This window comes from Equus przewalskii, chromosome 1 (assembly GCF_037783145.1).
Source record: "Equus przewalskii isolate Varuska chromosome 1, EquPr2, whole genome shotgun sequence".
Lineage (NCBI taxonomy): Eukaryota > Metazoa > Chordata > Mammalia > Perissodactyla > Equidae > Equus > Equus przewalskii.
Genome location: NC_091831.1, coordinates 172,272,498 through 173,239,215, shown reverse-complemented (window position 1 = coordinate 173,239,215; position 966,718 = coordinate 172,272,498). Strand labels below are relative to the sequence as shown.

The 966,718-nt window shown below is 39.3% G+C and overlaps 5 protein-coding genes and 5 long non-coding RNA genes across 49 annotated transcripts; 7 read left to right on the top strand and 3 right to left on the bottom strand.

Annotated features, from left to right (window-relative positions):
- Positions 1–14,503: 14,503 nt before the first annotated feature.
- On the bottom strand, positions 14,504–316,886 carry MIPOL1 (mirror-image polydactyly 1). Of its 27 annotated transcripts, none has more exons than XM_070629129.1 (17): positions 316,402–316,840; positions 314,012–314,113; positions 270,114–270,427; positions 262,896–263,022; positions 261,083–261,220; positions 260,403–260,496; positions 241,918–242,149; positions 240,363–240,498; positions 238,982–239,087; positions 222,861–222,990; positions 211,336–211,369; positions 210,906–211,076; positions 168,814–168,921; positions 112,766–112,860; positions 56,126–56,356; positions 45,317–45,438; positions 15,037–15,264 (listed from the first exon to the last, which is right to left on the bottom strand). In XM_070629129.1, exons 6-16 carry the CDS (start codon positions 260,434–260,436, stop codon positions 45,366–45,368), a joined length of 1,350 nt encoding a protein of 449 aa, XP_070485230.1. In that variant the 5' UTR covers positions 260,437–260,496; positions 261,083–261,220; positions 262,896–263,022; positions 270,114–270,427; positions 314,012–314,113; positions 316,402–316,840; the 3' UTR covers positions 15,037–15,264; positions 45,317–45,365. The 27 variants fall into 27 exon arrangements, with proteins under 27 accessions (XP_070485278.1, XP_070485270.1, XP_070485312.1 ...); XM_070629063.1 differs by having other exon boundaries at positions 316,589–316,824; XM_070629076.1 differs by having other exon boundaries at positions 270,114–270,423; positions 316,589–316,822.
- A 16,759-nt stretch (positions 316,887–333,645) lies between these two features.
- SLC25A21 (solute carrier family 25 member 21) lies at positions 333,646–772,492 on the top strand. Its single transcript, XM_070629002.1, has 12 exons — positions 333,646–334,156; positions 383,128–383,191; positions 393,981–394,065; positions 594,065–594,113; positions 650,228–650,311; positions 723,002–723,068; positions 730,103–730,162; positions 733,430–733,537; positions 746,235–746,399; positions 767,845–768,026; positions 769,173–769,225; positions 772,252–772,492. Exons 4-12 carry the CDS (start codon positions 594,085–594,087, stop codon positions 772,311–772,313), a joined length of 810 nt encoding a protein of 269 aa, XP_070485103.1. The 5' UTR covers positions 333,646–334,156; positions 383,128–383,191; positions 393,981–394,065; positions 594,065–594,084; the 3' UTR covers positions 772,314–772,492.
- On the bottom strand, positions 536,907–567,677 carry LOC139084743 (uncharacterized). 3 transcript variants are annotated; one of them, XR_011542426.1, is made up of 6 exons: positions 567,537–567,677; positions 561,625–561,731; positions 545,680–545,865; positions 543,311–543,414; positions 542,281–542,391; positions 536,907–537,727 (listed from the first exon to the last, which is right to left on the bottom strand). It is a non-coding gene; the product is annotated as an uncharacterized lncRNA (long non-coding RNA). The 3 variants fall into 3 exon arrangements; XR_011542428.1 differs by lacking the exon at positions 542,281–542,391; XR_011542427.1 differs by lacking the exons at positions 542,281–542,391; positions 543,311–543,414.
- Positions 537,683–559,465, top strand: LOC139084744 (uncharacterized). Its single transcript, XR_011542431.1, has 3 exons — positions 537,683–537,786; positions 537,872–537,936; positions 556,941–559,465. It is a non-coding gene; the product is annotated as an uncharacterized lncRNA (long non-coding RNA).
- Positions 772,493–773,544: 1,052 nt separating the features above from the next.
- Positions 773,545–794,732, bottom strand: PAX9 (paired box 9). 5 transcript variants are annotated; one of them, XM_070628966.1, is made up of 6 exons: positions 794,336–794,589; positions 790,128–790,520; positions 788,759–789,385; positions 785,704–785,846; positions 776,536–776,758; positions 773,545–775,743 (listed from the first exon to the last, which is right to left on the bottom strand). In XM_070628966.1, exons 2-6 carry the CDS (start codon positions 790,129–790,131, stop codon positions 775,652–775,654), a joined length of 1,089 nt encoding a protein of 362 aa, XP_070485067.1. In that variant the 5' UTR covers positions 790,132–790,520; positions 794,336–794,589; the 3' UTR covers positions 773,545–775,651. The 5 variants fall into 5 exon arrangements, with proteins under 5 accessions (XP_070485067.1, XP_070485090.1, XP_070485078.1 ...); XM_070628977.1 differs by lacking the exon at positions 773,545–775,743 and adding an exon at positions 792,171–792,800 and having other exon boundaries at positions 775,910–776,758; positions 794,336–794,732; XM_070628989.1 differs by lacking the exon at positions 776,536–776,758 and having other exon boundaries at positions 794,336–794,518.
- Positions 794,733–858,162: 63,430 nt separating this feature from the next.
- On the top strand, positions 858,163–860,184 carry NKX2-8 (NK2 homeobox 8). The gene is made up of 2 exons (XM_008522744.2): positions 858,163–858,675; positions 859,350–860,184. The coding sequence occupies exons 1-2, from the start codon at positions 858,525–858,527 to the stop codon at positions 859,904–859,906; spliced, it is 708 nt and encodes a 235-aa protein (XP_008520966.2). The 5' UTR covers positions 858,163–858,524; the 3' UTR covers positions 859,907–860,184.
- A 229-nt stretch (positions 860,185–860,413) lies between these two features.
- On the top strand, positions 860,414–883,074 carry LOC139084735 (uncharacterized). The gene is made up of 4 exons (XR_011542412.1): positions 860,414–865,177; positions 869,957–870,110; positions 873,429–873,532; positions 882,941–883,074. It is a non-coding gene; the product is annotated as an uncharacterized lncRNA (long non-coding RNA).
- Positions 883,075–911,660: 28,586 nt separating this feature from the next.
- NKX2-1 (NK2 homeobox 1) lies at positions 911,661–916,489 on the top strand. 8 transcript variants are annotated; one of them, XM_070588426.1, is made up of 5 exons: positions 912,010–912,316; positions 912,695–912,834; positions 913,520–913,905; positions 914,466–914,606; positions 914,846–916,489. In XM_070588426.1, exons 1-5 carry the CDS (start codon positions 912,293–912,295, stop codon positions 915,583–915,585), a joined length of 1,431 nt encoding a protein of 476 aa, XP_070444527.1. In that variant the 5' UTR covers positions 912,010–912,292; the 3' UTR covers positions 915,586–916,489. The 8 variants fall into 8 exon arrangements, with proteins under 8 accessions (XP_070444522.1, XP_070444532.1, XP_070444537.1 ...); XM_070588431.1 differs by lacking the exon at positions 912,695–912,834 and having other exon boundaries at positions 911,793–912,316; XM_070588436.1 differs by lacking the exon at positions 914,466–914,606 and having other exon boundaries at positions 911,955–912,316.
- A 2,790-nt stretch (positions 916,490–919,279) lies between these two features.
- LOC139078097 (uncharacterized) lies at positions 919,280–949,806 on the top strand. The gene is made up of 4 exons (XR_011530853.1): positions 919,280–919,693; positions 934,594–934,623; positions 938,214–938,330; positions 949,677–949,806. It is a non-coding gene; the product is annotated as an uncharacterized lncRNA (long non-coding RNA).
- A 3,988-nt stretch (positions 949,807–953,794) lies between these two features.
- Positions 953,795–960,407, top strand: LOC139078083 (uncharacterized). The gene is made up of 3 exons (XR_011530842.1): positions 953,795–954,032; positions 956,011–956,290; positions 960,151–960,407. It is a non-coding gene; the product is annotated as an uncharacterized lncRNA (long non-coding RNA).
- The last annotated feature ends 6,311 nt before the right edge of the window (positions 960,408–966,718 follow it).

Below are 966,718 nucleotides of genomic sequence, written 5' to 3'. Positions count from 1 at the left end.
AGATCTTCAGATGTTCAAGACAAAAGCTAAGAAACTATAGCATTTTCATTTCTTGTCTGATGACTTTCAAGAAAAATTGTCTTAACATAGGTAGTGTCTTAACCTTTTTGCTGCTTTAAGACAAAGATGATTCATTTTGGCCATGTGCCAGCATTTGAGCACTATTCGTTAAGGTGATTTTAATCTTTTAATATGGCAAACAATGTTGGTAGTTTTGATTTACTGTTGCTTGATGAGTAAAGAAGCTATATTTCCTAGGAAATTACAAACAAAATACTATTATCGAGAGTGAATCACTCTTCTGGCAATCAGTTATAACCAAGATACTAGAAACAATTTCAGAGAAGGACATACTATCTTAAAAAACAAAATTTGATTAGACACAGGCAGGACAGATCCATGAGAAGAAACTCTTTACGGAACTGAAAAGTTTTCAATGTGTTAATGTCATGGTCATACAAGTAAAATACAGTGAATATTCTATGTCTGAGTGTTTCAAAAAGGCTTCAATATAATTGACCTATTTATTGGAAGAATCATATGCATTTTTTAAGCTTTAGGATCTTCATTCAACAAGTTACATGATGAAAATTGGTGGAGACTAAAATAGAGATAAAATTAGTACCTAAATATTAATTTTTGAAGCTGTAGCTTGGTGGGTAATGCTCACGCACAATTTGTTTTTGCATTTGAATACATTAAAATATGGCTCAGGCATTGTAAGAATAATAAATAACCAGAAAGTAAAACCTCGTGAAAGTTTATGAAAATAATCAGAATTCAGAACACTTCAGTTACTTTTAGGAAATGAGGAATCACTAAATTTGAAATTGTGATTCCAAGTAGATCACGGCAATGTCAGAAGGCATCCGGACAGACCACATGGGCTCATTCATTGCTTGCCTTCTCGCTCTTTGCCTGAATTTTGACACACTTGGTTCCAGAAAGCAATTTAGTTCTTACTGTTGTTCAATAAAGATTTAAATAGTCTATTTTGTGGTCTGGAGATTTTGTATAAACTTTCCAAGACGACGAAACCGTGTCTTCACTTTATCATAGAATGAAATTTCAAACTTTGGACTGTCTGGGACCAAAATTTAACAGCTACACGAGAAATTCTGAGTAACAAACCAAATCTAACCATCAACTCCCGCCCCCCCAAAAACACCAAAAATCCCAAACTCTTCACTTTAAATGGATTATGGTTATAAGTCACAGTCCTCAGGTAAGCAGAATATTTCATCTGGTAATGTGCCAGGTGCTAGATTATTTGACATAATAGTATACATGTTTTAATACTGCTATTTTAAGAAAGGATACTCAAATATTAATCTTTTACTGTCATACGTTTTTTAGAAAGACAGGTCACACAAATGTTTATAAAACAAAAATATAGTTTGAAAACTTAGGTTTCATCATTGGCAAGAATGACTACTCATCAAGTATTTACCTGTGCAAAGAAATATGAACAAGACTGAGTCTCTGATCTCCAGAAGCCGCTTTCTAATGGGAGACAGTACAGGAATACTGGAACACGAGAAACTTAATAACCGCCCTAATAGAGATGAAGTAAGAGCGATAAGGCATACAGAAGAGAGATTAACTACGACTTGGCAGTGGGATGGGGGTGGGGAGCTGGGGAAGCCCCCTGTAGGGGTGGCATAGAAGTGTTCTTGAAGGATGAATTGGCTTTAAACACGTGAAGGTGGATTGGACTGAGTGGGGGGTTAAAAATGGCAAACGAATTAAACAATGAGAGTACAAGGTCGGAACTGGAATGGAGAGTCCAATTGGAGCACAGGGTCTAAGGTATTAGTGTGAATGAAAGTGACTTTTATTAATTTTCTTGCCATCCACATGAAAACAAAATAACGTGCCAGAAATTAGATGTATGATTTGGGCAAGTGGTTCTTTAGAGAAATCCAATAGGGGCCCAGAAAACTTTCGTAAAATCTAAAAAAAAAAGTACACACACACACATTTTATTCTTTGATTCTAGAAATGATAAAGCCACGGTTTGTCTTACCCCAACTTAACAGCAATAACACCTACTATGTGTAAACTTGCAGTCCACAGTGTGGCTATATTGCCTGCAAAGGCTGCAATTGTTGTAAAAGCAGAAATAAAGTGATTATTTTGAGATGGTTGAGGTTTTAATCAAAAGGCCATTTCTGATTTCAAAAGTTTTTCCTCACTTCTAGAGGACAAACAAGGTTATAATTCACATTCCTCTATGTCACCTAAATAAAAGTATACAACTGCTCTTTATAATGTGACCATAGCTTAAGAAAATAAGATGCAAAAGCAGATCTAATTTTGCCAAGGGATAAGACTATGATTTAAGACATTAGTAATCAGTGTACACGTTCAAGTAAGGAGTAATTCTTCAAAGCAATAACGCTGAGGAATTTTATGTCAAGTTATTCTATCAATGTTCAAACTATATTTGATTTTTCTCCTCCAGAATTATCTCGAGAACTGGTTGATGAGTTGGAAAAGAAATTCAATCTCCTCTCTTTTAGTCACCTGGTTTTTGTTTCAAAACAGTATGTTTAGAAGCAAAATGAAGCTTAGAGATTTAAAATCAAAATTTGTCTTTAGCAAGCCAATGTGTACATAATCTATATGGGTCCGAGAAGCATTCCTTGTGATGTTATCAGAAGGAGATCCCTAAGAAACAAAGGCCGATGGAATGGAAGAAAAGGGCCGTGAGACAAATTACACTTGACTGGCGCATGTGGCAGCTCTCACCTTTCCAAATATTACGTAATTTTGGTTTGTCTATTTTGGGCAAAGTTCCTAAGTTTGAAAACAGGTATGCATTTTGAAGTTTCTGCCACAGTAGCTGTGATTGTGAAATAAAAGTCACTCAGTTTAAGCTTTCTTAGGGGCGCCTTGGTATATTTTCTTATTTTCCATATGTATTATGAATGCTAATTTTCGGGGCGCAGTTGCGCTAGACAGGCAAGAGCATCTTACTTGCCTAAAGACACACAAATCATACGGTTTGGATTATAAAACCAGAAAGGTTGATTGCTGTTTTCTAAGGCTTGCTTTACGTGGAGCCAGCGTTAAAAGTTCGTTAGCTAGAGCTTAACGACACAATGACTGAAGGAATGGGGTTACCACACAAGTGTTTAAATTCCATGCTGGATCCCTAGCTACAACGGAGAAGAAAGTTCAAACAACAAAAACAGAGTTGCAAGGTCTGACCTTGTGAGTCATGGACGCCTCTCACTCATTGCCAGGCGGCTCTGACTCGGGGCAACCAGGCCCTCCCAAGCAACGTGGCTAATTGAAGGAGGATTCTGAAGCTCTTGGCTGCAGATAAACCAAAGTGGCACATGGCTCATAACTCAAACATTTCATTTTAGGCAGCTGTTAGTTTTCTCGCACGGGCTAATTTGGATTATTCAATCATTTTCTTTTCTTTAATGAAAAACTGCTTGTAGTTTCTGGTGGGGGCAAAGAGCTGCGATTATGGATCTTGGAAGGTAAATTTATTATCTACTCATTCTAATTATGTATACAAGTGATGCTAAATTCAGAGCATTTTATTAGCAGCACAATTATATAGCTCTGTGTGTATGAATTTAATAACATTCAGCCCTGACTACTGTTTCTATGAGGGACCTGGAACCTCTCTCAGTGAGTAACGAAAAATACTGGATAGAAAATGACAAACATCTTAGATGCAGCAATATGTTGGCAAGTTGGTAAGGAGTATTCAGAGGCCAAAACCTCCGTAAAACTGGGAACCCTGAATGGTAAGGGAAGCACAGAAGGCAGTTTTTACCTTGAAAGCATTGTCTTAGGATAGGGGTGAAGTTGAGCTTTCACGGTCTTTTAGTGGAGCAGGGAACAGAGGACAAAGTCCAGGCCCCACCCAAGGAGAGAAATCTTGAACTCAGGCTATGAATGGAGGATAAAAGAAATACCTCCTGTAGGATTTTTTTTTTTTCCTTTTAGATTTCACATATGAGTGCGAACATATGGGATTTGTCTCTTTCTGTCTGACTTATTTCACTTAGCATAATGCCTTCAAGGTCCATCCATGTTGTCACAAATGGCAGGATTTCCTCATTTATTTAATTTATTTATTTGAGGAAGATTAGCCCTGAGCTAACTGCCACCAATCCTCCTCTTTTTGCTGAGGAAGGCTGGCCCTGAGCTAACATCCGTGCCCATCTTCCTCTACTTTATATGTGGGGCCCCTACCACAGCATGGCGTGCCAAGCGGTGCCATGTCCGCACCTGGGATCCAAACCGGTGAACCCCTGTCACCGAAGTGGAACGCGGGCACTTAACCGCTGCACCACCAGGCCGGACCCTCCTCATTTTTTTATGGCTAACAATATTCCATTGTATGTGTGTATATATATATATGTGTAGGTGTATACACAGCTTCTTTATCCATTAATCCATCAATGGACGCTTGGTTGTTTCCACACCTTGGCTATTGTAAATAATGTTGCTATGAACATGGGGGTGTAGATATCTTCTGGAGTTAGTGCTTTCATTTCCTTTGGATATATTCCTGGAAGTGGAAATGCTGGGTCATGTAGCAATTCTATTTTTAATTTTTTTGAGGATCCTTTATACTGTTTTCCACAGTGGCTGTACCAGTTTACAATCCCAGCAACAATGTACAAGGGTTCCCTTTTCTCCACATCCACACAAGCATTTGTTATCTCTTGTCCTTTTGATGATGGCCATCCTAACAGGTGAGAGGTGATATCTCATTGTGTTTTTTTTTTTTTTTTTGTGGTTGTTCCTTTTTTTTTTTATTGAGTTATTGATAGGTTACAATCTTGTGAAATTTCAATTGTACATTAATGTTTCTCAGTCATGTTGTAGGTGCACCACTTCACCCTTTGTGCCCACCCCCCACCCCACCTTTCCCCTGGTATCCACTAAACTGTTCTTGGTCCATAGTTTTAAATTCCTCATATGAGTGGAGTCATACACAGATTATCTTTCTCTCGCTGGCTTATTTCACTTAACATAATTCTCTCAAGGTCCATCCATGTTATTGCAAATGGAATGATTTTGTTCTGTTTTGCAGCTGAGTAGTATTCCATTGTATATATGTACCACATCTTCTTTATCCATTCGTCTGTTGATGGGTACTTAGGTTGCTTCCACATCTTGGCTATTGTAAACAGTGCTGCAATAAACATTGGGGTGCACAGGACTTTTGGGATTGCTGACTTCAGGCTCTTTGGATAAATACCCAGTAGTGGGATGGCTGGATCGTATAGTAGTTCTATTTTTAGTTTTTTGAGGAATCTCCATACTGTTTTCCATAGTGGCTGCACCAGTTTGCATTCCCACCAGCAGTGTATGAGGGTTCCTTTTTCTCCGCAACATTTGTTGCTATTAGTTTTAGATATTTTTGTCATCCTAACGGGTGTAAGGTGATATCTTAGTGTAGTTTTGATTTGCATTTCCCTGATGACTAGTGATGTTGAGCATCTTTTCATGTACCTGTTGGCCTTTTATACATCTTCTTTGGAAAAATGCCTATTCAGATCTTTTGCTCATTTTTTTTTTTTTTTTTTTTTTTGAGGAAGATTAGCCCTGAGCTAACTACTGCCAGTCCTCCTCTTTTTGCTGAGGAAGCCTGGCTCTGAGCTAACATCCGTGCCCATCTTCCTCTAGTTTATACCTGGCACGCCTACCACAGCATGGCTGCCAAGCAGTGCCATGTCCGCACCCGGGATCCGAACCAGCGAACCCCGGGCCGCCGAGAAGCGGAACGTGGGAACTTAACCGCTGCGCCACCGGGCCGGCCCCTCTTTTGCCCATTTTTAAATTAGATTCTTTTTTGTTATTGAGTTGTATGAGTTGTTTATATATTTTGGATATTAACCCCTTACCAGATTTATGGTTTGCAAGTATTTTTTCTCATTCCCAAGGTAGGGTTCACTTTATTGACGATTTCTTTTGCTGTGCAGAGCTTTTGTTTGATATAGTCCCACTTTATTGTTTATTTTTGATTTTGCTGCCTGTAGTTCAGGTGTCATATACACAAAATCATTGCCAAGACCCACGTCAAGGAGCTTTTTTCTTGTTTTTCCTAGGAGTTTCATGGTTTCAGGTCTTATGTTTAAGTCTTTAATCCATTTCAAGTTAATTTTTGTGAGTGGTGCAAGATAGGGGTCTAGTTTCATTCTTCTACATGTGAATATCCAATTTTCCTGCACCACTTATTGAGACTGTCTTTTCTCCATTGGATATTCTTGGCTCCCTTGCCAAATATCAGTTGACTGTATATTCTTGGGTTTATTTCTTGGCTTTTGATTTAGCTCCATTGACCTATTTGTCTGTTTTCATGCCAGTGCCACACTATTTTGATTCCTATGGCTTTATAGTATAGCTTGAAATCAGGAAATGTGATGCCTCCTGCTTTGCTCTTCTTTCTCAGGATTGCTTTGGCTATTGAGTCTTTGTGGTTCCATATAAATTTTAGGATTGTTCTTTCTACTTCTGTTAAAAATGCTTTTGATAGGGATTGCGCTGAATTTATAGATGGCTTTTGGTAGTACGGACATTTTAACAATATTAGTTCTTCCAATTCATAAAAACAGGATCTGCTATGAATTTTATAACCATAGACTAGCTCTCATGTGGGTTTTAAGCCCAAACTATCATTATTTCAGTGGTGCAATAAAATTCAGATTTAGATTTTAAAGTGTTCTAAGGCCTGCCCATGTTCCCAGGTGGCTGGCAGAAGCAAATGCAAAGCCTCTACTGAGAAGCCTGCCTGAAACCCAGCCCCTGACCAGTGACACGGACGTTAATTCTAAGAAATATAAGCTCAGAGTCATGAGTCACCAAACATCTAAAGAAATAAGGCAACACAAATACACCTAGCAGGATAATAGAGAGTAAAATTGGAGCAGTAGATACTTGAGATGTTAAAATCATCAGAAATTAAATATAGAATAAGCATGTTTAAAATGTCTAAGAATATAACAAAGGATTGAAAATATGAGACAGGAACAAGAGACCATAAAAACGACCAAATGGGTTTTGGAATGAACAGAATATAATCTCCAGACATGAAAAACAGAGTAAGAGAAATTAAAAGCTCACTGGAATTCTGCTTCTAGACAGAACTGAGTAGTTTGTGGCAGATCAATGCTCCTGCCAAGAACAACTAGGAAAGCTGAAGAGAACAAAGTATTTGCTTAAAGGTGTCAGAGAGGGACTGAAACAAAGACAACTAGAGGGACTAAGATTCCGAGAAAGGAGAACAGAGAGGTAAACTGAGGATGTGCAGTGGCTCTTCCCATGGAGGCCTTTGCTGGTTCTGGGGGAAGGAGAGAGAATGATAATCTGGGCTCTGTCCCAGCAGAAGACTGTGCTGGGGACAGAGAAACCAATCTTGCAGGGCTGGCATGACAGACTTGGAGAGCCAAAGGGCCTGAAACACACTCCTAGTCGCCCCTTCAAAATACTTGGCAAAGCTGAGCTGTCCTAAGTGGGAGGTTAAAAAATCTCAGATGAGAACATCTAAAAGGGCCCCAGTGAAGATATCACTTAAGTTCTAGTGAGGTATGCTGTAGGAAGAGAAGCAAACCAGAGAAAATGGAGCCCTGCTCAAACTGCAGCCCAGCTTCCACTCAGCACAGCATCTGAATGGATTAAGGTAATTAGCTCCATCAATCTTCCCAGTAGAGGAAAAGCTCAGCCCTGTCTGAGGGAAGACAAAATCATCTGCAGGCTCAGGATGTCTTACATTAGTCAACAACTAACAGGCATGCAAGAGACAGGACCACGCATCTAGAAACCAAGAAACAAAACAGACAATAAAGACCCACAGGTGATTCAGATATTGGAGTTTGTAGACATGGATTTTTAAGTAACCATGACTACTATGTTCAAGAAAATAGAGGCAGAGAGGGAGATAATATACTCAGAAAGATGAGTATTTTTCACTAGAGAATTGGAATGTACCAAAAAAATCAAGAGGAAACTGTATAATTGAAAAATACAGAATCTGAAATTAAGAACTGAATAGAGGCTCTAGCAGCAGAAGACAGTATTCGTGAAATGAAAGACAGGTGATTCTGAAAATTCAAAACTAAGGTACATAGAGGAGAAAAGGAGAAAAATACACAAGAAGGTGGAAGAGATGTGGGAACACAGTGAAAAAAATTAAAATGTATATAATCAGAGCCTCAGAACAAGGGGAAAAACATATTGACCAAAAATTTCCTAAAATTGACAAAAGATATCAAGGTAGAAATTTAAAAAGGTCTATGAACTCAAGCAAGAAATATACAAAGAAGACTCCATCTAGGCACAAAATAAAGCTGCCAAAAAACAAAGAAAAAAATGTAAAAAGCAATCAGAAAAAGCAGAGACTTTACTTTTAGGAGAACATTGAGACTGACAGGTGATTCCTCAGCAGAGAAGAGGGAAGCTAGACATCAAGAGGATGACATTTGAAAAGAGTTATAGGAAGTCTTATGCTCTAGGCCACAATACAGACCACACTTACCCTCCCACCTTAAAACAGCCAGAAAACAAAAAACCACCCACCAAAACAAAAAAATAATAACAACAGAAAACAACAGTGAAAATACGTGGATCAATGTTTTCAGACTTTGGACAGCAGGCAGCACAGGGCAGTGATCCCTGAGTGCCCAGCTTATTGTCTGGAGAGTTTACAGAGCACAGTGCAACAGTGCAGGGACGGGGAACAAAAAGAGAGCCTGGCAGCCTCCCTGAGCTGAGAACACAGAGTTGAGAACTGGGGGAGGTCAAGACGGTCAGAGTACTGGAGAGGAGAGATTTGCATGGAGTGGAGAATGCCGCAGAGAAAGAGAGAGGGAGAGAGTGAGCAGGCTCTGGAGAGCTACAGAGCATGCCTTGAGTCTTCCTCTGAGTGTCAACCAGCTTATGTGTGTGAGTAAAGTACCGAAGCCAGGCTAAGAATTGCCAGCAACGAGGCAGAACAACCACCAAAGCTCACACATGGTTGTGACCAGTCAGAGTAGAGAAACCTCCTAGGACCCAGGGCATTAGTTACTGGATTCAGAAGGGGATTGCCTAAATTGTGGGGAAAAATCAGCCCTGGATTAAAGGTGCTCTGTTCCTGCCTACTGAAGCTGAAAATAGCCTTATAAGGATCAAACTGTTTCCAAGTAATGTAACTGCATCCCTGAACAAAGCTCAAAAAATTTTAATGAAAAACAAAAATATCCAATACCTAACAAGATAAAATTCACAATGATGGCATCCAAGAAAAGTTACCAAGCATGCAAACCAGGAAAATACAACTTATGATAAGGGAAAAAAAATCAATAGGAAGAGACCTGGAAATAGAACAGATGATAGAATTAACAGACAAGGACATTAAAACAGTTCTTATAACTGTATTTTTTTATATTTAATCTTCAGAGATGAAAAACATGTCACAAAGAAAAAGGCCCCAGATGGGATTAAGAGCTCATGAGACACTGCCAAAGAAAAGATTAGCAAATTTGAAGACAAAGCAACAGAACTATCCAAAATGAAACACACAGAAGAAAGAGACTGAAAAATGAACAAATGAATGAGCCGTAGGACAACTTCAAGTAGCCTGATATACATCAAATAGTACTTTCGAGGAAGAGGAAAAAAGAGTTATGGGACAAAAAATATTGGAAAAAATAATGGCTGCAACTTAAAAAACTTGATAAACTATAAACCCACAATTGAAGAAGTTCAACAAACCACAAGCACAGAAGCATGCAGAAGTCTACATCATAATCAAATTGGTTAAAACAAGCAACAAAGGGAAAAATATTCAAAGCAGTCAGAGGATATATTACAGAGGAAAAAAAAAAGAATGACAGCAGGAGCAAAGCAAGCCAGAGACGACAGATCAACATCCTGAAAATACTGAAAACAAAAAAGTTAATATCCAGTGACAAACTTCTTTTCACAAAATGAAGGTCCCCTCACCCAAAAAAGGGAGACATTTTCAGATACACAAAAGCTGAAAGAATTCATCACCCATGGCCCTGAATTAGTATAAATGATAAATACCTCAGGAAGAAGGAAAACGGTAACAGGTGGAAATTGGGATTCACACAAAGAACATTGGAAATGGTAAATATAATGTTCTTATTTTTCAAATCTCCTAAGAAAACTGTTGATCGTTTAAAGCAAAAGTAATAACAATCTTATGATTTTGTACATGTGTAGGAGCAAAATGTAAGACAACAGTATCACAAAGGCATACAAATGCTGAGACAATTCTTTTACACAGTAATAGGACAGTTTAGAAATTACCAGTTTAAAGAGTCTTTGTCCCAAACGTTCCTACTGCCCACCTAACCTTGGTCCTCTTTTAGCCATGTAGCTTAAGATTTAAATTCTAAGTTTGCTACAGGTGACAGTGTGTTACATAGTCTGTTTATATTTACCTTGTGTTGATCGAATAATCAAACACAACAGAGGCAGTGTTTTTACATTTCAGCTTTTGGTTACAGCAAAATTCCACATACAAATCCCAAAATTAGGAGAGGTGCTTTGTAGCAGATTTCAATCAGTCTGATATTTTCTAATTAAGAGACTTTGATCTCCCTTCTTAGGTTCTTTCTAACCATATTTACCTGAAATAATGTTTCTCTTTAATATTTTATCCATATTTTATTACTGTAATTTTATTTTATACCTAAATAGTTTTGAAAGGTCCCTAAACAATTTGTTCATATCAACTTTTATCTTTATTAACCTTAAGGAAGTCACACAGTTTGACAGTGAACCTAATCTGTTCCCTTACTGCAAGATATTTTATAGGCATACCCAGCACAGTGTCTTCAGGACGGTACACTTATAAATTTGATTAAGATCAATGTCTAAGAATCACATTGGAATGTGTAGGATTTGCAATAGGTAATTTTATGTGAACAAAAAGAAAATATATTTTAGATACTTGAGTTTGTGCATTAAATGCACACCTTTGCTAATAATCAGCTAGTCAAGAAACTGGCAGTTTCCCAATTACTATCATATTCCAAAACCATATTTAGAAAACAATAAAGTAAAGATAAACATATTAAGATTTCTGCAAAGAAGTATCAAGGGTATACAATATTTTAACGATTCTCAAAAATACACATTTATCATTGTCCAATTCTATTTATGAAATCCTACTTAAAAAATAATAACTTCAGCCTTTAAAAACTTAAAGTACATAATAACAAGGAAAAGAAAACCTTTTCAAAAAAGGTTATTCTAGTAAAAGGATTACAAAAAGTTCGGTAACCTGAGATGCTATCCTGGAACGTATGCTACTAGTTCAAGTGTGCAAGCTCCAACTTAGCAAATGTTTAAAATATTTGAGTTTTTAAAACAGTGCCAAAATAAACCACATCTTTTCTAGAGATGACATATTTAGCTAAGCATGAGCAACATAAATCTTTCAACCATTCCACATATTTGTTTAAAAGCCTCAGAAACCATGTGCATTTCTAATAAAACATGAACAAAATGCTGAAATCACTGGAGCGGAACAGTTGGCTTCTAAGTCAATTTTTTAAAAAAGGCGAACATATCTGTGTGTGTCTGCGTGTGTTTGTGTGTGTCTGCGTGTATATATCTATATATAGAACAGACAGATTAGTTGTAAATAGTAGTTATCAATAACACACTAATGTCTTGCGAAAAATTTTGGCTCCATACAAATCATATGTGAGAAGAAAAAATGTTGAGCCAACGGCTATTTCATCATTATAATGCCTCATTAATCAGGAGTATTTGAAAATAGAAATTTTAAAAATAATTATGATCTTTAAAAATGCCACATATAAAAATGCCCTCCTATGCAACTATATCCACTATCAAAACTACACATTTTTAATATTCTAACTTTTTATGAACTGAACTAATTCTACCAGTAAGTGACCCGATAAGAAGATTCTTCAGTTTATTTGAATAAGGAAATATACAAAGGATCAACTTTCTCATTGAAAAAAAGGGAAATATTTTATTAGGCAAAATATTTTAAATAATTTTAGCATAATGGCTTATTTATAAAAGTAGAATTATAAAAGTAAAGCTTCTCATATATTAGTAACAAACTAATCATTTGGCTATAACTGCTTATACCTTGCCTATTCCCAATAGCCTTGCTTATAACTGGTTTTATCCGCAGCAGTTGCTCTGGGAGGTAGAGCGAGCCTTGAAGTGCAGACTACCATTTGATAACATTGTCAGGCTTTAGCATCAGGCCAAATTACAAACAGTACAAGGCAACTCAAGGTTGTCTGTTATTAACAACGAATTGTCACAGTATTCCTAATGAGTGAAGCTAAGGCAAAGATGCTCCTAGCCTGACGCTAGAGAGGCAGTAATAACGCTGTGCCATTTATGCACGTAGTTCACGTTGTTGTACTTCATCGAAAGACATGCACGCAATCTCCACTGTTAGACGATCCATATGAGTGTGTATGAAAGTGATGGCACAATAATAACAGAAATTGCAAGAGTTAAAATATTTAATTTTTAATTTTTTTCTTATATAAAGATTTGGAGACCCACTGTTGTGTGGAGTTTAGGCATAAGACCTTAGCTGTAAGTTCTAATGAGTCCTTGACAAATTCCTAGCCTCTCTGAGGCTGTTTCCTTATTTGTAAAACATAATAATAATAATAACAATAACACTAAAATTATCATTATGTGATTGACATATACGTATATAATTTATTATTATTATATAGTGTGGATAAGATCAAATAAAAAATGCAGGCGTGAAAAGACTGAAAATCATCAAGAGCTACCCATGTTTGTATGATCTTTTCTGCTTTTCCTCTGAACTACTTATTTTTACAAGGAGAAGTGAATTTTCATATTACTGTAGGAATTAGACAACGTTTAAAGCCAACTCAAGCAATCTCTCTGGGCAGCATGAACGTGTAGAGAACTGATCTTCGGTGACGAGGTTATTCTTTCCTATGAAAAGAATAAAGACTATTTAAAACATTGTTGGTGGACATTTTTAAGTGCAAGAAATCAATTAATGATAATATTGGTTAAAATATTTGACATTTGTAATTTTGTAGACAACTCATTTTCAAAGTGATGTGACATTTTGGGGAGATTACCAACATTGAACAGTAGCAGATGTTAGAATTATTTTGTAAATTTAAGTTTAGAATATCAAATTCTATAAAAGTTCTGGATATTGATTACAGGAACTGGTTGCTCTAATCTGATCGTTTAGGTATAGAAAGAGATGTCTGGAAACTGTAAAACGTCTTTATGCTACACTTTGTGTTTTATAAAACCTCAAGCAAAATAATTCAAAAAAAGTTTGTCTGATCTTCAGGACTAAACTGAAAATTCAAGTTACTTGTGATTTATCAGAAGAGGAGTCAGGAATGGACTATTTTGTGACAAGAACTGTTTCTTTCTACTTACCTGCATGACTAGAAAGGCGCCGTTCCCTCCCACAGGGCGCTGTTCCCTGTTTCCCTTAGAGCCGAGAGAAGACTCCATGCCTGACCAGACGACTTCAGATTTCAGTATTTCTATAGTCACCGGCCTACGAGAGGCTATCATTCTCTTTAGGACCATAGAGTAAATCCAGTTAGTTTATTTTTGACCCCTGTTGTTCCTTATTTTTAATTCTCATAGTTTCAAAACGTAATTATAAGCAGGAAACTTGAGTAAATTCTAATTTGAACTCAATGGGATTATTATAACTGCCAGTTAATCTAACGGATTTAATAAGGAAGAAATTGAGCGTGTTAGCATTATGATTCTTTTGTCACCCTATGATTAAGCACCTTATATTTTCCTGCAGAGTTAAAAAAATTCAAACGGATAATCTTCCATGGTGTATGAAAGAATGGTGCAAGAAATTATTCTGTACTTGTCCTGAAAATAGGCAATGGTAGATGATTTAGCTCAATCTTAAAGCTAAATTAAAAAAATTGTATGGACTTAGAAAAATTTTCACTTGCTTACAAAATTTTCACTAATTCAGTCTCTACTTGTCTATTTCATCCTGTCCCAGTCACAGTGGTTTTCTATTGGTCTCTCATCTATTCCATCTAAAAATAATGAAGAGATTTTTCCTATAGCCAAATACTTAGTTTTATTCGTAATTTCATACGATTACAAGTGACTGCTATGCTGTGACCATTTTAAGTTCTCTCTTAAATAAAAGAAAGAGTAGGTAACCTGAACCAAATGGTAGATTCACCTTTTTTCCAAGTCTTTAGATTTTTACATTATAACTTTACTGTGTATTATATATTGGATTCCCTTCCTCTATAACAAAAATTCAAATGATAATCTAAATAAAGATAATTGAAAAGAACACTGAAGATGTTTGATGGCCTCTCGTCTTTGAGAGTCATGCTGGCCCAGCTAATTTTCAAGCTGAACGTCTCCCAGCCTATTAGACACACTTGGCAATTTCTACAGCTTAAATAGAGTTTAGATGATTATTCATTAAAAACATTAATTAAAGACCAACGTTAAAAATATTGACAATGAGTTTATAAGTACACATTAACGACATTCTCTTTTTATTGAAAATACCCTGCATTATTTGTAGTGAAACAAAAATCATACCTTGATTAACGTAATTTTAATGTACCAAACTCTTACAAAAGCAAATTATACATTTAATTCTTGGTATGTATACTTAATATTCTTTAATTCTAACAAAGATTACACGCATTCATTGAAGGAAGACTACATATTCTTATATCTGAGCTTCTCTCATCAGTTAAGAAATAAGATCTATATTGAAAAATGCATGTATTTGAAGTTTTGACCTAACACAGTGGATTAAGGTTTAGACAATATTTACTTTGCTGCATTTGGGTTCAGAAAGGACCAAACGTGAAGATATGATCCTGACCAACTTTACTATGCTTCCATAACGGTCTCTCAGTAAAAAGCCTTACATTGAACACACTGAGATATAAAATAGCTAAAAAATAAGCTGCAACTTTATAGCCACCCATTGGTAAAAGTCTGTAGTTAATACATTCGGATAAATAACTCAGGTCAGCAGCAAAGTGGTTAAACATTTGTGATTTGATTTTATCTCGGCTTGGAATGTGGCTGGAGTGTCCCACTTCTAACAACTGTTTGCTAAGTTAAGGCTTCAGTGTTTACACAGCATTGAATGAAGCAGCCTGGTCACCAGATGTGACTGCTTCCCCAGACTGTCGTTCCCTCAGTCAGATCACTGTCCTCATGGTCCCTGTTCCAACCTTCTTCCTCAGGACGTCCACCAGCCTTTCCAACCTAAGTTGGGGGCAAGGGAGTGGGAAGGGAAAAAAAATATATAAAAAGTGCAATTATTGTCAGGAATGTTTTGGCTGAAAAACGACAGTATTTGCCTACGACCAAGCAGTCCTGGCAGTCATGTTAAGGAACAAAGCATTTCTGTAAGTGAGAGACTGCTGCAGAGTGCCAAGTATCTGAGGTTAAAAAAACAGCAACACACAAACTTTAACCCAGATCTTCAGATTATGTCAGCTTTAGATGCTACATGAAAAATACAAGATGCTCATTTCAAGACATTTACCCACTTGCATCAGGTTGTGAATGAATCATTTACTATGCAATGACAAGATGGCATATTAAATGGAGAGCAGTTTCAAATTGATTTTTACCTAAGAAGTACATATTTCAACACAGAAACGCTATCAATCTTACACCTGTTAACTTAGCTAAGTAAGAGACACATTGGTATACTGTACTGTTCTTATGCATTAAATTTCTTTCTTCTTCACAGAGTCAGCTGATGAAAATAAAGCCAGGAATTAGGTGGCTAGGTGGGAAAAACTTCATGTCTCAGTGCCATGAAAATAATTTAAATATATACAAACGATCTGATGCTAATAAAACCACTTTCTGTACTACACTTAAAAAGAAGTTTCTATTCCTGAGTAATATAAACGGGCTAGCAATGACTCTATATGCTTTTTAGTCAAAGTTAAGCGATTTTTTAACTTGATTAAAAACTCACCGATTATACTGAAAAAAGAGTCAAAAGCTCACAAGTTCATTCTGCAGTGTTCCTAGGCTACTCCCTGGGAGGGAGATCACAGTCATGGGGATCAGTGAGAGTTTTACTTGACAAAAGACGTTGAAATCAGACCATTAATTGTTTTTTTCCCTTTTCTTTCCTGAAAGCATAAAACCTCAACCCAAAATCTTGCTTGACGCTACACACACAGAAATCTTCCTTATAAGTGAAAATCACACCCAGCAGTTTTCATATACACAATCTCCCCTCAAAGACTGGGGAGCAACACAGTCTAGTCTGCTCCAGCTTGCCTCATTTACATGGATCCATGCATGAGGGTCCTCTGCAAATAAACACAGCACGGGGCTAGACACTAAAGGAATGAGGGTATTCTGAGTGTCCTACACACTGGTTTAAATGGACTGATCAGCTGCATGCAACACTGAAAACTAGCTCCAGTTTACTGGATGATTCTGCAAATATCCACAGTTCTGTTAATGGAAAACAGGAATATGAAACAAAAAAAATTCAGTGCATCAAAAATCTTTGCTTTGAGATATGTAGTAACGATCTTAGAGCAAAAAGGCAAATCTTGCTTAAGTTTGTTAATACAAATTTCTCAAAAGTAAATTATACATAAGTATTATACACCCACTAAAACAGCTTCAAACTAGCAACACAAATACCTGAACTAAGAGATTCACTGGCCAATTCACTGTATTCCCAGAGCACTCTGTATTAGCTGGACCTTCCCTAGTGGTAAAAACCAGTGAATAAACTACTCTGAATATTACGATTAATAGGATTACAAAAATCCTTTAAGACAAAGTTCCACTAACTTGAATTTTGGAGGAGGGAGAAGAAAAATGTAAGTATGAAACTCTAAATGTATTGTTAAAATACAATAATAACTTGAATTAACTGTTAACAAATGGCTCCCAGTGGAAATCTTGGCAAGCCATTAATAGCATTTCTCGGCATATAGTGTAAAAAGTCAGAAAATATTACTTTCAAGTTGGTTAGGTATACCCCTCTCCCACAATATCATTTACATTACTATTAAAAAAAAACTTCCTCATGATGTAAGAACAAGCTCTACTCCGCACAGTTACTCTTATCACTACGAACTCAGAATCAACGGAATCCCGCATTTCTGAGCTGAATCTGTGTTGTGCTTCTTTCAGCTTCTCTTTTACATTCAGGCTCATCTCACTGCAGTTTCCCTTCTCATACATTAGAATGTCTTTCCATTTAGGAGTCTTCTATCTTGCTAAGGTAAGAGTTTAGGAGGAAATACATAAATATCATGTTTTGCAATGTCTTTACCATATTTCAACAATTGCCAGATCAACCGCATTCTCAGTTTATCCAGGTTGAATGGTTTATGAAAATTTGATCTCAGAAATGAGAAAAAATGTCAATTCCTTAGTTTTGTGAAAGCTTATTGACTTCTGAAACACAATGAAGCACCTATTCCTTCCTGTAAGGAATGGACACCACCTGCCAAACAAGGGCTGTGCCAACAGGGAGGCAGGCATGCACGTCTGTGGAAGCACCTTGCAGGATCTGCCTGCAGGCTGCTCTTTGCTGTCCAAATCAATCATATCCTTTAAAAAATGATGTCGCTTACTGAAACAGTCTCCAACTGCTTTACATGTTACTCAATGATAGCTTCCCAAGGGCTTCAAGAAATAGGAAAAGGGTTAGAGCCAGGATTAGGATTTCTCCATTTTAAATAAGAAGACACTGAAGCGCAGACAAGTAAACCCTTCTACAAGGTCCTGAGGTAACAACTGGCAAATCTGGGCCTGGCTTCCTTGTTCTTAGTTCAAATCTACTTCCACTAGGGTTTCAGTTACTAGAGAGCTGCAGATTTCAGACTACAGGTTGATGGATTATTTGTCTTAATAACTTCATTAAACATTTTCATCAAGTTCTTAGTTTAGTCAAATTGGGAAAGTATTTGCTGGTGTATTTCATCTGCTATTTAGTAACACATTATAAGAAAGTAAATTGATAACATTGCACATAATTAGGAAATAACAGTTACAATCTATTATCGGCTATAATACAATTTCTATGCAGACTTGAAAAATATATTTACAGCTATATTTTAGACAGAAATCCTATTTTTTCAATTAACATTATTTTTTTATTTTCTGTGTATTGATAGTACATATGTATTACAATGGAATACACAGTTTTCCATCAAGTGGAGAACCATAAGCTATTTACCAATTTTCCTAATTGGTTTACTTCTATTTTTCACTCTAATGAATACTGTGATATATTTTAAAAGGCAAATAATACTTTATGAATACTGACTGTGTTGGGAACCATGAGAAGTAATTTATGCACATATTTAGTTTCCATTATAACTCCATGGAGTAGATGTCATCCGCAGATGACAAAACCAAAGCATATGGAGGCTAGTTTCACCAGAGCCACCCTGCTAGTGAGTTTGGGGCTGGGACATGATGCTAGGTCTAATTACCACATTTCTGATGTCTCTTACATGCTACACTGCTTCCAAAATTACTGTGACTTTCCAGGCTTATTTCTGAGTTTCTGTGGGTTGAGTTACTCTTACTAATTTTTTTTTTTTTTGCAAAATGAGAGAAAAGAGTGAAAATAGAACAAATTCCTCAACATCAGCTGAATTGTACCGAAGTAAAAATCTCACTATAAATGCCATTTTTGAGTCATTTTTGTATCTGTCAATGTGAGAGCAGAATTCTTATTGGCTTGACAATTTTCTCCCCCAAAAAGTATTCCTACTCTTTAGGCAATGAAGTTACGCCATCAAACATATTTGGCTTTTTATTGTTCCTTTTTTCCAAGGAGAAAGAACCAGGGAACCCAACAGAGATGGACAACAATCATCCTTCCAGCAGAGGAGACAGAAAAGCCCGTAGAAATGCTGCACTGAAGGTGTGCCTTAGTATCAAAGACCTTGCCCTCTCTCAACCATGGCAGCAGGCAGAGAAGACTTTAGATGCAGTTTTTTTCTTTTACTATTATGGCTGTTCTTCCTCTGCTGGTCTTTTTAATGTTGATTTATTTTATCATCTTTTCTTTATACTTTTTATTTATTTATTTATTTTTATTTATTTTTTATTTTTTATTTTTTTATTTTTTAAAGATTTTATTTTTTCCTTTTTCTCCCCAAAGCCCCCGGTACATAGTTGTATATTCTTCGTTGTGGGTTCTTCTAGTTGTGGTATGTGGGACGCTGCCTCAGCATGGTTTGATGAGCAGTGCCATGTCCGCGCCCAGGATTCGAACCAACGAAACACTGGGCCGCCTGCAGCGGAGGGCGCGAACTTAACCACTCGGCCACGGGGCCAGCCCCTCCTTATACTTTTTATACTTTCTGCAAAAGATGTTATTTGCTCCCTTGATTCACTAAATCCTATGACTTCCAAATACAGACCCCTATCCCAAAACCCTCTTCTGAGATTCAGACTCACGTATCTGACTGCCTGCAAGACATCACCTCTTGCTTATCCCACACGCATATGATACACAGCATATCTAAAACAAAACTTATTTCACCTCCCAAGCTTGTTTCAGTATTTCTTATCTTGATTAATGTTGCCATTCACTAATTCACTCAACCTTTAAGTTGAAAAGATTTAGGAAAAGATTAGGCAAGATAGGGTGGGCAAGAAGGATGACTCCCAGTGTCTGGTGTTGGTGACTAGATCAATGATGATACACGAACCAAGACAGCGGGAGGAAGAACTGCAGGTTTTTGTTGGGGAGTACGTATGTGTGCGACAGGATGAGTTTAGTTTAGTCCATACAAATTTGAGGTGTTTGCGGGACATATAAGTGGGGACGTTAAAGTAGACAGTTGGATATAAGAGTCTGTGTTAAAGAGAGAATTCTAGGTTTGTGATATAGATTTCAGTTCAGTCGATAAGCATTTGTTCGCTAATTCCTATGTACTAGATATTGTTCTAGGCACTGATTATTCAAAGAACAGGATGTGATCCCTGCTCATAAGAAGCAAGAAAGTGGGAAAGTAGGTCTTTATACGGATAATTCCAATAAGTTGTTGGTAAAATGCTGTAATAAAAGGATAAGCACAGGTATTAAACAGAATGTGGCTTGGGCAGGCAAGGAGAGGAAGGGCCTGGAAAGGCTTCCTGGTGATGCCTGAGTTACGTACTGAAGGATAAGAAGGAAACGGTCACTTCAAGAGGGTGGGAATGGAGAGGGGAAGAAGGGCATTCGAGGCGGAAGAAACAGTATATGTGAGGGCACAGAGGTATGGAAGGCATGACGGGCATCAAGTCTCAGCAGTAGTGTGGTTTCTCAGGACCATGAAGTAGGAGGTGCAGAACATCAGGAAATGAGGCTGGAGAGGTGGGCCATGAGGAGGTCTTGCTCTAGGTTGCAATTGAAGGCATGTGGGTGGATGGAAATGCTTAGAGAGGGAAATAAAAAAAGGAGAAGAGGAGTGGAAAGAGGATAGAACCAAGATGAAAACAAATATTTAAAGTAAAGGGATTGGAGAAAAAAAAAAGAAGATTGGCAGGGGCCAGCCCCATGGCCAAGTGGTTAAGTTCGCGCGCTCTGCTTTGGCGGCCCAGAGTTTTGCAGGTTTGGATCCTGGATGCAGACATGGCACCGCTCATTAGGCCATGCTGAGGAGGCGTCCTACATGCCACAACTAGAAGGACCCACAACTGAAATATATAACTACGTACTGGGGGACTTTGGGGAGAAGAAGAAGAAGAAAAAAAGAAGAAGATTGGCAACAGATGTTAGCTCAGGTGCTAATCTTTAAAAAAAAATGTGCCGAAACAAAATAAAGGGATTGGTAAAAGAATTTGAGAAAATAGTCAGGGAAGTAAAAAATGGATCAAGGGTAGGTGCTGTCACAGAATCCAGAGAAGAGAATTTCAAGGAGTGATCTACAAGGTTAAGAATTTAACAAGATCAAAGTGAAAAGTGTCCATTTGACTTGGCAATTAGGAAATGACAATCGTTTCAGTTCAGTTTTAAAGGCATGATGGAAGTAGGATGAAGCCCGAATGGAACGTGAAGAAGTGAAGACTAAGTACAGGCTGTTTTATAAGAGCTTGGCTAGAAGGAAAAGAGAATTGAAGTTATGGGGGCTGTATGGCTGAGGAAGTTTTTAAAGACGTGGATGGCAGGTGAACATGTTTATGGACTATGAGAGAGAAGACTATAGGAAGACACCAAAGTATAAGGGAGGAAAAGATATCTTTATAAGCAGAGTCTCAGAGGATGGAATCATAAGCGCGACTTGAAGTATTATTAAAAATACAACTGGACAACTTTCCCTTGGAGATTAAAGGGAAAGAGGTGGGAGAACACAGTTGCGGATAATTTTGTAGGTGTGGAGGATGTTAACTGACAGAACTCATGCCTGCTAGATTCAATTTTCCCCACAGAGTAGGAGGCAAAGTTCTCTGCTGAAAGCACAAGGTAAAGAGAAAGGCTAGAGAAGGGTGAAGGTTTTATAGGACAAGAAAGGGAGGTGACCTGGGACACGTAAAAAGAATGTTAGGTGGGACAGATGACCCAGCTATAGCTAGAGACTACAAATTTGCAGGAGACATTGACCATCACGGCATTACGACCTTTTTTTTCCCTCCTCATCAGCTCTATACTTTGGGAGTAGGTATGCGGAGGGCAAACGATAGTAGTAATTGAGAGTTTATGATTTATAGAGAAAGACAAGGGTATAAGGAGATTGTGTCTTCGGGAGAAAGTGATTAAACGAAGAATTCAGACTGGGTAGAAAAAAAAGCAAGTTTATGCTGTTAGTTCAAGGAAAAAGGGAGGGAGAAAGGGACAGCATGTCTTGATTTGTGTTGAGGCTAAAAAGCAAGAGTAGCTGGAATAAGCCTATTGCTATTGTCAGGGAGGCAACTTTGATCTTGGATTTCAGATTTAGAAAAGTTCTGAGTGACGACAACATCCATTGTAGCTGAAGTGAATAAGAGGTAAAACTCATCAGCATTCAGGAGACAAAAGAATAGGACAGATTTTTGACGCTGATATTGAAGTTTCTTAGCATGAATGCAGAAGGTGGGGTCGAGAGGAAGACACTGAACCAGGTGCCTGAAACTCACATTAAGGAATGGCACTGATCAGGAGACCGGCAGACAGCACCGAAGAGGAGAGACAGAGAGTGATAAAGCTGGATGGCGTAAACCTCAAAGGAGGAGGGGTTTTTACAGGGATGCAAAAAGTATGAAAGTAGCAAAGAGGAACCAGAAGAACTCTCCTTCCTAGTATATAGGGTATACAAAACAGACTAGTGTCCAGGGGGCTGCTAGGAAAAAGTGTCCTTGATAAATTCAAGCTTCAGGTAGAACGTATGCGTGAAACATTCAGTACAGACGTTGTGGATAGATGCAAGGTAGTAACAATGGAAAGAAGGTTCCACAAGGCAGACTGAAAAGAGCTGAGATGAGAGGAATAATGTGAAGGAGGGAAAGATGGGGAAGAAGAACAGAGGTATAAGGAAGAGGATAGATAACTGACGGAGTGTACCCACTCTCCCATGCATAAACTGTAACTAATGAGTTCTTGCTCAGTTTTAGCCACAGTATGTAAATGAAAGATGCAGACTAAGATACGTACAGATGCATATAAAAATGTACATATACACACATATTTATGACTATATAGAGACATGGCCATATAAATATGAACTCACACAGATATTCTCACAAAAGTGCATGTAATAAATATGTGAATATCAAATGAGAAAAAAATGAAGCTGAGAACAGAAAAGAAGAAAGACTTTATATTTGAAACAGAATGGAGAGTTTGTACGTGAAAAGGTGAAGGTAGATACAGATGGGAGAGTGGGTTGAAAAGTCTAGAAGGCGGTAAGAATGGGGAAATGAATAATAATTGCATGGTCAAAAATTATGCCTTATTTTAACAGGAAATCTGCCTCCTTGGATCTTCCACTCATCTGCCTAGACTACCCTTTAAATCACTACCCTACTTGCTTTCCTACATGAGGTGTTGTCAAAATGTTAAGAAAGCTGTCATATCTTTACTGTTTTACTTTTTCCTAGGCTAACACTTCCAACCTTCAAATGGCTTTACACATTAAAGATAACAGATTGCTCACCAATACTCGTTGCTCTCCAGCAAGTCTAGTGTCTTTAAAAATATTGAACGTTGTATAGTAATGCAGTCTAGTCATTATAAAGGAAAGCGGGACTGGAATCTCCCTTGATGTGGACAGTTACTTGTTTCAATGCTGCCATGTTTCCCCCCTGGCTTCCACTGAGCTTTGGGGCAAATGAGTCTACCCACTAATACTCTATAGCCTGCTTTGCCACCAAGCTAATCTAAGTCTCCTATTTTTGACATATACAATTAATATTGCTGTATCACTTATTTATCCCTGCATAATAAACCACCCAACGCTTAGTGGCTGGAAACTACCTACTATATTTAATCACATCAATTTTGGGTGTGGCGCAGCTGGGCAGCTCTTCTGCTGGCCTTGCCTGCAATCACTCATGCAGCTGCAGTCAGCTGGGGTTGGGTGGTCATACACCTGCCAGTTGGTGCTGACTTATGGCTAGGATCCTCTCTTTGAGCTTCTCATTCTCAAGTAGGCCAGTGCAGACTTATGCACACGGTGAACACAAGTTAGCAGGAGGGTAACACTGGCAATACTCTTGAGGCCTTGTCCAGAAGTTGAACAACATTACTTGGTTTACCTTACTGGTCAAAGGGGGTCACAGGCCAGCCTGGATTCAAAGGGTGGGAAGACAGATTCTACCTTTTGACAGGAGGCTGCAAAAAATTTGTGGCCATTTTTTATTCCACAACATTGATTCTAAATGCAAGATTTTATCTTTATCTATGTCAGATTTCATCTTAGTAAATTTAGTCCATTTTTCCAGCAATTAGTATCTTGTGGCATTCCTGCATTTGTCTATCATTTCATGTACTTATGATAAGCCTACCTTTTGTTTTTAACTTAGTTACTTAAAGATGTTGAACAGAAAGAACCAAGGCTAAACTACTGAGACAAACTCTCAGAGACAATCCTACAAGGTCATAACATGTATTCCTATTCAATTAGCTCTGAATTCTCGGAACTGTGCAATCATTTCTTGATCTTGTCCACAAAGACATTTTGAGATAGTCTGTCAAATGACTGTTGAAATCAAGATATATTAGAGTCCTTCCTCCTTCCTTACCAGTTACAAAGGTTAATTCCTGAGATGCAGCTAGACCTGCAAGGCCCCAAATACGGTAACTAGTATCAGCCTGGCTGCCAGAGCATACTTAGTCCTTAGTGGGTAGATCAGTGAGTGACTGGGATGTGAACTAAGGTAACTGAACTGACCGTGGGCGCCATCTAAAAGCACCGTTGACTGTCTCAATTAGAGTACCCAAAGGGCTTAATCTGGGCGTTTACAGATCTACAAAGGTCCAATCTGAAGATCTGTGGCATGGAAACAAGAATTTCTAGGCTGTGATGATACTTGGCAAATACGGTGCATTGCTGGCTGAAGTTGATATCATGCCTAGTATGGGTCACAGAACACAGCACTTACTCTATTTTTAAATTTAATTTTAATGGTTCGTCTGTGTTTCAACATTCAAGATTTATTTAATGAAAAGCTTCACCAAGAAGTCGATGAGTTACTCTTTATCAAAATAAAACAATAAATTCCAAAATATTTTCAACCTAACAATACTATGATGGCATCATACATTTTGTTTTACCAAAAAAGACGTCTTTTTTCTTGTTGGACAGGCTCACTATTGAATGGATAGGGACTTACAAATAGATCTTGTTTTTATAAAATTTTAAGCCTAAAACATTTCTGTAATTCTTGTTAGCAAGTTCAGTATTAATAATAAATTGTGGTTGATTCGGACATGGGCATACTTTATTTATCTAGAATTGGACATTATAACAATACTAGTTAAAATAAGATTTCAATTGGATTTTATACAAGAGAAAATGAGGAAAAAATTGATATGAGCAGGAATGTAGGAAGCCAAAGCAATTATGATGAGGCGAATTCACTGAAGGAAAAAGGGGATATATGAGTTTTTACTATATAAATTTATATATTTTGAAAAGGACACTGCAAATATTTCATTATAAGTAGATAATAAATAGGAACTACAGATGAACACCAACTTTAAGATTTTTACTATAGAACAGATTTTAAAGATATTTGTCTATTTCTTAGAAAATATTATCAATGCAAATGGCTAGGGAAATTTTTAAAAATGTTTTCCTTGACAAAAGATTATGTTAAAAATCTTAACCTAGTTAATATGTCATTGACAGCTTACGTGGATAAACTATAACAATTAGAATCAAGCATTCATCTCCCTGTTAGTCCTCATATCAAGATCTTTGAGATTAAGCAGAACCCAAAGAATACATGTAAAAGGCTCTCTTACTACCTACTTGATCCACTGTGTTCAGTTCTCGCCAATATTTTATGACTGTTATGAGAATTTCCATCAGTACTGAAATGTTGGTGCTTACAGCCCACGTAAGCTGAAGCACACTACATGCCTACGTTTCACTTAAATACATTCAGTAAAAAGCCTACCTTCAGGAAAAGTGTTGCTTGTGTTTTTGACCTAAAAATAATAGCTTTCAAATAAATACCGTAAATTAAGTATACCAAGTTCTCACAACTCCCACCATCCCAAACACTAGATGATACTCAGGAAATAAAACTTACAAAAATCTTGAAATGATTTCAGACCACATCTCCCCTACACCTCATATGACATGGTCCCAGTAACATATGTTTTGTTTGGGGCAGTCACGGGGCAGAACTGTGAAAGTGGAAAAGTTTGTATTTTTCAAAGAACTATGCCTAAAATAGTTTGGTAATGATAATTACTAAAAAGGAATTCCAACAGTGATAGAGATATCTAGAGAGAGAGGAAAAAACAAAAAATAAAAACTAACGCTGAGCAGAAATGTATCCAATGGCACTTCTCTCACTTCCCGTCAAGAATCTAGTCCCCTCATATTCTCCTCCCACTGACTCTTAACACTAGCCTTAAAAAATAGTAATAATGCTTTTTGATAATAATGTTATGTGAATGAAAAAAAAAGCTACCAAGTAAATCTGCAATTCATTATAAAACAAAGCTTTAACCCAAATCTGTGACTCTCTGATGGAGGAATTTCAGTAGCAACTGATAGGTATCAAAAGGATATATTTTGGGAAATGCATTCTCTCTTAAATGACACCAGGGCTGTGACTATCATCTCTGTCCACAAATAAGGTTGTCTCTATTAATTGTCAGCTGGTATTTTTGGCTGGATCTACATTTATTCAAAAAAAGAAGAAAACAAAAAATTGGGTACATGCAGTCAACAATATTTAGTTTTAAAGCATCATTACTATTCATTTACTAATTAGTTTGTTGATTTCTACTATAACTTTCAAGTTAATCAAATCTAATTCAATCCTTTCCCCAAAATCATTTTGCTGTACAAAAAGATATTTTAAGTTACTAGAATAAGGGATACAAAGAAATAATATAGATAGATTAGCTCCTCAAATATGTCATTATATAAAGTATTATCGTTCATTCATTCAGAAATTAAGCAATAAAGTTGACTTTAGCTTTGAGATTAGATAGAACATAGAACAAATTTAATACATGTATATTCAATTGTGCCTAGATTAGATATATGACATCCCTTATTCCAGGTCACTAATACTTACGGTAGACAAGGCACTGAAAAGTTGTTTATATTTTTTAGCTAACATTTAGATAACCTAAAAAATGTTAGACAGACTAACATTTGCTAAAAATGAGGCTCATCAGTCAATCACAATATCACAAGTATCAATTTAGATGACTAATAAAAATAAAAGTTAGATACATAAAAATCAAAATATGTAAAACTTTGCATTCTTTTGTTTCATTCCATTTACAAATTAGAGCATGGGGAAGGAGTAAAGCTCTGCTCCCTTCTTCATAGTATCTCTAAGGTAATTTTATTTCAAGTTTTGAATTTTAAAGTAATGACCTTGGTATAATTTTACTCAGGCTTTAATTAAGACTTTGTTAGTAAATTAGACATCCAGACAGCCTGCTGGATCCAGTTAGTCTACACAGCACTAGTGCAGTGGATGATGCTATTAGGAAAGTAGTTACCGAAGGTAATGGAGTTATTTTGCTTAAGCCCCTAATTTAACATCAGAAAGTGACTGAGATACTAAGATGAATTAAGATCAAGTGACAATTTTATTGGGCTCTTTCACTTCGCCTACCAGAGGATATTCACAAATCATATGTAAGATTCCCAAAAAAACTCACCAGCAAGAAGCCCATGAGACTCCATGAGGGCAGGGACATGTGGATTTGGTTCATCACCATATACTTGATAACTAGCAGAACTGGCTCTCACAAATCAATAGGATATTGTTTGTTTGTTTATGAATAAATATCACACATACACACACTTGGAATAAGGAGTAATTTCATGTACATTCTCAATTCTACAGTAATGGACTGAATTTTTTCTTAAAGATTGGCACCTGAGCTAACATCTGTTGCCAATCTTTCTTTTATTTTCTTCTCTTATAAGCACCCCCAGTACATAGTTGTATATTCTAGTTGTAGGTCCTTCTAGTTCTGCTAAGTTGCACGGCGCCTCCGCGTGGCTTGATGAGTGGCGTTAGGTCTGCACTCAGCATCTGAACTGGTGAAACCCTGGGCTGCCGAAGTGGAGTGTGTGCACTTAACCACTCGGCCATGGGGCCGGCCCCTGGATTGAAATTTTGATGATGACCTGACGACTCCTAAAAGTAGGTTTCAAGAATAAAGAAAGAAAATTACTCCATGTGAAAATTTTTAGTCAATATTTTATTTGGTCAAGGGCCTTTGCAGAAGCGCGTTAATTAATAAAGCAGTTATCTGAAAAGAATAGGCTTTTTTCCCACTTAAATGGAGGGAATTTGAGGTCTTGGTGGGAAAGATGCTAAATGAAATTTCATCCTAAGTGAGAACTAAGCTAGGGTTGTCCATTCTGTATCAGGAGGAATTTAGTTAATGTGATAACAATGAATTACTGATTCTGAAAACCAGCATCTTCAGTTCTTCTTTTAAGTTCATAATTTATCAAGAGAAATAAATGAAGCTTACAAAGGAATGAAATTGCCATGAATGTGAATTACTTATGCATCTTCTACGGGAGAAGCATCAGAGTCAAAAATAAGCAGACACAAGACACAAAGTTGGAAAAAACAAATTGATAACAAGGTCAACCATTTTAACTATTCTATTCAAAACCTTTTGATTTCTTAAGAACTGAAATAGGTATTTTAACAAAGGATGTGGTTTAGTGGGAAAGTTCCTCTTCTTTTTCTTCTTCTGGTTTTTGTGTGTTGCCCTGCTCCCCAGCTTGTAGGACAAGCCATGTGAACATTTGCTTAAGCGACATCTGAAGGTACATAGAAGACCTCTATTTCTTTCAGATTGAAATTGGTTTTATCATTGTCCTATTTAAAATAACACAGTTTCACTACTTTTAGAGTGTCTTTTGTTAAAAATTAAGAGTGATGAGTATTTCCTTCTTAAATGTTGTTTTGAAAACTGCTCAATTAGATTTTCCTAAAAGTTTTTTCCTGTGGAGAATTGATCCTTGGCTTTAAGATAAGGATACAGTAAATAGAAGTTTGAAGTTTAATCTCATTCATGATATTATCGGACGGTTAGGTAGTCACTGCTTCGTTCTGGCAGTTTAAAACTGTATGTTACTGGACTACTATTTTATACAGAGTCCTAAATTTTTTATATGAATAAGAGAAACTACCCTTTCTAAAATAATCAAAATATAGCTAAGTAATATAAGCACGAAAAGGCAGATTTCTCTGAAAACTTTATGACCCATACTAGTCATAGAACATATATTATTTAATCAGAATTATAAAGGTCTATACCACATATGTAAAAGAAAGAAACAGGTTTATATTTTCATCTATCTCAAAAATAGTATGTTTTCCAAACGTACACATTGCTTGTGTTTTACAGATGGGGAAATCTGGATTCACAGATAGACGAGCATTTCTGATTTCCATTTCTTTTTGATTTCTGATTTTTACAGGCCGCTTGTAAATGTAATTTTCATTCTTTAACATCCGTTCACTCCACAGTTAATACTTCTCTAGCACCACAGAAGACTTGAAATTAAACCACACGTCTTTCTCTGATGTGTTAAAGTGTTGGCATTAAGGATTAAAGGGCTTTATTCTCAGTATCTAGATTACTCATTGGTGCTAAGTTAGTGACATGGGGATATATTAACTCTTGGGAGCTGACAGGACACTATTTAGTAAATTGCATCGGGGCTGAGCTGCAATGATCTTAAATGCGAATTATACTTAGGTTCAAATTTATTTACAGTGAGTAATTTATTCACGGAGACAGATTTTTCATATGATTGCCTTTAGAGTTACAGTATTTGCACTGTTAACAATACATATAGATTTTTATATTCTAGAAAGTACCTTAAATTTGGCTGCAAAGATAATAAGGCCTCAAATATTTATAATGATTCTGATTTACAGAGTACTAGAGAGCAACTTGTAAGGCCAATGAAAATTATTCTTTTATCTTCATTGGTAGAGCAATTCCCACCTCGGTGTGAAGAGCAGAACCCCAAACCTGCCTCCTAGTAAAACTGATAAAATCTTAAAGGTTTTTCAAATATTCTATATAGCATGATACATGAAAACTGTAATTTATTATAATCTTTCCTTAGATTAGTTTAGGTTTGGGCAACATGGTAGCGTTTGCATCTTCTGGTGTGTGTTTTGTTTCTACCAAATTTCTCCCTAAATTTGGTAGAAATATTTCTTTTGAGTAAATAACCTAGATGATATTAATGAATAATTACTGTAAACCTTTGCTAATAGCCTGTCCTCATCAGATGCCTTTTAGAACAAAATAATTCTAGAAATCCTTTCTACATGCTGCTCTCAGCTGCTTATATCTGGACTTTTAAATATTCACCCACCAGCCTGGTTCAGAACATTGTTCTGCTGTTTGCAGGATGAGGAGACGAGTCCCACATTGCCTTTTGCGGACTGATATTTCAGACCACAGCCTTGACATCTGGCCTGTCTTTGAATGGCTTGAGATACAGCTCTTAAGAATAATCTTTATCATTCAGAATAACTCTGGACATTCTGACTTTTAGCACTAACCTCCACAGAAAGAGTTTACTTACGTGGAAATAGGGTTATATAATCTAAATTAACATCATTCCAAAGACACTCCCCTAGGCATTTCTATTATTCCCAGAGAAGAGGCCTTAGAAGCCCTTCCCTTCTTTTGCTCTTCAGTTTCTGGAAGCCAATTTTGATGAGTTTTGTATCTGCCATCTGACAGTACTGTTCTCAAACTCAACTTAATATTTTTTCTCATAAGTTTATAAGTTAGAGTTACACAAAAAGAAAATGAAATTAGTTCTTAGCACTGAACTAAAGACATTCTATTAATGGCACTGTGTTGTTTCTAACTCTTAAGTAGAAAATCTTAAAATATCAGCTATTTCTTTACCATTCACACCTCTTTAGTCACTAAATCATAGTTTTTTTCTATAGTGTTTCTGATATGAATTCCTTCCTCCCATTCTCACTGCCATCAGCCCACACCAGCACGCCAGTAATCTACTATTACTATACTATATAATTCTGATTGCTTCTTAGCTGGTACCCTTACCTCCAACACCAACCTGCTTCAATTAATCTTCTATGATGCTGAGTGAGTCTGATAATCCTAAAATTCTATTTCTATCAAGTAACCTCCACTGCTTTCAAAACTCCACAATGGCTTCTTATTCTCTATCACATGAACTCTACATGCCTTCGCACACTCTTAAAAGCTCTCAGTAATTCAGCCTAGCCTCGGTTATCTGATGTCATCCCACAGGAACCTCTGCTCCTGCAGGCTGACCTCTGTACCGTATCCCCACATATATTATTATATTCACTCTTTCACCTCTGCTTCATTTATGTGTTTCTCTCCTCTTCTACCCTCTCTTCTTTCCTCTCCGCTTATTAGTATCCCACTATTCTCCAGGGCCAAGTTCAATTTCCTTGAGGCCTTCCTTTCTCCTGTATTACCTGCTCTGAACAATTAACAGGTTATTCAGTAGCTTTCTATTCTACAAGATAATAAAAACCAGGCAAAATATATATTAATCTATGCCTAGCATTATATGCAAATACAAGATGCCCGATACTCTTTAACTCAACAATTCCCCTTCCAGGAATTTGCGCCCTCTTTAAACATTTAGCTACAAGTATGTCCACGGCAGGGGTATTTGGAAACAACTAAATGCCAACGCTCTAAACTTCTTGTGGGCAAGAGCCATACAGCATAGTTTGTATTTACACCACTATGTTTAATGGCGTGCTAAGTATATGACACATATCTTTGTGTGAGTTATCTTTCTCTATATCTCGTAATAATAGTAAGAGAGCTAAAAATAAAATCCAAATTTTCTGCTTTTCCCCCCTACTCTGATCCATATTTCTCATTAAAACCCTTTATTTTTCCAAGAAGAGAGAAAATATTTTTAATTCCATATAGCACGTAGTCAGACTAACAAGAAACTTTTTGGGTTACTGCTTACAGTGAAACGGCTGGGACAAAAGGTATTGCCGGCTGTAAAGGAACAAGTTGAAAGAGTTCATCTTACTCATAATTACTACCTTTTTGCCAAAAGTTTCCATAGGCAGTGTGCTTCTAATGCTATGTACATACACTCAAAGTCTTAAGTCATTCATATTAACCTGCCAAAAGTGCTGGTTCACTATTGTGACATGCTTACTGAGAGCAGCGATGACTTACCATCCTCAAAGCTAGCTACTGACTCCTCCTAAACCTTCTCGCTCCATCCGAACGACTGCAGGGCAGCTCCTCGATGGGACGCACGCTCTGCTTGCTCAGCTTCATATCACTCTGCTCTATTATGTGCCAGTGTCTTTGAAGGCCATAAAAAAGCCGTACTAACAATGTATAGAAATTCTGAATAGTAAGTTTCTCAGTTCTTGTACCATACAAAGTATATCCAAGTTAAATTCTAGCTATCACTATATGACCTTATATATACAGCTTTTACAGTTTAGGTCATTCTTATCATAAGAACTATTGATGATAATATATTTTATAATGAAAGGGCAAGATGAGATATTATCTATCCACTATATGAAACCCAGCATTCTATCTCTCTCTTTTCCATAGACCTGAAGACATTTAAAATCTGCAATTCTTCACTGGTCTCTCTAGAAAAAGCCTAATTGTTTTTCTAATTAATAAAAACCTTTCCCAACAATTCTAAATACTTTTTAACTCAACAATTACACTTCCAGGAATTTGAGTCCCCTGCAATAATGCAAATATGTGCAAATATTTACCTGCAAGTATGTTCATTGCAGCAGAATTATAAAATAACTCAACAGTAACAATAAAGAATTAGGTAAATGAATTATGGTACAACCATACAATAGATTTAAAGCCATTTAAATTATTTAATAAAAGATTCTGTATAAGGACATAGGAAGTTATTCATAATATATAAGTGAATCAGGTTATAAAATTGTATGTACTTTATGAAAACACAGTAAAAATGCAAAGTGGCTTAGTGATCTTTTAAAAGTTTTCTAAAATTAATGTATATCACTTTTGTAATTTGCAAAAATATATGCTGTCGTTAAAAAGTAATTTAAAAATGTCTGGCCTATCTAAACAATATTATTTAATATATCTCTTGATAAAGATAAACACACGGACGTAACTACTAGAATCACCACAGGGCATTAAAAGAGAAAAATGCAACCTCTTTCTTTCTCTCCCATTCTCACTTATTTTTTGCTGAACTTTCCACAGGTTTGGGGATCCCACGAGGCTGACAGCTTAAAAGTTACATGTGGCTATAAAGTATTTATATTCAGTGTGTATATTATGTGGGTTTTATAATTTTACTTTTTTTTTTTTAAAGATTGGCACCTAGGCTAACAACTGTTGCCAATCTTTTTATTTTATTTATTTATTTATTTCAGGGATTGGCACCTGGGCTAACAACTGTTGCCAATCTCTTTTTTTTTTTCTCTGCTTTATCTCCCCAACCCCCCCCCACCCCCCCGCCCCGTACACAGTTGTATATCTTAGTTGCAGGTCCTTCTAGTTGTGGGATGTGGGATGCTGCCTCAACGTGGCCTGACGAGTGGTGCCATGTCCGTGCCCAGGATCCGAACCCTGGGCTGCCAATTATATAATTTTACTTCTTAATAGCTAGAAATTTCCCAGAAAAATAAATTAAGGGGACATATGGTTCACTATTTACTTCATTGTTTTTTAACATCATAAATCAAGGCCGTACAATTTTGCTAATTAAGTATTTACAATTTTATAAAAACCATTTGAATTGAAAGAGAGACTTCCTTACAGAGCCAAGGTGATCCCAGGTACCGCATTTTCCTTTCATCTCCACACCCAGATGCAGCCAATCCAGCAGCAAGAGTTCAAACCTCTCACTGTGTTTTCATCCTGTTTGTTCTATCTTTGCAGGATATTTGCTTTGGAAGAGAAGATTTATGGCTGAAGAACTATGACTAAATAGCTTATTTGCTAAGATAAACCAAACTGAATTAGCATTAAGGTATTAAAAACTATTACCTACTGGACTACTAATTAATAAAAACAACCTTTTGTTTAAAAGAAAAAAAGTACACAAAGATCAAGTTTATAAACACTTCTACTGCTTTTTCTAGGCACATAATCACAAACTAGAATAATAATAAAAAACCTCAAGCAATTCAAGAGAAGGCAAGTTGCCTTAGTTATCACAAAACACCACAATTTAACATATAAACCTGACACTGTAGAAGAAAAAAAACTTCTCTGTCAAAAAAAAAAAAAAAAAAAAACATAAGCAAAATTTTAAACAGGGAAAAACGTTCACAGTAAATATAATAAAAAGCTAATTTATTCACTACTTAAAGAGTTCTTACAAATCAGTGAAAATGGATTACCAGTTCAATACAAAAATGGGAAAAGGTCATGAACAGGTAGCTCACATAAAATGAAAATTATATTGCAAATAAAAATATAAAAAATTGCTTAACTTTATTTCTATTAAAGTAAGGCATATTAAAGTGAGATAGAATTTTTCATCTTTCAGATTGGAAGGTTAAAAACTTTGATAATACTAAATAGTGGTGAAGCTTGGGAAAACAAGCATCCTCACAGATTTTAGTTGTTGATATAAATTTTTATTTATTTCTTCTTCTGTTTTTTCTGAGTAAGATTTGTCCCGAGCTAACATCCGTTGCCAATCCTCCTCTTTTTTTGTTTGAGAAAGATCAGCTTTGAGCTAACATCTGTGCCGATCTTCCTCTATTTTGTATGTGGGTTGCCACCACAGCATGGCTGATGAGTGGTGTGGGTCCACACCCAGGATCTGAATCTGCGAACCCGGGCCACCGAAGTGGAGCATGCCAATCTAACCACTACACCATGGGGCTGGCCCCATTATAAAGAACAATTTGGAAATACTTAGAATTCAAAAGGCACACATTTGCTGAACCTTAAATTTTGTGTTTCTAAGCTTGCGTCCTATAGACCTATTAAAAGAACTAGACAAAAATGTCTTTAAGGAAGGCTGCTTACTTGTAGCATTGTTTGTAAGAGCAAATAAAAAAAAAACCCAGAAAAGCAAATCCAAATTCTTTTTTCACAGAACATGCACTCTTGTCTACAAAAGATATATGTATAAAGCAATTTTTCAAGATTCAAATGATAATTTTACAATGTTTTGTATTGGCTAGAAATTAACAATCAGCTAATTTTTTTAGCACTATCAAGAAACACTCATTTGCTTTACCCTTCGTGGGGACATCAGTATAAATTCTTATTCATGAGTAGGCAAAATGCTTCGCTTGAAACAGGAATCATATTCACAGAACTGCGAGGGAAGAGGTTTTAAGAAGAAGGCCAAAACAGCTCACATTTGGGCTCCGATGAGAACTTGATGCTCTAAAGTAATTTTAATTGTTTCTATAGTTTGTCCTCTCCGTTAGTGGCCCATCCCTCAACAGCTAGCTGAAGCCTGTAATAAAGGGGCATCTTATCCAGAGAAAACCACAAATCCCTCTTTAAAAAAATCTTTAATGTGTGGCTTTGACTTTTTCTTTTTACTTAACCCAACTAATAGGTGGTTATGCATCTCACTAAACGTAAAACTTAACTGACTTATGAGATTCCAGAAAAAAACTTTAACAACAATGGAATAAAGTTTGGGGAAAAATGATGAAAGATAAAAAGCTCCCACTTGTGACAAATACCTCATAATAAATTCAGCCTAGGCCATTAAGTTACCACATCACCTGGTATTATAAAGCAGCATATACACAGCTACTCTGACCACAGGCTTGACAGAAATATTAGCTTGGAGAGGCTAAGATTTAACAAAGTTATGAGAAATTCTATTTAAAAATATTCATCACTCTTTTGTGATTCTTCTGTCCCTAAAACGTAAACAACTTTCGATATGTCATAATCTTTCAGAGATACTATGGTAAAGAAGCCATTAGGAACATTCTCTACTATTTTCCCACTGATCCTGTCCATCAATGAGGGATAGTCAACACACCATCACAGAGGAAAGAGTGAGATCTTTCCCCTAAGTCTCAACAACGGATACAATAGGCACAAAAATAATGTCAAGTCTTCATTGGGTATCCCTCTGTTAATTTATCAGGTCCAATTACCTTCTTATGGCAAAGGAGGCTATTTTCATAAGCCTCTAACGTACAGCTTCAAAATTTAGAAAGCTCTGAAAAACCAAAAGTATTTTTATAAGTTTGCTGCAAACTCATCTAGCAGCAAAACCTGATCTAGGGTGATCAGATTTTCATATATTTGTGCTTCTCTAGAGTAAATGAAGTTGTTATGTAATAAAGAGAATACACATCGTATTACCTTTACAAAATTTGAAAAATTCTAAATTCTGAAACACATATAGCCCAAGGGCTTTAAATAGAGGATATGGATCTGATTAGGTTCTGTGCTATTTCCTTAACAGGCGAATATTGTACATATGCTATAGAGTATTCAACATTTTAAAATCTTACGGGGGGCTTGAATCTGCAACTTTAGATCATTTTTCTCCAGCATACCCTAACAGGCAATCAAAACTCTGAGCAACATAACCCACAGAGTTAATGGAACACACATGCTTTTCACAACTATGAAACCTCCGTTGACTGACCCAAGTCTGCGAGAGGCACCCTTCCTGAGAGCTCCCACAGTAGCACACACTTCTCCTATTATGGCTGCTGTTTACTTGTCAATACCCCTTGTTGATTGTAAGTTCAGCGACGGCAGGTGCTGCTGTCTTTAATTTTATCTACCAGTGATTCCCAGTGGCTAATTCAATGCTTGGTGAATAGGACATACTTGATTAAAATAATCATTGAATTGGAGAGCAGAAGAAACAAGTTTCAGCGAATTTTCTAAGTACCTTAAAATAATTCAAGGTACTTAGATATGGGCAGGCACTACTCTCATTCGACTTTCATCTTTTCATTATTTAAAGCTCTTTTTAGTTTTATTTTACCAAAATATTTTAACAGCTGTCCATTCACTGACATTTCTCTTGTGGCAATAATCACGTTTATTATTATTTCAACATATGTTTTTTAATGTTTCAGATTAATTATTACAATTCTTTGTCCTTTTAAAATAAGATTCAGTGTTTAAATACTTAGATTTGATAACATATTTTTTCTTAATTTTCATTGCTACTGAATGTTTTTTAAAAAATTATGCTTATCATCATTAACAGTATCAATACAAACAACCAGCAGAATTGAAGTACCAATAAAATTGTTATACTTTAGCATAATTCAAGTAATATTGATTACCTTTCTAATTCACCACAGCCGAGCACTTTTCTCTCTCGTTATTTTATTTTTCTCATTTTTACTAGTAGGGCTGGCTTAAATCTTGACTCAGATTCTCTGTATTCATCTTGATTTGAAAGAGGTAAAAACAGAAGCCCTCCTTCCTTGTTTCTTAAACTAGCTAGTGGCACTTTGATTTTTAAAATTCAAATTTCTAAGTAGGAAGCTGGCCAAACTGAGAGCAACACAGCCAGAGCCTGCTAACTGCCCTGTCCACGATCTATTAGTTTCTGAATATGCATGATTCTTGCTACTTAATTTTGGCTCAGGCTTTGATTTCTTTAGAAGTTTTGACCCTGTCATGACCTTTGGTTTCTTTAGACAGGATCTTGTAGATTTTCAGAGGATTGTGATGGTATCCTAAAGGTCAGATTGTGGTGGTGCATTTTCCCACAAGTGTCACTGCTCATGAAGCAATATGATTAACTGAAGGTCTTACAGACCACCAATTTTCAGCTACCTAAGGCCCAATAAAAGTAACAACTTTTAAAAAACTTTGTGAGAGGCAGTTTCTGACATGGCTCCCAGTGATTCCTGCCTCCTGGTACTCAGACCATTGTGTAGTCCACCCTCCAGTGGTGTGGACTGGACCTAGTGACTTGCTTCTAATGAAGAGAATATGGCAAAAGTGATGGGACGTCACCTCTGTGATTAGGTGACAAAAGACTGTGACTTCCATTCTGCTAACTTACTTTCTTGCCCTCTTGCTTGTTCATTCCAATGAAGTTACCTGCCATGTTGTGAGATGCTGTATGGAGAGGCCCACAAAGCAAAGAACCAAAGAAGGCCATGAGGCCTTGAGTGTGAGAGGAACTGAGGCCTTAGTCCAACAGCTCGGTAGAACTGAATCCTGACAACCATCATGGAGTCATCTGGAAAGTACCTTCTTAGTCAGATCTTGAGAGAGACCCAGAACCAGAGGTCCCAGCTAAGGTGCACTGAGATTTCCTGACCGCAGAAACTGTGAAATTATTATTATTGTTTTAAGTCACTAAATTTGGGGGTAATTTGTTACACAGCAATAGATAACTAAACTAATATAAACCTCAGAAGCAAACATTTTTTTGTCTTGGAATAAAATATAACATAAAATTATGGTTTCAAATTATAGACTTGTCAAGTTAATATGCATCCATTATATCTTTTAATATGATACAAGTTCATTACTAGCAGGAAATAGATATAGCACAGAAGAGTTCTGGCACAAAATATTGACACATATGTGTGAACGACTGAGTTTTAAAACCTAAACTGATTGTTGGCAAGATGGTTCAATGAAAACTTTTAGGAAAAATGATCTAATCTATCAGAAGGAAAAATATACTAACTAAATAGTGTTCTTAGGTCATGCCTGGTACTGTAGTCATCAAACACTTCATAGGATGTTATCTGGCCTCCTCATATAGCCTAACGGTAAGGTTATTATGCAAGAGAACCGTAGGTTATCTTCTTTTCATTAGAATTTTTTTACAATAAGTATAAGTAATACAAATCCCATATATTTCCTTAAAAGGATCTATGAACAATTTGAAGGATTACCTACTATAAGTGTAAGTCCTTCTTTGAGAAACTAAGATATTAATAAGGATATCTACTTGGATGTCTTGTATAGTACTCAAATTAAACTTGTTAAAAATGTCTTTCCATTTCAGCTCTGTTCTTCTTCTAGTCTTCCCAATCTCAATAAATGGTATTTCCATCTATCAGGTTGCTCAAGACAAAAATTTGGGAGTTCTCCTTGATAGCCCTTATCCCACCCAGGAAGTCTGCTGCCTGGATGCCACGTAGATCTCAAGTCCCACTATTCTTCTCCATCTCCAAAGACTCTCCCCTGGTCCACGTCACAATTTCTCACCAGTGCTCCTCCTTCCTGAAGAGTCTCTTCACTTCTAGTTTTGTCTCATTCCAGTTTATCCTCCACACAGCAGTCAGAGTTAATCTTTTGAAAATGCAAATCAGAACATGTCCCCTGATTAAAATCTATCAACGACTTCCGCAGCTTGTAAGATAAAGTTAAAAAATGGAAACTAACAAACAAAAACCTTAACAAGGCTTCCAAGGTTCTTCAAGATCTGACTCTGTGTACTACTCCACCCTCCTTTTTTGTTCCAAGCTGTCCTCTGGCCGCAGGATCTTCCTTCAGTTTCTCCAGTGTGCCAAGTTCTCTGCTTTGGCTTTCCCATGGGAGGTTTTTTCCCCTGGCTGATTCCTATTTATATTTCTGGTCCCAGACTCTTCCCTTAATGCAAATCTAAATTAGATCTCCCTGTTATTTTCTCTTATAGCTCGTAGGAATTTTTTCTCACTGCATCAAACACAATTTGTGTGAATATTTGATACTTGTCTCTCCTGAAAGAACGTTTGCTTCATGAGGTCAAGGCACAGTTTGATGTTCCCCAGTGCCTGACATAGTGCCTGAATAAAGACATGAATAAAATCGTTTAAGATCCTGCTTGTTGTAATTACAGTTGGGAAAATATTTAAATCATGGCTTTTCATCCACTGGGAATTATCTCTTTCATCTTTTTTATTTAGAATGAAACATATTTGCTTCTGAGATCTGAAAAAAAGTCTCATATTTATATTTGGCATGGCTATTATAACTCATCTATGTACTTCCTCAACCAACCCAACTGTAATGATTTATACTTAGTTTTTCACTTTACAACAACTAATTAGGACATCTACATCAACCAATTATAAATACAACCAACCACTTTCCACCATTCAAAAAGGTTATTTCTGAAAACGATAAAATCTATCAGGAAAACAGTTTTCACAGCTATGTTTTATCATGGAAGTACAGTCTCATTAAAGAATTAGGCAGCCAGACAGGTTAGCTATTTAAGACTTGGTCAAATGGTTTTTTTTTTTTGAGGAAGATTAGCCCTCAGCTAACTGCTGCCAATCCTCCTCTTTTTGCTGAGGAAGACTGGCCCTGAGCTAACATCGTGCCCATCTTCTTCTTCTTTATATGTGGGACGCCTACCACAGCATGGCGTGCCAAGCGGTGCCATGTCTGCACCCGGGATCTGAACCGGCGAACCCTGGGGCTGCCGGGCTGGCCCCAGACTTGGTCAAATCTTAATAAGTAACAAAACTTTACATAAAGCAAGAATCATTTTAAAATGAGCAAGATGCCATGATCGTTAAAGTGAATTCTTTGATGCATTCAGCTTATTCCCTCCTAAACACATTTCCTTAATCAATGTAGAGTTTATTGTGTTTAAATTGTTAATAAATGTTATTTAAAAGTTTTTAATTCATCTTTGCTATCTATTATGATATAGAAAATGTATGAAACCGATATAAAATTCAATTACTAAGGATAAAGATTTTATTTATAGGCCCCAGTTTTATACCCCAAAAAATAATATGATTTATATCTATTAATTTGCTCAAAGATATCACTAATGTGTAACTCTTCAGAATAATTACTTAAAATGTATTCCTAAGATATAAACATTTTTACTGTTTTACTATTCACTGGATTTATTATTCAAAAATTATGAGCAATATTACAACCAATTTATACTACACAATAAATGATGTATTAAACGAAAATCAAATGTTTTCAGAATCAATATAATCATAACATACTTTTTTTGGACTCGTGTATTCACTTACAGTTTGCTTGTAACTGCTTCACAAAGATGGGAGTTTGTACATTACAAAAACATTTTATTGATTTACTTCTTACAGATTATAGCCAGCTATTCAGTAAACTGGTAAAGCTAGCTCTGGGGCTGGTATCACATAACAGCAAGTCGTAGAATACTTCAGAGCAAAATCGGAGTGTTAGCACAGGAAAGATAAATGGTATCAACTGGACTAGCACAGACTAATACTTAGTAAGGCCACCAACACAAACAAATCGAGTCTTCAAGAGGTACACTTTGCTCAGGATGAGAAAAATATTTATTTCGTATTTTAAAGCATACAGTCAGTTATTCTATAATAAACTATCAAATTTCCATTTTTTTGGAAAAATGTTCTCTTATTTGAAGATTTGTAAAGAAACCATTAATATTTATTTAATATGCTGCAACACATACTTTTTCCAGCAAATGATTCTTTTCTTTCAATTACTTATATCCTAATTTAACCAATTCAGGCAATTTATTTGACTTTAATATGTATTTATGGGGGGAGGTTGCTAATAAACAATGAAAGCAGTTTAAAGTGTTTTCGAGGAAATAAATGCTTCCTTAAACAATATAAAAACGTGTTAAAATTGACAAAAGGAGTAAAAAGGGTGCACAAAACTATATAATGAAATTCTCTAAAGTATCTTTTTTTCATTTTGTCTTTTAGAAATTCACAGGAAATTATGTAACCAAAGGTGGTAATGTCTGTTCTGAGTTCTACTTTTGAAGCCGAAGCATAAAAGTATTACTAAATATTTTTGCCTTTAACTTATTTATTTAGCCTTTTAAAGTGGGCTAGTTTGAGAACTTCCGAATGCATATGAATGAGCTACGGGAGGTTAACTGAAGACCAGAACCTCATGTTCAAGACTCAGTCCCTTAGCTGATTTATCATTCAGCTGAACATAGCTGCTCAACACGTTTTTTAGCATAATTATTTTTCTTTCTCAGTTGTAAACTGTTTAATTTCCACCCCTAATGGACCAGTGAATACTTAGAGGAAGCAGAAAGAACACTGATGTTGAAATATAAATTAATGACAGGCATGAAAATAAATCTGTAAATTTACCTCGATTCTCTTCCCCAGATCTCTAAATTGCATTCATTTGATCAAACTACTCACATCGCCTATTTAGTAGCTGTTACTTAAAAAACAAAGTTCAAGAGAGAAAATTTTGGAATAACAGTAATGTTTAATTTAGCTTCACATATATTGAAGTAGGGACCAAAAACCTAATGTGCTACTGGTGGAAATATTCCAGCAAATGGAGGTTTGCTGCATAATAATAAACCTCTATTGTTTCATTTTAAAAGTAAAATGTTAAGCATTCCAAATATCAGCTCACGGGCAGTTATTTAAGGTCATTTGCAGGTTACTAAATTTTAACCTACTTTCTTCTATGTATTTGGTCCCTAAACCACACTTAAAATACCATTATAAAACAATAAATTATGCTTTTTTATTATATAGCTGAAGTAAGTCAAACACCATGTGATGTTACATATTGTTAACATTAAAGGTTGTATTAAAATACAGTTTATAAAACAATCAATGCAAATTAACTTCTTTATCTTATACGAGTGCAAAAAGGATGCTTCAAACTCTCCCTAGAGAGTCTGTTTTACTATTAAAGGGATTCAACAGTCAAGAAAGATTGGGAAATGTTGTTGTAACATTGCTGAGGTTTTTGATCATTTTAAACCCAGAAAAGTTTCAATTAATGATAGAGGAAGTGAGTCACTGATTTTTATATTGCCAAGCGAAATGCAGCAAGCTAGAATAACTGGTTAGTTTTATTAAGGTATCTTATTAAGATGGCTTATTAAGCTACTCACTATTGTTTTCACAGGGCTTTAGGCTGAGACTAAACTTTAAAATGTAGGATTCTTTCCTTCCTAACTTTCATAAAAGTCATATATAATTAGCACTGAATGAAATTTTCTAATGTCAACATTTCAAATTTTGATTAACAGGGAATACAAATCAACCTTATTCAAGTTTAATTCAAAAGACTGACAACATCCTTTGGGAGACTAGTAGAGATAATATATCAATGCACCTTCAAACTTCAGACTAAGCCAGGGGCCTACAAAGTGAAAGTAATATTCAACTTATTATGCTGGCATTGTCACAGTAATTTTCTCTATCTGGTTTATCTCATTCATAAAAACCACACGTTCTCAAATGGAAATCAACATTTAGGGTCTAGAATGCAATCGGAACCATGATGGTTGATCTACACAGATGACTGAAATGAAGACAAAGCAACAGTTTATCAAAAAAGTGGTACAGGTAATGACCATGAAGAAAGACACAGACATTCAGGCAGTGGTAGACTTTCTGGACGAGATAATCAAAAACCTGGATGAGTCCCACAGGGCGGGAAGAGCCACAGGTGCGCAGCTCCATCACACCACTGTCATGCCCCAACGCAAAACACCATTCAGAAGAAACCATACAAGTTAGGGCAACTTATCATTATTATTATTTTTTGAATGAGGATAGAGTAGGGTGTTTTTTTCCTCTAGCGGTGTCCTTTTCATCTTTTATAGAGCATTCAGGGCTAGAACTCAGGTAAGGTAAAGAGGCACAAAATTCAGGTTTAAAGTTTAAGGGGTGTAAAAAAACCTCAGTAACCAAGATAAATAATATTTTAATGCAATAGTTTAAAAAATCAAAATTAACACAAAAATTCCATGATAAACAAAATATCAAAGTTTAACTAAGGAAAGGATTAGTACCTACTCTGATATTGATAAAGTCTCTAAGGTAAAATTTCTTTACATTGTAGTGAGCTTCTTTCAAAGATGAATTTTGATAAAAGGTTGACTGCTTTAGGTCTATCTGCTTCACTTACATAAGCACAGAATATTTGAGTAAGAAAAATTTCCAAAGTAAACTTGAATAATAAATCCCTAAATATTGTTCGAAGGCACCTGACATCCTAAATCCCCATGGCTAAGCCCTCTCTGATTTTTGAGCTCTAAACTCCTTGGTATATGCTAAGTAAGTTTCCCCAAACTAGACTGATGGATTCTACTGCCAAAGTAGCTTTTTTTAACTCGTTGTATGGCTGATGGACGGTCTTTGCTTGAATTAATCACACTAGGGGTCGCAAGGTGGTGATTCTCTCATTCTATCATTCTGTTTTCATCTATTAACTGCCATTCTTCTGTACAAGAGCTTCTTCCTTTTCATCCTCCATCTTTTTTTTAGTATCTTTACAGACAATGAGATGCAAAAATTAAATATTTGATAGTCAAATATAGTTCTTTTTTTTTTCGATGCACAAATGTCCCAATTTGGTCAGTGGGAACCTTTTCAAGCTGGCTTCTGTGTCCTTTTGACATGACCTTATTAGTCTTTGAGTATCTTCTTGCTTTCGGGCACAAAAAGATAGTCTAAACTCACTCTACTTTCCCCACTCCAGACTTGGACTTTGGTACCCTTTAATGGGAAATATATTTTCCATTAAACTAAAATCTGGGTGTCAGGTGTGTCCATTGCTTCTAAGGGCTTTTCAGTGGCTAGAGCTAAGAAAAAAAAATATTTTTAAAATCATGAGTTCATACTGATATTTTCAATTCAAATGTAATACTATAGTTTCTTTTTCCTAATGCCATTTATTTTACAGTGAAAATCCTGACTCCTAACAATATTTATTTACTTATTTGCTCAGTCCAACAATATACATAAAATACTTTCAAAATGTTAATAACCATTAGTACAACTAAGTATGAATATGCTAAGCAAAGTTGAAGATTTTTTGGATTTCTTTTCGTCCTTAGAATAAATGCCGCTAAGTATGTGCAGCCCGAGTACGATGATCAGAAGATATTTGAATTAATTATTTTCTCTCTGTATCTTATCATTTTGATAAGTTAGGTATATTTATTTCTATTTGTATTCACTTTCAGGGTTTGCTTTTTATATTTTTAAATTTGATTTTAATTTCTGAATATGTGAAACATATACTTGGTTCAAAAGTCAAAACTATACAAAAAGGCATAATTGGAAAACCTGCACTCCCATCCTATGCCTGCATCTTTTTCCCATCTACCTCCAATGGCAACCAGTGCCATTAGTTTCTGGTTTATCCTTCCTGTGCTTTTTATTCTTATTTTTCACATAAAAGGTAGCATATTATTAGTACTTGATTTTTTGTTAGCAATATGTCCTGAAATCATCCACTGTCAGTTTATAGCCATCTTCCTTACTCTTTGTCTTTTAATAGTTGCATCGTATTCCACTGTGTCAATGTACTATAGTTTATTCAACTATTCTCCTACTTGGGTCATTTCCGTTTGCTGTTAAAAATACTACTGTAATTCTTGTGTTGTTTAATATTCACAGACGTATAGATTCAGGACGGATTCCTAGAAGTGATTTTCCTTAGTCAGAGTTAATACACACGTAATTTTGTCAGATATCATCAAATTCTCCTCCACAGGGCTTTTTACCATTTTGCATTCTCACCACTAGCGTACTGAGAGTGTAAAGAGTCCTCTTCACTTCCAGTTTCCACGGTCTATGTGAAGAATCTCCTTCTCAAGCTTACATGGCATTTACCTTCTGTCTCTGAGCTAAAATACTATTTTTCTCACTTACTATCTCTGGTTCAAAAAAGGTGGTTATAACTTTTTATTTAAAATGTATATTATAAGTAGAAGACATTCTTCAGTCAATGGCTTACATTTATAGAGTACATCATACTTTTCTAAGTGCTTTTATGCACATGCATCTTATTTGATCCTCACAGCCATGTTTTGAAGTAGACAGGGCAAGTATACCAGCTCCATCTTCCAGATGAGGAAACTGAGAAGAAACACAATTTGATGATTTGTACATAGCCAGTTAGTTCACTGATATTTCTACTAGATACGAAGTTGCCTCCCCTTTATCTTTCAATTGTAGTATTTTAATTTATTATATGTTAGTGTCTCTTACTAGAGAAAAGTATTAGGAATAGACACTTATGATATTTACTTCACAAATAGTAGAAACATGAAAGCTGGTAACAAGCCATTTTGAGTTCATATGTTAAGCTTATTTTGGATAACAGAGGTTAATTTGTTTGGTGTTAGCTCAAGAATTTTACATACTATAAAGTGCTAACCAAATCTAACAATAAAATTTATTCTGGAAAGAGATATCATATTTTAACTTAAAGTAAGAGATATCATATTTTAACTTAAAGTAATATTTAGTTATGTAAACCTAAGTAACAAGTTACATACAGTGAATTACCTTTTAATATATGAACAATTATTATGAATTTCTAAAATCTCAGAAAATCAAATGCAAAGTAGCAAAAATATAATTTCAAGACTGCACTGAAGTTCAAGGGCTTCCTTTGTACTAAAAAACGTATCTTTGCATTCTCTGCAAAGGTAAGAAAAAAAGTTCTATTCCAAGTGTAAAATATTTTGGCCTAAATTTTTAATTAGATTGATTCATCCTTGAGAATCACAACATATATTTATCCTATCAAGTGAGCTTCAAGAAAATATTAAAGAATGACATTAACAAACATTATAAATTAAGAGTCCTCCAACAGAAGCAATGAAATCAATGAGAGCATATATAAACCCTGATTTTGGTCTCTTTTTCATAATGTAAACTGTTTTCCATAAATCAATCTGTACGTTAAAGATGTCATTTATTTTTGAAGTTGAAAAATAACAAAAAGACTTTAGACCCACATATAAAAGGTACTCTTTTTATCCTTTTCTGAGACAGTGACCTGTATACTCATTTAAAAATGAACACCACATCTTTATGTTATTAAATCTTTGTTTTGATCTATTAGTATTCACCAAAGTGCCATTTTATAAACCTCACACTGAACAGACGAGGCCGGAGGTGGCCATCTGCAGCTTTAGCGTCTGCGTTTGAATTGATGAAAAGAGCTTTGTGTTTTCATTGCCAAGTTTGATTCTTCCAGTCATTAGGCATTCCCCTCAGATCGCATCAATGAAGCCGTACTCTCTTACGCCCATGTGTTAAATTCTCTGCTCCTCATGGTTTCCTTTGCCAGCTCTACTCAAGAATGACTATGGGGTCTTAGCCACATTCTTCTCACAGCTGTGTTAAAAAAGAGCATCAGAAAGTCTTCCTAAAACCCATATGTGTATCTGGTCAGTCCTCTGTCAGAGGGTCACCTCACATTGTGGTGCGATTATACAGGGATTCATTCTTGTTCTTGAACTGGGCTACTCTCCCATCATTCTGGGAAGGATTAGGCCCTCCGGTCAGCAGTAGAGAACTTCTTGGAAGGATGATGTGAAATACACATAGCTCAGAAGGCAGATTAGTTTAATTTAAGGAAAATGTTTCAAGATTTTAAATGTTTACATATTATTTTTACCATTATGTAGCTTGCCAAATGGCAAATGGCAACATAAAGAGGAGCAACACGCCCTGAGGATACTGTTGTACGCGGCAAAGGAAAAAGTCAGGTGGTGATGATGTTCCAACAACTATTAGTTTGAATGGCATAATTGCCAATGCAATTAAAAAATTAAAGTTAGTAAGTTAATAAGTTCCAAAATACTGTTTACTGTGCAGTTTTTGGAGTCTGATTTTTCACGTTTAGTTAATCTTTCTACAGATAACACCTAATGAAGTAATCCACAGTAGTGTTAACTATTTTTTTCTTTATATATAGGTTAAGAACTGAAGAAAAAACCTTTCTGTTGAGTTGCTCAAGAGTATATAACAATAAAAGGAAGACAGAGGATGCACTTCAGCTGCTACTATATCCTACATTGTTATAGAATCATCTTTTCTCTTTAAAAGTAAATGATCAAGAATGAAGTTTATGTCTGGACAATGTTTACGATTTCACCATCAAACAAAGTTACACTGAAATAGGCAAAGATTCTTTCATTCTATATTTATCAAGGGCCAAATGTTCACGTGGGCAAATCCCTGAGTTTGTGGGGAGAAATAATCAAACAGGGCATCTTAGAATCCAAGTGAAATTTGTATTTCTATTTGCTCTTGGATTCAATTTAGTTTTTTTCTAATTATATTTTGGGAATAAAACCTATAATTAGTAAGGAATTGTACATCAGATTTTAGATGAGTAAACTGAGGCTCTATTAAAAGAAAACCAGGGGCCGGCTCCGTGGCCAAGCGGTTAAGTTCGCGAGCTCTGCTGCGGCGGCCCAGGTTTCGGATCCTGGGTGCGGACACGGCACTGATCGTCAGGCCACGTTGAGGCAGCGTCCCACATCCTACAACTAAAAGGACCTGCAACTAAGATATACAACTGTGTACAGGGTGGGTTTGGGGAGACAAAGCAGGGGAAAAAAAAAAAAGATTGGCAACAGTTGTTAGCCCAGGTGCCAATCTTAAAAAAAAAAAAAGAAAACCAGACCCTGATTTATATAAAAATGTCAACATTTTCTATGTGAACAGATAGACACATTAGATCCAGTCTCCTGTGTGTTTAAAAATAGAAAAAGCAAAAGAGGAAGTTCTGAGTGAGTTATCAAGTATAATAAGATTGAGCAACATCCAAGCAGGAATGGCAAAAACTTCAAAAATCTAATTTCTACAATAGCTTCCTCTTCCCCTTTACTACAACAAAAGTATTCTAAAGTACGCTGGTGGTTAGTCTTAAGTTACCTCGCCAAGGAAGCTCAAATCACTTTATATGTCTCATTTTTATCAATTCTAAACTATTCTCAGATAAGATGGGTGAGTTCTCCTATCTTCATGGAGGAACCCAGGAGCTATGTAGCGTGTAAGGGGTTAAACAGTAAGAACACTTTCAACTGGAGCCAAGAACAGAACCAAGGAAAAGAAACTTACTAGACGTATGGCCACTCTAAGGAACTTACATCCATATTTATGTGTGAAAATCACATCTGAATGTCGCTGAGGTATAAGAACTCCTGTTGAATTTTTTTTAGCCTCTCAAGTTCTAGTTAAAATGTACATGATTATTGTTAAGTGGATCCTATAATTTCTCTAAAATACTAGGAATTCTATCTCTGACTTCTCCTTACTCTAACACTTGAGTTAAAGAAAAACAACAAAAATTCCTACATTTTATTTAGTCTTAAACCGAAACAGTAGGGGTCTGTGTCATATTTTACTCTTTTTCTCTCCTTTCTCCCCGTTGTGCTCATCTGGAACATGTTTTACCTGTCCTGGTAGGCAGCCCAGCTCTGGGCCACCTACTGGGAGAGAAGTTCTGAAGTGAAGACGCAGATCACGTGCAAGGTGCCGTGCTGCAGTGCGATTTCTCAGTCCCTTCCCTCACGCTCTTAATGAGCTACGCCATAAAGTTAACTCTAAAAGGGAACTTATCCCCGAAAGTGCAGATTCTTAGGGTTAGAGAATTCCTTTTCTTCTTTAGCCTGGATCCTTCACTTTCCACTTCATTGGAATTTCTCAAATTTTGGGCTAGGCTCCAATTTTAATAATCCTATATCAATCTTTCCCCGGTAGAAAGGAATGATCTAGACAATGAAAACTATGTTTCTTTTTCATGTCAAAGTGAGACATTCCCTAAAGATCAAGGTGTAAGCCCAAATTCTTTAGTTTTGATAAAGAAATGAATACAATTATATATCTATCAAACATCTCTAATAAAAGTACCTCTAAAGAAACCTACTTTATGCACTCAATGGATGAGAAAGGTGATGTACCACACAAATATATAATGGATTTAAATTCTTTATAAAATACATACTTGTTTGATAGAGTGCAAGACTTGTATTTCATAAGTTAAATATGTATTTAAAAACATGCGTTATGATTTACAAATCCAGAATATTAAATTCTTAAAAAGCACATCATGTGTTCAAGCATAAAAATTAAGCACGTTTGATGCTGTACATGTTACAATCATTGCTGACTCAACCTGAGTCCATGATCTATATTCAAGTGACAATAAAGCTATATCTAATTAGATCTAGATTTAGAAGGCGCCTTTCAAAGCTGAGTGGGGTGTTCAACCGTACACAAACTATCACAAATAAATTAACTATTTGACTTATTATTTGCTGAGGTGTGTGACATATCTCACAGAGCTTTTAGGTTTCAAACACAAAGAAACATTTTGATGAGCAATTTCCAGAAAAGTTTTAAATCCTCCCATTTATTAATAATACTAATAAATCAAAGTCAACTTTCAACATTATATTAAATATTGATTTAAACCTTGTGTTGAGTTGGGAATTTATGAAACTTCTTCTTTGACTCAATCAACAAGTATTTACAAAGTGTTCACACATGTCTAATATTGCCTTGCAACTTACAGCCCAACCAAGAATTTATAGGGACAAATCACAGGTAAAGCTGGCAAGAAGCAGAATAATTTTAATGAAAAGACAGTGCAATTATAAGAAATTCACTAATGCCTTTCATATTAAACTATGTAAGAATATTTTAGCACAATTATTTTTCATTATGGGTAAAATCAGATTCTGGAGCCAACAACAAAACTAAAAAGTTTATTGAAGTCTTTTGATGAAAATCGCAGGCTTTTTTCTTCTTTTAAATAAGAAAAGCGGGCTTTTTCTTTTTTCTAAGTCAAGAAACTGTGGAAATGCTCTGTTCCCCTTCCCAGCACCCAGAGTCATCTACCCTCTTTCAGAATTCAACCTGCAAACAGATTAAGCAGCTGAGTTTGTGCAAAGTGTGTTTGCTTTACGCTAAGAACCCTTGTGTGACACTATGGCGACTCCCCTGACACCTCGAAGGGAACTACAGTTCTTACTCATCAGCAGGGAAACCAGGCTGAGAATTCACAATTTCTTTGTAACCTCAACTTCTTCATAGAAATCAGTATTTGACCAAGAGGCAGGAAAGGCTTTGCTGGCTTTACATGTTCTTCTTCTATTTTTTTTTTCTGTCAATACCACTCAAAAGACTCAGGATGCCCTATATTTCAAAAGGAAATGTTTTACACTGATCTTTGATATTTTAATTATGCAATTAAAAATTAGTAGGACACATGCAAATTTTAAGTAATTGATTTTTAAGAAAAGCACAGAAAAAGAAAACTCTAAATAGTTGATTTTTTTTTTGTTGAAAATATGTTTAAAAGTCTACAATTTTCTCCTGCATCTTTTTGTCTCATCTATTCATCATATAGTTATAGTTTATGAGGGAATTTGGATCACATCAGTGTAAATCTGGCCCACAGTGAAGATGTGACATAAGTGACTTCGCTGTAAAAGAGAGATCTTCTAACCTTATCAGCCTGCTTGTAGACACTTTCACTTTAAGTAACCATGTGTTGCTTAGGCATGCTAAGCATAGTAAGATATATTTTAAAACTCCTTAGGAGAACTTTTGTTCTAGGCCACAAGAAGCATATCTGTAGATGGAAAGACAGACGAAAAATAAAATAAAGCATAAAGAACCATAGAATTTTAAATCTCTCATGATGATAAAAACATCTTTTAATGGATTGGTGTGTCAGTTTTATCTTTAATAAATGAGAATTAAGGACAGTCCTTGGCAAAATGATTAAGAGACACTTTTTTACAAAGTTCCTGTGCTCTCAGCCTGCTCTTTAGTTCCTTCTGCCTCCACATGACTCTAAAACCCAGTGCACCAGCAAAAGAGCGATTTAAAAGCTAAGTCACAATATGCTCTTCTTGCACAAACCTACACATTTTTCAAGAGAAGTGCAGAAGGAGAGTAATGCTTAACCCAAGGGAATGGATTTCCATTGGTGAAATTCTAGGCTTTATGACACCTGGGCCAAGCAGCTATTTTTGGGCAATGATGTCTGGCACTCATTACAATTTACCCTGTAAGTGATTATCTGCCTATAAATATTGGCAGGCTTACGGATGATAATTCTGGACAGCATTCCTTTCCAGGAATACTCCTATACATTAAAATATTTAAGAAATTAGTTTTGACTCTGAAAGAAATTAAAATATAAATTTAAAATTCAACGGTTATTAGAAATAGTATATGGTCGCTCTACACCATTACTGATTTCAGCTCTCTTAAACATAATTAAACTTGAATATAATTAAACGTAATTAAAGTTGGTGGTTGTTAGAACAAGGCTTAAAGCTGATCACTGGGAAGTAAGAGATCCGAACTCTAAGGAGAGAGAAAGGAGTGGTGGTGCCAGTGAGGGGAGGTGGGCAGGACCAGCCAGAGAGGTCATCCCTTTCTGTGAAACTGGTAAGCTCTGGGTACTGGGTGGGGATAAAAATTTTTCTCTAGGGCCTAAAGCAGATCAGAGCACATCTGAAATCTTCCTGTGTATGCCTGACCCAATCTGCTTATAAACTGTCATTTTATCAAACTATTAAATTGTCCTAGTCCACTTGTTCGTAAGCATTGATGGAGCACCTACGTCACGGCAGGCGGCTGGGCGAGCACTGGCAGGAGATGGGGACACAGAGATGAACAGAACACTGTCCATGGCCTGGGAAAGCTCAGTGATGGGGAATTTTGCAGGAAGTGGAGTAGACAGGAAACAGATCTGCAGAACAATGATAACACCTAGAGGATTAAGGCCTCTAATAAAGGTATGGACTAAGTACTATGGAAACCATAAAGAATGAAAAAATAAAGGGCTATGAAATAAAATAAATCACAGGATCAACATTTAGACTGAACTTCAAGGAGTAATAAAAATTTGGCCAGGTACTAAAAGGGAGGAATATGTTCTAAAAAGAAGAAATAGCATGCGCAGAGATATTGTGGGAGGAAATGACACCAGAAAAATGGGAGAAGGCCAGTGATGGATCTCATATGTCATGCTAAGTTCTTTATACTTTAACTTGTAGGGGATGAAGGCCCCTCAGATTTTAAATAAGGAAGGACTATAACCTGATTTACGTTTGTTTTTTTTTTGGTGAGGAATATTGGCCCTGAGCTAACATCTGTTGCCAATCCTCTTTTTCCGTGAGGATGACTGTCCCTGAGCTAACGTCTGTGTCAATCTTCCTCTAGTTTGTATGTGGGACACTGCCACAGCATGGCTTGATGAGTGGTGTGTAGGTCTGTGCCTGGGATCTGAACCAGTGAGCCCCAGGCCTCTGAAGCAGAGTGCATGAACTTAATCACTATGCCACTGGGCCAGCCCTGATTTATGTTTTAGAAAAATTAACTCTGGCGGTAGGGAGGAAGACACACTTGAGAGACCTAGAGGCAGGTAAGTCAGTTTTCTGGTTATTTCAGTAGTCTAGAGGAGGGATGATGAGGGCCTGAATTAATGTGATTAACAAGTGAGGACGGGGTGGAGGGAATCGGCAGCAGACAAAAGAGGGATCGAGGGGTAAAGCGAATGTGACCAGTAAGGAAGAGTGAGGGAACAGGACAGTGCTGAGATTGCTGAGGACATTAACTGAGACAGGAAACACAGGAGAATGGGAGGGCTTTATTTTCAGGGGAGTAATTTTAACACTATGACAACACACAGAAGAGGGTGATTTAACTTTCCAGGAAGTTGGAGAAGACTTTGTAGAGAAGGGGCAATTGACCTAGTCTTGCTAGTTTGATGAATATGATACTAATAATATAATCTATTCAATGCTTATAATAAAGTGACTGGCAGTGAACTAGGCATTTTACACGCTACCCAGTTTATTCCTTACATCGACCCTGCCTGTGAAGCCAGTATTACTGTCCGAATTTTTTAACTGAGGAACTTTTGCTTCCAGGGGTTAAGCAATTTGCCCCACACCTCATAGGTAATAAGTGGAAATGCAGGGATTCAAACACAGGTCTGTCGGACTGGAGTACAAAGCCTGCCCCATCCTCCACGCTGCACTGAACCTCATGGGATGAATAAGCGCCTCAGGGGAGAAGGGGGCAAAGGCTCCAAGCAGGAGGACCGACATTTAGAAAGGCATTTAGTCTTGAAAAGGTAGAGCCCTTCTGAAGGATGAGACAGCACAGTGGGCAGTGAAATGACAAGAGAAGAAGGGACTATACCACATGCATTGTTCTAAAAGCATTACCTGTATCATCTCACCTAATTCTTAGAACATTATAAGGTAGGAGTATTATTGCCCATAACAGCACAGTACTTTAAAATACAATGTCCAAGTTCACCTACTTATGCATTCTGAATACAGAGTCTGAGATGTAAATCACTATGCTATATTGCTGAGGATATATGAGCATCTTTGCCTTTTTTTTTTTTTTTAAAGATTTTATTTTTATTTATTTATTTATTTATTTATTTTTTTCCTTTTTCTCCCCAAAGCCCCCCGGTACATAGTTGTGCATTCTTCGTTGTGGGTTCATCTAGTTGTGGCATGCGGGACGCAGCCTCAGCGTGGTCTGATGAGCAGTGCCATGTCCGCGCCCAGGATTCGAACCAACGAAACACCGGGCCGCCTGCTGCGGAGCGCGCGAACCCAACCACTCGGCCACGGGGCCAGCCCCGTTTGCCTATGTTTTTTACCATGATCATGTATTAGTTTTATAATAAAAATATAATTAGGAATGGGCCATTGAAGTTAATACTTAGGAAATGGCTGGTAATCTTAAGAAGAGCTAGCCATAGTGTACTGAGTAGCAGAGGAGTAAATGGGAACTGAAAAATTAGAGACAGTGAATATACATCAGTTATTCAATAAATTTGGCTGTGAAAGGAAAAGGGGAAGTTTGTACCATTTTAGCTGAAACTGTAATTATTGCCCAGAATACTGACATATTTACAAAAGCTCTTCAAAAATAATTGCTAATAAAAGTAATTTCAGATTATATGGAGAATACTAATACCATCTAACAAAGTCTTATAAGTTGGTTTCTTAGAAGGTTATCCTCTGAAACCCAATAAGATAGGATGATGTCCAAGTTAACTGCAATGAAGATACACTGCTCAATTGAGGGCAATTAAAAATGAAATATAGTGGATTGAACATGAAGAGGAAAGCCCAACAATATTTCACCTGGGTCTTATTGCTGGAAATCAGAATAAAAGATTTAACATTAAAATTAAAATTTAACATTTAACTTGCAAATGACACACTGTTGCACTCCCATGGATTGGCGCCTTTCCATTAAAAAGTTTTCAGTTGTCTGTGGTTTCATGTGAAGAATAGGGACAATACAGCGAGCTTTTCTAAAGGTTAAACTTATTCAATTTAAAGCATTATCTGAGAGGATATTATTTCTACTTCTTGGTATTCAGACTTATTTCTTTTAGAAAATGATAATGATAGTTGATGAGATCGACAAATAAAAAGTTGACAACATTTCCAAAGATTTTCTTGGAAATCTAATTGGTCTCTGGGAAACATTACGCTTAGGGAATTTTAGTCATGTATAGAAATTAAAGGAGTGCATGTAAAGAAAACTTTGAAATTTTTAATTATTTGTAGACTTGAAGCAAATGGAGCTAAATCAGATCCTGACTGTCAAAAGTCACTGATTTGTTATTTACAACGAATGAAATTTACCCATATATCTTGATATTCTTAGAATGTTAATGTACATTGCGAATAACTGGATACAGTTTCTGACTGAACAAAAACCTAAACTTTACACCTACAAAAAACAAAATACTTACCATAAATCACAAGTTTCAAGGTACACTGATAGTAGAGATTAATATGTATAATTCTTAACCGTTTTAAAGTGATCTTGATTACAGATTTACCTGACCTCAGCCTATTAATCAAAATATAATTTTAGGGATGTTGGGGAAATGGTTGAGATGACTTATTTTCACAAAAAGGAATGAGAAGTAAGAAATCTTCAAGTTAGCCCTACTTCATACTGTGAAACTGAAAAAAAAATTAAGGAAAAAGGTGCGTCTTAGAAATTGAAGGCAATTAGGCATGTGAATGATGTGATGTAATGCTATTAACAATACATGAAGAAGGGCTCAGTTAAAACAAGTTCTATTACATTACAGCCACTGTAGGAAATTCTGCTACAATGTTCCAGTCCCATAAGTTAACAAGTAACTTCTTTGTCTGATGAGTTACTTGTTAACATTTTGCTAGCTATCATAAGGACTGATTATGCAGCTTTATTTAAATTTTAATAAAAATGCAAAGATCACTGAAAACAAAGATAATTATGTATTGTGAAAATGTGCATTGAATACTTCAGAAGAACAACACATGAATAGCAATTTCACTCTCCCAGCGTCTATGTGCCTAGAGGTCTCAGACTGTAAGATCAAGTATGATCTCAGTTCAGGCAGCATTATCAGGAAGCTAAATAAGTGAAGTTGGTAACTTGACTGCCTCTTCCCCTTGTTAATAACTTTACCTATTACTTATGAAGCGATTTTAATAGTATGGCCTCCTTGAACTGAGGAAGATAGTACATAAAAATGGTTTGCCCTAAATAGTAACCATAATTCCCAATTAATGACTTTTTGATCCCAAATGTGGAGATGAGAGGCAAACTAAAAAAGTTCATTTGGTTCAATCTACTTTTGTCTTAAACTATTAATAAATAATAAATAATATATTATCTAGTTGCTAAAAGAAAGTGGTTTTGTTTTGTCTAGTTTCCTGCTTTTGAAATAACCCCGGATCACTTTACTTACTTCTGAGCCCTGTCCCCGGCCGCCCGGGAGGCCTCCGTGGCACGCCGCAGCTCTAACTCCATGCTTGCTCGCTCCGTCAGAGCTCGCTGCAGTTGGGCAGCCAGTTCCTCATTTTGTTGCTGAGTGATGGAAACAACGTTCTCTCTATTTTTTAAAGCTTTTTCGTAGGTGCTAAGGGTATGCTTAAACTGATCCTTCAGATTTTCTTCTTGGGATAAGGATTTGTGCAAACTGAGAAAATACAAAAATAAATAATTTAAACATAAATATGCAGGCGGAGTGACCAATAAGCTATTTCACAAAAATCTCCAGTTGGAAATATCCATTTCTAAAAAGCAATAAAGACATACTTAAATGGGTAAATTAAAATAATTTTTATATTACAACGTTATACTTGATAATTATTCCTTTTCTCTGCTTCTAGGCTCAAAGCTACCCAGACAAATGATTATCTATGCTACCAAAACATGCAAAAAGATGCTGCAAGATGTTAATTTAATTATAGCGGTGTAAATGTCACATCCAATTCTCTTTAAAAGGAACAACAGAAAATTGGAAAATACAGTATCTCTAGGTAAATAAAAGAATATAATGAGCTGACTGCAAAGAAGTGAGAAGTAAGAGAATGGGCAACAGTTTCGTGGATCCAGAGTCTTCGGCTGACCACTTGATGAGAAGGAATGAGGTCTGTACAAAGCCTGATCAACCACACACATGGCATTTCTACTTGTCACAGTTGAGATATAAATGAAGTTCAAACCACTAGTCAGACTGCACAGAAATAATATGTATTCAGATATATTTTCTTTTTGTTAATGAATCTTATGCCAAATATCTCCACTCATTAAGTCATACAGAGAAATAGCATATAAATTAAGACTAAATGAATGCAGAAGAAAATGCAGACAAACAGAATCCTAAAATGGTAAAGGTCAAATCTTTGATATGTCATTACACCTACCACCTGAGGTTATTCTGAAATGGCACCAAGCACCTCACTCAATTAAATAAAGACATTTTGAAAATATAAATATTTAATAAGGGAAATTTAAAATCCACACAGGAGATGTTCTTTTTTTATTAAATAAAATCATTTCAGTATATGCATACAAAAGAAATGTCGATGGGAGACTCGAGGTAAAACAACCTAACTATATAATACAGATTGATAATGTGAAAGAAAGTAATATAATTCTTAAAGCTGCAAAAAGCGAGTCAGTGAACTTTAGCACTGGCCGAATATCTAGTCTGATACTTTATTTGAAACTGTTCAGACTAAAGTAATTATAACTGTCTTCTTTTTGTTTAAGTAACCCATAAGGTTCTCCAGTGTGCTCTCTTTGGAGAAGTGTCACACAGAAACAGCACGCACGTGAATCAAGGACAGTTAGCATATGCATCAGCAGAAGTCATTGCAGGATCCATGTCAGCCCCCGAGAAGACAGACGGCTGCTACACTGCGGTCAGCCGATTACTACATTTGAAACAAGAGTGGTGTACAGCGCCACCCTGTAGAGAGCCAAAAAGGGTCTTTCTTCATGGTTTTCCCCTTGTTATTTATCTAACCCTTAGCTCATTTCTTCTCGGTTCTTTCCACCAATCCACACGCCTAGAGACTCCTGTCTCTGTCCCTCTTCCTACTCTTTCTGTGGCCTCTCACCCTTTCTGCATCCCTCCTGGTCCCAGGTCCAGTTTCCCTCAGTCCACCTTGTCTGTCTGCTTGAAAGATCCAAGAAAAAAAAAAATCAAAAACAAACACAAAACCTTTAAAAACTTAAGACTGTCTATGTTCTTTACATTTTAAACATTGTTACTTGCCTTTTAATTGTTACATTTTAAATTACATAAAGTGCACAAATCTAAAATATCCAGCTTGACAAAACGTAAAGCACAAAATACAAAACAAACCCAGAAGACTCGCCCCTCCCCCCAGTTGCTCCCCTCTCCCAAGGCAGTCACTATGGCCTGATTTTGACATGTTTTTCTGGCTTATTTCGCTTATCATAAGGTTTATGAGATTCACCTGGTTGCTGCATGTGGTTCACTGTTTTTTATCGCTCTGAAGTATTCCGCTACATAAATATGCCACAAGTTACTTAAGCATTCCCCTGGTGGGGTGGTGAATATTCCCACGTGTCTTTGATGGACCTAAATGCTCGTTTCTCTTTTTGTTTGTTTTTGTTTTTTCCAGCTTTATTGAGATATAACTGACATAAGTACTCATTCCGGGAGCAGAATTGCTCCATAGGGTGTATGTATGTTCAGAGTTAGTAGATGCTGCAAATGGTTTCCTCAAGTGGTCACAGCAATTTCCACTCCGCAAGCAACATACGAGATCCCGGTTGTTCCGCACGCTCCTCTAGAGTGGGGCTGCCAGCCCTTTACCTTGAACCACTCTAACAGGGGAGCAGTGATATTTCACTCTCTCAATGTTCTTTTGATGAATGTAAGTTCTTAATTTTAATGACATCCAATTTATCATTTTTTTAACGACAGTGCTTCTTGTGTCCTATTTAAAAAATCTTGCCTACCCCATTCCTTTATATTTTAATCTTGTGTGTATGGTCTCATTTAAAACTCAGTTTGTCTATGATGTCTAAAACACTATTCATTATACACTAACCAACTAAACACTAAGAATCAATGATTTAATTTTTAAAATCTCATCCTTATTAAGATCATGGTATCCCAATTTAATTCCCAAATCGTTCATCACTTCCTAATCTTCTATCATTTAATCTTTGTTTGGTCAAATTTATACCTGACTTTGATTTTTCTCTCAGATGGACATGTGACTGGGACCCTTTACTATCATTCCTAATGTCTTGGAAACCTTTAAATTCCCATCAAATGTTTCTCAAACAGAAGCAATAGCTGGAGTGATCTTTTAAAAAGACAAATTAGATAATGTCACTTAAAATCTTGTAGTAGAATCTCATTGTATTCAGAATAAATCTCTAAAAATAACAACAAATTACACACATTTTTTCTTTTGGTGAGGGAGATTTTTTTGGTGAGGAAGCTGACATCTGTTGCCAATCTTCCTCTTTTTGCTTGAGGAAGATTGTTGCTAAGCTAACATCTGTGCCAGTCTTCCTCTATTTTATATGTGGGACGCTGTCCCAGCATGGCTTGATTAGCAGTGTGTAGGTCCAAGCCCAGGATCTGAACCCACAAACCGGCGGCCACTGAAGTGGAGCATGCAAACTTAACCACTATGCCACTGGGCTGGACCCGACAAACTACATATTTTAACTCACCAAACCTCACAACAACTTATGAGAGAAGTCCTATCAATATTACATTTTTACTGATGAAGAAATTGCAACAAAGAAAAGTAAATCAATTAATCTCAACACCTAGCACAGCCAGAATCTGAACCCTCCCAGTCTTTCTCCCTCGGCTGGTCCACTCCCCCTACTTGCCATGGTACAAAGCTTGCATCAGCTGGTCTCTCTACTTCCTCATCTTTCAGCCAGACACTGGGTTTCTCAAGTACATCCAGCTTCTTCCTGCTGAGGCTTTTGCTCGGAATGCCCTCCTTCCTCTGTCTGACAAAGTCCTACTCGCCCACTGGGCCTCAGCACAAAGGCTGCTTTCTCAGACAAACCTTTTATGACTCTGCAATTGAAATTTTGTTGTTCTGTCTCATGATGCTACTCTTTTCCTTCTCAGAACTTAGAATAATTTATAGGTTTTTTTCAGTTTCATCTTGCGATTTCCTTCCCAATTCCAACATATTAATACTCCATTTACATAGCGCAATTTTCTTCAGTGGGAAGAATGCATTCCTTAAGAAGATCAATAAATCAAAATCTTTGTAATTCTAAGGAGATTGTCTTACAGGAAGAAGGTGAAGCAGAGGGCCGTAATCCCAGCATTTAGGAATCTGTAAGCATTGAAGCACGTTCGGTTTTAGCAGCGTTCTCCCTCAGAATGCTCTTCCCTAACCTGACCACGGGGCCACGTGGTTTAGCTCTCTTCACAGAGTCATAGCACCTTCAACCTCTTTTCAAACTTACTGATATTCAAAGCATTTTCCAGCAGCATCACAATTTATTGGTGCTTAAATGACACTCTATGGGAAAATATTTTGAGTTATAGTAAGAATAAACGATAAAAACAACAGCAGAAGAGGCATTAAATCACTCTCAGAAGTCCCAAAGCATGTACCCAATAGTGTGCCCCACAAGCCAGTGACACAGGGTGGTAACTATTCCTGTTTATCACAGGGTTAATGAGGTGACATCGCAAGCAAAGCTTCAATTCACTCTTCCAGTTTGGAAATTACATAATTCTTAATGAATTAAATTTTTCTAATTTAGTATAAAAAGTATCATTTAAAAATACTTTTACTTAATAATCTTTCATATTATTATAATTGTAATCCATATCAAATGAGACTGCACATTATCTCCTATGCTGCTCCCCACATTGAGTCCAACAGCAAAGAGCCAAGGTAGAAAATGCCCTTCGATGGGCGTTATACCAGCAGGTAGCATGCAGCAGGTTTCCCTTCTCTAGTGGTTTCTCAGTTTCAGTGTCTCCCGGTCTATTCCCTCATGTCTGTGGGTCTGATTAGTTTCCTGGTCCCTGACTCTCTCTACAGCCTCAGTTTAAAATATCTTGGAACTATCGGGTTTATGACTCACTTTTATGCTTTGCTGGGAGATATTTCTGTTCTCCTCACTTGTCTGCTTACCTGCTTGTTGAACTCTCTCTCAGTTGTAACGTCACACGCGGATGCAGCGTACTCTTGCACTTGGTACTTTTCCACTAATATCAAGTTTTGATGCTACTTTTCTTGGCTTCTCCTCTTGCCTCCACAATCGGGTATATTACTTAAGTCCTTCCAGGAGATCACATTGCTCACCATCCCACAATAAGTACTTACTCTTCCGCTTACACTTCATTTATTTTCAGCAACTGCTCAATCACTCGTGTGTTCTATATACACTGTTTATTTTAATTGGATAAATATTTTCCATTAAAAATTTACAGGTGAGTTACCACAGTATAGACCAATGGTTCTTAACTATGAGTAATTTTGTCCCTCAGGAGATATTTTCAGTCTGGAGACAATTTTGGTTGTCACAAGTGGAGGGGGCATGCCAGTGGCATTTAGTGGGCAGAAGCCAGAGATGCTGTTAAACATCCCACATTGCAGGGGACAGAATCCCACAACAAAGAATTATCCAGTCGAACATGTCAAGAATGCCAAACCTGGTACAGATGAAAATAAATGTCAGTTTGGACTTTGAAGAAGCAGATTCAAATTCAGTCCTGTCATTCACTCTGTATGACCCTGGGAAAAATACCCCTTTGAATATTAATTTTCTCAACTCTACAACATTGAGAAAAATTTCATGGAGTTCATATGAGAACAAAATGAGGTGATCTATCTACATGAAAATATCTTGCGCAATACCTGGCAAAGAAGAGGCCTTCATACATGCATAATTTTTAAAAGAATTTATTTCTAATTAACTTTGTCTAAAATCTTAGGCGATACTTTTTTTTGAGGAAGATTATATTAGCCCTGAGCTAACTACTGCCAGTCCTCCTCTTTTTCTCAGGAAGCCTGGCCCTGAGCTAACATCTGTGCCCATCTTCCTCTAATTTATATGTGGGACGCCTACCACAGCATGGCGCGCCAAGCGGTGCCATGTCCGCACCCGGGATCCAAACTGGTGAACCAGGGGCTGCCGAGAAGTGGGAACGTGTGCACTTAACTGCTGCACCACTGGGCCGGCCCCACAATACTCAGACATTTTATAAATACTTTGATGAAAAACAATTGCCTGTTTCTACAGGTTTTTCATGAATTGGGAGAAGTAAACTAGTTTTCCTAATCTTTATCACTTACTGATAACATTCTCAAATCATTCTGGAAAAAAAAAAAGAGGCAGGTTTGGCTTGTTTTACTGAATTAAAATAAATAAAGACAAAGTAAGAATAAAAGGCAGAAGCATGTGCTACTTGTCATAAGTATATATTTTCTGAGAGCAAAGGTTTGTTTTTACTTCCTGATTTACTGCATCAATTAATTCCATCTGAGTTTCTGACCGACATGATTTCCCTTTTCTCTAAAGAACTTCTTTTTAACATTTCCTGCAAGGCAGGTGGACTGGTAACAAACACCCTCAGATTCTGTTTGTGTGAGAAAGTCTTTATTTCTCCTTCACTTTTGGAGGATGATTTCACTGGATACAGAATTCTAGGATGATGTCCCAAGTTCTGACACTCAAGGTGCTCCAAAAGTCTGTTCTTTTCTTTTCAGACTTCTTCCTACCTACTCTACCAAAATCTTTTATGCTAGGCAAATGGAAATACAAGCTGTTCTTTGAAAATGCCCTCACGCTTTTCACTTCAGATTACTGCTCCCACTGTCGCCTCCCCTTGGAACGCTCTTTCCCTGTCCCTCCACGGGCCCTATCACTGCCCTTCAAGATCCAGATGAGTTGCCACAACATGAGGTCACACTCCGTACCCTGCCCAAGGAGATCCTCCTTCCTCTCAGCTCCCACTCCCTCTGCATATCCCTTAGATGATATCCATCCCTTTCTACTACCCTTTATAGCTATTGTGTACTTGTTTTATCATCCCTACTGGAGTCTAATACTCTTGAAAGAGGGGACCATGTCTATTCTTCTTTGTTTCCTCCTAGGGCCTAACATGGTGCCGTCTCTATAGGAGGCACAAAAAATGTATTTATTAAACACTGTTGTTTCAATGCTCCATTTGAACAAGTGGGCTCTAGCTTTATAAAAGAATCATATCAATTTTATTCCCTTTCTTTTCTCCTTATCTTTTTTCTTTTAAAGATTGGCACCTGAGCTAACAACCGTTGCCAATCTTCTTTTTTTTCCTCTGCTTTTTCTCTCCAAATCCCCCAAGTAGATAGTTGCATATTTTAGTTGTGGGTCTTTCTAGTTGCGGCATCTCCTTATCTTAATGTGCAGCCCCATATGCTCCACCGCTTTCCCTCACCCACATTCCACTTCATTACATTTTTTGAATATTCTTAAAATAAACTTTTTGCTTTGAGATTATTGTAGATTCATATGCAGTTGCAACAAGCAATACACTGGTGTCCTTTGATCACTGGTGTCTTTACCCACTTTGCCCCAATGGTAAGGTTTTGTAAAATGATGGTAAATAGCACCAACAAGATATTGACATTGATATAGTCAAGAAACAAAACAGTTACATCCCCACAAGGATTCCTCACGGTTCCCTACCATCCCATCCCCCCATTAAACCCTAACAATCAATAATTTGTTTCCCATTTCTATAATGTCAAATGTTATATAAATGAAAAGGTTACTTTTGGGATTGTCTTTTTTCACTCAGCATAATTCTCTGGGGATCCATCCAGGTTGTTGCATGTACCAATAATTAGGTTTTTCTGAGGAAATGGTCCATAACTTCTGTGTTGCCTTTTCTATGTGTGTAGAGTTGTTCATAATAATCCCTTATCCTTTTTATGTCTGCAAAGGCTACATCCTCTGTTTCCTTCCTGATATTGGTAATGTGTCTTCTCTCTGCCCTTAGGTGCTTCTTTCTGTTCTTATCTTTATTTTTTCTTCCTTATGTTTGCTTTGCATTTATTTTTCTGTTCTCCTTCTAGATTCTTGAGGTAGGAGCTTAGCTTGTTGATTTGATATATTTCTAATTTTCCTACTGTACACATTTGGTGCTATAAATTTCCCCCTCAGCACGGCTTTAGCCATGTTTCACAAATTTTGGTATGTTGTATTTTTATTTTCATTCACTTCCATGTATTTTTTAAAACTTTCCCTTGAGAGTTCTTCTCTGACTCGTGGATTATTTAGAAATGTGTTGTTTAGTTTCCAAGTGTTTGGAGATTTGCCTTTAATTTTCCTGTTACTGATTTCTGTTCTGATTCTATTGTGGTCAGAGAACATAATCTGCATGATTTCAATTATTTTAAATTAACTGAGGTCTGTTTTATGACTCAGAATATGATCTGTGTTGGTATATGTTATGCAGGCGTTTAAAAAGAATATGCTGTTGTTGTATGGAATGTCTAAAAATACTGATTAGATCTGGCTGGTTGATGGTCATGTTGAATTCTTCTGTATCCTTGCATTTTCTTCTGTCAAGTGTGAGAAAGGTGCTGAAATCTCCAATTTATAATTGTGGATTTGTCTATTTCTCTTTTCAATTCTATCAGTTTTCGCTTCATATATTTTCAGTTTTGTTGTTTGGTGCAAATACATTTAAGATTGGTATGTCTTCTTGGTGGATTGACTCTTTTATCATAACCTAACGCCCCTGGTAACCTTCTTTGCTCTAAAGTTTACTTATCTGATACTAGTATAGTCACTCCTGCTTTCCTTCGATTAATGTTTTCACGGTTTATCTTCTACTCTTTTACTTTAATTTGCCTGTATCATTATATTTGCCATGAGTTTCTTATAGATGGCATATATTTGGGGCATGATTTTTAATCCACTCTGTCAATATCTGTCTTTTAACTGTTATATTTAGACCACTGAGATTTAAGTTAGGGTTTATGCCAGCCACTTTATTTTTAATTTTCTGCTTGTTGTTCCTGAGGTTTTGTTGTTGTTGTTTGGTTTCTCTGTTTTCTTTTTCCTGCGTCCCTGTGGGTTATTTGAACATATTTTGGAATTCCATTTTTATATATCTACAGTGTTTTTTTAGTGTGTCTCCTTGTATAGCTTTTAAAATTGTTGCTCTAAGTATAACATTATATATACATAAGTTATTGTAGTCTGTTGATGTCATTAATTTACCAGCTCCAGTGGAATACAGAAACCTTGCCCATCTTTACAATCCTTTGCCTTCCCTTATTTATAACATAATTATTTAAAATATATCTCTACATACGTTTAGAACCAAATCAGAGTGTCATAATTTTTTCTTCAACCATGAAACATGATTTAAAAACTCAGAGGGCCTATTATAATTCTCCATATTTTGCTCAGTGTTCTTTATTCCTTCCTGACATTCCAAGGCTTGTCCTTTTATCGTTTACTTTCTGTCTAGATAAATTCCATTAGCTATTCTTTTAGGATAGATCTCATGAGAAAGTCTCTTAGTTTTCCTTCATCTGAGAATATCTTGACTTCTGCCTTCATTCTTGAAGTACATTTCACTGGGTCTAGGATTCTGAATTTACAGTTCTTTTCTTTCAGCCTTTGAAGAATATTGTGCCACTTGTTTCTGGCCTCTAGTTTCTGATTAGAAACCTGCTGTAATTTCAATTGTTTTCCCACTATAGTTAAAGTGTTGTTCTCTGGGTGCATTCAAGATTTTGTCTTTGTCTTTAGTTTTCAGTTTAACTGTGATGTATCTTGGTGTGTGTTTCTTTGGGTTTCCCTCTTTGGAGTTCTCTCAGCTTCCTGTAGGTTTATGTCTCTTGCCACATTTGAAAAACTTTCAGCCATTATTTTTTTGTGTAATTTTTCAGCTCCATCCTCTTTCTTTTCTCCTTCCATGCCTCCAATGACACAAATGTTAGATATTTTATTATAGTCCTCAGGTCCCTGAGGCTCTGATCATTTTTTTTTTTTCAGTCTATGTCTCTGTTCTTCAGATTGGGTCATTTTTATTGTCCTGTCTTCCAGTTCACTAATTCTCTGTTCTGCCCTCTCAATTCTGTCATGGAGCCCATCCACTGGGCTTTTCATTTCAGTTATTGTGTTTCTCAGTTCCAAAATTTCCATTTGAAAAATAAAAAAATAAAGTTTCCATTTCTTTCTTCAATACATCTTCTATTTCTCAGAAGCAGAATTCTCTCTTCCATTAAACTTGAAGGTACACTTCTTTTCATTTCATTTCTAGCCATGATTGCTATTTCATAGTTTTAGTGATGCTCCTAACATCATATTTATATATTACATGATAAAATTTAAGATAGATCTTTTTGGCCTATGTTCTATATAGTGGTACATAAATACGAATGGTTTTGTGAGCACAGCCCCCTATTACTTTGCTTCCCAGGTCACCAAATTCATGAAGCATATAATCCACTCTTGGATAATCAGGAACTGATCCTACACCAATTTCAAGTGCTATAGTACATTTGATAATTAAATATTTTTTAATGGATCTTTCAAGTTAGTAGTATGATTGTTACATTTCTTTTCTAGTCAATGAATTCAACAAATATTTAGTGACCACCAGATTGTATCATAAAATCCAGTATCCAGGAGCTTTTCAATAAATATTAATACACTTATCACTACATCCACTTTAAAACTCATGAAATTTTAAGTTCAGAATTAATTGATTTACTTTATAATAAGGAAATTATTTTGTCTCTGAAATAACTTTAACAAGTTATTTCATTAAATGAAACCAACTAAGGCAACAGACGTAGCAAATCAGAGGAATCTCTTCACTGTCTGATTTACATTAAATCTCCTCAACCGCATTCTTAACTGTACTGAATGTGTTTCCCTACAGCTGTATGTCATTCAGAATTAAGGCCTATTATACTGAGCATAAGCTGATTTCCTCAAAAACAAGCAGGAGAAGTCAACTATTATTTGCTTGAAAGAGCCTTAGCAAATTACCTGATAGCTGGAAAATCCCAAAATATGTGAGATCAAACAACACACTTCTAAATAACACGAGTCAAAGACAAAGTCTCAAGAGAGAGTGAAAAATACTTAGAACTAAATGAAAATGAAAATACAACTTCTCAAAGTTTGTGGGTTTCAGCAAAAACAGTGCTTAGAGGAAAATGTATAGCACTGAATAGATACATTAGAAAAGACCTAAAACCAATAACACAAGCTTCCACATTAGAAAACTAGACCAGGAAGAGTAATGTAAACCTAGAGAAAGCAGAAGAAAAGAAATGAAATTTAGAGCAGAAATCAATGAAACTTAAAACAGGAAATCAATGGAGAAAATCATCAAAATGAAAAGCTGATTCTTTCAAGAGATAATGTGTGAGTTTCACAGGGCTGCCATAATAAAGTACCACAGATTGGTGGCTCTGAACGCTTCTGGCAGGTTCAGCATTCTTTCCCTGAGGCTGCATGGCTCTAATCTCTTCACAGGGCTTTCTCCTCTATGCATCTCTCTCTCAAAACTCCCTGTGCCCCCTCTTACAGGAAGACGTGATTGCATTGAGCACCTACCCTGGTAACCCAGAATAAGCTCCTCCTCTCTAGTTCCTGAACTTAATCACATCTTTTGCCAGGTAAGGTAACACTCAACGGTTCCAGTGATTTAATACAAACATCTTTTGGGGTGTCATTTTTGGCCTACCATAATCAATAAAATTGATGAACCTCTAGCCAGGCTTCCCAAGAAAAAGCAGAGAGCAGATACAAATTACTAATATCAGAAATGAAGGAGGGATCATCACTACTGATCCCAGGGACATTAAAAGGATAAGAAAGGAATGTTAGGAACAACTCTGTGTCCACAAATTTAATAGCTTACATGAAATGGACCAAATTCCTTGCAAGATACAAACAACCAAAACTCACACACAGAGAAATAGATAATCTGAATAAGTCTTCATCTATTAAAGAAACTGAATCAATAATCAATAACATTCCAAAAAAGAAAGCGCCAGGCCCAGATGGGTTCATCAAACACTTAAGGAAGAAATGAGAGCAACTCTCTACAATCTCTTCCAGACAGTAGAAACAGAGGAAACCCTTCCTAACTCAATCTGTGAGGCCAGCATTACTCTAATGCCAAAACCAGATAAAGACATTACAAGAAAGGAAAACTTACAGACTAATCTCTTTCATAAATATACAGGCAAAAAATCCTTAGCAAAATATTAGCAAGTCAAACCCGACAGAGCAGATAAAGAATCACGCACTATGACCAAGTAGGATTTATTCCTGGGATGCAAGGCTGGTTCCACATTAGAAAATCAATTGATACAACCCAGCACAAAACAGTCTAAAGAAGAAAAACCATTTGATCATATCAATAAATGAAGAAGATGGGTTTGACAAAACCCAATACCCATTCATGACATTAAAAAAGAAAAACCTCTCAGCAAACTAGGAATAGAGAAGAAATATCTCAACCTGACACAGAACATCTACAAAAAACCTGCAGCTAACACTGAGAGATTCGATGCCTGACACACAGCTACTGTTAGAATTAAGTGGGTTCACTGGATTGTTGAATATAGGGCTCAGTCAGTACATGCATGTTGGAAGCATGTGTTTTGTTTTACTTGGAATTGGGTGGCTGCATGGTGACACTTCAGGCCCTGCTTCCCTTCCTCGCATCAACAAATGACAACTGTGTGCTGGGCACTTTGTTAGGGCTAAAGATAGAATCATGACTGAACACACATTTCAAATTATTATAAACACCGTAAAGGAAGGGATGTGCCATTTGAGTTGATTTAAAGATAAGAGTAGGTGTAAAGTAGAGTAAGGGCGGAAGCAGAACTTGTGCAAAGGCCTCATCCTAGGAGGGACAATGGCTGAGGACAGCCAGGTGAAGCCCAGTTCTGCTAGTGTTAGTGGCTGGCCTTTTTGGAACATGAGAAGGATTTCGGTCTTTGTATTTAGGCAAATGAGAAGCTACTGAGGGATTTTAAAGAGAGGGTAACAAGATTTGTCCTTTTGAAAAACTGCTCCAGCTAGCAGGTGTTTGTGTGTCTCTATTATTCAAGAGGACCACCAGCCTCTAACTGCTAAGACTCGCCTTGTTCCTTCTCTGAGTGGGATAGCTCTGGAATTTCAAGAGAACATGGAACTATACCGAGGCTCAAATCTAGGAAATACAATAGAGCTCTAGGACTCACCTTTTAGTTACCTGGGCCAGATATACTACTTCTGAAGATTTCTTGTTCGGTTTGGTTTTCTGCCAGGAATTCTGATTCACTAAGTTCTAAAAGTATTCCAGTCTGGTCTAAAAGATGGGATTTCTCTTGGACCTTGTGTGGGATCATCTCACAGCTGACCAAATTGTCTGTGCTTGCTGTCTTCATCTTCTCAACCTCTAGTCAGGGCTCTGCAATCTGCTCTGTCCACAAGTGCGCCAAGGATCTTGTTGCTAAATAGAAAAGACACTTTGACCCATCTGAAGCCAATCCTTTCTGGAAATACTTGCTTTCACTGCTTTCCATGAAAATACACTTCTGGTTTTCTGCTTGGTCAAAAGTATTTCTTGATGCTCTGCAATCTCCTTTGGGGGCTTCTTTTCTTTTACTGAACTTTTAACTGTTGGTGCCTTCTCTTCTCATTTTACCCACTCTCTCTTGATTTCAACCCACTCCCATGGCTTCACTCAATCATTTATATAGCTAATGACTCCTAACTCTGAAGTATTTCTCTCCAGCTCAGATTTCTATCCTGAGTACCAGATCTGCATAATCACCTAGTAGACATCTCCACTTGGCCACCCTGCAAATATCTACAACTCACTATGTCTAAAACAGAACTCAGATCTCATTTTATACCCCTCTCTAAATCAGCCCTCACTCTTCCTTCCCTCTCAGTGAGCACCTCTCTCTCCTCAGTGTTCAAGACCAAAACCTATGCATCATCCTTGACATCCATCTCTCACCACACAATCTAATCTGTCCTTTTGGTTTAAACTTAAATCTCCCTTGCATCTTTTCTATTTCTTTCCAGCTCCATTACCATTATCTGAATTTAGAGTGCCTGCTTTTATTTTCTTGAGTGGATTACTGCAATAGTCTTTTCACTTGTTCCTGTCCCTGAGTGAGTTTTCTTAAAGCACAAATATGAAGGCATCACTCTTGGATGAAACACTGACCCTATCCTCTTCTACTTAGCTAGCTCCTACTCATCCTTTAGATCTCAGCTTGGAAGCTTGGATAGGAGTTTCTCCAAGAAATCTGACCTGTTGTCCAGTTTGTTGATCCTCTCATGTGATCTCATAGTATTCTGACCTTTCAATTGGATGGATATTAAGCAATTGGGTTTTTTTTTCACCACTTGATCTCTAGCGTCTAGAAAAGGACTTAGTAAATATTTGTGGAATTGATTAATTAATTACTGGTTCCTTACGTCTGCTTCATGTGGTTCTTAATTTTTTATGTTTTAATGGCTGACTAGAATCTTTGTGACTGGTATGTGTCCTGCAGAATATAAGCTGTGGACATTTAGCACTGGTCTGTAGTTAACCAATGTGGCTGACATACTGATTGCTTTGCGAACACTAAGAGTAATAAGAAGCCTACGATTTGAAAGGAAATGAAAGAAAAAAAAGTAAGTGAAAATAACTTTGATGAGTTATTCTCTTCTGGAGGGATTTTAAACGGACTCTCCTGACTATAGCATCATTGTGGCTGTCAGCAGTTTCCTGCAGTACTACTAGAAACACGTGCTCCTGGAGGCCCCCCTGGTGGCCAAGTGAACATTTGCTTGTAGTGAAATAATCCCTGAAGGGGGCCATTCATTCAATAGATCTTTACTGAGCAACTATATGTACAGAGTGCCAGGTGTGTAGTAAATGCTTGGGGGCACAAGAGTGACCACAGCAGATAAAAATGTCTGATCCTACAGAGGTTTTGCTCACCATTTTATCTTTACTGCCTGGAAGAGCTGCTTAATAAATATTTGTGAATTAATTAATTCCTGTTTCTTAAGGCCTGCTTCTAATCTGAATCATTCTGCACTTCCTTACATCTTGACGGCCTTCCATTCTAGACGTGGTGTTGCACGGCAGACCCAGAGATAAGGAAGGAGGAGGGCTGTGATGGGATTCTGCTGAGGGTAACCTCTACATTGCTCCCATTTTTCTTTATTTCTCTATTTTACCATAATTTTGTGTAATTACCAAGAAATGTTAGCTTGTGAAATTTAAAGCAGGTCTCTTTGTAGTGAATAGAGTTACAAGAAATTATCTTTTATCATAATTTTGTCAACGATTTTGGCTATGGTAATCACAGAGAAATATTATTGACATATACCAGGATCATGTCTTAATTTTAGCAAATTACACATGTGCTCTATACACCTTATTTAAAAGGAAATCCATTTGTTTTTATTTTGTTTTACTTTTTTTAGCAGTTTCTCTGTACAAAAAGTGAAAATTGAAGACTTGCATATATCAGCCCAAGGTTCTGTCTGCTGCTTTATCTACCTGTTCTAGGGATTATCAAGATAAAAGTAAGGTTATTGTTTCTTTGAGAGCTAAAGCACTCAGTCAAGCATTCATTCAGGTTTCTTCAAAGGGGAATACTTGGTTTATCAGCAGTCTGATAACACTATAACATGCCTTATATCACATTTATAGGCATCACAATTCTTTAAAAAAATGTAGCTAATAATCAGGATGAATGTCATTTACTTTTGTTTTGGTCTCCGGGGAATGCTGTTTACTTTGCTTTAAAATTTATGTGAGTCATTTTGGTTATATGCCTTTTTTAATTAGCTTGAAGGAAGCAATCACTGGGGAGAGAGCGGAAATCAATTCTGATCCGATATTGATAGCTACTGTGCTGTAAACTGTGTGTCCTTTCTAATTAAATGTAAACACGTTCGGTTCTAAAGTCCAGCAGCAATGACAACAGTCACTAGGAAAGATTGCCCAAGCGCTGCTCAACGGCTCTGCCGGCCTCCCCTCCTTCCACAGTTGTGCTTGCGCAATCATTGTTGGGCGAATGCTGGTTGTAACTGACTTTTTTTAGGTAGTTTTCAGAGAAAAGATTCGACAAGAATGTAGAGTGCTCGGTAATACTTAAAGTTACTTATTAACTATGTCCCTCTGATAGCTAATCAATGGCATTGCAGAGAGTCAAATTTGTTGCCCTAAACTGCCCCCTGCCTACAGCCAAGTCTTGGTAAATATTTAAAGGCAGTAAAGGTGTTTTGCTGGTTATCAAACTGATATGTTAAAGGACTCTTAAAAGCAACTTTATCTTGCCTTCTTTTCTATAAATAATTTGCCCAGCAATATAGTGTGTAGGTGTAAAAGCATTCGGATTTCATTTTATTGAGTATCTTGCTCAGAAAAAGACCACGATGAGAATTAATATTTAAAAATGTTCATTTTAATCAGTACTACCTCACCTAAACATAAAAGGGAAAAACAAACCACCACCGAACTTCTCTCCTTGGTCAAATGCCAGCGCCAAGCATGAAGCAGCCCGGCCCTGTCACCTCGCTAAACACAACAGCAGACTCGTCCAAAACCTGTTGTACAGCTGCTCTCAGAAGGAAATGCTATAAAGTTTCTGTTGCTACAGAGTTGCCAGTGCTCTGTAAAATTCAGAAGACATTTGGATTTTTGCTTTTTATTCCACACAGTAAGGCCGGGTTTTACATCTTTACCTTTTGAATTCTCTCTCGAGTTTGAGGCCCCCTGGTTTTCTCTCCCCTAACTCCTGGCTCACCGAAAAAAAGGAAAGCCTTATTTTTTAAATAAGGAAGGGATCTTCTCAGACTTAAGTTTTATTAGAACAGTTGAGAAATGCTTAGGACCTTTCTAGAAATGAGGCTGATTTCTTTACATTTTACACTTATTTCATGCTTTTAGATTTTAAAGGAAGTCAACACATTCTTTTTTATTCTGGCAAGTATTTCAGTCTAAACATTTAATATTAAATATAATACTAAATACTGACTGACTCATGAGGTATGAATTTTAATAGCCTAACAGTAGAAAGTCACCACTTACTTTCCTAAGTATGAAATCAGCGCTGGTGGCTCACAGCTCTGTATTGTGTCAATGACCCTGCAGGGTGCACCCTACATCAAAAGAGTTAAAAGTGAAAATAAGGAAACACGTGTGGGAGTAAAAAGGTTAAAGTTAAGTTTTCAGAATGGAAAATATTACAAACGTGCCAGATCTGAGGTGGAAATACCGGATTTCGCAATATGGGGATGCTCTGTTTATTTTACTTTGTCGGGGTCTGAAAGGAATGTTTCGATTTTTTTGCCTGACGCGGCTGGTGTGTGGAAGACAAAGAGCCTCCCACTATCGGTGACATATGAAGTTTATTTTTAAGGTATTACTGATGGTCCAACTGCTCTGAAGGCAAAGTTTCTGAACTTTTCCTAAAATCCCGTCTAAGAGTAATTTGCTAAGATGGTGGTGTACCCTTGGACAGAGCAAGGTACCATACTCTAAAAGGAGTTTCATTTTGTAGGTTGCCGACCTTAGTATATCAAAGTTTGGAGAGGTGGCACAGAATATGTATGTTTTTAAGTTTGTACTTCTGGTTTACGTCTCTGAAGACATGTCTATATTGATTTTGATCTCTGAAATGTTATGTGACATAATGATGATATTTCCCTACTTCTCAAATTTGGCCAGGGACCCAGGTCAGACTAGAATTGTAGTACATTGAGGCCGGCAGGTACTTGTCTGGGGTCTCAATTTAAAATGGTCAGAAAAATCTCTTTAGACTCATGTTACACAGGTAACCAATTACTCATGTAAATGGAAAAACGTAAATTGGGTTACTGCTGCTGAAATAGATAGGTACCTCAACTGGAAATTTAAAGCAATTTTTTTTTCTGGCTCTGACACACAATTTCATATTATCAGGTACAATGACAAATCACAGCAACTATACTTTACCAGCCAGCTAACTTCTGAAACCAAATAACATCTAGAGTGATCCCAAGTGATTTAGTTCTAAACCATTTAATACGTTTCTTCAGAACCTGTCTGGTTTGGAAAATTGCAGAAGACAAGCAGAAGAAGCCATGGGAGTGGACAGTAGGCGTGCCAAACCCAGACTGAGTGAAGGATCTGGGGTGAGGGAGTTTCTTGGAAAACATGACGTCTAAGCTGCGTCCTGGAAAACGAGGAGAGTTGCTCAATCAAACAAGGGTAAATAAAGGGGGTTCCAGCGAGAGAAGGTAGTGTATCAGCGTGGTGGCAGGAGAAAAGCTTTGCTGAAAATATTTAACTCACTGTGGGCCTGTAACTACGGCTAGTCCTAAACAGAAACCTTCAGATCTCTGCAAAGTAGGAGAGGGAGAGGAGATTATCTTAAGAGGGCAAGAGAATGTTCTCCTACTTCCAAATATTTTCTGAATAACTGATGCCCTGATGGCTGGGAGGCCAATGTGTGCAAACTCTTGGGTCTGGTTGAGAATATATTCATTTTCACTGTCATCACTCATTCATTTGAAAAATATTTCCAGAACACCTACTTTGTGCCAGACACTATTATAGGCACTAGGGATAGAGCAATGAATGAAAGAGACCGAGACCCCTACTCTTGTGGAACTTTGAGAATGTAGCTTACCCAGCTTTAGCAAAGACCCATTTGGCAGGTCAGATCCGTCTCTGGAGACCACACCTACAGCCCTAGTCCAAGAAGCTCTTACCTCTCACCTATTTTCCACCCTATCTTATACCAGATACCAATTCTCTAATTTTTATAACTAACACTTTATTTTACATTTTATATTTTCATGCTAAGTCTTCTTTTTATACTATACGTATCTCTGGAACATGTATTTCTATAGATGCATGTATTTCTGTCAACAAAATATATACTGCTGTAATATGTCCTTTTTAATAGTAAGGATATATCAGAACATTATGCAAATACCAAAAAAATATTAGGTATAATCTTTAAGAAGTATTCAATTGTAAAAACAACTCCTTTAAGGTAGCCTGTAAAGTGAGTTTTCTTGAGAATATCTAGGCTTATTTTCCAAAAGACTTGATCTTCTTATGAGAAAAAACATTAGGATAAACTGAAATATTTTGATATTAAGAAAAGGTGTGAAATCACAAACACCAGATTTTGTATACTTCAACATCTCTATCTATATTCTGGTATCACTGCCTATAAGAGGCTTACTTTGGGCAGTGACAAATACAATACTAGATATCTTTGAAGCAAGTAAATCACCAAAAGAAACAAGCCAACCAATCCAACAAACTACCAGCTAAATGATAGAGCAGGGACGTTTTTATTGTCCTTATAGTCTAATATTCAGCCAGCTTTGGATTGAAATAGTGGATTAGGGCAAGATGACACTGCTGCTGAACTTACTGTAACAAAGAATGTTAAGCTCCTTCTAAAAAGCAAGATTGTATTTCCTTCATCTGAAAGACTCATAGCTGCAACATGCTTGTTTTTCATTTAATAAGTTCCTATTATGGGCATGTATAGGACTTATCCATAATACAAGTATAAACATGGCCCTAACTAGAATTTGTTCTTCACTCTGGGGTATACTGTGGACAAATATCATTTAGTTATATTTATTTAGGTTGGGGAATACATACCTGATCTTGTTTACCACTCAGGAAAATATCTGCTAATTGAAAGACAGCTTCAACTAGAAAAAAATGTAAACGAAGACTGATTTGGATGGGTAAAGGACTGAAAGTTGGTCTTCAGTTTGTTTATTTTATTGTTTGTTCCTGCTATGCATGTGATGAATCCACAAATAAAAGTCACCAATATCAATATCATGTAGAAGAAACCTACATTTTCATCTACATGACATTAATGAACAGGGCTTCTGCAATAATATTGTCAGCATATACTATTTTTTTTAATTTGTTGAAACACACTGCAAAACAGAATACATAAGAAATGATTATTTTAGTGAGAATATGACATATAAATGGAATAAATCCAACTTGGTAAACATGAATTTACCAAATTTGAGCTATTAAGGAGATCACTGACCTCACGATGAAATAAATTGTAAAGATTAAAAACATGTAGTTTTCACAAATAAGACAATTTCTAAAAGTGCATGCAATTCAAAAATATCTGAGTGTTCATAATGTACCAAACACACTGCCGGCCCTGGTGTTATAAACTGAGAAGAGCATCCCTGCGCTTAAGAAATTCATATGCAGGTGAGAAGAGTGACCATTATAATCTAAACAGAGGGGAGGGCAGTCCACCTAACTTGGCTGCTGAATGGGAGGTGAGGGTGGCGGTAGATTATTTAGAAGAGAACAATTCCTAAAAAGAAGCAGGGGCAGCATAAGCAAAAGCATAGTGGTGAGAGAAAGAAGAGCATCGGGACAACCAGAAGCAGGATGGTGTGGGTGGGCCTCAAGTACATGACAGGGAAAAGGCAAAAGATGAAGCCGAAGGAGCAGTCTTGAGGTAGAGCAGGAAGAGCCATAAAAACTCTGACACTGTCTTGTGGAAATGGAGGACGATGCCTGGAAGGTGTTCGGAAGGGAAACAGCAGTCAGGAGTGGGGAAGGGATCTGAAGACGACACAGCAGCTGTAGCGAAATTATTTAGGAGGCTATTTCAGTAGCTCGGGTAACATATAATGAGCATCTGAATAGGGTCTTGGTCACCACAATAGAAAAGAGAAGAAAGATTCAGGAAATATTTAAGAAGTGAAATAGATGGAACATGTTGACTCAGACATTCAGAGGGAAGAGCGAGTTTTTAAAGGAAGTTGCTGCCTTCAGTTTTAGACATTCTGAGTTGGGGTACCCCTGAAGTATCATGTGGAAATGTCCAGCAGATACTTTTCATCTATAAACTGAAATTAAGGAGAAAGGTCTGGGCTGCATATCTGCATTTGGGAGTTATTAGCACCTAGGCGGGGGTTAAAAATCACAGGAATAAGTGGAGGCAGTCCAGAGAAAAGACTTACAGAATAATTATTATCACAAACAATGAAAAAAATTGCTAAGAGATAGTTACAATAAAATCATAGTAAGACTTTTTCTTTTTTCTAGATGAGACATTGACTTTTTCTGCTATTCTAAAAGAAATAATCAATGAAAAATATTTATCAGCTACCTCCCACGTGCTCAGTATTGAGAGAAATAAGAGAAATGTATGACTTGTCTCCTAGTTAACCCTTTGACAATACTTTATTGCTCACAGGGATTTATATATAGATGCTTCTTCCTGGCAGCTGCCACAGCACAGCACGGCACTTTAACTATATAGCTCCATTCTGTTTTCATCTTAGGACACTTTTGTTATCACTTCTCAGCAACAGGATTACAGGCGGTGATGGAGGGGTGAAAAAAGCATGGGGTTTGTGGTCAAAGGACCTGGGTCCTTCCGTTTACTTTCTGTATGACTTTGGGCAAATTACTTAACTGAATTTTAGATTCCTCAATTGTAAGACAGATAATACTGCTTACTTCACACAGCTGTTCTGAGGATCAACTTAGATTATGATTATGAAAGAACTCTGCCAAAAGTAAAGCTCCATATAAGTATTAGCTAACACTATCGCTACACCTTCTGTGGTGGACTACCTCGACAGCACGGGAAGTGACATTGGCAGATCCACACCAAGGCTGGCAAAGAAAACTGGCCCCAGAGAAGGCCATACTTGGGGAGCACCCTGAAGCCCATAATCCAGTAGAAGCAAGGGATCTGGAGCTATGACCACAGTTCAGGTCAGAGAGCACGTGGAGTCATGAATAGAGCCAGAAGACAGAAGAGAAGGTTCCGTGGATCAGCAGATATGTGTACCGGGCAATTGTGTGACCTTGTACGGAAATGTCTTAAGTTATTTATTCTAGGTCATGGCTAACTAGACCCACTTTGCAGATTCTGATAAGCGGCTGGTGAAAAACCCCTCTTGATTATAACGCAATTTGATAGTGTCTCTTTAAAAATAACAGGATCCTTTGAATCACACATACATGAAAAAAATTTGCAATTTTGGCCTAAATGATAGACAGGTCTTAAATTTTGGGGACAGAAAAAGAAAGTGATGATATTATCGAGTACTGTGAGTTTCCACCAACGAATAATTCTGGCTAAATAGCCTAGACAATTTCAATAATTAAGAGAGAACACTGCACATGCAAAGAACACTGGATGTGGTCAGGACACCCGGGTTCTAATTCCATCCCCCCACTAACAAGCCGTGCTACCTTGGCTGATCCTGTATGACCTCTCTGGGTCTGATCCCAAATCCGTAGGTGGTAATAAAAACAATGTCTATTGTTTTACTGAGTGCTTTCAATGTTTTAGGCACTCACTTGGGCACTTTACATTCATTATATCGAATGTGTACAAGAACCCTAAGGTAGTTATCATTTCCACTTAAAATGAGAAAACGGAGGTTAAAGAGGCGAGGTAATTTATCTAAGCACGTAAATGCATGAGTCAGGACTCCAGTCACGATATGCTTTCTTCCAAAAATTATGTCATTTTTATTTTTTAAAATATGATTTTCTTGGGACTCTCTCAGCCTTAAAATTTTATAAGATCAGTGTTTGATCAAGTACAATGAATACAAGGACACACTCTAAATTCTATTATATAGTATATCAAAGATTGTTATGGGATCCTAAGAAAGCCAGTAAGCCTCTCCCTGTTTCGCAAGAAGTGGGAAATAAAAAGTTTTAGGACCTTGACACGGAAGGCACAAAGAATATTATAATCGCCCATGATATGTTTAAGCAAGCTTTTGAAATTTCTTAAAATTAACAAAAAAATCATAGTTTTAGTGCTCTCTGCATGACTTAATCACAAGGGTTATCAGATGGGAATTGAAGGAAATTTCTTCCCATGGTAAATAAAATACACAACTAATATCATTCATTTTCCAAACCATTACTGCTGCTTCTTAATACGACTGCCTGGTTTCTGAAAGGCAATTCCTTGGAAGGTCGTTTAAGCAAAAGGAATAAAGCTTAAGGAAGAAAGAAAGAACATCCTGCTCCTTGACATTAATCACGTTAACTCAAGAGGACCTAACAGACAGCTATGGCGTTACTCCTAACTGGAAGACAGTGAATTAAAGCACAGGGCTCTCAAGTCAACGGGAGTTACACACTGAAACACTGTATGTCAACTTGAGAATATGCCCCTAAGTTATTGTTCATGGACAGTGCCATTCCTCTGCTTAATCAAGAGTTAAAGCGTGTGCAGTAATTCCCTATTTTCACAATATTCTCTCTGACAATTAAGATAACAAACTATGAGAACAGATTTTACCTGGCTAAACCTGATGTACTGGTTTTGTTAATAAAAAATTCATGACAATTAATGAAATGGATCCACTAAGACAGTCCCCCAAAGTAGCACAGCTGCCCCACCCACAGATGAACTTCTCGTGACCTATATTATTCAGAAAGAACTGTAGTAACTTGCTCTGAAAATTGTTACATACAAAAGGCTCAGACAAAATCAAAGCATTACTCAGAAGCTGGCAAGATACCTCAAGTGAAGAATGTCTGATATGGCCACCTTTAATCAAATTTTCATTTGCTGTTCATATTCAGAAGACTATTTCTGTAATTCATGCTTTTCCACCACATTAAATTTTAATAAATGCAAATCTACATTTAAAAATCATTTTAAGATAATAATAACTAACACTTGGCTGAGTTCCAGATTTTATACTTTGTTATTCCAACTGCACTGAAAAGAAAGACTGTTGAGTAGCCATATCTTTTTCTTTTCATCTCAAGTCCTTAGTGGTCAAGTGCTAGGCAAAGAGAACAGACAAAAGAAGTTTAAGGTTCAGAATGATGTTTGATATGCTTCGACAAATAACTCAGCAGAGCATTTATTTTACACGGTTTCCCCCGTAAAAATAATCCTTTGCTTTAAGCCATGCTTGGATTTTTAAAATCAATTAGATGTCAATTCTTTTTCTACCATAAATGCACATACGTATATATATATATTTTTTCATTAAAGAATCCTATCAAGCGAGATAATTAACTCCACTTCCATAGAAAAAAATCAGAGCCTACACAGGACAGCCTATTCTTCAAGAATGACAGACCTGCACAAAAAGGCAGGTGAATGTGTTGCCAATGATGAGGATACGGAAAACTTATGATATACAATCTTTTCTAACCCAAAGAAATCTCACCATATTTAAATCTATCTTTAATTTAGGGAATAAAAATTATTTTTAAGAAATCTCAAATATACACAAGCAGAAGAAACATTGGCTTCTAAGACACTTGGGCTATCTCAGTAACAATTCACAAATGTTAGGTGAGCACCTACACCGTGTGTAAGACACTGGAGATAAGGTACAGAGATAAATAAGATACCATCAAGGAGTTTAAGTTTAGTAGGTGACACAAATGTGAATAAGGAAGAATAATTGTTTATATGTGTTGTGATAAGAGTGCAGGGCACAATGGCACTGTGTACAAAGTAGCTAATATTACTCCAGAGAAGCAGGGTCAAGAAGAGCTCCATAGAAAACGTCCATCTTGATGACTAATACATGTGATGTAGAGTTTAAAAATAAAATTTTTTAGTGTAGTTTGAGTGGAGGAAACAAATCAGTATTTCTATCTAAAGACTGTAACCCGGAGATGATGTGGAGAAAAGGAAAACTTTGTACACTGCTGGTAGGAACGTAAGCTGGTGTAGCCACTATGAAGAACAGTAGGGAGATTCCTCAAAAAATTAAGAATAGAACCACCATGTGATCCAGCTATCACACTTTGGGGTATTTATCCAAAGAATAGAAAAACACTAATTCGAAAAGATATATGCACCCCTACGTTCATTGAAGCATTATTTCCAGTGTAGTCAAGATATGGAAACATCTGTCCATCGATGGATGAATGGGCAAAGAAGACGTGATATATTCACACATACAATAGAAAACTACTCAGCCATGAAAAAGAATGAAGTCTCACCATTTGTGACAACATGAATGAAGCTTGAGGGTATTATGTTGAGTGAAATAAGTCAGATGGAGAAAGACAAATACTGTATGATTTCACTCGTGTGGAAACTAAAAAAACAAAACAACTGAACAAACAACAAAAACAAAAATAAACTCATAGATACAGAGAACAGATTGGCGGTTGCCAGGGGGGAAGGGGGCTGTGGGGTGGGAGAAATGGGTAGAGGGGGTCAACTGCACAGTGATGGACAGAAATCAGACTTTTGGTGGTGATCACTTTGTAGTGTATACAGATGTCGAACTACATTGTTGTATGCTCAAAACTTATATAATGCTATACACGAACTTTACCTCAAAAAACCTCCTGTAATCTTATCACTGAATTAACCTTACAGACACAGTTGTAAATCCATTTTGTTAAATTTTTAAATGGGTACAGATTTTTTCACATATTAGGGTATAAAGCTTCTTAACAAACTCAGGTATTGAAAAACGTTTACATTCAAATCAAATATATGTAAAATGTATTCAAATGTCTATAGAGTGGAAAAATATATGAATATGTTTTAATTTTTAAATCAGTTGGATTATGGATGATATCTAAGTTTTTTTGTTGTCTTTTTCCATTATTTAAAAAGAAAAAATTTCAGGGGCTGGCCCTGTGGCTGAGTGGTTAGGTTTGCATGTTCTGTTTCGGTGGCCTGGGGTTCATGGGTTCAGATCCCAGGCGTGGACCTATGCACTGCTCATCAAACCATGCTGTGGCAGCATCCCACATAGAAGAACTAGAATGACTTACAACTAGGATATACAACTATATACTGGGGCTTTAGGGGGAGGAAAATAAAAGAGGAAGATTGGCAACAGATGTTAGATCAGGGTCAATCTTCCTCACCAAAAAGAAAAAAAAAAAGCAATAGAGTCCATCTGTACCTGTAGAAATATGTGGCTAATTTAACAGTGTAGAGAATATGAATTACCTCTCCACGTCACTAGTTTATTCCTTGGAACTGAAACATGTATATCAGAACATGTATTTACATCCCATAACTCCTGAGATCACACTGATATAAAAGCATCACAGTCTAAAAAGAAATTAACTCATAAAAGGGAAGAGAAGAGAGGTGGGAATGGAGGTGGTGATTACCCCTAACGAGAAATTTTAATATATTATGGAAGACAGAAAGTTGGTAAGTGTGTCAACAGATGAAACACGCACAGAAAGAAGCATTCTAGAACAACCTCCCAGGAACTCAAGAGAAGGAGGTGCTATGGTTCTGGGCTAACAGGGAACTGGTATGAAGGAGGGCAGGAGTGAGTGATGGGGCCTTAAAACAGGACTGTTAATGGAAAGTCTCTAGAAGGAGACCTTTACTGTGAGCACACAGGGACGGCACCTTGATGTTTACCAACAGGCAAAGAGTCTGTCATTCTGTCTCTAAAGAAGTTCACTGAACTGTTTAGGAAAATGAATTCCCTGCAGGAAGCTAATCTGGATATGCATCCCCAAGTCAAATATTCCTCATTTTCGCACCTGTAGTATTACTTACTCACTAGATTAAAATTAAAATGAATCCCACCAGTTTATGTTCTTTATTCTACTCCATACAGTACTCTCCAGCAGAATTCCCACACGGGAGAAACAGGCCTACTTACAGACTAGCTAATGAAGTCCATACCAGACACTTGGCCTTCTTTTTTAACCCTGAAAAGACAAGATGAGAACTACAGGAAGAAAGGAAAGAACAAGGTAAATAAACAGAAAACCTGGTCCCCCAAAGAAACAGTTTAAAGAACAAAAGTAAGAAAAAATTATAACTTAGACAGAGAGATAAGAGACGACATCATGTTGATTATACAAGATCAGGATGCCATGAAAAAAGAATAAAAAATAAGAAAGCATTTTTAGAGAAAAATACCATTGACTAAATTAAATGTTAATAGAAGGACTTGATTGCACAACAATGTGAATGTACTTAATATGCCACTGAACTCCACACTTAACAATGGTTAAAATGATAAATTTTGTTATATACATTTACCACAATTTTAAAAAATGACTATGGGAACTTTCATGTAACTTGCAAAATGGGAAAGTATTTCCCAGAAAAGCTCCTCTTAGCCAACAGCAGTGGTAAAAATTTTTTATCTATAGACAATCTATTTTTACTCTTGAAGATGGAAAGGTACTTGAAAGCAACAATGAGGAAGCAGATGCCATATTTATATTTATACAAATAAATATTTCAAATCCATTGACCGAAAAAAAGAACTTGAAATAAAGTTGAGGAAACTTCTAAAACCATGTTAAGTTAATCAGAAGGTTAAAGATTTAGAAAATATAAATAAAAATATGAAAGAATCAGTCTAGGAGGTACAACATCTGGCAATTAGGAAACCAGGAAGAGACATCAGAAAGAAAGAAAAAAAGAGGGGAGAAAACTATCAAATAAACGTAAGGAGCATTTGTCAGAGATGAAAGACAAGAATCTTGAAATTGAAAGCATCCAGAAGTACGAAGCACAATAAATGAAAGGAGAGCATTCTTAGACACCTCCTTATGTGATTTCAGAACACCAAGGTGAAAAGTACTTTTAGCATCTTCCATGAGAAAAAGTCTACTAAGGAAAACTGATTTGAATCATTCTGGAATCTGTTACTGGAAGCAAAAAAAAGAGAAGAGTAGTATCTTGAAAGTTTTGAATGGATGTAATTTACAAATTTGAACTACCATTTACCTTTTGTTTGGAAGTTAGTTGAAGAGGGAATAAAGCAAGAAAGAAGACATGGACTCCTAGAAACAGTGAAACCAACCCAGTAGGGCAGTGAAGAGAAATCCTACGACGACAGCTGTGCAGCAGCCTAGAGAGCACCCAACAGGTCCGGATTACAGCAGAGGATGGCGGGCTCTGGTGAGAAAGGGAACCACACAAAACAGAAAGGAAGAGTGACAAGATGGAAAAAGCTGAAATAATAAAGCATGAGATCCAAGAAAAAGAAAGGTAATTAGAAATTTCAGACAGGATGAAACAACTGTACAAGAAAGTCATGACTGAAGAAAGAAAGAAACACAAAATATGGTATGATTTTAAGTACTTGAGGGAGTAAAAAAAATCCTTTTGTCTTGATCCAAAGAACATTCTCCTTTGGCAGAGGGACTGACAAAAATGCAATCCAAAGGAAAGGAACTATAATTCTTGAATACCTCATGGCCAGCATAGTCAATAACGCTGCTTCCTATTTTTCAAATAGGAAAAATTGAAAATCTGAACATCAATCTGTATATGAAGCAATGAAGAATTTCATTGTTAATTCCATGTGGATTAGGACAGGTGGAGAAAAGAAGAGAAAATAAAATACAAATTCTTCACCTTCATTCAACTTGTTGAATACTTCTTAGGACAATTAGGACAATAAGAGTTCTTTACAGATCTATATATTTGCTATTTCAATGTTTTCTAGAAGTCTACATTTTGTCAGTGTTTATACTGATAAATATAATTATCTAAAAAATAATCTGTGTATGTATGCCTTATTTGAGTATTTTGACAATTGTTTTTGGATTATCTTTGCTAAAGATTTCTGCCATTTTTTAGATTGATAATATCAATTGCAGAACCCATAAACAGGGAAATTAAAAGAAAATGGAATAGAGCTGTTGATTCTTAGAAATGACTTTGACATGGCAAAAATTCAGCAACCTGTCCAATCAAGTACCATGTACGGAATGTGAAAACAGTCCTCAGGTGACAGGAGGAAGAATGTGATCTCGCTGCCATTCCCTTCTTTGTCGGCATAAACCAGAAATTATTTTAAGGTGATCTTTCAGAACGTCTGTGGAGTCATATATGAGTTAAAAATTTTTGAAGAGTTATATAAAAATAAATACCTACAGAACTTAAACATGAAGACACAAAGAAACATATCTGTCATGGAATTTGTTAATATTTATGAACAAACACTGATGAATGCAAAAACTACGAGTGATCTTCACACACATGAAAGAGCCAGCAGAATACTGATTGTGAAATTTGAGATCCTGTGGTTCTTGTAGTATAATTAACAGTGTAAAGGAAGACTTTGAGTTCTCTAAGATCCCTTTAGGAAGTTTTTCTCCCCTTGCACGCTCTGGTTTAACTCCACCCCACTGATTTTAAAAGGCAACAGCACAGCAAACAATATTCACTTCCTTGTAAAGATTTTAAGACCATTTAATATGTAAGGAATAAAGCGAGCGACAGAGACTTTGAAAGCTACTAATGATTTTGCCAGTTGTTTTAACAAGTATTTACTGGAAAATCAAACAATCCTTTTAGAAAAAAAGTCAATATGGTTTAGTCAAATAAAAAGAATTTTGCTCTATATTAGAACTTACTTATAGTAACATTAAACCAAAAAATAATTTCCTGCCAGTGACACTGTGTGTTCTTTATAAATAAACTACTATAATACTAGAACTTAGAAAGACCAGTTTCAAACGAAGCAGCATATGCGGGACACCCTGACGCACATTCTCGTTTCAGAATACAGTGCTGCCTTCTGCAAGGATGCTTCCCCAGTCCTCTATCAACCCACGCTGGCTCTCACTGCTATTGCTGTAGTACAGAGACTGTCCCCCTTAAAAGGAAGACGAGCAAGTACTGAAGAGTTATAAAGGAGACTAGAACCTAACTGGGGTTTTCTCTCTGGTGGACTGATTTTGTAATATCACGAAATGCAGCTCTGAAGAGAAGCATTTTGTTTTCTGTTGGTCAGACATTTTTGTTTTGTTTTTAATTTAGGAGCATATCCAGTTTGTAGCATGTGATGAGGGAGGTACGTTTTAACACAGTCTACTTCTTTAAGGACTGCTTTAGAAAATCAGCCATCAGGAGTCCTGAACTTTGCCTCCAATCCTTCTCTTCTGTGTTGATGGTCAAGTCATCTTACCTCTTTAGTTCATCTACCAACATTAATCACTGTCTATCCACCCAGACACTGAAAAGATAGGCACCACTATCCTTTAACTTCTTTGAGCAAAATGAAGTCACATGAAATTTATATTATTAAAAAAAGAGAGCTCACTGGAATTAAACACTAGGATAAATGAATATGTCATGTTGACTCTAGCTGCCAGTGGGAGTCAAATGCAAATCAGTAGCATCAACAAATAGTACTGAATTATCCACAGGCACATATCATCATGCTGCCTCTTGGTACTCTATTTAAGTTTAATAAGCTTTTATTCTTGTAGCTTCTAATATATACAATTTCAGTGACACAAAGAAATATCTGTAAAACTATTAAGCGTTTCAGTGCCAGGTGAGTGTATCTGGAAGCTATGATTGGAAAGCTACCCAGATTGACACGGTGAAATGATGGACTAGAATCTGTCTAATTAGGTTATATCTTATTGAAGCTAAAACATAACGTTTGTATAGCCTCTAAGTGTGATGAGCATCTCTTATTGAGATGAGAGCCAGAAACCAGGAGAACTAGAGTCTAATTACTTATTCATTATACAAACAATTATTTAGCACTTACTGTCAGCCGGACAGTATACTAGGTGTTGGAATAAAAATTCAAATAAGATAAAGTCCTTGCTAAAGATAATTTTTATGAATGATGGGAGGTAAGGGTTAATGCTAATTTTTTACATATATTTATCTAGTTGTTCTATACTATTTGTTGAATAGACTTTCCTTTTCTCCATAAATTGCCTTGTCTTCATTGTTGAAAATAAATAGACCACATATATGTGGGACTCTCTATTCTATTCCAATGATCTACCCCATACTTCTATCCTTTCACCAGTACCAGTGTCTTCATGTCTGTGACTTTATAGAATATATTTTGAAATCAGTAGTATAAATCCTCCAAACGTTTCTTCCATAAAGTTGCTTTGGCAATTCTAAATCAATTGCATTTTCATATAAATTTTGGAAGTAGCTTGTCAATGTCTATAATAAAGAGTGATGTAATTTTATCAGGTGGTGTTAAATCTACAGATCAATTTGGAAAGAATGACTAAGCAATATTTAAGACTTAAAGAAGTCTTCCCATTTATGAACACTTTGTATTTCTCCATTTACTCAGGGCTTCCATAATTACTTTCAGTAATCTTTTGTAGTTTTCAGAGTACATTGTTAAATTCATCCTTAAATTTTTCATAATTTTGGATGTGATTATAAAAGAAACTGAATTTTTAATTTCATTTTCCAATTGTCCATTGCTAGTAGATAAAAATACAGCTGAATTTTGTATATTAACCTGAATTTGAGGATTCCTTATTTTCTCTGTATACAAGGATATTGTCTGTGAATAAAGGCAGCTTTATTTCTTTACAATTTTCAATGATTATAACTTCCTAGACAGTTGAAGTGGTGAGTAGACATCCTTGTCTCGTTCCTGATCTTTCACAGAAAGCATTGAGTCTTTATCACTAAATATGCTAGCTGTAAGTTTCTCCCTAGACGTTATTTATTAGTCAGATTGAGTAAATGAATGGGTTTTGAATTTTATCACATGCTTTTTCTGTAACCATAGAGACAACTGTTTTTTCTCCTTTATGTTGTTAACACGGTGAATTACACTGATTTTTAAATGTTAAACCAAACTTTCATTGCCACCTGGTCATAAAGCAGTTTCCCTTTATACATTGTTGGATTTGATTTCCTAGTTTTTGGAGGATTTTCTGAGTCTATGTTCATGAGGGACAACAGCCTGTAGTTTTGTTTCTTGTGATGCCTTCACCTAGTTCTCATATCAATGTAAAATTAATGTCATCAACTAAGTTGGGAAGTATTCACTCTTCTATATTCTTTTTTTTTCCTGAGGAAGATTAACCCTGAGCTAACATCTGCCACCAATCCTCCTCTTTTTGCTGAGGAAGACTGGCCCTGAGCTAACATCCCTGCCCATCTTCCTCTACTTTATATGTGGGGCACCTGCCACAGCATGGCTTGATAAGCGGTGCATCGGTCTGCACCTGGGATCCAAACTGGTGAACCCCAGGCTGCCCAAGTGGAAGGTGAGAACTTAACTGCTGTGCCAGTGGACAGGCCCTCCTCCTCCTCTATATTCTGAAAGAGTTTGTGTTAGAATTGTCATTGTCTTCCTTAAATGGTTGACAAAATTCACCATGAAGACACCTGGGCCTGGAGTTTCTTTGTGGAATGTTTTAAATTATGAATTCAATTTCTTTATAGATATAGGGCTATTCAGAGCTTCCATTACTTCTTATGTCAGGTATGGCTTTATTTCTAGACTCTGAATTCTATTCCATTTACCTAGATGTCTGTCCTTCTGCTAGTACCACACTGTTTTGACTAGTGTAGCCTTGTAGTAAGTCTTGAAATCAGGAAGTGTGAGTCTGCCTTCTTTCTTCTTTTTCAAGACTATTTTTGCTATTCTGGGTGCCTTGCAACTCCATGTAGAATTTGGAAAGACTACAAAGATATCAGCTGCAATTCTGACAGGAATTATGTTAAATACATAGATCAATTTGGGAAGTCTTGCCTTGTTAACAATATAGTCTTATGATCCATGAACATGGGATGTTTCCCCATTTATTTAGATCTTCTTTAATTTCTTTTAACAATGTCTTGCAGTTTTCAAAGTGTAAGTTTTGCACTTATTTTAAAAAATTTATTCCTAAGTACGTTTCCCTTCTTGATGTTACTGTAAATGTTGTTTATTTGATTTCATGTTTGGATTGCTCGTTGTAAGTGTATAGAAATACAACAGATCTTTGCATATTGATTTTGTATCCTGCAATCTTACCAAATTTACCAGTTCTAACAGGCTTTTACTGAATTCCATAGGATTTCCTATAAACAGTCATGCCTTGCTTAATGACAGGGATACATTCCGAGAAATGTGTTGTTAGGCAATTTCGTCACTGTGCAAACATCACAGAGTGTACTCACACACTAGATGGCATAGCCTACTACACACCTAGGATATATGGTATTGATCTTATGGGACCACCATCATATATATTAGTCCATTGTTGACCAAAACATTGCTATGTGGTACATGACTGTATATGATCATGTCCTCTGTGAATAGAGAGTTTTACTGTTTTCAATCCAGTAGCCTCTTATTTCATCTTCTTGCCTAACTGCCCTTGCTACAACTTCCAGTACAATGTTAAACATAAATTCTGAGAGTGGACATCCTTGTCTTGTTTGTAATCTTAGGAGAAAACTATCCAGCCTTTCATTAAGTATGAGGTTACCTGTGAGTTTTCATAAATGCTCTTCTTCAGCTTGAGAATAGTCCCTTCTATTCCTAGTCCATTAAGGGTTTTTCTTTTTCTTTTCTTTTTTTTTTTTATCATGAAAGGTTGTTGGATATCACCAAATGCTTTTTCTGCATCTACTGAGTTGATCACATGGGTTTTGGTTTCCATTCATTTTCTATAATTTCATTTATATTTAGTTTTATTTTAATATTCATGTATGTGATGGTTCATTGCATGTGTCAGCTTGGCTGGGCCACAATGCTCAGATATTTGGTCAAACATTATACTGGATGTTTCTGTGAGAGTTGTTTTAGGATGAGATTAGCATTTAAGTTGGTGGAGTCTGAGTAAAGCAGATTTCCCTCTATAGTGTGGGTAGACCTCACTCAATCGGTTGAAGGCCTTAAAAGAACAAAGACTGACCTCTCCTAAGCAAGAAGGAATTCTGGCAGCAGACTGCCTTTGGAACCAAATTGCAACCCTGGCTCTTCCCTGGATCTCCAGACTGCTGGTCCACCCTGACAATCTGGACTTGCCAGCCTCCATAATCACGAGCTGATTCCTTAAACTAAATCTCTTTCTCTCTCCTATACACACCCCAATGGTTCTGTTTTTCTGGAGAACTCTAACTAATAGAGATTTTGGTACCAGGAGTGGAGAGCTGCTATAACAAATATCTAAAACTGTGGAACTGGGTAAAGGAGAGAGGCTGGAAGAGTTTTGAGGTGCATGTTAGAAAAAGCCTATATTGCCTTAAAGAGACTGTTGGTCGAAATACAGATGTTAAAGGTGATTCTGGTGAGGTCTCAGATGGAAACCTGGAACACGTCTTTTGGAAACTGGAGGAAAGTGATTCTTGTTTTAAAGAGGCAAACGACGTGGCTGAACTGTTTTCTAGTATTTTGTGGAAAATAGAAATTCTAAGTGATGAACTTGGATATTTAATTGAAGAGATTTCTAATAGGAAAAGTATTGAAGGTGTGGCCTCATTTCTCCTTGCTATTTATAGTAAAATGTGAGAAAAGAAAGATAAATAGAAGGAATTATTAAGCAAAAAGTAACCAGCACTTGAAGACTTGGAAGATTCTCAGCCTATCCATATTGTAAAGCCTGAGAAAAGTGTATTCTTGAGAGAACGTGAAGATGAGACAGCCACTCCATACAGAGATTATGGATGTGACCTATGTATCTAATCAGTCACCTCAGCAGCACCTAGGGACCACCATGGGGTTACACAGGAGAAACAAAGTCAGAATGGACTAAGACAGAGACAAGACAAAATGAAGGAAGGCTGTTGGAATTATGGGATTCTACAGGATGAGACAGTAGGGATATCCATCCTGCTGCACACACGCACCATCCTTTAAGAAAGAGAAGAATGACCCTGAAGGTTGTTCAGAGATCAGCACAGCTGCCACTCTCACCACAGGCCCAGCGGGTGAGGCTGTCTTCTCCTTGGCTTCAGGGTGCCAGGCTGCCATTCCAGCCTTGGGGGTAGGTCTGCTGCCCAGAGATGTGAGGGCAATGCTGACACTCAGGGCCAAGGAGTGACACTACCAACATTGTGGGCCTGGAAGGTGGGGCTTCCCCCTCAATGGGCCAGGAGGACAGAGCATCAAGCCAAAGAGAATTATTCTAGAGCCTTCAAATCTAATGGCTTCTGCCCTGATAGGTTTTGGACTTGATTGGGACCTGTGACCCCTTTCTTCTCTCCAATTTCTTCTTTTTGGAATAGGAATGTCTATCCTATGACTGTCCCACCACTGTATTTGAGAAGCAGATAAACTGTCTGGTTTCACGGTTTCACAGCTTGAGAGGAATGTTGTCTTGGGATGAATCATACCTCAAATTTTCCTATACTTGATTTGGATGACATATATCTATATTAGAAGTTTAAAAAAAGGTAAGTTGAAAAGTTCATTCAATGTTAGCTACCTCATGAGAATGCAATGAGCAAAATTCTCACTGAAAACTACAGATCGAAAACCAGTTTTCAACAAATAAATTGGAAAAAAAAAGCGGAGTGGAAATATATAGATGAACAAATATGTATGGACCAAATGCAATGTGTAGACCTTCTTTAAATCCTGATTAAAACAAATTAATAAGATATTATGACATTAATGAGACAACTGAAAGTCTGAACTCCGACCTGGATACTTAATGATATTAAGAAACTACTGTTGAAGTGACATTATCATCATGGCGGAGTGAGTTGTTTCCTTAGTCTCTCCACCTAAGGTTATAACTAAACGGACATTCATTCATTAACCAACAGAGGATTCCCTACAAAGCACAACAGGAGGTCTGCGAGATCCACACAGCCATACATTTGAAGTTGGGGGTACGAGATCCCCAGGAAGTCGTTGAAGGAGTGAGTGGATCTCTCTCCAACCCTAGTGACAGCAATCTAGGTTATGGGTCCTTAACATAGCAGCCAGAGCATGACTGTAAGAGGCGGCGGCAGGGTGGGTAGGCAGGCCTGTGCACAAATGCTTTCACTTTCAGAGTTGCAGCCTGGCCCATGGGAGTGCCTACTACACCCCAGTGGCTATGCCTGTGGGAACCTGCCACACTGAGTGACATGGTTCAGCTCCCATGAAGAAGCCCCCACCAAGTCCAGCAGCTCAGATGAATGGCCTGTGGGTGCAGAGTGGGTCCACATGCATGAAAGGAAGTGCCCCTCCCCTCCTGCCTAGTTTGCTAGCTCAGCCAGTCCTCGGCCAAGGCAGTGGTCCCGCACCAGAACGCCTGTGCATGTGTGTGTGACTCATTAAACAACTGCGGCTGGCAGGCAAAGGCAGAGAAGCCCTACTGGCACAACTTCCAGCAGATGCAGCAGGTTCAGAAAACACAGTCCTACTCCACTCCCACCCCCAAGAGGTGCAGGTGGAATCTGCAACCTGATACTACTACAAATGCTTTGGCAAAGGATCAGTTCATCAAATACCATGAAAAACTACAGTAACAGTTCAAAGCAGAAAAAAATGACAAGTCTCCAGAAACCAATCCTGAAGTCACAAAAATCTACAATCTAAATGACAGAGAATTCAAAACAGTTGTCATGAAGAAACTCAACGAGTTACAAGACAACTCCGAAATACAGTTCAATGAGCTCAGGAATAAAGTTAATGAGCAGAAGGAATATTTCAAGAAAGAGATTGAAACTATATAAAAAAAAACCAAATAGAAATTCTGGAGACGAAGAACACAATGAATGAGATAAAAAACAATCTAGAATGCTTAAAAAACAGAGCTGATATTATGGAGGAAAGAATTAGTGATTTAGAGGACAGAAATATAGAAACACTTCAGATGGAGGAGGAGAGACAACTAAGTCTTAAAAGAAATGGAGAAATTCTCTGAGAAATGTGAGGCAATTAGGAAATGCAAATAAGGATTATAGGTAATCCAGAGGAAGAAGAGAGGGAGAAAGAAGCAGAGAGTTTGTTCAAAGAAATAATAGCTGAGAACTTCCCACATCTGGGGAAGTAACCAGACATACAAATACACGAAGTCAATAGAACTCCTAATTACATCAATGTAACAAGACTTTCTCCAAGGCATATAGTTGTAAAACTGGCAAAAAATCAACGACAAAGAAAAACTATTAAGGGCAGCCAGGCAGAAGAGAATAATCTACAAAGGAAACCCTATCATGCTTTCAGTGGATTTCTCAACAGACATGTTATAGGGTAGGAGAGAATGGAATGATATATTCAAAATACAGAAAGTCAAAAACTTTCAGCCAAGAATACTCTATCAATGGATAAATAAAAGCTTTCTCAGATAAACAAAAGCTGAGGAGTTCATCGTTATCAGACCTCCCTTACAAGAAATGATCAAGGATGCCCTCATACCTGAAACAAAAATGTTAAATTTACAAAGCCTTGAGCAAGGAGATAGACAGACAAAATAGAAAAATTGCAGCTCTCTATCTGAACAGGTTAGCAAACATTTAATTATAACATAAAAGATAAAGAAAAAGCAAGCGTCAAAAATAACTATAAACACTTCAATTTAGTCACTAATGTACAGCACAAAACAGAATAATTTGTGACAACAATATTATTGGGATAATAACTCAGAAGGGGAAGAGGAAAGGAATGGAACTTTCTCAGGCTAACGGAGATAAGAGGCTCTCAGAAAATGGACTATCTCAATCTATGAGATCTTTTACAAAAACCTCATTGTAACAACTAGAAAAAATCAGAGCAGAGACACAAAGCATAAATCAACAGGAAACTGAGAAAACCATCACAGAAAACCACCAAACTGAAATGGCAGTCAGAAATACAAGGGAAGAGAAAATGGAAGTATAGAACAATGAGAAAACAAGAGATAAAACGGCAGTATTAAGCCCTTATATATCAATAATCACTCTAAATGTAAATAGATTGAATATCCCAATCAAAAGACACAGAGTGGCTGGATGGATTAAGAAACAAGACCCAGGGGCTGGCCCTGTGGCCGAGTGGTTAAATTTGCACACTCTGCTTCAGTGGCAAGGAGTTTTGCCAGCTCAGATCCTGGGCGTGGATATGGCACTGCTCATCAGGCCACACTGAGGTGGTATCCCACATCACACAGCCAGAGGCACTCACGAGCAGAATATACAACTATGTTCTGGGGTGCTCTGGGGAGAATAAAAAGGAAAAAAAACAAAAAAAAGATTGGCAACAGATGTTAGCTCAGGTGCAATCTTAAAAAAAAAAAAAGAAACAAGACTCAACAATATGTTAACTTCAGGAAACACATCTCAGCTCTAACGAGAAACACAAGCTCAGAGTGAGTGGATGGAAGACAATACTCCAAGCAAAAGGCAAGCAAGAGAAAGCAGGTGTTGCCATACTAATATCAGACAAAGTAGACTTCAAGATAAAAAAGGCAATGAGGTACAAAGAGGGGAAGTATATAGTGATAAAAGGCACATACTACAAAGAGGACATAACACTTATGAATATATATGCACCTAAAACAGGAGCACCAAAGTACATAAAACAACTATTAACAGACCTAAAGGGAGAAAAGAGCACCAACACAATAACAGGAGGGGACCTCAACATTCCACTTACATCAATGGATAAATCAATCAGAGAGAAAGTCAACAAGAAATAGTGGACTTAAATGAAACACTAGACCATGTGGACTTAATAGATATATATAGAACATTCCATCCCAAAACAGCAGAATACACATTCTTCTCAAGTGCACATGCAATTTTCTCAGACAGAACACATAGTGGGAAACAAAGCAAGCCTCAATAAATTCAAGGACACTGAAATCACATCAATCATTTTTTTCCGACCACAATGCTATGAAACTAGAAATCGACTACAAGAAAAAGCTGGGAAAGTCACAAATATATGGACACTAAACAATAAGCTACTGAACAACCATTGGGTCAATGAAGAAATCAAAGGAGAAATTGAAAAAAATACCTAGAGACAAATGAAAATAAAAATACAACATACCAATTCTTATCAGATGCAGCAAAAGCAGTCCGAAGAGGGAAATTCACAGAAATACAAGCCCACCTCAACAAACAAGAAAAATCTCAAGTAATCTTAAACTACACCTAATAGAACTAGAAAAGAACAAACAAGGCCCAAAATCAGCAGAAATAGGGAAATAATAAAAATTAGAGCTGAAAATAAATGAAATAGAGACCAAAAAACCCCCAAAAAGCCCAAAAACAAAACAGTAGAAAGGAAAAATGAAACTAAGAGCTGGTTCTTTGAGAAGATAAACAAAACCGACAACCCCTTAGCCAGACTCACTGATAAAAAAAGAAATCATGCTCAAATAAATAAAATTAGAAATGAAAGAGGAGAAATTATAACAGATACCATGGAAATACAAAGGAGTATAAGAGAATAGTATGAAAACCTTTATGTCAACAAATTGGATAACCTAGAAGAAATGGATAAATTCTTAGACTCATACAACCTCCCGAAACTGAACCAAGAATAGAGAATCTGAATAGACCAATGATAAGTAAAGAGATTGCAACAGTAACCAAAAACCTCCCAAAAAACAACAGTCCAGGACCAGATGGCTTCTCTGGAGAATTCTACCAAACATTCAAAGATTTCATACCTATCCTTCTCAAACTATCCCCCCAAAATTGAAGATGACAGAACACTTCACAACTCATTTTATGAGGCCCACATCTCCTTGATACCAAAACCAGCCAAAGACAACACAAACAAGGAAAATTACAGGCTAATATCGCTGATGAATATAGATATAAAAATCCTCAAGAAAATATTGGCAAACCAAACACACCAATACATTAAAAGGATAATACACTATGATCAAGTGGGATTTATACCAGGGATGCATGGATGGTTCAACATCTGCAAGTCAATCAATATGATACACCACATTAACAAAATGAGGTATAAAAATCACATGATCATCTCAAAAGATGCAGAGAAAGCATTTAACAAGATCCAACATCCATTCATGATAAGAACTCTCAACAAAATGGGTATAGAAGGATAGTACCTCAACATAATAAAGCCCATATAAGACAAATCCACAGCCAATATCATACTTAATGGTGAAAAACTAAAACCCATCCCTCTGAGAACAGGAAGAAGACAGTGTGCCCACTCTCGCCACTCTCAACCAAAATAGTACCAGAGGTGATTTTTTTTTGAGGAAAATTAACCCTGAGCTAACATCTGCTGCCAATATTCCTCTTTTTGCTGAGGAAGATTGGCCCTGAGCTAACATCCATGCCCATCTTCCTCTATTTTATATGTGGGATGCCTGCCACGGCATGGCTCAATAAGCAGTGTGTAGGTCCATGCCTGGGATCCAAACTGGCGAACTCTGGGCTGCCGAAGCGGAATGTGTGAACTTAACCGCTAAGCCACCAGGCTGGCTCCCGGAGGCTTTGGCCACAGCAATTAGGCAAGAAAAACAAATAAAAGGTATCCAAATTGGAAAGGAAGAAGTGAAACTCTCGCTGTTTGCAGATGACATGATTCTATACATAGAAAATCCTAAAGAATACACCAAAAAACTATTAGAAATAGTCAACAACTACAGCAAAGTTGCAGGGTAACAAGTCAACTTACAAAAGTCATTTGCATTTCTATACACTAATAACGGACTAGCAGAAAGAGAAGTCAAGAAAACAATCCCATTTACAATCATAACAATAAGAATCAAATATCTAGGAATAAACTTAATCAAGGAAGTGAAAGACATATACACTGAAAACTAGAAGATATTATTGAAAGAAATCGAAGATGACATAAAGAAATGGAAAGATATTCCTGTTCATGGATTGGGAAAACAAACATAATTAAAATGTTGATATTACCGAAAGCAATCTATAGATTTAATGCAATCCCAATCAGAATCCCAATAACATTCTTCATGGAAATAGAACAAAGAATGCTAAAATTCATATGTAACAAGAAAAGACCTCAAATGGCCAAAGCAATCCGGAGAAAAAAGAACAAAGCTGGAGGCATCACAATCCCTGACTTCAAAAAATAGTACAAACCTGTAGTAATCAATACAGCATGGTACTGGTACAAAAAGAGACACACACATTAATGAACAGAATTGAAAGCCCAGAAGTAAAACCACACACCTGTGGACAGCTAATCTTTGACACAGGAGTCAAGAACATACAATGGAGAAAGAAAGTCTCCTCAATAAATGGTGTTGGGAGAAAGAATGAAAGCAGAGCACTATCTTACACCATACACGAAAATTAACTCAAAATGGATTAAAGATTTGAATATAAGACCTGAAACCACAGAAATCCTAGAAGAAAATATAGGCAGTACACTATTTGGTCGTAGCAGCATCTTTTCAAATACCATGTCTACTCAGGCAAGGGAAACAAAAGAAAAAATAAATGGGACTACATAAGACCGAAAAGCCTCTGCAAGGCAAAGGAAACCATGAACAAAACAAAAAGACAACCCACCAACTGAGAGAAAATATTTGCAAATTATGTATCTGACATGGGGTTAATTTCCAAAATATATAAAGATCTTATAACTCAACAACAGAAAGACAAACAAGCTGATCAAAAAAGTAGGCAGAGGATATGAACAGACATTTTTCCAAAGAACATAGACAGATGGCCAAGAGGCACAAGAAAAGATGTTTGACATCACTAATTATTAGGGAGACGCAGATCAAAACTACAATGAGATGTCACTTTACTCCTGTCAGAATGGCTATAATTACCAAGACAAAAAATAACAAATGTTGGAGAGAAGAGCACCCTCGTACACTGCTGGTGAGAATGCAAACTGGTACAGCCACTATGGAAAACAGTATGGAGATTTCTCAAAAAATTAAAAATAGAAATACCATATGATCTAGCTATCCCTCTACTGGGTATTTATCTGAAGAACTTGAAATCAACAATTTGAAGAGATTTATGCACCCCTATGTTCACTGCAGCATTATTCACAATAGCCAAGACATGAAAGCAATCCAAGTACCCATCGAATGATGAATGGATAAAGATGATGTGGTATATACATACAATGGAATACTACTCAGCCATAAAAAAAGACCAAATTGTCCCATTTGCAACAACATGGATGGACTTCGAGGGTATTATGTTAAGTGAAATAAGCCAGACAGGGGAAGAAACACTGCATGATTTCACTCATATGTGGAAGATAACACATGGATAAAGAGAACAGATTGGTGGTTGCCAGAGGGGATGACAATGAGGGAGTAAGAAGGCACATATATAAGGTGATGGACAGAAATTGGACTGTTGGTGGTGAGCATGATGGAGTCTATACAGAAACTGATAAATCTAATTTACACTTGAAATTACACAATGTTATAAACCATTATGACCAGAATAAAATAAATGAAAAAAAAAAAGAAATTCTGTTAAATTCTTTTTAAGTGTGCTAATAGAATTATGGTTATGCTAAAATAGGAGTTCTTATTTTTTAGAGATACATACCAAAACATATATACATAGATGAAATTACATGGCATATGGGATTTACTTTAAAATAATACCAGAGTGTAGGTATCTGATGAGGGAGGTGGATGGAACTGGACTGGTTTTGGGGATAAGTGATGGAAACACGTGGAGTGCATTCTGTCTACTTTTGTATATATTCAAAATTTAAAAATTCACTTAAGCCTTTAAAAGTTTTTAAATTTTATGTGAATTACAGAAAGTATATTTCTTTGACTATAACTTGTATTTTTAATGTTTTTAAGAAAAAGTTCTGGATTCCCAAGGCTCTGTATCCCTAGAGAATATAGAATCAAAACCAAATGCACGTCAGCATTCAAATTCCTGCAGCTTTCTCTCAATTCCATAATGTGACACAACATGCTCACTGAAACTTCTTCACTTCGGCTTATACTGTTCTTCCAGACTAGAATGCTCTTCTACCTTCCCCCCTCTTTCTATCAGAATCCTATTTGTTCCTATTTCAATTGCCAAGCATTCCATAAAACTGTTTACAATAATTTCTCCCTTCTGTGGCTTTCTATGTAGGTGTCAAATTATTTTATTTAACAGCATAGTCTTACATGAATATATTTTTTCTTCCTACTTAATTATAATTTATTTGATGGTAGCAGTTGCATCTTATCTTTTGTTACTCCATTTTCCAGAGGTGACTGCATGGTCCTTAGTATATCGTAGGCTCTCAATAAATTCATACAGATGTGGAAGTGGCTATTTGGTTAACGATTACTTCTAAATCTGGTTAACACTGTGTTACTGATGGTGCTAGAGCACTGAAGGCAACACCATCAACACCACAACATACAAATACAAACAAATGCTCGTGTGGACAAAATTACTTTCAGTCACAGCATTTCCCTTTTGTAGTCTGACATATGATATAATGCTAGAGCTTAAAGTTTCGAAAAAAAATAATTCAGAGGTAGCCTATTTATAAATCTAGACACTGACTGCGGTTCTAATTCATATAGTTTGGTTGAACACAGACAAAGACCAGTAAACTCCAGAGCAGGTCAGATTCTTTTACTGTTTGAACATGTCTTCATTGTGGTCTCAGCGGTGTGCTTTATGTAATAAATATATTGAGCACATCCAAATCAGGAAAATAACGCTAAAGGGCCAGTTTTGCCTCAGCAGTGTTTCTGAGAGAGGCGAGGAGGTGGGGAAAAGCCCATGGATCAGACGGCTTAGGTCATGCTCCTACTTCTGGCACTGGCCCCGCCGTGACTGGGGGCAAGTTCCTTCACAGCTCTGCATCTGTTTCCTCATCTGTACAAAGGGATCAGACCTCACCCGGACGTTGAAGGGATTAAAGAAGATAAACGTGTGTCCCAATGCCAAGATACAAGATAGAAAGAATTAGAAGCACAGCTTTCAAATTGCATCTGTATTATTTTCTGGGGTAGATGTTTTAATAGAAAACTTTGGGAGAGACTGCATATTTTGAAGGTGTAGTCTACAAGAAATATATTTTTAATAAGATAGAAGGGAAAAATGAAAAAATTGTTAAATTTCTAACTCACACTAGACTTCTGAACATTAAAATGTTCCCGTGTGAATAAATAACTCCCCAAAATAAACTGTTAACCAAAAAGGGCCAAATGTTAGTTCAAGCACATCATTCGGACTAAACATTCCTTTAAAGTCTCCTACAACAAGAGAAAAAGAAACCCTCCAATTCCAGTGAAAACTTGCTCCCAAAGAAAAATCAAACGATTCCATATTGCAGTCACAATATTGTATTTTGAGCCAAAAACGATTAGAAAAATAATTGAAATGTATTAGCAGAATCTCAAAGAAAAGCAAAAGACAACTCAATATAGACTCAGCACAGGGATGATAATAAAAATGGTTTAGATGAATTAAATACCCAAGTCCACACACAGGTACTGCATAAACCACTTGACATGCATTATTTCACTTGACTTTTCTCAAAAATAATACGAGGCAGGTATTACTACAATTCCAATTTTAGAGGTCAGGAAATTGAGGCTTAGGGCGGTTAATTCCCTATCAAAGGTCACCTCAGCTAGGAAGTCAGAGTCTATACCACCTGTCTGACTGTGGCGTCAGCTCTGAATTAAAACAGTACATGGTACCAAAAGAATGAAGACAAAATAAAAATTTTACAAATAAAAAGATAAACAAAGACTCAATTAAATCAGCTTTAGAAATAAACGAAATTTTCTTTATATGAATTATAAGTCTATTTATGTCACCTTTTAGTCAGATTACTAATTATAAACCAAAAAGAAATATCTACTAAAAATCAAGTCAAGACACACAAGACCACCACTTGACTCCTTCGTTTCACCTTAGGTTTCCGGTAACAGACCAGAATAACTGGATAAGCGGTTATTTTAATTCTGAACCATATACAACAAAACAAACAAACAAAACCCAAATGGAACCAAACTAAACGATCAGAAAAAGCATACAGTGCAATTATGGGCCAAAAGTGTGTCCACTGTCCTAGAACGAAGTCTCAATTCTCCTATGTTTTCATGTAATTGACGTTTTAGAAATTTTTCATTTTTTACAGTTCAGAACAGCTAACCAAGCTTGACAGGACAACTAAACTTTCCATGGGTTAAAGTAAATTAAAATATTTATCAGATCAATAATATCTAATGAAACGAAACTAAAAAAATCCTTAGGCTTTTGAATTTCTTGATTGTTTCATGTAGTAACTGAATATTGTTTATTTCTAATCTAATCAGAACCAGTTATTTGGGGAATAACTGGAACTATATTAATAGAATACTGATAGTCATAAACTCTTGAAAGCCCAAAGGGAACGAGATATACTATACAGCAACATTTAAAATTTAGCTAGACAGAATAAACCCAACTAGACAGAAATTAAACCCTAATAAACTCGAAGCTTCATAAATATCTCACGTTTGGAATAGTAAGAGGCACAATATATTTTTATAGAGACCTGAGTTTATAAAACAAATTTCTCTTTGGAATTAGGGGAAAAACATTCAATTAAGCCTATTTTGACCTTTGCAAGCTTTTGGAACATCAACTTAAACTTCAGAGACCAACTACTTCATGATTTAAAGAGTGAAAACTCTAGCTACTTCATATATAATTGAGACTGGAATATTTACACATTTAAATGCCTAACTGCAGGTAAACATTTGTCCTTTTGGGAGAGGCCCAGGAGGAAGGGCCCTGTGGCAAAATGACAACGTTAAGTCCCGGATATCTGACTGTACTGCCAGTGCCACCCAGTCTTAAAAATATCCCTAGATCATCATCATCCTCAGTCAATATTTACTAAGCTCTTTATGACAGCAGTGGCATTAGAAAGTTTATAGAAATCAAGAGTAGCTCAAACTTATCGTTTTTTGCAATTAATAAATCAGAATGTTTCTGAACAAAGGTCTTTAATTATTAGCTATTATTTTCATTTGTCAAATATTTTAAACTAGTTTAGATTCAATAAAACTTTAATGCATTTAATTACATATATGTCATATATGGAAAGGAAAGAAAAAACATTTATAATTCAAATATGCTAAACAGATCTAACTGTATAAGTCTCTAGAAATATGAAGGCATTCTCTCCTTTCATTGTCATTTCCGGCCAAACCTAGGTCTTACCATACTGAACTTTTAAAAAGGCTTCCTTTCCTCGCTACCCTGTCATGGAGCCCTGCTTCTACCAAGTGGCAGAAGAATTGTGAATGTTTATACTTCTTTTAAAGTTAGTGAATTGGTCTTAACATTTTATTTTTTAGTAAAGAGCTTGAATTTCTGCAAGGTACAGTGTTTTAAAAACAGTTTAAAATATTCGGGAAACTTAAAACATAAGTGGGGTTATCAATAACAGGTAATCTATTCCACAATGTAGGTGAATCTATTGTGGACTGTCATGCCCTTATCCATCTCGTCTTTTTGTATGGCACAACACTAATAAACTCTGTTAAAGAAAATGAACTTCATTATCACCTCTATCTATCAATACACACAAACATACACACGTATGTAGGCAGTACAGATCTATTTTTCACAGATGCTTATTTATTTCTAGGCATCAAATTTATTTTGTGCAGATTATTATGAATAAACGTGTCTTTAAAAATTACAAACTCATTTTTATATAAAAGTAATGCATGCACAAAAAAATTTCACACACTTTATTAAAGTATGAAAATGCAAGCTAAAAACTTCCTCTCCTCTTACTTACCACACTTACAATAAACCTAACTGCTAGACTCAGCCCCACTTCCCAGATAACCTCCTGTTAAACTTCTGCTGTATCACAATATTTAAGCATATATGCAGAACTTCAGGAAACACTTATTGATGATCACAGATGTGCCAGGCACTGATTTAGGTGTAAGATGAGGGGGTAAACAAAGAAAACCCTGTCCTTGCAGAATTTAATTTCCAGAGGACAAGCCATAAATACAGTAAAGTGTCATGTAGGCATGTCTCTTATGAAGAAAAACAACAGAGGGCAACATAGAATGATGTGGGGTGGGGGGTTAGGCTGTTTTAGATGGTGTGGTCAGGGACATTTAAGTAGAAAGCTGAACAAAGCGAAGGAGCAGACTTACGACATTTGGGGGGTAGATCAGTCCAGGCAGAGAAAAAAAGTCAAGGCCCTGAGATGGAAGCATTCTCAGAATGTCTGAGATAATAAGGGAGCTACCGTGGCTGGAGGAAAGCAAGGGTAGAAACGTGTTAAGAAATGAGGGTAGACAGGTGGTCAGGGACTAGCGCATATGTATATGTGCACAAATACTCCTTTTATAATTAAGTAAGACATACTTTTATAATTATGTGACATACATCTAGGGTCACAAACTTAAATGCCTATATGACTGAGGCAGATAATTTTAAATGCATGAGGTAGACGGGATGGAAAATGTGGTAAAATGGAGAGTGCATGCCCCTTTTAGAGAAAGTGGCTTCTACTTAGGCCCAGCTAACTGTCGAAATACACATGTGTGATGGTTAATTTTATGTGTCCACTTGGCAAGGCTATGGTACCCAGACATCTGGTCAGACACCAGTCCAGACGTTGCTGTAAAGGTAGTTGTTGGATGTGATTAATATTTAGATCAGTGTACGTTGAAGAAAGCCGACCACTCTCCATAACATGGGTGGGCCTCATCTAACCAATTGAAGGCTTTCAGAAAAAGACTGAGATCCTTAGGGAGAAGGGATTCTGCCTCTCAGGACTCATGACTGCACCCTCAACTCTTCCTTGCTTCTCCAGCCACTGGCTTGCCCTGCAGCTGTTAGGCTCGCCAGCCCCCACAACTGCATGAGCTAATTCCTTAAAACAAATCTCTCTCCTTGTATAGATACAGTCTACTGGCTCTGTTCCTCTGGAGAACCACGTCATAATCCTTAAGGGTCCCATGTCGGCAGATCCTGCAGTTTCTGACAATTAATATTTTTAAACAATATGTTGACTAAACAAAATATCCATGGGGAAGATTCTAATTTATTTTTTCACTATGAGAAACAATACTGCAATGAACATGGGATAATGATATTGTTTCCTAAGTTGGTTGGTGGTTTTTTAATTCTAAGTTTCAAGAAAGGTAAAATCCGAACACATGTTTCTGATAATGGTTCTCAAATGTGAACACTGCTGTCCTGGAAAAAAAATAAACTTTGTTGGTAGGTGATATAGTTGCTTTATTCTTTGAAGACCTCACTTCGCCCCACGGCCCTGCAAATGGCTAACTAAGATGCTGGGCCACTCCAGGTTGTCTCCAGTCACTGCCTTCACCATGGAGCTCTTAGATGGACGACCGCTCTGCAGAAGAAACTTTCAAGCTGAGGAAACTTTCTATGTGGTGTTAGATTTTATTGTTTATTTGGCAATTATTTACTGAAGGCCTGCCATATATAAAAAATAGAAGCCCTAGTAGAGGAATTAAGAGAAATATTCATATACAGAGAAGTATGAGGTGTGTAGCGTGAGAGAGCCACTGTGAAGAGCTACAGTAGTTAATTTTAGGTAGAATGACATCACTGCTGGTTGAGAAGATCACAAAAAGATTAACGGGTTAGTATTTAACTTGTGTTCTGAAGGCTCAGTAACAATCTGAGAGGCAGAGATGGAGTATTCCAGGAGGAATATCAGAGTGGGAAATTGTGGAGAGTGCCCAGGCAGCAGTGAACAATTCATTTTGGGAGTGCAGATAATAGTCAATTCACTATAACAAATATTTGTTGAGTGTCTACTATGTGTGAGGCAGTGTGCTGGTACCAGTGACACAAATATGAATGAAACCGGAAGGCAAAAAAGATAACTGGTGAAATATTAAATCAGAAATAGAGGCGGCAGCAATATCAAGGGTTCCTGAACGTTAGGTCAAAGAGTTTGGAATTTATTGTCCAGGTAATGGGGTATCATTAAATACTGCTGATGGCTGAGTAAGAGGTTGAAAATAATGTTTCAGGAATCTCAAGAGGAGTAAGGAATGGAGACAAGCAGGTGAAGAAGTAAGAAAAGCCTGGGCATTGAATTATACACATCTGGTCTAAGGTAGGAACTCTGCAAAATAAGACGGCAAAAGTAACAGCCACTGCAAGGAAAAATCTAGCAAAATTTGGTTACGGATTAAATTTGCAAAAAGGGAAAATCAAGGATTACCCATGTGGGAGGTCATGGGCACCTGTGGAACTCTAATAATGTTCTGAGAGCCATGACCAAGGAGAACACTTTACTTTTTTGTCTAACCAAATATAAAATTAAATTATTCTCAAGCTGATAGAAATATCATTAATAGATGGCAAGCCCCAGGACCTATAACTGGCAAGCCCAGTCTAACTCTGGGCTTTCTGCTAACCATGATGATTAAACTGCAAAGCATTTTGTTAACTGCTCCTAAAAGAGGAGACGGAGTCACTTTATAGAATAACAAGGAGCAGGTGAGAGCCATACATGCTGGATTTTAGTTTTATTCTTATAACTTACTTTAGTCTTATAACTTCAGAATAAGAGAAAATAGTGAAACCTGATAATGCAAAACCTGTCCTTCTGGATACAAAGTCAGAAGATAGAAAAATTTTTTGGTAGAAAAAGACTCTTTACTAACTTAGTTTTTGTCTTGTATCTTAAGAAAGCAAAACTTTCATGGTGATTTTTATCAATAATACTATTAACATATTTCCTTTGCACAATGCTTTACAGTTTTCAGAAAACATCCAAATTTTTTGATTTTCATAGTAAGTAGGCCAGATTTTCTCTCTTCACAGGTAAAGTATCTGACATTCAGAAGTTAAGTAACTTATTAATGTGACACTCCTTAAGTTGAGAAGAGGACAGAAAGAATCTTTAATAAGTACATTGCAATTCATTGGACACACATAAAATGCAAACTTTAAGGTTTTTTCTTTTGTTTTTTAAACCTCATTTTAATTTTCTTTTTGTGTTGCATGCCACAGCCATCGATAAATACATATGATGACTTGAACAGTAAAGGTGAAGTCAGCTGTACATTAAAAAGGCCTTGAAAATGGGTGCCACTTAATAGCATAACAAGACGGTTCTTGATTCTCAATAGGGCTAAACAAAAATTTAATCTATCTCATATGAGAGGGTGACAAATCTCACAAAATGTTGGAACTAGAAAATGCCGTCTTATTTTGCACAGTTCCCTAGTGTCAAAGTTAAAAAAACTGAAACCTAGAAAGCTTGGAGCTTGCCTACGTTAAAAAAAACTCTGATTAATGGCAAAGATGGAAGAATTCTGGTCTTCTTTTGTTCTTTTTATTACTGCTTTATAGTATGGTACCATACTCCACGGACAGCTCATTCCTATAGAAAATATAGATGTGACAAAATTTTTAAGTCATTGGGTAGTTGAACTAGCACAACTGATTAGAACACAGAATGAATGAGGTCAGGTTGGAGTGTTACCCCTCTCAATGAGAGATTTGCATCAAGAAAAATGTAGCTTTACGGCTAGAGTTGGCATGCTATCATCGCTGCTGTCTTATCAATACATAGTTCTGACTGAGAGACCATATGGTTCAATGAAAAATGATCACCACCATAAAAAAAAAAAAAACACATAACAACCAGATCCTAGTGACACTAACATTTTTGATTGCTAAGGACAGCATATATACACATAAAAAGTAAAAGACATACTAAAGTTTATAAAAGGAATGTAAAACAATTAAGAATTTCACTCTCTTTTTGAGTATATTTTACATGGCCTCTATCTTTACGGCTTCTATGACTTTGAAATATATATTAGGAACCCAGTAAGCAGGGTTCACGTGTGTGCAGTTTTCACTACGTCAAACACATAGGCATCCTATTTAATTATTTAAAAAATACTAGCACAGTCATAGGAAACATACAACCTTAAAATATGGAGCATTTTATTCAATATTTTTGGTCTAAAATGTGAAATTTATTGTGTTCTGAAAGACATCCCAACTTCCTATGTGGAATCACACAAAATATAATAAAACTTTAAAACAAACTGCTGCTATTTTAAGTACATTAAACTCTAGTCTAGTGGCACTAAGCAACAGGATCTAATTCTCACCTACACACTTCACTTTATACTTTCTTTAAGCTAAAGGAAATAAAAGGAAGCACTCTAAAATCAGCAAACATTGAATCTGAAGCGTTCTTTCGATTAGAAGAGTTTGTTATTATTATGCCTCCTGAACCCAGGAATGCAGCACTACAGGTTTACAACAACAGGAAAAAAATCATTGCTAAATATAAGTCTAACCCTCAAAGTTTAAGATTCTTTCCTGATGAAACTGTTTAGCTTTAGACTAAGGAAGCTGTTGCAAATGAACTCAGCCTTCAGCACAGCAATAAAGAGGTGCTAATACTTTGCTAATAGCGCTTTTGTAATAAAGGAAATTTATTTTAAATCTTCATATTGTTACTTCTCTCCTGCTCTCCCTTCTGCCTGAATGTGAACGAGCTGTCAGCTCCACGGTAAGTTTCATATCCCACCCACCTCGCTTGCCCTGTCCCTAACTCTGCCAAAGGAAACACAGACCAGGAGTTCCTCTTCTTAGTACTCAAGTCTTGTAAAACTCAAAGGAAACAGACAGAAGAGAGAAACCCAGAAAAACATATTTCCGTATTCCTTATTTACACAGAGGGAAATGGACTGCTTACATAACAATAGCTTTGAGCGTAACCCAGCAAGAGAAAATGATTTTACGAAAAAAAAATGGAAAAGAATAAGGTCAATATCACTCACTGGTAGAATTAAAGGCAAGATAAGTGAAAGTCATCAGCATATTTTAATCTGCCCCTAAAACTAATAACCGATCATACATTCTCCTCTGCTCCAGCTGCTGGGAAGCTGAGAGCCAGATTCAGGGCTCATTCTTTTGGGGTTTCATGGTATACATGCAAGCTGTGTCCTGACTCGCTCCTGCTCTGGCTTACTGTCCTATTCCTATATTGTTCTTAATTATTGGTAGATACCTTTCTTTAATATGACAATATATGTTTGTATATGTAAGTGTAAAACTGATTCAAATAACTGAATACATTTTTTATTAAACTTTGCTAAACAAAATCGATTATCTATAAATTCTTTACACACACACACAACCACACACACACACATGAAAATTACAAAATTAGTCTTAGTTTTCTTCACAGAAAAACGGATTTTTTCCTTGTCCTCTATGACATAGCAAACTTTGAGAAAAAAAATCCTAATATTTCTATGAATTAGTTGTGTTTCATGTATGGATTTATAACCACCATCAATTCAGGTGTGTAACAAATTTTGTTTACTTTCACTTAAATCAGTTTAAGTCAGAATATGAGCTTCCAGGAAATTTAAGCTTTGTTGTTTCTGGTAATTGCCTCTCCGCTTCTAGAGTTTTATATCCCAGGGATCTTACCCCTATTCCATTTAAAATAAATTTCTGTATATCCCCACAGAATGTTCTCTGTACCTTTTTAAAAAAATGTGGTAAAATAACACAAAATGTACCATTTTAACCATTTTTAAGTGTACAAATGAGTGGCATAAAGTACAATCACAATGTTGCTCAGCCATCAGCACTATCCATTTCCAGAACTTTTTCACCACCCCAAATAGAAACTCGGTACCCATTAAACAATGACTCCCCTCTCTCTCCACACCCCAGCCCCTGGCCACTCCCCATTCCTCCCTTTTCCATGTCCCTTGGTAACCTCTACTCTACTTTTTGTCTCTATGAATTTGCCTATTCTAGGTACCTCACAGAAGTAGAATCACAAAATATTTGTCTTTTCCGTTTGGCTTATTTCACTTAGTATAATGTTTTTAAGGTTCATCCATGTTATAGCATGTATCAGAATTTCATTCCTTTTTATGGCTGAATAATATCACATTGTACATATACAGTACATTCTGCTTATCCATTATCTGTTGATGGACACTTGGGTGGTTTCCCCCTTTCGGCTAATGTGAACAATGCTGTCATGGACATTCGTGTACAACTATCTGCTTGAGCCCCTGCTTTCAATTCTTTTGGGGTATATACCTAGATGCGGAATTGCTGGATCATATGGGAATTCTGTTTAACTTTTTGAGGAATCACCAAACTGTTTTTCACAGTAGCTGCATCATTTTACGTTCCCATCAGCAATGCACGAAAGTTCTATGCACCTTTCTGTTTTGGTAGAAACGTGGATGTCCCTGAAGGATGCAACTTCCCTCATGTTTTTCTTGAGTGCACACCACACATTCTTCCACACATCACACATCGAATGGGTTTCTCCTTTTGATACATCCAGCTACATGTCACTTTATTTCAACATGTAGCTTTTATCTGTCCATTTTGGGGTCATTTTCTATTATGGCACTTACAGTGAATATCCCAAAATAGGCCAATATTTTCAGAGACAATATCTAAATTGGCATTCAGTTCTTTAGTTTCCTAAGTTTTGACTTCTTCACATCTAGTGACTCTCATCTCCTCCCAATTTCAACTACCCACTCTCAGGCAAGGCCTTCAACGTTGTCATTGCTCAGAACCGAGGGCTTCACCTCTGAGATCTTAAATAGCAACGTTCTACTTTCTGACTACAGCCTGCAATCCTTTCAGCTCTTGAATTTTCTTATTCTCCCTAGATTCACCCTATGATCTCCTCCAGATTTACGGTTTCTTGATTCCTCCTTTTTCTCTCAGCACGTCCCTTCAATTTTATTTCCTGCCCTGTTTAGCGTAGACTATCAGTCATCATTTAACAACTCTTTTGCTAGTGTGCCCTCAACCACTCTCCTCTCCACCATTTTAGTCCTGCAAATTCGTAATCCTGAATCATTTTGATCCTTTGCCTTCTGTGATGCTATACAAGGGCCGTGGAATGTGTTAAATTACACAACTGTACAAATTAGAGTTCATACAAATTTATGGCATCCACCCCCAGCTGAGACTTCAGGATCGCTAGACTTTGTTCTTCTCGCCCTTATGCAGCTCTCTCTCCCATCCCCTTCAGTAGAAACCCTTGGTTATTCCTTTCAAAGCCTCCTGCCCTCTCACTTCAGAAGCCCATGGCGACCTTTACTTTGCAGGAAAAAACATGGAGCCATTAATTGTGAGCTGAAATTTATTCACATTCACAGCTAATCTTATCCCCCTCACTCTGTCTCTGAGCACAGGGTGACCACTTTCCTGTTCAAGGCAAACTCTTCTGCAGACTGAATTTCACCTCTTCCTACTTTTCTAGGAATCTTTTTCCATAACAATTCTATTTGCTCCTTCCAATTAATCATAAACATGCTCAACTATCTGTCATTTTTCAAAAACAAAAGCAAAATCCTTAACCCACCTTCCCTCCTTCTCAATTATCATTAACATCTTTCTTATTCAAGACCACTGAACAAGGTCTTCAAGGACCACAGTACTGTTCAAACTGCCACGCTTCTTTGCTTCTTAATCACTCTTTAATTCACGGAAAACTGGCTTCTATTTCTAATGCTCTATTAAAGCTTCTCTTGTGGAGGTCACTAATGACTACCTCATTTCAAACAAAAAGAATACTTTTTGTCCTTATCTTAACTATTTAGCAACATTTGACCCTTCTTTTTGGAACTTTCCTTCCCAGTATATCGTTAGTGGTATTACAGTTTTTGATCCTGCTCCTACCTCACGGACTTCTTGCTGTAAAAAGAAATTTATCTTAACATTGGTTGAGCACTAACAACCAGCCAAATACTGTGCTAAGGACTGATATGCTTACAACACCTCTACGAGGTAGGTACTATAATTCTCATCTTACAAAGAGGAAGTGGTCTCGGAGAGGTTCATTTCTATAAGCTCACACACAGCAGGGCTGTCTAAGCCCGGCAGCTTTACTACACTACCAGCAAATTTTATTTAAAAAGTAGCAGTGAGAGGGGTACTTCTGAAGTATAGCTTTGGGCCAATAATTAACTCTTTATTTAGAGGAGATTATTTAATTCTGTAAGATTCATAGATTTAAAAAAGTCTTTGAAAAACAAATATTTTAGTTTTTCAATTTTTAAAAACCTTTCAATAATCTCCTACAATTCAGCAAAGAGAAGGAGGTCAAGAACTGGCATCAAGGTTTGTTTTTCAGGAAGTAATATCAATTCATGCGAGATTATCACACACCTCCAGGAATTCTAGGACAGTCACTTTATCAACAGAGCGCGTGTAGTCCTACCTCACAAAGACGGCAGAAGGTTTCATAAAAACTCTCCCTATCAATGGGGTGAAGCTACTACGTACCACACTGCAACATACAAGGTCTGGGCTCAAATCACACAGTACTCGTAAGTCTTAGTAAACGGTTTCATATGTGCCTCTGTATTCTACCCAGAAGAGACCCTCATTTAATGCAGCTAACTGAAGTGTGCAAGTAAGGCAGTGACTCTCAAACTTGCTGCACATGGGAATTTCTGGGAGCTTTACAACACACTGACAGGTGAGTCCTACCCCAAGAGACGCTGATGTAATGGGCCTGGGATGAGATGGGATGGGATGGGGATCAGGATTCTCAGAGGCTCCTCAGGGGCTTCTAATACACAGCCTCAGGTGAGAACAACTAGCCTAAAATACAGAGGAAAGACTGTCATATTCACTCGATACTGAAAAAAAAAGGGTAGGTGGATGGATGTCTTCATCCACCATCCGGGTTCTGCTTACTTACATGCTGGCACACAGACACTGATTCTAACTGCAAGCAAATGCTTCCCCACAGTCCATCATCAACCAAACATAGTTGGCATCTGACAACTGTATTCGCTTCCTAGGGCTGCTGTAACAAAGCACCACAAACTAGGGGCTTAAGACAACACAAATGTGTTGCCACACAGTTCTGGAGGCTACATGTCCAAAATCAAGGTGTCCCTTTGACGGCTGTAAAGGAGAATCCTCCCACGCCTCTTCCAGCTCTTGGTTTGCTCCGATCCTTGGCTTTCTTTGGCTTGTAGATGCATCACTCCAGGCACAAGGTTGACTTCTCCATGTGTCTTCATAAAGTCTACCCTCTACGCATGTGTCTCTGTGTCCAAATTTCCACTTTTCATAAGCACATTGTCATATTGGGTTAGAGCCCATGCTAATGACCTCATTTTAACTTGGTTACCTCCGTAAAGACCCTATTTCCAAGAAAGTCACATCCTGAAGTACTAGGGGGTTAGGACTTCAACATACCTTTTTTGAGGGACCCAATTCAACCTATGACAATAACCAACTACTGTGTCAGTAGCACTGCTCCAAAACAAGGGTTCTTAACTTGGTGATGGGAAAAAAATTCATCTTCGTTATTCACTAACTCTCATGTAAATACAGCACTTCCTGCAATTATGAACATAGGAACAAACTACAGTGGTATTATTAGTGGCCCTTGAGAGTCTGTGCCCACAGAAACTACTGGCACTTTCATGTCACATCTCACTGTTTGCACTTATCCCCAAAAATACCATTTAAAATCATCTACTTCGACTACTTTGAAGTTACAGTTGTTAGTAGATTGGCTGTTAGATCTAGTTATTTAATGTATTAATAACGACTCATGTATACAGCAATGACGTGATACTTTCATAATTGCATTTCAATAAAACTGATTTTGTTATAATTGCATTTTACGCACTTAACAATATTATCCTGAGAAGAGGGGTCAAATTAAGAAAAAAAATCTTTCAATAACCTACAGCCCTCAGTTAAGTGAATTCTTACATTTCAGACTTCAGTTTTTTTAAATCTTAGTAAGTATCAAAGAATATACAGGGCCTTGTACATCATTTTCCAAACCCCCCCTTTTTCTTCACCATGATCCACTGTGAGAATACATATTTTACACATAGCACAGTACACAATCTTATCTCTCTCACACAACACAAAACTGAAACAAAAGTATCACAAAACAATCTTTACCCTCACTGCAGGAAATGCACACTCACATTTTCTATTCTATTTCGTTCATTAAAAAATACTAGTGTGACCTACTGAATTAATTCCACAACTACTCTTGAAGCATAAATTAAATAAGTCTTAAAAATCTTTAGTGGCATTCCTTTAGAAACATCTCATATTCTACAATAATAGGTGAAAGGCTGTTATCACTGCTATTCAGCTACTATTTTAAAAACACTTTTCATCACTTTAGAGGTGGCACGTAGATGAGCAAATAGTTCAGTGGCTAATCAGGCTCCATTTAGACAACTGGTGATGAGTTACGTAAATTTTGTAATTCTGATGGGAGTCTAAACTTAAACTTCACCAAATGCAGGAAAGAAAAGATGTAGAATAATGAATATTTTATGCCTGAATTATTTTAAAAGGAAAAAAATGTTTTCAGTGCATAATGTTTCATTTCATAGAGGTGTTTCTTCATCTGCCACTGTAAAATCAGGCAGAAACGTTTCCCAAACTGATGGCAATCCTTGAAGCCCGGGCGGAAAGAATCTTACCTGTAGTAAACCCGAAGTGTCTGGATTTCTTCTTCCAGTTGTTTGTACTGTTGAACTGCAGTTTCCCTGGCTTGTTGCATAGCTACCAACTTTGCCTACAAGTAATTAATATTTTAAGAAATTTAATATTAGTTTGGTACATTGAAATAGAGTAGTATGAACAGGAGTTTTAAATTTCTGGTAGTTTAAAACCTATCAGTATTTTTAGCAGTGTTTCGTAATTTCCCACAAAATAATCCAATTATATTAATAATAGAAACGCTCAAGACATGAACATATTAAATTCACCAACTTTGCTCAGTACTGAACTTCAACCTTATTCATCTGTATCATCAGATATACGCCCTTCTGCAATGTTTAACTTTATACACAGAATTCAGAATGTGGAACAGGGGTTCAGAGCACTATCTAGAGTAGAGATAAGCACAATGGGTATTTCACATACAAATTTAATGTGGCTCCAGTGCTGATCACACTAGATTTTCCTTTAACTTTATTAATAGTAAAACTCAGAAAATTCTAAATATGTTGTTAAGCCATCTTTGATATTTAACGTGAAAAAAAATACACGACTACAACCCGATTCTTAGATATGATTTAACCTTTCAATTCCTTTTCTGCAAGAAAAAAAATCTCTAAAAGGAAAAGGGCAGCTATCCTGGATGTTAGAAATATTTTATTCAAGGGATGTTACTGTTCCTCTCTGCCTACAATATTCAAATTTTACAGGGCCTGCAAGTGGCTTTTCAATAGGTTCAAACTAGTAATTTAAAAAGAATTGCCACCATCCAATCATCACTCCCATTGGATTTCAGGCATAGATCAAAAGAGTTTTCAACATAACTTTTAAAAAATATGGTCCTGATAAGTCAGGTTTCAGTTTTGTTTATTTAAAGTATAATTCGCACGAATAGGTTGTCTTCCACTTAAATGGTGTCTGATAGATAATAAAGACTAAATTGCTAGCACACCTCACAAACTACACTAATGGCAATAATTAAAAAGCAATTGAAAGTTTGAAGACAGAAGTTTACTAATTTTGCTGAATTCATGATTTCACTGGAATTATTTTCTTGCATAAGAATGAAGTCACAGATCGTGAAATCTTGATCATAGGAAAATAAGTTAGTGTAATACAAGTGAACACTAGACGGTGCCACTTTTCTATTTTAATAGTGGTAAATTATAAAAACATGCAGCAGTTTGGATCTTTGTATATAAATTTAGGCACTAAATTAATTAATTTGTTCTCTATCTGGGCTAGCAAATTCTAACAAAGAGCTACTTTTTAATTAATTTAAGATGTTTGAGTGCTTGCTTTAACATGCTATATTCTAGAATTATTGTTGAAACATTCTCAAAAATTATTAAAAAGCATTTAAAATAAAAATAGGTGGCTGGCTCTTGATGTCAATAATTAACAGCTTTGCCAGTTTTCAGTATGCTATAAAATGTGGTTGAAATGGTAACTTGGAAGACGCAGATGCACACTGTGACGAATGGCAAGTCAAAAAAAAATCACAAAAATAGGACATACCACTTTCAACTTACAAAACATCGGATATCCTATTGCATGTATTTAAAGAATATCAAATATTGGGCAGGTAATAGAGAATTTGCTAAACAAATATGTGACAATGCTAAATACCTTAGATGAGTATTTTGAAGTTTTTTTCCTGCAAACAAAAAAACAACCAAAACAAAATACCCCAAAACCAAAAACCAAAACCAACAATGTCCTAGCAGGAAAATGCCATAACGAAGATTCCGCCTAAGAAATTTCTGCAGTGAAAATGAGGTCATGAAAACTTCAAATTCCTGCGCTTCAGGTAATATTGTACATTTCACTCTTCCTTCCACAGTCTGGTGGCTGGCACGAAATTTACCAACTCTAATTAATATAACTTAGTCAAACATTTGCTTATGGTTGGCTATGAAGATTTGGTGTTGCTTAACAATCCACTTCATTTATTAATTCCAAATGCCTTATCTTCTGTCGAGGCCCTGCTGACTATGTTCAGAGCCATTATAACCCTTCTGGCTCGACAACCTCCTTCCCCTACTTTATCAGATATATTCTTATCTGTCCAGCAGCTCCTTTTTGGGGAAATAGTCTTACCCTCTGTCACAGTGATCCTGTTCAGTCCTGGTGGCTAGGATGAACTTCCTTCGCCACCGCCTCAGGTATACATGACCCAGGTTGCTCAAACAGAATACTCCATCCCACTAGCCCCAGAGGAAAACCGAATCCTGATGACATCATTTGCACTCCTGGATCTCGGTATGCCAGACACATTCAGATCCATTCTTGGACTTTCTGGGTACATAAATCCTTTTTTTGTTGGCTTAGGCTGGTTTGAGTCGGATTTATGTTACACGTAACGTAATAAAACTAATTTAAACGTGCGGTTTACTTCTACTGCATTTCCTAGTTTCATCATTAATATACAATTCCATCACACTGCAAGTCAAAAATAAATTTCATATCGCAAACATTAAGGAAATTAGCAAACAAGATGTTATTCCTGGTTTTTGGGAATACTAGTTCCATATTCCTGGCAATTAGTTCTATAAAAACTGGACTCATTCATTTATGTGTATGCTCACATAAAAAAATACATGCATTAAAAAATGACGAAATTCAAAGAGTGTAAGAAAACATACAACATAAAGTAAGTCTTGCTCCCACCTCCAACCTCAGTACCACAGATCCCCTCTCCTGAGATCACCAGTTACCTGTTTGTGCATCGTTCCAGAGACAATCTACACATATGGAAGCATGTGTGTACACTTGCAAATAAATACACCTATTTATGAAATTGACGGCATTCTTTACACACTGCAATAAATCTTGTTTTAAACTAAAAAAATAGTTTGCTATTTTGCTTCTTATTAAAACAAGAATCCTCCACCCCAATCTATGTGTCACACTCACTAGTCACATTTCCTTCCTTCCCTCCCACCTCCAAAGGGAAACACTTCCATGAATTTGGGCTTATTTTCAAGAATATTTTATACTTTTACTATATAGATATGTACTTATAAATAATACTCCATGTTATTTATAGGTTATCAAACTCTATATAAATGATATTCTACATATGTCACAGACAATTGTTTTCTTGGTCAGTATTTTACTCTTGGCTCATTCATATTGATGTATGTATGTATTTTGACAATACTTACATCATACATTGTGAAGGTGTGCATTACATTGTGATTTTTTCTTTACTTTTGTTTTTTTCTCTACTTAGAGTAGATTAAATTTTCTATATTCTCCTTTTTACTGTACTGTTTAGAAACTATATATTTATATTCCACCTTGAAATTTTGCTTAAAATACTTAAAAAAAATATTTTTGAGCAAAGCCTACAGTGAGTCAGAATTTCTATATATAATCATAATTTTAGGTAAACATTTTACACAAGTATAATACTTTTTCTACTTATAGTTATGCTTTGAGGTAAAATTAAAACATGTATGACATATCATCTAAGTATATCCATTGATGAAATTTTTAGGGTCAGGCTTATTGAGTTATAATTTACACAAAGTAAAAATTCACCCATTTTGATGCACATTTGTGTAAATTTTGACAACTTTATATAGTCGTGTAATAACCAAGATATAGAATATTTCCATCACCCCAAAATGCTCCCTTGTGTACCACTGCAGTCCATGCCCTCCCTTTTACACCCCGCCCCTGGCAACCACTTACGTGATTCTTATTCCTACAGTTTTGCCTTTTCTAGAATGTCATAAAAATGGAATCATATAGTAGACAGGCTTTTGAATTTGGCTTCTTTCACTTACTCTAACGCTTTTGGGATTCATTCATATTATTACATGTATCAGTGGTTCATTCCTTTATATCACTCAGTAGTATTCCCGTGTATGGATGTGCCAAATGCACAGCCATTCACCAGTTGAACAATTGAGTAGTTTCTAATTTTTGGCCATTATTAATAAAGCAGGTATAAACACTTGCATATAGGTCATTTTGTGGAAATATACCTTCATTTCTCTTAGGTAAATACCAAGGAGGGGTATTTTTGGGTCTTATCATAAGCGTGTATGTGTTTATACATATATATGTGTATATATATATATATATATATATATTACAAAGTTATATATATTATGAGGAAACTGCCAAACTTGCTGCCTAAATTGATAAAACTTTAAAGCATCTGTGCTTAACTACAATAGCAACACCACTTGTGAATTCCTACTATGAGCTGCGTGTTGTACCAAGTGCTTGAAGTAAATTACTATAGTCTATCCTCGCAACCAACCTGTGAGCTAATTCCTATTATTCCTATTTTACAGGTGATAATAGTGACTGATAGGACTCAAATACAAATTCAGGCCTGTTTGGTACAAAACACCTATTTCCCTCTTACACCACACTATACAACATTCTGGGAGATTATATATATACGTTAAATCGATCGATACTCTATCGTCAAGAACATATGCCAGACCACAAAAGTACTTATTCAGGAATTTGAAAAACAATACAAATGTATGGGCTCATAAGCGCTTGGTTAATTTGTAAAGGTCACAGCCGTACTTGCAGGAGAAAGGACAAGCAGAGATGTACCAGATCCTTCTGAGCATGCCGCCTTTTACACATCACTCAAACCTTTCCACATGTAATTGTACTTTTTGTTCTTTAGTCTGACTCCTCAAAAACTTCATTCCAGTCTCCCTCCATACTCCACCCAAACTCAGCCCAAGGTAACAATGCAAGAAACTTGTTGCAGTCTTTCTGATAATTATGTGCATTATTTGTATTCAGTTCGGATCCGGAGAATGCTATTGGCACGAAGGAGCCTTGTAACCGGGAGTCGTCTGTGGATTTAGTCTCAGTAATGGGAACAACTGGGAGTCACGACTGTATTTAACCTTAGCTGCATCTTCTGCTTCTCTAAGGAACGTTCAAACTGTGTTGCTGCCTCACGTCTCCCCAACAGTCGTAGGACTTAAACATTCCGCTGCTTATTCCACCAAAATTTGCCTATAAAAACATTTGTCTTCTTGACTAAGACGTGCTCTTCTAAATCCACTAATTTTACTACTGTAACAAAAAATATTCTAAGTATCTATAGTCACAATTATATTTTCAAAACTCCCTAAACAAATTTTATAAACTTGTCACCAGATTTCATTGATGCTAAGATACTACTGATTTTAAAACACACCATAATTTTATGTAGCAAAATTGTACCAATTATACTTCTAAGACACCACCTATTTTAACAAGCATATAGAAACCTTAAAAATGTGAAATGATTCTCAACCTAATATAGTTCCCTCCAAAACAGTAACACTCCCTTCTGAGAAATACCAAAATATCTTTTCCTGCCTGTAGCATGTGTTTTAAAATTTTTCACATCTCCTCACCCCACTCACACACAAAACCCATACCTTGTCCTTCCCTCTTGACTAGTGTTCTCTGTCAAACGAAGAGAACGGCAGCATTTGTGATGCTTTCTTTTGTTTTCTACGTAGGGAAAACCTTGAAGGATTGATTGCAATTTCCAATGGTGTACTCTCCAGTTTTTTCTCCTTCAGTTATGTGTCCTTTCATACTTACTTCCCAACCTGTAAAAAGTGTTGCTGAAAACAGCTGGAAGGAGCAGCTAAACTAGTCCCAGGTGAAACAATGGAATCAAATAATCATTTGATAACATCTATTGATAATAATAGAAGTTTATAGAATAATCAGTGCGTGTTTTACATCTTCAGTATCCTCTCACCGTACCTTAAAAAAAGTGTTTTCTTCTTGTGCTGTTATCTTTTCTTTTTGTTTCCAGTTTCATTAAGATGGAACTGACATATAACATTGTATCAGTTTTAGGTGTACAACACGATGATATGACGTATGTATATATTGAGAAATGATTACCACAATAATATTAGTCAATATCCATCACCTCACATAGTTACAATTTTTTTCTTGTGATATTAAGCTTTACTCTCCTAGAAACTTTCAAATATAGGATATAGTATTTTAACTTTAGTTACTATGCTGTACATTACATCCCCAGAACTTTATTTACCTTAAGTGAATGAAAAAAAGGTTGGTTAACTAATATGAGGTTAGTCTGATAATTAAATATCTCTTGTTCTTAAACTCTCTCTTGAGCAATGCCATCTAAATAGGACAACTATTTGTACTGCTACTGTCTTAGAGATGAACTACATTGTTTCCTCAGAGTTTTATCTAGTAATTTAGAATGATGGACAATAAAGACTACACTGCTCACATCACCGAGCATTATTTGTTATGGATATTGTGGAGAAACTACTTTTATCTTATTTTAAAATCTTGTTATGTTTGGTTTGAATGTGTTTTTAATAGTAATAGTCTGATATAGTTAAGCCTTCCTTTGGCAACTCCAAGACCATTAATGGAAATCTGTTTTTATCAGAGAACAGAGGCATTTGATCTTATGCATGATATCTGCTAAATAAAGAAACATACAGTACATATTAAATCACAGAACCAAATATGTCAGATATGAAAAGGATCTTAGAGGTAATATAGTCCCCTGTTTTTACAGGTGAGGAAATTATTCCTAATACAACTGTTTAGGGAACCATTTGGAAATTGTCCAAAGTTTCATAGCTGGTTAGAAGGAAAGTTGGAATTTGAATACAAGTATCCAGAAAACATTGCTTATTCTACTATACAGACTGCATTTTAATATGGTATAATTTAGTGTGTGTGTTAATTGTTTTAACAGAATTGTTTTACAGAGCAACCAAAAATATATAGACTGTGTTACACTATTGAACACATCTGGAAGATATTTAATTTGATATTTTCAAACAATAGGTTTAATTAGACAATTGCTCAAAGAATATGACTATAGCCATCCTAGTATTTGACTTTTAAACCTCAGAAGCAGTTTAAGAATCTAGTAAAGTTAACTAAATATCTTGCAAAAAGGTATCCAAAACAATTTAAAGCTATTATTAGGAGGGTTAAAATGACCAGATTTCAATCACACCTCCCCTTCATAGGAAGATATGGATTGCTTACCACAGCATATTGCCACAGTGCACTGTTCTTTAAAGGTGATTCTTTAGAGGGTCTGTTTTGTCCTAAGGTAAAGCCTCTGAGACCAGGGATGATCAGACTCCTGACTCAGAAGCAGAAATATATGCACTGTCTACTGATCTGTGGTCTGACATGAGAGAGGGAAGAAAGCAGTTCATAATAGAAGCAGAAATCAAAGGCAGAAAATGATCCATGCGCAGGGAGCAGACTCCATGAAGCAGAGAAAGGGAGAGTAGACTGAGGTTCACCAGAAAGAGGGCCGCACAGTGATGAAGAGCAAACTTGGGTTTGGCTAGCGGCAATTAGCTCCACAACCCTCAACAGGGTAGGGTGTCTGAACTTCAATTTTATTATTGGTAAATGGGGGTGGTAATACCCATCTCACAGGATTATTATGCAATTATAAAATGAGATAACTAAATATATGATATAGCCACATCAAAGTGAACAAATATGTAAGCTATTTTTAATAGATTCAACTGAGCCTCTGATGTGAAGTTACTGTGGCAATAAGTGATGTCACTAAGAAGAGCACTGTACCAAGTAACACGTGAATAAGGTAGAAGGCATTGGGGTTAAAGTGCAAGTTCAAGCCATGTGGTGGTCTAGAGCAGGGTCATAGTGTCCAGATATGAAATATTTTAGACTTGTGGGCCATACGGTTTCTGTTGCAACTACTCAACTTTTCTTGCAGCATAAAGCAGCCATAGACGATACGTAAATGAACAGGGATGGCTATGTTCCAATAGAACTTTATTTACAAAAACAAGCAGCTGGTCCAGAGGCTATGGTTTGCAGACTATGGACCTGGAGGGTCAGAGACTACAGGTTTGCACAGAGCCCAGAATATCTGCCGGTCTTTATAAGTTTCTGGTTAGTTGTCAGGTACCAGAAAAAGTGAAAAAAGGGAAATGCTAACCACGTTTTCAATACACGTGTTTTGTCTAGAATGAACATGTTTCTGGGGGCAGTGAAACAAAACACCTGAAATTCACACTGTTCCAGAACAGGTTCTTCAGGGCACATTATAATAAAAACGAAAAAAGGAGTTAATGCTTAGTTGTATGGTAACCATGTGCTTGCGTGGTAACATTGCATTGTGACAGGAAATCATCTTGCTGGGGAGGCATGATTTCATCTATTATACACAAAGCAAAACAAACAAATAAAAAAACGTTGTAGTTTTACATTGTTAACTTAGTTTTAGTTAATTTGATCTTAATATAGTTTCAACAGCATTCTCTTTATTAGTGTTTGCACGGCATATCTTTTGTATATCTTTTTAATTTCAATCTTTTTTATATGCCTAGGTTTAGATGTGATTATTATAAATAGCGTATATTATTTTTTATAGTCTAATAATCTTTGTCTTCTAACTGGAACATTTGATCCTCTTACATTTAATGTAATTACCAATAAATTTCAGCTTAAATCTATAACTTACTATGTGCTTTCCATTTGTCCCTCTAGTGCCATTACTTTTTTCTTTTTAAATTACCTTTTCCTGTTATCTTTTAGATTGATTCTTTTCTTATAATACTATTTCCCCCTCTTTAATTTTGAATGTAATATATTCCTTTGTATTCTTTTAATGGTTATCCCAGAAACTACAAGATATAAGATTGACTTATCAAAAATCTAATATTAATACTTCTGGACAAAGAAAGTACCTTAAAACTGTTTAACTCTATTTACTCCTCTCTCAACTTATTTGTTACTCTTTTTTTAAATGCATTCTAATTCACTTTATTTAGGTTTAAACCTCAAAGAACATTATTAATATTATTTTGTTGAATCAATGTACACATATTTGTCACTTTCCTCTTTTGCTTTTTTCCTTCCTGACTCGGAGGCTCCTTATGGAATCATCTTCATTCTGTTTAAACAACAGCTCTTGAAAGTTTCTTTAACACAAAGCTGAAAATGAGTAACTCAATTTTTAGTTGTCTGAAAATGTTTCTATTTCATATTCATTCTCAGAGGATATTCACGCTGGGTATGTAATTCTAAACTGGCAATTATTTTCTTTCAGAACACTGAAAGCATTATTCCAATGTCTCCTGACTTCCATTACTCTGTTGAGCAGACCTTTGTAACTTTAATTGTTGCTCATTTGAAACTAATCTGTCTTTTTCCTTTGGCTGGCTACTTTTATAATTATCTCTTTGATGTCAGAATTCTTCTATTTCATTATGATGTGATTAGGTTATAAGATTCTTATCTTACTATGGATGGATATCTTTCATCAGTTTTAGAAAAATCTCAGTTGTTTTCTGTTCTGATAACGCTTTTCCTGGATTGTCTGTATTCTCTCCTTTTGGGAGTCCAATTAAATGTTTGTTGGGCTATCTTACTCTAAATCTCCTAATTTTTGTTTCCTCTATCAGTGTTGTATCATAGGCAAATTTTCAGATATATTCCAATTCATGTCTTCTGGCACACTAATTCTTTCTTCAGTTGTATATAATCTGATGTTTAAGTTCTCCTAGAGTTTTTTACATCAAAATTTTGTCTTTTACTTTTTTGAACTTGCATGTGATTCTTTTTCAGATTTGCCTGGTGTTTCCCAGAAAATGCTTGTGGTTTATTCATGGATGTGATTCAAACTCTATTTATTTAAATATTGGTTAAAGCATTTCATACTTAGCTACTCTATGTTCTTTAGATGACTTTATTGTATGGGGTGTGTGTGTGTGTGTGTGTGTGTGTGTGTGTGTGTGTTTTGGGCCTGTTATATCTGTTGACTGTCATTCATGATGGTTTTCTTCCTCATGTGTTTGACTGATCTTTGTTTGTAAATTCATATTTTCCTGATAATCATCTATGGAAATCCTGCAGGACTAAATGTGGGATGCCTTCTTCTGAAGATGGTTTGTGTCTGCTTCATCAAGGAGCCAGGGGAGACGATTCCTAGATAAAGTTCAAGAAGCCTGGATTAATGTTGGAGTTTCTGGCTCGGCTCCCTAGCCTTGCTGCTGGTCCAAGGATTGGGATCCCAAATGAAGATCAAGTACTTCTATACATGTTTGCCTTTGGTGCAGCTGTGGACCCTCTGTTTGTTTACTATTGGGGAGGAAGGTGGCTCTGGGTCAACTCCCTCCCAATTTTTTGATGAAGTAGAATCTTTGGAAGATTTCCTCGATTTTTTGTGAGTCTAGCAATGCATGAAAATTACATTTTGTCTGGGACCTGGCAGGGTAGCAGCACAAAGGTCCCCACAGTATCTTCTTGCCACAATGCAGGAAGGAGAAGTCTATATTGAAATTTAACACACATCACACTATCAGAAATAGACCAAACCTTTTCTAATTTAACATTTAGAATTTTTACATTTGGTATATTAATTGGGTTATTCATTTTAATAATTTTCCTGAATTGTTTTTAAATAGAAAAGATCCCCGTGAAGGTTTCAGATTGCCATTTGCAAGCCCTTCTCTGAAAACAATCCACTGTGGGGCTGTCTAGTCTAAAATGCAAATATATGAAAAAGTAAAGTAAAATTTTGGATACAGTCATCCTAATGATATTTTTCTCTTTTAACATTGTTTGATGGAACTACTGGAGATAAAAAGATTGGCTACATAAGAATTTTGATCAGATGGTGAAGAGCATCATGGGATAAATTTCCAGTATCATCACTTTTAAGCCCTGTATTAACTAGTGTGACATTAGTGTTTCTTTTGCTTCCTGTCTTTAAACCACAATCTCTCTCGTTCTACAATAAACAATATAAATTAAGAATTAAAACTATTTAAAACAGTGTCATGGTCAGAATCACTATAGCAGCTGGCACGGTTCAGACGAATGACAAACTGTGTCCTAAGCTTGTCCTGTGTCCAAAATCCAATAACTGCTACCCATTCTCTTTTTTTTTTTTTGCTGAGGAAGACTGGCCCTGAGCTAACATCCATGCCCATCTTCTGCTACTTTATATGTGGGACGCCTACCACAGCATGGCATGTCAAGTGGTGCCATGTCTGCACCTGGGTCTGAACTGGTGAACCCCGGGCCGTCAAAGTGGAACGTGCAAACCACTGCGCCATTGGGCCAGCCCCCGCATATTTTAATTTAACATTAGAAGTTTTCATAGTCTCACTTTTTTATAAAAGGGAAGATATAATAAGTAATTATCTAATTGATACAATATTGAAAAGTAGAAATTGAAACATTACTCACAATTGACTTTAACAATTGTGAATCCTTTAGGAAAAAATTCCATGAGGTGAGAGAACCACTTGTTAGGAAACGATTTAATTAAACCCTCTCAGTTTTTAAGGTTATAAGTAAAAGTTAATGTCAGGAACAGAATCTAAACCCAGAACTCTTGACTACCAGTTTAGCAAATAATCTGAGTCTGTGCATTAACTACTTTGCCAACCTCTTCTCCAACTTTAAACATGTCAATTCATCCTATTGTGATGACTCCAGAGGTGACACTGTTTACTCTTAATTTCTAGCTCTTTTTCCATTCACTGTCATTTACTTTGAAGTCTTCTTTTTACTTTTTAGTTTTATGATATCATAAAATATTTCTATGATATTATTTTTAAGCCATAAGTAATTTAATATATTTGTTTTTGAACCATTTCCTTGTCCGTTAATTCAGACTGTGGAGGCTTTATCTTTCTGTTGAATGAACCCTATCTCAGAAGATACTACCATGATCTTACATTTGTTGCTAGGTAGATCCAGGTGATCTCTGGCCCCTGAGACTTGTGGATTATACCTCTGCAAGTCATTCCTACTGACAGGTACAAAACCACTGACCACCTCATTGGCTTCACTAATAACCTACTCCATCACTTAATGAGATTTGCCTCTTCTAACATCTAGAAAAGTTAATCATGCAGTATTTATAGTCCTTAGAGAATACCTATTAAATTACTGAATTTCTGTCTACAACATCACTTGTTCTCAAGGTCATTTCCTCAGGAAAAAAAAAATTATGTGCAAGAAAACACTTAAATCATCAGCTGGAATGTGAGTTCCCCAAAAAGTCCATTCTCCTTTCTCATGGCATGATACATTCCTTTCCCTAAGCTTGCTTTCTCTGGAACTACCTAAGAACATGAGCACACAGAGAAAATTAAATTCTTACTTAAACTCAAGAAGCAAACATTTCCCAAAATGACAAGATTCCCCTCCTTTCCACTTGAGTCGTAAACATTTCTCTACATGCCAGTGCCCTTCTATTTAGCTAGAATTTTAGTCAGCAGTATTTTGTTTATTTGTTCAGGATCGTGTATGTTTTTTCACTACATCTATGATACTTCATCACCTGAACACCTGCTGAACCAAACTTGTCTTGCCAGCAAAAAATTTTGAAATTATGCAATCTGCAATTCAGTCCATGGCAAGCACTTGGGTAGAATTTCTTCTATACCTTTCAACATACCTAACAACAATTAAAGAACAGCCTGCATAGAAATATCACCAACTGGAAAGTTAGTGAAGCGAGTTTAATCAGGTGAACTTGACTAACATTTTAGCTAAGGGCTTTTCAGAGACTCATAGTAAATAAGTACCATAATCATTTTCTATCAAATTAATCTTAACATTAATAGAAAATTTTATGAATATATTAAAAGGAAAAGAAGTATGATTATGTGATCTCAATTAATAAAAATAACTTTTTCACTTATCACAAAGTTCTCATATATATATACAGGCTATAAAGACAATGTAAAAGACTATTGAAAGGGCTACTGAATAATCAGCCATGATAACTGGAAAAATATATTCTTGAAGAAAGGAAAACAACATCTCAGTAAGTTATGTTTTACATGGAAAATTTTAAAATAGGAAACAAGTATATTTTTAAACATGTAAACACTAATATATAACTAGCAAAAATTTGTAATAAAAAATAAATATAAAGCTTTATAACCAGGCTATCTGAAAGATTTTTACTGAAATAGTTCATAATTAAATATAAGTACTGAAAGAATTCAAGTAAGTGAAATGTTAAAGTATAACACTCTCATTTGTGAAACAGTTTTACTCAGGTTTCTAAGACTAAGCCAGTTAACTTCCTATTCATCATAAAAATCAACAAGAAATAACTGAAGTTATCTGAATTAAAAGCACATCTTTAAAAAGATCAAAACACATTTTAAAGAAAAACAGACCATAAATAAATTAAATAATTTATTCATAAATAAGTTAGAAGTTTTCTCAAATACTTTAAGTTGATATATAGGCATTAAAAACAGCAACTAAAGTTTTTAAGAGATGAGTTTAGCTTTCCAGCCAAGGAAGACGGATTGTTAAACCTGACTTCATTTCTGTTAATCAACATATATAATAACTTAAACAACAATTCTGTGTCTGAATGTGGACATTATGTGAGAGTTGTGTCTAAGGATGTGAAAAGCATAAAAAAAGAGAATTCCCTGTTTCCTTTTGGATGCTGCAGACAACAGCAACACAGCCTAGGGCACACTGCTGCGGATTTTAACTGTTGTATGGAACTACTCAAAATGCTTTTGATCCATTTTATCTTGCAAGTTAGCAAAGAAATGTTGCAATAAGAAACACCAACAAAGATCTGAAAAAGTTAAGCTCTGGATTACCATATTGTGTTCTCCTGCCATTCAATGCTTCATACAAAGGCAGTGGTGTTCAAAGTAAGGGGAAAAAAAGTGAAGGGAGAGAGAAAAAAGAGAAACTGGTCTCAGAAAGCGCAAAGCACAAAGTCAATAATATTCCTCTACATCCCTTCTTTTTCACAGATTGGATGTTAAAAGAGTTGCAGCAATTAGGCTTTTGTTAATTACCAGCTGTTGAAACAGATGTGTGGACTATCCTTATTAGTCAACAGCTGGGTGAGAAGAACAATTGATGCTCCCTAAAACCAACAGCCAGCTGCTCTGCAGTAATTATCTCCAATTAATAATACAGGTGATAAAGGCAAAAAGCTCCTATCCCTCTGTTTCAATAACTTGGGCAGTTTCAATAACAACGGCTTTATCATTACACAGTGATAGAGAATACATTTATGACGGCAAGTAAGGTTGTGTATCAGAGCCGCGTTAAGTCTATGGTAGTTTCCATTATGCAACTCCTGGAGAAGGAATCAGACAAGTGCTAAAAGTAGAAGCAAACATTCTGTGGGCTTTTATTTATCACATTTCAAATGTCACTGCCGACTTCCTTCTCTAGTACTGACAATAACAGCTAAGCACTTAAGTTCCTTGAAAAAGAGAAGCATAACTAAAATCTTCTCTTTTTGATTTCCAGGTGTTTTCGCTGATCACGTTTTATATGCAGTTCACTGCCTAAAGAACAGTGTCTTGTTCCCTAGCTTACATTTCCTAGGTGACGGGTAGAAGCAATTTTACCAAACCAAGCAATTTCATAGCAGTACACATTCTTTCATGTGTAAAGAGACATCAGCAGAACAAACAAGAAAACAAAAAATAAAACCGAATCTCATTTTGTAGACACCATCTTATGATATCACATATTCAAGTTTCTAATTATCATGACGTTAAAAAAGAAATATCACAATGGAGCATACTAATAAAATAGCAATAATTACATGTTTAAAAATTACTTTTGCTATTTTCTATTGTTAAATGTTCATATTACGATTTCACTTAAAAGAAATGTAAAACAAAGATTTAAACATGCCAGGCATCCATCTCTATCCTACAAAAGAGGTGTCCTCAAGAATGTACAACCATATCTATTCACTAATTAGAGAACACTTAAAGACACTGCCTTTCTGAAAACCAGGATTAGAGCTGGATGAATACACCCCTTTCACAAACCTTCCTCACGTCTCTGTTGGGTCATCATAAGCAGCTTGTTCTTCCAGCAGTAAATAGAAAAGCCTACCGATTATCAGTTCTGGACGCCTCCGTCAGGCATCAGGACAATTAATAGGGACAGAAACTTTCAACAACATGCAAATAAATCATTTCATCAAAAGAGATTCTAATGAAAAAATGAAGAAAAACAAACTTCCTAAAGCATTATTACTTATGTTGCCACTTGGGCACTAGGGCTTTCCGATATGAAAAATATTAGCCACAAAAAACTCTCACCACCTTCTATGCAGTTATGGTTCCTAAAATAGGAATTCCAACATTTATATCATTACAAACAAGAGAATTAAGCACATTACCCCCCCCCCAAAAGATTATCCATTTCTATGAAACTAACTTCCTGAGAGAATCTGTAGTATTTCATATTCTATAATTTATAGGAAATCTCTTGATATATGGAAGCCAACAAAATGTGTAGATAGTGGAACAAACTGTTAGCTTTCACATTTGAAAATCTTTATCAGGCCACAGAATTTATTCTGTGATTTCTCAATTCTAAGAAAAGACTTAATTTCTCAGCATGGTAGTAGTGAGAGCAAATATCTTCTGTCCTGACACCGGAGCAGCCCTGTTTTCCCTCTGACTACCCAGGAATATTGGAAAAGTACACAAGAGATACAGCAGCTGATCACGCTTTTCTCTTCTCTGTGGAAATGAACAGGTTGTGATTACCATCTAACAAGCCCATCACGTTTTATTAACCATGCAGGGCAGCCCTGGCTACTTCTGAAGCAAGAGGGCTGTCCTCTCATTGTATCTGAGGTGATCTAAACAGAGAAGGCAGAACTGAAACCTATTTTGAAGCCACGGTTCCTAAGCTCCATGCTGTTTAAAAATAAGCCAAGGAATTTATATCCTCTCCCCTGTGCAGAAAAAGTAATGGCAATATGTAGCGAACATCTGATTGTTGTACACAATTCCTCTAAACGCTGCCTTTTTTGAAGTGTAAAAATAGCCAGGCGTAACCCAGAACAGTACTCAAGGATTCAGAGCTGCTTTCGATAGGGGGCACTGGAGAGATCTCCTTTTCACACCAATTTGGATGCATCTCAATTTAAGAATTTTTTGTATGATTTAGTTACCTGGGATAAACACCTGCATCAACTCATCTATAACGTCTGTTCTCTCCGGTAAGCGTGCCTTCCTAACTGACTCATGGCGGACTCATAAACTTCCTGCCCCTTAAGCCTTTCACAGCTCTCCCCAAAGACAGGTCTTCTTCCTTGGCTTCACTTCAGCCTGTCTATATCTGTGAGAGCGTTCATTTAACTACATCTGCAGTTTTTGGTACATTTATCTCCCCAATAGATGGCAAATTTCTTTTCCTTTTTGTATTCAAAGCATGTAGTATATAAGCTCTCACTTAACATTTTCAGTGAACATAGTACTAAAGAGTAACAAAGATATTTGTCTAGTAATTGTTCAAAAAGTAAATTTTTATAAATATAAATGTCCTATAAAGATACAGTTAAGCTAGGTTGACCTACCATGCACATCCCCATGAATAGGAAAATCTATCCCCTTAACTGAAATAATCAACTAGGCTTTACTGAATCTCAGATTCAAGACACTAATTCCAGTTTTACGTCACCTCATAATGGATATACCTAATAAATAAAGGGAAAACTTCTAAAGCAAAAAGATGATTTTTTAAAACCTCCTCTATCCACACCTAGAGTTTACTCGTAATAGTTTAAAACTATAGTTTCATGCCATATTTTAGATTTCTCTTGTTGAATGTAACATATTTTGAGAATCTTTTCTCAACACATATTCCAATTAAAATTCTTATCATTGCTATAAGTTTACAAATTTTAAGACATACTAGCTTCCACTGATTCTTATACATCATCCTTCCCTCTTTTGAGATGTTTTCTTTTTTCTCTAAAGATTGGCACCTGAGCTAACAACTGTTGCCAACCTTCTTTCTTTTTTTTTTTTTCCTGCTTTCTCTCCTCAAATCACCCCAGGACACAGTTGCATATTTTTTAGTTGTGGGTCCTGCCGGCTGTGACATGTGGGATGCCGCCTCAGCATGGCCGGATGAGCTGTGACATATGCGCACCCAGGATCCAAACTGGCGAAACTCTGGGCCTCCCAAGCGGAGCGTGCAAACCTAACCACTTGGCCACGGGGCTGGTCCCTGTTTTACTTTTCCTTAGCTAAAATACTACTTCAAGTAATTCCCCCAGAAAGGATAAATAGGTACTTTCTGAGCCTTACTTGTTAAAAAATAAGTCTTTGTTTTGGCCTCTTGTATAAATGATATTTTGGCTAGATATAGCATTCTTAAATTGTAGTCTTTTCCTGTAAGATTTATAAGCATAGTTATACCTTCTAGTTTTGCAGGTGAAAAGTTTAATGCCAGTATGATGCTCTTTATCTTGGAAATAATTTTATACTGGAAAGGTGTACCACTTTCTCTTTACCATTAGAGCACAGATATTTTACCCAGATATGTCTATCTACTTAACATATGTATATAAATTTACATATATAAGTATGTAATTGAAGAAAATTATTCTATCCAGTTATGCACTTTCAATTTGATGACTTGAGTTTTCCTTCACTTCAAGAGTTTTCTTCTAATATTTCTTTGGATATGGTTTCTCTTAATCTACTCCTTTCACTTCTACAGTTATCCTCCTGTTTTTCACATATTAGGTTTTATTTGTTGATCATTTCACTCCATTTCTCTGTATTTTTGCTTAGTGTTCCTCCCTTTTTTCTCCCAGATAACTAATTAGACTTTTGTCCCTGATCATTCTCATATTCAAGTCACCTGTTATATCTTCTTTTAAATGTTGGTTTATTTTGATCACTCCTTCAAAATATCTCTTTGACTCTCCGTAACAAGTCATTTCAATTTTTAAAATTTTCTTCTTGCAATAAAATAGCCTCACTCAGAGCCAACTTTGTGGTAGAACACGGTCTATCTCCATGAAACAATCAAATTCCCTGAATTATACATGGACTCACAAACCTATTCATATCAACTAGTATGGGTTCCCTAAACACATTTGAAAACTGGCACATTTGGAATAGTGATGATGAGCAAGTGCGAGTAATAAGTAGTTTCTCCATTACGCAGATTGGCAAGTTTCCATCAGGGCATAATCATTAACTGGACAGAGATGGCTTCTTTCCAAGATATGGGGACCTACTGGAGCTCAGGTAGTCAGGTGAAAAACAACCTTTATTCCATCACTTCTTTCCATATTATTCATTCAAACTTTTTAAAGTCATATTTGTTTTCCTTTTGTATAAGTGGTGAATAGTCCTCCTTCTGGATCATACAGTTGACTCCATACAGAGTTAGTACTGGCTCTGCAAAGTGTTCACCAAACTCTGTCCTATCCTTACCAATGAGCTCCAGTCCTGGTATTTTCAACTACCAACTGCACATCTACCTCAAGCACTTCATTCATGAAACACTCTAATAGCCTCCAGGTCCGTCTCGTCTGCCTTCCTGTGCCTGCCTTAATTAATCCCACTGAAATCTGTGAGATTTCTTTGTCCAACTCTGATATTATCAAATCACACATGTACCACTTCTTCTGGAAAAAAATTTCAGAGCTTGCCTAATTTCTACTTAACTAAGTAAAATCTCCTCTGTTTCAGTTTCAAGAGCCCACTCTACAACTTCTGAGTTGTCCATAGGGTGACCGACTGTTCTCAGAAACCGCTTCATGGGATGTAAAAAGTCCTGGTCTTCAGTAACAGGTGCAGAAGGTTGGAGGGAAAGTACAAACTCATACGGTGGACCAAAAACCAGGGCTAAAAGCAATACTCGTTTTAGTGTCTGATGGATACAGCATAGATTATCCTGCAGTTGTTTTTTCCCCTGGCTACTAATGTGAGCAACCATGATTTGTGGTTCACAATCATGGATCTTCCATTATTGCGTCACTCCTGGTGATGCAACTTTAGTTCAACCTAAGCACTGTGTCAATGTGAGACTTTACAGTTCATCCCTGACTTCTCTGTGCATTAACTGCTGTGCTCTGTATCAAGATAGTGCTAGTTTAATTTTTAACTTTATGAATATTATCACCATCTTTTCTAAGAGTTCAGATAATGAAAATGAGAATGATGACAATACCAATGCCGGTATGACCCAGACATCACCGAAAATGAAGTGCTAAATGGAAGGACAAATAGAACTGGATTAGGGAGATAAGTAACCAAAACAGAATATGCTGCAAAATATACAGAGAAAAATTTGGGGTTGGGCATGCTGGAGGAGGGGACGTAAAGCACAAATGGAAACTGAACCTCACAAGTCTGGGATGAGATAGGCAAGTATTTCTAAATCAATGAAAAATTTTTTTTGTCTCCCCAAATCACACCAATGATAGCAGCTGCTGAATTAGCCTGTGCATACTACGTGGAGTATATTATTATATTGTTTCCTTGGTTGGTCTATGAAACCGAGTAAAATTTCATATAATGGATCAACATCACATAGATCAGTGGTTCCCATAACTGGCTACATATGAGAATCACCTGGAGAACTTTAAAAAAATATAGATTCTCAAACTCCATCACAGACCCACTGACTCAGACCCTCTGAGGGAGGGCTTTGGAATCTGTATTTTAAAAAAACTCTACAGGTGATTTTGAGACACAGCTGATCCACAGACTACCATTTGGAAACGACTGTCATGACAGGAGAATATAGGACTGAGAGCAAGGCAGATGGCAGGGCCCTGAAAAGAAGGAGGGACAGCATCTCCTCTAAGACAGTAGGAAAGCAAACAAGGATGAGGTTGACAGTTCATACTTACTAGACCCATTTTCTCTGTGAAGTAAAAAACGAATCTATCTTTTCAAAGTGACAGAGGGGAGAATACTAGAACAAGAGCTCCAAAAAGAAGAATGGAGGTTAGAAATGGCTAGTGTAGAGATGCTGCTGAAAGAATTGCTAAGAAGCACTGAAGATGAAACTGAGGTTGAAAATAAAGCCAGTCTTAGCAACTGGCTCAACTGGCTAATCATATTTTACAGCAGTTTAGGATTAAGAATAGAGAAGAAAGGGGCAGGTCCCATGGCACAGTGGCTAAGTTTGGCATGCTCCACTTCGGTGGCCTGGGTTCACAGGTTTGGATCCTGGGTGCAGACCTACACCACTTGTCAGCCATGCTGTGGCAGTGACCCATATATAAAGTGGAGGAAGACTGGCACAGATGTTAGCTCAGGGCTAATCTTCCTCAAACAAAAAAAAGAGGAAGATGGCAACAGATGTTAGATAGGGTTAATCTTCCTCAGCCAAAAAAAAAAAAAAGAAAAAACCGAATAGAGAAGAAATTGTACTATATATATGCTGACATCACTTGAACAATATAGCGGTGATAAATCTGTGATGGATCTATAATTCAGACCACATCTGAACCTCCCTTATGCCTCAGTTTCCCAAACTGAGTAATAGGAAACTAGTAACAGGAGATATTAACTTGTGCTAAGGGAATGAAGCGTTCCCTGGTCATCTAAGTGTCCCTGATGTCCTTTAAATCTCTTTTAGAGATGCACAAATAACATTAGAATATTAAAGACTAAGAAATCCCACAAAGAAACTTGTTTAATTTTGTTTAACAAGTATGCAAACATTTTCAGGGAAAGACACCTATTAGCAATCTCTCACTATGGTATTCCCAGTTTTGGAAACGGCAAAGTATCTATTTATCACGTTACTTTTGATCTATTTCATGCAAGACACTTAAGTAAAAATCCCAAGATTCTGAAAGTTTTCAGATAGTCACAAGAGAGTTACTAGGTGTAAAAACATCTATAATTAACTAAACTTATACTTTTACGTAGATTTTTGATGTATTTCTAACAATAGACTAAGCACTAGGACATCCTGCATACCTAAAAAACCATTGCTTCTTAAATTACAATGCCTGGGAACAAAACCAACAGGAAACTCCCTTACGACAAAGAATTATAGTCTCAATGTCCAACTGTTACTGTATATTTTGGCATAAAGCAGGTCCATCTTAATCTACTTCCGGTGAATTTTATTAGATTTTTGTAGATAATAAACAGTTAAAGACAGGAAATGAGTGAAGAAAATGAGATTGTAGATTTTTCTTTCTGGCAACGCATCCTTGGGGGAAATAAAGGTGAATAAGGTCACTAATCTGCCTCTCTATTTTACTGGAGGGATGGGGGTGAGGCCTTAGAACGGTGAGGCCTACAGAGCTGGGAAGAAGGTTTGATATGTCTTAGGTGGTCTGGCATAAGCTTACCACGGGCAGAGCTAAGGATATATGCCTTATGTATTAAAATGAGAGGATAAAAAATAGTCTTCGATATTGTCTCTATTTTCTCACTTCACTCATTTATTCATTCAATAAACTGGGGTTTGCTTCCACCGGACTATGAAAAGTTAGGGTGAGAACACCACTCAAACTAGTTACGTGTATGAATATAAATCCCTCATACACTGTATTTTTAATGTATTTCAGATTTATCTTCCTTTAACATGATTCCCTTAAACTACCACGCCTTTTCTCTACCTCCACAGCAAACTGAACTCCGTTTCTCTCTCTACTTCCTCATGACATATTCTCTCTTCAGCTTACTCAGAGTCTCTATATCCACTCCTCCACTGAAAATGATCCTACTGACGTCACCAGATAAATCTCTGCATAGTCAAATCCAAAGAAAAGTATTTCATTTCATTTCACTAGATGATTATATAGCAATTGAAAGAGTTGGCCACATCCTCTCTCTGACTTGAAACTTTCCTTGACTTCTGAGCTACTCCATTCTCCTGTTTCTTTCTACCTCTCCTTTGCTGGTTCCTCTCCTCTCTTTGACCTCAGTATCTTGGAATTACACAGGGCTTCATCCTGATCCTCTTTTCTATCCATATTCTTCCCTTAAATACTCTAATCTAGACCCATGGCCTATAAACAATATACATAGATGATTCTAAAAATGCATATCCCCTGCCTTAGTCTCATCTCTGAGAACTCCAAATTTGTGTACCTAACTGCCAGCATATGTTCACTTAGGTGTCTAATGTTAAAACTAATGTAGCCAAATGAAAAATTTGAGTTCTACCCTATCCTTCCCATCTTTCCAGTCTCAATTATAATACCACCATTTGCCCAGCCTAAAGCCAAAATATTCATTCTTGATTCTTCTCTTTCCCTTAAGTTACTCCCCCAAGCCTTCAATAAACACTGTCACCATCACTATGATATCCAAACACACAATGCAATCATACAAGGACTTTGAGCTGTTGATGAGAGATCTTGAACCCAGCTGCTTCTCTCTGTACTTTCAGCATCCTAACCTAAGCCACCATCATCTCTTATCTAAACTAATATATAGTCTCCTAATGCTTCTCCTTGTTTCTATCTCTATCCCTTTACACACTCTTTTCTACATAGTAGCCAGAGTGATCTTCTTAAGCCTTAAATTATGTCTCTCATTTGCTATTAAACATCACTGAGTTACACATATCATAGAATCCAAACTCTTTATCAATGCAAAGGGCACTCTAAAACCATAATAAAACTCCAGCTTGTCTTTTTCCTTTTCCCATTTTTTCAAATGATGGCAAAATATACATAATATAAAATTTATCATCTTAACTATTTTTAAGTGTACAGTTCAGTGGTATAAATACATTCATAATGTTGTGCAACCATCACCACCATCCATCAGCATAATTCTTTCATCCTGTAAAACTGAAAGTCTATACCCATTAAATAATAACTGCCTATTCCTCCAGTTTCTGGACCCTGGAAACTACCATTCTATTTTGTCTCTATGATTTTGACCACTCTAAGTATTTCACATAAGTGGAATCATACAGTATTTGTCGTTTTGTGACTGGCTTATTTCACTTAGCATAGTGTCCCCAAGGTTCATCCATGTTGTAGCATGTGTCAGAATTTCCTTCCTTTTCAAGGCTGAACAATATTCAATTGTATGTATATACATTTTACCTATCCATGGACACTCGGGTTGCTTCCACATTTTAGCTATTGTGAATAACGCTGCTAAGAACAAGAGTGTAAAAATATCTCTTCGAGACCCTGCTTTCAATTCTTTGGGGTATACACCCAGAATTGGAATTGGTGGATCATATGGCAATTCTATATTGAATTTTTTGAGGAATGCATTACTATTTTCCATAGCAGCGTGCACCATTTCACATTCCTACTAACAGTGCAACATGGGTTCCAATTTCTCCATGTCATCACCAACACTTATCATTTTCCAGGTTTTTTTGGTAGTAGCCATCCTACTGGGGGTGAGGTGGTATCTCACTGAAGTTTTGACTTGCATTTCCTTAATGATTAATGATGCTGAGTATCCTTTCATATGCTTACTGGTTATTCATATATCTCCTTTAGAGAAATGTCTATTCAAGTCCTTGGCTTATTTTTGAATATAGTTGTTTCATTTTTGCAGCTGAGTTTTAGGAGTTCTCTATATATTCTGGATGTTAATCCATTATTAATTTTAGATATATGATTTGCAAATATTTTCTCCCATTCTGTGGGTTGCCTTTTTACTCTGTTGGTATTGTCTTTTGATGCACAAAATTTTTCCATTTGCATGAAGTCCAACTATCTACTTTTTCTTTGGTTGTCTGCGCTTTTAGCGTCATATCCAAGAAACCATTGCCAAATCCAATGTCATGAAGCTTTTGCCCTATACTTTCTTCTAGGAGTTTTATGGTTTTAGCTGTTATATTTAGGTTTCCTGACCCATTTTGAGTTAATTTTTGTATACAGTGTTAGGTAAGGGTCCAACTTCATTCTTTTGGTGTGAATATCCAGATTTCCTAGTACCGTTTGTTGAAAAGACTGTCCTTTCCCCATTGAACAGTCTTCCCTTGTCAAAAATCATTTGACTACGCATTTCAGGGTTTATTTTTGGGCTCTCTATTCTATTCCATTGGTCTATGTGTCTGTCTTTATGCCAGAAGCACACTGTTTTGATTAGTGTAGCTCTGTAGTAAGTTTCAAAATCAGGAAGTGTGAGTCTTCCAGCTTTGTTCTTTTTCATGAATGTTTTAGCTATTCAGGGTCCCTGGAGGTTATGAATTTTAGGATGGGTTTTTCTTTCTGCAAGAAATGTTATTTGGATTTTGATAGGAATTGCATTGGATCTGTACATTGCTCTGGATAGCACTGACATCTTAACAATATTAAGTCTCAGAATTCTGCTATTTTGCTGAATTCATTTGTTAATTCTAAGTTTTTTTGTGGAATCTTTAGGGTTTTCTACATATAAGATCATATTGTCTGCAGACATCTCAGCTCACCTTTTACATGTAATTTTATACACCTATTCCCCCATCGTTCACTGTGTTCCAGCCATATTGGATTTCTTCCCATTTGCTCAAAATATCACATATATTCATGCCTCAGAGTGCTTATTTTATCTATCCCCTCTCCTTGGAATGCTCTTTCCATGGGTCCTTGTCTGCCAGGTTCATTACTGTCATTCAACTGTTCTTATTCTAGCTTCTTGAGATAGAATCTTAGCAGCAACTTTCACCCTTTTTGCTTTACTAACATACAGTCATGTGCCACATAATGACATTTAGGTCAACGACAGACCACATATATGACAGTGGTCCCATAAGACTAGTACCATATAGCCTAGATGTGTAGTAGGCCACACCACCTAGGTTTGTACAAGTACGTTCTATGAACGTCCACACACTGACAAAATCACCTAACGACACAGTTGTCAGAAAGTATCCCCATCATTAAGCAACACATGACCATATACATTTTAAGTATGTCTTTTTCCTTCTACGGGCTACTTGAGCTGCATTCAACGTGTGTTAAGCCAAACTCAATTATCATTTGGATCAAAGCAGTTTTTTAATTTCCACTGTGATTTCTTCATTGACCCATGGCTTATTCAGAAGTGTACTGTGTATTTTCCAAATAGTTGGGAATTTCTATGTTACTTCTATTGTTATCAGAGAACATATTTTAAATTATTTCAGTTTTTTTTAAGTTTACTCTGGCTTGCTTTATGGCCCAACATGTGATTTATTTTAATAAAATTCCACATGTATTTGAAAAGAATGTTGAATGCAAGGTTCCCCGTCTCTTTGCTTCTCTCTGTGTTTCCCTCTCTCTCTCTCTACGTGTGCGTGAATTAGGCCCTTAACTTACTATTTAGATCTTCTATATCCTTTCTGATCTTGATTTGTTTGTTTTATCAATTACTGAGAAACATTTATTAAAATATACTACATGATTGTAAATTTGTCTATTTCTCCTTTCTGTTCCATCAATTTTTGCTTTATACATTCTGAAGCTACTATTGGGTGCATACAGATTCAGTATTGTTACATCTTCCTGATGTTTATCAGTGTTAGATATCCTTTATTTCTAATAATGCATCTTGACTTAAAGTCTACTTTGTTTGCTATGAGAATAAATATCTCAGCTTTCTTTTAACATCTGCATAGTGTTTCTTTTTCCATCCTTGACTTTCAACCTTTTGTGCCGTAATAATTTAAGTGCACTTCTTGTAAGCAGCATATGGTTGGGTTTTGTATTGTTATGTAGTCTCACAATTTTTGCTTTTTAGATGGAACATTTAGTTCTTCTGATTAAACACGTTAACTTTACCTTTACAATTAGGTTTACTATTTGAATCTTGCTTTCTATCTGACCCACGCTTTTTATGTTCTTTTTTTCTATTACTTTCTTTTGGATTATTTAAGTATCTTCTATTCTAACACTAATCCCTCTTTTAGTTCCTAAGTATACATTGTGTAACATCCTTTTCATGATTACGTTAGAGATTGTGTTTTCCTGACTTATAACTAGTATGAACAGCCACTTTTATCACTTCCATAGCAATGCTAAGAATATTTTGAGTCCATGAATCACTTCCAAGTGTTAGGGTTATTTTTGCTATGCATTTTAATTTTCATATATACATTTACATCTCAGAAGACACTATTACTATTGGTTTGAATATGCTACACTAAGCTAATATTCTACGGTCTGCCAATAGATTTATACTTCTGGTTGCTCTTCAATCCTTCCTACACGTCTGTGTTTATGTTTGGTATCATTTTCCATTTACCTGAAGAACTCCATTTACTATTTTTTTCAATGCACATCTGCAAGCGACTAATTCTCTCAGTTTTTTTGTTTTGTTTTAATTTAAGGAAGATTAGTCCCGAGCTAACATCTGCCACCAATCCTCCTGTTTTTGCTGAGGGAGACTGGCTCTGAGCTAACATCCGTGCCCATCTTGCTTCACTTTATGTGTGGGACACCTGCCACAGCATGGCTTGATGAGTGGTGCATAGGTCCCTGCCCAGGATCCGAACTGGTGAATCCCGGGCCGCGGAAGGGGAGCACATGAGCTTAACCTCTATGCCACCGGGCCAGCCCCTAATTTTCTCAGTTTTGTTTGCCTGTAATATGTTTATATTTCACTGTTTACTTTGAACAATACTAAACCGGGCATAGAATTCTACACTGGCAATTCTTTTCCAGAGCTTTAATGATGTCATTCTACTCTCTTCTGGCCTCCATTATTCTATTGAGAATGCAGCAGTCTTACTGTTGTTCTTGGAACAACCTTTTCTCCTTATCTCTGAAGTTCATTACTTTTACTATGTTGTGTCTACGTGTGGTTTTCCTTTATCCTGCTTGGAGTTCTTAGAACTTCCTGAATTTGTGGTTTGAAAGCCCTATCGATTTTGGAAAAATCTTAGCTGTTATCTCTTTAACTGCTGCTTCTGTCTCATTGTCTTCCTCATCTCCTACAAGGACTCCAATTACACATACATTGGACAATTTAAATTCCACCTGTTTCTTCAGCTGTGCTTTAACCCCACCAAAATTCATTTTTATTTCTGTGCTTCAATTTAAAAACTTACTGGCAACTGGTTATCTAGTTTACTACTTCTGTCTTCTGCAGTTAAACCTATCTCGTGAGTTTGTAATTTCAGATATTGTGTTCTTCAGTTCTAGAATTTCATTTGATTCTTTTATAAAGATTCCAATTTTCTGGTGAAGTGGTTAATCTGTTTATCCATTTTCTCTTTCATTTCCTCTACCTTTTTGAACATTTTAACTATAGCTATTATAAAGTCCTTGTGCATCTAACTCTAATATTTGGATTAACTTTGAGTTGGTTTATAAAATGTACATTTCTCTTGGTTTTAGTTTCGTGGTCTTATCTTTTTGCATGCCTAGTAATTTTCAACTAAATGCCTGCATTGTGTGAAAAATAATGGTAGAGATTCAGATATTATTTATTCTGGAGGATTCAGCCTTACCCAGGCCACGCAGATGGTGTTGGGGCCGATCACTTTAATTTAAACAAGAACTATGCCAGTTGGTAGCCTGTGGTTCTCATAAACAGTTGGAAAGTCCAGTCTGCTTTTCAGAGACTTTTGGTTTATGTTTTTAATCTCCTAACCATGCAGCCCCAGATGTCCTGAAGGCACTACTGGATGTGAGCTTGATGCTCCCTCCCCTCAACATCAGCACCAAAAATCTGCTGGTTTTTCTGTATCCTAGGAGTGACCCTCCATGAAGATAAAGCTGGAATTTTCAGATTTCTGCCTGCAGATAATCAAGAAATGCCTACAGGGTAAAAGTGGCTGCAGAAATCAGGTCCCCTTTCAGGTTTTTTGCTTCCACTGTCGTGGCCACTCTAGTTCTCATTTCCTCAATAGCTCTCCAATGCCTTTGAAAAAACGATTTTTCTTAGTTATTCTTGAAAGGAGTGCTGGAGTGTTCAGATCACTGTATCTCATCCCGAAGCAGAAGCTAAAGCCTTTTATTAAAAATTTTTTGTGTGTGAATAAAGGATTCTCAAGAATGAAAAGCAAATCAAAGCTCAGAAGACAGGACATAGAATATATATACCATAAAAATAGATGAGGGGGAAAAAAAAAAAGACTGGATCACCAGACTACTAAGGAATCCAGTTTGAAAAACACAGATATATTCCATGTAAACAATGTGATTGGCCACAATATGTACATATGTATATATATTTACATAAATACATGAATGTAGACACACATATACATATGCAAAATTTGTTATTATCTTTCTTTCTTTAAGAGTTGCAAAGGTAAGAAATAGAAACTAAATTCAGCTTTACTACAGACCAGCATAAATATTTTTTTCATGTATTATTATAGTGGAAATCTGTTTTTAGTTTCTTTTACCATCCTTCATTCTTCCCTAGTTCTTCTAGTAAAATAAGATTTCAGATTTCTTTTGGAAAACCATTTGTATTAGTCAGGGTCCTCCAAAGAAACAGAACCAATAGGGTCTGACTAAGAAGTCCCATGATCTACCCTCTGTAAGTTGGACAGCCAAGAAACTTGATGATATAGCTCAGTCTGAGTCTAGAGGGCTGAGAACTAGGGGACTCAGTGTTCTAAGTCCTAGCCAGAGTCTGAGGGCCTAAAAACGACGAGAGCTGATAGTGCAAACATCAGTCCAAGTGTAGGAGAAGACCAATGTCCTAGCTCAAACAGCTAGGCAGAGCAGGAACAAATTCTCCCTTCCTCTGTTTTTTGTTCTGTTTAGATCCTCAATGGATGGATGATGCTCAGCCACATTGGGGAGGGCAATGTGCTCTACTGAGTTCACTGATCCATATGTTAATCTCATCTGGAAACAGTGTCACAGACACATCCAGAAATAACGTTTAGCCAAATCTCTTGGTACCCTGTGACTCAAACTGATACATAAAATTAACCATCATACCATCCTTCCTCACTCACAATCTAACTTAACTAGACTGTCCTAAGGCAGTCAGTATATTTCATTCCTCTGGTCACAGCACTTATTTCAGAGATAAGTGAATAAGTACGTGATGCCTAGTAGTCCAATCCAAGTTAACAAGACCCAATTCCGGGATTTCTATTTTTGAGAATTTGTTTTTTCCTTCTAGACTTCAGCGGGGAAGCACACAGGCTGAAGTTTCTACCTCCATATAAACTGAAAATTAAACCAATACATAGAAGAAAACAAACAAAATCCAGAGATAGAACAAAATCTCTTGTGTCCTAAGCAAGACTCTCCTGAAGTTAAAAAAGGAATAAACTACTGATATACAAAACATGGATGAATCTCAAAATTATTAGGCTGAAAGAAGCCAGACACAGAAGCATATGTTACATGATTCCATTAGTACGACATTCCAGAAAACGCAAATAAATTTAGGATGACAAAGAGCAGATCAAGGGTTACCTGTGGCCAGGGGTGGAGAGATGGATAGATTGGAAAGTAGGACTAATGGGCTGACTGAAATGCTCTATATCATTATGGTGCACCATTTACTGTCAAGATGAATTGAACTGTACACCTATGATGGATGCGATTTATCATATGTAAATTATACCTCAATCAAGTTGACTGAAATAAAATTTAACAAATGAACAAAAAGTAATCTCTGGAAGTTAGTCCTATCCTTGGTCTTTCAGTTATGTGAACAATAAGTTTTATTTTTGTTTAAGCAGTTTTGGGTGTGGTTTTCTGACCCTTGAAACAAGCAAACTCTATCTGATACAATTACGTTAGGTTTACAAAATTTACTATGGTAAGCAAATCTATTAAGACATTTTTGAAAGATAGTCAATAACAGTTGAACAAAGAGGTTTACAGGTGCTTAATGACTCAGCTTTCTTTTAAACAAAAACCATGATTCTCCAATAATGCTGATTAACTCAAGTTTTATTTTTAATCCTTTCTAAAAGGAGTCCAACAAAGTTTCTTAAGCTGTTACGTGGTTTAGGAATTATTACTTAATGATTTTCCTGATTATTGATCTAGTATTTTTCTGTTCACATTTACTTCAAATTGGACATGCAATAATAAATAATTCTCTAAGTAATATTACCATACATTTGTATAGTTATAAACCACATCTTTGGCTTTCTCTCTTCTTAGTTCAATTACCTTAATTTTTATCACGTCTTATTTAATTTTTAGAATACCTTTTGGATCTTAAAGTTTTCCAATTTCCCTTTTATAATGACATAGAGAAATACTAGTTTTAGAGAAATATGAATTTTAAAACACCCAATACTTTATAAGAAATATATTCTAAGGCTGATAGTTCAAGAGACAGAAAATCTGTCGTACCTGAATGGAGAACTATGGTCTTATCACTAGGGAAGTTGGAAGTGTGCTTGAGACACGTTAGATCTCTGTTAAGGAATTATAAATCTTATATAACACAATAAACTGACTACACATGAATGACACTGAAACTTAGGTCACAGATAAAAATCTACTCTATCTAATGAGAACTGCCACCAGGACAAAACTGACACACCCAATGGAGATCCTGGATCAGGTTTCACGATTTACGTTAAGAAATCTGATAGTTTCTGGAAACAATTGTACTAACAGCATTAAGAGGATCTTTTCTCCCTTTTACTTCCTCATCAGTAGTCATAGAGAAGAATGAAAATGGAAAACTTAAAAATTTTGTTTTCTCAGTAGTTTCAGCTGACCCAAACAGTTCTTCTGATTCATGTTAAACTATATACGATATAGTATCATTATAAATCCTTGTTAAAATATTTTAGTTGTCATATAACTTATGCCACAAAATGATTTTACTGCTCTTTTCTGTTTAAAACACTTTTATTGTCTTTTCCTGAATGCTTTTATATTTTAAAAACTGAATTATTACAGTTATTTTCCTCAAGTTTTCATTATCTTCCAGGTGATACACACTATTATTACATATAATTCCTTTAGGGTGCTGTCTGCAGCTGAGCATTATCCACCCAGATGAATGCCTACACCAAAACAATTCAGTTTTGGAAGTGGAATATCATTTTTTTTTTGCAGCTTTTATGTAGTAAGACTAGTTGAACTTACTTTTTAATAATATTATGGGTCCATAGAAAAATGAGATAATTATAATTTGTACTTCAAATCCATTGAGGTGCTAGCATTAGGACACTGACACATGTATAGCCATCAGAGGATACAAAGTATACTGTTAAAATACTATTCATATTTAAAGTTGGTAAAATCAATTATTGCTTTATGTTGTTCAATGCCTAACATGGTGATTTGTACTAACTAAGCATTTAATACTCTATGTGGCTCAGTGATTCTCTGCGATATACTAGGTTAACAACTGTCTAAACAACTACCGAAAAAATGAACAACTACCTAAAGAAAATAAGACCTAGAAAAAGGATTCTTAACCGGGGGCATATGGAAGGGCTTGGGAGGGGAATAAACTCCCTGAAACTATACAAATTTCTGTGTATGTGTGTTTTTCTAGAGAGAACGTTCCAAATTTGCACTGCCTTCTCAAAAGGGTTTCAATACACGAAATGTTAAATACCAGTTATATGGAGAAATGAAGAACCAACCTGTTATCTGTAGAATTAATAAACAGAAACTTCATTAAATCGGAGTCGGGAGGCCCAAAGGGGGAGCTCTCACCCTCTAGTCACAGCAGAGCCCAACAGGAAGAAAAGTTCCTCTTTGTGACCAGCCAGCAGCTCAGCCAATAGGAGACTCTCATGACTCAGCCAATGAGAGGCCTCTACACCTGGAACTCTCTGTTACCACAGCCCTCCCAACTTTCTCTTCCTCTCTATAAAAGTTTCGCATCCCTTGCTGTTGGGGGACTTGCATGTGGCTTGCCATGGTTCCAGACCCCAAACTGCAATTCTTTGCTGATCTCAAATAAATCTATTTTTGCTGGAGAAGGAACTGGCTGTCTATTTGTTTAAGGTCAACATCAAAAGATAGAATTATTCCTTTTATGAATCAATCAGGCTTGATATTAACTGTAATCTCACAGAAACGTCTTGCTACTATTATCAAGAACTTGAAGGTAAAAGGAACGCATCACGAGTCTATGACATCTGGCTTCTGTCTACTGTAATAAAGAACTAAGATCTGAAAACAAAAAAATACTGAAACACATACATCAGTATAAACTAAATTTTATTAAACTAAACTGTCATAGTTAAGCATATCTCAATTTTGAGAATAATAAAGTGTATATAATATGTAGGTTTCATATGAATATTATAAAATACGAAATGTGCAAAATAATTATTTAAAAAGCACAAATCTATAAATTGGAAACACTGACCAGCTAGCTAAGCAATGATAGTTAAGTTGAAATATCGACCTATATCCAAACCACTAACGAAGACATAAATTAACCTAACGGGAAAATTACATTTGTAGATTTATAAAAATGTTTTAAAAAATCCATATAAAACAAAAAATATAAAAAGAAGGATTGACAAATTCCTACTAGGGGACAATAAATTAACCAAATAATATAATATGTTAGGCCATATTTATTTCTCTTCAAGAAGGTAACTGAATTTTCATTTTTATTTTTTCACAAACTTCTTTAAATTATGAATGAAAATACATTTGTACAATAAAATGTAACAGTTTTTCATAGTGAACAAAAAGCAAAACATAGCTATAAAAATGAATGGCTTTGTTATATTATAATCTATACATGATATAAATCATGCCTTATCTTATTCACACATGTAGTATATGAAGAGATAAAATGTATAAATAAAAGAGAAGTAAATGCTTGCAACAGAAAACTGACGTATAAAGTTTAGCGCTTTTTCTCTATTATAGAAAACCCAGCCATCATGAAGGTCTGTGCCATTCTTGGGCCATTTTCAGGCAGATTCTGAAAAGCTGGAAAGTAAACACAGGTGTTTTAAAACTAGAGCTGCTGTCACGGACAACCACAAACACCCTTAATTCTGAAGTGGCAACGCCTCTTCCCCGCCCTCTGTTTTTTAAAGCAATGCCCGAAAAGAAAATGTCAAATGTTTCACCTTTCAACACCTCAAAATAAGTAAGAGCTTAAAGTATTGTTCCACAAATCTCTAGCAAATAGAACATCTTTTCACTACTTTTAAATGTAGCCAATTAAATATTAATTGCATAAAAATAGACTTTCTTAAAGAATTACCACCACCCCCAACCTTACACCCACTCTTCCACCATATTTTGTAGCAGCTACTAAGAGAAAAATCTTTTGTTTGACCACATTGGGAAAGTCTATTCTGTCATATAATTTTTACAGAGAGTATCTGATCTGTTCCTATAAAGTTTAACATACAAATCAGAAACAAGAACACTAAAAAAAAAAGTAGTCAAGGACCTTTGGTTACCACGCAAGGAAAGACTTGGACTTAGAAAAATTCAAAACTTGAAAATATGTAATTCTCTTTTAGAAAACTGTGCCCTAATGGATGCCTATAGGGGTAGAAATCATCGTTCACAGAAGAAAACAGAAAGCTAAAGAACTTCCAAATTGCTACAGACATGGAACTCCTATTCATAAATGGAACCAATTCTCTAATACTGAAATATCATTTAGTTCCTATAATTATATACAACAGTCACCAGAAGCAAGGATAAAATTCATTGACAGTTGATAGTTACTACCTAACTAATGACTATAAAAACAGTGAGTGAATTATTTACATTTTACCACAATCATCAAGAAACAGGTGTTGCTAAGAGACTGGCCAAGTCTCTATTGGTTCCCAAGCTAACCTTGGGAACTGATATTTTGGGAGGGTTACAGAATTCCTCAGAATTCCACATACACATTGCATGAAGAACTGGTCTGTGGAATCCTACTTGTGCATTTGATTATTCATAGTGAAACACCAGTAGTTTCTAATTGTTCTAAGTTTTTTATAAAGAGTGTTATCTGCCTTTCAAAATGATAAAACAAAAATTAATCAACAGGATTAAAACTTAAGACTGAATAATATTTTATATCAATATATACATTTTTCCAAAAATTTCCTCAGATATTTTATAATTTTCTTTTGTATTACACCTTTTCTCAAAATGTAGAGACTATGAGAGCTGCATGATATTGGCTACTCAGAGGCAATCAACTGTAAATCAGAGAAAAGCAAATAAACTTTTACCATCTTTTTCAGATCCACCCATGCATTGCTTCATCTCACATGTGAAGGACATTATATAGCATTAAGGGACAAAATAATAATGCTAAGTTGTGACATAAGCCAACAAAGTAAAGAAATTTAGAATCAGGTTTGACAGATCCTAACTGAGTCCTGTTCTTTGGTATTACAACACATACATGATCCCTGCAGGCACAAAGGAGCAAGGAAAGGGCAGTGTGTCAGCCTTAGAAGTTAATTTCCTTGCTTTTGTTGGTTTATATTACCATCTAATATTACGTAAACAATCCGTTTCTAGGCAATTTATTTTTTCCTCTGCCATCATGAGCTGAGTGCATTTGGACGCGAAATATCTTTCAGCATATAAAAATCCAGTTTAACAGCAACAGCAGTAAAAGCCGGAAAGGAATGCCATTTAAAATTCAAATTTACAAAAATATAAGATATGCAACATTTCCTTAACTGGAAAGAATACTATTACTTATATTTTACAACCTCTCAAAAGGTGAAGGTAGTTAACACAACAATTAATTAAAAACAAATGGTTTTACCTCAGAATACTCAGGGCTTATTAGAAATTCTTTCTTGGTCTTTCTAAAAGTAAAGTGATTATCCGAAAACTTAGAGATCTAGATAAAAATCAACATAAGTGACTAAAACAAGTTAGATTCCAGAAACTATTGAGAAAAATAAATTAATTTTTGAAGAGGCACCTTGGAGTTAAAAAGTGATCATCATATAATGGAGCAAAAATATAGTGGACACGTGTACTTTTTGATCACTTTGATCATGACTTAATTTCATTATCCTCCTCTTCTAGTAAAAACAAATAGTCATTCTAGTATTTAAAATGACTAATTTATGTGATAAAATTCCATTTAAAAATTGGCACCTTTAGAAAGAAGGACAGAAATGCTCATATATCTTGGGGGTAGAAGGCACAAAAATGATTCTGGACTTGAAATACCAAGTATCAAAAGGAAGTGAAGATTTAACAGAATAACCATAAAATACATATAATACTGGAAACAAGATATTGGATTATACTGGAAACACTTCCATGGAATATATAAAACTATACTGTAAGGTTTTGTGAAATTATTAAGGAAATAGAAATGTAAGATAATATAAACGTCATTTAGATGCAGTTATGGTTGTGCAAGATTCAAAGTCAACATTTTCTAAAGAAAGGGTTACCAGTTATCAAAAGTCTCAAGGCTGCTATTCATCTGAAAATACTCAGAGTTCTTTTAAGGCTATGAAATATATTCTAAAATATATATTATTATTAATAGAGTAAAAATGTTGGTGATACGCTTTTTGTATTGAACTTTAAATACTAAGCAATAAATTATAGAATCTTTAAAAATGTGCCTATGAGTCACTAGGCAAGAGTGATTTTTTCAAGATGCCTTTTTTGTTTCAGTTAAAATTAAAATCCATGCTGTCTAATCCTTGGAGTCAATTTGTAATTAAGGGGATTTGATGAGAGACCAGGCGCTGAATTAATGATAAAATTTAATATCTGTTTTAATGCATCAACATAACAGAAAAACTAACCAACACAATAAAGTCATTTTGGTATAGACGGCATAACATAGCTACATCATTTGTGAATGTTAGTTTTTTTGATAATAAGTGTACTTGCTAAAGTTCTGTAGATGCACACTAAAAACTGTATGTCTGAAAAAACACTCATCGAAAATGCTACTAGAATAAGGGTTTGCTTGGTACAGAAAACTACATTGTTAAATAGTCACTTTTATTGAGAATTTTATGTAATCTCTAATGAAGGACTTAACTGCATCATCTGTCTCAAATCCGAAATATTTTTACTTAGTAGCCGAAGCAAATGAATTGTACTTGATAATCTAAAATTTGTTTAAGTACATATTTTTAGTTTAGAAAGAACATGCAATTTTTAAAAATCCATCAGATCACATTTCACAGTATTTTACATAACCACCTGAATTTTTTGCACTACACTTTTCACAGTGTTATTATCTGTAACTCACAAGAGAATTTAATACGTCACTTATTCCAATTTACTCTTAGGTACAACCTTATGTAGAATTTGGTTACTGGAAATGCTAAAAATGAAAGAGAAAAATTTTATTTGACCAGAAATCTCTAGGTAGCCTAATCCGGCTTACCCCTAAAATACCAAGAAAGCACTTTAAAAAAGACATAAAACTGATAATGCCAACAAAATACTGCCATCAGCCCAATACGGATATCAAGTAGAAAATTAAACAGAACTAAAGTTAAAAAGCACAATTGGGAGAAAACAAAAGTATTATTTTCAGAAACAAAAAATCCATAGGCCTAAAAGAAGGTTGGGGAAATATTTTGTCCCTATTTTACATCCAAACACAGTCTACGTCAGCAAGCTTCCAAATTCAGTGTAGGATATTCCAATTCAGTATGCTTTGGGTCAGGCCAAGATTTGTTATTCTGAAAACTCTCTCTTGATGATTCTAATACATGCCTCTATTGAGAAACAATAACTTATACTCATTACCTAACAACCAATCCAGAGGACCTTCACTGCTTTTAAAGGTACCCAGGGCATTGTTTCCAACAATGTATCATGCACATCTGCTATTCCACCTCTTCCTGGTCACTGTAAGACCAAGATCAATCCATCAGGAAAAAAAGGGAGGAGACAATGAGGTGAGAGCAGAAGGAAGGGGAAAGTAGCACCAAAGGTGCCGCTGATGTGGGCAGAGGCCAGGAGAGTTTCTGACATTCCGCATTTCTTTCAGATCAGTGCTCACTTTGTTATTAAAACAATTTCTTTCTACCAACCAAATCCCTCTCCAGTTTGCTCACAGACAAGAGGACTGTGGCCAATCTGAAGACAGGATGGGCAAAGGATGTGCGGCGATACGTAATGTAGGGCCTTTCAGTCAGAGGAATACCAGGTCCAAAGACCAGGGGGTACCAAGACTGGAGAAAGCTTCCAGGATCTAGCTAAAGCCGGCACACGTGATGAATCGGCCTGGTGTGCCAAAATTCAGTCTCCTACTGAAAGTTCACGTCTTCATTCAAGTACTTATTTTGGTTAATTTTTTTGCCTATTGCAAACTGTATAAGACAGGGAAGCATGCAATGTAATTTTATATTTTATCACATTTATAAAAATAAAATATCAAGTTCCTAAAACATTATGAAACTCAAAATTACGAAAACACTAGTAATCAATGTTAGGAGCAATTAAATGCAAGTATTCACCAGTACTACCTGTGTGGTTTGCCATTGGTAATCTCCACAGAAGTTTCCCACAGTAATTCAGTATCCTTCCGTGTAAGAGGTTAGAGTTCAAAGTTGTTTCATCCAAACCCCACCACTTTTTATTGTGTCTTGATGGACTAGATGAATTTACCGAGGCTTTAATGATTTCACTATACCTGGTGCTGTAATCCACAGAGCCACTCTTCAGTGTAATTGTTCATTTCAGAGAGCCTACAAGGAGTGCTGTTATAGAAATTCCCCGTTTGGTATGCAAAGACCATAAACCTGGTCTGGCTGAGAGTGCTTCTTGTAAAGAAAGACACTTTCTCAAGAAAAAATTTACTGTGTGGAAGATAAAGCCTGGCATGCGAACAGAATGCCATTAGGAACGAGGGCAGCATCTCTCTCCATCTCCCTTGCTCAGATTTTTGTGTGTGTTTTTTTTTTTTTTTTTAACACATGGGCTCCAACTTTTCCAACTGGCTGCTTCATAACTTGAGACTCTACACGGCCCACAGCAGCCGACCTGGCCCTAAGCCTACCTCAGGATGGCCTGGCTCAGCACCCAAAGCTGACTGGCCCGTTCCCTCTCCGTTTCCCAATTCCAAATTATTAAAGGAGGTCCTGACCCACCAGTCTTTTTGTACCGGGCCACACAGGTTGTCACTAGCCAGCTTTGGCTTACACAGCTACACATCAGATTTCTTATAAAAGGAAGATGGTTGAGAAAATGTTCGCTACACTCTCGTAAATCTTCACAATGCTACCTTCCCATTACACTCTCACCATAAAAGAGCTCCTCCAAAAATAACCTACATTTTTTTCCACTTTTGAACTTTCCATTTAATGTGCAATTTACTACATTCAAGGCTTCCACCATAACCACTGACCTGAAACTGCAATGACAAAGCCACCACTGCCTTCCTAATCGCCAAATCAAAGGGACACTTTTGATCTTGACTTTTCTGTAGGATTTGAGACTGTGAACCACCTGCTTCATGGGATTTTACTTTACTCTGAATTCTGATAACACCATCTTGTGGTCACCCTCTTATCTTTCTGACTGGTCCTTCTCAGTCTCCTTTGTGAACCATTTATTTTTGTGCACCACTCAAATGGTGGAATTCACTATTGTTCCATTTATTGTTCTCTCATTTTCTTCTAAATCTGACCTCTGAATCCTCCTATGCAGTTCAGTGATTTGAACTATAATCATTCTCTCCCTTCTCAAACTAATTTCCTGCCACTATACTTTCCACCGTATGGTCATTTATGCACCAAGGCAAAGATGTACACACAAAAGTACTTATCAAAGTTTTGCTTATGATACGGAAAAGCTGGAACCAGAGTGTTGTAAAATAGGAGAGAGAGAAAATAAAATGTTATGTCTCAAACACTAGGATCTACAGAGCTAATGAATGGATGGAGCAGATCTATATTTATGGATACAGAAAGAGTTTCATGACATACTGGTAAGTTACTCTAATTTTGTTTAAAATATATTCCTAACAATATAGAGAAAAAAGCCTGGAATCATTGGCTTCAAACGGTACATGTGCCTGTTTCTGAAACAACTGCTGTGGCCAAGGGAGTAGGACATTCTGATTTGTCAGGCCTGAGACCACAGTGGTAGCACCTCCAACCAAACCACATCTGAGGATGGAGGAAAGCTGGTTTTTTACAGGACAACCACGGTTACAAAAATCAGGTGAAAGATGAAAAAGCCGAGTGGTAAAATTACTGCTGAGCAGCACTGCTACAATAGGTAAATATAAAAGAAAGGAAAAGAAAAGAAAACAAAGTAATTACTATGGTCTGAATGTTTTTATCACCAGAAATACGTTAAAACTCTGCCTGCAAAGATGATGGCATTAGGGGGTGGGGCCTCTGGGAGGTGCTTAGGTCATGAGGGTGGAGGCTTCATGAGGAGCAGGATTAGTATTATAAAAGAGACCCCACAGAGCTCCCTCACCCCTTCGACCTCGTGAGGGCACAGGGAGAAGGTCCTGGCTATGAATCAGGAAGAGGGCCCTCACCAAAACATTACCATGCTGGTGCCTTAATCTCGAATATCCCGGCCTCCAGAATTGTGAGAAATTTCTGTTGTTTATAAGCTACCCAGTCTACAGTATTTTGTTATAGAGCCTGAACAAACTATGACAGTAATGCTGATATACGTATCAAAAAATGCAGACTTAAAGGTATGAAGCTTCAAACAGTCCAAAGAGGAATATTACATAATGATGGAGTGTGTATGTACAGCCCAAGAAGATAGAATAGTCATAAACATCTACGTAACAAAGAATAGAGCAGACAAATGCATAAAGCCAGAAATTCCTGGAAATATGAGAAAATTATAAAAATGCAACTATACTGGGAAGCTTAGATATAGGGGACTTGAATAATGTGAGAATTGAGTTCAAATGAATATATATTGAACTTCATGGTCTGTGAACAGAGACTGTAATTTGTTTATTTAGTCAACGAAACAAAGTTGATTATTTACTTGTCAAGAAAGAAAATATTAATACATTTTAAAATAAGAATTTAAATTATGTTTTCTAAATTACCCTGAATCAAACAAAAAAATCAAAATAGAAACAAACTAGGAAAAAAAAATTAACATTTGATTCTCCAAAAAACCGAGAGACACAGTTGGAAGTATAGTCAGAGTCAAACGTGTAGCCTTAGATTTTATTACTAAAAAAAACGAAAGACTGGGGTGAGTTAATTAATTTCTAAAAATTAGAATAAGAAGAGAGTATAAAGGTAAACAGAAATGGAAAATTTAACAAGTCGAAAGGATAAATAAAACCAAAAAACGTATTATTAAAAGAAAATATGGGGCTGGTCCCATGGCCTAGTGGTTAAGTTTGGCATGTTCCACTTTGGTGACCCGGGTTCAGCTCCCGGACATGGACCTATAGCACTCATCGATGGCCATGCTGTGTTGGTAACCCACATACAAAATAAAGGAAGACTGGCACAGATGTTAGCTCAGGGTGAATCAGCCCCAGAAAAAAAGAAAAGAAAAGAAAATAGATAAACCCCAGGGAAGACTGAATAAGAAAAAAAAAGAGAGAGAGAGAGAGAAAGCAAATATATGCCATAATACAGATGAGATGATAATATACAGAAGTAGAAGAGATTCAAAAATTAAGAGAATTATATATAACTCTATGACACCAAATCTGGTAAGTTAGAGAAAATGGAGTGCTTTCCTAGCAATATATACAAACCATCAAAATTGACTTAAGAAATGGAAAAACTAGATGGATATATTGAAACAACTGAAAAGATAGTTAAAAATTCACTGTTATAAGAAGGCATCAAGACCATACGGTTTTAAAACGGGATTTTATTTATTACTTAAGGTTAGATCATTCCAATGTAACTTAAGCTTCTCAAGATCACAGTTCAAGGCAGAAATTTAGGTCATTTGTTAAGCTAGTAACATTAACATCAAAACTGATACAGCCAAAGCAATCTTGAAAACGAAGAACAGTTATTGGACTCGTAGGTCTTGATGTCACGCCCTCCACAAAGCCAGAGCAATCTGTATAGTGGGGTACCGACATTAAGGATAGACACATCAGATCAATGGACTAGAACTAAGAATCGAGAATTAAACCATGATACTTATGGTCAACTGACTTTTGAGAAGGGTGTCAAGACAATTCAATGAGGAAATAATACTCTTTTCAACAAGCGGTGCAGACACAACTGTGAAAGAAAGCATTTGGACCCTTACATTACACAATACCCAAAAATTAACTCAAAATCTTTTCATACATCTAAATGTTAAAGCCAAAACTTTAAAACTCCTAGAAGAAAGCATAGATGTAAATCTTTGTGAGTTTGAGTTAGGTAAAGCTTTCTTAAATCAGAACGAAAAGCATAAGCTACAAAAGAAAAAAATAGATAAATTGATGTTAAAATGTAAAACTTTTGTTTGCTAAAGGTGCCATCAAAAAAGCGAAAAGAACCCACAGGATGGGAAAATTATCTGCAAATCATATATCTGACAAGGGACTTGTATCCAGAATATACAAAGTAATCTTCTAACTCAGCAATGAAAAGACAAATAACCCAATTCAAAAACAGGCAAAATGCCTGAATAGAACACCCCAAAAAACATGTACAAATGTCCAATAAGCATATGAAAAGATGGTCAACATGACTAGTCATTAGGGAAACGCAAATCAAAACCACAATGCAATACCACCTCACATCCACTAGGAAGGCTATAATACAAAAGACATAGTGTTGGCAAGGATCTGCCAAATTCGGAACCCTTACACAGGGCTGGGGAGAACGCAAAGGGTGCAGCCACTCTGCAAAACAGTTTGGCAATTCTTCAAACTGCTAAACATAGCTTTATCATACGACCCAGCAATTCCACTCTTTGGTATATAGCTAAGAGAAGTGAACACATATATCCAAACAAAAAAGTATATATGAATGTTCACAGCAGCCTTACTCACTCACAATAGCCAAAAAGTAGAAACAACCTAACTGTTTATCAGCTAATGAACTGATAAACAGAATATAGCAATATCTGTATAATGAATACTATGTATCAGTAAAAAGGAATAAAGTACAGTCAGCCCTCTATATTCGTGGAAGCCATGGATATGGAGGGCTGACTAAGACTTGAGCATCCATGGATTTTGGCATCCGCAGGGGCTCTGGAACCAATCCTCCACGGATACCTCAGGACGACTGTGCTGAGAGATGCTATAGAATGAAGGAAGCTTAAAAATATTATGCTAAGTGAAAGAAGCCAGTCACCAAGGACCACATATTCTATGATTTCCTTCATATGAAATATCCAGATTAGACAAATTAAAAGAGATAGAAAGGAGATTAGTGGTTGCCTGGGACTCGGGGAAGGGTGTTGGGGTGAGTGGGGAATGACAGTCAAAGTGTATGGGATGCTTTTGGTGGGTGCTGAAAATGTGCTAAAGTTAGATTGTGATGAAGGTTGAACAACTCTGAACATACTAAAAAACACTGAAATGTATACTTTAAATAAGCAAATTTAATGGTATATGAAATATATATCAATAAGCTGTAAAATGCAAAAGAAAAAAAATACTGAGGAACAAAGGACCAAGAGAAAGCAAACAAAAACAAACAGAAAAAAATGAGGGAAAAAACATGAACAAATACATATATTTATTTATATTTACACACACACACACATCCCTTGAACATATGAAAAAAAATTCAAACTCATTCTTAAAACTAGGAACAGCTGTGTCACCTATCTCATAGGATCACTTTCAGGTTTAAATACTTTCATATATGCAAAGCACTAGGAAAGTGCCTGGCACTCAGTATATATGAGCTATACGAGGGTAGACTACCACAAATATAATTTTCAACTTTTCAGGAAAACAATGACAAATCAAATCCAACAGTTTATTCAAGGAATTGTTTAACATCAATAACTCAAATTTCTTATATCTACTGATAAAAACTTAAAAAACAATTCTAGAAAGAAACTACTTATGACAAAACAATATCAAAATCCAATAGTAGATGTAATGATTATGCCTAGGATGCAGAAAGCTGGAACAAGTGTCACTCCACGTTAACAATAAGAAAAGCTGTTAAATAAGCAAAAGTCATAACGTTTTTTGAGCTCACTAGAGAGCTAAGCTCACAGGGCAACCAAAGTCTTAATTTCAAGGAGGGACCAGCTGCTAAGGAGAAATGAGATGCACGGATTAGCTCATCTGGGGCAGACCATGGGAGGAACAGTAAGCTACCAGGCAGAACCCTTGGAAATCCCTCACAAAAGGGGGTTTGCACTTCCTGGTAAGTTCTTTCCCACAGATCTTTACTAGGTGCTCATGAGAACTATCAAGGGCAGGGTAGGAGACCAGAGATTGCTTCCCTTGGTGATGCAAGCATGCAAGAGGTACGGGGGAGGGGATCTGCTGCTGCTACAGACAGGAGCAAAATCCCCCAGCCCCACTCCCTACCTCTTGCTCAGACCCTTCTGTGAATAGAGCAAAAGCATTATATAGCTGAGAGAGGGGCAGCAAAACCCTTAGGGTACAGGAAAAACCCACTGCTTGTGAATGGCAGAAGGTAAAACTCCCTCTATCCCTGGGTGAGTGGCAGGAAACAGATCTGAGTCCACGATTCTATACTACCATTAGATGCAGAGTTTGGCTTCCATGGAAAGTGATTCTGAGAAAGCCCCACCTCAAAGCCCAATCACAATGGGACTGCCTAAGATTCAAGGGGAGAACTCTCAGTGCCCCAACACCAGACTATAAAACATTTTACTGCTGGGAGAAGGGTAAGAGTATAGAGTGAGATGCCCTCTGAAGTGCAAGCATACTGGGTCAACTGAAAACCAAGGGTGGAGCATGAACACTGAGGGAAATCCTCCAGCACTGAGCTTCCATCCTGAGCATAAGGAACAGGAATCTGTTACTACAGCAGTTTGTCACCTATGATGCACTGACAGTAACCACAGCAAAGACAAAACCAAATCCAGCTCAACTCTTGAGTAGATCAACTCAGTGCTCATACTACTGGCCTGACAGAAGAACCACTGTTCTACTCACAATGTCTAGCATGCAATAAAAACTTATGAGACATATAAAAAGGAAAAGCAAAGCAAAATAAAACAAAGAGAAAACATCAAGAGACAAAGCAATCACAAAACCAGACTCAGAGATGACCCATATATTAGAACTATGCCACTGAGACTTTAAATTATGAAGGAAAATATAAAATTCCATGGTAAATATCAACCTAATTGGTGCAAATCCATTCATTCCCACTAAAATTAGGTAAAAGACAGGGATAGACACTATTGTAATTCCAAGTCAAGATTAATTTGGCAGGTCTACAAACTGTGACAGGGGAAAGAGGATATTATTGAAGTTTTCTATGCATCTTTGCATTTTTTTCACTGGCTGTGGTGAACATGTATAATTTTATTTTTTTTAGGAAGATTAGCCTTGAGCTAACTACTGTCAATCCTCCTCTTTCTGCTGAGGAAGACTGGCCCTGGGCTAACATACATGCCCATCCTCCTCTACTTTGTGTGTGGGATGCCTACCACAGCACGGCTTTTGCGAAGCGGTGCCATGTCCACACCTGGGATCTGAACCGGCGAACCCCAGGCCACCAAGAAGCGGAATGTGCGCACTTAACCGCTGCGCCACCGGGCTGGCCCCAAACATGTATAATTTTTTAATAACTTCTTTTGAAATCATTCAAGACCTATGAGAACTTGCAAAGAGTACAGAGAGTTCCTGTGTAGCATTCATCTAGCTTCTCCTGATGATATATCAGATATCACAGTACACTGTCAAAACCAGGAAACTGACATTGGTACAAGGCTATTAACTCAGATATAGACCTTATTTGGATTTCACCTGTTTTAACATCCTCCCTCCCTCCCTTCCTTTCTGGTACATAATTCTGTGACATTTTAATACTACAAAGTCGGAATACAGAACTGTTACATCACCACAAAGAAACTCCCTGTTACCCTTTAACTGTCATACTCCGCTCCTCAATCTAACTCCAAGAAACCACTGATCTGCCCTCTGTCGCAATGATTCTGTCACTTTGGGACTGTTATATAAATGGAATCATATGCATATAACCCTTTGAGATTGGCTTTTCTCGTTCAACATACTGCCCTTGGGACCCACCCAAATTGTTGCATGTATCAATAAGTTATTCCTTTTAATTGCTGAGAAACAGTCTATTGTGCAGACGTTTACCCACTGACTCACTGAAGGATATATGGCTTCCTTCTCATTTCGGGCAACTACAAATAAAGCTGCTATGCACATTGTATGCATGATTTTGTGGACATGAATTTTCACTTTCTGGGATAAGACCCAGGAGTGCAATAGCTAGGCTGTATGGTAAGTATATGTTTAACTTTACAAGAAACTGGCAAACTGTTTCCCAGAGTGGCTGTATAATTTGACATTTCCACCAGCAGTATCTGAGAGATTCAGTTTCTCCACATCCTGCTAATACTTGGTATTGTGAGTGTTTTTTTATTTAGCCATTCCATTAGCCGTCACATGGCATCTCAATGTGGTTTTAACGAACATGTAAATTTTTAAAAAGAAATTTAATTTTAAAAAGTTTTTAAAATAATAAAATTAAAGTGCAAGATTTCTGGGTCCTGTTGTCAAATATTTGGTTTCAGTAATCCTGGAGTTGAGTCCAGGAATCTGAATTTAAATGTCTGTACTGTTATTCAAGTGCTCTGCTTCTGGAAATCTATCCTGAAGAAATAATATATAGTCTCGAAACATTTACCTCTCACGTATGTATCCTTTCTCAGGAAACTATTAGAGAATGTGCTCCATCAAAATCAAAGTAGGACAAAGTAATGCAAGTAGGACAAATGGGATCCAGGAAACCAGCGGCCCAACAAAGGAGAAACTAAAGGAATCCACGGAACGGCACTGAAGGCAGGTTCCAGGCCCGGGACGTCCTGTGGACAATCAGTTCAGATCCTCCACAGAAAAGGGTCACGTTTTTAGGTCACCTGATACACCTGAATGTATTCACAAGAGATTTATACGTCTAGTAGAGAGTACACGGATGTATTAGTGATAGATACACAGTATAAAAACAAACTAAAAATCCAGACAATAATTCTGAGGAAGACAAATATTGAAAAACACAGGAAATGTGGTTTTTCAAGAACTGTGAAGGGTCTGAGATTTGTATCCTACTTGCAAACTAACAAATTAGCCTGCCGGTTTCGTGCATGTGGCACAAGACACAAGAATTCTGGGTCACAGACAGAGAAGTCACTTACTTCAAATAAATAAGCAGCACAAACAACACAAGCTTCCTGTCTGCATTGGCTGCCCTTGCCCCCCATCTCCCACAGGGGACCAGGTGGCACACACAGTGGGACTGTGTCACGGCTGAAAAACTCTGAGCTTAGGGAAGCCAAATCTTTTATAATATGCTGCAGGCACACCTGCCGATCTTTGCTTCAGAGAGAGGCAGTGTCTGCCTTATACTGGACAGTGAGCAAATCTGCCCTCTGCTTCAGAGGGAGATGCTCTAACTTTAAGGCTGCTCACTAAACAAGTATCTTTTAAAACATAGCTCAGAAGAAAGGCCATTAGTGCCTCTGCCCAAAAGACCTGCAGAAACACGAAGAACCCATGGGAGATCTGTCTTCCAGCACGGCTAACTTAGAGGGTCACAGCCAGCATGAATCAAACAAATTAAGCAGAAAAGAATTTAAAATGTCTGAGTGCAAATACGTCATTAGAGTATATATTATTTCCTTACATTTTGCTTTAGTTTTATATTCATATGTTTGCATATTAACTGGTCATGATATACAATGTAATTCTTCCTGGATGTCTGAAAAATACTTTATTTTACGGTCTGCTATGAATATTACAATAATGTTAATACTAAACATTGACCTAACAAAAAGATGAGAAAGCTACATCTTCAACTTCACAGTAGGAAGTCAATAATCACTAAAGATGAAAAAAATAAAAAAAATGGTATAAGCTTTTCATTGAGAAATATAGTGCAGATGCAGAAGAAACTGCTAAAAGAGTTGAAAGTGATTTCTTCTGTGGAGCACAAATCAGAAGTAAGATGAAGAAGCCAACCACTATCCTTTATTACAACTCTTAGAGAACCATTCGGCTTTCAAAACTCTGTGCTTTATTAAAAATAAAAATTTGAAAACAATCAAATTTGTTTGCTAAAGGTGGTTAAATATTTACACAAAAATATTTTTCACAGCAGTGTTTGTAAGAGGGCAAAATCGCAAGAAACCTAAATATTCAACATTAAGGGAAGAGTTAAGAAAGTGATGGGCATCTGGGCATTGCCAAGTATTTGGTAATATGAAGGTGATATTTATAGAGCAGGAGTACTGGAGAACGCTTCTCAAGTGCTAAGCAGGGAAAGCAGGACACTAAATTGCATGCGTGACATTAATTCACTCAACAGATATTTATTTGATGGCTTTTATGTGTATTTGTAGGAGATAAAGCCAGAGCTGGTCTTCAGCTGGTATGCACAGGTACAGCCATACAAAATGTTAACAGCTGCCATCTGTTATGATTGGTCAGTATCTCTGACTTACTGTCAAATATTTTTATTATCACCAGTAGGTACAGAAGTATACAAAGTAAACAAAAATCCTGACCTCAGGGAGCATTCACTCCTACCAGGAAAACAGGCAATAAATATAATAAATAAGTAGAATATATAGTTTTTAGATGATGAAGTACTTTGGAGAAAAAGCAGGGAGGGTGACAGAGACAATGCTTGTAAGGGTGTGGGCTGAGATTTATAATAGGTTGGTCAGAGGAGGCCTCACTGAGAAGGTGGCATCTGAATAGACTTGAAGGAGATAAGATTGTGGGCTGTGTGAATATCTCGGGACAGTGTTCCTTGGAAGTAGGAAGAGGAAGTGCAAAGGCGGTGAGATGCAAGCATGCCTGGTGGGTTTGAGGACCAGCAAGAGAGGAGCGTGACTAAAGCGAAGCATGACGCCAAGGAGGAAAGTGAGGGCCAGATCAAGAGGTCTTGCAGGCTTACGCCCTGAGTAAAGTGGCAGGCCACTGAAAGGTTCCTAGCAGAGAGTAATGCCATCCAACTTATATTTTAGTAGGATCATTCTTGAGGCTGTGTTGAGAATAGAGGAGGGCAAGGATAGAAACATTATTTTGCAATAATCCAGGCAAGAGATGATGGAAGCTTGAAAGATAGCAGTAGCAGAGGAAGTGGTGAGAGGTGGCTTATGTGCACTTTGTGTGTGTGTGTGTGTGTGCGCCCGTGTAGTTATATGCAATGTTAGTTCATGTAGATTGATGTAACCACCACCATAGTCAAGATCCAGAACTGTTCCATCACCACAAGGGTCCCTGTGACATCCTTTTATAGCTACGATCCTGTTATTTTGGTATAATTATTGATCATTTACCTTTTGCTCTCAAAAATGTCTTAAAGATAAATTATATGGTCATCCTATAGATGACCATACTAGCTTGAAACTGACTACTCTTCCCTTATTTCAGAATCTATGTGGGCCTGAATTCAGACCATCTCATAAACATATATTGTTTAATAAATGAGTAAAACTCTGATACGACACTGCAAATTCATAAAAATCACATTTTGTAGTTTACATGACTTCGAATATTATTCAACCTCCTCAGTTTGAAGATATAAAATGATTTGACAAAGATCATATAGTTTGTTCACAGCAGAGCAAGGACAAGAAAAGAGGTATATGACACCTACCCTAACGTTCTTTCTACTACCACACCATATGGAATATAGGCATAATGCATCATACTTTATAAAGAGATTGCCCATACATTGTAGCAATTGTAACAGTGTCTCTGCTCTCATTATCTTACAAGTCTGGGAGCCAAACTCAGAGAAGTTAATCTACTTTCCCAATGCTATACAGCTAGTAAGTGGGAGATTCAGGATTTTTAAATTCTAAATTCTAACTAGAGTTATCCACTGGAAAACCATCCAAAGCCATATCCCACTGACTGGAGAAGGGTGGTATGATCTGGGCATATCAAAGACAGTACATTTTAATAGCTGATATAGGAAAATGACTAACAACACTTCTCAATAGACGATTTCATGATAAGAAATTATATTATTATTTACTATCAAGTGCAATGAATAGTACTTGCTTTTAAAAAAGTCTTTTAAAAGAGCTTATTCTGCAGTGAACTCTAAACAGCAAAGGGCAAAATGAACAAACAGAAACTTTTCTATCAATGCTTTTAAGCCAACAGTAAAAAAACTAGAATTCCTGATACTGTATTGTTCAATACATGAATGAAGCAACTTTAGCACAAAATAGAAATCCTTCTAGAGAGTTTTAGTTGGGCACAGTTAGTGATTATGAATCTTACACCAGCATAGTTCCATGTCCTCCATGCCTTGAACTTAGTAAATAATCAATAAACGTGTTGACTTCAACTACAATTGATTAAAACTCATTTTTGATTTAAAAAATTACTGACTGTGTAATATGAGTTCAACAACATGCTAACTTCCAAGAGAAGAGCAAAATGAAAAGACTAAGATCCCTTATGCTCAAGAAGTTTTTGCTTAAGGGAAGACGACACGTAAGCAATCAACTACCATTCAAGACAGAATTAAAATAGAGTCATAACAGAAGTAAAGAGCAGAGGAAATTAAAATACATGACACATTTAGGAAACCCTAAGTAGCGGGGGGATGGTTGGGGTTTACCAAGACTATAGGGAGAAAAATGGTTCCAAAAATTAAAAAGAAAGAAAGAAAGAAGCAGGGCAAAACCACACTGTGGAGTCCTAAATTCCACACTTAGGAGGTTTGGATTATATTCCAGAGACTATTAATAGAAAAGAACTGAAGTTTTTAATTTATCTATTATTTCATTCTTGTTTATAACAGTTATTTCCTCTCTCTATATTTAAGGAATTATTCCCCTTGTTGTCTTAGTTTATTTAAGATATTGTTCCATTATTACTGTTGAGAAGTCACTGAGTCTAACTGCCATTCTTTCAGAAATGTGTCTTTTCTAAAGGTTGTTTTTAATAGCTTTTCTTTAACTTTGGTTTTCTGCAGTTTTTTCTAATTTATCGATACTTGAAATTCATTTGGTATTCCTAGATCTGAGGTTTGTGTCTTTTGACAATTCTGGAAGATTATCAGTCATTATTTCTTTGTACCTTGCCTTTTCCCTGTTACCTATGTCATCTCCTCTAGAAATCCAAATAGATTTATTTTAGGTATTTTCACTCTTTTGTGTCTTTTACTATCTCTTTTATATTTTTCATTTCTCGTCTCTCTGGCTTCCATTTCCATACTTGCTTCGGATTTATCTTCCAGTTCACTAACAGTTTCTTAAACTGTGTGTAATCTGCTATTCAACCTATGTGCTGTTTAATTATTTTTTAAAAATTTCTGTAAATTCAATCTAGCTTTTTCCCAAATCCACTTGATCATTTTTAGTCACTTTCCTTGCTCTTATTTTCCAGCATCTGTTTCAGATATTACTTAAAGATCTATGTTATAGTCTGTAACTGATAATTAGAATTTCTGAACCATTTGTTGAAGTGTATGATTCTGCTGCTTATGTTTTTACTGACTTTCATGAGAAGTGCTTTTTGCTCTTATGTGTGTTTTGATAGTTCAGGGTCTTTGAAATTTTATCTATACGAAATCTAAGAGGCCTAATATGACGGTAACTTGCTTTCGCTGTTGTCCTTGGGCCCCTCTTACTTCAGATTCGATCCTCAGCCTTTAGAACTACACAGATAATAAGAATTCAGGCATCCTGTGTGGCTCTAGACCTGCCTGAACGCTGGCTGTGGAGCATGGATTCTCAAAGATGTTTTTCCCCCTTCATAGCCAAGAAAGTCAAGTTCCTTAGCTGTCTTATTTTGTTCGAAGGGCTTGACTCCTGTTCACCTAAACACTAACGGCGCTGCCATCTAGCATACCAGATTCAGGAGAGGCCCTCCCATTACCTTCTCTGGGTTACATCGGCTCTGGGCTCTCTCTCCCGCATGCCTTGCCCTTGCAGCCATTAAAATGGAAGCTTAAATTCACCAAGGTTTGACAAACGCACTGAGGCTGAAAGGCTTCAGGCACTTATTTCCCATGTTTCTTTTTTCCATTTCCACTTTGTTTCAGGCCTTTTCAGATTCCTTATCTTCCTTCTTTCTCAGAACTGTTGTTGTACAATATTCTTACAATATAAATTGTAGCCATCTTTTTCCATTGTTTTTACCAGGAGGGTTATTTGGGATATCTCTATTTTCTTACACTGCTGAAAATGCAAGACTTAGTGAAGGTTTTTCACTGAAGTGTCACCTGTGTTTTAGAATGACTACTAATGGAAGTGTGACAACTGATGAGAGAGGTGAGAAACTGAGGACAGAAAACTTAGTTAGGAGGGTACTATTATTATCTACGTCATGAATTTGACACAGGGTAGAAGCAGGATAACAAAAATGAGAGAAAAACAGAAAAGAAATCACCATTGCAGAATTGCCAAGACCAGATGCTGAACTGTTTTGAGGTGGGTGAGAGGTTGAAAGGATATGACGATAAGGTCAATTATATTAGCCTACATGTCTAGGAGTATGGTAGTACCGTTAATTGATTAATCTGTAAGTGAATAACAGAAAACTGTTAAGACGACTTAAAACACAGCACACCATTTCAGTCACCGGAAAAAGAAGTCAGGGGAAAGGTATTTAACGTTCTCAAAGCGGCTCGCTGGCTAAGGGGCTCAATGACGTCACAGGCCAGCTTCTCGCGGTGTTTTCTTCCTGGCCATAAAATGGCTGCTGCAGTTCCAGGCAGCAAGTAAGTGCTCAGGGTAGTAAGAGAGGAAGGAATGGTGCCTGCAGCATCTGTCCTATGTCAGGAAAACAAAATCTTCTCAGAGACTCCAGTTTCTCCTCCCACCCCTGCTACAGACTTCCTCTATGTCTCATTGGCAAAAAGAAAGGCTGAGAAAGTGTTTAACTTTTCCAGCTTCTATAGTAAAGGCAAACAAAGGAGAATATAACTGAGAATAAATGGTAAGTTATACAGTCAATGGTGTTTGACTCAGGTCCTGACCTCTTCCCAGAGAGGAGAGAAGGCTGAGGGAGTCAAATTAGGGATTTGGTTTCAGACTTTCAGAGGTCAAGGAGACATTAGATATCCAAGTGGAAGGGCAGAGAAGGCACTCATTAGGACATAAATGATAGGTGATGTCATAGGAATGGATGAAATTAGAAGAGATAAGCCTACAATAAACGAAACACCAAATGCGGGCGAGGACGTGGAGCAACAGAAATGCTAATTACCGGTGGGAATGCAGAATGGTACAGACACTCTGGAAAACAGTTTGGCAGTTTCTTATAAAACTAAACATACTCTTACTACATGATCCACCAATCACAGTCCTTGGTATTTAGCCAAAGAAGTTGAAAAACTTATGTCCACACAAAAACTTGTATATGATGTCTATAGCAGCTTTGTTCATAATTGCCAAAAATTGGGAGCAACCAAGATGTCCTTCAGTAGATGAGTGGATAAATAAACTGTGGTACATCTGGACTACGGAATATCTTCAACACTAAAAATTAATGAGCCATAAAGCCATCAGAAGATATGGAGGAACTTTAAATGCATATTACTAAGTGAAAGAAGCCAATCTGAAAAGGCTACATTCTGTATGACTCCAACTACATGACATTCTGGAAAAGGCAAAACTATGGACACAATATAAAGATTAATGGTTGGCAGGTGCTGGGGGGAGGGAGGGATAAATAGGTGGAACACAGAGGATTTTTAGAGTGAAGCTCTTTTATATGATACTATAATGGTAGACACATGTCATTTACATTTATCAAAACCCATAGAATGTACAACACAAAGAGTGAACCCTAATGTAAACTATGGACTTTGGCTTCTACTTATACCAATGTAGGTTCCTGTACCCTGACAGATGTACCACTCTTGCGCTGGATGCTGGGGGCTTGTGCATGTGTTGGGGCAGAGGGTATGTGGGGACTCGACTTTCTGCTCAATTTTGCTGTGAACCTAAAACTGCTCTAAAAAATAATAGTTTGGATTTTCTTTAGAAAGAATAAGAAACTAATCACATAACCCAGGAGAACATTTATACTTTAGGAATATGTGGAAAAAGAGGTACCAACTAAAGGAGAGCAATGAAAGAAAAGAAAAATGGTGAGGATATAGCATAGCAACAGAGAACCACAGTAAAGTACTTCAAGAGAGTGGGGCCAAGAAGATTGACATGATAGGAATATTGGGTAGGATAAAAGACGGTAAGTTTCACAGGTTTAACCATCAGAGGTCACATAATCTAAGAAAGAATGCCTTTCAATGGAATTATAGTGGAGAAGCCCAACTGTAGGAGGTTAAGATGTGTGATAAGGAATGTAAATAAATAAAATGCAAGAGGGAAGAAAGACAGTATACATGACATTTCTTATAAAGTCTGATGTCTGCATATTTATAGCTAATCTAAATTTATTTTAAAATCATTAAATGTTCAAAATTATGTTCTTCAAAAAACCAATTTCTTAACATAAGTGGATAAAATTTATTTTAAATGAGAAAATACGCTGTCTTTTTTTAAAGTGACTCTCAGGGTATAGATTAGTATCAGCATAAATTCAGCCTATCACCCTATATGTACCACTGTGTTTTACTCATTATTAGAGAAAACTGCAAATGTTATAAAAGTAGGGAAATAGTGTCATGCTAGCAAATTTAGCTAGTATAATTCCATGCTACTTCAAAAATAATGCTTATAGATGATCACCAAAGTCTAATTCTATGCTCTATCATGAAACGTAATTGAGGAAGAATTTTCTGATTATGAGAATAAACAAAAGCATTATTATTTAAATAGCACTAGATTATTAAAAAGTATTTCCTTGTATGATAAGCGTGTATTTGCCATAATCATCACTTTGAAAAGTTCTATGTAATGTATGACCATTAACTTAGATTGTTCCCAAACATATCTCTAGGACTATTTCCTTTAGGAATTTCAGCCTAACACAATGAAATAAAACAAGAGTTTTTCAGCTCTCATTCGATTCAAGTTTACCTTAATTAGCGATATTAATAATAGTACTATTATGATAAAGTACTAGAAATATTATTGGCAGACTGAAAGGTCCTGGAGACAATCAATCTTTTAAAAATTCCTCCTAAAGCTCATCTAAGATACTAACTAAATATTATATCAGTTAACAAAAAAGTGACACTTGTAAATGGATTGTAAAAGATAAGCACACTGCTCACAGCGGAAACAGTTTATTCACCAGATAGCTTGGTAATAAACTGCTTATTATTCACAACTTCCAGGCGACTCGATGATACGGAGTGCAATCAAAGCACCAAACAAAGAACAAAGTCCCTGAAAAGTAAGAATTTTAGAAAAAGGATTCAGAATACAGCATGCGCATTATAAATAACCTAATTTTCACAATAAATTTAAGGTTTCTCATGAAGAATTCTGGAATAAAATAGCTAAAAAATGATTCAAAGTCAGTGTTATGCAGGACAGACATTTTAAAAAGAGCTAAAATGAACACAGGGACTTTAAAAAGACTGAACTGATAAGCGAGTTTTTAAAAATTGATTCTTCCTCCCATCCTTACGCTACAAAAAGCTTAAGTTGGCTTAGTTAATGGATGAAGTTTTGAAGGACTAAAAGACAACAGAACATCTGACACTTTTGCACAAAAAGACGAGCAACTAGAAAAGATTTTAATGTAGTATATTTGTCAGGGGTAATAAGGTAGCTTTGTTTATATACTACTTTCAATTACACAGTCCACACTTTACAGAAATTTCTATTTTATGAGGGTTTGGTTTTTGCTTTGTTTTGTTTTGAACTTCCAGGTCTCTTTGGGTCTACATTTTGCCTTCTAATTTTAATAACCTCTTAGAAATGTGCATCTATTTCTCTCCATAAATACCAGCTGCCATTTAATTCAATTTAACATAAATACACAACCAAAAATGCCAGAATAAAGAGTATGCAATCATTATCTACTTATTAAGTACTAATACCTACGAACCAGAATTTCTAGTTTAGGTTCTGTTTTAATTGGAAATAGCCATCTCACAGAGAACACATGAAATCTGTCCCCTAATGCTGGTAATAAATTAGCACACATAAGGGAAGCTGTCTTTAAAACAACGTTACTTTTGATTTGCAAGGATATATTAAAAAAATTTATTATACTTAATTTTACTCTTTAAATAGTAAATTCCTTGGGGTAATTAAGAAATAACCACAGCAATCTACAATTCCTTTCTTTCCCATTTATTGTTCTGATCTACAAATTCAAGAGAAAAGGAGAGAAAGTGCATTAAACAATAACACAGTATATCCACTACTAACAGAATTTCAAAATGAAACTACATTTTGTAGAAAAATCTGACTTCAAGCAAACCTCACACTTTATGAACAGAGTAAAAATATTTTCCACATCGAAACGTCACCATTTTTCTCAATACTGGTAGATGATTCTGGCTTGGTGAGTTACACTGCTAATGACATGATATTCTTTTGTAATCTGTAGCAAAAAATGAACTTAAGACAACAAAGTATGAAACAGTCCTCTTGAGAGCCTATCTTTTTTTTTTACTGCACAATAGCAAGAATGATGAATCTTTTCTGTTTCCTGTCGATATGTTTTGTTTTTACTTTTAACCATCAATGAGAATGGAAGCACCCTGAGGGCAGGGACCACTATTATGTCGCAGGCACTACGCTAGGAACTGGGGCAAAGACAAAAAGGAGAACGGAAAATATCTTAAGAAAAAAATATAATTAGTAGAATTGAAACAGTGTTCTTTCTCATGATTACTGGATCTATATTACAACACAACAGAACTTTTTGTCATGAAATGTACGTTTCACTTGTTTCAAGTTCTGGTAGAATATATCTTCTTTCTTTTTTTGTTATAAGTAACATTTGAGTAATCTTTCAATTCCCAAACATATTCACATACCCTTGAGGGAGTGTCAGTTCAGTGTGTTACTGATATTATAAGTTATTTAAAACATTGTTGTAATAAATATTGATGCGAAGAAAAGGCTCATGATTTACATCATTTTTCTTTTAGTGTGGTCACTTTTTATTAACTACGAAAGGTAACAATATATTATAAAATCAAAAACAGAATGAACATCAACCGAAAGTTATTAATATACCACCACTCAAAACTCAGAAAATATGTTGTTTTCACGTACACATACACGAAATAAACTAACGCGATAACAGAAGGGTGCTGTCTCCGTGTTTGAAGAAGGGGTTGTTGGCAAACACCACAGCTCACTTCTGCTGAAATGTACACAAGTGAAATGTGCAGCCCAGAAAGCTGGCACCAAGGGCTTACAACCTTAATTTGCCTGCAAGAAGGAGTGGAGATTTACCTTCAGAGCACGTTCTTGATTGTTTTCAGCAGTCAGATGTCTCATGTTGTTTGCTGAAGTCTGGTTCTGCTCTTTCAGATGATGAAGCTCCTGCTCCAGCCGTTTGCACTGCCACAGGGGAAGAATCCCATTAAGTAAAGGAGTTATAGCATTTTTTTTTTCACCAAGCCACATAAATTAATGTAAATAATACCACTGTATTCTCTAAAAGACAAGGTATCTTGTGCAACAAGAATAGTAAGTTAAAAGTAATGTTGAATATGAACAAAAGAATATAGTACTCCTGCAATTCAACTGCAATTTTCAGCATGACTTTCATTAATCTAAATATTACCAGATGAATTAGAAAAATACATATTTTTTATAAAATTAAGACCAAACTAGATTTAAAATTATTTTCTTCATTAACTAAATGCTTTTCATTATACATCTGCTGGCTGAATAAAAACGTGCTTCTAAACACCACAATGAGTTCTAAATAAACTACAATATGATATTCTGTGATAAATTTTTAACAAATAAAAATTACTATAAATATATATATATTAAGAGATTTTTCAAATTTTTAGAAATATCTAAAGAAACAGTTGTGTAGGAAAAAAAGTAACAGCCATAGAGGGGCTAAAGGACTTAGAAACAACTAAGGAAACAAGTGTTTTAAATTTCTATTTTGACTAAACCTTACTTTTTAAATGAAACAAGTGAACACAAACATGTGAAATCACAATTTGACCTACTGGGACTATATGAGGATATAAGTAAAAAAGAACTTATAAATAAAAGCATAAATGGTCTAAAATAAGCATCTATGTTAAAAAAAATCAGCAAAATCTTCATGTCATTTGAATAGAAGATTTTAATATAAATCTATCAAAAATTTTACACAATAATTATACAGGCTATAAGCTGATACACTGCAAATCGGGACCATGTGTAGATACATGAAGGATTTGCAAAGGAATTAAGTACTAAATGTATCTTTCAGGAAAAAGTTACAAATCACTCCTTAATATATCTATTTTTAAATTTGGATATTTAAATAACAACTAATAAATACACATATTGACCCAAGATCTAGACAAAGTTACTTCTAGATTATTTGATAAATGGCTAGTTGTCATAATGAATTAAAAATCATTATTATGACACAATCAAGATGCAGTCATAATCCAAATGGGTGTTTCTTCCTACTCTAACATTGATTTCTTTTGCCTCTGACCATTATAATATTCTGTAGTCTATATCAGCATTTCCTAACCTTGAGTAATATACAAATCCTTTTAAAAGAAAAAGTCTTACCAGACTCCTGATATTGACTTAAATTATATTATACAGTATATTATATACATTATTATATTATATACAAATACAAAATTAGGTACACATGCCTCATGCATATGTAATACAATTAAAGAACCAAAATAGATTTATAAATTAAATTTAAAAAATCACAAAATCAGGTCTTTTAAAGTTAATATTAATTTAGCAGATAAAGTTTTGTTGAAGCTGAGCTCTGCAAAGATGATATAGTCCTGACTGATACGGTGGCAGGTTGGCAGGTCCTTTCACATTGCCATGTCTATTCCAACATGTGCGTGTGACAACTTAATTCACCTATCACATTTTTAAAAAATATGAGTGAAACCTTTGTGACATGATATCATTTGGCCTTTATTTGGAGGGGACACATGATTTACATATTAAACTCTGTATATGGCTCTTTTTAGCCTGAAACAATTAAAATATTTGATCACAAACGCAATCAAAATACAAATCTGTTGAGTGAAGAAATGAACTATGAGGCATGAAAATGAATAAGATACAGAAGTAAGCATCACAATCTAGTAGCAATATTCTCTACTAGAACTATCCTTTACATTTTCAACAATCTTAATATAAAATTCTTACATATTAAGCACTAAAGTGGAATGAGTAAATATGACCTATGAGGTTACAAAGGTGGGGTAGGTAATTTTGGCTATGGGGTGAAAGCACGTTTCATGGAGCAGATGACATCGAGCTGGGTTTGTTTTGAGGACATGATTTTATCAGCTGAAAGAGGAGAAAGAGGAAGAATGTAAGAGAAAAGGAGTGGACGTAGAACCATCAGGGTCTTTCTAGAGAAAGTGAGACAGCACAGTCACAGAGCTGTCTGACCACCTGCATTTGTGTTCTCAAGTAAATTAGAAACGACCCAAGGACAGAGACTTCTTTCCTATCCACATGAGTCACAAAAAGAATTCACTCACTCCTGTTCAAGAAATAACTGGTAAATTTATTTTCCTTTCTTCATGAGGTTTAAATTTAACACTGACCTTGGAATGAAACTGCGGTGAGCCAACACTAACTTTGAACTGAATAAAAACATAGATAAATGCTCTTGTTAAATACACATTTGTGATTTATATTTAACTATATTTAAGACTTCTTTAGATTTATTCAATCCTATATTATTTCTCCATTTGATGTTATACTTGGAGACTCTAACATACTCCCAAAATTGCCTATTCAGGTATAAGTTCTTCTAGTTATTTCCTTTCTTTTCTTTACTAAACTCTAACTTTGAAATTTATTTTGAAGTAAAAAGATTTAACTGTTTTTTCATTACCAAGTGCTACACTATATTAATTATTGTCACTTTATGATTTTGTATAATATTTATAAAGTCAATAAAAATCCTGTTCTGTAATTTACATCTCAAATTTTCTTCACATTGTCACCAATTGAGTCTCTATACATGTTTATTTTTAAGTTTTGAATTGCCAGTTAAAACATATAGAAAGAGACAGGGAACAATATAACAGAAACTGTTGTACCCATCACCAGTATTTACCAAATGAAAACAAATTTGCTATAATTCTTTCAAATTTTTATAAGATAAAGCATTAGAACTTTAACACATTTCTCCATTCCCCAATCTCATTGCCATCCCTTCTCCCCAATGAACCCCTATTTCAAAGTACATTTTCATTAAACCAATACAGTAATACGCCACATAATGACATTTTGGTTAACAACCACAAACCAGAAATATGATGGTGGTCTCATAAGATCAGTACCATATAGCCTAGGTGTGTAATAGGCTATGCCATCCAGGTTTGTATAAGTGCACTCTGTGATGGTCGCACAACAACGAAACCACCTAACGATGCATTTCTCAGAATGTATCCCTATCATAAAGCAACACATGACTGTCTTCACTAAGCACTTATCCTGTGCCAAGCACAGTTACAGATGGTGGGGGTTACAGCATTTGACAAAGTCCATAAAAATCCCTGCCCCCATGAAACTCACATTCTGGTTGGGAAAAGAGACAATAAAATACATAAACGAAATACACAGTATGATAGAAGGTGAAAATGTTATGGAGTAAAACAGATTAGAAATATAGGGAGTACCAAAAGAGTAGATAAGGAAATCGTTTGCAATCTTTATAGGAAAGACACAATTGAGAAAAAGATATTTGAATAAAGACTCTAAGAAGACAAAGCAGTAAATCTTCAGATCTTTGCAGGGAGTGGTTCAAGCAGAGGAACAGCAGGAGCAAAGGCCTGATGTGGAAGCTTGTCTGGCATGTCTGAGTGACCACAGGAAGAACGTGGCAGGAATGAAGGAAGCGAGGGGGAGACACTGGGAGAGTCTGGAGAGCCCTGAAGTCCTTATAGAGACCATGACTTTTAGTCTGAGTGACAGGGAAAGTTGCTGGAGGATTTTGAAGAAAGAAGGACCAGGATTTGTCTTACATTAACATGGGTTCACACTCCTGCTCTGTTAAGAACAGACTCCAGGGAGACGAGGGAAGCAGCAGGAAGTCTGGTTGGGAGGTTATTGCGAGTCCAGGAGAGATGAGGTGGCTCGGGCTAGGATGGCAGCAGCGGAGCTGTAGTCAGACTGAATATATTTTAGAAGATACTGACAAAAAAACTTCCTTTCAGTGGTGGTCATTCTTGTCCTCTTGTTCCTGACCTTACAAGGAATGTTTCCGCCATATAATCATTAACATGCATTTTGGTAGATTCCTTAATCACATTAAGGACATTATTTTTTATTTCCTAGTTTGCTAAAAGGTCCCACTTCCCTTCCATAAAAATTTACAGGATGTGTTTAATTTTACTGAATGCTTTTTCCATATGTGTTGTATTAATATGGTTAGTTTATCTCAATTTTCTAATGCATAATAACTGTTTGATCACTGATGAGCCATAACTGATCATCACATTGGTTACATTCATTTGTAGATGTATACGTGCGTAGGAAAAATAGCTACCTTAATTTGGTGTACAAATGTTTTCCATCAGATTGCTGGTATGTTCCTAAGTGAAACTGACCTGTAATGTTCCTTTCTTGGACTATCGTTTTCAGTTTTGTTATCAAGGTTGGATTAGCCTCATAAAAAGGTTTGTCACTTTATTCTCTGAAACAGTGTATATAAAATTATCTGCTCTTTCAAGAACTGCTAGATAGCCCCCACCAAGCCATGTCAGCTTTGCTTCTGGGTCCAAGTTCCCATTTTCCGACGCACAGCTTTTCCGAGGTCTTTCAGTGATCCATTCTGCCTCACACTCTTTCCTGGATCTCACCGCTATGGTGAAAGCTACTCCCCGGCACTCTGAACATGCTACTCCATCGCAGCCTGGCATCTATTGTTGCTAATGTGAAGTCACTATTAGTCTAGCAATCATTCCTGCGGAGGTTAATCTGTCTCCTCTCCAAGGCTGCTTTAACATCCTCTGCAGCGCCTTTCGAGCTGTACAGTTCTACAGTGACAAGCGGTGGATTTAACCTTGTAGATACTTTTTGTGATTCTCCAATCTGGAATATTCACAGCTATTATCTCTTGGAGTGCTACCTAGCTTTCATTTTGAAACTCATATTAGTCTTATATAGATCTATTCTTTTTTTCTTTCATGTCTTTTAATCTCTATTTCATATTTTAAATTTCTGTCTATGGGGGTAAATCTGAGCATCTATCATTAGTGACTCTCGAGTCTATCTTCAGCTGTGTCTACTCTTCCTCTGTTCATGTGCCTTTTAATTTCAGTGACTAGACGTTTTCTTGTATTCTATTTCAATTCTGTCCATCTTTTTGTTTGTAGTTTTTTTTCTTTTTGAGAAAGATTAGCCATGAGCTAACATCTGCTGCCAATCCTCTTTTTGCTGAGGAAGACTGGCCCTGAGCTAACATCTGTACCCATCTTCCTCTGATTTATACGTGGGATGCCTGCCACAGCATGGCTTGATGGGCAGTGTGTAGGTCTGCACCCGGGATCCGAACCAGCGAACCCTGGGCCACGGAAGCAGAACGTGTGACCTTCACTGCTGTGCCACCTGGCTAGCCCCTGTAGTGCTCTTTTTTATATGTCTATTTAATGATTTCCCTGTTTAAATACACATATTTTATATTCTTTCATGTTTCCCTATTACATCAAATTGCTGATGGCCTAATTTTTTAAATTACCCTTCATGGTGGGCTTTTTTCTCATGTGGTGTGTAGAAAGGTAGAGAATCCTCCTCTGGCAGAAGTTCTGTATTAACCTGTGTGGGGAAGAACTGTTAGACTGCTTTTGCATTTGTTTCTGCTGGGTGACCCAAAGTTTTTACTCATCTAGGACAGGCTTTTATGTTAATGTCTTAGTTTGTGGGTTCTCACCATGATGGTTATGGAATTTGGTGTCCATACTCCCACATGGAGTGGGTCTAGCTGTTCAATTTCGCAGGATAATTTTTTCTCCTTTTGCTCAGTCGTGACCAGAAACAAACTTCCCTGTCACTTTCCTGAGCCAGTGAGTTGTCTATTTTTTCTAGATTCCCTTACACTAAAGAGGTGCTCTTTCTATGGTTCTGGGTATATGTGTAACGGTCTCCACTCAGTTCCCACTTCAGCTGGTCCTATCATCGCTCCTTGGGAGGGCAACACAATCCAACGTCCTTCTGTTGGGATCTTGATCTGCTTTTATAGCCCCAGTTAACTAGCACATTTGCAACCCCTTAGGTTTCCTTTTAATTTTTACTCCTTACAGACTTTCTCTTTCATTCTTTTTGAAAACATGAGGGGAGAAGGGTACTCCCAGGTCAATTTTTATATGAAATAAGAATAGTTTAATAACAATAAAGCTACTTTTGTGCTGAGGGCATTATCTACCTTCTATACTTGGGCTCAGTTTTCATGGCCATGCAGTACAAGAGGCATAGAAGACAAGGCTCAGGGACCACCCAAAGTGGCAAGTGTCCTAAAGGGCTACACTTTCAGGTGTTTAATGATCCTCCCCACTTTAATGAAGGAAAAGAAACAAGAAAATGCTAGAGATGTATGTCCCTAAGTCAAGGAACATATAATTTCTTCTATGATTTTAGACAGCTTCATTTTGAACTGACACAATTAAAAATAACATAGTATCTTCCCTGTTCATATTCTGCCAAATATGAATGTTCTTAAAAATTCTAATGCATGAATTAAGACCTAGTAGTTTCATTATACCTTTTTTAGTTAAAAAAATTTTTAATACTCAAATTGAACTTAAGTAAATGCTATCTGTATATGGCCACAGTGTCCTTGAGAACTAGGATTCTCACCAAAAGAGACAAAAGATACAGATGAAAGATAAAATAAGTAAAAACCCTTTAGGTCAGAATTTGAATTGGAAGTATCAGTATGAAAATATAAAGAGTTTTATCTTTAAAAAATATATTAAAAAATACGTGTGTGTGTTTGTGCATTTCCTAGTTCTGCCCGTTGAAAAAAGCTAGAAACAACAGGAAATCCAGTAGCACTGAGTACTCCTAGCACTTAGTCTGTGGGTTCCAAGTCCCATTTCTTACCAAATAAAGGACTCCATGGATACACAGCTGCATCTCGGTCTGGGACAAGAAATGTACAATACGACCCAGGAACACCTGTTCTTGGCAGAAGTTTTGTGTTAACTCTCAAAACTGAGGAACTAAAAAGGGACTCAAAAAGGACTCAGAAGCCAACTTGAAAAGCTCCCCACTAGCTAAAGACAATTTGAACATCAATAAGGACAGCAACTGCAGAATATGAAAACATAAAATATGTTTAAATTATTGAGCTTATAATGATACTAAAAATTTTTAAAACTAATTGTCATTGTTGGCAAATACTAGTAAGCCAAGAATTAATCCACCCTTTCTTATATAAACTTTAACACTAGGTAATCAAATGATGAAAATATGACTATAGAAATATTCAAGCTAATAAAGAAAAAGGGAATGTAGGAATATCATGATTTTGAAATCATTAATATACTAAGAGACGTAGGCATTGAGATCTGCTAACAACACAGTTCTTTCACAGCCTGACATGTGTTTCCAGATGAAACACAAAAACCACCTGTGAAGCAGTCTTGCTAATAAAAACTCATCTGAATCTCATCAAACACAATTCTTATAGAAGAGAGAAACATTAAATGACACTATAGGGATGCAATGAATAAACCAGGAAACTCTGCAAGAAAATTGACTCAGTTTGTTTAAAAAGTAAATCCCAAGGGGAAAAAGAGATAGAAAGGGAATCTATAAATTTTAAAAAGTGTTAAGAGTCAATTCAATCATTTGCAATGTGTGATTCTTATTTAGACACAGATTCAAAACACAGAGGAAAAGTTATATTTATGAAATCACTGGAATTTGAAAACTAATCAGATGTTTCACAATATTTTCGGTGTGATAATGGTACTGTGGTTACGTTTTAAACAGTAGTCCTTATCTTTTAGAGATAAACAATAAAAGTTGTAGATAAAAAAGGATATTATGTCAGGGATTTCCTTCAAAATAGTATGAGAAGAAGTAATTGAGTGGGGGATATAGATTAAGAAGATGGATGATTGTAGCAGGGTGAAATACCACAGGGGTTCATGATCCTATGCTCTCTAAGCTCACTGATAAGAAGAAAAGGATTAAATGTGCCTCTGTAAACAAACAAAACTAACTCTACAATGTGAGTGAACTAAACATATAAAACACAAAAATCGATGGCAAATTTTTATAAAATTAATTTGGCCCCTATCTACTACAAGATCTGTTTTCACCAGTAATTTCCTTCTACTCATTATCGTGAATTCTGAAGAATTATATCAAGCAGAAATACATTGGTATGATTCTGTTTTACTTCATGTTTACTTTCTGAAAGGTTATCACGCCTTAAGTTTTTAACAAAAAGTTCTCTAAGATCGTCTAAATTTTTAACAGCTGCTGGGTCTCCTCCTGTACAATCTGCCTTCGGTCACAAATCATTCTGATTGCATTACAATCAAACATCTTCCCACTTGGATGCTATACAACCCTTTCCTTTGCAGACAAAAAATAATACCAGACTCTTCCAGTCAAAACAGAGACGGAACTTTGGTGTCAACGTGAATCATGTACTCTGAACTGCAGATGTTTGGAAGCCCTTAGCATTATATAAATAAGTTTTTATTCCTCTTCATTTAGAAGAATTTTTCAAATCACTGTATTTTAGATTTAAAAACAATAACTTGAATGCTTTTCTCACATTACAATAACGTGGAATAAAGAGATTTCAAATTCAAAAAGTTAACTTGTTTCTTCAAAGCCCTGGCAGAATATCAACAACTTGGTTTAAACGAATATTTATACAACACTCACAGGTTTAAAAATACCAAAGATTAAAAAAGAAAAACAATAATTATGTGACCGAGTCTCTGAAACCACATATGCTGCAGCTGATATACGTGTGTGTGTATATACATATGTTTACTGAATAATTTATGTTTTTTTATATTTTATATACTTATTATATATCTCTCTCTACATAATACATATAATATATAAATTATTCAGTAAATATTCATTGAGCATCCATCAGGCAACATGCTAGTCAATGACGTGTTTCTACATATTTAAATATATGTATCCTTCATATAAACATTTCAAAAACACCACACAAAAGTAAATAACTAACATTTTAATAACAAATACAGTAATTTACACTCATTTTAAACTATTAAACTAGTCCAAAGAGATTAAAGAAACATTTAAAATCACAAAGTATAAGGATTAGTAATTATTTAAAAAGGTATCAACATGTATACAGGTATTTATTTAGTATGCTATGCTATTAAAATATTTTTGTAATACTGTTTAACATTAAGTTATCTATACTCATAAAAAGCAGTTCATTTGAAAAACTGTGTTTTGCCTCTCTATTTCAGAATAAAGGGTAACGCATATATTATTAATGACGGCCAATCAACTCTTAGTGAGAAATTAGTATGTGGCAGGCGCTCTTCTAAGCACTTTACGTGTATTAAATCAGTAAATCTTCATGTGGACCCTATGAGTTAGATACTATTATTCCATTTTGCAGAGAAGGATAAATAACTTCAGAGGCAGAGAGTAATAAATAACTTCTTCAAAGCCATGTAACTAAAAAGAAGTAAAATTCAAATTCAGGCAGTATAACTCAGTTTATCAACAAAATTTAGTGTGCCCATATATGTACAATAACAAAAGGAATGGAAAGAACTAGAACTACAGAAAAAGTTGATGATGACATTTTAAAATGTGAACTTTGAACAACTAGAGATACAGATAATTTTTTAAGTAGTACATTGAGCTGATATAAGAAAATACTCAACGTAGATCAGAATGGAATATGGACTAGCTAGTATATAGAATTATCACCTTTTAACTCAGTTCATTCATACTGAACAAAGTCTACACAAAATTAATGAAAACCACCTAGGCAATTATTTCTTACTTTTTAATTGCAAATTCTAAGGATAACATAGTATCTAAAATCATAATGCTCTTTTTAGGAGTATAAAACAAAAAAAAAGCTATTCTTTTACTATCACTGAAAGTGTTTTCTTTCAGACTAAGTTCTTAAAAAAGCCACATATGTGTTTGCGTATTTATATATATTTTACACATATATACACTTATATACCCATATTAGTATATTAACATATATATTTATGCATGCACAAAACACACACACTTTGTATAAAATTGAAATCATCAGATGTTCACATGAGAATGTCAAAAATATCTATTTCTCCTTTGTATAAACTGCAAACTTTAAGAAAGTAGAGTCCAGTGTGTCTATCCACTGCTAAAGAGTCAGCAAGGTCCCTAAAACATGGGTAGTATTAAATATCTATTATGGTTTTACTGTATTCCCTCCTTATAAATGGAATTTATTCAGTCATCCCTGCTAAACTTGAAAATTATCTTAAGCTCGCTCCCATCTTTATCCTAAAATTGGACGAAGTCCTGTTCCTTCAACATGCTTTATTCTCTATCCACACTGTCATACCATTTATTCAGCTTCTGAGTTTCTCACTAACTGGCAAGAGTCATGCCTCCAGTCTCCAGCCTTTCCAAATTATCCTCTATTCTAGTAGTTCCCAAAGCTGGCTGCAAATCAAAATCAACAGGGGAGCTTAAAAAAAGAACGTGTTTATGTATGTGCACGTGTTTTCAGGTTGCATCTCAGAGCTAATAAATATTCCCAAGAGCTATTTCTAAAATACAACTCTGACTGATCACACTAACTCCTACCTGCTCTACCTGGATAGCCTTTATTGGCTCTTGCATTGCTTACAGAATAAAAACCAAGTTTTGGAGAATGACAGTGGCTTTTCATGAACCAGACCTATTTCATATTTTCTCTTTCCTCCCCAACTGCACACTTTGTAGTTCAGACATGCTAAATTATTCACAGTTCTCAAAACATGAACATTCCTTATAACTTTCACGCTTTTGCAGAAGTGTTTACACGTGTCTGATTTATTTACACAGGACCAGACCCCATCTTTTCACTGGGAAGCCCTCCTGAGGAATACGATGGCCTCCTTGCTTCTCTGGATTCACTGCCCTTCCTATATGTGCTCATGGCAACCGTCCACTTGGCCTTCTCCCTCACATCCACCTACGATCCCAGGGCTGAACCTAGGACCTGGCTCACTGAAGCTACCTAACGCACGTTTACTAAATAAACCATGTGAATTTCCTTTAAAGAAATCTTATTTTTTCCATACTAACTTCCTTCTAAAGTTAAAGGCATATGCCACTAAACAATATTTAGGCAATCATATGCCTATAGACATAAATACAGCTAAGAATATAAAATCTGAAAAAAGTATATGAAAACTAATTTTTAAAATATAGAAATACACAAAATAATAGTATTACTTATGTTTCCTGAAAGATCATAAATGTAAACAAGGACTATTTAATGATATGCCTTTCAATTGACTCCCAATTAAGAAGCATAAGTCTAAATCTCTAAAAGCTTGCGATAGAGCAGCAAAACAATAATGCAAGTGGGGCCATAGAAGGAAAAAAAAAAAGTAGTAAGACAAAGATTCTTCCATCAGTGAAACAAGAGAGGGTCTTGTTTCCAACATTCTAGCTTGTCTAGGAGCTGCCCAAGGGACTTGTTTCTGCCTTGTCTGACTTAGAGCACTGACGGGGATGACAGCATGGTTTGGATATCAGGTTGGAGGTTGCTGAAAGCCGTAGTGAACACACAGCAAGCGGGAACTACAGAACCACAGAGCCACAGCTGTCCACAGTCAAGACATTATTAGCAGAGGACTACAACAGATATCCAAGATCCTGCAAAGCAGCAAGTGTGAGACTCTAAGGGAAATGAAGACATTTAAAAACAGCCAAGCATACAGAAAAATTGGGAAAAAAGCACACACAGGCCCAGGGGAGACTTATCTCCAGAAAAGGCCCAAGAAGACCTTGAATCATCTCACCAGGCTGATTACTGAAAGTATTCTCCTGCACAGAGCCAGTCCACAAAACGGGAGGTGTGGCTATTTCTTCAAATGTCTGATTTTCAACAAAAAATCAGAAGGCATACAAAGAAATAGGGAAACATGGTCTATTTGAAAGAACAAAATAAATACCGAGAAACGAACCTTAAAGAAACACAGATCTCCAACTTAATGGACAAAAACTTTAAACTGCTGTCTTAAGTATGCTCAACGAGCTAAAGGAGAACACGAACAGAAGACTAAACGGCATCATAAAATGATATATGAACAAAAATGAGGATATCAATAACATAAGAGAATTATTTTTAAAAAAGAACCAAACAGAAATTCTGGGGCTGAAAAAACACAATACTTGAATTGAAGAATTCACGAGAGGGGTTTCAACAGCAGACTCCAACAGGCAGAAGAAAGAATCAGTGAACGTGAATAAAGGTAGTTAAAGATAGTTTGAAATTATTGTGTCTGAGGAGTAAAAAGAAAAAATAATTAAAAAAAAGTGAACAGAACCTAAGGGATTTAGGGTTCCATCAAGTGGACCAATATATACATTATGGGATTCAAAGAAAAGTAAAGAGAGAGAGAAAGGGGGAGGATGGCTTATTTGAAGAAATAATGTCTGAAAACTTCCCAAATTTCAGGAAACATAGGAAATAAAAATGCAAAAAACTCAACACACTTGGATTTATTGCAAGTAGAATAAATCTAAAGAGACCCATACCAAGATACATTATAATCAGACTGTTCAAAGTCAAAGACAGAATCTTGAAAGCAGCAAGAGAAAAGCAATTCTTCATGTTCAAGGGATCCTCAATATGATTATCAGCGAATTTCTCAGGAGAAACCTGGCAGGCCAGAAAGCAGTGGGATGATATATTTAAACTGCTGAATGGGAAAACAAACAAACAAAAAACAATACCCTGTTGAATGAGAATTCCATATCTGGCAAAAATGTCCTTCAAAAATGAGGGTGGAATTAAGACATTCTCAGATAAACAAAAACTGAATGAGTTCATTAACATTAAACTTGCCCAACAAGAAAGGCTACAGGAAGTCCTTCAAGTTGAAATGAAAGAACACTAGACAGTAACTCAAAGCCATATAAAAATTTAAAGATCTCCAGTAAAGTCAAATATAAAAATCTGTATTACTATAATTTTGTAATTACCTTACATTCTTTTATAGGATTTAAAGACAAAAGCATAAAATAATTATAAAGCTATGTTAGTGAGTACAGAATATATAAACACGTCATTTGTGACAATAACATAAAACGGGGAGGCAGAGCTGTACAGAAGTATAGTTTTTTTTTATGTGATGGAAGTTATCAATTTACAATAGATTGTTATAACTTTTAGGATATTTTATGTACTCTCCATGGCAACCACAAATAAAATATCTACAGAATATACACAAAAAGAAATGAGAAGGGGATCAATGCATATCACTATAAAAAAATCAACTGAAGACAAAGGAAGGCAGTAAGAGAGGAAACGAGGGACAAAGAAGCTATAAGATGTACAGAAAAAATGAACAAAATGGCAATAGAAGGTCCTTCTCTATCAGTAATTACTTTAAATGTTACCGGACTAAATTCCTCAATCAAAAGACATACATTGGCAGAATGGATTAAAAAACAGGATCCAACTATATGCTGTCTATCAGAGAGTCACTTTAGATCTAAGGACATCTGTAAGTTGAAAATGAAAGAACAGAAAAAGATACTCCATGCAAACAAGACAGAGGCCAAAAGAGAGCTGGGCTGGTTATACTAATATCAGGCAAAACAGACCGTAACAAAAGACAAAACTGTTACAAAAGACAAAAAAAGGACATTACATAATGATAAAAGGGTTAATTCACCAAGAAGATACAACAACAGTAAGGAGGTTTTCCACTCTCTGATTTCAAAACTTATCATAAAGCTACAATAATCAAAACATGTCATGCTGGCATAAAGACAGACATGTAGACCAATGGAACAGAATAGAAAGCCCAGAAACAAACCCTTGCATATATGGTCAAATAATTTTTCACTAACGTGCCAAGACCACTCAGTGGAGGCAAGGACAGTCTTTTCAAGAAACAGTGCTGGGAAAACTGGATATTCACATGCAAAATAATGAAATTGGACCCTTAACACTGTAAACAAAAATTAACTCAAAATGGATCAGGAAACCATCTACAAACATTAACTCAAAATGGACTGAAGATAAATAAAAGTAAAAGTTAAAACTATACAGCTCTTAGAAAAAAATATAAGGGAAACACTTCATGACACTTGATTTGGAAATGACTTCTTGGATATGACACCAAAAGCACAGGCAACAAAAGTCAAAATAGATAAACCTGACTACCTCAAAATAAAAAACTTTTGTGTATCAAAGAACACAATCAACAGACTGAAAAGGTATCATGGAATGAATGAAAATATCTGTAAATCATATATGTGTAAGGGGCTAATATCTAGAATATATAAAGAACTCCTGCAACTCAAAACAGTAACAAAAAACCCTGATTAAAAAATGGGCAAAGATCTTGAATAGACATTTCCCCAAAGAAGGAATACAAATGGCCAATAAACATACAAAAGATGTTCACAGTCATCACAGAAATGCAAATCAAAGCCACAATGAGACACCTACCTCACACCCATTAGGATGGCTATTATCAAACAAACAAAAGACAGAAAATAACAAGCGTTGGTGAGGATGTGGAGAAACTGAAAGTCTTGTGCACTGTTGGTGGGAATGTAAAATGTTGCAGATGCTATGGTTAACAGTATGGCAGTTTCTCAAAACTAAAAATAGAATTACCATGATTCAGCAATTCCACTTCTGAGTATTTACACAAAAGAACTGAAAGCAGGGTCTTAAGATATATTTATGCATCCATGTTCACAGTAGCATTATTCACAACAGTCAAAAGGTAGAGGTAACCCGAGTGTGAATGAATGAATAGATAAAACACAATGTGGTAGATACTCACAACGGAATACTATTGAGCCTCAAAAAGGAAGGAAATTCTGACACCATCTACGACATTGAGGACATTATACGTAGTAAAATAAGCCAGTCACAGAAAGACAAATATGGTAGTTCATCAAAATGTTAAAAATAGAGTTACCATATGACCTAGAAATTCCACTCATAGGTATATATCCAAGAGAAATAAAAATATACGTCCACACAAAAACTTGTAAACAAATGTTCATAGCAGCTTTACTCAAACACAAAGTAGAAACAACTCAGATGTCCATCAACTGATGATTGAATAAACAAAATGTGGTATATCCATAAAATTATTATTTGGCAATTTAAAAAGGATGAATTATAAATAAAAGTACTAATACATGCTACCATATGAACTTCAAATACATTATGCAAAGTAAAAGTCATCACAAAAGGCCACATATTATGATTCCACTACATAAAATGTCCAGAATAGGCAAATCTGTAGACAGTAGACTGGTGGTTGCGTAGGGCTGGTGGACGGGTATTTTGAGAGGAATGAATGGGAGTGACTAACAAGGGGAACAGAGTTTCTTTTGGAGATGACAAAAATATTCTAAAATTGTGGGAATGCACAACTCTGGGAATAAAAAATACTGAATTGTACACTCAAATATGTGAAAAGCATGTGAATCACAATAAAGCTACTAAAAATGTAAAAAAAAAATTGACTATACATCAATAGATCTATTTCTAGGCTCTGTACACTGTTCCCCTGATTTGTGTATGCCCAAGGCACAGTCTTGATTTTTATAGTTTTAGAGTAAATCTTGAAATCAGGTAGCATGAGTGCCCCATTTTCACTCTTTCACAAGAATTCTTTGAGTATTCTATGTCGTTTATACTTCCATAACATCTTAAAAATTGGTTTGCCAATTTTTTTTAAGTCTCATAAGCTAGATGAAATGGGTAAGTATTTAAAATACAACCTTTCAAAACTTACACAAGAAATAGAAAATCTAAATAGTTCTGGTAAACTGTTTCTCAACAAATCTGTCCATTTCATCTAACTTATCAAATTCACTGGCATGAGGTTGTCCATATTATTGTTATCATTTAATGAACGTAGGTTTTGTACTCATATCATTTCATTCATTTCTGAATATTGGTAGTTTGTGTTTTCTTTTCTTGTTCAGTTTTATTAGGGATTGTAAATCTAATTAATCTTCATAAAGAACCCACTTTTGGCTTATTATTTTTCTCTATTGTTCCTGTTTTCTATTTCATTTATTTCTGCTCTTTATATTTTGTTGTTCTACTTATTTTGTGTTTAGTTTGCTTATCTTTTCCTTTTCTTAAGAGGGAAGCTTAAATCATTGATGTTTGGTGTTTCTTATTCCTAATATAAACATTTAAAACTATGTATATTTCTCTGGAAGCACCACTTTAGCTATATCTCACAAATTTTGATACGTTTCACCTCATAATCTTAAATTTGTAATATTTTTCTAATTCCCCTTTCTCTACTTACGTTGACCCTTGGATTATTTAAAAGGGTACTGTTTAATTTCCAAATATTTAGGGATATTCTAGATATCTAATTCTTAATTTCTCATTTAGTTCCCTTGTGAACAAAAAATATACTCACAATTTCAATCTTTTCAAATTTACTGTGACATTTCTTCAGTTCTAGCATATAGTCTTTTTTATTGTTCCATGTGAAACTGAGAAGAACGGGTATTCTTCTCCACGTGTTTTACTCAGTTAAGTCAAAGAGAATGGGAAGTCAAGCCTTCCACAATGGTAATGATTTTGTCTAGATCTTCTACCAATTACAGAGAGATCAGGATTATATCTCTACTAGGATTGCTGAATAGTGTATTCCTCACTTCAGTTTTGTCAGTTCCTGTTTCCTGTATTTTGAAGATGCTATTACGTATACAAACATTTAACATTGTTATGTCTTCTTGATGAAATGTCCCTCTTTACCTCTGGTAATAATACGCTTTTAAGCCGACTTTAATGTTAATAAAGCCACAACACCTTTTTTATGCTTACAGCTCACATATTATACCTTTCCAATCCCTTTACTTTCAACTTATCTGTGTCTTATTATTTCAAGAGATTTCTCACAATTTGTATAAAATTGAATTCTGACCTTTTACTGCCTTTAATGTGTCAAAGTATTTACCTTTAATTGGGAGTACTATTTTCTCCTAATGGATTGGGTTATTACTATTTTGTTATTTAATTGTTTCATCTGTTGTTGTCTCCCTCCTTTCCTACCTTCTTTGGGTTAACTGAATATACTTCTAGTATTCCATTTTAATTCTTATATTGCTTTTTCAGCTATGATAGTTTATACTTTCTTGTGATTTTTCCAAAAATTAAAACATATGTCCTCAATTTATTATAATATTCTTAGAATAATGCTTTACCACTTTATTTAAAATGTAAGAACCAACAGAAAAATTCCATTTACCGTGCTCTTTCTTGTCATATATTTTACATCTCTTCTATTTGGAACAATCTGTTGCATATCTAAGAAAGTAAGAGAATATAAAGGAACAGCTTTTATATTTACCAAACTATTTCCCACTTTCGGGGCTCTTCACTCATTCCTGTGGATTAAACTTTCTATTTGGTGTCATTTACCTCGAGTTAAAGAACTCACTTCAGCACTGTGTTTAGGTAATACACATCTACTAGAGTTCAGTTTTCTCAGCTTTCATTTATCTAAAATAGTTTTACTTCATCTTAATTTTTGAAGGACATTTTCATTATATATACAACTTTAGGTTGACAGTTGTTTCTCTTTTTCATTTTACTCCTTCAAAGATTTTGGCCACTGTCTTCTCACTTCCATTGTTTCTGATGAGAAGTCAGCCATCAATCACAGAAATGTTCCAGTATCTATCTGTCTCCATCCCATTGGCTGCTCTCAAGATTTTCTCTGTGTACCTGGTTTTCATTAGTTTGACTCTGATGAGCCTAGGTGGGATTTTCTTTGTCTTTATTCTTCCTGGTGTTCACTGACGTTCTTATCTACAAGCTTGTTTTTACCAAATTTGAAAAGCTTTCAGGCATTATCTTTTCAAATATTTATTCTGCCTCATTTTTTCTATCTTATTCAGGAACTCCAGTCGCACACTTGATAGACTGCCTGATATTGTTCCACAGATCACTGAGGTTGTGTTCTTTTATTTTCATTTTTTTCTTCTCTTCAGGTTAAATAATTCCTATTGATCTGTCTTCAAGTTCATTAATCTTTTATTGTACAGTCTCTACATTGCTAAGTTTGTCCACTGAACTTTCCAATTCATATATCACAATTTCAGTTTTACAGTTAGGTTTTTTCTAGAGTTTTAGTTTTCTTGTTCATATTTTCCCATCAGTTCACTCATTAGGATCATCTTTCCTTGAAGTCTTTGAAGAAACTTAGCATGGCTACTTTAAAGTACATTTCTGCAGTTTCTGACATATTGAATTATGTCAAGATTTGTTTCCATGGACGACACTTTTTCTGGATTGTGGGTCACATTTTCCTGCTTATAGGATCTTCAATTATACACTAGACATTGTGGATGGCTCACTGTAAGGTGCCTAAATATGCTGTCTTTCTTCAGAGTTGGGACTTTTCCTCTAATAGACAGCTAAAGTTATTGCTGGATTCCTTTGGACCTATCAGACTTAGTTTTATAATTTATTTGAGTAGGTGTATTCCAGTTTTAAAGTTAATCCTAGGGCCTGACCCTTACTCTAGAGCTGTTCTTTCTGATATGCTAGCCACAGGAAACATGTGGCTATTAAAATTTAACTGTATATTAACTAAAATTAAAGTTTAAAATACATTATTCTTTTGCCTTAGTCACATTTCAAGTGCTCAAGAACCACATGTGTTCATGGCTACCATACTGAACAATGCAGAAAACATTTCCACTACTGTTGAATGTTCTGTTGAACAGCACTGCATCAGGACCTTGTCCTTATCTTAAGGAAGAATTAACTGAGTGCCCATGGTACTCAGCAAGGTCTCTCCACTCTGGTTAGACCAGAACTCCAGCTTCTCCATTTAACTTTCGGCACTGTGGCCGTGCTTCCAACCCACCTGCATGCAGACCCTGTGCATGAATAGCATAACTCTTGGGAAAGGACTGACGGTAAATTACCACACAGGTATCTGGTGCTCCCCCTCCAGTCCCCCTCAAACATATGCACGTAGTATCCTTATTAAATAACATCTCCTGCAAACTCCAACTGCTTCAAACACCCAGACTTAAATTTCTCCTTCTTAGTGCAGCAAGACCGCTGCTCTGCCCGGGCTCTACCTTCCTGAGGCAGCAAGAGCGTCTCCAGACATAAAGCTGGGGGAATCACTGAGCTCACCTCTGTGCTTTCCTGTGCAGCTTGTTCACACATTTTTTTCCAATTCTACAACTGTTTTTTGAGGGATAAGATAAGTAATAATTAGTCTTCCGTGGCAAGAATCCTCTCTTGTTTTTCCAGGGACCAGAAACAATTTTTCCCTATCAAGAAAAAGGTTCCTGCAGTACAGAAACTGACTGACTGGTGTGACAAATTTTCATTTGTTTTAAACTGACTGAACACCCAATGAAAACTTTTTCCCTTCTAATTTCCTATAACTTTCAAGATGTCTTTTCTTAATATCTGTAAGGCTGGTGATTTTTCTAGAATAGTTAACAGGAAATCAAATTATGTATGTAAATTCCTATATACTTCTTTAGTAGTGAAATTTTTTTCCAGGGTTTGCAACAATATATAAATGACAATAATTACAAAATTATGTGTAAATTAGTACTGGTCTTTATTTACTTAGCATCTAATAGCTAGCAACTGCCAACCTATCAAATGTGGCTACTGAGTTTAAGAAAGTGGAGAGTTACGAAATCATCTTTCCTGGACTTTAAATAGAACACATTTAAAAATGATTCCTAACATTTGAGCTGGTAATAACATAAGAAACTAAAAGAGATTTATAACTTCAATATATCCCAGATGTCTTTATTTAGCCCTTTAAATGCATCTAACATTTCCCTGAACACAAAAGCCAGCCAAAACTAACTTACTCCTTGTCTGTTGAACCCACCTCTATGATCTCTCCTCCCTAGCATCCTAATGCTCCAGTTTTCTATTTTAACTGGCTATGTATTATGGCACCTTATTCAGGAGGCAAAAGAAGGGATGGGTAGGATGATAAATTTGAGGAAGTAATCTAAACAGGTTGCCAAAAAAATGAAGGAGGGCTGAAAATTAAAGCCACATAGTCCCTTGATTTCAGTATTATCTGCTGTTACGGAAGAGGTGCCCCTTCCACCACGCCCACAGCTTTTCAAGATCTCAATCTGCTGGGACAGCCCTCAGGTCTAACAAGAGAATGGCAATCTAAACACTAATGCTATTACATATCATATATAATGTATGATTTGTTAGTTAAATTGCTAATTATTAATTACATGGATTCATAATTATACTTAAATGCATTAAAGTTGAATTAGAAATACGTTTGTATAAAATTTAAGAATATTTGGTCGGTACTTTCTAGAGGTTTAGGATGGTCACCTGAGATCTTAAACAGATTCGCGACTACAATTCTAGTAGTTTAATTAAAAGTTATAATTCATTAACAACACTTCCTCTTCAACTTCAATAATAAAAATTCCAGAACTGTTCTGAATTTTTGTTTTGATATGAGTTATATCAAACTACTGCATTTCTGTAGTTTAATATGAATAACCAGAAAGTAATTAAAATGTGTAACAACATTTTACAACTGAAGTAATTATAATAAAGATAATTATAAAACTACTACACAAAAGAGGTCTGATCTAGATTATTCATTTTCTATAATCTCTTCAGTGCTGCCAAGGCCTTTATTTCTAAGATGACGACTTTACTTCTCTGGCTAATGTCACTACTAGGATGTGGAATTTTGATCCTTTTTGTACAGCTATAACCTTGTAATGCTGAACCCTATAGTTAGCTAATGGTCAGGAAAACAAAATTCAGTAAATAATACCATTGTAATGAGTTGGTTCTTAAGTAAACTTCAATGGATTTTCTAAAATCCATAAACAAACAACAGTATAACCTAAATGTTAAGTTGGCAGTTATTGCACAAAAGGTCAGAGATGCTTCTTAGACTATTGTAAAACACAAAGCAGAGTTCAGGAAATAGTATTAGTACTCACTGGATAATAGCCACAGTTTAATAGTTTATTAAGCTCTTTTTCAGTTATTGTATTCTTGGAATCACAGATGCCCCCTCTCGGATTGCAAACTTTGCTTGCTATTATAAATGCCGTAATCTCAATAGAGCTGTCAATTACTTAAGTGCTCATTCTTAATTTTCTTATTGTATAATGTGTTGCCCAAACATCATTAAATCCTAACAGAAGCCACTCCAAATTCCAAGATTACAACAGGAGAAAAACTAAAAGACTGTATGACAAATCGAAGTATCAACAAGTTGAATCTTATATAAGTCATTCTTTTTGAGAGATAAGACTGATTATCTTTGATTATGTAAATATGGTAAGCAGTGCTTTCCACAGGAAATCAGGAAATACTTGTGGGCTGATTTACTGACCACGGTAACAAAAGCTTTGGAGACTTGGGACATTTCCCAGGACGCTTCCTAGTTTTTCAATGAAGTCAATCACTTAGACATTATTTTTTCCAAATGTTCTTGAAATTGTTTTATTAATTTGTATATGTAAGGCCAGGAATATCATTGAAACCATTCAACAGGGATTAACTTAAGAGCAATCTCAGTGAAAAACAGTCTACATTACATTCAACTCCCTAAAGTCAACTAAAACTCTAATTTTCTCCTTGCTTATCTCTTTCTCTTACCTATCCTCCTTGTACTTCTGTCATCTGTGGCCTTCACAAGTACCTTTTTATGGCCAAGACAATTCGATATGTTCTTAAACTTAATCCTTTTATTTCTTCAGGTCAGTAAAAAACCCACCTTACTCCCAGTGACACTTCTCTCTGAATCCCCTAAACTAGAGCATACTCTTTTCACATACTGTTACTTCAGAGGCAGAAAAAAAGGACTTGAGTTTTCCTGGTTCCCAACTCTCATTTCCAGCCCACTAATCTTTCACTTCTGAAGTTTCTGTCATCCATTTAGAGTCTGTGGTCCAAGGGCTACTACTGGTCCAAAACTGACATGGAATAAAGTTAGTACTAAATTCAAAGGAAATAATTAAACATTTTATAGAAATTTCACATAGAAATTTTATGGCAATTGAGCCCAATAACAACAATAAAAAAAAGTATGCTTGAATTTTTCATGTCTATAGACTTTTTCATTCATTTTCATTTTTATTCTATGTTATAGAAGTAGTGGTCCATAACACATTGGAAAAGTATTTTTGTTTTTTCCAATTTTATTTATTTATTTATTTTTAATTGCAGTAACATTGGGTTATAACATTATATAGCTTTTGGATGTACATCATAATATATTTCGAATTCTGTGTAGATTACATCATGTTTGCCACCCAAATACTAATTATAGTCCATCCCCTCACATGTGAGCCTAATCACCTCTTTTGCCTTTCCCCGCTTCCACCATGGTAACCACCAATCCATTCTCCGTTGCTATGCGTTTGTTTGTTGTTGCTTTTATCTTCTACTTATGAGTGAGATCATACGGTATTTGACTTTCTCCCTCTGACTTGTTTCACTCAGCATAATACCCTCAAGGTCCATCCATGTTGTCACAAATGGCCAGATTTCATCATTTCTTATGGCTGAGTAGTAACTGTGTATAATGCTGCAATGAACATAGGGGTGCAAGTATCTTTATGCCTTTGCATTTCCAAGTTCTCTGGATAAATACCTGGATAAATATCCAGGGATAGCTGGATCATATGGTAGATCTATTCTTAATTTTCTGAGGATACTCCATACGGCTTTCCATAGTGGCTGCACCAGTTTGCACTCCCACCAGCAGTGTACAAGGTTTCCCATCTCTCCACATCCTCTCCAACATTTGTTTCCTGTCTTGTTAATCACAGCCATTGTGACCAGAGTGACGTGATACCTCATGGCAGTTTTGATTTGCATTTCCCTGATAGCTAATGATGTTGAGCATCTTTTCATATGCCTGACAACCATCCATATTTCTTTGGAGAAATCTCTGTTCAGATCTTTTGACCATTTTTTAATTGGGTTGTTGGTTTTCTTGTTATTGAGCTGTATGGGTCCTTTTATAATTTGAATATTAACCCCTTATCTGATATATACTTTGCAAATTATCTTCTCCCAATTGTTAGGTTGTCTTTTCGTTTTGTTGATGGTTTCCTTTGCTGTGCAGAAGATTTTAGTTTGATGTAGTACCATTTGTTCATTTTTTCTTTTGTTTCCCTTGCCCGGTCAGACACGTACTTGAAAATATGCTGCTCAGACTGATATCAAAGAGCAAACTGCCTGTTTTCTTCTAGGAGCTTCACGGTTTTGGGTCTTACATTCAAGTCTTTAATCCACTTTGAGATGATTTTTGGGCATGGTGTAAGGTAATGGTTGATTTTCATTCTTCTGCATGTGGCTGTCCAGTTTACCCAATACCATTTATTGAAGAGACTCTCCTTTCTCCATCGCATGCTCTCGGCTCCCTTGTCAAATATTAGCTGTCCATAAATGTGTGGGTTTATTTCTGGGCTCTCGATTCTGTTCCATTGATCTGTGTGTCTGTTTTTGTGCCAGTACCATGCTGTTTTGGCTACTATGTAACCAAACAGTAGTATATTTTGTAGTATATTTTGAAATCAGGGAGTGTGATACCTCCAGCTTTGTTCTTTCTTCTCAGGAATCCTTTTGCTATTCGGGGTCTTTTGTTGTTCCATATAGATTTTAGGATTCTTTGTTCTATTTCTGTGAAAAATGTTGTTGGAACTTTGAATAGGGATTGCATTGAATCTATAGATTGCTTTAGGAAGTATGGACATTTTAATGATGTTAATTCTTCCAATCCCAGAGCACGGAATATCTTTCCATTTCTTTGTGTCTTCTACGATTTCTTTCAATGTTTCATAGTTTTCGGTGTACAGATCTTTCACCTCTTTGGTTAAGTTTATTCCTAGGTATTTTATTCTTTTTGTTGCAATTGTAAATGGTATTGTATTCTTAATTTCTCTTTCTGTGACTTCATTGTTACTGTATAGAAATGCAACCGATTTTTGTACGTTGATTTTGTATCCCATGACTTGACTGTATTCCTTTATTGTTTCTAAAAGTTTTTTAGTGGATTCTTTACAGTTTTCCAGATATAAAATCATGTCGTCTGCAAAGAGTGACACTTTGAGTTCTTCTTTTCCAATGTGGATACCTTTTATTTCTTTTTCTTGCCTGATTGTTCTGTCCAGGACTTCCAATACTTTGTTAAATAAGAGTGGTGACAGTGGGCACCCTTGTCTGGTTCCCGTTCTTAAAGGGATAGTTTTCAGTTCTTCTCCATTAGGAATGGTATTAGCTGTGGATTTGTCATATATGACCTCTATTATGTGGAGGTACTTTCCTTCTATACCCATTTTACTCAGCAGTTTTATCATAAATGGATGCTGTATCTTGTCAAATGCTTTCTCTGCATCTATTGAGATGATCATGTGGTTTTTATTCTTCATTTTGTTAATGTGGTGTATCACGTTGATAGATTTGCGGATGTTGAACCATCCCTGCACCCCTGGAATGAAACACTTGATCATGATGTATGATCTTTTTAATGTATTGTTGTATTCGATTTGCTTGTATTTTGTTGAGGATTTCTGCATCGATGCTCATCAGTGATATTGGCCTATAATTTTCTTTATTTGCATTGTCCTTGTCTGGTTTTGGTTATCAGGATAATGTTGGCTTTGTAGAATCAGTTAGGAAGCCTCCCCTCCTTTTCAATTTTTTGGAAGAGTTTGAGAAGGATAGGTATTAAGTCTTCTTTGAATGTTTGGTAGAATTCACCAGGAAAGCCATCTGGTCCCGGACTTTTATTTTTTGGGAGGTTTTTGATTGCTGTTTCAATCTCCTTACTGGTGATGGGTCTATTCGAATTTTCTACTTCTTCTTGGTCCAGTTTTGGAAGGGTGATATGTTTCTAAGAATTTATCTATTTCTTTTAGATTACCCAATTTGTTGTCGTATAGCTTTTTATAGTATTCTATTATCTTTTCTATTTCTGAGGTGTCCATTGTAATCTCTCCTCTTTCATTTCTGATTGTATTTATTTGAGTCTTCTCTCTTTTTTCTTGGTGAGTCTAGCTAAGGGTGTGTCAATTTTGTTTATCTTTTCAAAGAACCAGCTCTTGGTTTCATTAATTTTTTGTATGTTTTTTTAGTCTCTGTATTGTTTATTTATGCTCTGAATTTTTTTAATTTCCTTCCTTCTGCTGATTTTGGGCTTTGTTTGTTGTTCTTTTTCCAGTACCGTTAGGTGCACTTTTAGAGTGTCTATTTGGGATTTTTCTTCTTTGTTGAGGTAGGCCTGAATTGCTATGAACTTCCCTCTTAGAACCGCTTTTGCTGTATCCCACAGATTTTGGAATGTCGTATTTTCATGTCTCCAGGAATTTTTTGATTTCTCCTTTGATTTCTTCATTGACCCAATCGTTGTTCAGTAGCATTTTGCTTAATCTCCACATTTTTGTGGCTTTTCTGGTTTTCTTCCTGTAGTTGATTTCTAGTTTCATTCCTTTGTGGTCAGAAAAGACGCATTGTATTATTTCAATCTTCTTAAATTTATTGAGACTTTTTTTGGGGCCTAACATGTGATCAACCCTGGAGAATGTTCCATGTGCATTTGAAAAGAACATGTATTCTGTGGTTTTTGGATAGAATGTTCTGCATATATCTACTAAGTCCATCTAGTCTAATGTATCCTTTAAGGCCAGTGTTTCCTTATTGATCTTCTGTTTGGATGATCTATCCATTGGTATAAGTGGAGTGTTAAAGTCCCCTACTATTATTGTGTTGCTGTCTATTTCTCCTTTTATGTCTGTTAATAATTGCTTTATATATTTGGGTGCTTCTATGTTGGGTGCATAGATATTTACAAGTGTTATATTTTCTTGTTGGATTGTTCCCTTTATCATTATATAGTGCCCATCTTTGTCTCTTGTTACAGTTTTTGTTTTAAAGTCTATTTTGTCTGATATAAGTATTGCTACCCCTGCTTTATTTTCTTTGCCGTTTGCATGGAATATCTTTTTCCACCCTTTCACTTTTAGTTTGTGAGTGTCTTTCAGTCCAAAGTGTGTCTCTAGTATGCAGCACATACATGGGTCTTGTTTTTTTATCCAATTGGCCACCCTATGGCATTTGATTGGAGCATTTAGTCCGTTGACTTTTAAAGCAGCTATTGATAGAAATGTATTTATTGCCATTTTTTTACTTTGTTTTTCTTCTGGTTGTTTTAGTAGTTCTTCTCTGTTCCTGTCTTTTTCTCTTGCTCTCTTCCCTTGTGGTTTGATGGCTATCTTTACTAATATGTTCGATGTCTTCTGTCTTACTTTCTTGCTTGCTTATTATAGGTTTCTGATTTGTGATTACCATGAGGATCCTATTTAATATACTATGCATATAACAGTCTATATTGAGTTGATAGACTCTTTAGCTTGACCTCTTTGTAAAAGCTCTACTTTTCACTCCCCTCCTCCCACATTTTGTTTTCAAATCACATATAGTCTCTTGTTTAGTGTGTGTCCATCCATTACCCTCTTATCATTGAAATAGGTGATTTTACTACATTTGTCTTTTAACTTTCATATTATCTTCACAAGTAGTTGATCTGCTACCTTTACTATATTTTTACCTTTACAAGTGATTTTATTGTGTGGTTTTTTGTTGTTGTTTTGTTTTTTTGATATTTTTTTTAATCTCTATTTGTGGTCATTGCTTTCCCACTTAAATAAGTCCCTTCAGCATGTCTTGTAGAACTGGTTTCTTCGTGATAAACTCCTTTAATTTTTGATTGTCTGGGAAGCTCTTTCTCTCTCTTTCCAATCTGAATGACAGCCTTGATGGATAGAGTATTCTTGGCTGTAGGTTTTTTCCTTTTAGCAATTTAAAAATGTCATGCCATTCTCTTCTCGCCTGTAGGGTCTCGGCTGAGAAGTCCGCTGCTAACCTTATGGGCTTTCCTTTGTATGTCGCTTGTGGCCATTCTCTTGCTACTTTTAGGATTCTCTGTCTTTAATTTTGGACATTTTAATTATAATATGTCTTGGTGTAGGCCTCTTTGGGCTTATCTTGTTTGGAGCTCTCTGTGTCTCCTGAACTTGGATGTCTGTTTCCTTCCTCAGATTAGGAAAATTTTCATCTATTATTCCTTCAAATAAATTTTCTGCCCCTTTGCCTAGGACACCTGTAATCCAAATGTTAGCACGCTTGATATTGTCCCAGAGTTCCCTTAGACAGTTTTCATTCTGTTTCTTTTTTCTGTTCTGCTTGGGTGATTTCCTCCAGTCTTTCATCTAGCTCGCTGATCCGTTCTTCTGCATCCTCTACTCTGCTATTGAGTCCCTCTGGTGAATTTCTCATTTCCAGTCTTGTATTCTTCATTTCTGATTGGTTCTTTTTTACATCTTCCAATTCTTTGCTGATGTGCTCACTGTGTTCATCCATTCTTCTCCCCAGATCTGTGAGCATCCTCATGATATTTTGTTTGAACTCTTTGTCGAGCAGGTCGCTTGTTTCTGTTTCATTTAGTCCTTTTTCTGGGGTTTTGTCCTGTTCCCTTGCTTGGAAAGTATTCCTTTGTCTCCTCATTATGCCTCTTTCTCTGTGCTTATTTCTATCTATTAGGTGAGTTGGCTATGTCTCCTGATCTTAGAGAAGTGGCCTTACGTATGAGATGCCTTATGAGGACCAGCAGTGTGCTTCCCTCTCATCACCAGTCCCGAAGATCCAGGAGTGACCCCTTTGTGGGCTACTTGTGTCCTTCTGCTGTGGCAGGGTTGCTCCCACTGCAGGAACCCAGGGAATCTAGTCTTTCATTCCCTGGCCAGCTGTTTGTAAATCCGGTTTGGGGAGCCTCAGCACCATTGGCTACAAAGTCTATCAGCACACTCCTATTGCAGTTTTCCTCTTCATTGGGTTGGTACCCAGTGTAGCTGGTTGCTAGGCTCAGGGGCTTACAGTTGTGATAGGCCTCAGGCCTACAAGGCTGTTGTCAGTTCTCTGAGGAGTGCAGCTGAGTGGGGCTGGCCCTAGGCATGGGAGCACCCAATTGTTTCAGGCTTTGAAAGGTGGGGCTGATTCTTTTTATAGCTATTTCTGAAGCACAGGTCTTCTGCCCAGATAAGCCCTATCCGCCCCCAGGACCACACATGCTGTCAACACAGTCCTGGTCCCTGCACACTTCTCAACCCTCTGGAGCGTACCCCAATGCCGTACTGCAGAGGCCCCCACCTCTCCACCAATGGCCCCTACAGTTCACCTGGTCCTCGCACAGGGCCTGCCCCTCAGAAGCAGACACCATTGCCTGCCTGTAGAGGATCAAAGCACTCAGTCAATGCAGGCTGAAAAGCAGCCTGAGGGCTAGCTGTTAGGTGGGGCCAGTCCCTGGGGGGGGTTGCCTGCCCTGGTTGAACTGGATTAAACCTGTGCTCTAGTGGGCGTGGCAGACCCCTGGGCTAACAGGCCAAAGGATGAACCTCAATGGCACCCACTGGGGTCTGTGTCAGCACGCCTGGACCCATTCAGAACAACAGCCCCCAACAATGTCTCAGTCTCTGAAGAGGCCCCTCCTCTCACCAAGATGCTCCCAGAACCCACCAGGTGAGTTTCATTTCACCAAAGGACTGTCAGCCTCCTCTCTGCTGATTTTAGGTTGCTGCAATGAGTAAGTTTGTGTGCGCCCTTTAAGACCCAGGTCTTTTCGGCTTTCGGCCGATAGCTTTTCTGGGGTATCCTCACTGCAGTGAACAGCCAGCAAAGCCAGATAGTAAGACCCCGTCTCAGCTGGGCTGAGTCTGAAGGATGCTTATAGCAGTATCAGCCCCTTCTCCGGTCCTCACTCCTCCAGGGAGGGCTGGTACCTTAGGGTGGCTCCCGCCTGGCCAGCTGAGAAGCTCCGCTGCTCACAAAGGTGGCTCTTTTCTTCTCCAGCAGGAATTTCTGGCTCTTCCTCCTTAGTCAGGGCTGTCCCTTGTTGTGGGGGTTCTTTTTATCCAGTTTTCAGTTTTCTCTCCAGGGTAATTTTTCCAAAAATAGTTGTAACCTGGTTGTGTTCGTGGGAGGAGATGAGTTCAGTCTGCTTACGCCGCCATCTTGACGAGATCTTTAGATTCAGTCTCAATACTCTGCAACCTAGGGCAAGTTACTTAACCTCTCTAAGTTGCAGTTTCCTCATCTATAAAATTAGTAATATGAAAAAGTTTTGTTTTTTTTTTTTAAACTGGTCCTTCACCACAGACAGTTTGAGAAGCACTGATTTGGATGACTTGCGTCTCATCTGTGCCACGGTGATCTAACAAGAAAGGTTACTTTCTCACATTTTCAAAGACAATGTCTTGCCAATATTCTAGACAAAAGCAAGAGTTACTCATGCAACACTCTAGCCTCACAATTCTTAACTCGCTTATTCTAATAAAATTTACCTTCAAACAATACCCACAACCAGTATTTTGTTCTTAGTTCTCTGGAATCCTTAACTCTTGACACTCTACTTTTGGATCACAAACTTCTATTCTTCTACCTTCTTTATAAAACTGTTCTGTTCTTACTGGAATAAACACTGCCTCTGGATATGTATTTGCCTTCCCTGAACGCAATGCTTAGGCAAAGATAACCATCCATGGACTTACAGAATGCCTATGTACCACCATGGGGATTCCACACAGCATGTTCTGATTAAAGAACTCACTCCACAGCAAATGAAGTGTACAATGGGCCCATGCTCATGGAACTCACTGATCATACCACGTTCCCCATCATCCTGATGCGGCTGGCTTGATAAAACAGTGGGAATGGAGTTTCGAAGACTTGGCTATAGTGCCAGTTAGGTGGCAATACTTTGTGGGGACAGGGCAAGGTTCTCTATGACAAGGCATATGCTCTAAATCAAAGTTCCATATGTATGTGGTGCTTTTTCATCCATAGCCAGTACTCACGTGTCCAGGAATCAAGTGGTAGAAATGTAGCTTCATTCACTATTATCCCCTTGTGCTCCACTAGCAAAATTTTTGCTTCCCTCCTCTGCAAACTGAGGTTCTGCTAATCTACAGGTGTTCCAAAGGGAGAAAAACTTCCACTTGGAAATAAAACAAAAACTCCATTAAACTGAAAGTTGAAACTGTCACCCGGCTACATAGGCCTCCTCATGCCTCTGCATCAATATGTAAGGAAGGTTACCTTACTGGCGGCAGTAACCGATCCTAAGTGCCAAGGGGAAATTGAGGGTAAGGAGGAATATATCTGGAATACAGGAGATCCCTTAGGGCATCTGTTATATCCATATTATATATATACATCTATTTCTAGTGAATATATCCCTAAAAAGTGATGGTGAAATAAAGACATATTCAGATAAATGAGAGCTGAACTCAACTACAGCAGGTGTGTACTAGAAGAGAAAGAAAGAGAGGGAGGGAGAGAGAGAAAGAGAGGGAACGAGAAAGAAAAGATAGAAAGACAGGAAGAAAGACAAAGCTAAAAGATGATATTGAAATTAAGGAAAATAACAAAGTGAAAATTCATTCCAACATGAAGAAATAAAAAGTACCTAAAGTGATAAATGTACAACCAAACATAAGAGAATATTTTTACTTATCTAACTTCTTTGAAAGACAATTTATTATTTGAATCGAAATAAATATAAAAATACATGTCAATATATCAAAAGGATGAAGGCAAATGGAACTTTACTGTTTTAAGATTTTTACAATTTAAACCATGTGGGGCATTTATTAATACTAAGAAGATTGTGAGAAATACCATAGATATTGAAAAACAAAAACTTGTTAAGCTGTCAAGCCCCCTCCACTCTAATGATTTGTAGATTCAAAAAGATCCAATCATAATCCCACCAGGCTTTATATGGAAAGTAAAAATATGATTTTAATATTTATAGGAAAATGCAAAAACCCTATAATAACTAAAACAACCTTAAAAGGAACAAAGTTGGAAGACTTTCAATGCCTAACATCAAAATTTACAGCAATTAATACAGTGTGGTATTGGCATAGAGACAAAGAGATTATTACAATAGAACATCATGTCCATAACCAGACACATACTTATACGACCAATTAATTTTCAAAAAATGGCACCAAAGCCACTCAAAGGAGAAAAAACCTTTTCAACAAATATTGCTGGAACAAGTGAATATTAACTTGCTAAGAAAATGAACCAGAATCTGTATCTTACAGCATACACAATAGTTAACTCAAAGTACATCACAGATTAAAAGTAAAAACTAAAACAATAAAGCTTGTAGAGGAAAACACAGGACAGTATCTCTGTGATCTTGAGGTGAGGAAAGATTCTTAGACAAGGTACCTTAAAAAGTTGATATATTAGACTTCATCCAAATTTGAAACCTTTGCCCATCAAAATATAGAATTAAGAAAATGAATACGCAAGAAACAGACTGGCAGAAAATATTTTTAATACATGTGTCTGACAACAGACTTTACCTAGAATATATAAAGAACTCATACAAATCAATAATAAAAAGTTCAATCACCATCAGATCAATTTAAAAGATAAGCAAAAGACTTGAACAGATGTTCAAAAAGGAAGAGGTATGAATGGCTAAGAAGCCCATGAAAATGTGTCCAACATCATTAGTCAGACGCAAATGAAAACCATAAGGATATACCACTACACACCTGCTACAACAGCTACAATTAAAAATACTGACAGCACCAATTGTTGGTGAGTGTATGGAGCAATCGGAACTTCCATAAACCTCTGCTGAGAGTGTAAAATCACAGAACAAACAATTCGCTAATTTCTTTTAAAAATAAATATTTACCAACCTTATCACTCAGCAATTCTACTCTTAGGTATTTAACTAAGAGAATAAAAACAAATGTCCACAAAAAACTTGCACAAGAATTCTCATAGTACTAGTCTTAATCAGACACAAAAACTGGACAAATCCAAATGTACATCAAAAGGAGAATGAATAAGAAACGTAATACTATACAACCGAATATCACTTATCAATAAAAGGAACAAACTACTGGTATAAAGAACAACACAAATGAATGTTACAAATATTGTGCTGTTACTGTATGATTCCACTTGTATGAAGTTCTAGAATAAGCAGAATAAATCTGTGGTTAAAAACATCAGAAAAGTTGTTGGGTGGGGCAGGGATGGCTGGGAGGAAAGGGAAATAAATGCGGGGACTTTCTTGGATTATAGAAATGTCCTGTATCTTTACAGGGATGCAGTCACATGGGTGTAGTTATTTGTCAAAATCCATCAAATTGTCAATTTAATATTTATGTATTTCATGTGTGCGTGTAAATTTTATCTGAAATAAAAATTGTGAACAAATAAAAAGCAAACATATTACCAGTGAAAAACTCTCAATTTTCCATGACCACTAAATCAAAATATCCCACTTACAAAAATCTATAATATACTCATGATTTATACATACACTTACTGGGAAGTTTCCAGATAATTTAAAAGCATATTTTATTACATATTTTAACATACTTACAAGATTATTACAGGTTTTTTTTTTTACAACAGGATAAGTAATATTAATGATGAATTAATATCTAACTTTGGAATTTTTTTCAAGGGATTATACTACTGAAACAAGCTACTAGTTACAATAAAAACCACCTTCCCCTGAATCTTTTCAAGGTATCGACATTAAATATTTAAATTAATTCTAGGAGGTGGTTTGGGAATCTGATCTTTTGTGATCCCAGAGCTTAGTATTACGATAGATGAGTCAAGTAGCAATTAATCAAACAAACCTGTATGCAAATGCACAAGCACAGCCACAGAGTCATTTTCAAAAGAAGAATGAAAGCCTTGATATACTATGTGGAGAATTCAAGTTTTATTTTAAAGTGTCCTGACACCTTGGACTAAACACAAATACTTTGCTGTGAATGATATTCAGACATCTTTACATTCCTCCCGCAATATTTGTGTAAGCATGGCAGATAATCTTACTAGCCATTTGGTTGGATGTACTTTTGCTTTTGAAGATAAAATTGAGCATAACTATAACCCAGTAAGATGTTAAACTGAAAGATTTCCTTATGAAATCAGAGGTGTATTGAAGAAACAAAACCATAGCAATTTGAATTTTTGTGCCCAAATGACAGTTTATCAAACCAAGTATCAAGTAGTTTTCTAAGAATGCTACTACAAAATTTAGTTCCCTGTAAAAGGTGATACGTTTAGAATAAAGAGGTTTTCATGCCAAAAAGTATAATAAGTTCCCCAATACTTAGAGACTTCTAATAATTATCAAGTGTGCTCATGAGTTCATGGCTTAAATTCACACTTTTTGCAGTCTTGCTACTGGAAGAACACTGCTCTTTCTGGGAAATCAGGATGGAGTTACTACCACACTAAATAACATATTGACAAAAATGTTTTATGTACTTAATATAGTCTATTATATTTTAAACAGTGTTAGCTGTAATGCTGGTGAAGATTAACTTTTAGGGAAATAATTTCAGTTTTTGAGATCTTAAGACAGCAAAAGCACAGGTAGAGCTCTAGAAGTGATACGCTGATACTCCATCATCATCATTCCAACCAAAGACCTACGGGAATTAGTACAAAAGAAGAATAACAGAAATCCTAGATCCTACTTCAAAAACATTTAAAAAAATTTAAGTAAAAAAAAATCAGTCCTTAAGAGATAGATAAAAGCTTAGAAAGAGACATTGCTTACCTGCACAGGAAGAGAACACAAATAAATGTAATCATCTTAGAGATACTGTGATCTCAAACATGTGACTTTCTGGAAAAAGTAAAACTAATTAATGATTAAAAATATCAGATCAATGATTGCTGCTGGGGAGTGGGAACATGGATTAACCAGAAAGAGCATGAGAGAACTTTCTGGGGTGATTGTACTGTTCGACATCTTGATCATGGTGTTAGTTACGCAGCTGTGTGCATTTGTCAAAACTTAGAGAATGCACACTTAATATTGGTACATTTTGGGATATGTAAGTTTCAAATCACAAGAGAAAAACCATAAAAGTATTGAACTCTAGCTAATGATATACTTTGCTGAAGAATTTAGGTGCCAATGCACTGATGCTTGCATCTACCTGAAATCCATCAACCAGGTGAGAAGAATTAATGGATGGAAGGAAGGATGGATAAGTGCAGAGATAATATAATAAATCAAATTTAGCAATATATTAACAATAGATTCCAGGTGGTGTGTAAATAAATGTTCACTGCAAACTACTTACAACTTTGCCATATGTTGGAAATATTTCATAATAAAATGATGGAGAAAAAAAGTGGGAAATACGGATGGAAAAGAATATGACATTCAGATACTTAAGGAGACTTTAAGGCAAGAAGTATTACAAAAGAGATAAAAATGGGCTTTTCATAATAATAAAATAGTCTACTGAATAGGAAGATAAAATAATTCTAAAGATTTAAATATCTAATAACCTGGTTTCAAAATAAACAAGATAAAAGTTGACAGAATTAAAATGAGAAAAATTCATCATAACTCAGAAAATGATACAACAAGCAACAACTTATGAATAAAGAATTGAAAACATAATTAGCCCACTTGGACTAAATGACATACAGAGAATACCACTATATCCGGTAACTGCAAAATACACGATATTTTAAAGAATACATGGATCATCTAACAAATAGGGCCTGTCTCGGGTCTTAATGTAAGTATCAACAAATTTGTGTTTTCTCACCACCAGGGAATTAAATTCTAACTCAGCAACAGAAAGATACCCTCAAATCTCCTAACGTTTAAATATTAAGCAACACAGTTCTAAATGAGTCACAGGTGAAAGAGGAAATCACAATTAGAAACTAAAAATAGTCTGAGTGACATGATAGTGAGACACATATCGAAAACTTGTGGGATGTACCAAAAGCAGTGTATAAAGGAAAATTAATTGTTTTCATGAAAAGATCAATGATTTGGAAGACTCAACATTGGTAAGATGCCGATCGTCCTTTAATTGATCTTTAGAGGCTGTGAAATTTCCATCAAAATATCAGATTTTTTAAAATGGAAAATGACAAGCTGAACAAATGACCTAGGATAGAAAAAGAAATACTGAAGAACAACAAAGCTGGATCCTTACACTATCACAAACAAAACCAAGACTTACTCTAATGCTACAGGAATTAAGACATAGTATGGTATTAGTACAGGGATAGAAAAGCACACCAACAGAACAAAACAGAGACCAGAAACAAACCCCCACATATATAGCCACCTAATTTACCACAGTTCACTGGGGATGGGAGGGAAGGACATGATTTTTCTAATACAAGACGCTAGGTCTAGTCAAGTGGGTATCCACATGAAGAAAATGACGTACCTTGACTACACAAAAATTAATTTGAAACAGATCAAGACCTAAATGTGAAAGCTAAAATAATCCAGCGTCTACAAGCATCACAGAATGTGTTCATTATTGTGGGAACAACAAGGGTTCCTTAAACAGAACACAAAATGCATTAACTAGAGGGGGAAAAATGATAATTTTGACTTCATTAAAATTAAGAACTTTTGCTATCAAAAGGCACCACTAAGAGAATAAAAATGTAAGCCACAGACTATATAAGTATCTGTATCCAAATTACATAAATCAATAAGTAAAAAATCAGACAACCAAATTGAACACCAGACAAAAGCCTTGAATAGACACTTGACATAGGAGAATATCAAAATGGCCAACAGATACACGAAAAGTTGCTCAATATTACTCGTTACTAGGGAAATACAAATTAAAGCCTCAATACAATATGACTACATATCTATCAAAATAACGGAAATTAAAATGAATAATGATACCAAGTCTGACCTCACAACGGGGCAGCTCTCTTACATCCCTGGTGTAAACTGGTATACTTTGGAAAAATGTCTCGAATTACCTACTAAAGCTAAACCTCGGACAGCTATTCTGTGTATATACCTGTATATGCACCAAAAGAAATGAATGCTTATGCCACCAAAAGATATGTACGAGAACACCCATAGTTCTTTATTCATAATAGGTCAAAACCAGAAAAACCCGTATTTCTATCACCTGTTGAATATGTAAATAAATCATGGAATAGTCATACAATGGGACATAACACTGCAATGAAAAAGATCAACTACTGATAACTGTAACAATACAGATCAACAACATGGGTGAAAAAAACCAGATACGAAAGAGCACATAGCATGATTCTTTTTATACGGAAGTTTAAAAATATGCAAAATGACCGATGATGTTAGAAGTAACAACAGTGATTACCCTTGGTAAGGAATTCTGACTGGGAAAAGACATGAAGGAGCCTTCTGGAGGGCCACAAATGTTCTCTATCTTGAACTGGGTGCTGCCTACGTGGGTACACACATACGTAAAAATTCATCAAATCTTTCCCTTAAGATCTGTGCACTTTACCATAACTTATACTTCCATTAAAAAAATACACAATCTTTGACTTCCACAGCTTTCCCATCTATTCTTCTCTCATTTCTCTCGTTTAGACTTCCATCATCTCCTGCTTAGTTATTATAACAGAGTCTCAGCTGTCTCCTCAGCCTTGGACTTACACTACCAAAGCCACTTTATGCAGTGCTGTCCAGGAATCTTCTTCAAGGACAGTACTTTCTATATTACCAGAAAACTTAAAAACCTTGGAAGCTCCACACTGCCTGAGAGTGAAGTCTAAATTCCTTAACATTTTATTCATTTGAAGCCCTTTTGAGTGAAATCCCAAATAACATTTCTGGGTACAACTTTTCTAAGAAGGCAATTTGAAAATATATACTTATTTTAAAATGTTTATATCCTTTGATTCAGTATTTCTCCTTCTAGGAATTTTCCCTAAGGAAATAAACATGAATGTCCAAAAATTTAGGTATAAAAATGTTCATTCCATCAAAAACATAGAAAAAATATACAAACACCCTCCCAAATGGCAAATGAGTTCAACGCATCTTAATATATCCATGTTATAAAATTATAAGAATATCTTATATAAACTCAAACGGAAAATCAGGCTACCAAGCAATATGTATGATATAACATGCATTGAAGAAAAGACAAAGAACCTGTATATGATTATTTCAAGGAAATAAGTTTATGAGCAAATTTTCCCTTCTTCTTGTTTACCTGTACTTTCCAAAGTTACCTATAATTTCAAAAAGTTATAAAAATTTCATAATAAAAAAGAAAACTTATTAGATTAGATTAAATACCAACACTATATTTTTAGCAAGATGGACTGCGGAAAAAAACACACAGGCAAATAATTGTATGATAGACAAGAAAGCAAATTAACAAACTGACAGGGGAAAAAAATTAATAAAAATTTTACAGTCACTATAATAAAGAATGTTAAACTTGTTTCCTACTTCTAAAAAATGAAACTCTAAATGTTATGATTTATTTTCAAGTATGAGCTTTTTGTCAAGCTTCTAATAACTTATCAAATAATTATTTTGCATCTATTGTATGCTGGGCACCATGTGAGTTACAAGGGACCCAAAGTGAAGGCAACACTAACCCCAGAGAGGCTAAGAAATGAGGTTCTCTCTCCCCCTGCTGACGTGGAAGGTTAACTTTGATGGTGACGTCACTAGCCAGATGTTGGTTTGCTCTTCAAGTGGATTTGTTACCCTGTGTTACACTTCCGATCTCGATCTGTCTTTCACAGTGACTTTACTGTGGCCTACAGGACCTTACAGATTTGTCTGCTTGCCTCTCTCTTCTACCTCATCACTTACCACTATCTTCCTTGTTCCTGCACTTAATCACATTTAAGCTTGGTAATTTTGCATCAGTGCCCTAAATACACCAAGCTTGTTTCCTGTCTCTGGGCGTTGTCGATCTATTCTTTTCTGATGGAATGCTCTTTCCAAAGATCTTTCCATGGCTGGATCCTCCTCCTCTTTCAAGTATTAATTCAACTATTTACCTTGGCAAATGGGCCTGCTGTGATCACCCTATTTAAAGTGACAACCCCACTACTAACTGTAGTCACTCTCTCATGCCTTTTTATTTTCATTATATTGCTACCTAAAAGTACTTTATTCATTCGTTTGTTCACTATCTGTATGTCCAAACTAAAACGTAAGTTCCGTAAGAGTAGGAACCTTTTCTATTTGGATCATTGCTGAGTTCCCAACACAAGGTCAATAATAGGTACTCAATAAAATGTGAATAAATGAATAGTATTTCACTAACTTCTTTTAGTTCAGTCTATCTTGAAATGGATGTAATGTAGTTCAGTTCATTAATTCAACAAACATAGAGTAAGTGCCCATACTGTCCCAAGGACTCTGATCGACACAGCTAAAAAAGAAGAGTGCCTATCTTCAAGCTAGGAGGGAAGACAGGCAGAATCAATTAACTGTAAAGCAGTGTGCAAGTACTGGAAGAGGACCCAAGGTAAGATGGAGGCACGAAGAGGAGATTTAGCAATATCACTTCATGTGAGAGACCTTCACGGAAGATCAGATATTTAAATTAGCCTTGAAGTAGCAGGCTGACAAGTGAACAAGTAGAGAGGAGGTACGTTCAGTGAGAGGCGAAACCTGCTAAAAGGCAGAGTCATCCACCAACAGACCAGCTGTACTTTCTGTACAAGGCCCAGCTGTCTTCCGAGAATTTTCTGCATTATGTTACTGGATTGGATTCGGGTCTTCCTCTTATTTGGTTTACTTTTCATTGTGTTGGAGCTGGAGTTTAGTGCTTGGTATAGCTTGCAGGCTATAGAGAAGGGGGAATCTGACTAGTGACATGTTTAGCTGAATCTCTTTAATTAGCCTGATGAACCTCCTGGTCCTTCCATGCTTTTTGTATTTGTCAACACTGGGCATAAAGGGGCTCAGGAGCTATAGTTTTCACTATAGCACTTGACAAAAATGAAGTGACTAAATTGTCCAAAAAAAAGGTGCTAATTATATTCTGTTTAAAGGAGGCACAGAAATGTTTTAGGAATATTTTCAACAAAAACAAAAACAATAAACAGAAGTGCACAAATTGACAGGGTTGATATTGAATTTAGATATTTGGAATGCCTCATTTCCAGAAAACAGTGGCAAGTTAAGATTCTCTGCGTGGTGTTCAGGTAATAGATTTGCGAGCACGCATTCAGCCTTGATAGACCAAAAGGGGAAACTAACATCCAGAAAACAACAGAGTAAAAGGAAACCCAGGGAGAGGCTGAAGGATGCTGGGATGTTTAACGTGGGAAAGAAAGCAGTGCTGGTTTCTGCTCCTGCCTGCCTGTGCTCTGATTCTAAAAGTGTTTACCTTGCAAGCTCCTTTTCACATTGTTCCTGAACTAATCATGATCAGGCCTGACAATACAATCAAAGCCCTATTCTTATCACTATATGGGAATGACATTAGTTCAAGAACCATAAGCATACTATCCATGATGCCTGGAGTAGATTCCAAAAACACCCATGTACATAAAGAATTGACCATTTTCTTCCTTCGTCTCTGCTGCATTCCAAGTCTTTATAACAAAGCCTTTGCTTTGGTGTTTTGAATATATTGTATTTTACCAATCCCCCTGGCCCATGTGGCTAAAGCCCATATTCCAAGTGATGGAAAGTATCTATTTATAAATAAAGTCATGTTGGTAAATATTACTAAATGTTGATTTTTCTTTTTATACCATAAAGGCAGTGGGCAAAGGAAAGAGAGGAAGAAGGAATGGGTGGCAGTCAATATTTAATTATGCTCCATGTGTTTATTTTTAGTTAACTTAAGAAAATAAATGATAAAAAAATCAAATGTTTAAGTTTATATGATAATTATTTCCAAGTGCATAAAAATAGTTTTGCCTATCTCTTCAACAATGTATCGAATGATCCAAGATTGAAAACACGTGAAAGGACACAAAATAGTACAAACAGTTGCCCAATTTAAAAGTTTATGGGCTTTTTCCCATTCTAATCTGAAGATAAATGTCAGATGTCCACATCCAGATAGGGTGGGATCATTTGTGGCAGAACAATGCTCCAGGCAAGACCAAGAAAAGTCAGATTAAAGCAAGAATCACCTGTTCAAAGGCAGCAGAGGGCTGCTGGTACGACAGGGACTGAGTGGCTACGATTCTGGAGAGGGGTCAACTGCAGAGAGATGATTTGAAGATGTGCAGTCACTTTTTTCCCCGAGTTTTAAAGATTCAAGGCATGGGCGAGGGGGCTAAGAAATCACGCCGTGGCCACACAGAGGGCCCCTTCTGGAGGACAGAGAAATGATCTAAGCTTCTGGCAGTCACGCAAGGCTAACGTGACGAACGCAGGAACTTGAGACTTGTTTCCACCTCATACCATGTGCTAAATCCCAAACCCGTACAAGGCTTGAAGTTAAAAAGCTAAGACCTAAAACCTCAGGAAAGAATAGTGGAGTTTTCCACAGTCTTACAACGCTGAGGAGACAAACACTAGCACACAGGATCCGCCAGGAGTAGGGCCCTCGTGAACACTGCAGCCCTCAGTCTGGGAAGCCTCATCAAAAGGCCAGGGTGAGGCACAAGCAGACCAAGACTCACAGAACATCCACTCAGCCTCTGTGGGAGGGAGCAAAGCACTTTAGACAGTGACAGAAATGAACTAATAGGAAATATTTCATGAAGTAGGAGAGAAAAGTGATAGTTGGTTCAGTGATCACCTTAAGCAGGCGAGAAAAGATGCGAACTAGTGTAGGAATAGAGAGGCTGTCCTTAAACGGAAGCATGCAGCAGAAAAGAAACAAAGTAGAGAGGGCAGAGCATGCGGCTGCAAATGCTGGTAGGCTGGTGGATGACATGGTGGGGACAAACAGAAGTTCTCGTTTCGACCGGGGAGGAGTGGTTGGATATCTGAGGAAAAAGGAGAAGAGATAAAATAGTCTTCTAGAGGGGAGAGTGAATAGATGAACAAAAGGCAAGAAGAGTGACGGGTAAGACCAAGGGCCTACTTGAAGATAGTAGTCATGAATTTAATGTAAGTTCAGTTGGCAAATCTGTTTGATTTTCTCCTGCCATATAAAGCCGTGAAGGTGCAGAACAGGCAGAAAGTTAAGCTGATAAGGCTTAGGTTTTGGTAGGTGAGTAGGACAAAAGGAAGAGAATGCCAGGAGAAGAGAGGTTATACTATTCGCAAGTTGGTGATAATTATGGTGGGTCATGAATATAAGCTGGGTAGAGAGGGAAGTGAGGACATGAAGGGTTTAAGGGATAGGAAAAGAGGAACTGAGGTCAATAGAAATAGGTGCAAATGGAGTGGAAAAATTGCTAGTCAGAGTTCTAGACTAAGTGAGCTGGAAAGACAGTAAGTGGTGGTCAGAAAGTGGGATGCTTGAAACTGACGTTGATAATGACCAAGAATAGGATATGACCATAGTGTGCATGGCAGAAGTAGTGTGGAGCACGTGATGACTGGAGGAGAGAAATTCAAAGAGATGAGAGGCCAAGATATTGAAAGGATCATCCACGCAGATATGTAAATCGAGAATTATGACAGGCACAGGCTGAAGAAAGTGACAGTGAAACAGATCCAAACATCTTTAAGAAATGAGGGAAGTGACATAGGAGTGCGTACGTGCCTGCAGCAGGACTGGGTGGTACAGTCTGAGCCATAAGCTTCAAAGCTGGAGGTGTTTGGAGAGGAAAAAAGGAACAGTGATGTACAAACACTGGTGAGGAACAAGCCTCGGAGTGCAGAGGCGTAACTGCTGTGGAGGGAATACCACCACCCGAGCGGACCGCAACGGAGGGGGGGCCCTCAGGGAGGGAACAGGGTTTCCAGCAGAGCTGGCCGGTGGAAGTCACCTTCAGAAAAGAACACACTAATTATGTGATTCATTTACCAGTGTTTACTAAGAGGCGCTGAATTAGGCATGGGGAATAAAATAGTAATAAAGACACAATCTCAGCCCTCACAAAACTGCAACTCAAGTGAGAAGTCTCGTATAAAAATTATTAATTTAAAGAATATAACTAAATTCTTATAACAAGCTAACGGTTTTATTAATAAATGAGGATGCATGTCTTTGAAGAAGGGTCTAACTACATGATTCTTTTAATATATCTAATCATTGCAGTATTAATTATATGCTAAAAACTAACGTGAATTAAGACTATGTGGGGAGAAGTCCTTTTGTAATGATAAAGAAAGAGGAGGAAAAGGTAAGCGTACGCTTTCACAGATGCACGCAGTTACCTGAGACAAAGCAGCGTCACGCTCCTCCATCACGGCATTCATTTCTTCGGCAGTTATTCTCTTTTTACATTCCTTGGTCTTGTAGATTCTATCCACAATTACAGCTCCATTCTTCTGAATAGCTATCCCTGTGTCTGCATTGTTTATTCTGTTCAGTAATTCCTGTAATGTCTACCAACACCATTATATGTTAGTCAGACATGAAGTTTTAATATACTTTATTTAATATAGGGTTTTAATTAATAGGCACATGTGAATTGTAAATTGACTGAGTGAAGTTATTGAATTTTCATATTGCAGCAAAGATGTACATTATTAGTGTGTCAATTCTTCTTTTTCCCACATCTTAGTTCTTGAAACCCACTCAATTGAACTTAAGCCTCTAAGATATAAGACTGACATCAAGAAATCTCCTCAGAGAATGGCTTACCATGTCATTTTCTTCAGGGTTAATATTTTCTAGCCTAGAAAAAAGGGACACAGAAAGCCTGATCAGTAGCATTTCCTTAGAGCAGCAAAATGAGTTCGCTTTTTAAATCTTTAGAACCTCAAGTAATTTCATTCGACTAGTCTTTAGAGTCAACCATGACACTGAACATATTAAAGTGCCACCTGCTCGACTCCATCTTTCAATAATGCTCCATATCTTCTGCACTGACTTCAGACTGTTAAGTTATTAATGTTTACTGCTATATATGACTACGAGGATCAATTGTTCATATGTGCTTAGATGAAGAAAGTTCCCTAGCGATAGAAGCACTCATTCTCATCATTGTATTTATTCCCGGACTCTCACTTCTTACCAGAAACTGTGTTTCCTCTCTTTTTTTGGACACCATCACAAATAAAAGATGGAAAGTATTTTTATTACAAAGTTTAACTATGTTTCCTCAAAAGCAATGACAAACAATTACCACTAAATTTGACCTGAAAATCTCCTGCTGCAACCTATTTGTTAAAACAAATATACTGTAAAGAAAGGGTGACCAAAATTGGACCATATTTTCAGATGTCTAATGTTATTTTCTCTTTTTCATTACATATATAGAACTATTCAATTTAAAGACAAAGAAAGTAAACTGGTTCCCCTCATAAATGCATTTTGTCTTATGGGAGCCACAGTGCTTACTGAAATGTTTGTTGATGTCGGTGAATTGAAGAAATGCCGTAAAGGTAAAGAAAGAAGTTCTCAACGACATATCTTGGAAAACGCCTATAATATTCTTTAGGAAACCATTAAATTGGATTAAGTTAACTGAAAAGCCACAAAGAGTAACAGTGAAATGATGCAGATTTTAGAAATGGTCTCAATGATGTTAAAATTTTACTAAAAAGTTTAGATATCCAAGTTCCCATTTTCTCAAGCTTCTCCCCCTCTTCTGTGCTCCTGTGATTTACCACTGACCACACACACACAGAAAAAGCGAAAGATACTAGGAAACCACAACAGAAGACACAATAAATCTGTTACAAAATTGTTCCAAACTCCACAGTTCAATGAAATTGCTATATTCATGGAAAGAAAGTATAAATTTTAGAACACTGCATTTTAACAGAAAAAAAAAACGTATATCAAAAAACTAGCTCTACACAACTTAAATAGTACACGTTAACAGGAAGGTGTAGTAATTTTGAATTAAATACACTTAATGTATCTCAAACTATTAATGTCCACTTGGATTCACATTTCAATAAGGGCAAACACTCTCATCTTTTATCTTTTTCTCTTATAATAACAGTTTTCAAATATCCTACTTCATAAAAGCTTGTTCCACAAGAATTGTTAAGATAACCACTTCTTTTTTCCGCAGTTAAAAAATACATGGAAAAGTATACGATGACAAAATTCTTACACTTATTCAGGATCATGTAAAAGTCTCTGAAGAACTATCAGTTAACTATCAGTTACTGGTTGGCTGAACATGATTTTTAAGGAAGCCATATGTGGTGCAGAATATTTACCTTAATGTTATTCTTTTTAGATGAAATCAGACTAAGAGCGGATTATGGCAGTTTCTAAAGAAGATTCAATTTAAATTTTTATAAACTTCACAATTAATTTATTAAACTTGATCATTTAAAATGTGAAAAGAGACATGAAACATTTAGATTGGTGGATTACTGGGAACTTTTGCAAAAAAAATTTAGTTCTCAAGCTATAAATATCTCTTTTTTATTTCAAAGAATTACATATGATCAGGAAGAAAACAACAGTTTAGGTAGGTTCCCTAATTTATATATTCCAAATAATCAACACAACAAAAAGTGTATGGAATTCCTATGTAGTACTTAGGTTTTTCTAGGTACTGCAATATGAAGAGGTATTACTTTAAGGAGCGGCAAATAAAGAGTTTAAATGTTTTAAATTAACGTCTTTCAAGAGAGTATAGTTAAGATAACGGCATTTGGTCTAATATTAAAATTCCCTGAGAACACTAAAATTACTAAAAAATTAAAGTCAAATTTTCTTTCCAAAGGTTATACTAGATCCTTTGCATATGAATTTAGCATTCCAACTATAATTTATGTGATTGCCCTTAAAAGTACATAATATACAATGATTTATCACTTTCCTGAGGAATGAATTTGAATCATGTTTCAGTAAGTGTGCCAGGTCTGACATGCAGGGCATGAGTGAGCCAAGTCAACCACTTGGCATCTGGATCTCAATTTTGCTTTATTATGATCCTAATTGATGTAAGCACATGATAAATGGTCATTAAGACAAAAATAAAACTTTAATAAAAATGAACAAATGGTTAATTTGAGATTTGAAAGTTTACATAGAAACAAGTAACTTTCAATATAAACATGAATCTGGAAAGAGAAAAAGACAATATTTATATTTCTCTATTTGTATTTCTTTAAAAGTCTCAGGAAGCACTAGTCACAGATATCAAAGATCAACTACATCTTAATTTAGTCACAACTAGATTTTATAGAGCAGGGATCAGTAAACTTTTTCTGTAAAAGGTCAAATAGTATTTTAGGCTTTCCTATAAGTTCTCTGTTGCAGTCACTAACCTCTGCCTTTGTAGTGCAAAAATATGCATAGACAATATGTAAACAAATGGTGTGGTTGTGTTCCAATAAAACTTTATTTACAAAAACAGGTGGAAGTCTGGAATTGCACCACAGGTCCTTACTTTGTTGATCCCTGATACAGAGTATTGAAAAATGAGACCAAATCTTTGATGTTAATACACTGTAAGTGCCAATTAAGTATGCTTGGCATATTTTTCTGAGCTGGATCACTCAAAATCTAGTTAAAGATTAATCATCAAAAAAGCGGTTTTCAGAAAATTAAATTCAGTCCTACAATAAGTACATCACTTCCTGTATCATTTAAGAAAACATAAAAATTAGACAAACAACATACCTTTAGAAAAAAGAAAGCAATTTGAAACAGCTATACAAGGCATTCAATTTTCCATATAAAATGACTTTTTAGGTTTAAGGTTTATTAGCAGCATATACAACATATAAAGCTTTACCAGTTTAATAAAGACTTAAAATAATAGTTGCTATATGAAATATAGCAAACTATAAATTATATATCAATATGAGATTTACAATTATGCAAAAGAATCTCAACCTTTCATAAACTCTAAATTATGCCTATAACAGCCTAGCCAGACATAACCATGACAATCAGTAAGAATTTTGCTGAAGTAAATGTCCATGGGCTCAAGTTTCAATTGATTTCCTATACCATGCAAATTCTGACTGACAACCTTGCACTCCAAGTGAAAAGACTCATGCATGAAATGTCACATTTCTTGATTTATCCCTAAATCAGTCAATGTCACCTCTTCCCTTTCTGAACCTATAGTCATTCACCTTGTTCAGTGGGAAGAAGCTAAACTTTAACCTCGAATGATAAAAATCAAATCAAAAGAGATTAGCGATCGGCTAATCAGAAAACTCTGAATTGTTTGTTTTTATTCTCTAAGTCTCATTTTTACACAGTGCCACACCTAGTATGTTAAAAAATACACCAACACTAACAAAGAGACTGAAAAAAGATATCATGATCTCAAAAATTGGAATATACATACACAAACACGTCTATCTTAGTAAGTGTATATGTCATTTTAACATGAATCTTTAAATTTTTTCCTAGTTTTGGATAAAAGTGAAAAAAAAAACCATGAAAGATTCAAGGGGTAAGAGAAGGCAGAGAAGTGGCAGAATAATTAGACAAAACAGATATTATAACAGAAAGATGCAAAGTAGATCAAAGTGGCAAAGAAGATGAGAGAAAAAAAGACAGAAGGAATTTGGAAGATTATACAGGAAGCAAGAAATAGGGGTCAAAACAAAAAGAGATATGAAATAATGTATATAATTTTCAACCTATACTCAATGCCTCCCAATATGCCTTTCAGTGAAGCATAGCTCAGTGATAAAGTGGTTCTACCTTAACAAGAATTTAGCATAAAATGCACTGTTGAGAGTTCAGAACTGTGGACTTCAGCTGAGTGGAAAGGAGCCTCCACAGTGCCGTTTAAAACTATGCAGACATACTATTCCTCTCTGTTGCTGTTCTAGCTTTTTATGTATGGTTGTTCCTGATCCCCCTGCAACCCTAGACTATAATACAGTAGGAACTGACCTCAAACTATTCCTAGGAACAAATAATTCTTCATATCAATTACTATTATTGTAAGTATTTACATAATTATTTACTTAATGTCTATCTTCTTAACTAAACTGGGACCTAGTGCTGTGTTCTGAGCAAATAGCACTGTACCTGACACATAGTACATATTCAATAAATATTTATTGAATGGATTAATTAATTAAAAGCAAAGGCTTGGGATTGAGAGTTTTCTTTTCCTTCCTTCCCCATTTCTCCCTTAATACAAGTGCTACAAAAAACAAAATGAAAAAGGCTCTACACCTCACGCAACCCTAATTTTAACATATTGTAATAAAAACTCTAACAAATATATGTACACATTAAAGTAGACAGACAATGGAGGGTTAAAAGAGTAGGGAAGAAGGACAGGCTCCATTTAATCCTTATCAATTAAAGAGAGAGAGCAGACAAAACTAAGGGACCAATTTAACAGGGTTTCTGAGGAAGAAGTTTGGTTTGGATACATGGGGAGATGGCTGCGCCACTGATCAGGATAAGGGATTAAGGAGGATCAGGTTTTAAGAATGAATTAATAAATCCCATTTTGGATATTCTACATTTGAGCTGCCTGTGTAAGTCTGAGATAGACAAGTCCTACAATGTGTAACTGATGGACTGTGACCCTTTAGACAAGTAGTCAACCACTTAACGTCTTTTCACCTACAAAGCATGAATAGGACCTACCTCAAGGAGCCGTGACATTGCATAAAAAAACGATTTGTTATCTTTTGGGAGTGAATTTGATTTTTGAAAAGCAATAGTATCTACACAGAAGGAAATTTCATGAATAAAATTGGTGATCAATCTAGGTAACAAGACTCATGGTCATAAATTACATGTACATAAAGCACTGTGCAGTAGCTGATAAACTGAATCTAGCTGTACTTGCAAATCCCCAAACAAGAGTTTAAAAGTTATAATGCAAGCATTACCGAAATAAGAAAAACGCTATCTACTTTGAAAAGTATGTTTAAAAACCTTTGGCCCCAGGAAGCATTTTTGTAGATATAAACAAATTGATTCTACAAAGTATATAGAAAGATAATGGTACTAGAAGAGCCAAAATAATTCTATAATAAAGGAACACAGTTGGAGAGTTGACGTTATCTGAATTCAAGACTTACTACAAAGATTCAGTAACCAAGACTGTGTGGTATTGGCAAAGGGATAGACACATTGATCAACGGAACAGAACAGAAAGTCCAGAAATTAACGCACACAAAAATAGTCAACAGGTTTTTGACAAAAGTGCAAAGGAAATTTAATGGAGAAATGATAGCCTTTTCAAGAAAAGGTGTTGTAATAAATGAATGCCCATATGCAAAAACAACCCTCCACAAGTACCACATACCTTACACAAAAATCAGCTCAAAAGAGATCACAGTCCTAAATGCAAAACATGAAATTTATAACTTCTAGAAGAAAACACAGGAGAAAAATCTGTGTGACCTTACATATGGCAACGAGTTTTAGATTCAATACCAAAAGTACAATCTATGAAAGAAAAAATCAATAAATTGGATTTTATCAAAATTTAAAACTTATGTTCTGCTAAACACACTATTAAGAGGACAGACAAACAAACCATGGACTGGAAGAAAATATTTGAAAACCACATACCTGCTAAAGGACTTATATCCAGAATATATAGGGAAATCTTAAAAGTAACAAGAAGAAAACAAACAACCCAATTTGAAAAACTGGTCAAATATCTAAACAGACACTTTATCAAAGAAGATATACAGATGGCCAATAAACATATAAAGAGATGCTTAATATCAGTTGTCATTAGAGATGGCTAACAACTGAAACAAGAAAGACAATTCCAAATGCTGGTTAGGATGGAGAAGAACAGAAACTCTTATTCATTGCTGGTGGGAATACAAAATGGTACAGGCACTTTGGAAGAGAGATTGGCAGTTTCTTCTAAAGTTACCATAGATTTAACATGTCCCAGTAATCATGCTACTAGGTTTAGCCAACTGATTTGAAAACATATGTCCACATAAAAACCTGTACGTGAATGCTTATAGCAACCTTATTCAAATTCGCCAAAAACTAGAGAAAAAGTAAACGCCAGGAGGCCAGAGGATCCTAGGACAGTATGCAGACTATGAAAAGGAGTCTGATTACATTACAAATGCATGGCATAACCTCACTTAAAAAGAGACAATCTAAGTAACTTTGGAAAGTGGTATTTCGATTGAAAACTATAAGACTAAAGGAGCTATAAATCGACAGTGTACTCTAGTTGGTAAAGCTGTTTCTCGTGGCAGTATGGGTTAATGAGTCTGAAAGTGTTATGATGGATACTAGGGTAGAACAAATAAGTAAATGGATGGTGGGGGTTGGGAGCTGGGTTTCCTACTGTTGGAGAGGGAAATCATACATAAGAGAAAGGGGAAAGTTAGAATGAATTACGTGGTACTGGATTAGAATCAGGGACAGCAGTATGAGTTCAGGTTTAGCTTAATAAAGATACAGATGGATAGATATCTAAATAATTACGGATATGTGTGTATACATCAGTTAGTATACACACATATATTTCCTGGCTCTTTCTGTTGATTGCGCCAAGAAGTAGTCACACCCAGCAACATGTTGAGCACATGCTGCAACCAGATCTTGGTTTCTAATACCATTTTCCACTAAAAGGAACCAGGGTTCTTTGAGGAATGGTTGATTCTAGGGGTGGGGCACATCCCTACTTATCCCTATAAAATATGACCCTGGAGCATCTTGTCGTGCCAGAAAGTATTCAAAAATCCAAAGGATAGAGACATGTCGAAGGGAAATAGGAGGCAACCTGAAAGAGCTTCCAATGGCCAAAGCTGGAACACTACAAGCAATAAAATAGTAAACAACACAGTATTTGATTATAACTCAAAGTATTAAATAAATATCAATGAATCCATGCTGACATAAATAAATAACAAAATAAATAAATAGAGGGGGAAGAGACAAATCTCCTGTCCTGAAGAAATACAAATAATTTATGAAGATATTCTCCCCTGTGGGAAGCCGAGCTCAATTAACCTCCCAGCCCACACCCTCACTCCTCATCCTTGAGTATGGGCTGGACTTATGTGATTTGCTTCAAAGAGGAGCTACGAAAGGGGAATGTGGGTAAGTAAATTACAGTAGAGAAACATGGCAAGCACTACCTGGCCAGCTGAATAAGATTAAGATCACTAGTGGTAAGTCATGTTGATAACATATAACTTTGAAATGATGTGATGGGAATGGCACTTTACTCCTGTAGTCTTTGTCCCAAAAAACCAATACCTCAGCCTAATCATGAAAAAAACTTGAGAAAGATTCAAAGTGAGAGACATTCTATAAAATATATGACCAGTACTCCTGAAAACTGTGAAGGTCATCAAAAACAAGGAAAGTCTGAGAAAATGTCACAGACCAGAGTAGGCAAAGGAGACACAGTGACTAAATGTATATGGAATCCTGGATAGGATCTTGGAACATAAAAAGGACACTAGGGAAAAATTGGTAAAATCTGAATAAAGTGTGGAGTTTAGTTACTAGTTATGTAACAATGTTGCTTTCTCCCCCATGACATACGTGCCATAGTAAGGGAAGATATACACAATAAGGGAAACTGAGTGAGGGTTATACGGGAACTCTCTGTACTATCTTCACGACTTTTCTGTAAATCTAAAACTATTCTAAAATAAAAAGTTTATTTGAAAAAAAACAAAGGAAGTCCAAGTACAGATGGTGGAGTGAAACTTGAACACAGAAATCTATTTATTCCATCATATAACCACGTGAACAGAAGATAAAAATTATTTAAACAGTGAAGGAAGTAGGACATCACACAGGAATTTTTAAAAAGAGGGACAGGGTAGAGTGCAGAGACGAAGATTTTGACCAGGTTCATCTAACTTTTCCTTTTACACGTGAAATAGGTATTGAGAAAAGACAGTGAATTCACCAAATCCTAAGAATTTTTTACTAATACCACACAGTTTGGAAATAACACGAGAGATCAATGAGTTGAGTAGATAACCCAGAGAAAAGTAAAGGAAGCCCTGAGTAGAAGCCTGCATTACCCTTACGGAGGAAACACAATTCATCAGGGCTGGCCATTTTCTACGACACTGGTGGAACAAATAAAGCCTAAAAGCAATACTCCAAGAAACCAAAACACACAAGACAACCAAATAGAATGAACCCTCAGTGCAAGACACCAAACAAAATCCCCTAAGTAGAGGACAGAACCTCCAACAGAAGGGGCCTACATGCTCAGGGAGGTCTTCCCAACCTCCATCCCCACACCACTGCCCCTAGGCCTAGGGCTGTACAGGAAGGTGGCCAAAAAGCACCATGGGCAAGAAACTGCAGCTCACAGGTGAAGGCAAATAGGTTTCAAATAATAAGAAATGTTTATCAAGAAAATTCACTTGCATTGTGTCAAAACAAAGAAAAGTTCCTGACAATTTATGCATGAGCAAGACGAAGAGAAATGATGTCAACAAGAATACACCACAAACAGATGACAAAACATCATGCAAAAGGGGTAAAGATCATAATATAAAAGACAACATAAACCAAGGGAAAGAAGAAAACTTTCCTACCAGCATTTTTTTTCTCCCATCAATAGCATTCTACAGTAACATAATAAGAACATGAATTCAATGAAACCAAGTTCAACGAGAAGATGCCAAAACAAAAGAGTGAATGAAAAGGGAAATTGAAAACTTAAGGAAACAAGTTAAGAACCATGAATAAATAAATAAACAAACAAAATGAACTAAAAAGAACATGGACGGGAATAGTGACCACTGGAATTACTAATAGAAAGGAGAGGTTTGAGATTATCAAAGTGTATGCAGAGAAAAAGACAGGGATTAAAATAATTATTGAACAAATAGATAAGTACAAAAGTGCCCCAAAATAAGAATAACTGCAGTCTCTAAAATGGAAAACGTAAAAAGTAGAATAAAAAATTCACAAATCTAAAATTTCTTTTAAATAAAAGAAGAATCAAACAGTTCCTAGAAAGGTGTGCTGTGCCCAAAAATGTTATTACAGAATAATCAACACAAACACCCCGATTAAGTTCTTCTACTTCAAGAATAAAGGAAGAACCCTTCAGGTATCCAGGTGTGAAAAAAGCAAAAGACCTCTAAGCGAGGGAAAAAACACCTCTGACTGACCTTAGACTTCTTTTCAGCCAAACTCAACGTCCAAAGACAAAAGAGTAACATGTTTACAGTGTTTATAACAAAATACTTGATCCAAGAACTTTATTCATAACCAATTTGAATATAAGAATAACACACAGCCAGTCTGGAGCATGTTATATCAGAGAATAAAGTATTTCTGAGCCTTTCCTCAAAAAACTGTTTGAAAATGAAATTAGGTTACCCAGGGATTCCCCACAACTAAGAACTCAAGCATAAAAATGCCACGTACGATGGAAGTTCCAGTAATGATCATTCGATCCTTTTAAATATAAAGATTACAGGGGGACACTTCGACTACAGAATCTAACACAAATTTTACAAATATTTTAAAAGTAGAATTTATAGGGGCTGGCCCCGTGGCCGAGTGGTTAAGTTCGCGCGCTCCGCTGCAGGCGGCCCAGTGTTTCGTTGGTTCGAATCCTGGGCGCGGACATGACACTGCTCATCAAACCACGCTGAGGCAGCGTCCCACATGCCACAACTAGAAGGACCCACAACAAAGAATATACAACTATGTACCGGGGGGCTTTGGGGAGAAAAAGGAAAAAATAAAAAAAATCTTTAAAAAAAAAAAAAAAGAATTTATAAAGAAAAAGAAAAAAGGAGGAGTTTAAAACTGTTTATTTCATAGCTGAGAGTCAAACGATATTCAATGTGTTTTACTAAAACTGCATTAAAAAACTTGATGATTCCAACACTTTAATGTTTTTCATGGTCTCTTTTCTTAAATTTGGAAGGGTCTTCAGGGAATTAACATATCTTATTGAGAGAAAGCATTGCATGAAGTTCAAGTTCTTCAGTTTCACTTCAATTGATTATTACTCTTAAGTTCAAGTAACACTTATATGGCACTTGCTACAAACCAGGTACTTTTCAATACTTATTAAATCCTTAAGCCCTCACAACAACTTATTAAAGCAGGCACTATTTACCCATTTTGTAGACAAGAAACTGGGTCCCAGAGACCCTGAGTAATTTGTTCATGGCTGTCCAGCCAGGAAGTGACAGAGCCAAGACTCAAAGGCAGATGCCTAGGTCTGGAATCTGTGCTCTTGACTACTACACTATAAGGCCTCTCCAATAAAACAGCATGCAGAGAATGATTTGGTTGTCATCAAATTAATTCTGTGCATGCATCCCTTCAAGCACCAACCACCCATCCTTCCAGATAAAGTGCTTAAGTATATAAGCAAAGAAAACACTTGGAATAATGTCTCCCTATTGACAAAGATAGTTATTTGGGAGAAGTCAGTGTGGAATATAGGTACATTTTTTTGCTTATTTTTATTCTTCAATGAGTTTAATGCTTTATAGTGAGTCTCTATAAGTCTTCAAAAAAAAAAAAAGAGAAGCCATTAACCTAAACACAAAACAAATCACATTATCTAATCACAAATTCAATACTGTCATGTAATTATTTGATGTTTTTTCTCTCTAATGAGCCATGTTGTAATTAGTACTTTACTGTGATGCCCCAAAGAGCCCAGCACAACGTGGGGCAGAATAAACACACATTAAGTACACTGATCACCATAAAACATTACAATTACTACATTCTATCTGTCTTACAAGTAGCATATTTCTAGGGCCTTTCCCCCTAAAGCAAACTCCTTAGACTAGCATGACTTGTATCATCTAGGAGCTTGAAAAAAGGGAGAAGTTCAGGTTCTACTCTATTGCAGGTGTCACCCAGGTTTAAGAGCCACAGCTAAAGAAGTAAAAAGTAGTGAAGAACAAGATGAGTATCTTAAGCAGAGAGCAGTGAAAGAACCCAGAGAGCTGAAATAAATCAAGAAAGTGATCACAAGACAGGGAAGAAAAGAGGAGTGACAAAGGAAGGTGGAGTAAGGACATCAACAACAGAACCATGAAGAAGTGAAGAAAGTAACTGTACCGAGAGTGTTGTGCATTTCTTTTCCTTTTTCAGTGACTGTTATCCCTGACATGAAAACTACTAGCATGCCAGATTTTTTAAAAAGACTGTGGAGATGCGGAATTACCAGTGTAACATACAAGAATCGGTAATATATTTGAATATGTAACTACCACATAATGGATGCACTTTATAAATGCTCCCAATATTATATGTAGTTTTAAATATGTACATACACTTTTAGAGACATTTCCAAATGCTTGGCTCGTGCAATTGCTTCATCTCTCTCCTCATTGGCTAATTGCAGTCGAGACATAATAGCTTCATCACGTTCCTTCTGTGCAAAATATACTTCTTCAACCAGAGCTACCAAAATACATAATCCATAATTAATTGGAGAAAATAAAGGAGAAATGCATACTTTTAGCAAAAATTATTTTATTTTATTCAACTGAATTATCAATCACCTGAGAAAACAGTATTTTAAAAAGCTACTGCAAACTTGAGATCACACTTCACACCCAGAAAAGCAAAAATTAAAATGCCAAATAATAACAAATATTGTGAGCTTGCAAAATAAAGGAAACTCTCACATGTACTGCAGATAGGCATGTACGTTTCTAAGACCATCCGAAGAGCAATCTGGCACTGTTTATTACAGTTGAAGACGTGCCTGGCCTATTAAACTGGCCAATCTCCTCCTTAGTGTGCACTTAGAGAAATTCCTGCACATGTGCACAAGGAAACATATATAAAAATGCTTACCGCAGCATTATATAATAGCAAAAATTTAGAAATAATCCAATTGTCCAGTAACAGAAGGAGGAATAAATAACTACACATTCAAAATGGAGTGCTACCCAGCATTTAAGATCAATTAACTATAGACAAAAGGACAAATCTCAAAAATAAAATTGTGGCAAAAATAGCAAGTTGCAAAGTAAAACTTCACTACATTTATGGATATACATAATAAGTAAAAATAATAAACTGAGCATGGAAATGATAAACACCAAATTCAGGATAGCAGTTACCTCAGTAGGATGGTGGAAGGGGAGGAAAGGAAAAGGGATGAGGGGAGTACACAGGCAGCACTGTGCTGGTGTGGGAGCACCATTTAGATAGATTATAATGCAAACAGCATCATCTAGGTTTGCACAGACTGTATAGGCAGCTTTGATGTTATCTGAAATTATCATTTCTCAAGCATGATTTCTACTTGAAATCCCATATAACTTTTAAAATATCACTGCAATGCTAGACGAAAAGGGGCTCAAATACCCAAATAACTGAACCAAATTTTATTTATACTGTCAAACCACAAAGTAAGCTTAGGAAAGACGTTTGAAATGTTCTTTTAGTTCATGAAACATTGGCTTTCTGCTAAGGTTTGTGACAGATTAATACACAGATAATCAGGATAGTTATTTTTGTATTACTTAAATTATAAGGGGTAGAAAAGAAACAAGCTCTGAAAATAAATCAACTATATCGTTCCATAATAAAGCATAAAATGGAAAATGCAATGGCAAAGCAAAGGCCAAAACCACTTTCAAGAAGCTGAGCCTGAGGGAAGAGAAATATATTCACTCATTCATTCGGCAAGCTCCTGTGGCAGCCATTCATCCACCTTTAAGGAATGGGAATACAGTGGTCTAAAGAGTCCCCGCCATCCTGGAGAATACACTCCATAACAGGTGAATAGAAAGTAGAGAGAAAAACAGGCCAAAAATTGGGTAGGCGGATAGACAGATCAACAGACAGACAGACTGACTGACAGACAAAGACAGTAGTAAAAGTTTTGAAGCAAAACAAGGCTGCGTGAGAGAAAAGAGTGATTTATCTGATGGGGAACAGAGCAGACTATTTTAGAAAGGATGGTCAGAAAATGCCTTTTTAAATAAGTGACATTTTAGCACAATCAACTCAAGGAAGAGAAGCCATATATATATTTGACAGCAGACTAAGCAGAAGAAAAAATAGTGCAAAGGTCCCAGAAGACTTAGGGGCGTCGCAGCAAGGGCAATGTGGCTAGGGTGCAGTGATAGAGACTAAGGACCTGGGAGCTCACCCTAGGCCTTGTAAGCCACAGCAAGGATTTCAGACGTCATCTGAGAGTAGCCATCAGAGGCTTCTGAGCAAGGAAATGACAGCATCACGTTGATATTTGAAAAGGAATTCTGGTTTCTGGGTGAGAAATAGTCCAGAGGCGGGCAAGCATGGAAGCAGAGGCCAGTTAGGAGACCAGAGAGGTAGTCTACCCAAGAATTCACATCAATAGCCTAAATAAATGACCCATTCCTTGGAACTTTAAGTTACTGAGAAATATACACACACACACACATATATATATATATATATACACACACACACACATCATCCTGGAGTTTGTATATTATACTAAAGGACTTCTGGGATAGGAACAACTTGATCAGATCTGTGTTTTAGAAGGAAACTCCCTCAGATTGGCATACAGAGTGTGTGTAGAAGAGGCAGGTGTCAGATGAAAGCTACAGGTTGGATTGTACATGCCCCTCAACCGAATATGAGATAGAATACTGTCATAATCCAGGGAAGAAACAACGAAATCCTGAACCAAGGCAAGGGCAACACAAATGAAAAAGAAAATGGATTAAATTCATAACCAAAAGGGTAAAATGAGAGAACCTAAGAGTTATGCATGTACTGAATTTTAAAGAGAAAGATAGGGCAAATGACCTACTAATCACTCCCTTAACCCATCCATAGTGTGACCTTCATAAAACTGAAGATAAACAGGTTACTCCTCTCCTCGCTGTTGCCACACAGATTCCAAAGGAAAAAAAGTCCTAACCTGGCATTCAAGGAAAACTAGAGTCTAGTTGTAGCCTACTTTCCCAGCATCATTTATCACTATATTCCCTCTAGGACAATGTTTCCCAAAATAGAGGTTGTGAAACATATTTTTTAATAGTTACGTATTTTAATGTACATTAGAAAAACCTAATTAGTACAGTTGTCCCCCAGTGTCCACGGGGGATTGTCCTAGATTTGGTATCTAGGATCCCCTTACATAAAATGGCATAGTATTTGCATATAACCTATGCCCATCCTCCCATATACTTTAAATCACCTCCAGATTACTTACAATACCTAATACAATGTAAATACCATGTAAATAGTTGTTATACTGGATTGTTTAGGGAATAATGACAGAAAAAAGGTCTGTACCTGTTCAGTACACACGCAACCATCGCAGGCCTTTCCATCAGGGGTTGGTTGAACCTGTGGTTATGGAGGGCTGACTGTACATTAGATCTAAAATTTCTCCTAGTGGCATTTAATTTAATGTCCAACTAAATTTTAAATTTCTCTAAGTTATCCAGATGTATTGTTGAGCCAGACGCCATAAAAAGATAATTTTTTATGATTTCATTTATTTAAAATTCAAAAACATAAAAAAGAATGACCTAGTTATTAAACTTAGCATAATGGTTACCTTTTGGAGGTAGTACTGGAAGGGAGGATGAGGGACACTTCTGGCATATTGGTGACATTTGGTTTCTGGATCTAGGTGCTGGTTACACAAGCGCCTTCACTTTCTGAGGTTCATGAAACTGCACAGTTATTTGTGTACTTCTTGTGTTTATATGTTAAAACTAAATAAAGAGGATTACATAAAAGTAATATGTTTATCTAGCTAAAAAGGTGAGTTGATGTAAAGAAAAACATTCAGTGAATAGTAGAAAAAAGTTAGCATAAATGTTAAAATTTTTGAAGGTATATGTTGGGATTAGATTTTAAGCAACAGAGACTTGTCCTTCTGGTCAAGATGGACTAACAGGATCTGGATTTATCCTCTCATTTTTAACAATTTTTTAAAAGGGACAAAATACATGGGATGGCAGCTTTCAAGACTATAAGGAAGGAAAGAACAGTGACCTGAGACAGGAAAACAAAGAGCTGAGCACGACGATGGGCTCAGCTTAAAATACTGAGAGTTTCCAGAACAGAGCACAGAAAGTGAAGATGCAGTAGGAGCCCGGCTGATCGCACAATTTGAGGAGACAGAGAGAAGAGGGAAGGGACACCAAAGCAGCTAGATTTCACAAGACAGACCATTAGACAAAAAACAGCTGCAAAGAGAGAAAACTTCAGAGACATGCCGAGGGTCTTCCTCGAGAAGTCAACTGAGTACTGCGCACAAGCAAGTGCATCAACTAAGTCTTGCAGGGGAAAGAACGATCTGAAAGGAGTAGAGGCAACACGTCCTGAGCTCCACAAAACCAGAAATAGTGCAAGTTTCCAGCAGCCAGACTGGAAAACCTAACGATTCATGAAGTACTGGATGGTGTACACAGAAGGGTCCTGCCTCAGCAGTGGGGATTGACTAACCCTAGACTAAACACTGCTCTGGCAACATCTACATATCTTTAAAGCATGATCCAAAAGGAGCAACCTGTGTCCAAGAAACATAAGTACATCTCAGAACAAAGCTCAAGAATATTTTATAAGAATACAAAAATAGCCAGCTCCCAAAATGGTAAAATTCATCATGGCATCCACTTACCAGGGATGCAAACAATCAAAGTTAGAACCCATAATAAGAGAAAAACTAACCAACTGAAACTGACCAACATTTCTGTCAACTAATATATAACCTTGTTTTATGTTTGTTTCTGCTTGAAGACACTTTATTTAATATATACTGTTGATTTGTTAACACTGAATTCACGGCCAAAAGCACTATAACTAATGGCTGAATAAAGCTTATCTAACGCACATCTTTTCTCCATAAGGCACATCACAGCCTTCTTGAGCTTAGGGAACACCAGACTGCATTTCAGCACTATACTTGGGGATGTTTTAAACAGCGAAATCACCGATAAAAGGCACAAAAATGCAATAAATGTGAATTAAATAAGCTGCAAAGAAGCTATTTGTTTAGAATACAAGAGCTGAAATAGGAAAGCAGAGTGGGACTTGAGATGATCATGTTGTTGTTCTTTTCTTGGTTTGTTATCTTGGTAATTTTGATTAATTTTTTAATGGTAAACCAACCTTACATTCCACAAAGGGAATCACAATCCCAAATGCAAAACCTAAAAATATAAATCTTCCAGAAGAAAACCTCTGTGACTTTAGGTAGGTAAAGATTTCTTAACTATAATACCAAAGCATAATTCACTTTAAAAAATTGATAAATTGGACTTCAACTTAATTCAATTAAAAATTTGCATTCTTCAAAAGACACTGATAAGAAAATGAAAAGACAAGCCACAGACTGGAAGGAAATAACTGCAAAGAATATATATGATAAAAAGACTTGCATCCAGACATAATTTTAAAAACTCTTAAAGTTCAATAATAAGGAAACAAAAACCAAATTTAAAAATGGGCAGAAAACTCAAATAGACACTTTATCAAAGAAGATACACTGATGGCAAATAACCACAAGAAAAGGTACTCAATATCTTGAGTCACTAGAAGTGAAAGAAGCTACAAGATTACCACCACACGTCTGTTACAATGGCTAAAATGAAAGACTGATTAAAGATGCTGGCAAGGATGGAGAGCAACTGGAACTCTCATACATTGCTGGCAGGAAGGTAAGACAGTACAATTGCAGTTTGTCAGCTTCTTAAAAAAATTACACATACACCTACTGTAAGATTCAGCTATTCCACTCAGAGGTATTTATCCAAGAGAAATGAAAGCACATGCTCATACAAAGACTTAAAAACAAACATTCATAGCACTTTTATTTATAATAACCCAAAGCTAGAAACAATACAAATTTCTATCAACAGAAGAATGAATAAACAAACTATATGACAAATTGAGCTGGGGCAACTGGAAACTACTTGTATAAAATGAAGTGCTTTTAATCAACAGTTAAGATAAAGTGAAGACATTCTTGCTATCAACACAGCTTTTGGAAGAACCGTACTTTTCAGCACAATTTCCAGTTTTCTTATCAAGGCAGTATCATTGCTGCTATGTGGGTGTCTGTGCCTGTACTATTCTGCTACCATGTATAATGCATCTCGCTGTTTCGAAAGAAACTTCTGCCCATGATGTAGGACACAATAATGAGCTTTATTTTCCCCTCTAATTGTATACAATCTCCTTCCAGGAAGGATAATCGTAACAGCTTAGAGAAAGCAACACGGTGTATTAGGAAGAATACGGGCTTTGATTCAGATCCAAGGTGTTATCATACTCAAGTCAGGTCACTTGTTTTTGCAGATTTTTAAAATTATTTTACTCACAGTTCAGGTGTATAAAATGGATGTACCACAATCATTTGTGGCTGTTAGGAAAAAAGTAGAGATAATATATGAAAGCTCTAAGACAAATAAAGTGGACTCTCAATAAACATTAGTTCTGTGCCACCACTAATGTCTCCACCTTCAATCCAGACTCACAATGTGGCTTTATTTCTACACTATTAAAAATATGATTTTAATTCGGATCATTTATATATATAAAAAAGACTATTCAAAATTCCTCACTTTTTAGCCTTTTTCGTTAGCATGAAAAAATTTATAAACAGGAACTCAAAGAAAAATTATTCAGAACCCATTCTATATTGTACACTGCATACTATAAGGATAATAGTTTGTAAAACATATCATGATATTCTAAGATACTTTTAAATACTTATAAAACACTTCTAACTTGTAGGTCAGATAGGATGGACAAAATGATGCTAAACACTCATCTAAGTACAGATTAACAGGTATATCATACCGCCCTGAAATATTATGGCATATTGAAAGATTAAAATACTAACTACTAAACTTTAAATGCCAACAGGCTTCCTGTCACTTCTGTAGTGTGTGAGATCTTTATAAAGTGACATTTATTGTAAGCTGTGTTCCACTTTACATACACTAACACTGATAAAAGACGTAAGGCTAGCAATATCAAGGGCTTTAATACTAAGTGTAGTTATCTCTATGCTTAAATGTAAATGCCTTACATCAAGGGCTTATTTGGTCTTGTGTGATCAAGAGAAAACATTTTTTCCTCTATAATGCTCTATCAACTCTAAAGACTTAAATAATGTGTGTACTTAAAGGAGACTGCCTTCTGAGTATTCTAAGGTTAAATTTTAAAATGCCATAAAACACACACATAAAATCTGATTATACATTTTATAAGTGCTAAGAAATTCTTCAAAAATAAAGGTATTACTGAATGATAATTATTAACACCTATTAGGTTACATGCGAAATTTGTTGATTATGAAAAATCTGATTCTCTCTAGAATTCAGTACTTTTGAAGGATCAATATGCAACTCTCAAACATTTTTAGTAAAGAAAACTTAATTGTAAACACTGAGCTTTTCCAAGGTAGATGACTATTACAAAGTTCACCAGAAAATCAATATAGCATTTTAGTTGGAATTTGCTCATTAAACACCCACAGCTCTAATGCAAATTATGATGGAATGAATAAAGCAAATACGCATGCTTCTTTCTTTTTATTAAATGTAAAATCTACTGTTAATTGCATCTCGTATGTCATACAAACTTTTCTCCTTAACTATTAAATAGAAGCTTTAACAAAAGTCATTAGAGATTCTCTTTCTTTGACTTGAATAAATTTAAATATTTGTTCAGTAAAGGTTCACAGCAGTTAAATTACATTAACAAATATTATTAGCTACTATGTAAGCCAACCAAGTAAAATACTTATATTGTAGGTAAAACAAATCATTGGGTGTTTACAATAATATTTGGATATCTCCATTTTTAAACATGGTTATCAAACATCCTATAATTCCTAGTCAAATGAGAAAGATTCAGAGAGGATCACGTCCCTCCCCAAATACTCAAATTTGTTTAGTAAGCTAATTGTTTTCTAATATGGGCAAGAGTAAATATGAAGAAGCTGAACCATACTAAGTATGAGTTTATTGAGTCAAGACAGAGTACATATTTTCTTAGTAGAACCCAAGTCTATTGACAAACCCACATTCTACACTTCTCAAACTACTTTTAAAATACAGTAGAAGTGAGACAGTATATTGGAAAACATTCTAGTTTAAACACTGGATCATGAGTCTCTAAATAATATAATTTGGAGGACAGACATTTCCCAGAAAAATAATCCATGTGTTAACATCCTCAAGGTAGTTATGTAAACAGAAAAGGCTGAAGAGAGGGAAGAAGAAATCATTAAGATATGAATTTGAAATATATAATCACTGACTACAATTTACGTTCCAGAATTCTAAGCAACAAGTATAACATAGATAATAGTTTCCTAAGACAAGTCTTTACTATATATGAAAGAATTTCAGATTGTCTGAATATCTACTATTATTGCTTTATTTGATGTTAAAGGGATTCCTTGCAAATATGAAAATGTTTTATGAGACCACCACATATCCATTCCAGAACTATAAACATTATGTCACCTTTTAATTTCCTTAAAAATTTTAATTTCTCTTTCCTTGCATAAATTGGTTATTGAAAATTTAAACATAGGTGGTATGCGCCCTACATCAGTAGAAAATCAACCAACCTACTCCAAGGAGTTTGATGCTTCTATTTTTGGCATCAACTTATTACTTCAGAACTTCTTTTACAGATCAGACTATTATGTTTTTTCTAAAAGCAGATTTGAATATTCAACATTTTATATGATTATTTTGTAAAAAAATTTTTCTGATTAAAAATACAAGCTCAATGCAAAACATGGAGACAGAAACATTTTACATAGTTTTGTAACTTTCTGTGGTATATTTCAAATAAACAGACTATGTTCCTATATTCTTTCGTATTCTTCAAAATTATAAAATAGTGCATGGAATTTTATCATTTGGCTATGCCATATTTGATTGAACTAAGATGCTCCTAATATTAGATTTTACAATTATTCACTATATAAACAACACTGTAATGAACATCTTTGTACGCAGACGTTTACGTATATACATAACTCATTACTTAGGAAAACTCCTGGAAGTATGATTACTGCATTAAACGTCAGTTTTTTAAGCTCTTAATACACGTTTTAAAATTTTCCTCTGTAAAGGTGCTATAAATTCATACTTACCAACAGAATAGAAATTGCTAAAAATTAGAAAATCATATAAAATAGCAAGCTTAAGTAGCAAAACCTTAAAACAAAAACGTTTTTTGCAAAACTCAATTATTCTATACACGTATTTAATACAGATAACTCTGACTATATAAGAACACTTTCTAAAAATATGCTATTTACATTTAATATATCTGATATTAGAGCTACAATTTTTAATGTGAGATACATTTATCCCTGAAGTATTAAAATCAATACCAATTATTTTATGCACTTTTCTTTGTGAGGAAGATTGACCCTGAGCTAACAGCTGTGCCCGTCTTCCTCTATTTTTATATGAGATGCCACCACAGCATCACTTGGTGAGCAATACACAGGTCTGCATCAGGGATTCGAATCTGTAAACCCTGGGCCTTCAAAGCCAAGCATGTGAACCCAACTACCACGCCACTGGGCCAGCCCCTTATTCTATGCAATTTTGAAAACCCATTTTAAGAAGCATTTAACTTATTTTCTGCACAGCTATCGACCTTAAATTTTAATAAATACCAATATGAAAATTTTGTGAAATATAACTGCTACCTAAACTTTTTCCAAGATAATTTCCTTTTTAGAGTTAAACATGTGGAAAAAGTCAATCATTTTCTAAAAAGTTTTCTGTTATTTTTATGTTTTAAATACCCTAATTACATGATATGCTCTCAAATGCCTGATCATGCTAAATTCCACAATAAAATATTTCCAATTGTTGGTTACTACAATGCATAACGGTTTCTCTGTTTACGCAATGTTTATTTTGTTTTTTCCAGAAAAATACAAAGTTTTCTAGGAGAGAGCTTACAAAATTGGCCATAGTCTACCCTCAAGCATTATTTGACCCGGCAGTTGTTATAGTTAATCCTGATCCAAACCCATGGGATTCTGCAGTCAAAGATAATAATATAAGCAACATTCTACCTATCAATATTTCTAACTGCTGTATTTCCCAGAGACGGGGCTTTCTGTTTTTATCTGAAATGACTGGTCATATTCTTAAAATCTCTTTTCCTTCCAAAGTAAAATACATAGATAGATAGGTATATAGATAACGCCCAATTATAATTTAATACTGTTAAGGCATTTAAGTGTTAGATTAAAGGCTATTATATTTTATTAGTGTTCATTATATATACAGAAAGATGGAATTCCAACGTGTATTATTTCTTAAAAGTAAATATTATGTCATTTTCTATTCTTCTGATACATAGAACTCACTCACTCCTGTTCTTAATCATTAGATGGTCGACATCATCTGAGATACGATCTATGGTAACAAATAATATTTTATAAGAGAACATTGTAAATATTTTCCATTACACAACAAGTCTTCTTTTCTCATGTTAATTAGTTTGGATGTCTTAATATATTTGCTCTAATGGTAGATCACATATCTCTACTTTCCACATTTACATATTAACCTGAAGGGAAACAGGTTGTAAGCTTCAGGGATTCTATGTCCAGGTGCTTTGGACAATCACAATCGAACTCCTCTCCCCTCTACCAAAACAAATTAACATTCTCTGTAATAAGAAGAGCTTGACAGTATTTTTTTATTTACAAAATAGTCTAAATTAGAGTGAACAGAAAAGAATCTATGTTTAAAGAGAAAAAGCAGATAAAATGCTCACAGAATCAGTACGGTAAGCTAAGCAAATTACGTAACCACTGAATTATATGTAAACTCAGATAGACAGATAGACAGACAGACAGACAGACAGACAGACAGATTTATAAACACGAGACTTAAGACACTAAGGAGTTCTTTTGGCTACAACCCAATATTGGCCTTATTTCAGTTTAATTGGAAGAGGATCTCAAATTCATCTTCTCCATGAGACATCAGGAACCTGGATTTCTCTTTGTACCAAAGGTTAATAAGAAATGTGTCTGCAAAAGTCAAACAGCATTAAATACCAAAAACTGATTATTATTCTACAGGAGTTGTTCTGTCATTCATAATCTCTCCATGCTCCAACCTTCCACAGCTAATCTTTAATGGATGACATGTAAGAAGGAAAAATAACTAACATAGAAAGCAGAGACTCTAAACTGAGCATTTAAGAAATAGAAAAATAAGGCTTTTAAAGAAATATAAATATTTTAAATATCACAAAAATAACATTAAAAAACTATTTAAATAAAGACTCTTTTCTGCAAAATTTAAACATTATGTGTACACTGCAAATGTAACAGACTAATAAAATAGGAGACTACACTAGACAACGCCCACTGAGACTGTTTAGGAAGAATGAAAGGTTTAACTGAACAAGTTATTTTTAAAAGTTATAACCACATCACTCACCTAAGAGTAAATTAATGGATGTAAATCAGGCTGTACAATACTATTTCTCACTGCCAAATTCAATTTAAGTGAAACAAATCATCAGGCGTTTGTGGTTTAATCATTTTCTTTAGATGAGAAGAGATACTTACCCAGAAGACAAAGAGAGTCAACATTTCTGCTGTCCTTCTCTAAAGTATCCCCTCATATTTGAAGGTCATATGTGCCAATAATTTTCAAATAATATTATACACATGTATAATTTAATGAGTTAAAACACAGTAAAAAGTCCTAAACAGTTACTATGAGATAAATTTTTTCCACTGTTAACACATACGTGATAAGCTGGTCATTTCAGCTTTTCCTAAATAAATAAGACCTAGTTAACATATATTTTTCCTTTCTTTTCTCTTTTGTAGAGACTAAAAAAATAATTTTCATATTTTCAAACTTTCTAAATAAGGTTAAATCTGAAAATCAAGGAAAACTAAGAACTGTGGGGATAAAATGAAATAATAAAAATACAAACTAGTTCTAAAAAAGAAATACATACCAATTCTTTGTGAAACAAAACTATATATAAATAGCTATGGGATAGTTATTTACATTAGGTACACTTTGAATATGCCTACTATTAGATCAAGAAGTCTTGAGAAAACAAGATGGTGGCATCACTCATCTTATCATCATAACTACCACTGACTTAATGTCTTCTATGGGTTAAGCACTTCATAAACATTATCTCACTTACACGTCACAAAAACCTATAAAGTAGGTTTTAAGAAAAGCTTAGTGAGGCTGTCAATTACACATGATAAGTGATAAAAAGATTAGAACAAAGGTCTGAATCCAAAGTCTGAGCATTTAACCACCACCTACTACAATGGTGTCTTATGAATGAGAAGTGACTGCAGATGAAACGTTTCAAATCCCAATTTCTGTCTTATTTGCTGATGTATATTCAGTGTCTAACAGTGTCTAGTACATAATGGCCCTTCAGTAAATATTTCTTGCTTGAGTTTTAAAGATGTTAGCACAGTTCCTATAAAGTGCCTAATAAAAACAGCATCAATGGTGATGATGGTGACAGTGATGTCAAAAAAGGAGGGGAAGGGAAAAGGGTCAACCATTGGAGATTTTATCATGATATAGGACACAGCTGAGTTCCAAATTCATGAGATCACGCCAAAATGACATGCTTTACATTTACATTATGTAAAAACCAACAGAGAAGCAAAGGAAACAGGCTTGAAGCTATTATGACAGTCTACATGACGGTTTATCACACGTATACATTAGATTAAAGCCCAAATCCTTTGTATCCCATTTCTTTTATTTCAGATTCACATTTAAGTAAAAGGTATTAGTGCTAATAAATATATATATGTCAACAGTAATTTTCCTCATCATCCAATACTTTGTTTCCAAACTTTTTCTTTCACTTTCCTGTTTATTTTCCTTTTAAAAATCTATTAACACTGAGCCACTAACTTTAATTAAAAGCTAAACAGAACAAAAATCTTTTCGTGACTTCTGACATTATCAAAGGTTTAAGAATTTCATAAAGATAAAAATAATCAAATATTAATAGCAGCTACAACTTACTGAGTACCAGTTATATACTAGGTGCTTTTATACCTTATCTCTGATCCCTACAATAATCTGGTAAATTAGTTAATATTCACATCTTACATGGGAGAAAGTAAACATGGAGAGGCTAATCAGTAACTTGCCAAAGGCACAGAGTCGTAGGAAGCGTCACAGCTGCAGTCTGAACTGGGGTCAGTCTGATTCCAAGGAGTCTAGTCTTCCCGTTGCTTCAACCAGCCTCAGAGAGAACTGGGCACCTTTTGTTTCATGTGGTTTTCACAAAACCAGACTCTTATTCTTATAAATTACACAATCAGCTGGGAAGACAAGATGGACTAATATATACATAAGTTACATAATCCACATAAGACATAAAAATAAATAAGGTAGAAATCTGAAAGATAAGAACAATAGCATGGGTAAAATGGCAAGATTTGATCACAGCCGGCTCATGAATTTCATAAAACTTCAGTTTATGTGGTTTTTATATGTCAAACCTATCATAGGAAATTATTTTAAGATGAGAGAGCAAGTAACTTTTTTAAAAAAAATCACATTTTTTAAAAGTAACACTTCACTTTTTCTAATACTAAATTTAATCCATGTTCATTGCAAAAAACTTGAAAAGGGAGAAACTTTTCATTGAAACATTAACACATCTATTAATAATACTAACAAAATTTGCCTCTCTTTTTATATAATATACATGTATATATACTGTTTTTTTAACAAAATTATTTCATAAATACAGTTTTCCCCCTATTTCTTTCACTTAACATTGAGTCATGAAGATGTTCTCATTATCAAATATTCTTCAGAAATAGTTTTTAATTATTGCATGTCTCACAGCATAAATGTACCTTAAGTTATTTAACTATTCTCTTATTGCTTGACTGATTGTAATTCTCTCGCTATCATAACTAACACCAATAGGAATATCCTTATATATAAATCCTTATATTTTATATACTCAAACGAAATGGCTCCTATTTCCTTAGTGTATCTCATATTTTAATGAAAATTTTATTTGAAAATCTATAGACATATATTTTTGTATCCTATTTGCAATTTCCAATGTTTAGTTCAGATGTTTTTGCACGTATTTCTTTAACAGTGGAATATTTTGACTTTTTAAACATTTATATTCTGCTTAAGCTCACCATAATACTTAAATATGTGTGCATATTTATAATATACTTTACCAAATACATTTTATTTTGAACATAAAAATGAGCAGTGATAGAAACAAACATCCATGATTATGGGGATTATTTGTACTTTCATATGACAATAAATACAACATTTATCACATGTAATCATAGTCCTATAAGGTTCCTTTTTCTATTAAGGTACAAACACAGTTGTTTAGTTACTGTGTTTTGCTTTTTGACTGCACTTCCGACTGATCAAGCAGAAGATAAGCTCACTTAAGACTGCAGGTACAAGGTGAAAAGACGAGCAAGTTCAAGAGTCTATCAAGGGTCACTGGATGAATTTCTTGCAGTTTTAAGCCAATAGATTTCTTAAGCAATTCAGTTTTTTTATTTTCATGTTACAATAATAATAATTCTAATTTTAAACCATCTTAAATCTTTTTTTAATAAGACAAAACTGAAACATCAAAAAGTAAAGATTCATTTTGAAAATTTATACTTTAAAAAAACCATACAGGATTTTCATTTTGTGTCATTTTTGTAACTAAGTTGATTGGACATATCTCTTTCAACTAGATTGCTCTGTTTCAGAGGAACTACATGGCACTGTTATTTTCATCAATTTAGGAAGCTATAAAACCATACTAAACATCTCAGCACTTACTATTTACTAAAAATGACATTTTGTCATTAATGAGAAATATTTGATTAACAAGAATCATAAAGCAATCAAATTCTTCCCACTTCATGCATTCATGATTCATACTGTTTGGTCAAAGGGAACCCCTAAATATATACCAATAAATAAATATTTGAAGTATATGATTACTAAATTATACAAAAGTTTAAAGGGTAAATAAGATTGCACAATGAGTTTTCTCCTCCAGGAGATAATGAGCTATGTAGACATGTTAATTCATGATTTTCAATAAGTCACAATGACCTAAATCTTATTAAATTACTTCTGTAAGACACATGCAAAGTTAAATTATAATACAAACATCTTTAAACAAATGTACTTTGTGTAATACCATCCTAGCAATCAGTACACATATTTGACTATAAAAAGCCAAGAAACTTCCGAGTTGCTCTAAATTTATATTTGAATTACTCATTTTTAACATACTGTTAATTTTCCTTAAATTATATTACTCTCATATTTCCCCATTAAAAAAGAAACAGAAAAAAATCACAGTAGTTTAACATTAACAGAAAAGCAACCATCTGGTATTCAGCTGGAGCATTTATTTATGGTCATTTTGGTTATATTCCCACAGTGATGTTTAGTTCTACTTTGCACAATAGCATTTTGATGACACGCTATATCTGCTAATCATGTTTCTGACATAAAATACCAGAACTCTGTCAAATATGCAACCAAGTTAAGTGGCTTATAAAGTATGATATCAAACTGCAAACTAATCACAAAATACATTTCTTAAATCCATTCCAATTGATACACAATGTCAAAATAAGTGATCTCTAAAATGCCTCTGAATGCTAATTTCTATTATTCTGTGAAATTTCTCTTTAACACACTAAACACTGTGAGGAAGAGAGTCACAGTGACATATATATATATATACATGTATCACAGACTACTGAGAATCATCTGATCATATCTGTAACATATCACAGATATATTTAAAAATTTTCTTCTTGCAAAGACCTGTGAATAAAGTCTAACGCCAAAACCTATTTAAGGCAGACATTCATAATCTTAAACTTTGGCAATCTTTCTAACTTTAACCTTCTCAGAGAAAACATTATCTCCACCATCATCCACGTCATGAGATGAAAATTTATTAACAGCACCAAACAGATCTTTTAATCAAATGTAGGTTTCCATTGGCAATGAATGTATGACTATCTTCATACAAAGGAGAAGTATTTCCTCTCACGAGCTAAAACAATGAGTGGTATTTGAACTGCTGGTTGAAAGGTAGAGGCACTGGTAATCATTATTTCCCCTTGTTTGTTCAGGCCTTTCCAACAAAACAAACAACCTTTTTGTGATTGGATTGACATGGTGTTAACAATGCATTTAATGCCCAAATCAGTATGAATACAGGTAAAGCTCTCACTAATACCAGTACCAGGATGTTAAAGCCACCTATTTTCTAAGCAGCCAAAAAAAAAAAAAAAAGCCAGAGCTTCCCCTCCTTTGGCAAATAAGCTAATGCGACTATCACCAAGCCACATCATATACTAACTTCGCTATGGTTCCTAATGCCACATAATAACACTCATCTACTATACCTGCTGTCTTTTCGGCAATCTGAGCTTCTGTTGCTTTCTCTTGAAGTTCCAGCTTGAGCTTTAGTTTTCTCTGTTCTTTATCTTCTTTAGTCAGTTTTTCTTGAAGCTAAAACACATTGAAAAAAACAGATTCTTATCTGACAAATTTCTTGCTTTCTAAACCCTTATATAATATTACATTTAATAACTCTAGGGAAAAAAAGAATATTTAAGGTTTGAAGATATTTTACAAAGTAATAATTACCAGTAATAATATAGAAATTATAAAAACATTTTAATTTATGTGTGTACTGGCAAATGAAATTAAAGATGGAATATTATTAATAAAAATAACTACTGCAGAAAACAATCTGATCTATTCTTTTGTCTTAAAGCAAAAGACTTGGAAGGAACTATCATAATAAAATAATGGACAGTACACCTTTATAGCTTCTGTTAGTAATTCCAATATTTTGAAACAAAATTAATTAAGATACTTACCTTAATATCCGATACAAATCTCTGAGAATGCTATTCTATCATGCTGTATTTAAACTGGCACTGGCACCTGGTTCATAATTGGCATGTAATAAATAACTGCTAAATGAAAGTACAGAAAATATCTCATGCTCTCATATGGATCCCTCCAAATGTTTTTTTTTTTTTTTTTTTTTTTTAATTTCTACTTCAGCTTTTGTCATTTGTGTTGTTTTCCATCAGACATGATGAACATTCCTAACATCACACTTCATTTTGATTAGGTCAAACAACAAGAATATTAAAATCAGAAAGTACGTAGAGGTTGAAAAAAAAGAAGGCATAGAAAATAAACATTATTTAGTAACATTATTTAATGTTCAAAGGAATGTAACTAGAAAAAGAGTCAGAAAAGTTAAAACATGACATGACAAACTGGATTAGACAAAATGCAGCAGTACAAGATAACACCAGCTAAATTATGACATTGCCTAGCTATTTTAATGTTTAATTACATATGTTATTGAGGTAAAATACAGGGAACAGATACTAATAAAAAAGAAAAAACGTTAAGAAAGTAACATGAAACCAGTGCATTCTATTTCTCATTCTCCATAATACTGAAGTAAAGTTTTACTATAGTAAAACTTGAATGAATCTCTTTTAGGTACCTAGGCAAGGAACCACAAATTTATGAAAGAGGAAGTGGTATGGCAGGGCAGCAAGGCAGGAAACCAAAGAAATTGCTTTTCATAGTCAATCTTGCAACTCAATCATACCCTGATGGCATGGCATGGCAACAACATAAAGCTACTGTTAAAGGATTAAAGTACACAATAAAACTGAATCATGATGGACGACAAGGCAAACTTAGAAGGTCAACAGCTAAAAGCACTGTACAATTACCAGACTTTCTATATTGTACCTTTTTATTGCTTGCTCTGAGAATGTCCAATTCTTTTAGAAGAAATGCTATTGTCTTCTCTTTGTTTAAGTCTGAAGTAACTTGACAAGGAATCATATGTTCATAATGCAAGTCATTACTTCTATGTTCCATAATGCTGTAATAAAGAAAGCTATTAAACAATATACGCATACGATTTCTACTATACAGGATCTATAAATTCTACAGTTCAAATGGGGGAAACAAATCTAATTTTAACAACAAATATGTAAAGTTACTTAATTTTAAATTTCTCATTATGTACTGTTAAGAAAATACTATGGATGAAAAATTAAACATCAATTTTACAGAGGTGCTAATCTATCAACTGAGAGCTAAATCTATGGAAAGCATTTAGTAACGTCTATAGAGACTCATGGTTCAGTATACTTGAAGAATTCAGGTTTATGGGGCTGTAAATATTAACACAATTTGCACTTTTGGTCAGGATTCTAGATACATTTCTCACTTTTCTGAAAAGAGGAACAATAAACTTTTTTTTTTCAATTTGGTTGACAGATACCATATTTTCATTACTAAATTCAAAACATTAAAAATGAAAACCTATTTCTGTAACATTTAAGGATAAGGAAAAAATGTTTTTGACATTCTGTATGCTATTTGAGAACAGTATCAACTTGTTAGCAAGTAGTATAAAGGAAGAGAAGAGAAAAGAGACGGCTTTAGCCCAATCTCTACTACTGATTTTTCCCATGTGGTTATAAACGTTTATCACCGCTTCACTCATCCCTATTCCCCATCCCCCAAATGTACTCCAATCTGCACTTTCGTAAGAATATAACTGATTGCTAAGAGGTAGGAACATATTCATATACCTAGTGAATAATTTTTAAGTAAATAAAAACAGCTGTTTCTATGCAAAACTCTGTTAAAATAATATTCTATAAAATACGATTTTGTCTAGACAAAATATATTAGTCATTGACATTTTTTTAATTTAGCAGTACTTTCATTGTACATGATTAATTGTCAAAGTACCTTAATCTCACAGGTAAAAGTCACAAGTGTCACAAATTCAAAGCCCTTCAGGGATGGGGAGGGAAGGCGGATGGGACAGGCCGCAGAAGGCAAATGGGAGAGTACAAGGCCCTTCTAAAAGCATTCAAACTCAGTGAAATGAAAAATAGTGCCAACCCAAACCGAAACATATCTTTTGGCTTATTTTGTCCTAGAGCTGCCAGTTTTTGGCTCTGATGTATAATATCCCATTTACATCATCTCAACAGCTATTTCCACATCCCTAACGAAAGGTCACAGAAAATAATATCCAACAAAAAGGAATAAAAAAACCTCATAGCCTTCATTCAAAGCACCTGGTGCTTTTTCACTTAGCATTCTAGATACACTGTATCAACGTAACAGAAACAGTAGAAAACTCTGGTAGATTCTCCAAATTCTAGTAAGTTAATGATATGTCAAATTTAGCCCAACCCAAAAAGAAGGGAGGGAGGACGGATGGAGGGAGGGAGAGTTCTCCCAATTCCTGCTTTCTAAGCCCAAGGCTGCCAGCACTCACTTGCGTTTTTCAGTAGAGCAGTAAGCTGTCTCATCGCCCGGACAAGGGCTGGTGGCCTGAAAATGCCTGGGTCTCTGCTCTGGCAGTTCTGTGTCCTCACGTGTAGCTTCATTAACTAATTCATTGGATTTCTGATCCATGCTTCCCTCAGAATTCACAGTCAGCTGCCCATCTGGCTGTGGACTTTTATTTCTCCCTGTAGCCTCTTGTTCAAGATAACTATGGGCTGTATCTGTATTTAAAACAAACAAAAAAAACCCACATGGTATATGAAACACCATAGCCAAATCCATCAAATTAATGTTTCTGTGTAAATAAGTGTTAGAGCTGTAAACATGCACTTACCAGTCTTACTCCTTTTGTAGTTTGATAAGCATGTGGTTTTGTAATTACTATTTCCATTCCCACAGTCAGCGGGCATTTCGGACAGTGGTTTACAACCTTGGCTGTATGTTCGTTGAGGAGTTCCTAAAAAATCCTCAACGCCAGGCCATACCTTATACAAATTAAAGTGAAATCTCTGGGAGTGAGCAGATGATTCCAGCATACAATCAAGGCTGGGAACCATTGACTTAGAGATATTATTTTCAACATTTCTTGATTCCGACTCCTAGTAACCCTGTGGACAGCAGAGTGGAACCCTACCCGGTCTTTGCGCCATACTCTCACCTTCCAGCATTCTACCACACAATGCTCTGCTGCTATTCACAGGGTTTTCCTGGCCAATTTTTCTGAAGTGGGTGGCCAGGTCCTTCTTCCTAGTCTGTGTTAGTCTAGAAGCTCTGCTGAAACCTGTCCACCATTGATGCCCCTGCTGGTATTTGAAATACCGGCGGCAGAGCTTTCAGCATCACAGCAACACGCAGCCGTCACAGAATGACAACCCATAGATGGGTGGTGTGGGTCCCTGACCTGGAAATGGACCTGGGCCATAGTGATGACACCGCCAAATATTAACCACTAGACCACCAGGATGTTTTCTAGATTTCAAAAAACAGGAAATAGTAAGTTGATCATAGTGAAGTGATAATGTACATACCACTCTGGCATCAAAGTGCCTGAGCTGGAATTCCAGCTTTACCAAGTTCATAACTTTGGGCAAGTTACTTTACCCATGCATGCCTCAGTTTCTTGTTTGTAAAATGGGAACATAATAGCACTGACTTGAATTGTTGCAAGGATTAATTGAATTAATGAATGCAAAGTACACGGCCTTGTGTCTGGCACATCAACAAATGTTAGCTATTATTTTTGTAATCATCATCAATATTAAAATGGATACAATATAAGGAGAATTATTTTTAACTTCTATTTTATCAGATATGTATTATACAACAGAAAGTCTATTTTGTAGTGCTTGGCTATCTCATAAAAGTTATTTTAAGCTGTAACTAGTAAACAATAGTTGTTTCAGGGGTCGGCCCGGGAGCCGAGTAGTTAAGTTCATGCACTCCGCTGCGGCAGCCCAGGGCTTCGCCAGTTCGGATCCTGGGTGCGGACCTGGCACTGCTCATCAGGCTATGTTGAGGCTGTGTCCCACATGCCACACCTAGAAGGACCCACAACTAGGTACTGGGTGGATTTTGGGAGAAAATTCAAAAAAAAAAAAAAGATTGGCAACAGTTGTTACCTCAGGTGCCAATCTTCAAATAGTTATCTCAAAGAAACAGTGTATATTTGATGTTATAAGTAAAAGTTCTGGGAGAAAATGACACACACATATGCACAAAATGAACTCTTTCACTGGTAAATCAGATCAACAGGCACAATACTGATTGTAACTAGTACTTTATTATTTCCAGCAGAAATAATCCTTGCACTTTAAAAAGCAGGTGAATCTCATCTGCTTGTTGACGATGCTTCTCCAACCTGGCAAACTGAAAATCCTTTTAAGTCAGAAGAGAGTAGTTTTAGAATAAAAACAAAATAGGGCACTTATAAATAAGGTACCTCTCACAAAGTATTCATTCTTTAAGGAGAAATTCTTTGCATGTACATATATTGAAATTAGGTATAGCCAGTTAGAAACTCCAAGTTCTGGACATTACCTTATTGGTGGCTGAAAGTTAGATCAGAAACCATTGGTTTTGGTAAATTACTCTGGATTTCACTTTGTTTGAAGGAACAAATTGGGAGAACGTGCTATTATAATTACATACTATGACATATCTACAAAATTCCAACATTACATTCTGTTTTGATTTAAACTGTAACAATTTTAAGTATCTGAAGATTATTTACTGGTTCTTGATATTTCAAAACACTTACTTGGTTTGCATTAGATGCTCATCCTGCTACTTCTCTAGAATAGACTGGTATTAGTAGAACGGAACCCCCCAAATCTGAATGAGGGAATGTTATAAATGGACACTAACGAATACTACACTATAGTTAACAGACCATGCTTTCTAACACTAACAGATCACTTTATATGTAATTCAACTGAAAGAAAATTATAAACACTTACTGAAAACAACATCAAAATAACAAACATTGTCTCCAGGGACATATCAAAAGGGAACTATTAGGGCCTATACTAGTCTCCAGTTTATGAGGCACAAGGATTCTTCAAAAGGTAAAAGGATGAGCCATGAATCGCTGCCCGCTACAGAAAGCCCCAAGTTCCCCATGACAACACCACACCAATTGCTTCAGAATCTTGTCCACTCTTTGACCTGTTTTTGAGACCAAACTTACCAATATCTGCAACTTGTGCCAGGTTTTTACCTCTGTATTTCTGGGTCTAGTTTAGCATCTTTCCCCTTTCCGTTTTTTATCCCTCAACCTCCAAGTGTCTACTTTACCCCATCCCTGATATCTATACTTGCTATGTGCTTACTATATTCATAGCTCTCTTTCTTACTTCGGCTTACCTAATGTCAAATTTCGTGATCCTTGAACTCTTGATAAATCACTGCCTTTTCACCTGGGATTGTGCTATCTTGTCCAAACTCAGAGCAGATGTGGGAGCTCCCCAATAAGAAGACTCTTTCCTGATCCCTCCTGAATCTTAGTAATTATAACCCCTTGTAGTATTATTTAAATAAACTCATCAAGTTCTAACACACTTCTGGATTTTAATTGTAAGTGTTTAATATTTTTGAACAACCTGTACTCTGTAGTTCGGCTCAGATTATTCCCACATCTTTCTAATCTTGCTCTGTAGAAAAAGCTTTTAGACTCCTAACTATAACTATTCATCAGACATTTGGAGCCTGCTCTGCAAATCAGACTATCCATACTCTTCTATGGAGAATTTAATTTTACTTTAGAGTAAACAAGGCTGATTTATCAAATTTTCCTTCCTGTCTGCCTTCTTTTTTTTGACCAACTATTTTAGCAAATATTGCTCAAATCCTCTGAATGCTCTCAATGCTTTTCTACTCTTCCATAATGCATTATCTTATACCAGAATCCAATTATTTGTATAGAAAGTTTGATCCCCCCAATTAATTTTATTCATTAGTTTAATAATAGTTCATGGAAAAGGTACAGTGTGATACGTCCTGTGATAAGTACTGGGAAAACAAAGACAAGTAAGAAAAAGACTCTCCCTTCAAGGATTCTATAGTACAATAGGAAGGAAAACCAATCTCATAATTTGAATACATCGCTGCATAGTGACATTTCAGTCAATGACGAACCGCATATACAATGGTGGTCCCATAAGATTAGTACCGTGTGGCCTAGCTGTGTAGTAGGCTATCCCATCTCTATTTGTGTAAGTGCACTCTATGATGTTTGCACAATGACAAAATCGCCTAACGATGCGTTTCTCAGACTGTATCCCTGTCTTTAAGTGACGCATGACTGTAGAATGTAATTAAGGAGTATGCTAGGGCTATAGAGACCAAATACAAAATACGCTAGACATACTGAAGCTCAAGTGGAAGACTCTGAGATTTCACAAAGACATCCACTGCAAAAAGGGACAAACAGGAATACACAAAGTAATGAACTGCCATAGGGTTTGAGTTAGGTGAAGTAAAGAAAAAACTCACAGACCATAAGAAGAAAACAAGAAGAATAGGAATGGGTTCAGAGGAGAAACAATAGCATTAGGAAAAACACAACGATATTTTTTGTATTGAAATGACAAGATGTTACAGTCAGGGAATGAAAATTTCTAAAATGAGTAACATGTAAAGACAAAGTCCAAGATGTGGTTCATCCGAGAATGGGTTGAAGAAATAGATTAATGGCAAAGGTTCTTGGAGAGGAGGAAATCAAGGAATCAGGTACTGAAAGTGTCAGCTTTGAAGACAATGAAGTCATCCAGAGAACTGCCAAGAAATAAAGAGGAGAAAGGAGAGCCAAATGCAAAAGGCTTCGCTGACCACATACACGTGCTACAGAAGACAAAGACAGGTGAGAAAGCTGACCAGGAGTGATGGCAGATCACAGTCATTTCTTTTTACCTTTTTATTATGAAATAATTCGAGTCTTACAAAAAAGGTGTAAAAATAATACAAAGAATTCCTATATGCCCTTCAGCCAGATTCCCCAAATGCTAACCTCTTCCCATACTTGCTTCATTATTCATTCTATTTCTATCTACTTAGCAATCATTTATCTATCCACATCATTTGAGAATTTCAAGCATGATATACTTTGACTTTTCAAGTCAAATTTTAAGATACTCCTCTATCATACTGCAGTTTGCCAAACTTTCTTTACCTTACTCAAAGCCCAACTTAAATTCAATTTCTGAGTTAGTACTTTCTCCAACTAAGAGAAGATGACAGCACTTAGGGACTCTAACTCAGTCTTCAATTATTTTTTCTAAACTCTCCAGTCCAAGAGAAAGAGCTATATGAAGTGATAATAGCATGAAGCTTTTAAAAGCTTTAGTTGAGCTGTTTATATTGCCCCGTTACTTGAAAAAGAATTGCATATAGAAATATAAACACACAAATCAATAAAATGCAACAAAAATTTATAAGTCTGTATTGCACACTATTCTATTAGAAAGATACATGTTTAAAAGAAAAACATACTTCTGACTCAAACTTTTATCGCTAGGCAGATGAAAGCTTAAAACTAAAACTATTCTGTTGATCCCTCTCTCTCTCATATGGTTTGAAATGGAAACTCTACAACCTTCTTAAGGAATTTGCTTCAGTGTTTAATCACTGTCATTGTCAACAGTTCCATCATCATGAGTAACAGAATTAAGACTATTTTAATTCATTTCTCCATATGGACTTAGAGAATAATTATCAATTTCTTCTTCATAATTTGTAAGTTTATGAAGTCTAACTTTCTTTTCTCAGAGTTAAACAACAGGAATTTTTTTTTTTTTTCCTGCTTTATATCCCCAAATCCCCCCGGTACATAGTTGTATATCTTAGTTGCAGGTCCTTCTAGTTGTGGCACAACAGGAAATTTTTTATGACGACTATCAATCCATTTATTTATTTGCTCTTCTGTGGGCACACTGTATTATATGGACATAAGAATTTGGCCACTTTGAAACCAAATATATTTCCCAATTTTTGCTATTAGTATCTAACACTATCCTGCCATATAAACTTACCCTGTGACCATTTGAAAATGATGTTATGGAAGACAACTACTAGGTATTCCTCAAAGGCCACCTACTGCTATTGCTAAAGACAGTTTATTCACCTGGGCAAAATGGGTAGATTTAGGCAAGATTTTCTTTGGAATCTTAGTACCGAATATATGTGCCTAGGCCAGCTGTATTATATGCTTTGAAGACCCTGTGTCTCCTTAGTGACTTTCACATTGTTTCCAATGAGCCATTTTCATGGTCTAATGAATTCTCTCTTTACTTCTGGAAGTATCAGTATTGCCAATTATCTCAATACTAGCTTTGCTATTAAATTCTCAATTCCGTAGTCTAGAAAATTGACACTATTTTACCATTTCCTATCCTAGGAAAGAGAGCTTCAGGATGCCCTTTGAGTTCAATTCTCCAGATAATTATACATTAGCTAATGTATAATATACTTAGTTAAATTGATGCTACCCAAGAAATCATGACTCATAGCCAAAAATAACTGTTATTTCACAACTACTATACAGAAGTGAGGAGGTGGCTAGAATCAAATCGGGATTCTTAGAGGGTGGGAAATTCTGTTCTGTCTGGCTTTGTAAATAGTTTGTGACAACTGGTATCTGTGTAAACGGATTTGATGGTCCCCTGGGGGGTCAATACTGTTTACAGAGCTGTTTCTTCAGAGTGGCTGAGCTAGAATTGTCTCTAGGGATCCCACTGGGGTTACTCAGAATAGCAACATCCCAGCTACCTGAGAGCTCAGGGGCAGAAAAGAGAAAGGGGAATAGAAGTACTATAGGCAAGTACATTAAAATAAATGGATCTCTTGCTCCTTAAGATGCAGGTGATTCTTAGGGGCATTTGTATCTAAAAGGAACCAGGAAGGAGGCAATTCCTTAATGTGCTCTCTGACACTTGCTAACACAATTGGTCGCGAATTCTTTAAATTCTATCTTTTTTTTTTTTGGAAAGGTTATTACTTCTACCATAGCATCTGATTTTATAAATATAAAAAGAACAAAACCTCATGTTTATTGCTTCTTTCTTTTGTATATTGTCTATCACCACATTATATAAGAATATCAAAATGATGTGACGTATTTTTTGCTATTAAAGTGTAAATTTGATTTCACGATGAAATTACTATAGTAGTCCCACATTTTAAACAAAAGATGTTGTCTTTTTTCAGCGGTTAAGGATTTTTCTAAAAGAACATTAGTTTCAACATAATTAGAACAACAATATCAGTTGGTGGCTTCGAATAACTTCCACTATCTCCTTAAGTAAGTAAAATGTGGGGTATCTATCGGTACATGTGTACAAATACTACTTATTTCCTTTACCAAATATTGACGACTATTTGTTTCCCTTTTTGGTGGGACAAAGGGTTCGTTTCCTACATAGATACATAGACGGGCTTCCCCCTGCCCCAAACACAATAGAAAAGACATCAGAAAGTTCTACCATATATCAGATATCATAGTGGTCCCACCTAATGTAAGTGTTCACAAGAGACAAGTTCAGACAAGTTCAAGCAGAACCACAGTGCATGGGTTCTGAAGACAGACAGCAAGGTTTGAATTCTGGCTTCACCACATAGCTGTACATGACCTTTAGCAAATTACTTAACCTCTCATCAATAAAAAGTACATAATAATAGCATCTACCTCAAAAGGTTGTTATGAGGATTAAATTATTTAAATTATATGATCTCTTGAAAAAGTGTCAAACACAGGATACACACTCAATAAATGCTAGGTATTGTTATCTGCAAAAATCTGCTTTGCTAAAAGCAAAAGATTTTATTAAAATATAATAAGAATAAAAATAAAATGTAAGAAAAATGCGCTTATTAAAATATCAGAAGACATGGAAATGGAAAATAATCCTCATTCAATGAGAAACATAACTAAGCAAAAAATACTTAAGGTTAAAACTTGCAATTAATACATAATGGTTTAATAAAGTTTATATCAGATTATAAAATTAATCAACTAGACAAGTAATAAGGACTTCAAAATTTACAAATCCTGACATTAGAAAAAGATCTTGAAAGAAAATTCAATCCCATACCAAGAAAATTAATAGTTTATTTCTGTAAATTCAATCCCATGGCAGGAAAGTAGATTTAAGTAGCATGTTTCTGTAACACAATTTGAGCGCTCACTTTGTTGGCACATGATATCACAGACAGTCAGGATCATAGCCAGTAGATCACAGGCACTTATCCTTCAGAGATTCTAATTTAAGAGTCACAGAATATCAGGTAACTTTTGGATCCCTGGCTTAACAAATGCAAACTTGTGACTTGGATACTGTATACTCCCTCACGGATTTTTAAAATTTCTTTTTGTGTTTTTTTTTTTGCTTGAACAGCCATAAGAAGAAGAAGGAAAAAAAAAAGAACTATAATTTTCACTTTCATTGGTCTGTACACTCATGGCACGTATTTCAAGTGCTCAAAGTCGCAGGAGGCCAGTGGCTACCATGCTGGAAAGCCTCTGCTTTCTTACAGTCTTATGTAGTTCTAATAAGGTATATTATATCTATCAAGGGGAAGTAAAAGATATATGGGGGGAGGGGCTGGATGTAGCTATAAGATATTGAGGTAAGGGTTTATAAAGTTACAAAATCATGAAACCTGTCAATATCACATAATTTGTTCATTTGGACATGAGGGTTAGAAAATCAAAGTAACTACATCCTTTACATTCCTATACATGGTTGTACATCTAGATAAAAATGTCCAAAAAAAACAGTGAGGTTATCTTTAACTAAGATAATTCAGTGAGTTAGCATATCATGTTTCAAATTATCCATTAGCTAGTCGTGGAAATTACTTCACTGGAAATTTGTTATTTATTATAAAAAAGCTATTTAAAGTTGTGGCACTATACCAAAACTTTTAAAAGCTTTGTTTGTTTCATCAAGTGTGAAACAGTCATGAACACACCAATATTATTGGGGAAAAGGTCACATTTCTGTGTAAGAACTAGGTTATATCATAATGTTTCAGTTTCTAATTTTAACAGCCTTCACCATATGCAGCCCATGGACATGGTAGAATAGTGTAATACCCTTAAGCTTAGGCTGCCTAATTAACTCATGAACATATCACATAAATTAAAGCTTTGTAAAATTTAGTATCACCCTATTTAAACCAATACAAATATTATTTAGGCTGAAACGATTGTGAAAACTATCCTAAAATTTGATTAGCTAAAATAATAGTAATCTTCATTCTTTTTTTCCCCCCAGTGATACAAACTATTTGGCTACTTACTATTTATTTCTAACCTTTTCAGCGTTCCTCAATTTTTCTTGTTATAAGACTAATCTATATAAAGTAATTAAAATTATGAATCAACTAGGTAAGTCTTACATTTCTATAACTGCTAGTAAAATAGATTTCAGAATTAAATATTTTCTAAGTATAAATACACATATCGACTGTCCACGAATTCAACAATTTCATCACTCATTCATGGAAGGTAACTTTTCCAAAAACAAGTGTGAAGAGAAAGAACAGATTTTCTTTACATGTGCCTTTCACTTTATGGAACAGCATTTTTACATTTGAAAAACAAAACAGAAGAATCACCAGTCAGATACTAAGTGGAAATCACTGAAATACAATGTTAGTTCTAATGGACGGATGATTGTGTTTGGTCTTTTGAAACTTTGAAGTATAGGTAAGTCTTGATCACACAAATTAATAAATCCTAAAGCTGGAGTTAACAATAACCATTACACCCAAATTCTGCAGCTTAGCCCAGCCAATTTTTCGAAAGGTCAGGTTGTGAACTGGAGAAGATCAGGGAGGCCCACCGCATGGCTTTGTTGCCAGGCATCTCTCGTCTGGATTGTTGCAGGCATTTATTAGTATTCGTCAGCAGACTCAACAGAGCAAACAAGAAATTCAAGCACGAATAATAAAATGAAATGCTGCTATATAACCCTTTGTCATTCAGCAAATATGGGACTTTTTAGCTACATTGTTCCTAAACCTGGGTTACTACTTTAATTTTTCTCCACAGTGCTGACTGAATGAGTATGCATGTGTGTTAAATGCAGAGCTCCCCTAACAACTGCAGGACTGCCATTTAATCTGTTGGTAGATGGACCATTTCCTGTGGGAACCCTAGCTATGATTTCCAGATCCACCAAATAAATCTCAGATTAAGATTCCAAATGAAACCTGCCTTTGGCAGATAAAAAATGTCAAGATGGATATAAACAGTAAAATTATAAATTATCTAGGTGTTGCATGACAAACCAATGCTCAATTTTTTTTGTTGACATGTGCCCAGATATCAAAACTATATGAGACATTCATCAAATGTCACACTTTCATAATATTGCAGGCATCATTAAAACTGTTTGACTAAGGACCTTAAAGTGTTTAAGCAGTAGCTCAAAAGTATATTTGTGCAAAGTAGAAGAATAAATTTACATATCAGCAGCAGCTCATAAGGGATGGGTAAATATTCTGTTTATCTCTCATTGTAATTCAGGTTACTTTAAATACAAGGTTTTAGGAAATCATTATCCTCTATATGGCATCATTACATAACTTTCTATGCAAATAATGTATATTTTATTTAAATTCACTATTTGTTTCTCCGGGAAAAAAACAGAGGCATAAAAGGAAAAGGTAAGGACTCCCATTTCCTTACTCAACGGTGACTACTATACCAGTGACTTGTTAGTTGCATTGCAGCATCATCAGCTCCTTGCTAAAGTTGGCATTTTTGACTTAAAAAACAAAACAAAAAACATAAAATACCCGAGAGAAAAAAAGCCTGAGAAAAGTAAATTTGTTTCTTTTATAATATGTTCATTTCAAATGACTTGGGGGAGGGGCAGAGAATTTAAAAAAAGAAAAAGGTAATAAAGAACCAATACAGAACATCTTAGAGAGCAAATGGCCTATTAAAAATGCAGAGGAAGTCTCCGTGCTGGTTTCCACTGCGTTCTCAGGAGATCAAGGACTGCTTTTTTAATGAAAATTTTTGTTTTGTCTTTGCTCTTCTTACCTGGACCATTGCAGCCTTGTCCTGGTCTTAAATTCTGCACTGGTTGATTATAAAATATAGGCAATGAAGGTTTCCGAAAGGAAACAATCAGATTTGCTGAACTGAAATCATTACTTTTTTTAACTTTCAACTCTTAAAAGCAATTGAGTAAAAGGCTTCAGTGACTCCAAATTTTGCAACATTTATTTTTTTGATAAAGATTCAAAAACTATCTAATCTACGTAAAATAGAAATCTTTCAAACTATAAATTCTTTACACTTATATTAATCTGTGTAAAGGATACAGAATACTCTATACTCCATATTCCAAATGTTGGAATTTATATACAAGTCTGAATCCTTAAGGACGACATATTTGTTCTGTCTTTCCTATCATCTCTCCTCCAATACACGTTCTTGAGTCAAGAACTAATGCTAAATAAACCATACCTACGTGAATCTGTTAGGGATCTGAATATTAATGTGAAAATTCTGAATAGCAGGGGGAAAATAAGAAAAGAGGATATTAATTAAAGAAGGAAATAAGGGTCCTAGTGCTTAACTTTGATTATATTTCTATGCTAAAAATGCTCAAAAATCAATGAACATTACTATGTTTTAGAGTATATCAAATTATCTTAGGTACAGCCAGTGAAACTGTATTAAAAAGGGGGACTTAATTTTTAACTTAAAAAAATTTAATCAGCAAAAACTAACATATTTAGTGTCTATACAAGAAGTACAATTTTATCAATATGAACTGACACTTTTAACTTTTTACCCACTAGCATACCGATTTTAAGTTACCAAAGAGTTTTGATACGTGACGACTAGAATCACTCAAAAAATAAAAACGAAAGAAAAAATAGTATTTTCTAAAATAATTACTTTTAAGCCTACATCTTGTCAGCACAATTTTACCATTTGGCAAAGGATTATCAATTTTACCCAAAAGCTACAGATTAGAATATTTTTAATTCAATCATTTAGACTATGAAATATCTAAGGCAACCAACTTCAAAATTTTGTGGCCTGATTTGTTCTAAGTTTGCTTTTTCATATTCCTCAAGAAAAAATAAAAACATAAAAGGCAAAACACAAAGAAAAACTTATCTGGAACTTCTCCCTGAAGATAATAAGGTCCTACATGATAGGTTGTTTTGATTAAAGCACACACACTAAAAGTTGGAGTACTTGGTGATTCCCACCCAAATATTTATTCAACTACCAGATTTATTTATAACCAAAAGTAGTGAGTAAATGTAGTAGATGCAGTCACATCAATCCTGCCCTACAAAGAGCCAGTCAATCTGGACCAACTGTGTAAATGGCCATAAATTCAGTCTATAAACCAATGTATATTGATTCTGATCTCCAAAATCAACAAAATGCCAGTGCACGCTCAGGACTTTATAGTAATCATACTAAAGGTAACAAATATAGCCACTATGGAGACCACAACAGTCATCTTAAATGTGATAAAGTAAAATTCTAACTTCTGGGAAATTAAAGATTTACTAATATTATATTAAGATTTGTGTTGTAAATATGTGTTCCAGGATGTGCCCCAGCATGAAAGGGCCATAACCAGAAATGAATGAGCATTTTTATCACAGAGATCAGAATCCTAAGGGTGGAGAATTTAAAACAAAGCAAAAAACTTTTGAAAAATTCAAGTAGCTTTTCTATTTCAAAAAAAGTATAGTCAGATTTTCATGGCCACAAATAAAACTGAAAGATCTTGAATATTCAAAGTAGAGCTGGATTTCCTTAAATCAAAGAAATTGTCACAAGTGGTACAAAGAGAGGATCACACCAATAGTTCAGAAATGGGGGAGAAGGGGTCCTATTAAAAAAAGAAATTTACCTCTTTTCATGTTCTTCTTAGTAATTATCATTTTTATAAAATGAAGGACCAAGGATGTAGTAGGAACTCCAACATGAAGAATAAAGCCTGAACTGACTTAAAACACTCTAAATTTAGTAAAAACAAAAGAAGAAATAAAGACAGCCACCTATTATCTCATAAACTTTTCTCTTATTAAGGATTTATGGGTGGATTCAGGGATTGCAGCAAACGTACCACTGTAGCGCGGGACGCTGATAGTGGGGGAGGCTGCGCATGCGTGGGGTTAGGGAGTAGGAGGTCTGATAGGAACTATGGACTTTCTGTGCAATTTTGCCGTGAACCGAAAAACTGCTCTACAAAATAAAGTTTATTTAAAAAAGTGCTAAAAAATAAAAGTAAAAAAATATATAATTTATATATACATACGTATATATAATTATTCATATCACAAATGATGAATCTCAAAACACAGTTCGTAAGAAATTTTATCACCACTTAGAAAATCATGTTGCCCTGGTAATCAATTTTTTTTCACATTCTGTTTTTCTACTGGAGGCCAAGAGTAGTAAGAGAATCGTTTCTATCAAGTTTAAAAAATAAAGACACCCAGAATCCTTTTTAATAAATTTATTTAAAATAAGAGAAATTTATTTTTTTTCATAAAAGAGTAGAACCTCAATCATTTTTTTAGGAGTAGCCTTAGCATTTCCTCTGGAAAGGAATCAATCCTTGTTGGCGAGCTGCCAGTAGTCCTAAAACCACTCTCTCAAATATTCTAGATGGTCATGTGTAAGAAGCTACCAGAACTCTATTAAGTGAGGTCCTATGGAGATAAACAGTAAATTTAATCAGTCTTTTAAATCCCTCTACAGCAGATAGAAATAAAAAATGCATTCTTAAATTCACACTTGACAACAGGAAAAAGCACACTGTGTGATGCCCCTAGTCTGAAGGTTTTTATTTCAATTGGGTTTTCAATACAGACAGAATTAGATTTTATCCTAAATTAATATTATTGATGCTACATTACATTCTATCAAATATATGCTACAATACTTTGAAAAAAATCAAGTTTCTAATGATATTGGTAACATTATATTTGAAAAGAATAGAGTGCTTACAAAACTAATAATCATTTCAAACACTATTATTTATGTTTCTTAATACTTTTGAAACTTTTTTATAGACCTATGTTTCACAGCTAGATGGAATAACAATGACAACAACGACCACCATTTACTCAGGCCCTGTAAAATATGTCAATCTTTTTTTTGTTTTAGCATCTGTAAAAATCATTACCACCAGCACACTAGTGAAAATCACTACTCTGCTATGTGAAGTACATCATGGGCTCATTTCCTGTTTCAGGACTACAGTAGGACTCTTACAAACACAGTCTCTAATCTTCACAAAAGTCCTAAATGAATTCTCTCCCTATTCCACACAAGAAAATCCAGGCTTAAAAATAATTATGAAATTTGCACGTGAGTCCAGGCAGGTGTAAGTGATAGATTAAAAAATTGAAACCCGGGTCTATCTAGCTCCAAAAACCTGTGTTCTTCCTACCAAAAAATTTTATTGAAATTATTAAATGCACTGGTTCTCCAGTGCAATTTACCTTCTGCTTTAAAAGAAACAAAACACCAAACCGCACTTCTTATTTAGGGAAAATATAACATTACTTACTAGAAAGCCAATTATTAAATACAATTCAAGTCCTGTAATTTAACACAGAATGATTAATTATCTAGCTAGTTTCAAAACCTTGAATTTCCAGAAGTGTCTGATGATAATGCTTAAGGAATCTTTTTTTTTTCTACCAGCCATCTTGCTGGTAGAAATGGATGTCCATTCTATGCAACTTGCCATTTCCTTCCTCTATGCTTTAAACATAAAATAGCTTATGAAAATGATACGATATTCTACAATTATATTTTAGTCATAGTGATCAAAGACATTTTAAAAGCATCATAAATGTTTTTCTATAGTGTTTCTAATAGATGTCTACTCTTACAAAATGCTTGCAAATCATGCAGTAGTTTTACATATAATCCAATTACAGAACAACAGATGGACAAAGGTAAAAAGAATACATACTTTGTAAAAAGAGAGAAAGAGAAATGAACTAATAATGAAAGAGGTTGATGGTGGCAGACAGGTTCCAAATGCCAAGCAATAATAAATAGTATTCTGACTCAATAAGAAACCAACAAACCACCTACAAGTTACCTTTTGCTAGGTTTCAGTCCCAAATAATTGTTTTGTTCGTAGAAAAACCATAAGAATCATGGCTACAAAAAGAGAATTGCTAGTCCAATTCTAAAATAAAGAAGACAGCTGCTTTTTACTTAAATCCAGCATGAAAAGATTTTTTATATATTTGCTAGCCTCCAAGAAATTGCACCACGTAAGGACCCCGTAACATCAGCAGTTCTAGAAGTGCTTTTTCATCTCAAGTTTCAAACCATGCTCACTTTTTACGCTTAAAAGAAAATGGTTTAAAAACGTATGATTCATATCCAAATTGAGATAATACATACAAGAAAATAACTACTCTGTGTATAAAATACATATTAATTACAATCTCCTAAAATAACAAACCTAAAAATAATACTGAAGAAATTCATGAAATTGAAAGTTTTTTGTCTAAAGCCTCTTCAAGCTCTGTAATTCTTAGCATTTCTAACCTTCAATTGGTAAGAAATATTTAAAAGATAGCAGACAATATTTAATTGGGGTAGGCACAGTAACCTTTTTTAACCTTTCTTAGGGAACACTGACCCCTAAAGGTTCTAAATTTAAGTAAGTTTCAGTATCTTCTCTATTTAACTGGCATCCAGACTTCATTTTTCCTTACATTACTGTAGGTATGTCGAGTCACGGGGGACACAGTTATTCATAAGTAATACATAAACTACTTCCAGCCGACTGTTGTGCACTGTAAAACAACTAAACCCTTTCTGCTAATTTAATAAAAATCACCAAAATTTAATATAAGAAATATCCAGAAATTTACCATACTATTCCAAATAATTACTCAGGAGAGATTTCTGACCTCCATGCCTTTTTTTCTTACATAATGAAGCAAATAATAAGCAAATGCTAAAAAGGGCCGAACAACCAATAACACAACAACTCATTCTTTCCAAGGGCTGACTCAACAAATGTCCTTTGATTATGACATTTCACTTTTTTCTTAACAATCAGAAAAAAAAAGAACCTTGAAAAACAGAAAGTTTTCACAAAAGGGCAAAACACCTTTTACTTCTCAAGAAGCAGAGGATGTTATCAATGCCCACTTGGCAACACGCGTTTATTCTCTCACATATTGCTTGCATCAACTTAAACATTTCATTCATTCAGGGTTGTTTTTTAACTACTTAAAGAACCCTGGACACAGTTTGTAAATGTCTTCACCCTTTCCACCTACCAACCTTAGCTTCACATGTTCCAAACTGTCTATAATGACAAAAACAAAGAAAAATGTAAATGGTTGTATCTGTTTCATTATATATGTCATCAACTCTTTGACTTCAAATACTTCAGCAGTCTTTCTACAATAAAGCCAGGAAACAAGAAGCCACATCAGCTTCTTTATGATGGAATGTGTAAGACAATGCAAAAGCCTATCTGTGTAATACAAGTTTTAATTAGCTCAATTTCTTAAATAAGTAAAATAATATTAAATAAAATAATTATTTATTAGAGCAGACTCTGAACACTAGTGCCAGAGAGAGCTTTAAAGCAAAATGTACTCTGATAAATCCCATGAACCAGGACATCCGGCAGACAGCATGTGAGATTTTACTGTTTAAACATATCACTTATCACAAAACCCAAAAGAGACTACATTTACCTGTTTAATTTTATTTCTTAATAATGTTTCATTAACAGGCCTTCTATATAAAAGAATGTCTTAGTCCTATTTCCAATGTCAAAAAAATGCCTGTAAAAATGCAAATTTTCTTAATGATGTTTCAGTCACGTCTATTGTGGTCTGTGCCTCCTGCAAACTATTTATGCATCTATGTCATTAGCCCTGAAACCTTCCTTTCCGTAAGCGTCCTAGAGCTTCAGCAGCTTCCCTTCCTTAACATCTTTCCTGGTTATTTTACATTTTTGAGAAGTATTTCCTCCACAGCCTCTAGCGCTTTGGATACTAAAAATAATTCTTTTGGCTCCTTAAAGATCCTTTTCTCCATAATTTGAATAACATGACTTTCACAGTGAATGTGACCTCTGAATAGGGAACATAAGCAACAGGGGCATCATTATTTACTTCCTCTTGTCTTATTTTGTACATAAATTGAATAAAACTGCTCTGAGCTCTTCAAAAGAATGTTTGTTTGCTTATTTGCATATATGAGTTAAAAAAGCTACAAGTTAGTTCCCAGCTTCAGACCAATACCTACTTACCACAAACTTGAATATAAAGACAGTGGATCAAAGTGTCACAAAGTCCATTCACTAAAACTATTAACTTTGCATTAAAAATCTTTACTTATCTTACTCAGATATTACTTGCTACTACTTTGTACACAATTCAATCAGTTACTTGGATTCTAAACTCTTAACAAGCAGCCTAGAGTCACAAATAAGCAGAGAAAGGTTGCTAACAGTGGACAAAAACTGCAAGAAAATTTGTAACAATATGGAAATCAAAAACAAATACAGAAATCAAAAAAAAGGTATACTCAGAAAGCATAGCATTTTTTTATACCCCAAAAGAATGCATAGCTATTAACTTCTTTAGTACAATGATGATAGAACAGTCCCCCAAAATGGCCTTTAACCTTCTGAAAAATGTAACAGTGTGGTTGACATACGGCAAAAAAGGAGCCCCACTGGGGTAGAGGGAATCAAAACAGGGAGAGATGTGTGCAATGTTTTGGTAATAATCCTATTTTTAAAATTATAAAATTTAGAGGAAATAAAAACAGTGTACAAAAAGTTTAAGCCAACTAAATGCACTACTATACTCAGAATGATTCATTTCCTAAGGATTCCAGATTTGCAACATTTTACTGCAAGAGACCTCCACTTAAAACCTAACATTTTTAAACCTCTTTCCATTTGGCTCCTTCTACTTGCTCTATGGATGGATGCGCTCTATCTAGCTCTCTATCCTCTCTCTCTCAAGGATCTATCCATCCATCCATCCATCCATGTCTCATCTCTCTCTCTCTCTCTCTCCCCCTTTGAGGTGGTCTTAGTCTTTCAAACTGTTCTCTGACTTTCCCCCCCTCCACCTGTGCATATCTGTGTGTATCTTTTTCTCTTTTTCTCTCTCTCCCCCCTTGTCTCTGACTGTCTTCATGGCTCTCTGTCTGTCTGGGAGCATCTTTCTCTGTCTGCATCTGCACATCCCTGCATGTCTGTGCCGCTCTGACTCTCTGGTCCCCTGTGACTCCCTCTCTCTGTGGGTGTGTCTTTTGGTGTGCACGTGTCTCTCCATGTATCTCTGTATCCATATGTCTCCCTCTCAGTGTGTGTGTGTGTCTCTCTCTGTATACGTGTATATCTTTCACTGTGTGTCTCTTTTCTGAGTGTGTCTGGGTGTATGCCTGTGCCTCTCTCTCTCTGTCTCTCTTTTTCCCCTGTCTCTCTCACTGTATGTCTCTCTCTCTTTCTTGCTGTGTTTTTCTTACTCTGGTATTTCTCTGAGTACTGATGTGTGTATCTTTCTGTGTATGTCTATACATGTGTGTCTTTCTCTCTATGTGTGCCTCCATATGTGTGTCTGTGTCTCCCTCTTTGAGTACAGCATCTCCCTTCCTGTGTCTGTAGCTCTCTTTCCGTTTGTTTCTTTCTCTGAGTGGACTGCTCTGTATGTATCTCTCTCTCATTCTCTCTATCTCCTCTCTCTACCACTTTGTGTCTATGTGTGTTTCTTTCTCTCTCCCAGTCTGTTTCCCGCTTCCTCTTTCAAGATCTCTTCCTCTGTGTGTCTTTCTTTGTGTCTCTTTGGCAGTATGGGGGCCTCTCTGTGTGTGCCTCCTTCTGTGTGTGCTTGTCCGCCTCTGTCTACTATGTTGGACAGAACAAACACACTTCATTCAGTGCGTGGAACTAGCACAACACCTGGGTTTGGTATCGATACCTGAAAAGTCCTTGCCGTCTGACCGGTCCTCCATTGGTACTTCTGTTCTTGTTTGCTCTGGCAAAGTCTCTGGTTTTTCCTCCAAGATTTGAAGCTAAAATAAAGCAAACTCTAGATAAATAAACTTAAAACAATGCATCAGAACACACCTAAACCTTACCTTTGTTTAACAGAGAATTTACAGGATAAATGGTTTTCTAAAATGTTTACAATGAGACAATTAACCACGTATTTCAACAGGTAAAATTAAATCTTTTTTTCTCAGAAAAAGCTTTTTTCCTTCACATTTATATTTTAGTAAATACAGTTTAAGTTAAGCTTTCTAGACATTTTTGCTCCTTTGGCTGGAGAACCATTTAATTTATTTAACTTAAGTCTTCTCCAACTATAACTTCAACAATTTAAGAAAAATAAAATTTTTACTCTATTTGTCATAAACTTTATATCAAAAAACTTAAAGTTTATTGATTTGAATTTATAACGTATATTTTCACATAAAACATTTTACACTTGTAAAAGTAATTTAAGAAAGCTATTCTAATTTTTTTAAACATAAAGACTAGCATTAACTTATGGAATTATTGCTATTTCTTTCTTGCATTTGTTTTCACAATAAACATGATAAAAGGTATGCAAGTTTTTTTTTGGCATGCTTTTAAGAAGAATAAAATTAGATTTACCTCACAGCTAGAACTCTGCGTTCTTTAAAAAGTCCTCAAATAAAGCTGTAGTCAGCTTCTCCTTTTCCAATTTTCTCTAAATATGTTGATCTGGAGTTGGCAATCTTTTTCTAAGTTCCTCATTTACTTTTGGATTAGCTGAAAATATAGGAAGTTATTAATATCAAAGAAATATGTTCTAGTCAATGAAGCCATTTCCCTACATATTGCCCAAAAAGGTTAATAATAATTGCAGTCTTTTAATAAGAGATTCATATAGCAAGACATGTAGAAAATACAGTCTTTAATAACCTCTGGAGTATTTTAAAACATGTCTTACAGGTCTTAATGTGCTTAGTAATATAGTATTTAAAACCATAATTTTATCCCTCTGCAATATACAATCACTCTTCCTCATCATTTACCCAGCTAATGAATGCCAGCAATTAGTAAAATGTAATCCCATTGCACAATCATTTTAATGCTTTTAGCACTCAGAAAAGTAAACACCAAATTAATACGGCTCAAGCCATATCAGATCCTAGTTGGAAGCAAGCAATTATAGTTCAGCTCCTCAGGTGTAATTAAATGATTGGAATGATTTAGTTCCATAAATGCAAGTTAATTCATAAGCAAGCAACAAATATACTGGGAGTAATTACAAGAAACACTGACAGTCTAACAGGGCTAATTCTTCCACGAGCCTGACACAGTAAAATGCTGCCCTCTCCCGGGCATGTGAGTGAATATCTCAGAGGAGAAAACAACAAAAAACGCCCCCAAAACCTAACTTTTAAAAAGCCACTAGAAAAAATAACAAGAACCAATCTATCAATTTTATTTTATTCCTTATACAAAAAATTTTAATATATGGCTTACATGTGATAATTTCTACACACCCTGGTAATTAATGCTTTTTCCGATCAATATGAATATGAGTCCCAAAACCCACCATGCAATTCTCATATGGTTTAATGAAACTAAACCATTCATATATGACGCTGACAGACTGTAGGTGAAACTGAGAGTACCCCCTGGAACACCAGGCCAATGCCTATATTCTCGCACAGGTAAACCCTAACTGGACTGTTACAGCAAATAACTAAACTATGCTATTCTAAGTCCTAAAAATTTGCAAGAAAAATAATCTCTGGAAAGCGTAAAACAAAATACTCAGTATTACTGTGACTATACATAATGGTCTGAAAGTAACTGTTTTTAGTGAACTTTAAAAATAAAAACTAGAGCACTGATAGAATGTCATTATAAGCACATTTTAAAACATAAAGAGTAACAGATAGTACAGAAAATAAAATGCAACCTGATTTTACTTAAGCCATTGCTAACTTCTTACTTCCTTAGGCTAAAATTCAGAACAAACTGACCTGTATCCTACTCAGATGGTTCTTAACTAAACCTTCAGAAGCTTATTTATTATACATTTAAATTGTGCTATAATCAGTAAGTCTGTGTTAACACATATGTATTTGAAGCAACTAAACCCAATCAGAATTATCCCTTTGACTTTCTTCAAAATTGAGCACAGTCTCAAATATTACCAAAAGCACAACAAATGTTTAAATCTCCGATAAATGCCAACGATACTTGCAGAGGATAATGTTTAACACTATCAACACTTTGGGGGAGTGAAGGAGCATTATCGCCCTTCTAACATGCTTTCAAATGCATTAAAATAACCATATTCTAAGTCATATCTTCTGCAAACTATAAAAATAAAATAAATCAAAATATTAAAAAGTCCTGCCACTAAGTTTAAAATGTACAGCACATTTGCTTTGCCCTTGATGTCACAGTCTTATTTTTCAATTCATACCTTGTACACTGTAAGTTAATTGCTTCTGGAAAGTACTTATTATTCATGTAAAAATTAATGTGCCAATGTGTTTAAATCCTCTTAAATGACCATTCATGCATCTTTCTTCTTTAAGTACCAATGAAATCTGTCAAAAGACATCAATGCAAAATGGTCTTAAAAAAAGTTCTAATAGAGATTTTTTTTCTGCTAACACAAGATTTTCATATTCACCAACTTTACTTAAATTCCATTAATTTTTTAAGCTACTTTTAATAAATTCACCAAGTAAAATTTTTAGGCCCCATAGTCTGTCATTTGTGTTCCAGCTGACATTATGAATATTAATAACAGTGTTATCCTGATTAAATAGGCTTCATATGAAATCCCTGTGAATCCTATAGCTCAGACATCTCATTTTTCCAACTCTTTATGAATTTGGATTCAGACATTAAACTGGAAAAATCTTAAAAAACAGATTTAATGGCACATTTGCATATTGTCAAGCAAAAATTAGATGTTCTAATGATTCAAATGATTATAACATATATCTACATATTGTAATAAGGATAGGAGATTTCAGTAAACATGCAACACATTTTGCACTTCTATTCATTTTAGGACAAAGGATTAAGACCAATAAAATACTGATTCCTTTCCTTAGACTCACTTTAAAGATTTGATATCAATCAAAATTGTTTCAATCAAAAATTATATATTCAAGTTAAAACTAGTGGGATGATTTTATAGTAGACATCAGATAAAGTAGACTTCTTAATCAAAATGCTAATTTAGTACATCATAGACAAAACATAAGTTAATTGCTTTATCATTACTAATGTATACCAGGTCCAAGTAGCAAAATAAAATTGATTTCCAACTAAAGTTTGTTTATAAGTTGTGCTGGAAAGAATTACCCATGTTAAAAAAGAAAAACAAAATCTTTACTATAATGGACAGAACATACTATATTAGTATCTGTTCAATTAAATTCTTCTCCATCACCGATTCCTAAACTCACTCCTCCCAAGTTGTTTTTAATTCTCAAAGGAAGTGAGTCTTATTATGTAGAAGAAAGGAAAAATACATAATAACTAGGAAAACGTATGCCCCCTTCTCTCTATAGTTACACGGGAATCTAAATAGATCTGCCAAAATTTCCTAACTTCACCTTATCAAAAAACGTAGATGGAAAAAATTTAAACAAACATCTCTATGTTCTCAAACCTCACTTGACTCTCCTTATTTATTCAGCACTAAAACACTTTATGAAAGAAAATTTGTTCTTTGACCAGTCTAAATTTTCTAATCTGCCTAAAAAACTATAAGTAATTCTGACATTCATCCTTTAAAATTAAACAATGGCTTTTTGATAGAGAGACATTAAAAAATGGGATTTCATATGCCAATGCAACAACATCCAAGATTTTTTAAACCTTATTTTAAATAGAAGATGCCCTTCTTACCTTGCACATTATGGCAAAGGTTTTTGGCTGACTTTGGTTAATCGCATTTTTTTCCCTAATCCCTCCTTAGTTAAATCAGAAATTTGTGTAAACTGAATCCAATAGTGTCAAACTAGAAATCATTCATAACACTGCCTCATACCCAAGTATGACTCCAAAAAACTCCAAATTTTGCATTTCCTAGACTGAGAAATGTTGATAATTTCTGCATTCAAATGGTTTCATTAAAAGGCCAAAGGAGAGCAGTATATTTCTGAGAGCCAAATACTTTATCGCATAAGTCAACATATACAATATACGCATACGTTCTACAGCTGGATTTTTATATTATTAGACAAAAGTCTCTCAAACATTCACAGTCCCTGGCACATTCTCTCTCAAAAAGAATTCCTTTCACTCACGTTTCTCACACCACAGCCCACTCCCTACCAGGCTCCAGACAACTCCGGTTCCTCAGAGCCAGGGGAAGCGAGAAGTGGTTTAGGGAGAAAGGATAAGGGATAAGGGTGGCCCCACACCACAGCTATCAAAATTTAAAATGCATATTCCATTTGACTCCTCAGTTCCACCACTAAAAGTATTTAGAAAATTATCTAAAACATGTTTGTATGCACACGGATACTCACTGAAGCAGTACTCCTGTGTAAGAGAAGATACGCTCGAGTCATGGACTTCTTTCTGTTCCTTGGCTTCACCAAGCTTATTCCTGCCTCAGAACTTCTATCCTTACTATTCCCTCTGCCTAGACTCCTCTTCTCTAGCTCTCTAAACCATTTTTCTCATCATTAGGGCTTGCTCAAAAGTCATCTCTTCAAAAACGTTTTGCCTGGCCTTCCTATCTAAGGTAGAAACTCCTCTCTCATCACATCCTTTATATGCTGCTGCCTTCATGAAACTCATTTATTTAGGTCTCATTTCATTGTTTTTGATATATCTCAGCCAATTATGTATATACAAGTTACATGTAAGCAAGGCCCTGGATCTTCTCCTTTATCTGATCCTCAGAAGGGTGTCTGACAAACAGTAAGTACTCAGTATATTTTTGATGGGCAGACAGGTGGATGAATGGATGGATAACTAGTAGAAAAACAGACCTAACACAAACGTTCATCAATAGAAAACTAGTAAATAAAATGCAGTACAACCATAGAGCAAATCTATATGATTTGTCTCTAGAAGGACACACAGGAAACTACTACCCGTGGTTACTCTGAAGAAAGGGCCTAAGAGTTGAGGTGGGGAGAGAGAAGCAAGGGAAAGAAGTATTTTTATTTCATTTTATATCTATCTGTATAATTTGATTTTTTAAACCATGTATATGTGCTATTTTTAACCTAATAACTATTAATTAATAATATTGAAATCGGACAGCAAACTTTGAAGGAAGCCACGTTACGTCTGAGCAATCCAAAATGATTAGAAAGGAACGAACCTTGATGACTGCCTTGAGACTTTGAGAAAACTATTCTTGCCTAATTAACCTTTCATATCTATACTTTGTTATGGTTGTTTGCTTGCTTACTTAATTTAAGTAGAGTGAAAAGTGCAAATTAATATATGATAGAAATCTTTTGGAATAGCAAGGCTTAAAATGAATAAAAGAGTTTCCTGAGAATTAAGCAAATATTTCTTAAAATAATCAGATTTCTTTGTTCAATTAGGGACTATTTACAATAGTCTTAGTGTTCAAGATTCTAAAACTTAAAAAGTTTCTAATAAACATTAAATTGTTCTATATTATGACTACTGTATGTTTGTCACAGATAGTTCCCCTGTGTTATATGCTTTAGTGATCAAGAAATTACTATCAAAAAAGTTGAACTACTTCCCATCACTGAAGGTCACAGAAGGACATTAAATTAAGAGGAAATAAATATATGGTGTTTAAAACATATGACTGTCATGGGGCCGGCCCAGTGGCATAGTGGTTAAGTTCGTGTGCTCCACTTCGGCGGCCCAGGGTTAATGGGTTCGGATCCCAGGCGCCGATTTAGCTCCACCTGGCAAGCCACACTGTGGCAGCATCCCACATAAAATAAAAGAAGATGGCACAGATGTTAGCTCAGTGACAATCTTCTTTAAGCAAAAAGAGGAAGATTGGCAAGAGATGTTAGCTCAAGGCCAATCTTCCTCACACTCACACACACACACACACACACACACACACTTACATGTGTATATATGGCTTTCATGTTTTCAAAACTTGGAGGGCAAAATAATATAGCACTTGGAACACTGCAATAGTTTTCAGTGCCTGTTGCAAATGACACTTTGAGAATGGGTAAGGCATTGCATAGCCTACTGATAAAAATTTTTAAAACCAAAACTTTAAAGCTAGCATTATTTTCAGAGAGTTCATCAGATACAGGATTTTCTAAAATATCCTGAAACGTTTTGCCCTAGGTCAAACTAAACTAAATCACTTAATCTAGCACAGAACAGAATATAAAAACAAAGTCAGCTTATAGAATAGTTTCTCTAGGGAACAAACAGCCTGTTTTCTTAAGATTCACGCAGGTGCCAAGTTCTGATGCAATGACACGCTCCTTCACACAAAGGCTTGAATTTCCACACAACTAATGGAAGTTGTTGGCAAATCAAAGGTAAAAAGTATTAGAGCAAGTTAAATTGATCTATAATGGAAACTAGAATGAGCAGTCACTTGAAATCAAATAAAACTACAGCTATCAGAAAATGTTGTTCTATAATAAAGTAAAAATAATAAGGTCTTAATTAATTCATCATACATCATATTGCTTACTAACAGATTTTATCAAAAAGCCATTTAATAATTCTCTATAGCTTATATAGTTTAACAATAAGTACTAACAGAGATATTAACAAATAGAGGCATATATATGAGAATCAATATACTCTAATAACAACACTTTTGCTTTTTGGACAATTAATAGCAATTCATACACTGTATAATTAATACAATGTTGATTTATGCAATTTGCTAAATTTACAGAACCTGATCATTCCCAATGGACAGTGCTGCGTGCAAACTATGCTTCTGCCTTTTAAAAGATAACTTCTAGGTTGCAAAACACAATTACTAGAAACAAAATCTTTAAAGAGGGTAAAATAAATGGTAGGCTTACAGCTCTAATTTTTTTGTTCAATTTCAAGAAAATAACAGCCATCAGCTTCACTTCCCTGAGGAACTATAAAAAGCTCATGTATTTCTTAAGAGTCATTCTTAATAAACGTTTTCATTAATGAAAAGTATGTAATCAGAATGTAGTCCTAAAATAAATATTCCATAGTTAATGTAAAATAAAAACATAGTAGAAAAAGGAAAAAGATAAGAAGCCAAACTACATGGACATTTCCTTCAATAAACACTTTTATTCTTCTTGCATTTAAAATTATAAGATAGTTTCAACTATAAATTATATATAAGTATTGTACTAGCTCTTTTCTTCATCATACTATAAAGGCTTTCTTAGGATCTAGAATTATATGTTCACTAAAAATATGTTTCAGAAAACACATTTTTTTAAAAAAAATCCTCAAATGGCAAACCCACTGAATTGAAAATATTACTTATAAAATTAATAGTAATACAATTGTACAGTGTTCCAAAGTATTAAATAAATTAAGCAATGTGTGCTGTTAATTTTTTAAGACATTTTCCAAAAAACACTGATGATCTTTCATTTTAAAAGATAAGAATTTTACTTCTTCCAAGAAAATTGCATCTCTTTGATGTGTTGACTTATACAATACAACCACAACTACTGCCAAAAGGCTTTATGAATAACTTGACATTTTATACTAATTGTGTAAGAAAACCTTTTATAAACTGTGAAGAAAATGAAGAGAAACCGAAAACTGAATCTTACGCTGTCATAAATATTAAAACTACTACAAAACAGCAATCACACATTCTAAGCCTCCTAGTGGGAGTACGTAACACTAATTAATATGTCATCCTGGGTGGCAGTGGTGGGTAGAGATGGCAGGGAGAGGGGAGCAGGATTCACAAAGCAGGCAGGACATTGGGGTGTAGATGAAACAAGATTAACACGAGCCATGAAGGATAAATAATTGGTGAAGCTGGGTAATGTGTACACAGGGGTTCATTATGCTGTTTCTCTACTCTTGGACGTTTGCAATTTTCCATAATAAGCAGTTTAAAATACATATTGTAAAATAAAAGAGAATATACAGCATTATTTACTTTCTAGCAAAAGTCATCAGATAATCTTTTACAGAACCAGCAAGAAGTATTCCATTTCATATTAGAATGTTATCAAAACGCAATCAATCTCATGCCTGATATACACACACACGATATATCATGCAACTAATACTGTGCAACATCTTTCACAAATACATAAACACACACACCTCACATGGATTCTACACTGCATGTCATCTAGAAAAAAGCCTACAAATTTTGTCTTAGCATGCAGGAATCAAAAAGGAAATATTATCAGCTGAGGGAAATGTACTTTATTTATTGAAATGCTTTGGAATTACTCCCTGACCTTAAATTTAACAACTTCCGGAAGCTAAGACCTTATGTTACCAATGATCTAGTGCATATGGGAAACAGGGTAGGTACATTCTGTCACCTTTAGCAAACATTTTCCTCACCAAGCTGCTTAGAGGCCACCTGCTGCACCCTGAAGCAACAGCCTAGTTAGTTACTGATCTGACTTGCAACGTAAGTAACCAAGTTTATCATTTGTGGGAATCATAACTACACGAACCTGAAATATTCCCTAATTTTATTTCAAAAAACATTTATATTCATTTCTGGGAACGTTTCCCATTTGTAGAACAGTTATATTTCTTTGTATACGCACAATAATATCCTTTAACAAAAATGGTGACTTATGCAGAAGAATCATAAGCAGAAATAGTGACAACGACTATATCAGCATGTCTCAAATTTTCAACACCTTGAACCATGTACTATGTGTTAATCTACACTTGAACGAACAAATTCAGGTAAAGTTTATATTTGATTATACTGTTTAAAATAAAATTATTTCAATAGATAATAGCTTCATATCAATGAAAGAAATAAGTATGCCTATAATCTTTCACTAACGCAAAATGATAATTTGCCACACGCCAGGTCCTGCATTCAGTTTGATTCTTTTTTGACTATTTTGAGAAACTGCAAACTCAAATCTCATTTTGCCTGAAAGAATTAAGCATTTGCTGAATTGCCTCCTGATACCTACCATTCCAAACTTTGAAATACTGACTGAAATACTTTAAAATATATTTTGTAAAACACAGATAAGCTCAAAAGGGAGGGAAACATTCAGGTGTCAAAATCAAACCGTCACAGTTAGAGAGCGGGACTTGAAGCCAGGCAGTCCATGAGAATGTGGAGACCCAACAGCCTTAAAGGTTAGAGTTCAACTACGCAGACTCTTCCTTCGTTAAACAGCAATGAGATCATCACCAACCACCTGCTCAACTTCTTAGCCAGACATAAGGCACCCAATGAATTAGGTGGAAAAGTTAACTACCCAAGACCAAAACCAAAAGCCTTTGCAACGGTGGGCAAGGAATCCAATTTTGTACTAGAGACAATCACCTAACGTAAAACTGGTTAGCAACCTCAGACCACACAGTCCAGCTAGAAATTTTAAAAGGAAAAAAAAAAGTAGGTCATGACCCACATTCCTTTTCAAGATAATTTCTTCTGAAAATAAGCTCATAGCCATAAAAAACTATAAGACATACGAAAGAATCTGATGTAAGGAAAAATATTACAGACACAAAAAAGAGAGGTAGGGATTCATACCTGAATGAGTTAAAGCAATCTTGAAAATAGGTATAATTTTTAAATTGCCGAATAAAGCAATACAATCAATCAATACAAGCAGGCAGGGGCCGGCCCGGTGGCGCAGCGGTTAAGTTCACACGTTCTGCTTCTTGGTGGCCCAGGGTTCGCTGGTTCGGATCCCGGGTGCAGACATGGCACTGCTTGGCACGCCATGCTGTGGTAGGCGTCCCATGTATAAAGCAGAGGAAGGTGGGCACAGATGTTAGCTCAGGGCCAGGCTTCCTCAGCAAAAAAGAGGAGGACTGGCAGTAGTTAGCTCAGGGCTAATCTTCCTCAAAAAAAAAAAAAAAAAAGAGCAGGCAATTATTAAGTAAGCATAGATATAAAAAATAACCAAGTAGAAACCATAAAAATCAGAAGTACGTTCACTGAAGTTGAAACTCTACAGATGAAGAAAAGACTAGAGAACAACGGAAAAAAGAATTAATGACATAGACGCAGAAGGGAGGAAATTCCTCAGAATGCAGCACAGAGTAACAGGAAAATATGAAAAAGAAGTTAAGAAACACAGGAGATAAATAAAAAGCTCTAACATTTGTCTAATAATGGTTAGAGAAGGGGTGAACAGAAAAAAGAAAGGAAAAGCAAAATAATTTACTCTGGTATAGAAAATGTTTCCCTGGAAAAAAGTAACTGAATTAGAGTTACACAGTAGCGACACCACATAATTCCTATGGAGATGCATTCCCAGCATCATTCTTGTAATGATCTCTCATTTTCTTCAAATTCCCTGAAATTATGGCATATCCACATTGTTTTGTTATCCACAAATCAGAGCGATGCATTTGATACCCTTCATAACGTCAAGAGACGTTTGACAACGCTAAGCCTGCAGGTCTTCAGCCTCTGTTTCCCCAACCTTTACATGAAGGCACAGGGAGTCACCAACATAACAGCATGTTAACATCCAGTATGCACTATTTCTTTATTTCCTATAGTCCATCACTATCACTTGCACATCTCCTGTCACAAACTTAGTCAAAACTGTTTGCCAAAAGTCAAATGGCAGAATGCAAAGCCACACTCACAGGTGGAGAGCATACAGAACAGTCTGCAGTCTTAGTTCTCACTGGCTAGGAGCATATGACAGCACTCAGAGCATAGGAAAAATACATATTAGCAATATTCTATAAAGTATTTCTTTCTTTATACAGAAACAAATATGACAAAAAAAAACTCACCTTCCCCCATCCCTACCTTCTTTCTCAGGAAGCTGGCAGAGAATGCGCTCCACTGAAAGAAGGGAGTAAACCACTAAAGAGAAGACCCTAGTTGGTAAACAGGTCTACCACAGAAGAGGTCCATCTGTGTCTGGCATGTAATAGCTATACACCAGACACAGAGGGAGATCGTTCCAAGTTGACGGCATTAAGGAAACTTCAGGAGTAATTTGTTCAAGAAAGAAGAGTTTGAGAAGAGATTCAAATAAACGACAAAGAATTTGGTGTTGATTCAATAGTAAATAAACAAAAATTTAAGCAACAAAATAAGTAAGATAGCAAAAAGCTGCGCAGGGGAGGGGGAAGGGAAAATAATCAAAACATACTACATGTATTAGTTGTGAACAGCATCTAAAGAACCAGAACAACACAAACAGTATATATTTGTGTAAACAACATTACCATATAACAATACTGGAAGGATGCGAAAACAGAATATGTTCGTGTGTACTGAGAGCAGAGGCGTCAAAGAGACCTATATCCTTGTAGCTACTTTCTCCCACCTTTCACTCTTCTTTCTATTTGGAAGAGGTGAACAGCTAAAAATCACATTTCTCAGTCTCTGGTCTGAATGTAAAAAGGGTTCTACCAAGTACATGTAGTCCAGCAAGATACAGAAGAAGAAAGCAAGGCAGAGGTCATCTGTCTGCTATCAGCATGTAAGGTCAGACAGACACAAGTGTTTCTGGTGACAAGGACTCTGCAGTCTAATGTCTAGCACGAGCCTCCTGGACATGACAGTCACTTGTGGTGGCAGCAATAACAGCTTTCTGACCTCTAGATTGCAACAATATCATGACCCCGAACCATGGTCTAGAAATAGTCCCTGACATCTCTCCCAGCACTTGGAATAATTTTGTAAGCTGTTAATCCCCTATACAAAGGCCCTTTCTACTTGAAATACCTACAGTTGTTGTTTTTCCTTCCTATGACATGACTGATATCCATCTTCTGCATCTTTGACAGCAGAAAGTCAACGAATTATAAAACTGGGGCGGGGGCATCAAGAAGCAGTAATATAAGCATGCTATATAGAAAGATGGAGGGACATTTCAAAAGAATTCAAAGATTTCATAACAAATCTTATAGAAATTTGACTCTTTAAGAAAAAGACAAATAAAACATTCTGGAAATGGATAGTGGTGATGGTTGTACAACAATGTGAATGTACTTAATGCCACTGAACTATACACTCACAAGTGGTTAAAATGGTAAATTTTACGTTATGTATATTTTTCTACAATAAAAAAACTGAAAAATACTTTTTAAGATACAAGAGTTTTATTGCTTCATGCCAATATATGATAAAGTTTTATAACATACAAATACAAATATAAATAGATTATTTTAATTAAAAAACAAATTTCAGATAGTAATCATGATTCTTTACACTGTCACTTTCTTTTCAGCTGCTTGAATAAAGTCACGCAAACAACATAATGTGATCCAACCCATATAATTCCACATTTTGTATTTACACTACTTACAGTTAAAAATTGTAAGTTGCAGTAAACACTAATATGTTCACTAGTACACTTATGATTCAACTAAATCATTTTTTATTTTCTTGACTTTTAAAAACAACGTCAAGATATAATTTACATCATGTAAAAATGCATCCATTTTAAGCGTACATTTGATGAGTTTGTATAACAAAGACTCCGGGTAAAAAGCTGCCTCGAGGCCCTTTGCAATAAGTCTACCCCACTCCCCAATCCCAGGCAACCGCTAAGCTGTGTTCCTTTACTGCATAAACTGGATTCTACTTCTAGAGTTCTCTAGAAATGGGCTCATACAATGTATACTTGAGGAGTTCAGCTCCTGGACAAAAACCTATGTGTAATTTTTCAGACCCAAACATAGGCAATTGCCGAGGCTTTACCTGGCAGGCCTCACAGGAGGGAGCTGCCTCCCTCCCTACACAAGACTTTGTACAACCAACGCACTGCAGTCTCTAGACGGAGCTGCTGTCAAGGACTCAGGCTGCCCTGGCTGGCCATGCTCTTGGGCTTATCTGCAGTCCTAGCCCTTCAGAAGTCTCTTTATCTGGAGCCCCCTCAAGAGACCTCCTTAAAGGGTGGGGGAGGGGGGCCACTTCTCCACTCCGACTCAATGACAGTCCTTTTCCATTCCTAGACATTCACTCTCTCCTCCTCCCTGCACCCCACCCCCCAAACGTGGGTCCATAAAACTGCAAGAGCTTTCAGTTCAGGGCTCCCTAAGCAGTGAGATGACCTCCATGTTTGTGCTGATCCACCCGACCCCCAACCAGGTGCATCATTCCACGGGAAAAAATGGAATAACGGTGTTTTCTCCAGTTTACCCTCTTGCTTACACTATCATAGTAAGCGATTAAAGGCTTGACTGTTAATTTCATTTCTGCTACTCTGACATCTGGCCGATCAGCTCTCTCCAGCTCAGCAGAACCCCTGACAATACTCTTTTGTATCTGAAGTCTTTGATTTAGCACAAAGCTGTTGAGATTCACTCACGTTGCTGTAAAAAACAGTAGTTTGTTTCCTTCTATTGCGCAATAATATTTCATTGTATTTTAAGAACACACTGCAATTTGGTCCTCCATTCATCTGTTAATGGATATTTGTGTTGTTTATAGTTGTTGGCTATTATGAATAAAACAGTAATGAATGCACTGGTACAACGCTTTCTGCAGATATGTTTTCAATTCTGTTGGAGAAATATCCAGAATGGAATTTCTGGATCATATTAACTTTATAAGAAACTGTCAAATTGTTTCCTAAAGTGGTTGCACCATTTCACACATCTGTTAGCCATCTGAGAATTCCAGATGCTCCACAGTCACACTAACACTTGCTATGGACCGTCTTTTTATACATATAAATATATAAATGTATATACATCTTTTACTATTCATTGTAGCTAATATACTACAACCTGGAACAGACAAAACAGAGAATGTATTTTTGCTTTATCAGTTTTTTTATTGAGATATAACTGACATAAAATTACATTAGTTCCAGGTGTACAATATGATTCCATATTTGTACATATTGTGAAATGAGCACCACAATAAGTCTAGTTAAGATCTGATTCATCACCATAGTTATAAAATTGTTTCTCTTGTGATGAGAACTCTTAAGAACTCTTCTCAACTTCCAAATATACAATCCAGTGTTATTAACTATAATCACCATGCTAAACATTACATCCCCATGACATTTCATTCTTTTTAATCATTTTTTTGTATATGCAGTAGTATCTCATGATTTGAATTTGCATAACCTGTTGAATGATGATATGCATCTTGTCAAATGCTTACTGGCCATTCACAGATCTTCTTGTGTGAAGGGCTTGTTCATCTCTTTTGCCCATCTTTTTTATTAAGTTGCTTGTCCGATTACCAAGTGGTAAGAGTTCTTCATATATTCTGAAAACAAGTCCTCTGCCAGATATACGTATTGTAAATATTTTCTTCCAGTCTGGGCTTGTCTATTCATTTAGTTAATGGTATTATTTGATGAAATATTTTTATTTTAATGAAGTCTAATTTATCCTCTTTTTTTCTTTTGAGATTAGTATTCTTTGTGTTCTAAGAAACATTTATCAACCCTAAGGTCACAGTAATTTTCTTTTATGTTTCCTCCTATGTTTTATAGTTTTAGGCTTTACATTAAGGTCAATCATTCATTTCAAATTTTGTATATGATCATGAGGCAAGGGTCAAGGTTCACTTTTTCCCATTCAGATACATAGTTATTCCAGCATAATTTGTTGAAAAGACTACCTTTTCTCAGTTGAGTTACCTTGGCACCTATACTGAAAATCAGTTACTATATACGTGTGGGTCTATGTTTGGACTCTTCTTGTGTTCATGTCTATCCTTTCACTAATACCAAACTGCCTTCAATACCTGAGCTTTGCAGTAAGTCTTGAAATTAGGTAGCGTAAGTCCTACAACTTTGTTATTCTTTTTAAATATTACTTGCTTAGGCCCTGAGCACTTCCATATAAATATTGGGATGGGCTTGTAAATATCTCTTAAAGAGCATGCTGGAATTTTGATGAACATAGATGAATTAAGAAAAAATTAAAACTTTCACCATCCAGTCCATGAACATGGTACACCTCTTAATTTATCTGTCTTCTTTGATTTCTGTCAGCAATGTTTTATAGTTTGGAAGATAAAGGGCTTGCACATATTTTATAAAGCTTACCCCAAGTATTTAATGTTTTTTGATGCTGCTGTAAATGTATTACTTCATTTTTCTAATGTTCTTTGCTATATAGAGAAATACAGTTGATTTTTATATGTGGACTTTCAATCTTAAACCTCACTAAATTTTCTTATAAGTTCTGCTCATTTTGTTATATAGGCTTCAAGATTTCCTCCATATAGGATTATGTTATTTGCTAATAAAGACATTTTTACTTCTTCCTTCCCAGTCCACATGCCTTTATTTCTATGAAGCCAAGTATTTGAGACAATGTGATAGTGGTGTAAAAATACAGAAAGAGACCAATGGGATAAAGAGTCCAGAAACAGACCCTGCCACACACACACACCCCCATGCATATACAAACACACACGTACACACCTGATTTATGGCAGATGATCCACTGCAGTGAGGAAAAGCTGGTCTTTTCAGTAAGTGATGCAGGGTCAACTGGATATCCATACAGAAAAAAATTACGCTCAATTCCTACTTCATATCATACTGAAAAATTAATCTGAGCTAGATCATAGATGAAAAAGCAGAATTAAAGCAATCAAGCTTTCTAAAAGGAAACAAGAGAGAATATCTTACTGACTTTGGGATGGGCAAAGATTTCTTAAAAAGGATACATAAAACACTAATTATATGACATTGACATATTGGATTTCCTTAAAATTAAGATTGTCTGTTTATCAAAAAAGGCCATTATGAGAACGAGAAAGCAAGTAACAGCCTGGAAGAAGATATCGGCAACACATTTAACTGACAAAAGAGTCATATTCAAAATATATTTTTAAAAGCTCCTACAAATCTATACAAGAAAGACACAGCTTCCTTTTGTTGCTGAGGAAGATTCGCCCTGAGCTAACATTTGTGTCGATCTTCCTCTCTGTCATATGTGAGTTGCTGTCACAGTACAGCCACTAATAGATGAGTCGGGCAGGTCCACACCCGGGAACCAAACCTGGGCCACTGAGGCAGAGCATAGTGAACTTAACCGCTAGGCCACCAGGGCTGGCCCCTCAGACACAACTTTTTTTAACGGGCAAATAAACAGAACTTCAATTTGACAAAAGCATTAAAAAAAAAGGCTAATAAACAAGTGACAGAGTTCCCAGAATCACTGGTCACCAGAGGAGTATAAATTAAAGCTACAACGAGGTGTCACACATCACACATCTGCCAGTGTGGCTATAACTAAAAGCTCTGACAAGGCAAACTGGTGGAGAAGATGAGAAACAACAGGAACACTTCTGCTTTCCATCTGACTCACGCCACATAAAAGTTGGCTAATGAAACTAACTAAAACTCAAGGCCTGGTGCAATCTGGGAAACTTTTGGGAATAATGTGTGCCACAAACACCAAGGACACCTTAATCTTTGAAAAATAATCTAGTATTCCTTACGACCTCTCCTCCTAGACAGACAGCCCAGACTAGTGGTACTCTTTGGGTTTTGTGTCTTCCACCTAAGGATGCTGCTAAGCCTATTAATAAAGTCAGGAGAAAGAAATCTGAATCTGATAGTGCCCTAAGCCAAAATAATCAATAAAAGATTTACAAAGGATTGTCTCGCAGGCAGTGTCTTGAGGTCTAAAGTCTAGGACATTATGACCCCAACGCTCAAATTATTTTAAAAGTGTCTTCAATGCTGACACAGGAAGGAAGACAGGAGCCTTGGGCAGAAACCAATTATTACACCTCAGTGGACTCCCAGGAGATCATTAGAGATTGGAACGGTGCCTGACGTAAGTGTTAAAGACTACAGCTAACTTGTGATTGGGTACTGGTAAAAACTGCAACTATCATCAAAGGTCATCAAATAATCCTGAGGTAAGAAAGAACCATCACATTCTAGAGGCTGTCAAAGAATCATTCAATAAAAGGACATTCAGGAGAGCTCATTGATAAGATAGAAATGTCACTTGCAAGAAAGTACTCCAGGGCGAAGTCCAGGAGGAGCTCCCTGCATTGCTCACAGACTAATTCACCACCTTGGAAGCCATTGAAAGAAAAGCTCTCTCAGGCCCTCCCAGTCTGGATTGCTGTATGACACGGACTCTCTGATTCTTAGCCACTTGTTTTACAATGGGAGTTCCCTAACTGTAGTGGAGTGCTAAAGCCAGCCTGCAAGAGCCAAATGTGTCTCTTTCCAACTCCCAGATCAGTGGTGCCATGTTTTTAGCTTGAAATCAGCTATAGTGGCAGTATTTACAGAACAGAAAACAACAAATGGGACCAAAAAGGGCTTGCTTTTTTTTTGGCCAGAAAGTCAATCCTTACCATTTACCAGCATACCGCTGACTACTTGAGAGTTGTGATCTTTCTGAAAACCAGCCATATACAGCCTGCAGACAGTAATACCATGGTAGAAGGTGGTGGAGGTAAATCTGCAAAATGGGCCTTTGGGGAAAGATCCAGATATTCACAAAACCTTAGGTCTTTCTACAGTCTGGCAAAAAGCCCTGGATGACTGGGCAAAAAACCCCACTCCCTTATGGAGGATCTAGCTATGGAAATCCCTGTGAAAATTTATCAAAAATATTAAAGTTCAGGTTTAGAGCAGGGCTGCAATGCTGAGGGCAAATGTCCTCAACCTCTAGAACTAGCCTCCTGAGGTCACGAAATGAATGAGCACTGGGTGACACAATCAACACAAGGATGGACTATATGATGACATATATGCCTTGCACTGAATAAAACTGTATTAAAAATCAATAGGGGGAATGTCAGCATAATGGTAGACTAGAAAGCTCCAAGCTCTCATTACCCTAGAGAAACATCAAAAAAGAAACAAGCAGGGACTGTCTGAACCAAGTTTGTTGGAGCTCTGGAAAACAGTGAAAAGTTAACAGCAACAAGCAAACACTCAATCAAGAAAAAGCCATCTTGAAAATGGTAGCAGAGCTTCCCTCGCTGTCCCCCGACCCCGTCCCTGGTGCAATGGTGCTCTTGTTCTTGAAGCAGCAGCAGACTGGTTCCAAGTTGCCTCCTTCTACCACAGGAAGCAGAGCAGAACTGATATGCAAATTATTGTGCATGTCTGTTCCAACCTGTTCTACACCTGAAGGACTGATGCAAGGTGCCTGCCTCTGTATCATCTCAGAACTCAGGTGGGAAAGGGGCAGGTACTGCTTGTAGAAGCTGCAAGGCAACTTCAGATCCACAAACACCCAGGGCAAGAAAAGCAGAGACATACAATAGACCCTTATCTAAGGTCACCTAAGGAAGAGAGGCTGGGGAAAACTGGGAAATTAAGACATACAAAAGCAGCTAAGTATATGGGTATTTAGAAAGCCACCTCCAAGCTCACAAAAGACCTGACAATATCTAAGGTTTCAACTTGGGCTGATCACTAGGCTCAGAGCAAGCCTGGCTAAGGGGTGAAGGAGTGCCTAAGCACAGGCGCAAGCTGCAAAGACTGGAAGAGCTCTTGGCATTCAAGGACATCTCATGTCAATACATGAGTCAAAATGTGAGCTAAAGGAACAGATACTTCAGTGATCACACTCAAGAAACAGTGTGCAAAATATGGAAAAGTCTCAGAACAAGCAGACCACTACAGTTTTCAGCAGTAAAAATAAAAATAGGAGAAAGGACTTGAATAGATATTTCATCAACGAAGATATACAAAAGGCCAATAAACACGTGAAAGGATGCTCAATATCACTATCCATTAGGAAAATCCAAATCAAAACCACTTCACACCCAACAGGATGGCTATTACCAAAAACTGAAAATACCAAGTGTTGACAAGGATGTGGAGGAATTGGAATCCTTTAGCATTGCTGGGAGGAATGTGAAATGGTGCAGCGGCTGTAGAAAACAGTTTGGCGGTTCCTCAAAAAGTTAAACATAGATAATTTATCTGTGGCCCAGCAATCCCATTGCTAGGTATACACCCAAAAGAACTGACAGCAGGGACTCAAACAGATACTTGTAAATGAATGTTAAAAGCAGCATTATTCACAACAGCCAAAAGGTGGAAACCACCCAAGCGTCTTTCGACAGATGAATGGATAAACAAAATGTGTTATATACAATGGAATGTTGGTTCCGTCGCATAGTGGTTATGATGTTCACTTCACAAAGGATTGTTATTCAACCTTAAAAACAAGGAAATTCTGACACATGCTACATGGATGAATCTGGAAGGCATTATGCTAAAGTGAAATAAGCCAGATACAAAGGGACAAATATTGACACAAAAGTCAACATTAATGGCTTGAAGATGGCCTTAGATATGCTGTTGCCAAATTGTGTGCCAAGGTATCCCCAAACATTAGCTGCAGACACTGAGGGGTGCCACAGATAACTTCAATTTTCAAAGTAAACAGCAATACCTGTGGAATAACAGGTGAACTACCAGTTCACAGAGGTTCATTGATAGAGCATCAGATCTCACTACATTCTTTCCAATGATTTCATATCTTTGCATTACTTGGCTAAAAAGTAAGGACCATGCAGAAATCAATGTGGAACAAGAAAGGAGGGCAGCTTAGAAGCACCATGAAAATACTACTAAGACACTAAGGGCATCATGAGAAACAGTTGGGGAACTTCTGCTTTAAGAACTTAGCAAATGAGGGGCCGGCCCTGTGGCCTAGTGGTTAAGTTCAGCACTCTCTACTTTGGCAGCCTGGGTTCAGTTCCTGGACGCTTGTCGGTGGCCATGCTGTGGCAGTGACTCACATACAAAAAAGAGGAAGACTGGCACAGAAGTTAGCTCAGGGCGAATCTTCCTCAAGCAAAAAGAGGAAGATTGGCAACAGATATTAGCTCAGGGCCAATCTTCCTCAGCAAGAAAAAAGAAAAAAAGAATTCAGCAAGTGAACCATATTTTAACTCCACCAGGACTGCAAGGACCTACAAATGAGTAGTGACTGCAATTGACACCTATCGTGTTGTAGCCTTTGCTTATATTTTAATAAAAGCAGCTGCCAAGAGTTCAATTAAAGGTCTAGAAGAGAGAATCACTTACCACTTTGGACCACCTAGATATGTTCTCTCTTACTGCTACCTATGTACAAAAATGGGCAAAGAAATAAAATATTACACAGACAAAGCACATTATCATCATCCACAAAGCAATGATCTCCTTAAAAACTGGAAGGGGCCATTAAACATTTGTTACTTAAAATGATGGGAGATGGGGGCCTGGCCCCGTGGCCAAGTGGTTAAGTTCGTGCGCTCCGCTGCAGGCAGCCCAGGGTTTCGTTGGTTTGGGTCTTGGGCGCGGACATGGCACTGCTCGTCAAGCCACGCTGAGGCAGCGTCCCACATGCCACAACTAGAAGGACCCACAATGAAGAATATATACAACTATGTACTGGGGAGCTTTGGGGAGAAAAAGGAAAAAAAATAAAATCTTTAAAAACAAAAATAATAATGGGAGATGAGGGCATCAAGGGCTGGCACGCTCAACTGGGCCACTGTGTTCTAAAACTAAATATGAGGGGAAGTAAGAGGGCACCCCGACAGGAAAGCTTCTGGGAACTGGAAATGGCTGTGAGGTGACGTAATTCACCATTTTATATCTTTGCCACCTCAAAGTTTTCTCTCATCTTACCAGACTCAGCAGGGCCACGGTCAGACAGCAGTGCCGGCAGAGGGAGATATTGCTGCATGAGGCACAGTATCCAGAACACACAATTTGACTGTACATATTCCTAAGGGAGCTTGAGAGAAGCTCCTGACTTCACCTCATGTAGCTACGTTGAAATTCACTGTAAGTGCTGCTTCATTACAAGCAAGAGACAGTCCTATCATTCTTTTACCTGTCAAATCATACAAAGTTTCCTGGGAACAAACAAAAGCAGAGGTCCTGGAAGGCTGCTGTGACTGCCTGCCGTACGGCCAAATCAGAGCACTCCACTGGGGACAAAGTACAAGTTAAAATGGGCAATAAACGGAAACAGAAATAAATAAAGTCCAATAGCAAGACAGCAGAGAAACAGGCTACGACACAAGGAAGAAGGCACTTACTCTTTTTCTATGAGAACTGCTCAGAGCAAGAAAGCAAGAACCACTGAGGCTAGGAGAAAGCAGTTGATCCATTATCTCCGGAGTATGAAAACTGAACCAACACTGACTCATGACAACTACCTGTAGTGATCTGGAGAAAAGATATCAAAGAAAATGCCCCTGATGACTCATCTAAATGGCAGTAAATTAGAGCCATGACTTGAGTGGCATTTTTGCTGGTTGTGTTTACACTGGCTCCTTTGTAGTGCGTAACAAAGATTCCAGCTCTGAATCAGGCGGGGTGAACTGTAACAGGCAGCAGACAACTGGTGTGTTCTAGTGCTGTCTATCAGGATTACTCCCTCCTGAGAAAGCTACTTGGGTGCGAGGGCGAAAATACTGCTGCAGCTGACTCGCCGGGTCAAAAGCCTGCTCCTTTGTTCCTTGGCTCATAAGAGGCATGAATGCAAATGCAACACCATCACGACAGCACTCATGGGATTCCGGTGGCCTCTAAAAGAGTGAACCTGATACAACACGGTAGCTACATCTCACTCACAGATTCACCCCTGGAATTCAGAAAAGGGCTACTGTACTAAACCGTGTGGCTAACGCAGACTGAACTTTACCTGAAAGTGAAATACACCTAATGGCTATTTCTTGGGACATAAAATATAATGTACACATTATATTCAAATCACACTCAGACCACAAGTGCCCAAAGCTAACAGGACTTGTGGTGGCTAAGTCAACACTGGCCCCAACAATCAAGGAGCAAGTGGGGAGCCTTAGGGATGGACTTGGCTTATTGAACTAAGCCCAAACGGAGTTTCCAGAAGCACTTTACCACCATGAATTATACTTGTTACCCCATACAGGGACACCAGAGGGTGCCCTCTTCCAGAAGACGGGTCAAGACTGGCAGTCAGTTTAGAAAGATGAAGCTACACATGAGTGGACGGGATGCCTCACTCAACTAGTACAAGTGTACCCCCTGCCACACCCTCACCCAGGAAGGATGACTGAATATGTTAATCACCGTGGAATGCTGCAGTTTTAACCTTTCTGCCGTGGTAGTAAGATGTAACAATGGAATTGTAGGTTCATTAACAGAATTAAACGAAAATCAAATTTATTTGATCTCCAGGATTAAAAACTATTTTGGGAGGCTGATTTAAAGTCCTCAACTGATATGATATTTATGGAAAATGGACAAAAAAAAAGGGAATTTGGCCTTAGAAAAATTATACACGCAAGTAAATGCCTTCACCATCACATAAAAAAGTACAAGTACCTGTTGATGGAGGAAGAAAAAGAACAGTCAAAATGGTAAGAGTATATTAAAAGATTTGTGAAGGGATGTAGCAGCAAATAACATATCTTTTTTTTTTTTATTTTTTTTTTTAAAGATTTTATTTTTTCCTTTTTCTCCCCAAAGCCCCCCGGTACATAGCTGTGTATTCTTCGTTGTGGGTTCTTCTAGTTGTGGCATGTGGGACGCTGCCTCAGCGTGGTCTGATGAGCAGTGCCATGCCCGCGCCCAGGATTCGAACTAACGAAACACTGGGCCGCCTGCAGCGGAGCGTGCGAACTTAACCACTCGGCCACGGGGCCAGCCCCAGCAAATAACATATCTTATGTAGAGGAATTCTCATTTCCCATTGGATGGCCAAATCCTGGGGATATCAAGATATTAGTATGTTTCTCCCTTTATATAAAACATTGCATCCTGTAAGGCAAATTACGAAAAGACGACTGAGAAATAGGTGGCAAGGAGATATTAATAACGGACAGGTGACAGACAGTGAATGAATGCCCTTAACCAGAACGCCTTATAAACCATGACTGATGGGATTTATTGGCTGAAAGATAACTCTTTTTTTCCTTCAACCATTTTATTTTCTAAGTATTATTTGCTCTCATGATGTATCTTTGACTATATCACTATATATTACATAACAGTACACATTAGGTACACTGTACAAGGAACACATAATTATATTTCAAATTATTACATATCCACTACTGAGTTCATTAAGAACTATATAATCAGTTAATGATATTTTAAATGCCATAGTATGACAACAACTATATACAATTATACAGATGGGGAAGAATATTTTACTGCTATTTGGGGAATATCTGGTTAGGGTTAGGGGCTGAGCTTGCAACACATTATTACTTTTCCCACTTAACACAATGGAACACAGGCTCTCCCGCTATCAGAAAATTCACTGTTTAATACATTTTCACGATGGGAATATATCTCCATAATAAAGATTCCTGTGTTTATTATACCATAAGAAAAATCTCCAGGGGCCGGCCCAGTGGCGCAGTGGTTAAGTTCGCACGTTCCACTTCTCGGCGGCCCGGGTTCACCGGTTTGGATCCTGAGTGCAGACACGGCACCGCTTGGCATGCCATGCTGTGGTAGGCGTCCCACATACAAAGGAGAGGAAGATGGGCACGGACGTTAGCTCAGGGCTAGACTTCCTCAGCAAAAAAGAGGAGGACTGGCAGTAGTTAGCTCAGGGCTAACCTTCCTCAAAAAAAAAAAGTCTCTGTATCTCCTCCATTTTCTGGTCTATTTGCAAATTTGTTTTTTTATCTATTCTATATCATATATAGTATATACATATATACAGAGAGAGACACATATAGAGATATATTCTATGTGTTTATATCTATTCCAAATGCCTTTTTAAATCTTATATTACAAAGTTTCTCAGAACTTTATAGAGCTAGAAAGGATCTCAAAAATGATGTATTAATACTCCATCTCGAAGAGGAAGAAACGATGGTCTAGGAAGATAAAGTAATATCCCCCAAAGTCAGAGAAACAAAGTCAAAGGCACATGAGATGTCTTGACTTCAAGGTCAGCCCTCCTAGTACCAGGTCAACTCCTGGCACACATGTAAGATTCATCTACAGCAAACCTTTTCCGTGAAGAGTCGGAGTCAGTGTTTTAGGCTTTGTGGGCCGTACGGTCTCTGCTGCAACTACATAAGAAAGTAGCCATAAATGATACATAAATAAATGGGATGGCTGTGTTACAGTAAAATTTTATTTAGAAAAACAGGCAGAGGCCAGTTTTGGCCCATGGACCATAGTTTGCCAATTCCTGATTAAACACTTGACTCAGGCACTAAAAGATAAGGCTCCTAGTAAAATGGCATAGTAAATTTGGAAATAAGCAAGACTGTCCATACTGTAATCCTCCTAGAAAAGTTTTAAGATCTTTGAGAAAATAAATATGTTGACTCCCAACAATTATATTTATCAAATTATTATTATTATTTCAAAAGGTCCTTCATTTACTAATAATTTACCTAAAAATCATGAGACCTGTGATTTTAAAAAGTTATCCTAAAGGAAATATCCTAAAAGAAAAGATAAAGATTAGATTGGAAAGCTAGAAACTACCTAAAAGTCACTCTGTAAGTAAGTGGCTAAATAAAGTTTGGTACATCCAGACCATATAGTTATAATAATATTAACAGTGCAACCATGGCCAATATTTTCTGAGTGCCTGCTAAATGTGAGGGTAATGTACTAACGTAAATCATATTTAAAAAGCAGTTCACTAAATGAGGTAGGTCAACATGTACTGACACAAAAAGATAACTACAATATGGTAAAAATGAAAGAAACATCAGAAAAATATGTACAGCATGACTGCATTTATATTTTTCAAAAACTAAAAACTATGCATGTATATTGATATTTGAATGTGTGTTTGTATAAATGGATACATAGAAATAGGTCTGGGAAAATACAAAGCTACTTTTAATAGTGGTTAACACAGAAAAGAATAATGAGATTGAAAGTGGGGTAAAAGCGAAAACATTTAAGATCTGACAAATCTGGGTAGCTCAATACAGACATATTATTCTCCATGCTCTTCTGGATACTTGATATATTTCATAACACAAAATAAGATGCTATCAGCAGTGAGACATAAATGTAAATGCATAATCAAAAACCGATAATTAACTGCGAAAGATGAGGTGAAGGTTTCTCAGGTGCTTAAAGTTCTCTGGCCAGAAAAATGTCTGCTGATACCTTCACTTTACCCCCTACCTGACATGAAATCTCAGAGGCCAAGACTGGGTAAAACGGAATTAGGAGCAATATCGCTAAAGAAAGCAAAGGTTTAAAAATTACACATTATAACTGGTGGCATAACTACATGTTAGAGAGACAAGCTCTTGGGTTCTTGGTTGCTTAGCAAGAAAAGGCATAATCTTGAATGAAAATATACACTTTAGAGAACTTGATGACTGACACTTGCTAAATCTGACAGGCTATCAGTTCCTGCAAACAAGAGCTTATTTAGAATGTTGTGATAGTGGGTTTTCCATTACTTTAAACATGCTAAATTTTTTCTAATTCACTATGACAATGATCCAGCTTATACCATTTTCATAGTAAGAGAAAAGAGCTAAAGTAAAATATTGCTGATTCTCTGTTTAATAAATGGATTTCTTTTTTATTGAATAAATTTGACAAATAACACTGTGTAAATTTAAGGAGTACAAAGTGTGACTTTACACATTTATAGATTGTAATACGACTGCTGCTGTAGCGATGCTCATCACATAATTATTCCACAATATTGTTGTCTGTATTCATTACACTGTACATTAGATCTCTATGGCTTATTTACTACTCATTGCAAGTTTGTACCTGAGACAACATCAATCTTACCCCTGCACTCTCCAGACCGTGGTAACCACTATTTTACTCTCTGTTTTTTATGAGTCTGACTTTTTAGATTCCACATATATGTGATATCATACAGTATTTGCCTTTCAGTCTGACTTATCTCACTTAGAATAATGTGCTCAAGGTCCATCCATGTTGTCACAAACGGCAGGATATCCTCACTTCTCATGACTGAATAGTATTCCATTGTGTATATATACCACATCTTTTTTATCCATTCATCTGTTGATGGGCATTTGGGTTGTTTGCATATCTTGGCTATAAAGCTGCAATAAACATGGGAGTATATATATCTTTTCAAAATCCTGTTTCCATTTCCTTTGGAAATACACTTAGAAGTAGAATTGCTGAATCGGATGGTGGATCTATTTTAACTTTTTGAGAAAATTACATATTGTTTTCCACAGTGGTTGGACCAATTTGCATTCCAGTCAACAGTGTATAAGGGTTCTCTTTGCACCACAGCCTCACCAGCACCTGCTGTCTCAGCTTCTTGAAGATAGTCATTCTAACAGGTGTGAGTTGATATCTCATTGTGGGTTTGATTTGCATTTCCCTGATGATTAGTGATGTTGAGCTCATGTGCCTGCTGGCCATTTTGATGTCCTCTTTGGAAAAATGTCTATTTAGTTCTTTTTTAACTGGATTATGTGTTTTTTTGTTATTAAGTTGTATGAGTGCTTTCTATATTTTGGATATTAACCCCTTAACCAATATATGGTTTGCAAAAATGTCCTCCCATTCTGTAGGGTGTCTTCTCATTTTGCTAATTGTTTCTTTGCTGTGCATTTCACTCTGCTGTAGTCCCATTTATTGATTTTTGCTTTTGTTGCTTGCACTTTTGGCATAATGTCCAAAAGATCATTGGCAAGACCAATATCAAGGACTTTCTTCCCTGTGTTTTCTTCTAGAAGTTTTACATTATCAGGTCATATGCTTATGTCTTTGATCCAATTCAGGTTAATTTTTGTGAGTGGTGTGAGAGGGGTCACATTTCACTGTTCTGCATGTGTTTCTCCAGTTTCCCCAGGACCATTTGTTGAAGAGACTGTTCTCCCTTGTGAAATATTAGCTAACTATATATCCTGAGATTTAATTCCAGGCTCTCTATTCTCTTCAGTTGGTCTATGTGTCTATTTTTGTGCCAGTACATACTGTTTTTATTACTATGGCTTTGTAGTTTAAAATCGAAAGTGTGATACCTCTGGCCTTGTTCTTTTTTCTCAGGATTGCTTTGGCTATTTTGGGTCTTTTGTGGTTCCACACAAATTTTAGGATTGTTTCTTCTATTTCCATTTATTTTGATAGGGATTGCATCGAATCTGTAGATGGCTTTGAGTAGTATGGACATTTTATTAATATTAATTCTCCTGATCCATGAACATGGCACATCATTCCATTTGACTGTGTCTTCTTCAATTTCTTTCAGCAAAGTCTTTTAGTTTTTACTGTACAGATCTTTCACTTCTTTGGTTAAATTTATCTGTATTTTATTGTTTTTGATGCTGTGAATGAGACAGTTTTCTTTATTTCTTTTTCAGATGTTGCATCATTAGTGTAAAGGAATGCAACTGATTTCTGCATGTTGATTTTGTGTTGCAACTTACTGAAATTGTTGATTAGTTCCAACAGTTTTTTGATTGACTCTTTGGGATTTTATATGTACAAAATCATATCATCAGTAAATAGCAACAATTTTACTTTTTCTTTTCTGATTTGGATGTCTTTCATTTATTTCTCTTGTCTAATTGCTCTAGCCAGGATTTAGTACTATTTTGAATAGGAGTGATAAAACTGGGCATCCTTGTCTTGTTCTGGATCTTAGACGAAAAGCTTTCAATTTTTCTCCTTTGAGTATAATGTTAGCTGTGGGTCTGTCATAGATGGGCTTTATTATGTTGAGGTGTATTCTTTCTACACCCAATCTGTTAAGAGTTTTTATCATGAAAGGATGTTCTATTTTTTCAAATGCCTTTTCTGCATCTATTGAGATCATGTGATTTTTATCTTTCATTTTACTAATCTGTTACATTTATTGATTTGTGTAAGGTGAACCATCCTTGCATGCCAGAGATAAATCCCACTTGGTTAAGGTGCATAATCCTTTTAATGTGTTCTTGATCTCAGTTTGCAAATATTTTGCTGAGAATTTTTGCATCTATATTCATCAGGGGTATTGGTCTATATTTTCTTTTCTAGCGGTATCCTTATCTGGTTTTGGTATCAAGTAAGGCTGGTGGCTTTGTAGAATGAGTTTGGAAGTTTTCCTTCCTCCTCGATATTTTGAAGACTTTGAGGAGAACTCATGTTAATTCTTCTTTACGTGTTTGGTAGAATTCACAGTGAAGTCATCTGGTCTTAGAGTTTTCTGTTTTGGGAGTTTTAAAATTACCGATTCAATCTCTTTACTCATTATTGGTCTGTTCAGATTTTCTCTCTCTCCCTTTCAGTCTCAGTAGGTTGTTTCTAGAAATGTATCCAATTCTAGGTTATTTAATTTGTTGGCATATAATTGTTCATAAGTCTCTTATGATCATATGTATTTCTACAGTATCAGTTATGTCTCCTGTTTCATTTCTAATTTTATTTATTTGAGTCTTATTTTTGCCTTAGTCAAGCAAAAGCTTTGTCAATTTTGCTTATCCTTGCGGAGAACCAGTTCCTAGTTTCACTGATCCTTTCTATTGTTTTTCTTGTCTCTATTTCATTAAATTCTACTCTGATCTTTAGTATTTCCTTTCTTTCACTACTTGAAGCTTAATTTGTTCTTCTTTTGCTAGTTCCATCAGGTGAAGAGCTAGGTTGTTTACTTGAAATCTTTCTAATTTCTTAATATACACATTTATTGCTATACATTTTCCTCTCAGAACTGCTTTTGCTGCATCCCACGAGATTTGATGCACTGTATTTCCATTTTCATTTGTTTCAAAATAATTTTTTATTTCCCTTTTGATTTCTTCTTTGACCCATTTGTTGTTTAGAAGTGTGTTGTTTAGTTTCCATATATTTGTAGATCTCTCACTTTCCTCTTGTTGATTTCTAGCTTCATACCACTATGGTCAGAAAAGGGAGCTGGTTATGATTTCAATCTTCTTAAATTTGCTAAGATTTGTTTTGTGTCCTGTCATATGATCTATCCTGGAGAACGTTCCATGTGTACTTGAGAGGAATGTGTATTCAGCTGCTGTTGGATGGAATGTCCTGTATGTGTCTGCTAAGTCCATTTGATTTAAAGTATGGCTCGATTCCAACATTTCCTTGTTGATTTTCTGTCTGGATATTCTATCCATTGCTGACAGTAGTGTATTAAATTCACCTACTAATATTGTAGTGCTGTGAATTTCTCCCTTAAGATCTGTTAGTGTTTGCTTAATATATTTCAGTGCTCAGATGTTGGGAGCAAATGTACTTATGATTGTTATGTCCTCTTGACACATTAACTGCTTTATCATTATAGAACGGCCTTCTTTGCTTCTTATTACCATTTTTGACTTGAAGTCTCTTTTGTCTGATACAAGTATGGCTATGCCCACTTTCTTCGGGTTTCTACTTGCTTGGACTATCATCTTCCATCCCTTTAACTTAAGCCTATGTATATCTTTAGAACAGACATGAGTCTCCTGTAGTCAGCATATAGTTAGGTCTTGTTTCTTTTTTTATCCATTCAGCCACTCTGTGCCTTTTGACTGTGAGTTCGATTCATTTACCTTTAGGGTGATTATTGATTTATAAAGACACTAGTGCCATTTCATCTTTTGCCTTCCGGTTATTTTGTCTCTCCACTGTTTCTTTTTCCTTCTGTTTCTATTTACCTTTTTAAGTTGGTGGTTTTCCACGGTGATTTGCTCAGTCTCCCCTTTTTTGCTGTTTTGTGTCTCTGCTCTAGATGTTTGCCTTGTGGTTACCATGAGGTTTACATAAAACATCTCATAGATAAAACAGTTCTTTTTCTGCTGATAGCAATTTATCTTCATTCACCTATAAAGGTTCCATCCTTTTATTGCTCTCCTTTTATGTTTTTGATGTCACAAATGATCTCTTTTTATGCTATGAATTAATTACCAAATTGTAGTAGCTTTATTTTCAATGCTCATTTATTTTCAATTTCAGTAGCAATATTTCAATGTTAAATATTTCCTTTAACTTTTATGCTATAATTGTTTAATATACTATTCTAAAATAGAGTTACAGTTTTCTAATTCTGACTACCTATCATCTCAATCAGTTTTGTGTGTTTTTGTCTTTTCATTCAGCTTGAAGAGCTGCTTTCAACATTTCTTGTAAGGCTTGTCTAGTGGAGGTGAACTCCCTCAGCTTTTTTTTTGTCAGGGAAAGCCTTTATTTCTCCTTCACATCCAAAGGATAACTTTGCTGGATGGAGTATTCTTAGCTGGAAATCTTTAATCTTTCAATACTTTGAATATGTCACTCTACTCTCTCCTGGTCTGTAGAGTTTCTGCTGAGAAACCTGCTGATAGTCTAATGGGGTTCCTCTGGAAGTTACTATCTTGTTCTCCTGGGTTGCCTTTAAAATTCTTTTGTCATTATTGACTTTTGACAGTCTCATTATAACGTGTCTTGGAGAAAATCTTTTTGTATTAAGATAACAATGTATTCTATTAACTTCATGTAATTGTATATCTGGTTCCTTCCCCGGGTTTGGGTAGTTCTCAGCTATTATTTCTTTAAGTAAATTCTCTGTCCCTTTCTATCTATCTTCTCCTTCTGGTTGACCCATTAATCTCATATTGACTTTTCTAATAGAGTCTAACAATTCTTGTAGGATTTCCCCACTTTCTAAAAATCTTAGTTCCCTCTCCTCTTTCACATGAATCATTTCTAAATTCCTATCCTCCAGCTTGCCTCTTCTCTTTTCCATTTGACCTGCTCTATTTCCAATGTTTTCTAACACTTTCTTCATCTCGTTTATTGCGTTCTTCAGCTCAAAAATTTCTATTTGGCTCTTTTTTAGAACTTCAGTCTCTTTGGTAAAGTAATCCTCTTCATTAATTTTATTCTTGAGTTCACTGAATTGCCTTTCTGAGTATTCTTGTAGCTTGTTGAATTTCTTCAAAACAACTATTTTTAATTCTTTATCAGATTGCAATACTCTGTGTCCTTGGGTTTAGTTGCTGGAGTGCTGTCGTTTTCTTTTTGTGATACCACATTACCATGATTTTTCGTAGTGTTAGATAAAATGTGCCTCTGTCACAGCATTTGAAGTAGTGAACACCATTCTTATTTACGGAAGGCTTTGCTTACTTTGATTTTAACAGTTCAACAAGTTAGCAATTATAAGCCTTTCTTTTGTTTTACAGAAGGTGTTGCTGTAGCACAAAGTTTTGGCTTCTCTTATTGGAGCTGACCTGTGGCTAAAGCTGGGAGCACGCACATAAACAACATGCCATGAAAAGACAGAGTCGAGTAGGGGGAAATGCATGCTTAGCACTTGGAGCTTTGGATGTGCCCACAGCCTCGTAGGAGGATCCTTGAGCAATGGAGTCCCAGAGGTGTGTGGGCAGATCTCTTACCGGAATCCTGGGGCAGACAGCAGGAAATGTGTTCCTTCAGTTGTTTTTGTCTGCCGTCCACCCTTTCCTTTCCCTCCCCCTAAGTCATGGAGGTCTCTCCTCAGAAATATAGGTGTTGCTGAAGAGCAAGAGGATTCTCCAGCTGCAGCCCATGCGGCTGGGCAGACTCTCACTCACCCCTCTTGCTTTCCACTTCCTCTGCTGCTCCCAGTGTGCCTCTGCCAGTGCCACTACTGCCAGCATAACTCCCCTGGCTCCAGAGCCTCCTCCAGCGTCCAATCCACCCAATTTCAGGTACACGGATGGACCTCTTGGGTGTCCTGGTGTGCTGTGCATAGGGCACTTTGGTTTGGATATGGATGTCCAACTAGTTGTAAATCAAAGAGGAGAGAAAAAAGGAATGATTCTCGCCACCATGACATTGACATACTTGTTGAGAATTTCTTAATAATTTGTCATTTTACAAAAATTACACTATTGAGTTTCTTCCTAAATTACCATACTATTTCTCTAGATCATTTCACAAGAATCTGAGTGGTCATTAAGAGAAACAAAGAAGAGGGGCTGGCCCGAGGCCGAGTGGTTAAGTTCGCACGCCCCGCTTCGGGCAGGCCAGGGTTTCACTGGTTTGGATCCTGGACGCGGACGTGGCACCACTGATCAAACTGTGCTGAGGTGGCATCTCACATGCCACAACTAGAAGGACCCACAAGTAAAATATACAACTATGTACTGGGGGGGATTTGGAGAGAACAAAGCATAAAAAAAAAGATTGGCAATAGTTGTTAGCTCAGGTATCAATCTTTAAAAAACAAGAGAGAGAAACAAAGAAGAAAAAGTGTAAGTCAAAGAATTAACGGTTGGGGCCGGGACCATGGCCGAGTGGTTAAGTTCACGTGCTCCGCTGTGGGGGCCCAGGGAATATGAGTTATTCCAAATAATATGACAAATCAGGTTTTTTGTACAACCCTTCCAGAAAACAATAACAACAGGAAAAATATTGGATATCAAATAAATAAAAGAGTCTATGACCTGAAAAGATAGTAATAAATTATATGGCTAATAAACAGCTAAAGCAAAACCTAGAGGGGAAGCTACAGTGGATACTGTGGTATACAATGCAGACCTCTTTTAGTACCAAGGATGTAATTCCCACAGCTGCTAGGAGTGTTACTGCTGATGGCTCTCAGCTAAGTGCTCTACCAGGAGCACCCCTCAGACAAACAGAGCCACTGAGGGAGGATCATGCCTTCTCTCTCAGAGCAGCCTGCATTTGACATGGGAGATCTACTTAGGGGTATAAAAGCCAATCCCTTACCTCAAGATGAGATATCTCTAAAGGGCTATATGGAAAGGAAAGTTCAATATTGTCCAGATACCAGTTCTTCCCAACTTGATCTATAAATTCAACGGAATCCCATAAAAACCCAAGCAAGTTTTATTGCAGATCCTGATAAACTGTTTCTAAACTTTACATGGAGAAGCAAAAGACCCAGAATAGGCAACACAACATTGAAGGAAAAGAACAAAGTCAGAAGATTGACATTATCCAACTTCTAGACTTACTATAAACGTACTATAATCAAGACAGTCTGGCTTTACTAAGAAAACAGACAAATAGGTCAATGGAACAGAACAGAAACCCTAGAAATAGATCCATACAAATAGAGTTAAGTAATCTTTGACAAAGGAGCAAAGGCAATTCAATGGCAAAGGACAGTCTTTTCAATAGAAGGTGCTAGAACAACTGGACATCCATATGGAAAAAACAAATCTAGGCACAGACTGTAAACCTTTAATAAAAATTAAAATGGATCACAGACTAAATGTAAAACACAAAGTGACAAAACTCCTAGAATATAACATAAGTAAAAACCCAGATGACCTTGAGTTTGGCAATGGTTCTTTAGATACAACATCAAAAGCACAGTCATGAAAGAAAAAACTGGGAAGTTGGATTTCACGAAAATTAAAAAGTTCTGCTCTGTCAAGGACTTCTGCTGTGCTGAGAAAGAAAAGACAAGCCACAGAATGGGAGAAAATATTTGCAAAACACATCTGACAATGGACTGATACCCAAAATATGCAAAAAACTCTTAAATTTCAACAATAAGAAAGCAAACAATCAATTTAAAAATGGGCAAAAGATATGATGACACACTTCACCAAGAAGACACACAAACGGCAAATAAGTATATGAAAAGATGCTGAACACGATATGTCATTAGGTAACTGCAAACTAACAATGAGATACCACTACACACTATTACAATAGCTAAAATCCAATATCCTGACAACACCAAATGCTGGCAAGGATGTGGAGAAAAAAGAATGCTCATTTACTACTGGTGTGAACATAAAATAGTATAGCCACTTTGAAAGTAAGTGTGGAAGTTTCTTACAAAACTAAACATATTCTTACATACTATCCAGCAATCACACTCCATCATATTTCCCCAGATAAGCTGAAAACATATGTCCACACAAACACCTATAGTCAATTGTTTATAGCAGCTTAATTCATAATTGCCAAAATCTGGGACATCAGCATCATGGCAGAGTTAATTGTTCCCTTAATCTCTCCCCACTAAGCTACAACAAAACAGACATTCATTAATCAACAGAGGAAACCCTACAAAGCACAAAAGGACGTCTGAGAGATCCACACAGCCATACATCTGAAAGTAGGGGGACTGGATCACCAGGAAGCAGTGGAATGAGGTGAGTGGATCCCTTCTCCTTCCCTAGCAGCAGTGATTAAGGTCGTGGGTCCTCACACAGCAGCCAGCATGCAACTGTAAGAGCAGGTGGGAGGAAGGCAGACCTGTGGGCAAATGCTTGCACTTTTGGAGCTGAAGCCTGGCCTGAGGAAACCTCCACACCAAGTGGTGTGGCTCGAACACTGCATGGGCGCCCCACCAAATGCAGCAACCCAGGTGAACTGCCCATGAGTGTGGAGCAAGCACACGCACACGAAAGGAAGTGCTCCTGCCCTCCCGACTAGCACACCAGCTTGGCCAGTGGCCGGCCAAGGCAGCAGTTCCACACCAGAGAAACTAGGCATCCATGTGTGACCTGTCAAGCAGCTGTGGCCAGCAGGCAAACACAGACAGCCTTCCAGCAGACGTGGTGGTGCAGAAAACACAGCTCCCCTCCCAGAGGCAGCAGTTGGAATCTGAGACCTGGTACTACTACAAATGCCTCAGCAAAGTATCAGTTCATCACACACCAGGTAAAACCACAGCAACAATTCACAGCAGAAGGAAAATGACAAATCTCCAGAAACTAACTGTAAAATCACAGAAATTTACAACCAAATCAAACAGAATTCAAAATAGTTGCCACGAAGAAACTCAATGAGTTTCAAGAAAACACAGAAAAACAGTTCAATGAACTTAGGAATAAAATTAATGAGGAGAAGGAATACTTCACCAAAGAGATTGAAACTCTAAAAAAACACAAAACAGAAATTTCTGGAGATGATGAATACACTGAATTAGATAAAAAACAATGCAGAAACCTTAAAAACAGAGCTGATGTTATGGAGGACAGAACTAGTGACTAAGAGGACAGAAATATAGAAATGATTCTGGTGGAGGAGGAGAGAGAACTAAGACTTAAAAAAATGAAGAAATTCTTCAATAAATACCTCACCCAAACAGGAAATGTAACATAAGGATTATAGGTACTCCAGAGGGCGATGAGAGGGAGAAAGGAACGAAGAGCTTGTTCAAAGAAATAATAGGTGAGAACTTCCCAAACCAAGGGAAGAAACTGGACTTACAAATACATGAAGACAATAGAACTCCTAAATACATCAATGCAAAAAGATCTTCCCCAAGGCATATAGTAGTAAAACTGGCAAAAGCCAACGACAAAGAAAACATATTAAGAGCAGAAAGGCAGAAGAGAATAATCAACAAAGGAACCTCTATCAGGCTTTCAGCAAATTTCTCAGCAGAAACCTTACAGGCAAGGAGAGAACGGAACAATATATTCAAAATACAGACAGACAAAAACTTTCAGCAGCCAAGAGAACTCAATCGAGCAAAACTATACTTCAGATACGATGGATAAATAAAAGATTTCCCTGATAAAAAAGGCTGAGGGAGTTCATCACCACTAGAGTTCCCTAACAAGAAGTGATCAAGGATGTACTCACACCTGAAGCAAACAGGCAAAGGTTTACAAAGCCTTGAGCAAGGAGAGAGACAGACAAAATCTGAAAATTGCAGCTATCAAAACAGGTTAGGAAGCAATTATAACATAAAAGATAAGGGAAGGAAAGCATAGAAAATAACTATAAAGACTTCAAATTAGTCAAAAATTCACAAATCAAAACAGAATAATTTGTGACAACAATAACAGAAGAGGAAGAGGAAAGAGATTGAACCTGTTTAGGCTAATGGAGACAAGAGGTTATCAGAAAATGGACTATTTCATCTACAAAATCTTTTATAGAAAATTCATGGTAACCACTAAACGAAAAATCAGAGCAGAGCCACAAATCATAAATAAAGAGAAAACTGAGAAAATCAACATAGAGAAACACCAAACTGAAATGCCAGTCAGAAATACAAGGGAAGAGAAACAATGGAAATAAAGAACAGCCGGAAAACAAGAGATAAAATGGCAGTAGTAACCCTCATATATGAATAATCACTCTATATGCAAATTAAGTTCTCCAATCAAAAGACACAGAGTAGCTGGATGGATTAAAAAACAAGACACAACAATATGCTGCCTCCAGGAAACACATCTCAGCTCTCAAGACAAACACAAGCACAGAGTAAAGGGATGGATGACAATACTCCAAGCAAATGGCTAGCAATAGAAAGCAGGTGTTGCCATACTTATATCAGACACATGAGACTTCAAGATAAAACAGGAAATGAGAGACAAAGAGGGGAAGTATAATGTGATAAAAGGGACATTCCACAAAGAAGACATAACACTTATGTATACATATGCACCTAAAACAGGAGCACCAAAGTATATAAAGCAACTATGAACAGACCTAAAAGGAAAAATGAACAGCAACACAATAGGAGGGGACCTCAACATTCCACTTACATCAATGGATAGATCATCCAGACAAAGTCAACAAGGAAATAGTGGATTTAAATGAAAAACAAGACAAGATGGATTTAATAGGTACACATAGAACACTCCATCCAAAAAGAGTAGAATACACATTCTTCTCAGGTGCACAAAGAACATTCTCAAAGATGAACCACAATTGGGAAATAAGCTAAGCCCTAATAGTTTAAGAAGATTTAAATGATATCAAGCATTTTTTCTAAGCACAATACTATGAAACTAGAAATAAACTACAAGAAAAAAGATGACAAAGTCACAAATATGTGGAGACTAAACAACATGCTACTGAACAACCACTGGATCAATGAAGGAATCAAAGGAAAAATCAAAAAATACCTGGAGACAAATGAAAATGAAAATACATCACACCAACTCTTATGAGATTCAGCAAAGCAGTTCTAAGAGGGAAATTCATAGCAATACAGGCCCAGCCAACAAACAGGAAAAATCTCAAACAAGTAATCTTAAACTACGTCTCAAATAAGTAATCTTAAACTAAACTACAGAACTAGAAAAAGAAGAACAAACAAAGCCCAAAGTGAGCACAAGGAGAAAAATAATAACAATTAGAGAAGAAATAAATGAAATAGAGCCTAAAAAACAATAGAAGGGATCAATGAAATAGCTGGTTCTTTGCCAAGATAAACAAAATTGACAAACCCTTACCCAGACTAAGAAAAAAAGGAGAGAAGTCTCAAATGAACAAAATTAGAAATGAAAGAGGAGAGATTGCAATGGATACCACAGAAATACAAAGGATCATAAGAGAAAACTATGAAAAGCTGTATTCCAACAAATTGGATAACCTAGAAGAAATGGATAAACTCTTAGGCTCATACAACCTCCCCAAACTGAATCAAGAAGAAGTAGAGAATCTGAACAGACCTAGAAGAAATGGATAAACTCTTAGGCTCATACAACCTCCCCAAACTGAATCAAGAAGAAGTAGAGAATCTAAATAGACCAATCACCAGTAAGGAGATTGAAACAGTAATAAAAAACTTGCCAAAAACTAAAAGTCCAGAATCAGACAGCTTCTCTGGTGAATTCTTCCAAATATTCAAAGAAGACTTAATACTTATCCTTCTCAAACTCTTCCAAAAAACTGAAGAGAAGGCAAAGCTCCCCAACTCATTCTATGAAGCCAACATTACCCTGATACCAAACCAGACAAGGAAAACACAGAAAAAGAACATTACAGGCCACTATCACTGATGAACATCGATGCAAAAATCCTCAACAAAATACTGGCAAATCGAATACAACAATACATTAAAAAGATCATACACCATGATCAAGTGGGATTTATTCCAGGGATACAGGGATGGTTCGACATCTGCAAATCAACATGATACACCACATTAAAAAAAAGAATAAAAATCACATGATCATCTCAATAGATGCAGAGAAAGCATTTGACAAGATACAGCATCCATTTATGATAAAACTGCCAAATAAAATGGGAATAGAAGGAAAGTACTTCAACATAATAAATGTCATATATGACAAATCCACAGCTAATACCATTCTCAATGGAGAAAAACTGAAAACTATCCCTCTAAAAACAGGAACCTGACAAAGATGCCCACTTTCACCACTCTTATTTAACATAGTATTAGAAGTCCTAGCCAGAGGAATCAGGCAAGAAAAAGAAATAAAATGGATCCAAATTGGAAAGGAAGAAGTGAAACTGTCACTATTTGCAGATGATATGATTTTATATCTAGAAAACCCTAAAGAATCCACCAGGAAACTTTTAGAAATAATAAATGAATATGGTAAAGTTGCAGTATACAAAGTCAACATACAAAAATCAGTTGCATTTCTATACACTAACAATGAAGCAGCAGAAAGAGAATTTAAGAATACAATCCCATTTCTAACTGAACTTACGAACAAAAAGAATAAAATACCCAGGAACAAATTTAACCAAAGAGGTGAAAGACCTGTACACTGAAAACTATAAAACATTGTTGGAAGAAACTGAGGAAGACACAAAGAAATGGAAAGCTATTCCATGCTCTCAGATTGGAAGAATTAACATCATTAAAATGTCCATACTATAGATTCAATGCAATCTCTATCAAAGTTCCAATGACATTTTTCACAGAAATAGAATAAAGAATCCTAAAATTTATATGGAACAACAAAAAACCACGAATAGCCAAAAGATTCCTGAGAAAAAAGAATGAAGCTGGAGGTATCACACTCCCTGATTTCAAAATATACTACAAAGCCATAGTAACCAAAACAGCATAGTACTGGCACAAAAACAGACACGCAGATCAATGGACCAGAATCCAGGGCCCAGAAATAAAACCACACATGTATGGACAACTAATTTTTGACAAGGGAGATAAGAACATACAACGGAGTAAGGAAAGTCTCTTCAATAAATGGTGCTGGGAAAACTGGACAGCCACCTGCAAAAGAATGAAATAGACAATTATCTTACACCATACACAAAAATTCACTCAAAATGGATTAAAGACTTGAATGTAAGACCTGAAACCATGAACATCTACAAGAAAACATAGGCAGTACACTCTTCGACATCAGTCTCAGCAGCACATTTTCAAGTACCATGTCTGACCTGGGAAGAGAAACAACAGGTAAAATAAACAAATGGGACTACATCAAACTAAAAAGCTTCTGCACAGCAAAAGAAACCATCAACAAGACAAAAAGACAACCCAGCAGCTACGAGAACATATCTGGAAACTATATATCTGATAAGGGGTTAATATCTAAAATATATAAAGAATTCATGCATCTTAACAACAAAAAGACCTAACAACCCAATTAAAAAATGGGCAAAAGATCTAAACACACATTTCTTTAAAGAACAAATACAGATGGGCAACAGACACATGAAAAGATGTCCAACATCACTAATTATCAGAGAAATGCAAATCAAAACTACATGGAGATATCACATCACTCCCATCAGAATGGCTATAATTAACAAGACAGGAAATAACAAGTGTTGGAGAGGATGTGGAGAGAAGGGAACTCTCATAGAGTGCTGGTGAGAGTGCAAACAAGTGCAGCCACTCTGGCAAACAGTACAGAGATTCCTCAAAAAATTAAGAATAGAACTACTATACGATCCAGCTATCCCACTGCTGGGTATTTATCCAAAGAACATGAAAATACAAATGTGTAAAGTTATATGCACCCCTACGTTCAGTGCAGCATTATCCACAATAGTCAAGAATTGTAAGGAACCAAGGTCCCCATCAAGGGATGAATGGATAAAGAAGACGTGGTATATATGCACAATGGAACACTTCTCAGCCATAAAAAAGGATAAAATCTGGCCATTGGTGACAACATGGATAGATCTTGAGGGTATTAAGCTAAGCAAAATAAGTAAGAAGGAGAGAGTCAAATACTGTATGCACTCACTCATAAGTAGAAGATAAAAACAATGACAAACACACACACAGAGACAGACTGGATTGGTGGTTACCACAGGGGAAGGGGGGAGGGAGGAGGATGAAAGGGATAATGAGGTACATGTGCGTGGTGGTGGATTGTGATTAGTCTTTGCATGGTGAACATGATGTAATCTACTCAGAAATTGAAATATGATGTATATCTGAAATTTATATAATTTTATAAACCAATGTTACAATAAAAATAAATAAATAAATAAATCAAAACTTGAGAGCATCTTCTCTAACCACAATGTGAAGTTAAAAACTGATTTAAAAAAAGGAAAATTCTATGCTCAGAAATTAAATTCCCATATTTTGAGAAATTAATAAAGTTCCCATATGTTTAGAAATTAAGAAATAAGTCAATGAAAAAAATCATAATGACACTTAGAAAATACTTTGAACTCTACAATAACAAATTCCACAGAGCAAAACTTGTGAGATGAAGCTAAAACGCTACTGAGGTAAATTTATATCCTTAAATATATATATTAGGAAAGGAGACTGAAAATTACTGAGCTAAGCATCCACCAAAAGAAATCAGAACCAAAGCAAAATAAGCCCAAAGAGATCAGCAGAAAAAAATGAAGAGCATAAACTAATTAAATAGGAAATAAATATACCACTGAGAAGATCAATAAAGCCAAAAGTTGGTTGTTTGAATAGACTAAAAAGCCGACAAACTCTGTAAAACTAAACAAGAAGAGAAGAGAGAATACACAGATAAACAATATCAAGAATAATAAGAGATTATTAACATGTTAATGGCAATATATTTGAAAATTTAGATGCGACAGACAAATTTCAAGAGAAAAATAACTTACCAAGATTGACTTAGTAGATACAGAAAGCTTGAGTAATCCTATAACTTTCAAAGAAATTAATCAGGAATGGAAACTATTCCTGGGAAGTGGCATATCCCAAAAATTATTATTATTTCAAATTTATTTGGAATTATTCCAATCTTACTTAAAAATGTCCAAAGAATAGAAGATAACAGCAAAATCTTTATGAGGATAGGAAAAGTTTGGATACCAAATCCACAGAAGAATAGTATAAGAAACAAAAGAGCTGTATCTCATTAACGAACACAGATATAAAAATCATAAACAAAAATATTACCAAACAGAAATCCGCAATATAGGAAAAGTAATAATGTACTGTGTCTAAGCTGCGCTTATCCCTTTATGGATTTAGTCAATATTTTTAAAATATTAATACTAACGTTAAAGAAAAATCAAAGGATATGCAAAAATCTATAGATAAAGATGAAGTATCTGATAAAATTTAATATGTACGTCTTTAAAAAAAATTTTAAGGGCCAGCCCCATGGCATAGTGGTTACGTCTGGTGGCCAGTTCATGGGTTCAGATCCTGGGCAGGGCCCTACACCACTCATCAAGCCATGCTGTGGTGGCAACCCACACACAAAATAGAGGAAGACTGGCACAGGTGTTACCTCAGGGCTAATCTCTGTGCGGCAAAAAAAAAAGAGGAAGATTGGCAACAGATGTTAGCTAAGATTGAGCCTGCCTCAACCAAATAAAAAAGTAAATAAATAAATAAAAATTCTTAGCATTCTAAAAATACAATAATCTGATAAGCAAAATCCTCTAAGAATGGTGAAACATTAAAAACTGTTCCCTTGATACTGGAACGAATCAAGAATCTTGCCTATTCACACTTCTTTCAACATGTACACTTAAGATCTTTGCCATTACAACACTGTAAAACCCCCTGGGGAGAAAATAATACAACTTTATTAAGAGACATAAAAGAAAACCTAAAGAAATGACGATATTTACCATGGCCACGGACTGGAAAATTCAAAATTATAAAGTGTCAGTTCTGTTTAAACTGAACGCAGGCAAGTCAATCAGGATTCAGGGGCAGAGTGGGTGGGTAAAGGCATCTATGAGGGTCACTGAAACAGCAGTGGAATAAATTAGAAGGACAGGGGCCAGTTAACCAAGGCTTCCATACGTTACTTTCTATTTAATTGGAAATTTTTAAACATTCCTCAAAAATATCTACTACACATGTAGTTGCAGTTAAAATTCAGAAAACAATCCATGGCCCTTTTCTGATGACTTACAGTATTATCTAATTTTGAAACTCATAAATATGCTTCACAAGGAACTCATAAATATAGTTCAGAAGTGAAAAAAAGAACTACAGAAAACTGAAAAATGTTTTGCAAAATCTTTTTCAGAAATGTTTTTTTCCTTCAACTAGTGGAAAGAAAATTAGTCATTTAATGTTTCTGTATAATAATTTTAGGATCATAAAATCAGTGTCTCCCTACCCCCACTAAGAAATGCTTGACCAATGTTTACAGGTTTAGAGGGGCTGCCCGCTGTCTCTATGTGAACACACGGCCATCGGAGCGCTTGTCACAGTGCGTATTAACTATTTACTTATCTGTTCCTGCCAGTTAAGCACTCTGAAGGCCGGTGGCTCATATTTCTCATTGTTGTGCTTGACTGGTAACACTCAAGAAATGTGTTTTGAATTAATAAAAGCTCATTTTATAGATAAGACTCTAAGAGAGGTTAATTTACCAGGTTATAATCTCACAACTACTAAGTAGCAAAGCTATTCATTCATTAATTTATTCAGCAAGTACTTATTGTTCTGGGTTCTAGATTTTAGGACTAAAACCTAGACCTTCTGCCTCCTACTGCAGTGCTGTTTTCATAAAAGTAGAAAAAGAAATCTCACTTTTTTTTTTTTTTTTTTTTTTTTTTTTAAGTAATGAAGTTGCTCTCCTAGGACTACGGTGGGGAAGGAGAAACTCCTGTTAGAGAACTCACTACTGAACCAAAACTGCCTGTCCTGCTAGTTAAACATGAAGAGACCAGAGAACCTAGGGATCAAATTCCAAATCTTTTGGCTAAAAACAATTCAGCAACAAATCAAAAAATCTGGAATAATATAAAAATCAAAATTATTACATTTACTCAAAATCAAGACTAAAAAAGCTCTGTGATTTGCTAAACTGTATATCTGGAGCCTTTGATAAAGTAGAACAGTTTTATTTTCTTCTATGTAAATACCTTTTTTATTTTATTTAGATGTTCTCTAAATAATAATCAGTTAAGCACATAAAGCTATAGCAAGACAGTAACACTAAGAGAGAAACGAATTTTAAAACTACTAAGAACTTAAGTAAATTCTCTAACTTTAAAATGTTTCACCCAGGACATTTACCACTTTCAAGTAAAATTTCTTGGAGAGTTATTTCTCAGTGATAAGAACCAAAATGTGAAACTGGCACATTTGCAATCACACCGTAAAATAAAAACATTTTTTGTACAGAACTTATGGAATTCTAAGCACTTCCTGCTCCATAAAAAAGTGCAAAATCTAGTTATTTTCACAGCTTTCTCACTCACCTAATTTGACAGTAACTTTTTTAGCAATTCACCCTGACTGAGTGATCCAAAAAATTCACCTTAGTTTTCATGGGAAAAACACTTTTTGTAATATTTCCATTAGCTTCTTTAAATTTAATTTAAATTAATTATGATCACTGATACAACTAAAATAAAGAGGTTTTGGGACAAACACAAGTGACGCTTGGTAAGTATATAAATCAACTGAACTAGGAGGTGCAGAAGCATCTACAAGGGATCAATCCACTAGCCTGAGCATTATGCATACCACAGGTATCAGTCATTCTATTTACACCAAAGGGAATGCACAACTTTAGTTATTCTGGCAAATCATTAAGTGGAAGTCATTTAAGATAATCTCAACTATATATAGAAAATCTTTTTACATTTTTGGCCATAGGGTACTGACAAAGTAGAAGGATAGACCAACAGAAACTTAGCAACCCTATGAAAGAAACCAACTATAGACATTCCTCACAGGTGACTGGGACATATTTTTATACATAAGGAATAAAATTAGATTTTACATGTGGTTATATAACCAATAAGCCACTTATTTAACTGTATTAGTATCTGGGTTACTTAATTTAACTTTAGGATTATCTCACCAGACACATGCCCTGGTATGCTACGGAGCAATAACACTGGCATATAGCTCCATCTAGTGGAGAAACAGACGTTGCCAGAGCTTATGCTTCCGCCCTTTTAATTAATTTCACAGTAAACTTAACAAAACTGGTCTACATATAAATACACCTGAAAACGAAATTAACTACATTGAATAAATTCAGAGAACTGAACACATGAAGAGACTATAAAGTGTAAACTGGTCACGTCCTTGGAGAAATTCACCATCAGATTTGAATGGTGGGCACCTTCTGGCAACATTAAAAGGCAAGAAAACAGAGCCTCCCTTAGACTCGACAGAGGAACACAGCCCTACTCACATCTCCACTTTGGTCCAGGGGGACCCATTTCAGATTTCTGACCTGCAGAACTGTAAGATCCTGAACTTGTGTGACGTCACTAAATTTGTAGTGATCAGTTACAGCGATTACAGCAGCAACAGGAGACTAAGACACACGCCTCGTGAGTTTCCAGCTCTCACACCACCTACTATGTTCAGAGACATTTTCAGCTTCTCTTATGGAACAAATTTACAATAGAAGACGGATGACAGTCATGAACCAACTGGAAAGAAACTGAAGTCTCGATGATCAGAAGCCTGACAAGAGGCCTATCTCCACTCCCGCTGGAGGGGTTATTTCTGTTTGTTTTTTTTTTTTTTGAGGAAGATCAGCCCTGAGCTAACATCTGCTGCCAATCCTCCTCTTTTTGCTGAGGAAGACTGGCCCTGAGCTAACAGCCATGACCATCTTCCTCTACTTTAAATGTGGGATGCCTATCACAGCATGGCGTGCCAAGCTGTGCCATGTCCACACCCGGGATTTGAACTGGCAAACCTTGGACCGCCGAAGCGGACTGTGTGCAATTGACCGCTGCGCCACCGGGCCGGCCCCTGGAGGGGTTATTTCTCATACGACCCAGAAGAGAGTCCTAACCCAGCACAGCCATGTGTTAGCTGAAATGTAAAACACCTTCTGAACAGAGCTCCCTCTCACTCAGGTACTCCCTACAACTAGTTCAGGCTGACTACTGTGGAATCATAAAGTGAATATTTGGACAAGGTGCTTCCAGTTATTAACTCTGTAGCCTCTGGCAAATCATATATCAGGGGGATATCAAGGGGTTAATGGTCACTAAAATTTCAGATTAGACAAATAAAATTTCCAAAACAAAAATAGCTGCTAGGTTTTCATTTTATACAGTAAGGACTTAAAAAAATTGAAGCAACTATCTTCTATGATCTTGAAATAAAGAACATTTTAGCAGAGCATACCTTCAAAAAGGACAAGCCTTTAAATTGAATAACTGACTGTGTCAAAAAGCCAGGAGGATTCCAAGAAGACTCTAGTAGAAGTAGCATAATTTTTGAATCTCCCCAAATATCTCCATGCAGATAAAGCGAGTGACCAGGATAGCAAAACCAAACCCATAAACAAAACATCTACCACAAAAGTAGGTACCAAAACACAACACCAACAAGCATGAGATCCACATGACCTCAGAAACTGCGCAAGAAGAAGGAGATGGAAACAACTGGAGCAAAGCGCTTGCTCTCTGAGCGCCAGGAGCATCCCTAAGGCAGCAGGGACGCTCCCAGGAAGCCATGAGAGCGCAGAGGTGTTGGTCAGGTCTCAGGGAAGGCGCTGGAGCATCAAAGCCTTGGAACCTTCAGAACACTTGGACCCTGAGGAGACACTGGAAACAGTCTAAATTCAGTGGGAAAGGCACAACAGGCACAGGGACGGAGTGAAAGGGAAGTCCCCGTGAGAGCTGGGAAAGGGAAGGCCCGGGAGGTGACACAGCCAGGGGATCTCAGAAAGTAACTGACAATTTTTTAAACTTCTGAAAAACAACAAGAAACATTTTTCTAAATACTTACTTTTCAATCTTTTGACAACTCATTTAGAAGATTTCAAAGGGCTTAAAAATCATATTCCTTAGAACAAAAACAATGGTTACACTCTAACTATAATCACTGGGAAAAGTCAGAGGTGACCCAATATTAAGGACAAATGATGCTGAATTCTTGATTTTGTAGAAATCACAGACAACAGACAAAAATATTAGATACAAATTCAAAGCTCTGACCAAATGACCATATCCTATAGAAAATAGTCCGGAATACACTAAAACAAAAGTAGAAAGAAGCAAAAAAGATCACCCCTCACATAACCACCAAAATATAAAATACTCTTAAAATCTTAGTGCGTTCCCTTCATCATTTCTGTTTTCCAGATTTATATGTGTGTAATCAACGTCTACACATATTTGATTTTTTCACAATATTATATCACATGCATTTTTATTCAAATCACTTCAACGGTTGTTTAATATTCCACTGGATGGCAAGATCACATGGTGAACAGCACTAGAGGAAACATGTCTGGCAGCTTTTTAGAATCTCATTAACATCAATGTGGCAGTGTTGAAGAGAAGTCTAAATTTTTATCCACTGATAGGCAAATAATACAATCTTTTGTTTTTCAAAGTAATTAGTAAAATTAAGAATATATTTTAGAAGAAAAACTATTCCAAAAGACTTTGTGAGGATAATCATTTTCTTTAATTTTTCACGTATATTTATATGTAGACCAAACATGAGCTTCCAGAACCAACCAGCTACTAATCATCTAAGGAAATATTTTAAATGAGCTTTTAATTCTAAAATGGTAACAAACAAAAATATAGGCATTTTAAAGATGTGTAGGTAGATTTTAATTTAAACTAAGCTGAAAATTAATCACCTGCATGAAATAAAGGCAATAGGAATTAAGCCGCTGAAATCCTAACCCAAGTTTCTTACCAGTAAAGAATCACAAAGAAACTCAGTGAGTTTTTGTGTACGAACCTCCTAAGTTACAGTTCACTTACCCAAATGAATTAGAATAATCTTGCCCACTGTGCCAGCTCATGCCACTGAATCAAATGTTCTACTTTGGGACAGCATAAGCTACATCACACACTATCTGCAGCTCCCATGCTGGCAATAAGCTGTTTGACATAAATTAAGGAAATGGCTTCAATTCACATTAAATTTAAAAGATAACAAAAGTAATACAGTACTAATTAGTTTCCAGACATGCTGCTTAAAAATGAGGTCTGTCATACTTCAGAAAACACTTTATTAAAAAGAACGAATATAAACGTTTAAATTTTCTTCAGTTTATACGTATATCGTTGAGACTTAACGCAAAATAGCATTTCAACACCCAACTGCAAACAGGATCTATAAGAAATTACCATTCAAATTCCAAAAATTTTTCTAATTACATGATGAATACTTATATCCTTGTACCTTAACATAAAATTACATGATCTGAGGTCATACTTGATAAGACGTTACTTCCTAAAATCAAAACATTACTTACAATAAATAAATACATAAATAACAAAATGCACATTGTAGGGAAGGAAAAACTTCATCCTCTTTGGATCCCTGGCTGGGCCTTCTGGCAGCATCCTTCCATCTTTGGAGATGAGGATGCTCCTTTCAGTAGAAGGAGGGCACCTCTCACATGAAGCTCTTAGGACCCGCTCCAGGGGAGCAGGGGGAGGTCAGAGGGTCCAGCCTGCACCTGCTGTTTCTCAAATTCCTTCAGTTTAAAATATTCATCATGCCAAGGCGCCATACTATGGGGTAGCGTGTTCTGAACCCTGTCAACACAAAATGAAAATATGCTACAAATTACCCTTTCCTAACTCTATTTTATTTTATTTATATATATTATTTACGTATTTATTTATATTGTATTTAGGATTATAGAGCACAGTGAACAAATAATGCAAATACTAATCAAAAGTAAGCAGGACTGGCTATATAATATATATACTTCATTGACTGTTGACCAGCCTTGAGTTTTGGGGTTGAAAACTGGATATGCTTTTCAATACCCTTCAAAACTGAAATCATTGTGACGCTGTGTTCTAATCAGCAGCTAATATGGCTGGTTACGAAGACTGATGCTGATGCTGGCATATTCAATTCTTTTCTCTTTTTAAGAAGCCTATTTCTGTTTTCTCTCTCGAAACCTTTCAGGATATTTCTTCATTCTTAGTGTTGTGAAATTTCACAACCATGTGCCTATGTGTAGGCTTTTTTCCCCTTAATCTTGAGCATTCTTAGGAACAGAAACAGAATGCTGGACACGCAGTTTTTAATGGTTGGGGTTAGAGAATTTAGGATAATGTTTTGCTGTCATCTTTTTATTTATTTATGTTGCCTGAAAGAGTTTATAACGAGCACATATCGTTTTTGTAAAAATTATGCCATTAAAAAATAACAAGAATGCCCCACAATGTGCGTTAAAGTTTTCAATGTGCAAACAGATTCCACAATTCTACTTCTAGAAATCTGTGCTCCAGCAAAGGGTGCAAACATACACAAACAGGAATATCAATTGCAGTGCTGTTTATAGTATTTAAATTAGTAATTAAAAAATTAAACAAACTATGGTACATACACACTTTAAACACTACGCAGACATATATTGACATCAGAAGACGAATAAAATATTAAGGGACTGCCCTGGTGGGCTAGTGATTAAGCATGCCTGCTCTGCTTTGGTGGCCCAAGGTTTGCAGGTTCGGATCCTGGGCACAGACCTACACTCTAGTCATCAAGCCATGCTATGGCAGCATCCCACATACAAAATAGAGGAAGACTGGCACAGACGTTAGCTCAGGGACAATCTTCTTCAAGCAAAAACAGGCAGATTGGCAACGGATGTTAGCTCAGGGCCAATTTTCCTCACCAAAAGGAAAAAAAAAAAATTGAATTAGAAGGGGTAGTTTTAAAATTGTAAAGTATAACTTCTGTTATATTAAGAAAATTAGGGGCCAGCCCCATGGCCGAGTGGTTAAGTTCACACGTTCTGCTTTGGCAGCCCAGGGTTTTGCGGGTTTGGATCCCAGGTGCATGCTGAGGCAGCATCCCACATGGCACAACCAGAAGGACCACAACCACAACATACAACTATGTACTGAAGGGCTTTGAGGAGAAGAAGGAGGAAAAAAAAATTAAAAAGCAAACAAACCAAAAGGATATGTCTGGATACATATACACATGTAAGGAAATGCATAAAGAAAGGTCTGAAAGGATACATTCCAGGACGCATGCAGCCTCTACGGTAACCACTATAAGAATGGTAAAGTAGATGCAATTTCCAAAATAAAAAGTGAAATAATACAAAATAGGAATGGATGAAATGATCCAATTACCAAACACTCCAATTGAAAGACAATGATGTCCCAATTTAAAACTCTAGTTCTATGATGCACACATTAACCAAAAGAAGACTGACACAGCTATACCGAAATCAGAAAGAGGTCACAGATTGCAGAAGACTCAGGAAACTTAACTAAATACAACTTGAGACCTGGACTGGGTCCCAGAACAGAAAATGAACATTAGTGAAAAAACCAGTGATGTCTGATAAAGTGTATAGCTTAGTGAACAGTATTGCAACAACATTAATTTCTTAGTTTTGATAACTGTACTATGATCATGCGTTGTGTTAACATTAGACGTGAAGGTTTTACAGGAACTCCCTGTACTATTTTTCCAACTTTTTGGTAAGTAAAATTATTTCAAAATAGAAAGTTTAAAAAAACAGACTAGACTTTTTTTTTTTTTTTAAAGATTTTATTTTTTCCTTTTTCTCCCCAAAGCCCCCCGGTACATAGTTGTGTATTCTTCGTTGTGGGTTCCTCTAGTTGTGGCATGTGGGACGCTGCCTCAGCGTGGTCTGATGAGCAGTGCCATGTCCGCGCCCAGGATTCGAACCGACGAAACACTGGGCCGCCTGCAGCGGAGCGCGCGAACTTAACCACTCGGCCACGGGGCCAGCCCCAAAACAGACTAGACTTTAAAACAAAAAGCATTACTAAAGATAAAAAGGGACACTTCTTAATGGGCAAAATGGTTCAATTCATAGGAAGACAGACCAACTGTAAAATTATACACTTCTAATAATATGACCTCAAAATAAATCAAAAATTGACTTCTACTAGGGAGAAACAGAATCCAGAATTACGGAGAGAGATTTAACACACAGTAAACTGTCAGTAATGGTCAATCAAGCACACACACACGCGCACACACACACACACACACACACGCAAATCAGTAAGGAAAGAGATTTTAATAACAGCATTAACAAACTTCACCTCATAGACACACACTGTACCCATCAACTGCAGAATTCACATCGCACACACTCACACTCACACATTTTTTTTTAAAAAAAACAACCAAATACAAAGCAAGTACTTACAGGTTTCAAATGATTATTCAATTCAAAATATTTTGATGGTAGTTATATGGGTGTTAATTTTTTATCATCCATTAAACTGTTTACATATATGTTATATACTTTTCTTTACGTGTGTTACATTTCACAATAAAGTTATTAAAAAGTTAACTGATCTATGTCATTTATCTACGTACTTATTTGTTTTTACAGTTTTTCAAAACTTGTTCCACAGCAGCAAAATCCTCAAAATAAAACTATGAAGATGGGAAGGTGGTATGCTTCAACAGAAAATAAAACAAGATTCAGGATTAAGGTTCTAGTAAAATGATCCCTGTTGTATTCTAGTAGCTTCCAAAACCCATAAATCCAAGGATACTAAAGGCAATTCTCAAAATAATATTTATATATAATCAAATCACCCTAATGCAGATCTATGGATAAAAAAGAGTGGACTACCAGGCTATATACATCCCAAACAGAATAAAATCTAATTAAAAATGCCTCCAGGGGGGCTGGCCTTGTGGCCGAGTGGTTGGGTTCATGAGCTCTGCTTCAGCAGCTCAGGTTCACTGTTTCAGATCCTGGGCGCAGACCTATGCACCACTAGTTGGTCTATGCTGTGGCAGCATCCCACATACAAGAACTAGAATGACTTACAACTATGTACTAGGGCTTTGAGGAGGGAAAAAAAAAAAAAAAAAGAGGAAGATTGACAACAGATGTTACCTCAGGGCCAATCTTCCTCACCAAAAAAAGCCTTCAATCCTTCAATACAGACAATACCTGATACCATGCCAAACTCATGCCAACTGCCAAAAGCAGTTCTATGGTAAATTTGTTCCATTGGTCATCCATTTTAATGAAACCCAAACCAAACTCAACATCAAAGTAATCATCTCTTTATGTTGCCAGTTTTGAGAGAAAACAAATACCTAGCGATTAAGTTATAGTCAAAAGAAATACAGAATTTATAGATAAATGGTTATTTTATTTTTCAAAAAGTAAAAGTAACATATTCTCAAATATATTTAAGATGATAAAAACAGAACAAAGTTCTGTTCACAAAAACTACAATGGACTACCTCTTTTCTTAAAAATTTTCTGAAATTAATAAGAGCAGTTTATTAGTCATCTATTGCTGCCCAACAAGTGACCCCAAAACTCAGCAGCTTAAAACAACACGTCTGTTATCTCAGTTTCTGAGGGTTAGGAATCAGGTGATGCTTAGCCAGGCCCTCTGGCTCAGGGGCTCCCCCGAGGTTGTAATCGAGGTGTCAGCCAGGACTACAGTTATCTCCAGGTTACCTGGGACCAGATCTTCCAACTTCACTCAGTGGTTGTTGGCAGGATTCAGATCCTAGCGGGTTAGTGAACTGTGACCTTAGTTCTTTGCAGGCTGTTGGCCAAGGGCCACCCTCAATTCCTTGACAGGTGGGTCTTTCTATAGGTCAGCTCATAACATAGCAGCTGGCTTTATCAAAGGAGCAAGCAAGAGAGGGCAGCAAAAAGGAAGCCGTAGTCTTTGGTGACTTAATCTCAGAAGTGACATCCCACCACTTCTGCCATGTGCTACTAGAAGTCAGCCTCCAGGTTTAGTCTCCCCAAAGGGGAAGGATTACACAAGAGTGTGAATCCCAGGGTTACCTTAGAGGGTTCCTATCACAAAGAGCATAACAGAAAGTCACCGGAATAAAAGTCAGGAGAACTGGATTCTAGTAACTAGCTGACTAAATACAATCTCAAATTCTCAGTTTTCACTGAAAAAACTGAGAGGGTAGCCTAAATGACCTCTAGAGTCATTTAAATTCTAAATTCTGTCCTTCTCTACTGTATCTTTTGGAAAAGATTACCAAAGATTACAGATACTTGGTCAAAATGCCTCATTTTGCAAAACAAAGTCGAGTCCCAGGAAGGTTAACACAAACAGGCAGTGAGCTGCAACCATTCTGCTCTTACGCCCAGCGCTCTTCGCACTATAGCGCACTGCCTTTGCAGTCAATGCCCTAAAACAGCCCTATCCTCTCTTTATAGTAGTCTTAAAGTCCAACAAACTCAAAAGAAAGAGAATAATAATGCAGTGCTAACAACAGCAGCAGGAGTTGATTAATGTTGTGCATTATCTCTTTTTCTCCCATCAACCCTCCAGTTATCTCTGTAGGCGGCAGGTGCTTGTATGAAAGTGAGCTAGCCTCAGCCCATCCCCAGTCCCAGGTATCTGAACATATTAGTGATAAGATCATGTGCTGGAAGTAAAGAACAAAAGCAACAGATCATAGATCATAGCAGAGAAACACAGCCACCTTAAACGAAGCAAATCCGATTAAATATAACCTCAATGAAGTATCTAAAAATACAAACTGCAACAGAAAAGACAATGTTTGTCGCCACTGGAATCCTGCAAAACAGAGTTCCAGACCTCAACAAAAGCAATGCAATGCAGGCACTGTCCAGGGGAGTAGGTACTGTAGGAAGCTAATGACGACAACCGGACTGACAGATAGATCCTTATTAATACAGAAACATCAGTCAGGAGGTGGTACCATTAGACATTTGTACTACCTAGATACCCTATTGGCTACTGTATGAGATCAGGAGCCAAGGCGGGGGGGCGGGGGAGGGGCACCTGTCAGAGAATCCCCTCCACCAGCACATACCCTTTACCAGCCTTAATAATTTGTAATGACTCCAACTTTGATTCAAGAAGAGCAGAGAAAACACTGTATATGAGTACAATTGTTTTGTGTGGGAACTACAAAGTAGGAATGTATTTGTATTACTCAAAATATATGTATATATACACGTATATAAATGCATAACTGTATCTGAAATTTCTATATAGGAAAGACTTGGGGAGAGCAGTGGGTTGGTGGTGGAAGTTGGGCCTAGTGGTTTATCTTGCATAACAATCAAGTAAGACTGAAAAAAAACTCAATTATCCATACCCCAAGCCTCTCATTAGCAATATATATCTAAATATATACCTAAATTCACTTCTATAAACCACCTAAAAATAAGAAAGTTTTAGCTAAAAATGTTAACATAGGCTGAAAAAATATTCAAGGAAAGTTTTTGATGGTACTGAGCAAAAGGCAGAGGGCCCAAAGTAAGAGTAAACGAACCGGAGAGCCCAATGGGGCATACAAGGAAGAGAGGACTGACATCCTGGGCACGGGTGCCACAGTTGAGGTTCATGGCCGAAGCAACAGCCCAAACTTTATTTCCAACATTAGGAGTATACTCTATCAGGTAGATATAAATTTCAATCAAGCCATCCTAAGATGGAACAGCTCAAAAGACAATATCCATTTCAAAGTATTGCAAAAAATATTTTATGCTTCTTTATACTTTTTTACTCAAAGTATCCAGAACTGTCTGGATACTCATCCCTCTTTTCTTTTCTCACTTCTTACCTCTCTCTTGTTCCTCAGCTTTAAAGGGATGGGAGAAAGCAGGAACAAGAAGGACAGTTCCGAGAAGTCTCAAACAGGTCTCCAACTAGTCTTGAGGTAAAACTGATAAAAAGCAAAGAAAGTGGGTTTAGAGATTTGAAATTTAAACCCAAAACACTAGAGCACACTCTACTTAATACCACTACGTATTTATACTTCTCCATATAGCCCATGTCAGTTAATGACTTCACCACCACCAATGGGCAAAAGATTGAATGGTCATTTTTGAACAGTCATTTTTCAAGATAGCAGGGGTTAGCAAACTATGAAAAAAGAACGAACAAAAGAAAGGAAGGAGAGAGGAGGGAAGAAGGAAAGAAGGAAAGGAAGGAAGAAAATACAGTCGGCCCTCTGTTATCTGTGGTTCCCTTTCGGCAGATTCAACCAACACCCAGTGGAAAGGCCTACAACAGTCGCATCTGTACTGAACACGTACAGACTTTTTTTCTCATCATTATTCCCTAAAAAACACAGTATAACAACTATTTACATAATATTTATATTGTATTAGGTATTATAAGTAATCTAGGATGATCTAAAGTATATGGGAGCATGCATGTAGGTTATATGCAATTATTATGCTATTTTACACATGGGACTTGAGCATCCGCAGATTTTGGAATCCGCAGGGGTCCTGGAACCAATGCCTGGACACTGAGGGAGGACTGCACAACAGAGACTGTACACGGCCTGCAAAGCCTAAAACGCAGACACTCTCGCCTTCACACAGCACTGTCAACCGAAAACCTACAACGCAAGGAATGCCTATGTTTACTATCTGGCCCTTTACAGAAAATATGGTGACCCCTGCTATAGAGTCCACCCAAATGGCTAATAAACAGATGAAGAGGTGTTAAATATCCTTAGTTATTCAGGAAATTAGGGGAAAAACTCAATGTGCTATCACCATATACCCACCAGAATGGCTAAAATGAAAAAGACAAGGGTAAGTGTTGCAAGTCTTTGGAGGAGCCAGAATTCTAAAACACTGCTAACAAGAGTGTTAAGTGACACAACTAATTTGAAAAACGTTTTGGTACTGTATACCAGAAATACCAATCTGCATATCCTATAATATAGCCATTTCACTAGCAGATATACATCCAACAGAAATGTGCACACATCTTCACCAAAATACTTACAAAAATGTTCACAGAAGCCCTATTGGTAATAGCCCAAACTAGATCATTACTATGCAGCGTGAGTACAAACTACTGCTACATAAGTCGTATAAACTTCACAAACACAGTATTAAGCAAACATGAGACACACAGAACTATATACTGTCTGATTCCATTTATATAAAATCAATAATAGGTAAATTCAGATCATGTTAGAAATCGAGAAGTGGTTACCTCTGGAAAGGGAGCACAAAATGGGACTTCTGGGATGCAAATAATGCTCTTTCTTGATCTAGGGACCGGATACATGGGTATGCACATTTTGTGAAAATTCACTGAGCTGTACACTTATGATTGACAGGCTTTTCTGTATGTCTACTTTAAAAACTAACATACTAAAAGGATTCCTATAAACACTGCCTTTGAAGGAAAATTGTGTATATCTCCCATTCACTTTTTTAATTTGCCATCATTACCTCTTACCAATGAGCTATCTTAATTCCTATTACCTTATATAGAAAAGTCACCTTTGTTTTAATTTATATTCTTGGTATACACTTGCATAGGATACCCAAATGATCATATAACTATTTTAGGTTAGTTCCACACTCGATCCCAAGGAGAAACTCCGAAAAGCCACTAACTTGTGAGAGTATGTTAAAGTTACCTGGGGAAGAAAAAAAACCCTCCTAGAACTGGAGTTTTGTTTAGGCTTAGCTTTGACTACTACCACTGTGATTTAATCTGCATAAAACGTTCAAAGGAGCTTTTCAAAAAGCCTGTTCTTGTGGAAAGTTGTCTCTTTCCACCATCCTAATAACGCTGCTATCTTGTGTTTATCCAGTTCCTTCCATCCGTGGAGCTTAAAGTACTTCATAAGTACTGTCGGGGGGGGTGGCAACTTCTAGTTAGAAAATCTGCGGCCCAAGACATAGTGAACCAAAAGAATTCTAAGCGTGTTTTTCTACAGCATGGCTCAGCGTGCCGCCGAAACTTACACGTGTGAGAACTGAAATACAAGACGCTAAGTGACCCTCAAGGGCAGGGAGTCAATCACAGGTTGAGCCAGGACCTGAATCCTCTAACTCACCGAGACTTAAGGGAAAAACAAACAAACAAAAACCCACACCCTTGAATAAATGTCCAGCTGCTGAACTCTTGCAGTAGGAAACAGGGGAAGATGCCCAAATCATGGCCAGAAAGAGGACCTGACAACCCCACGACGCTGACCTTCGACCGCGCCCCATCACTCCCGGCCGCGCGGGGCCAGTATTCCCGGGGCGCAGAGTCCGCGCGGCCCTGCTCCAGCTCCTTCTCCTCCTCCCTCTCCTGGGAGGCTGCGGCCGGAAACTCCGGGCCGGGGTAAGCCCACCGCCGCTTTTCCGCGGGCGCCCGAGCCTCCCACCCACCCGTTTACCTGCGATGCGCCGGCCCCGCCCCGGGACCCGACTCTGCGCGCTCGCCCCGAGTTTCTCAGGCCCCACGCGCAGCCACCGCGTCAGCCAATCGCCGCTCGCTCGGGGCCTCCGGGGCCCGGGCTCACCCCGCCAGGTGCGCGCGTCCGCAAACGAGCAGGCGTGCGCGGCGGGGCGGGAGCCAGCCGCACGCGGCGCACGGGGCCCACGGGGAGCGGAGGCGGGGCGGGCGCGGCACGGGGCAGGCGGCGCGCACGGGGCATGCGCCTGCCGCGCCGCTCGGGCCGCGGGGCGGGGTCTGGGGCGAGCGAGCGAGTTGGAAGTCGTCGCAGGAGTTTGGAGAAGAAGGAAGGCGGTCCTTGACTAACGGGGCGGCTCTGGCAGGGCGGAGCGCTCAGCCGAGAGGAAGGGCGCGTGCTCCGAGAGCAAAATACGGTCTGGACGAGACCCAGTCTGCTTAGAGGAGGGAAAACGCGCGGTTAGGAACGCGTCTTGTGGCTCAGGGTTAGCGTCGTCGAGTCCCCGCGGAGCTGGCGGAATGGTGGTTTCCTGTGTTGTGTGGTTTGGGGTGAGAGGCAGAGCGGGGATGCGACCCGGGGGAGAGGACAGCGGGGCGTGTTGCGAAGTGATGGTTGCACGGGAAGGGCTGACGTTGCGCTCCAGCTGGATGAACAGAAAGCAATGCCTAGCTTCTGGCCCAAGAGCGAGAGTTTCAGACTGAAACTTGGAGGCGGTGACCTTTTTGACTTAAGTACTAGGAAGAGATCGGGATCTTTACTATATGGATTCTTTAAGACACAATGTTGAACGTTCCAGAATTAAACAAAAAAAAAAATTAAGTCCTCAATTCGTGGCCTCCGTGTTGAAACAAGAAAGGACTGGCATAGTTAACTGTGATGTCCTTGTTCCACAGATCAGTATTGCTTTTATAAATGTCACGTTAACTCCTTCAGACACCGAATATTTATTGAGCACATGCTATGTGCCAGGTACTGTTCTGGGTGTTGGATAATAAGCAATAATAACGGTTTTTTTGCACGTTCCCAGAGATTAGGCATAATATGAACTGTTGACAGTTCCCCAAGTTGATGGTTAAAGTTAATGAACTTACATTTAGTAAGTGAAAAAAAGGAGAGTGAAAAAAAAAAAGACGTGAAAAAATTGGATGTTAGTTGGAACAAAATAGATTATAATAGTCACAAAATTAGTTATTATACTGTAAACGGGCAGCGCTCTGAAGAGGTTTGTTACAGATTCAGCTTTGAAGTGCATTTTTTCTTCAGTCAAGATCTGAAGCAGATATTTATGGACAGGAGGTACCATAAAAATATATGAGACAAAAAGAAGAGTGGAATAGTTTTGTCAGAGTAGGGGAAGGGCAATCCAATCAGGAAGAATGATTTTGGAAAGGTTTAGAGCCAACTCAAATTCTGTGTAAAAGAAAGGAGGGAAAATTGCTTTTCTTATCGAAGAATAGCAGGACATAAGGGGGGATGGTGACCACTACATTGAGATAATTCAAACCAAATAATAAATTCATAGGTTAAATTTGGAGAAAGTCATTATACTATTTTCCTGTGGATAGACATACATTAACTCTAGTTGTTTAAAGCTCATTATCTGGGTGCTGAGAGTCTCCAGGGTAAAGAGAAAACCTGTGTTTTCTTTCCTTTCAGTAACCTGTTTTTTTTCTTCCACCTTTTTTACTCAACAAGCTCAAACATTAGGCTTTTTCTCCCTGGTCCTTCTTCCACCTTTCCTGAAGTATTTCTTTAATGCCCTTTACCAGAAATTTTCAGACCACAACAGCTGATTTTTTTCCAGCCCCCATCCACCACCACCATCGCTCACATACACATTTCTTCCTTCTCTGTCCTGCTAACAGTTGCTAGTCTACAAGAAGTGAAAGAGACGGGTTAGAGCTTTCTTTCCTCTTAAGCGAATTATCAAAAATGTTGTCTATGCCCTCATCCCTCATATAAGTTGGGCTTTGACAGAAATACGGATAAAGAATGAGAGGGAAAAGAAAATGAACCCCTTTTCATTACAGGGAGCAAAAGAATGTAAGATGGTGAATGCTCTCATGTCTACATATAGTGTTAGCCTCGCACAGTGTGCCTGCCGCTCCAATTAGTTCTAGAAATAAAGTAATGAAGAAAAGTTATGCATATAAGTAGCTGAGAATGCCATGTGTATTAGTTGGGGTTCTCCAGAGAAACAGAAACAACGAGATCTATATATAAACAGAGATTTTTATTCTAAGGGGTGTCTTGTTTTAATTTGCAATTCCCTGGTGACATATGATGTTGAGCATCTTTTCATATGCTTATTTGTCTCTGTATATCTTCATTGATATGACGTCTGTTCAGATCTTTGCCTATTTTTTACTTTTGGTCCATAATTGGGTTGTTTGTGTTCTTATTATTGAGTTTTAAGATTTCTTGGTATTTTGGGGATACATATCCTTTATTGGATATGTGTTTTGCAGTTATTGTCTCCAAGTCTGTGGCTAGTCTTTTCATTTTCTTAATAGTGTCTTTAAAAGAGCAGAAATTTTTAGTATTAATCAAGTCGAACTTCGCAATTGTTTCCTTCATGGATAGTACTTTTGATGCATCTAAAAAGTCATCACCAAATCTAGAGTCACCTAGATTTTCCCCTATGTTATTTTATAGCAGATTAATCTTGCTGCATTTTACGTTTAGGTCTGTGATCCATTTTGAGTTAATTTTTGTGTAAGGTATACAGTAAGTGCCTAGATTTATTTTTTGCACGTGGATGTCCAGTTATTATAGCACCATCTGATGAAAAGACTGTCCTTTCTCCATTGAATTGCCTTTGCTCCTTTGTCAAAGATCACTTGACTATATTTGTGTGGGGTCTGTATCTGGGCTTTTATTCTGTTTAGCTCTCCTTTCACCAGTACCACACTGTCTTGATTATTATAGCTTTATAATAAGTCTTAAAGTTGGGTAGTGTCAGTCCTCTGACTTTGTTCTTCTCCTTCAACATTGTGTTGGCTATTTGGTCTTTTGCCTCTCCGTATAAACTTTAGAATCAGTATATCAATATCATCAAAATAAAACCTTGCTTTGATTTTGATTGGGAGTGCATTGAATCTATAGATCAAGTTGGGAAGAATTGATATCTTGACAATATTGAGGCTTCTTTTCCATATACATGCAATATCTCTCCATTTATTTACATCTTCTTTGATATTTTTCATCAGAGTTTTGTAGTTTTCCTCATATAGCTCTTGTCCATATTTAGTTAGAGTTATACCTAAGTATTTTGGGGGCACGGGTCTAATGTAAATGGTATTGTATTTTTAATTTCAGATTCCAGTGGTTCATTGCTGGTATATAGGGAAGCAGTTGACTTTGTACATTAACCTTGTCTCCTGCAACTTTGCTATAATCACTTATTAATTCCAGGAGGAGGTTTTCTTGTTGATTTTTTTTTTTTGGATTTTCTTTATAAACAATCGTGATCTGTGGACAAATACATTTTATTTCTTCCTTCTCAATCTGTATACTTTCATGATTCATTTTCAGTTATCATATATGTAATTTTCTTAAAAATCAAGCTCATTTCTCTCCTGATCTCAGTGTCCATTCCTCTGTCCTCCACTATTCTCTTTCTTATGCATCTAATAGCAGAACTTCAAAATACGTAAAGCAAAATGTGTTACAATTGCAGAGATAAATCCACAATTAATATAAAAGTATAGTCAGAGATTTCAAACTCAACTCAATGATTGATGGAACAAGCAAACAGAAAATTAGTAGGGATATATAAGAGTTGAACAACAGTATCGACTGAATTACCTAATTGACATTTATAGAACACTCCACCTATCAAGAACAGAATACAAATTCTTTTCATATCTGCATGGAGTACTTACCAAGGCAGACCATAATCTACACAATAAAACAAATATAAATTCATTTAACAGGATTCCAATCCAGAGCGACATCAGCAAGATGGCAGAATAGGCAGCCCTGTACCCTCCTTCTCCCATGGAGACACAAATTTAACAACAATATATGGACCAATTGTTTTTGTGAGAAATCCGGAAACCAGTTAAATAGTTCTTGTACTACTTACTTGCACTTGTACCCAAGCCGAGTGTGAAACCAGCTGCCTCAAAGCCCAGTAGGAAAATTCAAGGCACTCGCTTGCAAGTGACCCACTCCCCAGCATGATGTGATTAGGAGGAAACCCTCAAATCCCAACTTCTCCCTGGGAAGAGAAAGAAGTGGAATATGTGTCCAATGTTCTGACTTTTCAGGGGTTTTCCTGAGGGACTGGTTTCTGTCTTCCCTGAATCTAAGCACTGACGGGAACAGGTGGCCCCTTTGCTGCTGAGAACAAAGGCGATCAATGTGCACCAGAGTCCACACTACCCACAGACAACAAGGTGGGGGTCCAGTACCACTGCAGGATGTCCTGTGGGACCATGACAGGACACTACTTACTACAGGACCACAGCAGCCGCAGCGTTGCCTACAGATGCCAGGGGGAGATCCTGGGTAGAAACTGGCAAGCCTGTTCACTTGTTAGATTACAGGCACAAGCCCAAAGAGGTCACATCTCTAGATAAGGCTTAAGAGGTGTTCAGAATCTTTAGCTGGACTCATTGGAGAAAGTCCTCACTATACAAAACCAGACCACAAAAAGTGGGAGAGGTAGCTGATTTTTCAAATGCTGAAGTCCCAACAGAAGATAAGACATACAAAGAAAGAGGGAAACCTGGCCCATTGAAGAGAACATATTAAGTCCCCTGATACCTACCCTAAAGAAATGGAGATATATGAATTACCAAAGAATTCAAAATAACCATCATATGGATGCTCAATGAATTAAAAGAGAACACAGATAAACAACTAACAAAATCAGGGAAACAATGCGTTAACAAATGGCAACATTAGCAAAGAGATAAAAACTATGAAGAAGACCCAAACAGAAATCCTGAAACTGAAGAATACAATAACTGAATTGAAAAATTCACTAGAGGAACTAAACATCAGACTTGACCAGAGAGAAGAAAGAATCAGTAAACTTGAAGACCGGACTTTCAAAATTACTGAGGCAGAGGAGCAAAAAGAAAAAAGAATGAAAAGAAAAAATGAAGAGGCTAAGGGACATCACATGGAACAACATACAGGTTATGAGAGTCCAAGAAGGAGAAGAAAAAGAGAGAGGGGCAGAGAGCCTATTTCAAGAAATAATGACTGCACACCCACCAAATCCAAGAAGAGAAGTGGACATACAAATTCAAGAGGCTCAAAGAACTCACCTAGAATAAATGTAGAGCCCTACACCAAGATGCATCATAATCAAACTATCAAAGTCAGAAAGAGAGAATCTTGAAAGCAGCAAGACAAAAGCAACTTGTCATGTACAAAGGAGCTCCTATTAGATTATCACCAGATTTCTCAACTGAAACCTTGCAGGCTACAAGGGAGTGGAATGATATTCAAAGTAGTGAAAGAAAAAACTGCTGATTAAGAGCACTATATTCTGTAAAACTGTCCTTCAGTAAGAAAGGAGAAATTAAGACTTTCCCAGGTAAATAAAAAGCTGAAGTATTTCATCACCACTAGACTTGTCCTACAAGAAATGCTAGCAGGAACTCATCAAGTTGAAGAGAAAGTATGATAAACAGGAACATAAAACCCTATGAAAATATAAAGTTCCCTGGTAAAAGTAAATATGTAGACAAATACAGAATCCTGTACTATTGTAATGTAGGTGCGTAAATTAGTTTCAAATGTGGTATAGAATTTAAAAAAACACAAGCATAAACATTAATTACAAATCTATGTTAATGGATATGCAGTACAAGAAGTAATTTGTGTCATCAGTAGCATAAAGGGTGGACAGAGATGTAAAGGAATAGAGTTTTCATATGTGATTGAACTTAAGTTGTTAACAGGTTAAAATAGATTATTATAGCTTTAAGATACTTTATGTAATTGCAATAGTAACCACAAAGAAAATATATAGAGAATACACAATAGGAAATGAGAAGGGAATCAAAACATGTCACTATAAAAATCAGTGAAACACAAAAAATGACAACAACAAAGGAAAGGATGGGGAAAAAAGCTACAAGATATATAGGAAGCAATTAACAAAATGGCAATAGTAAGTCCTTCCCTACCAGTAATTACTTTAAGTGTGAATGCATTAAATTCCCCAATTGGAATACATGGATTGGCTGAATGGATGAGAAAACAAGGTCCAGCTATATGCTACCTACAAAAGACTCACTTTAGATTTAAGGAAACACATAGGTTAAAAGTGAAAGGATGGGAAAAGATATTCTATGCAAACAGGAACCTAAAGAGAGCGGATAGCCATACTTACATCAAATAAAAGAGACTTTAAGACAAACTCTGTCACAAGAGACAAAGAAGGACTTTATATAATGATAAAAGGCTCAATTTACCAGCAAGATATAACAATTATAAATATGATGAACCTAGCATTAAAACTACCAAAGATATATGAAGCAAACATTGACAGAACTAAGGAAGAAATAGATTGTGATACAATAATAGGAGACTTTAATATCCAACTTTCAATTATGGATAGAACAAGAGAGGATCAATAAAGAAACAAAAGAACAACACTATAGATCAATTTGACCTAACAGACATAAAAAGAACGCTAAACCCAATAGTAGCAGAATACACATTCTTCTCAAGCATACATGGAACATTCTCCAAGATATGTTGGGCCTCAAAACAAGGGAGAACAAATTTAAAAAGATTGAAATAAAGTATCTTCTCTGACCACAATGAAATGAAACTAGAAATCAATAGCAGAAGGAAAATAGGAAAATCCACAAATATATGGAAATTAAACAACTCGTTCTTAAACAACCAATAGATCAAAGAACAAATCACAAGTGAATTTAGAACATATCTGGAGACAAATGAAAATAAAAACACAACATATCATAAATATGTGATGCAGCAAAAGGAATACTAAGGGGGGAATTTATGGCAGTAAAACTTATGTTAAAAGGAAGAAAGACTTCAAGTCAATAACCTAACTTTGCATCTCAGGGAACTAGGAAAAGAACAAATTAAACCCACAGTTAGAAGAAGGGAGGAAATAATAAAGATTAGAGCAGAGATAAAAGACATAGAGAAGAGGAAAACAACGGGAAAAAAATCAGTGAAATCAAAAATTGTTTTTTTAAAAGATCAACAAAATTGACAGAGCCTTAGCTAGACTAAGAAAAAAAAGAAGACTCAAATAATTAAAATTGGAAATAAAAGAGGATACATTACCACTGATGTCACAGAATTAAAAAGGATCATAAGAGACTATTATGAGCAATTATGTGCCAACAAATTGGATAACCTGGAAGAAACTGATAAATTCCTAGAAACATACAACCTACCAAGATTGAATCATGAAGAAATAAAAAATCTCTATAGGACAGACCTATAACTAGAAAGGCGATTGAAGCCATAATCAAAAACCTCCCAACAGGGGCTGGCCCCATGGCCTAGTGGTTAAGTTTGGCATGCTCTGCTTTGGTGGCCTGGGTTTGCTTTCTGAGCATAGATCTATACTACGCCTTGGTGGCCATGCTGTGGCAGTTACCCACATACAAAATAGAGGAAGATTGGCACAGATGATAGCTTAGTGTGAATCTTCCTCAAGCAAAAAGAAGAAGATTAGCAACAGATGTTAGCTCAGGGCAAATCTTCCTCAGTAAAAAAATAAACAAACAAACAAAAACTTCCCAACAAAGAGAAGTCCAGGTCCAGATGGCTTCATTGGAAGATTCAACTAGATATTTAAATAACATCAATCCTCCTCAAACTCTTCCAAAGAATTGAAGAGGAAAGACCATTTTCAAACTTATTCAATGAGGCCAGCATACTCTGATCCCAAAACCAGACAAAGACACAAAATGAATGCTACAGACTAATATCCCTGATGAATATTGATGAAAAAAATCCTCAACAGAATACTAGCAAATTGAATTCAACAACATATTAAAATGATTATAAACCATGACCAAGTGGAGTTTTTACCTGGAATGGAAGGATTGTTCAACATATGAAAATCAACTGATATAACACACCACATTAACAAACCAATGGACAAAAACCACATGATCATCTCCACTGATAGAGAGAAAGCATTTGACAAAAACACTCTTTCATGATTGGAAAAAAACAAAAACAAAAACAAAACAAAACCCAACACTCAACAAACTAAGAATAGACGTAAACTATCTTAACATAATAAAACCTCATATGAAAAGCCCACAGTAAACATGATACTCAGTTACAAAAGACTGAAAGCTTTTCTTCTAAGATCAGGAACAAGGCAAGGATGCCCTCTCTCATTTCTGTTTGACATAGTACTGGGAATCCTAGCCAGACCAATCAGACATGAAAAACTAATAAAGGTATCCAAATTGCAAACAAAGTAGAATTATCCCTGTTCACTGATGGCATTATCTTATATGTAGAAAATTCTAAAGATCCCACAATAAAACTATTACAACTAATAAACAACTAAAGCAAAGTTTCAGGAAACAAAGTCAACACAGAAATCAACTGTGTTTGTATACAGTAACAATGACCAAGCCAAAAAGGAAATTAAGAAAACCATCCCATTTATTATAGCATCAAAAAGGATAAAATATTTAGCAACAAACTTAGGAGGTAAAAGACCTGTACACTGAAAACTATAAAACGTCGATAAAAGAAATCAAAGAAGATACAAATAAATGGAAGGACATCTCATGTTTGTGAATTGGAAGACAGTATTGTTACAATGTCCATACTACCCAAAGTAATCTACAGACTCAATGCAACTCCTTTCAAAATCCCAATGGCATTTCTTTCAGAAATAGAAAAAAAAGTACTAAAATTCATATGGAACCACAGAAGACCCCAAATAGCCAAAGCAATCTTGAGAAAGAAGAATAGAGTGGAGGCCTCACACTTCCTGATTTCAAAACATACTACAAGACAACAGTAATCAAGTAGCATTTTCTGTGTCTCTTCACATAGTCTTCCCACTGTGAATGTCTGTCTCTGTGTCCAAATTTTCCCTTTTTTATAAGGATACAATCATGTTGGATTAGGGTCACCCTAATGACCTCATTTTAATTTGATTACTTTGTAAAAGACCCTATTTCAAAATAAGGTCATATTCTGAGATACTGGGGGCTAGGACTCAAACATGTCTTTTTTGGGGGGACACAGCTCAATCCATAACAATACCTTGAGAAAGATGAAAATGAAAGCACAACATACCAAAAGTTATGAGATGCGTCAAGATCAGTGCTAAGAGGGAAATTCGTAGCTGTAGATGACTTTATTAAAAAAGAAATCTCAAATCAGCAACTTAACTTTACATCTTAAGGAACCTGAAAAAGGAGAGCAATCTAAACCAAAAACCAGCAGAAGAAGGAAATAATAAATATTACAGCAGAGATCAATGAAGTGAACAATAGGAAAAAAAATACTATCAACTAAATCAAAAGCTGGTTTTTTTGAATATATTAAAAAATTCCTGGGGCTGGCCCTGACTTGTAGTGGTTAAGTTCATGTGCCCCCCTTCGGTAGCCCAGGGTTTGTCAGTTCAGATCCTGGGTGTGGACCTACACATCGCTCATCGAGCCATGCTGTGGCCTCATCCCACATAGAAGAACTAGAAGGACTTAAACTAGGATATACAACCATGAACTGGGACTTTGGGGAGGAAAAAAAGAGGAAGATTGGCAACAGTTGTTAGCTCAGGGCCAATCTTCCTCACCAAAAAGCATACCTTAAAAAAATTTCCCAAAACTTTAGCGAGATTGACTAAGAAAAAAGAGATGTAAATAAAATCTGAAATGAAAGTGGGGACATTACTACCAACCTTACAGGAATTAAGAGAATTTTAAGAGAATCTTATGAACAGGCATGTGTGAACAAATTAAATAATTTAGATGAAATGGACAAATTCCTAGAAACACACACATTACCAAAAATTACTCTAGAAGAAATAGAAAATCTCAAGAGATCAATAACTAGTAAAGAGATTGACTTGTTATTAAAAACATCCCAATAAAACCAATGACTTCACTGGTGAATTATAACATTTAAAGAAGAATTAACAATAATTCTACTCAAACTTTTTCAAAAAATAGAAAGGGAGGAAATACTTCCTAATACATTCTATGAGACTAGCATTACCCTGATACTAAAGCCAGACAAAGATATCACAAGAAAACTACAGACCAATATCCCTTATGATGCAAAAATCCTCAACAGTATACTAGCAAACGAAATTCAAAAGCACATTAAAAGCATTAAATATCACGAACAAGTGGGATTTATCCCAAGAATACAAGGATGATTCAAAGTAAGAGACTCAATCCAAGTAATACATCATTTATATAACAAAGGAAAAATACCTACATGGTCATCTCAGATGTGGAAAAAGCCTTTGACAAAATTCAACCTCCTTTCATGATTAAAACACTCAGCAAAATAGGAGTAGAAGGGAACTTCCTTAATATGATAAAAAGCATTTGTGAAAAATCCACAGGTAACATCACAGTCAACAATGAGAGACTGAAAGCTTTCCCCCTAAGGTCAGGAGCAAGACAAGGATGCCTGATTTCATCACTGCTGCTCAGCATTGTACTGGAAGTTCTAGAGAGAGCAATTATGCAAAAAGAAATAAAAGACCCCACATTGGAAGGGAAGAAGTAAAACTATCCCTATTTGCAATGACATGATTCTATATGGAGAAAACCCCAAAGAATCCACCAAAAAATTAATACATGAATTCAGCAGGGTTGCAGTTGACAATATTAATATACAAAAATCAATTGTGTTTCTATACACCAGCAATGAATAATCTGAAAAGGAAATTAAGAAAGCAATTCATTTACTAAAACATCCAAAAGAATAAAATATGTAGAAATAAGTTTAACCAAGGAGGTGAAAGATTTATACATTAAAAACTATAAAACAATGCTAAAAGAAATTAAAGACGTAAGTAAATGGAAAGGTGTCCCCTATTCATGGATTAGAAGACTTAATATTGTTAACATGGCACTACTCTCCAAAGTGACCTACAGATTAAGTGCAATCCCTATAAAAATTCCAATGGCCCTTCTTGCATAAATCAACAAGCTGATCCTCAAGTTCATATGGAATTACAAGGGGCCCCAAATAGCCAAGACAATTTTGTAAAAGAAAAACAAAGTTGGAGGATTCATGTGTTCTGATTTCAAAACTTACTACGAAGCTACATTAATCAAAGTAGTGAGGTACAGGCATAAGTGTAGACATAAAGACAATGGAAAAAATAGAGAACACAGAAAGAAACCCAGAGATCCACGGCCAATTGATTTTCGACAAGGGTGCCAAGACCATTCAATGGGGAAAGAATAGTCTCTTCAACAAATGGTGCTGGGACATCTGGATAACCATATGCAAAAGAATGAATTTGTATGCCTACTTCACTCTGTGTAAAAAAATTAACTCAAAATTGATCAATGACCTAAATAAAGAGCTAAAACTATAAAACTATTACAAGAAAATATAGGAGTAAATCTTCATTACATTGGATTTGGCAGTGGATTCTTAGTTTGACACCAAAAGTATGAGCAACAAAAGAACAAATAGATGAATCAGACTTCATCAAAATAAAAAATTTTTGTGCGTCAAAGGATATTATCAAGAAAGTAAAGACATCTCACAGAATGGGAGAAACATTTGCAAATCATATAACTGATAAGAGTTGAATATGCAGAATATAGAAAGGAATCTTACAACTCAATAACAAAAAGTCAAACAGCCCAATTAAAAGATGAGCAAAGGACTTGAATAGATATTTTTCCAAAGAATATATACAAATGGCCAACAAGCACATGAAAAGATGTCCAACTTCATTGGTCATTGAGGAAATGCAAATCAAAGCCACAATGTGATACCACTTCACATCCTCACACCGACTAGGATGGCTTTAATAAAAAAAAATGGAAAATAACACATTTTGGGAGGAATGTGGAGGAGTAGGAAGGCTTGCACATTGCTGTGGAAATGTAAAATGGTACAGCCACTGTGGAAAACAGTTGATAGTTCCTCAAAAAGTTAAACTTAGAATTACTACATGACTTGGTAATTCCACTCCTATGTCTATACCCAAGAGAAATGAAAATATATGTTCACATGGAAACTAGTACATAAATGTTTATAGCAGCATGATTCGTAATAGCCTAAAGGTGGAAACAATCCAAATGTCTATCAGCAAGTGAATGAATAAACAAATTGTGGAACATACAATGGAATATTATTCAGCCATAAAAAGGAATGAAGTACTGATACATCCTACAACTGAAATTAAAGTGAGACCATAAAAACAACATAGCTGGTGATTCAGAAAGAGTCTCCTAAATTATACTTAATTGGGTTCAAATAATACCTCAGTCAAATACTCAATGTGACTTCAGGCAAGTTACTTAACCTCTGTGCCAGTTACCCCATTTGTAAGATGAGGACAAGAATCTCTCTGTAATAGGGATATTGTGAATGAGATAATGGGTTACAAAATGCTTAGCCCGGAGCCTGGCATGAGGTAAGCATTAAATGAATGTTGTAATTATTATAATTTGCTAGGAAGGCTTAATATGGCCTGAAGGTTGCAGATTGCTCTTCACTTTTCTAGAAGCTTCCTGATTTCCCCCTCCCCTATTCTCTTTTAATGCGTTCTTTCCAATCCACTGTGAACCAAGGTGCTAGTTATCCACCCTACCAACCTTTTTAGAAATGGGTCTAAAATTAGTTCAAAGTGAAGGCCTGGGAAGCTCCTAGGAGGAAAGTGTGTGGATTTCTGCATCTTGACTGCTCAGAGGCCTTAATTCCTCGATTCCCAGGTATGTCCCAAATAACAGAACTCTGTCACATAAATGTCTCTAAGTGTTGTTCCTATGATATCACAATAAAATATTGAAAAAGTTTTCTGAGTACAGATCTTCCTCATCTTACAATGGGTTACGTGCTGATAAACCCATCATAAGTTGAAAATATCGCTAAGTCGAAAATGCATTTAATACACCTAGCCTACTGAACATCATAGCTTGGCCTAGCCTACCTTAAATGTGCTCAGGACACTTTCCTTAGCCTACAATTGCACAAAATCATCTAATACAAAGCTTATTTTATAGTAAAGTGCTGAATAGCTCAAGTAATTTATTGAAGACTATACTGAGAGTGAAAAAAAGAATGGTTGGATGGGTACAGAACGGTTGTAAGGGTATGGGTTGTTTGCTCTCTTGACCCCAGGGCTGACTGGCAGCTGCAGCTCTCTTCTGCTGCCCCGCATCACAAGAGAGCATCGTACCACATATCACTAGCTTGGGAAAACGTCAAAATTCAAAATCCAAAGTGCGGTTTCTACTCAATACATATCCCTTTCACACCATTGTAAAATCAGAAACTCATAAGTCAAACGGTTGTAAGTTGAGACCATCTGTAATTATTTTGCTCACGCTGCCCAGTAAAGTCCCTAGGAATTTAGAAATGCTCTATTAGGTGATAGGATAATCTAATGTACCAGAACCAGGATCTGTCCTAAATAATAACATAATGCCTTGGTATTTCTAAGCCACAGAGATATTAGAGCAGTAATACACAGGCCCATAGCTTTTAAAGCACATAAGAGTCCGACACTTGAAAAAGCATTTGTTTAATATGTCTAATACGTCTGCATAAGAATATTATAAGTAATAGGCCTTTTGAATAGTCCAAGAGTTATGATCTCTTCTCTTGGTCAAGATCATAATCTGGTGTCCCTCGACCACTCTTCTCAGCTTCCCACCCTATTCCATGGATGGGCTCCAAATGCTGCATTGGTACGTCTGTGTGTGTGTAGAGAGTGTGTTTTGACATCTAAAGAAAAGAACCTCTGGGCCTACGATGGTTACGTATCTTTCAGTGAATGGTATTTTAAAATGTGGTTCCCGTCATAGTACAGTGGGTACCATGGGATTATACTGCATTTTCTAGTTAGACACAGATGAGGATAAACTGTAGACTTGAGGAAAACAAAATCTTTCAAAATGAGCACATGCTGTCATTTTAAAGCATAGCTCTTCATTCCTAAACTTTTCCCCAAACCATGGCAGACACTGCTAGTTGTTTCCCAATATGTTTTCCCCTTCTTCCATAGAGATTTTTTTTTGGCTGGGCACATTGCCACCCAGCAAAATACTACCTTTCCCAAAGTCCCTTCTACCTAGGTACAGCCCTTGTGGTCAAATTCTGACCAATGAGATTTGTGTCATTTCCAGGGCTTTCTTTACCCTTCTTACCTTTCTCCCTCTCTGCTGGCTAGAGCCTTATTCATGGCTCACAACTGGGTTATTACATGGCAGGGGGGAGAAATATATTTCTATCTTATTTAAGCCACTATTATTTTGGTCTTGAACAGTAGCTGATCCAATGGCCCAATAGAAAAACTTTACTCCAAAAATACATTGAAGAAATTGTGAGATATTTAAGTTCAGTGAACATTTTAAGGTTCCTGAAGGTTTAGTTTCCAGCCACTCTGCAAAGTGATTGATAAATCAATAATTTACTTACGTAGTTCTGAACCAAAATCAGTTAAATAAGTCAATAATTTAAAAATATAAGCTTGATGCTTTAGCAATTTTGCTGTAATATCAGGACATTACAGTATTATATAAAATAATAATAGAAAGAGTAATGTGATGGACTAAGTCTAGGGAATCTGAAATAGTAGGTAATGTGAATTTTACCATTTTTTCCCCCAGTGTTAAACCTCTGAGCATGCCAATACTGGTCACAGCAAATTGGCTGCAGATAAGAGAGATATTCCATAATCAGAGCTCATGGGATAGTGGGTTTTTGACTCTGGGTTGACACTGGCTGACTCTCAAGCTCCAGAATGTTTTTATACCTAGGTCCTATCTCCTCAACTATTCTACAGGCGTAGGACTGGATTAAATGTGATATCAGAACTTGCTTTTTTTACTCGAAGAAATCTGTTCTAGTCCAGAGAAGTTAAAAAGTGTTAGCAATTTTCTAACAGTATTTGGAAGGATGTCTGGGAGAGTCTTCTGACTGAATCTATAGGGGTCTTGAGAGACTGAGGTCTTAGTGAGACCACAAACCTGCACCCACCTCCTCAGGATAAGACAGTTAGAGATTAATGGACCCATGGAAATGATGTTGTCAAAAGGCTGTCTTTGAATCTTGACCTGGGAGTCTTGCTGTATTTCCTGCAATAATCTAGGGAAGGCAAAATTTTACTTACATTGCAAGATGGTAGACTCTCCTCATTAGATGATACACTCCTCTAGGGATTTTAACTATCACATTGACAAGGTCTAAGAAAGCGTGACACTTAGCAAGCTCTCGATGAATGTAGAATTTGGTTCAGTGTGTGCCTTGGGCTTTAATAGTTGTGACAATTTTTTTAACTTAAAAAATTCTCTACTTAAATATGAATAAATGAAATTAATTTTAGGGGGCGTTTAATTATTTTAGCTTTCTGTGTGACAGAATGTAGTTGGGCCTGTGGTTAATATTTAAATCCACATTCCGATTGCTATTAGAAGGTAGAATCCTGGAATCAAATCCCAGCCATACTGTCAACTAGTGGTATGATCTTAGGAAACTCAGTTTCCTCACTGGAAAATTAAGAAAGTGTTTTCTATGAGCTCTGAAATTTTGATTTTAGGGCTTAGTATATAATAGGTTCTGAATATTTGTTAAATGAATAGGGGATTCTGTATTGCACTCAAGACTTCATATTTAATTAGTAAAAGACTGAAACTTTGCTCAAAAGCTCTGGGCTCCAGGAGGGACCTAGGAAGAGAAAAGACTCGCCGATGGAGTTGGGTTGGCTGACGGCCAACTTTACTGAGAAACTTTATTTTTGCATCTCTGATCCCATAAGCAGGAAGTATCCCCAATTCCTTAAACACTTTAAATAATTTTGCCAAATATCACTATTAATAGCTTTTAATACCTCAGCCTAAGAAATAAAGACAAAGTATGAAACCAATTATTGTATTTAGTACATTTAATTGGAAAGCATATATATTAAGTTGAACCATATTACACTGCTTACATTGAACGGTTTTTGGCCTTCAAAAATGGCAGTTTTAGGGCCGCCTGGTAGAGAGTGGTTAAGTTGTTAAGTTCCCCAGCTCCACTTGGGGGTGGAGAGGGGAGCGCCAGGATTTCGCTGGTTCGGATCCTGGGCGTGGACATGGCACTGCTCATCAGGCCACGCTGAGGCGGCGTCCCACATGCCACAACTAGAAGGACCCACAACTAAAATATACAACTATGTATTGGGGGGATTTGGGGAGAAAAAGCAGGAAAAAAAAAGATTGGCAACAGTTAGCTCAGGCACCAATCTTTAAAAAAAACAGTTTTATATGGTTCAAACTGAATATATTTAGTGTGAAACACCGTGTTTAGGAACTAATATGACAATAGGGGTTCTAAGCCTCTCATTCTCCCTTTTACTTCTGTCATCTCCTGCCTGTTAGGGGTGTACCAGGTATTTTTTTTTTTTTAATTTCACAATCTTGTCTCTCTCCTACATATCATTTGAAACTTGTGGTTTAAAGATATTTCCGTTTTGCCGACTATCCTAAAGGGCTAGTATGCATAATGAAAGGTTTTATAGAGAGAATATACTGGTCGTTCCGTAATGTTCCTTGATTATTTGGATCAGTGGTTCCCAAACTTTAACGTTCACAACCATCACTCAGAACTTACTAAGCGCAGGTGTCTGGGCCCTATCCGGAGACCCCGATTCAGGAGGGGACTGGGGCGCTTTCTTACAAACTCCCGCAGACACTGACGCTGCTGGGTTCCAAGATCAGACTTTGGGTACTACTGACCTGGCCTAGCGAAGAGCCTTATTTGTAATAAGGCCTCTTCCCTTTTTTGGGGTCTTTCGGCAAATAAAACTTGCAGTTGATGAGGTAGGAGATGGATTCCCTTCCTTGGGAGAGGACCGCATTAGCTCAGTTGGAAGGTAACCGTCAGTCGGCTTCGCTGTGCCTTCGTGGCACCGGCCCACGTTTTCAGGCCGACTAGCTCCGCGGAATGTGTCCGCCTGACCCTTTGGAACGGCCCCGGGCCCGGGCCTGCGGGAAGGGCAAGGGTCGCGCGGCCCGCCGGTCTCAGCCGGCACTCAGTCCCGCGTTATCGCGCCGCGCGGCCGCCGGGCGAGCGGCAGGAGGCTCCCGATAGGGGAGCGCCGGGCGCCAATCTAGGAGACCAAACCCGCCCGGCCGCCACCCCTCGGCGAGCCGGTCCTCCGCTGGGGGCCCTCCTGGAGCCCCGGGAGCCGCCGCCCCCCGCGCCCTCGCCCGCGGCCCGCCCGGCCCTCTCGCTCGGGAGGGGCTCTGCAGGCCGCCCTCCAGGCCCGGCGCTCGGCCGCCTCGCTCCGCCCGCTCCGCGCCCGCCGGCGGCCGAAGATGTCAGCCAAGCCTGCCGTCGGCTTCGCGAGCGAGGCGTCTCGGCAGATCGTGGCCGGCGGCTCAGCTGGTAAGGCTGCCCCGCCGGGGCCGGGGGCTCCCCCGTCGCGGTCCCCAGCGCGTCCCTGGGGCGGGGCTCCCAGCCCAGCTCCCGTCTCCCTCCCATTCCTCCCGCGCCCGGCCGACAGCCCGGCCCGCCGAGCGCGAGCCCCGGGGTGTCCCAGCGGAAGCGCCGCGCGGGCGCCCGGGTCCGGCCTCCTCGGCTCCTAGGCTGGAAGGCAGGCAGGCAGGCAGGCAGTCCACGGCCGGCGACTTGGAGCCCTTCGTGCCTGACCCGCTATCTTCCTGGACAACGGTGCGGCTTCTGTGAGCCTTAGCTTTGCTATCACTTGTAGCCTCTTCCTCCCCGAGCCCCTCCGAGCTCCCGGAACTCCCGCCTCCCCCGGCCTCCGCGGGCTCCCGGTGCGGGCCGGGCGCGCCTGGGGCCGCGGGCGCCCTACCGAGGCGCGGGGAGAGCGAGCGCAGGTGTAACACGGATGCACACCCGCGGTAGAATGGGCTCACAGTGATTTACGGAGAGTTACGCCGTGGGAAAAAACTTTAGGAAAAAATCTCAAAACTCGTCTTGGAAATAATTACTGTTAAATGTGGCTGGAGAGGTACTAACCCAAGAGATGATGTTATGTGCACGTATTTTAAAACATAAATTACAAGTTGGTTTAAAATTTACCTTTACATACTGTGATGCATTTTTATTGTAAATGGGTAAAATAATTACAGTCGTCCCTCGGTATCTGCGGGGAATGGGTTCCAGGACCCCCGCGGATACCAAAATCCGCGGATACTCGAGTCCCTTGTAGAAAAAGGTGTAATGTAACTTGTGCACAATCCTCCCATATACTTTGGTTCATCTCTAGATTACATATAATACCTAATATAGTGTAAATGCTATGGAAATAGTTGTTATACTGCATTGTTTAGGAAATAATGGCAAGAAAGTCTGTACATGTGCAGTACAGACACAACTATCTGAGGCCTTTACATAGGGTGTTGGTTGAATCCACCGATACCTAGGTCTGACTGTACTATAATTTACTCATAATAAAACATTTTTATAAATGGAGATTTTCTCTTAATAAATATAGTATGGTAACTCTACTAAATCATGTTCAGACAATGACTAGATGTCCAATGTTTAGCTTTGAGTAGTAAAATTTATTTTCACATTTAGACTTTTTATAAGGGACTACTATAAATTATGACTAGTTATCATTATGTCATGAACTACTTACATCTCAGGGGTACCACAAGCAGCCAGATATATCACTTACAATTTGTTAACTTTCTTCAGATGATATGTCATTACTATGGCAATCGAGGCATTCATTTCTTAGGTGCATGATTATGATGTCAGTGGCCCCACTGTCTACTTCTGTAGTTGTTTACCAATAATGATGATGAATTCACACCAATTCACTATTTTGGTCAAATTCTGCAATGTCCAACACTCTGCCAGCTGTCCCTGACTCACTTGATTCAGAGTCCACTACTGTGATCAGAGAAAACTCGCTGGCCTAATAGGGAAGTGAGGCTAGTTGATGAACAGCCCCACCTATGACTAATGACTCATAAGCATCTGTATGTTGGCTTAGATGGTCATTCTCTGCGTTAGAACCAAACACAAGGGATGTTAAAAGATAAATTAAACAGCATAGTTGAGTTATATGTTCAGTACTATGGAATTATTGATAAATGATGAGTAATTTATACTGTCATCATCACAAAAGTTCTGTTTTCTTCCACTTGGCCAATAACATTTTCATAAAACTTTATACTTATCAAACTTTAATAAGGGAAAGCTAATCATATTACACATAGTAGGTCAAGGGCCAAAAAGAAATCAATATACATGAGAGGCAGAATTTTAATAAATACAGAAAATGCATTTGAATCTCTAGCTTTGGAGTTCTGATTGCTGATACTGCTGTCATCAAATGTAACAGCTCTGTGTGTGTGTATTATATGACCTTTTGATGGTAAAGGTTAAAAATACATGCTGACTTTTCTAGGGGGAAAAAAAGAACCTGGGGAGGTTTGTTGGGGAAATTCTAGGATATCTCCTGGAATTCAAGGTCTAGGATGCATTCCTGGAACTGGAATCAAGAGCTGGTGTGCTGTGGAGAACCCAGGAAGTGAACTCTTGCCGTCTCTTACTTGTCTCTTTGTCAAACGGTTAAGCATTCCCCTGGCAGCAGGATGGTGGCTAATAATAGGATCACAACTAATGCTCCTACAGCTGTTAGGATGGCTTGCCATACTTCCACGGTTTTGCCCGGTAAGGAGTAAACGTGCCCAAGTGGATTCAGACAGTCAGTTGGTTACGCAAGACAGCAAAGACAAGTCATTATGGTTTCACTTCACTGTATCCCTGGTTCCACAGACAATACCAAACTCCAGAGGCCAGATGATAGATGGTATGAGTAGTGGGTCACTCTGCTGTGGAGGAGCCACCTCCAAACCACAGCCAAGCAGGCAGTTTTACAGACTTACGCTGAAGTTTGCAGGTTTACCCTAAGTGGGAGTGAGGTGGAAAGTTCTGTGCTCAACTGAAAGTGGGAGATAGCTGAGAAATGGCCTTGTGGCAGTCTTCCACAAGATAAAGGGAGAAACTGCCTCTCCGCAGCTCCTCACCAGGCTGCTTATCTTTCCTTAGGCTAGGAGAAATCACAGGGCGTTTTGCCAAAACTCAGGTCAGACTGTGGTCAAGCCTGCCTCCATGCCCACGTGGAGATGTGCAGGGTTGTCAGGGTCTACACTTGCAAGTTTTAGAAGCACTGTGTTAGAAGACCTTGGAGAAAAGAGATTTCTGAGTGGGAGCCAGATTGCAGAGGGTTGCAAGTTAGATCTTGCTTGATTTTCACGGCTGAGGAGAGAGAGAGAAGAATGAATTCTGCATGCCTTATTCTGTGCTCTCAGTTTAGCTCTCAGGCTTGTTTGCCATTCCTCTCCTCCACATGCCATTCAGTTTCTGCCAAATAGATGTGCTCACCACGCTTGAGTGGGGCCTGGCACTTTCCACCTTGATTCCCAGTGCCTAGAACGTCTTTGCCTTATTTTCTCTACCTATTGAAATCCTATCCATTTTCCAAGGCCCAGCTGGAAAGCTATTTTCTGCATAAATATTTCCCAGATAACCTCTATGGCCCCATCCAGCTTTAATGTTGTCATTAACATGTGAATGGTACAAATAATAAAAATAGCTAACACTTGTGGAGTGAATACTGAATGCCAGGCCCGGTTCTAAGCTTTACATGTATCAACATTTTTAAGCTTCACCACAACTCCAGGATGAAGAGACTGATGCACAGAGGGCCTAATTAACTTGCCTATGGTTGCACAGGCATGCGACCATTTCTATAGGCAGTCAGGCTGGGAGAGGGACCAGGACACTATTCTCCCCATTGACAGACACTTGCAGAAGTTGGAGGGGTCAGGTCAAGTCTACTACCTCTTGTTATCTCTATATTTCTTATTAGTTTACATCCTTTAAAAGAACTCTTTTATCTACAAATACAATCTTTACAGTCTTTCTGCTAAATAGGATCTAACTCTCTCCATATAGTTTCATGTATGTAGGCACAATCTTAGGTTTTATCCAAAAGAAAATTCTCAATCTATCCAGGGCCTCTACATGCAGTTGGGCAGATTGTGGACTGAAAAAGTGTTCTGGCCACTGGAGCAAGTGGGAGCTGGAACCTAGCCCATGCTCCCATTCATGATCTGTGCGTCCTGGAGCTGAGATGTGTCCACCTAGGGGAGAGGAGACATCTTTTTCTGTTTCTCACAAAGACACTGAATAGATTGGCAGCAAACCTGACAGCAGCACCAACAGAATTCCCCAAACTTGCTAGAGCTCCCAAGGTCCCTGGGCGTCAGCATTCCGCAGGTCCCACATCATACACTGTCTGCTCACCAGCAGGGCTCCCTGAGGTTGCCCCTTTATGCACAGCTCTTCCTTGGAGCCAGGAGTATGACTTCACTCCAGACCCTCCCATTCTCCTAATGACCAGTCTGGGCTCTTCTGTGTGTTTCCAACGCTCATGGGGTTGTTCTTATTGCCCACATCATGTAGGAGCCTTTTGGGCCCACTCAGGTGGGTATTCTCCCCAAGCTCACATAGGGCTTTTGCACCCAACTTCAGAATCTCCTAGGGCCCCTGACGAAGCTGGCTTTGGCCTCCGAGAGCACTGCTCTTGCCAGGGCCTGTCAGGCTCCCTTCTGAGGGCATGCCCAGGCCCTGTCCACACTGAATTCCCTTCCACAGTGGCATGCCAAGGACCCTCCTCCTCAAGGACTCATATTCCTCAAAATCTGCAAGTCCCCCTTAGAATGCTAGAGCATTTCCCCTCCATATATCACTCATGATCACCATGCTGGCAGGACACGGATTTATTTTCCAAAATTTCCAGGCTTCTGGTTTCCGCTTTCTAGCCCCTTCCTAGCCCCCTGTATCTTGTAGGCACACACCCCGCTACATCTTCTGCAATCACTGTTTTTATTTTGTGCATTTCCCTGGAGATGTTTTAGTCAAATTGTTTAGTAAAGCTATTCTGGAAATAAGTTTTCTAATTTTGCACTAGGCACAGTCCAAGTACTTTGTGATGCATCTTCATTTTCACAAGATTTCTACCTTTTCTTACCCTAACCCATAATCGTTAAAATACAGTTAAAAGAAATGCCTAAATAGGCAGTATGTACACTAGTGGTCCTCTGGATTTCAATTTGGAGTAGGTAATAAAAGCGCTGATGCACCAGGGGGTAATCAAGGTTAAAATTTTGATCAAGGAAAATTCTTTTTCAGAATAGGTGCAAAGGAGACACACATGTGATTTAGATAAATGGCACCTTTGGAAATTCAGGATTTGGAAAACTGCAATTGTTTGATAATAAATAGCAGGTTGTAGTGAAACAGGTGAGCCTTTATGACACATCAAAGAGAGGCTGGGACCCATTACCCAGGTAATTAGGGAGGGAAAACTCCCCTAATTTCAGCCACGTAAGAGGAAGCAACTCTACGGCTCAAATTAATTATAAAATACCTTTAAGGGATGTGTTTTAATTAAAATGGAGTCTTGTCTTCCTTAAAGAAAATCTAGTTCTCAAAAATATGAATTTAAGAACAAATAAAATATGAATTACATAACCACATTTCAAAGGATTTCTTATTTTACTGTGCCTCACTGAAAAACATTTGGAAAGTGTAAGTATAGTATGTAGGTACATGATTCAATTGACAAAAAACCTAAAACAATGTTTCCATGGCATTTTAGGAACACCTTGTTAAATCAGCCCTTCCCCCGCCCTGCCTACAGCATCTCGGAGCCCTGAGAACCTGGTGGTTCAGTGTCACACAGCAGGTGCTCAGAAATGTTTGTGGACTGTATTAATGAATAGCTATCAGTAGTCCAAGCCACAGAATATTACAAGTCCTACTCAGAAAAGAAAAAGTATTCAGGGGTTCTAGTCCTCGGTCAGCTGATGCTTGCAACAATACTTCCATTATTATTTCCTTTCATTCAGTCATTCAGTATTTTATTTCAATCATTCAGTAAACAAAGTGGAAAAAACCACGTTCGGGTCCAAAATTTCTGCCACCTTTCGAGAGGCCCAGGATACTCTTTTTATTTCCATGTCATCTTTCATTCCAAGACCCCACACTGAAAAGAGATGCACAAATCATTTTCAAACATCCTTATGATTTAAGTAGGTGGTATCTTAAAACGGCAATGAATGACACCAGGCTAAGGAACTTCTACAGGATACTTTACAATTGTTCTAGATTTTAACTGATTTCTGTTATCAATTTCCTTTTGCTTTTAAACTATTATATTTGTGTCAATTATTCCCATACTTTGATGTGATCATGTATTATACACATTGGAAATATTCTATTAGGTCTGTATCTTTTGGTTGTTATTGGTAGCCCTGCTATTTGTTTGCTAGAGCTGTCTGAACAAGGTACCACAAACACGGGGGCTTAAAACAACGGGAATTCATTTTCTCTCAGTTCTGGAGGCTAGAAGTCTGAAATCAAAGTGTGAGCAGGGCTGCTTCCTTCTGGAGGCACTGAGGGAGTCTCTCCATGCCTCCCTCCTAACTTCTGGTAGCTGCCAACAATCCTTGTGTTCTTTGGCTGTCGTTGCATGGCTTTCTCTCCCTGTCTGTCTCTCTGTCTGTCCAAATTCCCCTCTTATAGGACACCGCTGACTAGATTTGGGCCTACCCCAATCCAGTATGACTTCATCTTAACTTGATTACATCTGTAAAGACCCTGCTTCCAAATAAGGTCACATTCTCAGGTAGCAGGGGTTATGACTTGAACATATACTTTTGGGGGGGCGGGCACAATTTAACCCACAACAGGCATTCAGTTGTATTGTTGTATTTTTCTCTTCATATTGTGTTTCTCAAATTCACGTCCCATATCTCAAGCTATGGTCCTATGTTTCTCTTTCTTTCATGGTCAACCTTTGTGAAAAGTTGCTCGCTCAATTTTCAACCTACGATCATTGGCATATCATGTCCATCTTTACCTTTCTGCTGAAACTAACTACTGGTTTTCATTCCCAATTTTACCTAATCTTTGTGGAACTTCACATCTCTGACCAATTTTTCTCTGTCAAGTTGTCTCTGCTGTTGATTTTCTCCCCCATCTTCATATCTGATCACGCTTTCACTGTCTCCTTTGCTGGTTTCTCTTCTTTCCCTTTCCCCAAAAACATGTTCTGCGGGGTTCTGAGTTCCCTGCTCCACACACTCTATTGTCTCTCTGAACAAGCCCATCTTCCCACTGGCTTCTGGATTATCCATTTATAGTACCTCCCCAGTCTATATTTCCAACTTGTCTGTGTCTGGCAGACTCAAATTTCTAACTTATCCAGTGAAAAACAACATGGAATCAAGAGTCATGTGGACGCCAGTGATTGACAAAATGTTTCAGAGGTAAATTTTGAAACTGATATTGGACCCTCAAATACCATTTCTCTTTGTATAGTTGTACTCATCCCCATTTTGAGTTCAGTCTTTCTCATTCATTCTTTTGGTTATGTTAAGAAGTTACAAAGGAACTTCTCTGGGTGTTTGTTTGGGCTAGATGGATCCTAGCTAATTATCTAGTCAATAATTAGGGTAAGACAAACAGGAAACGGTAAGATAAATCTTAAGCGCTGATATTTATGGAATAATTGCTATATGCAAAGCACCTTACTTTGGTAACTTATCAATATTAATATATAATTTCTTGAGGATGAGGAAAGTGAAGCTCAGAGAGATTAAGTAACTTGCTCAAGGTCAGTGACAGATCATAGACTCAAACTCTGTTCTCTTTGCTTTCAAAGCTTGTGCAATCGTCCCTCGGTATCCACGGGAGATTGGTTCCGGGACCTATGGCGGATACCAAAATCTGTGGATGCTCAAGTCTCTTAGTCGCGCCCCCCCTACCCCCCACGCCCCCAACCCCATCCCGTCCGCGGATTCAACCAACTGCGGATCCCGTATATACCATGTTTACAATCTGCATTTGGTTGAATCCGTGAACGCAGAACCCGGTGGGTACTGAGGGCCGACTGTTCTCCTACTCACTACCCCACCTGCCTCGTAGTGTGCAGTGAGAAATCAGGTTAGCAGCCCCATGCAGAATATTGCCTTCATAAGGCCTCTTTTCTTTCTGGTTGGGTTAAATGTCGTAGCTGCTCTGGGAACTTGAGTACTGATGAACAGAGTCTGTCCTTGGTGCAACGAGCCGTTTCTAGTTTATGTCAGTTCATTTAATGCCAGCCATAGCGCCGGTATGATATTCTCCATATTACCCAGCATGGGGCTCTGTCAGCATCAACAGGGCTACCTCTTTTCGGCTGGCCCTTACAGGCCAGTGATGAGAAGGGAGCTGAGCCTCAATCCTCAGGTAATTGTTAATTGAGCCCTTATACAAATACATAAGACAGCAGAATGACGCACTGAAGTGAAAGCAATCCCAGAGCAGACTGGACGAGCCTCTCTGTGAAAAAGGAGGAAATTAAAGTTGCATAAAACAGGTTTGTCTTCAACCTTTTCATTTGCATGAATCTGGTAATTTTAAGTTAGATGCAAAGGTCAATTTAGTTGAATGTCTGTGAAAAGCAGAACGGACTATTGCAGAGTGAAGATACACCTTTGGCGAAAGAATAATGAAACACATGTTTCAATAGAATTGGATGACACCTAAAATAGAATTGTGGCCAAAAAGAGTATTGCATTATGAGAGAGAGAGAGAGCAAGCATTCCAATGTGCTACTATTTCTTGAAAAGGTACCGATATTTATGAATCATCAAGAGTACCAAAATCAGTCATACAGACATGGGAGACGTTGCTTTTATTCTTGTTACTGCGACTGTGGTTGTTTTTATTATCATTATAATTTTGGAGAATGATTGTAGAGATAGACTAAAACACTAGGGAATAAACTGCAGGATCCTCTCCAGAGGTTCAAGAATAGGCAGGGTTATTTTGTGGCTCCCTTGTAAAGCAGTGCATTTGGTTGGCCACTGGGTCACAATGGGCAGCCACATGTGAACCTAAGAACACCATTCCGTACTTGTGCAGGCCTAGAGATGGCGCTCTCTTCCCATAATTTTGACGATTTGCTTAACAAAAAAAAAAAAAAAAAAAAGCTTTCTGCAGACAGAGTTAGATGTAGAAGTGTGTTAACTTTTAACTAGATTCCACCATTGTAAAACGTTTGAAATAGGTGCCTTGCATAGCTCATAGAGGATTTTACACTTGGAAAATGTAGAGGACTATACAATATTTATTTTCTTTGTGGTGGTCCTGCTTTTGGATTTAAAGTAGACTCGTGGATCAAACAAAAATTGTTGATAAACTTAGCATAACTATCATATTAATTGTTTATAAGTCTTGGAGATTAATTTGTAAAAGTGAAACTCCTAGATTCCATAATTTTGCTTCTTTAAATTCTTAGGGTTAGAGTGTGTATTATGCTAATATTAAATTATAAGCTTCTGTGAGCAGGAGCTAGAGTGCCAGATGCATAGTTGTTTTTACTTGTCTATCTCTGGTAGCCACTCACAATACCATTTCTTGTTTTAATCTAGTGGCCTTTAACATGAGAAAGTGAGAGAGACGTGTGAATAAGATATTTTTCTTAAACATAACTTCCAAAGAGGGGATAATTTTTTAGATGAATGTATGCTGTGTTATGGAGTTAGTTAATGAGAAATACCAGACGTCCTTGCTACTGTCAATGAACTTTTAACCACAAGATGGCAGTATAACTTTCCTGTGTCTTTTAAAACATGTTTTTAGTTACATGATTGGTAAATTAAATGAAATATTTCTTCCTCTCTTAATGAGAAATGTATACAGCTATGAAATTTTAGGAAAATTATAAAGAAGATGAATATTGAAAGTACTTTAACATAAGAACCACTAAAGACTCTTTAACAATTTTTTTGGATGGAGTAGTTATTTACATTAAGCAAACATTTACTAAAGTTGAAAGTAGGACTGTCATATCAAAAATGCATGGCATGTCAGCAGCTTTCCTTTACAGAGAAATATAGTCTTGCGTTTACCTGACCAAGCATCCGGAAATGACAAGGCTTTTTGCTGTTTCCTTCATGTTGTCTTGAAGATCTGCGTTAGCCTCTACCTTTTGTTCTTTTGAGCACACACATGCTGAGCAGAGAAGCAAAGGGAGAGAAAAGAGAGAAATGTAGAGACACTGCGACCTCAGTTCAAAAACAAAAAAGCAGTGGTGATGATATGTCCGTGACCCTTGTTGGATTTATACATTTCATAGTTAAGAAATGTCTCATCTGTCCATTCAATGTGGGCATTTAAATTGCCATCACCCAGCATTGTCTGTATCTATAATGCTTTGATTGGTGTGCCTACACGCTATGGACTATCATGTTTCATTCTACGCGGACACTTTTCACAATTATTTTAATTTTATTTCATTATTTGTGATTAAAAGATTATGCTGGATCTATTTCTTGTTTTTTTTAAGTCTGGTGAAGAGTGAGCCCCTTTGATGTAGACACCAAGTCTTATTTGTTTTGTATCTCTAGGCCTAGCACCGTGCTTAGAATATAGTGGCTGCTCGATAAATCTGTTTTTATTCAAATATGTTTGCCACGAAGCAATACAATTCCGTTGAGACCTATTTTGCTTCTGTGCCTCTGCCGAACCACGCTTAGACGTGGCAGAGGTGAAGAAAATACCTTCTGGTTTAGAAATCAAGTCCTTTGAACTCTTTCGTTGCATCTTACTTGGCTGAAAGTAGAGAGGATGTTCCTTGTAGGAGTGCTAGTTTCTCAGAGAAGCACTGAAAATAAAACTTTTGTTGTTTGACGGAAGGTGTATCTGAATGAAAATGGGCCTATGCTAAACAGGAGGATTTGTTTTCGATAATGGTTATTTGACATATAGTCAATATAAGAGGCGCAGTTGCTGCTTGTGTGCAACTATAGCCAGATATATTTTATATTGTAAACTCGAATAGGAAGTTTATTACTTTACATTATTTACGTAAGTTAGAAATGGACGGCAAGTTTTTTGTGGGCAAGTTAAAACAGAAAAAAGACTCACAGTTACCATGGATAGGAAAAACATATACGACAAATGTATAAGAAAAAAATAAGACATGCAGTTACCATGTGTGAGAAAAGGTATTTTTTTCATGTGATGCCCTAAATGTGTAGGTCACGTTCCAAAAATCTGTAGTTTTAGTTTAGTTGTTTGAAATCAGAGTGCATTTCTCCCAGAACAATGTTATGTAATTTGGGGCATTTAGGACTTTTAAACCTAAATGCATGGTCCTGTGCCCCTTCCTGGAAGTTTCAAGGGCTGTAAGCAGCAAGGAGATTGAGATACTCATATGTGGAGATAGCCTGATGGCTTATCCTTGGCAATGAAATAGGAATATGCCAGCAGCCAAGAGGGAAATGGTGCCAGCCGCACCAGGAGGGCCATGTGAATGGGGCCTCGCATTTGCAGAGGGCCTCATAAATTTAAACTTTTGACATTTCTGTCAAACAAAGCTAGACATAAAGTCATTGCCTTTGTCTTGCAATTGTATGCGTTTAAAGTATTCATATGTGAAATGTGAGCATTTAAAATAAACTACATTTTAATAACTCTGTTAGTTGGCATTTCTTTACTTTTTAATATACCTCAAAAAATAGAAGGATCTTAGGTAGGTCTCTTTCAATCTCTGAGAGACTCTGGTCCTAAGGGACAAGGGTAAATGGGTTCCAGAGGTTCTCACTCCAGTGCCTCCTGGCACGTATTTGTGCCATGAATAGATGGATGGATGGATGGTGAGCATTCATTCAGATAGCAGAGGACGATGAAAGGGGAAGTGAGAACCAAAGAACTGTGATAAAGGAGGCATCAAGGTTGGAGAAAATGGGGGTTGCAGCGGTCCTTTATATGTATAGGTTGTTAGCAAATTAACTATTTCTAGATTGGAAAATGTCTGCATTTTTTATGATTTGTGCAGTTTATATGAATTTATGGATTCTTGCATTTGAATAAACATGAGGGAAGTCAAACTTTTAATATATGTTTCATTAACATTGCATACCTGAGAAAATGGCCATGTATTAAATTAAAAGAAAATATCTTTTAATATTTTATATTTTATTGACTTGTAAGTAACACTGACATATTTATTTAAATGTAAGAATGCATAATATTAATTGTTAGGTGAACTTGATGTAGGATAGCAGCAGATTTTAAAGTACCCTCTTCGTATTTCTATCAGTAGACGATAAGCTCCCTGGAGGTAAGGACTTTGGTCTGTTGGTTCTCTGCTGTATCCCCAGTGCCTGAAACAGAACCTGGCACAATATAGGTACTCGGTAAACATTTGTAGAATGAATGAATGTCAAATTTGTTTTGGTTCTCAATTTTGAATGTTCCTTAATTAGAAAAATTCTAAACTTTTCTTCAAGATCCTAGAGGACATACTGCTTCTGAAATGATCTGAAAGAGTCAATGTGGTTCCTCCCATGCCCAGGGCATGTCACTGGTGGTGAGGAGCATCATTGCTGCTCCCCTGCCACCAATTCAGATGTTACCCCAGGAGCCATGCGCTGTCTGAGGTGCTCTATTCCATTTTATTCCTAATAGCTGCAAAGGAAGAGAAAGGAAATCCAGAGGGTCCTAGTTTTCCTGCCCTGATTGCTCTGAGTGAGAGTCAATCTTGGAGGGACTGTAGCCCGAGGTACTGAAAGCCCCACTGATGCTGCAAACCTGGCTGTGTCTCTTCCTGGATCTTGACTGCACATGGATGTAGACCTCTTTCTTCCCAACCCCTGGCTTCCCAGGAATGGTTGTAAGAAGTATAAACTATCTGATTGTTGAGTTGCTGACTATTGAGAGAGAGGTTTCTTTTCTCAACCCCAAAGCTGTTATGTTAATTGTATTTTTTCCCATTCAATCTTTCTTCTTGTCCCACCCTCCCTCAGATATAGCGAAGTCACTCCTACATATGTTGCAGAAACAGAAAGAAGCATGTAGTCACATGACAGGGCACTTCTTCAGTGGGGTCATAGTGACCTAATCTTATTTTTCTCTTCTAGTCTGTTAAATTCTTAGCGTGGTGTCCCAAAGAGTTACTTAGCTCATTCGTGTGTGTGTGTGTCTGTGTGTCTGTGTATGAAACATATATATATATGAAAACATTGATCTACCTCATTTTTATTCTCGGATCTTTTGTTTCAGAATTACATAGTTTCCAAACAGTCACATATATGCAAACGTTTGAGTATGCTGTGGGAAATAGGAACAACTGAGATCGATGGAAAAGAAGAAGATAGGGTACCCCATCAAGAGGCCTCCATGTTTTAAGAGAGTAGAGATGATCTAGGGAGGTGGTGTCCTGTGGGGATTCTGATGCTTTCCTGCCTGAGATTAGGTCCCAAATCTGACACTCGCTAGCTGTGTTAGTTTGGGCAGGTAGTTTAACATTTCTGTGCTTGATCCATATATGGGGATACATTGAAATCTACTTCATAAGGTTGTTGGAAGGATCAGATGGGTTGATACAGCTAAAGTGCTTATAATAGTGCCTAGCACTGAATAAGCACTCAGTAAGTTTTAGTTATTATTAGTGGAGAGGGAAACATAAAAGTATTTAGGCATATTCCCAACACTTCATTCCAAAAATCTTCATAGATGAGTGACACATTCTTTGAATATAGGCTAACTGTAATTCTGTTCTACAATTTATAATGTAAACTATATTTTTCTTTTTACCTTCTAGAAACCTAGTCTTATTTTTGCTTAACTCTACTGATTTAGGGTGGTAAAGTTTTGTTTTTGTTCTCAAATCTGGATGTCATTACCATAATCTTATTTTTCACCAGATGAAGTGATCTTCTTATTCTCCAAATGGAGTCATTAGGTGGCTTCTGGAAATTTCCTTTTCCGTATTCCATTGTGGGCCTATATGGGAGTGATTCTCAATTCACATCCCAGTGGTCACTCTATCAAATACCATGGGTCACTCCCTTCCCCCAAGACCTACTTTTTTAAAAAAGAAGGACATTGATATTTTTGTACGTACTCTATCATATTTATCATTCCTAACTTTGGGGATGTTAAATTTGCATAGTATTATTAGGAGCAAATTTTATTGAGCATTATTAATCAAGAGAAGTAACAAAGAACTGTCTTTAGTGTAGTTCTCTCCATATCCCACCCCTGTGATAAAGAGACCACATGATTGACAGCTACTGATTTATAAATTAACTAGGGTCTGTCAGTGCTTTTCCCAGGATTTGAAGGCTAAATTATTACCTGAGTTTGTAATTCACTGTCTCTCCTTTTCTCACTAGTTTCTGTATTTTTTTTTCAATCCCTCCACCCCAAGGTTCAGTGCTCCCACTCAGGGTGTGTTCAGGGCTTCCCACCCCAGGCATCCCTGACCATCAGCCATAGCTGCCCAGTCTGACTTTTTAAAACCCTAATTTTATTCTAGTAGCCAAACTGGTAAATTTAATTAATAGGACTTTGTTCATTGGGATAGGCTTTGCCCTGGAAAAAGTTGGTTATGGTGGGCCAATCAGGAAAAAGGTTTGGAGCCACCTACAAAAGAACCTGGCCCCATCTGCTTCATTGCCCCGAATGTTGGAGAAAGCATGACGGGTATCTTCCCTGGAACCCCGAGTGTCTGGTCCCTGCTGCTGATGGTTCTGGAATTATCAGTCAAAGGCCTTCTCCTCTTTTCATTGTGGTTTCCCCAAACAAAAAACACACACACACGCACACAGAGAGGCACGCACGCACAAACACACATGCACAAGCAAATAAACATACACATCAAACTCCTTTCTAGATGGGCTTGAAGCACCTGTCCTATTATTTACATGCTGACATTGTTATGTTACTATGTATACAATCTGCTTTTCAAAAACATTTTTTGAATTAGTTCTCCCAAATGTCTGTGAATTCATTCAGAAAACACGTCTCAAGCGTCTTGTATATGCCCGGCCCTGATAACAGGTACATGTGGCTGCTCTGAGTTTAACCAGGAGGAATGTGCTGCATAGAAACGGTGGTAACAGCTGAGCCTGTTTGCCAGAAGGCGTGTGCTTAGTTCACCAGGCTTCACTAAAATTTGATATTTTGCTTTTGCAAGCTGGCTAGAAGCATTGCATTAAAATACTGCCAAACTTTGTCCCTTTTTTGTCCAAACTTTTTTAACTTGAAAAAGGAATTTCAGTGTGTAAAACTTTCCATTATCAGGCCACCTGTAAACCTAAAACAGTCAAACTGTTTTTTCAGCTGCCTGCAGCTCTGTTTCTCAACTGAGCAATGCTGACAGATAAAGATGGCTTTCCCCTGAGGAGAACTGTTGTGCTTGTGCTTATTCTGTCCCTACCAGGAGGGACAGCTCCCCTGATCCCTAGGGAACGCAGAGATGCACTTTACAGACAGAATCATATGCTGACTAGCAACTAAAAAATAATAGTCAAATAGTGATCTCATCGTTCCTTCCTGTGTCCATGACAACGGAGAGGCATGTGGCTAGACCAGGACTCTGCCTGCAAGTGTTCTTTGCCTCAGAGGCTACTCTCGAGAAAGCTTACAATCTACGCTGATAATCAGGCTAAGGAGAAAAATGGTCATCTCCAATATCTTGCTAATTGTAGTGTTTTTGTGTGCCTGACAGTAATTCCTCTGTCACTTATTTTATTTATTAGCACTCTGACTTGCTCCTTTTTAAAACATCTGGCTTGTGACGTCGTTTCTACCATGATGGCAGTCAGTGATGAAGGGGTGCCCCTCTGGAGCTGGACGGGGCTGTGTTTGAGTTTTCTCTCAGCCAATTATCAGTGGTGGGACCTTGGAAGAGTTTCTTAATATTTCTAAGCTTCATGTCCTTATTCATAAAATAGGAATAGTAACAGAATCTTTCCCGATAAGGCTGCTGTGAGTTAAATGACGTAGCGCATGTAACGTGCTTGGCACAAGTCAGCACGCCACAGATTGGCGGTTTGTTGCTGTTATTAGCAATCTACCCTAGAAGACCATAAGCTTCCAGAGCAGTGGCTGTCAGCCTTGATAGCACGTTAGAACTGCTGAGTAACTCTCAAAGATGCTGATGCCAGGGCTACACCGCAGACTGACTAAATCAGACTCTCTAGGGGTTGGACTCAGGACTCAGAATTTTTTAAATTGCTCTAGCTGATTCCAACATGCAGCCAAATTGAGAAATACTGTCCCTGAAGGTGGGGCCTATATCATTTTAAAGCACCCGGACGAACGTATATGAAAAGCTTGCTAAAGTGGATATTTGGAAAAGTCAAAGTCAGTATGATCTAAAAAAAGCAAAAGTGACTCACAGTACCTTGCGTATGTTGTTGCAGATATTTTGAGTAACTGAATAGGGAAAAGCCAAATGAAGTGATTTTTCAAGAGATCACTTACTATCAATATCATAGTAAAGGAAATCTACTAAGAAAGAAATGGAAAATTATGAAATATACGGAACCCAAAGTCTGAATGTGAGAAAGTTGCAGAAATGGAAACTATACTAAAGCAAAATTATTTTTATATTTTAGTGGTTTTTAAAAAAACCTGAGTTGTTTAATTGACAGAAATAATCATAAAGACAAATCTGTTCTATTTTAACACAAAGATCAGTATAAATTCGAACATTTCCCACTTAGGTCATATCTGTGTTTGTTTAAATTATAGGGAAAAATACTGGTGACCCAAGAATACATGCTTTTATATTGCTTAGGCTGAATCAGCACCTTCAGCTGTCTACTATAGTATTAAACCTTTTGGAATAGCAAGGCTAACATCCGAGATTAACTCAATTGTATTAATTATATAAAAAAGCTTGAATTTCTTCCTGGTAATCCAAAAGACATTAATTATTAAGTTTCTAAGATCTTATAAAGTTGAAGAAAAATGAGACCTTAAGACTTAACTTCTCCGAGGGGATTTCTTAGCCCCTAGTTCTTGAACTGTATTTTCAAAAGAGAATTTCTCTGTATTTCAGTGTATCACATTATTTTGCTAAGCAAGTTATTTCAATTTTAAGCTTCTTCAAAAGAATGTTTTTTTAAGTAAACACTCCATCTCGCATTCAGTCTGTGTTTCTCTGCACATACAATGTGTAGCCTGCATGTATTATTGATAATCATCATCATAGGCACCTTGGTTTACTGTTGCTGATTCCAGTTATTTTCATGTATATGTTCTCATTCATTTCTCAGGATACCTCAGTGAGGGGGCAGGTCCAGAATTAGCTTCAGGGGCTGGCCTGTGGCCGAGTGGTTAAGTTTGCGCACTCGGCTTCGGTGGCCCAGGGTTTGGCCAGTTCTGATCCTGGGCCCGGACCTATCACGGCTCATCAGGCCATGCTGAGGCGGCGTCCCACATAGCAGAACTGGAAGGACCTGCAAGTAGAATATACAACTGTGTTCTGAGGGGCTTTGGGGAGAAGAAGAAGAAAAAGTAAGATTGGCAACAGATGTTAGCTCAGGGCCAGTCTGTGAAAAAAAACAAGAGCCTTGTTTTATGGGTGGCAACACTAAGGCAGTCTATTACTAGGCAGTTTCAACAGAACCAGGGCAAAAAGTCTTGGTTTTTAGTCAGATGTTCCTTTCATGAACTCATTTATGCATTTACCAAGCTTTATCAAGCTGCACGTATGTGTGAGATGCAGTTCTGGGCAATGGGCATCCAAGATGAGTAAGAAGTGGTTCTTGCCTTTGAGTTCCATACACAGTGCTGTGATGCATTTTGAAGTTCTTAGTCCGTATCTACAAAGGCAGAATACATGACCAGAAATGGCCATGGCCAAAGCTATCAACTCTTCCGAGACATAGGCAGGAAGAAGCAAGGAATTGAGGTGGTTCAGAAACCCATAACTACCACCTTTTCGGTTATATTTTGTGACAGCCTGCTAGCTGCACGATCAGCATGGACACTGATATTTCTTGCAGCTGGATTTGCTGGTGATTTCTGCAGCATTAGGGAATCCTATGATGTTATTCTAAGAATGTATTATTCAGCGATGCTTTAATTTTTTTTTCCTCCAGGTTTTTGACTGCTAATGTTCATTTTAGTTTCGGCAGAAACTGTTTTGAAGATTAAGCTTTTTGGTTTATTTTTAATACTAATTCATCTCAAGTATTGAGCTGGTTTTTGAAGTAATCCTGTTGCTAAATTAAAATACTGGTACTTACCAGACAAATTTTACAGTAAGGTGTAAAGTTTAAGTTTAATTGAACTCTCTTTAAAATACATCTACATTTTTACTGATTGTATATTTTTGGAGTGAAGTTATTGCCTTGACTGTCTTTTATAATTTGCCATATTCATTTTATTTTAAAGTATAAAGCAGGAGTCAATTTAATGGATAGAACTAGTTTAGTTCTTGTCAAGTTGCCCTAAAGGAAAGAAAGTTCAGAAAAAATATTATTAGTTTTTCAGTTACTGAGTGGAAACATTTTATGTCTGGAAAATTTTCCTTGAATATTTTGTAATTAAAAATATGTAGAGATAAAGGAATAGAGTGTAATGTAGAAAAGTTAAAATATAAGTATCATTAAGCAGGAAATAAATGAAATATATTTCTTACTCTTGTATGAAACAATTTTAACTTAATGTCAATAAAGTTTAAATTAGTTCAGACTTTGCTTATTAGAATAAATGTTTCCTTTTAAAATGCATGATAATCATAATCAAGACAAAATTTGTCCTGTTATTTATTTTCAAAATGATTGTACATGTTTAGCAGACTTTTGATTTAAATCCCCAGTGATATATTGGAGACAGATGTTTAGATGACCTCATGTTTAAAGTAATGTTATATTTGGACACAAGATTAAATTTTCCTTAAAATCTTTCCTTATATGTTAAACTGTATGGTAGTATACAAAAACTAATCAATGATTTGCAGTGGATTAATGCAATTCCTGTATTTTAAATAAAATTTTCTATATTTTATGGAATTCCACATAGTACAAAAGAGCTGATTATGAAACAGCTGTTTACAAGTGAAAATGTTGTTTTTGGCTGGCAAGCTAAATGGGAAACAGATTTGAAAAGTTCCATGAATTTGAATGCAAATTTACCATATCATTTATACCGAACCAAAGAACATTGGTAAAAGACTGCAACATAGTTTACCAAAAAAATTCAGTTGAAGACTGTTTTTGTAGGATAGAGTATAAACATTTAAAATAGTTTTTCCCTTTTCAAAAACTAATTTTTTCTTATGAAAATCAATGTAACTATAACATGTAGTTAGTATATTTGGAAGGTTTCTTAAGGAGCTCATATACAATATTTAACATTTCAATGAAGATTTTAGCAGATGGAACTATTAGAAATGTATAGGCAATTGAGTAGAGTGAAGTAGACAAAGGATAAGAGATATTGCTCAAAGACAATAAATTGATGTATGTGACAAATGTGCTTAAAGCAGAGCTATATAGGTATTAGCATATTGTCATTTTCATCAGCAGGTAGAATGTTATACTGGAAATCACATTGCTATGGAATTTATAATTTTAAAAACATGGTCCGCAATGAAAACCTTCACATTTTCTCTAAAATTTTAAACAGTTATTAAGAATTATCTATTTTGGAAATTATTTTACATCAAAATAAATAAGACTTAAAGCCTTATTTTATGAATTTTGAATATGACTCCATTGAATGCCAAAGTACATAATTGAGGTAGTTTATGCATTAAAACTTCTAGAACTATTGTTTTTTGTTTCTTTTTCTTTTTCTTTGTTTCTTCTATCTTTCTCCTTGTCTGTTTTCTGAAAGTGGGATCATGTTTCATCAGTAGCTTTTTAAAAACCCCCTAAGGAAGAAATGCCTTTTGTGGGTGGGATGTTACATCTGGTTCTGTTGTCACCATAACAGAGGGACTGTTAAGTCTCTAAGTGGTTGGTAATCACTCAAGAGAGAAGCAAGTGGAATATGTGCAAAATATTTTAAGAAACAAATTTTGGGGCAAAAGGAAGACAAAAAAGAATCTAGGAATGCAAGAAACATAAGTAAAAGCACTTTAAAATAGGATACTATTTTATTGCCATGAATGAATGTGTCCTTAATGGATGATCCACCTTTAGCATATTTGAATTGTTTTCTACGTATCTACTGAGTGTCAGCAGTTAATGGATACCTGTAAAACTAATTCTTCGACAGACAGACATGTTAAATGGTAGGAGACTATAAATTTTAAAGAAGGGTTGATCCCTCATGGCTCCTGTAATGAGGTGTGCTTTACTTTTGAGAACAGCAGTGATAATTGCCACTTCCCAGATGAGGCCCACTGCTTAGTCGTGATGGCTTGTGCCACATCATCCCAATCTCCTTAGCTTTACTTGTGATCCTGTAAGTTCCGATGTATAAAAATCAGGCAGCTGGCACAAATGAGGATGAAACTGAGAGTCTCTAAAAGAGGTTTTCTTATTTACTTATATTTCAGCCTAATATAGTCACATACTTGACGTAAACAATAGAAAGTTTTAAAGAAAATCGGCTGATGTGTATGCTTCTAACAAGGAACTAAAATTGGGATTTTTGCATATGGGCACAATTAAATTTTGGAAAGAAATGTAATTGGCACAAATGACTAAATACTAATACTTAAACATGTACATAGCATTTTAATACTAGTATTTAAAAATAAGTGCCACACGGATTTTGCCCAATGGGTAATTTCATGTATCCACCATTACAGAATCATATGGAATAGTTTCACTGCCCTAAAAAATCCCTTGTGCTCCACCTATTCATCTCCCCTCGTCCACCCTTGACAACCATTGATCTTTTTACTGTCTCTATACTCCGTTACCAGAGGTCATATAGTTGGAATCATATAGTATGTAGCCTTTTCAGACTGGCTTCTTTCACTAAGCAATATGCATTTAAGGCTCCCCAGTGCTTTTCAGAGCTTGATAGCTCATTTCTTTTTATTGCTGAATAACATTCCATTGTATGGGATATACCACAATTTGTTTATTGATTTACCTATTGAAGGACATCTTGGTTGTTTTCAAATTTTGGCAATTATGAATGAGGCTGCTATAAACATTTGTGTGCAGATTTTTGTGCGGATGTAAGTTTTCAATTCATTTGGGTAAATACCTAGGAATGTGATTGCTGGATCGTTGAAATATTTTTAAATGAACTTAATTGTAACACTGTTTCTGGTATATAGGAATATTAGTAGTAGGTGAGGCAAAAGTTTGTTTCCTGGATTCATGGAATTGAATTCTGGATAAATAAATGTAACTTTTTGTTTCCTCCTCTGTTCACAGTCATACAAAGGTATAAGGCTTTTCAAACTCATGCTTTTCCACTGTTTATTCTTAATGAGATTTCAAGGTGAGATAAACTCATAATTTGATAAGACCGTTACTATTAATAGTTGAGATGGGCTGTCTTAAAGACAGTGGAGGACATAGCATGCAATAAGACGACTACTAGAGTAGAGTCAGGAGATGGGAGTGTCTCCCTAGGTTACTGAAGTTCTTTTTCCAAGTTAGTTCTAATATAATTTAGTTCTGCCCTAGGTATCATTCAAAACCTTTGCTTAGATGTACATCCTTCTACCCTCCTGAACCACCAATGAATGTACAAGCTAGGACAGATAACGTTAATACAGATATTCAAGATGGACTAGTCCCTGAGCTATCACAACTATATAATGATAATGATGATAATAGTTATTATCATAATGCCTAACATTTATGAGCCCTTACTACGTGCCAGGTTCTGTTCTAAGAATAGAGCAGAACCAGGTTTTGCGGGACCTATTAATAACTTCATTTTACAAATAAGGAAACTGAGGAAGAGAGAAGTTAAGTAACTCTTGCTCATGTTTTAAGTGGCAGCACTGGGATCCAAACCCAGAAAGACTAGCTCCAGAGCCCTCACTCACAATCACAAAACTCTATTTCACCTACTAAGCCAAATGATTAAATTATGTGCAGAAAGAGTTAGGTATCTTTTTGGGTCAATGAAGAGGGTGCTATAGGATCAAACTTAGAGAAGACTTGCAAGCGGGATGGAGGAGATCCAGTAAAAACCACGCGGAGTAAACTCGCCAAGGGACAAAGAGGCAGGAATTGTGGAAAAGACGAATATTAAGCTTGATTATGAATCTCACTTTCAAAGGAATTCATCTTGGTAACTCCCTATCTCTAGATATTTTTTTCAGGAATATTCAGTTTTCAAGTCCAGGACATGAAATCTAATCTAAAGATTCAGCATATGACAGTCAAAAAACTTCTGAATGCCAGCACACTTGGTTTTTAGTAATAGTTCTGCCATTAAGGACCTCACAAAAATTATTTCACCTAAGGGCTCTCTTAATTCCAGAATTACTTGAAATTTTTTTCACGTAGATTAAAGTTGGGTTTGGTATAAAAGGATCTATCGCAGAGTATAATAAAGTTTATTTCATTTTCTTAATTCTCCAACACTACCCGTGAACCATCAACCTTCAAATTTCCCAAGCACCAAAGCATAGGGTTATTCTGATCCTTACTCTGTTCTGTGTGCATCAAAACCGTGACTGATCTCTCTGCCCTACCTCTTTCTATTTTGACCATCAATGTTTTGGTTTCTTGTAGCTTCTTGACTAGATGACCTCAATAACTATTTAGCTTCCTGGCTCAAGTTTCTCAGTCTTTTGTTTAATAAACATTGAGTGTATTGAGTGTCTACTAGGTGCTAGGTGCAGAGCTTGGGCATGAGAAGACAACATGTAGTAAGGTGGGTCCTGGGTCTGGAGGAGCCCACCAGCATTGTAAGACCTAGAAGAGGGAGGCAAGAACAATTGTACTGAGGAAGTAAATAATTGTGTTGGGTATTGAAGGGTGAGGAGTTTTCTGACTGAACAAGGACATTCTAGGTAGAGAGAGTGGCACTTGAGTGACATGGAAGTATGAAAGCTTATGGTTAGCTCATAGAAGGATGAGAGGTTTAGTGTGACTGAAGTTCAGGGACTGGAGGAGGCGGAAGAGAGGCAGGGAGTGGTGAGAGATGAAGTCTAGAGGTGGATTGGGGCAGCTGTTGGTTTATGCTACATGAGGTTTCTGCATTTATCCTTTAGGCAACAAGGAGGTCTGAAGGTATGTACAGACCATTGTTCTAAACTAGTTATGTACAGATTCTACTGAGAAATAAATTGGGGATGATGCAGAGGTCGAATTAGTGTAAGGGGACTAGTTAGAAGATTGTTGCCATTATTCAGAGGAGAGAGGATGAAAACTTAGGGCAGTGGCAGTGGGAAAGAGAAGGAGGACTGGATTTAGAGAAGAATCAGTTGGATTTGGTGGTGGACTGGCCTTGGGAAGTTGAGTGGGAAAGAGCCTCACAGAGAGGCTGCGTGAAGCTGACGTCTGATGCCGTTACGCAAGGTAGGGAATATCAGAAGAGGCGCTGGGGAGTGGTGAGCTACGTTTTATGTATGTGAGGTTTGAATTATTCAGTAGGTGGCTGGGAAATAGGCGGGCTGTCCATGAAGGTTGGAGAGTCATCGGCATATTTATCAGTGATTCTCACATTGTATTTGTGTTGGATGGGTTGTGTGTATCAGGATCCCCTGAGGGGACTTTAAAAAGTACATCCCTGCCTGGGATACTTAAACATTCCCCCCTCCACACCCTCCACAGCCCTGTTAAGAGTCATAGCTATTAGGGAAACCAGAGGGCAGAGGAGGCTGCCAACTGAAGTCCCAACCTGAGCATTGGTTCTCACCCTTGGCTGCACATTAGAATCATCTGGAGAGTTAAAAAAAAAAAAAAAATCCTGTGGCCAGGTCACGCCCCACACTAATTAAGTCAGAATCACTGGAGGTGGAACTCAAGCACCAGTGCTTTTCAAAGCTCCCCAGGTGATTCCACTGAGCAGCCAAGGTTAAGACCATTGCTCTCAACTAGTTACCCATTCCTGGAGATCGTCTTTGGTTAAAGTAATCTAGGTGGTTAGTCATTATCCCTTTAGCACTTACAATCTTAGTGTGAATTGTATTATTTTATACTTGCTGATATGTTACTTATGGAAAAAAAAGAAGTCATTTTTATTTCACTGTGAGCAGACGACCTCTCTCGCCACGCTGGCCAGTGCAGACAGTGCCGTGCTTCTACGAGGTCCTCCACATATGTCTGCTGGCTGACAACTGCACTGGTTAGGACCAAACAGTCAAACGTAAACCATCTTGTTGAGGATGCACCAATGAGCTGGGACTAACACCACACCAGAATGTTCACAAAGGGACCTCATAAGTTGAACACCACAATATGTGTCTGACTCAATGACATGCCCTAGTGTTACACTAAACAAGTTCCTTTTTGTTGCTTCTTTCATAGAAACCCACAAAGATTCTGAGGTTAGTCTGTATGACTCTCACTTGGCGGGGTGGGGGGGGTGGGGCGGGAGGGTGTTTAACTTCTTTACATTTAAAAAAATGTAAGTGTAACATAGACATAAAAATACACAAATTTTAAGTGTAGAGCTTGACAAATTACTGAAAGTGTACAGATTTGTGTGCCACCACCCCAGTCAAGAAGTAGAATATTACCAGCAGCCCAACCCCACCGTGTTCCTCCCTCCCAATCATTACCTTCTTGCTCCCTTCCAAAGGTAGGGCATTTAACTTTGACTTTTTCTTTTTAGCGGCCAGATCCCCTCAGACTTCTTTTACAATGAGATGTATTTTGCTTGCCCATTAGGAGAACCCTTTTACAATCTGGCCAAAACCAACAGCTCCTTTTCTGTGGTTATTTTCCCCATCGGTTTGGAATTCACATCCACATTGTCTTGTTGCCTCGTCTAATCAAGCAAGGGAATGTCTCAAGAGTATGTGCTCCATAAACTACTTAATTTTCTGAACTACTCACTGCCAGGGGCTTAATGAGAAACCATCAAATCTTCTTTGGCTGAAAGTCTTCTTTCAGGGCCTGTGTTTCTCAAAAGAGCCATGCCATGCATACGAGCTGCTGTGAATTTTTAAAAGTAATTTGTTTTAATTTCTGCTTAGGTCAGAGTTTCTACTGTATTTGTAGTTGTAGTAATGCACTTTATTATTTTTTCTTTAGATTTATGCTTTAAGCATCATAACATGTTGCATATGCTTGTTGTAAATAGAAAGATTAAAAATAGTCAGAGGATAGGTCTTGGTTGTGTATTAATGCAGAGCAAACAGTCTGCTGTTATCTGGGGGGTCTATGTCGTGATATCTCTCTGGACTCAAACCAGCCATTGCTTTCTCTAGTGGGGACAATCTGTGACAAAATGCATCCAGGCTGCCTTAATAGCAGGACTCCGCATTATTTTTATTCTTCATCATCCTTATAAGAGACTATGGATACTGAGTCCTTGTTTTAAAAACAGTCTTTTAGAAGTTTTTGATAATGGCAAAGACATTGGTCTTCAGAAAATTGATTAAAATAATTCTCAAGTGTATTTGGAGACTTTAATTCAGGAAGGAAATAAATATAGATTCCTTAATTTTGTTTATGAGAACTTTGAAACCCTACAATATAATTAGAAAGACTCTAGTCCTATTTTGAGAGCTGTAGGCACACTATGGAATGTTGATTGTCTGCCTTCTGGGTGGACTGTTTTAAGCACTCTGATTTAAAATGTATTTAATACAGTGTTTCTATCTCAGTGATAGAATATTGGACCTGGGGAGATGCATAGCTTTCCCCTGTCCAGGATCAATCCTTTTATTATCTTGAGGGCTTATTATGGTTTTTGAAAAGTGCGTGACTGTGAAATGTGCTTCATAGTCACTTAGGAACAATTCTGAAAGGAGCACTGGCTAAGTCTGGTTCCTAGCTGAAAGGAGAGCATCATGTTTTCCATTTTCTCACCCCATCTGTGTTCTAACCCAGACAAATGGGACTGTACAAGATAACTCTTGCCAACAGCAAGGTCAGGACAAATAACATCTCCAAACTAGATGCTGACCTGCCACTGTGCATAAGAAGTGCCAGTTGTTAGGTTTCTTTAGGTTGTAAATCCAAGAAAGTGATGTTTGTGGAACTGTGGCATATAGCTGTCGTTATATGAGTGTTGTGAAGTCAGTGTTGGATGAGAAGCTGGGGATTTCTTTAAATATAAGCAGTGGTTGTAGCAGCGGTTCTCTCCTCTGTATCTCATCCTTCTGGACCATCACTTTCCAGTAGATCTTTCTGCATAGATGGAAATGCTCTGTATCTGTGCTGTCCCATACAGTAGCTACTAGCTATATGTGGCTGTTGAGCGCTTGAAATGGGGCCAATGGGATTGAGGAAATTAATTTTTAATATTATTTAATTATAATGCATTTAAATTTAAATAGCCACATGTGGCTAGTAGCTATTGTGTGGGACAGCACCATTTAGATTATGCATTTGTGCAAACCAAGAAATAATGTTTAAAATGTGAATAATGGTCCATATTGACGTGTATATTTACTTTGGGGTGGAGGGATTCCTTTGTGTTAACACAACAAAATAACATAATTCAATCTAACTTATGCTTCACTTCAAGAGATAGAACTCTTGCTAAACAACATAATTTTGGAGGGCTTAAAACCACAGATATTTATTGTCTCACAGTTCTGGGAGGCTAAAAATCCAAAATCAACGTGTTGGCAGGGTTGGTTCCTTCTGGAGGCGCTGAGGGAGCATCTGGTCCATGCCTCTCTCTCCCAGCTTTTGGTGGTTTCTGGTGATGCTAGGCCTTCCTTGGCTTAAACAACGTAATATTTTTAAATCATTGTAGTGTGGGTATTTCTTAAAGATGAATGCTTATTGACCTGAAAGTAAGCAGATGCAGGACCAGCATCTCTGTTTTTATAGGAATGGCTGTATTTAGCACACAATAGACAGGAAAACTAGCTTCCCACTGTTAAATATAGATGGTAACATAACTCTTCTCTTGGTAAGTTTGCTTGTTGGATTGTTAGGTCCCTTATCTTAGAATTGCACTCCCATTGCTTTTTGTCTGGTAGCAAAACATTTGGTGTCTCCTCATCCTTAAAAATTTTAATAGCCTTTTCTCCTTATGACAACTTGATATGGCCATTTACTGAGTGTCAATCTATCCCATCTTTACGAAAATAATTCCACTGCCATTTAAAACTGGAACAAGAAATTATGTTGGTTTTAGTTCACTTCCAGCCTTCTGACCGGATTTTGGGTCTTGAGTTTTCCACGTGCCTGTGTGTCATTGAGACGAGACGATTGGCTGTGGCGGTCAGCCAGAGAGCCGCTCTTTGTGCTCGTCAAACTTTGCCTTGCGTTTGATCAATGAAGATATTGGATGTGAGGTTTATAGAAGTAAAAACGAACAATTTGAGACCCATTCTGACGCTATGCCAGCAGTTAGTCGTTGCCACACACTCTTTCAAACTTTCTCCAATGAGGGAAAAAAAGGCAAAAAAGCACTAGAAGTCAAAGAAAAGGATCCAGCTACAAAGGAGATAAAAACTGAGAGGGTGCAGGAAATGCATTGTGCAGCATTAAAGTGCAAGTCAAAGAAACTTGTTCTGGCCAAATGGTGGTATCCGTGGAGGTGTATAGTGGTATCTCTCAATAGAGGCAGCTGATGAGCAGGAATTCCTGCTGTTTAGAGTAACACATTCCTGGATTCGAATCCTGGTTCTGCCACTCAGTGCTGTGTGACCTTGGGCAAATTTCCTGAGCCCTTTGAGCCTCAGTTTCTTCATTTGTAGATCGAGGGTAAAAGTTCTCACTTTGCAGGGTTCGTAGGATAATATTTGTAACATGCTTGGGACTTGGTTGACACTCAATAAATGGTAGTTATTATTATTAGTCCTGCCTAACCTAGGGCTGTGTTATAACAGGTGCTGCCTCCGTCAGTCTCTGGTTTTTCTGTTTTGTTTTACCTTAGTGGGTCCCAGTGTTCTCAGAACAGGGGTTGGCAAGCAATATCCCCTTAATCTTAGCATCTTAGAAACTTGTGTTTCAGTAGTTTCCAGTAGACGCTGGCTATTTTCTTTCCAATCAGATCAATTCCATGGTCCTCTTTCCAAACACAGGCCTGTAGCAAAACTGTAATTTGTTAACTTCAATCAAAACCTCCTTCTGGGAACTCCATTAAAGAAAAAAAAGAACTATTAATTTTCTAGGATTTTCTTTATAAGGGAGACTAAAATGTCCTTGTAAGCTCCTTGAGGGTAGGGAGGTGATTAACACATGCTGAATGTCCCTTTGTGCCCTGTACCAAGCAGCCACTTTGTAAATGCTTGTTAAATTGGATCAGACTGACATGTTCATGTAAACTTTCTGCTGTAATTAAACTATACACGGTAAGTTTATGGAAATCAATGTGGTGACAAAGAGCCCCTTATTTTTATGTTGCATTGCCTGTGTAATTTTTTATTTTATTATATTTTTTAAAGATTTTATTTTTTCCTTTTTCTCCCCAAAGCCCCCCGGTACATAGTTGTGTATTCTTCGTTGTGGGTTCTTCTAGTTGTGGCATGTGGGACGCTGCCTCAGCGTGGTCTGATGAGCAGTGCCATGTTCGCGCCCAGGATTCGAACTAATGAAACACTGGGCTGCCTGCAGCGGAGCGCGCGAACTTAACCACTCGGCCACGGGGCCAGCCCCCTGTGTTGTGTAATTTTGCCAAAAATATAAAATTATACACATGTATATTCTTCCTTGCCGTAATTTCTTTTCAGTGACTTAATAACTTGTAATATGAAATGTACAGTTGCCATGGCAATCTGGCATCACAAAGAGAAAGTGAAGGATACTATACGTATAATTAAATAAGTTCTAATGAATTTCCTCCCTTAATTTAGGTATATAATGATAAGGGCATCGATATAGTCAAATTCCATCTCAGTGGCTCCGGTAAAGTAGCAATGCTGTCAAGCCTTGACTGATGGTTTTGTAGTTGTGTCTTGTTGATCCAGTGTTCGTGAACTGCCACTTCTGTGACAGTCAGCACAACTAATGCTCATTCCAGTCCTTATCAATGACGCAGCTATTGAACCCCTGATTGTAGTATACACAGGGCTCGTGTGCAGGGAGGCAAGCCTTCGGCCAGGCCACAGTGAAGCAATGTCCTGACTTATGATTAAAATAAAAATGTAGACACTATTTTTAACTTAAGTTGTGTGTAGGATAAAAAGAGATATGATGAAAGACTTTGGGTCCACATCTTTACATATTCTCCATATTTTCGGAAATTATGATATCATTTGTCAGACTATAGGTCATAAAACATAATTGCTTCTAATTTATATGAGCAAAGAATAGTTCTTTCGAATTGTTAGGTACCTTGAGTTCCGTTGACACTTACTCAATACAATGAGATCTTGCCACAATATTTGGACAGCCTTCAAAGTAACTGAAATGCTATATGTCCCAGTTGACTCCTTCTCATTGTGCTAGACCATAAACATAAGGGATGTTTAATGGGTCCATGGACTTGGAGTCTTTTGAAACAGAAAGGAAAGGGATTTCTGAATGCTAGAATCCTCCACTGAAGACTCCCTGCTCCTAGTCCATCCTCTTTCATATAGAACAACAGTAATCATAACTCATAAAGTAAGTATTTATTAAGTGCTTTCTAGTTGCCAAAAAGTGCTAGATGGTTCCACCTTCTGGAGCTAATTATTATATGTAAAGTAATGGGCAGCATTTGGATAACTGATTTTCTGCCTCTTAACCTAGTCATAATTGTTCTGTTTTGGCTTTTTTAAATAATTGCTATCCTGCCATCAACTGGAATGCAGGGATTACCCTCACTTATTTCTCCACCAAATAACACAATTAAAGAAAATCTAACCCAGGGTAAAAACAAGGAAGTCAGAGAATTTCACGTTTACTTCAATCCTTTTTTACCTTGATTCCCTTTCTCCTCTCTAGACTCATATTTGAATTCCAAATCATAGAATTTAGAGGTAGGATGGAACTCAGAGATCATCTAGTCTACCCACTTTGCTTTATAGTGGCCTAAGGAGATCAAATGATTTTCAGAAAGTCATACAGCCAGCTAGTGGCAGACCAGGGGCTGGTAGATTATAGATTCTGGACCCTTGGAGACTCTTTTCATAGCTGTTTGTATTGCCCTGCGTATCACCCCATTCTATACCTTACTCTCCAATATTTATGCGTTTGCAGCCCTCTTATCTGCGGAGTCCTTCCTTGGACAGATAAATTGTCCAATTCTCCTTTTACACATGTGGAAACTGACTCTATGAATTTGTGACTTGTCCAAGGTCACACAGGCTTTTAGTAGCATGACCAGGACTAGAGCCTTGGTGGCCTGACTTGTAGCTAGTGCACAGCTCTTTCTGTTGCGTGGCCATCCATCCAGGTCCCATTCACTGTTTACTCTACATCTGCACGTAGGTGACATCTGTGGCCAAAAGAGGTCTTACTGATATTTTTGGCCTTGGAAACCAAACCCTCCAGCTTAAGAAAGGAATCATTACAGCACAGTCATATGCACAGGAGTAGATTTTTATCTTTGCTACAGGTAACAAGAATATATTGGGAAAACCTGCTTAGTATTGTATATGCCCCAGAATGTAAACCTAAGTGTTAATCTCAGGTCTCCAGTCTTTAAACTGGATCCTCTATTTATAGGACTATTGACAGATGTCCTTGGGCAAAGGTGATATGAAATAGAAAATGCTGTTAATATTCAGTGTGCTGAATCAGTACCCCCTGAAAGAAAAATAGAATGAAAAGTAACCACCTTAAAGAGGATATTATTTTTTCTTTCTTTTAAAACCAATACAACTTAACTTGAGTAATTTGGAAAATATACAAAAGAATAATGACAAAAATTAAAATCACTAATAATTCCACCCCCCAGTGATAATCATGGTTATTTTGCTATATTTCCTTCTAGTCTTTAGTTTGTGTGTTTATAACTGTGTTTGTAGGATTCTCATAACACATTTTACAAAATTTCATATTTTTAAATTACATTATAGGGATATTTCTGTTGTTTTATATTGTAATATGAGTGTAAACACCACTTTTTAATGAAAATATTCCGTGATTTATTTAATCAATCCCTTGTTGTGGGATATATTGTTCTTTCCAGTTTTTCACTATTTACAACAACATGTCAGTGTGTTAAATGGGAAATTTCAAAAGCCCAGTGAGAGGGAGCATCTTGTGGAGCAGACAGCGTCAGGTGGCATGTTGGTTCACAGCGTTTTTTTGTTTATTTTTTCAATTTTAAAAATTGCTCCATAACAAGGAAAATCACATTCGTTACTTTCTCTAGACCTGAACATTCTTATTTTGTCAGTTATACGTGCTTGTTTTCATTTAGTTGTTGATGATTGAAATTGAGGAATTGGAAGGACAATTAGTCCAAAGCAGGCTCACCAAGCCTGGCTGCATTTCAATGTCACTCCTTTTTACCTCCTTCCCCTGAGCCCCCCAGATCAAATTAGTCTAAGAAATCACTTAGGGTATTTAGCAATAATCTGGAAGTCTTGAAGTCTTTTCTTTGTCCAAATGCTGAAGTTTTTCAGATACTAAAATGCTTCATAAAATAAGCAGTTTACATTTTTAATATTATTCTCACTCATAATATTATATAAGTAAGTTCCCATTATCTGTGAATATAGGCCCTGAGAGTTCATAGTGCACATGCTTTACCACAAAATTATTCTCTAGAGAAGCGAGTGTCTATGTGATATTGGATTTTAAATGCTGAAGACATAGTAGCAAATTGTTGTCAGCTATATGGACCCATGTACATAAGTGTTCAAATTGTTTGGTAAAAAGAGCATTTTTGAGCAATTCTGAGGTTAATGATACTTTCATTTATGGTATTTTAGGAAATAAGTTTTCAGTCATTGGGGGACAAGAAAGCCAAAAAAACATTCGGACCACTTTTAGTGATCAGGGCAAAGAGAAGGAGGGTGCAGCCCTTCCTTGGTGAAATGTTCCCTGATAGACTCAAATGGAATTACATTTCCTTGTGGGAGAACTCTAAATTTTGTTTAGGATTCAAGTGTTGTATTTATACTACTTTCGCACTCATTCTGTTAGAGCACTCATCACCCTATCGCACTGTCATATTATATCTTCACATGTCTCCGTTCAGAGCTTCTACCTGAGGCTCCTCTGACGGTGCACACAGTGTGCAACGTGAGTCACGCCCCTGGAGATGTGCCGTGTGTACCTCTGTCTACTTCCTGTACAAAGCAGTCAGCACCTTGACAGGAGGAATTGGGTTATGGCTGTTTTTGCCCCATACTTAGCACAGAGTCTGCTCGTGGTAGCTGTCGGTTACTTTCTTTTGAATGAATAAACAAAAGAAGGAGCTACCGTGAAGTCACCTTCCTCTCTGCTCCCCAGACTATATTTAGGTGGTTGGTTTCCCCAAGTTAAGAGTTTGGTTATGAAAGTTCACATGCACAAGCACCTTTGGGTAGATTCACCACTGATTAAACAACTGTACTGAAAAAAATTCTAAAGCGTTGTTCTTAATCGAGCGCAGCGTTTTCCAAAATGTGGTCTGTGGAACCCAAGTCCTACAAGAGGCACTTAGAAAAAAGTGTTTCTGGTTAAATAAGTTTGGGAAAACATGGCATGTTACCTCCCTCTGTTGGAGATTAGCAATGTGAATTAGCATTTTAAAGGTTCTGAGAAATCGAGGAGCAGTTACCTGTTTCTTTCTGTAACTTGAGTTTTCCAACTTTATGTGACCACATATACTTTTTAATTTTCTGTCTGTCTACCTACTTACCTACCTACCTGTTTATTTTTTAAGAGTAAGAAATATAGTGTCAGGTTTAAAAGCTTGGGCTTTGGAACCAGATACACCTGGGTGGAGTCCTAGCTCTGCCATTTACTTACTGTGTAACTTCTAGCAAATGATTTTTTTTTTAAAGATTTTATTTTTTCTTTTTTCTCCCCAAAGCCCCCCAGTACATAGTTGTATATTCTTCGTTGTGGGTCCTTCTAGTTGTGGCATGTGGGACGCTGCCTCAGCATGGTTTGATGAGCAGTGCCATGTCCCGTGCCCAGGATTCGAACCAACAAAACACTGGGCTGCCTGCAGAGGAGCACGCGAACTTGACCACTCGGCCATGGGGCCAGCCCCGCAAATGATTTTTTTAAGCTTCAGTTTCCTCACCTGTAAATTGATGTAATGATAATATCTACCTTAAAGGATTATAGTGAGGATTAAATGACCTAATATGTAAAAACTGCATGCACAATGCCTGGTAGTTGCTATATGCTCAATTCACGTTAGCTGTTATTAGTTTCGTTTACTATTTGCTATACACCTTGGAAAGCAGTGACACACAGATAGGTGTTTGAGGGGGTGCAATAAGATTCTCTGACTTTGGTTTAGTCTTATTCAATTATTTCACTGATTATTAATTGATGAGTTCTCAAGCCAGATAATTGTTCCTTCCTCTGTGCTTCTGTGGTATTTTGTTATTTCACATATTTGTTGTTATCCTCATCTTAATTTCTCATATATATCCTTCTTTCCTGTTTCTAATGGGAAGATTTTAAGGATATTGATTAAATGGTAGATATATTTAAATGGATAACAAATATGATGAAGAATCTAGAACCCATTGCTTATGGGGGGTGTTTAGTCTGGAAAATAAAACATAATGAAGGATCATACCATGAAAGTTAGATTGGATTTCTGTGTAACTCTAGAATGCTTAATTTGAATGAGAAAGAGTTATGAAGTGATTTAACATAAGGAAGGGCTTATAAACAATTAGAGGAATTAAACAAGAAAAAAGAATTATTTCTCATCACAAGAGACATTCTCAGAATGTCAGGAAGGAGTTTGAAGACCTGTTAGGGCAAGGCATCATCCTAGTTGTTCTGGAGGTAATCAAGATGGTTAAGCTCCTCAAGAGAGAAAAGTGTTCTCTTAAGAAAAAAAATTGTAGCTATGTGGGATGATGGATGCTAACTAAACTTACTGTGGTAAAAATCATTTCATAATTTATACATACATCAAACTTTTATGTTGTACACCTTAAACTAATACAATGTTACATGTCAACTATATCTCAATAAAACTGGGAAAAAAAGACAGAAAATGTAAGATAGAACATGGTAAGGGGGGTAGAGAAACTATTGTCAGTAGAGATCAGAAGAGTTTACTTCTGTCTCTGGGCGTTAGGGGACACTGATGAAGGATATGTCTTTCTTTTGACCTGGTTCTTGAAAGAGAGAAAGATTGGAGCATGAGATGGGATGGGGTCTAAGGAAGGGAGTCAGTTTCTCCAGCTTGAATCTTCCACTTATGATAGTTAATGAAGTCAGCACTTAGTTAAAACAGATTACATGTTGGTATCTGTATGTTGCTAAGTTGTTATGTGCCTCTGTCACTCTTTTTACATTTCCCTCCTCTCGTTGCATTTACACGCCATTTTATTCCCACCCAATAGGTCAGTGAGATTAAGCTCACAGATTAATTGAGCTCATGTTCACACAACTTACCTCAGGGGAAAAAATCATGTCCCGCCCCACCCCTCCCCCATCATGTCAGCCAAAAGAAAGGACCACAAATGATTGAAGACAAATTATTCCACGAGGGTATCATGAAAATCAGGGCTAATCTTTTTAGTAATTTTTGTGAGCTGTATCATGAGCAAGTGGGGTTGTGAAACTTTTTGCCCAGCACAAGTGGTCCTGAGTTCTGAAAAAGATTGAAAAGTCACTTTTAAAGGGTGCATGGTCACCCTTACTATGCCCTTTGGGTGTTTCCTGAAGTCACAAAGGTTAAAAGGACTTGGCCATGATACTTTTTGCAAAGAAATGTTTATTTGGTCCTTTTATTAGCTTCAGACTGTTCCTGTTCCCATTTAGCAAGTGACCTCAGTTCTGTAACACCCACAGCAGCTCTTTCTATTATTTCCCCTTAGGGGAAATAATAGAAGGATGAGGCTGGCAGTGCTTATACCACTTAGAACATTTTCACTCTTCAAGATGCAGAATATATTTTTTCTACTGACTTATATATGGAGAAACTTCTGCAGTGTTTCTGCATTGCTGGACCTGTCAATGGGAATGCTGCCACTTACTAACACCAGGAAGAGGGCACTGGAGAAAACAGCCCAGCTTTGAATGTTTTCCCCTGACAGTTTTTTTTCCCCACAGTTGAGCCAACATGCCTGGTAATGAAACTTGAGGAGTGGCAGACATATTGTAGTGTGCAGCGTCTTTTTATTCAAGGGACCAAGGTGAAGTCGTCAGATCTGGTGCTCCTTCTGTTGCATCAGCAGCCTCATCCATGTCCTCTGCATCGCAGAGATGGGCAGCTGTGCTTGGTGTCCTTTGTTTCTAACTCTGGGTGAAGCACAGAGAGGGCTGAATTAAACTGGCATTGCTTTCTCAGAGAACTGAAGGCGGTGTCGATGAACAGTCCCCTTTGGTCATTGAAAAACATTTGTCATTTTTACTTTTTGTAGCACATTTTATAATAACTTTTCAAGATATATTCTTTCAAATAACATTAAATGCACATAAAGCATTTTCAAGTAATCTCATTGAAAAGTCTAAAGCCCAAAAGTTTAAAACACAGATTGATTAACCTTGGAGGTGGTGGGCGAGGAGATAATTTGCTCCAGTAACTTTTATATAAAAATTCCTGGTTATTAGAGGAAGGGGAAACTTCTCTTAAGTCTGATTCATTTCATAGTCAGCTTTCTTAAATAAAAACTTTCTTGAAGTTGTGAATTATTGAGTTTAGAAAGTATAAAAGCGTTATATTAATATATTTTTGTGGTTAAATTTTAATATAATTCTCGTAGCTTAAATGAAGTGTGTTCTTCATTTGATAGATTCACAGAAATGTTTCTTATTTTCTATTTCTAAAGTCTGAACACTGAATCGCCCTCTACCACTTATGTTGTTAGAGCATTGGTCCTTTGTGATTACCCCTTTGGTAATAGTGAGCACATCCTCTTATTCCCCCTTGGGTCAATGGCCCTTCTTGAGCTTGAACCCCGCCTTTAACGATGTGGGCTTCTTGTGTATCAGCCAGAGCAACAGAGCTGTTCTGTCAGTGAGTGACCTCTCCAACAGCTAATACAACAGCAACTTTCCTTGTTCCTTCTAGGCGTCTCTCATGGATCTCAGTGTACCAGGGGAGCAAAGGCGCATATGGTGGATCAATGCCTCCCCCAGCCTCTGATTCTCTCAGGCTGATTCTGAACGTATTCCTCTTTGCTTTGGATCTGAGAAATGGCTGCAGTAGTAGTAATTTATTCACTTTGGGAATGAGAGATTGCAAATTAGCAGTTTAGTTTTTTTGGGAAAAGATAAATTGCTCAAGAACTGAGTGATAAAACAAATCTAGTGCTTTAATATATTTATTTTAGCTAAATACATTTTTTTACAATTGTCAGTTTAGATTGTGTTGTGTTTCATACTACGTGGGTTTTGCCCCTTAAGCCCTATAAATGTAATACTAAATAGTCCCCGAGAAGCCCCCATGCCCTCCACCTTCGCGTTCTATTTCTTGCTCTTCCCCTGCTCCCTTTGCTGGTGGCCTACTATTTGCCACAGCAGCTCCTCTCTTATGCTAAATCCTACCCTCGAGATGGACCTAAGACTAGGAGAATAGTATAGTGTATCAAGATTGATAAAGCAGAGTTTTTACGAATTATTCTGGGACAAGAGGCATCATCTGGCACTGTCGAGGAACTTATCGTCACCCTACCAGAGAACAATGCGCGATAACATTACAAATTTACCTCTCAGTGAGCTATTGCATAGCAGAGCTCAAAGCTTTAAGTTTTAAAAAGGCATTCAAATGGTGGATTTTCAGGTATCAACTACTAGGTAAGGTAACTATTAAAGTCAGAGAATGAATAGAAGAGCCCTAAAATAAAGATGGTTCAGTGAATTACTCGGCCTAAGTTTAAGGCTAGCTTTATTGACTCCCTTTGTAGTTGTCTCAATCTTTAAATATTTTTAAAATAAGAAAAATAAATTGGAGTATTAAGAAAAGTAGGATGAATAAGTTAGCTGTATATTTTTCCTTTTCGAGGAGGAAGGACTGTAAAAAAAGATGTTAGTCATTTGTAGTTAAAAATATTTGTTAATTTAATAAAGCGTGTATACTATCTTTAGTGATTGGACCTTCCTTCTAAAATGCCAAACATAAAAATTATGTAGTTGGTGAATTTTATGTGTCCAGTATCTGCTTGTTTTTGCTTTGTTATCCTGTATTTTTGTCCTGACCTTGCTCCTTGTATTTCAGCATTTAAGAAGGAGATGGCAGTATTGAGCCTCGGCTCTGACTTGACACTTTGAAGGAGCTTAAAATTCTTCATAAAGAAGTATCACTTTAGCTAAGTTCAGTTTCATCTCTTGGGATTTCATTTTTCTACCCCCACTAGGCTTTGTAATCCCATATGGAGAATGAAAAAGTGCTCTAATAAATGTTATATTAGATCTGTCATACAGAGATACTATTAAATTACTGATTCTCATTTCTGCACATCTAAGAACGCCGATTTATGGGACACATCGAAACAACCTTCTTCTAAAATAAAATGAGGGCCAGCTCTCCATACAGGAGTGTGTTTACGATGTGCCTGTTTTCCTAAGGCTTTGACAGGAAGAATTAACTTTACATTTGCAGAACACAAAACACTTTACTGAGCCACATCTTATGGTAAATAAACTGCTCTCTGGGAGGAAATTTTTCACCATTTCTTTTTTTAGGGCAATAGGCTACTGCTAAGAAAATGACTTTTTCCAGGGCCGATGCCCTGAAAAAAAGTTTAGATCATGAGAGGAATTATTTACTTAGTCTCCATTCACATCCACTGTTTTGCGTGCATTCCAGGTTTCAAAAGGATGATTCATGTACCTTTTAGCTCTACATTGAAAAATAAAATGAGTAGCAGTGCCCTTTGTCAATATCAAAAGCAATTTAACAGTGCATTTTTTAGGTTATGAACTATGAGAGAGATAGAATGCTACCACGTAAAGTTGTAGTAAGTTGTTTTTAAAAGTATAAGCCAAGATTAGCAAACTAAGCTGCTGTGTCAAAGGATCTGAACCGGCGGTTGGAATGGCACCCAATACTACAAGTTATGTTTTGAAAAGCTGTCCTGCCATGCTTAAAATATGTAAAAGCAATATTTTAACACATGAGATTATGTGGTTTTCTCTGAAATCTGGGCAATTAAATCACATGCAAAAAGACGTGTAATTGTTTAGTTTGATTATCATTGATAGTGGGATTTTCTTTTGTACCTGAATTTTTGTGTTTAAAATTATTGTTGAAATGTTATGTGACGGATAATTTATGGATTTAACTAAGCCAGCAAGCCTATTTGGTTTCCATTATAAGTGAAGGACCCAACAACAACATCTTCGTTTCATATTGTTCCGATAAATTTAATGACATTACTTTTTTTTTTGAACCAAAAGGAAATTTCTTCTCAGCTGGATTCTTTCACTGTAGGTTTTAATCGCAAACTTTGAAAATGAGAACATAGCTATTATTTTTTATTAAAAGGATATGTTCTGGTTAGTTTGGAAAGGTCTGCCTAGCAAGGGCTTCCAATAGCGTGTCTAAGGACTTACAATGTAATGCTGAAGTTAGAGAACGTAACATATGCCTTTAGTACCAGTGTATCTAGTATGTTGTAAGATGCACATGAGGTGAATGTATGGGCGTTGTAAGGCAGTTCTTACTGCTCTCAATCTGCAGTTAAGAGTAGGCTCCTTAAAGATTAGATACCAAGGGTAGGACATAGGTCGACACATTCAGTACTAAGCTTATCCTGCGAGGCAGGTAGAAGTGAGAGGTTATATGCTGTGCACCATGATACTTGAAACACAGTGTCTTACACAGAACTCATGCTCACTTAATGTCTGCTGGCTGATTTAAGTTTTATGATATCCTTGCTCAGTAATTTCCACCTTTTTAAAAATAGCTCATCCTTTAAAAATCTTTTTGAGCTCTTTTATCCTTTGTGTTAGAGTAGGATTTTTCTTCTAGGCAAGTTCTACTTTACGTAAATAAGTCTATAATGTGAATTTCTTTAAAATGTGTTTTTCTTACATGTGTTTTTACCTTTTAATTCTTAATGTACTTTTTAAGTAGAAGAAACATTTGAAATCTTTAAATATTTTAGTTGAAGTGCTGAATAATTACAATTTTAGTAACTGAAGGAGTCATTGGTTTTTAGCTCAATTAGAACGTGCTTAAGACTTGCTAGATATGAAATCTTACACTGCTATAGGATGAAGCAATTCATTAGACTTGATGTTTCCACCATGCTTTAGTGGTTTCACCAGTATTTTAACCTTTTAAATATCTTTGAGGCTGAAGGCTGTCATCAGCAGAATCTCCTTAACTCTTTTCCCAGCAGCTTGAACAGGCAGGATACCAAATCCAGTACACTCTCCTAACCCTAGATGGATTTCGAGGAGGAACAACTAGCGTTGGGAAAATGCTGTGCACTTGAATTGTTAGTGTTTCTACGTAAAGGGAATAAGCCCTGAGGAGAGCCTTTGAGTCCTTTGGAGTTGTACAGTATTGAGACTAAAAAATGAGCATGTTTCTCCCTTTCCTACTGGTTCTTCCTGTGTCTTCCACACAGGGGCAGGCCTTATATACTTTTGCTAGTGATGTGTGACCCTTATGGAAAAAAAATTTGTCTTGATGTTTATTCATTCAAATGTTTGTCCTGTCCTGTTTTCACTACTCTGTAGCATCAGTTCTTGGCAGACATCAGTGGGGCCTTGGCAGTGCTGCCCTCCTGGACCTGTGCTTCATTATGGTGTGTAAAGAGCCACCTCTCTTAGCCAGGCTTGTCAGGATATGGCCCAGGGGAGAAGACGCCGGAGAGTCTAGGATACTTGGTCTTAAAGAAACTCTCCTTGATTGAGTGGTCAGGGTACAGATATTTGCCAAAGACTTGATGATACGCTGGTCTCTGGCCATCCCGCATTTGGAGCAGGATATTATTCTGGATAGAAACGTCATTATTTCAATCTCTTTGGAGCCAGAACAATTGTTATCTTCAGCTGAAGTGCCTATTGTGTCTAGATATGTACCCAAAAGAACTCACGACATAATTTTACCTAAATTTTCTCAGAATGCCATATAAACTTGATTTGAATATGAAAGAGAAAGCATCAAGATTCATCTTTTCTGAAAAACAAAAATGGAAACCAACCATACCCCCCCAATAAAAGGACATTCTGTTTAAGTTGTCCCACACTTCCTCACAGCTACTTCCTTCCATATGCTGCTAATTAGAGTGAAACTCTCTATGATATATTGATAATGTGAAATTAAGCAGATTGTTTACTCACTCTTAAAAATAGCCTGTTTTATTAGAATAACCTCAGAGGACCATTAAAGAAAATGATTTAAGTATTGCGCAGCAACAAATAATAGTGTCTAGTAAAATTGGATTTTTTTTTGCCTCCGAAGTTTCTAATATACTTGCTCTATTTAGAAAACAAATGCATTTAATTGTTTCCATCTCTTAAATATGTCTAGTGAGTTCAGTTTTTAGTTGCTGTACAAATAAATTGGTCCTAGTTGCATTGCTTTCTTTCAAACATCATTTCAAATTAGGGCTTAATGTGGTTTGAACATTTTGCCAGAATAGTCATCCTACTTTTGTCTGAGGGTGGTTGATTACATCTATCTTTTCCAGCTTACAAATTCCAATATATTTAGAAGAATGCAAACCCAACCCTGAGACCATTTGTCATCACACATTGATTGTAATTTTATGTTTTATTATGGTACGTAGGAGGAAAAGCAAACAATTAAAAGTCTGAAGAAAAATGGAAGGTCAGGACATGCTAAACATTTTTATTACATCACCATGTTTAACCTATTTTTCTCTACCACTTTTATTGCTTAATTACTTGGATTATTAAAATATATATAAATACTTTTTTATTTTGGACTCAAAAATAGCTTTCAAGTATCCTAGTAGGAAATATATAAACAGATATAAAATATACTGAATGGAAGAGAGTTTAGTGTTATTATTTCAAGGCGGAAGTTTTAATAATTGTATATGCTATTTTCCAAACAACTGGAAAAAAGGCTCTGAGGAAATAAGGCAATCGCAGTGGTAAAAGAAAATGTAATTGGTTTGTGCCCACATATATACTGTGTACTGTGTCTGTATTTGCCCAGTTTGTGTTCACAACCTTTGTAATCTACTCCATCAGTCTCGATTTTATTGTCATGATGAATGGAATTAAAGAGACTAGAAATATTTCATCAATTCCACCTCAAATCCATCCCTCTAAACAAAATGGCAAAGTAGAGGTGTTTGTGTGATAGGAAAAAGAAGGTGTATTTTTAAGCTCCATGTAATAGGAAACTAGTGGCCATAGCTAACATCTGAGTATGGTGAATGACTTCAGCCTCCTGCTGGAATTGCTTTTGGCCTGTTGAAATCTGACCCACCTGAAGTGTCTATGGAAACCCTCAGAATCACTTTATGAAGCTTTCTTAGTGTGACTCGATACTCTAAGAACTGAGCTAGAGTTAAGAGTCTCTGGGGATTTTAGCCCTCATAACAGTGAGGCAGAGGTACGGATTGGGTGTTGTCTCTGTATATCTAGCTCTATATTTTTGTTTCCATTTTTTAATCATTAATAAGATAGAAGGAACTTATGTTAATTGGAGTCCAGTGTAAGATACTGTAACAAAGAGACCCTAAAATACAGTGACTCAAAAAAAGAATGAAGGCATACAGGAGTGCTCTTGCAATGGTCTAGGAATGTAAATTACTTCCATTTTCCCTGATTTCCCTAGAACGTGATCCCCATCTACATAGTAGAAGCTGGGCGACCACCACTATGTCCACATCCCAGCCTGAATTGGTGGTGGGGTGGTCATAGGTAAGGAGGGAAGCAATTTCTTTAATAAAGATATGATCTGAAATTGCTTACATTACTTCCTTTCACATCCCATTGGCTGGAGCTTAGTCCTATGGCCACACCTGGCTGCAAAGGACTCTAGGAAGTGTAGGTGGGAATCGGCAATTTTGTGTCCAGCTAAAAGTAAGTGGTCATGGCGGGGTGTTCTATTACCAAAAGGAAGGAGAGGAGAGTGAATATTGGAGGACAGTTAGTGATCTCTGCTAGAGCAGTCTCTGACAATTGTGGTCTTCTCTAATTCAAATTTCAGATCTCCTTATTTCCTCTCCCCTTTTCTCTTCTTTGTCCCTCTTCCTTCTTACTCTTATTTGCTTATTGCTTCCTCTCCCTTATTCTAAACTATAGCAATGAGAATGCCAATATTCAACCTAAATAGCTAGTGTTCACCATGGCCTGTGCCGTACAAGAGTCTGTAGTTTTTCTTTGGGCCTGAAAACTATAGGTAAACTTTTTAATTCTGTGGAATATGTTGCTTTCATTACCTTTAATCCTTTCTGGAACAAAGTGAAGTATAGGAAAGGGAGGGAAGGAGAGAAGGAGAAAGAGAGAGAGGAAGGAAGAAAGGAACAAAGACAAAGGAAGGAAATGAAAGGAGAATATAAGCTTTATGAAGGCAGGAGTTTTTGTCTGTTTTGTTTACAGCTGTATCTCCAACATCTGGAATATTTCCCAGCTCATTGTTGGTACTCAGATAATATTTGTTAAATGAGTGAATGAATGAGTCACTGTTTGTCCTTAAGTTTGTTTCAAACTTCCAGCTTATCTAATATACTAGTTTTCCATTAGAAAAAATCTTTCCTAAATGCAAAATAATAGGAATTTGCTATCTGAAAATTCAGCTTAATACTCTCTCAAACTGCCTCATAATAACAGACAATTTTGTTTTAGTTTGAATTTCATCTTTGAATAAGATCATAATTAGTTGTTTCTTTAAGGGATGTTTGACATAGAATTATTATGTACAAGAGAAAATGTACAGGAGGCAAAACATCCTTATATCAACAATTTGTTGTTGTTGTTCAAAAAATGATTAGTTTTCTTTTTTGGGATTATATAGTGAAACATCATGTGGTTCCCCTTTGAGGAGAGTGAACTGGTACAGATAAGAAATATGACGTTCATTACCAAAAAATTATTCTTTCTATTATTTGACTCTATTATTTGACTGCCTTGGCTTTTCAAATGGAAATGAGGGACAGCAGTAGAAAAGGAGTTCTCTAAGACAAGGCCCTCAGTAGCCAGAATCTAGAACCACTGAAGACGGCCATCAATTCCTTCCCTCTTTATCTGTCTCTTAAATTCTCTTCCAGAGCCTCAGACAGCTCACTCTCAGTCTTTAAAAACTAACAACTGCTTTACTTACTCTCCTTGTCACCCACTGTGGAGTCACAGAGGCGACCTTAGAGATTCTAAAGCTTAGTGGTTTCCATTGAATTGGGGGAAAAGACAAGAAGGTGACTGGTGAAGCTTGGGTTTCCTGCTCTCTTTTCAACCAGAGCAGCTTCACTCTTATCATTTTAACAGGTTGGGTTCATTAGCAAATTTTGTTGAAAAAAACGTTCTTATTCTAACAAAGGTTTAGGAAGTTTCCATTGAACCCAATTTCCTTAATTTATAGATGAAAATACTGAGGCGTAGAGAGAAGTAATTTTTCAACGATTTCAAAGGCAGAGCCAGGTCCAGAATTCACATCTCCTCACGTCTGGGCTGGATGTCTTCCCACTACTCTGTGTATGCACGCGCTGGCTCCAAAACATCCTTATATCAACAATTTGTTGTTGTTGTTCAAAAAATGATTAGTTTTCTTTTTTGGGATTATATAGTGAAGTTTGGCATAAAACAGGAAACCACGTTCTTTCAATAGTTTATAGTCTCTTAAAAACCAAGTAACCTGTACAATAAGTGTTGGTTCAAACAGGCTGTTGCTCCATTGTGAATATTATAAATTATTGATAAACAGTTGTTTCAGAGTGAAATATTTTCTTTTCCATGGATTTAACTAACAATGATTGAACACAATATGGTGGGGTCTTTTATATAACTGAATCATGGTGCTGGGGGGATTGCATGGGTGGAGTTGACGCTGACCCAGCACAGGGACTGGCCTGAAGAGAGATGGGTTAGGATTGACCCCATCACCCTTTCTCCTGCACTCTTCAACTCAAGGAGGCCGTGGCTTCCTTGTATCTTTATCATAACTTGTGTCTGTACTTGCTTTGTTTTTGGTTCTGAGAAATAAAAAATGAAGATTCCTTCATGCTTAGAAGAGCCTGTGTATGCCATGTTTCAAGTGGATGTGCTTGATACTCCAGAATCGAATGATGCTCACCTGTTCTCTGTAAGCCTATTAGGTAATTTTGGTAAATGTGAAAGTTACCTTCATCTTGCTCTTTAGTATCTTATTTTGCATTTAATAACGAAGCAAGTTCTCTAGGGACTAGTTTTCTGGCTAACTAATGCCTTTGCAAACCAATATAACCTCTTAACATAAAACATAAGTAATAGAAGTTTAGAGGAAATGAGCTCTTGGATTCCCTAGAGCATGGTTAGAAAGTCTAAAGTAGTGCTCACAAACTATTGTTTTACAGCAATTAGACAATTTTTTTTCACGAGTATGAAAACGTTCTTCATGGAAAGCACAGGTCAACTTAAAGTCAGAAGCTCTGGTTCTTGGAATACTATGATGTTATAAAGAATACTCATAAAATAGTTTAATAATATTGTAATGGTTTGCTTTCATTATACACATTTAAACTGTTTTGGTTTTAGACTTGCAATATTAGTAATTTTCACATCTCTGTGAGAAATCTAATTGGTAAAATATTATTAAATTTCTGTTGTAATTTTCTTTCATAAAGTCCTCAGATTACCCACAGAAAACAATTAGTCAACTCTATGGCAGCTTTGCAATGTGAAAAAGTTGTGAAGGACTGAAGGTATGATCCTTCCCGTTATTTTCTATTCTGAGAGATGCCTCAGGAACAGGGACAAACCCAGGCCTGTAAAAACCAAGTGACTTGCTTGCTCTTGGGCAGTTAATTAGAGGTAGGGCTAAGGCTAGCACGTGGGCCTGCTGACTGCACACCATTTACTTTCACAGCCACTCTTCATGACAGGTGAAGATAAAAAGATTTTTCAAAAAGCCAAACTTGCCTGTATATATCCTGGCCTTGTATTTCCCATTCTAGATCAGAGTTCACTAGAGCAAGAAATTGAGGGAATGCCACAGATCTGACGCTTATGTTTTTATATACCAAAAGGTTTTTTCCCTCCCTCCTATCCCCCCGTCTTCCTTCCTCTTCCTCTCCCTTGGTCCATTCTTTTTCTGTTTGCCAAAGATTTATTGCTTAATTGAAGCAGAGTTAGTTGCTACGGTAATTTTTTGCCCCAAAGTGAGGTAGGATCATTCGCACCATCATAATCTCTATCCTCCTCTCAGTCTGAAGTATTTATTAAGCTCCCCCTGTTTACATGATATATTGTGATCTACAAAGCTGTGAGTTTCATGGGGATTAACTGATGGAAACTTCTCAATTTATAGGTGAGGAAACCGTGACCCAAACTCTGCTTTTGCAAACTCTGCTTTTAAGATAAAATTTAAGAAAACAAATAAACACAATGAATATACTTAGATTTCTTCCCTTATTTTCAATCAAAGATATGAGTACATTTAACGAGATGATAAATTAAACAGGAGTAAATGAAGTGATGGCCTGTGAGGTAATGGCCAATATGTTAGAAATTAAGAGTGTCGGGAAGTGAATGGATGGAAATCAGGAAACAAAAGTTGAAAACTGAGGAAATATATAAAAAGATTAAAGGATATAATACTTTTATCCATTTTAGGTGTTCTTCCTTTTTCTATTTCTGTGAATTTCCATACCAAAAAGCTAAGGGATTCACACACACCCCCCCACAGATACACCTCATGATAGAGCTCACACCTTTTAATTCCCAATATGTAGTCAATTTTCCTGAATTTCAACTCATTGCTGTAGCAGCAAGTTCTCAGTAGACTTTTTCTTTTGTAAAGTGAATCTATAGCATTTCTTTCTGATGAATTACTTTGCAGTACTAGCCTTTTAAACTGTATTTTTAATAACAAAACAGTTTACTCTTTTTATTCTGCTCATTTGTCTTGCTTATGTGGAAATAATGAGTCAACCATAAAGTGGATATTATATAATGAAATTAGCAAAGCTTCCTTTTCAAGTTTCTTGACATAGTTTCTGGTTCAGTAATAATGTTAAGAGTGACTTAATGATTTGTTTGTTTGTACTCTATCCTGACACCAAGATTTCTATCACAAATGTTTGTTTTGTAGGAATAAAAATGGCTTATGTACTCATGGATGATGAGTCCGCTAACAAATGTAAAGCATTCACCTTCATGCGCTGCTCGTGCTTCACGACGGGCGCTCAGCAGCTATAGAAGTTCCCTATACAGCTTTCTGACATTTGTAACACTCAAATATCTTACATTTATATTCTTCTGCATGATGCCACAACAGTATCATCTTGGGAGGCAAAAAGGGAGCAAACATTAGCATTCCCGTTTTCCAGATGAGGAAATTATGGATAACAAAGCTTAAGAGCCTTACCCATGGTAGTCGAATAGGGCCTTTCTAACAGGTCAACACTATAATTTATAGCCAAATTTGGACACTATTGAGAGTGACAAGGGATAATATTAGTAATTACACTGGGACAATAGGTATGAACTTGGACGGTCCCAGGGAAATTGAGACCTATTGTGACTTTTGCTAGAATCCACAACTGATTCGCACGTATTTTCATTTCTTTCTGGTTCTCAGACTTCCCCTGTGTTCTTGCGAAGTATATACAATTACATATAATAGTTATAGGAGAGGGAATGGCTGGGTTTGAATCCTGGAAACTTCACTTCTTTGCAGAGATCTTTGGCAGACGTCAAGCGCTTTAATCTCTCTGTTTCGGTCTCTTTCTCCGTGAAATGGAATGATAATAATAATACATGATAGGCAAGTTATGTGGATGGAATGAGTAAAATTCTTGGAATAATGTCTAGCACTTAGTAGGCACTATATGTGCTTGATAAATAAAAATACAGATATTGACCTTGATTACTTTTTTTTAATTAAAGATTGGTTCCTGAACTAACAGCTGTTGCCAATCTTTTTTTTTTCCTTCTCCCCAATTCCCCCAGTACATGATTATATATTTTAGTTGCCTTCTAGTTGTAGCATATGAGGCACCTCCTCAGCACGGCCTGATGAGCAGTGCCATGTCCATGCCCAGGATTCCAACAGGTGAAATCCCAGGCCCCCAAAAAGGAGCCCACGAACTTAACCACTCAGCCCCCGGGCCGGCCCCCGATAACTACTTTTTTAAGGAAAAGTTAGAAGCTGTTTAGCTAAGAACATTCTTTCTATGTCCAGAGCACGTTTTCTGAATCAATTCTTGGAAATGGTCTATTTTTTGGTGTACTTTGAATATCTATACCTGAAATTACTAATGTCTGGCTGCTATTGAGTGACATGATCTTATCGTTTTAGTGTGCAGCACTATTAACACGTCTGTGGTGAGACAGCATTAGCAGAGCTGACTCAACCTGGAGCATTTTGGATTTGTGATGAAATGAGGCTCATAATAACCTACCATTTTTTGAATCCTGCTAATAGAATTCTATTAATTCTATTCTAATAATAGACCTCCTTGTCTTTCTTTATGATAAGTAACCTGTGTTACCCTTGAGATCACTTGGTTTCTTCTTTTCAATAACTCAGGATATCTCTTTTTCCTTTGGAATAGGTAGCTTTGATTTATCCCCACACTGACTCTCCTTTTTCTTTCTTAAAATTAAAAACAAAAGACAAGCAGCATCTATGATGAGAAACACATAGATGGGTGTTTCCTGCCAGCCCCACTGGGACACCCTGGGCTTCTCTTTTGTGTTCAGGATGGGAGCCCTCATTACCTTTAGCCCTTTAGGCTTGCACCTTTTCAGTGAGGCCACCTCTGACTAAAGTTATCGCTGGTTTCATGTCCAGAACACCGAGATGTTCATTATCTGTTTTACTTGGTGCCTGAGTGATTCCAAATGTAACTCTTTCCTATGCTTCAGAGTTTGGCTTCACTCTCCGTTATTTGGCTAAAATGGTGGCATCTAGTTCGAAGTTTTTATTTGATCCCTTTTCTATCTCTTACCTTAAACTATCACCCTCCTTAATATTTCCTTGGCTCCCTCGTGATAACAATGCCACAGGTGGGGGAGGTAAAGGAGAGGAAATCTAGGGAACTAGGGAAAGTCCCAGAAGGAGCCACACAGGTATTATATATTTTTTACACTTTTTAAACAAACAAAGTAAATGTTCCAATCCTAACTGCTGTAATTCATACATATAATAAAGTTATACTGTTTGCCAATAATTTAATATTTAAACACTACTTTTAAAATTCATCATTTATTTTTATGTCTGTCTCATCTGACATGTTATAATACTTGTGAAACAGATAATCTCATTGTCCTCATTTCACAGATGAGGAAACTGAAATGTGAGGAAATTCACACAAGGCATTTAAATTTAACACAGTCAATAAAAGCCAAAACTGAAACTATTGATGATAAAGAAGAAAATAAGACTCACCCATCGTCCATTTCACTACCCAAATATAACCACTGCTGACATTTTAGTGCAGTGTCTTTCTTTTGCTTTTTCTATACATTTATGGGTGTCTGTGTAAACATATTTAAATGTGTAATTTAATGTAATTAAATACATTTCTGTATTCTGCTTTTTCATCATTATATTGTAATGTCACTTAAAAATCTTTGCAAACCGTCATTTAAAATCCATTGCATGACTATAAAATTTATTAGACCATTCTCCCATTATTGAACATTTACTTTTTTCGAATTTTTGATGATTAAAAACAATATTATGATAAATGACTTTGCATGTGAATAGTTTCCCTTTACCTAGCTATTACATTTTAATAGATAGCCAAGGTTTTTAAAGCATAGGGTGGTATCCTCACCCACTGGCCTCTCTTGTGATAAATGATTTTCATTAGTAACAGTGGCCAAGATTCGGGGTATATTTGCAGCCATCAAACAGGGCATAATCTGACCTGCACAGGGAGCAAGTTTGTGACCTTGGCCTCATCAACATTTGTGTGTTCACACAGGGTCAGACAAGCAGACTTAGAAGAAATAGGAAAGGAGAAAATTAAAAGAAGAATATCGAGTTCAAGTAGTGGAAGTTTTAAAGGTGGAAAAGAAGAGATATCTGTGTTGGGAGAAATTACAGAAGTGAGAGGAAATCTGGTTAATTAAAATGGTGCTCTGTTTAAAATTTTCATACCAGATTGGTCAAGGCATTTTTAGATAGGATTAATATATTACTTTGCAATACACAATAAAAACCTTTCACAAAGATAGTACGTTTGTGAAATAGTCATATTAGATCACTTTATTTAATTTTTTAGTTTATAATGGTGAGTTAAGTTGGCTAGCAGTGAAAGAGGAACAAATGGGCTGAGCAATACAGAGAATTTTAATAGTAGCTAATATTTTATGAACTCTATGTTTCAGGCACTCTTCTAAGTTTCCATGTGATGTCTACAATATAAATCGTGTTCTGCAGCCACCCAATCAGGTAGGGACTTTATTTTCCTCATTCCATTCACGTGGAAACTGAGCTTGAGTCAGTTGCCCAAAGTCAGGCGGGCTGACTCCAGAGTCCATTCTCTTGACTACTGTGTTATGCTGTCTCCAGGGTATAGCTGTACTCTACTGATCTGTGCTCCAAAGAGAACATACAGACACGGTCAACAGCGGGTGGAGAAGTAGGCTCCTGACCCAAGTGGTGGTTGGTGGAGGAGGTGATCTGCTTACTTTGACTTGCCATATCTCCAGTGCCTAGAATGAGTAATGAATCAATGAATGACATTTCCACCTCAATCTTATGTAAGAGATATCCAATTCGACAGACATCCATTAAGCATCTATTCTGGGTTGGGCTCTGGGAACACAAAGATGAATAAGATATAAGCCTGAATTTAAGAAGCTCATAGTCTAAAAGGAAAATGGACATGATAAATATGATTATATTACAGTGTGGTGTGACAAAGAAGGATGTATAAGACAGCAAAGAAGAGTGAAGCCTTCAGAGAGGCAGTGACATTTGCACTGGGATGAGTAAACATTGCCAGCGAGACAAGTGTGAGGGCCCACTGGCAAAGCCTCTGGCTGTGGAAGCTGGGACACCAGCTCTTGTTTATTTTTAATTTAATTTAGAGAGAGCACGTGCTGTATTTGGACTGGTCACACCTAGGTTCTAATCAGCTGTGTGATTTTTAGGCCAATTACCTAATCCCTCAGAGCTTTGGGTTCTGAATCCGGAAAAGGAGAGAAAAAAATTCTGCTCATCTCAAAGTGAAAGTTAAAGAAGATACATATAAGTTCCTAGTACAGAACCTGTCATTGTTGTTGCCTGGCAAGTTGTAATTATTGACACCCTGATTATGTAACTAAAAGAATGTAAAAAGTGTCTTAGAACAAAGACTTTCTTACCTAGGGGGTGGGGGAGGGAAAGCCTGGCAAGTTGTACCATATAAGTGAGGAATAATACAGATAAAGAACTATCCCAGAGTTCAGATTCCATTTATGACTGCTAAACTGAGCCAGCTAAGAATAAAAGGCCTTAAAAAGGCTCAGGAGGATTCTTGGGACAACAAATAACTGTTAAAACTGAATATTTTGATGTGTTAAGTGTAAATTACTCAGAAGCATATGGATTAAATTTCCTTTCAGCAATGCATGGGTTTAAATGTTAAGGGGAGAGACGTGAGAACAGGGCCCTACTGGGTCAGAAACTCTCTGATGTCTGTCCCAGGAGGGTTTTAGGCAGACTCACAGAGAAAAGGCTGAGATGTGCTCCCTGGGAAAGGTAGGGAGGAGTAAGAGCAGGGAAAGGGCATCTTACCCTCAGCCCCAACTCTGGGGATCTCCACATTCTTACGACTCAATGTGGCCTCAACGCCAAAGGTTTAAAAATATTGTGAGCCCTTTTAGAAGACAGGTAATAGTTCATCAGCCCAGAAAATGGTAAATCACTTTTTCTCCATGTGAATGATAAAATTCAAAAGAACTCTTCCTGTTAAAGGCGATAACAGCCTGGAAAACCAAACTTCTTTTGCAGCAAAAATGGGCTTGAGTAGAAATCATGGTTGAGTTCTCTCATTTTATAGTTGAGAGACTTGAGGCCCAGGGAGGTGAAATGACCTGCCTAACAGTCCCCAGTGAGTTTGTGACAGAAGCGCAGGTCGTCTAAGGAATTCTACACTCAAGGAAATTACTTGACTTGGTCAAGACCACATCCTGAGTAAAGCGGGCACTGGCGGGATTTCAGCCAATGTCTGTCTGACTCCAGAGGCCACACACTTTCTACTCCACACTCTTGCTTTAGAGTTAATTAGGCATTCTTGTTACAAAGGTAGCATACGTTCATGTTAAATTTTGACAGTGTAGAAAGATATTAAATGAAACCCAAGAGTCCCTCTCCCTCTCAGTGATCCTATCACCCACCCTCCTCAAAAAGCCCTTTAATCCCATTACCTAGAGGTAAATACTGTGGACATTTTTTTGTATTTACTTCCAGAAATTGTGTGTGTGTGTGTGTGTGTGTGTGTGTGTCTATGTGTGTATTTATCTTTTTAAGAAGTTCTTATTTGGGAAAAAGCTCAAACTTACAAAAAAGTTGCAAGCATTATAGAAAGAAACTTTTACCCAGATTCACTGCTGTTGACGTTTTGCCCCATTTGCTTTATCGTTTGTTCTCTATGGCTGTCTACCTGTCTTTCCATCCATCCACACATCGATTGCTATTATTTTTGTCTGAACCAATTGAAAGTAAATTACAAACATTGTGGCCCTTTAATTTCCGTCTTAGACCATTCAGGCTGCTGTGACAGACTACCACAGACCGGGTGGCTTATAAACAGCAGAAATTTATTTCTCACGATTCTGGAAGCTGGGAAGTCCAAGATCAAGGCACCGGCAGATTCGGTGTCTCGTGAGGGCCTGCTTCCTGGTTCATAAAGGGCCCTCTCTCTTCTCAATGTGTCCTCACACGGTGGAAGGGGTGAAGGAGCTATCCGGATCTCTTCTTAAAAGGGCACTGATCCCATTCATGAGAGCTCCATCCTGAGGACCTAATCATCTCCCAAAGGCCCCACCTCAAAATACCATCACATTGGGCATCGGGATTTAACATAGGAATTTTGGGGAGACATACTCATTGTAGCAACCCCTAAATATTTCAGTGTGTATTTCCTTAGAAAGAGGATACTCATAAGCACCATACAGTCATCAACATCCATAAAACTTCAATAAATTTGTCATTGATACCATACTTTCATAAGATTGATCCAACAGTGTATTTTATAGTATTTTTTTCCCCTTCAGCATGAGGTCTAGTTTAGGATCTGTATTACACTTCATTGTTACATCTCATTAGTCCCTGTTAATCTGGAACAATTCTTAAGGTATTCTTTATTATTGGTAACATTGACATTTTTGAAGAATTTAGTAGAGTATTTCTCACTTTGGGTTTGTCTGATGTCTCTTCATGATTGGCTACTGGCTATATATTCTTGGGTGGAACACTACATAGTGATGTTGTGTTCTTCTCGGCTATCACAACCAGAGGCACACGTTTGTAACACTAATTTTGAACACCTAGTCAAGTTGTTCTTCATAGATATCCTTTTTATTTGTGCCCTATTTGCAATGTACAGCATAGTTATTTCAGTTCAACAATATTTATTGAGTAAATATGTGCCAAACACTGTTCTAGATTCTGGTGGTACAGCAGTGATCAAGACAAGTAAAATTCCTGCTCTCATAGAGCGTATATTCTACCTTGGATGTGTAGTTTATGTTCCCACATGTAGAACTATTTCATTTTTTAAAAAACTGGATACTACTATTCTACTTCGTTGCATTTATGTACCATCCTTTGTTCAACCAGTCACTACTGGTGACTTTTAGCTTGTTTCCACTTTTTTTTTTTGACTGTTACCAAGCATGCTGCAATAAGCACCCTGCAATGTAGTATATTCATCCAGATGTGTGTGTGTGTGTGTATCTATATATATCTGGGGATGTTTGTGTGTGATTGTGTGTATTCATTTGTCTGCGTGAATGTTTGTGTGTGTGTGTGTACAAACTTGTTTATCTGTAGTATAATTCCTTAGAAGAGAAATTTATGGGTCAAACAAATTTGTTTTTTACATTCTGATAGATGCTACCATTTCTCTCTAATTTTTGTTCTCAGCAGTGTATTTTGTTCTCAGTACAGTGCTTATATCTCTGCATTCTCACCAAACTGGACACTGTCAAATGTTTTCATCTTTTCCGTACTAGCAGCCATTGTCTTGCCAGATGGTAATGGAGAGTCCAGATTTTTCCAAGTCTGGTGTGTAATATACCTGTTTGTGTTTGATGCTGCAATGCTACCAATCGTGTCCTCCAAGGGACCTACCTCTGGTGAACAGAGAGACTGATAGGAAAATTGCATAATTCTTTTTTTCCTTCCAGCTTTATTGAGATATAATTGAAAAATAAAAATTGTATGTATTTAAGATGTCCAATATAATGTTTGATAATTACATGTATGCATTGTGAAATGGTTACCACAATCAAGCTAATTAACATATCTATCATCTCACAGTTACCTCTTTTGGTGTGTGAGAACAGTTAAGATCTCTCCTAGCAAATTTCAAGTGTACGATACGATATTGTTAATGATAGTCACCATATTGTACATTAGATCTCCAAAACTTGTTCATTCTGCATATCTGAAGCTTTGCACCTTTTGACTAACATTTCCCCTTCCCCATTTCCCCCATCCCACAGCCCCTGGTAACCACCATTCTACTCTCTGTTTCTAAGAGTTTGACTTTTTAAGATTCCACATGTAAGTGAAAACATGCAGTATTTATCTTTCTGTATCTGGCTTATTTCACTTAGCATGATATTCTCCAGGTTTATCCATGTTTTCGCAAACGACAGGATTCCCTCATTTTTAAGGCTGAATAATATTCTATTGTATTTATATAGACACCACATTTTCTTTATCCATTCATTCATCAACACACACTTAGGTTGTTTCCACATCTTAGCTATTGTGAATAATGCTTCAATGAACATGGGAGTTCACATATTTCTGTGAGATCCTGATTTCATTTCCTTTGGATGCATACCCAGAAATGGGATTGCTGGATTGTATAGTAGTTCTATTTTTAATTTTTTTGAGGAACTTCCATACTGTTTTCCATAGAGGCTGCACCATTTTACATTCTCACCAACAGTGTACAAGGGCTCCAATTTCATTACAACCTCTCTAACACTTATCTTTTGTTTTTTGGATCATGGCCGTCCTAACAAGTGGGAGGTGATATTTCATTGTGGTTTTAATTTGCATTTCCCTGTTAATTAGTGATGTTGAGTACCTTTTCATATACCTGTATATCTTCGTTTGAGAAATGTCCCTTCAGGTCCTTTGCCCATTTTTTATATTGGTTTATTTGTTTTCTTGCTGTTGAGTTATTTGAGTTCCTCATGCATTTTGGGTATTAACTCCTTATCAGATGGTTTGCAAATATTTTCTCCATTCTGTGGGCTGTGTCTTCACTCTGTTGATTGTTTCCTTTGCAATGCAGAAGCTTTTTAGTTTGATGCAGTCCCATTTGTCTATTTTTGTTTTTGTTGCCTGTGCTTTTAGGTTCATATCCAAAAGAATCATTGCCTAGACCAATGTAAAGAAGTTTTTTCCCTACTTTTTTTTATAATAGTTTTACAGTTTCATGTCTTAAATTTAAGTCTTTAATCCGTTTTGAATTGATTTTTGCATATATTGTGAGATAAGGGTTCAATTTCATTCTTCTGCATTCGGATATTCAGTTTTCTCAACACCATTTATTGAAGAGACTGTCCTTTCCCCTGTGTGTGTTCTTGGCACCTTTGTCAAAGATCAGGTGACTGTAAATGTGTAGATTTATTTCTCGAGTCTCTATTCTGTTCCATTGGTGTATGTATCATTTTTTATGCCAGTACCATACTGTTCTGTTGACTATAGCTTTGCAGTATACTTTGAAATCAAGCGGCGTGGTGCCTTCACCATTGTTCTTCTTGCTCAAGATTGCTTTGGCTACAGAGGGTCTTTGTGGTCCCATATGAATTTTAGCACTGATTTTTCTGTTTTTGTAAAAAATGTCATTGGAATTTTGATAGGGATTGCATTGAATCTATAGGTCACTTGGGTAGTATGGATATTTTAATGCCTAATTCTCTATTGAAGTCTGTTATGGAAAGAAATCTTTAAAATCAAAATTCTACACCTGACCACATTGCCGTAATGTAGGAAATTTATCTAGGGCTTATAGACGAGACATTTTAGCAGGACCCTAATGAAATAGTATAATCATAGATAAATAACAAAAAATATACATTTAGACACAACTCTTTAATGCTGTTTGCTATATACTATGAAGAATGGGGTAAAATAGAGTCACCAAAAAGTGCTAAAGGCTCCCTCAAACAATTCTGAAACACGCAATAAACTAAAGAGAAAATATTTGTTCACAGCAGGTGAACTTAGAATTATTTAAAATGTTTAGCTAGATGGCCTGATCTCTCTTTAAGGTTGTTACTGAGGTTTTTTTCTTTGGTGGGGGGCGGTTAGGTAGAATTCCACCACCTTGGAAGGCAAATTCAGATTAAATCGTTTGTTTGTTGAAGAAACCATTAATTTTTCCATTTACCCCTTATGCCTTCATCCCTTCCCCCATTTTTCCTGTGAGTCTTCTCCTCTCCATTCATCCTCCAAAAAGGAGGTGTGGATATTTTGAAAAGGAAGCCTCTTTCTTACACGCAATGAATTTTGCCCACAATGGGCTAATTGCCAAAGCAGTTGGCCACCTGTGGGAATAATTAGTCACTTGTCAGTTGCTCTGAGGTTACTCAGTTGCAGTTGCAATTTATTATATACACAGTTTTGCATCCACAAATAACCATGGCTGTTAAAACCACCCAGAGAGAAAGAAAAGGCTGGGCAGAAACTCTAAAAAGTTGGCATATTGCTTTACATTTCTGAACGAGGGGCTTGGGTAACATTCAGCTCTATTCATTTTATCCCAATCCAGACAAACCAAAGAATAAGTATTCCAAAGTTATCCTACTTAGAGGGATGGGCAGGAGACAAGATGGAGTTATCTTTGTATTTTTACTTCATAAAGTAAAAAACAACTTGATCGCTTATATTAAGATTTTAGTCTTCTATGGGACAGGTGTGTGTAATGTAGACTAAGTCACTCTATATTTAAGGTAATCATAACAAGAACTTTGTTCTCATGAGTGAGCAGCAATGTGCTAAGAGCCATCTTGATTAACCATTCTGTGGTTAAGGCGGTATACTGTTTATGATCACATCCATGGAAGGTATTCTCCAGTCTACTAATTAAATTCAATATATTTATCAGTGGCTGCTATTATCAGTCGTGATGCCAGGAAGTAAAGAGTATATAAGAAGATGAACAAAAGATAATTCAGGGAATTAATGTTTGTTTCAATGTGTGTCTGTGTGTGTGTGTGTGTGTGTGTGTGTGTGTGTGGTAGGAGCAGGAGGCTAAAACTAGCATGTAAACATATCAGAATTCTCTTGAGTACAAGAAAAACAGAACCTCACTCAAATTGCAAACAGTGAAGGCTATTTATTAGTTTTTGAATTGGAAAATAAAAAATAGGGTAGGATAAATGTGAGACTTTTTCCAGTAGCTCAACCAGATCACTAAGGACCCAGTATTTTACATTTTTCTGCTCTGCTTTCCGTAGCATCTGCTTCATCCTGAGGCTGGTTCCCACCATGGCTCTCACAGAGAGGAACCATTTTTCCCAGAAGTGCTCAGCAAATATCTCCTTGTGTGTCATTAGCCCAGATTGAGTCATGTGCTCATCCATAAAGGAATCACTGTGGCTAAGGGGATGGCATGCACTAATTGGCTTAAAGGCCAATAGCCTACTAACCTAGAGACAGCCCTACTTAAACAGCATCGGTGGGAAATCTGAGAGCTAGGTAGGCAGGGGGAGGGAGGAGATGGATGCTAGCAACAACTATCCACTACAGCAAATAATGGTAATTCAAGTGCTGTGATAAAGTAGGGATGCAGTACACAGTACCATGTAGGGTGGGCTGGGTTGGCTTAATGCTATTACTGCAGTAGTTATATGTGCCATCTTATGTTCCTAGAATGCTAAAGAACAAACATATTTGAACGGCTTGTAGCTTATCATGTTACTAGGCAGTCTGTGGCCACTTACATCATCAGTTAGCTCGTGAAGGCTTTGCTTGACTTTCACGCTGACGCTTGCTCCCTGAGAGAAAAAACTCAAAGACCTTCAGTGGGAAATCTGAAGGGAGAAAATATGTATGTGTGTATATACAGTTGATCCTCATTATTTGCAGATTTAGTATTTGTGAATTTGCCTACTTGCTAAAATTTCTTTGTAACCTCAAAATCAATACTCGTGGTGCTTTCACGGTCATTCAAGGACATGTGCAGAGTGGTGAAAAATTTGAGTCGTCTGAAGCGCACATTCCCAGCTGAGGTTGAACAAGATGACGCTCTGCCTCCTGTTTCAGCTCTCATGCTGTAAACAAGTATCCCTTTCATGGACTGTTTAGTTAATGCCACGTTGTTTTCACGTTTTTGTGCTTCTTTGTTGGTGATTTTCCTGTTTAAAATGGCCCCCAAGCATAGTGCTGAGGTGCTACCCAGTGTTTCTAAACACAAGAAGGCTGTGATGTGCCTTCTGAGGAAATACATGGGTTAGATAAGCTTTGCTCAACATGAGTTATAATGCTGTTTGTTATGAGTTCAATGTTAATAAATCAACAATATATATTAAATAACGTGTCTTTAAACAGAAACACACATAAAATAAGGTTGTGTATTGATTGGTTGTTGAAAAGGTTGTGACCAGAGGCTCACAGGAACTTAACCTTGTATTTCCCTTAGGAGCAGTGGGTTCAGCATTCACTAATTCAGCGTTCACGGTGACTTTGTAGAGCATAACTACTGCAAATAATGAAAATCGACTGTGTGTATGTGACTGCATTTAAACAAATGAAGAAAATATTATCTTGGTCCAATATCCAGGTAGAGTTTAACCACAGAGTTCTAGTATGTAAAGGGGTGAACAAGTTTTTTATTCTTGTTAGTTAAAAGGAAAGAGTTCAGAGTTTCTAAGTAGTTCGTTGAAGGGGACATACCCAGTCTATCTGTAAGCTACATTTCTCTCTGCCTGGACCTTCCAACTGTCTCCTCTCTACCTTGTCTGAGATGACAGGCCATGAATTACAGACTTCAACTGAATATTGAAAGCTAAGTAACATCAGCCTCATAGGATGTAATGAAAAATAACACATGATGAAATCCTCCGTCTTGTCAAAGACCCCCTTTGTTACCTGCCTCTCCCTATTGTTCCAGAACCCAACGCAGCAAACCTTTGAGCTCAAACAGATCACGAGAGTTGAGACCCACTAACTACATCGTGGTGGTTAGAGTGAGGTGTCTTCTGCAGCTAGGGCTCTGCTTGCATCATTCCATTTGACTTTAGTTTCGCTCAAGCTTGGGGCTGTGTTGCCAACAGCGAGTATGCTGACTGAAAACTGTCACAACAGCAATCTTTACAATCCAGGAGTTGAGTTTGACTGGAACATATGTCTTCAATTTTAATAGCTCAGCTTCCCAGATGCCCTAAAGGAGAATATTGCCTGAGAAGGAGCTTTTCATGTAAGAATAATTTGTGTTAAGTAGCTCAGTGATCTGTTTGTTAGGTTAGAGCTGACAGTTTGTTTATATTTCTAAAGGGGTATGATGAATGGGGGAGAAGTTGATGCTAATTAGCCTAAATTGTTCCTAAGAATGTAGAGGGCTTTGCCAGTTTCATTGTTTCTGTTTCTTTGCACATTTTAAATAATTGAATGGAGCTCAGACCATTCATCATAATTTCAGGCAAGATGGAAATAAATGAATTTAGCACGGGTCTGCATGTGTGATGGAAGATGTCACTTTAAAGGACAATTAGATAAGACATCAACTTGGGGCTAATGCAGACTATTCTAATCCATTTGCATAAAAATATCAAACATAAACGTTTTCATTTACTCCATTAATTATCTCTGTCATCATAGGAGGATACAGCCCTTCTTTCTGAAAACCCACCTATCTCAATTAAAGAAGTAGTGCTGTAGTGTAAAATTTGGGCCCATGGCTTCTGGACAAAAGGTCTGTAGCCATGTTCTCTAAGAAAGATCCCTCTCCTCCCCAAGGGCCTCTAAAGAACCTGTTAGGATGGGCTCAGCGCCTGGCCAGGTAGATAATGGAAAAGGTAGCAGAGAAACATTTTGGAGGGTTGGGAATGATATGATGGCGTGAATTCTGCAGTAAAAGCTAATGTACCAGTGAGGGCATATTTTAGTTATTTCTCAAGCGTTCTCATATATTTATTTCTCATATATACTGGGTCACATAGTGACATGATGCTAAGCCTTCGCTGTAACTTCCTGAGTCGATCCAGCATTTCCTCTAGGTAATAAGGTTAACATGAATGGATTATTTTATAAGAGTGTAGGAAAATATATATGTTTTGTTAACACACATATTTTGAGAGTTAAAACAAGAAAAACGAAACTAAATTTAGAAAGTCTATGATTTTTTTTCAACCTTTTAATCCTCATTGGAGGCCATTCTTTTTTAATTTATGCACATAAAATACCACAGGAAGAGATGGTATAAATTTGTGGACTGTGGAGAATGAGTGAACATTTTTGAATCAGGATCTTTAAAAGGGGTGAAATTTGAGTATGATTAAGTTAGGAAAAAGCCTCGCTTACGGCGGAAGTCGGAGACTCTGTATACATTATGGGCATGTCATGGCTTTTAAAAAGTTATGTTAGACTTCTATACAAATTGTGAAGGAATTTGTATAACCCCAAACAAAATTCTGTGTGGTTCTGAACTTTTCCAAAGCTGAAAAAAGAGAGAGCGAAATCCTGCTGGTTAGTATTCGGATCAGGAGCAAACCTTCCTGTCGGGTGGGCTGGTTGCCTGCACTGCCTGGGTGTTTTCTTGGTCACTAGCTTTCTTGGGAGGAAATGATCCTATGGCTTATGCTAGCCACGTTTGTGCATATATGCCTATAATTGGCATTTATTAAGGAGACCTTCAGTTTGATGGATGACTGTCAGAGCTGAGCCTGCTGGCTTTGAAGAGAGTTGACTTTGCTCGTTTTGTTACATTAACTCATTAGAACTCTGCACTGCTTCAAACCGCTCTTTGTTTACTTTCTTATAATTAAGATTTTGAACAATCGATTTTCAGAGACTTGGCAGGGGCCCATTCCCGTCCTGGAGACTTTGCCTGACAGAAAAGTATGCAACAGAACAAATATTCACAATAAGAACCTGTGAGTATTAAAACTAAGGTTTCTGTACTCTCTTTAGTTAGCTGCCCAGTTAATTAATTGCTTTCAAACATAAAATGGTTTATTAATTATCTTTACTTTATATCATTAGCTGCCTTATTCCTCAACTTTTTTAAAAAAGTGAATCCTGCAAAAGCAATAACTGTAGAAATATTTTCAGATCAATATATTTAAAATTAGAGCTTGTGTTGTGATATATTAGAAACAACGTAAGCAAATAATTAGGAAAATGAAAGACCATCTGAAACTAAAGATACGTTTTCAAGAGAAAAAAGTGCATTACATATGCATTTCGGTATTTGATTATGAATAACTAGTAAATCCCAATTGTGTTTGTAATTTTATAATATGAAACTCCTCAAAGCTATCGGGACACATTTAAAGTTAAAACTGATATTTCACTTTCTGTTTTGAAACCCCAAAGAAAGTGCACATGAAAATGGGGACAATGAGGATCTTTTCCAATCCACGCTGATGAGACGCACCATATTTTTGTTAGCTTCAGGAACCTCTCACACACTACGCGGAGAGCACAGAATGGTGATGTTGTGTGTTTTGAAATATTTTTGGTTGATATCTACAAAAGCTAAATGCTGGAGGAGAAAGGATGTGCTTTTACTAAAAGCAAACACAGCTGGAGAGTGTCTGCCCTAGGATTACAGACTCTCCTGGTTGTTGCTTTTCTGACTTGTTGTAACTGGTTGATGAGTTGAAGATCTGTGATGTCTATTTACCAAAGATGCTGGCTTGGTGAGCGGATGCGTTCATCACATCGTCCCAATGTCTAGGTGAATGAGAAAGGAGAATAAAGAAGAAGTGAGGAAGGCAACATAAACAGCATTTGTTTATGAAAATGAATACTGTGCTGGGTCATAATTTACAGTCAGTGCTCTAACGAGTTCTTAAAGTGATTTTATGGGGCAGGCTACTGTAGAAACAGTACTAGGTCGCTTGACTAGCCTTTCTTTACAAAGGGAAAGGGAACCTGAAGCTTAGTCGTTTTCAGGTCACAGAGAATTCAGCTTTCCTTACTCTCTAAAAGGAACTTGAGTTAGCAGAACAATATTTAGACTCCTTTGCCATTGAAGGCAACTTTTTTAAGTTTAGTGATGAAGTCGATGCATTCGTATTTCATTCAGATGATAAAATACAACTAATTGGCTCCTTATTTGGTCCTCAATGCTCAGTGAATGTATTCAAAGTTATTACTAGATTAAAAGAATGAATTCACGGGTCAAAACTTCTTTTATTGTGGGGGAAACTGGCAGTCATCAAAAAGGCCATTAAAAAACAGTTTAATGAAGAAATATGTGACTGTTTAAGAACAGCGTCTAGTCTAAGCTTAGCGGGAGGGCCATGGATCCTTATTCTACCAGGCTGCAACAGTATAAGAAAATAATCTCGAATCTTTTAGGCTTCTGCATAAATTTTCACTTCAGAAAGCCATCGCTTTAGCTGCACAAATAAAACATAATCATACATGGAAAGCCTGAAGCTAAAATAAAGTCTCCCTACTAATTTTATATTAAAATGTGTGAGATTGTCTCTTTTGATTTTTAATTGATATACATATTAGTGGTAACTAAGACTTTAATTTTAAATGTCCTTTTCCTTTCAACCTGAAAACAATGGCTACTGAGTATTGATAAAGTGTCCTGTGAAACAAACACAGTTCTAAGTGGTCAACGTGGATTAATGTGTTGAACCATCACAACCCCTTGAGGTGGCCACTGTTATTATCTTCACTTTAAAGCTTATAAAACTGGGGTATAGAGAGGATGAGTAACTTGTTGTAGGTCCTCCAGCTAGTACGTGGTAGATTGGGGATTTGAACATAGGCGTTCTGACTCTATCCAGAGCTCTTAAGCATTCTGCAATGCAGGCTTTAGTTTGGTTAAGTAGCCGAGGATCCATACAAAAACATCTAAATCTACCGAATCTGTTATTCAAAAGACTTTTGAGAACGGTATTCCAAAGAATATTTCCTTATGTTTAGAAGCCTTTTCTAGAAGGAATACCATGTTAACATACCTATACAAACAGTAATATCCTTTTTTCTTAAGTTTCATATCCCAGCACATGACTAACAAAAGGGTTATAAGTTAACAGTATGGTCAACTTTATACTAGGTGTGGTTGGCATATTTTGGGAGGAGCAGAATTTGACCTATGGCCTGCCCAAACAGTTGTAATATTGAACGGTAACAGAGTTCTGCTTTGCTTTAAAAATACAACTATTATTTTTAAAAGGAGATAAAGCAACAACAGGAAAAATATCCAGGCTCCAAGAAGGGAGTTTCTATAAAAATTTGTCAAGTTTTCAGAAGTAAGTGTTTTGAAGTCTGTTTAACAAAGTCCAGCAATATTTAGATTCAATAAAGGAGGCTGGTTTTTCTCACTAGACTGGAGTAATGAATTCTGGGATAATCTAAGCTGATTAACCTTAAAAATTATGTTTTTTTGGTAACTTTAAGAAAGAAACATTGTGGAGTGAATTACCGCTCATAAACCTTGCTGAAGATAATGCAAAGGTATAAAACTCCAGGCACAATTTTTTGGATTTTGAAGTCCTAGATGAAGGGCTTTGGATTGTCCAGATCTCTCTGGAGTCTATCGTAGAAGACAGTGTCCATCCAGGAAATACTCTGCTGAGGAGAAGGGGGAAAATCATTGTTTTCATCTCAACATAAAAAAAACAGAAATTGTGCACAAAGATAAAACTATCTTTTTAAATCTTTTATGTGAAGAAATTTAAGCAGTAGATATAATTTTTAGTGTTTATTTATTCACCAAAAATTAATTGAATATGTGCTATGCATTGGGGATACAGAAGTGAGCAAGACAGACAGCTCTTTAATGCACTAACATTCTAGTAAAGGAGACAGGGATAAACAAATAAATAATATAATATCAGATAATTGTAAGAGTTAGGAAGAAAATAAAGCTGAGTAAAGGGTAGAAAGTCATGTCATTTGGGGAAGTGGAGTGGCGTCTATTTTAAATAGAGTGGTTAGGGAAGGCTCGTCTGAGATGCTGACATTTGAGCAAAAATCTAAATAATAATAATGAGCAATAGTAGCATTTTTAGTATATTTGACACCTAGGATAAATAATTTTTTAACATTGCTCTCCTCTTAAGACAAATTATTTTTAGTAATAATCATGCAATGAAAAGAATGATAATAATGGTCCAAAAACCCCACAATGAAAAAAGTTATCGAACTTCCTATATTAACATACCAGTAACAAAGTTAATTAAAAAATAAAAATAAAATAAGCATGACTGTACAGATAAAATGGAAAAAAGTAATGGATTAGTAAATTGCATCATTGTACTTTTTTAATAAAAAAGGGAAAAATAACACAGCTATGTAGTTTATTGTTTGCACCATGGTTCACTGTTTTAAATCTTTTTCTAGGGGAATAAGCTTTAGTGAGATACGCATACCATATAATACACCTATTTAAATTGTATAATTTGATAATTTTTAGTAGACACATAGAGTTGTGGAATTATCGTCACAATCAATTTTAGAATATTTTCATTACCCCCAAAAGAGAAACTCTGTACTCTTTATCAATCACCCCTTGTTTTCCCATACCACCACCCCTCCCCTCAAGCCCTAGGAAACCACTAATCTACTTTCTAGGGCTATAGATTTGCTTATTTTGGAAGTTTTGTATAAATGGAATCAAATAATATATTGTCATTTGCGACCTGCTTCTCCCACTTAGCATCACGTTTTTAATGTTCCTCTTTGTTGTAGCATGTATCAATACCTCATTGTTTTTTTCGCTGAATAATATTCTATTCTATGGATATGCCATATTTTATTTATCTGTTCATCAGTAGATGAACTTTAGATTGTTTCCACTTTTTTGCTGTTATGAATAATGCTGCTATGAACATTTCTGTACAAGTTTTTGTGTGGACCTGTGTTTTCATTTTGGGGGGTATATACATAGGAGTGGAATTGTGGGGTCATGTGACAACGCTATGTTTAATCTTTTGAGAAACTGCCAGACTGTTTTTCAAAGTGGCTGCACCATGTTACTTCCCTGCCAGCAGTGTATGAGGGTTCTAACTTCTCCATGTCCTTGCCAACACTTGTTACTATCTGACTTTTTGATTCTATCCATCCTAGTGGGTGTGAAGTAGTAGTTTACTGTGATTTTCATTTGCAATTCTTTGACGGTTAATGATATTGAACATCTTTTCATTTCCTCAGTGACCATTTATATACCTTCTTTGTCCATTTTTAATTGCATTATTTGTCTTTTTATTATTGAGCTGTAAAAATTCTTTATATATTCTAGATTCAAGTTCCTTCTCAGATATATGATTTGCAAATATTTCCTCACATTCATTCTATGGATTGTCTTTCCATTTTTTGTGATGATGTCCAATTGCCATTTTTCTTTTGTTGTTTGTGCTATTGGTGTCATATCTAAGAAACTATGACCTAATCCAAGGTCACAAATATTTACACCTATGTTTTTTTCTAAAAGTTTTAAAGTTTTAGCTCTTACATTTAAGTCTTTGGTCCATTTTCAGTTGATGTGAGATAAGGGCCCAACTTCATTCTTTTGCATATGGATATCCAGTTGGCCCAGCACCACGTGTTGAAAACACTTTCCCCTGTTGAATTATTTTGGCACTTTTGTTGAAAACTAATTGATTGTAAATGTGAAGATTTACTTCTGGACTTTGAACTCTATTCCATTGACCTATGTGACTGTCCTTAAGCCAGTACCACACTGTCTTGGTTACTGTAGCTTTGTGATGAGCTTTCAAACTGAGAAGTGTGAATCCTCCAACTTAGTTCTTTTTGAAGACTGTTTTTGACTATTCTGGCTCCCTTGGATTTCCCTGTGTTTTAGATCTTAAATACAAATCAAAATTCCAAGAAGTCAAATAAGATGACAGAATTGAAGTAACTCAAGTTCTATTTCTTCATCTTTTCAATCACGGTGCTACCACAATTTATTTCAAATCTATTGTTTAAACTCAGGAATATGTAATAACAAAGGGGTTGGAGACACAAACTACCCAAAACAAGCTACAACTATTCTGAATCTATTAGGAATTTACTCTTGAGATGAATGCAAGTATCTATCCCTGTGCTGCTGGGGGCCACCTATGTACCTGGGAGTTCTCCAAACCAACTTGCATGTAGAATACGATGTTAAGTAAAGGACAAGTAACAAAATATTTTTTTGAAGGGAGCAGTTTTTTATCATTAACATTATTTAAAATTGCAGGTGCATGTTGATAAATATAATAAAGTTCTCTATTTATAGTACATCTCAAAATTGCCCCTATGCAGGACAGACTGCTCCTACCAGCCAACCTTTGGGATGCCACTGAGGAGGAGCAAATCATTCTGATCTAGAGGAAGAGCCTCCCAGGAAGAGGGAACAGAAGTGTTAAGCCCTTGCATCACAAGTGAGTTTGAGATTTTTAAGGAACCAGAAGAAGGCCATTATTGTAGCTAGATCATAGAAGTAGGGGGTGAGTGGTAGGACACGAGGTTGGAGAGACAGGCAGCCAGGGCAAGTAGTGCCTTATAGCTAGGACCACCATATGATCTATGATCCAAACTCTGGCACTTCTGAGAGTGAAAGAGGCCACCAGGTTTAATGGGACTGTCCCAGAAGAATTAGGATGAATAGTCCCCCTGCTTATGGGATATGGCACAGAGTTGTATTTTAACTACCTGTAGAATCCAACCTAAAAGGACAACTGTGATGAGGGCTAAAAATTCTTAAATGCAAATGAGTAGTAATCTACTCCCACCCCATTAGTAATTTGTGAATTAGGGAGACTGAGTGGTACGTACAGTGCAGTGGTTTGGAGCCATGCTTATCAAACCCTAGCATGCCTAAGAATCACATGGAAGGCTTTTCAGGACATGTGGCTGGGCCCCACTCCCCAAAATTATGATTCTTTAGGTTCTGTATCTCTAACAAATCCCCAGGTGCTGCTGATACTGCCAGTCCATGGAGGGCCAGACTTTGAGTAGCACTGGTTTAGACTTTAGAGAATTGACTCTAGAGTCATACAGACTTGGTTTGAATGTCAGCTTTCTTGGTTACCAACTGGGTAGTCTTGGACAAGTTAACTGTGCTTTCCACAGCTCTTTTCTTTGTCTGGTAAAATGGGGATTATAATAATCCCAATCCCACTTATATAAGTGTTGTGAAGAGTAAATGGGATAAAGTACTTAGCACGTGTTGTTCTTATTGTTATAATTATTGTTAATATAGTTAGGAAGAAGAATAATCATGGTAGATAATACTCATTAGATAAAACTATGAACCTGTTTCAGAGACTGTGTTGTACATCAGCTCTAGAAGCACGTAGATGCAACTACATCCCCCAGAACAGTGTGTCTCAGTGCCTGGCAGGTAGCAGGCTCTTAATACTTGTTGACTAATAAACAAATTTGTGAATTCACTTCATAGTACTGTGTGGATTGAAAGAATTGATTCCCATTCTATTATACCTCCTTTACTCTCAGAGTGTACTTTACCTGCTGATGTTCAAAATAAACTAGAGCATAAGAAAATCTTGCCTCTCAGCTGCAAACAATTTGTTGTGTTAAGCCAGTTAGGATAGATTTAAATGTGAAATTGATGAGACGGTTACATGGAGAGTTTCCTGGTGTTTGGGTATACAATGAACTTATCTACTTTAAAATTAGTTCTATTTAGGTTGCTGTACTGAATTATAGCTGTGTTAAACACAAAGTTAAAAATGCTCCTTACTTATTATTATAGAAGAAATACTTAAAAAAACAACAACCGTAATGTCTCTAGGAAAAATAATGGACCAAACTACTGTGAAGGGGAACCTGCAGAATGGGACCTGCTAATATCAGATCTGAACGGTTTTTGGTTTCCCTTTTGTCCATGGCTGTGTGACTCCCACATGGTAACGTAGGTACTTGAGGTTGGTTGGGGAAAGGGAGAAGGAAGGGAACAATATTTTTTGAATACCTACTGTGGGCTGGGTGCCTCACCTGTGTACTAACTACATAGTGTACTAACTAATTCAGTGCTCACAGCTATCGTGTGAGATAGAGGTCATCACTCCCTTTTCATTTCTGAGGACTAAACCTTTAAGGAGACAGAGGTGGAACCGTTTCTAATCCAGGTGTACCTATAAAGCCCACTCTTACTAGTACCTTTGGAAAGGGCACTTCTATAGAGAGTCACTCTCCGGTTTCCCAGCAATGTGGTAGAGTTGCTGCACTGTCGTAGTTTCCTAGCTTTTATTGAAGACAACTTAGTTATTGAGGAGAAAGTCTACTGTGGTAACTGAATATGACTTTTCTTTCTTTTTTTTTTTGGTGAGGAAGATTGGCTCTGAGCTAACAAGCTAACATCTGTTGCCAATCTTCCTCTTTTTTCCTTGAGGAAGATTGGCCCTGAGCTAACATCTGTTCCAATCTTCCTCTATTTTATATGTGGGATGCTGCCCCAGCATGGCTTGATGAGCAGTGTGTAGGTCCGTGCCTGGGATCTGAAACTGCAAACTCTGGGCTACCGAAGCAGAGTGTGCAAACTTAACCACTACACCACCAGGCCAGCCTGAATATTATTTTCTTGCTGAGACTTTATGTTTATCCAGAGCTGATCTGATTTATTCCATAGTTTTTTCTTCTATGCAGCATCTTACTTTATAATTTCCAGTGCTGAAATTTGAAGCATAAGTAGTTGAAGTGCAGAATTAAAGAAAACACTTAAAATGTTTTAGTTCCTAATTACCGCTATATTTTAGAACCCTAAGCGGTTTAGAGAAACAAAACTGTTAAGCCAATAATAATTTTTGGCTTAAAACTGTAGCTGTATATTAGTAAGTCTAAAGCGTAAATAAGGCAATGAGAAATTCCTGTTTAATGTAACACTCTTGGGAGACAGTGACCAGTGACAATTTGGAGGTGGTCATATTCTGATGGACAGCAGCGAGGAAGAGAACATTATAAGTGGACTGAGTGCTGGTCATTAGGTGAGACCATTTCAGGTGGCATGGCTTTTGTTTGAATCATATCTTGTGACCCAACTTTGACACAGATGAGCCATTTTCCACGGTCAATCACTAACATTGCATCTTTTGTCAGTTACAGCTATCTGAAGAGTTTACGTCTAACACTGGGAGGAAACATACCCAAGGGTCAGAGAGAGTTAAAATAGCTTATTTTATTTTAACCTTCTAACCAACTTAGGTGTCATTGTAATGCCTATATAAACCCATGATTTTTCTCATGTTCTCAAATAAAGTTGTGAAAGTTCACAAAAGCACTTTGCTGGCAATGTGATCAGGGTCTAAGAGTGTCATTGGTAGTAACTAGCCTTAGAATTAGACTCAGGGGATGGGTAAAATATTCCTCCAGCTTAATAGCATCTATAACGACCCCCTACTTTTCTCCAAACGAGATGACAGGATCAAGAAGAATAGATAAAGGTAGTAAATAACCATTTAACAACTTTATTTATTCTACCCATAATTTCGGATTAGCCAAAGGCAAGGATGTCTTTGGCCTGGCCAAGCTTAGTTGACCCTGTTACCATCCTGTTAACTAGGCAGAATTTTGGGAAAATGATGCCTATAAATTGTATGAGATGTTTTGGTTATCGAGCATCCTGAGTTTTACTGTCTACCTTGGATGGCTCACACTTCCTCTGTGCTGAAGGAGCCAGTTGCCAGTAAGTCTAAAGGAGATCACATGGCCTGCTGCGCTGGTAAAGGAAGAAGCATATAAATAAATACATTCATTTGTTCAATCACTGTTTATTAAATACCTTCCAAGTACTAGGTGTGAGTAGTAGTTAATGAAACAAACGTGGTCCCTACCCTCATGGAGCTTGCGGTAAAGTGAAGGAGACAGCACACAATTACAACAGTATGTGATGAGTGATACACTAGATGTTGGGTGTTTTACACGCATAGCTGGGACTTTGATCTAGTTTAGGATAAAGAAAGACATCCCTAAGAAACTGACATTTGGATTGGAAACAGGCAGTGAGAACAGCATGTCCTAACTGAAAGTAGAGTGAGTTCTTGGGACTAAAAGATGCTCAGAGTGACTGGAAGGGAAGTGAAACCTTAGCAGTGCAGAAGTAGGTAGGCATGGACTAAATAATAAGAGTCTTTTAAGTTAGCTAAGGTGTTTAGACTTGATTATAAGGATAATGAGACATTACTGATGGGTTTTAAGCTGGAGTGTCATGATCAGACTTGGGTTTTATGAGGATCACTTGAAGAAGGATTTCTTCAAGGGCTGTGTGGAGGGTAAATGGATTGGAAAGGAGGAAGATTATGGCAAGGCAGCTGTTTCAGAAAAATTTGTCAAAGATAACGATGACTTAGAGTGACAGTGGAGTTGGAGATAAGTGGATATTCAAGTGATATTGAGAAGGCAGATTGACAGGACTTGGTCATCAATTGGATGAGACCAAAGAGTCAAAGAGATCTTTGGATTAATGTTTTGGACTACAGGTAGACTCTGTAAACAATGAACATGGGGAAGAGCTAGGATGGAGGGCGAAATAAGGAAGAAGGACATGAGTTACTTCTGAATGTGATGCCTTGGAGGGCTTATGAGACATCAAGTAGGCTGTTCTCTAGGCAGTTAGAAAAGCAAGTCCGAAGAGCAGCAGATGTGGACTGGAGATGAAAATATGAGGGTGAGCAGTACGTAGATGCTAACTGAAGCTCTGCAAGTCAGTGCAGCTACCTGAAGTGCCTAGAATGAGAAAAACAGAAGGCCTATGACTGAGCCCTCAGAGAAGCTTTGACATTTAAAGGATCTTTCTCAAAGTGATGATTTAAGGATAATATTAGATGAGAACATCTTTAAAATGTTTTTAAGGAAAAGAGGAAGGCTTGTGAGCCTGAGAGTTTCCTTTCTTTTTCAGAAGTGATTTCCCTTTTATTTCCACCTCCAGTGAAGTAATAGAGATTCCACATCAATCTCTTCTGTTGTGGTTAAATTGATTCTTGAACACAAACTGTTTTAAAACATTCTATGAAAAAAGTGGAGAATAAAGGAAAATCAAACATCAAATTATTCATGGCTGAAAGTTTTTGAATTTAGCGGATAATCAAAGCAACCAGTGGTGCCAACATTTAATGGTGGCCAAACAAGGACCTTATATCTTTTCCCTCTTTTACCTCGCCAACTTCCGATATCTTTCCATTTTTAAAATCCTTTAGAGATATGGATCTCTTTGTATTGTTGCTCCTATCTTGATCTCACAGGTGTGTGGCAGGAACCAAGAATAATGACTCCGAACTTGCTCTTTAACTGCTTGTAAAGGACATTTGACTAAATGGCAAAGCCACTCTTCTTTTTTATGTGGACAAACGCATGTCCACAAAACCTTGATTTTTGATATGATTGCAATGAAACTCTTCCTCCTTAAACACATTGGTGGGCCTATTCCTTATCCTGACGTATCATCCAACTGTGTTTCTGTTTTCCCCTCTGGGGAAGATAATGTGGTTTACATTCTTGTAGAAGTCTTGGACACCAAGAATGTTGAGGTCAGCCCAACTGGGGAAGTGAAGGAAAGAATGTCAGCTAACCCAGCAGTGAAACCTCAGGAGTGTGCTCTGTAAAGGCCATTTTTCTCCCTGTTTTTCTTTTTTGCCTTTTGTATATTAACCACAAATAACCCACAGCCTTTAAATCAGCTTCACAAGAAGCCACCAACAAATGTTTAACATCTCAACAAGATTTCCAAGGAAGTTTTGCATAGAGTTGTATTTGTATGATGACCAATGTATCAACTTTCTTTTTTTTTTTTTTTACCTATGCTGTCTCCTGTTTATCCAAGGTTTACTGAAATCTCGAATTTTAAGAAATCAGAAAATGTAGCAGAAGGAATGGTTGTATTTCTCTAAGGTAACTTATTTTAAAGGAAATAAATGAAGGGTTAGTCAGACAGGAAAAGGTCAAGGAATGAGAGACTTCCATGCCCTCCAAAGTAATTGGACATTAGTGTATTTGGGGCAACTCTCACAAAGTATAGAGAAATATTTTTCTTTTAAAAATTTAGAAAACACTTCTAAAATATCTTTGGATTTAAATTCTTTTGATTTGAGAAGAAGGACAGCAAAAGCCCAAGGGAGTACATTAACATTGGGGATGTTGTTCCCAGCAGATTTTAGTGGCTTTTTTTCTTTTTGATCAAAACCTGGGGATTTACTGAACGTTATATTAATACTCTCATTTGGATTTGGGCAAAACACACAAACATACTCACACATACACACAGATGTAAAAGTCCTTTCTTTCTCTTGAGGAAATATTTTTAATACTATCCAGCAAAGATTGTGAATGACATGTGATTAACCAGTGTTGGATGGTCTGAGAAATGATGATTCAGGGTTTTGAGTATTTTTATAGAGGGTCTGCTCCTTACACACCTGGTCTTTCTTTTGAGGCATATTTCCATGTACCATGTCACATGTCCTAAAATTCCTTTGTTATTCATGCCATAGAGATTTCCATGGGTTCATAGATCGTGCCTGGGTGTATAACTTAGTGTGAAGATAGTCAAGTAAAGGAATAGACAAAGGGAAAGCGAAGTAATTCACTTGAAATCCAGAGACCTTTACAATGCTGCAAAGTAAGTAAAAGCAGATGTTGTAAAGTTTAGAAAATCAAGACATTATTTTCCTGTTTCCATTGAATTTTTTCTAAACACATTATAAATAAGCTTTGAAGTAATACAAAGTCCTCTGTTTGTTTTTCTGATAGCATCTTTTGTAAAAAACTTTATCAATGCTTGTTTAAGTTAGAGACTAAATGATATCTCGGTGAAAGAACTGACTGTATCTGCTGGCAAACACAATGCTGCGATGCTGAAATTACTTACAATGGCTGAATCACTTAGATATCTGTTTGGTTAGATCTTTGGAGTTTAATGTTAAACAGCTCAGATATTTTATGGTATAGGAATACAAATGTGGAACCCCAATATTTCATTATTGACACACTTTACATTTAATTTTATATTTTATGGAGACTTTATTTTATTCTGCAATAGAGAGAACCTGCTTTATTAATCTTTGGAATTATTCTGAAGAGGATGGCCTAGGAATTTGAAAATAAGACTGTCTATGCTGCATCCTTCCCTTCTCTTCATATATTTGCTTCTAAAACTTAATACCCAAAAGAGCCCAGGGTAGGGTTCATTGCTGGAGCTAGGTGTTTGCTGGCTCAGGGAAGCTCCAGGACAGGTGCCCATCCTCACGCGCTCCCGCTGGCCCTCATCATTTGGAGTCACTGAATGTCTTCCAGCTGTTAGAGAACGTCCCAGCCTCAAAACGGCATCCCTGCTGAGGTTATTTTCAGAGTCCAAGCCAATTCTGGAAATGACTGGCTGCTAAATACGGAACGAGGGAAATCAGCTCATATCAACGACATAAACCATCATCTGTCTGCTATTACATTCATTCAGCTGGGTCACATATGACTCAATAATCAAATTACCACCCTATATGTCTTAAATCTGTACGTTCATTTGACCACCATGTGGACACAGGAAAACAAAGACAATCTAGGCTGTCTTCTCTTTGTTTTGTTTCTTTTAAATGTCTTTTTCCTGTATGTATAAGTAAAATGCTTGCAGAATTTTGAAAATTATGTAATATAGACGCCTAAAGGCCCCCAGTGGCAGCCTCTCCACCTCCCCATCGCTTGATGTATATTGTTAACAGTTTGGTGTGTATCAATTACTTCTTAATCATTAATGGATTTTTCTCTTGTTAATACTGTAGTAATATAATCATGGCTTTAAAAGATTAACTTAAGTGAAAAATTAGCTAGATCTATAATAAAAACTTTCAAAGGTAGATAAAATTTAAGTGGGGAAAATAAAGTAATCTATTTTTTTGTTATTTATGCTTCTACTTCTTTCAAGGAGCATTTGAAACAGCTTATAATAAAAAGCAATGAAGAGGAAAATATGGCCAAGAACCCATTCATAAAGTGTAAATGAGAGAAAGAAAAGGGGAAAGATTTGGAGAAGAGGGGAACTGTTAAGTCAAGAAGTAATGGAAAGCTACACCATTTGATATAAAACATTGCACAATGTTTCAAAGAAGTCTTTGCAGTTCTTATTGGGGTACAAAAGGAAAGCAGTTCCTTCGAGAAGAATTTGCATAGGAAACCTTCACTTGTAGTCAAAATATGACCTCACAGGGTCCTTGTAATTAACAGTGCTGCTTTCAGGGAGTGACAGTGCCCCACACAACTTTGTATTTCCAAGACCTGGTGCCATGCTGTCCAATAGCAGGCCCTAAACACGTTTGATTGAACAATAAATGAAGGAAGCAGTGAGTGAAGCAGTGAGAGAGTGGCCGATGTCCTCATTAGCACATACCCACCTGTGATTATTTATTATTGCCTCATCACCCATTAAATTCAAGAGCATAATGTTCAGTTCGTTCATTTTTTTTTTAACAAATATTATTTAGCGGCACAGTTTTAGGTGCTATAAATACTAAGGTGTGTAAGACAGTTTGTGCCCTTGTAAGGCTTATAATCTCGTGGAACAGATAGATAAGTGAAAAACCAGTATACCGTGGAAAGACAAATAGACAAGGTTAGGGTGCTGTGAGAGCCCAGAGGAGGAGTAGCTAACACAGACCAGGAAAATGGGAGTTGCAGTCCTTTACAGGCAAAGCAGCTCTCCGCAGTGTGTACAGAAAGACACAGCTGAGGTGTGTAGCTTTCTTGTGGTCTGGCCAAAAGCAAAGATGACACTTGGGCTCTTGAAGAGAGAGTGGTTGACATATGTGATTTTCTTGACTATCAGATGTTTCAGGCAGGATTTGACAATAGCGGAATGGATAAAGTTCTTTTAATTCTTGAAAATTGAGGTTATTAGCAAGTATCTGAGAAAGAGGTATCCTTAGCTTTAGACTAAAGAGAAGATCCTCAGTAAGCATTAGATGGCGGGTATTATTGTCAAATCTGACGTATCCATCAGATCTCAGCAGGAAATGGAACATTGAAAAGGTATAATTGAAGAGAGATTAATGGGAGAAATGTTGACAAGGTTGGGCAGATTTAAGGAACCAACAAGGGAGAGGGCAGCACCCAGGGGCTGGCGACAACGGGGAATGGAACCAGCCCTGCCATAGCTGAATAAGAGGAGAAGGCTGGCTCCTGGGAGCTGTGGCCTTCACGAGAGGAAGACAATTCTGCTGTGCCTCTCTCTCCTCCTTTGAATTCTTGTAGGTCCCTCCCCTTGGTCAAACCCAACTGGAAGCCCCAAGCCAAAAGGGAGTACAGTTGACAAAGGCCTTAGAAATCAGCCTCCCGGGAAGAGAGCCAGGTTGAAAGAAGAGTAGATCTGGAGGGGCAAATGAAGAATATCTAGAATAACTGGGGATCCTGATTTCTAATCCCATCAATGGAGAGCTGTTCCATTTTCTTTCAATAATGGATATAAGTTGTATGCTATGAAATATAGAAAACATCAGTTTCAACCCTAGAAAAGAGTCCCAAGTCATTAGAGACAAGCTTCTTTGTTGTAGGAAGACACAAATTTTCTTGTTACCACATTTAAGATATTTTATTGTTGGCATCACTTCAGAATGGGTTAAAGATTTATCCATTTGTATCAAGTTGTGTGTCTGGAGACAGTTCTTTCTCCCTTACTTATTTTCTAAAGTAAGATGCTACCTGACCAATTTGGACAGAGATGAACATCATTCCTAGGGAGATGAGGCGACTGGTTCCAGAGAAGATTTAAGGGTTGGATTTCTGGGTCTCTTTCTAGAGCTTCTAGGGATTTTGTATCTCAGATGCATGCAGGGATTTTTTTGGTCTTTTTTGCAGGGGAAGATTCACCCTAAGTTAACGTGTTGCCAATCTTCCTCCTTTTTCCTTCCTTCCCACCCCCTCAAAGCCCCAGTACATAGTTGTGTATAGTTTTAAGTTCTTCTGGTTCTTCTGTGTGAGCTGCTGCCACAGCATGGCTACTGACAGACGAGTGGTGTGGTTCTGTGCCCTGGAACTCAACTTGGGCTGCCCAAACAGAGCATGCTGAACTTTAACCCCTAGGCAATCAGGACTGGCTTGATTTTTTTTTTTTTAATGCAGAAGAAAGTCGAGAGGTGATTTGGACATTACAGATGTGTTCCAAGAGTACAGAAGTCTGGAGAAATTATTAAGTTCCATGGTCAACAAGGAGCAATGGGATCCCAGGAGGCCACCCTGGGTTATGCCCAAATAAGACAGGTTAGCATTTTATCTTGAACTGATACCAGAGGGCGTGGTGGCAGAGCATTTAACTTGGATCCTAGGAGAGAGCCTGCTGGCTTCAGGAATGATGCTAGGAGAGAGCCTGTGTAGGAGAGCTAGGTTGTACTGGATGAACCTGGGAACCAAGCTCAAGGGTGACACCTTGTCCCAGGACTAATGTGTTATGTAAGTGTATGTGATTTTTATTATTATCTTTGGTACTTAAAGATGCCGCGTCTGATGGTGGCTATGCCATCTACGCATGCCTTGTGGCTGAAAGGGCTACTTTACAAGCAGTGGTTCTTTTCAGCCTGCTAGACAGTGTCCTGATGTCTTGTTTTAAGTGATAATTCCAGAAACTTCTTCTTATAACTCTTTCTCTTTGGTTTGTAGTCAACCAGAAGCCTTACCTCACATAAAACCCTGCTTGGCCCCTGCTTCTGACTGAGTGTGGGCGGTTTCTGACAGTGAGGCAACTTCCCGAACTTCACTAATTTGAAGCTGCCTTTAGGACAGCCTGAGAACATGTGGAAATCAGACCATGGGTGCCTGGATGAAGAGTGCTATCAAAATTTGGGATCTATCTGAGAAACATAGTGAGAATGAAAATGCTATATTTCACAGATTTCAAGGTACATTTCCCCAAACACTTCAACATCTCTGAAATCAGGCTGTATTTTGCGGTTGCTATAGCCTTACCAATAATTAGCAGAAGTTTTCTTCCCTAGTGGCACGTAAAAACAATGGTGCATGTGCTGGTTGATGGCATCTTAGAGCAGTTAAAAAAAAACTGAACTTTGTAAGGATGTTTGTACATATAAGATACATATCCCTGTATCTGGAGTGACCAGAAGGTATTTCTGGAACTAGAACATAACCCAAGAAAGCTGAAACCTACTTAATTACTATTTAACGTAGTTATAATTTTGTAATGGTTACAAAAAATACTGTGTTAAGAAACATTGTGAAGCTGAATTCTGTCTCAGGGCTTGTTCCATTTATAAGGTATGTAATGGGTAGAGGAATAGAAAAATGGTTGCACACGAGCCAGGAATTTGTCTTCTTTCCTATAAAGTAATTGAAAAGGAATTGTCTACATGGAGTTTATGTAAAAAAGGGAATTGTCAATTGATAACTTGTAACTGTTTATCTAGCATTGCCCAGGTCTCTGAAAAATAGTATCTGATGGACACAAGTTGTCTGGTAATGACACTGATGTATTGTATTCTCCAGTAGGATTTATTTAGCATGTTTTTTCATTTTCATCAATACCATGTAAACATCTTTGCTTTTCTTCTATCTTGCCAAGAAACCTTCTGAATTAGCTTTCCGGGGGATTTATGCCCTTGAAGATCTATTGGATGTTTTATAAATGGGTAATCAGTTTGGAATGTGGCTTAATATGAGCACAAATGGACAGATATCCTAGTGTGTTTCTCCTTTTCCTTTTGTAGGATCACTGTACTTCAGCTTGTCTTGCAAAATTATTTGACAATTTTCCTTTCAGAGAAGCTCTTGATATTTCTGAGACTTGTGTGAAGAGGCCTTCCCCTGGAAAAACTAAAGTGACAGCTTGTCCAGTGAGGAAGGCAGCCGGGGTTAAGTGGAGGGGAAACTGACAAGGGCAGCTTGCTTCTCACCTCTGTGCCCTGTCTTCACTGACAAGCACCATTTCACCCAAAGCCCTTCTTGATTCCAGTGTATGTGGTGATTCCACAAGTATCTTAATCATTTCCAGGCTTGCTTATAAATTGTTTTAGAATAAACAGTCTCTCTTTGTACCTCATTATGCACTGCACCAGGAACATGGTGTGCAGTTCTGGTCAGCAGCCCTCAATGAAGACATGATTAAAGTGAGAGCGTCCAGGGAAGTTAACTAACATGGGTAAAAAAATAGGCTTCTATAGCATTTAATTAGCTTAAATTGGTGAATTTATTCATTATTTTTTTCTTAGTATAGCATAAAAGGAAGAGGGCTCTATTTACAAAGGAAGAAGGCTGAGAAAGGGGATATGATTAAAATCTATAAAATTATGACAATGTTGCTTTCTTATTTATTGAATCCTACTTTACTAGAACTTGGCACTCTCAGAAGCTTAAAAGAGGTCTACAATGAGCAGAAATTTGTGGAATGCATTATCACAGGATGTGGTGCAGATTGAAAATATAAATAGATTTATTAAAAGTTTAGATAAGCTCATGAATAGCAGATTGGGGAAACAATGACACTTTGGGGTATGTCCACAATACTTGAAGGAGATCAGACATACTCTTCCATCAGATGTCCCTTGGTGTGCCCTTCAAAGAAGGAATACCATGATGAATGGGCCATGGGGAGGATGTATATTAGAGTCTGATTAGGCAGGTAAGACAACTGCCAAAATGTGGAAAAAACTGGAAGCATTGAATTATTCAGGTTCCAAAGACATGTAAATAAAATAACTGCATGCCAATCCTAGGGCATTGGTGGTGCAAAGCCTCTGTGAAATGGGACCTTGCACACCGGGAGCATCTGATCTTTGTTATCAGAGGAGCATAAAATAACGTGCCTCTTGGACACAGGCAGAGTTAGGGATCATGTAACCTTCTGTTTCATAAACCACCATGTTGTTTGTGTCAAGCCTTTTTTGTGCAGAGAACCAAAGTTTTGTCTGCAATTAATGTGTAATAAATGAGACCCAGCCATATATATAAAAAAAGAAATAAAAGTTTCCTTTAAGCTATATCCTTTAAAAATGTTCCTGGAAAAGGGCCTCTCTTCTTTTATTTAAAACAAAACTGGAAATGTGGTAGAAATATTTTTGTAGTAATTTTTTTTTACAAATAAATTTTATTGGCATTCTTTGTTGTCTCTCCCAGTATGAATTAGTTCCTTACATGATTTACTTCTGTTTTCAACGAAGAAGGCTGAAACTGATTTAAATTAAAATAGCCTGAAGTTCTATTAGCATGCATGTGGTACCGTTTCTCACCTTCTATCTTCACGGATGATAATAATATATTTTTTTCTTTCACCAATTTGCTGGCATATTTTAAAAGGACATCCCCACATGTGTTCATAAGCACATATTTGTGCACACATGAGGGACAGAGACATATAAAAATTATGAGGGCATAATCTGTTATTGCCATAGATGCTCTATAATATATCACAACCAAGCTGTGCTCTTAGCACTTTTTCTTATGAGATGGTGGATTCAGATGGGTGCTCTTGAAAACTATATCTCTAAATCTGAAAAAGGATCAACTAACAAGATCATACATTTAAGTATCATAAATAGTAATACGAGAAGTACCTAAGTGTTTTTTTTTTTTTTTTAAGAAGACTTGAATTGCTTTATTTAGTGCCTAATGTTTTGGGAATCTCAAGAATTATAAGAAAATATAAGATTGTGCTTACAGATCTTTTTGTGCCATATTGTTTCTTTATGGCCTTCTTACGCCTTTTACATGGGCTGTGTATATTAGGTGTTAATAAGTCAGTGCCTGTACAATGCAGTCTTCAACCGAGGACCACCTTTTTGTAACTGAACAGGCAAATGAATTACACTGGATATTAGCATCTGGAAGCATTTTTCCAGGGAAATGACTAAAATGGGTTTAATTCAATTAACACAATTAAATCACATCTAAAATCTGTGCTAAATGATTTCAATATAGCTATGTGAGATAATTATACAAGATGTATTAATGTCAAACAATGCAACCAAAACTGAGATAGCCAAACATATGTAACTCTTTCTATTATTCATTTAGTGAAAATCTACTTCAAGTCAAATCATCATACCTTAATTTGTTATAGTGCTTTTAGAGTTTAAGAAGCACTTTATTACACATTATTTCATTTGACCCAAGGAAGAACATGGTGTGAATTACCACTCCTGCTTTATAGACAAGGAAACTGGTTTCAGAGAAAGCACTTTAATCAACGTCACAAAAAAATCTAATCGGCCTCCCACTCCTCAGGCTTCTCTCCTCTGCACAGCTGCCAGGGTGACCTTTCTGCTGCTTAAAGTCCTTCATAGACTCCCCATTGCCTATGTGTTCATGTCCACAATGTGGTGACTTACTAGTCCTTTACCCTCTTGTCCCTCCCCATGTTCAAGCCCAGGGGTTGGCAAACTTTTTCTATAAGGCAACAAATAGCAGATATTTTAGACTTCCTGGGCTCTACATCTCTGCCAGGGCTACGCAACTGTTGTTGTAGCATGAAAGCAGTTGTAGATTTGTAAACAAATGAGCATGACTGTTCCAATAAGACTTTATTTGCAAAAACCAGTGGGAGGCTAGATTTGGCCTGCAGGCCAGTTTGCTAACCCTTGGTTGTACAATACAATCCCTTAGAATATGGGAAGAAAATATCAGAAGTTCTATTTTTATTTTGTTTTTAATTTTGTTTTATTTTGTTTTAATCTTCTGAATTTTGATTTTTTGTGTATATTTCACAATATATATAATATATTCATTAAGAATCTGCATGTATTTAGAGCATATGCTTCATTTTATTTTTTGCTCATAAGATTTGTATCTGATAAAGTTGAGAGACTAATTTCTGCTCCACCAACCCAAGCTGCTGACAATTCTCTGGGCTCACCAGCCTATTTTCTGCCTTTATGCCTTTAGTTAGGGTCTGCTAGAAGAAAAATCTCTTTTTTTTTTTGCCTGAAAACATCTTGATAATAAAGATACTTTTGCTGGGTGTAGAACTCTAGGTTGGTGTTTCTCTCTTAGTATGTTGAAGAAGTAATTCCACTGTCTTTTGGCTTTCACTCTTATGTTTGTGAAATCGGCTGTCAAACCACTGCTCTTTTGGATGTATAGTCACACACCACATAACCGTGTTTTGGAAGGTGATGGACCGTATGTACATTGATGGTCCCATAATATTAGTACCGTTTAGCCTAGGTGTGTACTAGACTACACCGTCTGGGTTTGTGCAAGTGCACTCTATGGTATTCATACAATGATGAAATCACCTAATGATGCATTTCTCAGAACACATCCCTGTTACTAAGTGGTGCCTGACTGTAATCTGTCCTTTTTTCTCTGGCTGCTTTCACTTTGTCTTTGGTATAATGCAGTTTTACTCTGACGCTTCTTCATTTTGTTTGCCTGCTCAGGATTCATTGTGATTCATGAATCTGGATTGGTCTCTTTTATCAGTTTAAAAAAATTGTTAATCATTATTCACATTTTATCCTGCTCCTGCCTCATTATTTTTTCTCCTCTCCTTTGGAACTCTAGTTGAACATATGTTAGTGCTCATTCCTTTGCTCACGTATCTTAACCTCTCTTTCAATATTTCCGAATTTTTTCCACTGTGCTGCATTCTGAATAATTTCTTCTGCTGTGTTTTCTAATGTATTAATTTTTCCCTTATCTATGTCTAGATGGCTGTTGAATCCATTCATTGAGGTTCTTTTTTAACCTTTTAATTTTGAAATAACTTCAAACATTTAAAACTTATAAGTTGCAAAAATAAAAACAGTACAAAGAATACATATAAACACTTTTCCCAGATACACCTATTATCAAGATTGTACTCCATTGCTTTATCTTTTGTGTTCTGTCTCTCTAAGTATAATTTTATATTTTATATAAAGTATATGTAGTAATTTATATAGAGATATTCATATATACATATATGTATGTGTGTATATAATAATTTTCTCTGAAGCATTTGTGGGTGAGTTACATATATCATGGCCCTTATCCCTGAGTGTTTTAGTTTATTTCTGAAGAATGAGGATATTTTCATGTAACTACAGTAAAGTTGTCAATGTCAATAAATTTTTACATGGTAAATTTAAATTTAACCATTAAAAAGTATTGGCACAGTCCTTTTATCTAATCTACTGCCATATTCCATTTTTTCAGTTGACTCATTAATGTCCTTTTATGGCAATTTTTTTCCCTCCAGTACAGCGTCCAGTCTGGAGTCACGTATTGCATTCAGTTGTCATTGTCTCTTAAGCCTTTTTAAATCTGGAACATTTCCTTAGCCTTTCTCTGTCTTTGACATTTACATTTTGGGAGACCACAGCCCCCATGCTCACCTTTTAAAAGTAGAATATTCATAATTTGGGGTTTGTCTGAGGTTCCCTCATGATTAGATTCAGGTTATGCATTCTTGGCAAAACTATTACCTCAGCACAATCCCCAGGGCCTAGTGTTGTACTTGGCATATAACCAGTGATACTGTGTCTTTCTCAAGGTATCACACCTGGAGATGGTGATATTAATTTTGATCAATCATTCAATTTCTCCAATTTCTCCAATGTATAATTACTTTTTTCCTCCCTCTCTTACAACTAATAAGCAGTTTCTGTGATAGCACTTTAAGATCATAAAAATATCCTGCTTCTGGGAGGGAGAAATGGGGAGTTGCTGTTCAACGGGTATAAAGTTTCAGTTGTGCAAGACAAATAAGTTCTCGAGTTCTCTGTACAACATTGTGCCTACAGTTAACAATACTGTATTGGACACTTAAAAATCTGGTAAGAGGGTAGATCGCATGTTGTGTTCTTACCATAATTAAAAACAAAATAAAGCCTATGTCAGGAGAAGATAATAAAATCAAGTAAATAAATTAACTGTGCATGCGAAAACAAACAAAAATAGCAAACCCAAATATCCTGTTCCTTATAAAAATCTCACCCTAGATTTACCATCCACTGATGATTCTTGCCTGAGCTGATCTTTACTACAGTTGTTGCAAAAATCATCCAATTTAAATTAATTTTATTTCTCAAGACTAAAAGATCTACTCAATTCATTTTAAATTTCCTAGGGCACATTTTGATATTTTCCTTTTCTTTTCAGATTTTATCCCTCTTTTTCTTTATTTCTTTAAATATAGTAAGAATGAATTTTATAATGTATGTCCAATGATTCAACGCTTGAAGTCTTTGAAGATCTGTTTCTGCATTTTATTGTTTCTGCTGGTTCTTGCTCATAGTACATTTTTTAAGTGCTGTGAATTTGGTCTTTAGATTTACTCAAAGGCCATCATATGGTTACAACTTCTCAAGGACTTTCCATCCAATCTGCTTGGCAATAGACAAATTTCCTTAGTCCCTTGGGGTTGAGGAGGCGATAGGGTGAGTTTACTTCTAGTTCCCTGAGGGTGTAGCCCTTTGGAGAAACAGTTTAATGTGGGCCTCTCCCCACTTTGCAGGACCTGAGCTTTGACTTCTGTTTCCCCTCACCCTGAGAAGTCTACAAATGCAAACTCAAAGTCACCTAGCTGACAAATGTCCTGGAGCAGAAGCAACTGGACAGCCCTGCTCACCTCCCTGAGCTCCTGTTTCACTTAAATTTTAGCCCGGTTGTTCCATAGTTTCTTGTCAGCTTTTTCATGGTTTTAAGAAGATGTTTTTATACATTATCCACTATTGGTGTTTTCAGTGGGAAGGCTAGTTTGAATCTCCTGAGCCGCCATATTCCCCCATGCTATAATCTCTACCTTGAGCATTTTTCTCCATCTGTTCTGCCTCTCAAACATCTCCTTAGCTTTCAGATCTCAGTTCGTGTCATGTCCTCCATAAAGACTTTCCTGAACAAATCCCTCCCCCGACAAGGTACAATAGATTATTCTCTTACTCCAGTTTGCCCCAGCATATATGTTGCTTTATTATGTAGTTTGTTTGTTTTGCCTTCCTATCTGTCTCTTCCAAATAGACCATAAGTTCTTCTAGAGCAGGTACTGAATCTTATACATTTCTGTATCCCTAGGGCCTATATCTAATAGGCCCTTAAAAATGTCAAATGAGGGGCCGGCTGGTGACACAGCAGTTAATTTCACACGTTGCACTTTGGTGGCCTGGGGATCACCGGTTCGGATCCCAGGTGCAGACGTGGCGCTGCTTGTCAGGCCATACTGTGGCAGGCATCCCACATATAAAGTAGAGGAAGATGTACGTGGATGTTAGCTCAGGGCCAGTCTTACTCAGCAAAAAGTGAAGGATTGGCAGCAGATGTTAGCTCAGGGCTAATCTTCCTCAAAAAAAAAAACAAGTCAGATGAGTGAATGAAAGTAGATCCAACTTCCCTGTGGACTGTTCTCTTTCAGAACTGGTGTCTTATTTGTCTTTGTGCCCTTAGTGTTTAGTACAGTGTCTGTCATGTAGTAGGTAGCTAATAACTATTTGTTGACAGAACTTTTTTGTCAATGTGGAGTTGAGATAGGCTAAGGGACAGAATGAATAGTGCAGTATACACGCCAGGGGACATGAGCAGGTTAATTCAGAGAATGGGGTATTGGTAATGGTGGTAGAATTACTGCGAGTCCTGAAGGGACACAATCTGGTTCATCTCGTCAAGCAGAAGCAAATTGGCAATGTCTGGGAATCTGTAATGCACGGTTGTTCAGAGATCCGGGCTAGGGAAGAGGATCCAGATAGAAGGCATGGTTGAACCAACTCCAGAACTAGAAAAAGTACATGGTGACACTCAATGGCACAAGGGAGGTGATCCAGGAACGGTCGTCTTTGGCTTGCATTCTGGTCTTAAGATTTCACTGTTGTGTGGGGCTTTTGTGTGTGTTGACTAACGCATGGGCTGCTCCTTAGGGCCAGGCAAACTTCTTTTGGATTAGCTGTTGCATTGAGGGCTAAATTCCCTGGAGAGAGATTTTACTTCTACTAGGCCTGCTTTTAAGAGTTTAGAACTTGGCTCCTTCTAGCCTGCTCTGCCTGACTTCCCCTTTCCCATAAGCACCAGGCAAGCTGAAGTGTCCACAAATCCATGGTAAGTGTTGCTCCTGTCCCTCCCTCTGCAATGTTTTCCCCAATTTGTACCTTTGCTATAATGTTTTCCCATTCTGCTATGCCTTTGTCTTTGTCTGTGTCTATTCAGGCTTAGGCCCAAATAAATTCTCTCTCTGCTAAGATACTGTCTCTGTTACCCTAATCTATTGACCAAACTTCTATAGCTTATCTGAACCCTCAACATTCTGTATTTAATTATATTCACTTTTGTTCTGCTTCTTAATTATTTCCCAAGAGTCACTCCTCTTTCCCTATCTTGATTGTTGGCTCCTTGAAGACCATTGTATTCACCCTGGCAGACTATTGATCTAGTTGTGTTACTGGTTATGCACACAAGAAATATTTGTCAACCTGTTGAGTACAGACAGAAAGCCTCCCCACACCTCTCAAATCATCCTCTCCCATGTGTGATAAAATCTCAGAGTATTCTAAGAGTTGGATTGAATAGAGGGTCTTTTTTGTTTTGTTTTACAATCTTTGTTTTACAAATGTATGAGAGGAGATCACGTGGTTTGCCCAGCTTCAGGCATTTGGAGATTTAAGTCTGGGAATGACACAGCCAGAGTTACAATCCAAGCATGATGACTGTAGTTTAGGACTTAATCTTCTCATGACTCGTCGGTGAGAACACAGGCACAGCATCGTCTGCCCTATGATAGGTAATGCACCATGGGGATGTGGTGTTGTGTTCCTTCCCTGACTTCCAGCGCCTACAGAATTTGGTTTAAATCAACACATTGGCGAAATTTATACCAACTGGATTTGTTTAATTCATATGCAGTTAAAATTAAAGAATCACCAAAACAAAGTATTTCATTACTTCTGTTCTGTTTACAGGTTCTTTTCAGTGTTGTATTTAGACTGTCACAGCTACTCTGTACATAGCAAAACCTATCAGTGGATTTTTGTACATAGGTTTCTGCAGGGGGGCCATGCTGTTCTCACCATTTTCCCAGGGAGAGCTCTGCCAGCCTTACAGTGCCCTGGTGCTTTAAGTCTCCTTTTGGAGGTGGCCTCCCCTTAGGCGGTCATTCTGAAGAGCCTTTCAAGAACCTGAAATGTTGCCATTGGAGCGTTTCCCAGAAGGAAATTGAACCACAATTTTTTGAAGTGCAGGGAACTCTCTAGCAGGAGTATGTCATGTGTCTAGACATATTCTGATGTGTTTTTCATTACAATAATGCAATAACTTGGGCTGCACCAAATGATAGGGTAAATTCATTAAGACTGTTTTCTTGTCCGTTTCTTTCACAGCACACAGCGGAAAGGACACCATGAACTGTGAACTACCTGTGTGTAGTGTCTGCCTTCTTTGTTTCTTCTCCCTTCTTATCTTTGTACTGAGTTTTTTCTTTCCCTATTTTTTTGTACCTCATTTTCCTCTAAGTCAAGTAGAAAAGTAAAAGTTTGTCGATTCTACTATATTTCTCAGCTGATTGGGGAGAGAAAGAAAGCCTCCTAAGCTGACTAATAGAGAGCCAGGGAATTACAAATAAATCAGCAGTTGCATGAGAGAGGGAATGAGATTTAACTAAGGAAATTGGGATCTCTGCTGCCATGAGGAAAATAAATGAGACAGTGTAGAATCGTTACAAGAAGACTGGGTGGTCTACAAGAGAGAGGGCAGACTGTGCAAACTGACATTTGAGGAATCAGCCTGATTGTTGTTGCTTGGGACCGGTGCTGTTCGTTGGTGTCATAGCAAAATGTGCTTTATTTGTGGAACACTTGAGAGACCCTGGCAGACAAGGGAGGCTCTGAAATATAGGAGGGCTTAACCTCTTTGTCTCTGAGGTGTGCTTCCTACTTAGAATGGAAGGTTCAGCTCTTACCGTAAGGCTCTCCTTGGATTCCCAGCTGGCCTGCCCCTGCTCTAGCCAGGGATCAGAGCACACCTGCAGGGAGAGGACTCTCTCTTCCAACCACCTGCATGCACGTCCTTGCGCATACTGTGGGTCCAGGGATGGCCACTACTCACTGCCGGCTTCAGCTTCCAGGGAGAAGGAATGGCTCTATTGGGCAAAACAGCCCCTGGCTCAGGCTGCTGTCTGTGGTTTGGATTTCTGGTACCATTGTCTTAACCCACTGAACTTCCTGGCTTCTGGGCTGTCTCCTGCTTTTATCTCCAGGATCCCTTTAGTTCTCTTCACCTTGTCTAACTTGCTGAATTCTACTCTCTGTTTTTGTTTCTGACCACAAGTAACCATGTTTGCCTGTGTAGTTGTTTCCTGTGTTCTAAATGTTGGGGAATTTGGAGCCTGTATTCCAAGGTTGTGTGCTGGTGGGCTGTGGGCCAAATCTGACGTGCAGTTATGTTTTGTTCACCACGTCTAGTGTTTATTTGCATTGTGTGTGGGTTTTCATTGAATCAATTGCTAGTATTTTAAAAATTGGAAGATTTTGCATTAAAATCTGAATTCCTGTTGTACCATGAAAAACTGAAAGATTTGGCAGCCAATGCCTGGAATGCTGTGCCAGTTTCTCCCTTTGGTTCACCATAGTTCCCACCAAACCTTATTTTTCTCATTTTGTTAAATATAGTAAAGTTAGGAGAGAGATGAAATATTCCTTTTATTCCATTCCTTGTAAATGTTTTCCTAGAAAGATATCCTTCAATCTTGTTAGCTGCCTGATCGCCTTAAAAGCACTTGAATTTGGGACCACTGCTTAGACCTTGCCAGTGTGGAACTTGCCAGGTGTTGGCCCCGGGTTTGGATGTAGAACTATTGCTTGGTGCTCCTCTAGTTTTGACTATACCCCCTCTGCCAGTGCCCTCACCTGGCCATCCCGGACTAGCTAATGGCCATACCTTGGGGTGGCATTGTTGGAAGATGGCATTTCAGATGACAGATTCCAGGTGCACCGGACCCTGTTTATACTTGTCAACTCTATGAAGACTTCTGTTAAAGAAGATGACGCTTGCAGATGTGTCTTTGTGGCCTTTTCTCCCAGTGGTAAACACCAAAAAATCTATTCCTCATGTTTTACTTTTTGATTATTTGCTTGTTTTCGTTAGCTTCTCCCTAATGCAATTATAGCTATTTTTAAAAATACAATTCTACTTCATATAACTCCATGGATCATCTGGAGGTCCAGCCTATAAACAACATGCCTTGTCTCAGAGGGTGTGAAAGAACAATTTGAGTGATGGTGTATCACAATAAAATATTGGAAGGTGCTATCACATAATAATTAACCACTACATAATAGTGAATGGTGCCAACTCTGGAGCCAGACTCTTTGGGTTCGTATTCTTACTCTGTCACTGTCTAGCTGAGTATAACCGTGGACAAGTTACTTGACCTTCTGACTCAGTCTCTTCATCTGTAAAATGCTGATGATAGTAACAGTATATACTTCATAGAGTTGGTGTAAGGGTCAAAAGCTGATATTTGTTAAGTGCCTGCCACGTAGTAAATACTCTGTAAATCTTGGCTATTACTTGTATTTGAACAAGTGTTGTGGTAGGCTTCTGCATTAGATACAAAGATGAGTAAGACATGATGCTTACCCTGAAAAAGCTCATGGTTTAATATATAAGAAGATACTTAAATAATGATAATATAGTATGAGCATAACCACAGATGCATTCAAGTTAGAATGGTGACTAGGGAAGAAAGGACCCTTATCTGGAGAGGCCATGGAAACCTTTGAGAAGACATTTAACCCTTCTTGAGAGAAAAATTTGTGAGGAAAGAATTTGAGGGCGAGGGGAGGGGTAGCCACCACTGTTCACATTCATCTGATCTTAGAGTGCAAGGCCAAGAAAGGCTCTCAGGAGCAGACCAACAACTGGTGCCAGGTTATACATTCCTCCGAATGAAAAAGGACGGTCTCCCACACCCAATGTCAGCTTCTGCAAAACTTAGCCCACAAATGTGACAGGCCCTCAAAAGACCTTGCTGTGACCTTCAAACCTTAATGTCGCCAAATTCAATCAGTATTTCAGATATCGTTACAATGCGTCTCAGAGCAGCATCTGTCTAGACCAGATAATGCTCCGTCTTACCAGTGACGGGATAGGGTCCATGTACCCTAAATCTAGAAGAGGCCTTAGGCATCCTCTGGTCCAATCTCTTCATCTTACAGCTGAGAACGTTGAAACTTGTGGAGGAAAAGTAACTTTTATACAATGATTGATTACCATATCTGACAGGCCTGGACCCAAAGGAAATACTGAGATTTTTATTAGGATTTGTTATTTCGTGCAAGTGGCGTAAAGCAAAGATCGCCAGTGAGGGTTTGCTTTAACAGTTGCACACCCAGGTCGGTCCAATGAGTTTTGCCTTTACTAACTCCAGTCTCCTAAAAGAGAGAAACACCCCAACCATAGTAGGGATGTGAGGGCTCTGTTAGGTAGTATGGACTGTGGTTTTCATCATTAAATTTCTGGCATTTAATAAATGTTTGCCAAGTTGATTTCAACAGATGTGGGAATTGTATGAATGTTTTAGTGAAAGTGGAAAGTAATTTGCTATTGATATGCTTCATTCATTTTTCAAATTATTTAATAAAATTTTGAAAGTTTTGGATAAATAGACTGTATTTCTACTGTGATTTGAGTCTGGGAAAGTTCTGGCTATGGGATCTCATGAACACATTCCAAATTCCAAATTGCATGGATGTGATCGTTGCTGCTTGGGTAGAAAGCTGTTTATATGCCAAACATAAAAATGCAAACCGCTCCAGGCTCTAGGAGGTTTGGGCTGAAGGTTCATCTGCGCAATCTGTGTGGGTATCTGAGTTTTCAACATTAACTTGTTAAGGTGTTAGTGTTCTAGATCTTAATATGCATATGTTGTTAAAATGGAAAATGCAGTCAAAATACTGAAGGAAGTATCCATGACAAGATACAGCTAAAAATCCAGGAATAAAATATTTTACCAAAGGAAAGATTTTCCTTGTGTGAAAATAAATAAAATGCGACAACAATCTAATTCATCGGTAGAGAGGAAAAAAGGAGAACAAGATTGGGTTTACTTCCAATTCTACCTAAATATTCACTGGAATCAGTCGATGCTGCGAGACTTTTATTTTTAAAGCATTGTTATATTTTATCTTATTGTTGCTAAATGTTTGTTGATTTAACTGGGAGAATTTCACAAGATTTTCAGATCCAGTAACTTTTTGGCTGAGGGTATGAAAAAAGAGCTAGAAAAAATTTTTTAAAAGCACAGCTCACTATGAAAATCCCCCATTTATAACATTTTTGTAGCTGAACTTGCTAAAATTTTCCTAACTTAAATTTGTCATAAAGTTGATTGGCCAAAGGAAAATAATACTGTACAAAGGACAAGGAACCCAGGACCCACCTGGAATACTGCTTTAGGTCCCAACTGTCATTGTATCACAGATGAAAGCAAAACAAAATTGTTTCAAAAAAATGAGCTGGGGTGAGGAATGTCAAGACTGCAAAAGCTAAAAATAGTTACGGAGCCCGTGACTAAAGAGAGGTTACTGTAGCCATGTACACATATTTGAAAGTTTTAAGTCCAAAGGGAAGAAAATGGTACTGCATTACTTTAGATATAATGGTAAAAATTTAGAGGAGGATTTATATTAAATCTCAAATAAAGAAAATAAGAAATTTGTGAAATCTATCTAAAATGGTCTTTGGCTTTCTCTTGAGATGTGGTTTAAAAAAAAAATTGCAACTCCCAGAGTGTGGAAATTTATTTAAATGCTTCCAGGGTGGCGAATGAGAATATTTTTACGTATTTCTAGTCTTTATGAATGCAAGGTTAAAACCAATACCACAGCTAGATAGAGATTTTAGGAAGTTTGTGTGGGAGAAAGAAAAGCCTGATGGTTTGGAAAGGTGTGATGGATATGGATGAATGCTTGCCCCTGTATGTAAAAATAAATTATCCTTCAGTGTGGACTTGGTTACAGACTCCGTGTCTGTAGTTGGAGGTCAGTGCACAGCAGGTGGCCAGAATGTAAGGAGAAAACTGTGGCGGGCCTATTGTGTGTGGACCTGTTGGGAAGGATGTGAATCATTTCACAGACTCGGAGAAGGTGTAAATTATGGAGATGTGCGTGTGTCATTTTAGGGATGTACAGACTGAGTATGTTATTCTGTAGAATTTATAATGCTTGTGAAGTTTCATACTGTCTTCATTTAGGTCGTTACCTAATCTTTTAAAGAACAGAGTGAGATAGGAATCTTTATCTCCAGTCTACAATTCTGGACGGTCATTCACATGTCTGGTGCCTTGATGGGGATGGTGGAAAGTCTAGGCTCATCTAGGACTGTCACCTCGAGAGCCTACCCCTTGCCTCTCCAGCAGAAAGGTCTTAGAGTAGTTGGATCTCCATGTATTGCAAGATCAGATCTACCAGAAAGAATGTTTTGAAAGGGCCAGGTGGAAGCTTCAAGTCTTCTTGAAGTCATAAGAATTCCTAAACTCATAAGAAATCCTAAGATTTCACTCCTGTGGCATTCTTGGGTCAAGCAAGCCAGTAAAGCCAGCCCAGATTCAAGGAGAAGGAAATGAGATTCCACCTTTCAGTGGGAGGAATAGTGAAGAATTTGTGACTACATATAATCTACTTTAGGCTGCCTTCTGTATAGAATATTTACATTCCTACCAAATGTAAAATATAGTTATCTCCTTCCCACTTCCCCCAAGCTCTCATCTCATTATGGCATCTTCTTGAAGTCTAATACTCATTATCTTTTATGGACTGAATGTATGTGTTCCCCCCAAAATTCATATGTTGAAATTCTAACCCCCAGTGTGGTGGTATTAGGAGGTGGGGCCTTTGGGAGGTAATTAGGTCATGAGGGTGGAGCCCTCATGAATGGAATTAGTGACCTTATGAGAAGAGACACTAGAGAGCTTGCTTCCTCATGTGATGACACAGCTAGAAGATGCAATCTGTAAACCGGGAAGTGTGCTCTCACCAGAACTGAATCTGCCAGCATCTTGATCTTGGACTTCCTAGCCTCCAGAACTGTGAGAAATAAATGTTTGTTGTTTAAGCCACCCTGTCTATGGTAATTTGTTGTAACAGCCTGAACTAAGACACCATCTAAATCAAATCCAGGTGCTAATGAAGTTCCTTGGATGTGATTTCTCAGGTGTAGCATTCTCCAGCATAGTTCCTTTTGCTCTGAAGGTCTGTGAATTAGAGACAAGTTTATCTATCCCACCCCACTACGCCATATACCTAACATATGATGGTGACAAAGACATAAAATATCTACAATATACATTTCCATTCACAAAGGGGTAAAACAGGAGGCACATAGCCATGAAGGTCTATAGCAATTCTGAATTCCAGCTGGGCAGATATCACCAATTCCTTGATTAGGTCCCAGTCCTTCTCTCTGGAAATGATTCCCTGTGGCTCTTGGCATTGCCCTCTGGACTTTTGTTTTCACACTCTGAGTCGTTCTTCCTTTTCTTTTCTATGTTTGCGAAGGAATAACCTTCCCAGTCTGATTCCTGCCAAAAGAAGTTTGAGAATCAATTTCCTCTTCCTTTTCGATTGTCTTTGTGCCTTTTAGTCAAAGCTGATGCAATTTCTTTAAAAAATTTGTGGGCTTCCTGTGTATCAAACTATCATACACTTAATTAGACAAAAGCCACATCCACATTTTATTCCAAAAACTTGCCCTTCTCAACCTTAAGCTGAGTGTCTGGGTACTGTGGGACAATGACTTTAAAATTCTTGGAAGTGTATTATCTAGTTGAAAAGGTTTATGGAAGCACACACTTAAGGTTGTTGGAGGCTTGATTTTATAGGAGAGAGGGTCTAAGATGCATACCTGTATGATACTTAGAGACTCCACCAGGCACACCCATAAATGTTTTAGAGATCTCCCCAAAGGGTTTGAGAGCCGCACTTGACATCGTTACTCTGAGGTCATGCTTTATTTGTAGGGCTCTAGATTTGATCTTTGCCCTGAAGTCATTTCTAACTTGAGAATATTTTGCTGGGAGAGATGAAAGATGAGAAACAGTTTTATTTAAACAAAGAAAGTCCTAGATCTTTTTTTTCCCCTCTACATTCTTCTAAAAACTGAACAATTCTTTTTTTTAGTCCATCTCTCTTCTATTTTCTAAATTACTGAAGGCCACAGTCTTGTCAAACTTTCCACCACTATAAGGGTCCCCCTTTCTCCAAACTTCATTAGCATTCTTCTCACTACCCTTCAAGTCATCACCAACAGTCTCCTCAGACCCTTTATCTGTCACTACTAGTCTCCTTGAGGCTCTTCCAGCTTCTGCCCACCACCTAGTCCCAAAACCAGTGTCATGTGTTTTAGGTTTTTGTTACTGCAGAACTCTATTTCCAGGCATAAAAATCTGTTCCAGTTATCTATTGATGTACAACAAGCTATTCCAAAACTTAGTAGCTTAAAACAAGACCCTTATGATTATATCATATGATTTTGTAAGTCAGGAATTTGGGCAGGGCTTGGTTGGGTGATTCTTTTGTTCCATGTGGCATTGACTGAGGTCCTTTGGTGATCTTCAGTTTGCAGACGAGCTAGTTTGAGAGATCCAAGGTGGTGTTACTCATGCGTCTGGTGACTTGGTGAGGATGGCTGGGAGGCTAGCTCAGCTGGGACTGTCAACTAGAACTGTCTTATCATGACAACTCAGGTCTCCCAGAGAGAGTGTTCTAAGAAGACCAGATGGAAGTTGCAAGACTTATTATGATTTAGGCTTTGAAGTCCCAGAATGTTACTTCTACTGCATTCTATTGCTCAGGCAAGTCCCTAAAGCCAGCCTGTATCAAGGGAGGGGAATTAGATTTCACATCTCAATGGGAAGAATTTGTGGTTATTACCACATTTATTATTCTAACATGACCTTCTTTTAAAAAAGGATCATTATAGATTCATGGATTTAAAAATATTTGATGTACTTCAGTCCATTTCAGCTATTATTTTTTATTGATGCTCAGATTGTCTTATCTTTGGCTAATACGAGCCTCTTCGAGTGGACTTCTGAATTCTTTCACCCTGACCTTAATAGTATTTGATAACTTCCTTGTCATCTGGTATGACGAAATGTTTCACGCTTATCTTGCACATCTCTTCCCTAAACCTAGAGCCAGCCATTTATCCAAGAAATCTTGGTATCTCTTAGTGGGAAATAGTATTTTAAGACCACAAATTGGATTTTCTCACTGAAAGGATTGTGAAAACAGTTAAGAAAATTATTTTTGTGTGTGCTTTTCTCATTTTCTTTATTTTTAGAAATAGTTGTACTGCATCTACATTGTCACAGTGTATAGCCATTACACACATTCTAACTTCCCCTTTCGATCCTTATTTGGTCTTAGTTCTAAAAATAACTTTATATTTAATGCCATGGGAGGAGGCGAGTTTAGGAGTCTCTATGTTGCCATCTTGGATCAGAACTCCCAGAAGTCTTTTATTAAATGTTTATGTTTATTAATGATTGTATTGATTTTTAAATGAAATTTGAATAACAAATAGTCTCCAATGAATACTTAATTTAAAACAGCACAAAAACAAGTAAGGAAAAATAAAAACATTTTTAAAAGAACCAAGATACTTAGATTCGAAAGGGAAATTCTAAAACCTTGGTTACAAAATCTGTGTTGTCATCCCTCTGCCCTGTCCCCTGGGGAGTCGGAGCCAGAGGGGTAGAGTGGGTGGATCTGAGAATCTTTAGTTTTAAAACACTCTTCAGGGGATTTTGATGTATGGCCATGTTTAGAACCACTGGCCTAAGGTTCATAGTATCAATTCTTCAATGTTCTCCAACTCCATCTCTGTATCAAGTTATATGATCAAAACCACATTTCTTTACTTCTTCATTTAAATGAAATGCTTTAACAGAACTATAATGCTGTGGATTCAGTTTTTATCACATTAAGGGAAATTTTTTAAGTATATAACTTGCCCTTTTGGTTGTAGTGACAACAATTTTATGTTTAAATAATTCACATGATAGTTTTTAACCTAAGAGTTGAAATACAAAGTGATGTACAACAAGCCTCCCTTTTGCATTTCACAGGGTATGCTGGGTTACCCTTCCGATCCACTCTTCACTGCTTTCCAACTTGGGGGCCAGCCTCGGGACTACTTGGTGGGCTCCCTAGTCCTCTGGCTTCCAGTTGAGTTTAACCAATGGGAGGCCCTGGTGGGAGATCAGGCAGGTAGAAGCAACGAGGTCAGGGTATTTATCCACTGTGTCTCTCCCTACCTGGTCACCATGGTTGGCTGTGTCCCTTGGACAAAGACCAGAGCTCCTGTCAGGCAGCCTTTCCATGCAGCTATCCTCTCAGGATCTGGCCCTCCCTTGCCCTTCTAGGTTCAGTGGTGGGAATGGCTTCGCTTATCCCAAGGTACTGAAGTATCCATTGTTCATTTCCTTAAAACCCTTCCCACATATTTATAAATAGTCTCTTTTTAAACTCTTCAAGTTACCCAGTTTTTATTTGCCATTTGTTTCCTACCTATCCTGACTGAATCACAGGTCTTCATGGCCCAGGAGGTCCGTCTAGGTGAATAAGGAAAAGCCTTTTGTAAATGTTGGGCCATTTCTAGTATTGCTTTCTAGCTGGGAAATGAGTTCTTCCTTCTCCTTCCTCTGAAGCCAGAGCATTCGTCAATCACGTTTTCTATTTGTAGTTCCCAGAACCAGCCATGCTATTCCAAGTCCCCGTGCCATCACACACGGTACTCCTGCTGCCCCATCTTCCTCCAGTGGTCTTTGAAAGTGGACATTTGAGATTAAGAACCGTGGAGTATTTCTTCAAAAAGTTATTTTAAATAATATTTGTGGAGCACCTAGATTTATGGAGTGGGAGTAAAGCAGTGAATGATAAACCAAGTTCCTTTCCTCATGGAGATTATATGCTACTGAAGGTCCCCGATATTAAAGAGGTGAACAAATACATGAAGGTAATTAAGATAGTGCTACATCTAATGAAAGGAGATTGAGTAGGGAAAATTGATAGGTAGTAACTGGGGTGTAGGAGGTAGTTCTTTTAGATGGAGAAACCCGAAGAGTAGATAGTCTGTGCTCTTGTCTGAAATAAGATCAATGTAGTTTGGAAACCAGCCACATAGATGGCAAACCTGACTTTTTGTTAGAAAAACTAAAATTTTGATTTGCCTTGTGCACAGAGAGTGGAACACTCAAACTTTTTACTAATAGAGGCTGCAAGTTATATTTTCATAAGAGGCAACCTTGGATCTAAGAACTACTTGATTTCCACTTCAGTTTTGCATTATTGAGTACAGTCATGCATTGCGTAACGACAGAATAGATTCTGGGAGATGTGTCATTAGGCGATTTCACTGTTGTGCAAACATCATAGAGTGTACTTACACAAACCTAGATTGTGTAGCCTGCGTACACACCTAGGCTATATGGTACTAATCTTATGGGACCAGTGTCATATACGCAGTCTGTCAACCAAAATGTCCTTATGTGGCATGTGACTATATTAGCAAGGAAGAGATGACTTTAGCTTGAAAGATGAGGGGGATGGGTCAAATTTGTCATCCACTTCTACCCAAATGAAAGAATTCTAATAAAGCTACTTCTGCTTCCAAGACTCAGGACAACCACTAGAATATATGGTCCTGTTTGGTTATATTAAGAAAAAGGTTCCCCTCTAGGTTGATGTATTAGAAGAATCCAAGACACCTCTCCCACTTGGTAAGCAGAGAGAGAGAGCTGGCTTTCAGCTACTACTTGCCCTCTTTGTTGGGAATCTTTGTGCAGTGCAAAACTTACTCAACTCTATGTGCTACACCCCCAGATAATTACACAGAGTTACTTAGTATACATGTGAATGTACATGAAAGATGCCTGATTTCCTAGGAGAAGCAATATTTCTAAAGGACATTATTTTTGAATAACTTCATTCAAGGTACACTTTATTTTTCTCCCCTTCTTATTATATATTTTTGCACTCATATTATAAATCATTTTGAATACTCTTTATAGGCAAAGTAATCTTGCCCAGCAGTCCTTGGAACTACTCGTTGACTTTATTATTTCATATGACAGCCAATTCACATTGCTGTCATACATGTATGAAAAATTATGTTAGTGTAATGTTTTTAGGCTTTGTGAAAGGAGTTATGTCACATACTGTGTTTACAGCTCCAGGTCTATGTGTTAGAGTCTAGAGCTGTGCTGTCCCATACAGTAGCCACTGAGCATTGGAAATCTTGCTTGTACAAATTGAGCTATGCTGTAAGTATAAGACAAACATCAGATTTTAAAGACTGTGCCAAAAAAACGTAAAATATGTCTTTAATAATTTTCATGTTGATTACTTGTTGAAATGACAATATTTTTGATTATTGTGTTAAATAAGATGTATTATTAAAATTAATTTCCCCTTTTTTTTTTCAGTGTGGCTACTAGAAAATTAGAAATTACACGTGACTCACAATTGTGGCTCATTGTATATCTATTGTACAACATCAGTCTAAAATGTGTACCTTTTAATTATTATTTTAATAATTCTTGGATCCTTTGTTATCTGTGATGGCTGTCAATCTTTTTTCATTCATAATTTTTTTTTTTTTGGCAAGATTTTACCGACTTGATTTATTCAGTTACTATTGTGGGAACACTGGAATTTCAAGAACATTTGGCAGGTTGTGTTAGTAGTTCCTAACTTTAGTTGCTTTATAACCTGTGTGGAGATTAAAAATAAATAAAGATTACCTTAACCCTACCCCTGCAGTTGCTGATCCAGAAGCTTTCTGGGTGGGTGGGAAGAGTGGGCCAGCATGTGTTTTAAAAAACAAAAATAAAAACAACACCCCTACAAGTGAGTCAGAGTTGAAAATAACCCGTTTATGAGGCCACAACAGGACACACTACCTGAAGTGAAGGGTGCTAGCATAAAACTAGAAGGTTTAGCTGCTCTAGTTATTGGTCTGAGTGGTTAAACCCAGGTTCCCACCAAGATTCAAGCCTGTCAAAGTCAGCGTGCTTACCGTACATGAGCTCCCTCCATCCTCTCAAGAACTCTGAGGCAGACATGCTCACCCACGTGTCACAGACGAGGAAGCCAAGACTCAGAGTTTAGATAAGTATATTCTCATTTGAGTAATACCAGAGTGAAATTTTGAACCTTTCTGCAGCTATTTATAATTAGGTACCTCTCAGCTGTGAGATATCATAGGCAAATAGCCAATGACATCTCTCAGTTATAGACAAGCTTTGCATTTTTGAGTCTGTTGAATAGTGTAAATCTATTTAGGTGGTGCCACCTTCTTGCTGGAGTGCAGAGGTACACTTTTGACTGCAAAACCAAGAAGATGTAGGAATTTAGTAGGGCTTCCTCCCCTCCCCCATCCTGAAGCTTTCCTTGGGTAGTAGCTGATTGAGACACATGACCGAGTTTATGATGACAGTGGTCCCTACCTGTGTGTTATTAGAAAATGGTGGTTAGCGTATGAAAAATGACATGGCCACTGGGAGAAATATGTATTTGTATGGTTTGCCTTAATCTTTCAAAATCTAAATGTGTTACTGTTCTCATGAGTTCTCAGGAGACAACATTTTTCCTGAAGGTTTCCTTGGCTCCCTTTCAGATATTATGTTGAGGGAGGAGTGGAAGTAGTGGTCATTTTTCAAAAGAGCCTACATAGGTACACAAACATTGTAAACGATGGAAGAACTCTGTGAATGGATCTGGAAAGAAATTTCTAAACAATAATTTTCTGTCTGAAATATGAAAAGAGTCTCCATTCTTGGGTAATTGTGGTGAGTCCCACATTAATTTTAAAATTTGCTTTTTTTCCTAAAAATATGGCCAAACCAAAAAAATATATGTGTGTCTGTGTGTGTATGTGTGTGTGTGTGTATTCCTTTTTAGGAATGGTGTGAAGTCCAACACCTACAATTCTGTGCTATTAATATATTCTTATTGTTTTCCCTGATAAGCCTGATAAAGATAACTTGAACCCTGGCAAGGTGTGGGTGATACATTGAAAACCACATCTACTTTGCATGAAATTCAAGAAAGGTTTTGTTTTTTGTCACCACATATGGATATTGATAAAACACTTTTGTTTTCTAAGAGCAAAGCAAATCAAAAGCATGAGATTGCGTTTTGGTTTTTAGTCAATGTGAACTTATTTACTGCCCCTTTTCAGAACTCTGCTGGGACTGATTTAATAGTTCATGTTATGTTACATATTTTCTGTGTTTCTGGAATGATCGTGCTGTTTGATAAATAATTACTCAGCATTCATTCATTTATTTTTGCATTGCCATCTGGGTTTGGTGAGACCCAGAGCCTCCTGCTTTTGCCTCTTAGCAAAGTTCCAGCAATGGACCATGATCTGCTCTTTGCTACATTGCCACTTTAGGTCATGTTTTTCTTATTGCTCTCATACTTCTGACTTTGTTCTGGTTTCACAGCAGTTGATTAGTATCAGTTATCCTTGTGTTAGTGCACAAAATGTACGCTTCAAAACACGTCTTAGTTGCCTGGACGAAGTGGCTTATTTGCATGTTCCAAGGGTCTGGACTTGACACCCAGGCTTCAGTTCCTCTAGCCTTCAGCGTGCTCTTTGTAATCTCACGTGAATTGATTTCCAGATTGGTTTTGGGTTAATACAACCCCACCAGTGTGCATTTCCTTAGCCCCAATGCTTTTCCAAATTCTTTGACTCTCTGTGACTTTGAGAAGTTATTGAAGTCTTGGAAGGAAGACTCTAGTTAAATTATTTCATAGTTCCTGTACGGGAGATTTCTTTGTGATTAGTGCAACTCGGTAGTTGCTTAGAGGCTTTTGAACTGCAATGTCTTAAAACAAACCACAATGAGGCCAAATGCTCCAAATACCATTGTCCCATTTGGCTCCTATTTAAGACAGATACAGAGAATCTTTGGGGAGTGGGAACCAGGGGCACTATGTGGGGCAGAAAGAGTTCAACATTTGCAGCCGCGTTCCACAGCTCAATCCACTGGCAATTGTTTTCTTGTTTCTGCCGAGACCTGGTAATGCCCTCACCTGTGCTATCTGATGATGGAACTTCTGATTAGTGGGCAAGGAAAAGAACAGTAGAGGCAGAGCCCAATCATGAACGTACACAGCCTTTAAGAAATCAGTCCAACATCTGCTTCACAGAAACTTGATCAGAGAAAGCTCTGCAACAGGTTTCACTTTACGGGCTGTTATCTTGTTGGCACTTGGATATTAACTGCAAAGTGTCTCTAACAGAAAGTTCAGGATTTGCCGTTATTATTAAAATGATTGTAAGGAGTCATATTTAACACAATTTTCAAATCCTTTTCTATTCTAAGTACATGTGTATTGACAGAGAGTCCAATTCAGTTTAAAAAGCCATTTTAGAGCTACTTAAGCCTCACCCTCCCCCAACTACCTGCATCCTGCAAAGCAGTAACATCCTTCCTTAGGGGCAAAAATGAATAAGGCCGATGTATGTCATAGACTATGATTGTGTGGGTGCAAACCCAGCTAATCTGATGAGACGGGCAATTAAAAGATCACATATGCTCTAGCCTTCCTGTCCACAGCACCAGATCTGGGAAAACCCGGCGTTTCTGTGGAGCAGTGTACATCATGACGAAGAGGAAGGACTCTGGAGCCAGACTGCCTCACAGGACCTCTGGCTTTGCCACTTACTAGCTGTGTGACTTTATGCAAGTTATGCAACTTCTTTATAATTCTTCTGCCTCATTTGCAAAATGAGGGTTATAATATACCTAGCTAATAGGGTTGTTGTGAGGATTAAGCAAGTTAATTTATGCAAAGCACTTGGAACAGGTCCTGGCACAAAATAATCCCTCACAAAGGTGAAAACTGTTGTTGTTTTTAGGTACTGAAATGAAAAACATTGGTAATAAAGAGTCAGCATGACTATCTTTAACATATTTCCGAGTACTGGGAGACAGCATATCCCTGTGATTCCTCTGTCATCCAGAGGGGAAAGATCATTTCACAGGTACTCTAGAGTGGAGAAACTGTGCCTCTTCAAAAACCCCAGAGTGAGTCAATCACAGAATCAGATGGAGAACCCAGGTTTCCTAATTCCTAGTCAGGTGCTGGACCACGATCAGGAGGAGTGATGTTGAACAATGGCTTTGCTGTTCAGAGCCTGACCTTCCAGGTCCAAATGGAGACTCCAAAACAAACAAACATGAGTTCTTGTTTTTGTTACCCTGGGGTGGAAACTGCTTGGGACTTTGGGGAGTTAAACTCATTACTTTGAGTCTCTCAGTGTCTTGGGGTTTCTTCAGACTGAGTTCCCGTCATTATTTTGTGGTTCTCGATGAAACCCAGTCTTTTCAGTTTCCAATTTTGAAATATTAGTGAGGTTTTTTCCAGCAGTTTGTCTTTTCATTCAACTATACAAGCTCTCACAGACTCCTTTGAATGATGGAAAGTGAGAAAGTAAAAAAATAATTACAGAAACATTATAGAATCCATTAATTTTATGATAATGACTCCCAGAGATCTCTCGTTCATAACTGTAGTAATTTAAAACGCACCTATATTATACCACACGCTTCCATACTCCCTAGAAAGTCCCACTATAGAGATTCGTTATTTAGCCTCTCTTCTCTCGATAACTGCATACACAGAAATGTATGTGAATTTTAGGATCACGTAACTTCAGATTTGAAAGGGGTCTTCGGAGATCTCACAGACAAGTGGCTTTAAAGCAATGCTCCATGGAATTCTTGGCACTTTAGAAGCAGCATGCTGTGGGGAAAGGGAATGGAGAATGAGTGTCTCCCATTTTAATTTCACCCAACAGTTTTTTTTTTAATATTTTATATGTTGGTCGTTTCCATAATATTTATTTCAAAGAAAGAAAAGTTTTTTTCAGTTGGAATAGTATTTGGGAAGCATGAGTCTAGGCCAGTTTTCCAACTTGAACAGAAGGAAACAAATCGCAAGTAAATACCTTAATCTTCAGGTTTGAGGATCTTGCCACAAATTTTGTAACCAAAAATGTCAGAGGTCACTCCTTAATTTAAGTCAAGACAGGGTTAGGAGAACACTCTTCATTGTGTGGTTTCAAAATTTACTTTTCCTTTCTTCACAAGCCTGGAGTATGCCTTGGTTTTTAGTGCTCATGACTGTACCCTACCTTAAGAAAACTCAATACTGTACATAGAAATTCAAGTTTCTGTAACTAGAGAGAATGACTTTACACAAAGCCAGTGTTCCTATACATGATGAAGCAAAAGTTCTAATGGTACATTCAAAATTGATAGTATTTCTAAAATCTGCTTACCTCTGATCTTTCAGGGTCTCCTTTATGTTATATATCAAAGTATACTTGCATTGAAATTTCTGTGAATAGATAAGTGTATCTTTAGTTTAAAGTAATAGTCTACTGTTAGTTTTCATAAGAAGAAACATGCTTAAGTTTGTATTTAAATAAATAAGACAAAGGACATATTTTGTATTTTTGTTATTTTTTTAATACATTGGGAATCTAAAAACATAAGGTTATAAAAAAGGAAAGCCAAACGCATTAAGAGTTAAGAATATCATTAATAACAAAATGGGAAAAATTGCGTTTAATCCTTGGCTTTTGTTTATTTACACACTTCTATTCATTCCTCTAACAGCTGAGTGTCTACTCTGTGCTAGGCTTTGTTTTTGGCACTGGGGGCATAATAGAAAGAAAGGCCATCCCTGCCCTCAGGAAGCTTGTGGTCTAGAGGAGACAGGTAAGTGAAGAGGCAATTACCTTAAGGGGTGATAAGTGCTATAGGCTGGGTAGGGACAGGGAGCTTCTAGAACACGTTGGAAGTGTATTGCCTTCTATAGTCAGCGAAGCTTCCAGCAAAGGTAATATCCTGAAATGAGGCATCAAAGAGAAGTAAGCAAAGCCAATTGGGAAAGAGTTTAAGAGGGCCGCAGATTCATCTTAAGCCAAACAGATGAAGGGACAGTGAGGGGGCATACAGGGGACTGCAGGTACCCTTCTATGGTTGGCTCAGACTGGAATGTGGCGAGGAGTGGAAAGAGGCATCAGTTGAAGAGTCTTTTATGCCATGCTAAGGAGTTAGGCCTTATCTTTGGAAATCCTTTAAGAATTTAGGCAGGAATGATTTACTTAGATTTGCAGTTTTAAAAGATCATTGGCTGTGGTATGGGGAATGGATTAGAAAATGTGCAACTAGATAGCTGGCTGTGCATTTGTACAAGGGGAGTAGAGTCGATCTGAACCAACATGAAAAGTGGACAGGGGAGAGAGTGGATGAATTTAAGTAAAGTTAAGAAGGTGGAAACAACAGGACTTGAGTTGTATCTGTGGTCAAAGATGGGGAGGATTTGAGAAGGTCCCCACGGTCCCGACTTGGGCTGCTGGTTCAGCAGTTTCCTGAGATAAGGCATGGGAAGGGAGTCAGGGTATGGGAGATGGTGTGGTCCTGTCAGTCGTGAATGCATTGGCTTTGGATTTCCATGGGTTAAACAAGTGGAGATGTTTCACAAGGAGTTTAATATATGAGTAGGGAGGGCAGGAAAAATATCTGACCTGGTGGTACAGAGTTGGGAAGCTTTGGCATGTTAAGAAGAACTCAAATATTTAAAGGGAAACAGAAGAGAATGATAGCCTGAGTATCATAGACCCATTGTTGTAAAAAAGTATTCTTCACGCATGTCTTGGTTTACACAATAAATATCTTTCCCCAAAGGCCATGTAAGCAAACCTTTTATAAATTAATTTTTTTTAAGTTCATTGAAGAGATTAGTATATTAATAAATCTTGAAATGTGAAGAATGCTTTTTTAATACAATTAATATCCTCCTAATTTATCTTCTGAAGAAAGATTTTACATATTAAATTTTCTTCAATCACATTATATCTAAACAATTTTTCTGTAAAGAGTTAGGAAATTACCTAGAACTCAAAATACATTGTTGTTTCTGTTTTGGAAAGAAACTTCAAAAAAATGAGAGTCTAAGAAATGTCTCTGAAAATTGTTAGACATCCTTTGGAGACAGTTAAGATTAAGTTTGCTGTTTTTATTTCATTTGTAAGGTTCTCCACCTAGAAGAAATTGGAGGGTATTTTGGAAACAACAGTTTGATGATATCAAGAATAAGAATTTTTCTCCCTCAACATAACTTAATATTTTTGCTGTTCTTGGAAATCAGAATAGACAGTTTGCTATGTCCTGCAGCTTCCAGCTAGCCATGTGGCAGTTGAAACAAAAAATTTCACATTCTGCACTCTATTTGCTCGCCAGCTTTAAAAACATATCAACAAACTGAGAGTATCGAATTCACATGTCTGTTTTTCTATGGCAAGTAAAGGTTACGCCTTAAGGTATTATGGGGGAGAGATCATGGAAGAAAAAAGTGACACGGGAAGCACTTTCCTGAGCAGAAATTGCTTAAATCACAGCTTCTCCACTTGATGTGGTGAGAAAAATGAGGATTGATTCACTGAAGTTTTCCTGACCTCCTTACACTCATTTACCTCAAGTTAATCTAGTTTAAAGATAGAATAATATTTACAATCTTTAGCTTTAATTTGGATTAGGAAGGCTTTCCTAGTTTTGGTGGGGGTGCTGTTGAGAGAATTGGAATTCTTAATCATTTAAGCAAAAATGTATGCAAGTAGTCACCTGTGAAGTTCTGCATGATGTGAAAAAAATGGCAAGACTGATGTCCATGTGCTGTTTGAACTTTTGTTTAGCTTTATATTTAAGCTCACTGCTGGACTTGACTGTCATGGATTCTGATGAAGTTACATTACTGGGTTTGAAACTGAGCACTTTTCCCTTTTATGTATTTAGTTAAATATCAGAAAATTCTGTAACTAGCAGTTGTTACCCCTACTCAACAGTAGATCACATCCATGTTGTGGTGATAACTCACGTCCTAGCCCTCACAACCAATTGTTTCAGCATTTTAGCATGCCACATGGATCGATTTCTCAGAGACAGCTCATTCCAGACCCAGATTGACAGTATTTCCAATTTGCAAATATGTAAATAGTGAATTAGTTTTGAATCCCTTCTCTGTCAGAGGCACTGAGTTACCAAAAAGTTTAATTCAAAGCTCCTTCCTTCAGGAATTTACCAACTAATTAAGAAGCAACAATAAATATATAAGATACATGAGCTAATTTTTCCCTGCAAAGGCAATGTCTCCAAGAACTGCATTTTACGCCGTTTGCTCTTTTTCATTCTCAATCCTCTTCCTCCTTTAAGCCTCTAAATATGAGGAAAAGTACGTCTCCATCTCCAAACCCCTGCACAGTCTAAACCCATATTTGTATCCATCTAAGTTCTGGACTTCTCCCTTTGAATCTTCCCAACCTTGAATGCCAAATGTTAGAATGAATTTATCATCTTCCCCAACCCTACGTTGACTTCTTAATCCATTGTCTATTTACCTACTTGCTCAAGCTTTAAATATGGGAATCTACTTGACTCTTCCCCGCATATTTAATCAATCAACAAATACTTAGAATTCTATTTCCTCTGTCTCTATCACTTTCTTTTTGGTTTGTCTGCTTCCTCCAGCCTCTACATCCCCCGTCCGAGCCTAAGCCTCCATCCCCTCTAGTCTGGGCTACTTTGATAGTCTCTTAATTGGTCTTCCTGTCTTGTCTCTGGTCTTGTCTTCTTTCAATTTGTTCTACACAGTAAAAAGTAAAATTAATTATGGTCCTTCTCACTGGCTTCATCTGCCCCAACCATGCCAGGCATATGACAAGCTACTTGTAGCTCTTTGACCTCTCCCTGTAACAAATTCCTGCGTATCCACCGAAACCCGCCTCAAGCACTAGTTCCTCCAAGAGGCTTTGCTAAACCTCCTTCCTTCTGGCTTACAAGGTCTTTGCTGAGGCTCCAAAAGCCCTGTGTTTACATCCCCTACAGCATAGATCAAACTTCACTATAATCGTCAAGTTACTTATCTGTCACTATATTAGACACCAAATTAGACCCTTGAGGGCTAGGACCTAGCATTTAATGACTGTAGTGGCTAGCATAGTACCTGCCACATAGAAGAGGCTCGATAAATACCTCCCAGATAGGCACATGCCTACAATAGAAGGCTCCTCAGCAATAAAAATAAACACATTAGTGATACATACAACAACATGGATGAATCTCCAAATAATTATGCTGAGTGAAAGAAGCCAGACAAAAAAGAGCACATACTATATGATTCCACTTATGTAAAATTGCAGAAAATACAAATTAAGCTATTGTGACCGAAAACAGATCAGTGGTTGCCCGGGGAGAGGCAAGAATGGGAGGGAGGGATAACAAGGAGGGGGTGAGGACACTTTTGAGGGTGATGAATATGTTCATTAGTATCTTGAATTGTGGTAGTGGTTTCACAGGTGTATATAGATGTCAAAAATTATCAGGTTGTACATTTAAAATATATGTGTCTTATTGCATGGCAATTATACCTCAGTTAAAAATAATGCCAAGAAGACGGAGGAATGAATGTGTCAGTTAATACCTTTAATCTTTATTGGCATATGCTGTCAGGGACTCAGGCAAAGAGGCAAGACCATATCTGCTAGTAACTGTGGTGCTTTGACGGTGGCATCCCCCCGCCTTACTATCGTTGTACCTCACCCAATGGCTGCTTAGCAACTGTTCCCTGCTTCTAAGGCAGTGTCAGATTCAGTTGTTTGGGTGGGGGTGAGGGAGGTGCATGAATAGCAGTGATGCTAGGAGACCCAGGCCAGGTTGGGGGCAGAGGACACCTGGCTTCTGTGAATCTTGGGCCACAGGATCTTTGTGTTAAGGAAAATCGAAATGCCGATACTCTACTAGTCTCTCGCTAAGGAAAGTACCCCAAACAACTAAAGGGAGTTCACTCTACAGTCTGTAAAACCAGAATTAAATGCAGCGTGATCTGAAGGCCAAGAAGACTCTATTCTGCACCCTCCTCCCCCAAAACGTTCTTCTCACTTCCTGAATGTTCTCTAAACTCCTCTCTCGGGAGATACTTTTATTCCATGATAGGAAATGAGGCTTAAAATTGAAAATTCTTAATAGAGTGAATATATTTGTGATAATTAAATTCAGATAAAGTATAAATGATATCATATCTTGCTATTTTTATTTGCAAATGTTAGAAATTAAGAAGCCACATAATACCTGAGTTTGGGAAAGGAGAGAGGACTCACAGATGCGTTTTAGAGGCAAAAAGACAAAGTTTTCAGATGTTATAATTTTGTCATCTAATATCTATTATTCTTTATTTTTGTACTGACAAATAGGATGTCACCTCAGAAATTTTGAGTCCAATGGATGTGGCTAATGTGCCTAGATGATAGCAGAGGACGGTAAACGATCATTGACGATATGCTTAGTTATCACAGACCAAAGAGCATGACAGCCGGAAAAGCAATTTCAGACTTCGCTTCCGTCAGGTAGCCACATTTCTTGATTTTCCTCCAATAATATAGTAAGCACCGAACTGAGAACTCTAGAAACACACACAAGGTATTTGATTCTAAGATCATTTCATACTGACAAGGAGCTTTAAGTTTAAATAGGGACAAGACAATATATGCAAATGAAATAACCAAAGAACGGAAGCACAAGAATCATAGGAAAAATATAAACATGTGCAGAGTACAGAAACATCTTCCTAAGTGATTTCTCCTGTCGGTATGCAGACGGCGTTGTTGGAGTGACTCAGTTGAGCAGAGCCATCTGGGGTTAGTTTAGGAGCTGGCTCCTGGTAGCCTTCTGAGGGAAGAGGGACATGGTTTGACATGGATGATCTGTGAAGGCTTCTGGGCTGGGGGGATGTAGAGATAGGAGCAAGACACTTTAAACTTCTCCTGAAATGTGAAATATGACAAGAATCAGATACTGCTGAAATGTAAGCTAGAAATGTATCTGGAGGATAGGGTCAGAACAGAAGCAAGAACAAAAGGAAGAGATCACCAAAGTCTTCACTGCAGTTTGGTGAAAAAATTGAAGTAATAAGACAAAATAAAAAGATGAATGAAGGAGCATGGGAAAGGGAGAATAAAAAGAGAGAGAACCCTAGGCTTAGTTGATAACGTGTCAAGTAATGGCTTCTTCCATAAGGAAGCAATGCTGGAGATTTTAGGCTCTTTTTGTGTCAAGGATTCGGATAAAACTCAGAATCAAGTTAACTGCTTTTTTAAAAAAGACTGATCATTAGAAGCAAAAGCAAGATCATGGAGATGGTTCAGGGAACTCAGTCCTGGATGCTAAAGGGGATCTTCTGCAAAATTTGTTACAGTGGAAGAATAACCAGAACTTAGAAATCCTGCCAAAGAAGGGGACTAGGAAGGGAGTGTGTGCCAGGCTAAAGAGCAAAATGACTTAGCTCTTGAAAACTTAAAACAATTTTGTTTCACCAAGAACTCTAAAGCAAAGTTCCTCACTGATTCCCCCCACCCCAACACTCAACTCCCCATCCACTCCATCGCCGCCCTGACCCCCACCACCCTCACCTCTGCTTTGAGATTGTCTGGCTTCCAACCTGTCATGATGCATGTACCAGGGCACATTGTAAAATAATTTGATGCTCATTTATGGAGAGAGAAAACATTCCCTAAATCTTCTTTCCAGGCCACCTGTAAACCAGTGACAGGGCTCGCTAAGTAAACAGGAAAGCCAGCATCCTCTGCTACAGAAACCAAACACTCGCACAAGGACCGATTCTCTGGGTAGGTGGGTTGGTCGGGTCTGAACATCTGCTTTTCTCAGCCTTTCGTCTCCTCTCCCCTCCCTTGATGTATAAAGTCCTTAATGTTCTTTATTCTTGTGAAAAAAAAACTTCGCTTTATTAATAAGGGAATGGAAGCAGATTTGGATGGTTTGAGCTTTAAAATATTGGAAAGTAAGGGGAAGAGGTAGAAAAAGAAACCAACAAGATCCATTGATTAAAGAACATGCAAAAGAATACATTTTAAAGAGAGAGGCATTTTGGAATTTTTTTAAACTGAGGAAATCTTTCATCTTGTTGGTAAACGTGGGGTACGTATGATAAAGTTATTAACAGAGCAGGTGTATTTTAAAACTGCCTGTAGGAATCAGAAAGGAAGGAAGAAATCCACATATCGTTGTGTGGGAAGAATCGGCTTGAACCCCTGCGTTTACTCCATATTCCTGATCTGCAGTTACTTTGTGATTATAGCACAGCCTTGGCAGAAGAATCCAACTTGCTAAAAGTGTTCAAAAAAAAAAAAACTCTGGCATTTCCTGTTGGTTGGAAGCTGTTTGGCTTTCTGCATTACTATTTAGTGTTATCATTGGCCAAACACCTTTGCTGGGTAGAAAAATACCGGTGCAAATTTTACTGGCAAAGTGGGAATAGAAGCCATAAAAATTCTCAATTTCCCTTTTAAAAACTTAACTCATTTGTCCAAGAGGAATGAATACAGAAGGACGAGAGATTTTAAACTTCCCGTACATCTGGGTACAGCAGTGTATTTTGACTCCAAGCACAATAAAACAACCTTACTTGCTGGTGGTATATGACATAATGACCCAAATATGTTTTTAAAAAATCATTTATTGCTGTACATAAACAGCGAAGTTAGCGCAAGGGATGATAAAATAACACGGGTAATTCTTCCTTTAGCTGGGAACCATTGGCGGCCCATTAGGATTCCAGATGTAGCTGTGTGTGCTTTTCCATTTGTTTTCCAATGTCTAGTGCTTATGCCCTTGGTACCTTGACGGTGCTTGTCAGGCATGTTGGCTTTTCAGCTTGAGGTCTTCCTTGGAGAAACACACTGATCGGGCTCTGGGCTATAAAGCACACTATTGTCTTGGGCCCAGTTTGTTGAGAATATAAGACCCAGGGCAGCCTCCTGCCAAAGGTCAAATACCAGCTTGACCAAAGTTCCTCAAGTCAACACTGGACCTCCCCAGACAAGAGACACTTCAACTCTTCCTGGAGAAAAAGTGTTCCATATTTTTATCACTCTGTAATAATGGATTTCGTTATAGTACAAACAAGCTGAAATGCATTTTGATAAATGATTTATTATATATAATTTCTCTGCTGAAAGACAGCTCACAGGGCCAGAAGCTTATATAGATAAATAAAAAATAAAATTTATTCCAATGTTTTGGGCATTTAAAAAAGAAACAATCTTCTAGTCCAAAAGGAAGTCTAATAAGCAGTAGTGATGGGCATAGTTGTAAAATGGTACAGATAGAATCATTGTATTTTAGGCAGAGAAAGAAAGCAGCTAAAAATAGAACCATAGCTAATTTAGCAAGTGCCCTGACTGCCAAAAAATGCATGTCTGAAATCAGGTGGGTGTTTCTTTATGAGTCACTGAGCCAAATGTAAAATTTATAGCCCAGTCTTGTACAGATTCTAGCAAAGATTCAGAGCATCACTTTATTACAGGGCTACTATTAAGGATGCTTAAAATTCCCCAGCTTTACACTCCTCACCCCAGGGGCTAGCCTTAGCTAGCTATGATTGGGCCTGGCCCAAATGCTCCTATTAGACAGGGATTTCAGTCTTCAACAATACAGCTAGGCCCTTTCTGTGGAGTTGAATGCTCTTCCTCCTGGGAAGCTCAACTCACCCCTCCTGTGTCCAACAACAGCAACTTCCCTTTGCTTCTTACCGCTTTTCACCTGTGCCCTGGCTTAGCCAATTGAAGGAAATAATGCTTAAAGAAAACAAAATAAATAGCAGATGGTTGAGTATACTCGGGGATGAATAAATTACGGCTGCGAAGGGGAAAAGTGAGTCAGTCGATGCACACTGCTGTATTTGTCGCTGACAAACAGGATGCTCAGCACGCTGACCTCAACGTGTACCAGGCCCACTACCATTAATCACTCCACATAGTCCAAGCCAGAAATTTAATGAGCCCGAGGGATCGGTGACCCCTTGGAGTGGGAGCTGAGAAAGTGAACTAGAGGCAAAATACAGAATACAAAAGTCGCTCCAGGTAAGATGGCAGTGGCTTCTCGGTGCCCAAGAAACTCAGGTGATTTTGGAGGGACTTTATCCCACGTGGAATCAGATGGAGTACAGTCACCTGAAGAGCGACATCCTCTGTGGCAGGTTCCTTCTCTCTAATAAATAGTAAAAGTTATTATCCCCACATGACATCGCAGTGCCATTCGTGAAACTTTTCTAAGTTTCTAAATGGAACACAGTGCTCAGCCTTTTAGAAATCAAATACCTGTGACACCAAGTTTGATGAATTTCGGATTTAAATGGAATTTTTATTAATGAAAAATTTTTTGAATCTGAAAAATTTGGCACTCTTCCAATCTTTATTCATCCATTCATGGTACCATCTTCTCAGTCAAGCTACATCTCTTACAGCTATATCCCTAGACTAAGGGAATAAGAATGTATTTGTATCCGTCAGTATCCTTTGAACAGCTGCATCAAGAAAGGCTACCAAAATAAGAGGGGGTTACAAAAGTAGATAAATAATAAATTTAGTTTCTTGTAGACCCCCTGACTCATTTCCATTAGGCAGGCCCAGTTTATTGCATGCCTTGGAGTGATGAATATCAGGTGGATGGACTTGGTTCCAGTTGTTGCATGTCCATTCTCTCTCCTTGCTGCTTAGTTGAGTTTTTCTCGCAACATCTTTTATTTAAGTTTCCTCAGAAAATATATTAAAATGAAGACTTTGAGGTGGAAGTAACCCAGATGTCCATGAACGGAGGAGCGAACAACAAAAAAATGTAGCATCTACATATAATGGAATGTTATTTAGCCTGAAAAAGGAAGAAAATCCTGTCACATGCTGCAACGTGGATGAACCTTGATGACATCATGTTAAGTGAAATAAGCCCATCACAAAAAGATAAATACTGTTTGATTCCACTTACACGAGATATCTAAAGTCGTCAGATTCATAGAAACAGAAGATAGTGGTTGCCAGGGGCTGAGGAAAGGGAAATGGGAAGTTGTTGTTTAACGGGTATAGAGTTCTAGTTTTGCAGGATGAAAAAGTTCTGAAGATCCATTGCACAACAATGTGAATATAGCTAACCCTATTGAGCTGGTTGCTTAAAAATGGTTAAGATGGTTAATTTCATGGTATGAGGTTTTTTCTTTTACAGAAATAAAAGACAAGATGAAGACTTTGGTTGCATTCTCCTTTACCTTTTTCCTATTCATTATAACAGTCCAGTGGCACACGTTGGACTTGGTAACTGTTTAAGTTCTTCCAAAATGCAGTACGTGGATTGATTTTTAAAACAAATATCATGAACAATTTCAAATATTCACTGAATAGAATAGTATAATAAATCACATAGATCCATTACCATTTATAATTTTATAACAATTATAATTAAATTATAATTTTGCCACTTGTCTTTCATCTCTTTCTCCACCTTTTTTTTTCTGGAGTATTTTAAAACAATGAATGGATTAGTTTTTAATTATAGACTTGGCACTTATTTCAGAAACTCAGAATGCATTGTTTAAAGATATTGTCACATAAAAATAATATTTGTGACTTAGATGTAATATTTTCTGTAGTACCTTAATTTCTTCAAACATAGAGTTTGGATAGCTATATAGGAAAGACTACGGGGAAAGTCTGTGATTAAAGGAATAGGAATGTTGCATGGGAATGATCAAATCCTCATGACTGAATTTGGTATTACTTAGGAAATGCTAAAGAGTAGAGGACTAAAATGTTTAATTTTAAGAATTAGGAATTCTTTAAAGAGAACATGTTTGTCTCTTCCTGACACAGTATGAGGTAAAATCGTTTTTAAAATGTGGTTGTTTTCCTGAAGAAGAAGGAGCTAGTCTGGGCTGATCCATCAACCAGCCATGTGACCTTGGAGGAGTTGCTTCATCTTTCAGGACCTTAATATCCTCAGAGATAAATGATGGCTTCAGAAAGGATAGTTGCTAAGGTCATTGCCAATTCTAGAATCCTATGATTTGAGAATAGGAGTATTTTGCTACAGAAGACCTCAGTAGATTAAATTCCTGGCTAAATTTACTCTAGTAAAGGCCCTAGCTTTTGATATGGTTGCCACCATTCACAGGTTATGAAAGTTGAGACATCATCTCATATATCAGCCAACATCAAGTGAAGAAATAGCTATGATGCAACATAACCTCTAAGTTAGTGTAGAATAGTTGCCAAAACATCTTTGTAAGGTCTTCTATTAAAGTTTTAGAAAAGTTGATAAAATAAAAAATATTTTATATTCTACACCCATTTTATATTCTAAATTTTAAAACAAAATAAAAACAATATACAATGAAATAATTTGAACTAAGGAGTTATTTGGTTACTTTGAACCAAGAACTCTCTTTTTTGGTGAGGAAGATTGGCCCCAAGCTACATCTGTTGCCAATTTTTCTCTTTTTTGCTTGAGGAAGATTGTCACTGAGCTAACATGAATGCCAATCTTCCTCTATTTTGTATGTGGGATGCTGCCACAACATGGCTTGATGAGCAGTGTGTAGATCCGTGCCTGGGGTCCAAACTTGTGAAGCCTGGACCGCCTAAGTGGAACATGGGAACTTAACCACTATGCCATTGGGCCAGCCCTCCCAAGGGCTTTTTTTGTAAAATTTTATTTTTTCCTTTTTTCTCCCCAAAGCCCCCTGGTACATAGTTGTATATTCTTCGTTGTGGGTCCTTCTAGTTGTGGCATGTGGGACGCTGCCTCAGCGTGGCTTGATGAGCAGTGCCATGTCTGCGCCCAGGATTCGAACCAACGAAACACTGGGCCGCCTGCAGCGGAGCGTGTGAACTTAACCACTCGGCCACAGGGCCAGCCCCCCAAGGGCTTTTTTAAGAGAGGAATTTCTTCATTAGAAAATTTAAGAGGAAAAGGGAAAATGTGTGGGAAATACACTTTGAAATGGTTAGCTACCAGGGTGTAAACTGTGATTGTAAGAAACACTGTTCACCTTTCCAGTGCAAATGTTCTTTGGGGTAGTCTGCGTCTTCCTTCTATCTGAGCTCATCTTGTCTCTCTATATAGTGTCATACTTTTCTTTGATAAACATGTGCAGAAAGGCTTCCTGCCTTGAGGGCTCTGGGTTGTTGGAAAGTGGCTCTGTGTTAGAGTCCTAAGGAAAACAGGGAGGAAAGTGAAGGAGAAACTTAAAGAACTCCAATATTTGGAAAATTCATTTCCCTTCAACAGTGTCTTGCTCATCCTCAGGGTAAACATAAGTAATCAAGGGAACAAAGGAAGTAGAAAGGTACTATTTGGAGTGGAGCATGCTTCCCAACAGAGAGCTCCCTGGTTGAATAAATTCTTCGAAACAAAGTGGGATCAGATTCCCAATCTCTAGGTACCCATGCTGAAATGTTGGATGGTTGATGCTGACTACTTTGGGTCACCTGGTGCCAAATTTGACCCCTGGGATTTAGAGACTCTTGACCAAACCTAGAAAATCTGGGACCTTGACATGTATTTAACTTGATCAAGTAGGAATTTCTGTGGCTATAGGAACATTTATCAATAAATATGCACTGAAGTTATGAGGCCCTCAGTCTGTCACATCAGTCACCATGGGTATCCATTTTCTCCCTGCTTGATATGAGTCCTTTCTGAAGTTGAGCACTAGGTCAGAAACATAATATTCTAAACCAACAAATTCATCATTGGTACTAATTTCTTAGATTCTACTAGATTTATGCCTGGAATCCTGCCAAGAAGAGATAGGAAAATAGTAATATCTTAGGAGACTAATCCAGAAAAAATAGAGAAAAAAATATAGGGCAAGACTTTTTCAGTGTGGATTCCGAAAACATTTGTTCCCAAGATGGAACTCATGAAGATGTGACAAACTGAAGGATTATTCAAGGGGTGATATCCCAGATGGAGGAGTATCAGGAGTAACAGAGGGCTAGGGAGAGATCAGGGGCTCAAGAGAAGTATTTGAAAGTAAGATAAGTGATTTTCAGGGAGGGAGATTCTCCTTTCCCCATAGAGATTCTCTCTGGAAGTACTGCTCTGACAATACTTATGGGAGTATGTTTACAGATAACTGAATGGAGTTTGACCTTATATTTTGAGTCAGCAGTTAAAGATGCACCATTTAAGTGGCTCTGACAATGCCCCATTTTCTTTATAAATTTGAGTTAATGACATTTGCCTATTCACTAAGATTTCTGCAGTAACAACAGCAGGCTTTGTGTTTCTTGCAAGGAAAACACTGACTATGCAAAGCAGTGGGACCATTCCTCCATGTTACCCTCCTTGGATCGCAGACAGCTAAGAATGTAGACTGCCTTCTTGTGCCCTATCATTTTTGAAGATCTCAGTGATTAGAATTTACATTAACTGTCTGAAAGGGAAAAATTAACCCTTCCTTTTAAATATTGCTTTTCATTGAGTTCCTCTCTAATCCTTAGGTAAATTGTACACTGTTGATCTAGTTCCACAATACAGTTTCTGAATGGAAACCTCAAACGTGATATATTCTTCTATTTAAGGAATATTGACCCTAAAGAAGGATCGTAATGCAGAAACATTTTGGAGAAATAACACACCTACTTCTCTTGTTTCTGTTATCCTGATGTACTGGCAAGCACTAGTTAGAATAATTGACAAGGACTAGCAAGAAATACTGTTTAGACTTAGGAAAGCTACAAGACTATCCCACTGGAAAGGTAAATATGTCATGTTGTGCGTCCAGCAATAGTAATTGTAACAAGAATATCTGAGACTTTTCTCTAGGTTTTAAACCACCTAAGTAATTTTCTTCAAAATATTAGTTTTCTGATGCAATCTTTTCTCTTTCTCCCTCTCCCTCTTTCCTTCTCTCCCTTGTTTTTGTTGGGAACCAAGCCGAATGCACCTAAGTGAATTAAAATGCTCTACACTTGTCACTTTATTGAAGAAATGTTATCCTGTAATTTAAATAGTTGTTAGTGTTAGAAAATATTTTAATATTATTGTTTATCCATACATTTAAGTGTCCATGCAGTGATTTAATGGAGATTGATTTAAAAATTAACAGTGGGCAAGACTTTCAGTCTTTGTTTTCTTCAAGAACTTAACATCTTGTATTAGATAATATTTAAAAAAAAATTTTTAACCATTTAAAAATAATTACTTGAGCATTATTTTAAAAAATCGCCAACAACCTACCATTAATTTATCCTTTATTATCATAGGCAAGCTGAAGCAGAAATAAAGTGCTTATGTAAGAGAGAAATAGCACTAAAGATGGTGATAGAGGAATGAACAGCAGAAGTCCACAAACAAGAAATGGAATTTGAAGTGACTTGAGTAATTTTACCCTGAGTGGTGTTAAACACAGAAACTTCTTCCTCAAGAATATTCTTTTGGGCGCCGGCCCCGTGGACGAGTGGTTAAGTTCGCGCACTCCACTTTGGTGGCCTGGGGTTTCTCTGGTTCGCAGCCTGGGCGCCGACATGGCACCGCTTGTGAGGCCGTGCTGAGGCGGTGTCCCACATGCCACAACTAGAAGTACCTACAACTAAAATATGCAACTATGTACTGGAGGGTTTTGGGGAGAAAAAGCAGAAAAAAAAAGAAGATTGGCAACAGTTGTTAGCTCAGGTGCCAATCTTTAAGGAAAAAAAGAATATTCTTTTGATGTGATTTTTCACTATAATTCTTTTTCTTCTTAACCACTGTTGGTATGCCAAGGTTAAATTTAAAAACTAAAAGATTTACACTATTTAAATAGACTTTTGGGGGCTCTAGAAGTAGCTATTCATTGGTTACTCTTCATAAGAAAATCTCTGCCCAAGAAATGATCTTTGCAGTTATTTGGGAATTGGGATATAATATATCACTTCAGTAAAACTTGAAAAACTTAGTTTTTTAAAGTTAAAATATTAAAATATTTTCTCAGCATGGATACTAAAGGTTATTACTATAATGTAATTAGGTATTGTGTAATTATGTCTTGGAAGATTTAATCAATTGGTATTTGAAAAGGTTTATAGGTAAAGTTTTTAGAAGATTACGTTTCTGGAATTTTTTATACAGTGGAATTTCTGATGCTACAGTAAATTAAAAAGTTGGATGATTTTCATGTGATATCCTATTTCACTAATACAGAACAACCTTGAACCACACTAGAGCAATAATTACTTAACCTAAATCAGAGACCAAGCCAGGCCAAACAGCTGTTTTCATTTTGTTAGGAGATCCATTTGATTTACTCTTTTAGTCAGCTTTCATTACTGTAGAAGACAAAACTTCACTTGAGTTTTTAACCCTGAATTCTCTGCCTTGTTTGCTGCCTGCTATAAAATTGCATGGTTGAGCTGCCACAGCCGCTGAACACGCTCTGGAGCTACTGTGGTATTGTGGGAGGCTCCGCGTCAGCTCGGGATGAGGGGAGCTTCATGAAAAGAGAGAAAATCTAGGTCCTTCCCACTGCCCTTTAAAAACACAAAACAAAACAAAACTGGTCACCATTATTCTGATTATAAGAAAAGCCTTCTGGAGTGAAAACCCGATTGGAGTTCCTATAGGAGCAGAAACAATCATCTTACGGTTGTCATCAGCTGGGTCCTAGCTCAACCATCTTGGAACCTAGGGAAAGGAATGTCAGAGATGCAGAGATAGGAAATTTGAATTCAAATATGAGTTACTGGTCGCTAGATACAGATGTATTAGGTATTATTGTCATTGCCCCTAAAATCTCTCTTACATGCTGTAGTTTGTCCTCTTAAATTGTGAAACCAGTTTTCCTAGAATTGCTTGAAATGAGGATGCACCAATATTTTGTGGTTTTTATCATGGCTCTTGTATTTCTATAAATGTGTTGTCTCTGCTCTACCCAATAAAAGTAAAGTAGAATGATATTAAGATCTTGTGACTTCATGGAAAAGGTAGCTTAAACCATTTCTTAAGACTGCTGTCACTTGGAAAAGAGTCCTTGGAATTGTTGGTGCTGATTAAATCTGTTTTTCTCTTCCCTCAAAGCAATCTGTATCTACTCCTTAAAGAAATAGAACCTGGCAAGACATAAGGTTCTCTGTGGCTACTTGGATTGGCATGAATAGAATCAGCCACACAAAGACAACTATTAGATGGTAATGATGAACTCTTTGAGATATTTCTGCCATATTACAGACCTGCATTTCTTAACCACATCTCTTCTATATTTTTGTAAAGCTCCCTGAAAAAGAGTTTCATGGTCAAATACATTTTGTAAACACTTTCTTAGAATATCACATGATAGCACATTGTAGCTCTGGGAAATCCAGCAGCAAAGAAATCTAGAAATTAAACGTTGTTTAATTCACTGTTTCCTAAACTTATTTGAATATGAAACACCTTTTTTTTTCACATGACACTATAATATCCCACAGAATAGTTTTACTTTGGACGCTAGTTTGGGTTGGAGCATATGCTGTGTAGATATTATCCGATCTAATTATTTCCTCAAATGCAAAAATATGTAGCATTTAAAGTTGGTGGGGGCAAGGAGCTCCTTTTGGTACCTCTTTTTTTTAACAACAAAATAATTCAGGAGTCTTGCTGCTGCTAGCTAAGAAAGACACTTGGGAAATTACCATTGTGGCCAAGATTCTTCATGAATACCTTTATTACAGGGTAATCATTTTGACAAAACCCAGGAACGACAGTGACGCCTCTACCTTTTCCTAGCCAACTCATAATGGTTCGTGTTGGGGAAGCGTCTTATTGCAAATAATTGAGAACTAATGATATATAGAAGAACAGAGATTATTTCCTGTGTGCAACCAAATCTTTACAAAGAGCCATGCACTGCATCTTGGATGTCAGCAATCCATGAAGAGGGAAAGCTAGTTGAAGATTGCTTCTTTATTTAGGAAGACTAGTCTTCAGGAAGATGGCTGGTATCCTCTGGGTGCTCTCCTGTGACCTCGGACACAGTGGATTATGTCTAGGGCAGCTCTTGACCCCCATGGTGAAGTGTAACTGACCGCATGCCTGATCTAGAGATGCTTGCCTTTGCTGCAGGTTCTGCTCTTGACCACCTGCTTTTGTCCACACCAGTTTGAATTTATGCACTGGTCTCTTTATCTCACCTCTTTTTTCGATTTCTTTCTCTTTTTTATTTTCTTTCTTTCTTTCTTTCTTTCTTTCTTATTTATTTATTTTTTATGAAGCTTGAGCAGGAGTTGCTAAAATTGCACCTGCAACAAGGAAATCGAGGAAGCCTAGGGCTGAAGATCTCTGTCTGAAGTTCACCCTTTTCACACTCAATTGAATAAAATATGATTGAAATTTGCTAGCAAGTGTGTCCTGCCAGAGCGAGGAGGCAGCCAGATGAGACGAGGATTCTTTAGCTAGAACTATGAACTGTGGCCTTTTCTGGCAGAGCTGTATAGTATGTGTGTTTATTATTCTCTATTGAAACTAATACAAGTTGTTTTTCACTTGGTGTTGATGCAAATATTCCAGCCTTGCAGATGGTTGAATTTGAACAAAAATTAACTTGCTGCTATTATAATTGCATTAACCAACAGCAGAGCATTAGCGATGCATCTTCTGGCAAACACAGGCCATCACTGCCGTCACCACCATCAATATCCACATGCCAAAATCATAGTAATACTGTCTTTATCTTGTATAGCTTTTCATAGCTTCAAAATTACTTTCATTTGTGTTATCTCATGTTCTTCTCAAAACAACCTCAAGAATTAGATAATGGTGGAACTATTATTTCTATTTTAGAAATGAGCAAAGTTAAGTTCAGAAAGTTTCTCTGACTTGCCCAGTGTCACAAAGTTCATGACTGGCGAAGGTGAGATTCAAACTAAGATTTTTTATCGTCAGGTTCTTTCTACTTCTCTATACTATCTAAAGTAGTGTCGTTCTGACTGTCTCGTTATACTTTTCATTACATATTGTATCTGCCACTCATTTTTTTAAAAATACTCATCCTGCTTTTAAGCCTTTATGGTGTAAAACAAAATCCTATAAGTTCGACAGTGTTGATTTTGAATATAGTTATGTATTCAGTGTTGGGTTTTTTTTTCAGTTATTTGCAAACTAAATAACTGCTTATAAACTGAAAGATTTACATTTACAAATGCAAAGTGTTTCTAAAAATTACGCTTCCTCATGAAACACAATAAAAACTTTTTTCCCACTTCTAAGCTAGACCTATTACGTAAGGAAATTAATTACAGTCAAAGAATGACTAAAGATTAAAAGTCAACTATTTAAATTTCTAATCTGTTGCTTAGTTGTTTCAGTAACTTTGCTTTTCCTGCTTAGATCAAGTACAAATGAGCCGGAAAAGGAAAGATGCCAACAAATATAGACACTATAAATAACAAAGCTGTTGGTCTGTTTAAAAAGCAACACTATTTTCTTCCTCTAATAATCCTTAAAATCCAGGAAAGAATGATCCTTATCCGAAAGGGTAAATGTATTGAGAGACTCGCCTCGCTTTTTGTCTGCAGGATTACGCAGATTTCATTCGGAGAAACCATGTGCTAAAGGTTGAATTAGTTATGCAACTTGCTGATTTTGGTATATAAAGAAGATACCAGTGACTCACTATGCTAGTGGGGCGTGGTCTTTACAGTGTGGGCCCAGTCATGGGTTTCACAGAACCGTCTACACACTGCCCTCAACTGACCCTGCCTGGAACCAACGGCACTCCCAGGAGACAGTTGACAGGGATTAGGATGCGATTTCTGTCCTGTGCACAAAAGGTGTAGGGTCTGTTCAGCATCAGTGTTAAACGCATGACTCAGTTGTAACACAAAGCGCGGGAGAGAATACGACTGCCCCACATAGGTCAGATTTCTGTGAGTGAAGCTAAGTATTGCAATGAAATGATGGATTAGCCCAGTTAGGCAAAATCTTGCTTACTCACATTGCCCAAATTAGCCCTTTTTTTGTCCTCAGTGATGTGGATAATTACTTCATTTCACTGCTGTCCTCTGTTTGTGGAGGCCTGGCCTAAGCCAGCAACTAACGTGGCCTGAATCACAATTCATCAGTCCAATTCAATTCAGCAAATAGATTTATGGAGCACCTAGTCTATGTTAATTACTATGCTGTGTTTTGAAATTCAAAGGTGAATAAAACGTGGCCGTTGTCTCTTAGGAGCTCACAGACTGAGCGGGCAGGGAGGAAGCAAACTCTTAGCACCTCTGTAACACACTGTTCTGCAGTGTGTGTGACGGGGAGGGATGTGCAGGGAGACTGCTCCATGAGAACACTCAGCAGAGAGCTGTTCATCAGAAGTCAAGGAAGAGCTGTTTGGAGTAAGTGTAAGCAGGAGTAGAGAACATTTGGAAGGGCGTGCTGGAGTTCAGCGTTCGTTATTTACATTTGACATTGTAAATGCCAAATACCCGGAGAGTTAAGGCTCTTGCATACAAAGGCAAAGATCGTTTTAGAAGAAAGTTAAGTTACTGATGAATCAAAAGATGGAGAAAAGGGAATCCATTGGTTTTAAATTTCTTTGCTCTTGCTAAGGTAACTTAGTGCTCCTTCTACCAGAGGAAGGAACTGTGAATTCTTGACCAAAGATGCAGGGAAATCGGATCTTTTTAAACACTGATTTTTTTTTAAGGTCCCTCTTGAACTTTAGAGGCTGAGCACCAATTTAAAACAAACACACCATTCTTGAAGCAGCACATGGGTGCCCAGTTGTGCCCTCAGGCTTTTTCTTCCATTTAAAAGTTCAGTCTGAAGTTTCCTGGCAGCACAGAAAAGTCCCCACATAATAATCCATGCTAAGGAAAAGGTTAACTTTTGGAATAAAGATTGACAGTGAGATCCCTTCCAGAAAACCAACTGCAGCAAAGATTATTACAGAATGTCACTCAGGTTTTCACCAGAGGACCAAGGCCATCCCGGGGGTGCGTTCAGGCTGTTGGTAATCACAGTATCAGAGGCAATGTTTGAGAGTTGGGCTGGTGGCTTGGAGAAGTGATCTGGAAAAGGACCCTATAGGAAATTACCTTAAATTGATAATCTGGCCTGCATCAAGGGTTCCATTACTTTATCCTCGAAAACCTCTTCTGATTTAATAATTATATGCTATTGTTTTTACACTAAGAGGGAAATGTTGACTAACAAAATCATTTGCTTGGAGTATTTTGTCCAGAAGAAGTGATTTGTCCCAATCCATTCATTTTCTCATTCCTCTACAGATGACATTAGTTTTCAGAATATTTGGGCATAGTCAAAGGTTATTCCCTGAGACCATAGAACTAAGTGAACGCAAGTATCTCAGATTCCCGATTTTATTAGCTCATGATTAGAGTAATGTTTTAGGAGGATTAATTGGAAATGTGTGCATAGGCTGAAGGTTTGGGAAATACTCGAAGCAAAAAGTTTAGACAAAATGAAATAGTGGTAATCTAGGGTCGGGGTGATGAGCCTTGGTACTAGGATGACGGTAGTAGAAAAAAAGTAAAAAAAATAAGAAATACGAAAGGAAGGATGGACAAGATTAAGTCACAATTGAAAGTAAGTGAAATCAGGTATAGAGCAGAGTTGGAGTGCTGGTCGCGGAAACAGCCAAGGGGAAAAGTTAAAAAGTGAAAATACTTTGAGGTAAAAAGAGAAGAAAAAGAAGTGTTGGTTTAGGAGCAGTTGGGACAAGATTTGCTAAGAGATTCAGAGAGAGGGAGAGGGGGTGGAGAGACAGAGATCTATCTTAGGTATTGATACTAACAATAAAAGTATGGTCTGTTAAACTCAAGTGATGGGGTCTTACATGGAATTGACCCTCAGGAACAATTTGGTTGGGGAGCTTGAACTGCCTGCTCTGTCCCTATTCTTCTCACTATTCTGTTTCAATAAACATATGGTTCAACTTGAACGTAGTGTTATTTTTTTTATGAGGAACATTTAAAACTACATATGTTGGATTTTTAATAATGGAAATATGCAAGAGTCTATTTCCTAATGTGATCAGTGTTGGCATAATATGTATAAAATATTCTTATTACAAAATAAGTTTTTATATAATTAGCTATGCTTTACATCCTAGTTCTTATCATTATGAACCATTATTTTAAGTGAGACCTGCACTATACAAAAAATAATGGCAATCTCTCAAATTTTCTCTACGTCATCAATGCATTTCTAGAGGATTTTAAATTTTTTGAGTAGTAAAGGCATATGAAGCCCTGTAGGAAAGTAAATTCCCTATGAATCCATCTAATTCTCAGAAGTTTAAGAAATAATCTCCACCACACCTTTATCATACAACTTTACTCTATCTTTTTAAGGTGCTGTAGTCCATTTAGAAACCTTATCACCAAGGAGACTTTAGTCCAGCTTACTTTATGCTTCTCATACACTCTGCTGGGCTCATTAGAATCCCTTGGGAATGTTCTTCTGGGGAGAGAATCTTCTTTGGATGTACTTTTTCGATCCCTGCTATTTCTGGACCTCCTCTGTTCTGTATCAAGACAATAGTTCCTGGAGAAAGTTAACAAAAACACAAATTGTGTTATAAGCTCTTTCCTGGAACTTATTCTGGTACCAAACTCTTCTTCCTTCCCCCCGCTTCCGGCCCCACCAATTTGCGAGTTGTCCCAGCCTAACTCAAGCAAGGATTTAAAATCTGTTAGAGAGCTCAGCCTGTTGATTTACAGAGCTGAAGTCTGCACAGAGGAATCATCTGTAATGGGATTCTTTGCTCCCTGGAGAGACATTACATAGCAGAGCTGTAAATTATTGAAGAAATACAGGAGGAGGAAGAGGAGGGAGGGGGAGTATGCTCAGGAAAAATAGGATATACTATTGATCAGAGCATTGCTTCTTAACTTTTTATTTTCACCATAAAATTAAGTGGTTGCTCTGAGAAAAAGAAGAGTGGATATTTAAGAAATTGAGTGTACTGTGTTCATTGTCTCATTTACTTAGTATAAGATGTTTTGATTTGTCTGGTTTACCAGTTGTCTCATAGTAAATTCTTTTTTTCCGCCAGGGATTTGTTTTTAAGGCATTAGTTTTCTTTAAGTCTATGTGGCAGTGTATTTGGATCTGATTTGCAGCCAGGAGTCATCACAATCCTTTCCTCTCTCTGCATTATCCCTGAATCAAGCTACAATATTGGCTTTATCAGGATAATGTACAAGGTGTAGTAATGTAAAGTTCTAAGTGAAAATGTCCTAAATACATTGCCAGTGCAATGAGACTGGCCAACAGAGAAATAGATGACCTCAGGAAATGTCTGGCTTAACAAATGTATATCTTTAAATTGGAAATCTAATTATTTGCCTTAGATTTGCACTGCTGGGAACCTAATGCAAGACCATGTTAAATAAACTTATTATTTCCGTTTTTCATTTAACCTGTGGGTTGTAGTATGACCAATCTGTTTTATATCCTCAATCAACAGATGATTGTATTTGGTAATAATTTATCAAGAATAAAAATCTGTTTTTGAAACTAATCACCTCATGTTAGGTCTGCCCTTTTTCAAATCCACCATCTGATATTCATTTTGTCTGCAAGACAAACATACTGATGAAAATGCATATACCACAGGATACAGCCAGTGGAATAAAGCATTTCCACTCTTTGTATATATTTAGAACATTTTCTGTTTTCCCAACAGATGGACCAAATTTTAGTATTAAAGAAAAAAATCAATTTTACATAGTATAAACAAATTGAACAAGTACATTGTGTATTTCTAATTACTTTGTAACCAAATGTCCAGTGGAATTTGGGGTCAAATCAGGTCAAAGCCAAACTTTGTGATTTGAAAAAAGTGACTTTTTCCTATTTACTGGGATTTTCTTCCAGATTATTGGATGAATGTCTAAATGGGAAATACTGTTTCATGTATTTTCCAAGTCTTTAAAATTATTTTCTAACTTAATGACTTCCGTTTATGTATAAGTATCTTCAAATGTTTTTGTTTGTTTTTCTATAAGTCCAGCAACCTTACTATGTACGTTTTACCAAACGGATACATAGATTATAATCCTCAAAAGTTTTCTTCTTTTATTATTTGGGACAAATAATTCTGCTACTGTTCCTATTATCTAGCCCCATTGACTGACTTTTATCTAGCACAGTTTTGGCATTAGTTCCTTTGGAAAATTAGCTGACATTTCCAAACTACATTATTAAAAAAAAGTTAACTTTTTCAAATGTATTTGAGTTTATACTAAATACTTACATGTATTTTTCCCTATATATTCAACTTTAAGTAGCGCATATCTTTATTTTATTAATGAGAAGAGTTGGGGCTATAGATTTGTCTTTTAGAAGATGGTCTCTAGTCTTTTCTCCTCTTGCTCAATCTAAATCGTATATCTAGTATTTCATTCTCCTTCTGTGGCTCCCCAGGGTTTATAGGACAAGAAAAGTCTCCTTAGTCCTTCCGCATCTGGTTGCACCTATCTTTCCAACCTCAATGCCTCCCTCCAGCATCCATGACCCCTTTCTCACTTCTCTCCTTAGTCTTCTAGAATTTGACATTCTCTTACATGCTCTTTTTCCAGCTTCACCAACTGACCCCCTGACCTGGAACGACCTTCCTTATTTTCTTTCCTAGCACATTGCCTTAAGTTCGGGACTTAGTGTTATATTCTAAGAGGTCTTCCTGACTCTGTGGGCATGACTCATAGCTCTCACTACCAGTGCCTCTGTTATGGCTGTGTTGCACAGAACTTCCAGAGTATTGGTGAGACGGATGACGATCAAGAAAACAAACAGTGTCAACTTGTGTCCAGTGATATAAAGGAAATGAGAATGATGCAGTGAGAAAGAAAAGTAGGAGTAGGCTACTTACTGGTCAAGGAAGGATGCTAAAAAAGTGACATTTAAGCTGAGACCGAAAATATAAGAAGGAGCCAGCCACATAAAAGATGGAAGGAAAATGTTTCAGGCAGAGAGGCACATACAGAACTCCAAGATTCAGAAGAAACTGGTATATTTGAGCAACTGAGAAAAGGCTACTCAGCTCAGTATAGTAATCAAGGGGACAATGGCATGAGATAAGGTTGGAGAGCTAGATGGGACCAGATCAGGTTGGTCTACACCACTGAAGGCTTTTAAGCAAAGGAATGTCATGAATATATGACCTCTCTTGATGCTGTGTGGTGAAGAGCTTGGAGGGGGATGAGACTCGGGGATATCTATAAGGAGGCTACTGCACAGGCCTGGGCAAGAGATGACTTTCAACCAGTTGATCCTGGGATAAACCCACTGCTATCTTCAGAGTAATTACTAGTAGTTGTATCTCTGAACCAGTTCTTTTGAGACCTAAGTGAAGAAATATTTGACAGTATTATCATTGCTGTTACAATAACAATGCCATTGGCTGGCGAAGTAGTCAGTGTTGAGATAAGGCAGGTGGTGTAGGTCAAGGAAAGGAGAGTAAATTTTTCTCTAAGCACAAAATGATGCCATGGAGGGTTTTAGGCATGGAGTGACATGATTCAAATTATGTTTTTAAAAGGAGTATAAAAAGTGAATTAGAAAATTGCAAGAGTGGAAGACAACAAATAAAATAGGAGGCTATTGTAAAACTCAGGTGAACTATGATGGAGACTGAGAGTAATGGCGATGGAGATAGTGAGGAGTAGACAGATTTGAAATGTGTTTAGGATTGAATTGGATTTGGGGCATATGAAAGAGGACGATGTCCCTGATTTCTTGAATGAGCAAGTGAGTGGATAGAGGTGTCTTTTAGTAAGATAGGGAACAGTGTTGGGGAAAGATCAGTGGTTGAATTTTGGAGACATTAAATTTGAGACATTTGTGCCTAGAGATTTTTTGAGTAGACAGCTAAATAAAGGGATCTGAAAATACATACACATATATGTATTTGTAAATTAAAGAAATGCCATACTGTAAATATTATAATGCTGTTTGCTCTTTTTCATTAAAAACAAATTATGGGAATTATTCCATTCTGTAATACAGATTTACTTCATTATTTTTTAAAGTTGCATGATAGTATAGTTATACCATAGTTTAATCAACAATTTCCATTTGTGGTCATTATAATGTATATCATTATGTAGTTTTACAAGTATTTCTGTAGGACAGATTTCAAAAAGTGGAATTGCTGGATCGAAAGGTATGCAGATTTCGAATTTGTATAGAAACTGCCACCCTCGAGAGGAAATGCGCCATTATGTATTAGAGTGCCAATTTCCTTAACATTGGATTCTATCAGTTTATATTACGTTTTCCAATCTGAAAGGGGAAAATGTTATCTCAGTGTTATTTTACTTTACCTTCCCCTGATCTGTGATGTTGAACATCTTTTCACATGCTTATTTGCTATTCCATTTTTTGATTTTATGTGAAAAAGATGTGAAATGATTCTAGAAATGAAAAAGCAAAATAAAATTCGGATATTTAAGAGAAAGAGAATGAGAAGTTAAAAAGTGAAGGAAGGAAGATAATAGGAAAGAATAAAGGAAAGAAATGGCGGCCTACTTACTATTTTTTTGTTTGTTGTTGGATGACATGAGAATGTTGGAGAGTGCTAAATATTTTACAAAAATCATCAGGTACTCTTTTGCTTGCAGAAATTGTACATTAACAAAATATTAGAGGTAGTTTTTGGAAGGCATTTCAGAAAGCAATGTTTTAATGTTCATTTTTGTTAGCTATATATTAAGGGAACTTTGAAAACAAATCTGCAAATGCGCAAGAAACTTTGATGGTTAAAATAGAGAAAGTTAACAAGGAGCCTGATGAAGTATTTTTTCCCGTAGAGCAGCCCAGTGGACTTCACAGAGCAGCTGGACTTTGCAGGCTGCTCCAACCATCACAGCAAACCCAGTGAGAGGTCGCCCACAGCCATGTGTATCCTGTTCTATTAATAAAGGAAATGTCGACTAGGACACTGGGGATTAGACACAACTAATTTTCTAAAATGCCATTGAGTTGATCTTTATCTGTAAAGCCAACACAGACATATGAATAGTTAAAACAAGCTCCTTCCATCTCAGATTTCAGGGGGATAAAACCTGGTGTTTTATTTCACACCCGTAGAACAGCAGCTCTGAATGGCAAGAAGTTTTTACAAATCATATTTGTTGAAGCTACTATTTTTGAATACTGCTACCATTATTAGGGTTCTTGGCATGTATATTTTTTAATTAAAGAGCAGTTTAACTTTTGTTTTATCTAGGGTCTGAGCTCCACATTCCACCACTGTCCTCCCAAGAAGTCTGGTACTGTGCCCTTGGAGTTCCAAGCTCACAGGGGCTGGACCAAGTTGGCGTGTCCCCAAAGCACACTGGCTTCTTTGGAGACTAGTTATGATCAAATCAGTTTTGTCATTCCGACAGCAGGAATGACAAGTTCAACACAGCCCAGCACTGTGCTGACCCTTCTACTTTCAGAGCTGTTGTTTCACACTGAATGTCCTAAGTGGTCTGTTATAAAAATCGAGTCCTTTAATCCGAATCACTATTATTAAAATTGGGAAATTTAGCTATCACACTTAGGCAGACACTGTTCTCAAAATGTTGTGTGTATTAAATGATGGAGTCATGAAATAATGAGTCAGAATTTGATTAAAATTTATCAAAACTCCCAGAAAATAGTACTTTTTTTTCTTTTGATGCCTTGAAGCTGAGGTTAACTTTTCTGTGATAATTGGGAGTTATTTACTGCTTTCTTCACGTACAGATTATACTATTTGTGGGCATGTTACACTCAGACGTATAATTTAGCTTCTAATTTCCTAATCAGCTCATTTTAAGGGTGGTAGAGACAGAAGTTGCAGTGTTAAATTTTTCTTATAATAGGTTAATTGCAAGTGTGATGAAATATGCAAAATACTTGTAAAAAGTACACCTTTGATGCATTGACATAAAAAATTTTTTTAATTTTAATTTTTTAAATTTTAATTAAAAAAATTTTTCTTTTGAGGAAGATTAGCCCTGGGCTAACACCTGCCACCAATCCTTCACTTTTTGCTGAGGAAGACTGGCCCTGAGCTAACATCTGTGCCCATCTTCCTCTACTTTATATGTGGGACACCTGCCTCAGCATGGCTTGCCAAGCAATGCGTAGGTCCACACCCGGGGTTCCCAACTGGCAAAGCCTGGGCCACCGAAGCAGAATGTGCAAACTTAACCGCTGCGCCACTGGGCCAGCCCGAAAAAAGAAATTTGATAGCAGTGTCTTTTAAGCTTTATTCCTAAATATCACAGCCATGTTCTCATTATGTAGACTATACATCATGCTGTCTTCTAAATTCAGTGATCGTGTGTACAATAACAGAGCTTTGGGTTTAATATCCTTGATTTCACTCTTCATATGTGGTCCCAAAGTCCTGACAGGTACTAATTTGTCATTCTGCTGAAGCATGGGTTTGAATTGCTTGTACTGGACGGGAGCAAATCACTGTAGTCAGAGAGGGCGCCCAGCTGACTACTCGGCAAGAAGTTCTCAGGGCAATGTGCTTGTTCCAATCTGGTCATCACTATATTATAACTCTTGTGAAGAGTAAAAATTTGGTTTATTTGTGAAAAGTAGTCCAGAGAAGAAAGCTGAGAGCTATCTGGTGAGTGTGATATGATGTGAGAATGCAACAGCCTATGAAAGGTGGTGTTTATTTCACCATGATGTAGGTGTCTGAAGGTGATGTAGGTGTATGAACCTATTATATGCTCCACAGAGAAATAAGAAGCAGTTTGTAAATTTGTGCTGGGGATGCTCTAGCCAGTGTAAAAATTGCTTGTCAAGTAAGAAATTTTTAGCAAAATTGAAAAGGTCACTGACTCTTGGTATGAGACCATGTTCTTTATTGGGACTAACTGGGTTCCTGTCTGTTAAGGGCTTGCAGCAGGATTTAGCACGTAAACACTATACAAGTATTAGCTGCTGTGATGATGGTGATGATGGTGATGATGGTGATGATGGTGATGATGATGATGTGATTCTGAATGGAACTGTGGGTTTCTGTCTACCACATATCAATGGTCTGCTGTGTTGTCTCCCAATTAATAACAAGAATGTAAAAGTAGAATATTTGATGTGGTTTTGTCAATTTATTCCCATCAGGGCTTATTCCTATAGAAGTTCTTGTGAATCTCAAAAGACATAACTATCTCTGTTACTTTTATTATCTCAATTAAAATCACTGGGGAAAAACAGGTGCAATTCTGATTGTTGTAATATGGACATATAATCCATATGAATTTTGAATTCAGGCACAGCCAAAAAGAGCATTTGAAACATTTAGAAATATTTTAGAGTTTGGATATCTTTCTTCAGGTTCTGTCTGGAAAACCTCCCCTCTCTGTCTCATGCCTGGCAGATTCCTTCTCGATCCCTAAGCCTGAGTCCAAGTCCTGCTTCTTGCCGCAGCCTCCCAGCTCCTTCCGGCTCATGTTCTCCTCTTCTCCCCCTGCTGCCAGTGTACCAACGGGCTAACTTGTTGTGGCAATTACACCTGGGTTGTAATAATTTGCATTCTCTCTACTGCGAGACTGCGAGCCCCAGGAAGAAAGTAGGTCCTCAATAAACATACGCATGAACCTTAAGTCATTTCACATTTGACAACTGGAGATAAGAGAGACCTAATATTTCAAGCAATGCAGATGTCAGGCAACGGCCAGATCAGAAAGACTATAAGTTTGTTTCTCCTCCAAAAAAGATTTTGTTATGAGTTGATAGCACACAACTGCAGTGGAAGCAAGTTGGGTTTTGTAAAATGTTTTTGTTGAGTATTTACTGCGTTTCAGGTACTATGCTATTAGGTTTCACATGTTTCATCGTGTTTGTTCCTCATGACAATGCTGTCATGTATGTACTTGGATATTCCCAGTTTTCAGATAAGGAAATTAAGGTCGAGAGAGTCAGTATGTCCACGGTCACAGGTAATAAATGGCAGAGTAAAATTTGAACCAGATTTTCTGACTCTAGGTTGAGTTTTCTCCCCACCATTCTATTCAAACCAAATATCTAATTCTTATTCCAGCTAGACTAGACAATTATTTGAGCTCTAGAGACACTTTTAACACTATGTCAAAGTTTCTGAAGTTGTTGAAGCCTACAAAGCTATGATATAGCTCCCAAACCATGTCTCTCCCCTGTCCGTAATGTGGATTTATGGTGGATTTTGCCCGTCCTATCCTGTCTTGTAAACATTAACGCCTGAACTAGTTGGACTGCTGAGAGGATAATGTCAAGACTTCAGTCTACCTGTAACATTCGTTGAGTGTTCTCTGGCTAGGCTGTTGCTTACTGGGGGAGAAAGTTTGCTTAGAGGGCCTCAAATAAGTCAGGATTTCATTATATTTAGACACCACACTAATTCAGAGATGTCACCAATGATGGTAAGATAACATTTAGGGATGAATGGAAGCCTCCTTCTTTTCTTTCTTCTCTTCTCCAGATCTCCCTGAATTAAGATTTTTCTCACAAACCCACACTATCTAGGTTCTTTATTCCTTTATTCTGAGGAAAAGCACTCATCTGGTTGTTGAGGTACATGAATATATTGGCTCTGAGCAGCTGATGGAGTGAGATTGAGAAAGAGGAAAGAGAGAAACAAGAGCAGGGTGCAGGAGGGGAGGAAAGAACTAGGAGAAGGCTGGTGTTTGCCCGCTGAGCCTGTGCCTTCACCTGGGCCCCGGATTCCTCCGCATGTTTTAGCTCCATACACTCCCTTCTCTGAAGGATTACTTTCCTGGACTAAGATTGTCTACTGTTTCAGTTTGTCGTTGGCTGGATTTCTTTCTTCACACAGAACAGACATTGTATTAGAAGCAGTATTTGCAGGCTTTTGATATAAAATTATTTTTTGTTGTAAACATCCTTTATCTAGCTTTAGCACAAAATAATGGAGACATAAAACTTTGAGGAAAAATCTTTAAAGAAGGAAAAAAAATTCACGTTTAATCAAAGCATCTCTCCCTTCTTCTCCAGCATCATCTCCTAGCTGACGATGCGCTGTACTTCTTTGTAAGGCCACATCACACCAGGTGGTTAAAATTATGGGGTGCTGCTTTAGCAGGCGGATTAGGTGGTTGTGGTGAGTCATCATAAGATGTAGTTAAATATCAATGGCAGAGCAGGGGCCTCTATATTGGTGTGGTTCCAGTTGCTGCAGTAGACTATGTGAGCTTCGGGGTGCCACATCCTCCAATGCAATGGCCGATCCCCCACCCCAACCTCATTTGTCAGGTTCTGTAGAGTCAGAACAGCATTAAGACTGTATATCTAACCTGGAGATTTTTCACGCAAATCTGGATAAAGATAGTTGATGCACATATCTAGAATCCTGTTCAGTAATTCAGCACAATCAACTCTTGTTCTGGAGCAAAAAATACATGCAGTGCTATTTGCAACAAAGAGAAGCCTTGCAGATTGGTTTGATAGTCTCTTCCAGCTTTTAGGCAATCTGAAAAACTGTGCAGTCCTTTTAGCCTGATGGTTTACTCGAGGGTGGTGAGTGAGAAATGATGTTGGAAGTTTGAGTAGCAATGATAGAGACAAATTTTTAAAAAGAATCAGAAGTAAATGCAGAATCCTTGAGATGGTAGGGGTTCTAAATGGAATTTGGTATATTTTCAAATGTGCCTATCATGCTTTTGTTGAAAAGATGAATGAATATATAAGTGAATTAACTATTAATAATTTCTTCCCTTAAAGTGTGCTAGTAAAATCAAGATAGATGAACAAGGTTTTTTTCTTACCAAGAGAAGTAGATTTCGTGGGCAAGTTATGCGGAGTGGCCTGAAAATTCTGGCTTTTTAATGCCAAAATAAGTTCCAGGCCATCAGAGGGAACTTTTAGCCAAGGCTTTTGCATGAATAGTTTCTGGAAGTGTTGCATGTCGTCTGGCCGAGCTAATGTAATGGCTGGTTCTTGGAATAACACTGTGTCATCTCATAAGAGAGCCCCTCTACAACAGAATGCGTACTGTCAATTTGGCAACTAACCTCATGATTTTTTCAGTAAGTTTTAGTCTCTATTATTTGTCTTTCTAATCTCTAAATCACTCCCTGATGTCTTCACATTGGTAAGTGATAAGATGACATGGCATTAGTTGCCATTATAGAAAAAAAATCTGTTCAAAAAAATTGATTGGTTCCAGGATTGTGCCATTTCTTTGTTTTAGGAACTTGTAAGGGCTCCACTTTGGGTAGGGTGAATAGTAACCTTAGCAAGTATTGCTGGAAGAAAGGACAAATCAAAAAGAACTTAATTTAGAGTTCCCCTTGATGAGTAACACTGTATTTACTATAGTCTGTGATCCTAAATCTCTATCACTTGTCAGATCTGACAGCAATTTAGTATAGCCCTTTTTTTTTTTAAAGAGGAACTAACATAAAATGTCTGTATTCTTTGTAAAATAATCCCAACTTTAGAAACATTATAATGTGGGGGAAAATAGGAATTAGAGAAATTAAGGAAATTACGTTTGTCTGAGGTTCTGGAGTAGCATTTTAGGAAATTAGCTGTTGGTAAACTTAGACAATATAAATTTTTCTCTTTCCCAGCCAGGACAGCAAAGAGTTGAATGGCTGTGTGAGAGGTTCCCTTCTTAGCAGTCTTGGTTTTGCACAATTTTTATTTTCACAGAGCCCTTTCTTTAGCAAGTTGTTTAATGAATATATAATATGCATGCTGTTCTACGCATATAAACTATTTTAGTATTCGCATAGAATTTGAGGTAAAGAGAAAACAATAGGGCTATTATACTTCAAAATCAAATGCTGAAACTAATATATGAAATTTTCATTGAACATTTGAAAATGCTATAAGAAGGGGAGAAAACGAAGCCAGTGACTGCTCTTTATCATTAATGAGCTAACAATGGAGAAAGCCCACATTTCACAACTGTGGTCCTATCTTTATGTATTCAGATATTTAAATGAACACATGTTTGAACAATTTACATTGTATTTCATGTAATGGTGTTTATTTTTTATTAAATATCTTTGGAATAGTTGCTGGGCTGAAGCCAAGACACAATAAATTTACCATTACCTTGCAAATTCTTTTTAAGAAAACTGCATCATTATTTGCTCAACAAGTGGATAATGGGTTTTCTTTTTTAAGAAGGAAAGAGGAAGAAAATATTCCAGGGGTACAATAAACCTACACTTGGTTTTACACAGGCAAGGTACACGCTCTCTCTGTTTTATGCTATAGTTCTTTTCATTTTGTGTGTAATGTGCTCTAATTCCACATGCACTGATTTTATATGTATAGCTTTGAAAAATCTTAACTTTGAATCACATCATGTGTGTATGTATGTATGTCGGCATGAAAGGTCTGCAATATATTGATTCATAAGGGAATGTAAATTGCAAAATACACATAAAACAAATCTAATCCATAAGTGCAGTATTTAAAAACTAAAATGTATGATAACTAGATAAGTGAACTCAATTCTTAACAGATGCTGTATTATGTTTCATGGTTTGTAACAAACTTCTTTTTTCAACTTTTGTGTATCACTGTACTATCCAATCATGGCTATTTAATAAAGTATAATGGGTGGATATTGACATAGTTTTTAGAGAATAAATAAGAGAAACCAAACAAGATACCACATTGGCTACAGATGGGAGCTAAGAACCAAAAACAAGAGGTTAATTTTGAAGAGCTGTCTGAGCTTCCTGTGGAAGTAAGACAAATGACACTGAACGGAACGGGAAGACTTGCTTCTCTCACCTTTGCTGTCTCCGGAATTCTTTTTGTCCTGGCGTGTGTGCGCATGCGGGACAGATGTGTGAAGGACAGCTACTTAGATGGAATAATTTGGAAGGTAACATTCTGGAGAGCAGTATCCTTAGGGGATTTGGTGATTCCACATACACATGTGTCACCCGGATCCCTGCCTCCCATGGAGTGGCTGCCTGGGACCCAGAGTAGCAATCTGAAGGGATGGGCATGGCTCATAATGAATGCATTGGCGTTTCCCAGGTTCTTATTCCTCTTTTTAGAAAGAGGGCAATAAAGGTGTTTTAAAATTAGGAAGCAGTAGAGTGTAATAGTTAGGAGATTGGGCCTTGGAATGAGCAAACTTCCTTTGAGTCCTGGCTCTGCCTCACACCAGTTTCTCTACAGCAGGTGCCTCTGACTAATGAGCTATTTACTGGGCCCTCAAGAGTGGGAGGGAGAACGTGACCTCCCAGGGGTTCTGCAGCTGGTCCTTCTTCTCGAGGAGCCCTCAGCAGGCTAATGGCTGCTCATGCCAGAGGCAAGAGGTGGTCAGAGAACGGCTGGAACAATTTTGGATTTTGTTTTTCTCAAAGGTGTTCACCTGATCATTAGCCATTTGGTGGCACAGAAAATGTTCAATCCATCCATCTTCCTGTCTAGTGGCTTTTTCAGTTACCCCATGAATTACACATTTTCACTGACTTAAAACGTAACCTTGGCCCAGGTGCCCTCACGTGCAGCGCTAACACGAAATGCATGTGTTGACTCTGCAGCCATTTTTATTTCTGTCTGAGACAGGTTTCAGGTTAGTAGATAAAACACTCTTGACATCTTTAATACCCTTTATAGGGTCTTTTATAAATAACAGTTGTCAGTTGATAGTTTTTTCCCCAAGCATTGATGACATTTCAAAATAGAATTGGGTGGGTGTCTGCAGGTTGTTTCCAGAAAGTAGAGACGAGCTGTTTACTTGCTTTACCATAAAATGCCTCTTTCATTATTTTGCCATTTTAAAAATGTTGTCTTAATGCCCCACAGAACTTGTGGCACCAATGAGCTAATCGTAGTCAAAGAAAATATTGATTCTGAGAGTGGTTTACAGCAATACTCTCCACTGGCATTTTGCTTACAGAAGGAAAGATTATTACAACTTAAATTTGGTGGGTTTTCAGAGTCCTTGTTGTTGGGCGGAGTGACACACAAAGCTAAGAAACATGTGCCCTGGGTGTTGGGACAGTGAAGAGGACTACAACAGTTTGACAGGCAGTGTTTTATTTAAAAATAACATACATTAAGAAGAGTACATATCTTAAGTGTACAGTTTGGTGAATTTTTACCAACTGCACATGCCCACCTGACTAGAGCTTGGAGCAAGAAACAGATCTTACCAGCATCCCAGAAGCCCCCCCTTGTAACTCCTTCTAATTACTGCAACCCCTAAGAAACCACTATCCTAACTCCTAACATCGTAGATTAGTTTTGCTGTTTTTGACCATTATTTAGATAGTCATAAAATGTGTACTCCTTTGTATCTGGCTGCCTTGCTCAACACTGTGCCTGTGAAATTCATCCATGTTATTGCATGCACGTTCATTATAATTGCTGTCTAGTGTCAAGTGAATATACGACAATTTATGTTGATGAGTATTTAGGTTGTTTCCAGTTCTTACCTCTTACGAATAGTGCTGTTATTAATATTCTTATAAAAGTCTGTTGGTGAACGTATGAATGTTTCTGTTGGGTATATAATGAGGGGAGGGAATTACTGAGAACTATAGAAATGTTCAGCTTTAGTAGGTACTGCCAGACAGTTTTTCATCATATCTATTACCTTTTAAAAATGCAGATAATCACTGAAGCTCTGTTGCTACACCATAGTTTTTGAATGGTAGACATAATGGAAAGACTGCAGCAGAATACCATGGACTAACCCTTAGCTCTAATAAGGACACATGGTTGTTGTATATAGTATATACTGTATTCACTATTTACACTATACTCACTAGCGCTATTATGTATAGTTTGTAATAGTTTCACCTGAATGTTATTGCATTTTATCTGATTAACTGCTCTCAGTTTTCTTCTTGCTTTTTTGTCATCTTTGTACCCTCAGCACCTATCAGGATGCTGTAGATACACCTATTAACTCCGTTTTACAGAGGGGGTACAGAGAAGTTAAGTAACTTGCTCAGTTACACAGGTAGGAAGTAGGGAAGAATGTGTACTCCTTCTTTCCATGTAAATCTTTTGTTGTTAGTGCCATCGAGTGGATGCTGACTCCTGGCGACCATGCGGACAGCTGAGTGCAATCCTACTTGGTCTTTTTGCACTGTCCTCTCACCTTCTGGTGCTCTATCGGGCAATGCAGCACTGCTATTCCTAGGGTTTTGGAAGTGGGTGGCCAGGTCTTTCTTCCTAGTCTGCCTTAGTCTAGAAGCTTCACTGAAACCTGTGCACCAAAGGTGACCCTGCTGTTGTTTGAAATACCAATGGCATAGCTTTCAGCATCACAGCAACATGTAGCCGCCACATCATGACAACCGATGGACGTGTGGTGTGAGTCCCTGACCAGGAAACAACGCGAGCTGCAGCCGTGAGAGCGCTGGATCTTAACGACTGGCCAGCAGGGCTGGCTGTGTAAGTCATATAAGATCTTTAAAAGTCTGATCAGGGTATAACCCTGAAGACCAGACCTGTATGCAGAGAAAGCTCATAGGTTTGAGAGAGCTCTTAACAATTCCACAAAAAATAAAGCATTTGGATAGTTTACATCAAAATGTCTGAGAACTTTCTACTTTATAGTATTACCAGTGCTAAATTCACATAGCTCGGTGAGCAGGGTGGAGAAGCATGGCTCAGAGGAAAGCCCTGGTGCTGGGCTCTCTACATTTAAATCTCCATCATCCCACCCAGAGGACCCAATTCTCTGCAGGAAACACATCAGACCCTGTACTTTCCTTATGATGCTTCTCGGGGTCATGCCCTGCAGTAATTTCTTCTGTGTCCCCCAGCCTGACTATGAACACACCGAGGCGTAGTTGCCGTGTGACAGCCATTCTTAATTTCTCACGGGGACTAGAGCTGTGCCTTGATGATAAATATCAATAAGTATTTGTTTAAGGAACAATGAAATACTTAATATTTTATGTCATTTACTTTTTACATCACATCTCCTTTCCAAAGAGCCAGAAACAACTTGCAAGAAAAAAAAAATATGGCGTTTACATGTTTTGGGGCAATTGAGACAAGCAGATTTAGACAATGACTTTGACTAAAATTTCTTACTGTTTAATTCAAGGTGGAAAATAAAAATACATTGAGTAAAATAATTCCCATTTTCTACAAGAGAAAATAAATACCTATCTTGGAATTATTTTTTTCTGGGTCTGCTTTCCCCTCTGTACAGGGCAGCTCTTTATGAGTGGGGAATGTGTCTTGTTTAAATTTGCATCGCCAGCACCAGTCACAGGGCTTAGCATGTGGGCCCAGTTATGTGGGTTCCTGACCAAGGGACAAAAGGAAGAAAGAGGAAGGAAAGTAGGGAGAAGATACACTTCCTGGAACTATCATGAAGACAAGAATATTAGAATGACTGATACGTGTTCTTCAGAGCAATGTAAGTAGAATGTGGAGCACAGAGGTTCAGAGCCAGAGTTGGTCTACTTGGGTTTAAATCCGGATTCCTTTACTTGCTGCACGTGTGCCCTTGAGCAAGTTACTTAACTTCTCAGGGCATGAATTTCTTCAACTGTAAAATGGGTTAATAATACTAACTGCCTCTTAAAGTTCACGTGAAATGATGCACTTAAAGGTCCTGGCATATAATAAGCACTTGATAAATGTTAGCAATTCTCTCATTTAGCACATTTTTTCAGAGGCTACAGAGTGCCAGGCACTGTTCTGTGTGCTGAAGCTACAGCTTAGCAAAACAAAGTCTCCAGTTTTATGGAGCTTGCATTCTAGTGAGGTATAGAGACAGAAAACAAACAAATAGCCGTATAAAAATCAGAGAGGGGGGGCTGGCCCCGTGGCCGAGTGGTTAAGTTCGCGCGCTCTGCTGCAGGTGGCCCAGTGTTTCGTTGGTTCGAATCCTGGGCGCGGACATGGCACTGCTCATCAAGCCATGCTGAGGCAGCGTCCCACATGCCACAACTAGAAGGACCCACAACGAAGAATATACAACTATGTACCGGGGGGCTTTGGGGAGAAAAACGAAAAAAAAAAATAAAATCTTTAAAAAAAAAATCGGAGAGGGGTAGGTGCTATGAAAAAAAGTAAAAGGCTGGAGTGAGTCGTGGTGGTGAGGCTGCTCTTTTCCACAGTGTGGTCAGAGGAGGTCTTGGGCAAGGTGGCATCTGAGCGGAGCCCTGAAGTAAGGAGGGAATAGGCTATGGATCTCTGGGGGAAGAAAGCCCCGGACGGCAAGGAGTCCAGTGAGCCTGGAGTACAGTGAGTGAGAGGGACACAGGGGAGCTGAGGCTGCAACGAGAGCAGGGCAGGGCTAGGTCACGGCCTTGTAAGGACTTCCGGTTTAATTCTGAGTGTGATGGAAAGCCATTGGAGGGTTTTGGACATGGGAGTAATGGAACCTGATTTATAACTGAAAAAGATAATTCTGGCTGCTGTGTGAAGAAGAGAGAGTGGCAGGGTGTGAGAGAGGAAATGGAGAATAATTAGGAGCCTATTGAAATAGGCCAGGTAAGAGCTGGCGGTGGTTTAGATGAGGGTGGCAGCACTGGGGGTGGGAAGAAGAGATCAGAATTGGGATACTTATGAATGTGGGCTTGATTCGGTTTGCCATTTGATTGGAGGAGAGTGTGAGAAAAAGAGGAGTGAAGGTAATCTTCCGAGTTTTCGGGCTGAGGAACGAGGTCAACTGGAGTTGTCATTAACTAAGATGGAAAATGTGGGGAAGATTTGTTCTGGGTGGGTGGGGGTGAGTGGGAGGGAGGAGAGATCAAAGATTCTGACTTGAGTATGTTGGGTTTCTTTCATTCATTCCATGTTTATTGATCTCCTACTCTGTACCAGGTGCTATTCTCGACTCAGGGTAGATCAGTGGGGAAAAAAAAATAACAAAAATCTCTGTCCTTTAGAAGTTTTAACTCAAGTGGGGGAAGACAATGAATAATAACACAAGTATTACAAATAAGATATTCGTGAATTTGCCATTACCTCCTCCCTCCCCTTGTGAACTCTGAAGCCATCTGCTTCGACAGGTGTTAGACCACAACCTTTTCAGTTTTCCCTGATGACACTTTCTTTCCAGTTTGAATATTTCCCCTCAGCCATGTTCAGATGTAATAAATAGGCTCTTCTTTGGCACACAGTTCACACCAAATGCTACCTCTAGACGTTAGTTATATCTGAATTCTCCATAATGAAGTATACATGCCCATCCTTATCCAGACTTAGTGTTGCCTAGATGTTTACAGAGATGCGATGGTATAGTTTAGGCACACCAGCTCTTTTCTGCCTAACGGCAAGGTGTTCTAGGTGAATAATTTATTCCAGAATCATCTTATCATAACTTTTCTACCTCAAAATTCTATTTCTCTGTCCATACTCAAAACCTGTCCAGCTTTTTGCTCACCTCAGTGCACACTGGTGCAACATTTTTCACATATTCCGTATTATTCTAAGTCCAAGAGACAGTCCATGAAAAAAGGGTTCTGTGATCAAATAAGTTTAAGAAAAGCCATATTCCATGTACCCTACTTGGAAATTCACATTGTACTTGATCATTTTTGAGGCTCTGAGAAGTCTCAGTAAGATACTTGTTTCTCTCTGCTCACCCGGCACTTCCAAGACGTATTTTACCATAAAATAGAAACTTACTAACAGTCTACAGAACTAGTGTTCCCGAACTCACACTTTAGGAAAATGCTGAGTGGGCCCACAGCATCGTAGACAAGAATCCAGAGAAATGGGTTCCGGAATTGAAGCCGGCTTTGTTTGTGTAACCGTAGGCAAGGCTGTTAACCTCTCTGTTCCCTAGATTTCTCGTTTGTAAAATGGGGATAAGAGCAGGCTCTCCTAAGGTTGCTTTAGGCTTCAGTCAGTGCCTTGAAGTGTATAAAACATGAATGAAAGCACTTTACGCAAGTTTAAATAGTATAGTTTTAAATCGTACTTTGTGTCTCTTCAATCAAGTGTTTAATTTCCATTTCATGCGTATTTTGAAGTAATATTTATATTTATTTTGCATAGTAATTTTATTGCCAAGTTCGGTTTCACTTACGAACTGTGTAACTTGTCCTTGTTATCCACAGCTAAGTGTAAACTAGCTCTTCCTACCAGAAGTCCTCCTCAGTTTGGCCTCCTCTCCCCACCAACTTTTACTCTTTTGCTCACCGCTTTAGGAAGGCTGCCTCTCCTCTGGTATGTAGCTCTGCAAGGTTACAGACCACGTCTCAGGGCCTGGCACCTCGCAGGGTTCAGTTAATATCAAGCTGAATCCTATATAGTTCCATTTCTACAAATTACATCATCCTGTTTTCAATTTTGGTACCCACAGTATTAGGGGAGGGGAGCTCTCCTTCATCTTGAGCGTGTTTATCATCAGGGTTCCCACAACGTAATCCTTCACTGACTTTGCTTTGGTTCCAGTTCTGAGAACAAATTGTCCTGTGGTTCAGGGTACCGCCCGCTTTCCTACCGAGCTCGGGGCGTCTCTTCCCTCTCATTCCTTCCTTTTGCCTTAGTGAAGTCACACACTCCTCAGTGGAAGTAGAAACAACTCCAAGGCTCCATTCTTTCTCCTTTCTTTTAAGTTAATTGGTCCTCATTTTGAACCTCATTTTTCCTTCATTTCATGTACTCTGTAATATTTGTCATCACATTCCTGTGTGAAGACGCTTTGAGGAGACAGAGCCCCTGGACCTGTCACTTCACCTGTGAGTCTAAGCAAATGCTGACTGCCTGGCTGACTGATTTCTGGGACCACTCTCCCTCTTCATCCCATTGTTTTCTCCTTTATTCCTTTACCTGATTGTTTTGGCTTCACTGCTTATAAGTTCTCTGTGAGGCCATTTCCTCATACAGGCAGCAACTTGTGAGAACTTAATGAGAGAGAGTAACATTCAAACAGTATAAAGGAGAACAAACAGGATTAATCAGTAATTTGCATTTGCTGGTCACAACAATGTGTTTTTATCCCTATTTTGCAGGTGAGGAAACAGAGTCACAAAAAGGTTAAGTAATTTGCCTAAGTTAGAAAGTAGAGAATCTGGGCTTTGAAACCTGGGCATCTGGCTCCAGAGGCTCTTTTTCTCACCACTGTTTTATACTATAACAAATTCAGTAGGACGTCATTAGTATCTGATGCTGAGCGTCTGTGAAGACCTGATCAAGGCAGGCTAACATGACTTCAATGTTAGGATCGAGTGAAGCACAGAGGACCAGGACAATGAAGATTCAGTGGACCAGGAGATGGAAGTTAGCTGAATAGAAAAGGTAGATACAAAGATTTCTGGTGTTAATGAAGACATTAACCAAGAGAATCACAGGAGTGTGATAGAGTGTGAAGGCAGGGAGACTGGAAGCCAGCTATGGTAATGATAGAAACAAAGAGTAGTTGGAGAGGTTGTGTAGTAGAATGGTTAAGAACTTGGAGATGTGGGTTGGAAACCAGGCTCTGCCAGTTTTAGCTGACTTTGTAGGTGGCTCACCTACAATAATGCTCAAAATGCAGCAGGTGACTATTCCAAGATCTGAACAACACGTTGACTATCATACTGCTTTCTTAAAGATTTTCCCGTGTTTAGATTCTCTATGCAATTTTCTGATAAACTGGGCAAGTTTGGGACAAGATCATCAGCTAATAAAGCATCTTTGTTCCTGAGGAGGAGACAAAAGGTTTGGCGTGATTCATAGTAGCTGGCATGGATCCCACATAAAATTAAGTGTCCTATCTTCCTGTTAGTATTCCTGTCCCAGGCAATGCCAAATAGTCTCAAAATATGATATTTTAAGACATATTCTTCCTGTAGACTTCAACTCAATAAATGCAAGTCTTTTAATAATACTATATATATATATATATATATATATATATATATATATATATATGGTTCTAGTTTTCCTTTGGCCTGAGTTTTCTCGCTCAAAGAGACGTATGAGTTCTCTCCATATCTAAACCTCTGAGATAAATTACAGATAAAGAGAAAAACCTGAAACAAATGTTTTAAAATTTCACAGTGCACTTATCATGTGGGAGCCATCATTTCACCCCTACTTGTTGCCTCAAATTATAAAAAGGAAATGGACTTAAAGGAAAACTTGTTGTATAATATCAAGGCTGGATGAAGAGCGGGGCAGTGAGGTAGCTAGCCAGGGCACCAACACATTACACAAAAGGTGACCTGTATGGATGAGTTGCTTAGGGTGGGACCGCCAAAGGTAAAGGACAATAGCAACGGATGATGGCTGCTTCCAAGGACAGTGGGTCCTGTTACCTGAAGGCCTTTGGTGGACAAATGGGGACGTGGTGGCCCTCCTCCCGCCAGTGCTTAGTTCACATGAGTGGTAGGTGAATATTTAAATAACATCAGTTTGAAGGGGCCAAATTATTAGCATGCTTGGGCTGCCTGGGGAATCCAATGTTCTGGTCAGAGCTGTGCACTCTCTAAGGGAATATATTTAACTGAAAAATGTTAATCTATTAAATTGATATTGCAAAAGTGCAAAATCTAACAACATGGCTCTTTGTGATGACAAACTCCGAGAGGCAGCATTGCACAGACAAGGAAATATGATAAACAGTCAAGAGACTCAAGTTCCTGTCAAGAGCCTGTCTTTAACCAACCGGGATTTGGGCTAATCATTTGAACACTCCAGCAACTGCATTTTTCATTTCCATTTTCTTATCTCACTTCTAATGCCTTAATTAGTCCTAAAGACAGGAGTACTAAGCAACTCAGTTTCTTTGGAAAACCCTGAAAAGACACACATTTCCAGGTAGAATATACACTGAGGAAGAATCTATGATAATGTAATAAAAACTCACAGACTCGACTAAAGCAGTTGTTTTTCACGAATTCAAAGCATTTTGTTGCTGAAAGGGATCACAGAGAGTACATAGGCTCCAACTTCTCAGGACACTGAGGCCTAGAGAGGTTGCTAAAGGCCACGTAGTTTTGCCCTGATATTTAAAATTGCCAAACATTTGGAAAACACCTTCCCAAAAAGTAATCGCGCTTGGACTTGCAAAGGGGAGCAGAGGGAGGGCGTTTTAGTCCTTTCCTCTAAGTAGCTCTGTAGCTGTTTCCAGCTCCTTTTCTTTAAATATGAAATGAAGGAATGTGTTTGTGAGTTTTACTGCCTGAATTTTGTCTTGGTGTTTATTTCAAGTAAAATGCAACCACAACTATAATTCTCACTACTTTATTTATTTATTTTTGGTGAGGAAGACTGTCGCTGAGCTAACATCTGTGCCTATCTTCCTCTACTTTGTATGTGGGGCACCCCCACAGCATGGCTTGATGAGTGATGTGTAGGTGCACCCAGGATCTGAACCAGTGAACCCCAAACTGCCAAAGCAGAGTGCACAACCTCAACCACTATGCCACCGGGCCAGCCCCTCGCTACATATTTTCTTTCCAGTGAGCTTGGCTCAAAAACTCATCCTGCTTCTTAAACATTATGTATTGTTTGTTTTAGAAAAGGGAAACCTCAAAATTGAAAAAACTAGCTTGAATCAATAAAAATAATTTAAAAACTCTACCAGAGGCTTGGAAGGGCCGAATGAAACTCGGTGTGGCTTCCACTCACTTGATCACAGTCAGGTGTGATGCCCAGAGGAGCTCATTTTGGAGGAACTGTACTAGAATGTTCTCTTCGTCAGGGTCCTCCAAGCGCACGCCACACTGGGATTAGACATGCAGGATTTTACTGGAACATCCCAGGGCCGGCCTCAGGGGCGAGCTGCCTGTGCAGGCGCACAAGGCCCTGCATTTGGAACGCTTGGTTTAACACTCTGCTATCCCTATCCTGAAATTCCTAGTGATTTTTGGGCAAAGGGTCCATATTTTAATTTTGTACTCAAATTATGTAGCTGATCCTGGAGGAAACTCCTGTGGGAGAAAATGGGGAGGCAACCAGGCGAGGGGGGAGGGTTGTCTGACCCCTGTGCAAATCTGCCCTTGAGGGGAGGTGAGAGGAAGAGAAGGTGGGGTGGAAGGTCCTAGATGGCAGTGCAGTCTCAGGAAGGGTCGGCCCGGCTACCACCAAGTGGAGTCCTCTGGCCCAAGCAGCAGTCAGAGGAGCTCAGGGCTCCCAGGGACCTGCCTGCCTCAGCGATGCCACCGGCTCAGGTGTTAGCTGGGAGAAGCTGTAGCAGGCACGGTCTCTGCACAAACACCCAGATGGAGTTCAGGGCAGCACTGAGGCCCTAGGTCATTCATGCTCCCTGTGGTTGGAGGTCAGCGAGGTGCATCTTATGACTCCACTTAACCTTCCCCAGACCCCTACCTCTGCCTGATGATTCTGGAGATTCAAAATTAACATCAGTATCTGTACTAGTGTCTGATTGCTGCCATAACAAACTGCCACAAACTTGGTGGTTTAAAATGACACAAATTTTTATCTAATAGTTCTGTAGTTCAGAAGTTCAACGTGGGTCTCCCCGGGCCCAGCTGAAGGTGTCAGCAGACCTGTGTTCTTTCAGGTGTGTCCAGGAAAGAACATGTTTCCTTGTCATTTTCCAGCTTCTGGAGACCTCCTGCATTCCTTGGCTCATGGCTTCATTCCTTCATCTTCAAACGCAGCAACGTTGCATCTCTCTGTGCCTTTATTCTGTAGTCGGGACTTCCTCTGACCACAGTTGGGAAATATTCTTATTTTAAGGATCCCTGTGATTACATTGGGCCCACCTGGATAATCCAGGATACTATTCCCATCTCAGGCCCTTAATTTAATCACTTCTGCAAAATTCTTTGTACCACATACAGAAATATATTTACAGGCTCGAGGGCTTAAGATAGGACATCTTTGGGGGCTGTTATTTTGCCTACCGCACTATTTTTCTCTCCAAACTAGCTTTTCTTCCCAAATTTCTCTCTTTTTTCTTTTTTTGCAAGAAGACGTTTTCTTTGTTTTTGGGACCAATTAGGTAATGAAAGACGTGGCATTTTGTGGCCTATACAGTGGACATAAATGATATTGATGTCAAATGAATGAATGACTGGAACACTTTCACCTCAAACTAATGGTAGGGCACTGGAAGGAAAAATTTCAGATCCATTAGTTGTGCATGTGTGTGTTTGTATCCTTTCGTCCTAAAGCAGTGGTCCTCCCCCTTGGACGTACATTAGAATCACCTGGTGAGTGTTTTAAAGGCCTGATACTCAGGCACACCATATACCAGTTAAATCAGAATCTCTTGGGCTGGGACCCATCAGTGTTTTTAAAATGCTTCCAGGTAATTCCAACATGTAGCCAGGGTTATAATGTTTTATGCGCTGTAAACTGTATGACATATTTTTAACCTGGGCAATGACAAGTGAAAAGCTTTTAATATTAGACTTGTCCATGTAGGTGCTCTTTGTTTTGAATAACTTTGATTTGTAAGATCTTAATAGACGGATGAAAAGCAAATAGTTTCATTTATCAGAGGCAGCCCATGACTGATAGTCAGAGACTTAAAGGCACTAATATTTAATTTGCATTTTTAGAATAAAAGAGAAGTTATGATTTTGTACATGTTCTCTCTGCCAAAGCCTTGACTATTATAAAAACCTGAAAAGCATTCTCATTATAGGCAAAATAACAGACCAATCAGATATAAAAATTGCACAAAATAGAAAAGTAATTCACAAATGGAAAATTGAGAATAAACATATTTGGAGAATTCACAATTGTAATTAAGAAACTATGGGATATTTACTTTTTTATAGTGCTAAAAGTCTATGATCCTGAGATTTGCTAGCCAGTATTGCTTTAAATTGGATCAAACAGCACCCCTTCAACACACTTTGGGAAGTATAATGGAACATCATACAAATAATCCCAATAGAAGACTCTGGCCAGACATGCAAGGTTATCGTTTCAGACAAACTTGAGGAGCCATTTGACCCAGCATCAGGCAAACCGGAAAGAGAACTTCAGTCATTTGCTTATTTAACTATTTTTAAAGACATAATTAGTTCTATTGAATTATGCAGTGGAGGAAGGACAGAAATACGAGAACCAGCGCAAAGTAAGAAGGGAAATAAAGGCAATGGTAACTCAACTTGAACATTTCAAGAGCGAAATCGTGTTGGAAACAAGGACCACGTTGGTTTAATGGCTTGTTTCCTTTTGTTTGTTGCTGGCACTAAGCAGGGGGTTGGTGGGCCTGTGTGTGGAGAAGTGTTGTGGATTGAGTGGACCTGCCGCTCGCTGAATCTCGTGCTGCTCAGGGTTGGCTGAGAGCAGGTCTAGATGGATGGGCGAGAGCGCTGGTCTCTGTGTTGTTCTCAGATGATGGTCGGTTCACCCAATACCCCAGGCTCCTGTTCTGCCTACTGTAAAGTGAATTTACTTTAGTTCCTCTCTAGAGTGTCTAAAACTGCTTAGAGAAAGAGCAGCGGGGATGAATCAGAATGTTGAGACTTACGTGTCCTCTTCAGTCAGCAGTCACATGAAGAAACAAAATCCATTTCCAGCTGTTTTATTGAATACACTTCCCGAACTTCCAAGTTCCTGAATAAGGACCAGGAAACGGAAGTGTCTGATTACTTTAGTCTCCTTCTCGCAAAGAAATTGGCTCCTCTCCTTTTCTCTGCCTTTTGTCCTTGCCCTCCTCTCCCGAAGGGAATAAACAGAGCAGAGTGCAGAATTTTGGGGGCCACCTTTAAGATATAATGCATTTTCTTTTTCTAGACATCTTTCCAAAACCGTGAAGCAGATAGCATAACAGGTTTGGGGCACATCTCCCCTACCCCCAATGTCTGGCCACTCGGGCTAATTTTATTAAACAGTCATCACTCAGAGGATACTTGAGAGAAATCAGTTGTTAGGAAGTGCAGTGTCTTCTTTGGAGAGGACTGGCTGTCTCTGAGCTTACTAATACTGTCCGTGGCTCATTCAGCATTACGTGTAAGTGAAGAAAAGCTCTTCTCTTTACCAACATAATGCATAAACTCATCTCCTTCCAGTAAATGGAATGTTTTCCTTATAGACTTATTTTTCTCTTGTTGAGTGTAGTGATTTTCTGGCTTTATCGTAAACTTGGGTGAGAGATCGTCAGGTGGCCACATTTAGGGGATTGATGAAGTGTTCCTTTCTCTCCTTATAAATTCACCCTGAAGTAGGCAAGTTTTCTGGGGATCTTTTTCCACACAGAGAGCTGTATTAGTCCCACGTTAGTTAACATTTATGATGAAAACAACAATGAAATTTATTGTCTGGAAATGAAAATATCAATCTCTCATACCCAATTTGTCCGTTGTGCTTTGGTACAACCTCAATCAAAATTGAGTTAATCAGGAGTGACCTCATAGGGTCACTAACTCTAAAATTAATTCTGGTTTTAATGATATATGTCTCTAATTTATACCTAAAAAGTGTGGACCACCTGTGTTGTTGACTGGTTGTGATCATCTTGAGACCCAAGGGATTTGTATCAACAGAAAATCCAGACATACAGGATACATGTTTCTTTAAAGCGATGCTATAAAAATTATTTTCTCAATTAAATCTGTTATTCACTTTTTATTTCATAAAGCCATAAAGCTCATGGCTTTGAAATGATTGAATATATGTTTGTGATTTGTTTTCACTAGCCTCTTTCCTTATTACCCTTCTCCAATGACACCATTCATGTAGCATGACCACAAGTCTTTTAAAACATATTTCATAGACAGGGTTACCTTTGGCACAGGGCTGTAACTTTTTACAGTGATACAATTTTATAGAAAATAGCAGTATTAATTATATATATGCTGGTGAGCTAGAAGTAAATGTTTATGATTACTGTCTAAAGCCAAACAGGAAAATGTAAAAGCAATAATAAATATGTTCTCTCTCATTCCAATATACCAGCTTAGGCAAATTTTTGGCTGGAAAAGCATAAGTGAGTAATTAGATAATTGCTGCCTTGATTGAGCTTAATAGGAAACATTTCAATTAGGCTAAAACTACACAGAAAGGAAGTGGGTTTTTTACAAAGGGAAACATTCCTTGTCATGCAACTGTCAGCTTGTGCCCACACTAAGAGATGGGATTAAGTGGATCTCTGCAAAGGAAACAAAAAAGCAATGATTGCCGTAATTAGACCTGGACTTAAACATTGTGTCTTCTGATAGAATTTCTTGATGATTCTAGCTTCGATAACGCAGCCCCTATAAATGTCTTGCCTGTAACAAATTACTGCCTTAAATCTGTGGCAAAACAAGTTCCTGGAAAAAAAAGTTATGATTTTCTCATACTACAAAACCTAACATTCTAGAATTGCAGTCCTCTTCTCCAAGCCACCTGCATGCTCGCAAATAATCAGAAAGGCCATTTGGGGCTAGTTTGCATGGTTAATAGTTTCTCCTTAGCGTACCTTGAGTGTATGTATCGAGTTGCTGACTCAGGGCCTGAGCCAGATGTAAAAAGGCTCGTTTCTCAGAATAATGTCCAAGCAACAGTGCTATTCGTACTATCCTGGGGGTCGAGGGAGTGATATGACCTCTCTGACCTGTCAACATAGGGGTTTTATCCACTGGGGGGCACATGGTTCCACCCACAGGTGGTTAAGTTCGTGGAGATGATATAACTACTGATGCCATTTCATGGCCCCAGCAAGCTGTCAAGTGCCCAGCCCAAGGCCTCACACATTTAGACACTCAATAAATCATTAGTGTTGTTTTGATATTGCTTTATATGAAAAAAAGAATAGCTTGAGCCCTTGTGAAATGAGAAATGGAGACCACTGATAGAACACCCAACTACTCCACCACCTCTGCAGAAATGTGGTGTGTCACCCAAATCTCACAAGGATCTTGTCAAGACAATTGTGGGTCCCGTTTAAGGTAGGCTAAGTCCAAGGCACTGACGTTAATGAGAAAACCCCAAAACAGTTGTTTCCTTCTGTGTCTTTTGGGTGGGCATCCTTCTCCCTCGGTGTATCTGCCATACAGGGGGAGCAGCCTGAACAGCCCAGGTTAGGAGAAGAGACCACTGAAGAGCAGCACTGAAGAGACCATTAACTTGCTGTGTCATGTAGTGGTTAAGGGCATGAACTTTGGAATCAGGTGGGCCTGGTTTTAAATTTGGGCTCTGCTACTAGCTGTGTGATTTCTGGCAAGTTACTTAAATTTTTCAAACCTCAGTTTCTTCATCTGTAAAATGAGATTAATAATATTACCTCCCTCCTAGGGTTATTGTGAGGAATTAATGATGTAATGCTGGTAAGGCCTTAGCAAAATTAAGCACTGAAAAGTTCTTGGCTCCTATTATTACTAGAGGGCGGGAGTTCTCATAATAGAACACAGGGCTTAAGAAATGCTTTTTGAAGTCAGTGGTGCCAAGGGTTTGCTTCCACGTGCCTTTCACTAGCCAGCAGCCAATTTCCTAAGTTATGAATGCCGCGTGCCAGGGCCACATCTTGTCTGCTTCAGTCTGGCATAATGTAAAGCTGGTGTGAAGCTTGAGGAGCCAAAACTGAGATGGGCTGCAACCTCGCATCAAGTGGTCCCTGCTAACAGTCCTCCCACTTCTGGCCAGTGTTAGTCAGGAATCTGGCAGATGGGCGTTCTCCATTGTGCTCAAGCTTTGTACAGAAAGCAGCCCACCTTGCTCATACCAGGTAAGGCAGTCAGTGTGTGATGTTCTTTCAGTGCTAATGACTAAAAATGCTCCATTTGACTATTTACATTATTAGGGCTTTAACATAAAACAGGCTTCAGTTGGAGTTAACTTTTTAGAGTCCATTTGAAGGGAAAACCGTAAGCTGTTGAATGGAATGATTTGCACTGATTTGTTTTCCAGCACATGCGGGTAGGAACACGCCTATGACCATAAAGTTAAAGAGCTCGGGACGTGGCTGATTTTAGATTCTTAGAATTAGATTCTATAGTAGGCATGGTAGTGAAAGTTTCTTTGGGGGATAAATTTATAAGCATTTCATGCAACTCATACAGAATTAATTCTATTTCTTTTTTCTTTCTCCTGAAAGCCAACTATGGTAAGTTAAACAAAAAAGAATTTCAGACTCTCATTTAGTGCATAAACCTTAGTTTGAGGTGGACTACTAAATGAGAAAGTGGAAGAAGACCTACAGATCAGTTCCGTGAAGAGAGCTCGGGACAGTTCCATGGAGAGAGCTGGGGACAGTTCCATAGAGTGAGCTTGGGACTGTTCCATGGGGGGAGCTGGGGAGAGTTCCATGGAGAGAGCTGGGATGAGTTCCATGGAGAGAGCTGGGGACAGTTCCATGGAGAGAACTGGGGACAGTTCCATGGAAAGAGCTGAGGACAGTTCCATAGACATAGCTGGGGACAGTTCCATGAAGAGAGTTGGGGACAGTTCCATGGAGAGAGCTGGGAACAGTTCCATGGAGAGAGCTGAGGACAGTTCCATGGAGAGAGTTAGGGACAGTTCCATGGAGAGAGCTGAGGACAGTGCTGTTGGGGGATGTGAGGGCTTGTATGGCTTGACAGGCCTTTGCTTTTCATGAAGAGCTGATGGAGATTTTCACATCCACTGTCCCCACTGGCCCTTAGACTGCTTATGACCAATTTTCCTGTGGGGAAATGTGAGCCTGGAATCTCAGGTGGCAGATCCCGCTTTTGTGGCAAGACTCGGGGTTGTGTGTGCCCTAGAGAACAGAAAATGCTGGTCTTTTCTATTGTCCTCTTTCTTATGTGGTTCTACATTCTGTGCTGTGTCCTTTCTGCAGGAACCGCTTTTACTGATAGTTCTACTTTATGACAGCAACTTGACTTGCTGCCAGAGAAGCTGGAAATTAAGGAAGTTTAAGATAAATATCAATGGTGATTTTTTTTTCTTGGTCATTCTTTCTTGCTCTCTGTCTTTTTTAAAAGGAAAGTCATATACTCATATCCTAACTTGTCCCAATAGAGGGTCAATTACAACCAGTTGGCTGTAAATCCAATCCAAGAAAAACACTGAGAGAAGGAACTTCAGCGCTGCATACCAAGGGTCTCTAGAATCACTGTAAATGTTAAGAACGTGTCAGCTGTGAACTACGGGTCTTTAAGCGATATTTAGGACCCAGCGCTTCCCAACAGGGCCCCAAATGAATAAAAATTAGCCAGGCATTTTTGTATGGTTAGGTATCTTTTTCTGGAAACCTTTAAAAGTTCAAACAAAGTTGTAGTTAAGACTTCATAAATAATGTGATTAAAAGTTCATTAGCAGGCTGTCCATAGTCAAAATTAAACTGTAAAAAATTGGTTTAGTTAAGTCCTTTTCCTAGTCAAGGTCTTTAATACCATCATACCTCTACTTTTGCGTACCTAAACAACTGTCAACATTCACCACCTTTCCCCCAACATCTAAAGAAGAAACAGTATATGTCAAGAAACGGGGTCTTCACAAAGTTCATGGCAAAGATAATAATTCCATTTTGGAAATTAAAAAGAGTTTTGGAGGTGGCAGCCGATGGAGAACCTTCCTGACAACATCTACACCTCGATCACTGCACATTCAAACAGGTTTGAAGACCAAAAAAGTTAAGAGGACTTAATACACTGAGGAGAACAAACAAAGATTCTGTGTTACAGTCACTCACTTCCTGGGGGAGGGCAAATGGCAAAGCTAGCATTTTTGGGCCCTTCATCCAGGTGAGAACTGAGATCCAATTTCTTCATCCTGCGTTTACATACAATATGAAATATGATGATTTAAAAACAAGAGCAGTAAAGACCCGTTGCCAAACGATGGTAATTGCTTTCAAAAATTGATTTTCACGTTCTATGAGATGTTTGTCTTCTATTTAATAAGCTTCTTGAAGACATTCTGGCAATGTGCTAGAATTCTAGGTTTTTGTCCTGTTATTAGCAAACTGTGTGATGTTTAGCAAGTAATTGAATCTCTGTAGGCCTTAGTTCCTAATCTATAAATCAAAGGTGTTTAATTAAAGGTTTAGTTGACCATTTCCAGCTCTTACATTCCAGAATCTATGAACCACGTTATCCATTAAAACCTCAAGCTTGGCAGTGAATTGGAATCAGCTGGGGAGTTTTAAAACTTACAGATACCTGGATCCCACCTCACAGAGGTTCCAAATCAGTAGATCCGGGTAAAACTTTTAGAAACTTTTAAAAAGTAGGTGTACAGCCAGGGGCGATATTGTAATAAACAGTTAATTCCTTGCCAGGCACTTCTGTGTTCCCTAGGTAGAGCAGCCTGATCTAATCAATTGAAATGTCTTATGAGACCTTCCCATTTTGGCTTCTGTATCCTGGATGCCCTCTTCCCCAGGCCAGTCCTTTGAAAGCCCCGTGCTTTTAAGCTGCTACATTACAGACATGTAAACATCCAATGTATCAGCTCACCAGTCAGATAAATGGGAAGAGGGTGTGTATATGAACTGTGGCCTATGGATCCTAACTGTGACCTGTGCAAGAAGTATGTCCTGTTTTATTTCGCTCATGAAATTGTCTTGTGTAGATATTCAAGTTTGATAGGAAAGACTAGTTAGGGGATAAAGAATATCAGACAATTTTACATTTAATCCTTACAACCAGATAGGCATCGATATTCCATTTTACAGATAAGAATAATAAGTCTCAAGGAGGCTTACCTCTGTTACCCCAGATCACACAGGCAATAGGTGGACGGGTATGTCTGATTGCAAAGCCTGCTGTCTCCCCACAAGGCCATGTTGCTGCAGGGAAGGGCAGAAGGGCCATTTTGTATAAATAGGGCTTTTCAGGTGCTCTTATGGTCATCCTTACACAGGTGTATGTAGCTGGAGGACTATCCACAGTGTCCCCAGCCTCCATGCCATCATTTAAGAGCCCTATAACTCAAGACTTTAGGAAAATAATGACAGGGAATGCTTGAGAATGGGCATACCCATACGCAAGAGCCATGCTGAGGACGTGATGTCACCAGCTCTCTTGAACCCACTGGAAGTAGCATAAATGGGTACTCTCTTTCTGGAAAGTAATCTGGCAGTACATCTCCAAAATCTTAATTACATTCGCATCCTTTGACCTAGTTCATCTACTTCTAGGAATCTGTTTTTAGTGAATAATCATTAGTGTGGGCTAACATTGAATAAAAACAATATTCTTTAGAACACTATGTATAATAGGAAAAAAGGGGACAATCTAAATATTTAGCGAAGGTGAATAGTTCACTATACTTAAGTACATCCATATGATGAAATATTATGTAGCATCAAAAATAATGCTTATGAAGAGATTTTAATGAGGTGAGGAAATATTAATGATATTATGTGAAAAAAGATACAAAACTATATGGTATGATCTCAGCTATGAAAATAAAGGATGTAAGCATTAAAAACTCCAAAATGTTAACAGTCATTATCTCCAGGTAGTAGGATTATAAATAAAATTTATTTTCTTCATGCTTTTTTATTCATTTAGAATGTTTTCTAAAATGATCATGTATTGTTTTAATAGGTGGGAAACATTAAAATATACTTATGAAAAAAAGAATCATAGAGTTTGGTTAGAAAAAGAAGATTGGACAGAAATAAATTAGGTATAGTAGACCAGAGCCCTGAGTTCTAAGTAAATGTAAGCAAGCCCACCAAAGTGCCATTTACTTTGGTAGAAATCCTTCCTCTCTGGGTTGTGTTTTCTTTTTTTTTTTTTAGGAAGATTATCCCTGAGCTAACTGCTGCCAATCCTCCTCTTTTTGCTGAGGAAGACTGGCCCTGAGCTAACATCCATGCCCATATTCCTCTACTTTATATGTGGGACGCCTACCACAGCATGGCTTGCCAAGCGGTGCCATGTCCGCACCAGGGATCCGAACTGGAGAACCCCAGGCTGCTGAAGCAGAACATGCACACTTAACCGCTGTGCCACCGGGCTGGCCCCATGGGCTGTGTTTTCCCCATGTATCAAATTAGGGGACTGGATCAAAGGAATGTTAATGACCTTTTTATCTTTAAGATTAAAAAAAGATTTATCATGATCCTGCTGTAAAGAATCTCTGTTTTCTGATAAGAACAAAATAGAAGTGTTACCCAATAATTTCTCTAGTTTCGCTTTTTTTTTTCTGTCTTGAAACAGTAATCAGGCTGTAGCAGAGATTCCCATGGTGTTTGAAGGGCGTTAATAGTTTTGTGACATATGGAAAAATCAATGCAGATAAGCATGTAGACACGTAAAGATAAAGTAGGGCTGATTAGATACTTTCATAAGGGCTCCACTACTTTGCACAACTGAATCTGGATAAATTAGAAGCCTAACTTTCAAAGCATTTCTGAGATTGCAAGAAGCCAAGGAAAGTCTTTAAGAGCATAAACAAAGAAATAAACAAATAACATCCAAACAAAAAATAAATAATACAAAAAAATAAAACAAAAAGCAAAGAACACCCCACCCTCCAAAAAAACCCCTCCTGCAAACACCAAAGAACTGAAATCATAAAGGAGAGGAGTAAATAATGGGATCAGGAGACTCCGACTGAGGCTTGCTGGAATATGAAATTGCTAACCTGAAACTTTTGGAGTAACCAGCATCCTCTGTAGGGAAGTTTATATGATCTCACACTGTTTGTGCCCTAGGCTGCAGGTGGAAGGAAATCCAAATCCTCTCTATAGGAAAGCAACCTCATTCTAGGCCTTTAGGATTCCCACAGATTAAATCCATTTAAATATGAGTTGATAAGGATCAGCCAAGCAGCCAAGTCGGGTGGAGGCCCAGCAGGGTCAGGATGTTGGTTACATACAGGGCGATTGAGCAAATAAGTGAATGGATTGAGGACAATGGAATAAAATTTCTCACATTTGCAGATGGACGTTACTAATATGAAAAGGGAGAATACAGAATGTACTCTGTGGCATTGGAGTGGAATTGCAGATGCTAGTGTGAACTCATGACTTTCAATATAGACAGATATTGAAATAAATATAAATGTAAAAATGTGTGTGTATATGCATATGTGTGTATGCATGTGCACACATGCATTTTGTTGTTCTGTACACTTGAGAGTGCCTGAGAGGTCTCAGTAGCAAAGAATACACCTGACACCTAGATCTTGGTTTCTAAAGACCATTCTCTACTAAAATGAACTAGGGCTCCATGGAGAAATGGCTGATTTCAGGGTTGAGGCAGGGATAGTATCAGATAAGCTTGAAAGGTCTTGTACCAGAAAGTAAGGACATACTCAAAGAAGGATGGGAACATGTGAAAAGGGCATATGAAACTGTTTGAAGGGACTCTCGCTGGCCAAATCTGGGATAATTTGTGCATTAAAATAACGATGTTAATGGATTCTATCACACTGAATAAAATTGGAATCCAGAGTCCTCACTGATATCAATAAATAAGTGAATAAATACATAGAGATAAGAGAAAGTTCTTTTTTATAGTAGAATGCTGACTATTAAATGTAGAAGTAATATATTAGAAAATTATAACAACTATTATAATAATAATAAACTCAGTCAAGAAACATCAATATATGCCAAAATTTGACATCATGTGCCTCCTGATATGTTGCCCTGAGGTAACAACATAATAGAATTTTAGAATCTGAATCTTATCGTGAAGAAACATCATAGAAACACAAATTAAGAAGCATTCTACAAAGTCACTGACCTGTAATCTTAAAAAATAATATCATGAAGGTCCAGGAAGGACTAAAGAACTATTTGAGATGGAAGGAGACTGGAGAGACGTAAGAACTAAGCGCAGTGTGTGATTGAAGGAGACTGGAGAGACGTAAGAACTAAGCGCATTGTGTGATTGAAGGAGACTGGAGAGACGTAAGAACTAAGCGCATTGTGTGATCCTTGATTCTAATCTTTGCTATTGAAAGTATATAATTGGGACACTTGGAGAAACTCTTGGGATTTCTGGGTGAAGAGTGTAAGGAAATTCTTTGTATTTTTATTGTAATTCTTCTTTAGATTTGAATTTATTTCAAAGTAAAACATTTTAAAAAATCATTGCACAATTTTGAAAACATCACCAAATAAGGAATGAGTCAGTAGAAACAAAAAGCAAAAGACTTAAACCTACAAAGATTTTAGATATTTGAATTATAAGATAAAAATATTAAAGTACTTTTATAAAATATTTAAATAAATGTAAGATGAAATTTAAGAAGTGTACAAGGAGCAGGAGACTTCAGAAAACAAGTAGGCAGGTTAGGAAATGAACTAAATTTAACTTATAAAAATGAAAAAAAATTATTGATGTTAAAAATTCAATGTACAGGCTAAGCTGAAGAGCAAAGAGTTGAAAAGAATATTAGTAAACTGGAAGAAAGAGCTAAAGAAATTATCAGAATGTGGCTGAAAGAGACAAAGAAGATCAAAAGTAGAATTGAGAGGTTAAGAGACACTGAGAACGCAATGCAAAAGTCCACTATACATTGAATAGAATGTCCAGATGATATAAGAAGGAGAATAGAGGAGCAGCAATAATAATAATAATAAAAAGCTGATGTTTAAAGCAGAGGAAATATGTTACTCCACAAATAAAGGTAGCACCACCATATACCAATCAGAAGTTTTAAGAAAAGTTTATACATAAACATATCATAATAAAACTGCAGAACTCCGGAGACAAAGAGAAAAACTTGAAAACAGCCAAAGAGAAAAGACAAATCATCTAAGAAAAAATGAAAGTTGGATAACAGCAGATTTCTCAACAGCAACAATGGAAGCCAGGAAACAGTGGAATAACATTGTTGCATTGTTGTTAATCTAGACTTTTGTAACTAACAAAACTGTATTTTAATAATGAGAGAGAAATAAAGGTATTTTCATGTGAAAATAGGGTTTACCTCTAGTAGTGTTATAGACTGACTTGTGCACCCCCAAGACTCATGTGTTGAACCGCTAACCCCAGTACCTTAGAACGTGACTGTATTTGGAGATAGGGCTTTTAAAGAGGTAATTAAGTTAAAATGAGGCCATTAGGGTGGGCCGTACTCCAAACTGTCTGGTGTTTTTATAAGAAGAAGAGATTAAGACATACAAAGAGAAACATAGGGGTGCAAGTGTGTACAGAGAGACAGCCACATGAGGAACAAAACAGCTAATAAGTGGCCATCTGCAAGCCAAGGAAAGAGTCTTCAGGAGAAATCAACTCTGCAAGTACCTTGATCTTGGACTTCCAGCCTCCAGAACTATGAGAAAATAAATTTCTGTGGTTTAAGTCACCCATTCTTGGGCATTTTGTTATGGCAACTCCAACAAACTAATACAAGTAGATCTTTCCATGTACCAGAATAACTTTAAGAAACACATTTTATACTTCAAGAAGGAAAATGACCTCATCAAGAAGGTTTGAGATGAAAGAAAGAATGGTGAGCAAAGAAATTGTAAACATTTAAGTAAACATTGTATAAAAGAACTGTAGGAATGGGTTCTGAACACTTGGGCTGGCAAACCAAGACTTGAAAACCAGATTATCTACTTGTTTTATTCTATTTCCTTGTCTCTCTGGTCTACCTTTGCTGCAATGCAGAGTATTAAGGATGTGTTTCTGAGCCCATCTTTTCTCTGAGTACTAAGGGGACTACAGTACCTCTGTGACCATGTAACGTTGGTAGTGCTATTTAGCAAGTCACTCAAGAGTCAGGACCATTCAGTGGGACAAGAATCAGGTGTCTGGGTCAGTTTCTCCTCCCCAAGGGAAGAGTTTCTCTTCATTGACAGTCTTGGAGACTCTGGGTCTGATTTTCTTGAGTGAATCTACTTTTGCTGTTATATCCTTCTACACTATGTCAACTGTCGACTTGGTCAGCTTTGTCTCAAGTTATAATGACACAAGAGCTGATAAACAAATTAAGTGATAAAAATATTGCCCTTTTTTCGTTTTTTTTTTTTTTTTTTTTTTTTATAGGGAACATCAAGCTATGCCAGGCTTTACTCTTTCTCTCACCATTCTTAAGCTTGACCTATAGGTAAATGGGATCATTTCCACTGGACAGCTCCCAAGTGTGTGCAGGCAAGTGGAGTTTCTGTGAGTATATAAGGACCAATATCCTTGTTTGAACTATAGATTCATCATTTGTCTGTGTAGGTGTTAAAAAGCCTCGACAGCCTCAATAAGAACCAGGAGAGGAAAGGAGATTCTAAAATGTCACAATATCCCCTTTTGGGGGCACATTATTTCATACTTTTTCCCTTAGTCTCTGTCTTGCAAAAAATATCATAAGCAGTTTCACATAATAACAGAGTCATTGTAATTCTTTGTTTACAACATTGTTCCTTAAACAGGCTTGATGGAGCAAATGAAAGGAGAGATGATAGATTATACAGAATCCAATTGATTTTGCCACTAATCTAGAGATACTTGAAATTTGTTGCTCTTAAATACATTGGGTAAGAAAGGCAGAGGTAATATATACTTATGAGGACAGAGTTTTTTGTCTGTTTTGTTTCCTGTGCCAATGTCTGGTATATACTAGGCACCCAGAAAATATATGTGAAATAAATAAATCAGAACGATACCAGTGAGACTACATTTTTTTCTCCCATATCCAATTTTAGATTAAAAGTAAGGGAGAGAAAGATGCAAAGCTATGAAAGTGGACCCAGCAATATATGCTATTCTCCGAAAATGCTCTCAATACCCATATGCTAGCTAGAAGACCTTTTTGCCATGTTCCAGAGTCTTGTATTCAGGACTCTTGAATGTCAAGTGAAGAGCAAAATAACTTTATTTTTAAAAACTATAGGTGTTAAAGTCTAAGGATATTTAATATCAGATGAAAGACCAAATATTTATTTTGGAGCATTTTTCAGTCATACTTTATGCTGGTTATTAGCCATTCCCTTGGTGTATTTTGAAAAATGCTCAAAGGAAATTAGTGTCTTTAATGTAGACTTGGAAAAGGAAGTAGCACAAACAAGTGCATTCCCTTAAATGAGGGGAATATTATTTAGTGAAGTATGTCTGCATTAGCCAATTTAGAAAATCAATCTACAGAAAAATCTACTAAAATCTTTGATGGTTAAAATTTCTATTATTCATACATTCCTGTGCTCCTTTTTTTAGCATTTTTTTCCTTGTTTCATATATGCAAGCCCAACAGGATGAAAATAAGGTTACTGTGTTATGAGTTTTGAGTTTCATTTTACTATTTTTGTACACCGTGAGTTTATTCATTAAGGAGTGTTCACACTAAGAATGATAGTATGAATAATATACAATGAATAATGTTAGTTCTTAAATGAGTCACACTCTCTGTGATGGTATATTTTAAAACAACTTCCTCATGGCATACGTTCTTTAAAAATCAGTTTAAAAGGTTCTAAAATCAGTTATAAAGTTTCGTTTGGTGCTCAACTTTTACTATTGCCTATAAGCACCAAGATCACATAATGTTGAAAGTCATAGACGTTCTCCATGTTTTGTAAGCACTTTCCAGAATATTTGACTATATAGGATTGCTGGAGTCGTACTCTAAAGGGCAGAAAATCATAGGTATGCCCAAGAGAAAACTTAGAGTGTTGCTTGCATGACACCAAACAATAATTCAGTTCAGTAAAACTGCAAGGAGTAAATCCAGTTAATAAATCAGCCTATTGGCTATCACTTGGAGCAAATACTCAGTTCAGTGTTTTTTAAATAGTTGTTTATCATTGTATATCCCCAGCCTGTCTTTAGTAAGCAAATAGACAATAAAGAACAACGTCTTCTGTAATGGTCTCATCCCATAAGCCAGAAAGAGTTGTCAGTGACCATAGGGCTGCCCGATAGGTAACTACTGTTGGTTAAAGCACTGGACTAGGCCTGAGATGCACTCAGAGAATGCACTGTCGCTGTCCTCCAGGGTTTGATACGGGCTATCATTTTAAGGAAATTTCACCGTTTAATTGAGAAAGAATTACCTTCCAGGCAGCAGGTTAGGAATTTTTGTTTTTTCTTACTTTGAGTCTCTACGGCCTTTGAGCTTGCTGGATTACAGGTCTGCACATCCTTTGCCCTACACAGCATTCTCCTCTCTCTGTACAGAAAGTCAAAAATGAAGATGTTAGTACCTATTTGATTTATACACAAAAAAATCTAAGTTGGGTTTTGAGGGCCTGGGTTTTTCTCCGTGACCAGTTATTTATTTAGTTTTAAACAATGTCAGCAAGTTTTAAAAAGTACTACCTCAGCTGGTCGTTTAGATTAGCTCACAGTCTTGTATACTAATTTTTACTGAAATTTTCGGCTGCCTTGTTTTCCGGGACAGTAATATAAGCTTGAGGGGGAAGACTATTCTAGTCTATTTGTTGGAGTACCTCAGAGAACCAAGTCCTCAGCAAATACTTGGGTTTCCCGAGTCCTAGCATCAGGACGTCTAACCTGTTACAGCGTATTGTTGTCTTATGGGAAACCATCTTTTAAAGACTAAGAAGAGCTGCTTGATAGCAGTGACCCCAGTAAGTTAGCCAACAATGCAATGATCGTGGCCCTGTGCCTCATTTACAGTCAATGAATGGCTCACGCACTGACATCGTCTAACTCTCTGGGGAAAGGACGTTTACTTCCAATCTAGTTGAGAGCAACTAAGTCTAAATAGGAGATGCTGTACAATGTGCAAAACTTAGTCTTCCAAGCCAGGTCATTGTAGTATTCTAGAGCATACTAAAAGTATGTGGGTATTATATTTTTTTAATTTTATATTAGAGTAGATCTTATCCTTTACCTTGAGGCACAAATATCACCATGAAAGAAAATTTATTTATTTATTTACACGTATATACAATTATTATTGATATACAGATAAGTGTTATCCCATCAAAATTTCCACCTTAAAATTGTTGCAGCAGTTTTGCTACTGCTCAAAACATTTTTGTTATTCCCTTAGAGCCAGTTTGAGTCACAGAAGAAAACTGCTAATCACTCATATAATACTTAATAATCACATCTTGATTTTAACCAAATGGGATCCAGCTTGATCATGTTATTGCCTGTGGTTGACTCCAAATGACATTTGGATATTTACAAAATTCAAATTAATTCTCAAAAGAAAAGCTTTATGACCACTGAGGGGAGTATGGAAAAAAGAAAATGGAGAAGAATAGAAAACCTCTAAGGGGGCTGGCCCTGTGGCCTAGTGGTTAAGTTGGCCCACTCCACTTCAGCAGCTCAGGGTCTCGCTGGTTCGGATCCTGGGCGCGGACATGGCACCGCTCATCAGGCCATGCTGAGGTGGTGTCCCACATGCCACAACTAAAAGGAGCCACAACTAAAATATGTAACTATGTACTGGGGAGATTTGGGGAGGAAAAGCAGGAAAAAAAAAAACACGATTGGCAACAGTTGTGAGCTCGGGTGTCAATCTTCAAAAAAAAAAAGAAAAAGAAAAAGCTCTAAGGGCAGATCCAAAAGAAGAATTCCTGAAGTGCCATGTGCAGAGAATGCAATGATATGCATTTGTCCTAACAAGACCACGACTCTGAAGGAGACAGAATCTGTTTCAGTTTTGAAAATTTAAGTAATATCTTTATCTTTTAAGTAATATCTTCTCTCTCTTTGGGAATGATGTGTGGTATAAACAATACTGTCGTATATTGTGCTATATAATTGATAGAGTCTCAGAAAACAAACTTTATTAGGAGACCCTATTTGCATCAGAATATACAGAAAATTATAGTGTTGTAATGTTTTCCTCCAAAGGCTGTCTTGCTGTGAGAGAGGAGATGTATCAACAACCAGTCTGTTTCCCCCAAGAGCTTGGGACGAGACGGTGGCAGCTCCCCACTGGTGTTTGTGTTTCATATTTAGGGAGAATCTATATTATTTCTGGTAGTTTTATGAGGTAGCAGACATTTTCAGTAAGACCTCTCCTGAAAGTCTTTTTTTATTTATTAAAACACTTGAGCATTTACGATGTGCCTGTGGGTCTGCAAAGCAAAGAAAATAAGACCATGGCCTCCCTGTTGGATCAGTAAAAAATGCCTCATTCATATCAGGAAAAGGAAGGAAGTGTTCATTTAAAAATGAGCCAAATCTCCTCCCCTCCAAGTTACAAAAACAAAACCAAAACTATTGAGGACAGATTAGGCAATAGATCCCTAGATCAGAAAAAAAAGCTAAAGAAGGAGAATGGACCAAATAATTAAATGAAGTTATTAAAAAAATTAGTGCCTTGAAAGCCAACTCCTAAATAGAAAAGTATAACATGTTTAAGAGGAAATACAGGTCATGTAAACATTTTGTTCTCCATGTGCGCAAAGGGAAAACTCATGATTTTGAAAAATTCTCAGTAACATTTACACCCGAGTACATGTGTTCTGGCTGAGAAAATGACTTAAGAGGCTGGGGTGATGATTAGCTGGTGGGAACTGGGACCTAAGGACTTGCATCCAGCAGGGAGGCAGGAAGAGATGACTAGCGCTTTTCACATGCGACTCTCAAAGCAAGAGGATGAACTCGCATAGGGTGGCAGGTGTGGCAACAAAGCAAAGGGAGCAAATTTTGCCTGAGGTGCAAATCCTAAATGAAACTTGGTTCCTTTCGAGGCCCGCCTGGTGCCTGGCAAGTGAGTCAGCAATTTCCAAGAACCCCAGCTTGCAACGGCCTCGCCCTGGGGGTGAGGTCCTCCTGGAGCCTGGGGTAGCTGGAGAGGTCAGATGCAATCCTCTCACCATGTCCTGACCCACGCTGCACAGGCGCTTTGCATCTGAGTTTGTTTCATCTACAGGCCATGGCTTGTTCTTAAGGAACCGCTAATCATTTAACTTCAGTGATGCCTAAAATATGGGCTAAACAAAATCAAATGATATTATAGGCAACAGAGAAGTCTGAGAAGCGAATGTGTAGCTATGAGCCTTGTGAAGATATTTGCAGTAGGTTAGGGTTTGCCTACTGAAATTACTCAGGTCCGTGGGGGACAGCATTGTGACCACCCCTTGCCCAATACTGATCTCACCTTTCTATGTTCCCATATGACCTGCACACACGAGGGGGCCCCCACTACTTGTTGGGGACCAGCCTACAATCATTTCGTGGGCTCACGGCATGTTCCTTCCCTCTCGTGCTGCGTGATTGGTGGTCTCCTGTACACTGTGCAGATGTTCTCCTGTGCTATTTCATGATTATTTTTCAAGTGGCCTCTTAGTCAAGGGATGGCAGGTCAGCACATGGAAACATCTGCTCTCACCATTTTTCTAAGCAAACAGCAGATGGCATTGCTGCTGTCCTTTTGATCTGGAGCAAAAATTCCCATGGCTGAGGTGTTGGTTTACACTGAGGCTGCCTGGCAAGGGACTGCCTGAGGGTTTGCCTCCCCCAACAGTAGCACCGCTTACACATGTTTTCTCTGCAACTCTCGTTTTTAGTTTGTTTGTTCCTGTGACTCTACTTCTGCAGGGTGCCTTGAACTTTGATTCTTTCTCCTCTGACTGTTGCTTGATTGCCTCACTGAGATCAACCATGGTCCCCAGGTTTCTTCCCATTTGTCACTTGTTGGGGTTCTCCTAGTGTTGCCAAAGAGGAGACAGGAGCACTATCTGTCTGGGTCACCTCAGGATTTGGACACTGGATACGTATGCACCATGGACTAAACAAGATTATCTGGGAAATAGCTGAACCACCCAGCTTTTTCTAGATGTTTCCTCAGCCAAACAAGACTATCTTAAAATTACGTTTTTAACTATTGGATTTGTAAAACTTTAATGTATGTGTTCTTTTAAGTTTGTGTTTATTAGTCAACTGTTATCTTTACAAACAGATATACAAAAGAAATTTCTTCTTCAACTTTGTTTTCTACATGGAATGTTAACGTGTTAGAAGAAAAAGAGTATCTTCTGTACATTTTCCTTGATTTATATTGGATTTTCAATGTGTGTTTCACTGTAAAGTAACCTTTAGTCATCTGCTGTGCTTCCTCGTTCCCCAGCTTCTTTCTTTGGTAGTTGTTTCTTCTCTGATGTCATCAGTCAAGTTCTTTATGGATATCTTTACTTCTTCTGCCTAGTCTTGTATATCCTGTCTAGAGTTCCAGGAAGCTTCAATTTCCTCATCTTTAAAATGGGATAATTAAGGTATTTTCCTTATAGGATTGTTGTGAGGATTAAATGAGATAATGTGTGCCTAGAAAGTGCTTTTAAAATGGCAGTCACCATCGTCATCTTCATCATCATCATCCTTGCATCATTAGCAGGTCAAGGAGTCAGAGGACCCAACTTGATCATTTCCTTTTTGAAATGTCAGGCACTATTATACTTTCTTCTTTCTCACCATAGGTCCAAGTTTGATTGCCTTTTATTATATTACTTGGTTTCTTGTTTTATATAGTCAATTTTTCTGCATTAATTTTTTATATCCTTAGAGAACTATACTCAGATTCCGTTCTTGAACTTTTTTTGTTGTACTTGGTATAAATATTAGAGCTTTTTGGTTCAAAAATCCCCAAGTTCATACTTGTAACTTTAACATGGTATAGTAATTATCACCTTTAAAGATTTATTCTAATCTTTGCCTTTGGTTCTTGACAAATGGGAAAAAAAAAATACAGCCATATTGTTAAACCCTCACAGAGAGACTGAAATACGTTGGAGCATGCTGTGGAGAGTCCCATGCCTTTCCTATATTCCTAATTTGCTCAGTCTCTCCTCAGGGTTCCACCCCCTCTGATCTGCGCAGCCGGTGATGATACAAAATGGCAGGCATGCATGCACACTGGATTGCTTCTTATGTATCAAATGGCCAGGTTACAGTAGCTCTGTTCAGTTTAAGTTTTATGCAACTACTGATGTGTGTTTACTAGATTCTTGCAAAATTAGACTTCGAAATGGTCCAATTTTTTAGGGTAGGTAATTTTTCATAGCAAAGTATTTGGGGGCTCAGGAAATATAAGCTTTCAGAATATTCGGCAGCTGCCTGAAGTGATTAGAAAAAGAGAAATAATACATGTGCCTACTATTTTTTAAGACGAGTTCGCAAATGTAGAAGAGTTGTCAAAATGAAGTCTTGGTACATGCCGCTCTTTCAGAATTATATTAGCAAATAAAAAGGGAGGAGTGGAGGGGATATTTAAGAGAAAGTGTGACTCATGCTTCTAACAAGAAAAGGCAGTCACTGACTTTGTGTGGAAACAATGCAGGAGTGCGTCTGTTAACATCTAAGTCATTCTAGAAGTTGGGATTACCAAGAGTCAGTAAACTTTAAATACTGGTGATTAGTTTACGTAACACTGGAAAAACAAATCTCCTTCTATCTTTCAAACAAATATTTCTGGTGAGCCCATCCCAGTGCCCTTTTATTTCACTTCCACTCGACTCTTTTGGAGTTTGTCAAATCCTCTTATTAAAATGTTGCTCTTTTCCCCCTCCCTAAGTAGCTTTAGGAATAAGGCTGTCCCAGTCTTACCCATTCTTAGCTGACTTCTGTCTTAATTGAGCACCACATTTGACTTTGCCCTTGCAATTTTTCATTTGAAAATCTGATTTGCCACACTTCCTTTTCCTTCAGTCCCAGCTGGGCTCCCAATCTTCATCCTTTAAATGAATTCTACTGTGCTGTTTCCTTTCCTCTGTGAGCTTTCAGTTCATTTCTCCATTTACCTTGTTTCCTTTGATCTTTAAAACTTATTTTATGATCCAATTGGATCCATGTAACTACATGTTAGAATTTATTGTACTTTAACTTAGTGAAAACCTTTCCTGTTATTAGTTATGTAATATTTTTGAATAGTAAATCGATCAGTTTTCAACTCTAGGAGGTTGACTCTAAAATTGGCTCTGGCCTCTCTCCTGAATCCAAATCTGTCTTCCTCATCCCCTGCTGAACATCTCAACATCAGCGTCCCACCAGCACTATAAACTCGTCATGTCCCGATGTTTGGTAATGGAATCACTCAGTCATCCTAGCCTGCAAATTTGGCATTTTCTTTACCTTATGCCTCTTCTTCTTGTTCCACATTCAACTAGTCATCACATCCATTAAGTCAGCCTCTGGTGTGTTTCTCACATCGATTTGCTCAGTTCCATGTTCATGTCACTGCACTCATTGAGCCGTGCTCACCACTTTTCTCCTCCTCCACTGTTACTGACATTTAACTCATCTCCCTGCCATTACCCTCAACCCCACCACATGTACCACCCTCAGCTTCCCTGCCTCCTGCTGCTTCCAATCTATCCTACACATAGCTGCCAGACTTTTCTTCTTAAAATGTGGCTCTAATAGTTGTTTATTTCTGCCTCAAGTCTTTCAGTGTGTCTCTGCAGTATACAAAACAAATCTGACTCCTTCCTTGATGGTTAAGACCGTCTATATTTTATCCCCAACTTATTCTCCAATCCTTCTCCTCTGTGTCCTCTATACCGCATATACTCTGGGCATTTTTGCATTTCTCTGAACTTGCTCTGCCCTTTAGCTTCTCCCTATTGCATTTTTCTCATGTTCCTTTTGCTTTGGACTCTCTAAGCCTCCCTCCGCGATCACTACCTGCCAGGCTATGGTCACTAATCAAGGCCTGCTCAAATACCATCCTCCATCAAGCCGTCCTTGATTCTATGTTGCCTCCCAAGCCTGCTGGCCAGTCTTCACTTTACTTGTTCCTCTTTCCTAGTCTCAACCTTTACCTCCCCTTATAACTTGTGTATTTCTTTCTTTCTTTTTGGCCAGAATTTAAGGTCCATGAAGGTGAGGACCATTGTCTTAGTTATTCTTCTATTTTCCATTTTGCCCAGCAGAATGCCTTATACACACTTGGTACTTGATAAATATGTATATATTGAAACATATATATATATATATATATATATGTATATATATGTAAAATTGAAAACTAATCTCCAATATTCCCATTTGTTTCCTTTTTTTTTTTTTTAACCCAATATTCCCAGCCGGTCTTTCTTTACTTTCGCAATACTCCAAGATGGATGACCTCTCTCTCCTAACCAGGACGGGTACTTTGAAGAAGAAAGTGGGAAAGAGTCCCTCAAAAGCCTGTAGTATTGTCACTTCTGGGTGAAGGGGGAGGTGCTGAAGGAACTGGGAAAGTTCATTTCAGTTGGCCTCGCCCAGGGAGCTGACATATTTACCCGAACTTTAAAAATCTTGAAGAGCTTTATCTGCTTATGTATCTGTCTCCTCTGCTAAGAAGGCTTTGAGTCTCTATGGGCAGGAACTGATTGAATATACTCAGTGTGTGAATGTTGAATGTACGAATGAATATATAAGGGTAGATTGTATAAATGTGAAGAAGCTGGAAATTTTAACGTAATTTCTTTTAAGATCTCTTAAAAGAAATTCTTTTAAGAATCTTAAAAGATTCTTTTAATTTCTTAAGATCTCAGTGAGTGACATATGAGTAATCTGCCTCAACTGTAGTAATTTGTCACTTTTGCTTTTAGTTCAGCACAAGGATCCCTACATGAAAATATCAGGTTGAGCCATGTGAAACTGATGATGTTTGAGCATTTTAACAAAAACAGCAATTTCACAAGGCTCAACCTGTATAGGCATTGAGTGGGATCAGTCTTGAATCTCTCTAACTGGAAGTTAGCACTGAGGATCTGTGTGCATCTGGTCCTTTCTTCACCCTAAACTGGTTTGTTAGTTTCTTTGACTCAGCCTCTGGAGATAGAGCGCTAATTAGTAATGCTGTCCATTAGTCATTACTGGTAATTACTGGCTTAATTCTCTGCTAGATATTGGTTCATGTTAGTTCATAATTAGTTGAGTATATTATACTAGTAATTAAACTATAAAATAAATTGGGTATTTCCTTTACTTTGAAGTTGGCCTAAAGGTACAAACACGCCGTGTTGTGACCCTGACTCAGTAATTTCCTTGTGTGTTGGTGAATTGTGCTCTTAGGCGCATCCATTTACTCATGATTGCATCAGCAAGTGTTCTTGAGCACCTACTCTGGGCACACCGTCTCCGACAACATAGGGGTCCTGACCTCAAGAGGAGAAGGTGTGAAAAGTGCCTGTGAAAAGTGCCTGGCCTGTGATCTTCCCTCGACTGATGGTCCCTGTGATAATCCAATCGTTATTATGATGATGGCCACAATCCGAACTGATCCTTAGCTATATTTTAAGAATTTCTTTTGATAAAAAAAAACCGTTGATACATCATTGTTTTTCCTTCTGAGATTTTTCAATGACTAAGGAGAATGAGAAGAATCCGAAGGAGATGGCTTCGTTAAGTAAATGCTCAATCGTGACAACTTTATAGAAATTTACTTAAACATTTGCCCAAGGTAAGCAGAGACAATGGAGTCTGCAGCCTGGCCCTCTTTCTGCTCTTCCCTGTCCTGAGGCTCCAAAGCACCTGAGAAGCATTTCACCTGGGAGACCATGGCTCAAAGCCATACCACCAAACCTCTCCTGCTTACGTCAGCCTCTGTTGCCTGCTTGAATAATTGAAGCATAAAGTGAGTGTCTAGGGCTTCCTTGGGTCCTAATACCTAGCTCACTTGGCAATAATAAAGACAAGAGTGTGATTTCAGGCCCCCAAGTGTCGAGTAGATTCACTGTGGTCAGCCCCTTGTTTCATGAAGGCCTTCCACAGCCACAGGGGACCCGGCCTGTAAGATAGGATGGCAAGAGGTAAACAGTCCTATTCTCACTCCTGGAGAAGCAGCTCAGCCCACAGCTCTATCCGCAGGGCCTGGAACATTGACCTTGGGCAACTAAGGCCGTATATTTATTGACTTAATTAATTTGTGCCTTTGTATGTAAGAATCATATTTCCCAAAATTTAATTGGAATCTGTATGAAAATTATTCAAAAGAAGAAAAAGCTGAATTTTTGGATTTATTCTCTTAATTTCCACGCTACTTTTTTTTCTGAAACCATTTTGATTTTTATGTCTTTGCAACTTCATAATTAAAAAAAAAACCTCAAGCCTGAATGAATGCTAAAGGCCTTTATTCTTATCAGACTTATTAATTCTGCTTTCTTGAGAAGACTTGACCCCTTGGCTGCACTGTCTTGGGATTGGGCTATGTTTCACTGTATTTTCTTTGATATATGTACAGTAAAATACCAGACCCTAAAATAAAATCCCTCTCTGGGCTTCTTCTCCCTGGGAAAGAATACACTTTATGGCCAGATGGAATGGCATCATGTCTCACTGTTGGGGTAGCGGAGAAAAGATAACATCACTGAACGCTTTCCATTCTCATACGGCGGAGGCGCCTTAGTTTTGTCAGGTGCTGCAACTTGGACCCAACACTGAGCTGCAGCTCAGGAGACAAAACAGTTGGAAAACTTGGGGAAAGGCTCTAAGGGTCAGTGAAATTTACTGTGGGCAGCTGCTGCTTCAAAGCCACTCTCTGTGCAGAAGCCTATTAAGAAGTAGTAGGTTATGTTCCTGCCGTTTCCCCCAGCATGATGGATGATGCTCTGAAAAGAGAAAAGACTTCCTGTTCCATGGCGGTGGCTTTCCTCTCGGCTGCCTCACCGCGTTTCTCAGGCTCTCTCCGTTCCGTTTCAACCATTGAATTCACTGCTCCACTACATCTAATAATAACCTGGGTTTGTCAGGAATGACTGACTGTGACTCACCAGTGACTGCTTGTCAATCAGCAGGACCTCCCACTCTCAGACAGGGCTTAGCTGCACTGTCGGTGCAGGGAGACTGGCTGTCAGGGAAAAGAATCGGGTTGCCTGCGGGTGAACAACAGAAGTGGCTTCAGAGTTTGCTTGACCTTTTTTGCCCTCAGCAACATTTTCACTTTACCTTATGTTAAGAAATTCTTCCTCCATGGCCTTCTCTTAGGCCCAGGTACTTGCCAAGCTCACTCCTACTACAGACCTTTTGGACATGCTGTTCCCTGGGATATGCATGCTCTTCCCTCCTTGCTTTGCCTTCTTAGCTGCTCCTCATCTTTCCATTCTCAGTTTACGGTGAAGACCCCAGCCTTCTTGCTTAGGTCTGAGCTCCCAGCTCCAGGTGCTCATAGAACAATGTCTCTTCCTTGATAGCGCGGTTTGGGTGACCATTCGACGGATGTCTTCCTCACATCTTCGTTATGGAAGACTATGTCACATACGCACACACAGACACACACACCTTTACACAGTGACTGTCCTCGCCGCCCCAACTGCAGGTTCCTCAAGGGCAGGGACAATGGCTGTCAGTCCTCATCATTGTACCCCCAGCGCCTACTACTCAATGTGCATTTGTTGCTGCTGGATACAGTTGACATTTCATTCATACATCTCTAGGAAAGCAGAAACTTGTCGTTATATCCTTTCTACAGGCATAAATAGGTCCACAACATTCATAGTATGAGGTACCTTTTAAGAGCAAGGCCAAGTTGCTTGCTTAGAACAAACGTAGCAACCCCTCCTTTAGTGTGTGGGGAGAGGTTGTTCATGATTAATGGACAAAAAACATCTTCATATTTTCAGGTCAAATGAATATACATACTTTAGACAATGTTCTTTCTTATTGGCCCTATCAAACAGTGGTTCCCAGGTGCTGTTGGGTGTTTAGGATGTTGTGTTGAGATGACTCACAGACAAGATCCCTGCCCTCCTGAAGCTTGTCACCTGACAAGGGCCCATCAGATAAGGGCCAGGGAAAAAGGTGTTCACTTGTGGGAATGTGGGACAATCACAAATACAAAGGAGGGGAAGGTCTGCCTCCCCCTCCCAGAGGGGCAGATCTGTGGGGTCAGGAAGGGTAGAAATGTGACGGGCCTCAGTTACTGGCGATTTATATAGATCTACAACCCATAAATCTTGTGCTTTCATTAAAAATCTAGATTCCTTACAAGTTTTGGGGTGGCAGCAGGTGCATCTTGTAGGGTTTAGATGGAGCTAAGGAGTTAAGTATTTAGGGAAATAAAAATTCACACGGAGGTCTCCTCTTGCTGTCTAATTTAGAGGTTTTTCATTCCCTGTGAAATGTCTGCGGGGACTTCTGAAGGAGATGTCAGGCAAGGAGGAACTCAAGGAATAAAAGTCTGGTCTCCCCATCCTCCAACCAGAAGGGCACCAGGTTGAAACCTTTGTTTTAGAATTTTAGAAACTCATTGGAAGAAAGAGTTCTGCTGCCATGATTTGCTAACTTTCATTTAACTGCAGACTTCAAGAATTCTTGGGGAGGGCAGATGACGGTTGTTAGTCAGTTTGAATGTTGGAGGAGCGGAGCATTAGTAAGCTGGGAGGTATGAGTATAGTGGGCAGACAAGGAGAGAAGCAGTGACATTTCCAGTGAGACAGGCAAGGAATTGATACGATATTGACACTGGTCCCCTGATCAGTTGGAACATGAGCTCAGGTTGTGTGGAATCTACTCCAGGACACATGAAGGTTCTTCTTTGAGGTACCTGAGTAGAAAAAAAGGGTCAAACAGTTCCTTTGATGAACTCAGTAGTTTCCTCTAATGTGCCTCCATGTTGATTGGAGGTCCATTCTTTGTGGTGGACATAGTGGGGAGCTGGAATGTCTGTGAGGTCGTAGATCACTGTGTTGATGGGCAACTCCCCTCCTTTTTTGGACACTTTTTTGAAATGTTTCTTTGGGGTAGCAAATGAGGCGGAAGAGCAGAGGGAGGAGAGAAACCACCTTGAAAATGGAGATTCAGCTGTTACTCATGACTGTGAGGCTTCCGAGCCGTCCGCTTTCTCATGTTCTATGTAGTTCTTATCCCAAATCAGAAGTATGTTTACAAATTGTTGACAGATGATTAGGGTTCTCTTATAGCATGTGATTTATTTTTATTTTAAAAAAATTGTGTGAAAATATTATATTAAATGAAAATGTAATATTTTCATAAGAATATGAAAATTGTTTGTTGTAATTTAACGAGACTGTATCAGAGTGAGAAAGTAGGGGATAAACCAAGAAGGAAAATATTTCTGGTCTAGTGTGCTCTAAGAAATGTTTAACTTGCTCCAGAATATTCTACTTTTACTTCTGATAGGAATAAACAGGAATGCTACAGTTCTTATTTAGAAAGTTCATCTATATATAGTTCGTGTGTATTTATATACCTAAGCAAAAATGAGAATATTCAAACATTGGAATGTTAGAGACTGTAAAATTCTCTGTGAATACCACTATCTCATGGGATCTTTGCTCTTGTTAAAAATTAAGAAATTTAAATGTCTATTGGCAATCCCTAAAATATTAAAAATCTGAATTTTGAACTATCAAAAATCATAACCAAGATTTACTCATCTGACTGAGAGGAAATTTATTTTAAAAAGAATATAGCTTAAGATTTTAAATTTAGTGGACGGACAATAGCTGTGGAATTGTGAATTTATGATGTTTATGTGAAAATTCGTGGTGATTGTGATATGACAAATGATGTCCTTTGATAAAAGTATAACTCTTCCACAGGTCAGGATCAAAAGGGAGTATTTTCAGTTTACCGTCAGTTTGATCAATTCTGGGGATTCCAAAAAGGGAGCAAAGCTAACAAATATTTGCAAAAAGAATCAAATTAGCACATCTGCCAGCCAATTGATCCACATCCTTTGAAAGTAACCACAAACATTTAAAACTGAACGTGGAGTAGATAATTGGAAGACAACGTCAGAGCCCAATCAGAACCATTCCTTTAAGTAAGTTAGACAAGGCTTTTCTCAGTTTCTAGAAACATCCACATGGATAGAAAAAACAAACTAAACTAATAAAGCAAATCAGAACTAAACTGATGAGAGAGATGTAAGAAAATCGTCACCCGCCCCATCACAGGCAAGCTTGTAATTCTGATATAGTAAAGCTGGGTAGGTTTGTCCATGTCGAATAGTTTATCTTCTTGAAATCCATAACTAAATTATAGTTCTGGGTGAGCACACTGAGTGGGATTATGTGATCATACTGCAGGCACCGATTCTACTTATATTTATATTCACTTTTGCTTCGTACCTAAGCATATTGTTTGAGTGTTGACAAGGTACCAATAATAATACTTTGTCCTTTTACTGCACCTCTCATGAGAGGATCTTTAAGAGCTTTACTCACATTAATGTGTTATTCCCAGGATTATCCTTCCTGTTTTATAACTGAGGAAACTGTTTCTCATGGATATAAGTAACTTGTTCAAAGGCTGCAAACTCAGTCTTTAATGTGGCTACAAAGCCACTCCTGATTCCAGGGCTTGACTGTTCCACCCTTGAGATTAACACTTGACGGAGGCATTCTGCGATGGCTGTCACCCAAAGAATGGTCATGTGGACCCCATTAAATAAGAATTTTGTGAACATACGTGAGGCATCCACTTTGTAAAATCCATACAGAAAGAGTTTGCTGAGCAAATGAAGTAATACAAACATAGGGAAAAATGGTTAACTTGCTGCTTAGAAAGGTTGCCGAGCGTCCGTCTGCGTTGGGTTGCCCTCCGTCTGCTGATTATAAGCAGGCTATTGATTCACAAATTAGGATGCATAGACTTACAAACATTTTATTGGTATTTGGTTTGAGTCCATGATAATTAGTATTTTTGAGAAAGTAATAAAACTATATTCATTTAAAAATATATTTACCTATTTTGGTTTTTCAAGGATTTAGACTAGGAAATTATATGTGTGCATAAGAAGTCTTGGAAAATGAAAGCACTAAATAGCTTTTGCAAATATAGCAAAAATGCAATTTCAAGAAAAGGTTTCAAGGAGAGATGGAGGAGAGTACTATGGAACTGTGAATGCAGTGAGCCTGGTAGCCGGGAAAAGCCATTCCTCATCCAGAATTTCGAGTGTTCCTCCACTTCAGCTAGCAACTTTCTTCACCAACAAAAAACAATGACGTTCCACCTATGATTCCTTTGGGTTGTGCCGTGTAGTGAGGGATCACCAGGTGCTCCTGGCTCTCTTCGAGCATGCTTGCGAAGTTGGAGCAAGCCTGGCCTGGCCCGGAATGAGGGGCACTTATCTGCATGAAGCTTTGGCAGCTCATTTTGCAGGCAGGGATAAAGGTCGTAGCAGCCCCATTTTCCACCAGCCAAGAGTCAAAACGTGTCTTCTACATAGAGAGTGCAGAATGCAGGAGGAGTGGCCTACATGGCCATGTACATTGACTCAACTGCCTATTGTGATCACAACCCAGTGCGTGGCCTTATATCTCTTTGTGCTGAAGGCAGATAGAGCTATTATGGTCCCTGCACAATGATCTATTATTTTAAAATATAATTTTCCCATTACTCTGTCAGCCATAAATACCTTCTTTGCTAACATGCTGTTCAGAATCACCATAATCTGGGAAGGGCCATTTTATATCCTCTGTTCACATGATCTAAGCAGCATTTTTGCATGACTTTGGGGAATAAAACAGGAAAAAGGGGGAAATTTTTAAAAATAGAATAAGCTTAATGGCTTTTTCACTTATCGTTTCTTTAACCGATTTAATATACTATGGGGGGATATGTACTAACCTTTGGTGGAAAGGGGGGCCTATTTTGTAACTAAAAGACAGTGGAAAATATTTCTGGAACATTTTGACTTTTTTTCAACCTCTTAAATGACTCCAAAAAGTGGAATAATAAAATAAAAACTCGAAGGCCGCCAACTCAGGTCTCACAATCACTTTTCTGCCAAAAACTAAAATTACTGCTGTTCATATTACCCCACTACCAAAAAGAAAATTTCTGGCTCAGTCAAAACAACATATCTGCTACCTCTGCGTCAAATTCTAGAATCAAGGGAAGCAGTAAAATTATAAATTATTAAAAGTGACCTTCATTCCATTTGGTACATCTAACCCCTAAAAGAAATTGTTATCCTTAGAGGCAAGAAAGGCTGGATGGTTACGTGGCATTCTATTATCTTTAATCAAACTGGGGAATAATTTCTAGATTCCTTTCTGGATAAAAAATACAATACTGCTACCTTTTTCTGGTTATTTTCCAGATATTTCAGCTACTGATTTAAATTTGATGCCTGGAGCCTAGTAGACAGCATGGAGCCTAGTAGACAGAAACAAGGATAATAACACTAATAAACAATTTACATGTGAGAAAAATAACTTTGGTAGCCGACTAGAGAAAGGATAGTGGTAGGAGAGAATGGAGGCAGCAAGCCACCTTGAAAGTTTCTGTGATTGTCCTGACAAAACATGAGGAGATCTCAGATGGGGACTGTGGAGATGGACTTGAAATACTTCCGAGAGGTGGCATCTTTCATAGGCTGGCCTGGGGCTCTAACTCCTCTATCATTATGTATCTGGGAAATTACGTTTTAAGACATACAAGAAGGGGGAATGTGTCTCAGAGATAGCTCTCCCAACTGCCTCGGCATCTGGTGGGTTCAAGGAGTTTAGAGTAGGGGTTCAGGGAGTGCTTCTTATCTCCCCAACTCTAGGGAGGGGAGTGCCTCTCCACTTCAGGTGAGGCATTCCTGTGCAAGAGGCTTTTGTAAGGCACTGTTTCATCACGCTGGAAGGGCTTGTATTTTCCTTGCTCTTCCTCTGTATAGAAGATAGCTTTGGGTCTCAACTGGAGAGCCCAGCTACCATCTACCTCTCTATACCATCAATGGAGCATGGATGGCAGGAAGGGGAAGGCCCCAGAGCCTGTGGGACAACACTGAAAGTGAGGACAGTGAGGGGGTCAGCACCAGGCCTGGGACCAAAGTGACTCCCTTGGGTCCATGCCCTCTTAGATCTTCCAGGCCTTGTATAGTAGAGGCCACTTTCTAAGCAAACACTTAGAGCAGTGTTTTCCAAAGTGTGGCCCTTGGACATCCTTTATCAGAAGAACCTGAAGAAGACGTGCTAAAGCTATAAATTCCCAGGTCTTATCCCAGGCCTTCAGGATCAGACTCTGAGGGTGGGTTTTACAAGCTCACTCAGAAATTCTACACGTGAAAGTTTAAGAACTACAGACTTAAACCTCCCCACCTGGTACCAGATTGTGATTAGTTTAAAAACCAGTGCAGTGACTACTGCGTCTTTGAGTCAGAATTCCATATGAGCAGTGAGGCTGCTGTGTTCTATTGTGTGTGTGAACCTTCCTTTTTCTGATGATTGGCAAAAAGCAAGAGTTACATATAATGGGAGTTGCTCCATGCTTGGGGTGGCTTCCAGAGTGGAGTCACCAGCGCTGTTTAGATAGGTGTTCCCATGGACTTTCTTGCTTGTTTTGGCTGTAACTGTGTTTGGTGCTGCTGAGCAGGGCTGTGCGTGTAACTGCAACCCATAGCTTTACGTTTCTTGCTCTAGAGGGATTTTCTGTAATGGTACAGACCAGAAAAGAAGCTGGAGAATAATAGTGAGGCTGTCTTCAGGGAGAGTAAGGGGTCAGAGAAGGGAGGGAAGGAAAGGACTGAGGAGACAGGTTGGGGCAAGGAGGATAAAGTACAAAAGAGAAGAGATGCTGGAGAATGACGTCAGCACAGAGTCTACTTCATGAGGTAGGAAATTTGTATAAAAAAGACACTCGAGAAATAAGAATAATTATTAGTATTATTACGATTTGAAAACCATCGGAAGTTATCTAGTATTATCTCTACCTATCCTCCTCTTCTCTCTTCACTCCTCATCACTAGCCCCAAACATAGAAATCTCGTTCTGTTTGATGAAAGCAAATTTTCTCAATCCTGGCTTGTTCTCCATTGTTATCCTTGAAATTCCAGATAGCTTTCTCAGCCACAAACACATGTCTGTGTATGGTTAAGTGGTCAAACCACTGAAATGAAAAAGGTATAATTAGATAAGAATAGGATTCACAAGGCTAAAAATAGGAATGACATAAATTGGCCAGTGAAAATAAGTTATGGTTCTATAAACACCTAACCATATTTTGGATTAAATGACTAGCTTGCAATTTTCCCTTCTAAATTAAAAAAACAGAAAAGACACACCCATACACCTCTCGACCTTAGGCTTTTGTGGTTTTCACACTCACCTCATCCAGTTTGATGCTCAGATAGTCCTGCAGAGAAGCAGGGAGTATACTCTTGTCCTCACTGGTCAGATGAGGAACCTAACAGCCAGAGATCTTAAGTGACCTGCTGGACATTTTGTCAGCAGCAAGTGGTAGATAGATTCTACTCCATTTCTTCTGGCTCTGAGTTCAATGATCTTTTCTCCAATGTGCTGCCTTTTCTCTGTCTTAATGTTCCACGGGAAGATAGATGTTCAAACTGCTTCTTGGTCACTGATTATATTAGTATTAAGTAGATACTGGAACATCCATCATGTTTTGGTCTGTTTACTGGAACCTGACAAAGGAATTGTGGTCTAAACTGTGGAATCTACATTCAGGAAATTCAAACAAAGATCTGAAGATGAAATGAGCAAAAAATTGGCTTACCCTTCCTCCCTTTCATTTCTTTCTATAGGTGTCTGAGTCAGTTAGTGGCACATGCCCTATCTTCTCCATCTCTTTGGCATTGTGGAGAGCTTACCCTTTCTAAGGGCCCTGAGGCCCTGGGAAACACTGGCAAAGACTGGGCGTCCCCAGGTTCAGAAACCTTGTTTCTCAGGTTGTAAAACCAGGTGAAGCATCACCTCCTCAATCTGCAGTCAGTGGGGGATTACAGGGGATTACAGTATTTCAGGACATTTATTGGGGTTTGTTTTTAGAAACAGTGGAGAGGAGAATGTCCTGATTTGAGTGAGCAGGATCAGATACAAAGGACTTGGGATCTAGCAGTCAAAGCAGTCAACTCCACTTGCCGTCACTCCATCATAGGATTCCTCGTAGAGAGGAGGAAGGGGGGAGAGTGGGGGTAGTTGGAGGAGGAATCACTGAGCCAGCTGCCCTCAGTCAGTGTACTGTGGAAGACTGGGGCACACTTATTGTGGCAGCAACATCCACTGAAAGCAAAAATGGGCCTTGAATTCATGCCACATACTCTGGACCCCCCGTAAGACATTTTCAACTGATATCCAAAGCAACCACAAGAAACACATGACAGAGTTTTCCTCGCTGCATGTTTGTGTATGGTAGAGTCATTTATTTACTGGGCAGCTAAAAAGATAAGAGTTTGTGGAGTCAATATGCACAGTCTAGCAAGACAGTTGAAACAAACAGGCCTGAAGAAGTATGTTAATCTCCCAAGAAGCTGGTTATGGAAGACAATTTTGGAGCATGGTCTTGTTTCTAGAGGCTTCCTTCAGGTGGTTTGGCTCTTTCCACTCTGTTCTGATTCATCTGTATGGCAGCCTTGTGTATGCTCTTGAAAACCAAGTGGCCTCACTCAGTGTCCTCCTCCTTCTGGCTCCTTTGCACGTGTGTATTTGTGTGTGTGGCGGGGGAGGTCTGCACACACGTGTGTGTGAGCCTGAGGTGTAATGTAGGAGGAGACTGTCAGTCTCCCATATCTGGGTAAGGCCTCAACACCTGGGGACACAGCTAGCTTTCACAAGGCACAGTTAATAGCTCTTAATATCTCTGTGATGTCAGGGAGCTTCTTTCTGAGCTAGTGCTTGGCGTTCATTGCGTAAAGGACCATAATGAAACACACACCTGCAGGAAAACTTCAAAAGAGTTTAATCTGTGAGATTCCTGAAAGCACAATTTCATAAATGATTTCTCAATTATGAAACTCTGTTCAGACTCACTCGACTCTTCTTTATGTGAAATAAATGTGTACACTGAATGCGTAAGGCAAACTATGAAATTGAATGTTGCTGGAGCTGTAGTTGTCTGTTTTTCTGAGTGATATTGTCTGTCTTAGGATGGCCCAGGGAGCTGGGCATGGTTACTTGTTTGTGCCGTATGGCACACAAGCAGTTAGGCAAGGTGAGATGATGGAGGCAGTAGTAGGCATTTTGGCAGTTTGGCTGTCTGGGCAAACACACATGGAAATGGCCTGGTTGAATTCTCCTCAGTAGCTGTTTACTTGTATGTTAAAGGCCTAATGGCTGAGTAAAAAAGCGAGCCTTAAAAAAGTACTTTCTGATTGGTCAGTTCAAGATGGTGGCATAGAAAGATCCTGAACTAACCTCCTCCCACGGACACAACAAATCTACGACTACATATGGAATAATTTTCTCTGAAAACTGGATGAACACAGCCTCCACAACAAAGGATAAGAGGGCAGCATTGAGAAGAGTAGGAGACACAAAGGCACAGTCTCACCAAAAAACCCCACCCCAGGCACAGCAATCCGTCATCAGGAGGGATCTCAAAATACAGAACTTTTCCTGCAGAAGCAAGTGTTTGTGCTCCATATCAGGTACTCCAAGCCTTATATCCTGCAAAGGAGAGCCGAGCCTCCAAAATACCTGGTTTTGAAAACCAGTGGAGACTACGTCCAGGAAAACCAAAGAACTGCAGTAAATAGAGAACCCGCTCTTTAGTGCTCACGCACAGGCTCACTCGCCCTGGGACCCAGTGCAGACACACCACTTTGAAAAGCGCCCAGACCAAGTGTGAAGGAGACCCACTTATTAATCTTGAAGCGTCTGCCAGAGAGGCAGGAAGCTGTTACGATGCTCTCTAGGGATGGAGACGCAGGTGGTCACCATTTTTGTAATCTCACTGTACTTGTTAATGCCTGTGCTGGTGAGTACCATTTTGGAACTCTCTATTTCATATGCTAGAGCCGGTGTGGGTGCCCTGCTGAGAGCCTCACCCACCCCACAACACTGCTGTGGCACCACCACAGCAGGCAGGCACAAGCAGCCCACACAAGGGACACTCCTCCAGCATCTAGCTCTGGTGGCCAGGAGGATTGTCCTTCTGGATCCATGGGATATCTCCTACACAAGGTCACTTCTTCAAGACTGGGAGAGGTAGTTGATTTACCTAATACATAGAAACAAAAACAGAGAGTCAAGTAAAATGAGGAGACAGAAGAATATGTTCCTAATGAAAGAACAAGACAAACTTCAGAAAAAGAACCTAATGAAATGGAGATAAGCACTCTATCTGATAAAGGGTTCAAAGTAATGGTGATAAAGTTGCTCACTGAACTTGGGAGAAGAATGGATGAACACTGTGAGATCTTCAACAAAAGGAAAATACAAGAAAGTTCTGAGCAGAAGTTACAGAGCTGAAGAATACAATAACTGAACTAGAAAATATACAAGAGGGTTTCAGTAGCAGACTGGATAAAACAGAAGAGTGATCAGTGAGCTGGAAGACAAAGCAACAGAACTCACTTGGACAGAGCAGCAAAAAGAAAAAAGAATTTGAAAAAGTGAGGCTAACTTGAGGGACCTTTGGGACAACATCAAGCAGAGCAGCATTCACATTTTAGGGGTCCTGGAAGGAGAGAAGAGAGATAAATGTCTAGAAAACTTATTTGAAGTAATAATGGGTGAAACTTTTCCTAATCTAGGGAAAGGAAACAGACATCCACGTCCAGGAAGCTCAGAGAATTCCAAATAAGATGAACCCAAAGAGCCCCAGTCAGTTTTCTCAGACCATTTGTCAAAGAAACTCTCCTTTCTCCATCGTATGTTCTTGGCTCCTTTGTCATAAATTAAGTGTCCATATATGTGTGAGTTTATTTCTGGGCTCTCAATTCTGTCCAACTGATCTGTGTGTTTGTTTTTATGACAATAGCAGACTGTTTTGATTACTATAGCTTTGTAGTATAGTTTGAAGTCAGGGAGTGTGATGCCCCCAGCTTTGTTCTTCTTTCTCAAGATTGCTTTGGTTATTCAGGATCTTTTGTGGTTCCATCCAGAAAAATGAAGAGGAGGGGAAGCTTCCTAACTTGTTCTATGAGGCCAACATTACCCTGATACCAAAACCAGACAAGGACAGCACAAAAAAAGAAAATTACAGGCCAATATCCTTAATGAACATAGATGCAAAAATCCTCAAGAATATATTAGCAAATCAAATTGAACAATACATTAAAAGGATCATACACCACAATCAAGTCAGGTTTATTCCATGGATGCAAGATGGCTCAACACTCACAAATCAGTGAACGTGTTATGCCATATTAACAAAATGAAAGCTAAAAATCATATGATAGTCTCAATAGATGCAGAAAAAGCATTTAACAAAATTCAACATCCATTTATGATTAAAAAAACTGTCAACATCCATTTATGATAAAAACTCTCAACAAATGATAGAGGGAACATACCTCAAAATAATAAAGGCCATGTATGACAAACCCACAGCAAACATCATACTCAATGGTGAAAAGATGAAAGCTTTTCCTCTAAGATAAGGAACAAGACAAGGATGCCCACTTTTGCCACTTTATTCAACATAGTATTGGAAGTCCTAGCCACAGCAATTAGGCAAGAAAAAGAAATAAAATTCATCCAAATAGGAAAGAAAGTAGTAAAATTCTCACTCTTGCAGATGACATACTATATGTAGAAACTCTAAAAACTCCACCAAAAAACTGTTAGAACTAATAAATGAATTCAGTAAAGTCACAGGATACAAAATTAATATACAGAAGTCTGTGGCATTTGAATGAACTACAAAACTGGACACCGCACACGCAAATTAACTCAAAATGGGTTAAAGACTTGAATGTAAGACCTGAAACCGTAAAATCCCAAGAAGAAAACATAGGTGGTAAGCTCCTTAACATTGATCTTAGTGATGTTTTATGGATCTAAGTCCAAAGTAAAAGCAAACAAAAGCAGAAATAAACAAATAGGAATGCACCATACTAAAAGCTTCTGCACAGCAACAGAAACCATCGTCAAAATGAAAAAGTAACCTACTGACTGGAAGAAGATATTTGCAAATCATATATCTGACAATGGGTTAATATCCAAACTAGATAAAGAACTCGTACAACTTAACAACAACAACAAAAAACCCCAGTCAAAAAATGGGCAGAGGACCCCAATAGACATTTTTCCAAAGAAGGCATACAGATGACCAACAGGCACATGAAAAGATGTTCAGCATCACTAATTATTAGGGAAATGCAAATCAAAACCACAATGAGATATCACCTCACACTTGTTAAAATTACTCTTATCAGAAAGATAAGAAATAACGAGTGTTGGAGAGGATATGGAGAGAAGGGAACCCTCGTATGCTGTTGGTGGGAATGGAAATTAGTGCAGGTACTATGGAAAACAGTATGGAAATTCCTCAAAAAATGAAGAATAGAACTACCATATGATCCTGGCTATTCCACTTCTGGGTATTTATCTGAAGAATAAAAAATACTAATTTGCATGCTATGTTCATTGCAGCATTATTTACAATAGCTAAGATATGGAAACAGCCTAAATGTCTGTCAATAGATGAATGGATAAAGAAGATGATATATATACACACACGCACACAATGGAATACTACTCAGCTGTAAAAAAGAGTGAAATCTTGCTATTTGTGACAACATGGATGTGCCCTGAAGGTATTATGCTAAGTGAAATAAGTCAGACGGGGAAAGACAAATACCTTATGATTTCACTCATATGTGGAAATTTAAAAAGCAAAACAAATGCACAAACAAAACAAAAAAACAAACTAATAAATACAGAGAACAGATTGGTGGTTAGAAGAGGGGAAGGGGGTTGAGAAATGGAGAAAATGGATGAGGGGATTCAATTGTACAGTGATGGATGGTAACTAGACTTCTGGTGGTGACCACTTTGTAGTATATACAGATGTTGAACTATAATGTGGTACATCTGAAACTTATATAATGATATATACCAATTTTACCTCCATTAAAAAAAAGTAATTCTGAAGACATTCTTCCTTTATTCTCTGCTAACGTGTAACCCAGCCATGTCCAACGTTACATATGTTCAAATTAATCAACATTGTATTTTCTCACTTCCAAAGAAAAGATCAGACTTTTGCTCAGAGTTATTGAGGAGAGAAAGATATATATATATATATATAAAACAATAAAATATATGCAAAATTCTGTATAAATGAATATCATTATATGAACAATTTCGATGTAATAAAACTATTTTCATGACCTGGCCAGAGGCCTACACTAACACTAATTGTTAAGGTGGACATAATAAATTGCCTTGAAAAGAAATCATTTAGCAGGCACGTTTTTCTCATCAGAAATATTGCTGTCTCAATGTGATATTTTTACCGGCAGCTGCATTTGAAATCCTAATCAAAGTTAAATTTTGTTCAGGCAACGTGAATGGTTTCTCAAATTTGGGGACTTTATGTCATTTTAGTTGTGGCTGACGACAGATGCTTTCTGACTGTTGGTGCTTGTCTAGGGTGGGGCTTTCAGGTCATAGAGCTGTGCAACAGGAAGAATCTGTAGAGATTACCTGTGGTACCCCCTCAACCAACTTATGTTACAAGTGAGGAAATTAAAATTCAGAGAGGTGGGGTCCCTTATCAGGGTCACATAGCACGTTGTGAGCGAGCCAGAAGGGGAACTCAGGGTTCCAGCTGTGGTCAGCCTGGTTCACCTCTGGTATGAGCTTTGAACATTTCCCAGTGGCATCCTGGTGAACACTGAGGAAGGCACCTGTTTCTCCCTGGGACCTCTGTGAGTAGTGGTGCCCCTTCTTTGAGTTTCTGCATCTTTGCCAGCAGCAGCACCAGGCCCAAGAATGAGGGGGAAGCAGGAAGTAAGAGAAGAAAGGAGGGAGGGTGATGACCATGGAAGAGTGCCATGTGTCTCTAAAGCAGTGAGGTAGACTTTCTCCTGTGACCTACAAAGGTTCTCTGAGGCCATTTCAAAGGCCCAAAAATGCTTTGAGCAGCAGCCGGTATCATTTAGATAGGCATTCAGCCTTTCAGTGTGGGACTTTTGAAAAACAATACAAATTTAGTTGAAAATCTCAGATTGCCTTCCTGTTTGTATGCATACAGAGACGTAAACTTGGGAGTGCTTAAGAATCTTGGCCTTTTTCAGGTATTATCTGTATATGCTGCTTATGTCACCATGGCCAGGCCACATGACAATATATAAATCAAGGTATCTATTTTTGCCACTCTACAAAATAATTGTTACTTGATAAGGCATTCAGCACAAAATTTCCTAAAACCAAGTTCCAGGGTTTTTCCTTTCAGCTTCAATGGATATCCCCGTGATTAGGGAGTTGTTTCTGCTGAGACGCTTTAGGGAACTCAGAATTATTGATAAAAATGGTTTGAGGTTCCATAGATCGAAATATGAACATAATTCCTCTCCAGCTACATAAAGTAGATATGTGATAAATATTTTATTGATTGAAAGAATAACTGAATGAATGAGTGAATGAGGGAATGCTGGGGAGTTAAAAGTGGCTAACTAAATTAACAGAGGTTGGGCTGCTTTAAAAAATAAACATTCAACAACATTAGCCTCATGTTATTGGGAGACACAGTAAGGTACAGTATGCATTACTAACCTCATTAAGTTCCAAATAAAACTCTATACTTTACACCATTTCTACAAGAGGTTTTATTAGATTTTCTTAACTGGTGTCATATTTTTCGGCCAGGGCATTTTTAACCAGCTTCACATAAATAAAGTTCTATTTTGTCACCATGTCATAGTAAAATAAACTGCTTGTACTATACATCCCTGCCAAGGCCAGAGCAGACGGGGAAAGGATATAAATGTGTCAGTATTCGGGGAGAGAAAACACATAAATGCACACGGCGACTCTCTTAACTCTGAGGCTCAGCGTGATACTAATTCATTTGGGTGACATTTAGAAAGCTACTCCCAACATAAATAATATGTATATGGTGGGGGGTATCTCTGACAGACACAAAGTTGAAAAAAATGGCCCCAAAGAATGCACATCAGGTTTTACAGGTGCTCAGAACATTAAGGTATAGTGATGGATGACCTTTTTTCTGAAGGTTGACATAATGTTGAATGGAATGTTTTGTTTATATCTGGTACCGAGTTTATTGACCAGCACCAAAGGGTAGGTCCAAGCTGGGATTTGAACAGTCTCTACTTTTTTCTTTTTGTGGAAGCTGTTTTCTATGTCCCACCATCTCACAGGCAGCAGTTCTTAAGTTATTTCACAGATATCATTCCACAAGATGAATTACTCTCTTAAAAAGAAAAAAATCTTAGGCCTAAGTATTCATTACCAGAGTTGCAATTTTTGATAGGCAAATATGAAAAATTAAGCAGAGAAGGTTTTTACCACATTTGTCATACATCTTTAATCTTGGCCCGTCATCTCTAATGTGTCTACAGTTAAAATGCCCAAGATTAATGGTGAGTTGCTATTGAGAGTGCCTGTAGATAAAATCACAGAATCCAGAAATAAAAGAGACCAACAAGTCAGCCAGGCCATCTGAATGACAGCATAGACTTGTCCCTGTGCTACCCTTTTCCATATGGATGGAAACAGAGTTATAATGAGAAATAGGAAAAACTTTTAGTATCAACCCAAGTGATAATTTCCTTTCATCACTAAGTAGGAAATTATCACTATACAAAAGTAATCCCTTTGGGGGAATTTTCCAAGTACTTAGCATAAATTATTTCTTTCATGATGTCAGCCATTACGCCTAGTTATTATAACCTCTTGAGCAATGCTGTACATTCTTCTTTCTTACATCTTTCAAGTTAATTTTACCGTGTCCATCTTTAGTCACTTTGAGTTTGTTTGCTCATTTGTTCATCCTTTCATTTAGTCCTTCATTCAATAAGTATTTTTTGAATGCCTACATGGTGCCAGGTTTTGAGTAGGATAGAAAGATGCATCAGAGAAAGAACTTTCAAGTGTCTTAAAAAGTAGAATAAATAAAACCGGTATAAAAATGCCCCCAATATAAAGTAGAATGTGATACATGTCCTTAGAAAGTTACAGACAGAGGTGGGAGGTGAAGATGCAGAAATAATCATTGTTCTTGATGGAGGACTCTGGAAAATCTTCCTAGAAGTGGCAATATTGGAAGTGGGCCTTAAAGGATACCGAGAATTTGCACTTTCAGAGAACAGGGTGAAGCGGGGGAAAGACATTGCAGGCACAAGGAAAATGAAGAAAGACACGGAGGAAGGGAAGGAAGGGAGAAGTGAAGGAATCAGAAAATAATGGAAAACACGAGTTGGGGCCAAATCAGCAAGGACCTCGAGAGGCCGAGCTAAAGATTTCAGGCCTCTTCCTTGGTCGGTAGAGAGGAATTGAAGCTCCTTAGCAGAAAAAGACTTTATCAGAACTGTGCTACAGAAGAGCTCTCCAGGATGGGATGGAGGATAAAGAGACCAAAGGTGAGGAGCCCAGTTGGGAGGCCTTGATGGGAGGGAGAGGGTTCCTGTAAAAGAAGAAAGAGGAGCAAGAGCGGGGCAGTGGAGTGAAAACATAAAGCAGAGGTCACATCAGAAGATCAGAGGCATGTTTTACTGGGGACGATGCATCAAGATCGACCTTCAGGTTTCAGCTGAGTGACTGGGAGAGTCAATAAAATTGCAAACAGGTTTAGAAGGGATGGAAAGGCAAGTTGAGTTCTGGAGACCAGTATGATAATCTGGTTCTACAGAATCATGTTGGATACGTCTTTGAATCCCCAATTTCTAACAAAGTGTGGATGCTGAATAAAGTCAGAATGTTATTTAACAACCAAGTTACCCCATGTGAAGATGTCCAGGAGGCAGCTGGAAAATCAAGCAATTCATAATTTATTTTCTCTCTTCACAGTGTCTGATACATGGTATACACGTAAGCACGTATTAAATATCTAATGTTTTATTTCTTAACCATAAGAATGGTTAAAATGCATAAATGGTAAATAAACATTTTTGAGTAAATTCCTCTGTTATTGTGATAATTTCTAAAGTGATAGATTTATACCCCATCTTCTCAGTTAGTACAGAACACAATATTTGAAATATATGGTCTTGTGCTGAGAACATTTTTATACCAGAAAACTTTGTGCCACAATTACTTTCTGCCAGGAAGAAAATACTAACTTTCAGCCATTTGTTTGCAGTATGAAATAAAGTTACCTAAAAGTTTTTGCCTCTCTTAGTTTTGCCATCTTATTGAAGGTCAATTTGAGTAGGCATAGATTCACATTTTTCAGTTTGGAGCTAACCACTTACAAACTTTTATATCCTGTTTTGACTTTTTCTTTGTATTCCACATTCCTGACTTTATATGTGCTTTAAGATTTGTGACTTGATTTTATCAGTTGTTTATGCCATATTCGTGTTATGAACAATGTGAATCTTATGAATTACAAAATAGACATATTAATACAATCTTTGCTATTTAGCGCAGCCTGCCCTTTACACAAAGTAGCCCAAAAATATCCTGCTGCATTTGTATAAAATTCGAAAGTTGGTGATTAAGAAACATCTTAAAGTTCAAGCACATTGCTGATTCGTAATAGCTTTAGTACATCTTATCATTAACCAAATATTTTCTGACATTCAACCCCTGATAACCAAAAGGAGTGCTTAGACATGGACGGTAATACAGGCAGTTGATACGTCAAAACTAAATAGGCAGACGTAGAGATAGAATAGCGAAATGTTAAAAATCAAATTCCACAACACCGCTGAAGGCTTCAGAGAACACTGGGTAGCCACAGCTTGATGATAGATGAGTAACCAGATCTAAACGTTCTGTAAATACCCAGTCATTTCAGAGAAGCCTCCTTGAATATCCTGTTCTTTATACCTGAAACATGACAACTTGAAGACCGAGCCCAAACCATAGGAGGTGTAGTCTTTTTGCTCAAGACCACACTCTTGTGGACTGGAAAAAAAATGGGATTTATTTGTATTGTTATTGTGATATATTGTTATGATGTTAAGGAATCACTGTTTTTTGTTTGGTTTTCACTCTTAATTATTGTAGCACAGAATTTTCAAGAATTGTCAGTTTGAACTCCAAATATCTGAGAAATGGTAGGACTTTTTGAAGTTTAGACTTCTTTGGTCTACAATTTGCTTCTAATCCTGATGTCACTTCTGCTTGCTGAACATGACAATTCCATCATTTATTTAGTAAACATTGGCATGAGATAATACTATAACAAAATTAAGAAAAGAATTCCACCTTTTAATAAACTTATCCACAGTAACAAAAAGAATCTTTAAGAACATCAGATAATAGATGACCCCCCTCCAAGTTGATACTCTGTTTCTTGCTTTAATATCTATACTACTGAGAACTGAAAGGAAGAAGATAATCGTTCATTCCACTGTGATTCCCTTTTATTGGTTCAGGTTTACCTTGCATTCATTGTGCCTGAAGCAAGACTACCTGAAGCATAGGAAAAAGGAAGCCATTGCAGAATTCCCCTACTTAGGATGTATGTAACCAGTGAATCATTTTGTGGGATTCCCAGAATGCAGAGATCTTAGCTGGTGAGATCTCCGGATAACTCAAAGACCTGTAATCAGAAGCTCTGAATTGATTCCATGTTTGTGTATAGAACTGTGCGGTATATCCACAATGGCAGACGGAGATTGATCCCTCAGCCATGTACTCCCTTTGTAGGAAATATCAGGCTGTCTCAGCCATCTGTTGCCACAGTAGGGAAAAACAGGCTAACCCATGGAATTGAGTGAATGTGTTTAGTGTGCCTGGGTTTCATTCATCCATTTGTTTATTCCTTCACTGATTTATTCTCTCTTTCATTCACTCACTCACTCATTCATAAAAAGATATCCAGAATGTATTATGTTAGGCACTGAAGTCAGAAGATTAAGATAATCCTTATCCTTATCTACTGGGACACATACAAATTAACTACTCTATGATACAACATAATTACTTCTATATAGAACTAATATGAACAAAATGTTAAAGGGAATGGAGAGAGAAAATACCCTTAGGGGGTGGGAGTAGCGAAAGGCTTTACGGTGGGCATCAGTGATTCCCAAATGTTGTTCCCTAAACCCATCCCTATGCATAATGAAGTCTCCACTGGTTTGTGTGAAATAAGAATAAAGAATACATCTTTATAAAATTTATTTTAATCCGTTTAAAGAACCTTCATTTTTAAGATTTTATCCTTTCTACTTCTGTGCTATTAACAATTCCCTTTCTTTCGTGAAAGAATGGTGAGAGTAGATAATGGTAATTTGAAAAGTTTTCTTATTTGGCAAAAAAAAAAGTTGGCAACTCTGTGTTATTCTTCAAGATTAAAAAAATTTACTGACCAGTAAAATCTGTTAGTTTGGGAACCGTGTCGATGATATTTGAGATGGGCCTTTGCTTAAGTCTACCTATTTTCCAAATCCTGACAACATCTGGAAACTAGTACATCCAGGCAGCTTACTTTTTCAAAAGGTAAGACAATCTGAAATATAATTAGGTTTAAAGAGGATAAAGTGTCCTCACGGACAGTTCTTAAGAGGCAAAGCCATCAGTGAATAGACTTTTGGCAGATATTCCTTTTCTTGTCCTCTTTACGAATTCATGGTGGTCAACCATGCTTTACCACAGAATTGACCCTAGTTCAGCCTCAGAGACAGAAGAGTTTCTGCATGGACTAATGTCTGCCTCAGTGAGATATATTTCTGTAATAAGTAGATTTGTTTGTGCTTCCATCTAATGGTAGAAAACTCCAAATTCATCTGTCTCATTGATAAAGAACCACTGAACTAGCTGAGGTTTCCTAACACCCACCATACATCTGAAAAGCAAGAATTTTCCTCACTGTGATCTGCACCCATGGCTGAACTCTGGACGTAACCAGATGGTGATGAGTCTCACATCAAGGGACCTGGTGTATGTGGGTAGTGAGTGCCCACACGGAAGGGCCAGACCCCACAGCCCCACTTCCTCTGGGTCCTGGGCATGTTCAGTTAGAACAGGGATTAAGAGCAATAAATATGTCCTGAAGGGAACAATTTTACTCTGGATTGATACCAAAATGCCAGTTCTTACCCAATCACAAGGTAGAGTATTTGCAAACAATGTGAGCATGTACAGTGATGTTTAAAAACATATTTAACTGATTTATACAAGCACACACATAGTTAGTTTATTTGTATGAATCTCAGGCTCATTCTTTTCAAGAGACTGACCTTGTCTCTATTTCTAGACAGAAAATAGTAGCACACAGTTGGCATGATTTTGCTTTTTCTTGCTATTTAAGTAAAAACCACCACTCAACTGGATAGTTTTGCAATGGCTAAAATTTAAGTAGAACTAGCCTATTTTCTTAGTGTGTCATGATTTGCCTAAAATTTAGAATTGCAAAATATAAGAGAGAATGGAGTTTTGAAGATAGCTTTACAGTCAACTTAAGTGTCAAGAAATAATTTTTTATTAATCATGGAATTTTGGGATATTTTAGAAACCAAATAAACTTTCTTATTCACTTTGAGTTTGAGGAAATTGAGGCTCAGAGAAAGTAACAACCTTTTCAAGAAGACATAGACAAATCTATACTGTCTTAATAGCAATTACATTGTTTTAATATTACTATATTTTAATTATTGATGCTTCTTGAAAACAATTCTTTGCAAAAAAAAAATGTTTCTTGCACAAATATTTGGACAAAATAAATGACTCTATTGAACAGACAGGTCCGTAGATAAGGAAAGCCCTATTCTTTTCTTTGCTCCGGTGATGTGGATAGAGTAATTGGTAGGGTCCATGCAGTGGTTAGTGGGGAGTTTGGTGTTTGAGTTGCAGGGAGTTGCAATGATTCAGAGACAGTGTTGTGGAAAAAGTAATTGAGATAATATAACTAATCAGCAGTCCCCAAATTCCCTAAGTTATATTATTTTTGAATGTCGTCACTCTATTTTAAGTTATTATATTGCTTAAACCCTATTTCTGAACACAGTTATTGTTTGCTTAAAAGTAGGCTATTTGTTTTGGTAATAGCTTTTTTTTTTTTTGTAATGGTGAGAGAGAAGTCAAATTATTGCTCTTTTTGTGTAATTTTAATGGAGGGCGAAATAGTTCATGGTGTGGCTTGGTCATCAAAACATTGTCTCCGAGACAGAGAAGGCTGCCTCTGAAGGCTCCAGTAGACGGAGTTGACTTCAGATTGCTCCTTTTTTCCCCTGGAGACTCAAGGAGCAAAGAGTGCTCATAGTGTGGTTTCAGCAACCAGAGCAGAGGAAATCTTGGAGTTGAGATACGGAGTCTTGCCTTTGGGCTCCCGGAAAGCTGTTGTAGAGGGGAGCATGGAGTGTCTGTTCCTCACTGCCTGGTTGGAATATCCTTCCACACTGTATGACAAGGGTGAAGAGATGCAGGCTTTGATTCCTGGGACTCCAGGTTTTCCCAGAAAATGAGAGAAGCAAAAGGTCCAATTGGCCCATTTCTTCAAGTAAGAATTTACAGAACAAATTATTTGATTATCCCCTGCGAAGGGAATGTAAATGGAGGTCAGGCTGTGGGGTAAGTTGTTGCTGACCCTAAGTCAAGTAATTGATTTGTCTAACACCAGAAAGTTACTCAGTGTTTCCCACACTGCCCTTGAACGAGAATGTAGACTCCTGGTGGCCAGGGACTGTGTCTGTTTACCATTTGCAGCCCCTAAAACATGATAAGAGCTCTATATTACTCCACTGGGATGTCAATAACAAAGTACCACAGACTGAGTGGCTTAAACAGTGGAAATTTATTTTCTACAGTTTTAGAGGCCAGAAGCCCAAGATCAAGGTGCCAACAGAATTGCTTTCCGGTGAGACCTCTCTTCCCGGCTTGTACACAGCTGCCTTCTCGCTGTGACCTCACATGGCCTTTGGAGAAAGAGAGAGAAATCTCTGTTGTTTCTTCTTCTTACGGGGGTGTCAGTCCTGTCAGATTAGGGCCTCACCCTATGACCTCATTTAACTTTAATTACCTCCTTCTCCAAAGAAAATCTCATTGGAGTTAGGGCTTCAGCACATGAATCTTAGGGGGACACAGTTCAGTCCATAATAAGCTAACAAAGGTTTATTGGGTAAATGACTGAAGAAAATAAATGGTATTATTCAGCATTCAAAGGTGAAGGGTGACGTGATTTTATAAAGTTATCTTGCAGCAAATTCCATGGTCCAGGGTTTCCCCAGATGTGTTGTAGGGATACTAGTCTCTCAAGATGCTCTGTGAGAACAGGATTTACATGGTTAAATATGTTTGTAGAAGTCTGCATACTCCATCCCTTTCTTGGAGAGTCAGATTATACATGTTAGCATATTAAAGTTTCTGAGAGGTGCGTCACAAAGGGAAGCTGTTTAACTGTACTTAACCCAGAGTTTCCTCCCATGTATTGGTTAGAGAACCTTCCTTCCACCTTTTTTTTTTTTTGGAGAAACCTATTTGCAGTCTATTTGCCCACTTTGGAAGATGCTTCAACTCCTGCTGAAGGGTAACATACTCAGGGTTGGCGGGTTGGGGGGCAGGTGGAGATCTCTCGTTTATCCTGTTTTCCATTTAGCATCTCAGCTCAACTTTAGACTCTCAGAAAATAGGAATCTAGAAATGAGCATTAATATATAAACTTAAATTTGGTATCATGGCAATAAGAACAAAAATAAAAGGTAAAAGTTGTTCTTAAAGAAAAAAAATTTATCCCATAGATTTGGAAATGACTGTAGAAAAGAGAAGCCCTTTGCCTGGAGCCTGGAGGGGTGAGGGGTGGAAGAGGGGAAGGGCAGAGGGGAAAAATTCCTGGGAAAGAAAACTGGAGCTCATGTGAAAGATGACTTAACCTTTATTGTGCTTTAAAGACAAGTTTAAAGCTTATTTTAAATTGGTTTGGTTTACAAACTTGTTCACTTTCTAATTAGTGCATGACAGGAATTAAAAATCTCCATCGAAATACATACAATTTTAGCAGTACATGAAAGTCGTGTCTTGGGGTGAGTTTCCACCACCAGCATCAAGAAGAGAATGAAGACGATTGCGTAGGTGACTGGAAGTCAACAGCAAAAGTTCTTACATTGTGTCTCCAGAGAGGAGAAAGGGCTTTGAAACAGTACTTCTGATTGTGGTGATTGCGAGAAGTTATCATCTCTCCTTCGTGATATGTCATGGAAAGAAAGCTGGATTGATAGACACTGGCCTCTGAAGGACACTGTGTTTTGTGTGTCACATCCACAGCTAATTCTGGGCTTAACCAGAACTCATCGCTTCATCTATTTAAGCCTCAATTTTCGCGTTCATAAAATGGGAGTTGGGGGGCAGGGGTTGGACAAGGTGATTTGTAAGTTCTCAACCAGTTTTAACATTCTGCGACTTTATCCTTTAGATCAAATGTTGTCAAACAGATATAGAATGCAAACCACATATGTCAGTTCAAATTTTTGAGTAGCCACCTTAAAAAAAGTAGAAAGAAACAGGTGAAATTGATCACATTTTTTAATTTAATGCAATTAACTCAAAATATTAACTTAACAGGTAATCAATTAAAAACATTAGTGAGATAGCTTACATTCTGTTCTTAATACTGAGTCTTTGACGTCTGAATATATTTTACACCTATGGTACATCTCACTTCAGACTAGCCATATTTCACGTGTCAGTTGCCACTTAGGGCTAGTGGCTGTCTTATTTAGCTGCACAGCTTTAGCCCCAAGCATGAGAAAGCCAAACTTTTCGTCACTAAATCTATACGTCAGCTAACTTTAAAAATTTATTGTTTTCTGACTTGTATTAGCCAGCTAATTAGGGTAACAAATTTTAAAAATTGGAGCCTTTGGCTTTATAAACATATTCTGCACACTTAGTTATGTCCTACGTAAGGCAGTACCTCTAGCTGTGTATATAGTTGAATGTATGCGTGATATAGATTTGAAGTCATAATTGCACACTTAGAAACTGAGATTTCTAAACTAATGTGTCCTAACTTCCATCACAATTAAAGCTCCTTCTTATTAATACTATATATTTTTCAGTGCTCTTCTAAAATATTCATACTTTGGAGTAATGATGGTCCCTTCTTAGAGGAAAATAAATATCTAGTTACTAATCCAACATTCTCTGAGAAGCTTTCACTATTTATTCCCACATACATATCATTTAAAATAAAGTAATGCTTAAAATGTGTTTTGGGTGCAATACTTCCAAGTCTTAAAAACAGTCCCTTCTAAGAGGAAAAATGAATATCAGGTTACTAACCTAATAAAACCTGAGATGCTTTTGCAGAATATGTTGAGATATATATAGTTTAAAGTAAAGTACCCCCCTAAAATGTGTTTTGAGTGTCACATTTGAGAGGGAAAATGTGTGCAGGTGACCAAAACTCTCTGGTTTTAGTGGCACAAAAGTAAATCAGACCTAAAATATCATCAGATGTGTGTGTCTGTGTATGAGAGAGACCATTTGGAACAGTCTGTGTCATGCATTTTGGAGCAGACATGGTAAATCATCGTGAGCTGAGGACCACCACTGTGTTTGTGGAGCAAAATCCCAGCCTTTCTTTGCTGGATAATAAATGATTGCAGGGCTGGAAAGGAGTCATATGTTTCAGACTGGCCAAAGACAAACTATCTTTGAGCCCAGTCTTCTTAATTCACCTGTACACATCCCACATTATTACTCAGGTGCTAAGCAGGAGTGCGTTTTGTCTTCAAGGCTGAAAGACCCTTTAGTTTAAATTATGAACCTTCTCTGGTTTTCTTTGAGAAAGTAAAATAAATGCTGTAGTGGTTGCTAGTTGTAAAAAGTTGTTAAAATACACAAGTTCTGCCCCATTTCCAGTGAAATGCTGTGACTTAAGAATGCCTGTTTATTGTTACTTGGTGTGCAGCTGAGCTGTGCAGGTAGATGTAATTGGATTCTCTTTCTCTTCCCTTTATGCATTTCATTATCACTTATGGACTGTTTCCAAAGGCGAGAGTTGAAACAACCTAAGAGTGAAGTACTAAATAACTTTTAGAAACTTTTGCTGAGCCAGTGGGGTGGAGTGAGGAGGTTGGAGGATATGGAATTAAGCAACTTCTCAGCATTTTAATAAAATTATTACAAAAGAGAAATAGTTTCCAGAATGGGGTTGCTGTAAAATGGAAAAAAATTGTAATATTGTGCCAAATAAATACATATAAAATATTAAAACATGGTCTGGGCACAGGTTGGTTTGTGTTAATAGCTCGTTTCCATTATCTGTCAGGTTAGATTTCATGCTCAGACCGTGACGCGCTGACAGCCTAGAGGCATTATTAAGATTACAGGGGTGGCCATCTTTCATTGGACTGCGAGGCTGGACAGTTGTTGAGCAAAACCAACTGTTCCTTGGATTTTAATTAATTGGACATTTGAGAATTGTGACAACATGTTTGAAGTAATGATTTATGGAAGAAAAATTTCACCTACTCAGTATTTAGCAGGTCTTTTTCTTAATGCTGATTCTATGAGGCAGGCAGATGCATGTAAAAAATAGAAATTTGAGGGGGCACATGTTAATGTCATTGAAAGATTTGAAAACACACTAAGCTTTTGTTGGAATTACTACGCTAAGATTTACCTATGGAGTTATATATTTATTGGCATTAACAACTGATAAAATATGTTCATTTATGGTACACTTAATTAAACTTAATGAATTATATTTAAAGTAACCTCACATGCTTTATCCCTTCTACATTGATAATGGCTAGTGGCTAGTCAATACAGAAATTATTTAGAGGCAAGAGGTCTTAATCCTTGAATGTGTCTATAGTTTGTGAGATCCCAGACACTATTTACAGCTTTTAACTTTGTATTTTAATAACAAACTTTTTACTATATTAGTACAGTGTGAAAAGAAGCAAATTTGCATTTGCAAACTTGTTTCATATATTATTTATAATTGATAACATCATTCTGCTTGTTTCTTGTTCTGAATCTAATATGATTTTTATATTCACAGCATCCGTGAAGTATCATTAATTTATCTGATGGTTTTATCTTGTACTAACAAATGCATGAGCATCATTCACGTCACAGGTACATCATAGGGCTAGAGGTTACATTGCTAGCTTGCTTATGTTCATATGTTGAAACTCCTATTCTAGATTTTGAATGGTGAAATTTGTTTTCTTTCCAAATTTCTTTCTTGAATAGTATTAGATATGTGTTTTGTTGTGATAAAATACATGTAATATAAAATTTACCATCTTAACCATGTCTAACTGTACAGTTCAGTGGCATTAAGTACATTCACGTTGCTTTATAATCATCACCACCATCCACCTCCAGAAGTCTTTACATCTTGTAAACTGAAACTCTGTACCCAGTAAACAGTAGCTCTCCATTTCCCCTCCTCCCAGCCCCAGGCAACCACCTGTCTCTATGAATTTGATTACCGTACCTCATAGAAGTGGAATCATACTGTATTTGTCCTTTTGTGACTGGCATGTTTCATTTAGCACAATGTCCTCAAGGTTCATCTATGTTGTAGCATGTGTCAGAATTTCCTCCCTTTTTAAGGTTGAATAATATACCATTGAATGGATAGACCACATTTTTTTAAAATCCATTCATCTGTTGATGAACTCTTGGGTTGCTTCCACCTTTTGTGAATATTGAACATTGTGAATATTGAACATTGATGTACGAGTATCTCTTTTGGTCCCGGTTTTCAGTTCTTTTGAGTATACGCCCAGAGGTGGATTTGCTGGATCATATGGTTACAATTTGTCTTAAATAGGCTAAAAATGAGATATATCACATGATACATGGTATCGATTCACATTTATACCTCCTTTTGTAGCAATATTCTTAACTCAATGTCTCACTTTATTCATTAAATGAAGATAACTCCCCTCATTACTCAGTAGTTTGAAACAATTATGGGAGCATTTTAGAAGGAGAAAAAATAACCACCTCTGCTTACACTCACGAATAGTCCCAAAGAAATAAAAATAATCGTCTGGGTCAGAGGAAAGAAGAGTTTCTGTTTGGTTGGGTTTCGGTTTGGGTTTAGACTGTCCTCATAAGGTTAACTGGTAAGGATACTCACTCCTAGAGAAATGAACTGGGAGAAACAAACAGGATTTGACATGTTCTTTGCAATTATTCTGGGGGTATTATGAAAAGGACAAAATGATGTTAAAGCATAATATATTTCAATTGGAAAATCAGAATTGATTTACGCAACAAAAATACGCTGCCATGGGATGAATCAGCCTCAGGCAGTGGACCTAATTTTAGAGCACTCAGTCTTGGTTCTCTGTTCTGTTGGTTTGGCTTCTGAAGTAATGCTTGTTGTCCTTGAAAAATGACAGGAGATGGAATGGTCTGGGAGGAAGAGAGAAACATGGAATTTATTATTGCTAATGAGGCCACAGGTAAATTCTGTGGGCTGAGAAATACTTTACAAATGCACAGTGGTTTTCTTGTGTATTAAATAGGGCAGTCATAGTTACTTGTTCATAACAATGCCTGAGCTGGCCACTCAGAGTCCCACCCTTCTGCTGGAGCAGATGTCTTTCTCCTGAGGCTGTCTGGCTGAGGGGGAAAGGAGAGCCTGTCACCATCTGCAGTGTTTCCTCGTACACAGTTTGCTCTTCTCCCATTGTGGTTTCCCAAGTTCTAACCATGTCTCAAGGCCCAGCTTCCTCCTTCTGATACCATCATCACCACCTTGACACCTGAGCTGACGGCAATTGCCTTCCTGTGAATTGCCATAACAGTCTATCTGAGCCCCCTGTGGCTATTGCTTTTTTTCTGCTACTTGTCCACATGTTTTCCTCCTCCCACTAATGGCAGGCTCTGGCTCTGGTTCATCCTTGTCCTTGTCCCACAGCATGCTGGGCCAGCGTCCCACATGTGGACAAGTTTCAGAACATGATCCTGACAACTGGCCTGTGGGGAGCAGAATTCTTTACCCCTGGTGACTCTCCAGCATGGTCACTTGCAGAAGTACAGAGGTGGACACAAGACTATTTCTCTGTGATATAGTTGGGATTAGGGGAGAGGTTGTATTTATATAAATTTGGGATTTCAGAAAGAATTGGGGTATCTCGTGAAGGAAGCCTTTTCTTGCCACTGAACTCTGACCCATCAGTTAATTTTTTCCTCTTTTATTTCTTCTCTTATAAATTTAGTAGTGGTAACTTCAAACAATATAAAAAGTCGGTTAGTATATCTTTTCTCAATCAATTAATCAAACTTGCTACTAGGAGGTTTCCTAGTCAGCCAAAGATTCTTGCCAACTGGAAGGCATGGTCAGGTGTCTAGGATGTGAATCCTGTTCTGTTTCTAAGTTTTGAGGAACTGTTCTGACCTGACATGGTAGAGCTTTCAGGGGAGGTACTGTGTAAGCTGTGTGGAGCCCAGAGGGTTATGCTGCTGTGAGCGTGAGTTCTCTCACAGTTCTCTGCAGTTTCACAAGAACCAAAGTCACAAGGGGCAGTTGATCTCGTTTTCTCACATTGCAGCACAGCGGGAACCTAAAGGGGCAGAAACGGCCCTCCAATAGTGTGATACTTGGAACAGTTCATTCACGTGCTCTGAAATAAACTTCCACATATCTAAAATGTGATATGAAACAAACCCAATGATATTAGCTAAAATGCTGGTTTTTAAAGTTGAGCATCAGTAAAGCACATGATTAGTGTGAGAGATGAGGTTAATATGAAAGGATGAAAACAGCTTGCTCTCCATGATTAAAGACAAGGAAAAGGTTATTAATAGGAAAAAATGTGTATATGAACCTCTCTCGTCATGTATTAAAAATTAAACCAGATATCTAAACAATGTGGTTGCCTGATAAAGCAGAGCAGACCTAGAGTAAATATGGGGTACTTGCATTTTAGTAACCGAAGTCAGCATGTGTTTATGGAAAACTTGACTCCTAACTTACCACGGGGACATCTTGGTCTTGGTTTGGTCCTAGTATGATTTTCCCCTTCTGTGTCTCCATCATAAAATAGTCACCAACTGTAGATGTACTCCTTAGAGCACTCACAGCGACAGTGAACTAAAATCCATTTCCTAATGTAGAAAAATATAATAAAAGCTTTTCTTCAGGAAATCATAGAATCCCACAATTGGAAGAGACCCTTGAGGTCCCTTGGGGAACTGAACTGACGTTTGACTCAAGGAGTAGTAATTCCGCCTTTGCTCGATCTCATCGAATTGGGGACTCGTTGCCTTCTGAGGGAGGGTCCCTCCACCAGGACCACACCTGTCCCCACTCCCCAGAGGTGGGGAGGCAGGGCTCATTTAAATTTGTCCTTCTACTAAAAATGCTGTGAAGGAAAAATGACTATACCTCTGCACATAATATTGACATGTGAAAATTCCAAATTTAATGTTAAGAGGTGTGTGTAAGTAGTATTTGGTGACTTATGTCCCAGATACAGACAGAACCTCACAAACAGCCTGTCAGTTGATTTCATAAAAATTCTTTGCTTGATGGAGAATAGACTAGTGTGACCAGGTTTGGCAGAACATACCAAGGGAAAAGAAAATTGCACAATCCTTGTTTTTACTATGTTATATTTTTCACCACACCTGGTCTCGTTCCCCTCCACCACCCATACCCCCTCCAAATTTTCTTTGTGTCCTTGCAGAAAATTAGAATCATAACATTTGGTTGCATACTTAGGATGAATTACCCCACATACTTTTCATCTGTCTTTTCAGATGTGTTGATAGAAAGCATAGATTACAATAATTAAAATGTGTTCTTTTCCCCAAATGCCTTTGCGATCCAAGGTAAATGACTCTCCTACGACCTTCTCCACTAGGTGCCAGCACAGCTCTGCTCCCTGCTTTTGTTCATTTCTTTAGTTGGTTGTTTCAGCTAATCTTCGGCCTCTTTAATAACATGGATTTTGCACGTATGTGTATTTTTGTTTGTTGGTTTGGTTTGGTTTGGTAATTTTGATTAAATTTAACCAAAAAAGATTTGCCTTAGGCTGGCTTTCTAATCGCTAAGAATTTCATTTTCAAAAACTATTCAAGGTACGATGAATTTAGGTCATTACAAGCGGCAAGGTCTTTTATTTTTAGTCCGAACTCTTGCTTATAAAGTTCAGCATTAATTGTGAAAGAATGAATGGTAGTCAAAATAATTGAAAATTAAACAACTGTGTAATATAAATAAATTTAAAGTGGAGTGGTCTATTTCTAAAGTTAAAAGAGCAAAATTTTCGATGTTTACCAGTTTTGTTTTTCAAGAATTAGTTTTTAAACTCGATACAGTTACTCCTCCTTCAGTGTAGCTTGGTGTATCATTCGTTTCGCTTCGTCTAACTACATTTAAAATTTATTTAAAAATATTCTTATATATTTCAAAATGAAGGTAATACTACCATATTTGCACTGTCTTTTACTTGTTATAGTAGTCTGTGTGTTAACAATTTCCCAAAATTGTGTATTTAAGTACTGTTTTGTTCATCTACTCTCAAAGGTTTCATTTTTTACATTTATTTTTTAATAACTTGAATTTTTCAATCATTAGCAGTTAATATTTTGAATACTAATGAAGAATAAGACATAAAATTAGTCTGTGAACAAAAGCATAGTTATATTTAATTTTGAATATCCTAAGCTGTATAAGAAAACACAAGAAAAATATTCCGTGCCATAACTAAATACATACCAGAGACCTTCTACCTAGAAAATACCATCAAAATGCAATCTAATATGATAAAAGTACCTATTTAAGGAGTGGTAACCTTATGACTCAAGATTTATATTCAAATCGCCTGACTTTTGAATTTATTTGATGCTGTTATCTTGATGATGGAAGTTAAAGCAACAGGCAACAGTGTTGCTGCCGTCGCTCCTAAGTTTTTAAATGTCAGATGTACAGTCAAAATATTCTCTGTACAATTTTGTGCAGTATGATGTTTGAAAATGATGAAAGCCATGCAGTGTTGACTATATATTTAGGCTAATGGGATAGCTCGATTTCTAAAACTGTGAGGCAATTTCTTTCCTGTTTTATGGTCTCTTCTGGGGTAGGATCGCTGCTGTTTCTGATCACACGCATTGTGGGAAGACCACCGTGTGCTCCCCGAGTTTGGTTTGATACTTCTTAGTGTCAATATTTTGAGTAAATCTTGGATTATTCAAATTTCAGGAATCTTCTGGACCTACGTAGATATAATTCATACTGTATAATTCTGTTACTTCCGTTCTGATTGTTTTTTGTTCATCTGTAGAAGTATTTTTGTGTTAAGAGAAAAAGAAAAAGGAAAGCAATGAAGTGCTGCTTAATCCGAAACAGAGGTTTTTAAGTTTAGTCTCAGAAGCAAGATCAAATGACCTATCCAGTCATACTCTTATCTCTAATTCCTTCACAGTACCTCTCTCGAGTTTCCCAGATCAGCCCAAACTCTGGCTGGAATAGTGTATTCCGTACTTGGTCCTTTTTCAGTATCAGACAATCAGAGTATGGCCAGGGTTCCATCCAACTTCAAAGATGGTCATCTGTAAATCTGAAATTCTTTGTTGCTGTATCGTTCAATAAAAACGATTTCAGTGTTGAATTCAACCCAGACCACAGAATGATTAAATTCATTGTTTTTGATATGTTGCATGGGAAGATATTATGTAATTGACTTGCTTGCATCTTTGTAATTTATTTTCTGGGGGGAAAAAGAAGGTCAGGCTATTAACTATATATGGCGATTAAAGGAAAGTGCACTCAATGTCCTGGCAACATGTCACTTTTCTCTGTGTTTGATTTAGGCATCTGTAAAAGGACACCACTCATGCCTTTATAGTTAAAATGCTGTCATTTCCATCATAAACTCCTATTTTTAGGAGTTTTGGTTTCTAACTCAACCGTTTAGAAAAATCCCAACCTACATTCAGATTAGTAAATTTCTCTTTTTAATCTGAGAGAAAATTTTACTAAAAACTTAAAATCAATGTAGTTTTTCATTCCTTTAAATTTGGAAAAAACCAAATGAAAAAAATGTCAGTGGTTTCAAATGCATTTTTGTTCTTTTTCAACTTCAAACTAGCTTAGTCATGTGGGAAAATAACATTTTAACATTTTAATTCCAAGAGAATGCAGATAGTAGTTTTAACATTGGTTGAATTAAAGTATAATTATGAAACTTTTGCAATAAGCATTTTCAAGTATACATTTAAAAATTCCGTGTTAGATTCCCTTTCTCTAAAACTATATGGGAAACTGGGAGTGTAGGTAGCTAAGGTGGTTTTTGAAGCCCACTTCAGTAGACTGCGGAGAGGCCGTGGGGACACAGATCTCTTCAGGAAAGTCTGAAGTGAACAGGGACCCTGAGTGTAAAATACAAACGCAAAATAATCAGAAACTGGATTTCCTTGTTCCTTACAGTTCACATTCTTTTTTTTTTTTTTTTTTTTTTTAAAGATTTTATTTTTTCCTTTTTCTCCCCAAAGCCCCCCGGTACATAGTTGTGTATTCTTTGTTGTGGGTTCTTCTAGTTGTGGCATGTGGGACGCTGCCTCAGCGTGGTCTGATGAGCAGTGCCATGTCCGCGCCCAGGATTCGAACCAACGAAACACTGGGCCGCCTGCAGCAGAGCACGCGAACTTAACCACTCGGCCACGGGGCCAGCCCCATTACAGTTCACATTCTTAGTGACTAAAATTGTCCATGTTTTCTATTCATTCATTTAAGATTTTTGCTAATGGTGCCGATTCTTTAAAGTTCCCCGTGTCTTCTGAATCCATTTTGTTCCCTTTTGTGAGATTAGTGAAACATCAGTAGAACGGTATGTATACAACTTATTTACATATGTATGTAAATATTGAATACTTTCCCCTCAAAGAATCCATTTATCTATTTGATATAAAATACGTTAAAAAAAAAAAAGGTTGCTTCTTTACGTAGGACAGCAAGAGGCAGATTGTTGTGAAAGTGTGAGAAAGGAGAGGGCCTGGATTCTGGGAGATGTGACAAAGATCCGGGTAACCTGGAGAGAGTGTGTCAGAAAGATTTAGGTGGACAACAAGATTATGGGTACTAGGAAGAGGGACATAAATCATGTTTACTTGACTTTAACTTTACTTTGACATTTAAGAAAATGCCGTCTTAGGCAATGCGCGTGAGTATATTCTTTTCAATCATGTTTAATCAAACTCCTCACAAAAGGTGCTATGCGTGACAGAGAACTCATATTTACATTTCCCCCTTCTGGTTCCAACTTACCAGATTAGGAAAAAACAAGCTGTCCCCTCTCACTTCTTTTAAATAGAGAAACATGGCTTTCATGCATTTTTCCATAAATGAGTCTGACTACAAATTTAAGTTTACTAAAAATTGTTACAGATTATCTGGGAAGCACAGAATTTTGCAACAAAACCTCACTCTTAAGCAAAACCTGGTATATGAAATTCCAGCTCTACACCAGAGACATGTTTGAGGGGAATTCATTGGTTATAAACAGATTCATAATTTAAGCAGTAACTTCTGTTAATGTATTTAAAATAGGATTTGATTTGCAAAAATTTGATTTATGTAAAACTTTTCAGAAACAGAAGCTGAAAGTAGCGAGAGACTCTCCTATCTAAGCACGAGAGAGTTAAATCTGAATACATTACAGTTTGATCTATTTCAATGATGCAATGAGAAAAATAGATTTCTGGTGTGGTTTTTATAAATTTGTGTTTTACTCATCATATAAGCCATACCTATATATACACATCGCAACTTGACTGTGTTTCATCAGGTTCTTGTTTAGAAGTTTATGAGATTAACTGATTGCTGAAGAGCCAAAATTTCTTCACGGTTGATCCTGTTTGGTCATTCAAATGAGTAAAATAACCAGATGTGATCTTGGTGATCAAATTGAATTGGCTGTGCAGTGATCCAATTGATTGTTTGGCAATTGTTTATTATGATGTATTGAAAAATCAAAATCAATCAGGCAGAAGAAAGGCTGTTTGATCCCGCATGTAGACAAAAGCTTAATCAATGAAGATTTAGAAGGAATGACCAGAGATGCCAAGGATTCCACCCTGCTGTGCCTCTAACACTGTCCAGAGCTTGATAGTCTCTGAGGGTACCTTGCCCTGACACACAAGCAAGGTGGTCTTTCCCTTGTGAAGAGCTTTGTCATCCGGCATCAAGTAAACTTGCCTAATTAGCATCCTAGATCAGTAGCTGCCTGGGGAGTCTTTCTCCATCAAAGCCCTGGGTGCAGTCCACTCTATGCATGGGGATCTGTGTGGTTGCCATCCCGGGTCAGTTTAAGTCAACATCTAGCTGATGCTGGGAGAAGGCTTCTCTAGGAAAGATAAAGTCAGAAAAGTTTCAAGAGTGGACCTGAGGTAGCTTAACAACATGCTTTCGGGGGGTATGTTTCAGAAAATCATCTAAATCAGGAGTAAAAGTGTGGACCTCTCATGCCTCTGTCACAGCATTTTCCTGAGCACTCAAAGGACAGATGAAGCCAAATGTTATATTCAGCCCCTGCAAAAAAACAAAAAGAATAATAAAGTCGTCTTCTCTCTCTCCAGAAAATGTCTGAAGTAAGAGATTGATTTAAAAAGTAAATACATTTAGTTAACCTCTTCTGTACTTGTTATTATATGCTATTGTTTTTCTGTTTCTTAGCTGTCCATAGAAACTCAATCATCAAAACAGCAAAGCAACAAAACCCCTTTTCCTCGGTGCTGTGAGTGAGTGAGGATTTTCTGTTCCTTCTTCCCCCATGGCTTGCCTTTGCTGTGCCCTCTGCTTGGACTGCTCTTCTGGCTCCTCGCGTGGCTGGTTCTTTTTGCATGTGACAGACTATCGTATCTGTAATTGCCTCTCCTCTCTCTGCCCCTTCACTCTAGCCCATCATTTTTTTTGTTTCCTTCATAATCCAAAATTATGTTGACATGGTTTCCTTTATTGCTTCCTACTCTCCACCACTGCCCTGCCTTCATCTTGAGCAGTGCCAGGCACATAGTAGGTGTTGAAAGAGAGTCAGAGGAGTGAGTGCTGCCCCCTAAAATTTCCACATCACCTGCTTACTACCAGTGGGCAGCCCGTGTCCAAAGGAAACCAATGTCACTTCCTACTCTGCTGCCCCAAGTCTGTTCCAGTCATTGGTTTTTGAATATGGTTAAACAAAACCATTTTTGGTTTTCTCTTTGTATTATTTGTCTGGTGTCCTCTGGAAGGAAAAGGTCAGTCAGGGAACACCTGTCCGCTCCAAATTAACCTAAGTGAGAACAATACTTCTGGGGGTTCTTCATTGGCCGTGTTCTTTCTAGGCACCCAAGACACTGTGGGACAGTGTGGGACACCGTGCCTTCAGCATCACTGCAGTTTCGTCAGACACAGCCAGGTTTTGTTCAGCGACAGGAATTCAGTCAACCAGCAAAAGAAAACTTCGCAGTGCTCCGAAAGGAAGCAAATATTTAGCAAACTCTCCTGCCTTTGTATTTTCTTTTTGTCTCTCGAGCTGAAATGTAATATCTATCTGTCCTTGTACCATAGAAAGAGTTCTGGCTGTGTCCTTGCCCCTCCAGTTACATTTTTATAAATGAATGTCGAGCAGCATGAACATATATGCAGCAGGGTGAAGGGAAAGCATTGTGCTCCGATCGCCCCCTGTACAAGCATTTGTTACACTTCTAAAGCAAAATCAAAGTTTGTAATTCTTCTAGGATATCAGTTTAAGAAATTAGATGATTTTCTTTCAGATAATCTGAAAGGAGAAAGTGAAAAAAATAAAATTCATTTTAAAACTGTCATATTGAAACCGAAAGAGTCCCCTAGTATGTACACCTATAGTACTGTTCTTGCTACTCCTGCTGATTAAACAACAGTGAAATAGATCTTGCCTTGCAGTTCACACCGCTTTGGACAGATCTGTGGCTGAAATGCTTAGGAAGAGGTTCCCAGAGAGCCTTTGGGGGATTTCCATTTTTTCGGAGAAGTTCTGGTCTGTGATTTAGTTATCGCTTTACATTGTCAACACTTTTATCACCAATCAGTTACCAAACATGGAAAAATTGTCAGGGGCTTTGAAAGCTGATGCAAGGTGGTAGTAATCATTTAAAGAGCTTATCTGTCTGCCTTGAGCAGCACAGAAACTGAGAAAAGGCAAACAGTGCAAATGGTGGCCAGGGAACGGGACACGGAGAGGGGATGTGGGAGGGGGCTCATGAAAAGCATTCCAGTCTGTTTGGGTCCTTCACAAATCCTGGTGAGATAATAGCTCATCCCGTCAAGCCCATTCCTTCCTTTCAGGAAGCGCCACACAGGTAAATGAAGAAATTATTTGAAGAGGGATCATGACGGGTGTGCACTGTTTGTGATTCAGCTTGGAAGAAACGCAGATGCGAGTTTCTTTGGCCTGATGAGGATTGATTTCCCCTGCCGGGGTTCTCTCAACTTGTGTGATTGTTGGCCTGAGGTTCGCAAAACTGATGGTACTGATAGGTAAAAACCCAGGCCCAGTAGCTGAAGGAAATGTGGAATAACTTACCCCAGAATAACAGATCGTTTCTTCCTTGGCATCCAAACCACACAGAATTCTACTGTTTAAACTTTTAGGACTCTATAACAGGACCCTTTTTAAAATAGAGGATCCAAATACATTAAAAATATGTTAATTTACAGACACTGAAATTTAAAATAGAGAAGATGAAAAATCTGTGACTGTACATACATTTCTTTTGGCAGAATCTCAGAATTAGATATAAACAACATTTATCACGACAGTGCTTGAAGGGGGCCCCACCCCCACTTCTGGGTTTCTTTGCTAGATTTGCAAACAGGATTTATTTTGTTTCGAATATGCTATGGTCTGATACGTTCGAGGAGATGGCAGCCAGCAAGACTTGGAGTTAAACCATCTAGTCAATCAGATGTTAAACAATGACAGTAATGAAATAATGTGGATCAATTCCACTACAAAGTCATGATGAATGTAGCTATCAGGTGGCTCCCGTATGAACCTGTTTTCTCCTAAAAAATAATTTAGTTCTCAGGGCTAACTTAGAAAGAGAAATCATAGTGTGCCGTGACATTGTGTTTCATGTGGTCCAGGTGAGAGAATTCTTTCAAAACAGTTACCGTATTAGAGTTGGGGTTGGGGAACAAGAGGACCTTTCAAGTCAAGCTCTGGGTTGGTCCCCTGCCTGGTCACAGCTTGGTCCATGCCGGGATAAGTTGAAATGGAAAGATGTGAGGGATGAAGAAATTTAATTATGATTCAAAATTATCCTATTAGGAGATTCCTGTGGAACATTAAGGGGCTTAGCCAGAACAGCATTCTGACTGTTGTGTGGGCACTTAGAAAATCTACGCCAGCCCCAGGGTTTAGGATCTTGAACAGTTGTTTGCGGTGGCAGTGGCAAAATATGGCAAAAAAAAAAAAAAAAAAAAAAGGATTGAGAGCTTTCTGGGATCTCTTGAATTATTTTCCCCATTTAAAATATGCTGATAAGATTATTGAGCATCCTGGTAACAGCCCTCCGGAGAAAGATGAGGAACCATGAGGTTTTAGCTGCAGAATATTTACTTATTTATTCATGTATTTATTTGGCAGGGGTCCTGGTGGGTAGGTTGTTTGAAGTATCTTGTGGAATGAAACTCATAAAAGTGAAAAAGCAAGGCTACTAAGATGGAAATAGTACCTAAAAAAACAAAATAGGTGCTTAAAAAATGCTAATAAATGTATCTTGAACAAAGTTTTGAGAATAAAAGATACTAAGCATATAAAAAGTTTCAAAATCTCAGCTCCTGTACTCTGTGTGTGTATGTGTGTGTGCATGTGTGCAAAATCTAATTAGAGAGCAAGAGTGAGAATTTTAACAACTATATTTTATAAACTAAAAGCAGACTTCTACCACCTTCTTTTCACTCCATAAGTCCTAGAGAATTGGAAGTGGCATAGGAACTAGGATCATTAATTTCAGTCAGTGGTTGGCGTCTGGTGATTTATAGGTTTAATATAAATGAAGAGCTAATTCCCAAGGGATGCCATACTTTTAATTTTTTTTTTATCTCCCAAGATAAGATAGGTACAGATTTGGCATAAGGGAGAATTTAGTCTAAGAATTTTAAGACTCTGGAACGTGTTGCTCAGAAAGTTGTATAACTTACTAGAATTTGTAGGCTTGCGTTTGCTTAGATACTTTAATTTTACAGATTCACCTTTCTAAAGAGAGTTAGTTCCCTTTCAAAAAAAGCGTGTGAGGTCCCCTGGATCACACTCAACATTAAAAGCATGTGCTCTGCTTGAGATTCAGACAGCACTTCTCTACTCACGTCCTAGAACTTTAATAATAATGTAATTTCCATTTGTTATCCAAATAAGCCTCTTTTTAAAAACCATTTGGATTTAACCAAATATGGATTTTAAAAACACTATTTTGGTACTTAAAAATCTAGATGAAGTTTGGTATTTTCTAACCAATCTCCCTTTCCTCTGTCCACACTCCCTGAATGCTAGCTTGTTAGTCAAAAGCTGTTTCTGAAGATTTGCTTTCAGCTTTCAGCCATATTTAGCACCAAAGACCTTATAGAGCTAAATTCCTGGACCATCTCTACTGTTCATTCTCTCTTTTGTAACTAAGCGAGAGTGTGGTGAGTAAGGTGAAAAGAAAAAGGAATCCCCACTCTGCTCTGTTTTATCCTCTTATCTACAGTGCAGAAGCAGAAAGAGAAAGAAATATGATGATATTGCTAAGTCTGTTATTTCCCTGATCAGGAAGCTTTCCATCCTGGGACTCATGGAGGCGACTAAAGTTTCCTGATGGCTCTTGCTGAGCTTAGGGATAGTTCTAATGGGGAGCTGGGTAGAGGTTTATTAATTTAGTTTCTCTGTTTGGCATTAGTGTCTGCATTAGCTTTGAGTATGTTAGCAAGAAAAATTTCATGAGAAATTATCTTCTTCGAGGGCCTGGATATTTTATAACAGAACGTTTGAACAAAACCTAAGGAAAGTTTTTGCACAGAGACAAAGGAATTTCATTACAGTTGACCTCTCAAGATTAGCAAATGGTTCTGCCGTTGAAGCTGACCTGCATCAAATACCCTGGGGTGGAAATGTCCGTGGTTTGGCACTGGAGAGTTGGTGACATAACCTGCAGTGGAGGCATGATCCCCGCCAATTAGGAGTTTCTTTCTGAAAGCTGCAACCAGATGAAGATTCATTTTTAAAATTGAAGAGTAGTCGACCAAGGTGGGGCTCATGCTCACCTTCCCAACTTTATAGATACAAACTAGACATCTTGTAAGTTCTGTCCTGTATGAGGAACCATCTTTCAGTCATGCAGCTAATTCCTAGGTTAATTCCTAACCAGATCCGATTAAGGGTGTGTCCTGATTTTAGTTGTTCAACTCACCCTGCTTTCATCTTGGGATTTAAACTTCCATTAGAATAACTACAGTAGGCTTTTGACTTTCATGTGACTTTATATGATGCTACCAAACAACAATGCTTAATATTTATTTAGTGCTTCTTTTTAAATCTCGAAGTATTTAGTGTGCTTTTACTTGTTTAATCCTTATAATATCCTGTGAGGAATACTAGAAGTAGGCTTATTATCTCCATTTTATAGGTAAATGGAGTCACAAAGTAGTCAGGGAGTTTGTGAATGTTCTGTGAGTTCCAAGTTTACTCATGATGATTTTTCAGGTTTCCTGCCTTCCCTTCTCAAGGGACTCTGTTGCCTTGCTCTATACTTTAAATACGTTATACCATGTATAGTTTTACTATTCTCAGGCCCATCAAGTTTAATGGGTTAGCCTGGCATGGCTCCTAGAGCAGGATCATGTACATGATAAATATTGCTGTGTAAGATGATGTATTTTGATTTGAAGATGGTTTACAGTTAAAAAATGCAACAAAAGGGAGCCTGTCACATTTAATTTTGTTTCTCTAACCCCTAATGTGGTTGCCTGGCCCATAGTAGACACTCAATACATACTTGTTAAGCAACTGAAAACACCTCGTTAAAAAGTAGCACAATAAAGAACTGAAGACTATTAAGACAAATAAAAGGAAGTCCTACTTCACTCAGCAGGAAGCGCGTAAGTAGGACAACCTACCTCCATTGTAAATTCCTTGGTTCTTGTTGAGGATCAACCACTGATCTGGGTAGCCTGTATCTCCAACCAAGGGTTCTGACTTATGGAGTTATTGATCTTTACAGCTGAAAGGACCATTTGAAATCATTTAAGCCTTCTCCTTTTTAAATTTTTCTTAATAGAGGAAGAAATTGAGATTGTATTTCATCTTGCCTTTAGGAAACAGAAATTACCATACAGACAACTTGAGTTTTGAATTGCTTCATTGAATTACCTGGGAGGCATACATTTTTTCTTATTCGTATGGAAGAATTTGCAAGACTGAGGTGCAGAAAGATTAAATGGCTCTTTGGGATCACACAGAGAATCTAATGGCTTAATCTGAAAGAATCATATTTCACGACTATTTCGGAGTGAATGGACACCAGTATCAGAATCATCTCTTTCAAAACTTCACACCCCTTGTCTTACAAAACATCTCTAATTAGCTCAAAATACATGATTAAATTCTCAAAAATCCTTGAAAATTAATTTAACTTTATTTTAATTGGGTATCACATCCATAAAAGGATGCAGAGCAAAATTCTGAGAGACATTCTAGTCACCCCTCCCTTAAGTCCAGTTAACAAATCCTGTCAATTCTAATTCCACATCTTTTGAATTTACCTGAATTACTACATTAGACTCCTAACTGTTTCTCTCTGCTTTCTATTCCTCCTTTAATCAATTTTTCACACTAAAGATTTCTAACATGTGACCCCAGTGTTTCTCTTCTGCTTAAAATCTTTTAATGGTTCCCTATTGCCTGCACAATAAAATATAATGTCCTGCTCAGAGCCTCCCGTCTTCCAGCTTCTGCACACCATACCTACCGCACCTTCTGCTCTTCAGCTTGTGGAGCATTTGCCACACTCATCTGTTTATGCTTCCTGAACTCTCTCCTTTTGCTCTCACCTCTACACCTTTGCAAAGACTTCTCTTTCTGCTAGGAACTTCCTGCTCTCCACTCTGTCTGGCAAGCTATCCTCATCTTTGCTAAGGTGACCTCCTCTGAGAATCTTCTCATTCACCTCTAATTTGAATTGCATGCCCCTCCTAAGAGAAACAATTTCCTATTCACAGTTGGAAGTCGTATTTATGATTTTTCACTGCATAAATGAAAATATCATGACTTTCAATAATCCATTTATTCTTTCAAGGAATGTTTATTGAAGGCCTAATATTTGTCAGGCATGATCCCAGCCTCCCTTACTTTAAATAAGGAAGGCAGGAAATTAACTCAAGGTGCACTGAACTAATAAGTGGAAAAGCAAATGAGTCCAATGGAGCCCAGACGAGAGGTGTCAAAATTAGATGGACCCCTTCAGGAAGGCCTTCCTAGAAGAGGAGATTTTTGGCTTCATTTTGAAAAATGAATAGGAGTTAGATGAAAAAGCAGAGGGATGGGTGTTGTAGGCGGAACACAGAGCGTTTGGGAAAGCTGCTACTGAGGTACCTGGCTCACTCAGATGCTACAAGAAGTTAGGTGGACATAGAGGGAGGAGAATGGTGGTGGATGCGGCTGGAGCAGCAGGAGGATGCTAGGTCCTGAAGGCCCTCATGTGTCAGATTGAGGAATTTAACCTTCAGTGTAACAATTATTGAGAGTCATTGAAGGATTTTAGGTAGAAAGACAAGAAGCTCAAATTTACTGTGAAAAGACTGTTATGGTAGTGGGGGGAAGAATAGATACAGGGTTGGGTTATAGATAATAGAGTGGGGGTTTGAAAGGAGGTTTAGATGGTCTGAAGGAACGAATGCTAGTTGTGTAATTTAAACAGGAAGTTCACATTTGATGTAAGGCAGTGGCGACGTGGATGAGGGGAGTAGATAGAATCAAGCGATACTAAGAATGTAGACTGCAGAGAACTTGGTTATTGATTGGATGAGGGGACCGAAAGAAAGGGGGAGAGTTTAAGGTCACTCTCAGTTTTCTGATATTAGCAACTTGTGAAATAGTGAACATTAGTCAGTTTTCTACCTTGTATTATTCTAAAGTCTCACTGGTTTTAAAAACGTTAATCAATAGAAGAATGTTAAACATTATTCTGAAAACCTGACTAATGTTGATTTTGTGTGGTGTTCTTTAGCTTGCCAAAACTTAGTGGCATGAAACAACAATTTATGAATGTGTTTCCTGTTTCTGGGGGCTGATAGGCTCAGCAAGACACTTCTCACTGGGGGTGCAGCTAGATGCAGGTGACCCTAGGGCCATCTGAAGGCTTCTTATCGCTCACGTCTGATGCCAGCCTGTAATGACTGGTTGGACATTTCTCTCTCAAGAGGCCCCTTCACATGGCTGTCTTGGGTTCCTCACAGCATGGCCTTCTCAGAGTAGCTGGACTTCTTACCTGGTGGTTGGCTTCCCCCATAGTGAGTGTCCCAAGACACCAGGTGGAAGCTACAAGTCTTCTTGTAACCTAATCTTAGAAGTCAAAGGTGGCATATCCTCTCGATTAAAGCAGTTATAGACCAGCCCAGCTTCAAGAGCATGAGAGAATAGACTGCAGCTCTCAGTGGAGGAATGGTGCACGTACCTGGAAGCAAACAATTGATGTCAGCCACCTTGGAGAAAAGCTATATTACAACCTTTTGTCACAGTTCCTCTTAAGGGAAACAAGGTGACTTTCACCTTTTCTCCTTAAATATTTTTTTCTGTATTCTAAGGGTAAACGAATTATAGAGACACTTTTTATTTAAAAACACATGATGTTTTTTAACATCCAATATTTACGTGATGTTTATTCTAACCTTATAGCCAAGCCTGCTACTTCTAAACCTATACAATTCCTATCACTTTTCCATTATCACACTAAAAAAATCTTCTTTTTATCTACTATTCTCTAATTGGAAACAAACATCTTTTTTTTTTCCCTCCCCAAAGCCCCCGTACATAGTCGTATGTCCTAATTGTAAGTCCTTCTAGTTCTTCTATGTGGGACGCCGCCACAGCATGGCTTGATGAGCAGTGTGTAGGTCAACGCCAAGGATGTAAAGCAGTGAACCTCAGGCTGCTGAAGCGGGGCGCACGAACTTAACCACTATCCCATCAGGCCAGCCCTCAGGACTTATCTTTTAGGAAGAAAAAAAAAAATTACGATGTTTACTTTTCCACTTCTTCTCCAAGTCAGGGATAGCCGATGAACCAAAGCAATGAAAAACACATTAAAAATATTATTAACCCAAATAGAATATCTCTGTAAAAGCCCTGTTAAAAGCCACTTAAGGTGGGACTCTAATTCTTTAACTTTTTGTTAGGAAAAAAATCCCATGAACTGTGAGTAGGATGTTCCAGTATTCATTTAACAAATATTTATTACAGACCACTGTGTCCCAGGCATCAGGCTAGGTAGAGTAGTTTACCTTTATCGAGGAACCTCAGTATTTGTTTTCTTACTTAGAGCAGATTTTTTTTCCAGTTTATTTTTTATAGAGGCCTTGCAATGGTGTTAGGTACTAAATTACCGATTACCTTGAATTTTCTATAAAACATGATGATATTAATGTAGCTGTTCCCTGTATGTCAGTAGGATCATATGAGATTGTTTTATGGTAACTTGAAGTTTTCAAAGAATGCTCCAAAATAATAAATTCAACAGTTGCATTTTCTATGTGCAGTTATTTCTAACAAGCCTACCATTATTGCAGAATGAGCGAATTCTTTCTTCACTTCCCTTTAAGTGCTATTGATATTTATAGTGTTAGTTTTTCCTGCAAATAAACTCCTTGAACAACTAAGCGAACTGTTCACGTTTCTCCAGAATGATTCTTAGCCAGGAAAATGGGGTGCATTTTAGGAAGAGGATTTTCTTTGTGGGGATTTTGTTCTGATTGAATAACCAGATGGAGAGTCACGGATTTGAAAATGTTTAGCTGAGCAGTTCGGCATTCTCTACTGGGTTCCACAGTAGGATGCCAAATAAAAATCACAATTTAAGCTGTTATGAATTAATGAGAGTCTGCAATACACATACCTACTTATTCTAACCCAGACCTGAATGTGCATGCATTGTGGATAAATACGTCTGAGGATAAACAGAGATCCATAATGTACAGCACTAACCTCCCATTAGTTAACCATGGTAAAGTTTGGAAAAGTGCTTCCATTATTCAAAAAAAAAAAAAAAAAGAACAACACTCTACTTAGAAGCTTAATCCTGCCATAAAAATTGATTGAAATCTGGCAAAAAACAAAATAAATAGTAATCAAATTAACCACACTTTATTTAAAAGCAAAACTATCACATTTAATGTTTCTGGCATTATTCCTTAAGTAAATTAGTGCTCTTTGGAATACCTGTTTATTTTTCACGTGTGACTATTATAAATTCTTACATCGTGACTATTGCTGGGGCGTATGAATTATTCTGAGTTGTTTTAAAGATAACGGCATCAACCCAATGTTGTCGTAATGAGCCGGACTACATCAGGAGGGAAAACCTCTCCCTGGGAAAGATTAGATGCTTCAGGAAGTCAGCATTAATGCTTCTGGGCCTCTGAGGTGTCATTAAGAAATCAGTTTTAGAGCTTCCCTCACCTCAAGTTCATGCTTGGTACCAAGAATTCTAATGAAGGCTGGTTTATACACAATAAAGGGAAAAGGAAGACTTTTTTCCAAGTAGTCGCTCATACTCTCCTGCAGAGGCTGTTAGCTGTTGGAGCTGTGATTTCAGACACCACAGAGCAGATATGTCATTATTCGTGTTTTGGGGGACCTGTACAACGCTAAATTCCAGTCAGTGTTGGTTGCTATTTCCATGCTTGGATTAGGTGGGGGCACTGTGGAGATAATGAGTTTGCTTTAAAAGATAAAGTTTCTCTCACAGAAACTAAATATGGGGCTGGCTCTCCGTATTAGAGGAGCTGCCTATTTCCTGGTCCTCCACATAGAGGTAACATCAGAATCTATACTGAGTAAAATAGGGACACAGTCACAAATTTGAAATGCATGTTATTGCTACGGACTGCCATGGAAACAGCTTAGTCCTGCTGCAGACTGTCAGTACCCTTAGTGTTCGCTAGGAAGTCAAAAAAGAAGGGAAGCCCCTGTCCCTTCACCTTTTCATCTTTAGAACTCCAAGCATAGAGGTGACCCTTGGGGGCCAGCCCAGTGGCACAGTGATTAAGTTCGCCCTTTCCGCTTGGTGGCCTGGGGTTCACTGGCCCGGATCCCGGGTGCAGACCTATGTACCGCTTGTCAAGCCATGCTACGGCAGGTGTCCCACATATAAAGTAGAGGAAGATGGGCAGGGATGTTAGCTCAGGGCAAGTCTTCCTCAGCAAAAAAGAGGAGGATCGGCAGCAGATGTTAGCTCAGGGCTAATCTTCCTCAAAACAAACAAACAAACTGGAAGTGACCCTTGGAAGAGAGAAGAAGTGATAAAGAATAGGTCCAGGCTATCTCTGTGTTGAAAGAGCTAAAGCTTTATTGAAAATGTTCAGATGTGTTCAAATGTCTAAAATATTGTTTTATGAATTCAATAATTGGACTCCTTTTTTATCAGCAGGGGCATCAATACAATCTAGGAAATAGCTCTAATGTGCCAAAATGAAGAAATGAGACACTTTCTACAAGGGCTTGGTTATTGTAACTCTTCAGTGATAGAGAATTACTACATACATGCCCTCTCTAGATTTAGTTGGAAACAGAACAGATAGTTTTTACAATTCATTCTTGGGGATGGGGGACAGCATACAAAGATTAAGAATGTATTCCAAAATATTTAATCTGCAAGCACCAATGTACAAAGTTAAATACCCAGACCAGTGTAGGGGCCAATGTTCTAAGTCATGATCTCTTCCAAACGCACTGAGTTGGTTCTTACCCACCTGCTCTTTCAAGTACTAATTTTAGTGACTTTCATTACTTGTGTCGCCCTCTCTACTTTCTCTTTTACCTGACTTCTTAGTTTTGATATTTGGCATCTTCAGATAATTGTCACTCCCCCGTATCCTTAGATAGTTCTGAGAAGTTCCCTCCTAGTGCTCAACCTTCCTCTGCTGACTTATCTTTCTTCTTCCTCTTCCAAGATTCTGCCTCCTCTGCTCTCTCTCAAACATGTTTGTTTAAATTTATCACCTTTTTTTTTTCTTCTTTGGTTAATACTTTTTGTGTCCTAGCTAAAAAATTGTTGCCTACCCCAAGGTCAAATTTGCATACATTTCGTTTTCATTATCATTCAGCTAAAAATATTTTCTGATATCTGTTGTGATTTTTTCTTTGTGACATGAGTTACTCTGAATTGTGTTCTTTAATTTCCAAATAATTGGGAATTTTCCAGATATTTCTCCATCATTGATTTTTTAATTTAATGCAGTTATGGTCAGAGAACATCCTCTTTCTGATTTCAAATTCATCAAATCTGTTAAACCTGGTTTTATGGCCCAGCATATGGTCTATTATGATAAATGTTCCACGTACACTTGGAAGAGGGTGTATTCTGCAGAGTTGAGTGGAGGATATCGAAAATGTCAGTATGGTCAAGTTGGTTGACGATGTTCAACTCTGCTACGTCCTTACTGATTTTCTATCTTCAATTGACAACTATATTTCTGAGTTTGTCTTCTTCTATCTTCAGTTATATCTGTTACTGCTTTGTGTATTTTGAAGCTCTGTCATTAGGTAAACACACATTTAGCATTATTGGGGTTTTTTTATGAATTGACCCTTTTATCACTATAAAGTGTCTCTATTTCTGATAATATTCTTTATTCTGAAGTCTACATTGTCTAATATCAATGTAACCATTTCTTGGTTTTTTTTACTAATGAGTTTTTGCACAAGGTATCTTTTTTGTCCTTTTAGACTATCAATGTTTTTTATTTAAAATGGATTTCTACTAGATAGCATATAATTGGGGCTTACTTGTTTGTTTAATCTAGTTGGTCAATCTCTGCCAGGTAATGGTTTAAACCTTTTACATTTAAGGTAATTATTGATATAGTTGGGTTGAAGATTACTATTCTGCTGATTTTTTTCTTTTTGTTCCACTTGTTTTTATTTTTCAGTTTTTTTTTATGAGGACGATTGGCCCTCAGCTATATCTATTGCCAATCTTCCTCTTTTTGCTTGAGGAAGATTTTTGCTGAGCTAACATCTGTGCCAATCTCCCTCTGTGTTGTATGTGGGACAGCACCACAGCATGGCTTGATGAGTGGTGTGTAGGTCTGTGCTCAGGATCTGAACACGCAAACCCAGGCCGCCAAAGTGGAGCACACAGACTTAACCACTGCACCATTGGGCTGGCCCTTATTCCACTTTTATTTGTTCCTTCTCTCTCTCTTCTTGCAATGTTTTGGATTATTTTTTACTATTGCATTTTATCATCTTTCTCACCTCATTAGCTATACATCTTTGTTTTATTTTTTATAGCTTTCTTCAATTTTGATTGAAATATGAAAAACCACATATTTAATGTATACGATTTGATGAGTTTGGAGATGTACATACACCCATGATACTATTACCACAGTCAAGGTAATAAACACATCCATCATCTCCAAAAATTTCCTTGCATCATTTTGCTTTTGTGTGTGTTTGTGTGTGTGTGGTAAGAACACTTAACAAGAGATCTACACTCTTTTTTTTTTTTTTTTTAAAGATTTTTTTATTTTTTCCTTTTTCTCCCCAAAGCCCCCCGGTACATAGTTGTCTACTCTTCGTTGTGGGTTCTTCTAGTTGTGGCATGTGGGACGCTGCCTCAGCGTGGTCTGATGAGCAGTGCCATGTCCGCGCCCAGGATTCGAACTAACGAAACACTGGGCCGCCTGCTGTGGAGCGCGCAAACTTAACCACTCGGCCACGGGGCCAGCCCCAAGAGATCTACACTCTTAACAAATTTCTAAGTGCTCACTACCATGCTGTTAGTTATAGGCACTATGTTATACTAGCAGATTTCTAGAATTTATTCATCTAGTGTAACTGAAACTTTATACCCACTGAACAACTCCTCATTTCCCCTTTCCCCCATTCCCTGGTAACCACTAATCTATTTTCTGCTTCTTTAAGCTTGATTAGTTTAGATCTCTCATATAAGGGGATCATGCAGTATTTCTCCTTCTGTGACTGACATTTCACTTAGCATGATGTCTTCCAGGTACATGCATGTTCTCAAAATGGTAGATTTCCTTCTTTTTTAAGACTGAATAGTATTCCATTGTATGTATATACCATATTTTCTTTATTCATCCGTCTATTGATGAACATTTGGGTTGTTTACATATCTTGGCTATTGTGAATAACGGTGCAGTAAATACGGGAGTGCGGATATCTCTTCAAGGTCCTGATTTCAATTCTTTTGGATAAATACTCAGAAGTGGAATTGCTGGATAACGTGGTAGTTCTATTTTCAACTTTTTGAGGAATCTCCATACTGTGTTCCATAGCTGCTGCACCATTTTAGATTCCCAGCAACAGTGTATAAAGGATCCAATTTCTCCACAACCTTGCCAACACTTGTTATCTTTTGGGGGTTTTTTTTGATGATAGCCATTTTAACAGGTGGGAGGTGATATCTTGTCATGATTTTGATTTGCAATTCCCTGATGCTGCTAATGTTGAGCACATTTTCGTATACCTGTTGGTCATTTGTAAGTTTTCTTGGGATAAACATATATTCAGAGTCCTTGCTCTTTTTTTATTTGCGTTATTATTATTAATTTTTGCTGTTGAATTTTAGGAGTTCCTTATATATTTTGGAAATTAACCTCTTATCAGATAGATGGTTTACAAATATTTCTCCCCTCTTCTGCAGGTTGCCTTTTCACTCTGTTGATGGTTTCCTTAGTTGTGCAGAAGCTTTTTAGTTTGATCTAGTCCCACTTGTCCATTTTTGCTTTTGTTGCCTGTGCTTTTGGTGTCATATCCATGAAATCATTGCCAAGCCAACGTCATGAAGTTTTCCACTATATTTTCTTCTAGGAGTTTTATGGTCTCAAGTCTTAGATTTAAGTCTTTAATCCATTTGAGTTTATTTTTGTGTATGGTATAAGATAAGTGTTCTATTTTATTCTTTTGCATTTGGATATCCAGTTTTCTCAACACCATTTGTTGAAGACACTATCCTTTACCCATGTCTATTCTTTTTTTTTCCCTTCTTCTCCCCAAAATCCCCCAATACATAGTTGTATATTCTAGTTGTAGGTCCTTCTAGTTCTGCTATGTAGAATGCTGTCTCAGCTTGGTTTGATGAGTGGTGCTAGGTCCGTGCCCAGGGTCTGAACCAGCAAAACCCTGGGCCACCAAATCAGAGCGCATGAACTTAAGCGCTCGGCAATGAGGCCAGCCCCTCCCCAGGTGTATTCTTGGCACCCTTGTTGAAGATTAGTTGACCATGTATGCATGGGTTTATTTCTGGGCTCTCTCTTCTGTTCCATCTCCCAGTATGTCTGTCTTTATGCCACTACCATACTGTTTTAATTACTATAACTTTATAATATATTTTGAAATCAAAATGTGTGACACTTCTAACTTTGTTCTTTCTAAAGACCACTTTGGCAATTCTGGGTCTTTTTTTGTTCTGTATGAATTTTACAATTGTTTTTTCTGTTTTCATAAAAAAACGCCACAGGGATTTTGATGGGAGTAACATTGAATCTGTAGATCTGTAGACTGCTTTAGTTACTATGGACATTTACTATGCTTTAGTTACTATGGACATTAAAAATATTAAGTCTTCCAATTCATGAATATGGGATGTCTGTCCATTTATTTATGTCTTCTTTAATTTCTTTCATCAATTCAAAACCAGACAAAGACAGTACAACAAAAGGAAATTACAGGCCAATATTCTTGATGAACATAAATGTAAGAATCCTCAACAAAATACTAACAAAGCAAATTCAACAGAACATTAAAGTGTCCTACATCATGATCAAGAAGGATTTATCCCTTGGATGCAATGATAGTTCAACATACACGAATCAATAAATGTGATGCACCACATTAACAGAATGAAGGATCAAAATCATATGATCATCCCAATAGATGCAGAAAAACCATTTTACAAAATTCAATGTCCTTTCTTGATAAAAATTTTGAATAAACTAAGTATGGAAGGAATGTCCCTTAATATAATTGAGGTCATATATGACACACCCTCAGCTAACATGATACTAAATTGTGGAAAGCTGAAAGCTTTTCCTCTAAATCAGAAACAGGACAAGGATGCCCATTCTTGCCAGTTCTATTCCAAAATAGAATTGGATGTTCTAGCCAGAGAAATTAGGTAAGAAAAAGAAAGAAAAGGCATCCAAATCTGAAAGGTAGAAGTAAAATTGTCTCTGTTTGCAGTTGACGTGATCTTATACATAGCAAACCCTAAAGATTTCACCAAAAAACTGTTCAAACTAATAAAAAAATTCAGTAAAATTGCAGGACACGAAATCAACATACAAAAATTAGTTGCATTTCTACATACTAACAATGAACTACCTGAAAAGGAAATTAAGAAAACAATTCCACTTACAACAGCCTCAAGAAGAATAAAAAATTTAGGAATAAACTTAAGCAATGAAGTGAAAGACTTGCTTACTGAAAACTACAATACATTGATGAAAGAAATTAAAAACACAAATAAATGGAAAGCTATCCTGTGTTCATGAATTTGCTTTATTTTTTAAGTGCTTGCTTAAGGGTTTACAATATGTATTTTCACCTTAATTTAATCTACCTTCAACTAGTATTGTACCACATTCTGTACTGTGTAAGAACCTCACCACAGAATATTTCCATTTTTCACATCTCATCCTATGTGCTATTGTGATCACCTACCTTAATTCTGTATATATTATAAACCCCACAATGCATTGTTACTATTTTTTGCTTCAAGCACTCTATTTTTGTTTAAATAAATTTAAAAATAAGAAAAAATATTTTATATTTACTAACACTTATCATTTCTGATACTCTTCATTTCCTTGTATAGAGCATCTGGTATCATTTTCCTTCTGCCTGTAGGACTTCCTTTGATACTTCTTATAGTACAGTGGGGTACAGGCGATGAATGCTTTCAAGTTTTGGGTGGAAAGAAATCTTTACTTTGCTTTTGTTTTTTAAAGATATTTCTCTCTGGATATAGAAATCTAGGTTGTCCTGTTTTTTCTATCAGTACTTTAAGGATGTTTGTCTATTGCTTTTGGCTTATAAATTTCTGATAAGAATTCAACAGTCATTTTTATCTTTGTTCTTCTGTATAGAGCGTCTTCTTTTGGTGGATGCATTTAAGATTTTCTCTTTATTGTCGCTTTACAGCAATTTGAATATAATTTGCCCTTGAATGGTTTTATTTTTCTTTATTCTACTTAGGGTTTTTTATGCTTCTAAAAGACATGATTTATACTTTTCCTTTAAACACTTGATCATAATTACTATAGCTGCTGTAAAGTCCTTGTCTGCTAATTTCATCATCTCTGTCATTTCTGGGTCTGTTTTTGTGGACTGATTTTTCTCTTGGGTATGGGTCATGTTTTCCAGCATCTTTGTTATTTTTGATTGGATGCTGGAGATTGTAAATGTTACATTGTTGAGTGTCTGAATTTCACTGCTCTCCTTTAAAGTGTTTTTAGTTTGTTTTTCAGGCAGTTAATTTACTTGTGGATCATCTTGACTCTTTTAAAGCTTGTTTTTAATTTTTTTGGATGAGTCTAAAGTATCTCTTACTGTAGTGTTAGTTTAGCCCTGCTACAAAGGTGTTACCCTTCTGGAGCCTACTGAATGCTCCATTTTTCAATGACATCTCTCTACTCAGGCTATTTAAAATAATAAACATCTCTAGCCCTTTGTGAGCTGCCTTGGCCTTCCTTAACTCTAATCTCTGCCTTCTCAATTCAACAAGACCACTGTACTTTGATTGGGTTGCCCCTTCCTGCACTGCAGTCTAGAAATTGTTTCCAGGAGGAATGCAGAGACGATCATAGAGATAACTTCAGTTCCTTCTTTTAGAGAAAACAGCCCTGCACTGCTGGTTATCCATTTTCTGAAAACAGCTGCTCCATATTTTGTCCAGTCATCTAGTTGTTTTTGGTGGGAGGGCAAATTTAGTTGTTTATAGTGAAAGAGCAAATCATGGCCAGAATTGGAAGTGTCCATACTGTATTTTTCTAAGTGACTTTTAATAAAAGTATAGCACACATACAGAAAAGTGCACAAATCACAAATGTTCAGCCTAACGTATTTTCACCGTGTGAACACACCTGTCTAAGCCAGCATCCCAGAAGTTCCCATTTGTCCTCTGCAAGTTATGACTTCCTCTCCAGGAAGGATAACCACAATCCCAATATCTACTACCTTAGATGAGTTTTGCCTTCTTTTGAACTTTATTGAAATGTAATCATATAGTATGTCCTTTTGGGTCTGTCTTCTTTAATTCAATATTATATTTATGAGATTTATCCATTTTGTTTTACGTAGTTGTAGTTCATTCATTTTCATTGAAGTATAGTATTACAGTGTAAATTAACTTATTCATTCTACTTCTAATGGTCTAGTTTGAGGATATTAAATTTATGAGCATTCTTATACGTGTCTTTTGGTGAATATATATACCTCTTTCTATTAGGTATATTTCTAGAATGGAACTGTTATGTCCAAAGATGTGTGTATATTCAGCCATAGCAGATCCTGACAAACAGTTTTTCAAAGTAGTTTTAACAATTTATAGTCCAGCAATATATGAATTTCAGTTTTTCCACCTCCTCACTAACACTTGGTAATTGCATGTGTGTGTGTTTTCATTTTAGCCATTCTGATGGATGTATTGTGATATTGCATTGTGGGTTTAATTTGCATTTTCATGATAGCTAACAAATTGGATATTTTTTCATATGTTTGCTTATATGAAATGACTGTCAGGTCTTCTACTCTTTTTTTTCCCTAACTTTTTCTTATTGATTTGTAAGGGTCATTTACATCTTCAGGATAGGAGTCATTTGTCAATATACACATTGCAAATTTCTTCTCCCACCTTGTAGTTTTCCTTTTCACTGTCTTAATTGTTCTTTTGGTGAAAAATTTAAAAAATGTTAATGTAATTTTATTTATCATTTTTTATTTTATGTAGCACTTTCTGTGACCTGTGTAACAAATCTTTGTCTACCCAAAATTTATGAAGATTGTCTTCTATGGTTTTTCTTTAAAGTTTTATTGTTTTACTTTTGATGTTTAGATATACGATCCATCTGGACTTGATTTTTGTATATAGTCTGGTATAAGAATCAAGATTCATTTTTTTCTCTATAGATAGCCAATTGTCCCAGTACCATTTATTGAAAAAATCTTCCTTTCCGTGCTGTTCTTCAGTGGCATGTTAGTAAAAAATCATGTGATCCTATGTGCATAGATTTATTTGTGAATTTTTAAATTCTATTCCATTGGTCTGTTTGTTTATCCTTATGCCAATTTCACATTGTCTTAATTATTATAGCTTTATCATACATCTCGCTAGATGGTAGTGTCAGTCCTCTAACTTTGTTCCGTATGATTGCCTTAGCTATTCTTGGCTTTTGCATTTCCATGACAAAAATTAGCTTGTCAATTTCCATAAACATATTGTAATTTTTTTCTATTATATTTTAATTTCATTGAAGGTAAAGAACTCTATTTTTGCTTCTCTAGGAACCAGTATGTGCCTCACATATAGAAAGTTCTTGAAATGAACAAATAAAATATTGTACTCTTTAAACCATAAAACTCCTAGAAGAAAATACAGGCAGTACACCCTTTGGCATTGGTCTTAGCAGTATTCTTTTGAATACTGTGTCTCCTCAGGCAAAGGAAACAAAAGAAAAAATAAACAAATGGGACTACATCAGACTAAAAAGCTTCTGCAAGGCAAAGAAAACCATGAATAAAATGAAAAGACAGCCCACAACTGGTAGAAAATATTTGCAAATCATATATCCAACAAGGAGTTAATTTCAAAAATATATAAAGAACTCATATAACTCAACAACAAAAAAAGAAACAACCGAATCAAAAAATGGGCAGAGGATATGAACAGATGTTTTTTCCAAAGAAGATATACAGATGACCACTAGGCACATGAAAAGATGTTCACCATCACTAATTATTATGGAAATACAAATTAAAACTACAATGAGGTTTCATCTTATACCTGTAAGAATGGCTATAATTACCAAGACAAAAATAACAAATGTTGGAGAGGCTGTGGAGAAAAAGGAACTCTCATTCACTGCTGGTGGAAATGCAAGCTGGTGTAGCCACCATGGAAAACAGTAGAGAGATTTCTCAAAAAATTAAAAATAGAAATAACATATGATCCAGCTATCCCACTACTGGGTATTTACCCAAAGAAGATGAAATCAACAGTTCCAAGATATTTATGCATCCCTATGTTCATCACAGCAATATGTACAATAGCCAAGACGTGGAAGCAACACAAGTACCCATCAATAGACGAACAGATAAAGAAGATGTGGTATATATATACAATGGAATACTACTCAGCAAGAGAAAAGACAAAATCATGCCATTTGCAACAACATGGATGGACCTGGAGGGTATTATGCTAAGTGAAATCAGCCAGACAGAGAAAGACAAACACCATATGATTTCACTCATATGTGAAAGATGCACAAACACATGGATAAGGAGAACAGATTTGTAGTTACCAGAGGGGAAGGGGGTTGGGAGAGGGTGAAGGGGATAAAGGGCCACATGTGTATGGTGACGAATAAAAACTAGACTGTTGGTGGTGAATGCAATGCAGTCTATACAGAAACTGACAGATAATAATGTACACCTGGAATTTACAGTGTTATAAGCCAATATGACCTCAACAAAATGATTTCTTTTAAAAAGTAAATATTTTACTCTTTAATGGAAAAGTCGTTGGTACTACTGTTATCTCCTTTGAGTATGAAACAGAATATGACTAGCTGAAGTTCATAAAAGACAAGGTCAATTCACTATCAGTCGCCGGCAAAGTTCATTGGGCCACAATTTCTAGCTCGTATGTTAGGAGAAGAGGTGGTTAAACAACTTCAAAAAGAAGACTCGATTTTTAAGAGTTCAGTAGACCTAAAAATCTTCAAGCTATTTTATGGAACAGTTGAAAACAAATGGATCCACTTTCCTGTATAACTGATTGTAAGTCATGAATCATTAATTATTAGCGTCCCTTATTTTCCTAGTACATAGGTAGTATGTGACCAATATTTATTAAACAAAAAATGATGAGTAGATTAACTTTGATTAATTTTGGAGTTTCTTTTGGAGTGAGTGCCGTAACATTTCCCATAAGATCTGTGGAATTGCCAGTGCTCCTCCTTCTCTATTATTGCAGCTTTTATCTACTGTAATTGTCTGTGAAACCCAAAGTGGCAGAGTGGAGGTAAAAAGGATTAAAATTTTCATTCACTGTGGCATCACTGTACAAAGCACGTTTGTCTTCCCTCTCCTCTGGCCCTTTTCCCAGGGACGTTTAAAGAGGTGATGGAAAGTCTCTGCTTGGGAATGGCCCAGTTTTTTTAAGATACCAGGTACCTTCTCAACATGTGGAGTCTCTCAAATTATATTTACATGAGTTTCTTTAGAGACTCTGTTAGAGTAACTGTCCTGAATAAAAGATATTTAACTTGCCATGATTTTAAAATGATATAAATATAAACATAGTTAAACTGACTTGAATTCCTATTTTAAAAAATTAACTCACTTTCCCACCACCTGTATGTGAACATAAAATTTCAAAGGGAGCTTGTTTTAGAATTCTAAATTTTCTATGGAAATAAAACTTTAATTGATAACCAAAAGTTATTTTACCTGAATCAATAGTTTTATCATGCATGTCTCTGTGATAGGATAGGTATGTTGTTTAAAGAACATTTTGCCCTACCATAAATGTAACTAGAAAAAAAGAAGTTCTTAAAATTAACACAGTATCTGGAAGGAATGTTAACTGGTTTACTTCCCCAAGACAGCAAAACTTCAAAACTTGCTTATTTAGCCACACTTTGTGTGTTTGTGTTTACCTGGTTGATTTCCAGAGTTGAAATTAACAATCAGAAAAGAAAAGTTTGGAGAACTGACAAAACAAAATATCTTCAGGACATCCATACAGAATAAGAGGTTTTATGGTAGTGTAATTTCACTTACAGAGAATAAAATTCATTGGCAACATCTTTACTTTCATGCATCACTTTACTTGTCTTTTTGTCTCTAAGTATGTGATATAGTAACGTGGTCTGTGATCTTTAGTAAGGAAACATTTTGATTGCAAATTGAGTGAGTATATATCTCCGATTCAATCAAAATTCTTGCTGTCTGTTCTTTGGCCTCCTGAATAACTACCAAAAATTCAGCCTTTGGATATTTTAAGTCTTTGGGCTGATATATACGTATGTATGTATGTATATATTTCTCCCATTCCATGGAAGACATATCTAGGAGAAATTTTAAAGTTTCAGGATATAGAGAAATTGCTTTGGACATAGGAAGTGTCATTATGAAATCCTGACTTTGGAGTAATATGTTATCCCAATGTCAGTTTGCTATACCTCTTAGCAGGTGTTCATACAAAGGTTAAAATGCACTTAGAACTGATTCATTGCTTCTAAAGATGGATTAGGAGTTTTTACTCAAAATGATGATTCCGTAAACAAATCGTGTTCAAACATAAATAAAAAAACCTAATGAAGATATAACCTAATAGGCAATTCCCTAATTTCTAACATGGAAATAGCTGTTCAAATCTCACAGTGAAGCAGTTTAAAACAAAGTATTATATCTAATGCCAAAGTGGATTTGGTAAAGAATTTTGGTTTAAAAGGATTTAGAGAAGACTATAGCATCTGAGGTTATAAGAAGATAATTTATCTTATTTATCTTTTTGAGATAAATATTTCTAGGAGCAATGGGAAGAACATGGACTCTGTTTTGGTCTCTATGCCTGGACTCTACCTCTTTTTACTGTTTTCCTCTGTTTTAGTTACTATCTAGACTGATCACATAAAACCTTTTTTCACAGAGGAGGGTTGTTAAAAAAGAGAGAGACCGAAAAATTTATGTTGTCTTACACTTAAAAGGATCTTTTGGGCTTTTCTTTTTACAGCTTCTCTCTTTTTTCCCCATTTGGGGTTCATGTGTGTGTGTGTGTGTGTGCGTGTGTGTGTGAATGTTTTTCATTAGTTATTTTTAAAGGTAATAAAGATGTGTGACAAAGTTATAGCTTCTGCATTTTTTTCTACTTTCACAGTTGTGTTGGTTTCTGATTATTTACCATGAGAAAGTATGATATTTATTTATATTAAATCCAAGGTGATTTCTGAAAATGACTCTAGATTGACACAATTATTGTGAACAGTCTTTCCCTGCCTTTGGTGAGATCTCTTTAAAGCCTTCTGTGTTGGGCTTTCTCATCCTGCAATTCTGAAAAGAATTCTGATTCAAGTCCAGCCAATTCCCTAGGTCCAGATAGGGAGGCTGTAGTAAATTTTGTTTTTCAGGAAGGATGTGAATCAACTTGAGGATGAGAGCCTTTCAGTAAGTTATTTAGGAAACTTGAGGTGTTTGAGAAATACTTGCTTATCATGTTGAGTTTGGCATTTTGGAGGAAAACCATAGCATCTCACAATCGTCCCTTCATCTCTGTAAAGACGTGTGATTCTGAGGTGGGTGACCCGTGGGTCTGACTCAGTGTAGCCAGGCTATTTGTGGACATCTGGAGCTCAAAGTATGTCTAACATCTGCTATACTGATGTTAACATTTTTTGCAACTTTGTCAGCCCAATCGTTATAGTAAATCTTATGCAGCAGGAAAGCTGGCCTTAGCTTGAGCACTTATGGGGCTTTCCATTCTATATTCCTTGTTAGAGACTGCACTTCTGCATCGCAGTCACGTAAGGAGCCTGTGTCTCTTCCCCGAGGTCTAGTGCCTTGAACACTGTGATATTTATATGCAAAAAGTGATGCTAAACCACACAACTCAGACCCTGAAAACACTTAGAATCATGAAATAGCAAAAAGTAATTGGCTTATGAAGCCAGTTTCAGTTTTTCAGAGGAGAACATTTAATTTGCCCTTACTTAGGTTTGAACTGATTGAGAATAAAATCTGCATTTCCTGGAACTTTACCTTTATCTGTAAATATTTTAAGTATTTTCTACTACTGGTACAATACAAACGTAAGGTATCTCCTGGCTTTTTATATAGTTAGCATGATGTTTCTTAGGAACTTTAATTTTCTTCCTTATAAATAATATTTCACTAATGTTTGATTAGGAACTATTCAAACCACAGATGCCATCAGTTTTCCTCTATTGTTTCTATCTTATTTACATACCTTTGAATCCAAGAATTGAAGCATCTTTCCATGCTTTATTGGTTCATTTGGTTTTTTATCTGTTCGACATTATGAAATTGCCTCCTATGCATCATGCGTTGTGAGAGCTGGTGAGACAGAAATAGGGATGGCACATGGATTCTGTTTTTTGAGGAGCTCTCAGTTTGGTGGGAATTGGAATAGATATGTACAAAATTATTATAAGAAACAAGATTTAAACATTGTGGGGAAGGGGCTCCACTCTTTTTGGAGGTGCCAGGGGACATTCAGAAGGAAGACCAGGAACACGGAGCATTCCCATCCCTGGTGTCCAGAGGGCCAGGGTCGAACAGAACTCGTAGGTACTTTTCTATGGCCAGAAGCGGGAGGCCCACTGAGGAGAGGGAGGTGAAGATTGGAGGTGAAGGCCTAGACAGAGATCAGGTTTGGAGGAATCTGTCCTGTGAGTGGTGGACAACCCCCGAGGTGATGGAACAGCAGCGCCAGATGTGCATGAAGAGTGACGAGAAACTTGAAGCAGAAAGAACCGTGGCAGGGGGTATTGTTAAAGTCCGGTCATGAAATAATGAAGGCCTGCCATTTGAGAAAGACAATAGAAATGGAGGGAAGAGATTTGAGAGAAATCAAGGGTTAGAAATCCCAGGTTTTAAGAACTATTTGGATGTGAGGGCTGAGGGCCTCTGGGATAAAGTCCAGGTCTCTGATTTGAATTACTGCATGTAGAATGTATGGAGAGAGCCAAAGGAGGAGCAGGTTGATGGTGGGGCTGGGGAGAGAGATGAGAGATTCAGGGTCCCAAGAGACATCCAGGTGGAGCTGTCCAGGAGGCAGTTGAAAAGCTGAGTCTGGGCATTAGAGAGATCAAATCTAGGTGTATAGATGTGAAAGTCAGCGTTCAAAGGCAGGAGTTATAAGCTGGTTGCCTTAATGATTGCTATAATTCCGCCAGGGTCTCTGCCCATTCTTTCAAAATTAATTGAACTTTAAATTTATGTTATTTAACCAAATCAACACTTTATGCCATTATGGCCTACAATTAGCAGCTTTGTATGTGTTTCAGTAGACCCCACCAGCACATTCACATTATCCATAGTTGTTAAATAGTGGATTTAAATGCAGCCCCACCAAAACTATGTTGGAAGTACATTGTGTTTTGTTTGTTTTGCACTAGAACAATATGAGTACCTTTGAATATATATGCACAAGAAAGAATAAGGAATATTTATTCTCCCTGATGGTAGGGTATAAAATAAATTAATTTTTGAGAGGACAAAGGATAAATGGCCTACAGGAGAAGTCATCTCCTCAAGAGACAACATCTGAGCTCTTTTTCATGTCATTTTATGGTCCCCAGGACACCATTAGCATCGTCAGAGGCCACTTGTATTGACAGCGGTCCAGATCTTTAGATCTCTGTTCTTTCCTCAGTGAAATGTTCTCATATTGCTGAAAATCCAGGAAATGCTTTAATGCATTTTTTTTAAAATCTGAAAAAACCACTTTTTACTTCTTTGTTTTCTCAAATCTTACCAAAAGTTTTGAACATTTCGTTTTTATTTCTGTAGTCTTTACACACAAATCCTTATGGATCCACTTCTTATCTGAGAAGAGTTTCAGGTATGTAGGCAGCAGTGTCCCTCCAGTGTCTGACTCTCAACTTGACTCTGACAAATTATTTAAAGATGCTGATTGTGTTACATGAGGGCCATGACCTTCAGGGTCTTTGCTGATTTGTCCTGTGGTTACCGGTCCTTTTTCAAGGTCAACAGACATGGGGCAGTGCTAAGAGAAGCCATCATATGGTGTGTAACTTGGCTTGAGATAGAATGTTGACCTCTTGTCATTAAAGGGGCCCCGGGGCAGATCACAGCCAAGGCTGATGCCTGAAAGTGTGATGATACCTCTAGGATGTCACAGCAGGAACCTCCATAGCTGTTCAATTAAAGTCAGATGTTCCACAGAGGAAGGGACATGGCGTGCATCCCCATAAACTGAAGGGCATGATCCTTTCACTCTGGAGGAATAGAGAGTCTCACTCAGATGGCCATGTGGTTCTTAATTACAAAAGTTTGTTCTCTGGCAAGACACACAGTATTATTTTCTAGTTTTATAGTAAAATGTTCCTGGGGGATTTCATGTGATTATCCTATCTCTGGGTTATAGAATTGTCTCTAGTATCTCCTGATCCACCCCTTTTGCTGTGCCTCTGCTGTAATTAAATTTTGAGAGAGAAGGGAGAGTGTGAGGGTTTGCCCTTGTTAAAGACAGGTTAATTCTAGACATGGCTTTACATGTTGACATTTCCCAGTTAGCTCACAGCTCATAGTAGAATTCTGTTGAAACTGTGCCATGATATACTGCCAGCAAGTGGGAGTGGTGAAAAATACTAGGAAGGCTAGTGACGGCTAAAATAACACAAAATAGTACTGCTGTCATCACCTGTTTTGACAACACAGACCTTACTAAAAGTGCAAAAAGAAGACCCCTACATATTTGATGGTATTTTAAGGAGGAATAGTTAGCGTGCATTATTCTGATCATTTTTAGGGTAAAAAAGTAGTAAGGTTTTTTTTAAAAAAAGGAAACTAAATCATCTTCTTCTATTAAACAAGCTGGCCACTCGATGATTTCCCTACCCCCGTTATTTATTTTTATTTAAAATACTTTGTCTCTATTATTCCTTGCTGTTTGAAATCAACCTTCAGTTTCTTTCCTTCAGGGAAAAGACAATCATTTAGTCCTTTAAAGTACTTGCTTTGTGTAATAGCCAAATTTTAGGGAAATATAAATTAAAACCACTTGCAGTGATTAAATATGAAGCTAACAAATACTTCCATGCATGCAACATAACCACTTTTTTTCCTGACATGATTATTTGGTGTAAGATACCCTATTTGTAAAATGTTTGCATTTGGCTCATCATAAAAGGTGTTTTCTCTTTTTTTCTCTGAAAAATACCAATTAGCCCTGATTACGTGTTGTCACTCACTTTATGTTCTTTTTCCAATGCAAAGAAAAAATAAACAAAACACAGAAGTTGGTCTTAAATATCAAAGATCAAACAAGATGAAGAAAAAAATGCATTACCCTGTGGACTCTTGGAAATTAAAATATAAAAGTCTCCTGAAATAGCACTGCTTTATGTAATGTTGCTGTGAAGCACAGGCAAAAGCCTGTTTATATTAATCATCCTTGCCTGTAGCTTCCACTGGCAATCAACGGCTGCATTTCAGCTGTAAGAGCTTACCTTACCAATGTTTTCTGTCACTGGGTAGTACTGGAAAATGTTTTTGTAAACCTCGAATATGCCAGATGGAGACTATCCCATCTCCTAAAGCACTGACAAATCATTTATTAATTTTCATTATGGTGATTAAAACCAGTCAGGTATAAGGGAATCTGGAAGCAAATTAAACACGTATTTATTCTAAGCTGGAAGATTTCCTTAAAGTCTTTCTGATTTTTAGAAAGTTTATGTTAATATGTTTGTGTTCACCTTCTACAGATGTCAATGTATTTGGCATTGAGCTTTTAAGGAGAAGATCTGCCTTGGAAAAGTTACTTGTTAAGGGATATCCTTACATAATTGCAGTTGTACCATATTATTATGACTTATTATTACATGACTTAGTATTATTCTGCGTAATCATATATTGTAAAAGCCTAATATTTCTCTGAGTCTTTTTTTTTCTTTTGGTGAGGAGGATTAGCCCTGAGCTAACATCTGTTGCCAATCTTCCCCTTTTTTCCCTTGACAAAGATTAGCCCTGAGCTACCCTCTGTGCCAGTCTTCCTCTACTTTATGTGTGGGTTGCCGCCACAGCATGGCTGATGAGTGATGTAGGTCTGCGCCCGGGATCTGAACCCGCAAACCTGGGCCCTGAAGTGGAGCGTGCTGAACTTCACCACTACACCACAGGGCCAGCCCCTCTTGAAGTCTTTTGATCCTTTTTAGAATACTCCTCAAGTGTTACTTTATCCTGATAATTCAGAATATCCTGATTTATCTGATTCTGAATTACCGTGTCTATCAAAGACATAGCCATGTGGCACTTTCCATTCATGTTTAAATATTTAAATTGGTATTTAAGATCATTAATATTTGCTATGATTAATTTACTCTGATGACAATTAAATGACCCTTAAAAGGTCCTTTTGACAACACGTGATATACCACAGATTAAGAAATCTCTTCGCTCAGACTTCCTAACCCCTGTTTTTCTACCATTAGTGGTAGAAAGGATTGTAAACATCTACTCAAACCACTCATTCTTATCCTTCAAAACTCGATTCAGACATGGCTCCTTCTACCTCTACCGTAAGGTGTTTTTTCTTCCCGAGATATGTTTTGGATTTTAATTATCTAAATAATATAGAGGCTTACACAGTAGCCTTTGTGTTAGGAGTTTCCCTTTTTATATCAGTTTCTGATCCTTAAACCCGTACTGTATAAGTTAAAAGTCTTTTGAAATGAAAACGATAAAGTGACTTCAAAATAATGAAAACTAAAGTTTCATGATTACTGAAAGTTACGTTATTGCTGTTATCTCTCAATAGAACAAACGGATTTCCTCAGCCAGTGGCAGATGGAAGGGCAACCCAGGTGGGTGGCTGCTGAGGAGAGGAAGGAGAATTGTTGCAGGGAGGCCTCCTTCTACATCCAAAGATTCTACAACAACAGAGATTTTTAAAAAATATTTCTTGTTCTCCAAGTCCTCTCAGTTCAGTGCAGGTGGGGAGAGAAGGAGGAGGTGTTTGGTGAATAGAGCATTGAATTCCCTGTGATACATTATATGAGAGAGAAGGTGCGCACATGCCTTGATTGGGATAGTCCAAGTTTGGTCAATTGCCTAAGGAGAGGATTAAGCTAATAATTTAAGCATTGAAGTTAGCCAGGCAGGGGCTTAAAATCTTTGCACACTAACACGTGGGCAAACTTTCTCCCACAGAAAATAATTTTATGCATTAAACAGTAATTTGTGTTTGTGTAGTAATTTAAAAATAATCTATAGATTTATCTTAAATTGCAGACTATATGAATTCAAACTGAAACTAGGAGTAGTCACTTTTGAATACCTTTGTAATGAGACTAGATATTCAGCAATGCTTTCAGTCAGATTCTAGGGCCTTCCTTGTCAGAGGATTTGTCCACTGGGATTTGATTAGCCCCTGTTGCTTACATGGCAGCACCCAGTGCAGCGAATTGTGGGGCAAGAGCTGGGACTCCAAAGTCAGATGGACTTGAGCCTGGACTCAGGCTCTGCCACTTACCAGCTGGGACCTCAGGCATGACTCCTGGTACCTCCCCATTCCCTGCACAACCTTGTGGTTGTGAGGAGCAAGCATGTGTAGACTGCTTAGCATGGTCACTGGCATGAAGTATTTGCTCAATAAATGTTAACTATTTGTTGAATAAGTGAGTGAACATTATTGTTATAAATTCTTAGCGGAGTCAGTGGAATAGATCTAATCCTTTCTACAAATTTGTTCATGTGGTAAAACTGAACTTTCTTGGCAATGGATAGGCAGTTTCTTAGTTTTTAATTCCCAGGATACATTTTGGATTTAAGGGAGAAATTTATAATAATAAGTAATATAGTATAGCACACAAAGAAGGAAAACTTTGTAAATATAGATTTAAAATAGTAAGTAGTTATAATAAGTACACAGTAAATAAATACTCAATAAGTTATATATTTTTTTTATGGTATATGTATATATTTTATGGTTATTTAGGAAGGTAACTTCAGCTCAGGATAACAGACAGGTTAAGAGCATAGACTTTGGAGCCAAATGGATTGGGTTTTGTTTTGTGTTTCTACTGCTGTAAAACAGATCACTTCAAAATTGAGTAGCTTTAAGCAACCACCATTGTTAGCGTCTCTCCCGATTCTGTGGTTGCTTGGACTCACGTGGCAGTTCTTCTGCTGGTCTCGAGTGGAGTCTTTCAGGCAGTTACAGTCATGTGGTGGCTGAGGCTGCAGTGGCCGAGAGGACTCGCTTGCATCAGTGGCAGTTGGTGCAGGCAGTTGGCTGGGACTGGAGGGCCTCAGTTCTCCCCCGTGTGGCCTCTCAATTTGGTTTGGGCTTTTCAGCACATGGCAGTTGGATCCCGAAAAGAAGTGTCCCAGCTGAGCAAACACCAGTGTGCTAGTGGCTTGTCAAACCTCTGCTTGCATAACACATACTAATGTCTCTTTGTTCAAAGCAAGTCACGTGGTCAAACTCGGATGAGGTGAGAGGGCATTCCACCAGAGCAGGAATGCCGAGAGATGTGGTTTATTGGTGACTACCAGAGTAACAGTCTGCAGCAGGATTGGATCCCAGCTCAGCCTTTGAATAGCTGAGTAACCTTGGGCAAGTTCTTTCTCCTCTCTGTGCCTTAATCTTCTCATTAATCAGATAGGGAAAATAGTGGTAGTCTCTTGAGAGTGACGTTCTGAACATTGTTAAGTCAGCAATGAGTTAATGAGTCAACACACATGAAATAAGTGCAACAGTTTCTGGTACGTAAAGGCACTTAATAAAGTAAGCCAGTTTTAGGAGCGATGGTGATGTATGTTTTAGTAAGAGTAATGGTAAAATTATTAGCAGTAGCATTAATAGGAATAATAGAAGAAATATCATCTTAGGAATAGAGTAGAGCTTCCTGGCAACTGCTGATTTAGTTTCACTCGAGCTTTTAAAATCTATGGTATGTTGATTCTTAGAAAAGTATGGGTTGAGTTCAGTTTCCCTTTGATCGCATTAAAAACTAATAAAATTTTCTGTACAGTCCAGAGAATAGAAAATGCACACTGAAAGATGGGGACAATTCATTTAGAAAAGCAAATCAGAATTTACAAAATACAATAGAAGGACCTTTGATTTACAGAATTAATTTAAAGAGCTCTTCCGGGTTCAGTTAAGAGTTTTACAGATCATTAACTACTTGACAGGGCTGTTCAGTGAAGAAATGACTGTAATCCCAAAAGAAGCCACTAATGAATGCTTAGCTCTTGCACGATACTTCTAGGAGAGTACCACAAATGGAGGCTAAGAAATAATATCTTCAGAGACATCTCCTGGGATCAAAAACAGCTACGCAATCCCCCCAGGGAATAACCTCAGAATTATTACTCAGTTCCCATATTGACTTCTAAGTATCTTTCTCATTAATCCCTCTCTCTCCATCCCCACTACCACTTCCCAATTTCAGGCACTAATCTTTTTTTCATCAAGTTAATGTAAAAGCCTCGTAACTGGGCTCAGGAATCCAGCCTCTTTGCACCCTGATTCTGCTGCCAGTGTTCTCTCTCCAAAAACAGAGATCTTCTCACTACCACACCGTATCTCATCTCCCAACACTTTGAAGCCTTCTTTTTTCATACTTGCAAAGTCCAAACTGCTTAACATGATCCTCCAAATCCTCTATACTTTGATACGTAGTAAATGCTTAATAAAAGGTTGTTAAACGAAAGAATGACCCAACACAGGGTCCATCTTAACCTATTTATGCAAAAATGTCTGTTGGGTTCTTGAAATACGAATGATCCATAATGGTCCCTAGACTTACACTTGCATTGCCTGCTAGTTTTTATGAATATTTAAGGTGCAATAAGTAATATCTCAGTTAATTTATTAGCCAGGCTTCCCCAAAGAAGAGCATTTGACAGTGTGATACCCCAAAATACTTGAGAGCAGCACTTCCATTCCTTTACCATGCGTGATCATGAGCTTTATGTAGGAGCAACGGCATCCTCCATTAAGGCTCTGATTTGCATAGTAGAAACTGTTGATAAAGCACAGTAAACTAGAATTCCCCCAATGGTATCATCATTGTTTGTATTTAGCTAGAAGAATTTGTATTATGCTTCTGCTTTTTGTTTAAAATCAATATATTCCCTTGTTTCATGATGTGATTGGTTGCTGGTAGTTTATTTGACAGCTCGTCAGCTGTGGGAAGGGCACTGGCCATTTCTTTGATAATAAATTCAAAGGAGAGAGAAACGCTTGTGAATTGTTTTTTGACGACTGTGTTCTTATTAACTTCTTTTAACATGTGCCTCCCTGATATAGTCTCTGTCACCAGTAAAATGGTTTTTGCATCAGAGTTCACTCTGTTTTAGCTGAAATTGTGTCCTGAACGGAAAAAAACTGAATTTAGAATAATACTTTTCATATGTCAGTGTGTCCTGAAAGTGAAGGTGGGGTGGAAGAGAATCCCAAATACTTGCCTGTTGAGAGAGACCTGTGGGGTGCTCAACTGCGAGCTTGGGGTCTTTATGTAAAACACAGTGAGTGCAGGTTAATATGGCTGCTACAATATGCAGGAATGAGTATGAAACTAGCTTGAAAACAGAAGAATCATGTCCGTGTATTGGCGTTCTTCAGGGTGTCCCAGGTCCTCTTCCTCTCATTTTCAGACTTGCCTTGGATGGTCTCATCCCCTCCTGTGGCTTCAGTGGCCATCCATATGTGCATGGCTCCCAAATGTGTATCATCCAATTTGGGTGTCTAGTGGACCCCTCATACGCAGTAAGTCCCTGACTGGACTCCTTGTCTCCTCAGACCTGTTCTTCAGTGTATGGCACCACCATCTATCATTCTCAAGCCTCGTCTACCCATCCCTCAACCTCCCTTGTTCCTAACATCCAATCCATCCTTTCCTCTTCCTCCTAGGTGTCCACAAGTCCCCTGATTTCTACCCTTTGGGTCATGGCATCTCTTGCCTGGATTGTCTGATACCTTTTTCCCTGGTATCCCTGTCTCTAGGTAAAAATCATCCCAACCCTAATCCATTCTTTTCACTGCAGCCTGAGGCCAAAAAGCAGAGAAATTAATCATGTTAGTTACTCTCCCTCTTAAATCTTGTCATTGGCTTCTCGTGTTCCTTGGGATAAATTTAATGCTTCTTTATATAGCTGGAAGATCCTCCAGTATCTATCTCTCTCCTATATTACTCTCCATCCCTATTTCACAGGACCCCAACTCCATGCTCTATCCTGCACTATCCAGTATGCTATCTGCTACCCACATATGGCTATTGAGATTTAAATTAATTAAAAGTAAGTAAAAACAAATATCATTTCTTCAATCAAACTAGCCATGTCTCATGTGCTCAGTAGCCACGTAAGTCTAGTGGCTACCATATTGGACAACACAGATTATAAAATATTTCCATCATTGCAGAAAGTTCTGTTGGATAGCACTGTGCATACTGAAATCCTTTTATTTCCTGGAACTTTGCCTTCTTCTCTCATTTATAGTCTTTTATCCTTTGCTTGGAATGCTTCTAATGCTTCTTCCCTCCTATTCCCCATCAATGCCTCATGTTTTCCCACTATCATTTTTGTTTTTCCAAATAGACTTTATTTTTTAGAGTATAAACAAGGATAAGGTACAGAGGGTTCCTATATACCCTCTGCCCCTACACGCACAATACCTCCCACTATCAACATCCCACACCAGAGTGGTACATTTGTTACAATCAACGAGGCTACATTGACACATCATTATCACCCAAAGTCCACAGTTTACATTAGGGTTCACTCTTGGTACATTCTGTGGGTTTGGACAAATGTATAGTGACATGTATCCACATTATAGTATCATAAGGAATAGTTTTACTGCCCTAAAAGTCCTCTGCTCCAGCATCATTTTTTATACATCATCCTACATCCCTGAAATTCTCTCTTTATCTGCTCTCCCAACCATAATCTTGTCTATCCTTCAACAACAAATCAAATCCAAACTAGACTGTAAAGCTTTCCCATATCTCCCTCCTCTGAAGTCCTGTGCAATCACAAAGTGTGAATAGAAGGTAAGCAGTACTTTTCTTAATGAAGGAGAAAGCAGAATCCCTCCACTTGATTGAATATTGCCCTTTTAACTAGCACTTTATTTCAAGACATTCCCTTAATCAAAATATTTTTTGGACACTCACTCTTGGAATACTCTTCAAAAATAATTGTTCTTGTATCCAGTGATCAGTTTCATTACTCTGTTGCCATATTTCTTTCCATATTTAAGGTGGTATGATCCCATCTGATCAGCCCCTGTATTCACCACTCTTGGTTCCATCTGATGCTTGGTGCTTTCCAGAAACTGAATCTGTCTTCTAAATTACCACTTTAGGTTTTTAAAAATTGCATACTACAGGCTCAAGGGAATACCAGAAAGTCCAACAACATTTTAAACGGTGACGATACCTTTTTAATATGTTTGTAGATGGTAAAATGAAGGTGCCAACCTTGAAAAGGACAGCACTCACTGCTGTTGGTTAGTTCTGATATGTTTGCTTAGGAACCAGTAAGCCACTCCTGGGTACTGAGTCTCTAATAAGCTTCCCAACTAGACAACGTTTCACATGTGTTGTGACAGTTTGTTGCTGGAGGAATTAAGCACGTCCTGTGTGACTCCCCTTGGAAGCTAGATGCTCGTTTCCCCAGGTCTTCGCCCCACCTGCCTGTTCCATTGCTGATTTTCCTTCGTACCCTTTTGCTGTAATTAACCTCAGCTGTGAGTGCAACGTTACGCTGAATTCTGTGAGTCCTTCTAGCAAATCACCGAATCTGGGACCCCAGCACAACCCCTATGGCCTCTTGTTTACATCATTCCTAGCCTCTACTGTCCAGCTCGTAAAGCCCTTCATAACCTGCCCTCGCCAACCCTACTCCAAGCGCGCCCCCTGCTTCAGTTAGACCCCCACTGGTGCAGTAGGGGTAGCAGTTTGGAGGAGGAGAGTTCTTGGCCCAGAGTGAAGAAACCTGGCTTCTGTTCTCAGTTCCCTCTGTTCTGCTGTTTCCTGTTTAATTCGGAGTAATTCACACAACCTCTCTAGGTCTCAATATCCTTACACATAAAACGTGAATAAAACTACAGGTATACAAAAAATCACAAATAAATAAACAAACCAACACCTATACTATGCTGGATCATCCCTTCTCAGGCTTTTACAGTTAATTTGATAATTACCTGGCCCCTGCTTGCATACAATGCAACAGGTGAACTCATTTTCAAATTTTAATTAACTTTCTATTTGTTTATATATGGTACCTCCTTGTACATGGCAAAGCTCTTTGAAGGTAAGTCCTCATTCATTTTTAATGTCCTGCACAGCGCCTCAATTACTACGAATAATAGTTAATCAATAATTAATGCTTTGCAAGTTCCAAAACATCCCTAGAGATGTGATCCCCTATTTCCTTACACAATCCTGGGAAACAGACATTTTCCCGATGATCCCTGGTCTCCAGGCTAGAGGAAGTGGGAATCAGGGCCTGCAGCCTACCATTCTGGGCCCATCCCAACTAGGCTAACAGGCAGACAGAAACTATCCAGTTGCTTTGGGGATTAGAGAGAATGCAGTGACTTTTCTTCTATCCATGCTAGGGGTGTAGTTTTAAGGGGCCAGTGCAGACCCTGATAGCCATCTTCCGGGTGCTGGTAGAGCTTAACCACTGGTGCCAGAACCCAGCTCTTTCGCTCCATTATCCATGCTTCGTAGTCATCCTGGCCGTCTACAAACACAGGCACTGTGCAGTCTCACTGGTTTTCTCGGTAGTACGTACTCAAAATTTGTCTCTTGATTTAAATACAAATCTTAACGGAAATCTCTCAGAGGCTGGTTTTTGGGGAATTTTATTTTCTTTCTTACATGTCCCTGGGATTTTACAAGTATTTAGCGTGAACATGTGTTACTTTTAAAGTTAGAAAAAGTTATTGTTTTTACTTAAGTGATTTTAATAGCATTTTAAAAAATAGGAACAATTGTAAATTTTTTAAAAATTCAAATAGTGGATCCTGTAAGAGTATTCTTAGTTGATTTTCTTTCAAATCCTAGCAGAATAAGTATTGCATTTCACCTCTCAAGTGTTACCTTTTACCATCTGATTATCTCCTAGATCTTTATAACAAACCGCTCTATCTGCAACGTGGGAAAGACTCAGTGCTTTACGGTGGAAACTCCCGGTGGCTTCGGCACGTCCCAGGTCACTCCACTGTCCTTGTGTTCTTGTCCCACATCACCTCCTCTTTCTTAAGCCACACCCTGAACAGTCCTCCCTTTTCCATTCGTGTATAACTTGAGACGTATCCATTTCTCAGGTTTGGCGACAGTTCAGGAGCAAGGGACAAGGTCACAGAGATTATAGACTGTTGAATGTGTGACAAGGCGGCTCATAAAGAATCTGGTCAGATGTCCTTCATTTGCCTTTAATTAACTACAGCTGCTTTTTATGTTGCGAGCTGATCTTTGATCTGCTTTCCCCTTTAGACCTCTGTGCACAAGGTAGTTAAAAACAAACTAGGAGGCCAATTTTAAAGACAAAAATAAAAGAAAAAAGAAAGAAAAGAAATCCCTCTGGGGTAATCCAGTGACAGTCGAAGCAGCCATAAGCTGTTAGCTTTATTCATTAGAGAACTTTAAACATGTCAAGAAATAGAATAATGTCCCTGCTGTTAGATCAATCTCAACAATGGAGATTACAACAGCTTTGGGATGCGTGAATGGGCAAACTTCTTGTGAAAACAAGTTTATTGAGGGGCATTTGACTACAGTGGCACAGAATCTAGCCTACACAGTTTCATGGCAGGAATATTGGTTCAATATGCATTGAGAAAGTTGGCCCTCTAAGAATGGCAGATTTACAGTGCCACCTCGCTCCAACCCAAATGGCCCCTGCAATTAGCGTTAGAAAAACTTCCTAAAGGCTATGTGCTCAAATGGATGGCCTCTGTTACACCACATTGCTTTGCTGAAGCATTTACTAAAATGCATGATCCAGCATAAATTTCAGCTTTGTAATGACTGTGTAATTCTTGAAATCTTTCACAGTTCTGGGTAATTGATAGAGTCTTCTTTTGAATTAAAATTTCAATGCCAATGTCACCAATTTTAGAACAATAAAGAGTGTCCTTTAGAGAAAATAATCTTGGACTAAAGTTTAAGAACTGTTTGGAAGGGAGTCCATTCTAACCATGTCTAAGTGGACTTCTTTGTGTCATTTTTTTCTTTATTATAATCCATAGCAGCCTACTCATTATTTGGAGGTCCTTAGTAACATGAGAGAATATTTGATTTAAAATAAAGATCAAGAACATCCAAATCCTTAATTTTTTTTTACAATGAACTTTCAATTTTCATGGTGGCTCTTCCTCCTCCTAAGTTCCAGAGAAAAGACAGCCTTCTGAAATCTCTTGTACCCTATGAAATTTAAGGGAAACTAACGCCATTCTATTTTTCACAATTTTCTTGTCCTTAAAAGTGACGTTTTTGCTTTGAACAAAAATTGGAGGCCCTTTGATTTGCTGATTCATTTCAAGTTCTCTCAAATGGCACGTTAGCAACCTACTTATTTCTGCATACCTATTGACTTGTGCATGGTCAAACTATGAGTCAGGGTCAGGACTTCCCATTGGCCAAACCTGTGGCTTTTCCCCAGTCACATCACTTGCCTCTTTCTCAGATCTTATAATCATATTGTGGGTCTTGCCCTTCAATATTCCTGTTAGAGGATGTTCTTTCAAAGGGCAAGAATTCACTGACAGGAAAAGCAATCTATGTGGAAAATATAAATACTGTGTCCTCAATTGCCTAAATGTTTATTCTAACCATTCTATATTTGAAGTTTGGAAGAACTGTCTCAGAACAAAAAGAGGGATAGGTGACACTTTATATATTTTCAGAGCAGAGTAGTTATACTCAGTTAAGGTTTAGAATTAACATCTATAGGCTAGGGACACTTACCTGGCCAGTAAGTCAAGGGAGGGAAGCAGGAGAGGCCAGATTCGACTTTCGGTGGCAAGAGTGGGGGCGTATGTCCCTGTACTCAGTTCCAGCCAGTTGTTGCCTTGCAGGAAGGTGACTTGGAGATACCAGATATTTCAGTTTTTCAAGTAGCCTGGAAATCTGACTTTTTCGATGTGAACACTGGTGATTTCTAAATGTTGACAACCAATTCATTTTCAAAAGAACACTGTGTGAACTGAACAAAACACATCTGTAGGCAATTTTCTGGACGTAGCGCTTCAATCTTCTTTTCAATGCTTACTGCTTAAGCAAGCTATGACATGGCTTTCAAAGAGTAGATAGAAGATTTTGAGTTCCTTGTTGATGACACTTTGTAATCAGAAATGTTCACACAAACTGATACAAAGATAATGGCAGCAAGGTTAGGGCTATCAAATGCTTATATAGTTATGGCCTACGGTGTGCTTTCACACTCTATTTAAATGGGTCCTCAGGACAACCCTGTAGGCCAGTAGGACTAGTATTTTTATCCCCATTTTGTAGAGGAGGAAATTGAAGCACAGTGAACAGTTTTTGATTATTTTAAGGGCACAGAATCTTTGGAGAAATTGTTGAAAGTCACGGACTCCTCTAGCCATAGAAATGAATGCTAAAAAAATTAGCATATAATTTCTAGGAGTTCATGAACAACTTCCTCTTTCCAGAGTCCAACCACAGGTTGAGAACCCTTGGAATAAGTGATCTGTGAAACTTGTTAAGAACTCCAACTGAGGTTTTCAGAGCCCTGGGGTGTGTGTGTGTGTGTGTGTGTGTGTGTATATGTGTGTCTTTTTCTACTACACGATGCTTCCCTCCCTAGAGAACGGCACAGTTGAGACAGCAGCCAGTGGAGTCATGCCTGACAGGCTGAAGAGTCATTTGCAGTCCTGTGCCGCCACCACTGGGATGGCTGGACTCTGAGATGAGGCTGGGACGGCGGAGGATGACCTCAGCAGTACAGCTGGGACCCTCATCACCATTGTCTCTGGAAAGCTTCTCAGAGTTGTCTGAGAAGTCTCAGAGTCACAGATACTATTAGCAATAATAAGAGTGGCCACTGTTTATCCCCTACTTATAATATGCCAGGCATTGTGCTGAGTGCTGAAGTCAGGACGATTTTTTCCCTCTATCACACAGAAGAGGAAACTGCTAAACCAAGATTAACATCCTGATTTTGCATCTGACACTGTTATCCACTCTGTTGCTGTGCTTTTCATTTTAGAGTGAGCATATGGGGGGAGGGGAAGTACAGAGGAGGGTCCTTTATTCTGCCATTATTCTTAAGATATATGGTGGTAAAACAATTCCTGAAACCAAGTCAATGCTTTTTCCTTCTAAGACACAGTGATTTTTTTCAGATACCATGAATTAAAAATAGAAAATACTGTGCATTTAAGAAGGTAACAGAAAAACTTTAATAGTACCCAGTCTAGTAGGAATTTTCCTATAAAAAAATCAGTCATTGCTAAAGTCTTTTTAATCTCCCCAAATCAGTGATAATCTGTGTAATCTTCAATGTCCTGTAAAGGCCAGTCATACTAAATTCATCTACAACCCAAGTGAGTATCTGGTATTTCCAAGCATTTGGGGAAATAATACATTATGGATTTAATTTCTTCACTTTTCATGCATAGTGTTATATGTGTTATGTAAAGATGAGATACCTGCCACATTAAAATGAGCAGGCCAGACATGAATAACTTACACAAGGTACAGAGTTAGTCATATTTTTATGAGGAAAACTCCAGTACTCAGGAGGCTAGCCCCTTAAAAGAAGTGCATAACTTTTAATGAGTTATGTAACCCCTTGTTACGTGGATTATCTTGGAGTTTATGGAACTTGAGTAATGTTCGTTATGCACACAGTTATAGAAGACTAATTTGCTATGTGGATGATACTTGAAATAGAAACTGAACTTCAAATGAACATCAAAATGGAGAATTTGAATTTTAAAAAATATTTTACTGTTATTTGAATGGCAAAAAACCTAAATAAAGAGTCAAACATTTGTCCTTCTATATTCTTGGGAGTAATTTCAACTTAAAAAATTTTATTTGGGATTAAAAGCAGGATTTTATACTAGAGATCCAGTGTAGGTACACCAGACCCTCTGTTGCCATTTATTAAATACAATGCCTATTAACTGGTACTTCCAGGACTCAAAAATAAAATAAAAGTTGATATTTTATGGTTTCTTAAAACCAGGCGAGATTCTAAAAGTATGTGACGTAGTTGGTTTGTCTTAGTGTTAAGTACACTTTATAAAATTCTATTTTTAAATGCGTAATTCCTGTATAGTGTTTATGTTTGTGAAGTTAACTTTCACAGTACATCTCATCGTCTAACCTTTCTAGATAATAATATACCATAATTCAGGTTAACTCAAAGAATACATCATTTCATTGCTTTTATTTCGTATTTTTTGAGATTACTAATCCTGTGTAATTATACCACTACCCTGAAAGTTTATCAGCCTTCATGTCGTACATTTTCTGTTTATTTAACTTCTGCTACAACTCCTTTGGATCATGTAAAAGATTGTCTCACTCTCAACTTTTTCCAGGGAAAAAGTGTGTGCTGTATCTTTAACTTATCACAGATCCGTTTCTAAACCTTGCAAATTAACGTGTTTCATTTCTTATCATTCTTTCCTCTTGCCTTCTCTTTCTTGCCCTAGTGGTCCATGCCTCCTAAGTTCTCCTTTGGATTTTCATCTTATGACCTAATGCCTTAGGTTTTCTTGTTTTTTTTTTTTTTTTCCATGAGGCAATGTTTGCGCACAGCTGTTCTGTAATGTATAGCATATATTGGCTTGAGCATGGAAATTTCACTTCTGTAAAGTGGTTTGGGATACGCTTTTGTGCAAGATGCTATGCCAGACTGAGTTGTGGGTTGCAACACGCAGCCAAAGTTACCTCTGCTTGCCCCTCCAGGAAGCAGTTTACAGTGTTAATAATCATGATGCTATGTTGCAATGGCTTCCAGAGTTATTATGTAAACCTTTCAAGCAGGGCTCATGTCTTCCCTATTTCTGCACACCTTTCCTGATACAATAAATACTTTATAAATGACAAGTTTAGGTGAGCCAGGGCCTTATCCACAAGTTAACATAACATCTTATGCAGTACGTATATATTTAAAACTTGAGCCATTTCATTTCCTTTCCAAGTTTGCTAATCTCACAGGAATATAGAATAACCAAACCATAAAGTAGAGCTCCTTATAGGAAAGGGTTTTTTTTGAGATGAAGTACAACTAATTAGTCCCAGTACCACTGTCATTGGATGGTTAACAGCATGGAAAAGGAGTCAGTTAATTAGGATTAAAACCTAATTATCTAGAGAAAGAAGCAGCAAGAGTACTATTTAAATATTCCAAACCCAGTCTTATTTTCCAAATTACAAAGAAAAAGATGTTGCAAAGATATTGAAAACTCTGAAATTCTCTTTTCTGTAGCCTTCCATCCAGGGGTACACATGTGACCAAAGCCCCACCAATCAGATAGCCACAACTTGCTGCCCACAGCCATTGGCCCAGGGATTCACATGTGACCAAAGTGAGGCCAATCAAAGCCCTTCCAGGGGTTTTTCTGTTGGAGCCAGCAGAGAAGAGTCCTGCTTGCCCCTTGCATCTGAAAGATGACAAGTTGGGAAATGGAGGCTGTCAAGGCAGTATACCTCTCTGTGTTAGGAAAGCTCTGTGGCAGGAGTGAGTGAGGACAAGCAGAGACAAGCAGATGAGGGAAGGAGAGAGAAAGTCTTGGAGCTAAGCGTCCCTGCCATTTCCGTCATTTGAATTATGAGCCAACAAATTCCCCTTTTGTGTTTAAGCTGATTTGTGTTGAATTTTGTCTCAAACAACCAAAGGAGGCCTGACAAATTATTTTTGTTGGAGTTGACTTACCTGCATGAATAAGAAAGCATTGTTTCTCTCACACAAATTCCTCCAGCTTTTCACTAGTCAGGTAAAACAGAAAACGTGGAATATGTGTTCACCCTGGAAAACGCCATTTTAAAACACAAATGGCTCCTTTTAGGAGTATCTTTCAAGCTATGTGAAACAAATACTGAATAAATTACACTCTGCAATGGAAGAAACCATATTGTTTCTTTTTATTTTTAGGTTGGCACCTGAGCAAACATCTGTTGCCAATATTCTTTTTTTCTTCTTCTTCTCCCTAAAGGCCCCCAGTACGTAGTTGTACATTCTAGTTGTGGGTCCTTCTGGTTGTGCTACATGGGCCACCACCTCAGTGTGGCCTGATGAGCGATGCCATGTCTGTGCCCAGGATCTGAACCAGTGAAACCCTGGGCTACCAAAGCAGAGCACGTGAATCTAACCACTTGGCCATCGGGCCAGCCCCTTGTTTCATTTTTTAGACAATAGCATTTTAGATTCTTTGCTCATTTTAATAATTGTATTATGGCCCAACATGAGCCATATCAAGTTTAAATCTCTTATTCTTAAATTCAATTTTCAATTACTAGTGCTCCAAAACCCATTCCAAGGCAAGACAAGCCTTAGGTATGGCTTGAGTGAAGCCAGTGTAACCTCACAGCCTGGCCTCGGCACACTTCCTGGTGTCACTCTTCTTCCTTTTAGGAGAGAGGGGAATCCTCTTTTTTCCTTGGTAGTAAGTTGAATTTTGTTCAGAAAAGGTACCATTTGTGAATTCAGCATGCAGTTAGCAACTGTGTGATAGTGCTGTTTGATTTGGCATTTGTACGTGTCAGAGTAAAGTTTAACAGCTATATCAAAGAGACTCAACAATAGAGTGGCTTAAAGAACAAAAAATTTATTTCTCTTTCCTGTGTCAATCCTGATGGTACTAGTTTGGTTAAGCCCAGAATCTCTGCTCCTCATGCTCACTCTGGGACACAGGTGCCTTCCATCATTCCTTGGTGCAGTGTTTTGTCATCTGTGAGGTATAACTTGAACCACACTGAAGTTCTAGTTAGTGGGAAGAGGAAATTAGGCATGAAAGAGGTATGCTCATAGTCTCAGGCTCTCTGGTTCTCACATGCTATGGATAAGAACTTAGTCACATGGCCACACACAAGTGAAACACTATCTTTCTGAAATATCATGGACCATGGAAGAAAGAGAAAATAGATTTTGGTGGAGCTCCAGTATTGTTCCCAGGATTATAGATTCCTTTTTGGTTTCCACCATTGTTTCACATGTCCCCTACATTACTTTAGTGTGTAAGAGAAAAATGAAGAAATCAATCCTTGTAGCGTCAAAATAGCACATGAAGAAATTAAAGTTATAACAGAAATATTGCTTTTCACTTTTTATTCATTCAAAAATTATCTGGTAGCTAAATCTAGTCCTGGAGGGAATGTAGAAGTTACACCTCTCCTTTGAAGTCATCAACAGAGTAGTTAAGAGTCTGGTAAATAGATAATATTGATTTGTCTTTTTTAAGGACTGACAATGCCGTTTACGACCTTGTTAGTCTGTGTTTTCAGACTTCGTAGACACCCTGTAGAATTCCAGAGGAGATTGTCATAGTTTTAATCTTCATCCATCAAGAGAGTCTTCTAGGAGGACACATTTCAAGTTGCTGGGCAAAAAGTTAGAGCTGCCTTCCCTAGAAAAGATGATTAAGTCTTCTAAAATATGTGTTTCATTAATTACTATCTAACCTTGCCTCAGGATATGACTATGAATATGTCCATTTATTTTTTAAGACTTAATATTGTGCATTCCAAACCTTTCAGGATAGTTTTGTTTTGGTTCTTAGATAACCCATCTTTGGAGGCTTGTATTTGTTTGTATAACTGTTTTATTCAATGTCTCAAATTTTCTACATTTCTATATGATGCACGTTGGCTATTAAATATATTAACTTCTTAAGGTGTACACATACTAATCATTATAGAATCTTGGTTAAATATTTGTCAAACCGTAAACCCAGAGGAACCAACGTGCCACTGCTCTTGCCACCATATCCTCATCCCTGCTGTGTCCTCACTTCCCGCCCTCCTAGCTTAAGTTGCACAGTCAACCATTATGATCACTTTCTGGCACACATTCTTTCCTTTGCCCTCTCACTTCTCATATTCATTTATCAAAACCGCATCCCAGTTAAATCTTACTCTGCCTACTCTGCCTGCACCCACACAGCTGAATGTGGCTACAGAAAATGACCCTTTAAGCTCACAATTGCTGGTCTCCAGTGGACCCTCCCTGCTCCCCAGTAATCTTACTGTATTTGCCTGGATCCATTCCTTCCCTCGCTCCCACAGATGACTGTTTCATACTTTCTCTCTGCTCTCTCCAACATCCCTTCCCTCATCCTCACTCCCAGTTGATGACCTTACTTCCTATTCCCCTGAGAAAATGGAAGCAAGCAGAAAAAAACCAGCATCTACAACTGTGCTGGGAAAGCTATGCACGCAATAGGCACTTGAAAAATATTTGGTGAATGAAAACTCTCCTGGATGTGTACTTGTCCAGTACCTAGAAATTGAGATAAAGCACACTTACTGCTGTACAGTAGCAAACAAATGCCCCACGATGCTCATCGGGATGGGAGCCATGGAGGCAAATATTGTTTCTAGTGAATTAGTAATTTAAGATATTTACTGAAATCAAACATTGATTATTATTTAGATAATGTTTCTATGAGTAGTAATATATTCAATGCTATTACAACTAAATATTTGTGTTATGAAATCTATCCACCTTTGTGTTTATGTAATGTCATATACACTTTAGTATCCAAATATTATTTTTTAGCTGGTACTTATTTTACGTGAAGTGCACTCACTTTCATTCTTGCAAGTTTTTTCATGTGGAAATAAAGATTAGCTTAATCCACACTTGGTAGAAATCCTGTGTGATTAAACTGTATGGATGCCTACATAACTGAAAAAGGAGTCCCTGGAATAGAGTCAACTTTCTTCTTTTTTCCCCCACAAACCAGATCTTGATAACGAACGTGATATATGAGATTTACCCAAAAATACGTGACTCAGTAAGCTGGAGTTCGGGAGCCTGGCACAGAGGCTAGTGTGGAATAACAGCTCAAAAAGAAGAATTTATGTAGTTATAGTTCTAGGTCATTCAGCAAATATAAAATTAAGAGCTCACATTTAAAGGCAAGTATTTAATCAGTGTGATTAAATGCAGAAAACTTGGCTGTATATTAATTTAGACAGTGTTGGAAAATATTTTAAAAGTCGTAAGTCTTGCTCCATCAAGATAAGTAATATGATTGTGGGAAATACTAATTAGAATAGGGAGAAAAGCATTATAATTTCATTCTGCTTTTTCTTTGATGGTAATTGGTATTAGTGACTTATAGAAAAGAAAGAGCTAGCTACTTGTGACCTAAAAATCTGAATTCTTCACTTAGCAAGATGCTGTATTTGCCTGAGGCCTTCTTTCTGTTTCTGGACTCTGTCTGATGACTAAGGGTTGCTCTCATTACCAAATCTCTATGTGGTCGAGATAATAGAAACATCTGCCTGGCAGCGTGGCAAGTCATAGGCGTGGTCGGTAGTTTGGTGGGTTGGTTGGTTTTCTTGGATATCTATTCCTAAGGATCTCTTAAAAGTTCTGATGTAGGATCATAATTCTTATTATTAAATTGTAGTGAACAGAGATATAAGCTAAAGAATAACTTTATGTCACCTTTGGAAATTTGTGACAAGCGGAGTTAAAGAATGACTGGAAATTAAAAATTCTCCATATACTATACTTTTAAAATTATTTGAACCTAACAAGCTAGACAGCAGAATTTGTGGTTAGATTTGGACAGTGTTGTGCCGGTAAATGTTTAACATCTGGCTCTCTGGAAAGCGAACAAACAAACAAAAACTCTGATTTGTAGCATTTGCCGTTTTCCTTGGTGTCAATACTCCCACCATGGCCAATTTCAAGTTACCAACACGATGCCACTGAACACGAATTTGGGCAGAGAGGCATACCATCTGGCCTGGGAGAGCCAGCTCCGGCACGTGACTGGAGGGGTAGGCAGGGAGGGACTGAATTCTGTTCCTGACTCTTGTGACAAATAGAAGGCTCCTTCTTTCTAATCAAGTCAATAAAAGAAGAGAGGAAGACCAGTGCTGTAGACGTTATCAAACTTTCGGAGAGACGAACTTAATTATTCCAACCACTAAAAAGAAAGGATGATTATGTAATGTCACAAAGGTGCTAATTATTGCTACAATGGCAATCACATTACAATATTATGTAAATATATGAAATAAACATGTCATATACCTTAAATATGCACAATGTTCTATGTCAAATATATTTCGATTTTTAAAAAAGGAAGAAATCCTGAGGCAGAGCAAAATGTTTTTATCTTTCTGGCTGATAGAGAAGCAGAAAGAAGTCAGAGTCCTCTGCAGAGTGGAAGAGAGGTGCTGGCACTCGCCTGGCCACCCTCTCCGTGCCATCGACTCCTTACCCTCTGCAGTTTTGTAAACTTCCGGTGTAGAAATGCTGGGCAGCTGGAACATTCTTTTCACGTCAGATAAACAAAATACAATGCAAACTTTTCCTGAATGTCTATATATTATATGCACATGTAATCAGTAAAGCAAGTGATACCTCTATTTCTTTCTCTTGTATTCACATTTCCTTCTCCTTAAAGATATTTTATACCCTTCTAAAGGTATTTTACTGTCTGCCAACCTAATCCACAGCTTATTTTTCCCCTGGTGTTTCTCCTTGCATTACTGATTGCGCTAAGGCCCATATAAAGCAGTTAACTTTCCGTAAAAGGCCAACATATCTGAAAATTGGGCCACTTACTCAAGTGCACTTGGAGCTAGCTTGGGGTCAAATGTAGAGTTTAAGAACAAAAAAGAAAAATTAAAGGATAACTTCCATTGAATTAAAGTACCAAACAATAATTTTTAAAGATACTACATTGAGCTGAAATTGAGTAAAAAGAAATTAGTGTAAAAACTTTGTTTAAAAGTAAGATTTTCATTAGTTTAATAACTTTCAATCTTTTTGTCTTTACATTCAAAGTGTGATTTACAAAACTCACTTATTTTTAAACTCTGCCTCAACTTTTCTTCCTCTCTTGTACATGCTCTGTCTACCATGATTTCTAGACCACACGTCTGCATATGTTTATACTTCTGAAATATGTTTTCCAAAATGCTTAAGCCAGTTAAATAATAAACTCTATGAGAGCAAGGAACATGCACCCAGGAAATGTCAGCACTTCCTTCAGCTCCCTGCTAACATCCGTTGCTTAGTGTTAGTTTCTTTATAAAAATACATGCTAATAGTAAACTTCTTCAGGTTTTTCAAGGAAGGCTGTGACTTGCCCCAAAGCGTAACTTTTAACAACATTTTTCAAACCTGCCAAATTGCATTGCCTATTTAGCCAATTCTGTGTGCATAATATTAATTTACTGCGCCACAAAGGTAGTGTGTCTTAACTGTTACTAGGGGAAAGCGTAATATATTTGATTTCCCTTTATGAGTCTCACATTGCTTATAATTCAGGAGGGCTACCACATTTTCTGGGCAGGCTATCAAATAGGATGTTGTAATGATTTGCTTGACTAGTCAAGTAGATGAAAAAAATATCAGTTCTGTCTGTAGCTGTTCTATTTTTGAATTTCAAATTTGCACAGTTTGAAACCATTTATGCCTCTGTGGTTCTCTTTAAAATATAAAAGAATCTTTTATATTTCACACAAAATCAGTTAAGGTAGTGGTTAGAACAGCATGAATTTCAGAGAACAAAAGAGAAGTCTTAGATTTAACTTGAAAATGCCAAGGAAGGAGGCTATAGTATAAGGCAAATGTGTTTGGCGTGATAAAAGGAAAACATAGGTTTTACTTGTAACTGACATCCTGGGGACGCTTGAGTGCCTCGAGTCTTTGTCTGCACTGTCCTTTTGCAGTTCATGGAGATGCTGAGACGATCTGCCTCCTAAAATGTTCTTAGCAAAATTATCTTGGGAATAACCCATTCTACCTAGAGGATGAGCACGGGCTCAGAACCTATCAGTAGACTTACTTCCTGTTTTTAACATTATCGTGGATTCCTGGAATGACTGAGTGAGCTTTCCTTCAGTACACTAAATTCTTAAAACATCATTTTCTACATGCCACTGACAAGGAATCCCATCACTGCAGCAGGTTTATTGTTTTGTATAATCCAGTTTCTTCTTTCAACAAATGTGTATTGAGGAACTAGTAGGTGTCGGGCATGTTCTGGGTACTTAGTGCATAGCAAGATCTGTGCCCTGGCGAAGCTTATATCCTACTGGGAGACACAATCAGGAAACAATAAATAAGTAGGTAATGTAGTGTGTTAGAAGTTGATAAGTACTATGGGAAAAGGAAAAAGCAGAGCAACATGAGGAGGTTTATCTGCTGGCGTAAGGAGGGGAGGCCTCTGTGTTAAAGTGGTCAGGGTTACTCACTAACACGTGCGGGAAGTTGGCCAAGTAGATCTAGGGGAGAGCGTTCCAGGTGGAGGGACTGAAAGCTGAAGTAGTGCTGGCAAGTTTGGGAAACAGCAAAGAGGCAGTATGGCCAGAAGAATGAATGAGAGGGAGAGTAGTAAGAGAGTTGCTGAGAGAAGTAATGCAGGCCTGGATTACCTGTGGCTTTTCTCGGAGTGAAATGGAGAGCCATTGCTGACCAGAGGAATGATACGAAACGGTGAATATTTTAAAAGGTTCACTCAGGATGCTGGAAGAGGTGGAAGGTGGATGGAGAGAGACACATCAGTGAGGTGCTGCAGTTAAGCAGCTGAGAAATGATGATCATGATTTGGACCAGAGGAGGCAGTAGAAGAAGTGAGAGATGGTAGAAGTCTGGATGTGTTTTGAAGTAGAGCCAGTGGGATTTCCTGATAGGTTGGAAGAGGGTTTTGAGAGAAAGAGGAGTCCAGTGTGATTCTAAGGTTGAACAGGTTGGTTTTTGTTTTGTTTTTTGAGTGGGCGGGAGGGTCAGGAGTCCAGTTTTAGACCTGTGAATTTTGAGATGGCTTGTTACATCTCCAACCAGAGATGTCAAATAGCAATCAGATATTTAAGTCTAGACTTTGAAAGAGAAGTCTGGACTGGGAATGTAACTAGGCAAGTTGTTAGCATATAGATGGTAATTAAAGCGATGGGGTGGATTGAGGTCACAGAGAGAGAGAATGTAGAGAACTTCTTGAGTGAATTGCATGTATTTGACATTGTTTACTCAGTGGGCCTATAAAGTTAAATTCTCCCTCTTCTCAAAGAACTCATGGTTTGTATTTGACTGCATGTTTTCACAAGTCCAAGAGATGCCATTCCCGTAGACTATAATGTCTGGAGATGAATACTGCAATGACCAGTGGAGGCGGGAGGAGCCGTGGGGAGACACAAACAGTTACATATTTCTGTTTATTACTAGCTATAGTATAGTATGATAAATGTTATTCTTGATATATGTAATGGAATTGTCATGTAATGTAATATAATTGGTAATGTAAAATGTAATATATAATTGGTATATGCAATGGAATTGTAGAGAAAGGAACAGCGAATTGACTTAGTGATAAGAAAGCAGAGTAAATTTAGAATACTCTGTTCTCAAATAATGTATCTTAGAACGGATGATGTATAATGACATTGCCCATAGTTAAAATCAAAATTAAGACCTTAACTGAAGGATCACTTGACATTGTCCTCTAACAATCTATGTTCAAGTCTACTTTGGGGCACCCAGTTTGTCTTCCACATTCCCCCATGCAATTTCTGAAAAGCTCACTGAAGCCCACTGCAACACTGTTCATGGGGGAAGGCAGAGGTGGCTGGGAAGGGAGGCACGGGAATGACGACAGCATTCCAGGCTTCTATGGGTAGGGCTCCATTAAGAGTTAGCAGGGGTGGAGTATGTCCCAGAGTCAGTCAGTCCACCACCATGGTAGTGCACTCTCCATTGCCTCCTTTCTGTGGCCCAGGTTGTAAAGGGATGGGTAAGAAATGGGTCTTCTGCTTTATGTTGTAAGCATTTTAAGTCTCCAAAATGAAAAGAACCATCCCATCCTTTCTGGGAAGTGATGCCTTTAATGTGACTTCCTAGTCCCAGCTCTAAGGAAAAAGGATATCATTGAGTTGTGAGATATCTACCAGGCTCACTGGCAAAGTAGGTGAAAATTGTGGAAACTGCCTCCTGGTGAGATGCATATATATGTATTTGTGTATGTATATATATATACATACAAATTAAAAAAAATTTTATGTGGTCTTGACCTCAAAGAAATCAGCCTTGTTGGTCTAGGACAAGTAGTTTTAAATATAAAAGCACACCCAGACCAAAGATGAATTAAAATTTTACTTAAAATTTTTAAATGTGTCTTTATTGCCATTCTTTTATGAGAACCATGACATAGTTCCTTAAAGATTGTTGACAATTAGGATAAAAGGAAACAGTTATGCAAGACTAGAATTGATGCAGAATATAAATAGTAACATTTCACTCTGTAAATACCAACTCTAAATCCCTGGGCCTGGAACACAGTTTTGTGCTTATTGCTATTCTCTGCTCGTGGCTTCCCATGCCATAGAAGGCCGTTCTCAAAGTGTCACTTCCGTGCCCACCTTTGAAATCTTTCAGCCTTTCAGGCACCCTTGAACCCTATGCCCCCAGCACCCAGCACAAAACCCTGTGTGCACACAGCTCTCAAGAATCATTTGTCAGTCTGTTCAGTGCTGCTTGGTTGGGTGCTTTCTTACATTTGCATAGCAACTGAATATCTAGATCCGTGATTAACAATATTGCAGTTCTGTATTTAAGTACTTCCAGTGCTTTATTTCATATAATTTTACCAATATTTCTCTGTCCTCACTTGCTTATTTGTATAATGCTCAAACTAATGAAGTAAATGCAGAATAAATAGTTGCCAGTTCAGTTTATCTTGAGAATTAGCTGACCTAATGGCATGTGCAGTAACCTTAATCAGCATTAATTTATTTTTTCAACAAATTTTTATTGAGCTTACTGAGTGCCAGCCATTGTGCAAAGTGGTGGGGATGCAAAGGCAAATAATACAGGTGCACTCTCTGTCCTCTTGGAGCTTTTAGACAAGAAAACAGACAGTTGCAGTGCCATGTAATAACACGAGTCCAGGGTACTGTGGGAGCCCATATCAGTTAGAACTAGGTTCAGATACAAGTGGCAGAAAACCCAAATAGCAGTAGTTTAAAGGAAATAGAAATTTTTCTCCAACGTGAATGTCTGGAGGTAGACATACCAGAACTCCATGATGTCAGGAACTACTCCTGTTCTTGTTGCTGTGCTGTGTGTGGCCTCCATGCCCAAAGTCACCTCACTGTCCAAGATGGCTGCTCCAGCGCTAGGTCCACATTCCTGCAGCAGGAAGGAGGGGAGCAGACTCCCTGTCTTTAAAAGACTTCCCAGAATCACTTTTACTTACATCTGTTTGGCCAGAACTTGGTCACACGGTAATGCCTAGCGGCAAGAGAGTCTGGGAAATGCAATATTTATTTTGGGCAGCCAGGAAGAAGAGAGGACAAATATTAGGGGACAATTAACGATCCCTGCCCCAGGATTTCTGGGAAAATGGTTGCCCAAATTGAGATCTGAAAGTCAGTAGGATGCTCAGAAGAAGTGTATGTGTGTGTGTGTCCTCACAGGAGGACAATACTCCAGAGAAAAGGAAAAGCCCAGGGAATTGAACACTGAGAAGAAACTGTCGTTTCACCAATCATGATTAATCATTGCATGATTGTGTTTGTACTCTCCTTAGGAAAAGAGGTGTGGCTCAGCTCGTATCAGAGGACAGGGATGGGGTTGATGTTCAGTCCACTTTTATGGTTAAACAAGCCAGGAGGCCTTCTCAGAAAAGAGGGAAGCTGGGAGAAGGTTTGCAACAGAGTGGTGTTAGTCCTTTCCCAGCAATATTGGCTCAGGTGAAGGCATGTACTTGAGCCACTTCACAGAAGGGAGCATACAGGGGATATCTCAAGATATAGTTTCAGAGGCTAGCCCATGCCTTTCTGTACCCATGGTAGTATCATATTAGCAGCTTTGTTTGAATCTTACAGAAATGGTCATGCTCACTGAAGGGGTATGAATCTAGGAACAATGAAAACGTTTACAATGTGATAAATACACAGTTTCAATCTGCTTTGGGCTTTCTTAATTTTCATAAGGTCCAGCCTTATAAAATTAGTCTTTAGTGTAATTTAAATAAATCTAATAGCAAATCTTGCTTGCTTGTTATAGTGATAAACTATAGCCTCAAATGAAAATAACAAATGGAACATTTTGAACTTCCTCATACGTAGCATGTTTTTTGGGAAAATGTACTTTTTAATATCTTTTTCTGATTATTTTCATACCGTATTTGGTTAAATTTTAATTCTGCTTTTAGCCACAAAATGAATGGAAGATACAAATAGTCTAACCCATTTAAAAATAAGGATATCTTGAAGATATTTTATCTCTAAAGTGTCCATTGTTCTGGTTTTAAGATCAAACACCAAATTTAAATTTAAAAACAGCCAGAAAGAGTTTATTAGAAAAACACTAGTTAAATCTATAATTATTTAGGATCTCATGAATATATTTTCGTATTCCTTTTCAAGTACTGTAAAGTTATAAGTTTTTTTTTAGGAAAGTGGTCCGATGGTTGATGGTTGGCAATACAATTTTTGTATTGTGCATACGTGAGACTAAACCACTTTATTTTCTGTCCATTTGTGGCTGGTGAGTTTAATAAATGCCAACTTGGTGAGAGCAAAGCTGCTGGGTCTTGTTTGTCTTGAGATTAACGTGTCTTGAGTTGGCAGTTAGGATGAATTATTAAACAGACCTTGAAATTTCAAAGTCATCTTCTTTCTTCTGTTAGACTTTCCATTTTATGAGAAAAGAGAAATTATTAAAATCTGTAGCCTCTAACCCATTATTTAGCTTGTGACTTCATTCTAGGTAATAGAATTCCCAAAAAGTACACAGTACAATTCAGTTTCTTGACGTCACTTCTAGGCCTATGGCGACACCATTCATCTGATTCTACTTTTATGGTTATCTCCATAAGTAATCGTCAGAGTCTCCCAGTCCTCACCATCCAGTAGAGGTCAATGAGCAGCCGTTCCCCCCTTGAGTGAATCCTGATTGAACTCTGAATTCTGATTTAAAATCAAACATCTCTGTATCATTTCCAGCATATCTATTCTCTCTGTTTATGACATATTTTCTTGCTAACCTGAAGTCTACAAAATTGCTTGTTTTGATTAAAAACAACAATGAATGAATGATCAAGGGATTCTAGACCAAGCACATTACATTTGGGTGTTTAAGTCATGTTTCCTATTGGCCAAGTCACAATTTGGCGGGTGGTTTCATAGATGGGCATTGACTCCTTCAGACTTAGAGGTGCTTAGGATCCCTGGACATCTGTGCTGGGATGACAGACGGTGCTTTTACTGCTAATCAAAGGGGAGAAGGTTGGAGCATCTGTGCTCAGGTGTTTGCGCATGAATAAATGTGATTGGGAGCAGTGGGACAACGTATGGACAGATGATTAGATTCTTGGGAGAACACGCTATCGAGGTTAATATCCCCCCTCTGCTTAAAATTTCTCAAAATGTCTTCAGTGAACGTGGAATACATTAGTAATAAGAAAAAACAACCCAGGAGCTATTTTAAAAAATAGCCTTCACTGGTTCTTCATGGCCTGTGGGATGAAGTACCAGTGCCTGAGCATGAACTTGATCTTGACCTATTCACTTCCAGCCTCATCTCTTGTTGCCATGTCCTGCTTTCCACCCTTGGCTACAGCAATGCTCAGCTGCTCCTTTCCTCTTTCCTTCTTTTTCTGTGCAGCGTCTTTCCTCCATGCCTTATGCTCATGCTGTCCTCTTTCTGCCTCAAATCCCTTTCCCACCCCTCATCCAACCCCAGGCTAGATCAAGGGCCTCTCTCTGCTGTGCTCCCATAAACTCTGAGCATTGCACCTCCTCCCATGCATTATTTGTTCTCATGTGTCTGTTCCCCTCACTAGACTCTATCCTCAATGCTGAACAAATAAAAGACAACCAATGTTAAGTCCACTGAATAAAATGAATGTTTCAGTGCATGCTAGAGGTTAGAAAATAATTTTAAGTAACCAGAAAACTGTAATGATCTGACTAGTATCTACTTACTACCAGAAATACCCATTAACACAAAGGAAACTAGAACAATTTTGCAAATAGGCAAATAGGTAGAAATAAATGTGAACAGAGTCTCCATGTTCTGCTGTCAGTTTTAATAGCTGTTGGGATGGTTGGTTCTTTTAGTAAACTTTTTAGGAGATATACAACTAGTGCTGTTTGGGCTTTAATATTTTGCTTCTTTTCCAATGCAAGTCAGTGGGAGAACCTTTTGTACTTGCTTTGGTAAACTGATTCTCAGTGTCTTGCTCCTTCGTGCTCATGAGATGCACAGACATGCACTTAATAGACACCTGCTGCAGTGCTGGGTAAGAATGTTATTTTATATGTCTGAGTTTCCAGAATAAATCTTATTTATAGGTTTAGTGCTTTATCTTCTTCTAGCTAATATTATAAAGCTTAAATTAGAATAAGTAAAGAAAATATATATCAGAATCAGCTTCAAGAACAAAGAAACAAATATCGAATATTAAACTTCAAAGAGACTATTACCTTTCCCTTTACGGATAAGGAACAGGTGCCCCCAGGGGTCAATTCTCATTCCCTGAGGGCACCAGGACAAGAACTCTGGTCACCTGATTGTTACTTCAAAGGGAATGTGAATTTTCAAGCCAGAGGAAGTGTATTGAGAGCTGACTGGTTGTGAGGAAGAAATCCCCCATGCATTCTGGACCAACAGGTCTTGTTCACAAAGGTCAACAGCGGCCCAGAGCTTGGCCTTCCCACCCAGCGTCAGTTGCCTCTGCTCTCCTGTGCCTCTCTCCTCGTCAGTAGGCGCTGAGACTCCGGCCGGGTCCTTGACTTGGCTACCAACCCTTGAAGAGCATTCCTGATGGAAGCCTTTGGCACGGGCATTCAAATTGGGTCCTGCTGTTTCAGCCAGTAAGACAGTTTTCTTGGGTCAATACGGGGACTCTGGAAACTTTGGGAGGCTTCTGCAGGCAGCACTTTCTAAAGCTTTTGTGGAAGCAAAGCAGACCTACAGGTAGGTGCAGGCCCTTGACCTTCCTGGACCTGATCGGCACAGGGAGGAAAAGACATTTATGTTTATTAGCGCGGTTGGGGCAGATGCACTAAATCACAGCAAAGCTCACCTGGAGTTAGTCCGCAGGCAGAAAGAGGGGTAGGTGCTCTGCCCTTAAGAAGCTACCCTCAGGGCTGGCCTGGTGGCACAGCGGTTAAGTGCGCACGTTCCGCTTCGGCAGCCCGGGGTTCACCGGTTCAGATCCCAGATGCAGACATGGCACCGCTTGGCAACCCATGCTGTGGTAGGCGTCCCACATATAAGGCGGAGGAAGGTGGGCATAGATGTTAGCTCAGGGCCAGTCTTCCTCAGCAAACAAAAAGAGGAGGATTGGCAGCAGATGTTAGCTCAGGGCTAATCTTCCTCAAAAAAGAAAAAAAAAGAAGCAGCAGCAGCTACCCTTGAATACTGTTATGGGGCAGCTTTTGGGCAAACCAGGTAACACTCTGAACCTCAGTTTGCTTCTCTTCAAGTGAAGCTGATGGTAACACTTCCCTTGCCCGGGAGTTGAGCGTGCCGGGGATCATGTACGCTACAGCCATCACTGTGTGGGTGCTGTGGGTGAGGTAGCTGTTCAGATTATTACTGTTACAATACTACAACTACTTCTATAATTATTTTTGTTACTGCTAGTACCTAAAAAACTTTGCTGCTACTATTGTTGCATGCCAGTAGTTTGTCACTGGGCAGTCCTCTCTGGAAGGAGGGAGGCAGGAGGGCTCTGCAATTGATTTTCGAGAAGCTGTAGAAATTTTTATTCACTGTGCAGTGGTTAAGATCGTGGCCTTTGTGGGATTAAGACTACTTACTTCCTGGCTGTGAGATCTTAGACAAGTCATTTAACTTTGTGGGCTTTAGTTATCTCATCTATAAAATGGGGGGGTCATCATACTACCTATCACAAAGAGCTCCTGTGAGGATTAAATGAGATAATCTAAGCACTACTTAGGACGATGCCCAGCATACAATAAACACTTAATACGTGTTCTCTATTAAGCTATGAATGTATTAATGTGTGTTGGATCCTCATAACTACCTGGTGAGATAAGAGGCATCCTTATCTCTATTTCATGAACACTAAAATTAAGGCTCATGGTCTGCCATGTTAGTGAGTGATGATGGGGGGAGGGAGCTTTCTCTTCTCTCCTTTCCTCCCTTCCTTCTACATCTATTTATTTATTTATTGGACTAGATTGGAGAATAATGCCTACCTAGTTGATTGGGATTTAGGACACCTGATTCCTTTTTCAATTTCTTCCCCCCACAGCCCCACCTCCCTGGGCCAGAGCACTTACAAGAAAGTACTCACTCACATATCTTGCTGCCATTGAAATGACATCGTATTTTTCTTTTGTTTTTTGCTACTAGCCTCTAGCTGTCATGTCCAAAGTCCCAAGTTTTTTATCTGAATCTTCAGACTTGAGAAATCAATAAGGTCAAGGAAATAAGAGCCAGTGTTTACATAAGTGTTTATTGGACTTTTCTTTATCATCTTTCAGGTCTTGTAGAAATCTGCCTGATGCACCCCCTCGATGTGGTGAAAACCAGGTAAGGTTCTGCATGAACAAGTTTTATTGACTTTGGCTGATATCCAAATTAAGATCTGTCAGAACACTAAATGCTAGAACTTGTCCTAGGCCGGTAGCTTCTCCCAATAATGGCATTTACATTTACTTCGTAAAGAAAATACTATTTGACAGATAAAATGTGAACAGTGAAAAGCATTTCTGGATAGAGGTCACCTGAAGGTACGTAATATTTTACTGCGTTCACATGACAGCCATAAGATATGATGTGTGGCTAAACTGGTAAGTGAGGTAAATTTATCAAAATGATGTAAAAACTGAACTTTATCCAGTGAATCATGACAGCAGACTTTCATTCCTCATTGCATATAACAGATTGCTATTTAAGAGTCAGCATTTTGGTGTGAGACTCCAAAATTTCAGGTAAACTTCTTAAATGGTGCTTAAGGAATTTTTTCCTACAACTGTTTTGCCAATGCAAAATGCCATATTCGCTCTTAAAGGGAGATACAAATCAGGGCAATGTGTTAAATTTATTTCCCAAGAGAAAAAAAATCTTGTGGGTTTTATTATGATCTGCAGCCTTTTTAAAAGTTAAACTTGTGACTGAATTAATGGACTCTCCATTTTTTTCAAATTAGAAGCTCTTAGAGTGTAGTGAAAGTTTTCATTTCTCTGTGTTGTGTAAAACCTGAGAACACCATACCTAGGTTGGAGCGTAATAGCAGACGGTGCCCTGCAACAACGTGGCCGAACAAACCCTCCCTGCCGTGGTTAGGAAATACTTGGTGAGCCAGGCTGGTCACTGAGTGGATATGCTGCTTCATTTACCTAAAAGGGCTGCAGAATCTTAGGCTGGTTGCTGAAAGAAAGGGAAGGTGACCATGATATGCAAATAATATTACATTTCTAATAGAGGTAGAGAAGATGAGAATTTGGCCTCCGTCTTAGCTCAGGCTGCCGTAACAAAATACCATAGACTGGGTGGTTCGTGCAAGAGACACTTATTTCTCACAAGATCAAGGTACCAGTCAGTTCGGTCCTCAGTGAGGGCCCTCTTCCTGACTTGTAGACAGTCACTTTCTTGCTGTATCCTCACTGGCAGAGACAGGAAGCTCTGCTATCTCTTCCTTTTCTTATAAGGGTACTAATGACATCCTGGGGCCTCCATCCTCATGACCTCATCTAAACCTAATCACCTCCCATAGGCCCCACCTCCAAATGCCGTCACATTGGAGGTTAGGGCTTCAATATATGAATTAGAGGGGACACGGAACATTCAGTCCATAAAAGCCTCAAGTCTCCAAACTCAAACAGAGAAAGAAGAAAACCACAAATTATATCAAATATAAGATTTGTCCACTCCCTGGACCATCTTTTTGTAGGGTTCACAAACAGAAGGCAAAACTCGCTGACATTTCCATCTTAGACTCCGTTAACCTTCTTTGAAAAGCCAGACTATTGTTGCCAGCCTCACTGAGGAATAAGTTATCATTTTCACTTAAGGGTAACTTCCTAAATCAGTGAAGTGTTCAAATGAGCATAAAGGAGAAGTAAGAATGATTTAAACAAGAAGTGATATTGAAATTATGGTTACTTATTCATTCCCTCCATCCTTCCTTCATCCATCTAGCAAACATGTATTGAGCGCTTAGTGTGTGTAGGTTGCAGACTAGCTCTGCCCTCAAAGAGCTCACAATCTGACAAGTTAATGGGAATCTCATCACAATGAATTTCAAACACTATGTCATTTCATGCTACTGGATTTGAATAAAATATTTCTTGAAATGTATGTGCCAAGTAACTGGGGATTTATATCTTCTTTGTTATGCAGATATTTTCATGAAAATGGCATTCATTGGTTGGCATTAGTCACGTGCCCTTGCCTAACTTCAACGGGGAGGGAAAATACAATCCTTCCAGGTGCACTGAAGGAGACGGGAACTGGATACTGGGTGGTATTTGACTGACATAAAAATAAAAAGTATACTAAATAAAGACCCAGAATCATAAGGTAAACTGAAAGCCCAGTGCATGTGCCACTGACTTTGCAACAGAAGGAGGATATGCAAGATTGGTAGCATTTATCCCTGGGCACTAACAACAGGTGATAGGGAGCGGACAGGACGGACTAAGTTCTATTGCACGGGAGATGGTTTCTAAATGAGATAAACTGTAAACTGTAAGGATACTACATGTAACCATGTAGACTTTCCTTAATGACGTCCAAGGGCGCTGGATTCTAAGCCGTCTCAGGCTTTGTCAAAGTGGGGCATGGGACACAGCAGGCCAAACCGCGCTTGTTTCATAGATTTTTTGTGGGCTGTTTTTGCCTCTCCTTGGACATTATTACTCTTAGCATGGTACACTGAATTAATCTGAGTGTGGAAATGGCTCATTTTCCACAATATCTCATGTGCTAAAGTGTGGCAATGTAAATGTGTTTATTTCTTGAAGTCTGCTCTTTTCTTCTTGGGTTTTATTTGTGCCTAATCCTTTTCTATGTTGAATAAAAGATAACAGATTTTAAAGATATATTTCCAAATTCTTCCTGCACGTGAATTTTTTTATTATTTTTTTCATTCTGTAAATGATTGATTCTGTTACCCCAGGCTGGAGGGACAAAAGGAAGGGGTGGCGTTACCAGGGCCCAGGGGCCAGGGTTACCTGGTGGAAGCAGGAGCCCAAGGAGATCTGTCTAGTGGCAGCTGGAGTCCCAGAGGAGCCCAGCCACAGCCAGATGCACTGCCTGAGGCAGACAGCGAGGGGGAGAAATCCTCTGGTTTCTCCCCTCTCCTGAGTCTTCAGTCTCGCCCCAGTGCTCCTGTTTGCTGAACCCATGGAAGCATGGGAAGCCCAGCCTTGCAGAGGGCAGTCCCTTTGCGTAATAGAGCAGATCCGAACAAAGGAAGAGCGAGAAACAGCTCTGAAGACAAACAGAACCAGGACTGACACACCGTCATTTTAGATCTGGAGAAAGAACTGACATAAACCTGCATTATCTTTTTTTTTTTAATTGAGATATAATTGACATACAACATTTTATTAGTTTCAGGGATACAACACAATAATTTGATATTTGTATGTATTGCAAAATGATCACCACAATAAGTCTAGTTAACATCCACCACACATAGTTACAAATTTGTTTCTAGTGATGAGAACTTTTAAGATCTGCTCTCTTAGCATCTTTCAAATATACAATACGGTATTATTAACTGTAGTCAGCATGCCATGACTTACATATCCCCAGGACTTATTTATTTTATAACTGCAAGTTTGTGCCTTTTGACTCCTTTCGCCTGCTTTACCCACCCCCACTCCCAGGCCCTGGCAATCGCCAGTCTGTTCTTTGTATCCATGAATTTGGTTGTTTTGTTTGTTTGTTTGTTTTAGATCTCATATATAAGTGTGATCACAGGGTATTTGTCTTTCTCTGTCTGACTTCTTTCACTCAACATAATGCCCTCAAGGTCCATCCACGTTGTCACAAATGGCAAGATTTCCTTCTTTTTTATGGCTGAATAATATTCTGTTTTATATATACCACATTTCCTTTATCCATTCATCCATCAATGGACACTTAGGTTGCAAGCATACATTTTCAATTCAGAATGTTTAACAGGAACTCACTTTGCTTTTAAAAAGGTGAGTAGAAGTTATTACAGGTAAACCTTTTGTGGAGCGATTATAGGCACTGGGGCACTAGGCATTATATAGGAAATAGCTTATCCTGTTCCACATAAGTGTAGGTCCAGGGATAGACCTAATGTAAGCATAGGCTGGCCACGTGACGACTGCCTTGTTCTGTGTCCCCACCTGATTTTAGCAGAGGCCATTTGGCTAAGATGCTGTATACATTGCAGTTAGGTATGATCAAGGTCTCCTTTGAGATTCTCTCCAGAGACGTGCAGCTACACTGTTTTATAGTTCTGTTTATATACAAAGGACTTTGTGTACAGTTGTGGGTGGACCCTGTGTTTGAGAACCCATAGCTACAAATAACAAAAGACCCTATTCACTTGTATATCTAGGAAGACTACAGGTAGTTTCTGGCTTTGTATTCTCCAGGGATTCAAATAAAATCATGAGTACTATCTCCTCTCTCTCTCATATTATTTCTCATTCTCTCATATTCTCTCTCTGTCTCTCTCTTTGTTTCTCTTCCTCTCTCTCTCCTTCTCTTCTGCTTTTCTCCCCCCTATATAGGCTTCCTTTTGGGGTGGCTTCTCACTTGGTACCAGATGGCCCCAGCTGCTTCAAGCTTATGTAGTCCCTGGTGTTTGTACTCTCTCTGAGACAGGCTAGCCTCCTAGTTAAGAACTCTGGCCCTAGAGTTAGGCTGCCTGGGTTCAAATCCTGCTTCTTTGCTTATTATCTGTGTAACCTCAGGTAAGTTACTTAACTTCTCTGTGCCTCAGTTTCTTCATCTTTAAATGGGAACAATATTGGTATTTACATTACTGTGAGAAATAAATGACTGTGTGTCCATATATGTATATATAATATATATGAGCACCAGCTGAATACTGTGTCAGCAAAGGAGAGGGACCTACAAAGACAAATGGAGTTTATGAGGTAGTCAGGGAAACGAGAGGGAGAACACGAAGTGTGGGAGAGAGGAAGTGTTTAACATGGAGTCAGGTGGTTTCAAGTTTCCAAGTGGGAAGACTTGTGCTATGTGAGCCCTGCGTTTAAATCCTTTCTCAGAAGGGCGTTTGCAAGTCGAGAGTCCTTCTGGGTCTGAGGGCAGGAGAGCGTCAGTTTAGTCTGTGTTCCTGTTGACTTCATTCCACACATCACTTTAGGGCTGTGTGCTGACATCCTCAGGGAACCCCCATGGCTAGCACAGTGCCTGGCCTCCAAGGAGATGCCCGGTGAATGCTGCTGAACAATCGAGTATTTGGTAACAATCAGAAATAGTAGCCCTATGAGTTCTGTGGCCAAACTGGAACGTCTAGAAAATGAATAATACACAGCTGTGTTGTCTTCATTAAAAAGAGTAAGGTTTCAGGAAAGAGATGGGAAGAATCTGTTGAAATAAAAATGGAGAATTTACTTGATGGGATGGTGGGCAAAGACAGCTCAAGCTTGGGGAGGGTTTTCAGAGACCAGACTGAGGAAGAGTGAGGTGAGAGGGTATCCAGTAGATGTGCCAGGATGAAAAGGGGGTGGACTGAACCGCCACGTGGGATTGAAGGTGCCAAGGGAGCCTGTGTGGCAGGCTTTGAGATGCAAAGCAAGATGGACTTCATCTGGGACAGTGCTGGCAAATCGAAGTAAAATACATGACATGGGGGGCTGGCCCTGTGGCCGAGTGGTTAAGTTCGCACGCTCCCCTTCGGCGGCCAGGGTTTTGCCAGTTTGAATCCTGGGCGCGGACATGGCACCACTCATCAAGCCACGCTGAGGCAGCATCCCACATGCCACAACTAGAAGGACCCACAACTAAAAATACACAACTATGTACCCAGGGGCCTTTGGGAGAAAAAGGAAAATTAAATCTTTAAAAAAAAAATACAAGACATGTATGTAATTTTAAGTTTTCTAAGAGCCAGATTTTAAAATGTAACAAGAGGCATGTAAAATTAATTTTAACAGTATATCTTATTTAACCTCATACCTCCAAAACATTGTCATTGCAACATGTTAATCAATACAAAAATTATTAACGAGATATTTTACATTCTTTTTTTAATACTCAGTCCTTGAAATCTGGTGCATATTTTGCACTTAGAGCACATTTCAGTACTGACAAGTCGGTCACTTTTCAAATACTCAGTAGCCACATGTGGCCAGTGGTTTCCATGTGAGACAGCACAGGCCTGGAGGGAAATGGAAAGGAGAGGTTCCAGTGGTTCCTTAGTAAGAAGAATACTCTTGCTGGCAGTGGGTTGGCAGTTGCAGATAAGCAGGGCCCTAGTGGGAGGGAATTTTACGACATCTGCATTTGGAGTTTGGTAGCTGTGTAGAGAAAGTGGCATCCAAAGGCCCAAAGATTTATTGAAGTCACAGTCCAAGGGGGTTGTCCTTACGTCCCTTTCACACTTTCATTCCCAGGCAGGGAAGTGGCTCATTGTTCTTCAGGAAGAGGTAATTACTGAGGTGTTTGTTCTGTTTCATCCTCAGTCATTTTTCATCATTTCTGTTTTGTTTCATGTTTGAATGGGGCATAAATCAGATGCAAACTAAGTAAATTACTGATCCTGCAAGGACTGATCTTTTAAAAGCGCATCCTGTCAAAGAGCTGCCAGGCATGTTTTCTGGTGGGTGCTGGGGAAGGCGAGAAGGAGAGAGGTGTTCTCCCGTCCTCTGGTGGACACAGAGGCTGCTGGGGAGTGGACAGGCCAGTACATACTGTGGCTTTTAGCATTCCTCCCATCAGGACTTAACTTGCACTGAAAAGTCTCATCATACTTCTCTCGAATGTATTAATCACTGTGTGAATTCTAAAGGCTCATGTAGGTTGAAGACTTGGCAACCACGTGTTGTTATATATGTGCTTATGGGGCTTTTACTCAAGCCGTTCAGACTGATTTACAGTCTCCATCCGTCGCTTCCAAACCCCAGACCTGCCGAATCCAAAACTCTAGGGGTGGGGCCCACCAATATTTATGTTGAACACCCTCCTGGGTGAATCTTAAGCAGCGAGCCCAGACTGGTCACTGGGTCAGCCTTTGGGAACCACTGCTGAATACTCTATAGGCATTTCTGTAAAAAGTCTTCGTGGAAAGAATTCCTTTTGTGTGCGTGTGCGTGTGTCTGTGCACGTGTGTGTGTTAGACATCCCATTAACCGGTGATCCTCATTGGTTTCATTTATGTAAACTGCTTTGTTAGCAATGAATGAAAGCGGAGGGCAGCGGTTTCCTTGCAGAGCTCCTTCGGTGGTGTGTGAGACTGACATGGGAATCTATTACCTACAGCCAGAAAAAACACATTTTGTCCCACTGAGTGAGGTTACAGGGGCAAAAATCAGAGCCAGGAGATGAGAGAAGAGTGAGCATTGGTTTTTATGGAGGGAAGGTAAATGGCTCTGTTGGGTAAAAATGATTTAGAGGCATAAGCCCACCACAAACTTTATTAAAAAGGGAAATCTGAGGACGGGCTACGGTGAGAGGCTGCTTTGTGGGGAGCCCAGCAGAGAGCAAGGAGCCGAGGGCTGGGGAGCATCCACAGCCTCCCTTCGCGGGGGGAGAGTCGGAACAGCCATGAAGTTGAAAACGAACACTTAATTTAGAAGTTGGAGAGGGGACATTGAGCAGGCATTCGGGCCAACAGAGCAGCAGGGTGGAAACAAGGAACAAAGAATGTTTTTCCCCAATAGATCCTTTTTTTTTTTTTTTTTTTTAAGAAAAAGAAAGGAATCTTTTTTAAATGGGGAGAAAACAGCGGGAAAGGTTAGGAGGGAGTATAGAGTGGAGGCTGTGGAGTCTATAGGATTAAAAAAAAATTACAGAGCCTCAGAGAGGGTTATCTCCATATGTTAATGATTTGTCGGTGGTACAAAACATTAAGATCATGTCAGGGTTAGACCATGGTTATGCCTGATTTCTCACCGTGCATAGAAGTTCAGGGCTAGACCACTGTCATGGCTTATTTCTAACCATGGAGAAAATGTGTCTGAAGTAAAGCAAGCAACGAGTCGAACCGCATTTTTATAAACTATACTTTTATTGGGACTTCGTCATGTAGCTAAATCAATCAACAGCAACATCTAATGGTATGAAATGGTTACAGGATCCCCGAATACTGTGAGTGGAACTTCGACTCTGCTTTTGAAGTTGCGTGCTCATGTTAGGGTTTCCCTGGGACCTGTTTTATTTAACTGAAATGTTTTCGTGTAGTTACTGAGCCAAAGCAAGGAAGTGCGGGGTGGGGGGCGCCCTGCGATTCTGCATTGATTATGTCATTCTTTTCCATGCAGTCATCATTAAAGATTTTATTTATTAACACAATCAAATAAAAACGGTGCACAAGATGGATAATGTATTTGGAAGGGATAGAGGTGACAGCAGACTACGCTCTGCTTGGCACATCGTGGGGCTGCAGTGAATACGTGTTAAGTGAATAAACGTGTGCTTTAAACTACCATTCACTCCCACCTAAGTGCTTTGTTACATGTTAAGTTCATCATTGCCAGTGAGTACATGGCAGACTTTAAAAGGTCCTACATTTGCATAGTGATTTAATGAAAAAGCTGAATATAAGCTAAGCATGCCTAAAACTAGGGGAAAGGATCCTATTCCATGCACTGTTAAGAATGCTGCGTGTCTACATTCTACGTAGGACTTTCAGAGTTTGGGGATGAGAGACCATGACCCCATGAAGAGATTTCATTACTATTACTTCCGGGATTTTTACCTTGACGATGTTCTGCCTCTCTTTGGGATAACAAGGGTTGTATTAGAACTAGGGAGAACTCAGAAGGGTCCGCAGTAGAAAGTCTTGTGCCTCGCTCACTTCCAGTGGTCCTTCCCACCAAAGGTAAAGCCGGGCCCTGAGCTGGGTTGGCTACAATAGTTTCCTTACCCAGGCGGAGTGCTCCAGGCCTATCATCAGCCTTTACTGCTTTGGGCCTTTGTGGCCCTATAACTATGAGGAGGAGACGGAATGAGAGGACACCTAAACACCTGTTGCTCTGAGGCATTGGGGGAAAAATTGGTCCCGAAGATCTTGTGCAGAATAATCTTGCTACCCTACCATAGGCTAAAATTATTTTTCAGATTTATTAATGAGGAGAAAATCCTTTCTTTTAAAAAGATCCGTTCAGTTCCCCCCCACATAAAATAACCAAGTTCTATTATGCTAAATCAACTGTAACTCACTTTATAATCTCCAACTCTTGTTTCTAATTTTTTTTCCTTCTTTTTTTTGTAAATGGAATTCTTTTTTAAATCACTCCCTGGAGGAACATGCTATTTTTATGACTCACATTGTGAAACCTTTGTAAAGTGTTTAATCTCTCCTTAATTTGTGCTTTTGTCTAAATTTTTTAAATAAAGATAGGATGTTTATTTAAAGTGCAGTAGTTATTATTCCTCAACTAATTAAATGGGCTTAGAAGGTTCCCCCTTAGCTGACAACGTAAGGGGCGTGCTGTTTTGATCTCTCTCTTTCTTTTCCTTCTGCTTACCTGCAAAGACTTCTCCTTCTGTGACAATCGTAGTCCAGAGGACGATCAGGAAAATCGCCCATGTATTCTTCATGCCTGTCAATGGGCTTCTCCAGACATCTTTTTTTTCTTTTTTAAGCTGAAAGGTAAATAATTCTTAAATGGCTTTCTTATCTTTGTCATGGGAAAGTGAATTGCTTCTAAAATCACCATCAACATGAAGACTATTTCCTCTGTTCCTCCCCTCACCCCCATCCCAGGCCCATCCAGGATTTCATCCCAATTGCTTTTCAGTTTTCAGCAACTTCGTGAAGCTACTTGTTTACCCAGTGCCCCTCACAGGTTCCCCAATAATGAGATATTTTGTCTTAGCCTTGGCTTAGATTCCAATTTGGGGTTATTAGAATTTAATATGACTATAAAATATAAGAATAAAATAAACCGATTTGGCATCATTTTGGATTAAAAACAAATGGTATATTTTTCTACACAAGCTTAGAACCCCAGGTCATGCCTGTGGGAGAGCTGCTCTGATTGAGCAGATAGTGAGAATCCAGCCTAATGAAATCTAAGTTGTTGGGAGTATAGCATGGCTGAAAACTATGGTTATCATGGCTACTCTAGAAGATTGTTTTTCTTTTTTGTGAAGCAAAAATAAAAATCATAAATTTCTTTAGACAAACATACATTCAAGGCTGATAAGGTAATATCATTAACTGTGAACCTTGACCAGAAATTGATAAAATTGTTTAACATTCCTGGAAAATCAATTAATTCTCGAACTATTCTTGTCAAGATGGCTAAAATAGCCTGTATTGCCTTTGCTTTGCAGTCGGGGCACAGCTGAGATTTAGTTTTGACATGATGAAGAAGTTTGCGGGATGATAAATAGGGCTGTATATTCTCTGGATACAGTGCTACGTACTCTGGGCCAAGTTCCTACAGAATAAAATTTTCCCATTTGGGGGTTATTTAATAATATTTTCTCCAGTGAAACCTTTGTGAGTACCTAATAGGTTACATACTTCCCTTCTACAGCAAAAACAATCCAAAATTAAACTGAATATCCTCAATTTTTGGTCTTCAGAATCTATCTGGGATATGCATTTCTCTTTATTATGAAAAAGCACAACATATCATGGTAAACGTCTCACTATCCGATCTAATTCAATACTGCTAAATACTCAAAGAAAAAAGAGGCTTTAGAATTTAATTTGTCCCTGTACATGTACACATAAGAAAAAGGTATTGATTTTTTTTAGGTATTCTAATGTGGGAACTGGTTAGAATTCTGACTCATTTCCATTCCGAAAGGAGAGGTGAGCAGAGATGATCCCTTTGTGGCCAGGCTTTCAGTGTCAAGGGAGAATGTGCTTAACACACATCGACTCAGAGAGGCAACAGATCATGCAGGAAAACGAAGACAGGAGACCAGCGTTCTAATTCAACGCTGTCGGCCCTCGCGGTGTGAGTCAACAGAGTTGCTCTGGGCCTTGATTCCTCACCTGGAAATTAAGGGCATACCCCTAGATGATCTTGGAGGCTTCCTTCAATTTGATGTTCTGTGTTTCCAAACCCATGTTTTCATTGCTTACATGGTCTTGGTGCATATCCAGCGGCGGGATTTCTCTATTCCTTGAACATGCTGCGCTCTCTCCTGGGGCAGGCCCCATGTGCTGGGCATCCCTGCTTCCTGGAGTAACTGGCTCCTTCTCAACCTTCATCCCTCAGCTCATTTGTCATCTCCTCTGAGACTCTCCCCTGGCCACCTCATCAAAAGTGGGCTCCCGGCTTCCCCTCTTTCTCCTTACCCTATTTATTTTCGCTCTAGTCTTCTGATCTCTTCAAGTTGATTCGTGTCCTCCTTAACTGTTTGTCCACCTCCACCAGAAGGTGGGCTTCTAAAAGCAAGGGCCTGCCCTTCCCTTGTTCACTGATGTATGTGTGCAATGTCTAGAAGAGGGTTGGCACAGAGCAGATGCTCAATAAATACTTAGTGAAGGCATGTAGTTTAAAAATTAACTCAACATGTGTGTTTTCAAGTTGTATACTTGGAAAAATCAAACACAAACAAAAACACTAAGTTACTGACTTTGCTCTGATCGTGAGCCCAGCTTCACACAAGGGCAATTTATATACCTTTATGGAATTCACACATCTCTTTGGCTACAGAATCTAGCCATTTTATACGGCGTAAGTTATATTTTCTTCAGTGCCTCACTTGTGGTGTATAGTTTCATACCACAGAGAATTAGAGATGATGTTCATATATTCACTCTGTGTCAATGAATTTTCCAGAAACTCTGCACCAGCTGCTCCTTTACTAATCCTGACACAAAGAAATTGTCTTGTGGACCGGGGATAGTTGAGACTCTCTCAATCCTGTGCATTCTCTTCTGCAAAAGTTCAAGCCTCTTTCTTCCAGTCCAATGCATCGATGACCCACCCGCCAGCCTAGGGCTCACTCCCCTGGGTGATGGGGGATGATGCGTGGACTGTGGGCCTGATGCTGGTGACAGGTGGGGCTTCATGAGGCCAGCCTGGACGCTCCTTAAGGGAATGTTTTCGGTGCACACAATTTCTTATTTTTACTTAAACCACTCACGAGGCTGGTTGTTTTGTTTTGTTTTTCTAATGAATAGTGCCAGATGGAGTAGGCAGAGCCTGTCGCATTTCTCAAGGTAGCTCCTTTTGTTAGCTCTGTAATTGGCCTAACTCTTATTGAATCAAAAGGTGTAGAAATCTCTCTTTTAAATCACGATTTGTTGCATCTTAAGCTTTTTCTTTTGCAAAGACAACCAGGATTGGTAGAGTAGTCACACCAAGCAGGACTCTCACTTTATTTCAAAACAAAAATAATGCATGACTTCCAAAAGTAATACTTTCTAGTCTCTTCTCCTGGAATGTGAGACAGAGAGAAAGAGGGAAGGGGAAAGAGAGAGATTTATTGAGAAAATGTTAACCATTGCTTCTGAAGCAATGATCTTGGAATAATTTTTGGATTTTTGCTGATGTTTGGTCCTAAAGAATTCCAAATTAGCATTTCTATTTCCTTGTTACATACTGAAAACTTAAGTAGGTTATGTATTTGGTTTCTTTTAATACTAAAACAGGGAAGCTTTTAGGTTTAAAAAGAAAAAAGAAAAAGAAATAACCCTGAAATCTGTCCTCAGGTTGAAGAATTGGAAGAGAACAATTGTTTTACATTTTGATTTCCCAGAGTGTGAGAAAACTGTCCCTGTGCAGACGCTTGCCAAGTGCTGAGAGAACATTCAGGAGTGTTTTTTGGGTAGCACAAGGAGATAGTCAGGGTCTTGTGTGCGGGTGTTCCAGGTTTCAAACTGTAACAAGGGAATGGGAGAAAAGAGAGAAGCGTTCCCAAATCAAACATAACTCTCAGGAAATGAGCCAGAACACCTGTGAGAGGTCAGGGGTCAGAAAATACTAACTCAGGGTTCGATATTTTGATCACGTTACATAAAAGAAAATAGTCACAGAGAGTGGGCAGAAGAAAGTCTGGAATTTTGTGGAGAAGTTAGGAAGTAAGGATTCTGTCATTGTAAAACGCCTCTCTCCCATGACTCTGTGATGTTTCAGAAAATATTTTCAGGATTGACACTGAAACTGTCTGGTGGTCTCTTGTTGCTTCAGCATCAGATTGAGAAGTGATTTATCTCTTTCTCTTAACTCCCAGAGGTTCACTTCTGGGAACCTTCTGAGTCGGATTCTTTGGCCAGTGCTTACAAGACTCTGGGGTGGGGGTTGTCCAGCAGTCAGAGATGGAGAGACATCACAGCCCCGAATCCCTGGCCGTTCACGTCTATGGAGAGAGAAGCGGTTTGCAAACGTTACTTCATGGGACCTCCTAGGGAAAAAGGGTGTTTTTTTCCATCTCATTTCCCAGCTCTAAGTTCTCTGAAATTCGCTTGATTTTTGCCAGGTGTCAAATTATAACCCTCCTTGTCAACCACAAATGACTAATGATTAGCCTAATGACTATGCAAAGTTCGAAACACATTCACATTTTAACTTACTGGCTGTGTTATGTTTTCATAAATTGTAGAAAAAAAAAATTTTCCTCAAAAAGCCAATAAAAACAAAGTTTTAGAGGCTTAATTGCAATGTTCACTTGCAGTTGTTGACCCTGTAGGTGCTCAAGGAGAAACAAAATGGGAGCTGCAGCCGGCCCATCTTTAGGCCTGTGGCCGCCCAGCCCAGCAAATGCGGCCGGTGTCCCTCCCGTGGGGAGAGTTAAGTGATGTCAGCACCGCCGGGGGGAGCCATATTTGACCCTTCAACTGCTTCAGATCCAAGCAGCTGTTCTCCTCTTTTCCCCATTCCCTGAAGGAAGCGGAAGGGCTGAAATAGCCAATACTCTTGTTCATCCCCCTAGATAAAGTAAATTTAAGACTTGACTTGAAGGATGACCACTTCGCTCACTGACCATTTACCAATAGGTCGTCGTTCTCAAAAAACCTCTGCAGAATTTTCTTTTCTTTACATCAAGGAGCAAGGTCTCAGCGAGCGTTCTCCATCTTTGTGCCTGACCCCCCATGTGTGCCTTGAGAGCTCATAAAAACAAATCTGCCTCTACACCGGGCAGTCGGTAATGGGATCTGGAGCCCCTCTCGGCAAGGTCACCTGTTTAAATAAAGGCGCCCGTGGCGCTGCCTGAAAGGTGTTTCCATCCAAGGGCCTCTCACTCTCTGGCTCGGTGTCTTTTAGGAAGTGAGCTTCCAGCGTGGGTCCTGTTCACCAGAGGAGTCTTCATCTGCCCGTCTCCACTGCAGTTGAGAGACCCAAACCCAGGCAGATCCAGACCGCAGGCACAAGGCAAAGCACGCCTTAGACATTAAACGCAAAGAATTTCCTAACATGAAAGTAGAACTGTATTCCATTTGGCTACTGGAGTGCATTATAGAGTCATCAAACAGTGGTAAATGCCAAAAGACCCCATGGAAATGTGAGGGCTGTAAAAATCATTGAGTAAAAGATGCCAAGAGTTGTTCACAGGAATTAAATGTTCTTTTGCACCAGCAGTGAACTTCCTGGGGCAGTAGAGTGGACAAGCCTCCCCCAGATTACATGAAAAAAAAAGCCAGATATTTGTGACTCTCACTTGTTCTTTCCATCTGAGTCTACGTTTTCTGTGGGGGACATGCTTTCAGTGTCCAGCTTCCAGTCTCCATAGATCTGTCTCCTTCCCATCCCTCTACCCCACAATAAAGCCCAGTTCCTGCGTCCTTCAGATTCTAGCTGAATTCACTCAATGAATAGCCCTGTGTGTCTGCCTCTGCTGTGCCAGCAACGTGCCAGGTCCACGTATCAGTCAACCCCTGTGTCTGGTGCAGCCCTCACTAGCTGCAGATCGCTCCAAAGTGGTGCCAGTGGCCCCCTTTCCACTGGATTCTCCCAGTTTAAGGAGGGAGGGTATCTTGACTTCAGCATTTGAGTAAGGTTGTCTGCCCAGCGCCCACTACCAGAACTAGCAGTCTCTCAAATCCCCCCTCTCTTCTTACAAGCCATGTCTGAGCAGCCAGGACTCAAGGCTTAGCTTGAGCTCCAGATCAGGACTGGCCTGACTGCTTTGGAATCAAAGAATGAAGTCAGGGTAGAAACAATATACAGAAAGACAAGCTCAAGAGAGGGAGAGCAGACAAAGCCAGCAGTTCCTGGTTAGGGTCATAAAGCTCCGACTTCCTTTACGGACCAACAATAAACAGAGTCAGTCACCACTCAGTAAACATTCCTCCCCACACGAGTGGGGATTTGTGTTCAAAGACACCACATTGGATGCCGACTTCCCCACCTTGCTTTTCCCTTCCCCCAGCTTCATGGGACTCCTAAAGAAACCTCTTTCTTTGTAAGGTTAACCAGGGTTTCTCAACCTCGGCTCTATTGACACTCTGGGCTGGTTAATTCTTTGTTGTGGGGGGTCTGTCCTGTAGAACATTTTAGGAGCATCTGTGGTCTCTACTGACTAGATACCAGTAGCATCTTTTTCCCAGCGTGACAAGCGAAAATTCTTCAGACATTGCCAAATACCCCATGGGGGCCAAAATCACCCTCCACCTCCATTGAGAACCGGTGGGCTAAATAAAGGAACGAATCCACGTGTCTCAGGAATAATAGGCATAAATATAAATATTGATATGTGATAAATGTCACACATACCAGTGAGGCATCAGAATATGATATCACAACCCAGAAGACGTAGTATTTATGCCTTTGCATTTGGGGAGTTGCTCTGCAGACGGAGAAATATGTGATTCTCAAACTTTAGCATGTGTCCGAATCACCTGGAGGGCAGGTTAAAACACAAATGCCTGGGCTGCATCCCAGAGTTACTGATTCAGCCAGTCTGGGTTGGGACCAATGATCTGCATTTCTGACAATGTGATTCTGATGTTGGTCTTCCTGAAAAATCACTGGGCTGGACCTTTCTGGATTGGCACTTGACCTACGGAATAGGCAGCTATATTGTTTTCAGCCTTCTCTGTGTCTGTGTCTTCCTCATCAGGCCCGCCATCCCGTGTGATTTGGCCTCTTTTTCCCAGGATCTCCTTGTTGATGCCTTCCCCTCTGACCTCTTCTCCTTGGAAGATACCCCAAACTTTTCCTTTCCCCTTGGTCCCACTAGAACTTTCTGTCTGGCTGTTTGCTCCTCAGGCCCACTTCCTGCTCCTGAATTAACCCATGCCTAAGTGTCAGGAAGTACTAATGGGAACCCAGCTTCTGGGTCCTTGTTAATCCTTCTCAGATTTCACAAAACAAACTCCTAAGCCTTGGCATACCGAGGGGGCCGCTTGCCCAGCAGGGAGGAACACATTTTATCACTGATAGTGTTCAAAATTGCAAGGGCATGGTGATAATAAAAAAGAAGCCAAGGTCTGTTATTTAAAAAAAAATTCTCCACAGATAATGCACCCTCTTAGTGTTTGCACCTCGGACAAACTGCCTCCATCTCTCCCCCTGATAGTTCCCAAGGATGGCAAAATGCCTCCCCTGCCTCATGCCCTAGAAAATGCAAAAGACACCGATTACCCTCCTACGTGGCAGGTTTCTGTATGATGTAGGTTTCTTAGCAGGTGCTTGACTGAACTGTAGACCATCTATGGTTCCCTTTGTTGATGAGATTAAGTCCAGATTCCTTAGCGTGACATAAGAAGCCTTTCCCAGAGGACCCGCCTACCTTTCTCAGAATCCACTGTATCTGCTGACTGGGATGCACATACACGCTCTCTGCTCCAGGCTGTCATTTATTACTTCCCAAACATGACCTGTAAGCACATGTAATAGTGATAATAATAATAAAAATCGTTAGCAACTCCTTATCGAGCATTTACTATGTACTATGTGTTGTTCTTTACCAGGTTGTCTGTTTCGGTCCCTCCAACAAGTCCGTGAAAGAAGCGCTGTTATCCTCATTTTACAGATGAGGAACCTGGAACTTAGAGAAGTCCGGGAATGAGCTCAGGAGAGAGCCAGGATTCGAAACCAGGCACTCTGACTCTATACATTGGGCCTTTCTGGATTGGTATTTGACTTACCAACAGTGAGGCAGCTACAGATGAAGAAGCTATTTGTTTTAAGCCTTCCTTCTCCCATCTTTAATTTTCTGTGTTCAGTACTACAGACACCATTTGTATTCACAATGATTACTCTCATGCAGCTTCTCCTTGGGGAAATTCTCTCATCTTTCAAGCCTCAACTCAAATATAACTGCTTCTGAGAATCCATTTCTACATCTCCAGGTGGAATGAACCATTCCTTTCTCTGACACTGGATAAAACTGTGTGTGTGCACGTGTGCATATGTGCATGTGTGTGCCTATAATGTATATAATGTGCATGTTTCACATCATATTATTACCTTTTTGTAGTCTCCTCTGTTAAAATATGGTATTATGTCACATTTATCTTTGTACTTCTAACATCTAGCACTGTGCCTGGTCCCAAAGAGATGTAAGATATATAAGTGCTAACTGAAGGAATGAGTAAGTAAAGGCATGATACATCCCAACTTTAAATATTGCTTTAAATGTACACAGGCCACATCACACCCCACCAGTTGTCAAACCTGAGTTGAAATGAACATTTAAACATAACTTCTGGTTTCTATAGTTTAAAAGATTTTCACCGCACCTACTTTTGTATAAAAGAGGGAAAAAAATAAGACAATATATGGACTGTGCTCTCTAATCCAAGTGGAACAAAAGCACTAGATGCATAATGCAGCAGTGTTTGTTGGAGGGTCTCAGAGGACACCTAAGACCTCTGAAAAATAGGGTGTTGGCTGATGAAAGTCCCAGGGATCAGACCATTAAAAAGCTGTGGCATTTGTCACTGGTCCAGCAGAGCCAAGAGTAGCCAAGCTGGAGCAACTGCCGCCGTCAAAGCGCATTTCCCCATATAACCAATTATTTCGGGGAGTAAGTGCATGCTTGCTTGTCCAAATGGGCCAAGGAGGAGCCAGATAGCAGCCAGGCCCTGCGCAGGAACTGGCTGCTGATGACCTGCACTGGGAGCAGGAGTCCTGGGAGGTGAGGGACTCGAGCTGGTCCTGGGGCTGCTTAGAAAATGAGGAAATGATTTCTAGAAGTTAAAATGAATGCTCGGATATAAAAAAACAGTGTGTGCTAGCCACACCGTACTTCAGAGAGGGCTGAGTGTTTGTTTATAAGAGGTCAATAAATTGAAAGGGTGTAGCGTTCTGCTGAGCAGTGTCCAGACAAGCTGCTGTGAAACGCTTCACTTGAGTGCAACATCCACTCGGACAGCCTCTCAGATTCTGCAATTCTAGGATTGTCTCTGGGAGATTTTAATGGCGGTAGAGCACTGCCAAACATTTGTCTGGAATATGTGATTCATATCTTATCATTACAGTTTTCAAACAAATAATTTAATTATACTATTTCCCCTTGAACAGTTGTTGTTTTGGTTTCAGTGCCAAATTCCTCTGTAATATTCTATTTTATTTTGGCAAGTGAGACCGTCTTCCAGTGTAAGTGCTCTGCTGAGCCACTCCTGGTTTTCACAATAAGAATGTCACAATTTATTACCAGGGATATGTGTTCTAACAGATTTACAATTTTCCTTTTTCAGTACATGGAAGCAATTTGATCCCATTTCATGTTTATGATATTCATTATATTCAAATTCAGTATATTTGGTTTCCATGTAAAATTTTAAGAGTGTTTCCTGTATGGTTTTTTAATATATATATAGAAAGCTGAATATGGCTAGCGGGGTGTTTGTCTTGGAAATATTAGAGTGACAATTTTCTTGTCCAAAATTTCCATGTTTTATGCTAACACATGGTGGTAGACTCCCAAAGAATATTATGACCATGCTCTAAAAACACAAACAAAAATGCTAATCGGAGTTTGTAAGTTTATGTGAAGACATGCTTCTGTTTTTCTAGTTTTTATAATCTTATGAAAGTTACGTTTTTCATGTAATGTATGAATTTTTAGCACTCTAAATGAGTCAAGTCCGGTTACATAATGCTAGGAACTCTAATTGTGCTTTCAGCTGTTATGGCTACATAATGCACAGGAATTGCATTGACGTTTTAATATGCTGTCACTTTAAGATAGACCATGAAGTGTGAACAGAGCGCAGGGCACTTTAAGCAGGTGTGTCTAATTGTTAGGTTTTTTTTTTTTCTAAATAGCAACAGTATAGTTAAGAAAAGATGTAGAATCCAGGAAGAGTGTTTTGATGCTAAAGCAAACTAACCAGGTTCCATTCTGCTGGCTCATGGGAGTGGATTGAACCTTATCACCGTTTTGTTAGGGTTCTGCGTGTAGGTGTTTTTGCTGGGTAGGCCCTTCCTGCTCCGTGCAATAAAGGAAAGGATACGTAGCATGCTCATTTGGATAGCAATGAAAGTGCTTCCAGTACTTTTTGGCTTTGAGTTAAAGTCTGCAACTGCAAAAATAATCATAAGGTTGGGGGGAGGTAGATCTATTTTATTATTAAAAAAATATGTAACTCTTTTCACTAACTCTTCCAAATGTTTAATATGCTTGGTATCCTTCCAGAGCACCATGTTCATTATTCAGGAATTGGGGGAACCTCCTTAAGGTAGCCGGTCTGTCCCAGGAAAAGACTGGTTTTTGGACATGGTCAGCATGTTGGCAAGCGAGTGAGCAAGCGTCAGCACAGGTAAAGCAACCCTGCGTGGGGCTCTGGGGAATTAACAACTCAGAGAAGATCTTAGCTGCTCATTTGGAGAACACACATTAAAATGTAAGTCTCTTTTTTTATAGGAGACACAACATTCTGAATACCCAGGTATCAGACATTGAGAGTCTTAATTTCCATAATTTTCCTAGTCCAGGTTTCTTTCTAGTTTGTCAGCTTATTTTATAATCAGTACCAGTCAACTGATTAATTCTCTGAATAGAGCATTTTGTTACCTAGAAAATTATGTTTTTCATAAAAAAATAACCTGCCTCATTCCAAGCTAACAGGTGTCCCTGCTCCTTAAAATGACGCAAGTTAGAACTATTGAATATTCCAAGGTGACTTGCCTTTCTGGGTTCTTAAATTCTTGCTGCTTGGTTATAGAAACTCATGGCTATCAACTTGTTAGCCAGGCTCCAGTTAAGGTAAAGGAATTCTGATCAATTTGCTCAGAATTGTCCCCAGCTGTGCAGGTTTCCGTCCTTGGTTGAACAGAAGCTGACCAAACTCTCCCTTAATTGCTTGCCTCTTTTTCTTCTGGAATTAGGTGTGATTGGGCCCTAACAAATCATGTGACACATATGGCTCCCAGGTTATCTTACATACTTTATTTTGTGCATGGTAAAGACTATGTTTAATAAACTGTTAATGACACCAGCATCTATTAGCTTGTTCATAGTAAGAATATTTTCCGGTAAATAGAGATACCAAGCAATTCCCTACACAGAGCATATGCTGCACTTTAAAATCTTAAATTGTATCTCCTATTTAAAAAGGACTGTAGCATGTTATAATTTTTAATCACCATTTCCACTCCTAACATTTTTAGTAGAGGGGAAGAATAGGTAGAAAACAGGATTCTCTGTCACCCGCATGGTCCCTCTGTGTACTCCCTGTGTTACGCATTAAGTTGGAATTTCTAGTTGTGAGTGAAGGAGTCCCATGGAGCATAATCAAGGCCAAAATATTGCTTCCTAAATAGATGCTGAATCCCTGCTCTCCTTTTTGGCTGAATGGTGCTAAAACCCATTCAGAGGTTTGAGGAGGCTTTTGTGCCCTGTGCTGCGGCTCCATGAGATGCCTGGAGAGTACAGGCAATGTGGAGAAAGTAGGATGTTCTAACAAAGCAATGAACTACCAGTCAGCTTTCCAGGGTGGTTACAAGGTAGCCTGGTGAACATCATTTTTGACAGATTGAAAGAAAATTTGAGTTCTGATTAAGCAGCTTTTTGTGATCATAAGCCTTTTTCTTAACAGAGACTGCAGGCAGGACCTTCCTTTCATCTTCATCTGCTGCTTTCTGTGGCTGGCAAGCTAAGGGGTGGAAAGAATTGGAGGTTTAGATCAAGACAGGCCTGGGTTCGAATCCTGACTCTACAACTTAGTAACAGCGTAACTTGACCAATTACTAAACTGATCCCCAGTTTTCAAATCTGTAAAATTGAGGTCATGATATCCAACTAATGGAATAGTTGTATTTGATACTACGATATATGTAAAATGCCATGCGATTTCTGGCAAAAGTCAGTCATTGGCAGCAATCATTACTTCTCTGCAAATATGGATCGGTGTGATTGGAAGCGTGTATGAATATCTTGTTTGCTTTCTGAGCCAGGGAGTCAGGATAACGTCTGTTTAGATAAAGTTCAGACTCCACTCCTATCTTTGGGGCTCATATCCCCCTTATCCTCAGGATAAAGCCCACGCTCCTCAGCTCTGTTCATAGGGCTGTCACATCTGGCTATTCTCCCTCCTGAACTCTGTGCCAAACACCACTCTCTGGTTTCACTCTGCCTTTGCCCATGCTGGTTCTTCTGTCTAGAACCTTTTTTTCCCTCCACTTCATTCCTTTCCCCTTCCCCTGGCTAACTCCTCATCTTTTAGGTCTGTGTTTACACATGACTTCCTCTGGAAGGCCTTCTCCCCCTCATATGCAAGGTCAAGTACCCACCTGTCACTGTGGGCCCTCCCCTAAACTTCCCTCCTCACAACACTTCGTACACAACGTATTGCCAGTTACCTGTTCACTTGCCTGTATCCACACAAGACTGGAACTTCTGTGGCTGTAGGAGCTATACCTCATTCACTCGATCCCCAGAGACAGGCATATAGCTGGAGAACAATAAAGATTTGAACTCATGGGTAGACTAATTAATTAACCAGTGAATTAACAAGTAACTGGAAGTAAGTTTCTTAGTTCAACTTTTCAAAAGAAGTTCAACTTTTAAAAAAACCTAAGCCATTGATTCTGAAAAATTACCTGAGCGTGATAACAGATGCTAATGCGTCCATTACAGTTCTGCATGAGTTTGAGCGGAAATAAGCTCTGGGTAACGATTTTCAAGATCTACCAGAGACAGGGACAGACTGTCCCAAATATTAGCATAGAAATGCCATTTCTATCTTACTTTGCTTTGTATCACTTAGTTATTAGCTGAGTGGTTTTTACGTGATAGGCAATACAGAAACCTTTATTTCATTGAATTGATATGAAAAGAACCAAGTTCTTACCTCTCCTTTTAGAATGGTATTGATAAAATAATTTATGTCAACTGGAGTTAGATTGTTTTGAATTATTCTCAGACTAGTATTGATAGCTTATGCTGATTATGAAACATATATATATATATATATATATATATATATATATATAAAAGCCCATTTTATTAGTGTTATTTCCTTAACATCAGATTTGTTGAATTGGGATGTCATTTCAAAAATGTGTCATTCATCTCTCTGCTGTCCAAAAGAGCCACACTTTAAAAATAAAAGTACTTATTATGGCAATGTCTCATAAAATTATTCCCCAAAGTCCTCTCCATATCAAGTGACAGGGGAACAAATACAGCTGGGCAGATGGGGAGAGAGAGGAGTAAGAGGACTACTGTCCAGGGATGGACCTGAGGAATTCACAGCAAACTCAGGCTCCCATATTTTATCTTTAGGGTTTGTTTTAATGTTATATACATTGTACAAGATAATATATCAATTTTAGTATTTATCCCAAATCTTAGAATAAATTAGACGCTCCAAGATTATTCACCACATAGATTTTACAACTTTGCAAATCCCCTGTCTTCCTCAGTTGGAAGAGCACAGAATTAAGAGAATATTCTAGGGGGTTTGCTATGATCAGCTGGGCCTGAACCAACAGGGTGAGAAATGAAAAGTGAGAATTTGATCAGGTTAAAAAGATAGCCCCTCAAAAACCATAAACTCAGATGAAAAGAATGGAGTGGATTTGAGCACGTGAAATTCCAGAAAGCCTGATTCAGTTCAGTTCCACAATTGTTTATTGATCTCTTAATATGTGAGAAAGAAACGAGATTCCACTTGAACCAACTATGTCCTGATCAACTCGTAAGGAAGCCATTACCAAAATAAGAAACATAATTTGAAATAGATAACTGATTTTCTCAGGCAAAGCACTGGTATTGATTCCATTCACAGGTATCTTTTGTAAGAAAAAGAAATCCGTTGACCATTTGGGGATAAGAATGGCTTACTGCATTTCTACCAAGAGTAGATGAGACCCTGTTGTGAGCCAAGTTCCGTTTTGAGGAATTGCATTCCACAAACCTAAATGCTGCAAGGAGCCCCATGGAGATTCCGCATCCTCCCTCTTGTTCTGTCCCCGTTGCAGAGTGCTGCTGACAGCTGTTGGACAGCTGAGGCCATTCACCTCCAGAGTTGCATAATTTGGAAAGTGCTTTGGGATCCATTTGGTTGAAAGGTTGTTAATTATGATGATTTATGACACTGGAAACAAATCTGGGCCTTGACAGTATGGAGAATATACTAATGTCTAATTCTTTTGCTTGTCCCACTGGAAAGTCCCTAAGTACAAGAAAGAAATCTCTAACCTTATTGTACATTATGTATAGAGTCCAAAGTTGTGTAAAACAGAATATTATTGCCCCTTTAGAGGTAGAGTGATAACTTAAAAAGGAGAACATCTGGGAACTGATGGATAATATTTAGCAACACCTGATGATTTTCTCCGTTTAGGGACTTTTTCTCCATCTGGTTCTCCCCACCTACCTTCCAGGTTAGACACTCCGACTCCTGCCTCTGCCTCACTGCACACATCCATTGGTCACCACACCCTTTGAGGTCTGCCTTGGAAATGTCTCTTAAATCCTCCCCTTCCGCCCCCACAGCCTTTGCCCCACTTCAGCCTTTACCACCCCCTCCCGCAGGCCTGCCTTCTACTCTTGGTCCCTCTTCAAACCTAACCTTTGTACTGCTTCCACAGTAGTCTTCCTGAAACAATAAATGAAACAAAGCAAAAAGCTGAGTATTTCACTCACCCTCATGCCTGAAAACATCCTATAAAACTCCTCTAAGCTCCTTTGCAAAGCCACAGACAGGCCCTCTAATGGCTCCAGTGTTTTCTACCTCATAGCTATTTACCCCCGCTACCACCACGGTGACCTTCTCACCTTTTCTTCAAACATGCCGTGCCCGTCTCAAGTTCTGTGAGCCTTTGAACATAGAAATCTACCTCCTGGAGGGCCCTCTCTCACCTTCTCCGCCTGGCAAACACCTACTCATCTTTCAACGCTCCTCAGATGTCACCTCCTCTGCCCAGTTCTCCCGGGCAGAATAAGGTGATTGTGGCATTTATCACAGTGTGGGACATTCTTCTGTTTTCATATCTATTCCCCCTATTAGACTGTAGTTTACAAAGATGACGACTATGCCTTATTCATTTTAGTCTCCTTAGTAGTCAGAGTAGGTACCAATAAATGAACCAGTGAACATTAGAGCCAGTAACCTGGGTTTAGGTTGCAGACATTACAAAATGTATAAATTTACTGATGGCTGAGTATTTCAATGGAATTAGCAGATTCACCTGAAAAAAAATAATTCTAAACATCTATTTATTCATCCATGCATCTATTCATTCCCTTCTGACGTTACGGTATACAGATCTAAATTCCTTAACCAAAACTTTCGTATACTGTTGGTGGGAATGAAAATAATGCTATGTTTTCCACTACGGAAAACAGTATGGAGGCTCCCCCCAAAATTAAAACTAGAACAACCATGTGATCTGCCAATCCCATTTCTCAGCATGTATTCAAAAGAATTGAAATCAGGACCTTGAAGAGATATCTGCACTCCCGTGTTCATTGCAGCATTATTCACAATTGCCAAGATATGGAAACAACCCAAATGTCCACCAACAGATGAATGGATAAAGACAATATGGCATATACATGCGATGGAATGTTATTCAGCCTTAAAAAAGGAAATCCTGCCATTTGCAACAACATGCATGAACCCAAAGAATATTATGCTAAATGAAATAAGCCAGTCACAGAAGGACAAATACTGCATGAATCCACTTATATGAGGTATCTAAAATAGATTCACAGAAGCCGAGAAGACAGTAGTGGTTGCAGGGTTTGGGGGTGGGGAGGAATGGAGAGTTGCCGTTCAGTGAATATAAAGTTTCGGTTACGCTAGATGAATAAGGGTTAGAGATCTGCTGTGCAATATGGTGCCTATAGTCAGCAATAACAGCATTGTGCATTTCAAAATTTAAGAAGGTAGATATCTTGTGTTCTTACCACAAAAACAAAAACAGAAGGACACAAGGAAACTCTGGGAGGTATCGGGTATGTCCATTGCCGTGATCGTTCTGATGGTATCACGGGTGTTTACATATGTCCAAATTCATCAAATTGTATACATTAAATAGGTACAGTTCTTTGTATATCAATTATACGTCAATAAAACTGTTTTTAAAAAAACCTCTTGGGACAGATATGTTTCAGAATTCAGAAAGTTTTGTATTTTATAAAAGTGATGTGGTACACTTACTTATCATGTGTATTACACACAGCCCAGGAGGGTCTGGGGCAGCACTTCATAATCAAATGTAGTAATTCTGCAGCTAAACATATACACACCCACACTAAATGGAAGACTTCAGAGAACCTCACTTTGTTTCAGTAAAGATTTGCCACCAAATTAATTTGCCACCAACTTAGGGGGAAAACGTGGTTTTCAGATGTGTTGAGCATCTGGATTTGGGAGTTGTGGAAAGGGATCAAGGATCTGCCTATTTGTTTATCGTTAATCTCCCTGCCTGGAATGTGAACTCATCGGGGCCACAGACTTTCTTTTCTCACTCACATGTCGCTAGCATTAGAACTGTGCTGACACTTAGTACGTGCTCAATACATTTTTGTTGAATGATGAGATGGATAGATAGCTACATGAATTAAACAAAAGTCTGGCTTGAGGTAGAGATAATCCGAATAATGGAGACTATCATGTGTTTCTAAGCATTACTTTTTTTTCACTGACTGTAAGTTCTTATGGTTCAGAGTACTTTGTTTTGATAACATCTTGCTCTTTGGTGCTTTTTATAGAGGTAATGCTGTCTACATGCAAGGAATTATAAATTCCTTTCACAACTCGAAAGTAGTAGTTTGAATTTTTCAAGAAAATTTAAATTCCTTCTAGAAAGTTTCACAGCAGAGTAATGCAGTTTGGGGGTTTAAAAGTAAACACTATCAGTCACTCTTCACTGGAGCCCTGGGTATAAAGGAGCAAATAAATATCCTAATCACTGTGTTTTAGAAATATATTGCCTTACTCTCCATTTTACTATCCATGTCCAGTGCTCGACTATAAACTTTTATTTCCCTCAAACCAACCCCTAAACATTTATCGCATTAAAAATGAATCATCTCTTATGCTCCAACCATAAACTGAATAATAAACAGAGGCAGGAATTATGATCTCTGGAAAACTGGAGAAGCGCTGGTGTGTGATCACAATATTCCACCTCATAAATCTTCAAATCTAGATTTACATTGAATTCCCAGACTTGCCTGTCAAGAGAATGTCTAAAATCCTAGCTAATTGTTTTACAAGAATAGCTGGAAGCCAATAGCAGCTCCTGTTTGTTGAAAAAGGAGTTTGCGGCAAATATGATCATTTGGCCATCAGTTGTATCATATTCTTCTACAGAAGTTTTATTTGAAATAGTTCAACTCGAGGTTTTTTTAAAAAGGTGGAAAAGTTCTCTGCATTCCTGAAAATCCCAGTGCCTCTTACATGGTTTGGCACATTTTAGACTTCTGCTGTGTGTAAGCAAGAACATTTTCAGAATATGATTTGACTTATGGCATATCTAAGTCCATGTACTAGGTAACTGGGGTATAATTTCTACTATATTTTAAAATGAATCTCAAGGATATAAAGTTTGTATCCATCTGCAAGAAAGTAGCATTTGATCATTACATTTTTCTATATGGCTTTTCATGCAGTCTGAAAATGGTACATACTTTTTGCAGAAAGCCATCCATTTCTATGTTGCTCTTCTAAGCAATTAGGATAGTCAGATTTTAAAATTAATGTAAAATAAATCCATGTTTGATTGGCTGGGAGATGTGAATTTTTCCAGGGTCAGTTTTAGTTAGATTGTTCGCCTGCCTTACATGGATGTGCCCCTAGAAAGATGGAGAAGCTACTTTGCTGCCTGGCTTTACACAATGTTACATGATTGCAATAGGTCAAATCTGACACGGTGTTGAAAGAAAGTTCCTTTTGCAGATAATTAATGAAATGTGGCACAAAGCACGCCATCACCTAATAAAAACATCAGCTTGTGAGAAATGTTTACTGCCCTTTTCAAAAACTTCCCCTTGGATTTGGGCATGTGGAATAGCACATTTCACGTACGACTCCGGCTTCCTATGCAGCTTTCAAGTACTTGCTATGTCCCGGCTAAAGAAGAGATGCTGTAAGGAAACTATTAGCCCTTGGCCAGTCTCTCAGGCTCATGATTCAAAATGACCAGCATTCATTAAACTTTATTACTGAGCCGCGTGAAGTTTCTTTGGATTAGGAGACAGCCTGACCCTCTGTCCAGATTTTGGAATGGTGCTGAAGCTTTTCATTAACCTGGAAGCCTTCTATTTACATGGTTCACAGCCTGGTCTCAGCTCACTTGGAGGTAACAAAGGGTGTCGGGACAGGAGGGCAGTGGGGGTCCCGCTCCTCGAAGGCGTCCATCTGACTCTGATCAGGTCAACATTTTGACTCCTGCCTCATTAGGTAAGATGAAATGGAAACTATTGAGTACCCAAGGACTGTATTTCAGATTTAGCTTCGTCTCTTCCTCACACCTTCTCTGCACAGTGCAGTTTTATGTGATTGGTTTGCTGGGGCCTTCCCTTGTGCGCTGCTGGCGTTGCTGGTACTCACCTGCACCCAGCTTCTAGCAAGGGCACATGGAAGCCAACAGTGAGTGATGCTGTGTCCGCACATTGTCTGGAGCAGGAGCAATTCTCCTTAACAGAAAACTTGTCAGAAATAAGAAAATACTCTTATTTCTCTAACAGAAAGGGAATTGTAAATTAGAAAAGATGTGTTCTTAAGGTGTGACAAGAAAATGAATGCTGAGTAAATTGTTACCAACTCGGTTAGTGCTGGATCTGCCTGCTAATAAGTTAGATGCCTTTGAAATAGCTGATTTCTTTAGTACTGTTAAGCACTAAAATCTGGAGCTTTGCCCACTTGTAAGGGGACAAACTGACATTGTGTGCCTCCTGATGTGACGTATGAAAAGGACACAATATCAGCTATTTAGTATTTTTCATCAAAAATGTTTATCTTTAACCGAAAAACTCTAAGGAACCGATCAGTCAGTCCAATTCCAATTGTGGGACATTCTACAAACAGCTGGTCTACATTCTTCAAAAAGGTCAAGGTCTTGAAAGACCCCAAAAAAGGTCAGGGAACTCTCTTAGATTAAGGGATACTAAAGAGACATGACAATTCAAAGTAATATGTGGTACTGGATGCAGCAAATAAACTACAAAGGATGTTATTGGGACAACTGGGGAAATTTGCATGTGTTCTGAATATTAGATATTATTATTGTACCAATGCTAAATTTTGGGAATGAAATGATGGCATTTGGTTATGTTGGAGAATGTCCTTGTTCTTAGGAGATATATTCTGAAGTATTTGGAGGTGAAATGTCATGATGTCTTCAACTTCATATCAAGTGATTCAGCAAAATCTTCATGTTGTGTATCTATATCTATTGACACGCACACACAAATTTGGAGTGAGGGGGGAGAAAAAAACGTGTGGCAAAATGTTAAAACCGGTGACTCTAGATGAGTTTTACAAAGGAGATTTATAAAATTTACCTCATAGGATTGTTTTAATAATTAAATAAAAATTATGTAGGCAAAGCGCATTGCACACTGATGGGCAAAATGAGTGGCCTCTGCTGCTCTGTCAGTGGTGTGAACAGGGAAGTCCTGAGAGCCTTACCTTCCTTACATCAGCCCTGGAGCTTTCAGCATGCAATATCCCACCTGACAGGATGCTCACACTGAGCTGATAGCTGTTATGATTGTCATCACTTGACATAAGAATTTTTTAACTAAGTATTTCTTTATAGTATTAGCCAGGCCCCCACCCATATGGTGCCAAACATGTCACCTAGCAGTTTCTTTCCTCTTAATATCTAGGGTCAGCCCCCTGAGAATAATGGATCCTGATGCATCGGTCCCCCAACCCCACACCTTCCTGCTTCCCCCAGCCCAAATTTCTACTTCTGTAGAACTGGGATGGGATTGCCAGGTGGCTGTGCCCCTTGATACATCATGTCTTTCTACTCAATTTTTAAAGCTTTCATACTTTATTCTTTTCCTGCTTATACCAAGGATTGTGATTTTCTCCTCACTTTATGCTACCATATACCCAAGCCTCTTTCTCCTTTATTGGCACCAATATAAGTTAGCAATTGCATTTAGCTGTAAGTAATAGGCAGCCCTCTTACCCAAATAAATCAGGAGTGTAGTCCTACAGTATCATCTGGGACCCAAGCTCCTCTGTCTTATGGCTTCTCTGTCCTTTGTCTGTGCCTTCCATCCTTTGCAAAGTCACTTCACAGTGCAAAATGGCTGCCAGAACTCCACCTATACATCCAGCTTCCAAGCAAAAAGAACATGCTTCCCAGGTGAGTCAGGCACCTTTAAAGTAGTCTCCGGGGAGCCTCACCTGATAGTTTCTGCCAGCACCTCACCGAGTGGCATGAAAGGTTAAGAAGTGTAGTCTTTCCCCTGGGCACACTGTTGCCCCCAATAAAATCAGAGAATTTATACAGAAGAAGAGGAGAAAGAAGGCTGGCTAGGCAACCAGCAATCCGGTGCTCCAGCAGCTGTTCTATCACTGAGTCAGGTGTTTGACTATAGATTCTGGGCTGAGGGGGTGCATAAAAAATAGGACACATCTCCCGCACCACCTGATCCCCTAGGAGCTTACAGTTTATTTAGGGAGGTAAAATGTGTGGAAAAATTAAAAGAAAATTTGGTGCTAATCTAAATGGACCTCAGAGAACAGAGAGAGCTCCCAGGTCTTCAGGCAAGGTTTCTGGCTTTGTGTAAGATTTAGATAAGAGACATGGTAAGAGAATTTTCCAAGGAGAAGACGGAGCACAGAGACAGCACAAAGGGAGGGATGGCAGAGCAGTCGGGGGTCAGTGCCTCCGCCTCTCTCACCTGGACAGACGAGATGGTTTGGAGAAAAGCAGAAACTAGAATGACAGGTGTGATGGCAATGGATTATGGACGATATTGAACCCAGGACACACATGTTTGGTCCTGATGGACTAGGTAAGGAGGAGCCATCATAAGTTCTTGAGCAGGGTATTAATTAGGTGAAAGTGGTATTTTAGGAAGACTGTTAGTTGCAAATAAAAGCAAGTAAAGAGACTGGAGTCAATAAATGCGTACGGTTCTGAGTTAGGATAGACCTTGTGTTAAGAAATCAAAGGAAATGGAGAGGAAAGACAAACCTGAAAGATATTTGAATGAAAAATTGAGGGAAAGTGATGATCAGGGAATGGAAGGAAAGCGAAAAAAATACAGCATGATTCTGAGATTACAACCTGAGAGACCAGAGAAGCCTCCAGCCAAAGGGGACAGCTGGGAATTCTGGAGGACTTTGTCCATTTGAGGCAGGACTGTCAAGAATGGATAGAAGAGGTATAACAAAACGCATTAAGTAATTCTTATAGAATTTCAAGCCCTAAAGTTACTTCTGCCGAGACAATTGAGACCTGAGCTGTGCTTTTGTGTTTAGCTCTGTGTATTTTCCGGTTAGAACGTACCCAGTAGTTTTTGTTTTGTTTTCTTTTTTTTAAGAAGGGTAACGTCTTCATGAGAGAGACAACTGATATTTTTGAAATCCTCATGTAGCACATATAGTAGACAAACTAAGGAGATGTTGATACTTCGATTATACTTCAAGAAATTCAAGCCTTCCTCTCTTAGTTCTTCATAAAAAGAGAAAAGGAAATCTCATTTACTCAAAGTTCCTAAAAGGAAAAGAATGAACATTTAATTCATGCCATAATAATAATAAACTAAAATATAAAATTTAACATAAATCCATACATAATTTCATTTCATCCTCCAATATTCTTAGTTTTAGACCCAGCACAGGTAAGTGCTGTCCTTGGTTACGTAGCTTAGTGGTGGAACTAGCATTCCAACCCCAAAATACTCAGGTCAAATGGCCTCTCTTTCATGCTATCCTACTTGTCTTCTTAGTTCTTCCTACTGTCTTTCTGGCTCAGCAGATGTCGTATCGATTGAAAAATTATTTATCTACAATTTTTGGAAGTCACAGCTTATTGAAATTCAGAAAGACTTTGAGAAGCTTGTGTGTTGCATAAAGCTATTTTACAATATTAAGTGGGAAAACTTTTGGATAGCAACATTTGGCTGTTCAAAGCCTATTCTAACGAAATCGATGTCATCAAGTCATCTGAAGGACAATACATTTCCAGAAAGTTTATATGAGTAAAGTCTGTCCAAAACAAACTGATTTTTCTGTTCCCCTAAGTGAGGCTAGTAAGGAAATTGCTCAGGTTACCCATTTGGAAAACTTTTCTTTAAATGATGTTTAGAGCACTGAAATATTTGGTAGATAAAAGATAATTCTAAGTCAGAATAGCATAACAGTTATTTTGCTTCAGAAATTCAAAAGATAAAGACAAACAAGTATACTTGTGTCGGAAATAAACTCTTCCTTTCATTATTCATTAGAAAAGTTTCTTGTCTCTAATCACAGAGGATTGAGTCTCGTGGGTTTTCCCCCGTGACTTCTTGGACAGTAATATTTAAAAACTCTTGTTCTTATTCTTGACCATGAATTCAGTTCTGCTCTGACATGTGGCAATGAAGCCGATCGCAGAACTGTTCCTGTGGAGTTAGCGCCGTGAGCCCAGTTTCCCTCTGGAAGGTCACTGCTGTGGTGCTGCTGCGGGGACAGTCAGGGCTGGAGTCATCTTCCCCTCAAGTCACAGTCCACTTCTCACCCCCTTTTGACCGTCTCCCAGAAGTGAACTAGATCCTTTGCATCTCTAGAATACATTTCTTTTGCATAGGAGCTTTTTGTCCCAGTTGAATTTGTGATTGTTTGACTGGATTCAAGTGCAAATGGGGAAATTCGTTTCAGATATGTCGAATTAACTCTTCAGAGCGAGGGGGTGTCATTTACTGTTACAGTGTGGCCTTTTGCTACACTGGGCCATAGGAAAGTTAATTTAGTTCCCTTTGGCTGGTTCCGTATAAGCCATGGAGATGATTTAGCAGCCAAAATACAGTCATTATTTAGAGAAAACTGGTTCTTTGCATTCCCAGTTCTCTGTTCCCTGGGAAAAATAGCAGCCTCATAGTAAAGACTCATTGCATGCTTATTATGTTCTCCCTCCTACATACAAATGGTAATCCTGTGTGTTTTTGAAACTTGGTTTGAGAGATGAGTTAATGTGTTAAGACCATGGGGATTTATAATAAAATTAGTCAATATAATTTGAATGAGAGCCTCTCACGGTTGACTGTAAATGCACCTTTAATTAAGGTTTAATAACCTTCATATGGAAAATGGAAAATTATTGTAAGTGATCTTGGATAAAGTCCAGTGACTCATTTAAAAGAAACATCAAATAAAAATATAGTAAATATATTTTATATAGTAATTATGTAGATTAAGAACTTTATTCAGTTGAATGCTTTTTGGCAAATGGTGGAATGCACACTCCATAGCAAGTGAGATGTTGAAAACGGTACTATCCTTGTAACAACTTGAAATTTTCATTAAGAGACTAGTAGATGTACTGGTATAATGTACTTAACCAACTAAAATGCTTATTAAAAGGGAAAGGTGTGTTTCTTCTGGCAACTGCTGACTACTAACAAATGAGTAAGACTTCCCACTCAATAACTCTGAATATGAGCATCGCTGGTTCACGCTACCACAAACAGGAATGCTGGCTAACGTGCCAAATATTATCTCCATGATACTGTAGCCTAGAATGTCAATCCAAGTAATATACGTTGCTTTGAACAATGATATTTTCCCATCTTCCAGCCTTTCTGAAATTTACTTTTTCCTGACTCTATAGAACTGATTTTCTGCAGACCAGACCATCTTTCCAGGGTGTCAGGCTTATGATATCGCCTCCTGTTCTTTACTCCCCAGCCACATTATCTCAAGTAGGCTACGACTGGCAGGAGGAGACCATGCAGTCATGCTCTGTAAGTCTCTATCACATTCCTGATTTATTTGGCAAAACTACACAATCTTAGTAGAAGCTAGGTGGCACTGAGAGGAGGTGCAGGTGCAGGTGCAGTGCCCCAATGTGGCTTCCCAAAAGCCCCTGAAGGACTGTGCAGCTGCAGTTACTGGCGTTTGAGAAGGTGCTGTTGAGATGTACTACAGCTCTTTTATCATTTGCACTTATTTCACTCTTCTGAAAGAAGGTAGGAAATCTCACAGACGTCTGGGCTCCTCTGTTTTCCAGTTGAACTCATCAGCAAGCCCACACCCCACCCAGAGGAGAAAGCTGAGAGAAGGCCCTGACAATATTGAGTATTTTGCCCGCCTCTGGCCATCTCCAAGGACAAGATAGCAGCACGTCAAAGTTTGAAATGACGATAGTGGAAGTCTTCCAGTGTGATGAAGTCAAGCCGTAGCTGTATGAGTGCATCATGGGAGTGTAGTATGGAGACAGAGGTCCCTGGAGCTGAGAGAACCAAGGAACTGCAACGCCAGTGTGTCCACTTCCTGCCTCATGCTCGCTGATCCCGGGCCAGGTCAGCCCTAGGTCTCTCTAAACTGACTCCACCCCTAGCTCTTGCTCACCAACCCCCTCCATCTTCTCATCGGACATCTCATCCTCTCTTTCTGTCCCTTTCCCTGACTCTCATAGTCCTCACAACCCTCCAGAGGAAGCTGCTGCTCCTCCTTTCTCAGTTCACTCTAGGGTCTGGCACATTCCTCTCTTGCCTTTGTCATTGTTCTTAACCCTCACTCAACATCTTTCTCTTTCATCCCTTGGTCATTTACCAACTGCCTGGACATGGCCCCATAACTCTCCAGGGCTCCAGAGCCTGTTCTCCGATGGCATCAACGGGCTTTCAACCTCAGTGTTATCAAGCATCTAACCTCTTGTCCTCACAGTTCCTGTAACTGCCACTGGCCTTCCTCTCCATGCAGGATGGTGACTGGAGACTCATCTCCCTAATGTCAGATCTGAAATTCCCCCTTTTCTTGCTCTCCCAGTGTTCGGCTCTTTTATGTGCTCCGTACCTGCTCTTCGTCTTGTTCGGGACCATTGTCCTTCACCTCCTCTTCTTCTCATCCTTCACTCCCTCTGACTTCACCTGGCTCTCAGTCTAGATGCCCATAGTCAGCCATGTCAGTCACATGTAATCCCAGTTCCATGTTCTCTGGTCCCGCTGCAACTTGGCAATACTTCTAATTAATTTCCTTTGAGCACCCATGTCACTCCCCCAGCGACCTCTCTAAGCTCCTTCCCACTCCACAAGCCTCTAATCTCGCAGTTTCCATCACGCTCTGCAGATCAACTTGCTTGCCTTCCTACTGTGGACATTGACGACATCTGACGTGATTTCCTTAAAAATTCCCCTACTCTGGCTTAAGCCTGTGTTGCTTCCCTTGTCTTTATTCTTGTTTCTCAGGAGAGTGTAGCTGGTCTCTGCTCTAAGGATAGTCCCTCCTGAGTCCCCTCCTCTAGGACTTACTCTAGCCCTCCTTTCTTTCCCTTCTTCGGTTTTCCCCTCTAACCCGATACTCCTCTCTAACTACAAATATGCTAGTCTCTGCTGCCCTTTAAAGAAAACGTACTATTAATTCCTCTTGTTATTGTCCTTTCTCTCCTTTTCTTAACCACCAAAGTTTTTGAGGAAGGATACTGCAGTGACTGTCTACACCTACTTTCTCTGCCACCTACTTGTTTCCTTACCTCAGTGCCTTGGTGCCCACCTCCACCATTCTCCCGAAACTGCCTTCTCAAACCTGGGCGATGTAGTGCTTCAGTCTAGGAGAGCTCAGAGGGCAAAGCTTGGATCCCTCCATCGTCATTACATAACGCTTCCATGTTAGTGTTCGAAACCTCTGTGTGTGAGAGCTGCATACTCCATTAGTCTGAGAAAATACATGAATTGCAGCGATATCATTATGGGCCCAACTCTAAAGCCTTCAAGTTTGCCAAAAACAATGTGAATTTATAGAAACATTATCTACTGTTCACAAGACTATATTTTGAACAGAGTACATTAATACAGTGTAAGAAAACTGTATCGTGCTTTCCCATAAGAATCATGGTTTGAACCAAGTTGGGTTGTAGCAAATGCCGATGGATGTTCTAAACATACCACATTTTCTCCTCCTGCTGCTTATTAGCAAGTTACAGAGGTAGCAGGTCTCACTTTGGTAGCAGTTGGTCCGTTCAATGCCAGGAAAAGTTCTTAAAAAGAGCACCCTTATACAAAACACTCCTAAATTATAACTTCGTAGATAACAGGAACCATATGTTCTGCATATACATTAGATTTTCTTTGCTCCAAACATTGTACAATGGAATCAGGATATGGTTGAATGTAGAGACTGGTTAGATTCAATTTTGCCAATAGTAGCTGGGTGTCCACTTTGGGAAGATATTAGGTCAGACTCTGGAGGGGATGCAAAGGTAAGGTAAGATGAACTCCCTGCCCTCAGAGAGCTTACAGCCAAGTAGTGGAAACAAGACACGTACCTGGAGACCACAATTGAGGGAGACAATGGTGAGTGCCATTCAGAGGAAGGAGGGACCACTCCACAAGCCGGGGGGGGGGGGGGGTGCTCCACTCTAACCCCCAGCAGAAGTATGATCCTCTGAGAATGAAGACTGAGAAAAAGCCAGCAAATCTGACGTCTATGAATATACCTGTTATTTAAGAAAGGCTCTGTTGAGATAGGAGATTTTCATCTGAAAAATCAGAAATTTCTCTGAACACGTATTTTAACAAATGCTAAGCCATTGTATTCTTATTTAGAAGATATTAGGTCCTTGTGAGTTTGTCAAAAATGCATTGTGTCATTTGTGTTTTCTGGAGAGGGTCTTTTCTGTGAACTAAATGTTTGTGTTAAGACGTCCCCACCTCTTGGCATGGTGTCCATTTAGAGGCCTTATGACCAAAGAAGGGTTTCTGCAGTGGAGGCAGATAAAATGCCTTGTGTTTCCCCGCAGGAGGTCCAGCTCTCTCAGACGAGTTTAATAGCCATTCATGCATTGAGAAGATCTTATCTTGTGTCCTATTGGTTCAGGGTCACTTGCTGGCTCACATTATATTGAAATGTGGGCAGAGAGAGAGAGTAATTTGTTAATGTCATGTAGGATGAACTTGGTTAGAAAGGGAAGTGTACCCGCTTTATAATAACACAAGTGTTTCCTTGCTAATCCCTTGGCAGGTTCATTATCTGTGCAGCCCCGGGCAATGGTTAGCCTATCGTGAAGGTGAAATTTAACCCTCAGCATGAAATTAATCCTCAAAGACTTAGGTCTGCTCAGTCTAGGAATAATACATTCTAAGTGATTTTGTAATCCCTGACTCTTTATGCATAGGTGCTAAATTGTTATCAAGATGTTATAGAGTATACAAGGAAATTGATTTTTGTTTACTTGAGACAACTGGGCAAATCTATAAGAACAAAGAGCCTCATTTCCCAGTTCAAGGATGCTGTTGTCAACTGATGTGATGGGATGGCTGTTTTTTAACCATTAATAGGGTTACAATTTGTTGGTGATCATACTCACATTTGTGCTGCATTTTGTAGGAATAAAGAATTCTTTTAAAGAATCTCGCTTGACAAGGAGGCTCTTTCGTTCAACTTATTGACAATTGACATGGAAAAACTGGGAAACACGTGAGAATGCCAAGTGAGTGTGAATGGTTCCTTGTAGAGTCAGGAAACCTTTAACGAGGGTTTAAGAGTAAAAGGAAGCGAGGCTGTGTCCCTTTTCCTGTTTCACAAGACAGGGCTTTATTCTTAGCCTTTCGTATATCTTTCTTTCTAAGGTATATGGGCAGTTACGGAGAGAGAAGGGAGGTTAGCATTTAAAAGTGGTGGAAGGGAGCCAATATTTACTGAGAAATATACGTACCAAGCATTTTCCACACATTGTCTTATTTAATCCCCACTGCAAATGGCAAGGGACAGATCACTTTTCCAGATAAAGAAACAGAAAGGCTTAAATTTCCTGTCCACGTTCGTGCAGCGGGTAAGTGGCATATTCAGAGTTTGAACTCAGGTCCGTCTGACTCCAAAGCCTTTCTATTTCTGCTGTATCACAGAACCTGATCCTAAGAAAAGGTAAAAGATTTTTAAAAATCACTGAAACCTTCCCTGATTGAAATTCCGTCTTTTTTTCCCCAAAAAATAAAGAGATCCTGGCAGTTTATCTAGTTGCAGTTTAGACTATTAATATTCCTCTGGGCTAATTTGTGTTTTCTTTTTATGCAACATGATGACTTATTTTTACCATATTCTTAGGTTGCTTGTAGTTCCATATACTGCATTATTACAAAAGTAATCCATACCTTCCCTCATAGCGCTCTGGAAGATGATTGTGAGAACAATGTGCAAAAGACCAAAGAGTGGGCGATAAGTGCACACTTGAATTTGCAGAATTCTTTATTCCTAGATATTTCAAAGAAATCGAGGGTCTCCTGAATTTAGGAAAGATATCTGATTTGCTATTTTAATCCAGCAAACGCACATTTATTAGAAGTCTGCTACTGCTTTGGTATCTACCTCACACAATTTTAAATGATTTTTGCATAGAGAAAGTAGACTTTTGGAAGAATGACAGCTGTACCTGCGTGGATCACGTGGATCTCTTACCTTGCCAAACTCCTTATCAACTTTGCATTCCAGACTCTGGTTCTCTCATGCCTGGCCTATTTTAACATCCTTTTTCACTATTGCTTCCTTTTGGTTGACATTGCCTGTCACTCTTCTGTGGGAGGAAATTAAATTGGTCTGGCACAATTTTCCTTTCACAGAGCCAAGTTCGTGGAAGCCAATGCCCTTTCCTAAGTGGATACAAATCAACTCTTTGATAATTTACTCTCCTTTCTGCCTATTGTTTAGGTACTTACTTCTTTTTGAGTCTCCATGTACCTTTTTTCTAAACTTCTAGAACATTCTTCCTAAGCTTTCAAAAATTGTAAGTTTAGTTCTTAGGAAAAGGTTACAAGCCCTTACTGATGAACACTTATCTCTTTTTAAAACTCTCTAACAAGGCTCTTTTCTGTGCTGGTTTAGCTTCCCATCCACCCTCGAAAACACTCTGCTCGCTGCCCCAGAACCGTCCTTCCTGACATCACAAGTTAACTGCTTCAAATAAGTGTTCTCCATTTAACTCCATCTATCTCCAATCCATCAACTCAATTTGTATATCCTATCTCCTCTAAGTGTTTATTTACTTTCTGTGAGTGTATATAAAATTTATTTTAATAGTATCGTATATTTACTTTGAATTTTCTTCTCATTGACTCTGATTTTTAAACATCCTTGTATCTCATCTTTTTTAGTATCTTTATGCCTGGTCTAGTTTGCTATGTACTTTATGGGTAGATTGAAAGGTTAACTTTAATGGACTTATGTGGAAGTTTCACGTTTTAGTGAAGTTAGTATTTTTTCTAATTTTAAGCAAAGTAAAATTATTCAAACACTGGTAACTGATGAACATTTATTTTACTGAAGTAAAAATAGATTCTGGTAAAATGCTTCTTGTTTAATCACACAAGAAAAGGTGGCATCTGCTTTGTTTTCTGAGATTTGTGTGGTCATTGTAGAGTGCCACAAGACATTCCTTTGAAGTGATAATTTTCACAAGCATAGAAACAGCCATTTATAGTGTTTTAAAAAAATAATCTTAAAAAGGCATAAAGCTGCAAACAGGCAGTAAAAATTTGTTGCAAAGTAGATTTTTTTGAGTATCCAAGAATGCCTTCCTGTTGGCATTTGTTTATAATTTTGTTTTTCTAAAACTACTTCCAAATTGTCAGCCTGCAGAAAAGCATGAAAAAGTGTAATAATCACATTTCAGATCCGTTAAGTTAATACAGAATATTATGGAAAATTGTTTTAACTCTTGAAAATCCCTCTACTGCTATAAAAGTGCAAATGAGATTGTCCCTGCTGTTTTAGCCAGGCCAGGGAGCCTCAAAGCAATAGAATATTTATAAGAAAATTCCAGACATAGCAGTGCTGCCATGATCCATATGACCCAAACTTTCCAGTTTTTGTCTCTTATCCTGTCTAAGGAGAAACAAAGAGGCATAAAATTGGAATTGGAAGATATCAAATCATTGTTATGACTCATTGTAATGAAGATGTGTGTATTATTTTATAGAGCCATTAGACTGATTTGGAAGACAAAAGCACTTTTTAATTTTCATTACACTGTGGTGATTTTCAAGTCACTCTCTCTTCACAAACATCTCCAGCTTCTCCCTCACACTCTCCTGAGACACTGCTTATTTCTGTTTTCCAGTGAGGGATTTCGTTTCCTTGAAGACTATACTGATAATCCCTTATGTTTGGAAGGTTGTATTTAATGTTTTATCAAACTAGCAGAGACACAGGCATGGAAATGACTTGAGCATATCTATGTCTTGATCTTTCTCAGATTTTATACTTGGAAAACACTGCACTAGTATCTTCAGTTGCAACTCAAATAGCTTGAAGGAAAAGAACGTTGTGTATTTAAGAGTCTTTTCAATGTTCCTAATTTGGTTTGGAATTTAATCCAGTAGATTCCATTTTGGATTTCTCAGAAAATATTTTGCCAGCCTTGTAGGCACTGTGGCTTCCTTCTAAAGGTTGATGCATCTCAAAAAAGATTGTTCAAGGTACCCCAAGGAGGCATTTTCATCTTTAATCTCTTCAATGCTGACCTAATAAAATTATCTTGTGGTGGAAACTTATTTTGTTTAAAACCTGTCTAAACAACTGAAGTAATGAGGGACTATGCACTAAGAAACTATAAGCTTAGAAGAGGAGAACTGAATTTGAATTCAGAACATTTTCCTAGATTTTGTACCTACTCTATGTACTAGAATTGTTGCCCCGCAAACTGAGAATACTACATAATTTAGGGTATAGCTGTGTGCAAAAAAAGTATCATTTTAACTTTAAACCTCAGCTTTTAAGCCAGAGATTTCCAGTAGAAACATAATGTAGGCCATATGTATTTTAAATTTGCCACTAGCCACATCTTCCAGAGTAAACTGTGATTCTTACTATACTACATGTAATGAGATGCAATGATTAAAGTGTAGTCCTAGTAAAATGATGAAGTTATGTTTAATGGGAAATTATTTTATACATCTTTAGCTCTTAGATTTAAATCTAAGTTAATTAAAATAAAATTAATTCATTCCCTCAGTTGCACTAGGCACATTTCGACTGTTCAACAGCCTCATGTGACTACCGACTACCATATTGGACAGTGCAATTTTAAGCCTTTGTGGATTTTACTCAAAGCTCTAGTGCTATGTTAATGGTCTTTTTGTACATAGTTATTGTTTAGAAGAAACATGATAAAGCAAAGATAAATCACTTTCTACAGATCCACTAGAAATCAGCATAAATAAAATGCTTTTGTGCTGGACTGATTGCCAAGCACACTTATTTCCCATTATTTTAGTTATGCATGTGTGTGTGCTCAGAGGCTTGTGGGGGTCCTTTGCTCAATCTGTGACTTTTGAAACCAGATAACCATGTCCTTCTTTGAACCTATCAGAAGTTCTAGTCAACTGAAGCCTTTGCATATATCCCAAGTCATGACATTGGTGATGTAGGATATTGAGGAGGGGAAGGTGGCAGCTTTCCTATGTACGCTGAAAGGCCATGGTACTATTCCTTAAGAATATATTAATTTGTAAAAATTACTATTTTTCAATATTAACCTTTTTTTCAGCTTATATAAAACATGAAACTTTAAGAAGAATGAAAATATATTTTTTTTTCCCATCTTGTCTTCTCCCAGGGGAGGAATGTGACTGCTCGCTGGTTCCCTTTTTCCTGAAATAAGACAAAGGAGACAACTGTTATCACCAAAGACTTACTAGTACGCTAGATTAAAATATTTAGAGAAAAATAAACACTTAATATGGAATGTTTGGATTCTGTACCTGGATATTCACACAAACAATGTTCATAATGCCTTAAGTTAGGCACTTTACTGAAGCTGCCTGGCCCTCCATGTGTGAAGCACTTCACACTGAATGGAAGCGGTGGGATGTTTGCTGTTATGATAATTTCTCATTCAGTTGGGTGCTTATGTAGCATCTTTTGCTGGGAACTAGTAACAGTGAAAGGAACGTGAGTGATAGTGAAAAAAAGTGAAAGAGAACACTGTGATTAGTTCTTTGGATGCAAATACTATATGACATATCTGTGATACTTCCAGGTTGGCAAAAAGATGTTGTTCCCCCTAAAATAACATGGAAAACCATGATTCTGTGGTTATTTCCACTTTTTCTCCCTTTTTGTTTTTCTGAACATTTCCATTTTTAAATGTAAAGAATTGGATGCTAAATGATGTACTAGGCATATGCACTATTCACAGTGCACAATCCTGTTAAAAGCAAAAATGTGCTGTCTCAGGGGTGAAACAATCTACCAAGAAAGAAAAATGAACCAGCGGCTGATGGCCATCATGTAGCTGAAGAGGAGCGAAAAGAAGGGAAACTTTCACCAGAAGAAATGAAGGTGCACTATTTGGTAGACATGTTTTGAGGTTCCTGCAAACTTCCTCCTTCTCTGCAAGTTGTCATCACTCAAAAGCTCAGCTGAAGGGGTGGGCTTGATGGCCAAGTTTACATAATAACTCCATCCCCTGGACATGACTAAGTGAGCCAGTGGTAGATAGCTACTCCTTAGAGAATTTTAACTGTGATATGATTTTACAGGGAGAGAACCAACAGGAAACAGACAGCATTCCTAAAGTAGGATAATTTGAAGAGGGTTTATAAATGTGTTCGTTACAAAAGTATAGGCAGGGTGTAAGGAAATCACAAGGACAAAGTCAGGATCCTGGGGCCAGCAGCAGCAAGAGGTAAAGCTGTCGCTTCCTCTAAACTCAAAGGCATTCGGGAAGGGAAAGTTACCAAAACTTGAAAGGTGAAAGTCAAGAAGAGAGGGCTCCTTGAGAGGAGCAGTGAACTTCTGTTGATAGAGACAAGCCTGAGGAAGCCCCACAGGAAGGAATGAGACAAATAAATATCCCACTCATTTTCCTCCCTTCCTCCTGTCACCTGCCAAGGCTTCTCATTGACCAAATCCAACTGAAAAGCAAAGAACATAGGAGTCTTTTGACTCCTCTCAGGGGAGTGAACAGGGTAGAAAGGGTAAAGAGTGGATCTGGGGAAGCAAATGAAAGATATTGGCACATGTGGTGGCAGAAAGGAGTAAGTGATGGTGGGTACTTTGTTAGCGCCATGGAGTGGATTCTAACTCCTAGTGACCCTGTGAACAACAGGGCGGAACCCTGCCTGGTCTTTGTGTGCCATCTTCTCGCCTTCTGGTGCTGTATCAGACAATACTTGGCTGCTATTCATAGGGTTTTTGTGGCCAATGTTTTGCAAGTGAGTGACCAGTTCCTACCTCCTGGTCTGTCTTAGTCTGGAAACTCCCTGTCCACCATGGGTGACCCTGCTGCTATATGAAATAGTGGTGGCATAGCTTTCAGCATCACAGCAACATGTAGCTGCCCTAGTATGACACCAACAGGCAGGTGGTATGGTTCCTCGGCCAAGAAATGACCCTGGGCCATAGTGGTGAGAGCCCTGAATCTTAACCACTAGACCACCAGGGTGGGCTCAGAGGGTACTAAGTTTGTGTCATATTACACCAAGGCTGGGGTTGTTCTGTCAAAGTCAGTGATGTGGAGGAACAGGAAGCATGAGTAACCAAAAGGAACTGATCTACAGAGAGGACATGGAGAGAGGCAGAGACACAGTATAATGTTGATCTTGGATCAGTCAAAGCTAATCTAGCTGCAGTAACAAATAAAAGCCCTAAATTTCATTGGTTTATGCCAATAAAGTAGACTAATATAATAGACCAATGTGAGTGTTACTAGATGGCAGGAGATTTTCCCCACTGTGTGATCTAGGGATCCAGGCTCCTACCATCTTGTGGCTCTTCACCTACTTGAGCTTTAGAGTCCGCTGCCTCCTTCCTGCTGGTATGCAGATTTGATGTAAGATGTAGCTAATCTTGATGTAAGACATCTTTCGCAAAGTACATCTTGCAAGTGAAACAAGAGAGGGAATGAAGAAGCCCCACTCACATCTTAGAAGTCTCAGCCTGGAATTGACATGCATCACTTCACTTAGATTACATTGAAAAGAACTAGCCACATTACCTACACCTGGATGTGTAGAGGGGCTGGGGATATATTCACTATCTGGCCATGTTGATACCATCCAGCATCAACTTGATGCAATGAAACAGGGAGCAAGAGGTTTCTGTGGACAGCTTATCACTTCTGCTACAGTCCCTGATGGATTCTCATGTCCCAGTTCCAGTTCCCAGGAAACCTCATTACGCCTTCTTGTCACACACGGTATCTGTAATAAGCATGGCCCTCAATGTGAGTTACCTTGACACACGTCAGTTTTAGCAACCGAAGCCCCCGGTGAAGCTATGCAATTTTGGATAGGTATTGCAGTGTAACTAAAGAGTCACCTATTTATGCCTTCAAATTTCTAGAATGTTTACATTTGTGATATTTAAGAAAATTTTCTTTATCTTATTTGTATCTAAAAGTATTGTATCTTCAATTGTATACTTGTTTACTGGTGGAAAAATTTTTCTCAAGTCATAAAAACTTTCAGAAATTGTACAACTTTTTAATTCTCTTGATAACTAGCTGAAACTCAAACTGAAACAAGTAATATTACTAAAAATATATATTTATATTTGAACCAGTCTTCATTGCAGAAAGTTTTCTTGGCATCACATATTTAAAGTTGTGAATATACTGCTTCACCATTGAAAACATACATTTCTCCCCTTGCTTTATTCCAAAAGTTGTCTACATTCAAGGGAATGAAAAAAAAATAAGAGAATACCTGCCAACTATTCTATAAATTATATCAAGACTTTTTTAAAGAGATATTTCAAAGCATGGAATTGCAGCTGTCCCATGATTTCTGCCAGAATTTGACCTAACACACATGAGTAAGAGCGGGCTTAGCAGTTCCAAAAGTATTTGTACTGAGAAGTAGAATCCTTTGCAGTGGTTCTCTCTCTTTCTCTTTTTTCCCCCAAAAGGGATAGTGCAATACCACCAGAGCTGAGAGAAAACCACAGTGATTTGGTCAGAATTCTGAAAATATATAAGTTTTTCAAAAGGCGTTTTCATATTTTTCTCAAATTTTCAAACTAAACATGCATTTATGAGGATCTAAATAACAGACCCTTACCACATAGTCCATAATGCAGACGTGGAAAACAAACACAAAAAAAAAACATGGAAGGGTATTTTATTTGAAGAAACAAACTGAAACAGAATCCAAAAAACAGACAGGGGGACAGAATGAAGTAGTTGTTATGTCTGGTGTCGCTGTGCTCTGTGTCCTCATCATCATCCTCATCACAAAGTACAAATTAGTTCTTGTTTGGCTTCCTGGAGTGACAGGAACTCTTTGTTAAGCCTTCAGAGAGGACGTCTGAAGGAATAGGAGCGCATGGCAGCAGGACCATCCTCCCACCAGGAGGAAAGACTGCACCCATCAGAGGTGTCCTACCTGAGCCTGACCACAGCGCCTAGGGGAGAACACGAGAGGAAAATGGCGGCTGTCTGCCCCTTCCCACCTCTCAGGACAGTGCATTCTCAGGGAAAGTTCCAACTCAGCCAGAGGCCACTTATCTCAGAACCTCAACTCTGGCACAGAACTGAGAAACAAAACACATGCGAAAATGATCTCTGGACGGCCAAAGTCAATGTTGCAAAGGCTGGGCACTGATGTTCGTGGACCTGACTCATAGTATGGCCCCTGAGGCCCTCACTAACAGCCATGACCAAGCTGGGTTATCTGGTCCTTAGTTCATTGCTGGTTTTAAGTGGTGAATTAAAGGTCATAGGAAGAATGCAGGGGAGAAAGAGTGGGAGGAGGAGAGGGGAGCAGGGAGAGTGGCTTAGAGGCAGACACACTGATGTGCAATAATGATAGCCCATTGCCTGGCAATAAGGGATAGAACAAACCATACAAGGAAAACTGAGCGCTAGAAAAGCAGTGTGAGTCCATTAGTGTAGGGACTGGCTTGCCCAAGCCTTGTGAGGCCTGAGGAGATCATTGTGGAACAGCACAGGAAGGCAATTCCCATGCAGAAGGTCCCCACCAACCCCAGGCACTATGAAAACGCTGTGTTGCCTTCCCTGGGTACTGTTTAAGGAGGCAAGCAAGAATATGACAAATCTGGGAAGACCTGCCTGTTATTAATGTTTTAATGCTACATCTTGTCTCCTATTAGAATTCCAACTTCTGTAAGAGTGTCGCTATCTTAGTGAAGCAGAGTCTAAAACCTAAGTGCCCAGTACAGAGTAAGCACTCAATAAATGTAAGTTGGCTTGGATTCTCTGTAAATTTCACTGTTTCAGGACATTTTTTTATGTATTCACTGTAGGTTTAACTCTTATGTATTCACTGTGGGTTTCTCACTTGGGTCTCGTTTTAAATGAATGTCTTATGATTAGTCTTTAAAATTAACCAAGGATACTTCGATTAACCAAGATATCCAATTATCTGGATCTCAATTTGTAGAACGGAGAGTTATTTTTTTTAAAGATAATTGTTTTAAAATGCAAAGTTACATTTATGTAAAAGCTGCCAGTTGGAATAAGATCAGCATTTTATAAAATTAAATGACTTGAACTGTCTTGTGCTTTGCTACCCGCCAAAGTACCCACTTATAATTCTGCCAAAAATATGAGTTGTCTTTTATGAAGCATTTGGTTTATTAGCGAAGCACAGTTTCCTGTACAAGTTCTGTGGACAAGTCAGGCCTTCTGGGTGGGAGTAATTCATGCATTTCTTCTCTTGCCGGTGTTCGAAGTGATTTTTATTTATTTTTAGCATATTATTTGTTGATAACAATGAAACTGCACCCTTTCACTAGGGATCTCTAGAGCATCAGTTCATGACTTAATGGAATATTCACTATTAAAAGCATCTAGTTGAGAGAGACAGAGGGAGGGAAGGAGAGAGAGAGAGAGAGAGAGAAGTTACAGAGCTCATTAGTTGATATTGGACTTGACGATATTCCCTAGGCACACAGTAGGCACATAAACACCTGGAAATAAATGAACTTCATAGAATAGATGCTAGATAAATATAGAAAGATAGAGAAGCTTTTTGGTCCAGAATGTATCAATTCAATTGTCTACAATGAGAGAGCTGAAAGGAATCGCATGATGTCTTTTGCTCTTCAAATAGGACTGCCTCTAAACTCTTCTACAGAGATGTCTCCCCCACCTCCCCATGAAGAGATCTCTCTCCATCCACAGTGTATACTCCTGCCAGTGAGGAATCAACTTAAATTAACACAATTGATGTGTCTCTGAAGCCCAGCTCTCCACAGCACAGTTAATTCAAGGATATTTCTTTAGAGTTCCAGAGGTAAACCTCAAAGGCAGTTGGGTGATGTGCAAGTAACATTATTCCTTTTTTAACAAATGAAAAAGCTTGGGTTCAGAGAAGCAGTTTTACTGGTCCTTCACTGAACTTGAGACATGAATTTACTGTACACCTGAGAGACGTCGGGGAAACTTATTCCATCTAGTCTGATGCTTTTTAGCTCCAAGATGATACTTTTCCTTTTTCAAGTGATTTTTTAACCCTACACATATAAGGAACTGTGAAACTAAGGGGCCCCCTGAGATGAGATCATATCTGTAAAGGTGCTCTCAAAGTTAGAAGTGATTTATAAGTAAGCAGTACAGTTACCATTTAATGGTCATTTTGGGGTCCTGTCCACTTATGAAATGCTTTTGAAAGCTGTGTCCCCATTTGGAACTGATAACAACTGATCCAAATCTTGGTAACACATGAGGTCAATTTTGATGTAAAAATAAAAACTCCCCTTGAATATTTCCTCAACTGTGATAAGCATGAGTATGTTTTCTTCCTTATTAGCCAAGTTGATTATCTCTGTTCCCCAAATGTCTTTCTAGCATAAGCATTTGTGCTTATGAATGCGAGGAAACCACCCACTCTTTTAATCTTTCTTCTTTTGACATTACAGAACAGCACCCTTCCTTATCAGTACTAAATAAACCATAAAATAGGCACATTTGATCAGTTAAAATAAAACGGAGTGGTATATTAGCTCTCCAGAGACTCTATATCTCTGACATTTTCTCTCACCAGGACCCTGGCTTATGGTCTCTAGTGCATAATTAGTTCCTGTAAAGTGGCTCAGTTCCCAGTGCCGGTAAGAGGGTTCTGATAAATTTGACTGCATTTGAATTCCCTGTTCTGGAAATCTTTTATGGAGGCCAGAAACCAAGAACTTCAATCTCATCCTGAGCAATGAGCCGAGGTTCAACAGGTAAGAATGATGTCGTGTGGCTCTCTGTCGCCAGGCAGTAGGTGGAATTGGTGAACACTGGGAAAACTGGTGGACCCAAGGAGGTAGCTGGGGAGGATCAGAGAGAGGAAGAACATAGCAAACTTTTTTTTGAGGGAGAGGTCAAATTTTTAAAAAGTATAATTACTTTGGATATAGAGGAAAACTATGATACTTGTCATGACTCTGGTAATTTTAGTATTTGATTGCTGAAGTTGATGTAGCCCTGTCTACTCTCGTTTCATTGATAATGGGTTTTATTTCCAATCTGTGATCCATCCTTCGCTCATTTCCCAAGTACGAGTTGGTTTTATGCTAATTAAACCCCTAATGGCCAGCCTAGGTCAATGAACTTGGGAAAATGTAGGTAGGTGCATCTAGGTGTAAGGTCATTTGTTGGCATTAAATATGAAGTTTAATTAAATGTATGTCTGCATACACACATATGTATATTCAAAGAGTAGCAGCACTATAATCTGATATTCAGCATGGTTTTATGATGTGAGATGCATTCTACAAGGCAAAGTGACTGAAAGTCATGCTGATCAAGCTTTTGTTTAATTGACACCAGTTTATGCTTGGAGCACTGTAATTACACAGCTATGTCAATTAGCCTAGTTTATTACTTGTGGTTTAACATTATTAGATTTAGATTGTAATCTCTCACGATCACTTGTCTCTGACTTAACTAGCGTGTTGTCATTAAAATAAATTTTAGAATTATGTTGTCAGTATACTTAGTTATTATCCCATAAATAATATAAACAACTGGAAGAACTTGTGCCAGTTGGTAGAGTAAATGCTGTTATCATGATACATTTTACAATGTCAAATTTTACACAGATTCTAAATACTGAAAATCCCATATGTCTTATAATTGTGTAAGATGTACAGAACTAGACGTAGTTCATCATGATAATCAGGGACACCTAGGTAAATGTTTTTGTAACAAAATTTGTGGTTGGCAGAATGATGAACCATTTGTAGGATATTTAAGTGTACTGTTAAAGTGTGAATTGTAAAATGTACAGTCACAGAATATCAGACCTTAAATCTCCTTGGCTTGTGAAAGGAGACTGCAATTAGATGTGTCTAGGATCACAGGAAATTACTTAAAGTATAATCAGGCTATCTGGGTTGATCTGATATTTCAGAGAGATAGTATTTTTGAGGCTCTGTTCAAAAACGTGTTCAAAATTACACGGCACAGAAGATTTCCCGTGCTTTTGTGGCCTTGCCAAGATGTTGTTGCCTTATCTGTAGTAATTATCTAGGCTGACTGAGTACTCCAGGTTACATATTTCTTCAAATTATAAGCTGTTTTATAATAACATAGAGAAATTTATTGGTCTTCTTTGAAATATCTTAAAAGCTAAGCCGAAGCATAGCCCAGCCCACGTAGACTTAATAAAGACATTCAGACTTTAAACAGGCAGGGACATCTTCATTTTTACCAGGTATAGGTTTCTATTTCTGTTATAAAGAGATTCTCCTAGGGAAATGACTGGGCAACAATCAGGAAAAGTATCGTTCTTTTCCCTGAATTTTTAGAATAATTTGATAAGCAGCCAAATATGTGCAAGTACAGCTTTTGAATTTCTGTCAGTGATCGCTGCTCCGGCTGAGCCAGCCTCATGCCCCTTGCGGATTTGTTAGCATTATTTCAGGGTGTTAATTGATGCCAGGCCCAGTCTGTGAACCCAGCAAGCAAAGGCAATGCTGAAATCACAGATGAGCCAAGTTCCTAGAGTCTCTACTTAACGCTTGTATTCGGCCTTATTTTATAATTAATTATGAACATCTCCCTGACCCCCATGTCTTTGTTCCGCTCTGGAGGGCAAGATCTGTGGTTCATTCGTCTTTGGGTCCCCAGAGCTCTTAACCTTGCCCCTAGTGCAGATGGGGATTGAGGAAATGTTGAGACAGAAATCTGTGTCTAGAATTGTAAACCACCCCCTTCCGACGTGATCAGAGGGCTCCTGTGCTCACCATGGCTGAGGCAATGTCATGTGGATAGCTGTTCTACTCAATCTGAAGTGAAACAAAATACCCACAGCCTTACTTTTTTCAAAAAGTTAGCATTCACAATCACCAGGTACTTCAAACTGGAACAATAAAGCTATGGACACAGAGAAATTTTAGAAGGAAATCTTTCTCCCCAGCACTTGCTAAAGAAAACTGTCAGAATCTTCTCCTAAATCAACAGCCTCATCTCCCCACCATCTGATGTGGTCTGTCTGTGGGTTGACACGTGCAGAGGCCCCATTCCCCCTCAGTTCAGGGATTAGCTTTGCATGCGAAGAGGGTATTTCTTCTCTTGGGGCAGCCTCAGTGGAAGGTGACTTTTCAGAGTACAGGAAACAAATATACACGGTGGGAATTTTTCTAACGATGTGACTTCTAGGGCCTTTTCCCAAAGTTTATAAGGTGGGTGTGTACGCCTAAATTTCGAAGCCTCAGACGTGTCTTTGCGTGCTCAGTCTGACTTTATCGTGCTCAACCAACCAGTAAGAAAGCAAACATACTCTGTAGGAGCAACATCTTATTTCAGTAAGATAGGCTAATTACAGTGAATTAAAATCTTTATTTAATCTTCCTACAGTTATCCTTTTAATGTGTTCTGTAATTGCTAACCTTTAGTCTGTTAATCTCTGATTCATTAGTGGGCTTCTCAAGTGTTTATTAAGGAGCACGTGTAACATTCTGGTAATTACTAATAATCTTTGTTCATAGCACATTTACAAAGATCTCTGCGGGGAGTTTCATTCAGTTCATCACCACTTACTGTCAGAGTACAGTTTTTATTAGCAGTCTCCCACTCTTATAAAATACAGAATTTGGGGCTTTACAGAACAAAAGGAAATGTCTCTTCTGTCTTACGGCTAACAAACTCAAATATTAAGCCTGTGTGTTGCTGTCCCGTCAAAATCAAAGTGTCTAATGTCTGCTGTCCCATTTTACTGCTGAGGAGAAAGGTAAAGTGGGAATAAAGGACGAATCTTCCCAGGTTATACTATTTATTGGGGCCACACTGGAATCGTAACTGGTGGCTCCTAGTCTGTATCTCAATTCCCCAATGTGCCTCCCCTCCTTTAACACAAAGGTGTAATTTTTGTCATCTAGTGCATTATGGTAGCATAAACTCCACTCAGGAAAAAAGGTACCACATAGGGCTGTCTTTGGCGGTAAAGGTACCGTGCATCCCCACTCGAAACCAACCTAAACCTTCCTTCGTCCTCCTTGGTAGCTGATATCCCTTTAACGGGGACAAGTTCTGAGAGACAGCATATCAAATTAAAAGCCATAATAAGGGTAAATAATTGATGTGAATACTTTTCTGAGAGCAAGGTTGAATAGAGGAAGGGAAGAGAGAACACAAGAATACTATTGAACTGGAAAATGATCTGGACATGATGCTAGAAATCAACTCCACCTATCTCACTGCTTCGCTTAGCTTTAGTGGCAGAGCCAAAGGGATGGCTTGGAATGGCTTTTGCCTCCCCTCCCAAATCTCCATCAGTTCCCTACCCTACCCTAAAGCACCACCAATAATCACGTGATCTAACCAACAAACAGAGTGTGTGCTATGCAAATATAGCTTCAGGACAAATCTCATCACCTACCCCAGTCTGATTCTTTGCAACTCACTTGCTGCCCTTCATATAAGTATATAAGTTGTATATACATATACACACATATATAGATGTATCTGTGTATGTGTGTATGTCCCGAAGCTTCCACTCCCCAGAATAGACTCTATCAGCCATCAGTAATTTTTAAGAAGATGATAGAAGTAAAATTACTTTGGAGATAAAAGAACTGCATGAATTTGAGGTTTGGGAAGTCTCAAACAACTTCATCTGCCAGCTCTTAAGGCAGCAAAGCCATTTTGTTTCTTATAGACGTATCCTCCTCCAGGCCGTATCTTAAGAGGGGCGCAGACAAGCTGAATGTCTTAAGTGGCCTAATTGTGCTGAGAATCAACAACAGACTAATTTAAAATTTAGTGTCACTGACTGGGCACACAATCAGGTCAGTGGGAAAAGCTTCAGTCTTGGTTCTTGACGAGTTCAGAGAAAAATATTTTAGTGAGTGAGAACATTCTTTGGCTTTCAAAAATATGCTTGTGCATTTGTTTGTGAACTCTGAGCAGCCCTGCTGGCCCTACTGGTTACCACAGTGTCTCGCTTCATGTCGACCTGAGGCAGGTGGTAGGGCTCTTCCTTCCCACTTGTAGGCGTGTGCAGTCCTATGTTCCCGGGCACCATGGCAGAGGGGATTGCTGGCTCCTGGGCAATGGAATGTAGGGTTTGAGCCACACTCACCCCCTTATGTTTCACTCTGACTAGATGTCAGGCACTGGATAGTTCTCAATTGTTACCCCATTGTCCAATTTGCCAGTTTGGCAGCAAGTTCCATTCTAATAAAAGAGGTTACTCAGATGGAGATTCCAGATGTGTCTAAGCTGCTTTATTACAACAAGGGAAAGGTCCAACCTTTTCTTCTAAATACAATCAGGAGTAGTATGGCTTTGCCTTTGTAATTTTACAAAAAGTTGTGTTACGTAACTGGAAAATTGTCTCCTCGAGCATAGAGAGAATTTGCTAGCACAGAATGCTGCTTGGAAAATGCCGACGTAAAGATTCAATCCAAGAGAGAAACCTTTTAAGTTGCTGAAATGTAGTGGAGAGGAAAAAGGAAATTGCTGTTTTACATGATTGACCAAAGTGCACTATAATTATATTGACTTGAAACAGATTCCTTAGAAGAGCTGATAACTCTGTGATCAGAATAAGTCGTGTGTATTGGAACTGAATGCTGCATGTACTTTCTCTGCAAAGTGTGGACACGCCAGATGTGAGATGCGCAGTAGAAGAGACAACTGTACCTGCCTTAGCCTCTCTCTTGGGGCCTCCGGCCACTTTAGCAGAGTAAGGAAAGGTGGGGAGGCTTTACCAAGCATGCCTATCCTTTGCCATCCCTGTACAAAACAGCTTCTAGACTCTCCTCATGTAATGTCATTTTGATGTTGCTGCGCCTGTTTGTAATTAACACAGCGTCACTCATCAGACAGTCAGCTTCTAAATGGAACACTCCTCGAGAATTCCACTGACTGTCCTTTTTGCCTGTTCTAAAGTGTGTGGGTAAAGTTTAATCACGGATATTTAGCCCAAAGATATCCTTCCCATTTTCTCTCTTCCCTCCAATATCTCTGCATAGTACTATTTTCTATCAGTCACAGTCCACCCGTAAATAGGAGATCATCTCCAATGAGAGTGACACTGGTGCTCCTTCAGTGCCAGTAAAACTGGCTGGCTGACATCTGATACTCCGAAGCACTATACCTAAACATTATTACTTGCATACGGTAATCATCTATTTGTGCACCTCCTTCACCTTACTACAAGCTTCTAAAGGGCAGGATTATGTCTTATTTCTTTGTAAGCCCCCAAATAGTGGAGTACCTAATACACAGTAAGTGTTCAAGAACTCTTATTAACTGAATGAATAGCAGTTTAGAAATATTATCTGTTGGATTCTGAAAAAAGAAAGAAATTGCAACAAGTGAGTAAAGTGCCTAGACTTCCAATAGCCAGATTAGATAACTAGTTAAGTGTGAAATGGCTGTACTCTGTATTCATCTTTGCATAAGCTGACGGAAGACCCGCCTTGGTGTTGCCGGAGCATGCAGACGTTATAGACAAAGGTGACGTCTCTAACCCCAGCAGTAACAGAGGGGCTAAGGTCGGTTTTCTAAACATTGGGATTTTCTAGATATTCAGCTGAGGAGCAGAAAAAAGTCAAATGTCTATATTAGGCTTTGACTTTATCACGCAAATACTGTCCTCTAACCTGCTCAGGCCCGCGCCCACCCTGAGCAGCTGCATGCTGCCAGCCGAGTGCCAGAGCATCTGTCGCGAGGGAAAAGCCAAACAGGTTGCTATGATGGGGATCTTTTCCCTGGCTTATCTTGAAATGACGACCTTTCCTCATGGCCTTTGTTTCTCTCATTTTCCCACCTAGAATGCTTCCTTCTAGCTGACTTTTTTTGCCTCTCTGAATCCTGTGAGAACCAGCTAAATCCCTTCTCCTTCCTGAAATCCTTGCGGACCCCCGCAGAAAGCAGTAATTGCTCCGCCAATGAACACCTGGGCCACTTGGTACCGAAGCTGCTTGACATTTTGGATATTTTTTCTTGTATTGTTAATTATTTTTTCTCATTTGTTTATTTATTGTGCTTCTTGAGAGTGGAGATAATGCCCTGTGTTTTTGTAAAACTTGTAGCATCTTATTTCTTCTGGCAAATATTTTTAAAATACTTGGTAATTGGGGAGAAAACATCTAGAAAGGAATTTGATGGAGGAAATGAACTTAATGAAAATTATCACAGATATTATGAAAAAAATCTATGAGCATGTAATACTTTTATAATAGATAAAACTGTTTTAAATAATTTTCTTAAAAATTTTCTGAAATGGGGCCAGCCCAGTGGCGCAGCGGTTAAGTGCGCACATTCTGCTTTGGCGGCCCAGGGGTTCACTGGTTCGGATCCTGTGTGCGGACATAGCACCACTTGGTAAGCCATGCTGTGGCAGGCATCCCACATATAAAGTAGAGGAAGATGGGCACGGTTGTTAGCTCAGGGCCAGTCTTCCTCAGCAAAAAGAGGAGGATTGGCAGCAGATGTTAGCTCAGGGCTGATCTTCCTCAAAAAAAATAAGTAAATAAATAAATAAAAAAATTTTTTCTGAACCATTGAAGAGTCTTGGATTTCCTAACTAGACATAAGAAAATGTTTCATACTCAGCAATAAATATAGGTTGCAAATATGCAAATGCAGAGATGGAAATTTCTTTTTTCCACTGGAATCAAAGTCATAGTTTGGAAATCGCTATGTTCCAGAGCTGTTTGTTGTATAGACCTCCATATACTTCTCCCATTGTATGATTTTGTGTTTAGTATTGATTCATTTGTATCCAGGGTACCCAGTTATTTCATCTACATGCAGTAGTCCTGAAACACCGAACATGGTCTGTCTACCTGACCATCAAATCTCATTCTTGATTCTCTATAAACCGCTTACTGAGTCTCTGGGCCAGTAGTTAGACACAGACCAAGTGCACCTCTGGATCCAGAACAGTTTAAATCAGCTCACTCTTCTGGTCCATGATCTTCTGATAGGCTCCAGGCAATTTAAATGTAAGACATATAGTTCTTGTCCAGAAACTCACCTTCTAAAAATGATCCTGCTAAGTAAGGTGTGAGTTTGACAAGCAAAACCATTATGAAGATGAATATTTAGGACATTTTAAACTTTGGCATCAGTAGATCTGGAACTGTGGAATATTACTTGCTGGGTTGAAGAGGATCAAGAGGGAATCATGTTGAAAGTATCATAAAAAAAGTTATTTAAAGAGAAAAAGGACCATCCAAGAAGCTCACTCCTTCATTCCATTTCCGTTGCCTTCATTCATATTCTGCGTTATGTTCTTCACCCAGACGATCAATTACCCTCGTGGTTGCTCTGCCCTCCCTACTCCCATTCTAAGCCACCCAGTCAGGCAAGAAATATCTTTTTAGAGATTTGTCCATGCCAGGCACTCTGCTGGAAGGCTCAACTCCCTCATCTTAGAGCAGATACTGTCCTGCACAGTCACCCTCGGCAACTTTCCTCTTTACAAAATCAAATGTAATCCAGCCTCACTTTCCAGTCTTATCATATGCTCATTCTGTTCATATTCCCAACTGCTTCAGTCAAAGCAAAATATTCACTCTTTTCTCTGATATATGTATTAGTTTCCAGCATAACTCCCTAGGACCTAGAACTATAAAATATATCATTCTTAGAGGTAGAAATTGTGTTCCTATCGTAAATCCAACAATCTGAGAAAAGCATCTTAAAGTACACCGTATTAGAGGTGCTTTTGAAAAGTTCTTTTAAAAAATCCTTGGTAAAATTGTGGGGGGAAGAGCAGAAGAGAGAAGGGCCTTAACTCAGAATTAGGACAAGGAAGTTAAACACAAGGAGTAGGCAGGCTAAAGAAACCAGAAAATGGAGAACAGTGGGGAAATGAGAGTGCCGGTCATAAATCTCTAGAAACAAACCTCAGGGCAAAATACGAAATAAAAAGTTCAGACTCTCATACTGGAAACGCCCACATTTTGAAGGTTAGAGTTCTGAGATGCCCAAAAAGAATTTAGCTCTCTAAAATGGGACACATTTTTATTGAGAACCAACTATATGCAAAGCACTGTGCTTCTTTGAAGATCCAGGTAGCCTGAACTACCCCTAATGACAGACTCTGTTCCATCTCGAAGCAGCGATGGTAAACCATACAGCCAATACAGCACAGGCTCTTGTCTGCCAGAGCGAATCCCAAATCCACAATCAGGATCAAAGTTAGGCCATATCAGCTGCTGTATCGTTAACCTTTGTATTAAATTACCATCAAGAAGCACTAATTAAGATAAGAAATAGAGCTACATATTTCTTTCATATGCATCTTCAGATTTCTGAATTATACATTAAAACAATCTATGACATCTGTGTATGCTTTTCACAAAAGAAAAAAGCATAAATGCCTCAGGGTGCATCTGCCTGGCTAAGAAACAGATGAAAAAAACCTCTTTCTACAGTTTCTATTAAAGTACAAAGAAATATCGTAATTTTAAAGGCTACGAAAGAAGGTAAAGGTTATAGAAGGCAAACAAATCAATAAAATCTTTAGCAAGTACAAGAATATTTCAGATTAATCTGAAAAGGCTGAGTTTCCTAAGACTTTGAAAAATGAGAAAAGCCATTTGGCAAAATCCTTAACTGGGATTTTTTTTGTTTGTTTGATTTTGTTTCTAGGTTCCAGATTCAGAGATGTGCAACTGATCCAAACAGTTATAAAAGCCTAGGGGACAGCTTTCGGGTGATTTTCCGAACAGAAGGGTATGTATGTTTCTTCAAATATAGACTCTGTGTTGATATAGACGTTTTAATGTATTTCTACATAACATGTTTTCTCATTTTGAATGGCTTATTTTCCTAGTCTTATTAGGGAAAAAATACTTAAAAAGGTGCCGTTCTACTTTTTTGTGTTTTTTCTGATAGCATGATTAAAAACTAAATATGTATACAATGGAAACTACCACAAGAAGGATATTAATAATCAGTTTAATGACTACAGGACAATGTATAATTTGTGCCACTAAGACTTCTTAAAGTTTTCATAACTGAGGCTATCTGAATATAATAGTTCTTTATTTTGATGCTTTTATAATGCCCAGATGTGTTCCTTGTTTGTATAGTGGTTTATGAATATTCAATCAAAACAGATCTATGTCAAAAATTGATGCGTCAAATTCATTATCCCAGGTATTAGATGATCAAAGGAATAGAATATTTCGGTTACATAGATAAAATTGTCTGTGACATATAGATTCAATTAGACTCTCTCCAGCATAATTTTCCAAAGGTTTCGATTTGCTTTTGGAAGCGATTTTCATAAAAGAATTGGTTGAAAATAATAATTATTCAAAACTGGTAACAGTAATAATAGTAACTAGTACATATTTAGCCTCTACTGTGTACTGGGAAATCTCATAACTGTGAGGCAGGTATTATTAGGCTCCATTCCAGTTGGACAGATGAAGAAACCAAGACTCAGAAAAGTTAGTAACTCTCACATATCTGATAAGTAGTGGAGCCGGGACTCAAATTCAGGGCTGCTTGACCCCAAAGCCCGTGTTCCTAACCTCTGTGGATCACTACCTCTGTTAGCAGATTATACTCTGGATAATATTCTGCTAACTGTTTATTTCAATTAAAATATATCATTGATATCTTTCCATGGCAGTATAGTCTTTTTAACAACAGCATAGTATTTTTTTCCCTACATGCTGCAATTTATTAAATTAATCCTTTTGATGGACCATTAGGTTGTTTCCAGATTTTCACTATAATAAACAACAGAGCAATAAGTATTCTTGTACTATTTTTGCATTGTGTGCGTATATATATATATATTTCTATAAAATAAGCTCCTAGGTTTGTACTTACAGGATCAAATGATATGTACATTTTAAATCATAGATGTTGCCAAATTATCTTCCAAAAAGTATGTACCAATTTTATGCCTTAGTATGTGAGAGTTCTCCTTTCTCCACACCTTTTCAAACACTGAGCCTTATCAAGCATTATTTGGTATATCTGTCACTCACATGCATCTGCTGTTTATAATCTCATAATTGAAAAGTAAAACTGTCTTAATAGTATGCCTTTGATTGTAACTGGCATTGAGCATGCTTTTATATCATTGTGTCATTTCTTTTATGAATTCCTTATTTGTGTGCATTGCCCATTTCTCTTAGATTTTTTTTTATTGATTTGTAGGAGCTCAGTATGTATTATAGGTATTAATCCTTTGACTATTACATAGGTTGCAAATATTTTTCCCAACTTGTCATTTGTCTTGCAACCTTCAGAATTTTATGATTTTTGAAGATTGTGATTTGATGATTATGTCTATCTTTTCCCTTTTGATATCTACCCTTGATGTCACATTAAAAAAGAAAGACATGCTCTAACTCCAAGATTATAAACATTTTCTTCTAGCACTTTTTACATTTAAATCTTTAATCCATCTGATAATTTTTTTAATGTGCAGTGTGGTATATAGGAATTAACTTTCTTTTTCAAATGGTTAGTCAGTTTTCCAAACACCACTTGTTGAAAAATCCATCCTTTACTCACTAATTGGAAATGCTAGCTTTTGTATATATCAAACTTCTGCATACACATCATCTAAATTTTCCATTCTGTTCCTCCATTTCCTATTCTGTTTCATTAATTCATCTATGCCAGTATCATACTGTTTTAATTATTTTATCTTTAGAGTATTTGGGGAATATGTAAAAATAGGCCCTGCAGTATAAAGTCTAAACTCCTTATCATGGTTTACAGAGCCCTTCCCAGCATGGCCCTCTCTTCTTCTCCAGGCTCATTCCCCATACACACATCTGCTCTAGGAATAGCAAATGTTTGCAGTTTGCTGATCTCTCACACCCTCATGGCTTTGCATGCTAGTCCCTATTCCTGGAGGACTCAACCTCCTATTCCACCCAAGAAACTACCCATCTTCATTCCAGGGTGCCCTCAACTTTCACCCTCCCTGACCATCTTTTCTCTACCACGTGCTTTCTTTCCCAGTCTTTCTTTCTTTACATACGTGTGCTATATAAAATATAGCATGCAGCACCCTGAGTTACTGTGCTCATTTTCTGTCCGTCTCCTCTCTCCCACCCCAAGAGTATATTTTCCTAAGGGCCACGTTGCTTTTAGCTCTGTATTCCCAATACTGGGTTTGGCTCCGAGTAGAGATACTCAGTAAATGCATGCTGAACAAATGAATGAAAGTCATCTCACCAACATCGTAATGATGCAAAATGAAACAGAGATGGTAATTCTTGCTATAGACCACCCCCTCTAAACTTGTGATGATGATCACGATGTCTGATTAAATATTTTGAGGTTGCCTAGTGACATAGGATCAACAAATTCTTGCTATTACTCTGGAGATGTGATACCTAAGTGCTATACATTGATAATATACCTGCATTTACGACAGCTGGGATCAAAATCATGTTCCTTTTTTCAAAATTTATATAAAGTTAAAGACATCATAGTGTATTTTAGAGTCAATAAAAGTGTCCTTTTCCAGTAAAACAGTAGTGTCAGCATTGCCAAGTTCTGTAAGCTGTAACAGATACCTCTGAATTGGATGTGGGAGTTCCTTAGCCGGGCTCTTCATTTCATGTGTGTTTTAGGAAGAATTTGATGTTTCTGCTTTGATATCAAGTAATATAACAAACATACAGTATGTGTGGTCCTTGCATAGTAAAATTGGCCTTTTGCTAGACTGTATGTATAATTGCTTCTAGAGCAAATTGACATTCTTTCTGTAATGCCTTTAGATCTGGACATGTTGTTAGCCAAAAGCCAGAGAGCTCTAGTTTTAGAGAAGGAAATATTTGTAAAAATACAAAAGAAAAGACTGCCTGTTATTTTTGATACAGAACAAGAGCATTGCACAGCCTTAGGTTAAAAAAAAGAAGAAAGGAAACCTTTTAACACATGCTGTGTTGAATCTTTTTTTCCTAGTAAAAGCAGTTCCTTTTGATTTTCTTATTTAGCTTTTAGAATACACTCTGCTTTCAAAAATGTTTTTCTCGTTCGGGGGCATAGAGGCCAGCTTGGTCTGTGGCCTCTGGGAAGATAGCTCTAGTCAATTTAACTGTTAGCATAATTAGAATTCATCTCTGCTGGGTTTTCCCATCTCTTCTAGTTAAAGGTTTTAAAAGCTAGTCCTTTTCTGTTGTTAAAACATTAAAGTCCGTTAATACACTTAGAATGTGCGCAGATCTCCCATTTCCCGGCTCTGAGAGAGTGAAGTGGTACTCATCACCAGTCTGAAGAGACGCGATTCCCCACCTCCCTGCCCAGAATTCACATTTCCAAGCAATAATAGCTCAATCGCATGGGTCCAGATCCCTTTACTGTTTCTAAGATTCTTTTTCTTCTTAAAAGCATAGATACTTTGTGCTTTTATTAAAGACAGTTTTTCAACCCAGCTTTACAGAGGTGAAATTAAGTTAAAAAAAAAAAAAAGAAAAGGCCTTCCAAATTCTAAGGATTTCTATTGTATGGAGTTATCCTATTTAGTTAGCTTTTTACCAGAGAAGCCATCACTGTTTTCTTTAACGGAGAAGAGAGAAAACAGAGGGAAGAAATTTGTCGCTGTTGAGAGTCCCTCCATCGTTTTTCCATTACACGATATCACCTTTCACTAAACACCAAATTTTGTTATTTATTGAATGAAAAGAAGACAATGTGGAAGTAGTGGCTATAAACCCTTAATTTTAAAATAGCTATTCTAAAACCGTTGGTATTCCTACCCTCAAATCACACAGCAATTTAAAGCAGCTTTTATCTCATCCTTCAAGTACAGTATGAAAGCTCTAAGAGACCCGTGTATGTTCAGTCAACCAAATCTTGTCAATTCTGAGGCAGCACCACAAACCTCTGACAACTCAAGACTCTTAATCCAGACGTTGCCCCATCCCTTGCAGACAACTTTGTATCTGTGATAAGTTCATGGTTTTCCGTCAGTCGGCTTTCATTCTGCATGTTTCTTAGTTTTCTTATGAGAAAAATTCTTGGGCATTGGTTTGCCCAAGGCAAATAACTAGGAAACAACTAGGTCAGATTAAACTTAGTTTCAAATGAGAAACATGTTGATTGCTGGTGCCTTCAGAAATATGGTATTCTTCAGAAAGTATTACTGTAGAAAATATGTGGTTGCATTTGGGGGGCATTTGAACTGTGTTTTGTTTTGTGATTTGTTTTCTGTAACCACTGATGCTGCCCCAAGTATCATCTTACAATCAGACCACTTGGTGATTATAATATTTTCTAGTTAAATGACATTTAAGGCCTCGTTTTATGAGCTCCAGCATAATTGGCTAATTTGGTAAACTCCAGATGTGTGAGATAATGTGCCACTCGTTTAAGTGCCTTTCAGACGGCATAAATGGCACAGCCCCAGGGGGTATAATCACTCCCTCTTGTTTTCATTAAGAAGGGGAATGAGTGGCTTGTGACACAGACAAAGGAAGTAGGGCGTCTACAACTCAAAATCAACAACAACCCAGTAAGATTTGGACATTTTCTTTTTACACGTGAAGTTACTCCAAGATCTTTGGCTTAATTTGGTGTCTTAGTGGGTCTGCTTTTTGAAAAGTGGTTTACATAATCTAACATGAAAAGACCTCTGGAAAGAGAAAGACTTGCCGCTATAGAAAACCCCAGAGTATAGCAGTCTCTGGAAACTGTCCCTCACTCTCACGTGGAAGTGAGGGGCAGCATTGTGTTTGAAGAGACAATGGAGAAGCTAATTCTTCCCACAGTCAGGAATCTTAGTTATCTGAGCAATCAGCATCCTCACCACCTGAACTCAAGTTCCGACTTCACAAGGCCCTGTAGTTGCTGCTGCTTTTTCTCTTCTCTCGACCCCCTTAATCATCCAACAGAAACCAACTCATCCACCCGGGATTGCCACGCTGGAGTGGGGCAGGTGGTTCTTGGCATCACTGTTCCCTGGATCCTGGGGCTGGTCGCCTTTATCTGACTGTCAGTCCAGTGGAGTTCACATACAGCTGAGTCGTGGTTCACTGTGGACTCACTGCCATTACCCAATGCAGAGTTTTCACTCAGATTAATTACAGACTGTACCCCAGAGCCCTAAGCAGATAATCCACAGTGCAAGTCACTTGTGTGTTGATCACTGGGTATTGACTGGGTTTGCAAGCCTGGTTTGCCCAAGTGAATTCATTCTTTGGCGGGTGCCAGATATGCACCATGACTTCTCATGCCTTGATACCTTCTCTCCTTTCCTTTTTATTTTACCAAAGAGGCCCTTCCTAGTACCCACTGGACCTCCCTTGAGTGCTCCCTTGTTTTGTTTTGTTTCCAGCTTTATTGAGATATAATTGACATATAACATTGTGTAAGCTGAAGATGTATGACGTGATGATTTGATACACATATATATTGAGAAATGATTACCACAATAAGGTTAGTTAACACCTCCATCACCTCACATAATTACCATTTTTTTGTGTATAGTGAGAACATTTAAGATCTACTCTCCTAACACCTTTCAAGTATACGATACAGTATTGTTAACTCTAGTCACCATGCTGTCCCTTACATCCCTGCTCCTTTGTTTTCATGCGATGAGGAGAAGGGAAGGAGAAAATCCCAGCTGCTCTTGCTTCCACACTACAGAGGTGCAGCCCTGGCCTGCCCAGGGTTCTTAATGATGACACAGGTGTCCTCTTTAGCTAGGACAAAAAGAGAAACCAGAAAAAAAATAACACAGCAGGTGGGGGTTTGGAGAATAAACTATGGCAGATCTATCTGGCAGGTGTTACCAATGGTGGACCCACATCCAGAATATGGCACCCAGTAGACTGAAGTTGTTTTCTTCTTCCAAGTCTTCTCCTGTTTTGGAAAGAAAGAAAAGAGATGATCTCAATTCAGGCATGGGCCTACTATTATTCTTCTTGAATGATCTGTGTTCTTTTTAAAAATGGTTTATCATGCTTTAGTACAGCATACTCACAAATTTTCAGTAATAAAATATATGTCATCACTTTTCACAAAAAGCTTATGCTATGTTGCTAACAAACTTTAAACTCTGATTATTTAGCAAGTCAAGGTTGAAAATGAAAGGATGAAGGGTAAAGAGAAAGAATACTGAAGAAGAATAAACAGTAGCTTATTTCAATATTAAAAAAAAAAACAGGTAATTGAGCCATGAATACATTATTTGGCATTTCTGTTTTACCAGATTATTTTACACCACTGCTAAGGCGAATAGTTGTTAATTTAAGCTGTATTCAGTTGTAAAGTAGTCTTTACAATCAGGGAGTGGATAATGAATTTTCATAGTGCTCAGATAGCAGCATCCTAAGTGCTTGATGTCCCAGAGTTCTGTTTCCTTTTCTAAATCAGAGCTCTTTTGTTCTGCCCACAGAGTGACCTTTAGAATGGTTTCAGCTCCTCGATCTCCCTCCTGTCATCACCACAGATTGCTAGCTGACAGTCACAGTCCAGCTCCCCCAGCCTCTCACTAACGATGCTTTCTGACTTACTGACTGGCCTTTGGCAAGGATTTAACTGTTGCCAAAGAGTAAGTGAAAACGTTTGCAGTGATGTCAGCCCATCAGCAAGGCCTGATTAAGAGACCAAACACAGCCTCTCTCAGCATGCAGTGCTGACAAGAAGGAAAGGAGGACCAGTTGTTTGGGTGGAAGTAATTGTCTTTTGGGAAGGTTGGTGTCTCAATCCAGAGCCTGACCAGATATTCCTATGTTTTATAGAGTGTTAATGGGAGCTGAGGGGATTCCGTAGTCAATGGGAGACGTCCCATTGGAAATATTTTTAAGTCTTTATTTTAACTTATTCTGGATTTCTGATGGGCTAGAAGCATAGTCACCTTGGGGAAAAAAATATGTCTTTACCAAAAACAAAATCCTTTTTCTAGTGGTTGTTAAACTGAACATTTTCATATGAGAATGACAAAGAAAATCTCCTAGAAATTCTTCTACCTCTGTCTGATTCTCTTATTGTAGAAAATAACTTAGATGTGATTTGATGTAGACAAAGTTAAAGAAGTTAATATTTTTACCTTCATCATTGATTTCATCTGGTGTCTCTGATTTTGTGGAATTACATCATTCAATATACTATCTTTTTGGTAGGAAGTCTTTTGTCCCTGGCTATATGCAAATTTGATCTCATTTTATTTTCCTTGGGAAGAAAAAGATCACATAAGAAATTTATAAGCATTGGCAAGATACGTACAGACGTACATACACATACACACATACATGTATTTAAACTCTAATTAGATTGCTTATAGTTTAGATTGCTCTATTTTCTCTGTAAATCCCATGAGTCAAATGCCATTGGAGAATCCATGTGTGTTAATTATGATCAGCTTCCACCCAATTCCTGCTTAGGAATCCGTTTAGTCACCTAATTACGTTGCTCTTAACATCGGTCTATGACTTTTTTGTCTGGTCTCATGACTTCAGATTTGCCTTTCCTCCAGGTCCTTCAGGTAGTTTGAAACTGGAGGAAAGGAGAAAATTCAGACACTATTTCTATAACAGTGATTATATTCTAAACTGTCGTAACCATTTTGGCCCTTTACCATTTGTGAATTGTGTCCACATGTATTACCTCACTTCTTGCTCACAGGAATGCTGACAGGTAGGAAGGTGGGGAGGATGATCTCTAGTTTTCTGGACAGGAAACTGATAGAATGTTAAGGGACCTGCGCATCATCCCACAGCTGGTATTTGTTGGGGTGGAGATTCGTCCAAGGTCTTCCGAATCCTGTATCACGCTCCCTACTCTGTCAATAACAGTAGTGGTACTAGTAATAATAGAAGCAACACCTCAGACTTACACTGTTCCCGTTATGGGTTCAGAGCATTGTCACATGTTTCGTCTCGCTTGGCTGAACAACACCTGGGGAAGGTAGAGAAGAGACAGTGTAGTTGGTTACATTCTGCAAATCAGAAAACTTCAAGAGAAAGGAGTTTAATGAGATTCCCAGAACAATAGATTGGATCCCAAGATCAGCACTCAAAGAATACAAAGATCTAATTTTTTTTTTTAAGTGACATCTTGGACAAATTAAATTGAACTATAAATGTACTCTGAAGTGTGGCACCATCATCCCGTGAGACCAAGATAGAGGCACATGATCCTTAGGACAGAGCCCTCTCCAAAGGGAAGTTACAGGGTGCAGTTTAAGGTTAAGGCTTAGTGCATGAGCTTAACTCAGTTATTTGACCTGTCAGTGCCTTTGGCTAACTCAACTTGAGTATTGGGTAATAACCAGGAAAACCTCATGAAACACGAGATAAGGCATTTAACCAAAGTTCCTTGGATGAATTGTGAGAAGGGGTGAAAATCATCATATGATTGCATTATATGTTGAAATATGTGGTCACCAAAACCCAGAACAGATGCCGGCCCTATGCAGTGGCCTCGTTCTCCTGCTGATAAACACTGTGTTCATAGTTCTCCTTGTCTACCCACAGAGAACTCATAGGAAAACAAAGCCCTGGGTACCAGGAAATCTAATGTAGACAGTCTCAGTGGTAACAAAAAATGAGATAAAGTGTGAGATGAGCTTTGGAAACTCTTAAAGAGAGTTTGTAAGTTTGTGTTAGATGAATGAATTTTTTTTTATTTCTTTACATAAAGCCCTTCCTAAATTAGAAGAATCAAGACCCAAAATGAGAGAAAAGGACACACTCTGGTGGCATTACCATTTTGTATCCTGTAAGTTTTCAGTGAACAAGTCAAAGCATTTCAAAAGTCAAATAATGAAATTCCCAGAAGTTGGCACTGTTTATAAAAGAAGCAAAATTAAAAGGATGTTGCAATGTAATCCATTAAGCGATAGGACATGCCAGTAACTACAGATCTGACTTCATGTGTAAAATAAAATATGTGTTAATAACAAAAATGTTTCTTAACCTCTTGTTCACTCCTTAATCCCCATAATCTGGCTTCTGTCTATACCCATGTTTGCAAACTGCTCTCTCAGAAGCCACCACAAACCTCCCATCCTTTTCCATAGAATCTGAGACATTGAAGATTGTAAGATGTGCCTTTATTTTATATACCGTTAGAAAGAAAAAATGCTGACAATTAAACTCCTTGGAATGATTTAACAATGGATATGGGTGTTCAGGGAGAAGGAGAAATTTTGAATGACATTCTAGTTTGGCGCATGGATGACTGGTGATGGCCAAATTATATCACTTGCACATTCAGAAATTTTTCATGATTTCCCATTGATCCCTGTGGTAAACCACCACCAAGATGGCCCCAAGTATCTCTGCCTCCTTGTATTTATGCCTTTATATAATCCCCTCCTTTGAGATGGACTAGGCTTGCTGACTCTCTTCCAATGAAGAGAATATGGCAGAAGTGATAAGATGTTATTTTTGAGATTAGTATATCAAAGACTGGCTTCCATCTTGGTGGCCTTTTCTTAATCTCCTTGCTCTTTTGGTTTCTTGCTTCTCCATTGATTTGAAGTAAGCTGCCCTACAGAGAAGCCCATGTGGCAAGGAACTGAAGGTAGCTCTGGCCAATAGCCAATGAGGAACTGAGGCCCTCAATCCAACAACAACTTGGAAGGCACTGAATCCTACCAACAACGACATGAGTGACCTTGGAAGTAAATCCTCTACCAGTCAAGCCTTCAAATAAGACCTCAGGCCCAGCTGACAGTTTGACTGTAATCTCATGAGAGATCTGGAGTCAGGGGCACATGCTAAGCCATGCCCAGGTTCATCACCCATGTAAATTGTGTGATAATAACATGTTGCCACCAAGTGTTTGGGAAATTTGTTACACAGAAGTGGTTAACTAATATAATTCACAAAAGCAAATCTGAAACCCTTGACATATTTATTTGGGACCCTACATTTCTAGTTCGAATCTTTCAAGCTTTACCTTACCTAGGGTCATCACATGCATCTTTATTTTCAGGCCTTTCTGGATCAATTATGGCTTCTCAAAACAATTTTTCTGTGCTTTTTCTTATGCACATGCACGTTCATCAGCCAAGAATGATATTTTCCCTTTGTCCAGCTATGGAAATTCTGTTCATCCATAAATACCCAACTGATATACTACCTTCTCTTTGGTGCTTTCTTTCATTATCCAAAATGGAAATAATTTTCTCCATCTGTTCTCTTACAGCACTTTCTTCCTCCATGCCATGACTCATTTCTCTTTGGAGTCAGAGAGACCTGGATTAAAATCCCACATATAAATTTTGGGACCTTGGGCAAATTACTTAACCTCATTGTATTCCGTTTCTTCATTTGTAACACAAAGTTAATAGTACCTTGTAGAGGAGGAAGACATTTCCTCTACCCTCTCTGGGTTCGTCTGGCCAGAGAATGAATTAAATTCACATGAGACAGAATAATAGGAGAAAATTAAAGAAAGCTTTATAACATGTATACATGGCAGAGGCTCAGGCAAGCTGAGCAACTCACCAAAATGGCTGAAGCCACCACCTTAAATATCATATTCAGCTAAAGACAAAGGAGGATGTTGGGGGTGGGGGGAGTCAGTTACAGGAGGTTACCAGACAAGCACAATAAACAGGAATAAGATTATTATGCGGATTTAAGTCCGTGCATTCTGTATTGATAGGAGTTTCTAGAGATAAGGTCATCCCCCTTCTTCCTGGTACAAAGAGGGGGACAGCTGGAGATTTCCCTTACAAATGTAAATGTTTCTTAACAAAGGGTAAGCAAGTTCCACTCCTCAGAGCCTCCTTTCCTGTCCCAGTTTATTAAAAGTAACCAGCCCCAAATAATCTTCCTGCCAAAGAGACATATCTTGGGGTGGCCAATGCCAGTCCCTCACAACCTAGTTTACTGTATGGCTATCACTCAGTGTAATACATGGTATATAAATATACACACAATAGTTGTTAGCTAGTCCCAATATTAGTACCTTATATTGTAGCTAATTATTTGTAACTATTTAGAATTATTTAAATATGTGGAACTGATGAAATCACCTTTGGGGCTCCTAAAGTATATCACACAGTTCTTTGTGTATAATCATCACCCAATTTATGTTTATTGAATTTAATTGAATGATTGCTGGTTTCATATATTCAGCTATTCTGGCCACATTAATATAGAAAATAAATATAGTCAAATCAAAAAAAAAATACCAAGAAAAATTTATTATTCCCATGATATCATTAAGAACAAGAATCCTAAGATGATAATTTGTCTCTATCTCCAGAAAAATAGCATTTTTGTAACAGTCTCTGAAAGGCAGTAGAAGACTGTTAATAGGCATGCGGGTGTCTAAAGGAGGGGTGGGATTTGGCGTGTAGCCTTTAGATTCAGAGGACCTACTGTTGGCAAGTGTTGCTGGGTGGTATTGGGGGGCGGTGTTTAGCTAGGGAAACTGGAAGGGCTGATGATGATCCAACCGAGGGGCAAACAGTCCATGCCCATTGCTTAGAACGTGTCTGTCTTCACTACTGTACTTACGACACTGCCTGCCAAGGGTTTAATAGGCACAGGGACCCAAAACAGTATAAATAAAAACCAAATATTCTAGTCAATAAGAAGATGAAAGAAGGTAAAAGCAAAAGAGTGTTTAAAACAGAATCAGAGGCAAATCAAGAGTTAGAATTTTAAAAGACTATATTAACAGACTTCTGGTTCCAGCAGCCACAGAGTAGCTTTTATCAGAACAACCCTCGTGCTGAAAACAACTGTAAACGTTGGACAGAATACACAAACTACTTTCTGAAAGCATGAGAGAGCCACCAGAGCAGGCAGAAATTGCAAAGGGCTATGAAACCCAAAAGAAGGAAACCCGCCTCAGTGAGGTCCACATTCACCCAGCCTCTTTCCCTGAAAGCTTTGCCAAGTCTTGTGAAGAAGGTGGGAGGAAGGAGTTGAGACCAAGTCTTAGTTGGAGAGGAGTTGGAGGTTGGCGTTCAGAACTACCAAATGGCCAGGACCGAAGGAGCAAAAATCTCAGAGAGGAGGGAAACTGAAGAGAAGTGAACCCACAGATCTACATGCAATTGACTCTTGAGATATTTGCCAACTCCTAAGATGTGTGTGAGCATGAAGAAACTCCAAGAAACCCAGCAAAAAAAACCCCAAAAACCCAGAAGTTGAGGAGCTATAGAGATGCACAGAAATTCCGGCAGCCCCATGATGCTGAGGAGACAAAGGTTGGAGCTCAAGCCCAGCCAGGTGGAAGACTTGGAGAAACACTCCAGGTTTTCAGCTGAGACCCAGAATGTCCACTCCCAAGAGTAAAGGCTCTGCTCTAGAAATCAGGGCTAAACTTAAACACATTGTCCCTAACAAAGCCTACATCCAACCCTCAGCAAGATGAAGGCAATCTGCTGTGCTCCATCTGTTTGCTCAGAGAAAATTTATGCCTCTTTGAAGGAAGGTACCATCATCCCGAGGCTCTTTGATCTTTCCATGCACAATGTCCTGCGTTCAATAAAAAATTATGGGGACTACAGGAAAAAAAGACCGGACAACAGATATCAAGAGAAAGGGACAATAAGTGATTTAAATTTTGTAATTATCAGATAGGGATATTTTAATTATTTTGTTGTGGTAAAATATACATAACATGAAATTCACCATTTTGACCATGCCTAAGTGTACAGTTCAGTGGCAGTAAGTACGTTCACTTTGTTGTGGATCTGTGACCACCATCCAGCTCCAGAATTTTTTCACCTTCCCAAATTGAGCTCTGTACCCGTTAAACGATAACTCCCCATTCCTCCCTCTCCCTGGCCTGTGACAACCACCATTCTACTCTCTGTGTCTATGAATTTGACTACTCTAGGTGCTTCATGTAAGTGGAATCATACAGTATTTGTCTTTTTTGTGACTGGGTTATTTCACTTAGCATAATTTCTTCAAATTTCATCCATGCCGTAGTATGTCAGAATTTCCTTCCTTTTAAGGCTGAATAATATCCCATTGTGTGTACATACCACATTTTGTTTATCCATTCATATGTCAGTGGTCACTTGGGTTATTTTCACCTTTTGGCTATTGTGAACAATGCTGTATGAACATAGATGTACAAATATTTCTTCAAATCTCTACTTTCAATTCTTTGGGGTATATACACAGAAATGAAATTGCTGGATCATATGCTAATTCTATGTCTAACAGAGAGGGATTTTTTAAAAAAGATCTAATAAATATGTTCAAGAAAGTAGAAGAAAAGATGGAGAATTTCACCAGAGATCTGAAATCTGTTTAAAAAAAAGAACTTAAATGTAAATCTTGAAAAATACTATAACTGAAAATAAGAATTCAATAGGTGCATTTTCAACCCACATGTTATATTGTCAGCGTGTAACTTGTTAATTGTTTTGTAAGTTCTTAAATATTAGGGACTATGTTTTATCCTGCTAGTTTGCAGTAGTAGCTACTCAGTATTGTAATTAATTGATTAAGGACAGGAATAGTAATAATAATACATATATTTTTGATGAGAGATATCATAAAATTTTTAAAAACTCGCTTTAAGCAACTAAAATAGTAATAATTGACCAGGTGCCAGGCACTTTACTAAGTACTTCACATGCATTAACTCAGTTCTCACACAGCCTGTGGGAGAGGGACCGTCATTCTTCCTGTTCTACCGATGAGTCAACGAAGGACAAAAAGCTTATGTAACTTGTCTAATGTTCCATAGGAATTTGAAGCAAGGTGATCTGGCTCCAGATCTTTACTTCTACATTATTTAAGAAGGAATACTTTTCTAAGAAACATATTGTTTAGCTTTGGCTGACTGGCTGGTTGCAAATTTTAGAAAATAAATGGAAAATTGAGAAACCAAATTGCTTGGTGACATGTGTTAGGGCACTAACGTCTTCTTGTACTGTGACCTTTATGTTTTTTCAGATGTTCCTCCTGGACAATGGGGCACTACTTAATATATTTTGGCAAGAGCTTTATTATGCGTGTTTGACATATAAGAAATGCCACCACTATGAACAGAATGTCCTGTCTTTCTACTTAAACTCCAAATTGCTCAGGGCCGCGAGATACAAACCACGAGTTTAAAGTTGACACTGTCAATTTCCTCCTTTCGTGTTTGTGGATCTCATTTTCAGGATGCTGACCTTTTACCTTTTCTGCATCCCTGTCTTCTCTCCTTCCTCTACCCATCATCTGTCTTCAATGTTTAATCTTTCCGCCACACCTTCTCAGAACATGATGGCTTTTGATGGCATAGCTCTTCTCCAGTGATGGGACATTCCTTGGGGAAATCCATTTTCTTTCAGCCTTGGCAGGGAAGATCACACGTTGTTACGTCGAACAAAAGGAGTATTCATCAGGACCTTCAGATGCCCAATGCTTTTGCCTTCAGCTCTCTTCTCCTCGAACTCTTTGTTCACAGGTTACACTTCTGTGTGCACCACATCCTATTTTAATCTCTTATTTTGGACCCTCCAATATAAAAGACTCTTTCTTTCTCTCTTTCTTTCTTTCTAGAAAAAAAAAGAGCTACTCATTTCAGACAGAATCAAAGTGAAAAAAAAAACAGCTCCTTTTGTGATATTGGACAATCACATTATTAAGTATTCCTTGATTTGTCTCTGTTATGAGACCCAATTCCCTAAATTTTACAAAGCTTTTGATATAGGAGAAGAAGGGCAAACAGCCAATTATTTATGTCTTTTCTATATTTATGCTGTTTCTTTACCAGCCTTAGAAGAACGGTTATAACTCAGCAAGCAAACAGTATTTGGTGGCTACCCACATGTACATGGCCCTCTGTTCCACAGCACACAGAATACATAAAAATGACACAATTTTCGCCTTCTAAAAGCTTAATTCTGCAATGAAATGACTATATATGAGCAAAAGTTATTGTTTCAGTCACGTGATTCTATTAGCCTTTGTGGAAAAATCCTTCCGAAAACAACTGCAAAAATGGTCGAGGTCTGACCAGTTGGAAAATAGATCTGCATTTTGAGTACCTCCATATCGCTTCACATTTCTTATGTGACCTTCTCAATCACAGGAAAGAAAACCCACAAAAGCTATGAAGGGACTTTCCAGACAGAAGTAAACTGTCCCCATAGGAAATAAAAATCTTCAAAGTGTCCCTTTCATTGAACTTGTTTCTTTTCCTGCGACAAATGGACACATCACACATAAAATTTAATTGAGACACACTAAACTAAGAGTCTGGCTTACCTGAACAGGAGAGGTGACAGCATTCCATTAAAGGGACAGCAAGGCTCTAACAACACATTGACTACTTTATATCTCAGTATATTGAACTTCTAATCACCATCGACTATTGGGACCCTCATTTATTTAGGATTTCAACAGCCTCCCGTTAAACTCTGCTGTGTGATTCTATTTTACATTTCTTTTCCCCTCTGTTTGTTTTAGTTTAAGAGCCAGTATGCATATTGACAATTCTTTGACAGCAAAAGTAAAACCGCCAGGAGTGTATCTGTTTATTGAGGACTGACAGCTTTATAGCTGACATAAAAATAATCTAATGTTTATTGGGGCAAATGTTTGGACTGAGGATTAAGTGAAACTACTGAATAGAGAAAATCTTTTCATCCTATTCAGACTTTTCAAATAAGGTTTGGGATCAAGTACATTAAAACTTTTTGTGTGGATTTCTTTAACGCTCTTTCCTTAATTTATCCCACTCCTCACTCCCCTCCACTTGGCTACCTCAAATTATGTTTTACAACGGGGGTTTTGAAGTAAGTAAAACCTTGAAAAGAAAGATGCTACTGTGCAGAGATTTGCTGCTACAGAATTTACATGGGCCATGCAAGCTTTCTAGATAACAGTAAAGCTAAGCCTAGAGCACATTGCTCAGAATATAATGTGTCTTTTTCAATTGTTTCTTATAACTAATGGATAGTAAGAGCTCTTAAATTTTTTTTGTTTTTGTTTTTGTTATTTTTAGTCATTGCTGGTGGGGAAAGGGAGCAGAAATTGCTTTAAACTATTTTAAAACTGGCTTTAAACTGTTAAGGAGTTGTTTGTTTTCAGTTTCGCCTTTCGACAAGTATCAACAGCAGTAGATTGTTGTCTTTATTTTAAATGAGACATTTGAAAGTTTTAAAAAAATAAGCTATTCTTTCTATAAGTGGAAATAATGCCCATTTGGAAATAACCTATTGGATTAAAAATAATTCCTCAAGCTATTATTAGGTTAACAATGCTTGACTTTAGTTTTTTTAACTTGATATTAGTTAAAACTACTACTAATATCTCTTTTCCTAGCATCTTTCCTCCAAAAAAAAAAAGAATTCAGTATTCATCTAACTCATCCCGGCGGTGTTCAGGATGAGTAAAGGTGGGCTCCTACTGCTCTTCCCTTACCACAGCCCACCCCCACCACTCTCCTGATCCTAGTCTGCATTGAGTAAAATAAATGGGAGAAAACATTAGGCAACTTGTTAAAGGTCGCTCAGTGGCTGCGGAGCTAGAAATGGAAACCAGGTTTCCTAGCCTAGTCCAGCACCCCGAGGCAGTTAAGAAAAGTGCTTTGGCTCTTTCCCTTTGGAAGAACTGTGTACAGGTATCTCCTGACAAAACAGATATGTGAACACTGGAAGAGCTCAGTTTTCATTTTCATCACTGGAACTAAATGTCCCCGTGGATATCGGTAGGTTTGTGTGCGAGTGTGCTGCGTATCACACCTGCGAATAGATCAAAGAGAGTCTGGGAACGTCAGAGTCTTGCAGCTGCTGAGAGGTAGTTTTTTCAAGGAGTCTTATACAAAATGTGCATCTAAAGCTACCTGGCAAGTCACCACCACGCAGTAGTGAGCCATTCAAAGGTCAGGATCCTATTGCGCCCATTTTGGTGTCCCTGGGACCCAACATAGTGCCCGAATAATAGAAGGAATTCAATAAATGCTTGTTGAACTCAACTAAACTATATTAGAATTGTTAACTCTATTTAAAGATAGATTTGGTCCTTTTTAAAGAAAATAATACACTGTTTTTTTTATTTACTAAGTTGGACACATAATTTATTTTTCAGTAGATTTAATTTATTCTTAATTCCTTTCTGCGTCATGTCCATGGTGGTGATGATTGCCTACATTTTAAAGTGTTACAACGTCTTGTCATGCAGAGATTGCTAGTAAATTGGTAGTTATGGTGTCTACGGAATTTTCATATTGTTCCCAGTGCATCCACTTGTTAGCTCTTCCTGAGAGCTGACTCAAAGGCTCGTGGGCCCTTCTTCTGATTTACATGGTGCAACACTTCACCCTCCTCATAAATGACGGAAGGCATACTTTCCCTTGATCAGACACCACAGTTGTTCTTTTTCATATTTCCCTTGACTCTGAGGCACTGGAACAACTCCTTGGCATTTAGGTTATTCTTGTTCTGAGGGGGTTATGTACATGCTGTGTTGCATATGCTGAATTCTGCTCCTCTTCCCCATGCCCTCCAAGTCAGTCTGCATGGACTGCCTATTAGTTTTCACGCACAGCTCGTGGTACTGCCATGGCTTTCTGACTCATGCTGTGAGTTTAGCTCCTGGTTCCTCCTCTGAGGTGGTGACAGGAATCTCAGCATGGCAAACAGCCAGCTACTTCCCTCTGTCCCGAGAAGGACTGACAGGCTTCATTAGGGCATGCGAGGCACACTGCACCGGCACTTTGCAGATCCACACTGTCAGTCTCAGATCCACACCAGCCCCAGTCTTAGAAATAAAGTCTTCCTCAGTCTTGGGCTCCTGAGATTGGAATTCTAGAGATAACAGGTGACATCCTGTAAATCCATCCTTCCTTTAGAACCAAAACTAAAAACCTCAAGCGACATGCTAAGTCTAAGTGATTCACATTTTATTTTACAATATCTTTAAGACATCTGGACCTTTGTTAGAATCTGTTGAGAAGCAGAATTGTGGTGCCAGGTGTGCTACACTCTCGTCTCAAGAAACCGGGCTTCCGAAATTGACCTAAGCGAGCGCGTAGCACAGCAGAACTCTGCCCGAGCAAAGCGTGCTCAGAGGGGATTGGTTCACTCGTAACTTAAATTGACCAAACTGACCGCTTTGTTTATGATCCTTAGGACTTAATCACAAAGTTAAAATCATTTTCTACGCTATATACCACTCAGCAGCATTTTAAAATCATGTTCTCATTTTGTTTTGTAAGAAAAGCAGTTTCCCCAAAAGTCCCTGTAACAAAAAAGAGCAATTTAAATCTATTAATTTGTTTTATTGTCTCTGTAAGGTTATCATAATAAGCTGCCGTCATATAGTGTGGCCTCAGAGTTCCCTCATTTCCCCTTGGTTCATAAAGTCGTAATAAATAAAGTTTTCACCAGAATTGTATAATGGCCTCCAATAATATAAGCATGGTGTATGGTAAAAACTAAGCACAGTAAATGCATAAATTCATCTTGTGGGTAAAATTTGGATTATTTGAAATTTATGAGATTTTTATGTTGTTGATTTCTGAGTCAATTTTATGCACTGAGCATTGACATAAACAAACCTTAGTTTTTACTACTTGGACAAGCGTCTTATTTTACTAGGCTGTTTATATACATCATCAGTAAGCAGCAGTACAATTAAATTTTTGATTCATTATATAATCATATTTTCTAGTCCAGTTTCAATCTGAAACAAGCATATTACATATTGGTGTTCTATGTCTGTTAAAAGACTCATTGCAATTCATTTTAATAAACTTTATTAAAAGTGAGGGTTAATTTTTTCCTCCATTCTTCTTTTGAGGAAATAAGATCACTCTTGGAGAGAAATGAAAAAGTGAACATCACTAACTAGGAAACAACTTCTTGCTCATTGCTACTCCCCTCTTAACACTCTGTGCACCTGCCCTGACCGTCTGCGGGCACTGCCTGTGTGGCATTTTGTCTACGCCAGCCTTGGCCACAGACCATGTTTGTATGCGTTTGCCTTGAGGCTTGCTGATTGACACCGTCCTCTCTATTAACTATTTATTTTCCTTTGAGGTTATATCATATCCACTTTCCAAGTCTGTATTTTTTTCATAGCCCAATAAAATAAATGTGTTTCATGAACTTCTTTGATTTTCTTCTTCTTGCCAAGTTTTTTCTACTTCTTTGCTGATCTCCACAATGAGTATTTTGCACTGGGTTTCTTGAAGGTGTGTGTGAATTGATGAAGTTCCATTGTATAAATAAAACCAAGCCAAAACTTGCCATTCAAAAGATAAAGGCAGGAGAGAATAAAGGCCATATGTCAATACGGAAAAGAGACTGACTGCAGCTCTTTTTCCCTGCTTGCTGTTTATAGTTATCTCTATGGAAACTGCACGTGGATTTCTGAGGATTGGATTTGACCCTGGGGATGTACACAAGTCACTCCGAAAACATTTGCTTCATTAACTATGGGTTCATCATACACTTATGCTTGTCCTTCTTGTTAACTCCTAACTGCAAATAACATGACACGTATAAGACCGTGATGGCATTCATGCTGGGAGATTTTTTATGTGTCTTTGGGGTGGAGGAGGGGGCGGAAAGGAAAGCTGTGTGGGAAAAGGCTTCTCCTTCAGGACGATTGGGAGGTACAAAATGGCGTGTTAAATTCCTCGCTGCTTAGAAGTGTCAACCTGAGGTGCTTCCACTTGTCCTATTTAATCAGATTTTCCTATTAGTGACTTTGCCGGGACCAGAAGGAATTTGCCTATCTGTCTCTTCTGTCCCCATTCCCTCCACACCCTACTTGTATTTTTCCCTCAGTAAATAGCTGATTAGGAGATTTCAAATTATGAGGAAATTCTCCTTTTGCATTCCCCACTCAGTGTAGAGAGGCAATCAGATCACAATATCGTTGCCTGAATGTTGCCTGTTTGCATCCAGACCTTTTAGTTTTGTTTTAGCTAAACTACGTATGTGTACGTATGTGTACACTTAAAAGTAATATTTTTATTTTACTCAGATTTGAAAAAAGAAAACCAAAAATCAAGCCAGTTTCGGATCCCACTTCAAAGGATAAGGGCACTACAGGAAGGCAAGGATTAGCAAATAAGAACCTGAAAGAGGAGTTTCATGGAGAGAGAACTATAGAGGCCTGCCTGGAAGACGCGGTAGGATCTGTGATAGCAGCAAAAATATTTTTCTGGATGGAAGTCCTGGTGTTGTTGTGCAACTAGGTACTATTTCAGGATGCATGATACCAAAAATTAATCCTATACATTGTTGCTAATATTTTTAATGAGAGAAGAAATATTATACTGAGAAAATGGAAGTAGCAATCATTTTTGTGCTGATGGATTGAACATTAGAGTTTTAAACACCAGAATTCACAGAGCAAATGTACAAATTAAGCTTTTGCTACGTAAAGACATCGAGTTAACATGTCGAGTTCTAGATTTTTCTGGGGGTCATTAGCTGAATGGTGTTCTCTGCTTGCCCTGCACTTGCCTGCACTTCGGATATTTCACAGTTTATTAGCAACTCAAACACAGACCAATTTTTCTATTTATTTAATACTTGGGCCCCTATTTTGATGGGGGAGGGGTATTTGCCAGCTCTTGACTGTGAGTTTTCAATTACCCATGTGGCCTGCCGCTCGTTAACAGGAGTAATTGGGAACTGGATGTGCAGAATACAGACTTACAGCCATTGAAAACTTCTGCTGGAAACATGAATTTTACAGGTCTGTGTTAAGTGTCTTCAAAAGGATCATGTTTTTGTGGAGATCTCCGATACATGACACACTCTTTCTCTCTCGCAGGTATTTCTCCCTCCTAAAATCTAAAATATTACCCTGTTCTCTGCGCCTTCAGGGCTAGCATGGGACTCATCACGTGAGCCACTGGCATAATTTTTAGTCCTCTCGTAATACTGTTCTATGGGGGCGTAGCTGATGGTCCAGTTATACCTCAGGGTGTTTATAAGTACTTATCTATTACACTAAAATTTTTTCATACTATCATTTTAAAAGACAATATGTAATCTCTTTTTAAAAGTTTTCATTAAAGTATAGTATAATACAGAAAGTCCACATAAGCATACCGTTTCTGTAAATTTTCACAAGCGAGATACCCATGTATCCAGCACTCAGATCAAAAACCAGACTATTTCAGTTCCCAGAAGCCTCCTGGTGCCTCCCTCCACTCACTATTGTACCCCAGCCCCACCAAAGGTGAGGACCATCCTGATGTTGACTCTTTGATTTTCAAATATCACATAGTTTTCTCACCAGGTTTATTGGCTGATTTTTGTGGGAGAGCAAAGGGGGGTGCCTAATCCCCTATAGCTGACTTCTTTGCGTTGTGGGATTTTCCTAGCCGTTAATTATTAACTTTTCCTTAAAATAAAACTTCCATTGTGTAAGGAGAAAAACTCCATGAGCACAGTACATGTGATATAAATCACTTTTATGTCTGTGAAACAGCTGAGTTTACATTTTTATTACATTGTTTGAAAAAGTATCTTTTCATCTGGAAAGAATCAGCTTAAAATGTGATTGTCAACACAGCTAAACCAGTTTTCTGTTTAAAATGGCTGCTGGTGGAGCTAAGAACTATAATTAAGCCAGGTTTTTTGTCATAGACGTTAGTTACTAAAATCTAGAGGTTTTCACTGAGATTTGTAAAAGAAATTTCTAGACTTTAAAAGGCATGTGAAATGTTTTTATTTAGATGGAGAAAGTAAATAAGTAATGAACAAGACTATTATTATCAAGGGCAGAATGGTTCCCCATGAAAGGTGATTTAGTGTGTAGTTTTAAGTTAAATTCAAAGTACTATATGCATTTATAAATTGTTTGCCTAATAGGAATACTTTAGTTTGAAAAAGATACTTACTTGTTGATTAGCAACTTAAAGCATAATTTTTCTCTAAAAATTTTTAGATTTAAATAATTCCGAGAGTGTCGTCTTAGAAATATACTACAGTCATTAGAGTAACCATCCTAACAGAAGCAGAAACAGTAGTTTTAAAGCCTGTAGCTATTTGCTTATGCTCACAAATTTCTTGCTTTTTATTTTGAAATTTCAGAAAAGGAAGGACAGGTCTTTTGGTGATATTTCTTCCTGCATTTAATTGTGAACTCTATTATTAAATGAAAATTGATATAGGGCACGTTCCTTTTATTACTGAAATACTATCTTTGGAGACGTAATAGAGATTTTGGCTATACACATCCCCTCGTTTCCAGTACCATGATGCTATGATATACGTAGTTTTATAATAGAGTCCCAGCTTCCTAAATTCCTGCTTTGAAAAATTTATTTTTCAAAATGTAGGGCAGCCATCACTGTACAATTGTGTGTGCTACCTAACCTTTCATCTTAAACTAGATTTCCCAAATCTCATTATTTTTTGGCTTTTCTAACAGAGGACTTATTTTTACACCCTCAAAAGTGTTGCAGGCATTTTAGAAAACAAAAATCCTCAATAATCCATAGTTGAGTGAACTATCTGTTTAAATAGGAGCAGAACAGAGACCATTGTGAATATTCAACAGAGGTTCATGTGCAAAAGAATTTTGTGAATTCACAATGTTGAATCGATAGTTTTTTTAAGGAGCTAAAGCAGAACAAATTCAGCATTTTACCTGGCAACAGCAGATGTGGCAGAACTTCAAAGGCAGAAGGAGAGCTATAGACAATTTACACATTTAAATGGAGTGATGCACTAACCCTCAAAAATTAAGTTTAGAAAAATTTTTACACAGATCTGAAACTTTAATGCTAATGATTTATTTTGGTTTGGACATTTCCTTTGAGCTAGTTAATAATTATTACTCTGCTTATTGCTTGTGAATTATCACTGTAGATATACTTATATCCTAAGATGCCACTGCCTTTCGGAGATAAAATTTAAACTTAACAGAAGCATTTCTAGATGCTGGCGCTGATAGTTATGAAACGCCACTCCGTGAAGCTGTGGATCTCATCTTGAAATCTCCTAGACAGTACCTCGTACATACCTTTCTCTTTTGATCAACTCTTGAGTTAGCTGGGCTACTCTTCTCCACTAGAAAAAATATATAAAATCTAACTATAGTAAGAAGGTGAATTTTTATATAGGTAAGATGAACATTTTTTTCCCTGCTTTTAGTTTTCTGTATACTTTCTTAAACATTTTATTTTTATTCAACCCTGCCTACAGTTGTGTTTGTGCTGAGTGACAGGTGTAGGGCATAGTGAATGCTGCCTGGTTTCTTGGATAAGGATTGATAGAATTAATTTTTTTTGGAGGAAAAGTGCTAGCAAAATCAAATTCCTAATGGATGTCTTTAAAAGAAATTTCGTGTTCTTCCTTCACTTCAATCCTAGTAATTTATTCCCTGATGACACTTACTGGCCCTCCCCTCCCCAAAAAACTATGAAATACTTTAAGGAAAACAGATTATCAGTAGCAGAACTTCAAACATCAAAGGACTTCTATTCATTTCACTGAATTTAACTATTTATGAGAGATTATCATGGTAATGCAATGTCAGTTCTAACTTCAAATAATTCAACTTCCTGTAAAGTTTTTAAATTTTTGTTATAAAGTTAATATTTTTTATTTCTGTCATAAAGTTAATATTTGTATGTATTATACTTATCAACTTATAAATGAAATTAAGTGGACATTAACAAGTCAAATGTTAATGCATAATTGAAATAAAATACATGTACATAAACAACAAGGAAACAGGTAAATATCTTTTTCTGGGAAATCTGTACATATTTTGTTTGGTCGCAGACACAGTAAAATGAGTAAAACCAAATCTACAAAAATCCTGTTTTCTCCTGGAATTTATAAATTTGACAAGTCCATTAAGCCATAAACCCTTATAGTTGGAAAACTGATCTTTTCTAGGTAAGTAAAATAACTAGAAAGAAAGCGATGACTTACTTTTCATGAGGGCCAAACCAGTAGGACAAGTTTAGTTCTCAGGCATATGAGGTCCTCTTAGGAAAGGAGAAGAAAGATAGATGACAGCAAAGCACGTACTTTCAATATTGATAGAATCCAAAGATTTCCATCAGATTTTTAAACATATGCACAAACACATTCCTTACTTGGTTGTGAAATTAAAGATGCGGTTTAGATGCTAAATATTTTATAGGATGACAAGAGAATGCTTGGAGCCTTTTTTTCAGCACATACAGATGTGGGATGCCTGTCCTCAGTTGCTGTGGTCATCCACGATTAAAGGATGGTGCGGTGCTTGGGCTCAGGTGATCCACAAAGGGGGCGGGCGATGGAGAGGCGGCATCCCCCGCCGCCTGCCTCGGTGGCTCAGCCTTCCCTGACGGCCGCTCTTTGTTGAGGATTGTTGGCAGTGGCAGCAATTTGCAGCTTCAGATAAGAGCCACAGTTCTCAGGTAATGCCCTCGATCAGAGCCCTGATGACAGACTGTGGAGCGCAAGTTTTTTCAGGTGTGCTGTTTACTCAGTAATCCTTCAGTGCCAGTCTCCTCCAAAGAGGGAACAGGACCCATCGGTAATGGACATCAGCCATTAAGCTCATAATATTTGTCATATATCAGGTTACTGCTTTGTTATTCTCAAGTGATGAATGGATGCTGCTATGCTTTAAGAAAATAAAGCAATGCTGTAAATATGTCCAAACTTATAAAAATGGCTGCTTTATTTCTTCTATTTCTGGAGAAATAAACCCAGAGTGCCCCAGAAATGCTAGTCTTTTCCTTTCGAAGTACGGACAGTGATGTGTTTTAAGTTAGGGTTTGTAGTTGCTTAGGGTCCACATCAAACAAATTACTCTCCAGTTGTCTACACTGTGTTTCGCCTTAGTTTGATACAGCTAAGTTTATGCATTGCACAAGCATTCTGATTAAAACAGGCATGCTTGCAAAGAACTATTCAAAGAAACCATTTGTTCCTTCATGAAATTTAGGTGTTAAAAATAGCATGAGGCCAAAGCAATTCTCCATCTTAGTTATTCCTATGTTAACTAGACACATTTCTGCATCACAGGAAGAAGTAATCATTTTTAAAGACTTCTTGATATATTTTAGTAAGAAAAAGCTTTTAGAAAACGATATTGTATTCAATATTACTTTGTACACAACATTGGTGTCTGGTTTGTTAACATATTTTTACTTTTATTTGGAATAATATTGCTTCCATTTAGTGTCAAATGAGCTATGTGTTCGCTCATTTCAGCTTTTCTAAATTAATGTCAATTTCAGCATGAATTTTTGAATTTCTTGAAGAAAGTTTGTCCTTTTTGAAAACATCCAGAAATTCACTTCTAGAATTGGTATGCTAAGTATGTTATAAAACCCTTTGAGTTTTCCTCTATTGTTTTTGTAATTTTTTTAAATTTGTGTCACTGGCCCCTTTGTAAAGAAAAGGAAAATTAGCGGCGACAGTCCTGAGGTGATAATAAATGAGGAACCCCGCGAAGCTTAGGATAAATGACTGCTCCCCACCCCAGCCCCCCATGGTTTTCACGGCTTCTCGGGATATTCTGAGCAGAGTATGTTTGAAGAGCCATTCCATTGGCTCCATCTTGATGGCCTCTCTCCTCCATTCCTCCTCTTCTCTTCTCTTACCAACTAACGCAAAACTCCTTCAAGTCACCGAGTGCAGGTGTCTCATGTTATGTGTGAATCCAGCTCATCAGGGGCCACAGAGCAAATGTTAAAGAACACCACCCCACTTCCTGCCCCGACACCCTAGCTTTTATTATGAAGGCACTTGGTGTTAATTCTGCAACTGTCAAACAAGAAAACTTCTGGAGTACAGTGGCTGCGTGGCTGCGTGTGTCTATTTTATTGCCACAGGCTCATAATTGCCAGAGAAGTGAGGGGCCTCACCTCCGTCAGCTCGAATTGCTGTGAAAGTCTGTGGGCCTCTATGGAGGCCGCAGCGTGGCCCCGGAGCATTTCCTGTATGGAGGCTGGGGCCTGGGGTGCAGGGTCATACACCAAACTCTTGCAAAATTTCCCCCCCTCACCCCACCTCCATTTTTGTACCATTTTTTCCGTCCTTTTCTAGATGGCCCTTAAAAGGCATTTTAAAGTACAGGAACACTCAATAAGAAGAAGGGAGCAGTAAATTATACAGGACCTCTGTGCCCCAAGAGAAAAGAATTAGAATGACCTCAGAATTCAGAGGAAGAACTTTGCAGAGACACCGTTGGAGGGATTAAACTGTCTAAGAATAAACTCTGCCTGCAGAATGATATCCCTGGGAATTTAGACCCTTAGGAATACTCTGGAATGCGCTCCATGGCTGTTCTAATGAGCCTGTTCTAAATGGGCCTGTCCAATTGCAGAATGTCTTTTTTAGTGAGCTACCTATAGAAAAGAAAATCACCTCTGGGTTGCCCAACATTTAAATTTAGTATTCAAAAGTAGGGGGGTTTTTTTGCATGCTAGCATTATCAATTGTATTTGAAGAACAATATAGATGCTTCAAACATGCCAAACATCAGGGAACAAGAATAATCTTTAAAGAGGACCTACTCTGGTGCTGGGTTCTTTATGCACATTTCATTATGTGATCTTCACAACAACCTTTGAGGTAGATGTTATTGTCCCCGTTTTTATGGCTAGAAACCAAGGTGCCTGAGGCCCCAGGCATGTCTGACTCCAGAGCCCATGTTCTTGCCTGTGCTCCAGGGTGCTTCTCAAGGATCAAACCCTGGGCAGGGTCTTAAATGACTAGAAATATCATATTTGTCCCCAAGAAAGAATGTGCAGTGATACCGCAGTTTTAGTTTCTATCAAAATGCTTCGCTTATCAAAGCAAAATTTCAGTATCTGTTTCTAGCTGATCTCAGGTCACACACTCTGTACATTAAGCACTTAATAAAGCTTTGTGAGAGTCCCCCCAACTCCACCACAGTGGGACTGTGTAACATAAACACCCATTACAGAAATGTGAGCTCAAACATCCATTTTCCACAGGTGTTACCTGTGCATGTCTGTTCTTGCACCTTCGTTATTCTTCTTACAGCATGACTACATCTGGCCCCTTGAATATGCTTTCATGCAAAGAATGCTTTAATATAGGACCCAAGCATGCAAAGACAACCAACTTCAAACTGATCTTAAGCTATGCAGGATGCTGACACACTGATCTATAGACCCTGCTTTTCATATTGTAGTTTTAAACCATGTAACAATGGTAATGCTAATAATAATTTGTATTCCAGTAGCACCTTTTGGTAAGAAGCTCAAATAGCTTTATGGCTATTGTCTCAGTAATCCTTTCACCATCCCTCCGGGGTAGATGAGGGAAAATATACACATCTCCACTTCTCATATGTGGAAAGTCAGGCACAGCAAGGTTACTTCCTAGATGACTGGCAGGTGGATGGGTCGGACTATTAAATACATGTTGATGAATCCAACAAACATATTTTTTGGTTGTTTATTTGGTAGTTGGTTTGGTCTAGTTTGGTTTTGTGGTCAAACTCGAGATCCAAACAGAATCAGAATTCTATGGGAAAGAACGAAGCAGCCCGAGAGCATGTGATGCTGTTCATGAGCAGAGTTTATGCCAGAGAGGAATGGTCAGGTCTTAAATGGATCTCCATGATCGGTTCCTATAGGAGGACTGACCTTGTGTTCTTGAGCCAATGTTGTACCCCATGAGGATGCAGTAACTCATTGAAACACTGTGTTGGACCATCTTTCCCTGGCTGCCACCCTTCCTGAGAATCACACAGGCCAACGAATAGTAACCGTAGATGACATTCACAGAGCATCTAATAATGCATTTTAGCTATCAGTTCCATCTCGCACCACTTTGCTTCCTACACAAAACACTTTCAAAAAGCAAGCAACCAAATGTATATAGAATAATAAGTGTCCAGAGCCCCAGAACTCTGTTTCCATATCTCCAAAATGGGAATCATGATGGCTGGCTCATGGGGTAAGATAGCAAGAGCCACATGGTAAATGCACAGGCAGTGTTTCCGTTCCCGCCTCTCCTCCACTCCCTGGGGGGGAGAGACAACAAAGCTGAGCCCATCCAGCTTGACCCTTGCTTCTGCTCCTTCTATTCCTGTTTCTAGAAGTTGTCTGGTTGACCTCAGCTTATAGGTCTATTTCTAAGAGGAAGGAATGTGTGCTCCCATTGTGGGACACCTGATGTCACTGCCCCTAACCCAGCCTTGCTCTCTCAAACCCTGAGAGAGACTGTGGTTGGCCTTAAAGCCAAGTGGGGAAGGGAGGTTAGCTCTAGAAAAGACAGCACGCTGCTCAGGAGAGCTCCCAGGCCACTCACGTGGAACCATTGGCACCGACGAGCTAACTCAAGATCTTTCCAGACCAAATAATAAGAACAACCAGGACCAACATTCTGATAGCACGTGGGTCATCCAGATTGCTTGATGTAAGCTCCTGTCAGGAAGTATTGAACTGCATACATAGCACGCCTGATTTAAAACACTCTCTCTTGTGCTAATAGTCATGGAAATCAAATGCGTCTACTGAATTCTGTGCTGGAAAATGCCCCAAACCACAGCTTCATTTAAACATTCTTCAAAGCTGCCATTCAGAGCTCATCTATGGTGCCTGAGCTCCTCTGCTAAAGACTCCTAACTTTCAGCAACAAAGCATCTGATAACCTGAGGAATCATTTTTGGAGGTACAGGGAGACTCAACAAAAAAGGTGAAAAGAATGTCAAAGCCTTGAAATTTTCTTTCATATTTTGACTGCTTGTTTTAATGTTTAAAAGTTAACTCACCCCAGAAGCACAGTACAAGTTTGGGCAGTGTGCCTCCCCAACTAGTGAAGGCTCTGGGGGTGGGAGGTGGGGAACAGGACCCAGTGTGTAGTCCCCATTGCCATTAATTCACACTGACTCCTCCAGCCTACGGCTGGTCCCAGGCGCCCTTGGGCCTCTGTCCTAATGGTAAGCCTGCACCTCCTCCAACCTGGTTGGAATGTGTCTTTATTGAATCTGGTCTTCCTCTGAACAATTAGAACTCACTGTTTTAATTTACAAAGCGATGATGAGTTGCTCTCCCCACCCGCCCCCTGCCCCAAATTTAAGTTCATGCCATATTTAACTTAAAATGGTTGAGCACAATGGAGAAAGTTTCAGACACTGAAGTAGTTTGTATCATCCCAGCATCAATAAACTTAACTTAGTCTCAACTTCCAACTGTTACCAGGCACACATACACACAGCTCGGTGCTGGAGGGCAATTTTGATGTGCGTGGGGAACCTGGGTGAGCAATGCTGCTGCTGCTGCTTCAACACGCTTTTGTGCCTATGCAAAGGCTTGTGACAAGTGACTGTCTCCTGTGAGAGCATCCTTAGATGCACGTGCACCCTCAGATGATGCCAAGATCGGAACCCCTGGGCATGCCTTCGTTAGACCGTGAAGTGGAGCTATGTGAAGCCAACAGAAATGCTAGTGGGCGTTATTAATGCTGCTCTGGTAGAGAATGCCTTAGGCAGCAGAATGAGGACGTGACTGACGATTAGATGCTGTTGCATTAAAAGCAGGTTCCACGCAGGGCACCATGTGCTCCCTAGAATAGATGGTTCTCTGGGATGTTTTCAATGTGGGCATTTTAATGTTCATCCTGGAAACATTACTCATGTGTTTATTTCACTTAATAGAATTTGGTAGAACTGACTGCAGGTTTTCTGGGAAGCATATTGGGTGCATACATACACTGGCGTCTGGTTTAGACTAAGTTGATAAAGGGGACATCTGTGCTGGTTTTCGTCTGGCGCATGGCACACCGTCCTGTGAGGAAGGTACCACCCATGGTTTTGCCCCCTGCTTCACTGCCCTGCCAATCTCCCAGGCTTCTTCCAACTCTGGATCCCTTATTCCATCCTTCACCAGATCCTGGTTCTTCTTCTGGAACATTCCTCCAGTTCTTCTCTGCCTCTCCATTCCCACTGCTACCATCAAAGCTGTTTTAACCAGCCTTTCTGCTTCCTGCCCGCCTCTCTTCTCTTCTCTGTCCACTTGTTTGAACGTCACTATCATCACGTGTTTCCTCTGCTTAGAAACTCATACAGGCTCCTCATTGCCCTCTGTGCCAAGTCAGATTTGATACGACCTTACACTCCTACCTCCTTGGCGCTCCTGTCCAGCCTGCTCTTACAGCTCTTCAAGTGGCTCACCTTGATGCCCTCCACGCCGTGCCCGCATTCATGCATTTTCCCCTGCTTTGAATACCCTTTTCCCTGCCCTCCTTCTTTAATCCTACCCATACCTGAAAATCTAGATCCAGCCCCACCTTAGTCAAGCCCTGCCAGACGACTTCTGCCCTCATGAACCTTCATGCACAAAGTGGCTTTTCAGTAACATTCACCAGGGCTGAGAGCAGGAAATGGGGTGCACATTTGCTGGCTGTCCAGCCTCGTGATCAGTGCCCAGAGAGCAGGGGTCTTAACTTAGGGGTCATAAACCTCTGGCAGTATGGAGCTGTCAGCCAATTTTTTTGTATACGTGTTTTGTTCCTGGGAGAGTCCATTGTCTTCATTGGATTCTCAAAAGAGTGCTTGATAGTAAGGGAAAAAAATGTCAGAACCACTCTTGCCATTAGGAAGCATAAAGGAAAGGTAAGGGTGTAGCCGCTGCCCTCAGTGCTACTGGAATCTTCATGAGAACTAAACGGCCAACCCCACATGGAAGAATCCAACAGAGTTTGAATTAAGCGCTTGATCGGGTCGGGCTCGAAGCAGAGCTACAGATCTGGAAGCTTTTGCAGCAACCCCAGGGAGAGGTCGTGTGGGCTGTGGTGGGGGCAGGTGCCTGGGGAATGAAGGGGACAGCCTGATGGAGGAGACCCAGGAGGGAAGAAACTGGGAGGTGGGGGTGAGTATTAGGGATGAAGTGATAAAAGACAGAAGCAAATCAGCTGTGTGCTGCCAAGGGCTTCTGGAGTGATGAGCTGAGAGATGTTGGCATCTGAGAGCAAAGAAAGCTTTTGGGAGAGAGGGGTGTTGGACTGAGTAGGAGGGAGTAGGAGGTGTCAAAGGGGACACGTGCCCTGGGTCATCAGAAACTCAGAACAGGAAATTGAGGGAGTGATTAGGGCAGCGCCCGCGCAGTCTAGTGCAGGCATTTTAGTCATGCCCCTACAGCTAATTTCTAAGGTCTTGGAGGACAGACACTTCTGCTTTTCTTGTTCCTGAGCGTTGGGTTCAGGCAGTCCAGGTTTAAAGCAGGGTTGTGCCACTATGTGTGACCAAAAGCATGTTATTCTCTCTAGGCCTCCATCTCTCCCTCTCTGAAAATGGGGGTACCTATCTTATCAGGTGACTGTGAACATCAAATTGGACAGTATACGTGTATTAAACTGCTTGAGCCGCCATAGCAAAATATCACAGATTATACGGCTTAAACAATAGAAGTTTTATTTCTCACAGTTCTGGAGGCTGTAAGTCTGAGATCCAGGTGCCAGCATGGTTGGTTTCTGGTGAGAGCTCGCCTCCTGGCTTGCAGGTGGCCGCCTTCTCACTGTGTCCTCACCTGGCCTTTCCTCTGTGCACAAGCAGAGACTGAGCCCCCTGGTGTTTCCTCCTTCTCTTATAAGGACACCAATCTGATAGATTAGGGCCCCACCTTTATGACCTCATTTAACTTTAATTACCTCCCTCAAGACCCTGTCTCTGAATATGAGCACATTGTGGGTTAAGGCTGCAACATACGAACTTAGGGGGACACCAACATTCAGTCCATAACAGTTTGTAAAAACATTAGCTCAGTTCCTGGCATAAAGTAAGTGCTCAAAATATGGCAGGTCCCTCACTGCCCCATTCATTCATTCCTCTGTGGTTTTTTGTTTTTAATTATTTTATTGAGGTCATATTGGTTTATAACATTGCGTAATTTCAGGTGTACATTATTATATATCTCTTTCTGTATAGACTGCATCATGCCTACCACCAATAGTCTAATAATATTATTAATGTTTTTTGGTGAGGAAGATTTTCCCTGAGCTGTAATCTGTGCCAATCTTCCTCTGTTTTGTACGTGGACCCTGCCACAGCATGGCTTGATGAGCAGTGCATAGGTCTGCACCTGGGATCCAAACCCACAAACCCCGGGGCGCCAAAGCACAGTGTGCAAACTTAACTACCATGCCATCCTGCTGGCCTCACCAATAGTCTAATTTTTATCCATCACCATATGCATGTGCTCCTTTACCCCATTTGTCCACCCTCCACCCCCTTTCCCTCTGGTAACCACTAATGTGTTCTCCTTATCCATGTGTTTATTTATCTTCCATCTGTGAAAGAAATCATACGGTTTGTCTTTCTCTGTCTGTCTTATTTCACGTAGCATAATACCCGCAAGATCCATCCATGTTATTACAAATGGGATGATTTTGTCTTTTTTACGGCTGACTAGTATTCCATTGTGTATATTTATACCACATCTTCTTTATCCATTCATCAGTTGATGGGCACTTGGGTTGCTATCACGTCTTGGCTATTGTGAATAATGCTGCAATGAACATAGAGTTGCACAAATCTCTTTGTATTGTTGATTTCACGTTCTTTGGATAAACACCCAGTAGTGGGATAGCTGGATGTATGGTATTTCTATTTTTAATTTTTTGAGAAATCTCCATATTCTTTTCCATAGTGGCTGCACCAGTTTGCATTCCCACCAGCAATGTATGAGGGTTCCCTTTTCTCCACATCCTCTCTGACGTTTGCTATTTCTTGTCTTGTTAGTTATGGCCATTCTGATGAGTGTAAGGTGATATCTTATTGTAGTTTTGATTTGCATTTCTCTGACAATTAGTGATGTTGAACATCTTTTCATGTGCTTATTGGCCGTCTGTGTATCTTCTTTGGAAAAGTGTGTGTTCAGATCCTCTGCCCATTTTTTGATCAGGTTGTTTGTTTTTCTGTTGTTGAGTTGTATGAGTTCTTTATGTATTTTGGGAATTAAACCCTTGTCAGAAATATGATTTGCAAATATTTTCTCCCAGTTAGTGAGTAGTCTTTTTGTTTTGTTCATAGTTTCCTTTGCCTTGCAGAAGCTTTTTAATCTGTTGCAGTGCCATTTGTTTATTTTTTCCTTTGTTTCCCTTGCCGGAGTAGACATGGTATTTTAAAAAATGCTGCTAAGACTCGTGTCAAAGAGTGTACTGCCTATATTTTCTTCCAGAAGTTTTATGGTTTCAGTTCTTACCTTCGTCTTTAATCCATTTTGACTTAATTTTTGTGTATGGTGTAAGCTAATGGTCTACTTTCATTCTTTTGCATGTGGCTGTCCAGTTTTTCCCAACATCGTTTATCAAAGAGACTTTCCTTTCTCCGTTGTATGTTCTTGACTTCTTTGTTGAAGATGAGGTGTCCATACATGTGTTGTTTTATTTCTGGGCTTTCAATTCTGTTCCATTGGTCTGTGTGTCTGTTTTTGTGCCAGCACCATGCTGCTTTGATTACTATAGCTTTGTAGTATATTTTGAAGTCAGGGATTGTGATGCCTCCAGCTTTGTTCATTTTTCTCTGGATTGCTTTGATTATTTGGGGTCTTTTGTTATTCCATATGAATTTTAAGATTCTTTGTTCTTTTTCCATGAAAAATGTCATTGGGATTCTGACTGAGATTGCGTTGAATCTGTAGATTGCTTTAGGTAATATGACTGTTTAACTATGTTTATGCTTCCAATCCATGAGCATGGACTATCTTTTCATTTCTTTATGTATTTTTCAAATTTCTTTCAATAATGTCTTATAGTTTTCCTTGTATAAGTCTTTCACCTCTTTGGTTAAATTTATTCCTAGATATTTTATTCTTTTTGTTCTTATTATAAATGGGATTGTATTCTTGACTTCTCTTTCTACTCATTTTATGGTGTTTTAATGAGAGTCTGCTATATGTCTGGTACTATGTTAAGTGCTGGGATAAAAATGTAAATCTGGCAGTCGTTCACTTTTAATCAATTCCCAGTCTAGTCAGGAGGAAAGTCCATTCATTGATGATTAGTGCTGAGGCTAGCATAGATGTGTCCACAGGGTGGGAAGGTGGGTAAAGAGTTAGGGAGTAGATGACACCTGAGCTGGGTCTTGACCAGATATTAGGAACAGCCAGGCAAGAAGAGGACAAAGAGTGATCTAGGTAGAAGGGATTCCACATGCAAAGGTATAAAGGTGTGATATATGAGAGAACATGGCATGTTCCAGGACGGACATCTGATGTGTGCAGACGACAGGGTGTATGTGGGGGGTCAAAGTGGGGAAAGGAGACAGGGGACGATGATCAAATAAATAGCTCACACTCTAATCCAGAATGTCTTGGGGAGCCACTGAGGAGTTTAAGGCAGGAGAGTGACACATTCAGATTTATATTCAAACCCCACCCACTTCTCGGGTTCAAATCCTGGCTCCATCACTTACTGTCTTTGAGACTCATGAGTTACTTAACCTCTTTGTGTCTCATTTTCCCATCTGTTAAAGAGAGATAATAGATAATAACACCTACCTCAGAGGGTTGCTGTGATGTGGTAAAGTTGTTCGGTGTGGAAAGCACTCAGTCTGATACATTTGATATGTTCTATAAGTGTTATCTATTATTATTTTAATGAGACCACTCTGTCAACAATAGGAAGATTTCCAAGTGGAAAGAGACCAGCAAGGACAGCTCCTTTAGGAAGCAATTACAATCAACCACGTGAAAGACTGTGGCCTTCCGTGTTCCCTGTGCTCCAGACACAGTAGCCTCCTTTCTATTCCCAGCCCAGCTAGGCTCACTCCTACCTTATTCCTTTGCACTTGCAGTTCCCTCTACCCAGAATGTTCTTTCTCCAGCTCTTTGCAGGCTCACCTTCTCATCATTCAGTATTCAGCTCACAGGTAGCTTTTTCACAGAGAGATCCCTGGCCAGCATAGCTAAGGTACCCCGCTTCCTGGTCATTCTCTACTACATCTGCCTATTTGTTTTTCCTTATAGAACTCATCGCTGTCTGAAATGCTCTTTTGTGTTTATGTGTTTATTTTCTTTTTCTTTCACTAGAATGTAAGCTACCTTGTCTGTCTTGTGTACCTTGAACAGGCCTGTTCATGGCTGTGCTCAATAAATATTTCTGGCATAAATGAATGAATAAACACTTGAACTAAGGGGAAGGAACTAATATATGTTGAGTAGTCATTGTATTACGTACTTTTCATGTCTTTGGTGCAGCCCTATAAGTTGATGGCCTCGTCATAACATAGAGGAAGAAACTGAAACTCAGAGAGATTTGTAAGTATTAGTCTTTCTACACACCATCCTCCTCTGACTACAGTATTATAGGAGTGGGTAAGAAAGATTAGATGTGAGATATGTGTAGGAGATGGAGTCAAAATGGCTTGGAGAGTGAGAAGAGAGCCAAGGAAGAAGTCTGGGTACCCTGAAATTTAAGACAGAAAGGAGAGAAGTGAGTCCACTGAAGGGACTTTGAAGGAGCAACAAAAGAAGTAGGATGTACCTCAGGGGAGGGAGATATCATGGAAGCCAAGGGAGAAGAGAATTGTAAAGAAGGAGGGAGGGTCAACAGTGTGGGATGCAGCAGAGAGCTCTGCAAGGTAAGGACTGGGAGTTCCCATTCGATGTGGCTGTGGGAAGATAATGACTTTGGGGAGCATACTTTCAGCATCACAGTCAGGGTAAGACACAGAGTATAATGAGTAAAGACTCTTCTTTTAGAAGAGAAGAAAAAGAATGATATCATTGAGAAGTAGAGAGGCTTGGGGAATGGCAAGTGTATTCGTGTATTCATTTCCTAGTATTGCTTTAACAAATCACCATAAACCACATGGCTGAAAACAACAGAAATGTCTTCGCCCACAGGCTGGGAGCCAGAAGTCCAAAATCAAGGTGTCTGCAGAGTTGGTTCCTTCTCGAGGCTCTGAGGGAGAATCCATTCCATGCCTCTCTCCTAGCTCCTGGTGGCTGCTGGCCATCCATGACATTCCTTGGCTTGTAGCAACATAACTCTAGTCTCCGTCTCCATCTTCACGTATCCTTCTCTGTGTGTCTTCTCCTTTTCTGTCTTTTGTAAGAAGACCCATTGTTGGATTTGGGGCCCACTCTAATCCAGGATGATCTCATCTTGAGATCCTTAATTATATCTGCAAAGACCCTATTTCCAAATAAGGTCACATTCATTGGTACTGGGGGCCAGGACTTGGACATATCTTTTTGGGACCACCATTCACCCCACTACAGAGTTCAGGTTTGTTGTTGTTTTTTAAGATGACAGGGACTTAAGCCAGGTTCTATGTGAGAAAGGAGTTAATTGACAGATCAATACCTCTGAGGGGGCTTGACCCAACAGTGTCGGTGGAGAAATACACTCTAACAGAAGGAGGTATCTCTAGTTTTTTGAGACAGTATGTGTGAAGGTAAATAGATTTGAAGGTGGGGAGCTGGATGTTGACAGATATCCTCCCTGATAGCCACTATTTACTCTGTGAAATAGAAGACGAGAATATCTGCTGAGAGTGAAGAGGGAACTTGAGAAAAGTGGTACGAGGGTTAGAAATAGCACCTGTGAGAACAGGAAAGAGAAAAGACCAGGAACTCATAGCAAGATTGTCAAGAGCCATTGACCTCTCAGTTGACACTGGGCACCATACACTGGGCACATACAATGTCACCATGGTGACATTGGGGTGGCACCAATCTTCAGTCATGTTATATTCCCCAGTGATACTAGAACCTGAGGATAGGAGCAAAGAAAGCTCCTATTTTTAAGAATTGATGGATCTTTTAAAGAAAATTAAAGAATTTTTAAGAATTGGTGGATTGAGTGTAATTGCAAAAAATAAAAGAATATACGAAGAATAAGGAAAAAAGAGAAGCCAAGAGAAGTTCTAGACTAGGATGAGTGGGAGAGATGAAAGGAGCAGGTCCAGATGAGGTTGAAAGGCAGGTATTATTGAACCAAAGCAGTGGAAGGGACAGGGCAAGGATAGAAAAATGGGCTGGTGGCATTTAGTGTTGCTAAATTGGGGTGGTGGTAAAAAATTTTGAAATTAAGAAGTCAAAGAAATATTAGGCTAGCGTGTTTGGGTGGGGATGGGAGGGCTGTTAAATATGATGGCTAGTACTAATGAGTGCAACGTAGAACACGAATCCTCACTAAATTGAGCGACTGGCACAAAGCTCCCTCTCAGCCCTGAACAGTGGGAGAAAGCAGAGGGAGCACCCCACTGCTTGGGGGCAGTCAAGAAATAGTTATTTATTGGTTGCTTGGTTATGAAATATAGAAGGTTCTTTCCCTTTTGCTGGGTTTTACGCACATCCAGTCTTCCAAACCTTGCTTCCAACATCTATTCCAGTGACTTCCGAAGTGGGAAACCCCTTGCTTAGCTTTTTTCCCCTTTCCCCACAGCCCAACACTGAAATCGGTACTTCTTTTTCCACACCCAGGGTTGCCTGTGTTTGACCTGTGAAGCCCTTAAATATTTGTCAGTTTGTGAAATTATATAAATTAGCTGGGAAAAGATCTTTTCTAGAAGACTGCACAGACTTCACATCCTGGTCACTTTAAATTGTTCTTATGTGTAGCTCCGAGGGGTAAATCTATCTAAGTATTTTAGGAACCGAACTTAAACAGAGGACTGAGTTTCCACCCTTCCCCTTTTCCGCTGTTGATTTCCTGAGTGGCAATCATTTACTTTTCACTAAAGCTGACGTACTTCTTTTTACAAGTCCTACGGGAATTAATTTCTGCCCAAACAGTTCTCTGGAAATGAGCAATTACAGAATGCTCCGTATGCAACTCTTGAGTGAGGGGAGTAAAATCTTGTGAATGATAAGAATGAAACGTGACTGCTGTTGTTATATTTATTAATATCATGCTGGAAGGGCGATTAAAAGAATATTGCACCTCAGTACCTTTGGGATCAATTTTAAATTATTTTAAATTTTCATTAAAATATTTTAAACAGTGGTTATTTCTAAGATAAAAACATCAGCTTTTTACTTTAATTTCTAACAATCTGTTTAAATAAATGACAGGATAGTGGGCACAATTATATTACTAAGGAAAGAAAGGTTTCTAGACTTAGTCAGTGTCTTCACAGGCCAACAAATAATCTGAGTTCTTATTGTACACTTTTGTTTTTCATTCAAAACTAGTCTCTAAAATAACTCAATTTGTCTTAATAAGATGGATATGGATCCTCTGTTCACCTTAGAATTTGGAGTGTAGAATATATTGTTATCAAAATCTAGCAAACTATCAATTCTTTTCCTTTGACTGGCTTTACCTGAAGTTAAGTCAGGAAAAATACTGAGAAATACATTTTATTTTTGTCTGATTGTAAAATATTTTCTCCAGTGTCCCATGGAATGATATCTGCTAAAATGTAAGCCAAACCAAATCCTTTTCGTTCAAGATCTTATAGTCTAGTAGAGAATTATAACTACATAAGTCAGTACAATAAATGGCAAAAGGTGACATGTGCTGTTAGAGGAGTACAAAAAAGCACTTCTAGAAGTTCCTTCCACAGAGGAAATAAGGGATGTGGCATTTGAACTGATAGCTGGCCATCCCCCCCATCTGCTCAGCAGAGGTAGACATATTAACCCAAGACATCAGCAAATGTCCTTCAGATGGACATTTTAGTAAAACTCCTGTTTATTCATTACTTAAAGGGTCAGTGAATACCATTGAAACTTCCCCTTGCTACAATTCTGTTTTTCCCCGTTGTCATGTGTTGATGTGTTTATGTGTGTACATAAATAGATATGTACATATGATATATAACAATTAAAAGCGTGTGCTTTGGAATCATAGAGACCTGGTTGGGTAAGTTATTTAACTTCTCTAAGCCTCAGTTTTCTCATCTATTACCTGTTGAAAACCTTCGAACTCTCCACAACAGGTTCTCATGGGGATTAAATGAAATTGCACAGTGGCAGGCATCTGGGGAGCAGTCAATACATATCACTCTTGTATTTACTATTAGTGTGCTGCTTCTTGTCCACACAACAGGATTTTGAGCTCCTTTAGGAAAGGGACCATTTATTTTTCTTCTTTTATAACGTATTCAAAACACAGTTCTAGATTTTGAATAAATACTTAAAAGATGTATGTTGCTTTGACTTTTAAACTTTTGAACGTATTCCGTCTGAGACTGATGAAATCTGAGTCTGAGCCAAGCACAGAGTCTTTTTCCATCACAGATTCTATTTCTGACTTAAGTGTCACTTATATCCCCATTAGGGGTTTTTCCAGATGAACATCAACTGATATGGCCATTGGTGGCCGTTAGATGTTGAGCCTTGTATCAGAGCAGCCTCTGGGGGGGACCGACTCCGTCACTCACAGCTGAGAAGACACAAACATTCCACAATGTTGTTTAGCCACCCAGTGGCTGGTAGGTGATTTTTTTCCTTCTCCAAATCTGTCATCATGCATGTGACCAGGCAAGCCATTTTAAGTTTATTTTGAAAGAACATGAAATCCTCAGGAATGTTGGTAAATGTGAGATATTTTTTTCTTTAGCCTAGTACCTCGGCAATAAAGAGACCTTTAACCAGTTTTTTCTCTCGAACGGTGTTCAGCGATCTCCCAATTTCTTAATTCATAAAATCCATTTACCGCCACACCAGTGCTAGTGAGAACAAGAGAAATTCATGTAGGCATGTAGGTTTGTTAGCTTTTTAAACTATTTTTTGCTTTTGTTTTATTGTGCTTTAAATTGCAACAAAGGAAGATGTAGTTAGTGATTGTTTCCATTCCCAACAGCAGCCTGGGTTTCTCACCCCAAATTATGTAACACTGAACTGCCAGAGAGCTATGCAGGAGACCCTTGGTATTCACAGATTTAACACTCTAGGTTTTGAATATTTGCAATCGACCATGAAGGTTTGTGATGTGTTAATTGGCAGTTTTGCTGAGGTTCAAATTTGAATCACATGTACTTTGAAGCCAGCATCAGCGAGTGCCGGAGGAGCTAGTGAATTCGCCCAGTTGCTGCTCAGCACCCCTCTCCAATCAGATTTCTTTGGTCTCTGCTCCTGACCCAGTCAGTAACTCCTAGGGTGATTAAAAACTTGGTTTCTGTGAAAAAGAAAAATAGTCATCATATAAAAAATGGAATAAGTAAATCTTTCAAAAGCAATTTGCTTGGTTTGGGAAGATGATATGGTTTGGAAATACACATCTCGAAAAAGAACTAATTCTTTAAAAAATGAGGAGCCTGTGCAGGTATCTCTGTATTCACAGATTTGGAGATTTTTTCATGTCTCAGGACGTATCCCTTGCAAATATCTAGGATTTCCAAAAATGTAATTCTGGATGAAATTTGAAAATACTAAAAAAATTTCCCTTGCTTTGCTTCTGAAACAGTTGAAATCTGGCTGCTGAGTGCCAGATTACCTCTCTTTCCCCCTCTCATGAAGGCTCTCAGTGACATGACTTGATCCTGAAGGAGCCCATGTGGCCTGTGAGCAGTGCTTTGTGGCCAAGCTGTGGCCTCGAAGTGGCACATTCTGGGAATGTGAGATCTTAGGGTTTGGCAAGCTCTCTTGTCACTTGGCCCTGAGGAAAATGGTACCCCACCTGCTGCTGCTTGTGAGCTCAGACCTCTGTATGTTGGTAATCAGCACTTATCAGACAGGGGCAAGGGCAGTGGGCCAAACACCGTGCTGTGTGTGACAAAGTGTTCTCTGGTACACTGCAAAATAGGCAGACAGACATTTTGTTTGTTTATTGGTTGGTTGGTGAAGATGATTGTTGCTGAGCTAACATCTGTTGCCATTCTTCCTTTGCTTTTCGTATGTGGGACGCCACTTCAGCATGGCTTGATGAGAAGTGTGTAGGTCTGCACCCAGGATCCAAACCTGTGAACCCCGAGCCACTGAAGAGGAGCATGCAAACTTAACCACTATGCCACCAGCCGGCCCCATGACAGAGTTTTTATAAAGCTTAAATGTGTTCAATTTAAAAGGATATTCTTTACCGTTACTTTTTTGTTAAAATGTCTTTTTTAACACAATGATCAGATAGTAGATGATTGGAGTTTGGGTTTTTTTAATGCTTCTTACTTGGCAAGATTAAAAGTTGGCAACTTTGTTTAAGTCCCCTCAATTTTTTGAAATTTTGCTTATTTGGGAAATCCAAAAGACTATATCTAAGGTTCTAAGTTTTAGCAAGGGAGAAACTTCTCTAGAGAGCACATTTTTGCTCCCAATCAGGAATAGACACAGTGTGGCCTCTGGGCTTTTTGCACAAGAGCGTCTGAGTCCTTGGGTCACACCTGAACCCAGCTCTTCTGTGGCAGGGTGTTCATTGCCACTCAAGCTATTGGGCCAGCTGTGTTTACATATCTTGAGCCATTCAAAGTAAGTGATCTTTGTTCTGATAACAATGGAGGGAGTTGTACTCTGCATTCATAAGCTGCGTCAAAAAAATCCATTCTTGGGTCTCATCCAAAAATGACAATTGCAAAAATAATCAGTGATTTATTTTGTATCTTTTCTATTTTTTCTTTTAGTTGTAGTATTTCTGTTTTGGGAAGACATACAGTACTTGAGGAATGCTGAGATTTACAAATTAAGGGACATCTTAGGCAATAATGTTTTTAAAACATTAAAGATTTAAATATAGGAATCAGATTGAAAACCAGATGCACTGTCAGATAACAAAACTTGAACTAACAAGAGATTGTTCTTGAAAACCTACATCTTCACCTGTTGTTTATCACGGTGGAATGTTGACATATCAGTTACTGCGCTGTGGAGTTAGAATGCAGCAGCTTAGACCCAATCCCCAGGAAGGGCCTTTAAATTTAGACTTCCTTGATAAGGACAGGAAGTGGACTAGTATTACATGTGAGTGTAAGGTGGACATCAGAGTGAAAGTTAAGCAACATCTGAATAATACAGAATTGCAGAAAGTCAAGAGGGTTACAAGAGTAATAGAATATAGCCCACAACTTTTAAAAGCTGATTACACGCACAATATAACTACATATGGCAAAATGAAATACAGGCAGCCTCCAACTCTACCTACATTCCCAGTAAAGGTAACATTAAGTAAGAAAGACATAAGTCAAATCTGATCTCCTCATAGAAACAGTTATAATGGGGGATTATATGCCTCACCAAGAGCTTGATGCCTAACGTTTCTAGAAATCAGCAGAAATCATAAATAATCAACAACAAATGCCGTGTATACATAGAGTAATGCTTTCTGAAATAGATATAAACCAAGCAGGGTTTATATCTCATAAAAATCCTTCAGGTCCCAGTCTTAAAGACAAACTCTGTCTAGATTGGAGCCCCTTGACTTGGAGGGAGAAGGATTGTAGACAGCTCTCTAAAGATGAGTGGCCCCTGCCTTCAAAGACACCAAAGTCTCTGACCTGACAGGAAATGTAGGTTTTTCCCTCCTCAAACAAGGCCCCATGCCAGGCCCTGTGAGGATGCAACACTAAATAAGGTTGTCAACAAGGGTTGCCCCAGAAGAAGCAGAAGAGTAAGAAGTCTTCATTAAAGAAATGTAAAAATAGAGATGACTCAACCATTTAAGTATTTCAGTGCCACTTGAGGTTTCATATTCAGAGAGATGTCTTCAATTTCCTTGTCATGCATTCTATTTTTGTAGGAAAAACATGGGTCTACATATTTTAAAAAGAATTTTAAGCAACTAAGGAAAGTTAAAATATCCTAATCTGCCCTTGGGAGAAGAAATATGTAAACATGGGCCATCCAAAGATAAATTGCCATCCTTCTTAAGCATTTGAATACTAAGGAAATAATGCAATGAAAGTAGATTCTCCGTGGGATTTATAGAAATTTACCTCTACTTTGTAATCATTAGTATTTTATTTTAAAATCCTTTTCTAATGCTGATAGGTGAAAAATTTCTAAATTATGAATGACCTTCAAAACTTATACAATTTGAAAAACAGTAATACTTGAAGAACTTTTGAAAACGTCTTAAAAAAATAATAATAATGAAAAATAAAGAGGGCTGGAGGAAACTTTTGGAGGTGATGGATGTGTTTATGGCATAGATTGTGGTGACAGTTTCACAGGGGTATACTTATCTCCAAACTCATCCAGTTGCCTACATCAAATATGTACAGCTTTCTGTATGTCAATGATACCTCAATAAAGTGGTTTAAAAGAAGAAAAGAAGACTCCTTCCAAAACAAGCCCTTCCATTTGTGAGAATATTGGAGAGGGAGAGCATATGCCTGCCCTGATGATTCCTGGAGGGAGGAAAAATTCGTCATTGTTAGAAATATGATAGAAATGTTCAAAAAAACCAAGATAGAAAATAAAGAAAAAGAAAAACAAAGAAACTTGACTTGCACTATCTAGAGAAGAGCCTATTCACTATTACACTTTCAGATAAATCTGCGTTATCCACAGACATTTTAGCAATGCCCTGCCACCTGTATTTCCCTTACCTCAGCAGCAACCCCACCAGGCGACGTTGCATCAAGCGACATCATATTGCTTTGTGAAGGAAGTATAGAAGAGAGGCAATTTAGCACGGGGATTTTTATCACCTCGAGTAATTACAATAGTAGCTGTCATATATTGGGTACTTAGCCAGGCATTGTGCTAGCCTTATGCGTGCATTACTCATTTTATCTTCCAAACATCCCCACAATGTGGCTCCTATTACTATCACGTTTTAAAGACGTGGAAGCTGAGATTTAGAGCACTTAAGTCACCTTCCCAATGTCAGAGACTCTGGAGAGATGGGAACCCAGTTCCGTCTGAAAGCAACTTTCAGTCAGCTAGCAGCGATTTGTGTCCTCTTGCCCCAGCCGGGGGGATGACGGATGGAGTAGGGCTGCTGCAGCCACAACTGGAAAACCTGGGGAAGTCAGAACAGGTGCCAGTGGAGTCAGAATAAGAGAGACATACAGTGCTACTGTGAAAAACAGGGGGGCCATTAGAGTAATTTTAATAATTATTTTGTTAAAAATAAATTAATTGATAGTTAAACCCAAGTCACCATCAGTTTACTGATTTGGGTTTCTCTTTGTGTTTTAAGGCTCTCAGCACTAATGGAAAGTGACGCAATTGCTTCTCTCCTTGTTCATTTTGATGCTGACACTGATAGTAGGTGCATCCCTCTTGCTGGCTGGTTCTCGAACTGTAGCTGGCTCCCTTCCACCACCTTCTCTAGGTCAACAAGTCACGGGGCCTCTCCTTCTCTGATACAGCACTTGCAACAGGAAGCTCATCCCAAATGCACTGAAGTCATAAACAAAGGCTATTGCCAGTGGGTGGTTCCAGGGCCACAGAAATGTGAAAAGCCAACTGGAATCCTGAAGATTCCTAGAGCGGAGCTCTGCAGGCAGCTACTTGTTTTTCCACTGCAAAATTCAATGAAACGGGCCACAGGAGTGGGCCCAGATGTGTCAGGATTACAACGCCTCGTCACAGCAGTATGTGTAGCACCACATGTCCAGTAAAAAAGGGCTAAAGCCTCAGCTCTGAAGCCTGTTTTGCCACCTCCTCCCAGTGCCCTCGTGAGACAATCCCCTGTGATTACCTCATTATTCATCACCTCCCAGCAGATACCGGCTGGATTTGCTGGGCTAGAAATCCGTTTGGGTGTCATGTGTCAGCTAAGCAGGCTTAGTTACAATAGAGGCTGATGAGTTCTCACCTTGGCCTCATAAATGTGGCATGTGTATTAGCATAATGGATTAGGAGGAAAAGAGCATTCACTACAAGAAGCGAGTAAGTGCAGTCCTGGGATTTACACATTTGATCTTTGGTATATTTGACTCACTCCAGCTTTTCAAGATTTGAAGGCTCCTTTTTCCCCTAAAATAACTAGTTTCAGATTCTTGCTCTTTACTTTAATACTGACTTTTCCAAAGTACTGCACAGAATTTATAGACTTGGTCTTCAGAGCCTCTCTCTAGGGCAAACTGTAATATCCCAATCTACGTTCCACTCTAAGAAGATACACTCGTGGATACAGACTTTAAGTTATATATATGCAACCATCCTGGGAGTTCAGTACAAAATCAGAATAAAAAGTCAGGATTCACTCTCAGTTGGTTTACGCAGGGTCCACGGACGTAGAACTCTCTCTGGCTAGAATACAGTGCAGTAGCCTTTCTGCTTACAATTCCATTCCATTTTTTTAGCATTTCCTGTTTAAAAGCATTAAGCACTAGGAGAGACACCAGATGGATTTTTTTTTAAATCCATAATCTGAGAGTATTAAGTCCACTAAAAGATTAACAAGCACCAGAATCACTGAATATAAAATTAGAAAGAAAGCTTGGAGTAAGGTAGAAGAAGGAACTAATATTTGTGCGTCTTCAACATGCCTGATATTACATCATAATTGTTTATACTTATAACAATATTAAGTAGTAGCTGTGTCATTATGAACATAAATATCATCACACAGAATTAGTATGTTGGGGGCACCGGCTTCCATTCATAGATACCTGCTGGGTGCCACACATTGTGTTGAATGCATTATGTGCATTATTTCATGTGATCCTCATGCCAGTCCTGCAAGGTCCCAAGAGATAAGGAAATTCAGTCTCAAGATTACATAATTTGTCCATAAAGTAAGTGACAGAGCCTGGAGTCAATTTCTGGTTGGTATGATGCCAAGGCCTGGCCTCTAGGTTGGATCTTGTGAAGACAGTAGGAGAGAAGCTAGAAAGGGGATCAGGCAGAGTCAGGAAGGTCGTGGAACCTCAAGTGAGATGGGCACGTCCTCTGGTCAACAATAGTAAGCCGTCAAAGGCATTGGGGCAGGACAGCAATATGACCAGAACTATACTTTAGGAACAGTAGTCAGACAGGAATGTACTGGTCAGAGCAGTGTTTTCCCACCTTTCTTCGATCACAAACCACAGTAGGAAATACATTTTCCATTGCAGCCTGGTACCTAACATTTTTAAAACATATTTTTAATCGAACCAAAAATTGTATAAGATAAATACCTTTACTGTATGAAAAATACTGATACTTTCTAGTCTGTTTTATTCTATTTCTATTTCTTTCTTCTTCTTTTTTTTTTAACTGCACTGGTTGTAATTGATTTTCATAACTGACTTATGGCTTGCAACCCATGATAAGAAAAATACTGGTTTAGATCATAGTTGGGAGGGATAGGACAAGGTGGGAAAACCAGTTATAGGCTATTGCAGGAGTCAAGGCTAGAACTAGGGAGATGAGAGGAGCATATAAAAAAGATATTTCAGAAGGGAATGATTTGGCAATTCAAGAGGCTCCAGGGCTAATGATCATTAACAGAAGTTGGAAAGATGGGTGAAGAAATTGGCTTTCTGTGGGAAGAGAGTTTGATTTTGGGCATACTGAGTTTCAAGTTCCAAAAGACAGTTTCAGGTTCCAAGAGATATCAAGCAGGCAGTTGAGAGTAAGAACCTATAGGCCAGGATAGACTTTGGAGCTAGAGGGTTATGTATTGAGAGTTGTATATTGAGCGTTCTGTATTGAGGGTTGTGTATTGAGGGTTGTGTATTGTCATCTTAATAGAGGAGTAGTTGAAGTTGAAGAGAGTAATTAATGTCCACATGAGAGAAGGGAGAAGTCCAAGGACAGATCCTTTGACCACATATGTTTGGGGGATAACAGAGGAAAAGGATACACAGGAGGAGCCAGAAAAACAAAAACACAGGAGGAAAACCCAAACAGTGCAGCGTGTACCTTCTTTTTCCTGTTTTAATTTTTCATCATTTCTATATAGTCTGAGTTTCCCCCAGGCCACAGCAGACTGGAAGCCAAACAGTAAACAATGACAAACAGTGTTGGCTTCTACACACCCGTCAGCTACATCACTGGTACCTGTACCTTCCCCTCACACCTCCGGTTCTGGTCATCTTCTGCTATGTAGCAAACCACCCCCAAATAGCGGGTCTGGAAACAAACGGGTTGTTTTGTTCACCCTTTTGTGGGTCAGGAATTGAGAGGGGCTGGTGGGGGGCTTCCTTTCTGCTCCACTGCTCCTCTGGGCCAGCTGGAGATAGACTGACCTTTCCACAGTGGATTCCTCACTCACACGTCTGGTGCCTCATCCTCCAGCACCTCCTCAGGAGGCCTGGGCTTCTCAGAGCATGGCGGCCACAGGTAGTCAGACTTCTTATGTGGCTGCTCAGGGCACCAAGAGTAAGCATTTCAAAATACAGGAAGAGAAGCTCCTAGTTGCAAAGGCCTGGGCCCAAAAACTGGCCCAGCATCACTTTTACCATATTCAATCGGTCAAAGTAGTCACAGAGCCCACTCAGATTTAAAGAGAAGGGACAAGCCCTCCTACTCAACTAGTTCCATGAATCTGCACAAAGGATCCCAAAGGTGCTCAAGAGCAAGATGGCCAGTTATCTCATGGTCCACCGTGTTCTTCCTCCAGGTTCAGGCCCCCTGTGCAGAAGGGCTCCTGTCCCCCGGGAAGCCATGTGGGATGCCTTATCACAGACTCTGCTGGAGGTCCTGCCATCAAAGCCACACTTCAGGGGCGTTGTCTCCCATGACTTGAATGCTGTGGCCACTGCCTCCCCTCCTGATGGAGTGCTTCACTTGGGACCACCGCCTGAACTGTCGGAGCAAAAATACATCAAACCCATGCTGGGTCCGGTGCCAGAGGGTGTGTGTGTGTGTGTGTGTGTGGGCATTGGAGTGTGAGTCTGGAACCCCTTTTGTACTATTACCTTGGTCTCTAAGCAATGCAGCTTGTGCTTTAGTGTCTCATGGAGCTTGCATATGAAAACCACTCTTCCTGGACTGACTTTTTCCTCCCTTGTTTCTGTTTTCAGTCGGAGTCCCCAGGACTCAGACCCAGCATCTCCTGGGGTCTGGGCCAGAGAAGCAATCTCAGTGAGAGGCAGCCCTCTGATCCAGGGCTGGGGTATTGTTGTTGGACTGAGCGAAGGTTCCTAGCCAGCTTCTCCCTTGGGACGCATTTCGTCCTGGGATACTGCAGTATCCATGGCAATGGATTGCATGGGGCTGCTTTTTCTGGTCTTCTCAAGGTGGTCCACTATGTCCGGCTCTTATACGAGCACCACTTTGAATCAAGCAGGGACCATACCCAACAGTGAACATCTATTTCAGGCCCCCCACTCCCACCCAAATACCTGAGGCCATCCAGCGAGCATTTCTTATCCAACACAAGCAGCTCAGAGTTCTTCCTGGTCTTACCTCCAGTAGTGGAGTGACTTAGAGACACGTAGTTCTCCTTGAAAGCATTCATCACCTTTGTAATTAATCAGTTATTTGTTAATAGTGTAATATCCTCTTCCTCCCCAATAGACAGCAAACAATACAAGGATGAGGAAAAAGCTTGTGTGATTCACCCCAGTATCTCCAGCACCACCCGAGGACAGCTTAGCAACACTCAAAATATTTGTTACCTGAGCGAAAAAGAATGAGTGAATGAATGAACAGACAAAGGAATGTCCTCTCTGTCCGAAACTCAGGTCTGGGCTCTGTGGTACTAATTCAACCCCACCCCGGAATCAGTGTATCCATTTTCTATTTGGTGTTCGGAAGTCTACACTAAATATAATTTAATTAGTGTGTTCCACTTGTTTTATAAAATTATGTTACTTTTTGAAATTCTAAGATCTAATCTCTTTGCTTTGCATGGTATAATGCAAGAGGAAGATAATTATGGCAGGATGTTCATCTTACAGTAGTTGTAAGCTCACATCCACATAACTACTAAGGTCTGTATAATTTAAATAATGGGTTTATTTTTGCTAAATTGTCTGAGTAGGTATCTTGGATTAATTCAATGACATCTTCTTAAACTCTATGCTACAGAGATGCAATAAGACATTTATTGAGGGCTTACTATGCACCAGGCACAAGTGTAAACTCTTAACAAACATTATCTCAGTCTCCTTACCAGCTCAAAGAGACCAGAATAACATCCCATTTTACAGATTAAGAAACTTCAGTTTAGGGAGATCTGTAGCCAAGGTTACACAGCTACTGACTGGCAGAGCCAGGATTTGAACTAGATTCCAATTCCAGATTAAGTGCTTGATAACCACATTATTCTAGAATTGATTACAGTTTATCTTTTCATACTCAGATGAATTTTCAATATTCAAGGAAGTCTGAGCTTTCTAAATATCCCATGATTCTGGTAGTACACACTTAGTTTCAAGTTCTTGCTATCTATGTGACTTTGGACAAGTCTCACAGCTGCCTTTCCCAGCACCCAGACACAGCTTCCACCGACAGCTGCGCCAGGAGAGCAAGCTGGGTGCAAGGCAGTCCTCTCACCACCGCTGCCTCTCCCCTCTGCTGGCATGGTCAGTGAGCTCAGCTTCCTCACGTGAAAAAATGGAATTAGGAAAATCTGCCTCAGGATTATCATGAGAATGAGAGGAAATAACACATATAAAATAAGTAACTCAGGGCCTAATGTGTAATGAGCACCCCAACGCCAATTGGTATTGATGTGACCATTCTTACTGTCGAGATAACAGTTTTCCGAATTCATGACGGATCTTTTCTGTGTCAGCACTAGAGCTCAGAGCACCTCTGTCCCTTAAGAGGTCTAGCCAGCACTGATGATGTCTTCACCAAGTTTATCATTGCATGATACCCTCTTACCTACACAAATATGGCTATTATTGAAATCCACCTATTATCTCTTGTGACTAAACATTTTTTGAAAGATTTTGACAGGATAAAATTGAGCACATTTGAGCTATGCACTCTCTCCTGTCTTGTCTATACTCCACTTTTACGCAGTAGTATAAACAGTAATCTGGCAGCAGGAAGGAAAAAAGAACAAAAACTAAAATTAACCCCAGATATTGTCTGCGTAACATGAATAATTAGCACCTGATAACTAGAGTTAACTATGTCCTGGAAGTCACCCAGTCTATTATGCATCGATTTGCATATCCTTACAGTCAGTTTGATAATTTGGACAAACTTTTCTAAATGCCGTAATAGTCCATAATTTTATGTATCAGTTTTTTATTCCTACAAACTGATCTTATGTTAATTCTTAAGTTGCTAGATTCTATGCAAGTAATATCCTAATGTGAGCAGACCAGAATTGTGGATTCCCAAACTGAGCAATGAAGCTGGCTCTTTTCCAGCTTGCTGTGTGGCCTCTGAGAAGTCAGTTAAGATTACTGCTTTGTTACTTTATCTACAAAATGCAGTTTATGATCCTCCATGAAAATTTGTGCAGATTAACTGACTTTCAGTAATTGTTGCAAATCATTTAAAAATGCTCGTTAGCAGGCTCTGCAACTTGATTGGGTCAGCTTTAAAGTGAGCCAACTCTATAAAGAGAGAAGCAAATATTTTCCTGGTGTATATCTTTTGAGAGAGAGGAGCATAGTTGTTGCCCCTTTCAGGAAGTTGTCTGGAGTGAATGCCGTCATGAAGACAGATCTGGCAGAGAGCAGGACACTAATGTGATAAGTGCTCAAGAGGGAACAAAAAAAGGACAAGGGAGAGTCACAGTCACGCCCCATGAGCTGGCCGTGCCAACCTAAGCAGCAGAAGAGTGCTTCAAGGCTTCTGTTTGGGTGCACAAACTGAATGGCAATGTGCACGTATAACCTTTCCAGAGACAATGGTGAGGGCCAGAGCCGAGCCCCATGAAGGCCAGAGATGAAAGGGAAGAGGAACATCTCCGTGACTGTCATTAAAGAGATGCCTTTAAGCCTGGTCTAGACATCCAGTTGGTTTTCAAGGAACAGTCTCTATAAACTATAAGAATCTGCCAGGCAGCTTTGGCAAGAATGAAAAATAATAATGAGGGAAACCACTTCATATCCTTTTTCTTTTTATTTTCCTTTCTTTCCTTTTTCTCTCTTTCCCTTCCTTCCTTTCTTTTTTCCTTCCATTCTCTTCTCTTGGGACCCTTTCCTCCCCTCCTTATTCCTTCTCTCTTTGGGAAGGAGCCATGGCACTCTCCTGCAAGATATTCTCCTAAGCACACATGCTGCCATTCCATGGCATCCGCAGACATGGAAATGAGCGAGGGGGTTAGACAGGAGGTGAAAACATCTTTAAAAATTATGTGTGAGGTCACTTCTTGCTCTCAGACGTCTCTACTAAGCCATTCCCTTTAGCACAGAAAACTCTTGGGTGCTTAGACAAACTCTGGGTGTGCAGTGTGGAGCTGCAGTTCTTTCTCTGTGACACACGGGGAATGGTACTTAGTTCTGTGTTTAATTTTAATCTTTCACTCCCACTAAACCTGAGAGCCGTCGGTTGGTAGGGATCTAGCTTCTCTTGCCTACATAAAACAATGCAAGAAAAATATTGTAGTCTCTTCTCCAGATATTATCATCTCCAAGGTCATTTTCTTCTTTCCTAGCTGCATAAATCAATGTGGTAATAATGTCACACTAATCATTTAGTCATGCCTGGTAGAATGTGACTTGGCTGGGCTTTGCACAGCCTGTGACAACATGGAAAAAAAGCAGTGCAAAGGCTCTATCACAGGGGAGGCAGCCCTTGCTGCCCCTGGAATTGTAGTGTCCACATCTCCTGGGCACATCCCGGGAGCACAAGTCCTCAGTAAGCTGCCAGCAAGCAGTCAGGTTCTCTCCTCTGTTGCAGAGGAAGCATGCACGGGAAGATGCACACCGAATCGTTTCTTGAGATAATGTAAGGAAAAATTGCCCAGGGACTTAGCCGTGGACTTTTGTCACTGCTTCAGTCATTATCATTTAAAGAAGAGAGCAGTGTGCTGTGAGGGGGCCATGAGCCATCTTTCTCTGCCTGTATTAACTGAGTTGTTCTGTGATCCTGGCCTTTCTCCTTTTGGGACACGGTTTTCTCCTCCGCAGGACATAAATGAGGTCATCTGAGGCCAAACAGCAGTGAGAGACCACAAGGGCTATGCGAGCTCCCTGTGACAAAGGGATTGTGTCGGCCACACAAGACACTTAGAGCCTGTCTGCGGGGAGTGTAACGTCAGTCAGTTCAAAGACAGGAGTAAGCATCTCCACGTCAGCAAATGTCCCTCTGAGAACTTTGAAATAGAGACAATGTTTACAAGGAAAGGGTCTCCTGGTTTTCTGAGAAGGAAACTAGATACGCATTTAAGAATACTTCCCCCAGATTTAGAGGGCAACTTTACTTTCACATAAAATAGGCTGAGTAGAAAGGGTGCCCACTCAAAAGAGCATATTCAGAAGGGAAAGAAAACATTTCTGAAGAGACGTGTAAGGCAGGCCTGCTGGGGCAGGTTTCTGCTCAAAGGGCTCTTTGCAGGATTTAAAAAAATTCCCGTAGGTGCTGCTCCCCAGGGGCTGGCAGGTCAGTGAGGAAATGCCGAGCCCTGAGTCCTCTCCTGGTGCGGGCAATGCTGGGAGTCAGGAAGCATCTCAGAGCCCAGGCCTGGCATGAGACTTGTGATGAAAGTGCCCACATGTCTCTGGGTGGTTTGCCCAGACGTCTCTTGAACCTCCTTTGACGTGGATAATGCCTGCTCCAGAAGGGAGGCTAAGCCAGCCCTTGATGAAACGTGTCCACTCTCCGTGTAACTCGAACTTCGTTGTTGGCCTGGGTGTTTCTCCTCGGGGCTGCTCTCTTCAGGACTGCTTGGAGTTTTAGCAAGGCCAAAGAATTAGCTTCTCAGTATGCGTCTACTTCTCACACAAGAGGTTTTCAGGTCCTTATGAGCCTTTGGGATATCCGAGATTATTTCTCTTCTCGACTGAAAATGCAGAAGGGAGCTTATCGCTACTTTTCCCCCATCTGGTCAACCAAACCCAAGTAGGTGAACTTCATGGTACAAACCTAGAACCTCTTTTTCCTTTTGACCTGGCTAACCCACTAGAAAGGAAAACTCGTCTTTCTGCTTGAGCAGTTTTGCCTTCAACACAAAATCCTTTCCAGGATTTCTGCCCAGAGACCTGACATAATTGGCTGCATTGGAGACATCTGAAATAGAAACATCAGAAACACTACACCCCTCTCCTGGGTCATGCCCTGTGCCTGGAGCGACACTGCTGGGGCCAAATGCGCAGGTTCTTCTTGACTAGACCTGCCTGCCTGGGAGTGGAGTATGCTTTACACCCACAGAGCTAACTGCTCCCACAATGGGCCTGTTGAAGCCGTAGCAGTGATGTGAACAAGCGTGCGGGTAAGTTATCATGTAGAGCCCCGAATTCACTTCTTCAGCAAAAATACTGCGAGAGAGGAATTGAGCACTAAGCTGAGGTTAGTCACCAGGCTGACCTCCCCTTCATGCACGCTCTTTAGTAGGGTCTGAGTCCCCAAGATAAGAAAGAGCTCACCATTCATTAAGTGGCCATGGCGTGCGGGACCCCCAAGGCAGCCTGATTCATTGTTGCACCTTCACTTTTCTCCCACTTAATGGAAAAGGCAAAGCCTGTCCATTAAAGTCTCTATCCTCACCATCCCACCGTGGGTGCCCAACCCTCCCCTCTGGAGGAAGGCATGCTTTGTACTGTGCATGGTGACAAATGCTTATTCCAATCACGCCACCACCAGGGTGGCTCTCAGCGACGTCAACAAGCTGGTTTGAAGGAAAAGAACCTTTGCACTGCGAAAAATTTTGCTTGTGCTCACAAAGCAGAAATTCTAACAAGTGCTAGTGGTGCCTTCAGCAAAAGGTGTATAGAAGTAATCCCAGTCCATTTCTGTAGATCATGCCGTCAAATTTTGACTTTAAGCAAAATCTAGAAACCATTTGCACACTCGTAAATGTTGGGACCAGTTTAAAAAAATGTAGCACAGTCATACTATGGAATGCCAGGCAGCCACAAAAAAGGATGAGGTACATCTTTAAGGGCTAATGTGAAAGATGTCAAAGTATATTAAGTACAAAAGGCAAGTCATAGACCAGTACATAGAGTATGATTCCTCTTAAATTAAAAAAAAAAATCTATATGTTAATATGTTTGATAGGCATAAAAATTTTTGAAAATCTCCAGAAGAAAATGAATGGTCAACGTGTGGTCCACAATAAGTACAGAATTTGAGAGCTGCAATTTGATGTTGCCACTACATCCAAGTGGGTGATCTGTTGAACTTAAAATTTTTTAAAATGAGTTTGTATTCTGTATGCCTTTGGGTGCTTTTTTGTAATTGTTCTAGTAATTTATCTTTATTGTATTTTACAAAAGTATTCATCCATGAGGATTGGAAATAAGGAAAAGTTATTCCTTTACCACAGATCATTTGAGAAGCACTGTAGCAGGAATGTGAGCAAAGAATCCTATTTACACTTCTACTTCACATTTTCCATCCTTCTGTATTGCTTGAATTTTTACCTTGAATATATGCTACTTTTGTGATTAAACATGTGGAAATGTTTGGAAATTAGCCCAGGTTGATGGTTTTATCTAGTACATCCTTCCTTGATTCATTTGTTCTAAAGCCTCAATCACAGCATCTCTTGAGTTTCCTCATGCTGAGATAGTGCCCTAGTTTCAAAAAGAAGCATTTCTTTGGGAAGAAGACCAAAGGGTGCCAAGAGAAATGGGCAGGCTGTGACCAATCAAGAAAGACTGCCCCGATTCTGCAAAAAAGCTTCCTCCATCCTTGAGCACAGCTGGAGTGAGATCCTCCCTCACAGATGAGAGCACTAGGCTCATGTCTCATTAAAATCTCCTCACTGGATTACAGATCCAAAATCCTCTGGGGAGCCTTGTGAAGCACGTCATGTTTCTCGCTTTGCATCTTCAATTATGCATCTTTGATTTAGCTGACAGATGTGAAGCAGCGTGCATAGCCAAGCAATCCCTTGGTGGCCACACATGTGTGGAGGGAGGCGGCAGAGCACTGTCTTCCAGCTCCATCTGGCACCAGCCTCCAATCACTCAGAACCTTTCTTCTCCATCCACCTTCCCTCAGCCCCCACCCTCCCTCCATCCAAGGCCTGGCATGGATTGGATGCCACACCCACTTTTACCCAAGCCCCTCTTCCCTTTGGAGGGACTCCCAAGGCAAATGGGAACGGTGTGCCAATCTGAGAGACCGCCTCTTTTATTATGGGATGGCACCACCCCAGCATTCCATCAAGCTTTTCAGTGTAGAAATCAGGCCAAATTCTGGCTCTATCCCAGGCCATGGCTGCCAGGACCATATAGAGAAACATCTGGCTGAACAGTTGGAAGCGCTTGGCTCGGCCGTGCAGGAAATCCACTTTCAGCCCTGAATCCCAGGCTTTCATTTGCCGTCCTGGTAGAGACGCCAGACCTCTGCACAGAATCCACTTGGCCTCCAGCAAGAGAGGGACAGCTCAGAGGCCATCACTAGGACCATCAACTGGTGGCTCTGTAGCACGGATGTGTTTCCAAGCCCAACTGGAGTGTGAGTCTCATAGGGATCAATGACTGCCACCACAGGGCATTGACAGAGATGGAGGGACAAAGCCACGTGTATGTGAGTGTGCCTCTGTGTGCACACACGTGATTCATAGGATTGTTCTATGTGCAAAATGCCCACTTTCTGAATACAGTGTAGGTTTTTCATGGTGGGTGGTAACTGCGAATTCTTCTCAGGTATCACACCGTTCCTTCTTCAAAGAATAGGGAAACTCTATGCCAACGGCTGGATGAAAACTGTTCGGTGTCCGATTTTTCTAAAATGTGATCAGATAGCAGATTTGTCCCTATTTATTACTATTTAATATAAATGAGGATGTAGTTTGGACCACAATTTTTACTAAATGGACTTTATTTCCTTTTCTCTCTTTATTTTGGAATTGTACATAGGAGTTTATATTATTTTAATTCAAAATTTTTATTTTCCTACACTATTCCCCACACTTACAATTTTCATGAGAAATATCAATTTTAAAGTTACCAGTCATGATTATTGAGTGCTTATTGGATTTTTTAAATTCCATTTCTTTACCCATTAGCTCACCTGAAACACATATAATTATTCTTCCTTTGCCTCACATTCTGGTATTGCTGGTAAGAATTTTTCTATGAAAATTCTTGAATTCTGCAAGAAGGTATGAAAAGAACAAGTAGATGGATTAATAATACCTTCGCTATAAAATTTGATTTTTTTCTTGTATCATAGTTTTCTCTGCTTTTTTTCCTCCTTTGGGTACCATCTTTCTCTCATGTTTCTATGTCATCACCTTATATTACTCTGGAAATTATTTTAAGTGCCCACAGTACGTATGCTGTGTGGTGTGGGGCAGGCGACAGGCTTTGGGATCAGAGAGGCCCGGGCTTCAATCTCATCCTGATTACTTCCTTACTATGTCAACGTGGATAAGTTACTTAGGCTCCAAGAGTCTTTATTTCCACGTTGTAAATAAAGGTGAAATAAGATTATGGATGTTAAGCAACTCTCATTGAATCTTATTTCCCTCCTCTTTAATGAACTTGGAACATATTTATCTCTACCCATGCCCCTTTCCTTCTATCACAGCCTTAAGGAAGTAGAGGAGTGATTGGCTTATAGCAGCAGGTTGTACATACGTGTGTGTGTGTGTGTGTGTTACACACACACACAACAGAATGGCGTGAATGAAACAAAGCTAAATTGGTCTTTGGCTACGTGACTAGAAGTATAAAATTTAGAACAAGGAGGTAATGGGCTTGCTCTCCGGTGCCCAGATCAGCCCACACTCAGTGTGGATTTTGGTCGAGGGACTCTGAGGTGGACTGATGAGAGATCTAGGGCCCTGTCATATGAGCAGCTGAGGTTTTTAGCTTGTGGAAGAGAGGCATCAGGGTGCTCAATAACCATCTTCAAATATTTTGCAGTTCCTTAAGGGGACTGGAATTAGACTTATTCCATATTGCCTGATGTATCAGTCAGGGTTCTCCAGAGAAACAGAACCAATAGGAAGGATGGATGGATGGATAGATAGATTGATAGATAGATAGATAGATAGATAGATTCATTATAAAGAATTGGCTTATGGATTATGAAGGCTGGCAAGTCCAGAATCTGCAGAGCCACTGTCCTACTTCAGGTCCAACAGCTGAAACCAGGAAGAGCTGATATCCCAGTTCAAAGACTGTCAGGCTGGAAAAGGCAGTGTTCCAGTCAAAGGCCATCAGGCAGAAGAATTCTCTCTTAATTGAGGGAGGGTCAGCCTTTTGTTGGATTGAGGCCTGAAACTGTCTGGTTGATGCCCACTCACGTTATGGAGGGCAATCTGCTTTACACAGTCTTCTGATTTCAATGTTAATCTCATCCACAGACACCCTCACAGAAACACCTAGAATAATGTTTGACCAAATTCGTGGCTCAGTCAAGTTGACACATAAAAATTAACCATCACATCCTGAGTAGAATCAGGTGAAAGTCACCTGAAAATGAAACTGAGCTCAAGCCAGGAAGGTCTCTCTCTCCAACAGCAAAGTCATCCAGGATTGGATTGACACTCTGAAAGGACATGGGATCCTGGCATCCAGAGGTGCCTGATGAGAAGCCTGTGACCACTTAGCAGGGACATTGGAGAGGGAAATCAAGCTTCAGAAGAGAGGACTAAGGACTTTGAAGTGCCCTTCTTGTCCAGAGATGCTGTGGTTCTATAATTCTATATTTAATATTGGCTTTGCTTCTGGTGGGTCTTACAAAATGATTTGGTTTTAAATCTTCAGTGTCATTGCAATGTGCAATTCCCTGTAGGGAGAAGAATGAACCTTAAGAGCATGAACTATTTTAAAAATTAATTTGTAGATAATCCCAAGAGACTACCTTGGACCTCATGCTTTCTCCATCCTCCTTATGTTAAGAGCAAAACAAAAGCTCATATACTGCTGCCTTGGATTCTCCCAAGGTGTAGGGGTTTTTCCCTAGAGCTCTCCACTTCGGAATTTTCTCTCCTCTTCCAGTAGTTTGGACCTCTTCTAAACACAAGTCCTCAGCTCAGCAGGTGTCTTTTCAATGAGGCCTTCCCTAGAGGCCCAATCAAAATTAACAGGCTCCTTCATCCCCAGAGCAGCCAGTTAGCCTCCTGTTTTCTTTCTTGCTCTGGCATATTTTTTTATTGTAATAAAATATACATAACATAAGATTTACCTTTTTTAGTTTTTTGGGGGGAAGATTAACCCTGAGCTGACATCCGCCAACCCTCCTCTTTTTGGTGAGGAAGATTGGCCCTGAGCTAACATCTGTGCTCATCTTCCTCTGTTTTCTATGTGGGACGCCTACCACAGCGTGACTTTATAAACGGTGCTAGGTCCACACCCGGGATCTGAACCAGTGAGCCCCGGGCCACAGAAGCAGAGCACGCGAACTTAACCACTATGCCTCTGGGCTGACCCCTAAAATTTACCATTTTAACTAGGTTTAAGTGTACAGTTCAATGGCATTAAGTACATTCACATTGTTGTACAACTGTCTAGAGCAAAAAGCTCTAGAACTTTTTTCATCTTGCAAAACTGAAACCCATGAAATACTAACTTCCCATCCTCCCTCCCCCAGCCCCTGGCCCCCATCCTTCTCCCTTCTGCGTCTATGAATTTGACTACTGTAGGTACCTCATTTAAGTAGAATCATCCAATATTTGTCCTTTTGTGTCAGGCTTACTTCACTTAACATAATAATGTCTTCAAGATTTAGCCATATTGTCACATCTATCAGAATTTCCTTTCTTTTCAAGGCTGAATAGTATTCCAGTGTAGGTATATGCTACATTTTGTTTATTCATTCATCCATTGGTAGATATTTGGGTTATTTTCACCTTTGAGCTATTGTGGATAATACTGCTATGAACATTAATGTACAAATATCTATTTGAGTCCCTACGTTCAATTGTTCTGGGTATATATCCAGAAGTGAAATTGCTGGATCATATGGTAAATCTATGTTTAGTTTTTGGAGGAAACTCCTTGCTGTTTTCCACAGCAGCTACACCCTTTACCTTCCCGCCAGCAGTGTGCAAGCGTTCCGGTTACTCCCCATCCTCTCTCACTCTTGTTGTTTTCTGTTTGCTTTTTTTAATAATAGCCATCCTATTAGTTCAGTGTTTTTGTTTGCATTTCCCTAATGATTAGTGATGTTGATCTGGCATCATTTCCTGCATTTATTTGTTACCTATTCATTGTCTGGCTCCCCCAACAGCTTGTGGGCTCTGTGAGTGTGGGAAATGTGTATGACCTATTCACTGCTTCATCTCTATCCCAGAGAGCATGACTGGCACAGAGCAGAAATTCAGTTATTTGTTGAATGAATGGATGAATGAATTTACTGGAGAGGAAAATCCAGACTCCAAATATGGAATCCAAATTACTCTTCAGGTGCTCATTTTTTGCCTGAGATAATAAATAAATGTAACCTTTCCATTACTCAGAGTTGCCTGAAAAATAGGAGAAAAATATGCTTGTGCCTTTTCTGCCTCATGGGCAAACTACACAGATTAATGACCAACAGTACATCTAATTTGGTCATTGAAATAGCAAAGATGCTATAATTTTGTTAATTATCAAGTCCATAAGCTAGAGCAATCCAGCCACAATGTTCTATTAATCTGTTCATTAGTACCAGGCATATAGTAGGTACTCAGGAAAACTTGCTGATAAAAAAGTGAATGATCCTGAAAATGGTAACTAACTGGTAAATAAAAATACAGACTTTATGTGAGGGACATGAAACTCCTTAAGACATGGAGCCCCAGACAGTTAGTGGTTTTGGTTGGGAAGTATAAACACCAAGATTAGTGGATAATTCACAGGTCTTTTTTCTTCAAATAAATGATCAGTTGAGAAGCTAAAGCTGTAGCCGCACTCCCCATACAGCGTTGCTTCCCGAGAAATCAACCATCTGCAGAGCCTTCTTCGTGGCTTCATTCCACGAGGCACAAGGAAAGTGTTTTCCTGCATTCTTCAGCTCAAACAGCCGGAGGTGTGGTCCTGCTTGCTGTACAGCAGGGGCCACTTCCTGTTGTACCTGTTCTGCAAAGTGCAGGACTCGTAGCAGAACGAGAGAAAAGGACCTTCATTTAAATTTTGTTCTAGTGTTTAAACAGTGAAAACAGGCTTTATGCCAACCAAGATTTCTGCTAGTCTTGAAAGACAGAGATAGAGCGAAATATTAATCTCTTTTGAAAAAATGTGGGCAAGGTAATAACCTTTTTTTAGCGTGTCTCAGTGTTGTTCCTAAAGACACCAAAGAGGAAACCGAGAAGCAGCCTCAGATGATCAAAGCCCCTCCCACCAGCGGGTCTGGGGGGATGTGACCTGGTGCCCCATTCAGCACTGGCGGGCGGTAAGAATGTCTGTAGCTTTCTGGTCTCACAGGCCAGGGATGGCCATACCAGCATGGAGCACACCTGCAATTAGCAGTCTGGCTCAAAAAAGTGAGTACACCCTGGACTAGAAAGTGGAGGGAAGTGAGGATGATTTCCTGGAGCTTCTGGGGACTTACCGATAATGGTACTGAGTACGCTGGTCTGCTTCCTAACAGATGGACATCTGGGTAAGAGCAGCTCTCGGTCGTTAACTTGATAGGAGCATTTTTTTCTAGGTCAGACCTACCAAATCCAGAACTCTGGAGATAAGGCATGAGAATCCTATTTTGTAGGAGGGAAAAAACCTCTCTCAAAAGCCCCCTCAAGTTTCACTGGCTAGAATTAAGTCACATGCTCATGTCTCATACAATTACAAGCCAGGGGAATGAGGCCAGGCAATTAAATCAGTCATGCCAAGGCTGGAGAAAGTTCTTCCCTGAGCACATGGCCTCAAGGGTGTGAACACTAGAATTAGGCTCTACCTGCGTGGAGAAGAGATGCGGCTGATCAGGTGGGTAGAAATGGCATTTGCTACCACAGCTTTGTAGCTGATGAGAGATCGTAACTCACATGAAGTCTAGGCTTCCTCGGTTGCCGTTTCCTGAAGTCTACTCTTGTTCACCAGATCAAATGCCCAGAGCTTTCCTCACTGATAGCCATTTTGGTGAAGTCTATGTGATTCCAAAAAACTAGGAAGAATTGACACTTGGTAGGAAAGTGAAAGAGATTGATCTTGGAATAGTTCAAAATGCCAGATAGAATTTTGCATCCATCATACCATCAGTCTGGGCCAGTGGGGTTATACCGCATTTATTCTTTCACTCAACAGATATTGGCCAAGACCTATTCTATGTCAGGCCCAGGGATCGTCACTAAATAAAATAGACTCAGCCCTGCCCTGTCGTCACGGAGCTGACGTCCCAGCGGGAGCTGCAAAGGATAGATAAACAAGTGGGCAAACCGTAAAGGAGGTTTGAAGGGGATAAGTCCTATAAAGAAGGATAAAGCAGGCAGAAAGGAAGGTGGCAGCCAGGTGAGGGTGCTGCTGTTTTAAAGAGGAGAGAGGCGAGGTCAGGCCTCACTGAGAAAGTCACATGGGTACAGAGGATAAGGAGGTGAGTAGTGAGCCATGGGGGTATGTGGGAGAGAGGATCTCAGACGAGATGCAGCCAGTGTAAAGGCTCTGGGGTGGGAGTGTGCCTGGTCCCAGGAACAAGAAGGTCCGTGGGGCTGGAGGGGAGCGAAGCAAGCAGAGGGGACAGGAGATGAGGCGGAAGGTGTAATGCAGTGTGGTGGAAGCAGACTGCCTGGGGCCTCTGGAGGGACTTGAGTTTTGCTCTGAGGGAGATGGCAGAACATGGAAAGGTTAGGAACAGAAAGGTGCCGATCTGCCTTTGATTTTAATAGGACTATTCTGTCACTGCTTTGAGAATAGAGTGTAGGGAAACTACTTCTGAAGTTATCACAAGTGAGCAGGATCAGGGCTGGGACCAGAGTAATAGAGAAGGATAAGAGAAAGAGAGAATGCAGGTATATGCTTTCAACATTGCTGGCCTGAGTGACTGGAGAGACGGAGCTGCCGTTAACTGATCTGGAGAATATTGTGGGTGGAGGAAGTTTGTGGAGGGAGAATCAGGAGTTCATTTTGGACATGCTGATTATGGCATGCCAGTTAGACATCCAAGTGGAGATGCTGGGTCGGCGACTGGCTGAACTGGAGACGTATGACTGTTAGCAGTGGATGGCTGATAATTAAAGTAAGAAGACCAGACGAAATCACCAGGGAGAGATAGATGAGGTCCAGTTACCAAGCCTTAGTGCTGTCTTCTGCATTGTCTTTCAAATGTCTTGAATTCAACGTAACTTATCCCACTTGTAGTTTTCTAGGACATTGACTGCAGGAGTTAGGTAGGAAAATAGTTAACCCTTAATTATTCATTGATAATAACACGGTATGAAGGAAACAATTTTTCACGCTCATCTGGAAGAGTGTGCTCATCCAGAAGTCCACAAAGTACATAGAGACTGACATCAAACCCAGAAAGCTCAGTGCAACTTGTGTTTTAGTCAGTTAAATACGAACTCAGACACTTAAAAAACTGGTGCTGTGGATGACCAAAGGAGATACAAACCCAGGCCCAGCTGTTCTTCCATTCAAAAGCCAGCGTTTTTGCCCCGCCCAGAAACCAAGCAGAGCCTGGGGCCTGAGCACTTAGAGACACGTCCAAGAAGGAGCACCAGGACCAGGAGGTGGAGTGAACTTTCCCTGTGGGCTTGACTCTGACTCTCTCCCTGAGAACATGGGAATCAAGCACAGCCTTCAAGAGTGGAGGTTTTGGAGTCAAGCAGACCTGTGTTTTTATCCCAGCTCCACCACCTAACAGCTGTCTGAGTAGTAGAAAAGTTGCTTAACTTCTCTGAGTGTCTGCGTCCTTGTCTATAAAATGGAAAGAGAATCTATTTCATGTACAAATTGAATGGGATAATAGTGGTAAAGCATTTAGCCCAAGGATTCTGTTTTTGTTTCTAAAGTTTCCCTCAGTAGTCTCAATTCCGTTAAAAGTGCAAGCTGTTATTCTGCTGTTCCTTTGGAACCTAATTTAGTGAACTGAATGTCTGCTAAATCAGACTGGAATTTGTAACCTACAAAATGCCCTGGTCCATGGCTTTGTTCTTTGGTAGGGCTGGGACAATTGTTGAGTTGCATTTAACTCTGGTACCACTAGGGGGCACCTCAAGAAGTTAATTTTGGAGCCTACTGTAACAACTGGCGACCCTAACGAGTTAATGCGTTTCCAAATGTGACTTAAGACTTCGAGAGTAGCCTGCTCAGTGCACTTACTGCACAACATCTCTGGCCTCAAACATGTATGAATTGGTTGTAGCAGAATTCCACAACAGGGTGTGAATTCCTAAGGCACTGGGTCACACACTGAGGTAAGGTTCCCCTTATGAAGGACATCTCTAAATTCTGAGGCTTTCTGCCCCAGCTGTGGTCATATATAGCTCTGCAGCTAGGTCAAGCTATTAAATCAGGCTACTTACGACAATGTACTAACTCATTTCCATAAACACTTGTAGAGAGAGCTGGCATAAAAAACATCACTATTCTAGCAGTAATGCTTTGGAATTAATTTGCTCACCTTTTGTGCCAATGGTTTTTCATGCTGGGTAAACAGCTAACACAAGGTTGAGCCAGAATTCAAACCCAAGGAATGTGGCTGCAGAGCCCACACTCCTGCCCACTACATCATATTGCCTTTTCTCACTGGTAACAGCGAATTAATGCTAAATGCCAGAGGATGGTGATAAAGAACAGAAGTGGCCATTGTGGAGCAATTTATAACCTGAATTAAATATGACAAGCATGTGAAGAACACATACTCTATTCAATTAAAAATGTACAAGTCATTCAGACTATTAATATAAATACTGTCATGTCTGTGTGTATGGATCTATATGCATACATGTGTATGTATATGTATAGATGTCTATGCATAAGGAAGTACATTTTTTTCAATAGAAGAATATTAAATATAACATTATCTGCTATGTGCTAAGCATAATGTAATATGAAAGGCAGCAACTTGGTCAAGTATTGCAGGCAGGTGCAATATCAAGGTTTTGCCTACCACCTCAGAGAAAGCTTCTTGGAGAAAATTGAGGTCTTAGTTGATCTGGGGACAATGGAACTACTGTATCAACATTTGATCTTAGAATAAGGTGTTTAGCCTAGTGCTTGGAACAAAGTATATTGAATGAATGAGAGAGTGAATAAATGAATGATAGTTACTCCATGAATGTGGAAGACAGAAATTAGAAACAGAGGAGGTAAGACAAAGGGGATTGGTGAGAGGGTGGGGTGACGAGATGGAGCAAGGAATTTCTTCAGCGGGACTTGTTTAGCAGAGAGCTGGCTGGGAGCTGGCTGGTGAAGGACTTTTTGACTCCACAATCAGGTCCTCTTTCCTGGCTTTCAGTCTCGGTCCAAGAAATACAGTTGTTTGCTTGGTTTTTTTTTTTTCTTTTTGTAGTCCTTTTCTTCGTAGTTGCCATTGACATGAGTGAAAGACTGCTCTTAAATGATCTTATTTCCCAATGGAAATGTGTTCATCCTTATAAGCAAGGTAATCTGCCGTCACTGAAAATTAATATACTCTTTGCATAGTCGGTTCTAAATAAGTCTCTTCACTTAAAGATTAATGAAACAATTAACACTACATTCTACCCACGTTATTTACCACGTTAGTTGCTTCCCAGTTGTCTTTTTTCTTTTTTCTTTCCTGAGCGTTTTCCATCAGGGTTCTGGTTCTTATATCACGCTAATGCCTTCCTTGGGCTGAACTGTGCAACATGTGCAGTGCTTCGAGCGCCCTGCCAACTTTCCAGGGAACGGAGCCACGGACCTACCTCCTAAATGATACTGACAGCTAAACTAATTTCTTTTGTATCTTAGAAAATCAAAGTTGTAGTTTATTTTAGACACGTCAACAAAGTTTGTCGCGGTAAAATCATGCTGAAAGTTCAGTGAAAACGCGTGTTCAGGAAAACTTTCAAGAATTCCTCCATACGGCATATAACGAAAGTGCTATGGTTTGGGGTAACAGATATATCCAAGGACCATATGCAGAAACTTAATTCAATTAATTCTCTATAATGAAAAGTAATAAGAATATAGTTTGTGCCTCAAGATCTGATAGGAGTTGAAGCCCAGAAAACTTTCCTTAGTTTTATGATAGACTATTAGCTAAAGTTTTCGTTCTGTCACAATTCCCTGAAGTTCAGTTGCTGCTTTTAAAAGAAGAATCTGTGTCACTTACTCCTTTCGAGCTTTTTTTCCTCTCCTTTGAAGGATACATAGTTTCCCCTCTCTCCTTTGCCTAAGTGAAAATGGCCCCAAGATGCATGCAATTTTGAGAACTTCAGATTGCAGATTCCACATAATTCAAATAACAGAGCCATGAAACCCCACTCTTTCATTTGGATTCTGTGAACCACTGAGACTTGCAGAGTGTAAATGATGTCAGAATAATGCCCTAAAGGTGCAGTGTCAGGGCCAGGATTCTGCCTGGGATCCACGACCATCGAGCGCCGGAAGCTGTGCGCTCAGAACCCGGAGCAGAGTGCCGCCCTCATTGCTTTAATTACAGAGCTGCAGAATGTGGGTAAGAAACTTGGATCTGACAACAGCAGAAGAAAGAGGATATTGTATGCCTTCAATCAGCTTTGTATTAGGAGATCCTTAAAGGGAAAATTATGTGAAAGAAAGAAGGAGGAAGAAAACAAACTAGCAAGATCCCTATTTCAATATAATTTGGAGAAAATGACTGATTTGGGTTGGTCATGTTGCCAGAACAGATGACTCAAGGCTTCCAAACAAGAAATGGAAATCAGGAGGATGCCTGAAGCCTGAAAGAAGAACAAATTGTGAAGATGTGATTGACTGTAAGGCTTCAAAATCAACTGTACCAAAGATGAGCTTGGATCAGTGCCCAGAACAGGACTGAATGGTGATGTTCATTTAGGTCCTGACGATGGAAACAAAATAAAATGTAGTAATTGTGCTCTGTTAGGTACACAGACGTGTTAACGCTTTCCAATTTCCCCAACTGGGGATCTGGTGTCACTTTCCCTGGCGCTCCTATTTCATGCTTCACCGGTGAGTGTTATTGCTGCTCTGGACGCTTGCTGAATGCCAGGTTTTTGGCAAAGAAGCGGGATCCAGGTGAAAGCATCCTTCTTGTTGCTGCGTGTGAGTGTGCTGCAGGTGGCTTTGAAAATGACTTTCCCACTTGGAAATCATTTCTTTAATTGGCCTTTTCAGATTCAGGTGATGTGTACCTCCATCATGGCATTCAGTGTGATGGTTACTGGACCGAAGTTATGAATCTGAGCAGTTGGGGCCCCAAACCCCTTCATCTCTGACAACCAGGGAAAGCCTCAGTTTCCATGGGCAGAACATTTGTACATTGATCGTTTCCTTTCTTAGGCGGGAAGAGAATTTATTCCGGTTTTCTTATACTCATTTCTCAGGAATCTCTCGGTTGCGTTTTGTGATAACATTTCTGATGGACGGCAGGGTTTGACTCCCTCTAAAGGTCAGTCGTGAAGCAGCTACACTGGTTCCTTTTCTCCTTGGAGACTGCAAAGAAGAGAGGATCCCGTGTTGTTGCTCCTGACACCCAAATCCCGCTCACTAGCCTAGCAACTTCGGGAATTTCCCAGCCTGCTTGTAGGAGCAGTCCAACTCCATGGTACAAATGGCTTCCAAACAAACATTTTCTACATACTAAATTAGAAAAATAACAGCAAACCCAACAAGGAGGTGACTCAGAGGAAAAAAAGAGGGACCGACAAGATGTGATGTTTCTGCTTCTTTTTGCTTTCTTTACTTGAGTCAATTTTTTTTTCTTTCTGTCTTTCTTTCTTTCTTTCTTTCTTTTTTGCCAAGGAATATTCACCCTGAGCTAACATCTGTGCCAATCTTCCTCTATTTTGTACGTGGGTCACTGCCACAACATGGCCCCTGATGAGTTGTGTAGGTCCGCATCCAGGAACCAAACCCAGGCCACCAGCGAAGCAGAGTGTGCCGAACTTAATCACTAAGCCAGAGGGCCAGCTCCCTGAGTCAAATTTTAAGAATGTTAAGCCCTCTCCTGTCTACCCACTATTTACCACAAAGTCTTCTGATTTCAATAGCTGACTTAAACCAAGTAACTTTTTTTCAGCCATCCAAATGGACTAAAGATGTTGTCAGGTACAAGATGTTTAATTAAGGATCCGTCTGATCTCAATGGGCATCTAAAGTTTGCACCTTAATCAAGGTAACCTAAAATTGGACCCTACTAATGAGAGCCAGCAGGATGGCTTCTTGCAGGATTTGACTTGCTATAAATGAACCACCCAGATAGGGCACAAACTGGAGCTCACAGGAAATTCCACATTTCCTTGCTTGATACAGTCAGCATCTTTTCATTGGTTGCCACTTTGGAGCCACCCAATATGTTAAATAGCTTCACACTTAAAAAATGGTGGTAGGGAAATGAGGGGTAAAATTATTTCGTGGGGTTTGGCACAAATCTGTATTTCAAATAAGCAATGGGTGAGCCATGTGTTTGAGAAGAACACGTGCAATGCAGTTTTGATCTTCATTTTATAGATGTACATAAGTAATACAAGGCCTGTTTTGATTATACAATTAAAAACAAATGTGATACAATATTGTAGTACTCTGTGTCTACTTATGTTCCTGAGCAAAACCTCCCATTAGTATATGAACCCTCAGGATCTAACGGCTTTGGAAACCTGGAGCCCCATCCTCATACTCGCTTATGAGCTTCTGCACATTCCATCTGCAATATGGGATCCTCTCACAGGTAGTCACCCTAATGGGATAGGGTTTCATGCGTGATGGCCTCCTGAAAGAAATAACCTAAAATGATTTTTTAAATGGTTTTCACAGTCTCCTAAATGCTTTGCTTAACATTTAACAACTATCTTCACCATGATTATGATTTAAGAATTACAATTTAAGACTTTTTCAGAAATGGAGGTGTTAGAGGCTTTTTGTATCAGAATGCCTTTAGCTGTAGGTTAACAGAGGACGCGGTTGAAAGCAGCTCAATTATTAAAATTTATTTTTAATTTCACATAGCCAAAAATCCGGAGGTAGGGTGCCAGGATTGGTTAATTCAGCAACCCAACAATGTCATCAAGGTCCAAGGCCTTTCCGTATTTCTGCTTGCTATCCTCAGCTTGCGGGCAATGATATCTCACTTGGCTGCAGTATACAGGCATCTCATGCTGCTAGGACAACAGCTAGCAAAGAAGAGAGACTTTTTTTCCCCATGTGCCTCTTTTCCTTAGGCTGGGAATCCGAGACTTCCAGCATACATCCCTCCCCACCACTGGTCTCGTGGGCTGGGTTTCGGTCATATGTCCATGCGTATGATAGAATTCACTAACAAGGGAATGGGACCACCATGACTGGCTTGAAGAATTCTGTTTCATCCCCTAGAGTGGAGAAGGGCTTTCTTCCCTGAGCACAGGGGATGGTGCATACCTGCACCCCAGGAACAAGGAGGGGTGAGGTGGGTATCTGTTGGGTGGGCAACCGACAGAACTCCCCACTGACTGTGTGGATAATAACAGTTTTTATTTTAATATTTAGTATTAGTATTTCAGTATTTTATCATATTACCAAAAGAGCATTGTCTTTCTCCCACCCTGACAGAATTATCCTGCTGTGTCTCTTAAGGGCAAAAAGTTTCGAGGTGAGGGGGAGGTTACCCTAGGGCCTACTGTTTTTTCTCATTCTGACCCAACTAGAAAATATTTAATCAACAACCCAAAACCTTTCACAAAAAGTATTCTCGTTCATCTCAGCCCAGATCTGTCAGTTATGCAGCTAGCGTTTCATGTTACTTGAAAACAATTGAGTGGGAAAGGAAATAGAAACCTAATTTTTAATTATCGTTTCTGCCTCCTAAAATAAGAAGTGAGAAGACACTTTTGCAACAAAAATAACTAAATTTTTAAAAAGTGTTTGTAAAAATAGTCTTATTTCCAGGAAAACCGCAGTACAGTATAGCCCAGTGGTCAACAATATGAACTGTGAGGACAAGGGAAGCTGGTCTGAGTACCTTATTTGGCAGTGATGTGATAATAAGCCTCACTTGCAAAGTGAAGAAAATAATCAGACCTATTTCAAAGGATGGTTGGAGAGTTGACTGAGATTAAAATATGTCCATATGCCTGCATATATTTATTCTTTGAGTGGTCACTACTTAGTAAGCATTCAACAAATTTTGACTATTTTTCCTCATAACCATATCAACAAAAATCCATGAAAATCTAAGTTAACATTTTCCTACACAGGATGGTGAAACTCACAACTTTTAGAAGTAACAACTTTGAGAAACAAAATATGAGGGCTGCCCTATAGTTCACACTACACACCACTAATTTCACGGGAGGTCCTGCATTGTTCCTTGTGCATCTCCAGTTGGCTTGATGTGGGTCAAACTTAAAACCAGGGGAATGGCTTTACTGTCTTTTCAGGGAAAAGCACCGCCATTAATGCTACATCAACATTAGAATCTCACTTTCCATTTCTCCCGGCAGTAGACTGAATGTGTGTCTGCTTCTTGAGAAGTACGAGGATAGAGCATGTTGGTATGGGTGTCAGAGACCTCTTAACTTCCCTGGTTATTGTCCTGGGAAGCTACATGCTCTGTATTTCAAGCCAAAACTACATGAAGGCAGAAAAATTTTGCAGAATACACAGTGCGTGTGGGTATAAACATCTGTTTTTTAGCAGGAAAAAAAGTGTCTTCATAAAACATTGTGATTCCTTTTTGTGTTTTAGAATCTGTATATTATACTTTATGTTTGGAAAACTTTCAGTGATTGTCTAATCAAGTCTGAAAGATAGCTCCTCAGCTTGAGCCCTTGCCTGCATTCTCTTGCTCAAATTTTGGCTGTGACTCTTCTGCTTGGCCGCAGTGTCCATCTCAGCTATCATGTGAGAGGGCATGGCGGTACTGCAACAGCCTCTTTGGCTGTAGGGACCATGAGGCTTACTTTCTGGATTCAAGACTTTGGGTTGTAAGTAGTAAACCCAACTCAAACTTATTTAAGTAAAAAAAACAAAAGGAATTTATTATAAATGTTAGTGGATATCTTGATGAATCAAAAGCAAAGGGAAATGCTAAGATTCAAGAGGGATGGAGATGTAACTAGGCTTAAAGAAATCCTAGCGCAGGGTCACCCTCCCAGGAGCCGGACTTCTCTTCTCTGTCTTGCTTCTGTGTTTCCCTCACTGGCAGCGTCCTTCTTTTTTACCGCTGCAGATTGACTTTCTCCAAATGACAGAAAACATGGCTGCTGTTGATATCCTAGCTTTATATCTTAGAGCTTCAGCCACACAGAGCGAGACTGACCTTTTCAGTTCCAATTCCAAAATCCTGGAGAAAAACTCTGCTAGGTCTAGCTTAGATCAAATAAACTGGGGCCAAGAGACAGAATACCGTTTGGATCCATCTGGTGAGGTGCCCAATCCACCGCTGCCTACAAGCAGTATGATGTACTAATATGTTGGTTCCAGTGGGTGGGGCACTTCTCAGCAGAAGAGATACCAGCCTAACTATTCTGCAGATGTCCACTATTGCCTGGATATACTGTGAAAACAATGCAAGGAAGCAGATAGATCTAGCTTCCCATTTGCTAGCAAAGGCTGCCTATGGTCCTTGAGAATTTCCCATTAAAGCTGTTCATTCACTGTTAGAAAGTTGAGGATGGTGGGATGGCTGGAGGCGGTGAGGGGAGGATGGCGGGGGTTGAGGGGGTGATGATTGCACATGAAAGGAAATGAGCAGAGAGAAGGGAAGGAGGACTCATCAAGGAGGAATCGCCAACATGAAGCAGAAGGTTCTGGACCTCCCAGCTCTTTTCAGATGAAATCTTTGTGGTTCTGCCAGCTGCCTCTCTCCTCTCCTGCCTTCCACCTCTTTTTAGTATTTTCTCCCATAATTTTTAAAATGAAGACCTTCTGTGTTACTTACAAGACTTCAGTCCTCCTCCAGAGAAGCAGCCCTCTTCTTTAGGCAAAAGTTTGGAGTAAGGCAAAATTTGTCTCTTCAGAAAAGCGCTTTCCTTTGTCCTCTTGTTCTTTTTCTCAGAATAACAAAATCTGAGGGTTGGAGTAGACCAACCCTGAGGGCCATCAAGTACACCCATTGCTGTGTACGTCTCTGGCATCCATGACAAGTGGCCATTCGGACTTCTTGACCATCTACCATAAAGGGGAACCCACCACTTTTCAGGAGAGCCCATCTCTAGATAGTTCTCTTAGGAGTACTTCCTTATATTAAGCTCCTACTGGGCCAAAAATGTGTCTTTCCTTGTTGCTTCTACTTCTTGGTCCTAGTTCTACCACCTGGAAACAAACAGAAAAGTCTAATCTCTTTCCTGCATGCTCACCTTTCAAGGGATCCATCATGGTATCATATTTCTCCCTAGGATCTTTCTTCTCCAGGCTGAGCAACTATTCTTCTTATAACTGTTCTCTGTTGTATGGGATTTCAAGTATGTCTATTAACCAGGACAGTCTGTTCTAGAAGCTCTACTTACTTAAGTGTTCTTCTTAATTTTTCCCCCCATAACCAGGGATAATCTTCTAGATGTGGAAAAATCAGCACAGAAAGAATAGAACTAATGTAAATTATATTAATTATATAAATTACACAGCAGAATTATATTAACAGAACCTTTCACTATAAATGTAGAGCTTCTATTTCCATTAAGTCAAAAATAGTGGGCAGAGTAAGCCCATATTAGGGGATCATTTGATTCCTTTCTTCTTCTTCATGAAATCTGTATGCTTAACAAATATTTGTGTCCTGCTTACACACACACACACACAAAGATTCTAGGTTAAGCACTCTAAGACACACACAGCCCTCAAGGCTCTAACAATTTAGAAGCTGTAAGACAAGCCCTTTGCACCCCTCACTGAAGGGTGCATTATATATATATATATATATATATATATATATTCAGGGCATATAAATTTAAAATTTTGAATCTTAATATCTAATATGAAATAAGTGGTATATATAAAAATAAGACATTTTATAAATCTTATAAGCATTTTGCACTCATTCTTGGGGGTTTTCTTCTTGGTTTTTATTTTTCTAAAAATGTCTGAATATGTGACAAGTCCCTCAACATTGGCAACAATAGTTGTCCCAGGCCCTGTGAGATTGCATATCAACAAGGAAGTTTGACATTTCTTCTGTCAGCAACATATGTCCCTGACCTTCTTCCATCTCCATCAAGGAAGTCAAAAATTATGACTAATTCAGGACAGGGCTGGGAGCCCTAGTTCCACAGCCAAAGAGCTTGTCAGTTCCCTTGTGTTAGCAAAGCTAAGATGGAGGACTTCCCCACATTGTTAGCCTCTGAAAGTTTGAGTCTAGTGGGCTCAGGTATAACCCTAACCTCATTTGGTTACCACAAGGGAGGAAACGCAGGACTGTAGAGCATGAAGGCATCCACCACGCAACTGAGAAAATAGATTCGAGAATCCCTAGAGTGAGGAGGGTCATCTTCATCTTTAAAGTACAACTCGTGGTTGTGTTTAGCAACTTACCTAAGGGATTCCAGTCTCGTGTCATTTATTCTTCTTCTGAATATCATTGTGCTAATAAACGTACAATTCATAATCTCTCCACTTTGGAATTAAAACAAAGGAAGCCTTCGTGATTGGTGTGCTACTTTGAAGAATTGAAAATACTTTAAGATTAGTTGCTTTATCTATCAACAAAGGCTGAAGTACCTGTTTCCTAATTCCCTTACTTATATAAAATCTCTTATTTCTCCAATAGGTTGTTCGGTTTTTACAAGGGAATTCTGCCACCCATCTTGGCTGAAACACCAAAAAGAGCAGTGAAGGTAAGCATTGTATTCCTTCCCACCAAGCAAAACTAGAGTACAGGGACAGCTTCCGCATTAAAACATCCCACAACGAACTATGGGACATTCATGTGAGTCAAATATAAGACACTGAAATCTTAATGCTGAAATTATAGCACAATTTTTATTATAATTAGGCTTGGTCAATCTCTCAAATATTATGGATTCTCTTTTTCAGGTAAAGTCACTCCCTTATAATGGAGAAAGCATACAAAAAGTACAGTGGTGAATGAAATTCGTGTGATCAAACCACAGTAGCCACAAAATAGCTTGGACTTTTCCTCAAGGCAATTTATAAATTTTCCTTTGGAGCAATAATTATTAATGAAAGGGAGAGGGAGAGGAGAGGAGAGGTAGAAAAAGCTTTTTCCCTACACAGTTCCCATTTTATGAACAGAGTAAACTAATACACTATATTTCTTTGTATATGATTCTCATGTAGCACATTTATTTTGCATGCTAACTTCCTTTTCTCCCTGGTCTCCTCTGTTAAAATTCTCTATACTGGTTTTCACAAAATTATTACTTCCACTATGCTGATTTCCATTCTTTAACCACAAAACTATGGAGGTTTATGTTCTACTTGCTGGTTCAGAATCTGGATAGGAGCGTGGAGATCTGACAAGACCTCCGGGGGAGAAAGAACTGAATCTGATCACTCTTTTATGTTCTCTCAGAACAAAAGTCCTGATCCCAGTGACTCTGACTGGCACTGTCCCCACCCCCACACCACTGACATCACCAAATATGGCTTTGTCTTTCCATAATAAGGATAAGAAAAACTTAGACTGAAAGACTTCTTTTCCAACTCATGACGTGAAGCTTTTTTCACATGCCTCACTCAATTTGTATTCCCAATATTCCTGAAGGGTAGGAAGGGGCAGCTTACATACTTTTACTCGGTAAGTTAAGGGGGTGACTAGGTTAAAATTTATGAGAAAATAACAGACATATATACACGGACACCAAACTTATACCTTATGTCAGAATAGTAATTTAGTAGGATTTAATTCAGGCCTACAATTCAGAAAACAAAGCTTTAAAACATACTTTAAAACCCATCCTCTTTGTTGCCATAGTTTTTGTGATCTTATGTTATTACTTCAATACAAATTTCATTATAAGGATCTGAATCAGAGTAGAGAATCTGGAAAAAGTTCCCCAGAGTACACAAGAGGGCTGAAGTGAATTATGAAATGGCTTCACTTGATAAAAGATTGCCCAAGTAAACAAACAGAGCAGAGTTCCTGTTCAAAAGGAAAGTCACTTTGTCTCCATGGAGTAATATATTCATTTGTTCAGTGTTTTACATATATAAATAAAGCAAATTATAATTAAAGATTTTCCTTGAAATATTTTTCCTTAATACTATACACTGGAGACAATTTAAACTTTAAGAGCATTAAGGTTTATCAAAGTTGAACAGCCTTTTATGGAAGAAAAAAAAATGTTGAGCTTTACAAAACTGAGTTAGTCTCTACTTACAAAAAGCAATGCTCCCTGCCAGAACAATGGTTAACAGATGAACTTTTGGGCAACTCGATACGGTGCATGTGTCCCAGACATCTTGTTTCAAGTAGATTTTACCTTAAAATTATTGAGACATATGGTAAGTATGCTGGCTTTTTAAGTATAACTTGAGTTAAGTGTATCTTTGCCAGATGGATAGCACTAGTTTTTCAACACAATTTGTGCAAACATTCATTTTATAGATCTTTATCTTAGGATTTGTGAGGAAAGCGATCTGATTTTAATGATTTCATACATCATAAACTGCTTCATTGTATGTCATCAAAGTTACTTCTGAAAAGATATTCAGAAACCATATCTATGTATACACATATACACACATACATACATATACATGTATATGGCCTGTGAGTATTTTTTATATATATGTATATCTTCCTTGGTACTGACACTTCAGTTACTACAATGAGAAACAGATAATGTTAACTTTTTTCTGTGCTTCATTCTTTGAAATGAGATTCATTATTAAAGTAATAAGACTCACTGATGCTAAATTAACGAAACTTCCCCTTTCACAAATTAAGACATAATTAGTATTACAGTTAGCAAAAGGAAATGAAGACCTCAGAAAGAGACCAACTGGTCCCTCAAGAGTGGGAGGCACCACGTTCCAGGTTCCAGGGTCTAGTCTCGAGCTTCACAGGTCCAGAAGCACTGGTTTTCCATGATCAGACTCTCCAGGACTGCCTAATGCTCACCAGACTCACGAGAGATTGTGAATGGTAAGGGCTATTTGTTCGCCGCTGTATCCCTACGCCTAGCGGAGTGTCTGCACACAGTAGATGGTCAGTCGAGATTCGATGAATAAGTGAAACATATGTAGAGAAAAACAGAAAGTTTATTAATTTATAGCAGGAGACATTCCTGTGCTGTTCCCCCAAATTCCCACATCTACTATTCAGAGTTTTGGGAAGGCCAAGACTTCCATTTCCAGCCAAGCAGGAGTAACAGGGACCAGATTTACTCTCCTGCCTGAAACAGCAGTAACAAAAAATGAACAAAATATCTGAAATCTTAGTTTTCAAGACACTGGACATCAGACAAGGAAGGAGAGCACTACCTGAGAGATGGGAAACAAAGGAGATGGGCCCTATGGATTGCCCCAGCACAATGCCTGGTGAGATTTGCCAGGCCCAGCAGCAGGCAGGGGAAATCAGGGCAGAGTCCAGTGGTCTCCCTGGGCTGAGAAGGAGCTGAGAGCTTGGGGAGGGCGAGGCAGCTGGAGTTCACAGGACACAGTAGCAGAGCAGGGAGAGCTGCCCAGAGACAGCTCCTGAGATCTGCAGATTGTCGCCCCGGATCTTCAGCTGAGAAGGAACCAGCCACTTGTGGGAGGAAACTAGCAAGGCCTGGGACAGAGCCGTGCAAAGGATCAGAGGAACAGTGCTCGGCAGTCACTCGGGGCCGTGAGGAGCACCTGTTCTCCCAACCAAACCGGAAGGCCTCAAGATTCACAGGGTGTTGAGAGGCGCCCTCAGAAGGGTGTGCCTCTGTAGTGTGGAATAATCAGCCATGGTCTGAGTGCTGCTCTGCTCCCACTTGTTAAAAGCAAGAGCCAAGTGGATCAAACTGTTTCCCTGTGATTTAACTGCATCCCAGGGCAGGGCATCTGGGAGGTCAGGCTAGTCATCAGATTGCTTAGCGAGCATGGATGAAAACAAAGGAAAAGTGCCATCTGGAGGCTGGGCACCCAGGCCCACTGTCCCTGCCTCCCTGCCCGGCCACAATATGACCCTTCTCCAGGGGCCACATGGCCTGTCCTCCAGGGGTGCCCCTCTCCCTGGGTGAGACTGACAATTTCTCAATTCCAGTATAGAAGTTCTATATTGCACAATTAATTTGGATTCGAGATTTTATATTGAAAGTTCCCAAAATCTTGAATGAATATGAATGTTTTCAAAACTCTAGTCACACATTTATATGACTTTGTGGAGGTAAGTTTATTACATATTGACCCTCCTAATTTCATCTTTAGAGTGTCACCTCATATCTTATATGATAGAGTACTTTTATCACATCTGTGCATTAATTAATGTTGTGGATGAGAAATTCTGAGAAATACTATGAAAGCCGTAAAGGAGGAGTGTTGTGTTTGTTGTTAGTGCCATCGAATCGATTCCGACTCCTAGCAACCCTGTGGGCAGCAGAGTGGAGCCCTACCTTGATTTTGCACCATCCTCTCCTCTTGCAGCGCTCTATCAGACAAAGCTCCACTACTATTCATAGGGTTCTCCTGGCCAATTTTTTGGAAGGGGGTGGCCAGGTCCTTCTTTCTAGTCACTCCTAGGAGCTCCGCTGAGCCCTGGACACCATGACTGCCCCTGCTGGTATTTGAAATAGTGGTGGCATAGCTTTCAGCATCACAGCAACACGCAGCTGCCACAGTATGATGGCTGACAGGTGGGTAGTGTGGTTCTCTGACTGGGAAACAAACATGGGCTGATGAGGTGACAGCACTGAATCCTAACCACTAGAGCACCAGGGCTGGCCAGTGCTGTATCGAGGGGAATTGAAATAACAGCTGACGTACTAGCTCTTAAGAATGTAGTTCTGGTATAATGTCTTCTAAGAACATGAGAGATGTGTAATAAAGATACATTGAATGAATGAATGAATATTTTTAGTAAATATTGGTTTCAAAGTATAATGATATTTCCATTATTTTACTATTGTTGAAAATTCATTTTAAAAGATTTTAGCTTTTCCTTTCTTGAGATATTGTTTTATTTTATTTTCAATAAATTAGATTTTGGTTGCAAAGGTAGAAATTAAAACAAGATTTTTTTTAGTTTGAAGCACTATTTTCATATTAGAATATGTGGTGATATATTGTTCGGTACTTTTGAATTTGGTAGCACAATAGCATCATCACCGTGACCTGGAGAACTTCTTTATTCCCAGGAACCTGAATCATTTCATCCTAGCCATTCACCAAAAGCTTCCAGCAAGACTGCTGCTGAGTACCAGTCAGCTAGCAATAGTTTGTTTTCTTAACAATTTGGGAGATGGGGAAATGAAGAGCCGAGAACTGCCCCAAGGTATAGACTTGGAGTTAATTCTCTGTGAGAATTGCTAGAGTGACAGGCTGAGTTGATTTCCCCTGACCTCTCCCTTGAGATCCCAGTTTGGTCCTTGATCCCTTGTAATGACAGAAAGTCAGAAAGAAAGAAAGAAACAAGGCATCCTCACAGTGGAAGGGAACAAGAGAGGGAGAACTTTCTCGAAGTCCTTCATCTCCCAGAGCTTCCCGGAACCCAGTGTGGAGCAGTGTTTCCAAAGTGGAGGTCATGACCCGTGAGTCATGAAATCAATTTAGTGGGTCACTGGATGTAATGACCCACTACCCACATGACCAGAATTTTTTTTCGTGAAATAGAATAGAAACAGTCTGCATTGCACATAGTAACGGGGTAGATATTGTTTTATAGCCATGTTTAGTTTCAGTTATGAGTGCACACTGCATTCGTGCGCATGTGTGTGGAGGGTAAAAAATGTTTGAAATCTTCTGCCTTGAGGGTCTCTGGGCTTCGAGGGTCAGGGAAGGCTGGAAGACCTCAGCGGCAAGAAAGCTCTAGGGCAAAGAGTCTCTTCCCAAACCACTACAAATCACGGCTCAGCAGTGAGTAAGCACAGCATCATGGTTTAGAGCATACACACGCTTGGAGTTAGACTCGGGGAAATATCAATTTTGTATGGATTAAACGCAATAGCACAGCAAAGGCCTCACTGTGTTTCCTGGAACGCAGCAGGCTGTCATAAGCGATACAAAGAACTAAGGCATCTATGGTTCCTTTAGTAGCCAAAGCAAAGAAAGGGAATGGGAATTAAGATTTTCTGAAAGTCTCCTACATGGTAGGCATGTCAAGAAATCTTGCTAAATTCCCTTATTTAAGGACTACTCTAGAAGGTAAGTTTTGCGTTCTTGAGGATTAGAAAGGTCAAGCCACTTGCCCATGCTTGCACAGCTAAGGAGAGAGCCAGGAGTGAGTCACCGTCAAAACCCAGCAAGGCAATTGTCAAAGAACAGTGGTGATGATGACCAGAAAAAGGAAGAAAAAATAACTTAGCTTTAAAGCCTAAGACTATAACACTTTTCTCTCCATGGTTAATGGTTTCTAGTGCATCTCTCCTCAAAACAGTGGCGGCCCAGGGTGATATTATTTTAACACCAGGATAGCTTCAGGGTTATCACCACCCACTAGGACGTGAGATCAAGAATGCAGGGGCTTCTCTTTGTTTACTGCGACATCCCCAGTGCCTAGAACATAGGAGGCATTCGATAAATATTTGTTGAATGAGTGAGTGAATAAATCCCTGTACGAGAAAAGTCTACATCCATAGTTGATCTGAAGGACCACAGCACAAAAGTAGTTCCTAGGTCTTTAAAAGACTCAGAATCTCTCTGGTCGTGTAATGACTCTTGGGCTGCCCAAAGACTCATTAGACCCATGTGCACATGGAACTACCTCTTTCAAACAACAGAGTATTATTTGGCCCCCAAATCTACATTTATTTCTTGCTCTATTTTACTTTATAAAGTAATAGAGTAGAAGACATTTGAGACCATAAAATACCCATGCCATCTCTGGGGTCTTGAGAATCAGACCCTAGCAGGACCTAAGAGTGTGCCTCATCAGTGATGTTGGCAGCTGCCTAACAGATACCCAGAAGCAAATCATCATGTTTAAGCAGAGTCGTTGCCCAAAATGTAGAATATATAAAAAAAGAGGAGAAAAACTGTATTTGGGGCATATTATGCAGAAATGATTGATTAGATTTGCCTCCATAGAAATTCACTTGCAGAGAAAATTATATTAAACATCATCTACTGAAGGAACCAACAAAATCTTCAATCATCATCAAATTTGAAAAGAAGAAATAAGCAGCTCTTCTTCGTTCATGTTGAGGGCAGTCTTGCTTTAAGGGAGGGTGGACTAGACGACCTCGTTGGGTCCTTCGCTAGTTTATCATGGCATCTTCATCATCATTGAGCGTTTAGAAATTCTGTGGAACAGTAAAGATACACAGTGATATAAATGCAGGTTAAAGCTGAGAAATGGGTGTCTTACAAGTGGGTTAGAAAATTGGGCGTTCACTGGGAAAGCAGTTCATAGAGAAAACATAGGAGACCGAAGATTTCAGGTCTCTGTGCCTGTAATTTTGAATCACTGCCATAAAAAAGAAGTCTATTGATGTCTGGGGAAACTGAAAATGGTCATGGTAAATGGAAGCTGTATGGTTCATTTACTGCTATAAAGGGTTCCATCAGCTCTTCTGTCGGTTATTATAGCTGCGTTTGAAAATGTGCATGTTAAAGTAAGACCCAATAGCAACTCCCCGAGACCGGATTAAAAGCTGTGTCGATGGTTTATCATTTTTTAAAATGCTAGTTAATATAATGATTTACTAAAGAAATTTGAGTCAATTAAAGGGTTTGTTGCAGGAAATTGTTATAAATCTCTGGGTTTGGTTTTGTTTCACAGTTTTTCACCTTTGAGCAGTACAAGAAATTGCTAGGATATGTGTCACTGTCACCAGCATTGGTAAGTGAGAGTATTTATTATACTTAAGTGTGTGTGTTATTTCATAAAGCAAATCTGGAAACAAAACCCCTTTTGATTCCCCAATCCCAGCTACTAAAATATGAATTCGAGTTATTCAATGTTCAGCTACTTGTTGAAAGCCATCTTCCTAATAACTCACAATTTGGCTATTTTATAGCTCCCAGTGATGAATTTATGATAATAATGATATGTGTGGAAAGGCCTGTATGAGATATGGTCAAGAATATAAAATAAAGAGTACATTTGTCAAAGACTCTTTTAAAGCCAAACATGAGTCTATTTACACACATACTGCACAGATCTGTTTATGCGAAAGTCAATATGCCTAAAATTATTTCCCAACAGGTCACTTTTCCAGCTTTTGCTCAGGCTGTAGTCAATATAGGACTTGAGGTCACTCTGTGGTCAGCTGCAGACTGAAGGGCCTTTTATAGTTGGGGAGAATAGTGATCTTACAATGACACATCTCAACTATGACAGGAAAATCATCAGGCAATTTGAACATCTCCCGACTCCACTCAACTCCTTCTTGATGACTTTGCCACCACTTTTCACAAAACAAGTTAAATTATATTGATCAGCTGGGTTCTACAAATATGTGTGCAACGAGAGCCCCAGAGAGAGCAAATGCACTAATTTCTCCCTCCAAATCTGCAAAATGAAACAAAATCTGCATTGGCCCCCCAGTTGGCACTGTACCTTCCAGGCTCTAGGAAAATACCCCAGTTTACCTGCTGAAAAGTACCCCCAAACTCAACCAGAGAGGCAGCATTCCAAGGTTTGGCTCTTTCATTGCTTTCCTTGTCAGGGTCCACTTCAGAGTATTTACTCGCCAAACAGACTGTCCAAGAAGAAGTATCTGATATTTTTAAAACCACACATGCTCCTTTTCTAGGAAGGGTCCTTTAAGAAACCTCTGGTTCAGCCTCCTGCCTAAACAAGGTGGCTGTGAAGTAGCTTTGTATGGAAGAAGTGTTAGCATGAGTCCAAAATTAGCTAAGATTTTTTTTTTAATTCTTGAGTATCTTCCCTTAATGTTGCTCTTAACTTTGAAAACATCTTGGTAAAGAGAGAATTAAAAACTTCTTAGCAAGAGACAATAAAATATGGTCTCCAGAGCGTCTGAGGGTTGTCTTTGTGTCGAGCATCGGTACCACGTGAGAGCTCTTTCAACCTCTTGAGAATTGAAACCGAAAAGTTTTTGGCACTCCAGCTACTACAACCAAGTGCATGCAAACTGTGGACAGTTTTTCTCTTTTCTTGAACTCATGTATTCCAGTTTCTTTTTGATACAGCTAGAAACAAACAGCTGTTAAATGTCCCCTGGTGCTCGCACATGAGAAGCCTGGGAGTCTGGGGACTGGAAAATGACCGCTGGTCTCTGAAATAATCTCGGTAACACGGTCCACTGATAGCTGATCAATTCTTTTGACAAGAGACTGCTGGACACTAGTTCTGACAGCAAATGTAGCTGAGTTTTATAGAAGAACTAAAAAGCAAATTACTTGGAAGATTGCATATAGTAAGTAATAAAAACCTGAACATCTGGATTTTAGCTTTCTCAGAAGAGTTTGCAACTAGTATTTTTTTCCCACTTTTGGCTTCCATGATGGAAGTCTGAGATAAATGAATAAAATGTTTGGTCTGTTACCCTACACAAATATGTTTAAAATCGTAATGAAGGGGCATGAAAGGAATACATCATTATTTATTCCCTCTCTCCTTGAATCTGTATGCAATCCCATTTTTCCTCTCCATTTTTATGTGCAACTAGAACAGTGGTTTTTGTGTAGCACTTCACACAGCACTTTCACACATTATTTTGACCCTCACAATAACCTTATGAGGTAGGGAGACTAGATATTATCATCTCCATTTTACCGATGAGAAAACCATGGCTTATAAAAGGCGCAGTGACAGACACGGAGCCGCAGCTAGCACAGACGCTGCCTTTGCGTGAATTAGGAAAGGCGCCCCTTTCTGCTGACTGATGCCTCTCCAGGGCTCCAGCTTGGCACGGGGCTGCAGCGGGATTCCAGCCTACACGCACACCTTTATCCGTGCATGAACTACTATGCATGGCAGCTCTGGTCACGCAGCCAATAAGTGACAGAACCAGGACCTAAACCCAGACCTCCTGGCTCTGGATCCCTTCTTGTTCCTCCTTCTTGCCTCCCCTTCTAAGGTTATAGAACATTCCTCTCTGTTCTCTTTCAATCTCCTCCTTTGAGGAAACTAGTGACTCCCAATAAGAGTTATTTGTTCTTTACTCTTCACTGACTTTTTTCTCCTCTTAGTCATATATAGTACTGTCTCTTCTCCTGGAATTAGAACTTTGGCAATAAAGAGTTATTTTTTTTCAGTATCCGTTTTGGAGTTTTGAGGCTTTGTTTCATTTTGTTTTTCTGGTGTGTACATGTGTGTTAAATGTTGTGGTTACTTTTGATAAAGATTTTCTGAAAAATCCTTAAGCATTCTACTCAGAGGAAAATTCTAGAAAGTTATTCTTTCCTATTGCAGAAACTCTTAACAGATAGCAAATAAGAACCTGACATGCAGCCATCCTTTGATAAATGTCCTGGATTTTAGTTGAGCCCTTCAGAACAACCTCACCACTTCTGATCTCAGCTTTTATTCCTCAGCTTCTAGGTTTGGAAGAATAGGACAACTATCAGTTAAAAAAAATAGAGAAAGGATGAATAAAAAATCACTTTTTGTTCGTTAATTGTCTAGAATAGTGGCTCTAAGGACATGGCTCTACATCTACATGTTTTCAGCTAACTCTGGTTACCTGAATTTTAGGTTTTTATAAACATTTTACTTGTGGTTCTGCTCCTTGAATTTTTTCATATGCTCAATAAATGTATTTAAGTAGATATTTAAAAATGAAGCTCTCCTTTTACAAGTCAAACTCTCTTTTAATTGTTCCATGTGCACATGTTTTGGTAGCCACCTTAATCAGTAAAACAACCTTTCTTTTCATTAAAGGAAAAAGTCGTTGTTGATGGGGCTTTGACGTCTTATTTTGAATTGTTAGGATGTGGTTTGTGGCTTCTGTAATTTCTTCTTCATGAATTGTCAGCATCTAATCAAGAACTAAAGCTGTTTGGTAATGGAATATGGTGCATTTATGTAAGTTTCTCCATTCTCATCATAACATTCAGCTGTACAGTGTAATGAGTAGGATGCTTAACCCAGTACACATGATAACTTGTTTTAAAGTATTGATTGATTTAATTTTTCTAGACATTTGCCATTGCTGGATTGGGATCTGGACTAACGGAAGCCATCGTGGTGAACCCTTTTGAGGTAGTAAAAGTTGGCTTGCAAGCCAATCGGAACAAATTCACAGAGGTAATCATTTAATGTTTTCCTATTGGTGAGGGAATGTAAAAAAATATTTTTAAATATATATATAAAATTTGGAGCCCAACTCTTATCCCCTTGTTAAAGCCGTAGTAAATTATTAAGGAAGTAGCATAAGAAAAAGTCAACTTTCTTCCACAAAGAAAGCGTTAACAAAAATGCACTACAGTCTGATGGACAAACACACGTTTGCACATTTTTATTTTAGGGTTGTAACGTAATCTATAGTGATTTATTTGGAAATGTTTTCTCTACTTTTGCCAAAACTTCTATTTCACGTTACACTAAAATACACTGTACGACAAACACTGAGGTGATAATATTGTGCTTTCAAAAAAAATTATGAAGTCATTTTTAAAAATTACCTCACTCCTTTCCCCACCTCATCCACCACCCTCCCCCAAAGATTCTACTAATCTGTCAAGCTTGTCTTTTGGTTAAATCTGAATGAGCAAATTACTAAGGCTGTGTAGACATCACCACTTGGACAATGATGGATCTTGACATTTAATCACTGGTACATGACGTTCCCTGAAGACAACCTCCCTTGGTGCGTGCTGCCTTCACTTCCTTCCTGTTGCCTAACAATTTCCTTTAAACCACCAAGTCCAACTATCCCTGTTTTATTCTTTTGGGTTCCAAGCACAAGGTAGGGAAAAAACAAGGGGACTGGCATTCCAGGTCCTTTCTCAGCACTTTAATTTAATTCCACAACTGGGTAGCATGTGGTATAAATTGGTTTGGAGTATCTGCTGAACCGATTTCTCCGTAGACATAGACGAGTTCCCCTGCCTTCTACTTAAGCAGCTGCTAATGGGTGGAGACCCCCCTGGCTCCCGCCCCACTTCCTGCCGCTGATACTGCCTGAGAGCTCCCTGGCAGCTTCTTGACTCGGACTGTGGGAAAGGAGAGGGGGCCCGACTCACCTGGAGCTGCCAAGACCTGCCAAGACCGAGGAGGCAAGGTTGGGCTGCTACAGCAGATGGTGTCTACTCAGGTGAAGTCAATCCTAATTAAGGGAGAAGTTTCTTTTTTTAGGTTTCAAAAGGTTATCTTAATTGCTGTGATATATAGCACTTCAGAAAAGCTTGAAAATCCCTGTATTACCGTAGTCTTTGTTTCTGTTTTTTCTTTCTATTCTTCTTTGAATGAAGGGAAAAGGTGGTGAGGAATAGGAAGAAAAGAAAAGAAACACTTCAAATGTCCTATTGATATGGAGCGCTCAAAACAGCCCCCATGGAATCTGCTCAAGGAAAATCTGATTTGTTAAACCGGGATAATTACCAGCTAGAAGAAAATTTTGGAGCTCCTCATCCCGTGCCTCATTTTACTCGTTGGGAAGCTGGTCTTGGGGCAGCAAGGAGCAGGCGAAAGAATAAACAGGCCTCCAACTGCAGTGCAGTGTCAAGGCAGCAGATAAGCAGAGGGAATGCAAATGAGACAGGATGCCCCGGAGCATCATGGGATGAAAGTCCTGAGTTACCACAGCACCCTCTGCTCAGGCCCAATGTGCTGTTCCCCTCCTCTGCCCTCAAGGAGGTTCTACACGGAGGCCAAGTAAGATCTGCCGATGGTTTGCATGTGCTAAGGCCTTGCTAGAACCTTCCAGCCCAACCCAAGAATGCTGCATGTGCACAGGCCCCAATTCCTTTACACAAGCACCGTCTGTGTAAATCATTTATGTCTATGCAAGAATTTTTTAAGTGGGAGAGAAAGGGGGGCTTTTGTGGGGTCATTTCTTTTTCAGAATCCACAGAGTTGGATTTATTATGTATTTGCTTAGACAAAATAAAATCCACTGGGTACATTATAAAATGTTTGCGATATTACTTCAACTGGTCAGACCTTAGCAAAGTAGGGATCACATCGGTCACATGGTCCAGCATTTATTTCCAGCAAGTACCAGGATTCAACAGCTGAATGGAGGGGACACTTTGTAGGCAATATTGATCACACTGAAAAGCACTTAGTAGTACATGGGCACCCAATGTAAAGTAATGGGACCATGCCTATTGCAAAAAACATCTGAGGGGGCCAGCCCCCATGGCCTAGTGGTTAAGTTCGGGGGGCTCCACTTAGGGGTGCTCCACTTTGGCATCCCCAGGTTTGGTCCCCAGGCGTGGACATAATCACTCTGTTAACAGCCATGCTGTGCTAGCAGCCCACATACTAAAAAGAAGTAGAAGATTGGCACACTAACGTTCAGGGCAAATCTTCCTGAACACAAAAAAAAAAAATCTGAAAGAGATGACATGATAAGAATAGCAAATTTGTATGTAGTTATTTAAAAATAACTACCAGCCATTTCTGGCAAATGTAGCAACTTCCTCTCTCTTTTGTCTAGGACCCCATTAACTCCAAAGCCTTCCTCCATTGGCTAGCACTGTCTTTTATCCAACAAGGGGGTACCCTTTTGTTAATCTGTACATGGGCTGAATTAATCCAGATATTGGGTGTGCTCCCTTCAGCATTTGTGTAGCCAAGAATAATTATTGCTTTCTTCACTCTGAGGCTTTGTGTGTCCTCAAGAAGTATGGTGGGGGGAGGAAGAGGAAGAGAAAGAAAGGAATTAATTTAATGCGCAATACATTTAAAGATTATACTTCTTTTTTCAAAGCAAAAAAGTTTTAATCCAAGTACAAAAGTAATGCATATGTATGTTAGAGAACACCAAAAACTATATATTTCTGTACATACATGTAAGTTGTGAATGTATTAACAACGATCTAGACTCCAGAGTAGTGCTGGCCAATGGAAATGTATTATGAGCCACATTTTCTAATACCTATATTAAGAAAGGTAAAAAGAAACATGAAGTTAATTTAATATTATATTTTATTTAACCCAATATCTCCAAAATATTATTTCAACATGTAATAATATAAAAATTATATGAGCTATTTTACTTTCTTTTTTCCTTCTAGGTCTTTAAATCTCACGTGTATTTTATGCTTCCAAGCATATTTCCATTAGAACTAGGACACTTTAAGTGTTCGATTGCTGCACACGTCGGTAGTGACTTCCTCTGAGGACACTGCGGGGCTAGAGCAATTCCTACAAACTCCTAAGCCGTGGTTACCTCTGGGAGGGAGACAGGCATAGAGGAGTGAAGGGAGGAGCTTAAGGGCAGGGCTTTGTGTAGTTGAATGTTTAACATGAGAATGTATTCAGAATTATCTGTGAACATTCATTTTAAAAGGTAACATTTGCTCATTGTAGAAAATTTAGAAAATACAGAACAGTATAAAGAAAAGTATATAATCCAAAAGAGACGTTCTACTGGCTCTGCCAGGGTCAAGCCCACCACTGATTTGGGTGGGAACGACTTGCTGGCCCATCTGAGGGCTCAGTCTTGCTTACTTCAGGTTCTATTACTTCATTTATAGCAGCAGAAATCCTCATTTTTTCCTGCTGTATAATTTCTAAAAAAGTTTAAGGCTTATGTGCAAATTATTGAAGAACGTATATAAACAGAGCTGTCTAGAGCAGGAAGGCAATTGGTGAACCGGCAAAGCAGGCCAGGGTTTGGGGAGAGATACACCCATCATGCTCTCCACCATTTCCTAAGAGTATGGCCGTAAACAAATGACTTACAGTTCCCTTGATCGGTAAGTGATGGTGATCAATCCAACTATCTCATGGCCAGGCATTTCTGTGACATGGTTAGAAGCACAAGCCCGGAGGAAGGTCCCAGTTATTGACCATGTGACTGCCTCATGTTTCCTACTCTGACTATAGCTCAGTTTCCTCTTTTGTTAGGGAAGAACAATAATATACCGCATCAAATGGTGTAATGAGACCTAATTGAGACATGTATGTAAGGCTGTCAATACGGTCTGTCATGTAGTGATGGTTTAATGTGTTCATAGTTATTATTTATAACATACTTTTTATGAGAATTTAAATATAGTAATATAGTATATAGTAAAATATAGTAATAATAAAATATAGTAATAATAAAGTCTTAGAGTCTCGTACATGGTACCAATGATAAGTATTTCTAGATACAAGTTGGTCTTATAAAACCTTAAATTTAAGTAGAGTCAGATTCATCTTGAGATAATGCCTCAATTAATGTTAACAGCCACAGCTGACCCCAGCTGTGGACGTGAAAAAAGCTTCCGGAGCAACGGTTAGTCTTCTCCCTCAGGCCACTTGAGGTCATTCTCAGCTGCCAGTACCATCCACTCAGCCTGAAATCTTTATCAAGGTTTAAGGGCTGGCAGCCTAGTTCCAGTGCCTATTGACAAGGTATGTAAACTCAGATGCAGGTCTATATTCGTAACAGTAGCAGCTGGATATCTGTTTGCTGTAAATAACTAGCATATGGCAGCAGAAGTTAGAGATGAAACTAAAACATTTGAAGCCACCTTGGAAAGAATTCTTCCATAATCAAGATAATTCTTCCTCTGGAGTGGTCATATAAAGGTAACGTGGATTCTTGATCAAACCTTCTTAGTCACTTCACATGGATGTTGTGAATGAAGCTCATTTTCAGCCTTTTCAGTCAATTACAGCCACCAGTGTTGGTGGAACACTAAATGGATGGGCTGCATGTGGAATGGCCACATGGCTTGACGACACCTTTAAGAAAAACAGAGCAGTTTCCCCAGAGGCTTATTCTGCAGGGAGATAACTCTTGTTCTGCCAATAGTGTGAGTTTCTCAGCAGCATGTCTACTGCTCAGCCTTTCTACCCTCATGTCTTAGATACTAACCACCATGGGTTCCTACACAGTAATTGTGGATTTTCCTATTTCGTCATCCTGAAGAGGTGAGTCAACACCATCTTTTAAACACGAAAATTTCTGAAGAAGTTGCTGCAGCTGAGAGGGGCTCTGCAGTGGAAGACAGCCTAGGGCAACAGTGGTCAACGTTATTCTCAATATTATACTTAAAGTCTTGTAGACAATAGTAGAGTGATAAAGATGGAGCAAAAGGACTGCCATGGTCCCAGGTGCACAGAGCATGGCCTAGAGGAGGTTGTGAGATGGAGATAGATGTCCCCCTGGCCCTGTGCAGAGGGCATGGCTGGCAATGGGGCAGAATGGGGCCCTCTGAAGGATAGGGTCTAGGACAGGGGCCTCTCTAGCTGCAGTCCAAGGGCAGTGGTGGCTGAGAGCAGAGGCTGCATCTGTTATGTTCTTGAAACTGAGTGCAATTCCCACCAGGATTCCCCATGAATGGCAGGTACTCTGCTGGCTTCAGCTGCCTAGGTTCTCTCCTCTGTGGTCTCGGACTGATTCTCTAGCCAGTCAGAAGTATGTTACCCATAAAATATGCCTTCCCACCCAGTACAGCCATAAACTATTCTGGAAATTTAAAGGAAACTGTGGTTAATTTGGTTTCTGATACTTCCCTCATACCCTTCCAGCTTCTGTATAAAGTATTTCAATAGGTGTGCTTGTCTCGCCTTCACTTTTTAAATTACCACTATATCAGTCAAAGACTATAATCCCTGCCACACTTCCTCCCATTCCAATACCAGAATCTTGGCCAGCATCTTAAAATTCACAGTGAATAAAGAAAACCGGTCTCTAATTTAAATATGCTTGACCTTCTGTGGGGAGCAAAGTAATCACAGCTTTGTCATGCTCTGGTTTGGTTCAGTGGGTGTAAAAACATGTTTAGATAAAATCAGGATAGACCCAAATTTCCCCCCGTCCTTCAAACTAACCCCAAGCAAAGTGTTGTTCTGGTTTATAGTCCCTTTGACTTAGTACTAGGCTTGCCCGAAGAGTTTTCTATTGGCGATGGTTTGCACATCCAGCCTTGCCAGAAGTGTGAATTTGTAGCTTGTTGTCCTTTTAGGACCTTTCTCCCCTCTAAGTAGGTGCATCGTTTTTTTATCTGTATACTTGTAAGAACTAGAAGTCCCCTATCAATTCTGCTAAGCCAAATAGTGTTTGACTGGCATGCCCTCTGCTAGCCTGGAAAATGTGAATTTCTCCCCAGGAGCAAAATCTTGTATGAATTGTTTCCCAGTTTCTCTCTCCACTTTGAAATCTACTTCAAAGTTATAATTTGGCTAACGGGTTATGTTTTCCTCCCCTTGAGGTCTGTAGGATTTTCCTCTGATGTGTGGATGGGGCACAGGTTTCCCTTTCACTCTGTCGTTTTTATCTGCATTACATATGAACAGAATCATTCTCACCCTCAAAAATGAAAATAAACCTTTAGGAAATTGCAAAAGTCTATTTCACCCTCTATTTAGTCTTGAAAGATGTTCAGCCCAAGAAAGGAATAATTAGTCTTCTATCTATGCTCTATGATTATACTGTTAAGGATCAATGAAGAGATAGCAAATGTGTCATTGATGATAGAATCTTTAAAAATCAGGTTTTTAAAAAATTAATTCAGGTTTTGATTCTGGTTTTGGATAACACCACTAAATACAGTTCAACACACTTTGTCTTGGGAACTTAATAAATCTAATAGAGACCAATTAGATAGATCATATATGATGTCACAAAGCTTAGTGATTATTTTCTCTATAGGTAATTAACAAATGTTTCAACTTAGTTCTATTCCGTGGAGTCAACATAAAGTGAGTAGAAGGACTGTATTTTGTGATCATCTCTTTCAAGAAAGAGAGAAGTTGAGTTATATAGAGAGTGAGTGTGTGGCTCTGTTTATAGATAGTGTGAGAGGCCAGCTTCAAGGGCATGTCAACCTTCATGATGATGTAGTGAGGTAAGTTCAAATTTTTCCTGCATTACTATGTGAAACCCTGCCTGGAAACTGTTGAGTACATAAATTATTTCTTTCCAGTCTGTGATTCTTCTGGGCAGAAAAGTGAATTATGTGTATGAATCCATTCCTATGGTTATCTTTCAACAATGCCTAAGGCAGCAGCCAAGCTGCTTCTCTATCATCATTTACAGAAAATCGACTTCAGTCTTCCTTCAGCTGAGCCAGGAACTCTAGATTTTTGCTTTTAGAACTGAGACTTTGAAGTAATGATAATAGCTACCATTTACAGCACATCTACTATAGGCCAGATATTGTGCAAAATGCCTTACATGCTTTTTTCCTTTATTTGACTTTTTAAATAATTTATATAATTTTTTAAATTACGAAAGTAATACATGGCAGGTTTTTTTCACAAATCAAGTAATACAGAGCGATATAAAGCAAAAATAATGGATGATTTCTGCCGACACCTCCCTCTAATCCCATGGCTCTGGTAGCTACTGCGCATCCTTGCCCTTTTTCTAGTGCTCAGGCAGGCTTGATATTTCACATGCTCCCATTATCCCTATAAGGTGGGTGGCTTATCTCTCTTCTATAGATAGGGGAAAATAAAGCCTAATGAAGTTAGTAGCTTTAAGGAACTTGGTATTAACATAAAGGTCTCTTTTGAATCAACCACACTGCTTTCATTGGGATAAAGAAATGTGGGTAATTAAGAAGCTTAAAGGACAATCTAAAGTGTTTCAGGAACCATGGAAAAGCAAAGGCTCCTTCAATGTTGCCAGTCTCCTCTGATCAGTCACTGTCCTTCATGCTCTGCCAACAGTGCAGGGGCAAGGCACAGTGTCAGCCTCTTGTCACCTGGAGGGCCCCATGTCCCTCCAGGGGCAGTAACTGGGCAGCACTTTGTGTTGACATAGCTCTGTGGCTCAGCGTCTGGGAGGGTGTATCTACAGCAAATTATTCTCCATTCACAGAATGGTTTAAAATAGGTCTGTTCATCAAACATAAACTCTTATAGAATATAATTACATTTTGGGTCTTTCTGTCCATAATCAGGCCTTATTCAAATAAACTGTAATGATGAATTAGGGAAATACCTAAGCTAAAGGTAAAGTGTGACTGTGGGATTTTGAGCCTGATTCCTCCTTTTTCACTTATGTTTTGTTCTCAAATAAAAGGCAGGTTTTTCTTTGCTTTTCTTTTTTTTCAAATTTATGAAAATGCTTCAAGACTTCATTTGAGTAAAGAAAAGCATAAGTTATCTTCTGTCTCCTGAAGAGCAAGGCTATTTTCCTACCTAAATGTAGCAACTGGGTCTCCTCTTTTTTAACAACGTAGTCTTTTCCTGAAGGCCCAGGTGTGGACACTTACTCCATTGTATAAAGGTCTCACCTGGTTTGCTTTCCAGCCATGTGATAAAACTAGCTCAACACCCTTATTCCATTGGCTCTAAAATGCAACAAAGTTCACCTTGCCTTAGGAAGCAAGTAAACAAACGTATGTGGAGCGTGCTCCCTTTTGACAGGATGTGCCTAGAGCTCTTCTCGGGCTTTCCAGATGGAGGAAATCCACTGACACACAACCCATGCCTGTACCTGTTGGCCATACTCCGATAGCTATTTACCCAGGGAACAATGCCTGCTGCCTAAAACCTCTATCTGTGATCTCACAAGCTAATCAGAGCCAGCTACGGTCAGTAGTTGGATGGGAGAACTCCAGAAAAAATAGCTCAGGCTGCCGTAATCATCTCAGTGATTTGTTGGTAATACTGGGCTCTCAGAGAGTAAGTAATCAGTGCCCCAGAGTGATGCCTGGGAGCATGTGTAAGCAAAGGATCTTCTCTTTTAATTAAGCCTTTAAGGACTTTCAAAACAGAAATTTAATTCCATATTTCATAACCATCAGGGAATGTTCTCATGCGTAGATATAAAAATTAGCATATCCCTCCAAATAAAAATTGAAGTGAAAATATTTGTTAAGTTTCTAGAATACGAGCAAAGTACTGTACTAGACATTTAGCACAGTGGATGGCACCTAGGAGGCACCTGATACATGCTTGTTGAATAAATGAATGTGTGAAAGAACAGGGAGTTCCCAGAATTAGCAGTTGGCAATAACTGAAATCAAAATTAAAGAAGACTTTCAGTTCCTTCAAATGGAAACACTTCTGGCTGGTACCCGTGAACTGAGTATTTCTATAAACAAATGAAGAGAGCAGTGTGATATGACATTATTAGCTTCATTCTGATCCACTTATTCTTCCATGCTTGCAGCTCTGGTGCAGTCAATGAAAGTATATCTAGGAAAGTTAGAAGGCAATTTGGCCCACAATTGGTAACTAAATATGAAAATTGGAGTGAATCTAAATATTGGAAGGAAACCGAACTGGTGGGTGACCTGCTGGGTTGGATAGTATCGGAATCGTTTGGTTGATGATGCTAATCAGTCACCATTTTGTTTGGAAATGGAAGCCCAGTAATCAAATAAGTTTAGTAAAATTCCTTGTGTTTACAGAGATCTAGTCAAAATGATTCTGTATTTTCCTATTTAAGCATCCTAGTGGAAGTCATGTTTTGCCTTTCTAATTAAGGATTTGCTTACATTTGTGTGATACAAAGTCGCTGAATGAAGCAAAAACCACACTTCAAATTTTAATGGGAATTAGAGTTCAGGTTTTTCTTTAGCTCAAGGCCCCAAGTCAGAAAACTATATTTGTGTTAGTAATGTGTGTCACCTGTATCAGCTGGATCATCAAACTCTGAAAATCTTGCTTCACGTGTATAACAAGAATGAGTCTACAAGAATGAGAACAAACACTGGATTAGATGCAGAATTGTGGTTAGGCCATTTATCAGTGTTTTTGCCTTAGGAATACTTACTTAACAATCCTTAGTTTCCTCACCTGCAAAATGAACGTATACCTTCCGCCACCTTACAGGGTTGCTGAGAGAAGCAGTTAGATAAGTTAGGATGGCAGAACCAGACAGAGCATAAAAATATGAACTTGGAGTCTGAGCGGCCTCAGATTGAGCTCTGGCACTACCACGTACTCTGTGATCTTGGGCAAGTAACCTAACCTCAGTTTCCTCATCTGTCAAATGGGGGTAATAATAATATCTATCTCGCACAGTTGTTGAGAGGATTAAATAAGATGATCTATGTAAACTACCGAGGATCTGTGGTAGTGGCTAACATCAGTGAGCATTCGCTGTGTTCCAGGTACCTGGTAACATACGTACGTGCTCTCTAGGCTGTAAACTGTGTGAGGTGGAGGCCCAGTTAGTGTGCTTCTCCATTCCCAGCTTTTGCTCCAGTGTGACCATGCTTCTACAGTCCATAGACTCATCAAGTGGAGAGTTCTTACCAAGGATGCTTACCAAGGGATAGGGAAGAGGCCAATTTACAGGATCTACCGCTCCCGAGAAAAGAGCCCCTGGGGCGAGTAACTATCCCAGGAAGGAGATCTTTCTCCCAGGGGTTGGATTTGATTGGGCCTCAGAGAAAGCAGACCTATGATCTTGTATTCTGGATACATTTCTCTTGGACTTTGTCACAAGGATCCAGGGCTCTGGGAAAAGGAAAAGACAGCCAGAGGAGTGAGAAGAAAGAGACTAGTTATGTACGTCCTTCCTCTCCCTCCAATCATCCTCCACCTTTTGATTGTCATTGCCTTCAACTAACAAAGAAATTACCTGCTATTTTATTCTTATCAGCATAATTGCCATTATTATTAACAGCTACTATATAGTGAATCTTACAGAGGATGCAGTTCATTGACTTATCATCACAACAATCCTATGAGGAAGAGTCTATCATTATCCTTATTTTACAAATGAGTAAAGTGAGGATAAATCAGAGGATAAAATACTTGCCCAAGCCAGCAAGTGGTATTGCTGAGACTCAAACCTGGGGCAGCCTGGCTGTGAGCCCCTATTTCTAACTACATGCTACCCTCTGAGTTATGTAATTATGCACAAGTAGAGTTCAAACTCAGCAAAGCACTTGAGTTCAAAATCCATGCGTTACGCTTCTTTGTACTCACCTAACACCCAAGCCAGGGAACATCCGGCAGTAGGCCTCAGTAAATGTCATTTGAATATTTGTTGATCCTCACCAAGGGCTAGTAGAAGTCCTCTCTTTTAATTCTGATGACTTAGCACACTAGGATTTTTAAACAATAGAAACTCTTTAGATGTGCTTTATTAAGGGAAAGCCATGTAAATCTGCACTTTGATTTGAAGCTGTTGGTTCCTCCACTGCTGTAGAATCTAGATGGCCTCTGAATTCCCTGTCCCTCTTACCCTCAGGGCCTCAGAGCAGGTGAGAACAAAGAGAGAGCTTGGGCTGGTGCAGGAGGTACCAATGGTGGTCGCCCTGGACCTGGCAGCCACACTGCTGCCTGTCCTTCCATCCCTGGAAGGAATGCCACCTCCTCTCCATTCCTCTGCCCTCCAGGCTGCCTTCCCCAGCAAGAGAGCAGCACCCAGGCAGTTTGCTCAGCACTTCCAGAGTCTTCCCAGCAGAAACGAACTTCTGCTCAAGCAGTCTTGAGTCTATTTTGAAAACCAAAAATAAATAATTTGGATTGATAGTCAATGTGCCAGAACACAAACAAAAACATCTCATTTGTAGAACAGAGTGAACTTGAACCTTCTGAGAATTTTTGCTGTTCCTATATGAAATGTCTTTTACTGTTTTAAGATAAATTCTCACATGTTTTTTTCGTGTTACAAAAAAGGGTTTCCTTAAGCTTAATACAATTTATTATAATTAATCCTCTTCAATGAAAAGATGAAGTTGAGTGTAAAATTGTAGCTAGAGTTTTAAAACGTTTATCAGCAAAAACTATAGGATTTACTATATAAACAAGTTCATTTAAATGTATCATGTTAATTACATAGCTATAAATACAGTTGGATGAAAGCCTTGATTGGATTTGTTCTATTCTGTTCTGCTGACGCAGCCCTAATTGCACATGATAAAACACTTTGACTCAGAAAGCACATCTGACCGCCATGACCACTCCAGCAACCTGCTCCTGTGAAATGCCAAACAAGAGTCATGTCAGTGCTTGCCTCTGTGGGGACAAAAACATTAAATACTAAACATTTCCCCCTGTTTACTATTCAGTCAAAAATTAAGAGGGAGAGATATCCTTCATGCTGTACCTCCAAAAAGGAAATAATCACTCAACCTTTTTTAAAAACCCTCGTGAATTGTTGTAATTGTATTGTAATGAATTATGAACCTCAGAGCAAACTACAGTGAGCTCTTTAGCATGTTTCAAAAGTAGCAACAGACTGGATTCCAGCAGTCAAGGTTTTTCAACCTTGGGTAATCAATCAGAGGATTGGAAAGGAACAAAGTAAACGTAACCCAGTACTCCCAACACTGATTTATCGTTTATCACAGCAAGTGATACGCATACTGATTGCCCACCTTCTTGAGGACGTCCACAAGCAGCTGCTATTTATCCATGGCTAATTTCCAACCTAGCACCAGTTTAAACTATTGAGGCAATGGAATCAACACTAGTTGTAACAGTCACTTTAGAAAAACATAATTGAGTCTGTAAATGTGCCGGATTCAGGAGCCTAATATAAATTCCTTTTGGATTATGCTCAGTTATGGATTACCAGCTTATCTATATGGCTAATCCTCTCCATTAGTGTGGCTCACCCAGAATTGGATACAACTGTTTACATGTTGAAAGTGGTGATAGTTATTACATGACATTAGTTTCACTGATTCCACCAAAGATGTTTTTCCTTTGCCAACAATCTTCCCTTTAAGGCCCATTGTTATGCATGCAATTTTGTTTACTTTTTGGGTTTTCTAATTTTAAAAAGCACGGATGTGGGCATGATTATTCATGTTTGGGGAAAAAAAAGTCCCTAATAATTCTGGCTTGAAGGAAAGTTAAAACGGCAATTTGCTCTGTTTCACAGTCGCAAAGATGATCTCTCTGGCTCTGCTTCTCTCTCCTGCAGCAACCATCTACCATGAGTTATGCAAGACACATCATTAAGAAGGAAGGCTTGGGGCTCCAGGGCCTCAACAAAGGATTTACAGCGACTTTGGGACGTCATGGGGTTTTCAACATGGTTTATTTTGGCTTCTACCACAATGTCAAAAACATTCTTCCTGTCAATAAGGTAACTATTTAATAGATTAAGATCCTGGAGGAAAAGTCTTATCGATGATAACTATGCTTGTAGAGTGGTTAGCATGTCCCGGTCACTGTGCTGAACACTTACATCTGTTATCTAATTTGATCCTCACATCAGCCTTATGCACTGAGTTTTGTTATCCCTATTTAAATTTGGAAACTGAGGCTTAGGAAGATCAAGAAAATTGTCACATAGTTAATAGCAAAGTAGAGACTTGAACCCAAGTCTGACACCGAAATGTATCTTCTTGAAATATGCACCATTACACCTGCATGCTTCCCGTTGATCACTAATAGGAATTTCTAGAAACTATATTATCACTTAATTTTATCTTAGAAGCATAACTTTCTCCAAAAAGTTGTATTCTGAATAAATTTTGAGCTCATGGGGAAAAATTGTCAGCCTAAAACTTAAATTTTACCTAGATATTAATTTTTTAATTTACCTATGTTAATTACGGTAAGTAGTAAATCAACTCTTCTAGGATCATTTGCTTTTAGTGCAAAATAATAATTACATGTATATTTTTAATGGTAACTTACAGATATTAGCAGCCTTTCAACTTCTACAAGATAAAAGTAGCACATGATATGCTTTAAAATAAGCATCTTTCAAGCTATAGCATCACAGAATTTTCCCCCACCATCATATTGCTTGCTTTCAATGAAAATTGCAATCCTGGAAGCACCAGCTCGGGAAACATTTTTCACATGCAGACGGTTTCCCATAGGGGTTCAGTTCTTCCTTTTGCTTGGTATAAAAGTATTGAAGGACTTTCTATAAATCATAAAAATATTCCTAATGTGGCTATTACCAGACTATTCAGTAAAGTCACTTTTATCTGCCTTTGCCCAGCTATCTCCCATACTCTCGGCCAGGGTTTATCTCAAGTAACAGCTAAATCCACGACATGTTCCACATTAACCATCTGTCGGCATTGCCTCGTTGACTGGCCAAAGTTGTTAATCAGTTTTCACTGCATTTGGAAATCTCATTTATTGAGTAGAGCTTATGTTTTGTTGTCCTGAAATCTATGATTGGCCGCAGTCTCTATAGCTCCTCCCATTGATTAGCAGTTCTGACTTTGGTGGTCCTCAGAGCTCTCCTTCTGCCGAGTTCATGAAATACAGAAATAGGGTGCAATGAACACTTTGGTCCTCGATGACATGAGAGAGTTCAACTCTTAATACTTTGAGATTCTTTTTAGCAGGAATGGGCTAAATAATTTGTGGGGCCCAGGGAAAAATGAAAATGTGAGGACACTTGTTCAAAAATCACGAATTTCAAGACTGAAAAGTAGAGCAATAAACCAAGCATGGGGCTCTTCTAAGTGCAGGCCCTGGGTGACTGCACAAGTCACACACCCATGAAGCTGACCCTGTTTTGTAGACTCTGAGATGAGTAATCCCTACACCATGGGGGAGTGTCCGTGCCTCCATTCCTCCAGCCGTCCAAGGGCTTGAGACAGAAATTACACACTGTGAAATGAGTTCTAAAATTGTATAAATAGTATATGTTTTATTATATATATTTGTGCATGGATTTTAATTCAAAAGTTATTTTGATAAAATGAATTCAGTTATATTTAAGAAAGAAATTCAGAAAGACTTATATATGGTCATATGTTACTCACATTTAAAAACACCCGCAAGTGCAAACTTCATTCTACGATTAATCAATGCATTTAAGCTATTAAATGTTATGCATTATTTAAAAACTCAGAAGCTTAAATATTCATTTATTTTTTAAAAGGCATCATGGTATCCTGAAACTATGGAAAGAGCTCATTTCTCTTGTCAGTTTACAGGGATCAGATCATACTGGCCCTTTATAGGCCACACGAAAGATTCTTATCTTTATCTGAAGAGCACTGGGAAGCCAACAAAACATTGTAAGCAGAGGAATTACCTGGTCACTCTGGCTGCAGAGTGGAGAATGCATGGAGTGGGCGTGGTAAGGGAAGGCAGAGAGTAACATGGAAATGATTTCGATGTGAGATGCTGGGGTCTTGGACTACAGTGTTCATGGTGGAGATAAGGAGAAGTGGACAGATTTGAGAAACCTTCAGAAGGCAAAATCTATAGGATGTGGTGATGGAGTATGTACGCGTGTGGAGAAAAGGGGTGGTGAGTAGCGATGATGTCTAGGTTTTGCGCTTGAACAATGGAAAGGATCATGGTGCCACTCACAGAGAGAGAAAACCACTGAAAGAGAAACAAGTTTATGGGAGAATATTATGGGCTCAGCCTGGAAACAGAGTTTAACCGCATTGGAACTCTAAAGTGCAGGTGCTGGGTCAGTGACTGGATGTGGGTCCTGGAGCTTGAGAGAGGGATCTGGGTTGGATAGACGTTGAGAAGTCATCGGTAGACCTGGGCAAGTATGCCTGCACTGGGTGAATGATCTTGAGCCAATCACCTCACTGCTCTGAGCTTCAGTGTTTTTTATCTGTAAATTGAAAAGCTAAGACTGTTCTTTCTACCTGACAAACTTGTTTGGAGGATTAAAGCAAATAATGTGTGACGTTGTTGGTGAGTTTTAAGGTGCCATAGAAGTGTTCAGTGGGATGGTGCTGCTGGCGACAGCGCTGGGGGAAGGAGTAGAGGCGCCGAGGAGGGCAGTAGAAATAGTGAGCATGTAGAACTACATGAAGAATTTTTCCCCAGGACTGCTCCTTTTGCGCTTAAATGAAGACTGGTTTTTTTCTTGCCTAGAACAAAGTCATTGATTTTGTGTGTTCTGTAATCTAAGCTTGATTCAAAACTGGAAAACCAGTTTCTTTAAATCTAAACCATAATAAATCAATCCTTTGTGAAGGGGAAGGTATGATAATCATTAAAACATGTTGAAAAACGTCATCAAGTTGGTAAACACGAGGAGGAGGTGGTGTTCTTGAAGGCTCCCTTCCATCTTTGCTGTAGGCTGTCTCTGACCGTGCGCTTTGGACAGTTTGTTTACAGCGTTCTCGTTTGAGTTCCCTTACCCAGCAATTGGTCAGTCTGTTGTTCTGAGGGAATTTGAGATTTCACCCACTCTGACTGGCATGGAATAATTCTAGATTCTTCTTTAATTTAATGTATTTTTTAAATCCATAAATTGTTTTGCAATGTTTTCCATTTTCAAAGTATTTGATTTTACAACAGACTGTCCATAGTGGTTATCTCTGGGGAGTGGAAATGGGGAGTCCTCTGTGTGTGTGTGTGTGTGTGAGAGAGAGAGAGAGAGAGAGAGAGAGAAAGAGGAGAGAGAGGGAGAGAGGTGGGGCGGAGGGAGAGGGAGAGCAGGCGGTAGCGCGCAGCACGGGAGGCAGTGGAGGGAAGTACTTCTTTGTGCCGTTCTAAGCTGTGGGCAGCTTCTACATTAAGCACGTATTAATTTTACAGTAGGAAATAAGTCAGTGAAAAATTGAACAGAACCTCATAAAATAGAATACCTAGTTACCTTTTTTACATTTTACTCAACTCTAGGGCTATGTGAACAGAGGCAAAATAAGAACTCGAAATAGTAAGCCCAGATAACCCGGGTCACATATCCGCCCCTAAAGTTTTTAACTTCAACTCTTCAGATTGGTGACCTCTGATAGATATATTTTTCAAGTTGTCACAGAAATATCCTGACTTTCTGCACCATTTCATACTATTAAAAGCATTTTTGTAGACTCCATGATTTTGCCTGGTCCTTATCACAATAACTGTCATTTTCAGATAAGGAAACCAAACGGAAAGTTAAGGCCCCGAGCTGAAAGTTACCAAAGTAATTTATCTGAGGTCATACAGCAGGGGGAGGGAAAAGGCCAGAGGCCGGGACTCTCTCCTCCGTACTCTGTAATGCTGTAACTCTACATTTTACCTTGTATCTTGTCATACATAAGTTATCTCTTAAAAATGGTTCCTAAAATTTAAATAAGTGAAATAGCTAGAATATCCAGATAATCAGATTCCTCATCTGCCTCATTCAGGCCTGAAACCTGGACCTCCCTTTTCACATCCTTCATCTAAAATCCATAAAAACACAGGATTATAAGGCACAGCCCTGGAAAAACTAGGAATTACCAGTTTGAAAATGTTGCCCTATGTTATATTTTTTCCAGCTTTATTTTTAAGATCTAGTTGTTCCAATTGAATGGAAAATAAGTGGCTACTATAGAGAAAAGACTGCTTTGGATATTAACTGACCATGGAATTCATTTAATGGAGGCATTCATTTACATCTTGCAGTAAATGGAATGGAATGTCAGTATAAAGAATTATCCCTTCTCCCTAGAAAGAGGCCATCACTTCTCAAAGTAAAGCCCACTGGAAACAGATATTGATTAACTTAAATGCTGACATCTTTTTCAAATATCCGTGGGAGTAAGCTTTCATTGCAAAAACAATTTCTTTTATTCCCATTCCAAGCTGGGGATGTGCGGAGCATATTATTTGCAATGTTGACACACAAATGAGAATCATAAGATTAAAATGCTACATGTCTTTAATAACTTTGTCTTCTAGTTCCATATTTACTGCTTTTCATATGTTTCCCTAAGTAAAATAATAATAATAGTAGAAATCGTTATCTAAAGCTCATGGCTGTCAACAGTATTAAACTGTGCTTTCAGCTTGCATCCTAATTAAGCATGTTTGCAGGTTATTTTGCAAAACACAATAGAACTTTTGTGTTGAATTTTGCCATGATATAAATTACATGTGTGGGTTAGAAATATTCAGGGAGAGAATAATTTTTCATATGTTCAATCTTTCTTACTTAATAAACCATTTGGACCTGTCCCTGTGGTCATTTTACTACAGACAGCATTAAGTCAAACATATTATATTTTCTCCTGAGGTAGTGTTTCTAAAAGATTGCCTTTTAGAAATGCAAATGTTTTTCTTTTTCTTTAGATTTTTAATATTTTCTTTATCTTGTAAATTCTGCAGAAAGTCAGAGGGTGGTACCAGATGCACTTCAGTTTATCAGAAGAAATGTGGAAATTAGTTAGTTGCATGATTTAGAGCTATAACTTTCCCTAAGGTGTGTGCTGAGCTGAATGAAAAATGCACCTTTGGGTTCGAGTGGAGAACTTAGACAGAGATGTTTGTGTTTTGAAAAGAAGAATCTCAGTAGAATTAGATCATAGTAGGATTTAATTTATGACCATTTGTTTTTCTGATTCTCTCTTACTCGATCATTATTCTTACCAATCATCTGGTAATGGGAAGGGCAAGAGCATTAAAGTTTCATTAAGAACAACTCTCCTTTCTGGTAACCACTGGGGTAAAACTAGAAGTATATATTATCTATAAAATTTCAGGATATGTGACAAGATTCTGCGGTAAAAAGCAGTATCTTTATTGGCAGTTTTCACAGACTCTCTGGGGTGTGTGTGTTGCGGAGGAAGAGGGCACGGGGGAGGGCAGAGAGAAGGGCGTTAGGGGTTCAGACACCTTCTTAAATAAACTTCAGGCCAAAATTTTCCAGTCAGGCACCACCCAAGTGGATGGAAATGAGGTGCAAGTAGCTTTAGATTCTCAGTGGGCTCCTTCTATTCGTTCGTTCCAAAAGTGCTCATGGCCCTACTACCATGTGCCGGGCACCATCTCGCTAAGTGTCAGCACTGCTCCTGCCTTAATGGGGTTTACCGTCTAGTAGAGGAGACAGACAACAAACAAGTCATTACACAGGGAACTGAATCGCGGCAATTGTCTAAGTGCCATGAAAGACAACTCTCAAGCTGTGGGAATTTATAACCAAGGATCCTAATCTAGACCCAGGGTGGGGCAGGGTGAGAATATGGGAAAGGCATTCTTTCAAAAATGATGCTTAGGCTGGAGCTCAAGGATGAGGATTAGCCAGGCCAAGATGAAAACGATGAGTGGAGACAGACAGACAGAACAGGCTGTGTGACTGCCCTGAAGGAGAAGGAGGCACGGGGACCTGGGAGAGGATGAAGAACAAGGGTAGCTGGTGTACGGGAAACCAAGGGAGAAAGCAGGCAGTGCAGGCTGCAGAGGCTAACTGGGCCACAAGGTTTTAGGCATGTACTAGTAGGGCAGCTGACTCCCTGTGGATGACCGAACTGAGGGAGCACATTGAACAAACATATTACATAAGTGGACTAAATGGGCATGGGAACGTTTCATTTATAGAGGTCCAGAAGTAGCATCTCACGAAATAAACTTGGTTCAAAGACTTCTTCTTCTTGATCATCTGCCTACCTCCATATCTAAGCATCTCAGTTTGTCCTTGCCTTGACTTCTCAACCTTTAGAATTTTGTTTTGGGAACCTGGTTTGTTAGTTTTCCTTGGGGTCAGTGCCTTTATTGAGGCAAGGAATAGACTGAACACACCAAAACAGAAAAATCCTACAGGGTTCCCAAGGAAATACGTTAATACGTTCCTGCATTTTGTATAATATTCAGTGATATAATTGACTCTCAGATGGTATTATCCTGTATATATATAGAGAGAGAGAGAGGGTGAGAGACAGACGTGTGTGCGTGCATGTGTGTGTGTGTGTGTATATATATATATATATATATGAAATAATCAAATGATAACTATTATGCCTAAACCCTAACCCATTTTGACATTGTATGTATTTTATAATTTGAGCTAAGTGAGTAAGGCCTTTAAAATTATTTTACATTTCACAACACTTTAAAGAACGGATAGCTTAGGGGGAAAAAAGGAATTTTCATGGCTATTTTCTGAATGGCTACATTTAGATGCTGAGCTTTTAACAAGACTTTGATTTCCTTCCAAAGCCCAGAGCCCTGCAAGGACAGGATCTTGGGAATACTCCACGTTCTTGAAGAATACTTATCAACTAAACCATCTCATTTTAGTTAGTGACCTTCTGTGGAGTGAGAAGCTAGCATTTCCCCAAATTATCTCACATGAAGAGAAAACAAACACTGTAAGAGATTCTCTGATAGCTGTGAAGTGGAAACAACTGTATTTTTTAATTAAGCTTCAATAGAAGGTATTTTCATTGGGGGACAATATAGCACAATGCCACGACATCAGGAGAAAAAATGCTTCTGTCGAAGTTTATGAACAAAACAACAAAAGAGAGCCAAGATGAAGGAAAATGAAAGCTGTATACTGAGAGGTGACTCTACTCTGAGTTGACTTGGACCCACTAAAACTCATAATATCTAAAATGCAAATTTCTTCCTTAAAAAAAAAATGCACTTGACTCTCACTCAAGCTGCCTCCTTGTTCAGCTACCAGGAGGCAACTATGATTTCAACTCACCACATCATTTTCATGATGCCCATCGCCAGCTGTGGGGAGGACAAGGCTGAGATGCTGTTATTTGCCTCGTGGTTTTTACCAGGTGGTTAACCAGTGTGCGTATCTCCCTCCTTTGTAATTTGCTTCTGAGGCCTTGGTTCTTTGTGTATTATGTCTTTATAAAGGAGAAACAAGGCATTTATTAAACACCTATGATGTGTCGAGGTCAGTATACATACAAAGATGAATGTGTCATGGCCCCGTCCTTTCCTTTAAGAGGCTTTGAAGGAAGCTTCACAAAACATCAGTTTGGTGCCCATCTCTGCTAGATCCCATCAAAGACTGAACCCAAAGACTGAGCCAGAGCCCACGCTCTTAATCGTTGTTCTGTACTAATGTATGGACACGTAAGCCTTTGAGTCTTTCTTTCTTTGGGATATAGCCACAGTCCCTTAACCCCTCTTCAAATGACATGGTTTCAGGCCCTCTGTGCGGTCTATCTCTCCCGCTGTAGCTGCATCAGCTTTGTCAATGGCAGTGTCAGAACTACACACTACTGCTGTTTTGAGTTGATCAATTCAGATACACGAGGATCAACCCTTCCTGTGATCTGAACACACCCCTTTCTTAAGGCAGCCAAAGATTGCACAGAGATGAATTCTTGGGGGATTTGTCATGGGTGAGGAGGGGGGAGAATGGATGTTGCTTTTACATCAAGATGTCGGTATGTATAAATCTTCACGGTCAATTAAAATCCCCAGATTACATGAACTGCAGTCAAATCTAGTGTCTCTCATCTCAAATTTGTGCAGTTTGTAATCACTATGCTTAAACTTAATCCTGTGGGTTCAGTCCAGTGCTAGAGCCTGTGATGATCATTTTTAATGTGGAGTTCCTCATCTGTCCTTCTAGTTTCCCCTCCCAGTCTGTGTCATCAGCAGATCCAATGACACGCCTTCCACATCTTCACCCATGGTCATCCAGCTCCTCTTCAGGCTGTTGTATGGACACATCTTTCACTGAAGAACTATTTTATTTAGCCAGATGAGGGATCTCCAGCTATACTCTCATCCATCTTCCATTCAGTGTCTTATTAATTTGATGTGTTATTAATCAAGATAACATGGAAGAGTTTTTCAAGTGGTTTTCTGAAATCAAGGTGTGCAGAGTGATTCAAAAGGAAATGAAACTCTCAAAAATGTATTACTACAGTGAGTTTTCTGCAGTTTCCTCCTGTGGGGATACGTCACAAACATCATGTTTGTATCACCTCTTGCAGCCTTTAGGAAATGAAAGGCCACATCACTACCACGCTTTTGACTATTGGTGGTGATGCGCTACAAAGGGGCTGGAATGAATTAAAGTAGAGAATTGATGTGTGCTCTTAGCACAAACTGACCATTTGTAAGAAGATGGAAATAATTGTGACAGATCTTATTATAATTTGTTTGACCATATGGTGACATATAATCTAATTACTAGGTCATAGATTTATTAAAATGTTCAATTCTTTTTGAAACACCCTGTTATGGTTTTGACATTCTTGTCATCAATTTGCTCACTCTCTGGGGGAGGAAGAAGCAGAATAAAAGAGTTCTGCAAAGAAGTGCTTCATGATACCCTGAAAATCATGTGACTTCTCAGAGGACTTCCATTCTGTCTTTAATTTTCTTATCCAAAGCATTTTATGGCCATCTCTTTCAGTCACTTCTCAGCAATAATTTTAGTTCTTCAAATGGCAAACCTATTTTAGCAATTTCTGACAAGCAATGCTAAATCTGCTCCAGGATCATCCAAGGCCAATCCTGAACAGAGATCATTCCTCTCAGTGTGCTCATTGTAAATCTGTCTGAAGAAGCAGGGTATCTTGACTTCATTTTAGGTGGTTAGGAACACTTAAAATGACTCAAAGCTAAGCTCAGAGAGGATCTCAGATCTGGTATGGTACCAGGAGGAATTAAAGGTTGAGTGAATTGCAAGGAGCAAAGGAAATGTGGTTGGGGCTGCCCTGAGGCAGGAAGATTCTAAGACCAGACTTGGGTGTGTATACTCATGCTGAGCTCCCTTAAAGGAAAAGCCTGTCCACTGCGCTCAGCTCAACTTGCCTTGTGGGGGCAGCAGGCTTCCTGGCCAGTCCCCCTCACCACCCCTAGTCTTCACTAGCTAGCAAATCCTGCTTCCCTCATCTTCCTTAACCCCCACCTTCTGGCATGTCTCTGTGTGGAATGTCTTCTTAAAGACGCCAGACCCTAATCACAAAGGCCTGCAAGGTGGGCGAAGGTTCTCTGTTTATCAAGCTAGCAGCCAGCTGGCCAGTCACTTAACAAGGCATCAGAGCTCATGCCAGGGAAGGTAAAAGGGGAGGCATAAGCTTCTTTTATCAAGATATTTTGCCTCTGCATATTAACTCCTCAACCACCATTGCCCTAAATTACTGGTGCTGTCTTCAGCTGCTGGCTATATAGTTTGGATTAGATGGTTAAATCAGTTACAAATATGTAGCGTGTTGATTGTTAACTATTTTGAGTCATATGATCCCATTTCTGATTATTTGGTGACTTTTGTAGAATTTTTAGAGGTTGTGGAACCTCACGGCCGCCAACGTTTGGGATCACTTATTAGTGTCTCTTGCTAAGCTGTAGACGGTCTAGAAATAATATGTCCTGTCAGGGAACTCAGTGATCTTCCTGAAGAGAAGCTGGTAAAACATCTCTTCAGCTCTGCGCTCACGCAAAGATTGCAGTGTAATGGAAACAGCCAGGGAGTTCTAGTAAGAGACCTGGTGTTAATTCCCAGTTCTGGTGCTTACTAGTTAGCCATATCTCTGGCAAGTTATAACTTCGCTCTGTCTCAGTTTTCTCATTTGTGAAATGGAATGTTAACATCAGCCTTAAAATGTTTGCAGGGGAATTAAATAATTTTTAAAAACTATGGATATTGGATTTTGTATTGCTATCTCAAAATAAGGTCAATGCATGTAATATTCATTATTTCAGGCTATTCAACACCGGCTTAGTTATAAATCTCATATTTTATGAGGAAAATAAGAAAATATTTAGAGGAAAAGAATAAAACTCATCTGTAAATGGGGACATCATATACAATACTTATAAATAAATATTTAAAAGGAAGTGTGTATTTTAAACATGAGGAAGAAAAGGTTAGTTCGGTAACAGTTTTTTGTCGTGATGAATTACATCAAGAATGGTGACAGTTGATTGCTCCTGCAATTGAGCAAAAGATTGGAATACAATAGTTTAGGCTTACGTGTGAGGAATGTGGGTTAGGAACAAAGGAACTGATTGATGACAATTGAAGGAAATTGTGGAAGTGAGTTGGAAATTTTTAATAACAGAATAGATTTTCATCAGCGTTAATATCCATTAACATAATTAAGGTGTAACCCATCCTAAGTATTTTACTTAGACTAGGTGACATTTTATTTTTTAATCAATTTTTTTTCTATTTTTATTTTATTGTGGCAAAAACAATGTGAGATCTACTCCCAACGCATTTTTAAGTATATAATACATTATTTTTGACTTTAGGTGCAATGTTGTACAGCAGATCTCTACAACTTATTCATCTTGCTTAGCTGAACTTTATGCCCACTGATTAATAACTCCCCATTTCCCACTCCCCTTAGCCCCTGGTAACCACCATTCCACTCTTTGACTCTATGAATTTGCCTATTTTGGATACCTCATATAAGTGGAATCATGCAGAATTTGTCTCTCTGTGACTGGCTTATTTCACTTACTATAGTATCCTCAAGATTTATCTATGTTGTCACATATTGCAGAATTTCCCTCTTTTTAAAGGTGAATAGTGTTCCATTGTATGTATACACCACATTTTCTTATCCATTCATCTGTCAATGGACCTTTAAGTTGTTTCCACATCTTAGCTATTGTGAATAGTGCTGCAATGAACATAGGAGTGCTAATATCTCTTCAAAATCCTGATTTCAACTCTTTTGGATAAATACCCAGATGTGGGATTGCTAGATCATATAATAGTTCTATTTTTAATTGTTAAGGAACCTCCATACTGTTTTCCATAGAGGCTACATCGTTTTGCATTCCCACCAATAGTGTACGAGAGTTCCAATTTCTCTACATCCTCGCCAACACTTGTTGTCTTTTGTTTTTTGATAATAGCCATCCTGACAGATATGAAGTAATATTTCATTCTGGTTTTGATTTACATTTCCCAGATGATTAGTGATGTTGAGCCTTTTTTCATATACCTGTTGGCCATTTGTATGTCTTCTTTGAGAAGTGTCTATTCTAGTCCTTTGCCTATTTTTTAATCAGGTTATTAGTTTTCCTGGTATTGAGTTGTAGGTGTTCCTTATATATTTTATATATTAACCCCTTATCAGATATATGGTTTGCAAATATGTTCTTATTCCATAGATTGCCTTCTTACTCATTTGTTTCCTTTGCTGTTCAGAAGCTTTTTAGTTTGATATATTCTCACTTGTCTATTTTTGTTTTTGTTACCTGTGCTTTTGGTGTCATATCCATGAAATCATTGCCAAGATTAACATCATGAAGATTTTCCCATAAGTTTTCTTCCAGGAGTTTTATGGTTCCATGTCTTACATTTAAGTCTTTAATTCATTTTGAGTTGATTTTTGTGTATGGTGTAATGTAAGGGTTCAATTATATTCCTTTGTGTGTGGATATCCAGTTTTCCTAACGCCATTTGTTGTAGACTGTCCTTTTCCCGTTATGTATTCTTCGCACACTTATTGAAGATTAATTGACCATATATGCTTGGGTTTGTTTCTGGGCTCAGTATTCTGTTCCATTGGTCTATATGTCTGTCTTTATGCTGGTACCATAATGTTCTGATTACTGTAGCTTTGTAATATATTTTGAAATCAGGAAACGTGATGCCTCCAACGTTACCCTTCTTTCTCAAGATTGATTTAGCTATTTGTGGTCTTTTGTGATTCCATATGAATTTTAGTATTTTTTCCCATGTATGTGAAAAATGGCATTGTGATCTTATAGGGATTGCATTAAATCTGTAGATCACCTTGGGTAGTATGAAAATTTTAACAATACTCTAAGTCTTCCAATCTGTGAACATAGGATGTCCTTGCTTTTGTTAATCTTCTTTAATTTCCTTCACCAATGTTTTGTAGTTTTCATTATACACGTCTTTCATCTCCTTTGTTAAGTTTATTCCTAAGTATTTTATTCTTTTGGAGCTACTGTAAGTGGGATTCATTTTCCTAATTTCCTTTTCAGATAGTTCAGTTTTAGTGCATAGAAAGATGAGCGATTTTTTGTATGTTGATTTTGTATCCTGCAACTTACTGAATGTGTTTATTAGTTCTAAACTTTTTTTTATTGAGTCTTTAGATTTTTCTGTATATAAGACCATGTCATCTTTAACAGAGACAATTTTACTTCTGATTTGGATGCCTTTATTTCTTTTTCTTGCGTAACTGCTCAGACTAGGACTTCCAGTACTTTGTTGAATAAAAGTGGTAAGAGCAGGCATCCTTGCCTTGTTACTGGTCTTAGAAGAAAAGCTTTCAGTTTTTCACCATTGAATATGAGGTTAACTGTGGGATTTTCACATAAAGAGCTTATCATGTTGAGGTACTTTCCTTCTCTTCCTACTTTGTTGAGGGTGTTTATCATGAAAGCATGTTGAATTTTGTCAAGTGCAATTTCTATATCTATTGAGAAGATCATGTGATTTTTATCCTTAGTTCTGTTAATGTGGTGTATCACATTAATTGATTTTTGTATATTGAACCATTGTTGCATTCCAGAGATAAATCTCACTTCATCTTGCTGTATGATCCTTTTAATGTGCTGTTAGATTTGATTTGATAGTGTTTTTTTGAGGATTTTTACATCTATATTCATCAGGGATATTGGCCTATAGTTTTCTTTTCTTGTGGTGTCTTTGTCTGGCTTTGGTATCAGGGTAATGCTGGCCTCATAAAATGAGTTAGAAGTCCCTCCTCTTCAATTTTTTGGAAGAGTTTGAGAAGAATTTGTATTAGTTTTTCTTTAAATGTTTGGTAGAAATCAGCAATGAAGCTGTCTGGCTTTCCTTTCTTGGGAGGTTTTTGATTGCTGACTCATTCTCCAATCTAGTTATAAGTCTGTTTAAACTATCTATTTCTTCATGATTTAGTCTTGTTAGGTCATATAAGTCTAGGAATTTGTTCATTTCTTCTAGGTTATCCAGTTTGTTGGCATATGGTTGTTAAAAGTAGCCTCTTATGATCCTTTTTAGTTCTATGTCATCAGTCATAATGTCTCTTCTTTCATTTATGATTTTATTTATTTGGGTCCTCTCTCTTTTTTTCTTAATCAGTCCTGCTGTGGGTTTGTAAATTTTATTTTTTCAAAAGACCAACTCAGTTTCATTGATTTTTTCCTATTGTTCTTCCAGTCTCTATTTTGTTTATTTCTGCTCTAATCTTTATCATTTCCTTCCTTCTGCTAACTTTGGGCTTAGCTTGTTCTACTTTTTCTAGTTCCTTGAGCTATAAAATTAGGTTGTTTATTTGAGATTTTTCTCCTTTTTTAATGTAGGTGTTTATCACTATGAACTTGCCTTTTAGTACTTCTTTTGCTGTATCCTGTAAGTTTTGGTATGTTATGTTTTCATTTTCCTTTGTCTCAAGGTATTTTCTAATTTTCTTTTCAATTTCTTCTTTAACCCAATGGTTGTTCAAGAGTGTGTTGTTTAATTTCCACATATTTGTGAATTTTCTCATTTACCTTCTGCTATTAACTTCTAGTTTAATTCCATTGTGGTTAGAAAAGGTACTTGATATGATTTCAGCTTTCTTAAATTTATCAAGAATTGTTTTGTGACCAACATGTGATCTGTCCTGGATAAAGATCCATGTATGCTTGAGAAGAATATGTAACCTGAGGTTTTGGGGTAGAATGTTGTGTATATGTCTCTTAGATCCTTTTGGTCTATAGTGTTGTTCAAGTCCTCTGTTTCCTTATTGATCTCTGTCTGGGTATTCTATCCGTTATTGAAAGTAGAGTATTAAGGTCTCCTACTATCATTGTATTGCTATCTATTTCTCCCTTTAGTTTTGTCAATCTTTGTTTTATGTATTTAGGTGCTCTGATGTTGGGTGCGTATGTATTTATAATTGTTATATTTTCCTGGTTGACTCACCCTTTTATCATTGTATAATGTCCTTCTTAGTCTCTCTTGACAGTTTTGACTTAAAGTCTATTTGTCTGAAGTAACTATAGCCACTTCTGCTCTCTTTTGGTTCTCATTTGCATGGAATATCTTTTTCCATCCCTTCACTTTCAGCCTATGTGTGTCCTTAAATCTAAAGTGAGTTTCTTGTAGATAGCATGTAGCTGGGTTTTTTTAAAAGATCCACTCAGCCACCCTATGTCTTTTTGTAAAAGTTATTTTATTGAGGTCATAATAGTTTATAACATTGTGAAATTTCAGGTGTGCATTTTCACTTGTCAGTCACCATCCATATGTGCCTTTTTACCCCTTATGCCCTCCCCTCACCTCTCTTCCCCTCTGATAACCATTAATCTGTTCTCTTTGTCCATGTGTTTGTTTATCTTCCACAAACGAGTGAAATCATGAGGTGTTTATCTTTCTCTGACAGCCGGTCTATGTCATTTGATTGGGGAATTTAATCCATTTATATTTAAAGTAATTATTGATAGGGAAGAATTTATTATTGCCATTTAGGTAATTGTTTTTTGTTAGTGTTGCAGTTCTTTTTCTATCTTTTCCTCTCTTGCTGTCTTCCTTTGTATTTTATTGATATTTTTGTGTTGATATGCTTTGATTCCTTTATTTATTTCTTGTGCATAACTTCTATAGGAACTTTTTATGTGGTACTTACATAAAATATCTTATAGTATTAACAGTCTTTTAAGCTGATAAACTTAAGTTTGATTGCATACAAAAACTGTACACTTTAACTTCTCCCCCCTGACACTTTCTGTTATTGGTGTCACAATTTGCCTCTATTCATACTGTGTATCTTTTAACCTCTTTTTTTATTTATAGTTAGTTTTAATACTTTTGTCTTTTAACTTTTATCCTAGATTTAAAAGTGATTTATCCACCACTATTACAGTGATAAAATATTCTGTATTTTTCTATATGTTTACCTTTACCAATGAGTTTCATTCTTTCTTATGTTATCCTGTTGCTGTTTAACATCCTTTTGTTTCAACCTGAAGAACTTCCGTTAGAATTTCTTGTAAGGCAGGTCCAGTAGTGATGAACTCCATCAGCTTTTGTTTGTCCAGGATGTCTTTATGTTCCCTTCATTTTCGAAGGAAAGTTTTTCTGGGTATAGTATTATTGGTTAGCAGTTTTTCCTTTCAGCACTTCAAATATATCATCCCATTCTCTTCTAGCCTGAAATATTTCTGTGGAAAATTTGGCTGATATTTTTATGGGGATTCCCCTGTATGTGACAAGTAACTTTTCTCTGAATGCTGTCAAAATTCTCTGTTGTCTTTGACTTTTGACAATTTGATTATAAGGTTTCTCAGTGTGGATTCCTATGGATCCATCTTTTACAGTATCCTTTGGGCTTCTTGGATCTGGATGTCCATTTTCTCCCCCAGATCTGGGAAGGTTTTAGCCATTATTTCTTTGAATAAGCTTTCTGGTCATTTCTCCCTCTCTTTTCTTTCTGGGACTCTCATAATGCTTATTTTGATCTAATTGATAATGTATCATAGTCCTTTAAACTATCTTTACTCTTTTTCATTTTTTGCTCCTCTGACTCAATTATTTCTAATGATCTGTCTTTGAGTACGCTGATCCTTTCTTCTGTTTGATCTAGTCTGTTGAATCTCTCTAGTGAATTTTCCAGTTTAATTGTTATATTCTTCAGCTCCATGATTTTTGTTTAGTGATTTTTTATATTTTCTGTCTTTTCATTGAAATTCTCACTTTGTTCCCTTAAACTCAGTGAGCATCTTTATACAGTTATTTTGAATTCTCTATTAACTAAATCATATAACTCTGTTTCTGGAGATTTATCTTGTTCCTTTGTGTGGAACATCCTTGCTCGATTCTTCATTTTCCTTGACTTTTTATGCTGTTGTTTGTACAAGACAAGGGAGCACCTTTCCCAGTCTTCATAGACTGGCCTCATACAGAAGAATACCTGCACAGTTCAGTCTGACTAGAGACTCCAGGGACCTCTGCCAACTCTTTCCCTCCCAAGGGGGAAGCAGGCAGCTATTGTTTTTGTCTGCTCACTCTGTGCTGAGCAAGGGGAGAGCTATGGCATCTATCAGTTCAAACCTCCACCTCAGGTCTCCTTCAGGTGGCTAGACTGTACTGGGCCCATTAGAACTCCAAGACCACCAAGAAAGATGCCAGTTCTTCGGGAAGCTCCAGAGAAGTTGGGGTGTTGAGTACACACATCAACTCTTTGCCTCCCCAGTGGGAAGCTGAGAGCTGGGGTTTCTCATCCACTCACTCAGTGTTGAACTGTGGGGAGGATCGTATCCTCCATCCGCCAGCCCATGTTACTGTCTCCATTCTCCCTCAGGTAGGTAGACTGTGCCAGACCCATCAGAACTCCAAGCCTGGCAATACAGACTCCAGTCCTCTGGGGAATCCCCTCAGAAAAGTTGGTGTGCCGGACATGTAACCCAATCCTTTCCCTCCCCTAGGAGAAACTGGAAGCTAAGGAGTCTTCTTGATTGTTTGGCACTACACTGAGACAGGAACTCTAGTGAGAGGGTGTTCTGAACCAACCTACTAGCTTCTTTGAGTCTAGTTTCATGTTCATCCAGGGGGCAGGAAACTTTTCATTAATTTCTAGATTTCTACAAGAGAACTTGTCCATGAATTGTTGCTGAATCAGTCTGTGGGAGGAAGGAGGGTCCAAGGCTTCCTACTCTGCCATCTTGCACACTTTGAGAACCCCTGAGTTCATAGATATGGTTGAGATATGCTCTGACTCCAGAGCAAGAATGTGTATGGAAATCTTTCCACTAAGGTGAATTTCCTGATAACCCCCATGAAAACGAGGGCTTCCTGTTTTAAGCCTCCGTGTTTTCAACACTGCACTGCCCTTTTCTTACTTTATAAATTTATTTGTAGGGGAAATGGTTTCATGAAGTTCTTTTTAAGCTTTTATGAGCCTGATAAAATCTATCAACACTCTCTTCAGAAAAGCCCATATACACATACACAGAAGCATTGCTTATAATTTCAGGAGGTTATTGGACACCTCCCCGACTAGCCCACCCACTGACCCTAGGAGTCTCAGTAGAAAAACTGCCCTAAGGCAAAGTCTTGTGTTCACTTGGATGTAACAAAAATTCCCTTCTTATACTTAACCTTTGTGTTAACTTATTTGTAAAATAGGAATAATAATAACAGTTCTTACCTCAAAAATTGTGAAGATTAACAGATGTAATACATGGAAGAGCCTAATTTGAAAACCAAAAACACTAAATATTATCTTTTTCTCTCTCTTTTTAGTCTTGCTAAAACAATCCTCATTCTTGAGGCAGTTGGATGCCTCTCCCTACTAGGGGAAAGATCAGGAAGTATAAGAAACAAGAGCCTAAAGAGTAATATTTCAAGGCCTTACTTTATGCCCATTTAATTCTTTTGCTAAAATCTGGTCACAGGCTTCCATATCATGGTTCTTTCTCTGAGTCACTGAGCAATGGCATCTAGCAAGCCTAGGCCTGCCTCTGTGACCTGGGAGTTACAATTCATTTGCCATGAAATACTCCACTTTGCAAATGTCCAATGCCTTGTCATATCCCCATGTTAACGCCTCTTGGCAGAAAGGAAGAAATGTAAAGTTCTAATAGGGGTTCATTTCCGGGCTAGAAGACACTGAGTCCTGCGAAATAGTGATTAAGGGTTAAGTCTGATTCTCATTGTTTCTACAAAAATAAATAAATAAGTACATTGATAGGCCAAAAAGCAGACATTTATTTAGCACCTACTGTATACACTGCACAATAGGTGACACAAAGAGGAGTAACACATGCTCCTATGCTGTGCTGACTCACAGTCCAGCAAGGGAGATGGATACACACAAAAATAAACCAAACACAAAGTGAACCATGGCTCACAAAGGCAATGATTGTGGCTCAGACAGTATTTCAGGAGTACAAGAGAGGGAGAAATCAATTTTGATGGAGATCCATAAAAGTCTTTTGAGCAAGGTGGGATTTAAGCTGGACCCTAAAGGAGGAGTGAAACTGCTGTGGGTAAATATGATGGGGAAGGACATTCTAGGCTATGGGAGCAGTGTGAAGAAAAGCATGGAGTTAGAAAAGTGCTTGGTATGTATTTGGACAATTATGATTTAACCAATGTGACTATAGTATAGGTTGGGGGGTAGAGGTGTAGAACTTGAGGCTAGGAAGATAAGTTGGAAGCATATTGTGGGAAAGAAACCAAAGGCTGAGTGAAGAGCTTTGGCTTTAGTCTCCATGCAGTGGGGAAGGATTGAGGATCGTTGAGTACACAGATACCAGAAGGAGATCTGTTTTTATAAGAAGAGAATCCTGTTGCCTCTGCGAAGAATAGATGATAGAAGGCAAGAAGAAAGCAGGACCTGGTGAAGGTAAGGGGAGCTGAACTAAAGTTAAGAGAAGCAGGAGTAGCCAGAAGAAGATGAAGGGGAGAGGCATTTGAGAGGCTGCACTCACTTGAGGATGGTTGACGACACACAGCAAAGAAAGCAGAGACTAGCTGAGAGGGCATCCTTGGCACAGCCAATCCCAAGCCGGGCTGCTGTGTAAAACAGACCATGGGCTCAGAGGAAGTGACTGGCTAGGGGCCCAGAGGCCATGTGGTGAAGGATACCTCTTGGCCATCCCAAGAAGACTTTTCTCCTCTCTAGAATTCCCAGAGGGATAGCAACTGACCATCTGCTTTGCCTGCATGGAATATCAAAATCACTCATTCCTGGGCATGGGTCCTCAGCCTGGCAGCTTCAGAAATCCTGAAGATCCTTTAAAACAACTTTCAGGCAGTTTCCCAGGTGATTCTGATCTGGCAACCTGAGATGGGTCTGAGGTGGGGACAGGCATCCATATTTTGTAAAGCTTCCAGGTGATTCTGATGCACAACTGAATTTGGGAACTACTGTGGGACCTTACTGTTGGGCTGGGAAATGTATAGAAAACATGGGTTCAAAACATACTCATGCTGGTGAACACTGGGATGCCTTGAAGACCTTAGATTTTTGTCTCCAACCGTATCTCAAGCATAACGACCTTCACTGAGTGTCTTAGCTTACCCTCCATCCCCAACTCTAATCCTCAGCAAACACATCTAGAGATGGGAGAGGCTGCATGCTTGACAGGGTCCCCTGAACTTCCAAAAGGACAATGTGCATACAAGTCATCATTTTCACCCTTGTCTTCAATTGAAAAAGGAGAGCTTGGCTGTGTCACAGGGGAACCATGAGAAAGTCTTATTACAGGGTGCTTTGGGTCTTTGAAAACAGGCTACATAATACTACTCATTTTCTGCCAGAATTTTACAACATTCATAGCACTTTTACTGCTGTTATTGTTTTATCTCTCAGAAAACTCATACAGTACAAAGGCAAGGCAGGTATTAAAAATGTCACACTGGGCTCTGTGTGATTCAGTGACTCGTGCAAGGTCAGACAACCAGAGCTGGTCCTGAACCCACCGTCCTCCGGAGCTGCAGTTCTGCTTCTGTGCCGTAAGGGAAAGGGTAACATAAAGGCATTTTTCTCTTCTTGTAAAAGAGACAAAAGGGGGGAGGGGGAATTATTTAAACACACCTCCCTCGTTCTGCAGTCACTGCATTGTTTTTCCTGTTGAAACACCCTGTTGGTTTGTAAATCCCTTTAACCCTCCCCAGCACCTGTATGGCCCAGATCCAAGAATTACCACCGAACCCCTCACTTTTTACACTTAGCCACATAGGCGTTTCTGTGACAGCTCTTGGTTCAGCTGAAAATTTCAGAGCTTCCAGAAGTTTTCTCCTTCCAGAGAAGCTATAGAAGCATGTAATGCTCAGACTTGATTTTTTTTTTTTTAATGAAGCAGAATATGTTTCTCCCCTTTAGTTCTCCTGCCGCATAAAATAGTGCGATGGTCCGGCCCTGTGTCATTCCTCTGTGAAGGTCCTTCTGAAATAGGGACCAAAAGCCAGGGCAGGGCAAGGATGGGGGTGTCTCCATCAGAAGCTTATGGCCTGGGGTATGACCTCTCTTTAGGGTAAGAACTGAGGCTGAAAACATAATGAGAACTTCCCAGCAAATTCATTATAACAAAGCATAATGTGAGCTCACTAGGCACAAAAATAGGCTGAAGGAAAGTGACTCCCACATAAGACCTAATTAAATACTTTGATGTCAGAAAACAGAACAGGGAGGGGTGGAAAATCAAAGCAGACCAATGCGAAGGACCTAAATTTAAATAGAAAGAAGACATGTTTTTTTTCTCTCTCTCTCTCTTTCTCTCTCTCTTCTTCCCTCCCTCTGTGTCTCTGTCTCTCTCCCCTTTTCCTCCTTTGCCATGAAGGAAGAATAAGATTCAGGAACAATGGGTTGCAAATTCTTCAGCCAATTAGTCCAGTGACTTACTACTGTTTATAATGCACAGAATGTCACAGGCTGTTTTGCAGCCTCCCCAAGTTGGTTTGTTAATAACAGGAAGCTAGCACTTCTCAGTACAGTGGATCAGCTACACGTGAAAATAAATGCAAAAAACCTGGAGGGGAATAGCGGCAGACCGAGAGTAGCCTTGATTTAATTTAACATTTGGGGGTCCACACACAAATGAGCATTTTAGTAGGCTTCATGGTGGAAGTTGCTGTCATTTGTAAAATATTCTGGCCAATTAGCTAATAGTGTGCTTGGATTTCTCCTGTTTTGATACAGTAATACTAAGTACATTGTGAAGCCCAATTATACAAATCATCCCCATATGCCATACCAGTCTTTCTTTATGAACTGTGTTTATAAATCCTGTGTGAGGAAATGTGTACTTCAGCAATTTAGACCATGTGTAAAAACATAGCCAATGGGATTGTCAAGAAAACAAGTTCCAGCCTAGGAAATCCTAATGTGTTCCGCTGGAATAACAGGAGGGTGCCGGGGAGTGCATTGCTCTGCTTAAATACATACTGCTTTCTAGTGTTTAACCAAGTGAGGGGCTTCCGCTTCCCTTTCTGTTATTTTATTCTTCTTTTCTTTTAGGATCCAACCTTGGAGTTTTTGAGAAAATTTGGGATTGGTCTTCTCTCGGGTACAATAGCCTCAGTCATTAACATCCCTTTTGATGTTGCCAAAAGTAGGATTCAAGGGCCTCAGCCGGTTCCCGGAGAGATCAAGTACAGAACCTGTTTTAAAACAATGGCAACAGTCTATCAAGAAGAAGGGTAATGCATTCTTATTTTAATAAATGTACAAGACTCAAGTATGGTTAAAACCATATTGGACTTCCATTTTGATGAGAGCCATTGAGCCCTCCTAAATTGGGTGTGTCTGAGGAGCTCTAGGGAATAGCTGACAGGCTTTTTGAGATAATACAATAATGAGATGTTGGCAAATGTTCTCACACCATCAAGAAGCCTGAGCCACAGTCATAGAGTTCCCTGCATGTTTGTCTTAGAATGCGAAGATGAACTTTTTGCTTGTCAGTTTGCATAATATGCTATTGTATTTAATATGCCCTGTTAACATATGGGCAGGCGCTTGATTGTCTTCTGACTGTAAATCTCATCAAAATGTCAATTATATTCACCTGGGAGAATTAAACATGAGAGTTCTGTGAAAGTAGTTTTCTTTTAAAAATTTAAAGTATGTGCCCTTTTCTGCTGGTCTTTTTTTTTTCTTTTTAAGATTTTTTCTTTTTTCCTTTTTCTCCCCAAAGCCCCCCGGTACATAGTTGTACATTCTTAGTTGTGGGTCCTTCCAGTTGTGGCACGTGGGACACCGCCTCAGCGTGGCTCGATGAGCAGTGCCATGTCCACGCCCAGGATTCGAACCAACAAAACACTGGGCCGCCTGCAGCGGAGCGCAGGAACTTAACCACTCGGCCACAGGGCCGGCCTCTGGTCTTTTTTTTTTTTACGTCTTATTTTTGTTTCTTCATCCGTCACCCAGGTCTTATTTTCAAGTAAACAAGTAACATTTTATTATTTTGATCTAAACTGCATCATATTTCCTTATGTGAGGACTGAGTTTATAGGCTTTTAAATTCAATTACAAAAGTCATTTTGTCCATATACACAGCTGTCTCAAAAGTAAGATCTGTCTTGAAAGCAAAAACCATCTCGCTGATGAAAGTCATATTTCTGATTGGACAAGACTAGCGTAGCTTGGGTAATAAAGAGTTGATTAACTCTTTCCCCTTGTCCATTTGCTGCAGAGAATACTTAGCCGGATACTGTCTGGTTTGCAATGTGTGTAATTTTAAATATTTTTTTTTTTTCTAAATGCTATATCACCATCTCAGTCAAGCTGAGGTACAACTCCATTTTGTTTTCAGAATAAGAATGTTGCTCTTTCTCTTCTGGTTATAGGATTTTAGCTTTGTACAAAGGCCTGCTTCCCAAGATTATGAGGCTTGGACCAGGTAATGATGCTTTTATTACTTATATCCTTCCTTCTTTCCTTTCTTGTTTGTGTCTATCAGCAACACTGTGATAAAAAGTTTATCACACTATAAAAGATGGAAACCTTGAAGATATAAAGTTGTCTATGAGCATTCAAGATCCTGAACGCATCCATTAGAAATGTTCTAGCTTTGTTTATAAGGTATTATTTATGGCCTTGCTGGAGGCTGATGGAAGCCAAAGCTCAGCTTAAGTCAATAGGAAAGGATCCACAGCCAGTGGGAGGCTGAGTGAGCACAGAGTTACATACATGGTGGCTTCTGGCTGAAGGGCAGGATTTTCACTGAGTGAGGGACCAGCCTAATAAAACTTTTCCTGGTGCTCCCTGTTCATTCTTGCTCCTGTCTCAACTTCATTTCAAAAAGAGAAAAAGAGGACAACTTGCCTCCACAAACAGCAAGAGCCACTGGTCTTCACAGTCACCTCTGGGGCGTGGTGAAGCTGCAGCCTGGCTCTTGCCTTCCTGGCCTCTGTCACCGTGATGGTGGAGGCTCCTGGCTCAGGGCCTTCCCTCAGGACACCACCCACAAAAAAACTGCCATTCCCACAGGGAGAGTCAGCTGCCTCTATGTAAATAGATAGGAAAATAACTGCTGCAGACCCAACCGCCTGGGCAAATAGTCTTGGATTATAAGCAACCTGATGAATAAGTACAGAAGTATGTGCTAGACCACACATATATTTTTTTACCAGGTCATACTCACCTACTTCGACATCTTGGAAATCTTCTCCTACTCCTCTTCTCTCTCCCTTTCCCATTCCCCTCTTTTCACCCAATGTCTAAGTCCCCTACCTCACTCACACACAGGCACATTCACCTTTAGCTCTCAATCCAATGAACCAGCATTTCTACCAACCTGAGATATAGACCTACAGTCTGTAAATGGAAGCTGGTGAACTGTTCACACTTTCATGTATTTAGAAAACACCTCCACAATTCCCAATCCACCTGTCCCAACCTTTCTAGGCTTTTAAGCATGGATTTTGCTTCGCCTTTGAGATTCAGACCTGCCTTCTGTTAGTCATTGGCCCATGTGTAAAAACGAACCCAATAATAAAGAATATTGGTGATTTTGTGCAACTCTCTCTGCAAGTATGTGGTGTTTTCCCTTCACCACACAGTAAAAACCTGCTAGTAGACTAGTATTAGAGAAAATCATAGGATTGGCCCTAACCCAGCTTCCTCATGACGGGATAGGCCTGAAAAGAGTGGTGGCCAGAGAGAGTTGAGGTAAAACAGTAATTGACTGGAACCTTAATCCAAAACTCTTAAATAATCTGACCCCAAGTTTTGTTAGAGGCTTGCAAATGTTTGGTTGGCTTTTTAAATGTTTTTGCATGAGGTGTCCTGAGTTGCTGTGGTGTCAAATCCAATGGAAAGTGTTGTTGTGGACACACTGTCCAGATTAAACAAAACTGTGAACAACTGGAAATCTCCTTCAAGGACCTGGCCTCCACTCTCATTCCAAATGCGCAAGTCCTAAGTAACTTCAAAGGAAAGACTTTTGAGTTAAGGCTAAGAATTTTTTTTTTTTTTTTTTAAAGAGAGAGACAGTAAAAAAGAAAAGAAAGGTGAACCTGGAATTTTCATCCTTTGTTCTAGAGAAGGATCCCATCTTATTTTCATAACAGCCTTAGCAGCTCGCTGTGCCTAACGATCAGGTACCTCCCATGAAAGGAGAATCTCGAAGACTGTAGTTTAAACTCCAAATATGTCTAGGCTGAAAACTAACCCAAATCTGTGTGTTCTTGTCTTACGTTGTGAACAGCTAATAAGGGTAAACAGAGTAATTACATACATATTAACAGGCAGCTGTCGTGAGTCCTTTTCGTTCACAGAGTACCGAGAGGGCTACAGCAGCTGAGAGGGGTCTGATAGAGTATCTTCATGGGTTAAAAATGAAAATTACAGGCAGATAATTATCTTTGGTATATGGTTACACAAACATGTGCAGCCTGTAGATTAAAAAAAAAGCACATGGCAGTATGTACAAAATAACTAAGATCAAAATCAAGTCCTATTTCTTTCTGTTAGACATCAATCTTCTGCTTATGCAGCCAAGTCTTCTCTAAGTTGTGCTCAGGATATTTGTCCACAGTTTGATTTTATAATATTTTTCAGACAGACATGAGAGGACAAATAGAGGTTGTTGTAAAGGGCACAGGACATGTGCCCTCTACTGCATCAGATAGAACACAAAATCATCCACATACAAATGCTTCTCCCAATGTGTAGATATTCAGCAGCCTTGGTGCTTGTTTTCCTGTATCACATTCCTGTTGATGTTTTACATAGAAAGCCTCTTTGCAGCCAGTTATATAACTCTTCTCTTCCTTGAAAAATGGTGGTCTTATGACACCCAACCCCTACTACCAAATTTTCAAGTGCAATCCATATATATCTGAGGTAGATAGAAGAAATGACAACAAAAGGAGGGTGAAAGCCAGCTAAGTTTTGCAGTACAGAGTTTTAAAATATTCAGAAGCTATTTTTCACATTGCAATCCAGTTTGAAAGCTGTAAGAGAAAAACAGACTCATCCATTAAGCACCATCTTAGAGATTTCCTTCTTGAATGCAATCCGATAATGCTAATTATGGACTGAAAAAGATAAATCCTTTGCCTACATATGAAGAATCTGGAAGTTTCTGTTTGCAGGAAAGTCACATGCCCTTACATGACTAAATGTGTCTATATTTATTTACTTTTAAAAATTAAAAGTGCCTGAAAAAGAATCTGATGAGGAATGATGAAAGTTACAGAAACTCATGGGGAAAAAACGTATTTGGAGATTCAAGATGGTCTTGATTTTGCTCTGAGTATTTTCCACAATAGTTTTATATCTCTGTATTGTTGCTCAAGAACTGATGATTCCAACCAGCCCCTGCCCAATAGGTTGCATGACTTCACGGATTCAGAAACCTAGTGGGAAAGATGATACTTTTTCACAGGGTTTGCCATTAAAACCAGCTCTTTTCTTTTCTAGGTGGTGCAGTCATGCTGCTGGTTTATGAATATTCCTACTCATGGCTTCAGGAGAACTGGTGATTGCCTAGGAAGTGTTTCCCCCCTTGAAATAATGGATATTTCCTATACAGCACCATGAGAAGGAGAGGCTATCAATCAGCTAAGCTGATGCAATTATTAATTATAATTACACCATTATATACAATTCTAAAGGGGAAAACAGTTTGTTCAAGAATAAAACCTATTTTGAAACTTCCAAACTTATCTCTAAGTAATTTTAGATTGTAGTTTTAGCCATGTCCACAAAACTGTGAGAAGAAAAATCATATGAAGCAATGAGATATGTAAACTGAATATAGAATAGCATAGAATCAGGTATATTTCATAAAAGCAATATAAATTTTGTGACCTATGTTCCTCTTAAACCACTTCACAGTGAAAATTCACTGTATTGATCATTATTTTTTCCCAAAAGGCCAAGAAATGCTTAAAGTAAAAAAAAAAAAAAAAAAATTTAAAGGGTTTTTATAAGGAATTAAATTCTTCCATAAATAATATTTAAAGGGGACGGGAAAATATTTTTAAAGTGCACTAAAATAGCCTTTTAAGAATGTTAGGTTTTATGTAAAAATGTAAATCTGTTGGTTTTCTTTAGTAATAATATACATCTCAGCTATATTTTCCTAAAGCTACTTTATATTTTTCACTGTTGTTTAAAGCAGGTCCTATTTTAAAATCATGATTTGGAGTCTTTTATGAAAAATAGAAAATATGAAATTGTATCAAACTACTTTCCTTCACATAGGTCTATTTGAAAACGAGCTTTTTGCTGAAATATTTTCATGTCAAATCACAAATTGGAAGCCCTCCTTGGGCCATTTTGTGCTGTCTACATTTGCATCCCAATATCTTTGTTCAGAACTCTTACCTAGGCCGTTCTTAAAAAAAAGGTTTAGAGTAAAACTGCATTTCCAGGTTACTAGTTTTAAGCGGCAGCTTCAGGTGTGAAACCTGCTGCTGCAGAGTTCAAATATGTCTCATGAAGGGAAAAATGTTTCCAAGCAGAAGTACATTCTTAGCATTTCCAAAGATCCCTGTGCTAACATGCACGTCAAAAAATATCTTGTTGGCCTTTATATAACCAAACTTGATTTTCTATCTGCATCTTGAAATGATGCTCCTTCAGCAGCTAAAATCAACAAAAAGATCTGCACGTTCTAGATGACACCTGTTCTTACCTACTCCTATGGGATGTTTCTACCATGAGGCTATGTCACCAAAGCATTTGAAAAATAAAAAATAAAAGATAACATGGTAATTATTACTTTTTATTAATTTAGAGCATTTGAAGTATAAAAATAAAGGCTTTTTGACATACTGTATATACATACACAGCCTTCAGTTGTACATCCTTTCCAACATGTTTTTTAACTTATATTTCAGCCCAATATTCAATAAAAGGGTCATTAAAAGTAGGAAAAAAACAAGAGAAATAAGAATGTGTCTGCTGTGCAACTGCATTGTATCTTGCAGGTAATGCTCTTGTATCCTAGGAAGGAGAGGACGGCCTGCATAGAGGCCCTGACATTGACCCTTTACCTCTCCATGTGCATGGGGTGGAAAAGGATCTCTGAAGAGTGCATTTGCCAGTTTAAAAACAACACTTTTACCCCCTAAGAAACAGAGGAAATATGTCAACATTAACCAATAATAATAATGTTTAAAAATCAAACAATCCCAACCCCATATCCTATCCCATTTTTCTTCTCTCATTTTTAAAAGTAGCTTTAAATCATAATTTGCTTTGAATAGCAAATTGTATTTGGGCTTTCTGTAGTCTTTTTTAGTTTACTCCATGTGAATTTACTGTTGCTAAGAAAAGACTTGGGGAAAAGAAGAAAAGTAAAAGAAGAAAACTTTGATACTGTTAACTTTAGACTTTTAAAAATACAAGAACCAGAAAAAAATTATAAATAGCATAATAACAAGAGATTTCTTAACTTAGATAAAGAAAATAACATTTAGTTGTGTTTCCTTACAAATGATTGATATTTTTTTTAAAGACTCCTAACAGCCACCTACAAACATCTGATAAGGAATAATTCTGTACCTTATGTCAGTTTTTCTGGACGGCAGGAGAGTCCCTGTATGGTATGGTTTTAAAGTCTCCACTAAGGTATTGGACTGGTACCTTTGTTCCATTCGGTTTATAGTCTATTTTCTCACCAGACTGGGAACTCCAGATGTCAATAAGAGTTTTACAACATCAAAGGAAGACTGTGGCCCTGAGAGTTCATCTGCTCCTTCTGCTTATTCTTCTCCTGAAGTTATAATCCTCTGTTTGTAGCACTGAATTTCGGGTCGCTTTAGAAATAAATGCAGCTCAAAGCTCTCTACAAGCTATCTGCTGCTTGAAAAAAGCAGCTTCTCGAACATAACTTGTATGTCAGAAATCCGCTTACTGTTTATATCCTAGCGATTTGAAAGCTTAGCTGATCTAGCCATCTGAGTTGTAAATGAAGCCATGAAACCGATGAGACGGAACTGGAGTGCCATGTAGCCTGTGCACAGCACAGACAGGAAGACATCAAAATCACTCAGCGAGTGGGTCTTTAACGTCCATATCTAGTGATGCACCCTTTTAGTTATTGCACAGAATTAATACCAAAAAACTCGCAATATATTAATTTTCCAATAGATGAGTTATACCAATGTTTTAAAAACGTATTTTCAAGCCTATATCGCCAAGCAGAGAGAAATTTCTAAACAAAAGAGATTAAAAAAAAAACTGTAGAATTTTACCCAGGAAAATCAGTTGTTTTAAAATACAACACATAATCACACGCTCATACACACATATACCCCACAGCTCCATTATTAACTTTAAAGTGAAAAACAAATTGGTCTAGAAAGATTTATCAGTTAAACTATGTCTTGTAACTCCAAAAATTGAATAAAGGGAATTTTTAAAAATTAAATAGCATTTGTATTTCTAATCCCACCACCAGTTTACCTATATGTGAAACACGCTTCTGTACAACCATGTAAACTTCACAGCAAGCCATTTTTACATTCATTCGAGCAGAATTTTCCATTTTCTTTAAATTACAACATAATTTTGGGCTGAGATTGCTGAACACACAGGTAAGCCAACAATAACAGTACAATTTAGTTTCACAGTGGTTTTCTTAACGTAAAGTTCATTTTAAATGTCTTTGCAAAGCGTTTCACATTAAACTTAAGTTTCTAAGTGACTTCCTTTAGAGCCTTCTTGGTCAGATATTTTCCACCCTCTTGTCTTTATACGCTTGGCATGTGTGTTGTTTGATTAGGATACAAAATGGGAGACTGGCTTGTTTTATGTTTTTTTGAGTTCTCTGCTGTAGAAAGAATATGTCCTTCATGAGATGCTGAAGCCTTCACTGCACACACAAAATTTGGGGCAAGTCCAGGTCCAGGAGCCCGAGCAGCCCACCACCAAACAGAGACAAAGACGTTGCCAGAAAGTCACCTTTGCAAAAAGAAAGAAAAAAAGAGAGAAGTGGGGGGGGTGGGGGGGATGTCCCATGGGATGAAAACACAAATGCACCATCCAGAGTTCATATTTACAAACTAATAGAAAATATAAACATTATTGTATTTGGAACCAAGTCAAAACACGAGGAGGAGCTAAATTCAGATATTGCTTGTGTTATACATATATTTTCCAACAAAATCAGTCATCTCTTAAAAATGAACAAAGGATCACTCAAACAAGTCAATTATTGATTGGTTTCCTAATGATGAAGTAAGGCTTATTTGGTCACCTTATTTGATTAGAGGGTGTAGCATAACTTTTTTCTATATGTATTTTCCTTTATTGATTTTGCAAAATCTCAACAATTGCACGTTTCAAAAGTTCAGGTTGATTTAGAATAAATATACACATGTGGTTTCACCAAAGACTAGTTTAAAAAGTTTCTTAAGCCCTTTGAGGGGTGCAGGTTTCTTCACTACGTTACAACAGTGTGTGGGCAACACAAATGTCTCATTCAATCCTTAGCATTGCTTTTGTTTTTAAACCCTAAAGTCATGTCAGGTTTTCTGTGAGAGAGAGAAGTTATGGCAAGAAGTACTTAAGTGTCATCAGCACAAAGGATGTGAGTCCGGAAAGCCAGCTTTCGAGGCAGTAGGGTTGGCGGGCAGGAGGGGTGGGATCCGAGACCAGGGAAGGGGGGGGGGGGCGTGCTGAGAGGGGGACCCGGTGAAGCTGCTGCAGATGGAATGTCCCATCAGAGTGCGGAAGCCGTGACAGAGTGACTACCTTCTCTGGCTGCCTGCATTCCCTTGAACGCCAGCGACGCGGGAATGTCACAGTTGTGGGGGGAAAGTGGGGTGCCGCTGGCATGTTGCCACCCATGTCCAGCAACATAACCAGAAGGAGCAGCACTGTAGGTCATGTAAGGCGACACTTGGGCCGGGGGAGGATAAGGAGCCATGCTGGATGCTGACACAAAACTGCTCACAGCTGGGAGACCATTTGGTGCCTATGAGGAGCAGGAAAAGAGAAGAGGTGAAAATCATCACATTATAGCAGTTGACATTTCACGGGTTCTTAGAAAGAAGCAGAATGTAAGTACTGAGTAGGAGAAGCCAACAATATTCTGACTCTGCTTTCTGATGTTTTTTAGATTTGACCTTAATTGTATTCTAAATGCACTCACAGTCTTTGTACTTAAACAAACATAATGCCAAAAGACGGGATGTGATTCTTTCCACAAAAGTTTTGAGGAGCCTGAACCCAGAAAATTCACAGTATTTGCTTTTGCTAGTGGAATTACAGGATGGAAATGCAAGGGGAGGAAAGGGCTAGTGTGATTAAATACTCTCAGATCTGCTGAGCTCTCCGCATGCCGCTGTCAACCTTCCCCAGACGTGGGTTTTGTTTGGCTCTTTTGTTGAGGCGTCTGTGAAGGGCCTGGCTGGGGTAGCTTTCATTTTCAGTAAAGAGGGGCACGGACCGTGGGCCGTCACTTTAGAAACTCCAAATGAGCACAACCTTTGTTAAATAAAACATGGGCCATATTTTAAAACATCAAGTTGAAAATGACTGTTGGACAAAGGACATGCAAAATCGGGCATTTTGCCTTGTAAGGGTTTTTAAGTGAAGATTGGGGGCATTTTTTCCAGAGCTATTTTGTCAAAAAAGAGACTGTCTGTTTGAATATAAAACAACTGCATATACATGGTTTTGAAATTGGAAAATCGGCTCGCAAAGTTTTGGGGCCCTGTGATGTGAACTTTTCAAAGCTACATGGATAAATCTTTTGAAATGAATTTAAATGTAAAATCATAGTTTGCAAACAAAATGTAGCTGCTCTGGCAGGCAAGTCTGCCTAGAAACCAGTGCTCTCTTGGCACCCAATAAATTATTGTTGGTATCGTTACTATTAACAACACCAAAAACACCCTGATTTCTAATCCTGATTCTGGCATGAACACTCAGCATCCTTCTGAGGAGCATTTTTTCCCCTCAACTTCTACATTATTTAGAAATAAAGAGTAAATCCTGTTTCCTGGTAGTGATGTGAATGAATTAATGTATCAACATGTGTCCTAGTGAAAGTATAATGTAAATAATAGAATTATTAGTAGTAAAACCAATTTAATTCTTAGAGGTAAGAAAAGTGGACATATGTTAATTAGATACTTTTTCCGATTCAACTGCAACATAGAAATTCTTTTCTAGTTTAGTTAACTGAGTTGTTATCTTCACTTCCACATCTTTGAGAATGTGATGATGAGGTCTCAAAAATGACCTTCTCAATTTAGAGTAATCCATGGAGAATGGATTTCTGACAAAATAAGAATAAAAGTAGAGGGGTTAACCTTGTGTCCTCGGTTTATAAGAACACACATTTCATGTTCTGTGTGTCAGAGTGCCCGTTCTTTGAAAAATGGGCAAGGGGAAAGGAATCTAAGTTTTCTTGAATATGTCCTATGTCCCAAGCACCAAGAAATATCCAACACATTTTATCAAATAAAGAGGACTGATGAATTGTAGCTCATTATAACCTATTGAACTTATACTAATTACAAGATAATATATCATGAGTACAACACAATGTTCAATTGAAATTAAAATGTCCCAAAGGGTGATGCTATATTTTTTTTAACAAAGAATTCACTGCACATCGGTGTTTAATATAAATGAAATCTTATCCTCTTTTCATACAAGAATATAGATTAAGGAATTTAGCCATTTACGCTAGGCCAATTAGCAAGTCAATGCCATGTGTTAAAAGAAGTTATCACCCCTGTCTGATGCAGGATCCTCTGTAGCAAATCATGCTACTTTTCCTGGACAATTAAAAGATAGGTGCAATTTAAGCTCAAATTAGAGCATCTTTTCTAGTAAAAGATTCTTTACTCTTCTAGAACCAATTTTCAGTCTTAAATTTTCATTCTCTTTCTTAACTTCTAAAAGAAGCCTTTTCTCCCCCTTTATGAGAACGGCTCATTAGAGAATGGCTCAAAGGAGACACACTTTAAGGCTGTCAGCAGATGGAACAAAGATAGAGAGTTATCAAATTGCAGAAGAAATCTAGCATTGCATAGAGATTATAGTTCTGGTCACGTTTATTTAGCATTTTCCCAATAACCTATGAGAAATTCCTTTTGAAAGAAACCAATTCAGTTATGGGAAAGTGTTCGCATCTTTATTTGACCTATTCCATTCTAGCTTTAATTAATATTTTAAACTGTTGATGCCAATATGTTGATGTCAATATACCAAGAATCATAAAATAAGAATGTTATTATTAAAATGTTAAGGTCAAAATTACTTTAAAAATAATAAAAACTTTTGCTTAATGTTTTACAAGTACATAAGGTTAGACTACTGAATATTATACGTGACAGAAACTATGTTCTAGTTAGCATAAAAAATGTGCTGGTGAGTTCTATTTTTCATCACAGCTAAATTTTCCTACCCATTCTCTTTTCTCTGTATTTGTTCTATCATCCAAAATTACAGTGCTCTCTGAAATGCTTGCTTTGTCATCTTCCCTTTCCTCCCCTTGCACCCTTGCCCGTGGAACCATTGCTCTTTGATGAGACCCCTTTACTCTGGGCTCTTCAGCTGTTGAAGTAAACGTTCAATGCCTACAGTCCCCTTACATGGACCCACTTCGTTCTGCCCAGAGATGTTCCCGCTGAGGAACCCGGCTGGATTGGACTCTTTTCTTAGATAATGCTCCCGGGACACAGGCCAGGCAGGACATTGGATTTAGGCCCAAGTTACCTTCAGGTGTCTTACTTATTCCATGACTACATTTGTTTGTCAAGTGTAAAAAACACTACTGATTTTTTTCCATATTTGTCCAGTTTCTCATACTTAAGGCACCAAGCTTGCTTTTATGTTATTATTCCTATTAGTATTACATCTTTCAAAGTTCAGTAAAATCCACAACATATTTAGGCTCATGTTAGTGATGCAGTCCCCTCCATATTACAGAAAGGAAGGGTAGGAAGGGAAGCGGGGAGAGGTTTGACCTCCTCAGCTTGTAGAAAAAGGCAAGGGGAGTGTTTGCTTAAAAAAAAAGGAAGATAGAAATCTTTAAACTTAAACAGTATAAAAATAGCTCTTAGCTTTCCCTCAGGTTAAATTATGACCTGGATTTGGAGTGAAAAAGTTTTGTATTAATTCTCCTTTTTACTTTTAAAGTTCAGATTTAGAAATTTAGAAAAAAATGGAATAAGAAGATGAGAACTAAACCTGCTTTAAAACGTACCTGCCACCTTCGCTATCCCTTCCTTCTGGTGACTCAATAAACACATCAATTTTCTCACTATTAATTTTGAAACATGACATTAGTAAAAGATATAAATCTCTACCGGGTAAAGCAATTGTTATTTATGAAGCAATCACTGAAAGAGTAAAATTTTCCACCGCAAAGGAAAACCAACTGTAGGTAGCACTGATGTTTGTTTATTCTGTCCAGTGAAAGAGTACATGACTTAAACTCTCCAAATCTGTTTAACGTTTTCAGTGAAGGGCATGTAATTAATCTGAGAAGCTAGTTAGGCTGAGTAGAGACTACCAAATGCACACCATAAATATAGTGGGAGCAAACATGCTAAATTACTCTATTTAATTGGATTGTAAATATGATTTATAAATCAACCAACATATGGAAACCCCAGGGAAGAGTAAACAAATTTTCCAAATGAAACCCCAGCAATGGGCATGTAATGGAAATCTCATTTTTGAAAATGACTTTACCTAAAGATTCCATAAATAAGATTTCAATCCATCAACCCCTTTTTCATGTGGTTCTTCCATGAAAGTCATGAGAATCCTTTCCTCTAAGGGACGTACAAGGGTCTTCCCTGAAGCAAACTCTCTTCCACCTAACTTTGAGAACGAGATTTACTAAGACAAAGTAAAATAGACTAAATTGCATATCCTGGAAGAAGTAAGTTACTTGCTTTGTTGAATATTTTTAGAAAAAGACAGATTTTATCTCATTGACATTAAAGGAAATAGTCCAGAAAAAATACGTAAGATGCAATGTAGTCTAGTTAAGGTTATCGCAAGAATGAATGGAAGTATGAGTTTTCATTTCACTTGTTCTAAAATGTCAGAACTGTACATTTACCAGTTTTAAAAAATATGTTTTTAAATGAATATGTTGAGAAGCTGCATTGACAGAGAGCGAGACTGTAAACAGTTTGAGGACAGGGACTAGCCTTAGTCATCTCATATCCCCACAAAACAGGACACGTCATAGGCATTTCATCGTCACTTGTTGGTGCAGCCTTTTGAAAGCAAAAGATGTGATACTCTTGCTTTAAAAACAAAACAAAAAACCTAGGCACACTTTATCACAGAACAAGCATTACACTGTAAGCAAAATGAATAAAGCTGTTGGAAAAGGTTAATAAAAGTTCTAGCTTAGCCATTTCATTATTTGATTTATGGTTGTTCCACTTATTACCCCCCACACACACACCCCCAAGAGAAAAAAGAAATGCATTAGTATCCAAACACTTGTGACCACAAAAAAAACTGGCGTGACAACTGTCTGGCGATTAGAGGTTATAGACTGGTTTTCACATTCTGGGAATTGTCTACCCAACATTTTCTGTCTTGAAGAAAATGCAAATAGCAGTGCCAAGTCCTCTACCCACAATCTTTCATTCACTTCTCAGTTCTATCTGGTCCTCCTCTTATGATAAAAGGAGTTTACCTTGGCTTATAATAAAGTAGAGTTAGCCACAAATAGAGACGTGCGTCACCTAGAATTTCAACCTTGACATCCGAAGCAAGAAAAAGGTTCAGATATGAAAATAAACAAGATTTTTTCTCTTTTTTTGGTGAAATGACTTTTCTGACTTTGATTCTACCCTTCTCAATGCATTACGCAATGACCTAGTAAAACAAATCTGACAGAGGAAGTGACGGGTGTAAATATGGTTTCAACATCCATTCAAAAGGATCTTAATTATGCTTAGTTATCACACTGCAGATCTAAATATCTCTAGGTAATGAAAAGCGGCTATTTAAATTTTTTTCTAAATTTTATGTTTCCAAATGTTTTTAAAATTGATGTAGCCTTGAAAAAATTTTAAATCACTTTTTTGGTATTTTATATGACACATTTTACTGATACATAATCATAAATTTTGTTTTAAAATACTAATAGTTAAAATCTAACCAGATCAAAGAATGTTTTTAATAATAGATAACATTATGAATTTCAAAGACTATTGGTATTTGCCTAAGATTGCATTCTCTACAAAATTATAAAATTTCTAACACAAAATTAATTTATTTGCTATGAAGAAAAACCCAGTGCATCTTCATTTATATTTTTACAAGAACAGTATGTCTGCAAGGACGGCCAGTTTCAAAAATAATGCACTGGAAAATTATACACAGGATTCTGAAGTACTATCTTTATTTCAAATACAATGTACAAATGAATGTTCCATAAGAATTTCAGATTAGTTTATGTCTCAAAATTCAACTATTTTCACAACTTGTTTAACTCTGAACTTTTTCTTAAGTTCAAGTATTTATAGACTATTCTCCATTTCTGACATCTTAATTTGTAGCTAATGTTCTATTAAACTTGCTGTCTGAGTTAATATACACTATCCAAAAATGAAGATACTCAAGGCTTATAAATCTACCATTCAGATCACTTTAATTAGAGTACCAAATATGCACATTTTTTTTCTGAGAAAGTATACCCAACTGTAGAATATTTTTCAAGAACTATCCAACAGTTTATAAACTGTTTAAATAAAATGAGGCATTGATTCACTAAGTACCACATATAAGGGTAGATATATTCCCACCCCATGTTTTCCTATATGCTTTTTTGCCATGCAATTGCATTCAATAGAGGTTTAATGCTTTCAGCAGAAGACAACCAGTTCTTAGGAACCAGGGAGCATTGTTACCATTCAAAACAGAAGAGATTAAAGAGTTCTAGCCCAATATTAAATGCGGGAGAAAAAAAGCCAAAATAAATAAGTATTCTTTTTCTTCTAACCTCAGAGGTAGACAATAAGAACTCCCGAAGGCACCATATAACATTGATTGCAGTGTAACATTAATGTGTAAGACAAGTTTGAATATTCTAAACTAGATATTTTAAGAACAAAAGATAGGTGTGTGTATAGCTGAAATGTGCATAAGGTTCTAATTACTAGCAAGCAGACATCTTTCTTTGCAGTTTAAGCTGAAAGTAGAAACTCTAAATTACAGTAATCAATAGTACCTATAATCAGTTGTCAATTCAGCCCTTTTGGTAATTTTACAGGTGTCTTCTGGGAAAAGATTATGCTGTAAGTCCTACGATTCTGAATTCTCAATTTCTTCCTTTATATACTAAAATAAAACTAGGATCATACAATATGGCGCTATTTAATAACAACTGTAAATGCCCTGAAAGCACTATGTGCAAAAGCTTTTAGAATTTTTTTTTTTGCTGAAGACTTTCAAATTTTGTTCATAATACAAATAGAGAAAAATTGTTACCTGAGTTTACATTTTGGTTGTAAAAATGTACATATGCTTACAACATTTTGAAAAGTAACTTGTAAAAATAAAGCTGCCCTTTGAATATTGGTATGAGAAATGCACATATACATATACAACACAACTTATCTTTGCATGTTCATGAGCAAGTATTAATGTATAATTTTATCCTCATGGAAAACAATGTCTAAATTCCAAAATTGCTCACAAAATGACACAGCCTAAGTTTGTGTCCACTTAGCACACTTTCAGCATTAAGCACTATTTTGATAACAATAGAGTAGCTACCAATTTCATTGTGTTTAAACTTTTCAGGTTTGGAAATTTTATATCATTTGAATTATTTTATTACATGGCAATGCAGAAGATTAGCATATTGCAATTAAGAACTTTCCAAATTTAAGTTTGATTCAAATATCTTCTTCTTCTAGAAAAAAATTTAACTTGTTCTAAGTATTTAGAACAATACTTATTTGAACACTTATTTAAGTTACTTGCTCTTATAAATCTGATAATTTAGTGATTTAATATTCACTGTATAAAATGTAATAGATTTTTAATCTTCAGAATATACAGAGTAGATTATTTGAAAGTGTCCTATTTTTATTTTAAATTGATCAGTTTAGGTTTGAGGTGTATATATAAATTAACCATTTCTAAACAAGCTTAAATGCTAAGTCTATAATTCAAGAGAGTAAAAATAAAAATAATCATAGAGATTTTGGGATTATGACATTGCTTTGTTTTTAAACTGGGTTCATCAACAATATCTGGGAATTACAGACTATTTCTCAACTCTATACTTCACGATGTTATTCCAGGAAATGATGACCCAATAAAACCTACTGAGCACCTATAAATGCTAGCTACTATGAATACTAGGCACTTTATATACACTCTTTCTATTGTTTGTAACGAAATGCCTTGATTCTTTTTGACAATGAGCTCTCTGAACAAAGTATTCTCTTAAAAAAGAAGTTTGTTTTTAAAAGTCAATCTCTGACCGACATTTGTAAGCACAGGTAATATTTAATGAATGTTCAGTGTGTGCCATATGGTTGCATTATCTCATTGACTCTTGTCAACATCTCTTGAGGTTGGGACTATTTCCCCGTTTTACAGATGAAGAAATGAAGGCTCTAAAAGGTTAAATAACTTGCCTAAGCGGTGGTGGTGCCTGAAGATGAAAGCTCCTAACCATTGTACATACTGCCTGTTCCTTACCAATTACAGGCCCTTTTGTCGAAGAAAACGACAAGCTTTCTTATAATTTCTCATTGACATTCTAGAAACAGACTCAGGAAAGGGACTCTCCTTGCTGCTGTTTTCTGGGATGTTTGTCATGGGAGAGCTACTAATACGTATCTGACTATTTTAACAAAATAAGGGAGGGAAGAGGACGTGGAAATGGAGTTTGTCAGAGAAAATAACGACTAGGATTTTTTCCCAAGCGAATAAAAGTAACAAGTTCCATTCCACTTAAAGAGCTGATTTTAACAGATAAGAAAACATTAAAAGTTTTAAGACTTCAAAATAATAAAACGAAAACTGGGTATTTTGAGGCTTTAGAATTGGAGTTTGGTATTAGGAAATTCGCAAACCTACTCAGGTCTGCTCAAAGAAAGCTTTCGCTGCTTTAAGGTCTGCGGCTTTGGGTGGGGAGGGGCTTCTGAGAGCTTGGAGCTCCTGACTCGAGCGCGGTGATGAATTTAGACTCAAAACTCTTGGATTTTTGTTGGTGTGGTTGAGTAGTTTTTCTCAGGGAAAAAAAAAAACCACGGGTGTTTTAATTTTTTTTTTTTTTTTTTGAGAGTTGGGGGAGGGACAGAGGGAAAGAGAAATTAAACGGTCCACAGCCAGGCCGTATAATTTGAGGTTTTCTCACTAACCTCTCCTGGGAGATGCCGACGTGACCTTTGCTGGGGCAATGGTAACTTTACTGCGTTTATCTGCTTGCCCTCCTCTCACTGTCGCAGGACCGGCCCGCTGGCTTGTGTTCCGGGAGCCAGGGCGCGCAACAGCTCCGAGCGTGGGCCCCGCGGCCTCGTGCGCACGGCCCGACCTCGGCAGGCGCTCGGCGGAGAGGAGGCCGCTGGCCGGGCCCTCCCGGAGCGCCTGCCCGTCCCTGCAGCGCCGGCGAGCAGAGCGGCAGGAAGGCTCCGGCGCGGCCTCCCCGCTCCACCGGCCCCAGAGGCCTGCAGGGGCCTCCAGGCCGCGCCCGGGGAGCCGCCTCCCAGGCCCCCAGCCCGGCGCGGGGCGAGGCCTCCACAGCGCCCTCGAGGGTCGGGCCTCTGTCCCGCGCCGGGCAACCGGGCATCGGGCTCGTGGCCGCGACGGGTCCTCGGCCTGGACTGCCCCTCGGTCGAGGTCCAGAAAGGGGCCTGGGGTCCTGCAGCGCCCAACCCCGCCGCCCGCGGCCGCCGGCGGCCTGCGCCTGCTCACCTGCCCGTACTTGGCCTCCTGCTCCAAGGCTCCCTTCTCCAGCCCGTTCACCGCGTGCGGGGCGGCGGCGGGGAAGCTGGCGCGGCCCAGGCTGCTCCACTCCTCCACCTTGGGGCTGTGGTAGGGGGAGCTGTCGCTCACTGCTGGGAGGAGGAGAAGGCGTCAGCCGGAGCTCCGACCCTGCGCCCCCGCCTGAGACGCGACCCGAACGCGCCCCCCGCGAGCACCCGCGCCCGGACCTCGGCGGCCCCTGCCCTCGGCCTCCCGGGGCGCTGGGCCCGGGCGCCGCCTCTCCGCTCCCGGCCCGGGCTGGTGGAGCGGACTCGCCTCGGGTAGGCCTTTCCCAGCTCTCTCACCCACGCCTGCCAGGAGGCCGCTTTTTCTTTTTCAACCGGCCTTTGAGTTCCTCCTCCCTCCTCGCTTCCCGGGGAAATGAGTGGAAGGGGCCTGAAAGTTGCCCCCCAGTATTCCCAAATCTGGGAAAGAATCCGTGAAGTCGGATGCGTGGTTCTCCCCACCCTGACCCAGGGCCGACTGGGGCTTCACAAGAGTCTGGGACTGAAAAGGGAGAGAGGAGTGTCCTGGCCTCACCGCGCCTGTGCTGGTGCTCAAAGACATTCAGAAAAGTCCTCACTTTTTTATGTCAACAGATGGAACAAAAGACTTGCAAAGTCCTTTGCAAACAAATAACTAAATGATGCCTGCAATACATATGCAAAATATAAGTGCGTAGGTTTTCTGCCTTGTGTATGTGTACTGTGTGGGTCAAACCCTTGATGCTCTATCTCTACACACTAAATATGTGAGGTTATGTGCATATGACTCAAAAAACAAATACTACAGTTACCGCTGTAAATGCCACCTATGTCAGTGGTAAGGTTAGAGAGGTTTGTGTGTGTGTGTGTGTTTTTAATGAAACAGACGATTAAGAAAATGAAAGTAGGATTAAGTGTTTTGAAACAGGAGTAAGTAAAATCATCAGTTATCCTTTATGTTCTTAACAGAGATGCGAAGAAAATTATATGGTGTAAAGTGATTACCACAATACTTAGGGTTGTGCATATTGAATCACTGGCATCTTTAAGTGACAAAGTGCCATTTTAAAAGGAAGATACTTAAAGACTGGAAGCAATGTGTTTTTGTCTTTGGGACCTATGGGTGTAGGACCTAAATTTGACAAAGCCACTACAACTTGATTTTAAACATTTGCATCTGACACAGTGCTTCCACGGGGTGATCATATAATCATTTTAGATTCACAGATTTGTCAGAAAACAGGTTGTTTAAAGCTGGCATGCAGAATCAACAACATCTAGAATGAAAAGTTGCTCCTCTCCATAAGCCAATACTTTTCCAACTGACATTTGGTCTGATTGTAGGATCCCTAGGGAAGGAAAGTTTTCTTTTCAACTCTGTCAGTCTTTTTTCATTATTCCTCCCCTCTCCAAAGAATTAGATTGTGTTCTAATTTGCACCAGGAAACAGTGTTTTGGTGCTGAACTGCCAGTCTCTCTTTGCCTTCCCAGACAAAAGGCAATCGGTGGGCACAAGCCTGAAGTTATCTTAAGAAATTGAGATCCCCCTGCGAGCCCCCTTTTCTGCTGATCTCACACTTTCCCATGCGCAGGGCCTTCCTTTAAATGTCAGTGAGGTCAGTTTATCCTATAAATCAAGGGCAAACTCTCTCCAGCTAAAGCTCCAACCAGTTCAGAATAAGACAAAACTGATCTCTTAGAAGGATCTTGTAAATTCGCAGTCAGAAAACAAGAAGATGAGAAATCAGCGTTCTGCTTTAATTACTTAAAAAGATAATTGTGCCAGCGTGGTGGCAACCGAGAAAGGCAGGAAATAATTAAAAGAACTATTTCCCCCGTCTCTATTTCATTTTTCCTCTGTGCTTTTTAGGCTTTTGGCTGAGAGATTAGAAGGTAGGCTCTGTATCTCTGCCTTATTTAAATTCAGCGTCTAGGGCAGTTTGACTTTTTTTTCCCTACCGAGAAAGAAGTTAACGCCGTGTTTTGTTTTAACAACGCAGTAAAAGAAAACAAACGGGGGTCTCCTGCGGAAGCCCGACTGAGCAGGACGGCTGGGGGAACGGTTCTTACCAAGCAGAAAAGACACTCACGACACCGCAAGGTCAAGGATGAGAAAGGAAAGGAACAGCGGGGTGGCACCCCTGAAAACATGCCGGGACTAGACTTCCACTTGCCTTCCCTGGGACCCGCGTACCCCAAAGGGAAGTGGCAGTCGTGGGAGAGACGGGAAAGAACAGAAGACAGGACAGCACGGAATCGCCATACATTTTGGCTCCATCACAGCGGTGGTTGGTGCCACTTCCTAAGATATATATAGTGAAGACTGTTAAGATAAAAGGGGGAGGGGAGGGAGAGAGAGAGAGAGAGAGAGAGAAATAAAGCAGAAAATTAGTCCCAGAATGAGCAATGCAGTAACATGCAGGTTACTAGTAGTAACTTCGGGACCTCGGTTTCCGAGGAAAATGAAGTGAAGCATAAGAATGAAACCAATTAGGTGACATTTGAACTTCCTGCCTGAGCAAATTTGGCCTGATTGCCAGAATCCAAGAATACTGCAATTTCCACAGGGTGCCCGACTCCTCGCGGCCGCATCTGATCCCCGAACAAGCCGCCCGCAGCGGTGTCTGCAGCCGGCAGCCCCACGCCGGCTCGGGCCTCCCGGGCTGCGCCCCAAGTCCGGCCCCGGCCGCGGCTCTCCAAGTGAGTGAGCCGGTCTGAGGCTGCGGTGGCGCGAGAGGCGGGGGAGGGTGGAAAATGCGAACCATGTGTTAGGGATGGGGGGATGTTATGGGTCTGGTAGTTTGAGATGAGGCAGGAGACTGTGTGTGGCAAGGAAACGAAGGGCATGAATTTCAAGTTAATGAGATCAGGACACCCCCTGGGAGGACTGCTTACATTTCCAAAGGAAAAGGCCTCCGGTGGTGGGACGGACGGGGGCCCGGAGGCCTCAGATAGAGAAACCCCAGCTAGGGTGCGGAGGGAGGCTCTGCACATCCACACATCGGCCCTCGAGCCCTTACCTTGGTCGGTGATGGAGCGAATGCCCAGGATGTCGGTGACGGAATGGGAGGAAGGCCAGGTGCGCGGCATGGCCACTGAGCCGGGGATGGCGGGCACCCCGGGTGGCGTGGGCACCTTAGCGGTGGCCGCAGTGATGGGGCTGGGGTACGAGTAGATGTGATTATAGGGCAGCGCCGGCTGCGGCGCCGGCTGGTGCTGTTTGAATGAGTCGTAATGGCCCTGTTGGGCCAAGTTGCCGATCTTGTTACGCAGGATGCGGCTGATGGAGCTCACCGAGGGTACGTTGTATTTGTCGCACACGCCGTCTGCCAGCAGGCGATCCCGGATCTCCCAGGCGAAGATGCCGGGGTCCCTCTGCTTGTAGGTCCGGATGTGCTTCACCACGGTAGGGGTGGTGACCCGGGGCTTGCTGCCCCCAATGGCTCCTGGCAAGATCGAGCCTGTCTCGTTGTAGCGCGCCAGGATCTTGCTGACGCAGCCGTGTGAGACCCGTAGCTGGCGGCTGATGTCACACGGTCGGATGCCCAGTTGGGCCAGTTCCACGATGCGAAGCCGGATGGCGTTGGGCAGCGGCCTCCCGTTCACGAATACTCCTCCCAGCTGGTTCACCTCCCCAAAGGCTGGCTCTGCAAAATGAACACACGGCACGCGGGAACGCGCACCCGCAGTTTGGGACAGCCGCTTGCCACTCGGCCTCCGCGCCCATCAGGGGGCAGGGCGGTTGCACCCGCCCCGGACTAAGGACCCCGGCTTTCCCCAAATCATTCGGTCCTTGAGCCCAGCCAAACGACCCCAAACCATCGCACTAGAGTCAGACCACCACCTCCCGCATTCTGGTGATGCCTATGGCCGCTAATAAAATAGACGCAGGGCCGCTCCGAGCGTTCAAAAGTCTCCGAAGCAGGCGGGGAAATCGGTCCTGATGCCAGCGACCGGCCCCTTCTCGCCTGGTCGTCGCTAAAGTCTTTGGGCCGCTGCCCCTTGATCCCCAGCGCCCCGCCCGGGGACCTGCGCGATTAGACAAGGGCCAGGGAAAACCACAGGTTTTTTTTCTGTTTTGTTTGCGTGTGTGTGTGTATTGAAACAAAACTTGGTCCGCCTCTAGGGCTGGAGGGCTTGCCGATGCCACCCCTCTATTCTCTTAAAATCAGAAAATGGCATGAACAGCAACCCAGGAGCCAGCGTTCAGACTGAACTGCTGTGCGACGCCGACCCTTAGCGGGTCCTACAACTTGTATGAACACGAGCAAAGTCAATAAGGAGAGTGCGAGCGCTCAGTAGTGCGCGCCCTCGCGCTCCCTCCCTCCCTCGCCCGCTCGCTCCCTCCCTCCCTTGCCGGCTCTGACAGCGTCCCCCGCCGCCACTCACCCATTGCTCCGAGCAGTACACCGACCGGGCCCCAGTTCCGCACTCCCAGAGAGAAACTTTTCTCACGGCCTCAGTGGCCCGGCCTGTCGCTGCCCCGGGCCGCCGGTGCCTCCGCTTCTCCCCAGGAGGAGGCGGCGAGAGTGCAAAAGGAAGGAGTAAAAGGAAGTCTGTGCCCCGATGAAAGAGGCTTGAGTTCTGCATTTCAATCTAAGCAGCAACGTGGGCTGGGCTGAGCGGGGCCGGGCGACTCCGTCTATCACTCATTAGGGTCACGCCCCCAAAGAGGAGGGTCCGAGGACAAGCAGCGTGGTGATTGGTGCGGGCCAGTGAGCGACAGTGCGGTCCGGTAAGTCCTTCCGCTGACTCTTTCAAGCCTGCTCGGCACCTGGGTGACTAAATACAATGAAAATGGGTGTTTGACACCTTCCCAGGGGCAGCACAAACAGACAGCAAAATCAGGCTCATAAAAATGCTGAATAAGCAAATGAAAGCGTTTGGTCCGCTTATGAGATACTCGAAGGGGGAAGGGGACCGAGGAGACTTATGCGGGGGGGGGGGGGGGGGGGAGGAACGGACATCTCAGAACTGAAGTTAAAACTCTGGGTGGGAGGTGGGCGCCACCGTCATTGGAAGGGGGCTTCTTAGAATAGTCTGTCCTGCAGGGCTCCGGGGGGCTGCAAGGAGAGGAATGTTGTTGCCGGCCCATCCTACCTCACTCCAGCCTAGCCAGGTGGCGAGAGCGCAGACATGAGAAGGTAGGCCCCCTCGGAGGGACGAGGAGGTTTAGGGGAGACCCAGCCAGAGATGGAGGCCACTGTTACCGCCAGGTGGAGACCCCTCTCCTGCCCCCGCACCTAGCTCCCCACAGCAGTCTCTAGGGGGTTCATGCAGGAGCGTGGAGCCAAAGCTTAGCCACGCATCCTCGACGCGCGGGCCACACCGTGTGCAGAGAGTGTAACCACACGCGGCCAAAGCGAGCGCACGGCCATCGGTGCGTGGAACACCGTGCGCTCAGCCAGCGAGCCGGCCGCTGGTCCTCTATGCCAACGTTTGCCGGTTTCCCCGCTACCATTGAACGGCTGCAAAGGAGTTTTGTTTAAATATGAAAGAGACTTGGTCTCAAGAAGGTGAACCTCCAGCCCGCACGTGTATGTAACTCCCGCGTCTGCCGTTTGGCTACCAGAGGCCTCGCGGTTAAGTCTGCTTCTGAATTTTCACTTTCGTTCACTCTAAGTCTAATCTAAAGAGTACAGTACTCTTTTTGGTGGCCAAAGTTATTGACGTTTTGAGTATGGATTATGGAGAACGTTAAAATTAAAAACAATATGGGAACATGTTAATAAACTAGGGAGTTTGTACTGCTTCGGATCAAGGATGCTGATACTGCTACTTAGTCACAACGCTCTTTCTGTGTACACAGGATTCCCGCGGATCCTCCCACAGTCCAGAGAGATGTGTGTGGTTCTGGTCTACACACAGGGAAGCTGACTGGGCCCAGATCCACAGCCAGTAAGTGACAAGAACCCAGGAAAAACTCATGATGAGCTGTGCTTTTTGAAAGGAACAGTAATGTCCAGAGCCTCACGCTTCTATGGGGGAGGGGGATGCATTGATATGTTCAAATTTACAGTATGAAGGATTTGAAAGATAAAGATGAATTCAAACACCCTTAATTCTTGACAACTGGGTTCTTGTGAAAAAGCCCACAAATGGAAATAGTCGAACTTGTCTGCCTCTTTGGATTGTTGTTTCACCTGTTTAAAATCTCGAAGTTTGACTTGATAGCGATTTCACCGTGGTCTGACCCCCAATACCTGTTGTGTGGCACCACCTGGCGCTTTACAACGCGGAGGTCCTTTGGGAATCCAAGACTTTAAAAGCAGCGGCTCCTTCTTGGGGATGGGGTGCAAATTAGTTGAGACTGCGCTAGCCGAGGGGAGTTAACAACTTTGCCTTAGGCTTAGGCTTAGGAATGAACTCGCTGGGCATCTTGATCAAGAATCCCCCTTCCCCTCCCCCTACAGACACCTAGCGAGTAGCGACCTGTGCACTGACACTGTGCTCAGCTCGTGCGTGCCCAGCTCCGTCGACTCTGCGGGGCTGCGATGTCGGTAAAAGGCTGTTCTCCCTCCGCGCTGGCAAGACCCAGTGCCACCGTGTGTGTCTGCGCTCTGTGAGGGCTTTAGGGTTCTACAGTACCAGCCCGGAGTGGTCCAGAGACTCGCATTCTTTAGGACCTATCTAACACACAACTCCCTCTCCTTCGCCCCCACTCCTTCAGCTGCCTCACATCTCTCGCGCTCTCGAGCAGGTCCGCTGCTGTCTCTCCATTTCCACCTGCTGGACTTGGCGGTGGCCGCGCGTGGTCTCAGCTGCTGTGGACCCCGGCTGCGCGCCCCTCGGAGCGCGGCAGGCCCTCGTCACGCAGGCAGGCGCGGGCGCTCGGCGCTCTCGGCTCAGCGCATTCCCAGGAGCGCGCGAAGAGTCTTGGATATTTGGGGACATTAACTAGGCGCAGCAAGCTGACGCCGGGGCTCTGGGGGCAAGAGGAGTCGAAGCTTCAAGGGACAGAGCGCGGGATCCTAGAGGAAGAAGTGACGCTGAAAACTCCCGGATATCTAGCCGTGGCTAGGTAGCCGGCGACCCAATAAGCCCCAACGAGAGACAAGTGACCTGAAGGAGATAAAGAGGGAGAGAGAAACACTAAGGGCCGGTAAACCTCAACGGTGGGCATAAGGATGCAGGACTTAGCGAAAGAACAAGGGTCAGCTGGGGTCAGCGCCCCCCTGGTTACTGCCTGGTCTGGACCCGGGAGATCACACAGAGAAGGGAAGAATTTCGACTAAAAGAAATTTAAGACCAAAACCAAAACACGACCGTAAGGCCTGCAGCTGACACAGGCCGGGGAGAAGCCAAAAGCCCTTCCCGGACGCTGTCGAGGCCTCCTCCGAGGGGCGACCCGTTCTCTGGGTAAATATTTACTCAGTGGGAGACTGGAAGCTGGCCGGGCGGAGGGTGTGAAGGAGGGGGCGACAGGGGGTAGAGAGCCCCTCCGCTGCGCGCTGGCAGGGCGGCCTTGCACACCGGCGGAGGACAGCCGGCCGGGGCTCCGGAGGCGGCCAGGCCGGGCACGCGGCTGCGGGAGCTGGAGCCGCCGCCCGCCTCTCTGGCAGGACTCCTGCCCTGCCCCTGCGGGCCCAGGCCAGATGCTAAGTCTTCATAAATCTGTCAGCGGTCCCAGGGCCGCGGGCGGTCACCTGCGGCGCCCCCCTCCCGGGTCCAAGGAGAGGAGCCGAGAAAGAACAGGAATCCGGCTCCTTCCGAGGCCCCCTCGCGCGGCCTGGCACACGGCGCCCCGGGACTGCCAATGTCGCACCGGGCGCTACCGGCGGCGCAGGAGCGGGGAGCCCTAGCCTGGATCTGCGGTCCTGGCCGACGCCCCGGGTCCCTCCGCCGGGCGCCTGCTTCCGGGACCTGCAGGTCAGCGACGGCGGATGAGGGTACAGCGAGGGGGGGCGTGTGGATGCACGGGAGAGGGTCCTGCTGTTCCCAATGGCGGTTTTGAAGAGCAGAGTTGGCAAAGGAGACTATTAAGAAGCAGATTCCTCCAACTCGCCCCCCTGCCAGCAACACGGGACCCCGGGAGAGGCCCAGGCTGCGGTCCCCGCCTCTCGCCCTGCCCGGGGAGTTCCGAGGATCGGAGCAGCCCGAGCCTGAGCTCCGGGCCGAGTTTTCGGAGCACAGTGACTTCTTCCAGCCGTCCGAGGGGGAATGCCGTAGAGGCAAGGTCTCGGATCCGGCTCCCCGGCGGGAGCTCCTCTTCCAGAGTAAGTGAAGGATTGCGCGCGGCGTGGAGAGAAAGAGGCCGGGCTTCTCCAGTCCGAGCCAAAGCGCGCTCCGAAGCTCGGGCCGCGGTGCCAATCCGGATCGGCCCGCTGCTGTGTCCCGGCCTCGCAGGTGAGCGGCCGCTCCTCCGCCCACTCGACCTCTTGGCGACCGCGGCCGCACGTGGCAGCCTGAAGCGCACCCCGTGCCCAAGGCCAGGGAGGGTCCACCCTGAGCTGCGGGCCGGCCGGACCTGCGCGGGGAGCCACGGGCGGGGACGGGGGCGGCGGCCAAGGAAAGAGCCCTGGGATGGGGGAGAGGCTGCCCGCGGGGCCCTCAGCCCCAGCCAGGCCCTGAGGGATGGGGGATGCCCACACACTGACCTTCCGGGCTGGACGTCGCCGGGATGTGGACGCGGCTGAACCAACCAGCCCACGTAGAGGCCGCAGGGGCCCTCAAAAAGAGCCCAGAAGATTCTCCGAGAGTCGCCAAGGCCTCCCCGCCTTCCCGCCGACGATGCTCACGGCTCAAGACCCTTTCCCCAGAGGCGAGCAGCCGGCGGGTCGGGCCGGAGCGCAGAGATCCCGCTGCGGGCTGTGGGATGGGCCCGCGGCGGCAAGCGCGCCTCGCCCGCTTTCTCCTTCCGAGGGCAGGGGAGGGGCCTGTTGCCGCTCGAAACCCGCTTTCAATTCTCCGCCTGCCTGTTTCCGATCACCCGGGGTTGGTTTTTCTGTTTGCTCACTCCTTCTGTTACAATAAAAACAATCGACATTTCTTTTCAGTTTCCCCGTATTAGCGTCACTCAGTAATTGTTCTCCAGCCCCTCCCCCCCGCGATGAAGGCGAGCGGGATTGCTGGTACCCTCGCATTGGAAGGTTTCCGAGTACATAAGCAAATCTTCCCTAAAGAGTTTAAAGTAAAAATAAATAACGGCCCGGGAAATTGCCGTGACCCTAACATCACTTTCTGAAAGCAAATTACACCCATTTTTCAGTTTTCAACAGCGGAATTGCTTTCAGAAGGACGGCGCGGAGCCCCATGTGATATGGTTACATTTGTTTATTAAATCCGCAAATGAAAGAGAACACATTTCTCTGCAAAACTCGTGGTTTAGGGATGGCAAGTGCAATCGAGGGTCGGATCCAGGCTGGGGGCAGGGGCCGGGAAGATCCCTACGGGGAGGCCAGGCCGAGCCTCAAGCCCGCGGGAGGGAGGACTTCGCTCTGCCTGGGTTCAAGCATCTGTAGAAGCCGCGCGGCTGAGCGGTGACGAGTGGACACCGTCCGCGGTCATTCTACAGCCTTCAGCTGCGGAGACTCAAGAGACTTGCAACTAACTGCTTGTGGGCAGGGCAGGGTTTCGGGGTTCTTCAAGACCCTGCCCTCAGGGTCCGTGCGAGGGCAGTGGGGCTGCCTCCTTGCGAAGACTCGATTGGCCCAAAGGGCGTCTGGAAAAGATGAACGTGAACCAGGCTGCGCCTCTAAGCTTTGGTTTCTGCTCTCAAGCAAATGCAAAGCCCTTCGGGCCCCCCGCCATGGTCCAGGTTACGTTGAACGCAGTTTTATTGCAAGGTTGGGGTTGCCTGCAGGCTTCGAGTAGCGGGAATCAACCTGCGGGGCCAACGTCTCCGAGCTAAGCGCAGCGTTCCTCCCATTTTCAGAGATGCAGAGAACCCAGGCTCTCTCCCTTCGCGGTCCCCTCGGACTGCGGGCGGGACGATGCCCCCGAGAACGCCCCGGGTCCTGCGCCGCCCGCGAGTCCCCACGCTGGGGCGGTGGAGAGTGGTGGCGCGGCGCGGGCGAGGCGCGGGATTTCCAACCTGCCCCCTTCTCCGGACTAATGCCACCCCCAACCAGCCCCGCGCTGACCCCGAGAGCGGAGCCTCATGCTGCACTATCCTAGCTGTCCCTCCGAAAACGTGAAGCGGAGGCTGGGAGCTGAGAGTCGGGTCCGAGTCACGTAAAATTTCCCGCGGTCTTCTTTCCCGGCCGAGTCACCTGGTCATTGCGCCACCTACAGGTCAGAGTTGATCGCGCTCCCACAGTAATTTTTGCCAAGGCTGGGAAAGGCCTTTGAAAATCCACAGAATTTCGATGGCCCGAATTTTTTAGTTCCCCCTTGCAATTCCTCCCCCACAGTCAACTCTGCACTGGGATCCAGATCCTCCTACCTTTCTCCACCACGTTCCAAGGAAAACCAGAGCCTCAGTCTTTTCATGATTCGCTGAAAGCCCATCTTCCACAGGACGCCGGGCTGGATCCTCTCGCGGTCCCCAGGGCCTCCTCACCGGCCCTGCCTGTGAGTTATCTCTGCGCTGCGGCGGGAAAGCCGGAAACTGCCAAGAGGTTCTGGGCCAGGAAGGCTCATCCTACCATTTGCCACAATAACTTTACAAAGGAGATATTATTATCTTCCCCGTTTCACTACAGATAAAAGAGAGAAAGAGTAAAGAAGAGCACACAAGACATTTAGATTAAGTGAGATCACACGATTAATAAGTAGACGGGGGTGTCAATCCCACTATGCCCCCCAATGTCATTGATCTCGCCATTTCCCTATTCTGCAGGAACCGCTGGTGCTAAAGCCCCAAGAGAAGCCCCCTTACCACAGGTATCTGCACGGCAAGTGGACACCCCCTTCCCCACCTCCAAGACTTAGAGGAGAGAAACCCGCCTAAGGCGGCACTCGAGCTGGGGCAGAGGGCCCGCACCCTACGCATCCACACCATGCGCGAGGACTCCTTGCCGAGGAGGTCAGGACTGACCGGGCGAGGGCTGCATGCACCATGCACTATCTCCCGGCCAGGCTACCCCAGGCCAGGGAGGCGCGGGCAGCAGCTACTGAATAGCTCTACAGCGTCCCCAGGGAGCGCCGCGGTCGACCGGCAGGGACAGGGGTACGGCGAGGACCGGGAAGAATTGGGAAGGCGCTGCTCTCCGCTGAGATTTACTCCCGACTGCCGGGACATGCCCATCTGGCTCCCTGCGCGCTCTCAGCTTATCGACCGACAGTCAGAGAAATCCACCTTTGTCTTTCCTGGGAATTCATTCTGGTGTGTGCCTGTGGGTGCTTCTTTTTAAGACCGCTATAGTGGGGACAAACCAGGAGGAGCCGAGATGCCATAAAATTAGAACCCGTAATTAACACAGCTAGCAGGGCCCAAGCGGCTCCGAAGTACACGTGGTTGCTAGCCATGCTCGCTCCCCTGAGTCTGGGCTACGGTAGTTAGGTTTGCTTTGCTGTGGGGTGCAGAGCTCGGCTCAAGCCTTTTCGTTATCCTGAATACAGCGGAGAAATAAAATCACTTCATTAAAAAAATCTATAATGATAAAGGGATTTCAGCGCACCCTGGGAAAGGTGTTAGCCAGGAGAAAATAAAGCCGCGAAATTGTTGGGAGCAGGAGTCACTTTTATTGGCTTGGGAAAATGCTCTTTAGCCGTGGTCCACGCAGAATTCGCTCGATCGTTGTCCCTTGAGCAAGGATGGGCGGGGGGCACCTCCCAGTCGGGACCGAGGACCTGGATGGGGAAATCCCAAGCTGATATTTTCAGGTTTCGGGCAGAAACTGCGATCCACACCAGGATCTGGCCGCCGGCCTCCTGGCTGGGGTCACCAGGGCTCTGAAGGCCAGGAGGAGCCTGACTGTATTCTTGCAGCAAGGTTCCGTGTTCCAGCAATCAGCAGCGGGGGGCGCGGGGGTCTACGCCGGGAGTCTTCTTCCTGGCTGGCCGGGCCCTCGGGGACTGGATAGGCTGAGGTAGGGTCCTCTGCTCGCAGGCGTGGGCCCCAAGAGGTCCACTTGCAGAATCCGGGCGCAGTCTCTCCTCCCTCTGCCAACACAGCGCCCTGTCAGTCTAAAATATCTACCCTCACTGAGACCGGTGAAAGAGCTGGCCTCCCACCTCCTCCGCAGGGGCAATGGCATTGAGACAAGCTGGGTGTCGAACCAGCGGGGAACACAGAAGGTGACCACTGCTCCGCGGACGCGACTGGAGGATGGTTCTGAGGACATTGCCGAGGGACCCAACAATGTGGTTTTCAGTGGGTACATAGAAGCTAAGGAAGAGAAAGGGAAAAAGAAAAACGCAGCCTCTCAAAAGCTTCTAACTCTTTTATAAGCCAAGAGAGATAAAACAAGGTACATCCTAGCAGACTAAACGAATTTCAAATTGTTTTTTCTGAGGAAAAACAGAGCGGAAAAAATTACTGTCTTTATAGGATTCACTTTCTTTTTCAGACAAATGAAATGTTTTAAAATTGAAATTAATTAGCCCAAATTTTTTTCAGGAAAATCCAAGTAAGTGTTATTGGTTTTGTTCAGTACATATATGCCCTTTGCGCAGATGTGAGAAAATAATTTTTAGGTTTGTTCATACCGTAAGGTAATTTGCACATCTAAAAGCTACTCACACATTTAAAAGTGTGTACAAAGATGTTTACTTGCATACCTTAATTATGTAGATCAACTTTGGTAGTGGATTTAATAAAAATCACTTTTTGGTAGAGCATTTAACAAAAATTATTGTACTTAGTAAGGATGGGTATAGTGGAAACGAAGGAGAAAGAAATTTCTTGAGGGGAGAATTTAGGAAAATAAAGAAGGATTTTTAGCCAATACCAAGCATTTGTATTTTATTCCAATTCCTAAAGTTCTGTGTTATTTCAGTTCTTACATATTAAGGCATTACGATTGTGGTTCTGTTGCTGCGTCATATCCAGCCTGTAGGTTTAACGGCTACAGGAGGGAGAGAGGATTGCAACAACCAGAGATTAGCACCAGAAATGCTGGGCCGGGGTCTTATGTATGAAGTGGAGGCTAGCACAGTGTGGCTGCCATTCTTGTCAGACTCCCAGGGTAGACAGAGGATTGGAAGAACAAGGCTGGTTCCCTTTCTGGCAGGATCAAGATGCCAGCCCATGACAGTGGCTGACCAGTGAGCCACTTCTTAGAAAGATAGAAAGCCAAGCTCATGGCCACAGGGGACCTTTAAAAAGCCCCCAGTACCTTTGGGCAGGACCAGAGGTGTGAATCTGATGTTCTGGCAAGCTGACAACACAAATTCCCTTAGCAGATTTTATTGCCTGAGTGATTCCTATACAATTCTCTTTGGGATTACATTCTGCCTAGCCACATGGTTCTGTTCTTGGAGACTCCCCCTTCAGTGGGGGGAGAAATAATGATCCCATTACTCAAAGTAAAAACCCTTCAATAATGCCAGTTTAAGGCTAAAAATTTAAACCTCTGAAAGTCAGGAAATAGAAAAGTTAAAATTCTTTTAGTTGGGTTAGGTCACCCTCGCTGCCCAGGCTGTATAATACAGGGTACATTTACAAGCCTCCCCAGCAAGGCCATTCCAGCAACCAAGCGCTGCCGCTGATGTGTAGCGCCCTTCCACTGGGTAGATTTTCCATTTGCAGTTTGGATGTTTCGCCGCCAGTAGATTTCAGCGACTACTTGCTAGGTGAAAGTATTACAATGCTTGTATTGGTAAATAGGTTTAGAGTTTAAAGAAAGCAAATTAAGTTGGAAGTAAATTTTTTTTTAAAGCTCAAAACAAGATAGAGCCAAGCTGTAAATGTTTACATACCTCTCAGACCTTCCAGATACTAAATCCAAGGAGTTTTATCATTCAAAACTATGCATTTCTTCAATTCTGGCATAAAATGAAGTCCTTAAATGGTAATTGATGTAAGTAGGTATATTTTCCTTATCATTTCCTCAATTTTTATGTTAGAACTAAATGCATGTATCCATCCATAGTCTTCCCAAACAATGCAGAAAGACGTGTTATTTAATTTCTGCTGCTGGAACTTCAGACATTGCTAAGTTACGTCTGAATTATCACTTTCAGAGTCTCTTCCAAATTGTCCTCTTTCAATGAAAGGACAGACAAAAAGTGTGCATGAGTTTTCCTTTGGAATCAGACTTACCTATATTTTAGCCGTGAAACAAAATCACCTTAAAATTTTCTGTTTCTCAATGGCTCCAAGTGTCAAAGGGGACAGAAAAAAAAAAGGGCAAACAGAAACTAGAGGGTTAAACTTGCAGAGTTGTGTGTAAGAAGAACTGCAGCTTCTGGCCACACAGGCACATGATCTGTGTGTCTCATCATGGAACTGCTAAGTCACAAGAGGATATTTTGGGATAAAGGTATCAGGTGCCGCGGAGGCATTATTATTTCTATTAGAGCAAATTAGTCTCATTGGGGAAAATATACCCTTGGGGCAAAATATGTATTAAACTATATAGAAGGAATAAATAACACTTGGATGATGCTACACAAAATCTGCTGGTTCTTTCCTCATAAGGGAAGTTTCTTGTGTCAACAGAAATGATGAGGGCAAAGCTTTGCAGTCTGCACAGGTCATCCGTACAGAACTAAAGGCGTAATTTGGGATTTCACAACTCTATCTCCCAGCGGTCCAAAAAACTTTCAAACAAATATATTTGTAAGCCCCCTCCCCCCAAGACCTACTCTCATCATGTAGCTAAGCCTTAAGGAAGCAGATTGCCCAGGAAAGCAAGTGTGGATGAAATTTGACGGAGCACGTAGTGTCTTGGGAACATTTTCCAAAGCTCTGCACATATCCAAACAGAGAATATAAGAATAAGAAGTGTGTGCATGATGTGCTGTCCTTTTACAATTTTTTTTGACATGAAACTATCTTTTAAATCCACTTAGGTAATTTCCACGCCTTTCCCAGAATACGGTATAAGGCAGAGCTCGGAAAGGTGAATCCTAATGGATGCCGCTTTGGTAACCAAGCCTTCCTGGTAAATACGCTGACATAGAACCGAATGGAGATCATTCACATGAATGTGAAGATAGTGACAATCAGTATAGAGAGTCTAAATGACCTTTTGGGGGTTAAAAATAGTTATTTTGAGAAGGAAGATGGAAGAAGAGTGAAATATTTTTGTCACTGATTAAAATAAGACACTTTTCTACTTATCTCACCCCCTTAAGGCATCTAGGAAAAGCAAAATAAATTATGGAGTTAATAGTGGAGGGATACAAACATTATAAATTAAAAATCACTCCTGTTGTTGTTGCTACAACACAAATTGCCAATACATTTGCTATGTGTGTATCTCAGATAAATTTAATGAACTCAATTATAGGAACAATTGCCTACTTATCTCTGATATGTTATTTCTTATAACTGCGTGAGCTTTCCAAAGATGTCCTAAGCTCAAAGGGTTGAATTTAGATTCTTTATTTGCTTATAAGTGCAATAAGGATACTGTGTTCAGCTCAGGGATGCTCTGTAGGTCCACAAGCCCCTTTCCCCCCTCCTTCCTGAAAGGCAGTGCTAAACTGGGGAAATACAGAATCTTTCTTTTGATGCATGACATCACTCTGCCTACGAACCTGGGAGTATGAAGTGGTAACTCAAATTACCGCAACTTGTACCCACTAACTAGGGTAAGCCATGGACACCAGGAGAGTTTGCCCTTTAATTAGTTCTGCACCCATACTTCTTTCTTCCTGTAGCTCCATCTCTGCCCCTTTCTCTTTCTCAAACACACACACACACACACACACACACACATAGCCCTACATACTCCCTAGAAGAAAGCAGCATTTTACATAAGATTTTGGTTTTTAAAATGTTCTTTTCTAGTTAAAATTCCATGAAATCCCTGACATATTTTAAGGCACACCAGGAAACTAAGCATAACATTACCAAGATGAGTTGCAGTGAGGTCATAAAGCAGTTAGCGTTCTTCACATTAGATTCCTAAACCACCATAAATGCATCTATGCCTGGATCTATCTTGAAGCTTATATTTTAAACAATCCGTGAAAAGTATATCCAGACCTTTACGTGTTTGGGAGAAATTAGCATGCAGCTAACACAAGGTCAACCTTTGCCATCTGTACTTGTTCACAAATCCCTTTGCCCTAAAAGCAGGTAGATTGGCTCCAGTTACGCAGCATTAGGGGAACATGGGCTTCAGTCAGTCCAGAGTGGAATTTGGGGAGATGAGAAGCTACTCAGAATTATCAGCGTTTTGTGGCTGGTTCCTTCTCCGGTTAGTGGTGGAAGTCCACACATACAATTGTACCAGAAACAATGATGATTTTGATGGAGCTCGGGCTAATTATCTCCTGGAGCCTTCTTGGAACACCAGTTTAGGGTCTTTTCTGCAGTACAATTCTAAGAGCTGATCTCAGTTAGGGTGGCTGTGTTCCTTTAAGCTCACCATTGGAGGAGGGGGAGAGGATTGATTATTTATCTGACCCCTTAATAGCTCTAAATACCAACTGAATATCTTAAACAATTAACTTCTCAGGTCTCATGCCAGATAACACGTGGCTATTTGCTTCTTAGACTTCATGTGCATAGCTTAGGGAACAAACACTCTTGAACAACTGGAAAGGTATCTCACGAGATCTTGCAAAGAGGAACAGCTCTCCTTCCAAATTTGAACCCAGGGTATGTGCTAAAGATGGTCGGTTGGACCAAAACCATTGCTATTCTTATTATCTTTCCTACAATATTTACAGAAGAGAACAGAAATGTGAATTTCACTGATTTATTTGCAGGGATGAAGGTCAGAGTGTCAAACTGCAGATCTTGGGTCCTCAATAATGGGCCACTGTGTCTAACCTCCTCCACTGCTTTTCCCCACTTATAAGGAAGGAACAAAATAAAATGTTTTGTGGAAGTTTATATTGAAATGAGGTCATGTAAACTAATGACTGCTTGGTATTTTATGACAAGTTTTATAACCTTGGAGTTGCCGTAACTTTCAAATGATCATCAATAAAGTTTTATTGCGAAAGGGTCGCCATGTGTCTGAATGCTTTTGCACATAGTAAAGGCCTGCTGCCCCATTGGCTTAACCCACCAGCTCCTTTTCACCCCAGTCATAAAGTTCTCTTTTTATTGAAGGTTGAAAAGTCCTGAAGGCTGTTCTCCTGCATCAGGTTGACAATTCGGGGACTACATGGATGTTATTTATTTGTGATTAAATAATGTATATGACTAAATTTGAACGAATATGTAATAAGACTTCTAAATTTAGATTTTAAATGGACTCAAAAAAACCCAAATGATGGTCTTGGGTAGGGGGGCGGGGGGGCGGGGGGGAGTGCCTGACAATAGTTTACTCCGGAAACTCCTGTTTGAATGCTAGGCTACCTATATCTGTAGACCCCAGAGGGCAGCCATTAAATAATTAGGCACTTAGGGATGGAGAATTGTCTCAAAGACCAAACAACAAGTTACTTAAGACTCTTCTGGCAGACCAGAGGACCTTGAGGATTGAGGAGACCTCTCGTCCTATCTTGAATTGTTCCAAAGGACGGAAGGAGGACTGGATCCGGGCTCTGGCTTGCCTCATTGCCCCCAAACACATTCCCAGAAACGCTCCCCAGGGCCGAACCAAGAACTCAAGTGTCTAACCCACAGCGTCAGCTCTCAGGTTCAAGTTCAAGTCCTCCGGCGTACATCGGGGCTTCCTTGTCTGCTGTTAAATTTTATGTGGAAATGAAGCCGAAAATAATGTCCTGAGATGTGGATGAAGAGTGCTGTAACGAAACATTGTACCAAAACGAAGACTGTGCTGTACGCGCCCCTCAGACAACTACTCTCCTGCAGGCGAGGATTGTCACCCGGGGGGAGTGTGGCAGGAGTGCCGTCACAGTGGCAGAAGGAGAAGGAGAGAGAAAACGAAACCTGGGAAATTGCCCGCGCTCACTTTTTCTCCTCCCCGGACCTGAGTTCAAGAGCCTGTCTCGGAGTCGGGCAGTCTCCGGTTGGGAAGGCCCTCGATCATGACTTTTTCGTCCCGACCTGTGCAGATCCCCCACCTCTACCCATCTCCAGCTGACACGTTTGCTCTGAGAAGGGATTGGTGAATATCGCCCTCTCCCGGATCTCCGGAAATTCTCCCCAGCGCGCTGCATCCGCTTCTTCCCAAGCTCGGAGCGCCGCACACGCAGCGGGGCGGGACCTTCAGCTCAGGGCGACGGTGTCCTCGGTCCCCTCCCCGAGGGCCGAGGCCTCCAGAGCCCCAGATCCGGGACCCAGGCCCTGAGCCGGATCTGAGGAGCGCACTGGGCCCGAGCCCCTGCTGGAGCCCGGAGCTCGGCCGGGGAGAGAGCTCAGCCACACGCGCCCCCGGCTATGGCCCGGACCCCGCTCGGCTCTGCCGCTGAGTCCGCGCGCGGGGGAAAGCCCGCAGACCTTCCAGGACTTGCGGATTGCCAGCCCCGAATCCCTAAAGAGCTCGGCCCCGAGAGTCTCCTTGTGGTGTTTGGTGGCCGCCGCGAGCGGGCTTGGCGTCCCCCACGGCAGAGGGGAGGTCGAGGGGGAACTGGTTCCCGGTTCACCCTTCATCTCCTACCAGTCACCAGCCGAGGCCCTGCCCCGTGCTCGCATGGAGGCACCGAGATAGCCCTGGCCCAGCAAATGGCTCCTGGGTCGTCCTGGCGGGAGCGGGCCCAGGGCGAGGCGCGCAGGTGAGGTGCCAGGCTCAGGGCGCCCAGCCAGCGGCGCTTGGGGGCACCGGCTCGCTCCACCTGGCGTCCGCGCGGCCGGAGTGCCGCTGCGGCAGGCGGGCAGCGGCGGCGCAGCGACGGGCTGTGGCGCCACCTCCCGAGAAGACCTAGCAGGAAGCGCGGCTCCGCAGGTGGCCCGCGGCGCGCGCCTTCCGGGTGGCCGGAGTGCCCCTCGGCCAGCGATTTGCCCTCTCAACGCCCCGAAACACCTCCAGAAATGCCTGTGGCAGCAATTACTACGCCGATGGTCGCTGTCCTCCCCAAGTGATGAAAGGGAGGTCCTAGCACCCCAGGAAGATCTTGTGCCCCTGCCTGGGGAAGGCGAAAAGGCTGCAGCGGCCCTGGGACGCGATGGCCTTGTGTCGGCTATCAAGGGATCTCGGACCCCCCTCACGTACGTGAAAACCGGTCCCCAAGAGTCCAGCAAGGAGAAGTAGGAGGAGGTGACTGGAGGGGAGAGGTGTTTGTGGCCCCCAAGGTAGGCTCCAGGTTGCAGTGGAGTCAAGCCGTCGGCAAGGGATCCAGCTCTGCTCCTCAGACTCGAGCAGAGCAGCCTGTCTGCGGCCACCTCCACTCCCTCTCCGAGGACGCACCCGGCCACTCTCTGCACCACCGCGGGCGATAGACAGATTGTCCCCTCCGTTCCTGCCAACCAGCTTAGAAGTTTTTGGTGAAAGTAACATTTTAAAAAAGAAATGAAGTCACCGGGTGGGAACAAAACATTCAGAAATATAGAAAGAAAGAACAGTTTTCAGAGTTAGGTTTCTGGGGCTAATTACAGTCCATCGACACCTCTTCCTCCTTTCTGGAGCTCACTATTCCTGAGCCCTTTCCTCTGGCTTCATCTTTGCCTCATTTTGAAAACTTGGGCTTTTTGGTTAGTGAGCGCTGTTCACTTGAGTGAAACAATAACAGAATAGTAGGTAATTTCTCTTTACACCTTAACAACTACTGTAAGCCCACCTTGTGTAAATCAGCCACGGACGGTGAATGCAGGCACTGGATCTTCCCTACAAGCTATCCCTGGTGAACTGCTCTGGGTCATCTTCTTGCTGTAGTTACTGCATCACTGCCATCTTGATTTTGGCCCAGGGAGGTGTTGCTGCCCTTTTAAAGCTCTGGCCAGGGGGCCATAGGTACCAATTCTCATTTGTGAGGAATGGCACGCTCTCATATGCAACACATAATTTATTGAGCACCTGCCATGTGTCAGGCCCTGTGCTAGGTGCTGGGGGTGTGATGACAAAGAAGGAAGACATGGCCTCATGAACAAGCTGGACTATTTGGCTGATAAAATATGGCTCTCAGCTTGGGGTTCTCTATAGGGCTCACTGTTTCCTCCTCGCAAAGGCAAATTTTCTCTTCCATCCTCAAGTGTCCTCAAATACAATTAGCCTCTTTAGAAGTTACGGGGAGGGAGGCCACAAGACAAGTGGATTCTCCAGCCAAGCTGAAACCCTCTCTGTGCCCTTCAATGTGAAATGTGGAAAACGCCCAAGAAGCAAGGCCCGGATGCGAGGCATCAGCTCTCCCTCGGAGCTCTCCTCCACAGGGAGCTGGAGGGTTGTGGTGGATTTGGCTCCAGGCTTCATCCCTTGAACCTTTCCTGCCACTCTTTTCAGAGGCCTCACTTCCTGGGCCTAAGTGGAAGCCACAAACCATAAGCTCTTGCAAGGTCAGTAAACATGATTTCCCTTTTTGATCAGGCTGCTAGAACCAGGGAAGGCTTACATCTTACGTTTGCACGTTTTGCAGTTTTGTGAAACACTTTTACACATATTACTCCATTTATTAGTCATGATAAACTTTGACAGTCCACCTATGGGGAATCGGAGGCGTGGAGAAATAGTGACTTTTATCTAAAATGGAAAGAAAATGAAAGGCAGCAGAGTAGATACAGCTATAGATTAGTATTTCAATAAGGCTTTTGACAAAGCTCTTTATGGCAGCCTTGGGGCCAAGATAGAGAAATATGGCCTGGGTGATGGAATTGGTTGAATGGCTCATTCACTCATTCATTCTTCAAAATAACAGTTTTTATTTTAAGCGTATTCTATGTGCCAGGAGCTGGGCTCAGTACTGGAGATATAAACATAGATAAATCACTGTCCTTAGGGAGCTCACAGTTGAGTGAGGACAGAGACGTGTAAAAACATAATAGTAGTAAGACATGAAGATAATGTTATATTGGAGTCAGACACAGAATGTTGTAAGAATGCAAGGAGGCCCCAAACGTGGTCTTCAGGCTGATGAGAACCTGTTGGCATGTTCTCATGTTTGTAGGAAATATGACACTTAGAAAGGATAAGAAATGTGAAAGAGGACACCATCAGTATACAAAAATATCTTAAATAGACGGGATAATTGGCCATAACTAACCCTAATCAATATATGGTAAGTGTAAAATTCTACATTCAGATACAAAATAATTGCACAAACGTCTGAAGGGACTGTCAGAGATAGCAGCATAGGTAAACTCAAGGCCTCCAGTTGATTGCAAGCTCAACATGAGCCCATAATGTTAATGTTCTTAGTGTGTGCTAAAGATGTAGAGTATCCAACATAAGGATGGTTATTTTCTCCACTAGCCTTGGAACGTGTCTCAGTTCTGGTCTCCACGCCTTTAAGAGGGAGGTTGACAACAAGAGTGTATGTGCAAAGGGATGTCACTATAATGGTGAAAGATCCTAAACCATCAGTGGCTGATATAACTGGGATTATTGATAGACTGGAAGACTCAGGAAGGACAGCATAACTGTCCTCAAATACTTGAAAGCCTCCCATATAGAAAAGATGTTGAACTTATTCTGTTCAAGTAGTACAGTCAAGGTTTTCTCAGCCTTTAATTCAGAGTTTGATACGGCAAGCCATCCTGTATGAGCTCAACTGTCCTTTGCCGGTAGATGCTCCATGAATGTAGGGGCCAAGTCTGTCTTATTCACTCAGTGACTCCAGTCTTTGCTCATAGAAGGCAGTCAATGAAATTCTGTTGTAGGAATGAATAAATGAATTATTCTATGTGGCTCCAAAGGACAGAACTGAGACTCAAGGCCAAAATGTAAAGTTGAACGACAAATAAAGTCAATTAATTTGGCTATTAATTAGGATCATTGATGTAAGTAAAGATGCATGGTACAGATTTTTAATTTCAATCATCACTCACCTGTTTGGCAAGGAATTTTTATTATCCTTAAATTTTTTCTTCCCTGAGGGATGTTAATTAAAGAGACGGTAAATGGGCCTTAATGGACCTTGGTTGGCATTCGGCTCCTTAATAACTGGAGGACACACTATCACATAGGTTCTCCTTGACAGTGGGAGGAACATAGGGAAGGAGGGCCTAGATAAGATCTTATTTGATCTTAGCTGCAATTTAGACCTGTCGGTGGTGGTCTCAAGAATATCTAGGTCGACTAGGGAAAAGGTTGTTTCTGTTTGGCTTTGTTCTTTTTTAGTTTAGTGGGTTTCAAACTTTTTTCAAAGGGACCGCTTGCATGTTGTGTAAAAAAGATAGCAATAAACCCTGGTTGTGGAACCTAGAAGAACGGAGTAGCCCTAGGGTTCCAGAGAATTCAGTCTCTAAACCACTGATCTATTTTATTCCAGATGAAATGGCCACACGCCCTGACCAAACTGGAGTATCAAATTCAGTTTGGATAGAATGACTTCTAGCTCTTATCAGCTGTTGATTTTTCACTCATCAGTTATACTTTGCTGCTTTCTCTCTACTGGTCTTTATTCAGAGTTTTAGCAAGTAGCATCTCCCCTAAACTAGATCTGTTGCAGTTGGTCAGCAGATCGTGGAGGCTTGCTAGTTCTCATAGCTTGTGCAGATGAGAGGTGATGAGGAATGTCATTCAGTGGCCAAGGGATGCCAGCTCCTGGCCTTCAGAATGCTCACTTACTTTCTCCGTCATACCAACGTGAAGAAAGATGTCAGATGTCAGTTCCTCCCTTGTCTGTTCCCTAAAGCAGTAACGTTTTCTTGTTATGGAGCATCTCAAAATACTTGTGGATTAACATTGGAATTGAGGGAGATAAAGAAAAGATAACAGCCCCACTTTGCTGGGGAGGAAATACAGTGTTGTCCTCTCCCTCCCATCTCCTCCCATGCACAGAATCAGTTATTGGAACAATTGCTTAAACGCTGCATGTAATTATCTCAATGACAAGACACCTAGTGATAATAACAATAGCTAATATTTATTTGTCTGTCCTCTGTGCTGGGCATTGTGCTAAGCACATAACATCTTATTTAATCCTCACAACAATGCCGTGAGGGAGGGGCTATTATGATCCTTGTTCTAAAGATGTGGAAACCCCAGTGCAGGACAGTTAAGTAACTTGCTTGAGGTCACATAGGTGTTACGTGGTCATCTAATAATTCAGAGCATCTTCATTGCCAGGTCAAGATACCTAATTTCTTACTCTTGTCTAATGCTAGAATCATAGGGGGATGGAAAGCAAGGGAGTGAAACTTGTTTTTGAGCCATCACTTTATTTTTATTTAAAAATTTGTTGTTGAAAGACATTTTTGCGTAGTAGAGTTCATATTTTATTTGCATTGGTTTCCGTTATTCAGATTTCTTGGTCCAGCTGCCTCGAGAAGCCACATTCTCTGATATGTAATTCTGTCCCAAAAGTGTTGGGCATGCTCAAGTAATATCCGCTTGAGTCTCATTTTATAGCTACTTCCTTTGAAGCTGGTCCTGTCTGAGCCGTCACCATAGAGTTTGAAGGGTCTTAAGGCAGCCAAACTGCCCTTAGTCTTCTGAATCCTGAAAACGGTACCTTTGACTTACTAATAAGAAGAATTCTGGCAATCAGAGGTAGCACTTAGACACTGCTTATCTTATGCTGGCACAGTCTAAGCACCGCATGCATTTAATCCTCACAAAACCCCTATGAAGTAGATATTATTAGTCCCATTTTATCAGTGAGCAAACAGAAGCAAGAAAGATCAAATAGCTGGTCCAAGTTCACATAAGACATGTATTAGCACTTTGGGGTAGACCCCATCGCGTGCTGTAGGCTTGAGAGAGTCAGTTATTAAATTTTTAGGAATTCAGTGAGCCAATTATTAAATTCAGCCATTGCTAACACTAAATTACTATATAAATTTACAATTAAATTATTTTTAAAACAAGGTAATAAATATTTAAAATTCATTTCTTCCTTATTATATTATTACATTTTACTATTATCTGTGTCCTTGAGGTTATTTATATCTCCTGTGTGCATATGGTGGAAATACCATGTAATAACTGGTATTAATAAAATGGTGAGCTACTGTGTACCTCCTTCCGACTCTGTGTTCAGCGACGTCACGACGGTAGCTTTAAATTTGCTGTGGTGGAGGATTTACACCACAGAAATAGGCAATTGCTCCAAACGTGGCTTTTTCCCCCCAGAGAGCCCATTTCTAAATACTGACTAGCACACCACGACACAGACCTCTAGGCCCAACACTGTTAAGCACAGAACCTGAAGAACCTAAGAAGGGAGGAAATGAGAAAATATGTTAGAAGTGTGGTTAGGAAGCTTGGTTTCTGGAGGCAGACTGGCTGAGTTGAATCACAGCTCGGTCACTTCCTGGCTATAGGGAAAGCTAGTACATTGCCTCAGCATTTCAAGCTGTTATTCTTTGCTAAACATCAGGCAAAATAAAAGTTAAATTGGGATAGTTTTAAAAACGTTTTACGATCCACATGTTAGAAAAGACTCTCAGGTGACAATTAGCTGCACCATACATATTTTTTTAGTGCCAGTAGTTGCAAAATCTCTACTAAATCTTACGTATTTTAGGAATATTTAGTGGCAAAAACTTAAGGTTCTAAACTGGAGTTTTGTATAACGTAATTCATTGCTGACCACAACAGATTATCTCCTTGAGAGGGAGCGGAGAACCATCCAAAAAAGGTGACTGTTTCCGTTTACTCATTGGTCTCATCCATTCACTCTTTCTGCCATGTGCAGGGTGTGAGAGGGTAAAGAGATTATCTAACAGATGCCCGCTATCCAAGTTCTCACAACACAGGGGAAGAAATAGCCACACAAACAGCTAATCACAAGTAACGTGACAGATTATTTGATGAGTGCAAACTTTTGGGAGAATAAAGAATGCAGTGATTATCTTGAAGAGATAAACAATATGCTAAATGTTTATGTAAGACGAGGTAGGAAGACATTAATCTTGACAGGCTAAAGTCAAGGGCTTCTGTCCATTAATCTAAGGATGTGCTCAGGTTTAAACATTTGTTGGTTACAGATCATTTTAGCAGAGTCTTATGACTATTCTTAAGGCAAGGGTGTGGGGGGGGGGGGCTCGTTCTCAGGATTTTTGTTTTGTTTTGCATTGCTTTACTGAGAAGGGAACTAAATCAAGCACAGTGTAAGATACCCCACCTGTAAGTGATCATGAAGCGTGTGGGGTTCATTGGAAATAGCTCTGGACTTGGGATGTAAGAGAACTGGGTTCAGGTCTAGCTTTTGCCCCCAATTACTTTGGGAAGCTGTCTTCTCTCTCTGGATCATCTATAGAATCTGGGGCTTAAATAAATGATCCATGAGCACCCTTCAAGCTCTAATCCCCTGAGATTGTCTTGGGAGAAAGGTAGGGGAAAAGGAAGATGTGCATTGAGAGACATTTCTGTCTTGTAAGGTCTCTAGACTTGACTACTTATGTTGAGAATGGATAAAAAGATGGAGATATTGGAGATCGGGGTTACCGTCCATACTGTGGATGAACGTCCTGTCAGAGTCTTTCCTGGATCTAGCTGCAAGAGCCTGGCTCAGGATACACCTGAACTGTGGTAAGACAGGCGATGCTATAAAAGAATCCAGGGTTAACTATTTCAATTAGGTCTAAATTCTTTGGAACTGTACGTTACATTTGCAAAGGAGGGCTATGATGTGGGAGTTCGTCTCTAAATGTGAGGATTTGATAAACCTGTCTATTAAGTGCTTCTCTTACTATCACTCTCATATGGAATGCCTATTTTCACTTAGACCTGAATTTTCTTAAAATTCATTCTTACCTCTCTATCCCTTCCAGCCCCTCACCACCCAGGCCACATCTCCCCGGACTTACTATGTGTTGCTGCTTCCAGCTATGTGACTTTACTCACACTAATTCCCAGAAGACCAAGCATTCGTACGGATAACATGAAAGGTTACTGATTAATTTTTGTGATTTTTTTTCCGTGTCTTTTTCTCCCCATGTGGAACTCTCATTGGTTTCAAAGAGTTATAAATACATGCTTGTTCTTTGTGTCTTTTGTGAATACCTGGGAAAGAACTGTCTCAAAAAAGCGCACCTTTAACATCCCTGGTGTTGGAAATGCTTAGGGGTCAGAGTCAAGTGTGGGTGCACATGTGCGGCTCACATTGTGAGGTCAGAGCGGCCTCCTACTAAGTCTCACATGTCGTTTAGAACTAGTGTTACTTTCTCCGACAGAGGAAGCCTTAAGGTTTCGATCAGCTATTTGTCAGCAATAGCGCAAGAGATGTTAAAGTCCATCTTAACTGGGGTGCATTGTTATGATCCGAAGAATGAATGTGCTATGTCTTGACCCTCGGATATTCATGGATCTCCCGTGGTGAGGCTGAGAAATTAAAAACACAAGGTGTGCACATGAAGTCTGAATCTACCTAGACCGGGGTGAATTTTGGAAGACTCTCAGTGGTATGACTCACCAGCCTTAGTTACCCAGGTTACTTATTTATACAGGCTCTCTATTTCCAAGAGGAAAATATTGACTGAGTGGAGAGAAAATATTGATGGAGAGGAGGACCCGTTCTGTTGTCCATGGGTTAGATGTTAATAGAGGAGGAAGGGATCCAAAATCCAGGCAAAGGACATAGAGACTGGAGTTCATACAGCCAAGTCTCAGGGGGATTTCACGGCCTTTTATTATTACAAAGCAGTACATATGGCAGCAAATTAGAAAATAAAAACAAACATACAGTCAAAGCATTAAAACATATTCCTACCGACAGAAGACACCGCTGTCAATTTTTAGTGTGTATTCTTCCAGATCTTTTTCTGTGTGTGTGTGTTTGCTAAATGATATCATATGGTACTTGATTGTATTTTATCAACAATCTCTACCATTCTATGTTTTCAGTCTTCATCCCATAAAATAACTAGATCAATTTCAAATTGATTGGTGATTCCAAAGCGCCCTTTACAGAATCTAACTCAGGACCACTCTGGCACCTAGTTGTGTCCCTCAGGTCTAGGTATGACTTTAGCATAGCTGACTGAAGAGGCTAAGCCAGTTGTCCCCAGTCGGTCATACTTTCTGGTGTGTTTGGCTGTTTCCTCATACTCTTGTTTGCCCACTCCACTACCTCTCATGTATCCTTTAAATTGGAACTTTGGCTTTTGATTGGAAGGTTTTGAGTGGGAGACAATAAGTACCTGAAGATTTTATGAAGATCAAGAAATGATTGTCATTAAAAATGATGTGCAAGAATACATCACGTGCCAAGAAACAGGGGAGAAAGCACACATTAAAGGGATCGTGCTGGCTGGAGCTGAAAGAGTTTCCTATGGTCATTTGGGAATTCCCAGAAATAATAGGGAAATACTAAGCGGGAGATAAGTTCCCAAACGGGCAAATGAAATTCAGACCATTACAGTTTGGGCATAAATATAAATATGATCTCAATTATATTCAGAGGCTTGTAACATTTGGGTTACACCTGGAAGGATGTTCAAGATATATAACTATACAGGTAATGCATGCACATGGTTAAAAAATCACCCCAAATAGGGATTTGTGAAATAAAACGTAAATTCTCCCTTTCCTTGATCCCCACCATCCCCTCACTCTCCTAATAGTTTCTGTTCTGCTTATGTTGTAACAGTTATCATTGCAACTTTTAAAATATATAATATTGTTATGTTTCTATTTCTTATTTTTATTGAATTTAGGCATTATACATTAGCCTCTAGGTACAAAATATGAGGAATCTGGATCTTGAATGGCTTCTCATCTCTCCTTCTGCTTAACTCCTTTTTTTTTTTTTTTGCATTAGTATTTATAGTGATTACAAGCTTCCTAAACCAGAGTCTTCTCTCCTTTGTCTATAGGCTGGTTATAATAATTAAAAACCAATGTGAAACGTTCATAAAATTATTACCACATGAATACAAATATCTCTAGAGAAGAAAATGTCATCGTCAATCTTGAACATTTTCTCACTCAAACAGTAATCTTCCATACACTCCTGTCTAAAGATTGCCTTTAATTTTCTTTTTCACTGCTATAAATCTTCCTGGGTCATATCGGGTAGCTGCAGCTTCTTATATCTCATGTTTTCTTCTTTCTTGGCTTATTTTTAGATTTTGCTGGATTACTTCAGACGTAATATTTTCTTATTGAGTGTGTCGTTACTCAACTTACCGAATTCTTATGTGTCTGCAAGTGCCTTTCTTTAGCCCTCACACCTGAAATGTGGCTGGGTCTAGGAAACTAGGTTCAAAACAGATTCTCCTCAGAACTTTGCAGACACTGCTCCCTTGCCTTTTGATGCTCTGTGATGCCAATGCGAAGCTGCTGTCAGGCTGGGGGTCCTCAACAGTTGCCAAAGTCAGGAGAGCTTTTCTCTGAGGTGAAGATCTTCAGGGTTATCCACTCCTGGGTGGCTCAGCCCATTTTCCTGAGCTGTTATGGGAGTCCAGATATATCTTAAGCTTGGCTCTGCTTTTTTAGCTTGCAACTTGTTCACCGGTAGTCCTCCCAGACATAGTTCCTAGTCCTTTGGAAGACAGAAGCTTCCTCACTAGTCATCTATTTACAGAGGGAGAGAGAGAGAGAGCCCCTCTCATCCCAACTGTCCTAAGTGTAATTCTTCAACATTTCAGACTAATTTGTAAATTCTGAGCTGGAATCCGCTGGGGCGCTCCCCTGCAAAAGTTAGCCTTGATCTTTGGCGGGGAGGAGCTTTGCTGTAACTTCTCTGCTTAACCAGATACCTTTTTTTTCCTATTGATTAGAATTCTTCAAATTTTCTGACTCACTGAAGACCCTTAGTCTTGTTTTTTGCTGCTGTCATGGTTTGAATTTAAAAACTAACTTTTTTTATCATTTCAATGGGAACTTTGGAGACAGAGTGGGAAGATGTGTGCAGAAATGCAAGACACATTGTTAAGCAAAAAGTACAAAAATGTATGTACACATACACACACATACAGAGAAATATTGGAATGATAGTGTGGCTAAAACTTAGCATTGGTTATCCTGGGTGGTAGGAAAATGCTTATTTGTGTTCACTAAATTTTTTTACAATGAGCATGTTTTACTTTTGTAATGATAAAGACAACAAGGGGTGTGTGCATATGTGCGTGCACGTGTGTGTTAAAGAAGGAAATGACGGCCAGATAGGGAGCAAGAGTATAAACCTACACAGGAATAGAGGTTTCCAGTTGGTCTGTACCTGTCCTCCTCCTGCCCTGTGGTGCAATGCAATGTAAACCATTTACATGCACACTAACCTTACATGAGCCCCTCGGCAAAATCAGATCGAGAACGTGAAATGTTTACTGAGCACTTACTATGTGCAGTGCTAGGCAATGCAGCATGAGAGCGCTGCTCCAGATGAGGGTAGAACTCAGGAGGGGAGAGTAGCAAAAGGCCAGCTCTGAGTTAGATCCATCCAATGAGGTCCGGTCAGCTGTGTACTGAAGGGTCCCTCAAGAGACTAGTAAATTCTGGCCTCCTTCCAAGTTTTCCAATCTTTGAGACTATAAATGTCACGTTACCCATTTAATCGGATTCCAAGAGGGCTTCTTGGCAGAAAAATATGGGAACTACTGTGGCAGATCAACTACAAAGACAAACCAGTTTATTGGTCCAGGTTTCAGAAGAAACACTAGATGAAACTAAAATTTGCTGTAAGAAAAATGTGATAAATCTAGCATTACTTAAAAGCTTCTGAAGCAATGGAGAACAATGATAATAATAAGTTGCATACCTCTTCCACATGCACAGCTTCTGCCCTGTGACTTCAAAGAAAGCTCTTCAAGTCCAGAGGGAGATGCACAGCTCTGCCAAGCAGATATTTATGGGGCTGTTATGGCACCTAGGATGTTCCTGTTATACTCACCATTTGAATTTCCAGATTTCCAGGACCACAGAAAACAAAAGCCTGGAGGCATTTTTAAAGGGGATGCGCTTTTTCCTAAAACACAAATGATCAGATTTGCCTTGTTATCGTTCAATTTTGAACTCTTGGTGTTAACTCTACTTATATAAGCTTCACCCATTTTAATATGGGGGAACAGAACTGTGAAAGTCCTTCAAGCAGCCTTAAGTGGAGTAGAGAGCTGGTAGCTATATGGTTAATTTAATAAATGTCACCAGACGAAGAATAACACGTAGACCTCGCACAATGGGGCTTAACAGAATAAGTGAAATCTGATGACCTGGTTTGGCGCAGAGCAGGCCATCCCTTTAATACTTAAGTCTGGGGCACTGCCACAGCCATGCCACACTCTTTGGCAGAAGGTCAGGGAGGGGCTGTGCTGCTGAGAGGAGTAATCTGAAGAATGCCCAGAGGTGGCGGGAGAGGGAGAAAGCGGTGACGGTGGCAGAGCCAGTGTTGGGCGGGGGTATCATCGCTGATCGCCTGACAAAGCCAGCCCCGTCTCCTCCTTTGCAGGCTCTCAGGCTGTGATAGTGCGGGGAAGAAAATCCCTAAGAAACACAATTCTGACCTCTGGAGAGTGTAAGAGTCATTAGGAAAGGCTGAATAAATCAAGAGCAGGATATTTTAAGAATACTTCTGGGGAAATTCCAAGTTTCAAAGAGATAAGTCTTCGAGAGACTATCAGTGCTGTTATCTTGTAACTTCAAATTCTCAGAGGAGTCAGTGACTTCTGACATTAAAAGAAAAAAAGAAGCCTGGGGTGGAAGTAACTAACACTGAGGTGGTTTGATGTCCATCAGGCTAGTAGACCACAGACGGCAGCTATGTCTGCAAATTTAGGTGGATGATTAGGGGAAATTGTGTGTGTAAGGCAAACTCTTTCACTGTGTGACTGTTGAACAGCAATGAATTATCCTGTTGCAAGTTGCTTCATTTCTCCTCGCATTCACACAAATAATAATAATGATACGGTTCTTTGTAGTTATTCTTTTTTGATGCTTATCTAAGCCTCAGATTCTCAAACTTTAATGACCATCTAATTCAGCTAGGACTCTTGTTAAAATGTAGATTCTGACTCAGTAAGTCTGGGGCGGGCTCAGACCCACTGCATTTCTAACAAGCTCCCAGGTGGTGCCCATATTGTTGGTCTGAGGACTATACTTTGAGTAGTGAGGGTTTTAGACACTGCAACCTACACGTTACTCTATTTCAGCAGTCGGTCTGCCCAAGGTGGGCAGAGACATATGCCTAGTCTAAATAGGCAAACTCAAAGAATGCCTTCCTGATTTAGGTCTCCTGAGTCTGGCGGCATCAACTCATCTGTGGCAGGGCTTGACTGCCTTTACCCCTTTCCTCCTGCTCATCCTCCTCCACCAACTTTGCAACCACGCAAAAGCCAGGCACAGTGCCAGGCACACGCACGTTTCCTCAATCATCCAGTTCGAGTCTAGCATCCATGAACTTAATGAAATCTTATCACAGAGAAATAAGTTTGGAAGCTTCTTTTCCTATGCTCTTTCCCCAACCCAAAGTGAACTCAAGTAATTAGGAAAAATGTCACTTGAGAGAGTCTTGTAACCTATTTTGTGTATCAGAGGAGAGAAAGAAATGGGTAATTAATGCCGGCTTCAAGATATGACTGTAAGACGTGTCCATATATGCACACGTTTCAGATCAATTGTCCTGTGGTCTATTTTGTAGTAGTTTTTCAATTTATCAGATATAGAATAAGGGCACCTACCTCCTTATCTTAAGAGAAATGCTTCGAAGCACATGGAACCTGCACCAGCCCAGGCTTACTGATGGAAAAACAGGGGGACTAAGACTTTGAGTGATGTGCTTAGGAAGATCTGAACCTGAATTCTCATCTCCTAATTTCTTTTTTTTCCCCAAAGATTGGCACCTGAGCTAACATCTGTTGCCAATCTTCTTTTCTTCTTCTTCTTCTTCTTCTTCTTCTTGTTCTTCTCCTCAAAGCCCCCCAGTACATAGTTGTATATTCTGGTTGTAGGTCTTTCCATTTCTGCTATGTAGGACACCACCTCAGCATGGCCTGATGAGTGGTGCCATGTCCGCGCCCAGGATCTGAACTGGCAAAACCCTGGGGCGCTGAAGCAGAGTGCATGAACTTAACCACTTGGCCACGGGCTGGCCCCTCATCTCCTAATTTTTCATCTAGTTATTTTTCTACTAAATTTTCTTGACTGTGCTTTCTTGTTAAAGAGTAGGTATGTCAGAACGCAGTAAATATATGTGGTTTCAAAAAGTGTGCTTACCTAATTTCACTTTGCAGGTCATTTGTTAACAAACTTGACTATAAATTCCATGAGGACCGTGTCAGGTCTCTCTTATGCACCACAGTATTCCTAGGGTGTGGCAGAGCCTGGTGTAGTTTAGCGCTCAAGGAATGTTTGTTGAATGAATGAACATGTGTTGTGTTTCACCAAAGTGTGACAAAGTCTTGAGTTTGAATAGTGCCTCACTCTCTACAAGTCTCCAGTGTATTGTCTCTCATTTCATCGTGCCACAAGCACGTAAGGCAAATATTGCAATTCCCATTTAACAGATAGAGAAACGAGATGGAAGGCATTTCTCAAGCATGTGTTAGGCATGAATAAAAATGAGAACAGGGTGACGAGCCCCAGTGGCCTAGTGGTTAAGTTCAGTGCTCCAGGCTACAATGGCCTGGGGTCAGATCCTGGGTGCGGACCTAAACCACTTGTCAGTGGCCATGCCGTGGTGGTGACCCACATACAAAAAACAGAGGAAGACTAGCAACAGATGTTAGCTCTGGGCGAATCTTCCTCAGCAAAAAAAAAAAAAAAGAGAGAGAGAGATCAGGTTCCAGGGGTGTTTTCATTTCACCAGCTGTCTAACTCTTCATACAAGTTCACCCACTTTGATAAGGCAGAGGTGCATGATACTTTACAACTTGCAAAGCCTCTTAGCTCCCTAGGTTTCTTCAGCAACCATCCAAGGCAGGAGTGATTACCTCAACTTTGTAGATGAGGAAACCAAGCTCAAGCCATGTGACCACTACTAGCAGAAGCCTCACTTGACCCCAGGTTTTCTGACTTCAAATACTTTGGTTTCTGCTACACAACTGGTTACACCCCTCCCGTCTGTCCCTGCCTTATTCCACTGTCAGACACAAGTCGTTAATCTTTCCCACTTCCCTGTAGGTTACTATCCATACCTCTCTCAGTGCCATGGTGGGTTATAGAATGTTCATATATTGTCCTCCTCCCACTTCCATCACACCAACCAGTTTCCTATCAGGGCCCGATTCCCTCCCTTGATGCAGAAGCAGAGTTTTCTCCTTCATGGACCTAACTCTATCTTTTTAAGTAGATGAGGCCCCACAGATGATGTTGACGGACAGGGCATCTAAGTGGTCAGTATTTTGGATGCCCCTTATTTCTAACAGGAATCCAGAAATGAATGAACTAGGGAATTGTTCTATTTGGGATAAATTGTTATACATCTAAGGGGAGTAGCTGTTTGAGAGGCTGATATAAAATAATTTATATTTCCAAAACCAAAGAGGAAAAAAACAGTATTAGCAAATGGTTGGAGAAGTGGTCATTGCACAGATGTTAACAGGATGGTGAAAATCTGGCCGTTTGGAGAATACATCCATCACTTTGGGCATATACTCACACACACACACACACACACACACTCCTTTTGTTTTTCCTTACAATAAAACAAACTGTTCACCAGCCATTTAAAACATTTTTTTTCTGGGTTCATTTTTAAGAGATTCTTTTTAAAGGGATTGGATACACGTAGTTCTTCAATTTGATCTTGAACTCAGGTCCCAGTAATGTGAGAATATAGGATTTTGGATATCCACCCCCACTACACCTTTGGAAAATTACTTTGAAACATTTAGAAGGCTCGCATTGGAGGAAGGATTGGGGGTGGGAGCAGTTTTATTATGCACGTTCTTTTATGGGTTGTGGCCAGATATTTTCAATGTGCTATTATTCTAGTTTTATGGAGTTCTTGGACCCTGTTGGTATAAACATCTGGGAATAAATGGTTGAGTGAGAGCTATATGCTGTTCTGCCTTGGAAGAAATACATTTGTGTTACATTTAAAATTTAATGAATTATTCACAAGGGAAGTAATAACTTAAGTATACTAACTACAAATGAGCCAAATAAGAGAGATTAAAGAAAAAAACCTTTAAAAAGCCATACATGCATATGATCAAATCTCACAGATTCCCTTCTTCACAAACGGCCACGTCTTCCGCTGGAGAGCGGGTGAAGGAGGCTCATTAGTGAGTGGAGGAGAGATTCTGCCACTTAAGTACTTTCAGGGGCAAGGCTGAGATGGGACAAGAAATTGGATTTCATGTACTCAGTTTTTGAGGGGAGAAAATCAATATGTCTAGGATGAATTCCTCTTCTGAAAGTCTTCTTGATTCTATTCTTTCCCAGACTTTAGTGCTATAAATAACTCTAAAAAGCTTCTTTGACTACTAGGTCTTTTTCTTCCTTGAGCCTTCCTGGCTCCTCCTCTCCCTCTCTGTTCCTCTACCTTCCGCCTTTCCTCAGACCCTCTGTGGGACGCTCTGACACATCCCAGCAAGTAGGGAATGAAGATGCATTCTCCCCCGTCACTGCCGAGTCCCACATGTTCTGCCAGTGTGAGTTCCAGTGCTGACAGTCTCGTTTCTGTGCCAATTCTGGGCTGAGTGTAGGCAGTAATTCTTTTTCTACATGTGGGATAATCCTCTGGCCACCACTTTACCAACTGTCTCAGGAGCAGTTTTCTTCGTGTTCGCACTTTGCTTGGGACCGGCTTTCTGAGAGCCCGCAAGGATGGAGCTGGAAGAAAGAGCTGCTCCTTTCTGGTGGCTGCAGCTCGACAGAGAGCTTTCATCTTCTAATAGATCCCAGAGTCACAGCAGCTTAGATACGGCAGAACTGAGACTGGGTTATATCCAGCTTTGATTTTGTTCTTCAGATTAAAATTGATCCAAGTTGAGGAAAGCAAGGAATGATAGAGAAGGGAAAAAGCAGGAAAGAAGGGAGAGAAAGAAAAGGAGGACGAGAACACATGTGCGTGTTCAAAACCCTAATAGGATTGGGTGAGAGCCATGGTGTACCTGGTCCACTGCAGTTGTAAAGTCTGCTTTCACCATCAGGAGTGGGGTTTGGCATCTGGAAGTGATTTCATTCTGTGATTACCTTTGGACTGCAATGCTTGTTGGTTCTTTACTAACAAGCAAGCACAGACCCAGAGCAAGCCTTTCCTGCTAACAAGCAAACAAGCCATCAGCCTGCAGATTTCAAAACCAGAGGCAGGAGGTAGATGTGAAGTGGGTCAAAATTCTGGGGCTTCTCAAGGAAAAAATTTGTTGAGAGAGAAAGGGGAAAAAGTGCCTTTGTCCTCCTTCTTTAGCCCCTTCTCAGAGCCCATGGAAAAGTCAATGATTATTGCATAGATCATAGGTCCGCCCAAGTATTTCTAAACTTTCAGAAGGCAACTAACACTGTCTTCGGCAAAGAGTAAAAGACACTCTACTCTGCTCAACTGGAGAATGTAACTTTGGTGAGCAGAGTATCTGTGGGTCATCTTCCTTCTGAAACACTTGTGGCCTCCAGCCCCAGCAAGAAGATCTGAGACCGTATTCCCCCTCTGTGCAGATTCCCTCAGAAAATAACCATTCAAAATGTGGGCAAAGATTAAAGACATGAAATGTGAAAGGCTTCTCCCAATCTACGATACCTGGTTCGCTGCAAACTTCTGCAATAATCTGTTCTAATTTTTATTAAGTTGTATTTCTTTCCTCCTAATCTTTTTTTTCTTTTAATACTTTTTGGTGAGGAAGCTTGGCCCTGAGCTAACATCTGTTGCCAATCTTCCTCTTTTTTTTTTTCTCCCCAAAGCCCCAGTACATAGTTGTGTATCCTAGTTGTAGGTCATTCTAGTTTTTCTATGTGGGATGCTGCCACAGCATGGCTTGATGAGCAGTGCATAGGTCCACGCCCAGGATCTGAACCAGTGAACCCCAGGCTGCCGAAGCAGAGCACACAAACTTAACTGCTCGGCCACAGGGCGGCCCCAATCTGTTCTAATTTTGAGACACCTTATTTTGATGGAAGCCAACTACCAGCATCAGATCTCCAAAGATGGTGATCATAATTTACACATGCTGGTGCCATAAAAACTGTCCATGAATTTTTACCATTGACTCATTTTTATTAATCCTAAGGGGAGGCAAGTCAGGCTTTAAAGGCAGAAGGTTTGAAAGAAAATACATTAAATTAAAGAATATTAATGGAATAATAATAATAACGATAGATGCCCAGATTTCTTGAGTAACTTTAATGTGCCAGACATAATGCCAGGTCTTTATATATGTGATCCTTTTATTTAATCCCACCTGAAACCCAGTGGCATTAATTCTTTTTTTACCCCAGTTTATGGATGGGGAAGTGGAGCTTTATGGAAGTTTCTTGCCTAGAGTCACACAGCTAGTAAAATGCAGAACCAGAACTCAAACCCGGGGGTCACAGGAGAACGTGGAGAAAATATGCTGGATTTATGCTTTAGGCTCACTCTCCTTCACAAACTATGATATAAAACAGCTTTCCCCAGGCTTTTTATATGGTGTATGTCCACGGTGCACGTGCATAACTATGTCAGTGCTTGACTTTTGTAGGAAGATGGTTGATACGGATGATTACATGTGTTTCCCAGCGTATTCAGAGAGATGAGCCAGAGTTACGTCCAGAGGGATGTGACCATTACATTGCCACTTGTGCTCCTCACCGGCCCTGAATAACAAGGCTGGAGTAAAACCTCCAAGGATCCCTACCTCCTGGCATTCAAGCCCTGTGAATTCCCTTCCCCTTGAGTGTGGATGGACTTAGTGACTTGCTTCTAATAAATAGAATAGAGCAAAATTGATGGGACATCACTACTGAGATTAAATTACATAAAGACTTGCTCTCTCCCTGGTTTGCTCTCTCACTGCCGTGCTGTGAGCTGCCCCACAGAGAGACCCACTCGGCCAGGAGGTGGTATTTCCAGCCAACAGCCAGCGAGGACCTGAAGCCTGCCAGCAGCCAGGGAAGTCAGCTTGGAAGTGGGTCCTCCCTAGTTGAGCATCGAGATGTCTGCAGCCTTGTGAGAGACCTTAAGTCAGGGGCTTCTAGCTCAGCTGCTCCCGCATTCCTGACAATCAGAAATGAGGATGAGAACTGTTGTTTTAGATCTCTAAGTTTGCAGTAGTTTTTTACACAGCAGAGATAACTAATACACTGCCTAAGGGCGAAGGCAGGATGGGTAACCCCTGAGAGAGCTAATGGAGAACCCCGGTTCAAGGAATGGGGCAAAATTCTCTTTCTTCAGGTATTTCCCGTCACTGGACAGCAGCCCAGCTGGAGCCACGTTGCAGCCTCTGGAGCAGTCCACTCTATCTTTGCTGATCAGTGGATTGCTCAACTTTCTCTCACTCTGCTCATTATTTCGTGATTGATGATGTTGATTGGCCCAGGGAAAAGTGAAAGTGAATCTAAACTAAATTTGTCCCTATTGAAAAAAGAACCAGGACTCACCAAACAGTGAGAGGCAAGATAAGCCCTCATCCTGCCTCAGGGGCCTCTCAGTGTGATCATGGACCCAGCCGATCTGGGGGCGGGCCTGGTGGCATAGTGGTTAAGATCGAGGGCTCTGCTTTGGCAGCCCAGGGTTCACAGGTTGGGATCCCAGGCATGGACCTACACACCATTCATCAAGCCATGCTGTGGCGGCATCCCACATACAAAAGTAGAGGAAGATTGCTACAGATGTTAGCTCAGTGACAATCTTCCTGAAACAAAAAGAGAAAGATTGGCAACAGATGTTAGCTCAGGGCCAATCTTCTTCACCAACAAACAAACAAACAGATAAAACAAAACAGTGAAAGAGCCTCCAAAGGGGCTAAGAATAAAATACAAAGAAAGAATTAAAAAAAAAAATAAGAACCACAGTCTGACAGCTGAAGAATAACTGAAAGAATTAAAATCTTTATTCAGTCAGGGTAACATCCAAGTGGGGAGTCCATTCTTAATGCATAGCAAAGCATCTTTAAAATCACCTCTCTCAATTTCGGCCACTCTTAGAATCCTCTTCACTGTTGGCAGCTGCTCCTCCCAATTCCCTTTCAATTCCCAATTGAGGACTCTGTTAAACCCAGCTTTTTATCCTGCTGTGCCCTCCCCTTCTTTCCTGTTCCTTTCCCACAGACAGCACCTCTCCAAGGAGTCCCACTCTGGCAGGTGTGGGCCATACTGGCCTGAACCTTGTTTTGTTTGGATCCATAACAAGCAAGAAGTTTTGTACAGAAATTCAAGATTGGGGCTTGACTTGAAAAGTGGTTAGATCTGGCCACAAGGGGGCTGCATTCCAGCCCGGCCGCAGTTGGCTGGGCTGAGCTGAGTTCCATGTTTCGCCTTCTTTTGCTTCACAGGCCCCAACTCTCTGCCGCTTCTACAAGGCTCCTCTCGCTCACCGCATCCCTGCCCCTGCAGGCGTTTCACTCGGTGACTCCTGTTCTAGCTTCACACCCACCTTTCCACACTGACCCCACACTGGAAGAGGAAGGAGTGTGCCGAGCGGACAATGCCAGGGTTTTCATTAGCCGGCAGAGTAGAGGGAGGGAAAGAGACAGAGAATACACACAGGATAAAAATGTTTGTCACTGTTACATGTAACATTGCAAACTTCGATAAATGCTATGAAGCAAAACTATAGATTCTTGCTCTGTTCCTGCAAACACCATGACTGTGATTGCAAAGCCTGAGTCCTTAACCACCAGGCTGCACGGCCATAGTGGAAGGTGTCCTGGTGGCCTGAGTTGAGGTCAGAGGCTGAAGGACACTTGGGGTCTGCTGTGCCCATGTCAACACTGTTAAGGGACCCTGAGAGCTGCTCCAGTGACACAGGGAGCCTGGAGAGAGCGGACCGAGCTCATTTGCTCTGCGGGGTGTCATGGCTCTGCTCTGTTTTAAGAAGGAAACCAGGAACGAGCTGATGGGTTTGCTCTGGCAGCGAGATGCAGGGCTTGCTTAGGAAAGGAAGACCAAGGTTTATTATGATTGGGTAAAGCCCTTAATTGCCACTTTGGATGGAGCTTAGTTTTTAAATTCATATTCTGTAGCCAAAGGGCCTCTCTTCATACAGAAGTATGGCAGCTAATTAGTGGCTGGGCATCTTGCAAGAAATGGCTATTTACTTTATTTTTAGTAAAAGTTTCTTGGAATTTTCCTGACTTCTGCCTCCTCTCAGTGCCCCTGGCTGCCAGAGGATGTTAACAGGAACGAGCAGGGTTGAGCTTTGCTCACAGCCAGTTCGCCTTTTCCAGGGGCCTGTTTTTCCTCTTTGGGGGAAAGAGCATGGCTTCTGGCTCCTTCCAGTCTGCCCCACCTGGTGGCAGCTGGTGTGGCAAGAGCCAGATCCCAGTGATGGGCCCCTTGTTTCCACCTCAGAGAGTGACCCTCAGAGCTTCTCCTCCCAGGGAATGGATGCCCAGAAGGGCATGGAGAGATGCAGTTGCCCTGTGAAGAGGGCTGGGAGTACAAGAAAGGCTCTGGGGTTCACAGCTACTCATTGGATGTCTTCCCTTCGTCCCGCCAGATCCATTCCCGACCCTCTTCCACCCTGCTCTGGACCCTAGGAGGACCACCTGTGTGGACCACATCAACCTGCTTCCTGGTCCTCTGGTTTCCCTCTGGGTTCAGCCAGTGTGGAACACCAATAGGAGCCTGGGGTGAGGGGCTGGGTATCATTTCCTGGCCCTGTCCTATGCACTTCAGCTCTTGTCAGAAGACCCTCTTGATATAGCTGGCCCCATTCAGATTCTGGAAACCATGTCCTCTCCCCTTCCCTTCAGACTTGGGGCAGTAATGGAGCCCCACTGTTGCTAGCCCCAGAATGGTGTCCATACGTCCTGTCCACACTATTGCAAATAGTTTGCTTATTATATTCTCAAATGACCCTAATTTGAGTGTGCCATCTGATTCCTGCTATAACCTGAAGAGATACAGCTGTCCTTATCTAACCATATCTTCAAGGACAAGGTGGTCTTTCTTCAGGAGCAGTGAGGGATCAGCCAGGATTGGGGCCTAAACTGCCGCGTGCAGAGGAGAGCAGTACTCCCCCATGACAGATGGAAGGGATGGACCCCCTGTTCATTGGTGAAGCTGAGTGGGCCCAGATCCCCTTGCTCTGGCAGGACACACCTTCTTGGGGCTCAGATGAGAGCCACTCTGGGATTGCACACCAAATCTTCTGATTCAAAGACAAATGCTCCTTCAATGACCTGAGGCCCAAGGCCCGTGCTGGTCCCTGTGGGTGAAGAGGGTTTAGACGTACCCAGGAAGGAGCCCTGAAGGCACAGGTCCTTAATGACTCTTATCTCTGCTCTTCTGTCTTCATTAAGCAAGGGTGGAAATGGCCTTGTGTGGTACCCTTCCCTCCTACAGGAATGTCAGCTGGGTTCTCATGTGCTCCCCAGTAAATCTCCAGAGGAAAAGGCATATGTCCGTGACCTTCCTCCCTGAGTTCCTTCTCCACCATGGAGAGAAAGGCTGGATGGTGAAAGAGGGTAAAGCCACAGGCTTGCACAAGGCCTTTTCCTCTGCCATCCTCTTTGATGGCTTTCTGTCATTTGTCCAGCCTCTGGCAAGTTATGAGACAGTAGCAAAAGCATATGGATTCTTTAAGAACTGGCCTGTGTGATTAACCCTTGTTCAGATGTGGGTTTGCTCCAGGCCTGAAGGGTTTGGGCTCACTGGAAGGATTTTGATTTCAAGGGAGAAGGCTCTTGAGGGTGACATGAATAGATGGAACCACACTTAGAGAGCAGAGGGAAAGTTTTTGCTTTGGCCTTACACTCCCTCATCTTGCTTAAAGGAGTGCATTTTGTCCCTCCCCTCTGATAATAAGTAATCATTGCTGTTGTGAGGCTGTGACACATGGTGCCTATGTTAGTTTCCTCCAAGGTTTAAGATACTCTTCCCTATTTTTCTCTCATGTCATACAATAATTCTTGGAAATAAGCACAGGAACACCCCCCCCCCCAACACACACACACACACACACACACACACACGGGACCTTTTCAGGGCCTTGGGTCCTCTCCTGTGTGTAGAAAATCCTGTCTTCTTAGTTCAACAAAGACAACTTTAAAGTGCTTCAAAGAATCATGTGCAAAGGACCTGAGGTGAGGATGAGGCATTAGGGACAAAATGAATAGAATAGGTGAATTTAAAAATATAGGCTTCACAAATTCTTCCAGAAAATAGAAGAGCAAAAAATACTCTCCAACTCATTTTATGAGGCCAGTATTACCCTGATACCTAACCCAGACAAGGACATTACAAGAAAACTACTGAACAATAATCTTCACAAACATATATATAAAATCCTCAACAAAAATGTTAGTAAATAGAATCCAGTAATATATGAAAATCATAATACATCAGGACAATCAATAAAATAAGATTTATCACAGGAATGCAAGATTGGTTCAACAGTTGAAGTTCAATCAATGTAACTCACCATATCAACAAGCTCAAAAAGAGAAATCATATTATCATCTGAAAAGATGCAGGGAAAAAAACCAGTATTTTACAAAGCTCAAAATCCTTTCATAATAGAAACTTTAAATAAACTAGCAATAGAAGGAAACATCCAAACCTGAAATCAACAAACACCTACAGTTAACATTACACTTAATGGTGAAAGACTGAATGCTTTAGCCCTAAGGCTGGGAACGGAGAAGGGATGTCTTCTCTCACCACCTCTGGGCAAGGTTATACTGGCAGTCCCAGCCAATGCAATAAAGCAAGAAAGGTAAATAAGCGTCATATATCTTGGAAAGGAAGAAGCAAAACTATCTTTATTAGCAGATGACGTGATAATCTACATAGAAAATCCCAAGGAATTTTAACAATTGCTGAACTTCTATGAGAGTTTAGCAAGGCGAAAGGCTATAAAGTCATTGTAAAAAGTGAATTATATTTCTATGTACTATCAATGAATGATTGGAAATTGAAGTAAAAAATTACAATTATGATAGCATCAAATGAAATACTCAGAGATAAATTTAACAAACTACGTATAAGACCTATATGCTGTACACTGCTGAGAAAAATCAGAGAAGATCTAAATAGAGTTATATACTGTGCTTATGGATGGAATTCTCAATATTATTAAGATGTCATTTCTCCCCCAAATTGATCAATAGGTTCAACAAATCCCAATAAAAATCCCAGAAGGCTGTTCTTTTTTTAGAAATTGAAAAGCAGATTCTAAAATTTGTAAGGAAATGCAAAGGATCTAGAATATCCAAAACAATTTTGAAAACGAGAAACAAAGATGTGGGATTCATAATACTCAATTTCAAGACAATATAAAGTTACAGACAGTGTGGTATTGGTGCTTAATATAAGTAAAGACAGTACGGTATTGGTGTAAGAATAGATTTATATATCAATAGGAAGTTCAGAAATAGGTCCACACCTAAGTGGTCAATTGATTTTGGTCAAAGGTGTTAGGGTAATTGAATGAGAGAAAGGGTAGGCTTTCAAACAAATAGTGCTGAACAATCGGAATTATTAGACATCCATATACAGAAAAGAAAAATGAACCTCAACCCTTACCTTTTACCATATATAAAAATTAACTTGAAATGGATCATAACCCTGTATGTAAGAGCAAAAACTATACAAGATTTAATAAAAATTTAAAACTCCCCTTTAAAAGATAATATTAAGGAAAAGAAAAGGAAACCCACAAATTAGAAGAAAATATTTTCAAAACACATACCTGATGGAGGACTTACATTCCAAATATATAGAGCATTTACAAGTCAATAATGAAAGATAAACCTCTAATAAAAAATGCAAAGGTTTTAACACATACTTCGCCAAAAAAAAGAGAGATGAATGGCAAATAAGCACATGAAAAGTTTCTCAACATCATTAGCCTTTGGTACTTTCTCATACAGTTAAACATCCACTTACAGTACAATCCACCTATCCCATTCCTGGCTATTTTTGCACAAACACCAGTAGGCAAATGTTCATAGCAGCTTTATTCATAAAAGCCGCAACCAAATGTTCATCAACTAGTGAGTGGGTAAACAAGGTGTGGTACATCCACTTGCGGGAATTCCATCCACAATGGACTACTCAGCAATAAAAGGGAATGAACTGCTGACACGTGCAACAACATAGAAGCATTCCAAAAGCATTGTGCTAAGTAACAAAAGACAGACACAAAGGCTACATACTGTATGATTCCAGTTATAAGATATTCTAGAAAAGGCAACACTGTGTAGTTACCAGGGGTTGGCAGGGGGGAAGGGTTGGGAGGAAGAGACTGACTGCAAAGGAGCAGAAGGAAAACTTTTTGGGTAATGGAAATATTGTGCATGTTGATAGTGATGGTGGCTACATCGCTGTACACATTTATCAAAACTCACCCAACTCTACACTTAAAAATTTTATTTTATGTAAACTATTCTTCAATAAACCTAACTTTAAAAAACATAGTAAAATATAGGTTTCTGCTTCTTACTCACCTAACATCTAGCCAAATTGGCTAGTCTTACAAGCTAATGAAAACACAACTCCCAGCTCCCTTCTCTTTATTCAGCCCCATGTTGAGCATCCAGTAAAATATTTCTTTTTAGATCTTGTCTGCTTCCTTCTTCCACTTCCATCTCCACCTCTGGTCTAAGTTCTAGCTTCCACCTCCTTCAAAGGGGAGAGAGAATGATGGTGGAACTCTGTTCACGCACATAGCTAGGTAGGACAAAAACCTGTTAAACAGCTAGGAGATCCCACCCACCCCCACGTTCCCATCCCTACTGGAGAAATGCACCATTGGGTTTTTACTGGTACACGTCATTGTATCAGCTCAATAGAACGATGACTCTTAAAGAGTAAAAGAGCGTCAGGCCACAGAGTGGGCAGACTGGCACAGAGCAATGAATAGGGGCTTTGGACTATTCCAGTCCTCGGTCTGTCACTTACTAATGTAACCTTTGAGAAAATACCTTAAACCTCCTGAGCCATGGTTCCCTTTTCTGTGAAACAGGGAATAATACCCGCCTTGAGAGGCAGCTGTAAAGAGTGAATGAGACATATATTAATATGTCAAGAATCCAACACAGAGAATATCTCGACCAACAGTTGTTGTTGTTGTCATCATCAGCATCATTATTAATTATTTAAGCTTGAAATAAAGTGCTCTCAGAAGTCAAGTGAAATGTACAGTTAGGGAAGGAAGAGGTGGAACTGGGGTTGAGATGGTTATTTCATTTTATTTATAACCATGCATTATTCTATGAAAGATTTGAGGCGAGTTATAAAATATGTACAAATAAAAGGATAGAAATAAATAACTGAAGGAGCCTATGACAAGGAAATGAGCAGAAAAATAGTAATATTAATACCAAGAAATGCACATCCTAAGATCTCAATAGTTGCTATGGGCTTGTCACAAATTTGGCTTTGAAATTTTTTGATAATTTAAAGAAGAAGATATGCTGAGCTTCAAGACTCATACTTTCTGCTAGCTACAAAAAGCTGGGTCATGAGGAAAACTCGTATCCTAAGGCCTTGGTGGTTGCTAGGGGTGAGTCACAATTTGGCTTTGAAATTTTTGATAATTCAATGTAAAAAGGAAGATACACTGAGCTTCAAGATTCATTCTTTCCTTCTTCAATTCTTCAAGATACATTCTTTAGAGTCTACTGTACATTGCTATAGAATTTTCCTCATCTCAGGTAACTTTTTTTTCCTTCACGAATAAAGTTACTGTGAGAACAATATAAGCCGGGAATAAAATGAAAATGTACTGGGTTACATTTCACCCCAAAATAATAGAATGAGGTTGTTTAAATGGGGAGAGGACTAGCTACCAGCCACCTGGGTCATGAGAAGTGCATACTTTCCTTACACCCAAGAGACCTCATACAGAGGAGGCTCAGCCGTGAAGTGGATGGTTTCTCAACCACACCCCCCATAAATTCAAAAGTGAGTCTTTTTAAAAATCCTTCCCTGTAGGCCCAAGCACAGATCCCCACTTCCACATGAGACTCACATGGTCTGGCATAATCCCAAGGTAAAATTTAAAAATATCTAGAGGAATGTCTGCCTGTCTTTTCAAGCCAGCCCCTATAAATACTTCTTAAAACTTTGGATAAGTGTCGGAGAGCAGAGAGTTCAAAACCGTAAATTATGTCAAGAATCTGAAGTGTAAATATTTTGAATTGTTAATTAAAGAAAAAGACAATCACTGAGCTAAGAGTAGAGTTCAGAAAGATCCTTTGAAAGTGAAAGAGTCTAACCAAACCCTACCTCTGCATGGCAGTGGGATAAGGGACAAACTATGGCAGGGTCAAAAATACTCCTGAGAAACAGTCCTGGAGTCTGCTCTAACACACTGAGGAACAGGCAGTCAAGATCCAAAGTTCTATGCTATGGCATAAGTCCATAATGATTTTAGCCTGGAAATCTTTCAAAGCAGATGTTAGCAATCACCCACCATGGGCATTGAAAAAAATCTCAATAAAATACACATAGCATTTCTAATTTTAAGCAGTGTGGGTTCTGCTCAAACACTTCAAGATGAATTAGTTTCAAATCATATTCTCAGGTAGTGAAATGGTTTGACCAGTGGTAGGGAATTGTTGGATATAAGCCACACGAAACACAGAACACATTTGCCAAGGATGATGAATTTGATTTAGAGTAGTTAATCTTTCTTTCTGGCAACATTAGATAGAAGGGCTAATTTTTTTTTAGACTACTTCTAGATTATGCCAGAAAAATCTCTGTAAGGAGCTGGACTGGGTCATCTTGAGAGGGGTTCAGCCCAAGAACGCTACCTGGAAGGATGAGGAGACCTCAACAGAGAAGCAGACTTGGAAACTGGAAGCTGAAAGGAAAGATGTGAGACAACTTCAGCTGTGGGAGACATCATCCAAGTCAAGATCTCCAGTCATGTCAGTCTCCAAAGGATCAAGATACCCCATGCAAGAGATGCAATCAGCATTTGGAATCTACCACACCCAGAGGGTACTAATGTCCTACGGCAACTATACCAACTGTAGTGGATGCTGTTGTGTGCAGCTCAGATAGCCCCTTCAGGACCAAGGCACTCATTCCTCAGCTCACAGTTGAGCTCTTCCCCAAGAACTGCTCTTGGCAGAAGATTATGTCCTCTCCCTGGAGGCAGCCTGAACCCAGCTTCCTTTATAAGCAGTGTCTGGACCCTGTGGTATATCTAAAGACCATCCCAGCTTCAGAATCCCCTGTGAGATTGGCGGAGATCTCTGTGGCAACTACACTGCAGTTCACTTTCTCCCTTTGCACGTGGACACAAAATTTCAAATAGAATTTTGAGGGATCTCTTGACCCCCTGGAGGTGAATTAAAGGTTAAGGACCTCTGTCTCACGGGGTAGAAGGATGACCAAGACCTCTGATATAGTGGCCCTAAGTAATTCCACCAGTAAGTGGGAATTAATGGCAGAGGAGAAGTTACAGAAACCCTGGGAGAAGATGACCATGCTTTTAATACATATATATAAAATTAAATGAAATATATATTATATATTCAGATATATTAAATATATTATATAATTAAATTATTAAATGTATAGAATTGAGATAAAATTCACATAATGTAAAGTTAACCATAAGCCACTTTAAAGTGTACAATATAGTAAATATATTAAAAATATTAAATATATTTTAATATATTAAAAATAAGTTAGTATATTCACAACATTGTGGAACCATCACCTCTATCTAATTACAAGAAATTTCCATCACCCCAAAAGCAAACCCTGTATCCATCAAGCAGTCACTCCATATTCTCTCTTCCTCAGCCCCTGGTAATTACTAGTCTGCTTTCTGTCTTTATGGATATATCTATTCTGGATATTTCCTATAAATGAAATCATACAATATATGACCTTTTGCATCTGGCTTATTTCACATAGCATGATGTTTTCAAGGTTTATCTGCATTCTATCACGTATCAGTATTTCACTCCTTTTTACGTCTGAATAAAATTCCCTTGTGTGGATATACCACATTTGTTATCTATGTACCGGTTCATGGACATTGGGTTGTGTCCACCTTTTGGCTATTGTGATTAGTACTGCTATGAACATTTGTGTACAAGTATTTATTTGAATGCCTGTTTTAACTCCTTTTGGGTGCATATCTTAGAGTGCCATTGCTGGATCACTTGGTAATTCTATGTTTAAGTTATTGAGGAACTGGTAAGCTGTTTTCCGCAGTGGTTTGTACCATTCTACTTTTCTGCTGGCAATAAAAGAGGGCTACAATTTCTCCATATCTTCATCAACACTTATTATTATCTGTTTTTCTGTTTCTTATTATAACTAACCTGTGGGTGTGAAGTGGCATCTTTGGATTTTGATTTGCTAAAACCTGTGACATATTATGAATTGTCCTAATGACTAATGATATTGAGCGTCTTTTCATGTGCTTGTTGGCTATTTGTATATTTTGGGGGAAATGTCTATTCAAGTCCTCTGCCAATTTTTAAATTGGATTGTTTGTCTTTTTGTTGTTAAGTTGTAGGAATTCTTTATATATTCTGGATACTAGACCCTTATCAGATATATGATTTGCAAACATTTTCTCTCATTCTGTGGCTTGTCTTTTCACTCTCTTGATGGTGTCCTTTGATGCATACAATTTTGACAAAGTCTAGTTTATCTATTTTTCTTTTTTGCTTGTGCTTTGGTGTCACATCTAACAAACCATTGGTAAATCCAAAGTCATGAAGGTTTACTCTTACATTTTCTTCTAAGAGTTTTATAGTTTTAGCTCTTCTATTTAGGTCTTTGGTCCATTTGGGGTTAATTTTTTTATATGGTATGAGGTAACGGTCCAACATTATTCTTTTTCATGTAGATATCCAGTTCTCCCAGTACCAGTTGATGAAAAAAGTGGACAACGTCTTTTTAAGGATGTAACAGGACAAAATTTTCAGCATGGTTGGATGTGTTCCGAGACCAGAGGTTCCCACACTTTCTCAAGTTGTGATGCCCCAACATCTCAGTAGTTTTTTTTCATGGTTCTCCTGGGCCAAAAGAAATACTTAACAATTTCCTGTATTATAAGTAGTCAGGGCCAAACAACTTAGGAAGTCTGTGTGCTCCAACAACTTAGTAGCTGGTTGACAAAATATTACGCATTAATTGAAAGAAAAGGTAATATTTTTATTTCATTCTTAAATAACGGACAATTACAATATGTGTGTCCCTGTTTGGCACTGCACAACTTTCCAATCTCGGATTCAGATAGGACACTGCCACCTTCATTTCTTACTCTGTATTGATTTTCACATGGTCCTTGCTTTTTATTGCAATCATAACTGAAAATCCAACTTTGCAAAATTATGATGTCAACAAAGGGAATGTAATGTGATCGAATGTTGGAACCATAAACAGTCTTGAGCTAGTCGTTCATGCGCTGTCTGATAGATGTTGTATATCCCTGTGTTTTCCTCATAAGTTTGAAATATTTTACGGTGAGCCTGTGAGCTTGATGTATTGTCCAGGGCACCCAGCACACAGTTGGGGAACTCTGGTCCTAGACTTGTGAAAATTGATTTTAAAGGACGAGTCAAGGGAGACATAGTTGCATCACAGGAAGCTCTAGAAGGGAAGGCCAGTTAGGAATGCTGAGAACTCTCAACAATGCAATTGTACATGATCCTGGTGTGTAATGATGAAGGGACGTTCACAAGGAAACCCTGAGTCCAGATAGAAACAACATGTACCGATGATGGAAAGCGTATGTGTGTTTGTGTGACATAAATATTAAGTACAAACTTAAGAGAGTGGTACAGATATGTAATGGCAAGGTTGGAAAAGTTGATGTCCCAAGTGAGGCAAGTTTGGCAAAAGCCCTCAAGACAGCCAAAAGGGAAAGCAATTTTTAGAGTAAGGAAATTATTTTTAGAACAAGAAAGATCAAAATATAGGCAGAAATATTTAAGCTGTTGTTTCAATGTTTAAGGAGATCAGAGAGAAATATGAACTTCTGATGCTTGCATCTCCCTCATCAAAGAGGATGATATTTAGACTGAAAAGATGATTGAGTTCACAGTAGCACGAAGGTGTGTACCAGTCAGGAGAGCCTGGATACACTGCAGTAACAAACAACTCCAAAAAATCAGTGGCTTAAACAACAAAGATTTAATTCTCACTCCTGCAAAGTGCTTCACAGGTCCGATCGGTTCTTTTGGGAGGTGTCCTCTGTATGTTGGCTCAACTGCAGGTTGCGTTGGTCTCGTGGCGTTGCAACGTTGACCTGTGGTTCCGTGCAGGGAATGAGGGGCGTGGAGAATCTCACACAACTCTTCAACGCGTCCACACAGAAGTGATGGTCTTCACTTTCTCTCACATTTCATTGGCCAAAACAAGTCACAGGGTCACTTGCTTTGAGGGAGTGTGACGAGGTCATCCTCCTGAGCACATGGAAGAAGAGGGACTCAGCGAGCAGCAGTAATGCCAACCCTAAGGCATATTTCCCTTCTTTCTCGATTCTGCTACACACCTGAATTTCCTGCCACTTGGAACAAGTTTTTAGGTCATGTGCAAGGATGTGATAGAGTATCAGAGGATCTGGTTCCACCCTTTACTTCTGAGTGGACAGAAACTATTCTGGAGCCTCCGTGGTTTGATTAGTCCTCCACTCCATCCTCCCCAGTCATCATGGTCTAGGTGGGTAGAATGAAGGATGCCCCTACCACCATGCCAGGGCAAATGAGGCGGAACTGGGGTGCGTAGGATTCTGGGAACTTAAAAGCAGAAAACGTGGCCAGCAACAGGGAGCAGATTCTTGGGAAGAGACCAGGTTATTTACTATTCTCAGTACCCTGGTGATTTAAATGTGCTGTGCTTTGGCTAACCAAGGAAAACTGCTCTGTTGCCAGGTTGTCTCAGCAGCTGCCTTATGGGTAAGCAGAAAAGCTCACCTTACGGGAAGTCCCTTCAGAGTTACAGCAAACACTAATAATCCCTTAAGATTAACCCCTGGAAGATGGTTTTATGGCTATGAACAGTGAAGACTATTTGCAGCTCTGCAAATCTCTCTCTGATGTTTCATTCACTTCCTGATACACTAGTGCCGAAAACCTTTGTGCAGTCACCACTGTGCCTGATTTCACACCCTGCAGGGGCCTGAACCCCGGAGTGGATGAGACTCTAAACAAGGCTGTAGATGGAGTAAGGAGGGCTCTGGGGTCTCCTCTTCAGCAGTAACTCTCAAAGAGACATTGCATAACCTCTAGATACCCTCATGGAGGATTGCAGTTAGTAACAGGCCACCAGCAACACTTTAATTTCTGGCATAAATTTTGAGATATATCACTGCTGTTCTATCAACAGCAGGAGTCCCCCTCAGGGTAAAAGGCCCAACTGAACTGGAATGCTCCAGCATTAAACGGAGATTTTGCCAGTGTTAAGAAAAAGATGCAACAAGCAAAAGGCATTGTTTCCACTTTTCTCTAGACTGTCCTTTTTGTACAGCCCACCAACCAAAATTGGATGGATCCAAGGTTGGCCACAGTTCCAAGAGAACTCAGAACTGAACTATAACTCCAAAATGGGACTGAAAATGTGGCTTCTCTGCTGACTCAGCTGGTGGGCTTCCACTCGGCAGACCGGTGTCTCTTTGGCAGTCTCGTGGCAGTTATGTTGCCAGTGCAGTAGGGGTTTTGGTGCATGTACTTCTTGGAAGTGACACAAGAAAAGAGTCTGGGATTGTTTTTCTAAGCATTGGCTGCAGAAATTAGAACAGATAATCCTCCCTGCCACTTACACAGAGGAGACACATTTATAGGGCAGGGAATTATTTAGAAAAATTGGCTCCTTCTTACAAATAAATGATGTGGGCTTAACTTCCAACAGCCCAAAGCCGTAAACAGGAAGAGTTGGGAGAGAATGCTGAAATAAATGGCTGAAAAGAACTGAATTGTATCAGAAGATGTGTATGAAACAAGAATGGAAAGAATGAATGATACATTGTGGAAAAAGTGCGCCGGCGACTGCAGGGAGCTGCCAGGCTCGAAGTCTCAAGCAATCTTCATTCGGGGGGATTTTTGTGTTAAATTCTTGCAGATTTCGGGCAGAGCTCTAGAGGGCAGCAAAGACACGGTTTCCCTGATGAAGACGGTCACATCCAAAAAAGCAGTGTACCAACTTTTTCTGTATACTGCGCCAATTTTTTTGACCGATGTCCGGTTTAAAATGGAGTCTAGATTACTCTAGAAACACAGAATTTTCGGGCTTAGAAGGCCTATAGTGTTGTCAAGTTAGTTCACTGCTCTCATGTTACATAAGAGGAATGGGCTGTGAGTGGTTAAGTGATTTTCTTAAGGTCACCTAGTTAGATAGTGGCAGTTAAGACCATCCCCCACCCCCCACCCCCCACCCCAACTTCCACGCAAGGGCATGCTCCCTGTCATATTTAATCGAGGTTTTAGAAACAGCTAATCTTTTTTTCCATCCTGGAATCATTTGGTCATTATGAAGGCTTGAGTGCTAACACATATTCATGTCCTGTGGGGAAAGGACAGACTGGCATTTTTAAGCGTGAAGCTGGTGCTTTTTAAGCGCTGTTGTTAAACTTGGACACAGATTTCTCCAAGAGCCACAGCCATTTAAATCTCCTCAGCCAACACTTCCCGGCTTTGGGCTCTAGGTGGCGACATAGGACCTCTGTTTTGCTTTCCAGGAGCGTCAGAAATTTGGACAAACCTTTCAGGAAGAAACCTGATTATTGCGGTTCTTCTTGATCCCAGTGGACAAACAGCATTTTCTCTTAGCCAAGCTAATGATCAGGGCCTGGATGCTCACTTCTCAGATGCTGTAATTATTTTCACCATCATCCTCTGACAATGATTATTTAACAGGTCTTGCTCTGTTATGCCATGTTTGGCAGATAAAAGAGTATTTACTTTTATTGACTTTTAAACTTCACGGCATTCGTGTGGCTGCTGTGCCGCCTCCTCACTGGGCCATCCCTGCCTCCTCCCCAGTGTCCCCAGGCCGGTCACACTGTACGACTCTACCTACCCCTCCTCCTATCCCCGTGCCCTCATCCAATGTTTTAATTCAGTGGAATCAGCTTTAAATGGGCATAAAGGACCACCCTGAAAGAAACAAGGATTCAGAGGATGGTCTGGTAAATTGGAAAGGGAGAGGGTGACACGTCCTGCATTTGTTTTCCGGATCGATACCATCACTGGAGCAGAGTCTCTCAAGAAATATCTAAGGACCACGTAGGGTGCTAGTGCATATGCAGAATTCCTGGCCCACAGTAGGGACCTACCGGGTCTCAAGCCTCTGGGAATGGGTCCTGGAATCTGTGAGCTCCCCGATAGACCGCGCTGTGAACCACAGCGGCAAAGAAGCTGCAGTTCTTTTTTGATCAGCTGGTGGCGCTATTTCCATCTCCCTCACTGTCTCTGATTTTCCGCTGCGGAACTCACAGCCTTAAACTTTACTAATAACAACAGCCACCCATCTCCCAGTGCCTCCTCTCCCTCCTCTTCTCCTAACGGTAACCTGATCCCTTAGCACCAAGGACACATAACTGGAAAAGTGATAGGGAACGGGAAGAACATGAAGTTTGGAGTCATAGCGACGTGGGATTGAAGCTTGGATCGATTGTCAAGCGATTTATCCTGCAAGGGCTTCGGATTAATCAATTAACCACAGTCACACCACTCAGAGAGAGCCAACTATTAGCTTTTGGGGAATATTTTCTTCCCATATTTTTTCTCCCTTTCTTCTCCCATTTTAAATTTTAGAAGCATGATTTTAAATTCCATAATATACAATTATATTCTCATTATGGAAATTCAAATGACATAGATGAGCTTAAAGTCTCCCTTAATCTCCCTAAGCCAAAGTCCCTCGCAAATGGGATTTTTCTGTATGTTGTTTTGAAACATGTTTTCATGCCGTAATGTCAGATTTTAGGAACCTTTCCATATTAGGTCGTTTAGATCCATTTCATTCTTTTGAGCTGCTGCAGAGCACAGGCTTTTCTCCAGGATTATAAATTCTCTAAAAATTGTACATATGATTTTGCACACTACTTTTGTCATTTCACAGTATGTGGTGAATATTTCTCCATCTCACTATACATTCTTCAGATTTTAAAACATGATTTTAATGACTTCACAGTTTTTCAGTATGTAAATATACTAAAATCAATTTAATAATTGATGTAGGGAGGGCAAGTCGGGTAAACAGGCACATGTGTGTGGTGACAGAAGGCAACTAGACTTTTGGTGGTGAACAGGATGCAGTCTATACAGAAGTAGAAATAGAGTGATGTACACCTGAAAATTATATAATGTTATAAACCAATGTGACCTCAATAAACAAAAGATTGAATCATTCTCCAGTTGTTGGATATTTAAGTTGTCTCCAATTTTTGATAATCATTCCTTTTTAATAATCAACTCAATGCCTTCTTACGAAGGCCTTCTTCTCACCATTCCCATGGCTCCCTTACTTAGGAAATACATATATATTTTTGTCATAACGAAATAATAGAGGCCCTTGAAAGGTGGCTGATGGGGTCAAGTTCATTTTGTCGTTTCCACAGGCATCTTAGGCACAAATTGCTCTATGAGCGAGGATGGGTGTTGAATTTTAACTTCCTAAACTTCTGTTGAAACTTCACTCTCCTCAGCCCAATAACGGAAGCAAAATGAAGGTGTCTTTCCAGAAATGTTTCCTCTGAGCAGGTGAGCATTTTCACAATTAGGAGGAAAGTTTGCAATCAGTTTCTTTAATGCAAAAGGCACTCTTATAGAATGAATCCATGCATGGCTCAGGAAGTAAGACTCTTGGCAACTGATTGGATTAAAGGGGCTCCTTAAAATCAGAACTCCTTGGGCGCTCATCTCCTCTGCTGGGTGATTGACAGAGGTCTTCAAACCATCATCCTTCGTGGGAGGTACTTGGCACAGACTTGTTGCAATTTCAGAGCCTTCTGGATTGGATCGATTAAATGCATAAATAGAAATGAGCTGCCATTATTATCCCTAAAAATGATACCCAACCCCTCCACCTGGCCCATTCTGGTGTCATGCAGGAGTTACCCCAGTCCTGCTGCACCTGAAGGGGCACAGCTAAATGCAAATGCTGGGAGGAACAGTAACGGGAAGGGATTGCTGGGTTTTAAGTGAGACGTGAACTGGAGGATCTGTTTTGCCCCTCTGAAAATACAAGAGCAGAAGACGGCCTCTACCCTCGAGGATACGTTAATCAAACATTACTGCACTGCAACAAGGGTTAAAGCACTAAACTAGAAGGCTTTACAGGAAAGATAAAATGCAACAGAGACACGGCAGTTGCAGATTAAAATTACACTGAGAAGGAAATGAATAGCTTAGTTTGCCACCCGAAGAAGGGCTGTGGATATTCTCAGTATTCGAGGTTTCTCCTAAAATTTCAATGCTTTTTGACTCAGAAGAATTTAGATGATTTGGGGTTCCATTTAGGTTGCAGGGTTTCCATCATTTAACCTCCGCTCTCATTGGGAGTGTGATTAGAGGGATGGTCCCTTGGCTGAGAGGAAACTGAGCTCTCTCTTTCTGTTTTTTTGTCTCTGTCTCTCTCTCTCTCCCCCTCCACCCTTTGCCAGATTCACCTGGTCCAAGGAGAGGAAAAAAGTAGGACGTTGGACACTGGATTTACACAGCATCATCACTCGTGGCATCTGGGGTTCCTAATACTCTCGGTGATACTGGGAGCAGGCGGTGCTGCCTCCATTTTACGCAGAGAAAGTGAGGCAGGAAGAGGCGAATGGCTTCCTGGCCACCCAGCAAGACCCAGCAAAGCCAGGATTAGGACACAGGGCTTTTTGAATTCCACCGTACTCCTTCTTTCTCTTTACCCCTGTTTTACATTTGGGGCCAAATGCTTTCTTTTTAGTTAAAAACATTTCTTTCACTTGTTTTAAACCACAAGTCAAAAACCTCCCCTTTGGCCAGGTCCCGGGTGGGTTTGTTTTCAGTCATTCACTTCTAACTCCACAGGGTGATAAGACCCTGGGTCTCCAGGGAATTTATGCTGGGAGTCTGAGGGTGAAAGGTCATCCCCTCTCTAGCCCCTGTTCTTCCTTTGGAGAGTTGTCAGCAGCCTCTCAACCATGGATCAATCAAGCCCGGCCACAGGCTGCCCACCGTGCAGCTATCGCTGAATCTGTCAGAACAGCAATCTTCCTCCCCAACCCCTCGGCCTCTCCGCTCGCCACCCCGCCTCTCCCACCATTCTTTCTCTGTCTTCCTTTCCTCCTTTCTGCTCCCTGATCCTCACAGCTGCACTGACTCTAACCTCAGGAATTAGTCCTCAGCTTTCTGCTGATGTGGGGAGGTCTCTGTGAATTCGAACTCAGGACCTCATCTAGTGCAGTCAAATCACCCATAAATATGGACTTTTGTGCGTATGAGATAAATAACAGATGAACCAACGGACAAAGGCCAGAGGCTTTTTAGAGCACGGAGGAAACTTGGAGGTCATCTCATTCAACCAATTCATTTTTACAAATGAAGAAACCAAAAGAGGTCAAATGATTCTCCTGGGTTATAGAATCACTGTCACAAATATTATTAACCAGATCTCCTGACATCCAAAGGGCTTTTTCCCTCCCAAGAAACCATCTGGCTTCTGCTTATTATAACTCTTTTTTTTATGGTATTTGTCCAATTCCATTCATTTTTTATTTTAAAGATAATAGTATATTTTTCATTTAATTAAGAAATTACATATTATCTCTCAGTTTTATTCATTTATAATAACATGTTACATCTCATACAGTGTTTTAAAAATCTAATTTTTTCCCATAACTATTAAAGTAATACATGCTCAATGTGTGAAACTTGGAAAGTAAAGGAATCTATAAAGAAAAAAATAACCAAATTTCACCAGAGATAATCATTGTTAATGTTTTGGTATATTGCCTTCTAGTTTTTATACACTTTTTACTTGTTTGTTGAAATCATGCTGTTTATAGAGTTTTATATTCAAGGACTTTTTGTTTCTTTGCTTGTTTAACATGATATCGTCAGTCTTTACTGTGTCATTACAAATTCTTTGTATGCATGATATAAATAGCTGCATATGGTCCATCATTTGATGGTAACGCCGTAATCTTAACCATGCCCCTAACCCTGGGCATCTAGGTTACTGCCAACTTCCATTTTTTAAGGCAATGCTGCAATCATACTTAAGCTTAAATATTTCTATATATTTCTCATCTTTCCTTGGAAAAAAATTCCTGGAAGTTAATGGGTCAAAAGTTTTGAAGTCCCTGGATGCGTTTTACCCAACTGCCTTCCGGGTCAGCGATGCCAGCTGACACACCTACCAGTTGGCTTCATAGTACTTTTCAGGTGTTTTTCCGAAAATAGCATCTCATTATTACCATCAATTCCGTTTTGACCGGTCCATGGTTTAAAACAGGTGCTGCCGAACACCAGTTCTAAATTAAAATCGCAAACCCGTTTCACAGCCCCTCTGAAGCTGTGTTTCTTTATGTTGTTGTTGGTCCGAATGGGTTAGCCATGGGCCCACCATGGCACTGCAAAGGGAGGTCAGCAGCTTTGTAAAATTTGCTTTCTCTCTGTGTACGTTTTACTGCGTTAAATGTTTTTGAAAGCTTACTAAGTGACAGACAGCAGGCCACGTGCTGGAAACCAGAGGTAAAAGAGTTTCTAGCCTCAAGTTCTCAGTGGAGAGGGGAGATAGTCACGAAAGCCAGCAGGGAGGACAGTGCTGACGCTGCCGTCATGATGTTTGCACAGGGTGTGGACGTGGACCAGGCACATGGAACTCAGCCCTCTGGACACACGGGAAGCTTTTAAGAAGACACAGCACCCAAGCTCTATCTTCAAGGGTGAGGAGTATGCCAGACATAAGACCTGAGAGGACAGCGGTCTACACAGAGGGAACATCCTGGAGGGAATGGCACACAGCAGAGGTGAGCCTCGGGCTCTGGCACCTTCGGAGACTTGTGACCTTGGGACAGTTACTTAACTACTCTGTACCTCAGATTCCTCATGCATAAAAATACTACTAAAATAAACTACTTTATAGGGCTGTGCAGAATAACTAAGATAACACAGCTAAAGTGCTTACAAACCGTTTGGTACATCATAAAGATGTCAGATACCACCATCATCATCATCATCTCAGCTGAAGCACTGAGTTCCGAGGAGGAAGTGGTGGGACATGTAGGGTTGGCAGAGCATCAGTGCATGCAGGCCCCTACAACATTCTGAGGAGGATGCACTCTCGCCTGACAGCCACAATTTCCTTCGAGGTGTTTGGAGTTTTGGAGTCAACATCTAGAGGCAAGAGGCTGAACTGATAATCCGCTCACATTCCTTCCAGCCCCAAGACGAGACCTGATTCCCACCTGAGAGCCAACAAACCCAGTCTCAGGCTCGAGCTCAGTCTTCCTAACATGACACCTGCCACGTTGCTTTGTGTCAATAACCCAAGACAGCCATCTCCCCTGCCCTCCGGAACTGTTAAAGCTTCACCCCTACCCAGTGGGAATAATTTATTTAATAATATCATGCTATTTCGTTAGAGAATAAATTCCTGGGAAATGGGAGGATATAAAAAGACTCCCAGCCAAAAGGAAAAGACCTTGGGAATTTTCACCACTGTGGGGCTTGGTTTTAGGGGAAGAGAATGTGAAACAGGATGGACCGATTTTGTCCAGAGAATACAGACTCTCTGCCCACTTCTCCTCTTTTCTCTTGCAGCTTAAAATAAAGCAGCACAGAGACAGCTGTGGTCCAGCTGCCCGCCCTGTCGGTGGCAATCGCCTCCCTGGTCAGGTTCATCTCTGAACACCTGGTTGGGACATGAGGTCAGTCCAGGCCCTGCTCCTTGTCCCACCCCCTCCTGTCCCTCTGCCTCAATCTGTCTGTCCCTCTTCCCATTCCTTGGCTCTGCCCAGCTTCTGTGAAGGTAAATATGTCTCAGAGATGCCCAGTTTTCTCCTTGGACAGACAGGCTGGGAGAAACGGAATAACCATCCCTCCCAGTTTGCACAAGTTGTCCTGGCGTCATTACTATAGCGCCTCTTTTCCCTCTCAAAAGTGTCCTGTTTGCATAACAAATTATGTGCAAACTCTGTGGTCACATGTCTATTAAACATTCAGCCCCTCAAGGCCAGGGACTGGGTCACTTTTTATTATTAAATCTCTAGCAGAGAGCACAAAAAGACACCTGATAGTCTTCTGTGCTCTCCATAGTTTAACCTTGGGTGACAGTCCTGCCCCAGTAAAGGCTCTGGGATCCGAACCTCAGTTTTTGCATCTGTAAAGTGGAAATTAAAATACTTACCTTCTAGAACTGTAAACAAAACAAAGGGAAATAGTGATTTTATGTTCTAGAAATTGTAAAATATCATGCAAATGTCATGTTCCAGAACTTAACACAGCAATTGTCACATGGTAAGCATCCTGTAAGTGCTTGTTGGTTGTGTGAATTGATGCATAAACTAGTAATAATAAATTAACAACCCTCAGTGGGGAAATAGTTGATTTTCCTAAAATTGGAATGCTATCCTTAGCAATCAGAACCGATTTAGAATCCTACCCTAAAGCTAATATATAAATAAGATAGCAAAATGAACTCTCCCATAGGCTTGCTATGAGGAATAAACAGGAAATAAACAATTGAAAAATACTAGAGCATGTGGAAGATGAAGCTGAAGCATGGCTGAAGGTAACACAAGGAGGCAGGTCCCTATAAGCTGGCCCTTTCTGTAACTTCAGGACTGACAGGTGACGAGAGGCAGAACCTACCCCACCTGGTTTTCTGGTAAAGGTCATACCCTTTAGACAATACTGAGCCAGGATGATGACTCAGCCTGGATGTCTCGATTCTTGTTTAACTTGGGAGCAGTTTAGGATCCAAGGGAAGTTCATTGCTCGTGCCAGTGTGGAAATTCCTCTGCCGACTGCACTTTTATGACCTGACCGATCCCTCACTAATAGGCATCATACAGTGCTAACTCATCTTTTTTTTCTGATTGGAAAGGGAAAGTACAATTAGAAAACAAAGCATTGAATTGAATTTGTTCATAGCCTGGGTTTTTAGAATGTATGCTTTTGGAATCACAGAAGTCTGACTTCCACATCAGATTTGATTTTCAAGAGCTGGAACTAACAAAAAGGAGATCCCGACAAAAGGGCAGAATCTCAACTAAAACAGCACTAAATGCTGATTCCGCATATTTCTCCTAACATTGGAAGTGGCTCTGAGCCAGTCACTTGGCATTTTGTGGCTGAGCCCCACATAAATGTTATGTTGTGTGACAGGATGTTGGGTGTGAGCAAAGCATACCTTTAGAAGCAAAATTTTTAAGGTGGAAAAATTAAAACTCACTCAGCTTGTCAGTGACTTATTCCCATTGCTTCGCAGACATGGTCTCTGAATGTCAATGACTGGAGATTGGACGAGGTCTTAGAGCCCTGGGGCACTGTTGGTAACACAGGGATAGCAAGAGAGGAAGGCCCTTTCCTCACTAAGCCTGCTGTCTAGCTGGACTGACAGGACACCCAGATGAGAAGACAGGTAGCGACATAAGGAGGAAATGACAACTGTTCTATTGTTTGAGGAATCTAGTGAGAAGCAGAGAAATGACTGATAAAGGCAGAGAAGCAAAACCTTGCCCAAACAAACTGAGAGAAGAGGCAGTACTTTGGGGCCCTGATAGTTGCAAATTGAGGCGTGAGATTTTCAGTAGTTCTTTCCTACTTAACAAGTATCATTAGACACCCCCTGGGGTGGGACAGGCCCCTCACCTGCTGCTTCATCTCAGTTCTGATTCTCTCATTCAAAGTTTTAGTCCTGCTTGTGGAAGTCTATAACCAGTTCCTGTGCCTGTGCTCTGACTCCCGGGCTTGTTTGCTCACACCTGAATCGCTGTGGTGCCCTGGTTTCTCCTGCTTTGGTTTTTCTCAGGGGGCCCACTGATAAGCGTCTTCAAGGGATGATCTGTTCTTTCCCTCCTGATCAAGGCAGGTCTCCAAGTTCTTAACCCTGTCACTTGGCAGTGCATCCTCCTAGGACCCAGAAGTCACTGAGCAGAAGTGCAGCAACGTGGCAAAACCAACAGAGCTGAAGCGGCACAGAACATTCCTGGACAGGTCTGCGAGGGTGGGGCAGCCAGGAAGTGACAGCATGAAGCCAAGCACACTGGGCTCCTCTCCAGAGATATATGGCAAAGGTGCGAGCTTTAGAGACAGGAATGTTGGGATTCCTCTCCTGGTTCTTCCACTTAATGGCTGCTTGATTCTGAACCTTATCAGAGTATCAACCTTATCAGAGTATTATCAATTTACATCTATAAAATGGGAAGATCACAAAATATAACTCCCAGGGTTATGAGTCTGCATGAGCTAGCTTGGATAAATGTTTAGCGCTGTGCGTGGCATACTGTAGCTTCTTTTCTAGACCTGTGGAAAGAATTGCATAAAGGAGGCAGTGATTGACCCCTCAACTCAATGGCGACCTTGCAGAGAGAGAGAGGTTTAATCCACCTAGGGAGACTCCTCTGCAATTAGTGGCACAACAGTAAGGTCCTTAAAGAGAATCACTAACATCAAGGAAAGATCATGAACTTTTGCTTGTCAAAAATAGTGGAAGAATGGGGCTGGCCCTGTGGCCGAGTGGTTAAGTTCGCACGCTCCGCTGCAGGCGGCCCAGTGTTTCGTCGGTTCGAATCCTGGGTGTGGACATGGCACTGCTCATCAGGCCACGCTGAGGCAGTGTCCCACATGCCACAACTAGAAGGACCCACAATGAAGAATATACAACTATGTACCGGCGGGCTTTGGGGATAAAAAGGAAAAAAATAAAATCTTTAAAAAAAAAAAATAGTGGAAGAATGTCGTGCTCTGGTTAACCAGATAGTTTGGCTAAGAGAGAGTTCTTATCACATTGTTTTTCATGTAATGGAAAATGAATAAATATTTCTTGAATATACTACATAATATGATATCTTATAGATCACATATCAATTCTCAATTTTAAAACAATGTCATATTCTGTCTATAAAGTCAAAACCATGCAAAATATGAATTACTCATGGGGGGAGCATAATTCAGACAATATTTCAGGATCCTTTAGTGCTCAGACACATTACTTTGCATAGTCAGTCTCTTTGAGTGTAGTGGGTTGAATTATGTCCTCCCAAAAGATATGTTTGAAACTTGAGTACCTGTGAACGTGACCTTACTTGGAAATAGGGTCTCTGCAGATGTAATTAGTTAAGTGAGGTCATACTGGAGTAAGATGAGCCCTAAATCCAATGACTGGTGTCTTTCTAAGAAGAGACGACACACGGAAACACAGACACACAGTGACAAAGACTACGTGATGACAGAGGCAGAGATTGGAACGATGCAGCTACAAGCCAAGAAACACCAGCTACAAGCCGGCAACCACCTGAAGCTAGGGAGAGGCAAGGAGGATTCTTCCCTAGAGACTGCAGAGGGAGCATGGCCCTGATGACACCTTGATTCCAGACTTCGAGCCCCCAGATCTTTGAGAGAAGAAGTTCCTGTTGGTTTAAGCCACCCAGTTTGTGATGATTGGTTATGGCAGCCCCAGAAAATGAATACATCAGAATATACTTGAGCGGAAGTTTTGACGTCCATGTTTTATTACTTGTTCTCATAAAAGTAGAAGTTATATTTTAAGGAGAAGTGTTCCTTAGTACACTTGGAAGCTGACTCATTTAATAATCCCACACTTTAAAAAATAATGAGATAGTATGGAAAAATTAGGTGTATATCAAATTGTAGTACATAAAATCATATGCTAAATACCCTGGAAGAATTCACCATTAAACACCCAGGTGCAGTGAAAATAGCTGTCGGACCACTCACCATCGCTACGTACTAAATTTCAGGAGTAAACACTGCAGAGCGGCGTGCCCTCTTTCATTACTTCTCAGCCAGCCACCTTTACTTTAAAACTTTTGTTCTTCTCTGATTAAATTAGCTATTATCTGGACTTGCCAGAATTACCAAAGTTAAGTACCATTTTGAACAAAATGCTTTTTTTTTTCCTGGAAGGTAAAAACTTAGCATAAAACTCTAAGCATGAGAAAGTTCGGGTTGCCTTTTATTTACAGTCTTTATCGAGCAAATAATATTCATATTTTGAATTATGCAAATAAGCATTTACATGATAAATCGTAATTGCTCTCAGACAGCTGTTTATAATTGGGTAAATGAGACACACTTTTAAATTGTCTAAACACATCCTTACCCACGTTTACATATTTATCCATTAGACAGTAACTGTTCCCAATCAGCTCTTATCATCTATTGTGTCTCATACAGACCAAGGCAAGAGAACTTTTCCCACAAACAGCAAAATCCCTTTTAACTTGCTCTGAGATCAGAAGGGTTACCAGTTCTCTCAGATAAGGGATGACCTCTCTCAACGTACCCCTTGCCCACGGCATTCCACCCTACCTCCAGCAGGCAATGATTTTATATCACTTTGGTTGAGTGGGAAATTAATCCTGACTCGTATTCTCATCTGATTAGACACACCTGTGGCAAAGAAGAAACATGTTGTTTCGAAATGGAATGTTTTTATCCCTTAAAAGGCCAGTTGTCTTATATTTAGCAATATATTCTTAAGTCAATCCAAGAAAAAAATCAACAAGTATTTCTTTTGAAAACAGAAGAAATACAGGTGCCCCTCCTGGAGAGGCAACTGGCGTTAGCACACTCGAAATGTACAGAGAGCAGTTACGAGGAAGAGCAGATGGTGTCGACTGAAGGGCTGAAGGAGCCTAGAAAACAAAAGACGGGGTAGGAGGTAGGGCCTTGGGCACCGGGCCTGGGGTCCGGGACTCTGGGAGAGAGCTCCCTTCTCTTCCCTGCACAGAAAGGACTGTCAGGCCGCTGTAAGGTGGGCATGGATAGGAACACAGGGCAGCAGAAAAGAACGCACAGCTTCTTCTCCCCACATTCACATACAGCCCCCAGGGGAACCCAAGGGCCTGGTGTGAGTAACACAGCCTTGCCAAGGAGCACCATTCTCTCCTCTCCATTCTTGCCAGTGGGCAAAGAATTCTACCCTTTTTTTTTTTTAACCTTAATGCATTTCCCATTGCTTTCTTAAGCAGTGAAGATTTGCCTTGTTTCTGGTCCTCTCCAGGCAAATGCATTTGTTTCCAATTCATCTGGCTCTGTTCTTACACGATGTTTCACATGTGCTGAAGAGAGAGAACTTTTACTGCGAGATGCTCTGGCTGACCTGCGAGGGCTCGAATGCTGCTCCAGAGACTCACACGCTGGGAGGAAGGAATCCTGAAGGATAGAGACTGAGCGGCTGCAGACCCAGAAAGGAAAATGTCAGGCTGGGGAGGCTGAGCCTCTCTCTCTCCATCAAGTGCAGTGAGAGCCTGTGCATTTCGAGCAGAGGTTTGAGAGTCACAGCAGCAAGTAGGCTTGAAGCCAATAATCAGAAAGTGGACGGTCTGGTAATGTGTTGAAGGAAATCTCTATAGGCAACTTTTTCCTCACTCTGTTAGAAGAAAAGCTCCTTCAGGGAATAGTAATGCAGGTGTGCTGAAGGAATGAGAACCCCAGCTTAGGAAAACCTGGGCTCCACGTCAGACTCTGTGAGATGCCGGGCAAGTCACCCAACCACTCTCTGTGCCTCAGTTTCTTCTTCTGTGAACTAGACAAAGTTCACTTCAGCTCTGTGACCCATGATCCTACACTTATGCCCAGCTCCCCGCTGGCTACAGAAGTTTGAAACTCAACCTCTCCACATGTACCCTCTTCCCTAAGATTCGTTATTATCACAGCACCAGTTGCCACGATGAATTGAGCACCTGCAAACTGTGGGCGAGCACCGTGCTGGCACTTTACATAAACTATCCTGCTAATCCTCACAACACCTGGATGAATTATTGTTTTCATTTTATAGATGAGGAAACTGTGGCTCCAAGAAACTACAAAAGTTGACCCAGCTCACTCAGGTGTCGTTGGGAGAGTCAGACGTCAAACTCAGATCTGATTCAGTTTCTGATCCCCAAATCTGGTGCATATTGGAAAGAAAAATCAGGTGTCTCCTCTGGACTATGCTCTATGCTTAACTCGATCAGCCTCAGTACCAGCACAGTGCCTGGTGTTCAGGACTTACATATTTGTGGATTACAAGTTTCTCAAAAGCTCAGTCTCTTGAGGGGCTTGCACGCTCCTGATAATAAGGCTGGGTGGGTGGGCAGCCTGGTGGTGGGAGGCGGGGGGTTATATATCTGTGTAATTCAATTGACTCTAGTTAGCGCTCAGTCACTCCCAGTAACAGCCTTCTGGAACTACTAAGAGTGTGTGACTGTTGGCCACAGCAGCCAGAATGCAGACCTCCTGTCATTTGGGTTATATTTAGAGGAAGAAAATTGGCCGTGGATAAAAGCGTGGCACAGAGCAGGAATGAGACAATTCCCCACCACCTTGGCTCCCTCCTGAGCGGGACTCTGTGGCTGGCCTGGCTCCGGCTCCAGGTCTCTGTCTGTCTCCAGAACTAACTCAGATCACCTTGGGTGGTCGCTCCCATGGCCATTGTGCACGTGCGGCTTTCTGCCTATTGACATTAGGGGATGTGCCCCCACCTTCCCTTTGTTTCATCCTCCATTTAAGACGCATTTGTTCTCACTGGCTTTTAACTGGTTTTCAATCTGTGTTCATTGCTAGGGTGAGTTATCTTTTTAAAAATATGCAACTTGCAAAGGGTTTGTGTGCTGCCCAATTAGCATTGTTAAGCTGTTTGGAAACAAATACAATTTAGTCCAGATGAAATCACAGTCTGCTAGTCACTGAGATGCTGCTAAAAAGCAAATCACAACAGGATTCCTAGAAATTAGCCTCTGTTCCCTGCAAGGACGGTTAAAATGCTGCAGGCCTTGGGTCCTTTAATTGGTATCTGAACAAACCACCCTTTCTCCTCTACACTGCCTGGTGTGCTGCTCCAGAGGTGATCAAAGTAACACCCAGCTTGCACCTTCCTTTTACCAGCCTCCAGCTGGTAAAAGCCTTGGCTGGATGGAGATGGGTGATCAACACGCTGAAACAGACACTCCTTCTCCCTCTCTCTCCTCCCCTCCTCCCTCCACTCATCCAGCCATTCCCACCTCCATTCATGGCAGACACCTCGGATTCACTTAGAAACGCCAGTAGGTCCCCCCACTCTGCTGCCTGCCCCTTGCTGTTGCTTTTGTGACCAATCAACTGATGGAAGAATCAGGATCCTACTAGCATTTGAATAATAGAATATCTCTAGGATTTGGCTTCTTTCAGATTTGCATAATAGAACATCTCAATAATGGAAAAAAACAAGCGTGCATCATGAGAATAGAGATTCATGTACTTTTTTCCTAATGGTTCTTTAAAAGAAGTGATTAAGATGATAATTCATGAAACTTGGGTGGTTTTTATTTTATTTTTGTTATATAAGAAACCAGAAGGCTAAATTCTCCAGAGATGACCTGCTAATTATATTGTATAAGCCCCTGCATCTGAGCTTTCACAAAGTTCATCACTTTTAATAATCACTTTAATAATATGTAAGAAATAGGATATCTAACTTTAGGCTCAAATATTATTTCTTTGATTTCCCCTCTAAATTTGTTTTACAGCCCAATCATTTTGCTTAAGGAAAAAGGTTTTTTTCTTTTCTTTTTTTTTAAGTAGCCAAAGCCAAAGAATCAACTAAAATCCAACATGTGACCATCCATTTCTTTCTCATGCCACAAACCAACCAAACATACACATACTCCCAGTGCCTAAGAAGAATACTGAGTTTCAATTATATATCCAAAAGATTGTGCACAGCCTGATGCCATAGCCATCCAGGAATATAATCTGGTTTTTATAAACTGCCTTGATTTGAGGAGCTGGTAATGAAAATAAGCAACGGAAAAACACTGTCAGACATGGATGCTCTCTATGGTTGGTTCATGTGGAACATGGACAAAGGAAAGCTGGAAACAGGCTTGGTGGAAACCATAGGGAAGCGACCTGAGACTAGTTATAAATTAAATGAGAACTTGACAAGCAGGTGGAATCCAAATATATATATATATATATATATATATATATATATATATGTACATATATATGGTGATACACTCTCTTAAATTTCCTCAGGTTCATGTTACAAAGCAAAATGTTATATTTTAAGGACAGGCCAACAACAGTTTAGGATAGATCTTGTTAAACAAAAGAAATTTGTTCAGTAGGATAAATTTTTTTTTTCACTTAAAGGTCATAACCAATTAAGAAATACAAACATATATTAAAGATGAATTTCTTATCTTGGGGATACTCAAGCTACCATTTTAAAAATCATCTAAAAAAGTACAGCTTTATCATACATAGTTCTGTTAAATAGATAGCATACATATCTTAGCATGAGAATTTCCTTAGATAAAGTCATATCGTAGTTGTTTCCTAACTTGAATAAGTCCAATTTATGGATTTTAAGATTCAGAGTAAGACAAATAGAATAATACATTTCTCAAGAAATTCTGAACACCCTTCTTCATACCCTGTCGTTGAGATAAAGCTAACCTTAAAATGCCAGCGTTGAGCTTTGTCATTTGTATATCTATCTGATGGCGCCAGAGGGAGTTTCCATGGCAAGCTCCTCGTGCACAGAAGCAGGGCGAGTGGAATGTCTCCTTCCAGTGAAGAACTTTTCACTGACAGTGATAAAGGCCAAGAACCTCCTTCACACAAATGATTGAAAAACAGAACACGAAGGACATTTTTATTTTGTTTTGTTCCCTTTGTGTGGTATGTGACTTCAGTGCAAATACCCATTTAATCAAGAATACAAAGACAGCCACCTTTGCTGGCTAAGGGATTTCCAGAGACCGAAGCAAACATATATAGCTCTTTTTGTGAGGAAATTCCTGCAGGTTGTTATTTTGTGCTCCTGTAGCGCACTTTCAACTCCTCTTTGAAGAGGGAAAAATACTTCTAAAGGAATATTTAAGAGTAAACTAAACAGAATCTAGAAAAACTTGAAGTGCTTTAAAAGCTGAAGTTTTTCTATTCTCACTTATTTTTTATTGAGATATGACTAACATATAACATTGTATTAGTTTCAGGTGTACAACATAATGAGTTAATATATGTCTATGTTGCAAAATGGTTACCAGAACAAGCTTAGGTAACATAAATCAACACACAGAGGCACAGATCTTTTTTCTCTTTTGATGAAAACTTTTAAGATCTACTCTCTTAGCAACTTTCAAATATATATACAGTACTGTTAACTATAGTCACTATGCTGTACGTTACATTCCCCAGGACTTATTTATCTTACAACTGGAAGCTACTGTCATTAATTTTTAGAAGGATAAAGACTTTGGGAAAGCATATAGAAGTCACTATGGACTGGAACTTTCTGGTTCATGCATTTTTGTCTCTTTGAGTTGATGAGTTCAAATTGAACCTGTAGCTCTAAGCTGGCTCAGCCTCTTTCTCTTTCACCTTTTAATCACTCTTTTCTAATACCTTCTATTACAATAGACTCTCTTTCTCCTCTTTAGGTCCTCTTCATTCTCCCCCCTAGTTTCTTCAATTCTAAGGATATCACAGTCTATCTGCCTTCAAGTCTCTCCTTAAGCTTTGCTTCTCCTAGGCAATCCGTCCTGTCGTGGGGTGCAATAACAAGGGTGAGTGCACGTTGCAAACATTCTTGAATGTATAAAATGTAAAGTGACTTTCTTACTACCATTATCATCATCACTAATCAGAAAGTGAAATCTTTGATTCTTTAGCCCTTTCAGGGACTGTGGTCCTTGTCGTCAACAAATACTTCTCCAGCATAATAACTGTTTTAGTGTTTAAATTGCTAAATAAGATAGAAATAATATTTCACTTTAATAACACAATTCTTTTAAAACCCCAAAGCTAATCTCAGACAAAGCAAAGGTATATTTAAAAAAAAGGCCACATTGTAATGCTTGGGTGATTTAAGAAAAAATAATAAGTGGTTATAAGCCAGCACTGCAGGCTGGCCCAGGTCAGGTACTGGGGCAAGTAGTATAATATACGTTCCCGGGGTCAGTCTACTCTGTCCGTGTCTGTATGTGACATTAGGGCCTGGGCCTCTATTGTGTAAACATCAATAAGGATCCTGTAGTATATAAACTATATTATCAGTCAAGCAAAGGAGTGTAAATCTGTACCTCAAAAAAAAAGATTAGACAAATATGAGACGATCAGCACTAGACAAATAAGATTTGGCACCCTCCCCAAGGTTCGCTATTATTTGTATTCTCACAACTTACATCCCTGCATTCACAGCTGCCATTATGATACCATTGTAAGGCCTGGGAAAGACCGGAAAGATTTAATAAACTGATAAATAAGTTAAAAAATTGAGAAACAGTTCTTTTCTGGCTCTTTGGGAAATGGAGACCCTAGATATTTAATTAAATACATTTACTTTTTCATTCATTGAACCATTTTACCTCCTGTATATTTTTTCATGAATTTACCTAAAGAACTACGTAGACATGGTAGAAGAGAAAAACTTTTCTCCTAGGGATCAGGAACAACAACAACAAAGTCCATGTAAAGTCAATATTTTAAGGAACTTAAGACGGGATCTTTCAAATCTTGTCACCTGACATTAAACAATAAAATCTAAAGCTCGTTTCAAAGATGTACTGAATTTCCAGTTTGAAAATAATTGCTGTCCCTTGTCCCATGTATATATCTCATCAATACAACTAAGAAAAAATCGCAGCTAGGCCTGGACCACCGCCAAGCAATTGATTATTAGCCATTAAAAGAGAAATGTTTACTTATTCACGGCAACTAGTTTTTAGAAGGCAAGGCAAGGAGGTCTGATTTTAAATGCTGCCTTTTCTTTCCATCCTAAGGCCGATCAAGATCATTCACTTCTTCTCGGAAGTGTCAGAAGCCCATTTTTATTTTCCTTTTACTATTTTAACCAGAATACTGATAAAAAGGGGAGAGCAGTTGCTATGAGGCAAAGAAAAATGCCTGGCAGTTGAGGGCCCTTCATCTATCAAGGGGAATTTGCAATGTTGCCTCTCTTCAACACTGTATAGATTTGCAGGATTTTGTGGAACACTTAACCAAAATGGAAGGATTTAAAAACGGAATGCAAGATATAGATGCAATCCTTTTTAAAAAAAAGTCAAGATACTTTAGTTTCATTTCAGAATTTTCTAGTCTTAAATTCTTAAGCACCCAGCAGCGATGATCATCTTGGGTAATACTTTTGAAAGGGTGATTAGTGCAGACTGCTTAAATATACTCACGATGTCACAGATGCCTAAAGATTAAAAACTCTTACTAGGATTGAGATGTACTACATCCAACTACAGGGAAACAAATACTTGTTAATTAAATAATAATATACACAAGCTACGTTGAGTTGCAAAATAAGTCCAAGGGTCCAGAACACCAAACACTATTTTAAAATCTTGAAAGAATATCCAGTTTGATGTTTACTTGTGATTCTAAGACTCTCTTATGAATTGGAAGCAATTCATATGGATATTTTCAATATGTATGAAACCTAATATCTTTACTTTTTTCTATTGACTCAATATCAAAATAATTTTCTCCTCCCACGTCTTTGAGTTTCTCCCATGTTAAGAGGCAGTAAAGAAATCTCCTTTCTCTGATAATTCTCGCTCTCCACTTCCATTCCTCCATTTCTTCAGAAGGCATGGTTTAAGTGGAATGCCCTCCTGGAATCCCCAGGCTCTGGCTCTCGGAGATAATTTAGATAAAGCCTCGGAGCAGAGTTGAGAGGAAGACTGGACTAGTGCAGAGGTGTCCAAGGAGGAGGGGGGAACCACGATGGAGCAGGGAAGTTGCAGCACTTCCTAGAACTAGGAGGTACAGAGTTTCCCAGGGCTATTCAAAACACGGACTGGGGCCCAGGAACACTGTTCCCAGGTCAGGAAGGTGAGGCTAGAAGTAATATTTAGAGCTAATCCCATAGCTAGGTCCTCCCCAGAGCACAACTGCTAGATGGGGGATATATCTCTTCTTTGGGAGCCAAATACTAAGAGTAAAAGCAAATATTTGAAGCTGAAGAGCTCTTAACAACTGAAGAGTGCCATTTACTCATTTCTACACGTCAGTGTGGGCTTAGGATGTTAAATAGATTAAAAGGCTAAGAGAGGTCAGTCACTCCAGGAAAGACTCTTCTTTTGCTTCTCCTGACTTGGTTCTGTTTCCAAAATTATCTAACCCACCCACCCCACCTTGAGGGGGGAGGGTCCCTCAGAAACTCAAAAGATGGCACATCCTCTCGCAGAACATTCTGGAGAATGTGGAGTCACAGTCCTGGGGATGAGAGTTCCAGAACCAGAGGGAGGAAGGGGACCAAAGTCTGCTGATTAGTACAATGAGGATGGTTTTAGAAAAGCTCCAGAGGTATGGCATCATAAAATTGGTAGGGTCCTTAGAAGTTACCAAATCTATTCCCTTGTTTCAGAAGAGAAAAAAAAAGAGGCTCAGAGTGATGAGGCGATTAAAGCTGGTTGGGGGCAGAGCTGGGATGCCAACCAGACTCCCAGGCCGGAGCCCCTTCTACCTGAGACTGCCGCGAAGTTCAGACCCAATTTGGGAGTCTGTCCTAATGCCTCCCTAGGACAGTAACGTCAGTGCCCTCCTTCCACCTCTCAGGAAATGGGGTGGTGGAGGTGGCCAGGCACCGGGCTCTAGCCCAAGAGAATTCCACGAGGCCCTGGGCCAGTCTGTGAGTTACTCAACCTCTAGGACGCTGGAGCTTAGGTGCCGGTTTCCCGCTTCTGCCGCCCGCTGTCTCCCTCTCCCGCCCCATCGCGGAGAGGACAGCCAAGTCATTCCAATTTAATCTTATTTAAAAAGACATAACTAATAAATCTATTGCCAGGGCCATGAAGAGACGGCCAGCAGAGTTGATCGTGCTCCCAATCCCATTGAACCCCATTGAAAACCATGACAACACCGGACAAGCTCCGATTTATCCCGGCGCGCTAAAGCGCATTGTGAGCAGGCGTCAATCACGCATTATTTCGGACTGAACAAATGCAAAATCTTGACTGGAACAAATGCTTCCAACAGGTCCGGGGCGTCGAGCTCCTTTTCCCCTTTGTCCGAGGCCTAGCAGTTGGCCTGGCTTGGGGTTGCCTCCGCCCGACCACCCAGCGCGCCGCGCAGCCCGGGCGCCTGGGGCACGCTTGACCGGGAGGCTGCGGGGAGGGGGCCGGCAGGGGCCGCGGCCACCGCACCGGAGCCAGGTCCGAGTGCAGTGCAGGTGGAGGCAGGATTCCGTGTGCGGCCACTCGAGCGCCGTGCCCCTCCCTGAAATTTAGCAACCAAATCCCCAAACCACTGGAGGCAGGAGGAGGGGCCTGTGACCGCGCTTGCTGAGCCCTGCCCCGGAGCCGGGCCATGGGCCAACGGAATGGCTCCACGGCGGCCGCCTCCCTGTGCCTTCTCCATCGATTGTTTTCTCGGGTGGGGCTGTAGGGACTAGCAGATCTCCAAGAACCCCAGGCAGGCCGTCTCTTCTGTCCGGCGGGCCCAATCGTAATCACCGGACCAGGCCGGGTAGCCGTGGGCGAGTGGGGAGCCGAGGCCGGAGGGCCTGCTCTTGGGCAAAGGCCGCATCCCCGGCGCTTGGCCTGACGTTGAGGGCGCGGAGCCGAGGCGCGCATTTGGCGCCAGAAGGTCTGGCGACGCCAAGAAGGCGCGCAGCCCTCATGGGCCACCCTGCTAAACGCCGCCGCTCCTGGGCCCTCGAGCGGGCCTGGGCGCAGCTCTGAGGGGCGCGGCCACTGGGCCTGGGCCGCGACGGGCAGCGGCCAGGCGGGCCTGGGCTCACGGGCGGGCACTTCGGACCTGAATAGCGTGGCCCGATTCTGCCTCCGTTTTGACGACCTGTGGAAACGGGCGCAGAGCTGGGGCTCCCCGGATGCTGCCAGCCCCTCCCTGCACCCCTGAAGTTGGGCGGGACATTTGGGGTGTGGGGATGCTCCTAGCGGCCTTCGAAACCCTCGGCCAGAGGCCGGCGGGTCAGGGTCACTCCTCTGCCCGCCTGAAACTTCTCGCCTCTGAAGCCTCAGAGGGGCCCAAGCGAAGAGAGAAAGAGCGCGCCAGAGCTTAACGCCGCCTTGTAAATCACTTTCCGGATAATTGCGGGAAACGAACCCTCCAGCAAACAAGCACGAGAGATAAAGCAAACAGGGAATAAATTCCTGGGTGCTCATAAACCCACCCATGCCGCCCCCGTCCTTCCCGGCGCTACCGCGGGGCCAGGCCCTGTGTCACCCCAGGAGGAGGAGGAAGCTGGGGCTGGGACGGGCGGGTGGTGGCCAGCGCTTGCCACCCAAGATGTTATTCATTGGTAACAATTCCCATTATCTGTCCCCACTTTGGGCTAATCAGACAGAATCGCTAATGCCGAGGGCTGCTTCCTGCCTCCTCTGGGAGGTAACGGGGCGCCGAGGGGCGGGGTGCGGGGCGGGGACGGAGGTGGCACCTTCCGGGCTCGCCGGGGCTTTGGTCCAGCACTCATTCAGGTACTTAACACCCTGGAAACCCGGACCCCGGCTTTCAAAGCCTCCCGGGTGGGAAGAGCTGTTTATATAAACAGAGATGCCTCTGTAAGAGCGCTAATAGCTGGGTAGCCAGCTCATGGCGTGCGCCTCTCGCGCCCACCCGTAGAAGCGGCGTCCCCGGCCGCCCCTCGCTTCCCAGTCCGCCCTGCCCCCGCCTCCTTCCCCTCCTCGGCCATGGCCACCGCTGGGCGCCTCGGCTTCACCGTGCGCAGGCTCCTGGATTTACCCGAGCAAGACGCGCAGCACCTGTGCAGGCGAGAGTCGGAGCTAGGCGCCCCCGGCCCCTGCGCCACCTGGCTGGAATCGGAGCGCGGCCACTACCCCTGTGAGTGAGCGGAAGACGGGGCGGCAGTGGAGGGGGGCCACAGAACGAAGCACCCGGCCCATGCGGGGCTGGGAAGCCGACACCCCAGCCCAGGGGCTGAATTTCTTCAGGGTTGGAACCGGAGGATCTGTCCTCCTCAAACCCCCATGCCATGCGTCCCCCAATCGGGACATCCTGAGAGCAGATCCCTGTACCTGGCACTAACGCCCCGGGCTTTGAGTTTCTGTTTCCAGGGGTCAGAATACTTAGATATTTAAAACGCTGCCCTTAAAAGCCTGAAAACACGGCCACGTCCTCCAGCCTCGGTCTGGGATGGGCAGCATTGGCGGCTCAGCTCCCCTGGATTCAGGGCTTTGCAAACCGTAGTGCAGTAGACCTGGAGGTGGCCCGCGTTGGTGAGCCAGCTTGAGGTCAATTCTTCTGCCAGCGCAGCGACTTGCTTTAAGAGGGCCCCACGGTGCGTTTCTTTGGGGACGCAGTCAGGTTGGGGTATAAAGGGTTACTGAATTCGGAGAGGTGGTGTCCAGAGGGTGGCCAGGGAAGGAAACGGCTTCACCCCAAAAGCCGCGGGCGAGCGGGGGCGCCCTCCGGCCGGTGGCTCGGCGCCCGCGCCAGAGGCAGCTGGCGCGGAGGGCCCGCGTCTCACCAGGCCGTGTCTCCTTTGCCATCCCCAGCCTCGGACGAGAGCAGCCCCGAGACCAGCCCGCCTGACTCGTCGCAGCGGCCGTCCGCCCGGCCCGCGTCTCCGGGCTCGGACGCCGAGAAGAGGAAGAAGCGGCGGGTGCTGTTCTCCAAGGCGCAGACGCTGGAACTCGAGAGGCGCTTCCGGCAGCAGCGCTACCTGTCGGCGCCCGAGCGCGAGCAGCTGGCGCGCCTGCTGCGCCTCACGCCCACGCAGGTCAAAATCTGGTTCCAGAACCATCGCTACAAGCTGAAGCGCGCGCGCGCGCCGGGCGCCGCCGAGTCAGCCGACCTGGCAGCCGCTGCCGAGCTGCGCGCCGCGCCCGCCCTGCTGCGCCGCGTGGTGGTGCCAGTGCTGGTGCGCGACGGGCAGCCGTGCGGCGGTGGCGGCGAGGTGGGCCCGCCAGCCGTCCGGGCCAAGAGCGCCGCGCCCCCGGCCGCCGCCCGCCCCCTGCCGGGCTACGCGGCCTTCGGGCCCGGCGCGGCGCTCGGCCTCTTCCCCGCCTACCAGCACTTAGCGCCCCCCGCGCTGGTCTCCTGGAACTGGTGAGGCAGCAGCGGGGCGCGGACCTGGGAGCGCGCTCTGCGGCCGCAGCGATCCTGGAGCCCGAGGCCTGGGGCGCTCCCCGGGCCGCCTCCCTGCGGGCTCCGCTCCGCCCTCTGCAGCCCGCACGCGGGGAGCCTTCGCCCGGATCCCCGCTCGCCTCTTCCCTCTACCGCCAGCCCCAGAGCTAGATTTTATTGCTTGAACTTTATTTGTATATTTTAAAATAGCTATTTGTATGGGAAGCAACTTATTTTAAAAGAAATAGAATATTTTTCCTCTTTGTGGTGCGAGAATAAAATGTGTAGGGTTGGGTCCCCTTGCGCGCCTGCCGGGAAGGGAGATGGGAGCTGTGCTTGCCCGACCTGAGCTGGGGCGCCAGTCCACTCCTTGACCGCCTCGGTGAAGGTCCACCCCGAGTTGGGTCGACGGGCAGATGGCAGTCCCAACACGGCCTAGGAAGATGGGGGGGGGGAGCAGAGGCAACCTTGGGGTCCCTGTTAGGGGGAGGTCGCTTTGGCCCCGAAGTGATGCGGAGGCCCCTCCGGACTCCTGGAGCTGCCGGCGTTTCACACACCGAAAGTCAACCCAGTTGGCCACAATCCGGCATAATGAGCTGCTCTGTAGGGATTCTCCGGAGATGAGCCTGCGGGGCGGCCCGCAGCCACCGGGGCCTGGCTGCAAGCCGTCCGTTTCCAGAGGGCGGCAGCCGAGGGTTCAGGGGCCCGAAGAGCACCCGGAGAATTTGTGTCCCCCAGTTAAGCCTGCACGTGCCTCATTTGGCACCTGTGATTTCCTGCCGCGACTTGACGCCACACCTGGTCCCCGGCGTGGGATGGGGAGGGGGTGGCGTGGTAAGGAAATCAAAGGGTGATGGGGAATGACCCGCCTCAGGGCTGCCACCTGAGGGAGGACAGCTTTGGAGAGCCCCAGTGGCCTAGCCATGGCTCTGGGATCCGCTGGTCTCATTTTGCCCGCGGTCCCAGTGCACGCTAGGCTGGGCGATCTAGTGCCCCAGCCCTGCTCTTCGCCTTGCTTTCCGGAGCCACAGGGCCTCCTGTGCGGTGGTCACTCTCCGAGAAGTGACGACCTCTCTGCAGGGAGATGCGTGTGAGCAGAGCATATTCGGTCGGATCCAGGGGCGGGAGCAAGGGCTCACTGAGGTCTCTGAGTAGGCATCCGACCTGTTTGGGGCCCTGGCTTTCCTGTCCCAAGAGGAGGAGGAAGGGCGGCTCAGGCAGTGTTATCACCTGGGATTTTGGGGGGTGGGGAGAGAGAGAGGAGGGCAGAGGGGGAAGGGAGTGGGGTGTTTGGGTCTCAGCTGCTGGCCACCTTGCCTTCCATATGGATGCCGTTATCTTAGAAGAATCTCGATCCTTAAACCTCCTTTTGTCTTGGGAACTGAAAAGGGCATTGTCAGGCCTGAAAAGGACCTAGACAAAATCCGCACTGTTTCCATTCAGGACTCTGTTTAATCAGTCCCTGGTGACAATGTAGTGGGTGTTAGGGAGGACAATAGTATCTTTTTAAACCTTGTGGCCTTCAGGAAGACAAAGGGCTTGAATTTTATGGGCTTACAACTTCAATTAGAACAGTGCCAGTGTGCATGGGAGATTATCAAATTTGTATCATAAAACCTCTTTCTAATAAATGATTGCTGGGGATGGAGCCTGGACATTGTAAGACATATACTGGAAACTGCCCTGGGGGCTTTCCAGTTCGCCCTGGCAGAGCAGATGGGAAAGAAAAGGAGGAAAAGATTTCTGGAGGTGGCCCGGGTGGGGACATGTCCCTGTGTCGGCTGGCTGGGAGCCTGGCTCTTCCGTGTTCTTCTTCCTGAAGGGGTGTTTTCCCCAAGAAAGGAGGTAAAGATTTGTAGCTTGTTTCCTGCTATTGATGGTGACAAAGACCGGAATATTCTTGGGGAGAAAGTACAAAATCACCACCTGTTCAATTTCTTGTCTTTTCTTTTCCTGGAGCTCCAGAGAAAGCAGGTCTTGGGGTGTGCAAGGTGGAGAGAGCCTCTGAGCTCTGAGCCCCATAGGACTAAGGAGTCTGGACTTTGGAGAGAGGTGGTGTCCGGGAGCATGTCCTCAATGAAATTCATCCAGTGGTTGCCTGTGAGAAAGACCATTTACTGGCTTCCCAGCGAGCGAGGTGGGCAGAGCCGTAGCAGGATGCCCACCAGCAAGCCAGCCTGTGTCCTGGGCAGGAGGTGGGCAGGGACTTCCTATAACGTTGGCCTCAGGAGCCGTCATGTATAACTGTTGCCGTTTCCTTTGCTCCTCAGGAAGAGCCATAGGGGAGAGTTAACAATGAACTCGCCTCGCCAGTGACCCATTTTAGAGACTCAGGCTGTCACTTGTCTTCTGTTCACACCTGTGATAAACTGGAAAAGATAAATGCCAATGTCCTTTCTGACCTGAAAAATCAGTTCTTCCAGGCTCTGGGCAGAGAAGCTAACCCTGAGGCCTCTCTGCCAGTGGCTAACAGCTGGGCTCTCCCTCCCAGGAGGAGAGTGTTTCAGACCTGGCACCCATCACCAGCATCCCACGGCAGAGTCGCACTCAGCAAATGTTTATTGACATTTCCGGTGTTCCAGGCATGGTTCTAGGTACTTTCATGGTTGATCTCATAGAAACTCCTGCACTGTATGTCGAATGCCCCCATTTTACAGAGAGGAAACTGAGGTTCAATGTAGGAGTAAGTGACTTGTCCATAGCAGTTGTGGACTTCATAGAACATTACCATTGTCCTCAGCTTCACCCACATTTAAGCAACCCTGCAGGCTTCCCTGAAGGGGGACCATTATAATCTTGATGTGGTGACCATATGTGGACTACCCAACCGTCATAGACGTGTCTCATGGATAGTCTGGAAGAGTGAGAGAGCATGCCAAAAGCACCCTGCACAGCTCAGGGCCACTCAGAGACGCTGATCACATGATGTCACAGTAGTTGCTAACAGTTATTGACATGTCCTGTGTACCAGGCAATATTCTAAGTTCTTTTGCTCATATTAACTCATTCAGTCTTCACAACAACCCATAAGATGGTACAACTATTCCCACTTTACAGATGAGGAAACTGAAGGCCAAAGACGTTCTAAATAACTAGTCCAGGGTCACACAGCTAGTAAGTGACAGAGAGGATCTGAACCCAAGCGGTCCAGCTCCAGATCACACACTTTTAACCATGTGGGGGCAATGACTTCCCATTCTTGGTTTATGTTTTATTTCCCTCAGTCGGCAGTCCTGGTTACCTTACAGATGCTTCTCTAAGAGACGTGTTTTTAGTATCTTTCTGCCTCCCTCCCTTCCTCTTTCACTCCCTCCCCATCTACCAAACTTCCAGCTTTTGGACACAGCCTCTGTGTTTCCCCATGTCTGTTTGTGTGCGTTCTTGTCCAGCTGTCAGTGAAACACAGCTCTTGTCTGCAGGTCACAATATTTTCCCGTGACTATCATTCCACCATTCTTCTTCCAGAAAAACATCTGCTGCTGCTGCCTTGACACCAATTGTCCTCTCTGCCTTTGGTTGGCTGCTGACTCTGATAAGCTCCTGTGAGCTTTCCCAACCCCCCAGGCCCAGATCCCTGGGGAGCTTTATGACTTTGGCTTCCCAAGCCCTTTCCCCAGACATCCTTTTCTCCCTAGGTCTCCAGTGGTGTCTTTATTGTTAAATATCATCCTCTTCCCATTTTCTCTCTCTTCTTCGATTGTAAACATTTTCGCTTCATCTCACTTACATCTCTTGTGGGCAGAGATAGCAATTTTCACTTCACTTTTCTTTTCTCATTGTTCAAAGGATCTTACATCTTAGCACATCTCTTATCTGACCAATTTAGCACTTTAGAATCTTAGGTAAGGTGCTACTGATGTGTTAGAAAGAAGTTATTTGAGCCCAGGTTAACCTACGCCTTCCCTTCTAATGGTGGTGTTTAGATGTATATTATTCTCTTGCCTGTTGACACAATTAATTTGCCTCTTCAAAACACACACACACACACACACACACTCTCACACTTCACTACCTTTACAGCATTTTAGACTTAGTAATAAAGTGCCCAGGCAGGATAATTATGGGCTTAGCATGGTTAAATGGTTTGTTAACTATGCTTGTCTGTTCTGAGTGTTTCAGTTAACCAGTCTAGGCAGGTTATCTGCAAACATGAACAATAGACAGTTAAAGGAGCTTTTGAATGCTGAGTACTGTCCCTACCCCAGGGCTTGGTCATTTCCATGGATGTGATTGTATCACTTAGTATTCAAAGTCTACATGAGAAACCGTATCCCTCCAGGTCACTCATCATTTTTCCAAGCCATGATGTGGGAGGGGATTTACTAAATGGTACCTTAAGTATTTTCAGAATTACAATTCTTCACCTGTTAACTCCCCTCCAAGCCCCCGCCCAGACTAATAGCTGAAGGTATATGACATTCCCCTTTCTACTATGTACCCACCATTCACGTGACTCAGTCTGTAAGCTCACCAAAGAAGTGAAAGCATTCCCTTCAATGCTGATCCGTAGAGTGGTGATCTAACCAGAAGAATCGATTAGGCTGTTAAACGGTCTCACATCTACCCCGGATTTTCAAGCACAGGGGTTCTCATTTTTTCCAACCATATCCAGTGGAGAGTTTTTATTGTTTATCCAGAAAAGTAATATCACGTTTTAGAGACAGAAGATCATTTTCTCTTCAGTACCCTGCCCTATGGGCCAATAAAAATCTCTGGGTCTTTATCGAGGTCCTCTAATTTCAAAAGCTGCTGTGGCTTCATTTCCTCCTGCATTTTCAACTGCATTTCCTTGGCTAAAAGCTCTGAGTTGGACTGTCCCTTCTCTCTCCTTCCAGTACCAACTGCCCCCCCCGCTTCTCCTTTCCTAGAGGCTGGATAGGATACTTGGCAGAATTCAGTAGGAAGGGGAGTGGAGGCTGTTTGCAAATTAAACCGGAAACAAAGATGCCAAACAGTCCATTTAAAGGGCCCTTGAAGCTCTCACCTGAGATGCCTGTTATACGTTCCTCCTCCAGCTTTGCTGAAGGACGATGTTTTAAGCAGCTCTTCCTCCTAAAGAAGTTATCAGCTTGGGTTTAAATTACCTCTTGGGAGGTAAATCCTCAACTAGAGGCAACCCTGAATCATCAGAACATGTTGGGGTCAGACACCTTCAGATAAGCATCAGTGCAACAACAAGAGAGCTTTCTTACAGCAAAATGGAAATTTAGACCAAGAGACACAAAGTACCGGGAAAAAACAGAAGAAACCTGGTGTGGTGAGTAGAGAAGGAACGAGTTTTCGGGGAAACTGTTCTTACTGGCTAATCACAGTGATGGAGTCAGTTGTCTGTCTGCCAAGTGTTCGACGGTGCTCCTAATTCACTGAGGGGAACGGTTCATGTTTAACTCAAGTCAAAACATAGAGATAGGGTAGGATTTTCTTATTTTCCATGTTTGTGGATGAAACATCTGGAATAAGGCTAATCATTTTATCAGTTTGGGGGTGTGTAAGAGCAGAGACACTAACAGAATAAAATAGAGCTCCCAGAGTTTTGTCGTCCAGGGAACGTTACAAGAATCTTCTCTTTCTTCACCCAGTTCACCACTGAAAGTGAACACTTACTCAAATACCTCAGGGACGCCTAACAGCTGATCAACCTAATTCCACAACTGTCTTATTAACTTATAACTTTTAAGTATGTAAATATTCTGTACGTGCATACAATACAGATATGAGTGAGTGTGGAGCAGATTTTGGAAATGTTCAGTTCTTTTAATGAGAAAGAGAAACTAGTTTATAAATCTCACTTGTCAGACCCATGTAGGAGGGATATTTTGTTTTTCTCCTAAAAACAACATTTTCTTTGTAATATGGAAAATATAGAAATATGGACTATTTCCTTGCCATATGAAATAATATGGAAAATAAAGAAGCTATGCTCTTGAATATACTATTTTCATATGACATTTGGTTTCTCGTTAATAGAATAATGGTGTAATAAATAGTAGACTAAGGTTAGCTATTAAAAGTGCAAGGGAAATATCTCATTTATATATTTGTAAATTAAAACCCCAAGGAGAAATGATGGAGAGCATATTGGTTTGGAAAGCACAAATCTCCTTTATCCCTCAGTTTCCTCTTTTCTGAAGCCTCAGATTCTTCCCTCTACCAAGAGTCAGGCATTGGAACCCACAACCATTCCTGCCTTTAACAAGGCGAAAATCAGACTATGAAGCTGGACCAAAGGACATAGGCAGAAGGAACTGGCTGTCAGTTTCTTACTTGGGTGAGTTCAAACACGGCAATAAGGTTTCTTTACCAAGACTTCCTCTCTCCCCACATCTCTTTACGCACTAAAACTTCGAACCCTCATCTCATCTCAGGGAGGTCTCTGTGCCTTCATCATCCTGCCTTGGAGCTTTCTGTAGACTATCTGTTTTGCTAGGAAATGCCCTACTGTGCAAGTCACTAACTCTTTTTCTTTCTGCAGATGATTTCAGTTACAGAATTCCTACCTTGCCTTTCCCTAACTGATGGAATACAAGTAAAGAATTCACCTGGGGCCGTCCTATCTAAAGCTGCAACTAAACTTAACTCCTTCTTTCAGAAGGCAGTATGATAGAGTGGAAAGAACATGGACTTGGGAATTGAGCAATCCTTGGTTTGGAGGGAAAAAACTGAATGTTGGTTGCCACATGAATTGTGTGAAATTACTTTTAGCTTTGGTCCCTTAGAGCTTCATCTTGAGATAATACCGTCTACCACATGTGATTAATATGAGTATTAAATGCATGAATAATGTCTGATAGGCACTGAATAGATATAGTCCCTACTCCATTCCACAGAAGGCACTTGTCTTTTTTTTTTTTTTTTTTTTTTTCGGTGAGGAAAATTGTCGCTGAGCTAACACTCTCCTTTTCAGGACTTTGCCTTATAAATCTAGCCGTCTTGGTATCCTCGGACTTTGATGTTGTTCTCTTCACCTCAGTAGGAGTGTCAGGTTCCTTGGGTTCCCTTTCCCCTGCAGTATGGCCTGAAGTTGGCTCTAAACGGTAAGCTAGGAGATCCTAAAGCTCATCTCATTTGTTTCCTTTCTCTCAATGATGACAGTCCTATGCTGCCTATTGTCAAATGTCTGAAAACCATTGTTTCATCTGTTTTATCAAGTTTATATTGAAGGGTAATTCCTGTTGCTGCTAATTCTTCTTGGTCAAAGGAGAAATCTGCCAGTCTCCTGTAGACTTACTCTAATAAGCTTGTGCTCCACCATTCTGCTGAAACTCTTTGCATCAAGGCCACCAATGATCTCCAGATTGTGAAATCTAATATACCTGTATTTAAGATTCACAAAAGACTGTTAACTCTCCTCCAGAACTCATGAAACTACTATTGATGACACAAGTAGGGCAACATGCAAGAGCACTAAGTGAACTATGTAGTATTTTAAGTCTAAAGAAAATTAGTCATGGATTCTCAAGACTTTCTCAGCACGAGGCTCACCTGGGTGAGATGCAATTTGTTTTAAGATGCACCCAGGATTTTGTTTTTATTCAGGTGTGGTGAGGACAACAGATCACGAGACACTTGCCAGATACCTCGTTAAGCACTGTTTCCAGGAGAAGGGGGAATGCCTCGTCACCCCGGGCCACATGGGGAAGTGGCAGGGTCAGTCAGAAGGAGTGAGGGGAAAGCACGGGCAAGAGCCTTTATTGTGGTTTTTGTGGGAAGGAATCTGCAACACAGGGTAAGCAGCTGGTCAGGCATAGGATTGGATAGTTTGAATAATTTCAGTAGGCTCTGGGCTATAGGGGTGGCCCCTAGTTGTCCAGTACCTGGCCCTAGAGCGAATAGGGCAGAGGAGTATGCCTCCTGGAGCATAAAAATCAGATGAGGAGGTGGTTTGGAGTACGGGCTCTGGATTGGTTAGTTTGCATGTGGAAGGTGTGCTTGCAGCCAAGTTGTTTGCTCTCTCTAGGAATTAGCTAATCCTGGGAGGGCCAGTCCCTCCACTGTCCACAAGGCCCCAAGATAGCAAAGCATCATAAAATACAGATAATAAAAAATATTATTAATAGTCAAGAAATAAGAAAATGACCCACCTCACAGAGATTTCCCTTCATTGGGGAATGAGAGCGGGCAGATACAATGATTCCAGGAGACTCTGGGGCAGGCACGGGTCGAGGGGCCAGGCATCAGAGCCATTGCAGTGCGTTGGTCCCCGTCTTCTCTCAGCTGGGTTACTGCAGTCTCCTCCTTGCTTCTAGTTGTACTTTCCTTCTCCACGCTGTATTCAGTGATGTTTATATGACACATGTCTGATCTTAGCGCTCACCTGTTCAACACTCTGCAGTGGCACACCTCCAATAAAGTGAGCCATGTGAATTTTTTGGTTTCTCAGTGCATATAAAAGTTATGTTTCCACTATACTGTAGTCTATTAAGTCTCCAAAAGCATTATGTCTAAGAAAACAATGTACAGACCTTAATTTAAAAATGCTTTATTGCTAAAACTGCTAACCATCATCTGAGCCTTCAGCAAGTCATAATCTTTTTGCTGGCGGAGGGTCTTGTAAAAAAAATGCAATATTTGCAGAGCGCAATAAAACGAGGTGTGCCTGTACTTGTAGAATCAGCCCAAACTTCCTAACATGGAAGATAGCTATTATTGAGTCGCATTTCTTGCCATGAGCCACTCCCTCCTCCCAATGCCCTACCCTCACCGAACCCCTCCCCGCCATGCACACAGTTCCACAGCACAGGCAGTTATACTGAATTTCCCCCACTTCTTTAAAGACATCAAGCTCTTCTTTCTAGTGCTTCACCCTTATTCCTTCTTGTTCAAAGGATGCTTCAGACCTTGGTTGAAGCATAGCCTCCTCAGAGAGGTTTCTCCTGACTGTCCCCCAATCCAGGTCGGCCTCGGGGACCCGCTCAGTCTTCATGGCACTCTCTGCTTCCCCATCACAGCTCTAACCACACTTCTATAAATGCCTATTTACTCCTCTCACTTGCCACGAGGACAGGGACCATGTAAATTGTGTTCGCTCTTGTATTATCAGCACCTAGTACGATGCTTGGCACATGACAGTCTTTCAGGAAATGTGTGAAAATGTGTATGAATGAATGAAGCCTCAAAGCTTGAGACCCAGGCCTGGGCTGGGCAGAGAGGAGATTGAGGCATTCCTGGAGGGGTCTGAGCTGAGACACTGAGTCAGGCTTCTAACGTTTTTTCCGCTGAGATGAGTGGGGTTGGGCCTGGGATAGGGAGATCATAAACCTCCATTCCTGACCTTAAATTAGAACCAAACTGGTGTCGAGGGGAAGAGGAAAAGCAGATATACCATTTTCTTGGGAAATTTCTTCTCAGTAATTTCACTCTAGGTCATTTAGTTCTTTATGCCCAAACAAGTTAATGCAGCCGTCAGTTATAGTAAGAGCTCTGATCTTAAACTGGTTTAAAATGAGGACCGGGATGACGACGCTCAACAGAAGAAGATGAGTCTTAAGAAATCCAGTGTTGTTGAAAAATAATAAAATTCTAACACTTTATAAACTTTGTGATATTCCTCTTTAATTTCGGCATTAGATAGAGGTGATGAATATTACATCTCCATTTTGCTGAACCTATAACATAAGCCGCATTTTCCAGAGAAAGATAATTAAATTTATAAAAGATTTGAGAAAGAAATCCCCAAAAGCTAAAGAAAACTTTTGGGAGGAAAAGAAGTTACTCAAAAACCTACAAAGGAAAAAGAGATGAGAGGAAGGTGTGGAGGTGTTGAGTGCCTATCGTCCATTTGATTGAGGTCCAGACTGGAGGAACTGGCCCGAAATTGCAGCAGGATGCATCAGGCTGGACAGCAGGGAGAGGGAGCGACCTCAACTCTCTTTCTCTCTGAATACACACACACACGCACACACACACACACACACACACAGACCAGTTTATACCTGATTTGTTTAAAAGCAGCTCCATTCAAAAGAGAAGAGACTATCCCAAACCACATTCCAAAGCAACTTCAAGCATTAAATAATGGATTTTTTTCTTCCTCTAGCAGTTTCTTTTGCAAAAGAAGAGGACGCTACACGGTTTGATTTCTCTTGTTTAGAGCTTTGTCAGCATTGTTTGTTCCACTTCAAGAAGACATTTTCAGAAGTTGTGAAAATCACCGATAACATCAACGCCATCATCAGAAAAGCAGCCACCTGGTACGTGTGCGCTCTGTACAATGTATTAGGGAGAGATGGTGGGAATGGGGAGAGGGTGGTCATCAAGAGGGAGGCGGGGGTGGGCTTCTTCCTTGTTATTACGTATAACAAAACAGGATTTAGAAAAGATATATCCGACTGTAAATATTTGCTGTCAGATCCACGAGCACCAGCCAGCGCTGGGACCAGTGGATGTCAAGATAAAGGCATATTTCAGTGAATGTAATTTAGGCAGAGACTTGCTGAAAGTTAGGGGATTCCTCGGGAAGCTCAAAGATTGGTGCATTTAGATAGCTGGGTTAGGAAACCAATTAGTAAAGTCTTTTTCAAATCTAAGATTCTGCGATGATATTATGACTTACTATTCATGTGTGTATGTGTAGGGCACACTGCGTGTAAAGTGCCAGCTGCGGCTGTTTATTACTGGAGAATTCCCCTTCTCTGTGCTGTGGCTTTCCCCTGCACAAACTCCCTCTCCACTAACACAGCATCTGTAGCAGCAAGAGGGGTTTACAGCCTGCCCTGACCTTTGTGTCTTTGTGTCGCTGATGTTTAGTGTGGGCTGGGGGTGGGTGGCAGGGGAAAGGAGGAGAGGTGTCCCAGCTGGGAGCAGCCCCCAGGGAAGGAGCACACATCCCACCTAGAAAGGCCCACGATTCTCTGATCGGTCCTCCTAGGATTTAAGAAGCACCCCAGCTGCAGGAGGTCAGAATTCTACCTTTGAATTATTTTATGCCATTTTTCTTGTAGTTTACTCCATGCCTCCAGTTTTGTTTTCTCTTGTTCTTGTAAGTTTTTCTGGCCCATCCCTGAGTCTTTAGAATCTGATTTCTCTCTGGCCCTTAGCCTACACTGCCATCCTAATCTTCTTATTTGGTTTTCTTTCTAGGCTATGTCAGCAAAATCGAGCTTTTGGGTCAATGTGTTGCCAAATGATAAAATGAATGGCTGTCATGTGTTTATCTATCTGTAAATCCTTTCATTTATTTAAAAAAAAACTAAAGCCGTGATTACTGTACAAAATCAGAGAAGCATAAAAAGAAAAGTGTCAAATAACAAGTTATTTAAAGCTAAGCGATAGCCGGTTCTCTGGTGGCACAATGGGAAGTGCGCTGGTTTTGGAAGAAGGACACTTGGGATCAGGTACAGATTCTGCTGATTGTTGGCCCCAGGCCCTTAGCAGCTCCGTGAGATTTAGGTGAGAGTCAGACATGGCTGCAGTTGGAAAGCCCGACTGACGCTAGCCGCCAATAGAGGGCGAGACACTTCCGCACTGAATAATCGGGAACTGGAGTATTATGGTTTAAAAAAATGCCTGTACATTTTCCCTCTGTCCCCACCCACCCCACCGCATGGCAAATGCTAATTCTTAAAAAAAGAGAAATAAGGGAAAAAAGGACGACATCGACTCTGATATTGCTTTATTTAGAATCGTCTTTAGAATAGGTGATACTTTCTATGAAATACAATTTTTCTAGAGCTGAAATACAATTGGATGAAAAGATTGCATCACTTTTATGAAAAATCAAACCTCTAGGACAGCACTGAGTTCCCCTAAACAAGGCTCCTGCAGTTCTGGAATCCTCTCCAGGCGGCTCCGACCCCTAGAGGGCAGCATGCCCTCAGGGAAACTCACCCAGGGCCAGTTAGAAGCCATTTAAATGGTCAATTACCTTCCTGAATTGTTTCTCATCCACCTTAGAAAAGGACCCTCAAAAATCTCATTAGAAACACTGTCAAGAATTTAAGAGAGTATTATCAATTTCTAGTGGCTGACACAGAAGTATGTTTTATTGACACCATCAAATGAATAGCATTACAATACCCAGGAAATTAAGACACCTGGTGACTGCGTGTCACCTTTCCTAAAGGGACTCTGCTCAGGAGGAAGCATGTCTGGTTTCTCAGGTGGAGTTGCTTCTTCAAAAGTGATTTCCCGTCATAACCTCTCCTCTGCAGCCTCTCTTCAAAACTCAGAACGACAAGGCGAGAGTTAGAGGTCCCTGCTTTTCCTCATCCCGCTCACCTACCCCTGCACTTCCCTTCATTCTTGGCCTGTTAAGCCCGTGGGTGCTTCAGGCACTCGAGGCTGGGTTCTGAGCGGCCCTTCCTTGGTTCCTAGGATTAACTTTTGCCTTTCCTCCCTAACGCCTTCATCGCTGCCTCATACACAATGGGCCCCACCCACACCCAGACCACAACCCCGAATGATACAACATTGCACACACCCTTCAGATGCTCCAGGCCAGCCTCGCCCAGGCTCCTTGGGCTCATCACTCTGGTGTTCTGCACCCGGGGCTCCATTCTGCCTCCTCAGTGTCTGCTCACTCTTCAGAAGCCCTGGGTTGTAATCCAGGCTCAACCACTAATCAGGGCCTCATGCTTCTAATATGCAAAGTGAAGGATTGATGCCAAGTGCCTTCACTCCCATTCTGGAAAGGCAGATAGGGATTATCTGTCATGTTGATGCTGTAGTTATCTTGGAGAACAGCTAACACAATGTCTCCTATTCAGAGACACATCAGCGAGGTTTCTGTGCCAATTCTGGTTTGACTCTGGGATTTTTGGTGACTGTCTTTTCCTCAAAAGATATCTGGGTTTGGGTGGATAAAACAGTTTTCTTCTATATATGGGATGTTGTCAAAACAGGACACTAGAGTTGTTTTTTTTTTTAATGAAAAATAACCCTTCCAATATTGAAACGCAGTATCTATTAATTCAATCGAACATTATTTTCATAAGCAAATATGTTTGAAAAAATTAGCAAGTAAATGCATAAATAAATTACCTGCATTGAAAGCTGTTCCTGGCAGATATGATAACATGTTTCCTGTTAACTAGTTTACATTTCTTTTGAAGTGAATTTCTGGCTGACGGTGTTTATGTCGCAGATGGTATTCTCACCTGCTTCATTAAGGCCTGTTTAGGATACAGTTCTAATGCAGGTTTTATTCCATGTAAAGCCACCTAGAGATAATTTTAAATGATCATATCGACTAACAAACACGTAATCAAGAAGCTCTTAAAATTTTATTAAAATTCAGGTCTTGCACCATTAGCAAACCTGCTTCATTAACATATTAATAGATAATGTTCCTGCTCATAATTAGCGTGTATTTTCTTTGCATCATTGTAGTTGAAAGAATTCAGGTGGAGTTGGATAGAAAAGTTTTTTTTTTTTTTTAAATTTCCGCCAACAAAGCGCCTGGGGAAACAACAGAGGCTCCAAAACCACCATTTCCATTTTAATCACTGCTTCCTCCTGCTCACAATTCTCTCCTTAAACTCCGTCTTCTCCTCGACTTTCCCCATATTCAGCCCACTGCGAATTATAGACGTGATAAACCAGGGACTACATGCAAATGGGCGAGGATGTGGCCCACTCCCTGAAGGATGAACGCTCTCTGCAAGAGAAACCCCAGGTACAAAAATATTTTCATCTTGAGTCTGAGAGAAGCAGCAATGGTAAACCTGAAAAGAAGCTCATCTTTTTCTTTAAAATAAAAAAAAATTTTAAATCACTTGTTCAGAATGTGAGTGTGTAGAACAGAGAATACAGCCTGTGTCTATGTTTCTAGAAAAAAAAGTGACATCCGTTTCAAGGAAGGGTATCTCACACAGAGGAGTAATTCAGGGAGCCCCCTAGTGAGGTTTGCTTTTGTAATGACCACAACATTAGATTAAGTCTATAATGGAGGTCCTTGGAATAAAGCCACGTCGTTACTGTGAAATATTCTCACCAAAGTGATGAACTACTCGTGATACGTCAGCAATAAAGAATGGAATTAGTAATATCTCCTAAGGTCACAATTCCATCTTAAATATAAGGGAAAATGATACTTATATTAAAAAAGCTATTATCTTCTAATATAGTCTAAACAACTAGTTAATGCTATAAGGAAAACACGAAATGATATCTATGAATTATTAAAGCCAAATAACATGCTGGCTGTGAGGGGGAAATATGTTGAATGTAATCACAAAGAACACCACCTGGATAGAGGGAGGATTCAAACCCAGTGCTGGAGACTCAGCAGGGGCGCTGAGGGGAGGTGCTGCCTCTTTGCCCTTTTAGCAGTGAGATCCTGAACTAGTATTTCGACATTGATACATTAAACTTACAGGACTTACTATGACACTGTGCACTAGAACTTTCTGGACTGTTAGTACTGTCCAATATAGGAAACAATAGCCACATTGTGGCTATTGAGCACTTAAAATGTGTTTAGTGCAACTGAGGAACTGAATTTTAAATTTTATTTGATCTTAACCAATTTAAATTTCGATCACCCCGTGTGACCGGTGGCCCTCATACCGGACAGCACAGATGTAGCATAGTCCATGGAAGGGTTAGATCCAGGTAACGTCAGTGAGCTAGAGCCCCCTGGTGGAGGGACTGTTATCTGCAGGACATCGAGCACAGCTTAGTAAGGTGGGTGGTTTTTTCCTAAGATGCAGCTGTTTCAGGATTGTTCACATGGTTTGATGCTAACACCACCACTTAATGTGACATGCAGATTCTCTGGCTGTTACAGGACAGCATGATGAGGAATCCAGGGACTAATTATTATATTGTTTGATGTTCACAGTGGTGACAGAAAGTTTCTGTCATTAGCTTATTAAAAGGCCCCTGGCAGGACAGTGAAAACTGCTTTTGAACACTGCATTCTGGTTGTCTGGGTTGAGTAGTGGAAAGGTCTAGGTCCTCAGGCAGGCCAAGAGGTGTTCTTCAGGGTGGATGATGGTCTCCAGTTGTACTATGTCAATGCGGAGGGGATATAGCTTGGCCAAAGCCTGCACTGAATTCAAGACAACAGGCTTTTGATCACTTGACTGGAAAAGCAATGCTGATGCTCTTTCTACACCTTCGCTGACCCACAACCACACACAGCGGCCCCCATAAAGTTCAGGTAACCTGTTCTCCTTATATTGGGTTAAGTAGGAGAGATTTTGGCTCTTTTTTTTTTTTTTTTTTTTGACAAAGATTAGCCCTGAGCTAACCTCTGCTGCCAATCCTCCTCTTTTTCTGCTGAGGAAGATTAGCCCTGAGCTAACATTTGTGCCAGCCTTCCTCTACTTTATATGTGGGATGCCTGCCACAGCATGGCTTGATAAGTGTGTGTAGGTCCATGCCCGGGATCTGGCTGGCAAACCCCGGGCCGCCAAAGCAGAGCATGGGAACTTCACCACTACACTACTGGGCCAGCCCGAGATTTTGGCCTTTTTACATCTCTTATATTGTGCTCCCTAAAATGGAATTTGCTGATATGTTTGATTCCTTTCTGCTCCCACTGCCTCCTACACTGCTTGTTTTCCCATTAGCCATCAGAAGCCATAATTACCCAACCATGGTCCTTATACGGTCACTCACCGAGGAAGTGAAGGCTCCTTTCCTTTCTCTGGCCATCCCACCTCTCCTCAAATTCCATCTTTGCTTGGCTTCAATCCTAAGACTCCTGCTTTCGTTACTGAAACTCCCCAGGTGCCTATGACCAAGACTGCTAGCTGATCCTAATGGTTGTCAAAAGTAATAGAACCGATTTTTAGCCAGCATACCCTGAGCATTGTCTAAATGTAAACTTCTTAAAACAATGCCCAGAAGATGATAGCCATTATTATTATACAGAAATGTTTAAATCGTAGGTGGCCAAGCCCATCATTTATGGCTTTGAGTTTTCTAACTTGTGTGTGTAAACAGTTCTTGTCCCACCTCGACGTGACCCAGATGTCTTCCTAAATACCCTCAGATGATTTGATTACATACCTAGAATATTAGTGAGACTCTGTTATAAATGATACGAATTAATAAGAATAATTAAATTGGGAAAGTAGCTAGACATAAATTTTTAAAGAAAATATAGCAACAGCTAGTTAAAACTGGAACTGAATTTTGAACTGTATTTAATCTTTTCTAACTGAAGTTTAGATAGCCACCTGTGGCTGGTGGCTGTTGTATCGGACAGCACAGATTAGCACAGCCCACGGAAGAGGTAGTTCAGATAATGTCAGTGAGCTAAAACATATTCAAGCATAAAGTGAACAAGAAAGAGCCTACAGAGAAAAATCATAACATTTTATTAAAGGACATAGGCAAGACATGAATAAATGTAAAGGTATACTGTGTCCTGGATGGAAGATGACATGATAAAAAAATACTACTTTTTTCCAAATTAATATATACATTTAATTCAATTCCAATCAAAATCCCAAAAGGATTTTCTTAGAACTAATACATATGTATTTTTTTTCTTGGAACTGGAATGTGTGTGTGTGGTATATATGTGCACATATATATCACATTTATATGCACATATATATCTGAAATATATATGTATATACACAGATGCATATATTCATCTGAAACAATAATCAGAATTGCCACAAAAGATGTTTTAAAAAGGTAAAATGTGTCCCAGATATAAAACCTACTATAAAGCTACTGTGATCAAAACAATATGACAATGACACACAGCTAGAACAATCAAGAACTCATTAGAATGTTCACCCATAGATCCAAGTTCGTATAATAAATGTGTCATTTCAATTCAGTGAGAAAAGAGTAGCTTAATAAACGGTCCTGACAAAAATCATGTCCCATGTAGAAGAAAATGAAGTTAGATCTCTATCACAAACCCTGCAAAATTTTAAAATTTTCTTGGGTTACTTTATTAATCCTCTATTAGTCACTGGGAATCCCCAATTTCAGTGTTTCACTTTTTTTTTTTTTGAGGAAGATTAGCCCTGAGCTAACATCTACCGCCAATCCTCCTCTGTTTTGCTGAGGAAGACTGGCCCTGAGCTAACATCCGTGCCCATCTTCCTCTACTTTATATGTGGGATGCCTACCACAGCATGGCTTGATGAGCGGTGCCATGTCCACACCTGGGATCCAAACCTGCGCACCCCGGGCCACCAAAGTGGAATGTGAGAACTTAACCATTGCATCACTGGCCAGCGCCTCAGTGTTTCACTTTTGAATGCGTAGATTGTATCAATTAAGAGGGGCCAGGGCTAGGGGAATCTTCTGTGTGAGGTTACTAGCTGAAACCTCTCTTTCCCTTAAAAAATATGATATATTTTAATATTAAAAAAAAGATTTATGACGGACATTAATATTCTTTTTAGATGAAATGTTATCTTTTTCTAAATAACATGGATAGTTTGAGACAAAAATGTGATTAGAGTCCCAGAGTTTTAAAAGTTTGGTACTTAATTACACAACAGGTTATTATTTTAGATTTTCCCCTGTTCTGGTTTCAGCACTGAAATTCCTGCCTGCCGAAGGACCCTCCATCCTGGGCAACTGACAGCTGGTCACCCTACAAAAGATATCTTCTCTCTTAGAACCTAAGGCAAACTGTAACAATAACAGAAAAAAGGGTGAAATTATTGAGCCATAACTTCCTTGAGGCCTCTAATGTGAAGAATCTTTATCAGCTTGAGGAATTTCTAATACTTTTAATTTTCAGCAGCACTATGTGAAAAATTGAGTAGGGGTCCCTGTAGAGAAGATCAGAAAAGCGTAGATCTGGAATTGCCATCTTAACTGACAGGGAGGTGTGGCAAGTGGAGATATCAAACAAGTAAATGAAAATTACTTACAAATAAACAAGTTTCGTGAATTTGTTCATTATTTTTCCTGTCTCACGCACATTGGCTGCCAAATTGCTAGAAGCTGGCTAGCTAACCAGCTAGATGAATGATAGATTAGTCTATGCCAATCGTAAACCTAGAATTTAAAAAATCATTCCATTTTCTCTACTATTTTGTCTATTTAATTTTTGATCATCTACATCTAGGTAGTATTCACTTAAGTAAGAAAATTATAATAAGAAAATTTGTTTCTAAAAAAATCTGAAAAATTCATATACATTATCATAGGCTTTAAACAGACTTTTTCTCCCGTTGAATCATCAAATTTCAAGCCAGCTCTGCGCTGATGCCCAGCTGTGGTGGAGAAGAAAGAGTTTGCATTTTGGGGTCCGACAGATTTACTGGCTGTGTCATCTTGGGCAAGTTACTTAGCCTTTCTGATTCCAGTTTCTTCCTCTATACAATGTGTATAATACCAACAACCTCAAAGCATTGTGTGAGAATCAAACGACGTTGTGTATAAAGCGCCTGGCAAGTGGAAGATTCTCAGGAACTAATAACGTACATGATTGACAGTAAAACAAGATGGAGAAAGCCAAGAGGCAGTCCGAAATGCCGCTGAATCAAGCATCAGTATTTGCATTAGGACTAAATTTCTCACTTACTAACCTTGACCTTAAAATATACACTTGGCACCTCTGCCTTTGTTTCCTCATCTGTAAAATGGTAATACTTTATCCTTGTGTACCTCAAAGGATTTTGAAGCTCATTTTGAAGCTCAAGTGAGATAATATTCCTGAGAGTGCATGGAAGTTTGAAGTCCCAAACCTTTGGTTTGCAGTTTTAAAGAAATATAAAGAAAACTCTGATTTACCACAAGGGGCTTTATTGCTGATTTGCTTCCACACTTTAAGGTTGAAAATGACTTTATACCATGAGAGGATCCTGTAGCTTAAAAAGTGCTATTTTGGGTTGAATCATCTCGTGCCATGTTTTACTCATTCCACCTGCCTGGAGAACAGGACGATGGGAAGAGTACACTTACGTCAATGAATGAGTGACAACAGTAAATGGACAAAACTACAGTATGGGGCTTACTTCATGTTATTTTTCTTCTGAAACTGGACATATGTTAGCCTCTCTTTTCAAACAGAGCAAATAAGGGGGCTGGCCCCGTGGCCGAGTGGTTAAGTTCGCGCGCTCCGCTGCAGGCGGCCCAGTGTTTCATTGGTTCGAATCCTGGGCGCAGACATGGCACTGCTCATCAAACCACGCTGAGGCAGCGTCCCACATACCACAACTAGAAGAACCCACAACGAAGAATATACAACTATGTACCGGGGGCTTTGGGGAGAAAAAGGAAAAAATAAAATCTTTAAAAAAAAAAAACAAAAAAAAACAGAGCAAATAAGACAGAGCATACAGTAGCAGGGGTCAGCAACTTCCCGTAAAGGGCCAGATAGTAAATATTTTCAGCTTTATAAGCCATGTGAGCTCTCTCTCTCTCTGCTGTTCAACTCTTGTTGTAATGTAAAATCAGACATAGACAACAGATAGACCAATGGGTATAACTGCATTCCAATGAAAGTTTGTTTACAAAAGCAGGCAGCAGAGGTTGGGATGTGGCCGTGGTTTGTGACCTCTCACCTAGAGATCACTGGTTGCTCTTTGAGCCCCCAGGACTGTTGAGTCAGAATAATGTGTAAAGATGGCTAAGCAAGGTGTTAAAGCAAGAGAGACCAGGAAGGAGTTGAAAATCGTAGTAGTAGGGCATTGTTCCCTTTTAGATCAAATACAACCTTGGATATTTAGAAATATTGAAATGTGGTAAGATATCTATATTTTCCTCAATTCTCCAAAAAATTTAATAACTTTCAGTTAACATAATATATTCATCACATTTTAGCTGACAAATTAAAAAATGGCAGTAAGAAAAAAATGGCAAGAATAGAAAAATGCATTTTCAGTCATGGATGTTTTCATGTTATTTATGCCGTGGTAACTAAGATGAGAATTGGAACTCAAATACTCGACACAAAGTAAAGGATGATCTCTTCATAGCCAAAAAAGTCAGGGATAATATTTTCATCACCATATTCTAAAAGTTATAAGTGTAAATCTCTCTGTATCGAGGGAAGAATATATCGAGAGGCACCTTCAACTAGGAAAATGCAGAGTTCAGGCTGAAGATTGCCATCCTTAACCTACTTAGGTGAACTGGAGTTTTGCCAGTGTGCTACCACAGAGGAAAACGAAACTATTTTGCTAGCACCCTAAAATACTAAAAATCAATATTGGAATTCAACAAGCTGGACTTTGGATGGATTTTTAAGACTTTGCTCTGAATTAACATGCTTTTGAAAATTAATAGTCAATATTATTTAATACATACGTCATGTCATATATGAGGACTTCTTATTTTTGTATTTATATGTGTACTGAATTAAGTATCATTCAAACTTGCAATTAAAGTTTTATTCTATTACTTGTATTACAAAAAGTAACTGATTTCTCACCAAATAACATTGAGTCTACTTCCTGTGCTGTTATTCCATGATGTTTGCTGAATACGAGGGCAAATGTAGGGAAGATCTGGGAGGGGTTATGAGAACATGTACACATCTGGACCTCTCGCAAAACATTTCAAAAGGCCTTTTGTTAACTTTTTTCCCTTATCTTTTAATTGCAAAAAGTAAAATGAAATAAAATGCACTCTCAAAGTAAGGAAAAGACTCCCCACTGGTGTGATGCTGGGTTTCCGTGCGATATTTACCCTCCCGTGTGTTCATGTCCATACATCAGCTTACCTCTCTCAAGTTTTGCCCCCCATATCCATCATTTAGGCACCCATGACCTCCAAACTTAGCCCTCATTTGGCTAATTTGTTCCTTCCAACCCATCATAGCTGCTAGCCACCAGCCCAGTTCCTTGTCCCTCAAATGGGCCCCTGGCAAGGCCAGCTACACAAGATGCAGGGCCCAATGTGAAAGAAAAATGCCTGAAACTTTGTTCAAAAAGCAGGAAAACAGTGCCAATAAAGGTACAAATATAAGACATTACAAAACTAAACAGTCTTAGCACATGATCCAGCCATCGAGCTCCTTGGTATTTACCCAAAAGAGTTGGAAACTTATGCCACACAAGAGCCTGCACATGGATGTTTAAAACAGCTTTGTTCATAATTGTCAAAACTTGGAAGCAACCAAGATGTCCTTCAGTAGGTGAAGGGATAAATAAACTGTGGTACATCCGGACAATGGAATATTATTCAGCACTGAAAAGAAATGAGCTATGGAGCCATGAAAAGACATGGAGGAAACTAAATGCATATTACTAAGTGAAAGAAACCAATCTGAAAAGGTCACATACTGTATGATCCCAACCAAATGACATTCTGGAAGAGGGAAAACTATGAACAGAGTTAAAAGATCAGTGGTTGCCAGAGGTTGGGAGGAGGGAGGGATGAATAGGCAAATCACAGAGGATTTTTAGGGCAGTGAAAGCACCGTGTATGACGCTAAAATGGTGGATACAAACACGTAGACCGTACAACACCAAGAGTGAATCCTAATATAAACGAAGAACTCTGGACGATAATGATGTGTCAGTGTAGGTTCATCAGTTGTAACGAATGTACCACTCTTGGTGGGGATGTTGATAATGGGGGAGGCTATGCATGTGTAGGGGCAGGGGGTATATGGGAAATCTCTGTACCTTCTGCTCAACTTTTCTGTGAACCTAAAACTGCTCTAAAAAGTAAAGTCTAGTAAAAAAAAAAATTGGGAGATGGGGTTGTCCCCTTGACGAATTTTGCCCACCATTCTTCCTTGGGTAGATTGTGACTACATCTTGAATTAGTTATTGATTCGTCATATGGCTTCCAAAAGTCCATGGAAACTTTCAGCCCTAAGATTTCACTATCCAGTGCCCATAAGGAGGCCTTCATTACCCTAAGCTCTGTTTTAACTGTCCGAAGAAAGATTTTCTCTCCTTTACCTTTTCTAATTGCTTTATTCAGGGTGTTTTTTCTCAACTAATATTAGTACCAAGTAACCTTACTTACCTTTTAATAGTCAATTCTACTGTCTGTTTGAAACTGTTTTCTCATTTCATTCACGTCACTAAGGCTTTATTGAATGCACTAGTTTATGCAGATTTTATGTTATTCTTTTATAAGTAACTGTATCCATGTCTTACATTTCTCAGCAGAGACTTAAAATCAGACATTTTCACCTGAAAATTAAAATAAAATTATAGGTTTTCTTTAAAAAAATCAGTGCAAAGAATTAAGAACTGATACATAATCCAACATGGACAAATCTCAAAAACATTATGCTTAGTGAAAGAAGCCAGACACAAAAGACCACACACTATATAATTCCATTCAAATGAAATGTCCAGAATAGGCAAATCTATAGAAACAGAAAATAGATTAGTCGTTGATTCAGGCTGGGGGTGAAGAATGGGGAGTGACCACTAACGGACATGAGGTTTCTTTTTGAACTGATGGAAATGTTCTAGAAGTGGATTCCTATGATAGATGAACAATTCTGCAAATATGCTAAAATCATTGAATTATACATTTACAATGGGAAATTTTTATGGTGTGTAAATTATAGCTCAATAAAGTTGTTTAAAAATTAAAATCAATGGATATGCGCTTCTGTTGGAGATATATACATATATATATGTCCAGCTCTCTCACTTCTTCACCTCTTTCTTCTCTTCCTTTTTGTCACTATTTTTATTCCTTCTAGAGTAGTCTTCTAAAACTCATCCTGTCACTTTAGAACCAAGAACATCCCACATTTTTTTTAAAAGTGTATTAAATACATGAAAAATCTAAACAGAGACAATTACTAAAGTATAAAATTATGATTTATTTTGTGACATCTTCCCTAGTTCCTTTAAATTGGCAAATTTGCTTAATAAGTTTTAAATATGCCTATATGTGGGAAAGGTTTATTTAAGCTCTTATGGAAGTTCTCATGCTCTATGAAAAGCACTCAGGCAGGGGTAGAGAAGGGAGCTGGCCCAAAATAGGGCTGCTGCTATGGACTGGTGTTTGTGTCCTCCTAAAATTCTTATGGTGAAGCCTAATCCCTAAGGTGGTGGTATTAGGAGGTGGGGCCTTTGGGAGGTAATTAGTTCATGAGGGTGGAGCACTCATGAACGGGATTAGTGCCCTTATAAGAGACTCACAAGAGAGCTTGCTTTCTCTCTCTGTTCTCTGCCAGGTGGGGATACAATGAGAAGATGGCCGTCTGCAAACCAGAAAGCGGGCCTCACCTGACACTGGATCTGTCGGCACCTTGATCTTGGACTTCCCGATGGCCTCCAGAACTGTGATAAATAAATGGTTGTTCTATAAGCCGCCCAGTGTATGGCATATTCGTTACAGCAGCCTGAACGGAGACAGCTACCGCGTGGGTGCGAGTACTAGAGTCAGCAAAGCCGGAGTCCCCCAGGGTCTAGAGCCACTGGGACAACGTTGCTGCCAATATCAAAACTTCTGCTACTTAAGCAGTCCCTAAACTTCTAGTATTTATCTGGCTTCAGGAACTGAGGTGAAAAAAGCAGTAGAGGGAAGCTAAATGTAAATTGATAATAAGAACAATCCTTACTGGCCACCACTCTGCACCTGGCACTGTGCTAAATGCTCTGCATGCGTTCAGTTAATCCACACAACCATCCTCTGAGTAAATATGGGGAATTACTCTCTCTAAAATACAAATAGGGAGGCTGAAACTCAGAGAAGTTAAATAACCTGCCCAAGGCCTCACAGCTAGTAAACTAACCTCCATCTATAGAATGTAGGAAGATATCAGCCCTCTCATTCAGCGAAGAGCCCCAAGGAATTACACATGCAGCCAAATCCCAGAGAATAGGTGGGACCTAAATTTCTCTTTTGGAACCCACTAGCTGTATAGAATTAAAACGAGTGTTATCATCGACGAGGTAGTAGTTTTCTTCATATCTGCTTGTTCTGTTCCAGAGTGCCGAGTTTCTTCCCCTAGAGTATGCAAATGCACTTTAGAGCTTTAACTCACAACAGAGGGAAACATGTCATATTACTACTTATTTTAAACCAACCCCTGGAGCGCTGTGATCTGTCCGTCTTTGATCAAAGGTTCTTCCCGAGCAGTCTGACTTTGTGAATTTTCCTGAGCTGTGTTAAATGGCATCCCATTAGCATCAACATGAATGAGGAGCAAGGGGTGGGCTTGGCACAAAAACCTGACCTCTTATTAGTTGCTATTCTGTTACTTTATTTGTCAGCACTGATTCAATGGCAGGGAGAGAAGGCTCATAGGAGATGATGTAGAGAGACTATGCTACACTTTACGGCCTTTCTCAAGCCATCAGGGTAAAGAAGCAACTGCTACTTACATCCATAATTATATGTGGCGTTTTGTCTCTGTAATTAAATTCAAAATAAATCACATGCAGCAATTGGTTAAATTTAAATAATGTTGCAAAAAAATTAAAAGATCAGTGAACGAAATGAGCTTCTGAACTTAGGGACATGATTTGAGGACAGACTGTTATTCACTCACACTAGCAGGGTTTGCGGCTGCAAAAAATAAACTCGGTAACACTTAACTCTGCTGAATCGAGGGTGTGATGAGGCCGTTAGAATCTGTGCCATTGGACTGGATTATATAGGAAACAACTGTAATAAACCCCCATGCATAGAAAATTCAAAACTTTAAGTTCAAAATAATGGATGTTCGTTATCTCGTTTCAATTTATTTTCCAAATGATTTGAGATTCCTCAAGAATTACACATAATATTCATTAAAATCTAGTGGGATTTTTCCAGTCCTTCAAAAGAAGCTGAGGTACAAAAGAGAGATTTATCCAAATCAGTAGTTCTGATACTAGGATAAATCAAAATAACTATGTATTGTAACAGTAACAATACTTCAGGCTTGCTGGGTATTTTTTGGGTAAAAAGCACTCTCATATATGTTAAATAAGTACAGGCATCCCTAAAGAGTCCTGAAAAAGACCTGATTTGTGGTCACTTTAAACTGCTCGCTGTCCGTTGGGGGAGATGGGCGGGACAGGATGAATGGGGGAACCCAGGGCCGGACTTGCCCAACGGACGTGATGGACAGTAGGACAGGCATTGATGAGGGGGTTTTGCCCGGTGTTGTCACAGAAAGAACTTCAAGGCCCAGAAACTGGACAGTAGTGTGCTGCTGTGGCTGGAGGAGAAAAGGTCTTCGCTTCTCCAGCTGGGTGGAACACCTCACTCTGGAAAGGCTAACAAGAGGCATTAGGCCTCCCCGAGACTTCGGGGAGACACTGGGAAGCCATATCTACCGGCCTCTCTATCACGTGTATAAACCTTGCTCTGCTTATTGGTTGCTTTAGGAGTAAATCTAAGTAAAAGCAACCTTGAACCAAGTCTAAGTTATTCAAAGCCTGTCCTTGAACCTGAACCAAACTTTGTGGTCTTCTGAATGCAGTGTAGTCAGGCTTTCATGCCCAAAACTAGGCCCCCAATATCCTGAATTATGGTTTATTCAGTCCATTCAAAATTTGTACTTAGAAAACAAGCAAATAATTCTCCAACTTGCCAGGGCAAGAACCCACTACAAGTAGACAGCTTCTGCAATCGGACTTTTAAAACTTCAGTTTTAGCTAAGAAAATTTGGTAGATATTTAGTTTACATTTTTTGTTACTAAGGGGCTGATTCTGATTTTCCTAAAACGAAAGAAGTCTGTTCTGTGGGTTCGTATCTGCCCTATCACGTCTATCGTATTCTCTTTGTTAGAAGGAGTCAGTGAGTCCAGCCAGCACTCCTGAGGGGAGGGTTGTACCAGGGAATGATATCAGAAGGGGAGATCGTCTGGGACCCTCCTACAGGCTGCCTACCGCAATATGCCGCCTCACTAATAGTCAAAGAAACATAAACTAAAATAACAACATACCATTTTAAGTGTTTATGTTATAACAGTTTTAAAATGATAACATCCAGCAATTGCCAAGGTTTGATGAAACACGCTGTGTTGGGAGCAGACATAAATTGACACAGCGTTTTGAAAGCCATCTATAAACAGGCATTACGATCCGTTGAAATATTCAAATCCTTTTAACCCAGTAATTCCACTTCTAAGAATGTATCCTAAGGACATAATAAAAAGCAAAAAACAAAACAAAAAATCTATAGGCATGGATGCGATTACTACAATATTATTTATAATAGTAAAGCATTGAGGGGAATGGTTAACTAAATAGAGATTCATCTACCTTATGGAATATTACACAGTAGTCATCGTTTATAAGATCATGGAATAACACTGTGAAATGCTTATGATTTAACATAAAGCGAAAAGATGAAGATAAAAAATTCTTTGTAAATTATAGTTGCTATCAAGTAGAGATATTTATAAGAATAAAAAACTAAAAGAATTACTCCCAAATGCTATCAATAATTGAATTTGAGTGATGGAATTATAGATAATTTTTGTCTTATGTTGACAACTTTTTTTTTTTCTTTTTTGAAGGTTGGCACTTGAGCTAACATCTGTTGCCAATATTTCTTTCTTTTTTTTCTTCTTCTCCCCAAAGCCCCTAGTACACAGTCGTATATTCTTGGTTGTGGCATGTGGGACGCCACCGCAGCGTGGCCTGATGAGCGGTGCCATGTCTGCGCCCAGGATCCAAACCAGCGAAACCCCGGGCCACCGAAGCGGAGTGCATGAACATAACCACTGGGCCACGGGGCCGGCCCCTACTTTGACTTTTTAAAATTGTAATTAAAATAAGAAAAAAAGAATAGTAGGCCTTGATTCATCAACATATGTATGCATATAGCTGTGATTACAGGAAAACAACCTCCTCTGAAGAATTATAGGCTTTGTTTGGCCCAATGATATTTTCTGTGAAGTAAAGTATCTCTGCAGTCTGTTTCACCCAATTTCTTACCTTAAAAATATCATCGTACATCTATACACGTTTACATACTGGTTTTATAATTTTCAAAGCATTTTACTGCTACTCTTCAATTTTTATCATCACCACACTCTTTTGTTTAGTCTTCCCATTGCAGAGATTAGAAACTGAGGTTTGAAGAGCTGGTGGCGAGGTTGCAGAGCAAATGGAACACTCACACACTGCTGATGGGAATCCAAGACAGGACAGCCACTTGGAAAAGAACTTGGCAGTTTCTTATAGAGTTAAACATAAACCTATCATATGACCCCACATGCAATCCCACCCCTAGAGATTTACCTAAGAGAAACGAACACTCGTGTTCACACATAAAAAATCTGTATTTGCATGCTTCTAGTAGCTTTATTCCTAATGGCAAAAAAAAAAACAAAAACAAAAACAAAAAAACCCAAACTGGAAACAACCCACATGTTCTTCCACTGGTGAATGAATAAACAAACAATGGTCCATCCATTCGGCAGAATATTCCTCAGCAATAAAAAGGAGTGAATTACTGACACATGCAACAAAATGGACAAATGTCAACCACGTTATGCTAAGTAAATGAAGCCACACCCAAAAGGTTATTTATTATATGATCCCATTTATGTGAAATTCTAGAAAAGGTAAAATTATAGGGCCAAAAACTGTCTGTGGTTGCCAGGGGCCGGGGGTGAGAAGGATTAACTGCAAAAGAGCAACACAGGGGAATTTTGGCGATGATGCAACCGTCCTACATCCCCGTTCTGGTGGTGGTTAGATGACTAGACTTTGTGAAAGCTTACAGAATTGTGTACCAAAAAGAGTGGGTTTTACTGGGCATGAAAAGAGAAGATGCAGTGACTTGCCTAAGGTCATTAGACTAGTCTGCCACTGTTTTTAATATAGACTATTTCGATCTCTACCTCTTTCTGCCTTCACTGCTGCTTTTCATAAGACAGAAATATGTCTTATTAAAATTATTTCAGACACCAGCAAACAGATTGGAGAAATTTTGTTGAGTCCTGGTTCCCACAAGAATGACCCTGAAAAATAACCAACTTTGTGGGTTTAGAGAGCCTGGAGGAATTGGTTTGGAAGTCATTCCAGTGGCGTCTCCGCCCTCTTAAGGATCTCCTGCGCTCCTGAGACGATGGCCCAGCTGCTGCAGCAGCACTTTTCCTCTGCGAAAGAAAGAAAAGGAAAACTAACGCTTTATTGAGCTCCCACTATGGTGCCTGAAGCAGCTGAGGATAAGAAGTTTTACCTCCAAACCAAGGTATTATTATTCTCATTTTACACACAAGGAAACTGAAGCTCAAAGTGGTCAAGGAAGTCACTGAGAGTGAACTCAGACCCCTCTGTGCTTGACTAGATCCCACCTTATTTGAGCAAAGGTGATTGACTCATAGACTTGTTATTAACGCTTTCTTTCCCATTGCAGCGTCACAAGAATTTTCTATACCTAGAATATGGAGATACATCTATTCTAATAGGAGAAGGGAAGGAGTCTCTTTTTTTAATTTGCAAAAAAGCGTTATATAAGCAAATAATGGCCCTGGCTGCCCTCCTTACCACTGGCGAGTGGCCATGGTGCCTGTCTCTACAGACCATCCTCACTGTCTGTGGCCAATTTCCTTCTGTCTTCATGCATGAGAGTTTCGGCTGGTATATCTGGGGAAAGGAGAAATTCTCTGGAGATTGAGGAGCCAGGATGGACAGGCCAGGAGGGCAGAGGCAGAGGATAAAAACCTTAGGCAGTGAGAAGGATGAGGGCAATGAAATAGCACAATGAGCCACTAGGAAACTCTCACCACTTTGTCTTGTGCATTCATTGTGCTAAGCTTTCAGAGTTTGCTTACCATAGAGAAGCTGGGTCTCTGGTCAATCAATCTGGTGGATTAACATCCAGGCCAGAGTCTTTAGAGCTCATCCTCTATAGACTGAGATTTTATCCCAGGAAAAATCAGAGCCAAACTGATGATAAGGTTTGACTGAGTGTTTTGTCTGCCATGTCCAGATCTCAGTTGTTTTTCACCACCATCTTCCAGGCAACTCAATCAGGGTTCCGCCAGTCTCTGCTGCTATAGACTACTCACCTTCCCCCGCTGGAGTAGAACTGGGCCTGAATGAAATGGCAATTTGTGCTTAAATTGAAATTCTAACCCAAAGCCTACAGGAAAGAGTGTCTGTTGTAGTCATGAATGCTGTTCACCAAATATTCCCACACTTCTGGGAACATGTTAGGAATGCCCACTGGGGCCCCTTTATGGTTCATCAATACCATGGGTCTAGTTCTGATCTGTGAAACGTGAGCAGAAATGCAATGTGGAATTTCTAGACCTCGTACTTAACTGTCCACTCTCATGGGGATGGGCCATGTGAGATACAATGCCTGCTCAAAGTAGTAATTGGTGGCCTAAATTTCTGGTTAAACAAGAAATGTTCTCACTGAGCTATATAGCAGTATGATATAAAATTTCTGAAAACAAAAATATAGCACTGGGTTTGAGATGTCTGAAAATAAACTGTCCAGAATTACCTTAATAAAATTCTGTTAAACTAAGGTTATTTATCTCAAAACCATCAGGCTAATTAAGCTCTTATATGTCTCTACTACAATACTTCTTTAAGGAAATTCAGTGGGTTTACAAATAGATCTTTTGTGTTGAAAAACAAGTTTTTAAACCTTGTTAATTTTCATACCAACAATTTCTTTATCACTTGTGTTACCATCTGTTTGATGTATTAGAGACATTTAAAAAAACTAAAAACAAAGGTTCTTATATGTTCATAAAAGAAGAGCGAAATATTAACACCATTAGAACCATAACATAAAACCATTAGTTAAGATTTTATTACCATCTTTAAAAACTGTCATTAGCTGTTAGAATATCATGTACTGTACAGAGCATGTCGGGAAAATATATTCACAATGAAACTTTCTTTAACTTTTAGTCTTCCAACATGCACAACACTGCTTGGAAGCTGTTCACTATCCTTAAAGAATACATTTTTATTTTTTATTTTAAATGTCCCTAAGTTAAGAGAGGCATGTATGTTCCTCTTAGACAACAAGAATATCCTGATATTCAGATAAGAATACCCCAGAGAGAAGGTCTCTGAGAGCCCCAGAGCTGGCTGGATCCTCCTTTTCCCAGACTTGCTGTATTTCACTGATTCTAAGGTACATTCTAAACATTTTTACATTTTAATATTACTATTTCTCTCTAAATTGTGTTGATATCACCCTATCATCATCTGATAGTTAATATTGTATATCTGAGAATAACATGATTTTTATTTCTTTAAAGACATATTAATACTTCTATCTAAATGCTTCTAAGATTTTTTTATGTTTTATATTTAGCAAATATTTTATATTTAGCAACACCCCAAAGTATAATGGCTTAAAGATGCAATCCTTTATTATTTGTCATTATTCTGTACTGATTCAGTGGGTGAGCTAGACAGCGTCTCTGCTGGGTTCATGTGGCACCCTTGAATGAGTGCATTCAGCTGCCTGGTCAGCTGAGCTGAAAGACACACAACGACCTCACCTGTGTGTCTGGCAGTTGGTCCTGGCTGTCAGCTGTGGAGTCTTGATATTCCTCCACGTGCCCTCTCATCCTCCATTGGATCAGACTGGATTCTTTCCATGGCAGTGTTGCCAGAGAGAGAGGTGGAAACCACAAGGCCCCTTAAGGCCTGGGCTCCAGAACTCACAGAGCATCACTTCCATCAAGTTCTATTGGTCGTTGCACACACCCTGATTGAAGCAGTGGGGAAACAGAGTATACTTCTTGATGGGAGATGTTTCAAGAATTTATGGCTATATTTACTGACATCCACCCTCTGGCCATAATTATTTACATTCCTCCCACATGCCCCTCCTAAGACCTCCAAAAGTTTGATACAACTATAGCATCAGATTCAATATTTACATTATCTGCATGGGAGATTAAGGCTCCCCCTGTGTGACAACTCACGATCTAAAGATTGATGAACTAAAACAGGGGTCCAAAAACTTTCTGTAAAGATCCCCATAGCAAGTATTTTTGGCTTTGAGGGCTGCATAATCTCTGTTGTAGCTATTCAGTTCTGCCATTGTAGAGTGAAAGCAGCCATGTACACAAATGAATGGGGCTGTGTTCCAATAAAAAAGGTATTTACAAAAACAGGCAAAGGAGTGGCTTTAGTCCATGGGCCATAGTTTTCCCAGCCAGAATGAGAAGATGAGAGGCCCCACAGAGGAAAACTGAGGTGCCCCAGCCAACGGTCTGAACCAACTGTTTGATGTTAGAGTGAGATGATTTGAGACCTTTCAGTCCACCCAACTCTCTTACTAATTTAGCCCATGTGAAACCAGTACAGGAACCTCTAAGCCAACCCACACAATCATGAGACATCATTGTTTGCCATTGTTTTAATCCACTAAGTTTGGGGCATTTCGTTACACAGCAACAGTTAACTAAAAGAAAAATTGGTACCTGGAAGTGGGGTGCTGTTGTAACAAAACTACATGGCATTTGGTAAATAGTAAATATATGCACATTTTCCTGGGGAGAGGATCAATAACTTTAATTAGATCTTTATAAGCATATAAGACCTACAAAAAATATTAAGAGCCTCTGATCTGGATATATCTCAACAAAAATATTTACTGTCAAGATGTGGTAGATTACATATGGGCACACAATTTTTTGCTCTAATTTAAAACCTTAATTAATATCTTGAAATTCATCCATGGAAGACCTCAAATTAAGAATCCACGGCTCAGATATTGGAGTATTTTCACTAATTTTTCGTTAGCCTTTTCTATCTGCAGACACAGTTCTTTATTTAGCTTATTAAAATTATTTTTCATTGTTATATTGATTATTGTTTCTGCTTCAAGTGCTCATGATTTCTCTTTATAAGCATCAGCCATCTATATATAGGCTCTCTATGCTCTATCTCTAGTCTCACTAGCTTCTTACTTGTCATTTTCATCTCTATATCCTTTTCTTTGTAATTTTAGCAAGCCTCTCAAGTATTTTCTCCATGTGACTAATTTGGTTTTCTTTAGTGTCAATTCAGTTCTTTATAGCCATATCATTTGTGTGGATCTGGTTTAGAGTCTGATTAGATACGCCAAACACTTGAAGAAATAATTGTTGAGACAATTAAAGAAATATGAACCTGGTTCAGATATCAGATGTACTGAGGAAGTCTTATTAGTCTTCTGAGATGTGGTGATGGAACTGTAGTTACATTTTTTAAAAAGAAGAAAAAAGAAAGATTTTATGTGTCAGAGACATTGACTGAAGTATCTACAGAAAAAATTATGTTTGGCATTCGATTTAAAAGATTTTAGTCCAAAAAAAAGAGTCAGAGAAAGGCAGGTTTAAAAAATGGTTCACGAAATATTGTAACTATCTAAGTTGGTTGATAAGCACATGGTAGTTACTATATTAATCTCTCTGCTTGTGTATATCTTTTAAACATCCCACAATATGAAGCATCAAAATTGTTAAAAAATAAAGTCTGGGGGGCTGGCCCCGTGGCCAAGTGGTTAAGTTCGCGCCCTCTGCTGCAGGCGGCCCAGTGTTTCGTTGGTTCGGATCCTGGATGCAGACATGGTACTGCTCATCAAACCACGCTGAGGCAGCGTCCCACATGCCATGACTAGAAGGACCCACAACGAAGAATATACAACTATGTACTGGGGGGCTTTGGGGAGAAAAAGGAAAAAATAAAATCCTTAAAATAAATAAATAAAGTCTGAACTTTCCTGCTTTTAATACAGATTTAATCTATGCTAGTTCATTGTTGATGTCTTTTCTTTAACCATCCCACACCCTCCATGTTTCTGCCTGCCTTCCAATCGGCTTCCTTTCCATCTCAGTCTGATAGTTTATATCACCTTTTTCTTATGTCTCATTTCATAGAATAGGTTTAAAGGTTTTTTGAGAACACTAAGCAGATGTCCTGTTCTTGCAGAAAATCTTTTTTAAAAACATGTTCTTCTTGCCCATCATGAAACTATTTTCTTCATTTTTCATTTTTCAGAATCTTTTCAGATTCCCTGTGTTAGTTCACATTCTTTCTGCTTATTATCCCTGAAGGAGACAGGCCTTTCTGGGCCTGGTTTTCCCCCTAAACAGGAAAGGTATGTTCTGCTTGGTTCCCTCATTGGCCCACAGGCTGTTGTTATACTTTTCCTTCCAGTCAGAAGTCTAGGTGACATACATTTCAGTAAACCGGAGTCCTGGGGCATGTGAGCAGGATATTGAAACACTGAAAATCCAAGCAGGGGACTTCCATCTCTACGGTATCTCTTCACTGTGTCTGGTGAAGCTGCTCTATGGGAAGCTAAGCTTCTAGAAAGCTACTATTCTGTTTCTATTTGGCCAGTTATTCATTTTATGTACAAGTGGTTTGCAAGGCCTATCAGCTGCTGCCAGCTTCACAGGCCTTCCTAACTCTTAAAAAAGTGGTTCTGCCACTTGACCAGCTCTGTTCTTGGTGGCTTCCTATTGCCACTCTTTTTAATAACTGCTGATTTGCACTGGTGAAATGGAACCCAAGTAGGTTCAATGGAACCAAGTGCTTCTGCGTGGTTTTGTAATGTGTCAACTGGCTAGGCTGAGCTACATTTCTCAGAATTCTCTTTCCTGTACGTTTCCAGTTAGGGTAGGCCACAAGAGACATTCTTGTGTGTGATTTAAAGGGCAAAAATGATCAGCAGCCATTTTTTTTATAGCTTGCCTACACTGTCACTTACTTGCTTGCTTACCTTGTCGGTCTGCAACAGCTCCATCTTCCCTTGGATCCTCTTTCAGCTTCTCCAACTCCTAGGCCAAGCGTGTGTTTAGCTCCATGACTAAGAGCAGCCATTTCTCCTGCAGATACCCAAGCCTCAAGATCAGAGGCAGTGAGAGCTGACAGTTTTCAGCTCATTCTTGTGGGTTTCAGGTCATGCTTATGGGTCTCAGCTTGTCCTCTCTCTCCTACACTTTACATCTGTCTTCCCTTCCCAATTGCCTGTCCTGTGAACTTCAAGCTGCAGCATCAGGTGTGAAAGCAACAGCCTTACAGGACCTTCTAGGCCAGCTCCCACAATCAAGTTTAGATCCCCGTCACAAAGCACATTGTGTGTGTGTGTGCGTGTACGTGTGTGTATGAGCTACATCTCAAATAGCTATCTAAGTCTATCTATCCCGTTTAGCTAATTTCCTACTGATTCTGCTTCTCTAATTGAATCTTGACTGAAAAAGTTCCCTGTCTAATCCTTGACCCACTTTACTTCCTGCTATTTCATTTCATAGTTTGGGATACTGGTTGATTTCTCCCAAAGTCTCTTCAATTTAACTTTGTGGTTATTTTGTTGTTTCCCTAGAGGGGGCTTTTACTTCAACACTCAATAACTCCCTTCAGTCCAGTTGAATGTACACTTTATTTAACAGAAACTCCTTTACTTTTCTGGCACATGATTTGTCTTTGCCTAGTAAATTAGAAGCAATGATAGAGCCATGAGGGATTTAGGTGAGGAGGTTATTTAACCATTTTCGTCCACTGCCTCTTGGGAGGAAAAAGATTGTCAGCCCAAATCTAACTCTATATGTTCTATGTCCATACAGATGTTACTCTATTGACTCTAGCTCTTGGTTTGAAGAAGAGTGCAGGGAATCAAAAAAAAAGGTCACAGGTTTCCACTTTCAGCTATGACTGAGTAACTCATGCCAACCATGTCCTCCCACTGTCTACAAGTATAAAACTAGACACAATACATGAAACCACTTTTCAGACATTGAACTACAACTAGTTCAGATCTGTGATCCCTGAGAAAAGGCAAATAAATGAGGAGAGCCCTACAATCACCTCGGCATTCTGCCTGCAAGGATGATCTGGACAATGACACAGGGAAGGGATTCCATGCAGCATATGGTGGTCTTGTTAAGTTTAGTAGCCAGAGATCAAGGTTTGAGGAGGATGAGGTCCCTGGAATGTGTGGGATAGGGCACTAGGGAGGAGGCAGCTATGCCAAGAAAGAGCCCCAGAAATATGCATGACATCTCCTTGAGTTTTTGACTGAACATAAGTAGCATATAAATAGGATGAGATTCCAGAAGTCCAGGCAACAAATGGAGTTCTAAACGCAAAAGTTCCCACAGCTCATACTGGGCTGGGAAGTGTCTGAGTTCAAATAAGCCAGGATGAAGACACCTTCTTGACACTAGGGCATTCAGTAGGGATCACCTTAGTAGTAGAGCTATGTTAACCATGGAGTAAAGCTACACTAACCCTCCCCTAAAAGCTTAAAAGCAAGATCTCTAAATAAGCAAGCTGATCAGCAAGTAACTTATCTGTCTGACAAAATGAAATCCAACACTCATTGAAGAAAGTAACAAAATCTAGACACTCAATAATGTAACTTTCAGTGTCAACATCCATTTAAAAAATGACTAAGCATAAAAAGAAACAGGAAAATGTAACCCAGAACCAGAAGAAATATCAGTTAGAAAGAAAGAAACTCATAAATTATGGAGAAGATAGATTAGCAGATAGGACTTTGAAACAGCTATTATAAATATGTTCAAGGATTTAAAGGAAAATGTAAACATAATGACTAGGGAAATAGAAGACATAAAAACCAATAAATGGAACTTCTGGAGTTAAAAAAAACAATATCTGCAATTATAAATTCACTGGATAGGCTTAAAAGAAGATTAGACAGGACAGAAGAAAACATTACTGAACTTGAAGACATAGCAATAGAATCTATCCAAACTAGAACACAAAGAAGAAAAAATGAACACATACTCAATGATCTATGGAAAAATCTCAAGTAGTCTGGCATCTTTGTAACTGGAGTCCAAAAAGGGAGAGGATACAAAAGTTATTTGAAGAAATAGGGCCAAAAATTTTCCAATTTGGTGAACACTATAAGCCCACATATCCAATAAATTCAATAAATTTCAAGCATGGTAATTACAAAAAACATCATACCAAGACAGATAGTAAAGAAATTGTTGACATCAACGACAAGGAGAAAAATATTAAAAGCAGCAAGAAAACCAAACATAAGAATGATAGAAGAATTCTCATTAAAAATATTCACAGCTAGAAGGGCCCACAATGAAAATATGCAACTATGTACTGGGGGGATTTGGGGAGAAAAAGCAGAAAAAAAAAAAGATTGGCAACAGTTGTTAGCTCAGGTGTCAATCTTTAAATAGTAATAATAATAATACAACGCAGAAGACAATGGAATAACATCTTTAAAATGCTGAAAGAAAAGAAATTGTCTCATTAAATTGTATACATTAAATATGTACAGCTTTTGTAATGTCAATTACAACTCAATAAAGTAGTTAAAAAGAGATTTTCAATCTCTAATTTCATATCCAAAAGAAATCTTCAAAAATGAAGGCATAATACAACATTTTCAGATCAATAAAAAGTGACAGACTTCACTGCCAGCAGACTTGCACTACAAAAAATGTTAAAGGAAGGAAATTCTTCACGCTGAAGGAAAATAATACCAGATGGAAAATAGGATCTACACACTAAAAAGGAGAGTGCCAGAAATGGTAAATATATGAGTATTTATAAAGGACAATTTCTCTGGTTTTTAAATTCATTTTTTAAATAATAGACTGTTTATAACATTTATAGAAGTAAAATATATGACAATAGCGGAAATAATGTGAAGAAAAAATTAAATTATACTGTTGTAAGTTCTTTATTTTATATATGAAGTGTTATAATATTTGAAAGTAAACTGTGGTAAGTTGGACATGCATATTATAAACTCTAGAGAAACCACTTTTAAAAAGAATTAAAGTCAATAAACCAATGGCGATGTTAAAACGGAATACGAAAAAATACTCAACTACCAAAAGGAAGCTGAAAAAGAGGGGAAAAAAGAACAAAGAACAGAAAGAATAAATATTAGACAAACAGCAGTACGGTAGAGTTAAACCAACCATATTAAAAATTACGTTAAGCACAACCAGAGGCACTCACAACTAGAATATACAACTATGTCCTGTGGGGCTTTGGGGAGAAAAAAAGGGAAAAAAAGATTTAAAAAAATTACTTTAGATATATATGGTCTAAACATTCCAATTAAAAGGCAGAAATCATCAGTCTGGATGAAAAAGCAAGACCAAACTATATGCTGCCTACAACAAAAAGATTTGTATCAAGTCACAAATAGATCAAAGGTAAACAGTTGGGGCTCTGCTTCACAGATAACTATAAATTCTAGACAAAATATAAATATAAATACAACTACCTAAAAATATAAAAACAGCCGTCTAAAAGCCCCAGAGAGTAACCAGATGCAGGCAGAAACGAGAAGGGAGTCAACATTTGGATGAAGGGAACAGCATTGGAGGAGTTTCTGACTTTTACAGCTTTTTTCTTAAAGAGAGGCTATAGTGACAACTAAAACTCAGACCCACAGAGCCTCCACATTGAATCATTCACAATGGACGCAATCCAACATTACCATGAAGAAAACAGAAAATGAGACCCATATACAAAAGATAGTCAATGGATACCAACCCTAGGATGACCCAAATGTTGAAATTAGCAAAATTTTTTTGTTTTTTTTGAGGAAGATTAGCCCTGAGCTAACATCTGCCACCAATCCTCCTCTTTTTGCTGAGGAAGATGGCCCTGAGCTAACATCCATGCCCATATTCCTCTACTTTATATGTGGGATGCCTACCACAGCATGGCTTGCCAAGCAGTGCCACGTCCACACCCGGGATCCGGGCCTGTGAACCCAGGGCTGCCAAAGTAGAACATGTGCACTTAACCACTGCACCACCAGGCCGGCCCCACAGACGAAGATTTTAAAGCAACTGTTTTGACTATGCTCAAGGATATAAAGGAAAATATGCTTTTAATAAATGAAAAAGTAGAAACTATAAATAACATCCAAATGGCAAGGCAGTAGCCTGAGCACATGATAAGCTTGTGGGATTTATGGCCAAAGTAAGCTGGAAGGCCTGGAGCAGAGAGTCTAGGCCAAGTATTAGGTGTGGCTGGTGATGCTTACAATTAGAACCAATAACCTGAAATCGCAAGTTCACCTGATGCAGTCCTGTCTTTTTTCAACCAATTTCTTAAAAAGTCTCTCAGTTTCTGAACCTCTTTAAAGCCTTAATCTTCCAAGATCTGATAAGTAAATCCCGTGGGATAAACTGCATCATTATTACAGAATTGTCAAGTTAACATTGCTGCTGTTTCAAAGTCCAACCACAGGTCTCATTTTCAACATCTCTGAGATGATGACCAGAATACCAAGATCCATGCAGCCTATGGTATGCTTCTGGAGCTTGGGCTTTAGTCCTTGCATATAGTCACATTGATTACGACAAGAGAAAGACCCATGAGCTTGGCTATTAAATGTATGTAAAGTATTCTCTACTGCTACACACATCAGGATGATAACGTCCAGCAGTTTAAGCAGGACCCAGCCCGATGCCTAATGAAGTTAAGTAACTTTTGTTGGATATTTTGCAGCCTCGACAGCATGGAAGATGTTGACTAAACAGGCATCAAATCAATGAGTCTTTGAATAGAACTTCCACCATGTTCTTTGACCAAGCATGGCAGATTCTACAGAAAACACTCATTGAAGCTGGGAAGCATTTACCATAGTAAGCAATCTGTCAGTGTGATTATGTATGAGAGGAATTTTGTTCTCCTTCTTGAAGACATGATGGAAAATATCAACTAGCCAAAATACAGACAGATAGAGCAGATGGTAGAGACAGATGGTAGAGTTATTAATGGCTATAGCCAGTGATTGGAGAGAAATATTCAGTCAGACTTTCAAGACAAAAAGTAGATCTAGAGAAACTAGTGAAAGAAGCCTTTCATTGACTTAAAAGAAAATGAGATTCAACTAAAGGAAGTTAAAAACAAGATGATGTGAGTTGCTTTTACAACACTCTCCCCAATCCCGTGGAAAAAAAATAGGAACATATAGCTGGAAGGAGAAGTTAAGCCAAGCAATAATGACCCATATTTGCTTAGCCAGTGAGGCAAGTAGAAGAAACTCTGTTAACACACATTGTCCAGAAGTGTGTTACATTCTGTTGTTGAAGCTTAATCAAGCCGTCCATAAATTAACAGACTGATCCTGCTGGTGAGGTCTTCGCACACTGTTGGTGGAGTGACTGGACTTCTTCACTACTATAAGCAATCTAATGGTAAGAAATATCTTTATTCAAGGGTAAAAATTCTGATGGTCATGCCAACAGAAGCAGTCATCTTTACCGAATGACAGAAATAATTTTAAAATGGAAAATTACCCCATGCTTGTTTAATGATCTAATAGAGCAGGAAAATGAATCTTCGCTTTATGTTTTTTGATCATTTGATATTTCTCACAGTTCACCGAGGTTCTGCTTTTGTTTTTAATCTTTTTTCTCTACTTTGCAGATGGATCATTTCTATTGATCTGTTTTTAAGTTATTTGTCCCTTTCTTCTGCAGCCTTCAATCTTCTCTTTAACTCATCCAGTGTTTTTCCCATTTCATATTTTGTAGCTCTTTAGTTTCAGAATTTCCATTTGATTTTTAAAATAGCTTCCATTTCCCTGAGAGGGTTCCCCCATTTGTTCAGTTAATGTTACAATGTTTTAATTTGTTTTTGAATACATACGTGTATATTATTGTATCTATTTGCCTCTTTAAACGTACTTTTCTACTAATTCCAACATCTTTGTCATCTAGAAGTCTGTTTCTATTACCTGCTTTCTCTTTTGACCTAGGGAACTATCCCTTATGTCTTCACATGCCTAATAATTTTTTATTATAATCTAGCCTTTTTGAATAATACATTTTAGAATCTTTGGATTCTAAACTCTGTTATTCTTCTTAGAAAAGTATTAATTTTGTGTTCTGCCAGGTAGTTAAATTAGCAGCTGATCCCCCTTGAACTTGGGGTGCATTGGTTTTACACATTGATAGATATATTTACTTGCCCTCACATTGGAGGTCAATCTTTTAGTCCTGTGACATTGCCTTTTCTTCCAAGGCAAGCTTTCTTTTGATGGAAAGCCAGAGATGTTTACTGAATCCATTTAACTTGGTGAGGATCAAACTCCAAACTTCCCTGCTCAGCTTTTACATTCTTTCATGTCCTGTTTTCTGCTGAGGTCCTGGGAATCTCTCCTGTGCACATGCATTTCAGGAGTTATCCTGTAATTTGAGTGGCATTTAAACCCACATTTTGGGTCTCCCTCCCCTCCCCAACATGGCTTCCTCTGTTCTGAGATTTCCCTACCTTAATTTTCCAGATATTCTTGCAGCCTCTAACTCCATCCTTTGATACCTCAAGCCAAAAACACTAGGCTTTTCTGTTTGTCTTCTATCTGCCCTGTGCTGTATGGCCTGAGTAATGCCCTCAGTAGAATAGCCTTGTAAACTTATTCTCAACCTATGAGTGGTTCCATTAAAGACTAGACTCTCCGTCAGTTTCTACCTGCTTTTGATCATTTTCTGGTGCCTTTGGATAAGTGTGTGTGTGTGCGCGCGCGCGCGTGTGTGTGTGTGTTGTCCAGAGTTTATTATTGTTATCTGAGAAACTTAGTCTGATATAAGCTATTTTCCATTACCAGAATCAGAACTCCCATTCAAGAATCCACACTTAAAACAAGCTTTTTAGGTGATTCTCATGCACTCTAAAGTTTGAGAGCTGCTGTCTTAGCTAAACTTCTTTGCTTAACTTTATCTTTTAAGAAATCATCTTCTTCACTTCTTCACAAAGAACAGTTTAAACTCTTTGGGTACATTAGTCACACTCCTTAATGATGAAGGTAAAGCCTTACAAACATAATAACTATACTCTTCCCAGAGTGTGTTCCTTATTACTACATTTTCCCAAAGGGACTGGAAGCCGTTTGTCGGAAATCAGAGAAACACTATAATAGAGTGGAATAATACAGTGTGGTCCCATAGTTCTGGGTTGTTAGGTTTTAAATGTGATAATGCCTAAGCTAAAAATCTAATAATATCAAATTTACCCTAGAAAATCCTATAAAATGGTGACAAAATTTTGTGTATATAACTCGATACATAATTTTTGCGCACATTCAAGTGTGAGAACTACTAAACTAGACAAAAGGGCGTAATACAGAGAAATTCTCTGACATTCAAATGATCCTGCTGTCAAAATAACTACAAAACAAAATCAGAAGATGTGAATGGGGGATAGATAGAGAATTCTTAAAAGTTCCTGCTTGTCTAGGTTATGACTCCTCTTGTGTTTTGGCATATGGCATGCTGACCATCAAAACTTAGCTCTACTACTTACTAGCTATGTGATGTCCCGTAATTTACTTAAACTTTCTGAGCTTTAGTTTCCTTGTCTATAAAAACTGGGAAAATACTACCTCTCTTTTGTAAACAAATGCTAAAATGCCTGGAACATTCCCTGAGACATATCGGAAGGGATGGTCCAGGACTTTCCCTTTATCTAAGACTGTTTCCCGAGCTTTGTTTTCAGAAGGCCCAGGCAAATGCATTTCTTATGATTGGTTTGGAATTCAATCTATGCTCTCTTAATATTTTGTTTTTAAAGGGGGCACAGTTTCAATGAACAATTTCAGCTTAAACACAAAGTAACCTTATATTGTAGTTTCCTCCTCACTTTCCCACAAGAATGCATCTTGATGGATAATTTAGGCAAGAGAAGAATAACCATGATAATGGCAGTTACATCCTGGAAAGGTCTTAAAACAATGATTATAGAATGTCTAAGCCTGATATTTCCACATAGAAATATACCAACTGCTGTTCTGGAAGCAATCAGTGGCAGTTCATAATTTCCATATAGGATACAGTGAGAGGTGACAATCTTGTGTGCCTTTTGGGCAGATGAGAGGTAGTTTTCCAGATGGAAATATGAATCTACCCAAGAACATCAGAAATAGTAACTATGAGTGAAATATAAGAGACTTTTTTCCTTAGTATTTAAGTCTCATTAAAAGATGGTGTAAAACAAAGGTAATAAACGTTTATTGTGAATAAATAATATTGAATAAATAAATATTTATTGTGAATAATACATATTGCAAATAAATTAATTAATGTTATGATAAATACTTAGAAGTAAAATGTATGACAACAGTAGCACAAAGGCCAGAAAGCAAAGAGTTGAAAGTATGCATTTATAAGGTTCTTATGCTATACATGAAGTGGTATGATATCATCTGAAGGCAAACTGTGATAAGTTAAATTAAATCTTAAAGCAACTACTAAAATAACACGATAAAAATACAGCTAAGACAAAAGAAAGAGATAAAATGGAATCAAAGGGCATACTCAATCCAAAAGAAGGCAAAAAGAGAGGGAAAGGGGAACAAAAGAGAAGTCTCAAATAGAACACAAACAGCAAAATGGTTAATTTAGCCCCGACAATAGCAATAATAACATTAAATACAACTCATTCAAATATTGCAATTAAAGTCAAAAATTTTCGAATTGTACTAAAAGCCATACCCAACTATATGCTGCTTACAAGAACCCACATTAACTATAGAGACACAAATAGGCTAAAAGTAAAAGAAGAAAAATAGAAATAGAATGCTAACACTAATCAAAGTAAAGCTATATTAATATTAGAAAAAGAAGACATCAGAACATGGAATATTCCCAAAGATGAAAAGGATCATTTTATAAGGATAAAGTGTTGAATTCAAGAGGACATAACAATCCTAAATGTTTACGAACCTAATAACAGAGCTTCAAAATACATGAAGCGAAAGCTGACAGAACTGTAAGGAGAAATAGAGAAACCCATAATTATGGTTGAAGATTTCAATACCTCTCTCAATAATTGATAGAACAAGTAGATGGAATAACAATATGAGCACAGAAGATGTGAATAACACTATGAAACCAGTTGGCCTAATTGACATTTACAGAACACTCCACTCAGCATTAGCAGGGTAAACATTCTTTTCAAATGTATGCATACACTTACCAAGATATACCATATTCTTGGCCATTAAACAAGTCTCAATAAATTTGAAAGGATTTGAGTCATACAAAGTAAGTACTCTGATCACAATAGAATCAAAATTACAACAGAATCACAATAGATCACAATAGAAAACGATAATAGCAAGATCTCTGTGAAATCCCCCAACATTTGGAAATTAAAGAACATAAGTCTATACAACCTGAGTCAAAGAAGAAATAAAGACAAAAATTATAAAATACTTTGATTTGAAAATGAAAATGAAGACACACCCTATCAAAATGTATGGGATGCTGCTAAAGCAGTGCTTATAGGGAAATTTGTAGCACTAGACGCCTTTCTAAAAAAGATCTCTGTAGTGGGCTGAATTGTGGCTTCCAAAAAAATGCGTCCACATCCTAATCCTCAGAACCTGTGAATGTTATCTTATTTGGAAAAACAGTCTTTGCAGATATAATGAAGTATTTTGACATGAGATCACCCTGGATTCTCCAGGTGGGCTCCAATGCCATCACAAGCATCTCTATATGAGAGAGGCAAAGAGAACACACACAGAGTAGACCATGTGAAAACAGAGACAGAGATTGCAGTAATGTAGTCACAAACCAAGGATTGCCAACAGCCACCAGAAGCTGGAAAAAGGAAGGAACAGAATCTCCCCCAGGGCCACGGAAAGAGTGTGACCTTGCTGACCCCTTGAATTCAGACTTCTGGCCTCCAGAACAGTGAGAGAATAAATTTCTGTTCTTTTAAGCATATAAGTTTGTGCTAATTTTTTTACAGCAGCCACAGGAAATGATTATTGACTCAAATCAATGACTTCAGCTTCTGTGTTAAGAAACTATAAAAAGAAGAGCAAATTCAGCTCAATGTTAGCAATATAAAAGAAATCATAAAGATAAGAACAGAAATCAATTAAAATGGAAAATATGAAGACAATACAGAAAATCAATGAAACGAAAAGCAAAGTCTTTGAGAAGATCAATAAAATTGATTGCTAAACCTCTAGCTAGACTTATCAAAAAAGAGACAGAGAGAAGACACAAGTTACCATTATCAGCAATAAAAGAGATGATGACATAACTACAGACCGCACAGGTATTAAAATAATAATAAGGAAATAATTTATATGAATAATTTTATTTCCACCACTTAAATGAACCAGACAAATTCTTAAAAGACACGAACTACCAAAGGTAACTCAGTAAGAAATAGATAATCCAAATATATATTTCCATATCTTATTATATAATGTATTATATATATATATATATAATTTTATATACATATATATTCTTTCCACAAAGGAAACTCCAGGCCAGACGGCTTCACTGGTGAGGTCTACTAAGCATTCAAGCATTTGGAGAAGACATACAAATTCTTCACAAACTCTTCCAGAAAATCGAAGAGGTAGAAATACTTCTCAACTCATTCCGTGAAGCCAGCATTACACTGACACCAAAAATAAAGCCATTATAAGAAAAGAAAATTACAGATTAACATGCTCATGAATGCAAATACAAAAGTTCTTAAGAAACTTTTAGCAAATTGAATACAACAATATATAAAATGCATAATAAATGATGACTAAGTGGAGTTTTCCCAGAAAGGCAAGATTGGCTTAACATTCAAAAATCAATCAATGTAATTCACCATATTAACAGACTAAAAATGAAAACTCATATGGTCATGTAAAGAGATGGAGAAAAAGCACTGGACGAAATCTAACATTCGTTTCTGATAAACTCAGCAAACGGGAATAGAAGGGAACTCCCTGATACTGACACAGGGCATCTACATAAAGCCTATGGCAAACATCATGCTTAATGACAAAAGATTGAATGCTTTGACCACCACACATGTAACATGCCACCTAGCTATTCCACCTCTAGGTATTTACCCAAGACAAATGAAAGCATATGTCTACATAAAGACTTCACATAAATGTTTATAGCATCTTTATTTGTAATAGCCTGAAATTGGAAATAACCCAAATGCCCATCCACAGGTGGATGGATAAGCACGTTTTGGTATATCCATACAATTGAATACCACTCAGCAAAAAAAAAAAAAAAAACCTATGGATACACATAACAGCATTGATGAATCTCAAAATAATTATCCTGAGTGAAAAAGGCCAGGCAAAATAGAGTGCATACTATTCGATTCCATTTATGTAAAACTCTAGAAAATGATAACTAATCTATAGGACCAAAAGCAGATCAGCAATTGACTAGTGATCAGGATGGGTACAGGCAGAGCAGGAGAGAGGGTAATGAGAAACTTTGGGGTGTTAGATATGTTTATTATCTTGATTGTGGTCATGGTTTCATGGCTGATATATATATATCAAAACATCAAATTTTACACAGTAAATATGTGTGGCTTATTGCATATCAGTTATACCTCAATAAAGCTGTATAAAAGGAAAAAAATTTGAGAAGTTTAGGGTATCTCGAGAGTGAGATATGAAGGGGTAGGTAGGGAGGCAGGAGAAATTAGTTTGGAGAGAGAAGATGTACTCTGTCCTTTGCACATGGGCTAGACCAGAGAGCACAATGGTAGAAAAGAGAGGTAGACGATCAGGGAATAGATGATGAACAGCCTCAATGAAGGCAGTGAAAGGAGTGAAGAACTGGTTAGGAAGATGTGGGGCTGGATTGGGGAGACATCTAAGACATGGAACTGATACGACTTTATGACCAGTTGGATGAGGAAGAGGAAAGGGGTGATATTCAGGCATCTGGCTTGGGAGCTGCTTTAGACTGAATTTTGTTCCCCCAAATCCACATGTTGAAGCCCTAACCCTCAATGTGACTGTATCTGGAGACAGGGTATTTACGAGGTAATTAATGTTAAATGAGGTCATAAGGGTGGGGCCCTAGACAGCTGGGACTCTGGCCTTACAAGAAGAGGAAGAGAGAGATATCTCTCTCTAGCACGTGAGGACACAATGAGAAGGAGCTGTATGCAAGCCAGGAAGAGTCCTTACCTGAAACTGAACCCTGCGGGACATTTATCTTGGACTGTCCAGCTTCCAGAACTGTGAGAAAATAAATTTCTGTTGTTTAAGCCACCTAGTCTGTGATATCTTGTTACGGCACCCCCAAGCAGACTAACACAAGAGCTTCTGAGGGTAGCAGTGTTGTGGGGAGAGGAAAGATGCTCATGCCATTCACCTAGATGAAGAACACAGAACAGGAAGCAAGCTGGGACAGTGTTATGAGTTCAGATTCTGATATGTTAAGTTTGGTGGTCATTCACATGAGGAGGTAAGCAACTGGAAACAGAGGTTTGGAGCTCTGGAGAGAGGTTGGCTGGAGGTACATATTTGGGAACCATCAGCAATAGGTGGCAGTTGAAGCCATGGAGATGGGTATGCAGTGGAGGAGAAATGTCCAGCCATGAAGGAGAAACGGCCAGAGATGGAGGAGGAGAACCATGACTGAGTGGTGACTCGGAAGCCAAGGAGAGAATTTTGAAAAGAGATGATTAACAGTATCAAACGCTTCAGCACATTTCTGGGGACATGTCTAAATGTTTGGCACGACCCTTAAAATCAAGGACCCTACAGTCTAGTGGAAAAGTGAACACAAACATAAAACAATTAGTAAATCATTCAATTAGGGTGAATTGTGTTATTAATGTAACAGAGGAGCACAGTGAAGACTCACCCATTTATTCTGCAAACATATTGACCTCCTACCCTGTGTCAGATATTTAGTTGCTGGAAGAGGCAATTGGGCTTTTTAAAAAGAAGGCTATGAGTTAGCTATGGGGGTGGGAATAATGATATTCTACCTAAGTGGAAAAGAACAAAAACAGAATAACTTAGGCATATAGGAAGGGGAGTGGAGAGGATCCAGTCTTGACAAGAGTCCAGAAGAGAGAATAACTGGAGAGAAAACCTGGCTTGGTGAGTTGGTGCCAGAGATTGGAGTGCTGGAGGGCACGGGCCCTAGTGTAGCTAGTCCCAGAAGTATTCCTGCTCTGTTTTCTAGGCGCTGTGCACCACTGCCGCAACACAAGCAGGGGCCCCTTGTGTCGTGTAAGTAGGGCCACTGCTTTCTGCAGGCTTTGGACATGCAGAAGGTGCAAGCTACTCCCCTGGCCACGAAATACGTGTCCAGTTGCTGTCAGATATGGAGACGAAACTCCCAGAACCAGATTTCAAGGCAAAGCGTAGTTAGAGAAGGGCTTTAGGGATCAGAGCAGCTTCCATGACCCTGGTCTACACACGGGCTCTTCCAAATAGCAGGTGCAGGAGGCCGGGTGATCCCAAGAGTCGACGATAACCTGTATTGCAGTGGGTTTGGGTGCACCGATTGGCACCCGGAAATATACTCTGGTGGATAACATGGTAAATAGGTGGGCAAATTCGCGGCGGCTGAACCACACTACTAGTCTCTCAACACAGTCGTGCCCGGCGGGCCCAGGGCTGTAACAAAGGTTTCTCAGGACGGCCCTGAGGATGAAGTTCTCCCGATGGCCAGAAGAGAGCGCTGCGTATCGCCCAGGTCTGCAACTGTTGGAAACAGACCTTGAGACCTGGGCGGCGAAGGGAATGCCAGCCTTGGTCACTTCCCAGAAAACTCAGAGCCGCGATCTCCCGGAGAGCTCCTTTAATTGCTACTGCGGCTACCTGAAACTTTGCACGAGCCAAGTGCTGGGGACTGGGGAAGGATGGGAGGTTGGAGAGGAGAAAGGAGCGAAGAAACCCCAGCGCTGCGGAGGAGAAACGCGAACACTCAAGGCCCAGGGACGCACAATGCTGGGGCTGCGGTTTGATGGGAGATGGAAGTTAGAAAGAGCTGCAGATCTCAGTCACCTAAAGCTGAATGCGGCTGCAGCGGTCCTGGGGCGAAAGAGCCGCGCCGCCACGAGGATTCTTCCCGAATGTGTCATTTCGGTCTCAGCAGTGGCTGCAAAACTTTCCTTCGAGCCGCACGCGCCCCAGAGCGCCTCCGCGGGTGTCCCCGCTGCTTAGGATGAGGGCTTCCTGTCTGTCCGGAATATGGTGCAATCATCTCTATCCACTCTCTCGCCGCTGAGGCTCTTAATTTAAACAATAGCGCAGAACCGGGAGGAAACAGAAGCGGATTCGCTGCAGGGCTCGGGCTCGGCTCGTGCATCAGTCTCCTGCGGCGCCCCCGTCGGCCTCGCTGGGCCTCCCTCCCAGCAGCGGCCGGCCCGCGTCCCCCACTTCCCACCCGTCTTGGTTTCTCTGCATTTCAAAGGGTGCTGCCAGCGTCGACTTCCCCCTTGTCTCTGCTTTGTAACCCAGTCCCCAAATTCGCTCCTACCCCAGACCACTTCCCGCCAGGGGGAGCCTCTGGAGTTAATGGAGAGGGTAGGGACTCTGACTACAACTTGGGACAAGTTGAATCCAGGCTTGGACTGTGTGACAAGAAAATATGCGGGTTTGGAGACCATGGGTGTCAACGTCCTGGAGGGCTTGACCTGACAGAGTTCTTTGACACTAAAGGCCCGAGGACGGGACTCTCCTCTTCTCCTGGCGGACTCTGGCCTTCACATGCACGACCTCGCCTCCCATTCCAACCCCACAGCGCGCCAGTGCAGGGAGAGGGAGGCACAGGAGCTGCCCTCGGACGTCCTACTGTCGCCCCCCACCCCGCCGCCGCCCCCACCCCCGCCCCCAGGGCCTGCCCAGAGGCCACGGCTTGGGAAGAGCTTCCCCAAAAGGAAGGTCGCTCTCAAAGACCCTAGACGGTCAAGACGAGACGGGCTTCGCGCGGATCTCCGAATCTTGTCCTCGCACCGAGTCCGCGGAAGCCTCTCCTCGGGAAAGCCGGCCCCGGGCGTGGCGCAGAGCCTCGAGAGGTTCTCAACTCTGGTGCCCTGGAAAAGGGGGCAGGGGGGTCCTGTGAGATCCTTCAGGGAGAGGAAGACGCCCTCCAGAGGCAGCTCTGGATCGTCTCTCCGTTCCTCGGATCTCAGGATTGGAGAGCAGCGACCCCCAGAGCCCGGCAGCGTTCCTGCTTTCTGCTGCCCGGGCGGGGTGGGACGGACGGCACCGGGAGCCCAGCACAGCTTGGCTCTGGAGCCCGCACCTGGCTGAGGAAGCCTCGCCCGTCACGGGCCTGGGTGCGGGAGAAGCCGAGGGGCCAAGAGCTTCATGCAGAGTTAGAGACCTATACTCACAATTTCTATAAACCCAGGATACAGAACTGAAAGGGATAATCCCCTGCGTTTTCTAGCGATTTTTATGCTTTACAAACTCATGCACATGATCTCATCCCTAAATACCTGGATCCCTGGCACAGCCTGGGAGGTACACAGGGCCAGTGATGACCATTTTTGCAGCTCAGGAAACAGGTGCTCAGAGGCTTTGTTTCCTTAATTCAGCATTTCTTGAGGCACTGGAGGATTCAAAGATAAAAAACGGGATTCACCCTCGAGGAAGAGGCGAAAACAACACCCTAATTTACTCTGGCTTTGGTGGGAGTTCACAAGGGCTATACCACAGCGCTCAAAAGTGGCAAAGCCGGGTGAACCCCAGCACTTCTGACTTCTACTCAAGTGCCCTGCCCACGTCCCCTGAGCGCGCGAAGATGGGGAAGCGGTACAGAAACCCACACACAAACCTTCATTACAACCCTCTCCATCTCAGCTGGATCCGAGTAACATTTAGTCACAAAGTGCTGACATACTATTTGGGTAATTTATTAATTTGTAAGCTCTGTGTGGGTAGGAACCGCATCTAGTTTATTTAAGGCCGAATTTTCAGGCCTAGCCCAGAGCCTGGCACGGAGCTGACACCCAATAAATGCTTGTTGAATGAATCAGGAATAGCGATACTCGGAGCAAAATAACCCCACCAGAAAATGCAGTCGCTAACGCCCTAGGGGAGGTGTGAAGGACTAGGAAGGGAATTGGAAAAATGGGGAGGGGGGCAGGCGTTCCCCTCTTATCCCCCTCCCCAGTCCGAGCTACAGGCCCCGAATTAGCCTTCTGCCCTAGCCCTCTGTGAGCCCCTTCTCACAGAAGCCACCCTGGAGGGAGAGAGGGCCGATTCCCTTCGGCCACGCCAGTGCTGAGCCAAGGATGATGGCGAGTCCGCGCGTCCCAGCGGCTTGGGCCTGTGCCTCTGGTCTCCGAGGCTGCGGGCCGAGCCGCAGGCAGCGGAGTGCGGCCGGGACGGGGGCGGACGCGGGCAGCCGCCCCGGGGAGGGTTCCTGGAGAGGCAAGAGCTGGGCCCTGGCCTGCCGCCGCCCCGCCGCGCCCACCCCGCGCGGGTTCGTTGAGGGATGAAGGAAGGCTCGTGGGCTCGGGGTTCCTAAGGATCCCCTGCAGCCATGGAGAAGTTACTGGTTTCCCCGGGGTCTGCCCTGTTTAAAAAGAGTCGGGGTGGCAGCTGGAAGAAAGGACAGGCTTTGGTCAGGGAGAGATGTTGGGGCCAGGGGAGGGACCGCCGAGGCCTTGGCTCGGACAAGCTCGGAGGTATAGATAGACATCCGCCTTTGCCCCACGAGGCTGCGTCTTGGCAGGGCAGCGCATCTGGGCAGGCGCGCGGAGCCGGTGCGCGTGCAGGGGCAGGCCTAGGGGAAGCGCCTGGCCGGCCGCACGGCGCTGCACAGACCCAGGCCAGGTGGAGCCCGGAGCTGGAGCTGGAGCCGGGGCTGGTGCGCGCACCCTCAGGGGAGGTGGCAGCGCAGCCGTGGCGGCGAGGGAGAGGGGGCAGCAGGAGGGGCTGTCCCCGCTCCTGCTCCGCGCCCCCACCCTCCGCCGGCTGCATGGCTCCGGGTCCCGATCTAGTCTGGGGTCGGGGCCCGGAGCTGCCAGCCACGTGCGCCAGGCCTGCAGCCGAGCTGGGAAGCGGCGGAGGGACGAAGGCCAAGAAGGCATGGGTCAGGGATTGTGAAGATCCACCCAACTCTTCCCTTCACTCAGATTCAGGGCCTTAAGTGGGTGGGGGAGGGGGTACTAATGATAATACAGAAATCTCGAGCGCTGGCACTGAACATTAAAAATTTCCAAAGCTTCCAAATCACTTTTTAGGAGTCCGATCTTACTTGAATCTCACAAAAACCTTGTGAAGAATTATCTCCATTTCTAAATGGCATTGAGACTGGGTGAGACGGACAACGTTCTACATTTGGAGTTTCTTACACTTACCAATAATATGCAACGAATCATATGAATGGAGAGGGAGACAAAGAAAACAGGTGACTGGGAAACCCACCCCGCCTTGATATTAAGACCCCAGTCGAGACGCAGGCCCGGGGCCCCGGGGCGCCTTCAGACAAGATCTTCATTCAGTTTTGTCCGCTCACTTGAGCCTAGCGTCGCCTTCCCTCCTTGCTCCCTGAGCTTAGACGTCACTTTGACCAAAGAGCAGTTGATGGGGCCTGAGTCCTTCTTGAAAGCTCCCCCCAGAGAAGCTCCTTGGAAGGAAGGACAAGGAGCTGGCTTGGCGCCTGTCTTTCGCTGCGCAACCTAGAAGGGCCTCTCGGCGCCCAAACTCAGGGGTGCCTGCCGCAAAGCCGCTCAGGGGGCCACGCAGAAACGCGAGCTCCCGCCCGCGGAGGTTGGGGATGGGGTGGGGATGGGGTGGGGGTGGGGAGTGCCCTGAGCTTTCTCTCCCCCGGTAAGGGACAGGGATGTAGGCGGTGAGGACCGCGAATGTTAGTATAGAAGTTGACTTTGTATTGAAGGAGTGCACAGCACCCCTCCAGGAGAGAGGATTGAAGTCAAAATAAAAAGCCAGTGAAGAAAACAACTTTCCCTACTACGACTGCTATTAATGGAAAGGCGCCTAAACCTGCTGAATTAAATCGTTCAAAAGTGCCTGTTCATCATCGGGAGCTCCTTCTCTACAAAGAGGGGAAAGAAAATGTGGAAACAATAACCAAATTCGAGAAACCCCCTTCACCGCCCCCGCAGTGTCTTGGAGGCCCCTGCCGGGCCAGAGAGCGCTCCGCCCTCCCAGCCTTTAGCGCGGAGCGGAGGCTAGAACAGCCAAAGAGAAAAAAAATCAGAACAAGGAGAAACGTTTAAAATCCAAGGGGAAAAGTCGGAGTGGGTCTCAGGATCCGCGCCGCGCCTGGCTTGGCTCCGTAGTCCACTGGGCGGGGGCCCGGGCCGGCCGGAGCAACGCAGAGGATGCCTCCGGCCCTGCTGGGGAGCGCAGCCCACAGCTCCCCCTCTCCAGGCGCCCAAGGACCCTCAAGGCGCGGGGCTCACACTTGAAGCCTGGGAACGCGCAGACAGGAAACCCACTTCCTCCTAAGCAGTTTCTTGCTCGCCGGATGAGAGGCGCCCAATTGAAGCAGAATGATCCTCATCTACTAATATCCAGCGTGGCCACAAAGCGACTGGCCATTTACGCCGCCACTTTAAACAAAGATATTTGGTTATTCCCGGGGAAGCAAGTGCACTTTTGCATGGCTCAGCTCCGGGCGGAGGCGAGCCTCAGCCCAGCCTCCCGCCCGCTGGGCTGCTCGTGCCTCGGGAATCGCCCCCTCCCGGCCAGCTGGTCCCGTCGGGGTTCAGGCTCCGTTCGGCCCGGCAACAGGCGGGCGGGCACTCACGACGCTCCCTGCCCGCGCCCTCCCTTGAAGCATCAGAGGGGAAAACAGCGTGGCCCTGGGCTCGGGTGCTGGGGCTGTGATGTCCTCGGAAAGTCAGCTCCAGCCCCAGGTCCCTGCGTGTCCGGGCGATGGGCGAGGGTCGGGGACACCAGGTTTGTTCGAGGTGGGGAGACTTCAGTGAAAGCCCCGCGCGTTAGTTCCCCCCTCAGCCTCCCAGCTCCCGCGGCCAGTGGTGTGCTTGCCTTGGCTGGGGTTGGGGGTGGGGAAAGGGAGCCGCGTGCGGGTTGGAGGGTGGGCGTGATGCAGGGGGCCCTGGCCTGCTGAGAAGACCCAGAGCTGGGCGGAGGAGCACGCGGGGATCTGGGACAGCCTCTCGGTGGCAGGCGATTCCCTGCTCAGCGCCCCCTCCGCCCGCTGGGATTCTCTCTCGGGTAGGGGGGAAAAGGGGGCGGGGAGCAGAGGTGTCCCTCTGACGGCGGCAGAAGAGGCAGACAGACTGACAGACACGCAGACCAACAGTGCGGCCCCAGGGTTCTTCCCCAGACTCGCGAGCTCATTTGGTGGCGACTGGGGCTCGGCGCCTGCGAAGCCTGATGTGGTCCGGAGGCGGTGGGAAGGCGCGGGGCTGGGAGGCCGCGGCGGGAGGGAGGAGCAGCCCCAGCAGGCTCAGGTGAAACCCCCACCCCGTCCCTCGGCCCCCTCCCTCTAAAGACCTGTCCCCGCCCGGGAACCCCGACCGAATTGGAAAGTGGTTCACTTTGTAACTCCGCAAGTTGGTTGCAAAGCAGCATTCACCTTCCTTCCTCCCCGCCATCCCTCCTCCTCGGCTACTCCCCACCCCACCTCTTGCCCTCCCCTCTCTCGATTCCCTCCTCCTTTCCCTCCCCCGCCTTCCCCCCCGCGCGCCACCGGCACCCCACAAAAAAATGGGGGTGGGGGTGCCCGGGGGAGGGGAAAGAAATGCTTTGGGTCGCGTCTCTGCCTCTCTCTCTCTCCCCCTCTTTGAGACCTAAAAATCCTGACAAGTGAAACTTAAAGGTGTTTACCTTGTCATCAGCATGTAAGCTAATTATCTCGGGCAAGATGTAGGCTTCTATTGTCTTGTTGCTTTAGCGCTTACGCCCCGCCTCTGGTGGCTGCCTAAAACCTGGCGCCGGGCTAAAACAAACGCGAGGCAGCCCCCGAGCCTCCACTCAAGCCAATTAAGGCGGACTCGGTCCACTCGGTTACGTGTACATCCAACAAGATCGGCGTTAAGGTAACATCAGAATATTTGGCAAAGGGAGAAAAAAAAAGCAGCGAGGCTTCGCCTTCCCCCTCTCCCTTTTTTTTCCTCCTCTTCCTTCCTCCTCCAGCCGCCGCCGAATCATGTCGATGAGTCCAAAGCACACGACTCCGTTCTCAGTGTCTGACATCTTGAGTCCCCTGGAGGAAAGCTACAAGAAAGTGGGCATGGAGGGCGGCGGCCTCGGGGCTCCGCTGGCGGCTTACAGGCAGGGCCAGGCGGCACCGCCGGCCGCGGCCATGCAGCAGCACGCCGTGGGGCACCACGGCGCCGTCACCGCCGCCTACCACATGACGGCGGCGGGGGTGCCCCAGCTCTCGCACTCCGCCGTGGGGGGCTACTGCAACGGCAACCTGGGCAACATGAGCGAGCTGCCGCCGTACCAGGACACCATGCGGAACAGCGCCTCGGGCCCGGGATGGTACGGCGCCAACCCAGACCCGCGCTTCCCCGCCAGTAAGTGAGGCCGCCCCACCGCGGGGCCGCGGGCTGAGCGCGGGAGGCGCGGGCAGAGAAGCCCGGGAGGCGCTGCGCCCGCCGGCGGCGCCCTGGGCACTCGGGTGGGCGGCCGGGCAGCGGTGCCAGGAAGTCGGGCGCGGGACCTGGCGATTCTTCCCCCTGCTGGGCTGAGGGGTCCAAAAAGAGACACTTCGTAGGGCTAGGGTCCTGTGGGCAGGTGCTGGGATTCGGCGTCTCCCAGAGGCGGCCGCCGGGCAGCTCTGCTCGGCGCAGGAGAGCTCGGAGTGCCGAGGGACGCGCCCCCCTAACGAAGGGAGCCGGGGAAGCCGGGCGCCGAGCGGCGCGGCCTGGCCGGGCGGGAGGCTGCCCTGCTGGGCACGCTCGGGAGCCCGGCCCGGCCTGCTCTCCAGTCTAGGCAAGTGGCAGGGCGTGCAGCTCCAGAGAGGGCTCTCAATGGGCCGAGCCGGTGCCTTCAGCGGGGCTGACAGGGAGAGCGGCCGGGAGGCAAAGCGTCCTGGGTCTCCAGCTTCTGAAAGTGAGCATCTCCCTCTCCCGAGCTCCCAAAGTTGGGATCTACCGTCGGACCCCAGCTGCTGGCCTGGGCCCAGTTCGCCGCCTGCGGCCCGCTAACCCCGCGACACCAGCCGGGCTTGGGCACGAAAGGACCAGGAGCGGCCTGTCTCCACTGGGCTTTTTGGGTAGAGCGCTGAGACTGAGGGAGGTAGCCGGGTTGAGGCGGGGGGCTCTCCAGGAAACCGCCCGACGGCACGGCCGGGGGCCGGTGCTGGCGCTTGCCCGCGGCAGGGCCTCTCAGGGCGCAGGCGGCCTAGGTGAGGAGGGCGCCGTCGGGGCGGGCTGGGCCGGCCGAGGGCGCGGAAGGCAGTGGTGGCCTCGCCCGGCCCGGCCCCGGCCGACGCTGTGCGTTTGTCGCTTACAGTCTCCCGCTTCATGGGCCCGGCGAGCGGCATGAACATGAGCGGCATGGGCGGCCTGGGCTCGCTGGGGGACGTGAGCAAGAACATGGCCCCGCTGCCCAGCGCCCCGCGCCGGAAGCGCCGGGTGCTCTTCTCCCAGGCGCAGGTGTACGAGCTGGAGCGACGCTTCAAGCAACAGAAGTACCTGTCGGCGCCCGAGCGCGAGCACCTGGCCAGCATGATCCACCTGACACCCACTCAGGTCAAGATCTGGTTCCAGAATCACCGCTACAAGATGAAGCGCCAAGCCAAGGACAAGGCGGCACAGCAGCAACTGCAGCAGGACAGCGGCGGCGGCGGCGGCGGGGGCGCCGGGTGCCCGCAGCAGCAGCAAGCGCAGCAGCAGTCGCCGCGCCGCGTGGCCGTGCCGGTCCTGGTGAAAGACGGCAAACCCTGCCAGGCGGGCGCTCCCGCGCCGGGGGGCGCCAGCCTGCAAGGCCACGCGCAACAGCAGGCGCAGCAGCAGGCGCAGGCCGCGCAGGCGGCGGCGGCGGCGATCTCAGTGGGCAGCGGCGGCCCCGGGCTGGGTGCACACCCGGGCCACCAGCCGGGCAGCGCGGGCCAGTCTCCGGACCTGGCGCACCACGCCGCCAGCCCCGCGGCGCTGCAGGGCCAGGTGTCTAGCCTGTCCCACCTGAACTCCTCGGGCTCGGACTATGGCACCATGTCCTGTTCCACTTTGCTATATGGTCGGACCTGGTGAGAGGACGCCGGCCGGGCCTAGACCAGCGCGCTGCCTCATCGCTTCCCTTCCTGCCCGCCACACGCCACCCACCGCCCGCCGCTCCATGCGCTTCGACTTTTCTTAAGAACCTGTTCCGTTTAGACCAAGGGAAAAAACAAAGGCCAAACTGCTGGACGTCTTTTTTTTTTTTTCTAAAATTTGTGGGATTTTTTTAAAAAAGAAAAAAACAACCAAGCGAATCTAATTCTTTAAGGAGTCTTTAAACAGAGAAGGACATAACAAGAACAGCTTTGGGGTGTCTTTGGGTGATTCAAATGGGTTTCCCACGCTCGGGAGGGGCACAATTTGGAGACGGTTGTACGCTGACGTGGCTCTGGACTCTAGAGATGGCAAACTTCATTCTGGGTACACTGTGCCAGCAAAACGGACTCGCTTGTAAATATCAGGATCTCTTTCGAAGGGGAGACGGGGCCTGGGGAGAGGAAGGACTCTTCGACAGGACCCGCTTGTCACTGACACAAAGGAAGGGCCCCTCTCAGCGCCCTCTGGCCTCCCAGGCTCAGCCGGGACGGCCTTGGCTAAAATTGTTTTATGTTTGATGTGAACTTGTAGCTGTAAAATGCTGTCAAAAGTTGGACGAAAACGCCTAGTTTTTAGTAATCTGTACATTTTGTTGTAAAAAAAAAAAAAGAAAAGAAAAAGAAACACAACAGTCCCCGTCCCCAGCCCATCGTATTTTTTATGGGCGTTGACGAATCTGTGTATATTATTTGGCAGTTTGGTATTCAGAGCGTCAGTCTTTTTCTGTTGTAACTTATGTAGATATCTGGCTTAAATATAGTTCCTAAGAAGCTTCTAATAAATTATACAAATTAAAAAGATTCTTTTTCTGATTAAAAATCCACCTTTTGTTTCGTTTTGATTTAGCTGTAAATGGAGTTTTTTGGTAGGGGGGCTGCTCATAATTGGCCTGATGGGATTTGAATTGTTTGGGGGCTCAAGGGATCCTGAGCCAGCTAAGGAGGCTGGGCCCAGAGTCCTTGCCCCATGGGAAGAGGGAATTTTGTTCTGGCTCCGAATTGAGTAAAAGCAAACATTGAGCAGTCCTGAGACCTGGCAATAGAGAGGAAAAGAGGTAAACTTCTTCCACAGGGAGGGGAAGGGAGAAAGGAAGAGAAAGAGACCAAGCGACTAGTTTTCAGAGCCAGGCTTGTGTTTTTTGAAACCTCAGAAGTGTCTACTATGGTCTTGTACAGCTGAACTAACGTTTTGAAGCAGGCAGCCAGGACATCCGTTTTAAATAGCCCTGCGCGAGTGATCATTTTTACTGAACACATCGCCCCTGTAGATTTCAACATCAATCCTTTATTTCTAATGCATGGCTGAGCCTTGTCAGAATTAGAATTCCTTGGGAGGCTTTTTTTCCAAAGTAGGGAAGTTGTTACCGGTTTTATTTCTGCTCTAAAACAGCTATCCTGGCGAGGGTCTGGCCATGGATCTCCACTTTCCGCGGCCTCTCTGGCCTCAGGAGGTGTCGGACTGGGCTGCTGGCCTGGGGACACCCCAGCAGGACTTTGGGAGCTGAACTTTCACTTTTTGTTCCACCGGTTTCCATCTCTAGGCTCCTAAATCTTTTTAGTAATGAATCTTTCTCTTCTCCCAACTTTTCACCTCTCCCCACCCCCCAGCAAAAAAATTCATCTTTGACTTTTCTTCCCACTTCTAATTTCCTGGGCTCTTTGATGCCCAGATATGTCTATTGGAAAACTCTCAGGGTTGCCCTGGGCAGAGGAGGAGGAAGGAGTGGTTGTGGACAAAGGCTGTTGCCCCTTCCATGTCACCCCTGATGAACCTCCAAGGAGGCAGAGCAGGCTGTGGACAGATGCCCCTCCCAGCACTTTTCTCCAGGCTCAAAAGTGTTTGCTTGTGGGGGATACATGCATATTTGGTATGTATGCACTTCTTGCCTGGAGTTTCAACTTTTTTTTCCTTTCTTACCTCTCTGTCTTTTCTTCCTCTCTTTATCTCATTCTGTCTGCATCTCTCTCTTCCCCAACCTCCACCCTCACCTTCCAGGAACTTATAAGGGAAATCACTGGCCCAGGGGCCGCTCTGCACCAGCAGTTCTCTTTGTTGACTTCCTAGCGGCTCCTCTCCCATAGTGTCTTAGGACCGGGGGGGGGGGGGGGGGGGGGGCGGGGGGGCCAGGGAGGGTTTTCTCCCCCCATCTGCCTGCAGAGATACGATTTCCAGTATCCAGAAGAGACTCGGAGATTCCGAGAGGATGGTTGGTTGGGTCTAGAGAGTGTGCTGGTTGAAGGGAATCTCAGCAGGCCTCACATTTTAGAAAACAAGTGAAAACTGGAAAGTTTGAACACTTGTGTTAGAATGGGCAGCAGTGGTCCCAGGACAGGGTGTGTAGGTGGTCAAGTCACCCAGCTCAGGCCGCGGCTTGGCAGTGGAGATGTTTGGCTCTAGGGCTCCAAATCCGTGGAGTGGGAGCCTTCGCTCAGCCAGCCCCAGGCCCAGCACAAGGCTGGGTGGAGTGGCAGGGTGCGCAGGCGCTGCCAGGGCTGCTCCGCAACCCATCCTAGCAGGGGGGACGGGCTCCTCAGAGTCACAACTTTAGTGGGCTTTGGTACCCTCGGCCTTGTCACCCTTGCACTGGATGTAGTTTCTGTCAAACACATTCTTCTCCCCGCCGTCTAGAGCCAGCTTAGTTTGAAGTCTGTTTACTCGTCCTGGGGAAAGGTGAATTCAGCCGGGTGCCGACGGGACCGACACAGACAGGGCCTTGGCCGCGTCTCTCCATCCATCACGCGGGGTCCACCAGTTCCCGCTCCTGGCTGGGAGATTGTTGTAGCTGCGGGAAGCGGCCCTGGAACGCGACTGGAAGCGTCTTGATAGGGAAATAGATGCCGGCTGCGTGCAGCGAAAGACCGCAGCCCGGGGATGCCCCCCACCCCCACATCCCGGTCAGCCTCTGCGAAGCGATCTTCGTCCGTGCTCTCCCGGATGGACCTCCCCTAGGTCTCCAGCATCTCTGGCTCGGGTCGGTTCTGGCCTCTCCTGAGGAGAAATCAGCCTCCTGGAGATGCCCCTGGCGCTGAAATGCCTGGAAGAGCCGGAAGCTTCCCCACGTGTGGGGGCAGCGCAGTTCGCCCCGAGTTCAGGGAGAAGCTGAGCGACTTCACCTAAACACCCCACCCATCCCTAGGCCCCGACGGTTGCGGGGAGTGGGGGAGATTTTGCAGACAGCATCTCCCCTTCCTCCTCTCCCCCACCCCCACTCTGCCATGTAAACACGAGGACTTTCTCGAGAGCCCTGGAGAGCGGCTCTAGTGGCTTCGGGGCCTGAAACCCCAGGCTTGGCTTGTTTGATGTTTAGCATCCCAAAGCGGCTCCCCACCCCCGCCCCAGCCTGGGAGCCCCCCGAGCTGTGGGTCGGAGAGGCAGGAAGCAGCCTTCTCCGCTGGCCAGGCCGGGAACTGGGCTGGGTTCGGGGAAGGCAAGAAAAGGACTGGAGATGCTCTGAGCAGGGCAGAAGGGAGCCCGGGCTGCAGCCGCCCCCAACCGCAGCACCAGCGGGTACAGCTGGAGTCCTCAAGGCCAGGAGGCGGGTGGGGGCAGGGAACGCCTCAGCCGCCGGGGCAGCAGCTCTGAGATAGGGGCTGGCCCGGTGGGAAGTAGCTTGGGGCCCGCGAGTGAAATCAGAGCCTGGCTGGAGCCGACTGCGCGAGAGGCGCTCAGGCACTTGCTCCTGGAAGCGAGGGAGGCCCCGCGCGCTCCGCTCCAAGGGCCTCTCAGGAGCCGGCTCTCCCCACTGCTTAGTGCTTGGGCTTTCAAAGGCAAGACTTGCTCGGGAGCCTTCCAAGGGGTTTTAAATCCTCGTAGGGCTGGGCTAGGCCGAGGTCTGGCATCCAGGTCTCGGATTTTGAGACCCTGGGGAAGAATTCTCAGACTGTAGAGGCAAGCCCGCTCTTGGGGCGCGTTCCCCGAGTAGGGGCGTCGGTGAGGGGCATCTCCAGGCGCGAGCACAAAAGGTAGCGCGAGTCTCTTCTCAGGCGACCCGAGATAAGAGGAAATGAGAACGGGGTTTTCTGACTTCCAACTCATTAGGGACCAGGTAAGGTCAATGCTTTCTCTATTATGTCTTTATCTTAAAAGCGGGTCAATTTAAGATAACGGGGAAAAAAATCCAGAATCTGTGTGAACCGTGCTGATAAAGACTGACCCCTTTCTTGAACTAAAAGCAAGCCAGGCAGACATTCATTTTCTATAAACAAGAGAGTTGTGAGAAGCTGCCTTGAATTCTGATCGAATGTCTCCAGTCTCTCTAGATCCCCCCCCCCCCCTTTATTAGAGCTGGGGAGCAGAGTGAGCGTGGATATTGTTTGTGGAGAACTAGAAGCCTGTCGGGAAATGTGAATCTGAGATGATATGGCTCTTAGGCATGATTTACTGGCTTGTTTGTTTCAAATGTGGCTTTCTTTTAGAATGGAAAGAAAGTGACAGACTTGAGTATTGGGAGGCATGAGGATGAATGTTTTCCTTGCTCAGCCCGGTCAGTATTAGGAGATGCGGGACACTCACTTCCTCTGGCCCTCTCTGCCTTCCTGGCTGGTGTGTTTGTGGTTGTGCAATTGTGTTCTTGCGGCTTTGGGCCACCCTCTGTGGGGCCCAACTTGGGCTCCTGCCTCAAGTTGGAGCATAAAAAGCTTTCTGGTGCCTCTTGGGCCAGTAGCTTCTGGAAGGAGTGTCCTATCCCCAATCACCCTCTGTGGTGAGCTTGCCCTCTGAGCTCCTCCATCAAGTGGCTGGAGGAATTGGGTATGGATGGGAGTAGAGGAAAGAATGTGCTTTCTTGACGGGGAGGCCCAGGGTCTGCATGCCCCCCTCTCCATGTAGTTGTGTTTCTGAACTTTCCTGGATGATTCTCAAAGGAACCCAGGAGCAGAAGGCTCAGCAACTTGACAGCACAGCTTCTGCCTCATCTGAAGCCATGGCTGAAGTGGCTGGCTGCGTCTCTCTCTGATAGTGACCTAATGCTCTATTTGGAGGGCATCTCAACCCAGACCCAGGCTTCTCATTTGATAATGTTTCCCATTTGGTCTCTGCTTTCTAAACATTTACTGTCTTAGTTATTGCGAGTTGTAACAAAGTTTTGGAAAGGGTGAGATTTAAATTCATTTTCCTATTTTATTTCTTTCTTCATTATTTTCAGGACACTGCAATATAAAGTGGTCACTATTAGTGCGCTGCTTGAAACAGAAAAAAATATTTAAAAAATTGCAGGCAATTGGCCACATTAAAGAGCACCCTTTCCTCCAACATAATATTCACATCTGATTCTGCCCAGTGTGTATGTTGGTATAAGTGGTTGCATACAGACACCTGTCTGTGTGTGTATTATAGAAGTGTAGGTGCATATGTCTATCTTATATATCTATTTATAAGATATTCAAAAAGAAAGAATTTTAGTGTAGAATTCTCTTAGTAGGGGATCTTACAGAACCTGTTGGATGCAAGAAAGTTGAATGCATTCATTAGCTCAATTAAGACGCCACATGAAACTTAGTTTCCCTTCAAAAAAATCAAATAAACAAAAACTTTCTTTGGTTTTCCCCACTTTAAATTAGAATATTAATTTATTTTCATGTGAAACTCTGAAGAACTAGCTACGCTTTGGGGAAATATTAAAACTTATTCTTAAAGAAAAAGGACTTGTTGCCTGAGACACACAGCTGTAGATGAGACGTCTTGAAGCAATCTGTAACAAAAATTATTGTCATTTGTCACACCTACCTTACCCACTAACAGAAATCGTTAGTAGGAACACTAGTGCCAGCTAACAAAAACAAGTGGAACTGTTTCTGGCCTTCACAGAGTAGTGGAAATAAGATAGCAGGTCCGAGTGTAGTCTCACAATGAGAAAAGACAAACTTTTCTTCCTCCCTCTCCCCATTTTGTACATTTCTGGGAATTCTGTCTTTGATGCTGGATGGAATCCTCAGTAACACCAGGCTCTTGGTGGAGTGTAAAACATTGCAGTTCTAGGGGTTTCGGTGATTGCTGATAATGTCATTTCTACAAAATCGAATATGTCAGCCCATGATAAGTGTCTTTGGGTACCCTTCCCCAGTCGCAATGCCCTGGAGCCATTCTGTGCAAAATCACCCAGAACGGCAGCGCCTCCACGATGCCTAGCATTCTCCCTCCCAAAGCCACTGCTCTAAGGTGTCCAAAGCTCTAGGAAAACAAGGGTTTATTTGGTCCGCGTGCTACCGATTTACCTGATCCTCCGGCGTACACAAGGCTGAGCGCGCGCGCACAGATGTAAACCTGGGAATTACCGTAATGACACGAAAAGGACTGAGAGCTGGTTCCTCTGAGCTGGTTGCTCGCTCTGTTCTAACCTAGGAGACCAGGTCAGCGGTTTAACAAATCCGGCTACGCCTGTGTATACAGTGGATCTCGCACAGTTAGGGTCCCCGCAGGTGCCCCCAGAGCACCAGGTTTCTAAACAGACTTGCAGCGACCGGCTTTTTCAGAGGAGACTCTGATGCCGCAGAGGATTAAACCTTTCTCCCCGCCTGGCCACTTGACGGTGCCTTGAGGTCTGCAAGGCACCGTTTTCTGGGTGGGGATAAAGGGAGGGGGCAAGCTGGGAAGTGATGGCTTCTTTCCTTCTGAGTGTGCTTCAGCAAGAACTGCAACCCTTGCACCCCAGGCGTGCACAGACCATACATCCTCATCTCTAGCCAGGGAAGACAGAAGCTGTAGCTGGTTCATTGCCACTCACTAACCCACAATATAAACTGGAATGTTGATTACTGCTCCCCAGCAGGACCCCTGGGGCTGAGGCCTGGGTGTAGGAAACTTTGGAAGTGTACGTATGTATCATGCCTACAACTCACACAGCAGGTAAAACTCAGTGTATGTCACACTGGCTTCATACTGAAATCAAATGGGAGAACCTTTGGAAATTTTTAACAAGCCGACACACCCACAGCCATAATCAAGCACTGGATGGGGGTAAAGAGAAAATCTTTGCGATCTATGGTAGTATACAAGGACCTTCATGCATCCCTAACAGTTGACATTAAGCTTCCTGTATGAACTGTTTTCTAACAACTGCTACGCCACACCAACCCAAAATCAGTTGTTGAAAATTAACAACCTGGCTAAATACTTGGATTCTGTTGGTTGGGTGTGTGGAAGCTGGGGATTTGTGTGTATGTGGTTCTGCTTGTTGGTAAGACAAGACAAGAGAGGAAAGGAGAGGGGACTGGAAAGGAGGTGAGGGGAGACAGAGGAACAACGGTGCCTGGTGGAAGTGTGTGGGGTTTGTGACAGCTGAGTCTTGCTGATTATGGCTGGTCTTTGGGTCAAAGTGGTGGGGCAGGGCAGACGAGTGTGGGGTGTTTAGGGGGTGATGCTCATGCGAAGCACAGGGGGGCCTGCTGGGAGGCAGTGTGTGTACCGTCTCTGTGCATTGGGCGGGTAACACAACGGCAACAATTATCTGGCTGAAACATGCTCAAATGGCAAAAAGTTGCAAAATAGATCGACCTCCCTGAGAAGAGAGGGAGCTGGTTACAGAGGTCTGCGGCCATCATCCTTTTTTCAATACATTTTAAACAAGAGGATCTAGGGAGTGATTCCAATTCAATACACATAATCAGTTTGCAAGTCTTATTTCCATTTGAAAACAGGGCCATTTGCAATCATAAGAGCCGGACACGCTGAAAGATACAGAGCGCCTTCCGGGCAGATGATGGGTGACAGAATCTGCAGGCGAGCACTCAATATTTTCTTCTAGCCCCAGACCTTATGCATCAGTCTTTAGGCCCGATGTATTTCAAATCGAATATTCCTGTTGAATGTATAACTTAATTGCTTAGAAAATCGAGACTCCATGGTTGAAGGGCGGAAAAAAAACCCTACAGGAAAGGTGAGAGAGAAACCATATTTGTGCTTCTCCTCGGTGCTGGTTAATAGTCATTTAGTGAAGAGCACACGGGTAAAAGATTTGATGGAAAATTCCAACTTGTTTTTTAAAGGAAGAGCAGCCAGAAGAGGTGTAAAATGCGCGCGTTGGAGCCGCGAAGCCCTGTCCCGTGTGGCGGGGGCCAGCGGGGCGTCTGCGGGGCCGGTCGCAGAGCTGCGACCGCAACCCCGGGGCGGCTCTGCGGCCTCCGGGTTGCACCGCCCGAGGGTCCCTCGCGGCCCCACGGTTTCAAATGGGTGGTCAGGGGTCTCAACCAGAAGTGTGGGCGCTTAAAACCTCGAGCTAGTTTAGGGTCTCTCGTCGGAGAGAGTTTTGGTTTCCAGGACTAAGAAAAGCAGCTGTCCACCACCTCCCCCTTCCTGCCCACAGCCTCGGCACTCCCCAGCCCCCTCGCCTCCCCTCCGACGCCCTGCCCGTGGCCCCAGTCTCTCCTCCCCACACCTTCCCCTCCCCCTCTGTCCCCTAACCAGCGGGTGACCCTCCATCGGGTTCCCCGCCCGCGTCCGGAACAATCTCGGCTCCGCGGCGCCTGCCCTCCAGGCCCCCACCCCCTTCTGGAGACCACACCAAGAAGTCTGGTGTGCGGATGAGTGGAAACCTCCCGTGAATTTGACCCCGGAACATACAGATATTAGTTCACTGGGTCAAGACGACGATCCAAACCCTAAACTGAAGGGAATTTTAAAACTGTCTTAAAATACAATCTTTCTTTGAAGAAATAAAGGAGACCAAACAAAGCCAGCCAACTGCTGCTGTTTCCCTGATGAATTTTCCTAAGAAAAAAAGAGATTCCATCTCTGCGCAGATACCACCATCTAACGAACTTTCTAGTAGGCTGAAACTCAATCTAATAATAGTTACGTGTTTAATGCTGATTTCCATTTTTATTTCAAAAGGGGATAATTTATGAACCTCCTCAAGTTGGTGCCTCTTAGGCAGGCGCTGTGTCTTTAGACGTACTTGGGAAGCATTTTTGCCTCTGGGAAGGTCTCAGAACCAATAGATGGGGGAGAGGCGGATGGAGGAGTTTCTGTGCAGCTCCCACCGGCTTGCTCAATTTTCTGCAAAGCTCGCCCAAAAAGCCCTGGTGTTCTCCTTAACAGACGTCGCACACACACACACACACACACACAGCTGTAAACTCTCTAGATTTTTTTCCTCTCTAGAACCCATTCTATGGATGAGCAAGACTGGGCCTGAGGCACTAATCCACCCTGAGGAGGACAGGGCAGCCCTCCCACAGGGAGCCTCCAGGCTCCCTATTTCTGCAAACCAGGAGGACAAAACTCCTACAACTGACGGGAGGTGAGAGTAAGGCTGGGACCAGTAGGACCCATCTGCTAGGGTGAAGGGGAGCTAGTGGCCCCCTTGAGGACAGGGCCCCAGCCTAGGTTTAGCTGGGTAGACAGAGGGAGTGCACAGGAATGTGCCTCAGAGCAGCAGCGAGCCAGAGCAGGCTCCCAGGGCAGAAAGTTCCAGCCACTTGACAGCTCCATAGAGATACGGTGACTCCAAGACCATTTCAAGGAGTGGTGGATGTTCTGTGCTGATCCCTTTCCATCCTCCTGGACCTCCCTGGGGACCAAGGATATGCAGGCTCAAGATTGCTGGCCCGAGTCTTCAGGAGCAATCTGAGTCAGGGAGAAGAAACCTCAGCCTGCCTTCCTCAGGGAGCCCTCTCCTTGTCTCCCGAGGGAGACATGGGAGATCCTCATGAGCACCCAAAACCACCTGCAGGCACATCCTATTCTTGTATTTCTAGCCTGCTGTAGCTTTATTGTCTACTTTTCATTGGTTTCCTCATTCTCTTTTTCTGTTTCTTCATTTCAATGCCTGTGTTTTACTTGTTTTCTTGTCCAATTCCAGCCTCATAGCTGCAGTCTTACTTTGCAGGCAATTCGGTATCATTTTCCTAATGTCAGTACTAAAAGGAAAAGCAGATAAAGTGCGTGCGCTAAGCCATAAAGAATGAGAGCTAGTAAGGCCCATATGAGAAGCCAGTTGGGGGTAAGAAGACCAGAGAACGGCCAAGGTCAGCCTATCAGAGGACTAGGGAGAAAAATGACCGAAGCAAAGAGAAGCAGCAGCACAGAGAAATTCAATTAACACCAGTAGATGGGAAGAAAGGAATACAGCCCCCACTTAAGGCACAGGCCTGGCCTGGACAAGCATAGAACCGAATGAGGAGGAAGCAGATGTGCGTGTGGTGGTGTCTCTGAGCTGAGAAGCTAACCTATGAATCCCTTCCTTGCCTCCTGCCAGACCTTAAGAATGGGCACTTTCTGCCAGAGCACATTAAGGGGCCAGGGAGCTGAGGGGCCAGGGATGGAGTTTGCTTCCTGAACTCCAGCCACCTCCTCCCACCTGGCCAGCTCTGGGCTCTACCTTGGGGAGAAACAAATTCAGGGGGACCTAGGGGGCAGAGGGCGAAGTCACTAGGAGAAGAAATAGTGGCTTCTGGAAACTTCGGTGGAAACAGACAAAAATCCTTTCTTTCGCACAAGTGCCCCACCCCTCCTCCAAGCAATTGGAGAAGGGACTTTAGAAAGAGGGGAGCCTCTTGGTCTTTCCCGACCCTGGTTGTTGGACAGCGCCCCCTTTCGTCCCTGCCAGCACGACCTCGAGGGAAGTGCCACGTGGAAGGAGCCCGAGCTGCCTGGGAAAATGGCAGGGCGATTGTACTGGGACTTGGAGCCGAGCCCGCCCCGCAGCCCTCCACCTTCGGGTCCCCAGTCGTTTCCCAAAGTGGAAGGCGGGTCCCAAGAGGGCGGCAGATTCCTGGCGACCCACAGGGCGCATCCTCGGGCGGGCGCGCAGCGGGCGGGGCCGCGTCTCTGTCGCGCTCCCTCCCTCCCCCGGGCCGCCCACCCCACCCCGCCCCGCCCCGCCCCGCCCGCGGCGCAGCCCCGGAGCCCGTGACTGCGGCGGAGACCCGGGCTTGCCCGGCCGCCGGGGACTCTGCACCGCGCGGAGGGGAAGGGAATCCCGCCATACAATTTTCCAGGACGGTCATTTCCAGCCCCCCCCCAAGCCCGCCCAGCCCGCCTGCGGGTTTCTCCGAGGGGCCGGGACGCCCGGGGCCCTTCCTTTCTGAAGGGGCTCGCCCACAGTGATGCGTTGTAGCTGCAACGCATTAACCCTTTTAACACCCCAGCATGACACTGTGTCCGTGAGGACCTCATTGGGTCGGTGACCGCAGAAGCGCCTGTTTGAGATGCTTCCCGGCCTGTGATGCCCAGGCCTTCCTCCCCACCGGCCGGGGGCCCGCTGGCGGGGTCGGGGAGGGGGACCCAGGCCCGGCGCCGGCTCGGCGGCACCGGAGGGCGGCCGCCCAGACTTCCCGCCGTCGGCGCCCACCGCTCGGCCCCCGCGGCGGCCAGAGGCAGCCGGCTCCCGAGTCCCACCCGGCCGCGGCCCTGCCGTCGGGGCTTTTCCCGGCAGGTCAGCTGGCGGGTCCCGACGCCCGGGTCCCCCCTCTTCGCCCCGCGCGCTCGCCCGCCCTCCCCCGTTAGTATTCCTCGATAATTTCGGAGGCAAAGATTCCCAACTTTGGGGGGAATTTGTTTCATCTCTCCTAGATTCAGAAACGGAGTCTTCCACAGTCTTAATGCGTGTGTTTATTTTTTTCTAGCATTCAAACGAATGCGAAGCCACGGATCGAATCCCATCCCTCATTTGGGGTTAGCTTCTCCCGATATTTCACACGGAAAACAAAACTGGGTCCCTCTTATTTGTACTTGTCCTTAACCTTTGCAGCAACTGCTGTAGATGCGGCTCTGTCCATTCTCTAATAGATTTTACCAGGGGCTGGTGACAGAGAACTGATTTCTTTTCTATTAGGGTTTAGCACATCTTTGTTGAAGGCCTGTAGAATGACCAGGGATTAGATTTGCATCTCTTAGACGCCCTGTGTGGTCTTTGTGCGAAGCTTGTAACTGTTAAAAATGACTTGTTAGGAAGCGTGTGGGCTCTCATCGCTCTCCTTTTGACAGAACGATTGTGAAATTCAGATTGGCCCTGTAGGATTTAGCCCGCAGATTCCACCTGAACCCTAAGCAATTAGACCCTAATCTCACCGCAATCATATTTGAGTTAGGATTTGTTGCACTTTGTTAACTTCAATTAAAAGCGGTGGAAAAATTTTTTTTCCAGCTTTTAAAGTGAAATCTCCAGGCGTAAAACCTCAGGACTTCTCTGAACCGGTTTTGGTGGTGACGGGGATTTCTCCTCCGCGCGGTTTCCTCCCGCCTGCCCCTCCCCCATTTCAAGGGCTCTTTTTTCTTCCCCCGGCGCTCGCTCCTGCCCGGAGCATCTTCTCAGGGGTGGAATTCAGGTCCACCCGGGAAGAACCGCGTCCAGATGACTCCCAGCTTCGAGGGGCGCCCAAGTTCCTGGGCGTCCCCAAGGCGCGGACAGGGCGCCTGCGTCCCGCTGGGGCGCGGAGCCTCCGCACCCTCTCGGGCCGGCCGGGGGGGGGCCGCAGCTCCGGGCCATGAGCGTGGGCGCCGCTCGGGCATCTCGCTTCCCGCGGCGGCGGGGACGCTCCCGAGCGAGCGCAGGGCGGCGGCTGCAGAGGCGGCGAGCCGCGGACACCGCTGCGGCCTGGCCCGGGCCTGGCTCCGGCCGCGCGGCCTGCTGCGCGCACAGCGGCGCCGGGGTTGGGGGTCTCGCGTCCGCCGCGCGCGCCTCTGCGCCTGGACCCGCCTGGACCCGGCGATGCTGCGGGCCCGGGTCTCTCCGGCCTCCTCCCGCCAGGCCCCGGCGCCCAGGCCGGCGGCATCTCAGCGGTTCCCAGGGCGTTTAACCCCGACGCGGTTCCCAAGGGTCGCCTGCGGTGACTGTCAGGGCAGGTCACCTTAGTAGTATTTCTTGACCTGTGGTGAGTTTCTCGCCTTCATTTATTTATCTGGTGCCACTTTGTCTCTTTCATTTCCTCAGCACATCTCATTTGGGAGACACATGACGATGACTCTGGGTTATCGTGTTTTCCATTTCGACTCATGACCACTTCTTTGCTCCTAGTGAGTTTGATTCTGTTCCCTAAATCACTGCTTCAGCTCATTTGTCGCGCCAGCCAGCAGAGGATGTAAGCAAGAGGAATCTTCTGGCATGGATGACCTCCCTGCGTTTATTTGAGGGGGAAGGCTGGAAACGCCACTTCTTAAACTTCCCGATAAACTTTTTAATAGCAAGCGCCCTCATTGTCACTTGCCTCGGACAAAAATTTTTTAAAACGTTCTTTATTGTTGATTCCGTAGGAATGATGGAAAGCCAGCCTCCAACCTGGCTCTGCCTTTGTAACGAGAACATTATAAACGAGGAGCAAGTACTTTGCTGACGCTGAGTTCTATACAAACGTGAGCAAGGCTAGCCGGTTGAAGCAAGCCGTGGGCTCCTCCAATGTTTTCTGAGGTGGAGTCTGTTTTAACCAGGCTCATCTCTTTGGATAATTCTTATAGCTCATTATCTTTAACTTTATTAAGAATTCTTGAGGGTTCAAGGGAATAAAGGAGAGATGTTTTGCCATTGGGTGGCGGGAGGTGGAATGTGGCCTCGAGGGTGAGGAGGAGGGGGGAGCCAGACTGTGATGATCTCTTTGAGATCCACCAGCCGAAGTCTTGATCTATCGATTTCGGATCCTGCTTTAAACCAATCCTGCGTGCAGTTTAGTGCAGTTTTCCATCTGTGAATAGGAGCTGTATCAAAATCCTAGTGTGACCATGACAATTGGGTAATCACACACAAGGCATCTTTGCTAATGGAGAGATTCTGTAAATATGTTTCTAGTGAATACACAGATAACAGTCGCAGTGGAGGGGTCAGGTGCCACAAATCATAGATTGCTCTGCCAAGGGTTGCCAGCCATCTCAGGCTTGGAAGGACATTAACTGCCTTTGCATTCTCAGAATACTCTCCTCGGTTCGTGATTTCACTTACTTGACCCTACTTCTGTTATTAAAAAGCTGGCAGGCACAATCAAGGGCAAGCAGGTTGGCTACCTACCCTTCTGGCAGCCCTCCAATATTCCCATTTAGCTGCCAGGAGACACAGAGAGGAGTGAATCAGTCATGTAATCCAGCAGTAGCATCTAGAAGGTACCAGGAAAACTTCAGCGGCAGCAGGCGGGTCCGCCAATCAGCCCCGTTTCTGGACTCCGCACTACATATGTGTAATAAATCACTCGGGGGGAATTCACTCGTCAGGAGGGCAGGGAGGACAATGGTAAGAAGTCACTTGGGTGCAGGAGCTCTCAAGCAGTTTCCTTGGAAAGTAAGTTGTAAGCGCATTACTTGATAGTCCCAGTTTTGAAAAACCCACAAATAGAAATAAGATTCTCATTACAAATAGGGAGAAAAAAATCAGGCAGCGTGTCCCTTATCAGATAGTAGTAGGGGAAGAAAATCGAGAGCTTTTGATGAAATTCGTCAATAGAACAAACTTCTGGCTTTCCACATTTGCTTTGAAAGAGAAATTATTGCTAACTTGATAAGATTTAGGCACTCCACTTTCAGAGAAATGTGAAATTGAAATTATATAAAATAGTTTTTTCCTACCTTGACTTGAAACAAGGAGGCATTTGGCAGACAAGGACACTGTAAAAGCTGAATACGTCTCTCTCTAATGTTAGTGTTCTTTCCTCGAGGATGGAAAGTCTAGGAATATAAAATAAAAGACTTGGAAGGGTGAAACAAGACTTCCTATGCCTTTGTTGGCAGGATAGGCCCTTTGCTCATACTTTTACATTAGAAGTGGCTTTGGGTTCCAGGACGAACCATCATGACTGATGGTAAAGCCATAACTTTGACTGGTAGTTACCGTGAAAGGTAGAGCAACCTCATCAATGACATCTTCTCCAGGAGACTTGCTCAGGCGAGAGGTCTCATAGCACTTCTTGAACAGAAAAGAAAAGTATAGTTCACTGAAGTATGAGTGTTCAGGAAGGCTAGCAAAGTATATTTTAGAAGAAATCATATTTTCCAATATGTCAGGAGGTCTCTAGATGTGAGATATGAAAAAACTAATTTAATTTTTTTTCAAAATTAGACTATCATTATATTAGCATATGCTTAAAGAATGGAGATAGGCATTACTCATCTACATTACCAAAGGGGAAAAATATTTAAAAACCAGATGACAGATTTGTGCCTTACTAATTTAAACAATACTGAATGATGACAATCTCCCAAGTTCACTGAAGCAGGAATGGGAGAGAATCTCTATAAAAGCAAATTAAAAAAAGATGTCATTGTACAAATATACCTAACCCCCCAGTTTGCTAGCTTAGAATGCAAATCATTACTTGCTTTTGCTACTGAGAGTCATTTAATGTAATGGATTCATTTTAAACCCACAAGAAAACCGAAGCCTATGTCTTTTTATAAGTTTTTGAAGAAGTTTCAAATGGCCCCACTGAAGTTGGAGACATAAATATATTTTTTCTTCTTCTTAAACTATAAAGTTGGAATTTATGCTGATGACCATTTTCCATCCTAATAACACTTCCTGCCAGAAAAGTTTTTCTTTCAAGAGAAGAGATAGAAAGTGGACAGACAGAAATTCCCAGCCTACATGATTTGACAGTGGTCACATTTCACATTCTTAAATTTAGAGCTGTAAATGACCATATTCTTTTTTTCTTGTAAATCTGCTGTTAGGCAGTAAGTACCGTGTCTAGTTCCTGGCACATAATAGCTGTTCAGTAAGTTTGCTGAATGAATGAATTTATGAAACACTTTCATTATTTCCCTTGCTGTACTCTTTTCTTATATGTAAAAATGTAAAGATAAAGGAGTATTATTAACATTCTTTTTTTTAAATGTGAGCAAAAACTTGTTAATTCTTGGTGGATTTGACTCAAAATGACATAAAAGAGGCCCTATTCTATGCTAGTTAGTAAGAGAGGAATCTCTTACTCACATTTCCCTACCTATTTAAATGAAAATTGTTTGAGGTAATGCTGTAATGTTTAAAACAAACAAAACCCCCAAAGCTTAGCTGTAACACAAAATGAGCCCTAAAAATTAATAAATTGGAAAATCCTTAGAGTTAATCTCTTTTCACATTCCAGACTTACACTTTCTATGGCACCCCACCATTCAAGACCTTTAAAATTCTAAAGGGTAGCCATCTTCTGAAGTGGTGAGGGGATCAGAAGGTCACAAATCCTATCATCCTTTAAGGGGTTGGGGTGGGAACTGGCCAGTGTGGTCTCATCTAACAGAATTTAAACCTAATTTTGATTGTTAAAGATAATGCCACATAGGGCTGCTCCATGGAAGGTGGTCCACTGGCCAAGAGGAATCCATTATGCAGGAAAGATGGCTACTATTACTGTGTTCCAAACTTTTATTCCTTAGTGAGCACCCCTCACATTTGAGTAGGGTCCATAGCTTTGGGGCACAATGGAACCAATGGAGTGGAGTCAGGGGGGAATGAAAAGATTGGATCTAGCTTCAGAATTGGGATGCCTGGTGCCTTATGTTGGCCCAAACAGCTACTAGATCCTCTCTTCATTGATTTGGGGCCTGGCTCAAGATTATGTACACGTTAAGTGAAGAATATACTGGCAAATTCTTTTCTATTTTGAATGTGAAGCCTTTTATCAAGGAGTATGAGGATATTATTTCAAGTGGAAAATGTGTACTTCTGCACCAAGGACGTCCCTGGCTTCAGCTAGGCAGGTTCCTAGAAGACATTTGTATCTAGGTAGCATTTGCTCAGCAAGGTAGGGAAGACAGGAAGCAGTCAAACAGCAACAGAACCCCAAACAAGCTACATCTTAAATCTGAATTCCATTTTTTTAAGACTAAAAACCCTCTTTTAAAGCACTCCCTTGGCATGAAGATATTGATATCACTTCCTGTTTATACCCAAATATGCATTTATAGTCTTAGTGGGTTACAGGTAATCCTTCAACTTGTGTCCCTAGTAAGAAATGGAGTCCTAAAATGACCTATGTCTAGACAATGTTTAGAACAATGGCAACCCACTGTTCACCCAAGAGTTCTCTTCATTCACATGTAGGTGGGAGCTGGTATTTCATCACCAACTTTATGCCAAAGTCAACTCACTATAGTGAGAGAGAGATTATAAAATTGTGCTTAGAAAAAATAGTTGATAGAATCCAAAAATAGAGATTGATACAAATGTCCTGCAGTCAGTGTACATCCAGTTTAGACATTGTACAGAAGAACAAGGGGACATCATCCTAAGATGTGAAGATTTTGTGATAAGAAAAAAATATGGTGGTCTATTTATTGATTTACGTTTTCAGTCAGTAAACTGTCACTGAGTGCTTACTCCAGGCAAAGTACTAGGCATGGAGAAAAAGATATGCCTCTGACCTCAAAGACAATACTTTGGGGAGACAGGCATGTAAATAGACAATTCGTGTTCAGTGCAATGAGTGGAGAAATGTGAGGTTTGTGCAGAAGGCACTGGGATCCCAGGGGAAGAAGCATCTATGTTTGGCAAGAGGGGAAAAGGTAATGCTTGAGCTCCCTCTTGAAGGAGGAGCAGAGTTTTATGAGGCATTCCAGGTGGAGGAAACAGCATGTGCAAAGGCCCAGAGGCAATGAAAAGTGTATCATGTTCAGGGTGTCATACCTAGTTTGTATTGACGGCGTAGAAATTGTGAATAGAGTGTTGGGAGTAGAACTGATTGGGTGGGTCAGGCTAAACATTTTGAAGACCCTTGAATGTCAGACTAAAAGTGTAGATTTATCTTGTAGCAGATGGAAAGCCATTGAAAATAATCAAACATAATCAGATGTGCATTTTAGAAAGACCATGCAGTCAGCAGACTGGAGGATGGATTGGAAGTGGGGACAAATTAGGGACAATGAGACTATGTGGTAGTTGTTTTTACCTGCCTGCTTGATGTAAGAGTGATGAAAAGAACTGCCTTTCATTAAATAGATACAAATTCTCAAACCCTGGCAAGAATGAAGAGATCTTCCAAAGAGGCATCTTTTTAAGGAAAATGACTGTTCCCACTGAGTAAGATTGCTGGTTAATTTTGTATGCCCTGCTCATACCTTTTAGGGTCAAGGGGTTGTTGCTTATTGTTTTACTTAACTGTATGATTGACATCCACCTGAGCTAACATTTCTGTTTCTGTATCGAAAGACCATGTAGTGTAGAAGGAGTGCTACCAGGAGTCAAGAGACTTTCCTCTAGTTGAGCTTAAAGTCTTAGTCTTTCTAAGACCTTGGAGAAGTCACTTTACCTCTTTAGGCTTCAGTTTCTTCAGGTGTAAAGTGAGGGGCACAGTGTAAACTATTTGTAATGCCACTTTATTTATATTGTTCTAAGATTTGTGACTTTGCACTTGTTAATCTCTCCCAATGTTTATTTCTTACCTCATTTTAATGATTTTTCACCATTTTAAGAGGGATAGAAATATTTAGAAGATAATCTCAGGATATGTTATTTAGGGCAAAATTCTGTTTTTATTGCATGACACAACACATTTAGCCTTCCTCCTGGAAACAGCAGGATGTTGGCAGCTGCTTTGAAACTGTGGCCTTTTTGCTCAAGAGTTGCATTTTGTCCCCATATGAACAAAAAGATGACTATTTAATCACTTTCAATGTCTACTAGGCTAAATTAATAATTTAGCTCTAATTTTTAGGTTATGAGTTTTCCTGTCCAAAATGGTGGTTTCTCAGGTCAGAAAATTGTACGTTCTCAGAAAGCAAGTGTGTGGATAAAATTGTGGCCCTGAAAATTACGGAAAGTGTACTGCTGCTAATAAAACTCTCCTGATTTTAAATTCCGAATTTCCCTGGAAACTTTCTGTTATTTAATGTTCTTTTTTTTTTTTCCACTTAAGGGCCTGTTTACATTGGTAATATATCTTCTAGAGCTCTGGGAGTCCACGGGTTTGTACCTACAAAACAGCACAGCACTGTTACTGTGCTTCAGAGACATGCAGGGGTCCCAGGGCAAATCAAAATGTTTTTAAATGTATGACATGTGTGAAGTTGATGAAAATTCATGGCTTCTCTCACCAGGGCTGCTTGAGCTTAAATCATCAGAGAAAGGTGAGTGCAAAGAATTTTATTTAATACTTTTAATTCCGGAATCCTTCCCATCCCTTGCTCACGGTCCCATGTTTTCGCTCTGTTCTATTTAGCAGCCTGATTACAAAAATAAAAAATTAGCAGCATGCTCTAAATTGCTTTTCAGAATTTTCTGCTTAACCCATCGCTAAGATGTGTAACTTTTAAAGAGGAATTGAAATGTGGTTTGAGAATGTAATCACGTACTATAGAACACGCAAAATCCATGTGAAAGAGCACACGAGCGCCGTTAATTTAACTGATTATACTTTATGCTTTAGAAATATTTTCAAATTTATCTTTCAAAATTGGAAAGAAAATATTGCAGGGAATTTTGAAGAGATTAAAAAAGCCAAAATGCTGTGGATATTGAGATCAGCTGTTTTTAAGTAAAAGTCCATTCAAAGCAAAATAAAAGGCATTGTGTAGTGGGTGCCGGCTAAAACTGAGAACACAAGAGCATTGCAGTTAATTAGAACCAATCAACAGGATGCTTTGCAACATTTCTCACATCAGTGTGCCATCTGATCTTCATAATACAAATTTCCCACAGTCTGGATGCCAAGGGGATGAGAAATAAATATTTGAGTCATTAAAATATATGATGTATTTCAATTGCTCTTTTCAATAATTATTTTTAGGTCATTGTTACAAAAATAAGATCTTGAAAATCCCCAAATGTTGTTCTATTTATGTTTTAGGTGGATAATCTTAGTTACACTTTTTTGTTTTAATTTTACATGTGTTTGAACATGAGGAAAAAACTCACAATTTTTGAAAATAAAATTTAGAGCATGAATTTGAGTTGTTATAGGATTTATGTACGGTTATTGTACTTGTGAGAGGTAACTGGGCTTTTTCTGGACTATTGAGCCATGATATTATGAATGATTAATTAGTATATTACAAATAATGAAGTATTACATTATAGCTATTTGCATATTAACAGAATACTGAGCTAAATTAACTAATTAACATCTATATCATACGTCTTAAAAAATATGCCATGCTTAACACTACTGTGTTTCTCCGATTCATTCAATATTTCGTTCTACTCAAAAGTGTTACTTCAGTTTCATTTCTTCTACATCAGGAATTGCTCTATGAGGGCAAAAATAATGCTTTTGTCATATTTTCATGAAGTTCACAGTCTGTTCATTATAAACAACAGTCATTTTCCTCTTCTTTCCCCCTGCCTCCTTCTTTTTTTGTTTTTGGGTTTTTTTGTGATGTGTGTGATGGCTTCTTTGTTGTGTTGTCCTCTCACATTAAAGGTAGTGCTCCCTCTGGACCACTGAAGTGCTTCAAAACACACTCGTAAGATGGCTTATTAAAAATAGGTAACTCGAATCAGAAATATATACATCCTGACAATAGTTGTTTTTCTCCCTGATAAAATATGATTTGTGAATGTCTCACAGGTGCCCTTTTTAGAGGCAAAAATAGCTGTGAAATTGGTGCTATTAATAAGAAAATAGTCTTCCAAACGAGTCGAGGGTGCATCCTCCTGTATTTATGAGGTACACCTTGCTGTCGGCAGTAATTTACCCTCAGGCTGCAGCCGTCTCTTGCTAAAAGGAAACAAGCTTTAGCAGAAAACAGTTACAGTCCCTTCTGACTGTTTTCGTTTGTTTGGTTTGGTTTGTATGTCTCCTCCTTTTACATCACACAAGATGTTTTTTTTCTCTTTCCACTCCCTAAAAAGCTTTTGTCAAATATTTTCTTTCTTGAGCATTCATTATATATTTCTGTAGAAAGAAAAAAATAATCGTTTCCAAGAACTATCTTCTCTCTAGCACTAAACTTTTTTTTTTGTGCCCTTCTTTGCACAGATTTGGTAACTTGATTGCAGGAGTCAGTCTCTTAGCTAGATTTTAGGAAATTTACTCTTCTTTAGGAAATTTACTCGTTCTGCTGCTTTACAGAAACAAACAGCAGCTTTGATGATAAATACTCATCTTACAAATACAGACAAAGCCTGTGTTAAGATGTAAATATTTTCTCTGATTAAAGAGCCTATTAAATGTATAGTAATATTTGTGTTTAAATTTTAAAATCTGATATATTTGCATGTCAATATTGGAGCATTAGCTACGAATGTTTCCTGCTCTAATAAAAAGTGGTTTTAATAAATAACAGCCTGAAATTGGCTTTGCTGCATTTAGTTTAGTTTATAGGAATTGGAATAATAATGCTCTAAGATGCATATTAAAGTAACTGCGTCTCTCTGACATCATTGTTTCCTAAAGCAAACAATTTCGATAGAAAAGTCATTTGATAAAAATAATTGATTCAGGCGAAATAGGACTCACATTCTTCTGCCAGATAATGATTCAGCAGCTACTCTAAGCTCAGTGGTACTTCATTAGATGCAATTCTCATTCATCTGAAAGTCTTAACAAAAAAGCCACTTTCTTCATTTTTAAAAATTATTTTTAAAGAAGTACACAAATACAGGATAATGGAGTTAAATTTCTAACAGAATTTACTTGCTGTTATTCAGTTCTTTAAAAATTTTCTTAGGGAGCAGGAATGTCATATATTTAGTTTCAGGACAAAGGCACCTTTTAAAATGGAGAGCTTAAAGAAAATCTATAAAGAAGTTTGTTTAATAGAAAGTAAGCTAACTAAGCTTTTGGTTGTAAAAATTATCTAGATTACAAAGTTAGAAAATAGCTAATATTTAATGAACTTTGGAACTAATATAAGGATAGTTTTTAGTAAAGAACATCTTTAAAACAAATGAAAGCAATTATGAGCAACTTCTGGAATTCACTTTGGTAACATGTCCAGGGGGTACATTGTTTTACTGTTTTTCTATGGTTTCCTATAGATCGAGCTGATTTAACTTGGGAGTTAAAAAAAACTTATGTAACTTCACAACGTTTCCAGGTAGCATTTTTATGCAGGACTAGTGCTATGCAGTTAAAAAACTTAGAGTCATACCTTAATTAACTCATTATGCAGCTATGGATTATTCTTATTACTATTATTATTTTGCTTGAAAAATAATCAAGCTATACAGGTCAGGAATTAAAACAATTCAGGTTTCTAGCAATGTTATAAAGTGTTCTTTTAATAGTTTAGCAATTAATTAAAAGCCTCTTGTATGTGATTCATTAATATTCATTTTTGTATTTTGAGACGTATATATTTAAAATTTTCAGATCATTAAATGCTTTTAGCTGCATATTGTGTTAAGGCAAAAAAATGTGTTGTAAACTGGTTGAGTTCATTTTAAAAAGTGTTCACATTTATGTTGCTTTTAAATAGATGGAAATTAAGTTGCTAAATTTGATGCTAGGTCATTGTTATTCTGCTAAAGTTGCAAACATTTTGTTAAAATGTTTTATTTGGTAATGAAAACAATTTCATAGATATTAATAAATCTTTCCTTTCTTCACTACTTTCTATCAATTTTTAATTTCTTTAAAAATATAAGTATATTGTTTACTTTTAAAGGGATGAGTAAATATATTTAGAATTCAAATTCATTCTAATGAAAGAGAGTTCAAAATCTTCAACAGGATAGTGAACTATTTACTTGGCTTCAATTTGTCTGTCTTGTACAGGATTTGACAGAACCAACGAGTGAAAACTAACCCAAACCAGAAATCAGCTGAGAGGATAGTCAAGAAGGAAAAAGGAGGAGGAGTTGTAGGAAACGATATTTTCCCATCAGTGGATAGGTATGCATACATTAAAGGCGTAAGGCAGCAGGGGGAGAAACAAAAGCTGTATACTGAGGAGTTTTCTAGTCTGAATTAAACAAATGGAAAAAAAATGAAATCATTCTGCTTAAACTTGTTCACTAATAAAAGGAGAACCTCTTTTGTTAAATATGCTTGGTGTGATTATCAAGCAAAATTTTTTTCTCCCAGACATCTATGAATAAAACATGCGTTTGAGCATTGGGTAAACAAACAATAAATGGATGAGTTCAGTTGCAACATAATAACATTTTATTTAGAAAACATATATAATCATATTTGTATTGGCAATCCAAATTTAATGACTTCTTTCAGTAAAATTAAAGTGCCTCACAAATAGCATTTTATGCATACGGATTGCTTATGCTTTGCCCATTTTTTCTATTTTTTCAAAGAAACAGATTTTTAAGGTCTCTGCTGAGCTGTACGTAAACCAGATTAAGAAGGATTTCTCAGAAAAAAATTTTCTTTCGAGTCATCTTAATTTCAGGTTACAAATGTTGTAAAATTAAATTTAAAAGTACATTTCTGGGCCAGAGGGAGGAAATATGCTCAAGCCTAGTGTAGCTTGGGCTGATCTGAACAGGCTCTGCGTGTAGCTGAACCACAGCCTTCGGCTTATTAGCCATTCCATTAACACCACGTCTTCTGTAAACTGTGAATGAGAAGAAACCATTTACAATAAGGAAAGCAAACAACAGAATGAATTTCCTCTGTTGGTGTTTTATAAGACTGTTAAACAGAAAATGGAGGGAAGAACTCTCTTTAGACGATATCACTTAATTAAGTAAAGCATCCTAATCAGAGTCCCCTCCAATTGTAATGACTGTAGGGAGTCAAGTACATTTCTGTCTATATTGGAGTATCTAACTGCAATGATTTATTGATATTTATTTTAGAAGTACAACACAAAAGCAATAAAACAGAAGGAGCAGGGAGAGAGGGAACATGCCATCGCTTACAACAAAATTCCTGATTTTCTGGTGGGAGGTTTTCCTTTCTAAAATCAGAGCACACGTTTTGATGAGAATCCTTCCCTGCGTTCCTTTCCCACATTTGACTTTTCCAAATATGCGTTGTGACGTTTCTTTGTCCATTGGGTGAATCATTGATTCACTTTCTTCACTGCAAGAATCACCACAAATGAGTGGATGGGCACCTGCTGTTTTCTGCAATGACATTACTGGATTGCATTCTACACTGATTTTATTCTTAGAATACTGCTGCTCTGTATGGGAGAGAGATTTGAGGAAGGAGAGTAAATATACTGTATAGGCAGACAGACATTGGCTGCCCTCCAAGCTGCACACAGCATAAAACTGTTTATCTGCCACGTTTCACAAATCTCAAAAACACGTGAATAATCAGGCAAGCAACTGGATAAGTGATTCACACTGGGGAATCTAACCAATATCCTGATGAGAGGGTACTATGATGCTAAGACATTGGGGCAAATAGACTTGTATTGTAGAAACTGCACATAATAAAGTTGATTAGTGGTTCAAAGAAGAAAATATTCTATTCCAAAATGAATTTGAAGAGATATCCCAAGCCTGTGGACTTTGGATGGGTATTTATGTGTAAGTTTTCTGGAGAATTGAGTTCAAAAATATACTTTCAGCCTTACCATCCCAATAATAGGGACTGATGTGCGTTTGGAACTCCTGTTAATTGACAAGATAATTTATTTCTGGATACCTGGATCTAAATATTGGAGGCTAATGCCTTAAATCCTCCAAATGCACCAACACATATATTTGAAATTAAATTGCCAAACATGCTTGGAACCTGTTGACTTTGTGGAAGCAAACTTTTCTTAGAAAGCTACATTCGCTTTATAATTGAAGATGAATTGCTTGGTAATACATGAATTAGGCAAGCACAGGTATAATTATTGCTGTGTTACTGCTCTCGTTATTTTTTCCTTAATTTCTGTTTCCTCCTCTTTTGCTGATCTTTTAACTCCTCTTTTCCTTGTTTCAATGTTATTGTGCGTTAGCATTTAGTCACAAAATGGAAGTTCTCAAAGGTTTGGGGGCTAACCTCAAGTGTATGTTTTGGTTCTGAAGATCTCCTAAGATTGCTTATGAATTTCAGGCATGGATTACTTCCACAAACGAGACCTGGTTATAATCACAGCAAGATGAACGATCTGTTTGCTTGGTCTATCTGTCTGTTAGCTTCTAGTATAGACCTGCTGTCTCACTACCAAGAAAATGTAGGTTTCTCTACATTTGTAAATATGAAGTACTATTCCAGAGAGAAGAGGAATCGTACAAGGCATTTAATTAATGTTGTACACCCCACAATTTTATTTTTTCTGCGTTGCTGAGAGAAAGGCAAAGTGTTCAAACTTTTTGACACTGGAAAACTTTGTTAAATTAGTAACCAAGGACAACATCATCTTAGCAACAGGAATTCTTGGAAAAGGTAGGTGACTTGGAAATTAAGTTCCAAATGAAATTTTGCTACGTTCCAGCTTCTTAATTAAAGCCTTGCCTCCAGAGCGCCTGTTTGAGTCTACTGCCAATTGTATCGACCACAATTTTTTTCTTGCCTTGAGATTTTCTCATCTTCTTGCTTCTTGTCTCAGGTTCTCTTTCTTCAGGATCAGGCACAGAGACTGATTGAATGGCTCCAATTATCAGGATTTGAAAACCTAATATCAGAATCTACCATTTTGTGCAAGTCTGCCATGAGCAGTCTCTTCTTTAGCAAGAGGACTCCTGTATGATACAGGAGCACCTTCTCTTTTTAACTTCTCCCTGATCTTGTAAAATATGGTAGAAAATCTTTCATAATTTTAAAGTCTAGTTCATGGGAAATCTTGCTGCAAACACAATATAGAAACTAAAACGCATCTCCTAAAAGATGTGTGCAGGTAAGTGTCGGGTGGTATTTTGTGGGTGGGCAAGAGTGATATTAAAATTATTGCCAACCTCAGCAAAAGTCTTAGGGCTCAACACAGTGATTTTTGTAACCACAGGAAGTTTTACTAAGCTTTCTGCATGAGTTGGATTTTGAGCCTATGTCCATAAAGCTGCGGTTGGTTCTCTGAACCTCCAGGAAGGACAACCATAGCTCTTCACTCAGCCTTGAGGAACTTTTTTGGAGGATTTTTAAAGCGATGGTTATTCTGAGTCAAAAATGATCACTAAACCCTACATAAATTGCACACCTTAGGAACCTAACAAATAATAGATTGGCTATGAGTGCACGTTTTAATTATAAAGGCAAAACAGATAGGATATAAGGTAAAAAAAACGTTCTTTTCCTCTTGCCTCCTTAATCCTATTCCCCAGTGGTAATCGTTAATAATAGTTTCCCATATATTTTAACATTTTTAATTCACATGAAAGCATATCTTCTTTTAAAAACTCAATTAAAATCATACGATAGATTTACCGTTCTGAACTTGCTTTTATTCACTTAGCAATGTGTTTTGGCTGTCGATCCATGCCCAACACATGGATCCACCTCATTCTTACAGCAGCTGTGCAGGGTATCAAATAACATGCTATTATGAATATATCATCCCACACTGATGAGTATTTTGGGATTTTTAGACTTTTTGCTGTTTCAAATAATACTTCAGAAGACATGCGTATTTTCGTGTACTTTTATAAGTGTATTGTAGAATTCATTATTTGAAGTGAAACTGCTGTATAAAAACATTTACAATTTTCAGATGATATTGCCACATTATGGATACAACCAAAGAGATTGTACCTACTTACCTTTCACTAACTCTTTGAGAAGCAGGGATTTCTGACACAGGCTGATACGAGTTCTGTGTGTGGCACATTTGCCTGCCACTCCATCTCTTCACACTTGGTTAAACATAGTTCGGGGGCAGCTGGGATGGTCAGTGATGACTTAGTGAAGAGAGAGAATCCTCCTGTGGCTTGTGTGCTAGGGTGGCAGCAATGGCTGGGGAGGAGACAGCCCTGGGATAGTGAGGGAAAGAGCTGGGAAGTACAGCTGCCATCAGTTTAGGACCAGGTCTGAGTTTTCGTCAAAGCTTGCTAGCAGCCTTCCTGACAAATGCAGGGTGGGGGCTGCCGAGCAGAATCGGGAGCCATCCACACAGCCTATCATGAAAATGAAGATGAAGGTGAATTAGAATCATGTGAGACACACACACACATTTACGCAGTCTCCCTCTCTGCTTAGATTCTAATGCAGGTGTGCATTACTTTTACTCCCTGTCTTGGGCTGTGCTTCTAAGGAAGTGCTATTCTCGGTGACTCAGTGGCTGAGCTTCATCAGGCAAGAGTCCTCCAGGCTTCCTCTCCATTTTTACCGTTCAGCTTCTCTGTGTGCAATTAACCCAGGAAATTTACATGATGTGGTCCTGGATTTGAAGAATCCTCCTCATCTTTGAAACTTCCGCTCCTTCGTTATTCAATATTTTCACCTGGCTTGGCATGTTTTAGTCCCATCTTCTTCCTTACTCAGCCCTGGTGGTCTAGTGATTAATAGTCAGCATTCTCACCATCACAGCCCAGGTTTGTTTCTCCATCAGGGAACCACACCACCTGTCTGTCAGTTGTCATACTGTGGTGGCTGCATGTTGCTGTGATGCTGAAAGCTGTGCCACCGGTATTTCACATACCAGCAGGGTCACTCATGGTGGGCAGGTTGCAACAGAGCTTCCAGACTAAATCAGACCAGGAGGAAGGACCTGGCCACCCACTTCTGAAAAAATTGGCCATGAAAACCCTACGAATAGCAGCAGAACGTTGTCTGATAGAGAACTGGAAGGCTAGAGGATGGTGCAAAAAGACTGGGCAGGGATCCACTCTGCTATGCACAGCATCACTAGGAGTCAGAATCGGCTGGACTTAACAACAACCTTCATCCTCAAATAGAAACTTGGAAGTGCCTCTTAGTCTACACCCTAGTGTAGCCTTCTAAGTTGAGGAGTTATTTTAATGTTCTCAAGGTTATAGTTACACTAAGAACATTAGTTTGTATTCAGTATTAACATGCTCGATATTGTGGTAGAGGCTGTGGATGCAAAGATGAATGAAACACAGTTCATGCCTTCCAGAAGCCCATAAAATAGCGAGGAGACAGACAGCACTAACTACAATACAAGCCACTCTTTGAAAAGTGTTAAAACAGAAGTGTTTAATCAAAATTCTGTGAAGTTCCTCTTCTGGGAATGTATCCTAACTGAACATACAGATATACCCACAGCTATACCTGTGCATGTACAAAAGGACATGCAGACCAGTTGTCACTGCGGCGTTGTTTGCGATGGTGAGGGTTAAGGAACATCCTGAGCGTCTGTCGACAAGGACACTCTATATAGTTCAATAAATGCTGCGTACTGATATGAAGTGATCTCCAGGATGTACTTTATATGAAAAATGCAAGCTACAGAACACGTATAGCATATGTTGCCTTTTGTATAAGAAATGTAGGAAAATAAGGAGAGGAATTAACGTTTGCTTGTGTACTCATAAAAACATTGGAAGACCCCACGGAAAACCAACTCGAGTGCTAACTGATAGGAGGCATCAGGGATTATCGGGGTGGATGGGAAAAGGGGGTGAAACAGCTTTTCAGTGTATACCTCTTTATGTCATTTTAATTCCTGAAACATGTGAACGTTTTATCTATTCAAAAAGTTATATTAAATAAATTTACATTATAAAATAAAATTCTCCCCCTCAAGGCTCTGCATTCTCTGGGGTATTTGGAGGTGCTTGGCTACATTTATTTGGGATAAAGAACATTACATAGGCCTGGAGAAGGAGATTCAAAACAGGAGAAAGAAGCCTTCTTAAAAATCCGGAAGCACTGGATTTTTCTGAGCACTTTCTTAGACCCACTATCTCGTGGAAATGATTTTGAGCAGAGCTGGGAGGACTCCTGTTCTCTACCAAGTTCTCAGAGGTGGAATTTCTCATACACAGGACATATGGAAGACAAGGAATGATGTCACGAGTCAATTTCATTCTTTAAACTTCCCACAGGCAAGGCTGTTCAGAGGGGCCGCCCCAGGTTTCTTGTGATGGCTTTGTAGGAAAAGCATGATTTGCCCATATCTTGGGTTGACCCGATTAAGTCATGAAATTGAGCAATGGGAAAATTTTTCTTCTTTAACCGTTAAATAGAGATCTTATGCTGAGTTATACATAAGAGAAATAAGCTGCCTTGACACAGAGATGCTACTTATCTCTGACAAGGATGTGTTCCATGAATTTCCCAGAACACCACATTAAGGTGATTTTGGGGAAAGCAGTGGGATAGAATTAGATCTTGAGAATTCTCTGGTCACTTCTGTGAACTGAGATTACGAGGTTATGAAAGAAGGAGGTAGAGAATAAATGGCTCATGAGAAAAAATATTGATGATGATTTCATGATTATAAAAGACCATGTTGGAAGATTGTTGAATGGGACGTAATCATCACACAAACCTCACAGGGACAGAAAAGGTTGCTGGGGGGTGGGGGGGATTGCACTTGTCTGTACCTTTCTGCACCGAATCTCTTCACTCTTGTTACTGCTACCAGCCCTGCCTTTCAGCTCTCTTCAGCCGGTCTTGCATGTAAGAGCTCACCCAAGTTGTTGGCCCTGGTTCCCTGGGGAGTGGCAAGTGGCTGGAAACACAGAGGTGGGTGAGCGTGAAGGCAGCTGCTCACTACCTTCCTCTCACCAGTTTCTCTAAGTCCCCCCCCCAATCCCCCCTTATCATTTAGTCTCTCAGGGGGTCTCAAATCAGTCCTATGGAGAAGGATCTGAAAAATCCTGGTGATTTAGAAACTAGAGCTCCAGAAGTGATAAAGTAACCATACAGCTTATCTAGCCTAAACCTACTATCACTTTCTTTTTGGAAGTTCTAGTGAGTCATGATTTTTATGCGATTCCCATACAAATGGGAACATGTTAGACGAGCTGTTGCTGGCAATCAGGGCCACTTGTTACATAACATCAGTAAGAGGGACGCAGGTGAGAAACAACTCTGATTATAGGTATTTAGCCCAAATGTACATCAGTTGTAACTCCTTAAATGTGTTTCTTTTAGCAGCTAATTGAAATACTTTATCAGTGAAGGTCTTGACACAACAGTTATACAAACATCCATGTAAGAACATGGGGAAATCAAATAAGACTTATAATATACACCTTAACAAAACGATGGCTTAATTTGCACTCCCTTTGTAATTTTAACTAAATATTGTGGTGAGTAGTTCTTACTTTAACTCCTAAGTCTATGGGCATTTATTACACACAATATGAAAATACTTCAGGAGGCCTATGATTAACGCCGTGGTGCTCAGGCACAGTTTACAGAGACTTTCAATCAAAGACAAAAGGCCCAAGCGGATGATGAAACACAGGAGAAAGATGTACGTGCACAACCTAGGACTTATTTCAGACGTGCTTGTATCAGCTCAGCCCTAGCTCTTGGTTTATCAGGAATGTCCCCAAACAAGCATTCTCTCTGCGCCTGGGCCAAGGCTGTCCTGTGGATTAGCCCCTAAAGTAGGGTGACCAGATAAATACAGGATGCCCAGTTAAATTTAATTTCACAAAGAATGATTTTTAGTATAAATATGTCCCAAATGTTGCATGTGACATACTTATGCCAACTTATGCCCCTGGTCTTATGTGCTTACTCTGAGGCAAGATGCCGCGCAGGTTTGAAACCCCAGATCCAGAATTTCAATCTAGCTCAATAGTCCGGATCTCTTTTTGGATACAGCCTCACCTGCTGTTACTTAGGCTTCATCCTAACAGAGCATTTTGTTCACTGCATATTTTCAAAGAACTTTTTAAACAATAGTGATTGGAGAGAGACATTAGCTGCCTCGCCACCAATTGTAATATAGAGAAAATTCTAAAATTTATTTTCTTCCCTCCACCCTCCCAGTTTTGATTTTTCGAAGGCATGTCCTTAAGCTTTGGTGCTTAGACTGTAAAGGGCGGACAGACACAGAATGAGATGGGAGGGCTCCTCCTTTCAGACTAGGCTTGTACCCCTGGGGTAGTCTCTTGGGGTTGTGGTAAAAGTAGCTGCTCAAAGGTTTAATTTAAAATTTTCTAAGTCAGGCCAAATGTCACCACTACTAAAAGCCAGTAACAAAGGAAATGGAAGAGCAGTATGGTAGAATAAAGAATAAAAAATGTAGAGCTGGCAGATACGGGAATGAGGCCTTGAACCAGCTACGAGATCATAGGCAAGTCATTCAGCCTCCATGAACCTCAGTTTCCTCCTCAATAAAATGGGAATAGTAGGGCAACTATGGGAGAGATGCTGTGTGTAGAGATGACTTGTGAACTTCGTGTCTGATCTAGATGTTTGCAGTGGTGACGATGATGATGATGAAGACGAGAGCCAAGATGTAAAGAGACATTATAGGAAGGCAGTTATTGAAGAGAGATTTTAATTCAGACCCTAAAATTTTTACTGCCTACTTGGTTCACAAGAATTATGTCCATAAGAGTATGGTTCTTAAATCGGTTGGGAAAAGAAAAAAATGCCGAAAACTGATCTAATTCTGTATACTTTTAGAAAAATCTTACTAAAAGGTTTTGTGACTAAAAATGAAATGTTTAGAGTAGAATATTTTATTTGTTTAGGATCATATTGAAAAATGGATAACAGAGAGGCAGAGTGAGAAACATTTCGTTTAAAGCCTTTTTCTTTTATTTTGGGTTAATACTCATTCAACAACCAGCCTATTTATTTTGTAAAAGCCTCAGATACGTTATTATTATTATTACTATTGTTATTATTATGTAACGTAACAATTTGGAGTTTTCAATTCACAGCAAGGCTTCCATGAGGTGTCGAGTGTATCCATTTGCTCAGTGATAAAGCAGAGGGAGCAAACGAAGAGATAGGACCAGAGGTCCTTGGGTCCCCTGTCAGCACTTCCATCCAGTCCTCAAGGAGAAAGGTGAAGGCTGCGGGAGGACTGAGCCTCAGGGCACTGGGTGCCAACTCTGATTGAAGAGTATTTATCCTTGTTTAATTTTGGTTCATTTTTTACTATACAACCAATATATGTATATGTCATAGAAAACTAGAGAGTGTGGATAAGCAAAAAGGAGAACATAACTGTCACCCCTAACACTACCTTCAGAACTTTGGAATGCTCACAGGGTATCGACTGGGTCGCTCTGTGTCCCCATGCATGCCGGGAGTGCTCTGAGGGATCCGAGTTCACCCCACTCTGTCCTAACCGCCCCCCCCCCCCCCCCCCCCCGCCAGGGGCCCATTACGGTGTTCTGCATCGAGGTCTTCCTCAACAGATGCATCCCAACCCAGGTGTTAAACTGGCCTGTGAGGAGAATTCCACTAATATAACTCCTGTAGTGATAGGACAGGATAGAAATTAAACCACTAGGTTATAAAATTGCACTTCTCATACCTTCTTTATTTCCCTTCACAGAACTCCCTAAAGTTCTGAACAAAATACAAAACCTTCCCAGAGAAATTCAGAATATAACTTAGTGCTAAAAGTCTTTGTCATCAAGGGTTCACCGAATTCTGAGCACCGTCTCTTTTTTTTCTCAAAGATTGGCACCTGGGTTAACAACTGTTGCCAATCTTCCTTGTTTTTTTCTTTTTTTTTTTTTTAAGGCTTGGCACCTGGGCTAACAACTGTTGTCAATCTTTTTTTTTTTTTCCTGCTTTATCTCCCCAAACCCCCCCTGTACACAGTTGTATATCTTAGTTGCATGTCCTTCTAGTTGTGGGATGTGGGACACCGCCTCTACGTGGCCTGACAAGCGGCGCCATGTCTGTGCCCAGGATCCGAACCCTGGGCCGCCGCAGCGGAGCGCAAACTTAACCACTCGGCCACGGAGCCGGCCCCTGAGAGCCATCTCTTAAAGGCCTCAGATTGCTTTTCTTTCACTTCTGATTTCCACACTTGCTCGTGAGGGCGAGGGAGACGGAGTTCCAGCTCTAGGCTCACAGTGCCAACCACCTTTAGAATTCAGAATCATGTGACCCTGCCTGAGGGACTGAGGGGAGGGGAGGCCGGTGGGACCAGCCCACAGTTACAAACCTTAGTTGTTGGAGCAGAGTGGTTACTCCAAGAACGTCAGGGTCAGTCACATTTGCCCCAGGCCCAGATTTCCAGGGACTCAGTCCTGAGTCCTGGAAGAGAGAGAAGACTGTGAATAAAAACCAGAAGACCCGGGGCTGGCCCCATGGCTGAGTGGTTAAGTTCGCGCGCTCCGCTGCAGGCGGCCCAGTGTTTGGTTGGTTCGAATCCTGGGCGCGGACATGGCACTGCTCATCAGACCACGCTGAGGCAGCGTCCCACATGCCACAACTAGAAGAACCCACAACGAAGAATACACAGCTATGTACCAGGGGGCTTTGGGGAGAAAAAGGAAAAAATAAAATCTTTAAAAAAAAAACAAAAAAACAAAAAACCAGAAGACCCATCCACACCCAGGAGATCCATCTTCACCCAAGCCCCTTAAGACTTCAAAGAGCAGGCCAATGTTGCTTTGGTAACATCTGATGCAGGGAGTAATTGGAAGGAGACATTCCCGTCCACTGTGTCCCAGACCACTGAGCAGTGTGGCCGTCTTTGCTCTGGGGTTTTGGTGGCAGCATCCAGCGTAACCTGCCCAGGAGCAGGATGGGTGGCCTGGAGCCCGTGCAGAAGGCAGTGGTTCCCAGATCGGCACAGGCACGGTGGAGCCTGAGGTGCAGCCGGACTAGCAGGGAGACTGCAGATTCTAGTTCACAGTTGATATAGTGGTACCTGCAGGATGCAGTGGTACCCAGCGGAGCAAAAGAGCATAGAAATGGCATTTCCACAAGAACTACAACCAAACATGTGTGAGACCCAACCCGAGATGTGTCTCTGTGTGTAGGACAAACTCTAGAGCAGGCTCCATTTCAGACTTCTCACCCAAGTCTTCCTCCCCAAAGTCAGTCCTGAAAGTTGTCATTAAAGTGATAGGATGATGGTCCTTCCCTGGGTTTGACTACGCTCCTCCTGGACTCAAAGCCTTCCTCTCATTCCTGTCATACTTGGACAGGATTTAGGCATCTCCACCTCCCACCCCAGAATTTCTGGGCTAATTGTACTATTTCACCTCGTAGGGTTGTTAGGAGGATTAAATGATGTAGTACTTGGAAAGGGCTTAGAACTGTGCTGGGCACATAGTAAGCCCTTCTCAGCATCAACTGCAGGGTGAGTGCTGTCAAATTCGCCTCCCAAACAGGCCCCAGTTTCTGCTTAGTGTGTCTTGAGAGAAACGTAGGCTTGAATTATGACTCACCATTTACTAGCTATGTTTCCTTGGACAAATTAATTAACTTCTTGGTAATGTGAATTAGTCCCACAGATATGGAGCACACTGTGTGCCAGACGTTGTGGAAGGTGCTGCAGACCCGAGGACGAACAGCTGGAACGCGGCCCCCGCCTGCAAAGCCTGGTGGAGGCCAGGCAAGAATAATCCAGAGCTGTGAGGATGGCACACTTATCCAGTTGAGCTGGACCAATATTTAACGGATTAATCAAACAAATCAGCAAAGTAGAGAATCATAAAACATGTTATCTGTGTGCTGTAAATGTTCTATTTCAATTTATGCAGATCAGGGTTTGCCAGGGGATGGGCGGGGCCTGAGGAGTGATTACTTAAAGGGTACGGGGTATTCTTCTGGGGTGATGAGAAAGTTTTGAAACTACAGAGAGGTGGTGGTCACACAGCATTGTGGATGCACTAAATGCCACTGAATTGTACACTTTAAAATGGTTAATTACATATTATGTGAATTTGCCTCAATAAAAAAGTCATATAAGTGTATATTATTTTGCCAATCTTTTGATGTAGGGCTAAGGACTTTTCTTTAGGTATGTGTCCAATAATTGAAGTTCCAAGTCATCTTTCTGGCATAAACCACACCCATTTTATACATACATATATAGATGTATATTTTTTTAATTTCTAGTTTTAATTTCTTTAAAATGGGGCAAGAACTTAGATCCTGCAAATCTGTCTCAGAGTAGAATCTGTTTAGATTTGTGATTTCTTCCCATTTATAGCTTTTGCATCCATTCACGACATAACAGCAGTTTTTCAGCAACTCACATTTGTGTCTTCCTACATTATTTTTCATAGAGAACAACTTTCCTTCTGTACTCATATTTTATGAATTTACATAATATTTCATTGAATGACGTAGTTACAACAAGGAAAACCAGTATAAAATGAGTTTGGAACAAACACATCCGACTCTTGTTAAGCGTGCGATTCAATTCAACTAGTGGGAGCAGGAGTGAGCTGGGCTGTGCTCAGAGCAGTTGACTGCCTTCGAGCTCCGGTGAGGCCATGGCTGGAGTCACTGTGTTTTACAAGGGAAATGATGTGTGTCAAGTGAGTTGGTTAAGTGGAAGTCAGTTTTGAGAGCATTTCTAATACAATGGAGGCCTGCAAGATGGATATTTAACCTGGACTCAGGGAAGTGATTATAAGCGGAGACTTAAAGATTTGGAAGGACCCAACCAGAAAAAAAGCCAGGAGGTGGTGTTTCAGGCACTGGAAACAGCCAGAGAGAGGAGGCAGCACCTCCAGTGAAGGAAGAGCAGGCAGTACAGCTGGGTTGTCAGGTGCAGCAGGGGACGTGTTGAAGAGGAAGCTTGGAGAGGGTCTTGCAAGCCACATTAAGAAGCTTAGACTTGATTTGGGAGACAGTAGAAATCCATGGAAAAATCTGAAGGAGGAGACTGACATAATCAGAGTTGCGCTTTAGAAAGATCCCCTGGACTGCCTTCCAGGGCACAGATTAGAGATGTGGTGGGACAGTGGGGGGATGGGACGCCAGGTGAGTGACGGTGACAACCTGAACTGAGTGTGGTGCTGTGGGGGGTGAGGGAGAGGGCTTTGGGGCTGAAGGATAGAGGAGAGATCTGCTTAAAGCCCAAGTGTTTCTGGAGCCATTTACTGATGCAGAGAATGTGGGATAAGATTAGGTTTGGGGAGGATGAGTGCAGCTTGTAACATATTGAATCTGAGGTTTGAAGAAGCTGTGGGATGGCCAACAAGTAGCTAGATGGGTGACTCTAAAGCTAAATCTCGGAGGTTAAATGTGGCCAAAAAGTCAGTAAGAGAAGGAATGGAAAGTATGCCATTACTTTTAGCCATGAGGGGTCCTGTGGTGACATTGGCGAAGCCAGTTTTAGAGAGAAGGCAGGCACAGGTGCCAGAAGGTGGTGGGCTGAGGTGAGAATGGAGCTGAGGAAATGACTGTGTGTGGTTGATCATTTAGAGAATGTGGGTTTGAAGGGGTGGACAGGGTAGGGGAGTGCAGTAGCTGCAAAACAAGCAGGGAATGAAGAACACATCCAAAAGTGGCTGAGAGGAGTCGGTGGAAAGGTAAAGGTTGCCACTGCGAGCAGGAGGGGGAATAGGAGGGGGTTAAATGGGGAATCCCACACTTGTCAGGGAATGCTGTGGGGGGTAAACGAGGAGGCCCACGTAAAGCACCAAGCACAAAGCAGGCACACGGCTGTTCAGTTCCTTCCAGTCTCTGTGCACTCTCCATGCCCATTATATGTCATTTTGTTCTCACCTACAACCTGCTTAGGCTCCTTTGGCCTGTGCACACCTGTAGTGTTAAAAAGCCCCCATGTAATTCTGGATGCGGTTTAGGAACTAGTATAAAGGGCCTGATGTCTTGCCTGTCCCCTCTTCCCATATATGTCCGCAGTGCATGCACTGAATCCCCGTTTGGCAGATGCTTACTCTCATCTTCAAGGTCACGTTCAGCGGCTTAGCAGAGGTGATGGTCTCATAACCACATCCCAGCCATCTCATGTACACACTGAACCCTCACTCACAGAGTATCTGGCCTTCCAGTTCCTTCCACTAAGCCAAAATGGGAGGCTTCTGCTCATTGTGGAAAGAGGCTTTCTTCTCCCAGTGGCCTTATCCTAATGCTTATTTTTAATTATGAAAAACAATTATTAATAGGGTTAAATGCTGAGCCCATTGCTCACACACAGTAGGTGTTCAAAAAATGTTAGTTTCCCTTTACTTAGTTCCTGTTTGCTCATTGCTCACCTCTAAGTCATTTCTCTGCCATCACCCCCCTTTTTTTTTGGCATTTTGCTCTATTTCTTTCCAATATTTCTGTGCTTTAGAAAAACATAGTTGAAACATACTGTATATATTTTTTCCCTTGCTATTTTAATAGGAGCATTTTCTTGTTAATATCATTAACTATGAATTTTGATGACTGCTACATATTCCATCTCACAGAAGTACCAGGATTCACCTGGCCATTTTCCCATTGTTAGGCTTCCAGGTGCTCACGTGTCTATACATAAATCTTCGCTCATATTGCTGATTGTTGTCCTACACTAGGATCCTAGAAGTACAACATTTTAAGAGGAATAAGGAAGCTCGTTTTGCATTAAGGATTGAAATTGGTACTGCTATTTTCTCACCAGTGTAGTACTAACTTTTCAAGTACCACTAATACAATTGCCAAAAAAATGGCTTTATGAATCTCATTCACCTTTTACACTTTATAAGTAGCATCATCTTAAAATATTAATCATCTAATTGTTTATAGTGTTACATACCGTTTAAAGAGAACTACATAGATTTGATCCCCGCATTCTAGAAGTTTAAAGTCCAAGAGAGACATACTGATGCAGGCCTACATGCTTAAGATTCACCAAATGCAGGCAAAAACTATTAAAACTACTCCATGGATGGACATCCAAATGAGACTAGGGAAATCATATTTAAAGGGTGAGGACCACAGTACACTTATTACCTAGACTGAGGAGGGAAGAGACCAGTGGAGACCAGCTGAGACATCCAGTCTTCACCTGGGCCAAATATAAAGACCAAACGTGCAGTCTGCTCCTTCTCTCTGAAGGTCTCTGTCATAACCTATTTTCTCCTCTCTTCCGGTGCACAACAAGCGGCGGCTCTCGGGAAGGTACTGTACCCACCATCTGCTTGGTTCTTTCATTTCCTCTCCCTTTTCCCATTGGCCCAATTTTCCCATACCACTTTCCTGCCCTCAACCCCACCTCAGGTCCCAGACTAACCGTGCCATTAATCAGCCGGGGCGATGGTGGCTCTGGTTTGAAGAGCTCACCGGATCTCCTTTAGCTGATCAGCTGGGAGTTGTGTTTGGAAACTATGGGTCCTGACCATGGCTGTCAGACCTCCCGGACACCACCTGCTGCCTGTCTGTCATCATCATCTTCTGGTACCATGCTCGTCTGGCTGGGCTTCCTCCCACCACTTCCGCTGCAGCTGTCCCCTAGTGCCCGCCTCCCTGACACCACAAGACAGCCCATCTAGATTCCAGGAGCAAATCCATCCTTGTCTACCTCGTTCCCACCAAAGATAAAAATAACCTTAATACCAACAATAAATATTTAGTGAGAGCTTACTATTATTCATTTAATTGTTGGCCCTTCCGTTCCTGGCCATGACAAGAGACGTGCTGCAACTTAATCCTGAAGGGATCTGATGACACGTGTGGACAAACGTGTTAGCACATTATCACTGGCATTGAGACTAATGTCCCCTGTCTACCCAGAACAGGCCTAGGGGAGAGGGAAACCGGAACCCTACCTGTCTCCCCACTTCTGCACCACGTCCAGGAATGGTCCTGGCCCTGCAGCACCCAGCGAGCCAGCCACAGAGAAGGCAGACGTTGGAAGTCAAGGTACTGTCATAAAAATATTCACTAAAACAAAGGCACTGACTTCATTCTTCCTAGGGATTATCTAGTCACTTTGCCTAGTTTTCTTCTTCTTCCTGAGTCTGAGCTGTATCTGTTTTACTGTGTTTCAGCTACGAGGGTAGAGAAGTAAATGAGAAAGAACTTTAAATAGCTTTTTTTTTTTCGTATATTTGCTTCATGCTAATATGAACCTAGGTCTGAAAAGAAGTTTTTTGATGATCTGCGTATGCAGTCATCCGTGCTGGCTCGCTTACCTCTGACTAACTAAGAGTTAATTATCATCAAATACCCATCCACCGAGGACGAGTTACAAGTTATGGCAGGTGTTTGGTGAATAATACTAATGCAATTGATTTTACTGTTTACTCTCTCATCTTAGAGTAATCAGCTGGTAAAACAGAAATTATGGATTGATACTTTAAAAATTTTTGTTTGTAAGGCTTCTGCCCCATCTGTATTAAATTTAAACTTTTTTCAAATTTATTTTACTAATTATATTTCCTGTGCATGAATTACATAATCATGTCCTTTGCTCATTTATTCACTAGGGTATTGGTAATGTTCATAAATATGTCTGAATTAATTTTCATGTGCTTGGAGATAATTCTCTTCCATTTGTGGTGAATATTCTTCTTTTGTTTTTATCATTAGTTATTTCTATTGCTTAGAAGTTAAAAAATTTCTGTAACTATATTTTAGCATTTGATTTCATTTCTAGTTTCTCTTTTTGCTCCAAGTATAAGAAAATTATCACCTTATAGTGGGACCAAAAATCCCATTCTGGGGCCGGCCCTGTGGCTGAGTCTTTAAGTTCGAGCGCTCTGCTTCAGCGGCCCAGGGTTTCGCCAGTTCGGACCCTGGGTGCGGACATGGCACCACTCATCAGGCTATGCTGAGGAGGCATCCCACATGCCACAACTAGAAGGACACACAACTAAAATGTACAACTATGTACTGCGGGGATTTGGGGAGAGGAATAAAAAAAACAAAAAAGAAAATGGGAAACAGTTGTTAGCTCAGGTGCCAATCTTTTAAAAAACAAAAAAATCCTATTCTTCCCTTAGGGTTCCACTCCTCACCATCCTTGAGATCTTATACTGACATTCTCCGGGACTCGGAGCCCAGGCCCCATATCTCTTCAGTACATTATTTTCACCAAGTTGAACACTTGTGTTATCACTTCAACTGAGCATTTACCTGAAGAGTCCATTGTCCACCTGTTTATCCTGGATTTAGAACTATTTCCCATGTTTTCTGATGTCTAAGAGGTTTATGGTTTACTCCATTCATACCTAAGTTGGTCCCTAGGTTCATTCACTCATTCATCTACACATTCACCTATTCATTTATTATATGTGGCACGCAGACTCCAGGGGAGCCCCCAACGAGCTCTGCTTCATGGTATTTGCTCTTGAGTGTGGGCAGGACCTGTGACTTGCTTCTAACCAGTAGAATACTTTAAAAGTGATGTGGTGTCCCGGTGATTGTGTTACGTAATCAAAGACTGTCTTGCTAGAAGACTCATGCTTGCTTGATAAAGTGAGCCATCACGCTGGAGAAGCCCACGTGGCGAGGAACTGGAGGCAGCCTCCAGCCACCAGCGAGGAGGACGTTCGGATCCTTGATCTTAAAGCCACAAGGAATCTGGCTTGGACGAGCCCCAAACTCCTGGGATTTGATTGGGAATTAGAACACTCAAGTAAACATCAGTTAGAATGGGCTGGATCTTGGATTCTGTCTTTAGCTTTGCTATAAGACTAAAACGTTTCATCTTGTGTCCTAACTTTCCCATTTCTGATCAGGTATAGGGAAAAATTCAGAAGTGGAGTGATTTAGAAATATTTGTTTGTTTTTAACAACTAAGGTCCTATTTGGTTCACTGTTCTGAGGAGCTGAGGTGGAATTATGACCCCACTACTGTGTCTTCTAATGAGAGTTCTTTCTATTCTGCATTTATCAGATGTTAATTATTCATACTGCGTGATTGAGGATTTTGGAGTCAGAGACTCACCTGCAGTATTTGGAATACCAGCGCAGGTCTACATCCACACAGAATTTATACAGCAGCTGGTGCTAGTCAAAGCTAATGATGGAATTTCAGTTTAATAAAAAGACCCCCAACCGAGCACACCATCTTGAAAAAAGTATACTTGTCAAACAGCTTTCAATCAGTTCAAGAGAGACACCTTAATTGGGAAGAGGAAGATTTGCAGAGGAGTTTGTCATGGTGCCAATTCCAGGTCAATAGCTGCGCGTCTGTCCTCTGGTAGACATAGCTTTGCTTTATACTCATAACCACGTCTATGTCTTCTCTGTTTGCATAAGGAGGTCTTTGTTTCATTTGAGAATATTAAGTATCTTCTTTTAATTCACCCATGTGTCTTCAGAATAAACATGAGCAAAATTTAGACTTGTGATTATAGAGATCATATTTTAAAAAAATTTTTTAAATAAATTTTATATTTTTTTGTAACAGGAAAGCAGTGCTTATGAAATTTTTATATTTTCCAAAACCGTTTTGTCGGAAGAAAATTTTATGAATAAAATTAAATTATGGTGGTTTAATCATAAGAAGAATATGCTGAGCAATGATGATCTGGATTCATATAAAATTACTTTGGAGAAGCCTGTGTGTAGTAATCTACTAACAAACAAAAAGGAAGGAAGGATTTGGAATACTAAAGAAGGATGCGACTGAGTCATCACGTCTTAGTTTCTTTATTTCTTGAAAGGAGATACTCATTCAAACTGGTGGCCTTCAAGCTTTTTGTAGATGACTGTCTCAATGGCAGGTTTGAGGGCATTATGGACCAGGCAGGGCAGGTGGAGGGCCGGGCGGGTGGTGGCGCAGGAGCCCAGTGTGGAAGTCAAGGCAAAGCTGGAGGGGGGGCTCTGTAGCTCCATTTCTCCCTTCAGCCAGGGTCGATCTTTTCTTTTCTTTCTTTCTTTTTCTCTCTCCTTCTTTCTCTCCCTCCCCATCCCCATTCTCTTCCTTCTTTTCTTCCTTCTTCCCTTCCATCCTTTCTTCCCTTCCAAATTCAAGATCTATTTATATAGATACAAATTAACATGTAGAAATAATGAAGTTTCTGCATAAGATTTCTTTTGTAAAACGGAGTTCTACTGCTAAACAATTTGACAATCACTGGACTAGGCAATTCTAACTCCTCTTGCTTCTGTGAATTCTTTCTCTCTAGTAATTCTTCAATCGCTGTTAGGATTTCAAGGTCCAGGAACAAAATAGCAAGGGCGGTTGGAAATCTTTTAGAACACACAACAAATGTCTATCCTGTATAAATTATAGCTCTGCTAACAGAGATGTGGAACTACGGTCTAGTTTTTTTGGAGTAACTGTACAGAACAGGGCCGTGCTCACGTAGGTACACAATCTACTAGATGATGTTCGGGCGGAGTGGCAGAATTACGGCCTAATTTTAAAAATCAAAGCCTCTCGCGTTGAGAGAATCATACCCTGTAAGAGTCGGAGGGATACTTTGAGGTCATTTTCCTCCTTTCATATATTCACCCATCCATTAAATCAGTAAATTGTTATTGAATTTGAGTGTGTGTCAGCCACTATGGTAACTTGTTCCTATCCATATAGAGATTATGCTTTAGTGGAGGAGACAGCAATTAACAAATAATCATACACACAAGCATATAATCACAAATGTTTATAAGTGCTATTAAGTAAAAGAGCAGGGTTCTCTGAGATCATATGTTAGCGAATGCACGAGAACTCTGGGCTGTGGAGAGTGGAAGTGACTTGCCTCCAGCCATCACTGCAGAGCGGGCGTTGACTCAGTCACCTGTTCTCTCTGTCTCACCAGCTTGGCGGTGGAGGTTTAAGCCAATAGTACAGGGGGCTAAGTGATGGAAATCAGAAATCTGCGAGCTCCTTTCCTGCCTTCTCCACCACCTTGGATTGCTGGGCAGTTATGAGAGACACCTAAATAAATGTCTGCACTAAGAATGGAAGCTTCAAATATTTGAAAACTGTTTTCTTCTTCGGTTAAGGTCTTTGCTTGCCAGGTGGTTGACCAGAGGCTGCAAATGGTTTTCAGAGTGACAAAGTCACAATTAAAGAAAAGCAATTACTTAGTAGCTACTGCAAGACTACTAATTATTGAAACTTCCAGGCTGCAACCAGATTCAATAGCTTCCTTCAATAGCTTCCTTCACAGTTACTTTGCTGTGAAACAAGAGGTTTTGTCCTATAGGAGGTCCAGTCCAAAATGTACATCAATTTCTATTACAAACCTTTGCCCAGATAGGTTTGCCAGACCTGTCAGTTAGAAGAAAACCCACGTTCAAACATCATTATTAAAACTATTGGCTAACAGAAACTATGATGAACGCATTCCCCTGTTTGGAGACTGAGGCAGTTGGGGAAGACTTCAGCCCATATGGAGAGCAAAGAGTTTGTGGATCTTGTCTCTGGAAAGGACCTGAAGAATAGGGATAGGGCAGGTGTGGTTGATGGCAGATCCATATGCTTTGGAGATCCAACAAACACACAGCCCAATGGCATACTTCATGAACGTGGAGAACTTTGCCTGCCTCCACGGATGCCATCTACCTCTGGGGAGCACCTGCTATTGGGCAGTGACACCTTCAGTCCTTCTTAGCGTTTGATGAGTGATTGACTTCATCAATCTAAAGCCTAAATCACAGTCAAGGGCCATTAGTTTGGAATGTTTTGTTTGCTTTTATATGACAAGATTTGCATTTTTATTACATTTAGAAATTATTTGCACATACACACTAATATGAATTTTTGCATTAATAAATAAATGGGATTATAGCTTATATGTTGGGGCTTTTGGTGCAGACTATTTTTTTCATTTTTCCTTTTGCAAACCTCCTCCCTCCTCAACTCCATTGCTGCTGCCCCACACCCACCATAACCCATGTTATCAGACTAGCTTGTATCTTTGCATATATTTTACCCATGGTCATATAATCCTATGTAAGCATTTATATATAAGTACTTACACAGTCCCATGCATGGATTTTTTGGACCATTTTTTAAACCATAGGACCATATTATATACCATTTTCCTACATTTGTCTTTTTCACTAGGAAATACCTCAGGAGAATGTCTCCAAGTCAACTGGCATAGTTCTACTTCGTTTCCTGCTACTTCTTGGTGGAGGTGTACCATGCTTTATTTTGTTCTTAGTTTTCTGCTATACTGAACAACGCTGTGACTAATTGCCTTGTACGTGCGTCCTTGTGTACCGGGGCTTTTCTCCCAGAAAGTGAGAATTCTGAGTCAAAGGATGTGGCTATTTAATTTTAATCAGTTGCCAGATTGTTTTCCAAAAAATATTGTAACAATTCTCATTTCCACCAGCAATAATGAGAGCACCATTTCTCCCTGCATCCACACCAAAATGGACGTTATTGCCCTTTTTTCCTTTTGCAGACTGATGGGTTTAAACCTCACTGTTACTTCATTTTCCATTTCCCTAACTACTAGTGAGTTTAAATGTATTTCCATAAATTTACAGGCCATCTGGTTTTGCTCCTTTGCAAGGTGATTATTTTTATTTTGGCTTGTATCTTGGAAGGGCTTGTTGTATAATGATCTTGTATTTTTCATCTATGTTAAAGTTTTTTTCCAAATTATTTTTGTTATCATTTGAAATATATACTTTTTAATATAGCTAAAAAATGTGCATCTTTTCTTTCACAGCTTCTAGGTTTACCGTCTTAGTTATGGAAATTTCCCCATACGTGTACATTCTTTTTTTTTTCACATGTATATTCTTGAAAAATTTTTATTATTTAATAAGTTTTTAACCCATCTAAAGTTATTTTTGTATGTGAGTTCAACTTAATTTTTCTATATCGTTTTTTAAAACCCACCCTTTCCCACTGAATCAGACTGTCATCTTCATCATATAATAAATTCTTATATTTATTGGGAACTATTTCTCTATTCTATGTCCTGTTCTACTGATTTGCCTATTCCCATGCAAATACCTGATTTGGTTTAGTACCTTTATGAGATTTTTCTGATATTCCATAAAGCATGTCACTCCTAAGTACTCTTCTTTTCCTTCTTTTTAATATACTACTGGGTTATATTTTCAGGCATTTGTCCCTTTAGGGAAACTTGAAGGCCACTGAGCGTAAGCAGAAGTTGTATACGTCTCTCCTGGACAGAAGCTTTAGGGGCCAGCACATGGTTTGCCTCGTCCACTTTTCCTGTCTTGGTGATGGCAGAGGCACTGGTTGAGATGAAACTTCTTCCAGCCTGGGGTCCTAAGCAACCATAATGAGCGGAGTCACCCTCCTGATCCACGTCGGACATGTAGAATGAGCAAGAAATAAACTTTGGTTATGTTAAATTGTAGTGATTGTTGGGTTATTTGTTACTGCACTGTCACCTAGCTCATTCTGACTGATAGGATTGCTGTGAGGCTTAAGTCAGACAAGACATCTAAAACATGCATTCCAGAACCAAGGGACAGATCAATAAGCGTTAGACAATATAATGAAAATTATTAGCAAATGGCAACTAGAATGCAGCTCCTCATGTCTGGAGACAAGGTTTTCTGGCCACACAGTTTAATTTCAGGTGATTAAGAAGATACATGTACTAGAAGAAATATCTGCCCTGTGTGCTCAACATCGTAGTTAGAAGTTCAATGCCTATAGAAACGCAAACCATTCCACATTGATAAGATGACAGTCCATTACATAAGGAAGGAAACTTAGAACACACTTGAAGGTGATTTGTATCAGGGTTTGCAAACTGGTGGCCCATTGCACCAAAGCTGGGCCATAGATGTGTTTTACTTTTTGTGTTTTAAAATCAGGGAATCTCTGTCTCGTGTACACACACACACACACACTTCTGGCTTCTCTTGAAAAACTGGAAGACCTTGCAATTCTAAGATCACATTTCTGCACGGCCCAAATGCCTGCAGTTGAGTAACTGCATGGTCTAGTTCACCAGTGGCTCCACTCCCACCCCCTGTTTTCTTATGCCCAGTCCACTTCGCCCATTTACATTTCATATTGCTCCAGGGTTGTGTATATATATGACCCCTGGATATTGATGGTGAATGAAAATTTGATTATTTCTTGAGCCGTAGGGCACAGTGAGGTCTATGTACAAAGAAGATAGAACACTACAATGGAAGGAAAAGTGAGGTCCTGATGTCTAAGCCTCTCGGCATCCTTTGATAGAATTGGCTAGTGGAGGAAGAGACATTTCTCTTCCTGTAGAAAAGAATAAAAATAGATCTTTGATACCTCAGCAGGAATTTTCATCATCAAATCAATTCCAGACCACCTGGGATAATTAATTCTCTTAGCCTCCTTATAGGGTGAGAATTTCAGAAATATCATCAGTCAAAAAACAAACTTAGGAAAACATTTGCAAAATCTTTTGTCACCTCGAAAGAATCTTAACACAACAAGCTTCTGAATTGTCATTAAAACCGGTCAAATGGAACTCCTCCCTCCTGTTTATTTGGGAAAAGGGATCTAACTCAGAAAAGAGATTGGATGGAAAGGTCAGAATCTAGATTGCTCAGTTTATAATTCCTGTGCAATTTCTTGAGCATTATCTAAACCCCTTCACATTCATATCCCTTAAAATCTCTCTTATATTAATCACATTCATCATTTTGGCTCCACTTTCATTAAGAGGGAAAACATCCTCATATCACTATCACCTTAGAGTCTGCTAACAGACAGTTTTCAAAGGCAGAATCTCCCAGTAAAAATATGCCTCTTGTTACACGTACAACCAATAAAACAAAACCAGCTTGTACGATGTAATGTCCAATTTAATTTAAGGTATTGGAAACCAAGGTATCAGAAACCGCTCCACAGTAACAACTGTCTTCTAAATTGTCTGAACTGCCAGTGGGTTTGAGAGCGGGGCGTCCTTGTCTCTTTAATGAGATACCCCTTTCTGTTTGCTGATTTTTTAAGAGTCATGAAGAATTGGTTGAGAAAGAAGGGAACGTGGACTACGTGGCTTTAAGTAATCTAAAACTCAAATTTATCTCATCAGTACAGTGTCACTTCAGTTCTGCTTATTTCTTGGACAGGAAAGAGGTGGAAATAAAAAAAGGCCTGGAGTAACCTCATGGAATGAAGAGGGACCTTCTCAAATCAGAGTGGAGGACTTTCCTACCTCCATTTTTCCAACACAGACTTTTTAAAAAATTTAATTAGCTTTTCATTTCAATACCTCAAACACCTCAGAAAATTGCATTACCACTGATAAATTATTAAAATAATTTTTTCTTTCAAACATAATAAAGATCATTTTCACAGACCTGTTATATAGCTTCAAATGGAAATAAATACAATAGACAAATGGGCTGCTTTCTATTTTCATTCTAGTTATAGTAAAGGAATTTTTTTGGATTCTGGGTGTTAACAGTTTCCTTTAAAAACTACTCTGGAAACCCTCTATAAATGAAAGGAATGTGCATAGTATGCAAATTCAGAGTGTGCTGTCCTCATTTACCCAGTGGAATTCAAAATAAGCCTCAACTTGTGAACATATTAAAGCAGATTGAAATGGATATTAGCGGGATTTGTAAGGAGAAGCACTCCAGTCGGTCAAACATGCTATGCGGGAGAACTCTGATAATGTTGTTTTACTGATAATTACCTGCCGGCTGTCACCTCAAAGTGGGATTTCCTGCAGGTTGCAGTATTTAAATATTACATTCAGAACCAAGCCTGCCAAGACACTTCTACCAATCTGGCCATGTCCATTTTATTTTACAATTATCTGTGTCTTTCTTCATGAAAAGCAATGCAGTTAACTCCCTTTTAATTGTGTGTGACCTGTGTGGGCAAGAGAACATCAGCACCACACTCCCGCTTCCCTGATCCTGAGCGCGTTCTGCCTTCTCTCCCTCCCAGACGTCAGCAGACGCCGGAATTACTGGAAAGCGGCACTTCCTGACTAGCGTGAATGTTCATCTAACCCCAGAAACTAGTCGCGGGGGCAAAGCAGACACCACCCACTTAGATTAACTAAAGGTGGTTTAAACGGAAAGGACCAACTTCTGTAGTCCTGGGCGGCCAGCGCCTGCGGGTCTTCCAGCTCTGCAGACAACTTCCTTCTCTCTGCCACGCCCCCTCTCCCACTTTTTTTTTTTTCTCATACTGAACTCCTAATTAAATTTAACAGTTTCAGGAGTTTAAACTGTATACCTTTTTAATTGTGTCCTACTTTGTATTGGCTGATACACAAGTCTGAAAATGGATATTACAGCTTTTTATGATATAATATCACCCTAATTGGTGCTTCATAGGCAGTGGCTGAATTCTTTTCAATTAAGCTCTAACATACAGTAACTGTTTCTGCAAATGCTGGAAAGCCATTCACAAGAGAGGACTGGTACTGCACAATTCCGAAGTACCTTAATGTGTCAAAAATGTTTTGTGAAGAAAGCTACACTGTAAATGCAATCACCTACATTGGTGTTCCCATTGTTAACTGGGAGTGAAAGTATTGCTAATTGTCCTGCGTTTTAGCTGGGTTTTTAAAGCATTATGTAGTAAGTACACCGGAGGGTCAATTTGTGAAGTGAAATACTTAGCATGCAAAGCGTAATACAAGATGCTGTGTAATACTTGACCTCTCAGCATAATAAACGTAGCAGTGAAACGCTGTGCATTCAGTATTCACTGAATAGAGCCTTCGCAGTGGAACAAAACCAGAAAATGTTCTCTTCATTCCTTTTTTTTTTTCACTAAGAGAAAATTATTCTTTATAATGGCCATTGCAGCAATTAGCTGGCATTTGGTAGAATAAATGTGCAGAAATAGCAATTTCTTATTTTAAATGAGATTTTGTATGGAGCCTGCAAATTACTTGAGGTATATGAATAATTATGCCTTAGCTTTATGCTACAGAATAGGGTGTGGGTGGGTATAAAGATTTCCTATTTGCAGTTAAATGTTTAGACATTTTATTATTTTAATTTCACTCACAGTCTGCCTGGATTGACCCTGCTTTCCCATTGATCATTTCATGTGCGCCTGGAAGCAAGTGTGCAGATGGCGGGAGACTCCCAATTAGTGCGCTGTTTTTATGAATGTGACATGTAAGTGCAATCGGGTCTCCTCTGCAGGCAATGGTGGTGTTGAGACTTTGGGATCCTAAGTCAATACAATTTAATAATCTGCATGGAATGAACGTTTATCAATATTCTCTGTGGTCAAATGCAACTGGAAACTTCATTAAATTTTTATCCAAAGTTTTTCATCTTATTGAAATGCATTCTTCCAGGCATTCATGATTCATCCAATTAGCCTTAAGTAGGGTATTTTTTTTTCTCTCTCAAAGTGATTCAGTTAATTATGGCCATACATTCATAATTATAAGGTGGACGAGTTGGGTTAAACTGAAATTATGAAATCTGCAGAGATAGTCTATGAGGTTTAGAATGTAGAATATAAAAAAGAGATGAATAAAAGTGAGAGCAATGAAATACTTTGTTTTAATCCCCTTCAGCCTATGCACCCCAGCTGCTTTCTCAGAGGGTTTTGTGTCTTTATTTATTCACTTATCATTTGTATCCAGCAATTTCTAAAACTTTATTTGAAGCAAGCACATAGGGAATAATATATTTTGAAAAAAAAGCAAACACTACAAATACTAAGAACACAACTAATGTGTTGAAAGTTATTTTTAATTTAGAAAAATTAAAGATAACATATAGTCATTTACAAGTTAACTATTCAAACAATTTTTAAAAAAAGGTTCCTTTCACCCACTGACCACCATCCCAAGTTCTCTTACCAGATGTAACTACTTGAGCCAGTTTCTTACATGTTCTCTTTCCACATTTTTAAGTCCTTTCTTCTTATTTCAGTCCGTCACACATTTTACTTGCACATTCTAATTATATATATTCTAGATAATATCTTAAGTTTCAAGAGTTTTGTTTTATTTTTCCCTGGGCAACTTTTCTAGCTCAGGAACTTTTTTTTGTCTTTAAAATTATGTTTTTGGATTGTTTTTCAGCTAAAAGAAAAGACAGTCTACTCTAATTTTTCTTTTACTTAAGACCTAAGCACACACAACTTTTTATTCAAATTAATTTTCTTTCTGTCATTGAGTGATGCCAAAAATTCCTCTGCCAGATGCTGTAATGAAGGCATCCCATTATCGAATGATACAGCTCGCCTGCGAAATGCAACCTGTGATGCCACAAAATTGGAAATAGCCCCAATTAGTTATTGTTAATCTGGGTAAAATGAGGATCTCACACAGCAGGCAGATATGGATCCCTCATCTCTCTGCAAACAAGGCTTGTCAGCTATACTCCTTCACAAGCCCCAGGGAGGGAGCCAGGTCATTACGTTACTGTCTTTGCCCAATGCTCATGCTCAAGATCTTTAACAAATTGCAAAGCCACTGGCCAGAAAGAGTTGTACATGATTTCTGTCCGATTTTAACTCCTCATGATTTTTTTTTCCCATGGGGCAAATAGGTTATAATCAAAGTTTTAACATTTGAAATGATTTATAGCAAACCCAGGTAGTTGACTGCAAGAATAATTTGATTTTTAAAATTGCATATATGAAATGAAAGAATGCCCGTTATAGCACTTTTCTTTCTAATTATTCCTTTCTGAAATGTTCCTCTTGAAACTTTCTGAAGGAGAAGGCTGTGGTGGACTGAGGGTAAAATTTCAGCCGTATCTTTGTCAGGTAGATAGAAGTGCCATTTAATAACTGTATGAGTAAAGATGTTGAGGTATTAAAAGAGAGAGAGAGAAATGGCAACTGTGTTTTCATGTTGCTGTTATTAGAGAATAATGCCTCATTCATGGTGATCACCTGGATCTTTCTTTTCGTAAGATATTTCATGCCATTGTGATCATCTAACAAATCTTCACCCATCCTGAGAGGTTAACAGGGGCTTTATAGATCATTTAAAAAAAAAAAAGGGATGGCACGAATAGTGAAAATCTGTTGTATATTGAACTATTAGTCTCAGCATCATTGGGAATTTTGTGGTGTCATTGCCATACAATCTAAAGACAATATTTTCACCTGGAACATTTACCAAGGTATCATTTTCTCATTCAAAAATCAAGAAGAATACCTATATCAGGGATGCTATCTATGTAGGAGATGATTTGAGTGTCTACATCAAGAAAGAAACTTTCTTTTCCTGTCTCCGAGAAAACTCCTCAAAGATGGCTTCATTGTAGTTCACTCAAACTGGATTAATCTCCATTTTCTGTACCTGTTCTTGCTCTCTACATCCTGCCTTTGCTTGGGATGGGCCTTCTCTCTGAGGATCTTCTCCTCACTCCCACTTCTGGTTGCCCAGTTCCTTCCCCTCTTTCAAGGTCTAGGTCAAATGTTCTCTCCTCCATGAAGCTTTCTCTGCCGTGCTACCTAGAAGGAATCTTTCTCTCTTCTGAACAATGACAACAGTCTACCTCTCTACCTCTCAATTATTTTTGTACATTTCATCACCCTTGTTTTCCTGTAAGTTTCCTGAGATCTAGGATCTATATGTCCGAACCAATTCTAGTGCCTTCCACATTGTGAGCATACAATAAATACCTTGAGTAAATAAATTTTACCAGCAAGAGTCTGGGCAGTGATCCAGTATTATATATGGCAAAGAATTCCAAACAACCAAGGACATGTAAACATTCCG

What these genes read in the sequence shown, in the direction of transcription:
- MIPOL1 (XM_070629043.1), bottom strand. Translation starts at nt 260,436, where the DNA reads ATGGAGGACCGGTCAGACGGCAAGGACTTTTCAG. An exon ending in ACACTTCGGGTTTACTACAG is followed by an intron (nt 56,357 to 112,765) that starts GTAAGATTCTTT and finishes GTATTTTCTCAG; the next exon opens with TTTGCACAAATCCTTATCCC. An exon ending in GCCGGGGACAGGGCTCAGAA is followed by an intron (nt 45,439 to 56,125) that starts GTAAGTAAAGTG and finishes GTTTCTTCTCAG; the next exon opens with TTTCCTCATCTGGAAGATGG.
- SLC25A21 (XM_070629002.1), top strand. Translation starts at nt 594,085, where the DNA reads ATGCACCCCCTCGATGTGGTGAAAACCAG. An exon ending in CACCAAAAAGAGCAGTGAAG is followed by an intron (nt 723,069 to 730,102) that starts GTAAGCATTGTA and finishes TTTGTTTCACAG; the next exon opens with TTTTTCACCTTTGAGCAGTA. An exon ending in TGTCACTGTCACCAGCATTG is followed by an intron (nt 730,163 to 733,429) that starts GTAAGTGAGAGT and finishes TAATTTTTCTAG; the next exon opens with ACATTTGCCATTGCTGGATT.
- PAX9 (XM_070628966.1), bottom strand. An exon ending in TCGCTCCATCACCGACCAAG is followed by an intron (nt 785,847 to 788,758) that starts GTAAGGGCTCGA and finishes TCCTCCTCCCAG; the next exon opens with CAGTGAGCGACAGCTCCCCC. An exon ending in AGGAGGCCAAGTACGGGCAG is followed by an intron (nt 776,759 to 785,703) that starts GTGAGCAGGCGC and finishes TGCTCCTCATAG; the next exon opens with GCACCAAATGGTCTCCCAGC.
- NKX2-8 (XM_008522744.2), top strand. Translation starts at nt 858,525, where the DNA reads ATGGCCACCGCTGGGCGCCTCGGCTTCACCGTGCGCAGGCTCCTGGAT. An exon ending in GGAGCGCGGCCACTACCCCT is followed by an intron (nt 858,676 to 859,349) that starts GTGAGTGAGCGG and finishes TGCCATCCCCAG; the next exon opens with CCTCGGACGAGAGCAGCCCC.
- NKX2-1 (XM_070588431.1), top strand. Translation starts at nt 911,883, where the DNA reads ATGAGAGGCGCCCAATTGAAGCAGAATGATCCTCATCTACTAATATCC. An exon ending in GCGAGGGTCGGGGACACCAG is followed by an intron (nt 912,317 to 913,519) that starts GTTTGTTCGAGG and finishes TTCCTCCTCCAG; the next exon opens with CCGCCGCCGAATCATGTCGA. An exon ending in GTCTCCACTGGGCTTTTTGG is followed by an intron (nt 914,607 to 914,845) that starts GTAGAGCGCTGA and finishes TGTCGCTTACAG; the next exon opens with TCTCCCGCTTCATGGGCCCG.